Genomic DNA, 1,064,364 nt, shown 5'->3' with positions numbered 1-1,064,364 from the left:
AGAACTGAAGAATACACAAGTCCTGTTTATATTTGTGCTATTTCTCTCAAGGTCTTTGTTCATTACAGCCTAGCATACAACTCTTGGGTGGTGAGACAACACCGAATGGTTCATTCTGTAGTAAATTTTCTGATTTCCACATTATGGGAATTTCAGTTAATTCCACACGGAATCCTGATAATTTTGTAGTAACTTCACCAGTTGTTCCACAATGGAGTTTTTCTGGTGTGCTTTACATCCTTGCCTTGTGGGCACTTTTGCACCTGAGCAGTAGGTGAAGCCCATTTCCACCCACAGTCAGGGTCAGGTCAGGTCAGTAAAGTTCATAGATCACTCAGTTTGCCCCCATTTGCACCCATTTGATGGCAAAAGCAGCATTTAAAAATCTTGCTTGGATAGCCTACAGTTGGTTAAACATCCTTCTTATTTTTATATTTTAAAAATGTTAAAAGCAATTTATTTGAAGGAGGGGGAATAAACTATGACTCACCTGAGACTAAGTATAAATGGACTGCTGTTTGGCAATCATTAATGTTCAGATTATCATATAGATTCAGATAAATGTCAAACTTTTAAAAAAGTCACATTTTCCCCTAAGAGTTGTTTTATTGTTATAGTATTTATTTATTTATTTATTTATTTATTTATTTATTTATTTATTTATTTATTTATTTATTTATTTATTTATTATATTTGTATACCGCCCTCCCCGGAGGCCTTGATAACTGATTCATTTATTTTATTTTTTATTTATTTTGAGTTCGATATCCTGCCACTCCCAAACGGTTTGTGGTGGGTCACAATACATGATAAAACCCCTACTAAAACCCCATCACTAAAACCCTATACAGTAAATCTATAGCACAATAGTGGTGATAAAAACCTTTTCTTCCAACCCTCCTCCCAGCCCCAAGATATTAATGCATTGGAGATATAGGGGATGGACCAGATGTTAAGATCAGCCTGGGGGGCGGGTGAGATCTTCCTGGCCCCAGCCTCAACCAAAGCCCTGGCAGAAGAACTCAGTTTTACAGGCCCTGCAAAACTGTGAGAGCTTCGTCAGGGATCGCAGCTCTCCTGGGAGCTCATGCCACCTGTATGGGGCCAGGACCGAAAAGACCCTAGACTTGGTCAAGGCCAGGCACACTTCTCTTGGGCCGGGGACTTCCAGCAAATTCACCCCTGAAAAGCACAATGCCCTGTGGGAGGCATAAGGAGGCAAGCGGTCTCTCAGGTACGTGGGAGAACAACTGGAGTTAGTGCCTGGTGGTACACTGCAGCCCACAGGGGTAGGGGTTAATTCGCTCAATGCTTCCCTGAGTATGAGTGACTGTGGCAGCCAGTTGGGTGTAGTGGTTATTTTATTTTTTATTTATTTATTTAGATTTATATACCGCCCTCCCCGAAGGCTCAGGTTAGAAGTGCGGACTTCTAATCTGGCATGCCTGGTTCAGTTCTGCACTCCCCTCACATGCAGCCAGCTGGGTGACCTTGGGCTCACCACAGCACTGAGAAAACTGCTCTGACCGGGCAGTGATATCAGAGCTCTCTCAGCCTCACCCACCTCACAGGGTGTCTGTTGTGGGGAGAGGAAAGGGAAGGCGACTGTAAGCCGCTTTGAGCCTCCTTCGGGTAGAGAAAAGCGGCATATAAGAACCAACTCTTCTTCTTCGACCTTGTCAGACAGGTTCAAGCTGTTTCCACAGAAGGCGAACTGCCCAGCGAACATTCATCTCCAGTAGTCACAGTACCCAGTCATGATGCCAACTGAACTAGCAGGTGCTTGAGCATGTCTATCCTAAACCATAAACAAAAGCACATTAAAAGTAACTTTTAAGAAATTCTTCAGTCCATCTGAGCAATAGTTGTAAATACTCTACGATCCAATAATCAAGCAGCCGCAATTTGAAAAATTATTAACAGAGAGCAAATATTTAATATATTAATTAATTAGACATCCTGTCTGTTGATCAAAGAACACAGAGAGGTTCGTGTTGGAAAAGGCAGTCACAGTTTCTCCACACTGCCCCCTGCCCCATAATTCTTAAGGGTCAGAGCCAAAATGATGGACTCTGACATATGCAAGAAAGAGAAGTAAGCAAGAAGATTTGGTCATCTGTTCAGAATTTTTGGAATTTTTACATAAACTGGGGCCTGTGAAACATTGCCGTAGGATGAGAAAATAAAAACCCTTCCTTCCCTTTGTCTTCCTTTTCTAACCCCACTAGTATCTTATTGATAGGGAAACAAGGTGGGGCACAAAAAAGAGCATGGATTTCTTCCATTTCTCTTCCTATTCCTCTCCCGTTTCTACGTTCTGTATGACTAGACTAATTAGGACATAAACCTGACAGTGTGCCAAGACAGCCAGTTCTTCTCATTCATTACTTTAACAACTTCTTGCATTGGTGCAGAAGTGTCTTAAGATGCTCAGTTTGTCACATCAATACCTTTCGGCTGTTTAGCATGATTGTTTGACACTTAGCACTGTCTCCCATAGTTTTCAAGCTCTTATCTAAATAATGTAGACCACTTATCTCTGGCTATTATCTCTCTTCCTTGCTGAATTCAGTAAAAGCTCTCTTTGCTAGGATTGCAAATCTTTTCTCTGATGATGCTTATTCCTTTCCTCATTAGGTGTGCAAAGACAGTATGGCATATGTAGAGGCAGATTTGTAGGAGTAGGGAGACAGGCTTCAAATCTGCTCAGCTGGACAGTGGGTTTGGGTATAGAGGGTGATTGCTGGGATCATAACGTAACTTCAGCCCTGACTGGAACTGATGTTATTATGACCTTGGAAACACTCTTATCATTCAGTCAAAATTCTACAGTTAACCATAGAGCTGATGTTAGAGTGTTGCCTGCAAGGATGTCACTTCTGGTCATGCAGAAAGGGATGTAATTGTGCCATGGACAACATCATTACATCACCAGTGAGGCCTCCCATAACAGGCCAGTTTCCTATCAGTTGCTAGTCTGGTGTTGGTGTTCACTAACCCTTGTACTTTGCTTTGGGTTGCAGTGTAGGCTACATTGAGCATGATATTATAGAATCACAGAATCATAGACTTGGAAGGGGTCTCCAAGGTCATCTAGTCCAACCACTGCACAATGCAGTATGTCAAAGCCTAACTAAATCTCCACCGATTTAAGACTGCCTCTTCCCATATGAACCTACTTGTACACTCCAATCATTTTCAGAGAGCCTGCTTTAGTTGCCCCCACAACCTGAAGCTAGACTAGTGGCAAACTGAGAAAGGGCCTTCTCCATTGTGCTACAAACTTTGGAACTCCCTTCCCAGGGAGATCAGTCTGTCTTCCTTGACCAGTGTATTTTGTAAGCATGTGAAGAGTTATTTGTTTTGCCTGGCGTACTAATAAAGATTCCTGGCTCTGCTGGTGGTTTATGTGGTTTTTATGTGGTTTTAATTTATTTATTTTATCATTTTAAATGAGATTTTAATTGTTTGTGTTTTAATTTTTTATGTTCACCACTTTGTGGGCCCTGATCAGTTGGAAAGATGGCATAACATGTTTGAAATGAATAAATGAATGAACACCTTATAACGGCCATGGTACCCTGCATTTTTCAGAATGTCTATAAAGTAGGAGTTCTGTATGTATAGGCCTGCATTTTTCAAAAAGCAATTACAGAAATAAACAAAAATAGATATATTTCTGCTTTGAGCTCACTTCAGGTTGGCTTAGTGCAGGTATAATCCATGCTTTTTTAAAAAGTGGGGCTAGTTTGTGAGACTAGGGCAGTGTCTGCACTTACTTTGTTTATTCCATTTTCAATCCTGTTGAATTCAGATTGATTTGAACTCGGGTTTTCCTCTCCCCCCCCCCATTGAAACAGAAAAGTGTTCTGCATGTGGTTAGGGTAGTTCAGAAGGGGGGGGGAGCCAAGCCTCTTTCTTTCTTTTCTTGGAGCGGGGGGGGGGGGGGGAGAGGATCGAAGAAGGCACAGGAGGGAGAAAAAAAATCCCAAACCGACAGAAGTTGAGAGAAATTAGGGGCTTCTCCTTTAAGGCAAGCTTGTCACCTGATAAGTTTTGGCCAATCAAGCCCAGATTCAAAACAGCCTGCTTTCTCAATTTGATTTTTAAAATATTGAGAATTAAAAGCACTCTAAGATATGGCGCAATAAAGGTAGGGTCACTCCGGATCAATCCTTCTTGTTGTAGAAGGAAAATTTAAATCACCCAAAATCAAAACGGAAATCGCATTCTGAATCGACCTGGGATTGGAATAAAAGCTCCGTGCAGTTTACACCTAGGATTCAACTCAGAAACACTCAAATCCTGCTTTGCTTTTAAAATGTTGGCTTCAGTGCCTTCTCTCTGTCATCTGGGAAAGTATTGCCAGAGAATAAACCAGGAATAAGGCAAAGTGTCAACATTCTGACATCTAGACCAACCATAGGTAGGACTAACCGTGGTTATTAAACCAACTTCATAGCTCCAGAGACCACAGAGTATGTAGATCATTCTGTCTTTTCTGCAGGTGCCCCATTGTGCGGCTTTTGTTATCTACTCAGCAACCAGCCAGTTTACTACTAGGCATATTGATGGCAAACAGTATCGGACAGAGGCCTAACAAGGAGAAACTGACAGAAATTAAGTACATTTAGCTGTCGCTTCCTCAAGAAACGGAACAGAAAAGCACACCGACCCTAATCTCAATGTTTATAATCTAGTCCTTTCTCAGCCTTACGATAATCATGCCAGGAAGGCAAGGCTGCTTGCAATACAAGACCTCTGAGCATTGGGAGCGATTGTTGACTTGAAGCCAGGCCTCTGCCATTTCCCCTTCATTTGTTATTTCTACCATAGTGTGGTGCTTGGAAGGAAATGTGGGGAAGGGCACTCAGGGTACCTAGAAGACCACTTAGGCCACTTAGAGACTGTACCACTTCCTTCCTTCTTTCCCAGGAGAAGAAGTACAGCAAGAGAAGGACTATCTTTTAGGGGTGGGGGAGAGCCAGAGAAAGCAGTTGTAGGAAGTTTCTTTCTCCCTGTGTCTCTGCTCCAACTGTCAATATCAGTAGCAGAAAGATCCTTGGACCTCTGCCATTAACCACACATACTGGAGAATGACATGGCAATGAGGTGGCAGAGCCCCAAGAGGAGTGCTCCGCCACTCAGATGGCTGGTGGTAGATTCCAGCTTTAAAAATATTCCTTCCTTTAAAGAGACTAAAACTCCATGCACGGAAAAAAGTAGCACAGCAGGGAAAGGGTTCTTCTCTTGCTCTTTGTCTGCTGTGCTGTTTTTCTATTTACAGAGCTTTTTTCTTTTTAGCATAAGGGAGAATTCCAAAAGGTGACACCCTGGCCCCAAGTCTGAAGTGATGCAGCGTGGCATACATGACCACATTGGCCCTGAGAGGCCATATTCCTTCCTGCTCAGAAACAATGCAGAATGGAAAGATCAGGGTGGACCATTTTGAATAATTACTGTCCTCTTCAATCTGGCATTCTTTGTACGGTTGGCAACAGCTTTGGAGGATGTGGGAATCGATCACTGGAAGTTTGCACCTCACAATGTTATGATACACACATACACCTTTGTTCTCAATGCTGCTCTGAGCAGCAGAAGTCCAGGAACCAGAAGTGAGTCTCCCTAATTTTCAAAATGAAACTGTACCTTTCCTCAATGCTCTCTTTATGTATTTAATTTTTAAATGTGTACGCCTGTGTGTCATTTCTCTATTGGTTATTTCTTACTTCTGTTTATATTTCTCTTTTGACTGTTTCTTTTTTGTTTATATACAGCACTTTCAACTCAATTTTAATTGCTGTGAACCCCTTTGGGAGACTGTTTCTTTTCCGACAAGCAGGATGCAAATTTAATAAATAATAATAAATAGCAAAGAGTCTATTCTAAATGTAATCAGTTAGAGCAATGGTTACAAACTATTTGGGGCTGTGGCCCCCAGCTCCCAGGCTACATCTCTAGTGCCTCCCCCCCCCCCCACACACACACACATATACAAACACACACCTCTTTCCTGGTGTTAGGTTTACTCCAAATTCAAAACATACTATATTGCCTACACTTCTTTTTGGGCTGTTGTGCAGTAGCCACATTTTAGTCTGGAAGAAATATATAAGTGCTTTGTAAAAGTCCATTGTAAAAACCACTTTGAGTCCTCATTGGGGAGAAAGACACAGGGAGGGGGGGAGCAAGCAAGAGAAGGTTTTTCCGGCCTCCTAAAGATGGAGACTTTTGGGGAAGGGTTGCCAACCCTGGGTGAAGAAATTCCTGGAAATCTGGGATGGAGCCTGGGAAGGACAGAGTCTGAGGAGGGGAAGGAGCTCAGAAGGAAGATGAACCCATCCAGCCCAGATTCTGAAGCTGTTGTTTTCTTCAGGAAGTACTGTTTGGTACTGGGATGGGAGACCACCAGGGAAGTCCAGGGTTGCTATTACCCAGAGGCAAGCCACTTTGAAATGTCCCTCATTAGGAAAATGCACCTGCAGCAGGAAGAATCAGACTGCTGCCCCCAAATTCTTTACCGCCCCCTGGATTCTTCCCAGGGCGGGGCGTACTGCCCACTTTTGGAACCCCTAAACTAGACCAACAAGAGCTAAATGCCAAATTTTTAATTGTTGATTCCAACCTCTCCCCACAGAGTTCTGCTTCTTCTTTCACATAAACTCTGTGGCTTGGAGCAGCTTTTCCATGTTCAGAAATGAGAAATTTTGTGTCCAGTTTATAGTACACAATAGTTAGCAGAGAGAAGAGAGGAAATAAGTTACACAGATGTCTAGAAAGAGGTGGCAGAAAACTGAGAACTCTTCTGTATAGGGAAAAAGGTGATTCATTTGTTACAAATTGAAAATATGACCAAAGTGGTCAATAGAAGGGAAGTGAACAACATAATTTATTTGGACGTTCAAAAAACCTGTGAAAAGTCCTTCACAAGAGGCTAGTAAAATATATCAAGTAGTCAGGCAGTACGTAGTGTATTGTTGTTGAGGGCCAGAAACTGGTTAAAGGCAGGAAACTTTTTTACAGCCAAGTTTTATTTTTATTCTTTTTCAGAAGCAGGCTTCCAACACTTCTGTACAAGACTCAAAGTTACCTGCTTATTAGGATTCAGGTTACGTATTCCACGATTAATAAGGTTGCCAGCTTTGGGTTGGGAAATACCTGGAGATCTTGAGGATGGAGTCTGCGGTTTGAGAAAGGGTGCCACCTCAGCAAGGTATAATGCTGTATCTGCCCTCCAAAGCAGTCATTTTCTCCAAGGACACTGATCTTAATTGTTTGGAGATCAACTGTTATAATAGGGGAACTCCAGGTGCCACCTGGAGGTTGGCAACCCAAATGATAATGCCCCATCTTCTGTAATGAGACCCGCTGAATATGCTTCTTTTAAAATATGTTTGTAATCTTTTCTAGAAAACCTAAAGGAATACATTTCATCATATTCTTCTCTTGCCGTTAGGACCAAGGACTGGTACTGGTTGCCATTATTCTGGGATGGAAACCTGTTTGAAGTCAGTAGAAGCACTCGGTCAGGGTTACCAGCTTTCCAACCAGCCTCAAAGCCATTTAGCATAATGGAATTAGATAGGGAAGCATTTCAAAGGATGGAGGCATAATGATCACTTGCTATCTGCTGCATATTGGTGAATGACCGGCATTGACTTTGTCAGGACTGGATGGAAGAAAAATTGGTTAGCTTCTCCTGATACTAGGAGCACAGCTAGTCTACCACATCCATTTCCAAAACAGATTGGTGATGAGGTTGACCAGACTTTAGGCTGCAATCCTAAAGATACTTCCTGGGAGTAAATACCATGGAATAAAATGGAACTTACTTTTGAGCAGACCTGCTTAGGATAGCTGTGTGTCTTAGTACACAGGGTGTACTGCCAGGAGGTAGTAAAGGGGGCAAAGAACCCACATTGCCTTTTATGGCATCTATTGGTCCTTTGCTGTGAAGGTGTCAATTTTATCTGTACTGTCAGAAGCATGGAAGTAAAATTGACAAGATTCTTTTAAACAATGCGCTGCAGTTCTGCAGAGGAAGAACATACAACTTTCAAAACATTTAATACAGAAAGCAAACAAATGCCCATATTATTGTTATTATTGTTATCACGATTCAATGTATGCCTCCATGTTTTATGTAAACCACCCTGAGCCTCATGGGAGGGCAGTATAGAAATGAATGAATGAATGAAATAGAAAGCATATTGTTAGCAAGGACAGGTAACATCTATATCAGAGCCTATACTCAGAGGAGAGCAGGATGTCAGCTACGGACAAGGTCTTCTTGTTGTGGTGTGGAATACCTTCCCATAGCTACCCGCCATGCTAAACATGCTGAGAACTTCACTGCAAACATGCTCAGCAAGTAAACACACTTTGTTTGAACTCCCCTGAGCACCTGATCAGATCATCTTGCTGCTCCCCAGTGAAGTTAATCTTGAGCACTGCACCATGCCATGCATCTCAACACTTTTTGCATTTTTACCTCTATAACATATTGCGAATTGACTACTAGGATAATGTGATCTTCCTGAAAAAGACACACTGCCCTAGGAAAGTTCCCTCGAAATGTAATGGTGTCTCGCTTTACCAATGTTAAAATCTGTTCACCTTAGAAAGGTCCCTCCCAGGTTCCTGGCTGAGTGTGCCACTGATGGTTGCACCGTATCCAGCCAGGGCAATTGTGCTTCTTCACTGGGACTCTTCCTACCGAACCACAGGACCTCCATCCTTGAAGGACTGAGTTTTAGATGACTCCTCCTGATCAATCCCATCACTGCTTCCAGACATTTGACTAAGGAGTCTGGAGGTGAATCATGAAAAGTTGTGACTGCTGATTTCTGCATCTGGGGGCTCTGTTGAAGGTCTAGGGGCACACCAGGCTCTTTGAGTTCCACAGCCATTTTGCAGTCCTTATTCTAATACTCAATAGTCCAAACCGTCTGGTTATTCATCGTTGCCAACTGACCATGAACAAACCTCCTGACCTCCTGCTTCCGTGCCTTTAAAAGCAGCTTGCTGACCAAAAGCTTTTTCTACAATGAAATTATCCACTGCTATTTTTTTTTAACTTGCTATAGCAACCTGTGGAATATATTTCATGCAGCCCTTCAGCAGCAGCCTGTTCCAAGCCCATCCTTCTCATAGGAAAAACTGGAAATAGACGGCAGTTCCTTTTTCCTCAGCCACCACAGACTGTTCTTGTTTGCGCCACAGTCTTGCTGAGCTGCCTAAGCCTCCTGGTTTGGCTCATCAGGCACCTGGAACCAATTAGGCGGCCTAGCTGAGGCACATTTTCCCCCCACAATGCACTGCCACTCTCCCCAGATATCCTTCCTTGAGGGTGAGGATGGGGTTATGGAGGAAATTGACAGATGAATCTGTTGGGGGCAGCGCTTTTGCCGAGTTCTGGTCTGGGATTAGAAAGTGGTAACTGCCGCTGCATCTGTGTACTCAGAATTTAGCCCTGCTTTATCGAAAGGGTCCAAGTGAAGGTTGGAGGCAGCAAGGGAAAGATAAGGACGTGTGTTTACGGGTTATCTAGGCTATACTGTTGCCCAGTAGCACAACATCCCGTCTTTTACAAGCGCACAAAGCTTAGGGAGGCTCATCTTTGGCTTAATACAAACAAGAATACATTAATTGCCTTTCTTTTCCTTGCCCGTGATCTGATTTTCCACAGACTGAAATTAATTGGGCTTGAATTGACAGAGCAGTTCATGCAACATAAATTCATTTCTCAGAGGTGGTTCTCTATTGTACTCCCCGTGTCTGTACAGGAAAGAGGATTTCTTCTTTTGTAAAGTACTGCATGTGTTTAGCTGGCTTGTTAGGTAAGGGTTTTTTTTTTTTTTTTAGTTTGCTCCCATCAGGAGCCAAAGCCCATAAATGACTGTTAGCAGAGTGCTGGCAGGAATAAGCAAGATGCATGTGTTTTCCCTTTAAGAGTGGTCAGCTGTGGGGGAAGCTGGCAGTGTTCCCTCGACAGTCCCGGCCATGTGTCTGTGTCACCGTTCTCTCCTTGGCATGCGCTTTCAAGTCCGTGCATCAAGTCTGGAATGGCCTGTGGTTGGTTGGGAGGGGGTGGAGGGTGCCTCTTCGTATTGTTTAATGTCTTTGGTTCAGTGCTAAACTGCTGAGTCGCAGCAGTGTAGAATAACTCATGGCTCCCAGATCAGTCCTTGGCAAGGCAGCCAAGACGTAGCAGCTCTCACGTTTTCCTACTCGGAGGCTTCTGTGTGCATAACAGGATATTCTCAAGAGAAGACCTCGCTCCTAAAGTTCATATTTCTTAGCATAACAGTAGTCACTAGTTTAACTCTTTTTTTTGCTAATTAATGTGGAGATCCATAATGGACCGCTATTTATTATGGTTGGGGGCGGGAGATGCGATCAATGTGTAATTTCCAAAGTGGAGCATTTCCAGGACTTGGGCCTGTCTGGAAGAATCTAATTCGAGACATGTGAATTATTGTGGTGGCTCTGTCAGTAGAGAAGAAAGTATCTTGCATCTCTCCAGCTCAATCCCTTGTTGATTATTTCCTCATATGTTCCAGTCACAAGGACTGGCATTCACAACAGGTTCCAGGCCTCAGCCCTGGCTCAGGTTAAGCCCTGAATACTACAAAAATAAGTTTTATTTAGTTACTAGAGTGGAGCAGGCCATGTGGTAACATTCATTGCCATGTCCTGGCTGAAACTTTTGCTGTTCAGTGAGCCTAAATATGTAACAAGAACCATTTCTTCCTCTGTGTAAAAGGAAATACTTCTATTCAAAACAAAAGAAAAGCCGTCACAGGGCTAAATCAAACAATCAGTGCCTTTTCATGTTTTTGAAGTAAAAATACAGTATTTTTTTTTCTTACCGGTCTACTCATTTCATAATAAAAGCTAATTTGTAGGGTTGCCAAGGTCCTTAGAACTGCCAGCAGGGGATGGTGGCATAAAAATATTGGGAGTGGAGAGGAGCACTGAAAATAAATACAATGTACCTACATGACCTGGAAGTGAAATGGGCACATTAGGGACAGTAGGGGGATGATGCTCTGGTTTGGGGGCAAAACTCTATAGTAGAATTAATTTCTACCATAGAGTTTTGCCCATTAAAGAGAACATCACCCCCAATGTCCCTGATTCCAGGTCATGCAGGAACATCATATTTAATTACAATATTCCTCTTTGTTGAGGGGAGGAGTAATTCCCCTTCCCTGTCAGCCAGCTGGACAGGGGCAGAGAGGTGGGGTGGAAAGTGTGGGATCCCTGCCAAATGAGGCTAGGAGGAGATGGATGATAAAGTAGCCTGATGGCCAGGAGCTGACTGGAACAGAAAGGGGGAAAGTGCAGGGGAGGAGTGCATTTCTAGTACAGGGAAGAGTTTGAAAGAAGGAGAATTGAGAATAGGAGAGGGGGGAGGACATTGAGGAAACCATCTGAGAATAAGATCAGCTGCAGAGAAAGAGGGAAAGGTGGTGGAGGAGGTTTTAGGGGGGAGAGAGAGAGAGAGAGAGAGAGAGAGAGAGAGAGAGAGATTGCCTGATCCTGAAGCATCATTGTCAAGCATTATGGCAGGTGAGGGACAGTCCTGGGGTGAAGCTGAACCTAAGATGCCAGGGTTAAGAGATTTCTTTTATACCCCAATTCATGTCCCTTTACACCAAAGACAGGAGACAAAGTTATCTTCAGCTAACTGAGGAGATGGCTACTGTATTATTTGGGACACATGAGAAGAATAGATTGCTAAGATACTGTCCCAAAGCACCAATTTTAATTTAATCAGTGTGTGGTGAGATCAATGGAGTCACAAACAAGTCCTTGATGAAGGGGTATAATGGTTTCTCATGAGATTGTAGATATCTCACCATATAACAGTGCTGAATTTCTGTTGTGGTTATCCAACACATTTAGCTGTGTAGGTAGTATGATACATCCTTCCCTTGGCCATGTTGACCTTAAATATGAGCATATTCTTGCAAAGAGAGGCAGCTGCCACCTGCCTGGATTTCAGGTACATGCCAGCTTCAAGCAGGTGACACAAAAGTGGCTGGTGGGGTTGGTATACTCTGACAATTTCCACATGAGGAATCTGTTCCTGGACAGCCTTCGAATGTTGGCAGGTTTAGAGCCCCCTCCAGATGATGTTGCTTGCATCCTGAGGCTCTCTAGTAGCTGAGTCAAGTTTTGGCCATTTTTAACTCACGATTTCGGGAATTGCCAAAACTGGATTTACATCCATCCCTCAATTGCATGTCCCATTGGTGAGCAACCAGTGAGTAACCAGGGATAAGCCCGTGGGGGGGGGCATACAATAGTCTTGGCAGCATTGCCCCGCCCTCCCCTCTCCATTTCCTGCTCCGAGTAATTTTTTTTAATGGTGCCATCCATGTTCAAGTGCAACGACAACCCTACATTGTCAAAGGTAAAATAAAATCTTCAAAGTGTCCACAGGGTTTTTGGGATCAGGCAGGCAAAACAGAGCCCCCTTTCTGTTTTCTGGAGGTGGGGAATGAGCTGGGAAAGAGGCGGGGCGGGTGACCAGCAGCCTTCTCCTGATCATATAGGGGTCTGAGGACCATGTCTTTAAGCCAACCATTAACGCAAAATGACTTTTTGGGCTCCAGGGACTATGTTCAAATTCTCAGAAATCCACCCAGACAGAAATAAAGTCCCAAAGAACAGGAATCCCAAAAGAGGGGATGCTGTATCATTCTAGTGTTTCTCCATAGCAACGTGGCAGTGTTGATTTTTATTTAAAATGCATCTGTGTTGTGGCATTACTGCATAGCAACATGGGAGTGCCTTAAAAAAATATTGGGGCTGGGGAGGAGAAAGTTTCAGTCCATGAGAGAACTGCTGTACTGTGATTGGTGGTTTGCTGTGATTGACAATCCAAGGAGCAGAGGGAGAAGTTTGGCTTGTTTTCCCTTGCAGCCTCATCAGCAGGCAATAATCCAGAGGGGTCTCCCCATGAGAAGGGCTGCAAACGCGAGATTTACCATCCCACGTTTTCAAGCAGGAAGTCACTCACATTTTACCCCTCTGTGCAGAAATGGTCTCTGTTTTTTCTTCCTTCAGCAAGCATGATTAAGTTACTGGTGCTACAACATGATGCAGTCTCCTTGCCCTGTAGTCTTTCCTCATCTTTACCAGGCAAGTGCAAGGAGAAACTGTCCCTACTAGTTTCCTGCCTAATTCATATTGCTGTCAAAGTGACTAATCAAATAATCAAAACTATAATTAATAGACATTGGCATCTTGTCCCAGATATTAAGGGCGACCCTTGTTTGCATGGCGGGATATAACATTAAAGAGTTTTTAGCATCCAAGAATTCAAATGAGATAAATGAGAAATTTACCTATGGGAATTTCCCCTTTGAATCCTGTTGCATCTACAATTTAATGCTTAACATCAGTGAATATGAGTACACCTTTAATGGTTTTAAAGTTCGGATGAAATTGTTTATAAATTGTACCACAAAAAATGTTGTATCTGGAATTCTATGACCTTGCATACTTTTATATATGGTAATTTGTTTTCAACCCCTAGTCCAAATTCTTGAGCATTTGTTCTGCCCCAGACTTGTCTGGCCACTTGCTACCTTTGTTGTAATTTTGGGGTTTTCAATGGTTTTTATTGTATTTTAATGCTTTATTCCTGTGAACCGCTGTGAGTCTAATGGAAGAGCGGCGGCATACAAACTGAAAAACAAACAAACAAACAAACAAACAAACAAATAAATAAATTAGTGAACCACTTTGTATCCAAATCACATGCCCCAGAGGATCTGTGTTACTTTGGGATTGTACATATCCACACCTGAGCCCATTAAAGAATTGATATTAATAAAATTCTATTGCAATGTGAGAGTTTTTACATATTTGCCTTTGAGTCACTGGGTACCAATGGCCTCAATACTACTTGGGACCTTACGTGCTATCTGTGATACTGATTCTTTAAACTGTAACATTTTGTGTGCCTGCTGTTTAGCGGTAATGCTGAAAATAGATGGTCCTGCTTTTGGAGAGTTGGGGAATTCAGCTCGTAAGCAGAATGTGATTCCTCTGTGAGACTTTGAGCTGCCAAATTTACATTATAAGGTAAGGTTCCATGTAATTAATTTTGTGATAGGTTTGAAATATATTTTGAAATTTTGAGCCATGGGCCAATTGATATAAGGCAAATTTTTATGTAATTGCAATTGATTGTGTTATTTCTGTAACCCATTAACAAGATGAGTGTATAGATAACTGATGAAAAATAACTCAACTATGTATAAAGGTGGGAATTCCTTTGTATAATGTATTACTATGTTTTGAATTTATACTATACATTTATTGGAATTTCATATTTATCATTTGCATCACAGGTTCTCTGCCACAGAGGAAAATTTTAATTTGAAAACAGGCTAATGAAATACGCGGAACCAGTTTTGGCAAAAAAAAATTGTAATCTTGCATATGAGACTCAGCTTTAATTTTTTGTTCACCTAAATATGGGATTTGATGTACATTATATGTTTGTACAGTAAATGAAACCAGAACACTTCTTTATTGGAAAGGCAACATGTTGATATTTTTCTTCTGCTTGTGAAAGTGACTATAGCAACTGTTCTTGCTGACTTCTCTGAACTATCTTTGAGTTATGGGCAGGTGGCCCAGATGTGGAGGCAGGCTTGGCTGGTGATTTTGTACAAGGATGGTCACTAACCTTGTCTAATATTTGGGGCTTCTTGTCATCATTACTGTGTGATGATGGTGACTGAATGGTGCACTCTGTTGTGAGAAGATAGTTTTCTTTAAATTACTTTAAATTTTTTAGAACATCATCATTACTAAGGGGCTTTTTGCACGGCTTCAAAATCGCCCAATGGTTGCTAATTGGAAACGCTATTGATTTGCCTTAACGCACGACGTCGTGGACAATCTGCAACACTCCTGAAACCGATCAGCAAAAAGCGCTTCGTTGTAGCGCTTTCAGGGGAATCCCAAAAAGTGGATTCACCCTCCGGAAAGCGCTACACTCTTGCAAACAATCTGTAACACTAGCGATAAAGACCTGTGCGTTACCATTGTTGCGGTTTCTTCAAAGTCCCTCCTCCTGAGCCTGTCCTCCAAACTTCCGGTGAAGCGATTGCCATTTTTTTTTCTCCGAGCGAGCGGGGATAAACGCACCAGCGAGCCTCTTTCAGTTTAGAGGCTTCCCCGGCTTCAGTCCCTCCCCTTCAGTCACTAAGCACACACATTTAACACAGTCATTCAGCCGAACATCGGCCCGTGAGAGGGGGGGGGAGGGGGGATTTTTTTTTCCACTCCGAGGCAGCGTGGCCACGATCAAATGACAGCTCAAACAGAGGCTTCCCCGGCTTCAGTCCCTCCCCTTCAGTCACTAAGCACACACATTTAACACAGTCATTCAGCCGAAAATCGGGCCCGTGAGAGGGGGGGGAGGGGGATTTTTTTCTTTTCACTCGAGGCAGCGTGCCAACGATCATACGATCAAACGACAGCTCAAACACATTAGGCAGCTGGATGGGTCTCTCCGTTGCAACGAATCTACACAGATTCGTTACAATGGGTGTGTTTTTTTAAAAAAAACCTTTCTTAAAGGGAAAGGGGCTGTTTGGGAGCATGCTAACGGCTGCCCATTGGCTGCTTGATGGCCAGGGGCGGGACGAGCTCGGCAATAGCGCTTCCTTTCTAGCGATTTCTGCCGAGACCGGAAGCCTGTGGGAAACGCTACAAAACGCAACTGGATACCACTACAAAGGCAGGTATGCATAACGACGAATTCCACTATTTTAAATGGCGATTTTTCATTCAGTGACCAATTTGCAACAAAGATCCCGGTGCGTAAAGCCCCTAAATAACCCAGATTCAAAAACTGAGTTCAGTGTTTCAAACCAACATGGCTACCCACTTGAATCCAAATGTTTAAAAAGAGAGTTAAGAACTTTACCCCCCCAAAAAAGAATTAAAAGTTGGTTTACACTACTTAGCATTCATAAACACCAAATAAAGGGGGATTTAGCTGGTTCTTAGAGGCTAGTCCCCACTACCAGAACTCTGATGAAAAGTAACCATAATTCAAAATCCGTTTCAGATCAAAGACCCACATTGTGTGGAGACAGCATGTCTCATGCCCTGGTAAGTTGATTCCAAACTGAAGACAGACCTTTATTCTTTCATTTTGCTGCTATTTGAATCTTGGCATCTGGGAGTAGGAGATGATAACCTTGCCATGCAGTTTAGGCATATCAGCGGCAACAAACTGGTTCAGTAAAATAGGTGGATCCACGCGCCTATGTATAGTAGAACTCTAGAACATAAGCATGGGATTGTGGGGTTTAATCCAATGAATAAGTAAGCACAATTCCTTTTGACCACATATTTTTCAACATAAACTTGCAGTTACATGTTTTAGTCCAGCTAATGTTTACCCTTAAATAACACTTTAAAAACTTGTTCTTAAATATCCACACAGACTAACTTTAAAGATACTGAAGTCTAAATACTTCACCAAAATACTCCTCTGACTGTTGTTGTGACTGCTGCTGCTGTTTTTCAGGACACCTTGGTACTTATGGCAATATATCTATAGAATATGTGCTTTAAAATTGATCAAGTTAGGACTAAAAATACTGTAGGCAAAAAGTGCTCTGAGAAATGTTGCTAATCTTATCATCGTTCTTCAGCGTTCCCTTGAAACTTCTGCAAATGGGCTGCTGTGGTAGACCCTTTCAAGTATTGTTTGAGGTGAAGTTTGGTGTCAGATCTAGCAAGAAAGGAGAGGCTTGGTTTGAACTATAATACTGTTTCCTGAAATTGCTATGCTTGCTTAGAATTAAAGCAAGAAAATAGAAAGCACCATCTTCCTTGCTATGATGATGCCTTGAAGGTGTTTAGAAACATTTAATTAGCATCATTTGCAGACGGGAAAAATGTAAGCTAGACTGACTGTATTTGGATTTGTAAGAAAGAAATGTTTCATAATGGAGAATAAGGAGGTTAGGGGGAGTAAAATGACCCACAGCTAATGATAGGCTAAAGTTGTGCTGTCATGCAACACAAAATGTTTGAGAATGGAAAATAATTAATGTTGAGTAAAGAATAGAGATGAGATTATTATAATGAGATACAATGTGCTCTTCAGGCCATCCAGAGGTCAGTGTTACTTGGTTCCAGATGGTTATGAGTAAGTAAGAATTGTGCTACTATAAAGTAAAAATAATGCAATGGAATACAGTCAGTTTCACAGTGACCTAGAGGTTAATGGTAGTTGCTCTTAGTATGTTTACAAAGGTTTAAAAGAGATGTACAAACCGGAGGTTTTCAAGTCTAGAGCTATGGTATTAAGGAGACTAGTGTCATCTCCATATTACCGAAGAAAGTAGTTTCAAGAATACTCTGCTTGCCTTTACTGCATATCTGGACAGCATACTTTAATGGAGACTTTCCTTTCCCTTGAACCATATATTATTTGTATGTCACGCTCTGAGAACGTAAGACATCACTATACTGCAGGAACAGGCGTATTCTTGGGTACCATGTTACTGAAACAGAGCCCTTGGGTAACGGTGAATCTCTTAGAATGCACCTTCCAGAAGACAACAGATCTAGCAGCAGATCAAGTTCTGTGTTCAAGAGGTATTATGATTCCACATTGCATGGCCCTGCCGGTTTGAATTCTCATTTGGTTTTGATTCTGGAGGTCATATAGTCTGATCATGACTCAGATTTATGTTTTTTAATATAGGAGGAACAACAGTTAGGCTTGATAGCCTAATATAACTGCATGACTGAAGTTTTTCCATAGTTAATCATGTCTTTCCATTAATCACATGTGTATGAGTATATGTATGTCTGTGTAGTACTACATTCAGGCAGCAGATGAGGCATCCACATCTCCCTTGGTGGGGATGAGACACCCAAATATTTCCTGTCTGCTTCCAAAAATGTTTAGCTTTCTGTGGTACAAAACAGAAAAAAATGCCACTAACATTAATAATGGGCACTTTCACACATGTTAAATAATCAATCCAGTTCAGCAACCATTCTATACCTAATTGGAGAAAGTAGACCTTTACTAGTGTATGTTCTAACTAGCATGTAGTTCTGGGTGGAGAAGAAGTTCATGTGTATAGGAAACATGCAGATTAGTAGTTCAGGCCAGTAAGATGTGGGAGTAATAGGCAGTGACTTGAAATTTAGCAAGAAGGCTGGTGTAGGGAAGGGATATGATGGCCTTCATAGCTAAGGAATTAAATCCAAAACTTTCCATTTGTACTATAAGTTAGCTTTTCTTCACTGGATGTTTGCTTCTGATATGTAAATTATATAGAACTTTTTCCTGTCCATTCTGTTATATATTTATTGTATGTGTGCGGTGTGGATGATAAGCTTGAAATGATACTTATTTGACTCTGAGTAAACCAACACGTCTTAGTCCAGAAGTTCAGATTTATTTGCTTTCCATGAAGAGATTTATACCGGTCTATTGGCCTGATAACACGGAGTACTCTTTAATGGACATACTATTGTGATTTCTCCATAGCCATTTACTAAGTTTTATGTTGGTCAACATATCCACTGTGGGGCAAAGCACTGGTAAACGTGTGTCCTTGAAAGGTTAAAAAATGTATTATATGTAAAATGGATGTCCCCATGTTCTGTCTTACAGGTGTTTTATAAACATACTAGTAATCAAACCCGCTGTCAAGGAAGCAACTGCGAGCCACGCTTGTCAGCAGGGTGGGAATCGGCCGGGCCAATCGTCTGTCCGGAAGAAGGGGCCAGTCAGGCCCCTTCCTCATCACGGACAAAGCCCTCCCACCAAGGGCTTAACGAATTATTTAGTCTGTGGCGCCTGCGGTGCCGCGGGCGTGTTAAGGATAGGCCACAACAACAGCATCTAAAACAAAGTCATAAAATAATTACAGGAGGGCTGGACTTGGGGGGAGTATGTTACTTCCATTGCCCTGAAATTCATGAGTTCAATATAATTATTTAAGCACCGTCATTGATTGCTAGGCATTGAATCAAGTCTTAAACTCCAAGATGGTGATTCAAGGCTTTCCATGCCAGACCTGTTGTTCTATAGTTCAGTGGCCAGAACTGTATGTTTAATTGAGCTAGCTTTGAACTCTGTCCAAGACATTTGAGCAGTTAATCATGCCTCCACTGTACTTAACTCTGTTCCATAAGTTCTCAAAATATTCTGATCTTCATAAACCTAACCATTCTTTCTCCAAAATTTGTTCACCTTTTACCAATCCAATGAATATAGTAAAGTGTGCAGGTATACAAATATGGATTAAGATAGTGTAAAGGGTGTAGTTTTGAAAGGAGCTCAGAACTCAAAGAACAAGATTGGAACATACAATGTAGGAAATTATTACATCATGCAAATCATGGATGTTAGTTTCTCAGCAACGTGGCATCTTTACCAAAATAACCCCCCACACCAATTTTATAGAATGTTCAGTCAGGAGGGGTATAAATATGAAGAAGGGGGGGGGATTCTGTATAGGAATTTAAACCACCACTTTTTGGTGGTTTAAATGACCACTGTTTTTGTTCCCCTTACTATGGACAATGGTGCATTCACTGTCTAGGCAAAACTGGCTAGGAAGTTGTTATCAATCTCTCTTCCAGATAAAAACTGGAAACCTAACTAGAGAGAAAAGGGCCAAACACTTCCTTCTACAACCAACCCTTCCCCATCTTGAAAGCAGCCCAATATGTAATTTAGGGTTTTTTTAAGTCTAAGATTAGAGTTCCTAATCATGGATTCCTAAGACATGTCTGGTTTGACTCTTTCTGTGAAAAAATCCAGTCCTCAGTGTGTTGGTCATGATAGAAGGTAAAAAAACCCAACAAATCCTTCATTTAGGAGTAAAATACTTTATATTTTATTCTGATAGAATGTATCTAGTTGTTGGTGTAATATGTAAACAAAATTCAGTTAGTTAGTGAGTTCTACTTTAGTATGACCAAAGGCAGGGGGAGCCTAGAAGTAGGCCAGAGGTTTCTCAGACTGCTGCTGTCCTTCACATTTTCGTGAGAGTTGTGCTGCTTCGGATGATTGTGCTATCAGTGGGATCTGTTCAGATTTCCCCCTCAAGTGTTCCACCTGTTCTGGCTTGTTGGGGGTGTGTGTTGTTTTTTGCACATGAACTGAAGTGTTTAAGCATTTCAGCAACCTTGTTCATCTTTACATGAGTGTAACCCCATTTACTCTTATGTAAAGCATAGCAGCTGATGCACAAAAGATAATTTATTTGCACCATTGGCTTTAGTATCGAAGAGAGTGACATGACATGTGGAGAGAGAGGTAAGGTAATGGAGCCATTGATTTCTTGAGAGCAGAAGCAGAGAGAGAGAGAGAGAGAGAGAGAGGGAGAGAGAGAGAGAGAGATTCAAATGGTTAAAAGGAGGAGCCATATAAATGGTCTGCAAACAAAACCCCAAAATGGTTAGTAAATTAATGTCATTCCCACCCTGATGCTGGCATCACCTGGACTAGTAGATCGGCTTACCCTTTAGAAGAAGAGTTGGTTCTTATATGCCCCTTTTCTCTTCCTGAAGGACTCTCAAAGCAGCCTACATTCGCCTTCCCTTTCCTCTCCCCACCACAGATACCCTGTGAGGGAGGTGAGGCTGAGACAGCCCTGATATTACTGCTTGGTCAGAACAGCTTTATCAGTGCTGTGGCGAACCCAAGGTCACCCAGCTGGCTGCATGTGGAGCAGGAGGAGGAGGAGGAGTGTTAAAGGGGTCAAACATATCCAGCTTCCCTAAACACTGTGAGATACAAGCTGTGCTAGGAGCAACTCCCGTAAGAGTTATGGGTGGAGCACTGGGTGCACGGGTTACTGTAACTATTTGCACAGGTCCTGCAATAGGGCCTCTTTTCATATACTTTTCTTTCTTCTAGGCATTTTGCTCACAGTTTTACATATGGATACAAATTAACGGTGTGTGTTTATCAGATGGGCTGCTAAAGGGAGGTGCTCAGCTGTAAAGTACTGACTTGATGGAGGTGGTAATAGTTTTTGTCATTTTTCTCATGTATCTAAATGGTTGTGGGTTCTGGCATCTCTGATGTCCTAGACTGTTAAAGATCTTAAAGGTAAGAACCAGAACCTTGAATCTGATTTGGTATCCAATATGGAGCCAGTTCAGTTAAGCAAGTACAGGTTGTATGTGGGTCCCCATAAGGACCCGTGCTACTGCATTCTGGACCAGTGGGAGGTTCTGAGTTAATGTCAAGGGTACCCTATGAAGACTGAGTTACAGTAATCTAATCTGGAGGTGTCTATTGCATGGATCACTGTGACTAGGTTGGGCATCAATAAAGAGGGCACCAACTGCCACACCTGGTGGAGATGATAAAAAAACCTGGTCACTGGGTAGCCTGTGGCCTCTGCCACATATGGACACTTGTGTGCATAGTGCCCACACCCCCATCAGATGATCTGGTGCCCTTCAGCCTGGGGCTGCTGCTGATGCATGGGAGTGGCACAGTTTGTGGATGATCTCTGGCTTGACCCCCAGCACCGTGGATCACTCAGTGGCTTTGGCCAGAGGCAGCTGCTGCTATACAGTTATCTTGGGCTTTGCTTGGTCCAGATCCTGCTGTGCACGTGGCCTTGCCCCTGTGCCACTATCCTACTTCTGCAGGCGGGGAGGTTAGTTCAACATCTTCTCATTCCCCTTCTATGGTGGCTCAGGAACATGGGCTAGTTTTTACCCTGGGGTCCAGGCTTACAGTAGTAGGAGCAGAGTGGGGAAGGGGCTTGTCCCCCTTCAGGCAGTGCAGGATACTGAACTTTTGGCTCTGCAGTCTGCCCATGTGGGTTTTCCTCTGCACCTCCACGGGGCCTTGTAGTGAGCAAACACCAGCTTGGAGCTTGCCAGCTGCTGTCCTTTGTAAAATTTGTATCTCCAGTACCTGGCATTACATTTTATGGTTCACACAGCCCAGCCCGATAAAGTGACATTTATGTCAGATCTGGCCCTTGTAACAAATGAGTTTGACACCTCTGGTTTAGACCTATTTGTTGGGCTACTTTCACGAATTCCATGTATTCATGCAGTACAGCAGAGTAACATTGGCTGTATTCCGCACATGTGCATTCTCATCCTGATGGGAGTTCTACCTTCCGTCCTCCCCCTTCCCCACAGACATGTTGTTGCTGCACACAGCTTGGCAGTCAATTCTATAAATAAACAGCAAGCAACTCAATCAATCAGCCATTGATTATAAACAAACTCTATTTTTAACTGTCTTACTATTTGGTGCTAATTTAAGTATATTTTACCAGCATTATTTCATGTACACACTTTTGTTGCATCTTAGAGGAGTCACATCATTTAATTACCTGACCCAGCTGTTCATGACCTTGGTTAGAATAATCATGGCTACTGCAAAAGCCCCCATAAAGCAAGGGAGCCAACATCCATCATCATAGCAATGGCACAGCTGCAAAGCTGCTTGACAGACATTCAAGGCAGATGGTAGATGGGCAAAGAACATGATGCCCCACATAATAATTTCAAACAATGTATTTGCTCCACTCCAGTAAAATCAAAGCCCTTTCAGTAGCATGGCTTCTCTCACAGGCCTTAATGCTTGATCCCTGCACTTTAATATAGAAGAAGAAGAAGAATTGGTTTTTATACCTCCACTTTTCACTGCCCGAAGGGGTCCAAAAGCAGCTTACAATCACCTTCCCTTCCTCTCCTCACAGCAGACCCTCTGTGAGGTGGGTGGGGCTGAGAGAGCCCTCATATTCCTGCTCAGTCAGAACTGCACTATCAGGCTGTGACAAGCCCAAGGTCACTCAGCTGGCTGCATGTGGAGGATCGAGGAATCAAACCCAGCTCGCCAGATTAGAAGCCACCACTCTTAACCACAACACCAAGCTACATTTTATAACAAAATTATTAAATTATTTTATAACAAAATTATTTTATAATTATTTATAATTATTTATAATAATTATAAATTATTTTATAACAAAATTATTAAACAATTGGAGGTTGCCTATGAAGCAACCTCAACTGGTATAGAGTCAAGTTGCTAAACTAGTGTTTAAAAACCTGCAGTAGTAATGTTTGTTTCTGGACACCCCTCTTTATAATGTGTCCTGAGGCAGGCACACCAATGGACAGGCCTAATGAGATCCATAGACATGGAGTAACTTCAATTACATGTTCAAAGTATGTGAAAAATAAAGGTTAATGCTTATGCCTTTTTAAAAGTCTTTTCCCCTCTAGCAAGACACCAAATAGATTCAAATATCTGTAAACATTAGAGTTTATAAATTATCACTGTTTTTGCCCTGCTTGTGCTTTTCTTTTGACAACAGTCCCTAAAGTATTCAAAAATTACTTCACTAGACTCATGAAGGAGGGTGACAAAAGGCTAATTGATTTGTCCTCCTGTAGTGATCCAGAACGGTGTATGCAAAGATGCCACTGTTCCCAGTCAACTCTATACATGGACTGTCATCTGAAGACTGGGATTTGACTTCATAACTATCCTGTCTATCTCTGTCCACAAGGCACAACAAAAAGGACTCACATTACAGTTAGTTTAGTATTTATTAAAATCTTGAGTATATTTAGTCTAGAAGCAAATATCTGTGCCCATGCCAACACTCATGTGTTGATGAGTCACCTGTCAATAAACAAAGTTTCCCATGGCTTGCAGGATATTTCCCATCAGTCTACTAAGAGGAAAACCCTCACAGCTTCAATGCCACGTCCCTTTCTAAACTCTTGAGGAAGCAAGGCTCTGTTCCATCCTCTGCTCCGTGGGTTCCATTTCCACATTTCCACAACAATAATGGCATGTAATATTAAAAGAGTCATTTCCAATACAGGCAAAATATGAAGGTTCCTAGATGAGCTGGTATCAAATGAGAATTCAAAGTCCAAATGTCAAAGGCATGAATAAAATTTGTTCTCATTGACTAGCTGGGTGTTCAGAGAAACTATGATTATAGGCAGTAAACTGAAGCAAGAGAACCACATAAACAATTGAAGGTCAAAGTGAAGCAGATATTGAAAAAACAAAATACAACAGCAAAAATACTTCCCATCTGTTTCCTGTTAACTAGGCACTTTGGAAACTGGGAAATGGTATATACAAATAGATACTGGGTAACTCTCCTTAGCTAATAAAATACTTAGCATTTACAAAGAGCATTTCGATAGTTCAAAGAACCTCCCACATATTCTTAGGAGCTGTACAACAGTTTGCTGATTCATTGATTAGATTACTGGATGTAAATCCTTTTGATTGATTGAAAAGGCCCCTCTGTGTCTGTCATGCAGTTGATGTAAGTAGTACAGCAAAACTCACTATGTTGTTGTCATATATTGTAATATTCTTGCTGATTGACTGCACAGTTTGTATCATACTTGTAATCTGTCTTGAGTCCCAGTGAGAAAGGCTATAATTTAAAATAAATCATCGTCCTCATCCTCTTCACCAGGGGTAGTCAAACTGCGGCCCTCCAGATGTCCGTGGACTACAATTCCCAGGAGCCCCTGCCAGTCCACGGACATCTGGAGGGCCGCAGTTTGACTACCCCTGCTCTTCACAGTACTTTCAACTGAAAAGAGCACCATATTTTTGTACAGATCCTTGTAATAACCTTATCAGGCCAGTTATCACCATTTTACAGATTAGAGATTGAGACCAAGACAAAGGCTTATTTGCACACAGGACATACATGGCAGAGGTGCGACTGGAACTCGATCAAGATCATTAGGGTTATGTCTGTGGGCATTTGGCCACTGATGCAAATGAGGGCTTCTGCCAGCCAAGGAACTAACCAATCAAAGGAACCTGATCGCTCTGCTTAGAGCCAATCCGATGGCTCTGCTTAGGGCCAATCAGATTGCTCTGCTTAGAGGCAGCAGCTGGCTGCCTGAAAGGTATAAAAGTGCATGAGTTTGCCTGTTTTTCTCTGTTCAGTAGTTGTAGTCTGTTGCTGGAGTTGCTAAATAAAAAGATCTGTTCTGAAGAATTGGAGTCTGTGATCGCTGAACCCGCAGACTTAGTCATTAGGTCCAGGGAATGGTCTGAAAGAGAGGAGATAGGGTTGTCAGGTCCCTCCTGGCAATCAGCAGATGATGGGGGGGGGGGAGATTTACTGGGAGCAGCAGGGTAGCCTGCTCATCCAACCTACAGTGACGTGTCTGTCACTGGCCATGTGGTTCAGAAGTGATGCTTCACTTCCAGGATGCTGAGGTAACACTCTGGTATCTGGGCAAAAACTCTATGGTAAATTTGACTTCTACCATAGAGTTTTTGCCAAAATACCAGAGCATGACCCATAATGATAGGATCACTTCCAGGTCGCATGGGGAACACATCACTGCACCTGGAAGGACTTTTTTTTCTTTTTCAAAGTAAGTCTCTCCCCCCAACTGGCTAGGTGATCAGTGACAAAGAGGTAGGTCCTAGCACCGGGGAACCTCTAGTAACCCTAAGAATTAGTTCTACTGATGAGCTAAAAAAGTATGTTAACCTGTTTGACCAAATGACTTCCCACAAAGCATGTGGAAATTCCAAGTGCTTGTAAACAGACATTCTCAGTATCTGCCCCTCTGTTGTAGAATAGCCTTCCTGTTAAATCCATGGGTTCAAGGAAGCCAGGACACTGGGAGTGCAATTAGCTCTTTACTATGATCTCAACATGATGTTATAAGAGGCAAAACTGAACTGAAGAAAACCCGCCAACAGCCCCATCTTCTTATATATAAACACAGAACAAAAGGATCTCTCCACCCAGCAACCTTATTGGTCCTAAGCAGAAACCTCTCATTGGCTGTCAACTCTGGCATTTCATTGGCTACAGGACATTGGCTACAATCCTTGTCCCCATTGGCTGTTCCCACAATCCCCAAATGGGATCTCAAGCTCCTGATTGGGTGCCTTACGATCCCAGGTCAGATCCCAGGCTCTGGTCTTCTGGGGAACTGTATACACAACACTTTCCTTGAAGGTCCACCAAGAGTGGGGCATTTTCCAAAGTATATCTTAGTTGGCTTTTCATACAGGAATAGAAGGAGGGTGATATAATGGTCGTTCTAATCATCACAATGGTCTTCAGCCACACTGTTACAAACCGTAAGCATCTGGGTATAGAAAGGCAATAAATCAATTAAATAAATAAGTGAAGGCACAGAGCAGTGTGGTCCATATTCCTCAAACACTGGAGATTTTCAACAGGTATGTTGAAAGTCATTTCTGAGTAGTGTGCAAACACTGAAAGGATGATTTAAGACTTATTTGAAAACACTGATGGCACAAATATTTATTCTGACATTGAAGTGATCATGGGATTATTTACTTTGGAAAGCAGATGTATAAAAAAAAGATGGTTAAAGCAATAGTGCTGCTGGCTATGTTGCTGTGGCATTGGTCATGGTACTCCTGATTATGGTACTCTTTGGCATAAAAATCAAACCAAAGTCAAAGAATCAGACAACCAACTGAAAGATTGTACACTTATTTAAAATATTGCTTTATAAACTTCCAGCACAAAAAAACAAACTATGGATTTGTATCATCGTTCTTTGCAACATTCTGATTTCCTAAAACAGAATGAATAAAATCCAGTAATAATGAACTTTATTTTATTGTGTTATCCTTTATCATTTGTATTTATTATTTTTATTTACTTCATTCACACACCACCTTTCTCCCAATGAGGACACAAAGTTGCATACATCATCCTTCTCGTCCCCATTTTGTCCTCATAACCACCCAGTGAGGTAGGTGAGGTGGAGAGTGAGGTTTCCACGCCAGAGGAGAGATTCAAACCTGGTTCTCCCAGATCCTAGTCTGACGCTATATTTATATCCACACCACATTTATTTTTTTTAATGTACCTTGCCTTTCCATCAAAACAGATCTCAAAGGCAGCTCACAACTTCATTTAAAACCAACTTATTATAATAAAACAGGTCTCTAGAGAGATGGTATATACATTCTCTAAATTAATTAATAGAGCCAAGTAAGGACGTGTTTGCCTGGTACTGAAAAATTATTATATGCTGTTTCTCCAGTCCTTCTTGAGGCAATTTACAATAAAACAAAACCGAGCAGGAAGAAGGTTTTCTAAAGGTGAAGTGCCACCGTGAAGAAAGCCCCATGTCTGATCACCTCCATTTTACCTCTAAAGGCAGAGGCATAGACAGCAGCATCTGAGAAGATTTCTACTGGAAGGCTGAACAATATGTGAGTAGACTGGTTCCACAATTTTTAAGTAGTTACTTTGAATTGTGCCCAGGAACAGATGGGCTGCCCATGTATATTGATTAGCCCATAATAACCTAGATGCCAGATGGATAGAGCTTGAAAGGGAGTTCCGCAAGGCCTGCAAGACGGAGCTCTTCCGCCAGGTCTGTGGTTGAGGCCGGCACGCTAAGGAAGATCTAGACCCCCCCCTCCTGGGTCACTCTGCTGGCGGAATGAGATCTATAACCCCCTTTGTCCACCCCCGGGGATGATGGTGGGTGGGTTTTTAGTTGATTTTTTTCGCCACGGTATATATTTCTGGATTTGTGTCAGATTGTGGTGTATTTTAGAGTTTTAGGGGTGATTTTATTGGGGATTTTATGCATATCGTAACCCGCCATGAGCCTTTTCGGGAGTGGCAGGCTAGAAATTAAATAATAATAATAAACATGAATCTGGGTAGCTAACTTACCCGTGTGTATGAGGGAAGATAACTAATAAATATGATAGGAGCATCTCTAGCAATTACTTCAACCTGGTTTTCCATCAACAGGGCTTGGTCTAGGAACTCTCATATGCATTTCACTTGACTGGCTAATGTCAAGGGAACTCCATCTAACACTGGCAAATTATGGATGATCTCATTCAGACACATAATATAGATGTTTCAGAGCCTAGGTATGACAAGTCAGCCCCATCTAGAACATCGACTTTCCTAAAGAATATGACCTTTCTCTTAATATTTCAGCTTATTCACCATCATCCATCTGACCACAGCATACAAGGATAGCTGGATGTCATCAGAATGTTGATGACACTAAACTCCAAAGCTATGGATGATCTCATTTAATGGCTTAATATAGATGCTAGAGCTTTGGTGACAGAAGAGACTTCTGAGCAATGCTATAGTTTACGTTCCATACAGATGACTCTGTATATTCTGATAAAAAGACTGAAACCAGCTGAGAGTGTGGTCCTGTAACCACCCCCTCCTTTTCCAGATGTCTATGTACTACCAGATGGTCTACAGCATTGAAAGCAGCTGACCAAAAAAATTAACAAGGAGGCCTTGCTGTCCACTGTTGTACTTCGAGATCATCCGGTAGAGCAACCTAAGCTACCTCAGTTCTAAAACCAAGTAAAGGGCAGGTGAATTATCAAGGGATATCTAGAACTGTTCGTCCACCACTCCTTGATCAATTTCCTCCCAAATGAAAAGCTTGACTTAGATCTACAATTGGCAAGATTTTATTGTGTCAAAATGTTTTTTTTTAAATAAAGGCTTTGCTTCAACTTCCTTCAGAGCCTTGAGCAAGCTCCCTTCAATCAGAGAAGAATTTATCATTCAGGCCACTAAATTAGCCCAGCAAGATTTAATTAACCAATATGGGCAAGAATCTAATTTGCAGGTGGTGGCCTTTGCAACCCCAAGAATCTCCTCCATTTCAGTAGGGAAATCAGTCCAGAACTATCCATAGAAAACTGATCAGGAGCATTTGATACTTCTGACTACCTATCTGTAAATAAACTGGCAGATGGTAAAAAAACAATCATGCAAAAGCTTCACTGAATCAAATTATTTTCTGTGATGAGGTCAGATCAAGGTGTCAACAGATCGTCATCATCAACCATCTTGAACAGTTGGTCTGGGCAAGATTCGGCTGGCCTACACTTGGAGGCTCAGGTCTCCTTGGGGGCATGAACTATCTCTTGTCAGCTTTGGCCATTCCTCAGAAAATATGACCTGACTATGATGATCCATGCTCTGAGCACATCTAGGTACAACACACTTTATGTGGAACTGTTTTTGAAATCTATTCAGAAGCTTCAAAAGGTCTAAAATATGGTGGCCAATATGTTGTTGAGGGTTGGAGATAGAGAATGTATCACCCATGTGCTAAAAGCTCTACACTGAAATTACATTTTCTTCTGGGAACAAGTCAAAGAGCAGTGGTGGGGAAGAGTGCCCATTGGGCTCAGGGATTCCTATGCTGATCATCAGTATCCCAAATGAATTAGTGAAAGGGTAGGCAAAGGACTGTGTCCTCCTACACCTTCCAACCTGCCAATTAAGACCATTTTATTTATTTTTTTAATTTATTGACCGCCACTCCCAGTCCAAGCCTGCTCGTGGCAGTTTACAATAAAACGCCAATAAAATACAGTTATTAACCCTTGACAGCATAATTCCTCTTTCCTCCCTCCCAACTTACCAGTCCGGTGTGGGCCAAAAACACCCAACCCCTGCACTCCCTTGCCCAGCTGGCCTCTGTGGGAGGGGGGTAGCATCTCACCTTTAGAACATCTCCCCCCTTGAGACAAGCCTGGTACCTTGTTTCTTTCGGGTGCATGGCCAGAAGCTCTTAATATTGTTTTTACATTCTACTTCAAGAATGAGGACATTTTGTGAATGTTTTAGTGGGAATGCTATGCCCTTGCTGTAAGCATAGGAATCCCTGAGCCCAGTGGGCACTATTCCCCACTACTGCTCAGCTGGCTTACAAGGGGGGAAATGATGCAAAAACTGGGGGGGGGGGATAGCAGCAGCAGCCCGGCATGCTGACATTACTCCCCAACCACCCAGAAGTGACATCAGCCCTTCATTAGGAGACACTGGAGACACTCTGACATTTGTGTAAAATTCTATGGTTAAACTGCTCATATACTAAAGTCTCATCATCACCACTGAGAAGCTGAATTTGTTTACATTGCCAATGAGACCCTCAACTATGGGGGTTGCCATGGGGGACTGGGGACCCTATATTTTAAGCTGCTGAGTAGAGTTTTAAGCTGTTTTATCCCCTGGTTTATTATTGTTTTTATGATGTTAGTTTTATGATTTTATTGTTTTGGTTTGTGAGTCATCTCAAACAGGTCTCTGATGAGGCAACATTTATATATTTAAAATAAATCAATTGCCTTCTCTGGGTAGGGGATTACACAGTGTAAATGCCATGAAAAAGAAGGACTTGGTTCTTCCTGATTTTGTGACAGGTGTTCTTGAGTATTTAGAAACAGCTCCTTGATCCTAAGCATACAGGTATTTCTGAGACTCTGCATATACTATATTCCCATTCTTTGATGCGATTTCTTGCCATTTTTTGCCATTGAGAAACCCCTGAAACATCCCTCAGGCTTTGAGAAACCCCAGAAGTGGCATGATGTGCAGAATATGGCTGGGAAACATAGCTGTGTACACACCCACCCAATGCCCCTCTCCTTCCCATCCCCTCCAAGCCTGTCATTGGCCATTTTGGGAGGGAGGGCAGATGGACATGACCATATATGGTCATAACACCTGATAAATGTTTAACAAATTTAAAATATATATTAAACATTAATTAAACCCCCACCCACTCCGGAAACCCTTCCAGGGCCATCAAGAAACCACAGGGTTTCACGAAACCCTGGTTGAGAAAGCCTGTCGGGGAATGTCAGAGGAAGGAGATTGATTGTTTTGACTGAAGAATTCGTTTTCTGAGGCTGAAAAGGGTGTGGCGAGAGAACAAACACTGAGTAGTAGAAGAAAAAGAACAGAAATAATTTAAGCATGGCTTGACAATTGTAATTAAATAACCAAAAGTTCAAGTCAGGCATTTTTCTTACATACTGCATGATTGATATTTGTACTTTGGGCCCTTTAAAATATTTAAGCAGAAGAGAAATGAAATGATCTGCAACCAGTTAAGGTCATCTACTTAGGACAAAAATGATGAAATATTAAAATGACAGAAACAAATTTCCCAACAGTTAATATACGAAGACTTCATAGAGATGTATTATTCAAAGCAGCGAAACATATGTGACCTCTGGTCTATTGCATAATACAGAAAGGCTTTGAAGGTTCAAATCTGCACAAGTGTAGGTATCAAGGAGAATAAGGAAGGGACAGGACACGCATACCAAGGGCTGATTCTGTCATTTACGGTTTGGTGGGTATTGCAGATGTAAGAATCACTTGCCCCTCCAAAATTTGCACTTGTGAATGCCTCGTGCACAGACCTAACTTTTTTCAGATGTATGGCCTAAAATGAACTCTGACCTGGATGAGTTCTCTCTGTTAGCAGTTTGCATAGTGTGCTTAAAGTTGGAACCAGGGCTGAAAAGGTCAAGACCAGGCACCTATCTTTGCGGCTAAGGATCACCAGCAGATTGGTGCATGTTGAGAGTAATGTCCTCCGGGGACATAATGGAAGAGGCAGTCCTTCTCAGAAGAGATCCCCAGGTCTGATGGAGAGGTATGTTCTGAAGTTCGGTGTTTTTTAGGTGGTAGATCTGCTCGATTCAGATTGAAACAATGGAGTATAGAGAGAGGACTTGCACCCCCACCTGGCTGGGGAAAATATAATGGGTAAAGGTAAAGGTATCCCCTGTGCAAGCACTGAGTCATGTCTGACCCTTGGGGTGACACCCTCTAGTGTTTTCATGGCAGACTCAATACGGGGTGGTTTGCCAGTGCCTTCCCCAATATAATGGGTAGTTTAGCCCATAAAAACATGCACATGATGATAGGAGGGAAATGGCCAAGACTCAGTGACTGGTATCCAGAAATTCATCACTTCAATCCCTGTCATCTCCAGCAAAAAGATCTTAGGTAGTAGACACTGATCAAGATGGTTCTCTGAGACTCTGGATAGCTGCTACCAGTCAAGGCAGACAATAACTCCCTGGACTGGTAGCAGTTTGGTGTAGTGGTTAAGAGTGCAGATTTCTAATCTGGCAAGCCAGGTTCGATTCTGCACTCCCCCACATGCAGCCAGCTGGGTGACCTTGGGCTCGCCACAGCACTGATAAAGCTGTTCTGACTGAGCAGTGATATTTGGGATCTTTCAGCCTCACCTACCCCACAGGGCCTCTGTTGTGGGGAGAGGAAAGGGAAGGTGACTGTAAGCCGTTTTGAGCCTCCTTCAGGTAGAGAAAAGCAGCATATAAGAGCCAACTCTTCTTCTTCTTCTTCTTCTTCTTCTTCTTCTTCTTCTTCTTCTTCTTCTTCTTCTTCTTCTTCTTCTTCTTCTATGACCCAGCAGGCTGACGTTAAAGTGCTAGACTGGAGCCTGAGGTTCAAATTCCCGTCTGCTATGGGTGAATTCCCGTCTGCCAGTCACACACTCTCAACCTAAGTCAACCTCACGGCCTTGTTGTGAGGATAAACTGGGTTCTCACTGGGTGAAGATGTGGGGTGTAATAATAAATAAACGTAAACATGGACAGTTCCCTCTCTGTGCATTTTGAATCCAGTTATGTGCCACACTGTAGATTGCAGCTATATTTCCTGCTTTACTAACTCCTTGAAATCACCTGCTCTTTGTTATCTGGATGTGACCACTGGAACGTACTAGGGTTGGTGCAGAGGCAGCTAGCACAAGGGTGCCTTTGGTACTTGCTTGCCTTCTCTCCCACTAAACCTCTTGATTGCTCAGGAATGCTACCAAGTTATAGTATCATTACAGTAGCAAAAATGAAAATAAATAAGGGCTCAGGGCTAGTAAAATAAATCTGCCCACAGCCAAAGCAGCTCCTTAATGTTTCTATATATTTATAGAGTATGGGAAGAAACAAAACTTTGCAATGTCTGAGGTTAACTACAAACGGAACTAAGGATTACACTTTCTGTAATGCTAACTGTAATAATATAGCTGAGGAAATTCTGTTGTAAACAAATGCTATTTTATATGTATATCACACTAACCGCCTGGGAAATGAGTGTTCCAACCAAGCCGCTCTGAAACAAAATGGTATTGGCAGGGATGTATAGTAAGTGGCCAATTCAGCCTACCCCCGAGTGACTACCATTAGTGTCGCTTAATGCAGCTGTCCCCAACCCCTGGTCCAGAGACCGGTACTGGTCCATGGATCAGTTGGAACCAGGCCTTGGCTCCTCCTCGTCCTCCTCCCCAGCTGCTGCCTTGGGGGCTGCCCTGCCACTCTGCCGCCGGCTCACCTTTGGTGCTCTCCAGTGGCCGCCATGGCTGGGGCTCCCCCTCGGCGTGGCACTGTGCAGCTGCTGCTGGCAGCACCCCAGTGGGCGGCAGGAGGTCAGGGGCACCGGCAGGAAAGTAAGTGGAGCTGGGGCTCAGGCAACAACATCCCTCAGCAAAAGACTACCCCCCCCCAGGCCTCAGTAAAATTGTCAAGCGTTGACTGTTCTCTGGTGATAAAAAGGTTGAGGACCACTGGCTTAATGAACTGAAAGTGCATTATTCAGCAAGTGTGAAAGTGCTCTGTATAGTGATATAAGTGAGAAGCATTAGTGAACACAGAAGTTCCCATACCCAGTATATGATTCTGTTTGACCACTGCTTCAAGCTGCTGCCCAGTTATATGTTTCAACAATCCTGAGAGATCTCCCCTAAAATTTGAATTTTTCTTAACAACTACCTGATGAATAGTTCTGATAAAAGTGAAATCTCGGATGATGTTTCATGTCATTTTGGTTTGTTGTAATACAACGTATTATGTAGATTTTGTTCTTGTCTTTGGTATTCAACAGTTTCTGTGAAATACCATGTACTGAGAGTTTGGTGTTGTGGTTAAGAGCAACAGCCTCTAATCTGGAGAACTGGGTTTGATTCACCACCCCTCCACTTGCAGCCAGCTGGGTGATCTTGGATCTGTCACAGTTCTCTCAGAGTTCTCTCAGCCTCACCTTTCTCACAGGGTGTCTGTAGTGGGGAGAGGCAGGGTAGGCAATTGTAAGCTGCTTTGAGACTTCTTTGGGTAGTAAAATGTGGGGTACAAAAAAATCCAGCTCTTCTTCTTCTAGATATTAATGTTCAAATGAGTCTCTGTGGTGTTTCATAGAATTACAATCCAAAACGTGTTTTCAAACAGGGAAATCCTGCTCATTTCAGTGGGATGTAGTCTTATGAGTATATTTTTGAGCTTGGCGTATTAGCTTTTTCATTGTTACATTTTTATGAATACCTTCCCTTTAGATGCTTCTTTTCTTGCCTGGTTACAAAATAACTTTAGTTGGAAGACTAGTGCATATCCTATTTTGCCCACATTGTTTAAAATAAAAAGATAAAAAGAGCAAAAAGCTACTGGAAAAAATACCGAAAGAGGAGAATGAAGCCAGAAGGACAAGTACTTTAAAGGTGACCTTACTAGGTTCATGTTTACAGGAGAAGCAGTCATACTTTCTAGGTGGCTGATGGGGAGCAATAATGCCAGTATCACAAGAAAGAGAACCTTTTCTTCAGAAAGGGGTACATCTGAAATAACTGAAATGGCTATTTCAAGTATTGGTAATAAACTGTTTCTCTCCTCTTCAGTGAGATGCTACCTAATCTCAAGAAGTAAACTGCACAATAGAGATACGATTGCTATAAGAGACTCTGAACATCGTCACATAAAACATTAAATGGTTGCTGCCGTTTTCCTGAATATAGACACCAAGTGCATGAGGAAAGCTGTGATCAAGGTGTCTCCCCTGCCCCCACTCCCAGCGGCAGCAGGGAGACCAGCAAGAGCGATGGGCCTCCCTCCGGGGTGGAGGCTGCCAGCATTCCATGTGTGGACACGGCAGGCAGAAAGACCTCCTTTGGGAGCTCTCTTCCACTGAAAGAACCAAAGACATCACCTTTTCAAAACAAAGCAAGATATTTTAAGCAGTCTCGATGTTGGTAAAGGAAAAGGTAAAAGGTAAAAGGTAAAAGGTAAAAGGTAAAAGGTAAAAGGTAAAAGGTAAAAGGTAAAAGGTAAAAGGTAAAAGGTAAAAGGTAAAGGTATCCCCTGTGCAAGCACCAGGTCATGTCTGACCCTTGGGGTGACGCCCTCTAGCGTTTTTATGGCGGACTCAATACGACTCACTCAATACAAGGTGGTTTGCCAGTGCCTTCCCCAGTCATTACCCAGCAAGCTGGGTACGCATTTTACCGACCTCGGAAGGATGGAAGGCTGAGTCAACCTTGAGCCGGATGCTGGGATTGAACTCCCAGCCTCATGGGCAGAGCTTTCAGACTGCATGTCTGCTGCCTTACCACTCTGCGCCACAAGAGGCTCGATGTTGGTACCCAGGGCTAAAGCAGAAAGCACTGCTACCTGCTCAGAATCCCCAGGACAGGCCACAATCACATTGTCCATACCAGTCTTCTATCAACTCCCCATTCTTTGTACATTAAATATTTCTCTGAATCTTAATGCGTCTTTTAGCACTGGTTTTAAATCAGATCTCCCTTTAATAAGTGTAAATGGCTTTGGGTTCCAAGTCTGATGTTGATCACTATTTTATATTTGTAAATACAGAGACTTAAAGCACACACACACACACATCTTTATTTCAGGCTTTTGTCACGGCCCTCATACCTGTTTTCCTTGGGGATCACCACTGCCAAACTCCTACAAAATATAATAAAAAGTCTTGATGAAAAAAAATAGAGGAAAACCATGTAGAACTGTAGCAGAAGGATCCACTGAGCTAGACTCCTTTGCGTTCTAGCAAGATCCAGTGTTACAAATGTTCTTTCAATACAGTAAAGTATATTGTCAAATATCCTTGGAGCAGAGAAGAGTACATCAAACTGGCCAGTTTCTGAACTCTTGGAAGGCATCAAGGGATTTCAGGGAGATTTCAGTCTGTTGGGAATGTCTTCATCCAAGTCCTGCTGAAATGACTAGAAATTACAAATTTAATCTAGCTGCATGGATTGCATGGTCTAGTTCAGGGGTAGTCAACCTATGGTCCTCCAGATGTTCATGGACTACAATTCCCATGCATTTGCTGGCAGGGGCTCATGGGAATTGTAGTCCATGGACATCTGGAGGACCACAGGTTGACTACGCCTGGTCTAGTTGACAGGGCACAGGGCAAGTACACAACCGTGATAACTAATGTACCTCAAGAAATCTTAACACTTGGCCTATTTTCAAAACTCAGCTTTAAAATGCTCAGAAGGATATTGGCTACTAAATACTGTCATCATGTGTTGCTGATCTGAAAAATCCATACTGACTGGATTTGAAATATTAATTATGATAGAATATATCCGTTCATCACTAGCTGTTAGCCAAAACGCTTGCAGGATGCAACTTCACACTAACTGTAGCTTCTGTGGACATTTAGAGATTGGGAGCTTGAAAACAGAGACTGAGATCCTAAACCCATATCTGGGATTCACTGGTTCCCAGTTTGCAGCCACGCAGTGAACACTTAAGGTCCAATCATGGGCCTCCATTAATGGCCAATCACACATTTTGGTAGGAGTCATGAATGTATATATAAATTCCCCATTTCTGATTATCTGTGTTCAGTATTTTCTGGTTCCAGTAATGTTGGTGGTGGTTGGAGTTCAGCATCCATGTCTTACTGAACCCATGGATTTAATATTAAGATGTTTGCTATTTTCTTTTAATTGGCAGAAACAGGTACATAAATTAGTACTCCGTAATTATTTATGAAGCACACATTTGAACACATTTAGGTTTTGTGGTTTGAGAGATCTGATCACAGACCTCCTTCACTTTTGTCTAGTTGAATGGTCTGACTGTAATCCTCCTGCCTTTTTTCTCAACACTTCCAGATTAATTTAATGTGAGCTTTCTCTTCCCTCCTGTCTCTTTTTCTGTGAGCTGCCACAGCATTTATATGACTATTGTCTATGAGTAAGCTTCCCTGCCCCCCCCCCCAAAAAAAAAGCTGCTTGCTGAATCTGGTGCAAAAAAGGCTATCTTGAGGAAGCTGCTGAGTAGTGAAAGAAACAGTAGCATATAGAGCTTCCTGATGAAAAAAAAACAGAGACATTGGTTCTTAATTTTTTTAAAGAGCCCAGTGGTTAATTTACTCTGTGTATTGCAGAGGAAAATAAAGCCTTGCTCTAGAAATGACCGAATCACGTAGAGCAGTGATCCCCAACCCCTGTTCCGGAGACCGGGACTGGTCCGTAGATCAGTCGGTATCGGGCTGCAGCTCTGTCTAAGAAGTTAGGTGCTTCAGCCCACCAACATCGACCCAACTTTGCAGAATTCCAGGTCACAAAGCTCCCCTTCTCCATTTCTGCTCTGACTAGGACTCCCTCATCTCACCTCCAGAAGCGCCTTATTCCCAGGGCAGCCCACACAACTCCGTGGCAACAAGGTTCCTGCCCGCTGCCTTCAGCAACCACAGTGAAAAGAAACGGAGTCCAGTTTGCTCCCCCATCCTTCTAGTCCATTTGCCCAATCAGAGGAGCTGTAGCAGCCGCCAGCTAAGCCCGCCCCTCCAGCACCATCCAATGATGGGTCCTCTAGTAGACTCCCCCCCCCCCCGGGCCTCAGTAATATTGTCAAGCGTTGACTGGTCCCCAGTGATAAAAAGGTTGGGGACCACTGACATAGAGACTTTAACTTGAGAAAAAGTATGTGAAAGGCACTGAATACTCCAGAGATGCATGTAAATACTAAACATTATTATTTAGTGTAAAGATTTCTTCAGCTCCAGGTTGCTTCTTTTGACTAATGTGGCTGTCAAATTCATGGCAATATAAACTTGATGGCACAGTTCAATGTGCCTGCTTGACACAGCATTATGACACCTGTGCATGGATTTTATTGTGACATTTGGAATGATGTGATTTGATTTTAAATCTGAGGCTGTGAGATGGTCACACTTTCCCTTGTTTCTTCCACTAGGTTGGATTCAGAGTAAAATTTCTGTCAGTGCAATGGAACTTTCCTAGCTTCCCTGTCTCACTACAGCTGATTGAAATGCCCCTTCTGTGGAATGGCGGACCTAGATGCAGTGGGAAGGGGGAACAGTGGAAATTGCCAATGTAATCAGGATCTTGCCCACTATCTCAGAATCACAGAATCACAGAATCATAGAGTTGGAGGGGGGCATACAGGCCATCTAGTCCAACCCCCTGCTCAATGCAGGATCTCCCTTCCATTTCTAGTAGTTGTTCAATCTATCTGATTTTGCATTGTTGCAAAAGTTAACTGCTGAAGTTAACACAAATCCTCCTGGTTGATTTTGCTTTTGGTTCTTTCATTTTCTCTTTAAGTCTTGCCTGCTTAGAGGGCTAGATTTTGATTGACTTCTAGGTATAATTGTTCCAAAAGTTTAAATAGCAAAGTATTTATTGAAGAAGAACTGATGTGGCTTGAGAAAGACCATGTTCTGAGCTTGGATTAAATCATTCTTTCTCAACCAGGATATTGGGAAACCCTAGGGTTTCTTGACAGCTCTGTAATGGTTTCCTGAATGGATGGGAAGTCATTTTTATATATTTAAAAATGTGTTAAATGTTTATTGGATGATATGACCATATGTAGTCATGTCACCCCCCCCCCCATGGCCAATGATATGCCTAGAGGGTGTGAGAAGGGGAGGGGCCCAGGGTAGGCATGTACATAGCTATGCTACCCAATCATATTCTGTATGATTGCACCACTTCTGGGGTTTCTCGAGGCCTGAAGAATGTTTAAGGGGGTTCTCAATAGTAAAAAACCTGAGAAAGCCTGGATTCGACTGAAGTGGGAGAGAAAGCAGACTGAAGGGGATAATGGCAGAGTGACAGAAAGGGGTTATAAAAAGTCTATGGTGCATATAGTCAAAGATAATCTTATTCCATGTGTTCTATTCCCACCCCACCCCCCATTCTCAATGAACTAGAGAACAACTGCTTCAGAATATTTACAAACAACCAGACTGAGAGGGGGAAAAGTTCATATCCATAATTGATGAAAAGTTCATGGCCACTACACTTATCAAAGGAAATGCCACAGCTGAGCTGATTCACCAGCTCAAACTGAACTTGAACCAGGACTGGGTGCTTGTTGCTGCATTTGAGAACTCAGCCAAAACAATGTTTTGCAGAGTTCTAATTAGTCAAAAATGAAGCCTTCAGAAGACCAGTTTTTCTACTGCTCTTTGTCACCCTCTACTTCATTATCCAGATTAAATGAAGGAAGGTTACAGCATTTTTGCAGCTTAATTTATTGCCTTAAAGTATTGATTATATTTCCTGTCAACATTAGGCTATTTTAATAGCTATCGCTATTCTAAAAATACAAAGCCAAAGTGTGGCCAGAATCTTAGGCTGCATCCAAACATCACTAGATATTATGGCATCAGTAATGTCGTAGAAATAATTCACAGCTGTGTGCTTGAATGCACAGAATAATCCAAATACGAAAGACTACTACAGATAGTGCCATAACATGAAGATGCAGCTTTAGTGCTAAAGTCCTAGAACAGATAAAGGAACTACAGTGGTAACATGTGGGAGCTCTAGAGTGTTCATGGAAGTGAATGGGTCTGCTAGGGATAGACCTTCAGGTCATGGCAATTCCTCTTTTCTTGAATTATAGATGTTGCAATGCTCATCCAGTACAGATTTCTGCATTATAAGAGGCTGGGATGGGATGTTACCTTTAAAATGAAACAGATTCATTAGCAGGTTTCTGAGTAGTTCCTCTAAATATAATGGAAGCTGTTGGGTGAGGCAATGTTGTGGATTATATTTCCCACAAAATACAGCTCAAGTTCACATTTGTAAAATCAGACATGACTTACCAGTTTCCATTTTCTCCATCAACAAAATGATGTTTTAGATATCTACGTACGCATGATTAACTCCATCTTTCAGGTGGCAAAATTGGGAGCAAAAAATCAAATTCTTCTTTTCCCCCTGAGACCCTCAATTTCTAGCCAAGCCCCTCAGTTTCCATTATTACAGGATTCCTTACTTTACAAACCTCAGTGATCACAAATTATTTCTCTCACATATCCCTTCCATTGGAGCAATACTTTCTGGTTTAACAAAACATGGAGACTGTAGCCAAATAAATTGAATGATAATAAATGGGTTATCTGTACTCATTTTGTTGAAAAATTAACACTGGGGATGCTTGGCGAGTCTTAACTCAGATCTAACATTCAATCAGAACTATTTTAAAAAAATCTTTCACCAACAATCTATGAAATATAACATCAGCCATTAGGTTTCTATGAATTTTATATTAATATAAATTTTAGATCTAGATCTAGGCACTGAATGGTACAAGGTGATCTGTATCTCATGTTGCTTCTCTTCCCAGAATAATCACCAAGCCTGTCTCTCTTAAATAAATTTATACAATGGAAGTCATTTATTGACTTGTGTAAAAGAAGCAAGGTATTATTGCCACCAAGCATATAGCTTGAAATTGGGTATTGATATGGAACAGAACAAAGTACCTCTCTGAGGGCCTTCCGAAGGAAGGCAAAAACAGCCATTTAGATATATAGTTTTCTGCATTACAGACCAGAGCTGTACAAGCAAATACTTCAGTCAATATTTTGAATTACCAAATATACAGTAAAATGGGTTTATCACAACAGGCAATTACATTAAAAGCAGGCATAAAAAGGAGCTGTTACTTTTTTCTTTAGCCTGTTTGTCTAGCATCAAAAGGCAATAATTTTGTACTAACAAGACCTACTTTGTGATATAAAACAGTAGTTCTTTTCTGTCTTGAATTTCTCTTATTATTGATAGTTATGGATTTCACACTCATCCCACTTCAAAGCAGGCTCAGGGCAACTTACATACTATAATAAATAACAATAAAAGCTGCCTCCTCATGAGCCCCTGTTTCCCCTAAGTTTGCATACCTACAGGACATTAAACCATGACATTAGTCATCTTACAAGGTCAGAGGGAGCAAGTGTGCATGAGCACACACACATGTCCGTATCACCCACGTGGGTCCAGTGGGAGAGAACCATTTTACAAGGAAGACTAAAAAATAATAATAAAGGAAGATTTTCTAATAGCTGGGGTGCAAGAGATGCTCTGATCGGTTTAAACCGGTCAAGATCCAATTCTTTAATCAATGAGCATGCTAATATGAAAAGGAATAAAGCACAGTTCAGCTCAGCAAATGAGACCTCTTGCCTTGAACTCATTGCTTGATTACCTTGCTATAACCAGTACTTATCCCCAATCTGTTGAGGGCATGCAGAGTGACTGCCAGTATTGGGACTGCTGACCTTTCGGTCCCCATTGTAAAACATTTCACCCTGCACTAGTGCATTTATTTATTTTTTTATTTTCTTTGTTAACCAAACCCTGTTTTTTCAAATCCTCGTTATATGATTATGTGCTCAAGAATAGAATGGTAATGTAAAGTGTCTTTAGATTAAGAATTTGGTGGAACTTAATTTCTCAGCAAACATACATAGGATTGGACTGGCAGGAAATTCAAAGGCCAGAGAAGGGCACAGAATAGAAATCAAATTATTCTTTATGATGATATAGGGCTGCGCTTGTCTAGTCTATTGCAGTTCATATATGCCTCCTGACATAATCAGATAGGAAAGGTTACATTACTCTTATGTTTGGAATAAGCCTGTCAGAACAGCCTGAACATCACTCATTAGACGGGACAGAGCATGACCTGGTGCTAAGGTTAATGCTAATAATATGTTCTTCTGGAGCCATGTCTATGGTTTCTCATTATTATCTTCTTCTGAATATATATGTATATTTGTCAACACAGGCCTCCGAATTGCTACGCAGATTCAGTCCTCTGAGCTATGGTTTCTGAAGGTATATCTCACCTGCAGTTTGTGAGGGATATGATCTGCCTGAAAATATTCTTATGGTCCCACTGAAATTAATCATTTTCATACATTACACTGAGAAATGCCTCTAAGCCTCCCTTCTATCTTTATAGTATATTTTATCTTGGCCTTCTTCCAAGGAACATTCTTTCCTCCTTTTCTGTACCCCTATAGCCCTGTGTAAAAGGTGAGCTTATGAGTGAGTGACCGGCCCGAAGTTACCCAGTGGGTTTCAAGTCAGAGTGGGAATTTGAATCCAGATCTCCCAGATTCTAATCTGACCTTCTAACCACTATAGCACAGTGGCTTTCTGGAATACTGATAATCTTGGGCTGTTTGTTGTGGATAGTGGATAGAAAATAGTGCAGAAACAATTTAAAATTGAATATATATGTTGGCCAAGGTAGATATCCCGAATAAAGGAAAAAGAGAAGTGAAAATGGGGGGGGGGGAGGGAAAAACAATTTCATTCTCATTTAAACCTCATCCACAGTGTTATTTTTATTGCACTTTTGACTCCACCAAATTCAGTAGGGGTATGCATCCAGATACACCCAAATTGTAATTTCACCCACAATTAGCTGTATAGGGCCAGCTCGGGGATACCCAAAATGACCCAAACTTCCCCAAATGCTAGGAGTTACAATAATCTATCTTCCAACTTGGTGTAGAGAGCCAGCTTGGCGTAGTTATTAGAAGTGCAGACTCCTAATCTGGCAAGCTGGGTTTGATTCCCCGCTCATCCTCCACATGCAGCTAGCTGGGTGGTCCTAGGCTTGCCACAGCACTAATAAAGCTATTCTGACTGAGCAGGAATATCAGGGCTCTCTCAGCCTCACCTACCTCACAGGGTGTCTGTTGTGGAGAGAGGAAAGGGAGGGCTTTGAGATTCCTTCTGGTAGAGAAAAGCGACATTTAAGAACCAGCTCTTCTTCTTCTTCTTCTTCTTCTTCTTCTTCTTCTTCTTCTTCTTCTTCTTCTTCTTCTTCTTCTTCTTCTTCTTCTTCTTCTTCTTCTAACTCAATGGCCCAGCAGGCTGACAAAGTGCTAGACTGGAGCCTCGTTAACTTCATTGTTTCCTCTTTTAGATAAATAAGCAAACCACTGGGATTTAAACTTTTAAAGCCCATTTTATAAATGAAAATGTTTATAAATAAAAAATAGCATATACATGAAAAATGTATAAATGAAAAAAATTATAAATAAAAACAATTATAAATGAAAAAATAGCATAGATACCTATTGTTGACTTTCTGAGAAGATAATCAGCCATTCCACTTTCAAGTTCATTGATTCAGTCAAGGATGTTGAAAAGAGGCAATCAGATTTTCATTTTAACTCTCCCTGAAAGACATTCATTATCAGTTCGGTATCATGCCTTGCCTTTTGATGGTCCCAAGGTTAGTTTTGTCTAGACTATTCTTTACTTCAGCATCCTTCAGTTCATGCACCTCTACAGGAGGCCGTTCTTCCATCCTTAGAGTGTGCCTTCTACCCGGATAAGCAGAATCGCTCTCTTTTTGAAAAATCAATTATTTGTGACCTTTCTCTGGTCAAAAAAGGTCATTGGCATAGTAGGCAGGTTCACTTTGGTGACTGTAGTCATGTAAAGAGAAAAAACAAATTAAAAAGCCTCAACAATACACTTCCCCCTAAATGCACACACACCCCTTGTTAGAAGTGACATCACTGTACATTAAAGACATCATCTCTCCTTTCATATTAAAATGCCTGTCAGTTATTTTGCTCAAAGGTTGTAAATCTGCCATGGTAGCCTCTGCTTGGGGAACATTCATTTCAAAAATATGGAGATAAGAACTCTGCTTTCATGTTTGAAGGGAAAGTGGCAATAAGGGTACTTAAAAAAATTATATTTGTGTACATGTGCTTTCTTAACTCTGCTATTAGCTGGTTAGGACAATTTTTCATGAGGTATCTCAGAATACATAGAGTTATTTTTATTTATATATATATATATATATATATATATATATATATATATATATATATATATATATATATATATATATATATATATATATATATATATATATATATATATATATTTCCAGGTTCAAGAGCCTGAGGAATATAGCATGAATATACAATGCAGTAAAATGTATTAGTGCATGCATTTTAAACTTGCTCATGCAGTAAATCATTACTTCTCCCATTGACTTTAGCCCTCCAGTCTCAAAAGAAATGACATACAATAATTTAACCTGTTTCTTCATCTTTAAATCACACATAAAACAAAGCACCAAACAATGCCATGTAGCCTCTAGGAAATGACTGTTACAGTATTCAACTATTATACACACTGTTAAAGAATCTGATAGGAAAATTCTTTTTGAGCAGCAATAAAAATATAAATAATGTATCAGTCTCTGTCTTGCAGCATTCAGGCCTCTGGTAATACTTACCTGCTTTCAATAAATTGATTGGAAATGACTTTCCAAAATGAAAATGAAACATGAAAGATTCAAAGCCTTGCCTGACCTATTGACCCATCTTTTACAATCCAATTTCTCTTCGCCTCAGTTCCCCACCTGTGAAATGGGACTGTAAGGGTGCTATGGCATGCAAAGTTGGGTTGTAAGTACCGCTGAGTGTCATGTGACTTTCTTCTGATTGAGGAGTCGTGCCTGTGATTGTGCTGCTATTGACTGTTTTTTTCCAAAGCAGCAATAATTATGAGAATAATAAAAACATTTTATTTCTATACTGCCCTTCCCTGATTGGCTCAGGGTGGGTAACAACTGACTTTAAAACAATCATACAAATTAAATACAAACATTAAAACATTTTTAGAATCGCCTCTTCTTAATAATTTAAACCTTTCTGGGGTTGACCAGAGCTTGAAGAGGTTTATACTGGTGGATATATCCTCAGGCAGGGAGGCTAGTGTTTTGGTGTTCACTCATATTTATACATATTGTGAAGGTAAGTTAGTAAAGCAATCCATAGGGTAGGGTAAAGATTAATACAATTCTGTATGAGAATATAGACTAAAAGAAGCACGCTGATGGCACACTGATTTTAGTAGGTGTCCGGGTCCCTCCCAGGAACCCCAGACTTCTCACACCCACTCTGGGAGAGTCCACCCCTCCTGCCTCAGCACACAGGGCGCAGGACTGCCACAGCTCACCTCAGACAGGCAAGGGGCCCTGGAAAAGGACCAGCAAATGCCACCATGGGCAGGCCAGGCAGCAGATGCCGCCAAGCCTCAGAGTCAGTCAGCAGGGACAAATGCTGGCAGTCCTTACTGGGGAAAGAGCCAGAAAGAAAGTTCCTACAAGATGTGCCCACACAGAGTAGAAGAGCAAGAGGCCCTTGGCTTATGGTCAGCCCCTCAATATGGTTGGTGGAAAGAGCAACCCCCCATCACCAGCAAACAGACCTCAGTCTCCCATGCCTGTCCCATGCCACAACAACCACACAGGGAGGGAGGGCACAGCTGCAGGTACGTGTCTGGTGGCCAGAAGGCCTGAACTACCCAGCATCCTGCCTGCTGTTGGGTGCAGTCATGGCTGCCCCTTTAAAACCTTAGGGACTAGAGTATGGGTATAGACACAGGAGGCAGCTAGGTATAAAGGAGGAATAAGGGATGTGCTGGGGACTGGATGCAAGGAGGAAGGAGGAAAGAAGATGACTGATGGAGGAGGAGGAGGAGGAGAGATAGAGAAGGCAAGTGATGGGAGAAAGGAGAGTAACACCAGAGAGTGGAAGAGGAAAGTGGAGAGAGGAGATTGGCCAGGAAGACCTGGAGGCCCAGGGGAGCCAAAAGAAGGGAGCCCCAGGGCCAGCAAAGGGTGCTGCACCCTTAGAAGGGCGCCAAGGTCTTCACAGTAGGAGAGGTTTAACCTGATGCTCCATCCCTACCTGAATTCATTGATACATGAACATGCCTTTTTAAAGTTTTGGCCAATTATCTTACTGTCCAGCATTACAATGTATACTGGATAACAGTCTAAACCTATGTGCCTTTCCACCAATGAACTTTGAACAACAACAAAAAATGGATGGAGTCCAGATTCATAGAACTGAAGCTAAAAATTTCTAGAGAAAAATCTATAAGACGTCTAAGAAGAACCATAAATAAAAAATGAAATCTGTCACGGTGGGTCATTGTATCTCTTGTGTTGGAAGGTTTAATTGTATTCCTTGAAAGAGTAAAGCTTCAGAAGTTATATGTTAGAGGAAAACAATTTGGATTAAAGTCTCCTGTGTTTAGTCCCAGGAGATAATACTGTTTGTGATATCCAGCTATCCAGTACTTATCATCACTATATGATACAATTCTGTAATAGTTTGGCAGAAATGGTTCCTCAGAAGCTTATTAGCCAAGGAAATGAAACTCTCCATTACAAATACCAGCAATATCAGTTCTTCAGTTCTACTCTACAAAATATTCATGTTCAGAATATCAAGAAATCATGGCCAAAGTAAGTTAGAAAGTATCAAGGTTCTTTCTGCCAATGTCAAGCAAACATGCCAGCTATTGGTCATACCAAATTTCTTTAGAGAGGGGGAAATTGCTTGATATTTTGAAGTAAACAACCTTAATGAAAAATTGGTAATCTGGAAGAAAATTGTTGTATTTGCAATATTAAACTGAGAAATAATTTGCAAAATGAACATGCCTTGGTTTGGTTTTACAACTTTATATATATTTATATTCCCCTTAAAAAAGATAAGTGACTTGTCCAGGGATACATAGAGAGCATTGCAGCTTATCACTAATTTAACCAGAGCTCATTTTGAATATCATAGGCATGGTTTTCATGATATAAAATAAAAATATAATTTTCATACAGCAAGTCTGAAACTGATATTTTAAAGTAACAAAAGAAAAAAATAACCTATATTATTTTAATCAAAAATGCAATATACTGTTCTGTTTAAACAGGTCTATTTAGAAGAAATTAAAAACAGAAGAGAAATAATATGAAATATGCAAAATATTCTAAGTGACTGGTAGTGCAGAGAATTAATTTGGGGAGAATAAAGGATATTTGAATAATATATTTGATTCATTCATTGAAAACATGACTGAAGAATTTCTAGTAATATGCCATTGGTCAGCCAAAGGATTGTTTAGATCCAACCAGCCTTCTGCTGGTAAAAAAGAAAAGAGAATCCCTTGATCACCCAAAGAGGCTATGTTGGAGATCACAGGTTCTGCACATACTGAAGCCAAGTGCAATGAGAACTGGAGTGAGAAGGGGAATAAGGCAAAATTCAGTGAAAAAGCTGGCTGGATCCAATTCATTAGTTTTCTTCCAAGACCATGAAGTGGACCTTTGAAATTTACAGTTAATTTAAAAACTGATCAAAATTCTAGTGTTTTCATTGTCAACGTTCCACCAACAATGCTAGCATGAAATATTACTGGTATATAACAGGTACGTTGCCATTTGGCAAGAGTTGATCCATGAGCAAAAACAGGTTTTCTTCTGCTGCATATTCACGAGGAGTACAAAAGGGGAGGAAAGACTCCTACCTCCAGCACCTGTGTGTGGATACAAGACTACAGTGCTGCACAGCTGCTGGCAAATAAATGATAAATACCGTCAGTTCTGACAGCATTTGTACTCTGTTGTGGGAAGAGGAAAAGTGAGGTGGGGACTGGACTGACTCCAGCACCACTTTCCCTTCTACCTAACAGATTATCATAAGTGACAAGGCTGATAATCGGTTAGACTCTTCTTCAGGGTTGCACACATGCACGGGCTGCACACATGCAAATTACTGCTGTGCTCCAGCATCTCTGGATTGAGGCCATTTCTGGTAGCTGAGGCTGCAAATAATCCACTCTGCTCATTTACAAATAGTAGGTGTTGATTCTTTTGTGCTTATGAGCTTTGGATTCACAGTGAATGGTTCTACCTTAGGGGCTTGGCCTAAAATTTTATCCCTGAGGGAAATTCATGTATTTAATGTCTTTTTAACTATCCATGGCCTTGAGGGCCCAAATTGGATGGAAAGGCAAGAAGCAAACATTTTAAATATGTGTTAGGCAATGGTTTTGCTGAAGGATACCTTTATTATTTATTTTTTTGATTTGTTGCCTGCCACTCTCATAGTAGACTTTGATCCCACATACCCCTCCTCACCTAAAGGAAGGGAGCAGATGGGTATCTGTAGGAAGAAACAGAAAGAGATGCAGACAGACAGTGCTATGTTTGGGCCGAAGCACCCTTGGAATAAAGGATCTCTTCCTATGAATATGTAGTGCACATGATGTAGGTTAGTGCACCTGCTGTCCTATAGGAGTATCTCTTGCCTGCACCTGTGCTTGACTTGTGCATTTGTAAATAATACAGATGCTATAAAAACACCATAAGTCTCCACTTCTCCAAAGGAAACCAGCCCAGGTAAGTTCTGCTCATGGAATTTCTCACCACTTGAAGAATTGTGATGTGTATTAATAATATGAGCACACCAACACACAGTGATGGCAAGCAGCAGCAGGCAGGTCATAGCAGTTCAGCCAGCGAGCCACAGGGCTCTCTGAAGCTCTGAACCTATCTTGCTGCATCCTTGGCAGATAGCTTTGGGCTTCATCCAGACCGCATGCATGGGCCAACATGGCAGTTCTTTCTTTCTTCAGCTCCTATTTGTTTCCATCAAATCTTCCATTCATATTTTCTCATCATGGGCAGTCATGGATATGCATGTTCTATGGAATCATTAGAGATGTAGAATTTCTAAAAAATTTGAAACCACAGGGAAAAACTTTTTTCAGGGAGGGGGGGAAATTGGGGGGGATGAAATATTTGCAATATGTACTATCTTATCAAACCTAATTGTATTGCTTTACTAATATAATTTAAAACAGCATGTACAATTGAAATATTTGACATATTTATGGAATTTAAGTTATAGCTGCCTTAATTTTCTACAAGCAAAACTGCACATGTATCCTGCAAGCTGATGCAGGCTGTGCTATGTTAGCACATGTTCATGAATTCTTGCTATTCAAAAATCAGAAAAAAATAGAACTTCAACAGAAAAGTCAAGTTTTTTGATAATTAAATTAAATATATTACTTAGTCAGAAAAATGGTCACATAAAAGGTCAACAATATTATTTTCTTAGCTATATGTAGCTCCAGCTAGATGCTGTCTTCTTCCTTCTGTCCCTAGATCAGTTCTCAATTAAACTTTCAGAGTTTTCCTCTGAGGTTTTCTGTAGTTTCTGCGCCCCCCCCCCCAATCATTTCCCCCTTCAGCAAGGTAGAGCAATGCACTAACTGTAACCCAGTCTATGAGTATATGTGGTGGTTTGAGGGGAAAGCGAAAAGCTCAACAGCAAGACAGATTAACAGAAGGCATACAACTGTTGAGAAGCAATGAAAGTCCTCATGAAGATTAGATATCCTTCTAGGTGCAGAAATCCATCTTGTATTTAATAGCTGTATATGTGTACAACAGCCTTTCTCAACCAGGGTCTCGTGAAACCCGGGGGTTTCTTGATGGCCCTGGAAAAGTTTCCTGAATGGATGGGAGCTAATTAGAAGAAGAAGAGTTGGTTCTTATATGCCGCTTTTCCCTACCTGAAGGAGGCTCAAAGCGTCTTACAGTCGCTTTCCCATTCCTCTCCCCACAACAGACCGAGAGAGGCTGAGAGAGCCCTGATATCACTGCCCGGTCAGAACAGTTTTATCAGTGCTGTGGCGAGCCCAAGGTCACCTAACTGGTTACATGTGGGGGAGCGCAGAATCGAACCTGGCATGTCAGATTAGAAGTCCACACTCCTAACCACTACACCAAACTGGCTAATTAGTTTTGTATAATTTTTTTAAAAAATGTTAAACACTTATCAGGTGATTTGACCATATATGGTCATGCCAACCTTCTCCCCTCCCCCCTTCTCACAAAATAGCCGATGATAGGCCTAGATGGGGTGAGAAGGGCCCCTGGTGGGCTTGTATACTTTTGGGGTTTCTTGAAACCTGAAGAATGTTTCAGGGGTTTCTCAATAGTAAAAAAGTTGAGAAAGGCTGGTCTACAACAAGCCAACCTTGTTTTTAAAAAGCATTTAACTTATTTTAACTTATTTTAAAAGAGAAAATACCCCCCCCCCAACTCCCTTAAATGTCTACTTTTTCTCTTGTGAAGTAAAGGCCTTGGGGGAAAAAAATTCCCCTCCCCTAGGTTTCCAGGTTTTTTCTCTTGGGCCATCACATCTTTAATGGTTATAACAATTCTATTAAAAATTGAAATAGATTTTGAAAAGAAAATTGTGTTAAATATGCATACTTATGGGAATGGAGGCTCCTATGGAGGTTCTCACCCACAGGGCACTTACATGTGTGTCCCGGGGAGCATCCCTGGGCAAACTGCCAGCAATGCTGGGTGGGCAGAGAATGGGGGTGGCGTCCCAATTGGGCTATCAATGGTTAGATAATACTGGAAATCCTACTCAAAACAAAATTATCAAAAATGTGTATATTCCATTTCTATTTAATCTCACAATTTTGTTATATAACTTTTCAAACATACACATATCTTTAACAGCAGGTTCAATCTTAAAATAGCAGGCTAGGAGCTAAGTGGGCAGAGAGTGGGTGTACCCTCTCTGAGGCAGGGCCCGATTGGGACGCCACACCCATTCTCTGCCCACCCAGCATTGCTGGCAGTTTGCCCAGGGATGCTCCCCGGGACACACATGTAAGTGCCCTGTGGGTGAGAACCTCCATTCCCATTGGGAAGGCACCATCGCAGAGGCAGCATAAGGGCTTCCCAGCCCAACGGGAGCCAGTGGGGGGAGGAGGGGGGTCTTTCCTTTCCCCCTTGGGCCGGGAAGCCCTTACACCAGAAAGCCCTCACACTGCCACCTGTCATTTGGGGGGGGAAGCTTCCCGGCCCAAGGGGGAAGACCCCCTCCCCCCCCTCTGGCTCCCGTTGGGCTGGGAAGCCCATTCCTGGTCCAATGGGAATGGAGGCCCCTACCCCAGGGCACTTACATGTGTCCTGGGAAGCTTCCCTGGGCAAACTACCAGCAATGCTGGCAGAGAACCCCTGGCTGACTGGGTGAGCAGAAAGTAGGCATGGCCCACTCAAGGCAGGGCCCAATAAGGATGCACAAAACCACACCCACTCTCCGCCCATTTAGCCCTTAGCCTGTTATTTTAACAGCGAACCCGCTGTTAATGATGCCACCTTTAAAATACATCTTTCTTATATCTTTTTCTTTAGTGACTTTATCCAGTGAATAACTAAGTACTATAGTGTAATCTTTCTACATCATTGGCTTTTCATAACACTGCAAGTCTAATTAAAATGTACTATACTTTTACTTTACTAAGCCATTTCTGGGGGGTTCGGAAGTGTATCTTGCTTCCATTATTTAGCAAATGATAGTCTCATCACTGTTAATAAATTAAGGGTAATAACCTGCAGACTTTTAGGGGAATAAATTAAATAAGCAATAGATTGTTATAGCACTATAAATCAACAATGGTTTATTTTTTAAAATGTTCCAAAAGCCCTCAGGTGGTACTGAAGTGTGTGTATGTGTGTGTGTGGGGGGGGGGGGGAGCCGGAGAAATGGTGCAATATGGGACAGTTACTAGATTTAAAAATGCACACCATTCCTTCAAGATGGCATGCTAACATACTTAGATTGCATTATTTGAAAAAATATTTGAGCAAAACAATAGAACAAATTTTGAGACCAGTGGCACTTTTAAGACAAAGCTTAATTTGGGAGACAAGCTTTAGTGTACATGCACAGTTCTTCAGATACATTGATACAGACTTCCTTAAACCTGACATATAGGTGTGGGGGCGTTAGTTGCCAGGAAGGACTAGAATTATGATGCATAAGTAACTGAGGTATAAGTTTAGCTAAACTTGGATTGGTAAAATCTGTGGTTGGTAAGATCTGTGAATAGCAGCAAATTAGCATTCAGGTAATAAGAGTTAACAACAGATCTTAGAACTCAGTTTGAGTACAGTGGCACTTTATGAAAAACAAAGTTTAATTCCGGGTGTAAACAAGAACTGAATGACTTAGTAAGTTTTGGAAAGGAAAACCTGAAAACATGAAGTTGTGTTCCTCTCCTCCCCCCCCCCCCCCCCAGTGCTCCAGTTTGGAAGCCAAGTTGGAGCAAAATCTCTGTGTGGAAGCAGCTATTTAGTGTGATATTTATTATATTTGTATGCCACCCTTCTTTGAGGCTTAGGGCAGTTTACATAAAACGAAAGGATAATACAGTCCAATTAATAACAACAATCATAACAGTGGGATTCATAACTGAAGACATGAAGTATTATAACATTTCACATGACAACAATAACTTTCTAACCATGATCCCATAGGAGGTCAGAGTGGGTTCAGATTGTGGGGACACGTGTCTGAGAGTCTAGTGGATATTGTTGAATCGGTCAGCTTCAGCCAAATGCCTGGTGGAAGAGCTCCCTTATGCAGGCCCTGCAGAATTATGGGAGTTCAGACAGGGCCCTGATCTTTTCAGGGAGCTCATTCCAACAGTTGGAGGTGAGGACAGAGAAAGCTCTGGTTCTCGTTGAGGCCTGATGTGCTTCTTTGGGGCCAGGGATCATTAGCCAGATGGAAGTGGTAGAGCATAGAGCTCTTTCGGGGGTATTGGCAGAAAAGCATTCTCTCAGGTACACTGGGCCCAGACCTCGTATGGCCTTGAAGGTGATTACCAAGACCTTAAGTCTGATCCAGAATTCAACAGCGAGCCACTGCAATTGTTGAAGAATAGGCTGAATTTGGGACCTCCAAGGTGTACCTGTGAGGATCCTGGCTGCAGGGTCACCCTTGGTTAGTATTCTGAGGAGAAACCACCAGGAAGGTCCAGGGTTGCAATGCAGAGGCAGGCAATGACCAACTGCTTATGCTAATCTCTTGCCTTGAAAGCCCTGGGGGTTCACCATAAATCAGCTGTGACTTGTCACTTTCCTCCACCACCATTCCTAGAACAGTATTTTTAGGATTTCACTGTAAGTGCTAATTGGGGCCCAAGTAAAAGTGAGGAGAGGTTCTATCACTTCGTTGTACTCCCCCAATTTTAGACAGGTCTACCTTCCACTCAAAAGTCATATTTTAAGGCAGTGGTCCCCAACCTTTTTATCACCGGGGACCACTCAACGCTTGACAATTTTACTGAGGCCCGGTGGGGGGGGGGTAGTTTACTCCTCTACTCTCAACCACTGCCCTAACGCTCTCTGATCGCTATGGTAATGTTTAAACACCCCTTCAAAATAAGATACAGACATGCCACAACAATGAATGAACATAAGGAACATTTTATTTTCATGGAAATTTTAACTCATGACAATGACAAATCAATGGGAACCCTGAGCTTGTTTCTCTGCAACGAGATAGTCTCATCTGGGAGTGATGGGAGACAATGACACCCGAAGTGTGTTGTAAAGGGCTGGGGGGGGTGAAGTAAAGGGCCGGGGGGGGGGGGGAGAAGGTGTCCTTTGCGGCCCATCTCCAATTAATCTATGGACCACATGTGGGCCGCGGCCCACAGGTTGGGGATCGTTATTTTAAGGTATATACCCCACAGCTTACCATGCTGATATTCTGTTGCTGATATTCTGTGGCAGCCCTTGTAAGGGATCTGAGCAGACAAGTACTATCCCTGTAACACAAGTATATCTGAAGGATAAAATTGATGTGCTAGCTTTTGACATGGTATTGAAGTACTGCTCACAGCTTTACTACAAGAGTTGGGGCCCATAACAAATCACCGGGTGGGGAGAACAATGTGAAAAATCTCCAGTCCACCCTCTAGCATTCTATAAACTCATGGGGTATTAACTTCTCCCTCTTTCAGTAATTCTCAACTGTTGCCAGCATTCCATGACCCCTGGAGTATATTGAGTGCTCTTCAGTTCACTTTTTGCATATCTTTTCATTTTGTCTTTTGATTGATTGTTCTGTAAACCCAAGAAGCATCCTGAGTATGTAGAAGCCCCTACTTTGTCTGTGGGTGGTCCTGGACTTAGAAGAGCATGATTCTGCTTACGATTACGCTGTGACAGCACACTCTTAAATTTATCTATATGCCAAGAAGCCCACAAAGTATGCACGGTGGCTTCCCTTCAACTGTGCAATACCAGGTTCCCCACAGTCTTGCTAAATGTGCCTTTAAACAGATATAAGTCTTCTAAATTCAATTGGTTCTTGGCGAACATAGAAAAAATTGTTCTAATATTGTTCAAGTACTAATATTGGTAAAACTATTACTTTCTTCACCTCCTGTTACCCACAGTGAGCATTTGAGAAATTTGATTACAGCTAAATCAAATATGACAAATTTTAATCCTCTGTGTGGCTCTGTTGATGCATGGAAAGGCACAATTATAAGTAGCTGGGATAAGAAAACTTCTTAGGTTTCATGGTTTTGTACTTCAGTTAAAGGAGAACAAGAGAGACTGTCAAATATCACTTTGTGTTTTACAGTTGGCCATAAACTTTTAATTGGGTCCTCTGAACAAGGATTCTGAAAGCATTCCAGTTTTAGCACTCTGAAGTAGGTAAATGTTCCATTGTCTGGATTTCCATCATTAAGCCCAATTGACAAAGGCCACACAACTCTTCTCATGGTAACTTTGTAACCATTTATGTTTGAGGTGAAGATGTTAATATGGAAATATTGTGAGCTAGGAATCCTATCATTGTGATTTATGACGACCTTTCAACTAACGCCCAATGTAAAGGAAACTTCCATTGTTTTATATCTCAAGGCCAGTACCAGAGCAAATTTATGAAATTTGGAATGTTGAACATAAACTTTTATGGCCAAATTATAAATAATTTCTGCCACTTACAGTGTTCACCTTTCAAGTTCATCTTGATTAAAAGACAAGGGCAGCTTCTGTCTGATCACAAGGAAGAATATGATTTGAAGAGCTTTGCTATAACTTATAGTTTAAACTTAAACACACACACATGGGTAGCCAACATCCAGTTGGGACCTAGAGATCTCCAGGAATTACAACTGATCCCCAGATGACGTAGCTCAGTGCTCCAGGAGACAATGGCAACTTTGGAGGGTGGACTGTATAGCATTCTACTCTGTTCAAGGCCCACCATTCCTAAGCCCCACCCTCTCCAGACTTCATCTCCAAATCTCCAGCAATTTCCCAAGACACAGTAGGCGACCTTAAAACACACACAAATAGACTTCAGGCTTCAAATGATTTGCCCCTCTGATGTATGTGAGGCTATATGTGCTCATTTCAGTATTTCTGTCTTGTGTAAGCCAAAGCCGATTTTTTTTGCACATCCAAACTTCTGAGCTGTTTAAACAAGTCCATTCATTATGGATTACGTAAGCTCTTTGAAGACTGCATCTTTGAGGTCATTTAGATTTTGTCACTCAGGAAATGCAGCATTCTTGGGTTGCCCATTAACAGATGTGATTGTAAGACCTTTGTGGATATATTATTTGAATCCAACCATCTAAAGGTTTTAATTTTCAGCTGCTGTTTCCGCCCTCCATTTGTTAATAATTAATATTCACGCTGTTTGACCGGTAAAGGAGATAAGGCATACACCAAGTGGCCTGCTGGCCCAGTGTTTCCCAGGATGCTTCAGATTACTCACTTGAATCCGCAGCAGCTGTCGTATTGTAAGGAACAGCAAATGGCCCAGGATTTCCAGGGTTGGGCCCCCAATTGCTGAAATTTTGGCTACTAAAAATTCCAGTTGTCTAAAATTTGTTCTCCCCCCACATACAGCATCATCTGAATATCTGAACATTATGTCAATAATGCCTAAGAGAGCTATTGAGATAAATTAGGTTGCATAGGGGAAATCCATTACTAAGTGGTTGTTAAAGTATTTATAATCTAATTACAATAAATTTGATTCCCCCCCCTAAAAATGTTTGATTGATTAAATTTTGGTTGTTGTTGTATATTTATAGAGCTTTTAAAATTATTAGGGTATGATTTAGTTTTAGCCATTTTTGTAAGCCTTGGGAGAAAGGTAAGATAAACATTTTTTAATAAATACAAATTAAGAATGGTTGCTTTAAAAGGCTGGCATTCATTTTATTTGCTTCTCAGTTTACAGATCAGAAAAGCAGATAAATATGTGACTGAATGGAATTTATACCTCAAATTAAAATCACTTTCAAGTACAAATGTGAATGTTACAAGATGAGGAAAGGGGAAAATGTAGGTCTTTCCCTATTTTTACTGCTCCATATTTGGGATCTCCTTTATTTTTAAAAAATCCCCCACCTCCACGCTTTGCACCAAGTCGTTGATCAGCTGGCCAGCATAGGGACTCATCAGTGGAATAAGGAAGTCTCCATGCCACAATGCTGGCATCACACAGGAAGTGACATCACCATACCAGTACCTTCTAGGTAATGTTCTGGTTTTCTCAATAAAGAAAGCATTTGCTTTAATAATGGTGATACATGGCATTTGTATCATGCTTTTGAGTGTGCAAAGCAGTGAACATACATTATTGTCTTATAACTGAAAAAACTAAAGGTTGGCGAACATTGTTATGTTGTTGTTATGTGCGAAGTCGTGTCCGACCCATCGCGACCCCATGGACAATGATCCTCCAGGCCTTCCTGTCCTCTACCATTCCCCGGAGTCCATTTAAGTTTGCATTGTTATACCATAGATTCAAATGGGTAGCTGTGTTGGTCTGAAGTAACACAATAAAATCAGAGTCCAGTAGCACCTTTAAGACTCAGAGACCTTAAGGACTCTGATTTTATTGTCATCCCATATTGTAGATGAGAGTTGGGTGTCTGAGAATGAGGTAGGTTGCTGAGACCACCTAGTAAACCCATAGCGGAAGCTGAAGAACAGTAGCAGAGTGGGTTCTTATAGCCTCTTTTATCTACCTCAAGAAATCTCAAAGCAGCTTACACTCTCCCTTCCTTCCTCTCCCTACAACAGGGGCTTTGGAGAGTAGATGAGGCGGAGAGGGTTTTGAAAGACCTACGACTGGCAGAAGGTTACCCAGTAGGCTTCGTGGGGAGGAGAAGGGAATCAGACCCAGTTCTACATATTAACCACTATACTCAAGCAAGAAACCTGCTGCTTTGTCACTCAGCCTCTTATACTATTGTAGTGTTCATTGCATTTTACATTTTCGACTCCGTAATCTGATTTCATAAATTATCTTTTTAATAAGGAGCTGTAGTGAAAAAATAGTCAATACACCAGTGCAGGGTAGTGGTTAAGTGTAGTGGTAGGCAATCTTTAATCTGCAGAACAAGGTTTGATTCCCCACTCCTCTGCATGCAGCTAGCTGGGTGACCTTGGGATAGTCATAGTCCTGTTAGGGCTGTTCTTGAAGAGCAGTTCTGTTAGCACTCTCTCATCTCCACCTACCTCACAGGGTGCATGTTTCGGGGAGAGGAAGGCAAGGCAACTGTAAGCTGCATTGAGACTTCCTCAGGTAATGAAAAGTGGGGTATAAAAACCAACTCCTCTTCATCTTAAATCTACCTCTATGACAACGAACTACCAGGAAATAACCAAACCTTTCCCATTGACTTGAACTGAGCCAAAGATTTCCTCCAAGAAATGTTGATGTAGATGTTTGGAAGGCACTTGCTGAGTGAAGCTGTTGGCTCAGTACATGATATTCCCTTGCCCTTTCTGGTGCTAAACATTCAACTTCAGTGTGGTATTATGAAAGGATCTCTGTTATTTACAAATGTCAGCACCGAAAGTACTATCACAAACAATGCCAAATAGTGTTTTAATTTTTTTTAATCTCACTTTATAAATGAAAGGCTGAACGGATATAGAAGATTACAATGCTTTTAACACAAGTTTAAGGTACTGTGGGAAAGAACATATTGTTCCTCTGACTTTCCTGTGAAACCACCAATTGAACACCTCCTATTGTTAAAGAAATTCTTTTGATATGCATCAAAGTTCTTATCAAAATCTCATAATATGTCTGGTGATGCCTCAAATTCATTTTAAGCACTACCCACTGACAAGAAAGCAAGCATATTCCTTAGAAGACAGAAAATATCTCAGTGGTTTTCACATTAGCCTGGCACGACATTGTTAAGACTTTAACACCACCTCTTCCACAGACCTTTCAGCTGTCTTATAGAGAAGGACAAAATAGAGGAGTGAGGGTATTTGAAAGCATCATTTGCATTTCCCCCCTTCAGAGATCTATTTAGAGAAAGTATCTTCTATGGATAAAAAATTATTTTTATTTTTTCATGAAAATAAAATATAGAACTATCTATAAACTATTAGCCACCTGTGGCCCCCATCTAAGGATAGCAAAATCTGCAGATTGGCGCTACACAGAGGTCAGATTTTTCTGAAAACTTGGGGGACCCCCAGGTTTGCAGAAAAATCTGACAATTTGAGAAAATTATGTTGGGAGATTTAAATTGGACCCGTAATTTAAAAAAAAGCTCTTCAGCACATCCACAGAGACTATTCTTACCAGGTCAGAAGGAGCCACTCCAGCCTGGTCCAGTGGAGGCTGGCAGTCATACTAAGTCCAGCCAAAGCGTCAGAGGAGGCCAGCAGCAAAGCTGGGTCCAGCCACATTAGCAAGTGAGGGCAGCAACAACATTGGTCCTGACATAGGCTGGAAACCATACCAAGCCTGGTTGCAGTGACAGAGGAGTCTAGCAACTGTGTGAGTCCTGCCTACAGCAGAGAACAACATTGGGCTTGATAGTTGGTGTGAGGGCTTGGAGCTATGCCAGATTTGGGAGCTGTTAGGATGTGATGGGGAGGTCTGCCCCCCCCCCCCGGCTTGTATTATGGATTCCCCACTTGTCTTGAACCAAGACTATATAATAGTGCTTAAATCACATCAGCCTATCAAAACAGGTTAAATACTGTCCTGTTCATTGGCCAATATGGAGATATACACGTCGCATTAGGTTGAATTTGGATTATGACCTTTCATCTTTAAAGTTACTGAATGCTGCCCAACAAAATTAAATCCAGTAGGTTTAAGTACTTCTGTCACTGACTAAAGCAGCTAGATATTACAAACAGATATTACATGGGTGTTGGTTGGCATGTCCCGAAATAGCAAATTTAGTGAGGGCCAGATATGTAGGATGTACATCCTGCAAAATGAAGGGACTGTGCAGTGTCGCTGGCAGGGACCAAATATAGTGAGTCAGATCATAAGAACAACCCTGCCCCACAAATCCCCCTCCATGCGCTTACACTGCATTAAAGACTAATAGCACAGTCCCAAGCAGAATTACAACCTTCTAAATCCATAGGCCCCAATCCCTGTCACACCTTAGAAAGGTATACCAATGCTTAGAATGGCTCTCCCAGTCACTGAGGTTAGTGGGAGTTACATCTGACTAGGGGTGGCAGGGAAACCATCTCCTGCATGAACCCCGTTGAAGTGAGTAGGGGTGGGATGGAAATATTGTAAAGGGGTTTGTACAGATTTGTGTATGAAGATCAATCACATGTGAAAACTCATTTAAACTATACCAAACTCATAGGCCCTTTGTGCAAACACTTTAAAAAATCTCTGAATTAAAGTTGATATAGCTTTAATTTGACCCTTTGTCTGCATTCCACATATTCCCCCCCCCTCCGACTTTATCTTGGTAATTCATACGTCTTGCACAGCATTAAGGAATACTGAATAGTGTCACAGCACTGACATTTATTTTGGAGCAGCAATGTTGGTCTCTCCTTATTGGTCAATTTTGCGCTGGGCGCGTTTTCTGAAATAGGAAGTAGAGTTTCTTCATGCTGCATTTACTCTCGCCATTTTAACTGAAAGTTAGTGGTTCTCCCCCCTTCATCTGTGTACAAGCTCCACAGTTGCTTAGTTTTCTATCTTGTAAGGGTTGTTTTTGCGACGTGTTAAAAGAGTAATGAACTTGAATTGCTGGTCAAAAAAATTAATGACAGGGAAAGTTTTAAACATTGTGTGTGTGTGTGTGTGTGTTTACAGTTTTAAAAGATGCATGCCTTCAGGAGGAGATGCTGTGTTCAGCTGGGAGTAGCCTCTTGCTTTGATCAGGGAGGACTGGAAGTTCAAAACATTCTTCCAGTCCTTGGTGCAGAGTGAGCGAGATGGGGCCAGGTTCAGCAGGGCTGTGCAGGATAAGCCCCTCCTCCCCCCCTGCAACTGATCCTGCAGAAAGCCCTGGAGAGAGTGCTCCCTTCCCTGCCTAGGGATCTGGGCACCCAGTATGGTCAGAAGCTCCTCCCCATAGTTGATGAGCCATCCCAAAGCTTTGTGTCCATCTGTGAACTGGGGCAAGGGTTGCAGGGGTTGTATGAGAGCACTCACCACCGCAACCAAACACAACTCCTTCGCTGCTGGCCTCAGACAGCAGCACAGTGAGCACTGCACTGGTAGTGCCCCCTCCAGCATTTGAACCAACTGACTGGCAGACAGAAAGTGAACTGAGACTGTTTCTGCATGGGGAACTTTGCTGTTCTGGCTTCCCTGCGGGAGCACACATCTGTGGAGAACAAGGTGCACCAGGCCAAATGCTCCCCTGGGCGGATGCAGGAAAAGTTGGGGCAACCTGCCCCACCTCAAAGTCAAGCCGGTAGCCCAGCACGGAGCCTCTGATATGAAAACCTTCTGAGCACTTAAGGGAAGAAAAGCAATGCAGAATGATAAATCAAACCCGACTCAGGTATATGACAAAAGTGAGGGGAAATGCAGAACAAAAAAGCAGACATGACCGCCAAAAGTGCAGGGAAACACCAGAGCAAAAAAAAAAAAAGTCATTATCCTTGCTTCCTCTTCTGACACTGCTTTGGCCACTTTAAAGTGTTTACTCCACTCTCCTGTAGACATCACTTCTCTGGGGAACACTTCTCCAGCTATCCCAAGACTTCTTGCTTTGCTTGACAAAGGAACTAAAAAGTCAATGGGAATAGAATGCTAAAAAGAAATACTTTCAATCAATCAGTGCATGAAATACTTCCAGTCAATGCCAACTAATTGCTTCTGTCCTCATGTGACATTTGTCAGATGGCACCACTCAATCCATGATCAGTCAGGTATCCCATATGCAAAGACCTCTCTGAGTATCCATATAAAATCTAAGACATCAGGGCTTGGCAGGCATCCAGAACTGGCCTGGACATTACAGGAATTGACTGTGTCATTAGCTCATATGCAGCTTATTGACTCACATCCCTGTTCTGTCGCGAAGCAACCGTTTGTCTTACATCTGCTTGCTCACTATATTGCATTGATATGTTGTTTGTCTCCTCAAAGGAATCCAACCCCACTGAAACTTTTCCTGGCTCCTACTAAATGTTTATAGAAAGTGGCCAGAGCCAGGTCCAGGCCCAGCAGGGCTTCTGACTGGCCCCTGGAGATCTGATTGGTAGTGCAGATTAAAAGGCATCCTATTAAACAAGACTTCTGCCTGAGATGTTGCAGAATTCCTACTGAATCAGATGTGCAGCCGTGTTGGTCTGATGCAGCAGAATGGTGTATTTATCCAAGGTCTCTATTGCAAAGCACCCAGGGAAACAACAGGCGCTAGGATGCACATCTGCACTGTGGTCTTCCTGGGGGCTGGCTACATGGCAAAAGCTCCTGCCCACCCTTGGACTCTTGAGGCCCTGCCTCCAAACCTCAAGGAACATTCCTGACACAGGGGTCACCAACCTCCAGGTGTGGCCTGGAAATCTCCTGGAATTGGAGGTCATCTGCAGACTATACAGATCAGCTCCTCAGGGAGAAATGGCTGTTTTGGAGGAGGGACTCTGCAATGACAACTCATCTCCAGGCTCCTGATTATGAAAGGGCTTGCTTGGGAGGCGGGAACTCTGTGGGATTTCTGTTGTGGGAAGAAAGGAAGGCAATGAAAAGCAGGGTAGAAAACCAACTCTTCTTCTACTGGGAAGGTGCTACTAGGAAACAGTGTCTCCCCCCACACGCACACATGCCCCCATGGCCTCACGGTGCTTCTTTGCCTCATCTACAGTTTCCCCATCTTCCATGCCATTGATCTCAAAATTGCTTGGTTGTGATGGTCTTGGAAAGATTGCAGCAGGACCAAGGTGACTAGAGCTAGGGCTTTCTTGGTCTTTGTCCACACCTGGTGGAATGAGTTCCCAGATGACATCAGGGCCCTGCTGGAGCTAAACCAATTCCACAAGCCTGCAAAAAGGGGCTCTTCCACCAGGCTTTTGGTCAAGACAAGTAAACAAGCCATCAACTGCACCAATAGAAAAATGAAACCACAGTACAGAAAAACTAAATTGTTGATTGTTGGGTACTAAATTACACTGTTCAGCACAAGTTTCACTGTTGAATATGCTTATATTTGAATCAAAAATTTAATTGTACTGTGTTGCTTATGAGAGTTACAATGTAAACTGCACTGAGCCAAAAGGGAGTGTGGTATATCAATCAATCAATCAATCAATCAATCAAATAATGTTACTCCCTGCCATTTTGTGGCTGCCTCACCCAGTAGGCCTAGGTCCTGAGGCAGCCAGTTTATATTTGTCCCTATGTCAGAATCCCAAAGGTGCCCAGAAATCCAAAAAGTCTGGGGACCCCTGTTCTGGAGATATCAATTCAGGATAAAAGAAAGATGAAGACACAGCAAGTTTTGCTGAGGAAGGTTTCTGAGGACAGAGTAAAACGTAATGGAGATTTTAGAAAATGTGCCTGTAGATTGCCAGACTTTATTTGAGAACAAAGGCAGAAGACTTCACGAGTCTAGCCTTGACTGCTGAGCTGGTTTGAAAACAAACCTCGTATTTGGCCTGATGCTTTTTAACACTCATCCGCTTTTTCTGTGCCCAGGGCCCTCCAGGGAGTCTCAACGGCAGCCCCTGGCAACTACCGGGGGGCGTGGCCCGCCCTACGCGCCCTTGGCCACAGGCGCTCGCCCGGAGGAGGAGGGCTGCAGCTCTGACCCCGCAGCCCCTCGGGAGCCGGTTCCCGGCCAGCAACGCAAGACTCACGACGCGTCACACAAACTGCCCCCTCCCCCGCGCAGAGTTTGGCCAAATCCGGGAACCGTAGCGACTGTTGAAAACAGAAAGCGCTGATTGGTCCGCGGAGCAGCCCATCATTACTTGATCGAGAAACCGCCCGGAACGCTAACGAACGTGAGCCGGCAGTGCGCGGGTGAGTGGCTGAGGGCGGGCGAGGCAAGCGCGTGCGGAGGGTGAGGAGGGCAGAAGGGGGGGGGGCGTGCCTTTCCCCCGCGGAACGTTCCAGGCGGCCGCCCCTCCTTCGGGGCCTCTCGGCCGAAAGGGCCAGGCCCGTTGCCCAGCTCGCCCCAAGGGCCGCCGAGCCTCCGCGTCGTTCGCCTAAACGCTCCCTAGATCGGAGGCCACCGGGAGGAGCCCGGGGCTTGGCTTGGCTTGGCTGAGGGAACGGCCCCGCCCGTTTGTCCCCCGAGTGCGGGGGGGCCGCACAGGCAATCACGGCGCCTGCGGCGAAAGAGCCGGGTCTCCTCCTGCCCCGGGGGGTGCGTCACGCCGTGGAGGCCAAACGCGGGCTCCTCGTGGGCGGAGCAGGAAGGGCAAGCTCCCGGGGAAGCAAGCCTAAGGAGAAAACCACCCGGACGGAAACGGTTTTGGGTTCTTTCCAGAAATCCTACGTGGATGGTGTATTATGGGAGTGGGGATTATTCCTGGAATGGCCCTTGAGTTTTCCTCCGGTCATAGGTGGGGATTATTTGTGCAGAATTGCAGCAGAAAGTTCCAAGCCGAGGGAAAAGGGTGGCCTGCTTTTCCGATGTTTAAAATTAGTGTGCCTGTTTTCACAGCCTCGCCATACTTGTGTGCTGCCGCTTGTACATGTTTTACCTTAGGTGCACTTTGAGATTGCTTGCCCATTTGCCATCTTGATACTCCTCTGAAGGAAAAGAGGAAGGAAGTAAAACTTGGATCTACATGGATCCTCCACTTTTTAAAACTGAACTCTAACACATCCAGTATCAGATCACATCCAGACTTCGGCCTGGACCATTAAAATGGATCCAACACTTTCTGGCACTGCTGTAGCACAAAAATGTGGGTCCGAGGCACGGGTCCTTATGAATTCATGATTTTTTACATAGAAATGAAATAAAATCACCTTCATACTGACCATGCCTTAGACTATAGGTAGTACCATAAAAATCACGCATCCACTGCATTGTGGGGCTGCAATGGCACAAAAGTAGTTGAAATGGTTTCTCATGATTTTTGCACTAGATCATCCCAAACTCACCATAAGATCACTTTAGTATTGCAAGTAAGTTTATTTGATACAGCATTATGGCCAGATATTAACACCTATACAATTGATATCTACAACCCCAAAAATCTGATTCCCACCTTCATGGCAATACCACAGAGGAAAAATAGGGTCCTAGAGCATGGTTTTAAATGGATCCTCAGGGTTTTTGCATTGGCTGGGGCTTGCAACATAAAAATAACACTGAGTACGTCACTGCCACAGGTTTAAAACATTCTCCCAAAGCATGAAGCCTCATGCATCCTTATGGTTTTTTATTTCGGTCACCTTGAACTTACCATCAAGTCACACTTCATGTCCATGGCCACAAATGAACCACTAAAATCAAAGAGCACTGCAAAGGTACAAACACTGTATTAAATACTTTGATCCTATGGATTATCATGACTGTTAAATGGGCTCCACTGAAATGTGTTGTAAGATCACACCAAACTCCATGGAATGACCCACAACAAGCTATTTGAACACTGTATTAAAATGGGAAATCACATTCATATTCCCAAGGCAGAGATTGTCATGGTCTTAGTTGTGAATGTAGAATATTAAACCCACTGCATGGAGACTGCCAAAGTAATAACGAAAAGCAATAATCTGTCTTATGTTGATTCCGCTACAAATGGTTTTGGAAAATAGGTGGCTTGATGTGGGTTTCTGTAATGGATGTAGGTTTAACTGAGTTTTTGGCCAATGGATTTTGTCACAGCAAACCTCTAAATCAGTAGTCTCCAGAGCTGTGTCCATGGGCCCTGGGGCACCTGATGACCCCTTTCGTGGTGCTCACTAAGTAAAGTGGCAGGATCAGGATGGTGGCAGTGCCTCCCAGCAGGAGGCACCGCCATTGGAGTCATTTCCCAAAGTTAATTCTAGAGTGATGCAAAAGACGAGTGGTCCATGTAGTCCAGAATTTTGTTTCATGCGCTGGCCAGCCACTTGTCCTGGGTGGCCAGTATAGAGGGTTCAGCCTTCCTCTTGGGCTGCCTTCTGGACCATGGTGTTCAGGGGTTTGTTGGCTCTCTATATGAAACTTCCCTTTACTTAACTTGACTAGCATCGGCTGATAGACCTTTGCCCCATGAAACTGTAAACCCTTTTTAAAGGCTTCTTTGAATATAGCCATCTCTAAATCCTCCAGCAGTAGTGTGGTGTAGGCAGGTGCAAAGAGAGGGTGATTCGGACTGGATCGATTAGTTTGAATCACCCACAGTATAGTATTGATTTGTCTTGGTCGATTTGCTTGTGTCAAGGGCACCATTCAAGTCAATAGGTATCCTTCTTTTCTGGCCTTGGTGGGACGTGTTGAGGTAGAGACATGAAACTTGCAGCATAACTGCCTCTCCTCAAAAAAACCCTCCAAGTTAAAAAAAAATTGGACTGGAAGGTCCAATCCTAGGGGCATCCAAAGAGGGTGTACCCATCCAACCTCCAATATTTCCTATGGTGAACAGACTAGATTCTCCGATCTGTTTGTCATTTCTCATCATTGGATATAATGGAGGTGGTATGGGGGCAAACCTCCTTTTGAATCTTGAGGGTTGTTTTGATAAGAGGCTCCTACAGCAATATTGCAAGTTTGGTGCCTCTACCGCAAAAGCTCACCCCCAAAGAAGGTGCTCCTATCAGACCTCCATTATATCCAATGATGGGAATTTACAAACACAACAGAGAATCTGCTATTTCTCGCGATTGATATAAGTGTATGAACTCATGTGCCCAGTTGAATCAGTTTCATAGGCCCATCTGGTCCATCCTGTTTTTCACATGGGTAAGTTAGATCAGTGGTCCCCAACCTTTTTATCACCGGGGACCGGTCAACGCTTGACAATTTTACTGAGGCCTGGGGGGGGGGGTAGTCTTTTGCCAAGGGACATCGCTGCTGCCTGAGCCCCTGCTCCATTTGCTTTCCCGCCAGCACCCCTGACTTCCCGCTGCCCGCTGGGAGGCACTGCCAGCAGCATCTGCGCAGTGCCATGCCTAGGGGGAGCCCCAGCCATGGTGGCTGCTGGAGAGCATCTATGTGCCCTGCAGGGCTTTATGCTCTGCGGGAGAAAACCTGCTGGTCGTTCCCGGCCCCAGAGAATCACGCCTAGCCTCAACCAGGGCCAGGGCTTTCTCTGTCCTGGCCCCTACCTGGTGGAATGAGTTCCCGGGTGAACTGCGGGCCCTGCGGGAGCTGTCAACATTCCGCAGGACCTGTAAAACGGAGCTCTTCCGCCAGGTCTATGGTTGAGGCTGGGATTGGCGAGGAAGAACATTGCCCCCTCCTGGGGATTTGAAGTAGTCATCATTACCCTCCATCCCCCAATGCCCTTGTTTGGGTAGGGGAGAGTGGTATTTTCCGCCGTGTTGGGTATTTTTTATAGTCTTTTAGCGGGGGGTTTAACGGGGAATTTTAAGACTACTGTTACCCACCACGAGCCTGTAGGGAGTGGCAGGAAATAATCTAATCTAATAATAATAATAAAAGGTGAGCCAGCAGCAGAGTCACAGGGCAGCCCCCGAGGCAGCAGCCGGGGAGGAGGACGAGGAGGAGCCGTGGTCCGGTACCGACTGATCCACGGACCGGTCATCGGACCGGGGGTTGGGGACCGCTGAGTTAGATGCATCTGAAAAAGCCAGAAGCAGGCAGTGAAGACAATAGCCTCCCACTGATGTTATCCTATAGCAGCTCATATGTAGAGGTACGTTGCCTAGGATTTCTATTTAGTTATGAATAGCAACCAGACTTATTTGTTAATTTGTCTAGCCACCTTCTAAAGCCATCTAAACCAGTGGTCCCCAACCTGCGGGCCGCGGCCCGGCGCCGGGCCGCAAAGGCCATGGCGCCGGGCCGCAGCTCCCTCTCCCCGCCCCCCCCCCCGCAGTAAAAAACTTCCCAGGCTGCAAGCTTGCGGCCTGGGAAGCTACTTACTGCGGGAGGGCGGGGAGAGGGAATCAGGGCCGGGCTGCGCCCGTGCAGGCCGCGCCCGCGGGTGCGGCCCGCAGGCGCGGCCCGATCTGCGGGCATGGCTTCCGGGCGTGGCCCGAAGCGTGGGCGTGGCCCGCGCAGGCGCGGTCCCCGCAGGCGCGGCCCGATGCCCTGCCGGTCCCCAGCCTAATAAAGGTTGGGGACCACTGATCTAAACTATTAGCTATCTTCACATCTTGTGGCAATGAATTACATCAGATAATAATGTAGTATGTGAATAAGTGTTTGTCATCCTGAGTCAGATAATTGGGTGACCCAGAGTTCTAGTATGAGAGAAAAGTTTCTCACATTGTGTACATAGTACATCATTTTATAAATGTGTCGCCCCCCCCCCTTACTTGCACACTATAAAGGCCTAAATATTCTTGTTTTCCCCATGGAGGAGGTGCTACAATACATCATTTATTTTTACTTGGGTATATTCTTTGGGAGATCGGTCAACCAGAATTCTACACAATATTCTCATTGCGCCCACATATTTCTATGTGAAGATACTACAATATTGGCTGTTTTATTTTCAATCCTTGATCACCCTTGGAATGGAATTTGTCTGTTTCATGCTGGCTGGGTTGACATTTTGAGTTATTTATCACACTCAGAAGCTCACTTTTCTTTAAATCTGAAATGTAGTCTCAGTTAAGGCATATTTAACTATAGTTTAATTCAACTATCAGTGTGGTTGGACCTGAGCTGCTTTGTTAGCTATAGTTATTTAGGGTGTGTCAAACTTGGTCCTGAAACTATGGCTTGATGTTGGATTGACAATCACAGATAAGTCTTCAGTATGATTTTGTGCAGTGTACAAATGTAGACATATTGGCTTAATCCTTGTTTGATCTCCATTGTTGCCACAGCTGGGGTAAAGGCCTTTTCTTTTGCAAACCAAGATTTGAGTAATCATCTCCAAGCTGAATCCTGGTTTCACAGACTAGCTATAGTTAAAATACAATGTGTCTGAACTGAGCCACTATTGGAAGCGATACACTCCGTGCTTTATGTATATAAAGAAAATATTATTCAAAATACTTTGTTCCCAAGCATGTTATGCAATTCTGACCACATTTCCTAAAGTTTTATTTGAGGTATGAACTTTTGTGTGTACACTTTCTTAGATACAATACCATGGAATGGAAGTAATCACTGACAAACCTTGGATAAAATTTTGTTGATCTTAAAAGTGCCACTGGACTCAAAAATTGTTCTGTACTTCAGACCAACACGCCTACCCACTTGAATCACATTTCCTAAAGAATAAATCCATTAAGGCAGTTGTTTCTGGTGAAAGTGTAGATTATTAAACTGTACTTTTCTGCTTTAGAAGCTGTGAAATAGTACATTGGCACTTTTCATCTGACTGGTAACCTCAAATTAAAAAGGATATTTAAAAGTAATGCAGATTTGGAGGCTTTTATTTATGCCAGGGGCATTATAATCATCATTATTGGGATATTGGAGGAAATATATCTATGGCTGAGTCATGTATCTAGGAGATGACTTTATACAAACAACTGCCAAAAAAAGAAAGAAAAGTCAAATGGAAGTGAAGTTACGGGAATTACTTGAAGTGTTTTCATCAACTACTGGAAAGTCTAATGGTTATTTAGTGTGTTTAATCTGTTAGATGTTTTTAGACAAAATTTGTGGTGCATTTCTGCCCATTCAACATCATGAACTTAATCATCACTCCGTGATTTATAACAGTGAGAAACCTAAATAGCTGCGGGTGTAGGTTGGGTGTGCCTGTGTGTGTATTGATTAACTATTTATCCTTATCCACTGTTCCTCTTAATATTTGTTAAACAGCCCTGGGGGTGGAGAGTGTCCTGGCTGTCCAAGTTGGAATACGGCCAATCAGGATGCAGCCAGCAAAGCTGGCCGCACCCTAATTGGCCATGCACCTACAGCTCCTGCCCCCCCTCCCTGGATGCTAGCCACTTTGTTTTCAGATGCTGCAGGAGTTTGCATGTAAGAGAGAATCACAGAGAGCCCTGCCAAACCACAAACCAGCCCTGATTACCTGCTATGGCTCCTGCTGTGAGGGAGAGAGAGAGACAGAGAGAGATCTGCCCTTGGTCCTAGCGCCCATTGCATTCCTGGTTGCAGTGGGCTTTCTTGTTAGTTATATATAATTCATGTCCAGAATGCTGAAATCATTTGAACAAATGTGTTCTGTAGGAAAAATCTCATATATGGAAAATAAGCCATGCCTGACTGCTTTGAATGTTTCAAGTGAAGATGTATGGTGAACAGATGTCTTAGATAATCATAGACGAAGCTTATTAAGAATATCAAGCTGCATGTGGTTTAGAGGGTAGTTTTGTACAATGACTGTACTGCTGCAGTTTTACGCCTCTGTTCAACAAAGGTTTCTCTTTTTTATTCTGCTGTTTGATATTTATTTCCCTAGAGAACACTTTTAAGAACTACCATACTGCCTGTTTGCTGAGCGCTTGTTTGTGATCTGTTTTGTGTTCTGCTTTTCAGCCATTTTTGTATTTTTCTGTCTCTTTATGTAGTTTCTTCTTTTGTCAAAATGAGTCTACGGAAACAAACCCCGAGTGATTTTTTGAAACAAATAATAGGAAGACCAGTTGTTGTGAAGTTAAATTCTGGAGTTGATTATCGAGGTAAGTTTTTCTACCCTTCCTTCTCTGGATATGTTGATATATTTGTGGTATTTCAGACAGGGAAGAAGTCATTAATACAGTTCCTGTGAGGGTGAGTTCTTTAACGTTCTATGTGTATGTATATTATAACAAAGGTAAGAATATGTAAATTAATACAGACTAGGTACTTTTGCAGCGTGCTGATTGTTCAGTTTCTTGCAGCCTTCATACAGTCACCCATCTGATTAGTCTTTAAATTCTATGAAATCTATAGAGACTTGGTAGTGCAAGATCAGTAATCTTTATGGTTTATTTATGTACAAAATGTATGTCCTGCCTTTCTGCCCTCACAAGGGCCACCAAGGCAGCTAACAATTTAAAACATATGTGCTAACATAACATTTTAAAGGTAATTGATTATTAATTTTAATTACTTCCTTTATTTTATATTCCTCCATTCTCCCCAGTGGTAAACCAAAAGTGACTTATATCATTTCCCTTTCCCCCATTGTATCTTCACAATAACCCTGTAAAGAAGGTTAGGTTCTGAGAGTGTGACTGGCCCAAAACAACTGAGCAAAATGAGGATTTAAATCTGGGCCTCTCAGATCCTAGTCCAGCACTCTGACCACTGGATCTCATTAAAACCATTAAAATCAGCCTCTCAGAACATCACTACAAGAAATTAAAAGCAGTTAAAATATGTAAAAAGACCTAAAAACAGCAATTAAAAGGTAGGTCACACAGTGCTTTAGTAGGTTTAGTTATTTTGTAGTCTAGCTTCACACTGAGATAGGATGCTGCTTCTCTGTTGATATTTGCAACTCACAGTAAAGATCATAATTGTGTATTTCTGTATAGGAGCACAAGGTGCTCACAATGCTTCCCTGTAATGCTAACCCATAATTCACTCTGAACAGAATGGTTCAGAGAAATGCTTGGAAATGTTTTCCAAGTAGCATTTGAATTATAGAATGATAAATCTGAGTTAAATGCTGAAACGATTTAATTGCAGCAAAACTGTAGATCTGTAAACATTCCTTGCAGAAATAAACATTCTCTTGTTGCAGAGGAATATCCTGTGAGTTAACTCATGCACATTTGGGAATATAGATTAAAATTTTAGTGATAGATTTTGGTATTTAGCATACTCTTAAACAAGAGAGTACAGAGTCATGACTATGTGGTCATGTGGTACTGCTTAACTAAAACAATTGCTTGGGCTCTTTCATATTCCTTGAACCCTGATAAAAGGCAGGTATAGATGTTTTATTTTAATAAAAAATAAAATTCCTCTTTAGAATTATTTTTATTTTGGTATCTTTTCCTAGCTCTTCTGAGGACTGTAGATGAAGGCTGAACTGTGCCCTCTACCTTTTGACCTCTGGAATCACTGGCCTTTGGTTGATGAGCTCACAGTGATCACTATTTTGTCTCAAGGAAGAGATGAGTCAGGGCATACATAGTATTGGGTCCAGGTAGGGAGCTTTTTCCCCACTAGAGACAGTTACAACTAGTGTAGCTTGGCAGAGTACTTCTTCTAGGGGCAAACTGTGATCTCCCCTCCCCCCCCCCAACACACACACAAAGATTGCTAGGGCACTCACAAATTATATTGTTTGGTCCCTCCAGTGTTTTTTGTAGTTGCTGCTCCCCTAAAAGATGAGTAAGGAACATCATTCATCTGAAAATGTTCATTGTGTGCACCTCTAAAGGACAAGCCAGGAACAGGAGCATTGTTCATCTGAGTGTGTTGTATTATTTCAGTATGTTCTAATCCACATTTGAGGTTGTTTACTGAAATTATATACATCTTTAAGCTAAATGATAAATATGGAACATACATACATCATTGTGCCACTGTGAAAGGGTAGGACTGTTTTCATGATTTTAGTATCTCTTTAGACAGCCAGAAACTTCCTCATTTGAAAAATAGAAAACAGAAGGGCAAAGTCATCAGCAAAGTTAAACTGCATAGTAACCACCATCCTTAGGTAGTGTTTTCTGTGCCTGCTTCCTGAATAAAACATAATGTGCATAAAAATATATAAGCAACAGTATACACTTTTTGATGCTATGGGAGCTCTTAAATGGCATTCAGGATTGTGTCCAGGTAAATTTGTAGAGATGTTCATTCATTTGGTGGTCTTGATTATAACAGAAGTTATTTAGAATTGAAGTCTGACATTAAGTAACATCTATACTGGCATAGCTCGCTATCTGTGATGGCATTGTATGATCTCATGTAACATCAGTCCTATACTGGTGTAACAATTAGTAATGTGTGGACTTCGAGAACATTGGTCGTGTTGTTACTTTTTTTATTAAAAAAAGGTGTAAAGACCAGTATTCTGATTTTAAGCACACTTACCTATTACCGGTTTTGAAATCAACCGGATTTGCTTTATGTGCCTTTTCAATCCTTTATGACTCCTAGAAATATATTTCTCTCTCTCTCTCTCTCTCTCTCTATATATATATATATATATATATATATATATATATATATATATAATTCTAATATGTATTTTTCTAAACAAATTCCTAAATCCCAGTCAACTTTCTACTTGAATTCTATAGTTATAAAGGGCAGCTGTAATTCATGTTGTGGAACTGAAAAAAGGGTTCCTATATAAATAGGGTTTTTAATAACAACATAACTGGAGTAAACTACTGGCAAAGTCTATATGCAGAGTATGAATATATCTGTACTATTGCATATATGAAAAAGGGAAAAGACCTCACCTCGTGTACAGGGCTGCTTCTTCCCATTGTTCCATTAATCATGGTGTTCCTCTGCCCTGCAAATTCATGGCTCTTTACTGCAGAATGCCAAGTCTCCTCAGAATCCATCAGTGAATGAATAGCATTACCAGCTTTTAGAAGAGAAGCTGTAGATCTTGTTACATGGCTTGTGTGCGGCAATGATTGTTTTATTTCCTTTAACAAATGATGGATAGTGACTTGATCACTTCACAGTGTGGATGAGTATACGGCGGCTGTTGTCCCGTATCTGTCCCACATTCTCACTGGCTGTATGTTTCCATTAGTTTCCCTAACTTGCAATTAATGCCGTGTTTGATTAGGAAAATTGTAGTTCTATAATCTGAGCTGTTTTGTGGGATTTCTGTTTATCAGGTGTTCTGGCTTGCCTGGATGGATACATGAACATAGCTTTGGAACAGACAGAAGAATATGTAAATGGACAACTGAAGAATAAATATGGGGATGCGTTTATCAGAGGAAACAATGGTAACTATGCTCAGATCCAGTGGTGGAGAACAAATTATACAGCTAAGCACTGGGTTCGCATGACTCCCCTCTACCCTGCCTAATTTTTTTGTCAGCTCACATTTTCCACTAGTTTTACAAGACTGTTCCTGAATTTGACACCATTTTCTTTCAGTGAGGGGGAGAACTGGAAGGTGGTAAGGAAGGCAGCGAGTCTTCTTGAATTTTGTGCTAGTGAAACTTTATTTTTTAAGGGATGATAGCAGGGGGAGATTAATTTAGGAGTGGGTTTGGGAAAGTGTTTGCATGTTTTAAGGCCTTATGATGCAGGAAATGGAAGCCATTTCTCCAGCATAGTTATTCATTTTGTTGCACTTAGTTTTTTGGGGTGGCAGCGGAAATACTCCTTTTCTGGGCATAATAGTGCACACATCTACAAATGATCAGATTTACACATTTAGTATGAGAGAGGAACGAAACACTGTTAGGAAGGTCCAGCTGGTTTTAAGTGTTCCCACTGAGATATTTATGCCTATGTTTAAACCTCTTGCACTTGAGTATGTGTAATGGTGCTTAAGTGTTGCTAGACCATGTCTTTAGTGAGCCACATGATAAAGTTTGGTTTATTGCGGAGAGTTTTCTTTTTTAGCACTGGTGGTAGTAATTATAATCCTATGAAAAAATATTATTGTTAAAAATACTGAATTGTTTGTTAAATGCTGCCTATACAGCATTTGTATTAGATGTCTGCAAATTCTTTACCATTTGCCCATGACCATTTTCTGTTTTTTGGGTTTTTTTACAGTTTTGTATATAAGTACACAGAAGAGGAGAATGTGAATATAGCTGAAGGTGGACATTTTTGGATTGCAAATTTTGTTTCTTAACAAAGTTTTATTTGTTGATGATTAGTAGTGATGTTTCATTGCATTATCCTGGAAATCTGCATATACCCTGTATGAAAGGCCAGACAATTGTTAGTATGTGTATTAACGAAATAAAACATTTTCTGACAAACTCTATGGAATTCTTTATGTTGCATAGTAAAATTAAATAAACATGGGAAAGAAATTGATCTCTGTTTATGATGCAAAACTAATGATAAACACCCCCTGGTATTTAAAACAAAATTTTAGGTTAGAAAATAATGCCACGCTGGAATTGTATGAACTGCCAATCGTAGAAGTCTGCTTTTCAGTTTGTATCACTGGCTAGATAAGTAAAAGAAGTTATGGTTTTAACAGTGTTCTCACAAAAATCTTGAAAGGGGATGGTGGTATCAATGACAACAACATAGGATGATATATCCAGAGGTTTGGCACCAGAAATTAGAAACTTTTGTCTCTGCTCATAGTCCCAGATCCCAGGCACCTCCCCCCTTTATCCTTACCTGCTGTTAACTTCCCCCCCTCCCCCTTATTGCAGACCAGGAGGCTTTGTACATCAGCTTGGCTGTTGATGCCCTGCAGAATAGAGGGTGTGACAATACAGAAGCTTTAACAATCATACTTAGGCTTTTGTTTTGTTTTTTATTGTTATGTTTCAGGACAAAGAAATGAACTGATAGTTTTTACCATAACAGAATCTGGAAGGCCTGTGTTTGGTTTGCTGTGGAGAGCCAGTTTGGTGTAGTGGTTAGGAGTGCGGACTTCTAATCTGGCATGCCAGGTTCGATTCTTCGCTCCCCCACATGCAACCAGCTGGGTGACCTTGGGCTTGCCACGGCACTAATAAAACTGTTCTGACCGAGCAGTGATATCAGGGCTCTCTCAGCCTCACCCACCTCACAGGGTATCTGTTGTGGGGAGAGGAATGGGAAGGCAACTGTAAGCCGCTTTGAGCCTCCTTCGGGTAGGGAAAAGCGGCATAAGAACCAACTCTTCTTCTTCTGAAATTGTTGGGGGACTTATTCACCTGATGTAATTATTGACCACTCTTTTCTCTTTCAAACATTTGTGGCAAAAAAAGGTTCAATTTGGTGGCTAGTATATTTAATCTGAGGAAAGGGAGTAGTTCTATAAAGGTATCAGTGTATTATATAGTGATTTGTTAAAATTAAACAGATTCACTTATAAACTAAAACAAAAGTAGGTTTTATTTGAAAATATACACATTTACCCATTTGTACTTACTTATTGAGTTTACAAAGAGATTCCTCCTCCCCCCCCCCCAAAAAAAATCACACACACACATGCTTTGAACAGTTTCGGGGTAGCTGCACAAGAGTACATCAATGCAATGTTTAAAATATTGCTTCTTATAAGGTTGCAAAGCCCTTCAGCATGGGGTATATTGTGCAGCTTATTCTCTGAATGGTTTAGTGGTGCCTTTAAGAACAGCACAAACTTTTCAGTTGTGCATGAATGAACCCTATACAATTGTGTGAATGCAGCAGCAATTTGTCTTCTCAGGTACCAAAATACTTTTAGCACAAGGAAAGAACAACACTTGAGGAAAAATTAATAGTTAAAACATTTCACAGGACCCTATGCTATGCCAAGAAGACACTATAGTATGCTCCAGTTATTTGTAATTTTAACATGGGTTTAAATCAGATTGAGCATACATATTACTAATATGGGCATTTTTTAAAGGATAAAGTAAATCTGCCTCTTAAGTTTACTGCTCAGTTTTTAATTTGTTTGGGGGAAGGCACGCGTTTAACAAAGTTGCTTCATGGCTGTCCATTTCCTAAAGCAGCTTTTGGAAAAAGCTATTGTTTCTTTTCCAAAAATCTGTTAAAGGGTATTTGCGGAAATTTATTTTAAGCATAACCCTTTATTTTGTTCTCATTCTACATTTGTTTATTCCTCTTTGCAATTAAAGCGTTAAGCAAGAGTCCTGATCCAGACTTTAGCATGTACACATCCTTGCATATATACACCCCCCCCCATAAAGGGTTTGGAGTTTCACATTCCTTTTTGGATTGGTTGGGTGCAGGGGGTTCAGTTTTTTAATCTGGGTCTACCCTGGTCTCAGGCTTGGCCTAGTGGAGCAGGCCCATTGGTCTGCTTTGGGACTTGGGGGTAGGTTTCTAGCTGGGGACTGGGGTCTAGCTCTTGAATGCTGCTGCAGCCTAGTATTCTGATCCCACCGCCATGCGGAGCTGTTTGCTGCTCTCCAGCTAGCTGAATCCTCTTGGGGTTTGTTGAAAGAGGTTCCAGGGTTGTTCTTTTTACCCTGGATGAGTGGGTTGGTGGGAGAAACGAGGACCTATCCTTTTTTGAGTTTGTTAAGGTTTGTCTGGGTGATGTCACTTTTGGTGTGGCAGGGAGGCATGACTAGCTGACATTTCTAGCTTATCTTGAAGCCTGCTAAAGTTTTCACAGGTTACTCCACAGTCAAAAGGTTGAAAAAGTCTGCTGTGGGGGGATGGGATAGTGTGTCATCAGATTTCCTATATATGAATGTTCATAGTAGGATGGACTTGCATCTATTCTGAATCTGTGGGTCCTCTCAAGAAAGCTAAAGGGCTTAGCAATAGGGCTGATAATTTGTTTTATCATTTGATTTGTTGCTAGCGTTGTCCAGTAGTGGGAGCAGTGAAATTGATAACTCTATCCCTAGACTGAGGGCTCTCAGTATCTTCATCCCCAGGGAACAAAAGCAAAACTTGCAGGAAATTAGAAGTTACTCAAATCTTCATTTAGGGATCTCCTACAGAGGAAATATACAAACAACTGAAGCTCTGTGTTTTGGTGTTAGACATCAGAATACCAAAATTGTTGTAGTTTCTTGATAAAGATTAAACTTAACTTTGGTCTGTCAATTGAAATGACCCTTCCTGAAGATCTCAATGAGCACGTCCGCTAAAGGCCAGATGAGCCGTTGATGTACACCAACAGCTTTCAAATGGCCAAACTGGTGCCATTTGCCATAGATAGAAGTGTCAGTGATAAAGATGGCAGAACAGTGCCTTCATATAGAATCCTGGCACCAGAGATTTTGATCAAGTTTGGCTTACCATCACCTTTGGATAGTGCTCTCCTTGGCGGGTGAGTGGATGGAAGAACAGCAGTGAGTGATATCTTAACGCTCAAGAGAGCATCCAGCAAAGATCTGTCCCTAATTAACCTTGGGAACCAATAGCAATCTTTTCTATTTTTATTCTGTATGAACCAGATCTTAGCACAAAGGGAACAGATAAATAGAACAGCTTTTCACTGGACTTCTGAAGCACTGATGTTTGCATTTTAAAATAATTAACTGCAATTTAAGGAAGTTTTTCCCCCGGTTTTTGCTCTTGGGATTGTATCTAGTGTGACTATAGTCAAGAAACTTGGTGAAAATAAACTTTATACTGCTCATGCTCCAGTAATCTGAACACCTGCTTCAGTCTTTCTTCATGCTAAGAATGGGATTTTCTGGGCATGACCTATATTCTTGGCTAGAATCATCATAGGGATGGGGGACAGAGATTTACAGATCAGGTGGTAACTTTCTCCCTTTCTGTTATAGTATTGAAACTGGATATTTTATTTTAATACTGATTGGACTGAACCCGTTTTCCTTCCTTCCCAGTGTTTTTCTACTTTTGGTGTAATGTACAGAGAATTAAGTAGGACGTATTCTGCCATTTGCAAAATGAAACTTTCTTTGCTGTTCAAATGCATGAGGGCTTCCCCACCCCCACCCTTTATTTTCTATTTCCTAACACAAACCCTGGATGATTTCCCTTTTTTTCTTCCTTTTCATTCCCCGCTTTTATAGCTGCACTGCTGTGTTCACTTGGGAGTAGGTGCTAATCATTTCAGCCAGTTTACTTCCACGTATAAATCTGTATAGCATTGTGTAAACATACATTGTGTTTCATTCCACAAGCACTTGATGGTTTTTTAATCTTTTTTAAAAAAGAGGATGAGTAGACTGTGAAGAGAACTAACATGATTAAAACTGGATTTGAGCACTGACAGAGTTCCTGTAGGTATTAAGTATTAGCAGTAACAGCTGCTGCACTCCCCATTAGTGGAGAAAGCAAAGAATTTTTTGCTTTAAAGGATGTTTGCCTGACAGGCTGAAGGAGAAAATTGCTGGGAGCTTGCAGGATCATGTGTCCCAAGGTAAGTGCCTGGCAGTGGCAGCGAGGGGCACTTCAAGTGTACTGTTGGTATCTGATATCTAGGAGAGGGGATTTGGGGAGGTGGGGCATCAAGCCACTGCTGATTTATGACAACCCCATAGGGTTTTCAGGGCAACAAATATTCAGAGGTAGTTGTCCAGTCTGCCTCTGTGTAGCAAGCCTAGAATTCCTTGGTAGTCTCCATCCAAATACTGACCAGGGCCAACCTGCTTAGCTTCTGCGATTTAATGAGATCAGGCGATCCTGGTTAGGGCAGAGACAAAACGGGCATTCAGGAGACACCACTTGCTGCATATCAGAAGGCAACCTGTTAGTAAAGTGGGTAAATTCTCAGGGAATCTATTCCTAGTATAGATGATCTCTCGCCAGGTGCCTGCTTCCATAGGTAGAGCCTTTAGGTAAGTTTGAGAGGTGGCTCCATTACAGCATCCTTCAGTGCAGAAATAGTTGCAAATATCATGTGAGCAAAAAAGGCTCTATGGAAATCAGCCTTTACCTGTGTGTTCTCTGCTTGAGATTAAGAAGCATCTTAATGTTGAGGGGCACTCAAAGGAGTAAATTTAGAGGAGACAGAAAAGCATCTATCTGGAGAGAAAGGCTGCATAGGGGAAAAAAAACTTTTAAAAGGCTTCCAAAATGGTGACACATTAATGGGTGCCTTTGCTGGAGTTCACAAGGCTAGGTATAAATGGCTGGACTGGCAGAGCCATGAATGCGGATACTAAAGATGCCTGTAAAACGTCTTTTAACACCAAATCGGCACCTACATAGTTGAGAGTAAGTCTTACATTACTGCCTGGTAATTTGAAGGAAGCACCAGCCACTAGGGAGTATGTATTTTTCATTACACCATGTTGGCAATATTTATAAAACCAGGGTGTAAATCTAAACGTCTAAACGGGCCCACGACCACTTCTCATAATGACTGCTGCTTTATCTTCCAACAATTCAGTGTCATGGGTTGAATGATTGGGGGAGGTACTGAATTCTCTAGCGTTGTTTGTACTGTGCACAGACTGAGTTGCTGCTGTATGAAAAACAGTGATTGGAAAACGTCTCTCATATTGCTGGTTTCTCTTCATCGGCCCCCTTCTTGCTGCATAGCCTCAGTGCTGAAACGCGCATGCACTGCTAGACCGGGGTGAGCCAGAAGTGTATTGGCACGCCAGTTCAGGTCACAACCCTGCCAGGATGGCTTTTTCAACATTCCGGAATAAGTCAAAGCCCGCTTTGTTCTTGAAATGTTTTATTTTGTGGTTTAACCAGGGCAGAGCTCCACAGATGACTAAACCTCCTTTCTAGCGGTCCAGAGTTTTTAAAAGCCCTGATTTCAACTAAATCTGGAATTCAGAAGTGTCGCTAGCATAACTTCACACTGGCTCCATTTTTATAGAGGTTATTACTGTGCTTTCAGTCCAACGTCTTTTTCCCCTGACAGGTAGAAGATGAAATGAAAGCCCAGGCACTTTTTGTTGTGTGGACCTTTACAGTTCTGTGCCTGGTCTCGTACTCTGCTGCATTCTCCCACGGCGCCAGTCTTTCAGCATGTACCGACATGAGACCCAAACACATCAGAGCTCACCTCCAGAACCCACACAATCACTATATTACCCTCCACACCAATATGTCCCTCTTTTTTCCAGGTGACAAAGTACCGGGTAAGGAGTGGCAGTTCTCTGTGTTGTTAGTGGGGAGAAAGACAGAAGGCATAGCTAGGCTCACAGCAGACGCTTGGGTGGGGTGCACTGAATGCTTCTTTCTGTTCACCGTATTGGAAAGCCAGTTTCTCAGACGCTGCCTGCTGTCACGGGCCCTCCCGCATTTGCCAAAGCTCCACTAGCTTTCCAGCAGCCAGGCAGAATGGTAAGCGGATGTAACAGCAAGGGGAACTTCGCAGCCTTGATTGAAATAGCTGGGGCAGCTTTCCAAATGCAGACGCTTGCATCAGCAATGCCTCACAATGCAAGCCCTTGCAGAGGGTGGTTGGGAGGTTCTACTACTTAGGAGGAAACATTTTGATTGTAAAAGGAGCACGGCAGTTCTAGATATAGTTCTGATATATTGGTGTGACCCACCGTGGTTTAACAGGAAGCAGTGGGTAGGGTATTCATGGTAACCCCTTTTCTCTCTGAGTCAGAATTCTTCCAGGCAGCGTTTTGGAAGAGGAATGCCCAGCCTTGCTGAATTGCTAGTGGCTTTTGGGGGGGGGGGTGTATTGCTCTTGTGCTGAGTATATTGGAGGCTTTCGCTGCTGGCCACCAGAATTAAACTTCCGTTTCCCACTGGCAGCCAAGCAACCATGTTTGCAGACCCCTGGTTAGTTGCAAAAAGTTAATTAACATTAGAGCTATGGGACAGGGAAGTGTACCAGGAAGTCTCTGGCTTAAACTTTGTGTCTCGGCCGTGGACCCAGCAGGAGGCCTTTTCAAAAGGTTCGATTCAGCATGTGCTGTCTGGGGATAACAGTATTGATTGACCTTACAGGGCTGCCACACAGATTACTGGAATGATGTATTTGAAAATGCCTTGAATTTCTAGATCAAAGCATATAAATGCTAATATTGCTGTGATTTATAATCGCACCATCACCACCAAAAGATGCACAATTTTGCAGTGCTCATTAGAAAAACAGCCACATTCCCTGAAAGTTAGTGCAGACGCTTCATATTTCTGTTTTTAACAACACTTGATCCTACGGAACTGAGTATCTTGTTTAAATAAGAAGAGCTGGTTTACATCATTCTACTTAACCGCACAACAACCCTGCGAGAATGTGCGATGGGCTCACAATCACCCAGCTAGCTGCCCCGGCAGAGAGGGAATTCAAACATGGTCCTGCACCCCGCCCACCATGCCACACTGGCTCTTGACTTCCACACCCTTTAATTTAAAAAAGAACATGGACTTTTTGCCGTTCTGTCTAGTTTGAACCAGAGATCTAGGAGGGAACCTGGTGAAAGGGAATCCTGAGAGATGGTAATCCGTTGGGTTCAGACTGACTAGATTGGGGACCTTTGGGTGTACCTCCATACTCATCTTAACCACCCCCTTCTTTAATAGAATTGTCTAATTTTAAAAATAAAAATCAATTTGAGCCAACCACGTTTTCTATCCCAGAATGTAGGTAGGATTCCATAATGCAGATGTTAAAACAGATGTTGGCAGGTTGACCTTCTCTTGTGGCTTTTTCTTTGTCTTCAGTCACAGTGAGAAGCACACGTGATTTCATGGGTTTTATGCTGCAAGCTCGCAGGGTATCGAATGATCAAATGGCCGGCACTTTTGTTTACATTCCTCCTGGCTCCAAACTCCTGACTTGTTTTGAAGATGGTGATACTGTTACCCACTCAGACAAGTCCCTGAAACGAAACCTCTCCTTCGTGTGGAAGGCGCCTGATCAGCCAGTAGGAGACATCCGGTTCTTGTAAGAAGCTCTTGCTTGATCTCTTTCTGAGGAAGTCTTCTGGTGGACAACCAAGGGAAGGTGGTTGGCTGGCTCCTTTCAGTATTCACTGAGAGACAGAGAGGTGGCATGGATTCTAGGCACACACTCACATACGTACATGAGAACCATTCTGAAACTTTTTGCACATTCTAGCCTTTGATCTGGTTTCACATGTTGGAAATTGGCTTCTGATTAGCTGAATATAGATCTATGTGGTCAAAGGAAATCTCTTCACTATACCTCCCGTCCTTCTCATGTTCAGTGAACGTGGATCCAAATTTGACTGTGCAAATGTACCCTAAAGATAAATGATTTCAATGTTCACTCAGTTACACTTCCCCACGGTAGGATATGTTGCTTCCTGCTACAGCCACAGTTACAAGACTGAATCAGAAAAGGGTGCTAGCTTTTTCTCTGACCGTATCTGGTAATTTTGTGTCTTTACTGTCATCTTTCTTTCTTCGAGTTGCACATAAACTAACAACTGCACAGCAGGCAGAAATACAATGGAGATTTGCAGTGATGGGGAAAGTTTTGTTTTGTTTTGCATCTTTGGGCACTTTTACTTATCACTGTGTTTCTTTCCTAACTCAGGTACTTGAATGCTGAACAGAATTTCATATTTTACTTGTTTTTAAAGAATAAGCAAAGTATAGGAAACTTTGGGGATCTCTGATCTGGCATGTAAAACATTGCTGCTATACAATCTATACAATCTACACAGAACAAAACTTCTGTGATTTGTGGATATTTGTGTAGTTCAAAGAAATCGAGTCCAAAAATATTATGTTCAGTGACATAATAGGAAACGGCAAAGACATAGATTGCTGATGTATTGTAAAAATGTATGGCTCAAATTCATTAAGTCATCCGAAGGAGGCCATGCTCGTCAGAGGGAAAGTGCCCTTAGAACTGCGTCCTTATTCACTCACAATTAAAAATTAGCAGAAAATTCATCCCTCCTCCTTTCTTGGGTCTCGCTTGTATATTTACCCAACTTGTTTCAAATGGAGCCAATTTTTGTCAAATGAATTTTTAAAAAGCTGATTAAATTAGAGAGCAGATCCACAAATTACATTTTGATTCGCTCTTAAGTGACTTCCCTTGCAGCCCTTTCACTATGGTTTCAGTTGGTTATCTGTTGTTACTCCAGTGTAAAAAGTGTTACGGGCTAATCCTTTAATGTCCTTTGCACTAATTCTGTTTGTAAATTTTTAAAAATTCCTTTTGATTTACCAAATGTTCTGATGATTTATTAATGGTACAGAATAGCTAAACCCATGCTTCACATACAACTTTTTGTTTTTGTTTTCTACAAAAAAACACCCCACCCTGTAACAGTTTATCAGTAGTCCAATCCTACTTTGTTTACTGGGCAAGAATTGAATCTCCCACGGTATATCAACAAATGCAAAACAGAACCACTCCTGACCTCCGTGTCACCTCCAGTGCTATAAAACCATCACTTTTTCAGGAGCCTACGGATCTAGAAGGAGGATCTACTGCAGGTAAAAGCCAGAGTCAGTTTATCCTAGCAGCATATGTAGAAGTTCTGCAGTTCCAGGGGCCTCAGGATGCAGTACAGTTAGGGGGGCCTTCACACTATGATTGTCGGGGGGTCTTCATACGTATGTGGCGCGGGGACCACTAGAACAAAGACAAGAAGCTGTCATTTGCTTCCAAAGTTCAACCTATCCCTGGTCAGGGTGCCCTGCTGTTGCAGTGCAAGAAACAGTGCCAATGGTGCTCTGCTAAGGCCCTGGGACCCCTTAAACTGGCTTTGGTGCCACAGGCCCTGCGGATCTTTAATCCAAAACTGGCAAAAGCATGTTTCTCTTGTTGTTATTTCAGTAGGCTTCCATCTTGTTTCACATTTCTGTTATCTTTTATCACATGACATTGACAGAAGGCTTCTGCATTTTACTAGATTCCATATTCATTACCTTGAAAATAAATCCCACTGATTTCAAAGGCCCTCAGCTACCGGTAAAGGGCCTTAGGATCTCATCCGTTTCCCATTAATTAGCAACTGAGTTTAATTGATATAGGTTAGGCCCTTTGTTTTTAAATTTCATTTCAGTGTAGCCACAGCCTTAGAACTATTTCTGATGTTGAATCATAGAGTTGGAAGGGGCCACACAGGCCACTTAGTCCAACCCCCTACTCAACGCAGGATCAGCCCAACGCATCCTAAAGCATCCAAGAAAAGTGTGTATCCAACCTTTGCTTGAAGACTGCCAATGAGGGCAGCCTATTTCATGGAGCTCACCTGCTTATGAACCTCATCTACCATGAAGTCTAAGACTCCTTAATGACTTCTAGTTCTCTCCGTCCTCATGGTGGGTCCTCCTCTGGATGTTGCAAAGACAGGGACAACAGAAGGGCAACCCACTCTTGCTTTCCCTTCCTCATGCTTCCCAGTAACAATGACGCTTGAACCCTTGACTGTTTCAGGGGCGAGCCACTTGCTCACTCTTGAGAATGGCATGGAGAAGGTAATCTCCAGCAATGAATATTGATGCTTGGGAAATGATTTGCCTTGGTGTTCATGGCATCATTCCAACGCCATCATCCTCATGAGCTCCCAGGGGCACCCGTCAGACTACTGTCTAGAACAGGGGTAGTCAAACTGCGGCCCTCCAGATGTCCATGGACTACAATTCCCAGGAGCAAATGCTGGCAGGGGCTCTTGGGAATTGTAGTCCATGGACATCTGGAGGGCCGCAGTTTGACTACCCTGACTCTAGAACATAATGGAATCGGTGCACCATTCTCAATCCAGGTTTATGACCTACTAAAAATATGGTTCACATGTATGATTGGAAGGTGCATGATGAAGCTAGGCAGGCCTGGCCAGTGCCTGGATTGGAAGCTTCCCTGGACCCCTATGCCTGCTTTGTGAAGTCTGCAGCAGGAGAAAAGTGGGGCAACAGTGAAATAAAAGAAGCTTTTTTTATACCCTGCGTTTCACTACACCAAGTAGCCCCAAAGCAACTTACAATTCCCTTCCCTTCCTCTCCCTACAACAGTCACCCTGTGAGGTAGATGAGAAGGAGAAAGCTCTGAGAGAACTGCTCTGTGAGAGCAGCTCTATGAGAACTGTAACCAGCCCAAGGTCACCCTGCTGGCTGCACGTGGAGTCGGGAATCAAATCCGGTTCTCCAAATGAGAGGCTGCCACTCTTTAACCACTGCACCACCCTGATCATGGCTATACCCAAGTACTTTGTGAGTTTGTCTTAGATATTATATGTAAAAATATATTCAGTGACGTCAAATGTATTTCCTAATGTTCCCAATATTTTATTTTCAACATTTTGCTTTGGGTTTTTCTTCTTAAAGGGTCCTCTCTGTACACCATCGTGACTCCATTTGCAAATGTATCCTCTACCAGCCTGACTCCGATTGTAGCAACACTGGTCTGGGATCCGGCTGATAGCAGACAGCAAGCGTCTGAGCTCCCTGGCTATGAAAACCCTCTCCCGGACTCCCTAGCAGGCTCCACCACCTCACTTGCCCTCGACCAAAATGGAGAAAGGCAGCCCAATGCAAGTCACATAGAAGGAGAGCTGCTGGAGTCCTCCCTTCAGCTTCAGGACCTTGGCTTCGGAGCACGAGAGTATTCCTCCAAGCCCAGCACATCCAAAGGGTACTGTGTAGTCTTTAGATGTCACCTTGGAGACACAAAAGATGAGGGGCCTGGCATGCGCCAACCATAATGCAGTCCACAGAGGTTCTGTGCTCTCCCCCTTCTTCCCACCCACATACATGTGCATTATTTTAACTATATGTCCATGTCGCAATTAATTATAGCAGCAGATCAACAGCTCTGCAGCACAGAAGCCTTGTTCATGAAACTTGTCCAAGAGGGGCTCAGAAAAGTTGTTTTTAGTGATGCAAGCTCACTCATTTTTTTTTGGGGGGGGGAGGGGGATGTGTCACCTAGAGGCTCACTGAAGGAGGCTCACCGAAGCTGTCTCCATGTAAATGGCCCCTTTGCACAATGGGCGCCTGGAAGTCAGTTTGCTTTCAGTCTTCTGCATAGTGTGCTGTTGATGGTTTGCAGGGCCAGAGCTCAGCAAATGGCTGCAGTTTCTAATGGCTGCTGTGGAGAGGCCGTTTTACATGAAAGAGGCCTGGTTTTACAGGACTCCTTTAGTGAACAAGTTAGAGTTTGACCCCGCTAAGGTCATTTTCTTTAATGCATAAACAGTCTCATAAACACACAGAAAGAATCTCATTAAGACCAACAGAGAGAGGGAGACTTAAGTAAACTTTGGCTTGTGTCTCATGGGTAACCCCCAGCATCAGTGTCTTGAACTGCACTATGTTTTTTAATGGTGTGTGTGCATGTACATACATAAAGATGTGCACGTGAGGGCATGATTTATTCACAGGGAAAGTGTGTGTTTAAAATTATTAGGCTACTTTCATGTAGCCTAAGAAGGCTGAGATTTGGGACCCATCTATCACAACACCTTGACTACATCTAACAGTAACAACATCGGCTGGCTCAAGGAAAAGCAGTCCCAGAACAGAGCAAACCACACTGAGCGGAAACCGCGGCTGTGTGGTGGGAATTCGTCTGGTACTTTGTACATGTGAATGAGTCTAGAGGGAATTTCCAGTGGCAGCCCAGAATGCACCTCTGGGCAGATTCAGAAAGTAACTGAATTTATTACTATGAAATATAATCAATTTACATTTCCCCATCCCAATATTTTAGGACAGAAAATGCCTCTAGTATTCCCAAGTCATCAGTGTGTTCCGCATGTACAGATGGCACAGAGGTAAGCAGGGGAGTGGAGGGCATTTGATTGGCTTTCAAGAAAGGTCTTTGATTGTAAATTGCGATTTTTCCCCCTGCAACACCGTGTGTTTTGCGTATGCTAGAAATGATACATTATTTGAACTTGCACCATGCTAGGCTTAGAAAACATTTCAGTATTTTAAAATTATACAGTATGTAAAGCACTGTGAAAATAGCCACACATGTGAATCTTACAACTAAAATTAGAACCACCTAGCAAACACAAATTCAGATTAAAAATGCCTCATAGGCTGTTTTTCTGCATCATCTAAATACATTAAATTCAGTGAGAACTGTGATGATTTAATAGGTGCTTCAATTGTGATTGTGCTTGAGCCTAGAAACAATGTTCTCTTCCCTGCTATGTGTAGAGAGAAGAAATGGGGCTTTGAGTTTACAGACGTCTTGAGCAGTTTTGAGTTGTATGTTGTGAATGAGAAAAGACATAGTATCTGACTCTGTACTCATGAGATACTAGGAAGAGTCTTTAGGGAACATTCTGCTCTCCCACTAAGGGAATGGTCACACCAGCAGGCTTTAGAGTTGCACAGAAATGTGGGTACATGCGCTTGTAATGCATATCATTTCCATTTCACATAAATCCAGTTCTTTGCCACTCCGCCCTCCCATAGGGTTCAGGCCAGTGGGTTTTTTTCTCACAACAGCCTGTGAGGCTGGTGAAACTCAGCATAACTGTTCCGAGGTCCTCCCATGAGCTCCCTTGGCGGAGAAGGGGTCCCAGCCTGGGTCTCTGTGATCACCGTCTGGCCACTACACCCCACTTGACTCCAACTGCAACTACAGAGGATCCATTAAACGGGTTTATTCTTTCAAAAATGTCTGGAAGATCTGCCTCAGACAGACTAGGGATGCTGTAAATGTCACAGTGAACATGCGTGTCGGTCAAACTGAGCATACCATGGGGATGATCAGGCCTGAGCCTGGTCTGTTGGGTTTGGGCTGAGCAGTCCTAAATGCCTGCTGAACCAGGTTTTTTGCACAACTGCACATGCACAAGGATACTGCTGATTCAAACAGCAGCCATTAGCATTGTGAATAAATGCAATTCTTTTTCTGAATGTTTGAAATGAGTCTTAAAAGTTTTTTTTCTCTGGACAGAAAATAGGCTGGAGGGGGAGGAGAAGTCAGTTCAGTTGTTTTCCAGACTTATCTCATTCCATCTTTATACAAATACTAATAGGTCTAGACAATAGGATGATCAAGCTCTCCCCAGCCAGCTTGGTGTGGTGGTTAAGAGCACCAACTTGTAATCTGGAGAAACAGGCTTGATTCCTCGCTCCTCCACACAGCCAGCAGGATGACCCTGGGCTTTTCATAACACTGATAGAGCTGTTTTGACTGAGCAGTAATATCAGGGCTCTCTCAGCCTCACCTACCTCACAGGTTGTCTGTTGTGGGGAGAGAAAAGGGAAGGCAATTATAAGCCACTTTGAAGCTCCTTTGGGTAGAGAAAAGTGGCATATAAAAACCAGCTGTTCTTCTCCCCCCCTTCAAGCAGGGAACAGTGACTTGGAGGTGTTAAATACTACAGAGTCTTCAGGAAGGAATTCCTGAAGAATCTCCAGGAAAAGCTTTTCAAACCTTGCCTGATCTGGTCAGTGGGTGGGGAAAAAAGTGATAAAACTCAGGGGAACAAGGAGGAAGGTCTGTTATGTGCTGAGTCCATCAGAGCAGATAGAACTCTTAACTGAGGTCTGAACAAGGTGTCCATTAACCATGTGCTGGCTTAAAAAGCTGGAGGAAGCTGCAAGGTAATGGAAACTCTGTAGAGATCTATAACATCCTAAGTTAAGGTGCTTGTCCTATATTTTAACAACTAAGGGGGGGTATGTATAGAAAGAGGAATTGTGCTTTACCCATTTCTTTTTAATCCCTTGCTCTAGTGCAATGCTGAAAATATGCTTGTGAACATTTTCTCTTTAATGGTTTATAACTTTGGATGCTGGTAGTGGTAATGTCCACTGTCTTGGATATGCAATTTTAAAAGGAGCACCAGGGAGAAGGCAGGCAGTTGGCAAGTGGCTATTCTTCCAGGGGCAAACAAAGCAGCAAATCAGTAGGCACAGAGACAAGGCCTCAGCATTTAGAAGGGAATCTAGGAGTCCTGGCCCTCCCAGCAGACAATTCCTTACAGAGCTCAGGAGATGGCAGCGGTTACCCAAGAAAGACAGAAAAGCCTCTCAGGGTGTTGGGAAAACCTTGGAAGGCAGGGCCTTCAGGCTCATTCTGCCGCAAGCATTACTAAGCACTACTTAGGCAAAAACTGAAGGGTAGGATCATATTGAAATGCAGCATTCATTATTTGTCTCATTTCTATTGACACAAATGATCTAACTGTCTGCTTAAACGATTGCCTGCCGAGTAGAGCAGTTAGGGGGAGGTTTTACAACTCTGTCTGTGTGAGAATGTGCATGCACAACAAGCTAGTTGTGCTGCACTGTCTGATGAAGAAAGAATACAATGAAGCAAGCTGCTAGACACCCACAAACAGCTTGAAAAATCAACTCTGTTTGCAACTGACAAACAGAACACGAACCAAACTAGCACATGTTTGAGTGTCCCTAATATGGACTCAGGCCTGGATTCTAATTACATTTTTTCTCTAACTTAAGGTGCTTCTGCCAGCACAGTAAGACTTGTCAGTTCTCCCCTCTTACTCCGTCCCTCCATGCTGCTGTCAGTTCACTCCCCACCTTGGGGGCAGGATTTTGGGATGCAAGATAGGCTGCAGCAGGGGAGGGAAGAAAGTTTCCTCTCACAAATGCTCTTGCATTCTCATAGCCTTGGATCCAAGTCTTCTTGAGTGCATCTTAGGCCACTGAGAGAGCCATCCTGAGCAGGTATCCTGAAGCTCTTACTCAGGTCTGCCCAGAGGGGCAACAGAAAGTATTAATGTCTTTCAGTAAGCACGGACCCTCCACCCTGGTGTACTTAATTAGCTGTGACCCAGTTAGCTTCAGAAGTTGTCTGAAAGCTAGGCTCCCCCCACTGGCTTGGTGCAGGCAGAGAATGAACAGAAACCAATACAACGACAATCCTTTTCTAGACGTCCCTGGGCTAAAATGGAAAGAGGCATCACAGAAGCCAGGTTTAATATTCAGTAAAGCTCTGAACAAAGAACTGGTGCATCCTCGACTACAAAACGGGTATGCTGATCTGGTATGAGAGGCCAACCTGTGGCGGCCTGCTTTCCAGCCAGAGCCCCCGGAGGCAGAGAATTTATTTTCTTCCCTTCACAATGGGCTGAGGCTAAAATAAGTGCTGTTCCCACTTATCCCCGCAAGAGGGCAGCAGGTGCCCTGAAATCCCCCAGAAGTTTAGTTAAGGAAACTCTCCTTCCTGTCCCTGGTCCACAGTTCAAAGCACTTGGATTTTAACTGTGCCTCTGAAGCCAGCTCTCCTGAACCGGACATGAAATATTTGGAGTTTAGCTTGGCAAAATGCTGACCTCATCTAGGTCTTGACATTCTTTGAGGGTCACTCTAATAGATTTTGAACATGAACAAACCGTGCCTGGCCCAAGGTGACCCAGCTGGCTGCATGCGAAGGAGGAGTGGGGATCAAACCTGGTCCTCCAGGTTAGATGCTGCTGTTCTCAGCCGCTACGCAAAGCTGGCTCTCTTACTTTGCAAACCTTTATCAGTCGACTGCAGCAGAAATAAACAGGAATTGTGGGGTACCTGAAAAAATTGATTAATTATTCCAACATAAATGTTGGTGTTAGAGGTATTAGAAAAGGAACCTTCCAACATAAATGTTCTGCCTCATGAGGAATCACTGCAGTGCCTCTGAAGTGGGCTCTAGGCCCTGAAAAACTTATGCTGAAATAAAATTCTGTTAGCCTTTGAGGTGCCACAAGAGTCCTGCTTACTGACTGTTTCCGCACTAGGGATATTGTCTGAATTTGCATTTTTAAAGTGTTGAGTTTTTTGTCTGTTTCTGCACTGAAATTCACCTCTTTGGGCATGGACCTCCTTAGCTGCCTCACAGCAAAAGAACCCCCAGAAAACGGATTTTCATTTTTTAAAGCGGGGACAAACGGGGTCTAATTTGGGGCTTCCCAATGTGGAAATGTGTGCTATTGGGTTTTTACCCACGTCTGCCATTTTGAGTTGTTTGGGAATCCCCCCCTCCCTCCCTCCATTCTGAAAAATCTGCCTTTTTTCATAAAGAGGTAATTGTGTTTCAATACTGTTTCTAAGTTTTAAAAAAAGCAGTCTTGCACAATACTATTTATACAGTAGTATTATAATATAACAATGTTATAACTCAAGGAAGGTGGGAGGTGATCAATGGCGCAGAAAGGAGCACAGTGAAAGCTAAGGTGCAAGCAGGCACCATCTTGCACAAACACATTTTTGGAAAAGGGGAAGGGAGCAAAGCATGATGGGAGGTTGCCTCTGGAGGACTCAGTGAAGAAAGCATGTCACCAATTTCAGCCTGGGAAATAAGTGGAGGAAAGGCCAAATGCAGAAAGGCTAGCAAGGTATGTCTCTAATGGGGAAACAGTCTCAGAATATGCTCCGCTAGTTGGAAAAGGGCTGCTGTAGAAGAAGGGAAAACATTCCTTCCTATTTGTTGCTGGGGGGCAGCCCAGGTGGGCAGGCTCTTTCTGCTGTCTCAGCTTGCACTACTGCTAGGGCTGTGGGCACTATTCCTGCCAACATTGTGCTGATGGTCAGCTGGAAACTCTGCAGAGCAGACAGGAGGGATTTATTATTCATGTCAGAGGGGCAAAATTAGCGTGAGGGGCAGTGGATTGCAATAGTCATGCAGATGGGGGCAGGGAAGGAGCATGCCTAGACAGGTCGACTCAGGAGTAAATTTGGTTGGACCCAGGTTGGACTCTCCCTAACCCAAACCTATTTCTGTTGTGATTGCTGCTATTCTTATGCCAATTCATCACATTGGTGTCTAAGAGACACACTTATTATTAGCACAATAAGTGCATGATGGTTCCCCATGCATGGCATACGACCCAGATGCAGTTTTGACTAGACCTTTCACTTTCCCCAGTGAGTTGGTTTTGCACCTAGGAAAATATAGCCCTTCACAACATGGTGAAGCCATGGCTATTTTTAATTGGCACCCAATTTCCTTCCCCCAGTCCATTGTGATTGGGTGTACTTTTTCTGGTACTCCACGGGCTGTTCAGCAATATTCATCCAGACCCAGCAAGCATCAGACACTTGCCAGTCTCTTTCATCCCACCACAAGGCTCGGTCATTCTGTCCTCTTGGCCAATGAGCCAATGATCATGCCCCTTGGGAGACAATGATGGATTCAAAAGGAGTATGATCCAGTGGTGTGTAATCAGAACACAACAGTAAGTCTCAGGCATCGTATGTATGTCTTATTTAAGGCATGTTTCCTTTCTCTATTTTTAAGGTGGTTTCTTCTAGACATTTTAACCCGGACTTATGGAATGCAGGACTCCCCGTCACTGCTTCACCCTTGATCCAGCTTTGGGACTCCCCGTTGCTTTCAGGAGTGGGAGCAACATCAGGCCGTTTGAATAGAGAAAGATTATTGGCAGCTTCACGGCAAATGGTGAAGGAAAATCCTGTGACACAGAAGGGTCCAGCAAACTTCCTGCCCCAAGCAGAACTGACTGCTCATGGCCAGGAGAAAGATGGGAAAGAGGTGACTCCGCTCCTGAAGGTAACAAGGGCCATAACTAAAGTCGGCGGTCCTGGAGGCGGAGGAGCACAGCCCGGCCGACGGCCACAGCTGGTCGCTGCTCAGCTCGGCGTCCTCCTTGGATGTTCTGTTATCCTTGGCATGGTTGTGGCAATCAGTCTGCGCTGCATCCACTCCCAGTACTGTCACAAGCGAACAGAGGTGTCCTTTAGTGAGCCAGAGAACAATGTGATAGCCTTGCAAGAGAGCGGGGAGATGATGCACTTCAGAAAGATACGGGAAAACAGCTTCGTCCTGGTCCAGGCAGAGTACAACTGGATCAGTCCACCTGGCGGGGGTAAAAAGGCCACCATCTAGCTGCCTGCCTGTTTGCCGCTTATATTCTTGATGAGCTGAGCCTTTGGTCAAAACTGAATGAGAATGACGAAAACCAAACGTGGAGCTAAGCAAATATAGTCAGGGCGAAGAAAGATACACGTATTTTTATTAGGATACAGAGAACTCTTAGCTAGATTGCAGATAGTATGTCGAGGTTTTGAGTTTTGAATCTCATTTAAATATGAGCAGATGTTTTGTCTAAAATCCTATACTTAGTGCAATTAATATTGAATGCTTGCTCATTAAACTGGATTGTTGCAGCCATTACGTTTCCTTTGTTGCCTTGAGGTACGGTCCCAGGCAGAAACCGAAATCCTTCCCCATCAGCCCAGCATCGTCGTCGGCTATTTGGTCTCTGTCAAAAGCTCCTGCTGCTGTTCTTCTTCCCAAGCCTTCCCCTCTTCTCACTTCAGAAGTGATGCTGTTGGGTTGCTGTGTGAGATTTCTCAAATCGGTAAAATGTTTGCCACTTGAACTAACTTCCCTTTCTAGAAAAACAAAACCGAGCCACAGAGGGGCTCAGAGAATTGATCTGTGGGAGGCACACGCTGGCTGGCTGCGTTGTGTATAGATCCCTGGCCAGGGAACAATGACACAGCCTGCGCCACCTTTGCGGGGAGGAACACGACTTCTCATCAGGTGCAAATGGAGAGGAAGCTTCTCCCGGCCATTTGCACCTTGGTCCACTGGCTTGTTGAATCCTGACACACAGCCAACGCCTGCTTTGTTCTCTGCTCCGGGTCACTTCCCAAACAGGAGCTGGAATTAAAAAGTCTAGTGAGAAGCAGAGCTCGGAGGCTGTTTCCGGGAAACCCTAGCAAGAGCCCTATCAAAACTCCAGCAGGCCTTTTGCACCCTGAACTTTAAGGAAACGTTGCTCATATTCAGGCGGTGGGTGCGATGGCCGAAGGAAAGCCTGGCACTCTTTGGGAAGTTACACTTGAAGAGAAATTTCCCCTTCTGCTTGGAATAAACATAAATAGCACGTGTTACTTTTACTGCATAAAATGACAAACGTTTCCTTAGTGGAAGAGATGGTAAAACATGATAGAGCACTTGGCACTATAAATGCATTTGGCACATGTGCCTCTGGCCCTGCAGACTGCTTGTATGGACAGCTCTGACTACCATGGATCCCTCTCGCCCAGAGCTTCTCTTGCACACTGAAGGCCTGGCTGAGGCCCTGTGAACTGTACAGACAGAGCATGAGAACATAAAGGCAGCCATGGGGCAGGAGCCAAATGCACACTGATGTCCCCCAGATTGATTTGACTTTTGAAAGTCCAACATTTGTTTTAAGCTGTGCCCTTGAGGGATATTTGATAAAATAAAACAACATTTGAAACTTTTGAAAAGTCAGTACAAATTCCTTTTTAAGAACGCGCTTACTTGGCCTGTCAAGAGCCGCTGTGGTATCGTGGTTAAGTGAGGCGGCCTCTGATCTGGAGAGCTGGGTTTGATTCCCCACTCCTCCGCATGCACCCAGCTGGGTGGCCTTGGGCCAGTCACAGTCTTGTTAGAGCTGTTCTCATAGAACAGTTCTGCCAAAGCTCTCTCAGCCTCCCCTACCTTACAAAGTGCCTGCTGCTGGAAAGGAAGAGTTGGGACTGTGAGCCCGCTTTGAGACTCCTGATGGTAGAGAAAAGCAGGGTGTAAAAACCCAGTCTCCTCCCTCTCCTTTGTCTACTGGAGAATTGCTTAATAGGATGCTTAACTCAGCCATTTCTGGTGATGGAAAAAGACAAATTTGCAATCTGTTTTCAGGAAGGCTTTCCAAGCAGACTTCCACAAGTTTGTCTCTCCTCTCATTTGGGTCTGCTAATAACCTTGATCCCCATCCTTTTTTCTCAAGGTGCTGCAGTAGAATAGATCTGACATACTGGCTGGAGAAACTCCATATCCAGTTATTTGAGGTGTCCCTAGAAATACCTAGGCCAGGTTATATGTAATTGAAAAGTACATTTTTCTTTCTGGTCATCACTACTGACCTGAATTTGCTACGTCTTATGCTAATTTGAAATTTTGGTCTTGAATTTCACGACATGCACAACTTACACCACCGACACTGATTCAGAGTCAGATTCCTCCAAAGGAAACAATCCCTCCAGTTCCTTTGCAAAAAACATCTTCTGTATGCCAATATTCAGCAGAATGATTGAGGAATCTGCTAGAGTAGGGTTATTAAATCATATTCCAGCAGATTCTGCATTAAATACAAGAGCTCATTTTTCTTAAATAATGCTCCCAGCAACAACTCCAGGCGCACTGGCGGTTTCAGTTTAACCATGGCAATAAACAAGGTCACTGACAAAATTTGTTGAAGTGCAATAAACTAATATGTCCATTTGATCAGATGCAAGCAGAAAGATTTCACTGTGAAATTATGCAGATCATGAACGGAATGCTTCTACAAGGAACAAATGTGCAGCGGAAGTCAATAAAAATTGTTACAAATGCAGAAAAGATTGCAGAACAAATGCTTTTCTTATGTTCATTATGCTCATTTAGCAAAGTCCTTCGAATGTGCCTATTGATTAACAGGAAAAGTGACACATTTCTGAAATATCTCTCCTATAGTTTTTGTTGGTGGGACATTATAAATTGAATTTTCCATCTGTGGCTTCACTGAACAAAACAAAAACTTTAAGTAACCCATAATAGTTGAGTGCTTATTTTTTTTAAGCTGCCTATATTCAATACATTGTTAATGCAATCCCTAATTAACTGAGAAAATAGGTCAACAAGCTGCTAAATATTTAAGGAACTATCGCATTTCATTTTAAAAGTTTGCTATGATGGCTAGCAGTTTATGAATAAATTACAAATTCTCATGTCCTCCTGCACTATTTCTCTGTCTGTCTCTGTTTAATAATACCGGATTATTACCGTTTAGGATGCAGAGTGATCTCCCCCCTGTTTATTCCCATCGAGCGCAGAAGGTAAAACATGCACACCAAAGTTTAGAGAAATCTGGGTTGAGCAGGTTTGTATCCAGCTAAACGGAACTCATTGGGGAGCCCCTTGGAATTATTCTGGGGCCAGTTGAGCTTAGCAAAGCAGGACCAAGATGGCAAGGAAGGTTTGAGGAAGTGGCCAGAATGATTACCAATTTTTGCACTGTGAGCATGATATCCTGCCTCACAGCATTCTCTTTTCTTATTCTGTAGACTAAACACAGGTCTTGTGGTCCAAAAGAGATAGAGCCGGGGTGCTGTAGTTCATGGTTAGAAAGTTGGATTTGGGCCATGAAGACCTGGCTTTGAATCCCTGATTTGGTCAAATTCCCTGATTCCTCCTTCTGCTTCGTGTATATCATGAGGCTGCTAGGAAGGGGGAAATGAGAGAACACCACCCGACTAGGCCACCTTGAGATTCTTAAACTGAGGGGAGGTAAACGGAATGAAGTTTGAAGGGTTGGATCTGAAGTCCCCTGTTCATCTATTGAATGCGGGTGACTCCATCTCATTCTGGGCTTCCCTTCCCCCCACTAGAAAGAGGATAAAGGGACCTCTCTCATAGAATTTTGAGAATGAAGACGGACTGGGAAATAAAGTCAGAGTCCAGTAGCCCTTTAAGACCAACAAAGATTTATTCAAGGCGTGAGCTTTCGAATGCAAGCACTCTTCATCAGAGTGCAAGCACTCAAAAACTCACACCCTGAATAAATCTTTGTTGGTCTTAAAGGTGCTACTGGACTCTGATTCTATGGTGCTACTTCAGACCAACACAGCTACCCGTTTGAATCTATCCTTGGAAAGACTGGAAAATGTTTTGTACAATGAAGATCTATATATCTGATAAATAATTAAACCAGACATTGGAAAAGCAACTCTTCTGCTTCTTTTTCCCATGCAGCTGTCACATGGCAGGAAGGGAAACTCAGTGTCTTATCCTGTAAGCAGGAATTGTCTTGGCTGGCAAGAGCTCCCTTTGCCTTCTGTGAGTTGAAGAGAATGAGTGGTACCCAGTGACACCAACAGCGTAAAGGCAGCTGTGCATTGAGACCTGCGCTTCACCCCAGATGCTGGTGGCCCCAGCAGGGACAGGGAAGGAGCCGTGCTTAGCCCTGCCTTCTGTTCATTCACCCCATTACTCGCTTCCATCAAAGTGAACCGCTGTCCTTCATCCTCCTAAGGAGAATCACTGTATCTGCCAACATTACAGAAGGGGGGGGGGGCAGCACCAGTTCTCCAGTCTGGACACTGGGAGACCTGGCCTCCATTGGCCAGGACTCCACGGGGTTGTTAGTGTGTACATTGTGTACAAAACACACAGAGATTGTGTTGCCAAAGGAGCACATCTGGTAAGGAAATAATTTTGCGCAATGAGCCAAGTCTCACCTGGGCTGTCTACCAGTAGCTCTGCAACATTTAGCATCAAATGGTCCAGCTCCGTAGTTTTGGGGGCCAAGAAAAGGAGCTATGCTTAAAATTAGCCACAGTACTACCAATCAGATATGGTGATTTGAAGCCACTTATTAACAGTGCCATAGACACTCATTAAAGCACACACCACATTCTAAGTGCCACTTGAAATTGTCATCCCTATGACTTTTGCTAACGGTAGCATTAAGGGTTGATGTTCAAGCGCTCACTGGTTTATGCGGCCAAAGGCTTGTCAGCACATACTGGGTTTATTTTGACAAGGCATAATCCCAGGCCTGAAGTTGCTGGAGAATGAGGTGTGGGTTATTCTTGGCAGCCATGAAATAGCAACTAATTTATCCTTTGAATGAATGGTCCTCCTAGGCATGAGACCTCAATGGAGCAAGATTCAGAACTATTTTCTGCGAGTCAAGAACCTGCATCATCTGGCCATTCATCTTCAGCATGCCTCAGGGTTTGGCCGTATTCTGCTCAGTTTCCAGAGTTTATTGAAAAGGCTAGAAGAAACTGAAGGGGAAAGTTTCTTTGGGCATGCATAAGCATACATTGTCTGATGCTGTCAGGTTAAAACAGAAGGGCAACACACTGGGCTGGACCCAGTCAGCTGCTGTGCTGGTGAAAAAGTCATGTGTGCTGTAGCAGGGTTGGGGGCTGAGTCAGATTAGATGGGGAAACTGTCTGGAACCAATCCACTGTTTATGCCCTCTTGATGAGAAAGTGGGATCCAGAGGAGAACTGTTGGGCTGTGTAGTCACATAACAGCTAAGCAAACTCCAATGATGGCTGTTCTCTAACAGTTCATGCAAGCGATCCAAATGCAAAGAATAATATTGGATGGCAATGGGAAATGCTCCGATGTGGCCATTGTTCTGGTGCCTTGGTGCCAGGTGTTAGTTCTGCAATCCGTGGGAGAAGCAGCAAGGGGATATATCCTGATGCAAGCATTGTTTTTAAGCATAAATGAGTGGGATGCCAAATGCACGATTGTGTTTGTGCATGTACGCACATACCCCCCCCCCCGTGGACTAAATTAAATAATTTCAACCCCCCCCCCTTTTGCCTAACTTATTCTGCACCTATGATCTGGGGAGCTGGAGGTTTTCATTGGAGAAAATTAAATGTTCCACACAGTGAGATCAAACAAGGGAGGGTGTAGGGCTTACTTCTCTACCTACAAGCTCTGTTTTTGTAAGATGTTACACAACCATCCCCACCACTGGTTTCCAGGGTGGGGAATGAACCATCGGGTGTTCTTGAGGCTGTTTTTTTTAATGAGGGGTTCTTTCTCTTGTCTTATCCCAGTGAGTGGATGTGTTTTCTTTGAGCAGCTGGAGGAGAGAAGACCAATAGTTTCCATTCTGGATTGCAGGTGGGCTGCCTGATTCAAGGCAGGCTGAATGGAGAGGAACAGACTGGCTACTGGTTCTTTGGCTGGCCCCTCCCAGCAAGCAGCAGAGCAGTCCTTTCTGCCTGACAGAGATGACAAGCAAGACAATTGTCCCTTTCCTTGGAGGAACCAGCCATGCCTTCCTTTGACCAAGGAACTCAGCCCAGTATATAACATCCTCCCCATCTTCATTTTATCCTCCCAACAGGCTGAGAAAGAGTGGGGATCTGGCTCTGGTGCTTCCAAATGGTAATCCTATGGTGATCCTTTAACCCTTCATGATACAGTATGAAGATCTTCTCCAAGCTAGTAAGCCAGCAGTGTGGCTGTGGAGAATGTCAGTCAGAGCTGGCACTATTTGGTGTGAACACGAGAAAAGTGTTCTGGTTGGATGAGGCCCTTGTCATGCATGTGTCTGCAAAGTTACTCCCTCCCCCTACTACTCCTCCACTCAGTCTCACTTCCCAAGGGGATCAAATTTAGAGACAGAGCAGGGAAGTGGCAAATAAAAATATAATGCAGCCACATACATCATTGTGTCCACAGAGAAGTACATTAACTTAGCTGGTTTGGATCCAAAACAGAGGGAGAGCACTCAGCTCAGATTCTGAACAGCATTTAGTGAAAAACGGAGCTCACTCACCCAGCTGGCCTCTGGGTCCTGTCCTGGCTTAAGCAGTCAGGGCTTTGTAATCTTCCTACTTTCAGGGGCTTTACGCACCGGGATCTTTGTTGCAAATTGGTCACTGAATGAAAAATCGCCATTTAAAATAGTGGAATTCGTCGTTATGCATACCTGCCTTTTTAGTGGAATCCAGTTGCGTTTTGTAGCGTTTCCCACAGCTTCCGGTCTCGGCAGAAAAGGAAGCGCTATTGCCAAGCTCGTCCCGCCCCTGGCCGTCAAGCAGCCAATGGGCAGCCGTTAGCATGCTCCCAAACAGCCCCTTTCCCTTTAAGAAAGGTTTTTTTAAAAAAAAAACAGACCCATTGTAACGAATCTGTGTAGATTCGTTGCAACGGAGAGACCCATCCAGCTGCCTAATGTGAGCTGTCGTTTGATCGTATGATCTTTGCCACGCTGCCTCGAGTGATAAAAAAAAAATCCCCCCCCCTCTCACGGGCCCGATTTTCGGCTGAATTAATGTGTAAAAAATAAAGGGACTTTATTTCAGCAAACGGGCTTTTATGTGGTTTGTGCTTAGTGACTAAAGGTGAAGGACTGAAGCCAGGGAAGCCTCTAAACAGAAAGAGGCTCGCTGGTGCGTTTATCCCCGCTCGCTCGGAGAAAAAAAAATGGCGATCGCTTCGCCGGAAGTTTGGAGGACAGGCTCAGGAGGAGGGACTTTGAAGAAACCGCAACAATGTTAACGCACAGGTCTTTTTCGCTAGTGTTGCAGATTGGTTGCAAGAGTGTAGCGCTTTCCGGAGGGTGAATCCACTTTTTGGGATTCCCCTGAAAGCGCTACAAGGAAGCGCTTTTTGCAGATTGGTTTCAGGTGTGTGGCAGATTGTCTACGACGTCGTGCGTTATGGCAAATCAATAGCGTTTCCAATTGGCAACCATTGTGCGATTTTGAAGGCGTGCAAAAAGCCCCTCAGTTATGGAAGAGACTCTCCTTCTGAGAGCATGGATTCAGTCTTACCCCTACCCCCAGCAGAACTGAAAGCAGACTGCTCAGCTGGCCTCATGACTAGGTCTCTGGATATTTCTACGTAAGCAGTTTCTGTAGATCTGAAGGCCACAAATGAGACACAAGATAGTCCTGCTTGCCCCCGCGGACTTTCATGCTCAACACCAGCCTGATACTTAGAACCATAGAGTTGTAAAGGACCTCCAGGGTCATCTAGACCAACCCCCTGCACAATGCAAGGCCACTTCTGTTCCTAACTGCTCTGCCCCAAATCATCAGATGTGTCTGAATGACACGGAACTAATGTTCCATTCCACGCTCCATCCTCCATTCTGCATCCCTGCCATCTGCTTTGTTAATGGCACTTTGTGTTAATTATCATTTTACTAACAACTCCAGCCAGAGAACAGGCTCCCAAGGTGATGATCTACTAACAAGTAATGCAGCAGTGAGGAGAAGGACTCTTGCTCCTCAGGTGAAGGTCAGAGATCCCAGATGGCCCCTTTGACTCTTGGAGCTGCACTATCCATTACAGCTTGGCTGTCTCTAATGTCAGAGCATAATTGATTCTTCACAAACAGTTGCTGCTTTACAGGCAAGTCAAAGATCAGAATCACTGTTTATTAATATGTGTTGACATGCATTAGGTCCTGGTGCAGAGGTGCGGAGGCCGGTCAATTGCCAGCAGGAGTGGCAGGGAGATGGGACCTGCTGGGGGCTGATTAGGCAGGCAGGCTGCTCTCAAAGGGAAGGCATCTTTAACCCACTTCCGTGAACTAGCATCAAAAGCTTCCCGCACAGAGGGCACAACCAAGCTGCCCTCCCCACCCCCTCCCAAACATTGGTGTGTTCTGATGCCAGTCCTCCCTCCCTGCTGGTAGCCCCCCAAGCAAGCAGAAAGCAGATCTTGCCAGAATGGGACTTTACCTTGCTCTTTTCAAGCCCTTACTTTTATTGGTAGAGTTTAAATTTGCAAAGAGGACTGATGCACCAATTTGCTGAAAAGAACAGAACAGTTTTATTGAGAAGAGAAACAAACTTTGTATAGAAAGAGGAGGGGAGAGACACTGGAGGAGAATACTCGAAAAACATCAGGAAGATCCTAAGCTAACTATGCTAAATACACATGTCCTCTGATGCCCCCTACAGGTCATTCTTCATATGTTTCTGAATCATGCACACTAGAGATCTTTCATATTCCAACAACTCTGAGTATCTGGATTGAACTTAAGGGCAATGATCCAACAAACTGTCTGTTAAAAAGCTAATGTTTACATCATCATTGTATTAATCATAATTACTAGGGAAAAGTCTACATGGAAAAAGCAGATTTGAAGGAATAAGGAAATGAGAAGCATAGCATCATACACATGTTTAGGGGAGAACACATTGTCTTCAGTATCTCTTTTCCTGCAGAAGAACCAGCTTGTGGGTATAGTCTGAGACTTCATCCTACCAAACGCTTCCCAGAAGAACTCAGAGCAGCCATCTGGAGAAATCTGCCAGGCACCTTAGGCAAAACGACATCATCTTTTCAGTCTGGTATAAAGGCTCTCCTCAACCCCAATTATCTCCAAAGCCACCTAGTGAGCTTAGGGTGGTTAAACCATTGAATGGTTCAACATCACTCAGAGGCCTTCATGGCTAGGTGAGGATTTGAATCCCAGGTTCCACCACCTTCGTGATGCCTGGGCATGCTCTTTGGCATGAATTGCCATTTGATCCTGAGCTGCAATGTGTGTGTAAGTGTATCTGCAGTGTGTCCTCCATATATACGATCTCATGCGTGTCTGTTCAGGATGTGTGAGCATTTTAACTGTTTATTCATTTGATTTATCTACTGTCCCCCACTGCGACGTCTTGGGTGGCCTGCTCTGGGCTGGGAAAAACCTGGAGATTTAGGGCAGGCTGGAGCCTGTGGAGGGCAGGGACCTCAGCAGGGTATAACGCCATGGCATCCACCCTTCAAAGCAGCCGCTTTCTCCAGGGGAACCGATCTTGGATTCATGCAGATGAGCTGTAATAGCGGGAGACCTCCAGGTGCCATCTGGAGGTTGGCAAGCCTGGGTCTGTGCCGTGAGAAGTAGCAACTCAACAGGTGCCACAGCCACTTTCCTACTAAGTACTGCATTTCCTATGCTTGGGAAAGCTGTACCTGCTGAACGTCTGCCTGTCCTGCAGGTTATTAAAGTCGGAACCACCATGAGTGTGTGTGTGTGTGGTCACTCTATCAGGCAGTGGCCGAGGGAAAGGAACCCCCCAGCCCAGCTTCCAAGCCCGCCAACAGCGGCTGCCCAGACCCAACAGGAGTCCGTCCTTGGCAGGGCAAAGCGAAACTTCCGACGGAGCTGCGGATAGGCGGCGGCGGCCTTCGAAGGCACGGCGCGCGGCTTGTGGAGCCGCTTCCCACGGCTTCCCACTAGAGGGCCTCGTTGCTAAATGTATTGCCCTCTTCCTGCTGCGTCTGCCAGCGAGCGTCTCCGTTCAGGGCTAAAATGCGTGACCGAAGAGAAACCGGCAGACCACCAGCTGGTCTAGTGGTCCTCGGCGCCACCAGCTGTGGGCACAGCGCAGCCGGCCGTGGCTCCCCGGGTTCCTTTCTCTCGTGTAGAGCATTCGTGGCTCTCTCCACTGACATTACAGCACTCGGTTCTGCTTTCATTTGAAAGTTATAAAGGGTGCAGAGTTTCCGAATTGTTTTGTATTTGTTTACATGACAAATGGAACCAGTTTAGCAGTCCTGGAATAAGGCCGAATGCATGCCATTGCATTGCATTTCTTAATTCTGGGTTTCCAGGGAGGGTTGCCAGCTGCGGGGCGGGGAAATTCCCGGAGGCCCTTAGCAGTCAATGCCACAGAGGCCGCCCTGCTAAGCTGCCCTTTGGGGGGGGGGGGGTCTGACCTTGGCAGTCGGGAGAGCCATTGTCAGGCTGGGAGATCTCCAGGGGCGGCCTGTCCTCTGGGAACCTGACGCTCAGCAGTGTGGCACGTTCTCAATGATGAAGAACTGGCATTCCTTAAGGTGCTCTTGCCCTGTGCCAACCATGCCACTGGGCAGCAACTCACTGAGTGGGCAAAGAACCAGGCAAAACATGCTGGTGCTACATCCTGCCCCCGTGGGGCTGCCTGGTCGTGGCAGAGAGTGACTGCTAGGAAGATGTGGCCTCATGCACCCCTCCTCACTGTGATCAACAATGTTCTGAAAGCAGCACCTCTGATCTCAGTACAGGGCTGTGTGCAGCCACTTCTTTGCACTCTGCAGATGAGCAGGCCACCTGGGGGGGGGGGCACAGGGAAGTTGTCTATGCCGAGCTTACATAAGATTGTATCATCTGCCTGTCATTCCCTTCTAGGGTTGCCAACTCCAGCTTCAGAAATACCTGGATCTTGGGGTAGTTCCCGGGGAGGGATTGTAGTGGGGATATGAAATTGCTCCAGGACTCCTGTCTCTCCTAGGCGGTGTAGCATGTATTTATTTCTTTATTGTTATGTTTATGTTCCGCCCTTCTCCAAAGGCTCAAGGTGGACCACAGGATCATTTAAAAACATACAGTTGAAATCGTAAAAATTGTAGATCATACAGTCTGTTCTCCAAAGTTGTTGTTTCCTCCCAGGGAACTAATTGCTCTTCAGCCCAGAGATGAGTCATAATTTTGGGAGAAGGTTGGCAGCCCCTCCATGCTGTAGCTTCTGTTCCCAGCTAGGCAAAGGCTCTTGTAAAGCAAGGTAAGTCCTTTGATACAGTCATGAAATCCACTCTGATTGCTTTCTCACCTCCAGCTATCCAGTCTTTTTTTATTGATGGTCTTCATCTGCTTTCATAATGGACGCATATTGATTCAGCCCTTGAAAAGAGCCAGAATGGGCAAAGCTGTAGCCTCAGGGCAGCACAGTTGAAAAACAGGATGCTGGAGGGGGTGGGGGTCAGCAGGAACCTGATTTCTCCTCTGGCCCATCTGGTGCTCATCTGGAAGGAGGAGAGCACTGATCCTGCAACTGCAGCCAACAGTAATTGGAAACATGCACACTCATCTGAATTTCAGACATGGAATTGACTCCTTCAGTGCTTTCACTATAGTATTTTTGTTATTTCTGCTTAAATTGGTATGGTGATCTTGCCCTCTTCCTTCCCACATATGCAGGATTTCCCCATTTCTTCTTCTGATTTGCTGAACAGCCCCTAAATTTATTTTCTTCAAATCATCACCTTATATTCAACTTCACTTTCTTATATTCAACTTCCAAAATGGCACATAGGAGGCTTTTGAAAGTTCACGATAAATAAAATGTTTAATTTATTGGAAATAGGTCAAGCGAAATCAGGGGTAGGATGTACGAGGTGAACCGATAATAGACTGGAGTAACTAGATTAATCACACTAACTCCAGATAATTTGTTACTAACAAGTGTTTCTACTATTCAAAAATATGTTTTAAAGAAAGGTCCCCCCCCCCAGTTTCTTCATAACTCAAGCATAAGTTTTGGAGTTTCACTGACTCTTAAAGTTTAGAAGGCAGGACTACACAACCAAATCCCCCAAATCCTTCTATATATTCAGACCAGGGATCACTCCTCTTTAAATGCAATCTCTGTTTTCACTGGGTAGGGATTACTTCTCTTAATTAGAAGCAATTTCCTTTTTGGCTTGAACAGGGATCCTTTCTAATTCTTTCTAATCTTTAGGAGGCACTGCAAGGCTTTTGAGGACCAATAAATAATAGGCATCTTTGGAGGAGAAGGAGACATTTGGGGGTTGCTATTTTAATTTAGTTTGCACTTGTAAATTATGTGAAGAAGAGAGCTGTTTTTATGTATCCCAGTTCTTACTATCCAAAGGAATCTCAGAGTTTCTTCACTTCCTCTCTCCAAATGGATACCCTGTGAAATAGGAGAGACTGCTCTGAGAGAACTGTGACTGGCCTAAGGTCACCCAGCTGGCTGCATGTGAAGGTGTGGGGAATCAAACCAGATTAGAGGCCACTACTCTTAACCACTAGACCAAATCTGTAAGCCACCCTGAGTCAAGAGGAAAGATGGGGTATAAATACTGTAATTTGTAAACAAACAATATGTTGTTGTTGTTATGGAAAGTATTTTGTTCTTCAAGTAGCCTCTGTGCAGGCCCACCAATGGATTCTGAGCCTGTGCAGAACAATGCGGAGAACCTTCTGAAGCGAAGCGAACAGAATTCTGGCAGCCGGTTCCACTCAACTTGAAAAGAGCACTACAGAGCACAACTCCACCCTCAGGCATTCTTCAGCCATCACGCTCAGCTGCATTGCTGGACACCTTTCCCTCAGATTTTCGAGCCAGAGCCTCTCTTTCACTAACTTTTCTCTTCTTTCCGTGTTCCTCCTTTCTCTTGGGTTTTGCTTTGTTCCCACATCGGACTGCTTGTTTACAGTTCAACAACCACCTTTTAAACATCCTTTCATCATGTTAGTAAAGTGCCCAACTTGGATGTTACTTTCTTTGTTTGGCTGGAAGGAAGAGTTTTCCTTGTTCTGCCAAAGATTCCCAAGCCTTCCTCAGGTTAATGTTATGGGAGTGAATATTGTGACATGGTTCCGGTGCCAACCATGTTGTTACTGAATAAGTCTGCTAATCTCACCCTGGACTTGAGAGCTATTCACTCCAGAATATTCTGAACGATCTCTCAATCCATTATCAGTCCATTGTTGACCCAAGGGACCTGGCTGGCCTCAGTCATTTTCAAAGACACATATTTCTACTTTCCAATTTGGCTTCTTCATCACAGACTGTTCCTGTTTTCCAATTGGATCAACCTGCTACCAGTACCAGAAACTCCCCTTTGGGCTTTCAGTAGCCCCAAGAGTTTTCATAAAGTGCTTGGTGATGATTACCTTCCATGACAGCTGCCAAGGGTTTTTGTGTGTATCCCTACATAGATAACTGGCTTAGAGTAGCAATATCCTGACCATCTTAGCCATACGCAAGCCACGGCATGCTGGTGGATTTCGGCTTGCAGTCAATGCTACAAATGCCCACCCTTACACTGCCAGGCACATCTGTTCACTGAAGCTGACCTATCTGATCCAAACCAACAAGTTCATCCCTGGCCTCCAACAAATGGCTAATCAAATCCAGTGTCACCTGGGACTCATGACCAGGGCCACCTTTATCAAGCCACAGTAAAATATATGAATGTTAGAAATCTTTATCCATCTCTCAGTTCAATGATTTTGTTTTTAATTCTCCAAAATCTCATTAAAATAAATACAATCCTGGAGCTGAAAACTCCTTATATACATACAATTGGGGAGGGGGAGTTAAAAAGAGATGGGGAGGTGTTAAAAGGGACCAATTAGGCTTTGTTGTACAGAGGAATCATCACCCCGATATTAGTGCATTATCAGCCCAGAAACTGAGGATGGGGGGAGGGAGTAGAAGGGTCAAGGAAATTTGGGGGAGGGGGGTATACTCTCCAAATCCTAGACACTGTTGTAAACCTCATCCTCCCCTACAGGTAGGAGAAGGCAGCCGACACTCTCCTCAGACAGCGACATAAATAAATATACCAAAACCCCCCACAAAATTTACAAAGCCAGTTTAACAGTCTAGGAAGATTCCGTTTGCAGCTAGTTTTAAAAAAGAGAGAGCAAGAGCATTGAGTTTGAGACAGCCCAGCAGCATCTATGAGGTTAAGGCACTGGAGGGCAACAACAAAGGTGCATGCAAGCTGCCTAATGGCAGAAAGCAGTTTGGGCTAACTCCACTTGACCCTTTTTGCCAGTTGCTGGCTGCCTGGGCAGGGCGTAGCTCCAGGTGCGGGTGTCACAAGTCAGTCACTGTTCACCACAGCCACAGTCTGTTGCAGGTGATAGGCCAGCTGCACCTGCTGTCCCAGTGGGTCCTCATCTAGCGCAGTGATATAGTTGTGAAGTTCTTGCAGAGCAACCAGACAGTTGCCGTCAGAGGAATATTTCCCCGAGTGTTCCGTCAGGGCAGAGTTAATTTCTTGGTAGCTGGCAGGAACTCTCTGTCGAATATCAGCACAATATTTCTCCACCATCTATCTGTATTGTGTGATTTCCCAGGCATAGAGCAGTTTGTCAACAGGCAAATCCCTCCCGACTTTGTGTTCAGCAGTTGTGCAGGTGTCGAACATTTGGGCGATGACGCTCAGGTTAGCATCCATGTTGTCAGAGACAAGCATGTTGGAAGTGAATTGCAGGCTCTTGAGGGCGTTCACCCAGAAGCACAGTAGAAAACGGTCTTCCAGATGTGCAGTATCTCAAGTCCGTTGACCCTGGGCTGGGCCTCCAGCTTATCCAGCAGGTCAAACAGGAACTTGACAGCAATGAGGACGTGCAGTTCACGCTCAGCACAGCCTGGAGGGCCTTGTTCCACAAACCTCCGCAAGTCCCCTAGCGGTTCAATGTCTTATTAATGCACAGGTTAAAACTACAATCAAAAACATATACAACAGTGTTTCAATTAATTAAACTTATGCCTTGCAAGGATCAGAAAACAAGTTACAATTCTCTGTTCTCCGTTTTGCAAGCCACACAGTTCTACACCCAGCTAATTTAGCATTTTCACTAATTTATATAGGGTATAAAAAGAAGAAACCAAATGGTAAAGCAATCCCAACCAATTCAAATAAAACCCTTCGTCCTCCTACTAAAACCAGCCATTCCATTACTAACAATTCCTCCTCGCTCAGACATAATGCTGAGCAGATGCACCAATTAACCACAAGTTCTCATAATGAAATAAGGTCACAAGGTGTGCAACTACCTAATGGGATAAATACTGACTACTATAACTCTCTTATACTTGTGGGACTAACAGGGAACGCACAGATAAAAATAAATACTAAGCAGGTAGATAAATAGCAAAAAAACATTCTGCAGACTGCAGACAAAACACAACCCAGGAAACCCCTTTGGGCCTTTCCACACAAGGACCAAAGTTGCCAATTGGTCCCGCAAAGTGGAAACGCTATTTTTAAAAGTGCAATCTCGGCATTACGCATATCTGTTTTTTTAGTGGAATTCAGTAGCGTTTCATTCGTTTCCCACAGGTTTCCGGTCTCACAAAAATTGCTAGACAGGAAGCAATTTTTTCTGTGCTTTGTCCCGCCCCTGGCCGTCAATCAAACATACAGCCAATGGGCATTGTTATCATGCCCTGGGAAAGCCCCTTTCCCTTTAAGAACAGGTTTAAGGGGAAAAAAACACGTTGCAACGAATATGCCTTGATTCTTCCTAACGTAGAGACTCATCTATCTGGCAGCTGGCGTGTGAGCTGGTGATTCATCATTACCACGCTCCCCCCGAGTGAAAAGAACCCCCCCCCTGCACGGGCGCGATTTTTGGCCGAAAATAAAGGGAACTTGCAAACGGGGCTGTGTTGTGCTTGGGGACTTAGGGGAGCTTTAAAGCACTTCTGTGGAGGGACTGTAGCCGGAGAAGCCTCGCTGGGTGAATGAAGGCTCACTGGTTCGTTGTTTTCTGTTCGCTCCGAGAAAAAAAAATGGCGATCGCTTCGCTGGAAGTTTGGAGGAGAGAGCCAGGGGGAGGGACTTTGTTGGAACCGCAACTATGGGAACGCACAGGTCTTTTTTGCCACTGTTGCAGATTGTTTGCAAGAGTGTAGCGCTTTTCGGAGGGTGAATCCACTTTTCCCAATTTCCCTTTAAGCGCTACAACGAATCACTTTTTGTGGGATTGTTTCAGGAGTGTGGCAGATTGTGTCCGACATTTTGTGGAACTGCAAATTAGTAGCGTTTACAATTTGCAAGCCTTTCTGCTACATTAAAGTCATGCGGAATGGCCCTCTGTCTTTCCCTCACTTTCATGTCTAGATAAAACCCAGTTAAAATAAAAGGCAAGGAAGATAAGCTGACAGCAAAGAGAACCAAGAAAGAGAGAGCCACCTTTATGGTACTTTTTATCAGGCTTCAGATGAGTGATAGTTCCTGATTGCATTTTGGCCTCTGTCAGACCCGCAGTTGCCCTATGGCTAAGAATGTCCCTGCCTGCCTGAATGAGGTTGTTAGCCAACAGGATGAGATGCTGATAGACTGTATTTGCCTTGACTGTTTCTAGCAAATGTCCAGCTTCTACAGCAGCATGTGGTAAGATACAAACTCGCCTGGGGATGTTCCTCGGTCAGAGGAATTCCTAATCCCTTACCAGTTACCCCATGAGTGTTCAACACAGTACAGGACAATCCAGATCACCTCTTTATTATCCCATAAGGCCTTGCAGGCTCTGTACTTAAGCCCTGCATGAGACTCCCACACTGTAAGCTTCATCTACTTCCTTCTGATTAAGAACCCCTCTCATAGGATCCGGGCAGATGACTACATCCAGATGTTATGACATGGCTTGTGCCAGGACAAATAATCCCCCGGTTTATTCAGAACACCAAGAAACCATCATCTTGCCATGTCTGCTTTTCCAAATGGACTAATTTTTTAATTGTGAATTGTTTTGTTTTGGGGAATCCTCCTAATTATTTATTTATTTATTTATTTATTTATTTATTTATTTATTTATTTATTTATTTATTTATTTATTTATTTATTTATTTATTTATTTATTTTCTACTGCTGTACTTCTACAGTACTCTATTCACATTTCTTCTCCCCAAGTCCTTCTGGCAACTCTCTCTGCATCCTGCTGTCTTCCAGAAGGTAACATCTCTGCTCTCAGCCATGGTATTTCTTTAAGGCTTTTCTTTAAGGCTTTTCTCCCTCTGTACCTCTTGTTCTCACTTTAAGCAGGGCAATTCTCAATTCCTTATTATCTTGATTTTACCTGTTTTCAGGTAGATCAGCTTGCTATTCTCACACTGGTATGCCCATATGGAGACCACAAAGAAGAAGATGAGGTTGTTCTTCAAGAAGAAGAAGATGTTCTTCAAGTGGCCATCCGCAGAGTCCCACAACTTGCCATCCTTCTCCATGCAGACACATATTTCTGGCCTGCTGCATTGCTTTAGGCAAGAATGAAGTGGGAATGGATAGGATGGATAGCCACCCAAATCCTTTTTAGCTGAGCTTTAGGGAGTTCTGAGTATCGCCCTGTGCAAATAAAGAATCCCATGGAACACTTGAACAAGCGGCCTGTTTTGCCTGCTAATCCCTGGGAGCTCCAGAGCATTAAAGGCATAGCCCCTGACCTGTTCATCGGTTAATTGTCTCTCTGTCAATTTACTAAACAATTTCAAGACTACCTTTGGAACCATGAGGGATAGAAGTTCATAAAACCGATTCTTGTGTTTGACATTGGAATAGCACAAGGGTCCGTCCCAGGGCATTGTGGGAAGGCACATGGTGTTGACATCTTGAGGCCTGGAGGACAGACTTCCTGGAACCATTAGTATACCTCCTTGGGTTCCATGATATGAGACAGGCAGAATATAAATGTCCTAGACCAGGGGTAGTCAAACTGCGACCCTCCAGATGTCCATGGGCTACAATTCCCAGGAGCCCCTGCCAGCGAATGCTGGCAGGGGCTCCTGGGAATTGTAGTCCATGGACATCTGGAGGGCCGCAGTTTGACTACCCCTGTCCTAGACAAAACCTACAGATCAGAATATTTGATTTTGGTACTTCTGCTCTCTTGGAATGTTTGAATGTACCTTTCTTGCTAAGAATGTAATTCTCAGTTCTACAAAGGACTCTTCTTGTTTGTTGTTTTTCGATGATCATCCCATCCAAATTAATTATTGTCAGTTACACAATCTTGTTTACCTTCAGGGTGTAAGGATGGCGCTTTCCAAGTTCTGAGCAGACACTTTGTACATGAGACAATCACCCCCTGAAGCTAAGAATTAGCAAGATTCATCCTCAGGGCCCAGCAGTCACAACCCAAAGAATATCAAAGCAGCTGCTTCTTCTTTCTCGCAGAGTCCTGGATTATTTCATGAGACAGCAGCACTCAGTGGCACCTTACAGATCCTATCTAGACCACTCCAAAAGGTTAAACAAAGGTCGCGAAACACGTTCAAAGCCATTTCTAAAAACGAAAGCACCAGTCAGAATAATCAGAGAACTGGGCCAAGAGCAATTCCTTTGTAATGGGGGAGGGGAAGACACAAATTGCACTCAGAGGAGAATTAATCAAACTGCGACACAGGACAGATGTTACCTGAGTGTTACATTAGCTACTCAATGATATCTCTCCATAAACTTCATATCGGCGATTTACCTGTAAAACCTGTGCCTTTGGGACCTGAGACTCCACAGAGATCTCCAAATCAGAGTCAAATGCATCACCTTTCAGCTGATCTACATCTGGCGTGACCTTAGCCAGGCTAATCCAAGCTCCTCAGATCTCAGAAGCTAAGCAGGGTTGGCCCTGGTTAGTATTTGGATGAGAGACTTCCGAGGAGTACCAGGGGTGTGATGTGGAGGAAGACAAAGGCAAACCACCTCTGACTGTCTCTTGCCTTGAAAACCTTCTGGGGCCACCATAACTCAACTGCACCTTGGCAGAACTTTCCATCACCACCACCACGGCTGGCAGGGGGGGGGGGAATGCATGCAGATCCCCGCAATGTTTAAGATGTTAATGTGGAAGTTGGAGCTCAAAGTCGCAATTCTGTGGGCCAAAAGGTAGGCCTGATAGGTGTAGCAACATGGGTGCACTTCCCAGTTGATAGTCAGGTATACATTGGGAGAGCTCACTCTGAACTGCCCTTGTTCATTCAGTGCTGGAAATTGGGGGGGGGGGAGAAGGAGCTTCCACCTTCCCTTCAATCCCCTCCATCCCACTTTTGCCAGTGGAGTATTACTCTTTTGAGAAAATGAATGACCCCCCCCCCATGGAGTCTCTGCAAAAAAAAAAAAAAAACCCTCCTGTTCCTCCCTTGCAGCTGGGAGTAAACAAGCCCTAGTTAAGGAGAGTTTCCATGATCTATATCAGGTAGCACAGCTGTATCTGAACACATGCCCTGCCTAAAACATCTTTGGCTCTGAAACGTCACCAGTTACTGCTCTCAAGCAGTGGCACTGCCCAGCCAAATAGAAGAACTCTTCTCACATTAGCAGCCCGTGGAAAAAAAGCATGATAGATTCTTACACTGCCAGGAAGAATCACACTTCTAGCAGGATGTTTTTGGAAGTCTTTTATTATTTATTGGAAACTAGATACAAACCCAAAAGGATCTCTCTAGTTCTGTACCATGAGCTTAGGCAAAGGATATTGTTAAGTGGATGGTTGAAAGGGACAGGAACTTAAAGGTTGAAGGTGTTTTGCTTAAAATAAAAATATTAATACAATTACGTGCACATAATAAAAGTTAAACGCATTGATTAAATCTCATTTGCCTATTCTTTGTAATACAGCAAATATAGAATTGACAGGAAGCCTTCTTGATCCACCAGCTTCGGGCTCAAACGGCCGCTCCGGTGGCCAAAGCCCACAACCCTAGTGGTGAGCTCCCCCCCCCCCACTGGCAGTCTTCAAGCAGCAGCTGGACACACACTTGAATGCTTCAGGCTGATCCTGCATTGAGCAGGGGGTTGGACTAGATGGCCTGCATAGACCCTTCCAACTCTATGATTCTATTCTTCTAACCCTATGAACTATTTGGAAAGGGCACTTCCAACAGAGCTGGGTTTTTTTAATAGCTCCAGAATCTTCCTGAGATGTGAAATAATGTCAGGGAGAGAAAAAAATAATCTCTGCCCCCTACATCCCCTCCTAGACTGTTTATGCACTGGGAACTTCACTGCCCCACCTCCCATGCAGGAACACAGATTGGGGGCAATTGATGTGCACCAGGCCAAATGCTCCCCCGGGTGGGTGCAAGAAGAGGTGGGGCAACCTACCACGACTAAAACTCCAGCCTGCAGCCCGGCATGAAACCTCCAAGTGTGTAAACGGTCATAAAGAGGGATCCAAACTGATAAGTGGACAGATGTAATTCCAGGTTGCTTGGATTTCACCAAAGTTTTGGAACCAACTAAGTCTGTTGTAAGACAAAACAGCTAATTGCTGGAAAAAGCAGCCTCCTCCTCCACAAATCTGTGAGGCAGACTGATAGAAAGCAACTGGCCCAAGGTCTTTCCATAAGTCCATATCCAGTAACTAGAACTGCGTGTGGAGATCTGTGGCTGTATTGCGGCCACATGCATAGCAATGAACATACTTTGGAACAGTCAGCTTTGGATTCAGACTGGGAGCTCACAAAGGAAAAGCAAGTCTTCCCCTTCCTTCCCCATCTGTGAACAGCCTATTTTCTTTTGAACACTTCTCAAAGGTGCAGTGCAGGGAAAGGGAACTCAGGTGAAATGGCCTCCTCCTGACTCATCTGTAGGGAAAGATCCACATCAGTGATAGAGCATCTGCTTGGCATCTCACAGCATTTCATAGAATCATAGAGTTGGGCCATACAGGCCATCAAGTCCAACCCCCTGCTCAACGCAGGATCAGCCCTAAGCATCCTAAAGCAATTATTTGCAGTAATAAGGCTCAGATAGTATGGAATCTGGAGAGCCACTGCCAGTCAGGGCCGACAAAATTGAGCTTGATGGACCAATAGTCTGGTCTGGCTCAAAATCTCACATGTGTCCGTGTGCTCCACCAGTTCCTCCCAGGTAAGAATTGTTCCAACATGCAATTTCTCTCTTTTCTTGCACTTGCTAAGAAGTGACTAGGAGACTGGACCATATGCAGTCACAACACAACAAATATCTGAAGGGACAGTCAGGGAAAGAGAGAGATTGCTGGGGGTTTTCACTTACCTTCAGAGTAATGGGATGCTATCCAGTGATCTCCAGGCCTAGTACCTGCACATTTACTTCACTGGAAAGCTCACATAACTATGAAAGGAGAATCTCATTTACCCCAAAGATCTGATTGTCTCACGTAAAAGCGTTTTTCATGGCCTGCTTAGGCACACGCACCAAGCAGAGCTCTTGCTTGTGAGTGGAGCGGAATTGCCTGCCACTGCCAGAACAGAAAGAAATGAGAAGAAAATGTATTCACACTGCAGTTGACAAAGACATCCCACAAGTAGAAACTGATTGCCAGGCGCTGAAGTCCCTTTTGAAACATCAATGGTTCCATTTTCTCAACAGAAAGGAAGTCAAGGAGAGAAAAGAAAAAAGCCCCCTCCCCTCCAGAAGACTACCTGCTGTGAGGCGCAGATGAGATTTCACTATTGAAGCAGCAATGCTGAGAAGAAGTTTTCTATTCACCTTTGTATTCACGTAGCAATCCCAGTGAACTAAGACTTTCAAAAGTTACAAGAGGTAAGAACTCTGACCAAGTAATTTTTTTTTTAAATTACAGCTGGACTGGAGGAAGCATAAACTTGGGTACAATGGTCGAAAAAGTCTCGACCAAAACTTCAGGATTCTAGAGAACCATTTTGGGGAAAAGAGAGTTTGTTTTTAAAGCACAGAGAAGCATCTGGGTAAATAGTTTTAATTTTATCACATCTTTGAGCACACATTGTAAAAACAATGTAGCCCTGAAATTTTCACCTAAGTTTCATAAAAGAGGAAATTGTATTTAAGTACGGCACCCTTTTAAATTATTGTTCCAGTTTCCTAAAGGCACTATTTAAGAAATCCAATAAAGCATTGTGAAGGGAATTAAAGAGTATCGGCAGAAAGAAACAGGTCCTCCTTTAGAATGGATAATTGTACAGCGTTGGAGTACAATTCTCCACACGGTTATTTATGGGCCACAGAGCTTGCCTCAGTCGTGGTAGAGAAGTGTGATAATCTCATTTCCAGCCCCATATTTTCCTATCGAGAGATAAAGGTTTATGTAAGATTGTGCAGACAAATAAAATTACTCAAGTAGTAAAAATAACTTCACTATTGGCTGTAGTTCATAAAAGCTGCCTTGCTTCGACCAGCTAGGGATGCCGAGAACCTAGCAGTAAACAGGTCCGGCAGGTGAACGTTCTGTATTCTACAGCCACAATTGTTCCTGAGCCACATCCTGGCTATCCTCTCCTCGCTGCCGTCTGACTGGAACAGCAGCTGAACAGCTTTGCGGCTGCACAGTAGCTGTAGGGTTTGGGGGCCTTGAAAGCTCCTTTGGCAGCAGTGCAGTCGATGAAACCGATCCTTCCCCCGGATCATGGCTGTAGGTCAAGGCTGGGCAAGAATGGGCAGGTGCAAAATAACTTCAACAACAACACACAATTAAGTGAAACCCAACTATAAGATATTTTTAATGTATAATTTTTGGTTGCCCCCATTATTTTGTTTATTCAATTGGCTGTTGAGTGACAACTCTGAAGGAGAAAAGCCAAAACTAGGGCTGTCACAGGACTGTGGAAGAATGTGCCAGGCACAACACTGAGGATCGTTCTGCCTGAATATACAAAAGGTAACCTGGTGAACAATGCACTGAAGAACCAGCTCCTTGTTTGTAACTGACGAGCAGAACATGAGCAGAAACGGCGGGTTCTCGTGCCTCCCTACCTCCTTCCCATTATCCGTCTCTAAGAGTGAGCAGCTCAATGTGGGTGGACAGCTTCAGAAACATGGCAGCAGCCATTTCCCCAGAGCCTGGTAATGGGATGAATGCTGCTCGTGGCATCTAAACTACTGATAGACTTCATTTATTAACCACACGTCCCTACATAAAAGGCCTATATTGCACAGTAAGGACATTTATTTTATTGCATTTATTATTGAGTGATTGACCGTATAGGTTGCCGCTCCCAGGTCAGCTGGCTTGCTGCAGCTCACAACACTGCATAAAACAATATATCAGTCAAAATTCTCCTCCCACACACCCTCCCAATTCAGCACTCCAACTCAATCCAAACCCTCTCCCTACCTCTTCAGTGTCCAGGTGTAACTAGATGTCCGTGGAGAGGTAAAGTGTGTGTGTGTGATCACTACCGTCCCCCACCCCACCCCACTCCACCCCAGCCTGACCTCAACCAAAGGCCTGGCAGAAGAGCTCTGTCTTACAGGCCCTGTACCTTTCTTCTATCACAGAGCTCAAAGTATAGGACTCACAGGACACTGTGGGGGAACCAGCTATGCTGTATCAGGGCCAATCCAATCAAAGCAAGCCCCAGGGATTTGGCTTCTTCAAATCACAAGGTTATGGAACTCATGAAGATGGCTCTCTCCTGTCTGATACTTTTGATCTATGCAGTGGTAACAACTAAACATGACAACTATGTGTCTATTCTCTAATTTTACAGAGAAGCAAGAATGTCCATCTGGCTATATCGATAGCAAAAATGGTTGAGTTGGATGTAGTATTGAAGTTACTAAGACCCCTTGCCTATCTTCTTCAGACTTCATGAGATGTAACAGCAGAAAGCAACAGCATCGAATACTAAGATTCTGTATGAAGCTCTAGAACAGCTTTTCTCATCTTTTTTTTTTACTGTCGAGAACCCCCTGAAACATTCTTCAGGCTTTGAGTAATCCCAGAAGTGACTTGATGGTGCAGAATATAGTTGGGAAACTTAGCTGTGTTCACACCTACTAGGGGCCCTTCCCCTTTCCAACCCCTCTAGGCCCATCATTGGCCATTTTGGGGTGGGGTCAGGTCAACATGACTGTAGAGCAACCCCTTTAATACAGTTCCTCATATTACGATGACCCCCAACTATAAAACAATGTAAGTGTTTTTTCACAGAAATTAAACCAAAACTGACCAATGGTGTGAAGATCCATTATTCATGATTGTATATAAATTGGGTTTTCCCCCCGGGTTTCTCAGTTCAGTTCTTCCTCTTGTCCCACCATGCCGATCTTGCAGCAACAGTAGTGTTCCCCCCCAGCCAAGCTACTTGCCCTGCCGCGACCTCTGTGAAAAGGTTGTTTGACCCCCAAAACGGGTCCCAACCCCTGGATTGAGAACCACTGCTGTAGAGGATCATATCATCTAATAGATGCTTAACAAGTTTTGAAAATATATTAGAAATGAATTAACACCCACCCATTCAGGAAACTCTTCCAGGGCTGTCAGGAAGCCCCAGGGTTTTAGGAAAGCCTGCTCTAGAAGCACACAATGTCTGAGATACCTGTTATTCTAAAAAGTAGCCATTACTAACCTGCTGGGACATTTTATTGGCTGGAAACACTCCAGCAAATTTGAAACCGAGATCAAAACCAATTCTGGGGTCAAAACCAATACTTTGTATTCTGCCAGGGTCTCTTATTGTCTACATTACACCAAGTCTTTGACATTTTCAGAATCAAGCAAGAAATGCAAAACACTCTTGAGAAACTTTGCAGTTTTCAATTTAATCAGTCATTTTTTTAAAAAAAGTTTGCATTTTTAAAAGAAGCAAACGGAAAGATTGACTCAGGAAAAAATGAAGTCAACTTACAAAAATAAACCGCAAACCCATCAATTTGCCCATTTCCCAATTCTACACTAATCAACTACTACCCAATCAGTTTCTTTTATAAGGACATGTAGGCATAACTGGAGGCATGAAATGAACATCTTAACAGTCTTTAAACGTAATGCAACATTTTGGATATGAATAATTAAGTTCTACTAAGCATGGATTTAAGAGGTGTACTTCAGTTTTGCTTTATGTCCCCTTCAGAACAATCCATCCAACAGTCACTTATGTAAAAACAGGAAGAAACATAACACCATTTAGGCTGTCCCAAGCCATCAACAGTTATAGCCAAAAAGGACCTACATAAAGCCACTGCTCCATGGAACAATTTTAAATAGGATAACATATCAATGAAATCACCATGACAACATTTTATAGTTAAAAGCCATGAACTGATGGTGGTGGTGTATTCGAGGTAGATCTGTTGGAATATTCGCAGTGTTGTGACTGATTGAGAGCAGACATAACTCAGACGACAGGACAGAAGGGTAGGTTGTGAACTAATGGGAATAACATTGTTTTATATGCCAGAAATGTCAAAATTATCTGGATTTGCACATGAGCAAAGCTTGCACTTTTGTATGATTCCTATTTATTTCCTTTGCACACAAAGCTGTTTTGGAACAGGCAACCACAACATTCTTGGACCTCATTTTCTTCCTCAGCTTATGAACAGAAGGACTATGAGTTGGGAGAACATGCATGCTGGAGGTTCAGAGAAAGATCTGTAGGGGAGGGGGAACAACAATATGGGGTGCCCTTAGCTAACCTTTTTGTTTGTTCATGCTTTAACCACCAAGAAAAGATGAACCGACAAACATTAAATGAGGGGAAGCTTTGCAAAGCATGTTTGGTCCACTTAATCAAGAACCCTGCTTGTGATTGGTTTTAGGTAATCCTCTAGAGGCATATTTGTTAGGAACATCATTGTGGCGCACCATTAAAAAAAAGAATTAATTTCTACGTAACAGTTCATAACACCCACTTAACGGGATGTTAAACTTTAATGGTATGGTATGTTAATCCTCACTGGCCTTAGGGCACACTGCTGTTTCATACATTTGTTTTCTCTCCCAAAACGATCCATGACTAAAGATACTTGAACCTTGTGTGATACAGAACATTGCCATCCGAGGCACCTCCGCTTAGCACCCAACAAAATTATTTGGGCAGAATGGTTGATCCCAGTATAGCATGATTAAACTCAGGGAATGGACTCACAATTAAGATGTTGTTAATAGTAATACTGAAGCCATCTACTATTCCCTAAGAATATGATGTCCTATCTTTCCATTAACCTGCTGCAGAACATGGTTATACTTGATCTTCTCAGCCCAAGAATTCTGTGTGCAATTTCAGGGTGCACCCCTGGCTCTTAGCACATCCCTTTAATGGAGGACACTATGAAGCTCTTTGTGGGCAGAGGGCCTCTGAATTACGGATGAAGCTGCAGGACTACTGAGGTCATGAGGACATACTTGATGTGTCTGGTGCTGAGAACTCCACTTAACCTAACGACACCTGTCTCAAATAAGGTGCAGTGCTTACCCTTCCCTCCATATCCATTAATACATGAATAGTCATCTCTTCTATAAAAATGTAAAGAAAATTCCATTTAAAAAAATTCAAGCTACAACTGATTGTCAGATTATATAATTCCCCCCCCCCCCTTTCATCACCAGTGCTCCTTAAAATGTATAAAGCACACCAGTACATTTGCTGGCTGACCAACAGCCACCAGTTCCCCACCCTCAGAAGGTTCTATATGGGGTTCAAGATCCAACAAAACTACAGCTTTGTAAACTGTGGAGAAATGACCACTGTAATTTAGTACCTTGTATTTTGTCACTGTGGGAAGGCATGTAATGAACTTGGGCAAGAAAAAGGAAACAAGCTTCTTCTTCTTTTGTTGCTTGGTTTAGGTTAACAATAGTAACCAGGAGGGGGGGAGAGAGACGACTCTAGCTGCAGATCACAGATAATTCCCTACCAGCCTAAGCTCCGGGCCGTCTCTTTGAAGAGCTCATGATGCGTTTAAGATATACAATGCCACAATATCATAAAAATGGAACGGAGAGAGTTGTCGTGAGAAACCATTAACTTTGAAGGAATGTCTAGACAACTGTGTCAACAAATGCAAATAATTCATGCTCTTCAGTTTCTCTTCCAATGGATGGCCCCATGCTGAGTGTACACAGAAGAAAAAGGCATGTCACAATCATACGAGCAGGGAGGGTTATGGAATCACACAGAAATTCAAGTTACTCTCAACGAGAACTTCAGAAAGTGCTTTCCTGCCGGCAGCCAGAAGTGAATTGTCCCTGGTTTGTTAGGTCCTGGTTTAAAATACTAACGTGAACAGTTCAGCATGGTCCACTGAATCTGGCTCCCATTCAATCTTCACGCATTTTGAGAGAGGGTTGTTTTTTGGTGGATTGTGCCTGCTGTCTCTGAGAATGTGCAATGACAGAAGCTCCAAGTCTTGTTCACTTAAGATTTTTAAAAATATATATTAAAGGATCTCAAAAACGTGTGCAACCTTTTCTAGTAACCAGCCATGTGGCTTTGGAATCAATGCTTTTTTTTTTCAAAGGTATTTTAAGGCACTTCAATTGGTATTTTAAATATATATATATATCAATCATATGTATCTATAAAAATAAAGTATTGAAGCAACATTCACATATGCCTGTTTTCTGAGTTGTCTCTGTGTATGTACAGTATTGTACATATGTACATTCAGTGAATTTCTTCTCTTGTTATACTTTCACTGGCATCTTGGGCTGCTTTGTCAACTTCAGTGCCTGCAAATAGTAAAATAAAGGATCAGTTTATGGCATTCATAAAAACAAGGCTAACCCTATGACATTTCTCCAATGTAGATAAAAGCTATTGACACTCTTCACAGGATAGTTACAAAAGAGTCTGGTTCTCTGGTGGCACCTTTTCCTATGGTCAAACTAGACATCATGCTAAGCAATTTATGAATGGCTTTCCTAGCATTTTTGAAAGGGAAGCAAAAGTTGTGCAGAGCCTCAGTTTAGATCAGGGCCATTGTGGGTGGGGCCAAAGAAGAGATTTGTGTCCTTCTCCTCTCAAGTGGTTTCACCGTGGATTGTTAGACCAAGAGAGCCTGGGGGAAGGGGGGGGGTCAGTTGTGAGCAGTGAAATCCTGCAAGTAGAATGTTTATTTCTAAATTTGAAAAGGAACATGCACGGCTACCATTTTGCTTTAAAAATCATGAATGGATCTGGTTTGACCTTTAGAGCCTAGTGATGCTACCTAGACGAAGAGGACTCTCCTGGGATCATAAAAGGATTTCCTAAGGGAATAGAAGGACACTTTAGTCTTGTTCCAAAGATTAGGTGACTGTTCATCATAGCCCGGGGATGCCACCCATAGTTCTTTCCGCCCACTCCCTCTTTATTTAGAGATTCAGGTCTTTTCTTGTTGGCAGGCAAATTAACCCATGTCCTACTTTGCTCCTGCCAACTGCTTAGATAAAGAACAAGTATTGCACATACAGCACAATGTGCATGCTGGGGAATTTAGGCCAGGGGTAGTCAAACTGCGGCCCTCCAGATGTCCATGGACTACAATTCCCAGAAGCCCCTGCCAGCATTCGCTGGCAGGGGCTCCTGGGAATTGTAGTCCATGGACATCTGGAGGGCCGCAGTTTGATTACCCCTGATTTAGGCAGAAGTGGAAGTTATCTAGATGAAGAAAGAAAACAAGGAACGCTTAGACTAGTACAGTGGTCTTCCATAAAGATGAATAGAAAGACAGGAAAAAGGGGGCTTCCTGACTTTCCCCATTCCCTTGCCGTCAATTTCTTACTCTGGGAATAAATCTCTTCCTGGGATCATGAGACCTGCCTGGAGTAACAGCCAAACGGGTCAGAAACAGGCAAAAATTGTTCTCTTTTCCCCTTCTATCAGTGAAGTGCTCTTCACAAGACTGATGACCATCAAGGCTTCCACTGATGAATTACAGGATCCAACCCAATTTATGTATAATATCTGCTACTTTGATGTTTTTAGGACATTTCCAAAATAACCTTTGAATCTAATGAAAGACTGTCAATTAAATGTTCCAACATATAGTGAAGCAAGATTGAGGAATGCATATTTACATTTTAATGCCCATTTTGGTGAAAAAAAACCCAGATCGTTAAACAAGGAGTACAAACAGACTGAGACTAGGTCACATGCAAGCATAAGGTTGAGTTTGCGCATAAGGATGAACTGAACTTAATAACAGCGGTATAAACATTTCCAGTGTTGTTTGTGATTATGCTGTATGACTTGCCAAGAAGGAACACCCCCTAGTCGATGAACTTCTAAATATTTAAATTCCATTTCATATAAAGAGATCACATGTTAGTACCATAATTAAGCACGGATGTCAGTGGAGCTGAGCTTTCTGCCTGGATAACAGTTTTCCACCATGAGAGAAATGCCAAGGAGAAGCCAAGGCGTTGATAGAATAATAAACATCAAGGTGAAGATGACATGTTTGCTTTCAAAGTAGGAGACCATTATCCAGGCACAATATCAAAATCTATTGTAATTATTGCTCCTGAAGCAAAAACAAACTTCCTGATTTATAAAAATAGTCATACTAAGCTGTGTAATTAGACTAATATTTAGGGGGGGAAACAAAAGAAAAGTGTTTGCATGGAAATATAACAAATAATTAAAATAAACTCATTAATTAGTGTAGACTCATTAAGACCTGAAATAAAAGCACTGGACTTTGGAGAAATAAAAGTATAGCAACCCCCCCCCCCCCCCGTACTGGTTTAGGTAAAGGTAAAGGTATCCCCTGTGCAAGCACTGAGTCATGTCTGACCCTTGGGGTGACGCCCTCCAGCGTTTTCATGGCAGACTCAATACGGGGTGGTTTGCCAGTGCCTTCCCCAGTCATTACCGCTTACCCCCCAGCAAGCTGGGTACTCATTTTACCGACCTCGGAAGGATGGAAGGCTGAGTCAACCTTGAGCCGGCTGCTGGGATTGAACTCCCAGCCTCATGGGCAAAGCTTTCAGACGGCTGCCTTACCACTCTGCGCCACAAGAGGCTCTGTCATACTGGTTTATCAGGGTCATTATTGTTTCCTTTGCAGTGGGTCTCAGGTAGAAGTCTTTCCCATCAGCTTGATGTAGCAGTTAAGAGTGCAGACTTCTAATCTGGCAAGCTAAATTTGATTCCCCTGTCCTCCACATGCAGCCAGCTGGGTGACCTTGGGCTCACCACAGCACTGATAAAGCTGTTCTGACCGGGCAGTGATATCAGGGCTCTCTCAGCCTCACCCACCTCACAGGGTGTCTGTTGTCGGGAGAGGAAAGGGAAGGCGACTATTCTTTATCTTACATAATTCTTTATCTTACTATTTGAGCTGCCAAACAATTGGTGTGGTTGTTATATGTCACATCAGTAACTAAAATTCCAGTTTTCAAGCCCCTTTTGTTTCTATTGGTTATGAAATCTGGACAGAGCAAAAGACAACTCTTCATTGTGCCAGCAGCTATACCATGGGCCACTCTTAAGACAGGCAAGGGGAAAATGTAGTACAGTGCTGTTTACAGTTAACATTTGCATTTATTTATGTGCTACCTATGATGATGCCAGCAATGTGAACAGCAGAGCATCCCTCTTCAGCTCCGCCAGGTTCTCTACCCTACAGATTGGCTTTTTAAAGGAGCAAGTGCTGATGGTACCGTATTTGAATAGCAGAACAGTTGTGATGGTTCACCCGTGCCTGCTTTTGTTGAGGTTTGATACCTTCTGTTTAGTCTAACACAGATTCCTTTTTTAAAATGCAGCATGCTAATTATAGTCAGATAATGTTGCAGGGTTTTTAAGACAGAGGTCTTCTCCCAGGCAGTGGTGAAGGCCTAAAACCAGGGGTAGTCAAACTGTGGTCCTCCAGATGTCCATGGACTACAAATGCTGGCAGGGGCTCATGGGAATTGTAGTCCATGGACATCTGGAGGGCCGCAGTTTGACTACCCCTGCCTAAAACCATCTGGTCTACCAGCCTCCCTGTCAGAACCCTCATCCATGATAGGAAAGCGGGCAACTATTTAGATTTGTTTTAATGTATGTTTTCAAATGTATAGTTTTATACCCATTTTAGATGTTTTATTCTATTGTAAGCCACTCTAAGTCTCATAGTTAATAAATAAAATAACAACAATTCCTTACCTTTTGTCTAGAAATCATCCAAGATTTTATTGTTGGTACTAAGACACTACCAAGGAGGATCTGAGCCGGATGATAGATAAGTAAAGGGACAGAAATTAAAGACAGGTGTTCATAGCCCTCAAAGACAATCTTCAGCATTGGTATTCCTGTGGGCAGAAAGACAGCTAAACTTCAGAATGCTTTGATGTGTTATCTGTGTCAACTATCATAGGAAAGCATTTTACTTTTTAAACATTTCAGAAAAAAAGAAAAAGAATAGATAGTGCAGGAAGAATGGAGACACAAATGATCTTGTAAGAAACAGAAGGATGTAAATACACAACAAATCCTCAGCAGCAACGAAGAGCCCTTTCCCTTTGGCAAATAAGGATGTGGCCGAGAATACCAGAGAGACCCTGAGCACAAACCTCCTATCAATTTGAAAGCTCCAGTCTTTCAGCCAGAGGCTCAATGCAAATTTGTACCCTGCTACAGGGCAATTGTGCAGATACTTTGGGGTGACCTAGATTCCCCTCTCCCTCTCCTTTATCTATGCCAGATCTACTTACCTCAACCCCCCCTCCCAAAACTCAGTATATTCCTTGTAGCAATATGATGCTACTTCTGAGCCCTCCTGCTTTGTCCGTGAACAAATATCCCATTGTTATGAGCCCCCCCCCCTTCCACGAAAGAGACAGCACGTGAAGTCATTCCTTGTGCCTTGGAATGAAAAGTGAGGCTCTCCATTTCACCCCATGTGAAATTAAAAAGCAGCCACAGGTTGAATGCATTGGGAAGTTGGGATTTTGGGAGGAGGTCTAGGTACAGCTGCAGGTTCAGGAGAATATACTTTCCAAGACCCCAGGTGTGGTTCCTGAACAAGGTATTTTCAGTGCCAATAACAAATAGGCTAGCCTTACCAAGACCCTTACTCCATCCCTCTCAAAATTGGTATTGCTTCCATACTTTAAAGCCACCCAAACCTCTTACTGCCACAAGTGACATGTCACTAGTGACAAAAAAGGAGAATGTTGGATATCATAACCCTCAGATTTATACAGTTCAGTTGCTAATTAGATTTCTCAGTTGATGTAATACACATTCTAATCAATTCAGGATGTTAACTTTAAGGAAACATTGATGCATATCAGACTCCACCCTCTGCTAATTTCATAACAGACGATGAAGAGACAACCCTAAAGAACATTTCAGGAAACAGTACGAAGGAGGGAATTTAGAAAATATTGTTTTTATAAATACTGCTTGAATTTTAGGAAACTAACATATTTCATGCTTGTCAAAGAATTCAAAATCATGCCCCATAGTTGTAAAAATGGTTCCTTGACTTATTTGTAAAATCAAAAATTTCCTAAAGACAAACGTTTTAAATCCTGCAAGATTTACAACTAGGGTAACTACACTATTACTTTGGAAGCTATAAAAGTATCTGCAAACTCTTAAAATTTTCTGTCTTTGACCTAAGAGGAGATGTTGCGTTTTTTTAACCATATTTTCATATAGTCAAGGAAACCGAGCCGGAAATCAATCTGAGCCAGGCTGTTCTTGGATATTTCAGTCTGCAGCTGTGCTAACCTAACATTAAAACAAGAACACTGATTTGAACAATAGTGACACAAGCAGGTGTCGCTCTAACAAAAATAGCAGAGTGCAGGAGATTAACTCCTTCAAATGGATAGCCAAGAATGAAAGTGCGAAACTAAGAGGATCTGGGTATCTTTATTTCGATCTGCCCACTCCAGTTCCTCTCCTCACTTATTGCAAGCAGAGTCTGATGATATAGATTATGACAGTTACACCAACATTAAATCTGTTCAGTATAAATCTGCAGAGTATCTCAGAACATTTTTATATATTTAAAAGCATCAGCACATCTAACTGAAGTGCCCGTAAAAGTGAAAGATCTTATTTTAACAGAATTTCAGAAAGTATTCAAATTGTTCTGTATGAATACTTATGGATGCACTATTTGCTCTATTTGGTTTTTTTTTCAAGAGGGAAACTGAATTATTATTCAGATCAGAGTGCCACAAGAGTCAGGTGCTCTGATTCATCAGAAGACATGCATGAAGAATGTTAAGCAAGTCTAGAGCAGATCAACAACTTCTTGATTCCATTCAGAATCTCCAAGGAAACAAATAAGAGTCAGCATACAAGATCCCGCTAGGTCTTCAGTATAACTACTGCCCACTCTTCCACTGCCCTTCAGGAATCAAGTCTATAATTTATTGATCAAGTTAATGAATTAACTGAATGCAGAAAACTGAGCATTGGCGTTTTCATTAGTCAATTAGTCAAATTGCTACACAAGAAAAACTAACGGAGGCAGGCCAAGTCCCCTTTCTTGGCTTCCGGCAGAAAACGGACATACACCCTCCCTCACTCTATGATGTTTAGTAAGTTCTGGTTCTTACCAAATTTTCACACCCACGTAGCAAATATGTCTATGGTTTCCTGCCATGTATGAATTTTATAATACAACATAAAGCTCCTGCTCTCAAAGTTCTTTCCAAATTAAAAAAAAACCTGAATCGTTTGTTGTGAAATAGGGTGGCCATTTTGACTCTGGTTAATGTGTCTATGCGGCGGGTGGGGGGTGGGAGTGGGGAAGAGCTGGAAGAGAATGCTGAACAGCACTCCAGTTTCAAATGGCAGGTTGGACTGAGGATCCCAACAGAACCTCTTGTGGTCAAAGAGGAGACTTGTGTTTTAGCGCAGTGGTCCCCAACCTGCGGGCCGCGGCCCGGTGCCGGGCCATGAAGGCCATGGCGCCGGGCCGCGGCTCCCTCTCCCCGCCCCCCCGCATTAAAAAACTTCCCAGGCCGCAAGCTAGCGGCCCGGGAAGCTTCTTACTGCGGGAGGGTGGGGAGAGGGAATCAGGGCCGGCTGCGCCCGTGTGGGCGCGGCCTGATGTGCGGGCGCGGCCCGCGGGGCGCAGCCCGATGCGTGGGTGCGGCCCGCGGGCACAGCCCACGAGTGCGCGCCCGTCGCGTGGGCGCGGCCCACGGGCACGGCCAATGCGTGGGTGTGGCCCGCGCGGGCCGCGCCCCGATGCCCTGCCGGTCCCCAACCTCAGAAAGGTTGGGGACCACTGTTTTAGCGGACTTCAAAACTTTCTGCATTTACCTATAGTGATCACTACTTTTAGCATAACCCTCTCTATGGTCAAACTAGACCTGAACAGATCTGCCCAGTAAATTTTAAAAGGCAAAATGCTACTATGTAAATGAGACAAGGAAGAGAAAGGGCTCAAATATCTGCATCTTCAAGATTTTACCAATGGAAAACAACTGCAGGTCAACTAGGACTTTAACAGCGACATCAATCTTGCTATCTGGAAATTTTTCTAGAGATGGTCAGGAAGCCTTCTTGATCCATCAGCCTCAAAGGGTAGGACCTCTTAACTGGTTTTCCATCTCTGGAAAGGTTATGAATGTCTGAAATCCACCAGGTGATGGTTGGTTCTTAGCAAGGGCAGAGAAGAAAAGCCCTATCCCCTTTACCGTTCCATGTACATTATTCCTGGAGAATAGAGATAATATGGTGTTATATGGTATGCTCTACTATACACATAGGGATCATAATGTTCTGGGTTGTCAAGGGAGAAATGAAATCCCATCAATATGGTCTCAGGATGAATGATGAAATCCAGAAAGACCAAGTATACTGAGATCCTCAACATGAAATCTGAGACTGCATTTATCACTGGACAAGGGAGTGGATGATGCACTAACAAAAACCCTGACTGCTCCAAGACATTTCCCAACTTTAGGTAAATACACTGAAAGCAGGGACCCTGGCTGACCAAGCACTTGGTGAGAGTTTCTCTCCCCCCCCCTGCCCAATAAGCTAAAGATGCTGCTGCACCAGGAAACCTGAAGGGCACAGCTGGGAGAAACTGACTACTCTTTCTTTGCCAAGCCAGGTCTCCAGAATGTATATCAGGTCAGCCTCCTCATCCAGAGTTAGATCACTTCCTTACCTTTCCCCTTTGACAAATTTTATAGAAAGCTGTTTGATCATATCCTTGACCCTTTTTGTTTACACGTTGGTATCAAAGTATGCTATTGAACAGCCCTGATTCTTTCATTAGGCAAGGCCATTTGGGACCCCATGGGGAGTCCTCCAGCACAAATTATATTAATATAATTAGTAAACGCAGGAGAAGATCTGCAGTCCAACCACTTGATCCCCAGGTTTCCTCTTCAGTCCCATTAAACTTCCATTTACACCCATGAATAAAATTTACAGGAATCTTGAGAAGGTAGAAAGCTACTTCAACGTTGCTCATAGTCTCTTGACTCCATCCGTAAATAAATAACATGGACCATTAAATATCACAGGCAGGTTTTTCTTTTTATTTCTTCTATGCTGTCCTCTGTAGTACCTTCCATGGTGCCACCTTACTCACTGTTGCTGGGTTGCATACACCAACCTGTGAGGGACTGGCTTACAGGTGGCTATCCCTTAGTGGCAGGACAGTTGCATGAATTGCAGAATCATAAGAGTTGGAAGGTACCTCCAGGCTCATCTAGTCTAATTCCTTGCAGAATGCAGAAAATCCATAGCTAACTGCTCTCCACAGTGACCTGAATTCCATGCCCAAATAATGCCCCCCCCCCCACCAGAATCATTGGCCAGACTGGCCTGGAAGAAATTTGCCCTCTGATCCCAAAGTGGTGATCGGCATTTCCCTGGACATGCCAGAATGGGCCAAAAGAGCCAAGTACCAACAAAATCTCTTCTTCCCACCCACTTACAATCTTCCTAAATTCATAGAGATGGGTTTTGTTTTTAATCTTCCACAGTCCACACACTCAAGTTGGGAGTGGAGGGTCATAGATGAAAACAGGGAGCCCTACTCAGTGATTCTGTGACATGCTATTTCCTGGTATGCAAGACCCTAATTCTGCCCCAAGCTTGGCCCACATGACTGCAAGCAGCCATCTCCAAAATATTTGTCTAACCTCATACATCCCTTCCCTCCCACCTCTTTGTGACCATGCCCTTTTCACTTCCCCAGGTCCTTTAAGAAAATGTCCCACTGCCCTTCCATACCTTACGTTGACTGTATAATAATTCTTTTAAGCAAGCAAGATATTAAGGTATTTTCAAGAAAATTTAAAACCAAGTTTCAAAATAAAATCTGCAGCTATAGAAATGAAGGAAATAAATTTTAATGCTCTAAGGTACTGATGCTATGTCACCATGGCTGACAGGATCTGAGCAGGCTTCAGGAGATGGCATTTGACTTTATGGAAGTGAGCACTCTCCACGCATTTACAATTTTACAGGGGCTTCAAGCTGTCATGCTGAAAAGTGTTTATAAAACATTAATCAAAAATGCCTCTTTAATACAATGCATTGTCTGAAAGATGTTAGGAGGCACATATTGTAAATGGATTCTTTTTTTCTGACTAAAGTAATTTCTACCAAAAGCATTCCCCCATTGCTGTTCAAGTACACAGAGAAGAGAGATAAAGAGCACTTTCTCAGCACATTACTACCTGATCCAAACACTGGGGAAATCACTAATGTACGGCACGCCGTCTTTCCATGTCACACATGACACATTTGTCTAAAATCACCCAGCAGAGCTTGATGTGGCAGCCTCTTCCTTTGCTGAGCTTTCAACTGACATCTGCCAAACAAGACCTTCAAGCAAGAGCCTCCTTGCTTGAACAACGAACCAAGAGTTTCCTTTCATCCTATACCCACGATGAAAAGGATAAAACAATAAGAACTGGCACTCAGGTTCTCTTCCGCCCCACATTTTATGTTTATTTTATGCTCCTGAATTCCAGCACTTCCGTTAGAGTAGGCATTTGTCAGTTGCTGTTGATACTGCTAGGATTCAAGGGAACTTCGCTTTGCTCCTAACAAAATATTTGCCATCTTTCACATATTGTGCATTTTCAAACTGGATAAAGCCCATTCTAGCAACTACTCTAGAATTTAGATCCCCTCAGGAAGATAATAGCCCACAAAGGGCTACTGTTTTGTTTTATTAAGATAGTGGGGAGCTTCTGCCAATCATTAAAAAAGCAGAACCAGCTTATTCACAGACAAGTCAGAGATTTCTACATATTTGACTTCCTGAACTGAATCTGACTTTGTAAATTAACCATAAGAAAAAGGGAGAAATGCCTTACTGGGTCTGGGTATGCTCCAGGAAGCACAGAGAGAGAGAGAGAGAGAGAGAGAGAGAGAGAGACAGTGGCGATTAGCAATTCCCTGGGTATATAAGGAAGGGCCACAAGAGACAAACACTGACACATCCCTTCTGGCCCATCTAAGTTCACAAAACCAGCATTTCCATCTAGCCTCTGCTTAAAAACATCTGTATACTTGAAACTCCCTAGATAAGTAGCAAAAATATTAGTCTGTAATTTAAAAAGAAATAGCTCCCTTATTGATAGCCTACACAGGACTGATCATGTTCATTGCCTGAGAACAGATGAGTCAGTAAATGAGGGGAAAGAAAACAGAGAGATGGAGGCAACTGGACTGCTCTGGCACTTTATAGCTTATGGAATCTGAGAAGGTGGAGTATGAAGTGAGGGGAGATACAGCTCTCCAATAGCTGACGCTTCCTTCCAAATGATTCCTTATAGGCCCCAGATTGTTACTTGTGTTCCTGAATTACATGCCAAATCCCTTTTGCAGTTATACTGGGAATCACATATCTTTAACCACTTCTGCGGAGCGGATTAAATAAAAGGGTAAGGCCACCTGGGGAGGAGTTAGGGCGGGCCCTGTCTGGGATAAAAACTCGGAGAAGCCAATCAGGAGCCGCTAAGCGGCTCCTGATTGGCCCCTCCAAGTGTCCAGCCAGGGCCAGCCAGCCAATTAGCTACTTGGCCCAGCCTCACCTGCCCTGGCTGAGGACTTGCCAAACAGACTGGACAGCCAGCCCGCGCGGTAAGTCCTCCGGCCTGCCCTCTCCTCCATCTCGGGAAAGGAGCAGGGACACCGTGTCAAAGACGAGGCGTCCCTGCTCCTTTCCCTCCCCAGGTCCCCACTTCCAAAGCCTTCACCGTGGGGGGGGGGCACCTCCCGCCGGCCTTCTCTGGGCCCCAGGACCAGCCTTGCCACGGCGAGCCTGCTCCCGGGACCAGAGAAGGCTTCAAAAGCCTTCAGGGTGGGTGGCGGGGCGGCCGCCGGCCTTCTCTGCGCCCCGGGAGGAGGCTTGCCGCCGCGAGCCTCCTCCCGTGGTGCAGAGAAGGCTTTGAAAGCCTTCAGAGTGGGTGGCAGGGGCGGCCGCCAGCCTTCTCTGCGCTCTGGGAGCAGGCTCACCACGGCGAGCCTCCTCCTGGGGCGCAAAGGCTTCAAAACCCTTCAGGGTGGCTGGAGGGGGGGGGGCGGGTGCCAGCCTTCTCTGCGCCCCGGCACAGAAGGCTTCAAAACCCTTCAAAACTCCAGGACTGCCTTCGCCCTGCGAAAGCTTCCCCAGGGACAGGTTCCCGTAGTGCCCATTTTATTTAGATATAAAATGGGCTTTATTTCTAGTTACTTAAATATATGGCATAACAGAAACTTATAGGATGTGGATGTGCTATCTGGAAATAATGGGAAAATCTCCATCCATCAACAAGAACTGATATTGTTGAGTCCACCTAGGCTGAAAAGGCCATTTGGGAGGCCATCACAGGTGACATAAATAAAGATCTACAGAGGTCCAAAGTGTTAGTTATAGATGCTCATACATGTAGATATCCACAGACCATTTAAAAAACTGTTTTTTTTCTTTTTAGAGAAATTAAAATGCAGTCCTTTAATGACACAAGTATGTTTCACCATAGCTGAAGACTGTTATGTAACAATCTGTAGGTCAGCTGAACAGTCCTGTGGAGTTGGGCATTTATGTCACACAGCTGTACTCCAGGACAGCATAATAAAGCCCGACTGGAAGCCAGATTGAAATGCATATGGATTCACTCAACCTTGCTCAATTTCCTTTTTCACTACAGCGTTGGTCACACTTTTTTTCCTATGCATTTCCCATGATCCTCAGCATAGCCCCATGGTGGTCAAAGTGGACCTCTCTCCCCCCTTTTTTACTATAGGAAAAGCTGCCTAGATTCAACCCATTCTCTCTTCATAAAATTTGGAGTTACACATCCACATCCACTTAAACACCTTGCCCAAGCATAAGAGATGTTCATCATTGGCTGAGCGATGTTCAAATAACTTGGGTCCAGGAACTGGTCTTCAGATAGGATCCAGATAATAAATGTGTTTTGGTTATATAGGCACTGACAATTCTTGAGGCTCCTCATTACAGTAACTGTTTGTTTGCTACTACTTACCAAAGTGGAGTTTGACCACAATTAATTGACTGGGTGTTAATATGGGGATATCTTTTGTTGTTTCCAGGGGACAAAAAGGGGCAAGCTGTATGGAAGTTGTCAAATTACTACATCTGGAGATACTATTGTTGGCTTTCTGAGAAACTTCAGACCAAAGTTCCCTAAGTGTATTTCCATCAATACTGGCCAGTATAGCATTTATGAGTGAATGCATCAAAACATATTGCTAAATCCGTAAGTATTAATGAGAGTATTTCTCCTCTGGTGATGGCTGTATGGTGACCATCCATCATTGCAACATAAATTGTCATACAATATGAAGTTTCAATAGGGCAACTGTTGGTGACTAATCAGGGGATTTTTTAGGTTACAAACTTCTAGATCAGTGGTCCCCAACCATTCCAAGGCTGGGGACCGGCAGGGCATCGGGCCGCGCCCGCGCATCGGGCCGCACCTGCGGGCCGCGCATGTGTGATGCGCGGCCCGGCCCTGATTCCCTCTCCCCGCCCTCCCGCAGTAAGAAGCTTCCCGGGCCTGGGAAGTTTTTTACTGCGGGGGGTCGGGGAGAGGGAGCCGCGGCCCGGCGCCATGGCCTTCGCGGCCCGGCACCGGGCCGCGGCCCGCAGGTTGGGGACCACTGTTCTAGATGAATCAGGATGAGCAATTTTATTTTTTGTGATGATGCAACACCAATACGATAAACACTTTCCCAATATATTTGGTGTCAAAGGGAATAAAAAAGGACACAAAATATGAAATTTGAGCTGTAATATTTCTCTTCATCCAAAACAGCTTTGTACATGTTTATTTGGAAGCCAGCCAAGGAAAGGGATTGTGTCCCCAAAACTGTTAGTTCAGTCTTGGAACTTCACATTTTAAGAAACACGGGGCAGCTGCCCAAAATGATACTGTTGTGATGCTTATTGCATGGCATGAAGCACTCATATTATTTTCCTGGCCTGCAACCTGGTGACCTGGACAGTGACAGGGGAAATGCCCCATTGGACAATGTCAGGATGTAGTCAAAATTTGCTATATATCCAAGAAGGCAGGAGGACAAAGTGCAGGGATTGTGTTTCTGGCAGCAGACCTGCATTTTCTGTGCTAGCATAAAACAGAGGGAAATTCCATAACTGGAAATATATCCCTGGAAGGCTAAATATAGATATTATTATGAAAGCCATACAGCTATTTTGGGATTCAAAATAATTATTTCTATAAAACTCTCTATGACTGTCTACAAAATCCATGGAGGAGGAAGATCACCAAGTTTTTAAAAAATCTTTTGTTTCATATGAAAAGCGTTTTTCAATCAACAATTGGGGGTGGAGTGGATAAAGGTGAGATGTATTGTCCAAGCATGTTTTCCACTAATAGGTTTCAATGGCTGAGATTCCAAGGAAGCTTTAATGGGAGCAAGCCACACTGAAAAACAAGGGATTTACTTCTGAGTACATATAACTATTTCATTGTGGTTCCCATAGAACAGAACAGATTGCTCCCATAGTTCACAAGTGCCACGGAAAGATCTTAAATATATAGGCGAGTGCCTTTTTAAATAGAAACAAAAACAGTGAACAGGCTGAATGTGGAGTCCTGGTTTTTCAATGGGTATTGCTCAGCCTGTAAATGTTTAATGGATGGCCTGAACAATCTCTCCAGATGTTAACAATGAAAGTTTAAATGCTGATGTCTAAAGATCCTTGCCTCAGATTTAAAAACACCTACACCTGACTGCATTGTATATTAGGGCATTTAAAAATGAATCGTCACTATGAACCTGTTTTGAAAGCCTTAAAATGAGACCACAGCCTGTGTAAATGTGGAGGGCTAGCTGAAATAATGATTTAGACTGCAACAGCCTTTACACCCCGTAACTGTGGCCTGACTTCTTTCTCCTTCATATCTTCCACTTGAGCACTGCTATCAAAGCAGAGAGCACTCTGCACTACTAAGTTAAAGTCTGCAGAAAAATCCACGAAGTATTCACAAAATACCTCATTTATGAGAAGGATAAAGCATATAGAAAAAACAATTATCAATGTTAGTAATGGAGAACTCAGACTGCGTCAATTTTATTTTGCACTGGATAAAATTATTTTCTCTCTTCCAGAAAAGTTCCTAAGAATTTGCAAATGCTTCTTTTGAGCAAACAAATAAGTTAATACATGAATAAATACAAATACAACTTGCAGGAGCATTTAAGCTCATTCTCTCCAACTTTGCTCCTTCCCATCTCCCCTCCAGTTTCCTCCCGCCACCTCTTTCTTACTCACTCTCTCTCCTCCACACTTGTCAGTTTGTTTCTGCCCCCCATCATTCTCCTGGCCTCCTGCTTGCCTCCTGCCCCCCCCCCTGCAGCAGTGGAGACAGCAACTCTCCAGGAATCACAACAGATTCCCCAACTACAGGGATCAGTTCCCCTTAGAACTGCCAGCTCCATGTTGGGAAATTCCTGAAGATTTAAGGGTGGAGCCTTGGGAGGGTAAGGTTTAGGAAACCATTTTATCCAGGGGAACTTATCTCTGTCATCTGAAGATTAGCTGTAATTCAAGGTGGTCTCTAGCCCTCACCTCAAGGTTGGAAATGCTAATTTCCCTGAAGGAAATGGCTGGTTTGGTGGTGTAGTCTATGCCTCCAACTGGATTCTTGTGGAGTGGTCAACCCTATCTCCTTCCCATCCAATAATCAACCTTCCTTTATTTGTCCCTCTGCCTTAAGATGTCTCCCCTCCCCTCCCTATCCAGAAAAACCGTGGCCCAGTTGCATGATGCCAGAACTTGTGGGAGGGTACTTAACTTTCCTCTTTCCCCCTCCCCACACTTTCCCTCTGGCAGCCCCCATATTCTCTTGCCTTTACCTGCCTCATTCTCTCTTTCTCAGCCATTCACCAACTTAAATGTTAATTGCTTCCCATCTTCAGCTATATTTATTGTCAGAGGAAAAGCTCGTTGCACCCAGGAATACAACAGGCACTAGCATGTACACCTGGCTCTGTGACCTTCCTGGATTCCGGCTCCCCCCCCCCCATTCAATCATGAGATTCAGTGTGGTGAAACAGTTAAAGAGTAGCAGACTTTCCACCCGTCTCCCAAAGTCAGGGTGGGCCAATCAGTTAGGGAGGTGTCTGTACCTCTCAGATTCTAGTCCAGCAATTTAACCACTATTCCACCCTATTATTTTAACAATGAGAGCAGCTGTAGCATTCTGTATGTAGCGTTCTGTACTATGTTTTGTAACAGCTTAAGAGAACCAGTTTTTAAAAATACACCTTTTAAAACTCTACCCTCTACTTTTTTAGTAGCTGGAGTAAACTCTATTCAAAAGGATGCACAGATCTACTTATGCTTGTGACTGTGTCTAAGAGACATCTGTAGCCTATATGAGCTCCGAATAAAGGGATCTTGAGTTGGGGTCAAGTCTGGATGTCTCCATGGATGCCCATCAACAATCTGCTATATATAATTTGCCATTTTTAACGAGAGGATAGATTAACTGCACTTCTGAAGGGGGAGTGAGTGGGGATGTGTTTTCCCTTTACATTTAAATACAAGATTTTGAGAGAGAGAGAGAGAGAGAAGGAGAGATTTATAAAGAGCTGAAAACTTGCTGCTGTCACTGAAAACCTGCAATCTGGTTTTTAGTGTCTGATTCAATTAAGTGCACATCTGGGAAGACACAGACGCAAATAAATAATTGGAGAGGTGCAGCTCTGAAATGACAATTGTTATTCATCGATCCCTTTCTGCAAGTGGAGATTGAGAGACGTAAACTTCAAGCGAATGTGATCTCCAGGGTGAGATTCTTCAGTTCAAACACAGTAAACAACTGTTGTTCTCTGATGCACATTTTAGTACTGCTGGAGGCAAGCTTTCTAAATATTAATTCAAAACCTACTACAGGCAGACTGCAGAGATGAAGTGAGAGCATTGGGGAAGCACTCTGGTGCTGGCTTTCCTGCCCACATCAAAGGTTTATTCAAAGAGCATGCATTCCAGGTCAAATGCAAAGCTCATGTGCCCAATTAAAAGGCATAATTCCATATGCGCATTTTGGAAAACGAGGGCACACGACCCACCCTTCTTAATTAACTACATTTCCCATCTCCCATAATGCTGTTTTTCTTTGCTTTGCAGTAATGGAAAAGAAGTTTTCCAGTTTATGACCTATTATGCACCGTTGTTTTCTCTCACTTTCACTGTGCAGGTCCATCAGGTTTCTTTGTCATTCTGCATAGATCTTTCTTCCTTCAACAATCAGTTCACTTGCTGGCTGCTATTTTCGCTGGTTTTTCTGAGAGTGTTTTTGTGCTGATTCTCCTCTTCTTTTGATTCTGAGGCAAAGGAAATTTAAAAGCATCCAGATGCCCTCAGATTATCCTCCCACAACCTTTTGCTTCCCCTTGAAGGTCACTCCCCACTCACATCAAGGTCATTCCTCTCAATTTGAACCTTCCCCCCATCACCAGTCTACAAGCTCCGCTTTCCCCTTGTTTTTCTTTCACACAAGCAACATGAATCCAGTGATGTGGACTACAACTAGACTAGGACAGCTGAATTAAAACATAATTAAAATGATGGGGAGAATATTTAAAAGGAGCTGCATGAGGCTTAGTTCCCTGCTAGTATTAACATGAAAGGGGCAGTACACAGTGTCCCCCATGCAAAAAACAAACAAAAAGGATTTTAGAGCTGCATGTAAACAAAATTGGGGGGGGGGAGCATCAGTGTGGAATTAAACTGACATGAGATATAAAGAGAGAAACACTGGGATGGAAAGCCTCAAGCAGGGGTAGTCAAACCGCGGCCCTCTAGATGTCCATGGACATCTGGAGGGCCGCAGTTTGACTACCCCTGGCCTAAAGCTTTGAAAACATTTTTTAATGCTTTAGTGAAAAAAAGATTTGGGGGGGGGAGGGGGACAATTTTTGGTAGTCTCTGGAAGCCTAACATTAACATGGCAAGTGAGTCACATGGACAGGCTTTAGAAAACTGCCAACATCACAACAAGTGTGCAGGATCAAATTAGAGAATCAAAAAGAGAAAGCCATGCAATTTTGCAGGGAAGGACAGGATATTAGGGTTAGTATGCAGCTATACTAGGGCACTAGGGAATTTGGTGAAAATATCCCCCACACACGTACACACATATTCCTTCATATTATGAGATCGAGTGAAGGGAGGTGTATGAACTGGGAAAATGCAGTTCCATTCATGACTTGTGGCATGCCCAGTTCATGAAATACAAACTATCATGAAATTTTAAACGCTAAATAAACAGATTCCATTTGTGATATGGTAGAATGGCTCCCCAGCAAGCTAGAGACACCAAACTCACAGGGAATCTCTGGCTGACTCTACTCTACCTGCTCCCCAGGTTTGGTGAGTATTGGATTTGTGGGGACCAAGTTATGGTCTTACAAGGAAGATGTCCACATTCTCCATTGTTTCCAATGGAGGACAAAAACCCGATGAAATGTACTATTGCCCAGCAGAATCCATTGCCATTGTGGCAATGCATGTAAAAGAGGATTAATGTCAAACCAGAGAATCCCTGCAGTATAAACTGAAGGGAGGGACATGTTTTCAAGTTCAGCACAACCAGTTCAGTGTGTAGAATTCCCAGCAGAATCCAGTACTACTGTGACACTGTCAGCTTAAAAGGACTGATCTCTATGCCCAGTGTTACAAGAAACCCAGCAGAGGAGATTTTACAAACCCAACACAACTAGTTATAATGCACAGAATGCTCAGGTGAACCAGCGCCACTGGCACTGCAAACTTCAGTTCAAGTGCAGTTTCATGCCTATCCCTGTGTGACTCTTTCCCATTTTTCACAGTGGTTGATAACACAGCAAAGAATTCCCTAGTGCTCTGCAATATGGAAAACTAGTAATCAAGCCCGCTGTAATCAAAATACAACGGGTGCTAGGCAAGGAAGCCTCCGGCAGTCGCGCACAGCGCGGCTGCCAGGGGCTCCCCGGCCGGCGGCCTGATGCGGCGAGAGGCGCTTCGCGTAGTGCGGCTCGCAGTTGCTCCCTTTCGTCAGGGCGGGAATCGGCGAGGCCAATAGTCTATCCAGAGGAAGGGGCCAATCGGCACCCTTCCTCATCCCGGACAGACCCCGCCCTAACTCCTCCCCCTAAGCCCTTACGGCTTTATTTAGTCCGCGGCGCCCGTGGCGCCACGTGATGTGTTAAGATGGGGCTTTGTAGCTGCTTGTCAGTTTCAAAAAAGTCTTGTCAATTTCAACACTCTGTTTTCCTCCTTTGCCTGCAGTCCCTTCTGCTCTCTGTCATTCACTGAACTAACACTAAAATGCATGTGCAAAACCTGAACCACAAGAATTCAAATGGAAGGTGCTTACTGGATGCTACTGGGCAGCTGTGATATGGCAATTGTGTAATTTGCTTTAAAAAAAACTTTGGACAACCCCTCAAGTCACGAGTCATGTCCCACCCACAACATAGAAAAGCACAGTTTTTTTTTTAAATTGTAGCTGCGAAATAAATAACCTGGAGGAAAAAGAATGGTGAATGAGAGGGGCACAGAATCTAAAGTCAAGATTAAAGGCTTTTTACTTTGAAAATTTGTAGTAAGGTGTGTGTGTGTGTGTGTGTGTGTGTGTGTAATGGGCCTGGACAGTTCTGCTGCAGTTACAATGTAGTTAGAAAGAGGAATAATCCAGCAGGGTCAGAAATAGGCAGTCTGAAGGCATATTGGGGCTGGTATTCCCAGAGCCAACATATTAGTTTGGAAAGAACTATAAGGATTGGGGAGTGGGGGGACCCAGGGATCAGGAATGAAACTCTTAGATTGTGAACAACTACCTGGGGTAATAATGGTACATTCTAGAATCTTGTGGGTGTGTGACTGCAAAGGATCAGCCAGCATTGTTCAGTAATCAGACCAGCACTGCGTATGAATGTGCTTCTCAGATTACGAGCACCTTTCCCTTTTCTTTTGAAATTAGACAAAACCCCCCAATTAAACTAATATTTAAAAGAAGGAGTCTATTAAGAACTGTATAGAGGCAGACCTACAAATTTGAAATTGACAAGCTAAAACCCATGTGATTTCATCACTGAAGAAAGAAAGGTATTGAACTTCGTGAATCACTCACCTCTTTTGTTTTTGGCACTTGGCTAAAGGTAAAGGTAAAGGTATTCCCTGTGCAAGCACCGAGTCATGTCTGACCCTTGGGGTGACGCCCTCCAGCGTTTTCATGGCAGACTCAATACGGGGTGGTTTGCCAGTGCCTTCCCCAGTCATTACCGCTTACCCCCCAGCAAGCTGGGTACTCATTTTACCGACCTCGGAAGGATGGAAGGCTGAGTCAACCTTGAGCCGGCTGCTGGGATTGAACTCCCAGCCTCATGGGCAAAGCTTTCAGACGGCTGCCTTACCACTCTGCGCCACAAGAGGCTCTTACCACACTTGGCAGTTGGCTAGGTAGCATCAAATGAGGGTCAAAATGAACAATCATGATCACTAGAACAAGGAGGATCGATTATCCAAGAGCAACGATACTGCAACAATTTTAACCACTGCAAATATAATGGCTTAAGGTAGTGAGAAAGTTTTTGAATTCCAAAGAATTCTTCTTCAGTCTGGATGTTCAGGAGAGGGGGGGGGGGAGAGGGAGAGAGGGAGAGGGAGCAAAGAAATAGATGTTTCAGGGGAAAAGAAGGCAAACTTCCACAGACAAAACTTTCTAATGATTTTTCAGTGGAATATAGGAGGTGTCACACAATTTAAGTAAAGGCCCTGCTACATACAAACATTTTAGAATGCCCCAAGAGTACAGGGATAGAGATTCAAGATACTCCTGGTGTTTATGTTTTCAAAAGGGGCACAATACTTCATCTGGACCATTACAAATGGAAGATTTAAAGCTTGTCTTCATGCTAAGAAACGTCTCCCCCCACACACGCAATGCACATCTAGCTCAAAGAAAAGTCTCAAAAATTTGCTGATTTATTTGTGACATTTTATCTGGTCCCAGTAAAATGTATTACACCCCCAGAGCTTATTATTTTGCTCTAATGGACTGTTAAGGCAAACAGGCTTATATATTTATACAGAGAAATTCCTTAATTCAAGCTAGGAACCACCCATTTATAAGTATTTTTACACATTAAGATTTTGTAATCTCACCTGGATAAGCTTAAAACACACTTAAAACACACGCAGACTCAAAATAACCATGTCACAATCAAACAGCCAAGACAATAAGTTTGAGTGTTCCAGAGGCAAAAGCTATTGCACCGGTGAGATCATAAAAAGAACCTGTGGCCAATTCCTGATTCTATAAGCCACACCAATTCCTGAGCATTTGGTGACCACATGAACTTGACATACACACCTGTGCTTAAGCAACAGCCAACAGCAACTCTTACCTTTATATAGGAAACATGAAAGACGCAACACTTAACTACAATGCTGTTTTAAATTTGAAACATGGAGGGCCTAGTGTAGCCAAAGTTAAGCTTTTCCATGTTTCATTGATTTGAGTGGCTCAAAGTTAAATAAATAATATTATAAAATACTTATTGCCAGGATTTATAAATTGCTGTCTGATTGAACACTGAAGGTACTTAAACCTTCTGATGAATCTGCCCCACTGGCAAACTTGTAGCAGGCAGTTCCTACTCTATAATATACACAGTTAACTCTGCCAACAGGCTGGGGTTGCTCACAAGCACAGAGAACAGCCCCTGCAGTCTTGTCCGAGGTGAACTATCCAGATAGCTGTGGCACTTCCTCTAGGGCCCCCTTCTCCTCTAGAATTAACTCCAGGGAATGACATCATGTCAGGCCTTCCAGATGCATTATGTGAAGCCATAGCTCAATGTCATTTTCAATAGCCAAGCTTATAATTAAAGGTCAAATAGTCACTTCATCTGCAATCAATCAATAGAAGAAGTACTAATACCAAGCACTAATCAATCAATGGCAAATACACTAATAAAAGCCATGAATCAAATGTCTCTGTTTCATGTGTTTGCATGTACTGTGCATGGATGTTGCAAACAGAGGGAGGGAGAGAAAGAACAAGATGCGAGCAAAAAGGCCTGAGGCACTGCTCAGATACCACATTTATTTTCACTACTGAGAGTGTATATCCCTAATTACCTAGTTAATGAAATACAAAAAAATAAAATGAAGTCACAGAGAGAAAATTATATATTCTTGTTTTGCTTTTAAATCCTACTAAATAAGTTCTATATCTGTCTATGAATGGCACTGGGTGATATTAAATGAAATGTCTGTCAGGCAGAGTAGGGAAGGCATCACTGATCTTACAAATTCTACCCATGTGACTTGATCCTTGAAGAAATGCAGGTACATCAACTATAGACCAAAACCCAGCATATGGGAGGGAACCACGCTTGTCTCAAGACTGAGTGAGAGACGCTCCATGGATCCAAGCCTAGGAAGTGGCAGGCACCCCCCTGAGCATGCCACATGTGGGAATTAGCTGGTTTCATAATACGATGAGGGACAGGCGCCTTCCAAGAAGTGCCTCCTCGTGCTTCTCTGATTTCCACTTCTAAAGCTTCAAAGCCGTCGTCTTTCCTCCTCCCTCTGCTGGTGCAATGCGCCAACCCCCAGGGATTAGACACACGGCACCCTGTGGAGGCTTCACATGCCAGAATGTGAAAAATCAGTTTAAGCTCCAAGCAAAACAGCTTTTGTTCCAGGAAGCCCCTAAGTGCTCTTGTTTGCTTATTGGTACTGGAGTTTTGAAGCCAGACAAAAGCCAACCTCAACAGCAGACTTAAAAAAGCGGCCCCCGAAGTTCACTGTTGCCCTTAAACATTCAAACATGGGTATTAAATGGGAGCTTGCTTGCATCTCCTGTGCCTGCTCAGGTAAACGACAGTACAACACTGTAAAAGACATGTTGTTATTCTCTATGAAGTTAACAGGGGGGGAAAAGTCTTATTGATTTCAGAGGGGGGAAAGATTTGGCCTTGGGAGCACATTATTATGATTAGACATGCTGAAATATTATTCAAGAACATAATGGACTTTAAATAGCAAACATCACAGCAAAGTTGCCAGAGGCCCCAGTCCATTTGTACTTGCTCACCAAAGATTTTGACTGTCCCTACCGAACTGCAGGAGCCTGCCCCATGCTACATGTCAAGGATACTGTAGAACAACACGACAAGCTGTGGGAATATAGATGGGATGCAGAAAGAAATGAGAATCTGCCCATCCATGCCTCTGAAACGCGGCCAGCAACAAAAAGCCTGAGAGATCTTTGTATCCATTTCCATTTTAGGGTCAGGGTCAACTCCGTGATGGGAAAAAATGGAATTTGATCTGGCTATATGGGTAGTGGGGTTAGTAGGCTGAGCCCAGTAATCAGCAGGAGGGTAAGTGTGTGTGTGTGTGTGTGTGTGATTCCCTGCCCTAACCTGGGGTTATGCTGGTCTGACAGGTAGCAAGGCTCTAACTGTGTGAAATAGTTAGGCAGCTTTCATTTCTACATCCTACATTTCATACTACATTCCTTATTGGAAGTTTGTCCATCATTCTCTAATTATGTAATCTAGTTTACTGGATCATTATTCCTTTACTGTCTTTATTGCATTGACTTTTATAATTCTGTAATTTTCCGCGAATCCCGACAAGAAAGGTAGAGGACAAATGCAGTAAATAATATATTTTTTAAAACCATCATCTTAAAGTTTACATTCTTCTTTTGATGGAAATCGTTACACGACTACTCCTTGCCATTTAACATGAGCATTAACGAAGCACAGAAAGCCAAATTCACAGGAAACAACCTCTCTGAAAGCAGACATAATTGTCATGCATTGGTTCAGATGAACTCAACAATCAAAGCTATTTATCCTAAATCATGGTAGAATTCTCAGCAGATTTACGACATTCCTCTCCCCTAATTGTTGGAATGTTCAGTATTAAGTAAACCATAGTCCATCCTTTGGTTTAGTCTATGAACCTAAAAACCTGACAATGCTGCCCTAAAAGTATCAAGGAAAATGTAATTATTTCTATATGTAATCTTGTAATTTCTCCAAGTAATTGGAGAAATGGAACAGACTTGAGTCTATCTTTAATTAGTTTAAAGTATTTCTATTCTGTTTTGGGGAATAAAGCTATCTCAAAGCATCTTACACCATAGTAAAATCACAATTATACCAACAATTTATAATATCAACATACATTCATCTCTACAACTACTAACCATCTACAGTATTCATACAGAAATTCAATACTTAGCAATCAAAGAGAATGCAAAAGCAAAATAATCTTTTAAAAATCAGCAGAAACCAAGAAGCCACAGCAGTACAGATAGCAAAGAAAGTCAGCTGCCCAGACATCATGATCTCAAAACTAATCAATCAAACTATGGGATGCCTTACATGAATTGGGAGTGTCGTCCCACTTAACCCACCTCATCAGTTCATTGTACACCAACCAGGAGGCCACAGTACAAACAATATATGGAGACACTGATTGGTTCAAGGTCAGCCAAGGAGTGAGACAAGGGTGTATCCTATCACCCTTTCTTTTTAACCTTTATGCAGAGTTAATTATGCAGAAGCTAAATCTGGAAGAATCTATGGATCGGAGTCAAAATTAGAAGTCGTAGCATCAATAATCTCTGCTATGCAGATGATACAACTCTCCTTGCTGAATCGAAGCATGATTTGAAGACCCTGATAAAGAGACTTAAAGAAGAAAGTGAAAAAGATGGGACTATACCTAAATATCAAAAAGACCAAGATCATGACAACTACTGGCAGTAGCACCAAAGTCACGTCTGATAATGAGAACGTTGAATGTATTGATGATTTCATCTTTCTTGGCTCTATGATGTCTAAAAGTGGTCGATGTGGCCATGAAATCAACGGCGCTGGGCTGGAATGCAATGTTAAGCATGAACCGAATATGGAAAAGTAAAGAAATCAGCCTTTAATACAAAGCGCTGGCTAGTCAACTCCATTGTCTTCCCCATAACAAGCTATGGATGCGAAAGCTTGACCCTGAAGAAGGAAGACAGGAGGAAAATAGATGCTTTCGAATTATGGTGTTGGAGATGAATGCTGCAAATAGCTTGGACAGCCAAAGTTACCAACAAGATAGTTTTAGAGAGGAGCAAACCAACTATCTCATTAGAAGGCAAGATATTACGGCTAAAGCTCACTGACTTTGGACACATCATGCAATCAAACTCGTTAAAAAAATGCGCGGCATGGTCAGTGGCAAAAAGAAACATGGTTGCCAAAGGATCCGCTGGCTCGACATGATCAAAGCCAATACAGGGATGACCATGAACCAACTAAAAGAAGCAGTCATTGACAGAAACATATGGCGAAAACTTTCCTATAGAATCCCTGCGGTTCGGACACAACTGAACGGATAACATCATCAATCTTTGTTGGTCTTAAAGGTGCTACTGGACTCTGATTTTATCATCAATCAACAATACAAAGAATATGAGAGAAAATATTTAAACTATTATCCTGAAAATCAACAGAGAATAGGACCAGATGAGTTTCATGTGGAAGGGATTTCCCATCTCACAACTTCACAGTGCTCTGAGGGGAAAGCCCTATTTACGAGTGGCAAGGATCTTACACCTGCTAAGTATCATGAAGTGCCAGCTGAATTCTATGGAGCAGTTTAACTGTGATGAAGACAGGGACTAACATGACTGCAGTTGAATTATGATTATTATTATTATTAATAATAATTTAATGTATAGAACACCCTCTCCGGTCAGACTCAGAGGTGTACAACATATTGTATACGTTCTGATAAAAATCATAAACATAATAAAAAGATACAACAGATAAAGCAACATCCTATTGCTCTGTTTGTTTTCTGCTTCATGGCTTGATCTATCTTTTGTCTTTCCAGCCATTGTTTGTGGTAAAAAACCGAAGGGGAGCCTACCTGATATTATTTGCTTGCCCCTGGCCTCAACCACATGCTTCGTGGAATAATGCTGTTTTGCAAGTCCTGCAGGACTTTGGTAGCTCCATCAGGGCCTGAGTTTCTGCCAGAAGTATATTCCACCAGACTGGGGCCAGAGCCGAACACATCTGGGACCTGGTCAAGGCCAGGTGCCCTTCCTTAGGACCAGGGACCACCAAAATATTAGCATGCAACAAGCTTAATGATATGAAGACATGGGGAGAGGCAGTCTCTTAGGTAAGCCTGCTAGTAGCCCTAGCAAGCAGGGCAGATCTAGTTGGCCAGAACATGCTTAGGTTGTGCCTGTAGTGACAAAACTTCCCATGGGATGACAAACCAGAAGGCAGCATCGTACTGTGCACTGGGAATGAGATTCATCACCATATGTATAGGACTGTGCACAATACCTAAGTGAGAGAATGTCCCCTCACATTAAAGTAGTTTTCAGGCTGGGGACCGGCGGCAGCAGGGAGGGCGATTGCCCAACCGCGCATGCGCATGCGCGGCAGAAAACACGCATGCGTATTTTCGCCCATGCATGGCACATGCGCGCTTGTGCGACCTGGCCGCATATGTGCATTGCGCGTGCGCGGCCCTGCTTCCCTCTCCCCCCCTCCCACAGTAAGAAGCTTGCCGGGCCGCAAGCTTGCAGCCTGGGAAGTTTCTTACTGCGGGGGGGGGCGGGAGGGGGAGCTGCAGCCCGGTGGTTGAGGACCACCGCATTAAAGTACACTGATAATGCAATCCTATGCAGAGTTAACCCAGTTTAAGCTTTCAATTGGCTTAGAGTGGAGTAATGCTCATAGTATTGTACTGTGAGAGGTACAATGCTGCACACTTGATCATGCCCTGTTGCTCATGGTATGGATGTGAGTACCAAACACACTTTCTGAATCCTTATGCTATAGTTCAATGAAAATGGCAACAAGGTGTCACCATAACTGAGACGGGATACAGCATGCCAGAGGCTCAGAATCATCACGTGGACAATTACTTAGCTGTACAGATGAACACGAACCACAAAAACCTAAACGAATCGATATGGTGAGTCACAAACTCAACCAGTTCATGTAGGTTCATGAGTCATTTAAAGCAGTAGTCCCCAGCCTCTTTATCACCGGGGACCACTCAACGCTGGGGACCACTCACCGGGGACCACTCAACGCCTTTTACTGAGGGGGTAGTTTACTCCCTCTACTCTCAACCACTGCCCTAGCGCTCTCTGATCGCTATGGTAATGTTTAAACATCCCTTCAAAATAAGATACAGACACGCCACAACAATGAAGTGTGTTGTAAAGGGCTGGGGGGGATGAAGTAAAGGGCTGGGGGAGGGAGAGAAGGCGTCCTTCGGGGCCCACCTCCAATTAGTCGAAGGACCACATGTGGTCTGCAGCCCACAGGTTCGGGATCGCTAATTTAAAGTTTCGACTCCTGCTTTCAGCTCACTGCAAATTTGGGCTGGTGAAAAGACTTCTCTCACTGGCTTTGCCTAATAAGCAGAAAAGAAGGGGTGAAGTGCCTCGCCCTCCTTTCTACTGGACCTGTTTTTCCCTGGTCAGGAGAAAGAAAGGGAGCAGTCGGGGGCCTGCTAAGGGGCAGTTCACCTGTTTGTTTCTGTTAGTCAGGGAGCGCCACGGCCAGCAGACAGCAGGGGATGAACTGCCTCTTGGGAGGCACTTTACCCCTTTCTTTCTGCTGGCAAGAGAAAGCCAGTGACAGAAGCCTCCCCTCCAGCCCAGGTTCTGACTCTCTTTAAACAGGCTGCACAAGAGAGTCCAAAGCTGTGCTGGCAGGGAGACTTCTTTCCATCAGCTCGGCTGCATTGGGCTCCCCTGTGCATTCCCTTTAAATGGTGCTGCGTAAGAGAATCTGACACTGGGCTGCAGGGAGATTTATATTCATGGGCTCAGCTGTATTGGGTTCTCTTCTACAATCCAGCTGACTGATGGGGCTCTGCTGTTTTTTGGGGGGCTATCTTCTGCCATCACTTTGAAGAACTGCACATACTGGCTTGAAACAGCTGAGTGGCAGGGAACAGAAAGCAGGGGTTTAAAAGGACCTGGAATCTCTTTAAACCCCTGCTTTCTGCTCCATTCACACCACAAACTGATTAAAAAGTTTGTGGAAGTATGCAGGGCAAAGTTCATGTTGAATTTTGCATCTTGGTTCAGTTCATGCCCATCTCTACTTAGCTTCATGCCCAACACAAATACCACAATGGAAAACACAATGGCTTTCATCCTGCCTAGTATGTTTGCAGGCGCAAGCACTCACACAGCAGACTCAAAAGACCTCCATGAAGAGGATCAGAAATCTCCCATTGGGGTGAGCTCATTGGCATAATCTGTCATCCTCCTCATGCCCATGGAAGTTCTAGGTGGAATCCAGAGTGCTAACTCCAATGTGGAGAAATGCCTACTTTAGCCCCTTAGCCCACAATATAGCTATGGCTAAATCCTGCTTCACTAGCTTAATGTCATGAACCCCTAGTTCCTGACCCGTAGTTTCCATTCCCTTTGAGGTTGTTTTGCTTCTTTATGCTCCCGGATCTCCCGCTGAGTTGAAGCACCTTCCTCGGTGCTCTTGGCAGTCCCCTCCCATCTCCTCCTTCAGGCCACTGATGCATCCATATATTTTATTCTTCCAACAAAAACGTTCATGTATACCTTGTGTGTGAGCACATGCAATTCTATGTACAACAGCAGTTTTGAATTATGACCTTGGTGATTTTTCAAACATGCACCTTAAAACTTTACACTACCCCCCTCCCCCCCAATTTTCTGCCTGCTATATAAGTCACGGGAACATAAAACAGCAACATGCAGCACTGCCTGTACATCCAAAGTATAACTGTAGCTTAAATAATTTATTTTGGGTGTCTACCTGAACTGTTATTGCAAGAGAATCTGGAGTGACGAGTAAGTCAACATTCTATGAGTATTGAGTTTAAATGAATACACACAGAGTCCAGAGACTTCTTCGGATAAATATGCTGATATTTGATAAAACGTTGCTGTCTTCATTGATATGTTTCTTTATATTGTAAATGGTCTGTGCAGTACAGTTTTGAGTTATAATAATTCTGCAGTTTGACTGTGCTGTAATAACTTAGAACGTAATCTAAAATGAACCACAAACTTTATCAATATTAGATTACAGAAGCAGAACATCAAAAAAATCTGATCGCTTTCTGTAAAGAAGGAACAGATTAATGGCACTGCAATACAATTATTCTATTCCCAAAGGAGGCGGTTGTGTTGTCTTCTGTGTAGAAAACATTTACTCGCCCTTTGCAAAAGTGTTCTCATGAATGTACTAATATTAATGCAATGCTTTTATAGTACATCTTGTCATGCTACTGAAATAACAGGGGGGAAAAACCCAGAAGACCACTTTCCTAATGTGGAGCTGTGATCCCATTCAAAAAGCCAACTCAGCTGCTTGCATGGACTTACCCAAGGTTAGAGATTTGTGAGTAGAGCAGAAAATAATAGCCACTGTGTCGGCTGGTGTGAAACCAGAGTTCTGCCTAGAAAAGACACAAAGAACATTCAAGGACTCTTACAACAAATATTGTGTTACTAACATAATGTACTGCTTAATGGACCCCCTAAGTTTGTTGTAACCACTATGATTAGTTTTCATGACAAACAATTCCACTCACAAATGCTCAGTAAGTTTTGATTCTTCTTTCCAATGATATCCTCAATTGTGGCAGTCCTTCCTGCATGAATGCTTATTTGGAAAAGAAGTAGTTTGAAACATCTTCTCGTGCAGCACGAGTTTATTTCAGCTGATTTTTACAAGTGTAAAACATGAGGTTAAAGCCACTTTAACCTAAAAGGTACGCTGCAAGACTCAGAAAGGTCCAGAAGAAACTGAGTGCCTAAGTCAGACTTTAGAACCAGTCCAATGCTAAATTTTTTAAAACGTCTCTAATATTCCAAACAGTACAGATCTTAACATACAATGAAATTGTTAACATTAATATAAATATTTGTTGGGAGTTTTTTTTGTCATGTTGGTATACAATATGCAAGACCAGAATCAACAAAACATACTGCAATCCTATTCTAATTATTTATGCTAGTTTATTTAAAATGTTTATTAGCTCCCTTTCTCAAATATAGGGCTCCAGGCAGCTTACAATATTCATAATATACATAGATTCTATTAAGAACATAAAACTAAAATTTAAAATCTCGTTTTAGGGATGCTTTAATCAAACGGAGTCCTAATAAAACTATATTCAGCTGTCTCCTGAAAACTGAAAGTGAGGAGGCCAGATATAACTCCTTAGGGAGATTGTTCCATATTCATATAATCACAGGGTGAGAATCATAGAGTTAGAATAGAATAGGCAAGAGCGCAAAAATAGTTTATAATGCATTATGTTAAACTCACCACTGGAACTTATAAATCATGGTCCATATATGAACAAAAAGGAGCTGGCCAGTAACTTATGGGGAGGGGAAGGGGAGGATCAGTGTTTCATGCCAGTTAAGCAGTAGATTTTCTAAGAACTTCATACATTAACTGCATGATAAAAAAATTATGATTTTTAATTTAAAAACTTTCATTGTAGAATGCCACAGTAACAAGATTTGGTGTTTCTTAATAGGGGTCCTATGCCCCCCCCCTTCAAGAGGCGTTGTACAATTCTTTGGAAACTTTGTGGGGAGAGCATCTGAGATTTTTGGTAATCCATAATGGAAGTTTGCTGTGTGACTCTGGGCCAGTCACACCTAACCTACCTATGTAAGTCTCATTGGGTGAAATATGGTGAAGTATAAATGTAATAAGTAAATTGATACATTGTTTTACTTGTTAACTTATTTATTGAACTCTTTCCAGTTGCATGGCAAATACTTTTTTTCACTATTCTGCCTCCTTCTTTCAGTTGTTATCTCTCATGTTGCAGGTGATGAGACCTGCTGATCTTATACCAAGGAGAAGTTGTGCAAGAGATCTTCTGTAAACCCATCTGTTACTTTTTGCAAACCTCAGTCTCTGTGAGAAATTACAACCCCCAGGCAAAATTTTGAGAGTTCTGTCTAAACCACAAAACAGACTATTCCCCCCACACACACACTGATCCCCTACACTTCTGTTCAGTTACACAGAGCTACTGAGGTTACATACCTTGTAGAAAAAAAGAATGTTAGCAGCATGAAGCCCAGCTGAATCGAAAATACTGAAAGAAAAGTTAGTTTGAAAAGCATTAATTTAATGTCCAATGTACGAAGGCACCTTCAAATATATATTTTAAATGTACATTTGTTTCTCAACAGGGAATGTTTCTCAATAGGGAATAAACTATTTATTTTGTAATGAATCAAGATAGACACAAATGTGAACTTATGTTTCTGAGGCAAGCAACAGCAGGGGTATTGCTCTGGCTCATATTTTCCCTCTCTCCCTGAACATTCCATGCCATGTGCATGAAGGGTTTGTATCCCCTTTCATATTACAGGAAACAACAAAGAATCATAAAGTTATAAACAGCATTATACGAAGTAAAATTTTTTTGATGCTACTCTGAACATTATTTAAATTAACTATAGAACAGCAGTTTGCAAACTTCTAAATGTAAAATTAAAACAGAAAAGGCTATAGCCAGCTAAAGAATTCACGCTCAGTTTGGAAATATACATTTTCATTAACTGATGATGCTGGGGTTTGAACCTGTGACCTTCTGCTTGCTGCAGATTCTCTACCACTGAGCCTTGTCTCCTTCCCTTGAATTTATGAAGCTGCCTTATACTGAATCAAACCATCATTCCATCAAAATGAGTCTTGTCTACTCAGACTGGCAGTAGCTCTCCAGGGTCTTTCCAGCATCCCATCACCATTTGCTCATCATCCATCAACTCTGCTTTTCATACTTAATTCCTTTTTTGGGAGGGGGGAGGTGTCTTTTCTGCTTCCAGGAATAAAAACCAAACCCAGGCAAAACTGTCACAATCTATCTTTTATTGGCATTCCATCCACCTATTTCTCCTCAGCAAAAATTCAAAAGATGTCACTCCAGCAGAAGACATTTTAATATGCAGCTCTTTCACTTAGAACTATTCCACAAATAAGTCGCCAGTGGGAAACTGAGACTCTTGGCACTAGTAGTTGTGAAAGCCTTGAGATCATGCGATTCATATTGTTCACAGAGATAAGAAACAGCTTTACTGTTTACTGATTATGGATGAAACACTAAGGCCCATTATGCACGGCCGCCGAAACGGCGATTTCAGGTCACATGGAAAACGCGGAGGGGAAAGACGCGACGCATACCGGTTATGTACGGGGCGGGGCGCGACGGTGGCAAAACCCAGAGTAACCAATTATGCACGCGGCGATCCGGGCGCCGCTTCTGGTTGCGCCCCGATCACCCGGAAGCTGCACTTTCTTCCGCGTTTCACTGACGCGGCTTTTTCGGCGGCATGCACCGAAGCTGCGGCCGGTTGCAGCCGGCTCCGTGCGTTATCGGTGATTTTAGTCGCCGCAATTCCACCCCAAATGTGCGTTAAAACCCCCGTGCATAATGGGTCTAACTGAAGCCCAACAGGATTTATATTTCTTGCCATATTAACCAGGGCATGTTCTTAGCTGAGAAGGTCAGAGCAGGATACTGGCCCTCAGCCTTCCTCATAAGCAGATCAAAATTGGCTTCCCATTTTCTCTCTTTAGTATGTTTGGATTCTTGTTAGGAGAAAGGCCCTGAAAGGAAGGTCTACATTTGGGCAGTCTAGCTCCATTGAAGATGGTAATTGTAATTATAACAATACAAACACAAGATGCTGTTGCACAAAAGCAGATGCTGTGGCTCTGTCTTCTCCGTGTTGCAGAAGTGTGGTTTAAGCATTCTTATTATTAATAAGAATATTGGGTGAATCTGTTAGTAGATGTCCCTAACGATACCTGGCCTCTCTACTGAACACAATTAACAACTTTAGATTATTACCAAAATCTGTGGGTGCTGATCTACTGGAGGTCCTGGCCCCAAAGAAGCATGCCCAGCCTCGACCCGGGCCAGGGCCTTTTTGGTCCTGGCACTGACCTGGTGGAATAAGCTGCCAGGAGAGCTGAGGGCCCTAACGGAGCTATCAGAGTCCCGCAGGGCCTGCACAATGGAGCTCTTCTGCCAGGCCTTTGGTTGAGGTCAGAGTCAGGAACAATTGCGGTCCCTCCTCAGGTTACGCAATAATTCACTAAAACTTGTGATTTGTGGTTATTTTTATAAACTTTTTTTTACTGTGTTTTATATTTTTCACTTTATCAGCTGCCATGAGAACTATTAGCATCAGCACACCAAATCAACATACGGAGACTGTTCCTAAGAATGAGTAGGATCAAATAATATATATATATATTTTAAAGGAACATAAATCTTAATAGACTCTATTCTGTTGAGGCTTTATCTACTGAATCTTAGTTTCAGAATGAAAACTAAAGTACTAACTATTTCATATTTCTAAAATGCATCTCAAGTATCAAATTGTACCATATTGCTAAGGCCATTGCCCATGACACAGAGAGACTCACAGGGCTGGATTCAACCCAGCATTTCCAGTGGTGAAAAAGAGGGGAGGTGTCCCCTTCAATCACCAAAATAGGCTGTGTTAGGGATTGTGAAACCTATATGATCAAAAGCTATGTAGGATGAGGACATAGCAAACAGGAGAACTGAATGAGATTGAACAAAAGAGCTGATTGGATCCAAGCCATGGTATAACTGTGAAAAGACCTGATGAACCCAAATCTCTTGCCCAGAAGCATATCACTTCCTTAGCTCAGACCTCACCAATTAAAAATACATTGGTACTTACTTATGAAAACTATAATAATCAGGCTAAACTTATCAAGGTCAATATTTGGATTGGAGAAAGTATCACAGAATGTTGTGTAGATGATCATCAGGAGAACACAGCTGCTGATAGCACCAAACGGAGGCTTCTTCCTCTCGAGCCATTCCTTGATGTATCTTCGGACAATCTGAAACACATGATGAAAAAAAAATCAACAGGTTGCCTCTTTTCAACATACCCAGGGAGCCAAGTTGTGCATCACAAAATGAATCTGACAGCGGAAAGACATAAAGAGAAGAGAATAATTTGGATGACGGCCACAGTGGATTTCAAAGCTTCCCTGCCATGTAACTCTTCTTCTGGGGAATTTAACATTTGTAGTGCAACTTCCACTGGGCATCCATAATGAGAGTATATTTTCAAGTACATTCAAATCTATCCTTAATCATGCCAAATGTTCTTTGCTAGCTGTCACTGAGACATGCCCATTAAGCCTCCCCAAAGTTTTTCTCCTCTGCTGATACTAATGGATGTATGTAATTATCACAGTCCCCTTTGCATCAACAGACAATTCCAAGTGTAACTTTGGGAATCTTAAAAATCTGACATCTTCAGGAATTTCATGTGAGCAGATAATCGAAAGTGATCCATGGAACATTTAAATATTTAAACAGCTAGCGATGCACCAGAAGTTTTTAATTAAATTATAACTCATGCTTGAAAAGCAAAAGTGCATGTGTTGTGGGAGTTTAAATAATTCAGTCTGACGATCTAGAGGGTTTTTTTTTTTGTAAATCCAAAGGCAAATGCCAGTTGCATGCATTCAGAACACCAGAATTAACACAAGGGGATGAATAAGCCTACAGTGCTTAGTACAACTTCTTCAAATTCTAGAATGTGAAAACAAACTTGTTTAATTAATTTTCCCCTTCTTTTAAAAATGAAAGTAAATATAGCATTAGAGTTCTTTCAAAAAGATGGGAGAGATCTTTATAACATTTAGCAGCTTTTTAACACGTGCTGTGTTTGAGCCATTCAGAAGGGTTGATCGATAACACTCCTGGTTCTGTTCCTACACTGTGGCTTCCAGAAGGCAGCACATCTCTGTGGAAATTATCCTGTAGGGCTCTGCAGGTGGTTTTTAAACCTCCTCTGCTGTTTAACAGCTTCATAAAACTGCTGGATGAGATTTGGGGATTTAGAATGCGGTGTGCCTACCTAGTTCAATGATGATATTCAGATTTTTTTCCTCTCTCTTGTTGGCATCATGTGCAACAAGGTACATCCCCCATGAATGCCTACCTGAAGTCAGTAATGGGTTAGATGAGGATGAATAAAGTGAAGCTTAATTCAACAGAGGGGAGATGCTGATGGCATGCAGCCCCAATGGATCCATGTATATGTTTGTCAACAAGTTTGCAGAAAAGGGCCAAATCCTTTCAACAAAGCCTTAATATGTGGAAGCCATTTCATGGCATCGTCCTGGTAAATAACATCACATTAATGAGATTACACTCCCGACGTAGCAGATTCACAGCTTGAAAGTTCCTTCAGCTCCTGCTGATTTAACAACAGCCCCTTTGAGAGGCAAAGGAGCATCTTTTTGAATGCTCTGATAAATATGAGGCATCATACATGGAGCTTCCTGTGAAGACAGTTCAGAAAGAAAAAACTAGTGTATAATGCTACTTTTTAATACCTAGAGTTGTTAATAGGACATATGTAGATGGTTTTAAAATAATCTACAGTTGCCGATAGTTTACAGGCTAAATTCAAAAGGATTTTAATGCTCCGCCCAGCCTGAGTTTAGGATGCTTTAGGAAATGCATCAGGTATACTAACTTCTACTAAGAACAGGATTTTTCAGTGGTAGCACCAATGCTATAGAACTCATGACTGACAGACACTCTACTGAAATCCACAGACATGAGGTTAAAACCTTTCTTTTTGTGATTCCGCACCAGCAGCACCACTCCAGGTTGCCACCGGTGTGTCTCACTGAAAGGTGGCAGGTAGGTTCTGCCATAGGGGAGGGGAGGGCAGTGAGGCTTTTGTAGTTTGCTGGATGATGGGATTAAGAGGAACTCAATCCCACTGTCCTGCAAAGTGATCTGGTCTGCACTGTGGCACCATGAAGCCATCCAGGCGTTGTTTTCCCCCGTAGGACTCTGTAGGGTGGGGAGGAGCTGGGCCTTCCCATCCTGACAGGCCTGCCATGGGACAGGTTCCACTGCCCCCCGCAGTGCTGAAAGGGAACATGGAAGAATCTTTGTTTCCTTAGTACGGGGCTTCTGGGGTCCGATCTGTGCCAGGCCTGGGAGGGCAACAGCCTGGCGTCATATGGACACAGGGATTAGCCCCAGGTTCATATAGATGCTACCCCAGCCTTTACCGCCCGTGCGGAATCAGCCTTTTCCACCAAGTCTAATGATCCTGTAATCTGCAGATCTTAAAATGTTGCCATTCTTTTAAAAATATTGACTTCTAGCATTACACTTTGTTGATTAACATTTACCATAATCGTAAAGATAGTTTATTATTCTTAAGCTGTTTTAGGGGCCTTAAGGGTAGACAAGCATGGTATATCATTAAAATACAAAAAAAAATCAATTTACCTGAAAAAGTGATAGATTATGTTTTATAAAGTGTACATTAGTTACAAAGGACATTGCACAAGCCATGACAAGCATTAATTTTTCAACCATTACATTACAAGACTACTCAGGAGATGCCCCAACAGATCGCATTACTGTAGTGTTTAAGAAGAAACATTGCAAGCTCATGCTAAATGTTAGTTTGAGGATGCTAGAGGTGTCATGAAACCTCCCAATAACAATACTATTACTGACAAACCTTCAACATGAGATTCAGATAGTACCATCTTAGACTGCATACATTAAGAACAAAATCAAATGGCCCTATAACATTTCAAAAAACAAATGTACTATTGAAAGTTCGCACACAATAGATGCATAAAAGGTCTCTAAGCAGACACACATTTTAGGAAATTAACTACTTAGAGACTACAGGGAAATTTGGTGGCTAAGAGTCATTTAATAACACGTTTGGATGCTGCTGTCCCTGAGAAAAGTAGTACAAATGCTCTGTTTGAGTACATTGTTTGAGGGCCATTTATTAACTGCATTTTTCTCCCAGCACAGAAGTCACAAAGAGTGTCACAGCATGTATATAAACAAATTATTTAACCCCCAAGAAAGGAGAAACTTCTTAAAGCAGCCATGCTTACTTTCTCCACATTTTCCAGTTCCAGGCTCATGAAGTGCAACAATAAAAGAAAAGGTTTCTTTGAAATGGTCTCCATAGCCTCACCACTGCTTCGGTCCCTCCAACAGTACAATGATCAGTTGGTGGGAAAATGCTACAGAAAACTTTCAGGTTTACATCAGGAGACATCAGTGGGCTTAGAACAAGATTCGCAGAAAAGCATTTAGATTTACAAGTGGACATTCAAACATATTTAGAGCCTGATGGAATATCAGGGCAGAAGCTTTCCTTGATGTCAGTGTTTTTTCTAAGCCATATCTTGTCCAGTGTCCAAGGTGCTCTTTTTGGGTATGAGACTGCATCACCTAATACTTTGCAGCACATAAATGGAAACAAACAGCAGCAGGATCATACAGATACTTTGGGCTGAACTGACATTTGCTTTTAAAACAGTAAGCAAGCTCTTTAAAGCCTACTTATCACCTTTCTAGTAATACCTCTCTGCCTTCCCCCACAAATCCCTCTCACACATCTGATTTGGAATATAAATGTGCCTCGCTCATGAAAGGTACTTACGTTATGTTTCGTACTCCCTGAGAAACTCTAAATTAGCTCACGATATAAAACTACTAAACTGAGCTTGTGAAGGTATTGCTCATTGTTACCCTACTTGCCGTCTGGGTCAAGATACTAGTTGCATCTGTGGCAGAGTTATCTAGTGGTAGATTTTAAAGTCTCTGCAGTACAGACAGTGACATAACCAGGGCTAGCCCAATCTCATTAGATCCTCAAGCTAAGCAAAGTCAGCCCTGGTTAGTATTTGGATGGGAGACCACCAAGAATACCAAGGTTGTGATGCAGAGGAAGGCAACGGCAAATCACTTCTGAATGTCTCTGGCTTTGATAACTCCACAGGGTTGCCATTTGTCAGCTGTGACCTGACAACAAAGAAAAAAAAAAACCCAGCATGCACAGAAAGTCATACTCTGCCGTTGAGAGAAGAAGCCATGTATTCTCCAAGCATGTCTCATCCAACTTGGAAAGCTTTTCAATCCCCAGAATTCCCCAGAGTTTCACCAAGCTGGCCTGCAGATTTGGGCTGGGTTGCCATCAGTATACTGTTGAGGGGCAGCCATCCGCCTACATCCCAGATGTCTGTGGCCAGATGTCTGGGTGCTGCGGTAGACTGGCTCAAGTGGAGTTGGCTGAAGTTCAATTCAGCTAAGACGGAGGTTCTCTTCCTGGGGTGGCATGCCAATGGGAATATGGTGCAACTCCTGACTCTTGATTGGGTGTGATTCTGGATGCCTCATCTATGGAGGCCCAGGTCACAAATTTCACTTACCTGCCATTCTACCACCTTCGTCAGGCACAACAACTTGCACCTTACTTGCCAACACCTGACCTAGCCATTGTGATTCACACAACAGTCACCTCCAGAATAAACTTCTGTAACTCTATGCAGGGCTTCCCAGAAATCCCAACTGGTTCAGAATGCAGCAGCTCTGGTCCTTACTAGGATCCAATGGAGAGCATATATTACATTTGTGCTCTTCCAGTTGCACTGGCTCCAGATTGGAGATTGAATCAGGTTCAGGGTTCTGATCCTAATAATCAAAGCCCTAAACGGTCTGGAACCCTTGTATCTATGGCACTATCTCTTGTCCTATGTCTCCCAAAGAGCACTGAGATAAAGCAGTCAAAAATCTGCTAAGGGTGCCTGGCCCCAAAGAAGTGAAACTGGCCTCAACTAGCTATACCTTTTTCAGCCCTGGCCCCGGCCTGGTGGAATGCTCTGCCTAATGAGATCAAGGCACTTTGGGACTTTAAACAGTTCTGAAGGGCCTGTAAGACACAGCTGTTCTACCAGGCCAATGGTTGAGGCCAAGAAATAACCTCAAGTAGATGCTGGCCTCCCTACTTGAGAAATCTAGCCACTGAAATCCATCCAATATGCACTACTCCTCTCAATATAATCTAAAGTGGAAAGAGGAGAGTTTTAAAAATAATTTAAAAACTTAATTTAAACCTATAATTGATTGTTTTATTATCAAAATTTGGTGCAAACTTGGCCCAATTCATAGCCCCTGAAAAAAATGTTTTAGGAAGGCACCTTCCCTGAACATTTGCCAGACACCGGTCCAGTTTGGTTTGGCTGTTCAAGCCATTTAAACCTAACAGCTGAACCTGCGGGTCCACCCATAATCTGTTAGGTTTAAATAGCTGCAAGTAATTTAACCATTTAACTAATCTGTTTCACTCCCCTTACTTCTAAGCAGAGGGAAGTGAAACAGACCAATGAAATGGCTATATAGCCATTTCAGCCTAATAGCTGATGGGTGGACCTAGCCTGCTGTTAGGCCTGTTTTACTACCACCCCACTTCAAATTGGCCATTTAATCCTGGTAGTCATTTAACCCTTCCTGGGCAATCCTCCCCTTCCCCTGGCCATGGTAAGCTATGGCTGGGGAAAAGGAGGATCCAAAATGGTTGGTTTGGTTCAGGGAAATTCTAGCTTCGTTCACCATTTGGTTTGGAGGCCACCCCAAACCCTGAGCCAGAATTTTTTGGGTTCATGCCCATCCCTACTCCGCCCAGAGGCTAGGATACTGTTAATGCTCTTTTGCCCCAACTACAAAACAAGCTGCTACAGCTGCTGAGTTGAGTCCTTCTATTAAGCTATATCATTGCATTATGGGAAGAATGCCTGCAGCACTAGCAAGATCGAGGCTAGATTCTCTGAGGCAACCTGACTTTGCGCTATTTGGGATGAGCACCAGAAAGGATTTTTAAAGTGCAGTGAACCAATGCACCACTCCTGTGAAACACATGGGATTTGTGTAAGCCCCCATGCCACAGACAAGGGCAATTACAACAGTGCAAATACCTCTTGCCCAATTGTTTCTGCTTGTTGTTTGAGGTGCCTTCTGAGACAATGACAACAGAGATAAGCAGGGCCTGGCTTATCTCTGTGAAAGGAAAGGAGCATGAAACAAGTTGCCTTATACATTGAAGCATTTGCTTTGCTCACAATGCTCACAATGAACATTTTATGCTAAAAATAGTGTCATGCACACCCTTACAGTAAGCAGAAGTGGGCATGTGATCCACCATGAAGTGCCATCCGAGACCAATTATGTGTATTTACATCTTTCTTATAACTTGTATATGAAACATCTCTCTATAATATCTTGCCCTTGTAAGAGTCTCAGAGTGGCATCCCTCTTCCATTTTACCTTCTGAGGTAGGTTATGTTAAGACAACCTGATTGCCCAGGGTAATTTGCTTCAGGCAGAGCAGGGATCTACCAAGATTTCTCCATTCCTGACACTCTAACCACATTGGCTTGAAATGAGGATCTAACTATGCATTATATATAGAACCCTGTCACACTTTTCCCAGTAAAAGTTGCATCTGAGAGGAGTGATTTGGAGCAGAGAACAGGAGGAGCACTCAATGCCTTCTCTGTCCACTAGTTATACACATTTACAATTATATGAAGAAACTGAGAATTTCTCAGTTTCGAACTTTCTCTACTCTGTTGAATGCTTTGATCTCTACCTCCTGCCCCAAGAGCCACCCAATTTTCTAAACGAATTTTTCATCTAATGATTCCAGAGGCTCTTTCCTTGGGAGGGAGAGATCAAAACAACACAGTGTTTTAAATAGCAGTTCTATTGTTGGCGGTCCATATGGTGACGAAACAACTGGTTACCTAAAAAGGAGGATAAAAAAAGATCTACAACCTTGCTTTCTGATGTCTTGATAGTTTTCCTCTCTCTCTAACTTATTGATGCCTTAAATCATGATCTCTGCATTACAGCCATCAATCTGTGTGATTATGAATTACATCTTGGATTATGAAGAATTACCAAGCAAATCAAAATGTCCTTTTCTATTTAGGTTTATGTGAGTGGCACTGATGCTTTAGCGCTTCATTTGAATTCCCAAAATTCAAAGCTAATTTTAAAAACTGCAGTTTTCTTAACATTAAACCACTGTAATACAACACCATAAACAAAATCTTCCATGACATTTTTAGGGTGAGGTGTATATATATTTCTTTGTTTATCTTCCTATTGAGAATTCATCTTTCTGTAGTTAAAGTCAAGTGCCAGATAAGAGTGAACTACAGCATGAATGCTGTTAATCTGTCATATCAAGTTTTCCAAGAAGCTTTTCAGCAGTGTTGGATTCCCGTCCCAGAAGATTACTGCTTCTTCTTGCAGTTCAGCTAAACTTTATCTATAGACAGGGCCAATTCTAAATGGATTAAACCTATAAATATATTCCAGCTAAAAATATTTCCTAACAAAAATGTCTATAATTCTTTCTTTTATTTAAATGATTAATTCTGCATAAAAATGTACCTTTAATCTCCCTTTTAAAATAACTCATTTTCCTTTTTCACTTTAGACTCAAAGAAAAAAACCAATAGCCATTTTGTGTGTTCTGTTTATTTACACAAACCGTTTCAGCATAAACTGTGTTTTGTGCTGCTACAACAAATAGTTACTCCTAAATCTGGTAAATGGAAAGATCTATTAATTCTCCCCCACTTGCAATTTACAACTGCCCACTTATTAATTAGACAGAAGATAAAAAGATAAGATCTGTATCTCCTGTCTTTCCCATACCTTGCAATTTCAAATAAAAAACACACAGAAAAGGCAGGAAAACCATACTTTCGTATAACCATGCTTTCCCTAAAAATAATGACTGCAACCTACACCTCACTCAAAACCTCAGTACATAGAGTAGCCTTTTACCACATCCTAAATACCTCTACAGACTGTACCCCCCCACCCCCTTGGGGAGTTTGTTTAGGGTTGCCAACCTCCAGGTGGAGCTTGGAGATCTTCCACAAGTACAACTGAGCTTCAGACAAGATTTGTTCCTCTGCCTGGATAAAAATGTAGCTTTGATGGTAAACTCTATGGTATTATGCTCCAGTGAGGTCCCTCCCCATCTCAGGCTCCACCCCCAAATCTACAGGAATTTCCTAACCCAGAGCTGGCAACCCTACTGCTTCTTCTACAGAGTGGGCACTATGATGGCTACCCTAAGCAGAACAACATATAGATAAAAGCCTAAGGACAGTAACTGGAGCACTACTTGCTCTTTACTATACCTTTACATGGTACTTATCTGTGGTTATGAGGAGCAAAAGGAATTGTACAGATATCTGGTACTGTGGTCAGGCCTGGCCCAATGTTTTGTGGCACTCTGGTGACTATGGGCAGAAAGAGATAGTACTATGGGCCAATAATGGGGATACTGTAAAATCTAGTTGTGCCCTACGACTAAAGTGGAGAAGAAGTACTCAATACTTTTGTTTAACAGATGTGACTTTTGTTTTTAAACAAAGGGAAAAATTCACTTCCATAGAACTTGATGCTTCTTAAAACCTGGCACCCAAGGTAACTATCTAGTTCAGGTATATGGTTGGGTTGGCCTTGGCTGTGCAGGCAGTTAGGTTTTGACTGGGCCCTGATGTTGGGAGAGAGTATTTGTGAGTATACATATATAGGGTGGCCAGATCTAGGTTGGGAAATACCTGGAGATTTTGGGAGTGGAGCATGAGGGCAGGGTTTGGGGAAGGATTCAATAGGGTATAATGCCATAGAGTCCACCTTCCAAAATAGTCATTTTCTCCAGGTAAACTGATCTTTATCACCTAGAGATCAGTTGTAATCCCAGAAGATCTCCAGCTACCACCTGAAGGTTGGCAACACACAAATATGTTTAGTTTCCTGGCATCCCACAAAACAACAGAATGTTGTTTCCTTCAACATGTTTCCTTCCTATAAGTTAGGTATTCCTGTTTTATAGTTTGCTCATGGGTATAGAAATAGATCCACCTCACTCTTCTTGCAAAATATCAAAGCTCTGGTTACTAGTGCTAGGAGGAAGCACCAGCAGAAATCCTCAGCCTATATGTGCTTTGTTCACCCTCCTAGGGGACCGGCAGGCTGCTGTGTGAAAGGATGGTGGATTCAGATGGACCACTGGTCTGATCCAGCAGGCTCTTAGTTACATTCTTATGCTCTGTTCAGATACAACGACTTGAAAAACCAGGCCTCCATTACTTCTATCCATATATTTATATTTTAAATAGGTACAATTGTAATAACTAATTTGAATTTTACTTAAGGACTGTTTAATATAAAGTGCCCACTTTAGGCTGGCAAACAAATCACCAATGGGCAACTAGAGAATGCATGAATGATAATGTACAGACATGGCTTTTATTATTTATTCATAGAGAACAGTGGGTTTTGGTGTGCGGCTTTGAAAAATGTTCAAACTGGTAGAATATAATAAAAGCACAGTGAAAATTCTATTTCATTAACTTTTAATCATAAATCACTCTTTAAAATAAAGCATAAAATAAAAGTCTGTCATGAGCACTTAAGTCTGCAGAAGGATGGCAGAAAAGGGGAGAGAAGTGCTGTTGCCACACTCGGTTTTCTGCACTTGCCCAACTGAAGACGCACATCACAAACAGAGCCCATGATCTCCGTCCAAACTTCCAACCTTGGTGAACACATAACCTGGTTCCAGCTTCCCTTAGGATCTTTATTAATAAAGGCACTTAAAAACTATCTTTCCCCTTTACAGAATTCAAGGTGGCTTACAATTTAAATGGAACAAAAAACAGAAAACATGCATTTTAAAACATTAATTAAAATCCTAATCCAATAAGTAGAGGAAACTAAACCAATCAAATGCCATTCCAAATAAAACTGTCTTCAGATGCCTCTTAAAGACTGAAAATGAGGGGGGGGCAGGTGCAACCTTCTGGGTAAGTTGCTCTATAATTGTGGGGCTGCCACTGAAAAGCTCTCTCTTGTGTACCTGCCAGACAAGCTTTTTTGCTTGATGTGACAGTCAGGAGGTCCTTTCTCTGTGACCTTAATTCCCAAGTCAGAATATATGAATGAAGATCATTCTTTAGTTACCCAGGGCCCAAGGAATATAGGGCTTTAAAGAACAAAAGTAACATCTCAGGTGAAGAAATGCTTTTTCTCTGTGGAAGTCTGAGTTGAGCTTTTAAACATTCCCCCCACCCTTCTTTGAGCAGACCAGGCAAGGTGGGGAAGGATCATTGCTCACCTTCATACAAAGCAAATAGGTCTACCTAAACACAATGGAATGGTCAAGCTCTCCCCTATTCCTCCAAGCAGGAAATAGATATCTGGAGGACTTTAGACTAGATAGCTTCCAGGTATAATCTCCAGGAATGAATTCCTGAAAATTCTCCAGGAAGTGGCTCTTTAACTAAGCTTGACCTGGGCAGTAAGTAAAGAGAGGTGATAAAAACTCTTGGCAGCAAGGGAGGAGCTCTCATTTGTGTGGGTTCCATTAAGGGGGACCGAACTCTTACTTGAGGTCTGAAGGAGGCAGTCACTGACCATGTGCTCACCTGGAGAAAGCTTTAAGGTAATGGGGACTCTATAGAAAGCTGAAACTTCTTAAGCTAGAGGAGCTGGTCCGATATATGAACATCTGATAGGGCATGCAAAGCGAGAGAGACAGAAGGATTTGTGGTTTTATTCAGTTACTAGCTTCAAAGCTCATTTAAAATAAATGGGCTTTGAAAAGGGATGGGGCAGGGGGGGAAGGAGGGTGGCTTGGAAGTGGCCTGGGGCCCCCGGCCAGAAACCCATCACTGGCAAGTAGGCTGGCACCCCGCAAGTAGCCTTTTCCCATTGGCCCCCTCCCTGGTGTTCTCCCAGCAATTGGCCTGCTTCGCCCTGGCCCTCGGAGCAGGGCTGCTCCAAAGGCCATGCCGAAGCCTCCCCCGCCTGCCTCTCACCCCGGCAAGTGCCCCAGAGCAGTCCTGCTCCGAAACCCACGGTGAAGCCTCCCCTCGGTGGCCGCCTACCTGGCGTGCCCTGGTGGAGAATGGCAGAGGGGCCAATCGGAAGGCACTTTGCGCTTTCCAACTGGCCCCTCTGTCATCAGTCATGGAGCTGAAGAAGGAAACAAAAATAGTAAAGGAGTAAGGAGTATGGGTGAGGGGTATGGGTAAAGAGGGGTGAAAGTTGCGAGAGGAACCAGTGAAGTATGCAAAGGGACTTTCCTCGTCTGCGAGTCTCAGTAGATAGTCTAATGGTCCATATTGTATTACTTTATTGATTTAAGCTATCAACAATTCATTTTTTCCACTGAACTTTTCTAATCCATTTCTATAAATAAATACCTTTGCAATGTTTTCTGATCTGACTTACACTTTTCTGCATGTTTTGGAATCAGGGTTGCCATTTCTTTCCCTCCTTTATGCTTATAAACTCTCCTGTTGCTATGTAAAAGCATGTGTTTTAGGGGTCGTTGCTCAGTCTCAACCAAGACCAATGTGGCTCCAGGGAGCACTCTAGAATAATTTCTGTATTATTAAATTCCACTATCCTGCGACTTTTCCCTTCACCTCCCTTCCCCTTGCACTTTTAAAAATATAGGAAATATATATATTTAAAACATACCTGTCCAATTATAAGTGGAACTACAACGGTCATGAACAGCTGTGAGAATATAGATGTAAAAGGCACAGAGGATGATGACCCAAGCTATAAAAGAAAATGAAAGTGCAATGTTAATCTGGAACTTTAACTGCTGATGAACTACCAACGACACTGAATGTTTTTCTAGATACTAAAGCTGTTTAAATCTATATTTGCATTCACACATATAGCGGCAGAAAGTACAAGAACATACGCCAGCCCTGACAATGAACTTCAGCAAACTTTTTATAATGACTTCATAGAAGGGATGCCAGACCCCATGGTGTTAAGCCCCACCTCTCCACTGCTGATCAGCTGGCCAGTAGGAGGGACTTAAGCTCCCCAAAAGGGATGAACATCCATTTCAGGGACGTACCTATGTGGCCCAAAAGTGATATAGGCATGTTGGGTGGTGCTCTGGATTTTAGGCAAATTCTCTATGGTAGAAGCTAATTCTGGGTCACACTGGAAATTATGAGGGTGTGTTGCTGAACAGTGGAATGAAACTCCCTGCTGCTGGTAAACCCACCCGTCATCCAGAGGGACCTGGCAACCCTACATCATAGATATATCATTCAAGATAATATAAGCAACATAATCACCCCCCAGAACTGTTTTGAAGTCCAACTATATTGATATAGTTCCACTGGACAGAACAAGCAATAACTATTCACAGATTACAACTACGTAACCTTGACAGAATGCTGACAAGTGTCATTCTAATACAGTTCTTAGGATTCCACAGTATGGTTACAATCCATACTGTCCAAACACTCTAGAAATGTAATTTATGGAACTATCATAAAAATATCTTTAATACATATTGGGATGGGGGAAGAAAGAAATTGGTGTCAGTAGTCTTTCATCTCCCCCCCCCCCTTGCGCCAACCATTTCTGATCTTTTCCCTCCCTCATTTACTTCTAGCACTTATATTTCAGCTGGGACTGTATGGGAAAGGAATTAGGACACTGATTCTCCCAATAACTTCCAGCAAGTCTGGTCTCTGTGACTTGGGAAGCTCCCCACAATTCATGGTATTTGACTCAAATGGATAATCACTATTGAGAGACAACAGCATCAGAATTAACCATGTGGTTAAAGTCTAAATGTTTGCGCTACAAAAGGAAGCATAAAGTTAAAGGTGTCTTTTAAACTAAAGCACAGTGATCAATGTATCCTGAAACTTCAGAGGATATCATACCTCTCTAGAATAGTATTACTAAATTTAACAGTGGCCATCATCAAACCAATTAATGCACTTATTCTATTTCAGCTTTACAAGTAAAGACAGCGCACCAGAAAACATGAGATATTTCCTTCCTCAGTATAAGTCATATTCCTCAGATGGGAATCCATTCGCAGGCCCTTACTTCTTTCCCAAACCAGCTGTTCAGGTCTCTCCCCCCCCTCCTTTTTTTTTTTTTTGGCAAAGAGGACAAATATCACAGCTGCGGTATCCTGCAAGGAAGATGCTGCATCTGTAACTGCCACAATTGCATTAGTGGACTCAATTGAAGCACTTCATCTCGGTTGTGCCACATGGCAATCCCATTTCACATGGTTTAAGTCTGCTACAGAAGCAACTCTCTGAGTTATACTGCACCAGGCATCCCTAGCATGCTTTCAACCTTGCGCTATTTTAATCACATTTAGGTTATGGAATCTATACCAGAGTGTATATGCAGACTGCATTTTGGGTTGCTACAGAGAACTGAGCCTAGTAAGAGTGAAGAATTTTTACTGGAGAAAGTCAGGGCATTGCTTTGCAAAAACCATTAATACTCAAGTTACTGGGATAGAAGTGAAGGCATTGTAGTATTGCATGGAGGTAGACACAATCTTATATCCACTGTTTTTAGCCTGCCCTGGATGCATCTGTCTATATAGCCTTGGATGCTTGTAGATGCCAAACTGTATCTATTAGCCTAGGCTGTGGCAGTATCAGATGTATTTTCCACCAACAAAATCTCAGAAGAGATTTGCAGATGTTCGGTGTATCAGGCCCAGAGTATTTCTACACTTGTCTTCATCCATCTGTACATCAAGTTTTGAAATCCTGGTCCTATTACATTGCTCATTAAATGTCTCAACCTACTGACTGCACTGTGGTGTTAACCAAATAACTAAAAATAAATTAAGACATCCAACCAAGCCAACTAGAGTTTTTCCACTGCTCTTTTCTCAGCAAGCAAATCCTTAAGATAGGCATCAAGGTTTTACCCAGTTAGGTGATCCTGTATGGCTGCACCCCAGGCTGACACTTCTAATGTAATGTAATTTGGGTGAGTTTTTGACCATTAGTGACTTGGAACTAATTATCATACGAAGTGCCATAAACAAATGATCTCTTCCTTCTGGACATTTTAGTTTTGTGCCTAGATCCATGACCCATACTCACCTTAGTAAAACTGGTCAAGTGGGATAGAAAAAAGAAAGAGGAAGAGAGACTTTGAGATGAAAATGTGAAAGCCAAGACAAGTTTAGCGTGTGCTAAAAGAAATTTGTCTAGAAAACCAAGGTTGCTGGGTAACATGCATGCAATAGAATACATTCAATGTTAAAATGGAGTGAACGATTACATAACTAGCATCTAGCAAGGGAGGAGGAAGTATAAGGTTAGGAAGAGACTAAGCAAGGACTCAGTGTGGGCAGCCATGGGTGTCTTGGTGCTGCAACTTTTTTCAGTGGCTTCCATAAATGCACAAAAACATAAAACAAGTGTGGGAGGGGGACTGCATGGACTTAGAGGGAGCATCACACTTTCCTTCCCCAAGTATTTCCTGATTCCCTTCCCTGGCAGTCCCCATGGCCTTTCCTTCCTACTTCATTCTCTCCATCCTACGCATTAGCCAGCCTATCTTTATCTGTTCTGTCTTCAGTTTCCCACCTTTTCCTACCCAACAGTCTCTTCATGGAAAATCTAGCCAGGCTGTGTGGCAGCATGTGATGGGCCAGGGTGCATGATGACCAGGCCCAGTTGTTCAGCAGTAGGAATTTGGGCTAAGTTGTGCTGTGGCTGTTGCTAATAGGCTAAGTTCCAGTAGTTGCCACTCAACTCGTCTCCGGTTCAGCAGGAGGTGGGTTGTTTTCTGAGACTGTTTAAGGATCCCCACCTATTCTTGCTCCCACCTACCTTGGTAGCTTTGCAGAAACCAAGGCTTGGAAGGCTCGTTAATACTGTTATGGTTGTCTAGCAACCCCCAATAGCCAGTGAAAGTTCCATGGGCATTCTTTCCTCAGTGCTACATGTGCTGTTTCTGATACTTTGGGGGATTAAAATCCGCAATATATATTGTTTTTTTTTTCCATTTCAGATTGGTCTGCAACCCTGGAAATGTCTTCAGATTTAAAGAGAAATCCCCCTGGTTTGGCTCTAGTTCCATTTTGTGACTCTATTAATATCTTTTATGGCAGAGTTCAGACATACATATATTGATGCTGGTAGTTAGCAGCTGCCATTACCACAAATGGCCAATGTAACAATAATTATCCCTTAGACCAAGACAGCGTGTGTGTACACATTTTCCACAGTCTGATTCCAAGGGGCTAATAAGCCCCATGAAGCCTGAGCACAAGTTAGCAAAAACGCAGGAGCATGGCAGGAACACCTTAACACCCAGAGAGAGGACAAATGACAGAAACAGCAGGGAGAAAGGTTGATTGCTTCCCATAGAAACTTGGAAAAATCATTTATAGAAAGTGGCAAGGCTTTTGAACATTGGGCAGAATTTGTTAAGGCTTCAGAACCCATGCTTCTGAGGAAGAACTTCTACATAGAAACACAAGGCTACTGCTTCAATAGGAGAATTTCCAAGAAAACGAGGTATACTCCGCAAAAGAAGAATCACATGACTAACAAGGGTGACATATGTAAACTAGGTGGTATTGGCTTTGCTGGCTTTCCAAAACAAAAACAGATATTTGAATTTCTTACAAAGTAGTAACTAGTCAGAATTTAGAAATCATGGAGACTCCAGATCTGTTTCACCATCACCTTTAATATGGCACACGTTTTGTGCACGAAGCAACAAATCATAAAATATGGAGCAGACTGCACACTCGGCTCATAGGTATCTTAAAAGACAGCCTTGGCTCTTTCTAAATTCATGTACATCTATTTAGCTCACTACGCACACATTAAGAAAGCACCAGGAGGATGGCTGCCCATATACATTAGGAAAGCTAACAGGTAAAATGTTTCCTTTTCTTGGTAGCATACATTTTTAACTATCAGTTTTAAGATACTACATGTTAAATAATTTAGATAAAGCTATATTACAGTTTTCACCCTTGTAGACTGCGACTTATTCTATAGCCTACCATTGGCATGATCGCTTCAGCTGACTTTTCACTTCCCAGCCTACAAGGTGCTGATTCTGTGGGCCTAACTACATGAGACTTAAAAAGTCAGACCTGACTTGCTTTCCTTACAGCACCTGTACAGAATGTTTTAAGAATCTGTAGTGGCCCAATGATGGGCGGAACCATGATGGGGAGCTCAGGACTATGATGGGGTGGAAAGAGGGGGTCCTGCTTCCTGTCAAGCCGTTTTCCCAAGTTGAAACTGCCCCAGGGGGTGTGCCCCATTTTGGAAATGCAGATGCCGATGTATTTCCAAAGTGGGGCAAATAAATCCTACCATGAATGGTGTATACTTTAAGGATCTTCAAATAATTAATATTGTCCAGTTTATTTATTAATTATTAAGACAATTTTTATGCTGCCTTTCCAAGATCGTGAACATAAAAAATAGTACATTTAAACAATCAATACACAATTAAAAGCATAACATTCAATTAAAAACACAAACATTAGAAGGAAGTCCATTAACCATTTTGGGGGGTATGCAAGAAGAAGCAAAAAAACTTCACCTGCTGGCAAAATATACCAACAGAGGGAAACAGCTGAATCTCTCTGGGATGGGAGAGGAGCAAAGTTTTGGTGCCACGATGGAGAAGGCCCTTTTTGAACCTGCCACCCACCTAGTGGGTAGGTTCATATGGGAAAAAATTAAGAACCTTAAGGCATGTTGGTTCCAGACTATATAGAGCTTTAAAGATCAATACCAGCACCTTGAATTGAATCCAGAAACTAATTGGAAGTGGTGTAGGTGAAAAGACTGGAGTGATATGGTCCCTATAACTCACTCCAGTCAACACTCTGACTGCAGCATTCTGTGCCAGCTGCAGCTTCAACGCCAGCCCCAAATAGAGAGCATAACACTTATCTGCATGCACCACAGTGGCAAGATATTTTCTGTCCAGGAAGGGCAGCAGCTGGCTCAGCAGCCAAAGCTGATGAAAAGCACTCCTGTTCATCATTTTCACCTGTTCAACCAACGGAAGGCCCAGATTCAGGAATACCCCAAGCTCTGAACGTGCTCCTTTAAGGGAAATGCAATCCCATCCAGAACCTATTACCTGGGTAAGACCTTCTTCTCACCTCTGATTTTTTAGGATAAAGTTTCAGTTGTTCCTCTCTATTTGACTTCTGCCAGTATAACCTCAATATATCCTCTTGGGGTGTTAAACCAGCAAACTGAAATATTTTTTATTCTCAAGGATTTTTGCCAGAGTCTGTTTAGTGTATCAAGATGGTTTACTGTAATTATCCATGGTTGCTCTTATCCCATAGTTTTAGAAATGCCCTTTCTTCCAAAGGCAGCTAATAAATTTTATAAATAAATAATGCTTTTGTTTTTATAGCTACTGAAAACTTATCAAATGACATTTATCAAGGGATTGCTTATTTGAGAGCAATGCAAATATTTTCTAAAACAAAAAGGCATATGTGTTTTAATAAGTAGGCAAAAGAACAACACACAGTGCAAAGGATAAAATTTTAGCACCATAGCTCTCTTCTGCTTACCAAGCTTTCTCCTAAATAAAGTTATATTGAGATGGAGTGCTAGAAAAAAAAACAGCAGGCAAGCTTGCAAATGAGGTTTTCTGTACATCTGAGAAAAGCAGCATCTTAAAAACGTTGGCAAAACAGGCGAGTACTAACAAAATTATACTAAAAATTTAGTCAAATACACATTTCCCCCCTCTCACCATCACCCCTCATATCTTGCCCAATCAGATGCCTGTATAAATAAATCCTAAATTTCCACTCTATGAGCAGTATGAAGGCTTATTTTTCTGTCAAAATAAGACAAATTAAACTTAAAGAAAAGGAGCTTAAGAAAGCAGAAAACTTACTGTCAAGCAAAGAAAGTTACTGTATTCTACTTACATGGAATAGCAAACAGTAATGGTAATACATGACAGGTATGTGAAATTTTCTGAAGTCTCCTTTTAACAAGAAACTTTCAAGGATTATTCTGCCAGTACTGCTATGCTGCTTACTAGTTGATCATATTGTATGTACAGAAGCCAATATCCAAAAGCTGTTTCTAAATTTACACTGGATTTATTGATGCTGGATTATGTTGTTTTATGCAGCTGTGCATAAATAGCAAGTAAATAAAAAGGTTGCTGTCTGGGATACGACTCAGGAGGCAGATGAACCTGCCTGTCATATAGACATATGAGCCTGCTTAATTTCATCCTGACAGTAATTCAGGTTAGTCCAATCTTGTTGGTTCTTAAAAGCTAAGCATGGTTGGCCCTGGACCCCTAGTTATTATTTCAATGGGAAGGGGATGACCAAGGAATACTAGGGTTGTAATTCAAGGCAGGCAATGGCAAACCACCTCTGTGAAGCTCTTGCCTTGAAAAATCTGACAGGATTGCCTTAAATCAGCTGTGACTTGATGGAAGGGGGGGGGGCGGAGAACAAAAACTAGTATTTGAAAGTGCAGCTGTTTATCCTTCAACTGTCAGACCATCCTTGGATTCACAACAGGTTCAGTATGCCTAAACAAACAAAAATTGATACATGACTGAGTTTTAATATAACTGGGAAAAATGGTTCATTAGCACTTTATTAGAAGGGATCAAAGAAAGTTTAAAGGGTAAAGAAATGGAAGGTGCTGCTTGTTAACGAGGGTATGATTAGATGAAGCCCTCCAAAATACATCCATCCTTAAGATAATAGAAATCTTGAGAATTAATTCAACATTCAGTCACAATATTATTTTTCAAAAATAAAACTGTCTTACATTTAATGCTACTCATTTAAGACAATATATTATTTATGCAAAATGCATAATTCATTATAAATATTCGCTCTTCCCTTTGTGTACTTCAACATTTCTTTAACAACTTGGTTAATATTACTCATTTTACATGAACAAGCATTTGAAAAATAAAGAAGTTCAAACTATTAAGTGCTGTCAGTAATTAATTTTGTGCAAATGGGGCAAAATGTAAACTCTGATCAATAACTGCAAAGCTATCTAGAGGGAAAAATTCTTGTCCTAGTAAATTATACATGTAGATTAATATAAGCATTATAGTTGCTGCTTTGGAAGCCTTAGAAAACAGTACAGAATAAAAAGCAAAGGGTTTGTGCTATAACTTCTGGCCAGGAAGTAGGGGAAAAAATCCTTTAATAATATGAAAATTGAAGTCATTTTTTGTTTTAAAAATTATTCTCTCTATGTACCTTTTCTCCTCTTTCCATCATAAATATCATTTTCGCCTCTCACAACCTTTCCTTACAAAGTGTATACCAGGCTTCCTCAACCAGGGTTTTGTGAAACCCTGTGGTTTCTTGATGACCCTGGAAGTGTTTCCCGAGTGGGTGAAGTTAATTATTTTTTAAATATATTTTAAATTTGTTAAACATTTATCAGGTGATATGGCCATATATGGCCCTGGAGGGGGTGGGAAGGGGAGGGGTCCTGGGTGAGCGTGTACACAGCAGTGCTTCCAAATCATACTCTGCTTAATCACACAATTTCTGGGGTTTCTTGAAGCCTGAAGAATGTTTCAGGGGTTTCTCAACAGTAAAACATTGAGAAAGGCTAGTATTCAGCTGTATGTACAGTTCTTTTCACTTGGTGACCAAAATCATCAGTCAGGCAAGACTCTCATAATGATCTATTCATCTTTAATTACATTAGTGTACCACCTACCTAGGACTATACCACCTACCTACTGTTCAAACCCCCTCAAAAGCCCTCACAGGCCTCCTGAAAATTCTTAAAGGAGGAGACCTCTCTCATTTCTTCAGGAATCCCATTTCACAGAGCCAGAACCATGATGGAAAAGGCCTCAGCTTGAGTCGATGCCAGACAGGCTACGTTAAGTGGTGGGATAGCCAGCAGATGGCTGCCGGATTACTGTAGCTAAAATTGAATAGAAAAGAATCCACAGACTGCGTAATAAAGTTCATTTTTCTTTATTTAATGCAAAAATAAATTGGAGTAACCAAGGAGTAACCACTCCTTCCGGTTGTGCTGTGTTCCCAAGGCAGATGGCTCTACATACCGGGCCAGGTGGCCCTGCTATTTGAGGCCAACCAAGGCTACTCAGCTTGCCTTGATGCCAGATGGGCTACCCTAAATGGTGGGATAGCCAGCAGACAGTTGCCTGATTACTGTAGCTGACATACAGGAAAGAGACGATCCTTCAGTTATGTGGGTTTCAGGTCATGGAGCTTTAAAGACAATAATCAGCATCCTGAATTGAATTCAGAACCAGACTGGCAGCCAATGTAGCTTTTCAAAATGGATAACTTATCTTCCCAGCAGCTAGACCCTGACAATAATCTGGCTGCCGCATTCGGAGCAATTGTTGTTTTCAGGTTGCCTTCAAAGGCAGTCTTACATAAAGCACAATAGAATCAGAGTCCAGTAGCACCTTTAAGACCAACAAAGATTTATTCAGGGCGCGAGCTTTCGAGTGCAAGCACTCTTCATCAGACTAGTCTGTCAAAGAGTGCTTGCACTTGAAAGCTCACGCCCTGAATAAATCCTTTGTTGGTCTTAAAGGTGCTACTGGACTCTGATTCTATTGTGCTACTTCAGACCAACACGGCTACCCATTTGAATCTACATAAAGCATGTTACAGTAATCCAGGTTGCAGAAACATTAATCAATGTGGTCAGACGGGCTCAGTCTAGGAAACGAGAGAGCTCAAGAATCAGATGCAGCTGATAGACAATGCTCCTGGCCACCATACCAATTTGTTTTTTCAAACAGCATGGTTTATGAGTACCCCCAAGCTCTTGCTCTGGTACGAAAAAGCCAACATTACTCACCTAGGACAAGAGGTCATCCTTCCCAACCAGTATGATCTCTGTCTTGTCTAGATTCAGGTTCAGTTTATTGTGCTTTAGATGTTTGACCTCTACCTCAAAGCACCCATTCAGAACCAAAGTGAATGCAACTGGGGGCCTGGTTAATTAAATACTGGGTGTCATCTGCATAGTGATGACACCCAACACCAAAGCTCTGGATAGTCTCACTCAGTGGCCTCATATAAAAAAGCACGCATAAGAGAAAAGAGCCTTGTGGCACACCACAAGATAAATTCTCCCCAGCTGATTTTAGACTTCCAATGGAGATTCTTTGAGTCTGGTCAGACAGAAAAGAGTGAAATACACACAATACCAATTCCATATTCAAACTTGTGAATAACAACTGAGTTGTTAATTGCATCAAAGGCTGTGGAGAAGTCCAACAGTATTATTAACAGGGAAGACTATCCTTTCACCAAATTTATAAGAGGACCATCCACCAGTATAATGATCAAACTTAGGCCTGAAACCAGATTGAAATAGTGTGAGGGCACGTGTGTCATCCAGGAAATTCTGAAACTGTTCTGCTGCTACACACTCTATTATCTTCCCTAGGAAAGGTAAATTGGACACTGGTCTGTAAAAATCATGATTTTTACTAATGGCTCCAATATCTTTTCCTGACAAGATATTAAAAGCCAGGACAGGCATGGGTCCAGAGCACAAGTGGTGGCCCTCTCAAGGACCTGCTATCAGCATCCATAGGCAGGAATGTGTGATTTTTAAGTTCCCAAGAAGGTGCAGGTCTGGACTGGATGGCCCTATGTGGTTTCTTCCAGCTCAGTGTGATTCTGATTCTAATCGGAACAAGATTGTCCTCTCAAGAAGAAATGCTTGGAATCCAATGCTGAAGCAGACACACAAGCAGTTCCTTTTCACAAAACTACATACAAATGTTTTCCTTGGGGACAAAATGAAAATCTCTGAAAATTGTATTTGCATGCACTTCTGAATTCAGTTTCAACAGGGGAAGAAGCACATGGATGCAGCAGATGGACAAGACTGAGAACAGGGAAAGGGAAATAGAATAAAATAGTACCAGACACAGATTGAAAAGGTGGAGGCACCAGAAAGAAGGCCTGTTCTTTATTCCAAAATCAAGAGCTCTATCAAATCCCTTATTTTGTCAGTACAGACACACGCTAAAGGCATTAATTATTACCAATAGGGAAGGCTATCCCTTTGGGGAGATTTTTAGGTTGCGTTAGTGGTGACTGATAGAGATACGATGAGCTGTCAAATGTTTTGATTAATGGACCCAACAGCTTTAGCAATTTTTCTTACTTATGAAGTTTCACAATAGATTTAAGTCCTGAACACACGCACATGTGTATATCTGAAACAGCCAATGCACTGTGACAAATTAACCTGGGGACTAGAGACTGGATACATGTGGGGGGTTCAATCACATGTTCAGCTGTACATTGGTTGAATGCAATATGAAATTACTCAGCACATGGAAAAATAAAAATCAAGTGTACACCGTACATGGGTTGTAAATGTGTTAATTGTAACTTAAGAAAATGACTTTAGTTGATGATATCTAACACAGCACTGAAGTGGACAAAGTACCTCCTGTCTTTGGTCCTGTCAGACTTGGCTTGATTCCATGCTGCCTCTCATGGCCAAAGGAGTTAGTGAGTGTAACACCCAACTGGAGCACTAATTTACCTCACATAAGAACTTATTTCCCCCTCCCCCACAAAAATACAGCTCTTAATGTGTATAAATTATGTTTAAAGAATGAAACTTATTTTTACTCCACACCCTAAGTGGCAGTACTCCAAACTTTGCCTAAGCAAAACAAGGAATCAGCTCAGGGTGGATTTTTCAAGATAACTATCATCCTCATATCCTGAAAAAGATACTCCTTTAGTCTCTCTGATGGTGTGTTTAAAGAAGATATCAGGTAAAGAACTTCCTTTGTATTTTTGTCGTTCTGAATAACAGTTTATGGCTGAGTAACAGTTTATGCCTAGGATCCTAACTAGAGTTACCACAGCTGTGGGGAAGGGGTGTGATTTTCACCAATCCTTCAATTCCCCCTCCAAGCTATTTCTGGGAGACCTCTGCCCCCCAACCTGCCACAAACGGCATTTCAGGAAATTCTACATGGGATCTAAGCCTACAAGTTTAAAAATAACTGCTTATATTTTGCTGATGGTAAACATTCACAGGCACTAAATTATATGGATTCTTATGCTTGGCTATAGGGTTACAGAAATGTTGTGTTGACTATGAAGAAATTACTAGTTCGTCTGTTCATTCCTTTGAGCTACCTTCTGGAACATGGCAGCCCCATCTAGCAAGGAAGGTTAGCCATGGCTCCGCGACCCCTATGTATGAGATAATGCATCTCTCAGAAAAATGTCAGTTACATGTCACATTGCCACAGATGCCTGCTATGGGTTGACAGTAACTACCAATCTATGTATTTGTTATACAGAAGACAGAAAAATGTAAGCAGGGAAGCAGTTGGGATTGTGTTATGTGAAACGTTTTATTTATGCCTACTTTAGAGAACTTGTTACAAAACTGGCCACAAGAACTGTTGATTAACGATAGCAATCTGAAACATTCAAAATGTTTCCTTCTTCACATATGACACTACTTAATAGAATGCTACTTAATAAAAAGAAAATAAATTTAAAAAATACTCACAAAAAGCAGCAGGAGCAAAGGAGTTATAACAATACCCTAAGGGGGAAAAAAGATTGTTAGTTTAAAAAACAAAAACTTCTCTTTGACAAATCAAATCCTAATGTATGAAAATATTAGATGTCTCACAGATAAAAGTTTGGATTAGTGCATATACTTTCAATACCATTCATCAGTAGCATAAGACCATGATTTCTTATATTATGCCAGTGTATCCTTGTTGATAAAAGTTTTTCAACACATTCAAAAGCAAAAATTGGCATACAAGTGTGACCAGTTCTTATGTGAATCAAATTACTGCATTTAATTTGCTGAAATCTTTGTGAACAAGGGAAGCTGGATTAAGTTTTCATACATAGGTTCAAGAGTAGTGAAGGATCCAGATTCACTTCCGTTAAGTGCCTAAGTAATCTCTTGATGCACTGTCTTCCCACTCTTGAGCCTGACAACCCCCTTTCCCTTCACACATACTTTATAAATAAGCGGGTCAGTGCCTTATAGACCCTTCCCACCAATGCTGCTCAATAAATGACCCCTTCTGGAGAGGGGACAGGTGGCTTACTATCAAACTGAGTGGTGGCATCAACAGTGATGAATTAGGTGTCATGCGATTTTGTAATGTAAACTGATATCCCCTAGGAAGTCAGTTGAGATCTCAGAACTCATTTCACTTGATTAGACTCCATGTCTCCATGGTGGGAAGGCAAGTCTTTCATCTAATTCAGTCACACAGGACCACTTCAGCTCTCCACAGCCCCCAAGCAAAGAAAGGCAAAAGATGTGTTTTCTTCAGTGACAGCAAAGAGGTTTAGGCTGATCTTTGGGCATAAGACAAGATTTTAAGTCTCATGAAGACGAAACTTAAAGGCAAGGTTTTAGGACTGGGAGATAACATGACAAGCATCAACTTCACAACAGCAAATGGCAATTCTCACTTCACCCGTTCTCTGATCCTTCAATACTTTGTCATAAATTAATAAAATAGTTTGCTACTTAATGCATATTAATTCACAACCTTATGTAGCCCATTCAAAACGGATGTTATTTTCCTCCAAATATTTGTTACGAATCTCCCTCTGTATTTTTTTTAAGAAAGCAAATCTGTTTGAATTTTTTAAAGGGAAGAATTTAAAGAAGTGCAAAAGTGGTCCCAAATCTTTGATCTGGATTTGATTAGCCATATTTTCCCTAGGGTGCCTTGATATGTCACACTCAGTTTAGGTTCTACACTTGTAAAAAGGGAATATTCATAACCTTCATTCACAGGTTTGCTGAGAAGGAAGACTGAGGCAAGGTCTGAAATACATATGTTGTGCACCACCACAGACTTTGAAAGGCTGTAAACTGAAAGAACACTCAATTTCTTACACCTCAAAGACAAGCCTCGTGGCAAGCAATCATGTATCCAAGAGAAACTTAAATGTTCAGAGAATACCAGTTAAAATGAACTATAACATTTTTTCCCGAAAAAACCACCTTACATGAGCTTAATTTCATCAACCAAACTTTCCATCTTATGCTAAAAGAGTCTGAATGGGGTCAGTTGATTTAATGTTCTCACCAGTATTCTATTGTTATATTATATTGTTCTATTTGTTATCATTGTATTGTTATTGTTTACAACTACTAAGTTATCTGTATTGTTCCCTGTTTTATGTAAACTGCCCTGAGCCTCGGGGGAGGCCGGTATATGAATATAATAAATAAATAAACAGATGACAGCAAGGAGGAGAAGGCTGGAAAATAATGTTTCCCAAAACGCTGACCATGGCACATGCTCAATCTGCTCTGAATAACATTCAACAAATGTTTGTGCTCTCCCTACTTCTATGTATCATGGAAATTGCTAGGATCCATATCTCTGGATTTCATATTTTTTGGACTAGTGTGCACTGGAGTAGAGGCTTACAGTATCTTGGCACATTTGTTTTATTCATAAATATATAAGCCAAGCATAAACAAGGAGAAAGAGGCATTCCCACAAAGCAGAAGATCTACCACGACTCCACCTTGGAGCCTCAAGAGATAAACTACCTCTACTGCATGCCAAGATGCTTCACCTTCAGCCAGTGCGCCTTCAATAACAAGCACACTAGTTCTCTCCATGCACCATCTGCCAAGCACTTATCTTAGGTGCCGTTCTTCCAGACCCGTTCGGAGACAGAGCTTACATTAAAATGAACACTAAAAATCTTTTGATAAGTTGCCAGCTCCCTTCCAGAATTACTTTAGACAAAGCCACACTCAATCACAGCAAGACAGAAAACTTACAACATAAACTTCCTACATTTGTAAGAAGAAACATATTTTAATACTTATATTTCACATGTATTTGGAATAGATTTTCCTATATATCAGAAAACACTTTTGCCTTTATAAAGAGAAGAGAAAAATGAACTCAATGTTTTGTCCTTAAGTCCAAATCCAAAGACTTTGTCTGCCACGCCTTTGCTGCCATCTTTGTGGAGAGAATAATGAGTAAAGCTAGAATGAGTAATTTGTTCCACCAGTACACTGTCTTCCAAGCAATCAGAGTTATTAGAATAATGGTTCAAAAAGGATAATTCTAGTAGTTCTTTCCACATACAGAGTCGGGCCAGCTCCATCTGAATCTGAACATATAAATAAAACAGTAAGAGGGTGCTGGAAGGAGTTGGCACTCATAGTTGACAAGTCAGTTATACTGTCCCAGCTGTCCCCTCCCTGATTCGCAGTCCATCTAATGAAGCGTGTCCCGCCCCTGGCCGCATCTCCCTGCAGCTTCTCCTGTATGGAAGAAGTGCCAGCTGGTGAGTGGATGCTAGAGGGAAGGTGCGGGGCCTGGGACTTGAGCCCTGTGGGGATGGGGGGAAGGAGGGAGGGTGCCCCCACAAGTGCTCTCCCCCTCCCTGTGCAGCCCTGGCTGCAGCCTCACCAGGCCTTGACAGTGCTGCGGGGACGGGGGAGGGGGAGAAGGAAAGCCAGTACCCGCCAACACTCCTGCCTCACCGAGCAGCTCCAGCCGTGGCCTTGCCAGGCTGTGGTGAGGCTGCCAGGGTGAGGAGCCTCAGGCTAGCTGATAAGCTGTTTACAGGAACCAGGCAACATTGTTTCACAGTAAGGGTGGGGTGGAACCCTAGCACCAGTTGTATTCTGGCTTTTTTGCTAGTCTACTTCTGCTTCAATGGCTATGCTAAGGCCTTTAATTGTAAGGAGCACAACAAATTGTGGCAAGTTCTTAAAGAGATGGGAATACCAGAGCATCTTATCTGTCTCTTGAGAAACCTCTATGCAGGTCAAGAAGCAACAGTGAGGATTGGGCATGGAATCACTGATTGGTTCAAAATTGAGAAAGGAGTTTGGCAAGGCTGTATACTGTCACCTTGCCTATTTAACTTGTATGCGGAGCACATCATGAGAAAGGCAAGGTTAGATGAGTCACAAATTGGGATTAAGATTGCAGGAAGAAATATCAACAACCTCAGATATTATTTATTATTTATTTAGATTTTTATACCGCCCTTCCCTACGGCTCTGGGTGGTTTACATAAAACATTTTGGAACATTTACATAGAACACTCTATATGCAGATGATACCACTCTAATGGCAGAAAGCGAAGAGGAACTAAAGAGCCTCTTGATGTGGGTGAAGGAAGAGAGTGCAAAAGATGGCTTGAAACTCAACATAAAGGAAATTAAGATTATGGCATCCGGCCCTCTCAATTCCTGGCAAATAGATGGGGAAGAAATGGATGTAGTGACAGGTTTTATTTTCCTGGGCTCCAAGATCACTGCAGATGGGGACTGCAGCAAAGAAATTAAAAAACGCTTGCTCCTGAGGAGGAAAGCTATGGCAAATGTAGACAGCATCCTAAAAAGCAAAGACATCACCATGCCAATGAAAGTGCGTCTAGTCAAGGCTATGGTATTCCCAGTTGCAATGTATGGCTGTGAAAGTTGGACCATAAGGAAGGCCGAGTGTCAAAGAATTGAGGCTTTTGAACTCTGGTGCTGGAGAAGACTCTTGCGAGTCCCTTGGACCTGCAAGGCGAACTAACCGGTCAGTCCTAGAGGAGATCAGCCCTGACTGCTCCTTAGAAGGCCAGATCCTGAAGATGAAACTCAAATACTTTGGCCACCTCATGAGAAGGAAGAGCCTAATGCTGGGAGCAATTGAGGACAAAAGAAGATAGTACTAACAAACTAATGGTGGGAGCGATTGAAGGCAAAAGAAGAAGGGGCCGACAGAGAATGAGGTGGTTGGATGGAGTCACTGAAGCAGTTGGTGTGAACTTAAATGGACTCCGGGGAATGGTAGAGGACAGGAAGGCCTGGAGGATCATTGTCCATGGGGTCGCGATGGGTCGGACACGACTTCGCACCTAAAAACAACCACAACAATAAACCCATGGATCAGGGCCACTCTCTCCTCCCCACTTTCCCCTCACCCTTTGAGAAATAAGTTACACTGAGGCATCAGGCAGATAGCCTAGCTGGCAGGACCATAGGCACAGGTGGGCAGGGCAGGGTTCCACAATTTTTCCTGCCCATCTCTTCCAGTTAACACTAGGGGCTGTGAAATTTGTTCAGAAGAGGGCATTTTTTTCTTCTCTCCGAGGCTTTGCCAATGAGAGAGAAAGATTTTCCTTTCCTCTTAGCTGTTGCCAATGAGAAAGTTTCTTTCCTTTTTCCTGCCTTCTTCCTTGGCAGAGAAGAGTAGATCCTGAATGCTTTGTAGCACTGTAGCATGCATATTAACATAGAAGCTTGGGGAGGGGGGGGTCTATTTTAGCCCCAGATGGGAATGTTCAAAGGAAGCGATCACCAATGTTATCTGCCTTTTACAAGTAAACTTGTGATCATACAGCTGTTTGGACCTGTGAAAACACTTGTTTGTTTAGTTGGATCCCTTTCCCCTTTCCTTAACAAACAAGCTAGTTATGCACAAAGTTGGGTAAACTTTGTTTGCTTGAGAGGGGATTGGTTACGGTGAGCTGGGAGACAAATACTGGAGCTGAGATAAATCCTATCCTTCATTAAGAGCTAACCATGAATTCCCCCTGGAAGAAGTAAGAAAGGTAACGTCAACTCTTGTGAATACCTCATCATCCCATTTGATCTCTTAAGAATTAGTTTGGCTACATTAAAGCAAAACTAAAATGCTTTTAGAACAGCATTAGTTGCTGATGCTTCCCATGGTTCTGAGTTCCTCTGGTACTGTTCCACTGCCTCTGGGTCATACTTATGCCGTTTGAGAACCACAAGAACATAAAAAGGACCCCACAAGTCCTTAAACTGGCTCTGGTGCTACAGGCTCTGAGGATCCTTAAACTGTCACCGAGAAGACATGACATTTATCTGTAGCATGAGAGGGTTCGAAATGCAAGGGAAGCTACAGAGATGTGATAGCATGGGATTACGATACAAAAATTAAGAACACATATTACAAGTTTTTATCTTTTAAATATATCATTTGATTGATGCTTGCCTGCATCTTCTGCCTTGCCTTTAAAGATAAGATAAATATCTAAATTATGTTCTGAATCCACTTATATCACATCATGACATTATTTAGGTCTGAAGTCATAATGCAACGATTTAAGATTCTGATAAAATTTGATAAATTGAAGAACACTAGTGGGGAAATGAGTTATGCAGAGCATCTTGGTAGGCTCCTTAATCCTACAAATATTTGTATTACCTAACTGAAACACCACAGTATCAAAAGAAACAATCAGTTACACTTATATCTACCTTAACTCCTCCTTCACAAAGAGGAACCTACTATATAGGTGCAGCATGTTATCAATGACCTTACAGGGCCAATATTGTAAGGACACAATACGAGGCACGGATGATTTTCCTCCCTCTGCTCTAAGGCACACAAAAGCCTTCAAGTAAAGTAAATCCATTCTAAAAACTTAAACTTGACTGCTCTTCCCTCTACTGTGCCTTTTGTGCAAGTGCTGCCTAATATCCAGCGCAGGGAGATAAAGAGCTTGCAGCCAACCACTTCTTTTTACTGGCTGAATGTCTGCCCTTGTGGATGCAAGGTCACTGAACAGCAGAGCATTCGGAAAGTTAGGGTGGTATGTTACGCTTTGCACTGCAGCCCGTAATGGAGTCAAAGTTGTAAAGTGATTGCCTTTTACCATTTGGAAGAAAAACTTTCAAGGAATCCATTTACACCTCTGATGTGAAAGACTGACAGAATATATTTCAATGATTTTAGTGGGAAGGAGAAGGGAAAAAAAACATATTGCAGCCTGACCCGAAACACTCATATAAAGAATGATTCTGCATAGAAGCAGTCACATCAGAAACCTGTAAATGCACTTTTCTTTACAGTAAGGATCATCTAACATGTCATATTTCAGAAATCCAGTTATGCTTTTCTACAAGGAAAACTAGCACCGAGGGATAGATTTCATGTGTTTGCTAGAAGATAAAACTAACTTCTTACTGTAGGATTCCCACAGTAATGTAGGTTGGGAACTGAAAGATGTTTGTTTTTTCAGAATAGTACTATGTATTTCTAATTCACTGAAACAGATTGTGGGGGAAACTGATATTGAAAAATTAAAGCTAAGTATTAAGCAAGCAGTGGAATGAACAAGTGGAAAACCCACAAGGTCTTGTTGTTTGCATCTCTTTCCCCTTCTTCCATTATTCCCCTTTTCTCTTTCCTGAAAGTCTCCACTTCATCTCATTTTCTGCTTCTCACCTGACAACCAAGCTACCTATACTGAACCTTAGCCATAATCCTTCATCATTCCCTCTCCCTCTGCTTTTTACTGACAGAAACCAGGCCTTGAAGACTGGCAATATTGTAGTGCAGTGGTCCGCAACCTTTATTAGGCTGTGGACCGGTGGGGGGGAGTGCAATCCGGCTGCCACACATGCGCGGCAGGTCCGCACATGCACCTTTGCGCTATGCATGGCCGCAAACGTGCATGCGCAAAAGTGCCGCACATGGCGCAAACGTGCTTCCCACCCCCCCTCCCGCAAAAAGAAGCTTGCCAGGCCACAAGCTTGTGGCCTGGGAAATTTCTCACTGCCGGGGGGGGGGGAGAGGGAGCCGTGGCCCGGTGCCAGGGCCTTCGCGGCCCGGCACCAGGCCAAGGCTCGGTGGTTGGGGACCACTGTTGTAGTGGTTTCTAGCAATGGCCACTGAGGGCATTCATTTCTTAAAACTAGAAGGGCTATTTCTATTATGGGGGTTGTTATCCCCTGATTATTAATTATTATTATTTAATTCAGATTTTCTGCAAACCTTTTCCAAAAAGATCTCCCTCGTCTATTCGTGGCACCAATCTTCAGATTTAAGCATCCACAGATTTGATCATGTCATGAATTTAATACATTGATGCATATTAGGAATATGGTATTAGCATTCGAGAATCCAAATCAAGTCTGTAATCCTTTTTCATCACAGCCACCAATCTACTACAATACTCAAACAGAGCAAGAGCACTGCAAATTACAACCTAACTAAACAGACAGTTCACATGTTACTGTCTTAATGAACATGAGCAGACAAGCCCCACTCTGGATGCAGTATCGACTTCCTCTAGCAACCATCATGAGCAGAAAATGCAAGAGCTTTCTCCTATAATGTGGCACTACTTGATTTACACGGTTCTTTCAGCTAGTAACAAGTCTTTGCCACTCATGCACTCCGTTTCTGCCAGGCCAACTATTTTTATTACCAAACTATAGCTTCCTGACCTGTATCTTTCATGCTCTGTAGTACTGAATCTTCCTTGTGCATTCGGGAAAAGGGAGATTGTCCATTTTGTCTACTGAGGAAAGATCAGCTGCCACTGAGACAACAACCACTGCAGACAGGGCAACACCGAATGGGTATAGACAAGGTTACTTGGTTTATTGTCCCTTGGTTTATTAAGGAGATTGATTGCCATTCATAAAGAAAACTTTTTTTATTCACCATCAGCTGCATCTCCTAATATAGTTTTTGATCTGTAGGCAGTTACATCTGAACACCTTGGCAAAATGAATTAGGTCTTTTGATGTAATGGTTCTGCAAAGTTTTCCTGCTGATAAAAATATCTAGTCTGACTTGGACATCAGATTGATTGTCGATCCTGTATCAGAAGTAACAATTTGTTAAAGCTTCAGACTGATCTTCTAACTGAGACTGTGAATGCCACCCCATGCAAAATGTATCCCTGGTTTTCTTGTCTGATTTAATCATGCAGACAGAAAGTAAAGGTGCCTCCTGATAAGAGAGTGAATGCGTCGCTGCTGGAGGGAGTTTCCCATGAGGTGAGAAACCGTGGATGATTACACTTTAAACCTCCAAAAGCAACGGTGCCTGTTCCGAATCTGTGCCTAGAAGCCGCAGTCAAGAGGACAAACAGAAGTTGAATCCAGACAGCTGAAGGTGATACTGACTGAGCAGACTAGTGTTTTAGAAGATGATCTGCCAACCTTGGATGGGGTGAGTCTTTCTTATGTAGGGGAATAGGGTTTTTTTTTGGGGGGGGGGTGATGCTGGGCCCAGTTTACTGTTAGAAAATTAGATATGATTAAATGATCATCCCTTCTGGACTCTACTGTCTTGGAGGCTAATCTACGCTACTGTAATTTCAAGGTTGTAACATCGAAGAGGAACTTCTTTTGTGGACACTTCATTTAGTCCTAAATATGTCTGCACAACTTTACATTGGCACTAGCTATTAAAATAAACACATTATACTATTTTTAATCAACTACATTTACTACTATGTGACTGTAAATTGAATTCAAAGTGTTGCAGATTACCTTTAAAGCTCTTCCTGATTTGGGTCCCACATACTTGTAGGGCTGCCTCTCCCTGTCTGAATCCATGCAGATCTCAATCCTCCAGTCAATTCTTGCTCATTATTCCATCTATCTGACATGTCTGCTACTCTTTAGTATGACTACCGTGCCAACCATGCAGAATGTTTTGTCAGAGAGATTAGGAAAACCACTCTCCTTCCAGTCTTCATGAAATTTACAATCAATGTTTCTTTAAAATGTTGCGGCGATTGTCTTCCACATCAAGTGAGAAAAAGAAGAGCTTCTAGTTTGTATATAATTTCTACTAAACTTATGATAAAATACCACACTTGTGACCAAAGGTATTGGGAACAGAACAGTATTAGCTAATTGAACTCATCCTGAACCAATATTCTATACAGGGTTTTTTTTTTTAGGGGCGGGGGAGTTACAGGGTAAGAAAATTATGCACAATAATAATACCATATAAATGCATGCAAGTTCCTCTATCACAAATCAATTATGAGTCGCAAGTGTGACAAAAGGTACTAGAAGCCCTCCAAAAGGCCCCATGTTTGCATTTTAATGACAGGATTATAAAATCAGAAATGCAATTGTGAGACAACCATTACTTTATTAGATAGGACGTAATCTGCCAGCTCTAATTTTGGACAGTGAGATTATGCCCTGGGCATCCCATCTCAATCAGACACTTCATGGTTTTCTTTCCCCTGAGAGAGCCTCTTTTGAGCCCTCTTAAGAGGAGGGATTGGATCATTAACACAGTTCCTCATATCATATGTAAAACACAGCATTAGCACTAAACATCAGAGGTGGATAGTGTTTCTACTATGAACAAAATACTCTAGATCTTCCGAACAATTTCACCTGCCAGGCACAGAAACTCTAATTATCAACAATCACAATACTGCACACTAAGGACTCCTCCACACCAGCCACACAGAGAAAGACATCAACCCACCCACACCAATAGCAGGAAGACTCAAAAAACATTATCCTCCCCATACTTACACACACCCCAGGATAAACAGCAGTGCCTTCCAATTACAGCCTCCATACCTCAGTTAAATAGGAGGCTTATAAACAGAAATTAGAGCCTTTCCGAAAAGTATTTAGTCCCTATCTGGATTCCGATGAGTCTCTGAAGACACTATTTAGCACACAACCTTTTTGCATCAGTATTGCTGTGAGGGGAATATGGGTTTTGCAAAGGGCAATATTTGTTAAAAAAAAAAAAAGTATACCACAGGAGGGCAGGCTGCACCATTTATACTAGTTTTAAGTATTTTTCAATTCCATCTTTCCTAAGCTACTAGCTCACTGGGGGCCATGCCACACAGCGGCGGTTGTGCCAAGCCACCGCCAGTGCAGTGCTGTGGTGTTTTATGCTCCACAGCTTTCTGTGTCGCCGCAGGAGACACATTTCAGCACCAGATCTGCTCCGGCACTGAAATGTGTCCTCCTGAAAAACACAGTGGCAGCAGATAGGTTTGCTATGCCGGGGGGGGGGAGGGTATTTTGCAGGAAGGTGGGATCGTGTGGAACACAATCCCACCGTCCTGCAAAATTAATAAATGCTCCAGTCTATGGCACAGCGAAGCGCCATGAAACTGACCAGGGCATTTTTTTTGTCCCCTCTGGGCCACCACAGAACACGGAGGAACCGGGTCTGGAAGGGAGAGGGCCTGCCCAGCAGCTGCGTCATGTGGAAGTGGGGATTAGCCTTGCTTCCATATAGGCGCCCTCTCAGCCTTTTTTGCCCATGTGAAATTGGCCAGGGAAAGAGCAAAGCAGTGGGAAACAACCACAGAACCTCTACAAAATAAAGTGATTATTCTGTAATAAATTTAGATTTATTAATTTATTAATTTTTATGCTGCTTTTCCAGAGCTGTATTTGAATGGCTTACAACTAAAAGCACCATAAAATTATCACAAGGTAGCAATAAAGCCAGCCATTTTAAAAAGCCATAAAAGGAAAAAGACAGTCTGACTAGAATGGGACCCCTGCTCAGGGGCTGGATAGCTACCAGGCACGGGAAAGGTCTTTTCCCATCACCCCTTACCTCATATGGACTAAACCATATAAACTGTAAGCTCAGTGAAGCAACATAGATACTTAACTCAATACAGGGCTTGAACTTCAGACCTGGCCATGGCATCCCAGGAGAAAGGGCTGGGAAATTATGTGACACATTATGATGCAACAGTCCCTCAGAATGAGCAGTGAAAGGACCAGTGGCCTCCTCCTGGCAGCTGAAACAGTCTTTCTCCAAAAAACTTAGGGCCTTTCCTTTTTATCCTCAAAGGTAGCCTGTGAGGTAGATTAGGATAGACAAGAGTTGTTGGTCTCAAGACCAAATTAGGGTGCTTCATGGTAGAGCAGGGAATTATATTCACATCTCCTGGGGCTATAACCACTATACCACACTTTCAGCACATTCTCCGTCTCCTAACCTTTCACTGGCAGATTTCTAGCAGCAGCAGCATTAGGTAGGGGAAGAGGGGACATCATCAGGACAATGAGCAGCAGGAGCCAGCATCATCCTTGCTGGTGCTCCTGTGATAATACCTCCCCCTAAGATGCAAACTTTCAGCCCTGGTGGTACTTTATAGTGGACCCCTCCCTCCCCCGCATTGTGTGTTCCATCATGGAAACATCTGAGGCTGGTAACAAACAAGGTAAGAAGACCCTCAAGCTACTGTAAGAAGAGGGACACAGCTGAAACAATGTTTATTGAATATGATGACCGGTGGAATAAGTTCTGGCTCCATCTCAGATGAATGGAGATTGCCAACTTTCTTTTCACTTGCCTACTGCCACATCTGTTCACTGGATATGACTGTATCTGTTACATTTATGCCTGCTATAGAATCTGAAAAGGCACAGAATATCTGCATCAACAAGATGGTGGCAACTCAACAGTGGTGCATCTGGATTCACCCAGGCCACTGAGCTACTGTGGGCCTTGTGTTTCATCCTGAAATGGGAATGAGAAATATCTTTGCTTCTGCACCTGCTGGATGTCAGCCTAGTTGCCTAAAGTAAGAAAAAGAAAAGAAATATTGGATACCAACAATCCCAGGAACAATAAGGTTCAGAGGTTAGCGGCAGTAAAGATACTACCACTAGGTAGTCTTCCATGCCACATCTCCTAGCCACATCTCAACACCACTGGTATTCACACCCTGTACTAATATACGGAGAGAAGACCTGGTAACTGAGGAAGACCTGCTCCGAAAACTCTGACCCCCACTCCCAGCATGTAACTGTAAATTTGCTACGGGGAAATGGAGACTGCCTACATATTATTGTGTTGTTACCTGCCCTAACCTCTATAAGAAGGGTGGGGTATAAAAATAAAGTTAATTTATTGAAGTTTAAATATTGTACTGTATCATCTATATACCATTAGCCATGTGTGACTGCCATCTGCAGAGACTGGGGCTACAAGGAGGCCAAACAGGTCTTTCTGAAATCTCCAAGTGTGCAGAAACATCTGAAATCTTAACAGAAAATAATAAGGGGGTTAAATTTCCCCCAAATTTTCAAAAAAGCATTGTCTGCATATGTACAGACAATGTACTTACTGGTAAAACTGGCAGGGAGAAGCCACAAGGTGCTCCAAGCAGGCTGCCACAGCAGAGGTCACTGGTTGAATGTCTGTGCCCAGCTGCTGCAATGGGGGACCCCAGGCAAGGCTCTGGGCCTTGCAGCATATTGGTTAAGAGTGGCAGCCTCTCATCTAGAGAAACAAGTCTGATTCCTCACTCCTCCACATGCAGCCAGCTGGGTGACATTGGACCAGTCACAATTCTCACAGGGTATCTGATGTGGGGAGAGGAAGTATAGGCGATTGTGAGCCACTTTTGAGACTCCCCCAGAGAGCAAAAAGTGGGGTACAAAAAAAGCCCCCAGCTCTTCTCTTTCGCTGTGTCGAGGTTACTTGGAGAGGCTCCAAGCCTAGCTGTCATGGCAGAGGACTCTGGAAAAGGCTCTGGACTGCTGTTCTGGCAGAGGACACTGGGTAAAGCTCCATTCCTGGCTCCCACACTGGAGGACAGTGGGCAAAGCTTTGGACCCTTCCACCACAGTGAAAGACACCAGATGAAGTTCCAGGCCCTGTGGCTGCAGCAGAGGACACCAAGCGAGGATGCTGGGCAAGGCTCTGGGCCCTTCTGATGTGGCACAGACCACCAGGTAAGGCTCAGGGTGGCTCAGGAAGGATGCTGGGCAAGGCTCTGATGCCATGACTGATGATGCTGAGCAAAGGTTCTGTCCTAGCTGCTACAGCAGAGGCTATTGGGCAAGGCTCCAGGCCTGGACACTGCCATTGATTAGGACATTGGGACAGGCTTCCAGGCACTATTGCTGAGCTGATGTTTGGTGGGGGCAGAGCCACACCAGGCTAAACAATGTGAGTTGATGGGATTTCATCCCCTGTAACGTCTGCTGAGCCAGAAAGGAGGGAATCAGCCAACAAGGGGTACAGGTCCTCTTTGCTCCTCCTCCCGCAGGCAGTCAAGGATTTGGGCAGAGGAGTGCTGGTGTCCTTAGTGTCCCCTGCCAAGACCAGCTGCACACAAAGCCCAAAAGAAGGAAATCGGGGTGTGGGAGTCAACCTGGAGGTCCAGTGGAGAGGTGCAGCAGCCCTTACTGGTCCCCTCAGCTGGCAATAAAAGATCCAGATTGCTACAGTGCTCTTGGGGGAGTTAGCTGGGAGATGCATTGGCCTGACAGTGGCAACAATGGGGGGGGGGATTGTCCCCCTTGAGTATTGTGGGTTCCCACCCGTAGCAGAATAATTTTTTCCCCTGACACAGGGATGTGGTCTGCCAGCACAACGATATTTAGTAACAACCTTATGCTACCCAGCAGGCTAAACTCAGGAACAATATCGATGTTCTATTTACTGCATAAATATACCATATTTCAAAATCCTTCAGTGTGACAGAAGAGATAAATGTTGACAGCAGAAAAGATTAAAAAGTATACACTGGTCAAGTGTTTAGTTCATATAACAATGAAGTTGTTTTGCAAATGCTGAGCAGTATATATATATGCACGCACATGGAACACAGGGCTGGGTATATACAGACACCGGTGAGAAGCCCTCTTTTCCAGCAGAGGGCATCTTCTACACACTAGAAAAGCCTCTCTTCAATTATGTGTGAGATTCTTGCACATACATTGGCAAGGTACTTGAAGTTTAAAAATCAAGATGGGTATCCAGTGAAATCATGCTCTGAAAATGGCATTTGGGGTGAGTGTCCATCTTCCTAATATGTCAGCCACACTGAAATAAATGGAAGTCATGCAGAAGGACACTGAAATAGGTACACAGAAAACAAATAGAAAGTACAGCCTGGCTCACATGACCAGTCATCAGAACATGTCTGAAATTCAAGGCCATACATTGCCAGTCTAATTAAACAATTAGGACGTTGCAACGTCCTGTTGTTGCCATTGGATAAAATGCAACCAGTGTTGACAAGGATCACATTAATCAGCTCCTTCATGAAGGATTCTCTCTATTTTCTATATCAGCAAAGAAAAAAAGACTAAATGGAATGGTCCCATCAGCTTCAACACATGAGAAAGCCCTCTCCACTTCCCTTTTATTCAAACCGGCCTTCTTGGTAATCACTTTTTTCCTTTCTGTTCTTCTCCTATATAATTTCATCTTTTTTTTTCCTTACCAAGTTACACATGTGTTCATTCACCTTTATAATACATTAATAGTCTGTTTCCCCCCCCCTCCCCGCCAAAATTACAGTTCCATATGTTCTATGTTGTATGTTGACTCGTTCCATATATCCTCTATGATGTTATATGTAAACTGCCCTGAGCCATATTGGAAGGGCGGTATAGAAATCAAATCAAATCAATCAATCAATCAATCAATAAATAAAATATAGCTAGGGTATAGCTAGCAGTCACAGAGCTACTTTAGAGGTGCTCAAAGGCTTCATGGCTAGAATGAGTTTTAAAACTTGTTCTTTAAAATACATTCATTCCATATCACAAAAAAACTTAGGAAGCTACTCCAGGTTAACATACTTGGGGCAGGAACTTATCTAGCACTTTTAACAGAACAACACTGTTTGGGACCTGGCTACTAAAAGGAGGTCTATGCTCTATGACCCTCCTTTTACGAGATGATCAGGGAAATTCCACTGAAGTCCACAGGCTCAAAAAGGTTTACTCCGCTTAGTACTGCACTGTAGTTTACTAGCACTACAGCTTTATATGTAGAGGTATCTAATCTTTGATAATCCTACCTCAGAACTATTCCCTGACAACCACTACGGCTAGCCCTGGGCACCAGGGAAAGCTTTTTTCAGTTGGGTTTAGGATTCGCCTTGCTTTGCCATGAAGTTCGATACTTTTCTGCCGTTGTTTTTTATTACTGATAGATTTTCATAGAAATCATAGAATCATAGAGTTGGAAGGGGCCATACAGGCCATCTAGTCCAACCCCCTGCTCAATGCAGGATTAGCCCTAAGCATCCTAAAGCATCCAAGAAAAGTGTGTATCCAGCCTTTGCTTGAAGACTGCCAGTGAGGGGGAGCTCACCACCTCCTTAGGCAGCCTATTCCACTGCTGAACTACTCTGACTGTGAAATTTTTTTTCCTGATATCTAGCCTATATCGTTGTACTTGAAGTTTAAACCCATTACTGCGTGTCCTCTCCTTTAGTAATTATTATGACATGTCTAAGCAAACAGTTTACATTAAGATTAGTAAATGGCAAATATATTGTGACATTCTGATACAGGGCAGTCTGGTATTGCCTGCTCCTCAACATTTCCCATTTTACTTTGGCAAGTAAAGGTTAGGATTGGACATACCAACAAACGTGTCTATATGTTAGTGCTGTTACGAAGAATAAAAATATAGGACTGGGGTTGTGTGTGCTGTTTATTTAACTTAACCCTTCTGCAATACTGCAGTTAATTGTATGTCATGGCATCCTAAGGAACAGATTTAAACATGCCAAAGCTAATGGTGCAAAATCAGGTAAGAATTTATATTATATTAAATATCAATGATAATTATACCTTTATTGGCGTAGGACAAGTGAAAGACAGATACAACCAAACAAAGTGAATTTAAAATTTGATTTAAAGTATCTTGGATCTAGCTTAATATACAACCATTATAAATTCAGCCACACAGAATGTAGTTCTCAGTTAAATATTTAAAAAATCCCTGATATTAGCAAAATGTGTAGGGATTCTTTTCATATCTATTTAACTGAGTAATAAAATACATTTTAATCTGATTTTGCACCATCATCGTTGGCCCTTTTAAAATCTCCTGTGAATGTTGAGGTTCTTTATTTTGTTGTTATCCTCAGAAATAGAAATGTTCAAAATCATAACGTCCTCTACACTAGGTGGTGCTACATCACTTTTAAAATAAAGATGCCTCTGCCTAAGCCTGTTTTACTACACTATTTAGCCCTAGTTCCAAAATACACATTAAGATGTTGTTTCCAAATGCTGACAATGCCAAATAAAAAAAACACTTAATTTGGGCACATATACTTTTACTAAAAAGTGAAATATTACACACTTCTAGAATGGTTTTAAAATTATAAAATTTGTTTTTTTCAGAGTCATTTACCCAAGCTTTGACCCCCTCCCTTTGCACCTGCCCCATAAAAATTCCCCAGTACTGTTATATATCTATCTGTCAAAGTGGGCTGTGACCCATGAAAACACATGTTCAAATAAATGGTGGTCTTCAAGGTGCCACTAGATTTTGTTTTATTTTGCTATGACAAACTAACACAGTTACCCATTTGCAATCAACTCTTCAAAGCAAACGACCATCCTGTTTTCTTTTGAAATTATGCCGAGGAAGACTTTATTTTTATCTTTGCTTAACCAGAGTGAAGATTATTTACAATAGGATTCAATTTGTTAAGCAAAAGAAATATGCATTTTTTAATATTTATATGTATATAAAAATAAATTTCCAGTACGTCACCACCTCCTGTTCATCATTCTTTATTTAAGAAAACTTTTGATGTGTGAATATTTGAAAGTATTCTGTATGAATACTTATTTCCATTTATGTGGAGAAGTTATCTATGCATTCCGAGCTCAATCCAACCAAAGTTTATGCTTCTATATGAGAGAATTAAAGACTTAAGTATATCTTCTGAAAACTAATGCAGCACAGATGCAGCCATTCCATTCATGTGATTATCAAACTATACATAAAGGGATTGATCCTACCATAGATCCTATCACTCCCCTGAGCAGAAACAAGCAGTAGTCCTGTAACACTTCAGAGGCTAAACATTTTATTCTAGCATAAACCTTAGTGGACTGGAGTCCACTTCTTCAGATGCAATTAGCGAATTCCCACTTTGCAGGTGGTTTGGGGAGAAAACCACCCAGCAGGGTAAAGAAAAGCAGGAAGCATGGAGTGAGATGCAAGGTAAAATTAAAATCTAGACAAGAAGAAATGCACAGACTATTCATTATAATTCTGACTCTCAGGTCAAAAAAGGAATGTCCAGCTAGACTGAAATGCCCTCCCATTGGTTTCTGAAAACCATGATGTCAAATGTGTTTGTCTAACAATAAATATCAGAAAATGTTGTTACATGACAGCAAGTATTACATTGGAAGATGAGCCTAAAACAATGCTATTAGGTCTTATAATGGTGTAGCATGTTGGGATAATGTTGGTTTCTTGGCTTGTTGCAGCATCTGGCCTTTCCATTTGCTTCTCAGTCGGGTGGTACATTACTGTAGACTTCACTGGGACAAAGATTTCACTACAAACACATGCACACATACACACGTGCACACAAAGGAAATAAGCAAACCTGTTGTTGAATACTTCAGAAAGACTCTCAGGCTCTTTTTGTTTTACCGTCTCATCTTTTCCAAAAGTGGTCACAGAGAAAAATAAATGCCTGGCCTCAAGTCCCTCTGGGAGCCAAAAACAACTGTTCATTCATTTGAGGCTCACACTTGACACCATTAGAAAGCAAGACTGATTCTCACTAGGTTGCCTGTTACCAGAACTATTCATTCCAGCCTGCTTACCTCTTGTTATCTTACATAACAGTACACATTCTGAACAGATTTCAGTAATTCAAAGAACAGAATCAAACCCACAAAGTTATGGGTCTATACGGCAGCTGCTCCACCAACACTGCTGAAATTAAGATAAGCTGTACAGTAGCAGAGCTAACTGGCTGGAGACCCTCTCTTGGAATCAAGCATCTCTGGCTGCTAAATACGGAACACAAACCTCACACCAGGATAATTCCATGAGTGTGCGCTGCTTGTGCACTTGGCTGCCTGCCGGGCCCCAAGTCATCAATAATGAATAGAGCCATACCGCTATAGCAGGACTCAGTGTCGTGGGCTTGTCAGAGATTTCTGAAAGGGAACAAAAACACGGGTTTGCCATTTGACTGTGCCTTCAGTGGGAAAAACCTGGCTTGTAAAAAAATATATAAGCTCAATTGAGGGGGGGTATTATAACAACCCAAAAAGGAGTCAGAACAATATATTCTGAGACTGTACAGTACCAATTATTCAACAGAAGCAGGGGGGAGTTAGCTCAACATAAAAGCAGGAATCTGAAAGGGTTAATCAAAAGAAGAATTTGAAAAGTAACATATTCATGTTAATTTTTGAAGAAAGAGAATGAAAAATGGCAAGACTGTAATTGTAGCAGCTAACGAGTAACTTAACGCCAGAAAATTTAACGAGATGTTGTAGTTAGGAGAAGAAATGCTGCTTTATTTGTGAGATGAATAAAAATTACTGTGGACTATATCCTAATTAATCCACCAGGCAAAAAGAAGAATCAAATTTGTTTGCCTGGAAAAGCAAAATGCATTGAAAGGTGAATAAATAAATGCAAAATCCTAAGCATCAAACAGCACACAAAATGTTAGGTATTATCTAACCATCAACAGAGGAAATCTGTTTGACAGCTGTATCTCTTGCAATTTCCCCTTCTTTTTCCTAAACATATTTCAATAGATACTGCAACTGCAGCATTACAAGAGATATTATCTCATGTTTTACAAACAGAATGCACCAGCTGGTATCTTGCCAAGCTGTATCCCTTGGGAAGCTGAATAGTGGATAACTAAATTTTTACAACAAGCACTAAAACCAAACTTATTGAAAACCCAATGCAAAGCCAAACCTTTGTTGTTTTGGTGTTTGAGTAAATTCCAAAAGATGACAACTATGTTTTCATAGCATTAACCTTTAGAAGTCTCAGAGCCATTCTGCTGAAGCATAAACACTATTTTCCAGTGAGGTGTCAGATGATACACAAAAGCCAACCATCTAATTTTCAAAAGGTCCCCACACTGTTTTTTTTTTTTTAAGAAATGAACATCTACAAAAACACTACCGTAACTGAATGAAATGTAGTATTTCAGAATTAGATGCTTTGCCTGTGCTTTCTACATGAAAACATGAAACAAGAGCACTAGGGTTGACAAACATTTGTTTTATGAGAAGGTATGCTTTTTAGCCTGCAGGGCAATGAAACTATCCAAATCTACATTCAAATACGTAGGTCCTTCCAAAAATTGTGAAGTGACCTCACAGCCCTTATTGGGCTCCATGATCTATCATGGTTTATGCTTTTAAATTACGGAAGAAATGCCCATTTTGCACAGTGGGTTTGGAAGACATTTGCCACTCTCCTTGCTACTGAACAAAGGGTTTGATCCAGCAAAGTGTCAGAGGACACAAAGACTTCTGCCTGCAAAGTATAACTTCCATGCTCTCCCCCCCGCCCCCCGTTCCAGCTGTATCTGAAAATATCACTGGGGGGGGGGTTGTCTCCTGCAGTAGGCAATCTCTTCTGAAGCAGGAGGGTGATGCTGAGAAAACCCTTGCCCCCACGGAAACACAGCACAGGATCCAACCCATTGGTCTCTTCCCTTTTGTTTAACCAGAGCAACCTTCTAGGGCAGGACTGAGAGCATGTGAAAGGCACAAACTAGCATATAACTAAGGTGAGAGTGGGCATGGAGGATGGCTACAGGGTGAGACTGTATATACAGGAACAGATGAGTAACTGTTGGAGTGGCCAAGGAAGATTACAATAGGGCAACCCCTACCGTCAAACGCAGGCTCACCTGGTTTGCATTCCATCACAGTATGGTTAAAACCAGAGACACACAGCAGTGGAGTTATAAACTATGCTAGCTACAGACTAGATTTTACCACAGTTATTTCAGACCTATTTATGATATAGAAATCATGTGATTAAAATATTGAATTAAGCACATCATCAATAAACACTTCCTCTAGTCACCACCATCAGGTTATTCTTTTCAGGAAAGTATAGCATGCCATTGTTTACAGCAGATTCTCAACCTTCCTAATGCTGCGACCCTTTAATACAGTTCCTCATGTTGTGGTGACTCCCAACCATAAAATTATGCAAGTGTTCTTTCACAGAAATTAAACCAAAACTGACCAATGGCATGAAGATCCATTGTTCATGATTGTATATAAATTGGCAGGCGCCTTCAGGAGGGCGGCATCAGTGGCGGCACCCCCCTCCTGGCCAAGCTGCTTGCCCTGCCACAACCTCTGTGTCATTCGACCCCCAAAGGGGTCCCGACCCCCAGGTTGAGAACCACTGGTTTACAGCATCAGTGGAATTCTATGAAATGTCAACACAGTTTTCCCCTCATTAAAATAAAAATAATAAAGTTAAGATTCCTTGTTCCACATAAGACACCTGAACTTCAGAAGCAGAAGCAGTGGCATAGGGAGACTGCAGATACACAAAAAAGACATTGCAGAATACTTTTATCAAAAGCTTGGCAATAAGCAATTAAAAAAAGAGGAAAAACATGGAAATGCTCTAACAACTTCTGGAACTTCTCTGGCCTATTGCCTCATTTTAAAAGCAATGGCTTAGAGCCACATTAGCTTCTGAGTGCAAAGACTTCTGTCTCCAAAGCATGATTTCCTTGCTTCCTTTGGCAGTCTGAAATGCCCCCCTAACCTATTTCTCCTGAGGAGGCATTTGGGCTTTGGTGGGAGGGGGTAGGTGGGGAAATCTCACTCTACAGGTGGCAGTCCTCATGCCCATGGACATTCTAGTGTGAATCCAAGCCAAAACTCTGAGGAAATCTCAACCATCCAAATAGTTTGGTTTTACTTTGTTTTTCCAAGCCTAAGAATTAGAGCAAATTGGAATTATAGGATAAGACTGAATTAGAGACCAGCCTGATAGTGCCCCCCCCCGGCATGTTCCAAAACTATATACAGCCCCCAGTACAGAACTCATAGGAGGATTACAAGCCTTTAGGTTTTGACACAGATCTTTTAGAGGTAACTCTACTTGTCATTAATGGAGCAAATGACATATAGCAATGAATGAATTCCCTTTAGCTGAATATGTGATGCATGTCCTCAGGCACTCAAGGCAAAGCAGAATTTTAGTGAGGATCCCTACAATTTTTTAACCAGCTAGAGCACTTCCTTCTTCCTGTCTTGGTGTTCATTGCTATTCATAAATATTATGATGTGGCGCATTGGAGGCTTTAAGCTCTGCAGGATCCACTAAATGAATTAGACCATTTTAGACAAAATTGTCATCTCTATGACAGAGTGAATTTGTATTCATTCTAAAATGCTGACACCAAATATCTACAAAATCTTTTGCAGCAGATGTGATTGTGAGTAGCAGTGTAACAAATTTGCCAGCAATAGTTTTGTTTATTTATACTACACACTGCTCCCCCGTAGGGACCAAAAACAGTTGACAATGTTTTCCCCCTCCTCATTTTTACCTTCACATCAACCCCGTAAAATAGATTAGGCTGAGAGAGTTACTGGCCCAAGGTTATTCTGTGAGCTTCTACGGCAGAATAGGAATTTGAACTTGGCTCTCCCAGATCTGACACTCAAACCATGACACCAAGCTAAAGAATTTCCAAAAATGTGTAACTATTGTATAACAGAAACCAAACTGTAAAAGCCACTAATTGGACTAGTAATGTAGGCCTGACTAATATATAATCTGACCTGTATGGCTGCTACTACCCTGCTACACAAATGTTGGAACCATGTGGGACCCATCTTATACAAACCATTATATACTAGAGATGCAGTACAGATAAGCAAACTGACTCTACAATCCATCTGTCATCACTTGATTTTTCCATTTCATGTATCACCGGAACATCATGGAACATGGTCATTGGAAAGGGGCAACTATTTTACTCTGATATCATATTAGGCTGCACAGGCCTAATATGAGACAAGACAAGCAGCCAAGCTGAGTAGCAAACTAAAGCTACTGAATTGTGATAATAATTACTCATGACTTTCAACGTATATTTGATTGCATAAATGGATAATAGTATTCCTAGTTTAGAGCCTCTTGTGGCGCAGAGTGGTAAGGCAGTGATATGCTGTCTGAATCTGTCTGCCCATGAGGTTGGGAGTTCAATCCCAGCAGCCGGCTCAAGGTTGACTCAGCCTTCCATCCTTCCGAGGTCGGTAAAATGAGTACCCAGCTTGCTGGGGGGTAAATGGTAATGACTGGGGAAGGCACTGGCAAACCACCCCGTATTGAGTCTGCCAAGAAAACGCTAGAGGGCGTCACCCCAAGGGTCAGACATGACTCGGTGCTTGCACAGGGGATACCTTTACCTTTACCTTTATTCCTAGTTTGTTTTCCCATCACTGCCATACAGCTGTGATAATTTGCATTGTAGCAAGCTAAAACTATGGCTGGTAAATTCTTGACACTTAAGAAAGCAAAGTCGGTAGAATACTGTTTGTACTTGTGTATTATTGCATACTAGGGGACTAAGCCCATTGCATTCAAGAATAAAACGGGCGCTAGATTGGGGGGAGGCGTGAAGAATTCTGTCGAAAAACAGAAGAATTCTGTTTTCCTCCCCTCAGGACCTGGAAAGGCTGCAGGTTGAAAGCCCCGGGTATGGAACTCGCCAGCTGGTGCAGCTCTCACGCAGCAGGGAACAGCACCTTCTGAGCCTCAGAAGGAAGTGGAAGGAGGAGGGGGTGGTCAGGGGTGGGGGATGGAAGGCGACTGGCTGATTGCTGCACAGACAAGCAAGCTGGTTGGAGGAGGAGGCACTCAGGGGCGGGATAGCTGCCCTTAGTGGGTATTAAGCGCTGAGTGACACTTAAGCCATGAGACCAGCTCCTCCTTCTAGGCCTTACCAGAAATATATTATGTGGAACAGATTGTTGAATATCTTTTCCTTGTAAACATTTGGAGAAATGAGGGCTTCAAAACTCCAAGAACTCACCCTTGTGCAGATAGCAGGAAGTCCAGAAATATGTATAAATGCACAGTATAAAAAAGCAGAATTTTTTCACAAGTAATTTTCATTTTATGTAACCTGTCATTGAATTTTACGGGAGAAAGAAAGAATTAAGTAATTAAATTCCAAAGTATTGGTGCTTATTTATTTTTAACATATGTAAAATTTTAAAGACAGTAATAATTTATGTATTTTCACAATTGTTCTCTTTAGATCATCCCCATGCTTATTTAAAAACCCATCCAAACTCTGCCTTCAATCATCTACATTTGGAACCTTCAGTGACTTGCTACTGCAGTGGTCAGTGGGAAAGACTATTAAGTAGGATGGGATATTTCAACACAGTTTTTTAAAATACAGGTTTGCTTTCTTTCAGCTTTTGCTCAAAATTTGATGCTATCAATACCTTCAGTCCTGTTCAGCTTTCCTACCGCATGCTGCTCTCGTCTTCCTGTGGGGTTGCTAAAAAAGAAAGAAGCAATCTAGTACCTAACCCCGCCCTCAAAATAACCTCCCCAAACCTAAAATGTAACAGTGACCAAAAAGGTGAGTAAAGAAACACATATTAGATCAGTGACAAAGGTTGCTTCTTCTAAAAAAAGGAAGGCTATCTAGTCCCTATCTCTTGATTTTTATCCATCAGATTTCCTACATAACCACTTTCCAAAGCAAATATTATATACTGCACACCTTGAGATATATTTTCCATGCACACTACTTAAGACTTTTTCCAGTCGAAATGGCTTTGAACATCTGCCTGATCTCAGTTTAAAGGCACTATTTAAGAACATGGGTTACCAAGATTTCAGATAAACTTTAACCCCTTTCTTTCTCCAAAACTTGATGGGCACCCAAGTATTTTCCTTCAAATAGCTTTCACATACCTGTTCTCAGCTATGAAATTTGACTAAAGAATATTTTTACACACCAGTAAATTATAAAGGCAAGAATCCTTGCATGATTTTTAAAAGGAAGGTTTCAATTGTATATGGTCTGACAAACTGTAAAAAATATAGATGATTTAACAAATGAGTACTCAATCAATGATGCACTGAGGCACAAGTCAAAACCCATTATATTCAGGAACATCCTTGAAATTCCACTTCAGTGCACTGACCCTGTTGCTCAACGCTAAAGACTTTGCAAGTGCCCCCCCCCAACAAAACATTCAGAAGAGCTTTTGTTTTGGCATCCAGTCAGCTGCACCTCACAATTAAACCCTGCCAGACTCCTTCTCTAATCAATTATTCATCAAGATTACTAGCATATCTTTTGAGCACCTTAACTTCACATCAGAAGTGTGCAAGGGCTGACACGTGCATGTGTACATTACAGAATAAAAGGCAGACTTGAGGCAGGCTTTAACGCTAAATGAGAACAAGACGAAAAGAAGTGAAATCAACATTTTCAGTCAAAGTTGAGCTCCAGGCAAGCTGCAGGCAGTGCACAGCGTGAAAGAATTTGGCTCCTGAAAGTGCCCATGTGTTGACAGCTGAGGAAGAGAGTTCGAAGGCTTAATGGTAAGAAACGTTCCATCAATTATAATGTTATACATATTACCCCCTCTTACTGGATTTAAAACTCATCTTCCCAATTCCTGAAAATCAAAGACACACACAGAAAACCTACATTGTGAGGCATTATCATTAAAAAATAAAATGGGTTTTCAAAATCATGATTAGCACAGTTACATTAAGCCGCGAATGGGGGAGAGATAAGGAAACCTGGGTTGTAATGGAGATAACGATTTAAGGATATACAGACAAAACACAGAAGTCTGGAAGCCTGTCCAGTTTTTATAAGTTGTGCTAGTTAATTGGAACTTTGTTTCACAGAATATGTTGGTCTATATTACAATATAATATATATATGGAGTACGTTGCATAGTGCTGGAAGTGCTGAATAAGTAGGAAGGAGGAGAGAGAAAACTCTTGAAAAGCAAAAAGACTTGTCCTTTACTTTCTCTTAGTCCCAGCCCATCTGGCACTTTTGAATGGGTTTATATTGTCAGTAGGTACACAAAACAGTGTGCCACAACAGAATGAGACAGCGGTGGACACCAGCACAAAAGCATTTCCCCATGTTTCTAGGATTGTCACAAACTAGATACTCGGCTGCTCACTCCAGCCTGGGAAATTTCTGGATCTCTGGGAGCAGCGCCTGGGGAGGACAAGGGTCTCGGTTTCTGAAATGACGGCTACATACTTGTTCTCATTTAAGGCTAAGTATTCCAGCTCCCAAATGTTGGCTTGGGTGATTTTAACACTTGCATATATGTACCCATATTTTGTTTTCCTCTCCAAGTTTCTTTGGTGCACATGTTTTTCCTCATGTATCGTTGGTCTTTTTACACAGATGCCATTTTCTTCCATATGCTCACAGCTAAAATTCTAGTCAGTCCCCATTAAAATTACCTAGAATAGCTGCATCATCATCCCATGGGGATGAATCGTTCCAAACCAGATGCTCCCCAGTTCCCACTGGCTTTCCTTCAGGAAATTTTAAAGCCACTCTATGATCTTTTTGATATTAAGTGCCATCAGTCTGGTCCCCTTGTGGTTCATATGGAGGTCTTCTCTCTGATTTAGGCCTTCTCACTTTACAACAGTAAACTACCTTTACGTCCTCAAGCCTGGCTTAGATCTAGGTTTATCTTTATGGGATATATTTTAAACAGCTACATAACTGAGAAGACTGCTACCTTCCCAGTCTTCAAATGTACCCTGCCTTTGGTTTACCTTATATATTTAAAATACAGAGAATTTTCATTTTTAAATATTTATTTGAAAGTGCTAGAAAACTCAGTTTCCCTCTCATCCATGCTATAAGAATAGCACAAGCTATAGAAAGAAAGGGCTGGTTCATACTGCTGACTTCACTGCTTATTTAAAATACAAAGTGTGTAATCAAGTCACCACCAATTCATGGTGACCTCATGAAGTTCTTGGCTGTACTTACAACATTTAAAAAAAAAATTCAAAGTATGAATGGGTGGGGAGGAGGATAGACTAACTTTGTAGCCTAAGTTATTTCTTCTCTTACTACTATAATCAAGCTCAACATTTAGAAAATTCAGTAAGCCAAGAATTTGAGATCCAGAATACGGATACCGGAGTTCTGAATGAACAGCCCTTCACTATTACCAAGCAAAACCGGGAGAACCACCCCTCTCTTCCTGCTGTTTTGGAGCATTTCATGTATAGTCTCATTAGTGGTCTTGATATTGGATCCAGCCAGCTTTTACTGTCTCTCCCAATTCTCCTCTTACTGCAGCTACTCTCCCACATAGCTTTTGTCCATGCAGTCTCACAATACCAGTATAGCATTTTTAACAACAACAATAATAAATTTTATTTATGGCCTGCTCTTTCCCTAGGGCTCATGAGGCAACAACATGTTTAAAAATAACAGAATATTATAATACTTTATATTAAAAACTAAAATAGTCCTAACCACTTCTGTTCTTGTAGCGGAAGGTTTGGTACAGATCAAATATTCAGGGTCAGATATAATTTGGTTGGTGTTTCAAACAGGAAGACCAGGCCAAAGGTGGCCAAAGGCGATACCACCCCTTTCACTAGTGAAAAAGCTTGTTGGATTCAACCCACACTGACTATTTTTTATTATCATACAAATGTTCCATCAATTTACTTCTTATGCTGAACATGGGCAACTCAGATATGCTTAGAAGGATTAATCTGAAAACTATTTGTTTATCCCCAAACTGGCATGTGCTACAATTCATAGATCGTGTTTCTGTGTGAGGAACTCTTCTCTGTTACATTCAGGGGAAGGGACAGTTTCACACACACCTAAAATCATTATGGAGGCCCCACAGGAGAGTGCCACATGTGTTTTAAAGATTCGGTAAGAGCTGGTTAGCTTGATTGTCTGAATGAAGGGATGGGTATAGATGGTTCCTGATTCCACCAGTCCTGAATATCTTCTCACAAGGAAAAGTTACAATTAAAAGCCTGTTTTTTTAAATTCAGAATCAATCTGACACATCTTGACCATCTGACTACCTCAACTGATCCATGTGGAAGGGAGACTACTGGAAGCCACATGCAGAAAGGAGGACCAGGTATCCTCAAACAACCTTTAGAAGCCATTTCCATTTTTTACATGCTAGGTCACCCTACCACCAACTGAGGAGTCTTTGTCACGGAAGGAAGACCTCTCACAAGAAAAGGGAATATCTGCATCCAACCAACTGTGTTAAAATTCATGAAAGCAGAGAATTAAAAACAATGTAAAAATAAAGTGCATTATGGGTGATTGTTTCTGGCAGTTATTTCATGTTAAATAATATTTTCAGTCACTCATATTAACATGATGTTTGTAACTTAGATTTATAGTCACAGATTACATAATTTCCAGAAATGTAAAAGTCCAAGAAACAAGCTCTTCTTTGATGCCAGTACTAAACTCCAAGCCAAATCAAAACACTTTAAAATGCAGGAATTAATGCCTGAATGTCTATAAACTCACCAGTGATGAAAATTCTTCAGTCCCATCCAGTCTGCTCTTTGCCATAACCTTTTAAGATCTGAGCCAGAAATATGTCTGCCTATCCATCTGCATCAACAGGGATGCTTTTATTTCATATCTGTATAATGTGTATTGTCCCACGCTAATATTGATTGAAAGAACTCAGGCAAAGCAGTGTCAGCTTTTATTCCTACAGGAAAACCACTCAGCTGAATGGCAAGGCACTTAAGGTCAAATCAGGATTCATCTCACTTTGTTGCTATGTTATAAACTGCGCAGAACAAATGCAAAAAAGGGGGAGAAAAATAACCTTTTCAAGTATGCTCAGACTATTAATTTAACTCCCTTATGGCCATGGCTCCTTCAACATTTTAGGCAGAAGTGTATATACATATTGCACTCCATACTGATGTGGTAAAAGGCTTAAAAAGCACAAAGTACAGAGAAATGGTGACAAGATGGAAACATGCACAAGTAACTTTAAGATGATAATGACAGCATACAGTGATAGCCATTAGGACTTTCAAATGGATGACACCATTTCATGGCAGATAAGTGATGACTACCAATCATTACGGCAGCTGAGACCCAAACTTTCACATTTGGAGGAAAGCCCGGACTGGTAACTTAACTTATCTCCCCCGCTTGATTAATCTTGATTGATTCCTTCAGTACGGTGGTCTTCATCATGATCATTTTTTGCAATTCAGTAATGGGACTTTTAGTCTAATTCAGAATAATTCTCATTCTTGTTCATTTTTAACAGGAAGGCCAGACCAATATTAAATATGGAAAGCCAGGCATAAACATGCATTTGAACAGTGTTTTGTGGACAATCCTGCACAATCTGGGACTGATTCAATTTGGGTACACCCAACCCCCCCCCCCCCGAATCCTATTATCAATATAGGGATTTGGGTGATGCAAGTAATTCAAGTAAAGCTGAATTGATAAGCCTCTATGTAGATCAGTTATTTGGCATCTTTAAATGACTCCCCCCAGTGCAGAGCCCAATAAACAGCTGGCCTTCAGCTGTTTGTTGGGCTCTGTCTTAGGGGGGATTTAAATGGACCTACATCTTTCCCCAATGCTCTACCCTGGGTTGGGAGGTACATTGTGGGGGAGGCTCTTTGGCAGTTCTTTTTCCCCAGTAGACCCACCTGAGACTGTACAGAGCCCATTCTTTAAAGCTTCAGAGGGACCTGCTGGGGAAAGCCATCTTGGTGTAGTGGTTAGGAGTGCAGACTTCTAACCTGGCAAGCCAGGTTTGATTCCCCACTCCTCCTCCACATGCATCCAACTGGGTGACCTTGTCCTCGTCTCAGCCTCACCTACCTCACGGATTTAAGCTTCTGATTCAGTTCATTCCAACTAACAGGATGTGCAATTCAGCTCAGACAACTTTGAAAAACATCCCAATCAGCATTGATTCAAGTAATTGAACTGTACATCCTTACTTCAAACTGCCATATATAATTAATATTTCACTTTTCTATCCAAATAGTATAAAGGCCAATTACAATCAATCTTTAAATCCAGTTACTTTATAATAATTGAGGCTTAGCTCTGCTCCTCTTCTAATTTTATTAAAATTATAATAATTATACCATGTTTTTCTGAGCAAGGAAAGCCATATAATTGCCTTCCCATTCCGTTCAATGCCATGTCTAACATGTAATGATTTGTTTCTATATGAACAAGACTGAGGGATCCTCGGGCTCATAATTTCCACTTTTGCAACAAACCATAGGTAAAAACATTAATGAAGTGCTAATGTTAATCATAATTTATGTTAATCATACATTAGTCACTCTCTTAGGGAAGCTTCCCTTGGTCACTCAAAGAGGTGGGATATCTCGCCACTACTAAAAATCCATCCCTACAGAAAAGATCTGTGGCCAATTATCTGCTATCTCTGAGCTGCTCTATCTGGAAAAGGTGATCAAGGGTAGGTGGGAGCACAAACCGCAAAATTCTAGTTCACGTCAAGGTATTCATGAACCAAACCCCTGAACCGAAATGAGCCAGAAGCTCCAAAGCAGGCCAGGTTCGGACCGATCCGTCTCACTTTCCCAGGCTTACAATGGGGGGAAGCAAAACGGAGCACCAAAATACCTGGCAGTCATTTCTGCCCTACAGCACAGGGCTGTGCACGCTACGTTGTGAAGGTGAAATAGCTACCATCCATTTCAATAATCAATTTCCTTAAATTGATCACTGAAATGGCTTCTAGATTCCTGAAATGGCTTGCAGGCAGGCATGCCTGTCAGCTGTGAGGCCGAACTGACTGCCAGCCATTTAAAACCTCCAGTTTGCTTCCCTGCATTTGGGGAAGAAGAGAAACAGAGGTTTTAAACAGCAGTCAGCCATTTAAACCTCTGTTTTGCTTCCTCCGTTTCTGATTGGATGGAAGTGAAACAGAGATTTTAAATTGCCCAAGCCCCAAACCCAACTGGAACAAAATGTTCCGAGTAGGTGCCTCCTCCAAAGCTGGAGAGACACCTCCTCCAAACCAACCATATTCATTACAGATTTAAGGTTGTGAACCAGTTTGTGCCCATCCCTAATCAAGAAAGCAGCAGGAGATTACTTCCAATCTTTTTTGGATCACTGATGTTCTCTGGATTCTGTTCACTCTGGTTTCAGACTGGGCTATGGAATGGAGAAAGTGCTCATAGCTTTAGTTTATTCCCTCTGTCTAAATAACTATTCCACATGGTTTTAATTGAATTAGCCACCTTAGTGCCACTTGTGAGGGCAGAAAGGATATAATTTTTAATATAATAAATAAGGAAGAGGGAGAAAGGGGATCATATAAGTTTCCAGATGCCCTAGGCTCATTCACATAGTGACAAACCATGGTTGATTGTTTGGTTTGAATATTAACAAAATCATCCCTGCACAAAAAATACTTTTTAAAAATTCAATTTCTACTGAATCTGACTATCTGCAAATAATAGGCATTATGTGTCAACAATCCTAAAGATCTGAAGGACGCTGCTTTTCTTCCATGGCTATAGAAACCAGACACTTCCAGCTTAAGACCTCCTAGAAATGATTGGCATTCAAGAAGGCAAGCTGAGCCTGGAGTTTAAAGGAAAGTTGTACAGCAAAATGGCCTGCAAGAGTCTATGAAGAAAAAGCACACGAAGACTCCTAAACATTAAGCAATGTTTTAAAATTTATTAATTAGATTTTTCCCCCCACCGCTGTCAAAAATCGTCTCATGGCAGGTTACAATTAAAAAGTAAAACCCCGATACATAAACATTAAAACCATAAAAATAGTTAACAACAGACTCCAGCAGCGAGAAGGTAAAAAAAACCCACCCTATCTTTCACAATCCCCACCTCTCAGTCCAGCGCATCAGGGGTACCGACTGAACTTAAGAAGATTCCTGATGTTATCCTTAGTTGTTAGTTATGGAATCACCACAGTGATAGATTGGAAATTTTGACTGGGTAAAAACACACCCATATATATATGAAATATATTGGTCCTTGTTGTTGTTGTTAGGTGCGACCCCATGGACAATGATCCTCCAGGCCTTCCTGTCCTCTACCATTCTCCAGAGTCCATTTAAGTTTGCACCTACTGCTTCAGTGACTCCATCCAGCCACCTCATTCTCTGTCGTCCCCTTCTTCTCTTGCCCTTGATTGCTCCCAGCATTAGGCTCTTCTCCAGGGAGTCCTTCCTTCTCATGAGGTGGCCAAAGTATTTGAGTTTCATCTTCAGGATCTGGCCTTCTAAGGAGCAGTAAGGGCTGATCTCCTATAGGACTGACCGGTTTGTTCGCCTTGCAGTCCAAGGGACTCGCGAGAGTCTTCTCCAGCACCAGAGTTCAAAAGCCTCAATTCTTTGATGCTCGGCCTTCCTTACGGTCCAACTTTCGCAGCCATACATTGCAACTGGGAATACCATAGCCTTGACTAGACGCACTTTTGTTGGCAGGGTGATGTCTCTGCTTTTTAGAATGCTGTCTAGATTTGCCATAGCTTTCCTCCCCAGGAGCAAGATATTGGTCCTAGAGATAGCTTTCTTTGTTTTTACATCTGAAACCTGGCAGAAATAATAGCACTACATCAGCTGAATTTGCCATCACTGATATTTTAACCCCCTTTCTTCACTCGTGATGCCACTCTTGGGCCACCATTTAACCCACTAGAATAGGAGGAGTTTTTACACTGGCATGATATTCAGATTAGCTACCATCAATTTTACAAAATATTATAGGTAACCACATACCCAAGTATGTAAAGATACTAATTTAACATAAAAAGGAGTTGGACAAACCTATTCATCCTTCTCTCATTGGCATACTTTATTCTAGGAAGGTAAAAATCAACACTTTCATTTATAAGAGGAAAAGTCTTAAGTTTGATGTAAAACTAGTGAATTAATAAGTCCAGCACCTTCAGAGTAAATAATAATCAAAACAGAGTTTAAATATGAAAGTTACGATCTAGATGTTCTCAACCTACTCATAAGAGTTCAGCCAGGGCTACTGCAGGTTTCAGGTCACATACACGTATCCCTTGGAGCACTCAGATCTTTTGATCCACACTAATGGATGCAAGGTATAGAGCAGGGGTAGTCAAATTGCATTCGCTGGCAGGGGCTCCTGGGAATTGTAGTCCATGGACATCTGGAGGGCCGCAGTTTGACTACCCCTGGTATAGAGCACAAAGAGGTTGACGTTTCCCATGAAGAGACGTCAATGAAAGCAGATCTTCCTTGACTTTTCCTTCCCTCACCCCCTGCCTCCCAAACGTTACTGAGGGCTGGAAGACACACTCCCTTCCCCTGAACAAAATAACATGTAGCTCAAGAGCTGCAGCACGAAATCAAAGCTACTGAACAAAACACCCTGCTTCCCTCCTGTTCTTCCACAAATGTAGCAAGCTGGCTTCAAGTTTGCCGCACTCATACAAAGGGAATAATTGTGCCCAGTTCCTACTCTTCTTTGCGGTTTCTCAAGCTGCATGACATATTGTTCAATTGGATCTCCCAACTCTCAGACGCTTGGGGTGTGAAAGGGAAATGGAGGGAATTCTACTTCTGAATGCCTTCCATTTTCAAGAGCGTGGATCCAACTCCATTGTGAAAGAACATTGACGTAAAAATGGTCAGTGGGGTAGGTACTTTAAAAAAGAGATTTTTTTTTAAATCATAGAAGTTAGGTCAAAAACTGACTATTAGTTATTATACTCAGATGGATATCTAGGAACAGAATTCAGAGGGGACAATAGTGTGGGGAAATTATGGTCTTCCTGCCCTGCTTGTAAGATTAAACACAGCATACAGCTAGCAACTCTGGGAAGCAGGTTGCTGAATTAAATGGACTCCTACTCCACTTACCCAGACTTCTTTATATTCCTGTAACTTTAAAAGTGTGTAAAATTTTGCTGTGTGGTCTGTACGTAGGCTTGGATCCTGTGTAAAAACTCCCTTGATGGATTTTCTATGAACAGAATGTAGCTTCATGCCCTCCCACTCCCCCTGCAACCTGAAATGCTCCCATAAATGAGGCTCAGCAGGGAAAAGGCATCTCCAAGAACAGCACAAAGGATGAGTTGGAAGTCTGTGGCAGAGAGGAAGAATCAGTGATACACTCTCCCCTTCCCACTAACAGAAATATAATGCAGGACTTAAGATTGTGTGTCTCTTAAAATACAAAAGCTATAAAAAGTAGGGAAAATAAGCTAGAAGACAAACACTAAGAAAAAAATGTAATCTGAAAGATAGACTTTCATTCACAATTACTTCCAGTGATCCAAAAAAGTGTTATTTTCTTTATTAAATTTTTAAAAACTCAAAAAATCACTAAGGCTGCACCTATGGCCAGGAATTTGGGGGTGATCTTCAACACCTCCCTATTGATGGAAGCGCAGATCACTAGAGTAGTCCAGGTGGCGTTTTTCTGTCTACGCCAAGTCAGGCTACTAGCGCCCTACCTGTCCCCGTAACATCTGGCTACAATGATCCATGCAACAGTCACTTCCATACTAGACTTCTGTAACTTGCTCTATGTGGGCTGTCCATCATCCTCAACCCAGAAATTACAATTGATGCAAAATGTGACTGCTTTGGTCCTCTCTAGGTCATCTTGGAGGGCCTATATCTAGCCGGTGCTAAGGCAGCTGCATTGGTTGCCAACTGCATTCTGGATCAAGTTCAAGGTTTTGGTATTAACCTTCAAGGCTATTCGTGGTCTGGGGCCCGCAAATCTGAGAGTCCACCTGTTTCCTTATGACCTTCACAGGGCTCTTTGCTCTGTGGGTTTGAGTTTGTAGTCCCTGGCCCACAGGAGGTGTGCCCGGCTTCGACCAGGACCAGGGCCTTTTCAGTCCTAGCCCCTTCCTAGTGGAATGAGCTTCTGGAAGAGCTGAGGGCCTGCAAGACAGAGCTCTTCCACCATGCATTTGGTTGAGGCCACACTGTGTGTTGCCTGAACTAGCTGGGGTACATCTTAACATCTCACCCTGTATAGGAATCTGGGAGTGATCCTTGATGACTCCCTTACTTTGGGGGCACAGGTTGCAAGAATAGTGCACCTGGCATTCTTCCATCTTTGCCAGGCAAGGCTAGTAGCACCCTATCTTTCCACAGAGAACAGTGATCCATTCAGGATTGACTTCTGTAACTCGTTCTTTGCAGACCTTCCCTTGTCCTAGACCCAGAAATTGCAGCTGGTACAAAATGCAGCAGCTAAGGTCCTCACAGGAACACTTTGGAGGTCCCACATCCAGCCAGTGCTGAGGGTCCACATCCAGCCAGTGCTGAAGAAGCTGCAATGGTTGCCAGTTGCAGCCAGGATCTAGTTCAAGGTATTGACCTTCAAGGTCCTTCATGGTCTGGGACTCCCATACCTGAGGGACCGCCTATCACCTTATGTTCCTTGCATGGCTCTGCACTCTGTGGGTACTAATTTGTTGGTGATTCCTGGCCCCCAGAAAGTTGCCTGGCCTCAACCAGGGCCAGGGCCTTTTTGGCCCCGGCCCCAACCTGGTGGAATGAGCTCCCAGAAGAGGTGAGGGCCCAGCAGGAGCCTTCACAGTTCTGCAGAGCCTATAAAACAGAGCTCTTTTGCCAGGTCTCTGGTTGAGGCCGGGGCATAGACAATCTAAGGGCCCCCTCCTCAGATCAGAACGACAACTGGCACCTCTGGAAATCTATGCCCTGAGGCATTGAGAGAGGGGCTGGGTGGGTGAGGGAGAGGGTGGAAACAGGAAGAGTTCTTGATTTCTTGACTGACAGAGCTTGTTACCAATGTTTAATGTTAATGTTTTTAATGTTTTATGTGGGGTTTTATTTGTAATCTGCCACGAGATGTTTTACGGGAGCAGCAGGTAATAAATCTAATAAATAATAATAAAATAATCTGGCATTCCTCCTCAGGATGCCCTGAATATCTAGAGCAGGAGATCCCCCCCCCCCCCAAGGTTGGTCAGATGGTGTCTGCAGCAGGTAGGCTATTTTGGCTCGGGACGGACTGGTGGGTTGGAGAGAGTTGAATAGGGTTATGCTGTTAGGGGATTTATAACTGTATTTTATTGATGTTTTACTGGGATTTTTATTGTTAACTGCCACGAGTAAGCTTGGTCCAGGAGTGGCAGTTAATAAATCAAATAATAAACAACAATAAAAATAAAATAAATCACATTAAGGTAAAATCAGTAAGCAAGCTATTTTTTATATATAATACCTTTCTGGATTGTGAAACTTTAATTTGTAAGACCTTTATTTTAAAAATGTCCTCTATAGGCAATTGCATGCTTTCCACTGATCCACTGCCTCATTCTACTGCATCTCTTTCCTATTGAGTGTTAAGACATCTTAATGGATACTACTCTTTCTAAGGCTGTGCAAAAACCAAAGTATGCTTTCACCATGATATAATGAATCAAAATGTGCTGTTGATAGCTAAGGGATATCCAAGCCCCTATAGCTTGAGGAATGGCCCTAAGCTCTTGCCAAATTATACACTTCAGAGTTACTGATTTGCTAGTGGAATATTTTCCATTTTACAGTTGATGCACTCTCCATCTTTCTGCAAAAGGAAGACAAACAGCTAAATTACTGAGCAGAATTTTACATCCACTGTAATAATACAACTCTTTGGATGCTGAGAAATAGTCAGAACCCATAGAACTGTCCAGGACAGAATCATGACTAAAGAAAGTGCCCATTTCATAAATAAATGTGTCATAGTTGTGCTAGTGGAAGAAGAACATTACGTTTACAGCCATGAGAGTTTCTAGTATAAAATGTAGTAAAACAAAAATAAATGAACACTTTAGTTACATAACAAGAACCCCGACTCTAATCTCTTGCACTGAAGTACCAGCCTACAACATCAAATAATAACCTCAGTGTTATAACCAGTCTGCTACGTTTATGGAACAGGATCCATCCTAAGCATTTCCTTGGTAGCACACATATTTTATAATAAGGCTGTCAAGTTTACTGTGAAATCATTATAATATAATGACCTTTATTTAAACTAAGCAAAGCAACATTTCCAGTACATACTCCGCTTTCATAACTAGAAACTGATAAAGAACATCAGTTGCCTCATTTTTTAAACACAGTAACTTCACGATCATTGGAAGCTTTGACTGCAATGGATATGTCCTTGTATCACTTAATTACACAGATTATCCTTCAAGATTTTAGGACACTCCCACATTTTCATGAATGCTCCCAGTATTTGGGTCTGATAGTTTAATCAAGGGTGATCCAATCTCCTTTATATTTCAATTACTATGGCTCTTCTAATTCATCAACAAATGAATAGAGGTAATCTTAGGGTTCAGTAAGCATGACATGGTAGGTGCTGGTTAAATCATGCAGATGACATTTTGGGGGGAAGGGCTGAAGCCACAGGATGTTTGCAGAGCTGAATGTATGTTCTGCTACAGTAACTACAACTTAGCAGTCATTTCCAACCAAGCTTACTAGTAATCTCAGGGGTACTCCAGAGCCCCAGAGGTTATTCCAGTAGGAGGGAATTTAAATACAAACACACACCCTTATTTATCTAAAAACGAGTATTCAAGCCCTCTACAGCCTACAATGCAGCGGGCACTAGCAGCAGAAAGGAGGGGACGAAGGCAGGCCACTGGAGGCGCAGAGAGGCCTCCCACCCGCTCACCCACCTCCCATCTTAATGGACATCTTCTAAGGACTGGCTAAGGACCTCAAATTATGAGAAGATTACACATACACAAAATAATGGCTAAATTATCGTTGTTGGTAATGCTGTGGGACCTCTTAAAGTTGACGCAGCTTAGAGCATTACAGTGTGTCCTCTGACTTTGCTCCGCACCAAATCTTGACTAGGGCCCTTTTTGGATCTCTTGATGAGTAACAGTGTCTCGGAGGGGTATTTATGACTATGTAGATATTCCACTCTTCTGAGTGTCAGTAGTGCAAGAAATGCAATTATATCAACACTGCTGAACTGGCCAAGGGTTGCAGCACGTGTGAACATTGTCTGAGGCAAGGGCCAGTCAGTTGCTAAGCAACAGTTTGATAAAGCAGCAGGAAACACATAGCAGAAACATGCTAATGAGTGTTGGGGGTGCAATCATGCCAACTGATGGACAGAATGCAGGAACTGGTATAAAGCCTGCTAATGTCACGAAAGGACTGACTCCCCAAAATGGCAGACAGGGTTTCTCTATTATCTCTAAAGGCATAGGAAGGACATTTGTCATCAATAAAGTTTTTTAGAGCAGCCAAACCAAAGTTATATCCTCCCTCTGAGCTTCCTGAAGCAACATTCATAACTGTGCAAACAATATTTATTTACTTATTCAGTCAGTCAGTCAGTCAGTCAGCCATTTGGCTTATATACCACCCCTCACTGTGAAGTTGAATCCTGGTTGAATTCAAACACAATGGTCTTAGTCAAGGAGCAAGACCTGAGAATATATTTTCCCAGGGTTGGAAAGTGTTGCCAGGGCAAGGGAAAACTAGGAAAGAAAGGAATCCTTGTGCAGGCTGTGCACAGTTTTGCATTGGAGCCAGGTGTAGTAGCTCTTGGCTAAGGATGCCAATCTCCAGGTGGGACCTGGGGATCCCCTGGAAATATAGCTCATCTCCAGACTAAAGATATCAGTTTCCCTGTTCACGGAACAGACAGATAAGCAGAAAGCCACTGTGTCATCCTGTTTCCTTCACAGGTTAGTTTATATACACAACTGATTCAGAAATCTAAAAGTGTTCACAAAGCAGACATTTCTATTTTGTATCATGGTCATTCTCATTGTTCAGGGGAGATGTTTGTACTATAACATTTTTGCTATGTATTTTAATGAGAAATATATCCAGCAAACATTATCTCCAATTCCAGAACAGCACAACAATATTAAAGACCATCAACGGAAGCTAATATTTGTGGCACTAGGATCCCTGCAACTTCAGGAGAACCTGCTACCCAACATGATCAATTTTCCTAGCACGAGTGAATGAATGATCCTGCTGTTCCCGCACAGTAAAAGCCCTAGCATGAATGCATCCATTATCGTATAACTGAAAACTAAACTGGATGGAACACAATATTTTCAACTGGTTTAACAATTCTGTTCATAATGAAAAGGTATTTGAGGAGCAATAACACACACAGTTAGGGTAGACACAGTATGCACTTTGGAAAGCTGGAAAGGTACTTAATTACTACCATTTCAGTAATTAGTAAATGGCAGGTTTTGTTTCATAACTCTTCAGTTCCTAGACTAAGAGTGCTTTTCAGTCACCCCATTTATTTACTACTAGAGCTTAAACTCTCTTGCAGGAGAATTAAAAAAATGTCAGGTAAGCCATGTTCAAAAGCATCTGACAGGTTATTTTATTTAAACTTTATTCTTTAAAATTCACATGCTGGTAACTTAGACTAGAGTAGAACTAGATGCTATCTTATCAATGTCTAGTTCCCAAACTTAAAATTGTCAAAATAAACAGAAATGCAAGTCAAAATTAGTAAAAGGGAAAGAAGGCCCCTTCCCATGTCTCCCCCCTATTCTTAATTGGAAGTGCCACCTTCCCTGAACATTCTCCCCATATCTGGCTTTAGGACAGAAACTAAATTAAGCTAAAATCAGGGAGGAGAATTGGCAGGGTAGACTTGGTGGGCTTGGGACAGTATTCTCGCCTGAAAGTGCACATTTCCTGACCCAGCATTAGGTTTACCAGACCATCACTATTTCCTTCCCAAGATCTAGCCTCCCCTCCTCCTTATTTTCAAGGTAAACATAGGAAAATCTAAAATTGCTCATTATGTCCAGATTATATAGATCCCCCCCCCCGGTCCTTATTTTCAAGGTAAAGATGGGAGAATCTAAAATTGTTCAATATGTGCAGATGATGAAATAAACCAAGATAACTTGCCATGTTTCAGCACCAGCTGGTTTGTAGATCCTAATATGGGCATTAAGCTCTGTCAAGCCTTTTTGCCTGCATTCTGGTTGTGCCTCTCAATGAATGGGGTTTGCACAGAAGGGTCACTCGGTTGAATGTACTTGTACTATACACAGCAAATAAAGTCTTCTTCTGCGAAAGTCAATATATCACCTCAAGATGGAGGGGAGGGGGGAATCCCTGAAGAACCCTAACTATAATCAGTAATTGTCATTAAGCTCTCATTATACAGAGCAAGTGTAATTAGAGCATCATGCCCTCACAGGATGTGGCGCACAGAGAACGCTGGAAGGCTTCATAAATTAGTGCCAAATCAGTCTCCTCCCCTCCATCATGAAAGAGAAATATTGTATTTATGTATGGTAGAGCAAAAACCAATTGGCCCCTACACAAAAATTAGGCTAAATGCTATTTGCAGAATCTTGATGGGCTCCCGATTTCATTATGCATCTCAGAAATAAAAGGGGTAAGGTTTGCCATCAATAATTCTGAGCATATCTGCTGAATCCCGCAGATTCCAAAGCATTAATAATTCAACATCTTGTGGGAATTTTGTCATGGTGGAGCTACAACTTGTCTGCAAACGGAGCTCAGGGGATGTTCAATATGATCTATTCTAGCATATGCACACAATTGCAACATTCATCATGAGGCAGGGAAAACATTATCTTCCCTCAACTTACGGTTTTTAAGAAGATGTTTTTGTAGTTTACACAATAAAACCTCTTGAGCATTAAAAAAATAAATCCCACGGTTTAAGCACATATTTAAATCATGCTAAAAAAGGACCACTGTCTCTCCGGGTATAGACTCTCAGTCTCATGCTTTTCCACAAACGAGCAGTTTTAGTGATTATATAGACATCATAAAACGTGATGGGGAAAAGAGAGTGATCCAATTGGATAGCCCAAGTCCTGGCTATACAACATGATATAATGTAAACACCATAACAGAATGTAAAATAATGAAAACAACACCACAAAGGATGATGGGTTTCATTACCAAAATGCTGCACATGTATCTAACACAAACTAGTAATGAAATATTTGCCCTTTAATAGTTATATACAAATACAATTTCACACTGGGCATATATAAAACCGAAATGACTGAAATCTTGAATTAAGGTATACTTTTTATATGGAAGTTTCCCCTCCCTCTATATTGGATAGAGCAGGAAATTTATCTAAACCAGCTGATCTGGTGCTATTGTTGATCTAGAAAGTGTCATATGAGTTATTGCAATCTTGTATCTCAAAAGTGAAAGCCATTGTTCCTAACTGCATAAATTGCTAGACTTTGTGCACCAAATCCTTTGCTAGGCTGACCATGCCACCCACATTCCCTCTCCCCCCTCCCACCCCAAGCAAAATGAGGATAACACTGAGGGAACTGAAAGACAGAATAACATGAAAAATAATATAATGATTGTACAACACTTTGCATATTTAAAGGGGTATACTCCAAACTATTACTGCTGCTATTGTTGCGTACACCACAGTAGCCACTGTGAGCCAGTAACCTGTACACAACAGTGGGTAGTAAAGCCTTTGGAAACAGAGTGGTGCATGTCTGGTGCAGAAGATATGTATGCAAATGTCTGTCAATTCAGCCCAGTTTCTAGTTCAGATTCACTTTGGCAAAGCTCGAGCATAAGTGAAGAACCTTCCCTCTGCTATCTCTCACTCCTACTGAGAGGCTTAGATTGCATACTTGGACTGAGAGGATGACTTATAAGAGCAATGCAGAGATTACTTGGCAGAGGACCAAGGCTCTTAAGCAAGTTTGGGGAAAATGAAGATTGAAATATGGTAGAAAACAGTGGTAGCTTTACTGAAGGAATAGCTAATATTCAAACAGTCATTACTATATGGAGTACACTAAACTAGCACTTAAAACTAGGAAATTCACATTAAAATTCCCAGAGGAAGAGATTAAACCATCCCTTTTCTACTTTTCCATTTTGTGTTGTCCAACTTCTGAAGCTGCTATCTCTTAGAAGGAGCCAATGGGGCTTTCTTGAATATAGTCATCTATAACATGTAGCCAGATTCTAAAATAAAGTCAGTTTTCTCACGAAAGCTGAATTCAACAAACAGAACAAAAAAACTGAGCTGGTTGTATTAATAGAATACTCAAGAAACCTTAGAGAGGTTAACACATTATAAAACACTAATTTCAATTGGTAAGTGCTTTAAGATGCCATGAACTTTAAAAGGGAAAACTCAATAAAATCAGTTACCACAATTAACATCTTCATACTTTGTACTTAACTATGAAACTAAGAAAAATCTCTGCATTTGAATACTACATTAAACAAATAGTTGATCTGACTCTCCTTTACATTGCTATATTTTAATGAGGTGTCAGCATGTGACTATTCAAGACAACAAGTATGGAATTTTGCAGGGTAGGAAAATGGTGACCCTTGGAAAAAAAGCTGGAGGATGAAAATGAACCACCTCTCCTGCCCAAGACTATTCAGGGCACAAAGCATTAAACCACTGGAACTGTATTCATCCATTGTCTCTAAAGGCACCACAACAGTTATTCCAAGATTCCAAGATTCTCCAGTGGCTGTGGCTTCTGGAAGGCTTGGAGCAACAGTTGCTTGATCTTTTGTGATCAAAGATCAACAATAAAAAGGGATGTTATCCTTTTGGCTCCCAAATGATAAATGCAGATGGAGTTGGGCTTCAAGAATGTGCACCATGGAGGATATATTCTCAGAGCCGTAATCCCCTTCCTCAGATTTCTTTCGGTGAGAGACAGCAGGGAATATGTCCAGGTCAGAAGACATACATCTTCCATGTCTAAGTCTATGCAGTTCTATATAAATGAGTATTTATAGATTTTTACTTGTATGGCATAACTCTCCATACATCATACAGAAACTCATTTCACAAGCACCAATAAATGCTTACTGGCTTGCACTCTGAAAGCACGGGAGGGAAAACCTCTAAACTTCAGAACAATAAGTAATGCAGCTGCCTGTAAATGAAATGAATGGGTAAAACAGACTTCATATTTAAGATCTGATTACTCCGGCATTGAAATCACACAAATGAATCACACTATTCTAGCAACCCAAGTGATGCTGTTCAGTATGGTACAATACAGGCAGAGTGTAGGGCCTAAGGCTGCAAACTTTGAGTTGGAACATACTGGAGATCTGGGAATGGAACATGTGGAGGGCAAGGTTTGGGAACAGGGGGGGACCTCAGCTGGGTATAATCCCACAGAAGGCACCATTTCCACCAGGGGAACAGTTCTCTGTATCCTGAAGATCAGTTGTAATTCCATGAGATCTCCAAGCCCCACTTGAGGATTGGTGACTCCAGTAGGAATGCATTTATATATGCCCTGAACTGGTAATTCAATCTGTGGCTGCTTTAATACTGCTTCCAATAGTATCTTCTTTCACCTACACAGTGGGGATAGATGGCGAGGTTACCAAAAGGGAAGTACAACAAATATGACATGATGGCACATCCACTGTGCCAAGTGACATAGGGACAAGATCTTCGTAATCCTGCAAAAGGAGGAATAGGATAATGCACAAATAATAATGAAGAATAAAAGGGAGGAAAACAGAGCCATTGGTGAGTATTATTTCAACCAATTATCTAGCATCTCTAGAAATGAGACTAAAATACTGTTTTGGAGCATGTGGTGCAAGTTCTAGAATATTCCAAGTCCTAGTAAACCTCACAACAGATAAAACAGGGATGGGGTGCTCCTTTTTCCAGGCAGGGATTCGGAGCATCAGCACTCATTGTCATAAGGGGTGAACCATCTGATCATGCTACTCACTCCAGACATGGTTTTAAACCCCACTTCATAGCCACTTTCACCCAGATTACACAGGTGACCTCATTTTCACTTTTCCATGGTTAGACTTCTATAATTTGTACCTGGCTTAACCATTTCCATGTAAATTGCAAAGAAAATGGCAGATTAGTAATCTTAAATTATTTACTTCTGCCCTTTGTTCTTGCTCAACCCAGATCACAAAAGGATTCAATATGCACAAAGGCCTTTTGTTTCCCTCTGAACACAAAATAAAGTTTGATAACTTGGTTGTTTCTTTCTTTGAACTCTGTGAGAGCTGTTCTGCCATATCATATAAACAGAGTTTTCTTTTGACACAGTAAACTAAGCCACAAGAGCCTTCCCTTGGAGTTTCAGACTGCATATAGTTCTTTGCTCAGATGCACTAGATTTCAACTTACAATTATTAGTGCAGGCTTGCAACTCCACTTGCAGAAGATGTTTGTAACTTGTAAATCCACACATCATACATTTAATGTTTTACACATTCACAGTATTACAAAAAGACATGGGGGTTAGCATTGTGCAGTAGCCAGAATATTCATTTGGATGCTAATAAACAAGTAAAATGCATACAACCTTGAAATTCTGTAAGAGTGCTTCGATATATTACAGTATCTCCTTCCACATCATAGAGCTACCCTTGAGGTAACAACTGGGCTTGGGGAAACAGTTTGTATAACTCAAGCAGATAATTCCCAGTATGTTATCTCAATATTTTTTCCTAAATATGTTCCTACAGGGTATGAGGCTTTCTTCATATGTCTGATATTTTGTGGCACAAATCATTACATTTTTAATTTACTATCATGAATACCAGAAAGAAAAATATATTAGTCAGTTTTGCCATCATCACCCTGGGTCACTGTTCCATAAATACAAAACGTAAGGACAGATTAAAGTGCTGACACTGTTTGACTAGTGAAACTAATAACAAGCACTAACAAACTATGAGGAAAGGGCTAGTTGTAAGCAGAAGGTTCCGGGTTCTGTCCATTGATCCTCCAACTAAAAGATTCCATGAAATAACTGTTGGGAAAGATCTGAGACCCACTATTTGGAGTAATTAAGTAAGTAAAACTTTATTATACTAGGCCATGGACCATTGCAGATTTAAAAGCAATTTACAATTTACAAATTCAAGACAAAAGCCACCCTAGGGTTTAAAACTATCCTGAAATCAAAGTAAAAATTAATATTAACAGTACACACTCCAAATCAGCTGTTTGGAGAAGCCACATTTGTCAAGTGCTCAGATCAAATCTTTCTTGCAGCCAACGCAAAAGCGGTGACCCTTTTGACACATATCAGAGAGCAAACATATTAATAATTTGCTGAAGATAATAGCCTTGGAGTTATTCTGTACAGAATTTCTCCCTAAGATCTGCATAATGTGGACAGCCCACGTTAGTAAATTAAAGAGGAAGATCATAAAGTAATGAGGCAGATCTCCAACTGATCGAACCCCACTTTTGCAGGGATGTTGTGATAAGAAAATCTGGTTATACCTTCCCGTCAGGACAGATAAAGGCATTAACTGGAATCTCAAGGCTGAGAAAGATGATCTTAGTTTGCTCATATTATTATCCCAAAATGGGGCTCTGTTATGAACTTTTTTGAAGTTGTTAAACCAAGGAGTTCCATTTGGAATAGAAATACAGAAATCAATGGATCTACATTCTGACTCAGTATAAGGCAGCATTAAAGTCTCAAGACTTTGGGACCATTAAACAGCCTGCTCTCTTGCAGAATATGTAAATACTTCTTGCAAAGTAAAAATCTACTGTCCTCTGCCCTCACATATCCAGTAGATTCAGGCCAACATAAAACCATTGTGAAACTGCATATGAATTGCACAGCATTACTTGGAGCAAAATAAAATAAAAATAAAAAGTACTTGTCTGTTGTTAAGGGGGGTAAGGAAAGCAGAAGGAGAATAAGCAAGCAAAAGGCACTTCCCCCCTAACAGCTGAATGATTTTACACAATCTGTACACCGCCCGTGGCGCCGCGGGCGCCACGGACTAAATAAAACAGTAAGGGGTTCTGGGGCGGGATGTGTCCGGGATGAGGAAGGGTCCGGATTGGACCCTTCCTCATGACAGACAACCGGAGGGACCAAACGGCAGGCGCAAAGCGCCTGCCGATTGGTCCCTCCGATTCCCAGCCCCAGCAACTGCGAGCCGCGCTCAGCGCGGCTCGCAGTTGCTCCCGGCCTGACGTGGTGAGAGGCGCGAAGCGTCTCTCACCGCGTCAGGCCGGCCCCAAGGAAGCCCCCGCCGCAAACACAACACAAGACTCCAGCCGCCGAGAAGCTGCAGAAAAAAAAAAACACCCCCGGAGGAGCCTTTCGCCGCTAGCGCGACGAGAGGCAGCAGAAAAAAAAACCCCTGTAGGAGCTCCAAGCCGCCGCGCCGACGAGAGGCAGCAGAAAAAAAAACCCCTGTAGGAGCTCCAAGCCGCCGCGCCGACGAGAGGCAGCAGAAAAAAAAACCCCTGTAGGAGCTCCAAGCCGCCGCGCCGACGAGAGGCAGCAGAAAAAAAAACCCCTGTAGGAGCTCCAAGCCGCCGCGCCGACGAGAGCTAGCAGAAAAAAAAAACCCTGCAGGAGCCTTTCACAGCTCCAAGCAGCAGAAAAAAAACCCCGGAAGGAGCCTTTCACAGCTCCAAGCAGCAGAAAAAAAAACCCTGTAGGAGCCTTTCACAGATCCAAGCAGCAGAAAACAAAACCCTGAAGGAGCCTTTCCCAGCTCCAAGCAGCAGGAAAAAAAACCCCTGTAGGAGCTCCAAGCCGGCACGCCCACGAGAGCTAGCAGAAAAAAAAAACCCTGCAGGAGCCTTTCACAGATCCAAGCAGCAGAAAACAAAACCCTGAAGGAGCCTTTCCCAGCTCCAAGCAGCAGCTCCCTGTAGGAGCTCCAAGCCGGCACGCCCACGAGAGCTAGCAGAAAAAAAAACCCCTGCAGGAGCCTTTCACAGATCCAAGCAGCAGAAAAAAAAAACCCTGTAGGAGCCTTTCGCAGATCCAAGCAGCAGAAAACAAAACCCTGAAGGAGCCTTTCCCAGCTCCAAGCAGCAGGAAAAAAACCCCTGTAGGAGCTCCAAGCCGGCACGCCCACGAGAGCTAGCAGAAAAAAAAAACCCTGCAGGAGCCTTTCACAGATCCAAGCAGCAGAAAAAAAACCCCGGAAGGAGCCTTTCACAGATCCAAGCAGCAGAAAACAAAACCCTGTAGGAGCCTTTCCCAGCTCCAAGCAGCAGAAAACAAAAAAACCCTGTCGGAGCCTTTCACAGCTCCACGCAGCAGAAAAAAAAACACCTCCTGGTGTCCCCTGGGTCCTAGCGCCCATTGCATTCCTGGTTGCAATGGGCTTTCTTGCTAGTAAAATTAATAATTCAGCTATTTGAAACATCTCATGTGCAAAGCACTGCAAGCAGACCAGTGGCATTTTCATTTCAAATTTGTGCAGTCTTTGGTCAATACACATAATCTGCATTTCTAACACCAGCTTCAATCAGCTGTGAAATGCAGTGTTATCCATAAATTTTCTTTCATCTCTACATTGTCCAGCAATTTTTAAAAATGCACAATTGCAGACAGTTATTTAGCTTTACAAAGATATGAAAAAATTCACATGGCTATTGATCATATCCTCAAAAACTTTCAAATAACCTGATATTCCATTTTGTTAAAACTGACTTAAACGTATAACTTTTTTTTGCTGATCTCCTAATCATATGTAACATTTTGACTTCAAAAAAATGGCAGTACACTACCAGTAGTAAAAATTGAAGTCAAAAAATACAAAAAATATAAGCAGACTACAGTGCAATTAAACAATAATGCACAACAGGGTGTGCCTTAATGGGCCATTAAGCACATGCCCCAGGTGTATTGGTAGGCAGGAGGCCAAAAGGAGGACAACTTCAAATACTCTGTAAATGCATGAAGGCCTCATTAGCACATACCAGAATTACTTGTTGCTATAGTAATATATGCCATATCAAACTAAAGAGAGAGACGTTTGATGGCTGGGTGATGTCACAAGCAATCTTTATTTGAATAGGTTTGTCCATGGGCACTGGTCATTGAAATGAAGAAGCATGCCAAAAACAGAGGCTCTATTCCTTCAGCCATGTGTTCTGGATTGACCCATTATGCACGGGGGGAATAACACACATTCAGGATGGAATGGCAGCGACTAAAATCACCGATAACGCACGGAGCCGGCTGCAACCGGCCGCAGCTTCGGTGCATGCCGCCGAAAAAGCCGCGTCAGTGAAAGGCGGAAGAAAGCGCAGCTTCCGGGTGACCGGGACACAACCAGAAGCGGCGCCGGGATCGCCGCATGCATAATCGGTTACTCTGGGTTTTGCCGCTGTCACGCCCCCTCCCGTGCATAACCGGTGTGCTTCGTGTCTTCCCCCTCCGCGTTTTCCATGTGACCCGAAATCGCCATTTCGGCGGCCGTGCATAAAGGGCCATTATCCTTACTGACATCTTTTGGCCCAAGGTGTCTTCCCAACCATATTCTTCATGATTGCACCACTTCTGGAGTTTCTCAAAGCCTGAAGAGTGTTTCGGGGGGTTTTCAACAGTAAAAAAGTTGAAGAAGGCTGCCCTGGAAGCTAAAATGATTCAACTAAGGATGTTGCGGTTTGATCACATTATGAGAAGCCGAAGCTCACAAGAAAAGATAGAAATGCTAGGCAAAGTTGAAGGTAGCAGGAAAAAAGAAAGACCCAGGATGACATGTATTGACTGAGTAAAAGAAGCCACGGCCTTCAGTTTTGAGACATGAGCAAGCTGTTAATGATAAGACTTTTTGGAGGTCATTAATTCCCAGGGTAGAGCCTCTTGTGGCGCAGAGTGGTAAGGCAGCCGCTTGAAAGCTTTGCCCATGAGGTTGGGAGTTCGATCCCAGCAGCCGGCTCAAGGTTGACTCAGCCTTCCATCCTTCCGAGGTCGGTAAAATGAGTACCCAGCTTGCTGCTGGGGGGTAAACGGTCATGACTGGGGAAGGCACTGGCAAACCACCCCGTATTGAGTCTGCCATGAAAACGCTAGAGGGCGTCACCCCAAGGGTCAGACATGACTCGGTGCTTGCACAGGGGATACCTTTACCTTTACCTTTTAATTCCCAGGGTATATGAAAGTTGGAAGTGACTTGGTGGTACATAATATACACGCAAACTGATCACTGGATCATGCTGGTTAAGACACTGGTAGGAAACATGGATATGGGAATATGAAGAAGGAAAATGGTGACAATTAAGGTGCTATGCTAGGCAGTAGCAAAAGTGCAACAATAAAAAAATGTGTAGAGTAAATGGAACATCAGTTGATGGAGAATGGAGAAAAAATTGAAACAATATCAAATAAGGAATTTTCCAAGGAGATTTACTATCACCACGGCTCTTTGTCATTGCACTAATACCACTCATAATAATTTTCAACAGCACAGGCCTAGGATATCGGCTTTCAAAGGCAGGCCCAAAGAGTTCATACTTATTTTATCTGGCTGGCTTGAAAATGTATGGAAACACTCCATAAGTGTGATTCTTAATTAAATACAGTTTGAATATTCAGCAAAGAAATAGCAAGGGAATTTGGACTTGACAAATGTGCAGCATTATTCACTGAAAAGAGGAAAAACAATTGAACAAAGAAATCAAAATGCCAAGCACTACCATAATCATCAAAACACTGGGCTTTCAAGAATACTACAAATATACTAGAATTTTGGAAGCTGACAATATCAAACATACCCTTGTTAAGAAAAATACAACCAAGGAGTATTACCAAAGAATTTAAAATATATTGCAAACAAAATTAAATGGAGGCTATACTGTTAAGGCAATTAAAACATGGGCAGTCTCCATTCTAAGATACACAGCTGGCATTATCGATTGGAAACAAGCAGAATTAGAGGCAATAGATTGCAAAACTTGCAAGATAAGGACAAGACATCACTCTCCACACCCTAGAGGTGATACTGATACTTACCAAGAAAATTACATGGAAGTAGTCTCTTGAAGGTTAAGCAAGCAGTATTTTTGGAGGGAGGGGCACGCCAAGTACTGAATGACGACATCCAGAAAAGCAAAGAGAAGTTTCTGGTTGAAGTGTACAGGGAAGATGTATTTAAGGTTACAGAAACCAAAGATTATAAAAACTCATACTGACAACTAAAAGTAAAAGCACTTGCATGGGCAATATTTAAAAGACATAGAGAACCAAGTTGATAGTGAAAGTACCTAGAAGTGACTCCAAAATGGGTACTTGAAGAAAGCAATGGAAGGACTCATGTAAGCTGCACAAGAGCAGACACTCGAAAAAAATAGCATGAAAGCCAAGATTCAGAAGTTAGTGATAACAGTAAACGGTGGCTTTGCAAGATAAAGAAAGAATATGGTCAAGACTTGCAGTAAAATTGCTCAGAGTATAAAGAACATCACGATAGAGTTGCAGCTGCAATCTTTGCAAGAAGAAAAGCTTGCTATCAGCCAGAAATTCATGGGAGCAGAAACCAGACAAGCTCATGGAGAATGATGAAGCAAGGATTATTTGCGACTTTTGATTACAACTAGATAAACTTCTGGAATATAATGCCCTGATATCATAATTGTAAAAAAAAGAAAAGAGATAACTGACACTGCAATTTCAGAAGAGCAGAACAGAAAAGAAAGAACCAAAGCAGATCACAAAACAGCAAGTCCTACAAATAGTGTTAGAACACCTTTGGGAGAAGAATGTTACCATTGTGCCAGTTTTCACTGGAGCCCTTGGGGCAGAGCCCAGAAGTCTCAAGAAATATTCTGGCCATTGAGCAAATCACTAACTTGGCTCCAGAAAAGAGTGCTGCTTGGAACAGCAAGCATCATTCCAGGATATATCTGCAATTTCCAAGCACTTGTCTAGATCTCAAATTGCAGAACACTGTTAACCAGACTACTATCTCACTGTGACAATTCATAATAATAATAACAACAATAAATGTTGTTATCATATCATGACATCTCTAAGTCAGGCATGGGCCTACCTGCAGATATTTAAATTGATGGATAGAGCCCACACTGGGGAAAAACAAATCATTCTGCAAACTGAGGAGAACCCCCAGGTTTGCAGAAAAATCGTACAAAAATCCACTTTTTTTTTTAAGTCCCTCCAAAACAATACAGTAGGCACACACCAGATAATTCACAAGACAATGCCAGCCTCAAGGCAGCTCCCTCCATCTTTGCCACTGATGCTCTTGGGAGATTAGCCAATGCAGCTATCAGAACAAAGGTCACCCTGAGAAGGGCAGCCCCAGTGGGGTCCAAGAGGAGATTAAGGAAGGGCCAAAGTAGGCAACTACAGCACACTTAAAGCCAACACCAACGCCCTGGCCAAACCAGAGTTAGGGGGTTAGTTGGGGGAAATACTGAAAAAGTCGGGGGGGGAGGGAAGAGAAAGAGGGCAAGATTTTCAGAGAAGAAATGGGAATTGACAAGGGGGGGTGAAGGAAGACAGAGAAGGTGAGAAGGAAGGAAGCAAAGGAATGGGGGATGGGATACTCCCACCCTGCAATATTAATAATAATAAGAAATAATAATAATATCACTTTTTGAAGAAGGCATTTTTACAAGTGCTGTTAAACAAGAAGAATACCCTCTGGTACCTAAAACCTAGAAGAATATAAATACAGAACAGTTTTACTTTCACACAATTTCTAACAGAGAAAGGAGAACTGTTATGTCCAAACTAATGGTGGGAGCGACTGAGGGCAAAAGAAGAAGGGGACAACAGAGAATGAGGTGGCTTGATGGAGTCCCTGAAGCAGTCGGTGCAAACTTAAATGGACTCCTGGGAATGGTAGAGGACAGGAAGGCCTGGAGGATCATTGTCCATGGGGTTGTGATGGGTCGGACACGACTTCACACCTAACAACAACAACAACAACAACAACTAACAAACTAAAGGCCTGCAAGGAATTGTGAGGTTAGGGGAGGACAGGAATTCGTCAGCATACCTGGGGACTTCCCTGACTATGTAAGGATCTCTGCTTTGCCAGCTGGTGGCCTGATGTTGCTGCTTTCATCACTGGCAGAGCAGCCACTTAGCTTGCTATTAGATGGACTGATTTATAATTTAGCACTAGTAGTGAACACACTTAACTCAACCATGTAAAATAAAGGAAGGAAGATGACAGATAAAAGGGGGGTGGGATTTGTAAGGGATGTGCTCCTCAGTGTTCTGCTCCTTAGTGTTCTGCACAGTATCTTAAAATGCAGAACAATTAGAGGAAAAAATGCATAGCATCTGGTGCAACATAATAAAATAAAAAGCCAGCCAATTGGTTAGTTCAACACCATGGAATTTGTTTAAATAGTAATGAAATCATTGTGAAAAAATCCATCATTATTAAAATATTAAAAACTTGCCTCAGCCAATGGAAATTAGATTTGTAAGTTGGTCATTCCCATAATTAAATCTATGTCACAAATTTGCAAGAAAAATGGACACTACACCTAATGCATTTACTTGCTGCAAAAATCCTGTCAGGCTATATAATGCATTATGCCTCCTAAATCTGAGTAGATAAGAATTCTACACATTTATTAGAAAATTTTGTGTAAGGGAGGGGGGCACACAAGGGACATATGATTCCAATTATAAATGAAACTGAAATATGAAACCTCTGGCTATGCTCTCAGGACATATTGCCCTAAAATAAACAAGTGTACAGAAGTTTGTAGCCTAAGACTGCAACGACTCCTGATAAGCAGCCATCTTGAAATACCACAATACTATCAAACTTTATTAAATCACACATCATTTATGTTCAACAATTACTCTAAACCCCAACTTTTTAAATGAAGGAAGGAGATAATTATATTATCTTCTTAACTTAGAACAATTCTCTGTAGTATAACTCTAAAATATTCTCTTGGCTTGAAATTTATGTAAATTGAATTCATCTTTCATTAGTTATTACAAGACAAGCTACATAAAGAAGTTTTCTGTAACAATTAGTTCTTTAACACACCATCTTTTTAATTAGACCTATGATGTAATTAAACTGGCTATAAATATGCACATATTTTGCCCACAAATTTGCAGATATTTATTTCCAAGCAGAGATTGAGAGCTATTTTTATAGCCCAACCAGTAAATACAGTCAAATGCCAATACACTTTAATAGCAAGAGGATACTTATTCAAAGTTAACCTTCATCCATATCCATATTCCCCAGACCAGAATCCCTTTCTTGATGGGGCAAATGTAAAATGTTATTCTTAGTTTGGCCTTCCAGATCTTCTGGCCACATGTTTAAAAAGCTCCTAAAGTAGCGTTCTTAGTGAAAACATAATTATTACCCAGTGACAAAACCAAACCAAACCCATGAATCAGTCCCCATATCCAACCCCCTCTCCTAGGACATTAGCCATTACAGCAGACGATAAGAGTGAAGAAGGTACACCACCCCCTCTTGAGGCATCTGCTGGGCAAAAAGATCTTCAGTAAAGCATAGAGTGATTACCTAAGTGCATTATGACAAGACAGCTGACTCAGTAAAATATTAATTTCCACACCAAACTATATAACAAATAAATCATTGTAAATGTAATGTTAGAGCTTCAGCAGTGAACAAAACCCATTCTGAGACAAATCTTTTTGCTAACAAAATACAACTCTGTTCATTTGGTGATGCTACATGGCTCAAAGCTTAAAAGTCAGATGAGAATGACCTGTGCAGGCCACATACTGTTGCACTATGTTAAAATTGTGGGGCAGTGTTGTGGAGGCACTACTATCCCCTCTATAGCAAGTAGAGTTTGCTGCAGATGCTTAGAGAGCTGGATTGGGGAGCAGCAGCAGTCCTCCGGCCCTGCAACTGAGCCCCACTGCCTTTCACTCATCAGTTGCAGAGTAACACAGGCCCCATACCAGATAGAAAAAATAGTCAAAAAATACAAACCTTCATCTGTTTTGAGCTTAAGTTATATTCATGAAAACAGTTATATTCAAATGCACGGAAATATACAAGGATGTTTTAAAGCAGTGATCCCCAACCCCCTGTCCGGGGACTGGTCCCGGTCTGTGGATTAGTCGGTCCCGGGCTGTGGCTCCTCCTTGTCCTCCTCCCCGGCTGCTGCCTCAGGGGCTGCCCAGCCACTCTGCCGCTGGCTCACCTTTGGTGCTCTCCAGCGGCCGCCACAGCTGGGGCTCCCCCTTGGCGTGGCACTTCGCAGCTGCTGCTGGCAGTGCCCCCCAGTGAGCAGCGGGAAGTCAGGGGCGCTGGTAGGAAAGCAAATGGAGCTGGGGCTCAAGTAGTGACGTCCCTCGGCCAAAGACTACCCCCCCCCCGGGCCTCAGTAAAATTGTCAAGTGTTGACTGGTCCCTAGTGATAAAAAGTTTGGGGACCACTGTTTTAAAACACCTAGCTTAATTTCACATACTGCAGCATTTTCTTCTATTGGCAAGTCTTCATAATAAATCAGCACAATCTTTATATGCCCTCTTATTTGTTAACCTAAACTTTTATTCACATAATATTAGGACCACACTTGAAAGATGCAGAACAATGCAATGTGTGCTCTAAGTGGCCAGGATAATTTGCTCAATACATAAAAATACGGAAAATAACTACATTCTTCGTTCTGTGTACTTGATAATGTATTGTGCTCAGCAGTGTAGCTCAATCATGTGAACATAAAAAAACAATACTTTTAGAAGCTTTGGCTGCTTGCTCATTTTTACTTATTCTAATACTCTCCCTAGGGATGTGGAATACATTTCTTGTCTGTCAGTGAAATATGCCAATCAAATGATACGTCACTGAGTGAAATAGCACCAGCTCTCTCATAATCTGGGCCACATTTTCCTTTCAAAACCTATGGCCCCATGATAGAAAATGATGATTGTGTGATAGGCCTTGTTAGAAAAAACAATCAATATATTGACACTAGTCCCCCCACCCCAAACATCTAAATAATAATGGACTGTCACTTCATCAAGGAGACTATTAACATATACTTAAGCATCATTACATTATATTGATCAGAGATTATTCATGCAGTAATTTCCTGGGGAACAGGAGATACTGATAAGAAATAGCAAGCCTGGGTGTTTAATGAACTATGAGGCAGATAAAACTGAGCCACTGATCTGCTTTAATAAATAATCATCAGCAATAAAAATATTAAACAATGCTGTATTAAGTAACATACTAAAAACCCAACATCTTGCATTACTTACCAAAAAGCTTCCAAATGCAGAGTTAAAAATAGCAGCAGCCTAAAGGAGGGGAAAAGACAGAAAGCCACACGTTATTACACACAGAATGGTCATGCCCCTCTTTTAGATATCACCACCACTTAAAAGACCTGTGAGAGGCCTATAATCCAAAACATGCCCCAGATTATGACTCTTTCACACAAGGAGGCTATAAAAAGGCAATACAGAATGCAACCCGTGTCAGCACATGCAGCACAAACTGTAGGCATTCCTAGAGTGAATCCTGTGTTCTTGTTATTTTTTTTAAAAAAGGTTTACACAAAGAGTTCAAGCAGGGCTTATCCTTGTAAAAAGAAAAAGGTCAAAAGGGAGAATCCTATCAAATAAACAGTGCCATGATATTTTAAAGAAAATGGTTTGCTTACCGAAAATGTCCGAACAATAACCATGAGAAATTAAGTATTAAGGAGGTTATGAAATTCCATGACGTCTATGTTTTGAAATCTTGCAAAGCTTTTCTATTTATCAAGAAAGAAGAAGCCACTCTTGTGTGGCACCCAGTCCGATGATGCAGAACCATAAGAGAGGCCAAGGGGAAGGGGGGGAGGGGGAGAGGACCTGTCATTTACAAGAAGAACGGAGGCAAATTAATCACCAAAGATGTCTCCCAGCCATAGAGCAATCACAAGTGGATGTTCAAGAGAGCTCAGCAAATTTGAATCCAATCCAAAACACAGGCTAAGCTGTAGCAGAACCTGCCTTCTGCTCTACAAAGAGAGAGTGCAATAAGAGTGAATGGGTAATGAGACGCCTGGCTCCAGAGAGCTTAGCTTTCTTATTCAAGTTCATCATTAATTCAAAGCTTTGATAATTTCATTAGAGTCATCCTCCGCTAGCCTTATCAATAAAAGATAGCACTGGACCACAGCTTCTCAGCGGCCCAAATGCACCAGCAAGTGCAGGCATGGAAACCCTTTGCTTAGCCGCTTGGTGGCAAGGCAAGGACAACGGCATATGGTATTCCGTGTTGCGGAGGGCGCTTCTGAGTAGATGTGGCTGAATAAAACATCACAGTTGACAGTTGTAAACTATGGCAACATATTTCAACACCTTTGTCTAATCAGCATCCTGCTTTTGAACATAAGGAGGCACCATTCCTGGGGACTCTTTGCAAAAGCCAAGAAATACCTTCCTCAACACATATGAGTCAATCAGTCTTTCATACCACGGTTTGAAAAATACCCTTCAAAACAAGGATATATGTCACAAACACTCTGCTGAAAGTCAGCCCTGCTCATGGGAGGATATGAGGGGTGTGCAGTCACAGCACTTGGCCTCACAGTCACATGATCACTGGCTGATTGCTGCTGGCTCCCTGAAGCAAGACATGCGCAGAGCACCATACACAGAATTGGGAGTTCTTGCTGTGTGCTAATGAGGCATTGGTGGCCAATCAAGTTGCTGAATCAGGGAGGCCCCTCCACTCAGTAGCTAAGGTTTGTGAAGAGCTCTTGCTACCCTGGTTTCAGCAAATCCAGGCTGGAGTAAGATTCTTTAACTACCTCTGGCAGTGTAGTTTTCCCCTCCTTCACATGCCAAGATCCTTGCTTGTTTAAATCTATAGCTACACAAACAAATATTGAGGGCTATTACATCCCAGACCAGGACCAGGATTTCCACTCTCCTCAATTTAAGGGAAAGGGAGCACACATGCACACACAAACATCCTGCTGGACTCGCTCCTACAATCCTATCGACCAAAGCCATTGTTGCCGAGAGTTTGGGGAGGATGGGTCCTGCTTTAAAATAAAAAGGCATCAGCCCCCCACTTTCTGCTCTTTCTTATTCTGAGGAAATTACGGTACTCATGACTATGCACACACATTTGCACATACAGACTCACTGTTCAGTGCTCCCCCAGTACAAATCTAACAGCATGTACTTCTCAAGCAGCCCGGTCCCCACTCTCTTAGTTTTTAACCTCAAGATTCCCATTTACCCTTGCCTCTGAGCATAAAATCAGATGCCATAGGCAGGGTTGACAAGGTGATGACAAAATTTTGGGGGGCTGTATATAGGTTATCTGAATTCCCAGTTTTCATTTTTAAAAAGTTCTCTCTACCCCTTTCATTGCAGAAATATGCCTTTTCCTTTATATCTCCACAATGGAAGGGGATAGAGACTTTCTAAATGTGAAAGTTGGGAATTCAGAAAACCTGATACATCAAAGAAATTGACAGTCAAAAGCCAGTTAGAAACATTTAAAGCCTCTTGAGGGGGTGGAAAGAAATAGATGCTGCAGGGATAATCTCAGGGAAAATTACTGCCATTTGGGTGGGAAAAATCAAGATTTTCTTACCCACACAGAAGCCATCCAGACTTCACTGTGATCTTCCCAAAATTTTGATATAAACCAGGGTTGGGAAAGTTCAGAGAACAGCCAACAAAACCCGAGGTGATACAAAAATGGACCATGATGCCTTGGGGAAGGAGGACAAACACCTGCTTCCCAATAGCATAGAAGTCAAGGAGGATAACCCATGCGGAAGGCTTCAGAGCCTGGATACTTTACTACCGTAAGGCTGAAGCAAACAGTTGCCGGTTCTGAGATCCTGCTGATAAGCCCATCAACTGAAGCAATATAAAGACCCCTCCCTACCCTTATTTTGAAGTTTTTGTCTCATTCCCTTTTATCCTTTCCCTGGCTAAGAAGCTAAAACAGACTTAATCAAGCAGCAAACCTCGGGTGATATTATGAAATATCAAGTTAATATTTCCCAACATTCTATCACAGTAGCGAAAGAGTGATTTTCCCCATCCTCCACCCTATACATGTATGGGGATCTGAATTCATCATTGTTGGGAGTTACAGACATGACATAATAGATACCTTGCTGAATCAAACAGCACAAACAATACTGTATCTTAAGAATGTAACTGTAATTTGTGTTTTGAATAGATCTTGGTTTAGACATAGTTAAAGGCATATAAGTATAAGTGGTTAGCACTACCCCTCCGCATAATTAACAGTGATTTAATTACATTTTAAACACTGTTCAAGCAACCTTGTTGTATTGACATTGTTGTACTTACATTGGTCTTTTGTAAATGCAGCTTTGCTATTGCAGGCTTTTCATATTACACAACACAGATTTAGTTGTTTTAAAAGTTATGTCAGCAAAATCAACCCCAGTTATCCCAGTACTTCTCATTCCACCCCACTATAGAAGCAGCACAATATGTTGCCTACATAGAGTCTCCAAGGTAAAATGAGATTTCTTACTGGCTTATTTAAAGATTATTGTGTGAACTACAGCCCACTTCATCAGATATAAGAAATGATCATGTTTGTGTGTGAATATATAATTGACAAATCAGACACACGGCTAATGAGACAAATTTTGAGAAGCCCGATCTGTGTTAAAATGAACAGACAATATAGTGGGAATCAGGGGCGGATAAAGAATGGAACAGAAGTTTCCGGAATCTTTACTGGAAGAGGAGGGCACTTCTGGCATGGATCAATTTGGCTGGAAAGGAGTGAGAATTTCTTTTTAACCTGCCTGCTGCAGCTCATCCACAGAGAACTTGATTGGCAGTAGGTTCAGGACAGTCAAAAGAAAGCACAACATCAAATGCTGTATAATGAATTTATTGAATTAACAATGATAAAAAGGGTAAGACAGATTCACAGTGGTCCATCAGTGGTCATTTGCTATGATAGCTAAACAGAATCTCTGTGCTGGAATACCAGTTGTTGGGGAAAATACTGAGTGGAGGGTGGGTGTTGCCTTTATTCTCTGCAGTTTGAATAATATTGTTCAGTGATTCCACAGTTTCTTCTGCATCTTCAAGTATGCTACCAATTTATTCAAGTGTGCAGCAAAAAAGGGGACTGCCAGCTTGGTGTAGTGGTTAGGAGTGCAGACTTCTAATCAGGTGAGCCAGGTTCGATTCTGCACTCCCCTACATGCAGCCAGGCTCACCACAGCACTGATAAAGCTGTGACCGAGCAGTCATATCAGGGCTCTCTCAGCCTCCCCTACCTCACAGGGTGTCTGTTGTAGAGAGAGGAAAGGGAAGATTATAAGCCGCTTTGAGACTCCTTTGGGTAGAGAAAAGCGGCATATAAGAACCAACTCTTCTTCCTCTTTTCCAGCACTGAGGGGAAGACATTATGTGCATGCCCAGAAATATTTTTCTTCCTAGACTCAGCCTTTGCTGAAAACAAACTCTTAGACTAAGCCCTAGTGAAATATTGGAATAAGCTGAGTGAGGAGTTGTGATGGGCAGTAGTAGAAACAACAGATTCTAGATAGGGCATCACTTTGTTGTGGCAAAACAAAAAAGCAACTTCTGCAACCACAAAAAAATGCTACCACTACCCCAGTACTCAATTAACATGCCTCCTCTCCATGGAGGGTATGGCCCTGTCTTCCCATGGTGCCTCAGTTTTCCTTCCCTATAAAGCATGTTGTGAGCTTGCTTTTTCGTTTGGGTAAACAGAAATATTTTAAAGTATTTTTCGGTTGCATACTTTTTGAGAGAGACCGATGTCTCACTTCATTCGGTGGGGCCTGTTCCCACTAATTTGTGCCTCCTCTGCATTTAACTTCTAGTGCACGGCAGTATCTGGGCTGGGTCCCTTGGCTCAGGAGTCAACTATGCTGTATCTATGTACAGAATAAGCTGTCCATCTCCAGTCAGACCAAATGTGTACTTTCTGAGACAAGCACAAGTGCTCTGCATCATTTCCCAGCCTTGATAGAGGAGACATTTAAACTGGGGATGCAGGAAGCTATGGAATGCCCTTTGGCATATGAAGTACCTCCTCTGCCATGGCTGTGTGCCCTCCTCCCCCAAGGAGACTGACAGAACTGCAAGCTCTAAACCATTTACAATGGAGAAAGGTCTTGAGGAAGAAACCAGCTTTTTCAGTTGAACTAAAAAGCCTGTGAGGTAGATGGGGCTGATGAGGGTGAGCAACTTGCCAAAGATTACCTAGCAAGCTACCATGGCACTGGGAATTTGAACCTGGGTCTCTCAGCAAGGTTTAGCTCTTGTTCCACCAATGTCAATGGTTTTATTGAAAGATGGCTGGCAAAGAATGAGTAGAAGAACTATGCAACACCACGTTGTCAACCTTCGATCCTTTACAGTGGCAGACAAATTCTGAAGCAAAATATGAAGACAGTCCTAATTCTCTGTCTGGGGGAAAAGACAGAACCTTACAGACATTTCGCTCTTTAAAATGCAAGCAAGCATATTCTGCTCTGATATTCTTCCCCTGGTAAATATGCACCCTTCTTGAAAAAGCTCTGAAAAATTTTAAAGCTGAACTTACCAATTACTCATTCTCACACACTTACACTAATGAAACAGTTCCCATATCTGGAAAACAGGCTTTAAGAAAGAGTATTTTAAGCTCAAGTCTCTCAGATGCTTGCATAATTTCTAGGAAGCCTTTGGACACTGAGGATAATGTACACCAGCCATAGCATGTGAGTAATCAAAAAGCCCACAGACATCACAGGTGGACCTGCATTAGCCCACAGACAGCTAGTTTATTATTGTACACAATCTGTTAAATATATGAAAATCTAACTTCAGCAAGAGCCAACAATGGAAGCAGCACAACAGGATGGGCTTTCAGGACATGGATACATTGTCCTGATCTAACTTCTTTGTGTGATTACTCTACAAGGCTATTATATATTAAAATGTTTGCATTGATGGTATTATCATATCACCATCTCGTGCAAAGACATCATTCCACATGTCCACTTAATCTGTCACCAACATCTGTTATTTATTTTCCCAGCAGGCTTCATCATCACATGATAATGCTACTTAATTTTATCACCACCCCGTAATAATGGGGGAGAGGAGTCAGGAGGAGGCTGAGGAGTTGGCATCTCCCATTTGCTGGTGCCCCAAGACTAAGGCCACACATAAGATGTAGATTCTCAACCTTAATGGTGTCTTATGGACCCATTGTGCACGGGGGGAATAACGCACATTCGGGGTGGAATGGCAGTGACTAAAATCACCGATAACGCACGGTGCCGGCTGCAACCGGCCGCAGCTTCGGTGCATGCCGCCGAAAAAGCCGCGTTAGCAACACACGGAAGAAAGCGCAGCTTCCGGGTGACCAGGGCGCAACCAGAAGTGGCGCCGGGATCGCCGCGTGCATAAACGGTTACTCTGGGTTTTGCTGCCGTCGCGCCCCATCACGTGCATAACCGGTGTGCTTCGCGTCTTCCCCCTCCGCAGTTTCCATGTGACCCGAAATCGCGGGCCATGGTGAGCACACTTCCCCCTCCCATTTTAAGTCCCTTGTCACAATTGCATCTAAGGTAATATGAACAACAACAGCAGAGAAGTTACATCTCAAAGCACCATGGAAACACAGGTGTAATAATTATTTTCATTCATGGAAGGTCACTGTGCACTGGGAAGCTGTTTGACAGTAGTAAATGCGGCTTTCACCATGACACTGTTACGCCAGTTATATTCTTGTGAGTCACACACTTTTGAGGAGCAGAAGGTAGCAATTGCTCAGAGCAAGCTGGTTCCTGAGAGATCAGGTTGTTGTTGTTTGATCGTAGTCTGAATAGCACTGGAGGGTGGTGCATCAGTGAGGACTGGAGGGCTGCCTGTAGTGAGATAAGAGACATGGAAATAGTAAGCCGTTGACGGCTTCTATGCCTAAGTGTTCACCTGGGGCTGACAAGTCCACACTGGGTGTAGAAAACTGCACCCTAAGTGCTCTTGCAGCCCGAGTGCCTCAGCCCTAATTAACTTGTAGTCCCTCTGATATCAACAATTAACAATTCACATGTCAGAGAAGATAATGTAACCTTACAGACAATACTCAGCCATCCACTGTAGGGAGTTTTATTAGAGCTCTCTCTCCAGTTAACAGTTTATTCTGCTTCGTGCAACCAGGTATGATCCTGCAAGGAAGAAGTAGTTGTGAGTGTTTGGTCACTAGTAGCAATAGATGTGGGGCAATGCTGGGTGTTCAACAATCAGGAGAATATGCTGCATACAACCTTCCCCACAACACTATGGGAAAGCCTGCACTCAACACAGCTGTCCTCCTTGTAAACTGCATGCAATCCTAAGAGGTTGTAGTGGTCTCTCTAACCCTGGAGACATACAGTATGGGATCATTAAATCAGACCACAGGCATCCATAACTCATAGTTGGTGGGGAGACAGCCTATGGCCATAGAAGTCTGGATGCCGGGAGAACTCATCTTTTTCACAGGACAGGGGATACAGATAAGAGGGTGAAGAATGTCGCACTCTGAAATATGGGCTCCCCCTAGCTGATAAGCATCCCCTCCACCTCTTGCTTACCTGTGAGTAAGTGCACCTCATCCTTGTAGTCTGACGAAGAGTACTTGCACTCAAAGGCTCACGCCTTGAAGAAATCTTTGTTGATCTTAAAGGTGCTACTGGACTCTGATTTTCTTGAAGTCCTAGTTTCAGCAGCAAAGTTGAAGTTCCAGGAAAACACTTTTGCCTGGGTTCTTTTGACAGAGTACCTATAAAGAGTTCTCAGAACAAAAGCATTAGTAATCTCTGCCCCAAAATTGTATTAATTGGTACACTTGCATGCTCTCCATTCTGGGGACACAGGGCCATAATCCTACATCATGTTCTTGATTTGTTCCATCAGTTAGACTACTGGAGTATGTGAGAAGGTGGAGTCAGTTTAGAGCTCTTCCTTGTTTCCAATGGAAATGTTAACCTATTTGCAACCATAATATGATACTAGAAGAAATGATGCCAGGGGAATTCTGGATTTGAACAAAATCTTGCCTTTTCTCCCACCAGACCCGCAACTGTGGTCTGAGAGCCAAAGGAGCCATTTTTCTGAAAGCACAGGATAAGCACCAAAAATAGCAGCGGTGTATTTAGTTTTGCTTTTCTTCTCCATGAGTCTAGTAGAACTTATTCATGTCCCAGTGTCACAACATAATGCCTTTTCCCATCTATTACTCACCAGCAGTATGAAGTAGGGACAGGAAACCACAGATCATTTTTGGGATAGGACACAGGTAAGTGCAACAATGTAATACCAATGATGTGAGGGAGTTAACCCACAGCTGTCATTTTCAGTGCACTATCTAGTTTGGACGTGAATAGCAAACCCACATGAGCCTGAAAGAGTCACAAGTGCCATCTGAAAGAACCACATCAAATTCCTCTTTTTTGGAAACAGACAACATGAGGTGTAAAAACATTTGCACCTCATCAGCTTTTATATTCAGTAGTAGAATTCTCCAGTTTTGTAGAAAGGAGGTTTCCATAAGCCCGTCACTGTACACACAGATTTTGTTGTGCGTGTGTGTGTATGTTTAAAAAGAGCAATACATTTTCTCTCAGTTGCTGCTCATAACTATTCATTTGACATCAGACTGGAAAGAATATATATTCAAGTTATTGGTTGTGGGTGCTAAATTGAATCAGGTGTCCTTTCCTCTTAAGGAAATTAAGTTGCTTTTGTGCAAGAGTGTTTTAATGAGAACAGAGCCTGCCGACATTGATAAATGGGAATGACACCGGAGAGAGCATGTAAGCAGGACAATATGTGCATGTAGCAGTCTTATAGCCTATTTTTCACTGACTATCCTGAATGACTTCACTGTTTCTTAAGGGGCCTATTAATCTCAAATTTAGTTATTACACAACGTTTATTTGAACATATATTCTGGGGATGATGACAGTTAATAAAGGAAATTTTTTACGAGCAGTATTTTTACATATTGTTCCAGCCACAGCTCCCTTCTCATTCTTCTGTATTGATGGAACACTCTGGTTATGATGCAGTTTTATTTAAAAGGGGGAGGGGGAAGTACATATATTCACATGCTTTTTTAAGCATATAGGGACTCTTAAATAACTGTTAAAATGCATATAAAAATCTTCCTCCAGAATGGCAAAAATAAAAATCTGGTGCTAACTGTGCAACATAACCCACTATATGCATAAATGGTCCCTTGAAAGCCACCCCCCTCCCCGCCCACAAACCTTACACCTATTTTAAGATTATCACTCTAAAATGGAGCAAAACTCCGATTCAGCCTTCTGTTGAGCTTAGAAAGTCTCCATTGAACCAAGTGGAGACTGCCTGCAGATCTGGCCCTAGATGTGCCTTAGTACCTGTGTCTTAGTACTTGTTCTGGGAAACACCCTTTCACCAAAAAAACCCACAGGATTATACATGACCTATGATTTAGCTCCCGAGATATCCTTGACTGGAACCATGGGAAAAGACAAGCATACTGCAGACCCCAGGATTATAAATCCAGAAATAAAATTAATCTTTCTAAGAATGAAAAACACAAGTGCCACAAAAATGTATATAATAAATTCTCAGCCAAAGGAAAGGGGGCTCATAGTGTTGCCCTTTTTCCACAGACTGTTAGAGGGTGCTGAAGGCTGAAAGACCTAGAAAGGAGTGTGGGGGGGGGGGTCTTGAAAGCAGAAGAGTAATTTAAATCTAAACCCCAATTGGGGCAACTTTTTGATGACAAAGAATTTAAGTTATTGAAATGAGGTCTTGGAAGCCTTGATTTTTTAAAGAAAAATGAATGCCCATTGTTTATAGAGAGCTTATAAATTATAAATGCCCATTGCTGATCATTAAGACTGACTTCTAAAAAATCATCCAGGTATTGCAAACAGATCTAATTAGTGGTGGTCCTATTTGAAAATGTAGGTGTCTGAAGGATCAGTGGTATGTAATTGTAAAGCTTTGTCTGAGATTTAAACATCTAGAACATAATTCCTAGATTAATTCCTTTGAGTTTACACAGAAGGATATAAACACTGAGGGGACCATCATCCATGTTAACTTGCTTGTCAGTAATTAGTATACAGTCCATTAGGAATGTATCTTAAGCAAATCGAATTATGTGTCTCATAGCTAGACTGGCTAGCAGCTGGCTACTGGGCTCAACTGCAAATTTTAAAGCCCCGATATGTTAAGGTCTTCCTGCTTCCAAAAATGCCTTTTCTTGTGGATCTTGACTCTCTAAGATCAGACAGAGAGGCTCTGCTGTAAGTTCTCTTTCTCTCAGTTAGGACTGATGTCTACTGTCACCCTTTCTTGAGAAGCATGACCTGGTCATGGTTATTCATGCAATTCAAACTAGATTACTGTAATGTATACATGTCTTTGAAGTCCATTTCTGTTGATACAAAACAGGTTTTAGTTGATACAAAACAGGATGGTAAGATAGATCACTGATGAAATCTACCAGGGAAACATCTTACCAGGATTTATGTAACTACCTATTTTCTTTTGGATACAGCAAAACATGTGAGTTATTGCCTATCTAAGTCTAAATGGCCTGGAATCAGGACAGCTGCAAAACTAGCAGGGTTACCAAAATTGGTTGGGAAATTCCCAGAAACTGGGGGGAAAGAGGTTAGGTAGGACAGAGTTTGGGCAGAACTCAGAGGCCACCCTCAGGAGACACCATTTCCCCCAAGGGACCAGGTCTCTGTAGTTTGGAGATTAGTCTTAATTCTAAGAGAGCTCCGTCCCACCTGGAGGCTGGCAACCCTAAAGGGACACAGGGGACACCATCTAAGATAGCATGATGTCATTATGAAGCATGTTTCTAGGAATAACAGGAAACTAGTAAAATCATGGAGTTTCTATAAACTAGTGTCTCTGCCAGGTTTTACCAGAAGTTACATTGCACTGTCACCTACCAGTCATTTTTTTAGGTTAAATAGCACCAGTGGATCACAGAAGCTGGACGAGTGTGAGTAGTTTTAGGAGTTAGTGGGCTAGCACCAGAGATGCTCTTTTTTCTGTTGTGGTACTTTGACTGTAGAATTCACACACACACACACACACACAGAATCCACTAGCATATTGAGTTTAAAATACCAGGCAAAAACTCTTTTATTTGTGGGCCAACATACAGTGCTGCTAGTTTCAATACACTTTTAGCTTTGCTTTTTTCTTCTTTGTTTTCTGGTCTCGTATTGTTTATTTGTTGTTCTGTTTTATGTTATATTATATGTTTGCTTTAATTTGTTAATTATCCCAGTTACTATTAATTGGAAGCTGCTCCAGGAAGAGCACCCTTTCCATACTGGCCCCAGCTCTATGGAATTCCTTACTTGGGGGGAAGCTGAGGACACCCCTATGCTGTTGATATTTAGGAAGCAAATAAAAATGTATTTACTTCAAGGATGTGACCATCAGCCACTTTTGCAGATACCAGTTTCACTGTGGTATAACTTTTAGTTTATTGCATATTACTGCCAACATATTATAAACCAGTACATGTTATTTTCAGAGGAGTGTTTGCTCTGGTAAAATCTACCATAAGATGAGCTCCACACTTGAAAAAATTAAAACTGAAAAAAAAAACTGGTGCAGTGAAACAAAGGCAATACCAAATATGCCACTGAGCTCAGGAATGCCATCTAAAATCCTCTGTATTCTCAGACAACTCTACCCTGATCGAAACACACAATGCTGCGAAGAGTGAACTTTCACTCTGCATGAACAAATGCTTTCATCAAATCAGTCAAGCCTGAACTACCTCAGCAGTTTTCGGCCTACTGCTGTAAACGTTACAGGACCAACAAATCAAGGTGTTTATCAGACAATGGCTTTGTGTTCAATCATCTAAGGAAGATAACCATAGTTCCCTATACCTGAAACACCTCCCTTTCATACCAAAGAACCACCATAATTCACAAAGAACATTTCCAAAGTATCAACATTGTATTATGTTTTCCTCATGGAAAACATAATACGTTAAAGATCAAATACAAAAACCACAGGACATTTTCATGATAAAGCTTCCTTTGTATAGGTATGCTTTTGTGGAGGAAATGTTCTATAGCAGGGGTATTCAACCTGTGGTCTTCCAGATGTTCATGGACTACAATTCCTATGAGCCCCTGCCAGCAAATGCTGGCAGGGGCTTGTGGGAATTGTAGTCCATGAACATCTGGAGGACCACAGGTTGAATACCCCTCTTCTATAGGAAACAGCTTTCTGCCAGACAGATATCCTGAGGGTCTAGCTCATATCCTCTGTTGCTTCTGAAAAAAGCCTGTTTTGGTCAATGGCATAAATTCCTGGTATCACTAGTTAAAATATCTTAAGGTACAATGAGATGTTACAGCTTCCTCAAGGGCAATTTGGGGTTCTTACTGCCATTTTAGTTGACTGTGGGCTGTTTGAGAATGCCAGAAGAGCCAGCAGGTATAGTGGGACCAGCTGTTCTTGTGCCTCCATGAGCTTTTCAAATGCTGAAAGAGCCATCCAGCCATCCCCATGGCTGTTCTGGTGCTTGAAAAGGCATCAAGGGAGAGACAGAAAAGTGTCTGGTCCAGCACTGCTATGGGCTCCATGGGTTCCTTGCAACATTTTTAAATGGCTCACATACAGGTCTAAAATGGCCATGGAGCCCACAGGGACATCACAACATCTAGTTGTGCCCTCAAGGAGTAGGTGTTGCGAAATAACTGTCTCTAGCTGGAATGCTGGTGAATCTATGACAAAGGAGACAGTCTAAGTCAACTACCTATACTTATAGTACATTAAAATAATAAGTAATAGATACTAATTGCTAATAATAATAATGAGATGCATAACATCTGTTAAAGAGTTGGGATGATTTGTTTGCTGGGGGGAGGACAAAATTAAAGATCTGGTACAATTTACCATAATGCTGCACTGCCTCATCCTATTTCACTGGGGCTTGCAAGAGCCCCTACATAATCCAAATTTAAGTGAATGGAGGTTGCACATCAATGAATGATGAAGTGTGCTGTACTATATTTATTTATAGTTGCATTAATTGACCGCTGCTCCCGGGCCCTGCTGGCTCATGGCAGTTTACAAAAAATTATAAAACCATATAAAATACAATTACAAAAATATAAAACCCTATAACCGGCGGCAAAACCCTGTCTAAAACCACCCCTCCCTTCCTACCCACACCCAACCACAGTGCACACAGCCCCACACCGCAATCTTGGGCAGGGGGTAACTCCTGCCCTGATAACCAGCACACTGGGCCTGTACAGGGAGGGACCCAATTTTCCTAGCCTGGCCTCAACTAAATGCCTGTTGGAAGAGCTCCATCTTGCAGGCCCTGCAGAGCTGTGATAGCTCCATCAGGGCCCTCAGCTCTTCCAGGAGTTTATTCCACCAGATCAGTGCCAAGAACAAAAAGGCCCTGGCCAAGGCCAGATGTGCCTCCTGGGGAGGACCAACAAATTCAAACACGCAGACCGGAGAGTTCTGCAGGGGGCATAAGGAGACAAGCAGGGCCCAGGCCATGAATGGCCTTGAAGGTAAGAATAAAACCTTAAACCTGATCCAGAAGCTTTGCTATAAAACTAAGCAATCTTTTTCTGGAAAAGAATGGATGTTTCATGTGTTTAATTAAAATGTGCTGCCTGCTTGTTTTAAAAGAAAAAAAGGAACGGCATACAACACCAACATAAGACAGCCAAGATGTTATGGAAAGCCACTGTAGTCTAGTGGGAGACCATGGTTAGAATCCCTGCTCTGCCATGAGGATTAGAACCTGGGTGACCACACACTCTCAGCCTAGCTTACCTCAAAGGTAAATGGCTTTGGACTCCTTATTGGGGGGAAAAGGCAGTGTATAAATAATAAAATAAAAATAAAAAGGTAACTCTGCTTAAAAGTCAATTGAAGTAAGTGAGATTAAAACGATGTAACTCTGCTCAGGACACCACTGTTAGTTTTCTAGACAGAAGCAAAAAAAACCCCAAAATGCAGCTAAATGTAGCATATTTTGCATGACAAACAGTATATATTCCAACTATAATTCTCTATCTGACCCAGCAATCTGATCTAACTCTTCACATACACAGTTGCACACTGTCAAAGGTCGTTCAATAAGGAGTAAAGGACTACCCACAAACACCCAGCTATGACACCATCTGAAATTTTATTTTACAGTACAGTTTTGTTCTCTACCAAAGGTTTATTAGCTTAGAGGGTTTGGCAACAGCTGTCACACCAAAACAAATGATTTGTCATGTTATGATTTAGTAGAAAAGGCCCCTGAACAGCGATGCCTAAGTAACTGCCAACATGCGACTCTCTTCTAGTCAAGCACTTTATATCTCTAAGTGACTTTTCCTTTCTGTCTTTTAAATTACCCCAGAAGGTATTCTCCACAGAGCTGTAACAACCTCCCAAACAGAGTTTTCATTTAAAGCTAAAAAAAATTCTGGGATCTTAAAGCCATGATGAAAACACTTAGAGGTCTTGTTCCTGATCCTCCTCAAGGCAAATCCATAACATGATTAGAGGTCAAGTTAAACAGTACATCCCTGTAACTACAAAGAATATTACTTTTCGGTAGAAGTGAAAGGCAGGCCACTGCTTAAATGGCACTTTCAAAAAGTTCTCTCTAAGGCCATATATAGACAATAATTTTCCTTTTCTTTCTTTTTTTGGAATAACTTTTTCTCTGACTGTTTCTGCTGCACTAGAATAGTGCAAAAGAAAAAAAGTTACCCACTACAGCTACAGCTGATGTTATTGGAGCAACCATGAAATTCACAGTGGCATGTGAGACAGAACAGCCTTACTCTGACCTGCAGTTACTGTTCCATATGGTTCTCCAAAGCATCTAGATGCTAGGAGCCATCCAAGGTCTCTATATGGCATCTGCCACCCACCTGGCTTTCCCATCACCATGTGGAGAAAACCGGCTCCCCACAGGTCTTGGACCTAGTATCTGTCATAGCAATTCTGGGACTCTCCCAATTTGTACCTGGTCCCACACACACAAAGCAGGCCTCACCCTGGATCTGATCTTTGGTATAGGGATACATACTGATCCAATACATACTGCAAGAGTGCCATGTTGGACCATTTTGCTCTGAAGGTCTGGGTCAATCTCCTGCTCCCACACTGTTTAGGCAGAGCAGATTTATGCTTGCCCAAAGTATGTTATAGATCCTATACAATTCCAGAATACTCTGTGGGATACGATGTCCCCTGGCCACTCAGTAGACCAGGAGTGGCCAAACTGTGGCTCTCCAGATGTCCATGGACTACAATGACCATGAGACCCTGCAACCACCAATTCCAACTGCCTGGTGATCCCTGGCCCTCAAGAAGCATGTCTGACCTCAACCAGGACCAGAACTTTCTCTCTCCTGGCCCCCAAGAGATCAGGGCCCTGCTGGAGCTAATGCAGTTCCTCAGGGCCTGCAAAATGGAGCTCTTCCACCAGGGATTTGGTTGAGTTCAACTGAATCCACAACATCTACTGGTCTCCCAGAATTCATCCTCCTGAACTGAATCCTGAACTGACCAACCTATGGGATCATAGTTAACATGTTAATGTTGCTGCCACTAGTTATTGGAATGTTATTGATACCTTTGTTACTACTGTTGTTTTACTGACGTTATTTTTGAACTATACTGTATTTATTATGTTCTCCCATGTTCTATGTAAACTGCCCTGAGCCACAAGGGAATGATGGTATATAAATACAAGAGGATGGAAGGATGGATGGCCACAGTTTGGCCATTCCAGCAGTAGATGTACTAGTGGAGAACTGGCACAGTCATCATTCCACAGCCATTAATGACATTGCTCCCCGATGCCCTCCTCATTCCTGTCCAAAGCCAATCCCTTCATATACTGAGGACTGCACAAATGGAAACAGGAAAGCTTGTGACAAAGCATCTTATAAGACACTTATGAATTATTATAAGATGAAAGTAAAGGCCAAAAAAAAAAGGAATACTTTGCAACCTCTATCGCCTTCGCTAGTTCACGTCCAGCACAATTATTTGGTATAATTCTATCTCTGATGTACAAAGTTGACTGGATATGAACTGTGAGGCTTTAGAGAGTTTTTTTGTGGGGAAAATCTTGACACAGATCCCTGAGTATCTGTGGGGAACAATGAAACCAATTCCCCACTCCAAAGCAGCCCTTTTACCCAGTGGAACTATGTTGCCTGTAGATGTGCTGCTGTTGCAGATTCCAGCCCCCTCTAAACAAAAAAACTAGTCATTTTCCCCAGGGGAGCTGATAACTATAGTCTGCACATGAATTCCAGTTCAAGGAGATCTCCAGGCCCCACTAACACACGGGCTGGGAATATTCTTTGAGGTTTGGAGGTGGGTTCTCATGATGGTGCAATGCCTTACAGTCTCCCCTCCAAAGCAGCCATTTCCCCCTGCAGAGCTGATGTTTATAGTCTGGAACTGAGCACTTTGAGACAACATGCACTTTCATGTGTGTGAAATTCCTCTAGCAAAACCAAAAATCTGTCATTACCTCCATTTCTTCCCCATCTATTTGCCAGGAATTGAGAGGGCCGGATGCCATGATCTTTGTTTTCTTGATGTTGAGTTTCAAACCAACTTTTGCACTCTCCTCCTTCACCCGCATCAAGAGGCTCTTTAGTTCCTCTTCGCTTTCTGCCATTAGAGTGGTATCACCTGCATATCTGAGGTGGTTGATGTTTCTCCCTGCAATCTTGATCCCAATTTGTGACTCATCTAACCCCGCCTTTCTCATGATGTGCTCCGCATACAAGTTAAATAGGCAAGGCGACAGTATACAGCCTTGCCAAACTCCTTTCTGAATTTTGAACCAATCAATGATTCCATACCCAATTCTCACTGCTCCTTCTTGACCTGCATATAGGTTTCTCAAGAGACAGATAAGATGCTCTGGTATTCCCATCTCTTTAAGAACTTGCCACAATTTGTTGTGCTCCACACAATTAAAGGCTTTAGCATAGTCAATGAAGAAGAAGTAGATGTTTTTCTGGAACTCCCTAGCTTGGATCCATGATCCAGCGTATGTTGGCAATTTGATCTCTAGTTCCTCTGCCTCTTCAAATTCCTGTCTGTACTTCTGGAAGTTCTTGGTCCACATCTTGCTGAAGCCTAGCTTGTAGGATTTTGAGCATATCTTCGCTAGCATGAGAAATGAGTGCAATGGTGCGGTAGTTTGAACATTCTTTGGCATTGCCCTTCTTTGGGATTGGAATGTAAACTGATCCTTTCCAATCCTGTGGCCACTGCTGAGTTTTCCAAATTTGATGGCATATTGAGTGTAGCACTTTTACTGCATCGTCTTATAAGATTTTGAATAGTTCAACTGGAATGCTGTCACCTCCACTAGCTTAATTGTTGCTCAGACATCCTAAGGCCCATTTGACTTCTTAAAGGATAACAAAATGTGTGACAGAATATAAGCTTACGCAACAGGAAGTCACACTGGATATATAATAATATACTAGATTTAAAGCTCATTGTATGTTAAAATACAATGGGCACTAGCAGGCCCTCTGATGGCCCTGACCCCCTTGCAGCCCTCCTGCCAGCCCCCTCCCAAGCCCCGCCCCCACCCCCTGCACCCCAAGGCCCCAGCCTCGGCATGCAGAAAAGAGCAGGGTCCCTACCCCTCTCCCCGCGGGTGAAGCCTTCTCACCTGCTCCACTCCCGGCCAAGGCCCCAGCTTCATGGCGGGGAAAGGAGATGGGCCAGCACGTCTTTGGTGCAGTGGCCCTGCTCCTTTCCCCGCCATGAAGTGTTCTCCCCCGGCCCCCTCCCGCTCCAGGCCCCGGCCTCGCAGTGGGGAAAGGAGCAGGGCCCCCACATCTCTGACGCAGTGGCCCTGCTCCTTTCCCCACGGCGAAGCCTCACCCAGCCGGTGCGCTCACCCACAATTGCGGGACCTCTTGGACAGGCCAAGAGGCCAATCGGGAGCCGTGCACTGCATGGCTCCCGATTGGCCCTTTGGCGCTGGACTGACACTCGGAGAGGCCAATCAGGAGCCGCAAAGCGGTTCCCAATTGGCCCTCTCGAGTTTTTATCCCGGATTCGCCCCGCCCTTTCTCCGCCCACAATGCTTTTACTGCTTTATTTCTACCGCTCCCATGGAGCGGTTGCAGATATTCAATTTAAAATTAACTCTTAGAGATACTAAAAAGTCAATTAAGAAAACAGAACAGCAACCACCACTGCCATAAAGATTAAGATTGGTACACTGTGAAGAACAACTGAGCTACAGCTTTGACTTGCATTACTGAAAATCAGCAATGAGATAAAAAACAGTGGTCAGTTTAGAGCCCTGTATGCACCAGGAAAAAGCCCCCAACTCACTTTCTTCAGTAAATATTTCTATTCTGGTGTTCACTAACATTAGGCGTGATGATGCACAAGAAAATAATTTATAATGGGGTTTCTAAACACCAGTATAATTACAGCTCTATATTACACATTTTCTAATAAATCTGCTATCTATACCTATACGGAAACTCTCCTACTGACTTCCTTTTCTCATTTACATATCTGTGCAGACCTATTCTTTTTTCTTCCAAGCCCCTTTGCCCTTTCAATCATGAAGCATATTACTCCACTGTCAGTGCAAAGCAGTTCCTAACAACGGGGAACCCAGCTGGGATAGGAAGAGGGCAGCAGGCTCATGCATTAACATAATAATCCAACTGTGTTCCCATAGGCCCTTAGGGCAGACAGCATATTAGGTAGGCCTCCTGCGCAGACCCAAGTGGAAGCTGCCTTATCACCTGCCTATCAACCTGTGGCAGTTACAGCCAACTCAATAGCACCAGCTCCTGCCAAGCTGTGGTGCCCAATTACCTTGTGACAAAGGATAGAAAGCCATTTTTCTATGTCTGTTTAATGTACCTGACGCATTTCCTTATTTATGATTTGAATTTCTGCATAGTTTCCAGAGGGATTGACTTATTGCCTTTTGAAAGTCTAGAGGACATATTGCTGCATCTAGCAGAAACGAGTCCTTGAAATCAAATTCCCAAGGCAAAGTACAGCTTTGCAGAATGTATCTTTGGGTCTCCGGCTCAACAAATGGAAAAAAAAGCGGATATAAAAAAATAAGATCATTGATATTTTAAAGGGTGAAACTATATACTGAAAACAGACACACAAGCCAATATTCACAGTCTGAATTCCAGGAACCTGGCCATACTCCACGAGATTTCTGGTAATGGACGCTGCAGATTCCGAGAAATTTATGACTCTCTGAAGCTTCAGAAATGTATTCCTGCCATTTTTGTAACAATGCATAGAATGGCATATAACAATATAAACGTATTACTTTAGCTACAAAGGAATGATTATATGAATAATAAACTTTTTATTAAAGCCTACTAAAGCAGCCCCAACTTTCTACAAATTATTGGTATACCATTCAGGCAACTGTAGAACTCTGATTTTCTATCTTGCTTAAATTAAACATTTTTCAAACAATACTGTGATTTCACTCTGATTTCAAACGTCACTGATTTATTTTGAACATGCTCTAGTTTAAAAATAATGCAAGAATTAAATATGACAGAGGAGATCACTGTAAAATATGCCTTTAGAACTCGTGAAGGAGGACAGGAAAAATGCAGACAAGATAATGTATTATTTGTATTCACATTTACTGTAGAAAAAATGTAAGAGATCAAAAACGTACACCTTTATCAGGAAGAGCATCTATGGTAAGAGATGGCAAAAGAAAAATATTCAGAACAGATAAATAAAACAAGCAAGTCTGCAGGGAGAGATGGCATTCACCTAAGAATATTCAACAAACTGATCTAGAAAACTGTTGACTTTTAAAACGTTAACTATGAAACCATCTCTAAATTCCTTGAGGTTGGCTCATGATGAGAACAAACCATTAATTGCCTGGCTCACATGATACCTTCCCTCCTTCCCTTTGGGTAGCCTGTCAGGGTCAAAAATCCCAGCTACCAAAACAGAAATAAACTTCAGCTAGTGAGGGAGCCCACATTTATACTCACATCTAATTGGAGCGAGATTCAATGTCTTCCATCTCAGCACGCCACACAGAGGGAAAAGGGAGGGGAAATGCAAGCCTGGCAATTAACCAAGTTCATTCCTGTCATGAACAGACATGGCACATAATCTGAACCTAAAAATCCAACTTCCTTCTAAGATTAGCATGCAGTCAAGCTACTAATTTTAAAAAGGCATACGATATAGAGCAGAGGGCAAAGAGCTCCAGTTAAATTAGACACATCATGTTGGAATGATCAAACATGTAGAAAAGGAACTCTTGATTGGGATCATCCAGTACACAAGAAAGCATGACTACACAAACCATTTTTAAGTGTGCCGGCAGGAATACAGATAGGAATGATCCAGTAAATCCAGAGTAGAGGAGCTACCTAGACATGCTACGTGAGGAACTGTGGGACCAATGTAAACAAAAGCTATATGAGACAGTGAATTCAGTGAGATCAATCGGAAGAGATCAAATCAACTAGTTGGCAGGATCATATTTTCTGTAGGGTAGACCCCACAAAACCTTTTGATAAATTCCCTCACTAAAGGATCCTAAGACAACTTGGCAGTTATAACTTAAGATGACCAGTCCTGATATGATCAGTAACTGGTTAAACAAGCAGGAAGCCCAGGGTAAACAGAAATGATATTCTGTGGCCCAGTTTCAAGTGGGTAACTGTTGGTCTGCGAGCGAGATTTTAGTCCAATAGCACCTTAAAAGCCAATAATATTTGCAGAGTATAAGCCAGGCTTTCTCAACCAGGGTTTCATGGAACCCTGGGGTTTCTTGATGGCCCTGGAAGAGTTTCCTGAATGTGTGGGAGTTATTAATAAATTTATATATTTTTAAAAATTTGTTAAACATTTATTGGGTGAGCCTTGAGTCTACTTCACACAATCTCAGACAGAGCTAGTAGTCACAGTGGGGAGGGCAGGGAGTTCCCTCAACCAAGGAGTCCATTAGCTAAGCCCATCTGCTTGGTGTGAGCAGAAGAACAGGTGCCTCAGAGCCCTAAAGCACCAAACACCCAACCCCACTATTCACAGTGAGAAATGTTTTTATCCACACTAATCCAGCAGTTCCCTTCCCTCTCTGTCTGTTTGATTTGTAATCCTTTCCTCTAACCACATGCCACAAAACTGCGATAAGAAATGAACAGTTGTGTGTGAGCTAAGCATATATATACCATTCTGCTCCCATATAGCAGGATGAGAGCACTTACTCGTAGCAAGCACCACCTGTTGTTTCCAAGGCTGCAAAAGTACATCCCACCCCCGTTACTTTGACAATCAATTCATCAGTACCCGCATGTATGTCATAAATGCTGTAGACATGCCCCACCACAAACCACCAAACTTTGGAAAACCACATGGAGGGTCATGCAGATGAAATGGCTTCGGCCTTGGCTTGCAAACAATCCGGGCATTTTTTTAGACATTTTAAGATTCGTGTGCCAAATTTTGCCCATACTTAATAACAACTATTAGCTCAGGTGTGACATTGCAAGGTGCCATGCAAAAACATGAGGACATATATTAGGGGAAGGTAAAACTATAGCCAGTTGTACCTTACTTTCCCCACTTGCCTGGTATAGGCCAGAAAGGCTGACAATAGGATACAGAGAGAAAGCAGAATAGGAAGCAAAGAATGAGAAATGGCACTTTCCTTCTCCCATGAGTACCCTTCCTGTCAATAACTATTAATCATGAAAGCTAAAATGGAGCTTCCATGTACAGAGGCATGCACCTCAACACTACTGGGAAGCTATCAACTTCATGCTCCTTTTGCTTTTGTCCAAAGTTATCTCTCCAGCGGCTGTTGAGAAAAAAATGCTAGTCTTGGTCCAGGTCAAGAAGCCAGTTCCTATGTATTTTATTACATGAGGCACTGATGCAAAACAAAGTCATTTTCGGTACTGATTTAACTGAAATAACATGTTTAATGTAAGTTCTTATTTTCACTTCTAAAGATGGGTCTACATTAATGCCTAATCATACTTCATTTATCCTGTTGAGGAAAACAAATGTTTTACAAACTGACCCACTTAAAACCATGTTTCTTTTCAGCCCTCATTATTCATATATCTCCAAAATCTTTTTAGACTATGCCAGAGAACTGCAGGGCGCTTTTTAAATTTCACATCTCACATATTTTACTCATATGCAAAGTTAAGAAATAAATGTCAATTTGTAATGAGTCTGTGTTCCAAAATAGTGAGGGAACGGAAATATCAGTTATTTATATGTATCAAGCAAAAAAGGATGAATTCACAGCACACCCATATAGGCAGTTCATATGGAAGAAAAATGGGTGGCATCAGGCATCAGAAGAATCCCCCCAGGCAATACATATACTCTACAGAGGCCTTTATATTCACATGGGATCCCTTCACAGCCCTATTTTAGCTACTACAAAGTAGGGAAGAAGAACAGCATCAGCTTTTTGATCTTGTTGGAGAGATCAGCTGGAGCACTAAACATTACAGTGAAACAAGTCTCTACTTGAATCACAACTAACTCTCAGTCACAGATCTCAATAGAAATGTAGTGAACATGAAATGTGTCTGGGGGAACTTCTTTCTACATTTACTCTTACAAAGAATAATAATTCATACTGCTTCCGTCTCTGCTAGTCAGAGGGCAAAGCATCTACAAAGAACCACATGTCACAGGTCTAACAAATTTGAAGTGACACAAGGCACATTTTGTTCCTAAATGGGCTTTAATCACACTGAAATGTCCTAAGTTAAAAGAAGTAAATAAATAAGGTGTCCAAAATTCCAGAAGGTGACCTAAGGACCTCAATATTCCAATGCTTTTGAAGAGATGCAAACAAACATGAGTCTCATATAATTACAAATAATTCAGAACACAGTTTGAGTCCACTGGCACCTCTAAGACAAAAAAATTTAGAACTTTTTCCCCAAAGTATGCTAGAAATTAAAGATGATGATATAATGGTTTCTGGAGATATGGATGTTATTTTATATCCAAAGAGAGACAGATCCAGATATTTTAAATATGGGGAAATACCAAAATTGTATATTAATTTTTGATAATACTGAAACTAAAAGATGACTGAAGGATCAAACATACAAAGGAAAGATATTTCATATTCAAGAACATACATGTGTTCAATTTCAAAAAATATAATATAAATAAAGCAGAAATTCAACCAAAAATATTTGCAGATCACTCTTCTATTACAAGATGATGTAATAAACAAGCATAAAAAAGATTTGGAAGAAGTTTTAAAGAATAACAAAGAAGGAATACCTTGACCTATAATTTGGAAAGCAAGCAGTTTTCACTAGAGAAATATTACTAGCAGCTGCTACCAAGGAGGAAAAAACAGAATATATTAGTAACAGAAAATCAGAGGCTGGGAAAAAAAACACATAAAAACACCCCTCCAACAAAGCAATGTATTACAAACATTTTGAAGAAGACTTAATGATACCACTGCAAAAAATTATGAACAAGATAATGGGAAAAACAGACAATACCCCTGACATGGCAAGAGGCGTATATAATCTGAACATATAAATAAAATGGGAAGAGGGTGCTGGGAGGAGTTGGGACTCATCGCGTACCAATGAGGTAGGCTACCCCAGCTGTCCCTGATTGGCTGTCCGTCCAATGAATGGCCAATAAGGAGGGATGTCCCACCTCTGGCCACAACCCCCTCCAACTTTTCCATATGGAAGAAGTGCCAGCCCAGTAAGTAGGAGCTGGGAGGGAGAACAGGGGGCCTGGAACTGCAGGCCGAGGGGGGGGTGGGGGGTGGAAGGAGGGAGCGAGCCCCTGCCAGCACTTGCCCTATCCCTAGCAGCCCCAATCATGACCTTGCCAAGCCTTGGTGGTGCTGCCAGGAGGAGAGGGCAAGCCAGTCCAACCATCCAGAGTAGCTCCAGCCACAGCCTTGGGGCAGTGGAGTACCTGCCAGAGTTTCCCCCCACCCTGAAAATGATTCGATTTATCTAGATGGAAATATTGTAAAATCTCATGGCACAGTAGAATTTCGGCAATTAAAAGGACCATGTTATTTTTTCCCCCATATCTCATAGAGATGGAAGGGACCTCCAGGGTCATCTAGTCCTACCCCGTGCAGAATGCAGAAAATTCACAATTACCTGTCCCACCACAGTGACACCAATTCCATTCCCAGATGACGCCTACCCACCCCCCCAAAAATAGAATCCCTAGCCAGTCTGGCCTGGAGGAAATTCACCTCCTGACCCCAAGTGGTGATCAGCATTCATTCATTCGTTCGTTCATTCATTCATTTTACTATTTGTATACCGCTGCTCTTCTAATGGACTCGCAGCAGTTCACAGGAATAAAACATTAAAATACAATAAAAACCCTGTAAAACCCCCAAATTACAACAAAGGCAGCAATCGGCCAGATGTTCTTATTAACCCAATCCTATCCTACCTTGTCCAGCAGAAGGCCAAGTCCTCTTCCACTGGGAGTGGGTGCAGGTCTGATAGATCTTGGGGAGGATCCTAGGTTGGAATGCCGGGACTCTGCCCTGGCCTCAACCATATGCCTGGCGGAAGAGCTCTCGCAGGCCACGAGGAAAGCTGAAAACTTTCTTCCTGTTTATCTGATAGTGTACAATGATTTTTGATATAAATGATTTGCTATGTTGTCCCTCGCTCTTTCTTTGTGTCTTGTTTATATTCCTATAATGTTTTCTAGAAGAAGGTGTTTTTTTTAACTATTTTAAAAAGTTTTGTTCTGGATATAAGCTATTGCATGTTCTGCCTTTTTGGCTGTGGTCAAAATGAAGGTTCTCAGAAGTCCCTTCAAGTCAGAAAGCTGGTTTCATAATACTTAGGAGCAACATGGACATAATTAACAAATGTCAAAAGAAATGAGAGCACTGCCAAAAGTCTAAAACTTTTCAAGATAAATGGGCATATTTTATAATGTTTTTGAGTAGGTATGTATTTAAAAAACCTCTCTTGAGATTTCTGTAGGCTGAGCACAAATGTTGGCATGTTTGGGAATACAATGTTCACATTTATAAACCCCTTTAAAGATCTAAAAACAAATCAAATTAAACCATTTGACAACTGAAAATTTACTGTGTTAGCTGTACAGAAACTGAGCATCAGTTCAAGTACATTGACTCCTTAAATTACATATTCCTGGGTATGAATTCATATTGTCTGGAATACAAATGGCACATAACAACTCTTGTCACAGGCCACGATTCAGAGATCTTATGATTACTGCGGGCATTTTCATATCATACAAGAGCTTTTTCCCCCTTAGGCAAACAAAATTTTATTGAGGAAATAAGGCTGTATGCAATATTTTACTCTATGTGCTTTTTATTCATATTGTCCCACTGCCTCATAGATGGCTCAGTTTCTTGCTGAAGCCCTGAGTTTCCAAAGAGTGGAATATAAATCCCACAATAAATAATTAAATTTCCATTTATAGCCTGCTGGATACCTAGTTATCAGCTTTTTTTGGGGGGGGGTCTACATAGATACTAATGCAATACAATGCAACAATATAGCACTTGCCAAAGACCACCACTCACTTTTCTCTCTCCATCCACTATTTTATGTCATCAATAGTCCATGCTTTTATAATTGTTAGACAGACTACAATAAAGAGAAGGAATGATGAAAACTCAGCAGCATTGAGAGCCTCCGTTTACCCATGTAGACCCCAGTAAGAAATGCAAGTTTAAAATGTAAGCTATTCTTGCAGCAATGACCAGCCCATTCTGATTTCCTTTAGTGCCGGTAAGTAAGAGTGGGAGAGAGAGCAAGAAAGAAAATGGCGAGGCTGTCAAGTTTGAAACAGATAAATCAATTATGTCCTTTAAATTACTCCAGAGGGTTTTCCTACTGGGGTTTTAAAATGTCTGCTCGCTCAAAATTGTCCCTTAAAATTGCTCAACATGTATCAGAGGCAATAAATTGCAAATGCAATTTCACCAGGAACACAGCGTCTCCTCCCCACCCCCACGAGTGCATATCAACACATTAACGTGACTTTTGGTATAAAGAAGGAGAAGTTGCAGTGGTTAAAATGCAGACAACCAGGTCACTAATGAGGTATTTGATAACAAAGACTGACTACAAAAAAACAACAACAGAGAAAATAGTTTGCAGAGCAGAGCATTCTGCAATCTTGATGTTGTTTTTCAACCCTACCCACTATTCACTGTACTTTGTCTAATGCTAAAATAAAAGATAATATCAACACTCCCTGCAGGATAATCCAGTTAAATAAAAAGTAATTAAATTTTAATTAAGTGTGTTTGGAGGAGGAGGGAATGACTTAAAGACATCCTGTTTGGATGTTGTTTATGGCAGAAAACAATGTATAAAACTGAATTAAGATAAACATTATTTCTGAAATACTTTATTTGGGCTATAATAGAGCATACACAGCAGATTATACAGACCACTTAAACCATCTTTCTATGTTTGCTCATTTCTGACAGAAAGAAAAGATCCATACCATTAACTTCTGTATTCACATTCTAAAACCTTAATCAACAAAAGGGTTAATTAGGGATACAAATTTTCACAGACTGTTAATAATGGGCACAACACACACTATGTGCCCATAAGTAATTCTCAGGTATCTTTGATCTTCACCCCAGATGATTCCACTTGCCTACCATACCCTGACCCTTGGGATGCTTTCCGAACCAGACATCTGGCTACTTTGTTGTTGAAGACTAATCTCATCCCACAAGAGTTCAAGAAATGACACCAGGCAAGGAGGAGGCTCCTGGCAAGGGAAAAAACATTACAGTTTCAGCAGATCCTGCCAATGGATTGGCGCTTTGCAATTGTCTTTGCATTTCTTAGTGGCTGTGGTCATATGGCCTGCTTATGCTCTGTAGGGGCTTTTCTTTAGCACAGCAGAAAGGGGGAAGGGCAGAGGAAATAGTTTAATGCATTGCTGAGATCCAGCGATATTCCATATTACTAGAGTGGAAAATGTACAGGGGGGAAAGGAAGGGTTTTTAAATGATGAAAATATTACAGCTGTTCCTATTTCTCTTATAGATTGTGGCTCGGAAATTTAAACTGTTGAAGATAACAGGATCATTACTGATAGTACTTATTTTGTGGTGGTATGTTCTATGTCAGTAGCCATAAATTCATTGCCATGGGCATGGAAGAACTGGGATTTCTTCTTGCAATGATCTATTTTTGCATTTGGAGGTACAAAATGCATTCACAGAATGTAATTTGTGAGTGGAGTTCACACAGCTGAATCACAATTTTTCTTAAAACTCATTAAAGTGACTAGAAGAGGACTTCTAGTTTCCTGAGGGGGAAAAAGGTGTTTATGTCATTCTCAGCTGACACAACCTGCATCTACTCTGTACTCCATATCCAAGTGCAAAATGTGAAATGAGAAGCAGCCCTTGGATAACAGACTCCAGAGTACAAGATGAATCTCCCTCTTGACTCATCTGAAGTCTGAAAAGTCTGAGCACTGTTCTATATTACAGGGGTAGTCAACCTGTGGTCCTCCAGATGTCCATGGGCTACAATTCCCATGAGCCCCTGCCAGCAAACGCTGTATTAGATATGACAATCACATAGTCAAAAATCTGTCCAGTTACAACGCCTTCCAATGGATTTGAAATCATTTTCTCTATTTATTAAGGGATATTCATCAATACAAAATATGATGCAGTATTTCCAGACCCAGTTTTTTGTAAAATGCATTAAAGTGACAACTAGAAGAGGATTTCTAGTTTCCGGGGGGGGGGGGGGTTTGCTGTACATTTTGCTGAAAACACACACGATCTTGTACACTAGTATTTTTTAAAACTCTGCTTAATGTTCACGGTGCAATCCTGAATACAGTCACATCCTTCTAAACCCATTTACTTCAGTAGACTGAGAAGGGTGCAACTCCACTTATAACTGCAGTGCAGATCTTGACAAATCTGCTAAATTGCTACTCATAAGTATAGTCAAAATTCTTTCATTAAAACCCTCTCACAAAGATGGAAATATACTAAGTTTTTATCGGCAAGGTCAGAATAGTCTGCTTCTTACCAGCCACCCAAATAAGATGCTAACAGACTCAGTATACTTAGGATTGAACTAGATTCTCACTAAGAGCAACTTGCATCCAAATGATTTACTTACAGCGTTTAAGTACATTTTCTGAGATCTCAAGAATGACAGCAAATCATGAGAATGGCAGGTACTAAGAGCTAATCCAAATCTCCACAAAATCAGTTATTTCTTATTTCCACTGGTGTGCAGAGAGACAGGGCTCTGAACTCCCCAATACCTCAGGTAGCACAGGTGTTCTCTGCCTGCAGCATCTGGCCTCTGCTAATTAAAAAGAAGACTCAATACCAACAGTTTTCTCCACATTTTGGGAAGAAATTTAACAAGATCAGTGCCATACTCTGCAAGCCCTCAATTACCATCAGTAGCACAGAATACCAGCCTGATCACTTACCCAGAGAGTTTAGAGTCCTGGAAGACCAGGGAGGGAAGGGATTCCCTTGGAGACACGCAGACCACAATCTTCATAGGCTCACAACTTGTATTTTTAATAATTTCTTGCACAATTCAATATTTTAATCCAATACAAGTGCATTCCTTTATACAATCAAAGCCTGCAGAATCAACCAGCAATCTTAAATCTAAGTACATTAAGTAGTACATTATTTTATATACAATGTTACTTTGAAAATATGGGAAAGTTTCAAAACAAAGAATATTCCGAAAGGGAAAATCATACACTTGTCCAAGATTGAGGCTTGTCCTGCACACCCCAATTCTGAGTGGAGAAAGGTTCCATGGGCTGGTACGTATTCAGACTGCTTGCCCTTCGAGGACAGGGCACTGGAGACTTATGACGTTCTTATAGTATTTACTTTATTTACAAGTATACCAATAGAGTAGAGGAGGCACTGGGGCATTTCTACAGGACAGGTGATTCACTATCCCACACCAGATCCTCAAAGAAAAAGCTGCTGCAATCTCAGGAGCATCAGCCAACTCCAGCCACTGCATTCTGCTTTTCAACCCAGCCCCTCAGAACACATCAGAATTGCACTTCCTTTTCACACAGTCATGCAACTTCTCACTGGGGAGGGTGACATCTCCCTCAGGCCCTTAAGAGATGCTCAGACCCATTAAGGCTCACTGAGGCAGGTTACATATAGTCAATAGGCAACACACCATAATGATTCAGAAATCAAGCTCCTTACAGTAAAATCTATGTTTGGTTTTATTCAAATACAGTTTGCAGCAAAGATTCATCTCTTCAGTATTTCTACTTCTAAATCCCAATAAAATGACCTGCACCCACCACAAAATCCTCAAAATCAGGACATCCATAAACAGTGAAGATTTCTAGTATTTGGGGAGACTCCCGAGTTATGCAGAAAATATGGCTTTATAAGTAAACCAAAAGAAATACTGAAAACAAAACAAATATAAACCACATGAAGACTGAACATTCTCCAAGGAAACAATGACAAAGGTTGACATCAATTGGAATTTGCCAGCTCACCTCCCTCTGAAGCTACAGAAGCCTAGAGGGGAGACTGGTGGGGGAGGGAACAATTGTTTATTCCACCCTCCTAGTTCATACACCCTTTATTTTATTTTTTTAAGCACAACATTATTTCACTGCGATATCAGAGAAAGAACTATTCATTTTCAACGAACTTGCTCTTTAAATGGTAGTGAATGTTCTTAAATGACTATAATTTTAAAGTTAAATGATGAGATTTTCATTTGCTTTCCAAGCAGAGAGAAAACCTTTTTTAAATAGACTCCTGCTGCCTTGACCTTAGATTATTACTTAAGAGTTCACCACATGCAATAATTTTCCTTGCCCCATGGGGTTTGCTGAGGTTTCTTTCCAGAAAAGGTTTCAGATTTGAAGGCATTGCTAGATCTAAAAGTGTGACCTCTCTTATTAATAGCCATTGTCTTTTGAAACTGGAATACCAATAAAAAAACGCAAGAATTTCTTCTAGATTTAAATGTTTAACAACCATAAAGAGGAAGGTTCAATGAATATTTGCGCGAACATCTATCATACCTTTGTACCAAAATAATTAGCAAGCTTCACTGAAAAAATGGAAATGGGAGTAATCTGGAGACAAGTCACCACTTGGGATCCTACCAGGAGCTGAGTGCCACCCGCCACCAGAAGGACCCAGGATAAGGGGAACTGAGCTTGGAGGATGTGTGCCCCAGCCCAGTTGTCTCTTGCCCTTTTCCCAACACTTTCAGATTCATGGCTAAAATGAAACTAGGAGTTTCCTTCAGCCTGGCTGGCTAAGAACTTATGCTGGCATGGTGCTCTAATCTTTACAAAACACCCCCCCCCACACACACACACACACACACACACACACACTCCCACCCCAGTTTTAAGGGAGAAAACAGCAGACAATTCCCCTTTCTGTAAGGATAATGGGCCTCCATCAGTTGCAGGAAACCTCCCTCCCCTATCCACCACAGCAGTGTCATTAAGTTCCCAAGTTATTTGCACTGAATTCCCTACTCCATAAAGGGAGTAGTAACTGAAAGCTATCTTTGACTCTAAACGAAGCCAACTTTGCAAGGAGCTTCCCAAAGACATTTTATAGGAACCAATTATCTGACATATTTTTTATGTTTTTGTGGTGCATCTTTTTCTAATAGTTCAAAATCCTCAACTGTCCTCTGACAGGATTTTCCATAATTCCATTCGCCTAACAACTGAACACACAGAGCTGAAATTTATCTGCTTCTTCTACTTCAAACTTAGGTTTTACCAATTGCTGCTAGCCTCTAGGATGGAGTCAATGAATCATGTGCTTACATTGCATAGCACAACCTATCAGAACCAAAACTGAAATAATCTTTGCTACAGTTTCAGCACACTCACCCATGGGACATTCTTGCAGGAATCCTATGTACTGTACTTGTCTTAAATAAGAGGAGTCATTCCAAAAAGTGCTGCTGAGTGCTGTATATAGTACATGCTAAGGGAAATGCTGAGCACTCGCCTCCTTTTCAGGTATGCAGTCACCAACCAGCAAAAATGAGCTTCCAATTCACTGATATAGAGCAACACCCACTGCCTATCCCTTGGCAATATCACATGCGGACCCACTACAACCAAATATTGTTCCAGAATATTGCTTTCCAGTCTCTGAAACTCGATAGGTAAAGAGACACAAACTACATCTGAAAAGACTTTGGCTGCATTCATATGCCACAATTTGGGCTATACGGCTAGCCTACCAGCGCAAGTTTCAAATGTCATCCTTATCCATTGTTGTTCCTCTATATCAGTGGTCCCCAACCCGCGGGCCGCGGCCCGGAAGGCCTTGGCGCCAGGCCGCAGCTCCCTCTTCCCGCCCCCACCGAAGCGAGAAGCTCGCCAGGCCGCGAGTAAATCGGCTGCCGAAGCGGCCGATTAGCTTGCAGCCCGGCAAGCTTCTTGTTTCGGGAGGGGGGGAAGAGAAGCTTGCCGAGCTGCAAGCTAATCGGCCGCTTTGGCGGCCAATTTGCTGGCGGCCTGGAGGGGCCGGGAGAGGGAGCCTGCCGGGCACAAACGCGCGTTTGCGCCAGTCCGCGCATGCGCGATGCCCCGGGCCGCCCTCTCCCGCCACTCCGGAGCAGTGGTCCGCGGCAACCAGAAGGTTGCGGACCACTGCTCTATATATTTGTGAAACAGCCTGGGGGGGAGGGCATGTCCGGCTGTCCAAGATGGAATAGGGCCAATCAGGGTGCAGCTGGCTACAGCCTGATTGGCCCTGCCCCTGCAGCTCTCGCCCTCTGTCCCTGGACTCTAGCCTCTTTGCTCTCAGACCTGCCTCAGTCCCTAGAGCCAGCAGCAGGTAAGGGAAGAGGGCCCTGGGCAAAGGATCGTGGTGGAGGGCTTGCTCATGAGGGCCTCTTGGCCTGCTGACTGCCTGCTAAGGAGCTCTGTCCTGGGCCTGCTAGCTGCCCAGCCCCCTCTCGCCCCACTTGATCCAGCTGTGCACTGCGGCCCAAAGCCACCTTAAGCTGCCTGGCCAGGGGAGGAGGCCCTTTCAAGGCCCATTCTTAGGAATGGGCTTTGAAGCTAGTTTATACATAAAAACTAATTGTCTGCTTCTTGCTTCTGTTACCTCTCAGCATCCTCCCTAATGTTCTCTCAGTGGTCAGACAGCTTTGAGAGGTGGCACTTCTCAGCAAACCAGGGCTTATGAATCTGAACATCCTAACAAGGAACAGGTAATACAAGCTGTGCTAACCAATACTGGCCCAACGTCTTTTATACATCACATCTAAACAGCATTTGCTCAAACCATGGCTCATAATGACATCTGAGCACAAAAGTTTAAGACCATATAAGTGATCACAGAAGGTGCCAGCAGTCATGGAAGAGAAACAATCTCATGCAATCCCCCTCATCTCTAGCTTCTTTCCAGTAAAATTTAGGGAAGGGCTGGGATGAAGTAAAGGGCCGGGGGGGGGAGAGAAGGCGTCCTTCGGGGCCCACCTCCAATTAGTCGAAGGACCACATGTGGTCCGCGACCCACAGGTTGGGGATCGCTAACTTATAAGACCCATCTTTCAATCATGACTGGAAGATGGCTAGATCTAATAGACAAAGTACAAAACAACACTAATCAGGTTCTTTGTAATGAAAGTACTTTGTTCTGAAACAGTTTTTTAAAAACATGTTAATTTTTTTTTAACTCACCTCATTCCCACCAACTGCTTTGGTTAATATCACTGCTGAAGATACAGGAGGTGGCATGCAGCCTACTGTCTGCAAACTGAGAGAGAGAAAACACACACACAAATGTAATATTCAGTGCAATCAGCCACTATGAATAAACAACAGAGGAGAAAGAAAGATTACTCTCTACATTCAGAAGCCATAATGTAAACCCTGTCTTTAGTGACATGATTAACAGAAATATGGGGAGTACCTCTAGATCTTCACATAGGCCTATTATGCATGGCCGCTGAAACAGAGGCATGGAGAACGCAGAGGAGGAAGAAGCGAAGCAAACCGCTTACACACGGGACGGAACGCAACGGCGGCAAAACCCAGAGTATCCAATTATGCACGCGGCTACTCCAGAGCCGCTTCTGGTTGCGCCCTGGTCATGGGAAGCTCCACTTTCTTCCACATCTCGCTAACACAGCTTTTTCGGAGGCATACGTTGATTCTGCTCCCGGTTGCCGCCTGCAGTGTGTATAATTGGTGATTTTAGCCGTCGCCATTTCACCCTGAATGCGGACCTTCCACTCCGTGCATAATGGGCCACACTGATAACAAATATAGCTATTACCTTAGAGAAGCCTTAGCTACTTCTTACATTTATTTAGCAACTGTCCACCAATCCCTGTTCTTGAAAGTTCTCATAGGTTCCTAATTCACAAGAAGAGGCATATTTGTGCACTCAAGGGAAGCTGCATGTCATACTCCCTACTGAAGTGAATGGAGTAGCCTAAATCAGAAAGCACTAAGGGATCTGGGTGTAAGCTTACATATGAATGCATATAACATAAGCAACTCTTAATTCCTTAAATATTTTTGTAAAAACCCTATGATTGCCCCTCTAACAAAATAGTCTGCAGTTATCAGAAACCTAGCAGTACGTACATACGTATGCATGTTTGTATGGAGATAGCTTGGGGATAATTTGATGTAACTCCATATGCTAATAGAAAGGTAAATTTATCTCAATAGGAGACTAAATTCTAATCTCTGGAGACAATTAACCTGCTTCTATAACTGAAGTCCATTGTTATGCTTTCCTTAAGAATTAAGTGCAATATACTGCAATCACTTTTGATGTCTTTCACTGATGTTGGAACCCCAGTAGCTACATTTTTTTCTGTAACTCTTGTTATATAGTGCCTCCCCTTTTTATTGCTACCCAATATACGTAGTTTGATACCCCCAAACACAGCCACTGAAATGGACTGTGCATGCTGTTTGGTTTAAACACCTATTCAACCCTCATTTTCCCTACCCCTATGTTCCTTGTAAGCCATCACAACAAATTCAATCCAGGAGGCTTGTCAACAAGAGGCATGATATGTTGAATAACTCCCTGCACATAAAATTAGCTGACAAGCCTTCATACACAAGACCAAGATTTTGAAACAGCAATCTTTTACATATTTTTTCCTAGCAGCATGTGTCAAAGTATTAACCTACACAGAAAAAAAATCACTCCACTTAAAAAAAAAACTCTACTGAAAGCACATTACTGAAAAGGCAGCGGTAAATACTTTACCACTGAGATGCTAAAACATACCCTTTTAAAAGCCATTCATTTATAGGTGTGATAGATAGCAGCTGAAGAAATAGCCATATTGCTGTTGGGAAGAATACAAGTGTGAAGATCTGGACAAAAAGATGCAATTTCACATGCATCAAAGCACTTGTCAGCTCCTGAAAAGAAAAGAGAAGAGAAAAGGTTGCAGTTATAATAGCTGAACGATATTTTGTACTGTTTAAGGTGGTATCATAACCACATATGTCAAAGAAACATGACTTCAGAAAGCCCCTGCTCCAACCCGGTAAATACACCATTCATTCCTTTGGATATTTAAAATAGCTATTGCCTGCTAATGAAATATAAAATAAAAGTCACAGTAATAAAATACAACTAGATTAAAAAGGAACTGGACAGACAGCACCACTAGCTATAAAGTTAAATAGTATACTTAGAGCTTTATTTACTAGACAGATTTTCCCTGGGGTTAGTCACAACTCCTCCCCTAAAAGCACTAGCTTGTGACTTGCCCCATTGTGATATATTGTACAGACAAATATGTTTCTCTCATCTAACACATAGCTCTTGCTGTAAGCGTACAACCACAGTAGCCTTCATTTTATGCATGAAGATGGCTGTTATCTAATAACTGCCTTCAGATCTTAACTACAAAAGTATTGCAGAACATGAACTTTGGTGTCTCTAGTTACACTAATCCTCAGAAAGGAGGCAAGGAAAGAAACAAAAAATATAATATACAAGCTAACTGCTTTCAGGAAAGGTCATCACATAATCCTAGAAATCTTAAAGCATATCCAGAGAGAACCCACACATGCTCATCAAATTACGTGCTACAACACACATACTTTGAATAATGACATTCTAACACATCCTGAGCTGTGATCTTAAATCTTGTTTTTTATGTTTATAATGTATTTTATGTGTGTTAACTCCTTGGTGGTCACCTTGAGCTCCATAAGGAAGGCGGCTAAGAAATACTCCAGGTGACCAGCCTTGTGGCCTGGTCACCGTGTGCCAAAGCCACCAGTGGAACCACCACACTGACCCGAACTGAATGGGGAGGGCCAGCAATCCTAAAACAATACACAAGGTCATCCCTATTTGACTATGTTATATGTTAGGTCGTTCCATGTATCCCCCTTGTGACGTTGTATGTAAACCGCCCTGAGCCGTATGGAAGGGTGGTATAAAAATCTAATAAATAAATAAAATAAAATATAAAGTTCTCGGGTCATGTTTCTTTCTGATGACTAAATTACATTTGAACCTATGAGACTGTTACTATGTAAATGCATTCTAAAGTGCACTTTGTACAGAACTACAGAACTAAAATCTGCAAATACTCTAAAAAGATTAACCAAACATTAAAAGCGGCTCTCCTTTGATGTCCCAGTTCTACCTCATAATCCCAGATCCTCTCAGACAAGGGTGCGTACTCATATCTAGGAATTCCACATGCACCACAGAGTTATAAATACTGACTGGCTGCTGCTGAAGCTATGGTAGGACTCCATTTTGACATGTCATATTGCAACCTGCTGTTCCCTTCTTTTAGATACTGCCTAAAAGCAAACCGTACTTTTAAAAGTGAGAGAGAAGATTTAAATTCTATTGGCAGTACCTCAGTTTTCAGCGAGAGCCCACTGTTAAAGAAGATAGCTGAAACAGCTATGTATGTAATGGAGATTTCTGGCTTCAGTGGTCCTAAAAATACACATACACAAAATATATTAGTGCTTTCAACCCAGATATCCCAGATTTAGTTTCCATGCAAGAGCCCATAATCTAGGGCTATAGAAAGTTCACAGCCCCTCTCCCCCAGCTAAAAGCAGGGAACCCTAATTGTCCATGTAGTCCACCTCAGAGATGATATGATACTTTTTGGGTTACTATGAAAATGTCTAAGACAGTGGTCCCCAACCTGCGGGCTGCGGCCCGGTGCCGGGCCGCGAAGGCCTTGGCGCCGGGCCGAGGCTGCTTCTTCCCTTCCCCGCCCGAAGCGAGAAGCTTGCCAGGCCGCGAGCAAATCGGCCGTCAAAGCGGCCGATTAGCTTGCGGCCCGGCAAGCTTCTTGTTTCGGGAGGGGGGGGGAAGAGAAGCTTGCCGAGCCGCAAGCTAATCGGCCGCTTTGGCGGCCGATTTGCTGGCGGCTCAGAGGGGCCAGGAGGCAAAGCTGCGGCCGCCGGCATGGCAGCGGCGCAAACGCGCATGCGCAGACTGCTGCGCACGCGTGTTTGCGCCCCTCCCGGGCACAAACGCGCGTACGCGGCAGTCCGCGCACTCGCGTTTGCGCTGGGGCTGCCGCGCGTGCGTGGGCCCCTGGGCCGCCCTCTCCCCCCACTCCAGAGCAGCGGCCCGTGGCAGCCGAAAGGTTGCGGACCGCTGGTCTAAGAGACAAAAAACAGAAACGAACCAAGATTCAGGCTATTACAAAGTACTATCCAATTATTTAAAAATATAATTGTTTCATGAAATAAAGAATAAAACCAAAGATCTTCTCTAAAAGCTATAAAGCTAAAAGCTATATAAAAGCATTACTTGTTAATTACATGTAAATTTGTAATAGGAAAAGTAGGGTTTATATAGACAATCTGTTCAAAATGCAGTGATTTATCTGACTATCTGCCACAGAATCCTACAAGTCCAGATAGAAGTAAAAAAACACTAGGACCAATTCCCACCTAACAAATGGTGTGGATGATCAGCCATGCTTCAGGGGTGGCTAAATATCCAAACTATTGGTTTCATCTTCCGCTTACTTCAAAAGGAAGGGCTGGGCAATGTGCATTTCCTCCAGGTCACAAAAAGGCAAGAAGTATAAGCTGGAAGGCCAGAAGACAGCCTCAGGAAAGACTCCACTTGATTTAAGATTGGTCCGTTTCCGTTCCTACTATTTTATTTATTTATTTATATAATTTGTTTTTGATACCATCCATATTTGCAAGTGGGTTCGGGGTGGTTTACATAATAATAATATGTATAGTGTACTCTCTCTTTTTCTCCCCCCCCCCCCCCCCCCCGTTAATGCTGTTAAGGGATAATTTAGGTTCCTCTGGTAAGAAAGTATAGCACAAATAATTAAAACAGAGGATGAATCAACCTGGGATTGGAATAAAAGCTCTGTGCAGACTCCACCCTGAACAGGCTTTCGTGAAACTCTGGGGTTTCTTGACGGCCCTGGAAAGATTTCTCCAATGGGTGGGAGTTAATTTTGAATATTTTTATAAAATGTGTTAAACATTTATCAGGTGACCATATATTGTCATGCCGACCTGTTCCTTCCCCTACTAAAATGGCCAATAATGGGCCTGCAGGGGGTGGGAAGGGAAGGGGCCATGGGTGGGCATGTACACAGCTATGATTCCTAACCACATTCTACACGATTGCGCCACTTCTGGGGTTTCTTGAAGCCTGAAGAATCAGGGGTTTCTCAATGGTAAAAAAGTTGAGAAAGGCTGCTCTAGAATGACCCTAGTGCAGAAACATCCACTCTCTCTTTATCTCTACAATGTACAGTAAAATAGTAATATCCTTCTCTCCACCTCTCACTACCACCTTACTATATCTGGAAGAGCTGATATCTATGGAATTGCTACCTAGTTCATTTTAATGTACTTCCAAGCTTTCCAGTAACAGTGGTAGCCCTGAACCAGGAAATACTACAAACAAGAAAAAAGTTATTACCACTATTTTGGATGTGCAATTCCATGTTCCCTATGCTGTTTCTGCTGGTCTATGTGAACTAGAAGCAACGGCTCAGAGAACTGCATCACTAAAATATGTATATTATAGATCAGTGGTCCCCAACCTTTTTATCACCGGGGACCACTCAACGCCTTTTACTGAGGCCCGGGGGGGGGTTTACTCCTCTACTCCAGTGGTCCCCAACCCGCGGGCCGCGGCCCGGCGCCGGGCCGCAGCTCCTTCTTCCCTCCCCCCCGAAGCGAGAAGCTCGCCGATTAGCTCGCGGCCCGGCAAGCTTCTCACTTCGGAAGGGGAGGGAAGAGAAGCTTGCCGAGATGCAAGCTAATTGGCCGCTTTAGCGGCCGATTTGCTCGCGGCCCGGAGGGGCCGGGAGGGGAAGCCACGGCCGCCGGCATGGCGGTGGCGCAAACGTGCGTGCGCAGACTGCCGCGCATGCAGCAGTCCGCGCACACGCGTTTGCGCTGGGGCTGCCGCGCGTGTGCGGGGCCCCGGGCCGCCCTCTCCGCCCACTACTCCGCAGCGGTCCGCGGCAAGCAGAAGCTTGCGGACCGCTGCTCTACTCTCAACCACTGCCCTAACGCTCTCTGATTGCCATGGTAAAGTTTAAACATCCCTTCAAAATAAGATACAGACACACCACAGCAATGAAGTGTGTTGTAAAGTGCTGGGGGAGATGAAGTAAAGGGCTGGGGGGGGGAGAAGGCGTCCTTCGGGGCCCACCTCCAATTAGTCACACATGTGGTCTGCGGCCCACAGGTTGGGGATCGCTATGAGATAGATAGATAGATAGATAGATAGATAGATAGATTAGATAGATTAGATAGATAGATAGATAGATTAGATAGATTAGATAGATTAGATAGATTACCATATGCTTATTCCAGACCCCAAAGCATTCTATCCTTACCGAACAATCTTTTTGGGCTCCATCAGCATAAAAAAGAATGCCAATGTTAGGCAAGGTCCTCACATCACAACAAATTTACACAGGGATATGTAAGCAATCATCTTCCCCCACACTCAACTTCAAAGGAGGTGTCAAAACTATGTTTGCTGTAAAATGGATTGTTGTTGTTAGGTGTGAAGTCGTGTCCGACCCATCGCGACCCCATGGATTATATAGACACTAATCAAGAGAGAAAATAAAGTTGTGTACACCAAAAGATGCACAGGTGTAGTTCTGTTTCCAAGTTTTGCCTTCTCGTGTTCAAGTTCAGTTTATCTTGATACAAGCACAGTTTCTTCTAAGAACCAACTTTTCTAGATAATGCTATTAATGCTATTTATTCAGGGTTTATAAGTCCCATTCTAAACTAAAAGCCATAGACAAAACAAACAAACTCTAGATATGAACATTAAAGAGTAAAACAAATATCCTCAAGTCTAACTCCAACTCTGCCCCAACCATAACTAACTGACCCAGCATAAAGGAAAATGAGAAAAATACGTCAGCTGTCATAGTTAGGCATAAAGGGAAGTGGTGTTCTCTAATCCTCATGATAAATAGAAGGACACAGATTCAGAGATATGTAAACAATTGCTGTTTCAAGGCCTTTTAATTGCTCCTAGCCTTACTATAACACATTTGAAGACCAAGGATCGAAATGGAAACTGAAAGGCTCTCGAACTTATAGGAGTCAATTATATACAAATAGCCTAGACCAGTGGTCCCCAACCCCCAGTCTGGGGACCGGGACCGGTCCGTGGATCAGTCGGCACCAGGCCGCGGCTCCTCCTCGTCCTCCTCCCTGGCCGCTGCCTCGGGGGCTGCCCTGCCACTCTGCCGCTGGCTCACCTTTTGTGCACTCTGGTGGCTGCCATGGCTGGGGCTCCCCCTCGGCATTGCTTTGCACAGCTGCTGCTGGCAGCGACCCCCAGTGGGTGGCAGGAAGTCAGGAGCACCGACAGGAAAGCAAGTCAAGTAGGGGCTCAGGCGGCAGTGATGTCCCTTGCCAAAAGACTACCCCCCCCCCGGGCCTCAGTAAAATTGTCAAGCGTTGACCGGTCCCTAGTGATAAAAAGGTTGGGGACCACTGGCCTAGACGAAACCAAGTCTGGACCTGCAGACTTTATTAAGGCAAAAAACTCATAATCTTATGGTATTACTCTCAGTAGCATGTTGCACTTTTTCTGAATTGCTCATTTCCTTGAAAGAATCGTTCTTCCATCACTCTAGTTTTAGAGGGGTGGCAAGATCCCTGCCCCTTGCTCTGTGTATATTCTATTCAGAGGTGGCCAAACAATGATTCTCCAGATGTCCATGGACTACAATTTCCATGAGCCCCTGCCAGCATGGCCAAATGATGGGGGTTCATGGGAACTGTAGTCCATGAACATCTGGGGAGCCACCTTGTTTTATTGTTTGCTTAACCACTAAAGGTAATCTCACAGATTACATTCATATCAGTGACTAAGGAAGCATGTGTGCTTTAAAAGATATTGCAAGTAAACAGTGCATATCAGGCCTTCCTGTAGAGCCAAGTAAAAGCTTTTATCATAATGTTCTATGAGATAAGAAACACTCTCCCAAAGGATATCTCAGAAACTGGCCATTCAATTAGAAGTTACATGGAGCAAAAAAAAAAAACTATTGCTGGGAAGTGGTTGAACATACTAGGCCTAACAAGTAAAGCAGTCCTAATCAAGGATCCCTTTAGCCTGCATCAGTTTAAAAACCTACCTGACAGCAAAGCCAATCTGTTTGGGTGCAGGAGTTTTCAAAACATTCCTATTCCCGTCTATCCAGAAGAAAATCCCAGTGAGCTGATATGCTACTTTCAGGATGCCAATACCAATCAGAAGGATTTAGCATTTGGCTGTTGTCAGTTTTCCAGGCTGTGTGACCCTGGTCTGGTAATTTTAGTTGACGCATTAAATTAAGACTACCAGTCTATGGCCACACAGCTCACAAAACTCTTAACAGCCACTTGACTTCGGCTGTGAAAGCCTTCGACGATTTAGCAGTTCTTTCTCCCCATATATTTGAAAACATGATCTGGATCGTATTTTCTATTTATGATTTACTATTATACTTTGGACTCCGGGGAATGGTAGAGGACAGGAAGGCCTGGAGGATCATTGTCCATGGGGTCGCGATGGGTCTTCGCACATAACAACATAACACGACTTCGCACATAACAACAACAACAAATTATACTTTGGCAATTAAGCATATTCTGCCAATTAAGATATTTAAGGCTACAAAATTTTATATATATTCCTTACTACTTGCAAACCCCACAGCAAAGAAATATTATTGGTACTGTGTGCAGTACCTGCAATCATTTTGAGTGGTGCATAAAAGAAGCCAAAAGAGCAAAGTCAGTCCTGTTTATTTAAATCATGAGGGGGGGGGTGGACCACACATGCTATAGCTCTACACACTGAGGGAAATTTGTATACATCACTCCTGTGCTCCAAGCAGTCCTCTCTAGAAGAGAAGAGGCAATTTCCCCAACTGAAACACTACTAATTCCCCTGGGTGAACTGGATCCACCATGGGCGTGTAAGGAAGTCACACGTTAATGCACGGCCAACTAATAGGGCATTTGTTTAAGTTCCCTTTCTGCTCAGTTCTGAAGTTGCGAAGCTCATTGTGCCAAGCGCTGCTTCGGAGGCCATCTGCGAGATGCTGAGGAGAAAGCGACATTTTCCCGTTCGAGACCCCAGTTGTCCCGCTCTTGACTTCAGACCGATCCCAGCAGCGAAGTCTGCAGCGGACGTCGCAACTTCCCCGCTCCGTCTACACTCAGCCACGCCAGCCACGGTGCACGAGGCCCCGCAGGCCTCCGGCTGCTCCCGTCGTGGCGCGGCACGGAGCCCGTCCGCGGGCAGCCAGCCGGCCAGCACCCCGCCCCCCCCCCCCGCCGCCCTAGCCCACGGAAGTCGCTGGCTCGCGACGTGCCACGTGTCAATGGGCAACACTCCGCTCGGCACTTTCCGAGCGCCGGCCTGGAAGTTGCTCGTGGGGGTGGCAGAACGGCCGGCCGGCCGCCTGGAGCGGGCAAAGGAGGAGGAGGAGGCGGCGGCAGTGGCGGCTCGTGCAGCAGCCGAGTCCCGGCACTGCTGGAGAAGCCGCTTCCCTCCCCAGGCAGCGGGAGGCCGTGGCGGAGCAGGGGTCGCAGTCCCGCCCCCCCCCCCCATGCCCCGGAGCCCCCGAGACCGCCTCCCCCCCCGCCCTTTCGTTTGCAGGCGAGCGAGCCGAAGCGGGACCCGCTCCGTCCCTGTCTGCGTCCCGGCGAGGCTCCCGGGCGGCGGGCTTACCCCCCTTGACGCCGAAGGCCGGCTGCAGCTTGGCCACGGTGATGACCAGGACGATGCCCAGGATGAACCACTCCTTCCGCAGCCGCTCCAGCATGCCCATGGCGCGCCCCTCCGAGCGGAGCGCGGCCCGCCGAGACCGCCCGCCAGCCCCGCCTGCCCACCGGCTCTGCAGCGCCCGCGGACGCCGCGCTCCGGGCAAGCCGCTCCCGCCGCCGCGGCTGGCAGCAGCGATCGCGCCCAGTGACGGGAACCGTCCCTCTGAACGCCGCCATCACTACCGCGCGCCTGCTAAGAGACGCGCACCCGCTCCTCTCGGGGGAGCCCAGGGGACGGGCGGCTAGAGAAACGGAGCCGCCACCTAGGGCGGGAGAACCGGGCTCGCCGCGACCTCCATCCGCGAAGCATCGCGACAACGTGTTCCTGGCCGGGCGGGTTCCAGGGAGCAGCGGCGAACACGCCAGGCGCTCTCGGGAGGGGCCTCCGCAGCGGTTTCCCCAGCGCCAGTCCAGCCCCGCGGCTCAGCGACGCCTTTGGGCCCTTGCAAAGCCTCCAGGGGCTGCACGAGGGGACAGAAAGCGATGCCCTGCGCATCAAGTGGCAAGGAAAACGCCCGCAATGTGCCCTGCGGACAAGCGGGTGCTGCGCGTCGCTTCGGAACAGTACGGCCCCTCTGTGACGCGCGGCGCTTGACGTGGAGGGGCGTGGCGCGCCTCCAGTTCCTGGTGTGGGACACGTTTCCAGGGGCTCGGGCGGGCGCGATGCTTGGCTCGCCTTCCTCGGGCCGCTCAGGAGCCGGTGGGCGGGGGAGAAGCGGCGTCGCCAGGCGGGCATTTCGCCCATGCCTCTTGAGCAAGAAAGTCCCCTTCACAGGAGTTGCTTGCTGCACAGCTCTCCGCGCGCCTCCCTCCAGATATCACTTGTAATGCAATCCTATGCGTCTGAATTCAGTAGTGTCCTTGCGCAGTGCTGGAGCGGCTGCTTCGCAACATTTCCCGTCAAAAGATGACGCAACAAACACACAATGGTCTAACTCAGTCTAAGGCATGTGTTCAATGGGGCCGCCTCCCAGGTGCAGCTTTGGCTGACGTTTCCACCTTGTGCGTGTTTACTTGGAAGTAATTTCCACCGGATCGGATTCAGAGTCGCCCTAACACATGATCGGCCTGCACAGTTGTAATTCTATGCACCGCTACTTGTTGTAAGTCCCATTCAACTTAGGAGAGCTTGCTTAAGAGTTAGTGTGCTTAGCATTTGCACTGTGTTCTGTACAAGAACCGAATGCTGAAGCTAGGCATAAGTGAAACTGGGAGATAAGAATACCTTCATTTACGGAAGAGTAAAGAGCAAAGACATCTGATTTACAATAGGAGGGTTTAAAAAAAAGAATAACTGCCCTTCTTATGAGATATATTTTTTTTAATCCTGTGGAACTGTACTATAAAGGTAAAGGTATCCCCTGTGCAAGCACCGAGTCATGTCTGACCCTTGGGGTGATGCCCTCCAGTGTTTTCATGGCAGACTCAATACAGGGTGGCCTTGCCAGTGCCTTCCCCAGTCATTACTGTTTTACCCCCCAGCAGCAAGCTGGGTACTCATTTACCGACTTCAGAAGGATGGAAGGCTGAGTCAACCTTGAGCCGGCTGCTGGGATTGAACTCCCAACCTCATGGACATCGCTTCAGACAGCATTTCTGCTGCTTACCGCTCTGCGCCACAAGAGGCTTAAAGCTGTACTATAATACAGGTCAAGAGAGACTGTGTTGCTAAATATGCACATTTGGAGATCTATTTGGCAGTAAGTCCCATTTTATTCAATAGGGTTTATTCCTAGGAAAATTACAGCCTCACTGAGACCAATTTAGCTCCAGAGAAGCTCACCCCTGTTGAGTTTGATATGCAAGGGATTCCTTCACTGTAGTCAATGGGAGTTTAGAGTACTTTTGGCTTGCCTTGATTATGCTTGGAAAAAAATAATGTACTGTCCCTTTAACAAGGTTAATGAAAATGGACAATAGAAGTTTTTCATGTTATTACTTTAAATAACATCACCTGGCATTTGCTGCAAACCCAAGGGATATCAAAGTGACAGCTAGAGGAGCAATTTAAAAGTTGGTAACTAATTAACTCCATTTTTGGATGGAGTTGGAATGCAAGTAGCCATCAAAATCATGGACATCTAACATATATTAAATTTCTTCATAATAAACCCAAAATGTTTTTGTGTGATATACCACTTGACTTAATTATTTAGAAGTATAAGCATGACAACTCTGTAGAGATACATAATGGGCTGCTCTCCACCATACTAAACTGCCCCCATAACAAAAAAATTCTGGCTCTGTGACTGCCTTGAGCTAAAACATTAATGAATATAATATACTAAAGATGTGGCTATAGGCATCATTGGAAAAAGATGAGTGGTTGTAGCCTTTATTTCTGATCACACTGTAATGACTGGGGAAGGCACTGGCAAGGCCACCCCGTATTGAGTCTGCCATGAAAACGCTGGAGGGCATCACCCCAAGGGTCAGACATAACTTGGTGTTTGCACAGGGGATACCTTTAAACACTGTAAATGGGTTTGCTTTCCATGTAATATTCAATATAACTATCTGATTTGAACCATCAGTTTGCAGAAACCCTGTAATATTTTGCCCTAACTTTATTATGCATGCTTTTAATCCTAATTCCTATTTTAGGACATCTCTTCAGGCAAGATTGGAAGAGGGACAGAAGCAGATTTCCCACTTGGACTTCCTTGGAGGAAGGACAGGATCATACATGTAATTCTCGACCTGGCCACTATATGGATCGAAAAACCCAGATAATAGGGCTAGGTTCATATAGGACGCATTCTTTTGCAGACCTTGAAGACCACCAGGCCTGCAGAAAAATGTGAAAAGTGAAAAAGGAGAGAGGTTAAATCCCCCCTCAAAAAAGTGGAACATTATGCTTGCACAAACAAGGTAAAGGAATGTGCCCTTGGGCTGGAAGTGGATGTAAAAGAAAGGAACCACAGCTGCCAGAACCAGGCAAGTGGGCACAGAGAGCAGAAGGGGTATCCTGAGCCATCCTCACATGGTGGGTTTGGGGGGGGGTTCACCTCTACCATCACATGAACCAGGCAGGCAGGTGGAGAGGCTGCTGCAGCTGCCATGTCAGGCTGATCAGAGAATGAGCAGTCAGCAAGGGAGCAAGAGAGAATAGGATAGGATTCTTTCTCTGCACGAGTCTTGCAAGATCCCCTCCTCATAAGGATGTAATTCTGCACACTGAACAGGGTTTTACTTCCCCTGCAATAGTCAGTGAAAACCTGTCTTGAAAACCATTCTACAGAAGTCTATAGGGTCTGGCATCATCTTTAAGAAGACGCTCATTTGTGTATTTGTGCTCTGTATTTGTACTCCGAATGTATGTGTATTTGTGCTCCGAATGCATGAAGGCAATTCTAAGTAAGTCTGCACAGAATCCTATGTAAGTCTACTCAGTGGAGCTTACTTTAAGGAAAGTTTTCTCAGAACTGCACTCTGGCATAGTTTGCTATGCCTGTTGTGATTATATGTTAATGAATATCGTGAATATCATGAAGTTGCCTGGTTCTGAACCAGATCATTGGTCCATCCAGGTTTTTATTCTGTCCTAATATCTCAAGAAGGGGACTTTGCTAGCTGCCACCTGGTCCGTTTAAGTGGAAATGCCAGAGACTGAACCTGGGAAGAGGTGGCATGCCAACAGACTACCACGGAGCCACAATCCCATCCATTTTTATTTCTTTTCAAGATCAGGTCTGAACAAAAAGTAAATGAGGAGTCTCCTTTGCTGCGCTACCCTCAGCCTTAAAATGCTGCATCACGGGCGATAGCAACACATAAAGCTCACATCACACTGTTTCTCACAATGCATACAAGTAAATTTTTTCTGTTTCTTGTTGATATTCTGAGCTATGGAATCTAATTTTCTTTTACAGCCAGTCTTGCTATTTGTAATTTGCCTCCTGGTGATGAGTAACAGTTGGTCCCTTAAGTGAGTAACCAGGTGGCAAACTCTTCCTGTCCCAAATGTGACATATTTACACACCCATGAAGTTGCTTCTGCTGGCCCTATTCACAAGTTGCAGTATATGCACACACAGCCTGCGGCCTTCTGCACGCAAAGGAGAGGCTCTTCCACTGAGTCACATCCCCTCCCGCCCCCAGCTTCTTCAGTCTCTGCTCAGTCTTTTCTGGCTACCGGGGACTGCTAGCCTTGGAAGCGAGAAGAGGCAGGAACTGACCTGTCCTGTTCAGTCCTGGCAGTTGCAGCAGTGAGAGGAAGGAAGTCACAAAGGGTCTCCCCTTCCTTTGTAAGGTCATTTTAAATTTACTTATAGCTAAATTTAGGAAAACATTATAGCAGTAATGTTAGTAATTAATTCAATCACTTGATAAAAATGGTTAGGAGCAAATATAATACATCATTTCAGAAAGCCTTGACCTGACTGTATTTTGAAACATCTGCCATTCCTTTGGGAAAGGGCACACCTATTATTAACGAAAGACAACTTAATCTCTTGTGATTTATTCTGTTTCATTATGTATGAGTTCCTGCTGAATGAGCTCTTTCCCGGACTTAGGAAAATATATATGATCCTCTCACTACTTTACCTGAAAGTCAGTGGGCTTATTTTAACGTTAAATAAATCTCCAGTAATAAACTATATTGTAAAGTACTCTAACCCGGAACATGCGTGTGGTTCCACGTCTCTTTCTCTTTCTACAGATCCACCTCAACACCCATACTTTCTTAGAGGGTTTTGGTTTAACGTCTTAACTCTTATTTTCAATTGCCCTACATTTTAAATACACATAGCTACATTGCCCAGTTCCATCCCTCCCTTGTATTGGCTGTCTCCTCCCTTAATTGTTCCCTCCCCCTTGTCCATTTCAGATTATAAACTCCCTGGGGCAAGGAAAAAGGAGCATTCTAAAAGTATATGCTAATAATCCAGGTGCCTCCATTCCACTTCATCAATATCTGGACAGAGCCATGCAGCACTGAGCATTAATCCTTCTACTCTTCCCTCCCCCCCCCCCCCCCGATTACAAATGGAGCAAACCAAAGCCCCAACTAAAAGGGAGTTCGTACGTACACACAAATATGCAGAAAAGTATGGCTGTAAATTACCTAGATGAAATAAATTGATCAAGAAATGGTGTGATAAGAAGGGAATAGACTCAGGGCTCACCCTGAGGGACTGGACTGTCACCTTCCAGGTGGTGGCTAAAGATCTGTGATTACAAGTGATCTCTAGGCAACAGAAATTGGATCACCTGGAGAAAGTGGCCACTTTGGAAGGTGGACTCTTTGGCAGTATTTACCCCATTGAAATTCCTCCCTTCTCCAGCCTCATGAGCCTCAGGCTCTTACCCCCCCCCCCCCCCCAATGTTCAAATGTTTCCCAATGTAGAGCTGGCAAACTTAAGGATGCGTGGAGACCAGAGCAGACCAGCCAGGCAACCAGGACCAGCTCTCTACCTGCTGTCCCGGCTTGCTTTCAGTGTTTTGCCACAAAGCAGGGCCAGCTTTTCTCCTGCCCTGGTAAGCGACCAGAAGTGGCAGGAAGGAGCGGGGTAGATAGAGGAGGAGAAGGAAGACTGCCAATTGGCTCTGTGTAGAACAGTGCTGTCTTCCTGTTGGGTGCATATACACCACTGAGGGCCAATCAGAGGGCTTGGAATGTTCAACATGTCATCAGAAGTATGCACACAAATTTATCTATTCCTTAGATTTTTAGATATCCCCCCCTATAAAACATGACAAAACCCCATCCACTAACAAACAACAAAATAAAGATAAAAGTGGATAAAACAAGATTGGTGGTAGAATCCCTCCCCCATCCCTACAGCCGTCCACCCCCCCCCCGGTGGGGGTACACTGGATGTTATTGAGTAACCTGAGGAGGGTCCCCCATTGTTCCTGGCTCTGACCTGAACTGGAGGCCTGGCAGAAGAGCTCCATTTTGCAGACCCTGCGGAATTTTGATAGCTCCGTTATGTTCTGTTTTATATATTATGATGATGAAGTTGATTTGTGTTTTTTTGACTGAGAGACAAATGATGGACTGCAGTTGGAACCCTAAGCATATTTACCAGGAAGCTACTGAACCCATTTGGGCTTTTGAATAAAGTTGTAGGAGGAGGAGGAAGAGGAAGAAGTGTTGGTTCTTATATGCCGCTTTTCTCTACCCGAAGGAGGCTCAAAGAGGCTTCCATTCGCCTTCCCTTTCTTTTCCCCACAACAGACACCCTGTGAGGTAGGTGAGGCTGAGAGAGCCTTGATATTACTGCCCGGTCAGAACAGCTTTATCAGTGCTGTGGCAAGCCCAAGGTCACCCAGCTGGCTGCATGTAAGGGAGCGGGGAATCAAACCCGGCTCACCAGATTAGTCCACACTCCTAACCACTACACCAAGCTGGCTCTGTAGTGTGTTATTCCCCTGCAAGTGTAGTATCAGCAATGATCATGAATATATACATGTTGACTGACAATACTGGGAACAAACTGAGAGGGCTTTTTGTTCTCCCTCTTGTCTTTTAGGAATCTGAAGGCTTTGTGGAATTTGTTAGGTCAGAAGGGGATGAGTTCTGTTGTCCTCAAGCAATATGTTCAAGAACAAACCCCCTGCTTATTAATTAAAACTCCTTCCTTCCGTCCTTCTGTCCTTCCTTCCTCATACTTACAGCAGTTTGTTATTAATAGATTGTTTCAATTACTAATTGTTTAAAAACAATGCAGTGCAATCCTAAGGAGAGTTACACAAATCTAAATCTTTTGAAGTCCATGGTTTTAAAGGGGTGTAATTCTGTTTAGTATTGCACTTAGTCTGCTAAATTGTATCTGTTAACAGGCTTCATGAAAATCTACTGAGGGTGAAAGAGGTAACATGTAAAGGTTTGTTGGCAATCGTAGCCCTGAAGTCCTTGACCTTTTAATTCATATCCATCTGAAATGTTTCAGCTTCATATCCGCATGACATACCTTGCCATCAATAAATATACAGTTAAATGATTTTCACGAATGCACTGGGATTTTTAAGTTGTTCAGTAGTGGATGTCATCTGATTATGCTTTTAGACAGCGGAGATTTCAGAATAAAAGCAAGCAGCTCACAAGATAAAGAGAGCTTAAATGAAAAGAAGAGGGGGTAGTAAATAATTTAACTAGGAAAGAACAAAGATAGTCAAAAGGAACAAGATAAAGAGAAAGATTAATTATGTATAGAGAGGTTGAGAAGGAAATGTAGAAATATATAGGAGACAGGTTACAACCCATTTTTACCTATCACAAGTACTTAATAGTATAATCTCAGATTTTCTAAACAATTGAAAAAATTGCTAGAGATTTTCTATGAACTTTTTACTTAAGAAAGATATATTTGTACAAAATTACTTTCTGTTAGTGATAGGTCCCAAATGGCAAATGTGTATGGAAATGTGTCCGTAGCAATGACTTTGCTAGTCCTAGTTTTCCTTCTCAGATTGCTTCCACATGTAGATTTTGCTTTAGCCCAAGATGGGGCAGAGCTGGGGTCGGGGAAGGGAGCATCCACACAAAATTGTCCACTAGTCATCTACTTGGTGTCATTGTTAAGAACGGCAGCTTCTAATTTGGCAGGCCATGTTTGATTCCCTGCTCTTCTACATGCAGCCACCTTGGTGAACTTGGGCTAGTCACAGTTCTGTTAGAACTGTTCTCCCAGAGTTGACTCAGCTTCACCTACCTCACAGGGTGTCTGTTGTGGAGAGAGGAAGGGAAGGCAATTGTAAGCCACTTCAGGTAGTGAAAAGCAGGGTATAAAAACCAACTCTTTGTCATCTACTTTCAGGGGTTTGCCTGCTTTGCTGTGATATTTTTTAAGCCTGTACTGATACAATCTTTTTGCATGATAAATAGCCAGGAAGGTGTACATTTTGAACATCCTGCTTACACTGGCATCCTTTTCTTTTTTTCAGCCCTTCCTTAGCACAATATTATAATTACCTGTTGCCATGCTCTACTAGTTCCACTGAACCACCAGCTTTATTTTTTTTAAGGTAAGCCCCTAGTCATTTTCTCTGTGAAGATATAAAGGGAAAGGTATATCTCCAGAACAAAAGAGCCTAGAGGCTCAGGAAAAAAAATGAAAGCTGGGAATTTAGAGAAACAAGGGACTATAGTAGCACAGTAACTACCATTTTTAATGCGCTCTGGCAGGGGAAAAGAATCATGGCTGCAGTGGGTCAGAACAAGGAAATGAAGGGGAAACTCACATGAGCAGTCCATTTACAGCTGCAAGGAGAGCAGCAAAAAGGATCATTGTGTAGAAGCAGCTTCAGTCAGCTTTGCCTCATCTTTCTTTCCTGTCCCTCCTGCTTTGTCCCTCTCTCCATCCACTGGGACTTTCATCTTGTCCTTTGCCTCATTATTTTTCTTACCTTCAAACACTTTCTTTCTTCCTCAGTTGCCCTCAATAATCTTCTGTGGCTTATCCCTGTAGCATATTTTTGAGAGTCCAAAATGTCTTGGAGCGCCAGCTTGATGTAGTGGTTAAGAGCGGGAGAACCAGGTTTGATTCCCCTCTCCTCCTTCACATGTAGCCAGCTGAGTGACCTTGGGCCAGTCACAGTTCTCTTAGAGGTCTCTCAGCCTCACAGGGTGTCTCTTGTGGGGATTGAGGGTGTAGGCAATTGTAAGCCACTTTGAGAGTCCTTCAGGTGCTAAAAAGCAGGGTACAAAAAGCAGCTCTTCTTCTTTGTGACATAATAACTATTGTACCAATCACCATCAGCATCTCATACATCTCTGGCATGCAAAAAGAAAGATGGAGATTGGTGTAATGGCTGACGATGTCATAAAAGCTCAGCATTCCCTCTCAATCTGAGGAAGCCTGCTCTGTACCCTCATGCTATTGGCTAGGGGAGGGATATTTTGGTATGGGCTGTCTCCTTACATGCTGTAGTGCAGTGGTCCCCAACCTTTTTATCACCGGGGACCATTCAATGCCGGGGACCACTCGCCGGGGACCACTCACCGCCTTTTACTGAGGCCCGTGGGGGGGTAGTTTACTCCTCTACTCTCAACCACTGCCCTAACGCTCTCTGATCGCTATGGTAATGTTTAAACATCCCTTCAAAATAACATACAGACACGCCACAACAATGAACATAAGGAACATTTTATTTTCATGGAAATTTTAACTCATGACAATGACAAATCAATGGGAACCCTGAGCTTGTTTCTCTGCAACAAGATAGTCCCATCTGGGAATGATGGGAGACAATGACACCCGAAGTGTGTTGTAAAGGGTTGGGGGGGATGAAGTAAAGGGCCGGGGGGGGGGGAGAAGGCGTCCTTCGTGGCCCACCTCCAATTAGTCAAAGGACCACATGTGGTCCGCAGCCCACAGGTTGAGGATCGCTACTGTAGTGCCTTTGCCTCCTTATCAGCTTCAAGATAATACTTTTCTTGCTCATACCAGGGAAGTGGTTCTGGAGCTGCAGACTCCCGGCCAATCGCTTTTCTTTGTTATTGTACACAGTATAATGACAAGCTGCCAGGTCCAGTAAGAGGGATAGGCTTGCTTCAGCCAGCTGTCCATGAAGAATAGAAAACAGACTTTGCAAAGATGAGTAGTGCATTGATCATTTCCATAAATTATTACTCAGAGAATCAGAGACCATTGATGTGGAACAGTAGAGAAGAAGAGCTGGGCTGGACCACAGTTGTCCCCCTCCCCCAATGCTCACCTGGTCACAGAGGGTGTCTTTTTGAAGAATGTGCTGCCCTTCTTTTTCTCCTGGACAATGGGTTTTGCTCTTATGTCCCTCTTGTGTGCTCCCTAGTCCCTACAATGAAGTTTTTGAGAATAGCTGCCACAACCATAAAAAGGATATGAGTGGATTTCTGTTATGTTTCATACTGGCTTTATAGCATGAGTCAGGTCACCCACTTAAGGCATTTGAATGGTCTCTTCTACAGGCATTTTTAGTACACTGAGTTATAGGAATTGTCCCTGCCTGCTGGTCTCTATGCCTTTCCATTAGCTTTGCTAGTCCCTAGGCAATTTCTGCCTATAGAGGTGATCGATATGGGGTGGTATTAAACTATATGAAAATCGTTCCAATGTTGAAACAAGAGTATATTAATAGGGAATTTATAAATGTAATAATAGATAGTCATTTGATATGCATTCGAGAGCAGATGAGCATGCAAAAACAACAACCAAAATAACCATTCAGTCAAATTGAAATGACATCACAGCTGTTTGGTCCTCCAAAGATGGCAGGACAGTGATTGTCAAGCCTTCATTTAGCCATCATGAGAAGAGAGAACAGCTTTTGCAAGTGGACTTTATACAGTAAGCAAAAGCAGGAGGAAGGATTTGTGAATGTTTTTCATCTAAAAATAAACTGTTGGGATGAGAAGAAAAAACTGACTGGAATTTTGATTTTTAAAATGTCATTTTGATATTAATTGATACTCAATAACCCAATTGAGACCTTAGAATCATCAAAGATTGCTACTACAAGGAACAATGGTTTAAACCAGCCATTCTCAACAGTGGTCTTCTGGCCTTCTGGGGGGCCGTGGGACTTTTGAAGGGGGCTGCAGACTGGAAAATGTGAGAAGGGGAGCTCAGAGGGCTTCTGGGGGTCCCAGGTAACTGAAGAGATGAAATACCCTTTTTGTCACAAAAGACATCATTAATTGCTAGAAACGTCGACTTTCGTCAAGGGACAGAAAAAGAAATCATGTAGTCCATTCCTTTGTGCATGCTTGAATTCATGCATTCAAGAAAAAAGTGAATGCACATGCTCTGGAAATTTGTCTCGAATATACATAAGGTTCATTGAATATAGTTAGTTTACACTTGATTTGGGCCTTTGTTGGCCTAACTCGTTGTACAGGAGACCAGCCTACTGCAGGGGATCCTGGAACCTGAGAATGGCTGGTTTAAACTAGGGCTGCTACTACAAGGAATGCCAAATGCCATTGTCTGTCTTATTAAAGGCATCATATTTCCTTCTCTTTATATCCCATGTTTACGGCTGTATGTAAAACAATGAAATTTATGGAGGAAATCCAGATACTGTTTGGTATCCAGAAGCTGATTTGCTCCCTTAAATGAAACTACCCTGGCATGGAGTATATGTCTTTGGAATTTTTTTAAAGTACCACTTTTACTGCAAGCAATGGATTGTGAAATCCGGATCTAAAATATATAGAGAAGCAATTATAATGAAGTTTCGTCTGAAATAAAATAAAAGAAGCAAAACTAGATTAGGCTGCAAATCTAATTATCCCAAGGAAAATAGAAAAAAGCAACTTAGATGTTTATCTATAAAACAGTAATTTGATGTTCCCCTCAAATACTTAATATTTACCACCTATATTTGAATGCTGGGTTTCTGAGGATGGTTCTAATTTTTAAAGTTGTTTCCCGCAATGTACATGCCAAATGAGAAACATTTTTGCTCATGAAAAGACAAACAAGCAGCTGATTTTGGATTCACAAACAGGTTAGTAGACAACACAGTTATGATTTGTATGGGGAGATATCCCATTACACTAGACGTTCATCTTTGTCCTCCCATAATAGTGACACTCTAGTTAAATATTTGCTAAGGGATAAAGACCCACTTATTTCTAGCACGGTAGCAAAATTCCTTTACATCTCTACTAGAATAAGATTGAAAAGAATGTCCGAACGATAGTAATGGATAGGTAAATGCCATCTTACCACTTGGGTTAATGGACTGTTCAAGAAGATTCCTTGTCCCTGTAGTTAACTTCTTTGAGGCTTCTTAACCCTTCTTTACATGTTATAACCCTTTTTTCCCCCTCTACCCACAGTAACATATTTGTTTCTGACAATGCATTGTTTTTAGCATTGTTTTATTATCTTAATATTTTCATGTAGTAATACTCTTGTATTTTTTCATCACATCATATTTATTCACTTATATCATTGAATGTTGCAGTTTCTGCAGATGTATCATTTATATGGGTCAATTGACCGAATAAACATACTGACTGACTATGGGGAAATATAGGTAGATGCTTTTTTCTTTTCTTTAAACCTAATCTTTTCCACCAACTCAGGGAATATTGTGACAAGGCAGAGGGAAAAGCAGGCATGTTGATCTCCTTTGGGCTGTCTACAGGAAACATTTTTTAAAATTTCACTGGCTAATTCTAGGTGCATTTTTAAACTCCTGTATGATGAAACTTTTACTTGGCTTGTTCTTCATTTAAAAAAACAGTGGATTAAAACACACACACACACAACACTGCCATCTTTATCCTAAACATGAGCATATGGCCAGTCTGTCCGACAGTCTTTGCTAGGGGGAATTTGGCTCAGATCCCTCCTCTCCTAGGCAGCTTGCTGGGTACTTTGGGTACCTAGCCCACTTCACATGATGGTCGTGAGGATAAATAAAGAAGGAACCACCATCCTGAGCCCTTGGAGGACAGGGGGCAAGATAAAAATACACATAGAAACTCATTCCACACACCCACACTGGGTAATGCATGTCCAATGTGCTTTTGGACCTGCTTTTTCCTGTGCATGAAACCAGCTGCAAAAGTGCATTGAAAGTACATTATCCAACGTGTGCAGAATGAGAGCTGGAGACTTAAATTCTTATGCAATGAACCTAAAAACTGGAGCCAAAAGATAACTCATTGTCACTGGTGCAAATTTTGCTTAAATTATCCATATAACTATGTATACTTATGTATGTATGTATTTGAGTGGCTATTAAAGCCTGATCATGGTTTATGTCTGCTGTATCAACAGTGGTGCTTTTTCCAAATCAAGCAGCTTCTGTGCCTTTGGTCACCAATGGCAAACTCCTTCCTCTTTAAACCTATTGCGTTCTGATCCATAACAAATAGCAAATTGCAAATAGCTTTAAATTCCATTTCTCTTAATATGGTGTACAGCAAAGCAAAGTCTGTCTCGTTCCCTTGGTAGGAAAGAAAGCTTTGAAGCGTCTCCTCTGTGGGAGTGTTTCTGGGCTTTTCTCACAGGATTGTAGATGAATTTTTCTTCAAAACAGATCAGATGTAAAAGCAAGTCCCAGCTGAGGGACATTTCTCACATTACTTTTTAATGATGCCCACTCTTGAGATGCATTCCCATGGTTGAAAATGCATGTAAATGTAACGTGAGTACATATAACTACCTGGGAAAGAAGAGCTTTGCCTGAGAAGGTATGAAAATGGCTTTGCGACCATAGAATGAACCCTGGGAGTGGGGACTCATCAGAACCAATTAATGGGAAGGATTCCTTTGCTGGTTTCCTGGAATTTTCTGCCTCTGGATTGACCAAAGAACTTCCAAGAGAATTCTCTGTGTTAATCAGTTGAGCAAAATCAATGAAGTGACTACCAAATTTATTAAATGGAGTAGAAGCTACTTCTCAGATTGATTTTCCTCAGTTTTGTTCTCCACGGATGTGAAAACTCAGTGTATCCTGTTTGGACTCTCAATCAGGGCCGGTGGACTACATAGAGAGAGTGCTCAAAGAACTTTCTGGAGAACTTGCACAACCCTTGTCCATCAACTTCGGGACCTCTTTAAGCACTGGAGATGTCCCGGAGGACTGGAAGAGAGCAAACGTTATTCCGATCTTCAAAAAAGGGAGGAAGGATGACCCGGGAAACTACAGACCAGTGAGTCTGACCTCTGTTGTGGGGAAGATAATGGAGCAGATATTAAAGGGAGCGATCTGCAAACATCTGAAGGACAATTTGGTGATCCAAGGAAGTCAGCATGGATTGGTCTCCGACAGGTCCTATCAGACCAACCTGGTTTCCTTTTTTGACCAAGTAACAGGTTTGCTGGATCGTGGAAATTTGGTTGATATCGTTTACTTGGATTTTAGTAAAGCGTTTGATAAGGTTCCCCATGATGTTCTGATGGATAAGTTGAAGGACTGCAATCTGGATTTTTAGATAGTTAGGTGGATAGGGAATTGGTTAGAGAACCACACTCAAAGAGTTGTTGTCAATGGTGTTTCATCAGACTGGAGGGAGGTGAGTAGCGGGGTACCTCAGAGCTCGGTGCTCGGTCCAGTAGTTTCTAACATATTTATTAATGATCTAGATGAGGGGGTGGAGGGACTACTAATTAAGTTTGCAGATGACACCAAATTGGGAGGACTGGCAAATACTCCAGAAGATAGAGATAGAATTCAACGAGATCTAAAAACAATGGAAAAATGGGCAAATGAGAACAAGATGCAATTTAATAAGAATAAGTGTACAGTTCTGCATCTGGGTCAGAAAAATGAAAAGCATACCTACTGGATGGGGGATACGCTTCTAGGTAACACTGTGTGTGAACGAGACCTTGGGGTACTTGTGGATTGTAAACTAAACATAAGCAGGAAGTGTGATGCAGCGGTAAAAAAGGCAAATGCCATTTTGGGCTGTATCAACAGGTGCATCACATCAAAATCACAAGATGTCATAGTCCCATTGTATACGGCACTGGTCAGACCACACCTGGAGTACTGTGTGCAGTTCTGGAGGCCTCACTTCAAGAAGGATGTAGATAAAATTGAAAGGGTACAGAGGAGAGCGACGAGGATGATCTGGGGCCAAGGGACCAAGCCCTATGAAGATAGGTTGAGGGACTTGGGAATGTTCAGCCTGGAGAAAAGGAGGTTGAGAGGGGACATGATAGCCCTCTTTAAGTATTTGAAAGGTTGTCATTTGGAGGAGGGCAGGATGCTGTTCCCATTGGCTGCAGAGGAAAGGGCACGTAGTAATGGGTTTAAAGTACAAGTACAACGATATAGGCTAGATATCAGGAAAAAAAATTTCACAGTCAGAGTAGTTCAGCAGTGGAATAGGCTGCCTAAGGAGGTGGTGAGCTCCCCCTCACTGGAAGTCTTCAAGCAAAGGTTGGATACACACTTTTCTTGGATGCTTTAGGATGCTTTGGGCTGATCCTGCGTTGAACAGGGGGTTGGACTAGATGGCCTGTATGGCCCCTTCCAACTCTATGATTCTATGATTCTATGACTATGCCCTTCCAAGGGACCCCAAGGATCAGGACCACACCCTCTCTCCTCCCCACTTTTCCCTCTTTAAAAGCACTTGATGGGACACCTCTTTCCCTGAGCAAGCATGTGGTTTCATCCCTGGAATTAATATTGTTTAAAAATTAAATAATAGTGTTGGGGTCCAATTGGAGGAATTGGGGGTGAGCAATTTGGAATTCTTCCCACAGCATTGCACATTAGTTCAAGAATTTTCAGACTGATGAATAACTCACATAGGCCAGAATTTAGGGAAGAAATGGAGGTAGTGACAGATTTTATTCTCCTGGGCTCCAAGATCACTGCAGATGGGGACTGCAGCAAAGAAATTAAAAGACGCTTACTCCTGGACAGGAAAACTATGGCAAATCGAAACAGCATTCTAAAAAGCAGAGACATAACCCTGCCAACAAAAGTGCATCTAGTCAAGGCCATGGTCTTCCCAGTTGCAATGTATGGCTGCAAAAGTTGGACCATGAGGAAGGCCAAGCATCAAAGAATTGAGGCTTTTGAACTCTGGTGCTGGAGAAGACTCTTGCGAGTCCCTTGGACTGCAAGGCGAACAAACCGGTCAGTCCTAGAGGAGATAGGCCCGGGCTGCTTCTTCAAAGGCCAGATCCAGAAGATGAAACTCCAATACTTTGGCCACCTCATGAGAAGGAAGGACTCCCTGGAGAAGAGCCTAATGCTGGGAGCGATCGAGGGCAAAAGAAGAAGGGGACGACAGAGAATGAGGTGGCTGGATGGAGTCACTGAAGCAGTAAGTGCAAACTTAAATGGACTTAAAGGAATGGTAGAAGACAGGAAGGCCTGGAGGATCATTGTCCATGGGGTCGCGATGGGTCGGACACGACTTCGCTCCTAACAACAACAACAACAACAACAAGTGGGGCAGGCTTTCTCAACCAGAATTTCATGAAACTCTGGGGTTTCTTGAGAGCCCTGAAAGGGTTTCCTGAATGGATATAAGTTAATTTTACTTGTTTGTTTGTTTTTTCCCTCATTCGTTCATTCATTCAGGTGATATGACCATATATGGTAATGTCAACCCACCCACCCCTCCCAAAATGTCCAAAAATGAGCCTGGAGGGGTTGGGAAGGGGCTCCAAGTGGATATGTATACAGCTCTGCTTCCCAATCAAATGCTGCATGATCATGCCACTTCTAGAGTTTCTCGAAGCCTGAAGAATGTCTCAGGGGGTTCTCAATGATAAAAAAGTTGAGAAAAGCTGTAGGGAGATAATACTTATAGATACTGAGGTTTGGAGCTCATAGCAACATGAACCTGATGGGTCCAGTCCAAGGAGGAGTGTATGGGAGAATTGGGGGGGGGGAGGGAGATCTCAGGTTAGAGGAGCGCAGACTTGATAAGGCCAATTTCCCATCGCCTTTTGCTTTCCTTTCCCTCCTCCTTAATTGATGCTCAGCTGCCCTTAAGAATCCGTAATACAATCTTGATCAGGATATTCAGGGAGGCTCGTTGTTAATCATTTAACAAGAAATATTTGCTGCATATCTGGGGAGTCCCCCAAGTATGTAGATGCCTCTACCATGACTGTGTGTCCTCGGTTTTATTGTTGTGATGATAGGCACAACATCGACTTGTCAATTACAGAAAATGATACACTTGATGTTATGCTGCATAAGGAGGCAGATTTACATTCCCTTTTGTGTCCAGCAGATATCCATATGCCTTGCAAGCTCCATGTGAATCACAGAGCAATAATCACATTTCTATACAGGATCCCTTGTGTACTGTATATTAATGTCTGGTTGGTAATTTAACAGCACCTCTAGGCATAAACAAAAGTTTATTAAAACAGTAAGTAAAATTTTCCTGACGACTGGCCTGCATTTTTAATTTTCAGATCAGTGCACCAAAAAGGAGAATGTGGATAACTTTATGCAAAAACGAAAAAAAAACCCACCAATTTATTGAAGCAACTCTTAAGCCTCATATTTTGCGCAAGTTATCTATAACAGCGCCTAGAGCTATGTGCTGCTTTTTGTGTTCACAAATCCCCTCTTTTCTCATAATTGTTAACAATGATAATAAACAAAGTCCTGTTATGTTTTGATTAAATCATGAACATTTTGTAATTAGAGGACCTCTTCAAATATTCAGATTTAAGTAACACTTGAAAAGGTGAAGTCACTTAGGAATCCTGTGGAAAGGCACTTACAGTGATCACTCCAAACAATAGTCTTCATCACCATTTTATCAGATTTTGAATAGTTTTGAGCTGTTTGCATTGCTTATTTTAAATGCGTCAACATAAGCTATAGGCAATTTAAAAATGGAATGTAGGTCTGTTTGTTGAAATTATTTATAACCATCTGTCCTTTAAGTCTCAAGGTGGTACAAAGAAATAAAAATTTGTTTGTTTACACACAAACGCACAGCATACAAAAGACACCATAAAATCTACTGATAAAAAACAGCCATAATCTATAACCACAATTCACTAGCTCCCAAATAATTAAATATCAGCATAATCAGCAGCAAATCTCTTTTTAAAAATTCTCCGGAATATCACTATTTTACAAGTTATTCCAAATAATAGCATGAAGGTTGCAAATTTTACCTCAATCCAGATGTGGAACCATTACTGAAAATTCCCTAGAAATGACCGCTACTGATCTGTCTGTTGGAATATGAAGGATCCTGTAGTGCAGGGGTAGTCAAACTGCGGCCCTCCAGATGTCTGTGGACTACAATTCCCAAGAGCCCCTGCCAGCATTCCCTGAAATGGCATTAGCTGGCAGGGGCTCCTGGGAATTGTAGTCCACGGACATCTGGAGGGCCACAGTTTGACTACCCCTGCTGTAGAGTGTATGATTCAAGAGAATGTAGGGGGCACGGGAGAAGATATGTATTTAGTATAATTCCTCCTTGCTTGCTTCTGGAACGAGCAAAACAAAATGAATGCAGAACAGGATAGATAGTCAGGACTGTCTCTTTCTACACCTAGTCGTTTCTCTTTATAAACAAAACTATTTTATTATTTTAGGCAGCCTGGGGCTCTTTTCCTCTTTGCATATTCAAACTCTGTCAGCACTAACTTCCCTGTGGCAGGGAACAGAGAATCTGGTAAGAAGAAAGAACAGGATTCCTGGGCTCATACAGGGAGCACTCCTATGGATATGTATGTTTAGGTCATAAAAGGTAAAGGTAAAGGTATCCCCGGTGCAAGCACCGGGTCATGTCTGACCCTTGGGGTGACGCCCTCTAGTGTTTTCATGGCAGACTCAATACGGGGTGGTTTGCCAGTGCCTCCCCCAGTTTAGGTCATAGAGGGCTTTAAAAACAGCACCTCAACACAACAGTAGACAATACAATGGGCTGAATACAGATTAATATGGCTGAAGTGATTCATCAGAAGATGGGTTGTTGCATCTGGTACTCACTTGACCTCCCATGAAACACGTTGCAGTAATCAAGCCTTGAGGTTACAGTTGTATGAATCAGCCTGGCAAGATTTACAGCAGAAAATTTACATCAGTGCGGCAGTTCATCCTCATACTGGAATCATCTTGATATTTTCCAGATGAGGTAACTTACATTCTTTACCAAGGAACACAAAATTCTGTAACTGTACAAATTATACCAAAGGGCATCTAGCAGTTTCTAGCTATGGCACTAATCCTTTTTTCTCCCTCAAGAGCAAAGAGCACTGTAAGGAATGGAGCTGATAGGTATGTTTCATTTATGAAATGCAGACATAAGGAAGGAAGCAAAATGGAACATACAAAGTCTGAGGAAGCATCCGATGTATTCTTATTGTAGAAGGACTAAGAACATCAGCTTCGTGTAGTGTTTTAGAGCGGTGACTTCTAATCTGGCAAACTTGGTTTCATTCCTCACTCCTCCATATGGAGCCAGCTAGGTGACCTTGGACTCATCACAGCCTTGTTAGAAGCTGTTCACACAGAACAGTTCTGTCAGAGCTCTCTCAGTTTCACCTACCTCACAGGGTGTCCTGTTGTGGGGAGAGGAAGCAAGGTGATTGTAAGCTGCTTTGGGACTCCTTCAGGCAGTGAAAAGCGAGATTAAAAACCAACTTCTTCAACATGCTCATTCTGTTGACTGGCATCAGGTTTATAATTCAAGGCTTCTTTAAACATGTTCTTAAAAGACCAGAAACAATGACTATGGATCAGAGGAGTTAAATTGGATACAAATGGTATCAGATACCAGTAGTCTGAAGACACAGTTGTGGTTGGAACAGGGAGACAGAAAGCTGGTCATAATAATTGGATTGTTAAGAATGGGAGTGGCAAAGTAAGATAGCCAAATGAAGAAGCAAGTAGAGAAACAGGGGCGGTAGTCTAAGAACAGCTTGTTTTTATTCAAAAGGCAGTTGGCTCATATTGAGAAGGGATGTCAGAGTTTTGTGACAAAGACAGATGACACTTATGTACAACTTGACAACTGCTCAGTCCATCATGTACAACAGGGGTAGTCAACCTGTGGTCCTCCAGATGTTCGTGGACTACAATTCCCATGAGTCCCTGCCAGCATTTGCTGGCAGGGGCTCATTGGAATTGTAGTCCATGAACATCTGGAGGACCACAGGTTGACTACTCCTGATGTACAGTACCTCCTTTGGTCAACTGCCTTAGTGATGTTCAAGTACAGCCAATAGCAGGTCACCCGTTCCCTTTTTCAAGCACGTCCCTTCCAAGGGACAGCAGAGAATACGGATACCGGGTCCAGCTGCCAGAATCCATTGCTCAAAGCTTCTTGGCCCATTCCACATACATAGGATAATGCACTTTCAATGTGCTTTGGCAGCTGGATTTTCCTGTACAGAACAGGAAAATCTACTTCTAAAGTGAATTGTAAGTGCATTATCTATTGTGTGCAGAATAGGCGTCCAGGGATCAAATTCCACCTGTTGGTTTAAACTAAGAAAGCAACTTTTAGCTGAAGGTGTCTGGCTGACTTTGAGAAGACAGGTACACAAGCGTTTTCTGTGCTTGCATCCATGAGTAAAAAAAAAGGACGGTGAAAGGGTGGATCATCATTGTACTGTCTGAATATCCAAACATGACTTTGACCTGTGGCATGTAAGGGGACTATCCAAAGCTAACCTGAGGAAGGACTCTGTTCTCAATCTGTAATTTCTGTTCCCCTGATTTAGATTAAACCACATGCAAATATTGTATGCTGAAATTTGACCTGGTGACATCTTTACTTCAAGAGCAGAAAAGACCGGGGGGAAAGATAAAAATATATATTGGTTCGGAGCCTGTAAGCTTTGCATATTCATATGGCTCACAGTTGTTAAGCATTTGAAAATTCAGGTAATGAGCCTACAATACTCTGGTTGCCTTTGTATTGCTTGGGGGTTTGCTGTTCTAGTGATGTCTCCACAGAAACCATCCTATCAAGTCAATTTCCCCCCCTCAAATTGAATCAGTACGTGTACACTGAAGTTCTCAACATCACCCATAAGGTTTTTAATGCTTGTCAAATGAATCTGTATGGTCTCTAACCATGAATAAAAATGATTTCAGATATCGTCTTTATTTCAAGTTTTTATTTCATGGGATTAATTTAATTGATTGTGCTGACGGCTTGTGACATTGCAGCTGCAACAAATATATTTTCATTTCTATAAAAATTAAAATTATTGGACCTTTTGAAAACATCTGGACCCAAAAGAGACATAAGCATCCTGTTGACATTGTTGGACATGCTGTCTTTTTCGGTTAAAAAAAAACATGCACTTTTAAATCACAAAGATCATTGGATGTCACCGTATTTCCTTGTAAATAATTTTACTTGGGTATAGACAGATTCAAATGGGTAGCCATGTTGGTCTGAAGTAGCACAGCAAAATCAGAGTTGAGTAGCACCTTTAAGACCCACAAAGACCACTTTTTGGCTCACGCCTTGAATAAATCTTTGTTGACCTTGCTACTGGACTCTGATTTTGGTATAGACAGTAAAGCAGATCAACTCGAAATTATAACGTTCCTCTACTGTCATCATTCAATGCTTACATAAGTTTCTCATTATGAAATCAAGGAGATGCTGCTGTAACCTTCTAAGTTCGTGAACTGAAGAATGTAGTTCTGCTTAGGATGCTGCTGTTGGATATTGAAACTTTGGTATCAAAAGTGCTCATGTGGAGGAGGGATCTGTGAGAATAAAGTGGCCCCTGAGATTGCCCCTGCTTTCCTGAATGGATACATCTGAACTCTCTGCCTTGAATCCAAATAACAGTAGACATAGCACCATAGGTCTCAAAGGAGTTTGGATTTGTGTTTCCTAAAGACTACTCCTCGTGCTACAGAGCAAGCAGCTTTTGAAGCTGCGGGGATTTTCAGAAACAGTTTATGATGGAGTATGGCAGCCTGGGGTTTGTATACAAAAGTTTCAAACCCGAGTGAAACTCCTGTGTAATGAAGCAGGCCTTCGGTAGCTCTTTGGATCTCTATCTGTGTGGTTTCCTGAATACAGATGTCTTACAGTCCTTTGTGGCTATTTGTTTGTTGTTGTTTTTTGCAAAGCATACTAATTCTAGAGGAAGACTTAAAATCAACTCACAGAGCCTGGATTGACCAATGGAAATCCTGCACAGGTACACACACTCACACGCAAGCAAACGCAATGGTTCACCGGGTATTGCCCACTTCTGCTAGATACTGCTTTTTAAAAAGACAATAAGCACATGGCAAAGAGCTGAGGTTCTTGGAGTGCTGCAGTCCTCATGCAAAGGAAGATCCTATAATTGCAGCTACAAGCAGGGCATTTGTGGAAGAAACAGTGCTCTAAACAGCCTTCTGCTTCGGTTACCACAGGAGCACCGCAGATAACACCGATGCCTAACTGCTCTCTGAATGCGATTGTCCATATGGAGTAAGACTAGCCTGCTGGGAAGGGTTCCCCGAAGGAAATGAGTAAATCCTAGGTCTTGTAAAGAAGGCTTTCCAGAACACTTGTTTTGTAAAGGTCAGCTGTGCTGGGGGCAATGATTCCCTGGACTGCTCTCCAGGTGGCATGCCTTTGAGGATTTTTGACATTTGTACCACTCACCGGCTACACTTGTGGCTATGATCTTCCCCATGAACACACATGAAGCTGCCTTATGCTGAATCAGATCATCGGCCCATCAGGGCCAGCATTGTCTAAGCAGCGCGGCCTAAGCATGGCCTAAGCAGTGAGTGGCTCTTCAGGGTGTTAGGCCAAGGTGTAGAACCCGGGACCTTCTGCAGGCAAAGCGAACGCTCAGCCCCTGAGCCACGTCCACCCCCTGATTCACATTCACCTGTCGTAGCAGCACGTGTCTCGCTCACCCCCTCCCCTCCGCAAGGTCATTTACTTGTGTGCTCTTTCTAAATAAATGATTAGGTTTCATATTATATTCTGAAAAGGTTTTCTAAACACTGTGCAGGCTTTGCTGAAGCAATGCATCTCGTGACTGCTTTGTAAATGGCGTCACATGAGAATGACGCTGAGATTCTTTGAGATGAAGCCATAACCCAGAACAGTTTGGCTACTCACAGAATGGGGAATCCAGACCGGTTTGGCTACTGCTGTACAGTTGACAATAGGTATAACTTCCTCCCACATTTATTTTATTGCATTTCTACCCAGCCATTCAGGGACAGGGGGAGCTGCCAAGTAGCTTACCCAAAAAGTTCAGGTTCTTCTTTTCCTTCAGGAGTTGCCATCAGGTCATCTCCCGGTGGCAGCTTTTGGCAACAACATGGCAGAGCTGACCACCAAGAGTTTTCCAGCCTGTATCAAAATCTAGCTGTACACTTGATTAGGATTACAGTAAGAGTCCCACAGAACTGGCATAAGAGTTTCTTGCTGCAAACAGAACATAGAATTACAGCAGAGACACAAAGCGGGGGGGGGGGGGTCAGTGTCCCCTACCTTCTAGCCTCAGCAGGTCTGAGGCCATCATTATTCCCTGGAGGGGGAGGGGTGCCAGAGGCTCGGTCTGGGAGCCATGGCTGAGTGTCTGGCTGCCACTTCTCATCAAATATTAGGATTTATGTCACAAGAGTGACAGTGTTCCCTAGCGGAAAAAGCCCATAACAGGGGAAATGGCCATAATTTGTCACCAAGGGGATTTAAATCCATATTTAGTTTTGACATCCCTTCTTCTTTAGTTGTTCGCATTCAGGATTTTGAGCTTCGATGGCTTCCATGAGTACATAAGTTCTTCCATTGCCAGGTATAAAAGGTCTGGAAGCATTTTTAAATGTTGTTTCTTTGCCAAATTAGTCTGGATGAACACTTTCCCCCTTTACTTATTAGACTGTAAACTCTACCTATTGCAGAGAGGAAAATTGATTTTTTTCCACTATTTAAGTATGATCAATATTATCGACAAACTCAAATAAATTAGGTTTCCTCTTGGGGAATAAGGGCGGGTGTATTCTGGGATGCCGTTTCTTCTTCTGTGTAGACGTTTAATATCATAAAATATCAAAATGTTTAAAATAACTTGAATGAATTTTTATTTCTCACATTACAGCTTTCTATCTAAACCTGTTTCTGTTACAGAATCATAGAATCACAGAGTGCGGGATCAGCCTAAAGCATCGTTGATAAGTATCTGTCTAGCCGCTACTTGAAGACTGTCAGTAAGAGGGAGCTCACTGCTTCCTTAGGCAACTGATTCCACTACTGAACTACCCTGACTGTGAAATTTCCCCCCCCCCCCATATCTAGCCTATACTGTTCTACATGTAGCTTAAACCCATTACTGCAGATCCTGCCCTCTGCTCCCAACAGGAACCTTTCCCTGCCCTCCTCTAAGTTTCAAAAACTTAACGAGAGCAATGATGTCACCTCTCAACCTCCAGGTTGAACATCCCCAAATCCCTCAGCCTTTCCTCAAAGGGCTCGGTCCCAAGGCCCTGGATCATCCTTGTCACTCTCCTCTGTGTTGGGTATTTTTTGTAAAAGTAATATTAGTTAGCAGAGTTAATATATACATGATGAGACCGGGCTCTACACCTAAGCTGTAACATGGCTGAAATCCATGGCTGAAGATGGATCTTTCCCACTGGCTAAGCAGTTCTTCCTCTTCTTCTGGAACAAAAGGTGGAAGTGGAAATCCTCCTCTTCGGATATTAGTCACAGACATGGATAACAAGCGTGCACACAACACTTTTGCACAACAATAAACAAATCACAATAAACTGTTCCCACTGGCAACTAGTGCCAATAAACATTAACCCTATTTCTGACAGACGGGGACTGACTCTTGCTAAACAGACAAAGGCTAACACTCTGAACCCTCTCGATTTTGTCCACATTCTTTTTGAAGAGAGGCCTCCACAACTGCAGACAGGTGGGGTCTGACCAATGTGGTATACAGCAGGACTCTGACATCTTGTGATTTTGATGTGATGCCTCTGTTGATTCTGCCCCTGATTGCATTTGCCTTCTTCACTGATGCATGATATTGTCTGCTCATATTTAGCTTACAATCCACAAGTACCCCAAGATCTCGTTCATGCACTCTGCTACCCAGAGGTGTTTCTCCCATCCAATATGCATGCTTCTCATTTTTGTGACCCAGATATAGAACTCTGCCCTTATCTGTCTTGAATTACATTTGTTCTCAGTTGCCCATCTTTCCTGCATGTTCAGATCTTGTTGAACTCTATCTTCTGGAGAGCTCGCTACTCCTCCCACTTTGATGCCATATGCAGATTTAATGAGGAGTCCCTCCACCTCCTCATCCAGAGCACTGATAAAAATTCTGAAAAGTATTGAGCCCTGTGGCTCAATACTGAGCCCTGTGGCATCCCATTGCTCACCTCCTTCCAATCTGATGAAATATTTAATTTAGCAACATGCACTTTTGTATCATAGATTGCACATGCCAATGTGCATGCTTAAAGGCATTATTTTCAGAGTAAGTCCCACTGAACAGACCAGAATAAGATCCTGAGAAGACCTGTATAGGATTACTCTCAAAATGATAGCAGTTAGTTGAGAAATACTGGCTGTTTGTGAATTACACCTATCAGTAACTACCAGTCTAGTTTGTGCTAGGGAATGTTCAGACACCAGCTTCTTTTGACTGGGTGGAGCATAACAGATATTGCTACTGTGCTTGTCTCCTATTGGAAACAGAAAGCCGATCTAAACTGGCCATTAATGCATTCCATTCTTAAGCCCAGGAATGTCTCAGGACCTCCGAATGTCCTGGAAACAGAGCTGAGGGAAACTTACTGTTACACACTGCCCATTTCTCCTGGACAATTCTGAGGCCAAGCAGGAGGAGGGGAGAACCATGTATGCTGCCCTGAGCTCCTTAGGAGAAGGGAAGGCTAAAATGTTTTCTTAGACAGAGGTTCCGGGACAGTATTACTGGGGTTGGTTTCTTTTGGAGGAATGTCTTAGGGCACTTTTACGTTGTTTGCATTATTTATGGGAACACAGGTGGAAGTAAGGAGTCACTTCTGTAGATCCACTACCCAGTTTCAAATCCCAAAACAAACAGCAAGACCCCATATGTCTAAGTGCTCCAGCCAATTCTGACATAGTCTGCTTCAGCCTCTGTTCATTTTAACCTTGACCCTACTATTTTGCATACCTTCTCTCTCTCTCTTCAACAGGGAAGGGTCACAAAGCTATCTCAGGAACCTTTCATAACAATGAGAACTGTAGTTTCCCCATGGTTGAGATTTGGTTTACACTATCCAGGATAGCCCAGGATAGCCTGACCTTGTCAAATCTCAAAAGCTAAGCAGGGTCAGCCCTGGTTGGGATTTGGATGAGGGACCACAGAGGAATACTAGATTTGTTACATAGAGAAGGGCAATAACAAACCACTTCTGAATGTCTCTTGCCTGAAACATTTTTCAGGCATCGAGAAACCCCAGAAATGGCACAATCAAGCACAGTGTGGGTGGAAAGCATAGCTGTGTAATGCCCACCTGGGTCCCCTCCTCACCCCCTCCAGGCCCATAATTGGCCATTTTGGGAGGGGGGCAGGGTGATGACCATATAAATGCATAAATGAATATATGGTCATAGCATCCAAAAATATTTAACTATTTTTAAAATAAATACAATATTAATTAACTCCCAGTCTCTTGGGAAACCCTTTCAGGGTCATCAAGAAACCCCAAGGTTTCAAAAAACCCTGGTTGAGAAAGCGTGCTCTATGAGGTTGCCATAAGTTGGCCATGTTTTAACATTTCCATGCACATAGAAAACAAGCATGTTTTGGGAGAACTAGACTAGAATTCTTCTCCCTGATGATTAGTTTTCTTTATCAAAAACATGATTGTGCTGCATGAAGGAGAATTCAGTCATATAAGCCACTTTTGAGATGGACGGTGGTACAGCCCTGCATCAAGGCAGGAGTTCTAACATATCAGCTGCTTGGCCAAACTGAGCCTGACTCTGAATCTCATTGCAAGAAAGCACAACTAGACTAAAACGTTAAAATACCTGTCTTCTAAGGTAAAGGTAAAGGTATCCCCTGTGCAAGCACCGAGTGCTGACCCTTGGGGTGACACCCTCTAGCGTTTTCATGGCAGACTCAATGCGGGGTGGTTTGCCAGTGCCTTCCCCAGTCATTACCGTTTACCCCCCAGCAAGCTGGGTACTCATTTTACCGACCTCGGGAGGATGGAAGGCTGAGTCAACCTTGAGCCGGCTGCTGGGATCGAACTCCCAACCTCATGAGCAAAGCTTTCAGACAGCTGCCTTACCACTCTGCGCCACAAGAGGCTCATACCTGTCTTCTAGCAGCCAGCTGATCCCAATAACTTTCAAACCCTTTAAAATGAATTTAGATAACCAATTAATAAGTTAACCAATAGTAACTAAAAGCATACAAAGTGACATTTCCCATAGAAACAAAACTCCATTGATGCAGTGAAAGCCAAGTGGTCTGGTGGGCAGGTAAGCAAAACAGAGAGTCACTCATTATGTGTTATGGCAGGACCTCTCCTCTCAGTGGGTGCTGATGAGTAAGGAGGACCTGCATGTCCACACCTTATCTAAGCCAAGGCAATCTGCCTGAGATGTATAAGCTAGACCAGACCTCAAGAAGCAATTTTTAAAATGGTTCTATCTTCTTCTTGCCAGGTAATGATAATTTTACACTTAAAGATAGGGACGAATAATTCACTGGGCTCCTTGCATACCAAATGACATTTGGTGTGATCATCCATAAGATCTTGGTGACCCATTTCATTGCCTTCAATTTTCAGTGTGTCCAGATATCCAGCAGAAGCCAGCAGAAGGATCTGTATGCTAGGGAGTAAAACTGAAGCCAAACAAACTCAAGAGTCAACATAAAATTGCAGGAGTGCATATGTATTACAAGTTCAGCACCAGGAAGCTGCAGTTGACATAGATTATTTGGTTAGAAGCTTTCTTGTCATGGTTTCACTTTCAGAGAGTTGTACCTTAGAGCTGTAAATGTCCATAGACTGACATGATGCATGCACACTTGTGAAAAATTAAGCCAGATTTTTTTCTCTCCTGTGACTACAGTTTGTGCCTCTTTGTGGTCAGAATCACAAAACGTGACTCCAGCAAAAGAGGTATCATAACTTCATTCCTGTAGAGTAGCTGGTGAACACTGAAAAAGAAACTACTAGGCTGTCAAAGGTAGAGTCTCAAACATCATGCAGATATGCTGACATCTGAAGGATGCCAAGAGCAGAAGAACAGCAGAGTTACCGGAAACAACATCTAATACACATCACTGTTTTTAGATTTGAACATTGTAACGAGATTAGTATAGGCATAAACCTGAAATTCCTGGCTCAGTGGCTTCGTGTCTTGAGTCAAAATTCTGAACCTGACAGAGAAAAGGGCTACATGAAATACATTGCTAATTATTTATATGCTTCTTTAAAGACACCTCTTTTCACTTGTGCCAACCATTCCTAACAATCTAGGCCCTGAGGCTATTTTCAATGAATTCAGTGCACACTGGAAATAACAGGGTTTGTTTTGTGTTTTTTTTAATGGATGGGTGGGGGTATTTTCAGAAGTTAGTTCTAAACCACAGCACAGTGCCGAATATAAGGTAAACCCCTTAAAACTGGAGATTGCTGTCTTTAAGTATTCCAAGGATTGTCACTTAGAGGAGGGCAGGGAGCAGTTCCTGTTGGCAGCAGAGGGCAGGACCTGCAGTAATGAGTTTAAGCTCCATGTAGAACAGTACTGGCTAGATATTAGGGGAGAAAAAAAATCATGGTCAGAGTAGTTCAGCAGTGGAATTGGCAGTGGTGAGCTCCTCCTCACTGGCAGTCTTCAGGCAGCAGCTTATCAAGGATGCTTTAGGGTGATCCTGCATTGAGCAGGGGGCTGAACTAGATGGCATTTTGGGGTGCCTGAATATGTCTTTTACTTCTCAGATGGAACCGTACCAGAAAGCTGCTCCTTATCCATACAACTTCCCAAAAGAATTTACTATTAACAGAAATCATGACAGAGATGAGAACTATGTATACGTTTTCTCATGTGTCAGTTTTTGAAATCATGCAAGCTGGAGAAGCGCTTGGTGCAACAAACATCTAGTATTTCTCCAAGGCATGACCCTGGATCATCTGTACAAATGTGAGCAAAGGTGCATTGCTCAGCTGAGGTGGCTTTGTGAAGTATTCACGGTTTGGCAAACAAACAGGAAGTGCATTCTTGGTTCTTGAATCAGCTGCGAGCACTGTCGGGGACGTGTACAGACATCCTGGTCTCACAGACTGTTCAGAGCTGCCCCATGTTTCTCCCGCCCCAAAGGAAATGATCCTTCTCAATTGGACGGGAGTGCAGAAAGGTTAGCAGTGCATTCCAGATTACCCCCTTCAAAGCCCACGCAATTGACAAAGAAAATTTAAGGACTGCTCTGTCCATTTGTTCAAGACTTCTCATGAAAAAGAACTATCTCACTGGCGAGGCACAGTGGCTGGTGCTGCTGGCCGGGTCGGAGCTGAGTGTTCCCTACTAAGCTTCCTTGGCTTGCTCTGAGACCAGTTTCCCAGGCTGCACCTGCCAGCCAACTGGTCCTTTTCTGTCCACCGAGGCCCTTCCTACTCCGACTCTGAACATCCCTGAGATGTGAAGCTGAGGCCTTCACTCATTGCCCTCAAAGCCAGAAGACTGCCACAGAGCTTCTCCGGCAGCCACTGCAGGGGTCCCCAGGAGGTTCTCGTGGACACAGTGGTGCTGCTGACCCCTGCTGCCTTCCTTGGACTGACTGCACATCTGGGCTGAGGGACAAAGCAACCCCAACTGTTGTGGCTGCATTCTGTCCGGGACGCCCTGGGACCTTGTGTCTTGGACGCTCTGCCAGCGTAGAGTCAATCAAGATAGAGGTCTCCAAAAGAGTGCTGAAATGGCTGAAGTTGCAGCACGGAAGCAGAGTGCATCCTTTCCACAACCAAGTGAAGCAAGCCTGCAGCAGCATTGATGTCTTAAGCACTTACTTTCCAGAGGAGCATAATCACCTTGTAATAATATCATTGAAATGCTGTATAATTAACTTTGAATCCTTCTGATACGAAAGGTTTCCATAATTTTCAAAATTATTTTCTGCCTTCATTTAATTATGTTAATATTCATCAAAACGTAATAATATTTTGTTCATTAAAAATGGTGGTGGGGGGGGAGCTGTTACATGCATTGTAGAAATTGTTTCCCCTGCTTGGGTGGCTGAGCTCCGTAGGCAGAACATACAAAGCAACCTCTGAGACAGGATCCCTCTTTCAGGCCCTACCTGCCTTAGCTGCCTGTGACAAATTTGTCTCTCTCCTCCCCCTTCTCATTTGGCTCCTCCAGCCCTTTCACTGGTTTTAATTGTCTGCTACCTGGCCTGTTCCCACACCAAACAGGACTAAAGGGGACAGCTCTTTTGCCCATTGATCACAACATGAAAATGTGACCCAGCAGAGAAATCCACCTTTCCATGCAGATTGTACCACGGCCCCCCACCTCTCAAATGCTCAAAATAGTCTGTAAAGTGTCTAAAATCCAGAGTGAGCCAAGTCAGAAAGCAATGTGAAGCGAGAATACAAGTTACTTAAAGTGTAATCCAGTGATTTCAAGGGGCTCTGGCTAGCATTGACTGTGAAAAGCAAACAATGGCAGAGGGCTGCTTATCTTTGTATCTTGCAGGTCTGCCTCATAGAAGCCTCAGAGAAGTTTGGTCATTGCTGGAAATAAGACACTGCTCTAAAGGGACCCTTGATCTGATGCAACAAGGCTGGGTTTCTATTGCCGGAATGGTACCCTGACCTGAGCAGTGCACAGATCAAAAAGGAAACACCGCCAAGGCCTGTCCGATCAGACAACATGCCGCCCTGTTCTTCCGCTGCCCAGGCCTGTGCTAACTAAGGGGGACTGTCCAAAGGAACCCTCTGCTCTTGCCCTGGGACAATTAAAATATTCCTGATGCCAAGTGGTTGGATTAGAGTGCCTGGCAGCAGATATTTCGGAGGCACTTTAATGAATACCGGAAAGATGCTACTTGTCTCTCCAGCAACGTTATATACTGCCCGAGTTTGTGTGTGTGTGTGTGTGTGTGTGTGTGTGTGTGTTAAATTGTTTTCATCTGCTGGAATGTGCTCTGTTTTCCCCATCTTTCAACTGAGAAATTCAAACAAATCTTAACCAAAAGTTCTTCCCCGAGGGGTGCAGAGCCCTAACCCAATAAAAACATTGCCATAATCCATTTATAACAATAAGTTTTGTTATGGATGTCATACTTGGCGGTGCATATAAATAAGATCGCACACATATTCTCAACAGAGGAATAAGTTAGTGATTTCATATGACACTACCTCAGTTTCAAAACTAAAAATGTCTTCATTGGTACTAAAGAGGTTTGTGTGTTTGCCTTTTGAAAGACTCATCGAGAGGTAGTGGTTTAGCGAGGGACATGGGAAGGAACAGGCAGGTGTACCTTCCAATAAAATATTTGTTGGAACAATAAAACGGTTCACATTCTGGCCTAACGTTGAAAGACAATGGATTTGTGCCATGATTTTCTAATGCATTCTCCCCCCCCCCCATCCCCTTCTCCTTCCTAAGCTTTATCCTGTGGAAGGAAGGCCACATGGTATAGTCTGATCTCATCACACCCTCGAAGCTGAGCAGGGTCAGTACTTGAATGGGAGACCCCCCCCCCCAGGAAGACTCTGTGGGCGGCACCTCTGCTTCCCCCTTGCCTAGGTAGCCCCTTGCTGGATCGCCATAGGACAGCTGCAGCTTCACATACCAACTTTGTCTTCACAGCCATTACTCACACACCACATTTTCTACATCTGATCACCTTTGTTGCTCCTTTTGGCTTCCTAAGTGATGTAATTGAATTTTTGCTTCCCTTTATTCATAATATTCAAAATTGTCCAGCTCCTAATAGTCAGCTGTGTTACAAATAAAAACAATGGTTCCTTTCCAGATAGGAAGATCAACTATTTTGAATGTTAATAGCTAGCCTTCTGCAGATCAGGCACCCTGAAGCAAACTGTACACATATTTTTTAAAAAATGGAACCAGCACTTCCTGCATCCTCTAAGAAAAAGGTAGAGGCTATGTGGAGGTGCAGAATTTCTTTATTCTCTCACTGAAATGCTTGTTAACTAATCAGATCATCCAAGCAAGCAGACTTTTGCTTGAAGAAAGTATTTCCTATTTGAGTCAGTTTTGAAGATCCCAGGTTCAATCACCAGCATTATCTTCCTTGGGTCCTGGGATGCCTAGGAGGAAAAAAAAATGCATACTTCTCTGTTGCTATGCCCATGCATTTAATCATAGACGCATAGCACTTTTTGAATGCTACCCCTTCTTGAATCATGAGTCTTGTTAATTTTAAAAATTAATCTCATTCTTGATTTTTTTTGGGGGGGGGAGCTTTAGAGAGCCATGCTTTGTGTTTGGAAAACAATCTCTCTGGCATCACCTGCATGCTCATCTGCCTATTCGTTGCTCCAGGATTTCAGACATTTTAAAAAAGATTTTCCCATCCCCAGGCACCTTTTGCACGTTTTGGCCTCCATAACTTCCCTCCGCTGATTGCCTGCTGGTTGCTCTCCATTACGTACAGCTACATCGGTTGATGAATCCACTTTTGGGGATTCACCAACTAGTGCTTTAAAATGGAGGATGTAGCTGGCCATTTACTGCCCAGACACTGCACGTTGATGATGTTCTATGGAGGGGCTGGAATATAATGACAACAAAAGGTAAGCATTTTTAATGGGTGCAGAAATCCCCTGACTTTCCCCTGCTTCTTGCCATGATGGTTGACAGTTATCAAACCAATTCTGAATTGAGAGGTACATCTCATCCATCGATACCTCCCTACTGTTTGAGGCCATCCTCTTGTCTTGGATGGGGACAAAGTCTTTGCAAAAACACACATGTTATAAGGGATCATCATGTCAGTCTGTAAAAGAGAGGGGGTAAGTGCTGGGAACAGCCAGTTGGTAATTAGATACAGGGGAGCCGGTGGGGCTGTATACTAGCTGCATGACCTAGAATAGCTCTTAGGGTTACCCATACCGAGAGCCTTTATAGCAAGGGTAGTCAACCTGTGGTCCTCCAGATGTTCATGGACTACAATTCCCATGAGCCCCTGCCAGCAAACACTGGTAGGCACTCATGGGAATTGTAGTTTATGGACATCTGGAGGACCACAGGTTGACTACCCCTGCTTTATAGCATACAGACCTACAATGTTCCAGAGTGAGGAGTCTGCTGAGATTTATGCTCAGAGACCTCTATTCACCAGTGCTCAGGGATCTCCTGCAAGGCCCCTTCAATATCTCAGGTTAGTTTGGCTTGGTAAGGTTGGTGTCTGGGGCAGAACTTCTGGGAGCTCCACATGATAGTGTGGGGGCAGTGGAGCAGCTGGCTTTGAGGTTAAAGCCTGGAGATGCTGTTTTGTCCTGGGCCTATTTTCCCCAACTTGCTCATCTAGGCTTTGGCATCCCAGCCTGTACCATAGAGCAAAGTCGGGATGCCAGCCAGCATTGTGTGCCAGCCTAGAGTTCTAATCCAGAAGCCCGTGTGTAGTTTGTCTATGAATGTCCTATTCATTTCAGTGGAGAGAGGAGATCACTGCATATAAAGGAATACACACAGAGATCTTTCTCCATGAAAGTTAATGGGGAAAGCCTTGTGTATCAAATTAAGAAAAGACTGGAATGGGGAAACTGAACCCACTGAAACTGAACCCACTGAAACTGAATGGGGAAACTGAACCCACCCCACAGGGTGTCTGTTGTGGGGAGAGGAATGGGAAGGCGACTGTAAGCCGCTTTGAGCCTCCTTCGGGTAGGGAAAAGTGGCATATAAGAACCAACTCTTCTTCTTCTTCTTCTGAACTATTCATGCATACATCAGGAAATGCTTTGAGCAACCAGCCATATCTGTGTCTTCTGCCTTAGCAGCCCTAGTTACAGAAACCTGAACAGCTCTTTGTTCACTTGCTATCAGAGCTGGAGTGGCAAAGGTTGCCAGGAAAGCCTGAATGTTTTCTTGGTCCCTTTGCACACATACTAACTGCTTCTTTGGATCACAGTCAATCAAAGGCCTGTTTACAATGTGCTGCAAAACTCCAAAACCTTTGTCCCTGCAAAAACAGTTCCATTACTGACAGAGGCTGAGATTAGTGATGCTGGGCCTTCTGTCTTGGCAGCCAGAGAGAGTCTGGCAAAAGAACCACTTTATTGCCATTTCCACTTTTCAGACAGGAAGTGGCACAGGAGAAACAGCCCCTGCCTTTCCTCCTCCTCCCATATGCCAAGTGCAAAGGTCGTTTCTGAGAGCAAAGTGGTCTCTTGTCTTTGCATCAGATGCCCAACACATTACAGAAGCCAGAAATCTCATTTGATTCCAGCCAACCCACTCAAAGTGAAGAGTTGATCCTGCTTCCCCTCTGGGATGCATCATGAAGAATATGGAGTAGCTGATCACTTGGCTTTGCACAGGTGACTTGTGGGGATGTCCTCAGCCTCGCAAGCATCACCTGATGTTTAGAACCTTCCTAACGTTTCATACAAAATCATATGCTGTCAAAAGAAGGAGAAGTTTGGGAGCAGCCGTGCTGGGTACCTAATGTGGGTAACTTTGTAGATGAAATGAACCCATCTGAATTCATAGATAGTCAGGAGCTGACTTCAAAGGGCCACAAGGGACTGAGGAGGTAGAAGGACCATGCAGACGTTTCTTCTCAGACCCTGCCTTTTGTGCCTTTGGTGACCAACCACATGGGCAGGAAGATTCTTTCTAAGCCCCCCCCCAATAAAAAACCCCAGGTTGCCTCCTGCAGGCGAGTATTTTCCCAACATGGTATCTTCCTTGTTTCCTTTTAAAGGAGGCCTTAAAACAAAAGCTTGAAAGGCACCCTGAGGAACTGGCCACAAACAAACCTTGTTGAATGCAGATGGTGGCTATGAGTGGGGAGTTGAGTTTTTTGAAACATTAGAGTGGATTGCAGCCCCCCCATAGGCCAATGCTTGGCTTGATGGGTGCATTTGAAGTGTTAAACGGCTTGCAAGCATGCAGCTGTTCTCTACCTGAAGTGATCAAATGCCTAGATGAATAGCTAATTTTTCTGATATACACCAGAGCATTGATATTGGTATTGGCTGCTTCCTGGCAAGGTCTGTGCCACCAAGGAGGCCGTATGCCCACAAAGAGGCCTGCTCAAAGATCAGCCCCCGGTCCACCCTGCATGCTCATCCTCTTGGACCAACGGGGCAATTATGGTCCGTGGCTAATTTCTGATTAGCAGTGTGCTCACATCTCTCTTGCACTAAGCATATTCCATTTCCTTTGTCTGAGGTGCTGAATGGTTATGAATAGTAAGGACAGACTATCTGTAATTATTTTTTAATTATTAATGGTTTTGTTAGATCCCTTCACTTTTTACATTATATTTTTGCTAATGTGCCTTAAATAAAAACGTACTTGGGTTTCCAGGGAGCTCCCCAGTGCATTTTTCATTCTTTCATAACATTAGTTCAAATTCGGAGAGTAGCACAGCATAAAGTTAGCTGCGAAGCAGCAGATTTTCAAGTAGTGCTAATAAATGCAGGAGAGACCCAGGTGGATCCAGCCCCAGTATCCTTGGGATTCACCCCCACACACACACACACACACACCCCACCACCACCACCAGCACCCATTTCTAAATTTAAGCTCTTAGGCCAGCTGGATGGTCTCCCTCGACAGAGAAAAAACCTCACTCAAGCCACCCTTTCTTGCAAGCCTAGCAAAGAACTGGTTGAGTTTGCAGAAACTTCAGGCGCAGACCCAGGGGATTCTTCCATCCCGGAAAGATGAACTCAGGGTAGACAATTCCCCAGTGAACCTCCTGGAGAACAAGAGAGCTCCTGAAGGCCCTCCCAGCGAAATGGCTACTCTAGAAAGGCATCCTCTGAACTTGGCAGGGTCTTTTGGACCTTGGCATGAGAAACTGATTCGGACTTCCTTTCCAAATGGCAACCTGCACAATCGCGGTCCAAAGGAGGAGGGGTTAGAGAAACAGTATTTTCCAGGGGTAGCGGGGGATTTTCCTTTTTTAGCCATCAGAAGCAAGAGAAAGCAGGGGGGGTGGGAGGGGGGGAGAGAGAATTCTGTGAATTCTGTGAATCTCCCCCCCCCCCCCCGCCGCGAGAGCTTTGTCAGCTCCACCCGCCCCCTCCCCTTGGCAGAAAGAGGCTCTGGTGGAGCCCAGGAAGGCAACCGCGGGCGGTTCGGAAGCGGCTGCGGAGACCACCGGGCCGGGGGGGGGGGACAAGTGGCCGAGTGTCCCCAAGCCCCCCTTCCACACAAGCTCTCTCCCTCCGCCCCCCCCCCCCAACTCGGGCTAAATTATGCAGAGAGGGATTTCTGGATTTCTTTCAAGTAATTAAGTTTCGATTTCTTGCATTTCGGCGAGTGCCGGGCAACTCCAGGCGCCTCCGACTGCAAAAAGCTTCATTGATCGCTCCGTACTTGAAGTTTGATGTCGTGACTTGACTTCACTTGAGGAAAGGCACATTCGGCGGCCGCAGAGCCCGGGGCTCTCCCGGGCCGCTGTGGGGCGAGGGCGCCGGGGATGGCGGCTGGCTCGGCAGGCTGCCCTCCGGCGCCCACTGCTCAGACTCCACGCTCAGCCGGCCTCGGACGCCGCTGCAAAGAGGGCGCCTTGGCCTGGGTCGGGCCTCCGCTCCTCGGGCGGCGGCCGCTGGGGAGGTCCGGGCCGGAGCAGAGCGGAAACCTCACCCGGGTTAGGGGGCTCCCCCGCCTCTCCCTGCCGGGGGAAGGGCCCGTGCATGGGCTTCGTGCTTGCCTGCTTTCTTCATTATTTTATTTATCTGGATCTTTATGGCTGAAGCCGGAGGCAGGGGAGGAACGCAGAAAGGACCTTTTCCCACCAGAAGGGCTGGGCCCGCCTTCACAGATGCAACACCCGGAACTTTTTTAGAAAGTCTGCCGGGGGGCGAGGCGAGGCGTTGCAGGTCGAAGTGGCCGGCCCTTTCCCAGCCTTTCCCACTTCGGCGGAGGGCCGGCCCAGGAGCTGCCCCGACAACGGCAATGCCTTCTCGGGCGCTAGCACAGCCGGAGCCAGACCTTGCGCGGGCCGTGGCTGGCCGGCCTCCACTGAGCGGGCGGGCGGGCGGCAGAGGGCTCCGGCGATGCTGGCCTGGGCGCGGAGGAGCCGAAGGCCAAACGGCCGGCTTGAGCCCACGATCCGAGAACACGGAGCACGCTGGCCTGATTCCCGTCCCAGACCCACAGGAAGTGGCCTCGGCTTTCCCGATGGGTTCAAAACGTGTCCTAATTGGGGGTCGCTGATGTAGCGCTTGGATTGCGAAAAATCACTCTTTTCCTCGCAGGGATTCTGGGGGGGAGGTCGTCATGTCTGCCCTTCCGAAGGGGCCGGAGCGAACACCACCTCCCCAGACCCCTGGCCGGCCGCTCTGGGTGAGCCTGCGGAAGTCCGGGGGCTAGACCGCTCTGGCCTCGCGCAGGAAAGCGGGGGGCCTCTGGGTTCCTGATTTTAGCTTTCCGCAGAAGGCGCGGAGCAGATCGCCCTTCTCCCTGTCCCCGCTTTAGCGCCTTGCAAGCCCGCGCTTGATCTAAACTGGATCCCGTCCCGTGGAAGGATCCCGCAGCTTCTTGGGCTAACAACAGCTGGCGAGGAGGCTTCTGACCTCGACATGAACCGGCTATGCCGCCGCCGCCGCAATTGCCTGCGGGGTCCCCATTGATTGCCCCCGATGGCGCGCGCGAGGAGAGGGCGTCTCTCCCGGGGGCGGGCTCTCTCCCAGAGGTTGGCCCGCAAGAGGGGCGGCGCCGACGGAGCCCCTCGCTCTCGCTTCCCGTTGGCCAATAGCGCGAGAGAAGCGGCCGCCGCTCTTCGCTGTCCAGGGTGCTGACTCCTTCCGAAGTCCGCCGTCCCGTCGAGCGCAGCGCTCAGGGCCTTGTCATGCGCCAGCTCCGACCCGTGCCCCTGAAGCCTCACCCCGTGGCAAGAGGGGCGGGGAGATGACTGGAATAAATGGTGTCGGAGCAGGCTCGTCGGCCGGGAACGGGGCAGCGGGGCGCCTGTGGGCCAACACCCCGCGCGCTACAGGAGAAGAGCCTGGAGGCGCTGCCGACCCGCGCGAGCTCATTGCCATAAAACAGGCAGGGCGTCGAAGGGCTGCGTTGTCCACAACTGGCGGCCACAGTCATAACTGAACTCGACTCCTCGCTGGAAGACAAAGGCAGGACTTCCTAAAAGTATAGCCTGCATCTTAATGGATTAAAATTTCATCCGGCGCATTAGGTTCAGTAAAATATGAATGCGTTGCTTTAAATTTTAATCATAAATCAGAGCAGGAGTACATGAGAGGCGACACTGATTTCTCCCCTGATGTCTCTGTGGGTCAGGGAATGGAAGGGGGGGGGTTAATTTTATTTAGGCAAGCCCATTTGTGTGGCGAGCCTCCAGGAAGACGAATGGCCTCGGAGGGCTTGCAGAGGCAGTCCTGCCTCCGCTGGCACGGGGAGGCTTGCCACCGCTTTGGGACAGCTGCCCCTCACATCTGCCTCCGGTGAGTCCGTGGCGCAGGCAGCAGTCAGACAAAGAGGCCGCCACCCACGACCCACAGCGCTGGGGGCCTTTGCCAGGGTGGTGCCTCCTGCTTTTCGCCGGCGAATCCACAAGACTGGGAGAAAACGGTGTCACGAATGCAGCATCAACAACATCTCAGTCGGGCCTGCGGTTAGTAACAGCCCTGGCTCCGACGACTCCTGCTTTCTCCCTCAGAATGCCAGAGAGAATCCTTGGCAGGCAGTTGGGCTCTTGGGTGCCGGGAAGCTAGTACCGGGTACCTCTTGACTGCAAGGAGGACAATCCCCCCATCTTTAAGAGAGCTTCACCTCAATAAAGTCAAATGATGGCATTACCACTGTAGAGTATCTTCTCCTTTTCTGACCGCTATGTTTCTGATCCCTGCTAAAAGACTAGGAGACCGCAACACGGCAGGAGGTGTTTGTTTACATGGCCCCATTTTGTGTTTGGCTTTGGACACGTGCACGTGACAGGGGCGGTGTACTCTGTGGGCTGTAGTTTTGTCTCTATGCGTTTTCTTCCAAAAAGAGGGAGCTTAGATCCGCATAACTGGGAATCATTTTAAAAAGATAATCCTCATTCAACGGCAAAGACTGGAATCCTGAGCCCACTTAAGTTGTGCAAATCCTTGCCTATGTACATGTACATGGCTAGTACACCGTTTAGTACACCGAAAAGAAAGTGGACAGCTAATCTGTATTAATAACCCGAATATAGCAACCTCCTCCCTGCATAGACCTTCAGAAAATAAGGCCTTGGAGAGTGCATTGTTTAAATAATCTTTGCTAAATGTAGCACCAAACAAAGTTTTCCCACTTATTTAAATCGTGTTCTCTTTATTTCATGAATATATTAAAAACCCTTATTTACCATAGGAAGTGGTGACAAGTGTTTAGCATTTTGGAGATCAGTTGTCAGTTGCTATTAAAATCAAGATTAATTCGTATTAACGATATGCATTCTCTGTTCTCCCATGCGACAGCATACATTAAAACAACTAGTGCAAGTAATTAAACCCAATACAGGGGGTTAAATATTTTTAAAAGAGGGTTTTAAACTCAAAGTTCACTCGAGAGCTAGGAATTAAGTTCAGATTGTTCTGTTCATCTGAGACATTAGGAAGTAATTTGATGTTTAAATCTATTAGTAATTTTACCTTGGCCTTTGGTTTTCCAGTCTCAATGCTCTGTTGAAATAAAGTATAAGTTTATTATTTTTGCTAGGAATGTTGTACCTGTAATTTACACAAAAACGGAACATAGTAGCTTGAACTAAAGGCTGGAGGACTCCGGCCTGCCATTTCCTCTTCCTGACCTTCAAATTGTTTCTTGTAAACTTAACTAGTTATAATAAGTGAAAATAAGAAAATATTATCTATGGAATTTTTATTAGGCATTTGAGATGCTCAATAGTTTAGACTAATTAGACAAGCCAAAAGCCTTTTGAAGATTAAGCAAATTGGACAACCCTTGTTAATTAGAACATAATTTAAAGTTTGAAATTATATCACTGATGAAGTAGCCTAATTAGTATGACGATATGTTAATAGCCTACCAAGAAAGCCCCGCGTGGAGGGCTGGCGTGGACTCCTTAAAGGCTTGCGAGAATCTGCTCCCCCCCCCCCCGTGTATTGTCATTAATAAAAGATTTCTATAGACTTCAGCCTTTCAACGGTTACATACAATTTATAGTACACACAATGCATTAGCCCATAGTGCTGCTGCATTTTTTTTACTATTATGAAAACTAATAAATTCGTCAAGCTGAATTAAGCATACAAATCAGATGAGGCATAACAGATTACATATTGAAGCGCTGTGTCTCCCGAGCCTAAATGAAATTTCAATCTAATAATTCCTTCCTGGCCCGGCCATAATTTGTTTAGAGATGTTGTTCCACTCCTTTCCAAGCGCTATTCGCACAATAATTAAATGATACTCAAGCTTTTAACTTTGATTTATTTAATTTCTTTGAGCTGGCGACAGTGAGAGCTGATACAATGGATTTTTTTGTGTGTGTGTGTTCTGTTTCCCTGAAAATTACAAAGCCTCCCGTTTGGCGTGAGAAATTAAACGCCTAAGCACTTATGGAAGCGCAAACTTAAAGCGCACACAAAAGGAGGCTGGGTGGTATTGAAATGTCAGTCTGCAGCCTTCACGCGCAGGCGGGCGGACAGCACCGGTTCATTCTGAAGACGAAATGCATCCCATTGACAGAACCACAGGCTCCGGGTAGTAGGATGAAAACCCACCGCCTTTAACCTGAGCCTGGCTCCTGGGTTGGGTGCAATCTGACGGAGCCGGTTCTAGGGAGAGGAGGACGATCCCAACTCCCGGGGTCCGGTTCTCCCCCATGCCCCCCTTGCCCCCCGGGGAGTTCCCTCCCCGCAGGTGGCCACCGAGAAAGCCTGGGGGGGGGGGACGACTGGCGGGAGCATCACCCGGGGCCGGCCCGAGCTCGGCTATACCAGCCCTGCCCCCCCCCCATCCCCCGCCGCCCCTCGAGGTCTTCAGCTCCAGCGGGGGCGGCCCAGAAAGGAAGCGACGAACAAAGGTGACGGCCGGAGAGGGAGAGGCAGGCAGCCAGGCAGGCAGGCGGCGGGGGGAGAGGGAGGGAGAGGAGCAGCCGCCGCTGCCGGGCTGGGCGCGGAGTTCCCAAGAGCCCGTGCGCGGCAGGCTCAACCCCGGCGCCAGCCAGCCGTTCCCGGGGCTAGGGGGGGCATCCAGGGCTGCACCTGCGCAAAGAGTTCTCCCGGACCCCCTCCCCTTCCCCCCTCCCCGGCCCTTCTCTCCGGCGGCGAAAGAACGGCCCTCCTTCGGCGCGAAGGGCTCCCGGTCCCCCCCCCCCCGCCCCGGCTGGCTCCCTCTGCCGCCCCCAAGAAGTCGCCCCGGCTGCCCGCACAAGAGCGCGCGGGACAGAGCCCCTCCCTTCCCTCCCCTCCCCTCCCCGGCCAGGCCCAGCGCAGCCGGCCGGTCGCTCCCAAGCACCCCCCCGTCCCCCTCCCCCCGCACGCGCCCCCCCTCACTCGGCCCGCCCCCCCGCCCCTCGCTGGGTCCCCGGCGCCGCCACGCGCGCGCTCTGCCAGGACGCATGCGTCTCCCGGAGTCAGCCCCAGCCGCGCCGCCATCCAATGGGCGCCGAGCAGCCGGCCACAGAGGGAGCGCCCAAGACTCGCGCCGCGCACTCAGCCGGAGGTGCTCTGGCGGGAGGGAGGGAGGGAGGGAGGCAGGCAGGCAGGCAGGCAGGCAGGGCGGGCGGGAGGCACCTGTCCGGGCCGGGCGAGCCGCACCGAGGGCGGGCAGCGGGGCCGGCGCGCAGCGCGGGGCTGAGGCGCCCAAGGAACGGGAGGGGCCGGCCGGCCGGCGGGCAGGAGGCGAAGCGCGGCGCGGCGCTTTCCCCCCGAGCTGGGCGGGGAGGGGAAGGGAAAGGAGAGGAGGGGTCCGGCCGGCCGGGGCGAGTCAAAAGCGCGCGGCGAGGCGGCGGCGGGGCCAGTCGGGCGGCGGCGAGGCGGGCGGTGGGTCGGGCGCTCCCGGGCAGGCAGCGTCGGAGGCAACTTTGGCGCGCTGGTTCCCCGCCTCGGCGGCCCCTCCGCCGGCGGCCACGATGATGATGATGTCGCTCAACAGCAAGCAGCCCTTCGGCATGGCCCACGGCGGCGGCGGCGGCGGCGGAGGGGGCGGCGGGGGCGGCCTGCACGAGCCCAAGTACTCGGCCCTGCACTCCGCCTCGCCCTGCACCTCGTCGGCCGCCGCGCCCTCGGCCAGCTCGCCCAGCAGCACCAGCGCCGGCAGCGGCGCCAGCGGACGGAGCAGCGCCCCGAGCAGCAGCACCAGCAGCACCAGCAGCACCAGCACCGCCGAGGCCCTGCGCCGCGCCTGCCTGCCCACCCCGCCGGTACGTCCCCCGCCCCAGCCCCCGCCCCAGCGGCCCCAGGGCAAGGCCGGCCAGGCGAGGCCAGGCAACCGCAGGGCTTCCTCTCCTCTCTTTCTCCCCCCCCCCCCGCCCCGCGCAGGCAGCCGGATGACCGGGCAGTGAGTGCCGAGGGGGGAGCCCCGGACCGGGGAGCTTCCCGCCGGGCGGCCCCCCCCCCCCCCGCCTCCCTCTTGCCCCTCTCCCTGGCTTCCCCGCGCCCATCTGCCGCCTCGCCGTCCACCCTCTTGGCCCGTCCCTGGGGCTGGGGCCGGGGCTGGCTGGGATGGCAGGCAGAGGAGGGAGGCGGCGGCGGCGCTCCCGGCGGCAGCAGTAATGTGTGCCTTCTGTTTGCCATTGCAGAGCAACATATTCGGCGGTCTGGACGAGAGCCTGCTGGCCCGCGCGGAAGCCCTGGCGGCGGTGGACATCGTCTCCCCCGGCAAGAGCCACCACCACCACCACCCGCCGCACCACAGCCCGTTCAAGCCCGACGCCACCTACCACACCATGAACACCATCCCTTGCACCTCGGCCGCCTCCTCGTCCTCGGTGCCCATCTCGCACCCCTCCGCCCTCTCCGGCACCCACCATCACCACCACCACCACCATCACCACCACCAGCCGCACCAGGCGCTGGAGGGGGAGCTCTTGGAGCACATCACCCCGGGGCTGGCGCTGGGGGCCATGACGGGGCCCGATGGCTCGGTGGTCTCCACGCCGGGCCATGCGCCCCACATGGCCAGCATGAACCCAATGCACCAGGCGGCCCTCAGCATGGCCCACGCCCACGGGCTGCCTTCCCACATGGGCTGCATGAGCGACGTGGACGCGGACCCACGCGATTTGGAAGCCTTCGCCGAGCGGTTCAAGCAGAGAAGGATCAAGCTAGGGGTGACCCAGGCGGACGTGGGATCCGCGCTGGCCAACCTCAAGATCCCCGGGGTGGGATCCCTAAGCCAAAGCACTATCTGCAGATTCGAATCGCTCACTTTGTCCCACAACAACATGATCGCCCTCAAGCCCATTTTACAAGCGTGGCTGGAAGAGGCAGAGAAATCACACCGAGAAAAGCTGACCAAGCCAGAGCTCTTCAACGGGGCAGAGAAGAAAAGGAAACGCACTTCCATCGCGGCTCCCGAGAAGAGGTCTCTGGAAGCCTATTTCGCCATCCAGCCGCGTCCTTCCTCAGAAAAGATAGCGGCCATTGCGGAGAAACTGGACCTCAAGAAGAACGTGGTCCGGGTCTGGTTCTGTAACCAGAGACAGAAACAGAAGCGGATGAAATATTCCGCGGGGATTTAAAGCCTTGGGGGATCTTGTCTGCTTCCAAGCAAACGAGCCCCCGCAGTCAACAAGCCGTTTCCCTTTCTGGGAGGGGGAGAAGAACAATACTGGAGAAGAGAGCCAGACTCCAGACCTGTTGGCAAACTGTGAATGGAGAAGTAAAGTGTCAAGTTTAAGAAAGTTGGCCGCCCTGAAGGCTCCGTGTCAAAGACAGAGACTGGTTTTGTGAAGGCAGAAATCTTTATAGAGGATGGAAGACGTATCAAGTAAGAGTTGTTTTTATTCTTAAAGACATCACCTTTATTCAGATGTAAGAGTACACTTTGCAGCTATTTTTCAGAAAAGAAAACATAAACTTAGTGACTGACACTTTGACCTGTAGTTGAATACCATAAGAGAGGCATCTCAAAAGTATTTTGGTTTTTTTAAGAAATAAAAAGATGGCAGGTTTTCTGCGATTACACTGCATATTATAAATTTATCTATATCTATAAATATATCTATATTTTTATTGTGGTTATAATCCATTTCCTTCTCTGAAGTGAAAATGCTGAGGGAAAGAGCCGATCTTGTGTTCACAGATCTTAAGAGCTATTATTAGATTACTGCCAAACAAACCCCTGTAAATTATTTTCTCTCTCTACTCACTTCATTTTGTGCGCATCCTAATTAATTGCACCTCTTTCATCAAAGTCTAGACAAAAGTAAAAGAAAAGTACAGTTCCTGTAAATTCATTCTTTTGTGTTGGTTGCTACAGTTTATGAACCCGAACTTTTCCCTTTCTTAAAACAAACAAACTAGTAACCCTTCCTTTTGACCATCTGTATATTGTCACCTGAAATTAAACTATTTCTCTAGCAAGTATTCTTATTTGTAAGGAGTTCTCGCTCTATAGTGGCTGTACTGCGTTGTTTGTGTAGACTGACTCACTCGTTCAAGGAGGTATTTGTTGACTGCGTTACATATTTAATGGGGATTCCCAGATTGTCGCCACCCCACACTTTGAGAAGATGCACTTGAATAGGTGATGGTGTGGTGGGCTTGTTGCTTTAGAATTCCTTTATCAAGGTATTGTCTTCTAGATTTAAACAGAATTTCTCATCAGTGTTTGGATCTGCTGCTTAGTCTTTATTTTCTTTGACTGCTGTAGGTTTGCATTATTTTGAAGGTTTATTTGTACAAAAGCCAAAAGTATATATTAGAGGGAAAGAGAATGAGAGAGAGAGGGAGAGAGAGATGTGTGCAAGGGAGATAGTGCACTGTTTGTAAATCCACATTGTTTGGTACAATTCTTTTGAAACGATCCCCCTTCCCCCCTCCCAAGGTACTTAGATTGCGGTACCACTGTGTATTGTAAATAATTCATAATTGATGCACATACAGTTATATTCTTACAGATTTTGCTGTATTGCTGTTATGTTCCAAGGCTATTTGAAGCCTTTCTTCTGTACATTATAATGATTAATTTGTTTTTTGTTAATAGAAGGTTTATTTATTATGGTAATGTATTAAGTTATTTAAAATGTTGTTTGATTGTCTTTCATTAAAAAAAAAGATTTTAACGTTTTATTGACAAAAATGTTTTTTGAGTTCCTTTGTTTCTCCCATCCATTTAAAAAGTTCCTGAATTGGAACCAAGACATTATGTATATATATATAGCCTATAATCCTTAAAATATTTATTTGTAAATGTCATGGTAACCAGCAATATTTCCTCCCGCTTTCGCTGTATTAACCATACAGTGACTCTTTGTAGATAGTTCCTTTGACCAAAGTATTTCAAATGCAAGCTAGGAGGCAGACGGATTATTTTAACTGTTATTTATTGAGGAGTGAATTTCTTGCAGGATTGTTTTGCCCAATGGGTGAGATCTAGACTAAGTTCTCTATCAGCTGAACTTTCCTGCCCCTTCCCCCCATTGCAGTCCAGATCTCCAAAAACTGGTTCATGGGATGGGGGGGGGGGAGTAATCATTGGAAATTACCCTCCCTTTAGCAGAAAATGTAGTCTGCGTCCAACTCTGTGATTTACACTTATGGCTCAGACAGGTGAGGAATGACATCTCCGCAGGAAGCATCAGTTCAGAGGGCTGGATTGCAAGTCCAGGACATGGCGGCTGGGGAAAGGAGCTCAGGGACCTTGGAAGGGAGCTATTCAATTAGCCCGTCTTCCTAGCAGGGAATGATGAGTAGGACAGGGGGCGTCCCAGGAGCTCCTCACACACGCCATAGTGCCAGGTGCATAAACAGGGAGATCAAGAGGGAGAGAGACAGATTCAGGGCGGGGAGAGACAAGAGAAAGACCGGTTGGTTTACGTGTCCACATTGTTTTACTGTAGAGTTCGAGGCACTCACCATTGCCAGGATTCAACTGACACAATTTAATTCCCAAATAATTCTTCACTACTCATGGAGGAAAGTGTAAGGTTTAGAGAGCAAGGTTCCTGGATTTAAATATGAAAAGAAATGACTCAAACCTTTATTGTGTACATAACTTTGGTAAGACTTGCTTCCATTTAAAGAGAGCAAAGGTGCCTCAGGGAAAGAAGGGGGGGAGGAAGGATTTTCCACCCTCCATCTGCTAAAGCAACCCCTGTGTTTCATAGGAGGCCCCGGATTGCCCGGATCAAGAGCTAAATTAAAATGATGCCAAGCCATCAAAAGACAGGCCTGAAGGAAATATCTAAACACCCGGCAGAATTGTGCTGCCTCTTACACTGTAAATAACTAGCTATTCACAGAAAGACTTGCATCTAGAACAGAATTTCTCCTTTAGGATCAAACCGCTGTGTGTAAATAGGTAACCCTGTTGCCCTAGGAGATGAGATCTTTGATGTAGTGAGAGCTGAACAGAGGGACTGTTTCTTCTGCTAGAAAGGGGCTGGTGGGTTTCTTCACAGTTCCTTCCCAACAGGTTTAGGCTAGTAAGACACAATTTGCTTGTAAAATGCGATTTTAACACGGAGGTAGGGGCTGAGAGGAGTGCAAGGGAAGTATGTAAGTAAAAAGGTTGTGCCATGCATTTACAATGGAAATTGAGAGGGCTGAAAGACCCTCACGCCCCTCCCTTTCCACTTTATTCCCTTTGATTTTCTGCGACAATGGTGATATTGCAGCAGCAGCAGCCTATATGATCCCTGCCGCCAGGGCTTTTCAGCACTACGGACAGCTCCTCGGCGCTCTCACCCTCTCAGTTCAATCTTGACACGTTGCCAGAGGCTGTCTCTTCCCTCACTGGGGGGGGGGGAGGCGGAGTGAGCGGGGGGGGGGGGAGCTGAGACAGAGGGAGATGAATGTGGCAGGTTTTTGCTATAGGGATTCAGAAATCTAAACGAAATATCATTTGATCTTGGAAAATATGCTCACATGTGAATTTACTACAACTGCGTTTAGCAAAACAAAATACCAAGACAGAGGAGAGGAAAGAATTCAGGGAGAGCAGAGTGTGACAAGGAAATCGCTTGATTTTTCTTTGAACTGAGATAACTTCTTAGCCTTTACATACGCCAGAGATTAGAATAGAAAGGAGGCCCTGCAGAAGGGTTAATATCGCGGCTTGATAAAATGGAGCCGAAGATCACAGGGTTGTCATTTCACCATCAATGGGACAGTAAATCGTCCTTCGTCCTGGGTTCATTCAGGATCCTGTGTTCAAAGTATATTTCTATTTACGCTTTCTTTCGAGGTGTGAATCCCATGTTAATGACAGACCTTTCAACATAAAGGCAGTCGCCGGAATTAATTGTCTGTTCTTGGCTATACCATTTTCTCAAATGAAAACATGTTTCTTGTTGTATAAAGTGGAAAGGAGTACGACCCCAAAAGGTGAATTGGCCGGATAGGTAGTTATTTAAAAGACAGCGGCCTCTGAGGCTGAAAGGGAAGAATGGGTCGTTTCGAAGTCCACCCCTTACAGCTCTGTGCCTCTACCAGTCCCGATTATGAAAAGACTTCGGGTGGCTTAAAAACAACAACAACAACTCGAGGGCCTGATATTCACTGGATGTCTCTGGTCCATCAATCAAACCAGGCGGGATCGCTGTGTATCAATTGCCGAGACTCATTTGCCAGCTCTCGGGACGGAGGAGGGCGTCCCGGCCACTGGGTGGTTGTTAAGAGCTAGAGAAACGATCTAAGGAAGAAGCGCAGCATATTTAGGCAGGAGATTCTCCCCTCCTTTTCGAGTGCTACTTTCGGTTAAGTGTTCTGAAGTTTCGGTTCTGTTGGCATGTTGCTTCTGTAATGAGGTTCACTTTCCTCCATTTTCACATCAGACAGATCAGGCGCAGGGAGAGAGACGGGCGAGGAACGGCCACTAAGGCGAGCAAAACTTCGGTGCGGATTCGCCTGGGTCAGAACGTAACATTTATGTTAGAGTTTTCGAAATAAAGTACAGAGCGCTTCATAAATAACCATAGTAGATTTCTGGGAATTATTACCGAACAACACGTGTTTATTAAGATAAGCATCCAACAGAAAGAGCCGCTCAGCCCTGCCCTATTAACCCTTTCACGTACTGACAAAGGGGCCTTCTGTCCTCGCTATTGCGGATTCTCCAACGACCTGGTATCTATGGAAATCACGCAGCTATGGTGGATAGAGAACTGATGGATGTAACCCATAGTGAAAAAAAACAACAGCAAATGTGGTTGAGGAAGAGGCATGGCAACAACAACATACCTCTGCAGAATGAACATCAAAAGGATCCAGACAGACATTTTCGAGTCCCCGCCTAAGCCTGGCCTTGGAACCCGCGAGGAAGAGCAGAAGAGGCGCGGAACCGTGTCGGCTGCGGCGCTTCCTCTCGGCCCTCTTAAATGAGCCATTCACTTAAAGGCTATTATGGGCGAATTAATAAATTACACAGCGAATTATTAAATCCAGATAATTACAAGGAATAAGTAAGTAATCATTCGTTATCTCAGCTAATTACTGCGGGTCACAGTGAGCTGGAATGTGAAACCCTCCCCGGGAATTGAAATTAACTTTGCCACAGCGAGGCTGCGCTAGACGTCCCCAGTCTGTAGGCGCGTGGCAGCTCCCCTGTGAGCCAGGCATTCTCTTTCGCTTGCACAGAATGGAAACACAATTAAGTGGGGAGGAGATAATAAGAAGCTGCTTAGAAAGTCAAAATTGGGAGAGGGAGAAAGACGGAGAGAGAGGGAAAGAAAGAAAGAAAAAGACAGACATTTGCCCTTTAAACCGCTCTCTGGAGACCCAAACCTTTCTATCTATACTCACGAATTATGGCACAGCCAGGGAAGTTTCGGGAATCTGTTTGTTTCCTTTCATCAGATGTTTAGAAAGGGACGGGGTTGGGCATGAGCGCCCAGGCCCAGGGAAACGTGCTCTCCTTTCAGAATGCCAAAGCCAAAAGCTCCCAGAACTGGGAGCGTCCAAGGGACCCGCGTGCGCTTTGTTTTAGGGACAATCAAAGGCTTCATCTCTTAACTGCAGGGCCCTAATTAGGAAGCCCTGTCGCCTCTACTGTTGATCTTTCGCCAAATCTCGCCCAAAGCTAATGTCAGTGGGGTGGGCCCTCCCCCTCCCCCTCCCCCTCCCCCTCCCCCTTCTTCGACAGGACCGTTCTTTATTGTATTTACTTGGATCTCCGCAGAGGGCAAATCTATAGTGTACACTAGGTGACATTCTGTCTATATTTAAATATACAGCACATGGGGGGGGGGACGACTGATAATCACCTATTGGCAAAGCACAAGACGACTCTAAAGGGCTCTTTTTTAATCTGTTGTAATTAGGTGGACAGTCTTCCTCCCCTTTCCTTGCTCGAGCCTGGGATGATAATTAAAATTTAATGACGGCTGGGACGCGAGGGAGCCCTTGTCTGGGGAGCCCGGGAGAGAATATTTTAACTGTACATTTTCGCCAAATGTCTGCCTTCAAAGACGTGACTGCTTTTAATCTCGAATTAGCAAAACCAGCGCTCTGAAAGGCAACGTGAGATGGCCGCTCGGCCCTTCTGCCGCCCCGTCGCCGCCGCGCCGCCTTTCCTCGGCCGGCCCCGCTCGCCAATTACACGGGCCTAAATAATGCATGGCGCTGATAGGGGACGGGGTCCGGGGCCTCCGCAGGCTTTTTTCTAAACGGGCTGATGCAATATTAATCGCTTGTGGCGCTTATAAGGACGCGCGGGGCTTCCCGGGAACAAATCGATGGAGGAGGCTGCGGATGGCAAGAGCGAAGCGCGGCCCGCCTCTCCGGGGCTCCTTCCCGACGCTCGGGGTGAGTGAGGGCGCGGGCCTGGCTCCGGGGGGGGGGGGGGTTTCGCCGAGCCTTTCCTCGCTCCTTTGCTTCCTTGGCCGCACACGCCGCTGGGCGCAGGTAGGAGGAGGCCACGCACTCCCCGGCCTGTAGCCCGGGCGCCCATCCGCCGGCAGGGAGAGAGGGAGAGAGGGAGGGAGGGAGGAGGCAAGCGACGGCTCGCAAGGCTTCTGCTCTGGGCCTAAACAGTCATCGCAGCAAACTGCGCCGCCTGGGAGAGCCGCAGCCCCGTCGCGGGGGCAGCAGGAACCCCAATGAGAGCCCCCCCAGCCCCCCCAGCCCCCCCGCTTAACCAACCGGCCCCCGGCCCAGCGCTGGCTTCTCCCGCGCAAGCGGCCCTCCGCCAGGGACGCGGGGTCAAGCTCGCAGATCAGTCACCCAGACTTAAGGGCCCTTGGACGCCCCCTGGGCTTTCATAACCGCCTCGATTTCAGTTCTTCTCTGGCGCCACCATTTCCCACGGAAATGCTCCAGATAACCGAATAGATCCAGGCGAGGGGGGAGGGAAGGGACCGCCCTGCCTGAGACTTCTGGATTCTTGGGTCAGGAGTTCAGCTCAGCGGTAATCATGGGAGCCGCTTCCAGTTTAGAGGTTTAGAGACTCCTGCTGTGACTGTTGCTGTTCTGGAAAGGTGCGCTCGAGTTTTGTCCTCCCTCCTGCCTCTGAATTCGCAGGGTCCTGTCCCCTGAGATCTGCACGGCTCGATTTCTGCCGCGGTGTCCGGGAGTCCCGGGCGACAAGAAACGCCCAGCGCTGGAGAGGAGGCGGCCCCACAGGCGACGGCCGATCCGAGCAGAGCAAGAGAAGAGAAGGTAACCATTTCCGTTACCCTTGTAGTCCATGGACATCTAGAGGGCCGCAGTCTGACCACCCCTGCCAAACACAGACTATTGGTTCTTTCGCCTCCCCTTCCCACTTGGTGTGTTTCTGCCCCACGGAGTCTGACTCGACGTGTGTGTTCAACTTCTGCAAACTTAGGAAAAGGTTTTGAAACTCGCTCTAGGTTTAGTCAGGAGAGGAGCGGGCTTTTGGCGGTGAATGAGACAGCTAAGGCTATTCTCCCATTTATTGGGAAAGCCTTCGGGGAGGAGATTCCCTTTTTGTTTTTTTACTGCTTTGGGGAGGTCCTCTTGTTGCTGGAGCTTCAGATATAAGCTTATACCCGAAAGCGTTTACCTTGAATAAAACTTTGCTGGAAGACTTTGTTCTGCTGCTTCAGCCCTGACGCAGCCACCCACCCAAGTCAAGCTGCATGTCTGCCCCAGCATAATTCGGTGGGGGGGGGCTGTCTCAGTTGCGCCCCCTCTGCTCCCAGTTGTGAACAGCATAGGACTGCAGCAGAGTGAGCTACCCTGGATCTGCGGGGGGGGGGTTAGAATAGCCCTGGGAGGATTCACATCCTTCCCCCCCCCCAGAAGGACCTAATGCTTGCATCCTTCTACTCCCTCCACCTCATCATCCCAACAAGCCTGTGAGGTAGGAGTTCCTTCTGCCAAAAGTGACGTGAAACCACTCTCCGCAAACTACTTACCTCGGGGGTGGCTCTACAGATGTCACAGGGTCTACTCTAGAGGTAAACAGTTGGAGGGTACCATTTTGCATTTCAAGATCCCGCAGGTAAGGGTCCCCGGCCCTTTCTGACTCTGGCAGGGAGGGCAGTCCTCCCAAGGGCTCCTGGGGAAAAGCCCTGACATTTGCATTCCTTTCGGAACGCCCCCTCTTTTATTATCTCCCCTCCCTTTTTTGGGGGGGGGATAACTGGGTGAGACCTCTAATACTGGGGAGATGACGGAGCTGTAGTTTGCAGAAAACGCCAAGGGGAGAAGAGCCAACAGTTGGCCCCGGCTCTGAGCTCCATCGCCACTTGACGAGAGGAGAGGAGAGGAGAGGGGGGGGCGGCAGAGCCCGCTGCCGTCTAATTCCAGAAGCCAGGCTGTGCCAGTGCTTGGAAGGGCGCCACGCAGAAGTCATCTGAATACCTCGGTCAGCGGTGGGGGGGGGGGCGGCGGCAAGAAGGCCTAGTGGTCTTGCCTTGTCCGCTCGGCCAGGGGAGGCCAGCGGGGCGCCCGACTGCTCTTGATGGAAAACCACCAGAGGACCGCCATGCTGGGTAGGAGAAGGGGGAAGGAACAAACGTACATTCCCACCCACAGTCTCCTGCGAGGAAGGCCCCTTGCCGCCTGCCCCCCCTTTAGCGACTCTACAACAAGGCAACGGAGAGACCGAATTGGCAGGCCTTTCCGGTCCATCCGCCTTTTCAACTCCCCGCCTGTAGATCAGTAGCAAGCCCAGATGTAGCGGAGCCCCCTTTCTGTTTGGCATAGCGGGGTCTCCTGGTTCCAGCAATCCGGTTCGCTCTGTCAATTTGCCGCCGGTGAGGATCAAGCGGACGAGGGGCCAAGGCAGCGCAGGAAGGGGGGAGGCAGCGAGGGAGGCCGGGCAGACCTCATGGCCAGCGGGCGGTGGCCGTCCGTCTCGCCTCTGGCCTTGTTCTTGGTAGTGTTCCGGCCGTGCAGAAATGAAGGTTGTCACGCAAGCCCTGCTTGCCTGGAGTCCCCGGGGCCATCTGTCACCAGAGCCAAATAAACGCGAACCTTGTCCCGCCTGCTGTCTGGGACTGTTGCAGAAGGAGACGCCTCGGTGAATTAACAGGCCAATAGGGTTTCTCAGAAAGATGGACAAAGGTGGAGCCCTGTGGGGGCAAAGCCATAAGTGTGCAAGGGATCTATCTGGAAACGCACTCCGTTCTCCATTGCCGGCCCCTCAAAACCCGTGGGCGGAGGAAAAGAGCATGCTCGGACCCAATAAGCAGCACTTGAAAGCACATCTCAGGGGCCCTCAATTCCAATGCTGTGGCATTTCAGACTCGAGAAGGTTCCCTTCCACCTCCCCAAATCTCTTAGTGGCATCAAGGCCATTTGATCTTGGTTATGCTTTGACCCAGCAAGCCTATTTACATTCCATGTACGTACATCAAGCTAAGCATATGCATTGTTGTCTCTGAGATTTAAATGCACCTCTTTTGGCTCGCCTTGGTGTCCACTCATGGGGTGGGGGAAAGCAGAGCCCAAGATCCTTTGGCGGGGTCCCAGCAGTGGCCTATGGACAGGACAGAGAGGAAGAACCAGTTGCAGTTATTCTGTGACACTGACCTTCTTTCCTTGCGCCCTCTTGATATGGCTGCAGAACTGACAGCTGCTGAAGCTTCCTTAAAGAAGAAGAGTTGGTTCTTATGTGCACCTTTTCTCTCCCCGAAGGAGTCTCAAAGTGGCTTACAGTCTCCTTCCCTTTCCTCTCCCCACAACAGACACCCTGTGAGGTGGGTGAGGCTGAGAGAGCCCTGACATTGTCCAATGGGTGCAATGCGAAAGAGAGCCCTGCGACATTAGTTGTGTTCTCGCTACTTCTCAGAAAGGGAATTGGGGGTTCTGCACCCTTTAAGTTTAATCTGAAATTATGTCCCCATGGAACAGCTGGGTGGCAGAAAAACAACTCTGCATTCTGAAGGTTGTGGGTTCAGTCCCTGGCATCTAATTAAAAGGACCAGGTAAAAGTCTTTCACTTGAGATCCTAGAAAGCAGCTGCCAGTCAGAGTAGGCAATACGGATCCCGACAGACCAATGAGTACTCTATCTGAAGTCTGTTTTATTTCATTCACAGGGAGGGCAAGAGATATCCTGGACCGCAGCCTTAATGTATGGTTAACAATTCTGGTTTTCTCCATCCATTAGTATTCTAAATAGCCACACACATCCCTGACACCATCTCCCAAACTGTTTGTTCTACGGTAGGCCTCTGATGTTCTGCAGAGCAGGGGTAGTCAACCTGTGGTCCTCCAGATGTTCATGGACTACAATTCCCATAAGACCCTGCCAGCAAATGCTGGTAGGGGCTCATGGGAATTGTAGTCCATGAACATCTGGAGGACTACCCGTGCTCTAGTTCCCTCATGTGCAGAGGTGTCTTTCTCCAGCAGTCTCTGAACTGCTGCTTTGCCAACACCAAAGAGGTGTTCTCTTGGCATCTCACAGAACTGTACTACTGACTTCCTTGTGCTGTTTATTCCTGCAGGCACTGCAGCATTGATGCTCAAGACAAATGTCCTGTGAAAGGGAGAGATTGGCCAGGCAACGGAGCGCTGTTTCCTTCGGCCAGCCAGAGGACGCTCAAAAAGCTTCTAGAGACAGGGTAAGTTGGTGACTGACTACCATACCCCCATTCACATACACACCTCCCAGAAGCTCTCTTTATTCCAATTCAGAGGGGTGCTTTGTAGTATTATGTACTGCAGTTTTCAGGAAGAATAAGTGATCTTACTTATATTCTTATAAACGAGGTTAATGATGAATAACAATCTATAGCAAGCGTCTTGTGTAAATATAGGGTCTTACCTCTGTGCTACAAAAGAGTGTGGCCCTCAGGAAATCGGGGCCATGGGGCAAATTCTGAGAGAGTTTCACTTATGTCCCACTTCCCCTCAATCTGATAGTCCCTAGCTGAAACTTCTCCTTAAACTGGAATGGGCGATCTTCAGGACTCAGCACCAAAACGTACCTGACTCTGTGAAATAACAGTTACAGGGGGTGCCTTGGAGGAAGCAGAGTTCTTTTCACTCAGAACCAAAACCAGCCTCTAAATATCTCCAGCGAGGGAATGTCCTTGGCAGTGGGCTCCGGTTATGCCTTAGCCTCCCACAACGAGATCAAGGTGGGCAGCTGGGTTAGTCTGTCTGTGCTGGCAGAAAAGAGTTAGAGAGTAACAAAATGTGCAGCAGGGGAGGGACTTCTGCAAGTCCTGACTCCTTCAGATAGAGAAGAACAGAGCAGTGGCTCAGGAAAGCTCCTCCCCTGTCACACAGCTGGCTCGCTTTGAAGGTGCTCCTGGACTCTTGCTCCTAGGGATCTGTGACACATGGCTTTGTACCTGATGCAAATACACAGAGGGACAGGCTGGCAGGGACAGAGCTGCAAGCTCAATTCCCCTGGCGTGTTGGGGGGGGGGGGTTGGCTATTGATGTCTCAAGACTTCAGCAGACTCGTGAAGCCTGCTGTGGTCCCCTGCAGGGACAGTGCTGCCCCCGCTCCCAAGATCCCCTGGCAGGCGGGCAGGCGTCTCCTGGACTAAAACTGTGTTGCAGGTGGGGAGGTGAAGCCGCTTTCCCCCTTTCGTACCTTCTGAGCGCTTGGCTCCACTGGCGCTGGCGACAGGGAGGAAGCCTGGGATCTTGGGATACGTGTAGCCACGCCCATGGAACTCCGAGGAAATGACGTAAGCGCCAGGCGGGTCTAAGTCAAGTGGCTTCCTGCATAGCTAGCAGAGGGAGGACAGGTACTCCCGGAAGGGGGTAAGGGGGTGTGCCACGCAGGCGGAGGGGCTGCTGTCTGTGTGGAGATTCTCGGGGGAAGGATGTGTGAGGGAGGGGCAGCACTCCCATTCACCAAAATGGATTAAAACAAAATCTGATGTGTGAGCTTGAATAAAACTTTCTTGCTCCTAAAAGAACCATTGGACTTAAATTTAGTTCTGGTTCATCAGACCAACACCTTCCTAATTGGATTAAGGTCAGCAGAATTTCCTGGGTCTTCCTGCTTGTGGCTTTGTAGTGACCTTCCTGAAGCATCATCCAACCCAATTGTCACCAGCATGAATTGCACAGTTCATAGTCATTCTCACAGGCCAAAGAGTCATTTCACAGACCAGGCTTTTGCCCATCTGGTGGTAGATTTAATGGGCCCTGTTTCCCCATGCACCATTTGTATCTTGTTGCTTATATCTGTTTCCCCCCCCCCAAGCATTCTGCAGTGGCAGTCTGACAGGTGAGGGTCTCTCGACAGCCCTGGAAGGGTTCCCTGGATGGGTGGGTGTTAATTTTTAATATATCTGTTAAACATTTATCAGGTGAGATGACCGTATACGTACATGTCAACCCACCCACCCTTCCAAAATAGCCAATGATGTGCCTGAGGAGGAGAGGGGCCCCAAGTGGGCATGTACACAGCTATGCTTCCCAGCCATATTCTGGACAATTACGCCATTTCTAGGGTTTCTTGAAGCCTGAAGAATGTTTCAGGGCTTTCACAACTGTATAAAAGTTGAGAAAGGCTTCTCTGAGCAGACACAAAGGGGACTGGGGAGGAGATCTGGAAGAGCCTCTTCCACTCTAGTCACTGGCCAGGGATTTATTCAGTAGCATTGCAGAGCCACCAAGATATGATTCCAGGTCACTCCTCTACTGGGCGACTCCAGTCTAAGTGCATGGAAATGAATGGATTTAGACTGGAATAGCTCCATGCTGTTAATCTATATGACTGACAAATGTCCTGTCTCCTTTAACGATATACAAGCGTTGCAAACCAGCCCATTAAGTGTGTAATATTTCTGTTTTGCAGACCAAGCACAAGCAGGAAAACTGGAAGGGGAAGTCAGGTGGTAGGGTGTGGGGTACCTTTAGAGATTTATTTTCGGAACTCCTCCACCTTTTAAAATGCTTATTTTTATTTTCAGTCACATGCTGTTAGAACCTAAGATAAAACTTCCTGCGTTTTTCAGAAAAAGTGACTTTTCAAATATACTTTTAAATCACCCCAAGATGGATGTTACTGAGATAACGGAGGACAAAACCTGGTCCTCATCCTAGCAGGGAGCAAAGAGAGGCAGCATGGACACACAGCTGTCTTGCCACTTTCATGCATGCAGGCAGGGGGACCCAAAGGGAGAAGACTGGACAGCAAAAGCAGTTTATCCAGGGGCCCCATGGGGCCGTATGGTTAGGGGGCCTTCGCACTGTGATCCTTAGGGGGTCTTCAGACTTACACAGTTTGTGGGCCATCACTCATTGAGCCTGTGTGCGGAACACAAGCAGCATCAGTGGGGAGGTCCCCTTGGCTATCTGGGCATTGCATTTGCATGTCCCGCCAAGGTTCCAGAAACAAAGAGCATGAAGGTTGCCCTGCTGTTACCTGCGCAGCATAAGTCACAGCACCCATCATGCTCTGCTAGGACCCTGCGAATCCTTAAACTGGCTCCGGTGCTCCAGGCCCTGCAAACCCCTAAACTGAGCCTGCCAGTCTTAACTCTCCTAGAAACCTCGGGTGGGAAAGCTACCCTGGCTCTAGTGAGCACAGGCAGCATAATGCGGAGTCGGCTTGTGCTCCTCTTTCTGAGGCAGACAGTCGTGTGTGGCCTGCCTGTGTTAAGGTCAGCATGGCTTCTGCCAGGGTGAAGAGGACCAGGAGTCTCTCCATGCCATTCTGGCTCTTCCGCTGCAGGCAGGAGGGGCTGTCCTGGGACATGGACACAGACAAGGCCTTATGCAGCTTCAGGTGCGGTTTGTGCCCAGGGAGGCCTACCTGCAAGGTGTAGCGGGGAAGATGGCGTGGGCGAGCGCTTCGGCCTCCAGAGGGCGCCCCAGCAGCCCCCCAGCCTCAGGGACTGGCCAGGAGTCCAGGCCTCTTGGGCTGGGAGGGAGGCGGCCACAAGGCTTCCCCGGCCTGGGCAGGTCCCCCCCCCCCGCCCATCTGTCGCCCTCAGCCGGCCCCCCTCCCCGCCCGGGGCTGGGGCCGCTCGCGAGGTGTCGCCGCCGCTCGGCGGGATATTTACGGCCCCACCCCCGGCGTGACTTTTAGCTGGAAATGCCAGGAGTTGCCTGCCCGGTTCGGCTGCGGCTCCATTAATCATCCCCACCCGGGTCGCCAACAGGCAGGGCTCGCCTCGTTGCTCAGTTTATACAGAACAGGATCATTTACATAAAGTCCTTAAGGCAAATAACTGTTGGGGCTCTAATTTATATCTGATCGAAAATTAGCCGTCATTATGCGCTCCATTAGCAGCGTCTTTAATGTGCTTCTAAGCACCATTTGTCAAGCGGCTTGTTAATATCCTTCAAGTCTTTAAAGTTGAGAGCTCATTAAAGAGGGCGCTCTGTTATTGATGTAATTTAGATGAGTTTGGGAGAGCAAGTGCGCCAGGCCTGCCACGGCCGGCCGGCGAGAAGAATGAGGGGCGGCCCGCGCAGGGGCGGAGCGGGAGACGGAGCTGCCCGCCTAGGCACGGCCCCCCCCTGGCCGGGCCACTTCTCCGCGCTGGACTACCGCGGCTCCAAGGGCGCACCCCGGGCCGAGAAGAGATGCTGGTCTCCTAGTGGGCCACGTGGCGTGGCCCCCTCCCCGCATTCACGGGACGGAGCTAGCAAGGGCCAGCCCAGCCCAGCCACGGCGGGCAAAAGAGGGATGCGGGGCCCCGGGTTTGACCGCCATGTCGTTGGCGTTAATGCCGCGAGGACCGCGGTCACCTCCCTTCGGGGCCGTATGGCGCCAGCAGGCCAGAGACTCCCCCCTCCCTGCGCGGTGGAGAGAGCCCAGCGCCCAGCAAGGCCAGTCTCCCCGAGGGCAGTTGCCGCGGAAGGGAGCGCCCGCGTCCCGGAGGCTCTGCTGGGCCGTGGCTGGGGGGATGCACCGTGATGTCCCCAGCATGTCGGGGTGGGGGTGGGGGAAGCGACCCTGCGCAGCTGCACCTAATTGGACAGAGGTACAGTAAACCCGCTTAATTATGTACATATTATTACATTATCTATCACCCACTCCATCAGAAGCGCATCAAGGGCGATAAATTACCCCTGTTATTTATCTAAAAATCCATATATTCTGTCATCTTTTTTTCCTGGAGGAGATTAAGCTCGTGAAAGATAATAAAGGGAAGCCCATTAGCCGGGGCATTAAACGGGCGCTGAGTGCAACAAGCCTTTCACCGGCGCAGACAAATAACAGAAATCTGCATACAGCCTCCGGGCCCCCTCCGCCGCCCCTCCCGTCGGGCAGGCGGGCAGGCCCACATCCAGCCGCTCCAGTCCGGGCGGGGGGGGGGGGCAGGAGAACCTTCCGTTCGCTGGGCAGGAAGCCCGCCCTTGGAGCCTTTGGAGGCCGGCAGAGCGCGGCGTGATTCCCCCACAGCCAGCTGCGTGACCTTGGCCCAGTCACAGTTCTTCCAGAGCTCCCAGGAGAGGAGGGGGAGGCGACTGTAAGCCGCTTCGGGGCTCCTTCGGGTAGGAATAAGCGGGTTACCGAGAGCCCAGCTCTTCTTCGGGTGCCACGCAGGACCGCTCTGGCGCCATCCAAACCCAAGGGCGAGAGGGGGCCTTGGGGGCGAGTACAGCGCCCCCCCGGCTTTTCAGAGGTGCGGCGGCAGCTGCGCCCTGCTCTGCGTCCGTGGGGCGGCAGGGAAGCCGCGGCACGTCCAACGGTGCCCCCACCCCGACGTTCGCCATGGCTCTGCTTTCGGCGCCGCGCCCTCAAAGGGGAGGGAGCCCCGTCGGAGGCCGGCCGGCCAGCCACGCTTTCCCGCCCGGGGAGGCCCTCTTTGCAGGCGGGGCGGGTCGCAGAGGCCAGCCCCTCCCTCCAGGGGAGGCGCCCCCTCCCTCCTCCTCGCGGGGGGGGGGCTGCGAGTGGCTCTGGCGGGCAAGGCCGGGCGGGCAAGGCGGGGCGGGCAGGGGGGCGGCTCTTCCTCCTCCTCCTCCGGGCGAAGTCCTAACGAGAGTGATTAGAATGCTAAAGACAGGGCTAAATAAGCGGAACGAGGCGGCGCTGACAGGCGGGCCGCAGGGAGCCCGCGGGGGAGGCAGGCGGCCGGGTGGCGGCCCAAGCCCGAGGCGAGCAAGCTGGGCCCGGGCGGCTGGGGGGGGGGCGGGAGCCGCGGAGCCGCCGCCCGGAGGAAAGGCTCGGCTGGTGCGCGGCCCTCCCCGGCGCCTCCCGTCTCCAGCGGCACGAGGGCCCGGCGCTCCCCCCCCCCCCCGAGGCGTGGCCCGGCCGCTTCTCCTGGCACCTCCCCGGCAGAGGGCGGGGGCCGCGTGAATCCCTGCCGCCGTTTGCGGACTGCAGAAAGCAATCGATGCTCTGCTGTTCTGGAGGAAAAAAGAAAGAGCCGCACAACAGAGCGCATCCATTAGTGCTCTTTGCCCTGCCTCTGACCTGCAACGATTCAGCTGAAAAACTGCTAGAATTTCCCTCTGTGTCGTGGCCCCCAGGGGGGGGGGGAGAAGAGAGCCAGAACAGGAATAGCCATGACAGTGCACAAGAAAAGAAAAGTGGCTTGAAAGAATAAGCATATCCCAAGTCCTTGCTCTGGATTAGTCGTTTTGAAGATAGTGGTGACCTCGTGTGTCATCACCAGAGAATATAAATTAATATCACATCATCCCTAACCTGTGCTCTTTCTTCTGAAGCACCTGACATCTGTCCATTGCCAAGCGATTGACCACAGCAGCACCCCTGTATGGGAAACCGGATTTTCTCAAGGCACTGTCAGAAAGTCCACTTCTGAATGCCAGTGCTGGAAGGAGCTGAACATGGCTCACAAGTACTACAGTGCCCCATTGCAGGTTATTGTAACCCCCTCCCCTCGAGCCATTTGCCATTGGTACATAGAATCCTTGTTAACTGCTGGTTTTACTCACATTTCAGCGGTGTGGATGAAGAGTTCTGGCTAACATGGGCCTTCTTACCAGTCTTCAGTGGGTAAAGGAATTTTATTTTAAATCCCGGTAAGGATATGTAATGTTGTGGCTCTTGGTGTAACGAGATTAATAAAATATGGAAGAAAGTAAAAGTCGGATCTACACTGATCTTGATGGATCCTCCACTTTTAAAATGTGAACTCCAACAAATCCAATATGAATAGGCTGAAGCATACAAAACATGGATCCAACACTTTGTCCTGCTTTGGCAGCACAGAAATATGGATCTGAAGTGTGGATCCTCATGAATCCTCTTGATTTTTGCACTAGATCGTATATCTTGTCCATTGCCAGCTCACACCCACAGAAATCATGGATCCGGGTCTTTGTAATGACACCATGGAGGAAAAACATAATTCTGAATTATGGGTCCTAATGGATCCTCAGGGTGTTTGCATTGGGTCACCCCACACTAACCATGAAATCACAGGGCTGTGGCCACACCTTTCACCACAAAAACCATGAATCCCTGCCTCCATGGCAAGCCCACAAAGCAAAAACACGGTTCTGAGGCATGGATCGTGAAGTATCCTCAGAGTTTTTGCATGGGGTCACCCCAAACTCAAAATCAGATCACAGGTCATGAAGGATTTTCAAGATTCTTGTGTTGGATCAACCCAAACTCATGCATCAAATCCATGGGCACAGCCTCTCCCACAAAAAATACAAATTCACAGCTTTGTGGCAACACTATAGGCCAAAAACATGAATCACAAGCATGGATCCGCAGGGTTTTGTATTGGCTCACCCCACATCATCATAAAACCATGGCATGCCCATAAGCCAGATTGCATGACAAAAATCATATGTCCACCACTTTGCAGAACCACCACAGCACAAAAACCTTGTTCCAAAATGTGGATCCTCATGAATCGTCAGGGTTTTTGCATTATGCTGCTACAATCTCACCAGGAAATCATTTGCCATGTCCATAATCACAGACTCCTCCCAAAATATCACAGATCCATGTTCTTGGCTACAGCCTCATATCTTTCTTGGTTACCCCATATTCATTATGTACTCACATATATTGTCAATGGCTAGAGCCTGCAATATAAAAATACACTGAACACTTTGTTTCACTGCCAAAGGGTAAAAACATTCTTGCAAAGCACAGAGCTTTGTGAATCCTTAGGGTTTTTTAAATATTTGGTCACCTTGAACTCACCATTCTCACCATGTCCATGACTACCAAATCAACCACAAAAGTCACAGAGCACTGCCAAGGTACAAACACTGTATTAAATACTTCATCATGCATTATTATTGTTAAATTGGCTCTACCCAAATACATTGTAAGATCTGTCCATGGAATAACCCACAAAAAGGTATCTGAAATGGTTCTACATTAGCATGAATACACTGTTGAAATGAGAAATTACAGTCACATCCACAGCTTCCACTTTCTGATGCCACCAAGCTGCAAAAATACTCAAGGCAGAGATTGTCATGGTCTTAGCTGTGAATGTAGAATATCAAACCCACTAGATGGATACCACCAATAATAATGAATTATCTGTCTTGTGTTGATTCAGCCACAAATGGTTTTGGAGAAAAGTTGAGTTTTAGTGGTTTTTTAAAAAAAATTATGTAGATTTAACTGATGTTTTTGGCCAACAGATTTTGTCACTGCCAGCGTCTAAATTAACATGAGCACTGAGGTACCCTTTCTTGGAGCCCACCAAATATTTTTAGAAAGTGGCAGGATAAATGTGGTCCCTTTTTATTGGAGTCATTTCATAAAGATAATTCTAGAGGAGTGCTAAAGGCAAGTGGCCCATGTAGTCCAGAATTTTGGTTCACACACTGGCCATCAAGTATCCTGGATGGCCAGTGAGCACAGCATAGAAAGTTCAGCCTTTCTCTGGGGCTGCCTCCTGACCCATGGTATTCAGAGGTTTGTTGGCTCTCTGTATGAAACGTCCCTTGATTTGGCTAGCATCCACTGATAGACCTTTCCCCCATGAGTCTGCGTGAACCCTTTTAAAAGTCTTCTTTGGATGTGGCCATCACTAAATCCTCAGGTAGTGAATTCCATAGGTTAATCACTCATGGAGAAAAGAGGTACTTACTTCTTCTGGGTGCCCCTGAGCTCAGTATCATGGGAGGAGGAGGAAAAGTCCCGTCTCCACTCCGTGTGTTGTTTTGAAACCTATCATGTCCACATCCTCCCCCTTAGTCACTTTTTAATAGACTCTTCATCCTTTTCTCCAAGGAAAACTTTTCTTACACCTTAATCATTTTGGTTGCCCACTTCCAGATATAAGGTATATCTGGTAAGGTAAACCTTTGTCACCTTCATTGATCACCAGGGTTGTTTGGGCTGATCTGGCTGGCACAGAATGTGTCCACTTTCTCAATCCCTCTGCATCCCTCCCTTAGCTGCACAATCCATGAAAGAAAACAACCATCCCAGGCAGAAAGCGAATAGCGTCCTCTGCACTTTCCCCAGCTGTGCCATATTCTTTTAGAGATTGGGCACCCAGAACTCTATGCAGTATCCCAAGTGGGACCACACTAGATAACTCTACAGCGGCATCACAATACTGGCCTTTTTATATTCAGTTCCCTTCCTTGTAATCTCCAGCATGGAATTTGCTCTGTTCCCACCCGCTTCTCACTGAGCTGATATTGTCACCAAGCTAATGATGGTGGTATTCACCATCCTGAGTAATTCGTCATCATTTGCCACTATGCTGCTCACCACTAATCCCAGGCCATATATGAATGATTGAAATAACAGTGGTTCTGATCCTTGTGGCACCCCACTGCTCACTTTATTCAACTGAGAGAGATGTCCATTCCTTCCAGCTCCCTGGTTTCTGTCTCTTGTGCAGTTTGTGATCTGTCAGTGGGCCCGTTCTTACATCCCAGGCCTGGGGAGGTTCCTACGCAAAAGCCACCTTGGAAGTCCATGGGTGTAATATCAGCCAGTTCACCCTCATGCACATGCTCGTCAGCCTTCTCAAGGAGCTCCAAAAGGTTTGCAGGGAGGCAATGGAATGCAGAGGGTATGTCAGAGTTTCAGCCCAGGGGCACCTTGAACACTGAAAAACTTTTATTCCTGGTATAAGCTTTTCTGAAAAAGTCCGGAGGATCTAAAATCATCCGTGCTTTGGAAAAATGATTTTCCATAGCGGCAGCTCTGCAAAGTGTTGGATCCATGATGTTTGTTGCGCAATCTGTAGCTATCCTAATTGATGATTTGTGATTAGACAGTGAATATGGGTGACCAAATGCAAAAATTGTGAGGGTCCATGAGGACCTGTGCTTCAGAGTTACATTTTTTTTGCCATGGCATTACCATAAAGCAGTGGATTCCTGATTTCTGTGGTGCCCTCAGTAGTTATTGGTCAAAATATGTGATTGGACAATAAATACAGGGTGACCAAATGTAAATGTCCTCAGTATCCATGATTTGTTAAACATTTTGCACTGTGGGGGCACCACAGAGTGGCAGATCCACAATTGTTCGGGTGCCATCTGGGGCTATGGACATTATATACAGTTCGATAAAAATTTTTACATGACTCACTGCGAAAACCCTGAGGATCCATCAGGATCCATGTTTCAAAATCATAGGCAGTTTTGCACATTGAAAAAAATAGCATTACACCAGCAAAATGGTCATTCCTCACCTTCTGGCTCTCTTGTTTTCGTCTGCTGCCCGCTTGCACTTGTTAACACTACGATTGACTGCTTGAAATGGTGGAAGAGCAACTCGCTTTACATGTGACTTTTTGCCTTTCAATCAAGCCAGGCAGCCAATCCCCTTTCTTCATGTTTTAAAGCAGTGGTCCCCAACCTTTTTATCACCGGGGACCACTCAACATTGGGGAACACTCACTGGGCACCACCGGGCACCGCCTTTTACTGAGGCCCGGTGGGGGGGGGTAGTTTGCTCCTCAACTCTCAACCACTGCCCTAGCGCTCTCTGGTCGCTATGGTAATGTTTAAACATCCCTTCAAAATAAGATACAGACACGCCACAACAATGAAGTATGTTGTAAAGGGCTGGGGGGGGTGAAGTAAAGGGCCGGGGGAGAAGGCGTCCTTCGGGGCCCACCTCCAATTAGTCGGACCACATGTGGTCTGCAGCCCACAGGTTGGGGATCGCTATTTTAAAGGGCCCACGATGGCAGCTAATTAGTTTTAAAAATAAAACTTCTATGTTTCAGAGAGGCGTGCTTTGTGTTTTAACTGGGGGAAAAATTTTTTTGCTTATGAGTAGGCTGTTGGGTTTCTATAACATTACTTAGTTTTAATATTATTGGAGGGAAGTGGTAGAGTGCATGTTTTGCATGAAAAGGTTCTTCCCTTCTTCAGTTGACAGGATCTCGAGTAGCAGAAAACACTTCTGCCTAAGATCTAGGACAGGTACTGCCAGTTGAAGCAGAAAGATCACAGAGGCAATTTATTCTGATTTGGCATGTCGTGTGGCTGTTTTTAAAAGCTTTTTTTGTTTCATATTTGAGTTAACCTTTGGTTTGCAAAAAGTAAACTTACTGATATTATCAGAAAGATTGCAACAGCCCCAGTGTGTTCTTCATCTCTCTCTTTTAAAAAGAATATATGTGCTCTTTGGATTGGTGCTCCCACTTGGAATTCTTACTTAACGCCCTTGCTGCAGGGGTTTGGAGAGACTTCTACATGACCCGTGTCTACCTTCTGGCTTGCCTGCTGCATTGCTGCTGCCTTTCTGTGCAACCCGAGCCTTCATGGGGGGGGGGGTGGTTCTCCCATCCATGACTGAACCTGCTTCGCTCCCAAGCTCTGACAACAGAAAATCCCCCCCAGAAGCTCTGTTATGACTCTGTCACTACACAGAAGTGTTACCATTGCTTTTACATTTCAGAAGCAGAGAGAGCAAAGCAGTGAATTGCTCCTGTGTGGAAGCAACTTGCACTCCAATGGGTTATTCTGGTAGGATTCATTTGTATTTGTGCCTTGAGGGTTCTGAGTCTAGTTTCACTGTTAATGCTAAGTTTTTTGTTGTTAATTCTACACATAGGCTATTTCTCTGATGAGAAAGACCAGGGATCCCCAATGTGATACCTCTGGACTTCATGGTGCCCCCAACACCTTTCTGGTGCCCACCAAGTGCTTTTAGGAGGTCATATTTTCCAGAAGTTGCTTTGGCGACAGCTGTCACAACAGGACATGGATCTTCATTGTGTGCCTGAAGGTGAATGTGAGAAAATATTTTGAAATCACATGTCAATTTTCTGCCTGAGATGTTGAAGAATTCCTATTAGAGTTATGCATAGGCTCACTCCCTGGCTGGCTCTACATTCTGGGCCAGCCATTTTGTCGTTGTGCCCATTGCCCAGTGTCAAGCTTCCAAAAGTGCCCACAGGCTCAAATAGGTTGGGACCCTTGAGAATGACTATCACAAATGAACCTCGGTGGCCTTTTATGTGGCCATTAGTCAGAGCTAACCTATTTCAGTGCACAGCTGCTTCAAAGCACTCCAAATGGGGACAACCCTTACTCAGCACTTAGATGACTCGGTGGTCTCAGAGCAAGGAACCAAATAATGGCGCCAGATGGACAATTGATATTGATGTTGCCACGCTCCCAGGAACCTTTGAAACCACACGTGATGATTGATGAGGGCTTAATCTGTGTGGGTTTTTTTCCCTCCCATGCAGATGACAGAATAGTGGTCATGTCAGCCTTCACAACCTGATTTATTCATAATGGTTATCTACCATGGGATACTAAACCTTGCACATTTAGTAGAATTTGAATAGATATTAGGTAACATAAGCAGAGTACAGTTTCCCCCCCCCCAATAATATCATGAATATACTTTATTAATTTTCAGTGCTCATTGACTACTTACAACTGCATTAAAAATTATAATGCTATTTCAGGCTTCATTATAATCCATGTAAAATGTCTAAAACAGGGGTAGTCAAACCGCGGCCCTCCAGATGTCCATGGACTACAATTCCCATGAGCCTCTGCCAGCATTTGCTTTCAGGGGCTCATGGGAATTGTAGTCCGTGGACATCTGGAGGGCTGCAGTTTTGACTCCCCCTGGTCTAAAACATGATGAATGCAGATCAGGACTCTGGGCTGGATTCAAGGATTTCCTGTGGGAAGCCCTTCTCCGTCAGAGGAAGCCCCTCTAAGAGAGACAGCACAAGGCAGGATTCTTAACAGCAGATTTTATTCTTCTATCCTTACAGGCCCTGCTTACTTCCTCCTTTCTTTCATTCCTCTACTTTTTCTTTCTTTATGGAGGACTCCAGTCTGCTCTGTAAAATATAGGGTTTTCCTAAAGGGACAAACTTCTAAACTCCAACAGAGAAACAAACCACAACTATTAAAACACAACAGGGAATTCTTCAATTCAACCCGCTGTAATCACATTCTAAACTACAGTTTTATAGTCCAGTTTTATGTTTTAAAGCTTTTATTTTCAAGTTTTGGATGATGGGAACAACCAGAAGAAAATCTAAGCTTTCTCTTGTTAAATGGCTTACAAATACTATATGATTTTTTTTCTAAGAAGGCTAACATTAAATACAACTCTGGCCTATTACGACCATTTTGTGGCATGTGGATGAACAATTCAAGGTCTGCGCCGAGTATGTCGGGAAGGGCACAACAGAGAACCTATTACGTTGCAAGATTAAAGCTGAAAAGGCTAGTTAGGTTACATGGAAATCATCAATGGGACCTAGCCACCCTCTTCTATACATTACAGAATATTGCATATTGATATATAATATACAGAGTTACCATAATTGAATACTTTTATTTTTCAGAAAGAAAACAGAAGAGAAAAAGACATTAATAGCACATGTGTTAAAGTTTTTTTTTAAATCCTGAAACTATTACGATCTACTTGAGCAATGGAGAGTGCTCAGGCAAAGATATATGTTTCTCTAGGGATTGCTCATACCACTTTCCTGTAAAGTGTCTTTGGCTCAAAGCAGGTTTTGGTACAGCTGTTCTAATTCTGTCTACTGAAATGCAGCTTGCTGTTATGTGATGATCTTTTTGATGAAATGGAATCTGGGATGAAGACAGTGCAAAACACAAGCAGGCAGGTTTTACACAAAACAGTTTATCTCTATTTGTAACAAAAACTGCCATTGTTTCCAGAATTGTTTTGTATCTACAAAAAGATAATTTGAATAAACAGAAATGTTTGATTTTATATTAAACATTGTAAGTTTCCTTCATTATGCCAATGGGACTTGTATAAGAGAGGATTTACTCAGATTTAATAAATGTTAAATACGAAAAATCAAATAAAGGTCTGATTCAGGTAGGTAATAGTGTTGGTCTCAAGCAACAGAACAGAATTTGAGTCCAGTGGCTCCTTTAAGACTAGCAAAGTTTAATCCTGCATATAAGTTTTTGTGTGCATGTACACTTCTTCATATACCTTTTTCATGACCTTGAAAGCATATATCCAAAATTAAACTTTGTTGGTCTTAAAAGTGGATTCAAAATTTGTTTTAATAAAAGTCTGTGAGGCTCTCACCTGCTTTAGGAAAAGTAGGTCATCTCAGAACATAATTTTAAAAATTAAAATAATTTCACATGATTGAATGCTCCCCTACAGCAGAAATCTCTGCTTGTGGTTTAGCCAATTGGGGAAAATTCCAGTTTAGGCTTTTCTCTAACTTGGGGCATTCAAATAGTATGCCTTCTGCAGTTTATACTTACTGCATTTTATATAAAAGTTATGCATACCAAACATCATTTTCATTTAGTTCTATTGGTTGGTCAGTCTCCCAACAGCCCTTAGAAAGGCCTATCAGAATGGTGTAATCCATGTCTCTAATCAGGTTCAAGGACACAGATATAGTGCCTGATCCTGGCTAAGCCTTTATTTAGTGACCAGATCCCCTCCTCACTTTGAAGTTGACAGGTATCATAAACATTCCCTAACATCCCAAATTTAATTTGCAGTGTACTGTCTAGTAGCGGAAAATGTTTTAGATGTCAAGGTATATGGGAAATTCCTGCACAGAAAATATGGAAGCCAGCCAGATGCCAGGTCTCTAGGCCTCTCCTAGAGTCTTTAGTGAGATGGTAGAGGCTAATGGACTCCTTTACCCACCCAAAAGAGGCACCCATATCTTTGAGACTACAGGGCAAGGTGCTGCTAATCTCATAAACTTTTAATTACTCCTTTACCTTCTCACCCAGGAAGCTCAGTTAGGCATGACTAACTTTAGCAATCTCCTGTTCTGAAATTTAGGAGTCATCAAGACTTATTAACTTATCTGATTCTACCTTGGTAGAGTAAAAATGGTTATTGTTTGGTTCCTGGGAACACATAAATTCATTCTGGCTATGGTCCCCACTCTGGACAAACCTCTCACATGCTTCCTAGATTCTTTGTCAAACACAATTTTAGCAACACATTGTTTTATGGGCTAAATTGTTTCATAGCAACTAAAGCCAGAGATTACATTTTCCCAATAAATTAGCACTCCCAGCACCATTCTCTGTGTGTTCTCTGGGATTCTCCACATGCACCCACTGTTGTTGGCCTGCCTTCGTCTTCTGTATGTATTCTGGGACTCTCCACACAACCCTCCCCACCTCTGTGTGGGCCTGCTTCCTCTTCTTGTGAAATGCTGGTTATTCTGCTGCTGTCCCCTTGGACCTCTCCACATTGTGACAAGTAAATATTGCCTCTTTCCCTCAAAATGCTATCCCTTTTCACATCTTGGTTTCTTTAGGCTTCTTAAGTGTGTGTTTTATGTGCTTTTGTGTGCTTGTACTTTACATTCTTAATAAAAAGAACTTTCCAGTTTACTTTAGACTGGTTTATTTGGTGTTTCTGAATGGAATATCCCGGTATACATCGAGATCCCATCGTTATTTGCTTCCTGCCAAGCTAATTTCCTCAACCAAATTCAAACTCATCTAATTTGGGTAACTTTTTTTGTTCTGTTTCTTGTGTATATGTGCTTTAAAAATGTTTTTCCTAGTGCACTTTTTCATGAGATTTGTGTGGGTTCTCTTTAAATAACCAGGTCAATTTTAAACAAAACATCCATCAGGAGGAATAAGATGTGCTTAGATAGGGGACGCCTACCATGGCTTGCCTATAAAAAGAGAGACAGTTCCACACTCAGACAAGATTAGTGGGAGCTTGGGGGCACTGAGCTGCCAAAGGTTGCTCAACTGGAAAGGTGCAGTGAAGAGCAAAAGTCCAGTAGCATCTTTAAAACTAACACAATTTGTGGCCCTGCATGGGCTTTCAGATAAGGTGTAGCCAGTATAGCTTATGGAATGCTGAGGGTATTTCTGCACATCAATAAAAATAGTGTTACACCAGCTGAATGGAATAGCGCTAAATCATATTGCGCCTCCCGAACCCTCCTCACTTTTTTGATATCTCGCTTTTGTCTGCCACCTTTTCGCACTTCTCACCCTCATCTGTTGCTGAAAATGGCGGAAGAGAGCAAGGCGCTTTTTATGTGACTCTCTTCCATTTGTCAATCCAGGCAGCCAATCCCCTTTCTCCATGTTTTAATGGTCCCGCAATGCCCACTAATTTTTTTAAAATTCATATTTCTCCGTTGAAACACCTGTGCATAGAATCATAGATGCATAGTGCTTTTTGAATGCCACCCCTTATGGAGTCACAAGTTCTTCTGATATTTTTAAACATTAATTTCGTTCCTGATCTTTTCAGGGGAGTTTAGAGGGGTCTAAAGTCTAAAGTAAACTGGAAAGTTCTTTTTATTAAGAATGTAAAGTACAAGCACACAAAAGCACATAAAACACACACTTAAGAAGCCTAAAGAAACCAAGATGTTTAGAGGGGCGTGATTTGTGTGATGGCATCGCTTGCATGCTTGTCCGCGTAGTCGTTGCTCCATGCTGTTCTCCATTTTTAAAAAGCATTTCCCGTCCCTCAGAAGAAGAGAGGGGGAGGCGGGTGCAAGGGTGGGACATTGGAGGTGGAGGTAGCGCTTCTTCACTTGCATACATTTCTTTGGCTGCTGGCCTGCTGGTTGTCCGCTGGGGGTTAGTGCTTTTTAGATTGGTGAATCTAAATCCAAAAAGTGGTTTTTGGGATTCATCAACTTGTACTTTAAAATGGCAGATATAGCAAGCAGTTTGCTGGCCAGAAGCGGGCAACGTCGTCCAGAATGGCTGGAATATAGCGTCTTCACCAGGTAAGCATGACGCTAAATTTATGGCATGCAGAAAAGCCCTGATAGTTACTTCCCAGACCCATACTGCTGTTACTGGGCTTCAAATCCAGGGGCTCTAGAGCAACAAAGGAAGAGATACATCCCTTCAGTTGATGCCATTCCATGAGATGTCAGAAGCTGGCACAAAGAGAGGAATCTGCTCCCATCTCATGTCTTGAAAATCTTGGCCACAGCCTTATTAACAGTTATTAACAGGTAAATGAGCATATCATGTGTAGTCTGTAATCCAACAGAAGAAGAAAACCCTCAAGTGCAACAAAAGGAGCCCATTACATGAAAATCTCAGTCAAAGAGCACCCCTCCTTCCCTTTTACAGTAATCTTTTATGATCCTTGATCATTTGTAAGCCCTGTTTGATTAGGATTACTCATGGAACCCATATAGAAAAGGTCACTCTAAATTTGCCCCTAGTGAGATCACAGGAAATACTCTCATCTGATTGTCTAACCCAGGGGTAGTCAAACTGCGCCCCTCCAGATGTTCATGAACTACAATTCTCATGAGCCCCTGCCAGTGAATGCTGGCAGGGGTATCATGGGAATTGTAGTCCATGGACTTCTGCAGGGCCGCAAGTTTTTAGTATGGTGACCTCCAAGTCCAAATTTACTTAGTATGGTAATAAAATCAGAGTCCAGTAGCATCTTTAAGACCAACCAACATTTATTCAAGGTGTGAGCTTTCGAGTGCAAGCACTCTTCCTCAGACTAAGAACTCCCTACATGACAGTTGTGACTCATCCAAGACTGACCCAAAGTTTTTAGGCACCCTAAATGAACCATGACCTTTTTGTCCATTTAATCTAGCAGTCCATTTTGTGGAGTGATCAATCGGATATTATGGAGAAACCAACAGCTGCCTCCACTAAGAACTTCAAGTGGCATTCTGAAGTAGACCACCTTTGCTCACGGAAATTCTATCCCAGCCTTTATCCACCTTCTCCTACATTACTCCTAATCTTCTCTAACAGTCTAAGAAATGCACTCTAGTCACCATAAGGACACATTTTATATGATGAATGCATATGCAGTGAAGAAAAAGTACCAACTACTGTATGGATTTAAAAACTGCTTCCAGGGGCAGGGCTTGGTTTCCCAAATACAGGTCAAAATCTTGCCTCAAATTAAGCTCTGAAATTGGTTCTGCTAGAAGCCACCACACATGATGGTTTTCCTAAGGAGGTATTATTCAGCACAAGAAAATGTGTATACCTATCACCTGTTGTCAAATACCATGTTTTGCTTACTGAGATAGAATTAGTTACATTAATCACATATGACAGTATATGTTCTTTTCTCAACAGAGCAGACATATTAATGCACATAAATCACCTAAGAACAACTTCATGTTCAACCTCAGTAGGAAGAAAGGGGTTTAGGGTGGTACAAGCTATGAAAATACCACTTGTTTTCTTATATACAAAGTTATTTTACCACTAGGTAGGAAACTCCATGCTTGAGATGGTAGATGCTACTCAACAAGTATTTGCTGTTGGAAGTGCCAATCAGCTTCAAGTAGGAAGAAAGTTCAAATAAGTGGAGACATTTCTTCCCTGTAAACTTGTGGGTATTTTATGTTGACTAGCTGGAATGATTGCTGATGGATGCTTTACTGACAAAAAGTATGTTCATATTATAGCATTCTAAACTGCCCTAACAACCTTCAGGACAGCAGGTTGGCAAGTTATAACAAAGTGATCTACTAATTTCCTGAAAAGTATTAATCTCTGCCTGCGATCTATTTATAGTTATTATGGAAAGCTCTGCAGTTTACATATAAATGTTTATACTTTATACATAATCAAAAATGTGCCTATTTTCCACTTCATATGAGTGTATAGTTTATAATAATAACATTATTGAAAAATATGCATGAGCAAGTGTGCTTAGTATTTACATCCTTCTCAGAGCATTTAGTGTGCGCCAGCTCAGAGTTCTCAAAGAACTGCAATGTGCCAGGAGGAATTTTAGAAGTCATAAATCTTGATCCTATTCTGCTTAGATATAACCACCTCAGGCATTTCTTTAGCTGTCACCACCAAATGTATTATAAGATTTTGAATACATTGCTTTCTTACAATGGATCTCAGGAGAAGCGAAGTAGAAGACCTAGTTCATCAAAATTTGTGAATGGCATAAAAGCTTTGTAAGAGCTAAGAATTGTTCCACACATTACAAGTATGGAAGTGACGCTGCTCCTCTGTGGCTCCATCTATATCAATGTTAGAATGGTGAGATTACAAGGGAGGAGTTGGTAAGGATGGCTGATGAGGACTCTCCAAGCAAGAACAGGAAGTTCCTGGTACTGTTGTGCTGCTGCTATAAATTCACTAAATAGCCTTAGGCAAACAACTGAAGTGGCTGGAAATCAGGCTGAATAGATCCTTCTTTCCAAACCATTCGCCCTCTTGAATCTCCTGGTAGCTAAGCCAATCTGTTTGCATATTCGCTATTCCCTATATATGTTCCTCCCAGAGTGTCGATTCTTCACTGGATGCTAACCTGTGTGATGCTGTTGACTTGGAACCTTCTTGCTTATTTATATTCATTTTGGTTGGTATACTGACTGTTCTTATCAGGACAAGGTCACATTTTTTTTGATATTTGAAGTAAAGAAGAGCTAGGTTGTGGAGCTCCAACAGATCAGCATGATTTTTAATTCAAGGGGGGCTTACAAAAAAACGCTGATCTTAACTAAAAACTTGTTGAGTGTATCTCTAAACCATCTGTCCCCTTGGAATGTGTACACTGATACTATTACTTTGGAATAGTAGCCTGTTTGCCATGTGCACAGCCATCATACTCTTCATAGAAAATAGTTCAGAATTTTTTATGTTCAAGAGGCTACATGACAGAAAGCATCATGACAGAAAGTGAACTGCTAAGAACCACTAGGTTGACCAGTCCTAGGATACATACACTAATGCACAGAGTATGGGAAACAAGCAGGAAGAACTAGAAGTCCTAATAAAGGAAGGGGACTATGATCTAATAGGCATTACAGAAACCTGGGTGTAAACTGCATGGAGCTTTTATTCCAATCTCAGGTCGATTCAGTCCCTGCCGTTTACAAAGAATGTGATTTCCATTTTGATTTTGGGTGATTTAAATTTTCCTTCTGCAACAAGAAGGACTGATCCAGAGTGACCCTACCTTTATTGTGCGATATCTTAGAGGCTCTACTCCATGGTAGAGGACCCCTGATTGGCCAAAGGTGCTTGGCTTCCCCCCCCTTCTGAATTACCCTAACCACGTGCAGAACATTTTTCTGTTTCGATAGGGGGGGAAGAGGAAGACCCGAGTTCAAATCGATCTGGATTCGACAGGATTGACAATGGAATAAACAAAGTAAGTGCAGACTCTGCTCTGGTGGGATAACTCTCACAACTGGAATAACAGGAGTGAGGGGTACAACTTATTTAAAAGGGACAGACACATCAAGAAGGGGGAGGAGTAGCACTATATGTTGAATATATATATACTTGTGAGAAAATATATGTGTCTGAGCATGAGAGTTCAGCTGAGAATCTTTAGGTAAAAATGAGTAGGAGATAATACTGGTATTATGGTGGGGGTCTGCTATAGACTGCCAGGCCAGGGAGAGGATTTTGATGAGAGGCACCTAGACAAGATTACAAAGTTGTCAGAGACAGGACCTAGTTGTCATGGGAGATTTCAATTACCCAAATATTGGTTGGAAGACCAGCTCTGCTAAAAAAGAAAAGTCCAATAAATTCTTGACTTGCATTGTTGACAAACTTCATTTCCCAGAAAGTGGAATGGGCAACCAGTGGGTCTGCTATTTTAGATTTGATTCTTACCACTAGGGAAGAACTGGCTGATGGGTAAAAGTTGTGGATGCGCTTGGTATTAGTGACCATATGATTTTGGACTTTATGATCTTGGGGAAGAGAAAAGCTGTATGTAGTCATACATACATGCTGGACTTCAGGAGAGTAAATTTTAACAAACTTAAAGTTATGTTGGGTAGAATCCTGTGGTCAGAAAAACTTAAGGCGATGGAAATCCAAGAAGGTTGGGAGTTTCTCAAAAGTGAAATCCTGAAGGCACAGTCGCAGACAATTCCCTTGAGAAGGATAACTGGGAGGAACCTAAAGAAACCTGGCTGACTCCATAAACAGGTTCCAAAAGAACTGAATAATAAAGAAGATTCATTTAGGAAATGGAATGAAGACCTTATAATTAAACAAATAACCAATGCTTGTAGGGAGAATGTTAGAAAAGCTAAAGCTCATTATAAGCTTAGGCTAGCAAAGAAATGCTAAAAACAAGAAAGGGTTCTTTAGTTATATTCAAAGTAAGAAAAAGAATAGGGACATGATAGGACCATTGCAGGTACCAGAAAATTACATTGTAGCAGGTGATGAACAGAGGGCTGAATTGCTCAATTCCTACTGCTCCTCAGTCTTCTCTTGCAAGGGGAATTGCGCTCAACATGGCAAAATCATTTCATGTGATGAGGCATGGGAGTTGTGGCCTAGGATCAATGTAGGGTTAGTCCATAAACACCTAGTTTCTTTAAATGAAATCAGATATCCTGGGCCAGATTAATTGCATCCAAGAACTTGCAGATGTAATTTCTGAGCCTCTGTCCATTATTTTTAACAATTCTTGGAGAACAGGTGAAGTGCCAGAAGATTAGAGGCAGGCAAATGTTGTCCCCATCTTCAAGAAGGGGAAAAAGGGGATCTGGGTAACTACCCACCAGCTTGATGTCTATAGATGGCAAAATTTTAGAACAAATTATCAAACAGTTGGACCTTGAGCAGCTAGAGTGGACGGCTGTAATTATTAAGAGTCAGCATGGCTTTCTCAAGAACATGTCAGACTAACCTTATCTCTTTTTTGAGAACGTTACTACCTTGCTAGATCATGGGAATGCTGTGGACATTGTTTACCTTGATTTCATTAAGGCTTTTGATAAGGTTCCACATGATATTCTTATTGGCAAGTTCGTAAAATGTAGTATGGAGCCTATTACTGTTAGGTGGATTGAGAACTGGTTGACAGATCACACCCAAAGGGTGCTTATAAATGGTTTGTCATCTTTTTGGAGAGCAGTGACAAGTGGAGTGCTTCAGGTATCTGTCCTGGGGCCTGTGTTGTTCAGCATATTAATAAATGATTTGGATGAAGGAATAGAGGGGGTGCTTATTAAATTTTATTAAATTTTCAGATGATACTGAACTTGACAGGCTGGAAAACTGGGCTAAAATCAATAAAATGAATCTTAATAGTAAAAAATGTAAAGTTCTGCATTTGGGTAGGAAAAATCAAATGCATCACTATAGGATGGGTGAGACTAGTCTTGGCAGTAGTATGTGTGAAAAAGATCTGAGGGTCTTAGTAGACCATACACTTAACATTAGTTAGCAGTGTAGCTAAAAAGGCAGTAAATTGCCCAAAATAACTCAGGCAAGCTTCATGGCAGAATGGAATTTTTATACTTGGATTTAACATATTCAGAATGATGTATTTCTATGGTCTGATTCTCATGCTACAGTGATAATGGCTGCAACTACGTGGGATAGATGAAATCCTTGGGTAACTTTGGTTCTCATGGTAGCACAGTACCGGATCTAATGTTATCAGATGCATCATGCAGTTCCCCTCAGTCCATCACAAGATTGCAAATATTGGTGTTAATAAAGTACAGACTATTTATCTGATATTCATGAGAAAATCTTTAATTTCTTCTTAGCATCTTGTCAGACAAATATAATCAGACAAATATAATAAAGGACACAGTTATGTAGTTTATCTGCATACAGTAGACCTATAAGGTATTGAATTCCAGTATTTTATTAATGTTAATGATACTCAAATCTTGTATATGCTGTAAAATGTAAATATACCATATGGTTTCTTTTCAAAGTCTATTGTTTATGCTGATAATTTTATATGTGAAAAAATGCACACTACAAAATGTGCTTGAGTAGTCTGGACATGTGATTATGTTGTGCTCCTTATTAGCACTCCAAGATGAAATTCAGATTCTTAATGTGTTCCTTCTAACAGGCATCTTCCTTTAGTCACATATCAACTTCAGAAATTTGTGTAACTGTCTGGAACAGAAAACAAAGTGAAATGAAGTTATCTTGATAGCTGTGGAAAATCTATTGAATTTTAAATGCGATGAAATGCTAATGTTCCTTTACCGGTTTCATGAGGATCAGAAATCTATTTGGAAGGAGTAAAACACAAATTAGAAGTATGCTGAAGGCCAGGTTAAACTGCCTTTGTTGACATCAGTGTACAATGCAGAATGTACATCAACTTTAAAAAAAGGGGAAACAACGTACCACGCAGTTTCTTCAGAAGCAGATATCTTTCATGATATTTGTGTAACTGTTCCTTCTTCCTTGGCATCTGTAAAAGATACATACTTAAGTACTTGCTGTGCATAGATGACAATCATAAGCTGCAATCCTATTAGATTTGTGCACAGAGAGTAGAGCACAATATAACTCCACTGGACACTATCATAACCTTGTTTTGCTGCCCAACGTACTAGCACCCCTTGCACACTCAGAGAACCAAAGCCACTTGGGTGTTGCTACTTCTGGTGGAAACAGGAACAGCATCACCAGTTGGGCTGGGGAATGCTTAATGATTGAACATGATGCACAAGAGAGTTTACTCCGGCTGTGACAAAGCTGCACAAAGAAGGCAGCTGATTCTATTATCCACCACATTTTGCTACACTCCATTAGAAATTGGTTCAAATAAAAATGGATTTTAAGTCACTATACTGAAGTATGCAGCTACTATACAAGAATGTAAGTTCAGAAGCATTATAATCGCATCACTGTAGAACCGACATAGCAAGCAACAGATAAGCTGGATTGGCCTTAAATGCAATATGCTGAGCTCTGTTCTAGCTGCCTTCTCTACTTTTCCTGGCAGAAACATACTGAGTCAAGGGCAGCATGTTTAGGCCAGACCCAGCAAATCTTCATGGGAGTGAAGTATGATACTACTTCTTAGGGAGGGGAATAAACTGGAAAATTCTGGCTCATTTTGAGGTTTGGGGATGTCTCAAACTGAACCCCAAATCCCAAAATGAACACCCCCCCCCCAACTGAACTAGTAGTTTGGATATCATTTTTACTGACCGTGGCCAGGAGAAAGGGAGGGAGATTGCCTGGCAAAGGATAAATGGCTGGCAGTCATGTAACCTGTTGGTTTTATTCCCTCTGCTTTGGGGGAGGAGAGGGGGGCAAAAGGGAATGCTGAAATAGCTGGCAGCTATTTCAGCAGTTCCTTTCACTCCTCCCTGCTTGAGAGGCAAGGGAAACTGGGCGCTTAAAAGGATCCCAGTCTTGACAACCCAGCTGGGGAAGTGCACACATGCGCTACTATTGGGTTGTCACATCATTTAACCCCACCATGTCAATCCTAACCTGTGGAGGGAAATGGAAGAGTTTAAATAGATCACAGAGCTTGCAGGCTAACAGCACACAGGTGCACCCCTCCAGTGTTAACCTGCAGTCCCTGCAATCCTGCCATATAACTCCTCCATTGCAGGGTAACAGTGGAGGGGAATGGCCAGGCTCTGTTAGCTTGCAATCTCTGTAATCCATTTAGATTTCTCTGTTTCCCTCCCCTTGCTGGACGGGGGGGGGGGGGGGGGGAGAAAGGGAAGGCTTTAAAAAATCATAGGAGAACCAAAAGGGATGCGGGCGGGTGCTCCTGCATATTCTTAGGCTGACAAACTGAACCATTTAAGCCTTGCCTTTCTCTTCCTCCTGCTTCGGGGAAGTTTTAAAAAGTTAATAAAATAATAGTGATCAAAAAAATATTGATGCATCCACAAAGAAACTGGTGTGCATTTGAACAGCCTAAAATGGTCTTGATTCAGAAGCAACCTGGCATTATGCACAGCTTACTTTACTTCTTAATGATAATATACAAGAAGCTAGTAGAATCCATCACCCCAACCTTGTTATCCAACACTTGAAAAAGGCTGTAGAAATGAATAGTTCTGTTGCTTACCAGTACTCATTTCTGAAAGGACAACAGTATCTGACTCCCCTGTGGAACAAGCAGAATAAAGATGCTGTTACTTATCCAAGAATTGACAGCAAGCATTAAAACCTATTGCCAGAAGATTGAGCCTCATTCATGTAAATATTATGAAAGAATCCACTTGTTTCCAAGGAAGTTAATGAAAACAAGAGTACCCTATTGTACTAGGCTTGAATTGATTATGAAATTGTTAGCTGATTAATCAGCCATGTTTTAACTAGTAAAAACATTAAAATTAAATAAACTCGTATCCAACCAAAACCTCAGCACAGGTGCCATCTTAATATACTGAAGGAAATGTAACATAAACCTAAGTCATCTTTAATGTTTTATTTTCATTTGCTATGGCAATGACACATCTGAACAAAAGCATCTTCAAAAAATAACAAGGTGTTCCCTTAAAGCCAAAGTACTGTAATGTAATTTTGTTCTCCGCCATCATCAGAACAGATATATGGGATTCAACCAATTGCTTCTTTCTTCTTTGTGCTTGCACTGTCATTGTGAAGTGGAGGTGGGAGTAGAGAATGAAGGTGCACCACACTGTGGAGGTAAAATAAAGGTGGGGAAAGTGTCCTGGGACTAATCCGTGACTCAGCAATGAATTACAGTACATCCTCTGCGGTGATGCTGCATTTTGGTTGCAATCAAAGTACCCTGCTAGTCTCCCTCCCCTAGTAAGTGTAATTAGTCATTTCTTAGTTTTCTCTGAAATACTGGCATTTGTTCATTTTTCTTTAAGGGACCTTTCATCACAAAATCTCATACCCTTTTGCAGAGCACTCTGCTACAGGGATTCACTAATGCAGGGGTAGTCAAACTGCGGCCCTCCAGATGTCCATGGACTACAATTCCCAGAAGCCCCTGCCAGCATTTGCACTAATGGAAATCCTTTTAGTTATGTAGATTAGTGGGTGATGGGGGAGAGGAATGATGACACCACTCTATGAACAATCACCTTAAACTTTTCGCCTATGTAATAGATCCAATCAATCTGGTGGCAATGTTTTTTTCCTCTCAAAACAGAACACTGTTTTTTAAAAACAAGCCCTGACTTGTTCTCACCATCTCAACGCACGCATGCTTCCAAGCTGCTAACCAGAAGGTTTTAAAACAGGTCCCCCCCCCCACCATGTATTAAAACGAGCGACAAGATTGCCCATTGGAAACCATGGGAGATGCTGGAAGACTCATTGGAAATAATGGGAGGCAAGAAGGCCAATTGACTTGCATGGGCTCCACTGAAATACATTACAGTAGGAAAATAATTGCAAAGAAAACATAGAATGGATTTTCCATTACAATAAGACAGGCCTGGAATGACTGGTCCCAGAGTGGAATGACAGCCCCTGGGAGTACGACGGGGGATCTAGGACTGGAAGGACACTCTGGGACCTCCCATTATTTGCGATACATCGATCAATTGTTAGTGCACATGTGCAAAGAGAAATAAAGGGATGGGGATGGCATTCCTGCAGCTCCAGGAAGACCGCTGATCCAAGGTTAATGGGATGAACCAAAGCCTATCCATGGAATTTGCTTTTGGAGGCAACTAGTGTGGACAGCCAGGTGCAAAATCAATATATCTCCCCAAAGACCAATATGAGGGAGATCCAGAGAATATGGACAACCGTGGAAATGGCCAAATTTTAAACAGCCATGCATGTTGGTCTAACAAACTTTTGAAATCAAATGGCATGCAACGTTTTTTGTTAAAACCTTCCAAAATGGCACAGAACAGTGTGTGAACTTCTAAGTTCTCCAGAACTCTTCATCAGGTTGGATTTTACAAAATTAGGGTGGGGGATCATTGAGACTATGACCTTGAAGCTTTTTATCTGCTCCTCTATAAAAAGTCCTGAAGATTTAGGGTATTGTGCTGAGACAGCATCAGACACTCTTAGCTTTTGAGAAGAACAACAGTCTCCATTGTGCATAAAGCCCCACAGTGGTTAATGAGCACTCATCCTTCAGAACAGTAACTCAGACTGTCTATTAATTGTATATCAGGCAGGAAAGAGGTGCTACAGGTGAATGGTAAAGTAGAGAAACTATACTGAAGAGCAGAAAGAAGAGCTTAAATATTTTAAAAGCTTTTCTCAAATGTATTCCAATCTATGGGGGAAAATGGTGGGTGAAATCCTACAAATAATGGGTAATCAGAGACCAGGCAGGGGCAAAACTGGACAAAATAGTCCAGAAAATTCAATGAAGGCTCTCCTGCCAGAACCGGCTGTTCCCTCAAATCTCACTGGGAGGTTGGGGCTGCTTGGGAAAGCGGTGACCCTGATGTCTCCTATTGGTGGACTGGAAAAATACCTTTGAGGATACTGTTGGTCTTGGGGGTGCTGGGCTTAGCACTGGGATGGGAGACTGCCAAGGAAGTCTAAGGTCACTATTACCTAGAGGCAGACAACATCAAGCCACCTTGGAACATCTCTCACTAGGAAAACACAGCCGCAGCGGGAATCAGATTGCTGACCCCTACTGCCCCCAAATCCCTCACTGTCTCCCTGAATTCTTCCACTGCCCCTGGGGGGGGGCATACTGGCCATATTGGGAATCCCTACTCTAGTGTGGCTCAACTGATGTCAAGGGACTGGGGGACTTCAGCACTTGGGCCCAGTTGTGGGTCTGGGTCTGAGTCTGCCTGTACTTTCTGGGCCTCTGAACTTGGTCCTGGAGAGACTCTAGGAGACTTGGGTTCTGATCCTGTAGGTGCAGCCACAGGTTCCAGGTTGGGTCCTCCACATACTCCCACCTCCGACTCTGTATCCAAAGAGTCCTCAGCTATACCTGGCTGGGCCATAACACCATGGCTCTGGTTAATTGATGCTCTCTGTCCTTACATTTTTGTTCCCCTGTAATGATTGGTAAGGATGCTGACACAGTCACAGCCTGTTAGGCCCCGTTGCAGGAGCATTTGAAGAAGAGTTGTTTTTTATACCCCACTTTTCTTTACCAGAAGAAGTCTCAAAGTGGCTTACAATCACCTTCCCTTCCTCCCCCCACAACAGGCACCCTGTCAGGTAGGTAGGGCTCACAGAGCCCTGATGTTACTGCTCTGTGAGAACAGCATTATCAGGGCTGTAATGAGCCCAAGGTTGCCCAGCTGGCTGCATGTGGAGCAGCAGAGAATCAAACCCAGGTTAGAAGCTGCTGCTCTTAAACCACTATGCCAAGCTGGCTCTCCCTGGCCCACAGCTTGTGCCTTTTATCCACTGTTTCTATTATTGTGCCAATAACCTTTGGCATGCTGGCCCTCAGGTTTGTGTTGCTTGAATGAGAGAGTGGTGCACAAAGGTTTAAGTAACATATCTGAATTCAATCTGAGATGAAGGATGACTAACCAAACACATACTTTCCTTTTAAAACTTTTGTCTCCACCTTCTCCTGTCCTTCGAATTATCTGCCATGTCTAATTTTAGACTGCAAAAACCTTAAGGCAGGGGCCTGTCTCTTATTGTAAGTCTGTAAAATTCCATGCACACTGATGCCACCATATGGATAATTAATGTTAATCTAGTGATGGAGATTAATTAACAGTTCAACATCATGATAAACTGGGGCTTTAATCAATGACTACATTAATATATTTTCTGACCTTTGTCCATTAATTTGTGTTTAAATCAATTTCTGCAACACTCTAGTCAAATATAAAATTTCCAAACTGTATATATTACTCTAAATGTTTACAAGGCAACAAATAAACATTTCTCGTGTCAAAGAAGCTTTCAATGGAAATGGAAATAAAACTAATAACTAAGGTACTTTTATCATGCTTGCCATGCTTTACATATCTGAGTATAATACAGATTGCTATGGTTGCTTAGGTCTGCAAGATTTTCATTTTACACAATTCCATTTGTTGTCAGTGTATGAGTTATCACTTCAATATGTCTGTGTGAACCATATACATGCTATTTCCATAGTAACATATACATTTTATAAAAGTTGACCAGGATTCAACAGGATATGCTATGACTTCAATTTGGCACAATTTAGATGACAAGATCCATTTCACTATTCTCTTCTGAAGTAGATTTGCATTTTTGAATCGTCATGTTTTTGTGTGTCGGCAGCTTTAGCATAACAACATTAAAATTCAACAAGAGCAAATTGAGCCCCCCCTCCCCAAATTTCTCCTGACAGAAGCTCTAGGAAAATGAACAGAAGGAGTACAATTTGCATTCATTTCAATGGATCTTCTGCATGAGAACTTCCTGGGAGTCATGTTCATTATCTGCATGTTTTTCTACTTTTATATTTCATCTAACTAGCATTAACAGAATGTCTTAAAATCTTAACAAACATTGTTGTCTTTATCTGTTTATCTGGAATGAGTGCCTTGACTCTGAGGCAAGTTTATTTGGTAGTTTTATGAAGATGAAGATTAATGAATGTGTTGAATTTGACTACGCAAAACATTTTATCCAGCATATTCTAGTCAGAAAAGAGTAAGCAGTACCTGGATATAGAGACTGTGTCAAAGTTTACACAACAGGACTCTTGGTAGCTAACATAACATTTCTCCAACAAATCAAAGGTATTGTTCTCAGTTCACATGAATATACAGGAGCCATTACTTTAAATTTAAACCTCTCAATGAGTGGCAAATCTACCATGGAAATATGACGGCCATATTGTATCAGTGGAGTCTGCAGAGATTTTCTACATAAAGCTCTGCTGTCTTGAGATATATGTTGCACTTGAAAGCTGAAGGGATTACTTTTGAATAGTCATCACAAAGGTTGATTATATTCGTATTTCATTTAGCTAAACCCTGCAGGCTATTATTCCATTAGCTCTCCTTCAATCCCGCATTGCCAAAAAGTTGATCATGTAATGTAAAAGGCTGGGTAATATGTTAAGCTATGAGAAGCTGCTTCAGAAAAAGCATCGGAATGCTGTATTTAAAACTAATGGGTTGGATCCAGACTAAATTGGCAATTTCCACCAATTCCTCCTACCTGCTGCAGATCCCCACATGTCATTCCTCAAGGCCCCCTATCACCTAGGAGCAGCATTTTGCAGAGATTAGTGGGCTTCAGTGGGAGGGGAGGTAGGAAATTTCTGTTCCATAACTGGAAAATTTAATCTAGATCCAATTCAATATTTGTAAACTGATTAAAGCTGCCATTTAATATATTTACGTCCAAATACCTGGCCATCTTGCTAGCAAGTTAAATAGCAGTTTAGCTTAGGAAAACGGCATGGGGGAAAGGCTTAAGCTCTCTCCTGATCAAATTGCTATGGCACTTTTAGTGAAAATTAAGACTTAAGAAAACTAAGAAATGTCCTCTTTCTCATGTCTGTACCCTTAAACTATAACAGGTAGATTCATATTGTTTAAACAGGTTAAAAGTATAGAAGCAGATGATGACCAGCAAAGGTCTACAGAACTCCTATACCTCTGTTCTGTACCTCTTTAAAAAAAATGAAATCCTTACCTTTTGTAAACATCATATTTTTGGTGTTTTGCATGATGTGAACATCCAGAGTTACAGCAGCAAACCGACAGCTACATCCTCCAATTAAAAGCACTTGCAGAGGAATCACATAAACTGGATTCCTCCTGCCACGTAGTGTGAGCAGGATGAGAGCTGCCAGCAAGCCACAAGCAAAAGACACCAAAGTAGCATCCCCAGCTCCAGCACCCGCCCTTGAGCCCCGCCTCCCTCTCTTTTCACCCAGAACGGGGCATCTGTTGTTTTTTTTAATTGCCGAGAGTAACGAATAGGCACACAATCGCCCAGAGCACAAAATAAACTATTTCCCACCAGTTTGCCCATAAAGCATTCCTCTTCCCCCCAAAAAACAAAACAAACTGCCCCCCTCCATTTTTTGTTAAGCTTCAAGGCTCCGGATTGCAAGAGGGATTGCAATGAAAGGAGCCCTATGTATCCATGAATAAATGCGTATGCATTTAAACGAGTAAGTCTCATTAAAAAAAAAAGTGAGCATCGCGGTCCCTTTAAAAGGGCGAGAAAGGTGATTGGCTGCCTGTCTTCACTGACAGGTGGAAGAGAGGAGCATGTCTAGCGCATACCCTTCTTCCGCCATTTCAAGCAGCCATGCGAAATGCCAGGAAGCACGAGACGACAGCTGAGGAGCCAGCAGGGGAGGAATTCCGGGAGGCGTGTTTTTTTTTTTAGCGTTATGCTATTGCACTGCCGTAAGGCTTTTTTCCTGTGCGGAATGGCCCCGCGTGGTACTTTGGGTTGCTCTCCTGACGTCATTGGGCATGTTCCGTCAGGCAGGATCAAGTCTCCTTTCCTCACCCAAGGTTTTCGGCAGAGGGAGCTCTCCCTGGTGCTCTCCTCCTTTTTACTGCCTGAGGTGGTCTTTTTCTTGACAAAAACAGAGGCAGTAGATGGCCCCTTCTTGCCCAGCTTTATAGTTTCCATAGCTTCTTTTTGACTGAGACTGACAAGAATCTCAATGTATATAAGTTTGGCATGGAGTAGAGATCTAGCTACCTACAGGAGCTGTAGAGCTACCCAAACTGGAAGATTAGCTTTCAACATCTCCAATAGTGGTCCTTGCAAAGTCTGCATTGCCCTACCAGAATAGTGACTTAACCAGTTTGGATGATTTCCATCACTGAAGGGGAAGGCAAGCGCAACAGCATCAGCATCAGCTTGACTAACTTTCTATTCAAATTCTCTCAGTATAATTGACCTAAAGTACAGTACAAAATACATGACTTTCAGATGAATAAAGGCAGGGGGTCTTCTGATTTTATTATATAAAGTTGTTCACTATAGATTGTAAGAATGTTTTATTTGGTTCGCTTTTGGGGCTATGTATTATACAGAGCAATGAACATCTTTATGAGTACATGTGGGAGTCCTAAATGTAAAGCACTTGGAATGTTTAAATATGGCTTGATTGTTGGGAGCCAGTTTATGAATTGGCTGCAGGATTTATTTTATATGTTTTGAAATGGAAAACTGAATCTTTGCCATCGTTGCAGTTATAATCTTTCAGCTAAGATAGAACACAAAAAAGAAATCTGTTTTTCTCCTGCCATTAATTTGCATTTATTTAAAATAGCTATATCCCTCCCACCTTTATAAAATCCAGGTCCTAGGGCAATTAGGGTTGTAGGCCAGGTATTGTTCTGGTTCTGATGAGTACAATTACCTCAAAGACCTTCAGATAAGCAACAGCAACAGATGAATTAAAATGTTATATAGTAAATATGTGCATGTTCCTGTAATTGGAAAAAATCTCCACAAAATTATTTAAATAGATTAGGTGAAGACATTCCTCAATTGCTCAATTATGTCCCTATAAGCACATATATGAAATGTACTGAGATAGTCTTTTGGTTTGTTTTTTAATTCTCACATTAACTGTGGGTTGGAGTGGGGAGGCAACCAAATTGTCTTTTTTTCTGGCAAGGTTTTTCTGGATAACTGATTATTAGAAATCTCTTCTAAAATTAAGCCCTACATTCTGCATACCACAGGAGGCTTTTAATATTAAAAGAGTAATATTGTGAGGTGCCATTTTGGTTCTAGATAATTTTGTTTTGGCGATTTCAATGAAAATTTTGTTCCGTGGTTCACACATAGTTTGCCATCTATAATCACACACTAATTGGAAACATGTCTTTCATGATCTGGCCATAGAAACTGAAGCTAGCAAAGCAGAGAAAACTCCTGCTGTGAGCACCCCCTGATTCCTCCCAAGGATTAATGTGAATACTAATAGGCCTATTCCATCTTGCAAGTGTCAGTAATCAGGCCTTCCTGCTACATGGCCCTTATTCTCAAGCCCAGAGTGAGGAATGTGATAATTAGTTCATCTTGGGAACCTGGGGCCCACAGGATGGGAGAGGTAGGGAAGCAGGAGTGATAGTGTAACCTTCTAGAGCAGGGGTAGTCAACCTGTGGTCCTCCAGATGTTCATGGACTACAATTCCCATGAGCCCCCTGCCAGCATTTGGGAATTGTAGTTCATGAACATCTGGAGGACCACAGGTTGACTACCCCTGTTCTAGAGGGTTCCAGTGAGAATGTATACTGACTGGATTGTCATCATCACGATCGCTAGATGGCTCAAGAGTATAACTGGTCTAGGAGATGATGCTAATTTTGTGATTCTGGTGGCCTGTGGCCTGGACTACAACATGTTTGTGTTGCAACAGGTGGCTTTGTAGAGAACGCTTACACCTCTGCCTCTAATACAAGGTATGAATGTGTTAAAAAGAAAAGCCTTTTTCTTGTCTTCTGAGCTGCAAGCATTGTAGAGTTTTGTGTTGCCTGGAAATAGACTTATTCAAAAGTATTTAATAAATTTCATATATTTTACAAGGAATTGGTTTCTTGTGTCCTGCAGCCCTGGAAACCAATGGGATCAGGCTTGGGTTCCTTGACAACTGCAATAGATCTGCAACTAAATAAGATGCCATGGAGATCTTCTGTAAGGACAGAGCTTTGCTTCAAAGCTTTTAAGGAGCATTAGACTTGAGTGCATCCCTTCAGGGTAAAGAAGTGTGGGAAAAGCAAGCTAAAGACACTGATGCTTTCAGAGGAGATGCAAAGTTCCTGTCACTGAACTTTACCAAAGACTCAGATTTCCTGCAGTCAGTTTACAGAAGAGTTAGTTTTCCTTCAGGGAGAAGAAAACCACCCTTCAAACCAACCATTATCTGTCCATCTCTATAGGACAGAGCCGCTCTCCTAGCAAAAAGAGTTATCTTTTTCTTAATATGTACAGGGAATATAAATGGACACTCAGGATACATTTACGGAGTAGAAAGGAAAAGTAATACCTCCAAAAACACAGAGACTTCCACTGCAAGGAAAATGATGTCTGAAAGAGTTCTGGTTGTAGCTAATGTGGAAATTTAAGGAATGGCTCAGAATCAGTCAGGAAGCAGTTATTGAAAAGAGCCAAAGCCCTAACCCTTTTCACATCTGCCCTTTTGTCAGAGATATTAGTGATACTTTACCTCATTTTATGTATTATTTGTATCTGTCTATAAGAATTAAATTCATATTGCTGGTATTGAGTAGGTTTCCTTGCTGTTCACATGATGTTCATCTATCTTTTGGCTGGTAATAGTAGGCATGTTACTTTGTCCATGGTAAAGTTTATATTTTTTGCCCCTAGAATGAGACACCCATTTGTTAAAAATATCTCTGGGAGTATTAGGGAGACTGCTTTTTTATTAGCTTCATCAAGGTACTTTCAGACACACAGGCACTCCATTTTTGAAACAGGAACAAACAGCAACCAGTCTATTTCAAGTACTCAATAAGCAAGTGGGCAGGAGAATCAAGTCATATGGAAATCGGAGATTCCTTCTGCCCTTTTCTAATCAAATGAATCCTCCATTTTAATTCATCTTTTCAGTCATTCTGTACAACTGTGTGGTCATTAACAAGCTGCTTTAATTTTCCAAGTGTATGCTACCATCCATTACTCAAATCTATACAATGTACCATCTGTTCATAGAATCATAGAGTTGGAAGGTACCTCCTGAGTCATTTAGACCAACTCCTGCATTATGCAGGACACCCACAACTAGGGTTATGTACTTCAGTGTCCGAAGCAGCCGTTCCAGGCCAAAGCAGCCAGCAGCGGTGTGTGTGTGTGTGGTGCCAGTGGTGGCATGCAACCCAGCACCAGCCTGCAGGCGCAGAGCTCTACACCTGCGTGTGTGCACTGACTGGCACAGTGGCACTAGTGCCACCGCGGCACTGGCTGCTTCAGCCTGCAACGGCTGCTTTGGACGCCAAAGTGCACAAACCTATCGCTCATCCACTGTAACCTGCCACCCCCTTGAACCTTCACAGAATCAGCCTCTCTGTCAGATGGCTATCCAGCCTCTGTTTAAAAATCTCCAAAGATGGAGAATCCACCACCTCCTGAGGAAGCCTGTTCCACTGAGAAACCGCTTTGACTGTCAGGAACTTCTCCCAGATGTTTAGATGGAATTTCTTTTGCATTAATTCCATCCCAATGGTTCGGGTCCGTCCCTCTGGAGCAAGAGAGAACAGCTCTGCTCCATCCTCCATATGGCACCCTTTTAAATACTTGAAGATGGTTATCAAATCCCCTCTCAGTTGTTTCCTCTCCAGGCTTAACAGACCAAGTTCCCCCAACCTTTACTCATACGTCTTGGTCTCCAAACCTCTCACCATCTTTGTTGCCCTCCTCTGGACATGCTCCAGTTTGTCTTCATCCCTCTTCAACTGTGGTGCCCAAAATTGAGCACAGTACTCCAAGTGAGGCCAAACCAGAGCAGAGTAAAACGGTACCATCACCTCCCATGATCGGACACGATAATCAATTTGATACAGCCCAAAATCCCATTTGCCTTTTTAGCCAGAGTCACACTGCTGACTCATGTTCAATGTATGGTTTACTAAGACTCCTAGATCATTTTTTCACATACTGCCAAGACAAATCTCCCCCATCCTATATTGTAGCTAATAGTGTCATATACAAACAAATACAAAGCCTTTATTGGCATAGCAAAAAGAATAAAGCACTGTCACAGTGCAAAACCAAGTTGGCCAAACTCTATCCAGAATCCTACAGTAATTTCTCTTATACATACTCTGTATTTTACAGGCATGAAAGAAACATTGTAGATCGCATGCAGAACTGCCAGGTGGCTGATAACAAGATGACAAGCTAAAAAAGGTCTGTATGACCAAATGAAGTTCTCTCTAGTGAATTGCTTACTGCAGCTTTGCTTAATTCTTAATCTTTGCTTTCACTATTTAATTTCTGTCTGCTTTAGAGACCTACTGTAAGGCGGCAGTTAAAAAAATATCCGCATGTACTCATGAGCCTCCCCAAAGACCACTAACTTGACACACAGGCCATGACAGCTGAGTTTCGACTAGCAGGAAACCTAATCCGGGGTTTCCATCATGTCAGTTGTTGCCTTTATTTCATTACACTTTGACTCAGCCCCTAATGGATTCAGCTTTATAAAGTCTGTAGAAGAGGAAAAGAAAGCAATTTATTCATGTTTCACTAGAGCTTACCGAAGACCTGAAATTTCTCTAAAAATGTAAATTATTTTGTACGAGGCAAGTGGAGACTGGGCAGCTAAATCTTTTGGAGGAAGACTCCTTCCCAGGGCTAATGTTTTTATACCCAGTGATGGAATAAATCGATTCCTTTATTATACCATCTCCTTCCCTCTCTATTTTCTAGAAGAATGTAATCCAAGATACTAAAGAAACATTTTTAGCCACTTGTTAATTTTGTTATTAATCTCTAATATCTCAAAATAAGCACTATAAACACATGTAGACAAAATCAATACTGATTTCTTTAACACCAGGTCAGCAAAAGGCAGATTTACTTTGAATCCAAGATGTAAAATTCTGATGTACAAAACTAAGCCCTTCCTTATGTAGCAGGAATGCATACAAATGTAATGTAAAGCCAAAAGGGAGCAGAAACATTTGACATACGCTGCATTAAAAAATGACACCCAAAGACCTTCGTTATTTAAGCCATAGTATTGAATGTGAACGTATGTTTTAAAAAGATTTTATATCTTAAGTCCAGTAACTCTTGTTGATTCATGATAATGCACACTGCTAGACATCCTTTTGTGTTATATAATAATGATGATGATGTTATCCACTCAGTCGTGTCCAACCCTTGGCGATTCTATAGGAAAGTTTTCACCACAAATCTCTGCCAATGACTGCCTCCCTCAGTTGGTTCATGGTCATTCCTGTATCGGCTTTGATCATGTCAAGCCAGTGGATCCTTTTGCTGCTGACCATGCCGAGCATTAATGATTTCTCCAATGAGTTTGATCGCATGATGTGTCCAAAGTTAGTGAGATTTAGCCGTAATATCTTGCCTTATAATGACATAGTTGGTTTGCTCCTCTCTAAAACGATCTTGTTGGTAACTTTGGCTGTCCATGGTATTCGCAGGATTCGTCTCCAACATCATAATTCGAAAGCATCTATTCTACTTCTGTCTTCTTTCTTCAGGGTCCAGCTTTGTTATGGGGAAGACGATGGCGTTGACTAGCTGAAACTTTGCATTAAGGCTGATATCCTTATCTTTCCATATTTGGTTCATGCCTAACATTGTGTTCTGGCCCAGCATTACTTGCTGTTTGATTTCATGGCTGCATCCACCACTTTGAGTGATCATAGATCTAAGAAAGTGCATCTAGTTAAGGCTATAGTCTTGCCAGTTGCAATGTATGGCTGTGAAAGTTGGACCATAAAGAAGGCTGAGCGTCAAAAAATTGAGGCTTTTGAACTCTGGTGCTGGAGAAGACTCTTGCGAGTCCCTTGGACTGCAAGGCGAACAAACCGGTCAGTCCTAGAGGAGATCAGCCCTGACTGCTCCTTAGAAGGCCAGATCCTGAAGATGAAACTCAAATACTTTGGCCACCTCATGAGAAGGAAGGACTCCCTAGAGAAGAGCCTTATGTTGGGAGCAATTGAGGACAAAAGAAGGGGACGACAGAGAATGAGGTGGCTGGATGGAGTCCCTGAAGCAGTTGGTTCAAACTTAAATGGACTTCGAGGAATGATAGAGGACACGAAGGCCTGGAGGATCATTGTCCATGGGGTCGTGATGGGTCGGACACAACTTCGCACCCAACAACAACAACAACAACAACAACAACAACAACAACAGCCAAGAAAGACGAAATCATCAATACATTCAATGTTCTCATTGTCAATTGTAACTTTGGTGCTATTGCCAGTAGTTGTCATGATATTGGTCTTCTTGATATTTACGCTTCAGATCTTGGGAACAGTGAAAAGGATTCAATAGATGCTCAGTTGACAATTACTTAACATCACACATTCTATTGTCCCGATCTCCCGCAGGCAGAAGACTGCCAGGAGAATATATGATAATCCTCCCCCCCCTCCAGATAATGGGCTCTCTTTCTTGGAAGGGCTTTGAATCCTAGGGAATAACCCTGAGAGACTGTCCCCAGCATCCCAGTTTTGACTGAGCCCACAATGCTGTCAAGTACTAGAGGTGGCTCCCTATATTGTTTGCAGTGGGGGACCTGTCAATAAGTTTGACAGTTTCCTTCCACTTCTGAAGAAGCTTGCCAGGAGTCACTTGAACTGTTCAGAAAAAACAGAATAGATCGAAGAGGTGGAGGAGTGGCACTGTATGTGAGGAAAGGGCTTACCTGTCAGGAAATTCTAGTGAAGGAGAGCATATCTACAGTGGAAATACAGTGGAAATATCTACAGGGTGAAAATAAGAGAGGGGAAAACAAACAGTGTGGTGGTTGGTGTCTGCTACCGACCGCCTGACCAACGAGAGGATGTGGATGCTGCACTTTGTGAGCAGCTTGAGAAAATATCCAAGCGGCAGGACCTTGTCATCATGGGTGACTTCAATTTCCCAGATGTGTGCTGGGAAACAAACTCTGCGAAGCGTCCTCAGTCATGCAACTTTCTGACCTGCCTGGCTGACAATTTCATTTATCAAATGGTAGATGAACCCACAAGAGGTTCAGCCATACTGGACTTAATACTGACCAACAGGCAAGAGTTGGTGGATGAGGTGAAGGAGGTGGGGACCCTAGGGGGAAGTGACCATGTCCTCATAGAATGCCTTTTGAGATGGGGAGCCAAGGAAGCTTGTAGCCAGACGCGGATGTTGGATTTTCGTAGGGCAAACTTTAATAAACTCAGAGACATGATGAGTGTCATACCATGGACGAGAATGCTGGAAGGGAAGGGAGCATGTGAAGGGTGGGTGCTACTCAAACAAGAGCTATTGCATGCTCAATCAATGACTATCCCAGAAAGACGAAAACACTGCAGGAGCTCTAAGAAGCCTATTTGGATGAACAGAGAACTTCAAGAGGAACTAAGAAAGAAAAGGAAAATGTTCAGGAAATGGAGGGAAGGACAGAGCTCTAAAGAAGAGTACCTACAGGTTACTAGGCACTGTAGATCAATCATCAGAAAGGCCAAAGCTGAGAGTGAGCTAAGATTGGCCAGGGAAGCCCATTGTAACAAGAAAAGATTTTTCAGTTATGTGAGGAGCAAACGTAAAGTAAAGGAGGCAATAGGCCCACTGTTGGGTGCGGATGGACAAACTCTAACGGAAGATGCAGAGAAAGCAGAAAGGCTTAGTGCCTATTTTACATCTGTTTTTTCCCACAGATCAAAGTGTTTAGGCACATCTAGAGATGGCCGTAGCCAAAGGATAGTGTCTGGGTGGCAGGTTAACATGGATAGAGAGGTTGTCGAGAGGCATTTAGCTGCACTGGATGAGTTCAAATCCCCTGGTCCGGATGAAATGCACCCGAGAGTACTCAAAGAACTTTCCAGAGAACTTGCACAGCCCTTGTCCATCATCTTCAGAACCTCTTTAAGGACTGGAGATGTCCCGGAGGACAGGAAAAGAGCAGACGTTATTCCGATCTTCAAAAAAGGGAGGAAGGATGACCCAGGAAACTACAGACCAGTGAGTCTGACCTCAGCTATGCTTCCCAATCATATTGTGCATGATCATGCTACTTCTGGGGTTTCCCGAAGCCTGAAGAATGATAAAAAAGTTGAGAAAGGCTGACTTAAAGGTTCAAAATTCTTTGGCATATATAAGCTCTGAAATCATGGAAGAAAGATAATACTTTTTTCTTGTCTTGATTAAAACTAGTAGAGAGACTCCCAAATAATTTTGAGCTTGTGAACAACACACCTGGCAGATACTTCTACATACTGTAATACTAGTAGTCATTACTCTTTCTGTGAACTGACTTGTACCCATGGAGGGGACAGCAAAGATAAATCTTGTTATGTTAATTCTTTGTGTCCTTGGGGAAATCTCAGCTCCCTGATTCCAGTTATTTGACCATAAATAAACTTCCCTTGCACATAAGAAATTAACACTTGAAGTTTTAAAGACCCTAGAGTTTCATAAAAAATGTTTTTTAGGGATAGCTTGACATGTTTGTCACCCCATTGCAGCCTTGGCTACAACTGATGAACACAGGAATCACTAAGCACGGAGGCAACCTACCCTGTGTCTTGATTAATTAGTCAAGGGTTATACTGACGTACACATGCCTAATAAAACAAAAAGTACCACATTTAGTAAGAGGCTTCACTGACTGAGATGAAACAAATAGGTGTGCTTTAGCATAGAACACACTAAATGGATTTCTGACAAGTTTTTAAGATTTTGTTTATTTTTTTTAATTATCACCATATTTAAATTATAACGGTGATCAATGAAGGTTTTATGTTGCTCTAGCATGTTCATCCAGTACAAAGATAATCAAGTCTTGTATACCAGAATACAGAAATTGTCCAGAAAAGGACTTGTTCAAAAGAATTAATCTGGAATTTGATATGATGAGGAAGCTGGTTAGCACTCTAATTTTCTGAAATATTCCCCAAACCAATGTTATTTTGCCACTGGCTACAGTTTTTATATACAAGAGTTTGCAGTAGGTGTTTATGATATTCCATGAAGTGATATATTTCAGATACTTTTGGTCCAAATATATAGCTAAAAATGGTATTTTGATATATTTGAATATTGAGATATTGGGGAGCCAGCTTGGTGTAGTGGTTAAGAGGGGCAGACTCTGGAGAGCCAGGTTTGAATAAGTTTCCTGAGCAATAGCAGGGTAGAAGGAGGAAGGCAGTTTTCACAAGTAATGGGATCAGAGGTTAGAGAAGCACTAAAACTGTCATAACTTTTTCACAGACTCACACAGACAACATGGGCAAGAGCGTTAAAAGCAGGTTTGCAGTTTGACTCAATTTCAGGGCTTGATGTTTTGGATAGGGATGGCTATAAACCAGCTGACAAATTATAGTTCGTCATGAATTTTGGTCTGTTCAGGGTTCGTGAATTAAAGAATGGAGCGAATTACCATGAATTTTGGTGCAATACAAAGTGGTTCTTCATGAGAAATAGCTGAGCAGCTGGAAGCTCCCCACAGCTCAGCTGTTCGATGTAAACCCTGTTTTCAACTCACCAAGGCTTTTTGCAGGAGCAGAAAGCAGGATTTATTTTTTAAATAACTTTTTATTTTTGTTTTTTGAGAATTGTACAAATGAGACATATCTGTTATTTCCTCGAGTTACAGATTTTTGGGATACCCCCACCATTATAATATTATTGTCCAGATATGTTTCTTCCTGATCTTGTTACAAGGGGATTTTTCCAGGTTTAATCCTCTTTGATCTGGCTGCAGATATTGACCTTCTCAGAAAGCAGGATTTAAATGGCTCAGAAACATTTAAACCACTGGGAACAGAAAAGGGTTTAAATGACCCTGCTTTCTGCTCCCCATGAAAAGTCATGACAAGAAGAAAGAAGGGTTTAAGTGGAGGGGTAAAGTGCCTTTCTAGGGGCACTTAACCCCCACTTTTTGCTGGCTATGCTCACAATGACTAGTAGGAAGTTTAGAGGGAAATTCCTTTCTGGGGAGTCTCTCCCCTTCCTGCTGGCCACCATTTTTTGGTCTGCCTTCTGCTGTCTTTTTAAAGTTTAAAGAGACTACAGAAGAGAGCCTGAAACAACTGTGCTTTTCACCAGGAGAGGAAAACTAGTTTAAATGGCCTTGCTTTAAACGGTGGCTGTTTTTCATGCTCATTTGCAGTCCCTTTAAACTTTAAAAAGACTGCAGAAGACAGTCCCAAACAGCTGCTCTGCATCCCCCTCTTCAGATTTATTTTTGGCTTTCTGCTAACCCCATTTAAAGGTGCTGTGGTCCCTCTCAATTGGGTTCATAGGGCAATGAACCACCCAAACTGGTTTGTAAACCAGCCTCACAGTTCAGTTCTTGATCGACCATGAACCAAACTATATTTTCCTGGTTGATGCCCATCCTTAGTTTTGTAGGGTTTGCTCCTGCTGATGCTCTGGCACATGCTTTGCATTTCTGCTCCCTGCTGTGGAAGATCTTGTTCTGTACCTGATCAGTGTCTGCCCAGAGCACTTTGTTTTAATATATGATTTCAAGTTTTTCTGTGTTTCTGCTGAAAGACAGTTGTGGGAAGAGAGCAGGTTTTTGTTTCTGATTCTTTAAAAACAGTTTTCCTTGTTTTTATTTTATGCTGTTTTTAAAAGAGTTTAAAGGCATGTCAGTTCCTTTCCCTTGTATTCTTTTAGAGTTTTGCTTTGCATGTTCTATGTTTATAAAAGAGTTTCAGCTTTTAAAGGGGTTGTACGGGGGGAGGCGATTTTCCAAGTTATATTCTCTGGTTGGATATTGGTTCTGTTTGGCTTGTTGATTCTATTTGCATTTGAAGGATTTTGGCCATTGGTTGATCTTGTATGTCTGGCTACTGGCTTCTTTCATCTGGAGAAAGCAATGGACTCTCCCCCCCCCCCAAAAAAAAATTGAGATATTTAAGTTGTGCCTGGGGACACCTTGTTCAGGAACACATCAAATTGGATTCATTCACCTTTGATCCAATTCACCTGAAACCTGGGAGTGGGGGTCTTTCAAGGATTGGCAAGGCTAGGAACCCTGCAATTTGGGTGTTATGCACTTGAAAAACAATCATCGCAGCCTCCTTGAAGTGTTCTCCACATAGGATAATGTCCCTGAAAAAAAATTAAAATAAAACCTCCCCCAAAAAACTCAAATCCAAAAGATGGAACTGAGAACCCAAATAACCTGGAGTACTGGTATGGAAGTCATTCAAAGCAATCCAAATCTGAAAAATACCTAAGTTATATCAAATGTACATTTCTAATTTTATATATGAGAAATTTGAATTTTGATTCACTTTGCTACATTTATTGATCTTTATTTACCTCCTGTGTCTTAATCTGCGCACTATGTTAATACTGAAATATCAGGCCAAATCATTTACTTGGGGAATCTGAAAGGAAAAAAAAACCCTGTACCCACATTTTTTTCAGCCTTACATTTAAAAAGTCTGCAATATTATTTTAAAAACAGTTACTACTCAGCTCTTGTTAATAGATTTTTATCTAGAACAAATATATGCAAGACAGTTTCCAGTACAGATTTGGCTCATTGCATACATAATCAGTGTTGAAATAAGAACAGCATGGAGTGTTCATGGATTATATTATTTGAGCAGGGGGTCAAAGCTGCCTTGTATTCCTTTGGGTTGGATTTAGGAATTGCAGGAGACTTCAGTTGATCATTACCCCTAAACAGTTTTTTTAAATACATTTGTGTCTGTTGTTCTCTTTTCCTTGCTTTATCTTTGGTACAGTATAGTATACATAATTTAAATAACCAGGGAATGTCTCTGGGCTTGAAACCACCTGCTGGCTTATATTAGCTAATTAATGGTGATTTATCTGAGTTACTAATTTGAGTGGAGCTGATTGCCTTCAGGAATTTTTTTGAACGTTCTAAGAATTTTGATTACAGTTATGCTTATTTGATGGGCAGTCTACTTGAAATACTTTTTTTTAAAAAACCCTGCCTGTTAGCTGATAGGACTTCCCTCCTATTATTATGAATAAATGACTTTGTATTATTTTCTAGCATAGATCATGCATTCAGGTGGTTTGTTTACTCCTATATATATTAAGTTTTATCTCTGTCCAATTCCTTCTCATTTTTTCTTATATTAAGGAAATGATTATTTGCCTAGGCCACAAATAGAGACTGACTGATTTCGTATGAAGAAAGCTTAATCATTTCTGCAAAAACTAATACAGGTGATTCATTTTATCTAAACTTCTCCGTCATGCTGACCTGATTCCCAGGGCATTAAAGTGTGAATTTAATGGTGATACAATCTCTGAGGGAGAAATATAATAGAAACCTCTCAGCCTACTGGATCCATGTAATTTCTCTTTTTCTCTTCTGGTCTCAGTGTCTCTTAAGGCAATCTGCTCTGAAGATGGCAAAAAAAAAAACCCTAACCATTTTTTTTATTGCAATCCCATTGCTACTTATACTAAACAAAGAATCAACTCCCAGGATAAGCTAACCAGGACATATCTGTTAAATACACAAACCTAGAGGAGTGTTTATTAAGAGCTTTATTATTTTGCTCGCCATTTAAAAGAGGGGTTTCTTGTTCTTAAAAAAACAAAAACACCTGAAATATATTTTCTAGGAAAGCAACATGAAACATAAACAGTTACTTCCAAAAAAATGTTTCCATTTTTGAAAACTAACTCCCTTAATAAGATAGGTTTTTACTTTTTATTACCAATCTGTATAAGAATATATTATCTATAAAATGAAGGAGAGGAGGGTAATGTAAGCTGTTTTGGATCCTCATTTGGCATTTAGGCACCTGGGTCAGGTGTTGGCTGAAATTTTCTTTTTTGGCAGGCAGGTAACAGAATATGTTACTGGGAGATTTCTTTTCAGCCTTTGGATCACTAGCCTAAAGGGTTCCTCAGATTCCACTGGGGGGTGGGGAACTGAAAAGAACCCCCCAAGCAACATCTTCTGAGACCTGTCCTCCAAAATAATTTGCAACACACAAAAGGCAGGTGACAATATAAAATGCTGAGAGCCTGAGGTTCATGCTATCCTTGAGGTCTTATAGAGAAATCTGAAGGGTTTTTGTTGTTACTCTGAAAGGCCTCTGAACTGATGACTTAACTGACTGAACATCAATGGTGCCATATCCTCTTCTGAGGAATTTTTTTCTGTTAGTTTTAAGATGAGTTATATAATTTAAATACTGTTATTTTTTTGTCCTTGTGGAACTGCATTTGGGGCCTTCTTTGGAGCTGAAAGGTGTATCATAGTGAAAAAGACAAAAATAAAGTAAATAAAGTAAAGTAAAGATGAAGTAAAGAGATATAATACACATTAAATAGTTAAGAATCTAAAACATCTAAAGACAGTTGAATTGTTGCTTGCCTATTCTGATGTGCAATGGAAATGAGGGAGACTTACTGGCACCAGGCGGTGTATAATTGGGGCTTTGATAGGGAGACCAGCTCAATTCAGCAATGCTTTTAGGCCTCAACCATAGGCCTGATGGAACAGCTCTGTTCTACAATCTCTGCGGAAGCATTCAAGGTCCTGCAAGGCTCTGATTTAATTTGGGATTCTGAAACTGAGTCCTTCACACTGTAGTGTTAGAATCAATTTTCAATTTTATCCACACCCTTCTTGCAGTGAGGCCTCCAGAATTGCACACAGTACTCCAGGTGTGGTCTGACCAGTGCCGTATACTATGACATCTTGTGATAGCTTAATATTTATATGTGCAAGATCAAACAGACAACCTTCCTCTCCTTTACATTATAGTTGGCCATAGCAGAGATGGGGGCAGAAAATGGAGCTTCCTCTGGAACTTGCTGTCCAAATGAAAAAACTGAAGCATGAAAGGTAAAAGTAAGGCAAGATAAAGGCCTCTCATGTACAAAGTCATTGACAGTGCTGAGAATAGCAAGCTTCATAAGGTCTTTATTCTGAACCACAATGGTGTGAATTGTATATCTTCGGTTTATACCTTTGCCATTTTTTCTGAATTTCATTCATATACTCTCTTGAGAATATGGCTCTCCTGCAGGTTTGATTTTCTAAACTTTCCAATATCCTTTGATGCAGTATCCTCTGATCTTTCTTCATTACTATTATGGATCTCTATCTGACCACTTGCCAATTAGTTTTACCCCCTTCTTTAGCAGAAATTACAGTAGTAAAGTTATTAACTCATTCTTCATTAATTCATTATGAACTTCAGATTACAATTTATTTTTATAACCATGCAAATACAGCACATCAAGTTTCAGACTTGTTTAATTTTACTACTCATGAACATTATGCAACTGAAAAACTCTAACACAACAATGACTCACTAGTGTAATTCCTGTCAACCAAAATCTAAACCCCAGACAAAATCTTATAAAACAATATGAACTGTACTAAAAACTAATCTGAACAGAAACTGTTTATAGAAATCTATGGGAAAAAATTCAGTATGTGTTTCAAAGAAGGCATCTTTCCATCCCTGGAGAACCTCTTTACTTGGTAATGCAGAACCTGAGTAATGGTGAAAGGCAGTCATTGAAATAAGATGTAGAAATAGATATATGCAAACAATGGATTAGTCCTTGCATAGGATAACATAAACTACCACATAAGGTTTAGGAGGCCAGGTTACTTTCATAGCTGGAATTAGGGATGTGCATTCAGATCCACTTGAGCTGAAAATATACCCCAATATACCTTACTGGTATTATTTCAGGTATATTTCAGCTCCTAAATGTATCCTGGTTTTCTCAGGAAAACTGAAAAAAATTCTGAGAAAATCTTGGATATAAATGGGAATTTCTGGTAACCCAAAAATAGTGGAGAAGCAGGAAATGTTTGTCAGGCAGGCTGCATGTTGCAGATGTCAGCCCAAGGACCAGCTAGGTGGCTGGGGAGTTTAAACTGGGCTGCAAGAAACCCAAGATCAGCTGGGTTGATGGTGAGTTGAGAGCTCCCCACCCGCATAGCTCTGCTTTGCCTTCTCCTGCTGCCTGATTTAAACTGGGTGGCAGGAGAGGGAAGTCCAGCTGGGATAACTGTGCCCATGGTATTCCAAACCAAGAAGAAAGCATTTCCAAAGATGTAGCTTCGTGTAAGTCTGTCTGCCATCATTCTTCATTGTGAAGATGGGTCAATGAGTTCAGTCTTCAAGGCCAAGAACCTCTGAGGACATATTGATATGATATAGGGTAGAACTTTTAAAATGTATGGTTGATGAAAGCCTTCAGCTAAGAGAGGAAATGTGAAGAGTGTGTTTTCCAAGAGCTCCAAAACCAGTTGTAGTTGTCTGTGGGAAACAGTGCAGCTTGGGTCACATAGGCCAGCTTTGGGAGTAGCAATTTTTAGTTATTTTGAGCAAGAAATGATCTTGATGCATCACACTATAGATCAGATAAACAGGATTTGTGTGTATCATTATGCACTCAGGGAACTCAGCTCTTCAGAGTTTTCATTCAAAAGCTCACTGAACTTAGCTGACTACTCCCTGAAGACCAGTTTGCATTTTATTTTACGTAAGAGTGCTATAAAAAGAAACTGCAGTGGTAGCTTTTGGGGGATAATTCAATAGAGCTGGTGTTTTTACTGTAGCACTATTTCTTCCTAATTTTTCTCAGTGATCACACCAGTGAAATTCTGCCAGTTGTAACAGCAGTAGAAATGCTAATAATCTGCAAAATGCTGGCCTTCAATAATTTATCTTTGGATCATCTGATCATGCAATGAACAAGCATAGAGGAGGTAAGATCAGTGCTAGAAAGATTAGTAAGACCCACTTGCATTCTGGAAGCAAATATGCACTGTTGACTGCTATTGCAATTCCCCATCTTCTCCAATCCAAGGCTGCTTCATGTAAGAACACCTTCTGGGTAATGAAATTTGTTTCTGAGTAGATCAGTTTAGGAGAGTTCTTTCAATAATGGATAGGAAGTGAGAAACACAATTCTTAACAGTACTTGCATAATACCTAGAAAGCTATAATTTTATTCACATATCCTTATATATTTGTGAAACAGGGGGGTGGGACGTGTCCGGCTGTCCAAGTTGGAATAGGGCAATGCTGGCTGCACCCTGATTGCCCATGCCCCTACAGCTCCCTCCCTCCCTCCCTGGACGCTAGCCACATTCCTCTCAGACACGGCAGAGACAGAGAGAGACACACAGAACCTTGCCAGACCGAATATGAGCCCTCATTCCCTCCTATTGCTCCTGCTGCGAGAAAGGCAGAGAGAGACACAGAGAGAGCTACCCTAAGCTGCTGACAGAGACACAGAATGAGCCACTCCTGCTGCGATGGAGAGAGAGAGAGAGAGACAGACAGACAGACAGACAGACAGACAGACAGACAGACAGACAGACAAAGAGAGAGAGATCTGCACCTCCTGGTGTCATCTGGGTCCTAGCACCCATTGCATTCCTGCTTGCAATGGGCTTTCTTGCTAGTAAGTTCAATACTGCTTACATGACTGAACCCTACACATTTCCTCTCACACTGAGGTAAAAATTTCCCTCCAAAATAAAATGTTCCTTCATAGACTAAGCTGTCCTTGAGGCATAGTTTCTAAGTTATAAAATGAAACTCAATGCTCCCCCCCCCCCCACCAGTGACTGACAGATCTTTTTGGCTTTACTCAATTCTGGAATTTTTTTGCAAGTTGTAAGAGCCTTCTTTTCTTTAAACTTTGTCAGATATTACACTGAGACATTGTTAACAACAACTAGGACTGTATTTTACAAAGAGAAATAGGGTAGTTTGAACAAGGTAATTATGCTTTTTACTTACAAATCAGATGTTTTACAATTAAGAAATTCTTAGTTACCGTCTTTAGAATAATTCATAGCCTTTTCTTTCAGACTTTGATTTATTTTAAACTGAGAGGTTTTGTTACTGTGTTTGTCCAAAATATTTCTGTTTTTCTTTTGTTTTATCTGTTTGATTTCCACTGAACTTCCCTGGCTTCTATAAAGTAGGCACTCTTGTCTAGTTACCACCACTTTTTCTCTTTCTAGAAGTACCAGTAACCCACTAACTACTGACAGGTCTGAAGCAGTTTCTCATATGAGTCTGAGAAAATCCTGACACATGATTTTATCTTTTAAACTGAGCAGGGATCCTCCTTCTCTTCTTAGAAGAATTATCCTTCCAATTTGGCTTGAATTGAGAGTATAGCCTCACTGCCCAAATTCCCTTTGCCAAATATCTATCCCAGTTGTCCAGACACTGTGTGGATTAGCTTTCAGTAAAAATTCAGTTCTCTAGCTAAAATTTCTCCTTAGAGCAGATGGTCACCTAAGCAAAGATACAAAGATTCTGTCAGAATCAAACACAGACTAGTCTTGAACTGACTCTCTATCCAGCACACAGCTAATATATCAACTCCCTCTCAGCTCTTTTTGGCCAGTCCAAGTGCTCAGAGCAGCCTGTTACGCGGCTCTCTCTGCACAGTGAAGATTTTTAACCCTTCACTCACTAATGCTGTCCGTTACAGCTTATTATTAAAAATAAATAACTTGAAAATAGGAAAAATATATTTTCCCCTCATTGTATGGGATATGAATGCCAACAGCAAATGCCCCAGATCAGGACAAACTGAGGCACAGATGGGATGGAATCCTTGGCTACCGAAGTTACAAGGAGTCAAAGACTGAGTCAGAAGAATTTTTACTGTCAGGGAGGGGTGTCCAGTGGCAGCCAGAAACACATTTATGCTAGCAAAAATCAAGCTATATTTACTTATGGCTGTATGTGCATGTATATATAATGCATGCACACATAATACAACATTTTAAAAGAATATCCATGTTATAAAAAGATACAAAATTCTAACATTTATTATTTGTTTGGGCTGAGCAAATAACTACTTTTACAATTATTCAGTTGAAACATATTTGACACCCAACTATAATGGAAGGAAAAATCAAGCTGAATAATATAAATAAAACTAACCAGTTTATAGTTTAAAATACCTACCTACAAAGAAATTTTAGTATATGGCCTATGTGGAATTCAATACAAGCAAAATTTATGTTGAGTACTAGTGGTCCAGTTTCACATAAAAGCAAAACAAAGGAAAAGATAACACTGGTGGGCTTTTCCTCTAGTACATCCACAAAAGCTATGCTATGAAACTGTGATGGAAATATTAGAGCTGTTATGGTTGAGAAAAAAAGAAAAGCAATGATCATTTCATTCTTCCTGTCTTTTAATGCTCCAGGGTTTTGGAGACGAATAGGAGTAATAAGTTCACTTTGCAGAATTAATGCTGTAATTCTTTATCATAAGAGCAAAGCATTACCTCAATCTGATTTTTCTACAAAATGGTTCAAAGTATTTTTAATGATGGCCCTAATTTGTTAACACCTCCTAAATTATTAATCCCCCTTTATATTCAAGTAGTTATTGCATGTCATAACAATGTATCTGTGCAGGGAAATTTAATACTATTTTCTGCATATCAAGAAAAAGCTTGTTCTGCAAAATGCTATTAAAATTGATAATGAGCTAAATATTTGCCATAGCAAAGGCAGAAATTACTGTATCAATCAACCTGGATGCTCTTATTCAATAAACAAAAATTATCATATTAACCTTCCCTAGTTACAAGTTGCAAAATGCTTGTTTTCATGCACACCTAAGGCCTCTGTTGGTTATCTCAGGCAACTCCTGTTTGGTGATGTAACTGGAGATAATAATACAAGTTTTTTCATTCCCTTCTGAAAAATGCATGCTATGCTATCTTCAAATAAGCAATATTGTTGACAAGCACCTTCCTCACAACAAAGAAAATACAACAAAAAATATAAAAGTGCCATACTCTATATACTTGCAAAACGCATTACAGGGCCAGAACACAGAATACAGAATAGTACACCCAAGATAGTATCAAGTCAAGTCAGTATCTTTTTTCTGCCTTTTTAAAGAAACATAAATGAAAAAAGAAATCATACATCAACTTCTATTTCTTAGCAGAATACAAGGTATCTGAAACAGAGCACTATTAAGAAAAGAATATTTGTCATGGAAGGATTCTGCTCTTGAATTAAGCAACTGCCCCTGAAGCTGGGTTTGCCTTCACTCCACACAGCATGTGGCCAAAAGGAATGGAGATAAAACCTCTCAAGTTAGAAATTCAGCTGCACAAGGGGCTATTCCAAACAAAGCATTCATGGAACCAAACAATTGTGTGAAATCTGTTATGGTTGTATAGTTAAATTATCATCAAACACCGAGAAGTGTTGCATTCATTTAATATAGTTTATTTATTTGATTTAAAACAACTGAATCTTACCTTATCTCCACAGATGCAAGGTGGATAACAATGCAACACCAGCAGTTGCATTGGTGCAGCAGTACTATTTGAATCTATAGATTCTAGATACTGTAAGAATCTCTAATGGACGTATTGTGCCTTACCCTGTCAAAACCAAATCTAGCCATGAAGGATTATATAGAAGTTGGAACCTGCTATACTGAGCTGCTCTGCTGACCAAGCAATGGCAGGCTCTAGCATTTATATCAGTTCCTTTCTAGACAGAGTCTTTGTTGTCATTTTCCTAACAGAAATGTAGAAAATGATTTTCTCTTTATAGAATCTGAAGTAGCATGCTTTGACTCATACAAATTTAGTATGTAGGGTGGCACTGGACTTCTGTTTCATTTTCTTATGGCCTTGCCGACTCAAGGCTATCCCTTCAGCACCTGAAGAGGATTTTGAGACCATTTCTGCATGAGGAATCTGTTCTTGGACAGCCTTCAAATGCTTTTAGAGCACCCTGCACACGATGTCGCCTGTATCCTGAAGCTGTAGACCAACACAGCTACCCTCTGAAACTAGTTTTAAATTTTATTCTGACATACTTTGGGCATTTTGTTGTAGAGTATGGGGAATATTTTAATTAACTGATCAACTGAGGATTGAGACCCAGTGTATAATGCTGAGTTATAATCAAGAAGAGTGCTTTATGGAGTCACATCCAACCTTACAACAATTTGGAATTATGAGAAAACTATTACATCCAAGGCAGGTTTGAGCCCTGGTGTCTCTAATTTAAGAAATCCAGAGCAGGAATATGAGTAAAAACAGTACCATGTTTATTGCATGATGGACAGGCACACCCCCTCCAAAAATAGATATAGAAGGCATTGTTATGATGAAGCCATAACAAGGAACATATATTTCTCTGAGCTATACAGAACTCTGACTCTGCAGTGCAACCAAGACTTAGAATCCTAAGTAAGCCTACTCAGAATTCTACACAGGTCTCTTATATGGGGCTTTCTTAGACATACTATTCAGATCAGAAAAGAAATTAGAGTAAGAATTTATCCTTATCTATTGTTATTCCGCTATATATTTATGAAATGGCCTAGGGGGTGGGACGTGTCCAGCTGTCCACGTTGGAATAGAGCCAATCAGGGTGCAGCCAGCTTTGCCCTGATTGGCCCTGCCCCTGCAGCTCCCACCCTCCATCCCTGGACTCTAGCCTCTTTGCTCTCAGATGCCTCAGTGCCTGGAGCTAGCAGCAGGTAAGGGGAGAGGGCCCTGGGCAAAGGATCGTGGTGGAGGGCCTCCTAACGAGGGCTCTTGGCCTGCTAGGCTGGGCCTGCTGATGAGGGCCTCCAGGCCTGCTGACTGCTCGTTAAGGACTGCTAAGGAGCTGACTAGCTGACTGCTGAGCTCTGTCCCAGCCCTGCTAACGAGCTGCACAGCCCCTGCCCGCCCCACTTGATCTGGCTGCGAGCTGACGCCCAAAGCCACCTTAAGCTGCCTGATCAGGGGCCAGGGGAGGAGACCCTTTCAAGGCTCGTTCTTAGGAACGGGCTTTGAAGCTAGTTTATTCATAACACTGAATGAAGTGTCTGCTTAAGGACTATAAACGGGATTATATGTGGGCTTTTTCATTTTATCTTGAAAGTTGTGTACCTTGAGATAATGCTAAAGAGCTAGTTTTCAAAGTGAGCTGAAACTTCTCAGTATCAGTTAACAAAAAAGAGCTATCAGTAATGCGTTGCATTTATCTAAAAGTTTAGACTTCTGTGTTGGCACATCACAACATTGTTTTAATGAATTTCCTGCCTATTCTTCAACAGCACTTCCCAAGCCAGTCCTTCTTATATAGCTATGTAGTAAAGTACCTAAGTGGCAGAATATCGCTTTTGTGTAAAATCAGGGGTGTTAGGGGGAGGGAATGGTATTAAGCTATTTTCTTATTTAAATTACATGAAAAATTGACTCAGAAATGACAGAATTCCCCTCACGACAGAGTTTTCTCCTGTTGAGTATCTCATTATTTCAGTTTTAAAGGCAAATTACTGATTTAATTATAAGATTTTTCTGCTGAAGCAGGTTCTGCTCTTCATGACAACTGTTTCTATTAGAAGTACACAACTTAAGTTATAGTCATACTGCATTTCTAGAAACCTTGTACTTGTACTGAACGTGCAACCGGCAATGGCATTCATAGGTTTTGATGCTTGTCATATTTTCTGCACTGACCTGTGGTATATCTACACTGAATCACTGGAGGGCATTTGAGACTGAAGAGTAAAAAATCCCAAACAAACACAAGATGGATTTGGGGTGAGCAGTGCTTCCAGAGATCTTCAACTTTAATGCTCTGATAGCAGTTGAGAACTTTTGTATCAGAACTCTATAGTGCTGATAAAAATATTTATTGTGGCCCAATGACAAAAGACATTTTCATCCAAAGGGATGGCTGGGAAGAGCATCTCAAGACATTTTGAGACAAATGCAAGATAGAAGCAGTTCTTCTAATAGAACAAAGACCAGAACTTTGTGATGGAAATTGGGAAATGCATTTGGATAGAACGAAGTATCATGTTAAACTGAAATTATTTAAAGATCTGACTAAAGGAGCAGAATCTTTCATGTGAGCAGATGTAATGGCTTGATGTAGAATGGGCAGAAACAGCCAACAAAATAAATAACAACAAAGGGGATCATGATTAGGACATATAATAAAGCTTAATGAAGCAGAATGACAGACTATCATTGAAATGAAGAGTGTCAGATTAAGTGTGATAGGATTAAGGTCAGGCAATACAAGCCATACTTTGTATAAGGATGACTGTGGATAATAGTAGCATTTTTTGCTTTAATGTTTTATTCTTTCTATATGTCAATAAATGTCAAGTTTCTGGAAAAACATATAGATGCTCATAGTCAAGATGGTTTCAGGTTCTGTTCAAATTCACCATGCATGTTTTGTGAGATAGTTTTGGTAAACATGCAAGCCTCAGCACTTTTATTATTTTTCTGGTATTGCAGTCTTAAACACAAATGTAGTGTGAATTTAAACATGTTTACCCAGAGATAATCACCAGTAAAACCAGCAGGGTTTCCAGTTTATAACTGGAAACAGGATTACAGCCTTAGCTTTAGATGTAAATCCTGTTATCAGCTGAACTGCTATACAATAAGTTACACCTAAGGATGGATTCAGAAGAGAGTGTTTTCACAATTATCAGAAAGAAGTTCCAATGCTATGACATTTCTGCTGCATAGGTAAGTTAAAAGGATTTCTGTTTCTACTCTGGATGTCTTTCAAGTAAGAATAGCCTGCAATTAAATAAACGCATCATAGAAACAACATACTTGTGTAAATCATAGCAATATATTTTTCCCTACCCCCCTTGCCCCCCAAAATATGAAAGTTAGCATATATTAATCACTGTCTGTTTTTATTTGCCAATTTCTGACAGCTGTCAATAAGGAGATCTGATTTCTTTATCCAAGCTTCACAAGTATAACATTAGTATTTTCAGAGAAAGATCTTGTCTGTGAGATCTCCAATTTCATTGCCTCAATTCAATTACTGCATTCTTGAACTGCAGTGTATTCATTTGTGGGTACTGAGGAAGCCAGTGGGAGGGTATTGATTGGAGTATAATGTCATGTGTAGCAGCCAGACTAAGATAAAAAAGTGTTTTCTGCTTAATGGGTTGGTATTAAGTAGGTGGGAATGGCTTCTAATTAGCCAACAATTGCTGTGTTTCCCAGTTTTCCTTATTTCCCTCCTCCTGCCGGTCACCAGCTGCCAATCTCCCTCTCCCTTTTTGTGTGTGTGGAGTTCATTGCTCACTGCAGTGAAAGCCTTTGTTTAAAAAAGAGGGCTCCCAGGGTCTCAGCTGCCGGGGTACAGCTTGCTGCCTGCGATGAGTAGCAACTGTCAGTTTATTTTATCTCAGCCTTTTCATCATTCTGCTGAAACTGGTCGAGTGAAACCACCTGAGAGACCTGAGGATTCAGTACCTACAAGTCATTAGCCAGGACTGCTCCGTCTCTCCCCACACAGCAAGTCAACTGAATGCAGCCTAAAATACAGTCCACTTTAACCCCATGTTTTCCTATGGACATGTAAGACTTGCACTTGCATCTTTTTGCCAGAGAGAATAATCTAAAATATTTTCCAGTGCCCCATAAGAGCTGTCTTCAATGTAAACCCTTACAGCTGAAAAATATAATGCAGCAATATACAGGAGATTTATTGCAATCTCTTTAATCTTTTATGCTCTCCCATATCTAGATTATTTTCTGAGCTCAAATGCTGAAAAGAGCAAATGCAACCCAGGTTAAATGTTCTGTTTATCAAAATATTTTTTACTGTATACATTGTTTTTTGGGGGGAAGGGGCTGAAACAATGTAACATTGTTGCATATTGGATTGTCTGTATATGATCAAAAACTCTGGAGCTTTCAATCAACCAAATTCAGATAATTTTGTATAATATGGGCAGTTCATCTATTTGTCATAGTTGTTCATAACTATATTATTATATTAAAATGTTCTTGATCACCAGTCCATCAAATTATGCACCTATCTCTACTAAATGTGTACATATGTACAATTTGTTATACATCACTTCTCTTGCTTTCACATGTGTTTCCAGTTTTGTTAGATACCATAAATGGCAAAAGTTTACAACTGTCTTCATGAACAAGAATACTTGCAGTAGATCATGAATGACTTGTTGCTTTCAATAACAGCATTAACATAATCAGTATGGTGATAAGTATGGTGATCAGTTGCTAAAGAAATTTACAATTCCCATGTGATGACTATATGATTCTAAGAGCTTTCCTATACCTGCTTTGTGGCTCCATAGAACAAACCAGGTAGTGAGTTGCTCAACCTGGATTTCAAGAAAAAATTTCATCTTAACAACTGCAATTTGGTACAAATGCCATTCATTATACAACCGTGAAGAAATTAGGAAACTGGATAAATGGAGAAAATCCTATATATATATATTTGCCCAAGTAAATTTGACTTTTGAAAATAAGATTATCCAAATAATTTACATGTTCTTAACAAGGCCATTTGGGATATCACACTTTAGACAACCTGCTCAGTTGTCTTGGTTCATCTAATATAATTTATATAAGGTAAAAGAGGCATAAATAAAATATATGTGTGCATAGTGCATTCACTCTGGAATGTAGTTTTCATTAAATATTAATGTATCACCCTATGTGCTCTGAGGCACAGTACCAGGATGAAACTGGTACAAAGTTTGGAGGTGGAAGTACCTAGTAAGAGAATATTTATTTTGTAATTGTAAGATGGTGTAAAAAGTACAATTTAAAATGATGAGGTATTCTTCAGAATTCAAATTGAGGCCTTTTATGCACTGCTGTTTTCCTTTGGTTTCAACATGCATTCCTGTCAGGTGTTTTTATTTGTTCTGCTTTTTTACCCCACTTTCTATGTGCACATATTTCAGGGTTTTCTTTGGTTCTGCATTGAATTTATTCCTTTCAACACTCAATTCGCTTTTTCTTCACCATTTTCCCAGAGTTAAAAAAAAATTGTTTTTGCTTTAGCGTTCCCCCTTTCTTCATCCCCTGGTGAAGTAAATTCAAAAGCATAAAGGATCCTTCGGAGAGCCCACTGCCCCTTTCCTGCTCCTGGAAAGCCATTCCTCCACTGCCTACAGTCCTCCTACACTGCACCTTCTGCCATCTTGTCAATTTCTGTTTTGTTTTTAAAGAAACAGGCTGAGTAATGAAGGGAGGAATTTTTCGCTAATCCCCCCCCCCACCCCGGTTTTGCTGTTCCCTCCAGTCAAATGGGCTGTCGCTTGGAGAAATCATCTGGGGGATGGAGGGGAGGCAGTCCACAGCACTTTGGAGCCTTTTCAAATTAATGATTGTTTAATCAAATTCCATACACTAGAGGAGGAGGGCAGTAGGAGAAGTGAAGGAAGAGTACAAGAAATATGGGGAAAAAGCTGTGTGAGCTTGGTGTAGTGGTTAAGAGTACTGGTCACTAATCTAGCAAGCTGGGTTTGATTCCATAGTCCTCCACATGCAAGCAGCTGGTGACCTTGGGCTAGTCATAGACCTGATAGTACTGTTCTGACCAAGAAGTCCTGTCAGAGCTCTCTAAGCCCCCACCTTCCTCACAACGTGTCTGCTGTGGGGAGAAGAAGGGAAGGTGATTGTAAGCTGCTTGAGACTCCTTCTGGTAGTGAAAAGTGGGGTATAAAAGCAACTTCTTTTTACTTAATGCATTTTAAAACTGATTTCCATTATATATATATATATATATATATATATATATATATATATATATATATATATATATATATATATATATATATATATATATATATATATATATATATATATATATATATATATATATATATATATATATATATATATATATATATATATATATATATATATATATATATATATATATATATATATATATATATATATATATATATATATATATATATGTCAAACTAGATTATAGGACATATGTTATGTTATGCAAGTCCCCAAGTGGTAACTTTTTTATTTCCAGCAAGATCTACTGTTATTAGCCCCGTAAGGCACTTTCAGCAACATTCTGGGCACAAGCATTTTCTGAAAGAGTCTCCCAGAAGACATCAGGGGGGTTCCTTTCTTTTTGGCTTTCTGGTAAGGATACAAAATAGAGTTCTGGCCAGGAAAGGGGAAAGAGGATAATAAGATGTCTTTTAAATCTTATTCTGTTGTTTTAATGTCTGTTTAAAAAAAATTGTTTTGATACTGTTGTCTCTCACTTTCAGTCCTGAGATACACATGATAAAAACAGGCATATAAATATTTGAAATAAATAAATCATTCAAATGGACTGTGCAAGATGCCAATTAGAGCTTTCCATGATGGTTCAATGTAGTCTATGGAGCCTGGTCCCAAAACATTTCAATCAGGAACAAAGGTTTCCCTGGGTAGAAGTCAGCATAGGGAAGAATACTAATAAAGGCAGGAAATAATCATTGTTAGTAGTTGCAACTAGAACTTCCACAAGTTTAGAGAAGCATTCCGTATCACAGTGCCTCTATTTCTTTTTTTGTCTCTAATTCTTCCTTCTTTATGTCTTCCCTAAATGGTTGTCATTGGATTTTTAGTTCCTAGGATACATAATGGCCTGCCTTGTAGCCAACTTCAATAAATCATTTACACTGTATATATGCATGTGTCAAGTGGGCATTAGAAACGAAGAGGCTAGTTTACATATTACATCTCAGAAGAGCAAGATGGTTTGATTAATTTGAAAAAGTTTAATCATCTTGGGTGCATTATTGGGGATCTGAGTTGGTTTTGTATTCTTGATGCAACAGCTCTTTATTTGCCTCTTTTACCTTTCTTATGGCTTCATCAATGCACTTATTAAGGTAGAGCAAATCACAATGGGGGCAATAGTCTGAGGGTTTTAAAGAATTGTTTGGCTGATAATTGTAATTCTAGGCTTGTTTCACACAGTTTGGTGGAGAAAGCTTAGTACAGATTGATGAACCTGATGCTGTCCTTCAGGCAGTACTATCACAGAATTGGTAAAAATAAGGGAACATTTGCTGGGGAACATTTGCTACTTTATGGGCATCAGTACTTAAATAAAGTGCTAGCCCATATTTGTGGGTATGAGAGACAGACAATATAGATATCTGGGGTGGTAAAGAGTGGTTTCTTCAGCACTATAAGGGCCAAGCTGAGAGGAACAGGGCCTGTAGAACGGCTGAGAAGGAAGCAACAACTTGCTTACTAGTGTGATCATCACCTTCTCACAGCACAATGGACAGAAGAATCAGGAGGCTACTGCCATGGGGATATGGGCACCTTTCTGCAACAAGAGATATTCTTGTGGGACAGGAAATCTAGGAAAACTTACAAGAGCCCATAATAGTAGATGACTAAAGAGAAGGTGGATCTCTAAAGCTTTAAGTGTTGATTGGGAAACTCAGAGGCAAGAGCAGAGTCCTTTCTCCTTTAAGTTCAATCTAGAAGGCATCACAGTCCTTTTCTTCTTTCACATCACTTAGTAGCTGTGACTCTGGGGTTGAACTTATTACAGTAATGGCAATCAAGGGTAAAGTTGAATTTCCATCTTTTAGTATGTAATATCAAGTTCTGAGCAGCAAATGTTTACCAAAATGTACTAATTATACAACTTGTAAAGAAGAAATTATAAACAAAATATTAAAAAAGGAAACTTTAAACATTTATGTTGAACTAGACAAGATATTTAACGGAAAAGTATAAAATACTAATGTAGGTGATGTTTTAATGTTCATACAGAAAATGGCAAAAGCAGTGTAAATTGCAATAAAAAAAGAGTAACAGTTTGCTTCTTTTTGCATAAAAGAGTTATAAACGTGTCAGATCTGCTGAGTATAGTTAACCTATATCACTGTGGTTATTAATTAAATACAAGGTAGAATAACAGAGTGTAAGAAATGGAATTAAAGTAATTCTTTATCTCCCTAATATTGCTAAAGTACTAAGGATTTTTCTCATCTTCATACTGCCAGAATCTGGGCACTTTCCCAGATGGGAAAGTTCTAGCAGATGGGAGATAGGGAAAGTTCTAGCCAAAAAAGGTGCAGCTACTTTCAGGTATTTCCTTCGTTTTAGTGTCTTGATGACTTCAACATTTTTCTTCTTGTTATCCAGGCTGACAGATAATACCTAACAGTTCAGCACAACTGTTAACTTCTCCTTGCTTCTCTTTTTGTTTGTTTTCTAGTCGGTTTCTCTACAATACACAACCAGCAGACCTTTCTCTCACACATGCCTTCTTAATTATTTGGAAGGAAATCCATTGGATTCTACTACCACCTTATGCATCCCAGCTGCTACTTCTCGTCATGGAGAAGAACAATGAGGAACCAGCACAAAGGATGCCAATGCCCTAATGTACCACAAGAAGCTCAAAATAATTGAGGTGCACCTAGACCTCTGAAATTATGTCCCATTGACTGCAGTTTCACAAAAGTGGGATACTCAACTCTGCAGGGAAGCTCCTCTATTCACTGGGAAGCATGAGGCAAGAATGTCATCATAAGATGTGGCAGAATGTCATCAGAATGTCATCATAAGATGTGAAAACCAGCATTTCTTAAGTTATTATTTTGAAACCAAATATCTCTTTCTAATAAAGGATGACAAAATTGCCTTTCAGAACTTTTAGGTGCATGTAAACGTTCACTCCATTGTACAAAGACTCCAATTTTGCTTTGGAAGCATGCATATAAAACTGTTTCAGATCTGGGGCTTATCTGCTCTGGGCTTTTAAAGCTGATTGGGTTCTGTTTAAAAAAGCCATCTCTCTTGACTCTGATTTCCACTTTGAAACTGGTCAGGTTTATCCTCTCATCTGCACGGCTGTACTGTGACATTGCAGTCATACTACTTATTTGCTGGCATATCCAAGAGTGTATTTTCTTCACTTCAAAGAGGAAATGTGGGCCCACGGCATTCTCTTTGAGGTGTGGATGCCATTGCCTATTTTGGATTTCCTTTCCCCACCTCCCATCCATGCCTCCAGCACAGGAATTTTGCTATTGTCCCTGTTGATTGATTGGCTCCCAGCAGCAGCAGACTCTTTCCTTTCTGGTGCTACCTCTTTAAATAACTGTTGCACATTCCAATAATACAATGGTATAAGTTGATTCCAATAGCAGTACTTATATGAAGACAGTATCTCATTCATATTTCCTCATTAGTACCTCAAAGAAGCATCTTCCCTCAACATTTTTTAGCCTTCTGCAACAGAATCTCTTTTTTCAATCTTATAGATACCTACAGTTTAACTCTGACTTCAACACCTAGTTGAAATAACAGTGTTGTTGAGTCTGCATGAATGAGACCTGAAAATACCCACCAAGCAAATAATTCCAGCTCTTGATGCTAAATTCACTGTGTTTTCCAGTACAGTGATGAACAACCTGGACCCTGTGAGTTTCTGCAGAATTAATTAAATAAGGCTTGTTTTCCAGCTGATGTGATACTAGACAGGCACTGATGTTCTTCTTGTCTTAACAGACCTCTAATAATTTAAAGTTTGTAACCGATCGACATTCAGTTTTCCCTGACCTATTCTAAACTTCGTATGGAAGTGGCCTGAAAGACAACAAGAAGATGCCGGTAGATTCTAGTGAAGATATCTAATATATGTATATTAAAAAAAAAACCTTCACATGGTCTTACATCTAACCTCCATGCAGGAAAACAGAATTAAACATAGAAAGTAATTTAATAAAACTATACAAGAGAAATGACTTAGCCATTAAGGACAATGAAGCACTAATATGTTTCATAACTAGCATCTTACCAGCAGTAAAAGGGTCAGCGCACATGTCACTTCTATTCCCCTTCCAAGCCAGCAAGTATTCGATGCCGATGTGATCTGCCGCTTCCGTATGACTGTTAACTTTCATCATCATGTTATGAGCTTTCCCAATGCCACAATATACCTTTGTTTCATTCACTAAAGGCAGATTGCCAAGAACATTTGCTGCACAAAATGCCTGAACAAAATATTCACAGGCTTTGGAGTAGTTCCCCTAATAAAAGAAAAACACATGTCTCAGTTTTTAAATGTTTAGTTTTTACAAATTTGCAGTTTGTTGCTGATTAAACCAATTAAGTAGCAAACTTTGCAGTTCTGAATGCAGAAAAACTTTATCTTGCTATTTCAATACCTTCACATGTAAAACAGAGGTAACATACATTAAAAACAATAGGTTCCTGCTGTGTCTGCTATGGTTATACAATACTCTCCTCCTCTTCAAGGAAAAACAAAAATGTTACTCTCAGTAGTATTTTCTTCTGCCTCATATAGAAGTAGGAGGCCTGAACCTTAGAACCAGATGGCTACAATGGAGGAAGGGCTAAAGTAAATGAGTTCACTTGCATTACTGAAGTTGCCACTTCCCCTCCAACCCATGATCATCTCTCTTAAAGAAAAATCTGCCACCTCACTTTTAAAAGTCAACCAGGAATCTCTCCTGAAAATACTATCTGTGTAAGAAATTACGATGACAAGTTGCACAGAGAAGTAGTCTTGATGGTTCAGAATCCTCTTCCCTTAACAAACCCTGTGCCTGTATATCTACCTTGAGCAGTGCAACATTTCTAAAAATTCCAAAGAGCTTACAATCAAAAACATTTATTCAGAGGCAAGTCCCACTGAGTTTGAATGAGACTTTTAAAAAATTATATAATTACATTTATACGCCTCTGCTCACAAACCTGCCATCTCACGGTGGCTAATATCAATAAAACAAAGTAAAAACAATAAAACTAATCCTCCAACCCACTCCACACCACCCCAACCTCCCCCCTTTCCTTCTTCCAATCTACCAAGTCTCTGGGATGATATTCTAGAGCAGTGGTCCCCAACCCCCGAGCCGGGCACTAGGTCTGTGGATCAGTCGGTACCAGGCCGTGACTCCTCCTCGTCCTCCTCCCTGGCTGCTGCCTCGGGGGCTGCCCTGCCGCTGGCTCACCTTTGGTGCTCTCCAGCAGCCGCCATGGCTGGGGCTCCCCCTCAGTGTGACACTGCACAGCTGCTGCTGGCAGCGCCCCCAGCGGGCCGCGGGAAGTCAAGGGCGCCGGCAGGAAAGCAAGTGGAGTAGGCGGCACTGCTCAGGCGGCGACGGCGATGGCAACGTCCCTCAGCAAAAGACTACCCCCCCCCGGGTCTCAGTAAAATTGTCAAACATTGACCGGTCCCCGGTGATAAAAAGGTTGGGGACCACTGTTCTAGAGGAAACTTAAGGGGGAACCTCAGGGGAGGGGAGGGCTAGATCTTTTGCCAGCCCAGCCTCAACCAAGCTTACTCACTAGAAGTCAAAGTATTGTAGCCAAAGAGTTCTCTGCATCAGGTTCCTGAGATGTCGCCTGTAAGTTCAATTAAGTTATGTGCCCCAATACTCAATAAAGACACACTAAAGAGCTAGAAAGAGAGCAGAGATAATAATGGACACTTTCTCTAACCTGGTTTATATAAGGGAAGGGACACTGACTGGGTAGCATGCCAATGTCTGCTTTGAAATTTGTATTTGCATGAACATAACATAAGTATTATTCAAGACTCAGCCTCTAAATGGTCTGGGATCCTCATATCTTCAGGACTGTCTCTCCCAGTATGCCCCACAAAGAGCCCTAAAGTCTAGTGACTCAGTTTTTAAAAACATGCTGCCTTATATTTTCTGATTGAGTCTTAGCTTCCAAAGTTAATCACAAGCTTTAAAATGTATTTTCCCTTATGTCACCCATGATGTAATCTACTTCTAATTTCCATCTGATAGTCAGGGGTGTAAAAATATTTTTATTTCAGCAAATGTGCTGCTCCACAGATGTGCTGTTTCCCGAGTAGATGCCAGCAGCTTGGAAATACAACCTGCAAGCAGTGTTCTGTTGAAATTGTAGATATATGTCAATACAAATATTTAAGATCAGGTTCTATTAATATAGATTCACTATAGATTTCCCTAATCAAGCTAGTACTTACTCTTTCATTGTAAATGTTTCCAAGGAATGTACATGCATCTACTAAGCTATGTGTCAACTGAATGTTCTTGGCAATATTCATAAATTTCTCCAAATACGTAATAGCTTCATCCACTTCACCCAGACTGAGAAGAAATAAAAGAGACTATACAGTAAATATATACATTCATATCTCCATGAATAACTACTGTTGAGTGCTGAACAATCAATCCATATATCAACTTGACACTCAAACATTCTACAGCTTTGGTTACTTTGGGGAAAAAAACTGCAAACAACTAGTAGAAACCATGAAGGCTACAGCTGAGAAACTTGATGGCCTCCTTCAAGAGATAATGGTTGTTCTTTATATTCGTAATCCAAGGGTTGCTGGTGTCATTCTACCTACCTTATTGGCACCAAATTGCAGGTGTCACCTCCAATTCCCAATTCAATATACAAACCTGATCTCACTCCAAAATCTAAGCTGAACATTGGCCAATATACACTGACAAGACATTTGCACATTTTTTTAATAAAGGGAACTATATTAACAATAAAATATCTCACTCTACTGTAGCAACGCACAGGTCCAATACCAAAGTTTTTGAGTGAAAACATCATATGCTTTCTTTCATGTGTCATAGCTGGCGACCTTAATATTAGCTGTGAATCTGAGTGTCTAATGTAGTCGTGCAGAAATCAAAATGTCAAGCCACCAGTGAACCAAAAGCTCACGTCCTAATATAAAAATGTGTAGTAACTAAAATTTGTATATAATGATAAAAGGCATTTTTCATTATTTTTAAAAAAGCTTGCACCAGTTTTTGTGTACCAAATGAGTTTTAAGAAAATGTGCAAAATGGAAATGTGCAAAAATATGGTACATTGTGCCAGTATCCTCTCTCAGATGGGATCAACAAAAATAGTAGGATATCTGCAAAACTATAACTGTGTGACACACCCAGGTGGCTGAAATGCAGCAAACTGATGCTACAAGCTGAAAAGGTGCCTTAAAATTACCTAAAACAAAACTGGACAATTTTATGTTAAAATGAAATTGTTTATAAGCACTACAGTTCAGAAGAGATGCCAATGAACATCCTTGGAATGTTGCAAATATTTGCCACATGTCAAAAGGTTTCTAAAGTTTAAAATCAGTCACATTTTGAAGCCTATTTTTCTTGCAAAGGAGAGAAAATCAAACATTTCCACAATGAAAAATAGAACTGATTTATATAAGTAAAAGGGCAAGGTTAAAATGTTAGACAAATATTAATTCCAGTTTTTCTAGTTTTCTATATGCAGTGCACAGGTGCAACTTGAACAGCATATTATATGGTATAATCATTAAATTCATTCAACCAGACCTTAGAGAGTTAAAAACATATATTCTGAGGAAAAGTACTCCTCGGTCCAAAGAATGAGAATGAAACTGTGCAGAATATTTGTGTATCAAGGTGATTCCAGTTTCCAACTGGGAAAACAGGACTGTTAACACCCTCATCCCCTGACAACTGTCCAATTATGTATATCACACTTGGCCTACTGTTTGCAGTAGAAGTAATCAATAAAGGATGTGGTTGAGTGAACATAGATTTTGGTTGAACCAATGCATGAAATCTTAATCATTTACTCAGAGTGGAGAAATCAAATAGAGCAGAGATGAAACAGCCACTGAGGGGTTTGTTGATTGTGCCACCAAGTTTGTGGGCCAGAGGCTGAAAGTAATAAGTCAGATGGAATCAGTGATAGGATAAAATGTAAAAAGGTTTGCTTAATGTAATGAATTAATAGAAATGTTTTTGATGTATTTTTGGTGATAGCAACATTCTATACTTTGTTTAGAGAAAAAAGCAGACTTCCTAGATTATGTCACTTCTATAAAGCAAAGATAAAACAAAATAAAAAAATAATGTGATTTATAATCAAAACATAATGTGCAGACTCAAAATTTTATTTCTGCCATGACAGTAGAACTCTGCTACAGAAACAAAACTGGATTGTAAAAAAGTCTACAGGTTTATTGTTTAGGAAAAGAAAATTATTATTTGAACATCTGTTTACCTTAACCAAGCTTTTCTTTGTTCTATTAAATAATTATTCATTTTGTTTTATATTTACTTTCTACAGCTTCATAGAAATGGAATAGAATCATATTTTAAGAAGCGAACCCTCAATTACAGAAGACAAAAGTGGCTGCTTGATATCAGTAATTACTGTTTTTAAGGTCCCGCTAGAAAGTCCAATTACATTTCATGAGACCTGAAGCTTATGGTATCTTCCGTTTTGTCATCTTTTTTCCAGTGCTCTGAAAGGGGTATGATCTGACCCTAAAACTACAATTAGCAAGGGGTGGGTTCAGCAATGCTGGAATCCTGGGAGGGGGAGGGAATCCAAAGCTGTCTCCCCCTCCAATCCCTATTATTTCAATGGAACCCACTCCTCTCTGTTGCCTGGATGGCCAGCTCAGGTGAAAGCTGTGCAACACCCCATCTTGGAGTCAGGACTTGGAAAAAACTCTGGGCACTGTGAGTTTGCTGTATGCATAGCAACTTGCATTTGCAAGTTTCAGGGTGGGGCTTGCAGGGACCAAAGAAGCTGTAAAACTGCCTGAGTGCCCTGAGAACAAGCAGCAGTGCTCCTCTTTGCTGTCAGAGAGACAGGGTGATGGTGGGCAATACATGCAGGAGAATGAGGGGCAGTATGCTGAGAGGCCAGAATGGACTGCACCAGCAGATTGCGGGTGGATTTCAATTTTAAATGTTCCTTCACTTGATAAACTGCAAATAGGATACGCAAATAGAATATGCAAATAGAAAGCTAGCACAGCAAGAAGAAAGCATCAGTTTTCTATCAGCAGGGAGCCTTTTAAGTGAAAGATAACAAGGTTGCATTTAACTGTAACTGTTGTTCATCAACTGGATTTTTGTGCAGGCAGACATAAGGGCCTGTTCTGCACTTATACTTTCAATGCACTTTAGAAGTAGATTTTCCTGTTCTGCACAGGAAAATCCAGCTGCCAAAGCACATTGAAAACGCATTATCCTATATGTGCGGAATGGGCCAAGGACTGTACTTTTGTAGGGCTGCCATGGAGAGGGGCTAGCAAGCTTTAAAACAATTATTCTAGATTCCAAGAGCTATCACCCTCCCTTCACAGAGGTGGCTGATTTTTTTGCCCAAAAGTCATGTAACGTAGGAAAGATAAACACTCTTCCCTCAGTTCTCCCTTCACCACCATAGCCAGGCAAGTAGCCATCAGTCAGCAGAAGCCCACAGTGGGGAAAGGAGGGAGGGATGTGTCTGTTCGTAGACTCTACCCACCACTCTTGCAGCTGTTCCCCACCCCAATCTTGCAGAACCACTGTTTGCAGCTCTGTCACCCACAGAGCCTCTTGTGGCGCAGAGTGGTAAGGCAGCCGTCTGAAAGCTTTGCCCATGAGGCTGGGAGTTCAATCCCAGCAGCCGGCTCAAGGTTGACTCAGCCTTCCATCCTTCCGAGGTCGGTAAAATGAGTACCCAGCTTACTGGGGGGTAAAACGGTAATGACTGGGGAAGGCACTGGCAAACCACCCCGTATTGAGTCTGCCATGAAAACGCTAGAGGGCGTCACCCCAAGAGTCAGACATGACTCGGTGCTTGCACAGGGGATACCTTTACCTTTTACACCCACAGATGCCACCTGCCGCATCTGCTCCCCCCACCTGAAACTTGCAGAACTGCTACTGGTATGTGGCATCTGCAGTGAAGCCACAAAGAACAACTCTGCAAATTTGGGTGGGAAGGATTGGGGTGGATTGCCCTCACTTCCTTGAATCCTTAGAGCTAGGGGAGAGATGCTAAAGTGGGGGGTCTTCAGGCACCAGCAAGGTTATGACGTCCATAGTCAGGATTGTAGATCTTAACTTGGCCATCATTTGTAGGCATGCCCCCTCGCAAGCAGTGAGAGGGAACAATGCAACAACTTAAGCCCATTCCCTGCATGTTAGAACTCTTTCTGGGTTGCAATGTGTGAGATCATTTTTCTATTTAGGAACAGCGTTGTTGCCACAGGAGAGAGACAGAGGGATTCCTAGCTCCTCCCAACAGCAATATGACAGAGGCCCTCCCCAGTGCAGGACCCTGGGCAGCTTCCATGTAGCTAAGACCACCCTTGCACCCTTATCCTATAAATAAAATGGCTGGCCTGGGAAAGGGCTGCTGCTTATTAAAATGCAGGTCAGTCTTCTGGATTAAGAGGGAATGATTCCTGAATTAATCACTGAAAGAATTATTAAATATTTGAACAGACTTGACCCTTCCCAATAAGAAACTGAGAGGTTATTATACACTATTCACTTTTCATGAATAACTCTGGTCCTGACACACAGAACAGACGTCTTCACTTTCAAGAAGAAGCACTCGTTTCAAAAAGCAGTACTTGAATCACTGCCCAAACACAAGACTCTCAATACATCTGCTTAGGATATGATCACTACTAGATGGTCACTTTAAACAGGATCCTGTCAGAGCGAACTCAGTTTTTAAAAAAAAGGATTATAGCAATGCAATTCTCCTAATATGTATTTGTCTGCAATTTCTAGCTTCAACTTCCAAAACCTCAAAAACCTTGGTAGATATGTTATCAGTAGTCTCAAACTCCGGCAGGTATGAGCTCCAGTTCAGTGATTTCTGTAATTAGCTATGCAACCATACACACAAAAGCATACAGCTTATTCTAAACATTCTAAATCCCTAACTTAAATAAGACTGTAATCTGCCCAGAGAAGATATTATTAAGGTATAGAATCATAGAATTGGGAGAGACCTCCAGGGTCATCTAGTCCAACCCCCTGCATAATGCAGGAACTCACAACTACCTGCCCACCCACAGTGACAATTTCATGCCCAAGTGATCCTTCCACCAAAAATCTCCAGAATCCAACCTGTCCTGGAGGAAATTCACCTACCATCCCACAGTGGCAATTAACAATTCCCTGGTTATGCAAGGAAGGGCCACAAGAGGCAAACACTGGCACATCCCTTCTTGCCCACCCACTCACTATCTGCCTTAGTTCATAAAATAAGCATTTCTGTCAGATTACTATTTAGCCTCTGCTTAAAAACTTCCAAAGGAGATCTCACCACCTCCCAAAGAAGTCTGTTCCACTGAGGAACTGCTCTAACCATCAGGAACTTCTTCCAGATGTTTAGCCGAAAATTCTTTTGAATTAATTTCAATCCATTGGTTCTGATCTGATCCTCTGGGGCAACAGAAAACAACTCAGCTGCATCTTCTATATGACAGCTCTTCAAGTATTTGAAGATGGTTATCAGATCACCTCGTAGTCATTTTCTCTCCAGGCTAAACAGACCAAGCTCCCTCAACCTTTCCTCATATGACTTGGTCTCCAAACCCCTCACCATCTTTGGAGCCCTCCTCCAAACATGCTCTGGTTTGTCTACATATTTTCACAGTTGTGTAAATAAATAATTAAAGGAGACTAGTTGCTGGCCCCATCTGTCTCCACCCAAATGTGGAAGCATCCCTGCAAGTGACCAGCACAGCTTGAAGGCCTGGCTAAGGCTGCCACCCACTCCTCAGTTGGGTGCTGAACAGATTTCAGCTGCCCTGCGGAGACTTATGGATCTGATCGGATTCCTGAATGGTCTGAAGGACCCAATTCCTCCCGGCACTTCTCTAAATTGTCTGGTCAGCTACTGGCACAACAGAATCCTGGCAGTATTGACAAGATAGCTCCCCGACGTCCTCTCTGCCTCTGTCTTAAGCAGGCCCCTTGGTACACCGAGAAGACTAAAGCGAGTGTGAAGCTTGATGAAGCTTCAAGAACATCTTACAGAATGCAGTTAAGAGCCTATGAGATGGTGGTGAAGTTGGTAAAACACAAATTTTACTCAACTGCAATCAAGTCTGCTAACTCACGCCCAGCATTCAGGATAGTTCAATTTCTTACTGCCCTGGAGGAAGGGCGCCAAAATAATAACCAATTGGACATCAGCTGCGAGGCATTTGCGAGTCATTTTGCAGACAAAATCCTGACGCTAAAGGCAGCGAAGCCAACCACATGCCCTTTAGACCCATGCATATCATGGCTGCTAAAAACAACCAACAGAAGAATAGTGGCCCAACTCTGGGAAATTATAAACCCCTCCCTCTCAACAGGAAAATTCCCAGAAGGGCTAAAGCAGGCAGTAGTTTGCCTGGTGCTCAAAAAACCATCCCTGGACCTGCGACAACCTATCAACTACCATCCCGTCTCACATTCAGCATTTCTGAGGAATATGTTGGAAGGGGCTGTCGCAGACCAACTGTCAGCATTCTTGAAAGAAGCTTTAGGTTCTTCTTAAGGTTTCCAGCCTAGCCATGTGGTAGAAACAGTGCTAGTCACCCTGACGGATGACCTCCATCACCAGTTGGACTGGGGTGGGCTGGCGCTGCTTGTGTTATTAGATCTCTCAGCAGTGTTCAACACAGTGTTCAACACAGTCGACCATAAGCTTCTAGCTCACTACCTCGCCAATGCTGGGATTAGAGGGACTGCATTCTATCACCTTTGCTAAGCCAAACTACTCGCACTCTACAGGGCTCCAGAACACCTAACCACAATATGTATGACTACGTAAGTTTTTTCTCTTCCCCAAGATCCTAAAGTCCAAAATCACATGGTCACTACTTCCACATGTGCCCACAACTTTTACCTTATCAAAAGGTATCAACTTTTACCTTATCTAACAATCAAACTAGATACTGTGGCTTCCTCAAGTTTGCCGCAGTGGCTTGTAGCCACTGGAGCCACTCCAAGCCTCACTGTGCCTGTGAACTGCTGTGGCAGACTTGAGGAAGCCCCAGCATCCAGTTTGATTGATAAACATATAATCGTCCTAGAACTGTAGTGGAAAGAGGGGCTCCAGCCTCACTCCACACTGTTTTCTTGACTGAAATGGCCAGGGGGGGGGGGTATTTGCCCCATCAAAGGATACCCATTTATTTATTTGATTTCTATAGCACCCTTCCATTTGGCTCAGGGAAGTTTACATACAACATGGGGGATACATGGAACGAATTAATATATAATATAAACCAATACAACAACAACAATAATCTAAATAACACAATTCCAGCGATCTTAAACAACAATATAACAGAAATAGGAACTTAGCTAAGGCCCTTAGAGAGGACAGACCATGGAGGGGATGTTTGAGGGGGGACCTGTTGTCAGTCTCAGGCAAAAGCCTGGTGGAGGAGCTCCTTTTTGCAGGCCCTGCGGAATTTTGGGAGTTCGAACAGGGCTCTGATCTCTTCAGGGAGGTCATTCCAGCAGGTGGGAGCCAGGACGGATAAAGCTCTGGCCCTCATTGAGGACTAACGTGCTTCTTTGGGGCCAGGGATCACTAGCCAGTTGGCAGTGGCAGAGCGTAATGCTCTTTTGAGGGTATAGGAAGAGAGACGGTCTCTTAGGTACACTGGGCCCGGACCGCATATGGCCTTGAAGGTAAGAACCAAAACCTTAAGACTGATCCGGAATTCAATTGGGAGCCATTTGAGTTGTTGAAGTATAGGCCAGATGTGAGATCTCCACGGTATATTGGTGAGAATCCTGGCCACTACGGTCTGCACCAACTGCAGTTCTTTATTTATTTATGCACGTGCATGCAGCCCCTCCAATAACACTATCTGTGTCATTCTGACTCAGAAAAACAATTTATAGGGAGGAAGGAGCTTTTCTACCCCCTGCCCTGCTGCCCCACATTGAATCAGGTCTTTGGCAATTTTCAAAGGAGTTCCCACCAGAAACTCCAAGCTCAAATTTGTGTGCAAGCCCTCAGGAAGCCGTAAAGTCTAGCTCAGGAAGCCGTAAAGTCTACAACTCGGTCCTTTTACTAAAATGGGTCTGCTGCATAAACAGGACTCTGCATGTACATAAGACAATATGCTGACCTTCAAACCGGGATGCCCATGTATAATTTATTACTTACAAACAAAACATCTAAATTATCTCACGTTACTAGGGGAAAAATTGATTTCCACCAAGTTTTGGCTGATTTCAAAGCATTTCTCACCATATTTTTATGGTGTGATATTTTTATGGTATAAAATAACAATCCAATACCGTAGAAAGAGAATTATATTTGCAACAGATGGTAAGTCATGTCTTGAAAGCATACATAGCATCTTGCTGAAAGAAGTGAGGCAGAACAATAAAAGCAAAAACTTCTGCAGAAAAATTCTAGAAAGGTTATACAATGGCACATTTACTGAGGCATGTTATAATTTTCTGTGCATTTTGTTTTTTAACCAATAAGGGATGCCAACGTGTCTGTTTCCAGCCATGTTCTCAAACTTTTTAAAAGGTAAAATAATCAATACAGCTACCAGCATCTGTGAAGAGTTGCTTTGAGGGTGGACCTCATAATTAAGCAAGTTGTGATTAAAGCGTTAACATGGTAAAGCAGGACACTGTTAAACATTTGAACAGCCAGCAATAGGAAGCAACTGACCTCTAACATTTTAAGTCTTTCACAGTTGACTGAATTTACAGTTACAGCAGGATAAGAATGCACAAACCTACCTTACCAGCACTTGGGCTAAAGCTTGATATGCTCTGCCTATACCAACAAAGTCTCCCAATATTTTAGATAATTCTAGGTAAGCATTTAGCTTCTGTAAGAAAAAGAAACAGAGAAGCATTATTAGCGGTGTGTTTTTTAAAAAAAATTCTTTGGTCCCTACTGCAGGCCCAGATAAGAAATTGCTGTGTTGACAGAGCCATTCATTTGAAATAATTTACATAAAATACTTTATTGCATAATTATTCCATAAATGTATATCAGCAAATACTGTACATAAACATCTTTTAATACAAATATCACTATTTACTGTGTTAGAAAGCCAAATAAATGGATTATAATTTACAAAAGAACTTATGCAGTTCACAAAATGTGCATACTTGTTTGGCAATTCTAAGCTAATATTTCTAAAAAAAGACATTGACTATATGACATGCATCCCTCACATGTACTTTCCTTTAAATAGTTATTGAGAGGATTTTTAGGTTTGTAAAGAATCAGTAATAAATTGTAAATAATAATTTTGTAAAGAATAGTCTTGAAAACAAACAATTCTACATCAACTTATCATATGTACTTCGAATTACTTTTGCACAAAAGTGATTTGATAATATTCATTTAGAATGCAGTCTATTAATTTTTCACCTGTAAGCAAAGGATTACATCTGCCACACTGAAACATGCGATCTTAATTTAATATAACACTGACATCATCTGTATTGCATAATTTCCCTTTCCATCAATTTTTTTCATCAGTGAGTAGCAAGAAAGCATGTATATATAATGAAATCCCATTCTTTCCTTCATCTCTCTCAGTACCTTGACCCAATCTATTACACACATGAGGACACAAGAACCCTCTAAAGACTATCTATGGAAATCTTTTTTGTACATTCTAAAGGAAGGATTAGCAAATGTCATTTACCAGGTTTGAAAGGGGATGGGAAGTGCAAGAGACCACGGTGCAGAAATCTTACACAAATGGTGAAGCTTGACTGGATGTTCAGATGTATCCCAATAGGAATGGATGTAGCCTGGGCCAAACTGACCATGACCAGAGCTGTTTACACATTACTCTACTGAGGTGATAAGGCAAGTCTTTTGTAAGGAATTGGCTAGCAGGGTTCTGATCCAGGCCTGCTAGAGTCCATCACTTTAACTTTTGCACTGCTGGCACCTTGGAATGGATTTGGGTCAGCTGCTTCCTTTGAAAATATTGCAATAACACATTGGGATACTCAAGAGGGAGGTGACACAGTCAGTTTGAGATATCCATTCAAGTGATATGAAAAATCCCTTGTTAGATAAAACTGGGACAAAAAAAGATACTATGCTATGTGAAATGCATCATGCAACTCTTCAAAGTATTTTGTTTAACAGTTTGACTTTCTAGTTTTTTCCAGCCCTTCAGTTAAGCCACCTTCATGTTCTGCTGCTGTAATTCTGCCCTTCTGTTGTCCATGTGTTTCTGATTTAAGTATTGCCACATTAGTATAACATTCTCATATCTGGAAAATCTACACTATAAGGAACACAATTCTCAGTTTACACAATGGATTACAAAGAAATTCTGGACTCTCCCTCCTGAACTCACCTGTGAACTATGGTTTAGTGTAGATTAGAGCTATTGATATTATTGAATCATTAGAAAGAAAAAAATAATTAAAAGCAATAATTCAAGACTATATGTAACATTGTTTCCAGGTCTTTCATGCACAACTGTAAAAGGAATAAACCCATAAAGCCGACTCAGGTGCGACTTAATGCATTAACATCTACTAGAATTTGCATATGGCCCGAAGCAATTGATTTAGTAAATCTAATTAAATTCTTCTAACTCTCCCACACATCTGTATTTTATAAAATTTAATAGTATTTTTAGACAGAAAGTTAAATCTAAACCCATGGTGTGTTTTTTTTACTTAAAACAGAACGAACTTTATGTACAGAAATATGGGGATCTAATATTTCTGTACCAATGCTGATTAAAAGAAATAATTTCAAATGTTTTCTTTTAATTAAGGAATCACAACATTCTTCTAAGTGATGGAATGTATCTGATTAAATATTTTGCTTTTTCTCTCTTCCCTCCTTCAAATAATAAATACAAGTTCTACATATTAAGATGGTCTCTGTAAGCAAATATCAGGGACAGTCACCAAAATATCTGTAAAAGGATTAACTAAGATAGGTGCTTATGTGGCATAGAAATCAGTGTATTTATAAAAAAAGAGTTTTATTATGTGAGAAGGAAACTGTGTGGTGTGAGAAATCCTATTTAGATTTACCATGGCTACTCTCTAGTGCATTATAGCTGTAGTTCATTACAAAATGTATTTTAGGTTTTATTCTCTTAATACAATATACACAAAAGTTATCTTCTGTCTCTATGTTTACCTAACATTATCAGATACATTTACATTTATATAACAAAATCGTGGGTAGTATCTCTTTCCCACTACTCATATTGTTAATAAATATTATTGTGGTGGATGAAAGCTGTACTTGATGGGGCTTAAAAATTGGTCCTGGGTCAAGAAGACATATTCCAAGGCATATGCATAGGCTTAAAACATTCAGTTCGGCTTCCGTGGTCAAAGCTGTTGTACAATAGAGCTAGGAAAATATTAGCTGTATGAAGGAATAATAGTAAATGTTGAAACAGGGGATTCCAGATGAAAAAAGAAACTGAAGTTCAGAGATTATATAAAATGAGGATGAGGATGGAAAAATCCATTTTACTAGAAATATTTGAAATACAAAAAAACGAACAGAAGGATTAAATTGTACTCATGTTTTCTTAACATTAAAAATTTATTTCCAAGGTCAAATCTCAAGATCGAGGTCATCTTCAACTGAACACTGGAACCTGTGAATACTGTCATACAGCAAACAGGGAAACTCTCTTTCTCACCACTGGCACATAAATCTGACTTCATCCTTAGACATGACAAATGTAGAAATCTAGCAAGACAGAAGGCATATTCTAATACACCAATTGTGTTGGGCTTTAAAACACCACTTGCTGAAGTCTTCATGCATGTCTCATCACTATCCAATTCTTTTGACTTTAAAGCATTGCTTTCATTTATGCAGAACCTGCTTTCAGCCTTTATTAAATAAGTGCAACAAATCCTTATCCATTGTTCCTCTTAATATTTGTGAAACAGCCCCGGGGATGGAGATTGTGTTGAGTGTCCGAGATAGAATAGGGCTAATCAGGGTGCAGCCAGCTTGATTGGCCCACCTCCTACAGCTCCCGTGATCGGACCCTGCCCACTTGCCACTTAACTTGCAGATGCACCTGGCTGCCGGAGCCAGTGCATCTCCCTTGGTCTGTGCCTCCACCATGCTGCCCGTGTTCTCTGCCTCTGACCAATGGTTGCTTGTGGCCCGCCCCAGGACTACTGTGATCTGGCTACCGAGACATGACAAGGATGCATTTGTGGGGACGGCCGATCAGTCCTTCCTCGGTGGGGGGTGGGGAATAACTCCTTGCCCTCTTGTCTTCCATGGGACTTCCCCGTGCTGCTCTCTGTGCCTCACCCCCATGGCCCCCATCCAGCTTTTCCAGCGCTCAGCCTCACCTCCTCTGTGTATCTCCCCTCCCTGTCCCCTTTGTTCGCTGGAGTGCTCCACCAAGCTGCGACCACGCCTGTCAGATGGCGCCAATGCTTCCCAATATCGAGCCCAAAGGACCCTGCCTAAGCACTCCCCCCCCTCCACAGAATGCATGTTGCCAGCTCCTGTCATCCCCCCAGCAGGCTTTCCATCTCTCTCTGACTGAGCCAGCTCCCTTCAGGCAGCTGTTTATATAAAGCTGTGCAGCCCCACCTTAAATTACATAGTCTTTCCCACTGTCCACACTTCATCCAGATCCTTATCAGGCCTGATGATCTCTGTCCTATCAGATCCATCCAGGTTAAATTTCAACAAATCTGGAGGTTGACCTTCAAAACTGGGTGTGATTTTTTAGCACTTAAATGAAGCTGGGAATTCTAAGATTCCTGACTAAGGCTTAGCTTTTGCCATTCTGCCATTATCTACCCTACATTAAAGCAGAGGTGTCCAAGAAAGAAGACTTATCATGACAGACTCCCCAGACTTTGGCTAGAGAAGACACATGCATGGACCTTGGCTCTATGCCAAAGTCAGCATTTCTCTAATGAGGCAGTTAGATTTCTATAGGGACAGGCAAACCTAACACTTCCATAAAACCACTATACAAGGAATTTAGAAAAACATAATACATATTGTGATTCAACAAGACAGAATGGGAGGAAAGACAGACAAGTCACTGACTCGAAATCACAATCCCTCTTTCATGAGTTTCCCCTATACCATCTAACATATCTTACAGAGCAAAACATGGAACAGAATGTTGTGAGCAAAACATGGAAGAGAATGATGTAAACTGTTTTATGTCCCCACTTTGGAGAAAGAGTATAAATCAAGTAAAAAACAAAGGGGAAAGAAATGAATATATGTAAGCAAATACTAATACGATATCTAGGGAAATATTTTAGAATGAGAAAAATGTCTGCTTTGTTAAGTCTTTATTACAAAATGTAATAAGAAGTACAACAGCATTCATGAATATCCATCAATAGATATAGATGCAGATATACACAGGCAAGGAAAAGATAATCGTCATGGTTTAAGATTGCTTTCAGGCTTAACCTAAATGATACACTGATCACAAGGAGATTTCTGCTTTCACATGATATATTCATTTGTTTAGAACAACTACCACCTGCACTTGGTATGTTGAGTTGGTCACTCGCCACCTTAGAAATCCACCATTCTGAATGTTTATTTTATTCTCACAAGGAGTAAAACTCTTCCGCCAATAATCTGAGAGAATGGAACCATTTGTGTTTATGGTTCTTCTAAAATATGTAACTTTCCAATTTTCTATTTAAAAACTAGGCCTGGGAAAGAAAAGGGAAGACATCCTTTTTAAAGAGGAGGTGGCAAGAAGATGTTGAATAAAAGAGAGGGCACCATGGCAATAGGATGAGGGGGGAAAGAGCAGATCAAGAGACAGCAAGAAGCAGCACGGGGGGAAGTGGGAAGGCAGCAGAACATGTTATTGTTTCCTAACTCCCCCTGAACAATGTAGTCCCTATGCCACCCAAAAAACCTGCTACTGAGAGTCAGAAACTCTCAGAAGTGGTGCAAAGCAGTACAGCATTTGCAGATATTATGAATCTCCTCTTTGTGAGAGAAGTGCCTTCTGCTCATGCAAAAGCTGTTTTGGATCCACTCCCCCTTAAAAATTAAGTACGGATTTAATGACACTGAGCTACATGGCTATAACAATCACACCATGTAACACCCGCCCTCCTTAAACTCTCATATTTTAAATCACTGTCAAATTTTATTAGAAATACGTTTATTTCGATTTCTGACAATTTAATATAGCTCAGACATTTCACAGTCATTGAGCAGTTAAGACCCTTCTTGCCTCATTTACCGTTCTTGAACATAGTTCAGACAATCAACCACAACATTAGTCAAAAACATCACTAGCTAATAGATTCTGACAAGCACTGCAGTAACAGGCTAAAAACCAGACTGGGTAGCGGCTTCCAAGGATATTTCCTACAGCCATGAGAGGTGTTAGTAGACAAATTGATGCAGAAGGAAGTGAGGAGAGAAGGAAATCGCCAGTTTCTCAAAAGACAGACTTGCAGTAAAAAAAAACAAACCCAGCTTGTTTATTCCTATATTTGTCTTGAAATTAAACTGCAATATATCTAGCAGGAAACATGTCCACATTGGAATTTTATTGATATCAATTTATTTAGGGCACTCTTGTACTTCTGCCAAAACTTTCTTCAAGTTTGCATATTCTTCTATATATTATTGAATACATGTACTAGTGAGAGGTTTATTGGCCTTCCCCCCCCCCTTGTAAACAGGGAACAAGAATACCACTGGCCTCTAATTAAGTTATCCGCTGTTGATTTAAAATCCAGGACTGAAAACCACGTGTGTCGCTCCTGTATTAGTTCTCTGACTGGGAGCACTTTCTTTAAAGAGGCCATTTCTACACAGCATTTAGAAAACATTTAGGAAAAACAATATTATTTTATGATTTGAATGCAATTCTTATATTAGCTATTTACCCACTTTCTTCCCAATGGGGACTCAAGGCAGCTTATATTGTTCTCCTCCATTTTATCCCTACAACAAACTTGTGAGATAGATTATGTTGACAGCGGGTGACTGTCCCAAGGTCATTCAGCAAGCTTCCATGGCAGAGTTCAGATTTGGACATGGATCTCCCAGATCTTTGTCCAATACTTCAATCCATTACTTTCACTGGCTCTGCAATGTACATGTGTGTGTATATCAGACATACAACCACCATTTACAAATGCAAGAATTTTGCAACTTACATTTCTCAAATAAAAATAAGGACACTTGTAACATCCCTAGTCCTATAGCAAAGATCACAGCCCAAGTCCTACAAACTAGTAATAAAACACTACATATTGGTGAAGCTTCTGCCCATTGGAATGCTGTATTCATTTATGTCATGTGGGGAGGCAACAAACTGATTTGGACAAAAGTTTTTTCAAGATGGAGAAATCGATGCCAAATGAGAACAATGATTTCCCCAAGAACAGGGTGTAAACTGCACGGAGCTTTTATTCAAACCTCAGATCGATTCAGTCCCTGCTCATACACAGAATTCGATTTCCGTTTGGATTTGGGGCGATTTAAAATTTCCTTCTGCAGCAAGAAGGATTGATCCGGAGTGACCCTACCTTTATCTGCACTATCTTTTAATGCTCAATATATTTTAAAATCGCATTGTTTTGAATCTGGGCTCTCCTCCGTGGTAGCAGACCTGTGATTGGCTACAGGTGGTCATGTGACAAGCCTGCCTTAAAGGAGAAGCCCCTAATTTCTCTCAACTTCTGTCGGCCTTGGATTTTTTTTTTGTGTCTTCTTCGTTCCCCCCCCTTTCAAGAAAAGAAAGGATTTTTTCCTCCTCTGACTTCTTTGATCCTCTCCCCCCTTCAAGAAAACAAAGAAAGAGTCTCCATTTGCCTCCCCCCTCCTCTGAACTACCCTAACCACATGCAGAAGACTTTCCTGTTTCAATGGGGAGGGGGGGGGAAGAGGAAGACCCGAGTTCAAAGTGATCTGAATTCAACAGGATTGACAATGGAATAAACAAAGTAAGTGCAGACTCTGCCCAGGTTTAGAAAATATAGATTATCCCTTATAAGCAGTGATGGTTAGAAACTTTGCCACAGTAAAACAAGAGAGCTCTATCAGTAAGGAAAAAAAGGCGAGGTCAAATGCCCATGATGGAGTTGGAATAAGAAAGTTTACTGAATGGATACTAAAAAAAAGCCATCACACATTTCACATGTAATTTTATCAGATCTCTAAATATGGTCTCTAGCACTTTCCCCACAGCTGTCACAACATTTGGCTTTATTGATTGACTGGATAACGGTAATACAACAATTCACATTATAACGGTCACTTTCTACATGAACCCATAGGGAGACCGTCTGGGCTCGGGTTGTGAAGGAGGTATCTGGGGGGCCAGCGGATGTTACTGAGTCAGTCAGCCTCAACCAAATGCCTGGTGGAGGAGCTCCCTTTTACAGGTCCTATGGAATTGTGGGAGTTCAGGAATGACCATTATCTCTTGTTCCACCAGATGGGGGCCTGGATAGAGAAAGCTGGTTGAGGTCCGATGTGCTTATTTGTGACCAGGGATCACCAGCCAGTTGGAGGTGCAGAATGTAGAGCTCTTTGGGGGGTACAGGCAGATAGACGGTCTCTCAGATACACTGGGCCCTGACTGCATATGGCCTTGATGGTCATTACCAAAACCTTAAGCCTGATCCAGAATTCAACTGGGAGCTATTGGATTTGTTGAAGGGCAGGCCAGATGTGGGACCTCTATGGTGTATTTATGAGGATTCTAGCCACGGTATTCTGGACCTGTTGCAGTTTCCGGATCAATGTTAAGGGAAGGCCTGCGTAGAGAGAGTCGCAGAAATCTAATCTAGAGATGACTGTTGCATGGATCACTGTGATAAGGTATTCTGGGCCAAGTAGGGTGCTGGTAGTTTGGCTTGGCTCAGATAGTAGAAAGCCTGCTGTACTACTCTTGGGACCTGTGCCTCCATGGAGAGGGAGGCATCAAGGATTACACTCAGGCTTCTGGCAGAGTGAACTATCAGTATCTGTACCCCATCCAGGTTGCCTTCTTTCATCTTGAACATTTGTAATCACTTCATCTTCCCCATGTTAGATGTAGGTAAATCATTTAACACAAAGGTTTTTTACAAGAGCAGAATCAGCTCCTGGTCTTCTTAGGCAGCCCTGGGCAAGAAGCTGTTCCCCCTATCTCCCATTAAGTATGCTGCCTCCTTGGCCATGCACATATACATCTGCATAAACTCCTATAGGTGGTAGGAGCATAGCTCCTTTAAGCTGATAATAGTGCTGGTGCAGCTGTAAAGCAGCCTATAGAACATCTAGGGGTCATGCTCTACTCCCCCTTCAAGGTACCACACCCAGCAGTGAATGGGAGATTATATTGAAGGCCATTGAAATGCCATTGGGATTTGTGGGGTCATATCTCATTCCTCCCCCTTCAAGGATTGCTGCCTTGCCATGGCAAGGGGGCTTGCTTAGCTCAGTGAAGCTATGAGCTATGCCGTGTAGGGCTACCCAAGATGGACAGGTCATCCCTGAGAGCTCTGACAAAAGGTGATCCACTGGAGAAGTAAATGGCAAACCATTCCAGTATCTTTGCCATGAAAATGGACAAGTTCAAAAGGCAAAACAATATGACGCCGGAAGATGAGCCCCTCGGGTTGAAAGGTATCCAATATGCTACTGGGGATGAGCAGACGGCTAGTACGAGTAGCGCCAGAATGAATGAAGCGACTGGGTCAAAGCCGAAAGGATGCTCAGTTGTGGAAGTAACTGGTGGCGAAAAGAAAGTCCGATGCTGTAAAGATTTTTATTCCATAGGAACCTGGAACGTCAGATCCATGAATCAAGGCAAGCTGGACGTGGTTAAACAAGAGATGACAAGACTGAACATTGACATTTTAGGAATCACTGAACTAAAATGAACAGGAATGTGTGAATTTAATTCAGATGACCATCAGGTATACTACTGTGGACAAGAATCTCGCAGAAGAAATGGAGTAGAAGAAATGGAATACAATGGTCATAGCAAACACTCTTTTCCAACAACCCAAGAGACGACTCTACACATGGACATCACCAGACGGTCAACACAGAAATCAGATTGACTATGTGCTCTGCAGACAAAGATGGAGAAGTTCTATACTGTCAGTAAAAACAAGACCAGGAACTGATTGTGGTTCAGATCATCAGCTTCTTGTTGCAAAATTTAGGCTTAAATTGAAGAAAGTAGGGAAAAGCACTAGGCCACTCAGGTATGAACTAAATCATATTCCCGGCGAATATACAGTAGAGGTGAAAAATAGATTTAAGGAATTAGATCTGATAGACAGAGTGCCAGAAGAACTATGGACTGAGGTTTGCAACACTGTACAAGAGGTAGCAACTAAAACCATCCCAAAGAAAAAGAAATGCAAGAAATCAAAATGGCTATCTGAGGAAGCTTTACAAATAGCTAAGGAGAGAAGGGAAGGGAAGCTGGGGAAGGAAAGCTATGGCAAATCTAGACAGCATCCTAAAAAGCAGAGACATCGCCCTGCCAACAAAAGTGCGTTTAGTCAAGGCTATGGTATTCCCAGTTGCAATGTATGGCTGTGAAAGTTGGACCATAAAGAAGGCCGAGCATCAAAGAATTGAGGCTTTTGAACTCTGGTGCTGCAGAAGACTCTTGTGAGTCCCTTGGACTGCAAGTCGAACAAACCGGTCAGTCCTAGAGGAGATCAGCCCTGACTGCTCCTTAGAAGGCCAGATCCTGAAGATGAAACTCATATACTTTGGCCACCTCATGAGAAGGAAGGACTTCCTGGAGAAGAGCCTAATGCTGGGAGCGATTGAGGGCAGTAAGAAGCTTGCTGGGCCGCAAACTTGTGGCCTGGGAAGTTTCTTACTGCGGAGGGGGGGTGGGGAGAGGGAGCCGCGGCCCAGTGCCAGGGCCTTCGCGGCCCGGTGGTTGGGGACCACCGATATAACAGACTTGGCTTAATACTTCAGTTATGACTATTAATTCCACATCACATATTGCAAAAACAATTCTACTCTAAACTTGAGAATCAGTGATAGAAACATGAAGCCACACAATTCCTACCATATAAATGAAGCCGTTAGGGTCACATAGACAGTTTCTTATTTGTATATGTTTGTCTTAAATAGATGAATATCCCAGAAAGTGAAAAAATGCAAAGTGATTTAAGGAATTTGCAAAATGTCCATGTCATCTCACTGGAATACTCAAAACATTACCCAGTGCCTTTCCTTTGTGATGTTTCAGTTGTAGAATGGTTGATGTTCTGGAATTAAAACTATTCCAGAGATGCAGAATTCTGTTCTTGATTGGTTAGGGTTTTCTGGGGCTGAAGGAATAATGTCCCAAGGATAAATATTATAGATCCAGGGTAGCTGTTCAAAGGAACATCTATTTTCTTGGCTTTTTCCTTGCCTAATTTATTATTTACTTTATTAATGAATACTTTGTGTAAAACATTCATTTAAAATTTACATTTTAGAGATTTGTCAGTCTGCAGTACAAACATCCACAACAATCTGAATATGAGGGGAGAATGATACGATTATAGCATATGTCACAGTGTGAGTCCTTTTGGCTGGTGACAGTAGAGCCAGTTAGGGCCTAACAAAACTTGACAGTGAACTTGTGACTCCCATGAGAATGCGGTCACCATTTAAAGTTATTTTAAAACACTGCAAGGGTTTCTTCCTGATTAAGCCTGAGGTACAGAGTTGAAAGTTCTTCAGCACAACCCTAAAACTAATTTGTAAACTGCTTAGAATGATAATGAAGCCTCATGTTGGTTAACTTGAAAAAAACATTAGTGTAGTGCCCCATTGAGTAAACCACGCAATTCACAGCTGCACCACTGTAGAAGCTAGAAAAAAGCAACATAGTGGAAGAGGAATGGGGCTTTGTTGGTATCCTAATCCCCCTTAATCTCGATCAGCAGTTATCAACCTTGAAGTCGCTTGGCCCCTTCCCTGAGGTCGTCTGGTTGTGCACCGCCATGGCAGTGGCGTATGGCATGTGGCAATGGCAATGGCTGCCTCCACATGCCTCAATTGTTGTGCGCATGCGCACATCACCCATGCGCACACTGCCCCTGCTGCTGCACCAGCCACCCCCAAAGTTGTGGTCGCGGTAAACAAAAAGGTCAAGAATCTAGGTGCTGCTCTAGGTGCTGACACAACATTGATGGTGAAAATACATGAATGCAAAAAACAAAACCTTTTTGTCTCCCACCATAAATATACAGATACAGAACAGCTTACAAAAAAACCTACAGTGGGTTTTTCGGTGACTGCCTCTATGAGCTCTCGCAGTTGAGGGAGCACATAGAGGCAGTCACCGAAAAACCCACTGTAGGTTTCTTTGCCAACCTTCATTTTCATAGTTGACTAACTTACAACTGTTTTTGATCTACTTTGATACTGAACTGAAATGAAGAAGGTACAGACTGCAATATTTCAGTTATTTTCTCCAAGCAAATTCCTTTCATCGCAGGACGAAATTGAGACAAATGATATTTATTGTTATTAGCATTCACTGCCAAACAGTATTTTTGATTCATTCCTACATTGTGAGCATTTCTGCACATAGTTAAAAATAGCGTTACGTCAGCTGAGTAGTGTAACGCTACATATAATCACACTTGCTGGCCCCTCCTCACTTTTCCTGCTGACTCGCTTTTCTCTGCTGCCATTTTGTGCTTCTCCCTGTCCACAAGTGCTGCTGGAAATGGCGGAAGAGAGCAACGTGATTTATACGTGACTCTCTTCCACCTGCCAATCAAGCCTGCTAATTAAAAAAAATCAATAGTTCTCCGTTGAAATGCCTATTCATCTATTCATAAATGCATAGAGTTTCTTTATTGCCACTGGTTATGGAATCATGATGCTTCCTTTTTCTCACTAGTCTTTTTGATATGGAATACATCTATTGGCACAGTCCCTATAACAGAAATGATAATGGACATGACGTCCATTGTCCTCCCTTTGAGAGCGTGCCAGAGATGGCCGGCAGCAGCAGCGGTGGCACCAGAGCAGTGGGGGCGAGCACTGAGGCCCATTCATTTCTTTGATGCCACAACCGCTACCAGTCTGAGGTTGCTCCCGCCATCCAGAGAGCAAGAGTGGTCTCAGAAGACACTCATCAGTGGTGCCAGAGCAACAAGTGGCCTCAGTGCTGCTTTGGTGCTGCTGTCACCAGTCTTCCAAGTCTTCTCCCACCCTTCGGAGTGGGACTGGCCTTGGAAGAGGGGAGCTGTAGCTGGCAGTGGCAGAGCAGTGAGGCCCAGCTCTGAGCCTTGCTGGGTGCTCTGCTAAGCCAAGGCCAAAGCCAAAGCCAAAGCCCCAAAAGGGCCACCCAGCTGCCAGCTGCTGTAAAAGGGGAAGAAGTCTGTCTAGTATATGTGTATGTTTCAGAGAGGGAGGAGGAGGGACCAGGAAGGAGAGGTAAGGGGGAGAGGCACAGGGGGAGTGGGGGAAAGGAATCTGTCTAGGTTTGTTGTGCATGAGCCTGTTTGTGTGTGAATGTGTTGCACATGCCTGTGTGTATGTGTCTGTCTTTGAGGGACCAGAAAGGAGAGGTAAGTAGGAAAGGCAAGCAGGGAGTAAGGAGGAAGGAGTCTGTCTGGGTGTGTTCCATCTCTCTCTCTGGGCCATTCCGCACAAGGACCAATGTTGCCAAATATTCACAGAATGCAGAAACGCTATATTAAATAGTGGAATTTCGTCATTCTGCATACCTTTACTTTTAGTGGAATATAGAAGTCCCAGTAGCGTTTCATTCATTCCCCACAGGTTTCCGGTCTCGCTGGAATTGCAATAAAGGAAGAGATTTTTTTCTGCGCTTCTTCCCGCCCCTGGCCATCAATCAAACGGAACAGCCAATGGGCTGTTGTGTTCATGCTCCCGAAAAGCCCCTTTCACTTTAAGAACTGGTTTTTTAAAAACCAAACACACTCATTGCAACAAATATGCGTTTAATTGTTGCATCAGAAAACCCTTTTTGCTGGCGTAGGAGCTGGCAATTAATCGTTTACATGCTCCCCAAGTAGAAAAAAAATCCCCCCCCACGGGCGCGATTTGTGTCCGAAATTACAGGCAGTGCCGAACAGGGGGCTGTGTTGTGCTTGGGAACTTAGGGAGCGTTGTTTTACTTTAAATCACTTCTGTGGAGGGACTTTAGCCAGAGAAGCCTCACTCGTTCGTTGCTTTCGCAGGTCTATGGGGGGAAAAATGGCGAACGCTTCTCCGGAAGTTCGGTGCAAGAGTGGGGTAGGGACTTTCTTTCTACCGCTACATTGAGAACGCACATAGAATCATAGAATCATAGAGTTGGAAGCGGCCATACAGGCCATCTAGTCCAACCCCCTGCTCAACGCAGGATCAGCCCTAAGCATCCTAAAGCATCCAAGAAAAGTGTGTATCCAACCTTTGCTTTAAGACTGCCGTGTCTTTCGCTGGTTTGTTGCAGCTTGTGCGCAGAAGTGCAGAGTTTTTTCCAGGGGGAATCCACTTTTCCCAATTCCCCAAAAAGCGCTATAGCAAAGCGCTTTTTGCGGGAGTATTGCAGGAGTGTTGCAGGTCAGAGCAACATAACACTGCACCTTAAATACAAAATCTAAATTCAGAGTGTGATGAAGCATAAGAATGTAAGAAAAGATGTGCTGGATCAGACAAGTGAACCATTTGGTCCTGCATACTGTTTTACATTGGCCAACCTGTTGCCCTGGAAGGCCAACAGAGAGTCCACAAAGTCCAAGGCCTTTCTTTGATGCTACTTCTGGTATCCAGAAGTTTGTTGCCTCTAAATGTTCAGGTACCCGTCACACACCATCACTAATAGCCACTGATGGACCTATCTTCCATGAGAAGCACTGCAATTCCATATCATTGCTCTACTAATTTGCTTATCTCATTCTCCCCCACAGAGTGCTCTGTGCCCTACCTGGAAGAGGAAAGTAACAAACTTCTGTATTCATGGAACTTTGGGGGTTAAATTTAATTCCTTTCTCATCAGTGAGGGAGGCACCTCCACTTTCTAGCAATCTTAAAAACAAGCACTGTTAACACTATTTATTAGAACAGTTTAGAACAAATGGTAAACACAACAGTAAATTCTCAAAACCAAGTCATCATATTGTATTCATCATGTGACATTTAGTTCTTATTTTTAAATTATTAGGAACCTTGTGATCCTGCAAAGGTAGAAAAACTACATACATATGCTCTAAATAAATAATGCATATTTTGCTTATTCTGTTTACAGCTTTACATACTAACTAGATATAATTTTCTTTAAAATGAATAACTACAAAATACAGAGGTTAAATTTTTTAGCAATGTGAAATTATTTTAGCAATATGAAATTCTTTATTAACTTTCATTATATTATTTTTATGAATCAAAATTTACAGTACTACTTAAAGTATACAACCTGGATCTTAAAGGACCTATTAGTCTAGCAAATATACATTTATATCACTTTGCCTCATTAGATCAATATAAATTCAAGTAATTCAAAGTCTATTTAAAATCAAATCCTAAATCATTTAAGTTCTATTTTCTTTAATAAATTCAAAGCTCTTAACAAGATCTTGACTAATTTAGAAAAGGAGAGAGAATATTTTCAAACTACAACACAGTATGGAGAAAAGCAGCTTTGCCGGTTGCCCCGTAGAGGTGATATAGGAGGCAAAAACAATTTATGTATCCCTTCTATCCTGACAGCTGTGACAATGACTTGCCTGCCAAGAGCTTTTATCAAGTATGTTATAACAACTAGTAATAAGTGTAAATAATAAATGCCTAAGATCTTATGGGAAACAGTAGCAATAGCAAACAATTTTTGGTGCTTGCTGATGGGGGTCTGCTGATCTTGGAATTCCCTGGCTTCCCAGAAGAGTTTTGGCCTGACAATAAACAACAGTTTAATACTTTATCTAATCCCAGCCAGGAGGTGAATTCAGCAGCAAGCTTTTGCAGATGTTCACATCCAGTAATCTATCCATAATTGATGAAACAGGGAGGTCAGATGTAATGGCTGCTACTACTCCAGCAACAAATAAATGGTTATTGACAAAACAAGCCAGTGTGGCACTTAGTACTGAGCAGTGACAAGCCTGAAAGCAGAGCAGAAACAGAAGAAGGGATGAGAATGCAGTCCTTGATCTTGAGATTTCTTCAATAAGATATGTAACAAAGGGGCGACCAAGATACACTCCAGCAGGTGGAGATGACTTTGGCAAGGGCTTTCTCCAAGCAAAAATGGAGAATAATGAGCTAGATGAGAATAAGATGACTGGAAATCTGGGTAAGTAGAAATGCATGTTCCTGTACAGTAATACTCTGATCCAGATGTTTGGATTGCTTTATCACACTAATGTACCTGCAGTTATACACCTATATACACTTATATATATCAGTTCCAATTGCTGAAACACAATCTGTGATTACCATATAGAATCATTAAAAGATTTCAGGTAGTAATAGTCTTAATATTGATACTAGTAAATCTACTTTAAGCAGTAAGAAGTGTTAGGTTGATTTATTTTACCATTTACTACCAACCCTTCTGATCAGAACTGAAACTAAGAATTAAATGGAAGCTGAAAATGGTAGAATGAACTGTGGCAAGTAATGCTCCAAATGTTATTGTCTAAGGAATGTTTGTGATTTTAGTATTTTCTTACATTTTCAAAAAAAAAATTCAGTTAATTATATGAACCTTCTGTGTGACAAGAGATGCTAAGATATACCTTTACAGTGGTTGTAGAATACTTAACATTTATACTAAGAAATACATTACTTTAGCAATCTTCACATCAAGCCAATTAAGAAAGATATTATTAATCCCATAGTTCTTATTATATTTTGTTATTAGTCCCATAGTTCTTAGAGCTTGCTGAATGTTACAATAGTATACTAAGCATACAATAACTCTGAAATGTAGTTTATGCTGTTATCCGCATAATGGCCAACAGCATATGTAGTTTCCTAAAATTAGGGGGTGGTTTCCTAAAATTAAGTCAGAATGGCGTATCACATCATGCAATGTAGTTCACTGCTGTAAATCATTCTGCAATGTTGTTCACTAATTGCCCACAAGGGTTGCTAGAAGTGAGCAAAGTAATTTAGTACAACTTTTATTCAACTGCTGGTACTTGCCCTCTTATCAGTAAAACAAAGACCAATGAAAGTTTCAAATGCAACCAAAAAGGGTGGAAAATGTGTTACTGAGGTCTATTGTGTTAACCATGACTTTTCTCTTTAGAGGAAATGAAGTATCAGCTTTTTAAAAAAATAGCTGAAGCCTACTTTTTAGTATACTTTGCCACTTATTGCCTGCCATTTACTAATCTGCCATTGAGTTATCTAAATACATACACAAGCAAGGAAAGGCCCACATAGAAGGATTGTTTGTGTTAGATTGTATAGGACAAGGCAAGCAAATAATGCATAGTAGCAGTATTAAATTAACAGGAAAAGACCTCTATAAGTACAGCAGTTCTACTCCAGCCTGCAGGCCTTGTTCTGCCCAGTCTTCCAAGGTTTTCTCAACACTTGGAGAGGCTTTTCTCTCAGTCTGGTAACCCACCACCTGACCTCAGTAGGAAATGCCCACTGGGACAGTCAGGACTCCCAGCTTCGCTTCCCAGTCCTGAGGCCTTGTTTTTGTGTCTCCCGTTGCCCAGCATCTCATCACCATGGGGACAATTTACTGCCTTGTGTACCCTTGGAGGAATAGCCACTTGCCAACTACTTGCCTTCCCCTGATACTCCTTTTAAAACAATGTGTCCAAGACTGCAGAAGTCAATGTGGTACTGAGAACCACTACCAGCATCAAAAGTTATAAAGTATTAAAAAGAAAATGTTTTAGTACAGCACCAGATTGATCAAGGGATACAAAAGAAATTGGTAAAATGTAATTCCTCGGTCCATATCTCTATACATGCCCTATCAGATGTTAAAATATAGGACATATTACTTAGCTTAGAATGTTATAGAGATATACAGAGTTTCTATTACCTTTGCCATTTCTTCTGGCTGTCCAGACCAGAACATGGTAATGGCAGCTTCCTCCAGATCTCATTTAAGAGTTCTGTCTGCTCTGATGGACACAACACAAAATAAAACTTCCTCTTTGCTCCCTTGAGTTTTGTCAATTCTTCCCTCACCCCCTGATCAAGTCAGGCTGGGTCTGAGAAACTTTCCCTGGAGATTCTTCTTGGAGCCTTTCTAGTTTAAAGCCCTTCAAAGTCCTCCTGGCATGACCCATCCATTGTTTCTCTTGCCAGAACTATTAGCATAATTTGTTGTTAGGTGCGAAGTCATGTCCGATCCATCGCGACCCCATGGACAATGATCCTCCAGGCCTTCCTGTCCTCTACCATTCCCCGGAGTCATTTAAGTTTCTACCTACTGCTTCAGTTACTCCATCCAGCCACCTCATTCTCTATCATCCCCTTCTTCTTTTGCCCTCGATCGCTCCCAGCATTAGGCTCTTCTCCGGGGAGTCCTTCCTTCTCATGAGGTGGCCAAAGTATCTGAGTTTCATCTTCAGAATCTGGCCTTCTAAGGAGCAGTCCGGGCTGATCTCCTCTAGGACTGACCGGTTTATTTGCCTTGCAGTCCAAGGGACTCGCAAGAGTCTTCTCCAGCACCAGAGTTCAAAAGCCTCAATTCTTTGACACTCTACCTTCCTTATGGTTCAACTTTCGCAGCCATACATTGCAACTGGGAATACCATAGCCTTGACTAAATGTGCTTTTGTTGGCAGGGTGATATCTCTGCTTTTTAGGAAGCTGTCTAGATATGCCATAGCTTTCCTCCCCAGGAGCAAGCGTCTGGGGAGCATAATTAGCATATGTATAAATATAAACTGGAAAGCAATTGGGCTGACTTACCCCTTCCTGGCTGTTCTCTGCTAAAAGAGAGAACTTTTAAAACTTCCTGATAATGGTTTTACTCAGGTGAGATCTCTGCCCCCCAAATACATCTCTTCACATCCTACAAAACATCCTATTGTTAACAACCTTGCTCAAGTCTTACAAACTGAAGATTGTGGCTTCCCTTACAATTAATCTCATGCTGGTGTAGTGTCATAGTGGAAGAACTCTCAAGATACAGTAGGGAATGGTGTTGTCTTGGCTTAGAGCATATTGGCACCTAGGTTCCATCAATAGGACTATCGGATCACTTCATCTTAGACCTGAGTATTCTTAATGAGGGAAGAAGCGCTAGAACCTAACTCAGCATAACTGCCAGGTGAAACTTGTACTGGAAGGCTGTACCTCAGCAGCTATAAAGAAGAGGAAGAAGTAGCAAGGGACCTGAAGCTGCTGAAACAGCTGTTGCTATAGAAAGCCCCCCAATGATTAAAAGGATTGACTTTATGTATATTGTGGTTTATTTTCTTTCCTGTAAGAATATATTTCTTATTGACATTCTTTTGATTCAGGACGGACAAAAGAAAATCTTTACACAGAGTGTGATTAAAATGTAGAATTCACTGTCAGAGGATGTAGTTATGGCCCCAGGAATAAAAAGCTTTAAAAGAGGACTAGATAGATTCATAGAAAGAGGTCTATTAGTGGCTACTAGCCACTGATAATAACGAAGGGGTCATCTTACAAATTGGTGGATTTTTCATCTCAAAGAAAATGGCTTGATGACTTATGTAATGACACTATTTACTGGGGGTGATAAAATGCTTCCAGGATTTATAGACACAGTGACTTTTGGTTGATTCCCTGAAGCAGTCTGAAGGTACCATCAACTGGGCAGGGGATGTTTCCCGACACATCTATGACTCCTCAAATCTTTAATTGGCCAATGGCTGATGTGCAGTTGTAGTTTAGATCCTGGGAAGGACAGATCTGGAACTGGAACATGTTCTGATTGGTTCATTGTCATTGCCTCACTCAGGTAGGACAAAAAGTATGATTGGCCAAAGAATTTAGAGACCAAAGGCTAGCCTAGATTTTGAAGGACTGAACACCTACACCTATGAACTGCTTTAGATGTTTGAGCCAAAGCCTGCATTTGCATGAAAGTAAGGTTGTGCTGTCTGATGCATTAGGTAGTTAAGCTAGCATTTATTGTTTTCTGTGCTATTAGATTTTAGAGAACTGTGTTGCCAACTAATATATGTTGATAAAATGATATGTCTAAGTTTTTTCTAATATATTTTTGCAAGAGTCTATCATTTGTTCACACTTGCCCTGGGAACCCAGGGAGGTTCAGGTTGGAGTCCTTGACAGTTTCTAACTCCAAGTTAGGAAATTCCTAGATATATTGGGGGAGGGGGTGAATGGAAATGGGGGAGTTGACAAGGGGAGACTCAGAGAGGTACAATACCATAGACTCTACCATCCAAGCAGCCATTCCTTCAGTTGAACTAGTGTTGCCACTCTCCAGGTGGAAGCTGGAAATAACCTGGAATTACAAATGCTCTCCAGATGACAGAAAACTGGAGAAAATGGGTCATTTGGAGGGTGGTTTCTGTGGCATCATGCCCTGCTGAAGTCACTTCCCTCCCCAAACTTCACTTTCGCAGGGGCCCATCCCCCAATCTCAAGGAACTTTGCAACTAGCAATCCTAAGGGGGAACTGATGTCTGTAGATGGAAAATCCATTGTGAGTCCAGGATACCTTCAGGCCTTACCTGGTGACTGGCAACCTTAGAAAAAGAGAAGAAAGCTGGAAAGGGGGAGGGACTATGAAGGCTTTCAGGAAAGGAAATAGTGAGGGAGGGAGAAATGAGATGACTTCTTCAAATCCTTGTGGGCTACCACTTGTAATAATTATAAAGTGTAAAAAGTGTTCTACAAATATTATTTTCACAACACATGAATACTTATGTCAGACAATCTGATGTACAGAATTGGATGGAACACCATCCAATTTAGTCCTATTCTATTAATCTGTATGAACAGAATATTCTTGACTGAAATATAATGCTTACAAGACCATTTTCTGGTCTAACTCTGTGCACAACAGTAGAACGTTTAAGAGGAAGTGGCTATAGGATTAATCATCAAAACTCCTTGAACAGAGAAGGGTTATGAGTAAGCAAGGTAGATTTATTCTTACTAACTAATTACTTGCCTTGAAGAAATCTGTTCACTGACGTGTTATGAATGTGTTATGACTTCAGTGCCAAGATCAAACTAAAGATGCATACAAAAGATCACTTAGCAAAGACTAATTACTCCTTAAGACACTTTCAAGCACTCTTTTATGCATACAAACAAGATCAGACTGGCAAATGAGGAAATTTTCTCAATCTTTCAATGCATATCTACATGCAGAAGCAGCTCTAATACACCTAGAGAATTGTTGGTAGAATAGAAGTTGTAGTTTGAATTGATCTGGTATAGAAAAATGTTATGAACATGTCTTTATATAACATTCAGTCCCTTTAAGACTTGCAATTATATAACTTGAGAAGCGTCTGTAAGAAAGTAGATAATGATGGTGTATACAACAGAAGAAATCAACACTTTGAGGTGACTACAATGTTTACTTTGTGGAAAATTTCCTTGCAATCCTAAATGTAGTAGCCAGATTGCAAGTAAACATGCCAGCAGCATTCAGATTACAGTTGTTATGAAATTAGTTGGATACATTATTAATACATTAATACAATTCCTTCAAGTCTGACTCCTAAAAGGTAGTACTCAAATGCCATGCTGTAATCCACTAGTTCTAAAAAAGTCACTTGAGGGAAAGCTGCATGATAACAAATGGGGTTGGAAGGATGAGACTGGAAGTTGTAGCTAACCATATACTAACAACACAGTTTGAAAAAAAGGAGACAGATGCCTTTGGGAATGTTCCTAGGTGGAAGGGACACAAAGGAAAGAGAATCAGGCCTAGAGATCCAGCTGAATTAATACCTGAAAAAGAACAATGAGGTATTTATCAGGTATTCAAATGGCTGCAGCCCTCTAGTTAATGTATTAAGTGATACTTTAGCATACCTAAGAATGCTTTAAATTTTTTTTTGATTTCTTGAATCTTGTGGAACAGATCTTTCCTCCTTTTTTGCTGTTCTCCGGTTACACAGGTTATTGTAATAGTTCTCTTTGTTTCCATGCGCAAGTCACGTGAATATTGCATTAAAATGGCTGATTCTATTTCTATCACCACTTACTTTTCCTTCTCATCTATCTTAAGCTACTTTAAGGATTTCATCAGTTACCCACCTAGGCTTTTCATTTCTTTTTGCTACAGGAATACCCTGTGCACATTCTTCCTTGATAATATCTCTAGTTTCAATCCATAGTTCTTTTAGTCCATGTTCACTTGAACTTAGTAAGACAAGTCTGTTCTTTAAATGGTCTTTTGGCAGTACAATTATTTTAGTGTTTTTCAGCTTTATTCTAATTTTCAGTATTAACAATTCATCATCTGTACCACAATCACTTCTCTCTCTTCAGCTTCCAGTTATGTATTTCGTACCTATATTGGTGAATATATAAGCATGCAGAAACCCCCAAGTATTCTTGGTGTTACAAATTACTGAGCATTTTGTAAAGCTTTTAAGGTGTATTCTGCCTCAATACTGGAAAGTACTTGGATTTATCCAAGCACTGAACAAATGTAATATGAGACCAGATCCCTATATCCACATGCAAGATTTTCTGTAACTTGAATTTCTGTATAAGGATTTCGCTTGCATTAAAACATGGATAGTACTGCTTGTGGCCAGGACTTATATTTTAAGTGAATTGTTTGCTCTCTCATTCATAGTGGGTGCTTTGAGCTTTTTGCTTTGGTTTGAGGTATGGGAGCTCATTCATCAATCACTACCAGAAACTCACTTGGTCTGATTTCACCTAGTACTAACTAGGCAATATGGGGCACAAGTCATTATAATTTGCTCTGATTAGACAAGGAACAAACCATATCATTAATGATCTAAATATCATCTACTTTACATGACCATAGATACCTAACCAGTTCCTTTCTGCTCAGATCTATATACACAGGCCAACACAATTTCTGCCTCATAAACTCAACTATAACTCAGCAGACATATGTCTTTGCTTGCCATGTGCTTAACCATCTGCTTTTTTTTTGGGGGGGGGAATCTTAGGAAGACAACAAAAATAGGATGCTTAATGAGGACTCTCACAGGCGTGACTTAAAGAGCAATCCTATACATAATTACCCAAACCTAAACCCACTGATATTAGTGTACTTAGATTGGAATAATTCTGCATAGGATAGCACTGTTAATTTGATCATTGTCACTTAAATGCATGATAAGAATGCAGATGAGAAGGAGTGTTAGCCTGTAACATTTAAGTATTAAGAATTAATTAATTAACTTACGAGGCAACTATGAAGGGACCCAGGGAAAACACCCTGCTCTATTTTTAGAAGCTTCACTCTCAATACAAGGTTTGTATTTTTAAAGGTTGCAGCTTAATACTGTCAACTTTTAAAGTAATGTATTAGGAGATTACCTTGAACATATGCTTTTGCTGCCATATGGATTAAGAGAGAGGAATAAACTCAAGGAAACAGTATCCAAAAGAAAGCTGCTTCCTTCAGATTTTCCTAGGAGACTGCCTGAGGTGGGCCATGGGACAAAAGGATAAAGAAGATGAAAACTGGGATGCAAAGCAGGAAAATAACTGCTGAGACCCCCAAGTGTACACCTAAATAGTCCCATGCTGTGTGGCAAGACCCTTTTAGCATGCTACAGAAGCTGGTGATGAACTACACATTACCATGTGGCAAACTGGCTCCTAGCAGTATTGTCTGCACATTACAAGTAATGAAAACCACCAGTCCTCTGGGAGCAGACTGCAATGATTTCATCTCTGTAAGCATCTGAGCTCCCCTTGGATAAAGAGACCATTAAACGGAGAACAGAATGGTAAATTTTATCCAATAATTTCTAATTGGATAGTAAACCTTAAAGTATTCAGTGAAACTGAAAACTGTTGGTATTTTACTGATGTATAGACTGATCAGTGCTGAAAATGTAAAGTATCTATAGAAGAATTTCTATTTCTGTCCTAACATCCATGATGTATTATGCACTTTTGACTGATGAAATGAAGAAAATTACTGCTACAGTGAAGTATTTGCATTAAAATACTATGAAAAGGTATACCATTTAAAATTACACATCATATAAAAGTTACATATTAAGGACTAAACTGAGGAACAGATGCTGCTTCTCATTCACCCTCTTCATATTTTAACTCCTGTAAAATGAAAATAATAGGATTATGCTTACGGGTTACTAAGGGTAATAAGTTTATGGTTTATTAAATATAGTAATGGACATCAGAGATAGCCAAATCTATTCAGTTTGGCATCAATGAAATGAGCCTATACTACTATTTTGATCAAGATACTCTAAGAGCTGTAAAGAGCTCCAAAAGCCAGCTTGGTGTAGTGGTTAGGAGTGCGGACTTCTAATCTGGTGAGCCAGGTTTGATTCTGCACTCCCCCACATGCAGCCACCTTGGGCTCACCACGGCACTGATAAACCTGTTCTGACCGAGCAGAAGGTTCTCTCAGCCTCATCCACTTCACAGGGTTTCTGTTGTGGGGAGAGGAAAGGGAAGGTGAATGTAAGCCACTTTGAGACTCCTTTGGGTAGAGAAAAGTGGCATATAAGAGCCAATTCTTCTTCTTTTAAAAATACACACACAGATTTTAGCTCTATCAGTTTCTGCTATTATTTTCTTCTTGCCTTAACAAAGACTTGTGGAACTCAGGAGAAATTATTTTAAAAGCAGCAGGATGAAAAATTTATGAGCTGGTTTGTCCTTCATAAGAGAACCCAAAGAAAAGACATTTAGCGAATCCTATTTTGCAATAACACTCACTAAAGTTTCTAAATCTGTTTTGGACCATTAATTGAAAAAACCTTGCAATTCAGAATAGCTTCTGTCACCCCACAGAATATAATATAATTCCTAGAATTAATATTATTTCCTTAGGTTCTATATATGCAGTGTATCACTTAAAAACTAGGACTTAACCAGACTACTGCTTTTATTCTTTTTCAGAATAAGATCAATTTTAAATATATTTGTAAACTCTATTCAGTGCGAACTAATGCAAAAATGGGAAAGTACGTTTCAACAAAATGCATGCAAAAACTGTTGTATCCACAGAGAGATCACAACTTCTGTATCACCATCTCTGTGATGTCAGATCATCTAGTACAGTGCAATGATCAAGACAGGGAGCTTTGGTGCAAAGCTTTCCTCAACCATAACTTCTTTATAATACCTCAGAATCAAGCGATATTGCATTTCTATGACCAGAATTCCAGACACATGCCCCTAGAAATATTTTTTTAAAGGCTCTGCAACTTGTATCTAGGCTGTAGTGTTGAGGAAGGTTTTTCCTCTGCATCACTTATTCACAATCCAAAACATTCATCCCCTGGGCTGCTTTATCCCTGGCTGAAAGAATGTAAGGGAATCGGGCTGGGTTGGGGGGTAGAAGAAAGGTGAATTGGATGGGTTTATAAAAATGGTATGGGTATATTAGCCATTCTTCCAGATATGCAACCACAATCCATTTCAAGTTCCCCTACAGTTGCTGTTAGGATCAAACAGAATGTTAACTGGAGTGGGTTTTAGGAACCACATTATTCCAGGCTTGTTTCACTGATACTGGCAGCCAGTTTACTTCGGGGCACAATGCAAGATGCTGATATTGACCTTTAAAGAGCTATACAACTCAGGGCCAGCATACCTGAAGGATCACCTTCTCCTATATGAACCAAATTGCCTTCTTCATAGGCACTGCCCATGTGTCCCATCTATCTGAGGCTAGACAGATGGCAATCCAAGAAAGTGCCTTCTTGGTTATGGCACCAAAACACTGGAACTGTTGTCCCAGGGAGAATCATCTGTTTCCCTCCATCATTGTCTTCCAACAGTAGGTGAAGACTTTTTTGTTTTGTTTGCTGTGCTATGACTAGCTGTTATTGGTCCTCCTTCCTGATCGTTGCTATATATTTACATGTATTTATTGAATTTGTTTAATTAATTTGTATATTCCTTGTTTTAAATGCTGTTTTAATGTCTGAAATATTTTAGTGTTGACTTACTTTAATATTTTATGCCTTGGGGACCCTATTTGAATGGAAGGGCAGCCTGGAAATGTTTTAAATAAAATAAAAATAACAAGTGATAGTCTGATGTACACCAGAAAAAAGCACATGGTACATCTTCAGCTATCATACAGTTCAAAATAAAAGTGTAAAATCACATGGTCACATGTTCCTAAGTAAAAAGCATCATTCATGAAAAAAAATCAAATGTATCAGTGAGAGGGTTCAAGCTTAACCTCCTCCCAAATGTTCTGTGATTTCCCTTTCATTTGTTCTCATTTCCTCTAGTCTGCATAATCTGATAAATGTCTGATCTGCTTGTTATTTTCTTCTGTTTCTGTTCTTTATTAATTTATTTATACTATATATCATTTAATACTATATCATAAGTATGAAATAGCCTTAATGTCTCTATTCATCAAACTACTTTTCTTTTTCTTTTCAAAGCACATGCCTTGATTCATTTCGGCTTTGTCACATTCACAATTCAACCATTACTTGGCTTATTTTTTGATATACTGTTACTGCCCAGTTCTTTGCCTGATTGCTATCTGAAATCTTTTGGGACCGGAACCAACTCGATGTTCTGCACAGCACCTAGCACACTGTTGGCACTACCTGAACACATGACGTTGCCTTATACTCAATCAGACCATTGTTCCATCAAGATTAGTATTGTCTACTCAGACGGGCAGCAGCTCTCCAGGGTCTTCTGTAGATGTCTTTCATAGCCTGATTCTTTTCACTGGAAATATCGGGGATTCAAGCTGAAGCATTCTGCATGCTAAGCACATGCTTCATCACTGAACTATGGCCCTTCCTCACTGCCATATTTAAACAATAAGTACAATACTAATAAGAAGATCTGAGTGGAACACATTAACTATTACATTACTTTTTTGTTTAGATTCATGAAGACTAATTGAGGGATCTCCCAACAGAGAGGATGATATCATTTTCAAATGCAACACTAAATACTACTAGACCTTTCCTCCCAGATTAAAATGTTCAAATTCTAGAGTTCAATATTAATACTTATTGTCCTTCTGGTTATGGAATGAAATCTAACACCATAATGCCAGTACTTCTTATTGGCCCAAATCTGGTTGGAGCTCCTTATCACAGTGGTCCCCAACCTGCGGGCCGCGGCCCGGTGCTGGGCCGCGAAGGCCATGGCGCCGGGCCGCGGCTCCCTCTCCCCGTCCCCCCGCAGTAAAAAACTTCCCCGGCCGCAAGCTTGCGGCCCGGGAAGCTTCTTACTGCGGCAGGGTGGGGAGAGGGAATCGGGGCTGGGCCACGCCCGTGCGGGCGCAGCCCGTTGTGCGGGCGCGGCTCGTGGCCCGATGTGCGGGCGCGGCTCGCGGGCGCGGCCCAATGCGGGGGCGCGGCCGATGCGGGGTTGTGGCCTGCGCGGCCGCGGGCCGCACCCCAATGCCCTGCCGGTCCCCAACCTCAGAAAGGTTGGGGACCACTGCCTTATCAGACATAACAGAAAGCACAACAGTCAACAAATATCTATCAATAATATATAGATGACTGTTAATTCTTGTCATTAAAGACAAGCACAATCGTCACCTTTGTCCTCAGAAAAGGACAGCTCGATCCTCAGAAATGGATAGCTCAATCTGAATAATGCAAAAATGAAACCTAAACAGAATGAATTATCAACAGAAATAAACTTTTTGATTCTAGTATAGCAAAGATAGTAAAATCTTTAGACAGAGCCATAATTCAAATACAACAAATATAACTTGGTGCCCAGTGGTTTCCACACATGCATCCCTGCCCAATAGACATTACCCTGGGAAGCCACTGAACCACAAGATAGTTTCACACATATTTTGAGCTGTTGCACAAGAATTGCTACTCAAATGAATGTGCTATATCACCATAGGAAGAACCAAAACAAAACTCTAGGTCAAGGGTTTTAAAGCCCCAAGAGGAACTTCAGGGATTACATTTCAGTTATAATTTATAAGGTAAAAGGTAAAGGTATCCCCTGTGCAAGCACCGAGTCATGTCTGACCCTCGGGGTGACGCCCTCTAGCGTTTTCATGGCAGACTCAATACGGGGTGGTTTGCCAGTGCCTTCCCCAGTCATTACTGTTTACCCCCCAGCAAGCTGGGTACTCATTTTACCGACCTCGGAAGGATGGAAGGCTGAGTCAACTTTGAGCCGGCTGCTGGGATTGAACTCCCAGCCTCATGGGCAGAGGTTCAGACTGCATGCCTTACCACTCTGCGCCACAAGAGGCTCTTATAATTTATACAGATAAGTAAATGCAGCAGAACAAGACTACTAAGGAGAGTTACATCCTTCTAAATCTATTCATTCAAATGAATTCAGGATTGCTCTGTAAAACACTCATCAGATAAACTTACTAGTATTGCTGTATCTTCTTCTCCAGCTGAATGATATGCCAGACCCAAACAGAAGGCAGTGTCTGCCTCCATATTCCTGTTGCCCGCTAAATGAGAAGGAAGGCTACAGTTACCATTACACTTCAAAAGAAATTAGGCTACAGCTAGCTGTACAGGCAGTTTTTAACATATGGTTTTTCTTAAAATTTTATCTACTCAATATATATTGAATTTTTCTACAAACGAAAAGGGGAAGATATTCTTTAAAAGCATGTTGTGTTTGCAGTGGGAAAAACCTACAGACAGCTCTGTAATGCAGTCCACTTGTTTTATAGATTAGGGAGCAACTGTAAGGAAGCTGAGACAGAATTATATTGCCAAGAGATTAAGTGACATGATTACTGATTTTAGGAGCAGCAGGAAAGCTCATAGAAAGGAAGTACCTTTGGTTTCTTGCCCATCGTCTTGAAAACTGTGAAACTCACTGTTATTCCAAACATATAACTAGGACATCATGTACCAATCACATTTATCTTGACTGTTGGACCTTGATTCCCATAGCAGCAACTATAATATTATCCCTAACATTTTAAAAAATGCCCTATGTAGAAATGCATAATGTCCACCAACATTAAAGTGCTGAAGAACATGTTCTTCAGGGGAGGCGGGGGGGGGGGGATCTGACAGAGCAAATCTCAAGAGAAAAACTTCTTTTTGTTGAAATAGATTTGGTATATACTGAGTAAGGTGTGGTTCCCATGGAAGAAAAATCTCTGTACACATAATTCAGACTGATGATTCCCCCCCAAAACCCTGAAATGTGCACCTTAGTACCACATGTGGCTCCTCCCATAACAGACATTTGTAAAAACAGCTGGATGTGAAATTTAGCTCTGTATCCTTCTCTCATAACTAGTCAAGAACTGAGAACTGGATTTCTTGACAAGTAACAGTACGCCCAAGGTATGCAGCTTTTAAGAACTAAGTTTATCTTGTACCCTCAATTTACTGAGCAGCAATGCTAGTCAAAAATCACAAAATTTGCCCCAAGTACAGTGGTTGTTAATACTCCATAAAAATTGCATCCACTGCTATTAAGCAACCCATTCATAGATTGGTGTGTGGATGGGCAGGAATTATGGAGTCTAAGCTACTGTGAATATCAAATTTTACTAGAGTAAATTACAAAGTGTAGATGACATACACATTCTCTTCCCCAGATACAGGGTGTCATTTTATAGTAAATCAATATTCAACATCCTTACTAAAGGCCACAGCACCAAAATCTTTTCTTACAAGTAAATTTGTCATTTGTAAGATACTCAAGGTGGCATATAAACTTGACAGATCTAAGATATAAAAAAACCACCTTATTTTCATAATTAACTAACAGCTTGTCCAATATGTAATGATAGGCAAGTAACGGTGAATAATCAGTAAACAGCAACCAGAAATGCTGCCAGTGACCTTACGTTAGATTATGGTCTCATTGTTTTACCATAGTACTCCCAGAAGACTGCATTTTTGGAGTTAAAAGCTTTCAAGAAATAAATGGATTCCTAGTTGTCAGCAAGTAGGTACTTCTGTTTTACAACAAGATTTAGAAATATATTGATAGCATTTGTCTTGAATTTCATAGAAAATAATCATCAAACACTTGGTGATGTTTTTTACTTTACTCCTGGGAAAGCAAGGCCTGCACATTAAAGAAAGAAATGCAGGGTGTTATTTTCTACTCACCTTCTTTTGCCATTTCAAAGGCTTTTATTAGAGTTTTGATGGCCTGTTGGTGTTCTTTATTTTGTAGCATTTTGTCTGCTAGTAATGTGTAAATCCTCCAGAGATGTTCAGAGGCTAGTGTATTAAGAGTCCGGCCTGTCTCATCTTTCCATATCCGCCCCACTGTCAAGTGATAGAATGCTTCATAATGCTCTGCAGCTTTCAGGAACTGACCTGAAGAACAAGTCAGTCATAATTATGAAAAATGTACTTTACAAAATATTCTGAAAAAAACCCTCACCATCAGATAATCCCCACAGCATATTATGCATTGATTAAAGTTAGCATATTTAAACATAAATCAATAAAAGTTATAAACAACTGAAATACTTCAAAAGTTCATTACCAAAAAGTAAGGCAAAGGTATGCTCCCAGGTGTTCTAGAGGAATTTTAAATTTAAAAATGGACACTTGGGCTGTAGATAGGATGGCATTCATGGTTTTGACCGGCAAGTGATATTTATAGAAACTGCAAATAAATGTAATTTCTAGGACAAATACATAATTCAAAAGATTATCTAAATAAATACCTCAACCGCCCAGAGCCATAAAGAATGGGTGGTATAAAAATCCAAACATACAAATAAATTCTTATTTCCCTAAAAATCTATAGAACATAATAAACACAGATAATTAATCATAAGTGTTTGGAATGCCTTCACTCTTGAGGCTCACTGGGCAGTTTCACTATTATCATAATCTAAACACGACCAAAACATTTTTTGTTACCCAGGCTTTTAACTGAAGTTTCCTCTCATCCTTTTTCATCTAGTTACTATATGACCTGCATACTACTGTTTTTACTACCACTGCTGCCTTGAACTTTGGATTCTTTGTTGCGGTTTTATCAACAATATATCACGTCTACTTTTCAATATTTTTTTATTTGTGGTTGTTTTGAGTGAGGTCCAGTTACAGAGTATAGAGGCCAAGTGCCTCCTGGCACTGATATTGTTTAGTGCCTCTGATTGGTAGCTTTTCAGTCACCATAGTTGGTAGCCACTTATAGACCTATTCTGTATCAATTCTAATCCCCTTATAAATCTGACTATGCCTGTGGCCATCAACTCATTTTCTGGCACCAAATTCAAGATTTTAATAACTCATTGTTAAAATAAATTTCCTTTTGTCCATAATGAATTTATTCACCATCAGATTCATTGGATGCCCTTGAGTCCTAGCATAATTTATAAACCTCTATCATGTGACCTCTTGTCTATTTCTTTTCTAAACTAAAAAGGTCTGGATACTTCAGCTTTTCCTCACAGGAAAGATGCTCCAACCCTTTAAAACTCTTGGTTGCTGTCTTTTATTGTTTTTACTTTGTTAGCCATCTTGTGCAGTTCTCTGAAGAGGCTACCTATACAGTCATAAATACATACAGCTACTGTATATGGTGGGGGCAATCAATGGCCCTAATCCAGCAATATATTTATTTTTATTCATGCTTTCAATTTTTATCCCACCACTCCTAGTGTCACCAGCCCACTATGCATGTAATAGTGGGATCATTTATACTCGTAATGAAAACCACTGCACGAGTCATTCTGTGTTCTACCATACCCTTTCCCCATGCTTCCTAAACAACACTGCTGCCCCAAATTTATCTACATGGTTTGTATTCCTAGAGAAATACTTTCAAGTTTATGAAAAACATTTGTATGCACAGTTATATAGGCACCTAGGGATAAATGTACTTCTACGAATTGCACTTTATCTAGTCCAGCCTTTCTCAATCTTTTCAACATTCAGAAACCCCTAAAAATTCTTCAGGCTTTTAGAAACCCCAGAAGTAGGGCAATTGTCCAGAATATGGTTTGGAAGCATAGCTGTATACAAACACACCTGGGGCCCCTTCCATTCCCACCCCTTCCAGGGCCTTCATTGGCCATTGGTGGGGGTAGGTCAACATGACCATATATGATCATAAAGGTAAAGGTATCCCCTGTGCAAGCACCAGGTCATGTCTGACCCTTGGGGTGACGCCCTCTAGCATTTTCATGGCAGACTCAATATAGGGTGGTTTGCCAGTGCCTTCCCCAGTCATTACCGTTTACCCCCCAGCAAGCTGGGTACTCATTTTACCGACCTTGGAAGGATGGAAGGCTGAGTCAACCTTGAGCCGACTGCTGGGATTGAACTCCCATCCTCATGGGCAGAGCTTTCAGATTGCATGTCTGCTGCCTTACCACTCTGAGCCACAAGAGGCCCTTTATATGGTCATATCACTCAATAAATGTTTAACACGTTTTAAAATATCTATTAAAGATTATTTAACTTGCACCCATTTGGGAAACCCTTCCAGGGCCCTCAATAAACCCCAGGGTTTCATGAAACGCTGGTTGAGAAAGCCTGATCTAGTCCTTTCTTCAAGCAATTCGGAGAGTTTTATTTCCTCTTTATATCCTTCATCCTTACAACATCACTGTGAGGTAAATTATGCTAAGAGAAGACAACTGGTCCAAGGTATTCCAGTGAGCTTTACAGTGAGCAAGCTTGATAAAGTGAGCAAAAGCTCATGGACAGCAATTTTCATCTAGGGTTTCCTAAACAATCCTCAAGCAAGCTGGCACTTGGGGTCACACTTCTTCATCTTTTTAAATTATACACTGGAGTTTGCTGGAAATGCAAATAAATAAAACTCAAAGAAAAATATTTTTAATAGCAAACAATGGAGTTGCATGTCTAAAGCATCTCTGTCTACTCTTACATTAAAGTAATATCTCTTCACATATTCTTCTAAAACTGTCCACCAGACATTAATAGAGGTAAATGTAAATACAGGCTTTCAGAGCTAAATATGGTAATTCAATTCAGTACATTCACTTTCAAACTCAGATTTCATTAGAGGGCACAGTCGGTTTGTAGTGCTAAATTAGAATCTGTGATCTTGGGCTGATATCTCTTAAGGTCAGAACTCTGAGAGCCATTACAGAACAAACTATGAAGCATTAAAGTACAGTGACTGTGATCCTGATGAAAAGAGTGCCAAGATGACTAACGAATGAAAGACTACAAGGCTGCAAGGAAAATGCCAGGATAGAAAGCCTAGTAGAAGAAATGAGTTTCAAGCTGGTGATGGCAAATAACAGTTTATTCTAATGGAAAACAATTTCTCAAACTTTCTAAATCATCAAAATGAACTCCTAGGTATATTCCGTTTTCGGTATCTTCATCAGTGATATGTGATACTCTTAATATTTCATCAATGAATCCTCTTTAAATAAATTCTTTTCAATGATGAAAATGTATCAGAGAAATATAAACTTAATCCTGTGGTAATATGTTAGTGTATATGGTTCACTCTCCAAATGGTTCTACAGTGTTATTTGCCATCACTAGCTTGAAACTCATTTCTTTTGGTTGTATCACAGCTGACAGGTCTTCACCTGTTGGACAGAAAGCCTGGCAATTATACATAAGTAAGAAAATAAAGGTTGGTTTTCTATTTCTTACAGTGCAATCTTATATATACGCAGACATAAATCACACTGAATTGAATGGGATTTACTCCCTAGTAGGTCTGCTTGGGACCAAGGTCTTGTAGTCCCATACCAAGCAGAGTTACACCCTTCTAAGTCAATGGACTTAAAAAGGTGAAACTCTGCTTATGATGGTACTGTTGATTCTCAGTATTATCTCTGCCATGCTGAAATGCTTCCTCATATAAGTAGTAAAGTAGTCACAATTAATGGCAGCAGAAGTATCATTTGTCCACTGGGGAAATGTATACATACACACAATCACAGGTGCCCCTGGCAGTCATGCAATTTGATAATTTGTTCACATAATATATTTACTAATCCGAGCAGGCATTTGGGGATGTGAAAATTTCTGAGACTATGAGATTATTCACCCATAATCTCAGAAGCTGTTTCCGGCCTTTTGAATCATCTGATTCACATATTACATCTGTTAAACTGTGAAGGAACTTGGGGATGATTAGAATAATTTACAAGAATGAGACGGCAATGTTATATCTGTATCAGCTTTCTGAGAAAGAAAAGTATGGAGAAATTGGAAAATAAAGTTGAAGAAAGTTTTGACCCTGGTACAGTAACCTTGTCTGTCTTCCTGCTGTTAATTTTCAGAGCAAACTATAAAGATCCTTCTCATGAACTGAGGATACCCGTAAAAGCTCAGAAAAATTGAGTTTTCAGAGTATTGCAAGAACACTGTGTCATTTTTTTTGGTTAACATTTAAAATTTAGCTTTGATTTGTACTAAATTTGAAAAGCTAATTGAAATGTTAAATACTATTACTGCAATTGCTTTGTAAGTACCTGCTGCTACTGAAGATTTGCTTAAGCATTAAATTTAATGACATACTAGAAAAATTCTGAACTGTATCAGAAAGCAAAAGGTACAAAGTAACCCCCAGTCCAAAATATATAGTTCTACAATTTCATAGTTAATATTTAAAAGAAGTCAGTTATTTGCAGTGAAAATGATGAGTAAAGGAAAAACACAATGTATCTCCCAAACATTTGCGCAACAAACCAATGCAGAGTTAGATGCACTTAAGCACAATCAGTTCTGTGTGCATAAGCCTTTGTGGAATAGTGGTTCCACTGCATAAAGAAAATCTGTAAAAACTGTTTATGTACATAATGGAAATGCAATTCATGCTGTCATTTAAAAAGGATACAGCTATTCAATTTCCCCAAGCAATGTTTTTCAAAAATTGGACTAATGTAACATAAATTTCAAATTAAAATATAGCAGCACTTCTCATCGAGTCATGAGTCAACAACAAAAGCTAAAGCACTGCTAAAAATAGCCAAAATTTAACAAGGCCCTAGGATATAGCATCAGATCAGTAATCAGTTCTTTTAAATCGCTGAAAGGACATATAACTACGTGTTTATTTCAATAGGGGGCCCCATTCTAAACAATTATATTAATGCAAATGCATCACATTAAAATGAATTAAATATCATAAATCATTCATTTTCCAGAGAAATTAGAAATGGAAGTACAAAAGATTTCTGTTGTTCTTTTAAATAAGGTTATATTTTGAAAAACAACCTAATAGATATGAAAACATCCATCCTGCACCTTTTGGGGGGTAGGTGGAAATGGAGCAAGGGTTAAAAAGTTTGTGTGCTATAAATGGAAAACATAATCCACACATATATGTCCATGTTTTTTTAAATATTCTTTTTAAACACTTATTCTACCTATAGCACACCCCAAAAGTGTATATTTTATTACATAAGAAATATCTTAGGCAAATATGAACTGAAAAAAGAGGATATATAAGATCTGTAACATTTTGCACTATTTTTGAAAAGGAAGATTGACTAGATATTAACACAAATGGGTTTAAATGTGAAGCTGCCATAAAAGCAGGCACATAAATGTAATTCTCCCAGACGCTATTTTGATGCACATTTTTGATTCCATGAATATTTTATGAAATGGCCCAAACTAAAGCCATATAACATTCCTGCATTACTGATGCTTGCGCCCGTAAGCTACAAACATTAGAGGCATGATTGAATGCATTAAAATGAACTCATTCAGCAGCACATTGATTACCTGAAGGCGGGGGAAGCAAAAGAAGAGTTACTCCACTTAAGAAAACACTACACAAATGTGAAGTTTCCAGTACAGAAAAATAAGGATAGGCGATTGCATGAATGTTGTCTTAAGTAAATAAATACAGATATGTCTTAGGTCTGCATGATACAATATGACATTAATTAGATAGGCTGTTAATTAGGTCAAAACATTACTTCGAGTATTAGTCAGGTAATTTAAAATGTTGCAATCTGCAAGATACACTGAACTGACCTGTTCTAGCTCCATGTCTTAGCGATATTGAGTGTAGCTAATTATATCCTTCTCTACTAGATTTTATATTTTGTTGTGAAATTAAAACAGCTGAAAACAGTGGCTTACAAATAACCTGAAAAGCTATCAAGCTCATTTGTTCAGCAAGTCCCCTTACAGCTAGAAAGCATATTTAATTTTATATTGTCAACACTATGGCCTCTTATGCATGGTGGCAGCTACTGCGCGCTGCCGCTGTGCCGTTGCGGCAGAGCATGATGCCCCGCCATTTTCAGTGTACACATGGGAGTGGGGCATGCTGGGTTGCCCCAGCATAGCACGCATGCGCTTACCACTGGGGCCAGGAGGGCCGGATCGCTGCCGGCTGAGGTAAGTGAAGCAGCAGGGGTGGGGGAGGTGGGGAGGGACTGGGGGGAGCGGGGGGGCAGGGAGTTGCCCCTGCCATCTCCGCGGCTTCACGGAGCCCGCAGGGGCATGCAGAGTCCCTTAAGGGATACTGCAAGTCAAGGATGGGCAGACCAAGAGGCCTGGAGCTGGCAATTATGCACAGAGCTGGCCCACCGCAGCCCTGGCTTACCCAGGAAGCTACAGAAGATCCCGCGTTTGCTTAACACAGGTCTTCCATAGCCCTGGGCCGGGAGGCATCCGCACTGGTGGCGGCAGCGAGCGTTATCAGGGATTTTCCCCAAAGTGCTGCTGCCGCCAATGCGGGCAATATGGCCTGTGCATAATGGGCCTATGAGAGAATCTTGAAGAAACAGGTAAGGTATAGAGACACTAACATTTAATATACATTATATATTACAAATAAAGATAGAACTACTGGTATCTTTTGGGATAAGCTATGTACAGTAGACATGATCTGTTCAGAATCAATATTCAATAGTAACAAAGATTACCATTAACTGATAAAGCCTTGAATTCCAGTTCTGTGTTACCATAAAGACAGCCCATAATGGAAGGGTTCCTCACACAGACACACCTTCACACACAGAAACCAATGATTGGACTCTGAGCAGGAAGAATCCAACCTGGCGGAGACTGACTATGGAGTCAGTAGGGCCCCTCAACAAACCTAGGAAGCCAGGCCACGTCTCCCATCTTGCTTTGGCTCCACTAGGTTTCTTTCTCTTGCCTACAAAAGCCAGGCCAGGGCCCGTTCTGCACCCAAGAGGTTAATGCACCTTCAATGTTTCTTAAATGTAGATTTTCTTTTTCTGCACAGGAAAATCCAGCTGCCAAAGCACATTGAAAGTGCATTATCCTATGTGTGCGGAATGAGCCCAGATTTACATCTGGTTTGGGCTGGACTAGAAACTCATCTTCTTGCTTGCTCAACTGACTGAACTAAGTGTGCACATTATGCAAATCACCCGGTCCCAGCCAAAGACCATTAGACTATCAACAGGAAAGGAATATCCGTTCCAGGTACTAACTGTAACTTCTTTTGTCTCTTATGTCCAGTGCAATTTCTGCTCTTACCCCTAAAATGTCTCCCATTGTAGTCCCCTCAAAGTCCTTCCTGATTAAACAATAAAGGGCCATTGGCAACACATCACAGCTAGCCAAGATATTGTTCCGCTTGATGAGCTTACTCCATACCTCCCACTCTAGTGACCTCATATGCCATCCACCCTATCAGATTCATCCATAACTCACAACCAATCATCAATCACCTACTTCCATTGGGCAGTCACTGGGCTGGCCCAGGAATTTCCCATTCTATATCAAACCTTGCACACACCCCAAGTATGTGTGTGTTGTGTTGATCCCTCCACACCCGGCATCCTGTCCACCCCTGATGCCGTCAACCCTGTGTCTTTGCTGCTTGGATCCAAGAAAGGTGTAGTATTCCTTAACCTTTCCCCCCTGTGTGTATGTGTTTGCTTGTGTGTGTTTTGAATGTACCTCAATATATTTTTTTAAGCAAACTGCCTGGAGCAACAAATAGGCATACAAGCGTGCAGGCAAAGCCAAGAGTAATTTCCCCCCGAACTTTAAGGGGTGGCATTCAAAAAGCACTCTAAAACACATAGGTGTTTCAACTAAGAAGTATTGAATTAAAAAAAATAGCGGGCATTGCGGGACCTTTAAAACATTGAGAAGGGTTTGGTTGCCAGGATTGATTGCCGGGCAGAAGAGAGTAGCGTGTAAAGCACGTTACTCTCTTCTGCCATTTCCAGCAGGCAATGTGGAGTGTAAGAAGTGCAAAAAGGTGGCAGACAGAAGCAAGACAGCAAGAAGGTGAGGAATGGCTGGATGCGCAATAATATTTAGTGCTACGCCATTACGCTAGCATAACACTATTTTTTGATCTGTGGAAATGCCCTAAGCATATACATCTTTCACTATAGATTTAAGGACAAGCTTGGATGTGCTTACCTTTGGCTGTATTATGCCACATGTTAGATTTATTAATTTATAACGATTAACATTACAACCCTTGAAACATTAGCAACTGACACTAAAGTTTTTCTACAGACAATAATTGGGCATGCAATTTGCATCAGTCCCAGTGAAAAACCCATCTTTAGACAACAACTTGACAACTACTGCCAATAACTTTGTCTTTCCAAGGATTTATTTTGTGTAACAAGAACTGAAGGTTCTAATGGAGAATTCCAAGGCCTTGTGAAGCTTTGAAGCAAAAGAAGAAAAAAATTCTGTTCAGGATGCTTTGAATGAAACTTCGTGATCTCAGTACTACTCATTAAGCAGTAAATAATTAAAATACCATAGAAATAGATAGGTAAAATACAAGCAGCAGTGTCAGACTTAAAAGGGAAGAGTGGGAAAATGAATTTTAAAAAAGCAATGAAATAATTCATTTGAAGTTTTAATAAATTTCATTTGCAGTCTTGTTTAAAGATATATTAGACTTTAGGGATGGAACCTAATTATGATCCAAATGGGCACCTGAATTAAAAAAAAAGAATTTCCTCCTTAGAAGTTAGTGCTGGAGAAACCCAAACCTCTTAACTCCCACAAGTTCAAAAAGAGATTGGGGAATTTAGTGTAAGAGTAGGTCAGAGGGAAAGTGTGGAATTCCAGTTCCCTATCCTGTTTCCCTTGAAACTGTTCTTGTGTCCATCAAATTGTCTCTTGCATTCAGTTGAGCTCAAAGCATGGCTTGGATATTTAATGAAAGCAAAAATGGATAACACAATTAGGCCCACATGTCATGCCTACTTGTTCTAAGTTACAGACTATTTTTCCTCAAACGATACTGGACATTGGCTGGAGTTTAAGGAGATAAATATTTGTGTTTAACAGTGTACCCTTTTCATTTTAAACATTATGTACATATTACCACATACATAGCAGCTGGAATATCTAATAACACGTTCATATAATAATAAAATCAATCAACACTGTGAGTGAAGATTTTCCAGTAACTGAGCATGTACTGCATAGAAACATATTACGAGTTGGATCCAAACCAAATGAGCAATTAATGCTGTTTCCCCTTTCCTGCTGCAGATTCCCTTCATGTCAGTCCTCAGGATACCATAATCCCCAGGAACAGCATGCAGATTAGTGGATTGCAGTGGGGGAGTGGCATTTTCTGCCATTGGAAAATTTTAGTCTAGAACAAAGCCTATGGGGTCATTTAGAAAATGCACTTATTCTTTCCTCTCAACAGCCATACTATTTCATGCTTACTCATCCTCTCTTCAGAGTTAGCAGGTCCCTACAAAAGACAGGTATGAGAAACCTGGAGAGTTGGAGGAGTGAGGGAAATGGCAGTAGCCAGTGACCTTGAAAAGGCAGTAGGCAGGATTTTTTGCCTTTACCTAGAAACACGTTGTTGTTGTTGTTGTTGTTGTTGTTGTTAGGTGCGAAGTCGTGTCTGACCCATTGCGACCCCATGGACAATGATCCTCCAGGCCTTCCTGTCCTCTACCATTCCCCGGAGTCCATTTAAGTTTGCACCTACTGCTTCAGTTACTCCATCCAGCCACCTCATTCTCTGTCGTCCCCTTCTTCTTTTGCCCTCGATCGCTCCCAGCATTAGGCTCTTCTCCAGGGAGTCCTTCCTTCTCATGAGGTAGCCAAAGTATTTGAGTTTCATCTTCAGGATCTGGTCTTCTAAGGAGCAGTCAGGGCTGATCTCCTCTAGGACTGACCGGTTTGTTTGCCTTGCAGTCCAAGGGACTCGCAAGAGTCTTCTCCAGCACCAGACTTCAAAAGCTTCAATTCTTTGATGCTCGGCCTTCCTTATGGTCCAACTTTCGCAGCCATACATTGGAACTGGGAATACCATAGCCTTGACTAAACGCACTTTTGTTGGCAGGGTGATGTCTCTGCTTTTTAGGATGCTGTCTAGATTTGCCATAGCTTTCCTTCCCCAGGAGCAAGCATCTTTTAATTTCTTTGCTGCAGTCCCCATCTGCAGTGATCTTGGAGCCCAGGAAAATAAAATCTGTCACTATCTCCATTTCTTCCCCATCTATTTGCCAGGAATTGAAAGGGCCGGATGCCATGATCTTTTTTTTCTTGATGTTGAGTTTCAAGCCAACTTTTGCACTCTCCTCCTTCACCCGCATCAACAGGCTCTTTAGTTCCTCTTCACTTTCTGCCATTAGAGTGGTATCATCTGCATATCTGAGGTTGTTGATATTTCTCCTGGCAATCTTGATCCCAATTTGTGACTCCTCTAATCCCGCCTTTCTCATGATGTGCTCCGCATACAAGTTAAACAGGCAAGGCGACAGTATACAGCCTTGCCAAACTCCTTTCTCAATTTTGAACCAATCAGTGATTCCATGTTCAGTTCTCACTGTTGCTTCTTGACCTGCATATCTCAAGAGACAAATAAGATGCTCTGGTATTCCCATCTCTTTAAGAACTTGCCACAATTTGTTGTGCTCCACACAATCAAAGGCTTTAGCATAGTCAATGAAGCAGAAGTAGATGTTCTTCTGGAACTCCCTAGCTTTCTCCATGATCCAGCGTATGTTGGCAGTTTGATCTCTAGTTCCTCTGCCTCTTCGAAATCCTGCCTGTACTTCTGGAAGTTCTCGGTCCACATATTGCTGGAGCCTAGCTTGTAGGATTTTGAGCATAACTTTGCTAGCATGAGAAATGAGTGCAATGGTGGGGTAGTTTGAACATTCTTTGGCATTGCCCTTCTTTGGGATTGGAATGTAAACTGACCTTTTCCAATCCTGTGGCCATTGTTGAGTTTTCCAAATTTGCTGGCATATTAAGTGTAGCACTTTTACTGCATCGTCTTTTAAGATTTTGTACAGTTTACCTACCTCCAATCTAATGTCTGCTTTTACAAGGAGGAAGGCCTATGCTCACTCTGGAAGAGATAGAGACAAAATGCATGGCATCTTCTCCCTAGCACCTGGGCTGCCTCCATCTGCCCTCCTTTGAGATGAAGTCATTGTTGTCATGGAAAAAATGGAACAAAACTATGGCACCTCTGCTTACAGGTACAGGCTAAAGAATATGTTATTCCTATATGCAACAATTTAATCAGTTTCCTGTTTATTTCTGAGCCAAATTCAAGATGCTGATTATTACCTATAAATTCATTTGCCATTTGCGGCCTACATACCAGAAGTATTACCTCTTCTTTTATCAGATCCACATGCCAGATCACATCCTCCTTGCAACAGGGATTACACATCATTCATTCTTACCATTGTGTTTGATCTGTAGTGGCAAAATCTCCGTTTTTTAAAATTTCTGCCCTCCTCCTCTATAAGCATATCTTCCACTGACATGATTTTGCATTTTCTCCCATGACATGGCAGAACTGGAATGTGACTTTTAAAACGATCTGATCCTTCCTTTGCTTCAGTGACAATGAGGCAAGAAGAACAGATCCCTTTCTCAGGCCTTCTATAGTAAGGAGCAACAGTGTACCAAGACAGGATGGGGGATCCAGTCCACTCTGGGTGCAGCTTGAAGAAGGTCCTTGAAGCCAGTGTCATGCTGTGTCCAGCCAAACATCATTCCTTTAAGTTGCTTTAAGAGCACAGCAAAAAGCACTCTAGGATCAGCTAGAATTCCCTTTCCCCAAGACTGAAGCAAACTTGTGTAGCAGATCATACAACCAAGCTGATAGCTGCTACAGTATTTCCTAGCCTCAAGTTATTTTCTCCAATAGTCTAGCCCAGGGGTAGTCAAACTGTGGCCCTCCAGATGTTCATGGACTACAATTCCCAGGAGCCCTTGCCAGCGTTTGCTGGGAATTGTAGTCCATGGACATCTGGAGGGCCGCAGTTTGACTACCCCTGGTCTAGCCTTTATCTCTTTGTTTCCTTGTACCCAATTCGGCTAGATCTTGCAAAACAGTAGCTAGTTGCAGCAAAATAAAACCACCGTTCCCCTCTTTTAATTTCTCCCCCTCTTTCCCACATGTTCTTCATGGGCACTGTAATTAGCACTGGTTCTGTTGGGGTTCCCACCTATTCTCTTGCTTGGACTGGGATTCTATGCTTGACATCAGTTTGCATTGCCACAATGCCCCAGGGTCTTCTGGGCCCTACACATTGCACTGGTTCTACTGGGTTTCCAATGCCCCCTTGCTTGGACTGTGATTTTGTGCTTGATATCTGCTGGCAGGGCCACAATGAACCTGGGTTTCCTGGGCCTTGTACATTGCACTGGTCCTGCTGGGCTTCCAATACACCCTTGCTTGGTCTGGATTCTGTGCTTGACATCAGTTTGCACTGCCACAATGGCCTTGGATTTTGTAGACCCTGTACATTGCACTACTTCTGCTGGGTTTTCAATATCTGTCTTGCTTGGACTGGGATTCTGTACTTGACATCTACTGGCATTGCCTCAATGGTCCTGGGTTCTGCTAGGCACTCTGTACATTGCACTGGTTTTTCTGGGATTGCCAAAATGCCCCCCAAATCTTCAGTTTCTATTGCAGAGATTCGCTGGTTTAACTTTAGTCCTTTGGAAACACTGAATAATTAGGCACCTTCTTTGGGAGTGGGTAGTGTGTTTCTTAAAATCCAATCTGGTGAAGCTTGTGAGTACTATTTTGTGATGCTTTTGTAGTGTTGGTTAGTAAAAGTTAATACAAAGACAGACTCCTACCTCTCAAAAATGCCTTGTAGATATGGTATGCTCAGCATTTAGGCTTAAAAATAGTGAACAGAAGCCTTCCCAAGTGCCTGCTCAGAACATGAGAGATGTGATGGAAAGGGTGTTTTTTTGCTATCAAGTTACAGTTGACTTGTGGTGACCCTGTAGGATTTTCAGGAGATGTCTGCAGGTGGTTTGTCATTGCCTGCCTCCCTGTTGGCTCTGCCTAGCTTCTAAGATGTGATGAGACTGCGCTATCCTGGGGTTATCCAGGTCAGGGCTAGGCTGAGAGTAATGTGACTGGCCCAAGGCCATCCAGCAAACTTCCATGGCATGAATGGGGATCCATGATGGAATAGTGTGTTGGAATTTGACTCTGTTTTTACTAACATGATCTGTACACAGCCCGTGGCGCCACGGGCGCCACGGACTGTATAAAGGAGTAAGGGGTAGTGGGGAGGAGTTAGGGCGGGACCGGTCCGGGATAAAAACTCGAAGGGGCCAATCAGGAGCCGCGAAGCGGCTCCTGATTGGCCCCTGCAAGTGCCCATCCCGCCCGAAGCAGGCAATGGGGAGCCGCGCAAAGCGCGGCTCCCCATTCCCTGCTTCACACGCACAGCGACAGGTGAGCGCTTCGGGGGCCGTTCGCCGCTGGGGGAGGGTGGGGGTGGTGGGAGCCGGCCTTCGCTCGGCCTCCGGAGCGCCCTCGCGGTAGCGAGGGCGCTCCGGAGGCCGAGGGAACGCCGTTCGCCGCTGGGGGAGGGTGGGGGTGGTGGGAGCCGGCCTTCGCTCGGCCTCCGGAGCGCCCTCGCAGTAGCGAGGGCGCTCCGGAGGCCGAGGGAACGCCGTTCGCCGCTGGGGGAGGGTGGGGGTGGTGGGAGCTGGCCTTCGCTCGGCCTCTGGAGAGCCCTCGCGGTAGCGAGGGCGCTCCGGAGGCCGAGAGAACGCCGTTCGCCGCTGGGGGAGGGTCGGGGTGGTGGGAGCCAGCCTTCTGTCGGCCCCGGCAGCGGCCTCGCCCGGCGAGCCCGCTCCCGGGGCCGACAGGACGCCGTGGGAGCCTTTGGGAAGGGTGGGGGGGCGGGATCCTCCTTTCCCAGCCCCCCTTTTCCCTCCGGCTTCTGCCGGGGCTGAGCTCTCCCTCGCACCCGCGAGGGAGATCTCCGCCCCGACAGAAGCCTCCTTTCCCAGCCCCTCTTTTCCCTCCGGCTTCTGCCTGGGCTGAGCTCTCCCTCGCACCCGCGAGGGAGATCTCCGCCCCGACAGAAGCCTCCTTTCCCAGCCCCCCTTTTCCCTCCGGCTTCTGCCTGGGCTGAGCTCTCCCTCGCACCCGCGAGGGAGATCTCCGCCCCGACAGAAGCCTCCTTTCCCAGCCCCCCTTTTCCCTCCGGCTTCTGCCTGGGCTGAGCTCTCCCTCGCACCCGCGAGGGAGATCTCCGCCCCGACAGAAGCCTCCTTTCCCAGCCCCTCTTTTCCCTCCGGCTTCTGCCTGGGCTGAGCTCTCCCTCGCACCCGCGAGGGAGATCTCTGCCCCGACAGAAGCCTCCTTTCCCAGCCCCTCTTTTCCCTCCGGCTTCTGCCTGGGCTGAGCTCTCCCTCGCACCCGCGAGGGAGATCTCCGCCCCGACAGAAGCCTCCTTTCCCAGCCCCCCTTTTCCCTCCGGCTTCTGCCGGGGCTGAGCTCTCCCTCGCACCCGCGAGGGAGATCTCCGCCCCGACAGAAGCCTCCTTTCCCAGCCCCCCTTTTCCCTCCGGCTTCTGCCGGGGCTGAGCTCTCCCTCGCACCCGCGAGGGAGATCTCCGCCCCGACAGAAGCCTCCTTACCCCACCCCCCTTTTCCCTCCAGCTTCTGCCGGGGACGGGCTCTCCCCCCCCAGCCCATCTAGCGCCCATTTTATTTCAATTTAAAATGGGCTTGAAATCTAGTTTAACATATAAAGTTAAATAAATGTTTCATTGTCTGCATTTCTTTTTTGGTCATTGAAACAAAGTTTCGGTCCAGTGGCACCAGGTTTGATTCCCTGCTCCCCCACATGCAACCAGATGGGTGACCTTGGGCTCGCCACAGTACTGATAAAGCTGTTCTGACCCAGAATCTATTTTCTGGCCAATATTATTATTCATTTTATTTCATGATTATTACTGAAAATAATTTTGTCATATAGAACAGTGGTCCCCAACCTTTTTATCACTGGGGACTACTCAACGCCGGGGACCTTTCACCGCCTTTTACTGAGGCCCGGGGGGGGGGGATAGTTTACTCCTCTACTCTCAACCACTGCCCTAACACTCTCTGATCACTATGGTAATGTTTAAACATCCCTTCAAAATAAGAGACGGACACGCCACAACAATGAACATAAGGAACATTTTATTTTCATGGAAATTTTAACTCATGACAATGACAAATCAATGGGAACCCTGAGCTTGTTTCTCTGCAGCAAGATAGTCCCATCTGGGAGTGATGGGAGCCAATGACACCTGAAGTGTGTTGTAAAGGGCCGGGGGGATGAAGTAAAGGGCCGGGGGGGGGGAAGGCATCCTTCGGGGCCCACCCCCAATTAGTCGAAGGACCACATGTGGTCCGCAGCCCACAGGTTGGGGATTGCTAATATAGAGGATGGATACTCCTGACCTGGATACTCCCAGCCTAGCTTGATCTTGTTAGATCTCAGGTGCTAAACAGAGTCAATGTGGAGGAAGGCAATGGCAAACCACCCCCAAACGTCTCTTGCCTTTAAAACTTTATGGGCTCACAATAAGTCATTTATGACTAGGCAGCAAAAACAAACAAAAAAGATGTGTCAAAATGTTATCTGCTCCAGGCACATAATAAGGTAAATATGCCACTGCTATGGAAAGAACTATTTTCTTAACAGTATGCCTGGAATCTCCCTTTTTGTCAATAGAATAGTTTTATCCATCAACCATAATGGCATGCTGTGACACTCTCATATTTTAGTACACACATGATTATATGTGTTGTTGTAATTAATATATTTTTAATTACAATGTTGTTAGTTCTCCAAGACTGTTTACGCACTGGAAGTTTCATGCCGGGCTGCAGGCTGGAGTTTTAGTCGTGGCAGGTTGCCCCACCTCTTCCTGCACCCACACGGGGGAACATTTGGCCTGGAACCCCTCAACTGCCCCCGATTTGTGCTCCTGCATGGGAGCTGGGGCAGTGCCCCCGATTTGTGCTCCTGCATGGGAGCTGGGGCAGTGAAGTTCCCAAACAGTCCACGTCAAAGTTTTTTTTACTGATCTCAAGACGCTAAACTATAGATTCTACTGAGTGTAATTAGCAGGGCACACATCTGGCTTCCTAAGGACTTAGCATGTTGATGGATTTCAATCTACTGAAATCTACTGACACCTCAGGCAAACCTAATTCACTCTTGTTCATACTATCATCTCTCACTATTAAAAACTGCAGATGAGAAAACTGTGGCAGGTGATGGAAAGCTGCTCCTTTCCCATCCATGTTCCTGCCCCTCTCTGAGCACAACAAATGCAAAACAATTATTTTCGTGTTGGACTTTGGCCTCAGGTCCTCTGTTTAAAGGACCAAGAGTATATAGTGTAAGACAAGAGGTTTCACCCCACCTCTGCTACCAAAAATCAGAACATACCGAAGTGACTGGCTCAACAGAGATTTTTGTAAAATCTGCCAAAACGGGGATTCAGCTCAGTGCAAGTATTTGTTTCTCTATATTAAATTGTAAAAAATATTACTTTATAACATGAAGGAAAGAACAATGCACATGATCATTCCATGACAAAGCCTTCAAATCTGTTGAAATCCCAATGAAGTTTAGCCCTTGTATATGTTTTTAGCATGGTTAAGATTAAAAGGATAACTAAATATCAATAGTCATAGTATTTTGTCATGTCATGTATAGCACTATTTCTAGATTTCAATATATTATTCATCTAAACTGGAGATACAAATAATCATTGTGAAATCAATTCAAGCTAATAACTGTCAGTTCAATATCTATTGCAATATATTATTTCAGCGTAATAAGATTACATCCTTTATCTGGAAAAAAAATCCTGTGCTTGCATGGAGATGAACTGAATTATCTAATAAGTCTTTCAATCATGCTGCTCTTCAGACTTGTCACTTCGGATTTATGGGTGTTTCCCTCTGGCCATGGAATGGCAAGGAAATGCACCAGAGTCAAAGATATTCCACATTAACATACTGTAGAAACTCTCATGTTGACCTTTTAAGTCTAACTTCATTGGCTAATTAAAATGGTTATAGGTTTTAAAGTAACAGGAAAGATGACACACGTTATAGTAAAGGACTGTGTGTTGGTATCAATTCTCAAATGAGAATAAAATTCTAAAATGAGTTTTGAATAAGGTATAATATCTAACTTCATCTAACAGAAAAACTGCTTGAAAAATGGTAGCACAGAGTACCTTCAATTTTAGGGAGAAATTGTACTAGAAATAACACAAACTGATACATTAGTTTGATATCAAAATTTTGCATTTGTAAAGCATTTACACTTGCAGAATTGTAACAATGGATTCTGAATGCATGAATGCCCAAAATGTCTGTATACATTATGCATTACCAAAAAAGGAAAGCTGGCTCAACAATGAAGCCAGACCTCAGCAATAAATTTAAGATTAGGATGACCAACTCCAACCTGCCCATTTGCATCCTGTTCTGCCTCCCACCTTGCCAGGACTGCACAGTATAAACAAAAAAAGATGAGTCCATGTGAGGTAAAAAATGTTAATAAAAAATTTTACTAATATGATCAAACAGCTTCTGCTTTACTACAAACAAAACATGTTGTCATCCAGGGAATAACTCCTTAAGTCTTAGTTCTCAAACAATTTCTAGTAAATATTGTTTTCAAATTAGGAATACATTCCAGTCTGAGTCTTAATGATGAGCTGGACTGGAGATGCTAACTCCTTAAGTCTTAGTTCTCAAACAATTTCTAGTAAATATTGTTTTCAAATTAGGAATACATTCCAATCTGAGTCTTAATGATGAGCTGGACTGGAGATGCTATCTATAATTCTTTAATGTTTTTCTGAATGGTTGTGAAAGAACTTGTTAATGAAGGTCAGTTTTACCTCCTATGTCTTTTACAATGTTGATTAACTCTCAAAACCTGTGAAACTGACTATAATTTTCCTTGCCTAGCTTGACCTTTGGTTTGAGAACATTTGCCTATCTGCAGCTCAGTGGGCATGGTAAGGTTAAGCTATGAATATTTTTGGTTTTAGACCTTTATATTTCAAGATGATGGTATAGCTCCTTGTTTATAGTTTCTTTATCTTATAAACATTTTTAGTTCTGCAGACAATGTTCGACAAAAACAATATTTACTAGAAATTGTTTGTGAACTTAAGGAGGATTTATTCCCTACATGACAAGTTTAGTTTGCATTAAAGCAGAAGCTGTTTGACTACATTAGTAAAATCTCTTATTTACATTTTTTGCCTCACATGGGCTAACCTTTCTTGTTTAATTTTCTTACCATGAGGCCATATTTTGGTTATTTAGGACTGCATGGCATAGCATATTCACTTTAAATTTCTTAGCCCATTGTTTAGTGACAAGAAGGTAGGTTTCCTCACGTCTAATCAAAACCCAGAAGTAATTAAAACTGTTACAAATAAGGAATCATGAATTGGATGTGTCTTGCCCGACCCATTGCGACCCCATGGACAATGATCCTCCAGGCCTTCCTGTCCTCTACCATTCCCCGGAGTCCATTTAAGCTTGCACCTACTGCTTCAGTGATTCCATCCAGCCACCTCATTCTCTGTCGTCCCCTTCTTCTTTTGCCCTCAATTGCTCCCAGCATTAGGCTCTTCTCCAGGGAGTCCTTCCTTCTCATGAGGTGGCCAAAGTATTTGAGTTTCATCTTCAGGATCTGGCCTTCTAAGGAGCAGTCAGGGCTGATCTCCTCTAGGACTGACCGGTTTGTTCGCCTTGCAGTCCAAGGGACTCACAAGAGTCTTCTCCAGCACCAGAGTTCAAAAGCCTCAATTCTTTGACGCTCGGCTTTCCTTATGGTCCAACTTTCACAGCCATACATTGCAACTGGGAAGAACATAGCCTTGACTAGATGCACCTTTCTTGGCAAGGTGATGCCTCTGCTTTTTAGGATGCTGTCTAGATTTGCCATAGCTTTCCTCCCCAGGAGTAAGCGTCTTTTAATTTCTTTGCTGCAGTCCCCATCTGCAGTGATCTTGGAGCCCAGGAAAATAAAATCTGTCACCATTTCTTCCCCATCTATTTGCCAGGAATTGAGAGGGCTGGATGCCATGATCTTTTTTTTCTTGATGTTGAGTTTCAAGCCAACTTTTGCACTCTCTTCCTTCACCCGCATCAGAAAGTTTCGTTCCTCTTCGCTTTCTGCGGTTAGAGTTGTATCATCTGCATATCTGAGGTTGTTGATATTTCTCTCTGCAATCTTGATCCCAATTTGTGACTCATCTAACCCCGCCTTTCTCATGATGTGCTCCGCATACAAGTTAAATAGAAACTCCTTATATGTGTTGTCTAGTGATTTCCATTTCATAGTATGAAGACATACACATGGACAGAAAAACTCACAACTTGAATAAAACTTTGATGGTCTTAAAGTTGCCATTGGACTCAAACTTTATTCTGCTAATTCAGACCAACATGGCTGCCCATCTGAATCTACTGTACATATGGCTATATCATTATATCAATAACATTTTTTGTTAATAAATAGCTGGTTTTTAACAAAACCCTTTAAAAAACTGTGGTCTGTGGGTAGGAAGGAAACTGCTGCTGGGGGACTAGAGCAGTCCCTCATGGAAATTTGCCACATGGAAGATCCACTGCTGTAGCACTGCATCCACAGCAGCACCAGTCACAGGAAAATCATACAAGCCCATCCCCTGGTGGAACACTTGGATGATTCTCGGAAATCTAGAACACTACTAGATTTTACAATAGATGCCAAATTCTGCATTCTAAAGCACATCTGCTGATATAAAGCTTTCTAGAAATATTGGCTGCAGTCTCTGACACACAAAGATAAATGATAAGTTACTTACCTTGCTCCTCATAAACCAGGCCCATATTTGAATGTGCTTCAGCTTCTTTCCTCCCACCATCAATTTTAATCAGTTGAGCCGTTTTGTAACATTGTTCATAGAAGTAATTCCTTAACCATCGGTCTTCAGATTTGTTGAAGCAATAGGCCAAATTGAGTTGGTTCAAATACATATCTTCATAGTATTCTTCGGCAAAAAGAAAAAAATTATCTGAGAAATACTAAAATACTCCCTAGTAGTAAGACTTATTGATAATTTCCTCTATCAACGCTATGTAATACACAAGCCAAATGCATACTTTTGGTGTACCAAGACACATGTGTATATACTTATCTACATACATTCTCTCTCTCAGACAAGATACATACAAATTTGCAGAAGCATTTTGCTCATATTGACCTTTTCTGCATGGGAAATTCAGACTGGGCCGGCATATATCCAATTGCAGGGCTAATACCCACTTTCAGATGATGTCAGCACAGGGCTGGTCTGGGACTGGCCCGACTCAGGTTCTGTATGGACCCAGGGAAAGGTGGAGCAACTTGCCCCAGCTGAAACACCCAGCAGTATACTGGTGTGGTGCTGCCAGTGCAGAAAAGGTCTTTGTGTTCCTTATTACATGAAACCTCATTCATGTTACTCACACACCATGTTACTCTCATTTTTGCTCACTATTTTGTGGTTATTTGATTGTTCCTAATAAAATATTATTGCATTGCTATTAGTTTTCACTGTAACAGTTGCTGATTAACCTGATAACCCTTTTGTCCATCCATTTCAGCTAATTGCTCTATCTAGGCCCATTCCGCACGTGTCTTCTAATGTGGTGGTCCCCAACCACCGGGCCGTGGCTCCCTCTCCCCGCCCCCCAATAAGAAACTTCCCGGTCCGCAAGCAAATCGGCCGCAAAAGCGGCCAATTAGCTTGTGGCCCGGCAAACTTCTTTTTGAGGGGTGGGGGGGAGAGGGAAGCAGGGCCGCACATGCGCGTTTGCACAGCCGCAAACACGCATGCGCAATCCGGCCGCTGTTCTAATGCACTTTGGAAGTGGATTTTCCTGGTCTGCACAGAAAAATCCAGCTGCAAAAGGACACTGAAAGTGCATTATCCAATGTGTGCAGAACAGGTCCTGGTCTGAAAGACCTTTTACTCTAAGCATTTGGAATATTCACTAAGTATTTCACATTTATTTTCATACTTTTAGCCTACCCCTCCTTGTAGGCTCAGGACAGGATACAACAGGTGGAATAGTACATTTCAACATTTTATAAAATTAAAAATATAAAATCTTAATTTAAATGTATTTTAAAATATCATTCTAAAGATACAAAATTACATTTTTAATAAATACAAAAATACAGCATTGTTTCTTCAGTGTGATAACCGATGTAAAAAAAGGAAGTGGACAATGTATGAAAGTATCAATACATTAAAATGGAGTTGGCTTGATGGATTTAGGTAGGTAGGCAGAAAGGCCAGCTGAAAAAGTCAGATGTAGCCTGAGGCCTCAACCATAGGCCTGGTGGAACAATTCTGTCTTGCAGGTCCTGTGGAATTGTTTAAGGTTCTGCAGGGCCCTAATCAGGCAGAGTGTTGCAATCAGGCAGAGTGTTGCACCAGGGCAAAAAAAGAGTTGGAGGATCTCTTCCCTAGTGTAACCCTATGTCCTTGACTTTGGAGAAAAGATTACATTTGAAGGTGATACCTTGTATCCCTGCATCAGCTAGATGGTGGGCTAGTAGTGACAGGGTCAAATATTGCAATTCAATCTAACAGTAACAGCAACACCAACCCGCCTAGATCCAGCTGTCTCCTGAAATCATCTATGAAGGTGACCAGAGTTGTTTGCACCTTCATGGCCAGACCAGAAGCCAGACTTGAATCGATCAAAGGCTGATGTTTCTTCCAGAAAACCCTGTAGCTGTTCTGCAACTGCATGGTCAACTACCTTACCCAGAAATGGCAGATGTGAAACTGGGTGCTAGTTGGTTGGGTCAGATGGATCCAGCATATTTTTTTTTAAATGTCCTAACCATGGCCTCCTTCAGTTTCTCTGGAAAAGTCCCTATTTACATCTTTTAATTTTAAAGTTAGGGATAGGTTGATATTCTGTCAGAGAGGGGCCCAGATCTCCCCACTGCTGGCCTTCACCAGTCATGAGGGACATGGGTCAAGTGGGCAAATGATAGGCCAAATAGCTGCCAGGGTCCTGTCCCATCAACTAAGGAGAACGGATTGAAGCAGTACAAAATAGGACACCCAACGGACCCCTAACTGTATCAAATCAAACTCAACAGATAAGTCATGGCAGAGGGGTTGTTTTTTGTTAAAAAGCAAGCAAAACCCTCAAGAATAATGTCCAATCATATAATTTTGGACTCCTCTGAAAGTACTATGGCCAGAAAGTGAAGCTGCAGAGAGAAACCATGTAGCCGAAAAATGAGCCAACACACAGAGACCTCCCGTGGACCTGACAAAAGTGGGGATCCTCAGAGGCAAAGGCGGGGCCTATGACAATGGTGAATGACAGGTCCACGGTAGTGACAATGCCAGCAACAGGCAGAGGCACTGGCAGCAGGCAAAAGAGGCGAATTGGTTCACAGCAGCGTCGGCAGTGGCAACAGTCATGGCGAAGCTCAGTGTGGGAAATTGCTGGTAAATTCAACTACTTGAAAGTGTTATGATACTCCAAACAGCTCCAAATGCTAAGAGCGGAGGGACTTCAAGATTCTCTCTCATTTCACTAGTGGAAATGACTGTAGGTGGGTCTGTTTGTCATTCAACTATTATAACATATCATGTTCAGGTAACTAAGCTATCATTATAAATGTAGCAAAAGGATCCTGGTGACATCATTATATATACACACAAACAAACTTCTTCACATTTAGCCACTTGAATGTCTCACTATCTGTAAATTCAAAATTCAGAGTTAGTCATCCTTTATTTTAGAAAGACAGTTTAGCTGAATAAGACTGAGATGTGTTAAGTTCTAATAATGTTTCAGATTCATACATGAAACAATTTGGAATTTCCCCTCAGGCACACACTGCTGCAACTCTTGCTGCTCCATTACCCAGAATTCCCCTTTTTACCTGATCGCTGAGCTGCCTCAGCCCTGGTCAGGAAGTGGTGAAGTTGATCCAGTTTATCAGGCTGCTCCTCCAGGGACTTCTCCAGCCATATGGCTGACCCAGGCCCCGAAGCCTCCCTCAAGGCATTCCACTTCTCTATCAGAGTAAAAAGCTCAGCAAAAGACTTGTGATAACCCTGCCGTAGCATATCTATGCAGATGTTCTTCTTGTATGAATTTCGGTAACTGGGAATTTAAAAGGGATTATTTTAATCATTTAAATATAGATTACTCTTCTAACAAAAGAATTTACAATACAGAAAGAACCTCTCTTTCTCTGACTAAGAAGTGGCAAGTGTTATTTTGAGCAGCTTTTAAAAATATATCTTGCCATAATCCTTTCAAAAGAGAAAGCTGCAACAGAAGTAAAGAAGTATTTTTACCAGAACTGCATTATAAATATAAAAATATTCTGCAATTGAAATCAGCTAAGAAGGTCAACTAAGTTAACCTACACAAGGAAAAATACATTGCTGGCATTTTTTCACTGAAATACATGCTCACTGTTTTCTTAAAAAAAATACATGCTCACTGTTTTCTTAAAACAGTGAGCAGTGGGGAAAACTAAGCATATACTGCATGTCAAAACAATGTATATGTTAAATAGTTCTGCTGGAGGTTATGCTGGTTTGGTTTAAAATGTCTTGTATAGTATTTGTTACAACCAGACTTCCTGCATATTATTTGCTTGCCTTCAACATCTATCTTCAGCTAGGACTCATTTAGTAACATAATTTTACCCAATTTTTAAACCAAATTACATATTCACAGAGATTTAAATGTTTGTCCAAATGATAGGCCACAATAACAGATCCCATACATAGAGTCCATGAACCTGGTGGGACTCACAATACAAGGGGCAAAGCAGAGTCCTCTTAAATCGGTGCAATGACAATGAGACAAGTGTATACAGTCATTTACCGTCCCATGAAGATTTTCATAACAACAATATAAAAAAAGTTTTCAAGTCTGGATCCCCATTACCAAGTTTTGCCTTCTAGTAAATTGGCTAGATGAGACTACTCCTCTTCCATCTGTTCCCTGAGGCACGAGGTATTGAGAAGTCTGTTGGACAGGGAGGGGGGAAGCTAGTTTTCATCACCAGGGAGGGTTAATTTTTCTGCTTTGTTTACAATGGTTTTTATTGTGGGGATTTTTACTGTGTTGCCCGCCATGAGCCAGTTTGTCTGAGAAAGGCAGGCTATAAATCAAACAATAAACAAACACACAAAAATTCCAATTTTTAGACCCAAGTTGACTAAAATAGCCAAAGTAATATATGAATTGTTTATATTGTTTATAAATGGTCACTGTTTCTAAAACTTTATTGATCAGCCTTTTTCAACTTTTACCACTGACAACCCCCTGAAACATTCTTCAGGCTCTGAGAAACCTCATAAGTAACACGATCATGCAGAATATGGTTCTGAAGCCCAGCTTGGTGTAGTGGTTAGGTACGTGGACTAGGGTTGTGTGATTCGGCTGCTTCGGCGGCCGTTCCCTCCGGGCGCAGCCAGCGCCGAGCCGCAGGGGGGGGGGAGGGCGGTGCCGGCAGCGACATGACAGCGGCCGCAACCACGCAGGCGCGGAATTCCGCTGTCACACCGCTGCCGGCACCGCCCTCCCCCCCCCCCGCGGCGCTGGCTGCACCTGTAGGGAATGGCCGCCGAAGTGGCCGAATCGCACAAGCCTAATGTGGGCTTCTAATCTGGCAAGGTGGGTTTGATTCCACGTTCCCCCACATGCAATCAGCTGGCCACAGCACTGATAATACTGTTCGGACTGAGCAGTAGTATCAGGGCTCTCTCAGCTTCACCTACCTCATAGGGTGTTTGTTGTGGGGAGAGGAAAGGGAAGGTGATTGTAAGCCGCTTTGAGACTCCTTCTAATAGAGAAAAGCAACATATAAGCAACATCATCATTTGGGGCCCCTCCCCCTCCAGGCCCACAATGGCTACTGGGGGGTCCACATGACCATAAATAGTCATAAAAGGTAAAGGTATCCCCTTGTGCAAGCACTGGGTCATGTCTGACCCTCTAGCGTTTTCATGGCAGACTCAGTGCCTTCCTCAGTCATTACCGTTTACCCCCCAGCAAGCTGGGTACTCATTTTACCGACCTCGGAAGGATGGAAAGCTGAGTCAACCTTGAGCCGGCTGCTGGGATTGAACTCCCAGCCTCATGGGTTGAGCTTTCAGACTGCATGTCTGCTGTCTTACCACTCTGCGCCACAAGAGGCTCTTTATTTGGTCATATTACCCAATAAATGGTTAGAGATAAAGGAAACACTGTTCCTGAGGTTCTACCTCTTCTTCATTGGTAAGAGAAAAATCAGTGGATGCTTCACAAGATGATCTAGAGAGTCTCTAGTTTAAACGTTTCTATAACTCAGGACACTTATTTTAAATTTGTAGTGTCCAAGATTGGGCCCTGGGTCATTATACTGGTTCACAGAAAAGGTTGGATCAAAGGCTGGATCAAAGAGCTGTAAAATGATCTATACAAATTGAGGTGGTGTAAGAATTAAGTGAACTGTCACAGACATAATTTAAGGTTTGAAGTAAGATTTTAATGTAGCTGAAATAAAAGGACAAAAGACAGACCAGAGTTGAAATGACCAGGCAAGTGACAAGTAGATAGAGAAACAGAGAAGGGGCATACCAAACACACACACACACACACACACACAATCAAAACAAATACAAAACTTATTTTACATTAATTTCAATGTGTATAGAAACTGAGATGACATCCATGAACATACAGCTACAAAAACACATAAACATAAAAGATGGTAAATCTTTTAGAGAGACAGTTTGATGTAGTGGTTAGGAGTGCGGACTTCTAATCGATTCTGCACTCCCCCACATGCAGCCAGCTGGGGTGACCTTGGGCTCCCCACGGTGCTGATAAAGCTCTTCTGGCTGAGCAGTAATATCAGGGCTCTCTCAGCCTCACTGACCTCACAGGGTGTCTGTTGTGGGGAGAGGAAAGGGAAGGCGACTGTAAACTGCTTTGAGCCTCCTTCAGGTAGAGAAAAGTGGCGTATAAGAACCAACTCTTCTTCTAAATTAGAAGTGGAAAGATATTGTTGTATATAAAAACACTAATTAGTGGGGTAGAATCTAGCAAGAGTGACTTTCTCACTTCTTCCCACTGCAAGTCAAAATGCCACCTAAACATTTAGGGGGTCATTTGGCATTGTAGTGGGAGGGTGCAGGTAAGGAAGGCATGTTCTGGATGGAAATATGTCACTCAGAAAAATGTGTTAGATCCAAGCTAATGTTTAGAAAAAAAAACAGAAAACAGTAAGAATAAAATCCCATGAAACTTCAAAAGAAAGAATTTAGAAGGCCATTAACTTAAACAATAAGAAACTGGAAACGGTTTCCAACCATAGCCTAAGATCCAGCATCACCCATAAACTATGAACCTCCTCTTTTAAGGGGATGAATTCCCTCCACACAGGCAGACTCCACAATCCTTCAGCAGCTTCTCCATTGACCAGTAGCACCGACATCTTGTCTGGACTAAACTTCAGATTACTGTCTCTCTTCCATTTAAAAACGGAAACACAAATTCGATTTCGCCCCCACAAGACAAAAAAATCCAAAAATAGAAAACATTTAAAAAGAGAAAGAAAAATAGTGACCTAAATAATATCAAACCAATTAAAGATCCAAAAGATGGGATGATCTCAAGAAAAGACCCATAGAAATAAAGTAAGAGTCAGAATAAAAGTAAGAGCCATTTCAATGTAGATAGGAGCAACACTAAAAAGGGGGAAAGGAAAAGGCAGGCACTGCTAATGGAAACAGTTCTGTTAAAAGTAGCTAGAAGAGAAACAGTTCAGAGGAATATATCACCATATTAGAAAGAAGGAAAAGAACTAGTTGCATCGTATTACTGTTCGATCGGTAGAAGCAGATTATTCCTCTATACTCCCCCCCCCCAATCAGCCTCCTATGATCTAAATCAGGGAGCTGCAGTGCAGAGAAGACTTGAGTAAGATCACCCCTCTTTCTTTCACCAGAGGCATGACTATAAGTATGCAGATAGTTACTGGGGCAGTAAGAGGAAGACTTAGAAGGGCCTGAAATGAAAAACAGAAGTATCTATGGAACCAGAAATGAATGGAAGCAGTTTTTTTAAGTTCTGTATTTTAAGACAAAGCTGGGAGGAGGGGGACTGAAAATGAGAAACATGAACAAAATTCAGTTAAGAAAAAAATTGGTAAGATATTGCAAATAAGTGTTTCTTACCATAAGGCATATTAAAAAGTTTTTTCCTACTGTCATCCTCACTTCTGATGGAACGCTTTGAAAACTAGCAATGATTCTGCTCTACTTAAACACTGGTGATGGAATTCTCACATGACATATTGCTCGTAGTTACCCAGGAATTCCCACCCCCATGCTTTTGGTACCCTGGACCAATTATGCATGGGTGGAAAGGCCAGGCTAGCAGCAACAGGACTGTAGGGCTAATTCCCAATTATGCATGATGTCGCCGCCATCCTGGCCACCTCCCAGCCCTGGCCCAAACCAGGGCCTCAGATGGCCCGTGGTAAGGGAATGCGGATACTTCTGCGTTCCCTGTGATGCCGTGGTCACCATCCATGGTCCTGTCAGGCTAGCCCCGTGCATAATGAAAGAGTATAACACTGAATATTCTCCATTCTTCAGGCACAGCTGCTGAATGTTATTTATTGATTTATTTATTCTTTCAATTTCTATCCCACCACTTTCTGTAAACTCATGGCGGGTTACATAGAACTGATAAAATCCCCCAATAAAACCAATCAAACCCTTTAAGAAACATAAAACACAAGAAAATGGCACAGTCCCCATTCCTCTCCTATCTTCAGCCAATCATCACAGGGTAGGATTCGCATGATGGTACAGCGTTGGCCAGAGGAGGGGCCCCAGTTGTGTGCACTTTATAGTACATATAAGCCCAATTACTATATACTTATTTAAAAAGGAATCAATATAATGTGAAATCTGTACCTGGAAATACAGCAGGTTGTCAACAAATTCGAGAAAACTAACACATTTGTGATGTATGAACAAGATCACAAGAATGTGATCTTTTTAAAAAACTGACTATACCCAGCTTCTTATTTCAAATAATTCCTAAAGATCAGTTTCAAACTTCAAGAAATTATTAAAGTGTTTGTTTTTACCAGTTGGTCTTCATATCAATATAATATTGTCTTAAAAAACAAAATTCAACATTATTAACAAAGCTGTTTCATTAGGTAGAATGGCCTCTGGGGGCATCTACTGGAAATAAAGCAATACTGCAATCAATCGCTGATATTCAAGTAATGCTTACTGTAACGAAATACAGTTGCAAAACCAAAGCAAGTACAAAATGTAATGGATGTGATTCTCAGCCACTAACATTAAAGCAAATTTTCCTACTGAATTCAGTGAGATCTGAATTGCACTTAATGTGGATAAATAAGAGAACTCAGTCTACAAAGCTACTTCCTGGAATTATGCCACAATGAATTGATTAGTTACTTGCTAAATACTGTAAGAATTCTTTAAAGCTTTTAGTTATTAAACAGCTTTAGAATGTTTATAGATCACATCACAAATTTAGATCATCATAATAGGTTATACCTACTGCAAAGTGGAGGCTTGGCAGTGCATGGCATGTGAGAGCCAGCAACTCTGACTATCACAATCCATTAAATTATCAAAGTAGGTCTTGTCTCAACAGAGATTTTCACCTGATTCACTATACTAGATTCTGCTCTGCTTAACTCTTCCCTTTCCTCCCTCCCTTTCAGTACTTATCTGAAAAACTGAGGTCAAAAGGTTTCTTTCTTCTAGCGTATTTGAAGGAATGAATTCTATTTAATGAAAGCTCATCCAGAAAATAATCTTAAAGGAACTATTGGACTTCTGTTTCAATTTGTTACAATAGACTAACACTGCTGCCCCACTGAAACTGTGTGGAGAAAAGGCAAAAGAAATGCAAAAAGAGCCATATGATAGAGATTGTCTTACTATAGAGGGCCTTAGAGCCAACTATAGAGACAACCAGGAAGGGCGGGATACAAAAATATTTATTACTGTGTTTTTGCAGTGCTTCCCAATGCATCACCCTGCTTCATTCATAGCCATACAACTAGCTAATGAGGGTGAGTGAAGTAGGCTCAGAGACTTCAAATTGCTAACAATTCTATTTTAATTGCCAACACTTCTCTTTCCCCTGAGAAATCAGCTACTTCTAGCAAATCAGTTCCTATTACCTTTCCTTCTACAGCAGCTGACTTTTGCCTCTCTGAGCAGATGTCAACTGCCCTCTACTGGAGGAGTCGCTCTGAACAACCTAGACAGGGCTGCCTTTCAAGTCAGCTATCTCTAACCCAAGCACTTAATGTGGCCCAAATGGTTTTCACCACCATGTTTCCAGTAGGAAACAATGAGTTCAAACAGGAGAGGAACTCCTCTCTGTAAGAGCAAATGAGACTACTTACGTATGACTCATTGCCTCTTCTTCAAGGGAACTGATGCCTGAAAGACCTACGTATCCTACCCTCACAATGATATATGTATGATGTTGTCATAATACATAACCTGTATTATGATGGAACATCTGCATTAGGTGGTAGGTAGGCCTAGATGAAACAATTATGATGCAAGTAGAACACTCTCAAACCTCCAAGTGGTGTTTCATTAAGAGGTCTCAAGGGTTTAAGTGTCTTTGTATTAGTCTTACAAAAGCCTGCCACACATTTATGTGCTTTTGTCCCATACCATTCTCCACCAGATTCACAGCCCAGGAGAACCTTGCCATCTACCTTCTCATGAGGTCTTTGGCATAAAATGTATGGCTTATTTTTACCACAGCCCTGCATGGTGAACTTTTTTCTTTGTTTCCACTGTGACCACAATTCTGTATTAGGATTTACAAACACAGATAACCCCCTTCCATTAATCTATAAAAGCATATTACTTCTAGTTAAAGAGGTCTGGGCAAGCTCAAAAGAGCGTAAGGAACTGCAGCCCTATCACACACTAAATATCACAGCCAAACAGATGCTGGAAACACATGGTTTATCAAGCACCTAGCAGGACAGCAGATCCTGTCTAGTAGATCATCCAGGGTTAAGGTTTTCACTTTTGAATTTGACATTTAAGAATATATCTAAAGATTTGGCTTGTACTACTACTATATACTCTTTTCCCGGACTGATTTAAGATTGTAGAAAACCTGCAACAGATTTCTAAAAGATAGTTTTAAATATAGTTACAAACATTATTTAAAGGACTACTGTGTGTTGCTTGGATGCCCCATTTTTCAAGGCAGTGATGCTCAGTATTCTTGAGCTTAGGGGACAACAGTGGGAGGGTTTCTAGAGGTCTGACCCTACTGGTAGACTTCCTGATGGGACGACTGTGTGACACCGAATGTTAGCCTAGATGAACCACTTGCCTAGCTAACATAGCTTCTCTTAAGTTCTTATACTGCTCAAATACTGCTCTGAACCTTTAAATGTATTAGAAGGAGCAAATACAATATTTTAAAATAGATATTTTTTTTCTGTGTCCATCTCATACTGGCTATTTTAATGATGAAACAATTTTTTAAAAGTGAATCTGAACATCTTTATATCCATTTCGCCAGCATGAAACCAAAAGCAAAGCTTTCAAAATCAGTGCAGCAGAATATTTATTTATTTATACTTGTATATGTTGATCACCACTCTGAAGCAATCGACTTGTGGCAATTCACAACAAGGTCCACAAAGACCATTGCAGTAAAAATCCATAAAACACGTAACACATAAAACAATAACAATAACCCACGTCAACAAATGGCAGAATTCCTTCCCCCTACCCACCCCTGGCTGATGACAACAGGCCACAGAAGTCCACAGGGATCTACCATCGGCTTCAGGAAAAAATGGCCATGCCAAGGTGAACATGGTATTTGCCTCCCGGACCCCTACAGGGGTCTGTACAGGGAAGGATCAGATCTTCCTAGCACAGCCTCAACCAAATGCTTGTAATAGCTCCATCAGGGCCCTCAGTTCTTCTGAGAGTTCATTCCACCAGGTCGGGGCCAGGACTGAAAAAGCCCTGGCCCTGGTCGAGGCCAGGCGAACTTCCCAGGGACCACCAGCAGATTCATATCTGCAGAGCACAAAGCTCTGAAAGGGGCATAAGGAGACAAGTAGTTCCTCAGATAAGCGGGGCCCAGGCTGTGGATGGCCTTAAAGAACCAAAACGAACCTGACAGAAGCCAATTGGCAACCAATGCAGCTGCCTCAGCATACGTTGGCATTATGCCCTCCAAGATGATCTCTTCAGGACCCTAGTAGCTGCATTTTGTACCAACTGCAATTTCTGCGGTTTCATGGATCACAGTGGCCAAGTGTTCTGGAGACAGGTAGGGTGCTAGTAGCCTAGCTTGGCATAGATGGTAAAACACCACTTGGGATACCTTTGTGATCTGAGCCTCCATAGATAGGGAAGCATCAAAGATCACACCCAAATTCCAGGCTGAAGGCACAACTATAACCTGAGCCCCATCCAGGCAGGGGAGGCGCATTTCCCAGTCCTGTCCCCTTCTATCTAGCCACAGGACCTCTGTCTTGGAGGGGTTGAGTTTCAGGTGACTCTGCCCGAGCCATCCAGATACTGCTTCCAAACATCTTGCAAGTGTTTCTTGGGGGGGGGGGTCTGCCTCGCCATCTATCAGGAGATAGAGCTAGGTGTTATCTGCATACTGGTGACAACTCAGTCCCAACCCATGGACCAAATGTGCCAGAGGGCACATGCAGTTGTTGAAAAGCATACTGAGTGATAAGGATGCCAACGTTACTTTTATTACGGCTGAATTTCTGTCCTCAGTTTTTAAATTTAAACTGTCTGACGTATCCTGACTAACTTTGTTTATCCTGCTTATCTGCTTTATGCCAATAAAGGTATTCAATAAAAAAAAAAGAAAAGCATGGGGGGGGGAGTATAGCCCCCTGCAGCATCCTACAACAAATATTACTCAAGTGTTCTCATTTTTTGTTTTGTTTTTGTTTTATTTTTTAAGAAGATCACCATATTGATCTGTGTTTCAAAAGCTAGATTCAAATCCAGTAACATCTTATAGACCAACAAGATTTTCAGGGTATAAACTTTTGTGAATCCAAGCTCCCTTTGACAGATGCCCTGAAAATCTTGTTGTCTTCAAAAGGCTAGGTTCAAATCTAATTTTTAAAAATTAATTATTTGCATATAATGTCATCAGTTGCTGCTTTAATACTGAATTATTGTTATTTTATAACAATTATTTTACATAGCTTCAACTAATTCTGTGAATTAGTGTTAAAGTGTTTCTTTTTAACATTCCCTTTGTAGTAAGGAGAATGATGCTTGTATTAAATTAAACCTCATGGAAGGTTTTTTAAAATATTACTGTCCATGTAATTTTTAATGGAAGCACTGTGAAAGGTGACTGCTGAATACTTCCATTTAAAGTTAGTACTCAACTTTAAATCTTATTTCTACATAAATATTCAATTTGTTGAACTTATTCTGTAAATGTAAGTTATAGAACATCATCCACTGAGTGATGATGTTACAAATTATGAAGATCATTTCGTTTGCCAAAGTCCAGAATCTAACCCTCTATTGATAATGTTTTCATTAACTGTAGCAATCTGAAAACTTTACACAATGATGTAAAAATATTTTTCTATTTAATTAATTTATTATTACATTTGTATACTGCATTACTACTTACTAACCTTTTATCATATTTTCTCCACAGCCTGCTTGAAGCATTATTGAAGAAAGGAAAGAGAGCAAACATGCAACCTAGACATCCAGTGTACTACAGCACTTCCTACTTTTCAGTATACCCTATTTTGATATTTATTAAGTATCTAGTATTTAATAGCTTAAGGATTATGTTCTAAATTGATGATTTGGAAGTCTATGCTACAGTTTTGCGCTAATTTTAACTATGAGAAAGTATCTTCTTTGTGATTTTGTGTCCATGACTCTCTAAATCAAAACTAGTTTGCCCCACAGAATAAAAACATTTACTTATTTATTTAATTTATTATTAGATTTAATTTATTATTAGATTTCTATACCACCCTCCCATACAGCTCAGAGTGGTTCACATACAACATTGCAGGGCTAATACATGGAACGGTATGAACATATAACAGTGTCACAAAATAACACATCGGCAACAATCCAATAGTGGATCTAAATCAACAGAACTTCAATGGCTTTAGTCAGCGATAACAACAACTACAACTTAGACAAACCCCCAAGGAGGTCAGGCTGGTTCAGGTTACGGAGGGGGTGTCTGAGGGCAGACCCGTGGATGTTGTTGAACTCAAGCAAATGCCTGGTGGAGGACTCCATGTGAAAAGTTAACTCATTTTACATTGATACTTTTCAGTTATGATGTACAGATTCACATGAAAAATTTGTCCAACCTGATAGGGCAAGACTTAAAAATGTTTAAATACAGTTCAGAAGACTTTATAAATTCACTTCATAAGTTCTGGGGCAAATAGAAATTCCCAGTTGTAATTCATACCATTTAACACACTGAATATCTCCACATAAACTGCATTGCCTCAAATAAAGCACAGTTGTTTACTTTTATCCTATTTCTTAAGAACTGTTAAACTACTAAGAAATCAGGCTTAAATGACATAATTAAATTTAGCAAAAACAAGAAGCTGTACAAAAAGAAAAACTTCAGTTCACTTCCTTTATTAAAGTATGTCTTGTACTTTATCTTTGCAAGAATCTGATGAGTTTTTGCAAGTAAAATTCTGTTTCCTCTACTTGCTAATAGTCATGAGAATCTGTAGTTTGCACCTTCCCATTAAAAATGTATTGTATTTTTTGAAATTATTCACCCCGCCTTTTATCCAGATCATGTCTTTGAAAGGAGGAAGTAGATAATAAATGGAATAATTCATGATTTCCCATTAAATATGAAACTTTCTTTTGCAGAGTTTAGAAAATGGAACTTCTACATAATGTACAAAAGTTGATTAGAACTTTTTAACCTTTTAAAGAGAAGTCTTCAATATTACTCAAATGTATAGGGCAATTTTTTCAGAAGGTAAACTATTCATTTGCTATGCAATTCTATTATTTAATCTTGCTCTAATTACACTATGTACATTAGATAAAGTACAGAACACAAAAGATATGCATAAAGACATTCATACTCAGTCTCAAATACACAAACTTTCAGAATTACATTCTCATTTTGAATGTTGCTCAATAAAAACATGACCTTGGTCACAACAAGGAAGATTATTAGGAATTATTCAGTCAGAACAGAATACATATTTAAACAACATTAGTTTGTGAAAACATTAGCAGAAAATGCAGACTATATCTTCCATACTATCTATAACTTATGCTACTTTACTTTTAGGAGAATCTTACCAAAAGGGAGTTTAGAGAAAAAAAGCTTTAATTTATAATGTCTTCTGTTACAAAAAATGGACAAGATGTATTTTTCCATAGAATAATATTTTAGTTTAAATAGAAAGGTACATATGAACTATGTAGGAAATAAGTAAAACAGGCTGATTAAAGATTTTAAGTACATCATGAAAAACTAGTATTTCTTACAGCCATTGCTTTATATATTATATACAAGAGCAATCATGAACATTAATTGAAATTACTCTTTCACGTTGGGTTTAATTTCTGTGCTTTAATTTAAAAAAAAACTTTTAAACAAAACTATGCTTAAATATAGTTAGTATGTGACACAGATGTTAAAGAAGTGAAAAGGAAAGAACTCTCCTCCCTGCATACATCAGTAAACACCACTAGCAGCCCATAAAAGAAAGGGATGGAAATGAAAAATAGTGCATGGTAGCCGGAAGATGAGTGAACTTGGGATAGATAGGAGAAACATAAGAGGATTTCAATGACATTAAGTATGTCATCCTAGTTTCTGGAAATGAGCCCAACTTGTTTGGACATCCAATATATGAACCATGATTCACTGTAAACACTATATATGGTAAACCCTGCATAGGTCAAGCTAGTCCAGACTTGTGAGATCTCAGAAGCTAAGCAGAGTTGGTCCTAGTTAGTCCTTAGATGGTAGAAAACGAAAGAAATCCAGAGTTTATAAGCATTGGCAGACAATGGTGAATTACCTCTTTTTGTCTCCTGCCTTTAAAACCCTACAAGGTTGCCACAAGTTGGCTGAGACTTGATGGCTCTTTCTACCTCATGTATGGTGAAGATAAGTAAAGACCAAGTTCTTCCTTAGCCTCACAATATGTCTCTGGACATAAATAAAACAATGTCTATGTTTGGGCTATGTGATAATTATCTTTGGATTCTGTATATTCCTAGAATCACCCAATTTCTCAATTTATTCATAAGGCTTATTTTTTGCATGGCATGAAGACCCTGAGTATAATTTGTATCAATCTGGAAAGACCATTTTAAAAACCCTGCTTCACACAATCACAGCAATTCCCTCTTATTAATACCATTTAATATATAGCCTATGGTAATAAGAAAAGTATTATGCTGACACAACACTGCATCATATACAAAAGAAATGAACTGATGGTTCAAATGTAGGAATGCCAAGGTACACTCTGAGACAGTTTAGTTTCATTTCTGACATTCCCTTTTCACAAAAGAAATAATAAGAGGAATGTGTACTGTTCACTAGATCCTAGTCCTTGTGCCTGAATTCACTTTCTCTGTGAGTTTAAAAGTGGACAGCTAGGACAGTATAGTATGTGCTTCAGAGCCAACCATTGAACAATTTGCTGATTTATCACAGAATGTTTTGAAGGCATAATTTTTGTTGGGTTGCTAACAGCCTGGAGAAAAAGTGCCTTGTTCCCTTAGTGGGATATTATTTACGAGATAATGCTATCCACGAACAAATTCACCTGCTCATTTCCAAACCCTGAAGTTCTATTAAACAGACAGGGTACTTTCCCCAGGTAGAGGGCAACCAAGTTTTCCCCAGTCCAACGGAACTTTGGTTTGCACCTTCTGCTACGATCCTAGTGAATCACAAGCACAGGGAATCATTTGGGAGTGTAACAATGAGTCGCTTCACAAAAAAAGGCAAAAGAAGAGAGATAAAGGGACAAAGTTCCTAGTGCATGGAAGCAAACTATCAAGAACCCAAATAAGTAGTCTTCCATAGATCTAAGAACTTCACAGACCTATAAGTATTCACCTTCACAGAAATCCTGAACTGATCACAATACTGGATTTAACCAAGGGATCTTGGAAAAAATGGACTTGCAAAATGAGATAATGAGATGAGTTAACCTCAAACCAGTGTTACTGTTAGCTTTCTTATTTTCAACAGTAACCTTTTAAAAACCTGTCTTACCTTAAAGATGAGACTACTGGTAGGTACCTTTGGTCAATGAGTGCACAGATGTTTTGAATCTCTTAAGAAAGAAGGATGCAGCTAGACAATGTTCAGGGAGGACATTCAGGTCACCCTGCACAGGTGTACATGTTTGAGCAAAGGATCACACCATCTCAGCATCCTTTATATCAAGCATTTTGTACCAAGCACCACTTGCAATCAATCTCTAAACTAGCAGTATTTGGGGGTAAGTGTGATTTACCATAATTCCAATAAACATGAAACTCAAATGTGTTTTTAGACATGAAGAACAAATGAAATGATTACGTAATGTCAGATGAAATAGCACTTTCCTTAGACCAGATTTATACAGAACTACTGTGCATTAAAAAGTCACCACTGCAAATCTTTATATTACTTCTGTAAGTAGTATTTCAGCCTTAAATTAAAGACTTTCAAAAACTAAGTTAGAAAAACAGATAATTTAATTACTGACAAACAATTAAATGCTGTAAATGTTATAATACTTTAGTAAGAGAGAGAATTAACACAGGCATTGAACTAAATGCTTTGATATATGCAAGATAAGTAGCAGTGAAACATAATTATTTCATATCATTTTTAATTTTTAAGTGCCATGTTCCTCAGGCAATTTTCTGAGGAACTTTAGATTTCAAAGAATAGGGCTGGAAACAAAGAAAACAATAAACTTACTCCATAAAAATGCCTCAGAAAGACCTTACTTACGCAGCAGCCTCTTGTTTTGACAATCCTTTGATATGCATGGCCAAATAACGATCTATGGCATCTTTGCCTTTGATCAAATGCATCCTAAATTTAAATTAAAAAATTAAAGAACTGTGAGGTGATTTAACGTCAAAATCTGCTACATGTATTATGTATTAATCTTTGCCAAGCAAAGACAGATAAATATTAAAATATTGACAAGGTATTTTATCAAACACATTTTATAAAGACAGTACAAGTATCGTTTTAACTTTTTGGTCTCTGTAGATATTCCAGATCTTAATTTTTTGTATTAGATGTGGCTTTAGCAGAAGATTTCTGATAATTCCACCCTAAAAGCATATACAACGATCCTTGTTCTGAAAGGTTTAGGGTACGGGTATGCATTTTCTCTTCTTCTTTAAACATTTTACTCAAATGTGATAATCACAACCATGCTTTGCTTCAATGTATGAAGACTATACATGCACAGGCATCATGAATATCTTAGTTAAGTTATATTTAGCTTTTTTAAACAAGCACAATCACAAACATATTGACACTTCAGTGTAGAGGTCTAAACTATAAAAAGTAATGACACAATCCAATAATAAACTTCTTCAAAAAAAAACCTACAGACAAGATCCCAATGTCTTTGATAAAGTTAGAACTTAGAAATCAGCTCTTTATTATGGCCATAGATCGGCATAAGGAAATTAATGTACCATCAGTTAAAGAGCAGTTAGGAAATGAACAGCTAAGAGTATTTTACTAGAAACATCAAATGGCTAAGACCATAAAAGCAGATTGTTGCCATGCTCATTAGAGATAACAGGAAATTATTCTAAGCTCACAGCTCTCAAAATCAAACTTGAAAATCAATTCACACATTGCTTTTCAGGTACACACTAAAAAATTGTATTTTGTGAATTTCTATTGCATTTGAGCAATGGGAAAATTATTGTTAGGAATATCTAGAGCACCTCTGAATATAGATAAAATATGGTTTTATTTGCAAGCATGTGTAATAAATGTATCAGAGAAGCAGATGGGCTGTAGCTCCCTGACATATGAATCTTCAACTGCAAACCCAGGTCTGCTACTGAATAATATGTCAGAAACTTCTTGATTCATAACTCAGTTCATCTCCAACTCTCTCACTATACCAAGATTTAATTAATATTTTTGTTTTATTTATCTTTAATTCTTTGGAGGCACTACATTGCTAAAAAACAGACTTAACTAATTTGAAAATCAGAACGGCAGCATATTTACACACATCAGTTTCATGTGCATGGCATATCATACTAGGGTCGCTGTACCACTGATGTAGCACGCTAAATAAAATGTAGTTGGGACACGCTTTGATCGTTTAGAAAGGCTTCAGGTGTAGATTTCTGAGAACTACGCAGACAAAGAATAAGAAATCTTGAGACTAAAATATACTATATAAAATATGAATATATACAAAGCAGCTTCTCATTTAAAAGGTAAGAAACACCATTTTAATTTATTTCAGTTTGTTAAAACTACTAACGCCCCACCCCAAAAAAACCAGTTTATACGCTACCTTTTGTTTTATCCATTATGCACAACTACCATTCCTATGAGGATATGCTGCTTTTGTAAACTATATGACAAAATACGACATACCATTTTATTTCTTTTTTTTAAGTTATTACAATAACCAGCTAATTGAGATAAGAGAAATACAAATAATATATACCTTGCAAGGGCTGGTGAAGGGCATCTAATCTCTTCCATATCTGGATGCTCTTGGGGACTTTGTATTGGCACGGGAGGTAATACACTCATGTTGAACTAAATAAATGAATAAAGAATAGCTTGAGTAATTCCTGTCAGTTACCTTCTTTAGATATTAAGTTCATGTGTATGTTATCCATGTAAAATTAGGTCCAGAGAAATTTGCAGCATTTTTAGATGCTATGAAACTGACCACATCTGTTGTAGTAAATTCACACTAATACAACTTTGTATTGTGCTGACTCTGCATATACTTAACAGGTTATGCAATGTGGTCATTTAAAACAACTGGCCAAGCCTTGAATGAATCAACATACTGTGGAATAAACATCACTGAGAAAATATTCCCACAGTACTCTAGTTCTTAAAAACTTGGGTAGAAAATGGGTAAAACTAGATTTTGCATCTTCTCCAGCTGTAAATTCCTCAGTGAGATTAATTAACCTGTGGTATTTCATACTTCTCTTCATGATATAATCTTTTAAATAAAATATCACTTTATATGCTGACAGTGTTGTGATTATTTTTACTACCAATCAGTGGAAAACAAAAAGTGGCAAATTTATTATTTATTTATTTATTAGACTTCTTAACAGCCACTCCCATACGGCTCGTGGTGGGTTACAAATGTCTGTATAAACCCCCCAATAAAATATCCCTTAAAACCACAGACAAAAATATATCAAATAAAACCAACAAGATGCGGCAAAACTATTAAATCCTCAATCTGCCTTATAGAGATGGTAAAACCATTAGGTCCCCAATTCAGTCCCATAGAGAGGGCAAGGAAGGACAGATGACTCCAAGTCCTCCATACCAGTAGTAGGGTAAAATAGGGTAAAAATTTGAAATCTGTCCCAATCCCCCTCACATATTATTCCCCAGATGTACTTGCTATTGTTCTATCCCTTTATGCCAAAAGAAAATAAATAATGAAGAACTGGTTATTTCCTTTGCAGCTGGTTATTTCCTTTGCAGACCAGTATAACTTCCACGTTTTTTTTTTATTTCTATGGTTTACTTCAGGATCTATTGGACTACCTTGTATGAGACTGGTAAAGTACTCTTGAGGAAATGCTATGGATGTAAAGTTTCCAATTTTTTTATATTTAAAAAATCAAGTGAATCTGAAGTACTTGCAGACTTAATCCTAAACTCATATTCACTGGGCACTAAAATAATGCTTGAAAAAGCTTTGTACATATGTTATTGCACAGGAAAACTAATGTTTTGTAAAGTAGCGATCCCCAACCTGCAGGCCACGGACCACATGTGGTCCGTCGACTAATTGGAGGTGGGCCGCGAAGGACGCCTTCTCCCCCCCCAGCCCTTTACTTCATCCCCCCCAGCCCTTTACAACACACTTCAGGTGTCATCGTCTCCCATCACTCCCAGATGGGACTATCTTGTTGCAGAGAAACAAGCTCAGGGTTCCCATTGATCTGTCATTGTCATGAGTTAAAATTTCCATGAAAATAAAATGTTCCTTATGTTCATTGTTGTGGCGTGTCTGTCTCTTATTTTGAAGGGATGTTTAAACATTACCATAGAGATCAGAGAGCATTAGGGCAGTGGTTGAGAGTAGAGGAGTAAACTACCCCCCCCCACCGGGCCTCAGTAAAATTGTCAAGCGTTGAGTGGTCCCCGGTGATAAAAAGGTTGGGGACCACTGTTGTAAAGAAGCAGTTAAAATTAATACATAAACGTATAACAAAAATATATACTTAAGGAAGTAAAAAAGCATAGCAAGACACTGACATAACTATATCAGGTATGAAAACAGCATCAGAAGAATTCAGTTCTGACTTTATTTTATACTGTATTCTTCATGTACTTTTGAAAACAAAAGATTGGCAAATAATTCCTGAAAGTATATACTTTAACAAAAACTGAGCTTAAATACTTGTATTAGCCAATATTAAATTTTGAGGCTTATTCATGAAATAGAATTACATATAATTATTAACTTTATTATATCTATGGTAAACAATTAGTTATGGAAACCTGAAGAGCTGGTATGACAACAGGATAGCAACTTAATTCTATAATTAGTCATATATGAACAGGAGCTTTATTTGTTTTAAAGCAGAACCCCCCCCACACAAAAAAAAAGATAAGGCAGTCTAGCTTGTCATTTTGAAGTTCATAAATGCTAATATGACTTTTTTGTCATAGAGTACTGTGTTCATTTTCCCATGTACTCAGCTTACACTTTCCACCATTAAAGTTACAGCTGCCACTTCCTTCATTTTACATGACTGTGATCTGAGAGTATTAGCAGCAGGAGCACCCTTATTTTTAAATTTGGTTTAATGTAGGTATTGTAAGCCCTGCTGTCAGGCCTCAAGGCACAAACTTTTAATGGAGGCAGAAACATAGCATTGCAAAACTGGAGAGAAGATTCTCTAATTGTTAGAGATACTGCTAGGAATACAAGTGCAGAGAAGTAGATAAAATACAGGATCAACTATAGCCAATAGATACCAGGTAAAACTGGGGAATCTGGTATATTAACTTCTTCAGTTTGGAACTGTTAAGCCAAGCATGAGCTAAGCCAAACCAGTTTCAGTTCAGCCTTGCAATTGGCTTGGCCCCGATCTAAGTCCTATTTCCATCCCTTCCTACAGCTTACCCTTCCCAGTGAAACTCCTGCTGGCAGCAATGAAAAGGGCTGTTGCTGCTGCAGTCTTCAGTAAGTGTTACTAAGGATCCAGAAATCTGAAAAATTCCAGGACTTTATTAAGGTTTTTGTAATAACCGTTGCTGTTGCTGCTGCCATTGCCATGTAGGTTTTGAGAAAGGGGAAGCAAGGAAAGACAGAGCAAGTAGAGAGGCTTGACAGGCCTTTCAGGCCTTATGGAGTTTCAAAGACCTCCCTGGAACTCAGAGCTTAGAACAAGAGCTTGCAATGAGACCAAGCTTAAAAGAAGTTAATTTGGGCCTGATTTGAATTGTGTTCAAATAAGATCATTATCAACACATCAATTTTTAAATCGTTCCTTATCACTACTTAGAAAAATAATGTATATAAATTAGACTTTTCTGACAGAGAAAAGTCTTCCGTGTACTAACAACGTAGGAGAAACTTGTGAACTTGTTGCTAGGATTGTGAATGGGTTGATCTGCAACCGTACAGCACCATCAGTGAGGTTGCAATAAACAAGCTCAACTGAAATTAAAGCACTTTCGATTCCACAAATGGATTGGAAAGCAAGAACAGAATCCATGCTACCATATGAAACCAGTTATCATTTGTTCTATGAGGAAACTGTCAGCATATGCAGCAACTTTATCAGGCATTCATAATAATTTGCATCTATACCTCTGTCCACAAACAAATGCTTCACAGTGTGATGGTACACGTAAGCTCACTATAGGTTAAGAATCACCAGCGGCTGTCATCAACTCTTAGACACTTCTTAGCAGATGTTATTCAAAGAATAAGTTGTAATAAACACAAGATGATCAATACTTACGATCTTGTAAGATGCAACAATCTGACACTTGTTTTGTTAAAATGTCTAAAAAGAAACAAATTACAACACTTTTCAAATGAAAACAAAACTATTTAACTTTGGTAACAAGCAAACACTGTTAAAATGCCTGCCATTACGATGACTGTTATACGGGTGGAAGGAGAAAATGAAGACTTGTATGCTGCATTTTACACAGAGGTGCATCATCCCCTATGGAAACTCTATCAGTCACACACACAGGTTAGACATATTGTGTTTACAGGGCTGAATTCATGCTACAACATAACACTTTATTGGGAATGACTGTTAGACAGCCAGATTCACTGAACAGCAAGAGTCATGTCCAGTAACACCTTAAATTTCAACAAGTTTCCCAGGATATAAGCTTATGGGAGTCAAAACTCCCACTGTCATCACGACAAAGAGAGCTTTCTCTCTCAAAAGCTTATATCCCCTGAAAATTCTGTTTGCATTTAAGGTGCTACTGAACCCGAATCTTGCTCTTCTACTGCAACCCGACATGGCTACCCACATATAACTAGATTCAATGAATTTACATGGAAGAGAGTCCTGCCCCAACAGCAACATCTTGTTGGTAAAACTCCCCAAGATACCACATTGCTGCTTTTGCAGGGGTGAGATTAGTGTCTAAGTACAAGGCTAGCCACCTAATTGAAGCACATTGTTTCAAGGGAACTACTTTCATTTTTATGATGATTTTGACTTCCCTTCACTTGGAAAATTCAAGTTGTTTGACTTCAAGACAGTATTACAAGCATCTTATGTGGCTTACCTTGTTATCATTCAGGAAGCCCTACCAGTAAACAATTAAATAAAAATACCAAAACAAATTTCAGGTGTTTAACTCTCACGGAAACAAAGCATAAAATGCCACCAATATTTTCCAGAAACATTTTTCATACTAATTAGAAATGTCTCTTTTCAAGTTTGGGCATTTTATAAAACACAAAGAAGCAATTTTTAAAATATTTTCCCAACAAAATATTTTTCTTCATTCCTTATTTCACTGGTTGATTTATTATACACGGATGCTTTTTAATGTTTCCCTTTAATGACACATAGCTTCATTGTGTTAGAGCACTTCCACGGCACCTCTCCCAAAACAAATGTGTGTGTAAAGTCCCATCAAGTCGCAAGGAACTTATGGTGACCCCAGAAACTAGTTTTCAAGGCAAATGAGAAGTGGAGGTGGTTTGTCATTGCCTTCCTCTACAGTCATCCCTGATGCTCTCCCTTCAAGTACCAACCCTGCTTAGCATCCAAGAACTGACAACATTGGGCTATACCATGCCACTCTCCCTTCAGGACAAATATGCACACAAATTACAGAGGATTAGCTAAATGAACTCAGCCAAGTCATGACTGCTAACTCAAAAAAGCTCCTGTAATATCTTAAAACATAACAGGTTTATTATGGCATAGATTTTGTGGCCTACTGGCCACTTAATCAGATGAACCTAATAAAATGTATTCAAGTCCACAAAGCTTCTACCACAATAAATCTGTTAGTCCCCCAAATTCATAGAACCATAGAGTTGGAAAGGACTTCCAAGGTCATCTAGTCCAACCCCCTCACAACTACCTGCCCATTCATCATGACCCCAATTTCATGCAAAAGTGACCCCCCCCAAAAAAAAAACCCCTCCAGAATCCAGTCTGCCCTGGAGGAAATTCACCTACCATCTCACAGTGACAATTAGCAATACCCTGGGTATGCAACGAAGGGCCACAAGAGACAGACACTGGCATATCCCTTCCTGTCCACCCACTCACAATCTGCCTAAATTCACAAAATCAGCATTTCTGTCAGATGACTTACTAGCCTCTGCTTAAAAACTTCCAAAGAAAGAGAACTCATCACCTCCCAAGGAAGCCTGTTCCACTGAGGAACCACTCTGTCAGGAACTACTTCTGAATGCTTAGCCGAAAATTCTGTTGAAATAATTTCAACTCACTGGTTCTGGTCCAGAAAACAACTCTCCTCCATCTTCTATATGACAGCCCTTCAAGTTTTGAAGATGGCTATCATAACACCTAGAGCCTCTTGTGGCGCAGAGTGGTAAGGCAGCCGTCTGAAAGCTTTGCCCATGAGGCTGGGAGTTCAATCCCAGCAGTTGGCTCAAGGTTGACTCAGCCTTCCATCCTTCCGAGGTCGGTAAAATGAGTACCCAGCTTGCTGGGGGGTAAACGGTCATGACTGGGGAAGGCACTGGCAAACCACCCCGTATTGAGTCTGCCATGAAAACGCTAGAGGGCGTCACCCCAAGGGTCAGACATGACTCGGTGCTTGCACAGGGGATACCTTTACCTTTTACCTTTATCATAACACCTCTTAGTCGTCTTCTCTCCAGGCTAAACAGACCAAGCTCCCTCAACCTTTCCTCATATAAACTTGGTCTCCAAACCCCTCACTATCTTCGTAGCCCTCCTCTGGACACGCTTCAGTTTCTCTAGATCTTTCTTCAGCTGCGGTGCCCAAAACTGAACACAGTACTCCCAGTGAGGTCTTACCAGGGAGGAGTAAAGTGGTATCATCATCTCAAGTGATCTGGGCACTATACTGCTTTTAATACAACCCAAAATCCTGTTAGATTTTTAGCCATTGAGTTGCTGACTCACACTGTTGACTCATGTTCAGTGTGTGATTTACTAAGACCCCCAAGATCCTTTTCACATGTACTACTGCCAAGACAGGTTTCATTATTCCTATAGAGATGCATTTGATTTTTCCTGCCTTTCTAAAACTTTCTAAATTCCTTTCCTGAATGCAGCCTGATGGGAGAGTACTTTGCGATTTCAAATAAAGCTCTAGTGAAACACCTGCTATTCATTAAGAGACAGTAGCTGTGTTTTCATCCCCCCCCCCCTTAAAAAAAAGCTTTCCTTCACTTGGTGTTCATGAGCACACAGCTTCTGGTGATTATACCCATTCTCCACTGCTGTGTTTATAGGTTTCAGAGGGTCAGCTCCCATTACAGTGAAGCATTATTGACAACTGGCAAAGGAGCCTTGCAGAGCTTAAACGTGTCTGACTTGTTCTGCTGTGAGCTCTGCTGAATGAACCAGAGAAAGAGAAGCACCCTGGCAATCTATCTTCTGTGCAGGGACAATGAAAGCATTTTGTACATTTCACGGGCCTCGACAGACAAGGAGCTCTCCTCTTCTTTTGTGTGTGTGTGTCAACAATCAACACCTAGGATTCAGAACTACTCTTTGTACAAGGGCAGTCAGGCATTTCAAATAGGCCAAGGGAGGGCCACCGTCCTGCATTCTTACCTCTCTTTGCTGCTCTGCCGCCCCCACAGCTCTACACCACTTTTTCGACCTCTCAGGAACTGAAAAGGAAAAAAAGGCTGTGAGGAAGAAAGGTGCTGTAGGAGGGGAAAAAAAAAAAAACCTTACAGAATTCACCCGCCAGCTTGAAAGCCTTGTCTAAACACGGGGACCGAGGCGCTCGCCGAGGAAGCAGCTGCAAGGGCATGCTTGCACTGTAACTGGGCTGGGGCTGATTTTGGCGTTTTGAATAACTCCAATGGATTGGGCCCGCACAGGGCAGCCGGCCAGCCAGCCGCTCGCCCCGCCGTTCTGCTCCTCCGTCCGCCACCCCTCCTGCAAACTGGGTCGAGACTAAAAGGAGCAACAAGCAATCTCCTGACGCCTTAAAGGCAGACGAACCAATTTATCGCGGCTGAGAGCCAAACGCGCGAGTGCGGCGGGACTGCCTCTCCCACTCCCTACGGGGGACAGAAGAGCGCTGCCCGCCGATTGACCGGCGAGTTTCTCGCGAGGGAGCTCTGCTGAATTTCGCCAAAGGAAAAGACGGCTGCGCCCCCGCCAGCCTCTCGCTCCAAGCCTCCGGAGAAGGACTCGGGGGAGGGAGGACGCCCGGGCGTCGCCATGGAAACCGGGGCCGCGACAGCGAAGCCGTCAAGGAGGCCGCTCCGCCCAGCCCACGCCCTTCTGTCCGCGCGGGAAAAGCCTTCCTTGCAGCCTTGACCGCCCGCGCCTCGCAATATGCGATCCCGCTTTGCGCAGGCTACGGCCGCGCTGCCCACTGAGTGGCCCGTGGGGTGTAAGGAGGGTCTCCTTTCGAGGCACCTCCTCGCCGGCTGGCGTCGCTCTCGGTTGAGGAAAGGAAGCGCCCTGTTGCGAAGTCCGGGAAGGAAGAGGCCTGTTGCTTCAGTGCCAAGGCACCCCCAGGCCAGTGCCCCACGCCGAAGAGGAAGGCAGTAAGCGCGGGCATCGGCCGGGGACCCCAGCGCCTCAAGACTTTCCAAATGAGAGCGCGGGAGCCAGTAGAAAGGGCTAGCCAGTGAACCACTGGAAGGAAGCGCATAGGATTGCAAGGCGCATGTAGGATCCCTAGTTAGTCCATGCAACCCAAGCCTATATTCATGGATCATGTAAGGAAGCAAACTGCCGAACTCACCGGAGCTTATTGCTAAGTAAATGCAAAGAATGGGTGCATTTCAATCAAACCACCTCCAGCAAAGGGGCCCCAAAGGTGGTTTAGTAATTAAAATCCTACTTTTCTCAACTGTGGGAAGGTGGGTGGATCTGTTGTACATTAAAGCTGCAATCCAAAGTACTTCCAATAAGCCTAACTGAGTATCTAAAAGAACAAAATCAGAGTCCAGTGGCACCTTTAAAGACCTACAAAGATTGATTCAAGGTGTGAGCTTTCATTCCTCGGACTCACGCCTTGAATAAATCTTTGTTGGTCTTAAAGGACCAACACTACACTCTGATTTTGTTCTGCTACGTCAGACCAACATGGCTACCCACTTGAGTATCTAAAAACATCAGTGGATGGGGGTACTGAATTCTACCACCCTTCTACTCTTATGAAGAAGTCAGCATGATTCAGTTGGCTGTAGATGGGAAAAATTTATCCCGTGAAAGCAAAGCAGGTAGGATGGATTATTTGTTCTCACTGAGCTTGGTGGCCATGTATGGTTTGTCAGTTACAATCATTTCATTTTACAACGGAGATAATTCCCACTTTTTTCAGAAGTCCAAAACTCAGTCTATATTAACAAGGGGGAAATGCTAATTTGTGAATTCCCAATTCCCACTGGACTGGTATAATAAGGAACAGTGTGACGGATGGTCTTTTTCTACAACCTTACCTGAATGTCAGCATTCAAAGTATAGACAGCAAAGCCAAAAGGTACACTTAAAAGTTTAATGAAAAGTTCCCCTTTGCAGTTAGAAGTATAATATAAATTCCTGCTGTGTTTCAAGACCCTTCCTTGGGAGAATTTTTAAAGCAGATCCATAGAGTATGAACACTACCATGTCTCCAGCATAGGTTCTCTGTAAAAGGAAAACTTTGCTGCTGCATCACATAAATCCTGACAAGTTGCATTACTAGTATAACTAACTGAGAAATGTGATGGGGAGCGGGGGGGGTTGAAGTAAAAATATAAATTGAATTTTTCCATTGGGTGAAACGAAAGTTTCGTTTCCTGGCATTATCCTTAACCACTGTCACTCCTTAAATAAAAGGGAGAGGCAAGCCCCCTCGCAGTGAGAGGCAAGGCCCCTCTTCAGGTTACAGTGGATGAGCAATAGGGTTGCGAGTGTCCTGCATAGTGCAAATGGGAGCATAATACTGCCCAGATGAATGGAGTCGGTTGATGCAACCCTTCCTCCGACCCCCTGGTTTCCATTCTGAGGTCTGCGAAGATCATAGGGAGTCCAAGCAGTGTAATGGCTGTGGGGTAGTGTTGCAAGGGAAGAGTCTTAAAATTACAAAGATGTGATGTGTTAGTGTCTGTCCCTAAAAAAAACCCACCTTTGAATGCTTCTGTCTCACCTCCCTCCCTCTCAAATACACCCCTAAGAAACATCTGGCATAACTTTCTTGACCTGAGCACATTTAATGTAATTAAAAGTTGTTATGAAATGGCACAGCTTTCATTCACTCATGTCTTTTTCTAGTAAACAGGCTGGTTTTCTGTTGACTGATTACTGAGACAGCCTGTTTACATTTGTATAAACATATACACTAAAGTAAACTGACTCTTCTTTGCAATGATAGAAGTATTTTCTATTGAAGGATCTTCAGAACTGTCTCTGCGTTGTACGTTCCTTTGTTTTAATCTCTACTTGAGGGATGTGATGGAGACAGTAGTGCCAATGAAGATCAAATGCTCTTTCTGCACAGGACAGCTGAAGGAAACTTTAGCCTCCTTTTCCTTATCATGCTTTGATATACTGCATCAATGTCATGTTTCTTGTCAGAGTCATATTTAACCAAAAAAACTCATGCTTTCAAAACTTTTATTATTTTTTTTAACACTGGCTGCAATGATAATAAAGCTAATTCAGCATGCATGGACTCTGAATTTGTTTGGGGTTTGGCCATAGAAATCCTATAACTTTTTAAGCATAAGCTCACGGGTACTGCAAGATAAAGCCCAGCCCACATTAGCATTTTAAAGCTTTCTAAGCCAGCAGCATAAATCTGCTACAACATGCTGCATTTAGGGATACCCATCAGATAATTTCATTAAATTAGTGTTCTCAAACTGTGGGCTGCAACTATCTTAGATGTGGTTGTGAAGCTCACACTCCTGAGCTGGTCAAGGAAAAACTCTGTGTTCCCCCTTCTCCCAGCAGTTATATACTCTCCACGTTTGCTCTGTGGTCTTGCTCATCCCCATGGCCTTGATTGACTCCTAGCCACCAGCAGTACTGGCCTATCTATTCCCACTGCCTCTCAGTCCCACATCACTGGTGTCTTAGTTCAAGCTGAGCTCCAACCTGTGGACTGCCAGGTCGCTTGCTCCTGGCTGGTGACAGCATGAAAGGTGATGAACAAACCCTACAGCCATTGCCTTCCAGACTAGCAGCAGCCAAACTCAAGGAAAACCTTGAGCTTGCAATGGTACTGAGGTCGATTGCAAAAGGCAACGTTTAAAAATTAATCACACTTCAAAAAGTTTAGAAAACAGTGCACTAGCAGGTTCTTTGGCGTGTTAGGAAGAAATACAATTGTGTTTTATTTGGATACTGACTCCTTTTTCCACTCTGTATCTTGTTAGGATAATAAAGATATTTGCTTTGTCTGCTATCCATCTTTTCTCTCTTTTTTTTCTTTTGAGATTTACTGTGCCAAAATAGACTGAACGATTCCAATTGTATTCTGGCTGTACTTGTGTAGGGGACACATTGATTCAGGTAACAGGAGGAATATCATACTAAAGACAGCTGAGATTAGTCACAAACAGGGATTAGGAACTGATTCATACCCAGCAAACCCCATCAAAGCAGCAACACAGCTGTGAAACCATCAAAATATCTACTGAACAGCATCAGAAATGGAGTTCTGAAAGTAAGTCAAATGAATGGGTTTGCTAACTGTCTGGTTTTGCAAGGATTCTATGCCTTTAAAAGTTACAATGACAGACATTTGAATCACAGGCAGAGCTTTACCTGTCAGTGCTTGCCTATGATATGTATAACTGTGCTGGTCAAAGAACTGTCAGTTAAGCAATGGTGCAGGAGCTGTGAAATAACAGGAGCATTTGCAACATACTGCAACAGCTAGATGTTTTTGTAGAATTTGTTTTACTTCCAAATGTACAGGTGGTGCACAGGTGGAGAAACAGGCATCCCCACGGGGCAACAGATTTGATATCCCATGTAATGTGTTCAGAGAGAGAACAAAGATTTTACACATGCCAGAATATCAGCTCACTCTTCAGCCATGACAGTTTCCTTCATTCTTATAAGCTGCACCCTCTTACATAGACACCCACCTGTGAATTATATAGACATCTAGATAGGTACATGTTATTAACTTTATATTGAGTTTGGCTACAACTTAGTGAAAGTTTTCATTTGATGATTCAGCCATATTTAGCCCTATTGAAAGTTATACCAAATTATAAGAGGAAACTACATGAACCAAAATAAATCAAACTAAGATACAGTTTGTGCAAGTACAAAGTAGTGAGCTTATGTAGTATCTCTTTCTGTAAGGGCAGCTGTTATCTGTCTTTCCTGAGCATGAAAGACGTGGAGTTCTTCCCTGCCTCAGGCAAGTGAATTTGAAGGTCTCCTTCATGAGTGAATGAAAGATAATCAGAATGTAGGCCAAGATACGGTTCATTTGGCATACTTCACGGGTTCTTTGTGGTTTGGGTTTGTTCTTTGGGGGATGGGGAAAGTTTAGCTAGAGTTCCTAAGAATAACTTACCGTATTCAAGATAAGTTTCTTCATATCAATGTTCTTCTATCACACAATTTTGCCTTCATTACAATTGGACTATGTCATTTATAAATAGGTTTAGAATTAGATATTGGCGATTTTTAAAACAAAGTGTAAACTGAACAGTTTTTTTGAATCCCATCTTGGCAGGAGAAATTTAGAGAAAAGAGTAAGACTAGGGACAGTAAATTAAATTAAGAATATGAAGCGAGTAGGGACTCAGGAAGGAAGGCAACAGAGGGGAGACAGACCTAGAATGGATGGGGGCATTTTAGCCCTTTTCATAAATTATATTTTGGCATACTAGGACCTCATCAACCATGTGTCAATTCTCTGGATATGTATGGCCCTCATGTTGTCTGACCAAGGGCACGGCATCCATTTTGCATGCATGAATGCTTCAATACATGCAAACTGACCAGTAGGTTTTCCAGGTTTCTGGTTCATGCACAGCAATGTTGTACATGCATACAAAATATGTGCAATTCTTCAAACAACATGGCAGCTGTACATATAGGGAGTGTCTCAGATAGCACACGTTCCCAATATGTGTGACTGCAAGGTTCCCAATATGCATGACCACACCATCTCAAAAGGGCTTTTGTTAGATTATCTGTATATTCCTCCCCCTGGCATTCCATCCTTTTGATATGGGTGCATGTGTACATGCATGTGTGAATCAATAGATTAAGTGGGTGAAGCACTGGAAGGCGACTGAGACCCCAACTATTTCTACATGGCTTGACAAATTAGCGGAATTAGCAAAAATGGCAAGACTCACTAACATGGTTAAGAAGAAACCACCGGAAGAATATGATGAACAGTGGAGTGATTACCTGGACTTTAAGAAAGACAGCAATAACTGTTAGGTTAGGACTAATATGCAATGGGAACTGACTACATATTTCTTGAGATAATATCAGACCATACTATGTATGGTATACTTGTATAGACGATGTATAGACTATGTAATTTATTTATTTTATTTATTTATTTATTTAGATTTATTTAGATTTAGATTTTAGATAATTAATTTAGATTTAGATAATTTAGATAATTAATTTAGATTTAGATTTTAGATAATTAATAATAATTACTTATCAGCTGGTCGCTTTTTTTCTCTTTTACCTTTCTGTAAATGCTTTATATAATAATAAATAATAAAATTATATTAAAAAATAGATTGATATAAGTACTGATGGTGGGGGTGACAGTACTCACTGAAACTGAGTACCAGCAATTTTTAATTGGGGCTTTCCCAAGTCTTGAGGGTAAAATTGGTAGAAATCAATTCATCCTTATATATGAGTACTGGCACTTTAAAAACAAAACACTAGATAAAAGAACAAAGACTGTAGATCTTCTGTACCTTTCGTATAACATTGCTGTCTACTCTATGCCTGTGAGATAAGGCAGGCTATTAATGGGACAAATGTTAGATATGGTATTGTATTTATTATCTATGTAATTACTTTTCGTTTCTAAACGTATGACAAGATATGGGAGGGGGAGGAATAGTCTCTATTCTGAGGACTCAACAAATTAGCTACTGAAATTCTAAAAGAGGACATTTCAACATTTCCTACAAGTGACAAGCCTCTTTTATTAATTGTAGCTGATTAGCCATGAGGCAAACATTTAATTAAACCTTGAGAGACAATAAAGTGGCACATAAATTATCCATTCAGGAGTACAAAGGTCTCTACATTTCATTAGACATAGTTTAACCAATAATTACACATCTTAAGCTCAATTTGTATTTTAGCAGGATTGAAGTCTGCAAATCCCTGTGTGGGTTTCCTGTTGTTGTTTTGTCAGTCATTTGTTTTTGATGCTTTTTGACTATCACTTATTCAAGATATTTCCCCAATTATCACAAATATCAATCAGATTACAACTGTCAGTCACCCTGATTAACATTTGACTTCAAAGCCTTCCAATTCTCTTTCTCCTCCAATTGTTAAGAAATTTCAAATGTAATCTAAAGATGCAACCTTAGATCAGTGGTCCCCAACCTTTTTATCACCGGGGACTGGTCAATGCTTGATAATTTTACTGAGGCCCGGGGGGGGTAGTCTTTTGCTGAGGGATGTCGTCGCCACTGCCTGAGCCCCTGCTCTGCTTGCTTTCCCACCGGCGCCCCTGACTTCCCGCCACCCGCTGGGAGGCATTGCCAACGCAGTGCCACGCCGAAGGGGAGCCCCAGCCATGGCGGCTGCTGGAGAGCACCAAAGGTGAGCCAGCAGCAGAGTGGCAGGGCAGCTCCTGAGGCAGCAGCCAGGGAGGAGGACGAGGAGGAGCCGCAACCTGGTACTGACTGATCTACGGACCGGTCCCGGTACCCGGACCGGGGGTTGGGGACTGCTGCCTTAGATGTTTAAGGTATTTTCAAAACGGTTTTGATGTGTTCAACTTCTTTCTGATCTCTACTATAAAAACACTGGTATTTTCTTTCAAATGCACAAATGGAGAACCAATGTGTTATAATGGCTAACACTGGGGGACTCTAATCAGGAGAACCAGAACTTATTCCCCACTCCTCCAAATGAAGGCTGTCGGATTACCTTGGAACAGTCACAGTTCTGTCAGAATTCTCTCAGCCCAACCTTTCTCACAAGGTGCCTGCTATTGGGTGGGAAGGAGATTGTAAGCTTTGAGTTTCCCTAAAGCACAGAAAAGCAGGCTATAAAAAACTCTTCTTCATATCTGAATGTGGTCTTTTAACAGATTTTCTCATGCAGTTAGATGTTCAAGCAATATCTTTTGGTACTAACAAACATAACGGGATTATAGTGTAGCATATACTACTGCCATAGCAGTCCGGTTCAGGAAATCTAAAATATCTTTCCATGTGCTCAGATGATAGCTCAGAAGACTGCCCCATTAAAGTACATATTTCCCATTACATGGGGCCCAAAAGCATAGGTGGACTGAGGATTATCTGTGAAAAGAGCATGAATGGTTTTCTATATATGTAAGATGAACCAGTACCAGTAAAGAAGGGCAGGAGATATAGTAAAGTGACCAACCAAGAGGGAAATCAATGAAGTTGCCATGGGACAATTTGAGTACCCAGCAGAAACACTAACTGGGATTTTTGATCTGATGCCTTTAATGGGTAATCAACATCTGAACATTTCCGCATGAGGAATCTGCCTCTGGACGGCCTCCGGGTTTTAGAGCTCCCGCCACTTGATGTCGTCTGCATCTTGCTGTTGTCCAGGGACTGATTTGAGTTTTGGCCAGATTTGCCTCAGGATGAGGGAAATCGCCAAAACTGGATTTGCCACCTCCTATTGCACTTCTCATAATGGAGAAACCAGGGGCAAGCCCACATGGAGGGGGAAAGCCAGGCATCTGTACGCTTTGTTTATATGACCACTGTTTACACAAAATCACTTTTTGGGGTCCAGTTATCATTTCCAGCCTCTCACAAATTTGGACACAGAGTCCAAAACACCATGAATCCCGAAAAAGGGTGAGGAATGCTGTATTGTCCTGGCATTTCTCCATAGCAACATGGAAGTGTTAATTTTTAAAATTGAAAATGCTTCTGTATTGCGTCATTACCGCTTAGCAATGCAGAAGTAATAAAAAAATAATTTGGGGGCTTGGGGGGGGGAGAGAAAATTTGAGTTCACAAGAGTTCACAAGAGAACTGCTGTGCTGTGATTGGTGACTAGCCAAGGAATGGGTGGAGAAGTTCAGCTTGTTTTCCCTTGCAGCCTCATTGGGAGACAAAAAGTCACCATGAAGCAGAGGGAAAATGCAGGAGGGGTCTCCTGTGAGGAGGCATGCAAATGTGAGGCTTACAACCGCGCGTTTGCAAGCAGGAGGCAGCATAAGGTTTGTGTCTCCATGCGGAAATGGTCTTCGGACTTCTATTTCTGTTAGATTTTGGGCTAAGGATCCAAGGCTTTGGTCCAGCTCTAGAACTCTTTCCTGCCTCATCCAAGAAAGAGTCTAATACAGCGACATATCTGTACACCACCCGTGGCACCGCGGGCGCCATGGACTAAATAAAAGAGTAAGGCGTTCTGGGGCGGGATGTGTCCGGGATGAGGAAGGATCTGGATTGGACCCTTCCTCATGACAGACAACCGGAGGGACCAATCGTCAGGCGCTTCTGATTCCCAGCCCCAGCAACTGCAGTTGCTCCCGGCCTGACGCAGTGAGAGGCGCGAAGTGCCTCTCGCTGCGTCAGGCCGCCACCCGAGGGAACCCCTGGCAGTCGCGCAGAGTGCGGCTGCCGGGGGCTCCCTGCCAGGCGGCCTGATGCGGCGAGAGGCGCTTTGCGCCTCTCCCCGCGTCAGGCCGCCACCTCTGACAGCCGCCGCAAGCCTCGATGAAGACACCGCCAGCAAAAAAACATGGCCGATGGCCACAAGACACCACCAAGGATCCGCCCTCCGTCGCTACAGCCCTCTCACGGGTAAGCCACCTTTCCTCACCCTACCCTCGCCAGTCCCTCGCTCTGCCCCTGCCTGCTAGCGCCCATTGTATTTGGTATACAATGGGCTTTTTTACTAGTATATATATATATATATATATATATATATATATATATATATATATATATATATATATATATATATATATATATATATATATATATATATATATAAATATAAAACAAGAAAGAAAACTTCATTCAGCTTGATCATAAATCCAGAGTAGATACTCTGCATGGTTGTGTTCACTATAATTTTTATTTGAACACTCATTGTCTAAATTCTGAGCTCAGCATAGGAAGTATATGCTGGCATCCCCTGCAAATCAGGCATGGAGGTTGTTCCACTCATTTCATTTAGCAGAGCATATGGTTAATTCACTTAACAGAGGTGAAACAAATTTATGATTTCCAGTCAGTTCTCTGTTTAGAAACTCTTTTTGTGAATGGGTTAACAATGTTTTTGTTGTCCTACCACCATGTTCTTGGAATTAATTCAAAAATAAAATTTGTCTTGTTATTATAGTGTAAATAATTAATATGATGTACTAATGATAACAATTTTATTTTCTGTTCTTTTTTGAAAAATAAAAATCTACTTAAAAAATAAAAATAAAATTTGTCTGTTAGTTCTGGAACAGTGGGACTTTAAAAAAGGATTTAAAATATTATGTTTGAACTTGATAGCAAGGGTCATGTAGAAATCAATTATCAAATAAAAGCAAGCAGCCAAAAGCAAAACAAAAATAACTAAATCTGAATATAACCATTTGTAGTACTACTTCTGAAGTTATATGTAGGTTGCTCCAATTGTATACAAAGATGGCAAATGAAACCTAGCTGCTGTAAAACACTCACATTCATATATAATTGAAATACCCAAGAGTAAAACACTCAAGCACAGTAGATGACAACTGATAAAAACAAGGGAAGGACTTTCAAACAAGATACAAAACTCTAGGGATTATTGAGAATTTCTTACACAGACTGAAGACCCTTCAACAGCTACATCTAAATTACCACCTAATACAAAAGAAAAATAAACAAAAAAAAACTGAACTATTGAAGCTGGAAGATTAATGGCTGTTCTTCAGAATGTATTAGGAGAGCTTCATGCCAATTCAGAGACATGCAGATAACAAAGCTTTAGCTTTTATCTTCTGCCACTAGGTTAAAGAAGGGACAATCAGGGTTACCAGCCAAGCACTGGCAGCTGAAGGGAGGTTCAGGGGGGCAGGAAAAAACTGGTTGCTGTCACTTTGATGCCATGAGGTCACTAACTTGATAGCGTTGTAGCGGAATCCTAAAGCATGCCTAATGCAATGACATAATTTCTGTGCTTGTGCTAGAAGTGATGTTGCACTATTGAAACAACAGCATCTCCCCCGTTTTCCCCCTCCACTGCCCTATCAAGCAGCAGCAGAAGTATGGGGCTGCTACTGTGAGGTCTCTGGATAGGGATGCAGATGCCAGTAGGAGGAACTGGAGGGAAGGGAAGGGAAGGAGGAAAACCAGAGTTTTGCAAAATGCTGGAGGACCACCCCCACCCCCAATTGCTCCCAGGAGTTGCTGGCTACAGTCTAGTAACTCTGTCTTCTGCTTCTCAAAAATCCAGATAGATCCATGCTTTTGAGGTACCAGCCATATTAAATTTTTAAAAAATGACGTGCATAAAAACAAGTTGTGAAACTTCTTAAATGCTGAACAATTAGCAAGACTTGAAATTTTAGGCCTACTTTGAGACCGAGGCCCAGGCCAAATAGTTCTTCAAGCCTTGAGAATACCTAACACAGAATACCTAGAGCTGGGATTCCCACCTGTGGGAGCTCCTGGGGGGGAGGCATGGCCTTTTCCTTCCTGCCTTAATGGGCTTGGCCACAAGCTGGGGAACTGGTTGCCTCCATCTGGAGGGATTGGTGGGTAGGCCATGGTGTAAAAATCAAAGAGGGGAGAATCAGTTGTGGCATGGTGTGTGTGTGGGGGGGTCAGAGCTGTCTTCTCAACTCCTGCCCCTTTTTCTGGCCTACATGAGGCAAAGCCACCATAGTAGTGGGAGACAGTGAAAGGCCACTAGGGGGTATGGCAGGGAGGCATGGTCAGCTGCCATCACTTCTGGGTGTCCTTAAATCCTGGACATTTATTTCAGGGGCTTCTCCATGATCAAAAGGTTGATAAAGACTGAACTAGAGCACCATTTCACTTCATAATCTTGCATTATCCTTTGGAATCTTTTGCCATTGCAGCTAAATCACTGCAGGTCTTGATTCCTCAGAGCACCCAGTGCTTGGTTGCTCCGTGATGTAGGTAGGAAGGATTTGTCATGGGCCACAAGCAGCAATTTATGGTATTGTTAACTCTTCCTAAATGGGAAGTAGACATAGTAGAAAAGAGAAATTGCTGTAGTCATTTGCTTGCTGATGTATCTAAGGGCATTCTGGGGTACAGGATGAGCTTGACAACAGAAGCAGTAATTGGTTCTCACTGCTTCCAAGCACTATTCCCAGGGTAGGAGTTAGGTTTGCCAGCTCTGCATCAGGAAATACCTGGATACTTTGGGGGTGGAGCCAGGAGTGGATGGGGTTTGGGGGGGGGGATCAGTGGAATATAATGCTATGGATTCCACCCTCCAAAACAGACGTTTTCCCCAGGATAAATTATCTCTGTCACCTGGACATAAGCTTTTATTCCAGGAGAACCTAAAGTCTCACCTGGGGGGGGGGTGGCACCCCTATCCTTAGGGCCTCAAAATCTCCTAGAATTACAACTGATCTCCAGACAACAGAGATCAATTCCCCTGGAGAAAATTACATCTTCACATGGTGGACTCAGTGGCATTATACCCCACTGATGTCCCTCCCTTCCCTTCCCAGGATCTACCCCTCAAATCTCCAGAAATTTCCCAAGCCAGGGTTGGCAATCCTGTCTGACTCTCCCAAGGAGCAGTAATTGCCCTGCAGCAATAAAATCTGGATTGTTCTGTTCAAAGAACTCAGCAGGAAGGAAGACTTGCTATAAGCATGCTGTTGCATTCTGGCAAACCTCAGGCTACGGACACAATATTGTGGCCACTGGGCTGTTCTGCATCCTTTAAGCAAAGTACATCAGGACAAATACTGTGCCTTGTACCTAATCCTACCATTAATCACACTGGCACTTCATGCCTCTATTTTACAGTATTAACAGTAACATTAGGATAGCCAAGCAAGACTGGTAAATATGGGCTTCATAACTTTCGAAATCTCTAGTTTTACTAATGTGGCAGTTCTCTCCAGTTACGTATTCATACAAATCCAACAATTTGTTTCTCCCTAATAATAATTATGTGCCATTCATGTTGTGTTTGTGGATGCAGTGTTTATCCCTATAATTGCAACAAGCACTGAAATTAATTACAGTGCAGCCTCTTGTATCTATGGGCCGACTGTTATGTCTTCAACTAATTTTTAGTCTTTTAAATTTTTTCACTGTGTCTTTGATGTGTTTTATCCTCCTTGTTTGGCTTCTCTGTGGAATAGTCTCAGAATAATCCTGCCGTTTTCTTTTATGGCTGAAACTCTGCATTTTAACAGTTGTCTGGAGAAAGATCCTTCCTTGTGAAATATCAGTTTTAATAACCAAAAAAAGAAAAATGCCATAAATCTGCACTAACCACATAAAGCTGAAGTCTCTTGGAGACTGATTAACATTGAGACTCTACACAGGTTTTTCAATAATTAGAGGGTGTGCTTGCATGGAACCATGCCTGTTCTGGCCTTGATGCCTTTTCCCTGGGCAGCCAGCAATTATTACAGCCTACAGTATGTTTCCTACCTTATTTCCCGTCAGCCACTGATCTTTGGTGTGTGTGTTCGTAAGGCTTCTTAATTTCTTACAATCTCTTCTTAATCAGGGCAGCATTAACAACATGCTCTAATTATTTATCACTGTTTTTATTTGCTCAGGATCAACTGGAGGCAGCTGTTGGACTGTTTCCGAGAAGGAGAAGATTATGATCACCTCTTGACTATATTAACATAACAGATGACAGTTTTACATTACAAGGTAAGATGGCCTGTAGCAACTCTGTTCCTCTTTCACAGGGCTCTGCTGACTCAAAGCTGCCCCATAAGCATTCTCCCACATTGGCATTACATTTATTTATTGCTCTTGGATTCCTTGTGCCTACATGTTTCATAAATAACAAATTAGATAGAGAGGTAAGTCTTAACATTTCTGTTTTATGTAGAGGCATTTAAATGTGATATTCCTGTGTCTTGTGAGTTCCAAAACAGCTATAAAGATATAGTATCAGGTCAATGAAACTTCAGATTAGATATTTGCTAGTTACTGTTTAACTTTTCAATTTCACACTTTAACTTTTCAGAGTCTAGAATGCAGAGATCTTGGTCTACAAGGGTGTCTACAAGAAACCCTTCCCACTGCATAAAGCAGAGGACATTTGCATAGTATTTGGCATTTTAGACTTTCTGCTGGATAATCTCCAAACTGAAACAAATGGGAGATGTTTATGAATTGTGATAATTGATTTACCCTGATGTTTATACTAGCTGCCTGTCTGTCTACTAGTGAATTGTGTCTACTAGTGACTGCCTACTAGTTGTTGATGAAATTCTGGTGAGCAGGTATGAGTAAAATTAAATAAATACTTTTAAATAGTTGTTAAAAACCTTAAAAAGAGTGCAAAGTGACTGAGGGATCATGGGTTGAATCCAGCCAGCTTTTTCACTGAGTCCCATCAAATTCTCCTCATTACTATCACCTTTCATCCCACATGGTCCTTGTTCGTTCAAGTCCCTTGAGTCCCCAGTACAGCAATTTTTAGTGGTCAAAGGGGACCTTCCAATTCTCTTTCAGCATTAGAAACGGTAGTTGGAACCACCCATTGTTTGCTTTTCACAATGTATCAATTATTTGAAATGATGATGCAAACTAGAATGTTAATTGTCATTAAAAACCTATACTTCTCTTGGCAAATGAAGCTATTATACAAAATACACTTTAATTTTAAAAAATACAAGTGAATTCTTTCAAAGTTCAAACAATATCACTTTTCAAAATGCACTCGTGACTACCATAATTAGATCAGAATGTGAAAGGTATAGGCTTCATTTCCTAATAGCTTTGCTGGGTAGAAAATATAATTCAAAAGTAAAAAAGAGCCAGTTTGGTGTGTAGTGGTTAGGAGTGTGGACTTCTAATCTGGCATGCCAGGTTCAATTCTGCACTTCCCCACATGCAGCCAGCTGGGTGACCTTGGGCTCCCCATGGCACTGATAAAGCTGTTCTGACCAAGCAGTGATATCAGGGGTCTCTCAGCCTCACCCACCTCACAGGGTATCTGTTGTGGGGAGAGGAATGGGAAGGCGACTGTAAGCCACTTTGAGACTCCTTCGGGTAGAAGAAAGCGGCATATGAAAACGAATGCTTCTTCTTCTTCTTCTTCTTCACAAGGATTTGTGTAGACGGCAGTTTCTTATTGTCTTCTTTAGGTGCACACAAGGAAACAGATTCTTTCCCCTTGCTATACATTTCTGCCTAAATAAGAGAAGCTGCCTGTTAAGACCTCAGAGCTGAGGCTGATGGTCTTTGTCAGTCTCATTGACAAAGTTTGAAATACCCTCAGTGTCTGAATGGGAGAGATCAGAACCACTGAACTTGTTCCGGATCCTAAAAACTATATCCTTGAACAAGCCTAATATTTTAATTAATTAATTAATTAATTTGCTACTTTCCCCTGAGGCTCATGTTTAAGACAACCGGGTGTGGGTTAGGAAATACCTGGATATCTGGGAGTGTAGCCTGGGAAGGGGGAGTTTGGGGACGGGCCTCGATAATGCTATAGAGTCCATCTCCAAAGTTGCTATTTTCTCCAGGCAAACTGATTTTGGTCACCTGGAGATCAATTGTAATAGTGGCAGATTATCAGATGATACCTGAACGCTCTATTAATAATTGGGCTGAAGCACATAACATAATAATGATGCATAGAAGGAGTGCTGTGGTATTACTGTTTTAATCAGATTCAGGTGGGTGGCCATGTTGGTCTGAAGTAGCAGGAGAAAGTTTGAGTCCAGTGAAACCTGTAAAACCAATGAAATTCTATTCAAGGTGCGAGCTTTCATGTGCATGCACAATTCTTCAGACAATTAATTGCAAATTATCAGACTACATCAGCCTTTCTCAAGCTTTTTACTCTTGAGAAACTACTGAAACATTTTTCAGGCTTTGAGAAACCCTAGAAGTGGTGTGATCATGCAGAATATGGTTGGGAAGCATAGCCACCTAGGGCTCCTCCCCTTCCCACCCCCTCCAGGCCCATCATTGGCCATTTTAGGGGTGGGTGGGTCAACATGATCATATATGTTTATAGATGTGTAACAAATTAAAAAAATATATTTAAAATTAATTAACTCCCACCCATTCAAGAAACCCTTCTGGGTCTGTCAAGAAACCTCAGGTTTTCATGAAACCCTGGTTGAGAAAGCCTGGATTACATATATAAGGAGAGAGTAAATTAGCATTAAATTAGTAGGGGTGCCACTTGAGCTATGTTTTAATCAGAAAATATTGTGTTCTAAGCAGGGAGGGGGTCTAGCAGGGTATGTTAGAGATTGGTGCCCCAAAATATGTTATAATGGAATAAGAGAATAAAGACTCAAAGATTTACATGGCAATGAAGGAAGATGATAATGACTCTATTCAGACCTAACAGGAACCCATGGCTTCTTTTAGCTGAGGCTAGTTAATGAAACTGAGTTTTGATCCATGCAGTCATTGAATCCTGGCTTGCCTTGGTAAATCCTGACTTCAGTGTTGTTCTTTCCGCTGCTTTCCCATCAGAAACCCAATTGATATCCTACCTTATCTTGTGCTGTCTAACTAATAGCAAAGCCTTTCTGCATCACCATTGGTTGCCAACAACATAAGGACAGGAAAACATGAGGACATGGAAATGCCTCTTGGAAAGGCAATTGCTACTATTGAATCATGCCCTCCCTTTTCCCTAGGAAAATAAACCGCTGCCAATTTCAGCACAATATCACCCATTCATTGAAACTCCTTCCCAAGCATCCAGTCTCCATTCCAAGGTATACAAGATTCTTGTGGCAATCCACCCACCCCAGTTTTACTTATACTGAACATAATGTCTTTGTCTCTATGCCAGCATTTCCCAACCACAGTTACATATAACCCCAGAGTTACTTCAGAGACCTAGAGGGGTTACAAGGGTTGGGTGAGATTTTACACACACATATATAATATTTAAAAGGACCTAGGGTAGTTTTTACCTTATTTGAGTAGGTCAACCTGCCCCCTCCCCAAATGGCCAATGATGGTTGGAAGGAGAGGGTTGGAAGGGGAGGAGCCCTGCCCATAAAAAACCTTTCCCAGCCAAGGCTACTCTATTGTGATTGACCTTTTAGTAGCAGTACTGGAGTCCAGTATGGTGAGTCCTCTTGAGGTTGGTTGTGTATGTGGGGGTTTTTTGTTTTTATTTTTACACTGGGTGGGTTGGAGAAAGAGGATGCCTATCCCGGCCTCAGGTTCGGCCCAGTGGATAAGGCCAGTGGGCCACTTCAGTAAAGTTGGACAAATCTGATGATACATAATCCAGAGATTGGAGTGGCAAGCAGACAAGATGGATCTTTCAATAAACCAGAGAAATCCCTCAGATTTATACCCCTCTTTGATCCCCCTGGGGAAGTGTGGGGTATAAATCTAAAAATAAATAAATTTGCAGAAAAATCTTTTAAAATTATACCTTTAACTTTAATAAACAGAGGTCCTCAATGGCCATCAGGGGTTGTTGCTAGGCTTGGTTTCTGCTTGGTTTCAGTTAGTAAAAGATAGGAAGAGTTTTGGCTTTTGATGGAGGACTTAGGCAACTTGACTCACCTAGGCTACTGTTTGCTACAGTTAAACAACAGCAATCCAGCAGAAAGCCAGTGCAATGTAGTTTAGAATGTTTAGAATTTCATGCTAGGACATCAAATCAAATGCAAAACCAAAAAGGGAACGAAAATCCAACCTTAACAAAGTCAGGAGCTCAAAAGTTGAGCTATAAAACAATATAAAATTTTAACAGTTATTTATTATTATTAAAGTGCACCAATATTAGGTTAAAAACTATATTAAAAAACTACTGATCTAACTGCACATGAACAGACCAAACGCGTCTTTCCCAGTGGTCAGTAATATTAAATAATGCACTCATATCTAAAACCAATTATGAAGTATAGCTGGGTGGTCAAAGGAAATCTGTTAGGTGTAGCCCCAACAAATACTGGTAAAATGTTGTTTTTGTTTTTGGAGCATTGCCTTCTAAGATATGTAATATCTAGGAACACCACTCTCAGCTATTATTTTACTCTGCATAGAGAGTGCATCTCATGTGTCAGAAAAAAAAACATCAAATCCCCATTCTTCTGTAGAAACTAACTGGGTAGCATTGGGCCAGTTACACATTTTCAGACTAACCGACCTCATAGGATTGTTGTGAGGATAAAACAGAGGAGAGGAGAATGATGTAAGCTACACTAGATCTCCATTGTTGAGAAAGGCAAGAAATGTGGAGAAATAAGATGGGGAATAAGATAGAAGGCCAGTTGGCAGGTAGGTGTGATGGAGAGGAGGAGGTAGGAAAAGATGAAGATATGGGGATTGCTCGGATGAGAGAAAGAAGAAATAGTGTGTGTAGGGAATGCAGGACAAAATGAGGTGCCACCTGCAGGTCCTTGCAGGCTCCCCCTCCCCAGTGCAAATGAGACCCTTGAAGTTGGCACTGGGCAACTTGCAATGGGCAACTGGGACATAGTTTTTCTAGGGAGAGGCTGCCAGGTGAAGGGAAGGAAGAAATGCCAAAGATCCTGGGGAGCAGATAAAGGTCAATTGGCTGCTAGGCATAAAGGAGAGAAGGAAGCTGGAAAAGAGGAGAGGCTATGGACGCTTTCAGAGAAGGGAAAGAGGATGTAGTGAGGGAGGGGGAAACGAGATGCCCCCTGCAAGTCTTTGTGGGTTCCCAAATTATAATAACCTAAACACAAGCCTCATTATGATTTTGCATTGCGTGCAAAAAGAATTACAGGGCTTCGCATTCATAAATTAAGACTTTCTTGAAAATGATGATGACATGTAATTTCTGAGTGTGCTAAGCCACTCTCTTTTCTAAAAGAAGCTCTTTAAAAGTAAGACCCCGGTGTGGCAGAAATGTTGTAATTTTCTTTCTATGCTTGCTCTGTTTACCAGTCAAAACAAGTTTTTGATCATTTCACCACTGTCTAACAAATGTGAAACGGTGTTCTTTGGGTTTCACACATCATCCCATACAATAGCAAACAAGTTGGGAAGCCTTTTCTTCCCGTTAGTGAAGCTGTCAGGAGCACAAAGACTACAGTTTTCTTGAAAAACAGACTCACACCTGTAGACTTCCTTGTACTCCATACTTTCCTAAACATATGAGGATTCTTTCATGACTTGTCGTTGATCATTCACAGATCTGCTCTAAATTTTTCAAAAAGCAAGCATAGGCATGTATGAAAGAGCTCAGCATGGAACTGAAAGTTGCAGCGCTCCTCTGAGCTAATCAGAACATTCTGCTTAAATTGTCTGCGTACCTTTTCCTTTGATTCACAAGTTTAGTATTATGCCCCTAGGAACAAAGCTACCTTCCCAATTGCAATCAACAGTAACTCTCTATTGTCTTCCCAGGAGTTGGTGTCTTTTTCATGCCTAAACATGAATTGTGTGCGTTCTTCACTTCCTTGAGTAGTGAGTATACAAGTCTCGATGCAGGGACTGATTTCCTTTGGAGGAGAGTGCACTTGAAACTCTGAGTGTCTTTGAAATATGGGGTTATTGACAAATACGTTAGCAGGGCACAGTGAGAGCAATCAGGCAGTGCAGCAGATAGCACAACCTCAGGATTCCCATGTAGCAGTTTCCAGTTCCAGGGATGCACTCAGCTTTTAGCTAATTCCAGCTACGACACTTTCCTCTCTGCCGCCCTCTCTTTAAACTCAACTGGTTCCAAAGTGTTTCTCTCCTCCTATCCACTAGTTGGTGGTGAGTCCTTCCTAAATTTTTGATGGGCACTACATCCTGAAGACTGGAGATAGATTACCAGTTCTTAAGCAGATTTTTTTCTGAGTGTCCAGTCACTCAATGGTTGCTTGTTCACACTAATTTTTGACAACCCAGACATAAAGGTAAAGGTAAAGGTAAAGGTGAGACAGTTTGGTGTAGTGGTTAGGAGTGCGGACTTCTAATCTGGCATCCCGGGTTCGATTCTGCGCTCCCCCACATGCAACCAGCTGGGTGACCTTGGGCTCGCCACGGTGCTAATAAAATTGTTCTGACCGGGCAGTGATATCAGCGCTCTCTCAGCCTCACCCACCCCACAGGGTGTCTGTTGTGGGGAGAGGAATGGGAAGGCGACTGTAAGCCGCTTTGAGCCTCCTTCGGGTAGGGAAAAGCGGCATAAAAGAACCAACTCTTCTTCTTCTTCTTCTTCTATCCCCTGTGCAAGCACCGGGTCATGTCTGACCCTTGGGGTGACGCCCTCCATCGTTTTCATGGCAGACTCAATACAGGATGATTTGCCAGTGCCTTCCCCAGTCATTACCCTGCATCGAGGCTTGTACATTCACCACTCAAGGAAGTGAAGAACGAACACAATTCATGTTTAGGCATGAAAAAGCCCAGACATGCATAGCACTAAAAAGTCAGTCTTAAAAAGCCAGCAGGAGAAGACTGATTTCTGCTACTCCATATGAAGAATGTGTTTGTATTAGTATTTTCACCCAAATTTTAAAGCCAGCCTTTCCTATTTAAATATTCAAAGTAGCCTCAATTTTTTTAAATAAAAGAACAGTAGAAAGTGAGACAACTTTTAAAATGCTTTTTTTATTTCTTTACATTAATTATGGAATGTAAACCACAGTCCTCTGTCTGCTTATGGCAAGTCTCAGGACAGTCAGTGAGTTTCCATAAAATAAGCCAGATTGAGGAGAGTAGCCTAATGCTCAGGGCTGAAAAAGGGGAGTCCCCCCACCCCATATGGAATGCAACATTCCTATCCAACAATTGAAATGGAACTCTAAAATCAGAGTCCAGTAGCACCTTTAAGACCAACAAAGATTTATCCAAGGCGTGGGCTTTCGAGTGCAAGCACTCAAAATCTCACACCTTGAATAAATTTGTGTTGGTCTTAAAGGTGCCACTGGACTCTGATTTTATTGTGCTACTTCAGACCAACATGGCTACCCATTTGAATTGAAATGGAAGGAAGCTTTGCAGTTTCATCCTGGCAAAAAAGAGATTATTTCTATAGTGGATTCATGATGAGAAGGGGCATGATTTTATAAAGAACATGTTTAGCGGTTATATATCAGCTTCACGCTAAAACACAGTTGCCCCTGGGAGATCCAGAAAAGGGTCTCTACAGCAACCTGATTCAGACAGTGATGTTATTGCATGGTTAAAAAGATGCACTCTTACAGGACTGGACAATCTGTGCAGTACTATCTTTGAATGATGAAGTATGAGAGACCCCAAGTCTTTTCCTGCTTCTGTAATGGTGGTACAAGAGGAAGGGAGATGCAGCATGGCTGACAGTGGAGTCCTAAGCACTGAAGTCAATGGGCTTAGAAGGATGTAACCGTTTAGGTTAGCGACATTTGCTGTATTTTGTTTTTTATCTGACAAATATGATGGTAACAACCCACTGAAAGATCCAGGTGCTAAAATTTGTTAATGGAAACTTTGGAAGTCTCCACTTTCTCACACAACTTGGGCCACCTCATAGTTTCTAGGAGGACTATGCTGGGCAATACAGATGAATAGATTTCCATTTTTGAAACATTCCAAGGGAACAATTTCTCTTCTAAGAAGAACTAACATTGTGGCTCATGTTCATTAAGATGCTTCTGTGAGTCGACTCTGAGACTTTGAAATTATAGAAAGTGCATGGGGATCTAAGGTCAGTTTTATACACAGAGCTATTCATATGCTCAGCAGTGCATACAAAGTGTGAATCAGGGGTAGAAATCTTAAATCAACTGTGAGAACAGAGAACAGCCTGTTAGAAAGAATTGCTCTTCCTGATCTCCCCTGCCATCCTGTCAGCTATTCCATTCCTTCTGCACTGCCTTAAACTATTCCTGGATATATTGGATTGGGTTTTTTTTTTTTAGCTGTGTTCCTTTGATTCACAAAGTGGCAGTGAAAAGATTTCATCGTGTTGATGATATTGCTTATTTGCAACATATTTTCAAAAAGTCAGAGTCCATGAAATGATTCTTATTCAGAATCTTTCTTCAGACAAATGTGTCAGTCTGCACTAATGACAGCCTTTACAGAATTATTTCTACCAACTATTGCAGTCAAGGGGAACCTTTACAAGTTCTATTTAAATGTGATCAAGAGGACGGAAAATTGTATAATAATAGTTAATCTTGAAAGCAAATGCATAATAGCTCTGAAACAGTACCTATACTCTGGTTGAAGTTGGTGTTTTTGCTCTGGCTAAGAGAAAGTTAAAACTGTCTGCTTTTTAAAAGCATTAATTATTAAATTAGACATTGAATTTAGCATTGTTATGAAATGTTATTAGTACAATATTTGATTTTGTGAAACTCTGAATTCTTTGAAATAATGAGATGCTTTTCAGTGCCTATTAAAACTGAGTGTCCACCTGTTCTCATCCAAGTGAGGTTAAGTTTCTCACACTGTTTTACAAATGAAGATGAAAGGATAACATTGATCAATTCATCATCATCCTAATTTCCATATTAGCACAGGCCAATGAAAACTAGAGGATCATGTTTCTGAATACCAACCTCTACACTGCAGAAATTGCAGTACATAATGAGAGCCGTGTAATATGGACTGCTTTTGGCGGTCTGCAGCCTAAGCTTTGACTGGAAAATCGGTGCAAAAGGTCATCTGATACTAAGTTATTCTGTTTGAGCCTGGAGCTTTGAAAAGGGGGCTAGTCATGAAACAGAAAGTCCCTTCAGTGAAACAATGTAAATAAAACATTGGAGAGCAGACATACAAGTGGAAAGATCTTCGGAGATGCAAACCAAGGAATTGGATAAATAAATTAAAAAATGGATTTAAAAAAAAAACAAAGGCGGCTTTGCCGAAATTAAAGTGGAGTTGATGAGATGTGAAACCGAAGGAAGGGGAATACATTGACAGTGCATGCTGCTTGTAAAATATGGTATGGTACCACATAATAAAAACAAAAAGTGCCACCTCTTTATGTTTCATGCATCATTATCTGCATTTTTGTCATCCATAGAGAAACAAAAAACAAAGGGGTGGGGGACTACCCTGATCACAGAAACCATAAAGTTTGAACACTTGTGATACTCATCTAACTTTCCTGCCATTGAATGCTTTTCACATTACAATTTAATGACACAGGAGTGCACCTGAGAGTCAGTCCTGCATCTGAAAACATTCTATGGGGATGATTAATATATGTATCTAGCTCAGAGAAAGTCTCATTTGCCATTAAGATACTTCTGGAGTCTCACAGCACAGTCATTGTTCCAAGAACTAAATACTTGTGTTAAACACTCAGATTAGGAAGTTTGTTATACCTAATTTATAATCTGTGTTTGTATAATAAAAGGGGGGGGGGAATCCTTTGATGTTTCACAAGTCAGGGGTGCTTAACTGAGATTGCTCAGATATCTTTAACTGGGGATATGAAAAGCAGGTCTCAGATCAGCAAATGAGTGTAGATAACTAGTACTGTCAAGTGTGTGAGAAGACCACAGTTCTCATCCTGATGTACGAACGGAAACTTTGGCATGGATAGAATACCCATCTGGTTAAGGTCACAGACATACTAAAGGGTGTTATGAGTCTGTGTGTAAAAGCAGGGTAAAAGCAGGAGTCCAGCATTTTCAGGCTCATACACAATGCTCTTGAACATTATGTTTCCAAAAATAAGTGACTTTGGTCATAGGCAGCAGGTATTTGGTCCTGTCAGCTTTGACAGCATCAGTGGCCTCTATGGTGTATGACTGTGAAATTCCAGGTATTACCTTTCTTATTCAGGTGACGAGAATTGTTAAAGTTTCCAACATCAGTTCCTTGCATGCTGGAGCTGTTCCTTATAATGCTCTGTGTAAAATTAGGGTAATTTACTGTAGCATCAAGAGTCTTACCCGAGAAGAGAACTGCACATCTCAAACAAAGAGTAGCCTTCAATCTTTAATTTATTTAACTGGAAATCACATACTGTCCATTTAAATAGGTGGCTAAAAATACACAAGGAGAAGTATTTCTGCTTGTAGAAAATCCGTTTCAGGAACAGCTAAAGAAAACTATTCCCTGCTTGCTCACCCTTGATCTCTTGTCTCTTTGCCTCAAGCATGCTTTCTGATTCTCTCTCTCACCTGTATTTTGTATTTTTCATCTGGGACACTTCTGTGCCCAAAGTCACTTGCTTTCAGACACATAAAGCTTGTGTTCCTAATGCTTAGCATGAACTAATTCAGGTGGGTCTTCCTATTTATTCTCCTTTGTACAGCTGCTCTGTTACACAGAAGAACCTCACAGAGAATTGATAATGCCTAGTGTCTAGTTTCTTGTTAGGCAATTTCAACTCAAAACAGTGGCTCCGTACATACAGTCATGTAACTCATTCCCTGAAGTTACAGGTGATTGGTAGTGAACTCTTCTTATAATTCTTAACATTTGTAGAAAGTTTTTTTGCGTGTTCAAAGTTTTAACATGTATTGTTTTAAAAACTATTAAAACAATCTTGTAAGGAGGTCAGTTTTTTTATTGCCAGCAGAAGCTAGCAGACTTTAGTGACCATCACTAAAAAAAGATTTGAATTTCCTAGTTGATCACTCACATCTAGGTCACCATAATACACCAGAGAGGTGTATGCATAGACCCTTACTTCATGCATCTTCACATAAAATCTAAATATAGACAATGCAAAAGGTCATGAGACTTAAGCCCCCACAGGCCAAGTAAAATCAGTTAATTGCTTTTAATAATTTTAATTAAGTTTATCGGTGATAAATTGTTTATAGGGTAAAACCAGCAAATTAATTATATTATGGGGAACTAACTCACTCTAATTGATTAAACAGGGTATTAAATTAATTTATGGTTGTTGGTAAATCATCATAACTTCACTGAATGGAATCTCTAAATGGTTGTTTTTCAACAACTGCACTGGAACACATAAAGAAGTTGTAACTTGAACCGAGGAGAGGTATAGAAAAAGTGTTTTTCTCAAGAGACAGAGAACAAGAAAGAGCAAATAATAAGAAAAGGGAAAACAAAGAAAGAAAGAAATTGAAACAGATATAGATTAAAGAAAAAAATGACAAGAATTGTAGCAATTGTTACAAATAAAACACATTTTTATGAAAGCAATATTTTTAATTAAATTGAAGTTTCACCAGACCTACTTAATCTTAGTTCTCTGATGAAATAGATTTTTCAAAATTCATATCAGCTCAGACTTGGCAGTCTTCTAGAGCAGTGGTAGTCATTCAATGCAAAGAGCCACATTTAGTTCCATTACTGGAATGAGGCCAGGCCCTCAAAAGACTTGGAGCTTGCCTGTTCCTTCAGCAGCAGCTGTTGTAAGATGGGAACCACCTGCCAACCACAAGCTCCTTCAGTCAACTTGCCCAGTTTTCCTGAAAAAACCCACAAGTGGCATGTGGTTCCTGGACCACCAAGTAAGTATCAGAGGATTAGAATTACAGAACTGAATGTTGTAAGCCACTTTTGGTCCTCAGTGGGGAAAAAAAGTGGTATATAAATGAAGTAAATACACTAATCTCAATGGGATATTGTGGCACTGGTAACCTTTCGAAAGGGACAACCCAAACAACCCAAGGTACAGGGATTTGTTGCAAGGATAAACATTTGTTTTTAGTTTTTTGGGGAGCGGACAAAGTGTGTAAGGAACATTTTTACAATTATGTGTGCGGCAAAGAAAGTGGATAGAGATTTTTTTTTTTTTTTTGGTTTACAGCAATACTAGAAATTGGAGTCACCCAGTGAAGGTGATAACAAAGGCAACAGATTCAGGACAAAAAAGTATTTCTTCACACTGTGGCACAATGAACTTAAAGAACATATTGCCACAAAATCAGTGACAGCCACTAGCCTGTATGTGATTAAAAGGGAAGGAGACAAAATATAGCAGATGTATTAACCTCCTTTAAGGCTAAATGAAGCCTCCATGTTCACAGGCAGTGCAACTCTGAACATCTGTTGATATCCTGCTTCCTGGAGGCATCTGGTTGGCTACTGTGCAAAACAGAACACTGGAGTGGATGATCCAATGTGTTCTTAAGGAGGTGTCTGAAATATTTAGGGGCAAAGCCATTATGGACTCTGTGGATGACAGCTGGCACTTTGAATTGTGTTGAATACATATTCTGTTTTGTCATGCGATGCTATCCAGAAGTTAATACCTTTCACTATTTCTAATTATCTCAATAAGTTGACTTTTACCTAGTAGACTCAGGTTAATGTTTCTATTCATAGCTCTTTTAAATTAATAGTTGGGATACACTATATCAAGTACGTTGCTCGTTTATCCATAGTAATAAATATTTTATATCCTGTTAATATTTTCCATTGATTTGGTTTTTACCACGTATCTACCACATGAAGTTATATATTGATTTAAATCCTAACAGAGTGCCGTAGTTCTGAATAATAAACTGAAACAGAAGCAAAAAGGCATTTGGCAAGTGTATGCAAGTGTTTTCCTATATAAATGGCATCATAACATGAGTCTGCATGAATGCTGTTGAGTTCCCAGAATACTCCTGCCTTCCTCCTTCCTTAGGTTGGTCTGTGTTATCACTTCTAACACTACTCATTAATCACTTTCGAGGTGACTCCATTTTAAATGGTTGGGAGGATCCTAGAATCTGAAACTATGTTCCCCCCTGGCCTAAAAGGTGATCAGCCTATTAAAACTGACAGCATTCATCATCTGTTATGCAGTGTGCCATAGTAGTCATTCCCCAGCAGCCAGTATTCCCCATGAAAGCCTTGTTGTCTCCTCATTCTTCCCCTCACATGCTAGGTGTTGATCTACAAAGGAAATCCTACTTCCATTCAAGGAGAATTCTTGCTGAACATGTTTATTAATAAAATCTGGATCTGAAACCTCATTTATTGAGTAGAATAATCTGTGAAAGATGGAGTATAGCTGCTGTATATGCTTTTCTTTCATTTTCTTAATTCTTCTGCAGAGATATTTTCTTTGTTTTAGAAATATTTATTGGATTCTTGGAAGAAATGGCTAAAAATGATTTTATTGAGGAGGAGAAAGCACCTTATTTAAAACTTGAAATTGCTCCATAAATAAAATAAAGTTTTATGACAGATTGAATTTCAAATATCTTTCTTTAAAATATATTTTTAATATATTATTTATAATCCAATGTAATTTTTCTAAAAATCTTGCATTAGTGGGGTGAACCATCAGTTAAGCAAAAACTTCAGTTTCCTTCAGTTTTATGTAAATAAATTATTATTACTAGAACACAAGGACAAACCTAAATTTTCTGGGTCAACTGATAATATTTTCCCTATATATCTGTTAAAATATATTTATAAGATATTAATTAGGGCTGATTTATCCAACCTATTTCAGACTAGAGTTTTATAAGGTTACAGGTGTTTGGAAAACTGAAGAAAATGCAGCTTAATACATCCATTTAAAATTGCCCGAGAGGAAACTGTGTATAGCTTTTTAAAAGCCTTTCCCCTTAGGCTATTAAATAAGAAACCAGTCACTAAGTGCTGGTAATAACCTATTTTGTAGGGATTATGCCTATTACTAATATGCAATGGTTTATGGCTACATTTTGTTAAAGGCATTAGGCAATGAAATACAGATTACCCAACTGAGTTGGGTGGGGAAATCATTCTTTTCCCATGAGGCTGATAGCTATTCTCTTTATCCATTATAAATGCATTGGGTGTGCAGGACAAAATGTATTCATTGCCAAGCACAGCTTTTGTCTTACAGTTTGAAAACACATCTCCAAGATACATACAGTTAGCAAACAGGAATAATTACTTAAAATATTTTGCAAATATGGATGTCTCTCATATTTAGGCTCCAACCAGAGTATACTGTACTATACTGTCTCATCTCTGCTTTCTCACGGGTAGAGAGGGCTTCTGAAGAAGCTGAGTGACTGCTCTGATTTTATGTAACAGCATAATAGACATGTGACCTTTTATGTAACTTTAAGAGTTTATATAATCATAGCAACACAGAAGCATAACCTGTTTCTAATTCGTGGAACTAAACAAGCAAATTTAGAAAAACGAGAAATTCTAGAGAAGCTCAAAACTCTTACTGACAAAGTTTTAGAAAAACTTCCCCATCCCCCACATCTAATATTTTGACAGCTTAGCGGTATAAATGATGTTATCAAGATAGAATACAAAGTACAAATAAGTTATTTGCATGGGAAACATGTTTTTCACTTCTTTTCTGTCCTTTCCGCTACCCCTCCTCCTCTTTTAATTTAAAAAAACCTAGATCAGAACATATCATTAGCCATGCTTCTTAGTGAACCTGACTTTTCTCAAGAAATTTACATCTTTCTCTCATTTTCTGTTAAGGTTTCTTACTCTGTTTTTTCACCTAAAGAATTATAATGAGGTACAGTGAATGAGATCTATGGGGAAAGCAGTGGACCAAGAGACTAAAGGTAAAAGGATGATTGATGGTATGAAATTTCCATAAAAGTACAATCAGGATCAGATTTTAAAATGAATTTTTAAGCAGCCTAAGAGATACTCTTTGATTTGTAGTCTAGTGGAATGAATAATGTCTCATTCAGTGAATAAAGTTTCTCACTGTGTGACTTGAGCTTTTTCTGATCTTTCTGACTGGGAGTAAAGTGGAACCAAAGCCTAAAGTGGTTTTTAATGCTGAAAATATCAAATACAATGTTCCTAATGTCAAAACCTGGGCTTAACTGGCAAAGAGAGAAAAATAAATATAAGCCAGCCTCAGCATTAGTATCAAACAATGATGCTGCCCCCTGTTCTGGAGGCCTTCTTGATTGGTACAAAGCATTTAAAAACACAACACAGTAAAGGGCCTGGCAGTTACATTGGCATGCATGAATAAAAACAAACTTTAGAATAGATTACCACTTCAGTATTCATGAGTTTACAGAGTCAAGTCAAGTCAAAGACCACATATTAATACTACTGTTGTGTTATTATCTTTAAAAATGACATTAAATTCAGTGTAATGTTTCTTTAAACAAGCCATGATAAGGCATACTTTATCCACACAGAGCACCCTATAAGAAACTTAGTAAGAATTTGAGAAGGTGAAATCATTATTGTGAGACTGTGTATTGCTACATATAAATATGCATCCCTGTTTAAATATTATGAATAAGACACACATGTTCATTAAAGTCACACTTTTATGCAGAATTGGTGTACAGCTATCTTTACTAAAAAAAAATTCATCTTAAAGTACTGGTTGGAAATATTTGTTGATGTTGTTGAGTGATCCATTAGATTGCCCAGTGATTTAAGTAGATAGGTTTTTAAATTTCAAATTTCATAGTCTTCTGCTTGTTCCTACTCTCACAATCATATATATAATATAACCTACAATATTTAAATAAGCTGTGGAAAACTTTTATCGGCAATTAGTTCATCATAACAAACTTTTTTGAACAACAAAAAGCCCTACTCCATACATTTGTTCAAACCACTGAAAGATATTTTTAGTTAATTTGTTGCTGTCCTATTAACACACCTCTCTAGGTTCCACTGAAATCAACTTTCAAGTAAAAGTACTTCATGTGCTTAATGTCTGGTCTGGTCCCATTAAGATCCGGGGGAGGGGGGGACTAATGTCCAAATTTCTTTGACTTAACTGTGTTTGGAATCAAACTGTGATTTCATTTCTAGTTCTAAGATAAGCATGAAATATTACGTGTGCATATTATGAGGGTAATGGTACTGAATTGTGTTACTTAATTTTAATTCCAGTTGGGAATTAGGAAATTAAAATCAGATTATTTAATTGAGTTTAATGTTAATTTTTTTTAAGTCTTCTGCCGGTTGTGTTTTTTTATGACATTTTTCATTTTTCCGCCCTGCTGACAGTTCCCATAATGACTTTAATCATACAGTCTGGAGAGTGAACATGTTATCGAACAGCAACCATCTCAATGGCCAATGTCAGTGTCACTTTTCAGGGAGCAGGACTCTCTCAGCATCAAGGAACGACCGCAGTTCTACCAAGCTGCCTAGAAAAGTCTTAAGTGCATTAAATCTCTGTCAATCACAATTTTTAAAAAACTCGCTGGCCAAATTATTATTATTTAGCTGCATATATTCTCTGGCAACTTATTTATGGTGTCCTTATCTGTGTACTGTATATGACTAATGATGATTGTTTATGGAGAGCTGCCTGTCCAATTATTTTTGAAGGAACACAAGAATGCAGAATGACTGGAAGCATCAGGTTTTTGCCAGAGAATGCCTCAGGTAAGAGAAGAATGGCTAGAGGCTATAAGGAATCACAAGAGACAAGTCAGAGTCGTAAATTGGGAAACTGACATATCTCATCTAATATACTTGCTAACTAGGCCTTTAAAAACCTTGACGTTTAACTAAGTTTGTGGGAAAGTTATGGATTTTTGTCCTTTCCCATTGACTATAACTCATTAATATGATGAACTGAGATGTTTATAATCATTTTCAACATTAGCAGACTAACTCCAGGAATGATTTAGTGTTGCAGTTCAAAGCCCTGTGCTTGCAGAACTGCTTATGTAGATTGCATCCATTTCAAAGACAAGTCAGCCAAGTAAAAAAAAATGATTCTGCAAGTTATATACCTTCTTGGTTCTTTGCTGATATGAAAGGCCTTTATTCTGCATGGGCATTTAAATAATACTTCTGAATCTGTAGCATGTTTGGAAAAGACCAGCATCTTGGTGAAATCAAGAGAGGTTTCCATTGGTATAATCAAAAACAAAAGTCTAAACACAGAAACTATGCAACAAATGTCACTTATTGAAATATATATTGGAAACCTAGTCTATAAATAAACTGCATGATGTTTTTTTGTTTTGTTTTTTCATTCTAGTATTTTTTGACATCCTTAATACATGAGAATGCACACTGGGATAGGGTAAAGGTGTAGGTCAGTAAAGTCGGGAAGAAGATAGCCAGTGTTTAGGTAAATAAAAATTAAATATTTCCAGTTGACTGAAGCCCAATTGCATACTAGGTGGTTCAAAGGATTATGAAATTATTGGTCTACATTATTCATAATTTCAAAAAACTAGGAAAGAAAATGGCATTGTGATTCTGCACTTGAATTATGTCCACTAAACAATAACAGGACTGTTGAATCTGCCTCATGGCCTGCCTCATCTACTGGCTTTCCTAAAAGTTTGCAAAGCTGAATTATTCAAGAGAGTTTTTTAATAGCTTTTTAATAAAGCTTTTTAATAAAAAATAGCTTTTCAATAAAGAGAGCCAGTTTGGTGTAGTGGTTAGGAGTGCGGACTTCTAATCTGGCATGCCAGGTTTGATTCTGCGCTCCCCCACATGCAACCAGCTGGGTGACCTTGGGCTGGCCACAGCACTGATAAAACTGTTCTGACTGAGCAGTGATATCAGCGCTTTCTCAGCCTCACCCACCCCACAGGGTGTCTGTTGTGGGGAGAGGAATGGGAAGGCGACTGTAAGCCGCTTTGAGCCTCCTTCGGGTAGGGAAAAGCGGCATATAAGAACCAACTCTTCTTCTTCTTCTTCTACAGGTATTGTAACAAAATGATTCAGAAAGATGCATTGGGTTTTCAAGATGGGATTCAAAGCCAGGGAGTTTCCCCCTGCCAAGTAGCCCTTTTCTCCAGGCGGATAGATCTCTGCCCAGCCTGCCCTTTGGGGAATAGGGATGGGTGGGAAAGGAGGCAGCCAGCTACCCCATTGCCTTCCTTGGCTGCTCTTGGGAGATGGAGGTGGGTGGGAAAGAGGCACCCCCCATGGCCTTCCCCACCCAGCCTGCCCTTTGGGAGATATGGAGAATGGGGCAGGAAGGAGGCAGACCTTCCCTGCCAAACCTTTGGTAAATGTGGGGAGAGAGGTGGCAGCCCCCTGCAGCCTTCCTGGCTGGGCCTTTGAAAGATATGGAGGGCAGGAATGTGGCAGCCCATCCCTCCACAGCTTGCCTTGACTGGCCTTTGGAAAATGTGGGCTGAGAGCCAGTTTGGTGTAGTGGTTAGGAGTGCGGACTTCTAATCTGGCATGCCAGGTTCGATTCTGTGCTCCCCCACATGCAACCAGCTGGGTGACCTTGGGCTCGCCACGGCGCTGATAAAACTGTTCTGACCACGCAGTGATATCAGCGCTCTCTCAGCCTCATCCACCCCACAGGGTGTCTGTTGTGGGGAGAGGAAAGGGAAGGCGACTGTAAACCGCTTTGAGCCTCCTTCGGGTAGGGAAAAGCGGCATATAAGAACCAACTCTTCTTCTTCTTCTTCTTCTTCTTCTTCTTCTTCTTAGATGGGAAGGTGTGGACAGTGGTGACCTATGTAGACACTGTTGTATGGGTTGGAGGTAGGAGGGCTAGTTCCCCTCCAAAGCAGCTGTTTTCTCCAGGAGAACTGATTCTTTCCTTCCTTCCTTCCTTCCTTCCTTCCTTCCTTCCTTCCTTCCTTCCTTCCTTCCTTCCTTCCTTCCTTCCTTCCTTCCTTCCTTCCATCCATCCATCCATCCATCATGTCTTTCTTTCCAGGCCCCCAGGCCCCCACCTGGAAGTTGGCAACCCAGCTGACTGTATATGAGGGAGGAGTCAGGAATCAAACCCAGGTCTTTAGATTAGAGTCTGCTACTCTTTAACCACTTCATGACAGTGGATCTCAAGGTCAAGCGGTGGGGGGGGGGCGGGCAGAACCCAGGAAGGTCACAGTGCAGGTGTATGAGCTAACACCCATTGTATTCCTGGGGACAACGGGCTTTGCCTCTAGTAACTTAATAATGCCATGTTACCATGCTATTTAACCAAAATATGCTATCCAGCTTTGATCTTTTCCATATTTCCGTTGAACATGAGTTGGATCCAGCACAAATGTTTTGCTTACAGTACAGCTCTCGCTCAAGCAGAAATGGAAGAAAAAAGTCAAACTGGTGGTTCTGTTAGCACAAGATGTTATGCAACCAGTGTCTATGCACTTTGTTATATAGAGTGGAAAGTGCTAGGTGTTGCACAAGATCTTGAACAGTAAGTATATTAAGTCTCTTTATGTTTCTGCTTGCACATAGCTGGATCAAAGCCTTTGTGATATTCTTTGTTTTTAAAGAAATAAACATGGCAGATTAATAAATGCCATCTGTGCAAGAATAATCTGCAATCATATTCAGTATGAATATTTATATTTAATAATGTACATACTGCCTCATAACCCAATAAATTCTTATTAATAATTATGAAACATTGAGCCAGGTTCATCCATATCTGACTCCACAGTTAATTTGCTCAATAGGTTGGTCAGCTCCCTTGCCCCTGTCTTTTTGCCTTTGGTATACAGATAATATATTAGCTCCAGAAAGAGAAGCATTTAATCTGTTTCTTCAAGTTAAGTCTTTTGTTACTTCAAGAGCACAATTTAGATCAAAGTGGGTCTTAATGGCATTTGTTATTTTATTTTTAACTACAATTAATTGGTTCTTTTAAAAGGCAGTTGAGAAGTCAATTTCTTCTCTTGTAGTGAATCCTCGGGGTTTAATAATTTACTGTTATCTGTGCCTTATTGTAAGAGATGTTATTTCTTTGCACGTAGAACAATTGTAATTTTAACCTGGATGTCAATAATATGCAGTGTGTTCTACTCAATCTACCATGAATACTACTAATCTTTATCCATTGTTCCCTCTTAATATTTGTGAAACAGCCCTGGGGGTGGGGAGTGTCCTGGATGTCTGAGATAGAATAGGGCCAATTGGCCCTCCCTCTCCAGCTCCCACCCTCCCTCCTTGCCTGCTAGACAGGATCTTGCGGCTGAAGGGAGGCTGCCTCTGGGTGGGAGCAGGGTGGGGGAGGCATTCCGGCCTCCCTTCGGCCACAAAACCCTGTTGCGGCCTCACAGAGAATGGGCTTTGCTACTAGTAAGAACTATAAAACTGATAATGTTCTGGTAAATTGTCACATGCCCTAGACTTTTATAACACATTTGCAATACAGACTTGTAGCTCTATTTTCATTTATTTTATTTAATATAATTTTGTACCACCTTTCCACCAAAATAGGGTCCTCAGGACAGCACAACTGAAAGAACATTTAGGGTGGATATGTAAAATATTTACCATTACTATAAAAACATAAAGACATATAAACCCTCTCCCTCCCTGAGCACTTCGTAAGCAGGGCACCGCCTGTGCTGCCAAATGCCGCCTGTGCTGCATCCACATACCCTGTTCCATTGCCCAAGACAGGAGCTCTGGTGGTGTGGAGGCAGCACGGGTGGTGTGGGGGTGACACAGAAGCGGCATGGGCAGCGAGGAGGCAGAATGGGCAGGTTGGAGGCGGCATGGTGTGGCACAGAAGCAGCACCCCATTTAAGAAGTGCTTGGGGAGGGAGAGGGAGGGCAGGAGTCCTAGGTGATTGTGGAAGGGAATGGCTGAGTGGCAGGCAGGTGGACCAATGGGGGGGGGGAGAGAGAAGAAGAGATGGGTCTGACAACAAAGAGGAGGAAGGGAAGGAGGGACTTAGTAAAAAACAACAACAGAGAGACTTAATGGAGGTTGAACTCATGGAGAGGGCTGCCTCCCTCACCGTGCCCTCCTCTGGCCGGCCGTGTTTGGGTTTGGAGAGGGGGGGCTTTACCTTACGTGGCAATGCATATTCAAGGCACATGTAAGTTTCATTTTTTTTTTAAAGCCAGACCAACAAACCTCCAATTGGTTGCCTCCATTAATTGACAGGCCGAGGAGTGGTTAGTGGAAGAGCACGTTGTGCTCTCTTTTGCTTTTTGTGCTGTATGTGAGGAGGGGGAAAGGCAAGATGCCACAGCAGGAAGGCTTTAAAGTGTGGAGGGAAGAAATAGCGTGATTTAATATCATACTATTGTGGGTAGGAGACATCGTGCGATTTGGCTCTTTGTACGAAAATTCCCTAGGGTCTCCTTTCATTATTCTCAGCAGTCCACAATTAAGAAGGGTACATTTACGCATCTTTCTCAAATTCTGATATATTTATTTGTTTTATTCTTTCCCCTGAAATGAAATCCAAACAGATGATGACATATAAACTTAGCTTGTTATTCCTGTTTGGTCCTTGCATCTATTAAACAATTATGCTGTATGCTAATTTGTTGCTCACTCTCTGCCTATATGTATGGACTGGTAACTTCTACTACAATGTATCTGAAGAAGTGCACGAAATCTTATACCTTGAATAAAATTTTGTTGGTCTTAAAGGTGCCTCTGAATTTTGTTCCATTATAGGAGCTGATATTTTCTCAAGCAGTATAACAGAATAGTCTCAACATTTCTGTGAGAGAAGGGTGGTATTTTTTTTAAAGCTAATTGTCCATAAGGAAGAAAAACACAAGAAAAACATAATAAAACAGCTATTCTCAAAAATGGGTAGAGCATTTTTTGGTGGCAGCATAGTCATCAGCCCTTCAGCGGCCTGCCTGAGCATTCCAGCTGCAGTAAATTTAAGCTGGCAGTTAACACAGCAATTCCTCCTTCTTTTGGATCAAGATAATGAAAGGGTATCAATTTATTGCTGCTCAGACCACATATTCCTTAAAGCCTCTCTTGAATCACTGATATTTGTGGTTCACCTGTCTGTGGAAAATAGTGTGGGTAACATCTCACAGGCTTTCATTTTTATAGCAATATGGGAATGGTGTCTGAATGCTCAGAGGGATGATAGAAATTGGATTTCACCTCATTAAGGATATGGGTGCCCCGTGTTGTGTACTCTGCTTAGCGGCTGCTGTCACTGGCATTCTAACACGTTCTTCTGTTTTTACCGAAGCCATTTGTAGCAATAGTTGGGATAGGAAAATGAGAAAATAAACTTCCAGGATGGCTGCCCAGCTTTTCTGGGCTCTTCTTCACTTGTGGAAAGGTTTTGGAGGGCAGGGTGCTAGTGGAACCTCTTTCTTGCATTACGTCCAAGGAAAATAAGAATTCATCACATGGAAAATCACATCTGAATTGGCAAACTGATTAAACCTTTGGGTTGTCTGTGTCTATTGACAGTGACTGGTCAGAAACATGGTGAATTACAGTGATGCCTGTTCTTTATCCTCAATTCCCCGTGTCTGGTATACCGTCTCTGAAAACTGAGGTTGTGTGCTGGCTGACTTGGCTAACAGTTTGACCTATTCTCTACTTACAGGATTTATTTTAAAAATGTGAACCTTATCAAACACAAGTCTATGAACTCTAGAGCAGCTAACAACTAAAAAGAAATGATTAGAGATGGTATCAAACCGCTAACCATTTCAATTATGTATATAAACATAAAAGCATATGGCAGCACAGCAAAATCAAAAGACATCCAGAAGATTCAAAGCACAAGCACCAAGGCTAGCCCTTGTAACCAATATGGCCACATACCTCTTCCTACCAAGGCTCATTGGAACAAAATGATTTTCACCAGCCTTCTAAAAATAGGCACTTGTATTTGAGAGCTGCACAATAAGTGTGCCACCATAGTAAAGATCATGTTCCTTGTGGCATTCAAATCTCTGAAAATGAAGGTATCTTCAAGGTCGCCATATTATTATTCTTAAATTTGTATACCTCCCTCTCGTTGCTGGCTCAGGGTGGTAAATAACATAGAACAATACAGTAAAGATTATTCACATAAAATTAACATAACTTTAAAACAATATTAAAACATTTAAAAGAATTGACATTAAACAGTTGTCCAGTTATGACAACCAAGCCCAAACCCCCAGACCAGCTAGGCAAGAGGGCACATAAGAATGGTAAATAGAATTGGGGAGAGGCCTGTCCCTTAGGAGACTCTACACAGGAGTTGGTAATGGTGTGATTGTCTCTCTGCTATAGCTACCTTCTGTCCATGACCCTAGAGTAAGGATATCAGCCATTGGAGGGCTGTCTCCCATATTCCGGCATTGGCAAGGCAGCAAGCGAAAAACTCATGAGTGATTATGTCAAATGATGCTATAAGATCGAGCAATATGAGCCCTGATACAGCTGGCACAGGAGGTTGTCCGTCAGGGCAACCAGCACCATTTCCATCCTATGGCAAGGCCAAAAGCCTGACTGGAATGGATCAAAGACTGAAACTTCATCTAGGAATGCTAGTAATTGGTCTGCAGCAGCCCTTCCCCAGAAATGCAAGATGTGAGATGGGGTGGTAGCTGCCAGGGTCCTGCAGATCCAATGTTGTTTTTTCCAGCAATGGGTGGACCATTGCTTACTTCAGCCTTTCTGTGAATTCTCCCATTAAGAAGGAGAGGTTGATTATCAGTTTGAGCTGCTGTGAGGAACAGGATAAGGTTGTGCAATTTGGCAGCCAAAGTGGCTGTTCCCGCCCATAGCAGCCAGCGCTGCGCCGCGGCGGGGAGGCACGGGCGCCAGTGTACCAGGCGACACACACACGCAGGCGCAGAGCTTCTGCATTGCCCAGTGCGTCAGCACCCATACCTCCCTCCCCATGGCGCACCACTGGTTGCTACGGGTGGGAATGGCCGCTTCAGCGGCCTGATCGTACAGCCTTAACAGGGATCTAATGGGCATGTGGTCAGCTTTACTGAAACTAGCACCCTATCCACTTCAGTTAGTGTGAGCTGTCTGAAGCCATCAAATGCTTCCTCTAAAGGCAGCCCTCTAAAGGGGCCTTTAGTTCCCTTTCTGTATCAATAGTTGGGGGAAGATCACGGTGGAGCCTCAAGATTTTATCAGCTAAATAGCTCCCAATTGCCTCACAGCTAATATCCAATTGACTAGTGATTTGGCACCTTTTCTCAAGAGTAGTAAGGGTCCAAACTACCCTAAATAATTGAGCTGGGCATGAGCTTGCAGGTGTGATGGAAACTGAGGGCCATTCTGCACAACCGCCAATTTAGCCAAATGTAAGCGCTTTTGTAAAGCACTACAATTAATAGTGGCAGGTTTTGACAGCACACACAGCCGTTTCTAGTGGAAAAAAGGGTCTCCCACTAGCGCTGTTTTCATTACCCACAAGTTTCTGCTCTTGCCAGAATCGCAACAAAGGAGGTGATATTTTTCTGCGCTACTTCCCGCCCCTGGCTATCAATCAAACAGAGCAGCCAATGAACTGTTGTGTTGGTGCTCCCGGAAAGCCCCTTTCCCTTTAAAATCTGTTTTTAAAAAACCAGAAAACACCAGTAGCAACGAATATTTGTTCATTCAATGTTTCCCCACCATCTTACAGGCTTCTTATGGTAAAGTTCTATTTTCTTTATGTAAAGCTGCTGTTTATCCATTGAATGGATGATAAAACATAATATTGACCCCTCATGGTACTTACATAAACAGAAGAAAAATATTAGTACTTGAACATTAAAGCAATATCAGTGTATTATAGTTTCAACTTTTTGTAGATTTAGACAGTTTATGCAAATGTTTTGTCGCTTAAATATCATGGCTGCTTGGAGATATCACGACAAACTAACTAAACCAAAGACTGTCATTGTTGGACTGTGTCTGCATACTTTTTCTCCTACCTCTAGCATTTACTATGATAGCTTGTTGGGAGAAACAAAATTCAGTTTGCTAGGGCAATCTGCATTCTCAGGGAGGAGGGAAGAGGGAGGAGGGAGAAGCAAACATTACAAGCATAAATTGTGGCTGATGTCAACCAAGCTGTTTAATTAGAATTTGCTGCATCTGAGCTCTGACCTGGATGGCCCAGGCTAGTCCGATCTCATCAGATCACGGAAGCTAAGGATGGTCAGCTGTAGTTAGTATTTGTATGGGAGACCACCAAGGATATCCAGGATGGCTACACAATGGGAAACCAGGGTTGCCATAATTCATCAGAGGTTTGATAGCATTTTGTACTACCATGATGTCTGAATGCAGCCTGCCTGTAAACATTGGAGTTTTTCACAGTTATGGCCATTCACATGTGGGTGAATTGTCTAAGCACTATAAGAGGCCAGTCTTTGATGTATTCATCACCCTGTATCTAATGTATAATGTGTATATCTTATGCCCTTGTTTGCATTCAGAATATGGGAGAAAGAAAAGCATATCTAAGTGCTTAGATTTCAACAGGCTTAAGCATTCTTGTCTTTATCGGATTAGTATGATTGCATCTGCTTATGCTGGGAAAGCTTCCTAAGAAATTTCTGCTTTGCAGAGGCTTCTAGGGTATTGGGTCGGGAGCAAGATGAATGGACTGATAAACTTTGAGATGCAGATGAGTAAGAGAGAAGAGGCCATAAATAGTAGACATTTTTAGATACATAAAGAAAGGTGTTCATGAGCCTACTAGCCTATTGTTCAACATACTGGCATATAAGAGTTAGACTATCTATGTAGTAGATCCAAGCTGTGACAAAGAAATAGTGGTTGCAGCAAATATGTCAAGGTAAGATTAATGGGCTAAATTCGTTCTTGGTGTCACCAGATTGATAACACCAAGTATAAATTTAGCCCATTTTCTTTACCTTGGAATTTTGCTGCAATAAACACTTTTCAGGGAGAGGGGGGAATTGCTGGACTTTTAAATGTGTCTGGTTTAGTATTACCTCTTTCATTTCACATTTCCTGTGGTAAGCCATGGGATTTTAGTCTTTGAATTAGACACTGTTAAGTGTATGCTTTCATAACACATTCTCTTTGACTGCACTATACACAATTGTATGTCTTAGTTTTTGATTTATAAAATATGCTTATCAGACTCTACGAGCACATACAAAATAAAAAGTCATTACACAAACTGAGATGCTGTCTCTTTTTCTCAACTTATCCAAAGTCTCAGGGAAAATGTCATTTCTAAGTCAACATTTAGGCTAAATGCACAATATTAGAAATACAGCCTGAAGCACAGGAGGTCTAACCTCAGTTTTTGTCTGATACTGGTGGGACTAAGTGCTTTTAGACATACCATAGAAAACCTCTGTCCCATGACTTAAGAACATAAGAAAAACCCTCGTGAACCAATAGTCCATCTCCTCCAGCATCCTGTCTCACACAGTGGCCGACCAGTTTCCCTGGGTGGCCAACAACAGTTCATAGAGGCTGAGGTGTTCCTCTGATGTTTCCTCCTGGCACTGAAATTCAGAGGATTACCAGCTCTGAATACAAAGGTTTCCCTCAGTCCTTCATGAATCTGCCTTAACCCCCATTAAAGCTGCTATTCCTGTGGCCATCACTACATCCTCTGGCAGCTAATTCACACTTGAATAGTAGTATTTCCATTGGTCCATCCTTAATCTATTGTCCACAAATGTATTGTGGTACATTGCTGCATCTGTGGGGGTTTCCAGTCTGTCTCAAACCTGACTTACTCTGAAGTGCTGTGGAATATTGCAATAAAGCCTGGGTAAATACTGTGTAAGTAGGAAGATTTGGATTCTTTGGTCCACATGGCAGCCATTTTATAGAATCACAGAATCATAGAGTTAGAAGGGGCCAAACAGGCCGTCTAGTTCAGTCCCCTGCTCAATGAACGGTCAGCCTAAAGCATCCATTATATCTGTCGAGCATTTGCTTAAGGACCACTCATGAGGAGGAGCACACAACCAGCTTAGGCAGCCAATTCCACTGCTAAACTATTCTGACTGCAGAAGTTTCCCCCCTGATATCTTGCCCGTATATCTAGCTGGTTTTCCCTCATTCAGTCCTCAGAGCAGCCATTCTCCCCCCCCCCCCCCGAATTTTTAGAAATTCTCATATATGGCAATTGCAAAGCCATGGCATGGCCAAGCAAGTGACCGAGAAGAAGCAAAAACACACTGAAGAACTCAACAGGGGCAATGAAATGAGGGCATAGCTCCATGTTTACGTGCAAACTGAAAAGTGCCTCTGACAATGCAATGAATGGCAAAAATGTGCAGTCCTCTTTGGAAGTGAGATCAATAATACACTCTGCTGGTTGCTAAATGTGCCTGACTGTCACATTATCTGCTGATTCACTCTCTCCCCCCTCCCACTGTTTTCCTTGAAAAGAGAGCCAGTATGGTGTAATTGTTAGATGAGAGGACTAGAAATGGATAGGCCTCCCTTCAAATCCATATTCAAGCAGCATGAAGTTCCTGGCATGACTTAGTCACACTCTCTTAGTCTAACCTACCTTCTACAGGTGCAGTGAAGGTGTGGAAGAACAGGCCTCTGAACATTGGTGCAAACTCTGTAGACAGGACTGAATTTACCAATAGACTAAGCAGGCTGAAGCCTAGGGCCTCAAATCTAGGGGGCTTCCAGCCAAATTGTATAATATTTTTGACCCTATTAAAGGCCTTTCTTACACATTCTGCCATAACACACTGCTCTAAACAACCCTACAGTAATTTATTGCATGTGCTGTACAGCCCACCAAATTTAAAGGCCCACCATGGCCTTTCGCAACTATGTCAATTTTTCTCCCACAGGTCTAACACTTCCAAAAAACCAACAGAATGCCCACCCTGAACAATATATAAAGCAACCCAAACTGTACATTGGGAACTTAACCGTACAAAAATCCCTATTAATCTACCTATTTTTTACAAGTTGAATGCTGCCTTGATTCAGTGAACTGTTTTGGTACTATCAATGAAATTTATACTTTCTTTTCATCCGCCACAAAGAGATGGGCAATTCTAAAATAATTTTGCAACCTAAATCCAAAGTGCCTAAATATTTGTCAAACAGAAGCTATTTTGGAAAGCTACAGTGCTATCATGCCCTCAAGTCATTTGTACTCTGATGTTAATGGGAAGGGTGATATCAGACTTCAAGCTAACAATCTTTGGCAGAAAATGGAAGAACTGGAATTTGTATTTAAGCTGCATTTCGGACCTGTGTGCTAGGTCATTTTCACAAGGTCAGCAAGGCCCTTCAGAAATCTGAACTGTTACTAAGTACTTGTACAAGTTTGTACAGTTCACTTCAGGATTTTTAAATGACAATTAGAGAAGATTTTGATGAGCTTGAGCAACAAGCAAATGTCAGAGCTTTCAAGGAGACAAAGAGTAAGCAAATAGCTGGGAAATTATCGAAGAGCTCCTGGTCCTGATGCTTTGGATGAACTCTCTTCAAGATATTTTATTCCTGTACTGATGCACTCCAAACCAATTTAGGAAGAAGAGCTACCATGTACAAATGTTTTCTATACCCAGAAGATATTGACCTGATGAACTTTTGAACTTTCACTGGTATGTTGAGACAGAGCCATAGGCCTATAGAAGTGCACTCTCTGTCTCATACAGACCTTTATCCAAGGAAAAAATTCAGGTGGCCTTCCCTAATATGGAAGCAATCTTGCAGCTATTTCTTAGCTTAGTGGTCTCTTACTGTTTGGGAGAGAGGTCTTTTCCAAGATGCAAAAGTATTAAAAATGAATTAAGGGCTACAATGCCTCAAGGGAGGTTGTTCGTACTGTGCATTCTATACATTGAAAGTGACAAACTTATACAAACAAACTTTGATGAACTTTTAGAAGATTTTGTTATGAGGAAGGCTTAAAAAACTTATTAGTTTTAGTGTATTTGATTATTATAGTTTATTTCTTAATGTATATTTTAAAACAATTATGTTTAATGACAACATAAAGGAGGATCTATGTTGCACTGCCACTGTCAGGGAAACATGATCATCTCCTTACATTTCCCAGGCTATAAAATTTGTAAGCTCAAGGGAGTTTTTTTAAAGAAAGAAAATAGCAGTAAATGTACAATTTTATTTCCCTAAAAATTCCTGCTTATTCCACAAAATGTTCACAAAGTTGTTATTACAAAAGTTTAATTTTAACATTAATGCGTTTAAAAAAATCACTACAGTGTTCATCTATAAAATCTTATATATTTTAGAGGACGAATTGGGAATTGCAAAGTTTTACATGCCTATCATCATCCAGTGTGGTGTAGGGGTTAAGAGCGGCATCTTCTAATCTGGCAAGCTGAATTTGATTCTCCTCTCTCCCACATGCAGCCAGCTGGGTGACCTTGGGCTCGCCACAGCAGTGATAAAGCTATTCTGGCCGAGCAATGATGTCAGGGCTCTCTCAGCCTCACCTGCCTCACAGGGTGTCTGTTGTGGGGAGAGGAAGGGAAGGTGATTGTAAGCTATTTTGAGACTCCTTTGGGTAGAGAAAAGTGGCATAAAAGAACTAACTATTCTTCCTTCCTCTTCCTTTAGTTGTGAGGGCTGATAGGAGATTGCAGGGGGCCTCACAAATAGAATAGCCTAAGGTCTCTCTTTATCTAAATCCGGCACTGTCCTTAGAAGAAGGGCAGGATAAAAGAGTAATGTATTCATAGAAAGAAATATTTTTTTAAAATGAGCCCCCGCCAAGTAATGAATATCATTCTCTAAATTTGCAATCAAGAGACAAAGTTAGTTTTAAATACAATAAGCTTTTGGTTTGATCCAATAAGTTTTTTCACCACTGAAAAAGGAACTGTGGGATTCTCTTGGGCCATTGAAAAGGCTATGCTGGGAATAATGGGACCAGCATGGATAAAAGCCTTGTAAGATAGGGTGTATATTAAGGAGGAGAACTATGTATCATGGTACCCTGCAGGGATGATTCTAGATTACCAGGAGCCCTGACCAGAGAGTTTCTGGGGGTCTCCCTCCCCTGCTCATCACCAGATCCCGTGCTGTGCTTTCCTTCCTGCCCACTGACTGTATGTTCACTACTTGCTATGTATCCTTCCCATACCCCTACCTATATCTCTCCTCTGCCCATGCTCAAAGTTGCCAGCACTGCCTGGAGCCTTTTCCCTAATGGTGCTGGACAGTGCATGCAGCTGCAACCGTATGCAGGGGAGGGCATGGGGTTTGATAGTAGTGGGCCCTGCTAGAATCTCTAGGTCCTGACAGCTGCCCCACCTGAGGATGTGCTGATATCTGCCCAGGTGTCCAGTATTTGTTCCTCACACATCTCATGTAAATGAACACAATACAAAGTTGGGTTTCCAATGCAGAAAACAAAACTGGACGTCATTCTACGAAGCAAACAATGCCCTGTGCATTTCTCTGACTCACAGTGGTACAAGGTGTTGCTATGCTGACAAGCTGGAAGAAATTCACAGCGATGGCTAATGCCCAGATGTGCTAGAATATTTACATGGGTAGCCTTGCTGAAGGTAACTCTGGAAAAACAAAGTAGCCTAGACATCTCCTAGTTATCTAGCCTTTCAGATCACATCTTGTTTCTCATGACTGTGAGCAAACTACACAGCAGAAGTGCTAATTAGTTCACAGCATTATCCTCTCTAGGTTCAGAGGTGCTGGGGCTATCTTCCAGTGAGCTCTCTCCGAAAAGGGCAGCAAGAGAACAAAGTCCATCACAAGTCCTTTTCTATCATAAGGTAAAGAATAATTTTTTAAAATTAAAATTAGATATCTCAGGCTATGTCTGTGATTCTCAGACAGACCCCAAAGTCACAGCTCTCTCATAGATGGGTCACAAGGCCAGGAGGGAGGAAGAGGGGTGGGCAGAGAGGAAGATTGGGGTGACATTTGGGGTTGCCTCTGCATAATGTGCAGAATGACCATGAAATACAGACCATGGCCCAGGGATGCTGTATAGATATCTATAAACACTGATCATAAAAATTAAACTTGCCCAGTGGGTTAATTGATGTGAGATTCCTCTGTTTCATGTTGAGGAGGAGGAAAGTAGCATGGAGTTATTTTGCTAGTGGACTTTGGGAAGTACGGAGGATCACACTTCAAAAAGTTTGAGGACAGCGGGACTACTTCAGATTTACTGTAGTGTTGTGCATCACTCCGTGATGTGTGTTAGTTGATAACAAAAAGACTTAGTCAAGGATTGTTGACACTTGCGTGACAGGACGTCTTCCCTGAAGCCAAGAATTTTTCTGTCCTAGCAGATTCAGAATTCACATGGCACTGAAGTCAAGGGGTTTAAAAGGGCATGAGTCTGTTTAGAATTGCACCATCAATCATTAGAATGTACCTTGCCTGAGATGACTTTTCAGAGACCCTTATATTCCTTTCATTGACAGCATGTTTTGTTGTTGTTTTCTTTTTAGTACCTCTTATGGCATAATTCCCTGATCTCAATAGCTCAAGCTAGCCTGGTTTCAGAAGCTAATCAGGGTTGGCCCTGGCTAGTTTTTGGAAGGAAGACTACCAAGGAATGCCAGGGTCATGACATGGAGGACGGCAATGGCAAACCACCTCTGAACGTCTCTGCCTTGAAAACCCTACGGGGTCACCGTAAGTCAGCTGTGACTTCACGGCACTTCCCACTGTGGCATAATGCTGCTGAGCACCAGCAACATGAGTCTCCTTCTACTGCCTGCTGTTGCTGGTCATCAATCTATCCCACTCCACAAATTTAAACGGACAGGCTATTTTGGTTTCCCATCTATTTTACGAGTTATTAGCTGTATATGGTTCCACTAAGTTGTCAGGAAATAGGCTGATGGGATGAAACAGCTTGCTTTCAAAGGCTTTGCATTATTGGCACAAAAGGGCATTGGAACAGTGCTTCAGTGAATATGATCCCCTCAGGGTTATTTATGCACAGAGGGAAAACTTCAGCATTGTTAACAAATGTTGCTTCAGCCCACTTTCAGGCAAACCCAGAAGTCACAGCAAATCATTTTTGTGCAAGGTGATTTCATTTAGCATTGTACATAAAAGGTATTTCGCTGTCTTCTGCCTTTCTTCTTTCTTGTATGCTCATATATGCACACATATGGTACATAGTAGATACATAATATCTAAAATAATTATTATAGGGAATACTGATGGTCTCCTAGGCAAAAACACCGATGAATTTAATTTTGGAGCTTACCTTACCAAAAAGTTCCAGGGCAGATAATAAATGGAATTCAAGCAAAAGTGCCATAATTATAATATCTAGTATGAAAGAGAACATTGAGATGTAAAAATAAATGAAGTTTTTCTGGGCTCAGGATTTGTCTGTATTCACTCCCATCTAAAATCACTCCAGGTACAGGCATCTGGTGGGGCATAAATGAAGTAAATAAATAATAAAGATAGCTGAAGATGGGAACAAATAACAGGGACTTGAGTTATGGTTGGAAAGCAGAGAAGTAAACAGGGGAAACTGAGGATGTGGGGGCCAGCAGGAAGAAGGAAAGAGGAAATAGTGTGAGGAGGCTGATACAGGGGAAAGCCAGGGGGCCCCACAAGTCCTTGAAGTTTCCCCACTGTGCAGATGTTCAGCAGTGCACAACTTGGCCATAGGTTTTGCAGACAGAGGCTGCCAGAGTGAAGGAGGAAAAGCTGATGACAGGTGGCAAATAAAGGTAGATTGGCTGGTGAATGGGAGAGAGACAAAGAACCAGGAAAAGGGAAGATTTCTGAGATGGGAAAGAGAAAGTCATGGGGGAAAGTCAAGGAAATGCTTCCTGTAAATTCTTGCTCGTCCCTCACCTTGTTAGATATATTTGTAATATAATCCGAGCATCGTGCTTCTCATGAAAATCCTATTCAAATCCAAGAATTTTACATTAATCAGGCTGGATTCAAAGAACCAGTGGAGGGAAATAACTACTTCCCTCCCTCCAACAAACATAAGCCCTGTTGTGCAAGATTCTACACAAGTGCAAAGACCACCCTTGGATTGAGTTTCACTTCTCTTGCACCATGCTCTAGCACAAGGATTAGGAAAGTCCTTCCGCAAGTGGAAGGGGCTTCTTTGGATGCAGGCCATGATGAGTCCCATATTTGCACATTTCCATGTTGCATGAAAGATTGTAATCTAACCAAAGGTCAGCTCTCACATAATTAGACTGGCGGGATGAGGCCTATGATATCATCAGTCAGAAGATTATCTCTTGTATTTTGGTGGAGGTTTCATGTTCTTTAGAGAGCCTGTGGTGAGGCTGTCACTCTCTGCCACACTTAGAGGCTCTTTTTTATTGTCCCTGTCAGTTAGCAGCCCAAGGTTACTGCCAGCTCTCTGTCAGTGCTTTGATTTTTGTCAGCTATGGCCAGGTCCTTTTAGTTATCTGCTATCTTTTCAGCTTTGTTCCGTCGGAGCTCTACTTGTCTACTAATTAGCTCTTTGGAGATTTCCCTTTTAAAACTCACTATCACAGAGGACAGGAACCGTTCAAAAGTTTTGTGCTTCACAGAAATTCCATATTCATCCACATCCCATGCAGCCATCATTTTAAAATTAAAAGTGGCAGCTCAGGCCAATTTAAGGTATATAAGCAACAGAGTCTAGTCTTTTTCTTTTTCTTAAAAAAAGAAGATACCTTCAAGGTTCTTGATCACGTATGAAGATGGATGTCAGAGGCGGCAAGAACCATTTCCATCCAAATGATCAAGTGTGCAAATTAAGAGAAAAAAGAAACCACCGTTCTGTATAACTTATTCACATTTTCTTTATCTTCTGGTGTGCAAATATTGTGCTAGCTGAATATAAAAGTAGCACAACTTTAGGGTACAAAAAAACCCACACTGTAACAACATCAAGAGTGGTCTTACATCTAAGGAGGGCCCTGAGGATGTCTTTGTTGTCAACTTCAGAAGAAAAGAGAGGAACAGAAGAGGAAACTGGCAGAAGGAATAGATGCCAAAGAGAACTCAAAGGATTAGGTCCGGGTGAGGTGATCGGTATTCGAAAACAGTCTGCCTTCTGGCTCTGATCTAAGGGAATCGGCTGCCAGCCAAGCCAGAGGGCATAACAGCACAAACACACCTTCAGCACACTGCTGGAGGCTTGCCTCAGTGCCTTAAAAATTGTGCTGGCAATTAGAAAGCAAGGTGCAGAGCTGCAATCGGCAAAAAAGGTCTCTGCTTATAAATAAAAGTAATCTTTTTTGCATAATGCCCCAACTAATTTCTTTTGTCTTTCCTGCTGCCAGCCCTGTAACAGTCTTCTTCTTTCAGACACTTTTCCTTGTGGTTCAATTCACCGATGCTGCAAGTTGCTGCTCCAGTGCACTTACACAGTGTTAATGCCTGGAAGATGAAAGTCAAAAACCTTTGAATATATTAATGTTATAACACAGATGTCTTACTTTTCAGATTCTTTTTTTAGAAATATGGTATGGTTAATAATGATGCAGATTGTGCCGGATGGATGAGCAGATGAAACAGGGGAATACAGATTAAATAAAAAAAATTCTTCAAAGCCAAAGTTGGCTTCATAATTTAACTTCCCTGCTTGTCAGGCTAGCAAGTTGTTAGGTGTAACCGTAGATCATCACATTGTTCTAAAGCATATGGGCGTAAGTGAGCAACTTTAATCAAAACAACATTGCCACAGTGGCTCAGAAAAACCTGAGAAAAGAATAATTGCAAAAAGGGCTGGCAGATGAATTCTAGGATTGTGAGTAATTAGTCATAAGGTTGGAAGTTAAAACATGCTGAGGTTTGATAGAGGCAGACAGTTCTTCATCCAGGCTTCCCTGGCTTAGAATGCAGTTTGCTATCTTGCTCTTTGGAGTGAACCTTTCCACTGACTGTCATGATGAGTTCCAGCCCTGCTTGCATGGTATATAGAAGTGGGAATCTTCTATTGCCGTGAATGACACGGTCCCGGCGCTTGAACCAGATCGCCATACATGGATGGACAAAGCAAACAACTAACCTGATACGCGTTAACATATGGATCAAGAGGGTGATCACTATTTACAGGTAACACTAGAGATGGATGGCAGCCCTCCTTGTGATCTGCACAGCTCCCCTTATGAATTATAGCATTCAGCACTACTAGCGTGCCAATAAATGTGTGAAGATCAATCTTTGGATCAGCTGTTTCCCCCCATGCACACCTATATGAGTCAGTAGAATGTAACAGCTGTTTCCTGCTTTGAAATCTGTTAGCACATCTGTTGTGTATGTGACTCAGCAGAAGGCTGAGCTTGGGGTCTGGAACAGGATCCAAGCTGCCCCGTTGAACAGCCAATGAGTTTAAACTAATCAGGCGCGGCTGAGCCAATCAAGGTTCAGCCTAGGGCGTGTCCACCTCTGCCCTGTGTATATATTCAGGGGCTTGTCCAGGCAAGCCCCAGTCAACGTGGTTGCTTCCACCTGAAATCACTTCTTAAATAAAAAGAGCTGTTCTGCACGACTGCGTCTCGCTTGTTCCTGTTCGAACTCACTATTTTACACTGGCGACGAAGGTGGGATTCTAAGGAAACGAAGCTGCTCCTGCACGCATCTGAACAGAGCCCGCCATCCTTGGGGACCCTCTGCCAGCTAACAAGCGTGAGTCCAGCAGCACCCGACCGGCATCACGAGCCACTGGAGTGGAGCCCAGCCGTCTGAAGGGGGGAACCAGCTGCCAGCTGAATCGCTCAAGCCGGGCCGACAAGCACCGAGATCGCACGCCGCAGCATGGCTACCTTGGGCCAGATCGAGCAGTTTGACCCCAGCCGCCCGAGCCAATGGAGAAGCTATGAGAAGCGCTTCCGCCACTTCCTCACGGCCAACGAGATCACAGGGGCCGCAAGAAGACGGGCGGTCTTCTTGAGCACGTGCGGGGCCGCCACGTTCGACCTGGCGCAGGACCTCTTTGCGCCCGACGATGTGGACGCTGCGGACCTGGACGAGATCCTCCGCCGCCTCCAAGAACACTACGATCCACAGCCAGGGGAGATCGCGTGCCGGTATGTTTTCTACCAGCGTGGACAGCGAGAAGGCGAGTCCATTGCAGAATTCACCGCCGCACTCCGCAACCTCGCCCGTGACTGCCAATTCTCCAATCTGGAAGAGGCACTCCGGGATCGTTTTGTGTGCGGCCTCAGGGACGAGGCCACCCAGCGCCGGCTTTTCGGAAAGAAGGGGCTGACCTTCAAAGAGGCGCTGGAAGACGCGGCCAACGCGGAGGCCGCCAACCGCAGCGCCAGGACCGTCCGCGGACACGAGGCGTCGAGGCACCCACCGGTGGAGAAGCCAACGACGGCCGTCCACCACGAGGACCTGGGCGGAGACCTCGCGGAAGAGGAGGCCGAGGTGGACCACAACGTGGCCCGACCGCACCGCCGTCCAGCAACCTCAACGGGGCCCTGCGCTGGCTGTGCAGGCCCGCATGTACGCAGCATGTGCCGATTCCGCGACGCGACTTGCCGGGTCTGCGGAAAGAAAGGGCACATCGCCCGGGCATGCCGCTCAGAGCCGGATTCCGCGTCCCACCCCGTGGCCGGCGAAAATGCCTACCGCCAACCGAGGGCGGCCCAAGGCAACAGAGGTCAGCGTGAGGTGACCAGCCGCCAGCGTCGCCTGGAGACAAACAGCACCCGGACCGTCATCCTAAACTCCACGAGGAACGGACCCAAGGAGAAGATACGGCTGAGGGTAAGCATAGAGGGGGCCCCTTGCACCATGGAACTGGACACAGGGTCGTCGCTCTCTATAATTTCAAACGCGACCCTCAAGCGACTTTGCCCGCACGGGGGACCCCCTCTCCGCCCCTTGCCCTACATAGTCAAGGATTACATGGGAGGGCGAGTGCCGATCAAGGGGGTGGGGGATTTTCATGTTTGCTTCCGGGACTTTGCGGGAAAATTGCCCCTTGTAATAGTGGAAGGGGAGCGCACCAGCCTGTTGGGGTTAGACTGGGTCGAGCCGCTGGGAATCACGATCGGCGGTATTACTCAAATCCAGCGGCTCCAGACCACCGCGCTAGAGGACATCTGCGGGGAATTCCCAACAGTCTTTGACGCGTCGCTCGGTCGCTACACCGGGCCACCAATCTCGTTGGCCCTCGACCCCCAGGTGGCACCCATTCGCCTCAAGGCCCGGCGGGTCCCGTTCGCCCTGAAGCCCCGGATAGACGCGGAGCTGGACAAACTCCAGGCGCAAGGCGTGCTCGAGCCGGTTCCGAACGCGCGTTGGGAGACCCCGATCGTGACGCCCATCAAGGCAAACGGGGACATACGAATCTGTGCGGACTACAAGTGCACGCTGAACAAGGCGTTGCAGCAGCACGCGTACCCAGTACCGGTGATCAGCCACCTCCTCGCGTCCCTAGCAGGGGGTAAGGTTTTCGCCAAACTTGACTTGGCCCAAGCGTATCAGCAGCTGCCCGTTGACACGGCAGCCGCGGAAGCGCAGACAATCGTCACTCACCGGGGAGCGTTTAGAGTTAAGCGTTTGCAATTCGGGGTCAGCGTGGCCCCCGGAATTTTCCAGAACCTAATGGAGGACCTTCTCAAGGGGATTCCGGGGGTGATCCCATATTTTGACGACGTCCTCCTGGCCGGGAGAACCGTCCCGGAACTCGCCAGCCGACTCCGGGAGGTCCTGCACCGATTCTCCGGGGCCGGGCTGAAGGTGAAGCGGGAGAAATGTCGTTTGGGCGTCCCCAAGGTGGAGTTCCTGGGTTTCCTTATCGACGCGGAAGGGGTCCACCCGACCGAAGACAAGGTGAAGGCCATCCAGAACGCGCCACCGCCGAAAACCAAGCACGACCTCCAAGCCTTCCTGGGCCTCCTGAATTTCTATCATTCCTTCTTGCCCAACAAGGCCACCGTGGCAGAGCCTTTGCACAGGCTCCTCGACAAGAAAACTCCCTGGGTCTGGGGTCCCTCACAGAAGGCCGCGTTCGCCTCGGTCAAGCGACTCCTCACGTCCGACAGTGTACTGGCACACTTCGACGAGGCGCAGCCGGTCGTCTTGGCCTGTGACGCATCGCAACATGGCATCGGCGCCGTCCTAGGTCACCGCCTGCCCGACGGCCGCGAGGCCCCGGTGTCCTTCTACTCGCGGACCTTGTCATCGGCTGAGCGGAACTACGCACAGATCGACAAGGAGGCGCTCGCTATCGTCGCTGGAATTAAGAAATTCCACGACTACCTCTACGGCCGCCGGTTTACGATCGTCACGGATCACAAGCCCTTGCTCGGCCTCTTCACGACGGACCGCCAGACGCCCCAGATCCTGTCCCCGCGGATGCTGCGCTGGTCCATTTTTTTGCATGGATATGACTTCAGCCTCGTTCATCGGCCTGGCAAGTCCATCGGGCACGCCGACGCGCTCAGCCGGCTGCCGCTACCACAGGTCGACGCAGACCCGGCCCCTGCTGCTGAGGTGTTGCTGATCGACTCCCTGCCTCAGCAACCCCTGCGATCGGCGGACATCGCCGCGCACTCGGCCAAAGACCGCCTCATCGCCCGAGTGCTCAACTGGGTGTGGAGGGGATGGCCAGCGGGCAAACAGGACCCAGATTTTGCCCCTTTTACCGCCAGGCAAACGGAGCTATCGGCACACAAGGGGTGCCTGCTGTGGGGACACCGAGTGGTGGTGCCGCCCAAGCTACGCCAGCGGGTCATGGAGGCGCTGCACGATGGCCATCCTGGCATTGTGCATATGAAGGCACTGGCTCGCAGCTACGTTTGGTGGCCGGGGCTGGACAAGAACATCGAGTCCTGGATAAGCGGCTGTCGGACCTGCCAGGAGAACCGCCCAGAGGCGCCGCGAGCACCGCCGCGGACATGGGAGTCGGCCATGAAGCCTTGGTCCCGCCTGCACATCGACTTTGTGGGGCCATTCCAAGGGCACACATTCTTGGTCGTCGTGGACTCCTTCTCGAAATGGCTGGAGGTTGTTCCGGTCTCGGCCATGACGTCGGCCGTGGTCATCAGGAGCCTCCAACGCCTGTTCGCGACCCACGGGCTCCCCGACACGATAGTCTCCGACAACGGAGCCCAGTTCACGTCCGCTGAATTCCGGGCGTACTTGGGGCAGCACCTGATCCGCCAGGTGACCTCAGCACCATTCCATCCGTCAACTAACGGGCAGGCTGAACGGATGGTCCGGACAACCAAGGACGCGTTGTCAAAACTCCCCCAAGGAGATTGGCAGACGCGCCTCACGCAGTTCGTCGCCCGCCAGCACACCACGCCATCCTCGGCAACCGGGAAGAGCCCGGCGGAACTACTAATGGGCCGGAGACTCCGAACCCTCCTGGATCGTCTACACCCCGACCATGACGAAACCCGGGAGAAGGGCCACGAGAATCCCTCCGCGCCACGCGCCTTTGCCCCAGACGATCCGGTTTACGTCCGGAACTACAGCGACGGGCCCAGTTGGATCCCTGCAACCGTCACACACGCGACGGGACCCGTGTCCTACGGGGTCCAGGGCGAGGACGGCCGGATCCTCCGGCGACACGTGGACCAGGTGCGCCGCCGGGACAACTCCGCGCATCGGGAAGGCGACACCGCCAACCCCGTCCCTGACGCTACCCCCGGCGGGAGACCACCACTCTGCAGTCCAGCGGCTGAGCCGAGGGCACCCAGCACGGAGCCCGCAATAGCCGACGCGGCGGCGGACCCTAGGAGCGCGGCAGTACGGACTGAGGTCAGTCAACCCGTGCCGTCTCCAGAGCCGCGCCGGTCGGGGCGGACCCGCGTGCCCCCCAGATACCTACAGGACTTTATTCACCACCTCCTGAGTGACTATCTAAGGGGGGAGGGGTGTTGTGTATGTGACTCAGCAGAAGGCTGAGCTTGGGGTCTGGAACAGGATCCAAGCTGCCCCGTTGAACAGCCAATGAGTTTAAACTAATCAGGCGCGGCTGAGCCAATCAAGGTTCAGCCTAGGGCGTGTCCACCTCTGCCCTGTGTATATATTCAGGGGCTTGTCCAGGCAAGCCCCAGTCAACGTGGTTGCTTCCACCTGAAATCACTTCTTAAATAAAAAGAGCTGTTCTGCACGACTGCGTCTCGCTTGTTCCTGTTCGAACTCACTATTTTACAACATCTGCAACCTGATCACTGAATTAGGATGGGTGTTTTTAGTAGATATGGTTTTATAGCCCATGAGATCCACTTGTGAAGTGTACCTTGAAGGACAGGACTTTAACAATTCATCCTCCTGGAACTGACCATTAACCCCCCCCCCAAATCATTCATAGAGGGAGTCAGCAGATAAGAATAGTAGAGGGGCAAAGTGGGGGGTCATCAAGGAGACAGGAGAGTTGATGGAAATCGTCACCTCCTCTTCCAAAGTCAGAAGAGCCCATCAGCTTTTTTTGGATTCAAACCAGTGCCCTGTGCATTGAACTTCTAGTGGCATCCAGTGCCAGAATCTATCCAAAATAGTAGCACATCTTTTGTTGTTGTTGTTAGGTGTGAAGTCGTGTCCGACCCATCGCGACCCCATGGACAATGATCCTCCAGGCCTTCCTGTCCTGCACATCTTTTAAAAAGCCTAAATATGGGTGCCATTTAACACATCTGCATAGAAGCTTCTGTTACTGCTATTCAGGATTGTAGTAATGAATTAATTAATTTTCAGATGCCTTGTAAAAATATATTCTCTCATGTGAGTCAACCTCACATATCAGGGTATGCAGACAGAGGATACTGAATTCACAATTTTCACTATTGTTATACAGAAGAGGAGATCATTACCTGCACTAGTGGAAGAGGTGCGGATGAATGCTCTGAAACAATCATGCAATGAGCACATCCAAGTCCCAAAGAAAGTTATATGTAGAGTAGTATCAAAGCCCATTTTAAAAAGTGGGCTTCGAAAGGGGCGGCAGGCAGGAGGGCATGAGAGGTTGGCTACAGCTCCCTTTGGCCCACAAAGCGGGCTAAAGGGAGTGGAAAGCCCCCCCCCCTGTGGTGGTGCAGCCACAGGAGGCTCCCTTTGGCCCGGCAAGCACTCGCGCTGTGGCAAGAGTGCTTTCTGGGCTAAAGGGAGTCGAAAGCCCCCCCCCCCGCCAGTGGCAACAGAGCTTTGCAGCCCACAGGGAGGCTGCAAACTCCCCCCCCCCGGCTCCCTCCCAGCAGGCGCATACCTGTGGGCCGCAAAGCCCTGTCACTGCCTCTCTCCTTGTGGGCAACAATGGAGGCCACATCCACAAGGCTTCTAGCAGGCAAGGAGGGAGGGTAGAGCTGGAGGAGGAGGGCCAATAAGGGTGGACCTGGATGGACAGGGCCCTGGACAGTCTCCTCCCAGGAGGTTGTTTCCCAAATATATAAGGGAGCGAAATAGTGTTAAGGGTGTTCTGATGCACCATTATGCAACTCTGACACATACATACTTGTACCTGCTGTCTATAAAATGCTAAGATTCTTGGAGAATATGAACTGAGTTGAAGCTTTCCTTGTACCGTTATTTCTACGTGGCTGAAGCTTCATAATAAGTTCTTACTAAAAACTTGTACGTAGATTAAGATAAGTGTTTTTTATATCTTGTTTTTTCACTACCCAAAGGAGTCTCAAAGCAACTTACAGTTACCTTCCCTTTCTCTCCCTACAACAGACCCCCTGTGAGGTAGGTGAGGCTGAGAGAACTCTTAACAGAAAAATGCTCTGTGAGAACAGCTCTAACAGGACTGTGACTAGCCCAAGTTCACCCAGCTGGCTGCATGCAGAGGAGTGGAGCATCAAACCCAGTCTTCCACATTAGAGGCCACTACTCTTAACCACTTTATAATAAGATGGCTAATAACTGATGATGATGTGTCTCTTTACAATAATGTATAATTTGATTCTGAACATGACATGAATATTGCTCTATAGACATTATTGCAGCTTGTTCCCCTATGTCTGCCTCTCCCTTAGAGAGCTGATGAAATGTTGGTGAGGGAGCTCATGGAAAACTGCAGTGAACTCAGCTGGGGACTGAGTTTGGCTGAGTGAAGCTGTGAAGAAGAACCGCTTAAAGCTGTTTGAAAAGGGTCAGTTAGTAAAAAAAGGATCCTATGCTGGAATAGGGAAACAGTTCAAAGGTTCAACTGTAAGAAACCTGCAGGCAACCACTACCTGATCTACTCCAATAAACTTAACTCCTTGTTTAACCCTGTGGGCTGGTTGTCTCACAGCAAGAAGCTCTCTCTCTCTCTCTCTTACACACACACATATCTTGGTCTGGTAAAGAGGCTTATCTTAAAAAGTAAAAGGTCTGCCCCAATGAACTGAATAGGAAGGACTATTTAATTATAAGCTGCCCCTCTCCAGATTGTCTTGGGACACCTCACATCAATAAGTTAAAAACCTGTACAAAGTTTTAAATTTCAAACCAATTCATATACCCATACCCCCTGTAAACCTGGTGGTTAAGATGTCCACAGTTACTAGCCAGGCACAGAATGGAGGATAATGGGGGTTCAGCTGGGGGCCCTGTTGGATGGTGATGGTGGACCCTGGCTTCAACCAGATGCCTGATAGAAGAGTCCCATTCTTGCAGGCCCTCTAAAACTTTGAGAGCGTTGTGAGGGCTTGCACCTCAGACAGCAATTCCTTCCACCAGGCTGGAACCAGGGCTGAAAAGTGAAATGTGATATGTGACTGCCAGCATACCTGTAACCCTGTCTCTGTGGGAGAAAGGTTGTGGAAGGTGGGAGGCACTCTGTGCACAGAATTTTGAGTGGTCTGTTTTTAGATTTTGACACTTTAAGAACAAAAATTCAGACACACACTCCTTAGCACATACTCCTATTTATAGTTTAGATCAGGGGTAGTCAAACTGCGGCCCTCCAGATGTCCATGGACTACAATTCCCATGAGCCCCTGCCAGCTGACAGGGGCTCATGGGAATTGTAGTCCATGGACATCTGGAGGGCCCCAGTTTGACTACCCCTGGTTTAGATGTTCCTGGAACTGAATACATATTTTCGTATCTTTTCATTGTGCTGCTTTATAAATGAAGAAACATGACCTCCTTGCCTTTCCCAAGGAATCTTGTTAGCTACTGTGAGAAACAGGATACTGGAAAGTTTGGAGTTTTGTTTTGATCCAGCAGGCCTCTTATGCGTTTCTCATGAACTTATGAATCACTCATATTTGCTCAGTGAGAAAGGATGAACTGTCACTGTTCAGCTGGCAAAGACAACAAATTTAAATACAACGATTCTGACCCAGAGTTAGGCAATATAAGCTTCAATTTTCCACAGCATTTAGTAACTGACCATCACTGGATGCTGGTTTCCCAGATTTTAGCCTACAGCTCTTCTCCCTATGCGTTACAGAAATATATGAATGAAGGAGATTGGGCAATGAACCAACAAATACTTCAAAGGAAAGGAAATCTATACAGCTATACAGAACATAAGAGCCTCTTGTGGTGCAGAGTGGTAAGGCAGCAGACATGCAGTCTGAAAGCTCTGCCCATGAGGCTGGGAGTTCAATCCCAGCAGCTGGCTCAAGGTTGACTCAGCCTTCCATCCTTCCGAGGTCAGTAAAATGAGTACCCAGCTTGCTGGGGGGTAAACGGTAATGACTGAGGAAGGCACTGGCAAACCACCCCGTATTGAGTCTGCCATGAAAATGCTAGAGGGCATCACCCCAAGGGTCAGACATGACTCTGTGCTTGCACAGGGGATACCTTTACCTATACAAAATAAACTCTCTACATCCACCATTGAAGCATCCAATAACAGATTCCAGCAGTAATTAAATCAGTAAATCAGTAAAATAAGAAGCAGTCTTTAAATCTTCTGTCTGGAGGGAGAAGAGCCCTGTGTCTTACCTCTTTATTCTAACTCTGCCCCTTTTGGCAAGCAGACCTAATGTTCATTGACACCCATTTTGGGTGGGAATGCAAATACTTTGCCATGGTTGTTCCCCTCTTGCATTTGTCCACCCAGTATACCCAACAGGAACGCAATATCAGGATTATAAGAGAGGTCATCTTGATTTTGGTTGTCTTGGTTTTGTAAATGTATGGGTAAGGGAAATTGCATGGCTCAGTTTGTTATAAGCATAGGTGGGCATGATGAAAGCCACTGATCGATGCATGTTAGTAACTAAGCAAAAAGCAGCATATAAATGCTTACATGGCTGACTTTTCAACAGTATACAACCTGCCTGTGATGACACACCTGTGATGTACATAATAGGCAAAATCTGTAATTGGCTGCCAGGCTCGCTACCACGTAAAATCTCATCACTGCCTAGTTGCAAAATTGTTAGTTTTGAATTGAGACTAAATCTTTGAAGTAATCAAATGAAAAGTTCAACAAAGCAAAAAACTGAATAGGTCAGCATGTTGATGCCTATCTTTGCAAAAGCTGCAGCATCTACTACAGGATGAAGTGAAGATTCTTTCTGAAAATCCTATGTCCACTCTGAAGCAAGTTACTGGGTCACAACCCTCTCCGTCTGAGAACTTTGTTATTCTGATTCTGGAAAGGCTTCCCAGGGTTTCATAGCAGTTCTCTAAAACACTATGTAATAAAAACTTGGTCTTGAGAGCCAGCTTGGTGTAGTGATTAGGAGCGAGGACTTCTAATCTGGTGAGCCAGGTTTGATTCTGCACTCCCCCACATGCAGCCAGCTGGGTGACCTTGGGCTCGCCACAGCACTGAGAAAGCTGTTCTGACTGAGCAGTACTATCAGGTCTCTGTCAGCCTCACCCACCTCACAAGGTGACTGTTGTGGGGAGAAGAAAGAGAAGGCGACTGTAAGCCGCTTTGAGCCTCCTTTGGGTAGAGAAAAGCGGCATATAAGAACCAACTCTTCGTCTTCTAAAACCAAAGGGATGCTCAGTGAACTCAATAGAACAGATAATGGGGAGTATGGACATTCCTTCCTATAATCAGCAGTCAGAGGCACTAAATACATCTTCCATTCTACTCGTTCATTGCTAGATTCAAGTGAGAGGCTGGGCATTCTTGGCCTATTTTATAGGATTTGGTTAAATAAACACATTATAAATTGAATTATATAAGTGGGCAAATTTGATTTAAACATTCATAAAAATAGTCTTTATAAAAACTTCTGGTTAAGTGCAAACTTTCATCTTCATCTTTGATAACACCTAAAATGTTTGAAGTGTGTCAGACGAAAACGGCCTAGTAGAGCAGCCAGATCAACATCTCCTCTTTTGGAAACTAATCAGCTGTGGCCTGCTGGTGTTTGGTTCTGAACAACTTTTTAAACAAAGTCTTCCAAAGAATAGACTAAAGCATGAGTGAGGTAAAAAATATAATTAATAACTAGACAGGAAATGTAAAAATGCGACTTCTCTGTGCCTTACAAGCAATGAGCAGCCCACCTGGTCCCTTTTGGGCTAAGCTGTTTGATCAGCTTCCTTCGGTCTCTGTGGATGTCCTTATACGAGCCTAATTGAAGGACCCCTGTTCTCTTTTTATTTTTGCTCTATGAAAAATGCATTGGAGATGTCTTATAATGAACTTTGATATGGTGAAATGATAATAATGTCCTAATTATATATAAAAATGTAATTACACTTGCTACTATTATAGAAAAACTCCCTTTATAATGAAGTGTTATGTTGGAAAAAAGATTTCATTATAGGTGGATTCCTTTACTTGTTAATTTGGCCTGTGATTCATCACTTTAATAGGGAAAAGAATCTTTCTAAGTTACTTTTGATGTTTCTCATTTATGGTTCATTTCACAGCTCACACCTTAAGATGCCACAATGGCAAACTTTTAAGAGATCAACTTAAAAGTCTGTCTGTCTGTCTGTCTGTCTGTCTGCCTGCCTGCCTGCCTGCCTTCCTTCCTTCCTTCCTTCCTTCCTTCCTTCCTTCCTTCCTTCCTTCCTTCCTTCCTTCCTTCTTTCTTTCCTATTGACGGTTCTGTAAACATCCCCTCCAAAAAAAAAAAAAAATAAAAACCAATAAAACTGGCAGAGTAAACAATATTAAACAATGAAAGCATCATATAATGAGAAAATATGATTTAGTTTAGCAGCAATAAAATCCATACAGTTTAAACGAGCAAATGAAGCCACCCACATACATATAAAAATAGTTCTCTAGAAAATGAAAATGCTTTGACCTGGCACCTAAAGCATAGCAGAGAGGATCCCAGGCATAGAAAGAAAACAGAGGAAAGCTTCTCTTTTATTTCCCTCTCTGTTTGTCTAGGGCAAGGTGGCCTTTGGCGAGATAGTCCCACCTTTGGGGGCATTTTCCGCATGTCCTGCAGCATTTTCAAGATGTCCCGTGGCGTTCTTCATTAAATTTTTTTATTATTATTATTTTTATTTATTTATTTATTTTGCGCAGGCAGCCCAGCACATAGGCTGGGCTCAGGATGCCCCCACGCAGGACCGGGCTCCAGGGCGGGGCTTGCATGGCGCTGCCATTCCCACCAGCTGGCGGTGGGCACGGGGCCCTGGAGGGCAGCGGTAACGCCTCGTACAGTGCAAGCCCTGCCCTGGAGCCCAAGTGCCTCCTGAACTCGGCCCGCTCCGCTCTGCTCTCGTGCTGCCACCGCCGCCGCATTTGCTGCCTTCTTGTTGGGAGAGCCCGCCTGCTGTCGCCGCCACCACCACTACCACCACTCCTACCGCTGCCGCCCTGCTGCTGCCACCCTTCTGAGGCCAGTTGGGGGTAGGGAGGGGGGAGGAGGAGGGAGGAGGAGAGCCCACCTGCCGCCACTGCCGTTGTCTCCGTCGCCCAGCCTCCACCCTTCTAAGGGTCAGGGGGAGGAGGAGGGAGGAGGAAAGAGGAGGAGAGCCCGCCTGCCACCACCGTTGTCTCCGTCACTCCGCCGCCTCCCTTCTAAGGGTCGAGGGGGAGGGAAGAAGAGGAGGATTAGGGAGGGGGGAAGAAGCAGGAGGGGAGCCCGCCTGCTGCCGCCATTGTCTCCACTGCCCCACTGCCGCCCTTTTTAAGGGGAGGGGGGAGAGGAGGGGGGGCCCGCTTGCTACCACTGCGGCGGCGGCGCATCCCGCCATGCAGGGCCAGTGATCAAAAAGAATCACTACTTTTCATATTTTAATATTTAAAATAATGTAAAAAAAATCATACATCTCATGGTCTTTCCTAACCGTGAAACTAGCTGTTCCCTAGTCCTAATGTTCCCTCTACCATTCCCTATCTAAGCTAATCCTGACTCTAACCCTAAATTTAACTCTAATACGAATCCCCAGTTTTTTTACAGATTTTGTTTACATATAATGTGATTTTTAAAATATATCTCATAGCCTTTCCTAAACATGTCTCTATCTCTTCCCTAGCCCTAACACCCTCTCTAACTACAGCCCATTCCCAACCATACTTTAGATAACCCTAACTCTAAAATTCACCCCAACATGAATCCCTATTTTTTCATTTTTTAAGATTTTAAACAAGCAAACAAGTAAATAAATAAATGCACACACACACATCTCATGGCCTTTCTCTAACACATTCTGTCTAAGACTAACCACTCCCCAACTTGAACCATATCTAATCTAAACCTAACCTTCCTAATGTTAAAATTAACCCAATATGAATCCCTGAGCCTCTTGTGGTGCAGTGTAGTAAGCGGCAGAAATGCTGTCTGAAGCTGTCTGCCCATGAGGTTGGGAGTTCGATCCCAGCAGCCGGCTCAGGGCTGACTCAGCCTTCCATCCTTCCGAGGTCAGTAAAATGAGTACCCAGCTTGCTGGGGGGTAAACGGTAATGACTGGGGAAGGCACTGGCAAACCACCCTGTATTGAGTCTGCCATGAAAACGCTAGAGGGCCCCAAGGGTCAGACATGACTTGGTGCTTGCACAGGGGATACCTTTACCTTTTATGAATCCCTATTTTTACATAACTTCTCATTTAAAATAATGGAAACAATATTTAAACATCTCATGGGCTTTCTTAACCATGACACTTTTTGTGTTATTTCTTGCAAGAAATATAATACAAATCATTTGACCTGCTTTTTAAATAACACTTTTTGGGAACAACTGACAGTGTATCCCACTTTAAAAGTATTTTGTATGTAACCTAATCTCCAACTATTTAGCCATACTTACATTTCTCATAAAATATCCATGGTTAAATGCCAGTACAAATCAACTGCCTGGCTCATGCTGCTTGCTTCTTGTTATTGGCTCTGTGGAATGAGTCATTTGAAGAACCCCCTGCTTAGTCACAACATGCTCTCCTGTTAGGGGAGACTGCATTTAGCTTCATTCATTCCTTCCTAACTAAAATCTCTACCATTTTACTGGTAAGACATGACAAAGTAGAAAAGAGAAGCCATGGCCCAGGTCGTTTTTGAGAGCCTCTGAAAAAGATTCCCACGTATACACCACAGGGTTCCCAGTGCACTCTGGGTATGTCAGTGGCACTGGCATCTATGTAAACAATGTGGACTACGCAGTGGGTGAAGACAGAAACTGACACTAAGAAAGATCCTATATATGTTTAAAATACTCCAAATACACATCTCATTTACAAGATGGGTAATCTTTTATTTGGTGTTACAAAACATTGGGCAAAGCTGTATGTCAACAGAGATCGTTGATCAGAATTCCTGTTTGTTTGTTTTTTTTATTTAAACCAGACATAATCCCCCTTTAACCAAATTGGGGGAAAGGCAGTTTGATTCTCTCTCTAATTACTCCTGTTCTATCTCCTACCCAAACCCGTTTTCAGAAACCAGAACTGCTCTGATATCTCATTTTTGAAGCCTTACTCTTTCTTCTAGATGGAAAATGGCAGCCTTGCTGGGAGTTAATTTAGAGTGGGAAAATGGTACAGGTAAAAAGGATGACCTTGTCTGTGGTAGGTTCACAACTCTGATTTGGGCCTCTTTCTAGCTTCTTTTAATTTACTGCCAACATTAATCTCTTGGCATTGAGTCACCCTTCAAATATTGATGTTTCTATTTTAAATTGTAAACCTCCCTAAGCCCATTTGCAGGGAAGGCATATAAACCTAATTATAAATTAATAAAGAAATAACCAGGATTGTTTCATGATTGAATGCGAGAGAGGAATAGACATATTCCGATATCTTAGGCTATGGCTTACACTGGCAGGATTCAAATTCCACTACCACAGTTGTAGACTTTAGAGTCTGGCTCGAGTCAAAGACTTGATGGGCTCTCTAATACTTTGGGAGAGGCTTAGCATATAAAATAGGTTAAAAAAATCTCAGTTGTTAGTTTGACATAAAAGAAGATAGGAGGAGCTTCTTAAGATAAAAGGAAGCAGTTACAGGGCAAAAAATATCTATATTATCAAATAATGAGCTTGTGATTATCTAGTTTTATTCTGTTCAATGGATGTCCTCTTAAACAACAGAAATATCAGACAACCTTTTCAAAATTGCTCCCAGGGGTAAACCCCCCCCCCACGCAAGACTGTAACATTTCCCATAAAAGTAACTACTAAATCTTTTTAATAAAGCTCAGTTCCTCTCACCACTCGGCTTGGATCCTGTGGAAGAGTTCACAGAAGCAGATGGCAGAGTAGATACTTCCATGCCTTCTCCAAGCACCCTAAAACTCCTCTAAGGACTGGGAGAAGCAAGCAAAATGCACTACATACCTGATGGGTACATGGTATGCTCCATATATGGTATGCTCCATGTAGTTTTCCTTTGCTACTGTACTTGCTAATATAGTGCAGCTGTCACAATGCTTCCACACAGCTGGTCTCCCTGGTAGATTTTTTAAATCAGAAATTTCATATTGTTAAATTGATATGCATCAAGTTCTCTATGTTCCCAATTTTCATTTTTAAAAACTCCCCAGTTCATTTGGTTGCCCTGCCATATATCTCTGCAAGGAAAACAGCTAGAGATTTGCTTTTTCAAAATGAAAGCTGGGAATTCAGAGACACTGATGCATATTTTGATATAATGTTGTATTGATATAATGCTATTAAATTAATGATTAAAAGAAAAAGAAAGCCTTTACCAATTCCGCACATGGGGCAAAATCGTGTGATGTCTCCTAGCCACGATTGCGTAAATTCAGCCATTTCTTCCCTCCACACTCTGCTGCAGTGCCTCGCCTTTCCCCCTCCTCATTGGTGGTAAAAAAGCACCAGTGAGAGCAACACACTCTTTTAGTCACCGCTCCTTAGCCTGTCAATCAATGGAGGCAACTAATCAGAAGTTTCTATGCCTCCAAACTTCCCCAAGCATGAATTTTTGTTTAAAATTGAAACATATGCATAGCACACACAAAAAATTCGGCAGGGTGAAGCACAATCTTTATCTCCAGTTGTTCTAGGTAATCACTGCCATGGCTTTCTTGCTGCCCAAGCTGCCAAAACCCCATCCCTTCTGCTTTTTTCCTCCCCCCATTGGTCCATTTGCTTGCCACTCAGCGTTCCCCCACACCTTGGCTCTCTTCCTCCACAAGCAGTTCTGAAGCATAGGAGAAAAGGAGCACAAGGGATCGGGGTTTGGCAGCTTGGGTGGCCACAGTGGCAGTGGTTACTTAGGATGACTGGAGATAAAGATGGCGATTTAACTTCTGCAGGGCAGGAAATGGTGAGCAAGCAGAGAGGGTGGGACAGCACTCCAGAGGCTATAGCGTATTTCCTCCTCCATATGTTCTTATACCTGGTGAGCTGGGACTCACAATAAAAGGTAAAGGTAAAGGTATCCCCGGTGCAAGCACCGGATCATGTCTGACCCTTGGGGTGAGGCCCTCCAGCGTTTTCATGGCAGACTCAATACGGGGTGGTTTGCCAGTGCCTTCCCCAGTCATTACCATTTACCCCCCAGCAAGCTGGGCACTCATTTTACCGACCTTGGAAGGATGGAAGGCTGAGTCAACCTTGAGCCGGCTGCTGGGATTGAACTCCCAGCCTCATGGGCAGAGCTTTCAGACTGCATATCTGCTACCTTACCACTCTGCGCCACAAGAGGCTCTTGGGACTCACAATATAGGGTGGTAAATCCACTTTCTTGGATTTACCACATCACTCTTTAAAAATTGTTGCACTGTGAAACAGCCTCAGGAGGTTGGCGACATCATTTGGAGGTGCTCGAATAAGCCGCCAAAATTCAGAGGCTGTGTCACAAAATATTCCTTGTGTGGAAGTTATTCTTGTTTCAGTAGGGAGAAAAAATGGTTACCATTGGTAACATTTATTTATTTTTTAAATGTATATCCCACATTTCCAGGAAGGAAGGTTGCATGGTATAGCCGTGTCTCATCAGATCTTGGCAGGTTAGCAGGGTCAGTACATGGAAGGGAGACCACCAAGGAAGGTGGCTGAAGAAGGCTATGGGAGACCACCTCTGCTTCTCACTTGCCTTGAAAGCCCCTTATTGCAACTTGATGACACTTTGTACACACGCACACACATCCCACCTTTCTGCTCTCATAAGGGCCACCAAGGTGGGTAATAGATTAAACATATATAATAAAATCACATCTTGAAAACTTTTAAAATTGCACCATTAAAACAATTAAAACCAGAGCTTAAAAATACATACAAAAACAACAATTAAAACACAGGGGAAGATCACCAAAGGAATGCTTTAAAAATGTTTTCCCCAAAATGTCAAAGCAAAGCACAAATATCTGATAAAAGCCTGGAAAACTCTAGGGGGTACAGAAACATACCACACTGCTATGGAAAAGTGTGTGAGTGTGTGTATGTGTGTGGGGGGGACTGTTCTAATTGTTCTGTTCAGGAGGAAAGCAGGGAGGAAGCTTGCTCAAAGAAACAGGAAATCTAAAAAAAAACAACAACCAAAACCCCAAAAATGATCAGTACACTGGAGTAGATTATTTGAAAAACACCAGGAAGCTCTTAAACTAACTATGCTAAATACACATTTCCTCCAATGCACTCTGCAAAACATTCTTCATATGTTTCTGAATCATGCACACTACAGATCTTGCATATTCCAACCATAAGAAACATCAGCATGGTGCTTGCCTCAGCCATGTGACACCTATTAGCCCAAATATTAAGGGCATTGATTTCTACAATCACTTGCGGGTTTTGACAGCTGGTGATTTCTACAATCACTTATGGGTTTTGACAGCTGCTGTTTCTACTGGTCGATGATTAATAGTACAAGGGAGCCATGAACATCTCATAAAAATATTATGAAAAATCAAGGTTAATAAACTGATTGCTAGGGAGGGGGAAACCTAATCCTGCTTCCCTTGTTATTTCAGACTCAATAAGTTCATCTTAAAAACATATGAACAGTACCAAAAGAATTAATAATGTGTTGTTCCTGTCCAGCAGATTTACAAAATATGGCCTAAAGTGCATTATCAGATATCATGCGTTATCAAAATGACCTATCTCAGGAAGTCATTCCTTTTCTTTCTGAAGAGCATGACACTTCTTGTTGCATGTGCTACAGACCTTTTCTTCCCTGGTTGGAATCTTAGCCTTTGGGGAGTGCTGGAAGACATTTTAACATCTAATTCTTCAAGAAGCTCATTAGGGTGATGAAAAACACACGATGAAGGGACAGTGCTGTGTTCGAAGAGCTAGGGGTTCCTGTTGCCTTGAATTATTAACTAGTCAATATTACAGTGGACTGCTCTTGCCTGCCTGCCTACAGCAGGTGGTACCCCACTGCCTTTCACTCGGAAAGCATCTGCTTGCTCAGAGCATCCCACGAGCTTGCTCCAGTCATTTGTTCGATTTAAGACAGACACTGTCATTATTCAGAGCAACACTTCACAGAAATATCTCCTGCTAAATGCTTGAACCATTTGAGCAGCACCAGGCAAGCTGCAGGCTTCATTAATAATGCATCCATGCTTATCAATAGACTTAGACAACTGGTATTTAGAAGCTTCTTCAGAAGGAGTGGTTTTTTCACACCAGTTAGCTTCATTCTGTCAGTTCCTTGATGTAGACATTACATCCAACTGAGTTCTGAAAGCCAGAGGTGCTAAAATTGTGTTTGAGCTTCTCCCTTGCTTTGGAGTACTGTTTGACTGATGTAACTCTTAAGATGATCCTTTCTGCCACATATCTTCTTTCTTCTGTTTTACTTTTTTTCTTGAAGGGGGAAGATTTTGGTATTCATAGTTTTTAAAGAAGAAGGAAAATTTGTTCCTATTCTGCTCTAAAGCTGAAAGAGGTAGTTTTCCCTCCATGATATGCTACAGCTCTTTGACACCTTCAGAAGCTATAAAATAAAATGTACTGAAGTTAACATTTCAGTAGAAGAAGAAGAGCTGGTTCTTATAAGCTGCTTTTCTCTGCCCAAAGGAGTCTCAAAGCGGCTTACAGTCGCCTTCCGATTCCTCTCCCCACAACAGACACCCTTTGGGGTGGGTGAGGCTGAGAGAGCCCTGATATTACTGCTCAGTCAGAACTGTTTTATCAGCACCTTGGGGAGCCCAAGGTCACCCAGCTGGCTGCATGTTGGGGAGAGCAGAATCAAACCCGGCTCACCAGATTAGAAGTCCATGCTCCTAACCACTACACCAAATTGGCTCTCTCAGTTCCCTCAGAGATTACTAAAAGATGTTGGTGTTTAAATGTGTTAAATAAAACCAGTGTTCATTTCTGCAATATCTTTGGGCCTTTCTAGGCAGCAGATTCTTGACTGTTTTACCTGTACTAGCTGATAACACTGATATACTTGTCCTCACAACAGGGGTTGAGATCTTGGCACAGCTCACTGTGGAGAGCAATACAAATGCTGTGAAATGAATTCTCCCCTGCAATGGGAGTAATTGGACTGAAATATTATCCAGTTGGGTGAATCACAGCTGTGAAGTTTCTTCCAGAAACATCAGGGAATCCCCTCATATTTCCCATTGTGAGTTGTTTCCTCTGTATTGATGCAGCTAGATTTCTAGGTTGGTCAATTCCAAACTTAAAGAAGCTGTTTGGATGGGAGACATTAGTAGACGTGGCATCTCCAGTCATTATGATACAGAGTTGGAAGATATTCCCACCCAGTGAAGGCCGGGCACTGGTAATTCTGCACAGCTCTGGTCACAATACTATCCAATATAATGGAAGGAAGGATTGACAGATAGTTGAATGGGTAAGTTGCTATATCTTATACACTAGGATTCAAATCCCAATTCAGTCAAACATTTATTGGATAGCCCTGGGCAATATGTCATTCATTTTCTGTATGATGAGAATGACAAACCCACTGGATTGCTGTGAGGATGGACCAAGCAGGATTGGAAACTACCAACCACAGTCATGTTTCTAAAAAAGTACAAACAAAATGCAATACTTAATTCTTCTTCCAATCCTTGTATTGAATACTGTACAATAGAAGGACTTTGTATCAGATGGGCAAGGGGAGTCTTGTGCCTCCCAGATACATGGTGACCTTTTTCTGTTCGCAATTGCAGCTCATGGGGATAAGCCTCTTCACACTCAACACCTGTGCTGTTTTGCATCCTCAAACACCTTACAAGCTCTTTGTACACTAAACAAGGAAGGAAGGAAGGAAGGAAGGAAGGAAGGAAGGAAGGAAGGAAGGAAGGAAGGAAGGCGGGATTTTTTAGAACACCTTAAGACCCAGCCTGCAGTTTGTAGCAGTCTCCATATGGAGTGAACGTGGTGTGACACAAATTCACAGTTCAAATATGTGAATGTTAACTGGAAATCTCTGTGCATTCAGTGCTGTTTACTAATACAAGTGTGCATAGGATTATAGCCCAGAAAAAATTAGATGACAAGTACTGCAAAAAGGCTTCATGTTGCTGGGGTTGCCATTTCCAGAGTGAGAAATTCCTGGAGATTTGGGGGTGGAGCTTGGGGAGGCTAGAGTTTGTGAAGGAGAGGGAACCCTGTGGGGTAACATGTCACCCTCTAAAACAGCCATTTTCTCTACTAAGCTCTGTAGCATGGAGACCAGTTGTAATTCTTGGAGAACACTAACATTTACCTGGAGGTTGGAAACTTGACAAGTTGCTCCAAGTTATTATTGGACACCAAAGCAATGGAAAGAATCCATAGATAATCTTGAGGAAGAAGCTGGTGGAGTGGGTAGCTTCCCTACTTTCTCTGTTCCCAGCCTTATTGGGGAGGGCTGGGAGAGGTTCACAGATGGAATGCACCATTGTTCAGGAGCAACAATACTGAAAGGGAATCAGGTGAACTGGCCCCCTCCTTCTGTTCCTCCACTAGTCATTTGCTCAATGAAAATTCACTGCTGTTCCCTTCTAGCACGTATAAGAATTTAAGCCAAATGAGTTGTCACAAAGTTCAGGGCTAAGCCTGATTTCACAAGATTCTGGTTCTTTGTCTATCCTGCCTTCTTCCCACTTTACTTCTGAGAGAGGAATTCTATGTCGCTTGGTGCCTGTCAGCTGTGGGAACATTCTGTTGCTTTCACTGCAAAAGCAGTAAACACATGAAGACCAAGAGCCAGCGGAGTGGAGTGCTTAGAATGATGAACTAGAGCCAGGGAGACATGGGTTCAAATCAGCCAAGGAGCTTCCTTGGGTGAATCAATCCTTCTAGGCCAAACATACCTCACATAGTTTTTATGAGGAGAAGGGGGGGGGCGCATCTCAGTTGCCCTGAGCAAGCTGAAAGGAAAGTAAGATAAAGATGTGATAGATGCTGTCTGAGATCCTCAGTGAGCTGGTAGTCTGAAGGCTTGGGGATGTTTGCAGAAGATGCCTGGCTTGCTGAAATCCGCACGGTTGACAGTGTTCACAAATTACTTGCTATCCTTAAGAGGTTGCAAAGCACTAATTAGCTTATTCTTTACAAATTTGTCCCTTCTCCTTTAATGTTTCTTACCTGTTTACTTGTGCAACATGGTTGTCATTTCAAATATGGGTTGGTGAGTAGGTTGCACATTCAGAAAAATCTTTACAATCCTGTGTCTTCTCCTTTCTTAGCTGATAAAAAATTACTAGCCTATTCAGGTTAACACAGTTACGTAATTTTTTTTTCTTAGAATATTTGGTTTGAAGAGGGCCCAAAGGGATGTATGCTCCATCTTAGTGTCATTTGTTTGAGCCACAATTGAGTCCAGTAGAACCTTAAAGATCAGCAACATATCTGTGGCATAAGCTTTCAAAAGTCAAAACTCCCTTTGTCAGATTTCATCACAGCCAATCCCTGAAATACTTTGTTTTGACCTCATTCTACTGTTTTGTCACCCCAACAATTTCTTCCCATTGAGTCCACAGTTGAGAAAATGCCCTGATAACCTAATAATTTAAAATTATTTAAGAAGAGTTCACAATATCTGCTGTGATTGAAACACTACTGGTGTCCATGGCTGATATGTTTGGTAATCAATACAATAGGTCAGTAAAGTATTCTTACCAGTGAGAGGGAAAAACATTCAAGTTGACATAATACTAGTGTAATTCAATTCTGAAAACTATGGAGACCTCCTGTATGAGGAATGTAGTTATTAAAGGTAAAAGTGCACAATATGTTGTAATGAAATGTTTGTGCTATACACTTCATTAAATGGTTTGTGGGCCATCTGGGAAATTCCATTCCTCACACACAAAACAACAATGTTTATACATAGTTATCACTAGAGGGAGCACATACAGCAAAACCTGAGGAAAAAACTCACAGATTGCTTCATAATTTAAGCCTGGAGAGGAAAATAGCTGAGAGTAAAATCTGAGTCTTATTTATTCTACTCCTGCAAGAGGTGTGGTTCTGTATCCATACCTAAGCATTTAATACAAACAGAAATAAGATAAAACTGGAGCTCTGAAGTTACTTTGGAATGACAGAATTTTAAAAAGCTGACAGACTGCATGAAAACTTGTGTCCAAGTTTTTAAAAAATCTGTCATGTAAAAGACACCAAACAGGTTAAAAATTCAGACAGCATAGTGGGGGGTCTTCCTGAAGAATTCAAAGATCTGATAGGTTTTGGATCTGATGACTGTTTTGATTTACAATATTTAAAGGCAGAAAATATAAGGAATAAAACAAAACAGAATTTCACATGAACTCCAGAGGGGGTCCTGGACTACGGGCATGTTACCTAGAATAAATACTCATGACATTTTCATGAACATTTCATGAGTTCTTCATTTGAGTAAGGAAATGTGCTTTAATATTTGAGGCAACATCCTGAAATGGAACTGGTTGCAGCACATGTTTTACAGTTTTAATTTGCTCTCAGCTATTCTTTATGTCAGAGATTCAGCCCACTGCATAAACTACTTTGAAGACAAAAGAACGAGTGAAAGAGACATTGTCTCACATCACCCGAAGGTTCCCCCATACACCTAAACCTTGACATTTTTGTTAAGGTACCTTGGCTTCTCAAAATGAATACAGTAGCATGCTATAGGCATCTATGCAGCAATCTGTATTTATGAGGAAAGATAAACACACAAGTGCTCTAGAAAATTCTAGAAAATGTATGAATTTCAGGAAATCTCACATTCAGCTGGGAAGTGTCTGTGGTGCAATGCGTATTGTTTTCCCTTCATGTGAATGTGTTAGTTAAACAGTAAGTCAACAGTAAAATATGCATTTTTGTTATTTTGTGTGTATCCCATAAGGCCTTACTATGAGTTTACTCAATCCTTAATAAAAGACTATTGGATGTCAATCACAGTTTACCTAAGTAATACTGCTCTGATGACAGACAGATCAATTGTGCTTGGAGATTGCTTGTGAGTGGTGGTGGTGGTGGTGGTGGTGGTGGTGGTGGGGTTGTGGAACCATGGAAAAGATTCAGACAGTGATGGTTTTCATTCCCAATATGTTTGTTACTATGCTATTCATGTAACTATATAACTCACTAGAAACTAAGGGAGTGATTGAGCCACAATCCTCTCCTCAGTACTAGAAAAGGAACACCATACTTTCTGTCTTGTTTATCAAATAGTTGTCAGAATAGCAGTCAGCCTACAGAATGATAGTTGCACAAATGCCTTTTTGCCTCTAATGTATCTCTTTAAAAAAGAGAATAGAGCTAATGCAACATAAAAAAGAGAGTCCCTTTTAAAATGTGATAGTTCATAGAAAAGAGGGTATGTAATAAATAAATGCGGCATGTATCTTGCAGGCAGTTTAAAATCTCAGCCACAGATGTCTACTACTGCAGCTCCTATGTATAGGCAACAGACCTCCTCACCAAGGGAAATGCTGGAGGCTATTGAAAACTGTAAGCTTTCGTATTGCATTAGGACTTCCATTCACCAAGGGCCTTGCTACATGTGCCAGAGATAATAGAAAATCCATTTTAATAGTCCTAAAACTCAAACTTCTAACAATCAGATTAGACAGTTCAATGCCAGTAGAAAAGACTGTAGTAGTAGTACACTAGAAATGTTGGTATTTGTACCCCAACAATGTTCCATATTATGCAATCAGTGGCTATAACAGGTGATGTTGCTGGCAGTCATTGTTTCAACCTGACTATTGTTCACAAAAATCAGGCCGAGAGTGAACAAAGTGCATCTAAAGAGCAATCATAAACAATTTGAATCAAACTCCTATTGAAATCTACTCAATGGGGCTTACTTAGTCCAGTTCAGGTACTTGTGGAATGGAAGATAGATCACCACAAAGTCTTTGCTAGGTAGATTAGAATGCCAGTTGGTGTGCAGATAAATTTGAGCAATGGTGACCTGTTTTTCAGAACCAAATTAAAAAAAGATTGGGCACAAAATCGTTGAAGTCCAGAACAGGAATCTCAGTGTTCAAAATTCAAACAAGGAGGGTAAATAGGAAACATATTCAAAGGCTAGGAAGATGATGAATTAATGGGAAGACAGAAAGCTCTTTCTAGAAATCATATTGAATTGCTTTGCTCATAAAAATTTGTTAGTGTGCTGAAAAACTTTTTTTGCTTCCTTTTATAGACAATGGGGAACAGATTTTGCCCTAACCCAAATGACTGAGGCGAGTCCAATTTCATCAGATCTTAGAAGCTAAGCAGAGTCAGCTCTGATAAGTACTTAGAAGGGAGACCAGCAAGGAAGTCAAGGGTTGTTATGCAGAGGCCAACAATGGCAAACCTGTTTATCTCTTGCCTTGACACCCCCCTCCAGGGTCACCATAAAATTATGTTAAGTGGATAAAAAGGTAAAGGTAAAGGTATCCCCTGTGCAAGCACAGAGTCATGTCTGACCCTTGGGGTGACGCCATCTAGCGTTTTCATGGCAGACTCAATACGGGGTGGTTTGCCAGTGCCTTCCCCAGTCATTACTGTTTCCCCCCAGCAAGCTGGGTACTCATTTTACCGACCTTGGAAGGATGGAAGGCTGAGTCAACCTTGAGCCAGTTGCTGGGATTGAACTCCCAGCCTCATAGGCAAAGCTTTCAGACAGCTGCCTTACCACTCTGCGCCACAAGAGGCTCTTACGTTAAGTGGATGCCCCCCCCAAAAAAAACTGTGTGGTGTACCGGTTAAGAGCAGTGGCATCTAACTTGGCAAGCCAGGTTTGATTCCCTGCTCCTCCACATGCAGCCAGTTGGGTGATCTTGGGTTCATCTACCTCACAGGGTATCTGTTGTGGGGAAAGGAAGGGAAGGCAATTGTAAGCTGATTTGAGACTCCTTCGGGTAGTGAAAAATGGAACATGAAAACCAACTCTTCTTCTTCATCATCTAGCTGCGGTTAGCTAATTTAATTTTGTGTGTGTATATTTTTAGAATTTATGTATTCATTTACATTGTAATCTGTCCTTTCCATCAAAGAACAAATGAACAGATTTTAGAAGCTGCTTTGGTAACCATCACTTCTGATGAAGACAAAAATTCAGGAAATAGCTTATGAAAATAAAACCAGTTAAAATGTGGCAAGGTAAAAAAAGCCTCTTGTGGTGCAGAGTGGTAAGGCAGCAGACATGCAGTCTGAAAGCTCTGCCCATGAGGCTGGGAGTTCAATCCCAGCAGCTGGCTCAAGGTTGACTCAGCCTTCCATCCTTTCGAGGTCGGTAAAATGAGTACCCAGCTTGCTGAGGGGTAAATGGTAATGACTGGGGAAGGGAATGGCAAACCACCCTGTGTTGAGTCTGCCAAGAAAATGCTAGAGGGCATCACCCCAAGGGTCAGACATGACCCGGTGCTTGCACAGGGGATACCTTTACCCTTACTTTTTTTTTTTTTAAAGTATAAAATCAATAATGAACTAAAAAATGAGATACCTGTATCCATGCATAATAGGAATAGGATAATAGGGTAATAGGATGTGTTAAATATACATCCAAATTCACCCTTAATAATATATCTATGGCCTTTGCCTTGTTAAAATAATATTAAAGTAATATTTTAAATATGTGCAATATCTAATATTGTCTTCAGTTGACATTGATGCTGTTACCCTAGAGGTAGCCCATAATGGAAGGGTGCCTCACACAGCGACACCTTCACACACAGAAACCAGCCTGGCAGAGACTGACTATGGAGTCAGTAGGGCCTCTCAACAAACCTAGGAAGCCAGGCCAGGTCTACGTTATCTAAATCACCCCCCCCCCCAGCCAAAGACCATTAGACTATCTACAGGAAAGGTAATATCCCTTCAAGGTACTAACTGCAATTTCTTTTGTCTCTCTTGTCCAGTGTAATTTCTGGCTTGCAGCATCTGTTATCCGCCAAATGTCTTCCCCCAATCCTTCCTGATAAAACAAAGACAAGGCTATTAGCGACACATTACACCTAGCCAAGGTATTGTTCTCACTATATCAAGCCTTGCGCACACCCTGTGTGTGTGTGTGTGATGTCCACACCCGGCATCCTGTCCACCCCTGGTGTGTGTGTGTGTGTTGTGTTGTCCACACCTGGCATCCTGTCCACCCCTGGTGTGTGTGTGTGTGTTGTGTTGTCCACACCTGGCATCCTGTCCACCCCCTGATGTTGTCAACTCTGTGTCTGGGCTGCTTGGATCCAAGAAAGGTGCAGTATCTTGAGCTTGTCCCCCTGTAGAACCTAGTGTAACTTGTCCCGCTGTAGAACTTAGTGTATGTATGGTTTTGCTTATGTGTGTGTTTTGAATGTACCCTGATATTTTCCCCAAATAAATCCCCTGAGTGTAAGCTTTTGTCTTCTTCATTTAAGAAGGGTTTCTTCCAGGGAAAGGACCCCGTAAAAATTGATAGTAAAGATCCTGTGTTACCCAGCCTCTTGCTATATTCATGATTCCCCAGCAATTTGGGTAACAATGCCTATGATGTAACTGTGTCATGTTAACTATCAGTGTCATAAAGGAATCTGGGATTACCACATGCTTTTGTCTTTGATACCTTTTGTTATTGTAAAAGACCAAGCAATATATTTAGAGCTCTTTAAATCAGACACCCCTTCTCCAATTGATTTACCCGGAGGCCAGAGCCTATATTGGGAGCCTATATTAGGAATTCAGTCTAAAAAAATCATGCAGGGAAAAAAGAATCTAAATTGTTTGGCAAATCCCTGTTTCATTGTTCATTGCATTACCCATGGTAGAGAGAAACAAGCTATCTTAGTGAAGCATTAAAAGCCAAGAGAGTACATTGATTTAATCATGGGAATATAGAATGAAACTGAATGACCTCAGGACAAATACACCTGGTGAATCACAATTTGGATTTCAATGAACACAAGAACTGCCAAGTCCTATATTTATATATTGTCTAGTATCGACAGTCTATTATTGGTTCCAAACATACTAAAACAAATCAGATTACTATTGAAAAGTATAACAGCAAGTGAGGACTATAAAGCTACCAAGAGTAATCCCACTTGAATTGTGGCACCTGATCAATTTCTTGTTGTTCCATCACTAGATCTGGATGCCTTTATCAAAGCCAGAATCTCCCTCACGGTAATTAAATCAGCATTTCCCATAATAAACTTAATTTTTCCTCAGAGTTCATTATTCAAACATCTTGGTGTTAATTGATTTGAAACTTGGTTAACTGTATCATTTAAATTCTCTCCAGCTGTGTGGATTGCATAAATCAGCTGTTTTCATTAGAGTTGAAAAGACGTACGACTTGATCTATGTGCCTTGTAACTATATGTTTTGCATTCCTCTCAAGGAAATCAACAACTTTTGAATTAATTTTTACTCAGGTTATTAATCCCTATTGTTTCTTATTTGTTTTTGGTGTTTCAACAAACAAATGAAAAGCTTTGTTTTAAAAGATGGCATATTCTAATTAAAGCAGTTTAGTGTGTTTTCAAATAAATATGCAAAGGGACTGGGAACCTCTACCAATAATTAATGAAATAAAGTGATGTATGTGTCTTTGGTAGGAGCAAAGGAACAAGGGAGACCATTCCAAGATACAAAATGAGTAGCAGACCTCAGGTATGGGGCAACCTACGCATGTTACTGGAGTCCTGGAAATGGAATTTGGCTCTAAAAAGATGTTGAAGCTACAGCAGTGGGGAAGGATGCTCTTAATTTTAAAAAAACATTCTCCTGATATTGTTTTCCAGATTTAAAATGGCTAATCCTTAGGCTACTTTGAACCCTGAAAAGAAAAAGGCAGGTACCAAGTTGTTCCTGTCTTTTTTCCTTGATGGGCCACAAATAACACAAGGAGTCAACAGTATAACGAACATCCCTCCCAGCTTTGAGGGCTGCACAAATCAGTTATTTGCATTTGAACTGAAAAGGCATATAAATTGATAGGTGGGATATAACTAAGCAGAAATGGTTTGTGTGGGGGTGGGGGGGGGAAAGTTATACACCCCATTACTTAACATCCTGGTCTCAATCCATGGCGCTTCACTCCTATAGATGATTTTAAAGATTAACAGTGCCCTCTAAAGCAGAGTTATACCTTCTGAACCTTTGGCTTCTGTGGAGTGAGAAGGGTATACATCTGCTTTGTCATTCACTAGAAATTATACCTCTGGAGTTCTAATGACAGAATTCTGGTGCCATTTGAACTTGTGACTGTGTACTGTATAGAAGTGCACTATAATATATTTTTGCCCTTGAATCAGAGGTTACAATTTTCCCATTTTACTAAGCATAAGAGTTAGGCTTTCCTCTCCTTTTTTAAAACTTCTGTTAGGATCTTTTCTTCCTTTTTCTGTCCTCAGAACATTAAACATTCTGTTTTAGGCCCATTATGCACAGGGGGAATAGCACGCATTCGGGGTGAAATGGTGGCGACTAAAATCACCGATAACGCACGGAGCTGGCTGCAACTGGCCGCAGATTCGGTGCATGCTGCCGAAAAAGCCGCGTTAGCGAAACGCGGAAGAAAAGCACAACCAGAAGCGGCGCCAGGGTCGCCACCTGCATAATTGGTTACTCTGGGTTTTGCCGACGTTGTGTCCCGTCCCGTGCATAAGCTGTTTGCTTCACTTCTTCCCCCTCCGCGTTTTCCATGTGACCCGAAATCAACGTTTCGGCGGCCGTACATAATGGGCCTTATAGAGGACTTTTCTGGAGCATTCTTCATCCAAAAGTCAGATAGTAATAGTGTGAAGAATATAATATAGGACTTTGGCGTCTGCTTGCAGAGGTCTTTAGCCAGCCCACCATTTTAAATAGGTTGAGCTGATTAAAAGATAATTGTCATGAATTTGGGAAGAGCAAGCTATTTCTAATAACTGATTGTGAATAATTGACTATTTTAAAAGAGAGTGAGCCCACTAGCAGAATCCTCCTGCCAATATATATAGATATAGATATAGATATAGATATAGATATAGATATAGATATAGATATAGATATAGATATAGATATAGATATAGATATAGATATAGATATAGATATAGATATAGATATAGATATAGGTAAAGGTATCCCCTGTGCAAGCACTGAGTCATGTCTGACCCTTGGGGTGATGCCCTCCAGCATTTTCATGGCAGACTCAATACGGGGTGGTTTGCCAATGCCTTCCCCAGTCATTACCGTTTACCCCCCAGCAAGCTGGGTATTCATTTTACCGACCTCTGAAGGATGGAAGGCTGAGTCAACCTTGAGCCGGCTGCTAGGATTGAACTCCCAGCCTCATGGGCAGAGCTTTCAGACTGCATGTCTGCTGCCTTACCACTCTGCACCACAAGAGGCTTTTTTTACCTTGCCACATTTTAACTGGTTTTATTTTCATAAGCTATTTCCTGAATTTTTGTCTTCATCAGAAGTGATGGTTACCAAAGCAACTTCTAAAATCTGTTCATTTGTTCTTTGATATATATATATATGGGGTCTTTTTGACCTCCACATTTTTTTTGTTCAAGTGATACTTTAAAAGCCTTTTTATATGGAATTCTAACATATTCTGCATAGTTCAGGGAAATGTTAATATCTCAGATTCTGTGTATGTATAATTTTATAGTAAGAGAGGGAAATGTTTATTTTACAAGGACTGTTGTAACCTATGTCATATTTGCAACTTATAAAATATACATTGATTCCATGTGGTAGAGTATTTGCTCATCTGTTTGGTATGGATTCCCTTGATGAAGGGCCATCGGTGGCCTGGAACACATTGGATTTTTGTTGACTGCATCTGTCTCTGCACCCAGGAGTACCTGAGCAAACACTGTCAAGGAGGTGACAGCATTCTCCAAACACATTTCTACCTCCTCCTACTCTCCCCTGCCTCTTTCTATCTTGTATAGAGATTGAGAAGTAAATGAATCTCAGCAAGGTCTGTGTGCATGCAGAAATGGCTCATGTAGCAGTTTACTGGTAGCCTGCCAGTTTTTGTCACTTAGTACTGCTGAGTGGTGGAGAAGGATCACTTTGAGGTGGTAGGAATAGCAGAAGTGTTGCTGCTTCAGCACCAATGCGGGTGCACAGCTTCTGAATAGATGAAAGCACCTCGTGTATAGTCTGCTGACACTGTTGCAACATCCAGGCTCTTCATGCAGCAGTCACATGCGTGCACAGAGCTGAAGTTGAAACCCTGGGCCCCCACTGTCAACCTGCAGAAAGGGTGTCCTCCCTTGTGGCAGAATATAAGTAGCAAGCTAGTGCATAAGCCATTGATACTAGTGTGTGCACAGGTGAGTCTCAAAATGTCTCAAAATGATTAAATCCAGCATTAAAACCCACCCACTGTGAATCACTTGCTGCAACTCTTCAGTTTGTGGTCACATGTATTGGATTAAAATGGTCTATGGACGAATCAAGAGGAATGGACCACACATCGGCACAGCCGTTCAGACTTGACTTATCATGCCAACAATGGGTGTTGGCTCATTGTCTTTCCTTGCAAACTGGCAACAGTGCAGGAAGCAACAGGTGAGTTGACACTATTCAATTTCGCCACCCAGTAGTCCAAGCCAAGCTGTCCGTGAGCCCCCAGTACAGCCACTGGGATTGAGCTCTGCTTTCCTGCCTGTTTACCAGAAGCCCTGTAGGGCAATGGTCCACTGGAGAATATCCCTGCAAGTTAAGGGCTCAGACTGCCCCATGTGGCCTCAAGCATCTTTCTTCAAAATTAATAACTGAACAGCTGTCCTATACATTTTCCTAGGTTGTCCATGGTGTACTTTGCTTATTTGGACATGTCAGATTACAGAATGCCCATAACCTTTCATAACAGCAGGGCTGCTGTCAGCATGTTATGTTGCAGCAGGGTATCTGCCAGAGCCCAGGGCTTCTGCCAGGTCCCACTGCCACCACACCCCCACCCCCCCCCCCCCGCACATACTTCCTCTGCCTGCATGTCCATCCCTCACCTACTTTCTTGCAAGCACACCACCTCCCACACTCCCAGCTACCTGGACTGCCCAGCATTTCCAGGGAAGAGTGCGTGGATGGTGATGCTCAAAGCATTGTTTTGGGGACTGGAGGCTCATACATGCTTGATTGGAACCTGCACTCTCTGCCCAAGACTCATCAAAACCTGGGACTAACCCTTAAAACAGTTCCATTGTATATAATTTTCTGGCTCAACTTGTAAAGAACAATTTGTTTGATTAGATTAATATCTCTAAAGTTCTGTGGGGTGGGGGAGAAATAATATCACATTTAGCATCCCAGTTTATATAGTCCTTGACCTGACAACAAATCAGAAGAAAAAGAAACTGAAAATGGCAGTTCCAGTAATGTCAAAAGTTGTCATTCTTTAGTGCTCTTTAATATGAAAACAAAATCCATGTCAGAATAATGATGAAAGCATTGGTGGGAATGATGCTTTTAATCTGCCTGACATTTAAACTGATCCACGCAGACACCCACCCAACCATCCTTTGCCTGGTTATACATGAATTTGAAATATGCAGTACCAGGTAGGCCAGCGTATGATTTCTCTTCATCCCTGCAAGTGAGGTACATTCTTCGACATGCTCTCTCATGCCTAGACGAAGCTTTTCTCTCTCAGCTGCTGGAACATGGATCCTGCAACCAGGGCAGACCTGAAGATGATGTACAAATAAATTGGCCGAACTGGTATCTTCTTTCTGAATGTCAGCTAACATACTGGGAGCAACCCCTGGGAGCGACCACTCTGCTCACCAGCAGGAGGAGTGACCTGCAGCAGAGGAATTGGAGGAGATGCCAGCTTGGGTCATAACTTCTTACTGCTAGTCACCCCATTAATGACCACCTTTTTTTCAATTTCAGAGGGACACTGCACAGAATGAAGTGATGCACAGTGCATTGACAAACAATCTGTCTTGCATACTCTTTAGCATGATCCACGACTTGGTTTGCCATTGCTGAGCAGGGGAGGAAGGTGATAATCAGGCAGAATCACGTAGGGCTATTAAACCAGCCTGGTTATAAAAAATGAAGGGTTGTTGTATAGAGTTGACATGTTTTAGACATGTGTCTCAATTCCGCTCCCCCCCCCCACCATTGGATTAGAAATCCTAGTTACTCTATGTTAATGTGGGTTAGTTGTACTAGCTATCGAGACTCTATATTAACTTGATTGTTTTGTATTTGTGGGAGTGATGACTTCCCCATGGTGTGTGTGTGTGGGAGAATAGGTACTGGGATTCCTTGCACCTCAGGTATGGGTACCCAGTTTGAATAACAAGGAATACCACCCATCAGCTGGTAAGGACAGAAGAAAGAAGTTGGAGGATGAAATTCATCCTGAAACATCTCTCCTGAACATCTGATTGGTGCTACCACATAATTTATATGCCAATTACATTTATCCGGACAACAGGGAGAGTACACAGTGTGAAAAAGTCAAACAACAAAGCAAAATGCAACACTGCGAGTAGGCAAAATCAATATTCATTGGGAGCTGATTCTTAAACATTATAAACACATAATCATCTAATTGGTGAGGATGCTACAGCACTTCCCAAAGTATTATAAACCATGGTTTAATATCTATAGTTTCAGCATCTAATTGTTAATTACTAGAAACACTGAGGAGACATTAGTCCATATTAAACTATGTTTTGCAATATTTTGGGAAGTGCTGTAGCAGTCTTACCCAATAGATTATTATGTGTTTGTAATGTTTAAGATATAGCTCCCAATTAATATTAATATTACCTTATCCAAGCAGGCACATGCATATAGAAACCTACATTCACGAATATGCCTCCCACACAAATTTGGGGTGGCCATCCACAGATTATATTTCTTTGTTGGGTCATTTAAGAATATTAAGATATGGACTTTCTCAAATAGTGTATGGTGTGGTCCCAAATAAAAGACTGCTGGAAATTATCAAGCAATATAGTATTAAATACAGAAGTATACAGAAAGAATTCCACACAGATACCGATTTCCACTTTTACCTACCAGACATTGCAGAAAACTGGTTCAAAAGAGATCTCATTGATCCAATCCCAGTTTTTTATCATTGTTATTTAAAAGTGCTTTAACATGTCTACGTACCCCGAAATTTTGCTTCATTGCTGCCTTGTTTTTCTTTGGAGTGAGGTGGCAATGGAGATTTCACTTTGCGTTTAACAGAAGGAAGAGGGAAAGGGACAAGTTAGCCTCTAAAAAGAATGCACCGCAGCAGTCCCAGTTTAGCCTGTAGAGGCAAAGCAACCCCCTGGCACAGCTGGTTTGGCTCAGGTTTGTCTTCTGGCTCAACATTCCACAGGCAGCAACATACAAGGAAACAGCAAGAGCTATCAAAGGGGATTTGGAAAACTATGAAAATGAAATGGAGAACACACAGAACGGAAACAGATTAGGAAGTTTTTTTGAGAAAGATACAAAAAACTTGCTTTGCTTTGGCAATGAAATTGAGGCAAAAAGCCTGTTTGACAGTGCCCTAAGTCAATGTTATATCTAGAGATGGGCACAAACTGAACTAGAAAGCAAAATTCGTCATGAATTTTGCCATGTTTGTGGTTGGTGAACCAAAGTCCGAGATGGAGTCTATCATCATGAACTTCTCTGGACTTTTAAAACAGTTCATGTTGGTGCCTGTATAGAGAAGAAAGCAGTGAATTAAAGAGACTCAAAGACCCTTTAAATTGCTTTCTGTTCCCCACAAATGCCACAAAAACAGCTGAGTGCTGGGGAGTTGTCTAATCCCCACTGCAGTTTAAAGGGACTTTAAAGAGGATTTTAAAAACTTTAAAGTTTAAACTGTCTTGTGAAGTAGCTTTAAACTGTTTAAAGGAATTGCAGTCTTTTTCAATGGGGGTTGTGGTTCAGCCACAAACCAGTATGTACTGCATTTTTGCAGTTCATGCCCATTCCTAGTTATTTTTGAATTCAGTACAAGTACCACACAACCTAGTATAGAGTGAGAAAATCTCAGCAAAGAGACCATTTAAATTAGCGATCCCCAATTTGTGGGCCGTGGAGATGGGCCGCGAAGGACGCATTCCCCCCCTGGCCCTTTACTACACCCCCCGGCCCATTACAACACACTTCGGGTGTCATTGTCTCCCATCACTCCCAGATGGGACTATCTTGTTGCAGAGAAACAAGCTCAGGGTTCCCATTGATTTGTCATTGTCATTAGTTAAAATTTCCATGAAAATAAAATGTTCCTTATGTTCATTGTTGTGGCGTGTCTGTATCTTATTTTGAAGGGATGTTTAAACATTATCATAGCGATTAGAGAGCGTTAGGGCAGTGGTTGAGAGTAGAGGAGTAAACTACCCCCCCCCACTGGGCCTCAGTAAAACTGTCAAGTGTTGAGTGGTCCCCGGTGATGAAAAGGTTGGGGACCACTGATTTAAATCACTGGATTACGACTACATAAAGTACCTGAGAATTTTTAACCTGATCACCATTACAACAACCCTATGAGGTAGGTCATTATTAGGTCCATTGATCAGAGAGCTCGTGGATGAACTGAAGATTAAATCCAGGATCTGATAAATCTAGTATTCTAGTGGTTGAGCTACACTGAGATGGAGTCCTGGTTTGAAACTGGAGAGTACATCAAGCACACAAAATACAACCCCAGAGGAAATGCAGTAGGTTTCATCTCTACTTTACCTGCTCTTTGTAGTAAAATAGTTCTTTGTCAATTTCCTTAACAGCACATGCAAGAAGTATGAAGCCCTTACAAATAGTTTAGGGTTGTGAATGACACCTATGCGTCACTCACCTAATGACTTTTCAGCCACTATGGAGCCAGCTGAGTATTTTGCATCATGCACGAATGCAAATTTATGATTTGGGAATGAGAGACTGCTCATCATTTTGGTTTTTTGCTGTTAAACAGCATTAATTTAAAAGGCCTCAAATAATTGTACTTGAGTTCTTGGTAGACCAGTTCTCTTCTTTCTAAAGCCTTTCTTCTTCATCTTATTTCTTCTCTTAATAGATTCAGATACATCGTATCAACTGAAAGCTTAAATTCCAGCTGAACTAAAGAGCTTTTAGGGCACTTGGCCAACGAAACTGTCTGTCTCCTTCCTGTGCCGAGAATATTAGTCTCCTGTTTACTGTGCTTTTATCCATGTTTATCTTGCAAAACTAAATGAATTTAAATGATATCTTTATTTCTTAGTACTTAGACTTCCTTAATTCTGTTTCCATCTTATATGACTTCCTAGAGTAGTCCATTTTCTTTTCAACAGGAGTGCCATAAATAATCACAGATGGACAGAAATGTAACACTTCTTGTAATGTGGGCTATGCCTAATACTCCAGAGCTGGGAAAGGGATAGATTTCCCAGCATGAGCTGCTATGAATTAATATGAATCTCTCTTTTCAGAAATTGCTGACAGTATTTTCTCATTCCTTTGCACTTCCGCACTCCATACTATTATAGGCAATACAACCAAAGGGTCAGTTTAAAACAGATAGATTTATACACCATAAACACTGTATAAAAGAAAACATGGGAGCCAGTCAAACAAGATATGAAGCATTCTCTGAATATAAACTATTGCAGCAATATGGTAGATTCAGTATACAAGGCTGCAGTTGTAAACTATTCAGGTTAAAGATGTCTTTTCCACATTCTGCAAACATCTATGTTCCTGGGACACTCGGGATCACTGAACTAACTTTGCCCTTCCAGAATGTGGAACATCTTAGGCTAGCTTTAAAACTCTCAGGGGAGCCTGACAGCATGAACCTTTGAGAAAACGACACAGTGACTAAAAACCAATAAGGATTGCAGCAGACTTACATTAAAACAGTCACATAAAATCTTCATTCAACATTATTTATCATCACTTGCTGTTTAATGCGATTTGTTTAGTCATGAGTGAGAGTCCTTACTTTCTCACTTGTGTATTTTTTTGCCTACTTATTGCATGTTTCATCATATTTAGTTAAAAATGAAAATATCAACAGCAAAATGTGCTCTCTTGCATTAAACCTGGCTGCTAAAAACCACCCCTTTGAAAAATCTCACAATCTGGTGAGTGCCTTTTAGTGCATCTTAAATTTTGTTCAGATATTCCCTTCTAAACCCATTGATTTCAGTGCATTTAGAAGGGTGTAACTATACTTACCATTGAGCTGTTTGAACACCCACAGCTCTCTTACTCCGAGTTACACCATTAGTCCTTCTAGCTCAGTATCATTTATTCTGACTGGCAGCAGCTCTCCAGGCTAGGCTCAGAAAGTTCTTTTACAACCTCTACTGTTTGCCTTTCCAATTAATAATAGGTTTAAGTTAGTAGGCGTTGCAGAAGCAACACCTTAAGGTCCAAGGTTAGTATACCTTCTGCATGCTGTGCAGGTGGTCTTCCAAGCAAACATCTTGCAAGGGGGGAAAAACCTCTGTCTGGGTCTTTGCTGTTCAAATGTAGGGCCCAGATGGCAAATTCAATGAACACATGAGCCCTTGATTTCAAAAATACTATATCTTTTGAAATGAATCAAATGAGAGAATAGGAAAGCATCTTACATGACTCACAGGCTAATTATACTGACACGCAATGCACTGCAATTGCACAACATAACTCCCTGCAATGTAATGTGGCACACAGCTACAACGGCAATAAGGTGTCTGGGGAAAAGACGTGTAGCTTGTAAGACTCCCACACTAATCTCAGGACCATGGCTGAAGAGTCTGTACTTCCACCACCAGGGGAATAGCAGCAGCTATGCTGGGATTATGGCAGCATTCCTGTGACTGGAACTGTAAACAGATTTGCTGGCGAAAATTCTTAGGCATGGGAATCTGAGATCCTGGATAACTGAAAACAGCCGGATACAACACATGCGCCTGCTAGAGAAAGCAGAGACTGAAGAATTTCTCTCTGTGTCACTTGAAGCCATCAGGGGTGTGTGTGTGAGTGAGGGAGGGAGGTAATCAAGCCTTGCTGTAATTGCTTTTCTCCAGAGTTAGCAAAAGAGAAATTCTGCAGTCCACAGATTACGGATCAGTCTTTCTTAGCTTTGCATTTGTCATGAGTACTTTATTAGAGGAAAATGTGGGTGTATAAGCCTTGTAAAGCAGCGGTCTGCAACCTTTTCCAGGTTGCGTCCCGTTGCCAAGGGGTGGGGGAAGAGGGTGACCCGGGCCCCTGCGCATGCATGGCAGCCCTGCCCAAAAGGCGCATGTGCGGACCTGCCGCGCATGTGCGTTTGTGCCCAGCAGGGGCACAAACCCGCATGCGTGGCAGTTGCTCCCGGCGGGGCACAAATGCGCATGTGTAGCGGCTCTGCACATGTGCGAAACTCTCAGGCGCAAACACACATGTGCAGCAGGTCCACGCATTCACGTTTGCACCGCCAGAATGCCAGAGGCTGCGCTTCCCTCTCCCCCACTCCCACAGCAAGAAGCTTGCCGGGCCGCAAGCTAATCAGCCACTTTGGTGGCCGATTTGCTCGCGGCCTGGCGAGCTTCTCACTGGGGGGAGGTGGGGGGGGAGAGGGAGCCGCAGCCCGCTGCTGAAGCTCTTGCTGCCCGGCACCGGGCCACGGACCGGGGGTTGGGGACTAGTGCTCTAAAGGATAAAGAATGGCATTATTTCCCCAAATAGCCCCATGACATCTTGGATCCTGATGATGAATCAGTAGCTGCCACAACTTTTCCAGTAAGGTGCCCTGATGTCTTCAGGGCTGCCCAATAAAGGTAGGTAAATCAGCCATATAAGTAAGTGACAGGCCATGCCTAAGAAACTGTCCCTTTCTTACCTCTTGCAAACTGCTTACCTCTTGCAAAGTTACTTTTTGGGGTTGGAAATTATTCTAAATTGTTGCAAATGGTTGTGTATGCAACTTTATTGCAACATTCATATTGGTATGATAGATTTTAGCAATGATACTTAGCAGCTATCTATTGGTTCTTTGATATTCTGCAAATGCAAAATTAGGCATGATCTAAAAAGCTCCTTCCACGAGCAGGAGACACTTCTGCACATGGACTGCCCAGTTTCCACTGATTCCCATGTCTCCATGTAGCTTGTGACTCCCAGGAGAAGCTTTTTCTGGGGAGGAGCTTTAATAGTAAAGAGGAAGCAGGAAAAAGCAGTTTCATTAATGGCTTCCTAGATTCTACAACACTTTTTTTTTTACACTAAACAATCATTTACAAGAAGACTGCATGGAGTATTTTCTGTCCAACAGCTACCAAATACTCACTTGGACCGTTTATGCACTGGGAACTTCATTGCCCCAGCTCCTTTTCAGGAGCACAAATTGGGGGCGGATGAGGCGCAGCGGTGGGTGCAGGAAGAGGTGGGGCAATCTGCCATGACTAAAATTCCAGCCTGCAGCCTGGCATGAAACCTCCAGTGCATAAACGGTCTTTCACAGCCAACAAAAAGCGAATCTACATTTTGACTGACATGCTCAGAAATCGTAAGATATATCAAAGCAAAAAGACAGTAGACAATAGATGAAGATCCCGTTTACCTGACACAATCATTGCAGCAAGCAGAATAATACAACTGTTGCTGTTTTTACTACTCTTATTATAAAGTTGCCAGCTCAGGACTGGGAAATATCTGGCAATTCTCAAAGTGCTGCATGAAAAGGGGCATGCCCAAAATGACTAAAAGTGGTGTGTGTGGGGAGAAACCTGATTGCACACATATCTGCATTGGGCAGCCCATTAGGCCCCACTTGAGAAGATGAAATCTGTTTTTCTGGGGATTTCTTTGCTGTGAGGCAAGTGAGGGGGCAATTTGGGATAGCATCTGAAGAAGCAAATTTTAGTGTAAACACGGACAAAAAAGTTTCTGTGCTACTAATGTAAGCTGCCCATCCATCCCGACTTCCATGGGACACTTACGCTTTCCAGGACTCATGTCCCACATGGGTCCTTTAAAGCCCCGCTTCCACCTCCTTTTGCAGCACCATGGGCCATGGCCCAGCTGGAGCCCCCTCCCTGCCTCCCTCTCTCCCTGCCCCCCAGCCAGCAGGATGGCCGGCAGTGGCGCTCTGCCCTGGCTGGCCCTGTGGCTGGCCTGTACAGGCACCCCAGGCAGAGGCCCGCCCTCGGCCCTCACCTGACCTGGGCCGAGGGAGGCTGCACAAGACGGGCTCTCAGGAGAGGCGCTCAGAAGGCGATGACGAGTTCAGTCGGAGGGAGGGAGGCCACCACTGCCACTTCCGTGGCGCTGCGTCCCACCTTAACTACCTTCAACTCTGGTCACCTTATACTAATGTCCTAAATAAGCTATCAGAAAAAAACTGCCTGATCCTGTATCTTAGGTGAGAGTGCTGAAATTGCTGCTAAATTCCATATCCCACATCCAGCCTGTGCTGAAACAGCTGCATTAGTTACCAGTTAGCTTCCAGATCAGGTTTAAGGTTCTGGTTCTTACCTTTAAGGCCATCTGCAGCCTGGGCCCTGCATATTTGAGGGACCACTTGTCTCCATATTCCCCTCATAGAGCTGTCTGCTCTGCCGGTTTGAATCTGTTGGTTGTCCCCAGTCCCGGGAGGCACACCTGGCTTTGACCAGAGCCAGGGCCTTTTTGGTCCTGGCCCCGACCTAGGGAAATGAGTTCCTGGGAGAGCAGAGGACCCTGATGGAGCTATCACAGTTCCATAGGGCCTGCAACATGGAGCTATTCCGCCAGGCATTTGGTTGAAGCCAGGCCAGGAAGAAGGGTCCCTCCCTGTATAGGCCCTATGTACTGGACATCTGGGAAGGGTTATTCCCCCTCCCAGGCAATGATGTGTGGTTGTTGACAGGCATAGATAGGTGGGGTGAGAGGATATAGATTGGTTTTTGCTGCCATTATTTGTATCTTGTATTTTATGTGGGTTTTAATGATTTTATTGTAAACCGTCATGAGCCAGCAGGTTCTGGGAGTAGCGGTCAGTAATAGCATATATATATATATATATATATATATATATATATATATATATATATATATATATATATATATATATATATATATATATATATATATATATATATATATATATATATATATATATATATATATATATATATATATATATATATATATATTAAAATGTACTTGAAATAAAAAATGGGACAACCCCTTTTTCTTCCATTCAATTCAGAACCGTTTCTACTCTCCTTACTTAGCCCAGTTCTATGGTGATGGCAATGGTTGGGCAACTATGGGGCTTGTTTCTCTAGTAACATAGGAGGGGACCATGGCTCAGTGGTAAAGCATCTGCTTGGTATGCAGAAGGTCCCAGGTTCAATCCCTGGCATTTCCATTGAAAGGATCTGGCAGTAAGTGAGGCAAAAGACCTGTAGTGAAAGTCCCTGGACCACTGCTGTTAGTCTGAGCAGACAATACTGATCTTGAGGGATGAAAGGTCTGGTTCTGTATAAGGCAGTTTGTGTGTGTGTCCATCATAGACACCACCTGTCTTTCCTGCCTGATTCCCAATGGGGAGCATGTTCATATTAAACATGTGTTCTAAATGGGATCATAAATACTTTGTGTATTCTGGACATGGACACATAAAGCTGCCTTGTACTGAATTAAGAGCTCTCCTCTATCAGAATCGGAATTAGAATCAGTTCTACTCAAACTGGCAGCCACTTCCCAGAATCTCCGGTGGAGGTCTTCGGTATCACCTACTCTCGGATCCTTTTCATTGTAGATGCCAGAGCCTGAAACCGGGACCTTCTGTATGCCAAATCTGGATCACAAAATTAAGACCCCCTCCCTGACTAAAGAATACCTCTGATTGAAGCATTCCTGAAGAGCTATAAAGCAATGCATGGATCTGAGATAAGAGCTCTTTTCCAAGGATGTGTGATCTGTCTATGATGACCCTGGACCATTCATAATCCAAGCAAGACAGTCAACAGTCAGCATGTGGCCGGAACAGTTTTCACATAAATGCTATCAAGTGGGCAGGTATGAAACTACTCAAAATACTGCTCATTTAAAATCACAAGCTAATATGATCAGATAAGATGTTCAGCTCAAGAGAAAAGATTGCCAAAGGCAAAGATTTTCACATGTTTGGGAAAGTCAGATCAACACTTTTGGGATATGAGAATTTTATATTATGTTTAAGGCACCAAATAGAGTTTCTGAGAATTAGTTTTCACAAAGAACAGGCAGAACTTTAACGTTTTGCAGGAATTTTGACCTTTTTGTTCATCGGCTTAAAGTAAAACTTTTTGTTGAAATCAGTCAAGCAGTTTAATGGATCTTTGGGCTGCAGACTGGTGCAGACTTTCCCACCAAACTCCAATTCTTTTGAGTCATGAGTGAAATGAATGGGAAGCAATGAACAAATGCGTACCAGAAAATGACTCATCCTCTCACCCTTAATAATGAAATAAAGATGGGAGTTGGTCTGACAAGCAGGTTTCCAGAAACCAGGGTTCCCCACAGACTTCTCCTTGATCTTAAAGCTTAACTTGAAACATTTATATGCACAGAGCACCTGACCAAAAGATACTTTTATCATATTGGCTGTATTTCTTTCTTAAATAATAGATTCTTACTTTCTTCCCATCTCAGGCAACTGACTCGATTCCCAATAATTTTTTTTGTTCTTTTAAAGTAGTTTTTGAACTGCAAGACAGCTTCAACTACTGCCGCCATCACTGCCCGTTAACATCCTAATTCTTAGGAAGATGAGTAATCAGGGTGAAGCCATCTCAGTCAGTACAAAGCTTTCTTTAAAAAAAAAAGAATTCAGTATAACTGATTGCAGATTTGTCATGACAATAATTTCAACATATTGGGGTACATCAAAACAGCTTCTTAAAAAAAAAACACCCTGGTTTTGAACCAGCGGAGTCCAAACACTGGGTTAATTGAGTGCCCTAAAAATGATGCAAATTGAACACTTTTTTTTCTTGCTTCAGTAAATTGTTCTACTGGCTACTTAGGGCATATAACTTCAACCCACTGATTAATGAAAATGTGGGGATTTTTTAAAACAGACATAGACAACAGGATCTTAAGTTTTCCCCTGCAACAAGAGGGGCAGGAAACTAGTAAGGTTTTCCAGATAGGCATTTGATGACCGGAGACAGTGTTTACAGTTTCTATTTCTAAAGTATCCACCTTTCCAGAACCGGATAATGGATTTGTTTTTTATATAGTACCTCAGTATTCACAATTAGCTGATATGGCCATTTAAAAAAAAATGTTCATGTGTCTTATTGCTGTTATTGTCACTGATTATCCCTTTGTTTCTTTCATATATAAGCCATTTTATTCCATCTCTACACTGTACACCATTTATATACAATTAACATAAACATGTGTTGGAAAATGCACTCATTTTAAGGGGGAACTTTGGCATGCCAAAGCAGAAATGGATGACAGCTTGCAAGTTCACTTCTCACAAGGCAGGAAAAAAATTGAAACAGGAATGGCTGAACTGAGCCAGACAACTTTCAACATTTGGTCTCACACCTAATCAGAATCAACACTGTTTCCTTGAGGGGGAGAGAATGATTAACTTACAAACTGGGTTTTAGGGAAAAGAAACCAAATTTAACATTTGTTTGTTAAATCTTGCTTTTGTTGACAGTTCATTTGTGGAATATGTAGACTCAATTTTTCTTTACTTGTCAGGGAAGTCAAAATGTCTATGCTTTATTTCCTTCCCCTCCCCCAAATATGAAGCATTAATACTATGTTAATAGTTCTCACAATCTCTACCCAGAAAAGATCTATCAGAACTGTAAAAGGGCCCATTGGTGGGCAGCAAAAATAACCTGCATGGCACAACTTCAAGAAATTAATCTTCATCCATAAACCTGGAAAGCAAAAAGTAACTCCTGTTAAATTGTATGGAATATATATCTAAATAAGTATGATTGGCAGAGAGAGTTGGATAATGAAATTCTGTTACAACCTACAAATATGAAGAGAAGATAGCTGCGCATTTATTTTAAAAAATTTACTCCAAATTATTAAATTAAGATAACTGCTTAAAAAAAACATTTCCTTTGAATTATTGAATGTCAGATTGCTTATTTTAAATTTCCTCTTGTAAAAGTTAGGCACGATCATAAGATAGTCAAAGAATAATTAGTTATAGATTAGCAGATATTATAGATATTAAGCAAAACCCATGTTCTTACTGAGTCACATTTCTACACCTCAGAAATCATAAACCATGTTTGGTTTGAAGCACTTTTGATGTCACTTCTTATCTCTGTTTTTATACATAAAAATCCTAAATGCTCCCATTTGTATTTATTGCTATATTATTTATTTTGCCATCAGATCCAGGAGGATACAGCCACAGGCAGAAATGTGTGAAGTACATTTTGGACAATAATAGTTTGCTTTGTTATAGAAGTCCTTTGTGTGTGAACTCTAAGAACTGATAACTGAATAATGGAACTGTTTCTTTATCATGCAGTATTCTTTGAATATTTTCTTATGGGTGAGGAACTGCTGAGTACAAGCCTACATAGCATCTTGTGGAAAGCAGGAAAGCAACTAGCAGAGATCTGCTTCTTTCCATTTTTGTAGTGTAATGCTCAGTGCTGTTGCATAGGGAAAAATAAATACAGATGTGTTGATGGGGCACTGGATCCAGTGGGTGGAGCATGTGCTACAGTAACACATACAACCTCAACCCAAATACAAAAGAAAGAACCAATAAGTCATTAGGATCAGGCCAATGGCCAATTCATTCCCACTGTCTGTGTCACACAGTGGCCAAAACCCAGGTGCCATCGGGAGGTGAATTAGCAGGGCCAGGACTCCACTATAGTCCTCCCAAGCACCAAGAATATAGAGCATCACTGCTCCAGATACAGTGTTCCATCTATATGTTGTGGCTAACAGCCACTGAAGCTGCTTATGCTTGTAGCCACCACCACTTCTTGCAGCAATGAATTCTACATGTTAATTACTTGGTGGATGAAGAAGTATGTCCCTTGCCTGTTTTGATATTAGAGCTGAAATGAATATTCTCCCAATCATTCTTCTCTGAATGTTTTCATGCTGGAAATCCAATACTGGATGAAAATGTGGGGATTTTTTCACGTGTTGGACTAGGATCTGGGAGACCCAGGTTCAAATTCCTCCTGTGCCATGAAAGCTTGCTAGGTGACTTGGGGCCAGTCACATTCAGTCTAACCAACTTCATAGGGTTGTTGTGATGGTAAAATGGAGGAGAGAACAACATAAATTGCTTTGAATCTCCATTGGGGAGAAAGTCAGGATATAACTGAATTAAATTTAAAAACAATTTCAATCACTGACAGCTGGAAATTGATATTTTGCAGTATTGGTGAGCTGATAGGCACTGTCAGTTAGAGAGCACTCCAAAGCAAGTCTATTCAGAATGCTAAGACCAACAAAGATTTATTCAAAGCGTGAGCTTTCGTGTACATGCACACTTACTCATCTACCCACTTGAATCAATTCAGAATACTATCCATGTTATTTTAGTGAAACTTATTCCCAGGAATGTGTTCTTAGGATAGTGCTGCTAGTGTCTGATGGTTGGTACATCAGTGATTTTCTGCTTTTGGGGGGTACTTTCTACAGTGACACTTATTAAAATCAAAGCAGCCAGAAGATGCTAGCAAGCAATAAAGCATCCCTATATTTAACAGTAAAAAAGCTGGCCTGGTAGCAAAAACAGGCCACTGAAAGAAAATGCACCCCAGGACAAAGAGCTGTAATGCAGCTGTTGTGGAAGTCTCTCTCTGCCCCCCACTAGGACCTCTCCAGCATTTCATCCTCAGGAAATAGTTTCCATATGTCAATTCTTATGTTTATTACCACTTTGTGTAGGTTGTTGCAATTGCTCCATAGAATGGAGATTGTGTTTCCAGTCTTGAGTGAGTGTAGAAATGGCATGATAGTGTATATGTCCAATTTAACATATATATTTATATCTAAACTAAGAGACCTTTTTCATTATTTCACTTATGAAAATGATGGTTATTTTAAACTGCTCTGTCTGCAGAATACTCTGTATATTCGTATAACTTATTATTGTTTTGGACAACCTGCTTGGTTTGGAAAATCCCTGTAGTGATTAGGGAAATATTGTCCGTTATTATAAATGAGTATTGAATTGTGGAATATTTTTACTTAATGAATGTAGTAGCTTATGTTTTAACAATTGCTTAGTTATCATATTTAATGTAATTTAGTATTCTATGCTGCATTTCTCCATAGTTATTTAGGGAGACACGTCTCAAATGATATCTGTAATAATATTCTCCTTGTGGTCAAGAAATGAAGAGTAATCTTTAGCGTGTCCCCCCCCCCATATAAGATATTAAACTTTATAGATTAAGATAGCAAAGACCAATACTGACATCTAGTGGCCATGATTAGTGCACTTATATAAGGCAAAGATGCATAGATACAAGGCAAATAGTTTTTAGGTATACAAATAAAGAGATGCAAACTAAGAGCCAGTTTGGTGTATTGGTTACGAGTGCCGACTTCTAATCTGGTGAGCTGGGTTTGATTCTGCATTCCCCCACATGCAGCCAGCTGGGTGACCTTGGGCTCGCCACAGCACTGACAAAGCTGTTCTGACTGAGCAGTACTATCAGGGCTCTGTCAGCCTCACCCACCTCACAAGGTGTCTGTTGTGGGGAGAAGAAAGGGAAGGAGACTGTAAGCCGCTTTGAGACTCCTTTGGGTAGAGAAAAGCAGCATATAAGAACCAACTCTTCTTCTTCTTCAGTAATATCAGGGCTCTCTCAGCCTCACCCAACTCACAGGGTGTCTGTTGTGGGGAGAGGAAAGGGAAGGGAATTGTAAGCTGCTTTGAGACTCCTTTGGGTAGAGAAAAGTGGCCTATAAGGACCAACTCTTCTTCTTCTAAACAGTAACCCTAAAGATCTCTGTTTGGATATTGTGTGATATTTTATTAAGGCTATCTATGACCTCGCCTGTGCAAGGGTTTATCACATGTGACTACAGATTTTGTGGCACACTTCTAGGTGGCAGCCACGTTAGTCGGACCTGGTTTCGAAACAGGAGTCTTGCAGTGCCTCAGACTAGCAGACTGACTGGGGAATAAGAGTTTTTGCTCTCGGGCCCACCTCAACAGTGGCTTGAGGTGAATCTTCACTTGAGACAAAGCAATATGAGAAATATGTAAAGAGAGTTAAATGAAATATTAAATATACAATCTGTTATTTCTATGCAAAGTTCAGCAATTTGCAAGGTAAATGCAATGGCCATTCACCACAGCAGCCATTGCAATAAAACCATCTTCCTAGCATTGCAAGGCAAAATTAATACCTGCCCTGAATGAGAAATCCTTCATCTTGTTTCCACTGTAAGACAATTACAATCCTGATAAACTCCAGTTTTGCAATTCCATGTCACCCTCTCTTTGCAGCTGTTTTGTTTAAAAGTTGTTATTCTCATGGTTATGTATGTGGATACTAAAAAGAAAGTTCTCTTTTTTGGCTTTCGCTTATGTTTATTTCAACCTTGATGTCATTCTTAGGGCTGCCATCCATTGATGAAACCAGTTCTTGTTTCTTCTGCTTTATCTATCTCCTCTGTACACTCATTTAAGGGAGGGGGTATGGCTTAGCGGAAGAGCCTCTGCTTGGCATGCAGAAGGTCTCAAGTTCATTCCCCCCAAGATCTCCAATTAAACAGGCAAGAGGTGATGTGAAAGGCTCTACCTGAGACCCTGAAGATCTGCTACCAGACTGTGTAGACCTTGGTGGACTGATGGCCTGATTCAGTAGAGGCTGGCCTCACCTGTGATGTTAAATGAAATCCGTTTGCTTAGATTGGAGCAATTCAGCATCACGTTGCACTGTAAGTCTAACCAGACAATTGGCTTTGTCTGAAGAAGTGAGCCATGATCACAAAAGCTCATACCCTGCCTTAGATTATGTTAGTCTTTAAGATGGTTCTGGACTCTTGCTCTTTTCTTTGGCTTCACAAAATCACCTCTGCTGCTGTTGTCATTTTAGAAAGGGTGACAAGCATTTTATAACAGAACTGAAGATTATGATGTACTTGAATGTGTATTGCATGAAATACCTGTTCATGTGAACAGCACTTCTTTTCTTTTTTTTTACATTTTGTTACCCATTCTCTCTGAGAGGGAGTCTCCTGCCTCCCTCCTTCTTTGGAAAAACAAAACCCTGACAGCCAGGCATTCGCTGGCAGGGGCTCATGGGAATTGTAGTCCATGGACATCTAGAGGGCCATCGTTTGACTACCCATGCTAAAGACCAGTAGAAAATGAATCTTCTTTATTCCAGATGAACCAGTTTGCTAAAAGCGGACCAGTTAATACATGTTTTCAAAAATAATTTTCTTCAGTAGTATGACTATTGAAATAAATATAATTCAATTCAATACAATACAATAATACATTTTAAAACATAAAATAAAGCTTCTTTTTTTCATTGCAGATACTACTTGCATTACATCGAGGCTCAGTCAAATGAATTGCAGTACTTTTCACTCAAATAGTAGAAGTGTAATACTATTTATAAATGACAATTATAAAACAATTAAATAATCCAGACACATAATTCTGTTGCCTTAGTTAGTTACGATAGAGACCAATATGTATATATTCTTACCATAAGCAAAGTCAAGAACAAATAGAAAGTTTAAGTAGCAAGTTATCCAGGGGACAGAGTACTTGTGGTCACAGCCTATAGAAGAAGAAGAAGAAGAAGAAGAAGAAGAAGAAGAAGAAGAAGAAGAAGAAGAAGAAGAAGAGTTAGCTCTTATATGCTGCTTTTCTCTCCCCGAGGGAGTTTCAAAGCAGCTTACAGTCTCCTTCCTTTTCCTCTCCCCACAACAGATACCCTGTGAGTTGGGTGAGGCTGGGAGAGCCCTGATATTACTGCTCAATCAGAACAGCTTTATCATGGCTGTGGCAAGCCCAAGGTCACCCAGCTGGCTGCACATGGGGGAGTGCAGAATCAAACCAGGCTCACCAGATCAGAAGTCCACACTCCTAACCACTATACCAAACTGGCCTTGGGCACCCTTTCTTATCTTCCAAAAATGGATTTCCTTCACTCTAGAATCTTTATCTTTAGGATAAGATTGTTAGGGTGATCTCCAGAGAAATCCCCAGGCAAAGAGCCCCAGGATTATTTATCTCCTGCGATTTGTGTGTGTGTGTGTGTGTGTGCTGCTGCTGCTACCATTTGCTTACAAGCATTAGGGCCCTGCTTTGCCTCCCTGACATTACAGCATCTTTCCCAATGAACTGTAGAAGTTTACAGAAAATGAGTAGACTTACAAAAAACTAGGCACAAAGCCAGACATTGTAAACTCTGAACTGTGATCAAAGGCTAAAACTTTCACACAGTTTTCATTTTCCCTTCTTCCTCTTTTCTCTGAGCTACCCATCATTTTGTCAGGAAATGAAGAAATAAATGTACTAGGATGGAATTGTTTCAAAGATAATGGCATTCTTGGAAATCGAAGATTAAGAACTCTTAATCTTTTACCCAAAACTTGGACCTCTCTTCTGTTTAGTTATCCTTTGCGTCTCACCTTACATATTTTAATCACAGACCCCTGTTTCACAGTTTCTCATTTCAAGTTTGTGATTTCAGCAGTATAATACTACTTTTGGTGTGGATGATGTAGTCCCCCTGTGTTCCTCTTAACTGGAATGGCTTTTTTGAAACTTTAGGTAATAGAACTCATGTAAAGTAACAAGCTGTACAGCTGGGAGGGGAGTCTAGAGTCAAGAGCGACAAGGGGTTGAAATTATTTATCCTTCATGTTCTGCAAGCACAGCCCATTTAAGGGAAAGACACAATTTCTTCCTCTTGCCCACTGAACCTCTCTGTTCTTTTTCTGCAGGAGCTGCAGAGATGGAGGGGACAAGAGGAACTCTGTGTGCCTGCCTTTCACACACAGATGTAGGATACTGCCCACTTCATATAAAGTGGAATGGGTGAGCTGGACAATCTATCCTATAAAACATACAAAGACTGAAACTCTTCAAGTCAGGGCTTCTCGCGCATTGGATGGTGAATGCATCCCACATTTAACAATTATTTCAATTGTAGGTCTGTTGTTTGTCCAGATCCAAGCCTGCAAGTTTCCTGAATGTCATTGTTTTAATCCTGATTGCTGTTACAGTCTCTTACTCAACTTTAAAAATCTTTAACAAGCTTGTTTACAAAACTGGAAAACTCTGCTAATTTAAACATGTATCCATTGACAGTGAGCTAGAATCTCAGCTGATTATATATTTATATTACCAAGAACAACAATAATAAATATTATATGGTAGCATTCTCTGAATCCCACCGTATAATAAATAATATAATATATAATACAAATTATATATAAATATATAAATAATTTGTTTCTGCAGACTATTGGTCTGGCATTGCAGATAGGCATCATCATTCTAAGGAGATATTTATGGCACTGAATTAATCATTCCTATTGCAACATCAATTATACAAGTATATTCATTTCACTTCTACAAAAATGGGATTAGATTTCACTCCTATATAAATTCCACATTCTTACACTGGGTTATGTTTCTCCTGCATAAAGGCAAGAAGACTAAGTATTTGGGGGTAATAGAATCACAGAATCATAGAGTTGGAAAGGGCCACACAGGCCATCTAGTCCAACCCCTTGCTCAATGCAGGATCAGCCCAAAGCATCCTAAAGCATCCAAGAAAAGTGTGTATCCAACCTTTGCTTGAAGACTGCCAGTGAAGACAAGAGGAACTATGTGTGCCTTTCACACGGAGATGTAGGATACTGCTCACTTCATATGACTATTAAGTAGAATGTGTGAGCTGGACAAGCCATCCTATAAAACATAGAAAGACTGAAACTCTTCAAGCCAGGGCTTGAATGAATAGATGTGCAATTTTTTTTTAACCAATATTTTTTTATTTGGGTCTATTCAACCTGGGAAAAAATTGAGATTTCTGAAAGATCCCATATACCAAAACTAGTATTGTATTTGGATCCCATTCCCCCCTCCCCCGAAATCCCATGGGGGCAGGTGTTAATAGACCCAAAATGGGGGGAAAAGAGGAGGAAAAGTAGCACCAAAGCCACAAAAAAAGCTGACAGGTAGAATAGATTGTCAGCTGTCTTTTGGGCTTTCCATTGTATCCCTTTTATACAGAGAGCACTTAAGGGACTGTATGAGACAGCCCAAGAAACAGCTGGACCATGGGGATCAGTCTCCTCATGGGCTCAGCTGATCTTTGGGCTCACTTGTCCTGAACCCCCCTTTTAAATAAGATAGTACAGGAATCTATCCCTAAGATCATCTGAGCCAATAGGAAGCAAAACACTCCCTGCTGGGTAAGTTTTGGTCTAGTTTCTTATGTACCTTTGTTTAAATATACCCCAAAATACATACGGTATTTTTCAGGTATATTTTTGGCTTGTGTAGATCCAAATGGACACCCCTAGTTATGAACATAATTTAGGCTATAGTCCTAAACACAATTACTAGAGGACTGATTTACTTCTGAGCAAATAAGTTTAGAATTAAAATGCATGTCAATTGACATTTCCTGGACATGAAAATCAACTGAATTACACCCAGATAGTATCATAATTCAGAATTCAGAAATGATGCAAATTTTTCTGACTACCTATTTCAGCTTCAGATTACTGAATATACCTCACAACATTGTAAATCCATCTCCAGAATAAAATTATTTAAAAGCAATTTCTACAACTCTTCCATTCTGAAAAGTGGCTTAGAGTTCCATGAGTTAAAGGGGTTATTAGAGATTGCAATGACACCAATAAATATATGTTCAAGACAGATGGAATATACTGTAAATGGAGGAAAAGAAACATTGAACTCCTTATGGCAGTACCACATATTATAAGAAAAAATAACAAATACAATGACCAGCAGTAGCATGTGACTAATAGGAGATAAAAATTTATGAACATTCAGAATCCAAAGCAGAGTGAAACAATTCTGTATCTGCAGGTAATCTTAGTGGAGATCAATGTTTCCATTTCAAATTCATACCTAGAAAAAAGCTTGGGGTCAATGTCCTACATTTTACATCATTATCAGTAAAACATTCTATTGCTGAATATGCTGTATAAATAGGGATGCATATTAATACTTCAGTATGCAAATGTGTTGTAAATTATACATATGTATTTATGGTTATGGGGTAATGCAATAATACTATTCCAGTTTAGCTTTTTAAAAGCTGCTACTACATATGATTTAGGTTTGTACATATTGTTGGCAAATGCAATTCAACAAAAATTGGAAAGCATCATTATATATTTTCATGCAGTATAACCTGCACGTGAGGAGTACTCAAGTTAACTTTTCTTTGAGGTCTTTCCAGTAGTCAAAATATTCATAAATCATACAAGCTTTCCTTCTGAAATATCAAAAGAAGGATTCCAAACTCTTGCACTAACCACGGTAGATAAAAGTTTGGTTTTGTCTAGTCACTGGATACAAAAACATTTTCAGTAGGAGGATTAATCAAGTTTACTTTAGGCTTAAGGAAGTTTTGCACAGGAAACAGACAGAGCACGGCAATGGTCATAAATTCTATTTACTGACCACTACAGGCGTAATAGTTCTGATCCAACCTGAAGAGACAAAAGACTCAAAAGACTAAGAGAAGGGTTTGAAAGTTGGCATAATGTAATTCGTTTGACAGAGACAAATAATACAACATCATTCTGGTTCTTGATATCTAATGGATTTTTAAAACCTCAACCTTTAGTTTTTCACATATTCTCAACTCTTAGGGGAGAATTTTATTCGGATTTGTATAAGGCTATCTCAGGGGGGCTTGGAAGGTCTGAGATTATGAGGCAGGTTTGCTAACTTGGCCACCAGTACCCAAGAAAGGAATATGTAGATTGATTCAGTCCCTCCCTTGGGACAAGGCACCAGGGAATGATTTTGTTCCCACCAATTTGTTTAAATTGGAGGCACCCGGTCCCAAGAACCGTGCCCGGCAGCAGCAGCCCACGGCCCTCCGCCCGCCCGCCATGGAGCCACCTGCATCACATACGCCTTGTTCACAGAGGCACCCTGTGGCTGCTCGCCATGGAGCCATCACCTCTACAGAGGCCTTCCCGCCATTGGAGGCCGCCTTCTGGGGGGTTCAGGACTGAGCCAGGCCCTCCTGACGGCCCTGGTCGTTAGCACAACACTCCGCAGCCGCTTGCTCACTGCTTGCTCGCCGCTGAAGACGTTTTGCTACTGCCGCCATTGGAAACCCTCCACCCTCTCCCCCATGAAGATGCCACCCGCCAGCTCTCTGCACACCCGCCGCCACTTGCCCCGCTTCCCACCGGCCTGCCCGCAACTGGCCTGCTTGCCACCAATGCTCCCATCACCTCTGGTACTCCGACGCTCCCATCGCTCCCCCCCTTTGCCCACTCTCCCTGCCGCCGCCCACTAGTGCCCATTGCATTCCTGAATAGTAGTAGCTAGTAGAATTATAAACCTTCTTTCAGTTATAGGTAAGATGTATGCTAAATATTTATTGATTAAATTGACTCCATGAATGAATGAAAGATGTTATGGGCTGTGAACAGACAGGTTTCCATACCAGAGTCTCAACAACTGACTGTTGTCACTGTCTTCATTGTTGATTTATTTAGTTTTTGGTGGGAAAGTATTCACATTTTTCTGAGGGTTATTTGGCAGTCACATTTATAGATTTCAAGACTGCTTTTGATACTGTTCCTCTTGAATGTCTATGGGGAAAACTTGAGCAGACTTCTTTTGATTCTCAGTTTTGACTTTTGATCTGTAATCTCCATTTTGGTTTGCACACCTCAATCTGGAGTGGAGATAAGGAAGAGTTTACAGGGAAAATTCCATTGGTATATGGAGTAAAACAGGGCTGTGTTCTTGCTCATCAGTTATTTAATTTGTATATAAATGATCAGAAGAAACACCTTTTATCTGTAAGTCATCATTCTCCCCACTTTAAATAATCTATGTATGTTAGATGGGGATGATATGAAGGTTGGCTAGTGGTCTCAAGAAGATGTTGAAGGTTTAATCTAAGTATTGTCAGGTGGAGAAGCTTTCTATCAATTATGACAAAACAATTTTTTGATATTTCAGTGTGTTTAGCATCTTAATCCTTAGAGATTAAACAGAAGATCCATACAACAGAACTCTCAATATAGTTATCTGGGGGTCCAGTTTCATGTTCATATTGCTTGGCATTCTCACATCACACATTCTGTTAGATTGGCAACTCAGTCATGATTTTTAAAAATGAATGGTGGACAGTTTATCCTGACAGTCATTGTGACCTATGCAGCAAAGAAAGGTATACAGTTACAGTATGGTTTACCTATTTGGATTAAAAAGATTGTGAAGATAACACATAAATTTGATCGTCTATTGCTACATTTTCTACATGCAATTACTGGTGCTCTCAAATGGCTGGAATTGTCCTATGAGCAGAGCTGGGAGAAAACCCTTTCGAGACCAGGACATTGATTACTGCCTTAAATATCATGTCAAGACACTTAAATCAGAAATAGGTTCTCATGGATTCTAATTTGTCTATTTTGAATTTGCCAATGGACATGATTGCCAGTTGACTTACCAGTGAGTTTTATAAAATAAGGACTGTATTTTAAACCTGGTCTATAATCGTACATGGTTTTATGACCAGTGAGTTTGTTTGCCTGTTTTTAGCATAATACCAAAATATTTATACACATTGATGGTATCCAAGTTATGACGAGCAATCTTAACTGGACATTATTCAAGGATTCCCTATTATGAAACAATTTGCTCATGCCCTGAAGGAAGAATTGAGACAATAATACATATTGTATTTGACTTCCCACTGAGACCTGAAGCTAGGAAAGATTAGCCGGCTTCTTTAAGTTTCTGATTGCAATATTACTCTGTGTATGGTGAAGTTTTCTGCAATACCATATTGAGTGTATCTTTGTTCTGTTGTAGTCTATGTGGCTTTTAATAGTATAATTAAAGTAAAGTAACCTGCAGAAATACTTATTTGTACTACGTAATCACAGTTGATAGAGACATATGTTTCTAAAAGTTGCCTACTTATATTGAGTCAGATGTTTTAAGAACATTCTATATCATTTAATTGTCAGGATTTATACCAGTACATATTATTGGTTACTTCAGACTTTGTCTTACAAATATCACCTTACAGTTTAAATGAAGATTAGTACCTTCTCAGATTGGCACTGATGTTTCTCATAATTTAGGGAGATTCGTCTGGGCTGTAAGATGGTTCTTGAGTCATCAAAAGCTTCATGGTTAAGTGGAGATTTTAACAGTCCCAGACCTCCAAAACACATGTCAGCCTCTCCATTATACCACCCTGAATTTAATGTTAAAGCTTATAGAAAAGAATTTATTAATGTTGTCTTTTCACTACTTTTGTAAGAGTCAGATCCAAGCCAGCTGGGACAATTGGGATAGGGTTGGGCTGAAGGTCTACCTCAAATGGCACTGTAGGTTCTTTGTATGGTATGGGGATTCCAGCTGTTCAATATCCATCTTCTTCTATTCAGCTGTGGCTAGAGCTGTGTGACAGCCATTTTGTAACCTTCTGACCATGCTTTATTTATCTTCTGAAATATGTATTTATCTATCTTGAATTTGTCACAAAAGACAAATAACTGAAAACTGACTGGAGACAGCTGCTTGAGACAGTCACCGTATTACACACTTGCCTTTTCCACTTTCTGACCTGACAGGCATAATCAACAAAGATTTCTGAAAAGGCTTAATGTGATGTGCAGTCTCATAAGAGAAGAGATAATCCTTCCAGTTGAAAAGGTGAGACCCAGCACCTTGAAGATTCCCAGATCACTTTAGCAGCCTTTTGTCATATACATTCATTCTTTCACTTATTGTCATTTCTTTCATGTATTGTTATTATTTTCACATATTGCCACATAACACAAACATAAAAACAGCAGTGAAGTCAATGAAACAGGCTTGCAGTGGCAGGTGATGTCTGTATACTACAGAGCAGGCTAATAAAGCCTCTTATTGGCCTGCAGGTATTTCTGAATTACTCCTGTCTGTAGGTGGGACATTACTTAAGATAGGAACATGGACAACGGAATACTCTTTGTTTTAAAGCGGGGGTCTTCAACCTTTTCCAGTCTGTGGTCACCTATGGAATTCTGACAGTATGGCAGGCTTAGCCACAAAATGGCTGCCACAGAAAGCAAAGGAAGGAAAAAAGATTTTTAAAAAAGTTGCCACAGCTCACTTTCAGTGACGCAGAAAAGATCCTTGTGCTGCAGTGGCAGTTTCTTCCAATGCAACATTTAAAAAATTCTGGACAGCTAATTAAAAGCCTTGCTAGGCAGAATTCCCCACTGGGACCCACACACTTTTAAAAAGCACTTGGCAGACAACAAGAAAAATGACAGGGGGTGCTATGGTTACACATGGGTATCACATTGACTGTTTATGCACTGGAGGTTTCATGCTGGGATGGAGGCTGGAGTTTTAGTCATGGCTGGTTGCCCCACCTCTTCCTGCACCCACATGGGGGAGCATTTGGCCCAGTGCACCTCATCTGCTCCTGATTGTGCTCCTGCATGGGAGCTGGGGCAGTGAAGTTCCCAGTGCATAATTGGTCATTGGGAACCCCAGTTTTAAAGCAGTGTATTGACCAAGACTTTGTGAAGAATCATCAATTTCTCCAATGACCATTCTGTACAGGTACAAGTCTTCTGTCTGAAGATAAGTCAGAGGTTTATTTATTCCAGGATGATGAAAACTTTGTATCAGTGGTATTTTTCTCAGAGCTTTATTTAAAATCATGCTAGCTAAACTCGACATATCCTTGAACAGGTTCAATAAACAAGAGTCACACTAGAATATATAAATGAGATTATAAAGAAGCAAGCATACATGTTATCTCTTCTACCTTATCCTGCCTTTAAAAATGAGGTGAAATTTCAAAAATTCTTACCAAGTCTTTTTGGAAAAGATCAGATAGTCTCACTGCAACTCAGATAGAAGTTTCAGGCTTTTAAAGACATGATTTCTAGGGGCTTTTTGCACGCCTTCAAAATAGCACAATGGTTGCCAATTGAAAACGCTACTGATTTGCTGTTTTGCACAACGTCGTCGACAATCTGCCACACACGTGAAACCAATCTGCAAAAAGCGCTTCCTTGTAGCGCTTTCAGGGAAATCCCCAAAAGTGGATTCACCCTCTGGAAAGCGATACACTCCTGCAACCAATCTGCAACACTAGCGAAAAAGACCTGTGCGTTAACATTGTTGCGGTTTCTACAAAGTCCCTCCCCCTGGCTCTCTTCTCTGATCTTCCGGCGAAGCGATCGCCATTTTTTTTTCTCCGAGCGAGCGGGGATAAACGCACCAGCGAGCCTCTTTCAGTTTAGAGGCTTCCCCGGCTTCAGTCCCTCCCCTTCAGTCACTAAGCACACTTCAGTCACTAAGCACACTACTAAGCAGTCACTTTATTTTTTACACATTCATTCAGCCGAAAATCGGGCCCGTGAGAGGGGGGGGGATTTTTTTTTTCACTCGGAGGGAGCGTGGCAACGATCAAACGACAGCTCAAACACCCCAGGCAGCTGGATGGGTCTCTCCGTTGCAACGAATCTACACAGATTCGTTGCAATGGGTCTGTTTTTTTTAAAAAAAAAACCTTTCTTAAAGGGAAAGGGGCTGTTTGGGAGCATGCTAACGGCTGCCCATTGGCTGCTTGACGGCCAGGGGCGGGACGAGCTCGGCAATAGCGCTTCCTTTCTAGCGATTTCTGCCGAGACCGGAAGCCTGTGGGAAACGCTACAAAACGCAACTGGATTCCACTACAAAGGCAGGTATGCATAACGACGAATTCCACTATTTTAAATGGCGATTTTTCATTCAGTGACCAATTTGCTACAAAGATCCCGGTGCGTAAAGCCCCCTAAAATAGACATAATCATGTGAGCCTCAAAAGACCTTATTTTTGTTTTTTTCTAGGGGTACCTCTGAGCATTCCAAAGAATAATTGGTGCAAACTCTGTTCCATTCGTTCTGCTATCTATTCTGGGCACAAAACTATTGATTCATGTTATTCTTCTCAAGGGTGAAAACTCTATATTAGAACAGTGGGAAAATGCACGATTTACGCAAACCCTAAAACCAAATTCCCAGACCTACTATGTTCTAAACAATAGTTTAAAGTTAAAATCCACAATACAGAACAATGGATGCAGATTACCCGCTCCATCACATGTGGAGGCAATGCAGAGAAAATGCAGTTACAGAATACTATTTCTGAGTGTGACATGAGTGTTTCCAATTTCACACACCTGCACAAAACCAATATAGATTTTGTTCCTATAAATACTATAGAAAGATACAGTATATTTATGCTGGATATAGTCTGTAAGGCTTGGAAAGCTTCACAGATCTGACATAAGCACTTACCAGCATGCCCAAGTATTTATCAAGTTCTTTAAATTTTTATATTGTAGCCTTAAGGAGTTATCCTGTGAAGAACCTTGGCTATGCTGCTTCATACTTCCCAATGAATATGGATCAGATATGTGAGAGGAGAGCCACTTGGGACCCTGTAATCCCCAGCCTCCTAGCTAATACTGAAATAGCCTCAGGAAGTCTAGAGTACGCCAGAGGGAAAGAAACCTATACAGATGACCTAAGGAAACCTGTAGAGATGTCTTAGTAAGAAATAGGTATGTACACTTACCTTTGATTATAGTTTCTCACTGTATAAATGCACTTAAATCATATCAAATGCTAGCTACCTCTATACATATTAAAACCCAAACCAGAAAGTGCCATATTATGCATTCATAAAGGCCCTGTTCACAGCGTACCATCAATTTTTCAAAGGGGAAAAAAAGAAAATAAGTTCTTATTGTGAAGAACTGAGTTTGGCAGAATGTGATCAGTTGATTAAGGTGTGTGTGGGGAGAAGGTGCAGACCCAGATCTCAGATGTACTTTCCAAAATCATCCCACTTGTACAGAGTCTTCCATTGTGTATTCAGCTTCGAGCAACAGAGTTTAACTTATATTATCTCTAAAGCAAAACATAGGATTACATAGTGCACACTGGGCCTACAGTGCTGAACCACAACTGTCCACTGCAAACAAAATCCATAGGCGTGATGAACATGTTGTGAGCACAAATGTGGGGACCAGAACTATCAGCTTTATATCATGCCATTCACAATGCACCTTTGTTATCCCTGTGTGTGCCTTTGCAGCCTTCGCAGCAACATCAGACAACATAATATTCAGTCCATTTCATGTTTTATTATAGCTGTATGTGATTTTTTCTGGGATTTTAATGGGGGTTTAAAGATATTTTTACCCAGTTGTTGTAATAATAATAATAATTCCTCCAAAATTCAGAGGAATTCCAGACCAGATTTTAGCTCATGTTTGGCTGCCAGATTGCTGCTAGGGGTGGAGAATCTTCCACCCACCCCCAGCTTACAACTCCCTCTGCTACATTAAACAGTAAAAAAAAATACAAAAAAAGCAGTCAAACTGGTAGTGTGACATCACTTCCAGGGAAAACCTAGAAGTGACATCAGTCCTCCCTGGGAATCATCAGTATCACTACGATTTTACCATAGAATTTCATGCCTCCTAAGGCTACATGGTATGTCTTCCATGTTTCCCCTTGAAGTGATACTACTCCACCATTGATGATGCCCCCATGTCTATCAGTTAGCTGTGCCAGGCTCAGGTAAGCTGGTTACATAAAGAGCTTCTGCAGGCCTTGTGATCTTTTCTTTGTTTCAGGTGAAAAAATTATACTATGTTTACTAAAGAAGACCCTCCCCCGACACGTTCCTGAGTAATAGCAGTATCCTTCATCTTGATTTGTAGGGTTTTCCCCTCCTGCTACCTCCTATTTGCCATGGCATCTGGAATTCATACAACTCTCATGGGACACATGTAGAAGCCTTATATTGTGTTGTACCATTGGTCTATCAAGAACAGTATTGTCTGATCTCAGTCTTCACATGGTCTCTAGCAGAGGTCTTGAATTACTTGAAGATATGGAGTATTTAACCCGAGACTTTCTGGATACAAAGCAGATGCTCTACCACACAGCCATGACTCTTCCTGAAGCTGTTTTTCATCCTAGTCAATTATCTTTTCCTTCAACTTCTGTTTTTGGGTTTTTTTCACTGGCAAACTGTGCCTTTCTTTTCCAGTCATATGACACCCCTCTTATATCAAGAGAACAATTATTCTAACACAAATTCTAGACAAATTGCACTTAGCTATACTCGATACATTAGTTTATACATAACTTCTTCCTTTCTATCAGCAAAGTCATGATTTGTGTTCACTATGCTATGAAACAAACATTTATATCCCATATACTTAGTAGAACAAATTTAGAGTCCAGTAGCACCTTTAAGACCACAAAGTTTTAGTCAAGGTATGAGCTTTCGTGTGTATACACCTGTGTGAGCACATGAAAGCTCATACCATGATTAAAACTTTGTGGGCCTTAAGGGTGCCACTCGATTCTAAATTTGTTCTGCTGCTTCAGACCAACATGACTTCCCACTTGAATCCATGCTCTTAGTGTTCAGTCTCATGGCTGGTGGCACCAAAACAGTTAAAAATACAATATTAATAACAAATATATAACAGCTAATAATAGGATTTTAAAAGACACTAAAGTAGTACAGAAGGAACTTAACTAGAAAGCAGCATAAAATTCTAGATCATAAAAAAGCAGCAGCTGATCAGTCAAAGATACAAAGAGAAAGAAGATCAGAGAACACAAATCCTGTGGAAATGCTTCCATTGTCTACATATTTCATACATATAAGTTACAACGATGTGCCTGAGAAATGCCAGGTTTGAAAAATCCCTTTGCCAGAGAATTCTGCTGGCTGGCCAATCATACACTAAGACAGAGATGCTGTGATATTAAATTTGTGAAGCAGCACATGATGTGTCCTCATGGGGAAAAAGGCAGGGTATAAATGAATAACGAATAGATATAAAAGTATATTTACCAAAAGAGTCAGCACTGATACCGAATGCCACAAAACTAATCCAAACACAGCTCTGACTGCTGGGAACCAGTTACTGATGTCAAATGACATCTTGACAGCATCTGTGGCCAAACCCTCTCATATCTATGACAGATTCGGAGGCAAGTTGGTGATGGAGTAGCAGCACACTGAAGTAATCTTTGGCTTCCAAATCATTTTATGGCTGTTTCCTGCCACATTATTGTCTAACTAGGGGCAAAGCCCAGTGTATCCAAGAATACAACAGGCGCTAGAGCTTGGCAGTGGGAAGAGGAAGGGGAGGAGTTGTCCAGTCTGTAAAGGCATTGGGTTGAATGTGTGTTTTGTGGGAGGTTGTGGTGGCATGGTGGCAAATGAGTATGGGTGTGGACATATGGGTGTCAAGAACCCGTGGTGTGGAATGTTCGTTGAGTGTGGGAGAGGACTGACCTTTGGGAATTTTGGCATAATGGTTACAGATGAGCTTTCCAGAACCATGTCCTCAGATATGTGAAGGGAAAATCAGACTGGAGACTCTTCTTAGGGGAAGATTACATGGCAATCAATCCCCCCCAGTTCTGTGTCATTTCCCTTTTTGTGTGAATTAGGCCACATTCACCGAAATGCCCCTCTGCCCTAATACACATTGGGTAGTCACAGTACACAGGTGTCCACCCTGTTCCTTCTGTCTCCCATGTTTTCACTGTTGGTAAAATGTTATGTGCTCACATGCTTCATGGTTGCTCCTTAGATGAACAGATTTTTATACCCTATTGCTTACTACCCAAAGGAGTCTCAAAGCGGTTTACAAACACCTTTTCCATTCATCTCTCCACAATAGTCAACCTGTGAGGTATGTGGGGTTGTGAGAGATCTGAGAGAACTGGGAATGGGCCACAGTGACCCAGCAGGCCTCAGGTGTCTCAAAGCATTTTCCAATCGTCTTCCCTTTCTCTCCCCATTGCAGACTCCACATGAGGGAGGTGGGGTAGCGACCCTCACAGGGAAGTTGGCAACCCTAAGAGGAAGACTTTCTGTGCACAGCAGTCTTGTCCTTAGTAAGGTTTTTTATACTGTTTTTTTTAATTTGCCAGGCCAAGGTTATTTGCCAGGCCAATAAGTCATTTCAGTTACTATGTGTCTCCAGACATTTACTTGTTCTCTATTTACAGTTTCAGGCGGTAAATTTTTATTTAGATCTTCCTGCACTTTCAAAACTCATAGGACTGATGCTGGTCTGCCTGTCTGCGCCCCAGAATACAAACAGTTGCTGGTAAGGGCTGGCCATAACCCATAGGCCAGGAGGAACACTCCTGCACCACTCCCTACCAACTGCAGGCAAAAATGGCTCCTTTGAAGGCTGGATGCTGAGGGATTGTATGATTTTCAAGTCCCACCTCCAAACCTCCAGGAATATTTCCAACCCAGAGGTAGCCAACCTACAGGTGTGGCCTGGAGAGCTCCTGGAATTACAGCTCACCTGCAGAGTATAAAGATCAGCTCCCCAGGCAGAAAGGGTTACTTTGGACAGGGTTGTGGTAGAGAAGAAAGATTTAAGGCTTCCCACACAGGTTGTTGTTGAATTGAAAGACTTGAGGCCTACTGCACAGGATTGTTGTGCAGATGAAACAGGAGACAAAAGAGCCAGTTTCCTCTTCAGAATAACGCTGTGCAGTGGCCTCAAATCTGCAGAGAGTTGCAAAGAAGAAAGACACATGGCTTGGCTGTGTCTAACCCCCGGCCAGAGCCGTATTTTAAGTGAGAAGGGGCTTTTCTGTGGCCTCCCTGTCAGGCAACTGTTTGGCAGAAGGGGAAAGTCCCCCCCCCCTCAAAAGGAAGGCCCTCAGGCTCTCCTGTGTTGCTCTTGGAAAGGCCTCCTTCCCTCAGTCAGGGCCTGTCAGAGGGTCCTTCGCAGCAGGCCTGAAGGGGGGGGAGGGGGAGGACTCTGCAGCCTCCTGCCAGCTCTGTCAGGGTTCTGAAGCATTTTACAGTTGGACATGACAGTTTGGACAGCCTTGGGGCGAAAATGGCTGGCGCAGCCTGTCCAAGCCTCTGTTCTCATCCCCCTTGGCAGCCCTACTGACCTCCTCTCCCTGCGGTGATCAAGGGCAGACAGGCAGCCAGACTGGGCTGGGTGAATGGAATTTTGGTCTGTCCTGGTGAGGGGCCAATAGGAAGGCGCTTTGCGTGCCTCCCCAGTGGCTGCTTGGCCCTGGATGGACACTCGGAGGGCACAATCAGGAGCCACTTCGCGCCCCCTGATTGGGCCCTCTGAGTTTTTATCCTGGACAGGGCCCAACCTAACTCCTCCCCAGGTATCCTTACCCTTTTATTTAATACCGCAGGAGCGGTTAAAGATAGCTGACTCCTGGAGAGGGACACAGAGAGAAGCATAGTGTCTGGGCACCCATCTTCCATGCCCAGCTCTCAGCGGACAAGGACAGGCAAGTGCTCCAGCTCATGCAAGCTTCACTTCCCTTTTATGATGATACTAGGAAAATAGCCTGTTGTATCCAAGAATGCAATGGGTGCTAGTGGAGGGCCCCAACAGAGGAGCAGGCTTCAGCCCTACCTGGCTGGTGGCTGGAGCTAGGGGGGCTGAGGTGAGCAGGCTGGCACGTGGTGTGCTGGCAGCCAGGACAAGTGTCGAGGTGCCAGGTGTCAAGGTGCGTGGTGGGTGAGCCTGTAGCCCAGGTGGAGGGTGTCTCCGATGTCTCCTGAGGCGGCCGAGCAGCATCCGGCCATGAGGCTGGCTGCGCAGCTCGTGGATGGCTTCTGGAGGCAGGTGCTCCGGGGCAATCCAGCCCATGCGGGCAGAAGCACAGTCCGGACACCAGATGTGTCCCAGCCAGTGCTCTGCCCACAGGGGCCTTTCCCAAATATTAGGAAGAACAATGGCAAGGATATAATATAAAGCAAGTTAATGCCATTTCCATTTCAAGGTAAGGCATTAATGAATCATTCAATAATATTTCTCACTTCAAGAAGGATGTAGATAAAATTGAAAGGGTACAGAGGAGAGCTACGAGGATGATCTGCGGCCAAGGGACCAAGCCCTATGAAGATAGGTTGAGGGACTTGGGAAAGTTCAGCCTGGAGAAAAGGAGGTTGAGAGGGGACATGATAGCCCTCTTTAAGTATTTGATAGGGTGTCACTTGGAGGAGGGCAGGATGCTGTTCCCGTTGGCTGCAGAGGAAAGGACACACAATAACGGGTTTAAACTACAAGTACAACGATATACTTTGGCCACCTCATGAGAAGGAAGAACTCCCTGGAGAAGAGCCTAATGCTGGGAGCGATCGAGGGCAAAAGAAGAAGGGGACGACAGAGAATGAGGTGGATGGATGGAGTCACTGAAGCAGTAGGTGCAAACTTAAATGGACTCCGGGGAATGGTAGAGGACAGGAAGGCCTGGAGGATCATTGTCCATGGGGTCGCGATGGGTCGGACACGATTTCGCACATAACAACAACACAATGATATAGGCTAGATATCAGGAAAAACATTTTCACAGTCAGAGTAGTTCAGCAGTGGAATAGGCTGCCTAAGGAGGTGGTGAGCTCCCCCTCACTGGCAGTCTTCAAGCAAAGGTTGGATGCACACTTTTCTTGGATGCTTTAGGATGCTTAGGGCTGACCCTGCGTTGAGCAGGGGGTTGGACTAGATGGCCTGTTTGGCCCCTTCCAACTCTATGATTCTATGATTTCATTGAAATGGGCGCCGTTTTTCAGAATCTTCATCATTACCTTGCAAGCAGACAAGCCCTTCTTGGGAGGTGGTGGGTTTTCCTTCGGGAGTGGCCCTTTCTTGCATGCCCAGGGACATGCCAATCAACACTTTGGGGTCAGGAGGCAAACTTCCTCCAGGCCAAACTGGCCAGGGATTCTGGATTTTTTGGGGGGAGGGGGCATCATCTGGGCATGGAATTGGGGCCTTAAGGGTAGGCAGGTAAGTTGGGAATTTCCTATATTCTGCAGGTGGACTAGATGATCCTGGAGGTCCCTTCTGACTCTATGATTCATTCCCCAGTTGCCTTTAAAAACTTTATTAATCCACAGAATCTCCCAGGAAGCATGTCTTGTTTGCATATGCTACAGGTCAGTAGATAACAGGTCACAATGAGATGCAAAGATATGCTGTCCAACTACATGTGAACAGAGCCTGTGGATCATATCTGCGACTCTGTACCTGTTTTTCCTCTTTCTTTGCAGTCTGTCATGTGTTAGTGATTAGGGCACAGTGAAATTCAACAGCCATCAGGTCAGTAATTCCAGGGGCCACAAGCGCTTTGAGAAGAATGGATTTTTGGCTGCTAAACACAAGGGACTCAGAGTGCAGTCCCAGGGCAAAAGGGCGTGATAAATGAAGTGCTCCACAGTGCACAGCTCTAACCTCCTGTCACAGAAACGCCACACTCCCCATTGCTAGCATCGTGATATGTCTGACTACATTTAGCTGTTTGTACCAGCAGGCTGCCTATCAGAAGACCTGGAGCTGCCATTTAACACATTGGGTGTTCTGTCAGCACAAAAAGCCAAAGCCGTTAATTAGCCTTGCCCAGACTGCTAATGTTGAAACCAGAAAGAAATCTCAGTAACTCAAATGAATGCAGGGTATTCTATCCAGACTCACAAAGAGGGAGGAAAGAAAAGTCCCAATGACTTCCAGTTAAAATCCCCAGACTCAGCTCTGTGTTTCTGTAACTTCTTGACATGAGTCCAGAGTTTTTGCCATTGGTGTTGTAAAACCATCTGGGATTTGCAGTCTCTGTGCTGATTTTCTTTAAAAAAATAATCTTTTTTATTTCTATGCAGGAAATGCTCCGGGGAGAAAAATCTTCAAGAGGTTTTCACACAGAAATTAAGCATGACCCTAAGCAAGAAATTAAGCAAGACCCTATTGTGGTCTTGTGGAGAAAATTATTATCTGTACAAGATTCCCAGGCTTTTGCCTGGACTGGTGATCTGGCAGTGCTGGTCTTAACCATAAACTATCTGAATAGTCAGAAGAAACGCTTTAACAGCTGATGGAACAGTATTGAGTTATACAAAAGGCAGGACTGTATATTGAACTTGTTTTATAGCCACAGTAGTAACACTCCCACAGTCCTTTGCAATATTTTTGTCTGCTTCAAAAAATGTGCACTCTGCTAGAGATGTCTGTAGACTCTTGGCACCAATGGGTAAAAATTGCAAGCTAGCTGAGAAGTATAGCTTTTAACTTCTCTTTTGAGTAAGAGAACAATTTATCGTTATTTCCAAGCATGAAGATAAAAATTTAGATTGTCTTTTTGGAATGAACAACTGTTCCAGGATCCTAAATGGATCTATGCTCTCATTTCTGACTGCTGAGTGCTTTAAATGATTTATTGTAGAAAACAGAAACAAATACATTGGAAAAAATAAAGGATGTCCCCAATATGTTCTTTCATAAGTTGATAGCATAAAACTGTACCATGATTCAGTGCCAGAATGCACTGAAACAGGCCAATTTCAAACTGCCTTTGCATTCTGTTTTAGTAACTGGTTGCTAATGGATTTTTGTCCCTGTTATTTTAGACAGACCTGCTTTAGTAACTGGCTGCTAACAGAATTTATTTACCTGCTTATACAAACCTGTTTGTGTCGGGTTAGCAAACTGTGGATCAGCGGTTTCAAGGGATACTACTCTCTCCCATTTGCTACCCTTTTGTTGTGCTTCTGAATCACTGTGGTGAGCTGCTTAAAATGTCCATAGCACATCCTACGACACCATTCCCCCCCACACCTTCACCACTCAATCTGCTGTGGATTTTTTAAATCTTCTAAATTGAGTACTACAGCACTAAACCAATACAACTGAGGGAATTCTCAGTGATACTTCTAAAATCCATGCGACTCACCTACTGGTGTTATGGAGTGCAGGTCCTGGAAAGTATTCCATTAACAAGAATTTTGAATACTTGTTATATTGTTTTCATTTTGATTGTGATGGGTTCATTTCTGCTATTTCCACAGCATGATGGTCATTAAAGTCAGATAAAACAGAGTATGAGCAGATCATTGCTGATTTCAGATTACGGGAGGGGGGGGGGAGACCAGTTGACTGCAAAAAAGGTCTAGCCTCATAAAGGAAAGATTGCTCCCTGCCTTGTATTTAAAGTTTTGAAAGAGCTTTGCAGATGCTTCTTGACTGGCTACGTATTCCCTATTTGGAAATAAATTCATGGTGCTGAGGGACAAAAAGAAATGGAGAATCTTCTGAGAAGATTCAAATTAAGATAAATTAAAAGCATCCAGCATCCCAGCTAGAGGTGGGTCATGATGATATAACTTTTTCATATTTAAGTCAGAATTGACTAAATGGTTGCTTTTTATAAGGTTTGAGGAGTCACAATTTCACATGGACTTGGTCTGATTCAAACCATGGTTAGTTTGTGAAATCAAGTTTTGGCTTGTGGACAATCATCCCGCTTCAGTTTGACTTGTCAAATCCTGATTGCAATGCCTCACTTCATTTGCTTTTTGGTATTTTCTGCAGGTAACTTCAAGGCAAGAGATATTCAGAAGTGGTTTGCCATTGCCTGCCTGTACTTAGCAACGCAGGTAGTCCTTAGTGGTCTCCCATCCAAATACTAACAGGGCCAGCTCTGAGATCTGATGAGACTGAGCAAGCCTGGTCTATATAGGTCAGGACTATCTGCAGGTACCCAAGTCCTATCCCAGTCTCCATTATATCAGCTAAAGGGCAAAGCTGGTGGCACTGCAGGAGTGAGGGGAACTACCATCTCTTAGGGCCATTCCGCATGACTTAAATGTAGCATAAGTCTTACTTTTGGTAAACGCTACTAATTCAAGGTTCCGCATGATGTCACACACAACCTGCAACACTCCCGCAAAAAGCGCTTCGTTGTAGCGCTTTACGGGAAATCCAGAAAAGTGGATTCCCCCTGAGAAAACTGCTACACTTCTGCACACAAGCTGCAACACATCAGTGAAAGGCATGTGCGTTCTCAATGTAGCGGTAGAAAGAAAATCCCACCCCCGCTCTCGCCGCTGAACTTCCGACGAAGCGATCGCCATTTTTTTTCCTTAGACGGGGACAGCAACGAACAAGCGAGGCTTCTCAGAGGCTTCTCCAGCTAAAGTCCCTTCACAGAAGTGATTAAAAGTTTAACAAAGCTCCCTACTGCAAGTGTCTTTAAAGTTCCCAAGCACAATACAGCCCCTTGTTCGACACTGCCCATAATTTCGGCCACAAATCTCGCCCATTGGGGGGGGGGTTAACTTGAGGAGCCTTAGTATTGAAAGCAGCCACTGGTTCACACCTATTAAACAGCCCAGATTTTGTGATTAACCCTTTCCTAACATCAGGTAGTAAAAATGCAACCATGAACATACATAAAAGTTACCCAAACATTAAAGCATCCAACATTCCCCCTCCCCTAAGTTTCATCATACAACTGGCAATCTTATTCCATGTTCTGCTGCTGGATGTCACCTTGCACTCCAGAGATGGCTAGGCAAACTCAAAGAACAACTTACTTCTCTGACTGTCATCCCTTTCATGGGTGATGGGGGAACATGATCTGCTTCCTCCACTGGCCCTTCCACCCCCTGCTTGGGATGGTCAAACCAGTAAATCATGTTGGATTGTTGTAAGGCGAGAACCTGCCAGCTTTCTTGACCTTTTAAGTGGAAGATAAGGCAATCACAGAAAGGGAGACTCTTATCAAGAACAGTTTGAGCAGGTCTTCCTGGCACCTCTGTATCTCAGGGAGTGTGAGAAGAAGCAAGCCAGCGTTTCCCATTTGTACATCATGCAAAGCTATAGTTGAAAAGCGTAACTGTGGTTAATAAGATTCAAGTGGAAAGCCATGTTGGTCAGAAGCAGGAAAACAAAGTTTGAGTCCAATGATACCATTAAGACCAATAAAGTTTTATTCAAGGTTTAAGCTTTCATGTGTATGTGCACTTTTTCAGATACAGTGAGGACCAACATGACTACACACCTGAATCATTTATTTTAGGTCTTTTTTTGCTAGGAGTTCTTATCTGCACTCAGCGGCTCATTCAGTAAACAGACTACGCGGTTAGGAAGCTTTAGTGAAATTTGTCTGTACAAAGTTAATGATATTTTTGTCAGAGTTTAGGAGGCAGCACTCAATACTAGCCTTTAAAATATACAATGGTTTACAGTGCAATCCCATGCAAAGGTCTTCCAGTCTAAACCTACTGACATTAATGGATTTAGGCCAGAATCTATTTAGGATTATACTGTTAGTGCCAGTAAAGATTTATGACATTGCCACCAATATACCTAGCAATTAAAAATCTCTATACCAAAAAAGGCTTTGAAATACTAATTCTTATTCTTCATGAGAGAACATAAAAATCCCTTAATAGCAGTGTAGGAATAGGGATTTATCTTTGAAATGGGAACACTGGGGGAACATGCAGCTACTAAATCCTTGCCCATAGTACCGAATGTACTCCTGCTTTCCAGTTAGTCCTGCCAGTTATTAATACTGGCCACCTCATAAAATAATCTTTCTACATAACTTACACAGAGAAAAATGACATTAATATCAGTTTTTCTGGTCCACATCAAAGAGACCTAAAAGGGCGACAATTCAAAAGTATTTACTTTATATTTATTTATTTATTTACTCATTTATTTATTTACTTAGATTTTTATACCATCCTCCCGTATGGCTCAGGACGGTTTACATGGAACATTTTGGGGGTGTTACATAGAACATCACAGATATAAGTAACAATCATAACATAACATCAGCAACAATTTCAACAGTGGTTTTAAGATTAACAGAATATTACAACTGGTTCAACTGAAAAACTTTGATAGTAACAACAATTTTAAGGGAGGTCAGATTCATTCAGGTCATGGGGGTATGTCTGGGGGGGGGCATGCAGCTACTATATCCTTGCACATAATTAGCCCTGTCAGTTATTAAAGAAGAAGAAGAAGAAGAAGAAGAAGAAGAAGAGTTGGTTCTTATATGCCGCTTTTCCCTACCTGAAGGAGGCTCAAAGCGGCTTACAGTCGCCTTCCCATTCCTCTCCCCACAACAGACACCATGTGGGGTGGGTGAGGCTGAGAGAGCCCTGATATCACTGCCCGGTCAGAACAGTTTTATCAGTGCCGTGGCGAGCCCAAGGTCACCCAGCTGGCTGCATGTGGGGGAGCGCAGAATCGAACCCGGCATGCCAGATTAGAAGTCCACACTCCTAACCACTACACCAAACTGGCTCTCCACTCACCAAACTGGACAGTTACCCCTGTCCATGTATTCTTTTTAAATTTAGGTCTGTGTTTTCATTGGGATATTCTTTTGGAGTGTATCCCCAAAACAGCCCTGGTTTGTGTACATATTTTTAGGCTCTCTTTATGACTTCTCAGACCATATATAGTCTGAGATTGCAGTAGAGACATTGTGTTTTTGAGAATAAAGGTGAGAAATTAAAATCAGCCTGCAGGGATTCAAGATACTAATTCACAAGGAAGTGGACATGTTCCTGGGGGCCTGTACACCCCCCTGTCAACAGCTCTATTCTTTAGTTTCCTGATTGTTTATTGAAGTTCAGGCTATGATTAATTATCAAAGTTTCCAATATAATATATGAACCTTCCAGGAATCTGCCTTACAATGTAGACTTCCCTAGCAACCTAATCAAGAGTGAAGCCAGAGCCATCAGATACCTTGCAGGGTTTGTTTATCAGGTCTGTCACTTAGTAATTCAGCCCCCCCCCCCCCGCCATCCAAATTGTCCTGTCTTCCCTCTGTCTTACTTGATATAGATCTTCCTCTGTTTCTTCCCCTTTATGACCAAATCCCAACATTCTATGCTCCTTCTCTTGCTAACTTTACCAAAGATCAGAAGAAGGAGAAGAATAGCTGTTCTTTTACCCCACTTTTTACTACCCAAAGAAGTATCAAAGAAATCCCCAAGGAAAACTAGGGTACAAATACCACTAAAGCAACGGAGAAATTGGGCTAAATCTTATTCCCAAATATTGTTCCTCCACCACTGAAATTGCTGGGCCAGAGACCCCCTTTTAGCTGAACCCCTTTACCTCACTACTTTGGATCATCTTCAACTGCATTAAGATTTCAGAACTGGTAAAACATGAAACATTCTGTTCTGCTTCTTTAATCCACTCACTGTTCCTCCTTCCCAAGCCTTATCCCTTCACTTGAAACAGTATTCAATAAAAATCTCCACCCTCTGTGTTCCTACACCCCTTGGGGAGCACCAAACATTCAAAACATCAATAACAATGGGTTCCAATTCTCTGAACCAGCCTGGAGGAAGAATATCTAGTGTAACCGGGATGCCTTCCACCAGGAATCTATTTGATTTGCTTATTGTTGCCAGTTTATTTGTTTGTTTATTTATTTATTTTATTGATTCGATTTGTTTACCTCTGCTTCCAGATTAGCTGGCTCATGGCAATTTACTATAGTAAAAGCCATAAAATACAATCCAATACATTAATTACAGTGAAACAATATAAGTAGAGTAAAGGTGGCAGCAACAATTTACCCCACCAAAAATACAGTACCCATTCCAGCAAACCTCCTCCCACTTTACCCCATGACTCGAGGAAGATGGTCAAAGATATACAGATATCTAAAATATCTCTAGGAGAGAGACCCCAAGATCTTTTTTGTCCTGACCTCAACCAAACACCTGGTGGAAGACCTCCATCTTGCAAGCCCTGTAGAACTGTATCAGCTCTGGCAGGGCCCTCAGCTTTTCTGAGAGCTCAGTCCCCCAGGTAGAGGCCAAGACCTAAAGGCCCCAGCCCATGTCGAGGTCAGGCACACTTCCCGTGGATGATGGATCACCAGTTTATTAACCTTGGAGAGCTATAAGGAGATAGACGATCCCTCAGGTATGTCAGGCCCAGACTGCGAATGGCCTTGAAGGTCAATCCCAATTTTTCATTCATTTCAAGCACAGACAAAAGATTCCCTTATTGAAAATCTAGGAACGCATGTTTGAACATTTCCAGTAACCTCCTTCCACCATCTGTCTGTTCAAATGTTTCTGTCCTCTTGCTCTGTGTGCCCATGTCTCTTTTCAGTGTTTTAACAGCCACAATGTGGGCATGAGGAGCCCTTGGACAGATAAAATAAACAGGGATCTAGTGGCATTTCAGGATTTATTTTGGCATAAGTTTATGCAAAAGCTCACTTCATCATGTACATTTTCTTGTACAATTTTTCAATCTTCCAGAATCCAATGGGTGGGCTATGATGCTGGAGACATGTGCTCTCCATGGGTGCCTTGCAGCAGGGATACTACAGTTGCAGTGCTTTCCTGGGCACTCTAGAGGGAGAGGACAACTTTGTTACTGTTGTACCAGCGGGTAACTTTAAGGGAATGGAGAGACTGGTGCTAGGACCATGAGTGAGGCTGATTGCTTTTTACAAGCGTTTTGGAAGTGCTTGCACAAACTCAAGGTTTTTTTTTTTTTTTTTTAGAAGTCCCTAGGAAAGCTTACAAAAAGTCATGGCAGATAGTGCAAAGAGCAGATAGTGATCCTTTTCCTCATCCTATTTGCCTTGTTCTTAGTATCAAATACATGCTTTGTACCAGGGGGAAAAGTACGTTCCAATCTTTCAGTTTCAAACACCAAGTGGTGTTTTCACTCCTCCATAATGGTGGTGGCTTGGTCCAGCTGTTTACTGCAAGTCAGGCTTACAATGGCCTGAGATAACACCAGTAAGCACAATCCTGGCCCGTCCCTTCTTCATACATACTACATCACTATGTCACATAAACAGGGCTGTTGTAATAAGACAGTATGACAATATCTGCATATTACTACATCCTGCAAGCACAGTATGGTAAATCTCACTCTAACCCCATACCTTTCTTTGTTTTATGAGTTCTAGCTTTTTGGCCCTAATAAAGTGAATCACATCAGGAAAACATTAATCTAAAAAAAGAGAGCTCAGGGTTATTTAGAAGGAAGGACTATGACTGCAAATTCCTCAGCCCTGTCTACCCCCAGAGCCCCAGGAGCTAGCAGTCAAGATTCCACTGAGAATGGTAACAGTATCCTGGTTTTAATCAAGTTTTGTGTTCGTGTCCTTCCTAAAAAAGAAGGGGGAAACCCCAAGGGAATCTTTGCCTAGAACCCCTAGTGGTTCTTAGTATCCCTGCCTGTGTTGCACAATTCTAATGAAGCAATGTAATTGTGCCATGTACTGTTTACTTCTTTTCTTGTTCTAAACATTGCCTAAAAAGGAAACACTTTCTTTTATTTGGCCCTGGGCTATTTGCGATAATTACTAATCACTACATAAGATAAAATATCAACCGAAAATCAAAATAAATCATCAAGGATATGTGCCGAGTCCCCGCAAGAAGAGACGAAATTCCAACACTCCCCCGCTGAAGACTTGTAATTGAATCTCCAGAGTCACTAGAAAGGGTAAGAAATGTGGATTTTAATTGCAGAGGATTTTAAAGCAGAGATGTTACTTTTCTTTTTTAAAAAAAATCACAGCATGATACAAGTGAAGTGTGTAGTATAAGGAAAGATGAAAAGTTAAAGCAGGTCCAGATTTAGAAGTCTGTAAGATGCTGTTCGTTTTCGGCAGAAACATTTTTTCTTCCTTGTTTTGTTTTTCTTTTTGCAAAGAGTGTTTTTTGTTTATTGTTAAAAGATGATAGGGCATAGCTAGCCTTTCATTTGTACCATTTAACAAAATATCTGAAATGACAGGACAGAACTGATGTTTCCTCTGCCGATCCCAGGAAGAAATAGGGCACTCATAACACAGCTGCTTCTCAGGTTTGGTGGGGAAGTTCAGACTGGGGCTTCACCTTCTCAATGCCCTAGCCTGCTGCTAGTGTCTTCACTTCTCTTTTTCAGTCCTGCCTCCAGCAAGACTCTCTCCATGCTTGCCATATATAACTTCTTCAACCAAATGTCTCTGAAGCCCACTGTGCAAATATGCCTTACATTTTTTATATGCACTATAGGCATACACTATCTTGAACATTTGGTCTTGGTCCTGTCTTCCCTGGTGGCTGTCCCATGTCCTGTACTGGGGGGGGGGCTGGTCCGAGCCCCAATATCTCAAAGGGGGGGAGATGAGCAGGCTTTTGTTTCCACTTATGCATGCCCTGTTTGGGGCTCACTTACCTGGTTTCCAGGAGCAGTGATTGATCCTGCCAGCTCTCATGAAGTGAAGGCCACTCCTTGCTTGGTTCTGGCAGTAATGTTGTGGGGTGCTAGTGATTCAGCACCCTATCCTGGATTTTTGTTCAGGGCCCCAGAATCAATAAGATTACCCTTGCTCAGAGCAAACTGACTGTTTCTGCTCAAAGTGACCTGCAGCTCCTTTTCCTTAGGAAGAAATGTGGGGGAGGGACATAGGGGTTTTAAAAAAAAACAATACCCAATTCCTCAACCAACAGTTTGACTAATGTTAAGTGATGGAGGAGGAAGGCTGCTGTAATACACCAAAGAATTTTAGACCTGCCTATCCGAGGTTTCTGCAAATAAACTAGACTAGATTTTCTGATTCTGTGACTGGTGTGAGCAAAAAAGTGCTTACAGAACTGCTAAAAACGAATCATGCACAGAATTAAAACGTCTGGCTATCGCTAACAATCCAAATGGGCCTTTGGGAGTGATGGAAAGACTGGAGCAGCAAGTCAAGGCTGGAACATTATTCAGGGTTCATAAAGTAAAAGTAAAATGGTCACTCTGGGGAAAGTGGCCTCTTCGAAGATGAAGATCATGTTCAGTGGGCAAAATGCATTATAAACTGTAGCTAAATATGCACATTGTAAGGTATGAGCCTTCTAATAAAATGCAGCAGAACTCAGTACACTAGGAACATAAGGGATAATCAACAGGGAAAGGATCCAACAAGCTTTTCTAGGGCTTTTTGTGAGAATAAAAACCTGAAAGGGACTAAACTGCAAAGGGTGCTGTTGTTTTATAAAAATTGTCCTGTCAAAGAGGTCTCTTTATGAGTGAACCAGAGCCTCTTGGTCGGAGATTAGTTTCTTTCAGAATATGACAGAATCCTTTCCACAGTGCTCATTGAAACAATATGTCAGGAAAAAGGGGCCTCTTCTCACCAAAGCCATCGCGCTAGAGGCAAAATACTAATTGAAAGCAAGCCTACTTCTTTCTTCATATGGCCAGCAGTTTTCTTTAACATTTTATATTTACTTGGTTTAGAATAACATTTATATTTATAGTATTCACTGTGGCTGTCTAGTTGTTTGTGTTTTACTTGCTTTGAAAAGTCATGATATGTTGAGGTATATTTACTAAGGCATTAATCCAAGTACAAAAAAGGAACAATCTGTGGTGGAACACATAAACCACGCAGTTTGGTTTTGCATTTTTTTCCAGAGGTAGAAGAAAATCTGGTCATCCCCCTTTTATGGGAAATTTTAAAAATTAAATAAAAGAAATAAGTTTTAAAAGGAGTTAAGTTGCCTAAGTCTTATTTAGTCGAACATCAGCACATGGTGAAATACACCTATACCCTATTTCAAAGGTAACTTAGCATATTTAACATTCTTCAAATGTGACTCATAGTTCTGATCCAAAGCTAGAGTCTTTTATAGATGAAGAGTTCTACACATATAGGAGGTGTGTCATGGTTTTCAATGTAAGTAGAAGGTCTACAACATTCCTATCCCCCTTCTCAGCAGAATTTCCTATGACTTTGCCATTCATCAGGCGTTGGGAGAATCACAACAGAGGCCTCCGCAAAAGACCTCCAAAGAGACCTCCTCAAAAATTTGTTCCAACATAGAATGGTGGCTGCAAGCCATGTTGTTCATGCTCAGTCATTTTCCTACCCCAAAGAAGATTCAGACTTGTTACCCTGTTCCAGCAGTTCAGAGGAACATTAAACCCCTTCTATGACCTGTCAACTCACCAAGTTTCCAGGGGAACATCAGCCAAAATGACAGATATTTCAAGAGTGCAGTACCTAACTGAATATAGAAATAGAAACAATAATATAAAAACAATAAAGTACCAACAAAATCTTGATTTAATTCAAAATGAAAAGGATTATGGAGTTGGCCAAGTATTTCAAGCTTCAGGTTAAAACTGTCAGTTTCTGTGTACCATTTTGACCCTGCTCTTTAATTCATTTTCTCTTATGTAGCCCATCCCCCATCCTACAAAAAGCATGTATGGAAAGTTGGTGAAGGTGTCCCTAGATATTAATGGCATGTCCATCCCTTTCCAGAATCTGCCAGCATGTGGAAACTCTACTAAGAATAATTATAGATATTACTAACGAGCTAAGTGGCACCATCTTGGAAGTTTTATCACACGTGAGTTAGTGCAAGCCATAGAAAGAGAACTACTCTAGAGATACCTTTGATGTAACCACTATACTACTGCTGCAACTGGGGGAAGATTTTATTAGGGATGTTAAAATTTAAAAAGTTTTTAAAATACAGAAGAAATGTCTAAGGTTTTATTTTTATTTTTCCATGGGGTTAGTTTTTCTTTCCCATCTAAAACAGCTTTTCATACAGCTAGGAGTAGAAATAAGAATTGCTCCACAGAAACACTGTCACCCTGTCACAGACTCAGCCCAACAAGCATGCAGTATATTCTATCTTGCCTTCCTTTAAGACAAATTTTGACTACTGAAATTCAAGCACATGCATCCATTTAAAAATCAGTAGTAAGTTGTTCATGAGAAAAAACACTAGGCAGATTCACAGAAAAAGGAGGAAAAGTGAACTGTTGACCTTATAGAGTATATTTAATCTTTACTAAATGTCACAAATATTTAGCCACCAAATCCTTCTGTTTGGATAATATATCCAGCCAAGAAAATTAAGGCATACTAACGGTGAAGTACTTTCACCCAACTAATTTACTGACTGAAAAAAAACATGTTAAATATTTTGGGGCAGGAGTACAAAACAACTGACAAGGGCTATTCCATACCTTTTGTGTGTGTATTCATGAAAACAATGCAACCTAAAAGTTGTGGAAAATTGCTTGTCTGATTGCAATTACCCTAAAGATGAAGAGGAAAGAGTACATTGCTAAATGGATAGAGAAATGTAGCGCTAGTTTCCAAGAAAGCTTTCTGAACAATTTGGATCTTGGGTGCTTCCATGATCCCACACAAAGTAGAAACTGATTGCTATTGACTGGAGTTGTCAGAAACACATTACTCATTTATAAATAAGAACATGGTGGTCTCTCTAGCAGAACAAGAAGGAAAAGCAATGACAAGAGTTTACTGCTGGGAAGTGGACAGAAGTAGTTACATTGGTGGAGAACTTTTAAATACTCTTTATAGCTTGTTAGGATTTTTAGCCAAAAGACCGGAAGGATGTGGGTTGTACAGTATGCAAAAAATCTACCTGCTTAGCATGAGAGATTGAAAAAGCTCTGCTGTCTCTAAAGTGGGAGAATAGAAACAAATTAACATAATTACCTATTCTTTCTCCCTTCATGCTTTCACAGGTCATGCCAGTTGATAACCCCATGAAATGAACTCAAAACATCAACCTTTGCAGAAACCTGGTGGTGTTCACATTGACAGGATTATTTAAAAGCATTCACGGTGATGTCTGGAATCACTTCTCCCTTGAAAGCAAATGACCACTTGACCAAAAAGGCTCTGTAAGGTGAGCGGAATAGTCTCTTATCAAGAGTGGGGGAAAGGAAACACACTCTTATGAATAACAGTACCCTGGTCTGTAAATTTGTGTGGCCTGTAGCCAACATAGCTCACAAAAATATGTCTAAAGAGCTGAGCTGTATCTACAATTATTAAAGGGATTGATTAGTAGCTAGTATCCAAAGAAGAAAATTGCATAGCCTCTGCATCAGGACCTTTACAGAAGAATTTCAAAATACAGAAGGTTCCAAATATTTCCCTCAAACCAGCAAATCCATTGTGAGGAAATGACAATTTGTTTCTGGAACACACACGACAATATTGAGGGAAAGAATTCCCCCCTCCCTTCTAGAGTAACTATCAGTTTTTGAGGGGAAGGTATTTGCAATTTGGATAGGCTTTTGTTTCCCAAGGCTACCCGATGAGTTGTATGGATCCGGATCTCCCCCAGGCTCATAATACTGCCCTGGTTCCCCTATATCAGGTGAAGGATATTTTTGCCCCTCGGTGCTCAAAGAATAAAACAATACTAGTATATATGGAAGGGTGGAGGTGGCGGTTTAATTGGATCATAGTGACTGATTGAATGTAAGCCATACTCCTACACCTAAGAAAGGAAGTGAGTTCTCTGAGCCAAGCAATAACCATTGATGATTGATTTTTTAAAAAACCCACTAATCAACCAACACAATGCAGAATTTGCTCCTTAAGCATGCAACAACTCTCAGTTGAATGCCAATAGTGGAGAAAAAACTTCTGTCCTGGCTTAGGTGGGGGTTTGTGATGCTTTTTAATCATCTGATGTGCAGCACTACGGGAAGGCATAACGGAAATGGAGAAAGGCAAAATGGGGTGGGCATTTGCATATCTCACTTGAATTTAGGCAGTGTTGCTGCTGCATGCGCTGTGCGTGTACGCATTGGGGTGTCAGCCGCGTTACATTTTCCTCAAGGTGTCATGGGTGCTTGTCTTACCAAATTTGATAGAACTGACAAGTGTTTTCATGTAAGAGTGGAAAAGGGGAGGGCAAGATATAACTCCCATCACCTTGTCAAACTGAGTGAAGGCAAACTCCAGCATATTTCTTCACACAAGTGATGAGGTGCTCCGGAGTCATTAAAAGTCATAAAGTTAGTCTGTAGCGATGCGCCATGCATACAAGATGAAGTCAGTGAGGGCTGTCCTCCCTGAAACAGGTGAAGGCTCCTCTCCCACATACTTTCAACTCGTAGACTAAACCACAGGATAGGGCTGAAATGGAGTGCTTTCTTTTCAGCGTACTTTGGAAATTTCACGCGAGCTGTAAGTAGAACTTTGGCCGGTATAACTTCCTGCCACCTGTCTCATTAGGCAAGTATCTAAGGGCTTTATCACTTCCCCAGCCATTTCCTAAATATCTGATACTGCTCAGCAGATGCTAGCCTACTGTCATTTATTCCTGCTGCTTCTCACTCTGTAATAACACAGAGCTTCCCACTAAGAATAGTAAACAAGTGGGGGGAAGGGCTGTTTTTTTTGGGGGGGGGTTGCCCATTGCCTTTCTTATTTCACATCTTTCTGAAAAAAGAGGTACAGCTTTACTCTGAAGTAATAGAAAGGGCCACCAAGGGCAGAGGAAAACATTCAGAATGTTTAGATAATTATGGATCTCTTTAATTGTGCCTTATTTTTAAGACAATTCCAGGTGGATAGTTGTGTTAGAGCCGCAATAGGTGTTACTTTTTACACAAGTTCACCATGGGGAGTTGTGGCCATCCTGCAGCTGAAAATCCTGTTAGCAACTTCTGATTGTAGTCAGGATCATGGTAAAGGGGGGGGGGAGGGACATCTTTCTCCCCCTACATGATTTTTGCTAGCCAAAATGACTTGGGACTGCTGGGGGGGGCATTTTCTACTGTTGGAAGGCTTCCAAAAACAATGTGGAAGGGAAGGCAGGAGTCCCCCTCCCCATGCTGGACCCATCTGTGATTTTTACACAGTACTTGCCACCAGGATTTACAGCTTGTAATATGTCTACAAGTTCTCATAATGAACATGTATAAAAAGTAATGTCTAATTTGGCTACAGCTCCAGGATAAAATAGGAGTTCAGAGACACTTTAAATACAACGAAAAATCTGATTTTAAGAGTAAAGTTTCTTCTAAAAAGTTTAAGAACAAATATATAGTTGATGTCTCCCAGGGACATGGCTGCTGCCACATTCTACAAGTGTATGAGTATGCTTCAGCTGTCCAGCCTCATAAATGGAGCGTGTTGGTAGACCTAAAGAAAAATAGACCACTGTGCATGCTTGATAAAACTGCCAAAGATTAATCTGTCTGTTTCTCTAGAGCTTAATTTATACAGGCAATACCTTATTCGTTTTTGTAAATTATAAATATAATTTAAGGCTACAGCCATTAATTGACTAAGGAGAACCATTAATTGATCCATTGGTGGCATTGTTCTGCAGGTCTCTGTGGAGAATGGATAGGTGTCCCAAATACCAGGTTTGCCTATATATATATTGTCTCTGTTTCTCCAATGAATAAGAAGAAAAAGAAGAAGAGTGGGTTCTTATATGCTGCTTTTCTCTACCCGAAGGAGTGTCAAAGCAGCTGACGGTCGCCTTTCCTTTCCTCTCCCCACAACAGACACCCTGTGAGGTAGGTGAGGCTGAGAGAGCCCTGATATTACGCTCAGTCAGAACAGATTTATCAGTTACTCTGGCGAGCCCAAAGGCACCTAGCTGGCTGCATGTGGGGAGCTCGTCAGATTAGAAGTCCATACTCCACTACACCAAGGAGGAGACTAAAGACATAACTGATGTTTTATTGAACTTGTATCTAGAATAGTATGCAACCAAGAAGCATTTTAAAAGGCATCCTTAAAGCACTATACTCTTCGCCTTTTGGAGGCTACTGGAAATTACTTCTGTGTGGTGACATTCCATGTGGCAGCTCTGAAAAGCTGTAATTTTCTACATAGTTTGAACTAATGACAAGGCAACTGCCTGTGCCAGTCTTATGGTTATGAGGGTTACTGATGCTGATGTGGAGAGTTTCTTAGGCATTTGCTGAACAATATCTCTTGCAGATTTCATTTATTACATAAACCATGTGAAAATGGCTTTGGGGATGCTGTCATATGATAGCTATATTATTCAAAGTAGTCCTTAGTTTTTTTTTACCTGGTTGTATTTAATATGAATATATAGGTTACACACGGTCCCACAAAATAGAATCTATGGATGGGGCTGTGCATACATGTTAATTCTACAGAAAAACATGTGATATGTTTACAACAGTATTTTGCTGGTACAAGAAATTACAAGGATTACACCTAGACAGTATTAATGCTTTTCAAGTTCTACTGCAATGGCCTGTTTCTCAGTGAAAGAGCAATAGATGCCAGGGTGTTCAGATCAGCATTCATATTTACCTTGTTTGCAATGCCTGTTTTGTGTAAGGTTAAGCATATCATAGAGAGCCTCTTGTGGCGCAGGGAGGTAAGGCAGCAGAAATGTTGTCTGAAGCTGTCTGCCCATGAGGCTGGGAGTTCGATCCCAGCAGCCGGCTCAAGGTCGACTCAGACTTCCATCCTTCCGAGGTCGGTAAAATGAGTACCCAGCTTGCGGGGGGGTGAACGGTAATGACTGGGGAAGGCACTGGCAAACCACCCCGTATTGAGTCTGCCATGAAAACGCTGGAGGGCGTCACCTCAAGGGTCAGACATGACCCAGTGCTTGCACAGGGGATACCTTTACCTTTTAAGCATATCATACGATCACTTTGATCATTTGCTTGCAAATCCAAATGAGGTAAGTTGTCAGTACTTTTTTATCTGCATAGTGGGGGTATTTCTGGAATGTACTATTTGCTTGGATCATGAATGTTAAAGGGCAGCTCATGCACCATTAAATACCAGATATATAAGCATGTTTGTGCTGCATTTTCCAAGAGCCTAAAAATGTCAAAATAAAGGAAATGAACTTAAGCCCAAGTAAGGTAAAACACAATTTTAATAACATTGCATGAATATTTATTTCTGTTAAAATACAAGGCTTATAGCACCGCCTCAATAAAATCAATACATACATCCATACTAATAGCTGCCTTTGCACCTGTGCAGTGAGCCACATTCATTCTGATGGTACAAGCTCAGAAGTAACTGGATCATATTGCAACATAAGAACAAGTAAATCCAGTTAACACCAAATAAATGCAAACGAGCTCCATTCTGAGAGTCAAGCAGGAGGCAAAATGGATGTGGGTGGAACCCTGAAGGCACAAGTCATGCAGTTCTGTCACCAGCAGGATCAATACAACGAAGGAAACAATGTTGTTGTGTTTTGTATGTTGCAATGTTTTCCTGTTGGGTGCACTGGGTGAACAGATGAAGTAGGATGAGGAGAGCATCCATGGCAAAGTGTCTAGACCCAGTGAAGACTAAGCCAACCAGGCAAATACAGCAAGGCCAGAATATAAGGACAGCCCATGTGGCTTCTTTCCCCAGCAACATCCTTGGTTATTTATAGTTTGGAATGTTATTCTGTAGACCTGCTGGAGGTGGCTCACAACTAAAACAATAAAACAAGTGAATAAAAACAAATCACGCGAAAAAAATACAAGCACTAAAATGGATCAATAAAAATAAGTTGCTAAAAATAAACCGAGTCCAAAAAAACAAGACAGCGAGAGTAATCAGACAGCCACTGCCAAAAAAGCCCTGTTTCTGGTTACCACTTACCTTCCCTCTGCAGAGAACAAAGCTTGAGAAGAAGACCTTATTGGTCTGACAGGCTGGACAATACGGACCATTTAACATATGATGGAAGAGTGACAGGAAAAGCTGTGTGAGAACGTGGGAGTGACAAGTGTGAGAATATTTTCAGTCCAATTTCTGATATTCATAAAGAGCACAACTTTTTAAAAAAGTTTTGGAGGATCAGCTTCCAAATCTCAAACAAGCTGCAATGTGGCCATAGAGGTGATTAAGCATCCAAGGAATATTGCATTTTGAGTCAAGCAGCAGGCCTGTGGAATAGTGCAGAGAGGCAGGGAATTAAAATAATTATGAACATGCGTCTTGTGAATGCCCCTAAATGGCTTAAAGGTAAGTCCTGCTGACTACAGCATGACCTCTCAGCAAGTGTACTTTATAACTCACATTCAGCAGCACTCACAAATAGAATGTTCGGTTTAACAAACTACTTTTTGTCACTGTTGACAAAGACATAAAAATTGCATGCTATGTGGGGGCTGTGTATGAGGAGGCAGAATGTTTGTTGGAAGGATCATTCTTCGATTGGGAGACAAGAGAAATTTATACACTATCCTGAGCTCCTTGGAGGATAAACATGTACATTCCATTTTCGGTCAGTCTGCCATTCAGAGTTGCCCTTGCTTACAGAAGGCACAAAGCTGCAAATTCCATCAATGCTCTGCTCTAAAGCCATGCAAAGGTTTATTTTAAGCCACATCCAAGATAACAAAGTGAGGTTATCGACAGTGCCTGTGTAGGACAGCCTTTCCTTTTTCTTTACAGTTAAAGCCTTACAGAGGTGTAGCAAATCCTTTCAGAAAAGATAGTGGGGCATAAGTGGGCAAGAACTAGAATAGAATGGCATGCATCAATCTTTGTGCACCTCTTTTATACTGAAAATGTAGTGCCTCTTACGAGGTGAACTGTAGCTTCTTCTACAACTTGAGTCTCATGGAACTCTGCTTCCAGTGTTGATGGTCTTTCAACTGTTTGCTTTTTTGCCATCAAGTTATTGCCAACTTATAGAAACTCTGCAGGATTTTCAAGTCAAGAGATGTTCAGAGGTGGTTTGCCATTGACTAACTCTGTGTTGTGACACTGGAATTCCTTGGTGGTCTCCCCTCCAGATACCAACCAAGGCTGGTCAAGATTTACTTTTGAGATCTGACAAGATTTTCTAAGCCCTCAGAGAACCATAAATCCTTACATAAATATGACATGCCAATCTAACAGCAAACCTCTTTTGCCAATACTGTTCAAATGAAAAAACAAAATAAAACCCACAAATGTTTTTGCTAATTGTTATTTACACACAATACCACATTGCTTAGAAATACAAGACTTGCGTAACCACATTCAAGGGCTGCAATGCATGGCATGTTCTGAAAGTTGCGTCACAATATCTTTGAAGACATTACAAAGTACCATGGGGTCATTGTATGCACCATTTAATTGGGTGTCCCAAAATAATACTTTCCCAAGAGGTTCCTTCATTTATGCATACAGGGCCAGCCTTGCACGAATGAAAAGTACTTGCACGAATACTCGCGGTTGATGTTTCTTCTGACATTTATGCCTAAGGAATGTATTTAAACTCAGAGAAGTTTTCCTGTTGGCGTAAGAAAAGAATTCAATTAAGAGCCCTGTTGAAAAGCAGTTGAAGAGAATCAGTGAATGAAGAAAGGCTATAAAGAATATTTTGGAGAAAGTGCAGTCACAGGAACAGAATGTACAACATCCAAAAAATTAGATATGAAAATGAAAAGCAATTCAGAGCCTATACTGTTAGTGGCTTTTGTGATGTTTCACTGTGTAAACATTTTGTGTGTGTTTTATCTCTGTGATTTTATGAGGGGCTTTATATATGCTTTCCTGTAGTTCTAGAGTCATAAAGAAGGGGGCTGGATGGGTGAAGTTATGACTGGGGGGTAGGTGTGCCTTAGAGGGCAGGGTTGACTGAGGTCGGTAGAGTCCCTTTGTACATGACAGCAGAGTGGATGACAAGATTGAGTGAGGTGCTGTGAGAGAAATTTGTGTTCGGGGTGGAAGTTAGCCTAAATGGCAAGCAAGGAAAAGGAAGCCTTTGTGGCAAAGGTCTGCCTAAGGAACTTTAGAGAAAGAATTCTACTGATGCAAAATGATGCTGAAACTGCTAGACTGTTTTATTTCTAAATAAACTTGATTTATGTTTCATTCATTCATTCATTCATTCATTCATTCATTCATTCATTCATTCATATATCCGATTTCTATCCCGCCACTATTTGTAGACTCATATGTGTTTCATTTAGAGTAAAGGATCCCTCTCCTACTTCAGAGCCACCTCCATGCACTAACCATTCTCTCATTCTACCAAATATAACTAAGCCATCCTGTTCTTTAAGTGAACACACTTATTAAATAAATAAAAAGTTCAATTGGTTCCCTCACAACACTGCTCACAGTCATAGTAGCTATAGGTTCCCCCCCTCCCCTGGCCAAGTCAGCATCAAAACTGAGAGAACCATCTTGAAAAATCCACTTTATGTGAGGGAGAATCTTGGGTGTACAGAACAGGGTGGGTTGCTTGACTAGAATTTGGATCATTCTCACTTGGGGTCGAAACTGACCATAATTGACCCAATTCTATTCAATATATCTATGTGTCCTCTCATGTTAGCTGGTACGGAGATGATGGATGGCCACCCTGATTCACCCCCAGAATCCTTAGCCAGATATTTGGAAGCAGTGATGGGATGGCTCAAGCACAGTCATCTGAAATTCAACACTTCAAAAACGGAGGTCCTGTGGCTGGGTAGAAAAGGTCCCAGCAAGGAAGCGTAATCGCCCTACATGGATGGGGTGCAGCTATCAGTGGCACACTATGCCAGAAATTGGGCATGATCGTTGATGCTTCCCTCTCTATGGCATAAGTTACTGAGCTTTAGTTCGTAACTTTCTGAGTATTGCACCACACATCTATGTTGTAAACTGGCTTGTGCCGCAAGGGAGGGTGGTATAAAACTGTAATAATAAATAATAATAACTATTCATTTTTAACCAGAAATTTTTGCTGTTTGAAACATAAGTTAGAATTGGAAGCTGTCATGTCACAAATTAAAAAGCTGTGTTTCTTCCCTTTAAAGTTCTCAAGATGGTCAATGAACCAGCTGTACTCCAGATGTTGCCATGGTTCAGCACATATTTATTTAAAACAAGAGGTAAAGCCTGTAGTACCCCAAAAGACAATGGATGCTAGCCAAGAGGGCTGCACTATGGCCTTCTTGGGTGCTTTTCATCTGGGCTCAGTTCTTTGGTTCATCAAGGTGCTAGGCAGAGGTCTTTCAGGCAAGAGGGGATCAGAACATCACAGCCAACAAGGAGGGCATGAGAGCTGGCCCTCAGTCTATGGCACCACCAAACATTGCTGGGCCTCCTCCAGCTGTCCTGTATGTGGGAGGTGGAGCTGGGACCAGAGCAGCCCAGCTGGTGAGCAGGGCCACCAGAGCTGCCCACCCCCATGGTGCTGCTGAGCATGGCCAGACCTCCTCCTCCTTTTCTCTGACAAGCATGGATGGTGCTCTTTCCCCTGCTCTCTGGCAGGTGGGAGGACATGTGGGGCTAGCCCTCCACCCACTGTCCTGACTTACCCTCTGCATCTTGCTGAGATATGCCCTGATAAATGACCAGGAGTGGCAGGAAGGAGGGAGAGGAGGATGGTAAGGAAGACTCCCAATTGGCCCTGGGCAGGACAGTGCCCTCTCTCAATTTGGTGCGTATCTCCCATGGAGGTCCAATTGGAGGATTTGGAATGTTCAACACATTGTCAGTACACACAACATTTTACATGTTATGATATTCTACCCCACCTTGTCTCATCAGACTTAAGGCAGCTAACAAAAAGAAAAAGATGCAAGGAGATAAAAACACCATGAATATCTGGTGACAAGTTAAAAACCACCCTATCAATACCTATTTATTACATCACATTACCTTTGTTGTGATGTAGCTACCAGAAGATCCTGAAATACAGTTGCTTTCTTGTAGCCTGATATTTCAAACTCAGTGCTAGAGAAGACATCATTAACTGATATCCTTGCATTCTACTTCAAAATAAGCTACTTACCTTTAAACAGAACACTTTAAATTATAATCAAAGTCATCTTTAATGGCTTGCCAGCACTCACATTTGACTGTCAGCCAGCCAGCCAAAATAAGAACATGGAAAGGACCATGAGGATCTACTTAATCAGCAAGTGATTAAATTGAAGCAGGAGGACAAGTTTCTTCTGGAAACAATTAAAGGAAAACAGAATAGTTCTGTCAATCGCATGACAATTCCAGCAGCATATGTCATTCTTACATTGTTTTAACTTCAGTATGTTTTCCCACGGAACAGAGTTCAATAGGTCATTGTGGGGTCAGGTTTGCGCACTGTGCATTTAGTCTGTGTCACAATACACAGTTGTCCCCAGACAGGGTTCAAAAATTATAGTGAGCAAACCTGATAGTGAGCAACTTTCCCTTGCTCAGGGTTTTGTTTTGGAACTTAGAGCTACTTTAAACATTAAGTCCCTCCTGTAGATTTGTTTGGAAATTCTTGCACGTGGCTCCAAGTTTCAGCCATCAGATCTGAAAGCCGTTTGCTATATAAATTGACTTAATAGTATGGTAATTATGCTGTTTTCTGCTTCTGGGTTTTTGATGGTTGTTAATCTTAACTCCCCCCCCCCCATATGACTTTATTTTCTAACCTGCCTGAACCAGGTCTTCTGAAGAGCTGGCATATAAATGCTTTAACTTAATTAACTAATAATTCTATAAGAATGTGTAGCACTGACAAGGAGACAACTTAGTTGTTCTGATGCAAACGGGAAGTAGCTTTCCAACAATATGGCCCATGCACAAATATCTTCAGTAGCCTCCAGAGGGCAGTGCTAATATTTTTATCAGCCTGCAGAGAGAAGGGAGGCAGAACATGCTTCCCTTATCAACAAGATGGCTGCCTAAAGTGTCCAGAGCAGAACTTGTGGAATTGGTTACTCTGTATAATCATAGACTCTGACCTAGTTTTGCTTGGGGAGAATAATGATTAAAATATTTATCAAGAAATATTAACTTTTTGCAAACAACACATTCTCAATTAAGAAAAGGATTTCTTTTCTCCCCTAATTTTCTAAGCACACTGATATGTATTGCTTGTGATCAGGAATGAACAAAAGGGAGTCGGCTATTATTTAAAACTTTAAACAAAATTCAAGTGCTACAAGCACACAAACAGCATTTCTTAACGCTTGATTTTGTAATCTCTAGCTTTCATCATTCTTCCAATCCCCTAGTCCAAGGCACAAAGTATCTTCTTTACAGCCAGCTTCTGATTCATGCTCTTTCACTCACAGACTCAAACCTCTCTCTCACACACAGCTTCTTTGCTCTAACTGTCCTGTCTTCCCTCAACTTGTCAACTCTCCTCCAACCATCTGTCAGCTTTCATTGGCTGAGCTCTGACAGGCAGATCTGCACATGAACATTACAACAGTGGTCCACAACCTTTTTAAGGTTATGGCCTGTTGCTAAGGGGTGGGGGGAGAGGGCGACCCGGGCCCCCGCACAAATGCGTATTTGTGCATGGAGGTGGCGCACATGCGCATGCACGGCAGTTTTGCACATTGCAGTAGCGTATGTGTGCATTTGCGCATGGCGGTGGCGCACGTCCGCATGCATTCTTGCGCCACCGGCATGCTGGCGGTCGCACTTCCCTCTCCCCCCCCCCCCCCGCCGCAGCAAGAAGGTTGCCAGGCCGCGAGCTAATCGGCCGCTTTGGCACCTGATTTGCTCGTGGCCTGGCGAGCTTCTCGCTGCGGGGGTGGGGTGGGGAGAGGGAGCCGGAGCCGGAGCCGGAGCCGCGGCCTGGCCTGGCCCGGGAGTTGATGACCCATGCATTACAACATTATTAGATCAAAAGTTATTCCAATATCTGTGTCCTAGAATAGAAAAAGAGTTGGGTTTTATACCCCACTTTTCTGTCAAAGCGGTTTACAACCCACAACAAGACACCCTGTGAGGTAGGTGGGGCTAAAAGAGCCCCAATATTACTGCTCTGTGAACAGCACTGTCAGGGTCGTGATCTGGAGATATCTTGGGATTACAACAGGCAACAGAGATCAATTCAACTGGAGAAAATTATCTCCTCCGGTGTCCTGATTTGCTCAGTTGGAGACTTCCTGCTCCTTGGAGCACACTTTCTCCCTGTTTGCCTTTAGATGAGAAAGAACTATTAGACAGTTATGATTCTCCCTCTCTTTCCAAACATGTTCTCTTACAATAAAACAATTCATTATTTAAGAAGCCAGTGCTTTGCCCCTTTGCATATTTAAACTCTGCCAGCAAGATTCTGGGTCCAGCATGAGCATTCAGGCTGTAAAGTACAAGATAGCCTGTAGGCAAGAATATGTCCTAAGAATAAGTAGATCACATTGCGGAAGTCCCTCCTTTCCCCAAACCCTGCCCTCCTTAGACTCATTCCCAATATCTCCAGTTATTTCCCAAACTGGAGGTGGCAGCCCTATCTGTGCCCTACCTACTGAACAACAGGGCTAAAGATGTTGCTTCATATGCTAGATTCTATAATTTATCTTGATACACAACACCAGACCCAAATGTTTCCAGTTTCAGAGCAAGAAGTGTTATCCTGAAGAATATAGCAAACAATTCATACACATGTGCAAATGAATAGTTGACAGGGTTGCTAGCCGTCCTACTAAGCAAAAGACTCCCTCTAGCAACTCGTATTTCTTGATGCTGCTCAGAGCTGCAATGGGAGGGGGGAAGTTTGGCATGGTGTGAGGTGTGACATCACTTCTCTTGGGATTCCTAGGAATTTTATGGTTTTACCAAAGAGTTTCCAGCAATTCCTATAGCAATATAACACTACTTCTGGTTTTCCCCAGAAATGATGTCACAGGAATTCTGTGGCACCTTGAAAACGACAGTGGTTTATTCTCATATAAAGTTTCACAGACTAGAGCCCACTGCATCATATCCCTCTCATGCATATTTATGTTGGAATAAACCTTTGTTAGTCTTTCAGATGCCAAGGATTCTTGCTTGTTTTTGCCTGAACAGATGTTTAAAGACAGTTACCAAACAAGATAGCTAAAACCAGGACTGCTTTGCTTTATCCCTTTCTGCTCCCCTCTCCCCCCAGTAACACGTTAGCAGATTGAATACTGTCTATATTAGTCATAAGGATAAAGCTTAAGTCAAAATTGCTCATGGCTTGGAACAGTGACATTGATACATAACAGTTGTTTCATAGCTAACAAATGAACAAGTGTCACTTGCCCCAAGGTGTCATACAGCTTACATTTAGGAAAGGAACGAGATCAGAGTGGGAGCAGAGTTGTCAAGCTACCTTGAGCCCTGTAGAAAGGCAGGACCTAAATATGTTAATCAAACAAATAATTAAAATAAACCCCTCCCTTGGAGTTAGTAAGTTTGTCCAACAAGAAGTATATTACTCTCATTGTATCTGGTTTGTCAGACCAAGGCACTTTATTTATCTCTTAGATTTATTAGATGTCTTGCAGTGGGTTACAAAGAAAAAAAAACAACTACATCAATTAAAACATTAAGATAACATACTCTGGCAGCAATAAAATTAAACCCTATCCCATATCCCATATCCCATATCCCATATAGAGAGCCTCTTGTGGCGCAGAGTGGTAAGGCACCCGTCTGACAGCTTTGCCCATGAGGCTGGGAGTTCAATCCCAGCAGCCGGCTCAAGGTTGACTCAGCCTTCCATCCTTCCGAGGTCGGTAAAATGAGTACCCAGCTTGCTGGGGGGTAAACGGTAATGACTGGGGAAGGCACTGGCAAACCACCCCGTATTGAGTCTGCCATGAAAACGCTAGAGGGCGTCACCCCAAGGGTCAGACATGACTCGGTGCTTGCACAGGGGATACCTTTACCTTTACCTTTATCCCATATCCACCGTCCCCATCATCCTAACCCCCACCCTTGTCCCTCAGGATATAAGTTCCCAGGGGTGCCGACTATTTCCACTACAGATAGATTATAACTTGTTGATCTTCCTATAGTCCTTATATATGGTACTCATATAAGGAGCAACCCCTCAGTCTTTTGCTTTCTAGCCTCAACCAAAGAACTGGTGGAACAGCTCCATTTTTCAGGCCCTACAGAGCCGGGAGAGCTCCTAGTTTTATTATGGTTTTCAGTTTTTCCCTTGACACTTACTCTATTTCCTCTCTCTTTTTTGCTTTTTTGATGCTATGCCTCCAATTGCCAGACACTTTCCAAACATACATGGGCATAACTCTCTTCTCTCACAAGGAGGGCAAGCAGCCTCTCTGTGTTGACTGGCAGGGGCAAGGCTGAGCTGCTCCAGCTTGTCCTTTCTCCTCATCTCTGTTAGTTGCAGGTGTGATAGGCACACATATTTGTATGCAAATAAAAATATGATTTAAATATTTGAATTTTATGACGCCTGGTATGTTGTTTCAGAAAACCTAACAAATGTAGGGTTTCTCAAACTGACTAATGATCCATCTGGTCTGAACTCCACAGTGACAAGAAAGAAGCCCCAGAAAAATGCTTATGGGTGCTGATTCTGGAGATGGCATAAAAGCAACATGATTAAAATATGGAAACAAATTCAAAGTTTATAAATGTGATCAGTGCTACTCTCTGTTACAAAATAAATAACAATGTATGCTGTGTATAAAATACTACTCGGGAAACTTTTGTAGATTTAGGGGTTTTTTTAAATGAAAAGTATTCACTGGGCACTTTACTAGTATATTGTACAAAAATTACAGCTGGCCTTGAACTATTTCACAGTGTTAAAATCAATGGAACTTTTTTTACTGGTATAGAATAATTAACAATGGAGCCATGGAGAAGAAAAGGGATTTTATGTCAAGAGTGTTGGTGCCAGTTGTTTTTTAATGAGCTAGATGCTGGCATATTGCATTCATTCCTCATTTTAATGATATACAGCAAAGTCTGAAGTATTTTGAGCAGATTCTTATAGACACCTTAAAACAGTTTTTTGCCCACCCGTTTTCCAGTATGAGAAAAGCCATCATGGTTTAAATGATACCTTGGGGCAATTGTACCACACACACCTTTAAAGGGGGAATTAATTGTCTATTAGTTCTGACAAAGAATGTCCTTTATGGGTACCCATCTAAGTATATTTTGTTCTTTCTCAATCATTTGCTGGCAAATCTGATAGAGTGTCTAGGCAGAGATATTTTAAATGAAAGGACTTTGGAATGTGTCTATCTCCTGCTCTTGCACCAGAATGATAGCACACGTTTCTTCACCAAAAATGGATAATGCATTTTCAGTCACTAATTGTTTTCTTTCCAGATGCACTATAATAGGTGTGCTGCAGCAACCAGCATATATTTATTTATTCTTTGTTTATTTTATTTGTAGACCACCCCTCTCTAGAGACAGGCTTGGAGCAGTTAACAACATACAAACCCCTTTATACACAGTAAAACTATAAAGCTGATAAATACAATTGTTGACATTAAAACAAAAGTAAAATGCTCTGACAGGTTCGCCTATAGGGCTTATAATATTCAGTCATTCCAGACTCCAAATTCCAATGGTGGGGAAGGAGAAAGGAGAGGAGAGAGGGCCATCTTGATATTATTTGTTTAATGGCCTCAACCATATGCCTGGTGGAAGAGTGCTGTTTCACAGGTCCCTTAGAACTTTGATAGTCCTGATAGGGCCCAGATCTCTGCTGGCAGCTTATTCCACCCGGCTGATGCCCTGGCTCTAGCTCTGGCCAATCACAATTCTTTGGGCGCAGGGACCACCAAGTTGGAATATACAGCAACATAAAATATGGAACATATGTTGGATTGGATCCCATGGATTAAACATCTAACACATCTCAGTGCTGTTCTTGGGATCCCATCTTCCAGGACTAGCATTTTGAGATACTACAGAATGGGGGTAGGCAAGAAAACCAAATTCCACTGACAGAAGTCCCTGCCACCATGCAGGACACAGTTAGGAATTGAAGATATGCCTAACCAGTCTCACATGGTGGTTGGGAGAACCATACATTGTTCACTAAGCTCCTTGGAGGAAGGGCAAAATCAAAATTTAATAAATAAATGTTCCTATGCATTCCATTGGATGGAGGTGACATTCAGGGACTGAGCATCGGCTTTGCTATATAAGCCACTGAGCAAAATGCCCTACCCTTGGTGTGAGGCCCAGTGATATGCATAAACTTCATTTTTGTATGTTTGCAACAGATAAATGTATAATAGAGAAATTCCATGACAAGAGTTAGTAGGGTAATCTTTGTTATTTTACAACACTCTCTTTCTTTGGCTGTTTGGGCTAATAAAAGTTTGAGTGATTTGAGTCCTAACACTTACAGGCACCAACAATTTAATTATTTAAGAATTCCTGGACTGCTGATATTTTCAGCATGTGGATGTAGCTCCAAGTTCCAACCTGGGGAGTCGTATTACTGAAAACAGATTATTAAATAATGAAATACAAGCTCCAAAAAGCCTCTGAGATGTTTACCTTTAGGAATAAGACTGGCATTAAGAGATTTCTAATGAAATATTGAATGAATTAAGGGACTTCCTTTTTCTGTACACTGAGGTTACACTTAAATCCCCCTGCTCCTTTGCAGCCTTAGGCAACACAACCTTCCTCGATGCTCTCTTGCCTTGAAAAGGATGAAGCAAGTCTGGCTTTTTTTTTTTTTTTTGGTACATGAAAGACAAGTAGGTCTCTTCTTTCCACTCCTAACTCTTTCTCTAGGCTCCCTTGTTGAGTTAGGCAGTGATGATTGAACTGAGAGCCCCAGGAAGGGTTCGCTTGACTTCTCTTGTTTTGTGTGCATGCACTGATTTTCCTGTATTGACACTGAAGTGAAGTTGACTTTTCTTTGTGCAGCCCACACCGGATGTAGCCCAAAGCAGTATCAGGTCAAGCAGGGCTTTAGGAGAGCCAAAGGTCCTGACCACAAGTTGGCACAAAGAAAGGCTTGAAGCCTGAGAAGTACTGCTGAGTAATTCAAATAACACTGAAAAAAGATGAGGAGAAACATACCATGGGATAATGTGGGAAATATGCACTCCGAATGATGTGAAATATGGAAAGAAGAAAATTTGCAATTAAAAAATTTCTGAAGTAGTAATGCCTACAGAGAAAAGACAGAACATTATAAAGTAAGAACTCTGAACTGGCTATTCTATTCACATGGCACTCAAGTGTTCATTCATATAATCACAAATAAGGCCTTGGAATTTGTTCTCCCCCCCCCCAACAGATGAATAATTCTTAATGGTCTTGTGAACTGTCTATGAGTAGACCTGTCATTGTCCCACTACTGGTGGAAAAACCCGTTAGAAGTCCCCATCCCCTGCTGGCGGCCAAAAAATGTGAAGAGGGTGGACAGCATCCTCTATCATCACTCACATTTGCGTAGCTGGGAGTGATGCCATCATGCTACAGAATGCTCTAGGATTCATCAGAAATTTCAGATATTTGTAATTAATATAAATCTTAAATTTATGTACGTTACAAATGTAAACTTCAAAAAACTAAAGGCTTGAAGTTAAACACAGTAAGTTCAATTCATGTTCACAATCATCCGAGATTAATGTTTTCTGAAGCATACATATAATCCATTGATGTATTAAATATTATGTATACATCCAAAAAATGTATTTCAGTAATTCCAACAACATTTATATAACTCAAGCAGCATTACCTTGTAGCATCCAACTATTTTTGGAAAATAGACACTGAATATTTAAGGCAGTCAACTAAAATAAACAAGCTCCTCCCCCTATTCATGTTATTTTTGAGTCCTTTGAAGTACACTTGCAAGTGCTAAATATGATCCTGTGTAGTATGTGAACATGGAATTGGCAATCAAAGGACTGTTTATTGCTTCTACTGATAATATATCATCTGCAGGTCATATGCAGACTATACAGATCAGCTCCCCAGGGGAAAATAGCTATTTTGGAGGGGGGACTATGCAATGACAATTCATCTCCAGACTTCTGACGATGAAAGGGCTTGCTTGGGAGAGGGGAACTCTATAGCACTGTATTCCAGGAGGTTGTAGGATGCCAATCTCCAGTTGGACTTGAGGATTTGCTAGAATTTCAGTTCATTTCCAGGCAACAGAGATCAGTCCCCCTGGAGAAAAGGGCTACTTGGGAGGGGGGGATTCTCTGGGGTTGGATCCCATGGAGGTGCAGGGATGTCAGGTTCCAGGTAGAAAACAAAGAGAAATGCTGTTTGGCAGTAATTGCTAATAACAATAAACATCAAATAATTCATAAGCTTGTCAGTTTCTTCCTTCAATTAAAATATTAAATTGATAGAAAAATTTGCTTGAAGAACAGGAAATCTTTCAGTCTATGTTCTTCAGCTCAGTTCAATATCAAAGTAAATAAAAACAGTTGTATGTTACAATCAAACATGAAAACATTGGTTGGCAAAGAACTTACAGAGAGTTTCTCAATTACTGCCTCTATGTCAGGTTTTCTCAACCTTTTTACCATTGAGAACCCCCTGAAATATTCTTCAGGCCTTGAGAAGCCCTAGAAGTGGGATCTCCAGATCCCAGCTGGAGGCTGGCATCACAGCCACTGTTCAGGGATGCCAGCCTCCAGGTGGGACCTGGAGAACCCACAGAATGAAAGCTCCTCTACAGACTGCAGAGATCAGTTCCCCTGGAGGAAAGAGCTGTTTGAGATTGGGGTGGGGGGTGGCACTCTGCTACACACACACACACACAAACAGAACACAAAAACATTCCTTCCCAAATAGCAAACCTTATAAGCCACACAATCACTTCTTCATGTAGGAAATACCTGAGTGTCTCCCTCCTTGGAATGCTCTAAGAAGTCAGGGTTCCTAGGTCCCTCTTGGCAACCAGTGGGAGATGAGGAGAACTCAGGAGGAGAAAATGTAATGTCTAGGCCTTATTAGAATCATAGAATCATAGAGTTGGAAGGGGCCATACAGGCCATCTAGTCCAACCCCCTGCCCAAGGCAGGATCAGTCCAAAGCATTCTAAAGCATCCAAGAAAAGTGTGTATCCAACCTTTGCTGGAATACTGCCAGTGAGGGGGAGCTCACCACCGCCTTAGGCAGCCTATTCCAATGCTGAACTACTCTGTGAATTTTTTCCCCCTGATATCTAGCCTATATTGTTGTACTTGTAGTTTAAACCCAGCAATATTGCCAGCATTGTGCATGAAATGATCTAATCAAGCTAGTAACGTCCAGGTGATGCTCTGAAATTTGGTAAAACTGGCTTCTACCAGAATTCTTTCCTAAATACAAAAGCATCACCTGAATTTCACTATCACGATGACATCACTTCTTGTATGATACTGGTGATAAGGCCTAGGTTTGTGTGCGGCAGCATCCGATTTGGCCGCTCCAGGCCACTGCAGCCAGCACCTCACCACGGGGGGGGGGGAGGGAGGATGCGTGGCCACGCACCCTCCCCTCCTCATGCTGAGGCGCTGGCTACGGTGGCCTGGAGCAGCTGATTCAGACGCAGCCACACACAACCCTAGCCTAGACCCTCTCTTGCCTCCTAGTAAGTCTCCTCACCAGCCAGCTGATTAGTGGCAGGGGGTGGGGTGTGACAGTGGTAGAACCCACCTTCACCAGAGGGTGTCTCATAACCCTATTCTGAGAGTGGACTCTATAACATTATGCATTGCTGACATCCCTCTCTTCTTTAAACCCCATCCTGGCCAGCCCCAAATTCCCAGGAATTTCCAAGCTAAGAGTTGGCAAAACATTCTGGTTTGTTCAAGTTTCACTCAATCTTGGTTTTGGAAAAACAAATCCCAATTCACTGAGATGCCTCCATTCAGATATCATGGTGAACTGGCACTCAATCAATCAGAAACTATGACTTAATCTCCATTCATGAAGGGAGGAGGAGCTAGAGAGTGTGGGAGCAAAGCAGCAAACTATATTCATGCACAACTTGAATTTAACTGCAGCATGTTGTGATGTCTCAATGCAAATTATACATAATAAAAGCCTTTTCCTCCCTGCAGACCTTGTTCTTGTGCCTTTTCTCCCCTGCCATCTGTGTGCATGGAAAAATTAACTTCCACCTGGCCTCTCTTGCTCACAAATCACTGCACAGTAATCTTTCACACACTATCTCTGTGTCTGAACTATGAGTTTTTTTGGCAGAAAAGCTAGCCTGGCCCTAAAGACCTTGCTGAGTTATTTTGTCAAAACAACCCCAAATTTAGAGAAAATGTCTTCTTCCAATAAAACTATTCATTATTGGACACAGCCCAAAAGACACATACACACAAACCCCAGACCCTACAGAAAAGGCCACACATTTTCAAACAATAAAATCCTAATACGTTTAAATGGATTCACTGAAATGCTGCAATGATAAAGACCTTCTCTGCAAATACTTTCAAGGAAACAAAGTGTAGGGTTTATATGTATTCACAGAAATTGGTACAAATACTGTAGCTTTTAATTTAGTGTGAGTGTTGTGGGGCAGGCACACCCAATTACTGCTATGTGTGTGGCATTATGTACAGGCATTATTGATTCCAAATTGTCCTGTTAATCTTTATGAGCCAGCATGATTTTATCAAGAACACTCAGGACTAAACTACACTTTAAAAAAATCACAAGTTGGATCCAACTTTCTTGACATGCAGCCACACATAGGGTCACCAAAATCCAGGTGGTAGCCACCTGGAGCAAAAATACTGTGAGATTTGGTAAATCCCGGGGTAGTCAAACTGCGGCCCTCCAGATGTCCATGGACTAAAATTCCCATGAGTCCCTGCCAGCAAATGCTGGCAGGGCTCATGGGAATTGTAGTCCATGGACATCTGGAGGGCCGCAGTTTGACTACCCCTGCCCTAGAGTGTTGCAGGTTATAGTAAGGTGACCAGATTCTCCCACTTTTGGAGGGATATCTGGGGGTACCTGGCAAATTGTACTTATGTTGCAAGTAAAAAATAGATATTACATTACTATTTTTGCGTTCTATGCGTTCTATGAAAATTTTTGTTGCTCCATATAGACCAAATTTTTAATCAAGAACCCCCCCCCCCCCGGTCAATAGTGTCCCGCTTTACCATTGTTAAAATCTGGTCACCTTAAGTTATGGTGATGTCATTTCTAAGTCGTTTTAAAAGCCTAATTCAACTCAGGACCACAGTGGGGCTCCTGCCTCACTACCACCATTTCCCCAAGTCAATATGGCCCCAATGGAAAATTATTTGCATAACATAAGACCTGTACATGGTCAGAATACTGACAAAACACAGGTTTTTTTATTTGTTTGTTTTCAACATGAACATTGCTATTTTAGATGGGTGCAAAATCTTGTTCTTCCATTTTGTGCACACTTTTTTGCACGTTTGCTGACATTACTGCCCTAACCTGCAGCTCTTCTGCAATAGATTCTGGAGATGTTCAGGTTAACTTGTGCTAATACTGTTTCTAAAACCTTTGGACTTGCATTCAAACATCAGACTGACAGTGAAAGATATCCCTATACAGGTATGATCTCAATAAATAGTTTGGTATTGTTCCACACCAATAAACACTGGGAAGTTCAGGACAAACGGTTGAAGAAGTTTCTTTTGGAGTAGATACCATGAGAAAATAGAAACATGTTTGATTTCTTCTCAATTACTGAGGGAAAGGAAGATATTGGGGAGATGTCTGGAAGAGTTAAGTACCTTGCACAATACTGAAATGGCAAAAAACAAAAAACAAGGACATACCAAAGACTGAAGGAAAACCAATTTCTCCACTTTACAAAACACAACAGCATATATTCAAAAGGGCTACTTCAATGAATTCAAAAGATAGCTTTAAAAACGGCATTCTCAATGGAACAGTCCACTGACAAACTGAATGTTTTTATATACCAAATATACATACATGAAACAATAATAATTCTTAGAATAAATCTATCATACCATCATTTAAAACCACTTGTTTATGGAGGACAACTTCCCTATCTAATCATCTAACTTTGTTGTTGAAATACTAATCTCAAGATCATTTACCAAAAGTGACCTCTCTTTTAGACTGATGGGTACTGATCCAATTATAACATTGAGAAAAACAATATACTTTGGTTTCATGAAACAAGAGTTCTTCTCCCTTGGTAATATGCCAGATATGACTCTAATTTTCTCTTGACCACCTAAAAACCATCAGAATAAATCTGAAAAGCAGCTGAACTATACCCTGCGGACACCTTCAATAGCTAGATTCAGGTTCAATCGCATCCAAGATACTAACACAACATTTTAAGTAAAACTTTCAAGTCACAAAAAGGGATGGGATGAACCTACACACAAACTAAGTGTTCATGAGATTCTGGCCAATTTGTGGTTCACAAATGGACGTTCATGACAGATCAACTGATGTAAGCTTTCAAGTAGTTCATAGGGGGTTTGCGAATGAATACGGGTTTCTAGACAGACTGATACTGCTGAATAAAAATGTATACCAAACTTCAAAGCAAGAAGTGTGGAATTCTCCAGCCTTGGAAATACCAACAGGGACCCTCCAAAGCTTAGCAGGAACTACTGGTTGCCAATAACAGAGATCCCATTCTGTTCTCCTCAGTCGAGCTTTGCATCCTCTCCTTTGTTAGGTGTCAGCAGTTAGAGAGGCAGGGGATTTGTTAAAAGCAGAGGACATTAATTTATTCCTGATCATGAATACTTCTCCCCTAGTGGAGTCTGGGTGTTAGGTGGATTTAAAGATCTGAGTAATCCCATCTCTTTGTTCACACTGATCAGAGAGGCTTAGTGTACTTAATTACTGACCTAGCAGCCTGTATTCTGGACTGATTTTCCTTGTCTCTGATCCTGGCTTTTGCTTTAGAACATTGTTTTTGGATTTCCCCTTGGACTTGATGCTGTGAGTGTTTTATAACTTGTAAATGAACTCTGGAATGGTATTTTGACAAACCCTTATATATCTATAATTTACCACTCTCTGCCTGCTATATGCCTGCAATCAGAACATGGGGTGGCTCAGACTCTGAGTCCACCTGACACCCAAACCCCACCAGGGGAGAGTTGTTTACAATCAGAAGGGGTGAGAAGGTATATAATGAGGTACCCAGTAGCTAAGGTCCTCTGCTCAGTGCAAGTTGCGAGACCGGGTAGCTCAGAGCCCTGAGTCTATGAATGGAAACCCAAAAATGCAATCTGTCCCCCACTTGGAGAGATTGCAGAGCAGCATGAGGCAGAGTGAGATTCCCTGTGTGTTTGGTCTAAATAGTTTGCAGGGGGATCTATTCTATAAACTTTTGAACTAGTACCTTTCCCCCAAAAAGCACTTTTCTGGGGGCATCTTCTTTGGGGAGGGCCATAACTTGGACCACTGAAGTCCAATTTGCATTGGACTTTTAAAGTATGTAGAGGAGCTTCAGGGGGAGGTTCCACCCAAGTTGCAAAGGATATAAACTCATGTACATGTTCTATACATGCCTAACCTCCTGAACCTTTGCCTATCATTTCCACAGAAAGCCATTTCTTGGGGTCATGTTCTTTGAGGGGCTGTAATTCCACCCTGTATATCCAACCCTCACCAAGCCTGTAGGGCAGACAAAGTAAGCTGGAGATCCCCTGACAATTTGGTGTCTCTAGCATGCAAGGGGGCTGCTCTAGAACATCACAAACTTCACAAACTGAACCAGTTTATGATGGTTTGTGACTCATGAACTAAATATACCATGAACCCAATATGAATGACATTTTCCCAGTTTGGGCCAATCCCTACACTCAAAAACTTATTGGTCTTCTGGGTGCCACAAGACTCAAATCTAGCTGTTCTACTGTAGATCAACATGGCTACCCTCTGAAACTAGACCTTCTGTGACTTCCATGTAGAATGCGATGGAGACCTTTAAATCAGTGGTCCCCAACCTTTTTATCACCGGGGACCGGTCAATGCTTGACAATTTTACTGAGGACCGGGAGGTAGTCTTTTGCTGAGGGACGTCGCTGCCACTGCCTGAGCCCCTGCTCCACTTGCTTTCCCACTGGCACCCCTGACTTCCCGCCGCCCACTGCGGGGCGCTGCCAGCAGCAGCTGCGCAGTGTCACACCGAGGGGGAGCTTCAGCCATGGCGGCCGCTGGAGAGCATCAAAGGTGAGCAGCAGCTGGGGAGGAGGAGGAGCTGCGGCCCGGTACCGACTGAGCCACAGACCGGCACCGGTCTCCAGGCCGGGGGTTGGGGACCACTGCTTTAAATAACTTATCTTCTAAACTCTTACAGGATCTTACATATGAATATACCATGTTTTTATTATTTTTTTCCAGTAGTGTAGCCTTCTTCCACAAATGCTGAACTTGTTGCACCAGTAGCAGTTGGATATTACTTATAGGCTGTTACCCTATGAGCCCATTAATAGGCTATAGATACATAAGGATCAAACCTGTATCTACCTTTCTGCCATCTATATCTAGTAGTCACAAGACCATTACTGGCACTCTAGCAGTCATGTGTTTAAACTATATGATATGACACAACTATATCTATAGTGCTGAATTCCTTTTGATACATTTTGATGGGCTCTAGAGATTATTGGCCAAAGTGGATCACTATCAGGTGAAATTTACATGGTGTCTGCGGGGGGCGGTTAATCTTTTAATAAACATAGTTAAAGCAGTAACATTCCCTTCCCTTTGGGCTGTATTTTATTTAAGCTTGTTGCTTCTACAGGACATGGCTTGTTATGGCCAATGCATTTAACTATATAACATATATATTTTCCCCACTCTTCTCTGAAAAGCCTTGGAATTAATTCTGAGAAGGAATGGGGCCAAAACTGGACTTTACATCTCTTCAAACTGAAAAAGTCTTTGAAAAAGGCAGAATCCCCAATGTAAAATAAAGGTAAACAAAGAACAGACAAAAATGCCAAATCCTTGTAGTGTCTGCTACTGCAACAAGGCTCTTGTTTTCCTCTGCTGTTTTCTTTGTGAAGAGCTATCCTGGGAATTTCAATCACAGAGTGATGAGCATCAGAATTCACACATTGGATCCTGCCAAGTTGGAATGGGAACAGAGACATGGACTGAGTGAGACTTTTATTTCTCTTTGTGTCCATGGGGCTTGTGTGGGAGAGACTCGGGAAAGAACCAGGATGGTCAGGAGAGGAAAGAGCAAAGATGCCCTCTCACACTAGTCTTTGCATGACACTAACCATGCATTTGCTCTTTCCAGTTAAGAAATACCAAAGCCTATGGCAAGCTGGGAGGGGTGAAAGGCACAGTTCCAACCAATGTACTGGCCAGTTCCAACACTTATTAAGTATTGTAGTTCTGCAAACTGGATTGTAGCCTACCAGGGTGAGAAGAAGTCACTTAATAAGTGTCCAGTATTTGAACTCACCATCTCCTGAGGACAGTTTAAATCCTTTACAGTAGTAGGGCCTGAGTTGGTGTTTATTTGCTCCAAAGATCTCTTCCTGTGAAAAAAATGAGCACCTGCCTTACTGAGAAAGCATCACAGGAGCTGCACACCACATGGGTTGCATGTCTCAAATGCCAAATTCGCAGGATTCCTGGGTACTCCATTATAATCTACTAGAAATTAAGCCCGCTGAAAATAAAATACAGCGGGCGCTAGGGAGTTCGGAGGGGTGGGGGTGGATGGATAATAAGAAGGGAGGAAGAAAGAAAGGAAGAAAGGCATGAAGACAGGATGAGAGCAAGTGAGAGGGCGAGAAAGAGGCTGAGACAGAGAGAAAGGAGAGAGAGAAATGTAGGGAGGAAGGAAGGAGGAACGGAATGCTGGGAGAGGAAGGAAGGAGAAAGGGAATGCTGGGAGGAAGCAGGCAGGGAGGTAGGTGCCCTGAAAGGGAATGGGGCAGGGGTGGAAGGGTGCCGGGCCCAGCAGCCAATGGGGAGCCGCATGATTGGCCACTTGGCCCTGGATTGAATTCGGAGGGCCGTATTTAAGGTAGACATAAAATTTCCCATCCTGGCACAGTTGTGCTACAGGCTGCATTCAAGATCCCAAGTAGCAACTTGAGGTCTCTGAAACTAGTTATCCAGCAGGACTTGTATGAGATAATATCTGCTGCTGCCCAGTTTGATTCCTAGCCAGCTTTACTACTGAACCCTCTAACTTTCTTCTGAAAACAGAAGCCCCAGCTCATTAATTTGTTGGATCCTGTTGTACCTACAAACAAGAAGTCATCTTGGTTATGCATTATATGCATCAGGCTCATCCATTCTTTGAGCATTTATTCAATAACTGAAAGCCTCAAGCATGATGGCATAGCATCATGGACATAGGCTTATCAAAGCTGAATTTATCCTGGCATTTATAGCCCCTAAAGTTAGCATAATAACATTTCTGTAGAAGCAGAAATTCAGACTATGTATCACATTTAGTTGACCAAGAAGTGGATCTGCATGCCTGCATTCACCTCATCACATGGTTGAAGGATGTATAGAGAACAGTACAAAGCTGTGGATCAACATTGGGAAGTTGTGGGTGGCCAAAAATCAATGACCCACCCTAACCTTTTTCTATGCCATATGAGGGAATATGTTTGGTCCTTTAGAACCACTTTTCATGGAAAGTAATTTCTTTTGTGCTTCTAAGTGCTCTTTAGGGGATTTTCTGCCTCATTGCCTATGTTACATTCCCAGGAAGAATTAATGATGGATGAAAAAAGACAAACAGTAGTGAATGACCTGTTGAAAACAAACATGTTGATTCGATTCATAGTGTTTGACTTAATGTGAATTCTGGAAGCAAGAAGCTGTGGTCATTCATGAATTGCAGTGTATACCTCACATGTAGCCATTGTTTGATATATCAATAAAAAACTGTAATAAGTGTCAAGTTAATATTAAGATGAAAGGAAATGAATTTTAAATATTTAAAGATTGAAGTTCATGATTCAGTTTCAGTAACCCAAAAAACCCTACAGGCCTCCTTAAGAGTAGAGGTACAGCACTGTCCAGTGACCATGCAGCAACTGCTGATAGAACATCATGAGCTGGGAGTTATAGATCTGCTCCAAGCAGTTACATACAATGCTATTATATTATGTTTTTTTCCTATTTGCTTATGCTATAAAAGAAGGCTCATGCATGGCATGGAATCCAGAGACCTTTTTCAAGAAAATATTTCTGTTTACAGAGAAATCGCATACGTGCAATACTTTAAAAACCCTACAGAAACAGTCACTTATAACTAGGACTTTTACCTACCTACTAAAACCCACATGTTAAGAATCTAGACTTCAGATTCCTGATATCCACAATCATATAGAAACTCACCCCCCCCCTATTCTTGTAGTAACAGGGAGCAAAACTAGTCCAATAATGAAGAATGGTATTGGACAAGTTAGCACTAAAAATAAAATGTGTCCGCTAGTACAGAATGATCTGAGACAAATCTCAGTTGGATGCAGTAAATGGGCATATAAGCACACATGGTTTTAATACACAAAAGTAATGTGAGATTAAACTAGTGATAAAGAATCTGCAACACTCAGCAATTTTACATCTGCCACAGACCTGCATGTAGAGATATTTCTTGTGTGTCAGACTAACTATAAACAGATGCCTGGTGATGGATGTGGGAGGAAAGGACTCATTTTTAACTCTTTAGTGCTACTCCCACCCCCCAAGAACTTAAAGAAAGTGGATCAAAACAACAAATAGGAGACACAAGCAAAAACAAAATGCAGATTTTTTTGGAAGTCTGTTTTGATGCACGAGGCCAGAAGATATATAGATTGAAACCCTACAATAAAGTGAATCCATGTGGAACAAGTAAAATGTTGTAAGGTCAATTTTATTTTCACCTTGTCTACAAAAGATCGGGGTTTGGATTATAGGATACACAGCATGGGTGGTTTCTAGGGTAAAATGCAGTATTGCACTAGATGCAGGAGAACAGCTAATGAATGGAATTTAAAAACTGAGACAACCAAGAAGGTAGGAGAGTGTCAGAGCAGTGTGACTGGAGTCAGACATGAATAATGGGTCCAAAAAAAGGCAGCCTACTCAGGAACCCCTTGGGTTACATAATGGGGTTATAAATATGAATAAATCCATAAGCCTTCATTGGGCTCAAGGATGTGGTCAAAAACTGAGAGGCAGGCAGAAAACAGTGCACAAACCAAGGAAGGTTAAAAAAAAAACCCTGATCACATTAGTTTTGGATGGTAAAGTGCCCATACGGTAAGGAATAGGGATGGTCATAGAGAAAGAGGGTTGAAATAGGTGTGGTAGTGATTCAATATGTATGCTACACTGATTCTAAGCGATCAGAGAGATGGTCAGTATTTTCTGCAGCCCAGTAACACTGGTGTTTCCTTCCTCTTCGGTTCTATTTTATGGCAACAGGTTCTGAAAAAGAATATAAAGTGTGATTTTATAGGCTTCGTTTGAGCTCCTAATAGATTATACGTATCCAGGCAAGCTTGGTAAATCCCATCCACGAATGTCTAGCAATCTTGAGGATATATTCATTTTACCCTCCAGTTTTCAGAAACAGCACTTGGCTTTCATTTTAACATTTAGTTTTCAGTTACTACGACTGAACAATATCCCTTTGTTGTATCATGAGTTTAAGACTTGAACTCACCAACATTTGTTTCAACTAAATTTGTTGGGAAAGTTCTTTGATGAAAAGCAGTGGGAAGGGGAAGAGAGAGAAAGGAAAAGTAAACAAGAAACTTGTCTCCCACCAGATGATAGCCATATAGTAAATTAAAACCAACTTTCAATCAAAAGGATCCAGTTACACAGCTAAACCAAAAGCCAGTGTACATTTTAGTAGGGGTCTCTGTGTGTGTGTATGTGTGTGTGTACGCACGTGTATGCATGCACTATAGGGAAATGGTTATATATGAAATTAATTATGAGAAACTTGCTCTGTTTTGAGATTATTTGCAAGTGGCATGCTTAGCCTATTCTAGACCCATTTTGGGTAATTTTTTAACACCTCTCTCCCTCTATTTTTTCTTGCCATGAAGTCACAGCTGATTTATGGCAACCCTTCAGGATTTTCAAGGCAAGAGGCATTTGGGGATGGTTTGCCATTGCCATGCCTACCTCCAGATCAGCCCTGGTTAACTTTGAGATCTGACATCAGGCTTGGCTGGGGCTATCCAGGTCAAGGACCTTCCTCTATATGACAAAATTATTTTCAGTAATAATCATTAAATATAAATATTAATAATAATGGGCAGAAAGTAGGGTTGCCATAAATTGAATGCAACTTGTTGGGAATTTTTGTTGTTGTTGGCATGTAGCAGTCAGTGACTTTTAGTTGAACCTTGAGGAGGAGCAGAAAAACTACCTGTTGTTTCGTTTTGGTTCTCAGGCTTTCAGTTGCTTAGAAAACACACTAACTACACTCAACTTTGCCCCCCTAACATCCAAAAACCCACCAACAAGCCCTCGGTATATTGATCAGGGATATAAAGAGTCATTAACCCCTCTGTGATGTGCATTTTTATTGAGCCTGTATCGACTTTGTACTGGGCTGGAAAGATGTGTGTGATAGTCAGCATGATATCCTGAACGTAGAACAGATCAAACTTTGACTCTTGGACATGGCTGCAGTGTTTCAAATGTTGGCAATGACAGTCTTAACAAAGACTCATGATGAGTTCAGCCATTCATCTTACGCTGTCATGCAAGGTGTCAGTCCATGGCCAAGAAGCTAAAACCAGCCAGGGATGATGAACAAATACAGCTGCCAGAGGCTCAAGGGGTCATGTGAAAAGGCCCATGGGACAAGAGCAATGAAAACAATGATTTTTTTTCCAGATGTATGTTATTATTTTTGCAGATTATTTTTTATATCTCGATTTCAATGACCCTATAAAGCTTGTCTTGTCCTAGTCCTATTGAGAGCAAATGGGGCATAGTGGTTAAAGAGCAGTGGACTCTAATCTGGAGAACTAGGTTTGATTCCCCATTCCTCAACACGTGTCCAGCTGGGTGACCTTGGGCTAGTCACAGTTCTCTTGGTGCTCTTCTCACAGAGCAGTTCTCTCTTTCTCAGCCCCACCTACCTCAAAGAGCATCTGTTGTCGGAAGAGGGAGAGAAAGGTGTTTGTAATCTGCTTTGGAACTCCTTCAGGGTAGTAATAAAAGGCAGGGTCTTTAAAACTAGCTCTTTTCTTCTTTTCAGGATCTGGCATGATTTAAAAAAAATATCCAGGAAATAAAAGCACAATGTAATGATGGGACAGTGAAAGAGGATCTTGAAAGATGGTAACAAGGTTGGGGTCAGACCTATGTCTCATTGTGACCAGATGTGGATAACATTTGAATATTTCTCCAAACTCAGAAAGAATGGCCTTGTGATAACAAAGGGATAAATAGGTTTCTGAATCAGTTCTGAGAACAGCCTTGGGAAGTTCCTCAAAAGCAATTGTTCCCTGGCTTTTCATTGGTACAACTCCAAATTCTTTCCTAAAAGGCTAATTCCCCTGATCTCTGGGCTTTCTGTTTGAGTACAAAAATTATTTACTATAGAAATCTGTGATAATGCATTAGTATGTCATGCAACTGCTCTTGGTTCAATATCTAGCATGTGAACTGCAGGGCTGTAATTCTATCTGTGACTTCTTGAGTTGCCGTTTACCACAAAAGTGCAGGCAGCCAACAATTTTGTCAAAGGTCTTTGTCAAAAGGCCTTGCTGTGTAGTGTGGATGGGATGCTGTGATTCTCAGAGGACCACATAACAAGATGATGGGTGTGGGAATACAAACAGCATCTTATGGGTCAGTTCATGCTGTTGAAAGTTTCTGCAAGCCGGATTTTGCAATCAGACTTTGTTTTTCCAGATCTCCTTCAAGATGTTCTGAGTAAGGATGCTTTGTGATATAGGTCATGCTGTATTTAAACTGCAAACTGGCATCTACAGCCCCATTGGAAAGCCAGGTCTGGAGATTTGCAGTCTTTCTGCATTGGGTAATGAGCACACTGGTCTCAGGAAAAGCAAGTAAAGGTCAAAAACGTCAGAGACTGTGTAAAATGATAGTTGCAAGATTTGTGTCCCTGTCATTCTCCCCCCCCCCCTTGCAAGTTCCCATATAAGAAGGATCTTATGATCCTTCAGAGCAAGCAAGCAAAATATATCAAATATCATCAGGATTACAGGAAATCCTTGCAGATTCCACTTAAAGATCACACATGAAATACAAATGAATTTTAAATGGCCTCCTCTACTTGTAGGCTCTAAAATGTCTATAAGACATATGAAAACATCATATTAATATTTTGTTTATAGGAAAATGTACAGGATGCCTCTCCAGAACTCAGCTAAAGAATGAATCACATTTATTGAGAAGATTCCTCAAGACCAGGATTACAAATATGTACACAAAAAAACTGGGAAGGAACCACAGGCTACAATTCAATGGTTAATTATGGACATTCTAGATATCTTTATTTATCCTGATCTTGACTTGTGGAGCTTGAATTCTGCATATGCTAATTGTATACTAGAACACACTTCCTCCCCAGGCCATTGCAAACAAGCATTGCCCTAGCTTCAGAGACAGCCATAGCTGCTACAGGTTGTAAGTGCATTGCCAGTCCCTCCTTTGTCACTTGAGCTTCCAGCGTTATTAGAGTGACATGAAGATGCATTCCATGGTATGTGACTAAAGTAACCATAGTATATGCCAGAAAGTTACTGAGGTACGAACCAATGCTGCAAAGCCACCTCTCTGATTCTCTGACAGAGTAAGCATGCAAACTGGTCACAGACAAAGGGTGAGCACGTAGCTCGCCCCCTCTTTCGATTTCCAAACGTACCAACACAGGGAGCAAGTTGACCTGTCAGAGTCCTCCTGCCATGTGCCAAGTCAGACTGCAGGTAGGAGTGAGGGGATCTCCTTTTAAAGGGCTCAGTGCAAAGGAGAAAAAGCAAAACAAAACAAGCTTGTTTTAAATCCCACGAAAGAAGGATTTAAAAAGAAGCTGATGATTAAATGATGCATTGTGCAATTTACCTCTTCTTGCTTCCCTTATGAAACAGAAACAGCCCTCTTTTTTCAAAATCACCAACTTTCTATCAAGGACACATTGCCATTTTCTAAAACCAGTGAGCCAGCCTGAGTGAACGAGGGAGCTGCATTTTCTGATAAGCCCTACAAGGGCAGTTCCCATTCCCTCTCCCTCACAGGGTTTGCTGCAGCCAGGCGAAAGTGAGAGCTGGCCAGTTTGTCATGGAAGAGGGGCTGAGTTGCCAGTTCCAGATTGGAAAACTCCCGGTTATAGAACCTGGGGAGGACAGGGCTCTCAGTAGGGTGCAATGTCACAGGGTCCACCCTCCAAAGCAGTCGTTTTCTCCAGGGGAACTTATTTCTGTAGTCTGAAAATGAGCTGTAATTCCAGGAGATCCCCGGATCCCACCTGGAGGCTAACACCCCTACCCCATCCCGCTGATAGGGGCAGTCTAGAAGCACAATAATAAATATATAAACAAACAAACAAACAAATAAATAAAATAATTTTCATCATCCATAGAAGACGCTTTAAACAAAAAACAGAAGTGAATGCAAATAAATTTTATCTCATGCACATCTCAAGTATCCTGTAGATACTAACATCCCATTGACTGTTTATGCACTGGGAACTTCACTGCCCCAGCTCTCCTGCAGGAGTACAAAATGAGGTGCACTGGGCCAAATGCTCCCCTGTGTGGGTGCAGGAAGAGGTGGGGAAACCTACCATGACTAAAACTCCAGCCTGCAGCCCGGCATGAAACCTCCAGTGCATAAACGGTCATTCAGAATTAATCAATTCAGAGCCAGCTTGGTGTAGTGTTTAGGAGCATGGACTTCTAATCGGGCAAGCCGGGTTTAATTCCCCGCTCCACCACATGCAGCCAACTGGCTGATCTTGGGCTCACCACAACACTAATAAAGCTGTTCTGACTGAGCAGTGATATCAGGGCTCTCTCAGCCTCACCTACCTCACAGAGTGTCTGTTGTGGGGAGAAGAAAGGGAAGGCGACTGTAAGCCGCTTTGAGCCTCCTTCGGGTAGAGAAAAGTGGCATATAAGAACCAACTCTTCTTCTTCAACACAGTATAGAACTTCATAGAAGGTGAGGCACAGGAGAGATTGGCACCCTGCCAGTAACAGCTCATCAAAAATGTGCATTACTAAACAATGTTACAAATACAACAGTCTGTTGAAATCAGTAATGAGAACCAGAATATGAGCTCACACGCAACTCTGCTTATTGTAAACTAAAAGTGCCCAGGTCTGTGACTGATTGCTTCTGTGTTGAATGGTAGTGCTTAACTAGTTCCATCTGTGTGGGAGTCATGATTCAGTTCTCACTAATGTTCCATACACCAAAGGAAAACATTATTAAAATTCTGAAAATTGAGGGAAATTATTGCATTAAGGCCTGTTTAAATCTGGCATACACTACAATGGGGCTCTGCTTTCATTAATATACAAAAAACTTTAAACTTTTAAAGGTCTCTTTGAGATCATATGGTTATACCAGCTTCCAATAAATAAGAAATATTAAAGCAACATTAAACACAGAAATGCCTACAAAATAAATATGACGCTAGATACATATGAACAGTGAATTTGATTATGCCATACTTGTAATTTGGTTTTAGGAACTGAATAGAGACCTCAAGCTGTCTTGTAGCTATACTTCTCACAATGCTGTAGAACTGACACATCTTTTAAATTGTACAAACCAGAGCACTGTGTACCACCATCCATAAGCAGTTGCCAGAAAGTGAAGAATGTGAAATGGTTAGCCTTTGTCTGTTTAGCAAGAGTCAGCTGGTGTCTGTCAGAGAAAGGGTTAATGTTTACTGACACTAGTTGCTAATGAGTCATGTGATTTGTTTATTGATATGCAAAGTAGTATACCCAGGCCATTGCATATGTGTTTGCTATCCGTCTGCAACTAATAAAAGAAGAGGAGGATTTCCACTTCCAACCATTGTTCCAGAAGAAGAAGAAACTGCTTTAGGCAGTGAGGGCGATCCATCTTGGACTTCAGCCATGCAACTGCTAGGACTGTAGAGCTTCATCATGAGCTATAGGAAGCTCTTTAATTTCTTGTTTTATTTCCAAATTTCCCCTGCCTTGGTAGTCTTGTAAATAGTGGGGTTTTTTTTAATACTATAGCACTCCTCGTCTGGTGTCATCATTTATATAGTAACTCTGCTAACTAATTTTACTTTTATGAAAAATATCCAACAGAAATAAAAGTTAAACCACATACTGTAGAGCAGCGGTAGTCAACCTGTGGTCCTCCAGATGTCCATGGACTACAATTCCCATGAGCCCCTGCCAGCAAACACTGGCTGGGGCTCATGGGAAATGTAGTCCATGGACATCTGGAGGACCACAGGTTGACTATCCCTGCTGTAGAGGACCACAGGTTAACTACAACTGCTGTAGCAAACCACCATTCTGCACACTTTCTGATTTCAGTCTTCCAGATCTTGAAAACAAGTGAAGCCCACCTACCCGTTCATTCAAAGGAATGTTATATTGGGTTGTGTGATGGACAGGAGGCTATCCTGCCCCTGAAAGGAAATCACTCAGCTACTCAGTGGAGCTTATGGAAATGCAGCTCCATTGTCCAATCACCTTTCAGAAGGGGAATGGAATGTTGGAGAGAAGCACAGCAGAAAGGAGCTGCCTTAGGGGAGAAAGCAGTGATAGTTCACATCTGGCTCAGCAAAAAAGCAGACAGTTTGGAGTGGCAGAATGGCTTAGCTCTACCCTGGGGAAAGAACAGAGTACCTGAATGTTAGGCCTATCTCTGGTAATGAGCAGATCTTATAAATATCATTTGGTCTGACTCTTGGGAAAGGACAAACTAGTATGGGTGGAATCCTGTGGGTGAGGGAAGATCCAACCTAGTGACTAGTGAGGTTTCAGGGAATTCTGAGCCATGTGTTTTGGGGGGATTGGATGAACATATGAAGCACAGCTGGTTCTTAGCCACAAGATATAGATGGAACACTAGGTTTGGGGCAGTAATGCTCTGTATCCTTGGTGCTTTGGGAAGAGTTTCTGGAGTTCTGGCCCCACTGGTGGACCTTCTGAAGGCACCTGGGTTTAGGCCACTGCGTGACACAGAATATTGGATTGGATGGGCTATTGACCTGATCCAGCATGGCTTCTCTTACATTCACTGAAGTTAAAACTGTCATTGCAAACAATTAGCATCAGGGTGCCATGAACTGTCCTTTTCTTACATTCATTATCAACGAGTGTATTTTATCACAATATTTATTTTCTAAAAAAACATTCTCACCTAATAGTAATTAATAATTGACATAGTCAACTAAATTGGTGTATATTTGATAGATGATGATGATGATGATGATGATGATGATGGAAGCAGCTCAAACAGAATTTCTTAATCACAGCCCACTGGATGTATGGAAAAGCTCTAACAATCTGGGCCTTTGTTTACTCATTTGTTCTTCTTTTTTATATTTGCATTTGATTTAGATGTTTTTAACCATTAGTTGTGGACCTTCATGTTTTTAAGATATATAATATATTTCTCCTCCTCCTTTATTTTGCAATCAACCTGATCTGAGCTTATCTCAAAAAGATTTTTGAGAATGAATATCTTTAATTTTAAAAAACCCCCACAAATTTCCAGGTCCCACGACCTAAAATTTGGTGGAAGTCTTAGCATATCTACATGAGGGGATGATCACTAATATTCATGGATATTTCAAAGCGTAAGTCTGAAAACAAATTAGACAGGAAGCTAATACAGAAATATCACAATGAGGGTGGTGTGTTCCCAGAATCTGGGGCGATAACAACATTTTATATATCTGTGTTAAATGTTAAATGTGAACAAAGTTGATATACAGTAAACCAGGAGATAGAAAGTATCCTTGCTTTGGCATGAAGAAGAGAAAAATTAGTTCAATGTCATTATAAAGAAGAGATAAACCATTTCAAGTTAGAACAAGAATTATTTTATGAATGAGTATTAAAATATTTTAAAATAAAAATATTATAGTCTGAGATTCCTATAAATACCCCTTGTATTTTGCATTCTAGATTATCTTAATTTATCCTCTGTGTGATCTCTTGGGCATATATACTGTCCAAATTCCTTAGAAATATAGTGCACAAGTACAAAGGGTAAATAAAAAGGGATTTATTAAAGTTTCTTTATGCTGGGAACTTGAGTAATGTCCTATAAGCATCAATTCAAATGATCATAAATTCATGAAGACACCCTGTATTTTTTTGCCAATATGTACTGGCAACTAATGCATTTTCAGTATTATATTTCTAGAACTTCACCCACGTACAAAATGATAGGGGCTGATTAAATAAGCCTAATATATAATAAAAGTCCGCACGTACACAGCTTATACAGATTTTTAAGGAATCTTTCTCCAAAGTCTCAAACACAAAAACAGAGTTCCATCATGGGAAATTTTATTTGGTTATCACATTAATGCCTTGGTACAGTAAAACAGCAATCTTATATTAAATCTTATCTAACTCAGCCATTTGATCACCAGATAAATGATTGACTACCAGTAAGCTAACCAAATAGATTAATTTAAAAATACATATTCTTAATGCAAAGTGTAAATTTAGGATACACTAAATACCACAGAGCTATCATTATGGAGAAGTGGTTAAGAAACTGAACTAGGAATTGGATGAACTCCCTTGCTGGCTTTCTGCAAGCCAGTTGACCTCAGCCCCACGTCTGTAACCTATTATTACTGGGTGGTATCCTGGTTTGCCCTGACCAGGATGGTCAACGCTAGTCAGACCTCTGAAGCTGATTAGAGTTGGCCCTGGCTAATATTTGGATGGGAATACACCAGTGAAATCTAGGCTTGCCATGTAGAGACAGGCAATGGCAAACCACTTGTGAAATCTCTTACCCTGAACCCATATGGTGTTACTATGGCTGGGACTGGACAGCAATGTACGTGCACAAGCATCCTTGGGTTGAAGGAATGTTCTGTAGCCTGAGTGGTTTTTACACCAATGAAAGAAATACTTAAATTGGACAAGGGTTCAAGACACCTTAAGGTTAGAGAAAGTTTTTATATTTTCCTCAGAGGAGTAGGCTAAAGGCAATAATGACTGCTTTAATGGCAATGCTGCCTTTCAAAAGCTCACGAAAATCATGAAACATGAAAAAAATTACGTTTTAAATTATCATTATAAAAACCCATCAGTAGGCTCATTAAAAAAGGACATGTCACTGTCAAACATGAAATGGACCAAACAGACCCCTCCCTTCTGGGGTTAGGATGCCCCAAAGCTAGTGGCAGCAGTTGAAAAGGCCTTCCATGAGTCCCTGCCATTCTTACCTTAGTCAAGGAACATTCTGACAGGAGCATCTACCTCCTCTAGCTCAGAGGGAATAACACTAACCTACCGGAATAGCCAATATTACACACGTACTGCACATGGATTGCTAAGACAGTGCCTATGGAAGAAGTAAGGGAGGGAACTAAAAAAAGCTAGAGAAACTGAAAGGACTATTATAAACACTCAGCCTTTTGATAGAAATACAGGGACAGCTAATTTTCCTTTTGTTTATCTTTATGTAAGTAGTATATTTGTATTAGAAAATGCCTGTCATGAGATTCTCAGAGGAGAATACCATTTGGTACTGAAAGACAGTGAGTGAGGAAAAATGTAAATGTGTACTTTCCCACATAGCAATAAAATTTCCCAAAGGGCTCTTGTACATGCATTTGCTACAGTAAATAGTGTGTCAAATTACACCAATAAAAGGCCTGAGATTTGCTCAGTGCTTCATCTGGTTACACTATTTACAGTAGAAGATACTACTTAATTCATCCCATGCAGTTGACTTGTAATATCGGGAAGGTCAATTTCAGAAACCATTGAAAATAAAGCCACATTATTAATAACAATAAAAACACTGACCTCACAATATAGGGACAATTTTGTGAAATTTTCAGGCATCAAGAAGGTAATGTTCTGTGTGCTGTGAATTCTGTATGATCCTAAACTCAAGAGCACCTAAAACGCTACTGATCTCAGAACCCTGTTTTTCCTCTAAAGAAAATTGCTAGAAGTGTCTTACCAGATCACACCTGGACCAGAATCATGTTTCACATAATGGTCAACCACTTGCCCTGGAGGCCTTACAAATAGAGCAGGGGTAGTCAAACTGCAACCCTCCAGATATCCATGGACTACAACTCCCATGAGGTCCTGCCAGCAAATGCTGGCAGGGGCTCATGGGAATTGTAGTCCATAGACATCTGGAGGGCCACAGTTTGACTACCCCTGAAATAGAGGATAGAGGCAGTTAACATTAAACATAGGGGTATTACAGTATAAATTCATAATATAATATGAGAACAATAACAATAGGTACCAGGACTGAAGGCAACAAGAATTACAACATCTCATAATAGCAGCATTAACCACATTCACTTCCAACCCTCATCCTATAGGTGGTCGATTTGAATTCAGATCGTGGGGAGGGGTTTCTGGGAGGCCCAGTGGATGCTGTTGTTTCGGTTGGCCTCAACCAAACGCCTACCAGAGGAGATCCCCTTTTGCATGCCAGATCTACTGCATGCCAAGCAGATGTTCTACCACCCGAGCCACAGATCTTCCCCATAATGATGGATTTATTATTGTTCCATGCATCTGTCTAATCCCTGCTAAAGCCATTTTTGTTAGTAGCCATTACTACATCCCCTGACAGTGAATTCCACAATTTAATTGCTGAACTTTATGATTGCAATGGGAAAACTTGAAGGTAGTATCAGGACAAAGGTCAGAAGTCAACGGCTGCAGGTCAGTGACCTTCAGGCTAGATGGAGTCCTTCTTAACAGATGTGAATGAGGTATGAAACAGCCACCATTTCCTGTGGTAAGACACTGCACTATACCCCTTCAGTTCCAAAAATTCTCCAGTTATAACTATCTGACTTTGTGCCCAGGTCTTAGTGCTCACACTTTACAGTCTTTCTGCATTATCAGTCAAAGCATATCATGTTTGCCTTTAAGTGATCTTTCCGAACCTTTTGGTAGGAAGCAATAGCACACTATCCCATTTTCCTATAACAAAAAGGTGATGGTAGAGCAACCTGTATGCAGGTTCATAGCTTTGTAACCTGCTGGGAAGCTGTTTGCTGCTTCTAAGCATAAAATGCACTCCACAGGATCAACAAACAGTGCATTTTAAAACTTCAAATCCTAAATTTCAAAAAAGAAATTGGCTTTGCTACTCTTATGCTAGAGCTGCAGAACAATGAAGTATACAGCCTCAAGCAAATACAAATAGTAAAATAAACAAAAGCTCACAAAGTGGTATGGTCATGGCAGAACAAAGAGCTAATCTGCCTGTTACTAATTACATTGCTGGAGGAGTTGTGGGCCCTCGGAGAGCTTTCTGCTTTCCGGAAGGCCTGCAAAATGGAGTTCTTCCACCAGGTCTATGGTCGGGGCCAGTGCTAGAGACACTGTTATGGGTCCCCTCCTGGTTGGAGCAATTTACATCTGCTCCAAACATCTGGCCCCCTGTTGCCTCTGAAGCTATATAAAGGATATGATTTTTCGCCATCTTGAATGTTGTAATGTTGGGGTTTTTAAATGGGGTTTAATTTGTTTTACTGTATGTTGAATTTTCTTGAATTTTTATGTAACCCTCTGAGAGTCAGTTCCAGGAGCAGCAGGCTAAAAATCAAATGAATGAATAAATGAATGAAATTTACAATAATGTACCAGGTCAGTTGTATAAGTGCAACCCCTAGGTCTGCAAATGGTACAAGCCAGGGAGGGGGGAGCCTTTGGTTAGAGAGGCTGCCCAGGTTTAGAAAGGCTGTAGAAGCTGAGATAAGCGAAAGAGGAGAGCAAGCCTGCCTTGCTTGGGGGAGATATAATTTAATCCAGGGGCCCTTAGCACCTTGATGGAGTTGTTTAGCTTGAAGAAGCTTCAGAAACCTCCAACTGAGAAGCCAGTGCATACTATGTCCAGTCAGGGAAATCTTTTGTGCCAGCCTAGATGAAAAAGAAAGGAGACTTTGGGAGGTGGGGGGTTACGGTGGGACATTAAAGGGAAAAGATTGTTAGCTGCAAAGAATATTCTTTGATATATTAAGAAGCTATGTGTTTCTTATAAGATATTATGTTGTACAGAGTGGTTTTTAAATATTTAAGCATTTTAGGATTTCATTTCCAAGTCTGCCCTATAGAACCTACAAGCTAGCAGTTACACAAGCACATAACAATCACATTGTGGTAAATGCACTAAGTGCATGGTATTATGCAAGTGCTAGAGCAATCATAAGTAAGTCTACTGAGAAAAAATTACCAATTGATTCAGTAGGACTGACTTTCAGGGAAGTGGAGAGCAGCTTGTACCAGTAAAGTCCTATACAAAACTCAAACCCACTTTGTTCCATTGGTAGTTCTTTGGGTTATGTATCATGAAATTTTGATAGAAGGGTATTTAATTATTTTATTCAAATTAGCCAGTATTTTTATATGAGATTTACACTCAATGTAGTAAAACAGAAGACAAACTATACATTTGGGTTTTTAATGTGGGTTCCCTGGATCAAGCTTAGATTTCTGTAACTTGGATTCCTACATAGTGATTGCAGGGAATAGCTTAAAAAAAATAAAAGGCAGCCTGTTTAGACTTGGAACATCACTGGGAGGGGAAGGAAGAGCTCCTGCCTACCCAAGCCATTTTCCCACACTGAAACACTGCTAAAGTTATTTCCCCAGTCTTGTTGCTCTAACAGCCCCCCCCCCCCCCCCGCCTTCAGTGAGTTGTTTGAGTTCTCCTTGATTTTTTTTTTAAGCCGTTTCCTTCAGCTGGGTCCAGGGAACCTTCACTTAAACATTCTATGCCTAGAATAATTTTCCTATGTATTTCCCCATGCAGTCTAAAATAAACTAGCAATTAAATATTGGTCTCCAGGCAAAAGACCTGCTTGCAATATCATGTTTCCATAAATTAATGAAATTGGCATGAATCCAAACATGCAGTTCCTCTGACAAAACAGTATTTCCATTTGTGAAAGAGGGGGCAGCAATTTCTACCAATTCCCCCTTCCCAGTACCCATGCTGTTCTTGAGGGCTCTCGGGAACAAAATTTAAGGGAGCAAAGTGGGTACAGCAGAAAAAGAAAGTTTCACTCTATAAAGAAGGTTGGAGACATGCCACAATATTCTTGGCTATATCTAAGCATTTTACAACACTATAACATTTTAATTCAAATGCTGCCTACCATCCAATATTTCTACATACTCAATGCAGATGCAGCATTAGAAAATGAGTGATCACCTGGCTGATACTTGACAAACACTTGTGTGATTGCTCCTTAACTTCTGGCAAGCGTCATCCATACCTTAATATTAATCCAAAAGTAACATTTAAAAATCATATTTAGTAAAACAAAACAGAATACACTCACAACCGCATTTCTCCCCAAGATATGTTCTGCAAACAACTGGTTCTTCTCTTATGCTCCATCCTGGAGCAAGTACTTCTTTAATTATGTCTTCCATGCTCCTATAGAGACATCTCAAGGTGAATTTTGTTTCAGAAGTAGGAAGGCTGTACTCTACAGTATCATGTGGAAAGGTGATCCCACTTCTAGTTGCATACATTTTTTGGTGTGTCCATACAGGAAGCCTTTGAAATGTTAAGTTTTTAATACAGCTGTGAGTTACTCACAGGGTTCTTTCTAATGTTCATCTAGGTGTGGGTTTACTTCTTACCCTGTATCCAGATACATTAGTGCATGCACTGGAAATCTTCCTCCTCACCACTCTGGAATGGTTCAGAAGCCTCACAATCCCATGTGCTGTCCCATCTGTGCATTTGCTTGCTCTGTGCTAGGATGTTGGCTGCTGCTATGAGCTACACTTTGTGTCCCAGACTTTGACAAAGAGAGATTTAAAAGTTCCCTTTTCCAGACTGTACTACTACAGTAATCAAAATATGCCGGACTATGCGTGTGTCTAATTTCAGTTTATTATGTGTGGACAGAAATGCCTTAACAGTTCTGCTATCTCTATTGGTGAAGGTGTATTGAGACACATGTTTTTAATTCTGAGATTTAAAAAGAAAAACCCTCTTTAGTAAGTTTAGTAGAGAAAAGTTAAGACAATTACAAGTCAATCATATACCCCCTGGCCCCAACCGTACTTTTATAGACTTTTATTACAGCATGTGCTTTCATGAGTCAGAGTTCACATCTTCATGTACAATGAAAATTTTATTTTTTAATATTTATCACATCAAAATCACAAGATGTCATAGTCCTATTGTATACGGCACTGGTCAGACCACACCTGGAGTACTGTGTGCAGTTCTGGAGGCCTCACTTCAAGAAGGATGTAGATAAAATTGAAAGGGTACAGAGGAGAGCGACAAGGATGATCTGGGGCCAAGGGACCAAGACCTATGAAGATAGGTTGAGGGACTTGGGAACGTTCAGCCTGGAGAAAAGGAGGTTGAGAGGGGACATGATAGCCCTCTTTAAGTATTTGAAAGGTTGTCATTTGGAGGAGGGCAGGATGCTGTTCCCGTTGGCTGCAGAGGAAAGGATGCGCAGTAATGGGTTTAAACTACAAGTACAATGATATAGGCTAGATATCAGGGAAAAAAATTTCACAGTCAGAGTAGTTCAGCAGTGGAATAGGCTGCCTAAGAAGGTGGTGAGCTCTCCCTCACTGGCAGTCTTCAAGCAAAGGTTGGATACACACTTTTCTTGGATGCTTAGGGCTGATCCTGCGTTGAGCAGGGGTTGGACTAGATGGCCTGTATGGCCCCTTCCAATATGATTCTATGATTCTATCTAGAAAATTACAGAAGGGAAGAGTTGAGCTAACAGATACCTGGTGTCATAAATCAAGTGCGATTTTCTGTCTCAGGGACTTGAATGGCTTAGGTTGTTATACATAATGGACAGTGACAGAGGTCTCTTTCATGTGGTGAAGATAAATATACAATAAAAGTAGTGTAAATAAACTAATTAAAGAAAAAGCCATCTGAAACATGAAAACTGTCATTAGTAATGGGTTATGGTATGAGACCACATGTTAAGTATAGTTTATTAAAGTTTATTAAAGGTGATCCCTCTTTGATTATTAGAAATTCTTATGGGGGAGGGAATCCAGCTGAGATGACAGGAATTGTTTCATTTCCTGAGTTCTAATTATTGGAATATGCAAGATTTGTAGTGTGCATGATTGAATATTATATGCGAAATATCCTGCAGGGGGAACTTAAAGGAACTTCTTGATATTTCTCAGATAATCTACTCTGTGTCCTGATTGGCTCATCGGAGACTTCCTGCTATGTTGAGCATAGCTCCTCCCTGCTTGCCTTCCCAACAGAAAGAACAGACAGAATAGGTGCAGAATAGAAGAGTCAGGGCCATTCCACACATAGAAAAAAATAGTGTTATGCCAGCGCAATGGTGTAATGCTATAAAAATCATGCCTCCGGCCTTTCCTCACCTCCTGGCTCTCTTGTTTCCTCTGCCACCTTCTTGAGCTTCTTTGCACTCCGCATGCCTGCTTGAAATGGCAGAAGAGAGGAATGCACTATACAGGCGACTCTCCTCTGCCTGTCAATCAAGCCAGGCAGCCAAAGGGCCAGGCAGCCAAAGGGCCTATGTTGCAAGGTATTTTGTAAAGTAAAACATCTCTGTTGCTATGCATATAAATCTGATCATAGATGCATAGTGCTTATTTTACTGCCACCCGTTTTGGAATTATGAGCCTTGAAGCTTTAAAAAAGTAATCTTGTTCCTGATTTTTTTTGGGGGGGGGGGTAGAGAGGCATGTATTAACTGGTGGGAAAATATTTTTGCTCTGCTCCGTCCCCAGTAGACGGGAGTGGAAGGCGGGCGCAAGGGTGGGCACTGGAGGCGGAGGCAATGCTACTTTGCCTTCACACATTTCCTTAGAGCATGGTTGCTGTCCTCTCGCTCGCACTATATAGTTGGGGGAATCCACTTTTGTGCTGATGATGTCGTTTGAAATGCCCAAAATATGGCGTCAGCAAAAAGTAATCCTTTCACTATATTTTCTGGATGTGGAATGGTCTCGTTAGGACTCTGTCCTCTCCTCTTTCTATATGAAGTGTGTTTCTCTTCTTAATAAAACTATTTAATTCTTTTAAGCAGTCTAGTGTTCTGCGACCTTTATTCTGCCGCCAACACTAATACAGCACAATACATTTATATATTTCTTGTATTTTTGATCAATACTTTTAATGTTTTATTTGCCAATAAAGGATGATGATAATGACTAATACAACCCTTTTACTTTTGTGTATTCCCTTTGAATTTGTTTTGTAAAACAGTGACTTTCAGATCTGTGATAATACATCCAGGGAGATTAAAATGTTTGGGGATATATTTGACATGTAGGTCTGTTGCTTGCTTTGATTCCTGGATTGGTGTTTTTGTAGGGTGGTCCATTAGTTTTGTAAACTGGGGAGGCTACCTAGGGATGCCAGCCTTCAGATGGGACCTGGGATTCCTGGGATTACACCATATCTGCAGACTGCAGAGATCAGTGCCAATGGAGAAAATGGATGCTTTGGACTTTATGGCACTGGACCCCAGTCAGGTTGTTACTCCCTGCTTTGCCATCTCATGACATGCGAAGCATAAATTGCCCACACATTACTCACCCCAAGTTAAAATCCCAACCATGTTATCGTTTTTCTTTAAAACACAGCATAATTTCAGAAATGAAATGAACAAAGGCAATTTAAAATGCTGTCCTTTGGTCCTTTTCTAGCCAAATGGGCAACTCACCAAAGACCGTTTACGCACTGGGAACTTCACTGCAGGAGCACAAATTGGGGGTGGATGAGGCACACCAGGCCAAATGCTCCCCCATGTGGGTGCAAGAAGAGGAGGGGCAACCTGCCACGACTAAAACTCCAGTATGCAGCCCGGCATGAAACCTCCAGTGCGTAAACGGTCAAAGAGATTGTCCCTACTGAGTTTTGTACTGATAGAGCACATTAAATCTAGACATAGAACTTGGGGGGGCTTTTTGATGTGAAAAATCCACTTCAGAGCCACAGCTGTGATTCTTGTAATCTGTAGATAGTTTTGGGCAAAGCACATAGCTCACTATAAGCAGATGGGTTGAGGTTTGCTGTTTGCTCAGATAATACAGTTGTTTGGATGTGATTTAGCAGAATGCTAGCCCTTGTTCCTGACAGATTTGCACCAGTGGCTAAAAGGATGTGGTGAGGCCAAAACAGATCAGAAGGCTAAGGTAATAAATAATACAGAAGCTCATAAAAGGAACTACAAAAATTATAGTATCCTACTGAGGAGATGGCAGCCCTTCCTACGGCCTGAAACATGTCTGTCTACACATTTCCCTTTGTTGTGGAAGAAGCAGACTGTGCAGAACAAACTGTGCCAAAAGTAGCTGAACACTTTCTAACCTCACTACGGAAGTGTGATACCTTATCTCTCTAGAATTCAAGTGAGACCCAACATAAGGCTGAGGTGTAAGGCTCCCAGTCACATTCTGTTTCCTATCCTGTCTCTTACATGAGGAAGAAGATACTTGGATAGTTCAAATCTCAACTCTCTCCTATGTCTCCTGTTAGCTGCCACTGACATGTCATGCTTTGCTACAAGGGCCTTTTCACACTCTCTTAAAATCTCCAGGTAAAATCTGTGTTTAGTTCAGAAGACACAGAATTGTGAGGAAGAATACAGGGGAATGATCCCCAAAGGTCTGTTCACTATTAATGGTCACTGTCAAACCAAATGCTCCTTCACAGGCCCTCTACAACTTACTGATGGTGAGAGTTTTATTTTGCTTGACTGTAAGCCAGAATAACAAAAATAGCAGTGAGCAAAATGTTTTCGTTACTGTCAAGAAGACAGGATTAAGAACATGAGGAAGCCAAAAAATAAGGCAGAGTCCAAACAAACAGATATTTGTCCTGAATCTTGATCAAAAGACTAAACGGAACAAATATATAAATAATTACCAAGATAATACAACATTGCCTAGGCAACATGAATTGCTTTCTTTCTCAGGTTCACTAATGCATCTCTACGACCGTTTACGCACTGGAGGTTTCATGCCAGGCTGCAGGCTGGAGTTTTAGCCGTGGCAGGTTGCCCCACCTCTTCCTGCACCCACATGGGGGAGCATTTAGCCTGGTGCACCTCATCTGCACTTGATTTGTGCTCCTGCACGGGAGCTGGGGCAGTGAAGTTCACAGTGCATAAATGGTCTACTGGAAACACCAGATTGTCTCAGCCACATACTGAAAAGGAGGATTCAGCTTCCCATCTCATACTAAATTTCTGGCATGGATATTTTCAAATTGAACTCTCTCTGTTCCTGGATGCCAGTCCCTACATGTAGATCATAAATGATCTGGTGACATTGGCCTTTCTCTTGTCCTCCTCCCAAGGCTAACCTGGGATGAGGATCCTCTAGTGTCAATATAACAGACATGCAGCCACAAGGGGAAGGCTGACTTTTTTCTTGGTACCCTACTTGTCTTCATCTCACTGTCCAGGGAAGAGCTAAAGTTGGCCTATCCTTTCTCCTGTAATGATGGTAAGAGGTGAAAGGGGAATCCTAAACTCAACCTGTCAACCAGCCATCTTGACACAGGGGCAGATATAAGGAAAATATAGCACCATACTTACTATGTACCCCTTCATCTTCCTGGCTGGCATGGAAGCTAGGGGGGAAATTTAAAATACAATCTGAGTACAGTGTTGTTGTTGTTGTTTTTAAGTGCCCGTACTCATATAGAAGGTTGTGCTGATTTCTACCAATCCCCCTCTCACTCAGCAGATCCCCACCAGGCTGGCCTGGTGGTCCACTCTCTTTTTATCTATGTGAATGGGGTAGGGGCTAGTGTACAAATATCAGGATTTAGGAGAGCTCTCCACCTCAAAAAGAGCTGGTGCTCAGTACCCTTGAGTGGCATCACAAACAAAGTCTTGTGTGAGTATATTCCAGAATTTGTATTGGGGAGCGCATTGTCAGCAGTGAGAAAGCCAGCTGGCTTTTTTCTGCTCCCCAGAATATTCCTCTAATCTTTTCCACAAGGATTTGTATGTGGTGTGTTGATCAGTCTTAAAGACAGGTTGGCTGGCTCCCAGAGTGAACTGAAAGCAGAGGCAGCAGCTGGTGGAGACATGGAAACTCTGCCTCCCTGAATTCCATTGCCTTCCCTATCCTGGAATTCTTTTGCCATGTTTTAAAAACTAATTATTTATAAAAGATTCTGGCCACAGTTCCTGGGTCTCTATGTGATTTCTTCATACTCTTCATGATCAACAGTTCCTGACAATGCAAAATCTGGCAGTCTGCTCAGATGAGCCCCACAGAGAGTTTTCATGGGAAATGAGGGCAGAAGTTCTGATTGTATACAGGCTTCATGTTTTGGGATAATGATCTTTCTTTTTATGCTAGTGACTGATGTTCAGTGATTGTGAGCTGCTCTGAGACTCCTTCTGGTACTGAAAAGGTAAAGGTATCCCCTGTGCAAGCACCAGGTCATGTCTGACCCTTGGGGTGATGCCCTCTAGCGTTTTCATGGCAGACTCAATACGGGGTGGTTTGCCATTGCCTTCCCCAGTCACTACTGTTTACCCCCCAAGAAGCTGGGTACTCATTTTACCGACCTCGGAAGGATGGAAGGCTGAGTCAACCTTGAGCTGGCTGCTGGTATTGACTTCCCAGCCTCATGGACAGAGCTTCAGACAACATGTCTGCTGCCTTACCACTCTGCGCCACAGGAGGCTCTGGTAGTGGAAAAGTGAGGTATAAAAACCAACTCCTCTTCAGTTCATTTTATCATTCTACTCAACTAGGCTGACAGACTAATTCTTGGGGCAATCCTTCAGCCCACAAGTACTTCCTCCATTTTTGTCAGTATTTAGTTTCAGCTTATGAGTCCTCTCTATCTCAAAACTGCTTCCAGGTATCAGTTTTTGGTCACCACAGGCCTTCTGGGATCTGCTAGAAGTATGAGATAGGTATGCATCACTGATGAATCACATAGACATATATAAGAGATTCTGCCTAGAGCCATTTGCAAAGTTGACTGTATTGCACGATACAATGGGAACACCGTGCTAGCAGGAAGCAGAGTTGGTACCCAACCATTCTTGGACACAGTTGGGTCACCACTTTTTGCTAGACAGATGCTCTGGGCCTTTAGCAGCTGCATAGCAGGCAGATATCAAGTTTCTGCAAGCAGAAAACTGCAGTGACAGAAAAAAAATTGTTGCTTCATTTGTACCTGTAAAGCAAGCTCCAGAGCCTCTGTCCATCAAATATAGCAACCCAGTGACAAACCTTTGAAGCTGGACTCCCTCGTAGTCTACGTGTCTTTCTATTGGCAAACCAGCACAAGCATCTATGGGAACACCTCCTGACCTTCCCAAGAGGCCCTTCTTTATTTAACCAGAATGACTAAGAAGATTTAATGAGTCTGCTGGAGTATATCATCAGTGCTGTGGATGGGTTGGGAGGATTAGTCATTCTCTGTGGACTGTCCCAGCATGCATGATACAACATGGAACAGATTTACCGTATTAAGTTTTAATAGTCATGTTAAAAGTAGAAATAATTTCTAGCCACCCAGAATCAAATACTTCCCAGATGTGTGATCATCTCCTGAATGATAGATTTTTGTTGTCAGTGATCTGCTTTTTAAATATATAGGTCATCATGTTTATATTATCAGTCCAGACTGTTATCTATGCAGTTTACAAATGACATAGAGAGAAAGCTGGATTTGACAACAGTTTGAACTTCAGTCCGCAGCTGGAGAGTGAGTCAAACTTTGTAGCTGGGAACAAAGGCTAGCAGATCAGGAGGACACCTGTATTCTAACTGAAACTCATTAATATGGATGCCTGTCCATAACAATGTCATCAAGATTATTCAAATGATTTCAGAAAAAAATAAGGTCTCTCTTTGCAAAGGGTTGTGAAATGGCTAGGAAAACTTTCAATGTCAGGTCATGATTGGTAATCTCAGAATTTTTCAAGAAAAGAAGAAAGCAGAGTCAAATAAATGCACAGCCGTTTATCAGAGTTTCCCTCCATTTGTAGAGGAAGAATCTAGGTTACTTTCACGTAACAAAAATATCTGAAAGCCCTCCTGCCAATGAACTGAAGTGACAGACTGGGTTCCAACGTTCTGTTATTAACTTACATGCAATCCTATGCAAAGTTACTACAGCCAAAAAATCATTGAAATAACAGATTTAAAGTGGAGTAACTCAGTATTGCAGGGATTCCCAACCAGGAGTCCGTGGACCCCTGGGGTTTTGTGGCCTTTCCCCTCTTACCTAAATGGACTTGGCCACAAGCTGGGGAACTGGCTGCCTCCACCTGGAAGGCTTGGTGGGTAGGCCATGGACATAAAAATCAAAGAGGGGGAGTCAGTTATGGCATGGTGTGTGTGTGTGTGGGGAGGTCAGAGCTGCCTTCTCAGCTCCTGCTCTTCTTTCTGGCCTGCATGAGGCAAAGCCACCATAGTAGTGGTAAAGGGGGGGGAGTAAAAGTTAGGCCACTTCCGGGGTGTGTGGCAGGGAGGCGTGGCTTGCTGCCATCACTTCCAGAGGTCCTCAAAACCTGTAAATATGTTTCAGGGGCTCCCCTCCACAATCAAAAGGTTGAAGAAGGCTGTTATATAGCATCACACTGTCCATGTTTAAAAAAATTCAACTAAGAGAATCAAATATAGGAAGGCAGAATCATATGGACTAATTTCCACTGGCCACTTAAGTGCAAGTTGGGGAATCATATGACTGAGAGAAAACCATTTCCTTTACCATAGAAAGCTGATACATAACAGTCAGGAGAGAGTAAAATCTTTCTCCTTAAAAACTAGTTTTCTATGTGGTGAGACTTAATCAGATTCACAGGACTACAATAGACCTTCAACCCCCCAATATCTTCATCATCTTTCATAAGCCTGGAATAGCCTTTGCAGCTATCTGCTTTCAGTTTATGCCAACAACCAGGTTAATGGGCTGTTACACAAGAAAGCCTGTTGCCCAGCACCTATATCTCTGTAGAGCCCTGGAACTGAAGAATTTAGAACTGTGGAGGCTTTTTATTCTGCTCCCTTTATTGAAGCCCAAATCTAAGGCCCTTGTGACCATTTTATCAACATGTGTTCAGCTAACATAGATTTGTGTGTCACTTACTGGGCATCATTGTATATGCTGGCTGCCAAGAAGATTTGGGCTAGAGCCATGCTTAAAGCCTAACCCACTCTAGCACTTCTAATAGTTTTGTGCATTTAACCTAGGGGTTTAAAATAATATTTATCATTTTAATTGCTTTAACTGTAATCTCTGTTGATTCCTATATTTTATGTTCCATCTGTCTCTATCTTTTGATTGTGACATCCTGTAGCCATACAATTCTCTCTCTCAATCAGATTCACAGTGTAATCCAAAACAGGTTACATACTTCTAAGCTCACTGAAATAAGGGTGTAAATCCTTTTAGGATTGTCTCTTCCAAGTAACTGCACAGAGTATTGGTCTGCATAAGGAAGATTGGAATTGAAAACATGTATGGGGACTTTTTTTTTAGAGTAACAATCTAAACATAACTCACCTGGAAAATAATATGACAACTTTGACTTGATATGCCATTACAAGATTTGTGTACTGTTAAGAGTTTTGATTTTGCTCATTTTATACATATGTGTGCCTAGACAGAACAAAAATTTTTTAAATTCCGTGTACAATTCAGCCAAGAAAGATGGAATGTTTATAATTTGAAATGTTCAAGATAAAGATTTTACACTATTTATTACTTTGCTCTGAAGCCAGGAGTTCTTAACACATCCAAAAATTTATATTAAAAATGTGTCCTTCAAATTTTCTAAAGACTGCCAAATGCTTTGCCATGATTTGTAGCCAAAATCCAGTTAATTTCCACTACCCTGTTTCCTTGGTTTCACATAAGGGACCAATCAATGCTGTTTGTGGAAAAGAAACCAACCATAGGGGACCAATCAATGCACAGTGGCACTGGGAAAACCATAATGATGTCAGAGTAACCCGTCCACACACAGACCCCCTACACGTGAGCCTTTGCAAGGGACCTCTCCAAGCTTGTGGACCTCCTGGTCACCCCCCACTCCGCAGGCATGCCTTCTGGATCCAGCATGCCCTCTTCTCTAACCCCCATCCAAATTTCACAATGATTGGACCATGGGGTCCACACATTCAGGGTGCCCCCATCTCTCCATTCTATCCATTGGATAGAATGGAACAGATGGTGGCACCCTCTTTCAGAACCCCTGGACATGGCCCCTATGGTCCAAGTATTGTGAAATTCAGAGGGGGTTCAGGGACGAGCCTCCTGGAGTGACCCTGAAAGTTTAGAGGCTGCCACTGGAACCCCCACCTCCCCTGGCCCCAGGAAACGTGGGAACTCTGGACTTCCCATGAAAGTCAATGGCTCTGTTGGCTTAATTGGTGTTGAAGCCGAATCAGTCTGGATCAGGCCCCTGGTGCACAAGCCTAGTAGTGACAGCTCCACACATTATCCATGAGGAGAATGGGAGGTCAGTCATTTGCTCCCAGCAGGGATTGGTCTCTGCCATACAAGGGTGGGGTGGATATACTGCAAGTGCTGGTGGAGAATGGAGGAGGAAAGGTGGCTTATATCTGTCCTACAGCATATGTGGGTCTTGCAAATCCTGCACTCCACAACACAGGGGTCACTGGGAATCATTTGGCTAAAACCTGGCATCCAATCTGAGACTGTGAGCCGGTCTAAGAGGCTGTGAATGAGGTCCACTGCTAGTCCTTGAGGATGGCCCCAAGAGTGTGTTTGAGGCAGATGCAGACATGGTGGCTGTTGATGTGGAGGGGCTTGAGGTTCTCCAGTCCCCATCCTCCAGCTCTGCAGAGTAAGGTTCCTCCTCCAGAAACAGCATGAGCAACTGCTGCTCCTTGGGTTGCTAAAGGAATCTTTGGAGTCTGGAAAAAGACTACGCATCTGTGATGTGGAGCACTGCTCTGCATCCTCACCTGCTACACCACCTGAATTAGAACTTACGGGACTGACGGGGCGGAATAGTCAACTGCGGGGGGCTCCTCCTTTTTTGGCACCAGGCGAGCCTCCACTGAAAAGGTTCCCTGCATCATAAGAGAAGGGGTAGCTTCCCCACTCCATGATGCATACTCCTCATCCACCCCCTACCCCTCACTTGTGGCTGACCACACATTTGCACTCATCTTGTTGGGGGAACTGGTAAAGGGGTTTGATCTATGGGAGAGACAGCAGTCACTCTCAAACTCTCAATTCAGGCCTGGCAGATAGAGTAGGCATGAGATCTATAAATCAGGGGGTTGGGTTGGGGGGGGGGTACCTATTACATGTCACACCCAACCCTTGCAGAAATCAATTAGGGGATGCCTCAAGAGTTCTTGGATGTCAAACAAGGGAAAGCCCCAAGGCAGGGGAAAAACAAAAAGTATGATTATTCAGGTAAATGACCCTGGAAGGAAGGGGAAAGTGGCAAATAAGACCCTCTCCCAAGTTTCTTCCCAAATTACCCCTTGACACTATGACTGGACTTGCTGTCAGACTATGGAACATCCAAAGGGTCAACGCACATGCAGGTAAAAAGGAAGGAGGACTAAGGAATGTCAGTCATGACTGACATTCCCCACAATACTTTACAGAGACGGTGGCCTATTTATATATAAAAATTGTTTGATAAGAGTAAAAGGAATCAACCACTGAAGAAAAATTGTGAAAACGGAGTATATCTAGAAACCGTTTTGGTTGGTCCTTAAAAAATTATTGATACATAACATTTATTGTACCAATTGCCTTGGAAAGGTTCTTTTTCTTTCTCTGTATATTTTTTTCCCAGACAGAATACTTCAAAGACAGAAAATAAAAGGCATCTGCCTGCAGCCAGTGGAAAAGTCTAGCCAGTGCCACAGGCACAGCAAGGCTCCAATTAATAGCCAATTGGGCACAGAATGTGGGAGGGGGCTTTGAATACCAGCCAGAAATGTGTAGCCAGAGACCCACTAATAAGGCTGAAGGTGCTCCTTTTCTCTAGAACCACTCTATCCCACAAAATTCTCTCCCTCCAAATAGCAATGTGCCTCTTTCTCTTTCCTCCACCCAGTCCCACCGAAAACAAAAGATTGCAGTGCTCTCCCACGTGACCTCAGGGATTATACATACCAAGGCATTCCCATTAAAACCAAGGGGTGCACTACTCTTGGCTAATGAGGATGCCTATCAAGCTAAATGGGTAATCATTGGAGTAGCCCTGGAAACAAAAAAAACAACTCTCCCAAGTCCCATCTAGGCTGGAAGAGAGATTTTTTGCACACTTCACACGCTCAACACGTGTGCACCAAGTGAGGAAACTCTGCCCCCCAAAAAGCCTGGGAGCACACACAGAGGGGTAAGACCTGCATGTGGTTGTGCGTGATCATCAGGGGCATGGCCATATGAGCCCAGTTCACGAGTCACAAACTACCCAATTTCCTGGGCTTGCAGGGATCCATGGGTTGGGTCATGCCCATTTCTATTTAACACTCCATTCCAATTTGGAGTCAAGTTCCATAAAGACTCCTCCAACTATATGACTTTCTGATTCAGGCGTAAAGTGGAAGTCTGAAGACAGCTCTGCTTTCAGATCTTTGTGTTAATCTAAAAACAAATCATATAACTGCTAACATTGCAAATGCAACTGGCTTGAAATCTGGCTGGTCCTGTGGGACAGTCTGGTTTTTGCAAAACCACAAGTTTTAGCTGGAAATGAACAACTTGTAAAATTCCATAGTATCTCAAGAGGCAACCTTGGCTGTTGTTCTTTCCCTTAAGATCCTGGGAAACTTAATTCAACCCAGCTTACAGTACAGACAGGTAAAAAAAAAGACACAAAACAATCACCAATTGATGTGAACTTTAAAATGTAAAAAGTTACTAGTTCTAGAGAGGAATGTGTGCAGCAGATCCTGCTAATGTGGATACACACTTATAAAAATTGGACATACAAATCAAGCCCTAAGTAAAAAAATAAATGGACATAAATCGGACATTGAAAATCGCAATACTAAAAAAATAGTGGAAGAACATCTTCCAGATCATTCCATTGCTGACCTAAGAATGGCAGTCCTCAAACAGAGAAGGTTCAAGGATTACAACCATGGATTGTTCAACTTGAGTTATTTCACAAATGAATTTCACAGATTCAGAACAATGGACTTTCCTGGGCTGAATAGCATTATTTTACTACAGATGCTAAGTTTCTGCCCTCAAGCATTTCTCCTCTGCTCAAATCAATCTGGTAACAATACACATTATACCTTGGCATCCTGAATTCCTTCTTTGCAGCACCCCTCCCCACCTTCTGACTGGGATCTAGGTACTCAGAAATCTCCATGCTGATTTGTATCTGACAAAAGAAGCCTTGGTTCTCAATTGCTTATACCTGAAAACCTTGTTTCTAAGACTGGACTTGAATCTATCCAAAACTACATTGAAAAGTCAGGTTTGAAATATCCGTCACCATAATAGAAAGACTTTCTGCACCTTCTAATATTGCAATAGGCACTGGGGACCATGTGAAGTGAAGCCCTGCATTACAGTTTTGCTCACAGTACTTGTGTAACATTGCCAAATTTACAATAAAATCCCAAAATATTTTCTCCTCTGGCTTAAGGCCCTGAAATAATAAGCAAGAATGCTGGTTTTGACTCTTGCTTTCATTATTTGCAAAACAGTATTCCATTGCTTTAAAACATCAGTACTCTTAAAATTTGTGCCAGGGTATGAGCTTTCGTGAGTCTAGGAATGCTATCCCTAGGGTCTCTAGGGATGCTGGGATCAGGGGAATCTCTGCTTTGACATTACTCCCCTCACTTTAACTTTTCCCCAAAGCCAGAGCATCGCCCTTGACATCTCTTATGTTGACATGTTGGATGCTCTTCTGGGTCCAGGCAAGTGCAGGGAGGGAGCTCCTGGTGAGCGCTCCCCTTCCCTGCCTACAACATGGCAGCATCTGGCAATGCTACGTGAGTCATAGCTCACTTTTCAGTGACTCATGAAAACTCATACCCTGCCACAAATTTTGTTAGTTTTTAAGGTGCTACTGCCCTTTTCTACTGCTACAGACAAACACAGCTAACCCCTCTCGTTCTATCACTGCTCTTTTTTAGATAAACCTTACTGGAAACAAATAAAAAAATGCTTCTCAGATTAAGATGAGAGAGACATCAGTAAGCAAGAGCCCAATGGCATTGTTGAGAGAGGGAGTGTGGTCAGCTGCTATCTTGGCTCTCACAGACTACAAGAAGAACAAAGGAGAAGAAAATGCATGAGCTGGCTATCCTTAGGAGCTGGAGAACAAGATGGGTCTAGTGGAGAGAGGCACGGAATGTGTTTTCATAATGCTCTCAAAATACCATGATGTTTCTATTTTCCAATAATTATGACGGAGAAAGGTGCTTTTGCCATATATAGTAATGGGTTGAGCCAACTCATATCTCCTTGCATTAAAACATAGCAATAAAAGAATGATAATAAGACTATCCAAATCACAACTCCTTTCCAAACTACTCCTGCAATTGCAGCTATACCCACAGCCCTTTGCAGAGAAACTCTGCCTAGCCACAAGTATTCAAGGCCTATGGCTCATTTTTCTTCTGTTTATGAAATGGCCGTTTGTACAAAATGAGGGCTGCTCCATTTATCTGACATTTGATCCTTGTTTTTAGAACTTGTGGGCTCTTTAACTGTTATTGGATTCCTACTTATGAGTGTTTTGTGAAATATCATAAAAACCACCAATGGAAGATTTAATACAAGAAGACAAAGCAAAAGTAACTAGATATACTGCCAGGGAACAACAACAAGGATTGTACTGTAAATATTCACTGGAAAAAATCTAAATACGTTTACGTGAATAACAGTTTCTATTTTCTTTGTATCATTTGCCTTGTCCCATCAGCCAAGGACACTGTGTACCTGGTCTATTCCACAGTTTTTTCTCATAGATTTAATTACATAAGGATGCTTGATATGCCAACTTTTTCTTCTGTAAAAAAACTATTTCTAAACAAAAGGCATTGTTGTGAGGTTTATTTCTATGAATTTCCTAATATTTTATCCTACATTTCTCTTGAATCTAGAGGACCATGAGAATGAAATCAACACATCATTAAAAACAGTATACACAAATTTTATAAATAACCTAATTGAAATAGGTCTCAGATAACTCAGAACAAGAAAAAAGACCTATCCTTGTGGCATAATATAAATTGGCCAATGGCTCAAAATGGTATGGAGATCCTAGTTCAAAAAGACAAGGAGTGGCCAAGGCAGAATAGAATTTGCAGGCTGAAGCAGGCCTGTTCTGCCACACAGTCCAATAATTATGTTTTCCAAGGGTCTCTGTATAGCTATAGCAGTTCTCCTCCAGCTCTCTCTTTTCTTTTGTTGTCACTCAAAACTGCTCTGCACAGCCATTACTGGTTGCTTTAAAGAAAGTACTATCTCAGGTAGTTCTTCATCTGTGAATATGAACAACGGTAATATTCTGCTCTGGGCTGCTATTAAAATGAAATGGGAAATATCTGCTAAATTGCTGGCACATTGCAAGTGTTGTAGTATAATGAATCATAAAAAGAGCTGGGAATAACTGACATTAAATAAAACCAGCCTGCTAGAATATTATCTTCCTGTCTGAGAACCAAGGAAGAATGCCTCTTCAAAGATGGAGCCGGATCCCTATGGGTTATTGCAACTGATATTAAAAGCAATTAACATTTTTTTAAAATCTCATGCCCAGTTAACTGGCTATACCTTTTAAAAGTGAGAAAAGGGTCTAAATGTTATAGCCCTAATGTAAAAATAATTAGGCTTCTGTTGTTTGATTGATGATCTGACCGATAATGCTATTTTGACTTCTTCATTCAGATTTTTATTGCTACAGTGAAAGTAGAAAGATGTGCATACTCTCACAGAATCAGTTGGAAGACCTTGGATCTGGCTGCTGTGTAATCAGTCACTTTCTCTATAAAAGGTATCATGACAATCTATCTGTATTCTTTTCTTATACTTGGATCATTTCATGTCACCAAACTAAACAGTCACAAAAATATTGTTTTCAAAAAGCAGAAAGAATAAAGATTGCAAATTCTTTTTTCTGACAGAGAAATTCCATATCAAACAAATTTCCTAGAACTGCTCAAAGAAACTGGGAGTACAGGTAAAAAGTCATTCTCGTAGTTATGTGATTCTAACCAGTAAAAATCGATCCCTTCAAGTTTATGCGTGGCTTTGGGATGAGGAACTGTCAGGCCCTACGGAGACATGTGTGCTGTTCTGCTACCAATGCCATAGCTCAGTCTATTTCAAAGCCAGCTCGCTAACTATAACAAGATGGCCCAGGGTCTTTAAACTTGGCATCCACAACTACTGTTCAACCTACTGCAAGATAACTGTTTCATTCCAATAGTTCCAACTTCATAGCCTCATTGGGAACGGCTGTGCTTTAAAGAAACCGATATTCTGCTTAAAAGAATATAAGAAATTGAAGGAGATGATGGAAAAGAAGAAATATGCTACTATGGTATACTAGAGAAAGAAGCAGCAACTTCCTCCAAAATGTTCTTCATGGCACATCATGAGAGTGGCTCGTAAATAAAGAAAAATAAAGCCATCATTGACACCATCTGTGCTTTCATGAAACAGTCCCACAAAAGCAGACATTTCTACCTATTCATAGACCACTTTTTACTCTCTTTCCACTCAGGCTGTTAATTTAACAATTTTTTTGTTTGTTTTTCTGGAGTTTTGCAAAACATTGTTATAAACAAATTAACTTAAATTTCATTAAAGAGGTTTTATTTACTTCATTTTTAAAATGTGGAGGAAAACAGGAAGTATACCTTTAAAATCTTTCAAACATGGAAGAATACCTCAGATAACGAATTCAAATGTTGTAAGACTATATTTTGTATCAGATAGTGAATTAGCCCTCACTTCCCATGTCTCTTTTTTATTGCTATGGTTTTATTTCCTCAACATAAGAAATTAAAAGTTTATGATAAGGGTTTGCATACTGTACAGCATATGGTTCCCCAAACTATATTGAATTAGCATCATCAAATAATCATAGCTTGGGGAAAATAGCCTTGTGGATTTCTCAGAAATACAAAGAAAAGACCATGAAAAAAGGTAGAGCATGATAGTGACTATTATTAGAATATATTCTACAACAGGCTGCTGGCATGAACCAATGGAAAAAGTCAAAAGTCAATAATGAGCTCCTTTTCTTCAAATAAACAAATATTTGAAAAAGCAAATATATCTTGTTCCTAACCAGTCATTCAAATTAGATTTTTTTAGAATCATAGAGTTGGAAAGGCCTATACAGGCCATCTAGTCTAACCTGCTCAATGCAGGATCAGCCTAAAGCATCCAGGATTAAGTATCTGTCCAGCTACTGCTTAAAGACTGCCAGAGAAGGGGAGCACACTACCTCCTTAAGGAGCCAATTCCACTGATGAACAACTCGTGACAGTTTTTTCCTGATAACTAGCCATTATTGTTCTACACGTAGTTTAAACCCATTTCTATCTCCAGGCTTTCCTCATGGGTGCTCCAAACTTCTAATCATCTTGGTTGCCCTCCTCTGTCCAGCTCTGCAATGTCCTTTTGGAAATATGGTGACCAGAACTGTATGCAGTATTCCAAATGAAGCCGCATCAGAGTTCTATATAGGGGCATTACAATATTGGCAGTTTTATTCTCAGTGCCTTTCTTACTAATTCTTAACACAGACCAGGCTTTCTCAACTAGGGTTTGTGAAACCCCGAGGTTTCTTGACAGCCCTGGAAAGGTTTCCTGAATGGGTGGGAATTAATTAATGTTTAATATATTTTTTAAACTTGTTAAACATATATGGTCATGTTGACCCCTCCATCCAAAAAGGCTAATGACGGTCCTGGAGGGGGGTGGTAAGGGGAGGGACCCTGAGTGGGCATGTACACAACTATGCTTCCCAACCGTATTCTGTATGATCGCACTACTTCTGAGGCTTCTTGAAGCCTGAGGAATTTTCAGGGGTTTCTCAATGGTAAATAAGTTAAGGAAGGTTGAAATAGAGTTGATGCTTCCACTGAGATACAACCGGTATTCTCCCCAGTATAAGCAAATTCAGACCTCATTAGCCTATATTTGAAGTTAGGACATGATTGTTGCCCAGTTTGTGGAGGTTCTACTGGAACTCTTCACAATCAGCCTAGGTTTCACCATCCTGAATAATTTTATGTCATCTGCAAACCTGATCACTACATTTCTCTCCACAATTTCCAGATCATTTATGAATAAATTAAATTATTCCACCCCCAATACTGATCATTATGGGACCCCACTGCTTACTTCTCTCCATTGTAAGAAGTGGCTACTGTTTTCTACTCTTTGCTTCCTCTCATTTAACCAGTTTTTAATCCTTAAAAGAATCCCTCCTCTTATCCCATGCCTGCTAAGTTTACTCAAGAGTCTTTGGTGAGATAACTTGTCAAAAGCCTTTTGAAAGGCCAAGACCATTTCCACATGAGGAATCTGCCTCTGGTTGCTAGCAGGTTTTAGAGCCCCCTCCACATGACATCATCTGCATCCCAAGGCTGTCTAGGGGCTGGCTTGATTTTTGGGCAGATATGCCACTTTTTATCTCGCATCCCATCAGTGAGCAACCAGGGGCAACCCGGAGGGGAAAACATGTGAAAGTATCACTAGCATTGTCGTGCCCTCACAGCCACCCCCCTCCTTTTCCTTATCCAAGTATTATTATTATTTTTTAAACGATGCGGTCTGCATTGCTGTGGGACAACAAATCTACATTGTCAAAGGTGAAATAAAATCTTCTTTAAAGTGTTCACCATCTTTTTGGGATTAGTCAGGCAAAACACACTCCTATTTGTGTTTTCTGGAGGTGGGGAATGAATGAGGAAAGGTGTGTGTGTTGGAGCAGCCCTCTCCCAATCATCCAGGCATGCATGGTCCTTTTTTTTAAGCCTTCGGGCTCCAGTTACCATGTTCAGCCTTTCACAAATCAGGCAGGCAAAGCACAATCCATTTCTGGAGGTGGGAATGAATGGGGAAAGAGGGGGGGGTGCATGTTGAAGCAGCATTCTCCTGATCGTTCAGGCATGTGTGTACTTTGTTTTTAAGCCCACTGTTCACACACAACCACACATTGGGGTCCAGTTACCATTACCAGCCTCTCACACATCTACCCAGACATAAATAGAGTCCAAAACACCATGAATCCCAAAGGGAGGGTGCTGTATAATTCTGGCATTTCTCCGTAGCAACGTGGAAGTGTTTTTAAATGTAAAATGCTTTAAAAACCTTTAACATCTTTTTAAAAATTAGTTTCAGAGCTCAAGGAGGAAGAAAGTTTCAGTCCACAAGAGAACCACTATGCTGTGATTGATGGCTTGCTGTGATTGACAAGCCAAGGAGGAGGGGAAGAAGTTCAGCTTGTTTTCTCTTGCAGCCTTCTCGGGGGGCAAAAAGCTATGATGGGTTAGAGGGAAAACATGGGAGGGGTCTTCCTATGGAGGACTGCAAACACAAGGTTTACCATCCCATGTTTGCAAGCAGAAGGATACATGCATTTTACCCCTCCATGTGGAAACGGTCCAAGTGTACCTACCAGGTCAACAGTGCCTACATGCTTATTCATTTTCTCAAAGAACCAAAAAAGGATGGTGAGGCAGGACTGTCCTTTGCAGAAGCCAAATTTATTTTATCTCAGCAAACTTTGTTTCTCTGTGTGCCTAACAATTCTATCTTTGATTGCCTGGGACAGATATTAGGCTGACTGGCCTATGACTTCCTGGTTCCTCTCTGGATCCCTTGTAAAAAATTGCTGCCACATTTGCTACTCTCAGGTCTTCTTCTACAGAGACGTAATTTAATGATAGGAGGATTAGCAGATCAATGATCTCACATCTGAGTTCCATAAGAACTCTCAGATGTATGCCGTCAGACCTGGAGACTTATTGGTTTTTCATTTCCCCAGTAGGCCTGGCATTTCATCTCTAGCCACCTCAATTTGGCTCCGTTTTTTAGACTCTTCCTGAAAATAGAGTTGGGGCTGCAGACAGTAGCATAGCATAGTGAATGTATTTTTCTAGAATTATTATATCTTATTCTGTACCATCTGTATTTCATTATATTGTATTCTGTAACATCTGCATTTCATACTGCTGCAAAAAATGATTACTGAGTGAGCATCCACAACTAGCCTCTGAAGAAGTGTGTCTAGTTCATGGAAACGTATGGTGGAATAAAATATTAGCCTTTGAAGTGGCAACAATTCTATGGCCAACAGACAACTCAGTAATGTGATCATTAAAACAAAATAAACCAATTGTGCATGTTTGATTGACAGAGTTTCTTAAAGTGGCAAAAGACATCTGTTCAGTTTCGAAGTAAGGTGTGATTAACCTTAAAAAGCAGAGTGATGTTTAGAGGAGAGGGGAGGCACTTCAATAGTGTATGATGCCACTGAGTCTGCTTTCCAAAGTGGCCATTTTCTCTACGGGATTGCAACTGGAGAGCAGTTGTAATCCCTGGAGATCTCCAGGTAATACCTGTAGTTTGGCAATCCTAGCTCTCAACCAATGAATAGAGATGGAGGGGGAGCTGACAATGGCACCTTTTCACTCATCCTACGGGTGGTCAGAATCTGCCACCATCTGCTGGCACTATTGTAGGTCTGTCTGGAGGTATGGCAGATGTTAGTAAGACTGCTTATTTAGCCGAGAGCCAGCGTGGTGTGGTGTTTAAGAGCAGAGGCCTCTAATATGGAGAACCAGTTTGATTCTCCACTCCTCCACATGCAGCCAGTTGGGTGACCTTGGATCAGTCACAGTTCTCCCTGAGCTCTCTCAGCGTCACCTACCTCATAAGGTGGTTGTTGTGAGGAGAGGAAGGGAAGGCAATTGTAGCCCACTTTGAGACTTCTTTGGGCAGTGAAATGCAGGGTATAAAAACCAACTCCTCTTCTTCTGATTTTATTTATCCTAGTTTCTGCTTACATTGCAACAGCTGAAGTGAGAGGGAAATTCTAATTCACTCATTCATCACAAGCTTTAGGCCACCGGCCACATGTGCTTCAACCATTTGATTAAAGAACTGATTAAATTCATAAAGCAGTTCCAAAATGTTTTTCATGTGGCTTGTGGTTAGCCTGTCATCTGAGACTGCACAACAATATATAGCCAAAAAGGATGATTTTTTTTTCTTTTGAACTCACATTGGCTGTATTAACGGGTTGAAGGATGAAATGTAAAGTAGGGATGACTAAACCAGGGGTAGTCAACCTGTGGTCCTCCAGATGTTCATGGACTACAATTCCCATGAGCCCCTGCAGCATTTGCTGGCAGGGGCTCATGGGAATTGTAGTCCATGAACATCTGGAAGACCACAGGTTGACTACCCCTGGACTAAACAACCCATTCTGACTCATTATCATATCATCTTCACGTGTCACTTGCACTATAGGCTATAGTTAATAGCTGTGAACCTCCGCATAATAACTGTGAACACAAGGCTTAGATGGAACACTGTTTCTGGGGTGGAGATGCTTTGTATTCTTGGTGCATGGCATGGGGGCAACAGTGGGAGTTCTGGCCCCACTGGAGGACCTCCTGATGGCACGTGGTTTTTTAGCCACTGTGTGAAATTGCACTGAAGTGGATGGGCCATTGGCCTGATCCAACATGGCTTCTCTTACATTCTTATAAAACATTATTGGGGGGAAACAGCTGACAATAACATATATGTTCGATATTTAAAGTATGAAATTAAAACAAAATTAGTTATATATTTCAGGTGAAAAAAATAGAGCCTATATGAAATCCTTACAAATGAGGGTTTAAAGTTAGTTGATAATCCATTCATAAAAGTATATCAACAGAGAATAGCTAACACATGATTTCATAGAGCAGACTTTAAACAGGGATATGGACTTGAGGCCTATATAAGTTAAATTCTTTCACATCTGTCTGTCCCTTGCATGGACTACATAGTGATGCTGCTTGATCTCTTCATCTTACAAGCTACCGAGGCCAAAACTGTTTTCAAAGAGTCTGCCTTGTTTCTATTTACTCTACAAATGAGGCAGAGGGCTATTCTTGATACATACATATTGTGCTATAGGCACACTCTAAATACATCAATAGCCTTTTGATCCAGCTTTTTGTATGCATGCAGGGCATGCAGCTATTGAAGGGGATAGTATCAAGTCTTGTCACAGCTCAGACATTTTGGAAAATAATATTTTGTTTAGCTTATTCATGAACTTTATTTGCATTAGTCTAATACTTGTACTTTTTACCTCATTAATTTAAGTTTTTAAAGTAGCAGGATTGTGAATATGACAAGCATAAATATGCATGGGTTCTAAAGGATTGAATTTATACTAGCATCTTACTTTTTAAAATAGAAACATCTGGGAAAACATTTTCAAGTTCTTTAAAAACATAACAGTCATTTTGTTTAATTCATCACTAAACAAGGATGAACTCAGATAGGTTATACATAATGTGGAAAATTGATGTCCTTGTTTTCATTTGTCAGGTATTATAATGGTAACAAATTAAATTATAAAGATGCATTTCCTAATTTTTTTCCTAAGGGTAAAATCCAACTATTCCCATTTATCCTGAGAGAAACAGCTCCTTCCCTCCAAGCCATTTGTAGCAAATAACAAATCTAGAAATAGTAAGGCAAGGACGGTATATGCCAGCCTCTGACTAAAAAATATATTATCTATTCAGAACTAAACAGCATACAGGATGCGGTTGCCTGACTGTAGGCCTTTTTTCTCAGAAAGATTTTAAAAAGATTAATCAGAAAGATTTAAAAATTATCAATTATTTCATGATTTTTTTGTCTGAGCTTAAAACTATGGCCAAACAGTTTGAGCCAGCTCAAGGCCCAAGAAAACAACTCAACATTTCTGAAGTTACTGACAGTTTTTATTCTTTAACAGACAGCTAAGAGTTGCCATGAAGAAAATTCCACTTTAATTATGACTCACTGCATGAATTTATACACAAGGCATAATCTAGTCAAAGTTTGTAGCGACATATGCATTTATTTACATTCAGCTTTTCTCTCCAATGGGGACCCAGAGCAACTTCCCATGGTTGTCTTCCTCCCCATTTTTTTCTTAATACAACACTGTGAGATAGGATAGACTGAGAGAGGGAGTAACTGACCCAAAGTCACCCAGTTAGTTTCCATGATACAATGGAAATTCAGATCTAGATCTGCCAGTTGCTAGCCGACACTATAACAACAATACCATGGCAGTTCTCACTCCAGGCTTATTTATGTTGCTATCAGTGGGAAGGTTAACCATGTGCCCAGCTCATTTCATTCATTCATTCATTCATTAAAGTTTATTCCACTTATTGAACCAATATGCTCTTGTGTTAATTTTAGATGGATCATGCGTATAGAGCTTATTTTGGGTTAAGATACTTTCCATTGATTTTTTCTCCCTAAATTAATAAAACATTTGGCTTTCACTGGCTCAGCAAACCCTGAGCAAATTACCTCACCTGTCTGTGAATGCTTGGCTTATGGAATAGAGCTAAAGTCGAGGCCTGCTACATATGTCACTTCTCCTACAGGGAGAACACTTCACGTAGATAAAAGCAAGTAACCCAAATAAATTGCAAGACATTCAGCAATGCACGTTCTGAACCACTCAATACAGAATCACAATTTTAATAGAACAGATAGACTCAAGTCCAGTTAGATCTGTCTAAGGGAGCTTTGATCTCAAAAGCTGATACATCAAAGATCTTGTTTGTCTGTAAGGTGTGTCTGGACTTGAATCTAGCTGTTCTACGGCAGACAAACACAGCTACCCTTTGAAATGATAATCTTTATAGAGATTGATCTTTAAAACATTTTAACACGTGAAGCTGCCATATTGGATCAGACCATTCATCTGTCAAGGTCAATAGTTCCATTGTTAGGCAGTGGTTCTCCAGGATCTCAGACAAAGGAGTTTCATACCATTTAGTCTGCATCTTATTTTCTTAAATAGAAACATCTGGGAAAATATTTTCAAGTGCCTTACAAACTTAACTATCATATTGCTTAATCTACCTCTAAACCAGGATAAACTCAAATCAGTTATCTCCTTTTCTTTAACTGGAGATTCCATGGACTGAACATACGGTTTCCTATATGCAAAGCAGATTCTTTTACCATTGGTCTCTCCCCAGACATTTGAATGTCACATGTATTGTTTCATTTGGATGTAATATAATCAATGGAAAATATCTTGTTCAAGGAGAAAATATACCTACATATACCATATTGATGATTATGGACACATAAGCTTGTTACTACATAAAACAATCTATAAATAGGGAATTTCTGTTAGAAGCTGAACCCCTATTTTATTAAAATCAACTTCTTTATATTTTATTAAACTATGCTAAATATCTCTATCAGATAGTATCTTAGAGTCTTTTGGACTGCATGATCATAGTATCACTATATAATTTTCACATTTCATTACCTTTCAAGGCTGTAAGCTGTACATAAAGAAGCTGATTGGCAGTATGCAGTACATGAAACAGTGGTCTGTGCATCTGTTTAAGTGGCACATCAGCTATATATGAGCAAATGTAAACTATACTAGAGTCCATATTTCTTTAAAAATGTATGGCAAAGATGAGCAACAGCTGACCAGGAATAATATCAGGATAATCAATACCCAATGGAAACCCAGCTGCCTAACAGTTTACATAGGAAGACCAAGCAGATTTCTTCTGAAATGGAATGGAGAACAGGAATCCTTGCTGGAAATGTTCGTTCTCCGTGAATGGGCTCCGTTTGTCCAGTGGTTAGGACTATGTGTCCTGGGAGCCTGTGGATGAAGATTAATGGTCCCTGGCAGTGGGGCAAACATAGCAAGCTGCTTCTGCATGCAAAAAAAGGGGGCAGGAGGAAATACTGAAGCCCTTCTTGCGTCATACTGCTATGAACAAAATGGCCTGCATGGCTTCAAAGGTTGATGAACATCTTTCTGTGAGTCTAACTCTAACTCACCTCATGTGTAATGGGACCACAGGGATGTTTGTAAGGATAAAATAGAGGTAAAGTAAACTATACTAGCTGCTTGGTTCCCCATTGGACAGAAGGACAGGCCATACATGGAGTATTTAGATAAACAAAAGAGTAGTCTGCTGAGGAAAAATAAGTATAGCTTCTGCAACAGGAAGCCGTACCTCTTCAACTTTTTGGCATTTTTTGAGAGGTTTAACAAGCACATGGATAAGGATGAGCTGATAGACAGTATATGGTTAGACTTCAGGCTGCCAGGATCCATCTTAGACAGTAGCTCTCCAGGAATTTTCTTACTGCATTATATTACTGTTAAAATATATGTGTAACTCATAGGCCAACAAAACAAGCATAGGCTAAACCACATTTCAAGACTGCCACTGCAGATGTGTTTTCGTCCTGTCTCTGTGCACTCAGCTTAGACCTGTGATCGTTTACCGAAAGCACCCAGGCGAAGCTGACATAAAACGGTGTCTGTCATCCAAAAGAAAACAACTTTATGTTGTGATGCAGGACAATGCAGGAAACTGGAAAGACAGACCAAACAGAGAGGGCAAAGAACATTCTCCCTTTTCATTTTAGAGAAAACGCTCCTCAGAGTTTTTAAATTAAGCAAAGAATGCAAAGGATTCTATCTGATGGCCATTGGGAAGAATGACTTGACTAACACAGCTACTTGCGTGGGGCAGACTGTTGCAGAAGAAAATAAATGGGGCACTTTTGGTTTGCCAACCTCCAAGTGGTACCTGGAGATCTCATGCTATTACCTTTGATCTCCAAACAACTGAGATCAGTTCCCCTGGAGAGAATGGCTGCTTTGAAAGGTGGACACTGTCACATGATATCCTGGTGAGGTCCTTCCACTCCCCAAATCCTTGTCTCCCCAGGCTCTGCTTCCCAAATCTCCAGGCATTCCCAAACTCAGAGCTAGTAGCCTTATCTTAATTCCAAAATGCACATCCATGGACTGCATTCCACTTCTTCACTGCACATCTGTAGAAGTTGGTCTAGTCTGCCAAAGTTTATGGTAAAATGCAATTGTGTTCATCTTTAAGATGCCACAGCACTCCTAATCACCACAAAAAGACCAGCTGAATAGATTTCATTCATTTCCCAAGTAACCAAGAAAAGCCTGCAGGCCTGTTTGAGGAGCAGCTCTTCAACAGCAGTGGCAGCTCTCCTGCCAGTTACTTTCTCCACATTAGCTTATGGATGGCAGCTATATTTGTTGCTTTGTGATCAGTATTTAAACGTTTTATAGAATTTATGATATTCTGTTGCTTTGGGGGGGGGAATTGTTAACTGCTTTGTGTCTGCACCGAGGGAAGAAACAGCCATGACCCAGAAGCCCTTTGCAGACTAATGGAATTCCCATTTAATTTGTTAGCAAGCCATTCATTTGCTCTATGGATGATTGCTGATCATTTTTAGATTTTGAAACAATCTCATTATTAATGAAATTGGGTGTCTAGAATACAGTTACTACAAAGTATTTTTGTAGCTGGAGGGCTATTTGTTTCAACTCTGCAGGCTGCAAACCTCCACTATCTCGTACCTCCTATTTACATATGTCATTGAAGAAGAAGGGTTTGAAGTACTTGTGAAAGGGCAGGCACTAATTGAATCTAATGGGGCATTTTTACAATGCTATTATGGTCTCAGAACATTTGTTGTGTTTTGCCTACATTTGTGCAAGAACACCCCACTCAAGTGAAGGTGATACATCCAGAAACTGGCTCCCTTGATAGGTTTTCTGCCAATCAGGTGCTGCGTACATGAGGCTACATCAATGCGCCCAGAGTCCCTAGCTGCTGAGTACCCATTACGCCGGGGTAGCTAAACTGCAGCCTTCGAGATGTCCAAGGACTACAATTCCCATGAGCCCCTGCCAGCGTTCGCTGGCAGGGGCTCATGGGAATTGTCATCCATGGACATCTGAAGGGCCGCAGTTTAGCTACCCCTGCATTATGTCATCCAGAAGGAAGCATGCAGCTGGAGATGCTTGTCCAAAGGATAATTTCTCATTCAAAGAATAAAGAACTTCGCCCCTCTTTAAAAATGAGAAGGATGGGCAGAGCTGACTGTGCTAGCCCATTGATCAGCTGGTATGTGACTACTGACAGATTCATGCAACCTACTTGAGACTGGATTTTAGTCTACACTAAAGAATGCATGCCAGAAAATATAAACCCGCTTAACAGTACAGTCCTAAAGAAGAGTTACACCCATTTAAGTCCATTAGGCGACAGGCTTAGAAGGGTGAACTGTACTAAGGATTGTATTACAGTTACAGTGACAACAGTGAGAGAATGCCTTGCTGACTTGAAAAGGATACACAGTTTTGCTCGGCTGTTTGTTCATTTCATTGGTCTTTGCTGAGTTGCCGTCTTAGAACCTCAGTTCCTTTTCAGTAAAACGAAGGGGATATTCTCTTTGGAAGTGACTAACATACAGATGTAAATTTACTTTAAGCTGCTGCAAATATATAATATCAAATTGATATCTGGAGTAGCATCATTTGAAAGAGTATACAGGAGCAAGCTACACACGAAGCTGCCTTACACGGATCCATCAAGGTTAAGGTGACCAGATTGTCCCACTTTTGAAGGGACATCTGGGGGCATCTGGCAAATTGTACTTATGTTGCAAGTAAAAAATATATATTACAATACTATTTTTGCATTCTATGTGTTCTATGAAAAAATTTGTTGCTCCATATAGACCAAATTTTTAATCAAGAACCCCCCGGTCAATGGTGTCCCGCTTTACCAATGCTAAAATCTGGTCACCTTAATCAAGGTCCATGCTGTCTGCTTTTCGGTGTTTCAAGGCTGTGGTCTTTTACATCACCTACCACATTGTCCTTCTGCCTAGAGATGTTGTGGACTGAAAGTGGAGCTTTCTGCACCTCAAGCTGAGCAGCAATCCCTCCTCAGAAGCTGAAGCAACCCTGTTGTACATCAGGCCTGATCCATAACTATTAAAAACTATTTTCCGGCCTCAACGCGCCATGGACAGGAAATCACAAAGTGTGGTGTAGCATTCAGAGTGTTATGGAAATCTTTCAGTCATGAAGCTAGGTGGGTTACCCTCGGCCTGTCAACTACTTTTTTTTAAGTCTCTGCTACTGTACAGGTTTGCTGTGAAGATAAAAAGGGAGCAAAGTTGTATGCTGAGTTTCTTGGAAGTAGGGTGAGATACAAATACAAGAGAGAAACAGAGTCAGGATTGAAAGGTTGATCTGTTTATCTTTTAATACACTACGGCTCTATTCCAGAGTTCCTGCATTTCGGCCACTTCCTAGTGATGGTTTTCCTAAGTTTGTTCATAATTAAAATACTCTTAATTGGAATCTATCCCTGTTAATGACCAGGTGGGAAAGTGTGTCTCTCGTTGCACCGGATTGGGAGTCTGGCCAGGAACGCTGTGGCGCTTGTGTGCTCCTCTTCTCTGTCGCGGGTCCTTCCAGCGGGCTGCCCGGGCCTGCCAATCCCGGCTGCTGCCGTCTCCCCTGCTTCCCCGAAGTGAGTGGGCACACCGCCCCCCCCCCTTATCCAGGGAGGAAACGGTTAAGCAACTTCGCGTCCTCCGTCTCTTTTTTTGCCCGGACTCGGGAGGCCGCCTTAGAGTTCTCACATTGGCCGGGGCTCCGCTCGGGCTGGAGGGTTCAGTTGGGGGAGGGAGGGAAGGAGGGCGGGGGGGGGGGTGCTGAGGCGGCGGAGCTGGAGAGCCTGACTCCCAGCCAGCCAGACGGAGGGACGGAGAGCGGAGGCTTCGCGAGGAGTTCTTTCCGCCTTCAAGGCACGGGCCCGGGACCCCTCCACGGTACAGTCGGCGCCGGGCTCTTTCCGTGGGCGCAAGACCGGGCGGGGTCGTGGGGGGCCGGGACGGCGCGTGAGGCTCGGGCGCTGGGTTCGGCCGGCTGCAGCAGCTGCCGTCTTGGCTGGAGAGAAAGCGCGCTGGACTTGGGGCACCGCTCCCTGGCCGGCACACTGACGCTCCGATGGGGCAGGAGACGAGCAGGCGGACCGTCCCCGATCCCTCCCGAGGAAACGGAGCGGGCTGGGCTGGGCTTTGTCTGTGCAGTCTGCCCGCATGCGGGAGCCCCGAGAACGCCCCCCCCCCCCCGCCTTGAGTGAAAACCGCCGCCGGGATCTCGGGTCGGGGGGCGCATAACCCTTTCCCCTCTGGCCCTTCGTCCGCTCCCTCCCCCCCCCCCCCCCGGATTCTTCCCCATTGCGGGAGGGCTTGGAGGAGTCGAAGAGACAGCGGCAGAGATGGTGCAAGCTAAAACAGTCTGTGGAATGAATGGATCCTGCTTAGTAAACCCTAGTTTAGCCCAGAGTCCTGGACAACTTGTATAGAGAAGGGTCCTCACAACTTCTTAGACTGCTCTTTTGTGGGTCTCTTGGTCAACGGACTTCAGCTCCATGCGCATCAAGTTATCCTAACCAGCTTGACTCCCCCCTCCCCCCAGGAAGTAAATCCCACTTGACCGCCTTCCAAAACTAACATCACTAGAGATTAGTCTGGCTAAGATCAATTATAAATAGTTCATCTTCATGTGGGAAAAAATATCCTTTGCATTTTAAGTAATGGAATAGAACATGGTCACAACTCATTCGAATGCTGTTGGTTTCAGGGTTGTTGATTTGGCCTGTTTTCTTAGACAAAAATCCTATTGTATTGAATGAGACTCACTCCCTTGTACATAAGGTTGCAAACATGCAATCTGAGCCTATGCATACATAGAAGTATGTTCCACGTATGTGCATTTGGTTGTAATTAATTCCCCCCCACCAAGTTGCGATCACTTTTTTAGGGTCAGATAGCTAGCCTCATTGAACTGGGAAGAATCCTATTTATAATGCACAGAAAGTTACGGTTGATTTAGAGCCACTCAAAATCACTTTAAATTCATTGAGCATAGAAATTTGAGAAAATCTCAGCATCCATGTGAAATTTGGATCATGGTAAAAACCTGACATTACCTTCCCTGTTCAAACACAGCCAGAGGAGCAAATGGGGTCTGTGGATATTGTTGACTGAAGTAGAAGCTGGTGCATGGTGTGCAGAAAGGGAGATGTAGGGGGTACAGAAGAAGGGGAAAACATGACAGAAGCAGGAATTGTAGGGATTAAACAAGAGTATGGGCTCTGTAACTTGCTTGGAAGATAGCATTCTGGTAGCTCTGGATCACGTTTAAATCCCCACATCTGGCTTTTAGAGTTAGCTGATTTCACTGTTTTTATGCCCTACTCTGTAATGACTATCTAGATGTATTGAGCCAGAGTGATTAAAGCCTTATTAAGGGAAGGTTAGCAAATTTATTAGAAATTTTTGCTCACTTTTCTCCCCAATGGGGACCCAACACAGTTTAAATTGTTATCCCCTTCTCCATTTTATCCTCACAACTGGAGTCTTTTCAGTTAAGTTAGGCTGAGAACTCGCTACAAGTCACCCAGCGAGCTTGCTTCCTTGTTAGAATAGGAATTCACACCTGACCCTCCCACTTCCTAGTCCACCAGTCTAACCATTATGCCACACAGCCTCAAAACAGTTTAGGTTCCCATTATTTAAGGCACAACTTTTTCCCCCAAAGAAGCTAACACAAAAAGAACTCCTGAGTCTTTAATACTTTCTATTCTCTGCTATAACTTTAAGTGTTTACATGTGTGGCTAGTGCCCTGTGATCCCCAAATGCATACTTATAGGATTTCTGAGCTATCAGGGGTAATCAAACTGCAGCCCTCCAGATGTCCATGGACTACAATTCCCATGAGCCCCTGCCAGCATTCATGAATGCTAGCAGGGGCTCATCTGGAGGGCCGCAGTTTGACTACCCCTGATTTATACTGAAATTGTTCTTGTTATTTTAATGTTTATTATCATGGGACTTGGGAATTGGACAGTTTTCCTGTTGATTCTTAGTGGCTGCCAGGTCAGAATATGGCACTGATTTGGAGAGGGTAAAATTTCTGCCCTGGAGCATATGCTTTGCAGCCACAAGGTCTAGGGTTCAATGCCTGCTAGAGGCTCCAAGATGAGAGATCTATCACAGGCTTTGCAGAACTTTTTTGGCACAATCTATATTGAAATCAAGGACACATGGATCCCAATCCTATGTATGTTCAAATTTGAAGTAAGTCCCACTAAATTCAATGAGGTAAACCCAAGTAAAGTGCATTTTGGATTGTGTCTTGAGCTTCCCATCAATATACTCGGCAACATTTATTTACTGCACATATTCTGCCTTTCTTCCCCAGAACTCAGGGTTATCACTGATCCATCGATCATTGTTACTATTGATCATGCTCTGGATAAGGCAGAGAAGAACAGGAAATAACCTATGCGGTTATAGTTGACACGTCAATGTTTCGGTTATTAGCAAAGTTATTGTTACTGGATGTTATTGTTATTGCAGTTAGTGCTGTTGTTATTATCTTATGTTATTGCTGAACCGTATTGTGCCTGTCTTATAACTTTTATGTTATCTGTAAACTGCCTTGAATCTCAAAGGAGGGCGATATATAACTATAATAACTAACTTATAATGGAAACAAGAAAGATGATGCATAAGAAAGGAACTGAGTCACTGGTGGGATCTAATCAAGTTTTTTTTTACTTTGAGTCTTTTTGGCACATAATAGCTGTTTTAACTTTTACTCTTGAAGAAAATGGTTTTAGACATTTCCGTTTTTTTAAAAATAAATCTAACATTGTTTTAAAGAAAAATAGGACAACTGAGTTTTCAAACAGAGAAGTTTTCATGTCAATATATATTCTGTGTATTTTATTAAAGGTATATAATTTTTGTCCCTAAGCACTTTTCATTGAACATATTTTATGGAAATTGGTGCCATTTACTTCCAGATATCATGCTTAGTTGAGGATTGAGGATGGATTTAGGATTCGAGGTTTGACATACTGATTGTAAGCAGACGTCTATGGGAGTGTTGCGTTGCCTTTATTGGAACAAATTTCTAAATGCTCTACCATTAAGTTTGTAGCATTGTATTGGGATTACACATCATGGTTCTAATCATTGCGTCTGTGAAATTAATTGAGATTTTAAATGTTTGTGTATCTGTAGCTCATTTAATGGACACGAATAATTACAATTTTAAATTTATGATTTCTTGAAAGCAGCGTGTGAAACTTAGAAGTGAATCTACTTAAAATCAAAATATTATTCCTATTCATGAACTAGACAACTACTTTTAAAAGATAAATTTTAAGTTCCAATGTTCCAGTGTAAATATCTTGGTTGTTTCTCTTTGTAGGTGAAATAAATACAACAGATTCTATTTAAAATATTGATTTCTAGTGTTGAAGATTTGAGGATGGAAGCCTTTCATCTTGGGATTATATTGACGCTTTTAATACCTGGATTGGTCTTCAGTGATGATCTCAATGGACAATATGCAAATCTGACTGACTCTGGAAACTATTTCACAACTTACTCTGGAATAGAACCTGGATTAGTTTTTGCTACCAGTGAACCCAGTCAATCGATACAGCAAAACAAAACAATTCTTTGCGAACAGCGTACTAAATTTAATACTGCTTTCAAATATATCAACACGGTACTATCCTGTGCCATTTTCATCATTGGCATGGTTGGGAACGTAACTCTGTTAAGGATTATCTACCAGAACAAATGTATGAGGAATGGTCCCAACGCGCTAATAGCTAGCCTAGCGTTAGGAGACCTCATCTACATAATCATTGACATCCCGATTACAACCTATAAGGTAAAAAAAGCTACAGTATGCATTTTATCAATTTTGTCACAAAATTTCAAATCGTTGTTGCACAGCTGAGGGGAGGTAGTGCGGGATTGGGGATTGTGGTGACAGCTGTGCCATGGGATCGCCGAGAGTTGGACACAACTGAATGGATGACAGTGACAATAACAAAAAATATGCGCTTATCATCTGTATCAATAAACTGCCCTAAATGCATGTATGCCGATCTGAGAGCTGATTAACATAGATGTGTATGTTACACCTCTTACAGCTTTGAATGTTCCAAATTGAACAAGTGATTTGCCTCCTTTGGGGAAAAAATCATTATTTTTGAAGTGACATGAAACTTGATCCATAGCATTGGATCTACGGCAGGTTTACATATACAGATGCCAGGCATAAATTGAAGTTTCAGTCATCAGAGTATTAATTAATTTATATTATATATATAAAATCTCCCCAGCACTGGGGGTAGAGGTATTACTCTCCAGGTCATGTCGAGAGATCTCCTGCTATTACAGTTAATCTCCAGATGACCCAAGATGAGTTCCCCTGGAGAAAATGGCTGGAGGATTGGTGCTATGGCATTCTACCCTTCCTCCCCAGGCTCCATTCCCCATTGGGGAGGAAATGCTTGTCAGTGGGTACTGGGTTATTTCGTTGAAGGAGAGCAGTACAAGCTTGAAATAGAGATAACGTGGCCAGCAATGTGTGCCCAATTTAAAAAGCACATAGTCATGCAGCACATACAATTAAAAAAAATACCACAAGAGAGAGGCATGAAATGCTAAGAAATTTTTTGCCTACTTTGTGATAGAATAAAGAAACTTTGAGTCCTGTGCCAGCTTAAAGACTAGTGAATTTATTGAAGCAGAAGACACAAGGTTGCAGAACATTAGTGCGATTCCCACTCTGGAGTGTGTTTTTATCCATTTGGCATCACTTTCTGCATTCACAGTATTCTGGCCTGGGCCTTTTATCTGAGAAAAAGTGATTTTTAAAATTATGCACGGGGTGAAGAAGGTTGAGTTTTTTTCTCCTTCTTCTGTGAAACTCAGGAATACCCACTGAAGTTGATGGGCAATAGATTCAGGATGAACAAAAGAAAATACTTCTTTATTCAACAAGTCATTAATTGGTATAATATATTGCCAGTGGATGTAATGACAGCCACAATCATGCATTTTTAAGAGGGGATTAGAAGGATTCATGGAGGATAGTGGCTACTTGCCATGGTGTCTAAGGGCAAACAGAGATAATGCAATCAACTTTTTCCCTACTGAACTCAATGACCCTTCTACTAGCAGTCTTTTGAAAGCAAACTGTTATGAAGTGAGTACAGACAGTCCTTTAGAAATACTTAAAGTAGTTCCCCTGACTATGATCTGAGATGTTGACATCCGAGAACCAAGCATCATGGTAAATTATCTTCTTTGGGTTCTCACAGTGTACTTTTTTTTTTTAAGGGTATGCTTTATAGATGTAGAAAACAGCTTTTATACAGCAGAAAGTACATGAATGACGCTTGAAAAGATTATAAGTAACAAGCTGTATGTAGACTTCCTAATGACATTTAAAAATCATACAAATGGAATGTTCTGAGCCTTTCTGCCTTGTTTATTACTTTTCCAGTGTTGGGGTGAAAACTCATGTTTATAAAAAGAAGAAATCTTCAAGAATTTGTGGCTGTCTGGTCTGAATTCCAGAAGCAGAACCTTGAAATATGAAAAGTTTCTGATTCCAAGATAAGAATGTGCGGTCAGAATTCTCCTGTGCCAGGCATTTAAATTGTCTGGCAAGATCAGCTACAAAGCTGTTGTGTGGCTTTAGCGTACTTATCAGGAGCCCTATCTTAATTGGGAAGATTTGGAAGGAGAAACTTGGCTCCATCTGTTTGGCCACTGTCACCCTGTTCTACCCGCCTCATGTGTTTCTTGTGTTCTGACTGGCCCCTCTCCTAGTTTGGAGACCTTGTGGAAATTTCTTATCTGGCACCTGAATATATTAGGCTTTCCAGGAAAGTATGTCTGTGACTATGCAGGCTGTGGGCCAGCTATGGGGATCTGATCATTAATCTGAATTCCATAAAACCTACTGCACTAAGTCCACCTGCTCAAATATAATTGTTGTTACGTTGTTAGTTGTGAAGTCGTGTCTGACCCATCACGAACCCATCCTCCAAGCCTTCCTGTCCTGTACCATTCCCCGGAGTCCATTTAAGCTCACACCAACTGCTTCAGTGACTCTATCCAGCCACCTCATTCTCTGTCGTCCCGTTCTTATTTTGCCCTCAATCACTCCCAGCATTAGGCTCTTCTCCAAGGAATCCTTCCTTCTCATGAGTTGGTCAAAGTATTTGAGTTTCATCTTCAGGATCTGGCCTTCTAAAGAGCAGTCCGGGCTGATCTCCTCTAGGACTGACCAGTTTGTTCGCCTTGCAGTCCAAGGGACTCGCAAGAGTCTTCTCCAGCACCAGAGTTCAAAAGCCTCAATTCTTTGACACTCTGCCTTCCTTATGGTCCAGCTTTCACAGCCATACATTGCAACTGGGAAGACCATAGCCTTGACTAGACACACTTTTGTTGGCAGGTGATGTCTAGATTTGCCATAGCTTTCCTCCCCAGGAGCAAGCATCTTTTAATTTCTTTGCTGCAGTCCCCATCTGCAGTGATCTTGGAGCCCTGGAAAATAAAATCTGTCACTACTTCCATTTCTTCTCCATCTATTTGCCAGGAATTGAGAGGGCTGGATGCCATGATCCTAGTTTTCTTGATGTTGAGTTTCAAGCCAACTTTTGCACTCTCCTCCTTCACCTGCATCAAGAGGCTCTTTAGTTCCTTTTCGCTTTCTGCCATTAGAGTGGTATCACCTGCATATCTGAGATTGTTGATATTTCTCCCTGTAATCTTAATCCCAATTTGTGACTCATCTAACCCCATCTTTCTCATGATGTGCCCCGCATATAAATTAAATACCCAAGTCTAATCCAGTGAATACAGATTTCATATCTGGTTACAAGTCAAAGTTGGATGTTAGTACTATGCAAAAGGAAAATAAAGCAACTGACTAAAAATCAGACTAGAGTATGATTCCAGCCAGCTATTTTGCTGGTGAAACAGGTCTTGACCAATGAAAAAGTATGTTCTGGGGATCATGTTACTTAAGATTACAAAAACCATGTGAGGTGAAAGCCATAGTAAAGCGGAAACTGAGTTGGAGTGGAAAAAAACCCCTCTCATGGTCCAGTCCAAGGGGTTCACATGTTTTAACACAAAGTGGTCATCTACTGTGTGAACCAAGTGAAAACCATTTCCAGAAGCTGGCAAGTCACTTCTCAGCCACTGCTGAGCTGGTTGCCTTAGCCCTGGATTAGGGAATTGTGAGTGGCAGTCACTGTGAGTTCTGTCTGGACAGGATGTGTGGGAATGGTGGGAGGCTATTCTTGTTTTATATCCATCCCTTCATGGGCTGTGGGCAGTCAGGGTCCATCACAGAACACCTGACCTGTTGCCCATTGTCCAAGACCACTGAGTATAACCAAAGTCTGGATTTGTACTTGTACAAGTGCTGAAATGAAATGCACACCATGTTCTCAGAATTGCTGCACATTGGTAAGACATAGCACTGCCACTTGCCTTATATCAGAGCACTGGCACTTATGATCTTGTGGTAAAATAGATTTTTAAATCACACTTAGAAGCAGCCACCTTGGAAGATAACTTGAGTGTCATATGCTGACATCATTCCATAAAGAAGGACTCTGACACAGGGAGGTTATGCATCAACTTGCCACAGTTTGAGTCATGGCTTCACAGATCATGGGTATTGGTAATTCCTTTCTCTTCAAAGAAACATTTTGTGTTTACTTACATGCCACTGGAAATTAGAGTTCAATTTGTATTATTTTATTTGATTGCGATGGAACCTAACAACAAATTAGGTTATTTTTGCATTTAACATTTCTAATTTGCTTTTTTCTTTAGCTACATGCTGAAAGCTGGCCTTTTCCAAACACGACTTTTGGGTATTTTCTTTGCAAATGTGTTCCTTTTATACAAAAGGCATCTGTAGGAATCACAGTCCTTAATCTCTGTGCCTTAAGCGTGGACAGGTGAGTACCATATTCTGTTAACACTTTTCTCTAGAACAAGAATAGTTTTGAATACAAAAAGAACACTGATTTGCTTAACAGTAAAACAAATAACACATGTTTTTGTTCATGTGTTCAGAAAGTTACATAACTGGCCACTATTTTTTTCAAAATTTTGCCTAAATTAACACTACCATGGAAGCGGTAGTAATATAGTGGTAAGGGCAATGTGGGAGGAGAAAGAGGCGTGGCGAGTTGGGATAAAAACTCGAAGGGGCCAACCAGGAGCCGCAAAGTGGCTCCTGGTTGGCCCCTCCAAGTGTCAGTCTGGGAGGTGAGGGGGCTGGGGGAAGAGCCTTTGCCGCCAGGAAAGGAGCAGAACCACGGCGTCGAAGATGCAGCAGCCCTGCTCCTTTCCTGGCGCCAAAGCCAGGACATTGGGGGGGAGGGGGGAGGAAAGGCTTTGCCACAGCGAAAGGAGCAGGCCTGCTGCGTCAGAGATGTGGCGGGCCTGCTCCTTTTGCTACCCGGAAGCAGGGACCTCAGGGGGGGGGGCTTCCTCGTGGCGACAGGAGCAGGCCCGCTGCAGCGGAGATGTACCAGGTCTGCTCCTTTCGCCACACCGAAGCCGGGACCTCGGGGGAGGGGGGGGAGGGCTTTGGTACAGCGGCCCCAACAGAAGCCCTGCAAGGCCACCGTGCCAGCAGCGCCCAGCCTAGCATGCATTGTATTAGAAAATACAATGGGCTTTACCTCTATTCTACACTATGTTGGAAAGATCAGGACATCTTAATTGATGCATAGCTAATGCTAAATTTCTTAACTTTTTTTTTTTTGCTTGTTTTCTGGGATTGCAAAAGGGTATTGTAGGTATGATTAATTTATTTTCTAGGTTCAGAGGCGCAGTGCTTGCCTGTCATTTCTGAGACCGAGGGCGAAGAAGTTCTTTTCAGTCATTTAGCAATAAGATGTTCTGCTTTCCAAATCATTCTGAATTAAGAAAATGATTCAGACTGAATAAGAGCCTGACACATCTTCCAGGCCAGCGAGTGACTGGAGACTGCTGTAGATGGGTGGGGGATATTTCTCTGTCAGAATGTAATGGGAGGAGTCCATTGGCCCAGATGTTGCCAAAATAATTTTATGAGACTGTAAAGTAAATCAGTCAAAACCAATCATTTTTATAGAAGGGAATATTTATTGGAAATGTGTGAGAAAATAGTTGAGTTTTGGGTCACAGTGGTCTCAAACCGCTCCCACACTACTGTTATAATAGTAAATGATACCCAAGTCTCGATCTAATCAGTATATGATTATAAAGATCATGTATTTTTCTTTCCTCATGAAGCACAGCGGTTGTATCTCAAGAGGTCTTATTGTTACCCATAGTGATTACAGGATTCTAGATTCTGTAAAAGTATGAGCTAGTCCCCTTTAAATTAGTTAATAGTTAGAAGACATACAAAGCTGTTCTAGATATAGCTTAACCTCAGTTTTTTGTTTAATGAAAGAATTGTACTGAGCCTTGCTCTCCTTCAGGCACACCTTCAATAGTGTGGAGACTATATCAGCACATCATCGTCTCACTGATGACCTAACTAGATGTTATAGTGTCTACAGGTCTGATCTTTTAGACATGAACATTTTAGAAGTACCATTTTAGAGGTGAAAGGCCATTTAAAAATGCTGTGAGAGACCAAAATGCATCAGGCCAGTAGTATAGTATGACCAGGCAATCTTGTTGCTCCTTGCACCTATTCAAGTGCCAAAATTGTCCTTTACTGGCACTGGAAAAGGTGTGTGCGTCGGGAGGGAGATTGTCTGGTCTTGCTGCTCTGTGGTCCCAATCAGGATTGGAATCTCATGGTATTTTTAAATTCTCTCAGTTCATCTCTAAAATGGTAGTAGCATCCACAGGTTGGAATCACAAGCACTGTAATATCTAGTTTGGCCCAGGGGTTGACCCTATAGAGGCCTGGAGAAATAGCAGCTTACTTGAGGTTTATCTTTACTGACCTTACAGGTTGTTGCATTTATATTGGTGTGTCTGATGTCTGCAGAAAAACCCATGCAGACATTCCACTTTGAATGAATGACTGAGCTGAAATAAGTATCACATTGCATAGATTTCTTTTCTCAATAATGGGAAAATCTATTTGTCCCTAAGAACCTGAAAACAAAAATTGGATTAAATACAAGACAGGGAGATCAGAGGCCAGTGGATACATTGCATTTTTTAAAAAACTTGTAAAGTGACAATATGTTGTATGTTTAAATATTCCTTTCTGACCATGTCTATCACACAGATACATGGGACAGAAGGTCAATACTAGCAGATGGTCTCTGCTGAGTACACAGAGTTAGAGATGGGCAGAAACCGATTCATTAGCCTAATTTCAGCACAAACTTGGCCTGGTTCATAGCCCCCCTAACCAACGTTCAGGGAAGGCACTTTCCCCAAGCATTTACTGGACTTTTGTCCAGTTTCATTTCATGGTTTGTGCCTTTTAAACCTGTCAGTTGAGCAGGGAAGAGCCACCTATCAACTGTTAAACTGAAATTACTGTAAGTCATTTAACCCATCTGTTTGCTCCCCATTCCTTTGCACCTGGCTCCGCTGTAGGCTACCACCAATGCAAAACCTAATGGATTGGCGGGTCTGCCCATCAGCTGTTAGGTTTAAATGTGCCCTTCCTTATTTGGAGTTGCATATAATGTTTGCTGTTGTGTAGCATTTGAACAGGTCCTGATCCATGTGGTGTTATTCCATTCTGTTGTCTTGGTTGTGCTGTTTGCCACTATATATCCTGAGTGATAACTATTGGATGCAGTCAGACAACCCTTTCATCAGTCTATTTGTGTCATAATAAATGGTCATCTGAGTCTATGCATTATTGCAACCTGATAGTCAAGTACAATTCATATGTTGTGAAGAACCTTGAAATGTGCATATAACCTTTCCTCAAATGTTCTGACTTCTGATAATGTATGAAAGCTTGTGTGTTTATGTTTCTGTGCTTATATAGGTACCGAGCAGTTGCCTCTTGGAGTCGTGTTCAGGGCATTGGAGTCCCCTTGATTACCGCTATTGAAATCATTGTCATTTGGATCCTTTCTTTTTTCTTGGCGATCCCAGAAGCACTTAGTTTTACTACTGTGTCTTTTGAGTACAGACGAAAATTCTATGTTGCCTGCATGCTCAAGCCTACTAACACATTTTTGGAGGTATGTTTCAAAGTAGAGCAATAGTTATTTTTCCTTTAGTGGGGGGACCAGTTGGGAGGAAGGCAGAGTTGTGGAAGGTTATTGAGTTGTAAAAGAAATGAAAGTCCATTTGGGGGATTGGAACATGGTATTGACTCAGCTCAGCATCCAGGATGCCCATTTATCAGTGAAAAGGGGGAGAAATACTGTGAGGGTTTTTGAAAAAAAATTCTGCAAGATCTTGCTTATACAGAAAAGTGATGCAAAGCTACAGTAGACTCTCCCCAATCCTCTTCTGCAATCTTTGCATCTCTTCATCCTTTCTCCTAAATGTACCTGATTGGAAGCAGCATTGATGTTATAGTCTTATCCTCACTTTCTTCAAAAGTAAGGGAAGATTGGGGGGACAAAATTGCCATGGAAAGAGCCATGACCCATCTCCCACCATACATCCCCAGTAGAGGGTCTGTCAGTGACTGCCGTGTCACTCGTCCACAGAACTGCCAACTTTGGATTGGGAAAATTCTGTAAATTGGTGGTACTGCCTGTGGAGGGTCAAGTTTATGAAGAGAGATGGTTCAGTTGGGATGTTCATTCTACAGGAGAAACTTAAACCCTACAGTATGCTCCCTCTGTAGACACTTCAAGATTTCCATTGCCCTTAGACTCTGCTGTCCACTCTCTGAAGTTGCAATTTTCTCTTGGGCATTGATCTTCTGGAGAACACCAGAGTCCACCTTGAGTTTGGTAACTCAAGGCCATCTACCCACTAAGACTTTTCTTGGTGGCTAGAATTGCCAATCCATCCCTATTCAAGTTTTCCCAAGAGCCATAAACTGGATGAAAGGAACATCTGGGCAAAGTAATTCTCTGGGATTCCCAAGAATATCTGTTAGACTCAGGAGTTCTGGCATCCACATTTCCCATGGCTTCCTTGAAAATAACATGCTGCTGTTTTGGCATTTGGCAGGAAAAGGAGTAAAAAAACTAGGATTTCATCACAGTATTGCCATCAGGTAACTTTAGGAAAGAGAAGTGGATGCTGAGGCATCCAGGGGGAGATAATGAGAGGCTGGACTGGCTACCCACAATTCAAGTATAGGATTAAATTCTTAAAGCACAGGCTTATCTTGCCGTAGGGTGAGCATCTTTAGTCGGAGCTCACATTTAGAGCTCTCCCAGTTCATACACTGTCAGCACTGCTAGTAATATTAGCTATATTTACAAACATACCCATAGAGTGTAATGGAGACAAATACATTCCTATAGACCAGGCTTTCTCGACCAGGGTTTCATGAAATTTCTTGGCGGTCCCGGAAGGTTTCCTGAATGGGTGGGAGTTACTTACATTTTTATATTTTTAAAAAATCTGTTAAATATTTATTGGGTGATATGACCATATATGATCATGCTGACCCATCTGTGCCCCCCCTCAAAATGGCCAATGATGGATCTAGAGGGGGTGGGGAGGGGAGAGCCCCCAAGAGGGTGTGTGTCCACAGCTATGCTTCCCAACCATATCCTGCACAATTGTCCCACTCCTGGGGTTTCTCAAAGCCTGAAGAATGTATACAATGGTAAAAACGTTGAGAAACACTGCTATAGACAGATAGGACAGCCATGAATGCTGCATTAAGTTCCCCGAGGAAAACTTTGCACCTCTCGAGATGCTACAGTTTCATCCACCACACAGCTTTCCCTCTCTCTCTCTCTTTACTTTGTTTCATTCTCAACAATTCAAAGCTACCACAGTGTTTGTTTTCCATGCTGCTGCCCCCATAGGCTGTTTTTGGTTAACAAAGCTAGCGAAGGGTAAAAGCCTTTGGCCCGCTCCTTAACTGCATGATGAAATCACCTTCCCCATTTTGCTCTAAGAGGGGGGAAAAGATTCTTCTGTCTTCCCAGAAGTAGTTAAAGCGAACTTTAACTCAAGGCACCCTTTTCCACCAAGAATTCCCCCCTCCTCCACGAACTTTGGTAATATACAGATATAAAAGGTTAATTTCTGTGTAAATAAAAAAGGGAATTTGAAGGGGAGGGGTCATGACAGTTTCCAAAAAATGCATGAGGAATAAGAGGGGAAAGCCTCTTTTGTTTACTACAGTAAATGTTATAATAAATCACACTACTCAAATTGAATAAAACATTATGTTAATCCCTGTTTCACTTGTCTTAGAAGCCTTTTCATTATTATTTTTAAAAAGCCATTCTTTCAAATATTTGTGCTAGAATGTAAATCTCCAAAGGCCAAGTACTTTGGGGAACATGCTAAAAAGCACGTTTCCTGTGGAAAACTAGTTCCATGTGGCTTAGCGTGGCTATCAAATAGATGCTTGTGTCACCTCAAAGTACAAAACGGAGTATTAGATTCATGTGGGTTAATATCCACAATTAATCATTTGCAGATGTCTTAGGTTTTATAATTTAAAATAGGCACTATGTCAGTCAGTAACTGAAATTGTAATCAGGGAGATGTTCCTATTTAATCAAGTTATATTAACCATTTTTCTTCAGCAGAGGGTTTGGTTTCAGGAGAATATGCTAGTTTGTGCTTTTTATCTGCATGAGGTATACCTTTTTTGTCCAGACCATCTAAATCTCCTTCCCCTACCCTGCCCCTTTGCTTCAGAGTTCTTTGTTCTTTCTTTTTCACTGTTGCCTGTTGATAGTCCTTTCCTCTCTGCATTTTGTTTAAGCTATATAAAGGCCAGTACGGTATTTTCAGAAACAATCCGTTATATTTTTGAAGCAGACTGATTGCAGTGATTCAAACTACCCTATGGAATTTCGGGGGGACAGCCACTGTACAACAGGCATTTTCTCTCTATCACAATGCAGTTTCTCACCCACTGCACTATAGTTTCCCAGTGGGTAATTAAAAGGAAAAAACTGGGCTTAAGGGGATAAGATCTGGGCCTACTACTGTAACTGAGGAAAGACTGACAGGAATAAGAAGGTTTGCTTATTTTTAAAGTGAACAAACTAATTCAGGGGGAGAAACCCTCACAAGCTGAGGGAAATATTGACAATTAGGAGCTGTGGAACATTCGTTTTACACAGTAAAGAAAACACAGGTTTATAACATATCAAAAATGACATGTAAACCCAGAAAAACTGTGGTGGCCTACTTTAATACCTATGTTCACTTAATTCCCCTGTCGAGGAAATTTATCCAAAGATGTACTATCTTTATTTCACACTCCTATTAGACCAGCCCTTCCGTCTCAACTGTTAAGTAATCTAAACCCAGGATCAGCCAGAGCAAAGCTATGCATTTTTTTCCATAAGGCACAACATAGGAGCATTTCTTTTAATAAATGGAAACAGCTAGGGTTGCCAACTAAGGTTGCCAGACTCAACCTGGCAACTAGTAGGAGGTTGGGAGTGGGGATATGCTGTGGGGGCAGTATCACTGGTGTGATTACATCACCTGGGAAATACCCAGAAGCAACAGCAATAGCTTTAGGAATTGCAAGAAACTCTATAATTTTAACATAGTTTCCAGAGATTCCTAGAGTTACCCAAACCCCCCCACAGCAACTCCAAAGCTGTAAAAAGCAGGTGAGTGGTGGGAACAGATTGCTCCTGCCACTCGGGTTGTTTTTTAGACTTTATTCTGCAGTTCCCTTAAATGGAGAGTGTTTAAAAGGACTGCAAAAAGCCCAAAAACCTGTTGAGCCAGCAGGGAGCTGTCTCTCCGCCAGCTCAGCTGTTTTGGGCTTTCTTCTGCATTTTTTAAAAAATATACCTTGTTTAAAGGGACTTTAGAAATCAGCCTGAAAAACAGGATGTTAAAAAATGATCCACTCTGGGTGTCAAATACACTATGTACACCACTGGGCAGCTTCATGTGCACTTCATGCTGGGATTGGATTTTCTCCTCAGGTGTTTCCCCAAAGTTGCATACAAATGGCTCTTTAACCTGCTTCTGTATAATAGCAACCTGATGTTTAGGCAGTTATGAGCAAAACAGCTTTAAGCTTATTCCCATGTCACATGAAACATCACCAGTTTGCTGTTGTGGTTAGGAGTACGGACTTCCACGGACTTCTAATCTGGCAAGCCGGGTTCGATTCTGCACTCCCCCACATGCATCCAGCTGGGTGACCTTGGGCTCACCAGAGCACTGATAAAGCTGTTCTGACCGAGCAGTGATATCAGGGCTCTCTCAGCCTCACCCACTTCACAGGGTGTCTGTTGTGGGGAGAGGAAAAGGAAGGCGACAGTAAGCTGCTTTGAGACTCCTTCGGGGAGAGAAAAGCGGCATATAATAACCAACTCTTTTTCTTCTTCTGATTTCTTCATATCAAGCTGAAGAGGCTTTTAAAAAAAAATTGGGGACCACAGCATTAAAGAGACTTCTGTTTCCATATGAATTTGTTTTTGGAGGGAAAGTAATTACCACTGATTCTCCCCCCTCCTTCTGTATTAAATCTGAAATATTTTGAAAAATATATCACTCCACCATGACAAAAATTCCCTCTTCCAAATAAAAAAAAATTCTAGCTATGGGCCTGTGCCTCAGGCTAAGAAGAAGAAGAGTTGGTTCTTATATGCCGCTTTGAGCAGCTTACAGTTGCTTCCCTTTCCTCTCCCTATAACAGACACCTTGTGAGGTGGGTGTGGGTGAGGCTGAGAGAGCCCTGATATCACTGCTCGGTCAGAAGTTTTATCAGCGTCATGGTGAGCCCAAGGTCACCCAGCTGGCTGCATGTAGGAGAGTACAGAATCGAACCCGGCATGCCAGATTAGAAGTACACACTCCTAACCACTACACCAAACTGCCTCTCTGAAGCAAAGTGCTTTATCCTACTGTCTTTCAAACAGAAATAACCCATGGCTATAATTATAAAAGGGCTAAGAATGGTTGGATTAAGAATTAGAATAAAATGATTTATAGCAATTTTTAATCTCATGTTCCAGAGTCAATTTTGCCACCAAAATATGTGCAAAAAGGATTTCTTACTGCCAATTTCTTTGAACAGTAGTGAAGAGCAACACGTAATCCTCAGCTGTTAGCATCAGGCTGTTCTGGTGTGGGAACAACTATGATGACATCTACTTAAGAATAAACAATCAAGGGGGAAAGATTATGAGAAAGAAGCATTTCTTCACAGTGACCAGGAACTGAGAGCTAGAAGGAGACTTTCATTTGTCATCCTTATAGATGTTGAAAATTCATCTTTAGAAATTAAGAAATAAGTTGCCATTCCCCAGGTTGCAAATATGGTTATAGACAGAGGAATAAAATTGTCACTTATGTAGATCCCCAATAGCGCTTCACATGACCTGAGAAAAAGAATGGGCTATTAGAGGCACCCCCTGCTTCCTGTTGCATAGTAGACATACTATGTGAAGGGTTACATTTCAGACAAAGGGTTAAAGCAAGTATCACATCAAAAGTCACTGAAAGCAGCAAGTAAGATTCCACATCCCAGGGAAACATTTCAAGTGGCCTCTTTCTGCAAACCAGTTAATCTTTCTACTGATATGCTGATACTTAAAATGCATTCTTCATTTAGCCCTTTTGGAATCAAAATAATTTGCCATACCTTTACAAGGTAACAGACTGGGGAGGTTATTGAGACAGGTTATCAAGACTTCTGTAACCCTATGATTTATTAGTAGCCACATATGATAGTAGTAAGAGCCTCTTGTGGCACAGAGTGGTAAGGCAGCAGTCTGAAAGCTCTGCCCATGAGGCTGGGAGTTCAATCCCAGCAGCCGGCTCAAGGTTGACTCAGCCTTCCATCCTTCCGAGGTCGGTAAAATGAGTACCCAGCTTGCTGGGGGGTAAACAGCAATAACTGGGGAAGGCACTGGCAAACCAGCCCGTATTGAGTCTGCCATGAAAACGCTAGAGGGCGTCACCCCAAGGGTCAGACATGACCCGGTGCTTGCACAGGGGATACCTTTACCTTTATGACAGTAGTAGCCACAGGAATCACAGGGATTTGTGCCTGATGAGAGTTGTCATACCTAAGATAAACTGCACAGTACCAGGAAGAAGGACCACAACTCCTTTGCTAAAACAAATAAGCTCTCCCAGTGCATATCAGGTTTCATCAATTCCTTTTCATATGATACGAACGGCACCCTGCAAACTTACAAAGTTCCTTCTCCTTCTGGGGATTTCCCCCCCCCCCCTTTCTTCCCCTTTCTGTTGCTCCTCAGTTTTACCTGGCTATTCGACCCCAGGCCTGTCTTTCTCTGACCCCTACTCACATATCTGCCTGCCTGACTTAAGTGCTCAGACTTCCTGTCTCACCTAATCTCTGTTCTCATCATTTTCTTGGGGAAATGATCAGGCAGCTGTTCTTTATCATGGCATAGGAGCTTGCTCGCAAATAAATCTGCTAGTTGGAATGATGCCCAGTTTGCCTTAAAGCAACCCTACTAGAGGAAACAGTCTGATGTAGTGGTCTGAGCGTTGGAGTAGGACCTGAAACGGTGTCAGCCAGGGGATTTACCAAGGAAGGGCAGACTGCGTGCCTCAGCAGCTCCATCACAAGTTGCCTTAAAACCGGACAGTTGTGAATACTACCAAAAACTGGCAGATCAGTAAATCAACATTGCTTTGGCCTCTTTCTCTGCCTTGCTTGGTGGCCTGATGAGGAGGTGTAATGCAGGAGATAATCCTCAATCTATTCCCGAATCAATACATTCTCACCTCAAGGGTCAGACATGACCCGGTGCTTGCACAGGGGATACTTTTACCTTTACCTTACCACCGTGAGGACAGTGGCACTGGAAAGAATGAGGATTTTTCTACAAAAATATTTTACTTTCTGCTCTTGCCAACCCATGGCATACTTAACCTATTTGGTGCCTGTGGCAGATAACTTTTTAGCACCCTTTCTATTGTTCTTGGCAACCCTATAGAGGTTTCAAGGGCAAGGGATGGAAGTGGTGACATGGAGACAGGCAATAGCAAACCACCTCAGAATGTCTCTCAACTTGAAAACCCTACAGGGGCACCATAAGTTGGCTTTGATTTGGCAGCAAAAAAAAAAAGAAAGAAAATCCACCTTGTATTCTAAGCAGGAACTCTTAGAAGGAATTCTGTTCTCCATTTTTGGAGCCCAAGCACTGACCATCCCAAACATCTACAAGGCGTTTTTTGAGAGCTAGGAGTCTGCTTTTGTGATAACTTTTACAAACTAATACTAGCCAAAGCATCACAAAACAGTGATCACAATCTATATCAGAAACACTTCTCCCAAAGGGGCTCCCATCACCATTGCTTCCCAATGACTGAGATTCAAACCAGAGATTCTCTGCAGTGGAAACTGAAGGGAGGGGCATTTCTACAAGCTCAGTAGAAACAGTGCAGTGCACAATGTCCAGCAAACCACATGCCACTGTGGCAACCCCAGCTCATCTCAAGCACATAATCACAGTCCAAGCAAGGGGAGGGAGTTAGAGGCCCAGTGGAATCAGTGCAATGTAAAGTACCCCATGCCTTCTGCTCATCTGTCCTGTGTCTACAGAGAAAAGGTGGAAAACAAATCCACGTATAAATAATATTAACAATGATTTGCTACTAAACTACCCTTAAATATCTTCTGTCATCAAGTAGGATAGATATAGAAGGTCCTGAGACTACAAAGTTAAACAAGGGGGGGGGCATGGAAAAGTTAAGTGGAGACAGAAATGAATGAGAAACATGTGGAAAAGAGAGAGACAAATTAAGAGAGGGAAAGATTGTTTTATCTTACCGAAGTACCTTAATTATTGCTTTGTAGGATATGGCTGAAATGGGTGCAAATAAAGGAAGAGAGAAAAGCTAGGTTCTTGGAGACAATGACCTGCAGACTGTCAATTACTGTAGCAGCTATCAATGTGTTGGCTTGGTGGGTATGATCAGCTAAGCCAGTTTGCTTCAGTTTGGATAAAGAGAAGTCAATCTGATCTGAGAGTGCTTTTTGATCTGCTCAAGGTTCCCTATATCCATAGTGGCTGCAGCCAAAACTGCATTTTAAAAATAAAGGGAAAACTGGATGCAGTATGATGCTGACTTCCAGAGCCCCCTTCATGGACCTTCCTCAAACTGCCCTTGGGGCAGACTCTACTGCCCTTGATGCACCACTGCTGCCACCCTAACCAGTCACAGATGAGTCTCATCTCTTCACTTGTATACATACCTTTTTCCAGGGCAGATGGAAAATTGGTGGAGATGAGTGTGATAGTAATGGGGAAGGAAGTCCCTAAAACTGCTTCAAGAGAAGCAGCATGAGGACCTTTAGGGAAGGCTTGATTAGTATCTTTCTGAGTCTGATCTGTTTGATCCTAAATCAAACTAGGCCTCAGTGATGGGTACAGAGATTGAGACCCCCTACACATTACTGGAGACTATCTAAGATGTGTGGGAGGGTGGGTGGAACCTTCTGTACGATACCTTCAGTTCTATGATGGAAAGAAAGCCAAATATAAACAGAATAAATTATATGTTTCCTGTGGGTCCATTGATATTGGGGAGGACTTGGTGAGTTGACCCAACATTTTACAGAAAGACTTCACAGCTCTACAATTGTCAGTTAAGGTTGGCCACACAGTAACATAAACGAGGAATATATAAGGATTGGGGGCAGGGGCACACCTCTCCCCCACAGTTTGTTTCCTTCCATAAAAGCCCAGATATATTGTATTCCTTTCCTGTTTCATTCATACTCACCAGCCAACCTAGTTGCATGGTGGCCACTGGTGCCAGGTTGGATGGCACGGGGTTTAGCCAGGACAGGTGGCATGAAGTCAAGTTGGGCTAGGTGGTACAGTGTGGGTAAATAGCATATTGTGGTGCAGACCAGGCAGTGCTGGGTGGGTCAGCACTGACTGGGCCACGCAGGGTGGCACAATAAGTGCAAGAACTCTGAGGGCATCTCACTTACCCCATATTTTCCTTGGGGGAGACTTTCATATTGTGATTCTAAATGCTATAATCTGATCCATTGGCTCCATGTTCTGGTGCATATATAGAGAATTACAGTATGTCAGATTTGTGGAATCTTCATTTTACTGTCAGATTAGGGCATACAGTATATCATATACATTTTCACAGTAGTACTTATTACAATTGTGTAAAATTGGCCAGTATTAATATCCCCATATTATAGATACGGTAAATGACGCTGATGGCCCTTTGTATTCTAGGGGAGAATTTAACTAGCAACCTCCTGGCTCACAGCTCAGCCTCATAGTACCATGCTGCATACTGATAGCTGTGATAATACAGAATAGAAAAATTTTGTTTAGTTCTAATATTTAAGCTCTTGAAGGCTTAATAAGCATGGGGTGATACAAAGGATGATTCCGAGGAACCAAGCCCTATGAAGATAGGTTGAGGGACTTGAGAATGTTCAGCCTGGAGAAAAGGAGGTTGAGAGGGGACATAATAGCCCTCTTTAAGTATTTGAAAGGTTGTCACTTGGAGGAGGGCAGGATGCTGTTTCTGTTGGATGCAGAGGAAAGGATGTGCAGTAATGGGTTTAAACTACAAGTACAACGATATAGGCTAGATATCAGAAAAAACATTTTCACAGTCAGAGTAGTTCAGCAGTGGAATAGGCTGCCTAAGGAAGTGGTGAGCTCCCCCTCACTGGCAGTCTTCAAGCAAAGGTTGGATACACACTTTTCTTGGATGCTTTGGGCTGAACCTGCATTGAGCAGGGGGTTGGACTAGATGGCCTGTGTGGCCCCTTCAAACTCTATGATTCTATGAAGCATATTCAACTATATTTTGTTGTACAAGTGAATTCCAATTTTCTATTACTGACAAACTTTTTATTATATATTTTTTAGAAAATGGCATTTAATTTAATGACTGTTACCTTTTATATCCTACCTGCAGTTTTATACCAACGCAAAGGACTGGTGGCTCTTTGGTTTCTATTTTTGCATGCCACTTGGATGCACCGCAATCTTTTACTCCCTAATGACCAGTGAAATGCTGAACAGGAAGAACAGCAATCTGAGAATAGCTCTCAATGAACATCTGAAGCAGGTAAGGAAGGATGCAACTACCTAAAAATGTTCCAGTTCCATTTGTGTCTTCCAGGTGTTACCTTAAAGTCTTTCCAATACAGGCTTTAATAAAGTAAGGCAATAGAGTTAGATGTGAGTTTTAACTCAAAGATATTAAACTCGAATAATAATTTATAATGCAAACAGATTAAGCAGTCATAATATTTTAGACACTAGATGGGGTTGAGGGTTGGATCCATCTGTGAAAAACCAGTTGGATCCACTGGTGAAAAAAGGAAGAGGGGCACCTGTTTATGGCCAACCTGGGGGGCTTCATGGACAAAAGCCACATGGAAGGAGGCGATAATAAAGCAGGGCATTGGCTATGATTGAGCAAAGAAGCTGTCTAGGTCTAACACTTTATACATTTAAAAACTCACATGATTGCCTTAGACTCCAATACAGGATTGGCTAGAGGCATCTTATCTTTTTCTTTCTAAATATGTTCTTCTACTACTTTATCCAAGTCCAAATTACAAACATTTCCTGCAGTGATGTAGCTATGAATGTTAATAGCACGAAATATCCCTTTAGGATTGTTGTGTGAACAAACACCGCTTTTCAAGTTCACTTCCATGACTTATTTCAGCTAGAAAGTCATCATGTTTTTTTAACAGTGGATTGGAAATCAAGGTGTTTTGCTGCAGCTGAAATGCATTGACCATTCCAAACCACTATCAAAGTGAAGAGCACTTAAGCCATAGTTTTGTGACAGCACCATGATGAAAAGCAAAACCCCAAACAAAACGTCAAGTGAATTTCAGTCAATTTTGTTTTGATAACTATGGCAAGATCGCGCACTGGCTAGTTGGGTTTAATTGTGCCCTAAACCGCTATATTTCCCAATACATTTATTCTGTTGCTACTCTATGTTCAACTGAGCAATTTTAAGCTTGGCTCACATTTACACATTCTTAAATGTGTTTTCATCTTCCAGCGACGAGAGGTTGCAAAGACGGTTTTCTGCTTAGTTGTGGTGTTTGCCCTTTGCTGGTTTCCTCTCCATTTGAGCCGGCTTCTGAAGAAACTGATGGACAAAGAAATGAGCCCCAACAGATGTGAATTTCTCTGGTATGATTTTATTTCGGGACTTATACAAATGTGGAGAGGGCTTGAGACAGCAATACAAGAAGCTAGTACACATCCAAAACATCCATTTTCTTCAGAGGAACTGATCTCTGTAGTCTAGAGATAAGCTGTCATTCTAGGAGATCCCCAGTCCTATTGGGAGGTTAGCATCCCTATTTATAGTCACACTTTTATAACTGACATTTTTAAAGCTTTCATTATGTAGGTGAGTTGTCTTGTGTACTTTTTTTTAGAAGAATTGATCCTATTGAAGGACTTCATTAGCAAACATTAAGTTGAAAAACAACCACTAATGAAAGCTCACTTGAAAACGTTTTTAATCTGGAGGCCGTTTTGGTTGTTCTATTAAAACAAGAGATTAGACACGTTTAGTTACATTGATCGTGAAATTGTTTATTATAGCCTAGGATAGCTTCTTTTTTCTATTATACTCATTTCGAACTGTTCTTTTTTCGTGGTGTACTTAATCTTGTGTATTTTTTTAAACAAACACAGGACTGTTTTTTTCTATCATTATACTGCCTTGTCACAAGAGCACATTTTTATAAACACTTGTATTTCAAAATATGTCCATAGTCACTCACTAAGCTAAACTATTGAGTGATCTGTGATCTCAATCAATTAGCAGCATTTTTAGATATTTCGGAATTAAGATATTTATTGATAAGTATTTTAAAGTGCCTAAATCTCTGGAAAATATACCAAGCTATTAAGCTTCATGAGCTCTCTAAATATATAAAAGAGTTATTTCCCTATGAGTGGCACCTGTAGTAGAGCTAGGTTATTGTTAGATGATCCAGCAATATGAGTGAGACCCAGTCATAGGGCTCCTGAACTTTGACCCGTCTAATGAGATTTGAAGTCACAGCTAGAACTTTACGTGGTTTAGTCTTTGTTCTTTTCCACTTCAATTTTCCATTATTAAGATTTGTTTTTTATACTCCGCCTTTCAATGCCCGAAGGAACACCTTCCCTTCCTCTCCTCTCATCAGATACCCTGTGAGGTAGGTGAGGCTGACAGAACTTCTGACAAAGGACTACTCTGTGAGAATAGCACTATCGGGGCTGTGATGAGTCAAAGATCCCAGCTAGCTGCACATGGAAGAGCGGGGAATTAAACCTGGCTCACCAGATTAGAAGCCGCTGCTCTTAACCACTAAACCATGCTGGTTTCATCCACTCAGCTGTACAAGAACAAGTGTATCTGGTCAAAAGCAACCATTAGTTTCATTCTTTGCACTTTTCAACATGGCTGCCTTGCCTTTTGGCAGGCCACAGCTTTAGGGTATGACTCTATAAGCCCGAGAGTCCACACCTCTTTGATTATCTTTAGAATTAATAGTCATTTTTAGAACATTTTTTATTTCCCAGGTGCCCATTAGCCATACCTATGCTCTCTATAACTGACATGGACTTCCCGTTTCACATTTTAACCTGCTTAGTTTAACCTGGTTAGGAGTGCATACTTCTAATCTGGCATGCCAGGTTCGACTCTGCACTCCCCCACATGCAGCCAGCTGGATGACCTTGGGGTCGCCACGGCACTGATAAAACTGTTCTGACCGAGCAGTGATACCAGGGCTCTCTCAGCCTCACCCACCTCACAGGGTGTCTGTTGTGGGGAGGGGAAAGGGAAGGCAACTGTAAGCCACTTTGAGACTCCTTCGGGTAGAGAAAAATGGCATATAAGAACCAACTCTTCTTCTTCTTCATACATTCACCTTAAACTGGAGGTAAGTGAGACCTTTAATGCTCTATATGATTGGAAGAAATAATTTAATAATGCCATACATGACTGGGGGAGGGGAATAAAAATTGTAACTGTTTGCTTTCTTTTCAACTCTAGCTTTTTGTTGGCATTTGATTATATCAGCATGAATCTAGCAGCCATAAACTCCTGCATAAATCCCATAGCACTCTATTTTGTCAGCAAGAAGTTCAAAAACTGTTTCCAGGTAAGGACTTGTAATGATTTCAAGAAGATGTTTGAAAATAAAGGCAATAAATAAAGGGGCAGCTTGGTGGATTATTCCGTTTTAGCAGCAGATTACCTCAATTTAGTTGAGAAAGTTAAGGTGGAGGAATATATAGGAGGGGATCATTTCTCAATCTCCCTTACCCTTCACACTTCTATGAATAGTCACCTGTGCCACAAGCCTTACCTAACTGCATGGCTTTACCTAACTAATAAGCAGATATATATGTATCACATCCAATGGTCTCTTGCTATTGAAGAGGCTGTAACTGAACTATCTGATTCACAATAATTTCAAGAAAGAGAAGAAAACCTGCTCGAGTAATTTAAAGAACAATTTTATTACTTCTTTATACTCTTTGTTCAATATTTTAAACATATATTAAGTCATACTTAGCTACCCAGTCAATGGACCCAACAGTTGGTTTGAAGAAGAGAGCAAGCTCCTAAAGAAAGCAATCCATTGCAAACATCACAAATTTAGAAAGAACACCGCATTGGAAGTCCTCAGAGAACTGTTGAGCCTTAAAGGTCAATACAGAAACACTAAAAAAAAAATAAAAGAGAAGAACTGTATCAGGCATTCTGATTTCTGCAATTAATAACAAAGACTCCCCAGCCTTTTCTGGTCATTGACCTCTAGAAATATTAACAGCAGGCCATTCCTCCCATTCTGTATTCATGCACCTAAATGGGTGCTATTCTTTACGAAAATATTTTCTTCCAAAAATAGGCCATCATCTGAAATGACCACTGCTATTCTCTTTTGGCTCGATATCACCAAGCAGGAATCTATTTTCATGATTAAGCATCTACACTCAAGACAGGCTCCTGGACTTAACACCTAATATCTTATTCAGGGCTGATTCTAGCTTCAATCTTTTCTGAGATTTCCCAAATCTGGAAACACTCTATCATCTCAATTTCCAAAAGAAACTATCACCCCATTAACCTGCTCTCATCAGTAGCAAAGCTATACACTTCATACTTGTATCTTAAATTAGAGAAATTGATAATATTTAAATGTGAGAACAAATTGGCTTCAGGAAGCAGTCACTTAAAAAAAAAGTAGCTCAGGAAGGAAAGTATGGTACTGTGGAGTGACCTGCAAAATTGAGTGCAGTCCTATGCAGATATCCTCCAGAATTAGCCAACTGCATCAAAGAAGGCAATCCTTGGATATATCAACAGATGCCTAATGTTCAGAGGTGATCATAGCACCCTACACTGCATTTGGAGCATTGTGCCCAGTTCTGGAGACCTTTTTACTGGAAGTATTGAGTAACTCTACAGCAGGTGCACAGAATGAGGATGATTAGGGGTTTAGAAACTAAGTCTTATGAAGAAAGGCTGTGTGGTTTGGGCATATTCTGCCTGGAAAAGAGGAGGATGAGAGGGGAATTATTACTCTCCTAAAGTATTTAAACCACTGTCATTTAAACAAGCATGGGGTACTGTTTCATTTGGTGTTGAAGGATAGGACTCTTAATAATGGATTTAAATTTCAGGTGGGAAGATATTTGTAGGATATTAGGAAAAACTTTGTATCCATAAGGGCAGTTCAGTGATGGAATCTGTTCCCCAGGGATGTAGGTTCACCCTCTTTGTAGCTGCTTAAATGGAGACTGAACAGTTATTTTCCAGGGATACTTTAAAGTGGTGGCCCCCAACCTTTTTTGGGCTGGGGACCAGGGGGGGAGGGAGGCGCTGGCACAAGCCAGTAGGCGCGCCTCCCCCCCTCGCAGTGCAGCGCTTGCTGCGCCAGGAGCTATCGGCCATCTCCCGGCGTAGCGAGCACCACGCTGCAGGGGGTGGTGCGGGCGCCAGCACCCACAAACGTGCCAGCGCAGCAGGTCCGTGCTTGTGCGTTTCTGGACGCCTGCACCTTCCCCCCGCAGCGCAGTGCTTGCTCCCAGCACAGCAAGCACCTGCTGCGGGGGGGGGGGGGGAGGCACGCCTGCTGGCATGCCATGCCCACCCTTCCCTCACCCCTGCCATGGCCCGGTACCGGGCCACAGACTGGTGGTTGGGGAACACTGCTTTAGAGCATCCTGCTATGTGGGTTGAACAGTATGATCATTAGGCCCTTCCAACTGTTTAATTCTATAATTCTTCATTTCAATGAATTCTACTAAATGCATAGGATTATTTTGTTAGTCAAATATATTTGTATTAAACTAAGTATGTTCATTGAGTTAGGATTCTTGAGGCAGTTCCCCAACTTGGTCCCACTCCTTTTGGTATCATTAAAACATGCTTCAATCTGAGATTGCCCATGTTCTGTTGTGCTCACTCACTCTGCTGTCCAGTGAAGACAAGAAATGATTCTTCCTGATTAACACTCTTTGGAAACATTTCCCTTGCCAGTCGTGCCTCTGCTGCTTGTGCTACCAGAATGGATGCCAAACAACATCTGTTTTGATGAATGGAACAAGTGTTCAATGGAAGAACAATGAATTGAACAATCACAACACAGAACGGAGCATCCACAAGGACAGCTTAAATTGAGAGCCAACAGAAACTGCACTGCACAATCTGAGGAGATGCAGTGAAGCTTTTAAAGCAAGACTTTTCTGATATTCAAAAATATTTCAAAAAGAAATATTTGCTTCCTTGGCGCTTAATTCCAAAGACGACCAGATAGACTGAATATGCCTTGATGAAGTTCTGTACAGATTTCCAAATGGAAAGATGGACTTTTTTTTAATGACTCCTTGGTGAAAAAAAAGAAGGATCCATACAGTTGTGCCAACATATGGTGTTTATGGTGTCTTTAAAAAAATGATGTAAGTCAGAATTAGTGGATATTCAAATATTAAGACTTTTGGCAGAAAATATGTTAATAAATATATTCACTATTAGAAGCATGTTAAGTCTGAATTCTGAAAAGCTTTCTGTATATCTTTCTGCCACACTTTAGTTAGGAATATTGCAAATCTGACATCAGCATTGGCAGCACTTTGCTAAACACTGATATGATTTATAGGAATGGACCAGAAATCACAACAGTATTCAATTCCTATATTATAAACAGATGTCCCAAGCACATGATCATATAATGGTTGGAAAATCCTCCACAAAGCAGGTGTATTTGTATATATGTCAGTGTGATCCTCTATGAAAGCATGTCTGAAGACCCATCAATAGTCAACTGATTACATTTCAGCATTCCTACTAGATCATGAGCTTTGTACTCTCATCCGGTGGAATCTGTTATGATCACAAAATGAATGTAAGTACAGTGGTGTGAATGGCTTAGGGATGGGTACGAACCAGAAAATGAGATTTGTATTGTTTTGTGGTTAACTAAATCAAAAGGTTCATTTGTGAACTGAACTGGCTCGGGGCCCCACAAACCCCTTTGATAGGGAGGGATCTCAGTTCCTTTAAGCAGGGGTTGCAGGAAACTGAAAAACACTTTGAAGTGCACATGACAGCCTGAAACAGCTGAGAGACTTGGAGCAAGCTGATCCAGCTGCTTAGCTGTTTTTGCAGCTTTTGTGGAAAACAGAAAGAGGTTTAAAGAGATTCATAAACCTCTGCTTTCTGCTTGTTAACCAAATTGGATCTCTCAGGCTGTGTCCATGAAGTGCAACAACCTGCTTTAAACATTCATGGAAATTCATCACAAATGTCACAGGGCAAAATGCATAACAGTTTTTTGCTTCATAGTTCAATTTGTGTGCATTGCTAGAATGGGTCATGCAGTAGAACATTACCAAAACTGTTTACAAATGTGCTTACAAAGTAGAGGCATTAAAAATCAAGTCCCCAGTGGAAAAAAAATATACACAAGATAATCTGAATAACAAATTTTGCATTATCTGGCTAACAGGCCTTTTACAATTACTGGAAAAGCATTCTTCTAAACTCAGTAGGACTTTCCTTTAATACAGTTGAGATTGGCAGTCTTAACAGAATAACTAAACCTCTGAACTGCAATTTTTTGGCTTTGTGTGTCCTTATGGAGGTAATTAATAACACAGAAGAAAAAAGTGGCCATGCGTAGATAGATTCTAGAAATGGCACTGGCTCCTACACAGTTTTAGCTTGGAGTAACTAAATGTAAATAACTTAGCATCTCCAGGTGACGATCCAAACATACCCAACCAATTCAATGTGCACTACAATATGGATGGGGGATATGCTGAAAAGGTAGCATTTTATTAGACAGCAAAATGATCTATAGTATATGATGTACATGCTACATAAAACCTCCAAAAGATTTATAGCAACTGCTCTGCTTGGGAAAATAGCCATGTGGCATGGAACATCTAGCTGTATTTCAAGTGAAAGACACAATTCTGTACATAATTTACAAGATCAGATGCAAAGTACCTACAATTATATTTGCTGAACAGTTTCCAGAATGTTTACAGACATGAACATGTTAATTTGTGTTTTTATATATAGTCTCCTGTGTAAATGTCTGTATTTTAATGAGTGCTTCACTTAATAGCCACTGTTTATATACATGTGCTGGCATCTCTAAGCAAAATATAATGTATTGGCATTGTTTTGTAATAATATGTTACTTTAGATGAAGCCTTAAGAATGTTCATTCCTCAGAGCTTCCACATGACAAGAGAAAAATATAAATAAGATGTCTTTTTTCTGGTTCTGACTCATTGGATTCAGTTTCAGCGTCAACATGGGTGGAATATGTCATCATATAAGGACACAAGGCAACAGTTTCTCCAGAGAACCATTTATATTCTTGATTTTACTACCTCGTGCAATAAAGGTCTTAGGTAGAGCTACAACCACATGGGGATACTGGATGGCTCTCTACCTTCTTTTCCCTGCTCCAGCCTGTGTGTTTTACAACATGTTGACAACAAACCATAAAACAGAAAGTGATGTATGGAAGATGAAAAAGGGGGTCTTTCCAGCACTTGAGAGAATGGCCTGACTCTAAAAAGTCCTGTCCAACATCAGTCCACACACTGATCTCTCACATCTTGGCCTCTAGCCTAAAGTATACTTAATGAGAAGTGTGTTCATTTTGCTGTGGTTAAGTTCACAGCAAATCCCTGACATTTGTGTTTGCTCATATTGCTTTATAGAAAACATGCATACTCAAATATAGAGGCAAAAATGGGAGCTAAAAATAGGACAAATATGTAAAAAAAGGAGACAACCATTTTGAAAGCTTTCTGCAGGGCCATTGAAGGTACAGGGCACGAGAGGCTGGTTGTGGGGTTGTCCTGGAGGCTCTGGAACCTAGCTATTGCTCCTGTCCCAGTTTGCTCTCCTGAGAAAGAAGCTTCTAGCTTTACTGAGCACTAGAAGCCACTCTAGAAACACTCACTCACTTTAACCCTTTACTTAATTAGAAATCATTGTAAATGCTGTCCTGTAGGGAGAGAGTATTTGCAACATTTTCCAGGTAAACAAAATGTTAAAATGAAAGAACATGGATCCCTAGACAGGCTTTTACCTTAGGATTAGTGAGTCCCCTCTTCTCTACTCTTGTAATGCTATAATTAAGACATTTCTTGAGTGTCCTTACATTCAAGATTCCACAAGAGACCACAAACACACTGATTACAGCAGAATTTTAAATTAACCTATTACTTCAGAGTGGTAATTCTTTTGAATTACCTTCAGCTTGGAAGCAAAACAAAGGAAAACTTGCACAAAAAGTATGCTCAGAAAAGCTGAGGAAACAGCAACCAGAAGCTAACTGAGCATAGAAGGGAGGAAATCAATGCAGAATGATAAAAAACACAGACATGCATGGTGAAAGTTAGGGGAAATACATGTACATAATAAGCCTGAGTCCAAGCTGGTCTGGCACCTGAACCTGTTATTTGGAAAGACAATTGATAATTAGCTTCCCTTAAAAGATATATCAGCCAATCACTCTTATTAGCAAGCCACCAGCATCACTAAGGATCATTCCTTTAGAAAACCTACAAAACTATAAAGACAGTACTAATTATAGCTTTTGGGATATATTTAATGTCAATTTTAATATGAGTGCAATAGTTAGAATATCAAGACAAGGAAAGTGTGTGACTTGCTTTTGGAATAATAAACTAGAGATGTTGAAGGAAACCCTGACTTTGATTTGATTAATTACCTTTTAAGCAATTTATGCAAGATACATTCATGTGCTTCATGGCAATTATGTAAAACACATTAAATAATTTGAAAAAAGTTCAATAAATGTGAAAAAACACAGAACCAATGAAAGGGGAGTTTGATTTTCATGCATTCACACAGACTTGAAATAAAGGGTCATTTGGAGACTAATTTGTATAATCTATTATATGTCTTTGGTCTTTTGTACAGTCCTGCACTGCAAGGGGATGGGGAGAGACTGTGCATGTACAGGCCTGCCAACCAAGAGAAAATTTTATTTTCCTATGAGCAGAGAGGATGCCACTCACTTTAAATATGAGTCTGTCGAGTTTCCCCACTGAAAGTAATGTGCCCTGACCGGGAGAAGTGCCACGGTCCCTCAGTTCCTCTTTTGACACCGAGCTGAGAGGAATTGCTAGCCTTGCTCTGTCTTCACTTCTCAGTTCATTAATTTTCTCCTCTTCCTGTGACTTTTCCCTTAGAGTTCTTTGCTAATATGGCTCAGACGTTTCTTTTTAAGAAGTGTCTTCAGTGCAGCACTAGTATGTCTCAAACAGATGAGCACTCCATCTGCCCTGGGGAGTCTCCTAGCACACATTGCCAGTAGTTTACCCACAAGGCCAGGGTGCATTGTGTACACATAGGATAATGCACTTCAGATGTAGATTATGCTGTTCTGTACAAGAAACTCCAGCTGCAAATGCACATTGAAAGTGCATTATCCTATGTGTGCAGAATGGGCCCCAAGTTGGATAGGGTTTCGCACCTGAAAGCGGCCTTTTGGAGTGTGCTCTACCAAGCATATGGGGTGTTGACCTAGTTTAATTTAGATGTAGCAATTTTATGTTTAAAAAGTTATTTTTGTATATATCAGCATACAATCATGTGAAGCTACCCCATGCAATCTGATGCGCTTCAGCCTACCTCATATCCAGTTTACAACCTCAGTAAAAACTAGGCCACTAGTATTTTGCTTGGGAAAAACATAACTCTGAAATCCAGTCAAAGTTTATTAAAGTTTTGTGGGAAAACAGCTATTTGGCAGCATCCCAGTCTATAAGGGTCTGAGAATGACGTGTCATAAGAGCCTCAAGAGGCCTAACAAGCCACTTTACAACATCAGACGTTTATTTTTCCAGAGGCCCAGTTGAAGAGTTTAGTGTCTTAATGTTTTTAAAACTGCAACATAAAATCAGTTACTACAGAATCCCACAAAACAGAATCCCACAAAACATACTGATCAATGTGTTAAACAATCCTGTAGTTCCCAACCGTTTAAAGTTCTTCCCTGGTTTTCTCAAACTTAATGTTAAAACAAAAAATAACCTCAGGAAAAAGCATGGATTTAAAAATATATTTTGCAAGAAGAATGACTTTTAGTGACAGTGTTGTTTCAGTCTTACTGGGATCAACATTTATCTATATCATTAAGTAGTTTAGGTGTTCTTGACTATATTCAGACAATACAACAAGCTTTGTTTACCTGTGATGACAAACGTCCACAATCTGTAACCAGCTGCAGTTTCTGGATCATCTTCAAGGACAGCCCCATGTAGATCACGTCACAGTAATCCAGCCTATTGAAGCATGGATCAATGTGACCAGATAAAGCCATCTGCAGATGGACAGCCACCTTCTAAACTAGATGTAGCTTGCGGTGGGGGGGGGAAGGGAGGGAAGCATTTTCACTGTCACGGACCCCTGTTTATCCAAAGGCAACTAGGTCCATCAAGATTCCCAAGCCATTAATGCAGTCTTTCACCAAATGCTGCAAGATCACCTCCACATTATTTGGAGGCAATATGCTCTTCCACAATCATTTAACCATCGCATTTACACACAAGGACAGAGACACCAACAACCAGCAGGTTATTCAGAGTAACAAACAGCTGTGTGTCAACAGCATATTCAATAACACCCTACTCCAAAGCTTCACATGATCTTATTTAAGGGACATTAGATATGAAATAACATAGGAGATAGCACCCAGCCTTGGGACATCTTCTATTTCAACTTCCAGAAGGATGATACAGAATCTTTTACCTCCACTTTCTATGAAATGTCTGACAATAGAAAAGGCTGGAACCATCTCACTATAGTTCCACCCAGACCCACCTCATCTTCCAGAGGCCTTAAAGACTGCTGTGTGAACCAGAAAGGCAGAGGAGTCAATGCTACAGGTGAATGAGTTAGCAAGTGGGTAGGTGGCCTGATGAGCTGGCAAGCGAACAGGATGGCCAAAGAGGCAACAGGTGGGCTGGCCAGTGAGTGAGTCAGCAAGTAGGATGATGAGAGAGGCAGTGGGGTGAGCAAAGAGGTGTCATAGCTGGGCAAGCCCTGCAAGAGGAGGTGGCAGTAAGGCTGGGGTGGTTAGTGGAAATGAAAGATACAATCAGGGCCCCAAATGGGAGGGAAAGGGCCCCCAAAACAAAAGGTAGTTGGAGGGGGCTCCTCCTGCAAATTTTGCAGGTCCCTACTTGTATCTTTCTATGATGACATGTACTCTTTTACATAAACACATAAAATAGAGAATTAAAAGATAATCTCCCATTCATAAAGCCCTTTAATAGTGACTACTGTATTCATGAAATTGATAAGTCCTATAAATACTACTATTGGTGCGCATATATAAAAACCACAATGTATATTTATTTCGTTTCTGAAACAATTTTAAATGTAAGCATGGCACATTTCTTGATAGCCAAGCAAAAAAAGGTGGATCCAAGTGATTTTTAAATGAACTTTAAAATATAAGTGTGATTTCAGTGACTGTATGCCAAAAACAGAATATTTTCAATTTTAGTACTGGAGCACAACCTAGTGGTGCAAGGCAGCATTTAACATTGCTATTATTGGAAGAGGCTAGTTACAATTTGCAAATACTCATCTGAATTGGCTTTGAAAGTTCAAAACTATACATATATATCCACTAGAAGAATATACCAGGAATAATCTTGTTAGATAAATTTTGGAAGAAAAGTTCCACAAAGATTTTAAGAACGAGCTGGTGAGATTTCGGTGTGGCGAAATTGAATCTTTTTTTTTTAGTAGGTCAGATTCTTTCACCAAAGATTTTTTTTTAGTCAAGGAGTTGTATTTTTCACCTTCACCTACAATGTTGTACATAACTAAAAATGAGAAACTAAAAATAAAGAATTGCAATTTAAGTTTATGATTCTATGTGACCAAAGAGTATAATTTGCTTCAGGACAGTACAGTATATAAGCAAGTAGCTCTGTGCGGCTGTGCTCTCTCTGGGTTTAAGAGTCAATGAGCTGGCTTCTGTGTGAATTATGAATCTACACAACTGGTCTACCTGCAGATAAAGTACAGTCTCTACCTCCTGGAGAGGATTCCCTGGGTATGCAGGACAATATCACTTTGTAAATTAGCCAAAAGAACAAAGGAGCATTGCTTAAGGCACCAGATTCTCTGGGGAACTGTGCTCTATGCTTCTTTAATATTTTCCATAGAATGCAGATAGAGAAGAGAATATGCCTTTCAGGTTATGTTTTCATGCCAAAGATCCCTTGGCCTCAACTACGGACTTTCCGAGAACTGAACAACCCTGGAAAGTAAACTTTTCTGAGGTGTTGGTTTCCAAATTGTTCTGTCCTACTGTGACTTCTGTGGGCCCCAGCTTGTGTTCTTCTAACTTCATTCTTATTAGAACTGCTTATGACCAAATGCAGACTCAACCTTTTCTAGACTCCATGAAGTGGCCTTGCATTTCCCTTGACTAACTGATTTTTAGTGATACAGTATCTGCAGAAACCTAGTAGAAGCTGTTGCTATTTCCTCTTTCTCTGTTCAGATGTATTGGCATGAAGAGTTTCGATTTAGAAGTGGTAACCTACATAATAACATTAAAAATAAAATTGTGTTCACAACAAGCAGACAGATTAGAACAATGCTATGTATCAATGCAAACTTTAAGAAAGGGGTTGCCAGTCTCCAGGTAGGGCTGGAGATCTCCCAGAATAACTGTTCTGTAGATATTGGCTGCTTTAGAGGGTGTACCCCATGGCAATACACTCTCCTGAGGTCCTACATTTCCTCAAGCCCCTCTCTCCCTAGACTACATCCCCCCAAAATATCCAAGTATTTCCCAACTGAGTTGGCAACTCAGAACTCATTCAGGAGTCACTCACACCCATACATCAAAACAATGTTGTTTGATGAGACCAAACATTTACCTGTTTCCCCATCTTTGGTCTCTATAATGGCCAACCAGTTGTTTCCAGGAAGCTCATAGTCAGGGCTTGAAGGCGATTTTCATTCCCTGCTGTTTGCAGCTGTCCCTGCAAAAGCAATTGTCTCTTCAACATCCCTGACACCAGGGCTGATTCTGCACTTACTTTTTTCCCCTGGTTGTGGATCCTGCTGAATTCAGATCAATTTGAACTTGTGTCTTCCTTTACCCCCCCCCCCCAAACTGAAAGTATTCTGCACGCAATTGGGGAAGCTCAGAATGGCGTGCGGGGGGGAACCCAAGCACAGCGAGAGCCTCTTTTCTTGAACAAGGGTGGGGGGAAACCAAGAGGGAAATTTCTGCTGAGAGAAGTTAGGGCTTCTGGAGCACAGTTACTTTAAGGGAAGCCTTGAAACTGGGAACGAGGAAGACTTTGAACTGATGCCCTGGCCAATCAGGGAAGACTGCTTTGTCACAGTGTTGGAGGCATGAGACAGAGTTAATTCACAAAAAGCAGAGAGCTGCACATTTACTGATGCTGATTTTTCAACTATGGAGGCTTATATTCACTTCTGGATATCGCAGTGGAAAGGTAGGTCACCACCAATCAATCATGTATGTTGCAAAGGAGAAAGTTAAAGCATCCAAAATCAAAATGTGAATCAAATTCAGTGTAGAGGGGAGGGATTCATTCAAACTGGGACATGTGTGTGCCTATGCAAAGCCAGCTGCAACTCCCATCATACAATTTGTACAGGAGAGGAATTCTCTGGTAGAAGCTCTGAAGAGCTTTTTAAATTCATGTGTCACTAAAATGAAAAGGGTGATATTTTTGCTGATACCCAATCAGAGCTGCCTAGTACTACTAGTTTCCTGCCCTTTCTTGCAAATCACATTTTTTTCACTCTGCAATTCTCTAATTTGATCCTGCACACAGGATCTTGGCAGTTTAGAGTCTGTTTGCCAGATGGATTGATTCCAAGCAATTCTTAAGTTCACTGGCTTCCAGCTCAGCTGCCATTTTAATGCTAGGCTTCTGGAGATGGACAAAGTGGTCCCCCCAAAATACTGTTCAACTAAAGTGTTAAAGGGAAAAATGTTTTCAAAGCTTTAAGTTTCTCATCCCAATGTCTACCTCTTTACATGTCCCATTAATTTCATTCTGCACTCCTTTTGTTTGCATGCAGCACTGAATAAATAATATTTGCACTGGAGACACTACTATTTGCTTCCTTTCTGATTCTCCTTTCAAGTAAATACCAGCAGGGAACTAAACCTTGCACCGCTCCTTTTAATGTTTTTGTTCAGCAATCTGAGACAAGCAATAGTCTCATATATTATGCTCCTGCTGCTTGTCACAAATATCTTAAAAATTAAAAACAAGGGGAAAATAGTTTGTATACCAATGAGGGGAGGAGGGATAGTAGAAGGTGCAGAGTGGGTGGAATGACCTCAGTGTGGGCAAGGGAGTGATCTTTGAGGGGCAGCAAAAGGACAAGGGGAGGGGGAATCCCAGGTAATCTGTATGCTTTTGAATTATCTTTGACTTGGAAGCAAAACAAGAGAAAAGCAGACACAAAATTACTCTCCAAAAAACCAGAGAAACAGCAACCAGTAAGGAAACAAAATCAATGCAGAATGATAAAGTAAACCCAATGGGCATGCATCTGTGTATAAAAGGCAAGGACTCCTTGCATGCGAGTTATTTATGTTTGATTGTTTTATGACCAATGTTTCCATGTTCCACTGCCCCTAGTCTTCTGGCTGCATAATACACTGTGTCTCCTGTACTTCAAATAAATAAAATGGAGCCTGAGCCTTAGCAGTAAAATAGAGACAATAATTTACTGTCAGCAATTCATGATTAAAAGGCTACTCAGTTTAGTAAAAGAATAGAAAGTTCCAACTGCCCCCAAATGATGGTTACAGCAATCAGAGTAACTTGGTACAAAGGAGAAATGTTTCCGGAATTGGAGAAAAAAGCCACTACTAACTACACAAGCAATTAATATGTAGCCCAGCAACTTGTCAAAGCAAAGATTGAGCTTTTTCAGAACTGGCTTCTGCATTCTGTAACAGAAAACTGCCTTGAAATTGGTTAACATAGAAACATGAATCTGCATTCTGATGATACAGAACTCTATTGTCTCATTCCCAGCACATTCTTCGCCATGAGCAGGCCAGACTTCATTCACAATTAAGAACTTTGTTGTAAGGATTGCATCTGACATAAATATAACTCAGCTGGGCCTAGCTTAACATAAATTACCTGTAAAATAGATTCACATGATTCTATAAAAATAAATAATAATGTTCTAACCCCTGGAATTTAATTAAGCTGTTTAATGAAAATATTGACAAAAACAATATCAATACCGATTTAAGCAATTAGTACTTGGTTGGCACAACAATGTTGTTATTTACTGTGCAATAACTGTATTCTTTTGTCTTTTAATATTCAGCTATAGGTGGTGTTGTATCTTTCTTCTATCTAGAACCATAATGCCAGTTTTTTAAATACACAGTGTGGCAGTCACTTGGACACATCCTTGAGGGGGCATTACTTTAAGCCACACAGAGACTAAAACCTCTTTCACAGAGTTAAAACAACACACTAAATCATGCTGCTGCTAGACAACTGTTTTCTTAAAACATTCAGCTTTTTCAGGGCACAGCCCTCAAACTCTAAGGGAGATATTCAGTTTTATTTATTTATTCCATGTTCAAAGTGCCACTTTGTATTTCTCAACCAATAAACAGTTGATACAGTTGATTTAAACTTTTATTTACAAATAATCAAAGCTCAAGATATGATTAAACAAACATGGTTGAACAAATAGAACAATGGCAAACCATGTGGAAACCAATCCCTTATATGTATGTCATTCCTCTTCTATCCAAGTTAACTTTAGGAAAGAAAGTTAAGTTTTGAAGCTCCTTACCTAGACTTTTGCCAAAAAAGAACAGAGCAGAGTTCACTGAATTACTAGTCTTGAGCGATTCAGAGAGTTGTAGGGAATGGCATGGAATCTGCTCTGTGGAATTTTTCTTTGTGTTGACTGCTAGTTTTGCAAAGATCAACCTTATATAACTCATTCTAATAATAAACAGAACACTGTCCTATTCAAGACTGAAGAAAGCAAAAGCAACTTTTATAGGAAACCAGAAAACCTCTGCAAGATGCATTTAATTCCTACATGCAAAGTATATCTATGAACTGCACATAGGGGACCAAAAGGAAGCTTAGCCCACAGTTTCCCTCACCCCATATAAAAATGTTTGACCCTTTGGGCTAAGTGATATCAGGATGTATATACAGAAATTGTTACTCAAAGATAACACATTGTACACAATTAAGCCACTGCTTCTCCCCTTTTTAGTTACAGCACATGAGAGAGAGAGAAAGAGACATTTCCAAGCAAGAAGCAGTAACAAGGGCCAATGAAACTGATGGCCAGTGCAGATAAGGCTAGGGTGCGATTGTCAATGTATCCAATCAGGTAGAGTCAGCTTGTTTGGATGGGAGACCATCCCCATGAAAAAGGAGGCTCATAGCTACAATTAGAGGTTCAAGTCTCTTCTGTGGCATGCAGATAACTTGGCCCAACAGCTATGCCCCTTCTTTGAGTTATATGACTTGGTCACCATTATCCAGGCTTTGATCATTTCTACTAAATTAGCCTCAGAGTTACCGTTTAATAAGATTGGGCAGCTACAACTGGTTTCAAATATGACAGCGCAGAGTGAGTCTTGTTTGTCCTGGTAGGAAATCCTCTCCCATGTACCATGATCACAATCCAAATCAAGCCCCCATACAGGAGGCCTGAGAATTCAATGCACATTTGATTTAAAGTTCTCATGACCAATCTGAAAACTTTATAAACTGCATCTTTAAGATGCAGTTACTCTACCCAGGGTTTCCAGGATAGACAAACACAGTAACAATCAACAAGGCAAAGGCAAGAAATAAGAACAAGGTCTACAAACCAGTCCAAAGTCAGGGAGCTAAAGGTTCAGTCCAGGGGTCGCAGGGTCCACAGACTAAATCCAGCTCCCAGACCTACACAATTCTATTTCTACAGTGAGCCTTGCTCAGCATGTTCCTTTTAACTGCCTCATTAGCTGACTCCTCCCCAAAGCCCAGGTGTTACTCCTTACTGCTCTGTTAATCACCCTCCATGTATAAGTCCTTTGCTTCCCTATCAGCTTGTCATTCCTGCTTCTGCAAATTAACAGGCATTAACACTAGTTACTGCTGGGCAATCAGACAGGCACTCCCCCATCTCTCTAGAACTGGTGAGTGTTTTCTCTTTCTTCTGTGTTCTGTGGGTTCAGGAAAAACCTGTGACAACCCTTGCTCTAATCCCTGTGCCACTTCTTCTCCTCATGCTATAATGAGTACCCTGGCTGCAGTTGGAAAATGTTTCCGCTTCCTTTTGCTGGGTCTGCTTCTTAACCCAGTTTCTCAGGCAGGTATTCCACTGGTCTAGTGCTTGAATCTTCCATTTCCTCCTTCACAGAGCAGGGGCAGCAGGCTGGCTCATGACAGCTGGGTAGAATCCACATTCAGACTAAAGCAGCTGATCTCTGCTTTACATTTTACCCCTTTATGTGAGATAAAAGAGGATTTTAGCCATATTTCCCTCCAATTCCCAAACCAAACTTTCATTATTTAAATAGCAACTGACAGTCATAATTTGTCAAGATTATTTTTATAAATGTCATATTTGTTTATTTGGAACATTTATTAGCTGTCTTTCTACCTTGAGAAACTCACGGTGTCTTGCAATGTAAATAAAGCAATAATTATAAATAGAGCACCAGTTTAAAATATCAATTAGGATTTGCAATGAATAAGTCAAATGCAATCCTAAACAAAACTGTTTTCCTGGGTAGAGGAAAAGACTGGCAATATGCCCCCTGGCTCTATCCTATGCACTAAACATGTGTGCTTATGGATCCCTTAACATCAGTGTTAGTTCACTGGTGTTAAAACATCTGTTTGAGTATAACTTACTCAAGAGAATTGCACCCTTTGAGATAGAAATAAAGAATCTTGACTGGTCCACTTAACTTCATTGGGTTAATGGCAATGGTGGTAGAGCAGTAGAAACTGGATCCAGAATGCCTGGAGGCCTTTGAACAGGAGATGGAACAACACATTAGGATGGCCTCTAAACTGGCAGCTGGATAAGGAAGCGACAGCTGGCAACTGAAGTAGGAAGCAGCTGGGATCATAGAAGCAGGAACTTCATACCATATAAATGCAACTTGCTGTCAAAGTCTATTTTGGGCTTCAGCTAGTCAGAAGTTGCGTAGTCTGCCTACATAGGCAATTAAGCCCATGACCATTATGCAGATGAATAATACACATCTAGTAGCATTAAAGTTGCAAATGCAAAAGTTTGGATCCTGCAAACACTTAAGTGCGTGCTGAATCTTTCTTTAGTCCAACTCAAACCTTTTGGGAGAATGGTCCTGCATGCCACTTATTATTCATTTTTCAATACACAACAATGACTCTTGCTTTTTTTACAGGCTGCAGTACTGAAACAGAATCAAGTTTATTGTACAGCTATAGGCCTTTACAGAGTTAAAACAAACAAAATGAAGCAAATAAAAAAACTCAGTTTTTATGATGACCTGGGCTTACCAGACTTAAGAAACCTGGAATGTAAACATACTTCCCAGACTGCTTTTGTAGGCTACCACAAACAAAAGTGATTTGCACATTTAGAACTTGTTCTGTCAAATTTCTTCCTACTCAAATCTGCCCTACTTTTATAAGTGCTTTAATTGTCAAAAACATTGCTTGTTCCTCAAATCTTACAAGCAGTGTCAAATGGTTTTGGCAAGAAATAACTACTGCTGTTCAACGTTAGCCTCTCCTTCTCTTCTTTCTCCTTTTTGTCTGAAGGTGCAGACCTCCCAGGCATTAACATTTCTTCTCTACCACATTGGATGGGATGCATAGATTGTTATGAGGCTTTAGTGGTGCAAATATCTGACCTGGAAACGATTGCTACTGGGAATCTAATAAAATACAGCATGAGAGACAAAAGGATGACACAAGTTCCTTGAATACTCACCCCTTCCTGGGGTGGGCAGAATGCACAATGTCTGTGTCCGTGCAAGGCTACTGACAACAGTTTTCACTATTCACTCTCTTTTCACACCAGTTACAATCAAGAAGGGAAATAAAATGTTGATAATGCTAATTACTCTTCAAAGGACAGTTAATAGACAACACCTTTCTCCTCTAACAAAAGCCACATGATGGCGCCATTCTGGAATCATATCTGCCATTGCCAGCATAACTTTTGGACACTTGCATTGACTTTCTTTGGAACAAACAGAAGGCTTATTCAGCTGTTGCAAATATATATGACATAAAAACCATATAAGCATATAGACAAATGTATTGTCCAGATAAATAACAAATTCTGGGAGCTTGCATGTCCCTTCCTTCAAATCCAAAACTCCTCTACAACTGTTAAAGATTTGTGATATTAGGTGTTAGCCAGAAAAACCTCCAGCTTCTGGGAACTTGCACTCCTTTTCTTCCCATCAAGAGCTCCAGAGGAGACCAATGGCCAAAGAATATTGCTTTTGTCAAATAGTTGGTAGAATGCCTCATAAAAAAATGTATATTTATGGTATATATCTGTGTAATCAGACTAGACTCTAGGGACAGGACAGAATATATATAAAAACCAATGAATGCTTGGGAAAAACTGCAGTAAGAAAAAAAATTCCTGATGTGGGAATGAAAAAACAGTGAAGAAGCACTAAACGTCTTCCAGGAGTTACCTATACAAAATATTTTACTCAATCTGCTAAGATCCCAGTGACCACAGGCTTCCAACCTTTAAATCAATGTTGTTCAAACTGGGATTTATGGTGGCAGAAGGGGGCAGGATATAGTTACTTGTAGTATAAAGCTAAATGGGTTGTCACTCTTATTTTACAATGCAAAATATTTCTCTAAAGAGATAGAGACATCTATAGACTTTCAGCTCTCTTCAGGGGCCTTTATCTCAAAGCTATTAAACAATAAGTAGGTTTCCATCTTTGGCATTCTCTTTACTCCAGTGATGGAAGCATACATTAAAAATAAGGACCTGGATTAAACAGGATTCCTGTTGCAACAATGAACATTATTAATTTCATCATAAACTTTAGTCAAATGGTGAGGAATACTTATGCTGGATGGTGATGACTGTGTTTTTTTAAAGTCTTCAAAGTGCTGAGGGACTTCTCTCTAATTTTGCCAAAACAGACAAATGGCTTCCCTTCTAAAATAAGGACCTGGTTATTTTATTCCCACAAAAAAACAGCCAATCTCAAAGCAGAAACATATGATAAATCATTCTATGAACCTGTTAACCAAAAGGTGAGTTTTCTGGTGTAAAATTTGCTAACTTAAATCCTAAAGTGGGAGAGAAATCTCAGAAAATCACCCAGCATGTAGATGACAAGAGCCACTGTTACCCACAGGATTCAGTAGACTACTCGAGGTTCCCAATCTGGGCCTTTTGACTTATCACATTCTTCTGTAAACATAACTCGAAAGCAAACTAAATTAATTTAAATAGTTGTTCCACATATAATCTGTATACTGCGATGGCACAGTGCCCGCAGCAGGCAACTCTTTGTACCGCGCCATAACGCTGCTCGAAACCGAAGGGGGCGTTTGTTGTTTATACACGCCGGAAGCTACATTAGCACCGCCCCTAGACTAAGCGCCCGCAGAAGAAGGCGCAGGAGGGGCGTGGCCAACGGCGGACTCGGCGTAGTGGAGAAGGGGCGTGGCCTCAAAGGGTTCTGAAGGGCGGGGCGGGCCCCGGCTCGAGGCGGTTGCTGCGCGCGCGAAGGAGACCGAGACGGAGGCGAAAGGAGGCCGGCAGATGGGCGGGGCGGGCGGGAACCGTGGCAGCGGCCGGGGCGATGGGGCGGCGGTGCCCTCCGCAGAGCGGCCGTGGGGGCGGCCTGGGGCTGGGCCTGTGACCCGGCGGCGGGGCGTCCCGTCGGAACCGAGGCTGCGCTGAGGGCCTTGCGACGAGGGCGGCGCCATGCCGTGCACCTGCGGGAACTGGCGGCGCTGGATCCGGCCGCTGGTGGCCACCATCTATGTGGTGGGGCTGCTGGTGGCCCTGCCGCTCTGCGTGTGGGAGCTGCAGAAGCTGGAGGTGAGCCGCGGCGGAGAGGCCCTGCCTGCCTGCCTGCCTGCCTGCCTCCATGGCGCAGCGGCGGAGACCGAGGCGCGGGGCGGCGCCTCGCCTGCCCTCCCGGGGGTGGACTTCCGCGTATGGGACGCGCCGCGCGTGGCCTTCCCCTCCTCCCTCCGGGGGCGGGCGAGGGGAGTTTCCGCCCCGCTTGCAGGCCTGGGCGGGGGCGGGCCGGGCCCTTCTTTCGGCCTGAGGGGCTCCCGCGTAGCTCGGGAATGAGGTCACAAAAGGAAGAGGCGTCTCCCGAGGGGTCCGCAGGCCAACTGGGCCTCGAGGGGCGTCTTCTGGGGTTGGGACGAGGGTGACCAGCTGATCCCCGGCGGCCTCGATGTAGCACTGGGGAGGGGCGTTCTCTGCATAGCGGGGCTCTCCACGGACAGACATCAACCTGTCAGGCGAGGACAACTCGCTACAGATCCGCGGTTCTCGATCTTAAGCCGCATCATCGAAGCTAATAAAATCAGAGTCCAGTAGCACCTTTAAGCCAACACAGATCTATTCAAGGCGTGAGCTTTCGAGCCTGACGAAGAGTGCTTGCACTCGAAAGCTCACGCCTTGAATAAATCTTGGTTGGTCTTAAAGGTGCTACTGGACTCTGATTCTATTGTGCTACTTCAGACCAACACGGCTACTCATTTGAATCCATCGAAGTTAATGTGTCTTTTGGCTGGGCCTGGGCTAGTGACATTAATCCCGGGCCCAAACCAGTGGGTTCACAGCCAGCACTGATGAACATCAAACACCAGATAGGCAGTTCTTCTGTGTGGTACTTTCTGCTTAGTACGACTGCCACTGGGGGACAAAGACACTTGAAAACGCTGTATTTTTCTGTGTCATCTACTAGAAGCGTGATAGGTATTTATGTAGTAATGGAAAACAGGTCACTGTTTAACAATAAAATTTCAAAGAAACGTGCAGGCATTGTACGCCTGGGAGATGCAGCATCATTGTGCATGTTTTGTCTTTGAATGTGTACATGCTTTTTGCCATAATGCATTTAAGACCAACAAAGATTTATTCAAGGCATGAGCTTTCAAGTGTGTGTGTGCACTTGAAAGCTCACACCTTTAATAAATCTTTGTTGGTCTTCAAAGTGCTATTGGACTCAATTTTTTTTAGTGTAGAAGAAAGCAAAACTTGATTTATCTGTAGATGTTGTAGTAGTTAACATTTATCTATTCTTTAAAAAAAACTTGTGTCTAATCAAAGTTCAGTTTCAGACATTAATTAAAGTTGCAAGCAAACATATGTTCATAGTTGAATAGATTGCCTTGTTCTTCCTCCAATGAATGAATGCAAGTTCTCTCCTTCATTCTCACGCTGATAATTTGAAGTATGTTATGTTCAGAGAATGTCTGGTCATCTACTGAGTTTTGTAGCAAGTGGGGATTTAAACCTGGATTTCTCCGGCTGGCCTAAGCCAGCTGCTACATCACACCAGTTCTAATTACAGTAGGATTGTTTCTGTGAGAGCAAGTTTAGTTTGAATGTCTTTAATGGGTTGTTTTATGAGTATATTGCCGTTACTATTTAAAAATTCTACTGTCATTTGCATTTTATTATGATCTTCAAGGTTGGAATCCAAACCAAGGCGTGGTTTATTGCTGGAATCTTTTTACTGATGACGATACCAATATCTCTTTGGGGAATATTGCAACATTTGGTTCATTATACGCAACCTGAATTACAAAAACCAATAATAAGGTAACTCTACATCTGTTCTGCTGCAAGTTGTTCCTCACAATAGTATAAAGAATACATTGATTAATTGTACATGTGTTTTGTTATGACAGGATTCTGTGGATGGTGCCAATTTACAGTCTAGACAGTGTAAGTGTCTTCTAGCTTGTCAGCTGGTTTATTTTCCTGTTCTGTGTAAGCTATGTAAACTTCATAGTTCTGTGGATTTAGTAAATGGTTGCTTTCAGTTAATAACTAACCATTATTTTATTTATTTGTTTGTTTGATTTTTTATTATTTATTTTTTTAATAAAATGTGTATGTTTGGGAATATGTCAGTATAATATAATGTGTATGTTTGGGGACATTTATATTTAGGTCAGCCAAAGAAATAGGAGAAGCGAAATATTTTAAGTGTATTGCTTTTATTGGATATCATCATGTTAAATAATAGCAGGCTATGCAATTGAATATAGACTAATGCACATCTATATTTAATATGGGTTAAATGTCATATGGGTAGAGATCAAGTTATTTCCTTTCAGTACATCATTTAGCAGACCGATGACATTGTATACCTAGCAGCAGGGAGCCAAACAAAGGTTGTAATTGAAGTTTGTAAGTCCTGGTGAATTCAGTGGCACTTTCTTTTATGTAAATATATATATGCTTAGAATAGGACTGTTAATCTTTAACCATTAAATTCTTTACTGCAGTTTTGTGCAATCAGTACATAAGTATAAACCAATTTGTGTACCATGGGCTTTTTTTTCTAATTTCTTAATGTCTCTTTCTTGATAGTGGATAGCATTGAAATATCCGAAAATTGCAATTTATGTGGATACTTGTAGAGAATGCTATGAAGCCTATGTCATCTATAACTTCATGGTATTTCTTTCAAATTATCTGACCAATCGATATCCAAATCTGGTATTAATCATAGAAGCAAAAGATCAGCAGAAACATTTACCACCATTGTGCTGCTGTCCACCTTGGGCTATGGGAGAGTAAGTACTTTTTCACGTCTTTGAATATTTGTGGGAATTGACCTAATAGAGATAATAAAATCCTGCTACATAAAGTACAGGAATACTTTTCATTAAAAAAAGACTTACAATAGATTGTTGAAGGAGATTGTTTTGGTTATGTTTTTGGCTAAGGATCATCTGAATATCCAGCTTATATGTTGTTTAGGACTTAGTTGCTTGCCAGTCCAGCATTCTGACAGAAGTTCTGAATTCTGAAGCATGGAACCTCAGTAGTAGAATTACTCCTTTTCCTTATTGAACCACTCTTGTTTCTGCCTTCCCTCGTGTTTGTAGGGACTGTTGCTATAGTCACACAATTTTACAGTCTTATGATTTCAGTATTGTGGCAGAAGCTCCCCTGTGATTTCCAAAAGTTCATCAACATCTGCTATAAACAAACACTGAACAATTTTTCCTGGTATTTCTACATGCATATTTGTACAATAAAAGGAGAATTCTGCACCCAGGAAGTCATTGAGAATGCAGGAAGTCTTGAATGCAGATTCATTAGGGTCATATGAAAAAGAATGGAATAAAGTGAACTTGTTTGGTCTGTTAATTGACAGTCCCATAAGTCGGGAGTCTGTCTGAAGGAAGAGGAATCATGTTTTAATCATACAATATTTATTTGTTTCCTTTATGCCTGCTGTTTTCCAGTGGGTACCAAAAGTAGCTTACATTGATCTTGGTTTTATTCTCATGCCAGCACTGTGAAGTCTGTGTGACTGGCCCAAATTTACCCAGCAAACTAACATGACAGAGTTACCAACAAGCAAACTATATCTCTATAAGCAAGCAAATTATAATATTTCAAATTGCACCTTGGCCTGATAGGATGTTGCTAGATATGACAAAATGGACTAAATCCAAAATGACTTAGCTGGATAGGATTGTGGTAAATAAGATAGTTTTGCCAAAATGTCTGTCCATTGAGTTCTGAAGGGAAATTAAGGTCAGGTGCAACTTTTTGTAAGTTTTATTTGGGATTCCACCATGGAATCATAAAAAAAAAGGGGATGGGATATCAGTAATGGATCTTAAGACGACCATTCCAGTTGGCTGTTGCTTGCATGCAATGGAATAGAGTCTATGGAGGTTACTACTAAACTACGGCTATGATTGTGTCTTAGGATAAAAGTATTTTTAGCATTTCTGACCTTGCCTTTAACAACAGAACTTTATGGTAAAGTACAGAATAGGACCCCCCCTCCCCTTTATGCTGCAGATTTTTGTGCTCTCTGAAGTGCAGCTTCTGGGGATTATTGAATCCCTGGAACAGAGGGGAGGAATCAGGAATGCAGCGTAGCCCAAAGTAAATTACCTAAAAAAACCTGTAGGATTCTACCTTTTCAATTGGCCAGAAAATGACTTGATATGCAAGATCATCTGCTTTGTCAATTTGACAATGGGCACTTTTTCAGTTAGTGGAGTAAAATGAATAGTTGATTCCTTATCTTTTCCCAGTATTTGCAGATTAGATATTTGATCACTAAAATTTGAACAGTGTGTGATCAGTGTCTGCTGTTCAAAATGTCTAAAGATAAATATCGTCAGTTGCTGAGCATAAACTGTTGTGGGAAAGGGCTCTTTAAAAAAAATAAGAACTGTACATATTTGAATGCATTTCATTATAAACTGAATTGCTGGAAGAAAATTCATACATTTTGTAATATTGCCACACCAAGAAATACATAATTGCATGGGAGCATGGTTGGAGATGCAGACTGATGGATGCTACCTTTTATTCTTAAGATGTTCAAATGTGAAAATATATTGGGGCAAGTTGGGTTACCTAAGAAGAGCTATGAGAAGGAGACATTGAATATTTGTTGGCAGCTTATTGATGATTAGATGGCAAAATATTGGAAGAACGGCTTGTATTTTTCAGACAAATTACTAAACTGTGGCTCGTGATTTTAATAGATATATTTTAAGGATTCCTACAATGAAAAAATCTACTCAGCTGATTATTTTCTGTAACTTGATCTCTTTCTATAAATTGTTATGGAAGGGAGTCTAGAATAAAATGGTAGCTGCTTTTTTATTACACCTATGTTGGGAAATATATAAGGGCTTGTGTGGGCTGCTGTAACTTGCTATTAATGACATTTTATCGGACTGAATTGGTTTTTGCTTTCTTTGAAATAAAATATGATTTTGATCCCAGTTTTCCACTATACTGTATTTGAAGAGGTAGTCTTCTTCAGAATAACTCACTTTTTCTATGGAGACTTATTAAATCTCTTGATATAGCTTGTATGAGAAAAAGTATGTAGCAGTTTGTGTTGCTGTATTGTACTGACACCTTTTGTGTGTTGTTTTTGCAGGGCACTGTTGTTCAGATGCAAGCTGGGTGTTTTGCAGTATACTGTTGTCAGACCATTCACCACTATTATTGCTTTGTAAGTATTAAGAACCATGTTCATTTATAATGATGTTCTGCATAACTTTCCTGTTTCCTTTCAACCCTTTTGCATCTTCTTTTTGCATCAACCCTTTTGCAGTTTCCTCTCCTTCCAGTGAAAAAGATCTAGTAACATGCAGGACAGCACTATGGAGCTGTCACTTAGCTTTTAATTTCATTTAGCCATAATGGGCTACTAGCTAATTCTTATGAGACTTCTAGTGAGAGTGGTGCTGCACATGGAACAGGTACAATTTACTTCTGAGGTGCTTACCTCAGTTGCTATTTGCCCCAGGTGACTGCCAGAACTTCACAGTTCCCTTTGTAATGCATAGTATAGGGTGGTGACTTTTATCTGATCTCCGTGGACCCTGCCTAGGCCAGGATCCAGTTCTCCTCTTTATGTGTGAACAAAATATACCTTTGCAGTGTGGTTTGATGTTACATTATGAGTATTCTCAATTTGTGTTCTGCTTAAAAGCACTTCAGTGCTTTGCTTTTCTGTTACAGTGGTTTATTGATTAACTTGTGCTGCCAGTAACATTAAAAATCTGATGCTTAAATTTTCTCTGCTCAATTTGTTGAAGAATTTCCATATTGGAAACATCAAGTAGTTTTTCTTTAATACAGTAATTTATGCAAGATTTTGAGAGAGATTTTTGCCAGGCTGCAGCAAACTGGATTGTTTGGAACCTCAGAGTAAATGTACCTTTAAGGCTATACGCGGCTTGGGTCCTACTTACTTGAGGGACCCTTACCTCCTTATGCCCCCCCCCTGGCCCCTACCTGGTGGAATGAGCTCCCTGAAGAGCTGTGGGCCCTGTCAGAGCTCTCTGAGTTCCACAGGGCCTGCAAAATGGAGCACTTCCGCCAGGCATTTGTCTGAGGTAGATTTAGATCGGGCACCCTTCTCCCCTTAGAACCGGGGACAGTATTAGACCAGCCTTGATTCCATGGGTCCCCTTGACATTGTCCCAACTTTCCATCAGCCCTCTTAGTCCCACCCAAGGGGCTTGTGTAGGATGTGTATAGTAATTATACTATATTCGTATCACCATGACCTGTATGGAATTTTAGTATTTTGTTTTAATGGAGTTTTAACAAGATTTATGGGGATATATCATTATCCAAAGAGCCTCTTGTGGCGCAGAGTGGTAAGGCAGCCGTCTGAAAGCTTTGCCCATAAGGCTGGGAGTTCAATCCCAGCAGCCGGCTCAAGGTTGACTCAGCCTTCCATCCTTCCGAGGTCGGTAAAATGAGTACCCAGCTTGCTGCTGGGGGGTAAACGGTCATGACTGGGGAAGGCACTGGCAAACCACCCCGTATTGAGTCTGCCATGAAAACGCTAGAGGGCGTCACCCCAAGGGTCAGACATGACTCGGTGCTTGCACAGGGGATACCTTTACCTTTACCTATCATTATCCATGATTTATATGACGATATTGTAAACTGCTGAGAGCCAGTTCTTGGGAGCGACGGTAATATAAATATCATTATAAATATAAACAAATAAAGCCAGACATAAGCCTGCATTTTGAACTTGATGCTGTCATTTTTTTTCTGAGATAATTTTGAAAATGGAAAGTTGCGATTAATGGAAATGTTTTTGCTGACTTCTGCCAGTGGTTCATGAACTTGTATTTAAATTCTTTCAGAATCTGTGAACTGGTTGGCGTCTACGATGAAGGCAATTTCAGCTTCAAAAATGCTTGGACATACTTAGTCATATTCAACAATATGTCTCAGCTTGTGAGTAACAGTGATTACTGTCTGGTTTGGATTGAGGTTATGAACATATTTAATTAGGATCTGGTTTTAATAAAAGTTATACTGGCAATTCTGTGAAAAATACATTTATAAAATTTTGTATTTTCCTTTATATATTAGAAAAATAAGATTTATATAGGAAGTTAGCTGAGAACTTGTAGTTTGAGCACCTGCTACTAGTTTTACATGGGCCTTATTTCCTTGCCAAAGTTGAATACGTGTTGCCCTTTATACAAAGATTTGATGTGTATTAATCGTTCTGGAAAGAAGCTCAGACAACTCATATTTTAATAAAAAACATATATGACCAAGTGATTATTTCATACTCTATTTGTTTGGCTCTGGAAAACTTCTGAATACCTGCTTGGGGTTGTTTTCGTGAATTTGAAATGGCAGGAAAAGGTTTGGGACCTCAGCATGGAGAGAATTATAATGCTAATAAGAATAAGAGAAGTGATTTCCATTTTGATGAAGTGGTTAAGAGTGGTGGCTTCTAATCTAGTGAGCTGGGTTTGATTCCCCAATCCTCCACAGGCAGCCAGCTGGGTGACCTTGGACTCATCGCAGTCATGATAATGCTGCTCTCATGGCAGTCCTATCTGTTTTGGGGAGAGGAAGGAAGGCAATTGTAAGCTGCTTTTGAGACTCTTCTTTTGTCTGCTTTTAAGAACATGATCCTACAGTTTTGGAAGCATTTTATATTTAGAAATGTGTTTAAATGTTTGGAACAAGAATACACCCAGTATTTGCTCTGTTATACAACGTTCTAAATTGGCCGAAAGAAACCTGCATTGTCCAGATATTTGAGTTCTAAGAATGTTATCCCTCTATTTTAGTTTGCCATGTACTGCCTTGTATTGTTTTATAAAGTACTGAGGGAAGAACTAAACACAATCAAACCTGTGGGCAAGTTTCTGTGTGTCAAGATGGTGGTTTTTGTTTCCTTTTGGTAAGTGAAATATTTGTAAGCAGAGTTGCAAGTTTTTTTAATGATGTGTTTGTAAATATCACTGAAAACCAAAGCTAAATATTCAAATAATGAAGGGAATTGATGGTAGTATATAAATGTCTAAATATGCTATGTGTTGTACTAAAATTAAAAGCTAAGAGTAGCTCTGCCTGCAAACTTCCAGTTGATCCTATGCTTTCATTATCTAAAGAAATGATATAAACTCATAAAAAGAAAGCATGATCCATCCAAAGGTAAACCAAGCGCTTTTAAATTTTAATTATTGTAGAGATATTTATCTGGTACATGACTCACGACTCATTAAAGTCAATGAGAAGTTAAAATGCTTGGACTTCACTACGTAGTCTCTCTTGAATCTTCTAGAAAGTGGACAGAACTTTCTAATTCAGCACCAAAAGTGTGTGTGTGTTCAAAAAAGGTCTGTTCGTTCTAGGAGCTACCTTTTCAGCCCAATACCAGAGTTTCTCCAGCACTTCCTTTATCCTGACTGATGCACATTCACTATTCCTGTGTGAAGGCAGACCAGAATTTGTCATGCTCCATTCAAGCACTTCGTTGGTGTGCTTTATGAATGTCTTTGCATTTTAATACTTTTCTTTTTTGCTTATAGAATGAACTTGTCTTAGAGAATTTTGAGCACAGCCATGTCCTTAACTTTTTGATGCCAATATTTTTTATAGGCAAGCTGTACTTATTGCATTGTTGGTGAAAGTTGGTGTTATTTCTGAGCATAGCACATGGGAATGGAACAGTGTAGAAGAAGTGGCAACTGGCTTACAAGTAAGTAGGAATAGCTGTTGGGAATGTAAAAGTGAACAAAAATGCTCCTGGATTTTAGAAAAATAGATTGTGTTTAAGTTTTCAGTTTAAGTATTATGACTGCTCAGTCATTTGCCATGGAATTCTGAGTGACTTATGCATAGGAATGTACTGTTAATGTGAACAATTATTGAATTTCCTTGCTTGCTTGCTCCACAATACACAACTATTAGTGGGAAATTTATTTTACATGTGAAGCTGAATGTAAGCTGGTATTTTTAGTGTGACTTAATAGTGTGTATTAATAGCTTTCTAGGATACCTTCCTGTGATATGCAAGTTGGCTTTTGAAGAGTACTATTATCTTTGGTTTTGTGTCCATGTTGTCATTAAGAAATGGTAAAAAATTACAGTTTTAGTAGATTGCTTAATATTTGTAGTGCATAATTTAATTTGATCATGAGGCTCTTTTTGGCTGGCAATGCTTTATTGGTCAATAAAATAATGATCCTTTATATCTGAAAAAGATCCCGTGAGGAATACAAGGCAGAACTGCAGTTGTGTCATAAAACATTACTGAATTCACACACACACATCTTTATTTCAGGATTTTATTATCTGTGTCGAGATGTTCTTTGCTGCAATTGCTCATCACTACAGTTTTTCCTACAAGCCTTATGTGCAAGAAGCTGAAGAAGGCTCTTGCTTTGATTCCTTTCTTGCAATGTGGGATATTTCTGATATCCGGGCAGATGTATCTGAACAGGTTCGCAATGTTGGTAAGTGGTACAAGTAAAAAAAAATCATCTCTAGCAAACAAAACTAATATATTTATTTAAGTTTATTTTGCACTTTTCTAATTGTGCCCAAACCAAGAAAATGCTTCATTAAAATGTCTTGTCTTTTAGGAAGAACAGTATTTGGTCAACCAAGGAAAATGTTTTTTGGTGAAGACCATGAGCAGAATGAACATACAAGTTTATTGTCTTCATCCACTCAAGACCCAATTTCTGCCTCCTCTTCCATACCATCCTCCCCTGTGGGTCACTATCAAGGGTTTGGACACACTGTGACTCCAACAATGCCTATTGAACCAACATCTGATGGACTCTATAACTCTTTGGAAGACAGAGAGAATTCCCATGTTCCAACAGAAAAGATTGTGGATTAAATGGTCAACCATATTTGCTTAAACCTCAGAAACCCACCAGAAATGTGTCAAGCTCTGATGAAACAAGACATAAGACAAATTAGCACAGAAGTTTGGAATTCCAGTTCATTACTGATTATATGCTGAGGGGAAATGTATGCACCAAACATAATTATAGGACTTCAGCGCTATGATACAACATAGTATTAAATCACTGAATTAAGCTGGTAAAATCATTAATGGAGCGTGCTTGGAAACTTTGAGCTCAGGTTTGTAATGAAATTCTGCTAATTGAAAGTATGCAGTTTAATACAAAAAAACATGTTAGGCAGAAGGCCAAAGGTTTTCCTGACTTCTTCAAACCAATGAATTCATCAGACTTGTACTCGTTCCATTCCAGAACATTATCTTGAATGTGTCAGACTTCTTACAGAACTTTTGAATTGATAGTCCTGAACTGAAATCATCAACTTCAGTCCCAGCATGCCTATTGTACAATCCAGCTAAGCAGGAGTGCTTGAACTTGCCAGTAATGAAACAGCTTCAGCTATCTGTTCAATGGATTTGCATTGGAAGTTGCTCTAGAGGGAGTGGATTAGAAGGCATCCTAATTAGTGTTAAATAATTCAATTTTATAACAAATAGGAAAAACCCTGCTCGGTCCTTTGTTTCTGTTGCAATCTCTCACTTCATGTAGGATATTTCCCAGTTTTATCTAACGTGTATTCTGTGATATGAATACCATTTTACTGCCTCTAAATCTTGAATTCTTAATTAAAATGTACGGAAAGCAAATACCAAGTAGAATCAAGTTATCTAAGTAACACTAATGCTGTTAACTAAAGAATAACGAATTAGTGCTGTTTTAAGGACTTCATTGCACATCTGTCTAAGGATTTTTTGATCCATTACCACATTTGTACTTGCGTTGCATGCTTGCCATCTTACTCTCTTGTAGAAAGCTGCAAGCAAGGTTTGCATTTTTAAGTGGCATCTTCAGAGGGAGAAAATCCCTATTTTTCAGGATTTAGATGCCCTTTAAAACTCTGGAGGATTTTTACCTGATTTGTAGCTGCTACAATGAAATCTTACAAGTGCTTAAGCGGTACTAGTGTGTCTTGTAAATACTTGGCCTTATTCACTAGGCTGCATATTTAATGGCTAAATGGTGCGTCTATAAATTAAACTGGAAAAACAGGAAATCATACGTATTCATTGCCTTTATTGTATATAAGCTAATAAAGTTTTATTTAAATGCTTATTTTGTATTCTGCGTTGTTGTGAATGCAGAAATGAAGTAATTGTTTGACCAGTTAATTTACACATAAATAGAATTCTAGAACCCCAAGATGGCTTTTTTAACTGTCTAAGAGCAAGTCAGAAACCTAGTGTGAGATGTTCTAACAGGAGAGGACCAAAACAGGTGTCCCATTCTAAGTGACTTGACAAGCATTGTTGTGAGTGCCAAATATGACAGTACCATAAGCTTGAGTGCCTTGTAAACACTTCTGGGCTGCTGGCCTGTATTTTATTTATTGAGTGGATTTCTAATAAGACTCACAGAATGCTTCTTATTGCACAATGGCTGTTTCCAGATCTTCATTAAATATAACTGGACTACTGTCATTCATAATCTTAATTGTAGATCTGTTTATGCTTTTTGAATATTATTGGATAAGAATTTATTCTCAAAAGAAATAATTTGAATATTCATGCTTTTGATAAGAATTCTTCATTTCACCATTTCCGCATGAGGAATCTGTTCTTGGACAGCCTTCGAATTTTGTTGGTTTTTAGATTCCCCTTGACATGATGTCGCATCCTGAGGCTGTCCAGTAGCTGGGTCAAGTTTTAGCCATTTTTAACTCATGTTTTTGGGATTCACCAAAATTGGATTTACATCCCTAAATCGCACATCCCCTCAATGAACAACCAGGGATAAGTCTGTATGGAGATGAAAATGCAATAGTATTGGCAGCATTGTCCCACCCTCACGTCTCCATTTCCTGTTTGGAGTAATTTTTAAAAAAATGGCACAGTCTGTGTTGCAGCACAATCACAAACCTACATTGTCAAAAGGTAAAGTCTTCTTTAAATTGTCCATGGTCTTGGGATCAGGCGGGCAAAACAGCCCCATTTCTGCTTTCTGGAGGTGGGGAATGATCTGGGAAAGGGGGGTGGGTGGGTGATCGGGCAGCCTTCTGATCATACAGGGGTCTGAGCGCTGTTTTTAAGCTACCGATTAACACAAAATGTCTTTGGGCTCCAAGGACCTTGTTCCACATCTCAGAAATAAAGTCCCAAGGAACAGGAATCCTAAAAGGGAGGGGGGAGTGCTGTATCATTCTTGTGTTTCTCCAAAGCAATGTGGCAGTGTTGATTTTTATTAAAAATGCATCTGTGTTGTGGCATTACCACAGCAGCAGAAGTGCCTTTAAAAAAAATGGGGGCTGGGGTAGCGGGAAGAAAGTTTATGTCCATGAGAGGTGTGCTGTGCTTGACAAGCCAAGGAGCAGAGGGAGAAGTTTGGCTTGTTTTCCCTTGCAGCCTCATCAGGAGGCAAAAAGCCATGATGGGGCAGAGGGAAAACATGGGATGGGTCTCCCCATGAGGAGGGTTGCAATGGTGGGATTTGCCGTCCCACATTTGCATCCTATCTCACCTTTTACCCCTCCATGTGGAAATGGTCTTTAAATTCCATTGTAGAATATTGGATAAGGTGTGATTGCTTTAGTTTAATGGCAAAAGTCCCATCCTGGAAATAGAACAATGCCCTCAATATTTACCTTGCTGACTTAATAATTTTGGTAAGGCAACACTAACTGGTTGTTAGGCATTCAGAGGATCCAAGCTTCGTATACGCGTATTGGAAATGTGAGTTGTGCATTGGAGTAATTTTTTGTCATCAGTTCTTTGTAATGTTCAGTTGCCAAGTTTTTTGGTAGGACACTGAAGCTGCTTTCTTAATTGGTAAGGAAACAGAATTAGCTGGCAGGATTTTTTATATTAGAATAAATGTATGTGGTAAAAATATGGACTACAAAAATATAAGTATCACAAGCCTTTAATAAAAATTAAGTCAAACAAGCTGTTTCTTACAGAAACAGGACTTTAAAACAGACAAAAGAACACTTTTCTTATACACAACTGTTTATTTGTACATATCAGTTATTAAATTGGAGCTTCTCTTTAAGTTACACATATTAAAAACCAGCTACAGCCAATAATGGCTTACAGTTTTACTGTAATGCTAACATTACTTTTGTGATACTGAACACTGAGCACAAGTTCATCTCCCATTTGAACTGAAATTGGCTCATCTAACACAACAGCAGCTTGCTTCCAATGGGAGAACTCGCTTGATGTATCCAAATATATATCATCATCTAGATGCATATGATACCAGAATGGAATGCCAGTTACTCGTCCTGATTTACAAATCTGTACCTACAAATTTAAAAATTATATGCATCAACAGAACTTCAAAGCAGAAAAGAAATGATTTTAATTAATACTTCTTCAGAACAGATCTTTACTGAGGGAGATAATTACAGTGAAATGCCAAGCTATGAGTGCATCTGTGACAGACAGCACCCCAAAAAGAAGGTTCTGAGTGCTGTAACAACAGCTGCAGGTAGTGAGGGGTTAAAGAGCCTCATTAGGCAGAAAGACCAAGGGCTACAGGCTGCTCTGAGTCCTGTGATTGGCTGGCCACAGCTGGGTGGGAGTGATATTAGCTGTGGGCTGGAGGGAAGTCATCCAGAAAGAAGTCTAACAAATCCTTAGCTGAAAAACTACTCAGGTGAAACTAATAAGAGTACTGAGTTTTTGATTGATAGCCGTAATCCACACAGTGTCTAATCAACTAGGGCAGTGCTTTGGCAGAATTTGGGTAGACAGGTACTTGCTCTCAAATTAAGCCAATGTGTGAGGCAAGACCTAAGAAAGAGAAGGTGGAACTTTGCCTAGCTATAAGGGAAAATCACGGGAGTATTTCCTAAGATATGTATGTGTGAGATAGAACTACAGTCACCTCAGAAAGAAAATTGTGGTACATCCTGAGTGCCCACTTTCTCAGAAAAAGAATTCATGGTAGCTCTAGGGAGCTCTATAGAAGACAAAGTAAAACTAGCATGTTTTGGGATAAATGCAGTGAAAGAAGACTTAACAACAATAAGAAAAGCCTGTGAACAACTGAAAAGCTTGTAATGAAGACATAGAAGCTGTTTCAGTGCCATTCTGGCTCTCCACCTTCCAAATAGCTCCCAGGGCTGAGTGAAGACCAAAAGTGCTGAAAGAGACAGGATCCAACAGGAAGCTTTGTTTTGGGGTGAAAATTTGCCACAGTATGGGGAAGGATGTAGAGAGGTATCCATCATAGCATTAATTGGCAAAACAACTTTAGAAGTATAATTCATTCTGTAGTATTCCTACTGCAGCTTTAATGCTTTTTGCTTCTCTAGAACTAGTACTACATCCTGGTTTTCCCATGTTTTCATGAATTGAGGGAGAGGGAGAAGCAGTGGACAATGGAGGGTTTCTAAATAGCACTCCACTAGAGTAGCAGCAACACTCTATCAACAGCCCAAGAGCCATTCACAATCCTTCAAACCTTGGTCCTCCAGTAGTAGATTATTATTAAACTATGATTTGGTCATTTCTAAAGCAATAACATGCTCAGTAATAAGTACAAACAGTCTAAGTTTTATTTAAAATCTGTGTAACATGGGCACATTTGAAGAAGGATCAATGACATGACTGGGGGGCCATGAAACCACGGAAATTGTGCAATGGGTTTTCAAATGATGGTAGGATTGCATTGGATGAGGGCTCAGAGGGAGCATGGCCACTGGCCTTGGCAGGCCCATCTCAAGATGAACTGATCACCCAACAAATCCAAGCATGGAAGAGGGGATTGGGGAAAAAAGCAGGCATATGTTCATGTATCTATATTCCACAATAGAGCTATTCTGAGGTGTTTTTCCAGTTATGAGGAAAGACAAATCTGTACTTTTTATAATTTCTTTTAAGAAAATAAATGATACCAACTCCACTGATTTCTTATCCCAAACAGAGCTACAATAAGATGAATTTTTGCTGTTAAAATGGCATCATGCTAGAAATGACCAAAATAAAAGTGCAAACTAATAAGCAATACAGATGGTTTGGTACCTGTTAAATATGGTGTGTTGTCTTTAAACTGGGGAAATTTAATGAACATGCCCAGATCCTCTGAATTCTATAAGCACAATATTTGTACTTGACAATATTAACAAGATAATAAAGAGGACTGTGCCGTGCCTACCCTTGCTGTATTTGTGAAGTTTACCTTAACTTCTCTTCTGGAGTAGTTCAAATATGGATTCATAAGATCCACTCGCAGCAGTTCCACTGACTTGCTCAAAGGTACATATGACAGTGTGGACAGATCCAAGAAGACACGGACAGGCACCTGAAATACAACATACGTTTTGAGACCATAATTTTGATTCTCTCTTTTCCAGACATGTGGTCTGCATTGGAGAAAACCTACTGCTGCTCCTGCCTGTTCAGGCCGCAATGTTTCTACAGCTTAGGAAATTTTGTGCATGACAATTATAGGGGGCCATTTTCCTCTACTCTACTTTATGCCTAAGCCAGGCTTTCTCAACCAGGGTTTTGTGAAACCTTGGGTTTCTTGATGGCCCTGGAAGGGTTTCCCAAATGGCTGGGAATATTAAAAATTAATATATTTTAAAAGTTTGTTAAACATTTATTGGGTGATATGACCATATATGGTCATGTTGACCCCCCATCCCAAAGTGGCCAATGATGGGCCTTGAAGGGGCAGAAAAAGGAAGGGCCTTGGGTGGGCATGTTCACAGCTATGCTTCCCAACCACATTCTGCATGATCACGCCACTTCTGAGGTTTATCAAAGTGTGAAAAATGTTTCAGGGGTTTCTCAATGGTAAAAAAAGTTGAGAAAGGCAGGCCTAAGCTGTGCTTGGTGTAGTGAATAAGAGCTGCAGCCTCAAATCTAGAGAACCAGGTCTGATTATCTCTATGCTTCAAATATACCTTCAAACCACAATCCTCTAGTCTTAAACTCATAAAAATTGAATGACCTAATAGTCTTGGACAGAACTAATCTCACACCTGTGCATTATCTGCAAGAGAAATCCACAGAAATGTGTGACTGGAATACTCTGCATAGGACAAAGTACTATTCTAGCAGAAAATTACCACACTGAAATCCACAGCATTTTCCTGCTTTCTGTAACAAATCATGTCTCACTCAAATCCCCTTGTGTTAGATCCACAGTAGCACTAGCACAAAAGGGTATGTGTCCATGATTTCCCTGGATTTCCTCCTCAGGTTTCAGTCTGCTGCAGGTATCTTAAACTAAAGGGTCCCTATCCCTCATGAGCAGTTTTCAAGTTAAGTAGGGGCTGCAGAAGACAGAAGTGAGAAATATCTGTTTGAAAATCCCCTCTCTAGTTGCAGTTCTTTGGATTCTAGGGCTTTGATTTTTTGAAATTCGTCATACTGCATTGCAAATTGTATTTCAAATGCTCTGTGCTGAACGGGGAGGGACATATAGAAATATCACAAAGATCCTGTATATGGGAGACAGCAAGAGTGTGTAAGAGTGCAAACTCTACTGTTCTTTGCATTGTCTATCCTTAATAAAACAAACCACTGTGGCTTTTTCTAAAGGCACCCTTGATCTTTGGGACAGTGTATTTTGTTCAAGGTATGGTAATATAAACTTAAGATGTATGCAGTTTTCTGTTCTATTTTATCTGATATGTTTAATATGTTAGCTACATCAAGTCCCATTCAGGGGAGAGTGGGCAGGATATAAATGTGATAAATAAAATGCATGCTATTCCTTAATACCTTGAATTGGTTAATGAATGGGGCAATGTTGAAACCAAGTGTGGGATCTTTCCCTTGAACTGCAGACTCAAGTACTAGAGACTGTGATTCCACAAGCATTCCATACATCTTCACATGCTGTGGAAATATCTTCCCTCCAGAATGAAGCAAACACCTATAAATGAAAAAAAAACAAGCCCCCCCACCCCGCTTTGTTAATAGGAATATTAATAGACAAGAAATATTCCTGTCATAATATTCTCATGATGCCTGAAACAAATCTCCATCAGAAGTGTTTTGTTTGAAATATTCAACACAGAGCAATTACCAGGACAACAATTGCTCCACTGTGCATTAATTAGGGCATATTCTAGCTGTATCAGAAGTGAACAGTGACTCACAAAATCTCCTACCCCGCCACACATGTTCTTAATCTATGGTACTACTGGACTTTTGCTCTTTTTTACTCCTAGACAGATAAACATGACTACTTATCTTGATCTATCACCAGGAATGTGACTAACAATTGTCATTTTGATGGGAATATAACATGCTTTGAGGTAAGATCTGAAAATAGAAATCCTATAGTATCCTGATTTAAAGTTTTTAAAGGTAATTATGTATGGATTCACTGATAAAATACCTCTTCAACAGACTACCATTCACTTCAAATTTTATTGCATTTGGCTATATGTCAATGATTTGATGAATGAATAGTGTAGTAAATAGAATCCAGAAAACATTTGTTCTATACAGTACCTAGATATTGCTGCCTTTTCCATCACATCCTGCTGAATTAGACCAGAAGTCTCTATGACATCCAAAATTATAATACTCCATAGTTTGTCTGATTTAGGCCTCTGTAATACCACATTTTCATCCTGTAGGTGGCCAAGCCAAAATTCTAATGTTTCATTAGGAAATTCATTAGCTTCTGAAATCATGGTGAGAGCTTTTTGATGCTGCTCTTTTTCAACTGAGCTGTACACCTTCACCGGCCCAAATTTGCCTGCAATTAGTGGCAAAATTGAAAAGCCATCTGATACATCCAACATATACAAAGGATCAGGAGTTGCAGGGTTCTTATTTTGGCTCTTTTCACTGCTATGGCTATCGACATCCATGGACTGGGACTGTTCATGGAGGCTTAACGTGGAGAGCACTTTGCTTATTGCAGTTCTGAAACACTCATGATAGGGCAGGTTGTTGAGCAAAGCGATTTCCGTGGCTTCTAACATGCATTCCTGCCTGACCCTTTCCAGTTTGCTTGCTGTTTGAAGGCTGGCTAGAGCACTGCAGAGTTCAGCCTCACTGTTCTTTTCCCTGAAGTTTCTTTCCATATCCATTGCACTGTCGGAAGTCACAACAGAAATGTCTTGGAGCCTTAGATAGCAGTCCTGGCAGGATATTTCCATCATCACAAAATCTCCAGATTTCACAGAGTAATCTTAAATCACAAAAGGATGAAAAATGAAATACATTAATAATTTTTGTCTTCACTGGTATAGTTCAAGTACCCTCATTGCTCTGAGTGGCTTGGTGTTGTGGGTAAAAGCAATGGCCTTTAATCTGGAGAACTGGGTTTGATTCCCAACTCCTGCTCATGCAGCCAACTGGCTGACCTTGGGCTACTCAGTTCTCCCAGAGCTCTCTCAGCCTCACATACCTTACAGGGCACTTGTTGTGGGGACAGGAAGGGTAGGTGATTGTAAACTGCTTTGAGACTCCTTTGGGTAGACAAATCAGGGTACAAACCCCCAGCTCTTCTAACCACTGCCTGCCAAATCCTGGAAGTCCTATTCGTTATCATCTTATTCTAATACTTTTATACTGAGAATCCAAATACAAAACCTTAAGCTGTGTGGGTGGCATTATCTCAGCCCGTTACTACTTCTGCTGAATTAATTGTATTTGATTTATTCAAAAGAAATCTGCTTATTCATTAGATCATGTAATCAAATTACATATCCATATTATGTGGCTTTTCATAATGGGAATATCTTGTTTGTCACTTTAGACAATAAACATCAATGTTTCCAAAGAGTACTAGTTGAGAACGAATATTATTGTTGTTGTTTGCTCATTAGTAGTATTTCATGTTTCTTCAACAGATTCTTGAACCAATTAAAACAAATAGGTCAAAACAGAATATATATTTAAAAATCCCAAGGACATACCAGGAAGGCCTTGTACAGGATAGACTGCTTGTTCCCAGCAGGTTTCCTCACTTGGACTTGTAGAAAGTGTATGTTCATCATCAAGTTGTAGTGTAAACCAGACTACAATGGCATCCAGGATTCCTTCTTTAATAATAGGCATGCTGATCTTGGATGGCTTACGAATTGCAAAGCTTTTCAACTCCTAACCAATAATGAAAAATATAGAGGAAAATAGTATCTCCTTGTCCTAATACAGATTAGTAATTGCCTTCCCTACTGCCAGAGGTGGGGAGGGGGGCGGGAGAAGAATAATGAAGAATTTGGATTGCTTCCACAAGATGATAAAATGGAAAGGAACTCTGGCTGCTGTTTCCCTCATACAATACTGACACGTCCCTGCACTTTCTCTAGGTGCTCCAAGGGCGAAGGATTTTTCCCCACTGCACCAAGGAATAGTTCCATGATACACACCTATCATTGTTGAAGTCCAGAGTGAAATGGCCAGCATATGAGGATTTTTGCTCATCTCTCTAACTTACTCAGAATGCCCTATTTAATTCTAACATACTCATCTTTTTTCGTATTCAATAGCAGCTCATCCCTACTGCACACGTTTTGCGCAAGTGCATTAAAACATTTAAGTCCCAGTTGAATATACAATACGTCTCTGCAGTACATTTTCTATTTAAGTACAAATAAGTGCTGGTTTATTCCAGTTATTAATATCCGACGGTGTCAGGTACAATGAACAGTGAGTGTTATTGATTTAGACCATGATAGTTTCTGCTAAGACAAGATGCTTAAAATAATTTGCTATATAACAACAATGTATTTTAAGATTTGCTTGCCATGTTTCTTCCTAGATCAAGAAAAAAAGGGCCTGGCTTGTAACAGGGACAAGCTGTATTACCCTTTCCGAGGACATAATCATCACTGGATCAGAGCCAATGCAGTTGGCTATAGCTCTTAATATCCAGTACAGTCTTCCCCCTACATCTTAAAAGCTTTTTATAACTCTCTCTTCTTGGTAAGTAATATTATTCTGAAGTTATGGAATATACTTGGTTGTGGTATTTTGTTTTGTTTTTTCATACGACACCTGTCTTCTATTTTTCCATCCCCCAGTAATTTTGTTGTTTAATTCTACATGTTAGATATACAGTTTATCAAGGGCATGCACTTATCTTGATTTTCACTGAAGATATGAACTGACCTCAATGAAAGGCACAGTGCTTGAAGTGATGTTAAAGTTCCATTTGTTAAACATAAGGCAACTCAAACTGATGTATGATGCCTTAGATATGGAGTAACAGCAAAGTGATTAACTGCCCTAAGAGAACATGGCTAGAAGATACCAAGCAGAATGTGTATGTACCACAAAGAAGAAATGGACATCCAAATAAACCACAATTTGGTATCTTCTTGAAATTGATTTTTCAAAAGATTTTCAGACTCAGTGAACTAAGAATTACCTGCAGATTGTTAAAATTCACTGTTAAAACTTGAAAATGATCTGTGAGGGATTTGTAGCCACCAGGTATTCTACTGAGTTTTTCAGTGGTGTAAGGTTCTATGGTTTCATCTGAGTTTACAGGAGTGTATGTTGGACTGCGGAACTCCAAAACCTCAGGCAAACACACACCAGCAATCTCTTTTACACCCACCCTGAAGAAGCAAAGAGATTAAGTTTGACAAGATGGTAATGATAAACTAACATGATCCTATACTCAGTTCCCAACTAAACATTAGGTCTTGACATATTAAGGAGAGTTTTGTAGAAGCTTGATTAGTTTTATTTTAAGCTGAGGCAATGTAGTAGAAAATTTTTTTTTAATCTACACACAAATTAATTCTATATCATACAACCAATCAGTAAAAGCATATGCTAATATACCACGTTCAACAACATGTATCCCACATTTAATCCACACAAATCTTGCTGAATTAAAAATGCCTTTTTTAAAAACTTAGTTGACAGGCTCTTGCAGGACTCAGTGAGAAGGGAAATCCATGAGAACATAATCTCACTGGATATGGACCATAAAGTTGAAATAGGCTGACATCTTCAAATACTCAAAATACAGCAATCTGAACGATAAACAACATTCCACATTCTATGAACCAGCAAATCAGAGCTCACGTATTCAATGATACAATGATTTCAAAGGTGGTGGAAAAAACATCGCACTTTCCAAAGTTCACAACAGTTCAGACGACTGTAAATATTATGAATGGACAAATAACAACACAGTACAGTGTGGCAAGTTACCTCTATATATGATTTCATAGAATCTGAAATACTCAAGTATGTAATGTACTAGGGGTTAAGCCTACTTTAAAAGTGGGCTAGACATTGGCAGCCCCCACCCCTACCAGCGGGCATCTAGGAAGCTGCTTGGGGGGAGATTACAGCCTCCCTCTCAGTTCTCCAAAGGGGAGGGGGCATGGCAGAATTGGGGTGGGGTGAATGGCTGGGTTCCGGCCGTGCGTGCCAGAAGCAAGAAGAGATGCAAACAGAGTGCAGCCTCCTCCAGCTGCCATTGGGTTTGAGCGGGGGATACGAAGGACAGGCACCTCAGTCATGAAAGCACCATCGAGGTTTTCCAGCCCCTTACCGCCACTGGAGTTTGGGAAGGGCAGGCGGGCGTCACAGGCACTGCATCGGTGGTGCACCAGCCCTCTAATTGGCCTGCAGGGAAAAGGCCCTCCCCACCAAGGGTTAATTAGAGGGGCCGCATGTTGTGAGAAGTACCCTGCGTATTTTATTATATACTGGATAATAAGAAGATATATAATGTACTTCTGTCACTCCAGGTTTTAATCTTGTGATGGCACCTTTGACCCTAAATTAACAGGGGTGCACAAATTTTGCTTCCTTACATATATGGGGTAAGGAAATTAAATGTATTTATGAGGTGCTGTCAGAGTAACAGTTTTCATAACAAAAAATACTGCAAAATAGGTACTATTCATTTTCTATCAAATTGAGAGTGTTATCATACATGTTTCTCAGAAAAGTCACTCTGAATTAAATGGAACACATACAGCGAGTATGTATGGGACTGCTACTCAAATACTGTAAAGCAGAGATCCCCAACTGTTTTAAGTCTGTAGGAACATTCAGAATTTTGACACAGGATAGTGGGGGTGCAACCTCAAAACGGCTGTCCCAGGAGGCAGAACCAATCTCAAAATATGAGGGAGCAAAAATCTAATAGTGTTGCTTCAACATTTCAGGCAGAAGCTCTGATTGATACGATGTCCATTAAATTAACATCTTGCTTAAAAATAGTTTCTTGTATACATACAGCTTACCTTTGGTTGCTTGAAGCAATTATTAAAAATCTGCCCAGCCAATCAGATCTCCAGTGGCTGCTGAGCAAAAGCTTCACTGGCCCCACCCACGCTTTAGAAACACTTGGTGGGTGCCAGGAAAGTGTCAGCAGGCACCATAGATGCCCATGAGCATCACTTTCTTTTGGGGGCTCTGCTCTAAGGACTAGAGTATGCAGATGTATTTTGACACTTAAGAAGGCTTTTCTTTGGAAAAAAGAAAGAAATTACTGCAAAAGCATAGAGCAACCACAAGAAACATCCGAAGAAAGTAGAGAGATGAATCTTAAGGAAGTGCTAAGAGACTGTATTAATACAATTAAATTGCTCAACACAGCTTTTACAAATCATACTCATAAGCTCTTTTAGTTCACAGATTCCTCAAACACCATGGAAGCATGTTTTCATTTAGCAGAATTTACAATCTGATGATTTTACTTCGGGATGGGCACAAACCGGAAAATTACAATCGGTTCAGGGTAGTCCCAACCCGAACAACCAAATCAAACCAAATACCCCCATTCAGCCCTGTCCATTTAGCTTCCCACTACTCAGAAGTGTGGCAAAGCAAAACAGACCACTGAAATTGCTGCAAGCCACTTAAAGGGTCCATTTACTCTCCCCCCTCCCTCGCTTTGAACTGATCAGTGAAATGTTTGTGAGACATTTAAATGCAGCTTGGCATACCCCCCCAATCAACTTTTAGGTTTAAATGGCTGGCAGCCATTTAAATTGTGTTTTACTTCCCCCTACTTGGAAGGGGGTGGAAGCAAAATGAACAGTTTAAATGATTCACGACAGTTTAAACCGTCCAACTGCTGATGGGGAGACTGCTCTACTCAGTTGCTACGTTCAAATGGTCCAAACCCCCAAACTGAACAAAAGTCCAAGAAATATTCAGGGGTGATGCCTCTCTCGGACGTTGGTTTGGGGGGCACAAACTAGGCCAGATTCAGGAGGAATTTCTGTTTGTGAACTGGTTCATACTCATGCCTAATTGCACTTGTAAACAAAACAATATACAGAAACATACAATTATATTGACCAATGTGTGTATATTAATAAACTCTTTTGGCACCAGCTTGCATATTCTATTAAAAAAAGATACTTTCTCATCCACTTCCAAAGTTCAAAAAGGCTTACTCTAACACACGTCAGGAAGCACTAACATACTTGTGGTGTCTGCGTATCTCTCTGCATTCCACTGCTACCCCCCATATGGTAGCTCCTCCTGGTATAACTCGACCATAGTTTTTGGCACCAACTTCTCCATCATTAGGCTGCAAAGCAGATAAAAGACACAAGATAACATCAACATTTTGTAATCTGCTCTGTTTCGCTTTAAGATAGTAACTATTTCTTTTTCCCTTGATAGTCTACATCTTGTTTAATACAGGAATGTTAACACATCTAGATGTGGAGATCTTAAACTGGGGTTTGTTTCTTTCCCAGTAATTGGATTTCCAAGCCACAGTTTAATCTTTGGGAAAGAAACGACCCCCTTTTTAAAAGGTGCCTGTCAACTAAACTAGGGAGTTCTCTATCATGGCACTGTAGACATAAAAGAGGCGGCAATGTAAGCCCAACCATCTGAGGCTCATTCACTTCACAAATAGTAGTTTATTTGTGATGTTTGAATAGAGCCAAGTCTATAAGCACAAAATTTTGTTCATATTGGCACATTTTTTGTTCCCTTTTCCCTTATTCTTTCACTCATTCCTTCTGGATTAAAACAATACTGAGATACAGTGCTTGGCTTCCCCAGTTTTTAGATCTAGAAGAATACCAAAAGAGTTTCAGCATTGTCTTTGCAACCTGAAAATAGTTTGTAGAGGCAGGAAAGAAGCACTGTCTACCCTGAGGTGAGACTAGTAACCCCAGGTAACCTGGTGAGCATCTAATTGCATATTTGTGTTAACACACATGCCACATTATTTATGGGTTGCTGGCTTTACACCCTGATTTTATACACAACTAAAACAATCCAAAAAAGCTAAGTGCATCTAATGTGTCTTTGAAATCAATCGGACACAAGCACAGTTGAGTACAGCTGAGTGTCTGATTTCAGGGAGGAAAGAAGCCTTTTCTGGTTTATAGCCATTTTACTTTGAAAGCATGTCCAAATAACAGTAACAGAATTCAGTTCCAACTTGCTAAAGTTAGGACTGAAGACCCAGCTAAAACATCCCCTTGTAAGTATGCACCCACCAAAAGCTAAAAGTGCACAGTTGACACCCTATGAAACTGAGAATATGCAAATTGAAGCTGCCTTGTTTACAACTGGAAGAGAGACAAGGTGTAAGTACTTTAAATACATTAATTACATTTTCTTCCCATGTGAGTCTGCTGAATTGTACAAAAGGCAATAGTGAGTGCCAATGCTATTTGCCCTGGGGAGCTGAAACACTGGCAAGGGAACACTCCCTCCCTCGGGGGCCAATACTGGTAGAAAGGAGGGACATACTTTTTAAAATAAATAAACTTCCTGTGTGATCCAAAGACCAGTTTGGGGAGTGTATTCATGCTTAACTTAATTCAAACACGGCTTTCTTTATTAAGGAGCCCTGTCTGTGGAACTGCTTCCCTCCTACACGCTCGGTTCCTAAAGCTCAAAATAGGCATCTGGTGAAGATGCTTTTGTTTTCCCAAGACTTCTACCTCAGGTTTTTCTGTCACAATCATAACTACTTAATCCAGCTTCTGTTGTTCAGTTATTTGCTATGTTAATCAATATGATTGTTAGTTTTTTTTAAGTCATTTATTTTTATTTAGAATCCAGTTTTTATGTTGCCCTTCCCTGAGGCTCAGGGGCCACTTACAATGTTCATAATAAAAAAAAAGATTAAAACATTTTAAATTAAAAGCAAGTTAACATTTAAAATCCTAGGAGTTCATCATTTTCAGTCAGGGAGGGGGTAAAGTGCTTTGTCAGCTAAGTGGCATACAGATGGTTATCTTTCTATATATATGCTTCTACATATATTGTGTGTTTGTACAGAGGCCAGCTATTGATGGTATTCTATAACCATACTGATGGTATTCTGTAGGCGTCAACCACAGGCCTGGTGGAACAATCCTATCATGCAGGCCCTGCAGAACTGTTTTAGGGCCCTGCTCTCACTTGAGAGAGCATTTCATTAGGCCAGCCTCTTGTTGAGGCCAGTTTAACTTCTTTAGTGCCAAGGATCTTGAGCAGGTTTTGTACACTTGACTGTAAGCTTCTCTGTGGGACATAGGGGAGGAGGCAATCCCACAGGTATGAGGGTCCCAGACCATTTAGCGCCTTGAAGAACCAGTACCTTAAGCCTGATTCAGTCTTCAATGTGGAACCAGGGCAGCTGGGACAGCACTGGTCAAATAAGGGTTCTCCACTTGGTTACTGTAAGGCAGTGGTCCCCAACCTTTTTGAGGCTGGGGACCGGCAGGGCAACTGCCCGCCTGCGCATGTGCCGCGCGATTTCGGCCGTGCATGTGCGCATGTGCACATGCGCGGCACGGCCGCACATGCGCGATGCGCGGGCGTGGCCCTGATTCTCTCCCCCCCCCCCCGCAGTAAGAAGCTTCCCGGGCCGCAAGCTTGTGGCCTGGGAAGTTTTTTACTGCGGGGGGCAGGGAGAGGGAACCACGGCCCGGCGCCATGGCCTTTGCCGCGGCCCGTGGGTTGGGGACCACTGCTGTAAGGATCCCGGCTGCTGCATTCTGGACCAGTTGAAGTTTCTGGATCAGGTACAAGGGTAGCCCTGGATAAAGCAGTAGTCTAATCTGGAGGTAACTGTCGCATGGATCACAGTAGCCAGGTCAGATCTAGCAGATAAGAAACTAGCTCCAGCACCTAGAAGAGATGGTAAAAAGCCTGGTGGCCAGCATTTGTGACCCGGGTCTCCATTGATAGGCAAGAGTCCAAGGTAACACCCAGGCTTTTGATTTAACAATCAAAGTTGTTAGCTGGACCCTATCAAGAGCCAGAGAACCTCATCTTAACAGGATTCCACTTCAGTCAATTCTGCTTGAGCTAATCTAATTTGCCTCTAGGCAGCTGGTCACTAAACTTGGAGGTGTAAATGGATGGCTATTTTCAACAGATACAGCTGGGTTTCATCAGCATATTGATGATATCCTGACCCGAAATTCTAGATTAGTTCGGTGAAGAGGTGCATGTAAATACTGAACAAATTGGGGAGAGAACTGCTCCCTGCAAGACCCCCCAAGTTCGGGCACTGGGGAGTACTTTCCCCTACTGTCACCCTGACCCTGGCTAAAGGACTGCAGCCATTTCAGGGCCATGCCCTGCATTCCCACATCAGTTAGGCGTTGGGTGAGTAGCCGAAGTCTATCATATTGAACGGTGCTGTAAGTTCTAATAGAATCAGCAGTGCTGACCTGCCTAGATTCAGCTTCCTCTGGAGATCATTTGTGAGGGTGACCAGGGTTGTCTCCATCCCACGGCCAAGCCTGAAGCCAGACTGGAAAGGATCAGGGGCCAATATTTCCGCCAGAAAGCTCTGTAGTTATACTGCAACAGCATGCTCAACTACCTTACCCAGGAACGGCAGGTGCAAAACTGGGATGTAGTTGGCTAGGTCAGCTGCATTCAGCCCTGATTTTTTAAAGTGTTGTTTTTTTCAAAAGGTTAATTATTTCATTATGCTTTCAGTTTATTTATCAATACTGTGTGAGCTGTCTTTAGAACATGGTTGAGAAGTAGCATTGTTGAGCTTTTATAGAATTGTCAATGGAAAATTGTCTAATAATCCTCACAGCAATCCAGAAACCTGACCATGAAGTTACGGTATTTGGTAGCAGCCTCACTGCCTAAGAGCTTTTAAATCAGATCTGCTTACCTTTGGAGGTAAAAGCAAGTGTTCCCAAGCATGTATCAAGCTTTCCACAATTCCTTCTCCAAACAAGCCAGAATCTACAGTCTCAGTGACCACCAGAGAAACTCTATTGAAAGTTTCAAATGAACAGGGTTATAAATAAGAAAATACAAATTCAATGAAATGTTTTGAGCCCTTCTGCTAAATAATTATGGAAAGTATAAGATCTGAAGCAAGGCTTTATTGCACCGCTTTGAAACAAACAGCTCTCCTTTATGTTGCTTCTGTCTGTACAAGCCTTGAGCTAAATCAGCTTCCTTCCTAATCCAGATCTGATGTGCTTGTCCTAAAACCTTTATTCATACTTCCAGTCACACCTCTATTCATAGATCACAGCTCTAAGCTGGCAGCAAGGCTTTGCACCAACATATACATTGTTTAGGACCTGCAACACAGGAAGCCATCTTCAGATCACATATGCGTGATATTAGATGCTATACATTTGTGAGACTAATGCTTCTATACAATCTTCTTGTGTGAACAAACCCTAGTTTTTTCATCTTTAATATCAAGAGACATAGTGCATTTGGAAAGTCAATCAGGATAAAACATTTCTGTATTAAAACATGAAATATAATTTGAATACTATTATTATGGTTTCATTCAGATGCAACATCAAATCATAGTGTGGTATTAGGTGAACGAACTTAAAGGAACTTCAGATTGTGCTCATGAGATCCTCCTATTTCCTTCTCCCCTTATGCATGACAAGCTAGTTTGTTCTACTTTAGCACAAACCATGCTTTTCTAATACATCCAAATCAGCAAATATGGTTTACTTCTGTCCGGCAAACATACATTGCAAATAACAGTTCGATCTCACTCAACTTGTGGTTAACAAAGTATAAAACAGTCTGGATGCGAGAGCAAACTATAGTTTGCTGTGAAACTGGAACTGAACTGAAAACGTTTTCTGACTGAAAACGCTCTTTTGTAGGGGGGAAAAAGAACTGTATCTGAAGCTTCTGAAGCTTTTTCAAAGGTAGCTTGGGGAGCACTAAACTGTGGATTGTCATTATTAATGGACCACTGTTATAACATGAAAGTAACATGCTATTGCCCACAACAATCTTTCAACAAAAGCACTATAACTACCTTTTCTCATAAGGGTTTTCACAGCACATACTATTTATTTTTTACATGTCTTTAAAATACACACATTCTACAATCCTGCCTAAATTCCCATAAGACAGTTAGTTATAATGATGAATTGTTTAGAGGGGATGTGGAAGAACCTAATAACTAATATTTTATGTAAATATTGAAAGGGATACAAAGTAGAGTGTTGTGTTTGTGGATCTGTTGAGGACTGAGCTTGAGGTCCAATTCATACAAATGTGTAATTGAGCAACGAGGTGCTAGATCCCGTCTGTTGGATCCAATAGGTTCAAACCGGTAACAAACCAACAGCTTGGAATGGTGGGAAGATCCGTTGTCTGCCCTGCGTATCTACATTTTGGTTTTTTTAGGGGGGGTCTAATTTGTTGCAACTTGTACCATGCTGCAATTGCAATACAGAGAGCTGTTTGTACGTGCTGTGTCCTGGCTTCCTTTGAACCCATGGATATAACATACAGTATAGGCAAATTTAAATAGAAATGCCTGTAATAAAGTGCTAGTTATTTACCTAGAAACTGTTATTAGTATCTATATTATAATGAGAATAAAATGCACAAATTACAAACCACCCATTCTGATAGAAGTTATATTCATAGGAGTTGGTCCAAAACAGTAGAACAAAGTTTGAGTTCAGTGGTACCTTCAAGACCAACAAAGTTTTATTCTAGGCATACGGTTTTGTATCTCAAGAAGTGTGAATGCACATGAAAGCTTATAGAAATTTGCATTTTTAAAACATATTACAACTTGCTTTTCAGGTTGTGTAATGTTGGAAAAGAAACGTTCAGTTTACTTACTTAACAATTATTAAATAATAATATATCACATTAAAATATAAAACCTTACCTTTCAGGTATGTGCTTTGGGATTTCTAAATCAAGAGACTTCATGTGAAAAAGTCTGATTTCTCTATCCAAGCCATTTGCAACAAGCACTTCACAAGCAAGCTCATACATGGTCTTTGACAATTCACAGGCATAAACAGAAGATGCTCCAGCTGTTTTGGCAAACATACTGGGGGAACAAAATTCAACATAAAATCAGAGTTCAAGTAACATTTTATTTCAAGCGTTTTAAATCTGAATTGTATTGCTATATTTATTTTTAGCATTTGAACTGCATTCTTAAATGCATGCACTCTTGCAGGATGGAAATGGAGGGAAGTAAAATCTAGTTAACAAGATAATGAGCAATTAATTACACAAGTCTTGTAAAACTATATGCAATAATTATTTGATGTTTATATAACATAATAACAAACAATGACTGGCAAATCTTCAATAGGGTATGTGGCTTCTTTAGCTCTTCAGCTTCATTCTCCTCCTCCTTTTGGGCCTAACCTCATCTAATTTGGAGCACAAACTCTGTACACCACAGCAGCTGAGTAGCAGGATGACTGTCAAAACAAAGGCGTGAAAGAGGAAACATTTGAACAATGCTCCTTCCCAGTATGGAAGGCTGGATGTGCAACTTTCCAGTTATAGTCAAGATGAAAGAAATCTTTATCTAAAATATTCTCAAAATTAAGTAAAAAAACAACTTTAAATGTATTATTATTAATCATGTATTCACTCTCAACTACCAATTTGCAACAAACCTGAGAATTCCAGTTCCTGTTCCAATATCAAGAACACTTCTGCATCCTGAATGAACTGCATTCTGAATTGCTTTCTGGTACAGCAAATTTCTTTTGAAATCATTAAGCATGATGAAGTGCCACCGTTCCACTACCCAGTTGGCAACACGATGAAAATTCTCCTTTGCATCAGGAAAGTCAGGGTTTAATTTCACAGCTTTATGGAAATATGCAGCTGCTTCATCTCTAAAGCCCATTCTGCCAAGAAAAAGTAGGTACAATCAACAAGAAGAATATCAAAAGTTAAATATCCAAAACATTAAAAGTTTGGGGAAAATGACTGTCCTTGCTCAGATCCCATGACAACAGGGACTACGTGAGAAGACATATTACAGTTATGTTTGCATTATTGTCATCTGTTGGATCTGTGTGAGATCCAGATTTAAACCTCTCCTCAAGGATGAAACTCATTGTTGTGTGCAAACTTCACAGTTATCCAAATAAGGCACCTTGCATATTACTGGCCACATTTTCTTTTCAACCTGGACTTAAATTCACAACAAAAACATGTGTCCTTGACAATCTATCTGGATGCCCTGCTGTCCACCTATGTGATGGAATCTGGATATGGTAAAGCAGGGGTCATCAACCCCCGGTCTGCGGCCCGGTGGCAGGCTGCAAAGGCCACGGTACCGGGCCGCCGCCAGCCACGCCTGCCTTCCTCCGCCGGCAGCAAGAAGGAAGGGAAGAGGCAGGCGCAGCCGCCGGCATGGCGGTGACGCAAATGCACATGCGCGTTAGCGCCCCTAGTGGCGAAAACGCGCACGCGCAGTTGCCGTGCATGTGTGTTAGCGCCACCTGGTGGCAAAAACACACGTGCGCGGCAATTGCGTGTGCGCGTTTTCACAGCCCCCGGGCCGTTGGCTCTTCCCTCACTCTGGAGGCGGTCCCTGACCTGAGAAAGGTTGGGGACTGCTATGGTAAAGGATATTTTCTCAAACCCAGGATAGTCCTTTTTAAAAAAAAACCAATGGAATACACCATGTACTACAGAAACTACATATTAAATATTACTCACAACACATGTAGATACCTACACATTTAGAATAAAACTAAGTCAATTGGCCTCTTAAATTAAAATTATTGCAATCTAAGCTTTAGTGAGACACAGCAACACAAAGGAGTGTAAATCCAGGCTGATTTCTATGGAGAACTGAAGCAGAGATTGGGGGAAGTAACAAAGATAGGCCTCTTTAGAACTAGATCTAATTTTTGCATTTTGCCTATTTAACAACAGCTGGAAACCATCCTGATTGAACAGATCACTTTTGGGCTGTACTATGTTCTATCCCCCATCCCACACAGCAACATGAACTGCCACATGTGTATTTATGGCCTGATTAAGTGAGCTCATAAAACATTATTCTGGAATAAATTGTTAGTCTTTAAAGTGCCAGTGCACTCACAACAACCTAGCAATTCTTACTTGTACCCGGTCTCACCTGACTAAGCCAAACTCATCCATGCCACAGTAACATGGAACCCAGAATTTTGTAATGCTCTACATACGGATACTTTTGAATAATCAGAAATGCTGCAAAATAAGACGGCATGATTGCTGGTTGGTGCAAGTAAAAATATGCACACTACATCTATTTTGTGAGCACTTCATTGGTTTCCTGTAATTCAAATTGTTGCTTCCTATTGCCTAAAGTTCTCCTATCTGTAAGACTGCCTCTCCCTGTATACTAGCCAACAGTAATTTACATTCTATCCATCAAAGCATTCTTTTGGTACCATCCTTTAGGCAAGTTTGGACTTTGCCTAGGCTAGAGCTTTTTGTGTGCTGGTGTGAGTACTGTGTAAATGAGTTTCTTGACATATGAGGGGAGGCTCTCCAACTTGATTATTTTCTAGCACTGAACGATTTAAAGGGGCTTTTAATACAGGTTGACCTAGGTTGTGCTCTGCAGGGGTGGCTAAACTATAGCTCTCCAGATGTCCATGGACTACAATTACCATGAGCTTCATGGTGGCAGCGACTCATGGTAATTTAGTCCATAGGCATCTGGAGAGTCACAGTCTGGCCACTCCAGCTGTATACAGTCTTATCTGTAACTGCAGTTTAAATTTTGATTTGTATGCTTTATATTTTTGCTTTTTTTTGTTTAGCTATTATAACCTCCCCCCCCCCCGATCCTTCATGAGAGGATAGAAACCTTGTACACAAACATTCAGTTAAACACTTTCCAAGGTATTCACATGAAAGTCAGGCTTAAAAAGATGTGGTGCTCATTGTGCTAAAATGCCAATCAACAAGTGTAGCCAACCTGAAGAGATGCTCTCCCATGCTGTTACATATAACTTCATCATTGGGAAACAATTCCAGGGCATGTTCATAGCAGTCAAATAAATCTTGAACTCGTGCAAGAGAATCTAGCTCTTCTGCCCACCTAAAAAGGGTAAACTGAAAAGTTTCCTGAAGGAAAGCCATGTAAGTATATCAATAATGGAACAATAATGTCATAAATTCAGAGAACTGATTTACTCATGTTACAAATATCAGTAAATGCATATGGATCATAGTGGACCATATGCATGTTATTTTCAGTCTATGAGAAAGAAAAAAACTGACCATGAACCCTCACCTTCACATCCTTTTTTAGCTCTGGGGCCAAATTTAGTACCAAGAGATAGTGTGCATATGCTGTTCCAAAATCCTGATTCTCAAGACAATGCTGAGCACTTTGCAAAGATCTGGAGACTAATTCACGTCGCCCGGCTTCTTGACCAACTTTGTGCCTACGCTGAGTTCGGCTGTTAGGCATTTTGAAAAGAAATTATCCGTAACTTCTGCCAAGAAAAAATAATCACATTTGTTCTAGGGTAAGAGAAGTCATTAACTTAAAACTACTCAACTACTTAAATATACATGTTTGTTTTTATAAAATACAGTTTAACATTTCTTGTAAACCCATTGATTCTTTTTCATGTTTAAACCCCAGCAAAGCATCTATGAAAGAAATAGCATTTAAATATGCATATGTAGCTGTTTAGAAATTGGCTGCACCTTCGTTCTGCATTACAGATAGGGAGTGGGGTAAGAGTCTTTTGCTTCTTATGAGAAAGGAATCGTGCATTTGAAGAATATGCATGTCATTAAGTCAACTTTACAAGAAAAAGCCAATTAGATTATTCCAGAAGTATATCTGAGGTGATATCTTTGGGCTTTCAAAAAGAAAGATGGCCCCTGTACTGGACTCTTCTGTTTAACTTTCAACTCCTTGGCTCACTCTACTGGGGCCCAATTGCATTGTTGTAGGCGTTTGTATTATGAGACTTTTAGTAACACAGATTACTAGCACTATGAAAGAAGTTCACCAAATGTCAATGGTAGAATAAGTTAATAGTCACATTTAATAATATTAAATAATTTATGTTAATCCAGTAATCAGAGTAAGGCAGGATAAATAGAAATGGGATAAGGTAGTTTTCTTTCACAATACTAGCCAGTAAAGAGGTATGTGAAAGACTTGGCATCAATGTGAAGGGACAGCAAACTCAGATCATCACCAGAATGGAACTAATATAGGAAGCATAGAGGATGCAATCATCACATGACAGCCAACAAAAAAGCAAGGCTCTTGTATCTGAACATCCACTTCCTTAGGTGTAAGTCCCACTGGAATCTGTAGGGCTTACTTCTAAGCAGAACGGGTCACATCATGGTAATCACTGCCGGTAGACAACACGGCCAGCAAAGGATGCTTACAATGCCAGCTACACAGCAGGCATTTCGTCTACAAACCACGCAGCAACTATTGCTGGATGCAAAACGCCTGCACATTTCATTAATCGCACCGTATCCTGCTTCCAAGACATCCAATATTCAGGGCGCTGGAGATGCAGCACGCATATCACTGATCGAGAGGAAACACAGGAGCGGGGAGTATTGGCCGTCAGGGCCACGGGGACCCCATCCCACCCCACCCCATCCCGGACGCGCGCAAGCCAGAAAGGCCGCCGGCGGATGGGACGCCAGCAAGCGAGGATGCGACGAGGCGCCCAGTCTCGTCACTCCCTGGGCTAGACCCAGCGCGCAGGGAACTGCGGGAAGCAAACCAACCACAGGAAATAATCGCACGTCCACCAGCCTGGCCAGTCACCTCGGCGATCTTTGCGAGCGTGATCGACAGCCACGGGCTCAGTACAGAGCTCACAATCTCTAGAAGAAACCTAGCGCCGCCATTTTAGAGTCGGGCGAGGCGAAGCGGAAGCATCGCGAGAAGCGGAAACTGGTCAGCAGCCGGCGCATGACTAGGATTAGCGCCGAAAGCCGTCTTCGGCTGGCACCAGAGTCAACCTGGCTTCATCTCTGCTCCCCGTTTACGTGTGCGCAACAGCACACAAAAACCTCCTTCTCTCTCTCTTCCTTCCCCCCGCCACTTAGGAAGATTGGCGCATGAGCAGAAAGGAGTCGAAGTCGCTGCTGCCCTTACTTTGTGGCACCTTACTCTGTTGTTTGAATTTGTTCGGATGCTGCAGAAGGAATGTCGCTGTTTTCCTAGAATTTGTATGTGAAATTTTGTTTTCAAAAGACAAAGAGGCAGGAACAATGAATGCAGGATGGGAATTACTTCCACGATGACTTTTCGTTAGGGTTGCCAATCTACAGGTGTGGACTGGAGATCTCTTGAGATTACAAGTGATAGACCACTGAGATTAGTTCACCTGAAAGAAAAGGCAGTTTTGGAAGGTATGTTCTATGGCAGTGGTCCCCAACCTTTTTATCACCTGGGACCGGTCAACGCTTGACAATTTTACTGAGGCCCGGGGGGGGGGGTAGTCTTTTGCCAAGGGATATCTCTGCCTCCTGAGCCCCTGCTCCACTTGCTTTCTCACCGGTGCCCCTGACTTCCTGCCGCCCACTGGGGGGCACTGCCAGCAACAACTGCACAGTGCCACGCTGAGGGGGTGCCCCAGCCATGGCGGCCGCTGGAGAACACCAAATGTGAGCTGGCGGCAGAGTGGCAAGGCAGCCCCCCGAGGCAGCAGCCGGAGAGGACAAATAGGAGCCATGGCCCAGTACCGACTGATCCACGGACCGGTCCCGGTCTCCAGACCAGGGGTTGGGGACCACTGTTCTATGGCATTACATCCTGCTTAGACCCCACTACTCAAAGTACTCCAGCCAACCTAGGCTCCAGCAACAAATTTCCAGGTATTTTCCAAGTAGGAGCTGGCTCTGAGTTCTCCATAGCACTGGCTCTTTACATCTTCAACATAAGTAATTGTTGACCACAAAATAAATAACAGCACATCATCGTAATGTGTGAAGTGAATAAAATACAAATTTCTTAGTCAGAAATACAGTTGTTATCCCTCCCCCACTCTGTGAAAATAAACAAAGTTGGGGAACAGGAGCAGGCAAGATTCTGCAAGAAATTTCTGCAATAGTTACTGTTCCCTGGTTCTGGCCTGCATTTTTTAATTGCTACCCTGTAGCTGTATTCCATTTTAAAAGATTGCCAGAAAAATATTGACATAATTCTACTTTCAGGTATCTTAAGTGGATGAAATAAAAATACATTTTTAAAATAAAACTTTTTTAAAAAGTCTCAAGTGAGCTCGCTGGTATACTGAGGAGCTCTGCAGGAAGAAACGGGAACTAAGACTAGAGCGAGTTTGGAGGAAGACTCTCAACGAAGAGAATATCTTATAGAATGCAGTTAAGAGCCTATGAGATGGCGGTGAAGTCAGTGAAATGTAACTTTTACTCGGCTAGCATCGCGTCTGCGCACTCACGCACAATTGGATATTAGCTGTGAGCCATTTGCGAGTCACTTTGCAGACAAAATCTCTAAATAAATAAATAAATAAATAAATAAATAAATAAATAAATAGCCCTGTTTGGAGTCTCAATCTATTTTTAAAGCAATCCTTTAAACCAGGGATTCTTAACAGGTGTGGTGTGGTACACTGGTGTGCCATTGGTGCACCCAAAGTATGCCAGGATTTTAAACTTATTTTCAATTTAAACAAAAACTTATATGGACAGGTCGAGCCACCCATTCTGAAAGTGGCCAGTGATAGGCCTGGATGGGGTGGGAAGTGTTTTGCTGGCTAATGTTCCTACTATTTCAGTGACCTGTGTTGCTGCTGGCTGGAGAGAAGTCCTTCCTTTGGGTGACTTCCTTAAAATTCAGATATGGCAGAGGCGTCTTCTGCGAGCTTCGGGCTTTAGGTGATAGGGAGAAGGGCTATCTGTGACACCAAAAAAAACCCCTGTATTTCTACTGGAAGCTACTTCTTGATGTGTTTCACATGGATTAGTGATCCTAGCTGTCCTATTCCGTCATGCCTTATCTGTGGCTGAAAACTTGCTAGTAAAGCAATGGTCCTATCTGGTTGACATGTCACTTTGGGGGCCATGACAAGGAGGCATGACCAGCAGACATCAGTACCAGTATGCCTTGAAGCCTGAAATTTTTTTCCGGTGTGCCTCCCTGGTCAAAAGGTTGAAAAAGGCTGCTTTAAACTTTTCCATTGGGATTAATTTGTCAGATTGCCATTAGAGGTTGCCAGTGCTGCCTGACATTGTTATTGTGCTGTCTTTATTATTTGTGTTCTATTTTGTTATTGTTATTTAATTAATAATGTTTGATTGTTAAATATTTAATTGGCTAGCAGTTTTTTTCTGCAGTCATTTAAACATTTAAAACAGTTTCCTTTCTATCCAAAAAGGGTCACAAACTTCATTGTATCTGAGGATATAAGCCTTTGTTGAAGGACAAACAAAAAGCAGTTTTGTGGCACCTCAAAGACTAATGGATTGTCTCCACTATCTTTTATGGACTACAGCCTGTTTAATCAGATGCATGAAATGTGTACTTAATTGGCAGAGGTAAATATATGCAGCCACAGAGGGGGAAATTGTAAACAGCGGGGTCAAAAGGCCATGGTACGCAAGCCACATGATATGGAACATTAAATCCCACAGACGTTTCCTCTTTCCTCCTATGAGCTTGATATCCCACCGTTTACTTTTTTCCTATCCCTAACACCACATCTGCCAACGGAGGACATGCGAGAAGCGCGCTGTGGCGCATGAAAGCTTACATCAGACTGTTTCACGAAGGCTCCTTTTATTTGGGGGCAGCGAGAAGGCTCACCGGCCCGGCTACGGAATCTAGTATGAGGGAAGAGGCCGCTGGGCCCTACCCGAGCCTCACCCGCCGGAGCGTGAGAAGAGCGAGACCCTGGGAGGAGCCGCCGGGGAAAAGGCCGGAGCGGGCTGGGTCGCCGGTGGGAATAATGGGAGGCGGGTCGGCCGAGGTGGAAAAGAAGGCCGGCCTTGGGTGGGAGCTGAAGGAGGCGGGCTCGGGCTTCTCCGGGCGGGGCTGCCTCTCTGCCTGGGACGGGCTGGGTGCCGCGGGGGCCGCCGCCGCCACGGCTTCTGCTCCCCCTTTCTCGTTTCCCGCCCGAGCCGGGTCGGGCCTCGAGACTCTCGCCCGGAGCCTGCTCGGCGGCCCTGCCTGCGCCTCAGTCAGCGGCACGGCTTTCCCAGTGACTGCCTCGTGGGCGGCGAGTCGCTCCGCTCCTTCCCGCATTCCCTCGGCCGCCCGTCTGCGACCGGAGCCCATGCTGGGCTTTGGGGAGAGCTGCGCTGCTCGGCCGCCTCCTTTGCCCTAGTGCGGCGCTGTGGGTCGGCAGGAGACGGAGGAGGAGGAGGCGGAGACGGCGCCTGGCTCCTGCCGCCAGGAAGGCTTTCGGGCCGGTGTCCTGCCGTAGCCCGCCCGCCCGCCGGAGCTGCAGCCATGGGGCTGCAGCCCGTGGAGTTTAGCGATTGCTACCTGGACAGCCCCTGGTTCCGGGAGCGGATCCGCGCGCACGAAGCGGAGCTAGAAAAAACCAACAAGTTCATCAAGGAGCTGATCAAGGATGGCAAGAGCCTCATCGCCGCCACCAAGAGTGAGTCAAGGCTGGGGAGGCGGGGATGGAGGGCGCAGGCCCCCTCGGACATGCCGCCAGAGCCTCGCCTGCCCCTACAAGGTCTGCGGGCGCAGCTGCCGCCCGGGGCGCTAAAGGCAACCGGCCGGCTGCAGAGCCCAAAGGGCGGCGAGCGGCGCGCCCGGCAAGCCCTCGAGGGGCGCCTGAGGTGCCCAGCGCTCTCCGTGAGGAGGAGGGGGGGGGGGGAGCGGGTCTCTCCCGTCGTCAAGTGAACTTCTTGACTGTGTGCCTTCGTTACCCTGGGGTTGAAATGGTTGGACTTCGGTTTGTTCGTAACTTAATGCGAGAGCTGCAGCTCAGGAAAAAAAATAACAAAAAAATACAACAAAAACAAAATGTAGTGGGCCCTCTTGGTGTAAAGAAATATCTTCCTCCCCAACACAACAACAGCGCTGCAGTATTTTTTAATATCAAGGTTCTCCAGACCACCAGTCCCCAACTTCATTACAGACTCCTGCCCCCCCCCCCCACCAAAAAAAAAAAATCCTGCACCAGGGTGCTTGGGGAGCCGTGCCACACATTCTTGGAAGGAAAGAAAGTATACATGGAGTAGACTTCAGTAGGATTTTAAGTAGACCTGCTTAGGTTTGCAGTGTAAGACAGGTATCCTATGGTCTTCCAGTGCCATTACCTGTTGTTAGGATTTACCAAAATATCATAAACTAGTGAGCAAACTTTGGACTTTCTCAAAATGCATTTTCCTACCTAGTGATAGTGTCGGCCTAACAAAAAGGTATTGCATTGTTCAATTAGATGTGCTCATTAGTTAAAAAAAGAAGAAAGCACCAGCACTTTTGTAGTAAATGACACACTTTGTTTTTTAGTTGACTGATGATGGTGATGATGATTGGTGTGTTGGTCACAGTAAGCATCACTTTAGATGATGCATTCACTGTTAGAAAGAAAGGGAATAGTAACTTTTTTCAAATGAGTAGCTGTGTTGGTCTGAAGTAGCACAATAAAATCAGAGTCCAGTAGCACCTATAAGACCAACAAGGATTTATTCAAGGCGTGAGCTTTTGAGTGCAAGCACTCTGACGAAGAGTGATTGCACTCGAAAGCTCACGCCTTGAATAAATCTTTGTTGGTCTTATAGGTGTTTCTGGTCTCTAACTTTTTTCAGACAGTGCTCCCCACCTGCAGTTTTGAAACACCGTGTTTTATTTAAGTGATGCTAAATCAGGGCAATTCTGAAAAATAAAAATAACAGGGCAGTCTTAATTTCAGAGGCTTGTACTTGCAAAAGTTGCTGCCCTAGTTATTAATATTAATAATAATGATCACTATTGAACTTTGAGAGACATAGTATTTCATAGCCTTTTGAGTTTTCAGAAAAGAGACTTCCGGTTATCGTATTATCCATAGCTTTTTATGGCATCAGTTCTAGTGGGAAAATTTTCACAATGGCTTTTTGAAGCTCTTTGTTTTTTAGAGGTTTTCCACAGTGTATTATGAAATTTCCAGGTGTCATATCGGCTTTTGGTAGCCAGGCATTTCTTTTTGAGGTTGACATGTATGCAGAATGTGGTTTCATTATGGTTTCTGTGGCTTATGAATTTCTGTTCTCCTATGAGTGTGACACATCACTAACTTAAGAAGAATTTTTGGAGTGCATGTATAAAAAGCTTGATTGGAATTTAGAGTGTTGGTTGCAAGCATATGTCTGTTTATTTTATGTCTATTTATTATTTGCAATATTTATGTATTTAGCTTTCTTCCAGGTATTCCTTGACCAAAGGCAAGGAACAACAATGTATATAAATAAACAGTTTAATAAAACACTCATTAAATGCTAAAACAATTTATCTCTCAACTAGCAGAATATTCCCCATTTGGCTTTGACGATTCCCAAAGCTCTATAGAACACTTGTATTTTGTAGCCCTGATGAAACCACATGAAGCTGGGAGCCCCTGCTTCTTTATTGGCATGGGGAAGCCACTGAAAACGCTGTGACAGAACATGCCTTGGTCAATCTGTGGGAAGGGAGGATACAGACTGATCATAAACTATCAGAGAACCTGATGGGAGACATTCCTCAGTTATGTGAATCTTGGGTCATGAAGAGCCTTAAATGTGAGCATAAGCACCTTGAATTGGACCCAGAAACTGGCACCAGTAAAGGATTTAAAAGGAATTTAAGCTCCTTTAAGGCGTTCAGAATACTATATGTACAGTGTAGTCCAAAACAGAGTTCTAAGCTTCTAAGAGCCAAACTTGATGTGAACCATGCCCACCAATGCCATTTTAGATGAATAATGAGCCATTTAAAAATTACAGTGGCACAGCAGCAGCAAGCATATCTTGTACCGCTTTGTATGTTCTAAAGCAGTGGTCCCCAACCCGCGGGCTACGGCCCGGTGCCGGGCCGCGAAGGCCATGGCGCCGGGCCACGGCTCCCTCTCCCCGCCCCCCCGCAGTAAAAAACTTCCCAGGCCACAAGCTTGCGGCCCGGGAAGCCTCTTACTGCGGAAGGGGGGGAGAGGGAATCAGGGCCGCGCATGCGTGGCACATGCGCCATGCACAACCAAAATCGCGCATTCGGCCACGCATGGCGCAAGTGCCACGCATGCGTGATTCAGCCGTGCATGGGTGCACATGCGCAACATGCGCGGGCGGGCAGTTGCCCTGCCGGTCCCCAGCCTCAAAAAGGTTGGGGACCACTGTTCTAAAGGAGTGTGTGTGTTTGGGGGGGGCAAAATTCAACAAACTTTTGTGTTAGTGAAAAAGAAAAGAGGCATACCCCTCGACAATAAAAAAAGCCCATGCTGGAGCATACCTGTTGTATGAGATCTTACACCAGTATGGTTGCATTTAGTTGCAGCACTGGTGTGTTGTGCTGAAATAATTCAGTACAACTCATAGACCCATTATGCACGGGGGGAATAACGCACATTCGGGGTGGAATGGCAGCAACTAAAATAACCGATAATGCACGGTGCTGGCTGCAATCGGCCGCAGCTTCGGTGCATGCTGCCAAAAAAGCCGCATTAGTGAAACACGGAAGAAAGCGCAGCTTCCAGATGACCGGGGCGCAACCAGAAGCGGCGCCGGGATCACCACATGCATAATCGGTTACTCTGGGTTTTGCCGCTGTCACACCCCATCCCGTGCATAACCGGTGCGCTTCGCGTCTTCCCCCTCCGCGTTTTCGATGTGCCCCGAAATCGCTGTTTCGGTGGCCGTGCATAATGGGCCATAATCCTGCATGTCTTCACTGTTTGCCATGCTGTCTGTAGAGTTGAGCTATAAATAAACTAAAGAGATGGGATTGAACTAAAAACAAATTTCAGCTATAGCATAATGTTGTGTGTTGCATGCTGTCAAGTTACTTTTGAGTTATGGCAACCCTATGTATTAATGACTAGCAAAATATCCTATCATTGACAGCTTTGTTCACGTCTTGCTGGTTGATATCTGTAGTTTTCTTTATTGAATCAGTCCATTGCATGTTGGGTCTTTCCTTTGAAACTACCCTCCAACAAACACTGCATTTCAAATTAATCAATTTTCTTACTGACAGTTTTCTTCATTGTCCAGCTGTTACCTCCATACATAGATATGAATGATCATGGTTTCCAGCAACAGTTTCTTACTCTTGAGGACCTTTTCTAATTCCTACATTGTAGCTCTTCCAAGCCCAGTCTCCCTCTGATTGCTTGGTGACTATCTATCTTCTAGTTCAGTGGTCCGCAACCTTTTCAAGGTTGCGGAGCGGCGGCAGCAGGGAGCGCGGAATGCTGTGCATGCACGTTTGTGGCCGCGCATGGCGCAGATGCGCCTGCTTCCCTCTCCCCCCCTCCCACAAAAAGAATCTTGCTGGGCTGCAAGCTAATCGGCTGCTTTTGCGGTCGATTTGCTTGCGGCCTGGGAAATTACTTACTGCGTGTGGTTGGGGACCACCGTTGGGGTTGGGGGTTGGGGACCACCGCTCTAGTTAATGATTGAACCAATGAATAGAAAATCTTTAACAGTTTCCATTCCTTCATTATCAACCTTAAAGTTGTGCAGTTCCCCAATAGTCATTACTTTTGTCTCCTTGATGTGCAGCTGTAATCCTGCTTTGGCACTTTCTGCTTTAAACTTCATCAGTCATTTCAAGTCTCCATTATTTTCTGCCATCTGTGGTGTCAACTGCATGTTCCTTCCATCAGTTTTCATTCCACCTTTATCTAAATCTAATCTAGTTTTACTTATACATTCTACATACAGATTGAACAGACAGGGAGATAATACACATCATCTCCTAGGAGTAGCCTCTTGTACAGAATACAGGTTGCACATCAAAATAATCAGATGTTATGACTTACTCATTTCTTTTAAAACTTTCCATAGTTTTCCATGATTCATAGTCAAGAGCTTTTCTGTAATGTATAAAACACAAAGTGATTTTCTTCTGAAATTCTCTGGGATGTTTCAGTAAAAATAGTTACTGAAAACAGACTTCCACTATAGCATAACTCTGTTATAAAATTATTGGGTGATTTGACAGTGAAGCTCTTCTGTAAGTAGTACAGCAAAATGTTTTGCAGTTTAGCTTGTTTGCCTAACAACATTAGAAACATTTGGTCATATAATAAAGTGTGTGTATGTGTTAGAAGTAACTGTTGCAAATGCTTTCTTTTTGTATTAAGTTAAAACAAACAGCCAGGTGTTAGCAGATTACTTTTGCCCATTTTGATCATATCTTTAATGAATTTGATTTGGCTAAACTATTGTAATGATAGCTATCTAGTGATAGTTGAATTTTTTTCAGTGTCACAAGACTGCAAGGTTGGACTCTAGTTTCTGCCTGTAATCTCATCTGTAACTTTATCACTTTAAGAACTTTTCTTGTTAAAATGGAAAGAACCTCTAACATGTTCCTGAATATCTATTCCACTCTGTCTGTGCAAGGCTCATTTCCCCCTAGTGACATTTCCTTTTTATTAGCATCATAACTGTACACTAATATTCATAATAGGTCTTGGAAAATCAATGTAACATTCTGAGGACAATAATAGCAATGTCTTTGTAGTAGGAGTGTGAATATTTTTCTTATTCTTATTGGTTCTTCCTTGATTTAAACTAGCTTTTGCAATGTTCCTGAATACTTTTTTAGACCTTTTTATATCTTTCCGCAAATCCAAGTCTGTCCTTGAGATGTTGAAGTGGTGGTATGAGGGGCTAAGGTCTCATCTTGAGTAAGTTTGGCATTCACAGTCCAGATGTATGCACAAAGCATAAATCCATTTTGCAAGGCTAGCACCACTGACGAAAACCACAGACAAATGTGATTCTGTAAATAGGACAAGAGTCTTAGGATGATTTTTCAAAATATTAATAAAGTTTCCTCTCCCTGCATGGAACACATTCAAAGAACTTAGATGTGAATAAAAAGTAAGAAGTCCTGTTCCAGAAGTTTAAAGCAAAGCAACAATTTAAGCAGTGTTTATTATAATTTGGAGATATTTTTTTTAAAAAACCCATATACATTAAAAAAACACAACTCCAGTTAATAACCATATTTTGTTACCATTTACAATTCATCAGACATAAATTTTAGAGCTATTTGTGTATCTATAATTTTAATGGGATGTTTATGAAGGAAATGTTAAGCCATATATTCTGTTGTGGTGTTTTTTCAAATATTGTTCCACTGCAAGTAGCGCAGAAATCAATACTTAGCTTGTACCATTTCTAGGAATGGAATTATTTCCAGCAGAGTGCAACTTTTTAACGTCTGCCTCCCATTATAACCTAAAATGCCCCCTGAAATGCTAGTTGGAACGGCGTCCCTTGTCCCTTAGGAGCAGTATTTTGGGTGGCATTTTATGCGAATGCTGGCAGGGGCTCATGGGAATTTTAGTCCAGGGACATCTGGACTACCACAGGTTGACTACCCCTGCTGTAGTGGAAGGGGAGAGGTGAGAATGTCTTGCTCTGTGGGCAAAGTTTTTGCATTCTCAGAAACACACTGGTTGATTCAAGCTTGTATGTGTCCTTAATGCCATATGGTTCTGAAATAACTGCTTTGTAAAACTTTCTGATGTGAAAAGTACTTACTTCTTACTTCTTGCACCAAGGTACTTAATGCTATGTATTTTTCTCTGGTGCAAGTACCAGTCTGGTCAGTAGAGCTTGCTCCCAAAAGTAAGAGTACAAAGGATTGCAGCCTCGGCTCTCTGAACAAATTAACATGTTACTATGCCTTTAGGGCCATGCTGATGGTGAGTTGAATACAAGCTTATTGAAAAACATGTTTCACTTGAAATTTGCCACAGTGAAGCTGGATCCATAATAAAAAAAGTTCCTTAAGATTCTGGCTTTCTAGGAATTCAGCTTTGAGAGGGATAGGAACTAGGAAGTGGAGAAGTGCTTGTTTTTGCAAACTCACAGAATTTATAAACATTTCTAGTCACTTGGTCTGCTATTGCTAAACAAAACTGACATAATTTATTGTAAATTTATTGTAAATGTACATTGAGCTTTTATTTTAACAAGCAGAACTTTAATTATATTACTATTACTGAAAATGTTACTTATTTTACTGAATTCATACCTTCCCTTTATCCCCACTGAGGAGCTCATATCATTTTCCCCTTCTCCATTCTTATCCTCATAATAACAACCCTATGATGTAGGTTAGGCTGAGTATGTGTAACTGGCCAAAGGTCACCCAGCAAGCTTCCATGGCCAGGTGGGGATTTGGACCTCACAGATCTAGTCTGATATTCTAACAACAACGCTGGCTCCCAAAATATTTCCATTCTGTTCACAGTATTAAGTAAGACATATTGTATGGCTACTCCAGCTAAATGTAGACATTCACAACATTTCTCACCTCTCCCCTTCCACATCAGTGGAACTAATTAGGCATGATTAAATCTTACTGCTTTCAATGAAATGACTAACCCTATGTAAAGTTGCTTCTGAGTAGCTTACACTGAATTAAATGAAATTATTTTATTTTTTTAAGAAAAGATATCCAGGATTGGGCCGTTGGTACTGAATAACTAGGTAGGTTTGAGCCTGTATTAACGAGTTTTTTATACATTTATGTGTGTGGTTTGGGAAAATAGTTTACAATCCTTAGCAACTAGAGAATAACTTAACAGCATTTCTGTTTTGTTTGGCACTGTTGTTCAAGAGCTAATGAGTTGAGGAGAAGTATGCATGTTTAATAAGAAACCCATCTTGGTAGTCTTTCAGCCTTTGAGCTGGTTTCCTAAGTTACATCTTCCCTAAGTTAGTAAAACAAGCAGCAAGAAATGATTAACTAGCAGAATAGCAAGATCATTAACTCAGTATTCTGTTACTTTATCTGTTTTAAGAAGATCTGCTAACCAACTTTTCTTTTATTTGGAATAAAACTATGAGGAGTCCAACAGTTTCATCTAGCTTCAGCAGTGGAATTTGCCTATTAGCCAGGATAGTGTCTCCTAAGCACGGCACAATGCAAATATGGACTAAGTCTGTTTGTCCTCCCAAGCTTGGAGGTGGGAAATCATCACCGTAGCTGTGCTGTGCTTCTCAAGAGCTTCACATAGCTTTGGAAGTACAGTGCAACTCCAGTAAGTCCTGAACTTCCTCCTCAGCGTGGAGCTGGGGATGATCTTCAAGCTATAGGGAAGAGCTGAGACTCGTTTATCTTGCTCTGCCAAGTGCTTTTATGGCATTGTGGTTATGTTACACTACTTTAGAAATGATATTCTTCGAAAGTACTCCATGGCAATAGTAATTACTGTACAATGCCAAGCTTATAATGAACAATTCTCCTTCAAGATATGAGAGACTTAATGTGCCTACGTAGTTTTTTAAAAAGATATTTTTAGAGGTGGATGGATGTGAATGGGATTCAACATCCATATGTTTGATGAGAAACAAGTGTTTGTCCAAGAGCAACATGGAGTCACTATTCCCCAAATAAACTTCAACGTAGCAGAGATATTTGCTGCTTTAATGCATATTGGATAATGCATTTACAAAGTACTTCAGCAATAGTTTGCAACTGGATTTTCCTATGTGAAAGCAGCATAAGTGTGTATTGTAACGTTCAGATATTTAACATATGATTTGTAAAAGGCAAATGAATTATAAAAGTATTGGAAAGCGCTGTCAAGTTATAACTGACTTATGGTGACATATAAAGTTACTTTTCTATGTGAAAACTTAAGAACAATCACTTTTATGTAACTGAATGCTGAATGGAATGTGGCAGAATGTGATCTTATGTTACTACCACTGATTAGGGAAGATTTCTGATAATTAGTAGTATGTGTATATATAATTGAGCACACATACTACTTGATGATATGCCAAGCATCTGACTGGCCTGCACTGGGGGACGTGCCCCCAATACAGAGATGACATTCCCTACTGAGAGCCAATCAGAGACTCATCCCTACCTCTAATCCCGTTGTTGTCCTCCTCTGTGTCACTTCCTGGCACTTGTCATGAGGAGGAAGAGTTGGCAGCAGGTAAGTAAGGAGAGCAGGGAAGGCCATCTGAATACATTCTGCGGTGGACATGCCCAAACCTCTCGGCCACCAGGAGACCAGGGAAGGCTATCTAGGCCAGCTCTGCTGCACCAGCCCAGGCAGCCCACTTCACTGGTTGGCCTGCTGTGTTCTGTGGGAGCCCTTTTACCTTCTTTCTGCCTTTCTACAGCTCTTTTTAAAAGGTGGCTTCCCTATTAGTTTCTTACATAAAATCTTTGTAACTGTCATCTTAGTTTGCATGTTCATGCTCAGATACTGATAGGAGTAAGTTTCTTGTTTGTTGTGTTTGAGAAAAGCCCTTTTTAGAATGTGAGATGCTTTTATAGTCTTTGAGGTTGCACTTGAGGATATAATGAAGTACGTGACATTAATTTAATGTTCATTAAAAAAATATCAATACTCCTTTTGATGGTGGGATACTTTCTAATGAAGGCTAATAAATCAGAAGGGATCAAATCTGTGCTAGGTGAATCAGCTCGCACCATACCTCTCAGAGCCGTATCTAGCTAGTGTGATCCATGCAACTGTCACCTCTAGACTAGACTTCTGCAACCCGCTCTGTGCAGGGCTGCTCTTGAGACTGCTCCGGAAACTCCAGCTGGTCCAAAATATGGCTGCATGAGTCCTGACAGTGGCTGAGATGGAGCACATGTAACACCTTGGGATGTGTGCTTCGGCGTGGTGTGGTTATCTCGGCGATCACCAAAACCTGAGGCAGTGCGTAGGAGACCAACAGCATGGATAGGAGGGGTGCTGGTGGCCACATGCCAGCTGGCGGCTGCACACAGGCGCAGAGCTCAGCATCTGCGTACAGCTGCTGGCTGGTGTGCGACCGTTGCCCCTCCTCTCCACGCCATAGCTCTAGTCTTCTACACGCTGCCTTGGGCTTTGGTGATTGCTGAGGCGGCTGCCCCGTGCCAAAGTACACATCCCTAGTAACACCAGTGCTCGCTCAGGTGCACTGGTTCCAGATTGGAGACTGATTCAGGCTCAAGATGCTGGTTCTGACCTTTAACAGTCAGGAACCAGCATACCTATGAGACTGCCCAAGAGCCATGAACAATATCTGCTCAGGGTTCCCAGCCCAAAAGAGGTGAAGCTGGCCTCAACCAAGGCCAGGGCTTTTTCTCAATAACTATTTTATTGTAATGTCTGTCTACTGATGTATTCCAGTGACAACTTTTTACACTAATTAGATTTACTTCTTTCCTGCAATTTTGTAATTTTGAGCTTTGTTAGGTTATTAAAATTGTACAGGGACTCATGTGAGTTCAGAGAAGTAGACTTTGGAATTTTTAAATATGCTTGATTTTTCTTAAAAAGATGTGCAGTAGAGCAGTGGTCCCCAACCTTTTTATCACCGGGGACCAGTCAATGCTTGATAATTTTACTGATGTCCGGGGGGTTAGTCTTTTGCCAAGGGACGTTGCCACCGCCTGAGCCCCTGCTGCGCTTGCTTTCCCGCTGGCGCCCCTGACTTCCTGCTGCCCACTAGGGGCGCTGTCAGCAGCAGTTGCGCAGTGCCACGCTAAGGGGGAGCCCCAGCCATGGCGACCGCCGGAGAGCAACAAAGGTGAGCTGGCGGCAGAGTGGTAGAGCAGCCCCCGAGACAGCAGCTGGGGAGGAGGATGCAGAGGAGCCGTGGCCTGGTACTGACTGATCGACGGACTGGTTCCGGTCCCCGGACCCGGGGTTGGGGACTGCTGCAGTAGAGCATTTACATTTTAGTCCTATGAATAGGATTTTGCAGTCTAAATATGATCACTTCAATGGGCTTTTCTTTATTTACCTGCATTTTAATTCTGATTCTATTCAAAGGAGATGAGAATTGAGTACATAATTCCCCTTCCTCCAATTTTTCAGCTATGAGGTAGGTTAGACTGATGGATGACTGGCCCAAGGTTCATGGCTGTGTGGGTGGGGGGAGGATTCAGATATGGATATCTAGGATCTCTAGTGGGTTTGTTTATTTGTTTAAACAAGCAAACAAAAAGATACTGGTATTAATATATACAGTTTTTCACCAATTCACTCTTCAGTACTTGAGAGAGCCCCCACCCTACCCAAACCTCTGACACTCATTTTTGGTAGGTCTCTCCTGCTATACCAAATCCTGGAGATTCCAGTCTAACACTCTGACCATTCTTCTGGCTCTCAGCATAGAATAACACAGTAAAAACCCCCACCTTTAAACAAAAGTCCAATTTAAGAAACAAAAACATTCCAGTTCCATTTAGATTGCTTCTATATTTAATTCTTAAGTACTGTTAATGACTAAATCCTTGTGCTCTAATTGAATCTTAAAACTAAAACCTCTGTCATGCACACGGTATTGAATTGATGGTGATGGTGGTTGAGTATGAGTTACATTCAGAAAAGCAAGTTACGGAATCAAAGCCTGACTGTCTGTCCCAGTGTCCCCTCTCACATTTTTGGTGCGATATATCACGTTACTGAGTTCACCAAAGGGGCATTCACTATTTTAAGAGCAAGGGATTCACATACACACTTTCTTTCACAAAGATTGTTGGAGAACATGTATGCATATTTCCACAGGAAGCAGTCATATATTGAGTGTAGACATTTGTTCAATGTTGTTCACATATATTTGAATACCAGTCTGTTTCATGAATAGTGCAACCTATTCTAGTGGGGTATTGAAAGATCTCATACTTTTACACTTTCCTGTAGTAAATTCTATGTTTACCTCCGTATTTCCAGTTTTCTAGATTCTAATTCTGTAATCTGGAAGCTGAGATGCAAAGGAATTCTGATCCCTATCCCTGCTGCCTAGTCCAGTGATAAATTGTGCGTTTTTGCCTTTGACATCAGGTCGTATATTCAGTGCAAAAGTGGAGGTGTTGGTTTGAATTACAGATTTCATTTTGAACTTTTTTAAAAGCATTTTTTTGAATATGAAAAAATCCAATATTTAAATTGCTTTTTAAAAATGGCATTTTCCCCTACACTGTTGCTCAGTGTATTACTATCTGCTTCAAACATTGGTAAGTTTCTGCACCTTTTTTTAAAAAGTCTGTTTTTGTAACATTTGAAGAAAAACGTATGCATCTTCTCCTATGGATAGGAAAAAAATTATGAAACCATAGAGATAGAAAATGCAAAGAACAAGAAGTATGGAGCACTGTCATATACTATTTCCCCCTTAGAGCTCAAAACATCCCAAGTCATATGTGCAGCCAAATCCTATGCATAGTTGTTTAGCCTCGCTATGTCCAACAGAACTTGTTCCCAGTATATGCTCATCCTTGAGCCTTCAGGAATTGGGTAGGTAAGAAATACAGCTTTTTTATGTAACAGAATAATAGCCCCTAAGTTAAACTTGGGCAACAGTGTAGTTGTAAAAGGGTTTTAAAATTGCTTTGTTGCATCCTCTCCTCTCCTTTCCTTTGCATAATAGTAACATAGTTATTTTATATAGTGATGTTAATGATGATATAGTGCTAATGAAGATAGCAATGGCCACAAGCATAGACAGTTTTTGAAAAAGGATCAGATAGCTGGTCTATCAGTGGATACAAACCATGGTGACTAAAGGAATCATCCAGATTCACATTCACCCCTAAATACCGGTGCTAGGAGGCAATATCAGGCTGATCCTGATAGGTTGACCCCTTCCAACTCTGTGATTCTATGATCAGGGGAAGGCCTTGGTCTCTATGTCCTGTTATTGGCTCTCCATTATAGCTGGTTGGCCACTCTATGATTGTAGACTAGATAAACCACTGGTCAGATCAAGTAGGCCTCTCCCATAAGAAAACAGGGAAGATAATTTTAAATTTTAAAAAGAGAATGAACAGTGTCCTCTAGACATTTTCATTCTAGTTCTGACACTTATGTAAGTGAAGATCTTACATGAACATTCACATTTTATAGTGTCTATACCTAAATTGTGTTGAATATTTTATTTTGCTTGGGATGTAACACATATTTTCTTCACTTTTTCCTTCTTTGCTTCTTATTCCTTATTTGCCCTCTCCTTAGAAGGCTAAAGGAAAAATAGGCTTCTTTTGGAAAATGTTCATACACAGAATTTTTCCCTTGTGCAGGCTAATGTTTCATTGGAAACTTCTGATTTCTTTTAATGCAGAAATTGAACTTATGTTATTCTTTTCAATCTCACTAATAATTGACTTTTATGCCATGAGGCTATTAATTGCTGCTCTCATTGGAATGCTGCTTCCTGAAAACTATTATTAGTTCCATGATTGAGAAAGATGTGAACAGCTGCTGAATTTTCAGATTGAGTCACTAGAGGGGTGGGTCTGTTTGGAATCTCAGAAGTGGTAAGTGTAGAACCTTAAGTGGAGTCATACTGGACTTTACTCTGACAGTTGCTGATGGTAGTGAATAGAGCCATTTATATAGACTTCTGTTGCCTCTGCCTCTTGTCATTGTTCTCATTGTGCTGTGATTGTAATGCTAAATATTGAATGCCATTTGTTTGTTCAATATTAAAGTATTATTCCAATATACGCTTAGTAGTGAGACTTCGTCTGTAATAATGAGAACACATTCTTGAGAAACAGGCCCAGTGAATAAACTAGAATTAAATTCTGAGTAGACTTGACCTGACCTGGATAGGCCAGACTAGCCTGATCTTGTCAGATCTCAAAAGCTAACCGGAGTAAATCTTGGCTAGTATTTGAATGGTAGATAATGGCAAACTACCTCAGAATGTCTAATGCAGTGGTTCTCAACCTTTTCTTTGCCACGACCCCAACTTCGGTGCGGAAGCCCAGCGGGGACCTAGCCGCTGCCAGCTAGCGCTGTGCTTCCACCGGTCCCCCCAGCCGTGGCCATGGGCAACCCCCCCCTGCAGGAGGTGACTGAAGGGGGTGAGGGCCCTGCCTGGGGGAGGGGGGCTGCTGCCGCCACTGCCACCGCATCCACATTGTATGATATTGGTACAGACTCTGACCCTCATTTGCTCCACAGCAAGGGAACAGTTCCTTTTTTTTTTGTCAACAGGCTTATGTCGGGCCAAGGTCATCTGGAAAGAAAGAATCAAGCCGTCCTGGCCCGGTTCCTCTGCACCCTCACTCGGGTACAGAGTCCCAGAAGAGGGGGGGAAAAGGCATAACAGAGCTGCCTGGGGCATTTTTTTGTTTGTTTAAGAATGCAGTATTACATTGGTATGCAAATCCACATTCTTAAACCAACAAAAAAAGGTGTACACCGCCTCACAGCAGAACTTTCCCTATCACTAGACGAACAGTGAGTCAGGGTTAATTCCTGGTGCAGAAAAGATCCTTGAGTCCTCACTGGGAGAAAAGCAACATACAAATGTCCAAATAAAATATGTTTATGCTGTCATTTATTTAGAATGGACAAAGGAAGAAACAAGACTACCTGTAGTCTAGAACTTTTGAACTGTAGAAACTTTCAACTCCTTGTTTGTGGGTGTGAAACTGACTTAATGTATAAAATTAGCATGACATATTTAAAAACATATTTAGAAAACACAAGTTTCTAAGAAACATTGTGAATATAACCAGTAGTTGAGAGATTTTCAAATTGCTACACCTTTTGCTGCTTTAGCATATATTTATTAATTTTTATCACTTGATAGGTAAGGCAAAAAACAAAGAAGGTAGAAAATATATTCTGTAGCAAATTAATGGAAGTATGTGTATATGTATATATGTGTGTGTATGTGTGTGTGTATGTGTATGTATATATATATATATATATATGTGACAAATATTCTCATATTGTTATTAGGACTGTCAGCCTATTTGGATATCTAATTGAATGTAGAAGGTTAAAAGCACTGAATTCATGCTCACTTCAGCAGCACATATACTAACTCTTTAATATATTTTCATTAAGCACATTATAGCAAAATACTAGTTGCCAAAATTCACATTTGAACAATTTTTAAAAAATATATTGCATACGTCTGTTATGCATAAGAATGATTGTTCTAATATTGTATACGGCCCAAGATTTACTGCCATTTGAGTAAAATCTTGGCTTAAAGAACAATTCACTCATTCCAAAATAGAAATTCTTTCAAAGACTTTTTTCCAGTGATTTTCCAAATATTCTAATTTATCAGCTGGCAAAATTAAAATCACAACAATCCCCCCACCCTATCCTTGGTTAGCTCGACAACTCCATTGCCGGAACACAAAGAAACAGCCCTGGCTGTTTTGACTGCTACTTGCAGGGTCATAGACCAGTTTTACAGCCAGAAGAGAGATGTTTTGCTGCTAAAGTCTAACATGGCTATAGAAGTATCATTTAAATAAAATTTAAATAAAAGTTGCAATATTTTTGAATAGAGTTTAAGAAATAAAAAAATCAGGAGACTTTGCACTCTTATGATGAAAACTACACATTCTTTAGTTTTTTATTATAATAAAAACTCAACTATCTGGAAGGTTTATATACAGGTACAATTGCTAAGTACTTTGCAAATAGTTAGATCTTGAAATATGGAAACCAGTACTCTTGGCTTGACAAAGTTATATAACATGAATAGTGGTTATAAGATTGGCCTGTTGTGCATATTTCTGTCCACTCTATTGGCAAAGTTTGCATTGAGCATAATGATTTGTTTCACTTGTGACTTAAAACAAGTTGGATAAATGTATCTAATAGCCTAATTGAATGTTCCACAGAGGTTACCTATATTTAGCTGGATCTAAGTATGCATAAGATTGCAATATAAATTAAGGTTATACCAGATTTAAAATGTCTTTGTAATTGAACCTGCATGCCTTCTTAAAGATATCTAAGGCATTTTTGAACTGGCACACTTCTTAATACTAAAGGTATGACTAGTGCAATATTTCTTAAATGCATGGAATACTGTCAGGTGATGGGTAGCATTACTAAATAACATAGGATCAGTTGCTTGGTCTAGCTACCCCTGAGGCATTTGTAAGCTAAATGTTCATAGGATTCTGCAAAGGATCTTGTCAGACTTGATGTGGTAATTACTTCTGATGTAGCTAGGACTCGAAAGTCAGACTTTGGTGTCATGTGCCTATGGCATAGATTGCAAAGTATGCTGTGCTTTTGTACATTGAAGAGCCACTCTCTTTGCTTAGGGGGATAAAAGGAAATTGTACAAAATTACCAAAATCTCTGCAGGAATTGTTCATGTTGGGATATAACAACATACTGTCTTTGTTTTAGGATAATTGGCTCCTTGTATCCTGAACTGGAAAGCAAGAGAGTAAGCCAGAAACAAAACATTTTACAGTCAGCATGAAAGTGAGCTTGCATAGACAAGGACTTCGGGCAGAATCTGTTACTTGGAACTTGTTCCAACCTTGGCAGTAGATGCCAATTTATGTGCCATACTAGCTTCGAAGCCCATTCATAAGGACGGGCTTTGAGAGGGGCCCTCCCCACTGCTGCAAGGCGGTGAGCCTCGACCCCTGCCCCCCCCAGTGAGACCGCGGCCTGGGGGGAAGCCCCCCTCCCCCGTGCAACTGCACGGCTTCCTCCCAGGCCGCGAAGCATGCTTCATGGCTTGGGGGGAAGCCATCCTCGCCCCCCTCCCCTGCAACCACATGGCTTCCCCCTGGGCCACGAAGCCCCCCTCCCCCGTGCAACCGCGTGGCTTCCTCCCAGGACCACGAAGCATGCTTTGCGGCCCAGGGGGAAGCCATCCTCGCCCCCTCCCCCCTGCAACCGCGAAGCCGCATGCAGCCCGGCAAACACATCCGGTGCCTCTATGAGGCGCCGGGTGTGCTTGCTGGCCAGGGCAGGAGCTATAGGGGCAGGTCCAATCAGGATACAGCTAGATGCACTCTGATTGGCCCTATTTCCAACTCGGGCAGCTGGACCGTTCCACCCCCCCCCCCCCCAGCCTGTTTCATAAATATATAAAGGAACCATGGATAAGGATTTCTTGAATATATAAATTTTCAGTTATAAATTCAGCATCTGGGATCTGGATATTACTTTGGCTATTGAAGTTTTGTGCATGTGGTCTTTCTATGCCAAGATATTTGCTTTTAGTATTGCACAGTATAACGGTTTACAATATGGTACTACATAGAACTTTGAGTGTCATGTCCTAAGACCTATTGTGCTGGCTTAGCAAGTCTAGGAATCAGACCAGTCATAACTTGAATTTCCAGGGTATGGCTAGGTGAGGAATCAAGGAACTAGTCCGTTGGTCTTTCTGGTTATTAGCAAAGAATTTTTGACAAATTATAGAAATCGCGTTTATTTGCTCAATGTTCAATTTGTTTTTAAAGAATAGTGTAGTTGGAGACTAACAACGAGTTACTTCAGATGACTCTCATTAGCTGAAGTGGACAGGATGCTAGCAGTGACGAGGCCAACCACTTGCCCACTAGACCCGTATCCATCGTGGCTCCTAAAAACAACAGACATAAGAATTGGAGCCCCCGTTCAGGAAATAATCAATCTCTTCCTCTCAACAGGAGAATTCCAAGAGGGATTAAAAGAGGCAGTGGTATTGCCTGTTACTAAAAAAAAAAATCCTTAGCTTTGCAGGAGCATGACAACTGCCTCTCCATCTCACATCTAGCATTCTTGGGGAAGTTAGTTGAAAGGGTTGCTGTGGACCAAATACTTGGAGGAAACTTCTGCCCTTGACCCATTTCAGTTGAGTTTCCAACCTGGCCATGGGGTACAGACAGTGCTCTACACAGGCCTACCCTTATCCTTGATCTGGAAACTACAATTGATGCAGAATGCTGCGGCCAGGATTCTTACTCAGACATCATGGAGATCCCACATCCGGCTGGCACTCCAACAACTCGACTGGCTCCCAGGTGAATTCCGGATTAATCTTAAGGATCTGGTAATTACCTTCAGTAATTACCAGTTTGGTGTAGTGGTTAGGAGTGCGGACTTCTATTCTGGCATGGCGGGCTCGATTCTGCACTCCCCCACATGCAGCCAGCTGGGTGACCTTGGGCTTGCCACGACACTGATAAAACTATTCTGACTGAGTAGCGATATCAGGGCTCTCTCAGCCTCATGCACCTCTTAGGGTGTCTGTTGTAGGAAGAGGAAGGGAAGGCAGTTGTAAACCACTTTGAAATTCCTTTGGGTAGTGAAAAGTGGGGTATAAAAAAACAGCTTTTCTTCCTCTACGTAAGCAGCTCATGCCAAGGTTCTGAATCAGGCAAATGTGATAATTGAAGCTATAATTTCTTGATAGTTTGTTTCCTTGTTTCTTGAGAAATAGAACAGTAATTACAACTGAAAGAATTTTATAACCAGCTGTGCAAAAGGGCTTGTTTGATAACAAGGTGGAGTTTTCTTCTAAATACTTTGCACTTGCTTAAGGACAAAGATTGACAAGAACTGATAGGAAAAGCCATGTAATGGCTGCTGCTTTCATACTGCTGACAATGCCATCCCTTGAAAGAACTAAATTGTGTCATCTGAAAGCTGAAGGAATACCTGAAAGCCTATAGTAAATTTATTTGCAATGTTCTTGTTCTTTATGGCAAGAACCTGAGTAATTACTTTTTTTCCCCTGAGCATGCATTTCCATTTTGTATGTCACTGGTAAATGATGTGATGTGCACTGTGGTGGCTTGTTTAGTCATAAACTGTTCTTTCCATTCTTTTACTATATACATAATGTGATATGTTTCTTTGCAGTATATATCCTGCCATTTGTAATCTGCACCAGGAATTTTCTACAAAGAAACCCAGATATTCAGTGGGAAATATAGCTCAGTTTGCAAGATATTATTTATTTATTTTGAAGAAAAGTCTATTCACTTGGAAAAATCTTTGTGTTCTAAAAAAAGGGGAGGGGTGGTAGAGGGCTATAGTGGTAGAGGGCTAAAACAACACTGGAAAAGGGGTTTTAGATGTCTGCAGCAGAAGGGGGAATTGGTGGCCCCCCCTTCTACCCATGGATACAGGCTGTAACAGTGGATTACGCTTGAATCAAGTATTGTTTTATAATTTTTAAAAAGTAAATGCTTTAAAAAGTTTCCATTATTATGAGCCACTTGTATGTTTCAAATTATATGAGAACATACAGAACGATATGCTGTGTAGAAAATGTTCTGGTATTTTATCTTTCCTTGAAAAAATTCTATACCTAATTGTTTCATAAAGTTAATAACACTCACATTTAATAAAATCAGTAGCAATTTTATGGCACTGCCAATATAATATCCAGCAAACTTGGCAGTTTCAAAATTGTAATTAATGTTTTCTCTAGGTTAATTTAAATGATTGTGTGAAGAAATGCAATATATTTTATGGATTTGTAAACGTGTTTGTAAGGAGGTCTAAAAAGAATATGTACTGATTTTAAAAACTTATAAATTGATTGGATTAGCTGTACATTTCAAATCAAAACCAAAGTTAAAATTTCTGGAAAGGGTATAATCAGTCTGATATTACATTATTAACAAGTAATGGTAGTGATACCACAGAACCTGGTGTATTTTCCAATAGAAGAATTTCCACATCAAACTTTGGATTTCTGTGAGTATAAAATTTGAACTACTCTTGTGGTTAGTTCACATATCTTCTTTTAAGTTTTTTTTTTTTGCAATTGGGAGATGAAATCGAAATGAGATAAATATGGTAAGTCACTATATTATGTCATTTTCTGATGCCGAGGGCATCGGAAAATTCTCCAGAAATTTTTACTATTCATATTTTCTTCTTAAAAAAATTACACACACTGATTTATGGACAACTCTTTGAAGATGGCCACTAACCAAGACAAACTGTTATAAGCATACTGTTAAAACAGCACACAAACTAGGATAAATGCATCCACTATGTTATTTAAACTTCTGCACATACTAAATATTAAAATGTCTGTCTTTGAACAGCAATGGATGGTGAAGAAATAAAAATAAGGCTCACTGAAATTGTTGCTTATATCAGCAGTGTTGGGGTCCACTGAAACAATTCCACATAGAAAGTGCTCTTTACTCAGGTTGCCACATAGAGGTATCCGCACTGCATAGAGACTTTCTATGCCCAGAATGGGCATCTCCTTACTGGCAGTGATTTAGGAATATTTGTATTAGCACTTATGGTGGTAGTGAAATCACTATTTTGCATAATAGGAACTACAAAGACTTGAATTGAAAGCTTGAGCTGTTTTTATCGTGGCAGGTAAACACGCTGTACTTGATATACTTGGACAACAGCATATAAAATAGAAATTTTTAAATCATGTTTTCATAGGGACAGTAAAAGTGTTGTGTGTCCATTAACTGCAAACCACTCCATCTGAGGATTTTACAGGGAAGGACTTTCCCTTTTTTAAACCGCCCAACATTTATTTTTGGAGCCCATTTGGCCCTGAAGAAGAGCACAAGGGGGCATGATGCATATGTGTATGGGGGTTGCAGTGGGAAATCAGCAGAATACACTGCCCCCCTCTTCCACAAATAGAAATGCTGTCAGTTTGAGAATGTATGCCAGTACTGGATGTATGCCAGTACTTCCGAAAGCATTCTTGCAGTAATTCTGTGGATCTGCCTACCCCATATTTATGTGAATAATTCAATTGTGGTCCAAATTAATGCTTTTATAACTGCAGTTTGCTTGTACAATCCTTAAATTTCATTTGTCTCTCTTTTTTTAGAGATGCTAGAGATCCAGGGGCAGTACATACTGAATTGCTTCATAACCTCTTTATGACAGCTGCATGTAAGGGATTAGAAGCAATAAAGCTGCATTATCAGCTGGCAATTGTTAAAGGGTTTGTCCTCTGACTCATGCATGGGGCTGGGCTCAACTGGTGTTCTGCAAAAGTTCTTGCAAAAATCATTGACGTTATCTGAAAGAGTTTGATTGGATTTGTGTCTACATGTATAGCAGGAAATACTGCTACAATAAAGCTTTTTTGTCTAAACAGTTCTGACTTCAAGGCTCAGGCAGTGGCATCTTTATAACTATGCTGACAGCTTTTCATTTACAGCATTAACTGCTGTTCTGTTTAGAAGTTGACTGAAATATCATAGTATTTGTTCCTCAGGCAAGTATATTGTAGTGCTTTAGTTTCTCTCTGTGTCTCTCTTAAAAAGCTGCTGATTTGCTGATAAATTATCTGACATCTCTTTACCTGATCTTGTAGTTAGCATTGTTGAATGTCACATTTGCTGCTGTATGAGTTATTGGTTAATGCAGCTAAGAATATAGTAATGTAAAACACTTAAAAATAATTCTCACAGCTTTAATTTGTAGGCAGAATTAGGAAAATTCTTGGTCATCTCATTAGTTGACATTAGTTAGCAGTGTTAGTAGGGTTGCCAATCTCCAGGTGGTGGAGTGAACAAGATCAGTTCACCTGAGAAAATGGCCTCTTTGAAAGGTGGCCCAAGCAGCCTCTTGGTTCTATAAGACCCCTGACTTTGGCTTGGCTCCTCAGTCAAAACAACCAGAATAAATACCAAATTGTTCTCAGAATGCCTCCCCCTGCTTATCCACATGTTATATCAGCTTGCTGGCTCAGTTGCTTATCTGCTTTTCTGCCAGCTCTGGTAGTCACAAAGTAATATGCTTTGCTTCCAGTGCTGAAAGGTACCAGTCTGATGAAGGTAAGGATTTCCTTTTTACAAAAATGCAGATGGAAAATAACATTAATTTATTTACAGACTGTTGTTGGTGTGTGTAGAGAAATATAAACAAGAGTGTATTTTTTAATGCTGCATATGATCTATGTCTGGGACAGAGTTTTTTCTTCCTCCCTGTTCTGGATACCAGGTAGCATTTTAGAAATTAGATTGTAGTTCTGGAGGCTTTACCCCCAGAAAAATGCGGGTCTTATTTACATGTGTACCCCTTCAGTCTGCATGTAAAAGGATTAGTTTTTGGCTCTCATTCTTTGCAGTCTTTTCATTAATCTTTGGAGAGCAATTTCACATTGGGTCACATGATACCATTTATATAAAGATGAAGTTTGTGGTTTTTGCAAAGTGTAAATGTATATTCTCCCTTGTCAGGCAACATTTACATCGGACTTGGTCCAGTTTTGACCATCCAACGTACACGTACATAATTAGAGAATTCACAAGGGTGGTGGTAGTGGGATTTGTGATGATGGAAATGAAACCAAGCTCGTGCATCCCTATGAGCCAGTAGCCATCTAGGAGTGTATGGGAATGCATAGAACAGTAGAGAACAAGCTTTGTAAGCAACGTGAACCAACATGATGCTCAGTAGTAGCAAGAGATCTTGCTGTGCAAGCGTGGATTTAAAATAATCTCAGTAGGCGAGAAGGCTGTGGTGCAAGTAGTACTTGGCAGAGGAAAATCAATGGTCAGGTCTCTGCTTGTCTGACATTTGTTCAGTGACATTGAACACGTCATCAGATCACAGCATAACTCAAAGTATAAATGAGATATAGAGCACCTTTGCTGGAAAAGCCCTAGAAATGATAAATATCAATAGCAGTGCTATCTTAAAGAGAACAATGCTGTGGAAACTTTTGAGCAGTGATAGCTATTATTGCCCATGATTGGCCAGGAAGCGGACAACAATATAAATAGTAACAAGCATGAAGTAAAAGATTTGAACTTGAAGCTGTCAGAATACTAGCATGCAAGCAGTATAACTGGCACAATAGAATATCCACATAGTGTTCAAAATAAGGATTAAAAAGGCAAATGAAAATAGGTAAACATGTAGAGGTTCTTGGAGCTTCAGTCAATAGGCTATTGTACAGTGACGCATAACAGATATTGTTACAGGCTGCGTAACCATACAGTGTGGTTATATTGGTCTCAGTATAATAGGAGTGAATTATGTTGTGGTGGTTTTAACAGAAGTTAACAATACTTTATTTTTAGAATGGGCATGCATAGAAATGTAAAAAAACACTTAGGTATCAACAAAGTTGTATTATATAGCTACAGGAGCCTGGCTAGGGTTTATATTGTGCTTACGAGAAGTATGATTACCCTTAGAGGCAAAGGGGAGGAATATGTTTTTTTGTTCTCTTTGACTGCATCAACACATCATTAGATGTTGCTCAATAGCAGTCTTTCAGAACTGGATTGTCTTGTGTGGACAAACCAACCCAGTTGTGAATAGCTCAGAGGATAGCTTCCTGCCTCGGCCTCACCAATCTGCCCTTGGTAATCTTGAGCCTAGACTGTTGCAATGCGCTCTATATTGGTTTGTTATTGAAGCCAACTCAAGACCTCTAGCTGGTGTAGAATGCTATGGCTCATTTACTATTAGGAGGTATACAGAATATGTGCATTTTTTCAGAACTCAGAAACTTTTATTGGCATAACAATATGTACATTCCACTTTTTCTGCATTTGCTCCATTGGTTACCATATTTTTCCTGGGTTCAATTCAAGGTGTTAGTTATTACCAGAAAAGCAGTTTATTGGCAGAATGCCACTTACCTACAGAAATGCCTTTCTTAGTGTTTTCCACGTAGACATTTGGGCAAAAAACATAGAGATATGAACAAAACCATCTGAAGTTGTCACTTTACAGAGTGTAAAAACAGTGGCCTATAACTGAGCTTTCCCTGCTGTTGTCTCTACCAGGTAGAATGGTCTTCTTGACTAGGTAAGAATGGCTCTGACAAGCCTATCATTTTGTACAATGTCAAAAACTGAACTATTCAGGTGAACAGCTGCATGGAAGGAACTGGGATGTGATAAAACTGAATTCTGCAAGATGACAATTTCTATGTAAGCAGTAAGATTTTAATTTTAATTGGCCTTCTTTTCCTGCACCTTTATTCTGCATTGCTTAATAGAGGCATTAAAGATCTGTAGTTCAGTGTCCACTACTTGTAAAATCCAGTTTATCTATAGTATACTGTTACTATACGTATACGTATTCATTTCATTGTCTTTTATATCTCTGTAAGCTACTATCTCAGTGAAAGAGGCAGATGACAAATGAAATAAATGAAAATAAATTGTAATAAATCTGTTGTAAAAAATCCACCGGGAGATTTAAAAAGTGTTGTGGAAGCTCTCTCTTTCAGCAGGAAAAGGTATGCAAGGCTCTGGAAGAGGATCTTTTGATTTGGTTTTGTGGAAGGAGGAGGGTTTGTTGAAAAGTGGTGTATGTGAAGGAAGAGGCTGAGGCAGTCTGGAGGGAGGGGGAGAAGAGTAGGATTATAAGTGAGAAGGGTCCTCCCTGCTAGCCAACTGTTAGGCTGAATTGGAAAGTTTTCCTCCCTAATGCACACCCCTTCAGAAGGAATGTGCGTGCATGCCCAGATACCCTTGCAGCAATGGCTGCCCCTCAGTGTGATGGGGGGGACACTCCGTGCCTCAATCAGTTGCTGTAAGAGGCTTCCATCAGAAAGGAGTGACTGGCTGCCTGCATCTGGCATTGCTGCTTGTTGTTGTTGTTAGGTGTCCGACCCATCTCGTGTCCAACCCATCTCGACCCCATGGACAATGATCCTCCAGGCCTTCCTGCCTTCTACCATTCCCCGGAGTCCATTTAAGTTGGCACCTACTGCTTCAGTGACTCCATCCAGCCACCTCATTCTCTGTCATCCCTTCAAGAATCGCTGCCTTGCTGTGGCAAGGGGGCTTGCGTAGCTCAGTGAAGCTATGAGCTATGCCGTGCAGGGCCACCCAAGACGGACAGATCATAGCAGAGAGCTCTGACAAAAGGTGATCCACTGGAGAAGGAAATGGCAAACCACTCCGGTATCTTTGCCATGAAAACCTAATGGACAAGTTCAAAAGGCATTGCTGCTAGAGGGGGCCAAAGTTTTGTGCCAAATGTAAAAGAGATTGTGGCGGGCAGCCAATCAGAAGTCGTATGTGGAGGCACAAGAACTCTGAATAAAAAGTTGGCAACATTACTACCCATTTATATAGATAATAATAATAAGGATAGCTCAGTGACATCTTAATATCCAGTGATGTGTAGAAGAAGATTTGGTTCTTATATGCTGCTTTTTTCTACCAGGAGGAGTGAAGGTGTAGGCATTCTATGGGTATTTTTAAAATATTGGCATTGTTTTTGCTGCCATAGCATTATTTATATCTTTATTTCTTAAAACATATATACTACCTTTCCTTGTGGTTTGAGGGGATTGACAATAATAGTTGAAAGCATTTTTTGTTTAAAGCCAAACAACAAAAACAAATCCTGCCATTCAAACCTTAAAAACCCTGACAAAAAATGTTCTGCTAGAAAACCTGCTGTATAAGTTATACTCTAAAAATGATAGACTTCTGAAAGTTTTGCAAGAACCGCTAAAAGGTAGTTTGAATTTTTTTTATAATTACAGATTAGAGAATTGAAAAGGTAATAAAGTATTACCCTTAAGAAAGTTCAACTCTGTTAAAAAACACTTATCAGAATAGCTAAGCAGTGATTTAGCACGAAACAACTTATTGCTGTAACTTGCTTTTTGTTCACTTTTGAGTAAATGTGGTTAACCACATTGAGGCTTTGATCAGCTGTGGCAAGCTGACTGGCAGCTTCCTGTGACTACCTTTTATTCTCTTTATAGTTTTTGTGTACGAAGTCCTTTATTTGACTCCCATTGTTGCTTTGGACTAGCATATATTCCTTTAAAAGGTCAGAGGCACTGACATGGAATTGGTTGACTGTAGGAAAGAGATGAAGACATCTTGGAGAGGTGGATATTCTTCTTAACTAGGGCTTGTTTATTTTTCTAGTTTTCATGTCCAAGAAACTGGTGCTTGGTTAATTGCTTGTGCTTTTTTCATGAATTCAGCATTTAAGACCTTCAAATGCAACTTCATTATCCAGATGCTATAGACCAGAGTGTGTGGGTTTGGATATTGCTGCTTTCCCCCATTTCATGCTTCTGAATGGTGAAGGAGGCCTCAAATATTGTCAAAGAAGAGGTCAAAACTTTATAAAAATGAAGAGAGGTAATGTCTGTAAGGAGTATCCAAGGAAGTACCATAGTTTTAATTTTTAAAGAAAAAGGTTTTGTTGATTTTGCTAAAAATCAAAGAGGTAACAGTACAGTCCTAAACAAAGTTACAACCTTCCAAGTCCATTGAAGTCAGTGAGTGTAAGTCTGTTTAGAATTGCAGTGGAATCCCAGTATTCATGACCAGTCACTGTGGACTTTCTCATCTTGGATGGAAACCACAGCAAGTTTATAATGTGCTTAGTGTTTTTGTTGTTGGCAGTTAAAAGTAATAGATATCTTACTTTAATCCAACTCTTCTGAGGTTATCTTCTAGATTGATTTAGAATGTCCCTGTTATGTTCTGACTTGAATATTTTGTTTTGCAAGTCTGCATCTATGTCAGTATTGCTCATTCTGTGGTTTGCAGAGAACCACATTCAACCAAGAGAGCCATATTTACCTCCTTCCCTGCCATGATGCCTGTATCTCACAGAGGCTTGCAGCTTACCCATTCCTCCAGCAGCAGCTGTTTCAAGGTGGGAACTACCTGCCAATCGTAAACCCAACAGTCCAGGGACATGCCCACTTTCTTGAAACACGGGGCCATATTAGGGAATGGTTCTCAGAATAATCAAGTAACATGCTATAGAGCTACCAGTGGCTTCCAATGTCAGTGCCCAGTATTAATTAATTTTTTTGTTCAGTTTTGTTTTCCTTCTAGTATATATTTTATTTTTATTTATTTAAAATATTTGTATGCCACCTTCCTGCCCATTTAAGGTCTTCAAGGTGGCAGACAACTAAAAAGGTGTGACAAATTGACTTTTAAAACCCGTGCAAATATATAAAACCAGTAATTAAAAACAAACAAGGAGGGTCAGCAATTATGTGCCAACAGAAACAGCAACCCTTTTTTCAACCCTCTTTTCAACCCTATGAGGGCTGAGCAGAGCATAGAGGAGTTTTCTGTCCGCAGGGAAGCCAGTATCCTAAGATGTTATTTTCTGGCCTTAACCATAGATCTGGTGGAACAGCTCAGTTTTCCAGGACCTCCAGAACTGGTCTCAGAAGGCCCTGATTTCATCAGGGAGAGTATTACACCATGCCAAGGCCAGGGTCAACAAAGCCCTGGTCATGGTCGAAGCTCCATTGGTTACCATAATTTATTACTTTGGGGCTGTGTAGCTTAAGCAGATTTTGGCTGCTTGATCTTAATGCTTTTTGTGGGTCTTGATCTGCCAGCAGAAGACAATGATGGGGGTGGGAGAGATAGAGAAGTCTCAGTCCTGCATTCTTGTACTATTATTTGTGTGTTAGATTTTTTCAAGTTTGTGTGTCAAACTTTCTGTCATGAAACAGTTAAGCTGTTGTTTTCTGTTTGCTTGGCTAGTTAGCATAGAATGAAGACAAATTAAAAGACTCCACCCTTGCGTGTGTGCAAAGTAATATTTCCCTGTCTCCAAAATATTGATTTCCCAATTGACAATCTTAGGCTGTCCTCATTAGGAATAACACCTCTCCTTCCTGGCAGGAAACATCTACTTGACACCTAACTGGTTTTATACTAACTAGGTAAGCAAATAGAAAATAACAGTTTACCTTTTTCATGACTGAAAGTTTGACACTTGCAAAAATTTAACACTGTATGTCTAATTGACATCCCATTGGTTCTCTCTCAGTGTTGTTGAAGAAGAAGAGTTAAGATGGAGACTTGAAAGAATAGCTAGTGGAGGTGTTAATTTTCATCTGTTATGCAATCCTTTTCCCTTAACCTTCCCTTAGAGAAGTTAAACATGTCTTGTGTATTCATTCATTGTTCCAACCATCCGTAAGGAAGAAAAAGCACAATTAATTGATGTGACTAATGGTAGATTTCACTGTCTCCTTACAAGGACTTACTGACTTTTAAGAAAAGTTTTTCATGAACAATTGGCTTTTCTATATGAAATCCTTAAAGGACATGTTTATACCACCCTTCTTTCCAGGAGATGAGCATGGAGTATACAGTTCCAGATTCTTCCTTTTTATCTTTCCAACATCTATGTGAGGTAGTGTATGGCAGGAGATAGTGACTGATCCAATGTCACCCATTGTGTGTCATGGCTGAATGAGGATTTGAATCGGGGTCTTCTTGGTCCTAGCTCCATACTTTTGGTTGTATATCTCATGGGCTCTTTATAGTAGACTATTTGTCCACTATTTGTGGACAATTTGTGGTGTCCTTAGACAAGGATTTTTCAACAGGGGTTTTACCAATTGGGTGGAAGCTCATTTTTTATATATTTCATTTAAAAAAAAATCATGATATGACCACATAATGTCAATCCTCTCCCCTCCCAAAATGGCCAATGATGGGCCTGGAGGGGATGGAAAAGGGAGGGACCCCAGTCGTAAAAATCCTTGCCAGTTTAGGCTTATTGCATATGATAGTGACTGGAGTCCAGAGAGATAAGTACTCTCATTTTAACTGCATTGGGGGTAGGCTTTTGTGATCCAGCGTGGTTCAGCTGCTTTGGCGATCACCAGCTGCTTTGGCGATCACCGAAGCGTGCAGCGCCATGGCCTGCAGAGGCTCCAGCAGTGGTACACCAGTCAGCACCCCTCCTCTCCACGCCATAGTGCTTGCTCCCTCAGGCTTTGGCGATCACTGAAACAGCCGAACCGCACTGGAGCACGCAATCCTAATTGGGGTTGGTGGCAGGGGATGACAAAGCAGTGGATGCCTGCCCCAGTCCTGTTCCTGTGCCAGTGTAGTAGGCCACTGGGCAATTTCTGGTATTGGGGGTGTGTGACAGAGCAAGATGTCACATTCAATGGGAATGTCTGGGTGATGTAACTTCTGATGACATGTGACTTCTGGGTATGACAGAGAGGTGCGGCCTGCTGACATCACTGCTGGGATTTTTCAAAGCCTGAAGAATGTTTCAGGGGTATCTCAATGTTTAAAAAGTTGGGAAAGTTTTCTTTATACACAACCTGCAACAGAAAAGCACAAAATATATGGAAGTGGTCCATGTATTATCTATCACTGTGCTCATCATTTTCTTTATGTTTATGTGGCAGCTGCCTTTGCCTGCACTTCTCTTTTACACTTCACACATTTCAGTCTCTTTTGTTCTATCCTGTGCCCCATGTGCACTTCTGACTACTGCTTCTCCATTTAGTGAATATTGTAGGTACTTATGTTGATTCTAATCATAATCATAACCCATATAATCCTTACCATGCTACCCAACAATGTGCTGGGTCTCTCCCCACTGAGGCCCAATCATGGGCTGCCATACTTTCCCCTGGGCCTCTGATTTCTGGAATCAAAGAAGGAGAGAAAAAAATGTATTCCATCCTTTGTGAATGTAATGAATTGTCTTTCCAGTACTGATAGAATTAAAAGCTCCCATGTAAAAAATGGAAGAAAAAGAAAACATTAATTAACAAAACTGGAGATTGTCCAGGGTGTTGCGCTAGTTCAAGAAACAGTGAGAAACAAATTTGACCGTAGTGAGTAGACCACTTTCAGCTTTTGGAGGAAGGGTAGGTTGAAAATGTGATTGATACGACGATTAAATGCAGTCAGACTGGTTTAATAAGGGTTGGGAATGGATAGGTCACTACAGAAAATAACTGTCTCTTTACAGATGTATATATATTCTTTTCAGTGATAACTCTAATGGAGCCATTTACTCTTTTGACAATGCTTTCAAGTGTACCATGCAACGTGATGTGTCAGCATATTAGTATGGAGGTCCTTTTGGTTTCTTCTGCAGTAGCTCTGCTCCTCTTCCCCTTTTCTGTTTGTACGTACTTGAATGTGAATGTATATCTGCGCGTCTAGCACAATGGACTTTGGTTTAATAGTTATGCCGCAATACTTCTTTAAGAAACCAAAAGATGCTTTATTTTGGCTGTACCTGTTTAACTGTACTACCTTTCTGGTTAGTGAAGATATTATTTGTTGTTATCAGTGATATCTTAGGGCTTCATTATTTGGGATTTTATAGAACTCTACAATACAATAATATTTTTTCCCTTGTGTAATGTGTGTATTTTCAATGAGAGCATCTCTTAGCGATGCTCTTACTGACACAAGCACATTGACCATCAGGTTGTAAATGTTTGGGAGCTGAGTCATAGGTTTCCAACTGTAAATGTAAAAATACTGAGCACTTGTTCTAGCATGTAGATTTATCTACATATCTTTACTGTGTGTTGCGTATTTTGGCTGTTACTCCACACGCCAACAACCGAAAACAGTTCCATTTAGGAGTCATGCTTTCTGATGCAGAAATCCATGCTTGTAGGTAAAGGTAAAGGTATCCCCTGTGCAAGCACCGAGTCATGTTTGACCCTTGGGGTGACGCCCTCTAGCGTTTTCATGGCAGACTCAATACGGGCTGGTTTGCCAGTGCCTTCCCCAGTCATTACCGTTTACCCCCCAGCAAGCTGGGTACTCATTTTACCGACCTCGGAAGGATGGAAGGCTGAGTCAACCTTGAGCCGGCTGCTGGGATTGAACTCCCAGCCTCATGGGCAAAACTTTCAGACGGCTGCTGTAGTAAAAACTGTAATCAAAGATAGAATTATTGGTAGTATCAAAGCCCATTTTAAAAAATGGGCATTGAAAGGGGCGGCAGGCAGGAGGGCGTGAGAAAGTGGCCACGGCTCTATTTGGCCCTCAAAGTGAAAAAGGCAAACTAACATAGAGATAATTAGGAAATGAATGGAACATAAAACAGCTGATATTATAACTTACCTGTATAGATCTATGGTTTGGCCTTCTTTGGAATACTGTGTATAGTTCTCAAAAAGGACATTGCAGAGATGGAAAAAGAGGGCAACCAAGATGACTAGAAGTTTGTAACACCTTAACCTACTATGCATTTGTATATATTAAGTTTACTGTATGAAAAAGTCAGTGAAACATAGTCAGGCCAGTATGTCTAAAATTTCAGTCCTGTTTTTTTTTACTGAGCTGAAATATATGACTATATATACATGTGCTTATGAAATTCTGTGTACAATAGTTTGGCCATGTATGGTAGTCTTCGTTGGTATAATTTAATTATTGGTAACTGCTTTAGGAAATATACTGTCTGTTTTGTTCTGTGAGGAAGGTGCATATTATTACCAGCTTTGCAATTTACTTTAAGTTTATGCCTTTGTTAAAACAATGTAAGAATACTTATGACTGAGCAAATTTGCAGAAATTAACTGTCCAGGAATGATCAGTTTTCTTTCTTTCTTTCTTTCTTTCTTTCTTTCTTTCTTTCTTTCTTTCTTTCTTTCTTTCTTTCTTTCTTTCTTTCTTTCTTTCAGCATACAGGAAAAGGGGAAAGTTGAATAAAAAGTGTATCCAGAAAAAAAACAACGGTGCTTAGGTTAATGTAATTGTGATTTTTTTTAATGAACAGTCCTCAAGATTCTTTGCAACCCCATTTTCCACATGTAGAGTATGGAGAACTCCCTAATTTCCAGTCAGATGAGTAGTTGTAGTGGATGGTTCTTCCTAGGTCATTGGAATTATCCTTCTATCACTGCCCAATCCTGGCATAGCCAGACATCACCGCTTCTCACCTCTCACATTATCCAGTGTGAGCTGTAACTGACTCTGAGATAAATAGTTTATTGGATTTGATCCTCTGAAAGTTGTCCCTCTCTTCCTCCTTTCAAATTGGGCATTTCCTTGTCCCAAGTTGCTCCTGAAAAAGTATTAAGGAGAGATGAAATTTTGTCAGATGTTGACTGCCAGCCAATTCTTCCTCATTTCTTTATAAGGAATTGTATGTACTGACTGGAATACTTGTGAATTATGGTGTATAGTTAACTCATTTTCTGTGTTCTCTCTTCCCCTTTGCCTTGTATCTTCTCTATGTTGAATACACCAAGATAAGAGATGAAAGTACTTAGTCTTGCAGTGACAAGAAGGGTGCTAGAATTCTGCTCTGGCGAAAACCTCCACATACATATTTCTTCACTTCTTCTTACAAGCCTATGGCTGCCTTTCAGAGGAAATAAGGAGGGGGGGTATTAAAGGTATGAAACTGCAACTATCCATACCATATCTATCCATATATCCATATTTGAGACCCAGCTTGGTGTAGTGATTAAGAGTGGTGGCCTCTAATCTGAAAAACTGGGTTTGATTCCCCTGTGCTCCACGTACAGCCAGCTGGGTGACCTTGAGGCAGTCACAGTTCTCTCAGAGCTCTCTCATTTTTACTTACCACACAGGGTGCCTGTTGTGGAGGGAGGAAGAGTAGGTGATTGTAAGCTGCTTTGAGACTCCTTTGAATAGTAAAAAGCAGGGTACAAAAACACCTTTTCTTCTTTGTTTTAAATCTATTAAATATATGCTATTTTATTATGATCTTATTTTATTAGAATCTTATGCCAAATAGAATCTAGTAACCTTTACACCAGTTTAAGGATATATCAGGTTGGAAAGCAGGGTACAAATGTTGTAAATAGAATCTTAATTTTTATGTTTTTATATAAATCCTGAATAGTTCCAAACCGCTACAGGGATTTATAACAGGGGTGAAATCCTATGGTTATATAATTGTGTTTGTAAGAAATAATTTTTCTCCTTGTATTTATGGGCAAATGACTACATACTGTAGCTGGTTCTTTTTGATGGCCTAGCCACTCATGGTTGTTTAGGACCCATTAAATTACTTGGTTAAGATGGACAACCAATGGACCAGGCCAGTTGTCTGTATGAAGAACATAAAAATAGATCACAGCACTTACTCAATAGTTGTTCAGTGTTGTTTGATGATCAGCAATGCTAGAATAGTGACATGACATTTAAGTTAGAGAATCATCCAGGTATATAATTTGCATTTAATTTCTTAGCTGTTGCTGTAATTTTGTCAGTGAGGTACACATACAAAGTTATAGTAAGCATAAACCTCTTTTCTGTTACTTATTTCGTGTCTTCTTAAAAAGTGCTGGCAAAATACAGGATATGTATTAGGGCCAAACTACACATTCTATGAGAGAGAGATAATTGCATTTCGAGATACCTGTATTTTTATTTTAAAATACCCAACTTTTTTAGCCATGGGAGATAGTGTCTTTGAAATTTTTGTAATGTGCCATAGTTCCCAGTTGTAGTCTGCCTTTTTAGGGAGAAATGCAGGTATCCACCCCCCTTTTTTTTCTGAGGTGAACAGAAGCTTTAGGGTGTGATTGAAATCAGGCACAGTATAGTAGGGAGGAAAGAGTACACCCCTTCTTCCTCACCAACACTACATGGAACAAATTTTGTTTTATACATATTTATATTTACATAAATTTATATTTACATAAATATAAATAGATAATATGATATATTTTGTTAGTAAGTGAATGCCTCCTCTGTTATGTGAGTTAAATTTGTTTGTTTAATAGTTGCCTAATATACATTGCAGGATTTATGTTTCTGTGTCGAAGGCCTTGGCGTTTTAAAGAGGAGAATTCATGAACACTATTATAACTAGGCTTCAGTTGTTTTCAGTGGGCAGAATATCTGTATGGGTGTAATTGCCACGGCAACATGGAATCTGACTCTGTGCTGTGGAATATGATGGTCTAGCAGAATCTTAAGAATCTTGGCTTTCACGTAAAAAATCTACTTGACTTTACTGAGAGCTTATCCACACAACAAAACAATTTTTTGCAGTTTTAAATTATATTAAATCACATGGTGGAGAAAGTTGGCTAGCCAGAGGGATTCTACAGGACTTCTCCTGTATTTTCTCTTGAATAATTTGTCACTACTGTAGCCATCATGCTTAAAGAGTAGATAATAATTCCAAATGCCTCTTGACTTCCGACAGGATTAAAATGTTTGTGTCTGCATAACTCCTAAAGCCTTTCCCTTTCAGCCATGTCTTGTTGAAATTTAAATAACTTGAGGCTTTTAGAATTTAGCCTTTCTCTTGGGTTGATTCTTTCTCCATATTGCAAGTTTATAATACTGAGGGCTGAAATTTAACTGTGGGATCAGCATTATATTATTGGATCCTTTCAGTTGCTGACTGTCAGGTATGTTAGAATAAGGCCTACTTAATTTTAATTTTCATTGTTTTCATTCATAGTCTGGCTTTCTGACTCGGGCTCATTGTGGATTACAGGTATTTTAGATCTGTTCAGTCAGTTGGTAAAATAAATATACATATATGGAGTTCAGATTGAAGGACTGAAATGAAGAACATATCCCTGTTAGAGGACACCTCCTGAGCTGATCCATTGCATCATAGCCCACAGCACTACACACATTATATCACGCTTTACATCAGTCCCTCATGAAGGATTGGGTAGTCCAGCCCATTTCAACCTTTTGACTGTGGAGTGACCCCTGAAACATGCTTCAGGTTTTGAGTAACCCCAGAAGTGATGCCAGCTAACTGTGCCTCCCTGCCACACCCCTGGAAGTCACATGTTTACAGCGTGCATGAAATATATTTTCACAGAGTCGGAAATGGCTGTATGGCATGGGGAAACCTGGGAAGAAAGGGATTCTTGTAGAGACTGTTCCCAGTCCTTGCACTGGATCCAAGTGTACTAGCTCTTGGCTAGGGATGCCAGTTTCCAGGTGGGACTGGGGATACCCTGGAATGACAGCTTATCTCCAGACTACAAAGATCAGTTTCCCTGGAGAAAATGGCTGCTTTGGAGGGTAGACTCTGTGGCACTGGACATAATCCTGTCATGTTTGAATATCTCAGTCGTTTTGCTTGCAACACCCTTCCTCCAGCAATTTTCTGCCAGCAGGGCTCTGATAAGAAATTCTGACAGGGGAGAAATGGGAGGAGCCAATGGGGGAGTGCAGCAGATTCAGCTCTTCCCTCTTCCTCCTTTTCCATTGTATGTGAACTCAACAAGGCCAGCACAGAACAGAGAGAGAAGCAGAAAGCCACTCTCTTCCTCATTCCTTCCCGGGCTAGTTAATTTTAAATATATATATATATATTAAATTTCCCTAACCCCTCTGGAGAAGCCCTGGGGTTACTAGTAATCCTGATTGAAAACAACTGGGTTAGACTGATGTGAGGCAGGTTTGGGTGGTATCAAATGTTTTAGATCTTGATGGGGGACAATAATTGTGACAGTCAGGAGTTTCTTGTAACATACATTCAAAGGAATCCTCCAAGAGAATTTCATCAAGAGTAAGAAGGCAAGTTTTCAAATCTTTATGCTTGTGCTAGTCTGTTGAATATGAGCCTCTTGTGGCGCAGAGTGGTAAGGCATCAGACACGCAGTCTGAAGCTCTGCCCATGAGGCTGGGAGTTCGATCCCAGCAGCCGGCTCAAGGTTGACTCAGCCTTCCATCCTTCCGAGGTCGGTAAAATGAGTACCCAGCTTACTTGCTGGGGGTAAACGGTAATGACTGGGGAAGGCACTGGCAAACCACCCCGTATTGAGTCTGCCATGAAAACGCTGGAGGGCGTCACTCCAAGGGTCAGACATGACCCATACCTTTTTTGGTCTGTTGAATATTGTCTTCATATGTACAGAATCTCACTTAACATTCTTGAGTAGGCAAATAAGTTTGGCTTGAAATGATGCTTGAATTGTAGTCCTGCTAATTATGGTCAACAAATTTTGTAACATCAACTATGAATGAACAATGGCATTATCATTAGAGCCAGTGTGGTGTAATGGTTAAAAGTATTGGACTCTAATATGGAGAACTGGATTTGATTCTTCACTCTTCCACATGCAGCTAAGTGGGTGACCTTGGGCTGGTCACAGTTCTTTTAGAGCTGTTCTTACAGAGCATCTCTCATAGAGCTCTCTCAGTTCCATTACCTTCACAGGTGTCTGTTGTGGATAGGGGAAGGGAAAGGTGTTTGTAAGAGGTTTAATGGGGTTTTATTCTATATTGTTAGCTGCCATGAGCCAATTTGTTTGTGACATTTATGCTGTGTTCCATAAACATAATCCGTAAGGAGCAACTTAAACTGATGGACTGCAGTACTTGAGTTGAACTGTTAATGATTCTTTTTGTGATTTTGTTTTTTTAATAGACCTTTCAGCTGCCCAAAGAAAGTTTGCCCATTCACTGAGAGAGTTTAAATTTGAATTTATTGGTGATGCAGAAACAGATGATGAACGATGTATAGGTATGTGAGTGCAACGGATATGCAATATTCATGTAAAACTTTGTTCTTCATGCTTTTTGTTCTAATGCTTTTTTCCCCGTTACAGATGCATCCCTCCATGAATTCTCTAACTTTCTGAAAAATTTAGAAGAACAAAGAGAAATAATGGTAAGGTCTCTGTGTTTTGAGTTAATGGATAATTATTTTTAAAAGTACATTAGCAGTCAACATTCGTTGCTTATCTTTTTAATGAAGATAAACAACTTCGAAATGTAACAATAGTTTAGACATTACATCCTTGCACACTGGCAGCTCACCAACTGTATATATTGGGAGCATGCAGTCCCGATGACATGCCAGCTCCCGATGACATGAATAGGGCAATGCATGTATGTACAGCTTCCATGTATGTCTAGCTGCCATTTTTGTTCATGTATGGAAGATGTATCTAGATGGACATTCCACATATTGCCCTGTTCATATGCAATGGTGAAAGAGCAAATTGAGAGTACTGTAGCAGTGGTTCTTTCTTTCAGTTTGTATGGGTATAACATTTGTCAATAAAGCACAATATAATGCATTCTGTCTGTTATTCTGTCTTGTCATGTTGAATGTTTTCACAGTGCTAACATTCCACAGATGTTCTATTGAAGCCCATGGAATGCCAGGATATATAGTGCCCACAATATCTGGCTCCAGGCCAAAGCTATAAAAGTTGTTCTATGATGTTGTGTTTTATAAGTTCAAATTACAAAGTTTTCCCAAAGGAGCTCCTCCCACAAATCTCCCATCCATAAAAAAGTGATGCAGAACTCCTGAGCTCTACCAAATTGATGATGTGCTGCTGAATTTTCTGTTCCATAATATTACAGGATTAGTTTAAAATTTGAAGCTGCAAATGTTTGCTAATGCTTCTGTACTATAAAGTTACCTTAAAATTGTTGCGTACTTGTTTTATTGTTTTGCAATGTAGTTATAGCAGACACAGACATAACAGTATGTTTTGCTAATTAAACTTGTTGTTAGCATTCTTTAACAGGAGGTGACAGAATCTGTCATGTCTTCTTGGGGATGTCAACCCCTGCCCCAAACAGCAAGTTAATTCACTAACAGTTATTTTCACTTCTGTTTGGGTTCAAGGGAAGTCATTATTCACTACCTGCCTATACAAAAGTAGCTCTACAAAAGTAGCTAAAAGGTCAAGAAAACACTAAAAGAAACTTCATTGATTTTCAACAATAATGATTGACAATGAAATTAAGCAAATTATATTTTCATTCATCTCTAAGCCAGTTTGGTGTAGTGGTTAGGAGTGCGGACTTCTAATCTGGCATGCCAGGTTCGATTCTGCACTCCCCCACATGCAGCCAGCTGGGGGACCTTGGGCTCACCACGGCACTGATAAAATTGTTCTGACCAGGCAATGATATCAGTGATCTCTCAGCCTACCCACCCCACAGGGTGTCTGTTGTGGAGAGAGGAATGGGAAGGCAACTGTAAGCTGCTTTGAGCCTCCTTCGGGTAGGGGAAAGCGGCATATAAGAACCAACTCTTCTTCTTCTAAGAAATTCTTGTTTTTATCCTTATCCATGGTTCCTCTATATATTTGTGAAACATCCGGGGGGGGGGGGTTGGGACATGTCCGGCTTTCCAAGTTGGAATAGGGCCAATCAGGGTACAGCCCCTGCAGCTCCTGCCCTCCGTCCCTGGACTCTAGCCTCTGCTCTCAGACGCACCTCAGTGCCTGGAGCCAGCAGCAGGTAAGGGGAATGGGCCCTTGGCAAAGGGTGATGGTGGAGAGCCTATTAACGAGGTCCTCCCAGCCTTCTAGGCTGGGCCTGCTAACGAGCTCTGTCCTAGGCCTGCTAACAAGCTGGCCAGCCCCCGCCCACCCCACTTAATCCATCTGTGAGCTGCGGCCCAAAGTCACCCTAAGCTGCCTGGCCAAGGCCCAGGGGAGGGGACCTTTTCAAGGCCCATTCTTAGGAACGGGCTTTGAAGCTAGTATAAAATATAAATTTATATGTCTATAGTTGGGGGGGGGCAGAAAATTAAAATCATCCTGTGGTTGTAGAAACCTAAATTTTGTGCTTGAATAAATAATATGTATTAAATTTGCTTCCATGTGTATTTGTACCTTTTTATTAAACAAACAGATTTTTTTTTCCTAACTAAAAGTCAGCTGGTCCTTTGCCAATGAAATGAACGCAAAATGTTCTTTCAGAGTGGAACACAGAGTAGTAAGTGGGTCGTGGGAGACATTTCAAAGAATGTATTTTGGACAACAACTGTGTTCATATTCCTAATGTTTGAAAAATGAAATGAGCTCCAGGCAGTAGTTTTTCATATATGGGAAAATACTGAAAGCAATGAGAATTTACCATAAAACCCACATGTTTTCTTTCCATTGTAGCATATAGAAGCAAATGTAGGTGTCTGATTTATTCCTAAATGATATACATCTTGCATATGTGTAATATATATGACTTCATTGGTGCTGCTGAATTTTAAATTATACAGTCAGTACTTGATTCCTTTGTATAAAATGCTTTCATTTTATGAAGATATAGGAGTTTGTACAAGTGAACATAGATAAACATAATGTTCTGGGTTTTTTTCCTGTTTAGGCTGTAGTAATTTAGCATTGTGTTAAATTTAGCTAGCACTTAATGGTAAAATAAGCCCATAATTGTGCTGTTCCCATTTTTTTTAAATGTGGTTTACATGAAGGAAGCTCCCAGGGGATTATGACTTGAGACTATAAAAGGAAAGGAATGATTTTTATAACAGAAAATGCTCTTGAGTTTATATTGGCGTTAAAGGGTTGTACTTTGTTTCCACTTGTTAATGTTTATTTAACTGCAGCTATTGATAAATAATAAAACAGCTCTTCAAAATATTAAATCACTTTTAACACAAACATATTTGTATCAAATATCTGATTCTTAAGATGGCACCACACTTTGATTTAAAAAATCCCCAAAATGGGAACATCTAAGAATAGGAGAGAGGTGTCTACAAACATGGGCAATTGGAAACACACATACGTGTATTGAATTAACTCTTCCCTTCTTTCCTGCAAAGAAACTTGTAACGTGTGTGTATATACAGCAAAAACAAATTACTACCCCTCTATTGGGAGAATTGAGAGAAAGGAAATAATACTGCTAGGGAAGGCAGGCATTTGTTTGGAAAGATCTAACTGGGATAGTGGGAGAGAGGGAGGCAACTGGAGCAGGAATGCAGCATTGTGAGGAATGTGAGACCCGGGAACAAGAGGAAATGAAGCTGAGGCCAGATGGGAGGAAGGTTTTATTTTCCTCTGTGGCTCCTCTTTCTTTTTAATGGTTGTGCTTTAATGGTTTGGTGTAGTTGTAAGCTGCCTCAGCAGAACACTGAAGAAGCAGAATATAAAGTTTTTAAATAAATCAATCATTACTTAGGTATTAATGAGTTATTTGGAAGATTGAACTCCCATACAATTGTAATGCCTTTCCAGGAAGCTGGTTTTAATGCAATAAATATACATATTTATGGAAAATCTTTGTACTTTTCTCTAAGCAAGCACCTATGGTACAAGGCTGTCACATTTTTTTCAGCATAAACATGCTGAACATTTGATAAAGAAACTTTTTAAAAATCTCTTTCTTTAGCCCTGTTTAATTATACAATGATTATAAGAGGATCAGATTATAGAGCATTTTATAAAAGGATCAGATGATTTATAGAATATTTTTTTCTGTTTTATGATGAGCATGGACAGTTTCCATTCAATTCATCCATATTTGTTTATCATAGTCATTAAAAATCTTATCCTAACCTTTTCAGTATCTTCCTCTTACATCTTGTAAACGTTAAAATGCCATTGTATCTTTATTATTATTAATTAAAGGACAGCAATAATAAAGGAGTCTATTATATAATGAATTGTTTCCATAGGCTATAGTGAAGAATTGATCCAGAGGTACCTGGAACTCGGGGGAGGGGTAGTTTTTTGAGGTAGAGGTAGCATAGCTATTGCTATACTAGCATAGCTATTGGTATGTACCCTCACATTTGTAGCATAGCTATTGGTATGTACCCTCAATTTAAAAAAAATATTGGATGAGGCGGTCCAATTCTTTGGGCTCCCCGTTTCCAATACAGGGGGAAAGGTTTTAAAGGGATTGCAGTCCCTTTAAATGCCTTCTCAAAGCCGCAAGTAAACTCCAAAGACATTTAAAGGGCTCACAGCTGAATGCACAGCCTTAGTCAAGAGTTAGGCCAAGCAAGAAATTTAACAAAAAAGAAAAATATTTGATGATAAATCTGTTTATACCAATGAGAACAATAAAGGTTGGCCTGCATTTTGAAAAAAAAAACAATTACTTTTGATGTAATTGTTCAGCTGATTAATCCCACATATTAAAGTATTTACAGAGTATAAGCTATTTTTATTCTTTCTCGGCAGGCACTTAGTGTTACCGAAACACTTATCAAGCCCCTGGAAAGGTTCAGAAAAGAGCAGCTTGGAGCTGTCAAGGTCTGTTGATATTTTCTTACTTTTTAGTTTCATTTTCTTTTTCTTTCAGGTCAAAGTTGAGCACATTTGGTTAGTAGTAGCTCATGTGGTAGTCTGCTAGCTCAGCCTTTTTCAGCCTCTTGATAATGGAGGATCTGCTGAAATTATTTTTCAGGCTTTGAGGAGTTGGAGAAGTGGAGTTGACTGGTCATACCTCCCTGCCACATACCCCCAGCAGTAGCACCATCACCAGCATTAACAGGCAGGCTTGAGGAGGGCTGACGGGGAGAATGCAGGCTTCACCTATTCCCAGGTGTAGAAACCACAAAATGGCTCACTCATGCTTGGGAGAGGGGAGCATTGGAAACAGCTGATTCCCTAGCTTATGGCGGAGTCCATTAAGGCAGGGATAGTCAACCTATGGTCCTCCTTACTCACAGGATATCTTTTCTGAGGGGGTAGCTGCTGTGTTAGTATCTTTTTTTTAATGTGCTTTTTTCTTTTCAACTATTGTTTTGTTGCAAGTAAATAAATACATATTTAGTTCATTAAAACAAAAGTTTCTTTAATTCAGAGTGCTGAATTGGCTCCGATAGTTTCTTCTACTAGTTCCTTCTCTGTCAGAGAAAAAGGATTAGTTCAAGGGAATCACTGATTTCAACATATTACAGAAGGTAGACACTAGGTAAAATTCGGACTCTGTTTACCAATGGCAAAATGTAAATTCCCTGTCTTCCCTCTCCCTACTACAGCCCACTAGTTATGAAAAGCTGCTCTTGGGGGATGAGGGAATTTATGGCATATCTCGAGGAGGGTCTGCAATAGGAAGGATGCAGATTGAGTGGAAATGCCAATTTAGTCTGGATCTCTAACTCTTAGACAAGTTCTCAAAATAAACCTGAACAAAACAACAGGTAGCTTTCCCCCATAGATAGTTAATGGAATCTTACATTTCAGTTCTTCTAGATTGGCAACAGCATCACATTAGAAGAACATTTCCTTTTTAAATTTAGGTTTACCCCTCATATTACTTTATCACAAGTGTTTTCTAGGGATTGTTTCAGATATTCTCTGATGTGATCATGTATTTTTTTATCCATAAGTATATATGTATAACCAATTAATATGCTTATGGTTTTGAAAAACCTATTAGGATTTTAAAAATCCATTAAGGACAAAAGAATAGCTTCTAGTTTTATGTTTCATAATGTAAAATTGACAGCTTCGCTTAAAGAAAAATTACATGGTTACATAAAAGCAAACCTGTCATTTTGTGGTCATCATTTAAATGTTCTCACTTAAAAATATTATATCCGTAGGAAGAAAAGAAGAAGTATGATAAAGAAACAGAGAAGAACTACAGTTTACTGGACAAGCATTTAAATATGTCAGCAAAGAAGAAAGAAGCACAGCTATTGGAGGTATTATATTATCTTGTCAAAGATGTTTACCCTTTGAAGGATAACATGTCAGCATTGCTTCAGTAATACAGTTTTCTTTTGAAGCTTAAATGCCAGCAGCCATGCTTAAAAAAAAGAAGACAATGCATAGCTGGGAAGTGATGTTGCCCATGTAATATTCTTTGCTTCATGTGTCATAAATATGATGATCTCAAAGTCAAAATAATGCCAAAGCTGCATATAAGTTAATCAACTATTATTGTTTTGTATAGGCATAATGTTAGATATTACAGGAGTTGGTTTTTGTCATGCTACCCAATTTGTTTTGTGAAGTACAAGTTGAGCTCTTGCACTCACACCTTTACTAGAGTTTCTTGTGGGAATAGTTGTTTCTTAAACTTTAGCACTTATATCACTAGGATGAAACTGTATGTATTTTCTGGAGGGATTGTAGTTAAACCTATAAGTTAATAGCAACTTTCTACCCATTAATTATCTATTGTAATTACAGAAGGGAGACACTAGGTAATTTCAGTATCCAGTGATTGCTGTAATTAATGCAATTACTGATGTAGAATGAATTTGGCAAAACAGATTTTTATATTTTGGCATTTGAAAAAAACATGAAATTTATGTCACAGACCTACAGAATGTTAGGTAGAAGAATGTAAGAGGTGCTCTGCTAGATCCAATTAGTGGTCCAGTATCCTGTTTCACTCAGTGAACTGAACTCCTCTGGCTTCCAAAAAGTGGACACTCTTGGCTAGTACCACCACTTTCTCCCTTCCTTGGGCCAACAAGCAGGACATAGAGGCTAAGTCCTTCTCCTGAATTTGTTTCTTAGCACTGCTATCCAGAGGTTTATTGCCCCTGAATATGTATGAACCTCTTGTCCTCTTTACCTAGAAGCTTACGTTCACTTAAATCAATTGGCTTAATTGGCATAGGATGTACAAAATCTTAAAGTGGCCTTTTTTAATGCAGGCGGACAATCAAGTGGAACAAAATCGAAAGCATTTTTATGAGCTGTCACTCGAATACGTGTGTAAGCTGCAAGAAATGCAGGAACGAAAGAAATTTGAGTTTGTAGAACCTGTAAGTATTTTGTTGTAAAAAATCTTCTGTACCAAAGAGCATTTTGGAAGAGGGAGAATGCAATAATAACTAGTGGAAAGAGAAGAAAGATGTTTGACGTAGCAGAATTCAGGGCAAGGCCCTGCATTCTCATATTCTAAATTATTTTATTTCATCTTGTTAATATAGCGTTTTTCAAACACAAGCAAAGTAGATGAAAGTAGTGGAGAAAGAATTCCTTCATCTGTTCACTGAGCTGTGTGGGAGCCACTGCTCCATAATGATATTCCACATGGCTGCAGTGGGTATATAAAGAAATACATGGCTCTATTTAATTTAAATATAAATAATTCCTTTATTTGCACTTTTGGGTTCAGCTTTCTTTTTTCCATCTTTTTAAAAAGTTGTCTTTCTTCAAGGCATTTAATTGTGGAAAGAGCCTCTTGTGGCGCAGAGTGGTAAGGCAGCAGACATGCAGTCTGAAAGCTCTGCCCTTGAGGCTGGGAGTTCGGTCCCAGCAGCCGGCTCAAGGTTGACTCAGCCTTCCATCCTTCCGAGGTCGGTAAAATGAGTACCCAGCTTGCTGGGGGGTAAACGGTAATGACTGGGGAAGGCACTGGCAAACCACCCCGTATTGAGTCTGCCATGAAAACGCTAGAGGGCATCACCCCAAGGGTCAGACATGACTCGGTGCTTGCACAGGGGATACCTTTACCTTTACCTTATATTATAGTGGTAGAGATCTATATATTTTTAAATAAAATAATTTATTACTTTATTGATTTTAAACTCTGCTATATAGGAGAGGGGAAGAAACTACTCTTTATCATTTGTAAAGACCCTAATCTGAATAGCCAGGCTAACATGATAATTGCAGATCTTGGAAGCTAACAGGGGTTGGCCCTGACTAGTAAAGGATGGGAGACCTCCAAGGAATACCAGGTTGCAGAAGCAGGCAATGGCAAACCATCTCTAAATATCTCTTGCCTTGAAAACCTTATGGGGTCTCCATAACAGCACTCTCTACCACCATGTGCTTAAAAATAAGTCTTGTTAAAAGCATTTTCTTGTTGTGTTTCAGGTCCTGTCATTTTTTCAGGGCATGTTCACTTTCTACCATCAAGGCTATGAGCTTGCCAAAGATTTTAACCACTACAAAATGGCTTTGCAGATCAATATCCAGAATGTAAGTGAAGGTACTCTTTTTTTTTAATTGAAGATTTTATTTGTAATTAAAATAAGCTTCTTGTTTGTACTGCTGTATTTACTTGAAAGGAAGACAACAATGTTAACTTCATTTCTTTTCCACAAAAAGGGAGGGGAGGGTCATCTTCCACTCAGGTATATAGACCGACATGATGGACCCTACACATTTTTCTACTTTGAGGTGCATTTCCCCCTCTAAACTGAAATGTTTCCCCCTCACAGACTGAGTAGCCCTGGTAGTGTGGTTTCTTTACTTTAATTGAAGCTCATTGAGCCATCCTGTGACTGTCAGATATTTTTGGCTTTACACAGTCCTGGGACTTTTTGGGAAGGTATAGAGCCCTCTTTTCTTATGCTCTCTATCAGAATGGTACTGAGCTGTTTAACAACAAACAAATAGAAAATGTTATATTACAAAGTAGAGTAGGGTAGTTGGGATGAGGAGATTAAGCTTTTTCTTACAAGTCAGATGTTTTGCCGCTTAGAAGTTTTTAGTTACAGCCTTTAGAATAGTTCATAAACTTTCTAAGAAGTTCTTTCTTAGTATTTTAGTTTTCTTTACTGTGAGAGGTTCTCTAACTGCATTTTCAAGTCTGTTTTTCTTTTCTTTTAAATCTTTTTTCCCTCCGATTTGGCCTGAATTGGGAGAATAACCTTACTCCCAAATTCCCACTACTTAAATATCTGCCCCATTTGTCCAGAGACAGTGTGAATTATCTGTCAGTTCTCTTAGTAGCATTTCTCCTCAGAGTGGATGGTTAGCTAAGGATCTGTCAGACCGCTCTCTGAACCAACATCTGAATCAGAATGAAATCTCTCCAGCACCCAGTTAGAATATCAGCTCCTACTCAACTGTTGATGGCCAATCAGGGCGTTCAGAGCAGCCTGTCCCTCTGGCTGTCTCTGCTTAGTGAAGATTTTTAACCTTTCACTTAGAAGAAGAAGAAGAGTTGGCTTTTCCCTACCCGAAGGAGGCTCAAAGTGGCTTACAGTCGCCTTCCCATTCCTCTCCCCACATCTTGGGGTGGGTGAGGCTGAGAGAGTGCTGATATCACTGCCCGGTCAGAACAGTTTTATCAGTACCATGGCGAGCCCAAGGTCACCCAGCTGGTTGCATGCCAGATTAGAAGTCCACACTCCTAACCACTACACCAAACTGGCTCTCTTACCATTGCTGTTACTTCAGAAACCTCTCTTTTATAGTGCCACCTGTCACAACCTGCTTGATAATGCTATGCAGAGACAGTAGAGTCTTGATGTGAAAGGTGCATGTGGACAATGTTGGCAGAAGAGCAGCAGCTCATTCACCAGCAGAGAGCTGAGACAATTAAAGGGATAGAGTATCTGGCAACAAATGCCTTTTCTAGCTGTTTTGACTTGCTGGCTTTGGAAACTACAGTTCGTGGCCTGGCAAATAGTAAGAACTGGGGGTTCCTACAACTTCTTCCTGTTTTTCTGGTTAAGAATTTTACTCCATACTGCCTTTTGCCTGTTCCCTTGTGCTTGAGAATGACATCTAATTACAATGTAACTCCATTTAGGATTGCATTGCCAATTGGTCTGTTCTTATTTCAGCTTTTCCCTAGCAGTTTAGCTTTTGTGATTAAAAAAAAACCCAGTCTCTTGCCTTTTAAAAATTCATAGAAAACTTTGTATGAAGAGTCACAACGCAAAGAGGTGTAAAAGTAAAAATAATTTTATTCTGTAGTCTGTTATATCTTGATTGCTATGAAAAAACCCTTTGTTTATATTCCTGCCTTTTTGAGTTTCTCTCTCTTCATGGAGGGTTGTCTTACATTTAGAGTGGTCTTCCTTTTGAGTAAATACGGAATTTCATCTTGATACTTATGACACTTTAAGGAATGCATTGCCATCTTCAGGCTAGGAGAGTGTATTGCTTATTGAGCCTTAGTGCCATAGCCAAATGTGACACTTCTGCCCCCTATTGTTTATTTTGCCATTGAAGAAAATACTTTTCATTTGTATCTTACACAATCATGTTGAGAATCATTGCATGCAATAACTGATATGCTTACGCTTATGAAAACACATATTAAAATTGTGGGAAGGATGCTGAATGCAACTGTAGTTTATGTAGTTGCATATCATGCGATCCAACTCGATGGAGAAAGCAATCATGCTAGGATTGGTCAGTGTAAAAAGGAAACCTGGCCGGCAAATGCTGCGATGATTGGATGAGGTCAGAATGGACACCAGCCAGAACATTGCATGGCTGAGGGAAGCGGTGCGGGATCAGGGATCATGGCAACAGTTCTGCCATAGGATCGCTAAGAGTCGGTCATGACTGAATGGCTGACAACAACAACAAAATACTCAGAAGACATTACACAAGTGCCAATTCACTCTATTGTCTATTTATAAACTTTGTTTATGTTAAAAAGCTGCATTTTCATGTGAAATATGAAATACAGCACTGGCTGTAGTGTTACTAGAATTGATTATGACTTTTGGCAACTAAAAGTATGGTTTTGATCATTTTTTCTGAAGACTGGCTAATTATGTGTATGTGTATTTGTGTACTGCTTCATATTTGGGAGTAGCAGTATAGAAGCTGATATATAAATATATGTACAGTATAACATGCAGTATAAATCATTGATTAAAACTTCTTGAATGAACCAGCCATAGATATCTGTATCTAGTGAACACCCAACCTTAAATTGACATCTTGGTATTTAGACAGGTATTCTAAATTGTTTTAACTTCAGGGTATTAATCCAGTAGAGGTCAGTAGGAATTGAAGCAGTTATCAGTTGCATGGATTTCAGATAGCTCTAAAACACAAAATACAGTAAACAGATACCATAACCACTTATTGCCAGTTATAGAGAACAAAAATGGAAAAGGAATATTGCCACAATTTATAGGTTTATTTTCAAGATCTCCTAATAAATGGTACAAATGCTGTCAGAGGCTCATGGGAATTGCAGTCTGTGGACATCTGGAGGACCACAGGTTGACTACCTCTGCTGTAGTCCATGGATATCTGGAGGGCTGCAGTTTGACTACCCCTGGTTTATGCTATTAGAATACATTGCCACAAAATTGATTGTGACTGCTGTTGAATAAGATGATGATTTAAATATTACATTCACATGTGATAGCTTCTGAAGACATTGGGTTGTATCCTACCACTCAGCTTCGTGCGGGGAATCTTCCTCCCACCATACTTTGCTGAGTAGAGGGGCAGGACAAGAGGCCAGCTATTATTAACATCAGTTCATTTTTCATTCTTGTGCATTTAGTAGACAATTGGATTTGGTTGACTTATGGCTTTAGCACTAGTTTATTTATTTATTCTATTTCTTAGCCGCCACTCCTGGACCTACCAGCTCATGGTGGCTTACCATAGTAATTAAAACAATAAAATACAATAAAAACCAACTCCCCCCACTCCCAGTCCTCAGTTGGAATTTAGAGTATTTAGTTGATTAACACACTAATTTTTATAAGTGGCTGTCTAGAAGATGTCAAAGAATTCTATTGCCTGGTAAAGGTTAATCTGCCATGGAGATTTATTCATGTAGTTATTTATTGTGACTGTGGAGTATTTTAAAACTGTTTCTCTGATTCAAGGAGCCAGACTCTAGATATTTCAGGCCTTTACAGTATAGTGGGCTGGCCTGTTTGATTATTTTACACAACTAAATCCTCTCTCAGTATGTCCTCAGGTTTTATTTTTAATCCAGGCATTGCTGCTGGTATGGATAGTATAGAAAGAGAGTATATCAGCAATCTGAAGCTGTTTCTGAAAGGTTTTATTGATTACTAGGGGCTAAGCCCGTTGCATTCAGGAATACAATGGGTGCTAGATGAGGGGGGTGGAGTGGAAGAATTCTACGGATGGCCTCCCTCTTCCCCCAGGACCTGGAAAGGCTGCAGGCAGTTGTTATGGAACTCACTGGCAGGGGCAGGAGCATCCAGGCCTTGGAGGGAAGTGGAAGGAGGTGGTCAGGGGTGGGGGACAGAAGGCAATTGGTTGGCTACTGCACAGACAGGCAAGCTGGTTGGAGGAGGCACTCAGGGGTGGGACAGCCTCCCTGAGTTGGTGTTAAGCAGTGAGTGACACTTAAACCATGAGATACATTCCTCCTCCGAGGCCTTACCAGGAATATTAAGTGGAACATATTATTTGACCTGTTTTTCCTCTGCATCAGACCACTGGGTTTTTTGTATGTCTCCTGTTGTTTCAGCTCCAGGATTAAATCTTCTCAAACTTATAAAAATGACATGAAATCCCTAATTTGTGTTTAGACATGTCAGATGTTAAGAAGAGTGTTAATAAGCTTTGTGTTTTTTATGTTTATAGAATACATTTACTATTTCCAGGCCTAAAAAAAGTTTTACTATTTTCTCTTATTTAGACAAGAAATCGTTTTGAAGGAACAAGATCAGAAGTGGAAGAGCTTATGAACAAAATCAGGCGAAATCCCCAGGAGCATAAAAGAGCTAATCAGTTTACAATAGAAGGCTATCTATATGTGCAGGAGAAAAGTAAGATACTAGTTTCGTTTCATGAAAAGAGTTTTCAAACACAAGTTCAGAGATTGCATAGGATAACCCAAACATTTATCAAACTTGGGAAAAGACATTGAACAACTTGAAGAAACACTGAAGTAGTAAACAAGAAGAATAAAGCTTTTTTATTATTGTAGAGCATGGGCATAAAGCTAGTCTATTAGACATGCAGAACTTTTTTTGTGTAATGTGCTGGGAACAAGTTATGGACTCAACCAGCTTCTTAGATTGATAAAGATTGAACTATTAATGCACAAATGTCAAGGGAAAATTTCTTGTTACATTAATATAATCAGGACTTTTATTATGTTAGACATAATCAGCTTAGGACCATGGCAATTAATGAATCACACATCAAATATTTAAATAGCAATAAATTGTAAAGTGTAGTTCTATCATATTATTATTGCTGTTATCATGTTAAGGTTACTGTTGTTATTATGATATTGCTGTTATCACACGTGTTACCATATTTTATATCTGTTCCCTGTTCCCTGTAAACCGCCCTGAGCCTTCGGGGGAGGGTGGTATATAAATAAATATAAAATAAATAAATTTTAGACAGTAAATTTGAACCTGCACATTCAGTTATAGTTCTGAACTTCAGAACAGTAGTTGTATTCAGATGTAAAATCTAGTCATAGTTTGTGTTTACAGGAAGAGAGCCCTGGAAGTTCTCGGGCTTGTGCGCGCATACACACACACTTCTACCCCTGTCGTGGGTTAAGGAATTCAGGTCTGACAAGCTATAATTTGTTCTCTTGCTTGCAAGCCAGGATTTCAAAGCAGGGTTTTGTTTGGAATCCTAGTTTGTAGGTACTGTGATTCCCTTCAGTTTGTAGACAAACTGTGGCTTGTTGAGAAGGCAGAGAGTGTATGTGGGAACCTGTATATTTCCAAGATTTGTTTCAACAATTGCAAATTACTTGTCATTTTGCCAGAATATAGACTATGCTTTCATGGTCTCTTACCTCTCCATTATCCATTGTCTTTGCTGATTTTCTTTTCCAAAAGTAAATACTTAAGGTGGTCTTAAGCTTACAATAATATGCAAAAGATGCTGCAAACTAAAGTTAGCAGAGAACTTTAGAAAATAGAGATGTATATTATTATATATCTCAGATAATTCTAAAACTTCTTGCTGTTGAAGGACCAGCTCCATTTGGATCCAGTTGGGTAAAGCATTACTGCATGTACAAGAAGGACACCAAGAAGTTCACAATGATACCATTTGAGCACAGGTCAGGTGGGAAAATTGTAAGTAGATTTCATGCCCTGTGTCTAAATGAGAGTATGGGAGATAAGATGCCCGCTTGTATCTCTTCTCCAGGCAATTCAGTTTTTGCTTGAAGTATAAGAAGCTAAAATAATGAAATGATAGATAAAGAATTGTGGAAAGTTTTAAGAGGAGGTGTAGAGAATAGATAACACACTATCCCAAAATGTCCTTTTTATCTGTAGTATTCATTTAACACCAGGGAGGTTTAAAGTTTAGTTTAAGAATAATTAGGGAGTGAAGTGCATTCACAAGAGGACTTTTGTAAAAGTTGTAATATCTGAAATTGGGATGAATTGGTGCCATTGGTGAAGAAAAGGTTCTTTAAGGACTACATGGGCACCTTACATTGTCTTACCTCTCCCCCCCCCACCATAGTGCTGCAGTACAAGTTATTGATAACAAAGAAGCATCTCTGAAAAAACAACTCCCCTTCTATTTACATTGCCTTGTGATTCTAGCAGCCTATCTCTCTGTTTTTCGATTCTTTCTAGTATTCTAATTTCTTTCAAAACTTATAAGAAATTCTCAAACTTTATAAAAGATATGACAAGTCTTCTCTATGCTTTGCTTCATGGCTATACTTTTAAATGACAGAGGGTATATACTCCTGCAGAATATTTTGTATATAATACATCTGTTTTGAGGATTCTGCAGTACTATTGGATAGGGTTGTATGGCCCAGTTGCATGGGAGGAATAATTAGATGTCCATGCCATCAGTTTTTTCTAAAAATCTGTTTTAATAATATTAATACTTCTTAATTTACAACTTGGTTTTTGTAGATCATAATATTTTCTCTGCTGTTTCAACACAAATATTTTTCAGGGAGAGTTGGAAGTTTTTCTCCTAAAATATTGTACCAAAAGGAATACTGATACCATAGATAGGCGGTTCTGCTTTGACTTAGAAGTAGTAGACAGGTAAGTTGGCAGGTGAGCCTCCGGGGAGGGCGGTATATAAGTATGATAAATAAATAAATAAATATAAGTATGATAAATAAATATTTCATGTAACACATTTCCCTTCTAAAGTTTTCAAATATTTATCACTAGTGCCTTCTATTTGGAAGGGATAACCTCTCTTAATTAGTCAAAAAGATAATAATTTTTCAAAAGAAATGTTTTACTTTTCAAGGCTAAGAAGGATGCAATTCATATGATGTGTCCATTGGTCAAGATTTTCATGAGATTTAGCACTTTGTATTTTAGGTTTAAACAAGTAATTCAGTGTCTAAAAATAGCTGACTGCTTATGCTATTATTTGAATGGATAAAGAATGCCTAAACAACCATTTGGGCAGACTTGCTATGTGTATTGTGCCCCCATTTTCTATTTTCTATGGCTCAGAAATCCTTACTGACACATTGTTACTTTAACGTACTGTGCCAGCCACTTAGTTCAAATGTTATCCTTTCCAAACCAGATTTTGTGAGTTTTTGAACTGTGTGCTGTTTGCTTTGTAGAGAATCATGCAAGTTAATTGCTGAAGTCACCCTGGGCCTAGCACAAACACTATCAGAAATATTATATGAAAAAGAATCTGTAGCCTTATGTTTCCTCTCCCTGTTACTGAACCCTCTTTAGACTGTCCTTTGTATCTCCCACTTTTAATGCCTTCTAAAATATCTAGCAAGGAAATATATTTTATGTTTATTCAAAGATGTTTGAATATTTACTCATGATTATTTTTCCTATGATGAGATAATTGGTTAGTGCTCATCAGTGGTTAAATATAACTTTCCCCCATTCTTTGTGGTTTCATAGATCAGCTATGCCTGTGACTGTACAAGCATGCTCAGAAGAGGACAGAAACATGTGGCTGGAGGCTTTAGACGGAAAAGAAGCTGTAAGAGTAGAATTATGTTACTACATTAAGTGTTTATGCTTTCTTTTGTGATTTTTCATTTTAATTTATGTGCTTTTTAAACACCAGAGCAACCAAAACTTGATTACCAATTGCTATTACAGTGGCTGTTAACAGAATTGTTTTAAACTCTAAATGGCTTTTAAGATAACTGATTTATATTAATTTGCATACAGATAAAACTTAAAATACAACAGGTAGTAATTCCAAAATATTATATTCCATTCCATTCAATTCCTCTACACAATTAAGAGTAAACAGAATTAAGCAAAATCATAGTAATGGTAGGGATCTTGGGTCTAGTCTTCTCCCACACTGTCTCTGGTTGGATAACACAATCTTGACAGCACTATAACACGCAGTAAGCAAAAACAAATTTAAAAATCCCTTCTAAAAATAAAATTTAAAAAATTCAAACCCAAACCTGACCAGCTAGTAGCTGCACATTATTACATCATTGTCTTTCTTTCCCTTTCCTAAGATGCATACCCAAGGGACAGTAAAAATAATACACCTATAAGGGGTTTCTGGTAAAGGGGTTATCTTGGTATAAAATCCCCTTTCCCAGTTGGGTGATCAGACAGACACTGAACATGAACAAAATATATCCAGTGTATCTTCCCATATCAAGTCAAGTCTTTATTATTACGGTACTAGACCAGTAGTCAAATTACAAAATACATAGAAACATCTGGCATTAACAAGGTACTTAAAATAATAATTGATAATTAAAATACTATAACATTTAAAAACATTCCAGCTATAAAAATCATTCTAAAATGATTTTAAAACTCACAAGCATTATCTCAAGCAACTGAGACTATCTCTACCTAAGTTGCTCCGAATCCACCCATAAAATGTAGTATCTGTTCCTATCAGTTAATATCTTTCCATATATTTTTTAAAGTTCTTGCTTGACCTAATTGATGAATAGTAGCATTGAAACAGAGCAGTAGACAATTTTAACAGAAAAGGCCAGAACCAAAAGTTGTCCTTAAAGATGAACATATTTTGGGAAAGGTCAGCTTCGTAATTGGTAGGCAAAGTCAAGAGGTAGAATGTAACAGTGAGGAGAACACAACTAGGGTAGGGGTTATGCACTGTTACTACCACATGCTCCCTTTCACATATATTGACGCGTGGATTCTCTAACTTGGGTTTGGAACATTCATTCAGAACTAGTTTGGGGTAGGGTTGAGCACTTTGGTGCCCAAAGTGGCCATTCGCTCCCTACACAGCCAGCGCCATGCTGCAGGGGGAAGGGGAGGCGTGGGCGTCGGCCCACCGACGGGCGCACACACACAGGCACGAAGTCAAACAAGAGGAGGCACATTATACAGATATATGTTTAGTGCCTTAAAATGTCTATTTGTTGTTTGGTTACTGTCCAGTAATTGAAAATCTCTCTTGTTCTTTTTGAGAACTTTATGTTAGATCATGTATTAAAGATACTTTTTTTTTAGCACAGGATGTATTACTGCACTTAAAAAGCACAAACTGCCGCAGGGAAGGGTGGCATATAAATATAAGAAATAAATAAAATGAATAAATTTTTATCTTTCTCTTTTTTGTAGGTATTCCTAACAAATTTGAACAGAACTAATGTAAAAAGAGAAGGAAGTAAGTTCTTGTGTTAAAATTGTATTTGTGCTAATAATATACTGTTAAAAATCCCCCCCTCCAAAAATCATTTCAAGAGAGAACAATTGAGTTGTATCTCTGGAGTCAAATAAGAAGACCATAAGAAGAGACATACGTCTGAATATATGGGGACATTAAATTCTGGTGTAATTCTTAGCCCCACTTGGCTTCCCCACTTGCTATAAACATATTCAGAAAATAAAACACTTGCAAAGTTGCATGAGGAGAAGGTATCTTTTGCTCATAAAACAATTTTTTAACAACTCATGCTCCCTGGGAAAAGTGTCATGAAACCCAAAGGCATCTTTTGCAGCCTTGTTGTTGTTATTATTTATTAGCTTTGACTACCGCCCTCTGACATGCGACTGAGGGTGGTGAACAACATGAATAAAATAACACATACAATATAATAAAATTAAAAATTATTCTCATTAACATTTAACAGACCAGTTATTAAAAACATTTAAAACCATGTTTCAACAATTGTCTGATCCTGGGTGTTTCAACTGTAAGGTAAAGGTGAAGGTATCCCCTGTGCAAGCACCGAGTCCTGTCTGACCCTTGGGGTGATGCCCTTCAGCGTTTTCATGGCAGACTCAATACAGGGTGTGCCACAAGAGGCTGTAGTACCTTATTATTTATGTCTCAGCATAATCTCTTGCATGGATGTTTGTGGGACATTGCTAGTTGCTCTTTCATTCTTACAGTTTGCTGGATATAGTGCATTAATGATTCGTTTTTTAAAAAATTCAGAGAGAACCATATCACTTTATTTTATGATGTGTTTAAAAAATCTTTAGTAACTTTGATGCAGTCTTGCATTCTTTGGAAACTAGTCTGTTCCTGTTGAAAAATTATCACTGGGCATAAATTGTTTTAACATTGTCTCTTCTTTTAGGTATGCAATTGGATAAGATTGGGTTTACTATTCTCAGAAAGTGCATCAGTGCTATTGAAACTCGAGGTAATGATAAATCTGGTCAAGTGTTACTTTTCATGTGAGTTCATGACCTGAAGTTGGGAAATCAGAGAGAGACTTCCTCAAAGCAATAGTGGGTTGCTTAAATCACTTTGGAGGCAGAATCTAGGCATTTGTTCATCTTCTCCAGCACCTTCAACAGAAGTCGGATCGCATTGGAACCTCCTGTGAGAAAGCATAAGAAATCAAAACACAAGGTGCCCATGTCCAAGTCAGTATATGCCAAACCTTTTAAGGTTCTGGAGGTAGACCAGGACATTATCCTGGTTCTTTTGTGTACCTTATCTCTTCACCTAGCATTCCTTTGGGGGAGCTAGAGACATCCTTTATCTTGCTAACTGGGCCCTCAGCATTCTTACTATATGTTGTCATCTTTCTTAAATAGATGGGTGGCATATCACCCTCAAATTTTGGAGGAGCAGAATTTGACTACAAGAGGATAAATTAAGGCCCGCTCCACACTAGTTCTGTCCATTCCTGTACCATGAATTCGAAGAAGAAGCCTCTGCTGAATCTTGTTATAGTTCTGAGTTATAGTGCCTCAGACCCAACTCTAGTGTCTTCTAGTAAAGACCTCTGTCTCTATGAAGAACAGAAAAAGCACTTGACATTGATGTCTCTGCTTCATACAACTGTCCAAAAGATAGAATTTTGAGCCAACTCTATTCTGCAACTCCAGGAAAAGTTGCTTTTCTGATCTTGGAGGGCCTGTCTGACCTCATGGTTCCAATCTGGCAGAAACTAGCCTCCATCAAGCCATGATTCACAAGATAGAGAATGTATACAGAATAAAGCAGGGCTCCTGCAAGTTTCTGTCCACACACCCAACACAATCCTGATTGGTTGAATGAGACATGCAGGCATGTGAATGACACGGCCAACATTTGTCTCCAGTGGATAGAGAAAGCCAGCATCTGGACACTTTAGGGAGGAAGTTTTATGCTTCGTCCGCTCTCAGTTTTTGAATAGAAAGTTATCCAGTAATTATGGGAAGCTGCCAAGTCTTTCTCAGTACACAAACTTCCCAAAGAATCCAAATCCCTGGCTAAATGTATTCAGTCTGAGAAATTTAAGCTTTCAAAACAGGAGATTAACATGAGCAGACATGCCATTAATGTATCAGCTAGATCTATAGCCTCTGACATAGTTCTCCAGCGATACTCATGGCTACGTAATACTTTTCTCCTTTTAGAAATTGGCTGTAAACTTGAGGATCTCCCCTTTGTGAGATCAACTCTCTTTTCACAGTCAACTGATGATTTTGTTTCCACTATGAAGAACTGCCAGACAGCTAGGATCGTTGCATGTCAAAACCAGAGGCAACGATTCTATCAAAGGCACCATGTATTTACTGCCCCCTTCTGTAGGGGTCAAGGATAGCACCATCAACCTTTCATTGCGTATCCTCAATGCCAGTTCCAGTCACCTCGTTTTCAAAAAGAAAGGGTACCATGCAGATGAGGCCTTCTTAACAGAAACTTCAGAGGGACCAGGACAACTGCTGGGATAATTCTGATTATCTGCCCTAGTAGTTATGGGTATTTTCAGTTTTAAGGATAGGCTGGCGCAGTTTGCTGAGACTTGGCACCATATTTGTTCAGATACTTGGGTTTTATCTGTAGTTTAAGAAGGTTACAGATTAGAGTTATCTCAGGTCCCTTGACACCTATCGACTATAGTGGCTAACCCCTGCTGAGAAATTACGAGTGCAGCTAAGGGAACTGCTCAGGAAGGGCACTGTGGACCAGGTCCCAGATGGGCTTCACTCCTGGGTTTTCCATTCAAGATTTTTTCCTAGTTGATAAGAAGGATGGTAGACGCAAGGCCATATTGGAACTCAGAAAATTAAACAAGGTCTTAAAAATTCCAAAGTTAATGTTTCACTTTCTTTTGTGATTGAATTCCTTGTCCCAAGTGTATGTTTCTTGGTTCTTAATATAAGGGATGCCTATTTTCATATTTCAATCCACCAACCTTGCAGGAATATTTTACAGTTCAGACAGGGTTCTGAGGTGTTCCAGTACACTTCTCTCCCATTTGGGCTGGCTATTGCACCCAGATTATTTACCAGGTATAGAGCTGTAGTGGTGGTGCATCTCTGTATACAGAGATGTTTTGTATTCCCATAGCAAGATGACTGGCTTATTGTGGCCCCCATCGGGCTCTACTAAATAACCCTGTGCACCACATCATTTCCACCTGTAGGAGGTTAGGCCTAATGGTGAATTGGAAAAGTCTTGCCTTGAACCCTCTCAGTGAGTGCAGTTCAGTGGTGCCTCCCTTGATGCCACCTTTAGGTTCTTTAAAATCCCATCAATTCTTTTCTTGTTATCCTGTCCTTTCATTATGGCATTGGAACTAATTTTAAGCTGCATTTATTGAATATGTGCAAATATACATTTATAATTGAGTCAGAATTTGTTTCCCGTAACAATGAAAATTCAGAATTCTTATCATTGTCAAATAATTTGTAAAACTATTGACTTGGCCTGTGTCTTATCACTCCATTCAGTTAAGTGTAGAGCCATGTGTAGTGATTCCACACAACTTAGTGGAATGGTAGGGTACAATCTGCTATTTCCATATTTACTCAGAAGTCCCTTGGAGCTGAGTGCAGTTTACTCCTTAGTACCTGTACTTAGGGTTGTATCTGTAGTAAGGGTTGCAACTAGTGTGCTACACACAAGGCTGAGAAGAACATTGACAGTGCTGCTGGGTTAATTGGTAGAAGTTGCAGCTTCTCAGTCTGAACCTCTGGTTTGAACCAGGCAATTTTGTTTCACTGTACAGTTTTTGAGAACATGACATGTTGCAGTGATTCTCTATACATTATATCTATTATATTGGATATTTGGATGCCACCAACAGGAAAGCCATTACATGTACATACATGATCAGTTTGCTAAGGTTATAGAAACCTTAGCACTCACCAGTCTTTTTATATACCACTCTAACTGCTGGTTATTTGCTGACTTTAACTTAAATGAATCTTGCAATAGTTTTAAACTAATTCTTACATACAGCAGGAGATTTGCAAAAGCTATGCAACAGATCTTTTGCTCTGGTTCCTGAATGCTCAATAAATCTAGGAATATTTAGTGTATGGTGAAAATTGGCATTGATTTTTTTGAGCATATGTAATAACAAGTGGTACATGGGGAGAAAATTATACCCTTCAAACATCCTCATGAGTAAAAAAGCTATGACCCGAGATTGGCTTAGCCATAACTGTCTTGCACTTTTGCAGTACACATTTCAAAAGCAAGTTATATTGAAAACCATAATGGACAGATGCCTCTGCAAAGTTTTTTCTCAATCCCAGGTTTTGTCTTTCAGTTTCAATGGACGTGAGGTTAGTGTGGGTGGAAAGTGGGCTGTCTAGTGTAGGTGGAAACTGAGAATAGTCTTGTCATATTGAAGGAGAGTCTGGTATGCAAAAAAGAAGAAAAAAGATATTAACTTTAATCAGTAGCTGAATAACTTTCTCAGTTTCAGTTTTGGGCCCTGAAATGGAAGACTGCACATTGAGCCTAGTTTTTTTTTTTTTTTTTAAAGAAGGCATTATAGAAATCTTAGTTCTACATGACTGTAATTTAAAAGATTACATGAACAGTCATTAAAAGTCTTTGTTTTAAGCCTGATAGGAAAATGAATTAAAGTAATATTATTGAGAATTTGTTGTGGACAATTTATTGTAGGCCCTGAATAAAAGAGAAAGAATGGTCAAGCTTTGCAACCATGTGCTAAGTGTTCTTTTATTCCATAGTGCAATGCCATTGTTCCCCAACAGTATATTTTAAAATATAGATGTTTCGTTACAATATTTGTAAGACTGTAAAACTCTCTTGCTCAAGTTCAACAAACTGCCTATCGGTTGATCAGACTGCTAGGATGGCAATCCAGCTTTCCATTATGCATACAGGGATAATCTTTTCAATGTTTCATTTTCATCTTTCTATCTGAACAGTGTGCAAGTGCTCACAACAGTTATTATGTTATGGTCAGATGCGTCTCTCAAGAACAAGGGCAGAAGACCTATGGCTTCACTTGATTAGGAATTGGGCATGGTTCCATACTCAACATGAGGCCTTGTAACAACTTGTCTGATGTAGAAATGCAGCACTCTTCATACTCTAAACCTGTACTTGGTTTTCAATATTTTGTTTAAATTTCACCAAGCTATTCAGCAGTCCTAGCCATTCAGGTTACACTGTGGGGCCTAGCTTCATTTCTGGGTGAAGGCATATGTATTCATCCATTTATCCATGTGAAGTATTTTAGTATACTTTTCTCTGATTAATTAACTTGAAGACTACAGTGATGCTAAAATAATAAATTATTTATCAATTGTTTTTATTAATTAATCAATTAATTAGGTTTTTAGCCCAACATTCTCCAGAGACACATGGTGGTGTACAATTTAAAACCTCCATAAAACATGATAAAACCCCATCCCATAATAGAACAACATAACATTACCACAAAATCTGTGCAAACTTATTGACTTGCATATAAGCTGAGGGTGGGAAATGCTCCATCATCACTGGCTCTCCTATCCAGACTCCCTCCCCCAACAAATACAGAAAAGTCAAGAGGATGAATAGTTGCTGGTTTTTGTTACCCCGCTATTGACCCATAGAAACCAAAAGAATTGTTTGAAAGAAGTGATTAAGAAGAGGAAGAAGTGAAGGCAAAAGGAAAAAAAAGGATCAGAGTCCCTCAGTCAAACCGTTGATGTCCTACAAGCTGCCAGAGCAACAATTGGCTGGATGGAGCAGGCTTTTATTTCAATTACTGTATATCCCCACGTATATGCCGAGGAGGGCTTTTTCAGTGTGAAAAAAGGTGCTGTTAAAAAGATTATAAAACAAGATTGGCGGGATATTCCCTCCCACATTACTGCAGCTGTTCACCACCCAGGGTTGGGTATGCTGGATGTCACTGCATAGCGTGACCTCAACCAAAGACCTGGCAGAAGACCTCCATTTTGCAGGTCTTGCGGAATTCTGATAACTCCATTAGTGCATTCAGTTCTCCCAGGGAGCTCAATCCACCAGTTCAGGGCCAGGACCGAAAAGCCCCTCGCCTGAGTTGAGACCAGGCATGCTTCTTTGTGGCCAGGGACCTCCAGTAGATCAGCACCTGCAGCACGAAGTGGCCTGCGAGGGGCATGAGATAAGCAGTCACTCATATAGGCAGGCCCAAGCTGTGAATGGTCTTGAACCTGATCTGGGCGAGGACTGGTAACCAATGCAGCTGCCTCAGCACCAGCTTGGTATGGGCCCTCCAAGGTGTACTGGTGAGGACCCTAGCAGCTGTATTCTGCACCAGTTGGAGTTTCCAGGTCAAGGACAAGGGTAGGCCTGCATAGAGTGAGTTACAGAAATCTGACTTAGAGGTGACCATTGCATGGATCGTTGTGGCTGGACATCCTGGGAGAAAGTAGGGTGCTAGTAGCCTTGCTTGGCGAAGGTGGAAAAATCCCATGTGGACTATCCTTGTGACCTAGATCTCCATAGAGAGGGAGGTATCCAGAATAACCCTCAAATTCCTGGCTGAAGAAGAGATGTTAAGTTGTGCCCCAGCCAGTGTGGGTAGGTGTGCTTCCTGGTCTGCCGTCATGCTTCCCAGCCACAGGACCTCCATCTTGGAGGGGTTGAGTTTCAGGCGACTCTGCTGTAACCATCTAGCAATGGCTTCCAAACAACTAGCAAATGTATCGAGGGCGGAGTCTGGGCAGCCATCCATAAGGAGATAGAGCTGCATGTCATCAACATCCATGTGATGGTCCAGCCCATAACTCCAGACCAGCTGTGCCAGAGGGTGCATAAAGATTTTAAATAATGTAGGGGAGCATTCCGCCCCCTGTGGGGCCCCACAAGGGAGTCTGTAATGGCATGATAATCCCTCCCCCACTGCCACCCTCTGTGTCCAGTTCCTGAGAAAGGAGCACAGCCATTGAAGGGTTGTCCCTCAAGTCTTAGCCCCAGCGAGGCAGTGGGCCAATGACTCATGGTCGGCCATGTCAAAGGCGACTGACAGATCAAGCATCATGAGATGGCTGAACCACCCCAATCCAGCTGGCGCCGGAGATCATCCACTAAGGCAACCAACACTGTCTCCACCCCATGGCCCAGATGGAAACCTGACTGGTATGGCTTGAGCACCCAAGCATCCTCCATGTATGCCAGGAGCTGATATGCCTCAGCCTTTTCAGCTATCTTGCCAGAAACACAAGATGTGAAACCTGGCAGTAGTTGGTCAGACCCTGTGGGTCCAGTGATGGATTTTTCAGTAAGTGACAAGCCACCGCCTCCTTCAGCACCTCTGGGAACTCCTCTGTAGGCAAGTAGAGGTTGATAATCTCTCCCAGAGGGTCTTCTATCTACTGATCCCTGGGGACTACTGCTCATAAGCATGTAATAAGATGTTCTTGCCATTCCGTTGTGAATCTTCCTCCATACTTGCTCTAGCCATCTTATTCCCCTCTTTCTCTTCCTTAGTTCCTGGGTATACCAAGGGGCCAGTTAGAGGCGAGGGCAGAGAGGGCACCTGGGAGCAATCTCATCAATGGCAGTGGTCAATCGGGACTGCCAGTCCTCCACTAGTGCTACCAGTGAGTCACTGGGAGGCATCAGATCCTACAGAGCATTCAGGAATCCAGTCGGTTCAATGAGTCTCTATGGGTGGGATAAAATATGCCTGCCGCCCACACAGGCCATTTCTGGAAGATCAATTAAGTGAGTGTTTTATTGACAGACTTAGGGAGGCTATATCACAGAGGTATTGCAAAAATTCTCCTGACAAGCCTGCATGAGGGAATAACAAGTAGGCACTTGTCTGAGAAATAAAGTGGTTGCTTGCGAATATACTGGAAGAGGAGGTCTTGCAAGTATGTTAGTTCTAGATTAAGTGGGTCTTTGTGTGCTTTTTTACATTTTTAAATAAATAATTGGCTTGCTGTCCTTTTTCATTTTTTAAAAAGAGATTAGAAAGTGAGGGTGCTAGTAGTGGTGGGCATGAACCTAAACATTCTGATTCAAGGGTGGCCTCTAAGCCGAGCCAGAGTTTCCCTGAACCAAACCAGCCAAGAAAAAGTTGGAACGGATCGTTCTAGAAGTGTTAATGGCAGAAAAGCTATTTAACCCATCTATTACATCCCATTTTGAAGTGAGGGGAGTAAAACAGACATGTTTAGTGGCTTACAGTGATTTAAACCTAACAGGTGATGGGTGAACCCTGTCATGTTACCTTTAAATGGCTGGCAGCCTCCAAGGAGTGGTAAGCAAAGCCAACCAGTGAAATGGCTCGCAGGTATTTCTGCCCAACTGCAGGATGGGGTGTGTCTGGGGTATGGCTGTTGACTATTATGCTGAAATGTCATTGATCCATATGAAAGCAGGGAAGAGTGAAGTCATTTAAACTTAACAGCTGCTTCGCCACACCTGGAGGTGAAATAGACTAGTGAAAAGACTGGTGAAATGGCTTGCATTTAATTGAGGGAGGGAAACTGATGGGTTAAATGGATAAAAGTTTGGTAAATGCTTGGGGAAGACACCTTTGCTGAACACCGGTTTGGGGACTACAAATCAAGCCAAGTTTCTGCCAAATTTTATTCATGAACCAGCTTGTGCCCATCACTAAGTACTAGTTGTTGATTGAAGGAACTTTATGCGTGAACTGAAAGAAAACGAGAAGATGAATGTTTGAGAGGCTAGCTAGTATATGGTGTAGTGCAGTTGTCCCCAGCCACGGGGCTGCAGCCCGATGCTGGGCCCCAAAGGCCCCAGCACCGGCCCGCGGCTCCCTCTCCCCACCCCTCCGCAGTGAGAAACTTCCCAGGCCGCAAGCAAATTGGCCGCCAAAGCGGCCGATTAGCTTGCAGCTCGGCAAGCTTCTTTTTGTGGGAGGGGGGAGAGGGAAGCGCGGCCGGCAGCGCAAACGTGCTTGTGGGGCAGGTCCACACATGAACGCATGCACAAAAATGCTGCGCATTTGCATTTGCGGCCACGCATGGCACAAACGTGAATGCGCGAAAGTGCCGCACATGCATGTTTGCGGCCACGCATGGCGCAAATACGCATGTGCGGACCTGCTGCACATGCATGTTTGTGCATAGGCTGCCATGCATGAACGGCAGCCGGATCGCCCTCCCCCCCACCAGTCCGCAGCCTTAAAAAGGTTGCGGACCACTGGTATAGTGTATTTAAATGTCACTGTACCATAAAATTGCTATTCTGCCTCCTTACCTGCTGTAGGCAGATATGGCTGCAATAACAGATCTGAATTGAAGGAAGAAATTTAGAGCAATACCTTTCAACGACATGTTAGTATTATCTAATACATTAGAGCAACTTGTCAAAGATTCCTTTATTTTTTCCATTACATTGAATCTTTGCGAACAATAGAAATAGTTTTATGTAATTAGAGCATTGTTTATATGGGTTAATCTTACCAGCACTCCATAACAATTATATATGTGTCATTGTGGTATTATAAATTTGTATTTCATTCTTTGGAAATTCTCTTTTCAAAATATCTGTATTAGGAATTCATACACTTTGGTGTTGTAGCCTCGCGTTGCAAAGATAGATGGCAGCAATGAGTTGTCATTCTTTGTGCTTTTAAAGTAAGAATATTTCTATTTTACTGGAGAGGAAATATTTCGCTATTGGGGGAAAAACAAAAACAACCCCCCTAGGAAAAGACTCCTGACACATTGTTCAAGTATGTGTGATTAAAAAAAAATGAGTTACCAAATCTTTTAAAATATGGTTATTACAAAACTACTAAGAGCTTACACAAGTCACAAGCATTTTCCCCTTCATAATTTATGTTAATGAATGTACCCAGTCTTCAATAATATCAATTTATGAAAATAAATTACAACTGTCCCATAGTATCTGTGAAGTGGCATTTTGATTTACTAAAAGAATATTCAGTTATTATTTGGGGTATAAAAAATGGTATATTGTTAAAACTGCCTAGCTATATTGGCAGTTTTAGTCCTCAAAATAAGTATATAGCGGTGCTTTGGTTTAAAATCATGAGATAAAAGTGACCCTAACAATAAGTATATGGATTTTTTTTAATCTCTGGAGAAAAATGGTATGTAGTAGCCACAAAATAAATTTAGCATTACCACATTTTCATGGCACAGTGCCTCTGTCTTCTGACATAGGGATTCTTGATGGAATGATCTTTTCACAGTGCGAAGTTTTTTTTTGAGAACTTTAATAATTGCTGAACTTCTTTGTGTCAGTCTACAGATACTTCCTAAGAGTAGAGCTAGTTCAAAAAAATGACATTTCTGCAAACTGGCAGTGTTCTCTTTCACAATCCTTAAGTTCTTCTGCAGAATTGCATATGAAGGCACAACTTTGATGTCTGGTATTACAATGTCCTATTTCCAAAGAATGTTAGTGGTGATTGAATCGACAAAAGTATAAATTGTTCTGTGGCTTTTCCTGTTACTACTAACAGGAATTTTACGTGGCTACCCAGTGGGTTGAACTCAGTACCCAGCACTGTATTGTTTTATGATGTCATCTTTTCACTTGTCTTGAAATCTTCCTTGTATTGGGATTCATTAATTAATAGCTTCCGTTATCAGATAAGTCTTTCCAAGTCAGGTGGAATATGTTCATTATTTCAGTCTTGAATTTTAAGTAGTCAATAAGATTATGAGATATTGTAGATTTTCTGTGCAGTGATTTCAAAGCAAGTTCAACATTGTGTTGTCACTGCAGAATTTTGTTCCGTTTTGGATGCATAATCTTACAGGTGTTTTCACAAGTTGCAACCATATGAGTTGTTACCCTGTGTGCTCTGAAAGTCTCATATTTTTAGACATGTGCCTGTATGAATGAGGCTGTTTTCCCGTTCTAACCCAAATTCACTGGCAAAATCTAAGTAAGTAACAAACCTTTCTGCCATGGGGTCGTATTCTAAAAGGGAGTTGCAAGCTTAGGTTTTAACACATAGCATAAGAACTGTGAGGAAAATTCTTAAGAATGTTAGAGAGTTTAGTGAATATAGTCCTATTAGACATACAGACGACACAAATACTAGAATGCCTGCAGATATTCCTACAGCCACACACTTGTGCACTGAATGCACGCAAGAGAGAATATGGAAGATTATAGAAAAGAAGCAGATAGCAAACTAGACAATAGGATCTTGAGTGGAGAAGTTATTTGGGGTATTATAGATGCCAGTAACCTAGATTGAACTGCACAATCTGGGAGGTTTGAAGTTCGGGGAGGGGGGTGCTTCCCAAGTAAGAATGGGAACACAAATTGTGCTGAAAGTGCCCAGAAGCATCTACTTAAAATTCCTGCAGAATAGATAGTAATAGATAATTCAGGATTATGCACAATGTTCTTGAGGGTGATTGCATGCTTTTCCCAGCCATTTTGAAAGGGTTTTGCCTACATATGTATGCCTCTAAACAATTCATATGCCTGTGTTGTCATGTGAAAAAGGATAGAGAAAAGTGTTCAATAGTAATTTAAAACTGTCAGTATGTATTACTTGAGAGGTTTCCAACAAAGGTGGTATTATTTGCCATCAAAGGGTACAACAATGGGATGGTTTAGGCCTGGTGATTTTAATGTGACAGAAGTCTGGAAGAGCTAAGATAGATCTTTGCTTCTGTTGTTAAATAGTAGTAAACACAAAAGGTCTTCCTGCTTTTCTGCCTTTTAACCAAAGTAAGATTGCTTGGTTCTTTGGGTAGGTCATGCTAGATATATACTTTGTATGAATGTACCTGGTAAAATGTGTGGTTCTCCACCAGTTTAAGCATTAAGCATGTGTGCTTTATTCTTGATACTAAATCTTCAGTGGGATGAAAATCTGATGTTGTTAGATCTGATTTTAGCCCTTCAGCCTGTGTACAGCTTTTCAGTTAGCTTCCTGCAGGCTGCTTGTTAACTCTTTATGAAGATATTAGTACATACAGAAGAGTTTTCACATGAGCCTCAGGCCTCTGTTCAGAATTTATATTTGTGGTTTACTGCTAGATTTAAACCAGCACTGTGGAAGCAGGATGTCAAGGCCCCCTTGAGGGGGGCATTGTTGTATTAAATATGAGTATTTATGTGAATACCTTCATTAGCTGTAAGTTACTAGTAAATTCTCTTCTATTTTCTCCTTTTTACTGTAGATTTTTCCTTTGTCTTCTAGTCAGGAAGTTGAAAGTTTCAGTTTCACTGGTAGCCAGGACTTGCAAACTTAGAGTGGGATGGAAGGGAAAATGGAGACATATGTCCTTATATGCTTAATATATAAAACAGAGGCAGTGCCAGTAGTTAGCAGCTCTAAAGGGGACATTTGCCTTGACAGCTGCCTGCATGTTTTAGGAGCATCCTCTGGGTCACTATGATATTCTGCCACTGAGAAATTCCCTAGACCAGGGTTATCTGGAGGACCATGGACATCTGGAGGACCACAGGTTGACTAACCCTGCCCTAGACCAGACAGGGGAAATGGATGCTTCCATTTACCTGAAAAAAACTGATATATGTGTGAACATCAGAAGCTGCCTTATACCAGGTCTCAACATTGGTCTGTCTAGGCTGATGTTGTCTGTTGTCAATGTTTCTTCAGAACATCAAGTAGAAAAAAAATCTTTAATAGTATCTGCTCCTGGATATGGCAGGGGCTGAATCTGGCACATTACTGTATATAAACATCTATCACTGAGCTACAGCTCTTTCTCTAGAACATAAATCGTTGTTCCAAGACTGCTACAACCCCTGGAGAAAAAAAGCTTCTGTTATATTTGTGTCCTCTCAGGAGTTTTAATTAACCTGTTGCATTCTAGATGATACAAATATTACTCAAAGCAGACAAATAAAAAAAACAAACAAACAGGAGGGTTGTCCTTGTATATTTTCCTAAACTTCCCCTCTGCCAAATTCCTTACATTCTATGTAACATTCTTTTTTTAAGCAGAAGCTGTGATAATGATGAATTCAGTCTTGAGACTATTAAGTGTTTTTACAGTTGCCTTTTATTTATTTTGTGTTTTTGTTTTCCTGTCAGGTATAAATGACCAAGGATTGTACAGAGTTGTGGGGGTGAGTTCAAAGGTCCAGAGGCTTCTGAATTTGTTGATGGGTATGCTTCTTATTTTTATATTACCATTAATGTTCCTGCATTTAGTGTGTATTTAAGTTCTTACAATAGCAGCTAGGGGGAAGGATTTTGTTTCCTGGAGACAGAGATAGTCAGTGTGGTGAAATAGTTAGGGTGCCAAATTAGGATCAGGGATACTCAGGTTTGAGTCCCCCTCTGCCATAGAATCTCATTGGGTAACCTTGGGCCAGTCACTCACTAACAGCCTAAAATGTTCCACAGGATGATTGTTATGGTGGTGGCCTTCAGAAGTGTAACAAAATATTGTAAGATGCTTTCTATCACCATTGTATAAATGTGTGATTAAATATCTGTGCCTGATAGGGACTTTTGGAAAAGTTAAAATGAATGGCATTTATTTTCTAGGGTTTTTCTGCTCTAATGAGTTAGAGTAAATTGGCATTTTGAAAGAAAAAAAATAAAATATGGTGATGGTGCAGTTATTTTAAAATAGTTTAAAGAGTCTTTAAATGATCTAAAATGGTCTAAAATGTGGCTGTGTAGATGAAGAACATGCATGGGATGTGGAGTAATACGAAGTTTTTCATTGATTTTAATTGAATTAAATAACTCTACAAATTAGATTTCTGGGCTGCATTGTGTTGCATACTCATTTTATACATTAATATCCCTTCATATTTGTTTATGAGTAGTGAGGCTTCAGGCAGTCCCCCCTTCCCAGTTATACCTCATCACCTTCCCAAGGATATAGGTACATAGATCAAATTTTTAATCCTTAGCAGTTAGGACTGCAATTTTCCTGGATTTCTTGTCCAAGGCACTTGACAGTACATGCAGTCAGATGAGCCCACTGGGATTTAGTTCAGCTTCCCAAGTCTCCCAAGCCTGTCACTTGACAGCAGAATGGGTTTGATTCTCAAGGATTCATTGATATTCAGAGAAGCTAGTTTGCAACAGGCTCCTCTCCAGAACCATGCATGCTCCATCTGTGCTGATAACACAGTGTTCTTTGGCAGAGAAAACTAGAGGAAACCAGCAAGTGAATTCATTACCCCAGACATTACGTGAATGGCAAAGCAGTAGCACTTTTATTTTATATGCTGCTGTCAGTTCCTTGCCACCTGTAAGCCTCTCTTTTAACAGGCTGTCTCTTCAGGGGTTATGATAGGACATCAGGCTTGAGAGCTTATATTTCATGCAATGTCATTTTGTTATCAGGATATTGCTAAATACTCATTTACTAACAGTGATTATGGATATCAAGTAATTCTTAGGTGTGCCTGTAAGTCCCCCTGTATGTGTTATTGAAGAAATATTAGGAAGTAAAAAAGATTTATCAAAAGCCACTGAAATAAAACAGATGAAGTTGGCTGTGCTGGAATTTAAAGTTACTACAGGGAATCAAATTAGGAATTAACAGTGCAGCAAAGAAAGAACTTGATATATTTTGAAATATATTTTTAAAAAGTTGTGAGAATCTGCTTCTTATGTAAAATCTATGTGAAAATGTCATGGCCGGGGGGGGGGGAATGCAAGTGCTCCAATATCCCTCCCTTCTCCCCACCCCCAGCGACCTTGAGTTAAGTTGTTTTTTGTCTTTTTACCTGCACATTACTGAAGAGACTGAATACTTCTTGGAGTTCCAGTTTTGTGTAATGGCTAAGAGTGAAGAGGATGGGGGCCCTTCACCTCTCCTCACCACTGCCTTTGCCTCAGGCCAGCAACAAACCACTGTCTGTGTGCTGCAGTGGCAGGTCTCTGCTGGTTCTCTTGTTGCCCCTGCAGGCCACAGCAGGGCCCATGCATAACCACCACAGCGGCAACCCAAAAGAAGCAGTGGAAGGGTCTGCCAGATCGAGGCTGGGCTAAATTTCCCTGTTTGTAAGTTGCCACCACCATGGTTGTATGTGGGTCCTGCCACAGCCTGTTGGGGGGTAGTGGTAGAGGAAGCAAGAGGACCAACAGAGACCCACTGTTGCAACAGGCAGGCAGCGGCAGAGGAGGTGGTGGTGACAAGCAGAGGCAGAGGGGCCTCACCCTCTCTGCTTGCTCCTCCTTCCTTCCTCTCCCCACTGCACCATGTCACTTCTGCAACAACTTATGTTGCATTTCCCCAAGGGCATTGTGAAAGATGTTTTCACATCAACAAAACAACTGAACATAGTTTCTTCCTTTGTTCAAATAGTTATTGATTATAATTAAAAAGGTTAATGCAGGTTCTGGCAGGGAGATTAAATTGATGTAGAATGTTCACTAGAGCCATAGCTACTCTGTGTCTTAAAAGGGAACAGGCAAAATGGACTATTCGGGGTATTTCCATGTATGGCTGAAAGGAAGCCTCATTGAAATAACTGTGTGATGTGATGCTATGAATGTGGTTTCCTTTTAACCCAACCAGTAAGTATATATTTAGTTAGGATACTTCTAATTTCTTCTAAAATGATATCCACATATTTCTGTGTTACGTGAGCTTTAAGAGGGAGTGTAATCCTATCCAGAACTGGTGAGACATCTGTTCATGGATTGGTCTTGTTCCCCACCCACAGCACTCCCAACTTGTCTGAATTTTAAGTTTCAATTTATTTATCCTTATTCAATCACTGTCTCCACACATTGATTCAGCACTTTTGCTAGCCACCAGGATTTAGAAAGAAAAGAACCTGCCCTCTGGAAAGGAACAAAACTGACATCACACTGATCCTCTCAAGCCATAGTGATCAGGTAAAGCAGACGAATATTGCAGTTGAGGGCTGCAGTGTGGATTAACAAGGGCATGCTATTCCTGCCAGTCAACCAGTTTAGTTTATATAGCAGGGAAGAAACAGGGCAATTTCTGTGCCATCACCAGGTCTGAATCCATCCTGAAGAGCATCTCAATATTATATTCATAATTAATAATATTGAGTTGTTTCCAAACCTGTGCAAATTTCCTGAGCCTTTGGACAATATATATTATGGTCTTCACTGCCCATGTCTGTTCTGGATTAAACTGAAGTATATATAATTCACACAATGAGCATATTCACGTGCTGTTATGTTGGTTGGACATAAATAAGTACTGTCAAAAAATCAGAAGTCATCCTCATGGAATGGGCATATTGTGAAGACCATTATAGCAGTGCCATTAGGCTAGTATTTCAAATATATGTATTTGGCATAAAGTTATGTTTCATAGACAGAACCCTGTGACTTCATTTAACATTTTAGAAATTTGCAGTGTTAACAAGAGAATTAACGATATAAAGAAATTAGTGTTGGACTTGAAGTAATACAGAATGTGAGTGTTTTTTCACAAGTACTAGAGGACTGAATACTACAGACCTGTTTTCAAATTGGTGCTCAGAGATGTATCCCACTTGGCTTTTCAGCCAGTTCATGATCTCTCAGCTAGGCTACTTCATAGAGATAAAAACAATTAATACCTAGAAATTATTAGAGAAAGGCAGGACCCAAATGTAAGCTAGCATGGTGTAGTTTGGAGCAACAGCTTCTAATCTGGCAAGTTGGTTTTGATTCCCCGCTCCTCCACATGCAGCCAACTTGGTGACCTTGAGCTCATCATAGGCCTGAAAGTACTGTTGTCACATAGCAGTAATATCAGGGCTCTCTCAGCCCCACCTATTTCAAAGGGTGTTTGTTGTGAGGATAGGAAGGGAAGGCGATCGTAAGCCATTTTGATACTTTTTCTAGTAGAGAAAAATGGGGTATAAAAAACAATTTCCTTCTCCTCCTTCTTCTCTTCCTCTTCCTGTGATGCAGAATTCAAGGAGTCACTGAATTCTCTTGAACAAGAAGTACTTTGATTTTTTTTTAATGTGTTATCTTCAGAATGGCTTCAAGTTAGAGAGTTTATTTTTTACAGTTATTCTGTGATAGCTCACAGTGTTAAGCAGCATAGATAAATGGGCTTTAAACAGGCTGTTTCATTGTACGGTGGAGTGAATGCCCTAAATTACAGCAAGCTTTCACAAATAACAGAAAGTTGGATAGGTCAAGTAGGCATAATATAATCACAAGAGAAAAATGTCTCTTTTAAAGTGATATTTTCTTAACCAGAGAGCAGCAGTGTAAAGGCTTAACTATTCAGGACTAGTCCTTGTGTGTCTGTTACACATGAAAAAATAATTTTGTGAACTGAGGTCTTAACTTCATTATCAAAAGACCCATCAAATGTGAGTGAAGGTGCTGGTGGTGGAATGAAGATTTCCTTCTTCCACATACCACCATCTTGCCTGTCCCAGCGTCTTCCTAAGTAGTTTCAATCCAGGGTCGAACATCTGATCATTTGGGGTATGGTTCGCCAAGCCGGCTCAGGTGGAGGTGGGAAGAGGGAGACACAGTGTCCTATTAGGTCACTACCATAACTCAAAAGGCCTTATGACTCAAGAGATTGGAACCCAGCAGTGAATTTTGGTGTCACTAAAATGCAGATGATACCCAGCTCTGCTTGTTTTCCTGTGAATCTAAAGAGGCTGTGGTTTGTTAGAACTCATGACTGAAGGTGGTGATGAGGTGGAAGAAAATGAGCAAACTAAAGCTTAATTTAATCAAGGCTGTGGGTTTAGATGTTCTATTGATGTGAGATTTGTATGCTTGGATGCAGCCACTGAGAAAACTTAAGTATCTTTAATTTTTCTTAAGAGGAGTGGCAATTCCTGCTTTCTTGCTACTTCTCTTTTAGCACTGATCCTGTGTCCACTGGCACACAGGAACAGCACAGTAGGATCTGAAGTGAAGGGTGGAGTCAGTAGAAATCCCTTCTCTTTGTCTTAAGAAAACTTAAAGGCTCTTAAGTCTTCACAATGTAATTGGAAACAGGCCAGGGACCGGTAGAAATATTATTTGACTTGTATTTTAAAATTATGTTTCAATAATTGATGTAACGAGAGAGAATATTCAGTTACAAGAAAAAATTGGCTGGCACAGCCCTTAGAAGAGAAGTATTAAGTCTCTGTTCAAAAGGACTACATCTTTAATGAAAGGGCCTAATTTGATCTGTTGCTTCTCTGACAAGCTCAGTTACATCTGAAATATAAAATCTATGAACTGATCAAAACGTAATCAGTGTCACTTACCACTGCTGTAATATTTGCTATGTTTTCTGTCATTTACCATAATAACAAAAAAATTGCATTTTTTTTAGAAAATTGCAGGGAACCTCAGTCAGTTCACTTTATTTGTGATGCACTGGACTATAAAATAACATCTTCAGATAAAGTGATAGCACAGATTTGTATTTTTTTTTTAAATAAAGTCTGTGCCACAGCTTCATTTAATATTCTTTGTCAGCATGAATTTTTTATGTTCTATCATTCAGGCATTTTACAACTCAATTTTACTGAGCCTCTGTCTAGTTAGAGAAAATGAAACCAACATGATGGTTATTGCAGTGTGTAAAATTGAGTTTTTAAAAAAATATATATGGATACATGGATTGGTTCCTATTGCCCTTTAATTACATATTCAGCCAGCAAGAGACCATTTCAATTCATGATTGTTGAGTTATAATCTTTATACAGCTGTCGCTGTATAAACATAAAAAGCTAAGGCCTAAGTGGGCGGAGAGTGGGCGGGGCTGGTCCGGGTGAGGGCCCGTTTGGGTTCTCACCAGGAAAGACCAGAGTTCCAGCCAGTCAGGAGGCACGAAGCCAAAGTTCTGCCCCTTCTGCCAAACAGTTGGCTGACAGGGAGACCACAGAAAAGCCCCTTCTCACTTAAAATACTGCTCTGGCTGGGGGTTAGACACAGCCAAGCCATGTGTCTTTCTTCTTTGCAGCTCTCTGTAGGTTTGAGGCCACTGCACAGCGTTATTCTGCAGACAAAACTGGATGCTGTTGTGGAGGTTCTTTTGTCTCCTGTTTCATCTGCACAACAACCCTGTGCAGTAGGCCTCAAGTCTTTCAGCAACAACCTGTGTGGGAGGCCTTAAATGTTTCTTCTCTACCTCAACCCTTTCCAAAGTAGCCCTTTCTGCCTAGGAAGCTGATCTTTATTCTCTGCAGATGAGTTGTGATTCCAGGAGCTTTCCAGGCCCCACCTGGAGGTTGGTTACCCCTGGGTTGGAAATATTCCTGGAGGTTTGGAGTGGGACTTCAAAATCATACAATGCCTCAGAGTCCAGCCTTCAAAGGAGCCATTTTTGCCTGCAGTTGGGAGGGAGTGGTGCAGTTGTGACCCTCCTGGGCTATGGCCTATGGCCAGCCCTTACCAGCAACTGTTTGTATTCTGGGGTGCAGAAACACAGACCAGCATCAGTCCTGTGAGCCTGGAAAATGCAGGAAGATCTAAATAAATATGTACAGCCTGAAACTGTAAATAGTGAACAAGTGGCTGGAGAGACAAGGGAACTGACTTGACTTTTTTCAACGTTGGCCTGGCAAATAAAAAAACAGTATTAAAAAACCTTACTAAAGTCAAGACTGCTGTGCACAGAGAGACTTCTTCTTAGGGTTGCCAGCTTCCATGTAAGGCTCTCTACCCCACCTCCCTCATGAGGAGTCTGCTATGGGGAGAGTAAAACTATTGGAATATGCTTTGAGACACCTGAGGCCTCCTGGGTTACTGCAGCCCATTCCCAGTTCTTTCAGACCTCTCATAGCCCCACATCCATCACAGGTTGTCTATTGAGAGCCAGTTTGGAATTGATTGCCATGTAATTTTCCCCTAAGAAGAGACCCCAGTCTGATTTTCCCTTCAAATATCTGAATACATGGCTCTGGAAAGCTCATCTGTAACCATTGTGCCACAATTCCCAAAGGTCATCTCCCACACTCAACACACATTCCAAACCACAGGTTCTTGTCACCCATATCTCCACACCCATGCCCTCATTTGCCACCATGCTGCCAGAACCTTCCACACAACACATACATTCAACCCCATGCTCTTACAGACTGGACAACTCCTCCCCTTCCTCTTCCCACTGCCAAGCTCTAGCACCCGTTGTATTCTTGGATACCACGGGCTTTGCCCCTAGTTTAATATATTCTGTTAAATTTCTTGCACAATGACTGGCATCACTATAGGAACTTGTTTATCTATACTGTACTTAAGCAACAAGATTTTATTATTTAAAAGTCTCTGCCCGTCTCTCCCCAGAATATTACTATAAGAATAACAGTGCTGTCCTATGTACTGAGAGCAGTTGTTTAGACTGGAGCAACTGTGATAGAATTGCACTTTAAATTTCTTAGTGTTATGAAATAAGCAACCAAGACTATTTAATTTTCTTTTTGCTTCATATCTGTTTTCTCTGATAACATATTTTATGAACAACTTTTTACAATAAACTGGGAGTTGACTGGAAGCGTTAATATCTGTACAGTACTTTCAGACTAACATTGTTTCTGTTATATCATTTGGAGCAATGTTACTGAATATTTTCATGGATTTTTTTGACCACCATTCTGCACACTGTGTTTTGTTGATGTGTTGCAAGAAGAGACCTAAGAAGAGGCATTAAAGAAGAGACCTAAATCATTGCCCTATCTTAGTAGTATGGATCTCCTCATGTGGCCTGTGTGTTGGATGCATGCAAATGTGAAAACCTGCATGATCCAGCCTGTGACATGTATACTAACACAGCTTCAGCACTCACAGTCTGCAGTATTGTCATGCTGGGATGTGCAGAATGTGATTGGTGCCTCCATCCTGTCCAGACCAGAATTATCATAGGTTCAACATAATTATACATTCCTTCTCAAAGTTTTCTTTTGTAGATTTGATTAGTGAAAGCTGTAGTATACGATGAGTGTGATTCCTACTCTCTGTTATTTTCTTTAGACACAAAAACATGTAATGAAGTTGATCTGGAAAATTCCATGGAATGGGAAGTGAAGACAATAACCAGTGCAATGAAACAGTATTTGAGGTAAGCTTACACTTTGTAAATACTACAAAGGATTTAAAAGTTTTATTGTACAGTCAAAACTGTATGCTTCTTTTGATGAAAGTCACTGTGATGTTTTTGTTGTGAAAATATTCATCAAAAACCCTTACAGCCTGAATCTGTAGTTTGGCCACCAGTGCTGATATATATATATATATATAACTATATCATGCTATCTAGCTATTACATCTTGGACCCACCGTTCCTGCAAGTAGCCCCAGGTGCAACCTCAGGAACCCTGTGAGGTAGGCTAGTTTGAGTGATCCAAGATAGACAGAAAATTAGATGGGGATTTTAACTTACAGTTTCCGAGGTATAGCAGGCCACTCTCATTCTAATATGGTATAGCTCAATTCCTTCACTCTGGCTATAGAACCCAGAGTGTTCCCTTAACTTTTGTATTGTATTGACAGGATAGTGATTCCCTCCTTTCCTGTGCAAAGCGTTCTGTAGTAGTGGTAAAGGTCAGTGCAAAAATGTGCAGAGTATAACTTGTAGTAAGGAAAGGTATACATATTTTGTATTTGGGATGTTTGTACTTGTAAATAAATGCTGATTTTATTTTGTTTAATAATTTCATATGACGTGTCTTTACAGAAGCCTTCCAGAGCCATTAATGACATATGATCTACATGGGGAGTTCATCATTCCTGTCAGTAAGTATTTAATTTAGGATCAAATCTTCACTCTCTTTTATTGTTGGATTACAGACACAATAAGGGACAAGGTTTGGGGGGAAATGTGTGTGAATGGATCCAGCCTTGTGGCTAGGCAAGGAAAGCCTGCTTGTACTGCAGTTGATAAAGGGAATTCAAAGCACAAACTGGCTTCAATTTAAGTAACTCAGCAAGGCATCTCCTCTGACAGTCTGGTGACATGTACTACTGGACTATTCTTTAAAAACAACTTGTAAATAAATAAATCGTCTGTTATTTTACATAACGCCTGTCTTGGTGATCTCTATGTTCTTCTTGTTCACCACAAAATTTATCAGCAAACCCAAGGCCTTTTATACTTGCAACTGTAATTGTACCTATAACTATAGCTGAGGAGAGCAAGTGAGCAAGAGGTTTTATTTTAAAAGAGCCTAGATCTCTAAAATCTCATGAGGCTATTGATTTATAAGAGACTCTCATAGCTCCATCCCCTGCTCCTGTAGGATAGAGTAGGGCTCCTAAGCCAGAACTGGCTGCCTCACCAGTCTGTTCTGCAGCCTGTCATTAAGCTGGTGGTAGGGGAGGTCTCCGTGCTGGAGCTTGGAGCCAGAAGAAACATAGTGATCCTCCTCCATGAAGACTTTATAGCTGTTTATCTTTCCATGGCCTCAAACAGAGGTGAGAAAGTATACAGCTGCCTACATATTATTCTCTTCACATGCTTTATCCTTCACATTAGGAATCAGGCCCTTGTTCTTCCTGCTTGGCCATCCCTCCATCCAGCTCCCTATAGTGGGCTGTAGATCTTATGCAAACCCTTTTGGAGTCCCAGACCTCCCTCAGTAGTTCAGCAGGGCCAGAACTCCAGACACCCTCCTACTGTTGCTACCCCTACACCAAGAATACAGACATCACTGCCCAAGACATAGAGTTCCATTTATACGTTGTGGCAGATAGCCACTGATGGACCTCTGCTCCATATGTTTAGTCAGGATAGAGATTCAGAATTGGATCTGGAATTTATATAGGAGCTGGTGATTGTGATGCTGCACAAACGGTGCAGAATGGTCTGAAAGAGGAATCTTAAGGAATGGTACGCGAAAAATGAGGGCCTCTGAAAAAATATTACAGCATCTCATATTATCTAAGATCCATGCTTTGGAGGAACAAAGAAAGGCTGGAAAAAGATAAAGACAGGCAATGGAAATGGGAACAAGTAGACAGTTCTGAAAATGTATTAGGACAAATGGTAAGATCTTACAGCATAAAGCAAAAGTAATGTGTTTTTAAAGGAATAAAATGTATTGGTAATAGAATTGTTAGACAAGTAGAAAATTACTGCCCAGTAACTTCCATAAGTTATAAGTAACTTTGATAAGTCTCCTCTCTTATGTTCTTATGTAAGACCAATAGAAAGTTACTGGCCTGTCAGTTTGACATGTTTTTATTTTGAGTCCTTTAGAATGCTGTGTAGTACTGAATGCAAGGAAGGATAAGAGAGCTCTTATACCAGGGGCTATTTTTAAGGGTGAGCAAACATGGTTGAATGTACTCCTAAGGCAGGCAGTAGACCTCAGTCTTACCAGATGTGGGATCCACTGAGCTGCAAGCTCATAATGGAACATCATGTAATTTTGGAGTCAGGTAATAGGGAGAGGGGGACAGAGTTATGACCCCATCAGTGTCAATGGGTAGCTGGAAAAGCTGGGAACAGGAAATGTAGGACAGGCATCTGGAAGTATACTTTATCAGTTACCACCATTGGGTGACCTTGCCTCACTCTGCTCCATATGTGACCTTGCCTCCTCCTCTTCCTTTTAGCATGGTACCTTTGCTCTCTACACAGGAGGATCTTCCAAATGGTAGCAAAACAAATGTTGCCTGTCTAGAGGGTCATGATCTCTGAATGGATCTGCTATCCAAAGGCATCTCATCAGTAGTTTCAAGGGGATAAAATGATGATTCTGTAGGAGTAGCAGCATTCTTTACACTGAAATTTAGCTGGAGGAATAATTGCATCAATTTAGTGTTGAAAAATATATGAAGGGAAAAACAAAATATTGAAAGGATACATTTCTCTTTTCAGAAAGAGATAAAACTAGAAATAAGGTGAGCTGATGGAAGTATTTAAATGTATTAGCTTCTCATGAGCATATGTTTATACCAAGCGCACGCTTTAATAAGAAATTAAGAACTACTATGTTCTTTTCTTATGTAGAAAGTGGTAGCCCTGAGTCCCGTGTTAATGCTGTACACTTTTTGATCCATAAACTACCAGAGAAGAACAAAGACATGCTGGATATTTTGGTGAAACACTTAGCAAAGTAAGCATTTACTTCTTTATGTGAAACATCTGTGGCTGATTTTCTTTGGGGGTGGAGATCAGAATAACAAAGTCCTTAAAAAATATTAATATCAAGATGTAAAATATAAACCTGCAGAAGAAATACAACTTCAGTCAGCCAGAAATGGTGAAAACAACTTTGAGCTGACAGAAATGTTAAAAACTCAATCATCATTATTGAACAAGTCAATAGAGCTAAAATAGCAGAATTAATAATCATTATCTAAAAGCACAGGAGAATAAATAAGCCTTCATTTGATGCTGTGAGAACCACAAATATAGTGCCAAACAGGAATCCAGGGGGAACAATTTCAAAGTCAGGTTACCACAATTAAAAGTCTTCGTTGCTACTTGACTCACCTCTGAGAAATGAGGCTGGCAGAACAAGAACTTAGAGAACTATCCAAATGGATGGATGAGCTATATGGAAGAATAATGTCCTTTCCTAATACTAATTTAGTTTTCATATTTTCAGAGATCCTTTGCATTCAGTGATAAATACCATTCTGGGTAGGAACCTCCAAAAACAGAAATGAAGCTTACCTTATTCTGTGTGTGTGTTGGAGAATGAGGCTGAAGTGCAATCCATTAATGAAGACACATAAATGTTTGCTAGCTGCATTCCTAGTTTTAGAGGTTTAAGTAATGCTGAAAGGAGAACCAATGGATAGTTGTAAATGTTAAATTGCCTTTGTGCCTCTGTCAGTTAAAATATAGATGTGTTACTCCATTTTAAAATGTAGTTCATTATGAGGGTAGAGAAAATACTTTATTCATTGTTTTACAGGAGAAGTAATCATTAAACAAATTATTTTACTTTAGTACATTTTAGTCTTACTTAAAGGAGCACATGGCATCATACATTGTTGTTCTTCCCTTATTTTTACAATAATCCTCTAATGTAGGCTGGTCAGAGTTAGAATGACTGTCCCAAGTTTGCCCAGTAAACTTCACAACTAGAGGTTGAACCTGGGTCTCTTGGATCTAGTCCAATAAACTAACCAGCACCCTGCACTGGCCCTCAGTGTCTGTTAGTTAAGGAATGTAATGTTTTTCTTGCAAGTTATTATTCAAAGGTCAGTAATGGCTCTTCATAATTTTGGTTGTTCTCTTTTCTCCTTTTTGTTTTTGAAAAGTGTTTCAAAACATGCCAAGAAGAATCTAATGACTGTAGCAAATTTAGGAGTAGTGTTTGGACCAACGCTAATGCGGCCACAGGAAGAAACTGTGGCTGCTCTCATGGACCTGAAGTTTCAGAATATTGTAGTGGAAATTCTAATCGAAAACCATGGCAAGGTAAATATGGAGAAAATACTTGACTTTGATTCTGTGGTTTACACAGAGCTGTGCACATTTCATCAACTCAAGTTTGGGCCCTGTGACACTCTTCTATTAAATGTGGTGTTCCTTTGTCAGAGTAAGACTCCTTTGCAGATCTTTGGATGCAGACCTCCGTAGTTAAATATACATTTGCTTTATTTATAGCTGCCCTTCCCCCCAGTGGGGACCCAACATGGCTTACACTGTTCTCCATTTTACTTTATTTTACATATGGTAATCTAGTTTCATTCTGATTCTGTTCTACTTTCATGGTATCTTTGTGATGTATCAATGATATTCTTTGTGGAAAATGAACCTTATAAAGAAGTTGAAATGTTGATTTAATCATGTGCCATAGTAGCCTAAAGAAACTGCAATTTTTATGAATGAAAATCTGGGAAAATGTATTTAAGAAGATCTGAGACAGTCTGAATTTTCTGATACAGAATCCAATAAGAGATTAAGTTGCATTCAGACTAACTTCTCTGCTCATGGAAAGGGTAGAATAATTTCCACCAATTAATTCTTCCTTCTGCAAGTCCCCAGTTTGCCCCTCGTGTTGTTTCTTAGAGTCTGTCCATGTGAATATAGGGGAGGAGACTGGCCAGCATCATCTTTCTTGTCTGGATTCAGCTCCAGCTTGTTCTGCACTAGCCACCAGACCACAGCCTCAGAGTAGACACATCTAGAGATTTGGGTAAAGAAATATAGAGCTTACTGTCATGTGCATATTGATGACACCCAATTTCAGTGTTCTGATGGATTCAGCAGCCTCATATAAATGCTGAAGAGAACAGGTGACAGAATGGAGCCCTTCTGGACAAATCCTACCCTGCTGATTCTGCTCCTCCAGGGGAAATTTTTTGTCTAATGAGATAGCTCATACAAATGGCACCAAGTCTTAAAAAAAAAAAAAACTTGCCGAACTTCTTCTGTACATCAGGAAATGAAAGTACTCTGAAGGAGCAATATCAGTTTTCTCCCAATCCCCCATTAAAAAAAATAAAACCCACCATACAGATTGGCTTTTGCAGTATTGTCTTTCTGCCTCTTTGGGGTTTTGAAAAATATGTTTTATTTTAAAGCCTTTAATTGTTCTATTTCTACTATCATTTCTGCACTTGCCAGCAAGTATTGGCTTATTTGACTGACTTTCCTTTCCCACAGGCAGTTCTGCCGCTTTCCCAGACTGGCAGAAAGCTTGCTTTCTCTAAAGTGGAGACTCTCCTAGATTCATTATAGCCAAACTGGCAGACAGATGTCTATGGAAGTATATCAACTCAGACTAAAAATGTTTTGCTTTTAAAAATTAATTTTATTTTTCTGGACAATAACAGAGAGGTGGCAGTAGAGGCAAGCTGATTATTCGCCGGTCATGCTTCAGCAATCATACTAAAGGAACTCTGTGTAGTCCTGATTTCCTGAGACAAGCTGTTTTACTAGCAATAATATCCTAATGATTGTTACGTGTTGAAAATGTCTTGTATACATCATGCTACTAAACTGTAATGATTAAAGTCATGAAAGGTGGGCTGTCATTATCACCTCCCTACAACATATGGGGAAACTGAGGCAAAGAGATGTTTGTCTTCCAAACAATTAATGGCTCGGCTGAGATGTGTTAACCTGGTAAACGACAGTGCTCTTAACTATAGTGCTACACAAGCATTCAGAACTGAAAAGAAGAATTTGCCCCAGGCCTGACTGAGTGCGGATTGATTTCAGCTGAGATCACAGTATTTCATTGTGCTGCTCCTTTATCTTTTGAAAGATTTGTTAGATCCACAAGTTTCTTGCTTCTTATGTTCGACCATTACTAGAGTAGGAAGAGATTGTGTATAATGCTTATGTTCTGTTGCCATATATGACCATGTTTTTTGCTGCCTCAGGTATTCCTGAATTCTTTTAATGAGATGCATAATTTTTAGGAACTGTTGAAGTAAGAAATGAAGCAATGACGGTCTTACCACTCTGCAAGGCTGAGGCAATGATGAGGCATTCCTTTGGTACAAGGAGACTTCCTCTGACACAAGAGGCTCTTCCACTTGAAGAAAAGCCTATCATATAATAGGACAGCTCCTGGTGGCAAAGCAGTGCGCTGGTATTAGCTAAGTGGCCTGGTAGGATATTTGCTTTAGGATGCTTAGAGCTGATCCTGCATTGACCAGGGGGTTGGATTAGATGGCCGGTATGGCCCCTTCCAACTCTATGATTCTATGATTCTATGATATGGACTGTTAGTTAATTCTTTTAAAACCTAGACAATCCAAAATGTTTAGTAGCAACAGAGAGGAAAATGCAGCAAACTTGAGGACCATAAAATACTTTGAAACAGTAATTCTGTAGGTGTTCTTAACTGCAGAAGGAGACATATTCTGAAAGACTGTTTATTACTTTAAAGCATAAGACCAGCATCTAGTCTTTTCAGAAAATATGCTTGTAATCAGTGTGATTCAGGAGGAGTAGGCTTTCACTTATTCTGTATCCTCATCCTACAAAAGCTGTGCTATTTCATCAAGTTTCCAGTTGTCTTCAAGGACATCTAAAATATAAACAGTAGAAAAGCTGAAAAGTTACCTGATAACACAGTATACCACATTCACAAAGGAATCAGCCATTGTGTCTCTCACTCATGTGTGTGTGAGAGACTGCCCCTTATACAAAAATCAGAAAGCCCTTGATGATGATAATCTGTCTTGCCTGCTGATTGGCTGCATGGTGAATGAGAACAGTAAACATGGGTGTCAGGATAGGGCTTTTTTAATAGACATTTTTGAGTTTTCTTGCAATTATGGATGATATTTGTTGTAATTTCAATTATGCCATCTGTTAAAGGTAAAGGTATCCCCTGTGCAAGCACCAGGTCATGTCTGACCCTTGGGGTGACGCCCTCCAGCGTTTTCATGGCAGACTCAATACAGGGTGGTATGCCAGTGCCTTCCCCAGTCATTACCATTTACCCCCCAGCAAGCTCGGTACTCATTTTACCGACCTCGGAAGGATGGAAAGCAGAGTCAACCTTGAGCTGGCTGCTGCGATTGAACTCCCAGCCTCATGGGCAGACAGCTTCAGATAGCATTTCTGCTGCCTTACCACCCTGCACCACAAGAGGATCTGTACATCCCCCATTAACAGTCAGTTGTGAGTGTTCCTTCTTGCTCAGCATTGTGAGATCACCAAACTTCTGTGAAGAGTTAACGTGGTTTAGTTGTTAAGAGTGGCAGCCTATAATCTAGAGAGGTATGATCCCCTGCTCCTCCTTATGCAGCCAGCTGCGTGACCTTTGGCTAGTCATAGTCCTTTTAGAACTGTTCTTGCAGAGCAGATTCTGTTAGAGCTGTCTCAATCCCACCTACCTCTCAAGGTGTCTGTTGTGGGGAGAGGAAGGGAAGGCTTTAAGACTCCTTTGCATAGTGAAAAGCAGGGCATAGAAACCAACTCTTCTTGAAGTACATTTAACTTTTAAAAAGGCAAAAACAGTAGTCTCAGATGCAAGTGAACTATTCAGTAGGTGGCTAGCAAACTGCAACAGAATTGAAAAGCTGTTCCTGTATGGACACACATGAATGCACACAAATGTATGGCTGAAATTTGCAGTAATAACTATTAAAATATTTTTTAGAGAAGTGGGATGTTTGTGCTTTTCCCAGGAGTCTGTAAAGAGGGCTGTAATCCATTGTATGGAGCAGAACATATCTGGCTAGTCCTGCTCCATGTAAAAACGTAGAAGAAGGGGGTGCTTCAAGAAGATTTTCTTTGTTTTATTATTGATGCAACACAGTTTCATTTTAAAAACATTGCCCTATGTTCAGTGAATGAGATGGACAATCATTCCGCCATTATGAGATATGTTAGCAAGTCATATATAGTAGTGCCTAGATTCTAAGATGGCTGCACATTGACTCTCATATAGAAGTACAGCCTTCACCAGCTTAGGATATAGAACTGAGAGGAAAGCTGTCAAGTATGTAGTTTGGAGATGCATGAACACATACGCTATACAAATCAAGAGGGCTTTGAGAGAATTTTTTAGTTTCAAAACAAGCTGCCAAAACATTACAGTACAAATGGTAAATTCTAACATCCACACACAGTATGCTTTCTCAATTTTCATATACTGTATACTATTTTGGAATACTTCCCCTCAATTCAGATATAAAATTTCCAAATGGAATAGACAGCTGTTCCCCTGCTGTTTAAAACACAGTGCAGCATAGACTCTTAAGTAGACAAACAGAAGCAAGAATAATAAAAAAAAACAATCCTGAATTCAGATTATTGCTACTCTCTTTCCTGCTGGCTGCCAGGACTTACTAAGGTACTATTTGTGCATATGTTTAGTCTATGAAGATGGCACATGAGGGATCTGAAGAGAATACTGTTAAGTCTATTTAAGAAGTAAGAATCCGGATGTAGTTCATAACACATTCTTCTAGAAAAATCTAATTGTAATAATGATGTAGCAAAAAAGTCAGCTTATTAAAGAGGCACAGCAAAAGGATTGTGTATTGTCATCTCCATTGACAAAGGATAAACTGAAGTGGGATCTTCTTTCTGGAACAGTTCAGAAACATACTGCACTACTGTGTAGGTGCTTGGGGATCTAGTACAATTCTGTCCTCACTGTAGTCTACCTGGGCTGTGCCATGAAATGCTCTACCCTTTCATCCTGTGGAATGTTTCTCAGCACCTATCCAACTGTTCCTTTACAGCAAGCTATTTCCTCAATTAAAGGGCCATTCAAAAGAGTCCTGTGTGCTACTTATTGTGAGAAAGCTACCGTATTTGCTGGCCCCCAACATTTCCACTCAAAATACAGTACCTTGGGCCACTATGGGCAGCTATGTCTATCCCAACTGAAGTGCACCCGGCGTATAAGATGACCCCTCCACTTGGAGGCATGTTTTTCAGGGGGGGAAAGTAGTCTTATACGCCAGCAAATACTGTATGTATAAGGAGATCATATGTGAGAAAATTGACTCTGTTTTCCTATATTGTGGAGGCTCTTCATTTTGGTCCAATAACTAGTTTATTATTTTGCTACTATGTTGTCTCTCTATTATACTGTGCTTATGTAAAACACTCTTGGAAACACCTAGAGCTTCAAAAATGTGTGAAAGCATAGTCAGACACAAGGCATGCTCAAGGTCGGTGTGTGTATGTGGAACTTTAGTCTCTCCTGCTTCAGTTCTCTCCAATTTGGGGACACTGTTACAAGCAGATTACCTCACAGGGTGTCTGTTATGGGGAGAGGAAAGGGAAGGTGACTGTAAGCCACTTTGAGACTCCTTCGGGTAGAGAAAAGTGGCATATAAGAACCAACTCTTCTTCTACTTTGTATTGTTAAAGGGAATTGAATTTTTTTCTTGTCCATTAGTGAAGTATTTCTTTAAAGGTCTTAATAATTTATAGCCCTCATTAAGCATTCACACGATCATGGAGCTTCTCTTTGGTTCCTGCTCAGTTTATTCCAGTGTCAGCCTATGACGTCTTGTCCTTTAAAAACAGGTACTTTGAAACCCATTTCTTCAACTAGGAAGCTATTTCTTCACCTAGTGAGTGATGTGCCTTATTTTGTGACACTGCTACTTCTCTGTGCAGAAGGACAAAGTAGTGTTATGGCCTAACCTTTTCTTTCCGTTCATAGCTGTTTCTGACTTTCGTATTAGCTAGGATATAGTCCTGCTTGTTAACTTTCAAAGTGGTAAATTTGATGGGGAATTGGCAATTGTTTAAGCCTAAGATACTTCAGGAGCTGGGCTTGGAGTAGAAATGCACCCTCAATGCAATGTTTGTTTGTTTGTTTGTTTGTTTGTTTGTTTGTTTGTTTGTTTGTTTGTTTGTTTATTTATTTATTTATTTATTTATATGGTTCCTTAAGGATTATGGTCCATTGTATTACATCCCTGGCTTCCTCTTGTTTTCTGTTCCTGTGTGTTTGGAATATGATCTAACATCTGTAGTCACTGCTTATTGTAAAAGCCAAGTTTGATGTGGCCTTAACAGGGCTCTCTGCCATCCTCTTCCAAAGAGTTGTTGTTGTTATGTGCGAAGTCGTGTCCGACCCATCGCAACCCCATGGACAATGATCCTCCAGGCCTTCCTGTCCTCTACCATTCCCCGGAGTCCATTTAGGTTTGCATTCCAAAGAGTACAGCCACACAAAGCTACTCAATTTTCTTATTACAGTGCCTTAAACTGGGCAACTTTTGTGAAAGATATGATGAAATTGAAAAGGAAGGCACTTAATGCAATTCATTCAGAGTATAGTCTCTGTTCTCAAGAGGAATAGGCAGAATCCTTAACTATGGTGCTACAAAGTTCCCAGGTAATTCTTGAAACAGGTACAGAACTAGATACTATGAGGCATCCATGGCATCCATCTAGGGATAGATAAATCTGCGGATCTGGGCCATATGGAGGCTAAACAAATTTTTCAGCAAAATGCCACGTTTGAAGAAAAACCTGAATTTTTAAATAAAAAATATATGGGTATGTGTTAAAATTTCACAGAAAGTAAAATAATGTTCTCTGTGCAAGCACTGAGAACACCTCTGGCAGTCAATGCAGAGCTATGCCAGGCATGTTGCCAGTGGCATCTTCTCAGACCCAGCAGCTGGTCCCAGCAGCAGTGGCACAGCCCAGGGGCTGCGGCCAGAGAGCCAGGAGCCACTCCAGACTTGACAACAGCAGCCCTGCAGCCTGGGACTTCGCACTGGACTCACTGGCAGGTCAGTCCAGGGAGAACTCAGTGGCTGTGTCAGGTCTGGTGGGCTCAGAGAGCGTAGGGGAGGATGGGAGTCTCACAGGCCCCTACTGTTTACATTTAATTGCATAGTTAATCACTTGGAAGAGTATCATTTATGGGTAAGATGTGGTTCTCACAGGTTTTAGTTAGCTGGATTATAATATGTGAACATTGTCAAGTAAAAGTTAAATGCATTCCTGTTCCACTGGTGTGTGTGTGTGTGTGTGTGTGTGTGTGTGTGTGTGTGTGTGTGTGTGTGAGTGAGAGAGAGAGAGATGGGCCATGCATTTTGATCTTAAAATCTCTTGGACTTTAAAGTAGATAATAATAACCATCTCTTTCTTTTAAAATCCCTGAATGGATGCATGAAGCAGATGCGCAATTATGCCAATAGTTGTTGGAGCAGAAAAGCATTTAGATGCACTCTGTGACCTTGAATGGTCTTGCACTTGACTACTTTAAAAATTCCTAGAAGAGTGCAACTTGTTTTCAGCTCTAATGTCTGCAGAAGGTGATCTAGACATCTTTACAATGTGTATTCTTCCATCATCAGTTAAGAAAATATAGCAAGCAGATTAGATAGATGGTCCAAATCATAGCTCAGTTGTTCCAGGCTGCGTACTGGCAACCTAAGGTTTGTCATCCAGCCTTTTGTCTTTTTCCACTATCTTAGTAGATAATGAAGAAAACAAACAAAAAATCCATGTACTTCTGAAGCACTATCCATTTTAATCACTCGATTCGTATAAGCAGTGTTTAAAAAGACTGTGAAATCGTATTGAGTACAGAACTGGTGAATAAGTTTAGTGGTTTTTAAATGAATTGTCAGGATACACTAATTTGTTTTGCTGATGTTTCTATACTGCCAGAAGTAGCCCTTTGATATTGAAGTAGTAGTCGAGATTACCAGATGAGCCCACTATATTTGTTCATACCTTTGGCAGGTATTTATATTTCCATCTTGGTATGTTTGTTAACTTTTCTTCCTCAAATAATGGCTACTATGGGGAATGACCGTATAATGCATGGTTAAATGGGGAACAGGATACAAAGAAAGCTGCAGCCTTTGTACCAAGTGTACTACTTTTAGAAAAGGCTGAGTTAACAAATTCATAAATTGCAAGTGATGACAGGGCATATGTTACATTTTAACCTTGGATTTTTAAAGTAAAGCTTCATAGCTGGCCATCTTACCATCAATTTCTTGCGCTAGTGATTATGGGACAAGTATACACAGGTTTTTAATAGTCTTATTTAATCCCATTCAGCAAGAATGTGCACATGCACACCCGATAATGGCATGTGCCTAGAAAATGCTACAATTGTACTCTTTATGGAACAAGGTAAAATAGACTTATGTGTTATTCTATATGCATTTTTGCATATTAGAGTTACTACTACTGCAGTTACACCGTTCTTCTCCTATAGAATTAAGGTTTCCAGGATATTTGTTTGGCTTAAGAACCTTGATCCCAGTTGCACATACAAGCACCAGTAGGCTTTTAAATGTGTTACTCAGAGTGCAGTGTGAGGGTCAAAGCCCACAATATGTTTTTTTTTAGCAGGTTGGGTCCAGGTTCCATGGAGCTGACTCCCCTTCCCTACAATAGGTTTGGAGGATGTTATTTTAAATGTAAGGGGACAAGATGGGCTCCTGCTTTTCCCATGCTCTTTTCCCAAAGGGCAGTTCCAAAATAGGGCACATGACTTCCCCAGGACTGCCTTGGCTTGGGAAAATGGTGTCTGTTGAGAGGAAGGCAGGAGGTCATTATGTTCTTGTGTCTTGTTTCCAACCTTGTTCCCACCACTGCCACTTTAAAAACATTTTGATAGCTGCCATGCAATTGAAAGGAAAGCAAGTCATTATGTAGCTTGGTCCTGACTTGTGAATGTACCAGAATACCACATTTGGAAGTGCTAGAAGTGCTAGAATAATTATAAAGCAATATTCATACACAGTTCCCTCCTTTCCTATGAAATCCTATGTGACAGCTGTCAAGGAGTCAAGACCTGAATCTCATTTGTTCCCAGGGCTGGTGTGCACAAGAATCTAAACTTTGTAAAAATATGTGTAAAGTTTATTAGAACAAGTTTCAGAATATAAGTTTATCAGTTAGTAACATAGGTCACTAAAAGCAAGAAGCTCAGAAAATAAATACTATCTTAATTATCTAACACATTCAGAAGTTGTATTAGATAGCACATTCTTACAGTCATGAAATTGCAAATCAGCTGGTCATAGGTGGACCTTTAGTCCATCAGCATCCAAACTAGTCTCTTTTTCCAGTTCTTGACCCAATTATAACTTTTAAGCCAGGTGAGATCAAGTGATAGTGATCACTCAGGATGTGATCTTGCTAGAACCTTCTAGAAAATTACCTCTGGTTAGGTCTCCAGGATGAGCCAATTCTCTAATTCTGTATTTGGGCCTTGTAGGTCAAGAGATGCAGTTAGCAACACCTGCAAGATGGAATGAAGTTGTTACCCCATTAACCCTTGGGGAGATCAGGAGGTGCTTTGCCTCACAGCCAAGGGAGGATTTTGTTTCAGAAGGTAGCCATGCTGTTTTGCAATAGAAAATCTAGATCTGAGTTCCATAGCATGTTAGAAACCAACAAGATTTGAGGGTATAAGCTTTCAAGAGTCAGAGCTTCCTTCATCAGGTCTCAAACCTAGCTCTCCTATACGAAAATTGTACTGGAACTGAGATGGCTTGCACTAATCAGAATTTTTATCGTATGACTGTATTCTGTTTCTATTTTTATACTGTTTTTGAGGAGAAAGTTGAACAGTTCAATTTTTTGTTGTTCAAATTGAAAGTTGTTCAATTTTTCAGTTATTCCAGTATTTAAAGTACATAAATAGGTAGGTGAGTGCCATATCTTCTTGTAGCATACATTACATATTTATTATTCAACTAATCTTGCGATATTCTAATTTCCCACTATGTCAAAGATTTTGTGAGAAAATCAGGAAAAATAACTGAATAACAAGGAATAGTAAGTTCTAAAATAGAGTGGTAAGAGAAGGAAGCAAGAAACCGTCATTACTTAAAAACGAATCCTGTGAGCCTTCTATTGCCTTAGAACATGACATTTGTAACCCACTTTCTACAAGCAGCATGTAACAGAGCAGATCCAATAGCAATGAAAATGTAAAAATAAAAAGCACCATTTGCCCTAAAGTGAAATAATAGGGCAGAAAGGCCAGGATTTTAAAAGTCACCTGAAACAAAGATTTGCAGACGTTTTACAAAGCTGTGTGGAAGAAGAACATAAGTATATCTTTGCTGGATCAGACCAGTAAAAAGCATAGAGGCCAGGGCCTTACTCTGATGCTGCCTCACAACACTGGGATTCAAAGGTTTGCTGGCTCAGTATATGGAGCATCTGTTTACTCACCATGACCTTTGATGGACTTCTTCTATGTGTCTATCTAACCTCTTCTGGCCCATAGCCAGAAATGTTGTATGGGGCGGGGGGTTGATAATCAGTGGTAATCAGCCCACCGGATTTTCCTCTAGGCTTCAGCCTAGGGCCTCAAGATCAAGAGGGGCCTATATTCCACATTTTTATAAAGGTTAGTACCAATCACAACATGTTTCATTTAACATATTGATATATATCACAGTCATTATGTATTTTATTATTTTATTATCTCTCATGTAAATTACAAACTTAAAAATGGGAGGTGAAAGGGCCACATAAGTGGAATAGCCTAGGGCCTCTTTTCATGTAAATCTGGCCCTGCCCACCATTATTTATATATTAATTATTTATACTTTATTATTTATCTGTATCATTGTATGTTATGTATATGCTGTATATATTATGTTCTTACTGCATTGCATCCTACCTTTGTAAAACCATTTTCTGCATTGTTTGACATATCATGTGTAATGATTTTTACTTTGATTCCAGTTAATGTCATCCTAATCTCATTCCGTTGCTTATTAGATGTCTCAACGGGTTGGTTGCATTGATTTATACTGTGTAATCTGTTTTGAGTCTCAGTGCGAAAGGTGAACTATAAGTAGATAACATTTTTAAAATTCACTGGATTAGGCTGTGAGCAGGGTTTTTCTCTAAGAACACTCATAGAGTAAAGCGACAGTAGCATGATACCTCAGCCACTCACAGCTCGGGGATCTTTTCCCAGAAACTTTCCAACTTCAGAGCAAACACCACAACCTTCCCCTCTGAATAAGATTCCTGTGGGGCAGCATGTATTAGCAAAAGGAGATTTGTGCTCACTTACCTCTGGGCCTAAATTCCTTCTTATTTATTTCCTGTTTGTCAAAATAAGAGTTCTGCACTACTGTGGAGCACTGCCCTGTTTTCTCTATCTTGGTCTGAGTCCACTACAATACCATTTTTACTCCTTCATTCCTTAATCTCTCTCTCTCTCTCTGGTTTATTTCAACATGATTTTACTCCACTTCCCTCAGGCTTTTACAATACAACTTTTCAGCCCTGCGGTTCTAGCCAATTGCGTAGAGAATATTCACGTATTGAAGAATTGTCATAGTACTCACACCTTTGTACCCCAGTTCATTCCTTTTTTGCATAGAATTTTCAACTTAATGACTAATTACAGATTTCACACCAACCCCTGATGCTGATTGGAGGGGCATGACAAATGACTGATGGGGCCCAACCACTTTTTGCATCACTGTGGCTATAGGCCTGTTCTTAGTTATTTTCTGTTGTACTTTTTAATCTCTGAAGTATTATTTTCCAAATTAGGGTCCACTGTGCAGGCCTAGCATTTGTGGAAGCTAGTACGGTGTACCCTTATGTTAGAACTTGTAACAGGTACACTAACTGTAGTTGTTGGGAAATAGAAGTAGAAGATGCCAATTGCCCAGACCATTTGGACCTTTATAAGCTACAGTTCACAGTCCCTTGAATTTAGCTTGGAAAGTAGTAGCTGGTGCATTTTGTTTTAGTACTGCCTAACTCCTGCTAGAAGTCTGGCTTTTAACAATTTGTACCAGCTAAAGTTTCAGAAATTTCTTCAGTGTCAGCTCCATCTAGAGTTCATTATAGCATCCTAATCTAGAGATTTTTGGGGGCATGGATGACAGTGACAATGCATATCAATCTTCTATCTGAATCTGAATGAAGGTGCTCTGAATCATTGCTAACACCTGAAATTAGAGAAGCAAAGTACGTTCAAGGACTACCCTTAAGCTGCCAACCTTCTCTTCCAAGGGTACTGTGATTATATCAAGAATGGGCTTTTACAAGGAAATCAGATCACTGCCGGTCCTTTTGATCCATTACTTTCTCTTCCAAATGCCACTGACTGTTCATGGTTTTAAGCACTAACATTTCTACTCCAATCCTTCCTCGGAAAGAAGATTAACTGTCATGGATTGAATTTATACATTTTGTATGCAAATGTTTATGTTGTTTCTGAATTATTGTACCTGCTTCATGAAAGAAAAGTCTCAATATTTGTGGTTTTATTTAATTAACGAATTAAGGAATTTATTTAAATGCTAGTACTGAAATTTTAATTTCATGGGCTGATGGCATCAACTCATTCTGCTTTAAGAAGTAACAAGGAGACCATACAGCTGGAGACTTTATCCTTGAATATGATTATGAATATCAGAAAGGGGAGAAGTGCAGAAAATCCAATAATGCTAGCAAATCTGTATGTTCAGCTAGTGACTGCGAAGTATGACTTAAGAGTCTGCAAGTTCTAGGATCCAGTGGGTAGAAGGACAAGCGATTACATTTTAATATTATACTAAAGAGTGGCATAATGTTTGAGATTAAATTCCACTAAATTTAAATGATACAAATGAAATGCTGCAAGTCATGTGTATGTTACTTGATATCTATCATGTTCATTATTATTACATGGCAATTGTTTCATATATATGAAATGTGTCAGCTGTGACCTGACTTATGATGCATTTTCAGTGAAACAGTCAGCGCTGATTAAGTTACACTTTTCTTTGTCAGGATTTAGATTTCAAATACTGTAGGATATTTTTTATCTACACCTTCATTATGTTCAAATTATTACAAGTTTTGCTGGTTTAATAAAACCTGAAAATTAAGAGGGAAATGTAAGCCCAATAACAGTTTCTAATGAAAAATGACAATGATTCATTGAATAATTAAATTTACATTCTACAGATACTTGGTAGATATATAAATCAGCAATTTAAAATGTGGAATATATAATTTTCAAATTATATATATAGCAACAATCTCTGCAGATAGTTTGTGGCAAAAAGTCCTGTTTGCTACACAATGCATCTTTATCTCCCCTTATGGCTGTCAGGATGACTAGCAAAATCAATAATAGCAATAATAAAATATTTTAAAACAACAATGCCTTTATTAAGAATATAAAATTAAACCAAAGGGAATTCCCACTACCTTTTCCCGGGTAGAAATGGAAAGAGGGAATCACCTTTGGTCACGGAAAGTTATATAGTGGATCATGGGACTTGCATATGGGATGGAGGCTGTAATAAGGATGGGAACTAGCTGCAATTGAGTGAAGAATCTGACTGGCTTCAACTCCAAATTTAAACCATTTGGCACATAAAGGTAAAAGGTAAAGGTATCCCCTGTGCAAGCACCAGGTCCCCTGTGCAAGCACTGTGCAAGCACCAGGTCATGTCTGACCCTTGGGGTGACGTCCTCTAGCGTTTTCATGGGGTGGTTTGCCAGTGCCTTCCCCAGTCATTACCGTTTACCCCCCAGCAAGCTGGGTACTCCTTTTACCGACCTCGGAAGGATGGAAGGCTGAGTCAACCTTGAGCCGGCTGCTGGGATTGAACTCCCAGCCTCATGGGCAGACAGCTTTAGACAGCATTTCTGCTGCCTTACCACTCTGCGCCACAAGAGGCTCATATTTGGCACAGACCTTAGTTGAAACAGCAGTCCTCCTTGCCTGCTGAATTCTCATTGGAATAGGAATGTCCTCATTTGTTTTGCAAAGGTATGGAGGAAACTGGCCTTGGAAACCTTCATTTTGGGAAGTAGCCCCCATATTCCCTTCTGTTGCTTCAGCACAGCACGGTGTTGTTTTTATGCTGAAACAGACTTTTTAACTGATGTTGGACACTGAATAAATGTAAATCTGCTTTGAAGGGCCAGATCTTTGGCTCCTTCCTCATTTAAACTAAAGGTTTCCTTGGCTGCTGCAATTCCAGTTTGATCCACCCTCCTATCCAGGATGATAGCAGTGAGGTGAGAGATTTCCTTTAGACGGCAGTGCAACTGGGCACAAAGAACACTATACAATCCTCCTTAGCTGGCTATAGACATACTCCACCCCCAAGTCCTAGTCCTAGTAAAAATTTGGTAAAACATTTTTGCCTTCTCAGTTAACTTCTGGTATTATTTTATATCCATGTAGGACGGTCTATTTTTATACCATGTACTGACCAAATGGATCAGCAGATTCTGCCCTCTCACAATGCAGTTCTCTTCAGTCACGCTTTACAGATGTCAGCAGTGCCTTCTGGAACACTCTTTTTTGCCTCTTCTCTACTAAATGTGCTCTATCCTGCTATCCAGTTGTCTCAGGATGCTAGTCAACAAGCTGGATTCCACAAATGAGTTCATCCCAAACGGTTGGAAAGGTTACTTTAATGCAGATTAAAAAGGCAGTAAGGCTACTCACTGTGTCTTATTTCCAGTGGTACAATAGAATTCACCATTGATGCAAGTGATTTAGGGTCATGTTCTTAATTGTCTTGGCAGACCAAGTTCTGTTTTCAGAAGTGACATGAGAGCCAGTGTGTCCTGTATTATGCTGTACATAGTGGCCCACAGGAAGTTTAAACTTTCGCTTTGGGACTCTCCCATCTCTTCCTGGAAGGTGGTGGAATCCTCATAAGGAAGCTAGTGTTCTGCTAGTTAGAGTCAGCCACAGGATATTGCTTCTGCTGCATTTCAGGTTGAGCTGCTCAGGGGTCATGATTATACCAGAGCAGACCTGACTTGTGTTTATTTTTATCTTCTGTACTTTAAGGTCAAATATTGCGTGTTATTGGTATGATGCCTTTGGGAACCATGACGTGGCCCTTCACAGTAGCTTGGCTTGTGCTTTTCTTCCACAGTACAATGCAGTGGCTTCCCTGAGCTATTATTAGGACAGTCATTTTGGACTTGCAAAGCAGTTTCAGTGTTTCATGATTATTTCCCAAGTGTCGCATGCAGGGCTTTTATTGAACTAATTTTTTCAACCATTTTGGATAGACTCATTAGTTGCATCTCGCTTTTTACCTTATTCGCTTTGCGTACATTTGTAATCCATTGTGTAATTGTTTTAGCTTGTGTTATTCATGGTTTGATCGTGTTGATTTTTTTATTTCTTCTTTATTTCTAATTCAAATTACCTGTTAGATGTAATGAAATATTTGCACATGATTGGGGGGGAAATAGAAAACTACTCATGCAGGATCAAAACCATATGCTCTGTGTGTCTTTCTCTAGACGACAAAATGCCTTTTCCCATTCACCTCACTGATTTCATATCAGAATATTAACTTGGGGGTTTGGTATCTTTTTTCACTTCTGCCAACACAAATGGGTACACACAGCTTCTCTCTCTGTCTCTCTGTGTCTCTCTCTCTCTGATACATACAAACACACACACATACCCCATGTCTCTAGCTCCAGTTTTGACTGGATGTGATACTGATGTCAAGTGTGCCCTTGCTAGGCTAGGTTGACAGCACTTGCTGTGCCACCATTAGAACAAAGGGTGGGTGGTGATGATGGCAGTGGTAGTTAAAGCTACCGTAATGTCAAAAGTTGTAACATGCCAGTGTGTATTGAAGGATTCTGTTCCCTTGCACTAAGTGCCTGTTCGGAAGAAAAGCCTTTGCTCTTGTGTCTGCTGGGTTAGCCCAAGGCACCAGGAGAGGAGCAATGTTACTCTGTTGATAGGAACCTGTCTGTCTGTCCCTGCAACAAGTAGTTATGTAAACAGGAATGCTGGCAGATATTCATTGAAAGTGTTTATACCCTGGTTCTCTCTCTAAAGATCTGTGAAGAGGCTTGTGATAATAAATTCCTATGAACAGTACCTTTCAGTTTAGAAAAAAGATGACTGGGAAGGGCACGATGGCTGTTTATAAAATTATGCATAGGGTGGAGACAGTTGACAAAGAGAACTTTTATTTCCCATAATATTAGAACTTGAGGACATCCAGCGAAGCTGATGGGCAGCAGAGTCAGGATGAACAAAGGAAATACTTCTTTACACAGCAAATGATTGTGGAATTAGCTGTCAGAGGATATAGTGATAGCCACAGCCATAGACAGCATTAAAAGGGGATTACATAGATTTATGGAAGCTAAGTCTGTCAGTGGCTACTAGCTGTGGTGCCTGAAGGGAACCTGCACGTTCAGAGGTAATCAGCTGCTGAATCCCAGAGCCAGGAGGGACATCAAGAGAAGGTCTCAGCCTCTATACCCTGCTGTTGGCTTCCAGAAGAACTGGTTGGTCGCTGTGTGAGAAAGGATGCTGGACTAGATGGACCACTGGTCTGATCCAGCCATGCTCTTCCTATAGTACAACAGGAAAAGATCAGTAGGAAAAAAAGCCACCCTCCCCAGACTGAAACAATTTAAATGGCATCTGTGTTTTAGTGATCACGTATTAGAGGTGTGTTTGTGATTATGTGTGTCCCAGTAGTTAATAAACGTGTGGCTTGTTTCGGAGTGTAATGACTGCATTTGAGACAGTTGAGTGAGCTGTTCTTTCTTTTAGCCTCCTCTGGGGGAAAGATAACCAATCCCCAAATAATGCTAATTGGAAAAATATAGCAGAAGGGAATATAATCCTATGACTGTCATCAGCTTTGATAATTATGATGGAGGCTCTGGCAGAAACTACATGGCTTGAGTGAAATGGTAGAACCCCTCTCTTGGCCTGGTGGCTCATAAAGGAATATTTCACTTTTCCTACCAGCTGGCATGCTTAGTTGCACATACCTAGGTCTGTGGATTGAGTGATTCACAGAGCAGTTAATGTGTAGTCTATATTTTTATATTTTAAAAATTGTATTTATTATTTTTAAAGAGCCTTGGCACAATCCCAGAATTTGAAGAATGGAGTTTTGGCTCCTTCCTTCTTGAACAGAATCCAAAGCAAATGTTATTTGATAATGGTTTACAGTTGCATTTATACAGGTTGCTGTTGATAGTAAATAATTAATGCCTGTTGTGCTCTTTATTACAGATTTTCCAAACTCTGCCTGATGCCACTCTTTCTGAGCCAATCTCTGTGTCTGTGTCTCCTCCAAATGCCCCACCACGACAATCAAGAAGACAAGGGCAACGTAACAAGAGGCCCGTTGCCGTATATAATCTCTGTCTTGAGCTGGATGACAGTAAGATGTTAATTATATTTTCTATCTTGGCAGCAGAGTGGAGTTGCAGTATATCTTGTGTCATCAGGGCAGCCTACAGTAGTTTTCCATTTCACTATTTCGATTATCTTTTTTTTAAATTAGAAAATGGAGAGAGGAGGTAAGGGGGGTTCATTCTTACGACACAGTGCTGTGTATATCTGGAACTAATGGAGGACTTCTATTGCTCTTAACACAGTGGCTCCATTTTTTAAGCCAAATCTGTGTGACCTCTGATGACAATTATACAACTGTAAGATAAATAGAAAAAGATAGGAACCAAAAGAAAAGGAAGTGTTTCTTGAACAAACCGCCTTGGCCGTTTCTTTTCATGTGAACTGAAAACTCAACTGGTGAACTACTAATATTGGTCTAGATTCTTTACAAACACTAAATATCAGGCCTATCGGATGATAAAGCAACAATTACTGGGCTAAAATGTAGCTGATTAATTAGAACCGAAAGACGTATGAATGGTATTTGCAGGTGTTCCTTATTTAATTTGTGAGTTACCAAATGCTTGCTTTTCATATGCTATTCTTGAGACGTGCTTGAATTTAGTAATATATTGCTATCTCTTCATCTAACTCCTTCTCTTTTATTACCATTAGTTAATAATTACAAGGGTGGGACATATGTGAACTTACTGGGGGGGGGGTCATCTACCCATTCCCACTGTTCCTCTTGCTTCTACTTTATCCTCCTTGATGATGGTGCCTGAAACCTCTCCTCACCTTCTCCAATTTCTTTTCTTTTGCAATACACCATATTTTTTCCTGTTTCTTCCTTGGCAATCTCTGTTCTCTTCAGTCACGTAACTTTTTCTTTTTCTCTTTTCCATCCTAAGCTTTCCCTTTTCTTACTATTTTTGCTTCTTTTCACACCAAGTTTATCTGTCTTCCCTTCTTATCTTTTACCTTTCTTAGTCTCCTCCTCCTCCAAATACTAAATGAGGTTTAGAAGTTTGGTAGTGTTAGTTGGTGGTTGCCTATGAACCCCAAAATAGTCATCAACTACTATGTAGTTTTGAGAGATACTATACTCATACTTTTTAAAAAGAAACATACAGTGGTTCTGTGGTTTTAAACTCCTGTTGTTTACTTTTTGTTGCATTATGTATTTTTCTGCAAACCAGAGACTTCCTCTGGGCTAGTAGATAAATTCCCCATGACTGTCGTGCCTCCATTTATATGGATGTTTTGATCCTTACTCTACAGCAGTGGTCCGCAACCTTTCTTAGGCTGCGGACCACTGCGCCGGGGTGCGGGGAGAGGGCGACCCGGGGCCCCACGCGTGCGCGGCAGCCCCGGCGCAAACGTGCACGCGCAGACTTGCTGCGCATTTGCACCAAGTCTGCGCGCGCGCATTTGCGCCGCCGGCATGCCAGCAGCCGCGGCTCCCTCTCCCCGCCCCTCCAGGCCGCAAGGAAATCGGCCACCGAAGCAGCCGATTAGCTTGCAGCCCGGCAAGCTTCTCTTCCCGCCCCGTCCCAAAGCAAGAAGCTTGCCGGGCCGCAAGCTGATCGCCTGCTTCGGCGGCTGATTTGCTCGCAGCCTGGCGAGCTTCTCGCTGTGGGGGGGCGGGAAGAGGGAGCCGCGGCCCAGCACCGAGGCCTTTGTGGCCCGGCACCGGACCGGGGGTTGGGGACCACTGCTCTACAGTCCAGTTCAAAATTAGAGAGGTTGGTGATGATAACTGCCTATGCATAAGAATGGTGTCAACATACAAAACATTGTTGCTAGCATGGAGGTGAAACAGGATGGATTTTAATATAAGATTAAACTGCTTTAAATCAGCTTTATACTGACAGATGAGAGTTGTAAACTAAAGTCATGTTGATTCTAAACACATTTAGTGCAATTCTGTCAGACATCTAGCTTTAGAATTTATGTGCAAGGGAGATTTCTTACCTTCAGTACTTTATTCAGTATCGAAATAGTTGTGTTCAGTAATTTAACACCTACAGTAGCTAAGGAAAGTGTTAACACACTCAAATGCATTGATGAATTCTAATTCAGCAATTTAACTCTGGAGTCTTCCTTTGCAGGTTCCTTTATTGAAGAATGGTGACTAGGTTGGCATTAAAAAAATCTCTATATGTGCATTTGCATGTCTGCTAGTTTTTTGTAGATTCACAGAGCATACAATTGCTCTCCTTGATTTTATGTTCCTTGCTTTGAATCTCATGGTCTGGTTGGATATCCTCCTGTATACTATCCCCTAGTTCTGCAGTGGGTGCCTTATGTGAGCTGGCAGAGATTGTGCCTTATGTGGTATTGGATACCATGGAACAAGATTGTACTGGGGACCTCAATACTGCCTTAGCAGGCTATGCTCAGTACTTCATAGTTGCCATGGGATTGTCATAGGTTCTGATATGTCCAATGCATGGAAAATATCATATTTTGGATTTAATGTGTTCTGAGCAATTACATGATTCTAATGAGGGGTTAGAAAAACAACCAGTGTAATTTATAGTTGTGGCACCAACTATCAACAGGGGCAGTGACCTAGATCAGTGGTCCCCAATCTTTTTATCACTGGGGACCACTCAACTCCAGGGACCACTCAACGCCTTTTACTGAGGCCCGGTGGGGGGGATAGTTTACTCCTCTACTCTCAACCACTGCCCAACGCTCTCTGATCGCTATGGTAATGTTTAAAAATCCCTTCAAAATAAGATACAGACACGCCACAACAATGAACATAAGGAACATTTTATTTTCATGGAGATTTTAACTCATGACAATGACAAATCAATGGGAACCCTGAGCTTGTTTCTCTGCAATGAGATAGTCCCATCTGGGAGTGATGGGAGACAATGACACCCAAAGTGTGTTGTAAAGGGCCGGGGGGGAGGCGTCCTTCGGGGCCCACCTCCAAATTAGTCGAAGGACCACATGTAGTATGTGGCCCACAGGTTGGGGATCGCTAACCTAGATAAAACGTCTTTCTTTAGTGTCCAAAGGATTTGGTCAGATTCTAGAATGCTGAGCACAGAAGGCCTTAATGGGTAATTTAGCTGGCTTCTTGATAGGGCACTTGGTGTGCCAGGCTCCAAAGAGCAATAAATATGATTTCTTCTTAGTTTTTTACCCCCAGGTAGAAAGCCAGCCCTCTGATCATGTGGCATTGAAGAGCTAAAGAGGGTTAGAGGACATCGTAATTATCACTGATGCAAAATGAGCAAAATCTGACATAATACGCTAGAAAAATTAGAAATCTTACAAGGACTCAGTGATGGTGGAGAAGAAGCAATACTGTTTTGCTACTTTTGCATCAGTTGGCTCATGTTCAGCCCAATTTTTTTACAGGTATTCATTAATTGTTGACTCCAAGTATAGCCCTAGAACATCAGATAATTGCTTTTCAGTTGTGATGACTTTGTGCAATTCTTTGCTGATAAAATGTTTCAGATCTGCTCTGAACGTCAGTTGCAGATAGATCATGTAGTGGACGCATCTGAAATGCCATCTGGTCCTGTTTCTATGAATAGTTTTAGCCTAGTCTCTGTAGGATTTTAGGAGTTGTGAAGGCTACCACATGTGGCCTAAACTCTAACCATTCTTGCGCTGTTAAAGAGCCTATTAGAAATATCATCTGTATTTCAGTCTAAAAGAAACTTCCATAGGCCACTAAAGCCGACTGTTAATAAAAATATAATTATAATAGAACATTATAACAAACATAATGTTTGATAATAAGATCAGAGCCAGTTGTAGCCCTGTACCAAACTTCTGTTGTTGGGAGAAAATAATTAAGAGAGTGATGGTATAACAGCTGCAGCATTGTCTGAATGACCTTTTCACTTTGGCTGTCTATTGAACAAGATATGGCCTTAGTAGTTTGACAGACAGTTTAGTTATAGATTCAGGTGGGTAGCCATGTTGGTTTGAAGCAGCAGAACAAAGTTTGAGCCCAGTGGCATCTTTGTGACCAACAAAGTTTTATTCAAGGTATGAGCTTTCATGTGCAAGCCCATGCCTTTAAATTGAAGTTGTGTGTTTTGTATATGGAAGCTTATACCAGGAGCAAGCAGGAGAAGGCTTTTCCAGCTTCCCATAGATGGAGACTTTTGGGGAAGGGTTGCCAATCCTGGATTAAGAAATTCTGGGGTGGAGCCTGGGAAGGACAGAGACTGAAGAGGGGAAGGAGATCAGTACGACTATGATCCTATCCACTCCACCTTCTAAAACTGTCATTTTTTCCAGGACGCTAAGCAGAGTTGGCCCTGTTCAGCACTGGGATGTGAGACTATCAAGAAAGTCCAAGGCAGGCAATGGCAAGTCATATTGTAATGTCTCTTGCTAGGAAAACACAGCCGTAGTGGGGAGAATCAGACTGCTGCCCCCCTACTCCTCTAGAATTCCTCACAACCACCTACTGCCCCCAAATTCCTCTACCCCACCCCCGGATCCTTCACCTTCCCCCTGGGAGCATACCACCCACTTTGGGGACCCACTGACTTAGAACATGGTGTAAGAATCAGTGAGAACACCTTTGAATGGTTAGAACTTCTTTGACAGTGTGGAATAAGAAGGTGGTACCATGTTTCCCCGAAAATAAGACACACCCATAAAATAAGCTGTGGCAGGATTTCTAAGCACTTACGCAACATAAGCCATACCCCGAAAATAAGACATACCCATTTGCACAATATATGCCATAGAAGTAAAGCCGTGGCTGCCGTTTTACTCAGCACTGTGGGTCTCTCTCCCCTAGCACCAACCAGCAACATTCTGTGGTAGGGTTGGGGGGGTGCCAGGGCACGGGGCTGGGAATCTGCCCTGACTTGGGGGTGTTTCTTTATCCTCTGTTCAAAGAAGGGGGCGGAAAATCCCAGCCAAGAGGAGACAATTGGAAGAGCCGCCCGACCTCCCTCCTGCATGGCAGATTTCGGCATGCGCCACCTCCTCAGCGCAGTGGCAGTGATCCCGGCTTGCTCCCAGTAGCCGGAACAGGAGAGGCAAGGCAGTGAGGAGGGCATTTTTGTAACCAGGGACGACTGGCATCAACATGCCAGCTGATGCTTGGTGGAAGACTTGGGCATCTGCAGCCAGCCAGGCATCCTCCCGGGCACCAGCCCTGAGCACATCCAGCACATTTCCACTCCCACCCCACTTTTCTCCACCACCACCCTGCCATGCACCTGCTTCCCTCCCCTGGCCCTTTTGGGGGTTGCTTTCCTGGTGGCAGAGGCTGACCTGGCAGCAGCGCGCCAGCAGGCACCCGCACGTGGGCGCAGAGCACTGCACCTGGGTGCCAGCACTGGCTGGCATGCCATCAGCATCAGCACTCCGTCCCTCCATGGCACTGGCCGCCCCTGTCGCTCTCACCCCCCACAAACACCAGTAAAGCTGCTGCTCCCCAGCACTGACCAGCAGCAGTCTGTGGGTCTCTTTCACCCCACAAAAACATCTTTGTTGATGTCATTGACTTTTCTAATTACCAATGAGACACCTCCTGAAAATAAGCCATAGTGTGTCTTCTTGAGAAAAAATAAATATAAGACAATGTCTTATTTTCGGGGAAACTTTTGGATTCATAATCAGTAGAATGTTATTTGATATGCAGAGTGATGCAAGATTTAATTTATCACCCATACTTTTCAATATTTATATAATATAGTTCAATTAGGTTGTTGAAACTTCAGAGCTGTGTGTCATCATTATACTGATGATGACACACAGCTATATATCTCTTTATCCCAAACCTCCAGATGTTTCTTTCTCTGTTCTAGACCAGTGTCTGCCAATTATACTCAAAGGTAGTACTGGTTGGTAAGGCTATTGGTTTGAAAGATTGGGTATCACTTTCATTAAATGGGGGGCAGCAGTCCCCAACTTGTTTCTGTCTCCCTCAGTTAAGAGCTAGGATATTTTGATGTTTGAAACCACATGTGCACAGTCAGAAAACAGTACTTTTTATCAACTTCATCAGCATGGAAGCAGGCTTCCTATTAGACTCAGCTGATCTACCCAAAGGGATCCATAGTACAATAACCTTGAGGCTAGACTATTGTAATATGCTTTATGTACGGTTGCCCTTGGAGATGACTCTACCCTTGTTAATGAGGCCTGTATCACGTTCTTGGGAAAGCTGATCCAGAATAAACTTCATATTTATCTGAACTGATCTCTCTTGGAACAATAAGGTCAAGTTATTTGACACATTTGGTACCGGGCATGAGATTTATCCCCTTAGTGTGGTATTCTGATTCTCCCCAAATTCTGTGACAGGATTAAGGACTCTAGATCAGGTCAAATAATAGATGTGAAAGACGACAACCTTGACATATGCTGGGGCAACAGAAAAAATCTCTGAATGGAACCTATTAGAAATGGAACCTATTAGTACCTTTACCTAGTTAATAAATTATGAATCGCACCACAGAATACAGAAAGTTCAAATTCAGCCTGTCAAAGGCCTTCTCTGCATTCAGTGACAAGGCCACCAAAGGAACACACCTAGTGACAATACTATTAGTTAGGTACCTGAGATGTTGGCACTTTTTCTCCTTATAACAAATCATAACACACATTTAAGGTATACTGCAATGATTTTTTCATCAATATTTATGAGGGATACTGGCCTATAGTTAGAGCAGACAAGTGGGTCTTTCCCTGGTTAAGCAGAACTAAAATGGATGCTTAATACATTGACTTTGGCAAAAGCCCAGAATCTTGTGCCTCTCCTGCAATCCAAACCAACAAGGGTACTAATTCACTGCTAAGAGCCTTATAGTATCCCACAGGACATCCACATTTCATATTTTTGATTGAAAATGGTTGTTTTACTATGTATTTTAGATACTGATAAATCCTTAATTTTTAAAAGGTGACATATAAACATTTGAATAAATAAGATAAGATTAATGTTTTTGATGAAGTTGACTTTAGACTTGAAATTATATTGCATACAAAATATGACTGCTCTCTGAAAGTGAAAGACTGAACTGTTTACCCACAGGATTTGAAGATTGCCACATTTATGTCAAATTTGTGTCAAGTTATTCTTTTACATAGATTGTAGCCTGCAGAAAGGCATTGTTGAGAGATGATTGCATATCTTACATAGGAAGATGTGCAGGTGAGTTAGCTCTTTAAAATGTAGTTAACATTTTTAGGCCCCATCACAGTGTTGCTTGGGTGGCAACACCCTATAGGAAGTGGGTTTAACATCCCCGCTTTACCCTGTTCTCCTGTATTACTGGGAGGCAAACATGACTGAGCAGCAGTAGTGAGGTGAGGCAATTAAATAATTGGTTACAAGATACAGATGTATGTGTTTGAGAGAAGGAGTATCCAGCAAGCAGCACCTGATACCTTGGCTAATGTCTGTCTTAGCAAGTCCATTGTGGCTGATGACATTAGGGTGAGAACTGTTATTGTTCAAGAAAGGCTGTATATCACTCATTGTATATTAGAAAGGTTTCAACCAGTAGTTATTTCTCACAGACTTTCTCACAGTATTATCAAGGTGTGTTAAGTGTTGTCAAGTTCCTTCTGACCTACAGGAACCCTATGAATTAGTGACCTCCCAAACATCCTATTGTTAACAGCTTGTAAACTGAGGGCTATAGCTTCCTTTAAAAAATTATAAGTTTTATTTCAAAGTAGTACATTGTATATTCTTTCTTAAAAATATTACATTTATAATATAAAACAAAGGTGGAAAACCACTGAAATCTTTTTCTAGAAGACAGCTTTTAAGAAGAGAGCAAAGGAAATACCTATTACAATTTACATTTTATATTCCTTTCCATCTTATTTTACTGATCTATGTATTCAATATAGTCTAAGATAGGACTCCATTTTCTTCTGAAGTTTGACGTTTGTCTTTTGTGCATCAGATATGTAAGTATTGCCATTGTCACATATTCCGCCATTTTGTTTGACCAATCCATAAGATCTGGTGGAGTTTCTTGTTTCCATCCTGATACATATAGAATCCTTGCAGCTCTTATATACTTAAAAAGTTCGCTGTACATTCTAATATTATTTTGTACCATATTTAATAATGTACATTTTGGCTCTAATGCAAAATTTTGCATCTCATTATGAAGAATGGCTTTTTGACAAGTCCGCCACATATGATAAAATGATGCATTTATATCTTGACATTTCCAACATTTCCTATTAAGACTTGTAGTTGCTCTTGCTGGGTCTTTAGGAGCAATGTACCATCTAAAAACATTTTATTCCAATTCCAATACATTTCCCATTGATCCATATTTACATTCTCTCCAATATTCTGAGCCCAGACTGTGGCTTCCTTGAATGAGTCAACTATATTAATCACAGTTTTACTGTGGAAATTGAATTTTCTGTCAAGCTGTCATCACCCTGAGACAGTGAGTCCAAGAGAGAATGGTATATAAATCAAACAATAAATAAATAAGCAAACAGTAGTTTGGGTCTTTCTTTTTTCCTTCTGACTACAACTTTCTTAGCTTTAATATATTTTCCAATGACTCCATTCTTATGTGATGGAAGTACAATAGGCGTTATTTGATCTGGAACCCACTTGTCTTTTGACATTCTGTGGTATCAGTAAAACTTCACATGAACACCACATTTTAAAGTAATCAGCTTTCTTCCGGACAGCTTTATTGGTTTTCTAAATTTCACACACATGCATAGTAAAAGGGTATAAGTACCTAAGTACCAGTTTGGTGTAGTGGTTAGGAGTGCGGACTTCTAATCTGGCATTCCAGGTTCGATTCTGTGCTCCCCCACAGGCAACCAGCTGGGTGACCTTGGGCTCGCCACGGCACTGATAAAACTGTTCTGACCGGGCAGTAATATCAGCATTCTCTCAGCCTCACCCACCCCACAGGGTGTCTGTTGTGGGGAGAGGAATGGGAAGGCAACTGTACCCTTCGGGTAGGGGAAAGCGGCATATAAGAACCAACTCTTCTTCTTCTTCTAAAATGTCTTAAAAGTGCCATTGGACTCATATTTTGATGTGCTACTTCAGACCAACACAGCTATCCACTTGAATCTTCCCAGTCTCTGTCTTTTTTGATTTCTTGGTTGCAGTCTCCTTTTTGGCTGAGGATGGAGCCAAGGAACAAACTTGGAACAATTTCAAGGTCTTTGTTGTCATTACTTTTGTCTTGCTGTAATCCTGTTTTGGCACTTTTAGCTTGACCTTCACCAAAGTTGGTTTTCACTGTTTTCTGTCAGTAATGTGGTGTCATCTACATATTTCAGATAGTTAAATTTCCTTCCATCCATTTTCACTGCACCTTCATCTAAGTAATCAATTTTCCTTTAAGATTTGTTCTGCATGTAGTATGAACAGATCAGGGGGAAATAATCTTTGACATCTTTGCCAACTTTGTTTCTCTGTATTTTGTCCTAACAGTAGTGCAGATTTTGTGGCACACCCATTTCTTTTAAAACCAACCATGATCCACAGAATCAAAAGCTCTGCTGTAATCTATGAAACACAAATTTTCTCATATGCTCCAGCAACCAACGTGCATTTGCTGTATGATTTCTCTATTGTCTCTTCATTTTTTCTGAATCCAGCTTGAAAGTATTATCAGAGATCAATATATATATAAATATATTTTTCTTAAGAAAAGATCATGTGATTCTCTGCTTAGTGTTAATATTCTCCATGGCAGTTCAGTCTGCTAACTGATAACACTTCCTTTTCTCACTGTAGCTCAGACTTAGTGGAATCTCTTTTCTTACTCAGCTTGTATTTGGTTTCTCTTTATATGGTAACTCTTGGATCTATCATATCTTGGCATTTTAATCCGGAGGTATAAATTAGCATACTGACATACTATCTGTGACTCTGCTGTGAACAGTTTTCCAGAATTTGATGAGACTGTGATTTCTGGGTCCTTTTATTTTTAGCTGCTTTGATGAAATGTTTATGTAGGGAGATGCTGTACATCCGTAGCTTTTCTTTTTTTAATTTGAAAATATTAGGTGTGGCTCAGTATTCTTCTAGCTAACCTGAGGGCTGCCTGAAGATGCTAATACAGTTCCTTCCTATTTTAGCACAGATGTTCCAAAGTGAGCAAGCAGCCTGCCTTAAAGTGAAATAAGGTGAAAGTTTCAGAAGAGACAAAGGAGTGGTAACACCTAAATAGAAGTCAGCTGCCAGCAGCAGCTGCAAAGACACACGTAGAATGTGCTTCATAGAGGGAGTGGTTTTTACATCCCAGCCCTTTCCTCTTCTCCTGTAATTTCCTGTAATACTGGAAGACAAACATGAGCAAGCAGTAGTGGTAGGGTTAGGGTTGCCAACTCCGGGTTGGGAAAAACCTGGAGACTTTGAGGGTGGTGCCTGCAGGGAGGGGAGGGTTTTCAGTGAGGTATAATGCCATGTGCTCTACCTTCTCCAGGGCAATTGATCTTTGTTGCCTGGAGATGAGCTGTAATTCCGGGGGATCCCCAGAATCCTAGAGGCTGGCATCCCTAGATAAGATGTGGCTGTTAAATAACTAGCTACAGAATTTAGATGCAGGCACGTGAGAGAGGGAGGACCAATCAGATTTGTCTAGAGCAGTGATACACAGTTGCTCAAGAACCACATGTGGTTCCTTGCCATGACACCTATGACTTTTCTGACAACCATTGCCCAATGTGGCATCTGTCCCATGTTTCAGGAAAGTGGGCAATGCCCTTCCCCAGTGGGGCTTGTAGCGGGGTAGTTGGTTCCCCCCTTGAAACAGCTGCTGCAGAGGAGTAGGTAAGGTGCAAGCTTCCCTCAGGTGCAGGACCCCTCCAAGGATGGAAAAAATGACAATTTTTTTAGTTGAAGGTAATTGTGAATGTGCCTCCGTGCGAGCTGTAAAGTGAGTTTCACTGGCGTAGAGAATGTGTGTGTAGAAGTGGAATCACTATAATGCCTCTGAGGACCCCAGGCATTCCATTCATTCTTGTAGACAAAATCAACTTTTCTGAGTCATGAAAGGAGCTCTGCTAAAACTACACAGGAAATATCAGTGGGTTTTTAAGGATAATTTGAATACTACCTGTCTTGGGACTAGAAACTCATGGAGTGAAATCACTAAAAAGCAAGTAAGAATTATCGGCATTGTAACATCATGAAAAACAGCATGAAATAATATTTAGCAACCTAGAATGTTATCTGTAAAGCATCCCTAAGGCTAGTAGCAGACAGTAAAACATAAAAGTTAAAACCCCTCAGTTAAAAGCCTGGATAAAAAGCAATGTTTTAGCCTGGTGCCTCTAGAATTGTGAGGAAGGTACCAAGTGAGCATGGTTATGTACATTTATTAGCAATTAAAATCAAAACAAACCCTTTAGCACTTAATAAAGGAAGTAAAATAAAGGAAGGCATTGAGATGAAGGTTAGTTGAGATCCAGGTGAACCAGAAACGTTTTCTTCTACCAAAGAGCCTTTTACAAAGTTTTGTGGGATAATTTCAAAGTCTCCTCCCCCAGATACCCCAGTTGCTACAGCAGTAGGCAGAAGTCCTTTTATCTTGTAAAGGGTTGGATTTGAATGGGAGAACCCTGATCTCAAAACTCCATTGAGCTTTAAAGCTGTGGGTGGTGTCCTTACAGCTAATCTGCCTCACAGAGTTATTATGAGGTTAAAATGCTGCTCTGATTTCTACAGAGAAAAGGTAGGAAGCAAATATAATAAATAAAGCTTTGCCTTTCATATGTTAGAATGCATTAAACTACGTATATTTTCCATCAAAGCTAAAATATATAATGCATTGACTTGGCGAATGAGCTGAACATCTGTTGTCCACTTGGAACTTTTAATAATAAAATTGACAATATTTTACAGTAATTTATTTTAATATCATTTTTTAAAAATATAATAAGGAAGGCCACGAGGCAATTTTGCATATAGCATGGGGAAGCCTATATTTGAGCATTGTATTAGAAAATTAAAAGTTGATTTTGAAATAACAGTGCTGATTTCCCAGGTGCATGCCATTTCTGTCTGGAGCAAGCAGGTAAGCAGGGCTTGGTGGCCAGGGAACTGGGGTGGGGCCTATTCAGAGAAAAAACCACCCACAAATTTGCCCCCCCCCCAGTACCTGATGTCCTGCAGGCCTCATGGAGAGGAGGCAGCAAAGGGGCCTGTTGCCTTAGGCCACACGTTCCGCAACTTTCCCCTCCATTAAGAAGGTGGGATGGGAAACTAGTAGCCTTACGGGGGGGGGGGTGCCCCATACTGACACCTACACCAAAGGGAAGGCCGCAGGGATTTGCACTAGGTAGCTGTCAGCTGTCGCTTCATCTGATGTAAGTAGCTGCTATTCCCAGCCTCAGGTCCATGGTGTCAGAGGAGCCAGGCTGATTACGCTGATATGTGCGCTGCCAAGTCATCGTTCACTCGCTGTAGCAGGGGTCACTGGGTTTGGGCCCATTGAGGTGCATGACTCCTATCACTTATGAAGGTTTGACAAGACCCAGTGCACCCCTCTCAAGCATGGTGCCCAGGGCATGAGCCCTAGTCACCATATCCTAAATACCCCATTGCTGATTCCTTAAACGCTGCAGTCAGTGCAAGAGATATGTTGCAGCAATAATTGAAATTGTTTCATTGTTTGTAGTTGTGAATCAGATGCCATTTTTGAATGTGTGCTTCAGATGCCAAGCATGTTGAATTCTCTTCAGAGCTTAATTTACTTCAGAACTGTACTCGTCAAGCATGGCATCTTGGGGCGAGGTGGCTCCAAATCTAAACTTGATGTCCATATGAGGGTGTTTTATTGGTTAAGAACAAACAGTTTTTACAAAAGCTTCAAGGGATCTGAGCATCATTGTGGTTTGGAGCCTCCTTTCTCAAAGGCCAAGTAGTAACATTGAATGGGCTGTGCCACTGCGTCATGTTACTGCTTCATGTATTCAGGGTTACTTCTGTGCCACACCATTTTTCTTCTTATGTTTGGGTATTTAACCCATTTTCAGAATTTGGAATGTTGTTCACTAGCCGGCAGCGCTTTTGCATTATTGAATGGATGGAAGTGTACTGTACTGTCACCCAAGTTGCTGTATGTGCTCAGACTGGAGTAACTCTGCATAGAACTGCACAGAACTGCTCTGCATGGAACTGCTCTCAGGATGGTCTGAATTAATAGACTTACCTTTTGTTTCTGGTATTATCGATGTTTCTCCACTTAGCTGTTTTCTGGGATTCTCCCTAAAGAAAAGGTAGCTTTGGAAAATATTTCCACAATGTATCTGTCTTTAATGTCAGTTCTCCCCAGGCCTAAATCATAACTGTTGCTAACACAGCTTACTTGCGTTTACTCATAGACAAACACGAAAAAAGAGAATTTCTATAGCGTGTTGGAATATTTTGGCTGATGAAGAAAGATACTTCTCTTTTGATGTCTGCTGCTGTTATAAGATATCTGTGCTACTTCACACTGTAAATTAATTTACTTTGACTTGTATTGACGTTGTAACCCAATTTGTCTCTCTTGCTACACGAACTAATTCATGTTGTCTTCAGCTGACCTTTTTGAAGTGAGGTTTGTTCTAGGCATTGCAATAAGACTTGATAAAAGGATCCCAATTGTATACTGTTGGATTTTTTTTAAAGCTTGTTGAAAGCTATGCTTAATGTATATGTTTGAAATTCCCCTTCACACACAATTTTTGTTTATAATATAAATTTGTGCATGAGCCTCTTGTGGCGCAGAGTGGTAAGGCAGCCGTCTGAAAGCTTTGCCCACGAGACTGGGAGTTCAATCCCAGCAGCCGGCTCAAGGTTGACTCAGCCTTCCATCCTTCCGAGGTCGGTAAAATAAGTACCCAGCTTACTGGGAGGTAAACGGTAATGACGGGGGAAGGCACTGGCAAACCACCCTGTACTGAGTCTGCCATGAAAATGCTAGAGGGCGTCACCCCAAGGGTCAGACATGGGGGATACCTTTACCTTATAAATTTGTGCACTGAAAATCTTCTGCTGTAACTCTTACATGCCTGGGAAATATTTCTAACATTCATATTAGTTAGAGCTTTTCACAAATGCATACTTGAAGTTCAGGCTACATTATTGTTGAATTATTTTATTTATTAAGTAAAATGCTCATGATGTATATAATTAAAACATACAAAAGTCGGAAAATTTCCAATCCTCCCCCTCCCAATCTAATAAAACTCCTGCAACCTATGTCCTGGTAAATAAAAATAGCCCTATCATGTCTCCTAAGAGTTTCCAAGAATGATACTTCCCTTGGGAACCCATTCCATAAAATGAGAAAGATAACAGGAAGAAAAGAAAAATGGGTTCTTGATCCTGAAATGGGGGAACAACGTAAAGTAGCAATCTGAAAACTGGCTGGCACATACCTTTTAGTTATATGGATCCTAAGCCATGAAGGACCTTGGATTGAATTTGTGGGTGAACATTTAATAAGTGACGATGACCATCACATAACTACAATTAAGCCGCTTCATTCTGAATCAGTTGCAATTTCCAGGTTGTTACAAAAGGATGGACCAATATGGTCAAGTCAGCTGAGACTAGGACAGGAGACTACTGGAAAACCAGATACAACTGGTTAGAAGGCACTCCTGGCTACCCTGTCAACCAGCTTTTAACCTCCTTTGCAAGTGCTAGCTGCACTCCATCCACTACAGGTGGTTCCAGTCACCTCTGTCTTGTCTAGATTCAGGTAGTTCTGCCTTAACCAGGGCCTCAAAACACAGTTTTAGATATAGGATAGATACACATTGAGTCTTAGATGATCTGAGCACCAAGCTTCTTGAACATTTATTCGTGTGGCAAGTAGAACTTCTCTGCACCAAAATTCAACAAAGAAACATATACCGTGCCCTCAGTCTAGCTCCTGTAGAATGCAGCTCACTGTGTGCTATGATTAGTGGTCCCATATGTGTATTCTAAGCACATTGAGTCAATTCACTGAGGACAGCATTGCTATCATGATGTGAACTTGCATCAAGATGTACCCTGGCAATGAATGTGGAAGCCTGCTTCTTTGCTTCGGCTGTTCTTGCTTGAACACAGTACTTTTGTTTCTTTGAAATCAGAAACGTTTGCTGCTAGTCACACAATAAAATCACATTTTTAAATCGTAATCTCCGTGTTAAAAAAGTAAAAAATGAAACAGTTCTAAGTTAGTTCATAAGGATTTCTTATATTTTTATCAAATCTTTTTGAATATTTTTCTCATTGGGTCTTGTGCCTGTAAATTAGATGTAGGTGTATCACACACAACCTAATTTACTACAAAAGCCCGTGTTGTGTCATGCAAAGGCATCAGATGCACAGAAACAAGCTAAATAGCTCTTATGTGACAGCGAATATGATTAGTGTGTTAAAATGAGTCATTTTAGAAACCAGCACTGCCTTCCACTAATTTACTATAGCTTAATTTATATTCTGGAATAGCAGGTTCAAGGAACATTGTTCAGATCACTTTTTTTCACCACTGTATCTGAATAACTTTGTTTTTATTTTAACCATTCTGATTATTATTTTACAAACAGGGAATGTGCAAGGATTTGTAGGGGAACACCTTATTCTCCCCACCTCTTCTATTTCCTCTGTTCCTTTCCTGAAAGTTCCTGTAACTACTCTCCTTTTCTTGCTTTCTTGTTCCTTCACCCACCTGTTCTTATTGGCCCCCCTGTTTTCCACTTTTGTTCCCACTGACTGTGTCTTCAATAAAATTCTGTTGCATTGTGCCATCTACCTGTCAAGATCAAACCCAGTTGCAGGGTGCCAGACACTGGACCAGGACCAGGAACTCTCAAGAACTCAAAGAGGACACCTTTCCCCAGTATCCCCCTCTCCACACTCTTTCTTTCCCCCATCCTTCTGGAAGCCTCTGTATCTTTACCTTTTCACCTGCTTCCCTCTCCTTCACACCATTCGACCAGCCTTTTGTCTGCCCCCTGTCTTCAGCTCTGCAAAGTCTGCTGCACCTTCCTGTTGCCTTCTAATGACAGGAACTAAGGCTTGACTGTTGGCAGTACTGATACGGTTACCTAGTAATTTCTGTAGAGGACCTTGGTTTCTTAAAGTTATATTTCCTTCTTCGATGAGGGGAGGGGTTAGCCACTATATATATGTATAAATACATTTCAGGTTGTTCTTCAATCCTGGGTTTTTCCTCAGGTTTGTTGAAAGACCACTCTTGTCTATTCATGGCTCAAATCTCCATATTTTAGTATCCACAGATGGTTCCACCCTGAGAATTAGACAGAGGGATGCATTGCTATTTGGATAATAAATAGATATGATTTAGTACTACCCTCTTGTGTTAAAATATTTCTTATTTTTCAGGTGATAGTCTGAGCCCGCCCAAAGAATGCACTCCCACTGGTAGCACAGATTCATTGTCTTCACAGTCTCCTACAGCAGCCACCCCAAGCAGCCCCCCAGAGATGGAAAAGAACAATCTTATAACAGAAAGTGGTGACATGACAGACTGGACAGTCAATCTGTAAGTAACTTTATTTCAATTTAAAGCAGGCATAAAATGTAAAACTCTTTTGGGAAACAGATTTCTTCTTCACCTTGTATGGCAGCATCTAACAGATTGACAAGGATAACTAGCATTTGTTCTTAATGTTTAAAAATATAGGTTTCTTTTATAAGAATAAAACAAGGAAAATATCTCTCTTAATTGTTATGTTTGCTTTATGCTTTCAAAACTGAAAAGTTGTTTGAAAAGTGTATCTTAAGAACAGTATGAAGGTACAAGCTGTAGTCCCACCTTTAAAGCTAGTTGGGTTTGCTCTAGCACCTGGAGCCTGTCACTCAGAGAAAATAGACAAAAGTGAGAATACTTATTGGACATGCTGACAATCAGGACAGCCTCACTGGATCCCACCCTGTGCCGAAACCTCCAACACCTGAGTGGGATTTTCAGTTTGTCTTCATCCAACTCATGGATTGCCTGTTTGAATTGTTAGTAAAATGAATAAAAAGAAAGGCAGGAACTCTGAGCAGGGGGACGGGAGATCGAGATTGAGTAATAAAAGGAAGGCAAACCTGAAGTGCGAATAGAACCACACACTAAGGGTAATCTTGGGTTCTTACTAGTTCTCCTGATCCCCCAGGCACTGTGTCTCCTATTGCAGCTGTGGAAGGCCCTTTCATTTGAATGCCAGGGGAGGGTACTGGTGAGCCTTGGCACTCTCAGGCACCATGTTTACTTCAAGACTTCGGTCCTTTCCACCTACCTCCCAAATCCAAACTCTAAAGCAGAGACGACCTGGCGTTCTTTGAATGCTCAGAGAGCAACCATTGTTCTGTCTCAACAACAATCTGTTTTTCTCGGTTATCAAAAAATGAAGCCACCTAACAGTGTGTAGTCTGACCATTTTAGAGGATAATTGAGGCCTTGGGTACAATCCTTCCCTCCTTCGAGAAAAAGCTCTTTGGATTAAATGAAGCCTTGTTTCACCCTTCCTCAGTAAATTATACAGGGAATAGGAGATCAGGGCTTTTTATTTGAGAAAGCACACAGAGATCTTAACATTTTAGAACATGCTAGTCAGTGGAAAGCATAGTTAGCATTACCCTAGGACGCTTATGGAGGAATGTATGAAGTGCAGCATCTCCCCCTTCCCCCCTCCTGGTACTATTCAGTCTAAAAGTTCAGCCCTCTGTGCAATCATTTGGAAAAGAGAAATGTGGAATCACAGTGGCAGTCACAGTGGAAGATTGAAGACTTGTGCAGTTGCAATAGTTTTTCTGTGCTGTGTAGCCCAGGGAAACATTCTATTTTGGGTTAAACCTTTATAGAAGGTGAATAATACTAAGCCTTGTTAAAAGAGCGAATCTCTTACTGCCATTCAAAGTACCCAGAAGGAAGCCTGTATAGCTGATTGCTTGTTAAAAAGTTACGATTACAGCTTTTGCTATTTCTTCTGTTAAGATAAAGACCTCACCCGTTCAGAATCAGATGTCTATTTTTTAAACTACTTCTCATCTACCTCTGCCAGTGTGGAAGAGCTTTCAGTCCAACTATCTCTCCCTTCATACATGATAAATTTCCTACACAAACTTGCCTTTATGCAGAGAATGTTATTTTCTATAACCTGAGAGAATATCCATGTTTGTATTTCCAGTTGATACTAAATTCCCCAGTTTAACTTAACCCATTACAGAATATGTGGTTGTCATTTGATGGGATATATGTAGTTTCCTACATGTATGTTCATTATTCGGCTCCAGTATGGTAAAAAGCAAAGCAACATGTAAAATATGAATATGAAGAACGGCAACCAGATGGAGAAAGGCTAGGCTCTCTCTGGAGCCACACAGTTCAGAGTGCCCATTGAAGTCAGAAAATAACCTCTGCTACATGATGGGTTATGCAAAAATGAGTAGGTGTACTATGGATGTAAGGATGTTCTTGGCCAGCACATACACAACATTTTATGAGGTCTTGGTTATCTTTTGGACAGAGCCTTTAGCTGATACATATTTTTTAAATATGCAAAAATATTAGGAGAGGGTGGCTATAATACTTCACATGGTTTGAATTGCTAGATAATGAGCAGTACCCTGTTAATCCATATGTGGAAGAACTAGTTCTCCATCCGTCTTCATTGCTGCAGCTTTCTGACCCCTGGAGGATCAGTGCTATGCATGAAAGAGAGTGAGGAGAGACATGAATAGAAATTTCTTCTCTCCTCTTCCCCGAGAATGGCTCCATGGAGGGGAAGAGCAATTCCATCCCCTTGCTCTCGTGCCAGTCTACCATACCACATGACTGTTTGTTTGTGTGGATTCTGCAATCCCAGGAATGATCTTCCCAGGGTTCAGAGGGAGCTGCAGTGATGGAAGGAAGCATAGGAAAACACTATGTGCCTTCCACACAAGGTTGGTAGGATAATAGAGTTATATTTACCTACTTTTGAGGCATATTTTGTCAGTTATTATTGTGAGCTGTCCATGCTGTGCACTTGCTGCATCTAACAACTACAGCAAGAAGTGTGTGAAATTATATGCTGTTGAATAAAGCACGCAGTTATTCAAGGGACAGTTGACTTAATCCTGTTTTCTTGAAGGACACTAGAAGTGCTGTTTAGGTTGCCAGGTTGTTTTTCAGTTCCTAAAGTACTGTCCTGGTTCAGCAAGTCAACCCTTTAAGTCAGTAGTCTGCCAGGATAAATGCCTTGTACTTTATTTTCTTGCAGCTAAATTATCATTCTCAAATGCTTTCGCTTGGACAAGTACTCTTGATTCATGTTTCAAATTTATCAGAGTGGCATGGAAGAGCATTGTGTTAATGTGCTGACTGATTTGCTGAGAGGTGTACAGGCTACATTTAAAGAAACTGCTGCTGCAGTGTCAGCTGATTATGTCTCTGAATGTGTAGTATTGGAATGTCTTGTGTATTATATGTGGTAAGCTGTTTTGCCTCTCTTTTACCCCACCCCTTGCTTTTTTTTCAAAGTAAAGACATTTTGAACTTAAAAAGTCATCCTGCAACAGCTTTGGCAACTAGGATCGCATCATTCTAACAACAGAGCCAGGGATGCATTATGCTCCCCATCTAATAACTAATGTACTGCATAGAAGACACTTAATATGCAAGGAACGTGTATTTCCCAGGGCCTGTGGAATATTGGATTGCATACTGAATCAAAAGTACATTATATGAGTTATTATGGTAACAGCATTTTAAAATCATAAAGAGTTCAGTGCTTGTCACATGCTCACTATGACAACCATAGAATTTCAACAGTTTTGTGAGCCAAACCTGATTTTTTTTTGTCTAAAAGGTTGGTGCAGATTCTGCCCTCTCTTTTGTCTTGTCTTTTCTCATTGATTTTTGAGATAAGATGATTCTGTTAGTAAAGTTACCTTAAGATCCAGGCAGATAAACACCAGTGAAGTCTTACTTTCAGGAGCTGGTTGCTGAACATCTAGCTTATTTTCAGTTAGGTTCCCAACATTCACACCCTCCCAGGCTTGTTTGTTTAAAATTTAACTGCACTATACAATAACTTGTCTTGTTGAGGAAGGACAGCCTCCCCTTTTTCTGCAGGCAGTGTGTTTGTCTCCATTTCAGTCATCTTCCATATTCTCCCATGATTGTCAAGAACTGTGCATGTTACCATTGGAGTATATCTTAGTGTAGATATTTTTAAACTACCAAAAAAAAACTGAGTTCCTCTTTTTAGACTTCGGTTTTATGACCCCATGAGAGAAATAAAGCATTATCATTATACATACCTTGCATTTCAGTTTGAAAGAGGAAATAAGCTGATTTCTAGGGTGACATGTGAAGTAGCCCACCTGGCTGTTTCACAGATATAGACTCTTACATTTTTATCTGTGCGGCTGGCTCAACATTTCTTTTAGAGATAATGTTTTTCTTTGCCATTCTTTTGGCCATAAGTTCTTCATATATATTTGGAAGATATTACAGAGGAGTAAGAAACATGGCTCTCAGATGTATCTGTGCTTCTCAATTTTATTTTATTTTTTAATCTTTTACAATTCCTGTAGACCACTAAACGGGCCCTTTTGAATCACTGGCTCAAATTAGGAATCGCAGGAATTTGCCAGGGCTTCTATTAGGAGCCTGTGTCAAGTCACCACAGGCTGGGGGCGAATGCCGTAGGCTTTAAAAGGATTGGGGGGAGTAGGTGATAGGAAAGACCTGAGGTCTTGGAGAGCCGCTGCCAATCAGAGGAGACAATGGTCTGATTCACTGCATGGCTGATCTGCTCTGCACTTCCATTTCTCTTGGCTAAGGCATTGTTTTGCAGGTTTTTCGAAACCAGAAGAGGATCCCTCTAGAAAGTCAAAATCCAACGCAGTACAGACATATTTATCCATCTCTCTTAGGGGAGATGTTAACCGGAGTTCCTGACAATATAACTGTCTGTAATTCCTTGTTAGGCAGGCTATTAGCCGTTGTTTGATGTTCTCAGGCTTTCATTAGAGCACACTGACTGCCAACTAACCCTCATCTGTATAAACGTCAGCATTTAGCTCAGCCTCCTCATTGTGCTACGAGATCACAGCACGGCTCATACTCAGCAATAAAGCTAGCTCAGTAAAGGATAAAATCATATTTACCTACATTATACAAAGCAAGAGTGTTTCTTTTTATTAGGAGGGTTGCTATGAATACAACCTTTGTAGACGGATGGCAGCAGACTTAAAAGGCATATTGCGATGGCAAAAAAATGCACTAGGATAGCTGGCAAATAATTTAATTGATTTCGCTGTTCTTGAAACTGAAGCTGACTACTCACAAAAGGTCCAGACTGAATGATACTGATTTGAAGGTACTAAATGCTAATTCTCTCCTGAAAAATGTCTTCTTTCAGCCCCAGCCAGACTCATTCATCAATGGTTTCCTGGATGAATGTGCAGTCAAGTACAGCACCTACCTTAGTAACACCAGTGCCACCATCTTTCTCTTTCCCCTCCCCTGCGAGAGAAACTGACAGACCGGCTGGATGGTAATGCTATGCTCTTGAGCAACTTTAATTTTTCTTTTTTAAACTCTCCATATCTCGTGTGTTATAAGAAAAACAGCATCAGGGGTTTTCCACCTTGTAAATCACATTGTACAGCATATAGGCAGTATGCCAGTAGAGGTTGTTCCTTTAATGCTAAGTACAAGATCATACACACTTTAAGAAATACCACTCATGAGAAAAGTAGGACATTTGTTTTAGGACGGAGGGAAGGGACTTAGAGTGATGCAAAGGAAAGAACCCAGTTAAAAAGCTGGACTGTCTTATTGTGAGCTCTGGCTACAGTGAGGCTCTGCAGATGGAACTGGATATGGGAGGGAAGTTTTACTATCCGTAGACAGAAACCTACACATTGTGTGACATAACTGAGTCTTGGTACTGTATATATACTCCACTTACACTGTGTGACTGCACTATGCATATCTCTGTACAGAGCAACAAGCAGTGTACAGTGGCCAAAGCTATATTTTTCATCAAGTTCTTCTTTTCCTGCGTCACTGCCCACAACTCTGCCCTAGATTTACTTTGGAATACAAAATAAATGTAGCTGCAGTTGCATGGGAGAGAGAAAAAAATGAATCTAATGGATTCCCATTTCACTACTGAATTTACTTTCCGTTAATATGTCAGATGCCAGGTTTGTTTTGGTGTTTATGAACTATTAAAATACAAATCATAATATAGCTTTCTGAACATAAGACATTAATGCCTATTTAGATTGCTTTGAGGGGGTTTTAATATTGCAGAAAATGTTTCCCTGAAGAGAAGCTACACTGTCCCCAAATGTGTTCTGATTTTTGTTGACTTTGGTTTAATATGCTTTCAGCACTCTCCTAAAAATCTCATCTGTATTAAGTACACATGATCTCCTTTGATATTCTTTTATCAAGCAGCCAGATAGATTGACAGGTGAGATTTGAAGAGAAGTACATGCCCCTATAGTAGGACCAGGTTTTTCTTTTAATCTAGCTGGATTATTTTGATACATGGACTGTGTGAATAATATTTCTGATAGTCTTTTAAAAAATAAGAACTGTACACTGATCCTGCAGAATGAAAAATTAGCCACTAATAGAGATCTTTGACTTTGATGGTTTTGCAGTGTTGTCAGCAGAAAAGCAAGGGCAGTCTATCCATGTGAAGCAGAGCATAGCTCAGAATTATCTTTTCAAATTGGAGCGGTTTTTGAAGATGGTAAGTGTTAAGAAAGATAGCTGTTATATATAATTATATATAAATGTCTTTCACTACCTGCGTGTATTATGAAAATGAGAGAGGTATTTGTAAAAATAAAATAGATCATTGAGTTTGATTCATGTCCCTCTACGGAAGCAAGAAGAAGATACGTCGTTGCATCCCAGTCCCTGAATTCTGGTATTGGGGAAACGCAACATTCATTATGTAAGCCCTTACTGTTATCCTTTAAAATTGCCAGGCAACTTATCAGTAGGTCTATACCAGGGGTAGTCAAACTGCGACCCTCCAGATGTTCATGGACTACAATTCCCATAAGCCCCGGCAAGCGAATGCTGGCAAAGGGCTCATGGGAATTGTAGTCCATGGACATCTGGAGAGCCGCAGTTTGACTACCCCTGGTCTATACAATGTATTTTGAGAACCAGAACTACATATTAAATGGATCATATAGTTGGCAATATTTCACTGTATTTAAAGGTAAAATATGGTTGGATGTCAACAGAGTTAATTTGATCACTGATAGAACTGGAATGTGGAATTGCTAAAGTCAAATAGCTCAATGAAAGTGTCAACAGTGAAAAAAAGCTAACTGTGTGTTAGGGATTATCAGGAAAGAGATTGAGCATAAAACACCTGATATTATAATTCACCTGTCTGGAATACTGTGGACAGTTCTGGTCACCATATCTCAAAAAAGATATTGCAGAGCTGAAAAAAAAATACAAAAGAACTCACTAAGATGCTTAGGGGACTGAAATACTTCTCTATGAGGAAAGGCTGAAGAGCTTGGGACTTTTCATTTTAGAAAAGAGACAACTGGGATGGGGCATGATGTGGGTTTATAAAATTATGCACACGGTGGAGAGAGTTGACAAAGAGAATTTTTTCTCCATTTCCCAAAATACTAGAAATCAAGAGCATCCAGTGAAGCTGATGGGCAGTAGATTCAGGATGGAGAGTGATTATAACATGAAATTCACTGCTAGGGGATCTAGGAATAAACAGCTTGAAAAAGAGATAAGACAGATTCATGGACGACTGATGTACCAGTGGCTATTAAGCATTGTGATTAAAGAAGCATGCTTTTCACTACCTGAAGGAGTCTCAAAGTGGCTAACAATTGCCTTCTCTTCCTGTCCCCACAACAGACACCCTGTGAGGTAGGTGGAGCTCAGAGAGCTCTGGGAGAACTGTGACTGACTTAGGGTTTTCTAGCCTGTTAAGATTATCCTGTATCCTGATTCTGTCTTATGGTGTGTTTGCTGCTACTCCCAGTTCTATATCATCTGCAAATTTAATAATTGAAAATATGTCAAAATTGTCTGCAGTCATGTGATAAGCCAGAAATTGACCATTGGGTAGAGTGCTCTAGCAATGTCTTTTTCGTCATGAAAAAGCTATCAGGGATAAAAGACAGTGGTTGTGTAAACTGGCTTGAAATCAGTTTCAAGAGAAATAACAGTGGGTCAAAAAGACTGCCTTGGTTATGTTCACATAGCTGATTTCAGAGCAAGGAGGGCTACACTGGACTATTTCACACCTTTTCCCAAGTCACATTACTACCATTATTCTTATTTATAGGGGTATCACCAACCTACATTGTGTTTTAAAGACTAAAAGCAGAAACACTGGCCCCTCTTCAAAGACGGTTATGATTTAATAGTTTTTAACAGGGAGGGGAGGAAAGAGGAACCAGGGAAATGGGCACTCACTTTAGCCATGTGTATTTAGTAGGAGATCAAGACTAAGGAAAACACGGTGAACAGCCACTGCTACTCCTCGGCCGTTGAGGGGCATCTTCCACCACACCACAAGCACATCCTTTCCATCTTGTCACCAGTTTGAAGCACACAGTGTCCTGTGAATAGTTTGGGATTTATCCCAGTTGTTTCAATACAGAACCAGTTTGGGACATGTGGGAAATACCACATGGCATATCCTGCTCAGAGGTTTCCCTTTAAATCAGCACAGAATCCCCAGCTTCACAGTCAAGATCTGAATTCCCCTGTTTTTGCCGTGGCCACGTCTAACCCCGATCCGTTTTACAAATGTTCGGTTTTATTCTTGCTGTTTTTTAAAAAGAGCACATGGACTAAAAATGAAGCCCTGAAGCCACACAGAGAATAAAATCAATGGGCTTAAGCATACCTAGCTCTGTGCTGCACGGTGGTGCCTCCATGCAGCGTTACGTACATCACTTCCGACGTGTTAACTGAAATCTTTACACTGTGTGAGGTCTATTAAGCCTCCATTTTAATCATGAAAGCTATTTTAGGCCCACTAAAGTTGGTGGCACAGTGGTAATTTTGGAGCAGGCGGGGAGTCATCCTGTTTGACGTCTGTGGGATATCTCCGGAATACACGGTTCAGGGAATGAAACTGGAACGGCTTACATGACAGCTCAGCTCTTTTATTGCTAATTATACAAGCCTTAACAAACTTACTTTCTCAAACTAACCAACATAACGAGGACCTATTCACCAATCTATACGAACCTTCCTCAAAATTAATATGTTTTTACAACTAATAGCAATGGCCTCCCTGTGCAGTGTTGCTTTACTGAAGAAAGATAAATACATCCTCCTACTTTAGTGAGCAGTTCTTTTTCCCAGTAGTGTATTTTTAAGCCTATAAATATCTACCCTGAATTTACCACAAAGAAAGCAGTTGTGGTGCAAGGAGAATAAAGTCACCTTTTAGTCAGACAACAAAGCATAATGCCTGTCATGGGCCAGGTTCTGATTTGGCATGCCCACTTTTTCTTGGCCTCAGACAGAAAGAGCTAGAATTGGGGCACTCATCTATTCCAACCCCCTTCTGAGCTAGGGTTAGGAGATAATGGAGTCCTTCTTTGGTCACCCTCAGGCCTTGAAAAAATTCCCTAATCCTCTATCCAGAAGCCCTAGGGCTGCATGGCCAAAATCCATGAGGGACCAATAGTAGCCCTGGAATAAGCTGACTGTCAGAAGCCTGGCTGTTAATACGCCAGCTGTATCTGATCAGCTGGTGGGCTTTACAGGGTATGCCCACAACTACACTGGGTCTGGTAGGTGCCTGGTTTGATGCCATGGGATACCAGGAAGGAAGTGAGGTGGTGTTCCACTAAACTACTATGGTTACTCCCCACCACATGCAAGGCAGTGGATATTTTGGTTGTCGCCACTGCAATGAAGTATACAGCTCAGGGTGCAAGGAAACACACTCCTTGGCCCTAGAGCTCCAGAGAAGAGGCAGTAACAAAACACATTGTATTAGCCAGTTCTGAAGGAAATTATGATCTGACCTGTACATGAGGGGAGTCTGCTAGATTTCCTCCAGCTTCATCAACTAGATTTACAATTGTATGTACAAAAAAGATGACATTTTAACTGAGAGATAACCAAGGAAAGTATTGGCAAGTACATTCTCCTTTTAGCTTCTTTTCCTTGGGCAAGGACGGTTCCCGGAAAAGAATAGCCCGTACTACATTCTCTCAGGAGATGCTTATTTAAAACTGACTGCCCAGTAAGGCAGTCATTCCATTTTTTTTTGTTATAACCTGAGGGTGAGATATTAATTATACTGTTGGAACCAAGAGCTAGATGCATGCTGTTCATTCTGCATGAACACTCGCCCTCTTAGACTTTCTTCTCCAGCTGGGCATGGGGTGGGAGAAACAGCTTTTGTATTTGTCCAACTTCCTCTCAAAACAGTCCCTTGAAATGTTCATTGTTACTCATCTTTTAGTAAGATGTACATCTTTTACGACTCTTTTCCCTCATGGTTGTTAGATCCAAGGAGATAGCCATGCTGGTCTGAAGTGATAGGACAAAATCTGACTCCATGGTGCTATTACCTAGAAGAGTAAAGATCACAACAAAACACCAAAATCTGTCCACAATGTTGGCAGTTACCAGTGGTGCATAAATCTCAGTGTCTTCTTCCTTCCCTCCTGAGTGTTACAAGCAAGTGTAGTGTGGAGGTGCGGGTGATGGGAGGGTTATAGGGGAAGAGCATGGGGTGCTTCTTGCACCAAAGCCAGTCTCCTACTCATCTGGTGCCAGTGCCATTTCAGACACTTGGACTAATTTAGTTTTTTTGGGCAGCCCTAACTGGAAATTTTAGTGTTGCCTTTTGTAGGTTTTGGAATAATTACATTGTATGTTGTCTCGAGTTCTGCAAGGTAGAAAGGTGCCTAATAAATGCTCTAAACAAAATAAACACAAATGATGCATAATGGGTGTTAAAATGGCTGGGGGGGGGCAATGGACAGAGATTCCAGAAACTAAACGTTCTAGGCATCTTATTGGAAAGCTTCCAGCCTGAAATGCAAATAAAGTTAGTTCCCAAATGCAAATACTAGCCTCCAGGCATAGCCCTAACATGCCATACAGTATTATGTAGACAGGACATCCTCTCTAAGCTGGGTGGAAGTTTCCCCTCTGAGTGGCAGTGACAGAATAAAACAGAAGAGGAACCAGAGTGCTGTTTGGTCAAGCAGGTTAAAACAACCATCCCTTCCCTATAAGCTTTGCACAAGCAGTTTCTTCCTTCTATGACATTGCTTGGCGAAGCCATTCACCAACTGCCCTATCTTATTGCTCTTCCTCTTCTTTAGCATCAGGATGAAGGCAATAAGCACCATATATTGTTCTCCACTGTCTGCCATTCTCTTTTATTGCCAAATATCCTGTCCATATCTTGCCTGCCCAAGAAGCAGGTGAAAGCAGCCCAAACAAGAAAAGGATCAGAGTTGAATTCCATGACCCAGGTTTTCTACTTCAAAGTAGTGAAAAGTGGGGAATAAACCAATATAGGATAAGGGGTGTACTTGTAGGGAAGAGGTCGACAGAAAAGGAAATGAAAGTAAGTGAGAAAAGAAAGACATAAAATCCTCCTTAATGGCAGTGGCACCTCATGTCAGACACAAATTTAACAGTTGTTTTAATGGTTGATGCTAACAGTATGTCAATTTGAGTGATGCACTGTCATTTCAATAGTTAAAGTTATTGGTAGAGCAGCAGAAATGATGTATTATTATCTTAATTCTTCATTTAAAGGTTTATTAAGGCATCAGGGAATTGAGACAGAGTGATGAATCTGAATTAATTTTTTAAGTGTCTGAGCACAGGCAAAATGCACCAAGAAGAAGGCAGGCAGGCATCTGGGGGATGCATCTCTGAAGGCCCAATAATGGACAAACAAGACACACATGTGGGGGGTGGGGGTACCTTCAAAGAACTTCATTAGCTCCCAGTTTGTTTCTGTGTAAAATTTCAAAGCGCTGGGTATTGACCTATAAAGCCAGTAATGGTCTGGTTCTGGTACTTGAAGGAAGCCTCTTCCTATACAAATCTAATTAAGAACGCCAGATGAGACCTATCTCAGGGTCATCCCATCATCAAATGTTACATTGGTACCTGCCCAAGAGGACCTTGGATGAGGCCAATATGGATTTCCTTCCCCAGGCATGTTGGTCTAGCAAAACTTCAATCTTGGAGGTGCTAAATTTTGTTTTCCCAAGAATTTAACATTGATAAATAGGAAATGCCGCTTCTGCTTTCTGACATACTATGCTGCTGTTGCTGCTGTCGTACACTATGTTTTCACTTTTGTCCTGACCTATTCATTCAGCTAGCTTTATTGTTGGATTTGATTAATAGCTGTAAGCCATTCTGAATGGCATTTTTATTTAAAAAAATAAATATTTAGCAAGTATGTGACAAAAGAACCCGGCCTCAACCAAACACCTGGCAGAAGAGCTCTTGTTTTACAGGCCCTGCAGATCTTTTGACAGCTCCATCGGGGCCCTCAGCCCTCCTGGAAGCTCATTCTACCACGTCAGAAAATATCATGGCCTGGCGTATCTCTGGGCCACCAAAAGATTTTATTTGTGATTTTAGTTATATAGAAGAAACTCAGAAGCAACAGCTCTCGTAAGTCTGAGGTATTGTTTTAATAGGACCTTCATCAGAAAAAGGAGGTAATTTACTGCATTTCTCTTACCCTTCAGAGGAACGATGACGCAAGGCATGACATGCCTGAAAATGTCCTGCTGAATTCCTGTGCTCTGAACTACCCGCGTCAACTGAGCATGGATTTGACTAGAAGGGTTTCTTCACAGGCTTGCTGAAATCCCCACCCTTACAGTAAATTAAAGTTCCTTTTAGAAGCAGGCTTTGAAGAGACTAAACTTTTAGCTAATTCCTCTTTTATCACATCTGACTCAGACACAATCTGCCTGTAAGGGAACTTTTGACAGAAAGCACCTATATCAGGCATGTTTTAAAATGGTAAAAAATGCAGGCCAGGTGTTCTGCTCTTTCCTCCCTTGCAAGAGGCAAATGTGGGGGGAGGCCAGCCTTTCTTCAGCAGCTGCACCAGGAGAAATAAATCTCGGGTAGTCTTATTCCATGAAGTATGCCTCTGTGCTTTAGAACAACAGGCTTGATAGAGACAATGATACTTTCCCCTCCCTCCGTGGCCAGAATTTTTGTATTTGTAAAGAATAGTAACTCTGGTATGGTTTTTTTACGTGCTTCACCATGTTTAGAAATTTCAAAGAACATTCTGCCAGGATTTGGGTGATAAAAAAATTGTTCATGAGAAACCTTCTCAACATGTATTTTTGGAATATTACCAGTTAAATACATACATATTTAGATTATGCTTTCCCAAAAAACATTATTTTTAAAAACTGTTTTAAGCGGCATGAGTTTATTTGCTTTATCTCAACTGGAAATATGGAAACTTCCATGTTTTCTTTCAAAATAAGGGCAGGGGAATTTCTGTCTTCATAATAAGGCTTCAAAAGAGTTCATTTTATACTTGCCCCTAAGGACCATATTAAGTAAAGGTGCGTGATGATTCAGGAAGGCCCCAGTTCAAGGATTTCTCCTAAGAAATTAGCAGAGTAGTGGGAGATTCTTCAGCAGTAAGTAATCAGTATTCTCTATCACATTTTTATCCCACCCTTCCTACAAGGGCAGCATACATGGTTCTCCTTTCCTCATTTTATCCTTGCAATCACAATCATGTGATGTGGCTGACCAAAAAACTCTCAGCAAGTTTCATGACGCAGTGAGAATTAGAACCTAAGCATCTCAGATCCTAGACCAGCATTAACTCTGTAATGCACATGACTCTAAGATCAGGGGAGTGCTGTGGGCATAGTTTACCTTGATTTCAGTAAGACTTTCGATAAGATTCCACATGATATTATTATTGACAAGTTGGTAAAATGCGGTATGGTCCCTATTGCTGTTAGGTGGATCAAGAACTGTTTGATAGATCTCATCCAAAGGGTGCTTGTAAATGGTTCGTCATCTTATTGGAGAGGAGTGACAAGTGGAGTGCCTAAAGGATCTTTCCTGGCCTTTGTGTTGTTCAATGTATTTATAAATGATTTGGATGAAGGACTAGAGGGAGCATTTATTTGCAGATGACACTAAACTGAGAGGGGTAGCAACCACACCAGAAGTCTGAATCAGAATACAGGATGATCTTGACAGGCTAGAAAACTGGGCTAAATTGAATTTAGGCAGATTGTGAGTGGGTGGGCAGGAAGGGATGTGCCAGTGTTTGTGTCTTGTGGCCCTTCCTTGCATACCTAGATAATTGCTAATCACCACTGTGGCAAGGTAGGTGAATTTCCCCAGGCTAGGCTGGATTCTGGATATTTTTGGTGGGGGGATTGTTGGGCCTGGGAATGAGTGGACAGGTAGTTGTGAGTTCCTGCATTGTGCAGGGGGTTGGACTAGATGACCCTGGTGGTACTTTCCAATTCTATGAATAAAAAGCTGAGTCTGTAGGCAGTTGCCTTACCACCTGTAGTTTGCAACACAAATGGCAAACTCGTGTTATTTATGGATGTTTGCTATAGTTATTATAGTCCATAAACAATAAGTTCCCCAGATGATGGTATAAATTCACCCCCACTGGATCCCCCCCATTATATGACCAGTGAAATTGTAAACACAGGAATTTTTTTAGCACTATCTGTTTAATGTGTCATCAGGCCATTAACAGAGATTCCAGCAAGTGTTAAGATGTATTTGTAATCAGGTTTGTAATCTGAATGAACACATTGAATGTTTTCCTGTGCAATGCAGTCTTAATATGCTTAAGCACCTCCACGGTGCTCTGAAGGAACCTAATGCAGACCATTTCTGGTGGTGCCAGAGCATCCCATTTAAAATGGATTTGTGTCCTATTGTTGTGCACTAAATATGACCAAAGGAGAAATGGCATGCTAATTATTAACAGAAGTTGGTATTTAAGGAGGCTTTTATTCTGCACATTCTTTTGGTAAACTTCAATAGAACCTTCTATTATGTGCTGCATTTATTTTTTATAGTATTAAAGAGATCCATTGAAGCTATATAGATTATCATTGTCATCTTGAAATTTTGCTTTAAATACATGCATCAGCAGGGTCGTTGATCTTTTTAGCAGTAATATGTAAAACTGCCAATGAAGTAAAAAGATGACTACGAATTGGCTTATTTGCTCTGTTGTAGATGGTTTGGTAAAGTTCTTAAGAGAGTATTTCTTTTATCTTGCAAAGCAGTAGCTAATAGAAAGATAGAGAAGCTATGAACCAAGCCATTTATTACACAGTCACACAGTATTCTTTCTGTTTAAATAACTTGAAGTGTCATATTTTCTAAATCTCTTAATAACTTCAACTTGTCCATCCTCATACATTTAAGGAGCCAGTAAACCTGAGGCACGGCTCTAAGGGGCATCTGATGTACATAACCAAACTGTTGCAGTGCAAGAGTCAATACTGCAGTTCCAATTGTTGTAACACCAATCAGCTATCACAGAGGCACTGTTTTGCACTAGTTTCATCTTCAAGGAAGGTGAAGAATTTGTAAGTCCCTTTCCCCCCCCCAGAGGTAACTGGAGGCAAATAACTAGTGAGAAAAGTGTCACTCAGACCTCTTCCCTCAAAGCTAGGCAGTGTGTGTCTTCCCATTAAGAGTCCAGCCATTTGCAGGTTACTTGGCTTGACTGAAAAATTCCATGTGGCCGGGGTCAGGGGAGAATTGTGCAACCCCCTATGGTGAATACTTTGGCTCTCAGGCAGCAGTGTAAAAATAGGAGTTTGTTATCTGTATGTGTTTGTTTACATAAAGTCGATGAAGTTTGAAGATGTAGTTGAAGATTTGCTGGGAACTTTCATGAACTGAATTGATGTTCTAACATGCTTGTCACTCTCTAAAGCCAGTTAACAACACTTTTTCTCTTTGTTCATAGTGCATTTTTCTCGAGAACCTGGCTGGCTAGAAGGGACTCTGAATGGGAAGAGAGGACTTATTCCACAGAACTATGTCCAATTTCTTTAGTTCTTTGTGTTTAATGTACAAAAAGTGTACATGGTATCCATGGATTTTTGATACAGTTATTTCTCTTGGATTCAAATGCTTTTTATCAGTGAAGAACCTGACAATGAAAGAACTTCATCCGTGTAAAAATCTTAACACTTTGCCAAATAGGAATTACAGAGTTGTGAATGATGCAATTTTATAAAGGCGGGATGGGTGTGTTAATTTTATAAATTTGTAAAGAATAATAACTATCTATATATGTTTGCAAGATAGACTGAATTTTATAGGAAAGACATGGTTGGTTTGTTAATCAGCCACCAGTTAAAAGAAGATTGTTAAAAAAATGTTTACTCTGTTCTTGTATTCTTAAAGCTTGAGATATTTAAAACTTTTTCTGGTTACAAAAGAAAAAGTCACTAAACTCTTGGGAAAGGCCACGTATATTGACAATTCATTAACTGTTTAAATTGTATAATTGTTATTTCAACAGGAGTCCAGTGTTAATTGTCAGTTAATTCTCCTTATTTTGAAAGGGAGCTGTAAAAATTCTCACTCATTGAAACCCAGAGAGAGGGAGGGAGAGAGAGACTATTTCCAGATGTTTCTAGTGAACCTACAGGTCTATACAATTTACATGGCTTCACTAGTAATGTATTGTAAAGACCCAGGTACACTGATGAGTTTCTAGTCTCTATGAACAAGTAGAGTTACTCAAAACCAAATATAAACAAAACCTTTCGTTTCTATTCATTTGATAACACTTTCCACCTACCCTAAGTGGTTATTCCTGTTGTATCTTGTTTTTCTGAAATTCCATGTTACTTAAGCCCAAACTCGCTATGACATGTGGTTGTAGATCTCTTCTGTGTGTGTGTGTTTTTTTTTTAAATAAGAGTCAAAAGAAGCCTCGGAAAGTTGATAAATAGGGGGACTGGTGGTGGTGAGGAAGAGAGAAGCTGCTAAGCGCTTATTCCTTAACTATTTTTCTTGTCCAGAACTCTCCCTTCCCATGATGGGGGAAAGGATTAAGCATATTCTCTCCCTCAGCTCCTCAACAGCTCCCCCCCCCTTTCCTCTGTCTAGATTTGATCTAGCTTGGCTCCTGGTTTTTCTCTTCCTTTCTGCGCAATCAGGGATAAGCTTCGGCACTGCTTATTTGTAACTGTCAATTGATTGGAAAGTTTAAACTCATAACAGCATTGTGAGGAAAAGTAAGAAAAACACCATTTTGCCACAGTACAATTTTTGCAATACAACTTTTCACAATTTCATTTATAAGTTTTGGTATAATCATAATCATTTAAATACATCATTAAAAAAAAGAAGTTTTAAAATTGTGCTATTTTTTATGTTAACAAAAACAGCACAGAGTTACTGTACTTTCAGATTATTTTCTTTAATGAGCAGGTTTCACTGACAACCATTGCCCGTCTCTTGCCCAGAACTATAGGGCCCTTGGAGTGTGCACAAATTATTTCCAGATGGCGCAGTTGTGATCCAACATACTGCTACTTCTCGTGTCCAACTGGAACTTTCCCAGGCAGTAGGGCTTTAATATAGTTCATTGTATCTGAGCCTATAATCTTTGCCAGATAGCTTTAAGGTGATTCTACTTGGGAGATGATCAAGTGGTTTAGCGATGTGACCAAAAACAGTGGAGATGCCTGTGGAGTTGTGTAACGGAGATCAGGTTTCATTTCTTTTCTAAGTATTTTGTGGGAAATGGGTACCTAGATAACGGTTGCCACTGAGAATTTCTCCTCTATATCTGCCATATGAATGAATGCGTGCCATTCAGTCTTGGGTAGAAAAGTACCTGGCTCCAACGTGGGAAGTGCTGCCCATTACATGGGTGGCATAAGAGCAGCTTTTCCTAGCCTCACTAGGGAAACATTGCCTCGGGGAAACAGCTATATTCCTTCAGAGCTACAAACAAGTTGAAAGACCCCCCCCCCCCAAGTGTGGAGATACAGCATGCATGACTGAAAGGGAAATCTCTCCGCCTTAGTTCCCTTTTAACCTCCGTCTCTGGGAACTTTATTGCCTTTTTTTTAGCTTCATAGAGTTACTACTTTTTATAAATTCAGCATTAAGAGCTTGTTTCTCCCTCGGGGCCCTGGCCCCTCTTTTCTTCCTCTGCCCAAAACAAAGACTGCATCCTTTAAAAAAGTATAATGTCAGTGGGGAAAAGTGACCCTCAACAGATAGCTGCAATCGGTGCCTCCTATGTTTTGGAGAGGCTAACATCAATGCTTGGAAGCCCTGCCTGAAGGCCTCTGTCTTCTTTTGGGAGCATAGCAATGTCAGCAACTTCAGGTGCTCCCTCGATCCTGTCCAGCTCCCGTTTTCTAGACCACCTCAGACCAACATGGGTATCAGCTACAGTCCAAACACTCTTGCAAACTGCCTGATGTGTAGATTGCGTGCTGTATTTTCTTCCCGCCCTTTGTCTTGCCTCAGCCACTAGAAGCACGGCACAATTTCTTAAATTTGCAGATTGCTGTTAATTATTAAGCATATTAATTACACTGACAGTGGAATAGTTCTTTGGAGACAAGTGGAATAGTTTAATAAGAGGATGTAGTGCTTCACAGCTTTGATCTTAACAAAGCTTAGGATGGATTTCACAACACTGCTTAACCCAGAGTGTCCTGGGAGGTGGCTCAGGATGCCTTTTGTCTAGTTTCCATTGAGCTCTGCATATGCATTTCTCCACGGTAAGTAACCCTACAGTGTTCATCTGCTTTTGTGCCATAAATGACTCCTGCCCCCAACTCCATAGTGAGAAATATGTCATTTTCTGCATGGAAAAACTTGTCAGATCAAGTTATCTTGGGAAGTTTAAGCCATCTGGTGCCAAACTGAAGCTGCAGTCCTCAGCATTACTTTCTTTGATAAGTCCTGTATGTATTTCCAAGCAAACATTCAAATTGGCGGGCAACTAAAATGCAAAGGATGGAAGTGATGCTTCCCTCCCTTCTGTACTGCAAGGAAGTGCCCTGCATTGTGGAGTGGCTGCTGAAACTCAGAAAAATGGAGCCTATACCAGTTAGTTACATGAAACTAGCTCCTGTACTGATGCATTTCATGCAAAGGCTTCTTTCCAATTAAACAGATGGATCAGCAAATTGTTGAGATCAAAGTGCAAAGAATACCTGGAATCACACCATTTTTAATTCATGTGTATTTGTACAACTTATAAAAATTATGTTCTTGAAGACATTAACATAAAGGCCAAACAGTAATTTTCTATTTATTCAAAAAAAGTTTAAACATACAGAAGCAAGCCCCTAATTATTAATGCATCATTATGCATAGATTTTGCTGTTTACACCATAGTGCTGGCTGCTTTTTATTTTTCATCCAGTAATATATAATTAGTACATCCCCTCCCCCCCGGAACTCCTTCTGCACAAGCCCATCTGTGTGCTGAGTTCCCAGTGGCATGTGCTCTTCAACTCCATGAACTCTGAAACATTATTCTGAGCATCCTGGCATTGTAACTGCTGCCTACCAGGTGGTTGACCTGCCGGATAAAATTGCACTCCCCCTTTGCTCCCCACTTCTCACATTCTCTCTCTCTCAAAGTCACATCTTTAATAGACAAAAGTGCATTAAATGAAGAATGGTTTAATTCATAAAGGTTCTTTTAAAAAGTCAGTGAAAATACCACCCTGTGAATTAGATTTTTGCATTATTGATTATAAAGTATATTTTATTCAGATTTTGATATTGCAAGCTTTTAGTCCTTTTTCTGTTTTTGTTCTGTGCAACAAGGAGTTACACACTGCAATGCAATATTATTCTTGAGATACCCACTGCAGCAAATTAAAACTATTTTACATTTTTACTTATGAATACAATGTTCTTGCTGTATATCTTCAGTCATTGCCACAAAAGCATCACACTCAACACAATTTACGATTTGAAAGAAAATGACATTTTGAAGTTTAATTTATCTTATTTTGCAGGAGACAGATGCCTATTTCATTCTAAGTACAATTTACTCCTGATATTTTTCCATTTTTTATTTAAATGTTTTAATGATTTTCTAAGCAGTAATCAATGTTTTCATAAACAGGTGATTAAAGTAAAGGATTTATTATAATCTGTTTACAATTATTTGCAAAGACAGACATATATTTTGCATAAAGATATAAATTGTTTTAAAAACTAATTTAGTGTTTTAATTATGACATTTCTGTGAATTATGAATTGTACCAAACCAAGATTAAATGCAATAAGGTACAAAAATTAAGAGCAAACAGACAACAGTGTGAATTGGGACAACCATCTAACAGTGGATTTTTTTAAAAAAAGAATATGGCTTTAGTATTTTAATCAGGCAAAGTTACTTAGAGATAGAAAATATTCAGTAACTTTGTTAATAAAAAAGCAGCAGCATACTGCTTGCACCACAAACCTGGATAATCCAAAATTCCAATTTAAGTTTGGGGATTTTTTTTTTTAAGGTAAACGAACGGGAGAGTTGTGAAAACTATAAACACCCAGTCTGTATTTTAATCACTTTGGAAGTGTGGCTTTCATATTGCTGTGCACAAAGAAACTGATTTATGAATTAATGTTCTAAAAACTAAATAATGTTTGCATGTCTAATTTTATATATTGATCTTCACAGAATAGCCTTGTGTAGATTTGCCATTCAATTAGGCATGGGATTCAAAAAAGAAAACTAGTGAAGTTTGGATCTTGTTTCTTAGATACAAAAACATTTCACCTTTCCAAATCTGTTCCCTTCTGAGACATGACGGTGGAATCAAGTGAATCACACAGGTAGCTCATGAGCCTGGGAGAGTTTGGGCTTCTATTTCTTGAAAAGGGAATTTTCCTTCCTGGATGGCAAATTACACTGGAAAGTGCAGGTGCTTTAACAGCAGTTTGTGATACTCTTCAGTGGGAAAAAAAATTAAATTTAAGCCTTGGACATATCTGATGAAGCTCTTGGGATACCAGTTTAAGATTTTTTTCATAGTTGCATTTCAACACTACACCTGTGCCTAGACACAGCTTCATAAAAGGATGTGTCAGTCTCACCCTCCTCCCTTTAATCTGTATTTTGTTATCAGTCAACACTGGAAGATCCAAGGTGTAAAATATTCCTAAAATATAATAAACTCCCAGCCCCTCAAGATCTATCTGTCTTTATAATCTCAGCCCATAGAATGTCTTTCTAGTAATATCCAAATCATTAGGATTAGGGGAAAAAATTCACACAAATATTTGTTAGTTATGTTTTTCAGGCCAGCTTCTAAATGTGTTAAAGAATGACTGTTCTTGCCTATATTGAGGTGGCAAACCTAAATGCAATTACATGCAAGTAAATGGTACAAAAATCAAGTGGGATGTAAATGTAAATTAACTGGTTTTGTATCAGGATTTAAAACCCTCTTCAAATCTGTCAACAGTACCCCTCCAATCATATATGTAAGTTCAAATCTACCTAGATCATGTGATAAAACATTATCTTTTCCTAGAAGAATTTAATTTTTCATATTAGGATTTATTATCTCGATTTTTAAAAATTTACATACATTCCAGATTGAAAAAAAAACAAAGCAAGGAATGGCATTTTTAATGTATATATATATATTTATCTCTTTGGACACAATCTAGCATAGCAGTAGGTGCCAAAAAATTCCCACTGAGACCAATGGGCTAAATTTGCCTGTGCACTGGACTATGGCCTTTCAGGAGACTCTGGGCATAGCCCATGAAGAAGCTGTCTTGCAAAAGCTCTCTTAAAACGATGGAAGGCCACGACTCTTACACAGCTGTCTTCACATTAGGGTTGCTGGCTCCAGGTTAGGAAAAACTTGATTTTGGGGATGGAGACTGGGGTTTGGGGAGGGATTTCATTGGTGTATAATGCCATAGAATTCACCTTCTAAAGTGGCCATTTTTCTCCAGGTGATCAGATCTCTGTCACCTGATCATCAGTTGTAATAACAGGAGGTCTCCAGCCACCACCTGGAGGTTGGCAACCCTAGTTCACATCAATGGGGCTGGTGCAGGACACCATCTTGAAGGATTGTGCCCTTTGGAGTTTATCTTGGTAGATGAAATGTGCATTTATCTGCAAAGCTAGCGAGAGGCACAAAGCAAAACCTAGCCTGCTCAAGCTGAGGAAAAGCAGTGGACAAATGCGGAGGGAAAGGGAGGTACATGGATGGAAACATATAGAAAAGAATGCAAAAATATAACTGAAAATGGTTACGGGTGGTTATTTACAACGGAGACTTTCAGATGGGAAATTAGATATGATGCTAAAAGGCACAGCTTTCCCTTTCTTAAATACACTGTAAACGGTTCATTATGCATGCAGAACAATTCACTTTACAAAAAAAATTACCTTGTGTTTAGACAAAAAAGAGTAATTAAATAGTCTCCAGCAAAATAGAATTCTTCCAAAAATACTTTCCCATTCATCCTATTAACCATTAAAGATTTTTAGGTCTCATTTACAAAAGTTCCTTATACCATTTTTTTCAGGTCCTTCAATTTATACATACAGCAATGTACAGTACAGCAAAAGACTGCGAAAAATTATTGGTAAAGCCAGCACAATAGATACCATAAACTGAAACAGAGGCATTTGTTTTAACATCTTATCCTTTCAAGTTAAATAATAAATGAACACTTAACACAGTGTAGATCATCTTATGATGGATAATATGGGATAACAAATGCCGCAGGTGGAGATACCAAGATTATTCCACACCAAATGCTTCATTATTTATTTTACACATCCAGGGTTGTTATTGTTTTTGTCTCTCTCTGTGTATATGTGTGTGTATATAGTACAAGAATTAATGCCCCATATTGACTACGTTTTATGTGCAAACCAATGGTAAGCTTTTAAAAGTTCATCTTAGTCCTTGAACCCTTTTGAAACAAGCAAACGATACCAGAAACTACATGGCATATTTAAAATGTTCATCTCTTAAAATATCAAAATCAAAGAGTTATTTGACTAGATATGGCTTTTCATCCAGAGGAACAGGAACCTGTTTCTTTTTCCTAAATGTTGGTGTATTGGGAGTATGGTAACAGTTCTTTCACCATCTTGATGACTTCGTCAAGTTCACAAACTTCTTTTCAGACTCCAAACCTTTCCTGTTTTGTTTTTATAGATTAGTCAGACATTTGAACAACTTTTGTATAGCATATTTTAAATGTGGTTTCTTGGGTCCTTCGTGGGTGTTGAATAGCACAGGGAAACTTAAGGCAAAGTTTTATTTTTCCATTAAGACATCTGTCACTTCCTGTGGAAGTAGAGGGGCTTGGCATTTCCAGATTCCACCTTGGGCAATTGATCACTGATGATTTCTACCAGCATAGCTGGAAACTCCACTTTCAGAGCCTGGGACTCTCGGAAGGTATAGAAACAGAATTCCAACAAATCACTGACAAGCTGAAAAGGAACAAGAGAAAAAGTTAGGAAATGTGAGCATAAAAATGTACATGGAAGGGTTTTATATAACACGAATTATAAACAGTATAATAAACAAGGTTCCTTAAGGTTAAAGCAGATGTGTTGCTATCTTCTGAAACTTTTAATTTTAAATCAGCCATGGGGTTTTCCTGGTTTTCCAAACCAAATCTGTAATTATTGCTGCAGAAGAAAAAAAACAAACTGTAATTTCCTCCTCATGAAGCTAACAGCAGCTTGTGAAGGAAACAATATCTGGAAAATGGTTAGACCACCTTCTCGCAATGCTGTGTCCACAATCCATTCTTGGCTGTGGCCAGTTTAATTTTAAATTAAAAAATAAAGTAGGAAAACTGCTTGTATATTTCCCATGCTATATCTGAGTTGTAGCAAGGTGTTCAAAGGTGAATGTACTAATAAAACTACTCCAATCCATTAAAAGTGGTTGTAGGACATTCAACTGACCAATGAACTGTAAGAATGATTTCTCTGGGTTAAGGCATGTTTTGATTATATAATGATCAGCAGAAATATGCACTTCAAATGCACTAGAACTTGTATTATACTAGATTCTTCTATCTTTCCCATTTTTGGGAGGATAAATAATGCTACGTCCTTCTACTCAGCCTGCCTTTTTATTCTATTTTACTTTAATTGTCCTAAAACGATACCCTTTACATTTATTAGGTTACTTACAATGTGGTGTCTATATAAATTATTTCCTTGTTTTTTATCCACCCCTGTTTAGCAAAATAATAAATCTCCATAAATTGCTTCTCTCTTTTGATTTACTCCATAAATTGCTTCTCTCTTTTGATCCATAAAGTAATAGCAATCCCAAATGCAGTGCCTGTCCTGGTAACTACTTCCACCACTTCCTACAACCTGCATAATAGTTTTTTTTAAAATTAAGTCCTCTTTCATGGCTGCCTTCTATGCCTTTTAAAATTCTTCACTTCTGTCATATTGTAGAGGTAAAAATAAATGGCTTTTATTTTTAATGGAGAGACATTCAGTATACTCCAGATGGTGGAGATAATAAAATGGAATTTTCATCACAAATTTGATCACAGAACAGCTTCCAGCAAAACAAAGGTATCATAGAACGGTCACAATCATCAACTAAGATAATTACAAAACAGAAGTGAAACATCAATATCCCTGGAAATGAACTGATTTTTAAAATATTGCAGCCTTTTGAATAACCTATATGGTTGGGAAATATTTCCACCTCAAATGAAAAATAAACATTTCTATAATGCCTTCAAAAACTTTCTTCAAAACATTTTTTACCACCTTTCAATCCAATGACGATCCCTAGGATATTGAACATGAAAACTCTGAACTTTTGAACAACTAAAAACATTAAAAGTGATAATAAAAACATAAACATACATCATCAGAACGAGGGAGGCAATCAAAAATGTCTTCGCTGACTAGCTGTAGACACCAATAGAAGGAGCCAAATAAATCTCTGGGGAGGGAGTTCCAAATTTTGGCGCCATGACAGAGAAGGCCCTTTCTCAGGCTATCATCCAAAGATGATCAGAATTAAGGGGCATTCACATGGAAAAAGGCAGTCATTAAGATATGTTGACCTCAAGCCACATACCTTATATTAAGCTTGGAAAGAAATAGGAAGATTTGTGATAAAGGTGAACACTGAACAGAAAATTGGAATGAGATTTATTGGGGGGTGGCTTAGAACTTTTTAAAGTGTTCATTTAAGACATTCATGTATTTAGGAAATAAAGGGAAATATTAATAATTTTGCATGATTTTCTTTCATAAAAATAATAGAATATTTCCTGTTGAATTTTAGTAATCACCAAGGTTACCTAATAAAACCAAAATTGCTAATATGCTTTAAAGTGTTGGTATTGCAGTTTGCATTGTACAGGACATCTATCCTAATATTCACAGACAGCAATTACTGAAATGCAAGAAAGATGCCTTAAATCAGTGGTATGCTTTTCTTTCATACAGCTCATGCTTGATGCTCACACTGTGCGACTGCCCCATTTACCTGAGGGAACAAACGAATCTGGCGGCTCTCAAAACCTCTATGAGATTTGTGTTTGCCCGGTCCGCCGAAGACCGGTACCGGTCTGTGGATCAGTTGATACCGGGCTGCGGCTCCTCCTTGTCCTCCTCCCTGGCTGCTGCTCGGGGGTTGTCCTGCCACTCTGCCACTGGCTACCTTTGGTGCTCTCCGGTGGCCACCATGTTTGGGGCTCCTCTTCGGCAGGGCACTGCGCAGCTGTTGCTGACAGTGCCCCCCAGCGGGCAGCAGGAAGTCAGGGGTGCCAGGGGGAAAGGAAGTGGAGCAGGGGCTCAGGTGGCGGCAACATCCCTCAGCAAAAGACTACCCCCCACCCTGGGCCCCAGTAAAATTGTCAAGCGTTGACCAGTCCCCGGTGATAAAAAGGTTGGGGACCACTGCCTTAAATGATACTGTCAGCAATCTAGCAAGCCAACCTGGCTTGAAAAGGAATTTCTATAATTGATCAATATTTTCTTCTTATCACATGATAATGATTTGTTATTAGTATCTGGCTTAATTTAAGAGATGGAAATGGGCTTCATGGTGTAGCAATACATTTAGAGAGTGGTCAAAGTACACTATACTAATAACATGATATTCAGGTTTGAAACTTTTAATAGAATCACTGGTGCCTAATAATTATGGCTTTTATGAGATGAACATTTCTCTGCATGAGATGCTAGAGGGGGAAAACTCTCCCTCTTGGGAATTATCTGTATCTGTTTCCTGTTCCCTGTAAGCTGCCCTGAGCCTTCGGGGGAGAGCGGTATATAAATATAAATAAATAAATAAAATTCAAAGAAGGTCTTCCAAATTTCTCTATAAAGACTGATGTGCCCAAAGTAGTCTCCAGTTGTTTATGATTACTGTCACAGAGCTGAACAATTATCTAGCTCAGAGACTTAGCATCTCTGGTCAAGAGCATTTTCAAATCTTTTGATGGACTAAAAAGGCATTTCTAATGAACTGAGCAATAAGATTTATTTTTAAAGTAAACTGAAATCTGGAGTGGAAAGAGGATTGCAGTTATTGTGGCGATACTAATACTTGCCCTTTGCACTGAGATACTACTATTCCAAAACTAGTTATGCCAAACTTTTTTTCGGATTTAAAGACCAAGCCTAGGTCTTGTGCCATCAAAAGGGGTTTGGTATTAGTTTTGCACCAGTCTCTGCCCCAACCCAGCCTCCTCCTCCAATGCTGTTAAGCTGGTGCTGCAGTAAGGAGTTCCTCGTGCCAATGAGGTGTTAGTCCCACTGACTTCCATGGGCCAAAAGAAGCTTAAATCCAGCTTCATCAGCACTATGACCTCTGCAGGTCTGAATTCAAGCTGTTCAATAATTGCTTTGTTTTTCTTTTGGTGCTTAGGGGATCTGTGAATAAAGTTGCTGATGCTTTTGAATACTTATTTGCCTACCTGTTCTTTCAGGAAATATTTTCCTGTTATCGGCATTTTCCTTTCTGCACATATGTTCACAATGTGCTGGAAATGCAGCTAAAACCACTGAGCAATGTAAAACATTTCCCTTCGCTACTGAGCTGCATGTTATCGAGTCGATGCATCATTACTTTACTTAATGCTATGCCACTTTATTATACATGGCACCGAGACTATTCTAGACAAAAAATTCAGTGTTACACTTACCTGTAACTGTTGCTCCTCTTCGATCTTTTATACAGTCCCATATAGGGACTGTGCTTGCACGTGCTGACCACCAGAAGTCTCTACTGGCTTTTTCTTTGGAAAGAGTTTTGGGGGAAACCGTCCCTTTCATAGTATGCTACTAGCCATTTTCCCACCCAAATGGCCATGTGCTCCCAATGGGGTCCTCCTTTTCCTCAGTTCTCCTGAGCCTCCATGAGCAGAAGCTCAAAAAAGAGCTCATAGCAGGGCTAGAAGGAAGGAATGAGCGCCTGCACAGAAGAAAACTCGATGAACAACAGTTGCAGGTCAGTGCAATCCTGCTTTCATCTTCAGTCTTCTGTGCAGTTCAATACTGAGACTCTAAGATGTTACTCACCATGGAGATGGGCGTGATGCTCTCATTGGAACAACGAATGCAAAACTGCCTTGCCTACTGACATATCTCTTCTTGTATTCACGTTAACAGAACAGTGCTTAATGAGTGTGTCAGAAGACAACCATGTGGCTGCCCTACAGATGTCCATGAGTGGCATTCCATGATGAAAGGCAGCCAATGTTGCTTGTGACTGAGCACAAATGTTGAGAGGGGAGGGGAGCTTGGCCTGTTGATAGCAGAGACTATCCATCTAGCTGCGGTTTGAGAAGTGGCTGCCTATCCCTTAAAGGGGCATGAATAACAAATGAACAGTTGTGGAGTTTTCTGGAAAGCCTGTGTTCTGTTTACATAATACAATAAAGCCCTTTTAACATCCAGTGAATGGAGCGTTCTTTCCACCTCTGATGTGGGGAAAGGGAAAGGAGACAGACAGGATAATGTCCTGTGTGAAGTACTAAGATGATACCACTTTTGGAAGTAACTGGAGGCTAAGACAAAGCACTATCTTTCCCCCATGAATATTGATAAACATAAGGATGCTAGCAACCACACTCCTAGCATATGTGACTGCTACTGGGAACACTTCTTTGATGAAAAGGAGGTTTAGGTTGTATGAAGTAAGACAGAAGAATGAGCTGTGAGACAACTATTGAGGCACAATGTCTGCACAGGAGGGAAATAAGTTATATAACCCCTTCAAGAACCTTTTAGAGTCCTGATGTGAAAACACAGTTCTGTCATCAACCAGAGAGTGAAAAGCAGATATGTCTGCAAACTAAACCATTAAAGAAGTCACTATTAAATCAGAATATCTTAAAGACAGGAGATATTAAACTATAAGCAGAAGGAGGCAGGTAGGTGTGAGAACAGGCTCAAAGGGTGGATGACTGAAAATTCTTCTGGACATTGACAGTAGGGTGTGGAATCATGTCTTCCTTGGCCAAAAGGCAGCAATGAGGGTATATGGAGTATCTCCTGCTGAATCTTAGATAGAACTTTGCCAATTAGAGCGAAGGGGTAAGAGCTCCTGTCCACTGAAAGGCATCCCCTTCAGGATGGTGGTTGCTGCCCACCTTGGAGTAGAAAACCTGGGCCTTGGTTTTTCTGCAGAGGCAAACAGAAGTTCTGCATTGGGCAAAACCAGGAAGGAGGTGCTCCTTTCCTATAGACCAATCCAATCTGGGCTCTTTTTGCAAGGAAGAGGGCCTAACTATAAATTACTCAAAAACTAATACAATGGTCTTTAGGACCAAAACAATCTGCCTGGTAAACCTATAGAACACATATAAATATCTAGGAATTCTGTTCAGTGAAACTCTCTTGCAAAACATGTCTAGCAATGGTAAGAGCGATGGCATTAAAAACTATGGGGGCCTTTTTCTATGGAAACGGTAGATGTCTGATAGACCCTGGCCTGAAATGTTTATTAGCAAAGTTATCCCCTATTCACTTTCTGGGGCAGAACTATGAGGATGGAGAGATCAAGCACTTGATAAGATTGAAAAATTGAAAAACCTCTTTATGGCCTATTATGCACACACTGGGTAATGTACTTTCAATGCGCTTTTGCAGCTGGATTTCCCTGTGCAGAACAGGATAATCATCTAAAGTGCACTGAAAGTGCATTATCCAATGTGTGCATAATGAGCCTATGAGATGGATCCTGGCATTAACTAAAGAGACCTCAGTAGCCCTTAGGAGGGCCTGGCCCCTCCCCACCTCCCCAACCCCCGCTGCTTCACTTTCCTTAGCCAGCAGGGATCTGGCCCTCCTGGCCCCGGCGTAAAGTGTGCGCGCGTGTGGTACGCCGGGGCAACCCAGTGTGCCCTGCTTCTGTGCGTACACGGGAAACGGCAGGGCATTGTGCCCCGCTGCAACAGCACGGCTGACACCATGCATAAAGGGCCTATAAGAGCAAGGGCAAATTTAATCACACTAAAACATATGAGAAAAGCCAAAGCAACAAATACTGACTCTTACAGTCAGCAGAGTGTAACTCTACTGATGGATATATGAGAGATTTAGAGCTGAACAGATTAGTACAATTCAGTCACAATATTCAGTGCTAGATGACCTCTTGAGGGGGGCAGGGCTGGACACGATCTCCATGACTGTATTTACCAAATGGATGCGGCAATCAATAGTTTTACAGTATCTTAGTCAGAAACAGCCCCATGGTTTAAATCCTTTAAAAAGACGAAGAATACCTTATTTAGCTAACATTGCTTCCATACCATTACATAGAGGTTTTTACCTATTTAAGGGTCCAAGCTATACCCACAGACTTGTGATCTGGCCAGTTCTTATGAATACCAAGATCTCAGTGTCTATGCATATGTGGGAACCTGGAAATTGAGGATCTCTTCCACTACATCTTATCTTGCCCACTATATGATGAGCCAAGGAAGAAGTTTATTTTAAGGTTAATTTCTGATGTGCTCACAATATCTGAACAAGATAAACTGATGTTTTAGTTTCTGATGTTGATCCATACATTTCCAGCAGACTAGCTCTTTATGCCCTTGCAGCCAGGAAAATCAGAGCCATAATGAGCAAGAAAAAGATGGTATCCTAAGACTTTTAAACTCTAAATACTGAACCTAAATTGTTAACAGAATTTTATCTGTTACTATCCTTTTAGCTGAATTATATGTATAGATATATTTTAACTTCGCTGAGCAGGCCTTTGGCCAATACAATAAAATCTATCTACCACTACTGTAGACAAATCTACTCAAATCAGTTGTCCTTGAGCTGATCATGCCAGCAATGTGTATAGCTGGCAGCATGATCCCCTGAGCAACAGCTGCATTTCAAATCTCTGTTGCTTCCTTGCAGAGGGCCAATGAAGTCATGCCCCTTTTCTGTTTATATAGGTCATGGCCGTTGTATTGCCTGTTTATACTTGAACCAATTTTCCTGAAAGGACATAAGGTCATATGATATTGCACATAACTTTAAATGGCTGATGTGTAAAGCTGTCTCTTTGAGTAATCAGGTATCTAGGATAGTATAGGGATCACAGAGTAAATCCCAGCCCTCTAAGGAGGCATCAGTGGTGATGGTGACTTGCAGGGAAATAAAGTCAAAAGAAATTTCCGCCAACAGATTGGCGTCATTCAGGCATCGAGCAAGTCGACGAATAATGTAACTGTGGGTAGAGAGCCCATTAGTTTGTAAATAACATGATGGTGAAAATCCACTGATTAATCAATTCTGAAGGGGGTACATACTTAGATGAGCTACGAGAACCATGGTTGGACTTGGGGTCATCAGTCCCAGTAATTTTGGGGAAAATGATGATGATGAATCAGAGTATTAATCTGTGCAGATTAAAAGGGCAGAGGTAAAAATAAGTATCATGAAAATCCAAAACAAACCACCAATAATTTAATTTGAGAAACTGCAAAAGTGTAGGAAATGATAGCATTAGGACCTTTTTAACTTGAAGGAAAAATTAAAATCTCTGAAGTCCAAGATAGACTTATGACTGTCATCCTACTTAGGGACCAGAAAAACTCCACAAAAGGACCCCAAAGAGCAACTCTTGCCAGGTACTGTCTGCACTGTTCCCTTACATAAGGGAACAGAAAATTCACTCTCAAATTCAGGCATGTCGTTATTGGTAGCCCTTTCAGGAGACTGGAAAGGGGGTCTTTCTAAAAACTCTAGACTGAGTCCTGCTTGTACAATGGATAATAAGGAATCAGAGGTAACTGCTTACCATCTATCAAAAATAGGGATAGCCTGTCCTAAAAACTGACATGGGCTAACCGCACATATGCTAGTCAGAAGGAATCCTTCTGGGACTGGTGTTGGTTCTTGATGTGTTGGAGCAAGTGCTGGCCCAAGGACATTGACCTGTGAGAGAGCACATGCCTCAGCAGAGGTTGGGTGCTTGTGAAGAAGCTCTGTAGAGCATACTATGTTTGACATGACCAAAACTGTTGAGCATACTGCTGCCTCAGATAGGTTGGGCTGGTGTTTGTGCCTTTAAGGATACTGATTTGTAGGAAAAGAGAACGGCCTTGAGTGGCACCAAAGGAGCAGGCAGTATGCTTGTTCTTCTTGATCTGTGAAATGACATCTTTTAGATGAGAACAAGGTAGAGGTCTCAGATGGTACATCTTCTATCTTTTGCTTCATTTCAACAGGTAGAGCAGCTGATCTTAGCCACGAGTGTCTGTGCAATACAATGGCTGATGCCACAGCTCTGGCGAAAGAATAAACTGCATGACTTCTAGTATTAATTGGCTGTTTTCATAGATGTAGGATCTCCATATTGGGTTTCCATCTGGAATAAAACAGCCAGTTGTTTCTTGTCATTGGGAAAGAGATCTTCTCCCATAAGAAAAGTTGGTAACCTCCCATTATCACCATAATTTGCAATGTACAGATTTAGGGCTGCTGAAGGGTACATTTTCTTGCTGATTACATCAGCCTTACATCTTTCACTATCAAGTGGGGTAGAATGCACACCAGGTCATTGTCTAGCCTGCATTTCCTTAGTGATTCAAGATGAGAGAGGAGGATGGCTGAATAAGGATGTGCAACCATCTTGCTAGACTTGGTAGAGATCTTCCATTCTCTTCAAGGTGGTGAGGATGCTAGAGGATTTCTCCCAGATGGCACTGATAATTTCTAGCACTCCTTCAAGTATCAGGAAGGCAATGGTCCAGCTGTGTCAGAATAAAAGCCTTCCTGATATCTTGTCTTGAAGGTTGGGTACTGATGATGTGATCTGAATGTCCTGAGATCTAGTGTTAAACTTTGTAAACAGGCTAAGAACCTTGTTAGGAGAGAAGGGATGAGGATCTTCTACTATGTCTTCAGGAGAAAGGTCAGATGTCAGCTCTGAATCAATGAAGAGTCTTCCTCTTTTCCTGCCTCTTTTATTTCTGAATCCAATGGGACAAAAACCATTTAAGGAGAATGGGATGGGAACCGTGGTGGAGCTGAAGCAGACATCCTTCAAAAGGTTGATCTCAATGCATGGGATAGTCACCCTATTCCTGGCAAAATAGAGAGGGAAAATAAAAGGGGTCTTACTGGCATGATGGCACTGGCCAAGTGTCCTCCTGTCTCCCACTCTGCTGTGGCTTCTCTTTGATTGTTTGGTGTCAGTGGTCAGCTGCTGCGTGGATGGGGCTGGCCTTCTCCAGCCAAGATTGCTGCCTTCGTTGCTCTGCAATCTGATCTGCCACTTTCCACCCCTAGCTCCTGGCTGTCAGCTTGGTGGGTTTGGCTGTCATGCTGAGTGGGTCTCTTTGTTGAAGGGGAAGGACTGTACCCTGCTTGATGCAGCTGTCTGTCTCCTATCTGTGGTCTCTGGGTGGCTGTGCTGAGATTCGGGTGTCTGTGCTTTGCCGAAGTGGCTTGGTAGCCCCCCACTGGATTATCTGGGGAGGCTAATTCTGGCTGCTTTTCCAGAAGCCAGTGTGAGGGTGCAAGGTCCTTGTCTCTTGCCCAAGCTCCTTGGCCTGTTTAGGTGATGGTCTGGAGCCACAACATGATCTGTCAGGGGAACAGTATTTGTGTCTAGTCTATTCCAGCTATGGAACTGAGGGCACTGCTGCAACGGAGGGGAGGTCCCATTGGTTTTTCAATCATTGCAGGAAACTTAGCACACTGCGGTTTTGCTCTATTGCGGCAAATATATTTGCTGTCAGGCTTTCAGAGCTTGAAAGTTCTTTTTCCCACATGCTGGCCTTTAAACATACAGTATGATCACATTGGGCCTTTGGGGTAAACTGCAGGCAAAACTTACATGAAGCCATGTTGTGACCTTTACCCCTAAACATAAGAGAAATACTGTTCATCTGACCATGTCATTTTTAACTTCTTAAAAAGCACTTTCTATGGCAGGATCTCGAGAAACCACCGATGAAAAATGATCCCACCTATGTATTCTTCTTTTAGAAGTTGGCTCAAACTACTAGGAATTGTGTAGAGATGCTAGAAGAATGACCTTCTGCCATGGTAGCAAGATGGCCATATTCTTTTGGTCTTTTATGTATTGACTTCATATAACTTGGTCTGAATGACTGTAAAAGTTTGATTGATTGACCAACTGAGAAAAAGGAGAGTGCAGCTTCTGGAACACATGGCTGTTTTGGTGGGAAAATGACATGTTCTGGAGGGGAGGGCTTCCCCAGGGCTCCTTCAATTCTAAGAAAATGCGGGCAGAGTGGCTGGCCTGCACAGGTGTAATCCCACTGTGGGACTGTACATAAAAATGAAGATGAACTACTAGTACTGTGTATTATTGTATCCTCAGAAGTTCTGCTGCATAACCAGTTTAAACATTTAAGGAGAATGAGGCACTATGGTAGTTTTCCTAAACTTTGTTATTCACAAGTATTTGGTGTACCCAGTAGACATTTACAATTTTAAAAGGCTACCTATCTCCCCATCCCCTATGCATGGAGATTTTGATTTCAAATCAAGTAACCTTCCATGTGAATACTGAGGCGGCATAGTCTTGTTGATGGACTCTATAATGTCCTTAAATAAGTTCTTCCTTGGTCCCACCTCCTGGGTATCACCATACACATGTGTGAGTGACCAACAACATATTTTAAGCAGATTTTAATCAAGCCAGTGCAATAACAGCTTTTGCTAGTGCATTGCTAAAATGTGCCAGTTACAGTTTGAGAGTGTAATTAATTCAGATTCTCAAAATGCATCTCACTGTAATATTTGCTTGGATCCCACAATCCGAAGAGCAGGTTGCCTGCTCAACAGCCTAGTTAACCTGAAATATTTCAACTGATATTATCTTGGATTCATGAATTTCAATGTAATTCTAGATTCTTCAAATATTTCAACTAAACTGGTCTGCAGAGCAAAATGATGCTGAGCAGAAAAACATCTCTTTCCCTTTTGCTCACCCCAAAAGCAAAAGCTAGTCTCCAAAGAATGAACTGTTGCCATGGTACTAATAATACTCTGACTCCTACTGAGATTTTTCAGTGTTTTAATTAACAGCACATGACTTGACAAATAATTCCATATGTATGTTCAGTAAACAGACCTCGGGCTCTCGTAGGGATGTGTCCTGAAATGCACCGTGCTGTACTCCGTCTTCACAAATAAGCCAGTCAAGTACAAAGAGGCACATTTATATGCAACCTCTCAGATACTGAGGCCAAAGAGTTTCAGAAGGGTACTTCCCAGCTACATCATAAGAATGGAGTACAGGAGTTTGCTTGGTTTTGCTCTACAAGTAAACAGCTTTTTTAAAGCTTAAGAGTAGACCGTACTTTTGTAAGTAGTGGTTCCATAAAATAGATGTTATAAAGAAACTGGAGGCTCACTAGAAAATAAGTGGGGAATTACGTTGAAATGAGTTCCAAATTTCTTATGATTGACTCATTCTGGTTCAAAGCAATTTGCAATGTATTTTTTAAAAAGTGTGTAGATGCTACTCACAAATCAAAATGTTTCCAAGAGTTCTACAGGCATCAGTGAGACTACTCAGGACTCAGGGCATCAATGATTACAAGTAGCATTATTAAGGGGTTCACCAATAACAGCTGAAGACTTACTTATGGATACAAAGAGTTTAGAAATGAGAAATCGAGTTCTTACATTTCAGTTCCACTCTAATCCATTAAACCGATTCACAATGATTCAGAAGTTAGATTTGAAGACAGTTTCTGAGCTCTCCTTTCTGACAAGCTCTTTTAAACCATTTGATGTCTCAAAATCAGATTCCAGTATTCTGGGTATCATAATATTACTCACCAAATAGCCCCTTCGTTTTTTAAGAGGGTTTTTTCCAAATATACATTTCTTCAAATTTTTTTCTGTATAATTTTTCTTCTGAGGCTGAGCCAGATGACAGAGGAAGCACAGAGGAAAACAGCAACCTCACATCCAGTTCTTTCTTTACTCCCCATTAATATTTTTTAAACTAAATGAGAGCCAGGGGTTAGTCTGGAATCCGGGATAGCCAAGTTTGATTTCCTACCGTGCCAGAAAACTTGCTGGTTACCTTAACCCAGTCACACGCACTCAGCCTAAATCTGCCTCCTAGGGTTGTTGTGAGCATACAACAGGGGAGAGGTGAATGATTCAATCTATGTTTCTTCTGTTTCGTGTTATTGGCTACCACAGAGCTACCTTTGCTTGCTTTACATGGAAACTACAAATGGGACTTACCTTTTTCTTTGGACATTGTGGCACCTAATTCCACTGTCAGTGCTCCAGCTTGCTTATGAAAGCAGGGACCATCTCACCTTTTGTGTTAACACAATAGCTTGCTATCAATGTGCTTCAGCCCTGGGAGAGGACTACTTACATCATGGATGGAATCCAGGAGTTTTGTCAGTTGGTAAAAGCGCTGCCAGCTTTGCCCAGAACTGTTTGGATGCTTAGTTACCATCTTCCTCAACTCTTTAATATAATTTGCCCGCATTTCTTCAAACGCAGCTTGGCTTTTGAGGCCATCCTTGGGAACTATAATTGAAAGGATACAAACATATTTTGCTGAACTGTTTGTTACAGAGAAGGGCAATTGGTTACCATTAATCATTTAGTATCAATTAACACAACATTGTGCATAAGGCGACCTCTGTATTTATTCATGCGTATATTTGGCAACATCATAACCCTTATGAGCTTGAACAGGCGTTTGTTGCAGGTGAAAGCAGATGAAAAGCCCAAGCACAGGAAGGAGGTGCAAGTTTACTCAAGACAACAAAAAAAGATTTCAATTTCTTAAATAATTGTGGTAAAAAACATACAAGACGTCTTTCAAGATTAATTTAAACTATATTTTTGTGGTTGAAATAACCTTTCTGTACATCTGTAGTCAAAATTGTTTTTAAAGCAGAATGTATTTTTGAACAAGCATCTTACAAATAAAATATGAGTATCATGCTATACAGAATAAAAGCATTATTGAAAGCAGATTCCCCCCCCCAAATTAACTGTTTTACCAGAAACTGCAATTCCAGTCTTCTGATGCAGTCAGAAGTTTAAGGTGTCCTCATGCTAGTCCCCCCTCACCCCCATCCCATTTGCTGCATCATAACTACTTGGGCAAGATGTCTGCAAGAGTTCACATATGGCCCATTATGCACAGCCGCCGAAATGGCGATTTCGGGTCACATGGAAAACGCGGAGGGGTAAGACGCGAAGCACACCGGTTATGCACGGGACGGGGCGCGACGGCGGCAAAACCCAGAGTAACCGATTATGCACGCGGCGATCCCGGCACCGCTTCTGGTTGCGCCCCGGCCACCCGGAAGCTGCGCTTTCTTCCGCGTTTCGCTAATGCGGCTTTTTTGGTGGCATGCACTGAAGCTGCGACCGGTTGCAGCCGGCACCATGTGTTATCGGTAATTTTAGTCGCTGCCATTCCACCCCGAATGTGCGTTATTCCCCCCGTGCATAATGGGTCATATGGGCATTAACAGGCAGATTTGACTGAAAGGTTCCAAGTGGGAGGTTTCTCTTTGAATACCATAGTGCATCACTGCTCACTATGGTTTGCCATTAAAAACTGCCATATTTCCCCCCCGTTGTTCTTCTATGTTCATTCATCTATCACAAAGTCTTTAAACAAATGTCTGTAGATAAAGGCATAATGTGCCATATGCATTTAACACTTAACCACTCTGGCTGGTATTGATGTACTGAAATAAGGCTGGTTGGTACACAATAAAATACAGGAAAAGCTGAAAGGGTGAACTGGGACCTAAAATAACTCGCAGCTATATAGTGTTGCTTAAACAATCAGCATCTGTCCTGTGATACAGAATTCATTGACAGCAGTGTAAAACCCAACATGCTTGTTGAACAAAGGAACAGAAAGAAAGCATTATAGATAATGTGTTGGATCTGAAAACTTTAAACTTTTCAAGTCTTCAGAAGCAACACAAAACTAGATAATAGATTTAGTACAGATCTGGTAGTCATGAACAAGCTGTTTGTGACAAGCATGAACATAGCTTGCTGTATGGGTCACTTGTCTCTTCCCTCTTCCCCTTCCACTATGCACCAAGAATGATGATGAAAGTCTTCAGTCCAGTTTATCATGATCTCTGGATACTGAATGTGGGTGTCCTTCCCTAGGACCAAAGCATGGTTAAGAATCCTGGTTACAGGAAAGGAACCAAACCTGTTAACACATATAAACTCTGACATCACAGCAAACTGGAAGATTTTCATCTTGATTTTTAGTAACTGCCTTAAGGGGAGAAAGCACACAAGCCTGAACATGAAAAAAAAGTTTGTGCCTGTCATGGACTCCACTTTGTTCTTAACATATGATTGCAACCCATTTTTCCTAGTAATGTTTAACCCTACTGGCATATTTTCAAGTCTAATTCCATTGCCATTAACAATCGGTCAAGTAACTGAAACTGCAATCCTGAGTCTGTTTACCGGGAATAAGTCCCGCAGAATGAAATGGGATGCACTTCTGAGCAGACTTGCTTAGGACTGCCTCCTATATGTAGAAACCGCAAAATAAGTAACAGGCACTGCATGCGCTGCTAAACATTTACTTGGTTAGACCTAAGCTGATGATGTCTAGCCCAATTATGTCAGATCTCACAAGCCAAGCAGGGTCAGCCCTAGTTAGTATTTAGAAGGGAGACTACCAAGGAAACAGGATCACAACACAGAGGCAGGCAATGGCAAATGTCCTCTGGACATCTCTTGCCTTGAAAATTCAACAGGGTCACCATAAGTCAGCTGCAATTTTGGCGGCACTCTGAACCCACAAACTGCTTATGAGATTAGTGAATCAAGAATCAAGTGAAACAAGTATCAGGAACATCCCATTAAAACTAGTGATACTTGAAGACCAAGCAAATGCAAGAAATTCAGAAAGGTAACATCATGGAAATGTCATTCCACACTGCAAAAATTACTTATTTTCCAATGGTAAGTTACTTACTGGAAATAGAGGTGACTTTATTATCCCCTTTATCAGGCTTCCAATTCATAATCTTAGAGTCACCAGTTCCCCTATTATGATTTATTATTGTTTATGAGTTAGCTATAAAAACTGCTGTGCCTTTGTTACTATATGCAGATGATGCTGTGCTTCTTTCATTTTCTAAAGTAGGTTTAAAATGCCTTTTAGTGTCATTTGTTCTTTACTGCAACTAGAATTCCCTCTCCATCAACTTTGAGGAAACAAAAATTGGTTTTTTTCCCCCTAAGTCATGGAAATGTCTCTACCGGGAAGTTGATGGGAGAATCACATCTATGTAGAAATTGCCCACATGATAAGGGTTATTCTTCCACTTCTATTAATGGACATACAATCTGAAATTTCAATGGGTTTTGATTTCAGGTCAAAATATAATATCTTAAGGAAAGAAACTTATTTGTAAAACAACATTTTAACCAACATATGGTGAGGTGTTTTTGTTATGCTACACTGTTCCAATAACAGCTGCTGCCTGTTTTACTTAATCAATGAAAGCCTGCCCCTACAGATTATCAGGGATTTGTATCTGAAAATGTTAAAGGCGACACTCAGTTCCAAGCTAGCTGACTGACAACTCATTTTTTTACAACATTGGTTAACTTTTGCAAAATAATGTCATAATTGCGATTTCACACTCAAAACAAAGAAACAAATAACACACAACGCCATGAGAGCAAAACTGAAATGACAACAGCAGTTTCAAAACAGCTCAGGTTTTTAGAAGTATACCTAAATAATTTAGCAACAAGAGACAATCAAGCTACAAATAGCTCCTCTGGGAACCATTAGTTGATCATCTTGGTTTGGGGGGAAATGGACTAATGGGTGGCAAACGGCAACTCACGTATTTGAATGGGAACCTAGTGGGCTAACACTGGGGTGGAGAGAGTAGTTGTAATGGGCCACCTGAGGATGGAACCATTAAACTGCACTCATTCTGCTCTGAAGGAAGGGACAGAGGAAGACTGGCATGGAGTCATCTCTGCTATAGTTTGTAAACTGCAAGGATGATGAAGGTTGTCTGGGGGTGAGGTCTTCAATGTTCCATGAAGTTGTATGTGCCATGCCACTTGGCTTCTATTTAAACTTACCTGCCTTTCCCAAAGGGGGCTTCTGCTGACACATGATGCCAATTTTATTTCCTATGCCAATTTTATTTCCCAGAATTACTGTCTTTGCTATTATCAAATGAGGCTAGGAAGGATTGTGTAACTTTCAAGAGCTAACTGGCTAGGGGAACATAAGGCTTTAAGGCACATGCTGAGGAAGCCCCCCTTGTATTTCTGGGAGCAACATGAGTTCTTAGAAAGGTCCCATTATCTAGAAAAGTAGCCATGTCCATAACAGTGGTTAGGATATACTCTTAAACTATACCGTTGGTTTCACTGTACACTTCCTAAGAAGTTTTACAGATGGGCTAAGACTTTCCTTCACTTCCTGTGTGTTTGAACAATGTTTCTATGGTGAGTTGTTTTTCTTATGTGATCCTATTTCCAATGAAAGTGACTGCTTGTTTTGTCTCCATTTTATTATGTATGCAATGTTCCTTCCCCTTGCGTTTCTCAAGCAGAAAGTGACTTCCATGCAGATTATACAATTGATTACAAAAATCATGAGGAGAGCATTCTAAAAAAAACAAAACAAAACCATGAATTCCTAATCCAGGTCAACAATCCTTGCAAATCATTCTACATCATACCCAAACCAAATGCCTTAACCACACACTAACATGCACATCCAACCATATCTGAATATAGGAACATTATATGTCACGGCATTTATGTGTAATCATTTCAGTGTTTACAAGTCCATCCAATTAGCATGATGAAATTACAATTCCTGATTTCTGCCTACACTCTGAAGTTTTTGATGGTCCGATCAGTGCAACAACTGTGTTTACAAAAGGACCAGAGATTTCATAGTGATATGATTAGATGTAAAGTGGCATAGTCCATACACCCACTTTTTCTACCATACCTTGTATGGACTTAGCAGTGAATAAGCAGGAAAATTTTTGCTCGTAGATCTGATTATTATTACACTACCATCAAACTTAAAAAAAAATCTACATACACTTACAGTAATCAGAAACAAAAACAAAACTTCATATTTTTGGACAGATGCCCAGTTGTTTCTCATTCTGCTTATTAAATGTGCATGGCAACTGGCAATCTTCCCTATTTTGTGGGCAAGAGAAAAGCAAGAAAACAATTGAGATGTAATGTGTGGTTTCTTCCACATGTTAATTGAGGAAAATTTACTTGATGTGGCTATTATTCAAGTTTCTACATAAATTCCACCATCTGGTCACATGATTCAATTAAGCAATGACAATGAAATGAAAGCAAGCCTCATACATCCTGTAACATACTACTTGGAACACAATACTTGGAACTCTGCTTCCTCCTGGGAAACAGGGAGTCTGGTGTTGGCACAAACTTTCTGTATGCTTTTAAATCGTTCTACTATTTTGTTGAGATTATTGCTGCATTCTTTAGGATTAAACACTGCAAAGAGGAGGATTCTACTCTCTTCAATAATGTCAGTTTGCTTTTGTTTTGGACAATAAACCCGATGCTGGGGGAATAAAAAAACACTGGTCTCTTGTCACCATGGCTGTTAACGTTTTGTTAACATTAAGCCACCTGAACTCTTCCCCCACACACATCACAATTTTGTGAAGGATTGGCACCAATGATAGTCAGGTCATGGTCTTTACTGAAGGTAATTTAGCAAAAAACCCTCTCTGATTAGAGCCTGGATATGATTCTTCCTGGTAACTTTATGATGCCACGTTGAGCTCCCAAGAGAAAAGACGACAAAGTTCTAACATGGAAATTAAGATACTGACTCCTTAAAATATTGTTTGGATAGCTAAGATACTGACTGCACCCAGGGCTTAATTTGTGCCCTTGAAATTTTTATACTACAGAGAACTTTTCATTGTTTATTCAAACATTCGGGTTACCACTAAAAGCAACATGCAGATTCGGCACTTAACACTTATGGCTGAAATTAATTTGCACAAGTTACCTGTGCTTAATAGTAGCAACACTTTCATAATGGTGTATTCTTCAAAGCTAAGCTGCAAACGAACAAATTGAAGGCTGATCTGGTGCATCCCCTGGCACAGCTCGAACATTGCAGATTGCCGCATCCTCTCTCTGCAAGAAAACCATCCCCATTAAGGCATGGAAGAATGGAAATGCATTTGATGGCCACTTGTGTGGTCACAGAACCAAAAGGCAAATTGTTAGCCTGGGTGTACTGCCACTGTCAGATCTGTTGGGATTGTTGAAACTGGTCCATGATCATGGATGTTTAGTTAGCTGCTGCAGCTTGGAACATGATAAAAAACAACCCTGAAGTTTTACAAATGTGAAGAATTAAGAAGGTATACATAGTAAAGTAACTTGGTATAAATCACTCAACAAATTTGATGTAAGGGTTTAAGTACGTGTTTAGGCCTCCCACTAAAACTAATGAGAATCGGTATTTGTTAATGCGTTCAGGTTCAGCTTCTTGTGGGGTTCTTTTCTTCCCTTTCTTGCCCATCTTTGCCCAACCAGTTCTTCCTTGCTGAAATGAGGGAGCGAGAGGAGGACATTTGGGATTCCTTAGAAAAGGCTATGGATTGTTCTTGAAGTACAGTACAAATGTGTGTCCTATCACACTGCTCAGGATCCTCTACTCAGACAACCACTTTGTTAATGCGCTAAACACAATTATCACATACTTTGCTACATGAGAACAAACACAGATTTACTATGTCTAAACTCCTATCTCAGAAATATGCATGCAATTGCAGAAACTAGCTGTTTTTCTTTTACTTTTTTTTTACCCTGTAAAGTCTGAATACACTACATCCAAAACACTATATAACACTACATCCAAAAGCAGCTCCCGAGGTGAAATTTCAAGCTACAATTCATGACTAGTTCAGAAAAGAGGAGTGTATCAGTCAGAACTCGAGGAGGAGGTGATGAAGCTCATCATTTTGGACTAAGACACATTTTTATTTTTATTTACTTTGATTTATATGCCGCCCCTCTCTAGGTGGTCTCTGGGCAACTCACATCAATAAGTTAAAAACCTGTACAAAGTTTAACATTTTAAAATATAGTAAAACCAATTCATACACTAATCTCTAACACTCCTATACACTTGGTGACTAAAGTCCACAGTTGTTGAGCCGGGCATAAAATGGAGGATAACTGGGGGTTCAACTGAGGGCCCTGTTGGATGGTGATGGGGGACCATGGCCTCAATCAAATGCCTGGTGGAAGTGTGCCATTTTACAAGTCCTCCAGAACTTTGAAAGCCCTCTGAGGGCTTGCATACGTATACTGCATTTTTCACATTACATATTTCTCACATATCTTTACATAAAATAATTAGCTTATAAAATTCCTATAATACTGACCACTAGTTAGGATGGTCTTAAAAAGAGACTACGGAGGACAGGTCTAGCAACACTATTGGCCGTGATAACTACAGAAAATCACTATGCTCTGATACCGCTTGTAGCAATTGATAATTTTGGAATAAACAATCTGGGATTGGTAAAGTATTCTTGAAACTACTAAATGAACTGTTTTAAAGGAAGGATGCAAACAAAATCTGCCTCTTACACATTTCTCCCCTTATTATAAAGTTCTATAATACCAGAAATGTATAGAAGAGTGGAACTCATATCAGATCAGGAGTTAAATTTCGGGAGTGGAGGCACAAGAATTGAAACATATGAAATATATGAAGCTTCATGTACTGAATTAGATCACTGGTCCATCAAGGCCAGCTTCACTCCTCAGACTGTCAATGGTTCTCCAAGGTCTCACACATCACTCACTACTCAGTCTTTTAAAAAAAGAAATGCTAAGGATTTAATCTGGGACATTTATAAAAATGTGGTTGCATGGAATTAATTTTGGAGATATTTTTTTTTTTAAATTGAAATTAAATTTAATACCTGAGATAAATATTTGTTATATTTCTTCATAGAAGAAAACAGTATATCTGCACACAGATCATTAATATTTTTTAAAAAGCAGGGAGATCAATCATATCTTAATATTGTAAATCCACACTGAAATCCCCTTGCATGTCATGTCTTGTTAATGTACAGTTATGTGTAAATCTGAATTTAAACATAGAATGAACACACTAGCATGAATGAACGGTTTCTTCATTCTAACTGCAGCATAAAATCTAGGAACATTTCATTGAAACATTCTGGCTTCTTTCAAGACACAAAGAAAGATAATTACAATTGTCAATGAAACATACCATACAGCTATATACTGTTAACAAAAATATTATTCCTTGAATTTGCTAAGAAAAACTATCAATGTAGACAGTGTTGTAGCCTAAGAATAAGATACCCTTCCAATCTATAGTAGATACTGAAAAAACAATCTATAGTAGATACTGAAAAAACAAGACTATTTTCTTTTAATCTAGATTGTGTATCAACTACACATCAAAGCCAGTACTTTTCTATGTACAAATCAAATGGAAATGTAGGAAGAATGTTTTCCTGAAAGATGTTTTTATGAGCTCAATCTTCTGTATCTATGGTACACAGGCTTGGCATCTATGCATATAATGTTTAACAGTGTTCTACTTATTCCTTCTTTGAATGAGACAGATACTGAACAGATAACTTACTCATTAAAGACTAAGTCAGGAGCAAAATACAGGAACTGACTGTTTGTATGTCTGTACGATCTCCAGCTCAAGGCAAATGATGATAAACACATCCAAGAATACTGGATTAGAGTAATTTGGTCCTCAAGAGGCAAGTTTCTAAAGCCTGTTGAACACAAAAACAAAGCAATGTGTTATAAACTTCAGTGGCATTTCAAATGAAGTTTAAAAAACAAAACAACATTCCGAAGCAATTTCCACAGTGAAAGGTGTGGAATTTTAAGTTCTAAAAACACAGCAATGGGAAGAAGAAGAGCTAGTTCCCATAAATTTATTTCTGGGAAGAAGAAATGTTGGTTCTTATATGCCGCTTTTCTCTACCAGAAGGAATTTCAAAGCTGATTACAATCTCCTTCCCTTTCCTCTCTCCACAACAGACACCTTGTGAGGTAGGTGAGGCTGAGAAGGCCCTGATATTACTGCTCAGTCAGAACAGCTTTATTTGTACTATAGCAAGCCCAAGATCATTCAGCTGGCTGCATATGGGGGAGTGGGCAATCAAACTTGACTCACTAGATTCAAAGTTGGCACTCCTAACCACTACAGCAAGCTGGCTTTCAAGAGACTGTTGACAGCTTTTGGCTTAGAAGCGCTGCCCTCAAGCCAAGGTCCATGGGGCACACCATATATGCTCAAAAGCAGCACACTCTTCACCACCATTCTACCACTGTGCCTATATTTAAAATGACGCACTAAAAATGCATCCTTACCTGGAAGTATCTTTGCCCATTTAACCACCTGAATCATCTGCTTTCCAGCAAGACGGTTTAAAGTGGACAGGAGGTGCTCTGCTGTATCTGGCTTTGAGCTATCATACCCTGCATATACAATTTCAGGTTCAATGTTCTCTAGGACCATAGCAGGTGAGGGAGTAAGTGCTGCTGAAACGGCAGACAGGTGAGGGACAAGTGCTGTGTTTACAGATGGCTCTTTAGCTGGAGCAATATATGTAGTCCCTTCTTCTGGACTCTGGGGAGGAGGCTGCTGCGCTTGCTGCTGTGGGTCTTCATGCATCCCTTTTAACTTGCCCAATTTCTTTGACTTTCGAGCTGCAAGAAAATGTAGGAAGAGTTTTAAAGTTTTTTGTGGCACTTGAGAAATGAAAATGATCAGTAATTTTTCTCTTTGACTAAGAACAATATGGATGCCACTTGCAGGAAATAATTAATCAGGTCAATGAATTAATGCAATAAAACTGGGGGAATATGGATCATGATAAAACATGTTCCTGTTGCTTTTAAACTTGCACACTGAAGAAAGCAGGTAATTCCCAAATAAAAGTCTCTGTGCTCTTCCTCTTGATCCTACAGATTCAGTTAAAAATCGTTAATTCTCCTATAAGCATCTCTTTCCCCACCACAAGCCATTTAACTATCCCTTTGATCTTTGAATAAAATTTGAATTCTTTGTGAGGGTTTTTTTTTGTATACTTCTTATATTCCCTCCGAATTTTACTTAAGGGTATATCTTTAATTACTTTTGAACCTGCGGTGTGTTTTCAGAAAAGAAGTTAACAGATAGAGGAAATGCAAGAAGATTGATTTGTACAAAAGACAAAAATTATGCCTATGTTCTTCTTCCCTTTTATTCTGTTCCCTCTCTTTTGGCCATTATGGGAACAGTTTAAATGAATATAAGTAAAGCAATCCTTTGCTGTGGATTGTTTTAGGTTATGCTCACAACTAGCTTCAAATATTATTACCCCTAAAATTAATGTCTGAGTATTATTTTACTCCTATCTCAAACTCTGGGCTCCATAGCGTACATGATGCTCTACTGTACATAAAGAGCATCATGTAACTGTGAAACGGGAAGCACACAGAGCTCTTTTTCTTCAAAATATATGTATACTCAACATCTTAAACCAAACTTAATTAGCAAATACAAAAAGTATTTTAAAAGATCTCAAAAACACCAACGCATCTGCTTGCATCTGAACAAGGTGTTTTCTTTTTTTGAACTGAATCTATACCTGAACAGTAAGTAGGTTAATTGGACAGATATCTCACAAATAAAGGTATGGTTAATTAAACATTTCTATTCAGACATATCCATAGTCCACATATCTGTTTTCTATTCTTTGTATTGGTCTATATCCAAACATACGGTTCTAAAGATTGAAGGACATTTACATTTTCTTAAAAAGGAAAGTTGATTTCATCTGATTCCCCATTCCCATTGCACAATTCCCTATGCACTACCTCAGGGTCTGCAGACCCCCTTAACAAAATTTTAGGATGCACAGTGGGCTGCATGGAAGGAGGGAACTGGAAGAAAGGGACGTTAGTATTGCATTCACTGTCGGGGTGGCTTTGGATATCTTTACTGAATTTCAAGTGTAACAATAATATTGGATTTAAAGAAACAGAATCTACAACAGACAGGCTGGCTGCCATTATCAATGTTTTTCAATCTTAATACCAGCTTTTTAAACAAGCAAACATCTACTCTGTATTTATTTGTTCACCATGCATGGTATCAATGTCAGATATTTATCAACGTAATATAAATAATGATCTCTGAAAATATCTTTAGCTGTATATTAAGAACATACACATCTCTGAAGACTCTAAGTTATTTTCTTTTAAAGAATTAAATGAGAATAAAATTGCCCTGCTTTATAATCACAGGATTATAAAATCACAGGGTTATAAAAACTTGCCCTGCTGTTAAATTTCAGCTTTTGTTTTCAGATTCATTGTAAAAAATATTTCTCAAATTAGCGTCAGACCTGATTGAGTCCAAGAGAAATTCAAAAACACATTGTTCAGGTACATTCAATATTCTGGACAAAATTAAAGCATGGGCATGTCAAAACAGAAATGCCCTGCTGTAACCCGAAAAAGGGTAAAAATAGTTTTCCTCTTGTGTGTCTAGGTCCCTGTGTATAGTATTTTCTTGGAGCATATCTGTTTTTCAAATATGCAATAGTTCATCTTGTGATAAGATAAACTTTGGAACTCCATTACATGCATACAGAAAACTCTAGTTCTGGACCAAATTAACATAAAAGTAGATCTCTAACAATTCACACAGAACAGCAGTCAAAGGAATAATGTTGCCTCTTTTGAACACAAGGTACAATATTTCCACAGGAAATATATTAAGGTCTGTCCACATAGAAAAAGAAATTGTGTCTGCAGGGCTGCTATCATGCCGAAATTGCCAAAACTAGATTTCGATTTATCTTCTTGAAGTTTAGCTGGAACAAAAACTGCTTAAAAACTTCTTATGGCCAGAGAGATTTTATGCCTCTGTTATAAGATGGGATAGAAAGTTGTCAATGAAGGAGGATCAGAAAAAATCACTACTGCAGTTTCATTTTGCATGCAGCAAAGGTTATGTCATGTGGACTTGGAAAGTAAGATGAATATTGCATTAGTAAAGCTGAGAAACAGTGATAACAACTTTGAAGTTGTTCATAATGAAGAATTATTTTTGGAGGTACCACAGAAAAAAAATGCAAAATATACCTTGGCAATGTGAGGAAAGGGACTGTAACAAATGTTTAGAATATGGACAGATGTCATACCGAGTATTATTAAATAAGAATAAAGCCTATCATTTTGTGTCATTTTGTGTCCCTTAAGCACAGGCCTACCCCAGCTGGGCACTATTTCAAGACAGGGAACGCAGAAGAATCAGCATTCCCTTGCTGCGGGCTATCTGAGGCCCCGATTCAGGCCAGGGTCAGGATGAGGTTGGGACGGCGTCATGCTTATGTGGGGATTAGACCTGTTGCCCTATTGCCGCCAGGCCAGACTTTCTGCCTCATGCATAATAGGTCTAAGAAGCAATATTACAAGCCATAGTGAATATGCCCTCAATAACAATATGGAAGACAAATAAGTTAGTAGCCATAGTTTTTTAGGAGTTCAGCATGCAATCCTATGATACTCTGATTAGGTTTGAGGTTCAAATTCCTCCTTGCTATGAAACACACTAGAGTCTATGAGCCAGACATTTATTTTCTCATCCTAATCCACCTCAAAGGATTGTTGTGGAAGAATCATGTATATCTCCCCCCCCCCCACCCGAGCTCCGAAGCAGGAAAAAAAATTGGAATCCACTGCCAACATCTAGGAAGAAAAAGAGTACTGTATATACTCGTGTATAAGCCAAGTTTTTCAGCACAGTATTCACACTGAGAAAGTCCTCTGCAGCTTATATGTGGGTATATATGGTAATTGAAATAACAGCCTGCTACCAGACAGCCAATCGTTACATTGCTTTTGCAAACCTCTTGCAAGCTGAAGCTTGCTCTGGCTGCTTGTAGGACAGCAATGGTTTGACTGAGGGACTCTGATCTTTTTTTCCTTTTGCTTTCACTTCTTCCAAACTATTCTTTTGGTTTCTGTGGATGGGGTGGGTTTTGGGGGTGCTTTGGGATTTACTGTTTCTCCCAATGTTTATTAATTCTTTTTTTTCTGAGGGACAGCATTGTTTGCCTTTTCTTCTTGGGGTTGGTTTTCTTTTAAAAATTGATTTTTACAGTTCTTTCTTTCACTGTTGAGTTTTACAGTTCTTTATTTCAGTGTTTTGTTCTGGGGGGGGGCACTGTAGCTGTAGTTAGAGTAGTCCATTCTCCCAGTTTGGCAACTGTTGTACTTGTTGTAGGAGGTTGCCAACTTCGGGTACTGTTGTTCTGCTCTGGTTTGCTGGCCCTCTTTTGCACTGACAGAGCTAGTTTACTGTTTTTCTCTGAAATAAATACTCAAAAACATTTAACCTACTGGTGCCTCAATTAATGTAAATTTACCAGTAACTGCTGCATTTCTCACTCTCGGCTTATATGAGAGTCAATAAGTTTGCACTGATTTTGTGGTAAAATTAGGGGCCTCAGCATATATGTGGGTCGGCTTATATGCGAGTATATATGGTAATACTTTTTTATTGGGGGGAGAAATTTAACCTTCCCCAAGCTTATTTAACAACAACAACAACAACAAGCCTTTAATAGCATATAAAAGTACAATATAAGAAGGGAAATTGCAAAAGGATCCACTGCTAGTGAGAACAAATGCAAAGATCATGCTTTAGACATAATACATTCACAATTTCTCATGGCAAGATGTAAAAACTTTGCTACTGGTTCAATTATATCAGGGTTCTGGGATGTCAAAAGAAACTGAGTCTTTCGTTCATCCGAATGACCAAGCTTATTTTTTTTAAATGATTTTTCTGCAAACCTGGCAAGTCCCTCAAATTTGGGGAAGAAATCTGTTCAGTGTCAATGTGGTCCCAATCTGGTTTTTTATATATCTTCAAATGGGTGTTACAGTTGAGGAATTCGATATATAGATTATTATTTATCACACTCATCAATACTATTTTTAACATTCCATTCAGTAACAGAAAATCTGGCAGATCAGACATATATAGCTTTAAATTTCCTTGGTTAAATCGATTTTGATATTCTTTTAGAATGTTCTCACAGCATCCCCAAAATTCTGTAGAACTCCTGATGCTTTAATCCTCTTAGGTATGTGAAACTCCACTAAAATTACTGTCATCATCCAACACCCACCTTACTTATTCTGAGCTATAAAATACATATTTCAAAAATCTTAGAACGACAACAAGGTTTTAGTAGCTTTTGTACAATACTTTTTCATAGTTGAGTAATTTAGGATAAAACTTCTCAGCTTGTATCTATTTAAGAATACTCATGTTTTAAACATTTTTTGCCCAGTAAATTAAACTGAATATCTATTAATGATATGCTTACCTCCCAAATTCATTCCAGCTTGAAGACATTTCTGTAATCGGCAAGCTGGGCAGTTTTTCCTACGAATCTTATCAATTATACAGTCATTTCGTCCTGCACATAAATAATTGTGCTGCCCTGCATGAACAAAAACAAACAAAAAGTGCAAGTTATAATCAGCAGTATCATTGATCTGCAAAGGTGAAGAAGAACACTATTTTTTATTTACTTTCAAATCTGAAGCCACCTAATTGCAGCTCAAAGAGCCCCAGAGCCTGTTAAATTCAGCCCATCTATTAAAACATTGGAATTTCCCCCAATGACTGAGCAGACCAAACAGTGTGGTTTCTTTGTAATAAAATTATAAAAACATGAAGATGCTCCTGGAAGAACAACAAATGCAGTAACAGGCTAAAGCCTTCATCTGTTGAACAAATTTGGAATCCAGTGACACCTTTAAGACCATCAATTTATTTACCTATCTATTTTAGATTTTTATACTGCCCTTCCATATGGCTCTGGGTGGTTTATTCAAGGTATGACTTTTCGTGTCCAAACACACTTCCTAAGATACAATGTTGTGCATGCACACGAAAGCTCATACCTTGTATAAAACTTTGATGGTCTTAAAGGTGCCACTGGACTCTAAATTTGTCCTGCTGCTTCAGACCAACATGGCTACCCACTTGAATCTGCCTCCACCTGTTGTTGCCCCCAAGCAATGTATATGCAAAGGTATACTTTCTGTGAACACTGCAGATATTGTGATGGCCACTAAATAAGTTTTAAAAGAGGACTGGACAAATTCTTGAAAGATATCAAATGCCATTAGCTAGGCTAAATGAAACCACACTTTCAGAGGCAGTGTACTTTGAATACTGGGTGGGGAATACCACAATACAACTTCTCACTGGAAGGCTACAGGTCTTCCCTCTTCTCTCCCCCACCTCACCATTTCCAGCCCTATAAAAGATTATTCCCATAGGATCCACAGCTATATGGGTCAGGAAGTTGCTGTGAGGAAGAGGGATGAGGAAAAATTAGTTCCCTACTGTCTCTTCCATGACCTGAGTTCTGTGACAGAAAAGGAAAGACTGGTTTCTCTCCTTTGTCCTCCCTACTCTACAGGAATAGTGTAACCCCAGGAATAAACTTTCCTGTTGCCAGGGGAAGGAAAGAAGCAGAAAGATGGATGATCCTTGCACAATCTTCGAATGGTCCTTATGCAAGAGGGAGCAATCCTAAATAGGTTATGACAAACGCCCTACACACTTCCCCAAATTGAGGTAAAAATTTCCTTCCAAAAATAGTGTTGTTCCCTCACTGACTGAGCAGTCTAAGCAGTGTAGTTTCTTTGTTACAAAATTATAAAAACAGTAAAACTGGCTATTCTCCCCTCCCCCATCACTGACAGAAGATTTGGATTAAGGGATTTGGCCTTCCCTCAGCCTTAAGGGAAGGTGATAAAATCCAATGAAACAAAAGATTTTATTTAAGGGTAGATGGAATGAAGAGATAAAGCATCATCATAAAATCAGTTATACAGCTGATCTTGATTAGAGGCTTTAGAGAGGTATAGCAGCTTCTTTTAGTTTCTGAGTTTTCTTTACACTGAGAGGCTATTGTTTGACTATCAGACGGCGACTATCAAGGAAGACGCTGCTCCTGCTGGCATTAAAATGGCCGCAGCCTTTATTATAACATACCCTCAACATGGCCCTACAACCGGGAAAGGAACCTGACCATATTCAGCCGTCCAGCTGCAATTTATTCACCACCATGGCGCTCGGGGTCCCCACCATGCTCCCAGCCGGGAGGGCGGGTCACGCTGCGTCACGGTATCTCCCCGCAGGGAGGCAACTATAGAGAACCAAAGGGCATCCGCCTCCATTGGAATCTACAGCTGCCTGGCCACAGGCCCCTAGCCCCCCAGCAGGGTAGGCTGCGCCTTTCTGTGACCGGCCTCGTTAAGGAGACCCCCTTCAGATGGGAGTCCCGTACGCAGACGGGGCTCCCTGCCAAACAGGTTCCTTACCGGCCGACATACGCAGCTGCGACAATTAGTAACAATTAAGAATAATTATAAAACAGGGCGGGAGGGAGGGTTGCTGTCCTGCTGGCTGCGGCACGAAGAGGCCGAGAAGCCTCGCGCTCGGCCTTAAATAGGCCCGCACTCGGTCCCCACCACGTGATCCGGGCTGCGAAGCCCGACAGGAGCACGCGGCTTCCTGGCGCTGCCGCAGCGTCAAGCCGCGGCCCGAGGTAAGTCTCGGCCTTCGATTCTCAGTTTATCAAAATACCTGTCTTTTCTCTGAGTTCCTTTAAACTCCCCTGGTGTAGAGCCAGCTTTGTGTAGTGGTTAAGAGCAACAGACTAATCAAGAGCCATGTTTGATTCCCCACTCCTCCATATACAGCCCATTGGGTGACCTTGGGCTAGTCACAATCTTATTAGAGTTGTTTTCACAGTGCAGTTCTGTCAGAGCCCTCTCAGCTCCACCTACTTCACAGGGTATCTGTGGTTGGGAGAGGAGAGGAACACAATTGTAAGCTGCTTTGAGACTCCTTTGAAAAGCAGACTATAAAAACCAACTCTTCTTCTTTAAAAGGATGCTATTTGCTAGTATCCCAAACTTTCTTCCATAGAAACAAGCTTCCTATTAACTCTTGAGGTGTCTGAAGCACCTTTCCTTCCATACAATCCAAGGATAATCCTCAATTAATTCCCCCTTTTTAACTGTGTAGGAATCCTTCTCCAAAGATTCCTCCCCTTTTCTTTGGCTTGATTTGGTAGTATCACAGCATTACTCAATTCCCTTAGCCAAATATCTTTTTCAGTCCTCCCAACAGTGTAGAACTGCTTTCAGTCTACCGTGAATCCAGACTATTAGTCAATAATGTTTTCTCTGACTAAATTCTCCTCAGAGTAGATGTTATACAGCTAAGCAAAGATAGAAATTTTGACATAGGCTTCTGTGAGAATCCAGACTAACTTCTCTCAGAATGACAGCTCTAATATTACTTCTCTTACGGCTGTTGCTGGCCAGTCAGAGTGCCTGGAGCTGCCTGCCACTCAAGCTCTCTGCTTCAGTGAAGAATTTAACCCTTCTCTTACTGGTTCTCTGTCACTTCAGCTTTTGAGTCTGGTTTTTAAAGTGCTGTCCATCAGACAGGTCTACTCAGGAGTGTATTATAAGTGGGGCTTCCTCCCAGGATAGTGTCCTTAGGATCACAGGGTATTGCCCTCATGCTCTGACTGAGGCCATCCCAGAGACCTTGACTGGAAACAGTATGGTAAACTAATTAGTGCACAGTCTGATTCAGCTGGTCTCTTCTTAAGTTCCCAAAAGTTGAAATGTGAGTCCTTATATATTTGCATGGTTTTAATAAATTTTTGCTCTGTACTGAATTCTATAAATACAAATCATCTGTATATGGCTTTTTTGTTGTTGTTTGATACAGGGTAGCTCTGCACTAAGGATCTCAACCACAGCATAAAACCATTTTGTTATCTGTACACGTCTGATTACATTAAAAATAGGATACACTTTGAAACAGCTTGTTAATTTATGAGCATACCCAGAAGTTAGTTAGCACAAGTGCATAATTTGTGCTTGTAGCAGAAACTGCAATATGATTAGATTTTTATCAGTTCTCTGAGCTTTCCTAGGAACGATTATTCATACAAAAATGTTTCACAGGCCTTACTTATAATACACTGAGCACAATTCAAATATGATGCCTATTATACATTGATATGTTCAAAGCCCCACACATGTATAATTAATCCTCAGTCGATCAAGGCATGTTCTGACCATGACATGTTAAATATTAAAGAACAGATTTCGACTTGACTGGAGAATGTTTTTAACAAATTTTTGCTTTGGGGGTAGTGCATATCACATCATCGCCTCACACGGGATACACAGAATGAGAAGAACCCCCCCCCCAGCAACTCTTTGCAATTAACAAAATTATATATAAAGCAATCTACATTCAAAATAATGAACTACCTTCCAATCCAAATTTGGTTATGTACAAGGACACAGGAAAGTAGCAGCTGAATCCCAAAGTGTGGTGCCAAAGAAAGCTCATTTAAATTATTCAGGCTTCCAATTGCAGAACAATTAGAATGAGGGTCAATAATTGGCAGCCCTCAAGGAAACCTCCTGGCATCTCAGTTGCCAGCCCAGCTTCCTCCATGCCTGCTGATGCTCTTAAAGTTGGTAGGGTTTCTTTTTTAACAATTAACCCTATTTAAAACACACCTGTTTGTTAAAATATCATTACATTTAATTTCACTGCAAAAATTAGTCCAAAAAGTTTATGTTTAGTTTTTCTGTGAACTCTGCCTTTAAATTTTAAAGGGCTCTTTCTTGTACAGTGAAAGGAGTTTTTTTAGCCGTTGCCAACCGCCCAGCAACAGCAGCCTATGTTTGCACTCACTATTTTAGGCTACATCACATGTCAATTACATAACCTTGTTTTACTGCTCTTGAACTGGTTAGAACAACCTGGGGAAAAGATTAGGGGCAGTCCCTTGAAATTCTGCAATGCAAATATCCAAATCTCTACCTCTTTATAAAATATTGCATCTACATTCATTCTTTCTTTCTTCATAATGAGTTACTTATTATTAGAACAGACTATAACTTGTGACATTAACTTCTCCAGTTCTGTTTGAACCAGTGCAGTCTGACTATGAAGAAGTAGCAATAGTAAAATGATAAACTATTTCCCATGTGCAGGTTTCTATATGCTGATCTGTTTCAGTACAAAGGAAGGGCTGCAGCTGTAGTCTGAAATGCATTTGGGGTGATTAGCTAGGAACTGGTGATGGCAACAAAAATATCCAAAGAAATCAGAGCTCACAGACTATATTCCATTCAAATTGTCCATAAAGTTAAGAGGAAAGAGATATTTACTATACCACAACTAGGATGATGGATTTTAATATTTTTAAAATATTCATTTCCAAACTTGAATCACTGTACAGTTGCTTAAGTACTGGGCATACATGCACAAACACAAACACAGGAATTATGACTGTGCAAACAAGCAGCCATTATACTCCATTCCAAGTTCTGAAATTTAAGATTACAATTAGAACAATTTGGTGATAACTCTGTTGTTCTCTTTTGTATATGCCAAATCGGCCCTTAAACAGGTACCTCTAAATTATGTAGAGCTTTCCATTTTATTAATGGAAGCTCAGCAGCTGTAGCGGCAATGGTCTGAGACTAAACAATACTGCTGCTTCCACCTCTTAAATATGACTGCTTGATTGGTTCATTGTTACTTTAGGATTCTCTGATCTTGCATGGATTTCTGCTCGCCTAGATTTCTCTATGGCTAAAGCCTGGAGAAATTCTGTTTCCCTAAACAGAAGATTTAAATCAAGAGGGGCCATGGAGAAAATGTATGTATCAACGACCACAGTTTGGATTAGAAGAACATAATATTCATGGTTCTCAGTTATTCAAATGCCCTGAGCCCTTTCCACAATGCATGTTTCCTCGGTGGCCCTAAATCAAATATTTATGCTCTAATTTCTGACATTTTCAAACCTATGTTTTATTAGCTGTTTTCTTTTGCCTTAACACAATTTATTTCATTGAATATCTAGTTCCTTAGACTATTTTAAGCCACTATGTTAAAATATGTAAGAATGTTCTTTTTCTCTAAAAATGTGGGCATGGGTTACTTGTGGCTTGAGCACAACAGATTTCTGTTCGATTATACCTTTTCATTTTTCTTTACTGACCTAGATTATTTCTACCACTTGTTTATCTTCACTGTTCTTTCTGTTCTTTATCCATCATCTCTTCTACTCTCTTGTTCTACCTCCAGCTTTAGCCTGAGTATCTTTGCTGTTTCCTCTATCCATATCATGGCTTCTATTATTTTGCTGACTAAATGGAACTATTCTCAAGTAAGTGGACTGGGGACTGCAGCCAAAGTATTTTATCAACTATAGGGAGATCATTTGTTCACTGCTTTTAAAAGATACAGTATTTCAGTTCCCTGCAGTTTGCAATGTTTGTACTCTCACATTTCCTTTTAAGCCTATTATATTAAAGTAACATACTACTCTAATTAAATTGATAACAAAATTTAAGTTGCTTACAAAAGAATGCTCAAATGATCATTTCCCCCAACAAAATTAAACAAAGTTTATTTCTCTGACAACTGTATTCACGTTGATTCCACATCTTGAGTTTTCCTATTCTATCATTTCTATTTCTTCAAAACCAAGCTCTGTAACTTTCTCAAAGTAACATTCCTATTATACATCTTAAAACACAAACCAACCAAAGGTACATAATCAAATACTATAACATAGTAGGGTTGCCAGTCTCGTGGTGGCACCCAGGGATCTCCAGATGACTCTAAGGAGGATGGACTCTAAGGCTCTATATCCTGCTGAGGTCCCTGCCCTCCTCGGGTTCCACCCCTAAAAATCTCCAGGTATTTCTCAATGCAAAGCTGGCAACCGTAGCTTAACTGTTTAAAACCGCATTATTTGGAATTCTTGGTAATGGTATTCCCAGGATGCAAAACACAGTAATCAAATGTGTGGTATCCTTGCATCAGGATAGCGTTTCCCCTCTCAACACTCCTGCATGAGGTTAATCAAAACGAATGTCAAAGGTAAAGGGAAGGCTGCACACACATCCAGTTTCCTTATCAAGAGCTCCTTCTTCATGCTCTAAGCCAGGGGTCGTCATCTGCGGCCCTCCAGATGTCCATGGACTACAATTCCCATTACCCCCTGCCAGCGTCTGACTACCCCTGCTAAGCTGAAGTTACTGGAGAAGAGAGGGAGAACTTCATATGTGAGGCATTTTGTCTCTTTCACTTTCACTTACATGCTCATGAATGAAAGAAAATCCAGGTCTGAGCCCCGCTCCACATGTTGGTACTGTATTCATGGCATGAGTGGATCATGGTAATTATCTTCAGAACTAGTGTCATATTTTCATTGAAGGCAAGAATAGGCAAAGCAGAATTTTACAAAACACTTCCATTTAAAGGACCACAAATAACATAACCAGAGAATTATTGGTGCAATAAAGTAGGAACGGGTAGCATATATAGCCCTTAAAAATTAGTTTCACTTAAAAATGTCTCCCAGCATGTGGGTCATTCTGGCTTCAGAGACAGCACCTACTTCAGCTCAGATCTGAAGTAATTCAGAGCTGTAAAACCCCTAGAAGTGAAAACTGAAACAAAAATTAACACAGCTCCACTTTGCTGTATGCTTTCTCATACAATGTCAAATTAAGGTTGGCATAATATATACCTTATACTTGCTATTCTGTAGTACTTACTACAAATTACCTTGAAAATAGCTACCACCTCAGATTTCTATGTCGGTATTCTCCTGAATTTTTCTCTCTCCATGCACTTGTTTCTGGAATGCTTGAGTTCCTAGTATTATTACATTTCCCTGACTTTGAAAGAGGAAATAGTACTCTCCATGTCTAAAACTTTACTTATCATTTTGACCCTTGAAATAGTTACAGACACCTGAGTCCAAAACCTTCCACGGAGTACAATGTGAAGACTCTTGCTCCGTGACCCCAACACAGTGTCCATCAATGTTTCCTGGCACCCACCTGCTTCTTCCCCAATTCAAAGAATCAATCCCAGCTTTATGTCATCACCTTAGCACTGGACGTGCTTAGAAAAGACAAGTGGCCTTCCTTTATGTCTGCAAGGAACACATGTTCCTCCCTTAACTGGAGGAATTATTTTGGAAACTGACAACGTTTCGATCTGTCAACCACTTTGCCTTTGTCAACCACTTTGCCATAGGTCTTATTGCCTATGTCAGCCATTTGGATCCTCAGAATTCTAAAAGTAGTCACAAGGTGAACAAAGTTGAGGACCATTACTCCAGTTGCTCATATCTTAAAGAAATTGATCTAGATTTTAAAATATCCACATACCATTGAATTTTACTGCTCTACTGAACAATTCTATTCATACTGTAAACAATGGATTTCGTGTGTGTGTGTGTGTGTGTGTGTGTGTGTTCATTGTTTAATTGTAATATAGAGTTGGGAATTTTCACTCATATTCAGCCATCCCCCGTATTTAAATTTGCAAAACATCTACCGTTTTCACAACCTGTTTTCAAATTCCTTCAGTTTTGGTTCTATAGTTATGATATCTGACAAGTATGGCATTATGAAAAGTTTCACAACACCAATTCCCTTACATCCTGTACCTACTCTTTAGGATTATACCAAATATATATATGCTCTGGTCAGACTATAAGCAATGGCTCACCTACTGATTTTTGATGACATTTTGTAGTAGTATCCAGATTGAAATTCTTTAGAGGTGGGTAATACCAAACTTTTCTGAAGAATGCCACCAGTTCTTTATGATCTGCACAATCATGGGGGGGGGGGGTTGCCTGTTGAAGAGTATGTGAAATCTACATCTATGTTCAGACATAATTGCCAACACTTCTATTCTATTTGAGCATACTTATATTGGGTAGCTGTCAATGATTTTTAAGTGTGTGCAACAGGTGAGATTTTTGGCAACATTGCATTGCAGTATCTAATAAAATTGGCATCTGCTAACATAGTTGCTAATTATTTGAACCCATATATTCCGACACAAGTGCTTGTTTTAATTACTGCTTTAAATTGATTTAATACTGTTTTATGGACCAACACCTTGGGCCAACAAATGCTTTAATGATATTGTCACTATTGTCATCTTCAATAAGCCTTGCAAGAAAAACAAAGTTTGAGTCCAGTGGTACCATTAAGACTTTATGCCACTGGACATAAATTTGTTCTACTGCTTCAGACCAACTGAACCTTGTATAAAAGTGACCATTCCTAGAAATCTTTGTAAATCAATCTTGTCTTTAGATAAGGCAATTCAATTCAGGTTGCTACTTTAATGTAAACACATTGTTTTAACCCTTCTTTGAATACATTATGTTCTATGGATTTTATTTCTGACATTGCAAATTTGTTTCCTTTTCTTTTAGATTCTACTTCCTCTCTTTCTCTCTCTCACTTCACTTCAATAAGACATGCAAGATGATCAAGGGCGTAGATGTCTGAAAAATCCCTTTTTGGCGCGCTTATGAAACTGAAGGGATACTGACAAAATCTTGCAAATCTGTATTTCTCAAAAGATGCATTGTTTGTTAGATCTTTGAGGGCAACTGATGGTTCCTATGCATATGGCATGCTGTACTTGAAATGTCAAATTTCTGGAAATTTTGATGCCGTGGGGAGGCGGGATGGAAATTTTGGGGAAAACTGAAATATATGCAATATTTATTGGCCAGCAAACCTAAAACTGATTTAACAACAAAAGTGCTTGCTTAATTAGTTACTTAGTACATAGAAGGCTACAATACTTGACATGCTTATGGAATTTAAGAGTTATAAATGTTTAGTTTCTTACAAGCACAACTGCAAATATACCACTTCTTGAAAGACAACTGCAAGCTGATGCCCCGTTTAGTGCAAGTACCTTAATTTTTCCTATCTGAAAAATAGGAAATTGTAGCAAATAAGCTTGGTGGTAAATAACAAAAAATATAGTATTTGGTCAGAAAAAAGGGTCACACAAAAGGTCAGCACAGCTAGATGCAGTTCCAGTTAGATTATGTATTCTTCCTTTTGTGCCTACTGGTTAAAGCAGGCTTTCTCTACCAGGGTTTTGTGAAAAAACTGGGATTTCTTGACAACCCTGGAAGAATTTCCCAAATGGGAGTTAATTAATTGTAAATATATTTTTGTACATTTGTTAAACATTTATTTGGTGATATCATCATCAAACATAATAAAGCTCAAGTTGAGAGTTCATTCCCTACCTGATTGGCCCTCCCTGTGGGTGTGCCACCAATAGAGAGAGCACTCTGCCAATGAGGGTCAATCAGTTCAAACCAGACTCTGCCAGCCAATGAGGGTCAATCAGCTCAAATTGCATGTAGACAACTGACTCCCCATGGAAATATTCCAATAGCAGGTGGACTTCAGCCAGGAAGAAGATAAACTCTCTACCTCAGCTAATAAGAGGGTCAGCTCTCCAACTTCCTGCCAGATTCAGAACTCTGGGCCATTCCGCACCAGGTTCTGTGTAGCAAATTGGTTGCGGAACGAAAAAACGCCATTTTAAATAGTGGAATTCGTCGTTATACATACCTGCCTTTGTAGTGGAATCCAGTTGCATTTCTATCATTTCCCACAGGTTTCCAGTCTCGGCAAAAATCGCTAGCCAGGAAGCGATATTGCCGAGCTTTGTCCTGCCCCTGGCCGTCAATCAAACGAGCAGCCAATGGGCGGTCGTTATCATGCTCAAAAAAGCCCCTTTCCCTTTAAGGAAGGTTAAAAAAAAAACACGTTGCAACGAATCTGCGTTGATTCATTGCAATGGAGAGACCCATCTAGCTAGCAGGTGGTGTTTTAGCTGCCATTTCATCGTTGCCATGCTCCCCCCGAGTGGAAAAAAAATATCCCCCCCCCCGCACGGGCGCGATTTTCGGCTGAAAATAGAGTGAAAAATAAAGGGAAAATAAACCAGCAAACGGGGCTGTGTGTTGCTTGGTGCTTGGTGACTTTAAACAGCTCTGGGGAGGGACTGCAGCCGGGAAAGCCTCGCTGGGTAAACGAAGGCTCGCCGGTGCGTTGATCTCCGCTCGCTCTGAGAAAAAAAAAATGGTGATTGCTTCACCGGAAGATCAGAGGAGAGAGCCAGGGGGAGGGACTTTGCAGAAACCGCAACAATGGTAATGCACAGAACTTTCCCGCTAGTGTTGCAGATTGGTTGCAAGAGTGTACCGCTTTCCAGAGGGTGAATCCACTTTTTGGGATTTCCCTGAAAGCGCTACAATGAAGCGCTTTTTGCAGATCGGTTTCAGGAGCGTTGCAGATTGTCAAGGACATTGTGCATAACAGCAAATCAGTAGCGATTTCAATTTGCAACCATTGTGCAATTTTGAACGAGTGCGGAATGGCCCTCTGAGTGGAAAAGGAAACAGCCTCAGAGCATGCCATGTTGACAGTAAGTTGCCCTGGGCTCTTGCCCTCTATCGTGGGAATGTTTACTCATGAGTAGGTCATGGTCCCTGCCTTGCACTTAACAGCTTAATATGTTTACTGCATACCCACATTGTTTTTAAAAGATTTCACTCATTATAAAAATAAATATTTCCTAGGAGTTTGTGGGCCCAGGGGAAGATGAGGGAGCAAAAGGGAAGGGAGCAGAAATCCCCACATAACCAACTGACTTTACTGAATACAACCACAGGATAATTGATGGATCCAACATCAGGTGACCTGCCTGCTGCCTAATGTAACCCAGTTTCCCAGCCTGTCTCTTAGTTGGGAGGGGAAGGAACCTCAGAGCAGCAAGCCCTGGTATCCTATATGGGCACAAGCCACCTGTGAGAGCCAGCAAACACCTGTTGCTTGGCATGCTGATGAATGGCTCCATCCCCAAGCCCTTTAAGGGACTCCCAGAAACAGGATATATGGGCTTGCAAGCACTGCCTTCCCTCACATGGATTCATCCCAATGCCCAATCGGCTAGTAACAAGTTCAAAGAATAGAACATAGTAAGCTGAAAGGCAGCCCGAAAAACTGAGAATGAAAGGGATGACTGGGAGAGAGAGCTGGAGCTGAATGATGAGCAGGTCCAAGCAATGTCTAAGTTAAATAAGGGAGGGGAGGTGTGGCCAGCACAGAGACAGTGAATACCGAGGTGGCCCTGGAACTCCCCCTCCAAGTCTGCTTGTACCCAGCCTACATGTAACCACTGCATGTTCAATGGTTAAATAATCCCCCCTCAGTAATGGCCTCTCGGCCTGTCTGAGTGGTAGGAAGTGCCAATTTTGTCAAGAAAGTCATGCTATAACAAAAATGAAATAATAAATTAAATATTTATTATATAGTGTGCACACATGTAAAATTAACATTAGGAATCTTAATGTCAGACAGTACAATTTACAAGCATTCCTAGTGGATAAGTATGTTCTATGAGTCATATGAAACCGGACACCTTTTAGCCACCATCACCTTCCTCACTGGTCAGAAATACAATTAAATACACAGAACACGCATTCAGAGAGTATTATATATTTTTCATGAACAGGAATTGTTCTCTGAAATTTAAAAAGACAAAAAATGATAGTTGAAATCGATATGCTATTTTTTTTTTTAATTGAAGGTGTTTCTGTGAATACAGGTATCAAGAGGAATAATTTATAACCTGGTATATTTTAAAAAATATATTTGCCTAACCACACAGCATAGGAGGTAAAATAATTCTTGTATAAAATTCTAGGAATTTTCTAGGAACTAGGCTGCGAGGCTTTTGCGAGCTATTTTGCGGATAAGATCTTGTCGCTCCGTCGTGACCTTACTGCCACAGTTGATACAGTTCGTGAACTAGAAGCTCCGTGGCCGTTACGGGGGATCAGGTTTGATGGCTTCAGGCGGCTCTCTTTATCCGAAGTGGACAAATTGCTAGGGTCGGTGAGGGCGACCACTTGCCCCCTTGATCCCTGTCCGTCGTGGTTGCTTAAGATCAGCGACCCACGGATAGGTGTTCCCCTGAGGGAGATTATAAACCTCTCCCTTACATTGGGAGAATTCCCTCAGCGGCTCAAGGAGGCAGTGGTTCGCCCTCTTCTGAAAAAACCATCGCTGAATCCGCGGGACCCCGCCAGCTACCGCCCGGTATCGCATCTTGCATTCCTGGGCAAGGTGGTTGAGAGGGCCGCCGCGGACCAGCTCCTAGCATTTTTGGAGGAAACTTCGGCCCTTGATCCATACCAGTCTGGCTTCCGTCCTGGCCATGGGGTGGAGACTGTGCTGGTCGCCCTGACAGATGATCTCCGGCGCCAGCTGGACCGGGGCGGGTCGGCCATTCTCGTGCTATTAGACCTGTCAGCCGCATTTGATGTGGTTGACCACGAGCTCTTGGTTCACCGCCTCGCTGATACTGGGATTGGAAGGGTGGCTCTTAAATGGCTATCCTCCTTTCTAGAGAACAGATCACAGAGGGTCGCTGTGGGGGAGGAGTTATCCGACTCCTTTGCACTCCCATGTGGGGTGCCACAGGGAGCGGTGCTCTCCCCCACGTTATTTAACATCTATATGCGTCCCCTGGCTCAGCTGGTACGGAGTTATGGGCTTGGGTGTCACCAGTACGCTGATGATACCCAGCTCTATCTCTTGATGGATGGCCGGCCAGATCTCCCCCCAGAAAAATTCGCCAGTTGTTTGGAAGCAGTGGCTGGATGGATCAGGAAGAGCCGCCTGAGACTCAACCCCTCTAAGACGGAGGTCCTTTGGCTAGGCCGAAGGGAGCAGGAACAGGAAGCGCGTCTTCCCTGCCTGGACGGGGTACAATTGTCATCTGTGCCCCAAGCCAGGAATTTGGGAGTGATTCTGGATGCCTCACTTTCCATGGAGGCCCAGGTCACTAAGGTAGCCCGGACGGCGTTTCTCCATCTACGCCAAGCTCGGCTACTAGCGCCCTACCTGCCCCCGGAACACCTGGCCACTGTGATCCATGCAACGGTTACTTCTAGATTAGACTTCTGTAACTCGCTCTACGCGGGCCTACCCTTGTCTCTAACCCGGAAGTTACAGCTGGTACAGAATGCAGCTGCACGGGTCCTCACTAAATCATCTTGGAGGTCCCATGTTCAGCCTCTGCTGAAGCAGCTGCACTGGTTGCCAGTTTGTTTCCGGATCAGGTTCAAGGTTTTGGTACTAACCTTTAAGACTATACGCGGCTTGGGTCCTGCATACTTGAGGGACCGCCTATCTCCTTATGCCCCCCGCAGGGCACTTCGCTCTGCGGGTAAGAATCTGCTGATGATCCCAGGACCCCGGGAGGCACGCCTGGCCTCGACAAGGGCCAGGGCCTTTTCGGTCCTGGCCCCTACCTGGTGGAATGAGCTCCCTGAAGAGCTGCGGGCCCTGTCGGAGCTCTCTGAGTTCCGCAGAGCCTGCAAAACGGAGCTCTTCCGCCAGGCGTTTGTCTAAGGCCGGCTGATGGCCCGGGGCTAAGATCGGACCCCTCTCCCCGGAGGGGGGAGGCCAGTACTAAACTGACCTGGTTCCCCAGAGTGTTCCACCCTATGCCCAATTATCCTCCGTTCCCTTCTGCTCATCCAGTGGGCCTGTACGGGAATAGTTTTAATCGCCATCATTGTGACTTAGTCATTGTTTTAATGGGGTTTTAATGGGGAATTTTAATGGTTAATATATTGTATTGTATTAAAATGTTGTGAACCGCCGCGAGCCGGTTTCCGAGAGCGGCGGTCATACAAATCAAATAAATAATAAATAATAAATAATAAATAATAATAAATAATAATTCTTATAAAATGTTTAAAAAAATAACATTTTAGTATAAGAATGTCAATTTCAACTATAATAATTCAAACCACAGATGAGTTATGGTGAGAGCTTTCAAGGCAAAACATGTTCAGAGGTTGTTAGCCACTGGCTGCCTCTGCCTAATAATCCTGGAATTCCTGGGTGTCCCTTCATTTAATTACTACCCTGGGCTTATTCCTTCAACTTCCAAGTCCCACCGTTGAGTAACTCTGTAGCATGCCATGAGGTCAAAGGAGGTGGGTAAGGACGGGTGCAGATTTTCTCTTTATGCACAAACTCAAATCCAGAAACAAATCCAGGTACACTAAGCAATATAAACAAAAGGACAGTTCCTAGCTAAGTACTTACAATCCATGGTATATGTGATCTTTGTTAATTGCAGGATGCCTCTGTCCCTAGCACATCTGCAATTCCTTCTCAAATGCACACCAAAGCATGTTTCAGCCACCAACACAAATAACCCAATTCCAACTAACTCCCTTTTTCAAACCAACCCCTCCCATATGGTCCAGAGCCCTCAGCCAATCTGTATGCCAGGTCTTGGAGATCAATTCTACCAGACTTGGAACTTCTAATCAAGAGGTGTTAACACCTCTTATGCTGCATACTACATAATATTTTGAAAAACATTACATAGTTACTCAAATGTACACGTTTGTGCCAAATCAATCTCTAATAGATCTATGATTTCTCTTTTGCTTGTTCTGAAGCAACTATTTCTTCTAAATGCCTGGCATGTTTGAAACCTGTTTTTTCCCTTATCAGCATTATCACAATAACAAAATTTCTTCAACTCTGCTCCACTTGCAACTGCATGCAAATCAAACTTAAAAAAAATCTCTGAGGTATTTCCTTCAAAGATATTGGCTCCTGGAGGTTTCAAAGTTTCTGTTTTTGCTATTGCAAACTTTGCTGTGACAAAGTTTGTAAAATAATGCTACAAGAAACTGAAATGTGGACAAATAAATTCAATTAACACAATACAAGTAACCATTACAACATCTCAAAACAGAAGTTGCACTAATTTTCAGATTTTCATTGGTATTGCCCAGAAGCACTTCCACTAGTATCCCCTATTCATGGGATAGGTTTTTCAACTGCTGAAGCAGGAGATAATGAATGCTGAAGCAGGAGATAAAGAATTCTAATCAAAGAGTTCTCTGAATATATGGGTATACACTTAAATAACTATGATGTCAGTTATTCAGTCAAGTCCAACTCTTGGCAATCCAATGCCTCAACTGTTGCCGGTGTCCATTTTGTTCATGTCTAAGCACCACATTCTTTGTCGGCTGAACTAACTAATCAAGGGAGAATTCTCATTTTGACTAATTATCTAATATGGGACTTATTGCAGTGAGGTTGCGTGACCAGTTGATCATTTGGAAGGTTAGAAAGCTAGACTCTGGCAATGTGCCCCATCCCTCGCAGCTTGCACACACAAATATTGGAAAGTTGTTACATTATTTATTGTTCATGTATACCCATAATACAGATGACTTCTTCCCTACATAAGCCATTCCATTTTACAGTCTTGGGTACATCTTGTGTTTCTCATAAAGCACAGTGTTGAAAATATTTCCCATATAATAGCAATAAAGCACATTGTACAACAACAACAAAATACAGTGGGTTCTAGAAAACTGTTGTTAATAAGGGCTGACCAGAGCTCATTGCCCAAGCAGGACACAGCTATATCACTCCGCTATGCCGCAGTCTATAGGCCACCGTTCATTTCCACCATCTGTGCTAATCTCCAGACTATAAAGATCAGCTCCAAGGAGATAATGGCTGTTTTGGTGGGTGGACTCTGAGGAATTGTACTCTTCTGAGGCCCCACCTCCAAATCTCACGGAATAGTTCCAACCCAAGGGTAGCTAACCTCCAGGTGGGGCTCAGAAATCTCCCGGAATTACAGCTCATCTCCATGCTATAAATATCAGCTTCACAAGGAAAAATGGCTGCTTGAAAGGGGGAATTTGTGGCACTGTATCTCAATGAAGTTTAGGGATGCCAACCTCCAAGTAAGATTGGGGGATCCCCCAGAATTACAGCTCATCTCCAGGCAGTAGAGATCAGTTTCCCTGGAAAAAATGGCTGCCTTGTTGGATAGACTCTGGATCACTGTACCCTTTTGAGAATCTACTCTCCAAACTCCTGCTTGGTGGGGTCTTTAAATGCTCCCCAGGACTGCCCTATGAAGCTGTGGAGAAGGCTATGCCTTCTGCCTCGGCTCCTCCAAAGAATCTTCTGGCTTCTGCACAGCTAAGCATTCTGCCTTTTTGGTAGCAAACAGTCTGCCTTGCTTTCACTAGGCTCGGCTAGCACAATCTGTTGCTTCTAGAAGAGAAAGCCATTATAACTCTTGTGGCAATCATCCCCCAAAGTTCTGCCTTCCCCCAGGACTCTAGACCAATCGCCTTCTGATTTAAGAAGTGAGTTGTCGGGTAGTACACATGGTATTTTATATAGTAGTATGATAATATGATATTAATATTCTAACTTCAAACCCATGTAAGAATGTTCTCTTAAAATGAAACCTAAGCAATTTGGGACTTTGCATCTCCGATGTACTTAATACATTGCCTCTTACAATACTACATTGCTATTTTATACTAATTAACTCTCCCGAGTGCTTTAAAAAGATGCAAAGTGGAATTATTCCCACCAGCCAAATGTGAAAATTACTGCATAGCCCACACACAGAAAAACCTAATGATATAAATTAAATGTTTCCCTCCATTTCATTCTTCAAAACAAACCAAATGACATATATACAACTGTAATATATTCACAAATTTGCATTATCTTTTAAGAAAGTTTCTTGTATATTTTCTTCCAACTCTGTCCTGCTTTTCACCTCTTCTTATAGACAGCTTTCTTATTGAGCCTTGAAGTTCAAAATTCATGTTCACTCTGCAACTACAAAAAGTATCCCTACTATTCTCGATAAAAAGAAGGAAAGAGGGCAGAACTCTGAGTTAATAATCTGCACAAGGGCAGAATGGATACCCACTTAAATTAACAGAACTTTGATAAACAAGATGCATTCACGTTTAAGGAGATCAATTAAAATGCATTACTTTGCTGAAGATTCTCCCCATTATCAGATTATTTCAATGATCATGGTTATTAAGCATGCCTGTCCAGATATGTCTTTCTTGATCATCCTTCCTCCATGCCCTCTTTACAACTGCCATTATCTAAATGTTCTACGCAAGCCTCAATTCCCCCTTTTTGCAAACGAATTTTTATTTCCAAAGATTTATTTTGCCTTGTTTGTTACATAAAGGTAATAAAAGTATTTAAATACTATCAACAAAATATTTTCTATAACTGATAGCTGACAAAATTATACAGATGCAATGTGATAATGAAAGACTAACTTTTTTGGATATTTAAAATGCCTATAAAATAAAGAGTCTTAGTATTCTGAAGGTGACTTTCAAAGACATATTAAACTTTGTTTCATGCCCTATTGAGACCTAATAAAAGCCTCTGTTTATTTAGGTGTGCTTTATCAGTAAGATAAATGTTGGTCTTATCTTGTTCTGGTGGATGGTTCACTGAAGCAGTTCGAGTGGCAATTAAGAGGTGTAAGACAACATTTGCAGAGTGTTCAGTACCAGTTACTTAACATTCAGAAACATAAAACAAATTACAAATAATTACAAAATTGCAATATGGAAAAAGTTCTAAGAATTACTCATCATTATTATTACTATTATAAAGTATCTACTATCCTGCTTATTTATATATTAGATTAGATATTGTAGCCAAGTCCTTAACATTATTATACAAACAAAATAAACTAAAATAAGAAAACAATAATCACAATGCTGATCAGAAAAAATATACAAAGTAATAAGTACACACAATAAGTTCATAAACCACAAAAGTCTTAACCATAAAAACTCAATATATAAAAATGAATAGTTTGACATTTACTTCAACACATTTCTTCCTTAATTAATTATTAGATTTTTATCCCACCACTCCCAGACAAGCTGGCTCCTGGTGGTTCACAATAAATAAATGTGGCATCAGTGAGGGGGTGCAACAGGTGAAAATGAAGAAAGGTCGTATGAAGAAAGGTTGGGGGAGCTTTGTCTGTTTAGCCTAGAGAGGAGACAACTGAGAGGGGATCTGATAACCATCTTCAAGTATTTAAAAGGGTGCCATATAGAGTAGCGATCCCCAACCTGTGGGCCGCGGACCACATGTGGTCCTTCGACTAATTGGAGGTGGGCCCCGAAGGATGCCTTCTCCCCCCCCCCGGCCCTTTACTTCATCCCTCCCGACCCTTTACAACACACTTCAGGTGTCATTGTCTCCCATCACTCCCAGATGGGACTATCTCGTTGCAGAGGAACAAGCTCAGGGTTCCCATTGATTTGTCATTGTCATGAGTTAAAATTTCTATGAAAATAAAATGTTCCACTGTTGTGGCATGTCTGTATCTTATTTTGAAGGGATGTTTAAACATTACCATAGCAATCAGAGAGCGTTAGGGCAGTGGTTGAGAGTAGAGGAGTAAACTACCCCCCCACCGGGCCTCAGTAAAAGGCGTTGAGTGGTCCCCAGTGATAAAAAGGTTGGAGACCACTGATATAGAGGATGGAGCAGAATTGTTCTCTCTTGCCCCAGAGGGACAGACCAGAACGCCATATTTGGACATTTTTAAACAGAGGCTAGATAGCCATCTGACGGAGAGTCTGATTATGTGAAGGCACAAGGGTGGCAGGTTACAGTAGGTGAGCAATGGGGATGTGAATGTCCTGCATAGTGCAGGGGGTTGGACTAGATGACCCATGAGGTCCCTTCCAACTCTATTATTCTATGATTTTATGAACAGACTACAAAGGGAAATTGCTGAGCTGCAAATCATTACAACATTCAAAACAATGGAATCTTCAGGACTCAATAGGAATATTAGTTTGTTATCTCACTACATATGGTAACCTCATCCAGCCCTTACACCTGCTTTCCTAACACCCCCTACCAGAAGAGACATATATCTATTTTATTTCTTAATTGAAATAGTAGAATTGAATAGTGGATTGTTATGCAATGTAATGAATGGTAGATGTAATGGGAGATTGAAATTTAAATGTCAGATCTGAGGACAAAACTCTGCGTGGCTGGTCACTTGTGGGGGATGGCTCCATGTCTGGGTGAAGAAAATGGAGCATAGTGACAGGTTCTTTTTGAATTACTCTCAAGTTCTCCCTTTAGAATGCAATTGTCCATTACTCTTTAATCTTGACAAACTTAGCCTGTTATTTCTGTCAGAGCCTTGTATCTGGTAAACATCTTCATTATACATTCTAATATATTACCCACTCTCTACTTATATATGCAGCCTTCTAACTCCAGTTTCATTGTCTGATGAAACATACTCTGTACACAAAAGCTTATACTTTTTTATCAAACTATGCTGGTCTTAAAGGTGCCACTAGACTCAGACTTTGTTCTGTCTGGTTAAGATGCAATTGAAAACCAAGGGTAACTAGTACATGAACATCACATTTGGTGCAGGAACTAGTTTCCAGCAAATTCCAGTTTGCACTTCCCTTGCAAACCAGGATTCGAGACAGTGGTATGACCTCAGCTCTAGTGATGTGCACAAACTGGTTCACAAGCTGAATTTGGCTCAAATGTGACCCAATTTGGAAACCCCAAATTAATATTCAAGGAACATGTAGCCGTCTTGTCCAGTTCAGCTATTCGGGTCATTTAAACCTAACAGCTGATGGGCGCGCCTGCCCTACTGTTAGGATGAAATGGCTGTGGCTGGTGAAATAACCCAGTCATTTCAGACTAACAATGAAACAGGTACAACCAGCAGATGTTAGACTGAAATGGCTGCTAGCCATTTAAACCAAACAGACAAGTGGGTGTGCTCTTCAGCTGTTAGATATAAATGGCTGTGAGCAATTAAAACCATCTGTTTTGCTCCCTCCATGCCCAAGAATAGAGAAGTGAAATGGCTCGGTGAAATGGTTTGCAATCATTATAACCTATCAGGTTTTGGGTGCATTCACCGAGCTGCTAAGGTTGAAATGACTGCCAGCCATTTAAACCTAACAGCAGGGTCCACCTGTCAGTTGTTAGGTTTATAGGGATGTGAGCCATTAAATCCATCTGTTTAACTCCCCCCTGCAGGCAGCCATTTATCCCCCCCCCCATGGAACTTGGCTATTAGAGCTGAACTGGAACTGTTAGCTTCATATCCTTCCCCGCTCAGCTAACCACAATTTGCAAGTTCAGAACAACAGAAAACTATGGTTTACCATGAAGGCAGAAGAAACAAATTTCCTCATAATGCAAGAAGAGAAGACTGAGGTAGGAGCAAAGTTCATGCAAGAGAATATGAAATCAATTCAAAGCTAATTCATGTACTGGAAACCATGGTTTACTGTTACATTTGAACCATGCACAGTTGCATCTTTTAAAGCCCATTCACTTCAGTGAATTTAGTAGGATATAAGTCTGCATAAGATTGCAATGTATATTATTTGAACCCTAATGCAGTGGTCCCCAACCTTTTTATCACTGGGGACCAGTCAACTCTTGACAATTTTACTGAGGCCTGGGGGGGGGGGTAGTTTACTAGAGGATCCATCATTAGATGGCACTGGAGGGGCGGGATTAGCTGGCGGCCACTACGGCTCCTCTAATTGAGATGAGAAAGACAAGGGAGCAAGCTGGCCTCTGTTTCTTTTCGCCGTGGTTGCTGAAGGCAGTGGGCAGGAACCTCGTTGCCACAGAGTTGTGTGGGCTGCCCTGGGAATATGGTGCTCCTGGATGTGAGATGAGGGAGTCCTAGTCACAGAAGAAATGGAGAAGGGTAGCTTTGTGACCTGGACTTCTGCAAATTTGGGTTGACGTTGGTGGGCTGAAGTACCGACTGATCCACGGACTGCCACCGGACCCCAGACCGGGGGTTGGGGATCACTGCTCTAGTGTGAAGAGATCAAGGTATGGCCAACACCTTTTCTATGGGAAATTTAAAACATTTGCATGATATATATTATGATTAAATGGTGGTAGTATAAGCATTATTTTCCAGAACTGTGAAAACAATAGTAAAATCAACCCTGTAAAGTTTGATTGAAAATGCCAACTTAAAAGCAAATTTGCTTCGTATACTAAAAGGTTCTTCTACTTTTAAAAGTAGATTATAATGAAGTGAAGTAAGGTATTTCATACAACTGATTAGTTTGTTCCCACTTATTTACACTCTGAAGCAGTGTGAGGTTTTCAGAATTGGAAAGCAGCCAAAACCAGCATTTAAAAACAATTAAAAACTTGTGAAGGGATAATTTCTAGGGTATTTTTGTGCACATTTTTTTAAAACTTCAAACAACATCTAATAGCTAGAAAATAATGGACCAAAAAAATCAGAAAAGTTCAACTATAGTAGATTGCACATAAAAGCAAAAGCAAATTATTTTTTTACAATCCTCCAAAGGCATAGTTATATAATTTTAAATATAGCTGTGCGAATGCACTAAGGTAATAAAGGTACGAATGAACAAGGGAACAAGGGAGGTGCAAGGTTTTTGGTTTATAGTTTAATAGTGAAATCCAAAGCAACGTTTCACCTTTCAAAATCAAAGCTCAGAAGGGTGTTTGTTCAAGATCCTTTTTAGAATCTCACTGTTGGCTTGTACCATTCTGACTACCATTATTTTAAAGCAGCAGAACTTATCATTATAGCAAGGTTTAGCATTTAAATACAAGGGAATCATATAAACTTGTCACGGTGGTAATTAATCAAAATGTAAAAGGGTTCCATAGTGCAGAGTTAGCATATTACTGCATTCCAACCTTGAAGTATTTTTCTCTTCCTAACAACAACTTACTATGTATTAAAAAGCAAACACAATTGTTTCAGTTAAGAAGCCACTGTGCTATACAGACACCCCCAGTACAATGAATGGCTTCCTACCCTGTGACAAAAAAAGCTGGCATCATGCAGATCGTAAGTGGGTAGACAAAAGGGACTGTGTAGATGCTTGGGTATTGTGGTCATTTCCTGCATTCTGCAGGGGGTCCGACTAGATGACCTTGGAGTTCCCTTCCAACTCAATGGTTCTGTGATTCATCAGTATCAGGGAATCAAGACTCTGACATTTCAATGTCATTTTTGTTTCAGATAACTGATCTCCAGTTTTTATTGTTTTAGTTATTCACATAAAATAATACAAATTGGTTATCTTATCTTATATTAAATATACGTAATCATCAATATAACAGAGATTCCTCCTCACTCACATTATGATATTCCAAACAATTATAAAATTTCTAGGTTATGCTCAACTATAACTGCCACAAATAGTGAAATTAAATGTAAAATACCTTTTCCTAAAATAAATGTTAGGTATCTAGCCATCAGTGGGTTTTACAGAGTCAAACTTTAAATCCCCCTTGAAATTTAATTTGTAGGGATTGGCAGACTCCCAGGATCAGCCTTTGGTGGTGGCAGGAATGGATGGGGGAGTCAGAGGAAACTGCTTCCCCTCCTTCCAAAGATTTAAATGCCAAGGCTTTCTACCTACAGTGTAGTAGGTGCATGTTTTACTCACAAAATCACACTGTGTCTGTCTGCATTCCTTATGTTAATACGAAAAGGACAGAGTAAAACAGGGACCGTTGACATTTTTACAACCAGATTACTATGCGGAAGAGGTAAAAAGAACACGCTAAGCAAAAGGAGGCAATAAAACACCAATTCAAAACATGCAAATCCCCTACACATTATAAAATCCTTAATTTAAAAAAAACCCTTCACAAGGTATTCAAACTGATTCTACTTCAAACAGTGAAACTTTTTAGTTTCAGACTATGTTTTCATGAATTTAAAAATATATATTATATTCCTGTTGATCTCCTGTATAATAACAAATCTGCCAAATCTACTTTTAAAGAACTCCTACAATGTTTTTTTTTATTCTTTCATATACTAGAAAATAATCTTTATAACATGTTCATGGTAGTTAAACAAAGGACTGACAATTACCTCAAAACTTTTAAAATAAACAGTGCAGATCTCATGTTTTAGACTAATTTGTGGGACTTTTTAGTAAAACTGAGATGGCCCAAATTAAGATTCTGTAGTACTATGCCATAATTTGCTCATACACCAAGCACTGAAACGGAAACTATTAAAAAGTATAAAAATAACTGCATCATATTAAAATTTGCTGTGTCAGAAAACCACTTTCACAAATTATAGCTGCTGCTACTTCCCAGCACATGTATTTGCTATCAATATAGTTATGCAATTCTAAACAAGAGTTACTCACTTAAGGGTATTGATCTGTTTTTACTTAATTTTATGTTTATGACCACAACATGGGTTAGACAGTATTAAGGATGACACTTAAAATTAACCATACACAGGATAGACAATGAAAAGAAGATAAAGTATGTTCCTAGAGAAAAACAGGAAAATAGGTGTTGCAAAATTCAAGCTAATGATTAAGGCAATGTGCAAAAGATCCTCTCTCTGTTTTGACAAAAGACTGATGACCTCTGTTTTCACTATTGCTGGGAAGTGGGTAGTTAACTTTCATAATGAGTATAATGATTAATACCTACTATGCAAACACAGTAGGGCACAAGGCCAAACTCATGCTTCTGACACTTCGAAATGTGCATTAGTTAACTTATAACAATAAATTCCATCAGATGATTAACCTTGATGTCATCTGCCAGTCATATTTTTGTCGGAGTGCATGCATCATTAAGGGACAGAAGGGCTGCCAACTTTGTAGAGGGGCTGTGCTTTAGTGCCTTTAATTTGTATGGGATCTACTGTTCACTAGTATGGGATCTACTGTTCACTTAGGCAGAACAGCAGCAGCAGGGGAGGGGGAAAGTGGGAAGAACATGTGTCAAAGAAAGAGAAGATGTACTAAAGCAAGCTAAATGGAAAGAAAGGGGATTATCCCATAAACTGGGATTTGCAGAAAACTTTAAAAGTTTGCCCAAAATAGAGGTGCATTTACCCACCCCACAAAGAATTTCTCTACATTAGTGCAAAACTGACATCATCAGCCCCACTGTCGCTGCCTTTCCTTAGCAGCCTCTAAGGCAGTAAGGAATCAACATGCATGTGGAGGAGCAGGTGCTGCTATATGTGCAAAAGAAGAGGGACGACTGCCATCATTAGCCCCACCATTACTGCTTCTCCTCAGCAGCCTCTAAAACAGCAACCCTGAGCAGATAAGCCAGACATGGCATAGCAGGCAGAGGAGGAGGAAACACTGCCTTGGTGCCTCCCATGCCACCAGAAGAGGAGCATAACTGCATAATCAGCCACCACCACCTCCTGCCATGTTCCCAGCTATATCCTTCTTCCAGCAGGCACATGTGACAGGAGGAGCAGCACTACTGGTGGACGGGATCCCAAGTAATTAATGGGGGGAGACAGAGGGAGGGGGATCAGAGAAAAATAAGTGGGTACTAAGGAGTGACAGTATGCATGAGTAGAGGGAAACTGAGTGAGTGATAGAAGATATAGGGAGGGAGAAAGACACACACACAGAGAGTGGGGAAGGAGAAAAAGGTGAGAAAAAGAAAGATTCAGGTGGGTCGCTGTGTTGGTCTGAGGCAGTTGAACAAAGTTTTAAATCCACTGGTGCCTTCAAGACCAACAAAGTTTTATTCAAGTTATAAGCTTTTGTGCACATGCATGCAAGCCACCAGATTTGCAGAAAATTCTGAAAAATGAAAGAAGTCACAAGGATTTATAAATCCCCAAACACAGGGAAAAGTTAGATCTCATGACAACATGCCAAGAAGTCAGCCACTAAGGAGTTGGCTAACAACCCCAAGATTCAAGGAGCAAGAGAAAGGAGGCAGCAATTAGAGCAGTGGATCTCAACCTGGGGGTCGGGACCCCTTTGGGGGTTGAATGACCCTTTCACAGGGGTCGTGGCAGGGCAAGCAGCTTGGTTGGGGGGGACACCATCCACACAACAACCTTGTGGGGTAGATAGCAATATAGTGTTCGTCTGTCTGGCGCAGCGGAAAAGAGCGAGATCAACATGGTGGGACAAGAGGCAGAACTGAACTGAGAAACCCAGGGGGGGGGAATGTATATACAATCATGAACAATGGATCTTCATGCCATTGGTCAGTTTCAATTTAATTTCTATGAAAGAACACTTGCATAATTTTATGGTTGTGGGTCATCACAACATGAAGAACTGTATTAAAGGGTCGTGGAATTAGGAAGGTTGAGAACCACTGTTTGGGCTGGGAGGGAGGCAATGGATAGATCAGTAATCATAATCTCTTCAACAATGGGCACTGCTTGGGAGGTGGGCGAGAGGTGAAGGCACTGAATCTGAATTTTGTTAGGGCTAGGAAGCATGTTGCTGCTGGCCATGGATTCCAACGCAGCCCAAACATCATTTGCACTCAGTGTCTGTCTCTTCCAGTTGACCATTCCTCCTGCTGATGAAGAGGAGGAGGAAGACAAGGTGGCAACAAGAAGGTAAATTGAGAAAAGCAGGAGAAGTAGAAGAGCAAGAGGCTAGTGAGAGCCAATAAGGGTATGCGGGGGAAGAAAAGGTGTGAAAGAAGAGATGGGGGATGAAGAAGAGGAAGGAGGCTGTGGTGGAGAGAGACAGTGGTGTTGTCACGTACAGCAAAAAGCAGGACCACTGAAGGAATTTCTGAATGAGTCACAGGTCCCAGCTTGCTTTAAGATATAATAATAAAAAGAAATACAACAAGCTAAAATGATTTTTTTTACAAAAAATATACATTGATGGCTTTCTGAACATGATTAAGTTATAAAATACTATTACTATAAACCTTATAGCTGACAAAATATGGCCAAGACTAAAAGAAATACTGTAAAACTATGTAAAGCTGCTCCTTTTATTGGACACGACCACAGAAACTTCTAACTACTTAGCTGTCTTTCTACCTTGCAGAACTGGTGACTACGATGTAACTAAAACAAATGTTTATAAAACACATTTAAAAGGCCACAATTTAAAATATCAGGACTGCCAATAAACAAAAAATTAAATTTGTAAAATGAAGTAATCAATAAAACTGGCTTCAACTGCCTCCTTGAAGACTGAAAATGAGGGGGCCAGGTGCACTGCCCTGGTTCCATAGTTGTGGGGCTCCCACTCTCTTATGAGCTCATCAAAGGGGCTTCTTTCCTGTTGGGGTGGTCAAGTTCTCTATCTGCGATCTTAATTCCCAGGCACAAACATGTGGGAGGAGACCTTCAGATTCCCTGGTTCCAATCGCTTTAAAGGACAAAACCCACATCTTGATCTGTGCTCAGGAGTGGATCAATGGCCTAACTGTTGTATGATTCAGTTCATGTGCTCCCAAGCAGCTGGCCCCAACCATCAGTCCAGCTGCAGTATTCTGCCCTAACTTCAGCTTCCAAGCACGGTTTAAGGGTAGCCCCAACTAGAGTGCATTGCAACAGTCCAGTCTAGATGTAACTAAAGAATGGATAACTGTGGCTAGATCTGGCTAAACCAGGAACGGGCACAGCTGATGCTCCAGCTGAAGCTGGGCAAAAAATCTCCAGTTTTCTAAGATGACTGCTGTGTCAAAAGAACATTCCCAAGCTGTGAATTTTTGCCCAATATACCTAAAGTTTTCATTTCAGGTTTATTAATAAAAACCTGTAAAAATGAACCAAAAATGTCTAATTCAGGGATTCCCAACCAGGGATCGGTGGACCCCCAGGGGTCCGTGGGATCTCTGGAGTGTGTCCATGACCTTTCCCTACCTGCCTTAACGGATTGGCCACGTGCAAGGCAAGCAGCCACTTCTATTGCTTCTTCTCCTGAGCATGAGTGAGTTCTCTTTTGGTTTCTGTGCCTTGGAGGGAGCAGAACATGAACTCCTACTCCCATCTTAAACTGATTCCGGTCTCCCCCCCCCCCCATTATCCTCAAACCTGCCTGTGGGTGATGTCACTTCTGAAGACATGTCACTTCCAGGGGGCATGGCAGGGAGGTGTGGCCAGCTGTCTTCACTGCCAGGACTCCTCAAAGCCTGAAGAATTATTTCAAGGGTTCCTCCATGATCAAAAGGTTGAAAACATCTGGTCTAATTGATATGGTATTTCTGCCATCCTCAACACTCAATGAAAGAATAAATGTGATCAAGAAATAAATAGGGAAACTGAAATGTCTTCTGATTGAACAGTGCACAGAACTATTATTTGAGATGAAAACATTTATGCACTTGTAATCAGTGTAAGGATGTAAAACTGTCCCCCCCACCCCCCTGATTGCAATAAAAACTGTGGAGCAGATAGTCACTTACAAGGTGCCCACGAAGAAAAATGACAAATACCCTCTGCGATATCAAAAGCCTGTGATGTTTGTGCACTTGATTCTATAGAAAACTGTTCATCATTCTGTTTTATGATAGCAAAAGTAAGATTATTACTTCCTAGCAGAGTGTTGGCCTTCATTAGTTTTTGATTATGCATGCTTCTTCACACTAAACAGTGAGTGCTGTTATTAATTTCTCCCAATAGTATATTATTATAATGACACAATATCAGAACAAATAAGCACCTATCACTTTCATAATTTCAGCAAGCATTCTTATGCATAGCATTTGCATGCATTACGTGGTACACAGACTAACAGAAGTGTATTTTATTTCTGGATCTATGTGGCAGAGAATGATTGAGTACTTGACTGCATGTATCAAATTACATTTAAGATAACCATGAAATATGCAGAAAACAAGACATCTAGAACTGATTTTCTTTGTTAAAAATGCTTTTTTGTTGAGTTTTCAAATTTGTGGACAAAGGTTGCAGTGGTCCCAGGGTCTTCTTTCCCTTTTGGCCTGTGTTGTAGTCTTCTGCAGGGTTACTCCAGTCTAAGTCCATTTCTATCTATGGACTCAGAATGGAGTAATATTGCATATGAATGCAAAGTAAACGGCCAATATGGTTCCTCTACAAATTACTCCACAGTTAGCATCTATGTATGCATATCTACCTGTCATGCCCCCTGCTGCACCTCTAACTAAGTCACCAGAGGATGCACCTGATCCTGATTCACTGCCTGGGCCCAGCACTCTCTAGACACCACCTGAAGATCTAGCCAGTGAAGATCAGGTTCGGGATTGGGACCAGCCCAATGCTCCAGAGCAACCGGGTCCCAGCCAGACCAGCGCCCAGGCTGATGTGCCCGCATATGCCAACCCTGAAGACTCACCAGAAGAACAGCACCGACAGTCCCAGGCAAAGACTCCTTACCCTGACTCAGCTTGACCTTGTTCCTCACCCCGCCTACTACGTGAACCGTCTCTCTGGCTCCTGAACCCCCAGACTGGACTCTGGTTTCTGCCTTAGCACAACAACTCAGTTGAGTAAGAGTGGCCCCAGTAGAGCAGCACACTACCACACAGACTAGTCAACATCCTAAAACATATGGAATAGTAAAAGGACTGGGGGAGGGATGTCAGCTGGATCCTGCACCATTTTATTTGTAGTAAGATCAAAAAGTGATTAAGATTAATAGTCAACATCCTAGATTACCCAGTGCACCTGGAAACAATATTTCCTAAGCATCCACATGACCAACTACTAGTAAACGCATCATGATTCAGTTGTAAAATAAAATTTAACAGTTTTAAATCTACAATAGTTTGTGTCTCTTTTTGAATTCTGTAAAAAAATGCCATATATAAATACTGATTTAAGGAACACCAAGAAACCTTACAGAAAAGAAATCTGAGAAGCCAATTTCTGCAGATTATTAGAACATCTGAAGTTCTTCTGTTCTCCTTGTTGCAAAAGCAATCATTTTAATCTGTTTTTCCTGATGTTAGCAGTTTCCATTTGTAACTATTCATGGCTTTGAATCTGCTAAAACTATAATTCGCTCCTCGCCCATTTTAAAACTGAGGGACTGCATATCAGCTAGGAACTTTCCCCTGAAACACAGGAGACTAAGCCTTTTTCATCTAACACCTTCTCCTAGGCTTTCAATTTCATTGTGCTGTTTGTTATGCAGTTCACACAAGCCCATGGCAACAACCAAGCACCATTACCAACAACCTATAAATGATCTGTTGATGCCTTGCCTTTAATTATATCTCCCAGCTTTATTAAAATGCAGGATCTCAAATGGCTTCCTGTTGAATTTTACCATAATTATTTATATAGCATTAAAAAACTATATGACACTTTACAGTGACTTAAGTAAAAATAGAAATATCTTATGAGCTTAAAAGTCTAATTTTTGACAGTGGAAGAAACAAGGTAGAAATAGGAAGAGACAATGGATGAATGTGACAAGTCTGGATTCTTTACCCTGACTACACCCTTAGGACAATTATTGACAATCATGAGAGCACTTACCAGCAGAATACTACTTTGCAATATTGCCAAAGAGATAAGTTTAAAGTCTGATGACTAGTAACTGTCCATAGCAGTATAACATTATATTAATATTACATTAACCATTTATAATCTAATTTATACTGGTGTCCATTACTTCAGATTAAGTCATTTGCCATAATTGTCAAATATTCATGTTTTGGGAGCAGAGGATACAGAGGAAAGTATCTGAAAACATCTGATTAAACAGTGCTGAATTCCAAGGGGACGGTGGCTTTGAAAAAAGAAATTAAAGAAACTGCAGTCGGTAATGGAAAATTTATTTCCCAATTATTACACAATTTGAACATTGAGACAGAATGCATTGCTTACATACTGACTTCATAGACTGTACTGTAAAATGATTTCATGCCATAAATTATTTTAATTTAATTTAATCTTCATGTTGTTGTTGTTATGTGCGAAGTCGTGTCCGACCCATCGCGACCCCATGGACAATGATCCTCCAGGCCTTCCTGTCCTCTACCATTCCCTGGAGTCCTTTTAAGTTTGCCCTACTGCTTCAGTGACTCCATCCATCCACCTCATTCTCTGTCGTCCCCTTCTTCTTTTGCCCTCGATCACTCCCAGCATTAGGCTCTTCTCCAGGGAGTCCTTCCTTCTCATGAGGTGGCCAAAGTATTTGAGTTTCATCTTCAGGATCTGGCCTTCTAAAGAGCAGTCAGGGCTGATCTCCTCTAGGACTGACCGGTTTGTTCGCCTTGCAGTCCAAGGGACTCGCAAGAGTCTTCTCCAGCACCAGAGTTCAAAAGCCTCAATTCTTTGACGCTCGGCCTTCCTTATGGTCCAACTTTCGCAGCCATACATTGCAACTGGGAATACCATAGCTTTGACTAAACGCACTTTTGTTGGTAGGGTGATGTCTCTGCTTTTTAGGATGCTGTCTAGATTTGCCATAGCTTTCCTCCCTAGGAGCAAGCGTCTTTTAATTTCTTTGCTGCAGTCCCCATCTGCAGTGATCTTGGAGCCGAGGAAAATAAAATCTGTCACTATCTCCATTTCTTCCCCATCTATTTGCCAGGAATTGAGAGGGCCGGCTGCCATGATCTTTGTTTTCTTGATGTTGAGTTTCAAGCCAACTTTTGCACTCTCCTCCTTCACCCGCATCAACAGGCTCTTTAGTTCCTCTTCACTTTCTGCCATTAATCTTCATATATAAGCACAATCTCTATAAGTGCTAGATCAGATATATGCTAAATAACATTATGGGGAGCAATTCACCAAATGTAGTGTAAGGAGTCCACAGAAAGCAACTATTTTTTTAATGGCTCTCTGGTTATGGGTAGTTCAAAGTCCTGAAGTCAAAATCAAAAAATGTGCTTTTACCACCCCTTTGACCTGTATGCACAAATGCAGACATGATTTCAAATAGCAAGAATAGACCATTATTTCCTATTTCATTTTGCTGGATCATGACAAAAAACACTTTGCCAATTCACACCAACAAAAACTAAGGTTGTTTAACAGTTGTTTAACAGTGTTATGTTAAAGGTTGTTTAACAGTGTTATGATATCGGAACAAAGACATTCAAAGGGCAGAAGCGCTATAGTTGCCATCAAAAGCAACAGTCATGTGTCTCCTCCTTTATCATTTCTAGTAAAATAAAATACGTTTAATGTCATTGTTAGAAGTACCCTGCCCTCCAGTCAACAGTCAATAAGTTGAACACATGACTTTTATGGACTTAGAAGGGTGTAACTCTGCAATTCTGCTTAGGAGGGCACATTTGCACTACAAATTTCCTGTATTCCAAGGCAGTAATATTTTAGTGGATGTATGCTTATAAATTGTTTGAGAGCTGTTCCATAGGATTTTCCTGGCAAAATGCTTAACAAGGTAGGTTGCCAGGTCTTTCCTTAACCCTCTCCATGTACCTGGGCTTGGGACCGGCATGCTCGGGTGTGCATGGACAGCAGAAGTTGTAAACAGGGAAATACTAAAGCCCCTAAAGCCTGCTAGGACTGGTCAGTGGTAAAAGGAAACCAGGCTGACAAAGAACATGGTGATTCGATACATGGCCAGAGCATTGCACAACTAAAAGAAGAGGTGAAAGATCAGAAGACATGGAGACAGCTGAGCCATAGGATCGTCAAGAGTCAGACATGACTGAATGGCTAACATCAGCATCACGCTTATAAAACTTTGATTCATTCTTCATTTTGTATGACTGGCTCACATATTTTTAACAGAGCATATAATATAAATATTTTAAATAAATAAATAACATTGCTTAGTGCAAACTTTGTAAGATAACCCAGACAGAACTGAAATTCATTCTATTGTCCCAATCAATGAGAAAAAAAACAAGGACTAAAAGTGTATGTGTAGATCATATTATATTTTTCACTGAAATGCATTAGTTCTCTGATTGCAACGATCACAGCTCCCATATAACCATCAGCCCTCTCCTCCCCCCTATAGCACTTTGATGTCTGCCTCTCTGGCAAAACCACACTTTGCTCTTTAGGAACAGCCATCCCTGCTTTACCATTTGTGATAGCCAGCTGAAGATTCACTCATAACGGAAGCCTATTAAGCTCACTGCTAGTGTCATTACCATCTAAAATGTGCAAAACTGCCCTTTCAGTTTGCCACTCAGCATTCAGGTTTGTATACCGAGGACGATGTAGTAAGGGGATATAAGACTGCAAAAAGGGGGTGACTGATATCAAGAACAAGGAGGGACATATGAGATGACTGAAGAGTCATGGAAATGGTCCAGGATAAAGAGCCTGGACTGCCAAACAGAGCTGCGACACGGAATAATTTAGGAAAAAAGTAAGGAATATAAACTACCGACTGTTTTCAGATGGTGAGTTTAAGCTAGAGTTGTATGACTTAAAGTGGTTGTGTTTCAAATTCCTTATTCTTTCTCAGTGTTTGAGTAACTTGTAATCACTTATTTTCAGGCTCTTGAAATCCAGGCTTGAATGAATGAAAAACACAGTCCTCTTCAAGTGATTACTTTTTAAAGTGAGCTCATGGGTTTATAAAGTGTTAATGGGTGGGTTCCTAACTATATAACATGCATAAATCAGCTTCCAGCTACATGTTGTTATTTATGGATTTCTGAAGCACAGTTGGATGCTTCATCTGCTTGTCTCTACCCAGAATTCCCCTCCAGCTCATGAAAGGTTTGGGCATGTTTATTTGTAGTTACAGAGAATTCTTTACTTTTATGTCTAACAGAAGAAACAAATCAGGATTTTAAATAACTGATAGATGTGACTTAATATTAAAGCTTAAAGGCAAACAACATACCATGACCAGGTGTTCTGCAGATAAAGACAGGGTTGCATGTACCTTTTCAATCATGCATTATTATTTTTTTCAGGTTAAAGGCGGCACTATGAAGCATGCAATGAAAGTACTATATAACTATGTAAAAAGAATATAAAATAAGGACCCACATGAAGATTTACCTTCCACTGCTCTCTTGAAGAATACTTTACAGCTGCCGCAAGTAACTACTCCATAATGGCATCCAGATGCTTCATCCCCACACACCAAACACACTTTGGAAGGTCTTGAGGATCCAGACGATACACTTCTTAATGAGGAGCTGTGAGGAAAAATTAAAAGAGTTATGTATTTAAAATCATCCTGGCCACAACATAAACAGAAATGTATTAACTGTATGTGTTAAAAATATCTAAGGAAATGTATGCTGACACAACCATTTTGAGGGGATATCTGTGATGATTGATCTTGATAGAATATATAGTATTTTACTAATTTAAGCACTAAATTGCACAAAGAATAATTGACCTTTTTCTTGGAGTCTATCACTACACATTTATCAAAATCATCGGTAAAATACTTAATATATTTATCCTATTACAGCAGGCTTCCCATTAAGATCTGAACATTTTTACACATGATCAAGAATAGTTTATGACTACTGAATGCAGACACATGTGGTATTCTGCTAGAAGCCAAATGAAAGCTTATTATAATTCATTTGTTTAGAATTCTAAACCCACACTTAAAGTATTAGGCTTGATCTAAACACAGTAAATAGAGACTTCATTAAATTTTACTGAAAGGTTTTATTTATTACTACTACTACTACTACTACTACTACTACTACTACTATTACTACTACTACTACTACTACTACTTTGATTTATATCCCACTGCTCTTGAGACTGTCTGATAGCAGGTTACAATCAAATTGTAAACCCCCCCCACCCATTTCTCCTAATTTTTTGAAATTCAAATCAAGAATAATTGAAAATTGGATAAAATGTCCACTACAGATAAAAGGTATCAAGTCCACAAATATTCAGGTATGACTAATGACCATTCAAGAAAGACAAAAGCTTCTTTTAAAAAGTGGAAGATTTGTCCAGATAAAGAAAATTAGGAAAACAAATTCCTGCAAAATAGATGTGAATTGATGATGGCAAGCAAAACCAAATTTGAAAAGTATATTTCTAAAATTTTAGAAAAAAACAGTAAGAATTCCTTTAAATATATCAGAAACTAAAATCCAGCTGGGGAGGAAGGAGCGGTTTGACTATTAGACAACCAAGGTATGTAGGGAGTGATGCAGGAAGTTAGAAAGAATGCAGAAAGCAGAATGAATGCTTTGCATTGGTCTTGATTGTGGAAGATGTTGGATAGATATCAAAGCTAGAATTCCTGTTTTAGGAAAGTATCTAAAGAGCACGATGATAAAAGATATTGTAATGCTAGCTGGCAAATTAAAAGTAGCAAGTCATCAGTTCTGGATGACATTCACCTAGAGTTCTTACATTATTCAAAAATGAAAGCTGTTACCTCTTTACAAAATTGCCATTTTAATCTAAAACCAGCTTTCTTGCTCTAAGATTACAAGGTATCCAACATAATTTCTCAAAAGAGATTGCAGGTAAGATCCAGGAAATTACAGGCCTTATCGACTAATGTGTGTTTTGAGTTTTTTAAAAATGGCAGAAATTGACACAACTATTAAGCATACACAACAATAGAGACCTTACTGAGAAACATCAGCACAGCTTCTCCAACATACAGTTCTTTCTTACCAACCTATGAAATTTCTTTAATTAGTATAAGGATAAAAAATCCAATAGACACATACTTGGCTCTAGAGTAAAAAGTCAAAGGGGGAAAAAAGACAGATCCTCTTATGGATAAGTAAGTGGTTAAACAGCAGAAAGAGGAGGCTATGTGTAAATTCACAATACAGCAATAGAATACTATTTCATGAATGTGTTTTATTGCAGTCATCAGGAATGAACAGTAACATGGCTAAACTGACTGATGATATTGAATTATTCAGGGTAGTGAAAACCAATGCTGACTGAAAAGTCACAAAAGGATCTCTCCAAACTAGCTGAATGGGCACCAAAATGGCAAATGAAGTTCAATGTAAGTTAAAATGGATTTTAAAAATGTCTAAATTCACATCTGCTGATCAGATCTGAACAGCAGTATCGAACAAGAAAATAGTTTGGGGTCATTATAGAAAGGTCAAATTCTACAACAGGAATTATAAGGAATGGGTTCAAAATAAAACAGACAGAGCTGTAATGTTTGATTTGTCTACATTTGGTATGCTGTGTATACTTCTGCCATCCTTATCACAAAAAGTCTATTATAGAATTAGAAAAACTGCAGAAGAGGTCAATAAAATGATCAAGAAGTTGGAGCACCTTCCCTATAAGAAAATGCTGATGCTTTTGCCGCACACCTCCCCCCCCCCAAACCATGGGGTTTAGATTGTTGATTCCCCAACTCAAAACTATGGGAGATAACTGCACACATACTTAATCCATTCTCAGACACCCCACCCTCACCTGAGAATGACAGACACGGGATGCAACAATAATTATTCCAAAAGGGATGGTTGATGTAGCCCAAGGACTTGGCCCTATTCTCCATGGAAACAAATACATTGAATGAGAAGTGCCTCCCAAAATGGTGGTGGTGGGAGGTGGGCTTTGCCATTTCATGCCATTGGAACTGCACTGCAATGCAAACATGGAGGAGCTGGATTTTCCAGTTCCAGATGCTTCTGCTGTGATTTGCAGCACAATGTTCATCACAGCAAAAAAGGCGCTGTGCATTTTCCCACTTTTTTTGTTGCAGGCAACTGACAGCCAGAATATTGACAACCCTGGAACCACCATGGACTGGGGTCGACGTCATGAGGGAACTAGAATTTGCCACAGGACCAGACAAGTTCAGAAGTCTGAACTAGAATACACACAAACTTGGTCAACACCTCTGGGAATCACAAGAAGGGAAAGGATAAATTCAGTGAGCAAGGAGGCTAGGGCTGAGAATGAAGAGGAAGAAGATTAAAGAAGCAAAGATGAAAGATTCATATGTTGCCTAATCTAGCAGTCTCAGTGCTGCTAAAGAAGATCCAAAGTACTGAGGTTCCAGGTGGAAAAAAAAGGATTGAGTCTAATATTTTCAGCAGTGGAAGAAGAATCGTGGGATCTAAGGCTGAATCTTTATGACCACTAGATCTCATAATGTAGTGCTTTAGGTTGGGGTACCACAACTCTCACTAAAGGCAGAGCTAAGCCAATTAGGGCAGCTGGTCATCCCATTATGTGGCAGTATTCTGGCCATGGCAGAAACCCTACTGGCAACTCAACCAGGGCAAAACAACACAGATGTGGCCTAGCAAATGACTGGGATCAGGAAGGTAATTATGGAGTTAAAAGAGGGAAGACAAAGGTTAAATAGGGATTTATGAGCTACATCAATTAGCTCTACAGCTTTTGAGTAAAGGCCCACTATCCTTTGAAAGCCAGGAAGCTGTTTGGTTAACAAAAATTCTTCCTTGTAAAATATTAAACTTGGAAAGGATTTCTCAGCAGTTGACTAAAATTAAAAGTTTGGGTCAGTATCTAAGATAGAAAATTGACTGTCCTCTTCTGCTGGAAGGGTTCTGATGACATTTAATATGGGGAAAGCATAACTTGTAAATTATAGGAATTAACATTAACTGAAGTTGAAGAAGATTCCTAGTGATCATTACAACACCTGAAAATGAGCCTCACAATGATTTAATAAGAGATGGGGATTCTGAGTCCTTTTCTTGCTCCCATACCTTTAATCAGGGTGAGGTCAACAGTGACTCTTCTTTTCCTTCTGTACATAACGTAAATTTCAGCGTCTGAGCTCACTAATTTTAACTGTCAACTTTTTTATGATACAGGGTAAAAATATCCCCAGAAGAGTTTCAGATTGAGTTCCAAATTTATTCAGCTATACAAAGCCTATTTCATAATTGTGCACAGCTAGATAAATGGTACATTATGGTGTCAGGATAATTTGACATTAGAAAGTAGAAGTCTGCTGTCTAAAAACTCCTGGGTTTCAAAATTATGTACCTTCATTATAAAAGTAGGAATGCACTTTTTTGGCCATGCAGGCTGAAATCCAATGAGATGCTCAGGCATACCCCATGAGACTTTTAGTTTGTTCAACATACTGGGACTTCCATTCAGAAAATAAATCCAAATCTTCCATGACTGCACTTCTTCACTGGTTGTTCAGATACTGCCCTCTGATTTAGTCCTTATTCATTAAATAAAAGAAGCTGCTTTTGTGCTATTTTATGGCTGCATCATCTGAACCAGGAGGAGGTCAAGGGGTTAATCCTAGGTCACATCACAAATATCAGTGGCTCAGACCAGATTAAAGACTAGGATTGTATTGCTCTGAACCTCTTACATGCATCTGAGTATGCTGCCTTTAAAATGAATGTGCATCCAATGTATTAATCCCACACTGGAAATAATACTGCTCCTCCTGTTTTCCCCTCTGCTAATCTGCAAGGCTCAGTAGCCCAACTCATTGTGATATTTATACATCTATTACATAACCCCACTGACTGACAATTGTTGGGTGTTGACAGTGGTCTGTTTATTATACAGTTAAGGGAAGCTCTAATAAAGATATATACATTACTAAGGAATGTTACTTTACATTACGTTTGTGGATGAAAGAGTTATATATTCCTACTTATGAGCAACAGGGAAGACTGGTGCCATCATTCATGTGAACTTGTATTTGCAATCTGATACTGGATAGAATTATTGTAGATTCACACTTGATTTGAGCAATGAATCTGCAGTTCTGTCCACATGGAGGATTTAATAGATGAAATGAAACTGCATACAAAGCCTGGTGAAGGGGGAAGATGACAAATGTCACTGTATATCCCAAGAGGAGTGTTAACACTGATAATCAACATAATCTTTTAAAATCCTTTTTTCACACTTCAAACATTGAATTTCCAAGTAATTTCTGTAATATCTGTTTCAGTACCAGAACAATACCAAACACTGTGTGTGCGGCTTATTCCAATAATGGTTTACGATGTTTTAGGGATTCTTATGCCTGAAGCCTTCTCCCACAGGCTTCTGTAATGAAGTTCCAAATATAAGAGCTGCTGCTTCTTCATAATTGTACTGGAACACAGTTTTATAAATTTTATTAATTCTGGATATAATCCACCAGGAAATTCTCCTGCACATTGTCCTAGCAATGAACTGCGCACTGGAATACTGCAGGAGAGAAAGTAGTGTGGGTGCAAGAACAATTTCTTACTGGTGTATGTCTTTAGAGTAAACAGAATTCTGCGTACTAGTCCGATTTAGATGCATGCAAGGGAAGAATCACAAAAAAGCATCTTAGGCATCTATGCCTTCTCAGGAATGTGTGGAATAACATGGGGAAAATTGTAATACTGCCATCTAATTTTGGTTATTGTACTACCAAAATTATATCAAAAAGTATCATAACACATTGATAGCTTTAGCTCTTTCTTAGTCAACTAGGAAAGAAACAAGTATGTGGTAGAGTTTTGTTAAGCTAGTTATGAACATTTAACAATATTAAGAAGCAACAAATGTTTAAAGAAAGAAATGTAAACAATCCCAGGTACGCTGGTCCCAAAAGCTATTAGCTGACATGTGTAATAGCATTTATTAGAAAAGGCTGCACATATTTAGAGTTTTAACATTACCAATCTTTACTAGGGAATCAACAAAGAATTTCCTATGAACACTGAGGTAGGTCACCTCAGAACATTTAAAATTTATTTCTATCCTTAATCTCCCCCAGCTCTTGTTCTTCCCTTAGAATTGCTTTCCATTTTTAAAATATATGGTAGAGTCAGTAATGACCTTGCCACCCCAATGTACAGAGTAATGACAGTAATGCAGTGACATTACTGAAACTTGAGCACATAAGTTATACATAGAAACAATTTTAATGATTCCATGGGGCAACTGGTGTCTCATCTTGAGCAACTTTCTTTCCTTGATTATATTGTAGTGAAAACAGCACAGTCCACATGTTAAACAGCAGTACATTCTAGAACAATAAATGACATATGAAAGAAGTTACTTCTCTTCGGTGGCCATAGGAAATGTTTGGAAGCAATTGTGTAAGGCCACAAATAAATATTCTCGGCATTGTAAAACTATGTGCCTACATTGATTCTTCTAAAGAAAAAAATACTTTGATGGTAAAAGAGTACATTTCTTATAATGTGTAAGATTACAGACCTGGAAACTTTCTTTTTTGGTATTTAAATATGCTTTGAGTGTTTAATTTCTCATAATCAGTCAGTCATACTTTATTATAGTCGTTCAAACCATGTTATATCTAGACAGAAGCACGAGAGACCAAAACAATATGGTCATTAAATGTAATACAATTTAAAACAGATCATAAAATAAAACTTAAAACTATATTATTTTGGAGCATTGAATTTTTATGGCAGCGGCACAAAACTTAGCCAGCTGAATTGTCATGGGAGGGGGGGTTGTCGTCTGATCACTTAGTAGCCTCTTTGCTTGGTCTACATCCTGATATTCTGGAAACTTTAATGAGTGGTTCAAATTGCCACAAATGTGCATAAGCAGGGCAGTTGAACAGTATATGCTCTCTTGTTACTTTCTCATAGTAATTTCATCACTAACATTGTTTGCATTTATAAAAGATGAATGGGAATGTGCTAAATTTAAAGGGAACAGAAGAAAGACTGAGGCTCAATGGCAGAATAGATGCTCCTCATGCAGAAGGTTCTAGGCTATACCCCATACATGTCCAGAACAGGAAAATGGTCAGATAGCTTCCTATATTTGCAGTGCAAATGGTGCTTGCAAATTACTGACCTTGACAAACATAGCTATCAGCCAAATCTTACTTGAATTGGCTTAAGTAACATTTGTATAGGCTATTAATTTTAAAAAACCAGATTTTGTCAAACAAGAAATCAATAAAATTAGATAATCAGTACTTCAAAGCTGATTATATGGGTGACAAAGTGGGACATTATCCTTATAAAACCAGATGTTGCATATAAAGCAACATCTGAATGTATGATAATAAGTGTGCTTGGAATGCCAGCTTTCAAGTTATAACCTGAATAAACTTGTTCCAAAGTTTCTGCTGGAGGCAACTCGCACAAGAGTTAGGGTTGTTTATCTGAAAATAACTTTACAAATGATTTAGAGCTTTTAAATAGATTGTTGTTTAAATGAGATGGGCAGGAAAACTTCATAAGCACTACTGATGAAGGGAATCCACCTAAGCCACATCAGCTGCATGGTCAGGGCAAGTATGCTTAGTGTGCTCTTGGGAGTTGGGCAGCTATGGGTTACCAACTTCCAGGTAGTGCCTGGAAATATCCCAGCATTACAATAACTCTCCAGACCATAGTGATCAGTTCCTATGGATAAAATGACTGCTTTGGAGGGAGGGACTATATGGCATTATACTTCCACTGAGGTCCCTCTCTACACTCCACGTACCCCAGGCTCTGCTCCCAAATCTCCAGCAATGTCCCAACCCAGAGTTGGCAATCTTATGTGCAACATTCCACTGAGCCCCAACTGCTGTGTGGCTCAGTACCTCTTGGCACAATTCTGTGTAGGAAATAATTAACTACAGTACCAGAAATGTTCTTGCCACTCTCATTTGCTAAACAATATATTTTTTAAAATCCTGAGAGCCGTCTGCTGGCAGTCTCAGAAACGTCAGTCTATTAAGCAGCTTCATTCCACTTCCCCTTCCTGTCTCGAAGTCTTAAAGGGCACTGTTGTTTGCTTACAAGCATTACAGTCAACAGTTCTATATATCTAGCAAAAGGGAAGAATTTACGTTACTATGATATTATTGAACAACAGTATACCAGTAAGTCAGTTTTAAAATAAAAGGTCTGTTTCGCACAAGCAAATTTGCTATTGCAATTGACATCATATTTCCAACTTTCTTTCTTAAACTAGTCCCAACGATTGGATCTAACAAATATCAGTTTAAAATGTGCCGTTTTTACCACAATTTCTTTACTGTTATTCCCTAATTTCTGGTTCACATATATGAGCGAAGTCTACAAAGACACTTATGAGGAGTTTCAAGGGTAAAAATTGTTCTGTTTTTCCCAAGGCTAACAGGCAGGCCAAGCAAAATAATCCCAGCACTTCCTTGGTATTGTTCATATGGAACAGCTTCTGTTCCTGAAAGCATTTATGAGGTCATTTAAGTGGGCTGCAAATGTCAATTAAGGGGTAGGAAAGCAGCAAAGTTTTGACCTGAAATGTTCCAAAGTAATGTTTTAATATAGATTCCAATGATAACAGAAACCAGCATATGAGTCTTACTGCTTTTAATTCAAGAATATTGCCAGATTCCAATTCCTTTTCCTGTCTAGCATTCACTCATCACATATCCTCCTAGCTCTTGCAACTGCCATAGAACTTTCCAAATAATTCAATACCCAGCACTTTACTTGCACCCTAAGTAGAGTTACTGACCCTGGCTGGCTGGCTTTATTTATTATATTTATATACCGCTTTCCCCTGAGACTCAGGGCGGTTTACATAAAACAGAGGAAACAATACAGATAAATCAAGTTATAAAAACAATAATACAGCGATAACAATAGAATACAACAGTAGCACACATCAATTCAACTACAGCATACTGACGGCCTCATGGGTTGGACGAATTGGAGGTGGATTTCATGGGAGGGAGGCTCAGGGGCCAATGGAAGGTGATTGGTTCAGGTAGACCTCAACCAAATGCATGGGAGCTTCTTGGAAACTTGTAGGGGGTCAGTGTCTGGGGAGGACAGAGTTTGGAGAGGGAGCTCAAGAAAGATAGGATGCCCTCTGAGGTTGCCATTGCCTCTAGGGCAGCGATCTGCAACCTTTTTGAGGTTGCAGCCTATTGCCAAGGGGTATGGGGAGAGTGCGGCCCGCCCCCGCACATGCCTGCCACGCGCGTTTGCGCCCCCACCAAGAGCAAAAAAGCATGCGCGGCAGATCTGCGCATGCGTATTTGTGCCAGTGGCGTGCCGGTGGCTGCGCTTCCCCCCCCTCAGCAAGAAGCTAGATGGGTGTGAGCTAATCGGCTGCTTCGGCGGCCGATTTGCTCGCAGCCTGGCGAGCTTCTCGCTGTGGGGAGAGGGAACTGCGGCCCGCTGCTGAGGCTCTTATGGCCTGGCACCAGGCCGCGGACCAGGGGTTGTTGACCCCCTCTCTAGGGGTCATCAACTGTAACTCCAAAAGCACTCAAGGTTCTGCCTTGTCACTGGTGAGCCTAACCTTAAGTATCCTGACAAAATATAGTAGGAAAAATACAATAGCTTGTACCTCTTATTGTTAAACAATAAAGTTTGTACATTTGGTACTGCAGACAGATTCTGTGGCCTTGCATGCAGCTTTTGGAGGACAATTTAAAGGCTCGGTAGATAACCTCCTTCTTTAACCAGCTCTGTTTGTTTTTCCTGCCTGTCCATTCTTACCCTTCCCTGAGATCATTATATTATTTCCCCTTATTTGTGGCTCTAGATATTGTATAACTCAAGGTCATAGACCAGGCTAATGAATTAACAAGACCCATCTGTCTCAGGCATAATCTGAACCACGAGGCAGTTCTTCTATCCAAACAATGAGAGTTGCGTACATCACAGATGACAGGATACCATTTCCAAAGGACATCTTAGAGCAAGCACCATAAAACATTTCAGCTGCAAGGATTTACCTCTGCAGGCTCAAAATCAGATTTCTTATTTATGAGTCATCAGTCGGAAGCATCTGTAGTACACTTAGCCTACAGGAACACCACAGACATACCTACTCCTCTGAAAATCAAGCTAGGTGCTGAATTTAGCAAATTGTCAAGTACCTTTAATTCCTATTCAGGTTAGAGGAAATTAATTTCACTGCTTTTAGTATATAGTAAAGGTAAAGGTAAATATCTTCCAAATAGTTATTTAAAGTAGCATAGCTAGACTCATGTCCAGTAGCATCTCTGAAAACAAGATAAAGTAAAAGCTATCTTAATCAGACACTATTTCTAATGAAGAGATCTTTGATTCCCAAAAGCTTATATCTCCCAAATCTTGTTGGTTTCTGAAGTGCTACTAAGACTCGATTTTAGCTTTTCTACCACAGACCAGCATGGCTACCCTCGGAAACTTTAAACTAGTGTTATTTCTTCATAAACTCATCACTTTTCATTCTTCTTATGGTTCTTCTTTGCCTGCTGCTAATTCCTACTGTTTATTCAAAAGACATATATATGCCTCGCCACTAAAAATGCAGTGAACAGCAAATACAAGCCAATACCAAAAATCAAACATAACAAACCTGCAGTGGTATAAAACCAAATAACCAACTGAACAAAATTAATAGCATCAAGCTTACAGTGGCAGTTTAAAATACAAAGCAGTGGGCACCATGAACAAAACAGTACCAAGTCCCATTGAAATAACTAAAAGCATTCTGAAACAGAAAAGTTTTGTTTGACACCAGAAAAATTCCACCAGGGGCTAGAGAGCTCACAATATTTCAATTGATTTCCAGATATCAGTTCACCAAGAGAAAATGGTTGCTTTGGAAGGTTATAGCATTATACCCTACTTAAGTCCCTCCCATTTCCAAACTCTGCCCCCTAAATCTCCAGATATGTCCCAAATCAGAGCTGGCAACCTTAATCCAAAATGTTTTCCCATGAAGTAACATCTCCATTTGCAAAAAAACTCATTCCCTCTCCTCTTTCAAGATGTTCTGCACAACTTTTCTCAAAATATATCAACTTACTTTTACCATTTCAGTACTATCTTAAATATTTTACTTTCTCCTACTCTGCATTCATCCTTGAATTCTGTAACTACTTTGTTCAACGAAGTGCCTAGGTAGATTGTAGCCTGGGAATAAAGATCAAGTAATTCAGATTTTAGGTAGTAATTGTGGTTGGCCACTAACAGAGACAGTTTTGCTTAATCAGATGTCCAATTTTTCCTCAAGAAAACCGCTGAGTGCATGGAGAATGTAAATTCATTCATCAAATTTGAATTGTGCTGTACATAAATCTAAAACTCATGCCTCTTAGGAGAGGAGGAAGCAGACTTATTTGAGCACAGGGCTGATGACAGCCATCATGGACCCCTGGACAAAGACTCCACTGGGGTCCTTCCAGATGATCCTGATCCAAACCAAATGTAACATATCACTTGGATTGTTGTTACCTTGAATAAACGAGATGCCTGTGGGTATCATGGCACATACCAAAACCTTTTCTGGCACCCATTAAATGTTTTTAGGCAGTGGGCAGGACCAGGTAGGACTTTAAAAAAATTTTCTCACCACCATATGGAAGTGAATGGGTGTGGGCTGAGCACAGTTCTGGTTTCTCATTTTTCCTCATTTAAACACTGTTATGGGTTTGAAATTGCTAGTTTTAGATCAAAGACTGAACCATCAAAAGCAAACAGGGATTTTCTATGATTATTCTTTATTAGTTTTGCTTAGGGAAGTAATGTAGTGTAAAAAGAAACAGGCCGGTTATCAGTTATTTAGATTACAAATAACTCACATTGCAGGAAAAGGCATATACCTTTAGGAAGGACCAAGTTAATTATCATTCATTTAGATTAGATGTGGTTAAATGTATTAACTCTTTTTATGCTAGATGAATACAGCCTTGCTGAAAATCAACAGTTGTTTCAAATGGTGCAACTCGCCAGAATGTTTGTGGAAGTTGTGTTAACTAGCATAATTAATGCATCCAAAATAATGAATATACTATTGTCTTTTTAAAAGAAACATACGGTAAATTATATTACAAAGTAATACTGTGTGGCATTTTGTATAACTACTTTGCATCACACATCACAGACATTAAACAGTACACATATTTAAAGTCTTTGCATCTATTGTTGATATTTAGGTATCTGACTTCTGCTCTTTGACCCCAACTTTTGGAGAACTTTGTACTCCTCTTCAAATCTGATGGAACAAATCCCTCCCCCCCTCCCCACTGCACTGTAATATACTTGGAACATTCTTGTAAAAGTAACTAACAAAAATTAAATAAAATAGGTACCTTTTTGTATATTCTCCAGTTAATGATGTATATATATATCTAATCCTTACATGGATCATCCTAACTTTATACATAGGCCCTGGACAGCAGTATGCATTATTGGTGGTCAACTGCAATGAATTTAGAATTAAATTCATCATTGGGACAGATTTATATGGTGTACGACTTTCAATTTGTATAATACATACCTGGAGCCACTGGGCTTCAAATCAGGGTAGGGAATTTCCTGGATATTTTGTGGTGGAGCCTGAGGAAGACATGGTTTGGGGGAAGGGAGGAACCTCATCAGGGTTCATTACCATAGTGCCTGCTTTCAAAGGAGCTTTTTTCTCCAGAAGAATTGATCTCTGGAACCTAGAGTTCTCCAGGCCCCATCTAAGGATTGGCAACCCTACAAGTTGCATTTTCTATGACTTCCAATGGGGACTAGTTATATTACTCTTCCGAGATAACTATAGTTACTGCCAAGCTCCGACAGAACAATATTTGATATGCTGCTAAGCTTGCCCCTTACTGCTGAAGAGTTGAGAGGGAACTAGCTAGGGTCTCCAGGCTCTCCCACTATAGTGGGAAACCTCTACTCCCCAGCCTCTGGACCCAATGGTAATGCCAAGTGAAGCAAGAGCAAAACAGGGCAGAGTGCATAATCAGATGTCATGCAAAATCTGAGAGATTACTAGAGCACTGCAGCAATGCTGTGATATCATTTCCAAGCACACAACCAGAAGAAACACTGTGTGATGCCTAGCTGCACATCCAAAAGCTCCTGCGGATTTCCTTCCAAGGGCCATGGGTACAAGGGCTGGCAACCTTGTAATAAATGTGACTATAATGAAACATAAAGGAAGGAAAAATTCTTGGTTTAATAAAAGATTGCCTCACTTACTGCAGCTGTGTAAGATATGGCTGAATGTATTTCTCCCCTGCTACAGGCATTTAAAGTTTGGCTGTGCCCTGAAGGAATGTGGCCTTTGATTCCTCAACACTCATGTAGGGATTGGAGGAAATGGCAGCATAAAAGTGTGGCATCTACGGTATCATTTTTCCAGTGAGCTCCAACCCTCCCCATATTCTGCCTCCCAGGGTCCACCCTCTGAACCATTCTGAGGTGTTGATAAATTTCACAGTTCACTTGCCACCACACAGTATTGGGAAAGTAAACTAATAGATACCAGGAACTATAGTCAGAGGGGGGGATCCTGTGACTGCAAGTTCAGATAAAATATTTACTGAAATGCAAGGCTGGATTTTTACCCAGGGATGTAATTAAAAAGTGTGTGTGTCTTAAGTTACAGTTTTGCCCAATAATTTCATGCGTATAACATTTTTAAGGAGGCTGACTTATAATCAGTGTCATCTTCCCTTCAAATAAATACAATAGTTGACTCAAGATAACAAACTTGACATCTTAGGTGTCACTGATCGTAACAAAAAGCCCATGCAAGTACTAATTCACACCACTGGAAATACTACCTATGAGAGATGCTAAAACATTTCCTCCAAATGTCACCAAAGTAGAATAGAAGCACATGAAGGGAAAAATCCCTATTTTATTGCGCTGCTTTGTGATAACACATTTGATCGCTTTAAACATTTAAAAGCAAAACAGGCACCAGCAGTGTTAGGTATAGGCAGTGGTGGGGCAACAACATTAATATAAACCCCAGTTCTAGGTTAGTGGAAATTATATTCTCACTGCCAACTTCAGGAAGAAACTCTAATATTGCTAGTAACCCAGGCACCAGAGCATCAAATATGTTGCCATGGGAACAAATATTATTTTCCAGTCAGCCAGAATTCTTTATGTCAATCATATTCGATCATGCAAGTCACTCTACTGGTGCAGCTACTTGTGCAGACTCTAGACAAGTAATAAAACCTGTGTGTAACTTGCCATAACTGTTATACTGAGATATATTATTATTCTTTTGTTGTTGTTAGGTGCGAAGTCGTGTCCAACCCATCGTGACCCCATGGACTTCCTGTCCTCTACCATTCCCCGGAATCCATTTAAGCTCACGCCGACTGCTTCAGTGACTCCATCCAGCCACCTCATTCTCTGTCATCCCCTTCTTCTTTTGCCCTCGATCGCTCCCAGCATTAGGCTCTTCTCCAGGGAGTCCTTCCTTCTCATGAGGTGGCCAAAGTATTTCAGTTTCATCTTCAGGATCTGGCCTTCTAAGGAGCAGTCCGGGCTGATCTCCTCTAGGACTGACCGGTTTGTTCGCCTTGCAGTCCAAGGGACTCGCAAGAGTCTTCTCCAGCACCAGTATTCAAAAGCCTCAATTCTTTGATGCTCGGACTTCCTTATGGTCCAACTTTCACAGCCATACATTGCAACTGGGAAGGCCATAGCCTTGACTAGACGCACTTTCGTTGGCAGGGTAATGTCTCTACCTTTTAGGATGCTGTCTTCCCCAGGAGCAAGCGTCTTTTAATTTCTTTGCTGCAGTCCCCATCTACAGTGATCTTGGAGCCCAGGAAAATAAAATCTGTCACTACCTCCATTTCTTCCCCATCTATTTGCAGGAATTGAGAGGGCCGGATGCCATGATCTTCGTTTTCTTGATGTTGAGTTTCAAGCCAATTTTTGTACTCTCCTCATTCACCCACATCAAAAGGCTCTTCAGTTCCTCTTCACTTTTTGCCAATAGAGTGGTATCATCTGCATATCTGAGGTTGTTGATATTTCTCCCTGCAATCTTGATCCCAATTTGTGACTCATCTAACCCCACCTCTCTCATGATGTGCTCCGCATACAAGTTAAATAGGCAAGGCGACAGTATACAGCCTTGCCGAACTCCTTTCTCAATTTTAAACCAATCAGTGATTCCATGCCTGATTCCCACTGTTGCTTCTTGACCTGCATATAGGTTTCTCAAGAGACAGATAAGATGCTCTGGTATTCCCATCTCTTTGAGAACTTGCCACAATCTATTGTGCTCCACACAATCAAAGGGTGAAGCAGAAGTAGATGTTTTTCTGGAACGCCCTAGCTTTCTCCATGATCCAGCATATGTTTAGAATTTGATCTCTCGTTCCTATGACACCTTTTAAATTTGATTTCTAGTCCAGTGGCACCTTTTAAATCAATAAAGTTTTATTAAAGCTACAAGCTTCCATGTACAAGTAGATGCAAGCAGATACAATGAAACAGAATTTCCTCAACCATTATATAATAATGTTTGCGCAACTTTTTGCCTTGCTGCAAGCTAAATTTTAATGAATGGCTAAAGGAATATTACTTTATAATTAATTTGATGAGCATTAAAATATCAAATGAAAGCATTCATGTGAATTGCTAAAACTGTTTATTAAAGGAACAGTTTAATATATTTCAATATATCACCAAATCACCTATAGACTGGACTTGTGTAACTCACTCTATGCAGGCCTACCCTTATTCTTGATCTGGAAACTACAGCTGGTGCAGAACGCCGCGGCCAGGATTCTCACTAATACACCAACGAGATCCTACATCCAGCCTATACAAAAACTCGGCTGGCTCCCACTTGAATTCTGGATTAAGCTTAAGGTTTTGGTAATCACCTTTAAGGCCATACACAGTCTGGACCCAGTGTATCTGAGAGACCGCCTCCTGCCTATACCCCCCAAAGAGACTTATGCTCCATCACCTCCAACTGGCTGCAGATCCCTGGCCCCAGAGAAGCATGTCGGACCTCAACAAGGGCCAGAGACTTCTTGGTCCTGTCCCCACCTGGTGGAACTAGCTCCCTGAAGAGATCAGGGCCCCGTCCGAACTCTCACAATTTTGCAGGGCCTGCAAAGGGGAACTCTTCCACCAGGCTGACCAGCCCCAAAACACCCATTGCTCCTCCAGATACTGTTGATCGAAGAATCTGACCAATCCCAAGCTGTGTCAATGTTCCTGTTCCTGTTTAAATATTGTTCTAGTTGACATATTATGTTATGATTGTTATATTTGTTGCAATGTTTTATGTAATTACCCCATGATGTTATAAGTAAACTGCCCAGAGCCGTATTGAAGGGCGGTATAAAAATAAATAAAAATAAATAAATGTATTTCAACAAGATTATATTCTAGTTGGTTCAGAATATTTGGTTCACTCAACTACAGCCCAATAATGATAGTTTTACCACGCATTAGCCTACTGTTATTATTTATTTATTATTTAAACTTGTTGAAAGTTTATTAGAGTATTTATACTAATCTGCTACTTATACATTTTGACATTTAAGGGTACATTCCTATTAATTTAGTCTTAAAGCCAAGGTTCTGATATATTTAATACCGCCTTTCACTGTATGATAAAGGAAATACAGACAGATCTCCTTGTCTTCCCAGAACAAACAAATAGCCATAGAAGTTAACATGGTATTGATGCAGCCAATCATTGGTATGCATTTTAGTGTTTGCTGTGAGTGATATCTTAGTTACCAGTGTAATAAGAGCTCTTGATTTTCCTTCTTGTTACTCTGAACTCTTCCCAATAATCCGAGCTAGGGAATTATGATTTTCCAAAATCATCAAGTAAGCTTCATAGCTGAATAGGGCTTTAAACTTTCCACATGCACATTCTACCTTCTGCACATTATGTGCAGCTTGGTGTAGGGGTTAGGAGTGCGAACATCTAATCTGGCAAACTGAGTTTGATTCCACATATCCCCCACATGCAGCCAGCTGGGTGACCTTGGGCTCGCCACAGCACTGATAAAACTGTTCTGACCGAGCAGGAATATCAGGGCTCTCTCAGCCTCACCTACCTCACAGGGAGAGGAAGGGGAAGGTGAATGTTGTGGGGAGAGGAAGGGGAAGGTGCTTTGAGACTCCTTTGGGTAGAGAAAAGCGGCATATAAGAACCAACTCTTCCTCCTCCTCCTCCTCCTCTATATCCCTCTCCATTATTTACTATCTCATCATTTACTCAGTATTCTAAATGAAGTCTCCTCTCTTTCTCATAACTACCCCAACATAGTTGTCTAGTTCATTTCCCATATTACTGGTTTCTAGTTTCTCCTAACTCTTTTAATTTTTTTGTCTAGCAATTTTAGCAATTCCTTGCTTCCCGCAACTCATTCAATTGCTTCTTGTTGAACAAGTTCACCATTTTGCTATCATTTCTCTTGCTTGATACACCTGCTTCTTTCAAATCTCATTTTATTACATTAAAAACCTTTTATGTTGTTTGGTGACAGAAATAAGGATGTTCATCTGTCTTCCTTCCACCGACTTCCTATGTGACTCCACCTCAACCACTTGGGGAAAATCTAAACTCCTTAATGTACTAGTCTGGGTATACTAAAAGAGCACTTTCAAACAAAGTAAAATCAAGTACTACAACATCAAATTTGCAAAAAGATTACTTACGACTATAAAGATTGATTTAGCCAGGGTAACAAATCTAAAGCTTGATCTTAAATGCTTTACTGGGAGTACATGCAATGTCGGTAATTTTAACGAATTTCTCTGGCTCCACAATTTTGCAGTCATTCTGAAATGTGCCTATTTGGAGAAAGGTTTTACTGAATTAAATGCAATTCACCTGTAAATCTGTTTAAGAGTATAAACTCAGCCAAACTATGACTATAATCAACAAGTACACTCCTATTTAGTCTCTTATACTAAAACCCATCTCAAAAAAAAAAGGGGGGGGGAATTGAAATTACTGTGGAATATTTTGGTCATGTATCTGACTAGAGCTGAAATCACCAGAAGACTGAAGGGTTTGGGCATGTCTTTGGAAGTGATGACAAGCACTGACAAAGTTCAAATTTGCCTTGACAAGATTGTCAAGACTAAACTAGAAATGTTCACAACTTGAATCTATCAATTTGCTAATACAAAGTTGAAATTCATTGGCTTTCTTCACAGTGATATCATACAGTGCTAGAACTGAACTTTGTGCACTTAAAAATATTAATATGATACCAAACAGAAATATAATAAACCAAATGTAACTCATTCTTCTTCAGATTTTAGTTGGTTTTGGGAAGTTAACACTGACTACCATTTTCCTCTTTGTGATAATATTTCCATGTTGTCACCCATGTTGTTTGGGTATATATATAAACACTTCCCACTCGCTCCTGACACACACAGCTGCCTCCATATCATATGCCTGCACATATATTCACTAGCTAGGTGAAATAGCTAACAGTTAGTAAACAAATGTGGGAGAGTAGAGAATAGTGGACTGCACTGTGTGGATGTGAGTTAGAAAAAAATGTGTATGCCTTCCTTGTTTGCCTCATTAGAACTACGTTTCCATGCACTGGTTTTGCCATAAATCATGCCCACGCTTCTGAGGCTCTGGCCTGCAAGTGTTAGTAGTTTGGCCCTTCCTATTGATACCATCCTTATATTTTTCAAGGTCAGATTCAAGAATGTTGTAATTGGTTAATTGTGAGAAACTGTGCTCAACTGTATATAGGAGGAGGGATATAGGAGGAGGGATTAGGAACAGCTGTTAACATCTGTTCCATCAAAGGAGATTACTGATTGGTCCAAGAGACCACATGGTACCAAAGGGCAAAAGACTATAAAAAGGCTCAAGGGAAACTACACTAATTTTATGTTTATGCCATGCTAGCACAGTTTAATATGTTATTCTATAATGGACAGTTACATATCGAGTGCTTTAGACTACAGCTTGGATTCTTATGCAGCTACAAGGTGTGCCATCTAACATCAAAAATGACAACACCCAAAAATCAGTAGGAGAAATTTTAAGCTTACAGAAGATTCCATTGCTGACCTAAGAGTGGCAAGTGTAGTTTCAAAGGGGAAATTACAACTCTGTGACTATTGAACTTGAGTTATTTTCTAAATTCATAACTGACAATTTTACAAATTCAGAACAATGGAAACTGCTCCCCCTCCAAATGAATAGGGATATAGGATTATTATATCACTAAAGTTACTCTTGCGAGTCCCTTGGACTGCAAGGCGAACAAACCGGTCAGTCCTAGAGATCAGTCCTGACTGCTCTTTAGAAGGCCAGATCCTGAAGATGAAACTCAAATACTTTGGCCACCTCATGAGAAGGAAGGACTCCCTAGAGAAGATCCTAATGCTGGGAGCGATTGAGGGCAAAAGAAGAAGGGGATGAAGAAGAAGGGGATGAAGAAGAAGAAGAAGAAGAAGAAGAAGAAGAAGAAGAAGAAGAAGAAGAAGAGTTGGTTCTTATATGCCGCTTTTCTCTACCCGAAGGAGGCTCAAAGCGTCTTACAGTCACCTTCCCATTTCTCTCCCCACAACAGAAACCCTGTGGGGTGGTTGAGGCTGAGAGAGCGCTGATATCACTGCTCGGTCAGAACAGTTTTATCAGTGCCGTGGCGAGCCCAAGGTCACCCAGCTGTCTGCATGTGGGGGAGCGTAGAATCGAACCTGGCATGCCAGATTAGAAGTCCGCACTCCTAACCACTACACCAAACGACAGAGAATGAGGTGGCTGGATGGAGTCACTGAAGCAGTCAAACTTAAATGGACTCCAGGGAATGGTAGAGGACAGGAAGGCCTGGAGTATCATTATCCTTGGGGTCGCAATGGGTCAGATATGATTTCACAACTAACAACAACAACAACAACAGCAACAGCAATAACACCCAGACTACTAAAGTGAAAAACTGCTGAGGCAGGTTGTATATTATATGATAAATTATATTATATGATATATTATATTATATTATATGATAAATAAATTTCTCACAGTTTATCTTCATCATGCATACTGTGCACATAGATGATTTATTCAGGCAGTTTATGTCTTATAGGAACGTGTAGTAAACCCTCTGGTTTCTACTAAGAGCCTCCAATAATGCACAATATGGTACTCTGAATAGAATGTACTGCTGCTGTGAGCTTTACCCAATTCCTTTCTCATGCCTTTCAAATTTATTTCTTGGTGGCAAGAATAAATCACTATGATGTCTAGCTTTCAAGCTCTGATCTCAGTTCTTTTGGCATTAAATTCTTTTGGCATTAAATTCATCTGCACCATCAGATCAACAACTACACTACACTGAGGAAAGAACAAAAAGTAGCTTGGTAACCCTAGTTTATATGTCAGAAAGAAGAGAGTTATTCTCTGTCTTGCACAGCGGTTGACTAATTACTTTATATGTCCAGTAAGCCTTCACCAATGCTGCCGTATGGTACTGAGATTTCAGAAGTTTACTTTCTCTGAATGTGGAGAATATTTCAGATCAAGCAGATTATTGCTACTCATATTTGTCTATTAAGGAAGACCTGTTTTGAATGCAATTAAGTCACCCTCACTCCAAGTCTAAACACGGGCATTAGTATATTCCACAATATAGGATTTTGTGCTCTACAGTATTTTGTAAAGCTTGTGTGACTATGCAAGCCGGCACAGCAAATAATAAAGATAAAAGGTAAAGGTAAAGGTATCCCCTGTGCAAGCACCGAGTCATGTCTGACCCTTGGGGTGACGCCCTCTAGCGTTTTCATGGCAGACTCAATACGGGGTGGTTTGCCATTGCCTTCCCCAGTCATTACCATTTACCCCCAAGCAAGCCGGGTACTCATTTTACCGACCTCGGAAGGATGGAAGGCTGAGTCAACCTTGAGCCGGCTGCTGGGATCGAACTCCCAGCCTCATGGGCAAAGCTTTCAGACAGCTGCCTTACCACTCTGCGCCACAAGAGGCTCTTAATAAAGATAAACTCAACAGTAAAACTGGAAGAGACACTTTAAAATATCAACAAACAGGAACACATAAAAAAGGAAATGGTATATTCATAATGTCTGGTTTGTTCAAAAATCCTACTGGCCAGGAATGTGACAGATAAGCCTGCTGTTCAAGCATTAAAAGTATTGCAGTGTATAAACCCCCTTTAAAAGGAAGAAATTTCAAAACTCTGCGGAAGAAACCACAGTTAGCCAAAATAAACAGAAAACCTATCAGTCTCCACCCATTGCAGTGTACTCTCCTATTCAATTTTCAAGCCATACAATACAATTCTACTTTTGCCTTCTTTCCAAAGCACACAGTTTGTGCCAGAAGTAATGAATTGTTTCCGTCCTTGTATGCATATGCAGCACTTGAATATTATATCAAGCCACACTTGTTGAGACTGTCTTCAGGACAGTCTCCCTCACGTAATCCTGTAACAATGGCACCAGTGTTTAAAGCAGCACATTATAAGTGTCACAGAATAATCTAAACAGCAAGTTCCATCTCGGAACAGTTAAAACCAGGATTTACTCTGGTGACAGTGAAATTACTTGGAGAGTAAACTGGAGAGAGGTCGGAATTATGCCAGATGATGTCCAGGAGGAATTGATACAATATATTACTAGCCTCTAAACACATTTACCTGAAAGTAGAATTCACTCTTGGAAAGAAAGACTTACTTCAGTTAAACCAATTCACATTTAATGGATGTTTCATTTTAGATAAAACAATAAGTATTTTATACAGCAGCAGCAGAATTTTAACTTCCGCAATACTATACACTTAAAAAGCATTTTTTTAAATTAATGGGCTTTACTTCCCAAATTTGAATATACCCAATACTGCTTCAATCTTCAGTTCTAATCAACAAAATAATTAAAATGTTTTGCACCTCTGATGGAGGAAGGACAAATAGCCTTAATAATGCTTTTAAACACGATGACAGCAAAGCTTTATATCAATTTCTGATGTTGTACCCAGTACAAACAAGACAAAGGTTGCACAGAAAGAAGAAACACTTAATCTTCACTAGAGGTATTCATCCAGCTACTTGTTTAGAATTATGCTGTTAAATTTCAACCCCTCTGAACTACCTTCAAAGACGGATAAAATGAGGAACTTTAAGAAGCTCCAAGTGTGAAGCCCTAATATTCCTGTCTGGATCAGCATCATGGTCCACAAGTCAATTCATACTTAACTTCTCATTTCTAAACCTGGCTCAGACCCCAAAGTCTACACCTTCATCTGCAAGTGGACAACAGTTTATGTGTCCTTGGAGAGCTTTGGCTATTATAGGGCTCTGGATATTTGCTGGGAATACAGCCACTGAATGCAATCCTAATCTCTTTAGATCCATTTAAATCATACCTAGCATTGCTCAGATTCCAGCCAAAATTAAAGCAGGGATCTGATTTACTGTTTTATTGATTTAAAAAATTGTCTCATACTTTCACATTTAAGGCAGCTTTATTAATAAAGTCATGCAAATCACACAGCTGAAACAGAAATTAATGCTGAATTATAAAGAGTGAACAGAGAGCAAAAGCATATAAACCCAATGTAAACCATCAAACCACACACAAAAACAGAAAAAAATGGAGAACACAAAAATGTTTACCTTATGTTTTAAAAAGGCCAAAATGGCACCAGGTATCTTTGAAAGGAATTCCGTAATTAGGATACCATCTAATATCAAAAGATGAAGACGGTCACAGATAGATAATGTAGATCTCAGATGATGGATTAAATATTGAAGCACAAATATAATAAACAAAATATAAATATGCACTCGTTAAGTCCTGTGGATCGTGACTGAAGATAATTAGGAAAGCTGATATGGCCTCCCAGAAAACAACAAAAGTGCCAGGAAGTTTATATTGCCAACCTGAATGTCTATGTCACCTGTTCAAGAAGGAAATCTTCTTATCTCTTAACTACATCTCTTGAGAGTTTAGACCAGGGGTAGTCAAACTGCGGCCCTCCAGATGTCCATGGACCACAATTCCCAGAGGCCCCTGCCAGCGAATGCTGGCAGGGGCTTCTGGGAATTGTAGTCCATGGACATCTGGAGGGCCGCAGTTTGACTACCCCTGGTTTAGACACACTCAACTGCTGAAAAATTGTAGGCTCTGAGGCATCCCTCCTGTTTCCCATAAGACCTCTAAGGCAGTGGTCCAGTCTGCGGCCTGGTGCTGGGCCATGAGAGCTTCAGCAGCGGGCAGTGGGTCCCTCTCCCCGCCCCCCTGCAGTGAGAAGTGGCCGATTAGTTTGCGGCCCGGCAAGCTTCTTGCTGCAGGAGGGGGGGGAGAGGGAAGCACGGCCGCTGGCATGCAGGGAGCGCAAACGCGCACATGCGGCACCCACATATGCGCAAAACAGTTGTGCACGTGTTTGCACCCCCACCGGGCGCAAATACGCATGCACGGCAGGTCTGCGCATGTGTGGCAGGTCCGCTCATGCACATTTGTGCAGGGCTGCCGTGCATGCACGGAGGCCCTGGGTCGCCCTCTCCCCCTACCCCTTGGCAACGGGCCGCAACCTACAAAAGGTTGCAGACCGCTGCTCTAAGTTATCTGTTTTGCATGCTCCTATCACAACAAATGCCCTTTTCTAGTGTCAACTCTCCATGGAACAGGATGGAGATCCCAGAACAAATTGCTAACCACAAAATGAACATTACGTTTACACAGTAATGTTGTAAAACTGGGTGTATTCAAATTATTCTGTTTTAATTGAGTTATGGATGGTGCTATACTTGCTTCATTTCTAATTTTGGGCAAAAAAACCCATCATGATTTATTTTATCAATATATAAGCACAACAGCTATAAATTAACATTTGTAAGCAAAAAGAACAGAAAACAGAATATTGTTACCTGGGCAGGAAGCTGAAGTTGCAATATTACCTCACAAATCAAATACAAAGAAATCATTTTATTCTGCAAGTATGTGACAGCTTATATTAGAGAGCAGCAAACCAAGGATTTGAAGCATGAGCAAGCATGCACATGAACTGCATCAAGTTTTCTTTCTGAACAGGCATCAGTCTATAATTATTATATATTCATACTGTTATTGCTTACTGCTTGTGAGCCAGAAGCAAAATGCTATCAGCACTCCAACTCTTATCACAATTCACTCATCCATAAGAAATGCATTGCTGACCTATGGGAATTACATAATATATGCCACACAACACACAGCAATGACCTCATGGAGTTACCCTTCATGAATCAGCTATTTCTTTGTTCCCCACTACTTTAATTAGTCAAAACTCTCTGAAACTCAAGTGATCCAAAAAGATTAGAAATCAACTCTATTAAATATTTGTGTAATGGTTCAATTTACACTGAAGAGTAATATTACTGATATCTAATCTGGTTCTAAGGTGATACACTGCTACACTTTTGGGTGAAAGCAAAATAAAGGATTTCTATGCCATCTTGAAAACTCTGTACAGCATTACAAATAACAGAAAATTCACCAATGATTCTGTTACCTTTCACATAAAATCCACATTTTTAGAAGGGTCTATACAGATTTCCAGGTCAGAGAGCATTGAAATTCATGGAGAAAGAACAGTGTCATCTTAGGCAAGCATTAATACCACATGCTTTCTCTTTGCATGATCCAGTTCCTGGTACTGTACATTGATCTAGTAGTCCAACTCCCAACATGGATTGGTATGATTCCTTATGTTAATAATGTATAGAACGAGTGAATGACCAGGAGTCCTAGCATACAGAGGACAGAATAGGAAATATTGTCATAATTAAAACTTCAATAGGTGTACACTCTTACTACTGACTCTTCTTAATGGCATAGAAATAGCTTTCACTTGCAAAGGGTTTTTATTATTATATTATGAATTATAAAAGAATTACAATATTTCTCCTAAACATGCTTTCCCCTGCATTCCTTGGTAAGAGGAACAGGCATTTAACTGTGTTCCCCTCTAACCCCCCCCTCCAAAGTAAAATAACAGAAACAGATCATGCAGTTATCTTTCGATTTTGTGTCTTGCTTTTGCTCCTATGTGGTCAGCAGTAGTATTTCTGCATGCTCAACATTTTTAGATTACACTTTGATTGCAAGGCAGCACTATGAGAATGCACAAACTACAGTTTAGAATTAACATGTACACACTCAGATTGGGGAGTCAGACAAACAAATTGTGCAAAGCTGGAATAAAGACAAAAGTCATGCTGTTTTTCTACATGAATATACACACGGGTACATGCACTAGCAGGGCCAACACAACCAAATGAAGTGCCTCCTTTGGACGTTCATATTACTCTTTGTCCTGTGGGTGACCTGTTCCCCTCAAGAGAAACACAGGCCAAGTTTATATATATGTTTTTCAGCCTTTCATTAGAAAAACTCTATTCTACACAGTTGTCTTTTTGTCTTGCCTATGTAATGTTATTTCTTTTAAAAATATTATTTGGTTGTTGGATTTTAGGTTTCCCCCCTTGTGTTCTTCAAATAAATGAATAAATAAATAACCCAGCACTTTACTTCATAACATGCTACAAGTGTTTGCGCATGAATACACACATGAATACATACATTGTGTCAACAGTTCTGGGTTTGTACAAAGTCCATCATACTCTTTTGATATCTATACACCAGCGATATGAGTTTATAAAGGTTTATAAATGTTTATAAATGTCCCAATGTTTTATGTACCTTCCCCATTTCCCCACTGGTTTTGTGCACACCACACCGAGATGTCACAGCAACGGACAGTATATACATTGAAGGAAGGAAGGAAGGAAGGAAGGAAGGAAGGAAGGAAGGAAGGAAGGAAGGAAGGAAGGAAGGAAGGAAGGAAGGAAGGAATGTTGATGAGAAGAAAGAGAGAAGAGCCTAAAGGGAAGGCAATATACCTGGATCCATATCTCTGAAACAGTTTAACATTAGTATACGGGACAAGGAGAGTATATACAGGACAAGGACACAGCTTTCCAATTTCCTTTACCTACTGTGTACCCCATTCAGAAAGTCTGGACAGGCCAATACAGAGAACTGATAAAAATGAGATCTCCCATTTCTGCTTTAAGCTCTGGAAACCGCTCCTCCCCCCACAACAGTGAAAAATTTACATTCATCTCAATTCCATGGCATAGGTCACCACCACAATATTGTTAGTACTCAGCTACCCAGAATTCAGCAACTAAATCAAGCTAACAAGTGGATAAACAGAAGATGTTCACTTTGTAAATATATGCTAAGAGTGTACAGTGTCAGCACAAAAACTTGATAGTTGTAGAAAAAATAGCATTCATGTTTCCCAAGACTTTATAAAAGTGATAGTATTCTGCAACAGAATGTGCTGATGGATTTTTATGAAGTATTTATATTATTATTCAGTATAATGTGTATATATTTTACTGACATCTCTGAAAAAAATAATCTGCATTGTTAAGTTATACTTTGAAGTAAATCAGCTGGTTGGATGCATGGTTCTAACAGGCAGAGTTTCCTTCTCAGAACAAATCTTTGCCACCTTCCATCTCCTCTTGGCAACCTCTTGTGACCTATCAAAATCTGCTCTCTAGTATTGGAGGCAAGGGATGTGGTACACTTGCTGCAGTAGGATGGAGGAAAACTGCCAAGAAATTACCTGCCCCATGCTTAATTATATGAAGCTAGAGATTGTGCAAAAGGAATGCAGAACTGCATAAAGAAAGGAAAAGCAGCAGTAATCCTTACTATAAATCTCCACTCTGTTCAGAACAGCCTAAATCCAACCCACTGGGTCAACAGACCCTGTGAATACACTGAGCAAGGAAAGACTCTCCTTCCAAGAAATTCTTATTCAACAGTGACTATTCAACATTTCTAGCAGAATATTCATTTTAAATTAATGTAATGTGATGTGGTGGGAGTTACACAGCCTATCAGGATTTCAATGGCTGACTGGAGCTGTGCAAGTGCCATTTGGCCTGCCCACTTTCTCAAACACTTAATGGATACATCAGGTGGCATGGCACCCATAGACACCATGTAGGGGACCCCTGCGCTTCAGGCCCTATAAAAGTCATCCTTATCCATTGTTCCTCTTAATATTTGTGAAACAGCCCTGGGGGTGGAGAGTGTCCTGGCTGTCTGAGTTGGCATAGGGCCAATCAGGGTGCGGCCAGCTCCCTGCACCTATAGCTCCCGCCCTCCCTCCCTGGACACTAGCCACTTTGTTCTCAGATGCTGCAGGAGCCAGCATGTGAGAGAGAGACACAGAGATTACCTTCTGTGGCTCCTCCTGCGAGGAAGAGAGAGAGAGAGCCTCCCAAATGAGCCTTCATTCCCTGCTACAAACAATCCTGATTACTTCACATGGCTCCTGCTGTGATGGAGAGATAGAGAGAGAGAGAGAGAGAGAGAGAGAGAGAGAGAGAGAGAGAGAGAGAGAGAGAGAGAGGGAGGGAGAGCTGCGCCTGCCAGTGTCCCCTGGTTCCTAGCGCCCATTGCATTCCTAGTTGCAATGGGCTTTCTTGCTAGTGAATACAATAAAGATGGGATGAAAAGAGCAGACATACTTTCCCCTAAGCTGTGGCCTGTATCACAGTAAGCAGTCCTTGTCTGCAGGGCTTATATGACAGGACCAAGCAGGAGCCCAGTCCATGATTGAGCTTAAAAGATTTTAACTGTTTCTTGTGGTAAAACTGTATGCCAGGTTTTAATTTACAACTCTTATCCATACAAAGTTTTCCTTTCAAAATATTTACACTCTCCATATTTACAGAGCCCCACTTTGCCACCCTATTCTTGAAGGATCTTTATCACTTCGGACAATGATTTCAGTGCAGCGGGAAAGCGAATCAGCAAAATATTTCGGCGCAACATAAAAACTTACATAGATTGGTTGCAAAAATAAATCCTATACTTTTTGTTTACATAAGGATAGTCATGTCTTTGGAGATCAAACACTTAGAGGAATGAATGTAGTAGCTCTTAGACTAGAAAATGTTTCCTCTTCGCAATGGCAAGAAAATAACCTGTGTGCATTCAGACATCACCAATTAGCAGCCCAAAATGGCATCTTGGGTGTGCATTCAGACATCAGAGAAACATGTTTTTCTTTCAACAGCAATTCCCTATATGACTTAAATCTATCTGTTCTAAGGCCACTTTAGTTCCAAAGCAATCAATCAAGGTTGTTACTGGGAAGGTGGGACTCAAGTCCAAAGCTCCACTGGCTATGTGCTTCTCTGGACTCTGGTCTGTATACAAACAATATAAACTAATGTTTACATTGGAAGTCTAGTCGAAACCTTACCAGCCAAAAAGTAGATGACTCTTTACACTCATTGATTCTTCCCTGAGACTTGGAACTTAATACAATGGTTCTATAATTGCAAAAAAACCTAACACAACATGATGTAATAAAAGATTTGTCAACCTCACTACTCACAAAGATATTCAGACTACCTTTTAAAATGTTTTTTTAAATGCGTGCCCTTAATTCTAAACATTTTTTTATAATCCACATACATTAATTTCTAGGACACTTCTAGGTCACAGTATTCAAAAGATATCTTAAATAACAATAGAGACAGGACAATAAAATAAATGTGGATATGCATCTTTTTTAAAAAATGGAAATTCTACAAATTCTTTTTGTTTTTGAGAGAATTTTCCAGATGAATTGCTTGCCTACAATTGTCATGTACATTAATCATATTCAGAGGCTACAGTTAGCAGTTTCATATTCATCATCAAGCGGCGAATAACACTGGGCCGAAATGCAATAATAGGCATAAACCAAATATGGAAGAGTAAGGATATCAGCCTTAATACAAAGTGCCGGCTAGTTATCTTCCCCATAACAACCTATGGATGTGAAAGCTGGATCCTGAAGAAGGAAAAAAGGAGGAGAATAGATGCTTTCGAATTACGGCGTTGGAGACAAATGTTGCAAATAGCATGGACAGCCAAAGTTACCAACACGATAGTTTTAGAGAAGAGCAAACCAACTATGTCATTAGAAGGGAAGATATTACAGCTAAAGTTCACTTACTTTGGACACATTGTGCAATCAAACTCGCTAGAAAAATTATTAGTGCTTGGCATGGTCAGCGGCAAAAGGAAATGTGGCTGGACACAATCAAAGCCGATACAGGGATGACCACGAACCAACTAAAAGAAGCGGCTAGAAAAAGGGGTGCATGGTGAAGACTTCCCTATAGAATCACCGAGGGCCAGACATGACCTTCATCATTCATCACTTAACCCGTTAGTTTTTAAATATATGAATAAACACAACTGGCACTTAAAATGCTCTTTAATTACCTCACAACATGCCTTAGATGTAGCAAATCAGGTGTAGTTCCTCAGGTGTAGCTAATTTCAATTCTAACTTTAGTTCTGTTCAAATAGAAAGGTGGGCAAATAATTTTTAAAAATCTTTAGGTACAAACATGGTATCACTTCTGAGTGTTTTAACTGCTCAAAGTACTCAGGTATAGCTAAATTTAATTCTAATTAAAGTTCTTTTCCAATAATAATAACCAACTCAGAACATCTGCTGGGCCCCATCCTCAGACGTCCTTCCATGACTGAACAATTTGATCTCCCCAGTGTTGTTGTTTTTTATGTTATGTTGTGAATTGTTACTTGATTATTGTGATGTTGAAACTTGTATAATGTTATAGATTATTATAATGTTCCATGTAAAGTTACATAATGTTCCATGTAAACTGCCCAGAGATGTAAGGAATGGGTGGTATAAAAATTAAAATAAATAAATAATGTGGGTAAAAAGTTAAAAAATACTTTTAGGTACCAACATTGTATAACTTTTCAGAGTTACAGCTGCTTAAACCACTCAGCTAATTTTACTTCAGTTTGAGTTCTGTACCAATTTTCTTGTTTAGTTCTAATTCAGATATAGCTAATTTTAGTTCTAAACTCTTTCAAAGGTTCTTGGTTAGTTTTACTGCAGTATGGGAAGGGTTAAGCAGAGGGTCAAACAAAGGACAAGGGTTAAAACTGAGAGCATAGGGATCCCTTAAACTCTAGTATCACTTTGAACCTTCTTACCCCTATAAAGTAATAAAACCAGAGCCTGGGGATAGTGAGTTTGAAGATAAGGCTAAACCTTAGGCAGGTTTTTGTAACAGAAAAAACAACAACAGCAAAACAAACTACCAATGATGTTTAAATACAGCTAGGGCTTTAAAAACCAACAAACAGGGCGGCCAATTTTAAAATAAAGGTAATCATATTCTTTAAAGGAGTTTTTCCCAACAAGAAAACAAGCAGTTATGTGCCTCCTGTAACAGCTGAACCTATTCTGCTACAGTTCCCTTTAATCCAAGCCTAAAATGGCAACATTAACATATGAAATTTAACATTTGAAATAAAAGGCAGCCTGAGGAAGGAGCTGCAGCCGGTCTGGCTAGATCCAGGTTGTTCTTCATCTGGGAAATCTGAGGCCAGATCTGCTGGTGGCTCCGGAAACGAGTCGAATAGCACCTCCAGACCAGCACCCCCTGGCACCAGTACCGGTCATGCAACTGGGACGGGCTTGACACCAATAATTTTTTTACATACAAGTCCACTTAAATAGGAAATGTATAAAAAGGTGGATATTTTTAGAATATGAAAACAGAATGTCAGCAGAGGGTTGGGGGCTTTCCAGTGTATTGTATTAAGTGTAACATGTCGAACTATCTGAACAGAAGCTATGGATGTGTGCTCAGTACAAGGAGCTCCTGGTTATCAGAGTGTGGGTTTGCACTCTTGAGGTCAAGATGGCTAACCTACAGAAGCAGAGACATCAAATTAGGCACACAGACTCGGGGGGACTTGTCAGATATGTCCCACTCTGAGAATAACAGCCCTGCTGCTGTCTGGGAGCATGGGGGTCAATGAGATAAAGTGCACTATGCTGATGAAAGGGGAATGTCCCTTCAGAAGTGTCCTTTCCTCATGATGGTTATAAATCAGACATATCCATTGCACTATGTTCACACATTAGCTATTTAAAATCATGGTCAATGTCAAAAAATAAGATTAAAACTAATTAATTATTGTGAATTTGTTTAATTTATTCTAGTTAGTCATCCTGAGAAGGGCAGGATATAAATATATTTTAAATAAATGAAGATTGGTTACCCAGGCACAACAAACGTATACCAGGCACAACAATGGTGGAGTTTCCAAACCAAAGGGATGTTGTTGTCTATAGCAAATTGAGTATACATGTTGTACACCGCCTTGAGCCAGTCCACTGGAAGGGTGGTACAGAAAATAAATAAATGATAGTAGTAGTAATAATAATAATGTACATAATTTCATATTTCTCCGTTCTCAAGCCTATAGATCATTTCATTTTTATTCAAATGTGGGAAATCTATAGAAGATTTTCCATTAGTCTTGATTTCCAAATTCGAATTTTCTTCTTAGCATTATACACCTCTCCCATTGTTTTCAGAGAAGTATCAAAATTTTGAAATTCTTAGTTAAATTCTTTAATAATCTCTTATTTTGTAACCTATCAAACATTTATTGAAGCAAATTCATGGTAATCAGATTGATTTATTGAAGGCTTTATAACCTTTCCAACTTTTTTTAGATAAGCCATCAAGCTTAATAATGTACAGCTCCAATGTTGGTGTTATATAACTTTCACTAAAATAGAGAGAATAAATCACATTCCCAATCCAGATGTCATAACTTTTTTGAAGCGTATTCCACTGTCCAATAATTCAATAATGAAATCACCACTCTCATAAAGTTAAGCACTTCTGTTGTTAAACAGTCTCCATGGCAACAGAACTTCTGCAAGTCTTAGCAAATTGGAACTCCAATAATGTAAACAAAGTCAGCATTCCCAACAACAGTCTTTTCATTTAATCAGAAAAAGGTTTTTAAAAGCATTTTTAGAAAAGTCCAAATTAAACACACCAAAATCTCTTGTTCTTTAGTCGTCTTCTGCTTCCCCCGATCTTTAAGCAATAAAAACTTGCTTGCTTACTTATCTATCTATCTATCTATCTATCTATCTATCTATCTATCTATCTATCTATCTATCTATCTATCTATCTATCTATCTATCTATCTATTTATTTATTTTATTACATTTATATCCAGCCATCCCCTGGGGCTCAGGGTGGTTTACGAGAAATATAGGAGAACAGGAACATAGGAACAATACAGTATAACTCGGTAACCATTTCAGATGAATAACAATAGTAACAGCAAAAAAATTAGTTCTTACCATAGGGATGTTAGGTGATTTATAAGCTGCTTTGAGACTTGTTGAGGTACAGACAAACAGGTTATTATAGAATAACATAAACAGAGTTAGAAGGTACCTCAGGGGTCATCTAGTCCAGTGGTCCCTAATCCCCAGTCCGGGGACCGGGACCGGTCCATGGATCAGTTGGTATCAGGCCTTGGCTCCTCCTTGTCCTCCTCCCTGGCTGCTGCCTCGGGGGCTGCCCTGCCACTCTGCTGCCGGCTCACCTTTCGTGCTCTCCTGCGGCCGCCATGGCTGGAGCTCCCTCTCGGCATGGCACTGCGCAACTGCTGCTGGCAGTGCCCCCCAGTGGGCAGAGGGAAGTCAGGGGCACCAGCAGGAAAGCAAGTAGAGCAGGGGTCAGGCGGCGATGGCGATGTCCCTCGGCAAAAGACTACCCCAATTGTCAAGCATTGACCGGTCCCCAGTGATAAAAGGGTTGGGGACCACTGATCTAGTCCAACCCCCTGCAGAATGCAGGAAATTTAGTATCCAGAAGTATAGTGTATAGCAGGGGTAGTCAAACTGCGGCCCTCCAGATGTCCATGGACCACAATTCCCAGAAGCCCCTGCCAGCAAATGCTGGCAGGGGCTTCTGGGAATTGTAGTCCATGGACATCTGGAGGGCCGCAGTTTGACTACCCCTGGTGTATAGTGTCCAGATTGCGCAAGGTAAAGTAGCTTTACTCTACTCTGGGTAGACCTCACTTAAGAGTATTATGTTCAGTTTTTGGCACCACAATTGAAGGATATAGGCAAACTACAGCAAGTCCAGGTGAGGGCAACAAAAATGGTGAGGGGTTTGGATACCAAGTTGTATAAGGAAAGGTTGAGGGAGCTTGGTCTATTTATTCTTGCAAGAAGATGACTAAGAGGTGATATGATAGCCATCAAGTACTTGAAGGGCTGTCACATAGAAGATGGAGCAGTGTTGTTTTCTGTTGCCCAAGAGGGTCGGACCAGAACCAATGGGATAAAATTAATTTGAAAGACTCTTCGGCTTAATGTCCAGAAGAAGTTCCAGATAGAGTGGTTCCTCAGTGAAACAGGTTCCTCAGGAGGTGGTGCCTTCTCCTTCTTTGGAAGTTTTTAAGCAGGGGCTAGATACCCATCGGACAGAAATGCTGATTCTGTGAACTTAAGCAGATTGTCAGTGGATGGACAGAAGGGATTGTGTCTGAGTATGGCTCTTGTGGCCTTTTCTTGCATGCCCAGAGAAATGCTGATCGCTACTTTGGGTATAAAAAACAACTTTTCTTCTTAACAGCTCAGATGGAGCAATCTGGCTCTTCAGGGTGATGAAATCAGCTTTTAGTATTCTACAACCATTATTATTATCTTTGGAAAACTTTATCCCTTATCTTTGGCTTGGGTCCGGGCCAAGCATAGCTGACAAAGCTACTTCCCCACATTCCAACTTACCCTCTTCATCCTTACTATAGTCACTGTGGATGGGCAGGTAGTAGTGAGTTCCAGCATTGTGCAGGGGGTTGGATTAGATGACCTTGGAGATCCCTTCCAACTCTATGATTCTATGATTTCTGGGCAGTGAGCAGGGAGGGAGAAAAACCAGCCACTCTGAGCCAGCAGTAAGGGCAGCCAGGAGTTCACTGTGGCCAGAAAGTCAGTGGGGCCTGGAGGTGCTTTGCCACTGAGATCCACCACTACTGCTGGTAAGAAGGTAGAGCAGGGGCAGTCCGGCTATGGGAGCCATCTTGCCTCCCACTCCATCCTGTGCTGTGTGTCTGTTTTATCCCTGGTTGCAGGGGTGGGGTGGCGTGAGATCTCTGCATCCCTTCCCGTCCTTCTCCTTCTGGCTGCAGCCCAGGCGTCTGTCTATACTCCATGGCAGTAAAACCTGGAGGCGCTTTGCTGCCAAACCTTGATACCACCACTGATAAGGGCAGAGGTCTGAATGCAGAAGTCAGTTTGCATCCCACTCCATCCTGCTCCAGGCCTCCACTCTGGCCCTGTCACAGGGGTGTGGCGGGGTCTCTGGTTCCTCCTTCCATGGTTTCGGTGTCCACCTGTGCTCTGTGGCCAGAAAGCTTCAAGGGGGAGTTTTGCCAGTTCTCAGTTGGAAAATCAGTTATGGGGCTGCAAGTGGGCAGGATTTCAGTTTGAGGGGGACCTCAGTGGATATCATCATATGTAGTTCCCGCTCTACAGCAGACAATTTTGTAACCCAAGGATGTATTCCTAGGTACAACGGACTTTGCCTCTAGTTTCAAGTAAAATTCATGGCTCTGGCTCAGACTCATTCCCTGCTAAATTAACATCATTTCTAGAAATCTTTAATTGCTGGTTTTTATTTATTATATAGAGAGATCTAGTGATCTGAGATTGGTGATCTGAAATCCTGAGATTTGAAGTCAACCCTGAGATTTCTACAAAAGAACATAAATTCACACTGACCACTACACCAGAACGCTCCCACAAATGATATTTAAACAGCTAGGACACAATTTCATGCCCGAATTGCAAGGTGATATCCTGATGTCACTATCTGAGATTGAGATAAATGGTCTGAATCCAAGTATTTTATTCAGATAATTTCTGCACCAGACTTCTAAGCAACTATAAATAAATACTTTCATGATCATTTTACTCAAAAGTACTTTTGTGATCAACTAACTTCCATATAAGTGTATATAGGTCTTACATGCCCCAACTTTATTGTGCCTGGATCTAAATATTAAAATATGAAGCTAACTGAATAAAAATGGCATATATGAATCAGAATTACCGCTATAGGTACTAATAAGAAATGTTGAAGGCATTGCAAAATTCCTCCATGGGAGTTTCTGCAAGTGATCTGGGATCTGAATTGCTTTGTCTTTTATATACATGTTCTGTTATGTTATTATTCCAATAAATGTATTTGACTTTGACTTTAATAAGAAATGTACTCCATTCAGTAAAGTTTGCAGCCCTCCATCAACTATAAAGTGGCTTTTCCTTTGGAAGAATAGTCACTTTATTGGAGAAGGACTCCTTCAGCTGCAGGCCCCAAGCTGCTAACAGACTAATTTCAATTACTTAAGTGTTTGAGATTCCAAAGACCATGATCCTGACTAGGGTTTCCATGAAGTACCATTTTCCCACTACCCCATTCCAAAATCCTGTTCCCTATCCCCAACAATCAGGATTTGAGGGTGCCTTTTGGGGATATGGGGAAATTGTATTGTGTTGAAGTCCATGTGCCAATGGATATGTTATTTGGCATCCAATATTCCAGCCTAATATTCTGGAAAAAGTTCATCAACCACAGCTTCGTCTCTACTGTAACTGCAGCTAGTGCCTCTCTGCTGCTGTACCAAAACAAAAAATACATTAGTTACAGGGGGTACTTCAGCCAAACCCCATGCTTTCTTAGCCACACTGATATTTACACCTGGCTCCCTTTCTGTGTCATATGCAGAATATGTAGAGTCGTATCAGGTTGGCATACAGTCAAAAAACATGATCTCCAATTCCAAGGTACATATCATAGAGAGCACTAGGTAAGTGATGCCAACAAATACTGTGTAAGTGCCACAGGGTGCACTTGGATGCATCCTGCCACTATGCCATCTTTTCTCAGAAAGAACATATCAGCACCAACATAGAAATTTTTCTCAACAAATGCATAAAATACCCTACTAAAATACAGTTCTTGACAAAACCAAACATATTTATTTTGTACTGTTACATTAATATTTCAAGTAATGCTAGAAGTAGTTTCTGTTTTTACAGTACAGATAGATGACTGAGATTATATGGTCATCTTAAGAGCCAGTGTTGCACAGTAGCTGGACTAAGACTGGAGACCAATAATGATAATCACTTAGCCATGAAATTCACTTAGTGACCTTGACTGCTATGAGGAGAAAATTGAAAAGAAATGTATGTGTACTATCAAGGATGGCTCATTGCAACACCAAGAATATTTAACATGTCCTCCCCAACAGTCAGAGATACTATAACATGGTGCCCATGAGAGCCACTGCTCCTTTTGACACCTCTCCTGGAGCCTACTAAATATTTTAGAGGGAGCTTTTGCCCAGCACGGTTCCAATTGGCCACTAGAAATTTAGTTGGCTATGCATATTTTGAAAATCATTGCTTTGTCAGCTGCCATCACAGCTTCACTGTTTGACTGAAGGTAAGTTGTGGCAGCCATTTTGTGAGTTCATCAACCACAGCTTCATCTCTAGTGCTCCCACCATGCACTGTCAGAATTTTAAAGTTCACATCTAACTTGGCCAAAAAAGTCATTTCAAAACAATTACATTTTATTGGGTTTTAGACAGAGAACAGAAGGGTTATAATTTAAGCCTCCAGGGAGGGCAGTATATAAATATAATAAATAAAAATAAACATTTAGTATGTGCTAGTTCTGTTCCACAATGGCTTTTCTCTTACAAGCTCAACATAAATCAACATTTACAAGATTCCATTTATTTATTTATTTGATCCCACAAATACAGCAGATTAGATCCAAGGACTCATATGTGGTGAGAAAAGTAAGAACCAGTACTGCTCATTCTATTCTGCACAAGATTATCTAGAACAGGTACATGTTATAAATTATCATCCTTTAATTTATGCAAGAGTAAGTTCAAGAAGAGGCAGAACATCTTTGTATTTAGTTTCTCTTTTCTTATGTAGTTCATAAAACAGCCATGTTCAAAAGTGCACATTAAATTATCTGTACCACATAGTGGCTCTAATATAATTGAGAAGAGCCACTATGGGTGGAGCGGTGTCCAGACACTGTTTCTGCTCCATGGACCAATCCAGCCGCAGCCAGCAAAGCTGGCTGCACATGGGTTGGCCTGGCCCCTGGAGCACCCCCCCCCAAAACCCAGTTGTGAGGTGTGCGGTGAGGCGGCACCACAGGCTCCAAGGTGGCAGCAGAGGCTGTGAGGCGGCAGCGACAGCCACACCGAGTACCTCCAGTCCCAAGGCCACCATGTGCTCTCCCAGCTGCCTTGCCTGTGGAAGGTCAGAGAGGGGAAGGAAGGCCTTGCCACAGCTGCCTCTCCCCGCCCCTGCTGCCTCCCCCCAACGCATTTAGCCTGCAGTGGGCTTTCTTGCTAGTATACCATATTTCGTCCATCATGGAATTCAAGTTAGTATTCAAACCATTCCCATGAAATGTTCTGTTTGTACACAGATTAGACAGAGACTGTTTGACTTTGTCTAGGCTGCTACAGTAACTGACCTCCAAACACATTCTGTGATTTTATGATTCAACACAATCAATACACTTATGCAAACCATAGATGAAATAATCTCAGTTGCAAATACCAGTGACAAAACCTAAACTGCACATTTGCACTGACAATTAAATAGCAAATAAAATCATACTTAATCTTTTACTGCATCACCAAACTATGCAAAATTAATTGAATGAAAGATAAGCATGTAATGGATACCCGTACATCATATATTTTTATAACTACTGTAATTTGTTTTATATTGTTAGTATTCCTTCCCTAAAGATGTGTTTTATTTTGGACATTTTTATGGACAGAAATCTGCTGTTGACTGCTGATTGCTTTTGATTTATTTAAAACATTTTCGTCCCACCTTTTTGCTCAATCAGGACCACTATGGGAGCTAACAAATAAACCAAAGCAATATGAAATACATCATGAAATCAATTAAGACACACGTATAAAACACAGAGACAGCAATTAAACAAAAAGAGGGGTCACTGAGGGAATGCCGTACAAAACAAAACAAACTCTTCACCTACTGGCAGAAGAAAGTGATGGAAGAGAAAAGACAAATGTCCCTGGGGTGGGAGAGTTCCATAATTCTGCCCCCAAAAGGCCCTCTCTCGGATTGCCACACATGTAATCTCAGAAAGCAACAGGACAAAAAACATTTGTCATTTAGAAAAGTCCTATTTGCTTTGCAACAAAAAGATGCTGAAGCACTAATAATCAAGCCTTTGCAAATCAGTGCAGGATAGCTTTAAATATTGATCCAAATGTGACATGCTCCTCATATGTCCTCTCCTACATCTGCCTTTTCTACCTGGAACTTCATCAAAAGAGACTTTAAAATACCACTAAAATGATTAATATTTCATGTCTCTTGATTGCCAAAAGGGCCACATAACAATCCTGTCTGCTCAGAAACCTGCTAAGGTCTATTTGATGGGACTTACTTCCAGGAAAATGTTCTTAATGACTGCACTGAAAGTCATCCAGATTAATACAAAACACTGAGACAGAATAACCCCAAAAAGCCCATTTAGGCTTTTTGACAGAAGTCATTATGCAAGGACTTTGTAGACCTTAATTGTGAAGGGTCTTGTACTGCTGAACAGCTCTCTTACTTAATGATTTTAACATTTTAAACATCTGAGGTATTGGTCCAAAAGTTATTTTATGTTTTGAGTTTCATAAAATGATGACGCAAGATAATAAAATATACAACCTATCATTAGTCAACAATCTGCAGTTTTTACTACTGCTATTTGTTACTGAACTTTAAATTTGACATGCCTTCAGTCTTAGTGAAAAAGGCAGAGTATAAATGCAAACGCCCCCCCCCCCCGATCTCAGAAACAGCTGCTGCCATAATGATCAAGAATCTGCTGGTTTACTCCAAAACTGCTTCCATCTATGAAACAGTCCATGGAACACTTTGTTTCCTGTTATCATTATGACCCCATGCTATCACGAGCACATCAAGACTTTCATTAGGAATGCTGAGAGCTTTGAAATAAACATATTCAGCAAGTGAATGTCCTCACTTCACTGCCATCTGACCCAAGCAGCATGTTGAACACCATTGGGGCTGTACAGTAGTTGTGGTGGTATAAGTTCATCAACTATGTCAGCATTGGAACAAGACAACTAAAGAGACAAAGCAAATAGAGGCTGCGGTAATTGCCAGCCTGCAGCCTGTTAACAAGGTCATTGTTCCCAACAGCCAATCCTTTCCTTCTTTATTGTACCCAGTTCCATAGTTTTGCCTGCCCAGATAAATCTTGCAAAGTGGTATTCTGTTGCACCAAGATAATACAATCTTTATTTTTTTACTTCCTTTTCCTCATTCATTTCTCACTTCTACCTAATTCTTCTATGCCCCTCCCCCAGTCCTTATTTTCAGGTGTGTCTCAACTTCACACTCCTATCCTGCTTCACAACTGAGAATGTACTTAACAGTAGTGTGTGTGTGTGTGTGTATTTTTATTTATTTTTAAATAAATAATTATTTTTATTTATTTTATTTTAATTTATATACCACCCACCCCAGAGGCTCAGGGTGGTTTACATGGAACATATGAATGATACATACATACATACACACATATATACATACATACAAATATTTCCTGATGATCTAGCAAAAAGATGCTTCCATCCTCTAATCTTTACATGCAAGATAAAGAAAACTTAACCTGGTGTAGAGCAGAAGGTTTAGGCACTGAGTTATCATTATTATTTTGCAGGTGGGTGATCTAACAGTCCATCAAGGCTTCCTTGATGTATTACAAATGATGTAATTTTTATTTAATGTCAGAAAGAATTAATCCCAGTAGTCCCAGAACTTCTTGTCCTGCACCAGTTATAAGGGTGACTGAAACAGATTCCTTACTGATTTACTGTAATGTAAAGTTTTTGTGAACTAAGGCCTACTTCATCAGATGTATGAAGTGTATCCTATCCTATTTGGGTAGACAAAAGTATATAAATATGTAAATATAAAATGATAAAATTAGAGAATAATATTGTGAGGTACAGGCTATGGAAATGGGCATAATTTGAAGGATATTTTTGGCAGGCATGGAAAGGGATGAAAACTGCTCTGGCTTTTTTAACACAATCATGATGGCTTCTATAGATATGAGGGGCCTATTCCTGATCTTTGTGCTCACATTATTTAACAATAGCTTGAATACCAAATGATCAGTTCTTCTACCAGCCAAAAGTTTTGCACCCGTACCTGATGAAGCTATAACGATACTTGACATACTTATTTGTCAACTGTAGGCAAAAATCAGATTTATAACAATCATCATATTCAATTTTTCTCCCCAATGAGGACCCAAAGCTGCACTGTCCTCCTGCCCTCCATTGTATCCTCACAACACTGTGAGGTAGATCAAGCTGAGTGTATCACCCAGCAACCTTCCATGGTGGAATGCATGGGTATATGAGTATTAGAGACACATGTTTATAAGCTCTTTTATTATATGTTGCCTCTTGTGAAGATAACTTAGTTCAGAGTGTTCCACTTCCCTTCATATCTGGCACTATAACTTCCATCATCATTCTGAGGTTGGTGGCCAGTCTTCAAACATATAGTACTACTTCCTGATGAGTTACACCTTCTAGAAACAGAGTCCTAACTTCCACTGATAGTAGCACAGAGATAAACCTGGGCCAAGGTATTCCCGAGCCTTTAATTTTTGGCCCTGGAATTCATACAACTACCTAAAGCTGGTGGCAAATGTTGAGTCTGTTGCCTATACTCTGATCAGTTATCCTTGCCAAATATAGAGATTAACTAGTTTCAAAGCCCCTTTATAAAAAGGGGTTTTGAAAGGGGAGAAGGCGCGTGAGTCCAGCAGGGAGGGAACCCCCAGCAGCCGCGCTTCGCGCGACTGCTGGGGGTTCCCTCGGGCGGCGGTCTGACGCTGCGAGAGGCGCTTCGCGCCTCTCGCCGCATCAGACCAGCAGGGAGGGAACCCCCAGCAGCCGCGCTCGGGCGGCGGTCTGACGCGGCGAGAGGCGCTTCGCGCCTCTCGCCGCGTCAGTCCGGGAGCAACTGCGAGCCGCGCGCTCAGGCTGGGAATTGGAGGGACCAATCGGCAGGCGCTTCGCGCCTGCCGATTGGTCCCTCCGATTGTCTGTCATTAAGAAGGGTCCAACCCGGACCCTTCCTCATCACGGACAAAGCCCACCTCTAGGGGGCTTAACGAATTATTTAGTCCGTGGCGCCCGTGGCGCCACGGGCTGTTTAAAGATGGTAACAGCAAATCCAAGTGATTTTTTCTTTGATATTTGATTTGGATCAGGGTCACATGGGGAGGGTAGAGATAGATATTTGCCCAGGGATCCATGGTAGCTCTTGGCAGCCCTGCATTGGGGGGGGGGGATACAATTCTCATGAGGTTGTGTGAAAACATGTGAAATAACATTGATTACATAGATTAAACAGAAGTACCAAATGGTACAGCACAACATTTATACAAGACTGGTTTGTTTACTCTATTTAAACGATTGGATGCAAAGCAGTGAAAAAAATGACAAGCTGGGGAAGAAACTAGAAACCCCATCAAGTTGTAGGAAAAATGTAAATGAGGGAAATGCAGCCAACAGCATTATACTGTACTGTATGAATAGCTCTAGCTTCTCAAAAACAAACTGCCTGGCAAAAATATTGGCTCCCTGCTCTCAACCGGTAAGCAGAACATGAGTCAAGCCAGTGGGTTCCTGTCTTATATCACAATCTGCTTTTGAAAGGTTTTTCCCATTTCTAAAGAGATTTGCTGTGCAGCTGCTGTTTGAGAAACATACAACCAAGGCCCTTGCGGACAAAATGACCTACTTGTACAATCTTCAGAACTTACAAAAACAACCCGAGGGATTGTGCGCATCTCCTCTGGAAATTACTGCCTTATGACATAGCCCAAATTTTTCACTCACTATAAGTAATCGTATAAAATTTGTGGACATGTGAACCTTGTAATTGTAGGCACTGCTTCCTGCCCTGACCCCAGCTGAAATAGTAATCTTTCTCTAATACCTTTTAAAATATGAAGTAACTACTAATATGTGTTTCCCCTGGCCATACATTCATACAGCCTTCCCTGAAATGACCTCTTCTCTATATTTTTAAAAAATGTTTATAGCTCTCACTTGAATCTTTTCCAGCTGGCAACATCACTCTTGAAATGCTACACCACAAACTGAAATCTACTAATATGCATCTGAATAGTTGCATTACTATTAAGCAGAATATATAGTTTTGCAAGTCTTGATTTTACAAAGCCTTAATAGCAGTGACCTTTTTTGCTACAGCACTGACTCTTTTTAGATAGTTAAAGTTATTCACATATCAGATAGTTAAATTATTTGAACCTTTTGTGGGTTAGTCAGATTAACATGAACTAAAGAAATGTACTTTCACACTCCATTTTATTCCTTTTTGGGAAGGGGAGCTCCTGATTTATGTTCCCTTTCCTTTTGCCTATTTAGCAGTTATTTAGTAGTGGTGTACATCTCAGTAACTCTGTGCTGGTAGTTCTGACCAATTCTCTTTTGGAGCTTCATACAAACCAACTTGGCAGAACTGAGTACAGTAGTTTAAGGAATGTTCCCTTACAATGAAGTCAAACACTGTATTAGTCTGTTATGGTGTAACTGTTTTTAATACCAGTGAATTGTTCCAATTTTTGCCTCATTCTTGTGCAGCTCAGATTGAATAAGGAATGCATTGAACACTGCCAAGTTTCTTCATGGTGCTCAAAATAGCTTCCAGCTTGTGGGAGAAAAAAAAAATCCTTGCAGCACCTTTAAGCAGCAGAATTGCTTTTATGGAGCACAGGGCACTCTTCTAAGCAGGAAGGAAAAGTTACACAAGCAGCAGAAGAGGTCTAGAAGTCAAGACATTTCAGAGGTAGAAGAAATCAAATGGGAAAGAACTGAGCTTCTGTTCTGCCCGGCTTGTCTACTTACATGAAGTGCAACATTCAACTTACTGTGCTGAATAAAAGCCAATGTTCTAGACCTAGAGTCCTGGTTTTTTTTAATTTGGATGCTTGTTACACAATCAACTACCTATAGAATTGTATGCCAGGCTCTCCATTCTAAACACTATCTTAAGTTATTTCTAAACTGCAATTTAGATTGAAACAATTAATAACATACAAAAAAGTAGTCACTTTTTGGTCCATTCCCTCTTTCTAGAGGGGAGAAAAAGCAAGAATGACTCATTGCTACAGGCCTAATTGGCATCACTTAGAGTCTGGGAAATTTCATGCTGGTTGAAAATAAATCTGCTACTATAGTAAATGATTCACAACTAAGACATTTGAAATTTTGGCCCTGTAAAATAAGGTCAGGTTCCTAGGGGTGGGAAGGAACATATGCTGTCTTTATTATTGAAGGAGCTGCATGTAGATATTCCCTTATTTTTTCACAACTGTATTTCTCAAATAATAGCACTCACAGCCAGTGGGGTGTAGTGGTTAGAATGTCATACTATGATTCAGAAGATCCATATTTGAATTTCTACTCTGCCCTAGAAGCTTACTAGATGACCTTGGGCCAATCACACTCTCTGCCTAATCCTCCTTATATGGCTGTTTATTTGTTCAAGTTTTGTAGTAAATCCCCCAAGTGGAAATCAGCCATGTGTTCACCTTTGTAGTGGTAGGGTTTAATATGCTGATCCAGACTGATCATCTTAAATCACTTATTAGGTAGGCTGATGTTGCCATTTCTTGAATCTTAATCTTACATGATTAAAGTGATGTTCTAACAGATAGTAAACAATGGTAAAGATTAAACACTTAAAGCATTCCTTGACAGTTCAAAAATGAATATTCATATACTATTTATAAAACATCCTTTGATTTTCATGTTATTTCTGAAAAAGCCGTAACCGTTTAGTAAAATACTCCCAACTCTGGTCCTATTCCTCCAAGTACTGTATATGGCTACACTCCAGATTGAGTAGTTGTCCTCAAATGCCTTCCAATGAGCTCTGCCAGATTCTGTAGTTCAGAAGTAATTTAAAAGCAGAAAGCTGTAGCAAATGAGACCTAATGGAAAACAGGGAATGCTTTAGTTCATTCTAGCTGTTTGCAGAAGAGAAATGGAACACCACAAAGGAGGGGGGAAAGGAAGTGCCATAACATAGTTCTCTCTACCACACAGGCTCAGATTTCACATTAGACTTTTTAAAGAGCCAAAATTCATGACAAAACTACCTAACACCTTATTGTCAGAACAGAATGAATGAGAAGGGTATGTGTGAGTGTGTTTGTCAAGTATGATACCTAGCCATTCAAGGAGCTGAAATTAGATCTAAAGAAATCTATACTTTCTGCATGTTACTAGGACTTTCTAAACCTCCTTAATTTACCAGAAGTGGATTAGGACTGTAATGTGGAACAAATTATAATTACAATTAATAGTCATATCGGAGATTTGTGCATGGGGGGTAGAGAATGTATGGGTCATAGCCATATAAGGACAGAATTCATCCCCCCACTTTGGCCACTGAGGAAGTCTGACTGGCTTCCACCACCTGCATCCGCTATCATTCCTCCCACATGTACCTTAGCTAACCTACAGTACATCGGTTGCCATATGGGAAGACACCAGAGCAACTGCTGCAGCCAGTGGACAAACATTGGGAGTTCAGGGCAAGAGAGTCACTATGAGTCTGTAAGTCTCAATATAGGAGATGATATTCAAAATAAGTGAATTATTGAGCTACTATGTGGTTCCAGGTGTGTATTCACTCTCCAAAAATCTCCCATTATCAGGTAAACTTTCATATGCAGACACACAACTATGGTATATGTAACCATGAATTTTGGGTGTGGACTTGGCAGGTCTCCTGTTATGGCAGAAGACTTCCTGGCAACCTACCCTGTTGTTCAACAACATCTCAATGGCCAATGGGAGAAATGTGTATCAGACATATACTCTAGGATTTGGCAACAGCTCTAAATTTTAATTTGACATCAATAGCATCATGTCTGGTCTTCACTGAAATTGACATCACATACCAGCATAATATTGACACACCTCTTCCCACCCCAAAGTGTTTCCAGAGGTTGTAGATGTCACATATGCAATTACCCCTTTCTTGATAGTTTCCTTTAAAAGGACAAATTATAAGAACATAAGAAGAACCCTGCTGGATTACACCAGTGGCCCCTCTTGTCCAGTATCCTATCTTACACAGTGGCTGACCAGTTCCTCCAATATCTGCTTGCTTCCTTCATGAGTTATACAGTACTGTAGTATTTGTATCCAAATACAAATGATATTTAATAATCTGCTTGGGACTTTGAGAATAAAGCCAATGCAGTTCATTTAACCAAACAGCCAAGGCGAAGGGGTGCAGTATTTAGTATTTGAAAATCTATAAAAGCTTCTTCAAACTTCTTTCACTGTTATAAAACCTATACATATCTAATTATTTTGAGGAAATCATATGCTTGTCTTAATTCCAATTAACAATCTTAAAAGAAAACAGACCAAATCTAATTGCACAAAACAAGAAATACACAAGGAACTCCACTTTGGTACTCTAAATACATTTCAACTTTGCTCATGTTGCATGAGATGTGAAATACCCCTAATGCAAACCAATTTAAATTGACTTGACTATATTTCACCAACCTCAGTTGGCCTTCCATTTCATCCTAATGCTTAAGTAGCAATGTGAAGAAAGTCAATACCAATTAATAGAAAAATTCAAAGTTGGCTGTATTTAGACAGGGTATTATGGGAAGTTGAACACATTAAGTTTACATGAAAATGCTAGAATATGTGGACATCATCAAAATTCTGAATTATTAATCCTACTTCTAGTAAATTATATTCAGTTATTGGGTAATTAAACACGAATATAAAAAGGCCTCAATTCGACTACATGATAGTTGCACAAGAATGAATAGTCACAATGTATAATAAACAATGTGTGTATAACTTTAACAATATATTTATACAGAACATTTCCATGTGAAAAGGTTTTACATATATTATCATGCTGTAATCCTTATAACAAGCCCAAATTAGGCCCCTGATCTGATTGGCTACTTCCCCCCCCCTCCAGCTTTTATGACTAGATATTCAGCTATACCGATCAGTTATGATCTGAAACCTCCCCATTGCACACAGGTATTTTTCAGGGGAAAGCACTTGGTTTCAGGTGACAGTACATAAAACTTGTGAACCACAAAGATATAAAGGCTCATGTGGCTGCAGAGAAAATCTCATACATTCTAGTTACTATTACAAAATACTATTTTAAAAATGTATACAATATTATACAATTTTACAAATCATTTTAGTTTCATTCACATGTGTTTGTGTTTATGTATGTAGTAGTATATTTTTCTCAACAATGCAAGATGTAAGTATCAGTGCAGAATACTGCCACTAAAGAAATGAAAAATGATTAAGCAACATTGAATATTAAAACTGTAAGGAAAATTCCTGTCCATTGAAATGGATTACAATGTTATTTATTATGAGTTCTATAATATTGAATCCGTGAAATCAATCCGTGAAAAGCAGCAATTTTTATTAAAGAAGCCAATATTCTATTTGGGTTAAAATTTCTTATTTTATTATTTATAGTTTTTTCACTGTTATGTAGGATTGTTGTGGTTTCCTCAGGCCTGAAAAAAGATGAGAAAATCTATAACAGTCTGGGCAAGGTACTAATTAAACAATTACAGAAGACTCTTCCACACAGGTCTGAAGTTCATAGGCTCTAGTCTAGTAAAGTACAAGGGGGAGGTTGGATCCACATGCTTTTAAAATTTAATTAGTTGCCTGGATGCGAAACAGAGGGATTGCTTATCAGTAAAAGAAAGGCCTTAATTAATGTGCACAGTCCCACCTTCCACAAACATGAAAAGGCTTTCCAGTCCAACCATGCTCTATGCAACAAATCACTAGTAATGGGCAGAATTATATTTTGCCCTATTCCACCTTAGCCACGCCAATGTTTCTCTCTGTCTCTCTCTCTCAAGTGAACTCACCAATGCCACCTGAACTTGGTACAGAATTGGCCACTGAGGGTCAGGAGAGGGGCAGTTTACTGCTTTATGTGCCCCCTGGAGAAATACCTTCTTGCCACTTTCAGCCATTCTCTTTTGGTGCCCCTTTTACAATAGTATGTCCAACACAGTGGAGGTCTATGGGCTATAGTGAACAAGTAACAGCATCCAAAGTTATATTTATTAAAAGAAAATGACCATAAGCATATGTTTAACAGGGTGAAAGATTGAGCAAGGGAACAAAAATGAAAAGATGAAATGCAATCCTTCTTATTATACATATACCCTATCCAATGTTAAAAAACCAGCCAGGATCTTTATCTTAAGAAGTTAGAATTCTACAGAGTTTCCATTACGAGCACATAGTCAATGGCTGCCCCTCCAGACCTGAGATAAGAGGTCTGTCTAGTATAATGGAAATAGCACAAAAGATAACTCCTACATTCTACCAGGAGTTTTTATCAAGTCTGTTTCTCCATGGACTAACCAGATCAAGCTGGGCCAGATAAGAATTTCCTGGAAGTCTCCAGGAATTCCTTCCTGGGAATTCTTTCTGAAGGCTGTCTAAAGTCCTCCAAACCCCTATTTCCTGTTTGGAGAAGGGGAGACAGCTGAGGCACACTTGGAAAGCTTCCCCCTCTCGGCTAAAAAACCCCCCAAACCATACTATTAAAAGTTCAATTTAAACCTCCACAAAAAAACTGTGATGCAATTCATTTAAACCACTGCAAAGTCTGACCTATCACTCCCCTAGTTATCTGCCAGCTTCTGAAAATATGTTCCTAAATCCAACATGCAAACCAGCAGGAAGAATAAAGGTAGATTCAACTCTGGCTTCTTCTCCCAATTCCATTTGCCAACTATCTGCTCAGTAAGGGGGCCACCTGACAGACAGGTGACACCGAGCATCTATTTTGTGCGTAGTCAAATCCATTTACCAGAATTTCTGCCTGAAACCACTCTCAAATTGATGCACCGCTGAAGAGGTTCTCACTCAGCCCTAAACTGATCAACTTGCTAGGGACTCCAGCTTCTCCCACTGAGTTGTTTCATAAAACATGGGCAGAACATCTGTTAAGTTTTCCTCCGGTTTCATATTTCCTCCCTCCTTCTGTCACCTTCAGCCCTAACATTTTCTTATTAAGACAGGATTTCCACCTGTTCATATGAGCATCCTTGGTCCTTTTCCATGACTTCTCCTTAATGATAGGGCTCCTGACTGCCTTACGAACCTCAAAATCTGAACAATATACTGAGGGAGTCTTCCCCCTAGACTAGCTAATATTTGGATTGCTTATTATCTTCTAGTAAACAATGATAACATCCTTTATGTGTAACAAAAAATGCTTCAAGAAAGAATGTGAAAACTCTTGATTATTACAATTTGGCAAGAATAAGAAGCTTTGCACAGCATGGTAAAGTCATGTATCAGTAAACAGCTGAGATAAATATCATGAACAATTTCAATAATATAGAATAATATTATAAAATATAGTTTTCCATTGGTGTTATTTAATAAATGATTCTCAATCCAGTGGTGCTAGGTGGAGTTTCTTTATCTGAGAAAGTCAACTCTTTATTCAGCAAAATCATCTTAAAATTAGACGCTTATGGGCAGAATAATAGCATGTGGTCTTTTCATTTAAATTCAGTTCTGGTTCTGTGTTTTAGAAAGATGTTTTGACTGCAGAAGTTGTATGAGGTCATAAAACCACAATTTCAATTAATAATGGAAAACCTTTTATGACTACACAAGGCATACAGGAGAAGACAATAGCACATATATAAACTTAAAGAACATTGTTACCATAGCAAGGAAAATGGTGCCAGTAGGATGTGATCTTTGAGAACATACACCTCCCAGACCAGATGACTTGATATGACATCTGCATTATTAAAAATATACTGGGGGGGGGAGTTAAATCCAGCAGTAAATGGCAAAGGCACCAGAGAGGGACACTGGGTCCAGCAACTGTGACTATGCAGCCCTGCAGCCCAGGAGCTGCACCAGACATATATCTTCATCATTGGCCAAGACCAGGAGCCACGCTGGGCAGCAATCACACAGACCACAAAGAGCCTGGGGGCTACTCCAGGCCTGCCAGCAGCTGTCAAAGAACCCAGAGTCTATTCCAGGCCCAGTAGCAGCATTCCTCCAGCCCTAGACTCTTCAGCACAGACCAAAAAGAGGCTAGGGGCCATGCCAGATCTGGTGGTAGCTGCTGGTCAGCCCACTGAACCTTGCTTTGGCTACCACAACTAGATTGCTGAGCCCTACAAGCCTTGGTTTCAATAAAGCAAAACCAGGGTAGGGAACATAGGTGGATATGGAGGCCAAGCAGACCTGAGAAAGGTTTTGTCCTCTTCCTCTTTGATTTCTTTTGATGGATCCGTCACAGGGAATAGACACCCAAGTGACTACCAGAGACATGCCAGCCTGTTAGCAGCCACTGTTCCAGCCTTCTTCCCAAAGAGAGGCTGTCAGGGGAATGAAAGCAGGGAAAGTTGAAACAGATAAAGGTACAGTAGCTGATTGAAAGGAAGAAAGAAAAGTGAAAAGGCTACGGGGGGGGGGGGGCTACCAGGAGAGGAAAAAGAAATAGTGGGGAAGGGAATACAGAGGGAATTGTGATGCAAGTCCTTTGGGCACCCTCAACAGTTTTAATATTCATTTGTACAAAATTATTCATATTTTAAAAATCAACAAGTTTTTGAAAATAGGTTTGTCTATAAAGTACATACAACAATCATCACCTAATATACCGACCACCTTAAATACAAATCTTTTTAGTAAACATTTTGAAAACTACCTTTGTCTTAATGCAAGCATGTCACGGAATTCCAAAACAGAAAATACTACATAGAACTTCTCAACATTTCTAATTGTTTCACTGGAAAAACTAAAAAGTCCTCAAAAAGCAGAGATAATGTTTCCAAGGCCTTCATATATCGATATGCTGGTTATACAAACAAAAACAACACTTGTGAGTTTCATTAACATGGGGGCAAGTTCTGCAGTAAAGTCAACTCCACAACAATCTTCTGTCTTTTCAGACTTCAGCCCCGCTTAAGCATATGGGGATGCACTTTTCCCCATATGTATGTTTGTTGATAGTGTCATAGGAGTGACCCAGTTCAGTTTACAATCCAGCTGTAGGTCCCAACCCACAAGCTGAAGATCAAGAGAGTAATGAATGCATTATATTAAATTCACATCAATAAGTTCAGCAGTTAAACATTAGCTGGATAACTTTTAAAGAAATTCAAATAAACTTGGAACATCATTTTTCATAAACACAGCCTTATGTTAAAAATTGCCAACAATGAATGCAAATCTATGAAGCACAGAAATCCCGTCCAGAGTTTTGTTTAATTTTTGTTAGGTTTTTTTTTTTTTGAGGGGGGCATTTCCAATTATCTGGCAATCAGTATTTCAGAAACTAGCTACTGATGGATGTGATAAAACACATCTTAGTAAATAAAGCATATTACCAGCTGTGGTTTAATTGGAAAAGTGATTACCTTTCAAAGAATCGTTGTTTCCATAGGGCTATTCTGAAACCAAATACGATTTCATAAACTTGGCTAAAGCACAATGCTTTCAAATCATGACTGTCGCTTTCATTCAAGGCATGCTACCCAGAAGTGACGTAGGTACCTCTAGTAATCACCAGAAGCTACCCTAGGTCACTTACAGGTCTTCCCAGAAGCGATGCTATGATGCACACAAAACCAATGTAATTTTTGTATTTCTACACGGGGAGGCCTGGAAATGCTATAAGACCATTATGTGTGTCTGGTATCCTACTCTAACAGCTTGACAGCAAGTCAAAAGGGGTGGTTGAACTAACATACACTTAGCTAGCTTATCTATTGGGAGAAAGGTATATGTGCAGAATTCTTCTTTCCTGGGGGAATCAGATTCTAGGGACAGCTGAACTTCTGCTGGCTGCTCTGGATACTTTCATACACATGCAAAAAGTTCCATTACAAACAAGCATGAGTTGTAACAATTTCCAAAGCACTGAACAGAGTTTATGAAAACACATAACATTTGTATCTAGGAGATTCTAGCATTTAGTAACACATGAGAAAAAAGTAATAAACAAAAATAATTCTGATTTTCAGATCGTCAGCAATAGATTACAGCAACTACTGTAACGGTCCACAAATGAAGACATGAGCTTTCAGAAAGAGGATCTTAACATTTTTGCACATTTTTAATCAATTCTCAATCATTAATCATTAGAATGTAACGACATTTGAAACTCCTCCCCCCAGGCCTCCTCCTCTGATTGGAAAATTTTGATGAAGCACCAAAAAGCTCCTAATTAAATATTTTCTCCCTCAGAATGAGTAAAGTGCTTCTTAAAGCAAGTTTGCTATACTAAAAATGTAGAAGTAAGGAAATGACAAGCTGAAGAGGCTAAAATGGCCGATTTCTCCCAAGGGTTAATGTGTATAGTGTATAGTGTGTAGTGTGTAGTGTGTAGTGTGTAGTGTATAGTGTATAGAGTCATTCCATCTTGCAGGTGTTACTAATTCACCTCTCAGCACAGGTGACCCTTACACCTTCAAGGCCAAAATAATAAAATAGGATGAAGAAGAAGAGTTGGTTCTTATATGCCGCTTTTCCCTACCCGAAGGAGGCTCAAAGTGGCTTACAGTCGCCTTCCAATTCCTCTCCCCACAACAGACACCCTGTGGGGTGGGTGAGGCTGAGAGAGTGCTGATATCACTGCTCGGTCAGAACAGCTTTATCAGTGCCGTGGCGAGCCCAAGGTCACCCAGCTGGATGCATGTTGGGGGGGGGGGCGCAGAATCGAACCTGGCATGCCAGATTAGAAGTCTGCACTCCTAACCACTACACCAAACTGGCTCTAATTGGCTAATCATTAGAACGTGTGAGACACAAGATGGAAGTGGGAGAATCTGGAGTGATGAGGTAATTTTCAAAAAGGTCCTAGCAAGAACACATTCTGATTCGATTGTCAACATCAACTGATGCTGATCAGCCAGAAAAGTATAATTGAGCTAAGAGCATTGGGAAGATAACTGACTTGTATTCTGATGGACTAAACCCCATGCTTATATTGCAACGGACAGCAACATAAAAAAATGATTGATCTTTGGCCTTGTAATTTGGGTCTATAAGATTGTATCATCTGATGCAAACTTCAAATGGTTCTTTGTGTCCCCTTTCATTCAATGAACTAATATTAAAATGCATGTACCACAACACAGATGCATATTAAAATGCACCTTATTATTAAAATGCACCTTAATCACAAGGATTTAATTGGAAGGCACTTGCTGGATGCTACAACGTCAGTGCAATAGGGCAACTGCATATAAAAAAAATTTGGACACCACCACCACAAATTGAAAAAGTATATTAAAAATTGTACTGCAGAATAAATACACCAGAGGGAAAATGGTGTGTAAATTGGGCACACAATCCAAAATCAAGATTAAAGGCTTACTGCTCTAAAAATCTGCAGTAAAATGTATGTTCATAATGGACTACACAATCTTGTTGGTCTAAGAATCATGTTTCTCACAATGGCCAACTACTTGCTCTGTAGGGCCAACAAACAAAGCATGAAGGCCAAGGTCTTCCTTTGGTGTTTCATCCTTGCACTGATATTCAGAAGTTTACTACTCAAAGATGTAGTGGCTCTTTAGGGCTGGCAGTCACTTATGGACAATTCTTCTCAAACCTGTCTAATCCTCTTAAAGTCATGTTCATCACTTACACTGGCAGTGACTTCCATTATTTAACTGCTCATTGAGAAAAGTAGCATTTCCTTTTGCCTGTATTGCCCAACAACTTTATTAGTATAGGAGAGTGAGAAGATCTAGTATGGAAGAATAAGGAATCTGCCCCTGGACAGCCTCTGGTTGATGCAGGGTTTTAGAGCCCCCACCACATGATATCGCCTGCATCCCTAGGCTGTCCAGGAGCTCACTCATGTTTTACCCAGATTTGCCTTGGGATGAGGAAATAGCAAGAAGTTTGCCACTTTTTATCTTGCATCCCACCGGTAAGCAACCAGGGGCAAGCCTATAAGTTGGAGGAAAGGTGCAATAGTCTCTGCAGTGCTGTCCCACCCTCACCCTCCCCTCTCCATTTCCTGATTCGAGTATTTTTTTTATGATGCAGTCCATGTGTGACCACAAAGCTACATTGTCAAAGGTAAAATAAGATCTTCTGTGTCCATGGTCTTTTTCAGATCACATAGGCAAAACACAGCCCCATTTGTGTTTTCTGGAGGTGGGAAATTAGCTGGGAAGGGGAGGGATGATCGAGCAGCCTTCTCCTGATCATACAGGGGTCTAAGCACTTTGTTTTTATGCCAACCATTCACAACAACAAAAAAAGACTTTTTGAGCTCCAGGAACCATGTTCAGCATCTCAGAAATCCACCCAGACATAAAGTCCAAATGAACATGAATCCCCCCCAAAAAGCGGGGTTCTTTATTGTTCTGGCATTTCACCATTGCAACGTAAGTGTTGATTTTTATTAAAAATGCATCTGTGTTGTGGCAATACTGTATAGCAATGCAGAAGTTACCTCTTCTTTAAAAAAATTAATTTGGGGGCTTGTGGGGGGACAACGTTTCAGTCCATGAGAGAACTGCTGTGCTGTGATTGGTGGCTTGCTGTGTCTGACAAGCCAAGGAGCAGGGAGAGAAGTTCAGCCTGTTTTCCATTGCAGCCTCATCAGGAGGCAAAATGCAGCAATGGAATAGAGGAACTGTGAGAGGGGTCTCCTGTGAGGAGGGCTGAAATGCGAAGTTTACCATCCTGCGTTTGCAAGCAGGAGGCCACGTGCATTTTATCCCTCCATGCGGAAATGATCTAAGAAAAAACTAACCACTTTCTTCACTCCATGCAACTTCTTCCCTCCATTGATACATTTTAATTGTATGAACTTGACTCGTTTTTATTTCTATGTATGAATTGTAAGCAAGACTATAACATAAAGTCATACTATGTCAGAAAAAAATCTGCCTTCATCTCCACATACAGAAATTAAACCACATAGCACCCTTAAAATAAATGTATAAAACCATTTGATCTTCTTGACTGTAAGGGTGCGTTATCAAGTTTATTCAAGAAAGCAGGTTCTGCAAGTAGACATTGAACCAGAGTTCGGCAAACAACTGTATTCAAAATGAAACATTCTATTTTGTCCACACTTAAAATGCTGCAGATCCTTTCCCACATTATAACTTGTTCCAGATGAAGGAAAAGTTATTTTGGTCCCATCCCATCCCATCCCCCCCCTGCACACATGCACACACAGCACAACCAATGATATGAAAAATGACTACAAAAACTGGCTCATCACTGTGATAACTTTTATAGTGACTAAATTACACAATATACAGATGTTCACTCAACATTTTTAGGTTCTTCTGGATTTCTATTCACTGAACTAATTTCAATACAATAAGAAAGCTCATAAGAGAGGCAGAGACTGTAATTCTTGAACACTTGCCAGCTTACAGTATTAAAAAAAGAATCTGCGCCACAGATTGGCAGCCTTCCATATTTACAGTAAGCCATCTAGTGTTTCTCTCAGACAAAGGACAAAAGATTCAGTGGGGGGAAGGGTTGCTACAGAAGACCTAGAACTGCACTCATAACCTTCACAATTAGGACTGTCTTTTTAAAGTCTTCTTATGCCCATTCACACACAAAAAAGTGGGTAATGCTAGCATATTGATATCCACCTACTGTACACAAAATTAAGAACATGCTAAATGATCAAGGCAAGGACAATTTGAATCCCCGCTTCTGGGCAACAGCTGCAAAGTTTATTAGCATCTAGATGTCAATACCCTTAAATGAGTAAAATTTACATATTGCTTCTTCTAGATGGAGGCATATCAACCCTATATGATCTTATCTAGAACCCTTCTCCTAATTCCAGACAGATGGGAGCTGCTTTGCAGTTAAACAACAGTAAGACAAAATTCTATAGTTTATGGATTGAGTCTTAGTAAAGATAACAGATCTGAAACTGGTTCATATGAATGATTTTATACCTTCAATTGAGGCAAGAAAATGTTCTGCCATGGTGTCACCTGGGAGACTAATTGCAACTCAGGAACACAAAGACAATTTATAGAATTCTGAAGATGGAATTATATTTCCATCCATGTAACAAAGCAAATATTGGAGGAAACTAATTTCACTGACTCTGAGCAATATATTTCAGTACCACTATAGCCATGGCTCAAACATATTCTGTTGTAACTACAGCAAGAACACAACACACTCATGGACAATAACATGCACATAAAGGGTGAGAATGAATAAAATATTTGAAAAAGAGGTCATGTTCCCAGCACTGTAAAGCAAGGAAGTAAGGTATTTAGAAATTATTTTTAGGACATACAGCCATCGCAAAAGTCATGTAATGGATTTCAAGCTTGCAAGTTCTAAAGCAAATTGGTTCAATGTCAAGTGTTCAGGATTCTCTTGTTGCCAGCTGATCTGCTCCAATTATTTCAGCAGTTAATTCATCCCAAAATAATGGTAGTTACTAGACAAGTAAATAGTATACACAACTCCTGAACATTTACACCAAGGACAGACGTTTCTAATGAAAAAAAGAGAAACTCAAAGCTTTTCAAAAAATTATGGCACAGCAATCTACCATACCTCTAAAATGTTCTGCCCCATTTCCATAAAATATTTGCTGTCCAACTGATCCCTCTCTTCTTTTCCTAACAGAGACGATTCCAAGTTAACACTGATCCACACTACAAGAAGTTGACAGTATGCCTAAGATGCTAAGCAATACCAACCCTCTCCTGCTGAAGTAAACCTTGATCAACATACCACAACTGCATATGTGTAAAGTGCCCTCAGTTAGCAGCTGACTTATAGCAAACTCACAGGGTTTTCAACACAAGAGACAACCGCAAGTCGTTTGCCATTGCCTTCTTCTGCATGACAACTCTGCAATTCCTTGGTGATCTCTATTCAAGTGCTAACCAGGGACAACCCTGCTTAACTCCCAAGATCTGATTGGGCTAGCCTGGACAATTCAGGGTAGGAAGAAGGGAATCCTCCACAATGCAGCCAATAGGCAACTGAATCAGAATAATAACTAAAATGTGAAGGTCTGGGGGAAAAAAAAGAAAAACTTTAAGAGGGGAAAAACATTAGGAGAGGTTATCCCCAAAAACATTTTGAGTTTTAACAGAAAATCTCCCACCCCCTTCCAGCCTCTCCTCTACTTTATGTTCTCTCATAGTTTGATGCTGCTTTTCCTCAAATTGGGCTTGGGTCAGGCTCCAGCTCTTCTTTTGCTAGGCAAGCCCAAAATACCAACTGTGATCTCTGAACATCTCAGTCAGTCCCATCCCCATTAAAAAAATGTTGTTAGACTTCAGCAGGTGTGCATGGCTTGTAAGTGGATCATTGTGTAGATGTTTTGATCTGCATGCTAGGGCCATTGTTTTGAATCTCTTGAATTTGGACCTGCATGTTTTTCTATTCCCAAGAAATGCAGAACATCCTTAACAATGCTATCTAGTCTTGTAGTAAATTAGCAAGCTATAAATTAGAGAGCCAGTTTGGTGTAGTGGTTAGGAGTGCGGACTTCTAATCTGGCATGCCGGGTTCAATTCCCCCACATGCAACCAGCTGGGTGACCTTGGGCTCGCCACGGCACTGATAAAATTGTCCTGACCGGGCAATGATATCAGGGCTCTCTCAGCCTCACCTACCCCACAGGGTGTCTGTTGTGGGGAGAGGAATGGGAAGGCGACTGTAAGCTGCTTTGAGCCTCCTTCGGGTAGGGAAAAGCGGCATATAAGAACCAACTCTTCTTCTTAACACTAGATTTTTCCTATAATGAAGTTCCAGATGTACCCTCTTGGAACCCAATAAACTCTGATCTTTTTTCTACAAAGAACTCAGAGTTTTCTGGTCCACCTTAGAAAGCAGCCTTGGTTTGTGATTACCTGTAACTATTGTTAACCAAGAAAGAATCAAGTGGGTAGCACTGTTGGTCTGAAGCAGCACAATAAAACAAAGTCCAGTGGTACCTTTAAGACCAATAAAGCATAGTCTGAGGAACAGTGGTAGGACCCACTGGGTGTGGAGGGAGACCCCCAAATCTCCCCTACAGTTTTTGTTGTACTGAGAATGGAGTCACTGCTGTGCGAATGCATGTGGTTCCGGAGTCAGAACAAACTTCTGACTCAAGTGTGCAGCGCCCCCTGGAGACTCTTAGCTGTAAAAACATCTTTGGTGGCTTATGCACAGTCTATACCAGTGGTCCCCAACCTTTTTATCACTGGGGCCCAGTCAAAGCTTGACAATTTTACTGAGGCCTGGGGGGGGGGGTATAGTCTTTTGCCGAGGGATGTCGCCACTACCTGAGCCCCTGCTCCGCTTGCTTTCCCACCGGCGCCCCTGACTTCCCGCCACACACTGGGGGGTGCTGCCAGCAGCAGCTGCGCATTGCTATGCCGAGGGGGATCCCCAGCCTTGATAGCCGCTGGAGAGCCCCAAAGGTGAGCCGGCGGCAGAGTGGCAGGGCAGCCCCCAAGGCAGCAGCTGGGGAGGAAGAGGAGGAGCTGTGGCCCAGTACCGACTGATCCACAGACCGGTAACGGTCCCCGGACCAGGGGTTGGGGTCCACTGGTCTATACTTTCCATGACATTGTATCTGAGGAAGTGTGCAAGTGCACAAAAGCTCATGCCTTGAATAAATCTTTGTTGGTCTTAAAGCTGCTGCTGGACTCTGATTTTGTTTTATTGTTAACCAAGTATTTTCTGTGTAGTCACATGTATGGACTGTGCATAGATTCAAGAGGGTAGCCATGTTCGACAAATGTTGGAGGGGGCGCTGCACACTCGAGTCAGAAGTTTGTTCTGACTCCGGAACCACATGCATTCACACAGCAGTGACTCCATTCTCAGTACAACAAAAACTGTAGGGGAGATTTGGGGGTCTCCCTCCACCCCCAGTGGGTCCTACCAAATCCAGAGAGCCAATAACCCCCCCAAGGCTAGATGATTATGAAAGAAATGTGTATTAAAAGATATTCTAAAACTACAGCAAGTTAGAATAGCAATACAGATACACTGTGTGTCAGAGAGTAAAGGAAAACACTGGTCCTGTCTCCCCCTGTAGCTGGGCAGGAGCGAGGTCCAGGCAGGTTTCTCTTTGGAGGTGCCTTACCCAAGCGTACACACCCTTCCATATATGTTCCCTGCCATAAATTGATAATTGATATTTCTCCACATTTAAAATCACAAAGCATGTACACCAAGATCCCATACAAAGATGGAGTACAGGCCATAAAGAACATACGTTGTGTCACAGGTCTTAACAATTACCTTCATCCAGTCTTAGCTGCATTTACTGCTCAGTTACTGATACATCTTGACTCTTATTGGCCCTTCCTGGCAACACCTTCACCCTTTACCATAATTGCTCAGTGACTTCTGTTTTAATGTACCTGCCAAAGTATGCAAGCATATAAAAGCTTATACCCAGAATTAAACTTTGTTGGTCTGAAAGCTGACACTGGACTCAAACTCTGTTATAGTGCTCCAGGCCAACACAGCTACCTACCTGAAGGTAAAAATTATGTCTTTTATTATTCAACCTAACACAATCAATTCTCAAAGTTTAAAATACTTTTTTTTAAAAAACTGCTAGATATGAGAGAATGGCAAGCAAATAACACTAAGTCTTAATTGTGCTCATTTTTCACTTTCTAATGTCAGCCTTCAGTACTGTATTAGTTTGTCCAGGATACCATTCTAATCATGGGACTCCAGAGATGCCACCTGGTCACAGAGCTGAAGTTTCCAAGCAAAGGGGAAGTGAGAAGAAAATCTACACATCTTATATATAGACTCTGACTGGATGGTGCTTCTACGCAATAACCAAACTGACACCACAGCCAAACTCTCTTGAAGAGATACATTGGTGAAAACAAAGCAAAATCAGTTTATTAGGACCCACAACCTTATTTGGGGAGAAATAAATATTTTCTCTTAGTGACAAACTACTTGGAGTACATGAGATGCTGTGAAAAACTGGAGCTACAACAACACTCATACTTGAGAGCCTAGACCCAAGATGTGGCACAGCAGTTACTTTTATCCCCAGCTTGTTATATATCAATCAACCATCGCGTTGAAGCCACATCTTATAATTTTCACTGCATTGTTTTTGTTTTCAGCCTTGAGTCTCAGTGAGAAAAGTGTGCAAATTAAACTCTGTAACTCAATAACCATAGAACCCATTTTCACCACTGTTCAAGTTATATTGTGTTTACTTTTGCTTGGTGTTGTGGTTAAGTGTAATGGCTTCTAATCTGGACAGCCAGGTTTGATTCCCCACTCCTCCACATGCAGCCAGCTGGTGACCTTGACTAGCCACAGTCCTGTTAGAGCTGTTCTCACAGAGCAATTTCTCTCAGAGCTCTCTCAGCCTCACCTACTTCATAGGGTTTCTGTTGTAGAGAAAGGAAGGGAAGGAGATTGGAAGCTGCTTTGAGACTCCTTTGTGCAGTGAAAAGCAGGGTATAAAAGGCAGCTCTTGTTCATTTCATCTTGCAATGTCTCACTGTGTCAAATTCCTAACTAGGTACTGATTTTGTACTCCTTTGATCTTAAGAACTAAAAAGAATGTTACCATATATTTGGCTCCTTCATTAGAAAGTTTAGCTGCCTTACAGCTTATCACAATTCCCCAACCTTGAAAACTGTTTTGACCAACACATGGAACACCATAAAAATGTTCCCAAATGAACAAGATGCACAGAATTAGAGTGGAAGAAGCCATATGAATAAAGGCATGAATGAAAATGAGTGGCCTATAAGGAACTGGAGGAGTTAATAACATCAGTTCTAAAACAATCAAATGAGCAATGTAATCATGATTAGAAAAGAGATAAAAACAGCAAGTTGTGAAAAATCAAAACTAAGGGGAATAATATACAATGGGCTGAATCAGAGACAAGCACCAGGAATCAAGTAGTAACTAGGAGAAAGGTAACTACAAGGTTCAAATCAAGGTCACATGGTTCAGTGGAAGATCCAAAGCTCTGGCTTGTTTGTAAAACAACTCATGAAGCATCGGACAGTCATACTCTGTAAGGCAATGGACAAAACAGCTGTGCATATGAACAGCACAACGAGGAACACAGGCCTACTTATCACACTATACACTATAATATAACTGCTGTGCAAAATTACTTTTTAAAAAATTGGAAACAGTGTTGTAACGTGATCACCCTCTTTTTAAAAAGGGCATGTTTTTTTGGAAGGGAGGGAGGGGGAGGAAGGGAGGGAAAGGGAGGATGGCAATGAGGAAAGGGGCATGCCGAAATGTCACACACAGAGGAAAACACAACTGCATGCATTTCCACATTGGGCAGCTCCAAATTAGACTCTGCTTGAAAAGATAAAAAGCTCCCTGTTAGACTCTGCTTGAAAAGATAAAATTGGGTTTTCCAGGGATTCCTTTGCTGCAGGGCAAGTGAGGAAGCAACTCAGGGCTGTGCCTGAAGAAGCAAATTTTAGTGTGGAAACGGACAAAAATGTCGACCCTTTAAAACTGCAAATCCGAATGATATTGCTAGTGCAGAAACAGTATCTGGGGAAAATAATACAGGATAATTCATATCCACAATGGTAATTCTCCTCTGAGGTAAGGAAGCCATCTTTGTGGGAATAATCCAGCAAGATGTCCTCCATCTCACAGGGTAAACTTGAAAGCCAGTACACTTTTCTGTTATTTTGGTTGGTCCTAATAAATGATTCATGTGAATCATGCCCTGTTTGGTGATTTTTATAAGGCTTGATTCCAAACAATAGCCAAATTAACAAAATTTCCCTAACACTTTTCCTCCAAGATAACCCTGTGAATAAAGTAAAATCTATCTGCTTATAAAATGAATTACCCACTTACAACAGCCAGATTTACAATTTGGTATTTTTAAAAGTCATATTGTACTGCTTCTATGACAAGTGATTTTTTTTAAAAAAATTAGAAATCCTCATTTAAATATATTATTTGAATAAGGTGTCAAGGCATAGCTTTGTAAAATATATTGTCATTTTATTCAGGAATTGAACATGGCAACAGCAGCCACCAGCTTTGGAGCCCTCATTTGATAAATGCCAACCAGCAGATGCTAGAGAAGCAAATATGCTCATAACAGCTCAATGTTAATTATGAATGGTATAATTTTCAGGGCATGGAAACTCAACTTCTAATATAAGCCAAGTACTGTAAGCTAGAAATTTTATATATTGAACTAAAGGCTGAAAAATGCCCGCCCCCAATAAAGTTTTCACATAGCACTTGGACATGCCCCAGATTTACATTGTTTTGAAATGTAAATGTTGCAGCAGTCTTCCCCTATAAATTAATAAAATAATAAATAATAAATAAATAAATAAAATAATTAAACATGCATTTCTTTGGCACCTACATGTAGTCACCAAGTAAAGAAACCAAGATTTTTGAACATTTTCTGAAATTTTGGGTTTTTCACTGCCATTTAAGGTTGCCAATTTCCAGGTGGTAGTTGGAGATCTCCTGAGATTACAATAAATCTCCAGGGAACATGTATCAATTTAGTTGGAGAAATTGGATACTCCAAAAGCTGGGCTCTATGGTGGTATACAACCCAACCCTACCCTCCTTAGGCTCCAATCACCCCCCAAATCTGCAGGTATTTCCCATCACAGCGCTAGCAATCCCACATGAAACACAATCTCATGATTTCTACTTTCCAAGAAAGCATATGTTGTGCCTAAATCAGTCTTTCTCAAACTTTTTACCATTGAGAAACCTCTGAAACATTATTCAGACTTAGAGAAACACCACAAGTTACACATTGCCTTCCCATCCCCTCCAGGTTCATCATTGGCCATGGAGGGGGGATTTCAACATGATCATATATGGACATATCACCCAATAAATGTTTAACGCATTTGAAATATTTTAAAAATGACTTAACTCCCACCCATTTGGAAAACCCTTCCAGGTTCTTCAAGACGAAAAACCACAGAACACAAAATTGCTCAATCGTACCTAGACATCTAGGCATTAACATCTGTCTTATCCAAGTTCAGTTTGTTCACCTGTAAACCACAGCTGCCTACAGGTATCTTTTCAGATATTAAAAAACATGTTACCATATGCATCCATCAGAAAACACCAAAACAGAAGTAACATATCAAGGCTGACTGAAGCTTCATAAAGAAGTGAACAAGCTCTCAGGTTCCCTAGAAGTCAGGCAGGAAGTCCAGTACTAAATAATTAGGGATGAAGGAGAAGGGGAAAAAAATCCTTATGTGGGAGTTAGGTGGGGATACATGTTTCCCAATCATTTCAGTTTCTACTGTCAGTTCTCTTAAGAACTACCATATTTCTATTTTCTCTGTGGTCTACAAGTGATCTCTGTGTTATAAGACTGGGAAATTATTAACATTACCACTGGCTTTTATATTTTTCAGAGGAAGAGCAGCTATTTCTTTCTTCTCTGTTCCAGTAGCACTTGGAGGAACTTTAAATATGTTTCCAACAGCACCATCAAATCTAATTATGTCTGCAACGCTTAGACCATTTATGCACTGGAGGTTTCATGCCAGGCTGCAGGATGGAGTTTTAGTTGTGGCAGGTTGCCCCACCTCCTCCTGCACCCATAGGGGGGAGTATTTGGCCTGGTGCGCCTCATCCGCCCCCAATTTGTTCTCCTGCACAAGAGCTGGGGCAGTGAAGTTCCCAGTGCGTAAACGGTCTTACTGTACTCCATTTTAAGAAGGTCACAAATAGTATGTTTGGGAGCTTTCCTTCACACCCCAGAACACTACTTTCTTGCCTTCCCTACTTTTAACATTTAATCAGATCTCTGTGAGATGGAGTTTACAAGTTTGCTGACCACCAGGAGACGTTTAAGATGGTCCCAATAACAGTATCTTATGGGCCTGCTTTCAGTGACACCAACACCACTTTTTATAGGAAAGAGAGAGAGAGAGATGGCTATCATCCGCATATTGATGACCAGGGTTTCCTAAAGATATTAGACATAAGACTCAAGACAGAATAACAGGAAACAACAATTACAGGATAATTCCCAAACAGGAACATCCCCAAAACTTCTGAGAACTAAAGCTGTAAGTGGACTGGAAGAGACATTAGAAGATCAATTTACCCATTTCTAAAATATAAACTGTAGAGCATTGGAGACTATAGACTTCATTTTCGCACTGCTGCATGCGTCCCAAAATAAATTACTGCTATTTGTTCTAGGCATGAAATAATTATGTACATAAACAAGTATTTATTTATTACATTTTTATTTAGAGCATTTTTATCCCATCTTCTTCAAAGTGAAATCAGAGCAGCATACTTTATCCTTCCCATTTATCCCAACAACACTCCAGCCAGCATAGTAAGTAAGGCAAAGAAGCAGGGATTCGATCACAGAATCATGGGAGCAGGAACTTGAATCCAGGTGTCCGTACTCCATACATGTCCCCTCTCCCCTTCAAATCTGCTGTCAGGCACAGATGTAGCTAACTGGCTAAGAATGTTCTGCCATTCTTGACTAGCAAATAAAAATAGTACATGTATTCTTTTAAGACTTAGCCTAAAAATATACTAAGGAAAGGAAACAAATTCCTAAGGAAGAAAGATCAAAATTCTATAATATTGTTAGGAGCCTATGTAAGTACTTGCGCAGAAATGTTTAGTGAAGTTTTTCTTACCATAACAAATTATCTGCTTGAATAAGACTTTGAAGGTCAACTTTGGCAACAATTAAAAGTAATGGAAAGTATTCATCCCCAAGGCAGAGTTACAATATCTCGTGTGCTGTATATTTTATTAGCTTTCACTTTTTTAATTATTCATTGAAGCCTCTGTTATATTCCATACAGCAACCTCAGGTTCTTCAGATTTCCATTTGAAATGCTCTTTTCAGTTCAAGGGCACACATCTATACTTCCATTTGCTAAATATAATATAGGGCTTTTTCTTCTCAAAAGTAGGTTCATTAGTCACTGTTGCTTTCAATTGTGTATAATCCATCTCAGACCTACTCAATAGAACCAATAAAGAGATGTTGCAAGTCCACATTTATCTATTGCAGTATCCCCAAGAAAACACATCCGTTTTCAACTAGCTACTTCTTTCTCTTTGCCAACCAGGGTCATTTTTATTCTTGTCTCATTTGCTGCAGCAGCTCACACTAGCACATTTTTTAAAAAAGGAACTTAGAGAGTTCAAACCAGGAGATAGCTTCATAAAATAACATTTATGCACAGCTGCCATTTTGTTATATTTCCAGCATCTCAAACAAGTAAATTAAAGAAACTTAAAAACTTTAACATTCAAAATAAGGAGTTGTAAGGACATGTCAAGGTTCAATTGGATTCTGTCTGTAGCATTTAATTTGCCTTGACACATAATATGTACAACCTAACTGGCGATTCAGAACAAATACTGTAACATTTAATTAAAACCATTCTAAGCATCAGACATATTTGACCATACTTAAATGCATATACAAATATATCATTTTTTTCAACTTTGTCCTCTCTTTTCCATATAATATTTCATTGCTTTACTAAATCACCTTCATATCTTGTTTAGCAGAGAAGGTTGCCAGTAATAAGTATTTAAGGATTGCTCTATCAGGGCAAATGGTAACAATGGCCACAGCAACATACCCACTGAATACCTGCCATCTCTCCCCTCAGATCCATTGCACTTCTGAATCAAACAGTGGTTGTAACTTGTACAAGGGATGTTAGTCAATTCTCACTGAGACCCATTATGAATGGGGGGGAATAGCGGCAACTAAAATCACCGATAACGCACGGAGCCGGCTGCAACCAGCCGCAGCTTCGGTGCATGCCGCCGAAAAAGCCGCGTCAGCGAAACGCGGAAGAAAGCACAGCTTCCGGGTGACCGGGGCGCAACCAGAAGCGGCGCCAGGATCGCTGCGTGCATAATCGGTTACTCTGGGTTTTGCCGCCATCACTCCCCCTCCCGTGCATAACCGGTGTGCTTCGTGTCTTCCCCCTCCGCGTTTTCCATGTGACCTGAAATCGCCATTATTAGATACAGTCAGTAGTAACCACAGCTCCATGTGATGTGCAAATATGATCTTGGCTTGTTTCCTGCTGACATTACACATGCATCCCACTTACAATGACATGGCAAAAGCAGCATAAAATTAAAACCCCTTGCCTCTCTCTAGTTGACAAGCCTAGCAATCTACTTGAAAGTAATTCCCATTTTCTTCAGTGGGGGTAACTTCCTGCAGTGAAGATGATTCTCCCCAGAACTATCCAGAACTATCCTAAAGAGTTCTATTTTTAGATAGAAAAAATCCAGGCCAACAACAGTCAACCAGATTTTCCCATTCCTTCTCCTCTTTTCACAGACTCCCCTTCACAGGACTGTCTAGCAACAAAATCCTCTCTTCAGCCCCACCTCTTTCCTCTTAAAGGACCAGCAACAAAGCATTCTCCTTACATGAATATCTAAGGGGAGATGAATGTCAGTGGATCCCCAGTAACCATAAAAGCCTGAACTCTAGTAACAAAGTGGTTTCCACAAGCATCTTATTCTCATCCTTATTTGAGAATGCCAAGTATTTCCCCTTTTTATACCTAACACCCATTGACCACAGCTATTTTTTTTTACCACTTGCTGCATCTATTCAGTAAAGATCATTTAATGTAGTGCAGCCAGGTGACTGCTGCATTAGGAAACAACAGTCTATTGCAGAGACTTTCCTGGAGGTCGAGAATGTGTAAGAATTCTATAGGAAATCTTTTTACATGGCAACAGAATCCTGACAGTCAGGCAGAGGAATACAGGTTTCACTGAAAGCTTATTGCATGGGTCAAGGAAAAGACACCACACTTTAGGTGGATGCTTACTTCACATAGACCGATTATGCACGGGCCAGAAACCCCGATGTGGCGGCAACAGGGCTTCAGGGAAAATCCTCGATTATGCCCGACATCACCGCCATCCGAGACATAGCCCGACCCGGGCTGTTGGAAGACCCGCGTTAAAGGAACGCGGGTTCTTCCACAGGCTGGGGAGCGCAGCGGGCACAGGCAAGGGCTGGCTCAGGTCAGCCCTACACATAATCAGAGAAACTGGGCCTTCAGGTCCTGCTCCTCCCCTGACCTACGGCGTCCCTGCAGGGGACTCCTGCCAGCTCCTCACTCCTGCCAGCTCTGCAGAGCTGACAGGGGCATCCCCCACCCACACCATGGTGGGAGAGCAGCATGCTGCTCCACACCATCATGCAGCAGGGGGGCTATGTCCCCATTCCCCCCCTTCACTGCCTCCACGTTGCGCCCCCATGTATAATTGGGGGACAGCAGTGAAACGGCATGGCGGCAGCTCGGTGTAGCTGCCACCGTGCATAATCAGTCAATGTGGTAAATGGGGATAACTGCAACTGGCTGCGGGGCAACTGTTTCTAAGGTTTTTAGCATGGAAAGGATCCACAGAACTGGCCTCTGGGGTCATGACTCAGCAGCTGCTTACTGCACTGAGAGTATCCGAAGACCGCTGAGTGCTGCTATCTTGCCTCTACATTACTGTCAGTCAATTGCAAATGATTATGGGACACCATAAGACCTTGCCCTGGAGTTAGGTACCATGAAGCAAGCTGTGGTGCTGGCTTAAAATAAATACCACAATCAGAACATCTTCAATTCCATAATAAGTATATGCCAACCATCAGCTACAAAGTTAACATCCTGGGAAATATGTCTGAACAGAAAATAAATCTCATGTTTGTTTGTTTTTAATTTGCAGGTATGACCACAGAAAGACCTCACTGGTAACAAACTCCATAAAGTATATATCTTAATATCTTCTGCATATCCAAGTGAAATTAAACTTGTAGGTTTCTTATATACAGTCCCACAGCACATAACAAATAATTTTTTAACTAAGAGAATTTCAAAATTTAACCAGTTTTTAGACTGTTTTATGGGCCCACAGGAACCGAATAATGGTTTGAATCCCAGCCTACAACTATTCTCTCACCACACCCACATGCAATAACATACAGTAGCCACATCAGCATGAGAGCTGATGCACTGAAGTATACTACTACCTGTACACCTAGCCCATGATGAAGACTTAGTTCCAAACATACCTACTTTCAAAATGAATTTGTTCCAATTTTATATCTAAATCCAATTTTATATTTAAATTCGAGGCTGCTGAAATGCTATTGGGCTGTTCTGAATGCTGGTTTTCTAAAACTGTGCCCAAACACAGAAGTCTCCTGTTCCTTAAAAATGTTAATATCACTTGCTAGTTTTCCAAAAGATCCATCATAGTCTTTTCTTCTTTCACTGGGAAGAGAGCAAATTCTCTGCAGTGAAGCTGACTTTCCCCAGAACTATCCAGAACTATTCTAAAGAGTTCTATTTTTAGACAGAAAAAAATCAGGCCAACAAAATTTTCCCATTCCTCCTTCTCTCCCTTTCACAGACTTAGGACTGATTCACCTATACATCAAACCATAACCAACTATATTTACTATGGATTTAAATATCAATCCAGTTCAATCTATACTTGTTCGTGACATATTGGTGATAGGAACACAATCCAGATAGCATCATAAATTGAGGAAAGTTTCAAGCCTCTACCCATTCAAACTGTGTGCACCAATATTGATAATCTGATTCTTTTTGTTCTGCTGTTGTTAATGTACAACTCTGGGAGATGCCTTCAGTTCAACTCTGTTCTATCCGTCTTATCAACAGAAAGGAGAATTTCAGAAAGTTAACAACAAGCAGGGTGATGTAATAAAACACCTATACAACACAGAAACAAAACAACAGACTGACTTCTAAGAGGTTGGTTTCACTCTTCTCAAACTTAAGCCACTCCTCCCACAACCCTAATACTTATAGGTGTGTTTTTCAGCACACACAGGATCAGTTTTGAAGGGGCTGGTTTTAGTTTTACTTCATTTTCTGCCTGCATTCCTAAAACACAGCTCCAGAATAGCCATGGATTCTGACAAACACTTCAGGGGATAATTTCAGCACAGGAGAATTTCATAAACAACCCTTAGCTAACGTAGCCAAAACAGATAATTCCAGAAATTAGTCACAACAAACTATGCCAATACTTGTCCCTTTTTGCTGTTGGACAAAGGTCCAGCCAACCAGCTTAATTAATGTAGTTTCATCTCTAAAACAGCACAGAACCTGCCTGAATCAGACATATCTGTCCGAGTCCATGTCTAATAATTTTACAGATTTTCATCAATATAGCAACACATCAACATGTCATCCTAATCCTAAATAGTGGTATATCTTTTAAGTTTTATATCAAAACAGAGCTTAAAAGAAAAAAGGAGCCATGTGCTATAGAATCACTTTCTCATTAATATTAACTTTATAACAATTGCTAATCAACAGGTTGAGCTTGTGAAGAAACCTTGACTGAATTCCATGTTAGCCTTTATGGCCTGTCCCAGAACTCCATTGCTTTGTCAGACGTCTGAATATGCAAGTATCTTTGACATATAAAACCTATAATTTAACAATTATTTTAGACACATACTGTATGCTCTGTCTAACCTTCTATCCTACTTTTCTTATTTAAAAAAGGATTCCTAGTGAAAAGTGGATAATTACCAATGTAATTACCAATGCAATGATTTAACTTTACCTATTCTTAAAATGTGGGGATCCCAATACAAAGAATAAAGAAAAAACAGAAAAATGCCCGACTACTTTGCAGAGACCTGAATTAAATTTCAAAGCCTTCTGGGGCCGTTTGGGGGCAGACAAGGGGCAGGTGGGAAGGAGAGCATGTTAGCAAGCATGTTAGTAAGAACTCAGTAGATGAGTCCTAACGTGCTTTTCAAATAGAAGGTCATTTAATATAATTTTGTGTCCTTCCTCTCACCCCTCCCGTTGTGCTGAGTCACTGTCTGGGTGCTCAATCTATGTCCTCCCTCATCATCATTTATTCTCTTGCTTTCCTAAATCTCTGACTTATTGCCAACTACACAGATACATCTTTTTCTTTACAATTCTATCAAATAAAAATATTTTAATGCAACATTTGAGGAGTCTCAAATTCTCCTTTGATTGTTGACACAGCTTTTCGAGGCAGAGTACCCACACCTGGCAATTGTCCAGCCTACCTGATATAGGTGCCATTTTCCCACTGGTTCTTCTACTTGTTCAGCTAAACTCATGATAGTATTAAGTCTTGTCCCCAATACAAAAATACTTTATATTGTGAATATGCAAGACTGTCTCCACCTATGTTCTTGCTCAGTCAGATAAGAAAGCCTCCCCTTAGATTTACCAGATAAACTGAGGCATTATACTGTTCCAAACATTCTGGAGGGACAACAAAGTACCTATAAACCTTTAAGGAAACAAAGGTGATTTTAAAAACAATAAAATAACACTGAAACTAAATAAAATGATTCAGGTCAGGTCTAATTATAGGCACATAGATAAAAATCAGTGACTCAACTGATTTTGAAAGTGATCTTGTGTTGGCCACAGTCCTCTTACAACATTTCTATCTATGACTCGATAACCTAGCAATGCCTGTCTTATTTGCTTACTCCCCATAGTAAAGAACTGGCATATGACAGAGAAATCTTTTCTGAACTACCGTTTCTATAAAATTGAAACTTGATATATCACCCTTAGCATGACAACATTCATGGCACAGAATAAACTCCTTTAGGTACACTGCAATCAAATGTCATCATCTCCCCCCCCCCGCATTTTTTAGTAAATCACCATGCCTAAAAAGAAAGTGCTTTAGTAGAATTGACTGAAAAATTGAAGTTAACCTGTATTTATCCTAATACAAAAATGTCCTGGACTTCCAATTATTATTATTATTATTATTATTATTATTATTATTATTATTATTATTATTATTCAACAAAATAAATATATTACCTCCAATATGGATGTAACAAAAGATGGCATTCCTTCTGGAAAGATTGTTTTTTGAATTTAAGATATTTGCCTTCTGTAACCAGGATACAAGTGAATTAGTGAACGATCAAATCAAATAAGAAATGTGTTTGTAAGAGAGGATTATATGGTTTGCATAATTTCCTGTGAACAAGAGAAGGATGGTGTTATGCTATATTTTGAAGCTACTGAACTGAAAAAAATGCTGTAACTTTAAATAACAGCTTAGTTTCCATATGGTGGGCAATTCTCTTAGAATTTGAATTTGTCAATTTGTTCATGCCCTGGATTAGGGCTGCCAGACACCCCCGTAGAGGTGGGGGTCCCCCACTGGCAGGCTCTTTCCCGAGCCACCAATCAGCTGGCTGGCAAGGGGATTTACTTGGAGAAAGGGAAAGACTTGTCACCAGTGTTACAGAGTAAGTGACATCATCACACCAGTACCATCCAGGCAATGCTAATATTTGAGCAAAAACTCTATGGTAGAAGCCAATTTTATGGTAGAGTTCTTGCTCATTGTATGATGAACCAAGGAAGAAATTTTAAAGTTAATTCCAGATGCACCCAGAATGTCTGAGCATGTCAAATAGATATTTTTATTGTCTGACAGTGAGCCATATATATCTAATAGAATGGCTCTTTATGCCCTTGCAAGCGAGGAAAATTAGAGCCATAATGGGGTAAGGAGGGCAACGAAGATGGTGAGGAGTCTGGAGAATAAGACATATAAAGAAAGGCTGGGGGAGCTTGGTCTGTTTAGACTGGAGAGGAGACGACTGAGAGGGGATTTGATAACCATCTTCAAGTACTTAAAAGGGTGCCATATAGATGATGGAGCAGAGTTGTTCTCTCTTGCCCCAGAGGGACGGACCAGAACCAATGGGATTAAATTAATTCAAAAGAAATTCTGTCTAAACATCAGGAAGAAGTTCCTGACAGTTAAAGCAGTTTCTCAGTGGAACAAGCTTCCTCGGGAGGTGGTGGGTTCTCCATCTTTGTTAATTTTTAAACAGAGGCTAGATAGCCATCTGATGGAGAGGCTGATTCTGTGAAGGCTTAAGGGGGTGGCAGGTTATAGTGGATGAGTGATAGGGCTGTGAGAGTCCTGCATAGTGCAGTGGGTTGGACTAGATGACCCATGAGGTACTTTCCAGCTCTATTCTATGATTCTATGATTTATCTGTTATTATCTATTTAGATCAATAATATGTTTTCTTTTTTAAAAAATTTGTTGTGAAGGTCTTTGGACAATATAATAAAAGCTATCTACTACTACTTATATACTGCAACATAATTTAGTAGACAGCAGTGGCATCCTAGCTAACCCTACAGCAGTGGTTCTCAACCTTCCTAATGTTGTGGTCCTTTAATACAGTTCCTCATGTTGTGGTAACCCCCCAAGAGTTCTTTCACAGAAATTAAACCAAAACTGACCAATGGCATGAAGATCCATTGTTCATGATGATAGTATATAAATTTTTTTCAGGGTTTCTCTGTTCAGTTCTGCCTCTTGTCCCACCATGCTGATCTCGCTCTTTCCCACAGCTCCAAACAGACAAACGCTCTATCTCAATCTAAACCAGCCAAGCTGCTTGCCCTGCCATGACCCCTATGAAAGGATCATTCAACCCCCAAAGGGGTCCTGACCACCAGGTTGAGAACCACTGCTCTACAGTAATGTTACCATGGAAGCAACATCCCTAGCAGTGGTGGGGATTTTCAAACTTTCATTATTCTTGTAGGGTTATAAACACCCACATTCAGTCCAATATTGCAGCCCAATAACCATATATTTAACTACAAAATAACTAAGTCTCAACTGCCCCTCCACTCCCCCCAGCCCCTCCCCACCTCCCCTTCCTGGCCACTGCCTCTTACCTTGGCCGGCAGCGTCCCAGGCCTCCTGGCCCCAGCTCAAAACGCGTGCGCACATACTAAGCCCTGCATGCCCCGCCCCCGTGTGTACACGGGGAACGGCATGGCGGTAACGTGGAGTAGCTGCTGCCATGCATAAAGGGTCTAAGTAAGCAAACTCTTTTGTCCCCTTTCACAGAAATCCTCCAAAACACTGAAGGGGGCTATCAGTATTGATGAAAATGTTTATCATTTTCTTTTCTTTTTTGCTTCTCAGTTCTGTGGAAATGACAGATAGAAAGAAAAGCCACTGCTAGGTACTAACACCTCATATATAAAAATTTTCCCTTCCAATCAGCAAAAGAAGGATGACAGTTCTACCAGTATTCTGGGGGAAAGTTTTGGTTCACATGCTCACTAAGGTTTAACTTTTCCAATATGTATATACTAAACAGACAATATAGTTTTCAGCATAAAGTAGGCTATAACAAAATTATAGCTGTGCTAACCCACAACAAATGAAATAAATTCTACTCTCCTAGTAACTAATTAACCACTGACCTTTTAAAAGCTCTTATATGCAATCTGTTTCCTCCTCCGCCCCCCCCCCCATTGCCTTGATTCAAAGTTACAAGAATGGAACCCTTTTTTGGGTCTGTCTTCAGTGAACTTTGATTGTGGCCTTTAAAATTACTGTACAAAGGGATCAAACATAACAGCTCTGCAAATCAAAGCTCTCCATTCTGTTGAGCAGTATTACACATGCAGCGAGGTGATGCTTCTTATAAAGTGAATGGAAAACCCTTAGGCACATTGCTGAAGTTAATGGGAAAGTCCTATAGTGTAAACAACAGGCTTCTCATGTACAGATGAACTGGCTTAGTCTGAATGGCTGCCATCCACATCCATAGTTTGTCCCCTGGCTTTGGTTTATACTAGTGGCTGCAAATTCAGCAAGTAAATTCCATAAGGATAGCCAGGGTTTTCTTGTTTTCTGCTGTGGATCACATACACAGATCTCTGTCTCCTGTAACTAACAAAAGAAACCAGTTGCAAATTCATACTTGACTGAATCAATATCAATCACTACTAAATAATATTATACAAACCAAAAGGTTTTGCTTTAACATTCCATTTTACATTTCTAAAGGGGAAACCCTACACATTTCCTGCTCCTTAATCGGTTCTAGCTGGAGGGGTATTTCGATTTCAGTCATTTGAAAAATATTACTTTAAGCAGATGCTCTAAAGCAAGCATGCCAAAATAAAAATGCTTCCTGAGTTGACACTAATTAACACAAGATCTTTTCTCTGAACCTTCTTACGTGCCTAAATTCCGTATATGCCAGATTTTGTTTTCTGTGAACAAACTGCATGACCACCTATTAACATTGGATTTCTGGAAGAAGACTAAGGATAACTTAAAAACCATTAAAACTTTAGTAAAATTTAAGAAATATTGTGTTAACTTACAAAAATACTAAGCACATTATATGGAATGTAGGTTCCATGAATTTCAGTGGAACTTACTTCCAAGTAATTTGTTTAGGACCCAGGTGTTAGAATGTCATTGACCAAGTTTGTCCAACTATCACTAGAACCCACAAATCAATATGAACATCCTCATTTTGGCAGCTGTCCTAAATACAATTGCCTCAGTAAGGCTCATGGGGGTTGAACCAGCACAGCTCCACTTTCTCACCAAAATAAACAATACTTTCCAGCCATAATTCCAAAGTCCATAATTCTTCTTTATGTCTATGTGCAAAGAAAATCTCTACCCAAAATTTTCCCAGTCTTAAAACAAACAAACAAACAAAAACAGAACATTTTAGTTCACACATTTCTGTTAAAGTGATAAGCACTGGGAAAAGAGGAAGAACAATCTTTGGACAACAAAAGAAAAAAATATGAGGAAGACTTGGCAATAATAAAAATGGTTCAATAAAAATACAGTTTACATTCTCACGATTGCCTACCTGTCCATTTCTAAAAAGAAAATCAAAACATGAATTTAAAAAGCACATATCAGAATTCAACCATTTCTGCATTGGTCTATATTCACTTGTATATATCCAAGTCAAATATTTATATTGTTTGCAGCACAGCAGATACCTGCCAGCAATCCCAAAGGAATGTGAATATAATGCCAATTGTTCAGTCAGACAGCAAATCCTAGGATAGGACTATTAAAACTATCACGATCCACAGGGGAAAAAAATTATGTGTAGGATCCACAGCAAGAGACATCAAAATTATTCAGTGCACGAATTCTGACATCTTGCTAAGAACAGGTAAGCAAACATTTTACTTCTAAATCACTATAGCTAATAATAAATTGACTAGCTACGATGTAACTGATGAAAGCAGCCCAGTGGGGCAACCTACAGACAATATCCACCTATTTGGGGACCAGCCCATGTATGCAAAAGGAAGGAGGGTAAATTAATTTTTTTAAAAAAACTGAGCCTGATAAAGACCAAGCAAGTTTCAGAAGGGACAGAATGTTGAGATCAGCTAGGCATTAATCAAAAGAGGAAAAGGAAAGAGAAATCAGCCTGTTTAAGCATGAGTTCCTGAAAAAGGAAGATTAGGGAGAATTTCTAAAGTGCTTGGCCTGCATAATTCCTCATGGTCCCCGAGCTTGTTTGTTATAAAATATAACCTGTTCAGCCTTTTGTACCTTAAAAAATAGTCTAAATAAGGGGGGAGATGCTTTAGAGGTATCTGAAAAGTTATAGACAAATGCCTTTTTTTTAGAGCAAACTTTTGCTGTATAAAAGGTCAGCCTCTTCTGTTTCATTGTTGTTTCAAGTACCCATGACATTTCCCTGAACCACTTTTGAAAATAACACCACTGGCATGATCAGAGGTTCAGAACTGTAGTATCACTCAGATTATCGCTTTAATAAAAATTCATAATTTTGTGCATAATATACTGCACCATCTTTGAAGTGACATACACAACATTATCTGACTGGCATTAAGCCTTACATAAAACCTTTTCATATGTAAGGTGGTCCCACTACCTGGAAAAATTAGCTACAAAAGATTTTCAAGTACCAGCTCCTATATTATCACATGGGAATGATTGCAGCATGTCTCCTTCCCAATTCACCATGTCAGTGGTCCCCAACTTTTTTATCACCGGGGACCGGTCAATGCTTGACAATTTTACTGAGGCCCGGGGGGGTAGTCTTTCGCCGAGGGATGTCGCCGCCGCCGCCTGAGCCCCTGCTCCACTTGCTTTCCCGCTGGTGCCCCTGACTACCTGCCACCCACTGGGGGGCGCTGCCAGCAGCAGCTGCGCAGTGCCACGCCGAGGGGGAACCCCAGCCATTGCGGCCACCAGAGAGCACCAAAGGTAAGTCAGCGGCAGAGTGGCAGGGCAGCCCACGAGGCAGCACCCAGGGAGGAGGACGAGGAGGAGCCGCGGCCTGGTACTGACCGATCCACGGACCGGTCCCAGTCCCCGGACTGGAGGTTAGGGACCACTGCACTAGGTCATGAGGAAGCAACACCAGACAGAACCTTGACTTCACCAGCTTTCCCTCTACTTGTCATCCACTTGACCAAGCTGCAGTCCAGGAGTCATTTTTGCTTCACCTCAGGCAACTGCTTGAGAAAGGCTGTTTGCGGAAGTCTAGGAATTAAGCCAGAAGAATAAAGTCTCCTGGAGAGGAATGGAATGGAATCAAAAGTATCATACATACAATGTATGATATTTCTTTCTACTAGTGATGAACTTGTTATAGAAATACAGTTTATCCATAATTGTGGCCTTATAGACTTCAGTGCATGCTCTTGATGATTATGGAAAACAGTCACTTGCACATTTTGAGGTTCTCATCAAGACAGAGAACTGAAATGATTCAGAGTTTTTCTAAAATACTTTTTTAGATTTCCATAGTGAAACCTACATAAGATGTCGAACTTCACCTGCCACCATACATTCTTTCCCCTTACTGTTGTTCACATCCATTTCCCCCTTGGTTGAAAAAGTATTTTGGGCTAGATAAGAGGCAAATTATTCAGGCAAGCAATGGCTGACCACCTCTGAACATCTCTCGTCTAGAAAATCCTATGTAGTCACCATAAGGGTGCAACTTGATGGCACTTTCCATCACCAAGAGGCAAATATCTGAGAAATCTGGAAAGAGATGGTGGTGGAATTCATGGCCAATTCCTGATAAAGCAGAATAACTTCCCGAAGTCTTCCCAAACTATATTGTCTTATGTTCTGGCTCAAAACAGCTGTTTAAAACGCAGGAGAATGTTTTCTGACCATTTGTTCAATACATACCTTACAAAAGGATACCTATGTCTATTTATATATTGTCCACTATAAAAATTGCTTAACTATAAACCAAGGACCTTTTTAAACCATGATTACCTGGAAGTGCTTGGCTGCACAAAGAAAATATATCAAATTCTGATTCATTTATGGATATTTGAGGCTCATTCTTTATAGTAAATATATGGCATGAAGTTATCTGCACTGACAATTTTTAATGTAGTCAGTTTAAATTATTATTATTTTCCAGGAAAAGAACCATGTAGATGTCATGAAAGGTACAACTGAGAAACAGATTCATTTACAAATTAGTTTACAAATGGTACCCTCAAACCACAACTTTCTACACCATGTGAAGCTTGGCATGCTCCCAGAAATAGCACTGGTCTCCATTATGAGGCCAATTTAATACCCCAAGATGACAGTTGGGTGGAAAAAAACATATACACACACTTCAGTCTTCTGGCTGGCATGGTAATACCTGAATAACCTTGCTTGCTACTGCATAAAGACACTCAGTGGGTCCTTAGCTTCACATATTCATCTCACACTTTCTCCATCTAATACAGCCTCACTCACTCAGCAACTTAAACATAAGCATGACACCCAGTAAGCACACTGTAGGCTACTAGGACATGATCAGTGCTAAAATATAATCAGGTATTAAAATAAAAATTCAAAAATAATGTAAGAATTTTAGGATATTGCAGTTAAGAGTTCAGTTTTACAACAGGGAGAAGTACACATTACATGGAGCACTATGCAGATAACACAATGATCACAAGTAAACAGGCATATTTTGAATGCCTTGTTTGTTCAAATAATCTACCTGCACATACAACACCACACTATGTAAATGCCACTGGGTTGGCCAATTAAGAGTCAGAATTGGGATAAAATATGAAAGAATGGTTTGCAAACTAGGTGGTTTTTAAAGAGAAGGAGCCTTGGGAAACATATGAGCTCTCATCAATATAACCACTCAGCAAGACATTCTTGAAGAAGAAAAGAAACTGTGAGGCTTCAACAAAAAGTTCATTTGCAAATAAAACTGGTCTTGCTACTTTGATGTTTTCTAGTGTTTAGTATTCAGACTTAGAAAGATATGATTGATCAGTAACATAAACATAATGAGTATATTAAGGAAATTTTCCATGCACATTCAGAATTGAAGCACAAAATGATGTGGGAAAGTGGTTCTAGAATGGTAGTTTTTTTCATGTAATTGATGAATTAAGACATTTTAAAATTTGCCTCTTCACATATAGCCTCCATTCTGCATAGTCAGTACATGCTTCTGTTACATCCCAGTTCCTTACAAGAAATAATCTTTTGAAAATCACTTTTTTCCAAACTTAAAAAAATAAAATAAGAGTGAATTTTATGAATCAACTGAAAGTAATAACACTCAGCAGGAGTACTGACACAAGGAGAAAAAGAACCAAAATTTATTCTAAGCTCAAAGAAAACAGACAATAACATTATCAAGAGCAACAGGAAGTTGTTGTGGGAGGAGTAAAAAGTAAAACTTCACTTACACCAAAGAAGTTTGAAGAAATGGGCATTTATCCATTGAGAGGTAACTGAGAAAGCAGGAGAAATCAGGGCAAGAAAGCAAGGAAACATATCAGGAACATAATATAGTATGGGTGCATATCAAGGCATAAAGATTACTTTTCTGCTTTTATTATCTGTTCATAGTCTCTCATTTTAAAAAAATGAGAACAATGTGAGAACACAGAACTTAAAGCAGGGAAGCCACAAGAGAAGGAGGCAAGACTTAACTCTTTTTCCTGCTTGACATTTTTCCACCTCAAATTGCCTCCAGCTGCTTATCTCCCCACAGGATTACAAAAGTGTTTTGGAACCATGCAAGGTAGAAAGCCACTTGGGGCTATTTGGCATTGAGAAACAGAAGGCAAGGTTAAGCACATGGCTCTATATTTCTCCTCTAAATCCCCGCTATTTGAGTGCCTTTTCATTAGAAAAACCATAATCAACATTAAATTACATGCATTTACATGTAATACGTGGTTGACGTGGTTCCCAGAAATGGGAAAAGATGAAGGAACAAAACTACTCATAAAAACCTGGAATAAGGAAGTGATTGAAATCATGACAGAACAGAAATAAATGAGCTAAGAGGAGATAGAAGTATCAGAGATCTAAAAAAGGCTGAGCAAATAAATGACCATAAGATGTGGCTGGGAGGTCAAAGACACATCTCAGTTTCTTATCACTTAGTCTTATATAGCCTATAGCTGTACACAGATACAGTGACAAGTGGGAGACCTGCAAGACTTGCAGAGAAGGAATGCCATCCTGCTCCCCCAGCTGGCCACTCATCAGCTAACTTGCCCACTCATATCTCTGCTACCTTTACCTGCGGTTCATGGAGGGGGGAGAAGAGGATGTTTCCATTTCTTCTGACCCGCCCAGCTCATGCCATGTGGGGGGACAGGTGAGGGTGGGAACTTCAAGAACATAGCAGGTAACTGAAAACACTTAGCTTCCTTCTTTGCCCTCAACCACCCTCCTCTTTCCCTTCTGGAAGCTAGGAAGAAGAGATGGGAAGAAGGGGTGAAGACAGTGACAGCAGTCCTAATACCAACCCACCTTCCATCCTTTTCCCCTCCTAGTGGTGAAGAGGGAGGCGGGAAAAGCAGCAATGTCACCAGCCTTCAGCACATACCTTCCCCAGCACTCAAACCAACATTTTCTGTGCTTCACTCCTCCAATTCTGAGGAGGGGGCTTGTACCTCCTCACATTGAAAAAAAAGTCTGATTTTTCTCTAAACCTAAATATTCCCCTGTGCTTGTAGAAAAAATGTCTCCCCTCTCTTGGTCTAACTCTCTGCATGGGGGCCATGTCCGGTATTAGATAGGAAATTAGTAAAATTGAGTATTTTTACCAAATTTAATAATTTATAATTTCAAACTTCTAAGCAGTCCTTCAGCTATGCACAGAATAATTTCAGCTATACAGTTTCACAGTGCACAATGTATTGGAATGGATGGAACAAATTCTTAGTCATACTATACTAAGGAGGCATTTGAGTGCACATGCATTTAAGTTACAATGCTCATTAATTATTACATATAAGACAATTATGCTGCTGAACATCTTCATAGCTAATTTCAACTCGCTCAAATTAATGCATGATCACTATCACAAAACCAAATTATAAATTTTTTCCCTAATTGACAATTGCAGTCAATGGTTGTACAGCACTGCAAACAGTGATTTTTTTTTAAATCTAGTCAGTAACTATGGTAAGATTTTCATGCATGCAAAGAATGTTTGATGTTGAAACTCAGAAACTTATCAAAGTACAATCATGAAACTTAGTGGAAATACAGTTGTTATATATTTTACCAGTTTATATTTGAAACATGTAAGTCAAATATATGCAAGGAAATAATTGAATCTAGCATGTTTACAGGAAAAAACTAATATTCTAATAAACATTTTGGACAGCATCAAAAGAACTGAAAATAAGTTTCCAGCTTTAGGTGGTCAGTGTTCTGAGCCACATAAGAAGAACACACCTACCTTGATACGTTTTCTGGAATGTATTCTAGAACTGGATACCCATCATTTCTTCTGGCAGACATGTCCGCATGCTGTTTCCATGATTCCACTAGTGTACTTACTGGAGTAAATGAGCTAATGTGCTGAAAAGACTGCTCTCTACCAACAGGTCGTGATAGAGATATTCTGCCTTGAGCGCCAATCCTATAGTGGAATGACTGTCCACCTGAATTCACTCCAACAATAGCTGAAGATGGGAGAGTGTTCTCTTGATAATAGCTGCTCTCTTCATGTTCCTGTTTAATTCTTCCAGGGAGGCCTGGGTTTTGAAACCCACTGCTTTCACATGTGCCATCAAATGATGAAACAGGTGGTCCTAAAATCCCAGAAAGTGAATAGTAGTCCTTATCATCCATAAAAGTAAAATATGATCCATCCATAAATGGAAATGGATTTACAGTTTGATTCCCTTTGAAAGAAGCACCAGAACAAGAATGTTTAGCTGTTTCATGCTTTATTGATACTGAAAATGGGGAATCAGAACTGATTTTGTTGCTGTCTCCAAGACATGAGCTACTGAATACCCCTTCTGGTTCGGGTTTTATAAACTGAACAAGATTCATTTGATTAGTTACTTCATTGTTAGAGATGGCATTTTCCATTTCCTCTATTTTAGGAAATATGATTTCTGAAGCACCTTTATCTTTCGTATCTGGATTAGGAACAATATCTTGGCCTGTGCCAGGTCCAACAGGTGTACAAGATGCAGGAAAGGCTAGTGCACCATTTACTGGACTACACATAGAGGACCCAACAGTACTAACAGCTGGACTAGAAAGAGAGGATCTATTATTGGCATTAGAAGGGCTGGCAATTGAGCACCTGGAGTTCATATTTGCAGGGCTGGACACTGAAGATTTCATAGTGATGTTATTAGGACTTGAAACTGGAGATTTCACACTACAGTGACTAGGAGGACTTGAAATGGGAGATTTCATACTACTAATAGGACTAGAAAGAGGAGAGCCCACATTACTAGCATGGGCAGGACTGTGCAACATTGAGCCTCTGTTCTCAATGTTGGGAGAGCATGACAAAGGTGTTCCCTGGTTTACTGGGCTATTTACTGTGAAATTACCAAAGTTAGTAGGAGTAGTTGAAGATACAGAATTAATTCCAGGAGGGCTGCACACTGGAGAAGCCATGCTTTGAGGACTACAGTCTGAAGGGCTCTTCTCTTGACATACTCTGGGGCTTTTGACAATTGCTGGAATGATGCCACCATTCACAGAGCATGCAGAGTCTGATATTAGAGGTCTCAGGGGCCTGCTTGAGGTGTTTAGAGGAGAGGTGCGATGGCCATTCTCCTTGTATAGTTTTACCAGTTGCTCAACATTTTGATACATCTTTCCAGGATTTACATTTCCTTGCTGGTTTTGCTGATCATATGTAAAATCAGCATCTCTTACAGAATCCATGTATAAACCCATTGATTCAGCTACAGTTGCAGAAAGTTCCTTTGAGTCCGACTCAGTCTTTATGTCAGCAGTTGAAATACCAGGCTGATGATGGTCTTGCTGAAGGCAAGAGAGCAGTTCAGGTTTTTCTTTGTTGCTTCCTTGAGCACTGCTATTTGGAAAAGCACCAGAGACACAGCTCACATTTACAATCTCCATATAGTTATTACTTTCTTCAGCCTGTTCTCCTGAAGAAGTATACTCCATGGACTGGGAACCTTGACTCCAGCGTCTCTCCATATCTAGGCTTTCTGGGTAACTGTGATAACCTTTGGTCTCCATAACTAACAAAAAATAGAGAAAGTTAAATTCAATTACAAAGCATATTCAATTACAAAGCATATTTAAATGCTGCTGCACTAATATAATTTCTTTCAGCATGACACCTGAACATTTCATATTATAATCTGAACATCCTTAAGAAACGACTTTTCATTTTATTAAGCCAGACATAACCAAGACAATTTTGTAAACTTATTTCATTTGTTGTGTTACTGACATTAAGTACATTTAATACTCTATTTGCAAATTAATCTTAGTGATAAATCTGTGTTTATTATTTCTTATTCTGTACTATTCTGGAAACAACAATCTATATTTTTAGCTAGAATATTCAATAATCATGGGGCAGCAACTCTCTAAAATTACTTGCTACAATTTCCCAAGTCTCCTGAAGAAAGCCATGATTGCTAAACCAGGTTTTGTCTGCAGACTAGATATACTTCTTCCAACCAGTAATCAAGGAAAAGAAGAAAAGCACAGATAGATAAATGGTTAGGTGGGGTTGTCACTTCAGTATAAACAGAGAGCCAGTTTGGTGTAGTGGTTAGGAGTGCGGACTTCTAATCTGGCATGCCGGGTTCGATTCTGCGCTCCCCCACATGCAACCAGCTGGGTGACCTTGGGCTCACCACGGCACTGATAAAGCTGTTCTGACCGAGCAGTGATATCAGGGCTCTCTCAGCCTCATCCACCCCACAGGGTGTCTGTTGTGGGGAGAGGACAGGGAAGGCGACTGTAAGCCGCTTTGAGCCTCCTTCGGGTAGGGAAAAGCGGCATATAAGAACCAACTCTTCTTCTTCTTCTAAATCAGAGCTGACAAACAGATATGTGATCACCAGGAAAAGCTATGTGACTCTCCTTGAAAATGGGGGTAATCACAAGGTGGTATAATTCAGTAATGTAATAAGAAAGACAATACATACTAGAAATACAATCTAGCCCTGACTTATTTTGACTAAGAAAGGAGAGAGAAAATTAACTAAACAAGGGCCTACATTTTCAGCAAAGTGAAATAAACAAATTTATTACCAAATATATTTTAAACTTGTTCATTTTTGCCAAACTACTGAATGTTTGTAACTAGTCAGAACTCTATACACTGTACACAGAGGTTCTGTAAAAATCCTTCCAGATACCTTCCTCACAATTCTCTAGAGGTCCCAGGAATTTAAGTATGAACCTTATGTGTACTCGATGATCAACCTACAATTGCTCTATTGTTATGGTTTATAGTAATGTTTATATAATGGAATTTTCTTTTTCCCCCCCCTATGGACTAACTCATAAAGGTAAAGGTATCCCTCGTGCAAGCACCGAGTCATGTCTGACCCTTGGGGTGACACCCTCTAGTGTTTTCTTGGCAGACTCAATATAGGGTGGTTTGCCATTCCCTTCCCCAGTCATTACTGTTTTATCCCCCAGCAAGCTGGGTACTCATTTTACCAACCTTGGAAGGATGAAAGGCTGAGTCAACCTTGAGCCAGCTGCTGGGATCAAACTCCCAGCCTCATGGTCAGAGCTTCAGACAGCATGTTGCTGCCTTGCCACCCTGCGCCACAAGAGGCTCTGAACTAACTCATAGGCAGGAACAAACACACGTGCAGTGGGAGACCAAAGTACACACCTCTGTTTCCCCCTCCATTACATAATGGCATGTAAAGTTTTGGAAACCATTTCTCTCATTTGATTCATAACTTTCTTAAATAAGCCCTAATACATACACCTATTTCTAGGCACTAGATTAGTGCATAGCAGGCTGTTGCCCCCTTGGCACCCAGGCCACATCCCTATTGCCCCTTCCCATACATATTCAAACACACACTTCTTGCCTGGTGTTAAGTCTACTGCAAATTCAAAACACACCATATTGCATAAACTTCTTTTTTGTTGTTGTGCAGCAGCCAAAAAAGAAAGAGGGGTGGGCAATGGAAAATCCCATGGCCAGGACCAAGCAGGAGAAGGCTGCCCCAGCCTCCCAAAGATGGAGAGTTTTTGGGAAAAGGTTGCAAACCAGGATTAAGAAATTCCTGGAGATCTGGGGTTGAGCCTTGGAAGGACAGAGTCTGGGGAGGGGAAGGAACTCAGCAGGAATATGATTCCATCAAGCCCACCTTCTGAAGTGGTTGTTTTCTTCGGGAAGCTAAACAGGGTTGGCCCTGGTCAACACTGGGACGAGAAACCCCCAAGAAAGTCCAGAGTTGCTATTAGCCAGAGGCAGGCAATGGCAAGACACTTCGGAACATCTCTTGCTAGGAAAATGCATTCATAATAGGAAGAATCAGACTGCTGTTCCTCTACTGCCCCAAATTCCTGACCACCCACCAGAATCCTCCACAGCCCACAAGGGAGGGGATATACCACCCACTTTGGGAAGCCCTACACTATATACAGCGTCTAAAATCAAGGTGTTTAAAGTTTCAAATTATTTATTATTTTAGTTTAGCTCATGAACTAAACTATAATCTACTCAGAAGGAAAAAATACTCCAGCTTAATAAGCTTACGTTAATAAGAAAAATTTGAATGGAAGTAACTTGAACTAAAACATACTCCATAATTATCTCCTTTTAAAAGCATAAGAACATATGGATCCTTATCAAACATATAATTTTATTGCACATTTCACCATTCAGTTTAATATCTCTATCAATCAGATATAGCACATAAAATGTTGTGGCAGATTACCTGGATGCCTATCTAAAAGGTCACTTAAGGCTGATGAACACTTTCTGTGAATTGTAAAAAGGCAGTGGGACAGCAGAACTCTCTTTCAGTCCAATACATTAAGCTTAATGTCTAGATCAGAGTTGTCAGACATGAGATCTGGGCTCATCATGGCCTTTAGACTCCCCTGTACAATCTACTGCAAGTCTGCCAGCCTCCACACAAAAAAGAGCATCTCCATAGTCTTCTTCCTCACTGCATTAAGCAAGGGCTCATACCGCATTTTGCTGCCTCAAAGTTTCTCCTCATCTTAATCTGTCAGTTAGCACCACAGAAATCAAAGAGATACAGAATGATTTGGGGCTGGGGTGATACTGAGAAAACGATCAGAGGATTATGAGAAGGACTTCTTATCAGGGGTCAGTGAGAAGATTTGGGGGTAGCCCTTTGATATCTATGTGGCCTGTAGCAAGCTTGCTGGATTCAGATGAATGTAATGCCCCTGATTAAAGATTGTAAATATAGACTGGCCCTGATAATACAGAATTTCTTACATTCAGAAGACAGTGGTTATACATGTCAGATATACATGTGTAAAGCTCTACATCACAGAGACATCAGACCAAACAAATTGGTTAATGAGACAAGCTAAGCAGATAGAGCTTTACTGTCCCAGCAAACAGATTTGTTGAATGTGGTCATGTAAAATGAAAGAAAAATGTAAACTATTTTCTGAATACCTAATGTATTTGTCTATTAATCTGGAAATCTAATCTTGCTTTTTTGCAAACTCATTTTATCATGTGGGGGGGGGGGGCACAGAAAACGGCCAAGGCGGATTTTATATGCAGCTGAGTGCAACACTTGTGTTTCAGAAACAAGTCCTATAGTTTTAAATGGCGCTTCCTTTTCGGTAAGTGTGAAAACTTGAATTGCAGCCCTAGTCTTTACCCCTTTCCTTTTCAATCTTAAATAAATGCAGAACCATGTACAGATTACAACCCCAATACTACTCTCCTGTGATTTCAGATTAATTTACTTTTAAGGAATTGGGCCGAGGATTGCTGCTCCAATCTCATTTTACCACAGCCCTAAAGTTTTTTGTCAAGTAACCGAAAGTCTGTATCCAAAGTTATGTCACTACATCCTGGAAAACACTACAGAGAAAATGAACAAATAAAACAAAAGGTCACTTGAAAGCTTAGTTAACAGAGCAGGGTATAAATTTGAGACAATTATGCAGAAGATATATGGATAAATATTGCAATAAGTTCCGCTTTGTTTAGTATATTGCTTACTCAACACATAGCTTTTTATAGTCTAAGAATAGTCTAAGAATTTGAAAACTTGAAGATGCTTTATACTTGATCAGACCACTGGTCTATGAAACACATTATTATCAGCCCACTGGCTCAGGTAGAAGCCTTTGACATCACCTAAGGCCAAGGATTGAACTTGGGGTCCTCTGTATGTAAAGCAGCTGCTCTACTACTGAGTGACAGCCTCCACCCAAATATTTAATTTTGCTAAAATCTATATATTTTATTTATGTATTTCCTTGCCATGAATTTACTTCCTTAACCATAGTGTTAATTATCTACCACTATACCTGTTAAATCTTAAGTATATCCTCATTTTGTTCCCTTTTTGCAAAAATTATGTCTGTTTCAAGAAAATAAACTATGTCAAACACATGGTTCCCTAAAACAAAGAAATATAGTAATCTAACTTATGCCCCAAAATTCTACTTTCACAGATATACAATGTAACAAATACTGACATGCAAGATGTACACCCATTTTACAAAGAAAAGGCATGTGTTACATTATATCCATAAATAGATTTCACTCACATGAAGCTGCTTGTGGCAAATCATGGCATGTATTTATCAATTTTGCACCACTTCATTCAACTTCCTCCTGGAGTTAAACATAAATGGTACAAGGCATATATATTAGAACAATTAACTGACTATTCTTCAAACAGAAGCTTAACTTTCAGATGCAGTTTTGTAAAAACAAAAGTGATAAAGATGCTGTTATAAATAGGACAAAATTGTTTCTAACAAACTTTTCCAAAACTGTGGGCATGAAAATAATCATCTCCTTACAATCAACAAGGTACACCTGGAAATTGACAAGGAAATCTTTATACTACTGATATGTCTGTGCCCTTATTATTGCTTATTGTACTTCTGGTAATATAACTCTTGCTAGACGTTCACAAGAAGACCAGTTCAAGTTCAAGTGCTCTCATAATTTTCATCCACCCTGTATACAATTCAAGCCTCACCTCAAAAGCTAGAACACGATCTGTCTCAGTAATAACATGGAACTTTTTTAAAAAATCAGATTCGTACAGTGACTTGGCAGCTGTCATTTTATGCATTAATAACCGTATTACAAGACATTTTAAAATATGCTACAGGACAATTATTGGAAGAAGCCCTGTAAATAGCTGTATCATTTGTGCTCCATCCTTTTTTGAAGGAGCATCAAGGTATCTCATTTCAACCTCATTTACAGCATTCTAGAGAGGTAGGGTGAGAATTATTTTCCCCAAGGCCACCCAGCAAGCTATACTGCTAAGCAAGTCAATGAGCCTGGATTGTCTCTAGCCAGTACTGCTTCCACTGCACAATATGTATATCTGTTTTATACATGAAATGGCAAAACTAAAATAAGCTATCCCTCAATATATAGTCTGCACCAAGCACTATTGACAAGATACAAAGTCAGAAGCAACTTGATGGTACTTAACACACACGAAGCTTAAACTTGAGCTTTTCTCTCTTCTTTCCACCCCTCCAATTTTTTGTCTAAAGGAGTAAGCAATGCATCAATACTAAGCATTATCTGGACAATCATGTCCGGTCATTCACAACATGCACTTTTAACAGAGCTGCACTATTCTATGTCAATGATGAATTAGTAACATAAGCTTAATTTCTAATATCGTTAGAAAGTCTCCTACTCTTATACTTTAAGTATAACCTGCCTGCCCTTGAATTTACTTGCAATGAATTCTCTCCACCCATTTAAAAGAAGTTTCAGATAATTCAACTGTATTTAAGACCCTACATATTCTGCTCAGGAACTTCAGCAACAGAGAGTTAGAATAATTCTACATTCAGTTTCAAAACTTTAAAAACACCCAAGCACCTGTAAAAGCAACCCCACCCCCCTTTCTCACTCACAGTCGTTATTCTTTTGCAGACAAGCTGGTTGATGCTGTGTCACACAGAAAACCCTGCCTTACAGCCTCCAAGCACAGCTCTAGCTCCTAAATCTAATCAGCTCCCACCAGTCTAGTTCCCCACCCAGGCAACCCAGCCATAGCAACAAAAGTCCCGTCCTTCAAACTGTGCCTGCTTGCAGACGATCAACTCGATCTCAGCTTGGCTGCCATCCCACCTTGATACCGTCTTTCCAAAAAGATATCCAAGGCAACAAGGAACAGTTTTAAAATGACAGTTCTCTAAAAACTCGAGTCCCAAAATCTTTAACCCTCTCTATTTTTTCAAATACAGATTCAAATCCTTATTTACTGGGTTCGTGTTTGGTCTTCTGAAGATCTCCCTGCAGTGAACCTGCTAGGAATAACTACAGCTATTCGAAATTACACTCTTGTGCATGCAAGGAAACACTAAAATGTATCCCTAATAAGTCTATAGCAAGGCTCTAAGGAATGCTCAAGAAAGTTATTTCTACCCCTAACATAGGTGCAGGAAGTCTATAAATTGTGCCCTCTGGTTCTTGTCTCTCCACCCCCTCCTTTTTGCAAAAAATTATTCTCCCGGCTAAAATGACAGTTACCGTATATCCGCCAGCCCACTTATATTTCCCCTCCACCTGTTGGTATAACACACATCTTCCCTCCAACTAATTCCTTTCGCTATAGCAGACGATCAAGTGTTAATTCCTCTTTTTAAAGTGTTCCTAACTTCAGATTCATTATGTCGTCCAGCGGCACTATGAGGGGGGAGGAGAGGGAAAGTGCCAAGTCCTTTTAAAACCATGTCACGTGCTCAGATAAAGTTCAGGACAACGTTCCTCCTCCCGGCATTTCCCATTGGCTCATAAGAAGAGCGAAGCCACGCTATCTAGGCCCATCGCGTTTTTCATTGGGCAGAACCCTTTGTCAGTCACTAGGCGGGCGACATGACTGATACAAAGATGCTGCGACACAAGCTAGAAAATGTAGCTCCCCTTAAAGCTATAGAACCTACCCAAGAGACCCCTCGGCCACTTTAGTACGGGGTGAAGTTGTAGTCATCTTTCTCCCCCACTCCTCAAAATCCACGCAGCTAAAGCAGAGACGAAAGCCGAGCCTCCCAAATGAGTCGGCTATTTTACACGTTTCTTGGAAACGTACGGCTAAGGACTTTCCCAAAGGGATCGAAAAACTGCCAATAGCTTTTAAGCAAACGCTCCCGAAAGAGAGACCTGTCCTGCCAATCGATCCTTCCGGAGATTTAGCGCCGAAGCCCTCAAACTGCGAGACTTCCCAAGTCACATCCCACCCACCCCTGCCTTCTCTCACAGTGGAGGCAATATCCAGATTGGGGGTTGGCTTCCGAGACGCTTGTCCCCGCCTACCGCAGCCTCTTGTCGCTATTAACTCCACCTGTACCAAGGTGAGTGCTCTAGGAGCCGTTTCCTTTCTGCGCCTGAACTCATTGCCTCTTTACCACGGAACAAGCACAAACCCAACACCGATCACGTTTGCATCTCATTTTTAGTTCCCGCGTTTAAACAGCAGGGGAAAAAAAAAACACGATTATTAATCCATGCAGTATGCATGGCTCTCCCTCCACCCCCCCACCCCCAAAATAATCAGAACCCTCCTAAGAGACCCAAGGACTTGCCCTCTGGTTCCGATTGCATTCTATGGCATCCAGCATATACGGTGCCAACTGCTACTCGGGATTTTTAAGTTGCCCGGACTAATAAATGGGAGCCATGAAAGTGGCTCCAAACTCGAGACCCTGGCAGGATTAGGAAACACTTCGCGTCGCGCTCCATCTTTGCGCCCCGAGTTTCTAAATATACTGAAGGAAGACAAGGGCATTTTTCAAGAGTGCCCGTAATGACGCAGGTTTCCATGGGTCAATGAAAACCTCTCTCCTCCGTCCACAAATGTTGGCACCACCAAACAGCGTTGGTAGAACGATCCCCTGCCTCCCGCCAGCAGACATATCACCCCCTCCTCCCCTCCGCTGGCGCACACACCCTTCTCGATCCCGTTTCTCTCCATATAATACCCAGACAAAAATAACTCTCCGGGAAATAAAGTTGAATGAATCTCTGGCACCCCGGACAACATAGGCTGCAAGAGTGCATAAAGGAAAGACATACACTCTTGGGGGAGGGGGGGGGGATGTGCTCTAGGCACATTCCAACTCCAGAAGCTGTTTTCTTACTAAAGAGGACAAAAACTAATAGATCGATAATAAATAAATAGAAACCGGCCAACTATTTGAGAAGTCACGTGCCCTTCACATTTTTGCCTTCTGACAGATATCGATTCGCGTTTCCAGACTCACTATGAAGATAATAAGTAGCCCAGCTCCCAGCCCAACAGCTACCCAAGGGCCGAAGCGGCGGCTCTTAGCTCACTAAGTTTTAAAATTGGATACAGACAAAATTAGCAACGACCTGGAAGTACCTCGTTTTTTGGGGGGGGCATTCCTCCCTAGAGAGGCAATCACTGGTGTCGCCCATTAATTTTGTCCGCTCTCATTAACACGACCCGCTGACTTAATGCATATTGATCTTGCTTGAAGCCCTTCCATGAAAACTCCCTCCCCGCCCCCCGCCCCGCTAGACTCCGAGCCGAGGGATTTTCCTGTACTCACCTTCATTTTCCCTCCCCACGACGTGCAATGGCCGGAGGAGGCAAGACCCTCCAGCTCAAACCAGCCAGGCAACCCCCCCCCCTCCCAAAAAAAAGCGTCCGGTCAGATCACGGCTGACTAGGAACGAATGGCAACGAAGGCGGCGGATCCAACCTCTGGAGGCGGTCTGGGGTTAAATCCTGGCAGCAGAAGGCGAGGGGTTGCCACCGTCTCACGGGCAAACCCCGGACAGCCGCCGCAGCGAGGGGGTAGTTCCTTCCAGCCTCTCTCTCTCCAGGGGCCGCGCCGCTGGAAACGGTCAAGTCCACTCGGATCGCCGCCTCGGTGACAGCTCCCCCCCCCCTTCCTCAGCGCGGCGAGCTGGAAAAAAGGTTTGCCCCGTTCCGTCCCATTGCCGACCGTTGCTGGAGGGCAGGGAGCGTCGGATCCAGCAGATCTTATTGTATTTCTTTAAAAAAAAATGGGAGACACCCTGCCCAAATATTTTAAGGGGGGGGAGACTTATGTCATTCCAGGTAAAACTCCCATCTGCGCCAGCTGCGCCGACGCGGGAAGAAGTGGGTGGGAGAGAGCGAGAGCAGCTTCGGAGGGTGTAAACTTTTTTCTCCCCCCTCCCCGCCTCTTCTGGGTCGCCTCCTCTGCGCGTGTGTCCTTCCCTCTTCACCTTCCTCCTCCTGCCGCCGCCGCTGCCGCTGCTTTTTCCTCACTCCTCCTCCCCGGGTTTGCGCTCTCTCGCACTCAAACACACACACACACACATTGAGCGGGCTTCGGCTGGGGATGGTTCCTGGTTTGTGGAGCGGCTGGAGGGAAGGGAAGGGGGGGGGAGGAGGAGGAGGAGGAGGAGGGGGGAGGGAGGGAGGCGCGGCAGCGGCAGCGGCGCAGCGCCCTCCCTCCCTCTCTCTCTCTCTCTCTCTCTCTCCAGGCGTGTCTCGCAGTGGCTGCTGCAAGCAGCAGAGTCTGAAGAGCAGGAGGCCGCCTGTCCGCCCACCCCCGCTCGGCGCAAAAAGTGAGGCGAGCGCCACAAGGACTGTCTCGCCCGGTCTCCGACCGGCTCTCCTGCTCTCCGTCTGGGACGAGCTGGCTAGCTGTGCGCCTCGCTTTCGCTCCCAGGCGCCCAGAGCGGGAGGAGGAGGAGGAGGTGGCGGCGGCGCCGGGTAAACCAGGCCAGGCAGAGCTGGCGGGCAAGGCCGAGAGCCGAGAGCCGCTCGCATCACGCGGAGGGAAACGCTGCCGCTAACGGGGATGGGGGTGGGGAGGAGAGCCGCTTCCGTCCTCGGCGGCGTCTCCTCTGTACTGTACCTACGGCAGGCGCGCGCGCTTCCCCTGCCGCCGCCGCCGCCATCACGGCGACCCTCGCGCTCCAGACTCTCGCCCGGCACAACAGGTCCCGCTGGCGGGTTCCTTCCCCCTGTGTTTTTGAATAAGCTGCTCAGAAAATATGAGGCTTTTTACTCCCAAGTTTTCCGCCCTTCCAATTCTGGAAGCGCCGAAAACAACAAAAATAAAATCGTCTTGTCTTTATTCAAATATACAAAACCCCATGGGCCTTCTTGCAACCAGTCGAGACGTTTTTATGATTTGAAAGGGCCACCTCTATGCCACATTATGTATACAGATATGTATTTCCATCCCCTAAAAAGCTGAGAGAAACCTACATGGGTAACGCCCCTCCTATTTTTATCATCGGGAGGCTGAGGCAGTGTTGGGCTCAAGGTCATCCATTCAATTGGTGACTTAAACTGGGATTTGAACCCAGATTTTAGCTGCACTGATGACCTGATCCTGTATTTTCTGCAACCACAGTTGTATATAAAGCCAACAATATAAAACTACAATATTAAGAAAAATAGTTTTAAAAAACAAATTATTAAGCATAAAGGTAGAGTTGTCAGAGAGTTTGTGGATTCAAATTATAAAATCAGCTCCCCAATCACAAAAGCAACTATAATACTCCTGATGCTCTTTAGCATTATGTAGGACTATCCATTTGTTAGGTCCAGCCTGATCCCTACTGAGAAACATTCTTGAAACTTCAAGAATATGAGTAAGTAATGATAATGATTGCTTAGTGTATGTTTGCATAAATAATGATTGTTCGGTGCATGTTAAGCCTGGTCTATAGCTGTAGCAGAAGGAGGGGAAGTGCTGAGATGGTACAGTCTACAGGTAAGAGATTTTGTTTTTCAGAAAAAGCTAAGCTAGCTGTGCCCTGATGTATTGATTTTTTACCCAAATGAACATTAAATAGATGCCTCTTCCACCTCCATTCTGAAGTGGTGCAGCCTATTCCACCATCTCTTTCTCGTGCAAGGGTACACCTTAGAGCTAGGATTTGCACTTCATTGAGCAATTATGTCCATTTATAGCAATGTGTCAAACAATAGAGCATACACCTCCTGATGGGCATCCAACTTGTCCACAGTCTTTATTTCCAGTAAGAGTTTATTTAAATTCTACTGACTTGCATTAATAAATATACACCATAATTTTGGGTAATACCAAGTAAGTATACCCATGTGAGATTTGCATGGCCATCCCAAGTACCACAATACCCTTCAGCTAAGCCCATTGATTTCAAATGTCATTGCTTAGGATGGCAATGTGAGAAAGTTATTCTAATTGTAGATAATCTCAGAAATCATGGCTGAAGTAACAAATATTATCTGCAGCTTTATAATTAAATTAGAGAAGTGTTGATAGAGTGGTGCACTAAGGTTGCCTAAAGGTTTCTGTCTGACAGCTGGACTATTTAGTAACCCTTTCTATGTGAATAAGCAAATCATGTGAGTCAGGGCCACATTTTGTGAATTACCTCCATATTAATATAAGCTAACTAGGAGTTTTTGACAGTGGTATAATGAACTGGTACACACAAAAAAGCATCCTGTTGCATGAAGTAGCTACCGTGAACGAGCAGTTTCAGAAAACCTAACTGTTACGGTCATGCAAGCAGCCCAGACAAGCCAGACATTGGCTTACTGCCTCATTTGTAAATTTCAGTATAGCTTTAGTTCTTTACTGATTTTAATATTTTTTAACGATGCAAACCAATGTTTAGACTTTATAACTTTTTCAGTCTTTTACTCACCCTTGTGGCCCTTGTGGTGAAATCCCCTCCCTGAGTTTTGGAGAGAGGGGAGGGATGACGTTAACCACTTGTTCACCTCCCTTCAAATCCTAATGGATCTAGCTAGGACACAAATAAGTTCTTCCAGCCTCTTCCCCGTCCAGGAGTCAGGTTTTTTTGAGAAAGGTATTTTTCCCCCCAGAATGCCCAGGAGTGAGTAGGGCATAGAAGGTGATTTTAACTCCCTTGACCGACAGGGAAGTGTCTTGTCTACTTACCATCGAAGAAGGAGGTTGGTCTGGTTTTAGAGGAAGTGGGCAGTCATCTTGGGCCATATGGCTGCCAGGTTAGCTGATGAATATCCACTAAGAACTAGTAACCTCTTAAGAAAGGTGCCTACTCAATATATAACGTCAGATAGGGTATGTTTTAGCAGAGTGACAGAAGGATTGTGATTTACCAAATTTCTTTTGAGTCTCTTGTTTAACTGTTTGCTATGCTAAATATATGCTTATAAACACTCTTTTAAACTTTTATAAAGTTGAAGCTGGCAGTGATTCTCTGTCTCACATAGGACTGTCCCATCTCGGAAATGCTAGTACAGTGCGAAGACCCAGCAGCTATTCCTCTGGAGGGTTACTGCCCTGCAGTAACTTGTCCCCACAGAGCTCACCTGCTGGGCTGTGGGTGATGCAGAGGTGAGGCCTCAGAACTGGAAGGGGTCGCTGATCCTCATAGCAGGCAGCCTTGTACAACAAGCAGGTGGTGGTTATGGTTACCCAGGAGACCGTTTTGTAGCCCTCCCAGAGTTGGCAACCAGGGGATGGGCAAGGCAAGATAGGGTTTGCGAAGTAAGAGTAGACCTGTTCCACCACAGTCCTTCTGAAGACAGAAAAGTAGGATCTATATTTTGTAAATAAATGTCCTGCATTGAAGTGATGATAGCTAATGAAAGAATGGTCAGGTATAAAGCTTTGCATGGATTCAGTGAGAAATTCTAATTGTGCCTTAAAACAGCAAGTGGTAAAAGCATGCTGGTCAGACCACACCTGGAGTACTGTGTGCAGTTCTGGAGGCCTCACTTCAAGAAGGACGTAGATAAAATTGAAAGGGTACAGAGGAGAGCGACAAGGATGATCTGGGGCCAAGGGACCAAGCCCTATGAAGATAGGTTGAGGGACTTGGGAATGTTCAGCCTGGAGAAAAGGAGGTTGAGAGGGGACATGATAGCCCTCTTTAAGTATTTGAAAGGTTGTCACTCGGAGGAGGGCAGGATGCTGTTTCCATTAGCTGCAGAGGAAAGGACGCACAGTAATAGGTTTCAACTACAAGTATAACGATATAGGCTAAATATCAGGAAAAAATTTCACAGTCAGAGTAGTTCAGCAGTGGAATGGGCTGCCTAAGGAGGTGGTGAGCTCCCCCACACTGGACTTCTTCAACCAAAGGTTGGATATACACTTTTCTTGGATGCTTTAGGATGCTTAGGGCTGATCCTGCATTGAGCAGGGGGTTGGATTAGATGGCCTGTATGGCCCCTTCCAACTCTATGATTCTATGATTCTATGCAATATATTTTAACAACTTTTTAACTGCTGTTGGTAACATAATATCCTGAACTACAAATAGCGTCCTAAAAGTTATGAATTTAAAGGTCTCAAATTCAGTATTAAAGGTCATCTTTCATGGAAAAAGCTACTTAAAATATGGATGTATGCAAACAATATTAAATCAATTGGACTTGGATTAACATAATTATGAACTTATTTTATATTTTCTTAAGAACACATATGCAATTCAAGTGAAAAGCAACCAAGGATGGAATCAGTGGTATGAGTTTGAAGACATATATGTAAATAAACAGACATAGATTAAAAAAATATAACAACTGTGTTTTGTGATTTTTTACTGCTGCTGTACAGTAATAAGTGAATGCTCAGAGTATTATGCCATACTTTTCAAGTAGGTCAAGAGTAACAGTGAGGACATTTCAAAAGAGAAATTCTCTTGCTTTGCATTAGATTTTATAAGAAAAGTTAACTTGAGTCAAGATTCATAACATCGAAAGCTGCAGTCAGACAAATTTAAGCCATTCCGTGGCAGATGTCATCTTTGTTCCCAAGGACAGATAGAGATAAATGTGCTATGGATAATGCATTACAGAACAAGATTACAACTGAAGTTCAGCAAGTGTCACATTGTGCCTCCACTTTCCAAGTACAGTTAGTTTATTTGGGGGGCAGTAGGCATAGTGGTGCAGTGCCAAATCAGTGTACTGTATATTGGTTTTTAATGGTCATGTGCCATTTTGAGAAACTAATAAAAGCAGATGACATTTTGAATTGGTTCCAGTTGAGGCAGCAGGACATTTCATATCCCACTCTTGCTTGATTATAATCTATCAAACAGAACATTACCATGCGCGTGTGTTTTTCAACTATTGTTATCAATTCATTTTGAACAGGAAAGGTGGTATGATTCAACCTATCAAAAAATCATAATCTTACCTGGAAGCCCTTGATCCCACCCTCAAATATGTATGGGCTGGTATGTATGGGCTGGTTACAGATGTTATGGGAGAAGTCTGTCTATAAAGACACCATTATTATTTAACATATTCTAACATCAAACTTTACAGTTCACTCCTAAAGATGTTTACTCAGAAGTAATCCCCTTGAATTTAAGGGGGTTTACTCCCTTGTAAGTGTAGTTACGATTGCACTGTAAGCATCCCAGCTTGGTCTGGCTCAAATTAAGCCCTGACTGTAGGAAAAATTTTGTTTTTCCAGTTAGTAGAAGGAAACAAAAGTTTTCCTGATAGATCCCTAAATAGATGAAGTTATCTGAGAACAAGCAAATGCAATCTTCTGTAATTTTCTAGATTATGTTATTAAAGTCATCCGGGTTCCAAATACATGCTTTCAACTATTTTTATAAATAATTAAAAATAAATATGTAAACATGTTTTGTGCTGTATGTTTATGTTTGGCTGTACATCAATATTTAATCTGCAATCTATTTTTAACCACTTGTGTCTTAGCTCTAGCTATATATTTGAAAGATTTAGCTGAATTACAGACATGCTCCCTTTTAACCTAGTTTCTCTTCTTTTTCCTAAATGCTCTTTAATGGCCTAAGCCAGTGGTCCCCAACCTGCGGGCCGCGGCCCGGTGCCGGGCCGCAAAGGCCATGGCGCCGGGCCGCGGCTCCCTCTCCCCGCCCCCCCCCCCGCAGTAAAAAACTTCCCAGGCCGCAAGCTTGCGGCCCGGGAAGCTACTTACTGCGGGAGGGCGGGGAGAAGGAATCAGGGCCGGGCCGCGCTCGTGCAGGCCGCGCCGGTGCGGCCCGATCCGCGGGCGCGGCCCGCGGGTGCGGCCCGATCCGCGGGCGCGGCCGGGCGCGGCTCGCGGGTGCGGCCAGCGGGCGCGGCCGGGCGCGGCTCGAGGGTGCGGCCGGCGGGCGCGGCCGGGCGCGGCCGGGCGCGGCTCGAGGGTGCGGCCGGCGGGCGCGGCCGGGTGCGGCCGGCGGGCGCGGCCGGGTGCGGCCGCGGCCCGCGGGCGTGGCCCGAAGCGTGGGCGTGGCCCGCGCGGGCGCGGTCCTTGCGGGCAGGGCCCGATGCCCTGCCGGTCCCCAGCCTAAAAAAGGTTGGGGACCACTGGCCTAAGCAATAAATGTGGTTGAACTGCTTCCAAGTATAGTACAGTTACATTGCTAATGCATATTGACATAAGCAACCACTGGCCTGTGCAGAGGGCCAGAACATGGCGTCTGAAAAAACGCAATTCAAACATATTTTACTGTTGTGTTTTATTTAATGAGCTCAAAACTGAAGGCTTTTGCAAAAGCATTCTATGTAAGAAATATATAATGCCTTGCTGACAACGATGTCAGGTGCTCTATTCCACGGTCTCAGCAAGACAGTGGCAGACAAGCCCAACAGGTAGGGGGATGAGTCAGTCTGCCAACAAAAAGCATCCAAGAGGTTTTGCTAGGTCAGGCTACATGTGTTACTGCTAGGATGCAGAATACTTTAGGTGGAACGGGGGGGGGGGGCGTTTCCACATGGAGGGGTAAAATGCGAGTGGCTTCCTGCTGACAAATGCGGGATGGTTTGCAACCCTCCTCATGGGGATACCTCTCCCATATTTTGCCTTTGCCCCATCAAGGCCTTTTGCTTCCTGGTGAGGCTGCAAAGGAAAAAAAGCTGAACTTCTCTCTGCTTCTTAGCTTGTCAATCACAGCAAGCCACCAATCACAACACAGCAGTTCTCTTGTGGACTGAAACTTTCTCTCCCCCCCATCCCCAAAATATTTTTTTTTAAAGGCACTTCCGCATTGCTGTGTGGTAATGCCATAACGCATCTTTAATATAATCAACACAGCCCCATTGTTATGGGAAAAGGCCAGAACAATACATCATCCCCGCTTTTGGGGATTTGTATGGGCGTTTCTGCACATGAAAAATGTAGCCATACAGCCTGTGAATGTAGGTAGTATATTCCAGCCCCTCCACATGACATTGCCTACATCCAGAGGCTGCCCAGCAGACAGCTCGTGATTTCACCTATTTTAATTCATGATTTTGGGAATCAAAAGTGGATTCACCTACCTAAAATGGGCAAGCCACCGGTGAACAACCAGCAAGCAACCAGGTGAAAGAACATTTGGAGGGTGAAATGCGCAACAGTGTGCTCAGTTTTGTCCAGCCTTTGCTCCTACCCTCCCCCTCCATTTCCTGCCCATCAGTTCAAACACTATTAAGTCTCTCTTTAGAGCAGAGGTAGCCAAACTGCGGCCCTCCAGATGTCCATGGACTACAATTCCCATGAGCCCCTGCCAGCGAACGCTGGCAGGGGCTCATGGGAATTGTAGTCCATGGACATCTGGAGGGCCGCAGTTTGGCTACCCCTGCTTTAGAGATTCTTAACTAAGTGCCTCCTTTCTTTCCTCCTTGGTTGTCAGGCCTCTGTACCTTCTTCTCTCTTTTCCCTCCAGCCTGCTGGTCCATCAACCTGCTGCTCAGCCATTCCATTCCACAATTGCCCAGGACTCTTTGCCTCCATTTCCCTCCACCTCTTATGTGGGGCGCCGCCTCTGTAATGCAGACAGTGTGCAAGTGGCATGGGTAGTGTGGAGGTAGTGCGAGTCGTGAGCAGGTGGTGTGGGTGGTGTGTGGGGGGCACTGATGGTACGGGCAGTGCAGAGACAACATGAAGAAGAGTTGGTTCTTATATGCTGCTTTTCTCTACCCAAAGGGGGCTCAAAGCAGCTTACACTCACCTTCCCTTTCCTCTCCCCACAACAAACGCCCTGTGAGGAGGGTGAGGCTGAGAGAGCCCTGATGTCACTGCTCTGTCAGAACAGTTTTATCAGTGCTGTGGCAAGCCCAAGGTCACCCAGATGGCTGCATGTGGGGGAGTGCAGAATCGAACCCAGCATACCAGATTAGAAGTCCGCACTCCTAACCACCGCACCAAACATGGGCAGCACGCAGGCGGCAGGGGTCTGACAACCAAGGAGGAAGGGAAGACTTTAAAGTGTGGAAGAGAGAAATAGTGTGATTTAATAAGCTATTGCAGATAGGAGGCATCTCAATATTTTGACCACTGTGCGGAAATGCCCTCCCCCCCCCTTGTCTGGGTAGATTTCTGAGATGCTGCACATTGTTCCTGAAGCCCAAGACAACATTTTGTGCTAATGGTTGGCTTTAAAGCAGGCTGTTCAGATCCCTCTACGGTCAGTAAAAGGCAGCCCCCCCCCCCGTTTCCCAGCTCATTTCCCTCCTCCAAAAAACATTAAACTGGACTGTTTTGCCTGCCCGAGATGTGAGAAGGCTTGGAAAGGTAACTGGAGCCCCAAAATGTATTTTGTGCTAGTGGTAGGCATAAAAGCAAAGTGCACACATGGCTGAATGGTCGGGAGAAAGTTTCTTGATCACCCCCCCCCCTTTGACAGCTCATTTCCAACCTCCAGAAAACAGAAATGGCTGTGTTTTGCTTGCCTTATCTCAGTAATACCATGGACACTTTAGAGAAGATTTTATTTCACCTTGGATATTGTAGGTTTGCAGTCCCACTGGAAAATGGACTGCACCATTAAAAAAAAAATTACTTGAGGAAATGGAATGGGGAGGGTGGGAGCGAGGGCAGGACAAAGCTGCTGAGATTATCATACATTCCCCTTTCCATGCGATATTATACCTGGTTGCTTACTGGTAGCTCACAAGTGGTTCACACAATTTAGAGTGGTAAATCCATTTTTTTGGATTCCCAAAATTGCGATTTAAAAGGGCCAAATCATGACCCAGCGACTGGACAGCCTCAGGATGTTGGCGACATCATGTGGAGGGGGCTCTATATGCCACTAACATGCCAAGGCTGTCCAGAAACATTTTCCTCATGCAGAAATGGTCTCTATCTCAATGTCTACCTGCAAGTATGCCATGTTTCCTTTTCCTGCAACCCTAAATTCCTGGGATTATCCTTTTGAACCTATCTCCTTGCCACCAGTGTGCATCTTTTATGAACACTTCCTCCTAGTCCTATATGCCAGGGATTATTCCTTGTGCTTCCACCCTTCCCCTATCCATTTTACAATTACAGTGGTAAAAGTTATATCCAACAGTATTGTTACAATTCATAACTATTAATGCAATTGTTTTATTAGTTTGTTTTATGTTTTAAAGCCATAGCAACAAAATTTATTATTATTATTACTGCAATTCTTTCCTTAAAATTCCCAGAGATTTTGTGGTGAAGTCTGAGGAATACAGGGCTTGGAGAGGAGAGAGGCCTAAGCTGGATATAATGCCAGAGTCCACCCTCTAAAGTAGCCATTTCCTCCAGGGGTATCTGTCATCCTGAGGTCACTTGTAATTTTGAGGGTTGACAAGTCTAGACCTGGTAGCACTATCTTGGGTGACTTGATACCATCTGACTTGTGTGATTCAACTAGGCCTGACTGATACTGGTCAATAGTAGCCACTGTATGAAAGCCAGTGTGATATAGCAGCCAGAACATCACAATAGGGTCTCCAAAACCCAGGCTCAGATCCTCATCTTGCTGTGGATACTGACTGCATGATATTTCCAGCCTGACCTACATCCCAGGATTATTGTGCAGATAAAACAGAACGATGTAAGCTGCTTTGGGCCTCACTGTGGAGAAAAACTCAGTTTTGTCCTGTTGCAAGAGGAAAATAGACAGAAAGCTGAAGAGTTAGGGGGGAGATAAAGATAGGTTGAATATTGTTCGGGAAGGAGATCGGAGACTCAGAAGGATATAATGCCATAGACTCCATTGTCCAAAGCAGCCATTTCTTCCAGGCAGACTAACATTGTAAATCTCCAGGTGATGTCTGGCAATCACCCAGAACTACCACATCTCCAGGTGACAGATCAGTTCTGCAGGAGAAAATGGGTGTTCTGGAGGGTGGAATCTATGGCATTGTCACCTGCTGAGATTGCTTCCCTTCCCAAACCTCACCCTCCCAAGGCTCTACCCCCAAATCCCCAAGAATTTCTCAACCCGGAGCTGGCAACTCTAAGGGGAACTGATCTCTGTAGTTGGGACATCTGTTGTGATTCCTGGGGAGCTGCCACTACTGATGTGAGGGAAAAAGCTGGTGGAAAGCCAGGAGAGCAATGGGGAAAAGCAAGAGAAAGAATGAAGGGGTGGAGTTAGAAGTAATGTGTATGGAGAAGGTAGAGAATAAGAAAAGGAGTGGCAGGAGGAAGAAAGGAATTGGGGGAGAAGAGGAAGCAAAGGGGAGGGGGAGAATGGGATAGCTACTCCCACAAGTTTTTCAGATTCCTGTGTACTAACAGAATGTCTATAAACATACCATGCCATTCAAAGCAAAAAAAAAGTGTTTTTTAAAAAATATGGTAGGACATATGAAAGGCCAACGTTCACTGTCCCAAGAGACCTGTTGCTCACATGGAACAGCAACTGCAAATCCTTGTATTCATTCAAAAGAAGGCAAAGAAGTTATTGGGTATTTGCGGCCTGAAGGATTGTACCAAGTTTCCCATCATTTTGAAGGCTTACATTCCAACCAGAGGCTCTTTTAGTGCAGTGTTAGGAGTTTATTGCCAGAATTCCTGGTTCAAACTCTGAGGTCTCATGAACTAGTCATATTCAAGTAACAAATAAACCATGACAATAACTCATGACATTAAAACAACTATGGCCAGAATCCAGAATGAATCCCCAGCCTAATACAGAGCAGGGAAGAGCACCGAGGTCAGGAAACCACAGAAGAAAATGTAGTGGGGGGGGGGGGCAAGGAGGTGAATAAGGATGGGTCTTCCCTCCTCATTTGTGGTCAAGTTCTAAATGTAAGCCATGGGGCTGAGCTCTGCCATTGCATTGATCGATTGGAGAGGGAATACTGATATAAGCAAGGATGCCTGTAGAAAAGTGTTTTTAAAAATTATTCTGGACTCTGAAAGAATAGTTTACATAGTTTTCCCACCCCACAACAGTCCTGTAATGTAGAGTAGGCTAAGAGATTGTGGCTGGTTCAAGTAAGATTCTTAATTGAGTAGAGATTTGCATTCAAGTCTCCTTGACCGTAAGCTACCAGCCACATCAGAGTGGGAAAGAGAGGACATGGTGAGCTTTCTCCCTGTGTAACTGACTTTTGTTCTGTGTGAGAAAGCATGGCTAGCTCTTCCTCCAGGAGCTAAGCAAAGGGAAGCAAGGCAGGAGCTGTTGCTGTCGGTACACGATCAATATGCACTCTCATCTCATCTTCCTCTGCTCCCTCCATGGCAACAGCAGCCTCACTACCCTCATTTGAAAGAAGCAGAAGGGACTGAGGCAGCCTCTGTGTGTGTGTGTGTTGGGAAATCGCTTGGCTCAGCTCTGCCTCTTCCAGAGTGAGCACAGCCCACGTATTGAGCAGTGGTAGTCTCAGTCCCAGAACAACACTCACTTGCTCACTTGCAGCAAATTCAGAATGAACCATGCCTGCTTCTCCCAAGGAATTTGACTCTCATGTCTGACATGCCTCACACTCTCTGGAGCAGGGGTAGTCAAACTGCGGCCCTCCAGATGTCCCTCCAGCGTTCGCTGGCAGGGGCTCATGGGAATTTTAGCCCATGGACATCTGGAGGGCCGCAGTTTGACTACCCCTGCTCTGGAGCATGCATCCTGGACTCCTCATGCCCACCTCTCTATTCCTACACCTTCCTGTCCTGCATATGACACAGCTACTTACTTCCATGCACTAGACTTGGAGAGGCTTCATCACCACAAGACGTATGAAATGTTTGGTTCAATAACACAATGCCTATTTAGATTTTGCTGAATTACTAGTACAGAACTGTTCCATTATGGTCCCCTTTCCTGGTAAACCTCTGTTGGTCGTTTTCCCATATGTTTCTTTTGGCGGCGATTTTGTGAATCGCTTTTAAAATGTCAGTGTTCTTGCTGCAGTGTGCTAGTGCTGTGTGTTGGTTAGAATGATGGAGGCTCAGATTCAAATCCCCACCATTCTGCCATGGCAGGAGCAGCAGCCAGTGACCTTGGGCCAGTCGCTGTCAGCCTACCTGATCTCACAGAATTGTGATTGTGAGGATAAAATGGAGGAATGGAGACCAATGTTGTCAGCCACTTTGGGTCCCTGCTCAAGAGAAAAAGGGCTTTAAAAACACCCAAATAAATTATTATTCTCCCTCCCGCCTACCCCCCTCAAGAAGTTACATTTCTAGGAGGAATGACAAACATTGTCACACTAATGCACATAAGTGCAAGTACACAAACAGGAACATTCAGTGTTCCATGCGGTATACAGCCTGTCATTGAGCATGTTGCTGCTGATGAGATTTGTTTTAATATGTTCAATATGATTGTACAGGACAGGCTATTGTGTCAAAGTTTTACATATCAGTTGCAAGAAGTATGAAAAAATAGGTATTTCAGTCACAAGACAACTGTCCCTGTTCCTGGATGTGAAATGGTGGATGATGTACAGGTTCTACAACAACTACATCTATAGCTGAACAAGCAAGACACTTCAGGATAAACTCAGCCATGCAAGCAATGGCAACATATAACTTCAAACACCTTGGACTGCTCATATAATGCTCCCCTGCTTATAGCAGCACTGTTCTTGGGCTGTGGCCTTAGTTTGAATCTTTCCTAAAATTTAACCTACGTATATTTTCACAGTTTAAATCCAATACTTCTTTTCCAGCCCTCTGATGATCTTACTATTAGAGAACAAACGGTCGTGATATCATTATAGAAAAAGCTTAGGATGGTTGTAATGCTTTTTAATTGCATGATTGCATATATCAAGCATCAAAATGATTTGAAAACTGGGAAGCAGGATGGAAGAAAAGGTCAGCACATATTCAGTCTGGGAAATAAAATGTGTGTGTTAGTGTGTGTTGAAAGAACTGCAGGAAAATGATGTAAATTGGGATCTTCTATGTTCTTGATTGCTGGATTACATTCTGTGAATAAAAACACATGATTTTTTTTAGGTTCTTGTGTTATTGAGTTCAAAGGAAATAGCAATTTAGACAGATGTTAATGTATGGTAAATACATAAGAACCCAGCTTGATCATCCCACTTGTTCATCTAGTCCAGCATCCTGTTTCCCACAGTGGCTACCCAGATGCCACAGGCCCACAAGTAGAAATAAAGGTGCCAGAGCCTCCCCTGCTGTTGCCCATTTAACTAGTTACAGGTACTTATGGGCCTGTCCATGAATATGCCTAAGCTGTCTTGACTCTGAAAATGTAGTATATAAATTTCTCAAATAAATTTCAAGGCCATCTATGTTAGTACCCATAATTACTTTGAATGGTAGTATGTTCCACAAGTTAATGTGTTCTATGAAGAAGTACTTCTGTCCTGACTCTATTGTGCATATTTTGTCCACATCATGCATAATTTTATGAACCTTAATTGTGACCCTTAGTCATTGTTTTCCTAAATTTAAAATCCGGAATATTTAACTTTTTCTGCTCCAAACATTTCATCATTTTGATTTTCCTTTCCCACACCTTTTTCAGTTATATAATCTGTTCCCTAATTATACTCATTGGGTAAGGTAGGGTAATTCCTAAACTTGTTTACTTGAGTGAAGTGTGATGTTACACTGGTGAGAAAAAAATTATGCAAGCATAGAAATACCCTGTTCAAGTTTTGTCAGAGCCCTGATCTCCTCTGGGAGCTCATTCCACCAGTTGGGGGCCAGGATGGAAAACGCTCTGGCCCTGGTTGAGGCCAAGTGAGCTTCCCTGGAGCCAGGGATCACCAGGAAGTTGGAAGTGCTAGAGCGTAAGGCTCTTTGGGGGGTGTAAGCAGAAAGGTGATACCTCAGGTACACTGGGCCCAGACCGCATATGGCCTTAAAGGTGATAACCAGAACCTTAAGTCTGATCTGGAATTCAACCAGAAGCCAGTGCAGCTGCTGGAAGATGGGCTGAACGCGGGACCTCCGAGGTGTTGCTGTGAGGACCCTGGCGGTTGCATTCTGGACTAGGTGCAGTTTCCAGATCAAAGTCAAGGGCAGGCCTGCATAGAGCGAGTTGCAGAAGTCCAGCCTAGAGGTGACCATTGCATGGATCACTGTGGCTCTGGAGCCAAGTAGGGCACTAGTAGTTTGGCTTGGTGAAGGAGGTAGAATGGCAGCCGTGCTACCATCGCGACCTGAGCCTCCATTGAGAAGGAGGCATCAAGAATGATGCCCAGGTTCCTGGCAGAGTGGGCCACTGATAGTTGCACTCCATCCAGGGTGGGTAAGTGTGCTTCCTCGCTTGGACCTTCCTGCCCAGCCACAGGACCTCCATCTTTTCAGGGTTGAGCTTCAGACAACTCTGCTTGAGCCACCTCATCACTGCTTCCAGGCAGCTGGTTAATGTTTCTGGGGGAGAGTCAGGGCAGCCATCCATCAGGAGGAAGAGCTGGGTGGCAGCCTTCATGGTTGTCCTTCAAAACCTCAATTTGCTGATTTCTTCGTTGCAGCCTCTCTTTTGATTACAAGATAAGATCCAGGATCCATGGAGCAGAACGAAAAGACCTCTGCCCATTTATCTTTATTCTCTGGACTCCCTTCAGGCAAGGAAGGTACTTCTTCTAGCAAGATTAAATGTCCTTCCCTCAAATGTGACTCATGGCAGGTTTTGCCATATTCTAGAGTTGGAGAGGCTTTGCTTGCCTAGCTGTGGTAGCCCTGACACCCTACCCCACATCATCCTTGTCTGTCCAGCCCGTTGTAGTCAACATACCCCGATTCAGGAATACAGTCAAATTAGAGCTGAATTGCAGGAATTAATGGCAAATCCTTAAAGCTCTGTTCAATAAGAAGAATCATGCCCCACCGTCTACAGTTGCCAATGCACTTTGTCCAATGTTAAAATTTAATTTTTTTTGTTTTTGCAAAAATTCTAGTTGTTTTTTTGGGTTGTAGTGTATATCACCTATGTTCCATCTGAACCAGTATAGTGGTTAGGAGTGTGGACTACTAATCTGGCGAGCTGGGTTCGATTTGGTGCTCTCCCACATGCAGCCAGCTGGGGCTAAATCTGCAATTACTTTGTTTATTCCTGTTGAATTCAGATCAATTTGATCTTGGGCCTTCCTCATTACTTTCCCCTAAATTGAAATAGAAAGTGCTCTGTAACATTCAAGGAGGTGAGAGAGGGGAGGGTGGAGGATTTCTCCTCTTTTTAAAGACAGTGGAGAAGCTGCACAAGGGCTTTTTCTCTAACGAATGCTTCTGGAGCACAGATTCCAGAGGGAAACAAAGAAAAAATAAATCTTGGGAGGACAGTTTTGCAACCAGGAAGCATTTGAACTGACACCCCGACCAAGCAGGGCTTCTGTACAATGTTGGAGGCTCAGCAGCAAGTTAGTTTGGGGAAAAGCAGAGAGCTGCACCTTAAGTCATGCGATTTTTAAAATATCGAGGGTTAAAAGCAGTCCAGGGCCTAGTCTGCACACAATAGATAATGCACTTTCAATGCACTTTAGAAGTAGATTTTCCTGTTCTGCACAGAAAAATCCAGCTGCCAAAGCACATTGAAAGTGCATTATCCTATATGTGCAGACTAGGCCCTGGATATCGCAAGGAAAAGGTAGGGTCACTCCGGATCAATCATGTTTGTTGCAGAGGGGAAATTTAAATATCCCAAAATCAAAATGGAAATCACATTCTATGTAGATGGCAGGGATTGAATTGACCTGGGACTGCAATAAAAGCTCCATACAGACTCCACCTGGGTACCTTGGGCTTGCCACAGCACTAATAAAGCTGTTCTGACCGAGCAGTGATATCAGGGCTCTCTCAGCTTCACCCATAGTCAAAATTCCAAGGATTCCTGAGTAGGTTTTTAACATGTATTTAATCTGCTGTTTGTAAATTGCCTTGTCGATCACACAATTGAAAGTAGTTGGGTATAAAGGAATTAATGAATGAGTAATTGTTGATTTCAGGAGATTTTTGTGGAAGAACAAAGCAGATGGTTCTTTGAGACATCTTGGCAGAACATTTACAGCACAGTCCTTTGAAGAGTTACTTCCATCTTGGTCCATTGCAAGCCATAAACTCAGGACTGCAATGTCAAAGGGTCAGTTGGAAAGAGATTATTGAGATAGAACTCTTTCTGCTGTCCTTCTTTTGTGATTTAGGCTAGAAAATTTAGGTTAAGCTTTCTGGAGTAAGGGTGATAGTGGGATAGGGAGACTATTTCTCCACTTCTGGCAAGCCCTCCCAACTGTCCTTGCCTCCAGCCAGAGGGAAAAGCAGCAAGGGGGTGAAAATGACATTGATTTAATTTTTACTTGGATTTATAGAACTACCCCTCCTGGCATAGCTGACTCAGGGCAGTGTGTTAATGTCAAGTCCAGGAAAAACCCCAGGTGTGACATGAGAGTTTCTGCTGACATCGCATCAGGGGTTTTGCCCAAATGTGAAATTGACAAGTTTCATGATTTCATATCCACCCCCTTGCCTTACCTCCAAAGCTCACAGGAGTGTCAGGCAGCAGCCTGGCATCCCTAACTGGCCAATTGCCTTAAAAATTTTATGTTAGAGGGAGAGGTATGGCATAAATATTTTAAGCAAACAAGCATTCTAACCAATCCCTTTCCTGGGATGAAAATATAATTATTTGGGGAATGCTCCTCACTTCTCCAGCAGGTAAAAGTAAAGAATTACCTATATGATAGGCTGTACAAATTCTGGAGTGGCAAGAGTCACGTGCAGAAACACAAAGGAAAAGTAACATCTGTTTTCAAGGAAATAGGGCAGGCAGATAAACATCTCCAGAAGCACTCTAGAACCTAAGGTACTCCTGTTCTACCCAAAAGTTGTCATTTGTTACCAAGGCTGTTGGAGGAACCTTACACCAAGGCTTACAGTTTTTCTGTGTTATGTCTCAGATTTCAGAATTTATAATCCAGGCTGTATTATGCATCATGGGAAACTCGCAAAAAGACTGCCAAAAATGATGTCTTATTTTTAAATTTTTAACATGGCATCATTTTCGCAGTACAAAACCCATCATGCTATTTTTGTTTTTGCATCGCAAACACTGGCCACAGTTCCGGCAGTGTTTTATCAGTGAGGCTTCTGAAACTAGCTTTACAGCCACTTTTTTTGTGTTATGGCACTGAGGACAGTCTTTTTGATGCATAAATATCCGTGTGTTTTCAGTCTCCTCCTCTTTTCTGCTCGCAGTCCTTCATCTAAAAATGGGAGCTCGAGTGCCTGCTGCTGATACTCTGTCAGTGACCATATGAACATGTCCTTTAACCTGGCAACTGAGCCAACTGCTATGTAAATAAGAAGAAATTACCTGTGGTATTTATATGGGGGCAGGGGCTCAAGGAGCCTGCTGCTGATTTCTACTTCCTCAATGCCAGTGATCATATGAACATGCAATTTGATTCAGTCTCCCATTGCTCGTAATAGCCCGAGGACAGAATGAGTGTTCCGCATGGCTTTTTCTGAGGATGGAAGGGGCTTTGCCTTGGGTTGGCTTTTTGGCAGCCAGTTCAGAGCAATTTCCCCCAGAAATCAGTCCCATCCTAGTTTGATTTCCTCAGACCAAGGCTCTCTGTCTTAAACATACTGGCTGCAACTGAAGTGCTAAATGCAGACAAAGCTAGTTGGAATGTGAATGATGTTGCCTAGCAATGGAATTCCCTCCTCGAACTCTCCTGAGACTATAAAACTAGCTGATCTGTGGAATTCTATCACACAAGTAGTTACTTGCAATGGCAGTCGACCACAGTGACCATGGAGGTGGTGGTGGGGTTGTTGTTTGATAGTTTATCAGGCTGGCAATGCAGAGGGGTCTTCCCTGTGCCACCCTGTGTTGGTTCAGCAGCTGTCTGAATGGCAAAGGCCTGTGTGTGTCCCCACGGAAATTTCACATTAGGCCTCCAGATCCATGAACTACAATTCCCATGCGGCCCTGCTGGCAGCATGTGCCAGAGTGGTGGTCAGGTGACACTGCAGCACAATGGAGTAAGTTCTGCCTCCCAGAGTTACCATAGGAACTTTTTAAGGTGCATAATCGCTGGGGGGGGGGGAGAATCAACACAGTATCACAGCACATGCATAAATGGGAATGTTTTAAAAACGTTTTTAAAAAACAATTCAAAAGGATTGGCGAGCAGACTGCGTTGAAAAGCGATACATGCATAATAGGCCTGGGTTTGACAAGGCCAGCTGCCTTTCAAAAATTCTGACATTCATGAATATAGAGCTTTAGAAAAATCTGCTTCTACCACTGAGGGAAGTGATTCATTAAGAAACAAACTTCCTACCTGTCCTCTATTCAAAGCTGTATGGACAATAGCTTTGCTTTATTTTTGGTTCCCGCCTTTTTAATACCAACAGTAAACCACGTACCATCCTCCTTAATCAAATACAGCAGGCGCTTATTTAGGATCTCTTCCAACTGGATGATACTAGACAATATCATGCTGCAGATGATTGGTGACTGATGCACTATAACATCACAGGATGCTTTTCTGTTGAACTCCACTCTTTTCCCCATCCCTCCTTTGCAATCTCTTTTCTTCATTTTAATGCACACCTGTAGTGCTTCCCCTCTTTTCCAGTCTCCCCAAACAAGGGAAATTCTTATGAATTCTTTAGTTTATGTACAATATATATAGATCATGAATTGGATGGTAACTGTTGGCTGCTAAAGGAACAGTGGGTTCTATATTGAACTGGAAGGATGAGACTGGAACACAGATTACTGTTTGTCAGCAACTTGGTAAGTGATATTTTTGTGCAAGGTACTGGAATACACACTTCAGTAACTTTAGAACAGTTTTTAGAACATGATATGTTTCTCACAAGCTGCATTGTGTAATTTAAAAAATCACTGTGGCTATTATCCATTTATTAAAATTATTGGTTTTGGTTTTTAGACCTTAACCAGTACTTCTCTGCATTCATTTGCAGCCACATTAATTTTGAGATCTGTATATTTCTAATAGCAACAGAGCCCAAGATCACACACTATTCGTAAGAAACAATTAACAATTTATATAATAAATAACTTGTCTTCCATTTTTCCCTCCTGCCCCGTCTTCTTTCCTTTCTCATTTGCTACCTTCCTCCCTTTCTCTCTCTCTCTCTCCCTTCTGTCTCTCTCTCTGCCCTGTGCCCGCACTCCACCACAGCTTTCCCCCCAAACACACACACACCCATCTCTACCCCGCCCTCTTCCCCTACCACCCCTCCTCACAACTTGCCCCCCTTCACCCGGCCACCGGACCCTTCACCTCCCCCCCTCTGCCCCGTCCTCTTTCCTTTCAGCTTCCTACCTTCCTACCTTTCTCTCTCTCTCTCTCTCTCTCTCTCTCTCTCTCTCTCTCCCCCCTTCAGTCTCTCTGTCTCTCTGCCACTCCCACGCTCTGCCACCACTTCCCCCCCAAACACCCACCCAGCCACCCATCTCTACCCCAAACTCTTCCCCCACCGCCCCCTCACAACTTGCCCCTCACCCGCCCAGTGGACCCTTCACCTCCCCGCCCCCTCCTGCCCCTCCTGCCCCTTTCCCTTTCATTGCACCTCCCTCCCTTCCTCCCTCCATTTCTCTCTCTCCTTTCTGTCTCTCTCTTTCTGCCTTTTCCTTCCTTCCTTCCTTCCTTCCTTCCTTCCTTCCTTCCTTCCTTCCTTCCTTCCTTCCTTCCTTCCTTCCTCCCTCCCTCCCTCCCTCCCTCCCTCCCTCCCTCCCTCCCTCCCTCCCGTGTTCTGGCCACTGCATCTTTCTCCTCCCTCCCTCCTTTCCTTCAAACCCAGGACTTCTAAGCCAAACACTCCACCATCACACCATGCTAACACCCATTGTATTTCAACGTACAACGGGTTTAAGTTCCTAGTAAATAAATAAAATAAACAGCAATATTCATTATAATTTTATTTAGAACATTCAAAAAAAGGAATGATTTGGGAAATGACAAATTAATGACATTAACATCCTCCAGCAGAACTGGATGATACATTAAATAAAATGGCAAAATCCCCATGATTTTAAAACTCTGAAACAATGATTATGTTCAATGAACAGGTTTCCAGGAGAACTTCAGAAGGTTCCATGCCTCCTGACTTTCAAAAGCATATACATTGAGAAAGCCTTTGGCTGAGGGTATGGATTTTTGATATGAGAGAACCTATTTGGTGAAGTTTATGTAATCTCTTATCAGAGTTTCTGTTTTCATCAGTGGTTTATTGTGCAAATGAAAGTAGTCCTTAGATTAAAAATAAAATGTGGCAATAATATTAAGGTGAAAGACATTATTAAAAAAGTGGCCAACAGGGAAGTGGAATAACAAATCCTATACAAATATAGCTGTAGATGCAGAAGCCAGAAAGGTGACCAAATGGTTTCTCATGCTGAAAAATCACTATAGATTGTCTCTGTCTATCTTGGAGTTATATAATGAGCACAAATAGTTTGTACAGTGACATCCCATGAATGTGGCGCAGAGTGGTAAGCGGCAGAAATGTTGTCTGAAGCTGTCTGTCCATGAGGTTGGGAGTTCAATCCCAGCAGTCGGCTCAAAGTTGACTCAGCCTTCCATCCTTCCAAAGACGGTAAAATGAGTACCCAGCTCGCTGGGGGGTAAAATGGTAATGACTGGGGAAGGCACTAGCAAACCACCCCGTATTGAGTCTGCCTAGTAAACACTGGAGGGCGTCACACCAAGGGTCAGACATGACTTGGTGCTTGCACAGGGGATACCTTTACCTTTACTTTAAACTATCTGTTGGTAGTCTTTTAAGATTTAGGATTGGTCCCTTACAATGTCAGAATTACACCCTTCCAAACCCATTGACTTCAGTGTACTCTTCTTAGACTGGCACTACATGTTTGGTGTTACATATCTATGTATTTTGAGAGTGCATGTATAACACACACACACACACATATATATCACTCTCGGTTGTCATGTCAGCAATATAATACTTCACATGAAAGCTTCTAAATGCATAGCAGGAGATCAATGCAGGAGAACTATGTTAGTGGGGACAACAAAAGGAGCCAGACAGATTAGGACAATGGCGCAGAAAACAATGGTGGCTTTATGGCAAATCCTTTTGGAGCTAATAGCAGCCTTTCTATTGATTGCAGCAGGGTTGGGATTATGCCCAAGAGGCGATTAGCTAGTGAAACCTAATGCAACTAAGGGAAAGTTAAACTTTGAAAAACTGAAAAAGCTATGAAACAGGCATTTGGGATAAATCTCAGGAGTAAAAAAAAAAAGGAACCGGTCTTCGTGGGCCTGTGCGATATAGCAGATAAGAGCAGTTTCACACAGGGTAGCTCAGGAACACTCCCTTTGCACTGTAAAATATCAAGCATGGTGGGGACATAGGCATGCCAGTGAAGTGCAGTCAGCTGTGCCTCCCTAGTATATATCCCTCCAGATTCAAGGATATGACTTTTCCCCCTTTATGCTTTATGTATCCTGACTCTCCCATAAAATGTGAAGTGGAACTGTCCAATGCACACTTTTTATTGAAGCCATCAGGGTTTACTTAAACAAGATTTGGCTATGAGGCACAGCTGTCTGGTTTGGATGGGAGAGCCTCCTGCTTTATCATTGGTTATGCCAGAAAGCTTCTTGGGCAACATGTTTATGGCCAGTTTCAAACTCTTTTTGTATTGTGTTCTAATAACTGGTTGTATATGGATTTTTTTCCTGTCATTTCAAACAGCTATTTTAGTACCCATCTGGTAGCAGAATTTAGTTACCTGTTCATTCACACCTGCTTACATTGCTTTTGAGGGAAATGGCTTTTTTCCTATTTCTACCCCTTCGCTAGAGCCTCTTGTGGCGCAGAGTGGTAAGGCAGCCGTCTGAAAGCTTTGCCCATAAGGCTGGGAGTTCAATCCCAGCAGCCGGCTCAAGGCTGACTCAGCCTTCCATCCTTCCGAGGTCGGTAAAATGAGTACCCAGCTTGCTGGGGGGTAAACGGTCATGACTGGGGAAGGCACTGGCAAACCACCCCGTATTGAGTCTGCCATGAAAACGCTAGAGGGCGTCACCCCAAGGGTCAGACATGACTCGGTGCTTGCACAGGGGATACCTTTACCTTTACTTACCCCTTCGCTGTGCTTTTAAATCACTGTGGTGTCCTGTTTAAAGCATCAATAGCACTTCCTAAAATGCTGCTTTCTCACTCACCCTCTTTCCATGGTCTTTTTAAAAAAACTTTTAAAGTTGACTGCTATAGCCTTAACCAATATTTTATTTAAGTATTTATTACTGAATTTATATCCTGCCCTTCACTTGCGTCCTGGGGCACGTCAGTGCTATAGTGACACCAATGAAATGCCTTGATTCTACATGGATCAACTAATGCTATCAGTCAACTAAGAATGTTAAAAACAAAAAGGGAGGGGGAAAAGGCTGACTATAGCACTAAAGGGACGACTCATAAATGGAAGGGAATCTGTGGTATGAAAACCCATCTCTGTATCTCTTGACTTGAAATTGAGCTAACAAATAGCGGCTGCGGCTGGACGGGACTGCAGTTGACGCGATGGGATGGGGGGACAGGAACACGCAACGGCATTACCCAGCCTCATGGGCAGAGCTTCAGACTACATGTCTGCTGCCTTACCACTCTGCGCCACAAGAGGCTCTTGAGAAAAAGAGAGAAGGGCCCAAACAGTCTGAGAATGGCACCATGGGAGGAGGAAGGGCTTTTGACTCCCCCCTCTGCAGTTTTCTCACACAAAAATTGCTTAGCTTATTTGACTGTTCCATATGTACAGTGGAGTAGCATATGTATGTATGTATATATGGATGTGTGTATATATTTTCCATATATTCTGTGTGTGTGTGTGTGTGTGTGTGTGTATGGAAAAACTAGTGTAAACATTTGATGAAACAAACCATGTAGTTTGCCTCTTATTTTACAGAACTGTTATGAATATATGTCTCTGAGAAATTCACAATAGCAACAAATATGTACCGCATAACATTCTTGCAGAATTAGGAGAGTGTGAAACACGAAAAAGGAAGCCTGAAATGGGACTGTGAAATTAAGCAGTTAGCATTTAGTTATGATATTATTTTCATATTCACAATAGTTGATGGGGGCAACCTTCACTACTGCTACCATCTTGAGAAGGATTGAAATGAAGAGTATCCTGAAGCATCTCCAGACCCATTCTAGAGACATCCATAATACTGGAAGGAAATGCAAAACTCTCGAAGCCTTTCCCCTTTGAAGAAAGCTGCTTAAAATATGAATGATCAAAGAGCTTGTAAGTTTGAAAAGGATACAGAAAGCTCTATTTTTACATCCGTTTTACAGTGCCAGTTCTAATACGGAAATAATAGCCTGCCTGAACCTAACCTTAAAACTGCAGGAATAAAGAGTAAAAAAAATACGGTAAGTGGTAAGATGATGTGCCATCTAGTTTGACAGGAGAATCTTGAATGTTCAGAATCCACATTACCTGGGGTAATGTTCAGAATCTACATGCCTCAACTAAAGTATCAATCGACCAAAGGAAACTGTTACACTGTTTTATACTCTACCTAATACAAGACATTAATTAAAAGGGTTCTTTACAAGATTTGTCTTATATTTTTATGCATACCTATTGATTTGAATAGAGGTGTGTGTGTGTTGTGAAGTGCTAGCTGTGAAGTGCTAGCTGACTTATGACAACCCTGGCAAGGGGCTTTCAAGGCAAGTAAGACACTGAAGTCATTTGCCATTGCCTTTCTCTGCAATGTTTTGGTGGTCTGCAATGGTCTTTCTTCCAAGTACCAACCATATATCTATTTTAGATCATCAATTAATTTAACAAATTTTACTTACTGCTGATGGTTTTAATATGATGTACATTGCCCTGAGCTGGCTTGCTGGGTAGAGTGATATATAAACCACATAAACAAACAAACAAACAAACAAACAAACAAATAAATAAAATACTTAGCTCCCGAGATATGACATGATTGGACTATACCTAGCAACAGAAATCTTTAAAAACCTGTTAAAACTAATGCTGTAGATGGAAAAAGGAGCTCAGAAGAGAACTGGATAATAAAATACAGTGATATGCAAACTTCAAATGAACTTGCTAGAAGTCTTTGAAAATATCCAGAAGAAATAAGGCACGAAAGCTATGTCTGGTTGCTAGTGTAACTGGTTGCACAGCATTCATTCTCCATTAGTCTTAGACAATTAAAATTTGCTGATGTCTTTACTATTCTCTTCAGAGTTGGACAGAAGTGAGCTTCTGAGAATCAGAGGACATACTTGAAGTTAAGTGCTGTGTGGTGTTCTTAACTTGAATACTGTGTACAGTTCTAGTTATCTTGTTTCAAAAATAATATCACTGAGCTGGAAAAGGTGTGGTAAGAAGATAGTTTATGTGTATTTGTGTAGGGGGGGGGGAAGCAACTAAAGCAATCAAGGAGTTGGAGCATCTTCCCTTCAAGCAAAAACTGAAACATTTAAAACTTTGGACAAAAAAAAATATGACCAATAAAAGGGCATGATAGAAGTTGAGAAGGTAATGCCTGTTTTCATTATATTAGAACTGAGGGTCAAAACTGATTGGCAGTATATTTAGGACAGACCAAAGGCACATGTTTATAATATAGAATTATTTTATGAAAATTCACTGCAACAGGATGTGATAACAATCCCTGCTTTAGATGGTTCTAAAAGGGTATTAGACAAATTTACATGAAACAGGTCTATCAGTGTTTGTTAGAGCTAGTAGATAAATGGAACCTCTAGTTTTAGAGACAATATGCCACTGGTACAAGTTGATGTAGGATGTGGCAGAAGGTGATCCATGCTCTTCTTGGAGGCATAGAAGTTTCTTGCTATCCACTGTGGGTAACAGTGTGCTAAAGATGAAACAGCAGTCTGATCCAACAGAGCTTTTCTTATGTTCTTGCATTCTTTCTTATACATTTTTATGGGTAGGCATAAACCTAAAACTTTGGACTCCCATTCTCCTGGCTGCAGCATTCAGGAGATGGGGAGATTGCTCACGAAGAGGTAAATAGCTAGCAACCATTTAACCTGTCCATTTCTTTCTCTCCTGCTTTGAAGCAGAGGGAGCAAAACATACTTGTTTAATGGTTTGCAGCTGACGGATGGATCTGCCACACTGGTAGGCTTAAGTGGCTCACAGCCATTTAAATCCAACAGCTGACGGATGGATCTGCCACACTGGTAGGTTTAAGTGGCTCACAGCCATTTCAACATAACAGCATGATGGGAATGCACATTAGCTGTTAGGCTGAAATGGCTTTGAGACATGTCACCATTTTGTTTTGCATCTGGGGGAGAGAAACGGACCAGATAAATGTCTTACAGCTGTTTAAATCTAACAGCTGATAGGTGGACTGAACAGCTGAACTGGACAAAAATCTGGTAAATGTTCCAGGAAATGTCCTTTCCAGAACATTGGTTCAGGGACCACGAACAAGGCCAAGTTCGTGCTGAATTTTGGCTCATTAACTGGTTTGGGTCCTATCCATGATTACAAAATGGTGAGAAATTTAGGCTGGTAAGATGATTATTTATCATTCATAATGCATTCAACTTCAGGATTGTCTATGTCTAGAACAGATGAATAAGCAGAAGACCTAATGAGTTCATTATATAGTTGGGTTTGTTTATTTTATTTATTTATTTTTCTGCATGGTGTAATGATTAAGAGCAGCAGCTTCCAATCTGCTGAACTGGGTTTGATTCCATCCCCCCCACATGGAGCCAGTTGAGTGACCTTGAGCTTGTCTCAGTACTGATAGAACTGTTCTGACTGAGCAGTAAAATTGGGGCTCTCTCAGACTCACCTACCTCAAAGGGTGTTTTTTTGGGGGGGGGGGGATGAGCAAAGGGAAGATAATTGTAAGCCGCTTTGAGACTCCTGGTAGAGAAAAGTGGCATATAAAACCCAACTCTTCTTCAACTTTTAGTCAGAGGCTTAGGGCAGGTGTAAAGAAAGTGCTGTGATTCAGTCCTGTGAATTCCTCCACTACTTCTTTGGATTCAGAAACCAATATAACTGTAGGAAAAATGATGGATGACATGGAGATGTAGCTCAATGCTCTCGTTGGATGAGAGTTCTCTTTGTATTGTATCTTTACTTTGTATCTTGCACTGAGGTTTAGATTGAGTTAGTTGATTTGAGGAGCAATGGAAGGTCCAGCCTTGTTACAAAATCTTGAAATAAATAAGACAATGACTCCTGAGACTGACTTTAGTGCAAAGACTCGCTTCACTGCTTATCTTTTAAGGTCAGGTAATTACTTTATAATTACTTTTTGACTGAAAACTACGAGACGACTACTAGTAATTTAAAGTGGCTTGGTAGTGTGAGAAACCCATACTCATTTGTATCATCGTACTAAAGAGAATGATACAGTTCATTTGTATCTGATCAGAATGTTGGGGAAGTTGGGAAATGATAAATTCTCCTCACTACTTGGCAGGATAGTACAGAGGAGCAGCTCACCAAGTGATCACATGTTCACTGTGATAAATTCCATTTGGGAAATGGTGGTCTGTATTTAACTACTGTGTCAGAACCCCGGCAAGTAATATTTGGCTGGTAGTTATACCTTTTAAATCTCCAGCACATTTAGAAGACTTGTTTCATTCCATTGTTTCATTTACAAGCACCGTTTTGTGGTAATTATAAGACAATCCACTTACACTTTAAAATAATGATTCAGCTAATGAATGCTGAATTATATTAAGCAAATCTTAGCACCAACTGAATTATCTTGATTACTGTCCTACCGCAAAACACCAAAGATGTTGGAAATTGGACAATTACTTTTAAATGTTTGTGGAATAAAATAAAGGTGCAATACTGAGGAAGGTGTTGTGTTTCACAGGGTCACCAGTAGAAGAAGAGATTACAAGATCTTGTGGCAAGTAAGAAGGAAGGTAAGCATAACTACCTGAGTTCAATATTAGACTAAGAATCAGTACTCTAAGGCACGGGTAGTCAACCTGTGGTCCTCCAGATGTCCATGGACTTCAATTCCCATGAGCCCCTTCCAGCAAACACTGGCAGGGGCTCATGGGAATTGTAGTCCATGGACATGTGGAGGATCACAGGTTGACTACCCCTGCTCTAAGGCTATGCACTACATTCTAAGATAGTTCCCATGTACCCCCATAATATTTATTACTTTTTAAAATCCTGCCTTTCTTCCAAGGAGCTTAGCCTGGCATTTATGGTTGTCCCCTCGTGTTTGATCCTCATAGCAATCCTATGAGGCAGGATAGGCAAGTGACTCAGTTGCCAACCGAGTTTTGTGTTTAGATGGCGACTGGCACCCAGGTCTGCCAGTTCTAGTGTGACACGCATCATAAACCTTGGAGAAAGACACTCCAAAATGTCAAGATAAACCCTGGTGAAAGATTTTCTGAATTGCAAGCAACTATAGTAGGGAAGAAGCCAGAGGCCAACTGACAACCAGGAGGCAGCCATCCGCAGCAACTATTACCCAACTGTGACTTAAGCAACTTTTCCCCCATACAACAGGAGATCTCTCTGCACTGTAATGGACGTGCTTCTTCTGACACAGCAGCATGGGTCCTGCAGAAGAGGCTGCCATTATTTTCTTTTCATAACATTCCTTCCAGTAAAGATAGGCATTCACATTTTGGCTTTGAAACACTACTGAAATTTTGAATTGCTGCATTGTATGTATCCTTCTGCTAGTCTCCTAGTTTTTTTTTTTAAATATCAGACAGCAAGAGGCCTGCACAAAGGAATTATTTTAAGGATTTATCTGTTTTACTGTAAAAAAAGATTTGTCTCTACTATGTTGTGAAACTAGCTTTGAGGAGGAAAAAAAAAGCTATAAACAAGACATAGGGTCAGGTTGGTACAACATGCCAAATAACAGCATAAAGAGGTCCCACAGACAGTTACTTTGACTACTTTTGAATTGACAGGGGTCACATTTTCTTAGAAAGAGGGAAACATCATCCACCCCCTCTCTCCAAATGATATGCTAGCAAGGACGTTGAAATAGTTGATGTCCGTGCTCTGTTTCATATGTTGGTTTGTTGGGGGGGGGGGTGAATTTCTTAGGACTATAAGGGAAAAAAAACTGAGTTGCATCTTTGATTACACCAGCAGTCTGGAGACTGAAGGCCAGTGTGATATAGTGGTCACAGTGTCAGAATCAAATCACACAGTCAGCTAAGAAGCTCTGTGAGTAACCTTAGGTTAATCTACATTTCTCAGCCTAACTGACATGACAAGGTGTTATGTATATGAGATGGAGGGAATGGTAATCACAATCTCTATGGAGAAATAGTTGAGTAATAATTTAATAATTAAATTGATAATATATAGAGAAGAGAACAAATGGAAGAACTGTATGAAACAAATACTGGCTGAAGACATTTCTATTACCTCCTCTCCATTCCTTTTCTGGGATTTTTCTTCTTCTTTTGCTCTTTTTGCATCCATATGAGCAGGACGGGAAGGGCCTCATTAGTTAAGAGCTGGTATCATTTCCTTTCCTGATGGAAAGAGCCTGGATTTTGGGAAAGCAAACCACCTTCTGATGGCAGCCTGGTCCCTGCTTAATGGGTTTTATTTTTTCATTCATTTGCATCATTTATATCCCACTGTCTGTCCAATCGACCACCAAGTCAGCTAACAATTAAAAACAGACCATTATAAAACAATACCCGTTCTAACACACGAAGAGAGTGCATGCTTTTCAGAAGACAGACACAAGTTAAACTCTTGGCATTGCAATATACAAAAGAAAGAATTCAGGGTCAACTGTGAATCAAGTTGCCAGATCCCTCCTGGCGACTGCCGTGGAAGGGGGGACTTAACAGAAGCAGCAGGGAGGCCCACTCCATGTACAGCATTGTGGCTGACATTGCCTACATGACCTGAAAGTGACGTCATCATGTCCAGGATGTTGGATGACACTTTGGGCAATGACTTTACAGTACATTTGGCTTCTCCCATAGGATTTTTGCTGAAATACTAGAGCGTCACACTGATGGCCCAGATGTGATGACATCACATCCAGGTTATGAGGGCAATGATGTAGACATGTTGCTGCATACCAGATGGATCTCCTTTTTTGAAGTAAGTTCCCCCTGCTGGCCAGATGATTGGTGGCAGGGAGGTAAGGCCTCTCAGTGGTATACCTCTACCTCCACTAGGGGTGTGGCTGGCAATCCTAGTGGTGGAAATCTTCTGCCTGACACTTTGTAAGGCTGCAGCCAATCACAGAAGAGAACTTGAGCTAGATACATCCATGTTCATGTACCTCTAAAAAGGCTTATTAGACCTATGATACTATGGCATATCCTACTTCCCTGTTGGTTGATAAGGTGTCTGAAAGAGTCTTACAGGATTGCTAACAGCCAGTTGAACAATGACTCTGGCAACTGAGCAATGCTTCCTGGACTCCTTTTGCCAATGTTTTGCTTGGCCTTGTCCCTTCTATGTTGTAGCCAGGATTCCACTCAGCTCCCATTTCTGTTGTTGTCACTTGCCACTTAGTCTTCAAGTCCTTGGCATTAGATCAGTATATCTTTTGACTGCGGATTAGTTCTCTCCCAGCATAAGATTCTAAAGTTTTGAGTCCTGGCTAGAAAAGTCCTGGCTGGTTGCTTCAAAGACTGGAGAATTAAGCTTGGCAAAGTATTGAGAAGCATTCTGCATAATGTGGATGAATTGCCAACAGGAAGAGGTTTTCAACATAGAGTAGGCATTTTTCCTTCCTTGCTAGAAATCCATTGAAAAGTGACCTTTCTGTGGATCAGGTGAGCTTGCTTTTGAGTCAGACCTCAGTGTGAAGTATTTTGTCTTGGAAAAAATGATCGGTGCATAACTGATTCTTTCAGAATTTGGGGTCCGCTTTCTCACACAACAGGTGAGTCTCAAATCAGGGGGACTGCTTATCTTAACAGTTCACAAATTCTTTCAGATATATTATTTTGATGGGGTGCCCCATAGATTCCCTGAGGATTTTTTGAGTACAGTATTAGTTGCTTCATTGCATTCTCACTTGGTTTTCTGTCATGTAAGAATTCATTGTGAGTGAAGCTGCAATTTCTAGAAAAGCATTCACAGTGAGATATAATGAGGATTGGCTAATCCCAGTGAGCAGGACTGATTTTGAATAGGGATGACATCACAGAAGAACTGTGCTAACTCCAAGAGGAACCACTGAAGTGGAAACAAAACACTGGAGAAAGCCAAAGAAGACTTTTTAAATGTTTCACAGTTATTGCTGAAGCTGCTTTTCTACAAATTGCTGTGCCCCCTCCCCAAATTCTTTAGACCATAATAAGATTTTAAAAACATGAGTACCATAAAATATTTTAAACCCTTAAGTATGCAGTGTGTTACATATTGCTGGCATTGGCTTGCCAATAATATGTAAACAGCAAGAAAACTGATGATGAATATCTTAGAATTTCATTATTAAATAGACCGTTTATGCACTGGAGGTTTCATGCCAGGCTGCAGGCTGGAGTTTTAGTCATAGCAGGTTGCCCCACCTCTTCCTGCACCCACATGGGGGAATACTTGTCCTGGGGCACCTAATCCGCCTCCAATTTGTGCTCCTGCATGAGAGCTGGGGCACTGAAGTTCCCAGTGCATAAACGGTCATAGGGAGTCCCTTTAGCATAGGGACCGCAAACAACACAAATTCTTGGAACAGGCCACACCACAAGCTGAGAAGCTATGATGTTTGCATATACATAGCAAATAATTCTGCATACATATTTTAAGCTATTTGTTCCTATTAACAATATTAGGGTTTCTTCTTGGTGTTAAAATGACTTCTGAATATAGGGTTTCAGAGACATTAATTACATTAAGTACATTAAGCATTACATACACAACATAGAATTACATCAGGATTATACACACAAGCACATATTTGCATTATACCAACATACTGTGCTGTTGTAGACATGAACATATTAAGCTGTGCATGGATGTTATGATGTGGTCCCTTCCTCACCCTTCTTCTTAAAAATGCTGTTGCTGACTAAAAATCATTCCTGAAAAAGATCAGTCTTAGTGAAGAAAATAAAATGCAAATACAAAGGAGGAACCCATTTATCATTTCATCTGTCTCAAAATTGTCTGATCTCAGAGTAGCTCCATAACTTTATCTGAAGCTAGCTAGCTGAATTGGTCCACAGAAGAATTCCAACCCCCAAAGTCATGTAATTCCTTCTTATTAGGATCAAGCAAAATATCACAAAACAATATGCAAGCTAAACATTTTTTTAATTCTCCTTTTGCACCACAATATAAAAATAGCCTCTTCCGTCTTCTCTTGGAGCAAAGAATGACCTTTCTAAAGGCATTTTGCAGAATGCTTGCAGGAAGGAATCTAAGATGCTGGAGAGTTTTTGAAAAGCTATGTGAAAAGAAATCTTCTGTAGCTACTATGCTTGTTTTTGTTTGCAGCACCTAATGCTCCCTAACCCCAACCAATTTATTCCATGTTGCTGAATTTGTAATGATAGGCAGTGAGGTCCAGGCCAGGCCAGACAGTGCCAATCTCCTGTAAAAGTGTAAAGAAAAACAGGAAGGCTGAAATTAGCTCTTTCAGGTAATGCATATGAATGTTAGAAATCTTTATCTTTACTGTCCACTTTAATTGTAAGTACTTCCAGATGTGTAAATTTATGTTAACTGGTATGTTAAATTGCAGATTAACAACATCATTGTCAGGTCTTTTCTTTATCTCTGTGGCATTTATTTATTTATATATTTATACACCACCCCTCTCAGAATGCCATCTGAGGTGGTTTACATGGTTTAAAACACAATAAAACCAACACATTAATCACAATACAAACAATTGTATAATACAAACAATACAAACAATTTATAAAATTATAAAATTAACAATTACCAAATTCAATTGGTCATTATCGCAGCAGCCTTTACTGATAGTGATTTATCACCACACTGGCCCACCTGATGTTGAAATAAGGAGTAATTAAAGGGGAGAACAGCAGTCAGGGTGGGTGGCTGCATGGGAGGGAGGCCCAAGATTTCATTGGAATTGTTGTTATTAATTGGCTGGCCTCAACCATAGGCCCGGTGGAAGGGCTATATCTTTCAGGTCCTGTGGAACTCAGAGAGCTCTGACAGGGCCCTGATCTCTCCTGGGAGCTCATTCCACCAGGCAAGAGCCAGGAATGAGTAGTTTAGGCCAGACAGATTTCCTTGGGATCAGAGATCCTCAGCTACTTAGCGTTACTTGATCAAAGACCTCTCTGGGGAACATCTCAGTCACCTTTGCAGCCACAAGATTTGCTGGGAAGCTCAAGAAGGAGCTATGCTGCTAAACTTCTTATGAATAAATCTCTTCGTTGCTCATGATTACGCAGGGCTTGCATGTGGCTGCTTTCTATCTAAAGATGTGCAATAACAAGTGATAAGAAAACCTTAGAAGATCTCATTGTTTCATTTAGATGGTTATCATGACTTTTGTATGCTTATCTTCATCAGGCTTCTTTGTACTGTAAAATGTTCCTAGTACACATCTCTCTGATCCTGATCAGAAGGTGAGATAGGAAATAAATGAATAGAAATAACATTGCTCTGCTTGATTTGTATCAGGGACTCCTAACCATGAATTTCTGAATCAAAATGAGTTCCAGCACTGTAGTTATCATGAAGGCAGATTTGAAGAAGAAGAAGAAGAAGAAGAAGAAGAAGAAGAAGAAGAGGAGTTGGTTCTTATATAGCACTTTTCTCTACCCAAAGGAGGCTCAAAGCAGCTTACAGTTGCCTTCCCTTTCCTCTCCCAACAACAGATACCCTGTGAGGTGGGTGAGGCTGAGAGAGCCCTGATATCACTGCTTGGTCAGAACAGTTTTCTCAGTGCCATGGGGAACCCAAAGTCACCCAGCTGGTTGCATGTGGGGGACCGCAGAATCGAGCCTGGCTTGCCAGATTAGAAGTCGACACTCCTAACCACTACACCAAGCTGGCTCTCATTTGGTATGCATCATAATGGGAACTCAGATTTCTGATTCTACAAGTCGGTGTAACAACGGGGTGGGGGGAGCTGATTCCTGGGGTACTGGAGCCAGCTTGGTATAGTGGTTAAGAGCAGTGAGTTCCAGTTTCCACTTGCAACCCCTGCAAAGGCTGAAAACCTCAGAGAATCCTGCTGACTATGGATGCCATCTTCAAGAGATGGAGAACTCACTCCCAGGGCCAGTTAGCCCAGGGAACTTGAAACAAAAAAGCAAACATAAGCATAAACTGAGACCAAGAACCATAAGATGGGGCTACGTTGATTGCTGAACTGGAAGGAAAAGAGATCCTAATCCACATAGACAATATGTCAGACAAATTGTACATCAGCTGCTGGGGGGGAACTCATTCCTGATCCTTTCAGATAGAAGTGGTAGAGATATTGAAGTGAACAGGGACTCAAATAGGATCCACCAAAGCAGTACATGTAGCAGGCATCTCCAGCACCACAGCAGATTAGCTAAGGCAACACAAAATAGATCAAATAGAATGGCAGATACACCCAGAAATGTTCCAATAAGTATGTGCCCAGTTCAAGACTCCAGTAACAGATCTCTTGATATCTCAAGAAAACGTCCTGATTCTAGCTCCTCCCTCCCCCCAGGAAACATTGGCAACACAGGCTCTAGGGTCCTCCTGAATCTAGATGCATGGAAATTGAGAGGAGAATGCTGCAGGAACTAGGATATCAGAATTCAGCATGGTGTCGTGGTTAAGAACAGCAGGCTCTCATCTGGATTTGATTCCCTACTCTTCTACATGCAATCAATGGGTGACCTTGGGCTAGTCATAGTTCTGTTAGAGTTGTCACAAAGCAGTTCTTTTAGAGTTTTCTCAGACCCACCTAGTCCACAGGGTGTCTGTTGTAGGGACAGGAAGGGAAATATGTTTGCAAGCTGCCTTGGGACTTCTTCAGGTAGTGAAAAG

General features: G+C 41.7%; 10 protein-coding genes, 4 long non-coding RNA genes, 1 other non-coding gene and 1 pseudogene across 56 annotated transcripts; 11 read left to right on the top strand and 5 right to left on the bottom strand.

Annotated features, from left to right (window-relative positions):
* The first annotated feature begins 62,640 nt into the window (after window positions 1-62,640).
* Window positions 62,641-73,820, top strand: LSM6 (LSM6 homolog, U6 small nuclear RNA and mRNA degradation associated). 3 transcript variants are annotated; one of them, XM_077300166.1, is made up of 4 exons: window positions 62,641-62,882; window positions 69,483-69,593; window positions 72,711-72,824; window positions 73,609-73,820. In XM_077300166.1, the coding sequence occupies exons 2-4, from the start codon at window positions 69,500-69,502 to the stop codon at window positions 73,641-73,643; spliced, it is 243 nt and encodes an 80-aa protein (XP_077156281.1). In that variant the 5' UTR covers window positions 62,641-62,882; window positions 69,483-69,499; the 3' UTR covers window positions 73,644-73,820. The 3 variants fall into 3 exon arrangements, with proteins under 3 accessions (XP_077156281.1, XP_077156282.1, XP_077156283.1); XM_077300167.1 differs by having other exon boundaries at window positions 62,881-62,922; XM_077300168.1 differs by lacking the exon at window positions 62,641-62,882 and adding an exon at window positions 63,941-64,343.
* Window positions 73,821-74,316: 496 nt separating this feature from the next.
* On the top strand, window positions 74,317-93,555 carry REELD1 (reeler domain containing 1). The gene is made up of 7 exons (XM_077300165.1): window positions 74,317-77,863; window positions 79,322-79,541; window positions 81,085-81,307; window positions 82,670-82,836; window positions 84,670-84,976; window positions 86,054-86,117; window positions 91,547-93,555. Exons 1-7 carry the CDS (start codon window positions 77,852-77,854, stop codon window positions 92,153-92,155), a joined length of 1,602 nt encoding a protein of 533 aa, XP_077156280.1. The 5' UTR covers window positions 74,317-77,851; the 3' UTR covers window positions 92,156-93,555.
* Window positions 93,556-106,381: 12,826 nt separating this feature from the next.
* Window positions 106,382-109,515, bottom strand: LOC143820034 (plexin-B3-like; annotated as a pseudogene).
* A 7,257-nt stretch (window positions 109,516-116,772) lies between these two features.
* Window positions 116,773-280,525, bottom strand: SLC10A7 (solute carrier family 10 member 7). Of its 3 annotated transcripts, none has more exons than XM_077300164.1 (12): window positions 280,316-280,525; window positions 265,518-265,600; window positions 263,915-264,051; window positions 262,342-262,417; window positions 229,810-229,848; window positions 175,747-175,782; window positions 163,880-163,963; window positions 152,190-152,355; window positions 149,512-149,563; window positions 147,825-147,898; window positions 123,106-123,251; window positions 116,773-119,702 (listed from the first exon to the last, which is right to left on the bottom strand). In XM_077300164.1, the coding sequence occupies exons 3-12, from the start codon at window positions 264,031-264,033 to the stop codon at window positions 119,658-119,660; spliced, it is 837 nt and encodes a 278-aa protein (XP_077156279.1). In that variant the 5' UTR covers window positions 264,034-264,051; window positions 265,518-265,600; window positions 280,316-280,525; the 3' UTR covers window positions 116,773-119,657. The 3 variants fall into 3 exon arrangements, with proteins under 3 accessions (XP_077156279.1, XP_077156277.1, XP_077156278.1); XM_077300162.1 differs by lacking the exon at window positions 280,316-280,525 and adding an exon at window positions 271,865-272,441; XM_077300163.1 differs by lacking the exons at window positions 163,880-163,963; window positions 280,316-280,525 and adding an exon at window positions 271,865-272,450.
* LOC143819743 (uncharacterized) lies at window positions 183,287-187,890 on the top strand. Its single transcript, XR_013225072.1, has 2 exons — window positions 183,287-184,183; window positions 187,379-187,890. It is a non-coding gene; the product is annotated as an uncharacterized LOC143819743 (long non-coding RNA).
* A 32,763-nt stretch (window positions 280,526-313,288) lies between the features above and the next one.
* On the top strand, window positions 313,289-316,681 carry POU4F2 (POU class 4 homeobox 2). Its single transcript, XM_077300161.1, has 2 exons — window positions 313,289-313,878; window positions 314,257-316,681. Exons 1-2 carry the CDS (start codon window positions 313,588-313,590, stop codon window positions 315,196-315,198), a joined length of 1,233 nt encoding a protein of 410 aa, XP_077156276.1. The 5' UTR covers window positions 313,289-313,587; the 3' UTR covers window positions 315,199-316,681.
* A 4,372-nt stretch (window positions 316,682-321,053) lies between these two features.
* Window positions 321,054-340,691, top strand: LOC143819064 (uncharacterized). 14 transcript variants are annotated; one of them, XR_013224759.1, is made up of 7 exons: window positions 321,067-321,424; window positions 322,139-322,276; window positions 325,536-325,652; window positions 331,681-331,998; window positions 336,827-336,894; window positions 336,983-337,156; window positions 338,748-340,691. It is a non-coding gene; the product is annotated as an uncharacterized LOC143819064 (long non-coding RNA). The 14 variants fall into 14 exon arrangements; XR_013224758.1 differs by having other exon boundaries at window positions 321,068-321,424; window positions 331,681-331,836; window positions 331,919-331,998; window positions 336,827-337,156; XR_013224761.1 differs by lacking the exon at window positions 336,827-336,894 and having other exon boundaries at window positions 321,072-321,424; window positions 331,681-331,836; window positions 331,919-331,998.
* A 7,179-nt stretch (window positions 340,692-347,870) lies between these two features.
* On the bottom strand, window positions 347,871-706,082 carry TTC29 (tetratricopeptide repeat domain 29). 7 transcript variants are annotated; one of them, XM_077300150.1, is made up of 14 exons: window positions 472,945-473,104; window positions 472,123-472,181; window positions 465,312-465,406; window positions 463,607-463,690; window positions 449,460-449,683; window positions 446,365-446,550; window positions 426,412-426,624; window positions 424,693-424,778; window positions 397,012-397,103; window positions 388,461-388,584; window positions 386,277-386,508; window positions 350,183-350,221; window positions 348,490-348,556; window positions 347,871-348,252 (listed from the first exon to the last, which is right to left on the bottom strand). In XM_077300150.1, exons 1-13 carry the CDS (start codon window positions 473,087-473,089, stop codon window positions 348,519-348,521), a joined length of 1,617 nt encoding a protein of 538 aa, XP_077156265.1. In that variant the 5' UTR covers window positions 473,090-473,104; the 3' UTR covers window positions 347,871-348,252; window positions 348,490-348,518. The 7 variants fall into 7 exon arrangements, with proteins under 7 accessions (XP_077156265.1, XP_077156268.1, XP_077156269.1 ...); XM_077300153.1 differs by lacking the exons at window positions 347,871-348,252; window positions 348,490-348,556; window positions 350,183-350,221; window positions 472,945-473,104 and adding exons at window positions 468,826-468,870; window positions 703,904-704,521; window positions 706,006-706,082 and having other exon boundaries at window positions 386,155-386,508; XM_077300154.1 differs by lacking the exons at window positions 347,871-348,252; window positions 348,490-348,556; window positions 350,183-350,221; window positions 472,945-473,104 and adding exons at window positions 468,826-468,870; window positions 703,904-705,174 and having other exon boundaries at window positions 386,155-386,508.
* On the top strand, window positions 481,393-502,422 carry LOC143818994 (uncharacterized). Its single transcript, XR_013224722.1, has 4 exons — window positions 481,393-481,496; window positions 485,456-485,555; window positions 500,157-500,245; window positions 501,672-502,422. It is a non-coding gene; the product is annotated as an uncharacterized LOC143818994 (long non-coding RNA).
* Window positions 560,111-560,186, top strand: TRNAT-GGU (transfer RNA threonine (anticodon GGU)). Its single transcript has one exon. It is a non-coding gene; the product is annotated as a tRNA-Thr (tRNA).
* On the top strand, window positions 592,206-601,469 carry LOC143819063 (uncharacterized). Its single transcript, XR_013224746.1, has 3 exons — window positions 592,206-592,354; window positions 596,396-596,559; window positions 600,663-601,469. It is a non-coding gene; the product is annotated as an uncharacterized LOC143819063 (long non-coding RNA).
* On the top strand, window positions 665,206-694,254 carry EDNRA (endothelin receptor type A). Of its 2 annotated transcripts, none has more exons than XM_077300159.1 (8): window positions 665,206-665,336; window positions 668,795-669,265; window positions 673,243-673,370; window positions 676,376-676,574; window positions 686,401-686,553; window positions 687,511-687,644; window positions 689,509-689,617; window positions 692,005-694,254. In XM_077300159.1, the coding sequence occupies exons 2-8, from the start codon at window positions 668,855-668,857 to the stop codon at window positions 692,143-692,145; spliced, it is 1,275 nt and encodes a 424-aa protein (XP_077156274.1). In that variant the 5' UTR covers window positions 665,206-665,336; window positions 668,795-668,854; the 3' UTR covers window positions 692,146-694,254. The 2 variants fall into 2 exon arrangements, with proteins under 2 accessions (XP_077156274.1, XP_077156275.1); XM_077300160.1 differs by lacking the exon at window positions 665,206-665,336 and adding an exon at window positions 667,499-667,653.
* A 1,747-nt stretch (window positions 706,083-707,829) lies between the features above and the next one.
* On the top strand, window positions 707,830-719,162 carry TMEM184C (transmembrane protein 184C). Of its 2 annotated transcripts, none has more exons than XM_077300157.1 (10): window positions 707,830-708,105; window positions 709,718-709,848; window positions 709,938-709,974; window positions 710,626-710,831; window positions 713,180-713,254; window positions 714,912-715,005; window positions 715,860-715,972; window positions 716,674-716,773; window positions 717,359-717,530; window positions 717,660-719,162. In XM_077300157.1, the coding sequence occupies exons 1-10, from the start codon at window positions 707,989-707,991 to the stop codon at window positions 717,920-717,922; spliced, it is 1,308 nt and encodes a 435-aa protein (XP_077156272.1). In that variant the 5' UTR covers window positions 707,830-707,988; the 3' UTR covers window positions 717,923-719,162. The 2 variants fall into 2 exon arrangements, with proteins under 2 accessions (XP_077156272.1, XP_077156273.1); XM_077300158.1 differs by lacking the exon at window positions 707,830-708,105 and adding an exon at window positions 708,979-708,999.
* Window positions 719,163-720,949: 1,787 nt separating this feature from the next.
* On the bottom strand, window positions 720,950-742,191 carry PRMT9 (protein arginine methyltransferase 9). Of its 8 annotated transcripts, none has more exons than XM_077300141.1 (13): window positions 741,953-742,191; window positions 740,475-740,679; window positions 740,157-740,305; window positions 737,848-738,084; window positions 737,097-737,264; window positions 735,096-735,198; window positions 731,428-731,534; window positions 728,394-728,586; window positions 726,940-727,123; window positions 725,522-726,209; window positions 724,784-724,937; window positions 723,207-723,353; window positions 720,950-721,348 (listed from the first exon to the last, which is right to left on the bottom strand). In XM_077300141.1, exons 2-13 carry the CDS (start codon window positions 740,652-740,654, stop codon window positions 721,133-721,135), a joined length of 2,526 nt encoding a protein of 841 aa, XP_077156256.1. In that variant the 5' UTR covers window positions 740,655-740,679; window positions 741,953-742,191; the 3' UTR covers window positions 720,950-721,132. The 8 variants fall into 8 exon arrangements, with proteins under 8 accessions (XP_077156256.1, XP_077156255.1, XP_077156259.1 ...); XM_077300140.1 differs by having other exon boundaries at window positions 741,993-742,191; XM_077300144.1 differs by having other exon boundaries at window positions 740,475-740,676; window positions 741,993-742,191.
* A 3,053-nt stretch (window positions 742,192-745,244) lies between these two features.
* Window positions 745,245-874,430, top strand: ARHGAP10 (Rho GTPase activating protein 10). The gene is made up of 23 exons (XM_077300149.1): window positions 745,245-745,797; window positions 781,147-781,242; window positions 781,328-781,389; window positions 785,672-785,743; window positions 787,042-787,143; window positions 788,107-788,217; window positions 789,278-789,382; window positions 793,788-793,917; window positions 795,092-795,198; window positions 796,046-796,140; window positions 796,984-797,065; window positions 798,658-798,703; window positions 799,623-799,688; window positions 811,752-811,826; window positions 819,588-819,675; window positions 820,291-820,349; window positions 822,568-822,673; window positions 823,830-823,989; window positions 840,983-841,133; window positions 857,421-857,580; window positions 862,436-862,570; window positions 863,691-863,782; window positions 873,026-874,430. Exons 1-23 carry the CDS (start codon window positions 745,644-745,646, stop codon window positions 873,112-873,114), a joined length of 2,343 nt encoding a protein of 780 aa, XP_077156264.1. The 5' UTR covers window positions 745,245-745,643; the 3' UTR covers window positions 873,115-874,430.
* Window positions 874,431-876,252: 1,822 nt separating this feature from the next.
* NR3C2 (nuclear receptor subfamily 3 group C member 2) lies at window positions 876,253-1,030,592 on the bottom strand. Of its 10 annotated transcripts, none has more exons than XM_077300135.1 (11): window positions 1,030,492-1,030,592; window positions 1,025,823-1,025,889; window positions 1,019,530-1,021,309; window positions 1,017,515-1,017,559; window positions 940,194-940,345; window positions 906,994-907,110; window positions 901,976-902,314; window positions 901,227-901,371; window positions 898,593-898,723; window positions 892,914-893,071; window positions 876,253-880,528 (listed from the first exon to the last, which is right to left on the bottom strand). In XM_077300135.1, exons 3-11 carry the CDS (start codon window positions 1,021,305-1,021,307, stop codon window positions 880,373-880,375), a joined length of 3,021 nt encoding a protein of 1,006 aa, XP_077156250.1. In that variant the 5' UTR covers window positions 1,021,308-1,021,309; window positions 1,025,823-1,025,889; window positions 1,030,492-1,030,592; the 3' UTR covers window positions 876,253-880,372. The 10 variants fall into 10 exon arrangements, with proteins under 10 accessions (XP_077156250.1, XP_077156244.1, XP_077156252.1 ...); XM_077300129.1 differs by lacking the exon at window positions 1,030,492-1,030,592 and adding an exon at window positions 1,029,828-1,030,483; XM_077300137.1 differs by lacking the exon at window positions 1,030,492-1,030,592 and adding an exon at window positions 1,029,828-1,030,483 and having other exon boundaries at window positions 940,206-940,345.
* Window positions 1,030,593-1,064,364: the final 33,772 nt, after the last annotated feature.

This window comes from Paroedura picta, chromosome 10 (assembly GCF_049243985.1).
Source record: "Paroedura picta isolate Pp20150507F chromosome 10, Ppicta_v3.0, whole genome shotgun sequence".
NCBI lineage: Eukaryota > Metazoa > Chordata > Lepidosauria > Squamata > Gekkonidae > Paroedura > Paroedura picta.
This window is presented reverse-complemented; position numbering and strand designations above follow the sequence as displayed.

Coding starts and splice junctions, on each gene's coding strand:
- POU4F2 (XM_077300161.1), top strand. CDS start 313,588: ATGATGATGATGTCGCTCAACAGCAAGCAGCCCTTCGGCATGGCCCAC. Junction 313,879..314,256: donor CCTGCCTGCCCACCCCGCCG/GTACGTCCCCCG, acceptor TTGCCATTGCAG/AGCAACATATTCGGCGGTCT.
- TMEM184C (XM_077300157.1), top strand. CDS start 707,989: ATGCCGTGCACCTGCGGGAACTGGCGGCGCTGGATCCGGCCGCTGGTG. Junction 709,975..710,625: donor CAATTTACAGTCTAGACAGT/GTAAGTGTCTTC, acceptor CTTTCTTGATAG/TGGATAGCATTGAAATATCC. Junction 715,973..716,673: donor GTGGTTTTTGTTTCCTTTTG/GTAAGTGAAATA, acceptor TATTTTTTATAG/GCAAGCTGTACTTATTGCAT.
- NR3C2 (XM_077300135.1), bottom strand. CDS start 1,021,307: ATGGAGACCAAAGGTTATCACAGTTACCCAGAAAGCCTAGATATGGAG. Junction 898,724..901,226: donor CCTGACTTAGTCTTTAATGA/GTAAGTTATCTG, acceptor GTTTTCTTGCAG/AGAGAGGATGCGGCAATCTG. Junction 880,529..892,913: donor TCCTGGATTCCATCCATGAT/GTAAGTAGTCCT, acceptor GTTCCTTTTCAG/CTTGTCAGTGATTTGTTGGA.
- REELD1 (XM_077300165.1), top strand. Junction 79,542..81,084: donor TCCAGGTGACAAAGTACCGG/GTAAGGAGTGGC, acceptor CTTTGTCTTCAG/TCACAGTGAGAAGCACACGT. Junction 86,118..91,546: donor CATGTACAGATGGCACAGAG/GTAAGCAGGGGA, acceptor TCTATTTTTAAG/GTGGTTTCTTCTAGACATTT.
- ARHGAP10 (XM_077300149.1), top strand. CDS start 745,644: ATGGGGCTGCAGCCCGTGGAGTTTAGCGATTGCTACCTGGACAGCCCC. Junction 787,144..788,106: donor AAGAAGCACAGCTATTGGAG/GTATTATATTAT, acceptor TTTTTAATGCAG/GCGGACAATCAAGTGGAACA. Junction 820,350..822,567: donor GGAGTTCATCATTCCTGTCA/GTAAGTATTTAA, acceptor TTTCTTATGTAG/AAAGTGGTAGCCCTGAGTCC.
- PRMT9 (XM_077300141.1), bottom strand. CDS start 740,654: ATGCCTAACAGCCGAACTCAGCGTAGGCACAAAGTTGGTCAAGAAGCC. Junction 735,199..737,096: donor CCAAAGCACATACCTGAAAG/GTAAGGTTTTAT, acceptor AACTTTCAATAG/AGTTTCTCTGGTGGTCACTG. Junction 731,535..735,095: donor ACTTGCTTTTACCTCCAAAG/GTAAGCAGATCT, acceptor TCTGCTTTGCAG/CCTAATGATGGAGAAGTTGG.
- LSM6 (XM_077300166.1), top strand. CDS start 69,500: ATGAGTCTACGGAAACAAACCCCGAGTGATTTTTTGAAACAAATAATA. Junction 69,594..72,710: donor TTCTGGAGTTGATTATCGAG/GTAAGTTTTTCT, acceptor TCTGTTTATCAG/GTGTTCTGGCTTGCCTGGAT. Junction 72,825..73,608: donor GTTTATCAGAGGAAACAATG/GTAACTATGCTC, acceptor GTTTTTTTACAG/TTTTGTATATAAGTACACAG.
- TTC29 (XM_077300150.1), bottom strand. CDS start 473,089: ATGCCCGCGCTTACTGCCTTCCTCTTCGGCGTGGGGCACTGGCCTGGG. Junction 465,407..472,122: donor CGGCAGAGCAGCAAAGAGAG/GTAAGAATGCAG, acceptor TCATTTATTTAG/TTCAACATGAGTGTATTACC. Junction 426,625..446,364: donor CCTGGTTTATGAGGAGCAAG/GTAAGTAACTTA, acceptor CTTGTTCTTCAG/GTCAGTTCCTGAAAGCTGCA.
- EDNRA (XM_077300159.1), top strand. CDS start 668,855: ATGGAAGCCTTTCATCTTGGGATTATATTGACGCTTTTAATACCTGGA. Junction 673,371..676,375: donor TGTGCCTTAAGCGTGGACAG/GTGAGTACCATA, acceptor GTGCTTATATAG/GTACCGAGCAGTTGCCTCTT. Junction 676,575..686,400: donor CTACTAACACATTTTTGGAG/GTATGTTTCAAA, acceptor TCCTACCTGCAG/TTTTATACCAACGCAAAGGA.
- SLC10A7 (XM_077300162.1), bottom strand. CDS start 271,964: ATGGGCATGCTGGAGCGGCTGCGGAAGGAGTGGTTCATCCTGGGCATC. Junction 175,783..229,809: donor CTGCATTTGGAAGCTTTTTG/GTAAGTAATGCA, acceptor TTTCCCCCTTAG/GGTATTGTTATAACTCCTTT. Junction 147,899..149,511: donor ACATTCTTTTTTTCTACAAG/GTATGTAACCTC, acceptor TGTCTTTTCTAG/GCAGAACTCTGGTTTCACAC.